The sequence below is a fragment of the Phacochoerus africanus genome, chromosome 6 (genome assembly GCF_016906955.1).
Source record: "Phacochoerus africanus isolate WHEZ1 chromosome 6, ROS_Pafr_v1, whole genome shotgun sequence".
Taxonomy (NCBI): domain Eukaryota; kingdom Metazoa; phylum Chordata; class Mammalia; order Artiodactyla; family Suidae; genus Phacochoerus; species Phacochoerus africanus.
Genome location: NC_062549.1, coordinates 120,234,423 through 121,306,640, shown reverse-complemented (window position 1 = coordinate 121,306,640; position 1,072,218 = coordinate 120,234,423). Strand labels below are relative to the sequence as shown.

Genomic DNA, 1,072,218 nt, shown 5'->3' with positions numbered 1-1,072,218 from the left:
TAATGATGTACTGTTGCATCTATTGTTCGGCTCTGAAGTTTAAATGTATGCTGATCAGAAAGGCTGCAACATTCAAATAGGCCTGCGTACTGTGTGGTCTTCACCAAATGTATGAGAAAGGGCTTGGAATATCCATGCTTAATTCTGTGATGATATAAATTACTTATACACATACTATCAGAAAACTTGCCCAATTCTACATCTACTCATACAGTCTATGTAGATAGGCTGAACGTGTATTTATTGATACCGGTTGAAATTTTATCCCTTTAGATTTTGTTTCTTTCTGTTTTCACCTATCTGGTTTCGTGTGTGTTGCGTGTGTACTTTTTTCCTCTCCTCCTCAACTGCCCCTCTCCCCCCACCGTACTTGTTCCATTCGATTCTCAGAGTTAAATAAGCAATTTTCTAAGATGTCCTTGTCAGGCGACATTATGGAAATTATTTGAATATCATTGCTAAGCCAGGTGAGCCATTTAAAAATGTAAATAATTTGCAATACCATGAATCTAGTTGATGAAGAGCAACCTTAACGCTGATTGATTTATTAGAAGCTTTTCCTGATTAGTAATTGCTTCAGAATCTCTTTTCAATGGTTCCGTTTATCATTTTTGTGCCAGTTCTTAATATATAGCTGTATAGCTATCAAGGCTGCAATAAGCACGTCACATCATTAGTTCTTCCAGCCTTTTCAAGATAATAATAGAGGCCCAGTAACTGAACATTTCCTACAGCTACGGACCACTTAAGTGTTTAGTTGATATTATTGATGATCTGATTTGTAAAATATTTGAAAGCTTTGCATTGTTCCGACTCAGCACTATTTTCCCCCCAGGGTGTTATATTTTAAAATGTATATTATGGCATCAAAACAACATTCAGATTACAGACTTTTCAGGTTTTTATCCATTCTTTAAAAGTACTTGAAAGGAAAAGATATAGTCATGACCTTGAGGCATTTTGAACTTGAGCTTTGTTTGAAATGCACAATCATGATTATAATTTCAAGAAGTACTGTCTTAAAGGTGTCTTATTGCTGTAATGAAGCGGCTAGGAATTTCATTTATTCTCAAGTTAAAATCTCAGGAAACCTATTTCATCATAGGAAATAAGTCAGTGTTAAAATACTGCTCTGACTCTGGGGTTCAAATTTATTCATATAACTCTTGAGGAATTCCTATCAGTCAATCACAGAAGTTTTATTGCCTATTTATTTTTTAATATAAATTTCAATTTAGCATTCTCTGAGGGTAAGTACTCTGTGTATTGCTACTTTCATCACATGTGTATCTTCATTTATTTCACTATAGATACATCAGGAAGCTTACCATACCCTGCATATCACAGATTTTAATTGTGTAGTGATAGTGAAAGGATTTGAGTACAATTACATATCAACTGAAAAATCTGTGATTATGGCTGATTTTCAGCCGTGTATTTAACAGAGATGAGAGGTAGCACTGTGTTTCCACTTTGAAATTAAGTTGACTGTGAAGTTATTTTGGCTGCTCTGATTTTCATAACAATGATTTGCTGATGCAAATCTAATACTTGATGTAGCCATAAAAAAGGACAAATCATTTACTACAACAAGAACAAATACATATCTCTTTTAAAACTGTTCACAGGAGTTCCCGTCGTGGCGCAGTGGTTAACGAATCCGACTAGGAACCATGAGGTTGCGGGTTCGGCCCCTGCCCTTGCTCAGTGGGTTAATGATCCGGCCTTGCCGTGAGCTGTGGTGTAGGTTGCAGACGCGGCTCGGATCCCGCGTTGCTGTGGCTCTGGCGTAGGCCGGTGGCTACAGCTCTGATTGGACCCCTAGCCTGGGAACCTCCATATGCCGTGGGAGCGGCCCAAGAAATAGCAACAACAACAACAACAACAAAAAAAAAGACAAAAACTGTTCACAAGTTGCTCAAATTCTTATATACTGTTTTGTTTTGAAAACTTGTTTAATTTTTCAAATTTTCAAAGTAACTACTTAAAAAAATAATTATAATAAACAAAAAGGTCCTACTTATTGCACAGGGAACTATATCCAATCTCCTGAGATAGACCATGATGGAAAATAATATTAAAAAGAATGTATGTGTGTATACACACACACAGACATATATAATACATATATATAGAAAATGTGTGTGTGTCAGAGTCACTTTGCTGTACAGCAGAAATTGGCACACTGTAAATCAACTATACCCCAAAAATAATTAAAAAAAAAATCTATACTAAAGACAAAACAAAAACATAATTATATAAACAATGTGTATTCTGGTATCTATTATGTTTAAAGTACTTTATTCTTAGATGACAGTCATATTAATCACAGCCTTAATACATATATGCATCTGCTGTTTCCCTCACTAAATGATCAGGAGATATGCCCCCTCTCTCCCTACCCCAGTTTTATAATGAAAATGGAAATCATCAAATGAAAACTCTCAACTCCTTGCCTGTATAACCATCACATATGCCCCTCTCTGTATCTCAGAGAACAAGCCCATCCTATTCAAGGATAGTTCTTCTCAGTGCCTCTTTTCCTGCCCTTTTAGAAACTCCTCGATGAAGTACCCTCTCTCTTTTATCTCTGATTGTCCCTTTAGATTTCAAACTCTTACACACAAAAAAAGATGAGGGAACACTTCCGAACTCATTTTCCAAGCCCAGTATTATCCTGATAGCAACACTAGACAAGGACAATACAGGAAAAGAAAGTTACAGGTCAATAACCCTGATGAATACAGATGCAAAAATCCTTAACAAAATATTAGCAAAAAAAATTCAATGACGCATTAAAAGGATTATACACCAAGGTCAAGTGGGATTTATTCCAGAGATGCAGGGATGGTTCAACCTCTACAAATCAATGTGAGATACCACATTAACAAAATGAAGGATAAAAATTATATGATGATCTCAATAGATGTAGAAAAAGCATACAGAAATATTCAGTATCAAATCATGACAAACTCTGAACTGGGTATAGAGGAAACAAATCTTGACATAAAAAGCACGTATAACAAGCCCACAGCTAACATCATATTCAACAGTAAAGAGCTGAAAGTATCTCCAAGATCAGAAACAAGACAAGGATACCCACTCTCACTACTTTTATTCAATATTATATTGGAAATCCTTGCTGGAACAATTCAGCAAGAAAAAGAAATAAAAGGCATCCAAATTAGAAAGAAGTAAAACTATCTATTTGCAGATGACACGATATTACATCTAGAAAATCCTAAAGATTCCATCAAAACATTGTTGAATAAATAATTCAGTAAGGGATACAAAATCAATGTACAATAATCAGTAGCATTCCTATATACTAATAAGGAACATTCGGAAAGAGAAATTACAAAACCAACCCCATTTACAATCGTGTTAAAAAGAATAAAGTGCCCAGGAATAAATTTCACCAAGGAGGTGAAAGATCTATACACTGAAAACGTTAAGACACTGATAAAATAAATTGAAGAAGTCACAAATAAATGGAAAGGTATTCTGTGATCATGGATTAGAAGAATATTATTAAAATATTCACACTACCCAAAGCAGTTTGTAGATTAAATGCAATTCCTATCAAAATTGAAATACCATTTTTCAGAGAAATAGAAAAAACGATATTAAGATTTGTGTGAAATTACAAGGGACTGTGAATAGCCAAGCAATTCTGAGATGAATAAAGCTGGAGGTATCACACTTCCTGGCTTCAAATATATTTCAAAGCGATAGTACTACAGACTATCAGATTGGCATAAAAAAGAGACATATAGGTTAATGGAACAGAATAAAGAGTCCAGAAATAAATCCATGTGTATATAATCAATTAAGTTACGACAAAGGAGTCAGAATATACAATGGATATAGTCTCTTCAATAAATGGTGCTGGAAAAATTGGACAGCCAGACAAAAGACTGAAACTAGACCCCATCTTATACCACATACAAAAATCAACTCAAAATGGATTGACAAACACTTTAAGGAGAAAACATAGGTTACCACTTGACAGTGGTCTTGGCAATGGCTTTTTGCATTTGATTCCAAAGCAAAGGCAACAAAAGCAAAAGTAAACAAACAGGGACTCCTAAAAGGTAAAAAGCTGTACCGCAAAAGAAACTATCAAGAAAATGAAAAGGTAATACAAGGAACAGGGAAAAACATTGGCAACATGTATCTCATAAGAGGTTAATATCCAAATATATAAATAGCTCAGAACCCAATAGCAAAAAATAAAAAAAAAACCCTCCAATTAAAACGTGGGCAGAGGATTCTGGTGCAATGGGATTGGCAGCGTTTCTGCAGTGCCAGGACACAGGTTTGAGCCAGGACACAGCAGAGTGGATTAAAGGATCTAGGTTGCAACAGCCGCTTTGATCTGATCCCCGGCCTGGGAATTCCATATGCCATGGGGTAGCCAAGAAAGAATAAAAAAATACATGGGCTGAGGGATTGAGTAGACATTTTCCCAAAGAACATACACACAGCCAATAGGTACATGAAAGGTGCTCAATATCATGCATCATCTGGATGATACAAATTAAAACCATAGTGAGATATCACCTCACACCTGTTAGAATGAATATTACCAAAAAAGACAGGCAGTAATAAATGTTGGTGAGCATGTAGAAAAAGGGGAAACCCTTGTATACTGTTGGTGAGAATTTAAAGTGGTACAACCACTATGGAAAAGAGTATGGAGGTTCCTCAAAAGATTAAAAATAAAGTTACCATATGATATAGCAATCCCACTTCTAGGTATAGCTCCAAAGCAAATACAAATAGGAGATCGAAGAGATAGCTCTACTCATATGCTCATTGTAGCATTATTCATAATAGGCAAGATATGGAAACACCCAAGCATCTGTCAAAAGATAAATGGATAAAGCAGGTTTTATGTGCATATGTATGTATAAGTGTGTGTGTGTGTGTGTGTGTGTGTGTGTGCGCACACGCACGTGTGTATTTTCAGGCACAAGAAGGAAAGAAATCCTGCCATTTGTGACCACATGGCTGGAACTTAGGGACATTATGCTAAGTGAAATAAGTCAGACAGAGAAAAACAAATACTACATGATATGAATTGTATGTGGAATCAAAGACAACAATAACAAACAAATTCAAACTTATAGAAACAGACTAGATAGTGGTTGCTAGGTTACCAGGCACTGGGGATGGGAGTGTGTGTGGAGGAAATAAGGAGAGGTTGGTAGAAGGATATAAACGTTCAGCTATAAGATGGATAAGGTCTGAGGAGCTAGTATAAAACATGGAGACTATAGTTAGTAACACGGTTGAATGATCAACATGTTCTGAGAGTAGAACTTAAATGGTCTTAGCAAAAAATAAAATAAAATAAAAACAACGATGCAAGGGGATGAATGTGTTAATTAACTAGATGAGGGGAATCCTGTCACAATATTCTGTTAACGCTCCTTATCTCGGGTTCCATATTCACAGAATCAAAAGTATTCAGAAAAAAATCCAGAAACTTCCAAAAAGCAAAATTTGAATTTGCCACACCCTGGCAACTATTTACGTAGCATTTACATTGTGTTAAGTTTTGTAAGTAATCTAGAGTCGATTTAAAGTATACGGTAGGATGTGTGGATGTTAGGCGCAAATACTACATCATTTTATATAAGGAACTTGAGTATCTCAGATTTTGGAGTCTGTAGAGGTTCTGGAACCAATACCCCATGGATATGGAGGGACAGTTGTGTATCAAATCACCGCCATGTACACTTTAAATATCCTATGATTTTTGTCAGTTGCAGCTCAATAAAACTGAAACTTTAAAAAGATTAAAAACTAAAAAATGTCATTGAATTAGAGGAAAAAAATGATCCTTCTCATACTCCCTCCCCAACTCTACAATCAAAACTGAAATCACCCAGTGAAAATGCTCAGTCTCTCCCTGTCCACATAACAGTCACACAAGGCCCTTCTCCTGAGTCTCAGAGAATGAGCACATCCTACTCAAGAATAACTCCTCTCAATGCCTCTCTCCCTGCCCTTTCAGAATTCCTTTGTGAACTACTCTCTCTTCTCTAACTCAAAATTGTCCCTTTGGGGAGTTCCCATTGTGGTGCAGCAGAGGGCCAAGGATCCCCCATTGCTGTGGCTGTGGCGTAGGCTGGCAGCTGTAGCTCTGATTGGACCCCTAGCCTGGGAACCTCCATATGCCCCAGGTGTGGCCCTAAAAAGCATAACAAACAAAAAAATTATTTAGCACTTCGAGATGTGTCTCTGTTTCCTCTTCTGCGATACTTCTGTGCAAGGGACCCTGGAGATCTCAAGACAGGATACAAATGCAAGATGGTGTCTTTACCTCCAGACAGGAACCACCCTTCTAGAGGAGGAGTGACCCTTTCTAAGTGGGAGCCCCTCTCTGTGATACGTACCATTTAACTCACGTGCTATCTTCAGCCCCATGTATTATATAACTTTGGTTACACCTATTTGAGAACCCTGGCAAGACGCTCTCTGTCACGGCTCGATTCCTGAACATTTTTCCCAGGCTAAACCATGCTCTGCTGGTTTTATTGAACCATTAATTCCTCACTATCCAGTTTCCGATCAGGAAGAAAATGGGCAGGGTGTCTAAGTAACACCATCTTAGAGTTTCTACCTGTCTCTTTTCTTCTGATACTACCTCCAGAAAGAGCCAGATTTCTCTGGGGCTCTATAGTTTGCACCTAAGTTCTCTCTTCAGTTTGAATGGCAGGAAACCGACCTGTCGGTGCCAACCTGAGTTGGTGAAAGGCCTTCATCCCAGGTAAAGCAGGACCCCTAGGGGACATCCCGCCCCCAGCCCCACAATCACAGTGCGCTCCCTCAGCTACCCCACTGCACCACTGATGGGCTACCTGAGCCTTCTTCCCTTTTCTGTCCCCCTTCTTCCCAGGAACCATGTTATAATAAAAAGCTAATGATGTTTTGAAACACTAGCTGATATTTCCTCTTGGAATATCCTACTATGCTTTTTACTTTCTCTCAGTTGGACAACTAACACATCATTTCCTCAGGAAGAACAGATAAGAGAATCAAATTCTTGGCATTTCTTCAAGCTGCGGTATAAAAATAAAACAATAGATTTGGAAGAAAGAGTCATTTGTCAAAGCAAGCCTTTTTCTCGTCCTCAAGACTTTATCTTAGGAGAAAGAAATGATTAAAAGAAAAGAGATTAGTTAGAAAGTTGGAAGCAGTCAGTAGAAGTTATATGCCCTGCCCCCCCGAAGTGGGCTGAGAACTGGGAAGTGATCAAACCTTGATAAATGTGTAAATCCAGAGTAGGAATGGTCTACCTTCAATCCCCTAGGAAAGCCGAGGGCAGGGTCAGCAAACTCTGACTGTCCCACAGGCCGGATGCCTCTTTTTGTAAATACATACCCATTCGAATATTTATATATTGCCTATGGCTGTTTTGACGTTATAATGGCAGAGTGGACTCACTGCAACACAGACCTTATGGCCTGCAGAGACTAAAATATTACCTACCTAATTCTTCACACAGAACATGTACCAACACTTGGCCTTGGGCATTGGCAACTTCCAGTCTCCCAAGTAGAGGTGTGGGGGATTGTCTGGGAGTAGAACACATGGCTTGCATGCTTGGCGGGGTGGGCTTAAAACTAACAACCAGCATGGCACATGGCAGTCAAATGCATTTGACTGTTTCCCATGCGTTAAATTGGCCAAAAGATGGAGAAAGGGCTATGAAAGTCCTAGTGAGTTTTTTTTTTTTTTTTTTTAAACTGCTTACATGTGGCATGAAGCAGCAGAATGATTACTATACAGAGAATGCCATGAGGAGGTGAAGGAGCCAGTGCAGAGAAGAACAAAGGAATGACCCACCAGCATCCTTCAGGAGCCAATGACCAAGGATACTAAGGAATGACTGATGTCATAAGCGACGCCAGTCTGGACTGAGAACCTGTGCCACAGGCCAGGTGCCAATGCATAATCCCCTTCCACAAACTTCAGGAACCACAGGAACCATTCCCTTGTGCGTTCATCCATTCCGCACATTCTCACAAAGCACCTATTATTTTTCTATTATTGATGTAGGCATGGTAAATAAAGAATTAAACAAAACCATGTTGATTTTCCCCCAAACATCCCCAGACAGCTAATAAAGCAAAGGTCAATTTATCAGAACGAGCTGAGGTAAAGGAGAACACAGCCTTGACCTTGATGGGGTTTTAAGAGTGTCTCAGAAAGAGGTTGAAAGCAGGACATTAGAGCACTGTGGGGTGTGAGATCACGTAGTTTAAGGAGGGTCTTTCAAAGTGGGGAGCTGAATGGAGCTGGAGAGCGATTTTGACATCATCAGTCAGGAGTGGCCAACCGGGAGAAGTGAGAGTCTTAAAATGAGTCTTGCCGAGTAAACCATGGCTGATGAGCCAAGTGTCCAGGTCATTGTTTTTGAGAAATCGTTTGGAGACAGGGGAGTTTCTGGCTGGCTCACGGTTGTGCCTTTTCTGGGCAAATATTTTCTGTAACAGCTAAGTCAGGCTGACAGGTGGTCTACGGTCATGAATGCTGTATAGACATAGGTGGGCTCCATTCTCAACCAAGTCCTCATGGGGCTTCCATTCAAGCAGGGAAAATAATGAATCAGAATGTAGGTCAAATGCGACACGTGCAATGGGGAAGAAAATAAAGCCGGACAAGCCAGAGACAGATGGGACTAGGGTGGCCAGCACTATTCTAGATGGTAGGATCAGGAGAGGCGTCCTTAATCAGGGAGCGTTGGAGCAGCTCCTGCAGGTGGCAGCGAGAGAGTCACAAACGCTGAGACGAGGATGGCCTGAGGGCACCTCCACCTCTTTAGAAATAGGGGCTCACTAATTAGTTGAGCAAGAGGGAGACACAGTCATTTCACCCTCACCTGAGCTGACAGACTGAGAATTGTACCCCTTGTGCCCATAAAGAGGGCAGTCTGCCATTTCAGTCTTTCCTTCCTACTTGGGATTCCTGGTCCTCCCTCGACCTTGGTCTTTGTTCTGGGTCTGCAGTGCCTGCCCCGTTGTCTGCTGCTGGGAAGGCAGCTCTGGCCTTGCAGACCCCATGTTTCTCTCCCACGTTTCACCAGGCCTTGGCCTCCTCCTCTACCTCCTGAACTCCCTGCAGGCTTTCTGCTCAGGCAACACTCCCCTCTCCCAGGACACAAGCTGCGGCCTGGCCTGTACAGATCACTGGGCAAGGCAGCTAAAGCCATGGCACTCTGGAGAGAAGAGGACACCTGGGCACAGACGGGTGAACAAACTTGTCTGCATACAACATCAGGGCTGCAAAAAGCAGCTCTCCAATCTGCTGATCCAAGCAGAACCTCCTGAGCTGTGTGTGGCAGTTGCTACCTCGCTCTGAGGGCCACTTATATGGCTTTTGTTGTCTGGGATATCGCAGGCTTTCAGGACTGGACTTTTTATTCAAAGTAATTATAACTTAGCTCCATGCAGTTCTTTTTAGTTTGCAATGAACAGCTGCACCCGTTTATGCTTTACACAGGTGCCAGGTAGTCTGGGGGATGGTGAAGATGGCATGAGCATGGCAGCTAACCATTAACTGTGGGCCCCTGCCAGTTCTGGGTGATTGACACAGATTAGCGTTTCGTCTTCATGGAATCCTCTCTGTGATCACATGTCTGCTTTACTGGTTAGGAAACAGAAAGCAGTTACTCATCCCACGTGCATCAGCTGCAGGGGAATTCACCCCAGAAAAACTGAAGCCTGCACATGCCTCATTCTACTGGAAGCCTCTAGAGGGTCCCTGTTCCACGGGTTTGGAAACAGAGGTTCCATCACTGCAGTTCAGGGGTGGGGCTAGAAATACACCCCCTCGTTTTGTCATCTTCCCACCTCCTACAGCCTCCCTCGTAAAACCTAGCACTTCCCTAGGAAGCAGCTTCATTAAACATGGAAGAAGGGATGAAGATGGACTTAGGATGAAGGTAATTTTTCCCTATTGAAGACAGTAGGAAGTTCCAGACTGCACCTTCCGCCCCCTTTCATCTTCCCACAGCCTTTAGCCATGGGTCCTTGCTCACGTAAACACAGCATCACATGATCTCCAAGGAATGGCTGGAGTCCGCTGAAGAAAGACCAGTTTCCATGCAGTCTCATCATGACGTTAAAGAAGCTCAAGAGTCCCCTTGTGGCTCCGGGTTAAGAATCCAGCATTGTCACTGCTGTGGCTCTCGTTACTGTAGTGGTGGGGGTTCAAACCCTGGCCCAGGAACTTCCACATGTCTTGGGTGTGGCCAAAAAAACCACCCCTCTTCTCATAGACTGACACGAACGATAAGAGTTCCCTTTGAGGACCGTTGCTCTGCGACATTTCAAACTCTTCTTTCTGCAGGTTCTCTTTTCCCGACGTACAGACAGTTTGAGTCTCGAGGCTTGAGCCAAAAGGCTGGGATGGGAATAGACTTAATGGATTTTTCTGGGCATTCACTGTGGTTTGAAATAAACGGCTTCTCGGTGAACGGCTTCAGCTTTGGCGTTATCCAGCTTATTCTCTTGAATATTCTTTTGCTCCCCACGGCTTGTGAGCATATGGACGGAACATGTGGCTCCCTGAGCTGCTAAAACACAGCAAAAGCAGAGCAGGTAGCATCATGTCCGTCTGGGGTCCAGGGTCTCTTCACGTTCTCTCTCCGTCCACCCCTTCCGCTCACAGGCAGAAATGCTACCTTGGCCCATTTTTCATCCTCCAAGGAATTTTTTCTGGATGGTTGCTGCTTCATCTTTATAACCCCCTTGAGAAGTGTTTGCATTCGCTCTCTCTTTTCTCCCGAGGTAGAAAAGTCAGGACATTAAGACAGCTGCCCAAAGCTGAAGGGGCTCTTTTCTGAGAGCTGAGATTAAGATGCGGCCAGATCTTTGCCTCCAGTTCTGTGCTCACCGGTTCCCTGGCTCCATGAAAAATGCATGCCATTTAAATATTTACATTTTGCTAACAGTAGCAGAAATAATGCCAACCAATGTTAATTAAGCAGCCACAGGATGATTAAAGCACTGGTGCGGCCTCCCCAGCGAGAGGAAATCTATTAAGGTTTTCTTATTGACTCTCAGAAGCCTCACTGTGATCTGTCTCCATGAACTGAAACAAAACGAAATTTCTGATCAAAGGGATTTGTCCCAGGGGGGATCAACTTTGCCAGAAGATACTCATCACGTGGCTGGTAGGGAGTGGATGCTTATCTGATGGCAGCCAGACACATCAGTCATTGGACTCTGAGAAAAGGATTTTGTGGTCCAGACAAGAAACCCTGGGGGAGCCAGGTGTCAGGTAGGGCCTCCCAGCACCTGCTTCTACTGTTTCTCCAAAAAGGGCCATTTCTCCTTGCTGCACCCATAGGCAAGGTCTTGACAGCTCACCATCCTTACCTGTAGCCTCAAGATGCCAGGTGAGTGAGCAGCTGAGTGTGTGTGTGCGCATGCATGTGTGTGCAAGGGGGTGGGGCCAGCTTTGGCTTTTCCCCCTCATCTGGTTCTTACTCTGTCAAGTTGGGGACTGGCCGCCTTAACCTCCATTAAGCACGGCTGCATAGCAACCGTCTCCCCAGCCCATTTTGTGCCTTCCCATGGGTTAATCCTGATGCCTTTGCTTTCCTGTTCCTTTCTGCCCTTCCTGGCAAAGATGCCCCCCAGGACACTTTCTTTCCTCTATTAGGTAACTCTCATGAGAGGAGTATTACTGGACAAGGGCCTGGGCTCTTTCCCAACTCCGGGCACTCTCTCCTTTCTTCCCACTCAAGAGAGGTTCTTCTGGCCTTGATGCTGCCACTGAGAGTTCAGGAATGTACATGGGAGACAGGCGGCCCCCAGTCTGCACACCGGGGGTTAACTTGCAGGCTGTCTTTCCGGCACCACCGAAGGCCATAGACTCTTGCCCTTAAAGGAAGCAGAGGTTTTTTTCTAACAGAAAAGACTTTAGTTACTAGCAAGAGTCTATAGGAAGAGGAATCTCAAAACAAGAACCGTCTCACTTATCCATTCAGTCTAAAAATATTCTCATGGATGTTGGGACTAAAAAGCCATGGTGCCTACCCTAAAGGAACTCAGCAGGGGATGGAAGAGGTGAGGGCCCAGGAGGTGAGAGCCCTGACCGATGTATCCATAAAGGGCACTGTAGTCAGACTGCTGAGTTTGGGAAGCCTGCCTAGAGGAAGCAATGCTCCAGTGGAGTTGTGGGGAATATGGGGTAACTGTAGGTCAGACTGTACTTAGGAGGCTGTCAAGTTACCAGGTGAGAGAGTGTTCAAGTGGACAGAAGACAGAGAGTAAGTGGAAAGAATACGTGGGATCCAATGACTCACTGCCTTGGAGAGGACGTGGCGTTGGTAGCCAGAGGGCTGGAAACTTCAGAAATAGAAGTCACACTTCTCTTCTGAGTGTCTTGGTGGTTGAAGGTGCCAGTTACTGGGATGGGAATGCAGGAGAGGGAGTGGGCTTGCTGGGAAGGAAATGAGTTGGGTTTTGGACGTTTGGCCTTTGAGGTGCTTCTAAGTCACCCATGAGAGAATGACATTCTACACGCATGCCTGTGTGTTCCCCAGACCCGGCTGCCGACAAAGCCATGAACACAGTGCCAGCCTGGAGAGTCCCCATTAGCAGAGACCGCTCAGCATTTCCTTGAGCAACAAAAAACGTTTTCCACTTCCTTATGGACGCGTAGGCTTTTAGGAATGGAAGCACCTTTAGAGAATAACATCTAACTTAACTTTGCAGATTTGTCGAACCTTAGGGATAAGCTTTGTGCACCGTTAGAAGAAGCAATGACTGCTGGAGGGAGAATGAAAGTGGCCCAACGAGGATTTCTGCTGGAGATTATGAGGGGTTTTTCTGCACTAATTCTGCACCTACTTCATTCCTACATGAATGGGAATTGAGAGGGCATATACTTTACTGAACATGTTGCGATTAGAGGACTTCATTTGGAAAAAAGAGACTCTTCTTCCCCTCAGTGATCTGAACCAGAACTCTTCAGGAGCCTACAGTATCCTTGACCATCCCGGACAAGGCCAGGAAGAACTTGGACTCATAATCTGAACAATTGGGCCAATCTCCCTTGACACTTCCTGCTCCCACTCAACTCTATAAAATAGAGAAAATTCAGCATTTATTGAGCATCTCTTCTATACCGGAACTGTGCATACACCATGGATTTTATTAGAGACAGGAGGGGAAATTACAACGTAGAGTCTAAACCTTTAGGCTGCTCCTGACCTAGAAGAAGAAATACATGCTTCACGTACATCCTTGACTTGTTCGATTGACAATTTTCTCTCTCCAAACGTTAAGAAAGCAAAGAATCAGTGTCTTGGGTCTACCTGCGAGAGATATGCAGGAGAGAATCATGAAACTCAAAATTTAGCAGAAAATGTGACATGAGACACAGGTAAGAGGGAACTAAGCCCTGAGAGAAGGAAAAATTGAGGCATCCCGTGTGGAAAACTTTATTTCAGATAACTCGGAACCTAGAGGAACAACCCCTAACTGCTACTTAGTGGGTTTTGAGGTGTCTTGGGTAGGTATCCAAACTGAAGCAACAGTCTTTAATATAGATATATTAAAGCATAGTGGATGTACATACTCTATCTATATACATTAAAATACAGTTGATTTACAATGTGGTGCCAATTTCTGCTGTACAGAAAAGTGACCCAATTACACATGCACACACACATATATATGTATATATTCCATTTCTCATATTATCTCCTACCATGGTCTATCCCAAGAGATTGCATATCGTCCCCAGTGCTATACAGCAGGACGTCATTGCTTCTCCATTCTAAATGTCACAGCCTGCATCTACTAACTCCAAGCACCCTGTCCATCCCACTCCCTCCCCTCCCCCTTGGCCACCACAAGTCTGTTCGCCACGTCTTTGAGTCTGTTTCTGTTCTGTAGATGGCTTCATTTGTGCCATATTTGAGATTCCACATAGAAGTGGTATCATGTGGTACTGGTCTTGCTCTTTCTGACTTATTTCACTTAGTATGAGAATCTCTAGTTGCACTAAAGGATAGTCTAGGTTTTTGAAAATAAAAGGAGGCAGAGTTCCCGTGTAGCTCAGTGGGTTAAGGACCCAGCATTGTCCCTGCAGTGGTCAAAAATAAACAAATGAATAAAAGGAGGAGAGGAGTAAGTGTCAAGTTTTTCCCACTCGAAGCAGATGAACTTCATGAACTTGATGTTCAAGACTAGATTCCCTTCCTTAAAAAAGGTTACGAGTCCTGAGAAAAGGAAGCGCGATGGATCCCAACCGACCTTGTTCAATTAAGGGTCAGTCATGCCAAACTCACCCCCCTTCTCCCATTGACATAGCCCCCACCCTGACCCATCACGAAAACACAGTAGACATCGTGTATCTAATTGGCTGGGGACACCGTATGTGGTTTTAGAACTAGGAGTCCAAAGATTTTAGAAGAACATTATAAATTCTCAGAACATGGCCACTTAGAGCCCGTCCTTCAGGGGTAATTAAATTCCTGTGTATTTGCCATGTCCTGGTGCCCAATCAACCAAGAGCCAAGGTACAGCCCAGGAGGCTATTAGGAAAAGTCCAGCGGTTACTTTAGTTATTTATTCACTTTATCTCATGCTCTGCTCTCTCTCAAGTCTTCAACCTTTCCATTAATCTGTTAGCCTGTCTTCAGACTCTGTTTGCTTTGAGTTGCTTTTCTCAGACCCTGGAACTTGATTAAAGAAAATTATCCATGCAATTCATCAAAGCCAGAGGAAAAGCCAAGCGGCCTTTCATGTTTTAAGTATCATGCCACCTTTTTCTTTGTCTCCGTATTTATTATCTAGGTCAAGAAGTGGATGTGGCCCCTGAGGGTCTCTGTTTGACCTGGATTTGGGCCTGGCTGCCTTGAGAAAAAACAACCTGGACTCTGAGTATAGACTGTTTTTGATTTGGGTGACACCAGACCAATGGCTTTCCAATTTTTTCCACTGTAACTTACGTAACAGATGGCCTTTATAAGTGCACCACACTCTCGTGGTTCCACCCAGAGTATAGGGTCTGGCAAGGATCAGATTGGGGACAGTTTATATGTAATTCTTTTTTTTTTTTTTTTTTGGTCTTTTTGCCATTTCTTGGGCCACTCCCGTGGCATATGGAGGTTCCCAGGCTAGGGGTCTAATCGGAGCTGAAGCTGCTGGCCTACACCAGAGCCATAGCAACTCGGGATCTGATCCACATCTGCAACCTGCACCCCAGCTCACGGCAACGCCGGATCCTTAACCCACTGAGCAAGGCCAGGGATCGAACCCGCAACTTCATGCTTCCTAGTCGGATTCGTTATGCCACGATGGCCACTCCTGTAGCAATCTCTTAACAGAAATTTAAAAACTGCCCCTCTTTGTAGGAAGAACAGTTTGATTCAGCCCCTTTCCACAGATCAACTCTTTTAGATAAGAATATTATAAATTGGATAATAAAACTAAATTTCCAAAAAAGAAAAAGAAAGAAGATCCACACGTTACATCTGCTCTAATCCATGCATAGACTTCGGGGATCCCTCCTCAGCAATTCCTTTGTAATGCTATCTACACCCTCTCAGAATTAGTTAAGTACATGTGGTAGGCAGCTAATCAGGGGGTCGGTTTTTAATTAAAAATTAGGACACAATACTGAGAAAAATCTCCCCTTGACTAATCCAAGCACTCAGGCACTCAAATTCCGTTTAAACAAACCATATCCTGATTAGGTATTTGCTACATTTCAATTTCTTTCATTTGCAAAGTCAAACTGGGGATCATAAACATCATTTAAAATAAAAGGGTCTAAAAACTACCACCGACAGTTGTAAAGAAGATAAACACCACATGGAACTTAAAGGAGTAGGAGAGTTCCTGCTGTGGCGCAGTGGGTTAGGACTCTGACTGCAGCGGCTCTGGTCCCGGCAGAGGTGTGGGTCTGATCCCCAGCCCGGTGCCTGTGGGTGAAAAGGATGTGGCATGGCCACAGCTGCAGCGTAGGTCGCTGGCTAAACGCAGTTCTTCATTGCCTCTGTCTTAGCTCAGGATGCTGTAATAAAGGACCACAGACTGGGTGGGTTCAACAATAGTTCTGGGGGGGTGGAGGTTTGAGGTCCTGCACCCTGAGGTGCCAGCATTGTTGGGTCCTGCTGAGAGCTGTCTTCCTGCCTTGCAGTTGGCTGCCTGCTTACGAAGCCCTCACGTGGCCCAGAGAGGAAGCTCTGGTTCTCTTCCTATAAGGGCGCTAATCCCTTTATGGGGACTCCACCCTCATAACCTCATCTAAACCTAGTTACCTCCCAGAGGTCCACCTCTAAACACTGTCACACGAGGGCTTGGGGCTTCAAGAATTTGGAGGAGAGGCAAACATTCAGTTGAAAACCACCTCCTCGCTTGAAAGCCCTTGATAACATCTCCTGTCCCTGATTCCCCACTGGCCCCCAAACCAACCTCATCCTTCACCTTACAGGCTGCCCCTCATCCGTTCCGAACCCCCTGCCACTTGGTCTTCCAGTTATTTCTTATGCATTAGGTTCCATCAGCCTGCGACCCCTTCCTCGTCTACTTGAATGATTCCTACTCTTTTAAAATAGCGAGTATAGCCTCTCACTATTTACTCGCTGGCTTCTCCTTGTTCTGTCAGTGAGGGCATTTATTCTCAGAAATAAGTTGTCCCAGGAACTATTCTTTTCTTCACATAAATCAGTAAAACAAAAGACAAAAAAAGTCCATCCTTGCCTCTGGATTTTCTCAGGGGAAGAGAGGCCACAGGTTTCAGAAAATAATAAGGCATAAAAGCAGTTTTCTTTCCTCCCGGATGAAGCCGCCAGAGAGGAATCCTCTATGATCTGGAGAGGAAGGCGCTGCAGCAGAAATGCGGAAGGAGGGAGCATCAGCGGAGAGGGCCAGGAGAAACAGGTCTCTCAGAGAAGGGTGTGTGATGGAGGGCACAGGGTGGGGCTGCAACCCCCCACCCTCATCCCCGGGAAAATCTACTCAGAGATGGGTGGTGTGTGGTCCATCTCAGCAGAGGCCCGGGAGCCCCATGCAGGAGCCCCACTCCTGGGAGCTGTGGCATCTCTGGATGGTGTCATGCAGGAAAGTGCCATAGGATTATAGCACCACAGTTTCCCAAAGGGCAGCAGCAGGGACAGCAGGAAGAAAGTTGCTGGAGGGATGGGTAGGTTGGAAGGGTCCTCTAACTGAAAGTGAGAGATGACCTGGGAAGGGGGGGCCTGCATGGACCTGCCCTTCAGAGCTGCCAGGACCCCTTCCCCCACAGCACCGAGGTATGACAAACATTCCTCAGAGGTGGCTGCCACCCCACACGGACTAAGGAGAAGAATCCACTCTCTGGCAGAAGGGGCATGTGTAAGATAAAAGCTGGATTAACAAAATAATAAAATCAAGCGTATTTCACAGCACGAGCTATAGACAGAGATTCCAACCCATACAAGTCTTCAACTCAATGTTGATAGCCTTCTTATGAAACTTCAGATAACTCTCCTTGGGAAAGTAAGGGGCTCTTGCTTTTTAAGATTTTATTTATTTTTAAGTTGGATTGGCGTATAGTTGACTTACAATGTTGAGCTAGTTTCAGGTGTACAGGAAAGCGATTCAGTTATACATCTACACATATCCATTGTTTTTCAGATTCTTTTCCCATATGGGGCATTACAGAATATTGAGTAGATTTCCCTGTGCTATATAGTAGGTCCTTGTTACTTATCTGTTTTATACATAGTAGTATGTATATGTTAATCCCAACTTCCTAACTTATCTCTTGCCCCCCGGCCCACGTTTCCGCTTTGGTAACCCTATGTTAAATTTGAAATCTTTGAGTCTATGTCTGTTTTGTAAGTTGTGCATTATTTTGTAAAAAAAAATTCCTTTTTGAGCAGGTTATTATAAGAGTTAACGATGGCAAGTCTGTAAAAGACTCAGCGTAGCACCTGATTCGCTGACAGCCCTTAGTAATGGATGGATTATATTTCACTTTGTTGGGTTCACCGCTGTGTGGTGCCTGGCACAAAACCGACAGTCATATGTGCTCAGGGAATTGCATCATGCCCTCGAATCTGGTTCATAGAAAAGATTGGCATATGTGATATCTGTACATTTATAGATGATGCACCACTCCAGATCTGTGCAGTAGCTCATAACCTATCCATGCAGTAATAGTGGAGAATGGAGGCAGAGGTCACTTTTGTTAACTGCCTAGCTTCCTAAAATCAGAACAGCAGGGAACAAGGAAGTTTGCTTGGCCAAAACATGATACCCTTATCTGGAATATGAGATCCATTATCTCTATCTCTTGGATCACTGCAAATTCTGGCTCTGATTCTGGCTTATGGAATGTACAAGGTCTCTCAGTGCTACACCGTCCACACATGGAGCTTAACACCCATCACAATTCTTTATCTTTGTGGCATCTGGTTAAATTTCCAAATAACACTTAAAGAGGCCACTAAAAGATGCAGGGCTGTATCACAGGAGGAGGTGTCAGTGGCTGTCAGGAGACGACAGGAAGCAAAAGTTCTGTTTTCCCAGGAGAAAGAAAAGGAAGCCGGTGGTTCACAGGAGGAGGGAGCAGCAGGACAGCACCTCCTTCCTGGTGGCACCAGCCGCCCCTTCTGGCGCTGCATCCCAGGTCGCCCTGCCTACTGGGCGTGCCGCTGGGACATCGGACCACGGGGCACGATGCTGGGCTCCTGGGAGAGGTCGGTGGCTGTGACTGCTCAGCAGCATTAAGCAAAGTGCCACCAGCATCACTAATCAGATAGCTGGTAAGTGTCTATCTGCATGCGGTAGAAAATTAATTAGGGAGCAGACCCACCGTGAAGGTGTGAGACGACCAAGAGGGTGACTTGATGCCTGCTGCGCTTGGCTAGAGAAAAGGAACTCTGCGAATTAATTGCCAGCTAAGAAGGAAATGAAATGTTCGGTCTGATCCAGCAGTCCTTCTCTTTCTTTTCTCCCTCCTCCTTGCCCTGTCCTGTCATTCTCTTCCTCCTCCCTCTTTCTTCACCAACCAGGCCCCGGCATCCCTTATGAGATATTATTTGAACAGCTGTCATGACAGGTTACGGAACTTTTGTCCAAGGATGACATAAGACCCCAAACCTTCCATGGGAGCCAGAAGGGAGAAAGGGAAATGAGACGATTTTTGTAAGAGGTCCCACACCCAGGACAATGGAAATCAAAGGACTCTTAACGAGGCTCTAGTGCTAAGAAAGGGTTGTGACTAAGTTGAGAGGTGGCATCTATTTTTTCCATTGGGGTCTGAACTTGGATTAACAGACAAACTAGAGATGGATGGAGAGGGGAATATGTATTGAGGAAGCACACCACGAGTTTGCCGCAAAGCACTGAGCTGTGCTTTAGGGAACCAAGATAGGCAGAGCCACTTTCCTTATCTCACTGGGTGCTTCCTTTTTTTGGAGGAGTGTGGTGCTGTCAAGATATTAGACTGGGGTTTCTCATCCTGGACATTACTGACATTTCAAGGTGTGGCCCTGTCCTGTGTATTGAAAGATGTCACACAGCATTGCTGGTCCTGCCGACTGGGTACCAGTAACACTCTCCCAAGCTGCGACAACCAAAAGGCCTCCAGATGTTGCCAGCTGTCCCCTGGGAAGCAAACTCTCCCATGGGTGAGAACCACGGCTTCAGCGGGTAGATTGTTGTTTTTTACAACCGTGATTTCTGGAGTCTAAAATGGAGCAGAAAGCTTTTTGAGAGTGAACTGACACTGATTCCAGGTTGTTCCAAGTTCGAGAGTAGAAGGAATTGAAATTGTGTGTCGCCTGTTGAGAAATTCCTCCATTTCTCTGGGTATAATAGGTATGTTGATAGCTTTCACTTAGGGATGCATGTCTAGCTAAAACAGTTTTTCAAAAGTCTAAAGCAAAAGACTGCTTGTGGAGATGCCAGAGAGGTAAAGGGGGAATAAAGACAGAAATAAGAGCCATTTCACCTCTTTTGTCAAAAATCATAGGTTAGGATGAGGATATTAAAATCCATAGAGATTAAAAATACTAGCAAATACTAAAAAAAAAGAACACAATGAACTTTGCACAACAGATACTGACTTGCAGACTTTGAAGAACTTACAGTTTCCAAAGGAGACAGGTTGCGGGGTGGGAGGATGCACCAAGGGTTTGGGACGGAAAAGCTGTAAAATTGGGTTGTGATGATTGTTGTAGAACTATAAACGTCTTAAAATTCATTGAGTAATTAAAAAACAGAAAACTTTCAAAAGCAAACACAAAAGTTTATGCGGTTGTAAAAAAATAAAATAAAAATACTAAAAATCAGAAGAGTAACGTTAGGGCTGCCTTTCTTTCAGTCCTGGCCTGCCGCAGCCAAGCAGTGACCTGGCAGGCCCGTTACAGAAAGGTTTATTAACGTGAAAATACACTCTCCGAGAAAGAGCAGGCTGCCCTGGGAGAACTGGGAGTAGGACTGGCCCAGTCCTACAACTGGGTTTTCCTTCTATCCCCAAGCTTCAGACCTGAGTGGGGACCTGATTCTTCCTGCCTACGCCCACTGTGCACGCTAAGGGCTGAGTGTTGGTTGGTCTCTGAATGGGGCATATTTTGATTGGTTGTGGGCGGGCAGGATGCCTTATCTGCACCAGGAACAGATTACAGAGAGGCGAGGTGAGGAGAGGGCTGCATCCTTTCCCTGGTAGGGAGTAGGAAGAGGCAGGCCAGGTTGCTCAGGGTGGGGGAAGGGTAGTGGGATGATAAGGCTCTGGTAATTCTTGTCTAGGCCAGAGGCCTTGGGTTTAATCTCCTTGGAGGGGCCTTGAAGCCTAACAGCAAAACCCAAATGATCCAATTAAAAATGAGCAAATAAGCTGAATAGACATTTTTCCACAGAAGATATTCAAATGGCCAGTAGATATGTGAAAACGTGCTCAGCATCACCAAGATAATGCAAATCACAACCAGCATGAGATGTCAGCTCATACCTGTTAGCATGGCTATCATCCAAAAGACAAGAGATTAGGGGTTCCTGTGGTGGTGCAATGGGATTGGCAGTACCTCTGCAGCTCTAGGACACAGGTTCGATTCCCACCACACAGTGGTTTAAAGGATCTGTCATCGCCACAGCTGCTGTGTAGGTTGCAAGTGTGGCTTGGATCTGATCCCTGGCCCAGGAACTCCATACGCTACAGAGTGGCCAAAAAAAAAAAAAAAAAAAAAAGAGAGAGAGAGAGAAAAGGCAAAAGAAAAAAGATAAGAGATTAACAAGTGCTACAAAGATGTAGATCCTGCAGGATTGTAAAGTGGTGTAGCCACTATACAAAATAGTAAGGAAGTTCCGCAAAAAATTAAAAATGGAACTACCAATTCTACTCCTGGGTATTTAGCCAAAGGAATCACTATGCTGAAGAGATATTTGCACCTCTCATGCTCATTGGAGCATTATTAACAATAGCCAAGACATGAAAACCACCTAACTGTTCATCAATAGATAAACGAATAGAGAAAATATGGTATATGTATATATGTATACTCCGGAATTCTATTCAGCCATGAAGAAGGAAATCCTACCATTTGGGACATCACTGGACCCTGAAGGCATTATGTTGAGTGAAAGAAGTCAGAGAACAAATATGGTATGGTCTTCCTTGTATGTGAAATCGAAAACAAACCTCCCCCCCTCTGCCTCCAAAAAAAAATCTCCCAAACTCATAGAAAAAGAGAGGAGGTTTGTGGTTACCAGAGGGAGAGGGTGAGAGATGGAGGGATTGAATGAAGGTGTTCAGAGGTACAAACTTCCAGTCCTGAGATAAGTAAGCAGTGAGTATGTCACGTATAACCTTTTAACTCTAGTCAACCCTGCTGCATGGCATATTTCAAAGTTGAAAAGGAAAAGATCCTGAAAGTTATTATCATAGGGGAAAAAAAAACCATTTTTTTTTTGTAGCTGTGTGATAGGACGGATGTTAATGAAACTTGTGGTGATCACTTCACAATATATGTAAGTCAAGCCATCACACTATTCACCTTAAACTTAGCGCTCCATGACCATTACGTCTCAATAAACCTGAAAGGGAAAAAATACAATTACAGTAAAATAAAATTGGAAAGATCCTACAAAATCCACCTTAATGACAAATAGCATCAAGAGTCCCCATGGCAGAGGAGAAATAAGAAGAAAGAAGAACTGAATTGAGGCCACAGCAGTCTCTAACTACAGCCCGTTCTCTCTACCCCTCCAGCCACCGACCCCAGGCCGGAGCTCTGCTTCCCAAGACGTCCCGATCAGACATTAGCTGCTACTCTCCAAAAACACAGACAGGGGAATCCAACCACAGCAGGGCAAGAGCATTTGAGCTGGATTTGCAAATTGAATAAACGATTTGAAATACACCTGCGATAAAGAGGTAACCACAGGGAAACGCATTTGGAAATGACCTATAAATCATAGCTTCACGTTAAGTCCCATGAGGGACCTCTGAGAAAAGAAAATACCCATGTTGGGTTAAAAAGAAGAGCAGGGTTAAAACGCTCAACATAAGAAATGGTGGCTAAAATGGCCTTTGGCTCTTAACTAAATGGTTTTCCTCCTTATAATATCTGCATTGAGAGGTTAAAAAAAAGTTTGGACATTGTATTTCACTTTGCCCTTTCCACCTTGGCGCTCACAATAGTCCTGCTGCTTTTCTCTTTTTCCCCGGGCTCTTGACTCCGGATCACACACAACTAACTGAGAGATTAGATAAGTATTGTCTGGAGAACAATGCGAGTTGGTGGATAAACTGGAATGGCTTACAAAGAGGATACAAAGGGAGGTTATCACCAGGATAGCACAGGATGTGGGTCCTGTGTGCTCCATCCCGTCTGGGTGTGAGCCTGGCCCACCATTACCGTCCAATCCCTTAGACAACTGACCTTGAAGAGAAGGTCAATGCGATAGTGACCAAATTTGCAAACAGCACAAAGCGTGCAGGTGGGGGAGATAAAGATGATGCCATATTACAAACCCAGCAGGATACAGATAATTCAGGGCACTGGTTGAACAAAAGTGAGATGCGGTTTAATATAAAGACATGCAAGATAATATATGCACCTGAGAGAAAATAACTCTTAGCACCGATTCAAATTATGGGGATATTACTCAGGAAGCTGTCATGCTGAGTGAGATTTGGGGGAGGATCGTGGATAACAAATTGAATAGGAGTTCACGGCGCAATGCCGCAGCAAAGAAGGACAGAGCTATTTTGAGATGTGTAGACAATACAAAGCAATCTTTGAAAATACAAGAGGGGGCAGAGTGTTTTACCACGTGGATAAAACCTCACCTTGAACTCCCGGGAGTCCTGACTTTAACAAAGAACAGCGATAAGATGGAAGATTTAGCAGAGACAGTCATTTGAATGCTATTCAAAATGAGGCACGGGTCTCCCTAGGAGAAGCCGAATTGTCCTCTCTTGCTAGGCAAACACCCTTAGAACAAGTTTTCTCATGGGAAGGTCCTTCTGCTATTGTATCGCCTTCAATGCCTTGCTGACTTTTGGGCAGGGGAAAGCAACTATTTAGAAAAGAAGAAACCAACAACCATACACATTCTTTAAGGGAGCAGAAACAAATGTGTTGATTTTCTCTATGATCAGTCATATTTACTGGGTATCAATTCCTGTCTGCTCAAATCTTTGACTGGAATAGGAAAAAAAGATAGCAAAATGATCATACATGGACAAATTAATCCTTACCTTAGACTAATACTATGAAACTAATATTAGAACACCAAAGGTTCAAAAAGAGAGGTTCTGTGAGTCAATTAGGGAAATTTTCAAAGAGCTCTCTCTCCCCCATTCATAGTATTGAAAGATCAGTAACAATGGGAGTGCAGATGACTGAATGGGGAGAAACTGGAGTTTGCGAGGCTGATAAAGGAAAATGATCGCCCCTGAACCAGCTGGTACAGAAGTTGCAAAGGGAAAGGAATAGAACAATAGGAGAACTTTTGTGAAGAAAAAATTAGTAACGCTTGGGAAGATCAGGGCCCTGCAATCAGAATATTCAGTTTTAATCTAGACTCTAGTATTCAGTAGATCCATGCATGCAAGGCTGAGTTTTCTTTTTTAAAATCAAATTATAGAAACTACGTTGCCAGATTATGATGACAATTAGACATAATATGTATATGTGAAGCCCTGAGATGTTAAAGCCTGCAGCAGGTCCATGATAAATGTTTACAATTTTTGTGACTGATTAGTGGTTGAAGCCACAGAAGAAAAAAAATGGAAGATTATGAAGTTTTATTCCTGAAGTGAATTGTAGTACTCTTTTTTCAGAAACAACACCAGACAGGAAGATAATTCATTAGCTTGGCAAGTTGTTTGGACTGCATTTCACCCGTGTTGAGTTTGAAGAGATGAGAGAACACCCAGGCTTTTGATTTTGCCAGAATTTGCCTCTTGAGGTGTTTCATGTGCTACCAAATATGGCGAGAGCAGAGTCACTAAAATAGTACAGTTGTGTAAAAATTCTGAATCCAGTTTTCAACACTTAGAGAAATGGCAATGTGTTAGCATTTCAGTGGAACAGATTTTGACCATTTTGATAGGCTCAGGTCAAACTGAAAAAGAACTCAGGACTAAAAATTCCCAGCCCATTGGACCATATGCATCCTTTTTAAAAAACATAAGTACCTAGCAAAACTAATAAGAATTTCTCATGCTCAGTTTCTAAATCACATTTAATTTCACACGAATAGTGGCAATGTTTTTATGCAGATCATGAGATTATGTTTTTATGAGAAATTTTCATGTGGGGGTATGCGGATAAATAAATAAGCAAAATAATAAACTAAAATCCAAATAGAAGGTGTAGCATATCTGTCTTGGGTCCATAGCACTTTTCATTAAGATTGATCTCATCTGTACCTTTTTTTTTTTTTTTTTGCTTTTTAGCGCCGCACCTGCAGCCGCATATGGAAGTTCCCAGGCTTGGGGTCTAACCGGAGCTACAGCTGCTAGCCTATCCCACAGCCACAGCATCGCCAGATCTGAACCATGTCTTCGACCTATACCACAGCTCATGGCAACGCAGGATCCTCAACCCACTGAGTAGGGCCAGGGATCAAACCCGCATCCACCTCATGGATACTAGTCAGCCACAGTGGGAACTCATCTTTACCTTTATGTCTAAAGAAAGGTATCAGTTACCACTGCACAGACCACAGTCATAGAAACAAAATATAAATAAAACAGTCACTGTATGATGCTTCTTTGCAACTCATTTACCCCATTTTGTCATCATTCAAAAGGCATTTTTATTTCTGTCATTCAAACGATAATCACTTCTTAAACTGAAAATGAGGTATCAAAAATTAAAATATAATTAGCCTCATGAGAGCTGAAGTGTACCTAATTTTACTGACAACAACTTGCTAATAAAGAAGAGAAAGGTTAGGGGTTTCCGTCATGGCGCAGTGGTTAACGAATCCGACGACCCATGAGGTTGCAGGTTCAATCCCTGGCCTCGCTCAGTGGGTTAAGGATCCAGCATTGCTGTGACCTGTGGTGTAGGTCGCAGATGTGGCTCGGATCCCGTGTTGCTGTGGCTCTGGCATAGGCTGGCAGTTACAGCTCCAATTAGACCCCTAGCCTGGGAACTTCCATATGCCACAGGTGTGGCCCTAGAAAAAGACAAAAAAGACCAAAAAAAAAAAAAAGAGAGAGAAAGGTTTACATTAATGGTTGAAATCATCTTCCCGACCCCCCAAATTTGTTTGCACACTTTAATACTCTAGAGCCGAGGCCAGCCAACTTTTTCTGTAAAGTAGCAAATGTGAATATTTTGGGGCTAGGATGCAAACCCTAGGATATTATGCAGGCACTAATAGAGAAGAGCGAAGACAAGTGTCCACAAATTTTAAAAATAACGATTAAATGTTATTAATCAATATAAGAATTAACATAATAATAACCAAAGACATTTTAAAATAACATGGGTCTATTCATGAGAGGAATGGAATTCTTTGGGGAGGGATAGCATTTTGCTTCCTCGGGGCCCAAAGCTAGCGTGCCTTGTCGTCCTTCTGCAAAGGAGGCCTCATTCCCTCCAGGGTCTTTCCTTGCTGAAACAGCGATGTTTCTCCAGGGAAACTCCGGAAGGTGTTGCCGGCACCACTCTTTTGTTACTCAGTATATTAATGGAAATGTACTAGTGTTGGACTCTTTTCTTAGAGGGAGGCAGTCTAGAATACAAGTTCTGGGGTAAGATTCCCTGATATGATTTCCAGCAGAATTGAAATTCATTAGCTGTGTAATCTTTTTTTTTTTTTTGTCTTTTTTAGGGCTGCACCCAGAGCATATGGAAGTTCCCAAGGTCGGGGTCGGATTGGAGCTGCCGTTGCTGGTCTACACCACAGCTACAGCCATGCAATATCCCAGCCGTGTCTGCAACCTACACCACAGCTCACGGCAACACCGGATTCTTAACCCACTGAGCGGGGCCAGGGATTGAACCCTTGTCCTCATGGTTATTGGTCAGGTTCTTAACCTGCTGAGCTACAGCAGGTCTCCCAGGCAATGTCTTCTGAGTTCAGATCTTTAAGGCTTGCTCAGGTCCAAAGAGGAGGCCCAGCGTGCTGGTCTCCTGCCTAAGTCCTAGCAGTTACGAGGACTTAAGACTACCAACACCCAGGGAGAGGCAGTTTGCAATATACACCTTCCCTGCTCTAGGATCCAAACTCCTGTAGGATTTGTTTAGTGTGCTAGGGCTGCTCTCACAAAGTGCCACAGACCAGGTGGTTGAAACAATACCCATTCACTTCCTCACAGGTCTGGAGGCTGGAAGTCTGAGATCAAAAGCGGGTGGGGTTAGTTTCTCCACAGGCCTGTCTTTAGCTTGTGAATGTCTGTCTGTCTTCCGTATTTGCACGCGGTCTTCCCTCTGCAAGTGCTTGGGTCCCACTTGCCTCTCTTTATAAGGACATCAATTGTATGGGATGAGGGCCTACACCATAAAATGAAATTAAAAACTAAATAACCTCTTTAAAGGCCCTATCTTCAAACAGACTCTTATTCTAAAGTACTGGGAGGTTAGGACACCAACAGTGGATTCTAGGAGGACACAGTTCAGCCCAAATCTGATTATTTAGAAAGGTACCTTTTTGTACCTGTTTCATTCTGTCCTAGTCACACTGAGCACAGGACGGTAGATTGATAAGAAATGGATGTAACTGACTGGATATAATCACCTCCCTTTCCGTGTTGGAAGCCAGTGGGTTGTCAACACCAGGTCTCCCAAACACTCCACGAGCCTTAGATTTCATCCATAAAACAAAAATCCTGACCTGACTCACAGAAGCAAAGGAAGTGAATACATGTCTTCCAAGTTCTTTGAGGTCCTAGAGGAAAGTAACCCCATCTGCCCAGAACATTCAGGTGATGCATTACAGTTTCAGAATTACATTTTTAACCAAGTAATGTTTCACAGGGATAACGTAATCACCTAATGAAGCCCTCTTGAATGTTAATTACAGAGACAAATTGAAATCCACCAGCATGATTTATTTTGTCTGAAATATCCTTTACTTTTTCATACCATGTAATTTAGTGAGGATCGTGCCTACAGCATTCCACTCACAGCCACCTTGCCCCTTCGCAAAATCCTGTCCTGCTAGAAATGTATTTAAGTTAGTGCATGGTGTATAGACTTTCACCTGAAAGAAGTTTCTGTGCATTTCTGACTGAAACATGAATAGAGATAACTGTTTCGAGGAAAAGCATGAAAAAAGCAAAATTTTTTTACATTGCTTTGCAATTCTCCTTTAATAAGAATCCCTTGTTTGGGGGCAAGCATACTTATCTTCAGTTGAAATAGGGTAGACATCTCAGATGAGGAAACTGACTGAGATGTTTAGTAATTTTCCCAAGGGCCCAGAGTTTGTAAGTGGTACAGTCAAAACTAACATCCAGTTTTGTCTAATTCTATTCTACTACTTTTAATACTGCTTTCTCTTTCGAATCCCTTTAACTATAAAAAAAAACCTAGTAACCTGAAATATAGTTTTGTATAACATACCCTCTACATCTGTTAGTCCATGTTTGTCTGTAGGTAATATAAAGTTAATTCAAAATTGATTTAGCTCCTTCTCAATATGGCAGCTGGATGGCTGCCAGTAGCAATGGAACCAAATTGGTGAGATGGCTCTTTTGAGAGTAAAGGAAAACCGTCTCTGAAGATTCTTGCAAACCTTTTGTCTTATTGGTTAGAATTAGTACACGTACCCTGTACCCTGAAGTTCAATGGGCTGGGATGAAACTTAAGCCAATCAGGTCCAGCCTTTCAGCCCAGGTTAGTTCCCTAATGTACACAGAGATGGCTCTGTGCAGAAGCTGTGAAATGAAGACTGGGGAGGAAACTGCAGTTCTGCCCCTGCTGGGGGTCAGATAACACATCTTTTAATATTCTCTTTCAGTGTATTTGAAGGTACCGGAACCGCAGCCTACTTGCTTCCTCAGGATCCTGTGCTTTTAAAGAAGAGTGAGTTCGATTTCATTACTTATCAGATAGACTAAACCATTTGCCAAAGCAACCCCTTCTCAGTGAAGAAAATGCTTTAGCGAAGCTAAAGTAGGGGTGACATACACCAGGGCACCCTGGCTGAAAGGGAGTTGTCATCGGGAAGGTCTCTTCAAGTGCACTACCTCTGTGAAAAGGTATCCTTGTCAATTAAGGGAAAAGGAGGAGAGAGAGAGAGATTACTATTACAATACGTAAAAAGGTATAAAATTTTAGCTTTAGGGCAAATATTTACTTCTTTAGCAAATATTTGTCTTTTTAAAGATTTTAAAAGTTTTTAACATAAATATCTGCAACTTCTTTGGATGATGTCTTGTTCTGTACAATATGTTTGTACAGGATAAGAAATTTGTATCATTGGATCTTTAAGACTATAAAACAGTGAATGGTCATAGTGTTTCAGGTTTTACTATTTTATAAATAAATGTGAAAAAAATCCTTAAAATTGTTAATAAAAACATGTTTCAAAACAATATTAGGTAGCTCTTAGAAGTAATATTTATGAAATTCTTTTTTTCTTTAAAGTTTTATTGATGTATAGTTGATTTACAATGTTGTGATAATTTCTTCTATACAACAAAGTAATTCAGTTATACATGTACACACATCCATTGCAAAATTATTTTTTAGAAAGATTCATCTCAGTGGTAAAGTATCAATTTATTTTTAACTACCAAACTCCAGAGAAATATTAGGATTATTTTTCTAGAGCTATGATAAGTAACATTTAATGCTTCATCAAATACCAAATATTTACTGAGTATTTTAAAATAACTTCAGGTATATTAACTCATTTAACCCTTATTAAGAAATAACTCTCTGTATTTCTTCACTTTACAAATCAGGAAAGTGGGGCTCAGGGAAATCACATTGATAGTAAGTAGTGGATTCAAGTCCAAGCTGAGACAATCTGGTCCGAAGCATTGCTCTTATCCACAAGATTATACCTTTTTTCCCCCCAGTATCTCATGTCTTTCCAGAAGCATCTCAAAGACTTTCTCCACCCAACAATCCACCTCAAAAGTTAATACTTCTGCTCATATCCTTATATTTCCCCCTTCACCCTATAGCCTGCTTTTCCTGCTTATTAATAAGAGCCAACACTTGAGTGGCATTTGATGGTTTCCCAACCATTCTCATATAATATTTTCATTACACGGTGGATTTCATTCCCATTTTGCAGAAAGGAAACTGAAATTCAGAGAGGTAAAGTTATGCTAACTGTGACATCACTAAGATGGTGACACGGGTCATTCATGACTTCGCTCTCCCTCCCAAGGAAACAAAAAAACACTTTTCATGGGCAAGACACCACGGAGAGATTCCTCGAACACAGGAGAGAGGCTGAAGCATCACCTTGCACTACAGAGACCAGGAGAGAGTGTATTAGAATAAGAGGAGTGGCTACATGCTGACTGCATTGCACCTCCCTCAGGCCAGTGTAGCACCCTGCCAAGAGGTCTCCCCAGAGTGTACATTTCCTCCAATGGGAAAAGAGAGCTCGGGGTGGACGTTCAGCTCCCCGGCATTGTGGACCACTCGCTGGGAACCTCCACTCTGGTCTTGCAAAATCATTATCTAACAAAATGATAATAGTGAGCTCTTACCTATCAATAATTATCTTAAAGGTAGTGGATTAAGGTCTCTAGTCTAAAGACACTGAATTGAGATTTGGGCCAAGATGTCAGAGTAGGAAAATGCAGAGCTCTTCTCCTCTCACAGGCACACCAAAGTCACAACTATTTACAGAGCATCTATTTATGAGAAAGACCAGAATTTGCAGAAAAGATCCACAACTAAATATATAAAAGGGAGTTCCCGTCATGGCGCAGTGGTTAATGAATCCGACTAGGAACCATGAGGTTGCGGGTTCGGTCCCTGCCCTTGTTCAGTGAGTTAATGATCCGGCGTTGCCGTGAGCTGTGGTGTAGGTTGCAGACGTGGCTCGGATCCCGCATTGCTGTGGCTCTGGCGTAGGCCGGGGGCTACAGCTCCGATTCAACCCCTAGCCTGGGAACCTCCATATGCCGTGGGAGCGGCCCAAGAAATAGCAACAACAACAACAAAAAAGACAAAGACAAAAAAAAAATATATATATATATATAGGAAGGAATCATGAGACGGGTAGAGGAGCAAAGTCACAATATAGTCAAGACCCACACTCCTGGGAAGGCAACCCCAAAATGGGAGGTTAATTATAATTGTAGACATTTTCCCCAAGGATCAAGGGGTCTGAGCTCCATATTAGGCTCCCCTGCAGCAGGAAGTAAGCCCCCCAGAACATTTGACTTTCAAGGCCATGGTGCCTCAGTTTAAGGAGACCCAGAGCACTATGGGAAATAGAGAATCTACTCTTTTTTTGATTTGGTGTTTTGGGGTTTTTTGGGGGGGCCCTACCTGTGCAGCGTGTGGAAGTTCCCAGGCCAGAGGTCATACCCATGTCACAGCAGTGACCTGAGCCACAGCAGTAACCACATTGGATCCTTAATTCATTGCACAGAAAATCTCACACACTCTGGGACCCAGGGAAGAAGCAGTAATTTGAAAGAAGCCTGGGACCTACTTTCTGACCTTGGAGAGTCTCCCAGAGAAGCAGGAGGCATCCTGGGGATGTAGACATTGGTGGCAGCTAGTTTAGGGAGTTTGTTCGACCATAAGGACACTAGTGCTGGCAAGTACCATTTTGGAATCCTCCTTCTAGTTTATTAGCACAGAGACCCTGGCCAAGCTCTTGGCATCAGAATTGGGATGCCTCAGGCCAAGCAACTAAATGGGCAGGGACACAGCCCCACCCACTAGTAGGCAGGCTGCCTTAACACCCCCTAAGTCCAAAAGCTGCCCTGGGACACACTGTTCTCTAAAGGGACCAGGATCCAGTCTCACAAAACAGTGTGCAGGCACAAGCCCTGGTACCCCCAGGGATCTGCACCCATATACCTTGGGATCTAGCTCTGCCCACCAGTGGGCCAATATTAGCTTTAGAACCACTGAAGCCCTGCAGCCTGTAGTGGCAGCACTCAGACAATTATTCAACATAATATCCTAGTCTGAACCACAGCTATCAGATCAGAAAATAAATAAAAGGAATCCAAATTGGAAAGAAAGAAGTAATACTGTCAATGTTTGAAGATGACAGGATACTATAATATACACAGAAAATCCCAAGACACCACTAAAAATCTACCATAGTTCGTCAATGAATTTGGAAATTTTCAGGACACAAAATTAATACAAATAAATCTATTTCATTCTGTACATTAACTACAAAGTATCAGAAAGAATACTAAGGAAACTAGTCCATTTACCATATCATCAAAAGAATAAAAGACATAGGAGTAGATCTAACTAAGGAGGTAAACACCTCTATTTGGAAAACTGTAAGTTGCTGACAAAAGAAATTGAAGATGACACAAACAGATGGAAAGATATACCATGTTTATGGGTTGGAGGAATTAATATTGATTAAATGACCATATTACTCAAGGCAATTAACAGACTCAATGCAATCCTTATCAAAATACCAATGGCATTTTTCACAGAAGTAGGACAAATAATTCTAAAATTTTATGGAAACACAAAAGACGCCAAACAGAAAAGTAGAGCTGGAGGTATCATGCTCCCAGACTTCAGACTATATTACAAAGCTATAGTCATCAAAACGGTATGGTAATGGTACTAAAACAAACACATAGATCAATGGAAGAGAATAGAAAGCCCAGAAATAAACCCACACACTTATGTCCGATTAGTCTATGACAAAGAAGGAATGAATATACAATGAAGGAAATAGTCTCTTTAATAATTAGTGCTGGGATGTTGGATAGTTGTATGTAAAAAATGAAATTAGAACTTTTTTTCACACTGTATACAAAAATAAGTTTAGTATGTATTAAAGGCCTAAATGTAAGACTAGAAATGATAAAAATACTAGAAGAAAACATAGGCAAAATATTCATTGACATATATTGTAGCAATATATTTTTGGGTTTGTCTCTTAAGGTAAAGGAAACAAGAGCAAAATAAACAAATGGGACCTAATTAAACTTAAAGTTTTTGTACAGCAAAGGAAACCATTGACAAAATGAAAAAACAACCTACTGAATGGGAGCAAATATTTATAAATGATATGACCAAAAAGGGTTAATATTCAAAATATATTAAACAGCTCATACAGCACATGCTCTCTCTCTCTCTCTCTCTCTCTCTCTCTCTCTATATATATATATATATATACACACACATATATATATATATATATATATATATATATATATATATATATATACATTATAAAACCAAACACCCCAATTTCAAAATGGGCAGAAGGCCTGAATAGATATTTTTCCAAAGGAGAAATACAGATGGTCAACAGCCACAGGAAAAGATGGTTAACACTGCTAATTATTAGAGAAATGCAACTAAAACAATAATGAGATATCACCTCTACCTAACAAAAATTTTGAATCATTATGTTCTACACCTGAAACTAATATAATATTGTAAATCAAATATACCTCAATAGAAAAGAAATTAAAATACAAATAAAACACAAAAGACATATAATGGCTGAGTGGATATGGCTGAGTGGATAAAAAACCAAGACCCAGTGATATAATTCCTCTAAGAGATTTTCTTTAACTTTATTTATTTTTTAATGATTTTCATTTTTTCTATTATACTTGGTGTACAGTGTTCTGTCAGTTTTCTACTATATAGCAAAGTGCTTTAACTTTAAATACACATGCAGTGGGAGAAGGAATAAAGTGGGATAAAGGTATTTCAAGTAAATGGAAACAATAAAGGCAGAAGTAGATACACTTATATCATAGAAAATAGACTTTAAACTAAAAATGGTAAAAAGAGAAGTATTCTGTAATGATAATAGGTCAATCCATTAAGAAGATACAACAATATTGGGTAAATATTTATCTACCCAACATCAGATCATCTAAAATATATAAAGCAAAAACTAACGGAGCTAAAAGGAAAAATAAACAGCAATACAATAATAGTTGGGGACTTTAATACCCCATTCTCAATAATGGACAGATCATCCAGACAGAAACTCAATGAGGAAAGAGCAAATTTGAACAAGACAATAGACTAAATGAATCTAATAGGCATCTACTGAATATTCTATTCAAAACAGTATAATACACATTCTTCTCAAGTACACATGGAACATTTCCTAGGATAGACCTTGTTATGCCGTAAAACAAGTCTGAGCAAACTGAAGTAGACTGAAACCATACCAAGTATCTTCTTGGACCACAATGATATAAAACTAAGAAAATCAGTAGCAGGAGGAGAACTGAAAATTTCATGAATACATACAAATTAAACAACACTCTCCTCAACAGCTAATGCATCAAAGAAGAAGTTAAAGGGGAAATTTTTAAAAGTATTTTGAGATAAACAAAAATGGAAAAACAACATAGCAAAAGTTTTAGGATGCAGAAAAAAAAAAAAAAAAAGAGAAGCATTTCTAGCATTTCTAAGAGAGGAGTTTCTATCAATAGCCACTTACATTAAGAAACAAGAATGCCCCTGCACTGTTGGTGGGAATGTAAGCTGGTACAACCACTATGGAGATCAGTGTGGAGATGCAAATCTATACACAGAACTACCACATGACCCAGCCATCCCACTCTTGGACATATATCTGGACAAAACTTTCCTTAAAAAAGACACGTGCACCTGAATGTTCATTGCAGCTCTACTCGCAATAGCCAAGACATGGAAACAACCTAAATGTCCATTAACAGATGATTGGATTAGGAAGATGTGGTATATATACACAATGGAATACTACTCGGCCATAAAAAAGAATGAAATAATGCAATTTGCAGCAACATGGATGGAACTAGAGACACTCATCCTGAGTGAGGTAAGTCAGAAAGACAAATACCATATGATATCACTTATATCTGGAATCTAATATAAGACACAAATGAACATTTCCACAGAAAATAAAATCATGGACTTAGAGAATAGACTTGTGGTTGCCAAGGAGGAGGGGGAGGGATTGGGATAGATTGGGAATTCAGGGTTAATAGATTCAGACTATTGTCTTTGGAATGGATAAGCAATGAGATCCTGCTGTATAGCACTGGACAGAGCATGATAATGTGTGAAAATAGAATGTATACATGTATGTGTAACTGGGTCACCATGTTGTACAGTAGAAAAAAAAATTGTATCGAGGAAATAACTATTAAAAATAGTAATAACAAAAATTTAAAAAAAGAAACAAGAAAGATCTCAAGTAAACAACCTAACACAACAATTTATAGAACTAGAAGAAAAAAAAAAGCCTGAAATTAGCAGAAGGAAAGAAATAATATAGATTAGAGCAGAAATAAAGATCAGAAAAGCCAATAAAAAAGGTTAACTAAATTAGGAGTTGGTTCTTTAAGAAGATAAATAAAATTAATAAAACTTTAGCTGATTTAACCAAGGAAAAAAGAGAGGATACCCAAATCAACAAAATTATAAATGAAAAAGGAGACATTACACCTGATAATATAGAAATACAAAGGATAAGTGGCTACCAGAACACCAATAAACTGGACAAATTAGAAGTGGAAAATTGTTTAAAAAATACAATCTATAAAGACTGAATCAGGAAGAAAAAAAGAATCTGAACAGACCAATTACTAGTAAGGAATTGAATTAGCCATTAAAAAAAATCTCCCAATAAAAAAAGGCCAGGTCCAGTTGGCTCCACCAGTGAATTTTACCAAATATTTAAAGAAGAACTAATGCTAATTATTCTCAAACTGTTTCATAAAATTCAAGAGGAGGGAACTCTTTTTACAAACCTTTTTACAAGGGCAGCACTACCCTGATACCAAAGCCAGAAAAAAACACTACAAGAAAAGAAAACTAGAGGCCAATATCTTAGATGAATATAGATGTGAAAATTCTCCATAAAATACAGCAAACCATGTTCAGCGGCACATCAGTAAGTATCATTCACCATGATCAAGTGAAATTTATTCCTGATGCAAGGATGGTTCAACATACGCAAATCATTGTGATATATCACATTAATAGACTAAAAGAAGAAAATCATATGAACACTTCAATAGATGTAAAAAAAGCATTTGACAAACTTCAACATCAGTTCATGATAAAAACCCTCAACAGATTAAGTATTGAAGGAATGTACATTAACATAATAAAGGGCATATATAACAGGCCTACACATACATCATACAAAAGTGTGAAAATCTGAAAGCTTTTCCTCTAAGAGCAGGAAAAAGATAAGAATACTCACTATTATCACTTCTTTTCACCTTAGTACTGGAGGTTCTAGCCAAAGCAATGAGGTGAGAAAAAGAAATAAAAGGCATCAGAATTGAAAGGAAGTAAAATTGCCTCTACTTGCAGATTAAATAATTTTGTATATAGAAACTTCTAAATACGCCACCAAGAAACTGCTAAATCTAATAAACAAAATCAGTCACGTCTCAGGGAATAAAATTAATATATAAAAAATCAGTAGCATTTTTATTCATCAACAATGAGTTATCTGAAAAAGAAATAAACCACTTCTGCTTACAATAGTGTCAAGAACAATAAGATACTTAGGAGTAAATAAAACCAAGGAGGTAAAAGATCTTTACTCTGAAAACTACAAGACGTTGATTAAAATAATCAAAGGAGATACAAATAAGTGGAAAAATATCCCATGTTCATGGATTGGAAGAATTAATATCTTAAAATGTCAATACTTCCAAAAGACAGCTGTAGATTTGATGCAATCCCTATCAAGATTCCAATGGCAATTTTTACAGAGGTAGAGAAAAATGATTTTAAAATTTATACTAACCCCCCCAAAGACACTGAATAACCAAAGCAATCTGAAGAAGAACAAAAATACCATGAAGAAGAACAAAGGGCATTATACTTCCTGAATTCGATTTTATTCTATACTGCTAGAGTAATAAAAAAAGTACAGTTCTGGCATAAAAATAGACACATTGGCCAATGGAACAGATTCAAGAGCCCATAGATTAAACCCAAGCATATACTGTCAACTAATATTGAACAAAGGAACCAAGCATACTCAAGGAGAAAAGATAGTCTCTTCAGTAAATGGTCCTGGGGAAATTGGATACCCACATGTAATAGAATAATACTAGGCTCCTATCTACTCACAAATATTAAGTAAAAAAAGGAATAAAAACTTACATGTAAGATCATAAAACACATAGGAAAAAAACAGGAAAAAAAAGTTCTTTGATAGGTGACTTGGCAGTCATTTTTTGGATATGACACTTAAAACACAAGCAACAAAATAAGAAATAAATAATTGGGACTACATCAAACTAAAAAATTCTTCACAGCAAAGGAAAAAATCAGCAAAATGAAAAGACAGCCTATGGAATAGGAAAAAATATTTGCAAACCAAATATTAAATGAGTTAACATCTAAACTATATAGGAAACTCACACAGCTCAATAGCAAAAATCAACCCCAATAAAAAGGACTCGAATAGACATTTTTCCAAAGATATGCAAAAACAGATGCATGAAAAGATGCTCAACATCAATTATCATTAGGGAAATGCAAATTAAAAACAATATAATACCTCACACCTGTGGAATGGCTAGTATCAAGGAGCCAAAATACAACAAATGCTGACAAGTATGTGGAGAAAAGGAAATTCTTGGTTATAACTGCTGGGATTATAAATGGGTATGGTCATTATGAAAAAGAGCATGGGGGTTCCTCAACAATTAAAAATGGAACTACATATGAATCAGCAATCCCACTCTTGGGAATATATCCACAGGAAATGAAATCACTATGTCGAAGAGATATTTGCACCCTTTGTTCATGGCCGCATTATTTCCTCTTAAGTAATAGCTAAGATACAGAAACAGTCAAAATGCCTATTGACAGATGAATGGATAAAGAAGTTTGGTATCCATAATATCCAATGAAATACTATTGAGTCATAAAAAAAGAGAAAATCCTGCCATTTGTTACAACATGGATGGACCTTGAGGGCATTATCTTGAAATAAGTCAGACAGAATTGAGACAAATACTGTCTGATTTCACTTATATCTGAAATTGAAGACAAATAAATAACTTTCATAGAAAAAGTGATCAGACTTGTTATTATCAAGGACAGGGAGTGTGGGAGGGGAAACTGAATAGAGGTGGTCAAAAAGAATAAACTTCCAGTTATAAGAGAAACAGGTACTGGGGATGTAACGTACCACAATGAATTTTTTTATTTTTATTTTTTTTAAGGGCTGTACCATGGCATATGGAAGTTTCCAGGCTAGGGATCAAATTGGAGCTGTAGTTGCTAGCCGACAGCAATGCAGCATCCAAGCCACGTGCGTGACCTATACTGCAGCTCAAGGCAATACTGAATCCTCAGCCCACTGAGTGAGGCCAGGGATCGAACCTGAATCCACATGGATACTCGTCGGGTTCATTAACCACTGAGCCACAATGGAAACTCAACAATGACTATTCTTAACACTGCTGCATGAGATATACGCAGGTTCTTAAGAGAGTAAATCTTGAGTTCATATCAAAATAAAAATATTTTTTCTTTTTTCTTTTCTATCCATATGAGATGATAGATATTAACTAAATGTGTAATTATTTCCTAATACATTTAGGACACACATCATTATACTGTACATCTTAAGCTCATACAGTGCTGTGTGTCAATTATATCTTCATAAAAGTGGGGAAAAAAAAAGGTCTTATCTAAGATCCTTCAGCTGAGGTAGAGACAAGACTTTACTCAAGTCTTTTTTTTTTTTTTTTTTTTTTTCAGTGCTGGGACAATACCTTTTTTTTAGAGGAAGAAAATTTCCTCTGGGCCATCATAGTTGAGTTGCACAGAGTGGAGTAAAGGTCACAGGGAGTTTTTCACACTCTTCTCCTTGGAGGCCTGGGCTTCTTTTAGGAACCCGCAGGGGCCAGTGGGAGAGGATGAGCTGGAGAGACTGCCAGCACGCCCATCAATCAGGGAAGATCAACTTTCATCTCCCGCACACATGTACTTTTATGAAATAATATTTTAGATACAGTATTCTCCAGCTTAAAAACCACTGCTAAAAGAAACAATAAACACACACACACGCAAAACACAAAACTAGAATGAAAAAAAGTCCTGCTCTATTCCCAACTTCAGACAAGGTAAATCATTTCCCACAAATCACACATCTCCTAGAAGCATAAGAACCAGCAGGGCCATAACCCAGTTCTCCCAAGCCCCATCCCAGGGCTCTTTCTACCATCATGATAAATGCTACCTTCCCAAAGAAAAAAAGCCATTTAAAAGCCCATTACAGAAATGATAAACTGGGAGCTAGAAAAAAATCTTAAGAAAAAAAGTAGGCCAAGTGCTGTATTGAGGTCTAAGAAGGCCATTTTTGCCTACTCAGGCACTGATTCAATTTTTCATTTTGGCATGATTTGAGCTTTCTGCTTTCTTATGTCCAGGTACAACTCTTTTTCAGAAAATTCACTATGGACAATTATCTACTTGGGGAAATAAATGAGACTCTTTTTAATGGTGTTCCTTGTTCTGTTTTGAAGAAGGATACATCAGATCTCGTTCCCCAAACACCTTACCAAAAATGAAAAATATATTTTCATATTCACGCACAGCCCTGGGTAAATGAAAATAAACCATATACACAGGATAAGCCTAGAAAATACAAATGATCAAAATGTTAATGACAAGATAATTCAATAAATGGCTAATTTATCAGAATATTCAGGCAATGGAATTTGGAGCACATGAATATACTTTGTGTAGTGAACAAGCAAAAAGTGATTATTTTAGCTCTCACATATTTTTAATTATAATTTTGTTAACAAAAAAATAGCTGGAATACTCTTAATGTAGGTTGTTTGATAATAGAATATTGTAGTGCTTCTGGATCCTCATTCTGAATATGGATTCTCGTTTTCTTATAAGGGGAAGGAAACTGCGTACTTCCAAAGGCTTTTGTCCTTAAAAAATTGCTAAAATTTTCTCTTCTAAAAATTTCAATTACTTCGATGTCTAGCCATGGCAAAATAACAGCTCCTTGAACTGCTCGCTCACTGTATACAATGAGAACTCTGGACAAAATGTACTGAACAGTGTTTGTCAGACTCTGGATAACAGGGAGTACAGGGCTGTGTCCTCTAACAAAAGGAAAACAGATGAGATTACCTCTACAATTGCTCTAGATGTCTTTAAAATTTTTTTTAAACAATAGTGATTTTTTAAAAAGTATAGTTGATTTATAAAGTTTCTTTCAATTCTGTGGTACAGCAAAGTAACCCAATCCCACACAGTTCCCTGTGCTGTGCAGTAGGACAGTTCCCTGTGCTCATCCATTCTGCCACCGTCTTCTCCCCACCCCTGTCCTAGATTTCTGCCTAGGGTTTTCTTTCCATAGTGTGACAAAGGGAAGGGGAACGCAAAGAGAGCACAGAGATGTCAACGGGTTGTGGAATCGGAGGCCCCACCTTGGTGGGGGGTGAGGTGGAGAGGGGGCTGAAGCAGTTGGAATTTGTGGGGGATCATACAGGGCAGTTATGTAGGATAAGAAGCGCCAGAAATCTGCATAGGAATGCACTGCGCTACCTACCACAGTGCCTGTGCATGTGACAGCGTTCTATAAGAACAAGCAAGGAGCTACAGGCACTATAAAACAAGTATTTCTCAGACCACAAACAAAGCTGGGAGGGGTTCAGTCTCTGACTAGCTTGGTATATGGGTCTCTTTGAACATCTGAAATATTCGGTAGTAAAGCCAGAAGGATCATCCCTTAAAAGTAAGGCTCAACCAGACCTAGAATAAAGGCTGCTCTAGACACATCCTGGAAACGTGAACAATAAGCCTGGAAAGGATCAAGCTGCGCCATGTAACTGGACTGCCTGTTAAACACTCTTAATTCAAATGCTTACAAAGAAGAAAACAATAAGAGAAAACAAAATATGCAACAACGTAACATTCCCATTGGCTAGCTTTCCACATGGACCTGCACAAATAAGCGAAAAAAGTGACTCCTAACCAGAAGAAAAATGAGTGACCTGAAACAGACACAGAAGTGACAAGGATATTGCTACTGGCAAATGACTTAAGAGAGCTATTATTAACATGTTTATGGCTTTAAGGGCAAACTGTGACCACAGTGAAAGAAATGGAAGATTTAAAAACAGGACATTTTTAGAGACTAAAAATAAATTTGTCTTTGATAAAAAATTCATTGAATGAGTATATCCAAAAATTAAGTGTTGTAGATCAAAACAGCTGTGAACCTGAAGATATGACAACAGAAACTATTCAAACCTGAACATAAAGAGAAAAATAAGGCTGAAAAAATTTGAACAGAGCCTAATCATCTCTTGGACAATATCAAGGCATCTAACACTTCTGAAACCTCAAGTTTTACAAGCCTGACAAAAACCATAAATATATAGATCCAGGAAGTTCTGATGAAATCCAAGAAGGATAATTATAAAAAATACACACAAGGCCATGATAAAATAACTAAAACCCAATGACGAAAATATTTTTAAAAGAAAAATATACAATGGAAAAAGTTCCATATTCTAATAATGACTGCTAGTTTCTTATTAGAAGTCATGCAGAGTGGAAGACGATATAAGTTCTGAAAGGAAAAACCCTGAGAACCTAGAATTCTACTTGTAGCAAAAATATTCAGTAGAGATGAAGGTGAGATAAAAATATTTCAGATAAACAAAATCTGAGAGAATTTAATTGCCAGCTGTCCTAAACTATGAAAGTATACTATGTTTTTCAAGGGGAAGAAAAATAATATAAAATGGAAACTTGGATCTAAAAAGAAATTAAGAGCCCTGGAGACGGTGAATATTTGTGGTAACAAAAATGATGGTTTTTCTTTGTTTTTTTAATTAAAAAATATTGACTGTTGAGAGCAAGGCTAATAATGTTTTGTGGCATTTTATAGCATATGTAAAAGTAGAATGTATGACAGTAGCACAAAGAATTGGAACTCCTATACCTTGAGTGTGAATGTAAAATGGTACAATGATACATTATAAACAAATGCTTATAACTAGAGTTTGTTTACAATGTATCATTGTACCATTGAGTGAGTGTGAATATAAAATTGTTTACAATGTATCATTGCACCAACTCTGTACTCAAGAATTTTGCTCCTCCTTATTTCCCCAAGGGAAATGAAACATGAGCCTCACAAGGACTTTAACACAAAGGTTCATAGATGCTGATGTCTTTTTTATTTGCATTTTTTCCCATTTTTGGCCGCATCCGAGGCACTTGGAAGTTCCAGGGCTAGACCTACACCACAGCTGTGGCAACATCGCATCCTTAACCCATTGAGCTGGGCCAGAGATGGACCCGAAGTCCACTAAGACAAGCCAGATCATTAACCCACTGCACCACAAAGGGAACTCCTAGATGCTGTCTTCATTTAGGACAGATATTCATAGCAGCCACACACTGAACCAAAGGCATAGCAACTGGTGAATGATGAACAAAGTGTGTTATATTCATCCAGTGGAATACTACTCAAGGCTAAAGGAATGAACTGCTCAGGTATACAACAACAGGCATGAGTCTCCAAATACTACGCTAGTAAAATAACAAACTAGTACATACTCTAAATTTTATTTGTATGAAATTTGGCAATAGACGAAACTAATATTGCAATAGAAGAGCGATCAAATGGTGCATGAGGTCAGAGTTTGTAGAATCCTCCCTATAAATGGAACATGCAAGAACTTTTGGGATGATGAAAATATTGTATATCTTGATTGTTGTAGTGGTTAAATGGGTTATCCATTTGTCAAAACATATTAAAGTGTGTAGCTAAAGTGAGTTCCTTTTACAGCATGCAAATAATAACCAATATTTAAAAATAAAATGAATAAATGCTAGAAGACTTAAAAGTTTCTCTTTAATGAACAATTTTCTTTAGAACAAATTAATATAAAATAATTGATATAGGAATTTTACATTTAGGTTAAATGTGAAACTGTGTTCCGTCAGCATTCTTATCTTTTTCATTAGTGAATTTAATGTCTGAAATAATCCATATTTTGACCTGGTTGTTTGCATCTGATCTCCTCATTTGATAGATGATTTTCTTTCTTTCTTTCTTCTTTTTTTTTTTTCTTTCTTTTTTGGGCCACCCCACAGCATATGAAGTTCCCAAGCCAGGGATCAGATCTGAGCCATAGGACATATGATTTTCTGATTAATAAAGTAATATTTAAATCAAAGCAAACTAGAAGATAAATTTCATCATTCTATTTTCCTTCCTTGAAGTGACACTGGTTTTATTCATTCCTTCCTTCATTCATTCACTCTGAATATTTTGAATCAGATAGCATAGCACAGGCTTCGGAGTCAGTACCCTTGGCCTCTAAACCTGGCTCCTTATTTGTTGTATGGTTTTGGGCACATCAATCTTATTAATTCTTCTTGTGGTTAAAGATAATGTCGTCAGTAAGTGGCAGTCTTACTAAGCTGTAAAGAAAAATCACAGTCCCTCGCTAAGAAACTTATACTTGGTAAAGAGACAGGTTAACAATTGTGACACTTTATTTTTTAATGATTTTTTTTTTTTCCATGACTATGGCAGGTGGAAGCTCTTGGGCCTGGAGTGGCACCTGCACCACAGCAGTGACCCAGGAGGCTTGTTTGTTTCTTTTCGTTGTGTTTTGTTTTGTTTTGTTTTGTTTTGTTTTTTTGACACATTGTACAGTGGCTTGATATGGGATCTCAGTTCCTAGACCGGGGATTGAACGTGGGCTACAGCAGTGAAAGCGCTGGGTCTTAACCACTAGACCATCCGGGAACTCCTGACTGTGGCATGTTTTGGTCATTGGCAGGGTTGAAGAAATGTACGCAGGCAGTGAAGTTCCAGTGAAAGGCCACTTCAGCCTGCAGGAGCTCTCTGGAGAAGGTGTCCGAGAAGAAATTCATATTTGGACTCAAGAGTTGAAGAACTTTTTTTAGGAATTTGTCTAGTTGACAAGGAGGTATTTTAGGTATAGGCAACTGAAGTGCAAATGTAACAAGGCTTAAGAAAGGTAGTATTTTTTCCCCCAGCATTTAAAGGGTACAACATTTAAGGGTTTGGGGTTGGAGCCATGGGAAATGAAACAGGACAAGTAATGACATACCAGCTCATGGATGGCATTGCATCGCATCTATTTGACAACTCTATGAGACTGGGTGCAAATAAATGGAAATTTTGTCTGTTTATCTAGATGCAGAGATTACCAAATAGGAGTTGCAATGCTTACCAACACCCTAGGATGTGTGTGTTTCCTTTGTGCAAATCTAATAGGGCAGGTAAAGAGTTTCTGCTACGTTGTTAAAAGTCATACTTAAGGTGTGTGATTTACTTTAAATGGTGTTATTGTTTTATCAGCATATCTATTTTCCTTTAAATATGGGATTTTTAGTATTTTCTGTATCAGACAATTCCATTTTTGCCTCCGCTGAGAGTATAGTTCACCGTTTTGAAATGATGGCTGATGGAAAATAATGTAATTTCATAAACCAAAATATAATTTATAAATAACTTTTGTATTTAATAAAATGAAGTTCACATTCAAAGTGGTTTTAAAGCATTACCTTCCTCTTACTTTTTTCCCCAGACATTTTGGAGCTCAGTGGACCATACAAGAAGATTGAATTAAACCCATTTAATCTAATGTCCTAAATTAAAAAAAAATTAGTATGCTCAAAACATTGTTTTAGATAGAGAACAGACTTGTAATTTCCAAGGGTGGGAGAGTTCAGAGGAGGAGGGAAGGACTGGGAGTTTGGGATTCACAGATGCAAACTATTACATATAGAATGAGTAACAACAAGGTCCTATTGAATAGCACGGGGAACTATAATATCCTGTGATAACCCATAATAGGAGTACACATGTATAACCGAATCATTATGCCATACAGCAAAAATTAACACAACATTGTAAATCCACTGGACTTCAATTAAGAACCCCTCACCCCCACCCCAAGGTCCCCAAGCATGTTTTAGGCAGAACCCATGAGGCTAAGTATAGACTGACTAGGGCTACATCTAGAGACAATGTTTATCAATCAAAGTTTTGTTCATAAAATAGGACACTCTCTATTGTATTTCAAACAGTAATGATATAATATAGGATATTAGAAATTTACAAAACTGTTGGAGAGTTTGGAGGAGTGTGAGTCAGAGGTCAACAATGAATTTGACTCTAGTGTTTAAGGATACACCACCGCTGCTGAGATTCAGGAATCAGGAGGGTCTTGCTGGCCCCCTCCCCACATTGTGATGCCACAAAACCCATCACTTGACCAAGATAAAGCCAGTGACCGGACACTGGGACACTGAGTCCAGCCACCAGAAGTGCCACTGTTAAGGCCAGCACTAGTTAACAAGTATTGCTATTTCTTTTTTTTTGTCTTTTTGCTATTTCTTGGGCCGCTCCCGCGGCATATGGAGGTTCCCAGGCTAGGGGTCGAATCGGAGCTGTAGCCACCGGCCTACGCCAGAGCCACAGCAACGCGGGATCCGAGATGTGTCTGCAACCTACACCACAGCTCATGGCAACGCCGGATCGTTAACCCACTGAGCAAGGGCAGGGACCGAACCCGCCACCTCATGGTTCCTAGTCGGATTCGTTAACCACTGCGCCACGACGGGAACTCCAAGTGTTGCTATTTCTTTTCTACCTTCCAGATCCATGAGGGTGCATCTACGTGACAGAAATGTATTTGCATTCATAGCTCCAGCTACAGGCATGTCTAAGGAATAAGGATTATAGTTTTCTTTCCCCTTGGGAAAGCTCACAAAAAAGAAAAGGATGGAAATGAAGGCCAAGTATCTATTGCCATATTCTTAAATCTTAGAATTGGGTCCCATTCATATTTTGCCTCATGAGAAAATGTGACAATTTAAGATTACAACAGAACATACTATAAAGATGCACAGGGTTGGAGGCTGATGTCCTATAAAGTGGACTAGAAAGTAAGCAGCTTGAGGGCAGAACTAATATTTTATTAAATTTAAAAGATTTTCAGTCTGGCATCGTACCTGCTGTAAGAAGGACACTACAGTTTACTGAATAAATGAGCTGAATGAAATACATTTACCCCAACACCGCCGACCAGGGCTGCTCATTGATCCATTAACTTTAGAATTTCACCTACTGTTGTTCAAGTTAATAAATTTATTTTTGTCACATTTCCTCCAATATGTACATGTATACATATATATCTATACACACATATTCATATATATATACACACACATATATACATCAGCATTTATCTCCTTATAATAGTCATCTACAGAAATTTCAATTGTCACATTCAGGAAATTAAAGTCTGATATAGCACTCTTATCAAAAATACTGTCCATATTCAGATATCACTGCTTGTTAAAAAAATCTGGGATCCAGTTATGAATCATACTGTCTTTAGTTCTCATTTCCCTTTAATCTGTTTTAATCTGGATGTGTTCCCTAAGTTCTATTTCTTTATTTTCATCTTTCACATATTGGCACTTTTTTGAGTCCAGGCCAGTTGTTTTGCAGCAGGTCCTGCAGTTTGCATTAGTCTGACTGTTTCTTCATAATGGGAGTCAGGCTTACCTCTGGTTTGCATTTTGTTTGAAAGCAGCACGTGGGTGAGGCTGTGTCCTCAGAGCACGACGTCAAAAGGCACCTGGTATCATTTTGTCCCACAATGGGTGATATTACATTTGATCATTTGATTAACGTATTACTCATAAATTTATTTTGAGATTTGCCTGTTGAACTCTTCATGAACAGAATGTCTCCTGGTGTGTGTCTGGGCACAAGGTTTTAATTACTTCCCAGCATTATCCGGAGGGAAAGGCAGAATTTTCCTCTGTGGCTGTATTTTCTAGGGAGTTGTCAGCCAGTAACTGCACTAATGTAGCTACTATAAACTCAATGGTTGGGCAATTGAGTAAAGGAGAACACACTGCTGGGTCTGAGTATAAACTTCTGGGCAATGCCAAGGAAATCATCACTCTAAACAGGCTCTCATGTGGAGGTGGGGCCTCCTGGCACCTTGTTTCTTGACTTGGGATCCTGCCACTTGCCTCAGTATTTCACTTGAAGTGGTGACCCACACAGAACGTCTAGACCCTCTCAGCAAATAGCCAAGGTCTTCAGCACTTTCTACCCAGGAGACTTTTCTCTAGCTACTTGGATCACCGTTATCCAGAACTCAGTTTAGATTCCTATTTTGTGTGTGTTTGAACATCTTTGGAAAAACAGAAGCTCTTGTCAAAAGCAGCAACAAAGGTTCTTTGAGATGAACCATTGGACATATAGCTCAGTGAATTAGAGACATTTCTGGACACTAGTCTTATCGCAACAGGAAATTGCATTTTGAAGACGACAGAAATGCCTCTGTTTTGCAGAAACTGCAGGCAGACTTTCCTGACTACGCAGAAAAGCTGTGATTAGGAACATGGTTCCTGAGACCACACAGCACTTTCCGGCTCTCCACTTTCTACCGAAAGCGAGCCTGAGCTTCCTCATCTACAGAATAGAGGTAATATATATATATCTCCTCATGGATTAGGAGCATTAATTAGACAATGTCCTTCAAGTGTGAAGAGCACTTCTGACTACCCTCCGTGCCAGGCATGTGGATGCCAGGAGTACAGGTAGGATTTTATTATCCCCGAGTCACCTTCAGTTTAGATGAGATTTCACAAGAACATGATGAGGGCATATCCAGATTTGATAGCTCAAAGCTTCTCCTATTTGAAGACATTGTTAATGCCGTTAAGCATTATAAAAGCCCATGATTTCTGGGGAGCAGAGTGTGACTGTTCCGGGGAACGAGAATGCTTTTGGAGTTGGAAGATTTTAGGAACAACCTAAACCAGGGTATGTTTAGGCATATTACTTCATTCTCAGCCTCCGTTTCTTAATCTCTATAATTTGCAGAGTTGCTCTGAAGATTTGAACCACTGTTTAGGGAGGTCAAGAGGGAAGGCAGTGGCTGGGGCCCTGGGCTTTCTTTCCCATGGGGAAATAGAACTTCAGACCCTCAAAGGTCCTAACCATTCCTGAGCCTTCAGATGCTCAAGTCTCCTGACCGCGGGAGAGGATTAGACAGGGCTGCTCACCCCTTCCCTCCCACACCTAGCCCTGTGCCAGCTTTGGAAACAAAATGACTTAAATAGATGGCATCCAACAATATCTTTAGGTTCCATCTGATCTCCTATGAACTTCCTGTTTTCCCTCATGACATTCCAATGATGGAATAAAGTCAGCTAAAACATATTGCCTTCCTCAATAGATAAAGATTAATTCAAGTGGTATTTATGAGAGGTAGTGGAGAAGGAAATAAGATTTACAGCTTATTTCTCTGATATTCTGGGCTGTAGTCATCTCCTAGTGGGTTCAGTGATCTGATCATTCACACACACACACACACACACACATACACACTTACATGTAGGTTCCAATTGTTATTAGTTTTGTGAAAGTTAATTATATTACAGATATGAATATTTGAACAATATTCTTAGACAATTGAGAGTCTTTATATAGAGAGAATTATAGAAGCATTTTCCTAATAAAGTGTCTCTTTGGATTTTACAGATGACTTTGATAGAAATATATCATCTAAATACTTTTGAGCATCCATGTATTGCAAAGGAATATTCTAGGTACAAAGGGGTAAGAAGTCTGAGACGAGGCCTCTCTCTTCAAAGACCTTATAATCCAAGAAATGAGGAAGAAAAATAGGGCAAATGCAATAGCTGAAAATCCCAAAGAGTAAAACCTAATGACCAAGTAAATAGACCAGACCATATTGCTTAAAAAACAAAAAAAGGTGAGCTACCATCCAAGTAGAATGATTAAAAAGGCTTCATGATTAATAAGAGCTAATGTTTATTGAAGGCTTATGATATGCTAGACACTGTTCTAAGTGTTTTACACATTTTATCTCATATAAACCTTACCACAACCCTAAGAGGAAGGTGCTATTATTCTTTGCATCTTACAGATGAAGGAACTGAAGCCCACGTGAAGCATCTTGATGAAAGCTAAGGGTCTAGTAAGCACTGGAACCAGGATGGATGCCAGGCTGTCAGACCACGCAGCCCATGTGTTCTTAGTTGTTTATGCCAAATACCTCTCGAAGGGAATGAATTAAAGCCAGAACTTAGAGAATAAGTGAAATTGAAATGGAAGACTTTTTGATAGGCCAGTGAAATCACAGGGGTAGGAAAGCGCAAGTTACCGTTCAAAAAAGTGAGTGGTTGATTCTGGATGTAGTCAAGAGTTCCTGTAAGAGTGAAAAATATAAAGACTGAGAAGGGAGAAGTTGAAATTTCCTTGTAAAGGGCCTTATAGATTGGGTTTAAAATAAGATGCTTCAATTCCATGATTACCACGGAGCCACCGAATTTTTGACATGAATAAAGATTCTTGCCTACATTTACCCTTCTCTCTCAAGAAGCCAAAAGAACTGTGTCTCTCTGTACAAGACCTGTGGTTTCTCATAAAACCTCTACCATACTCTGCCCATTCTCCCTCTCATGGACTTTCTTCTTGTTCCAGAGACAAAGTCAGGCCAATGACCTTCATCTTGACCTTCCTTGGTCCTTGTCTCCTTCTCCTCCTTTGCTTTTCTGTGGCATTCTTTGATGCCTGACCATTTCTTCCATCCTACAATATTCTTTGTCCTTGGCTCCTGTGCCTGTATAACTTCTCCTATACAGACTCTGTACGTGTGTCTGTGTGTCTCTCTGGTGTGTGTTCTTCCTCTTTGCAGCCCCCTGAGTATAGGTTCCATCTCAGCCCACTTTTCTTTCTTTTCTTTCTCTACCTTTATTGCTCGAGATCTCTTCAACTTCCAAGTAGAGTAGGTAACTTTAAATCTAGACTTCTTGTGCTCCAGGGCTTCCTGACCAGTCATTCCATCTACTGATCGGGGGCTTCACATTGTCAAGCCCCAGGATGACTTTTCAGGCCCAGAGGTCTTCAAGATCAGCATTTATTTTCACTAGCTGTAGGGAGTGAGCATATCATATTTTCTTTTTTACTCTGTTCTTTTTTCACTCTCTCATATGACTTTCTCCCAGTTACCTCAAAGAGTTATTGTACATAGGATCTGGTTTAGACTCTTAGCTTTCTCAATATTTCTGAACACGAGAACACAAAAAGCCTTTTGCATTTTATGGCATTTATAATACAGACACAGCTTGAGGTAAGCAACTTGGAGAAGTAACAGAGGTTAAGAAATCTCTCATACTTTAAAATGTTGTGGTCCATGGTTTATTATTCCCAATTCCTTTATTAAGGTAGTAGCATCTTGAAGTTGGACCCACTTTTCTTTCTCATCCCGGTCACCAATCCTTCCATCCATCCATTATGAATCTACTACTAGATGTTCCAACACAAAGCCCATGCACTCCTAATTCACTGCCTTTATACCTGTTTGTGCTGTACCTCCTTCTAAAACGCATAGGTAGTTCATCAAATGCCTGCTATTTACTGAGCACTGTACTACCTGTGAATTACAGAGACACTAGTACCATTTCCTCATGGAATCTGAAGTACCATCTTGAAGTGTGTGTGTGTACGTTTGTGTGTCTAAAATTTTTCTCCTATTCTGCTGAACCACGATGGAAGTAGATCACATAATAACCACAGGCCACTCTAGAGCCTTCCTCTGTGGCTTAGAAATATACTTTTGAAAGAGGTCTTGGATGGCACTTCAACTGGTATCTACTACAATTCATCACCCGGTTGCCCAATGCACATATGCCCTCTTCCCATATATGCAGGGTTTTTTTTTTGTCTTTTTTTTTTGCTATTTCTTGGGCCGCTCCCTTGGCATGTGGAGGTTCCCAGGCTAGGGGTCCAATCGGAGCTATAGCCACCGGCCTACGCCAGAGCCACAGCAACGCGGGATCCGAGCCGCGTCTGCAACCTACACCACAGCTCACGGCAACGCCGGATCGTTAACCCACTGAGCAAGGGCAGGGACCGAACCCGCAACCTCATGGTTCCTAGTCGGATTCGTTAACCACTGCGCCACGACGGGAACTCCCCCATATATGCAGTTTTAAGGGTGTCTCAATTTACTGTGATCTTCGTGATCTACCATTTACAGACTAAATCAAAACCCACTCAGAACTAATCCAGATAACAGTCAATGGTAAAGGAAAAACAAGACGAAACAAAATTCCACTTGGGGAGAATATGGTAGAATACAGGTCTCCACTATATATGGATCATATCTTGCATCTTCTGGATAGAATCATAAAGTATATGATGGGAACAGAGACATTCATGGGAAATAACTTGTCAGACCCATTTCTTGGCATTAGGGCAATTTCCTTGGCCAGGAAATCTGACTCCCTGACCCAGCCTGGCTAGGTGCCTTTCTCTAGACCAGGAGTCTCTGTAGGTTCCTGCTTAGATATTATTCCCAGTGCTCTTCTAAGTATCCATATGTGTTTGCATTCTCATAGCTGTTCAGTTCTTGGTGGCACAGATGTTCATCTCGCTTTATCCTGGTTTTAACCTGGGTGACCCTCCCAGTCAGTTTGAATCAAACATAAGCCACTACTCTCTAAGCTTGGGATTTTTTTCTGATGCTTCAACTCTCTTAAAACCTCTCCATTCACTTTAAAAACGCCATTTAATTTGTTAAAAGCCAATTCTAGGGATATCTGTCTCTCAAGCCATCCACCCCAAACCCTGTTTACCAAGCTAATTTGTTTGTTTACTTTTAGGATCAAGCCCACTTGCGTTGGATTAATCTCAGCTATTTGGGACATGTTCATCCATACTGCATGTTGTTCTGTGCTTAATAACCCGAGTCTCAGGGCAGGGATGAAGAAAAATGGATAGGGAAGAAGCAGATGTGGCTTTTTCTTGCTTAATTTGCCTTTGTCATATCACTGGTTACTGCACTGAAAATTCCAATTCTAGAGATAAAATAAGGGAGTAGAAGCTTATTGCCTATTTTCCATTCCCGCCCCCCCCCCCCCCCCCGCCGCAGGCAGAGCACATTGGGTAGAAGGGGGATACGATATTTAATTTAGGTGTTTTGAATTTAAGCCAGTAAGCAAATTTCCAAGAAGAAATGTTTTTGAAAATAGTTTGAAGTAAACTAGAATAAAGGTAGGCGATCAAAAGTAGAGAAGTCGTTTTAGAATCTAACCTCAATAATTTTATGGTTGAAATCCTAGGTACACTTAAGCTCAATGAGGAAGTAAATAAGTGGGGAGAAAAAGTGCTGGAAAATCAAATAAGGCAAGTAAACAGGCATGTATTGTACACACTAAAATGCCATTAAATATTGGTTTTGATTTTTATAATCATCATAACTATTTCTATCAAAATGAGGGAGAAGATATGGAATTCGATTATAGGATTGGAGGAGGATAATGAAAGTTAAAATGACAAGGGAGAAGAATGTTCCACTGGAGTCTCTAGTATCAAAAATGCTCCAGAAAGACCAATGATATTGACTGACAGAAAGTCATGGGACTTGGGGAGGTCACTGGTGATGATGGTAGCGGCAAGAGTCAGATTAGGGGAAATTTTGGTGCAAATGAAGGCCAAGAATGGGGGATATTTGTTTAGATGGTTGGCATAAAAGGAAAAATGCTATTGATTAGTAAGCAGAAAGGGCATTAAAATGAAGTATAAAACCAAGGGGTGATAAAATATTTCAAGTTGAAAGGAAAGGGAATAGATGGGATATGGCTCATAGCGAGAAAGAGATTGAACAGTTGGAGAGTGATAAAGGTGAGAGGTAAACTTATAAAGAAAATAGGAAGGAGCACGAGAGTTGTTCAGGAATGATTGTTGCTAAACTCAGCCAGAGACGGTGTGAAGCTCTCCACGTTACCCGAGAACTTGCCTTCGCTCAGCTTTGACGAGCGGATAGACCTTCGCTAGCGCTCCATCTCATAGATTCTGTCTTCTTCCAAACATCGGTTGAGATGTTCCCTCTGGCTTGGGCATTCTGTTTACATTCTGTTTCCCTACACATCTCGCAGTAGGGTTTACTACCATACAGAATGATGTCATATACGTGTCAATGAGGCAAAGCAACTGGGAGACTCATGCCTGGTAATGCAAGTATGGCAGGAATGGAATGATCACTCGAATTTGATGCTTAAATAGGTATAAGAACAACTCTTTTCATGGCTGTCTTTAAAAAATTTATGATGAATTATACCAGAAGTACAAGTGGATAAAAAGGAAAACAATGTTTTATTCTAAGGTAAAGGTGCTAAAAACAAGATTATTTTTCTGAATTGTATTATCAGGTGAAGTAAATTATATTTTGGGTTTTTTTTTTTTTTTTTTTGCTCAGATTCAATAGATTTCACAAAATCAACTTCAAGTTCAATTACTGTCATCTCTCCCCACCCTCTGCCAGTTTCACAAGACGTGACAAAAACTGAGGTGTTGGTTTAAAAACACAGAATATGTGATTAAAGCATTTATAGAGATTATTAGAGGAGAGTCTATTTTAATAACCCTCTTAGATTTTGTGCATACAATGTGGACATGGGAGATCTATAGTCGGTGCAAGTATCTTTCCAATTAGAATCAGAATTGAACAAAAACACGGGTCAAGAGGTTTTTTTCCTCCTTAGTGCTATGAAAAGTCTGTGGCAGGAATTATATTTTGGGATGGGGTGCTAGGAAGTTATTCGGAAAAAAAGAATTAATCATAGCCATTATGTTGATTTGATCTGGGTGAAAGATGGTCTTTCAATAAGCTTCTTGCTTAATCTACCTGAATCCAGCCTTCCTTTGTGCAGTCCCCACAGGGATGTTTTATGTGGTTTATGTATTTTCTTGCATTTGTTATTTCATGACTTTGTGATATTTACATCAGTGCCAATGACCAGAGAGAAGAATTTGTTCACTCTGTTCTTTCTTACATCCAGGATTGATTCATACAAATTGAGGTAGCATGTAGGAAAGGTTTCATTAATTTCAGGCAGGTTATGGGATTGAGGAAACATACAGAGTGTTAATTGAAAATACCAGGTTGTGTGCTGCCTCCTTCTTAATTTCCCAGGCTAAAAGCTAGCTGGGTTTTTCTCTTTTGTCACATAATGCATGTCGAGTGTATTTTTTAAATTAGCTTTGGGTTGCTGAATAGTTGAGACATATTGAAAGTTGTCTTAAGGCAAATTATTATAAAGCATTTGATTGTGTGAATGTTTCATTTCTCTGCCACGTCTTTTATCTAGATTTGTTAGGTTGATCAGATTAATTCAGTTTCACCTGGATGTTAGATAATTCTGGGGTAAAATAGCTAACAGAATGTCCTAGGTGGTTTCACAAATGTCTTGCACAATTTCATGAGGAAAGAGTCTCTATTTTATAGAACTGTTCCTGTATTTTTCAAGTGTGAGGTTGGGCAAGAAAACATATCATGATCAAGTGGCTGTCGTATGCACAGAGCTCAGAACTGATATACTATTCTGAAAAGAGGAGAATAGGTAGGACAACTTTGAAGTTATTCATGCAAAGGGCTACAAGTGTGGGTTTAAAAATGTTGCCTTGTTTTGTATTATTTGCCTCAGATGGCTCCTCTGTGGGTAAATTATATATGTATTTCAGAAAACAGAAATTTTGGTAAACTTTGTGATTATTTAAAACTTTAAAATGTAATCATTGCTTACTCATTTTTCATCTTCTGAAACTAAATAATTGAAACTGCTACACATTTATTACAATTTGGATTGAATTAAAGCGCTAAAGAATTCAGGAGCTAGGATTCCTGAAAAATCTCCTGTTTGCAGTCTAGTTTGTAGAATTCCAGTCACTTCAACCAAATAGAATTGACTAGGTCTTAGAGGCCTAATAGAATCTTGCAATTCCACAGACTCATTTGTCTCGTTCAGGGCAGTGGACTTTCAGAAATAATGTTCTTCTGTCATCTCGTCTGCCAATACAAGTAGATAGAGAAGTTCTCCCTTATGTTTTTCCATCATCTCTCTCCTCTTCTCAGTGCAATTCCTATCAAAATCCCATTGGCATTTTTTTTTGTAAAAGGAAAAAAAAAAAAAATCCTAAAATTCATATGTAACCACAAAGAACCCTAAATAGCTAAAATAATATAGAGAAAGAAGAAAAGTAGGAGCCTCACACTTCTTGACTTCAAAACATGTGTAAAACTATAGTCATCAAAACAGTGTGGTGCTGGCATAAAGACATATACACCAAAGGAACAGAAAAGGGAGCCCAGAAATAAACCCATGTATATATGGTCACATGATCCTGGGTAAGCCTGCCAAGACCACACACAATGGAGAAAGGATATGCTGTTCAAAAAATGGTGGTGGGGAAACTGGATACCTACATGCAAAGGAATGAAAATGGATACTTATCTTACACTATACACAAAATCAACTCAAAATGAATTAAATACATAAAACCTAAAACTTTAAAACTTCTAGAGGAAAGCATAAGGGAAAAGCTTCATGACATTAGACTTGGCAATGATTTCTAGATAGGATACCAAAAGCATAGGCGGCAAACGCAAAAATAAACAAGGAGTCTACCTCAAACTAAAAACGTTTTGCACAGCAACAAAAACTATCAACAACAACAACAAAAAAGCAGCCTACTAAACAGGAGAAGATATTTGCAAACAATATATCCCGTAAGGGACTAATATTCAAAATATACAAAGAGCTTATACAATTCAACATAAAAAAACAAGCAACCTAATTAAAAAAATGGGTAAAGGATCTAAATAGACATTTGCCAAAGAAGACATACAGTTGGCCAACCAGTACATGGAAGGATGCTCAACATCACTAATCACCAAGGAAATGTAAACCAAAGCCAGAACAAACTATTCTCATACCTGTTGGAATGGGTATAATCAAAAAGACAAGGGATAAGTGTTAAGAAGGATGTGGAGAAAAGGGAACCCTTGTGCTCTTTTGAGGAGAATGTAAATTGGTGCAACTACTATGAAAATAGAATGATGTGTCTCAAAAAATGAAAAATAAAATGAAAACTAAAGCTATCATATGATTCAGCAATTCTCTTTCTGGGTATTCATCTGAAAGAATTGAGAACAGGACTTCAAAGAGATATTTGCACTCCCATGGTCATTGCAGCATTATTCACAATAGTCAAGAGATGGAAACAATCTAAATGTCCATTGATGCTTAAAGAAAAAGTAAACATACAATGAAAATATTATTCAACCATAAAAAAGAAGGAACTCCTCTAATATGCTACAGCATGGATGAATCTTGAGGATATTATGCTAAGTGTAATAGGCCAGTTATGGAAGGACAAATATCACATGATTCTACTCATTTGAGGCGTTTAATGTAGTCAAACTCTTAGAACAGGGATAGAATGGTGGTGGCTAATGCCTGGGGGAAGGGAAAATGAGGAGTTGTTAGGCAATGAGCAGCAAGTTTTAGTCATGCAGACAAAAAATTCTAGAGATCTGAGGTACAACAATGCACTTGCAGTGAACAAGACTGTACTGTATACTTAAAAATTGTTAATTGAGTAGATTTTGTGTTACGTGTTTGAACCATAATTTAAAAAATTCTACTTGTGAATCTTGAGGTTTTTTTCATAGTTTAGTATGTATTCAGTGTTTCATTCAACATTTCAATGGAAATGGTCACGACTGTTTGAAAACGGTGTACTATTATTTTAAATTAGTAAATCTTACCACATACTAAATCCCATTAAACATAGTCTTTGAACCGTCTATGTCATAATTCTGGCAACTGTATCTTATACAGATTGACAGTGTTGAAAACTTCTATAATTACATTTCTCTCAATTTCTCCTTAAACTGTCAAAAAACTTTATATAGATGTTCAATTTCACACTGTTGTGTGTTTGGCTTTACCATCTCTTTTGTTTCATGTTTATGCTACTTCCCTCTTCCTCTTTCCCTCCTGCCTTCCTCTCTCCCTTCCTCCTTCCTTCCTGCATATTTTTCACATTTCCTCAATACATCTTTAGTCATTTAAATTTTTTTAATTTTAGTTTTTCTGTTCATAACATATAGCTTATTTTCATTTACTGCTAAATTTAATATTTTCTTTTTTAGTTTGTTTCGTGCCTTCTAGTTTCCATTTTTTCTATTTGAATAAAGGTATGTTATTTTCTTAATAATGTGGCAAGTACATATCTTGTTTTAAATTCTACCTCTAATTGCTCATAGTTGATTAAATACATATGTAATCCTCACTTCACCACTTATTAAAATCAAGAACCAGGCAGAGATGACAACTCCTTGCATGCTAAGGAATTTATCCGTCATTCTGCTTCTCCCCAGGGTGATCTTCGAAAGCGGTAGAAAGTAGAAGTACTGCGTGTGCGCGCCTTTATATAATATTTTCCACATAAATGTTATAAATGTATCTGCAGAAGTTGCACTAATTAGTTTTAATACCATTTCCCATTCCTGGTCTCTCGGTTTTTCATTATCTCTTAATAAGCAAGAATATCTTTCATTTTTTTCTAGAAAGATTTATAAGCGACATAATTTGCGAATGTCATTCTATTTTATTGTCTTTAGGTGTTTAACGCTGGGAGAAAAGTTGGAGGCTAGCCTGATTTCTGTTCTGAGTCAGAAGCTTTGATGTTTGCAGGATTTGTGGTTGTTATCTTATAATTAGGTTTAACAGCCTGACTACAGCCAGGTATGTGTGGTTTTTATTAACCATGTCTTTATTAACCATGAGAACACAGAGAACTCCTCCAGTTCACCACTGCATTGTTTTCTTTTGACCTCAGGAAAATTTTCATTGAACATGTATTTGTTGTCTTTATTGATGATGATGGTATTGCTAACAGTTATTCACTGAGTGCTTGAAATGCCTGTATCAAATCATTTACATGGTATCTAATTTCATCACAACAATGGCTCCTATTACCCTCACCTTAAAAATAAGCAAACCAAAGCTCAGGATTGTTAACCAACTTTCCAAAGCCTTTACAGCCAGTAAAATAGGAGGGAGTTTACACGCCAAAGGCCTCACTCCAAATCAAAGGCACTCAAATGGGTGAGATGAAGAGGTAAAAACCTCCGGTTATACAATAAATGAGTCATCAGTATAAAAAGTCACCAGTACAGCATGGGGAAAATAGTTAATAGCAATGAAATAGCTTTGTATGTTGACAGATGGTAACTAAACTTAACCTGGTGATCATTTTGAAATGTACAGAAATATTGAATCACTATGTTGTACTCCAGGAACTAGGTGTGGTAGGCCAACTAGACGTCAACAAACTCATAGGAAAAGAGAGCAGATTTGTGGCTCCCAGAGGCAGGAGGTAGGGGAGGAAGGAACTGGATGAAGGTGGTCAAAAAATACAAACTTCCAGTTGTCAGATAAATTAATTCTGGAGGTAAAATATACAAAACGATAGAATTAACGCTGCTGTATGTTATTTATGAAAATACTAAGAATTCTCATCACAAGGAAAAAGCCATTTTTTCTTTTTTACTTTGTGTCTATTTGAGATGATGGATGTTCACTGAACTTACTGTGGTAATCATTTCATAATGTATGTCCATCGAATAATTATGCTATACACCTTAAAACTTGTATGGCACTGCATGTCAGTTATATCTCAATAAAATAGGAAGAAAAAAACCCGAAAGCACTTGGCCACTAATGCCACTTGACTCCTTCAAGGGATCAAGTTTCAGAGTTTCTTTAAGTCATCTACACGTGGTAGCTTGTATCACAGCATTTTATCCTATGTCTTTATCACGCTTTTTGAATTCTAGGAGAGCATTTTGCATTGGATCATCTCTTCAAAGATTTCATTTTATAAAATGTCAACTTTGCTTTTTATTGCCTAATTGGAAAAAAATTCTCAACTATTTTTAAGGACTCATTCAAATCCTTTTTTAAATTTCATCTAGTATCATGTTTGTCTTTGCCTTTATCTCACTGCAGTTTTCATCATTTTTGGCACTGGTGCCAGAAGGGCACCAAAGGGATACTATTCTAGAATGGTCTTGGAGTTCCCTGGTGGCTCAGTAGGTAAAGGACACAGTGTTGTCACTGCTGTGACTCAATTCACTGCTATGCAAGGGTTTGATCCCTAGCCCAGAACTTTTGCATGCCACGGGTGCAGCCAAGAAAGTATGGTCCTGTTTCCTGCATGCATTTTTATGAGTTTTCAATGTGTTCCTCCTTTTCTCAGGTATTGCTTTTTGTTGTGTACTCTTCCTTGGATGGGGAGAAAAACTCTCTAAGACTCATGTTTGTTTGTAGACACAGGAAGTAGGTTTCTAGCAACCCTCCCTTTCTACTAGTTGACAGGAAATTCCTCCTCTGAGATTTAGGTCCTAAGGGCAGAATGTCAGGTATAGTTACTACATTCACTTTCTAGCAACCCTGTCTTTCCAGGTGGGTCTGCTTGGCTGAGACAGGTATTTTTCTGGGGTCAGGCTCTCTGCCTATGCCCGTGAGACAGAGCAACTTGCAGCAATTCTGTGCATGGGTTCAGAATGGGCAAGACTGCTCTCTGCCAGCATGTCCTTTTCCCATCATACTACATGTCCCCTCCCAGCAAACATTGTTCTCAAGCAGCTCTGCATCCTGAGATGCTGTACATGATGAAGTGCTCCCATCTATTTCTGATGATACTTTTACGGTCTCCGTGTAGAAAGCAACAAGTACATGACAAGCAGGGAGAGATGGATGCATTGTGGGTCCGTGGTTTGGGGAAGACCATCTTGCATCCCACAGCGACTGGCAAGTATCAGAGCTGCATCAGGTCTTTTCTTCTCCATAGTGTTTTTGATCTTCTCTGTTATCCTAAGTTGACTCACAGAATATGTGAACTCTCCCTGTTTATTAACGCATAAATCTCAGTGATAGATTTAGTGGCAAATCTCCCTAGATTTTCACATAGACTATGTTCTTTTGGAAGTGGTGTTTATACTTTTGCTGCTGGCTTTCAACTTCTTCCCCTTGTGGCATATTTTATTCCCCCATGGGATACTTTAATTGCAATTTTCAAGGATACTGTTTTCATCCGAGTTCCTCAGAAAGTAGAGCTTGGGGCTTATACCTCATCTAGAATGTGACTCTAGGGAGCAGCGTCTGAAGCAAGGAAAGAGGGAGGGCCATTCCAAGGATGTAGTATGGAGTTGGTTTCCACCATGGGTGACTGGCTGATCAGTCCTGTCAGACAGTGAGAAATTACATGAAGTGTATCTCAGCACTTGTGGTAATGGTAATGTGTACTACTCCCCATCTCTTCTAACTAAAGGGTCAACCCGTAGGGGATTAACCCGTGAGTTGCACATGTGTGGATATGGAATGGGTTCCTAGAATCAACCTAGGAAGCCTAGAGCAGGAGACCAAGGCATGCAGCACAGACCTGAAGCCAGGTGCTATTGAAATGCTCCCCCTTGAATCTGCATGGTCCATGCAGAACCAACCATTGAGTAGTGGCTGGAGAAATATACAACAGAGTGTGGAGGTGTAGGTAGAAGGAGTCTATTGTGGACACACCAGGCCCTTAGTAAAGGTTTGAAGAAGCATCAGATGCAATAATCTGGGAGAGAGCATAGTTGTGTAAGGGAGCAAAATTTACCACCCCAAAAATATCCCTTTGGTATGCATATTATTTCAAGCTGAAAACAATCAAAGTCCAAAAGACTCGGGAAGAAACTTTGATCTTCCTCCTAATTGCCTAAAGAACGTAGGTAGAGGACCAGGAAGGGAGCCATTACCACAGATAACTGTAGTAGCAACTAGCTGTGTAGACAGCTGGGAACCTCACAAAGTCTATTTGTTAAAATTCCTTTGTGTCCCATTGTCTCTGCCTGGCCCAGCAAACATTTGTTTACCAAACATTTACTCTTCTATCTCTATGTCAATTGCTTTCCTCCCCTTTGAAATCCCAAACCACTATCCCCAACCTTCTCTTCTGTCTTGAGCTGAAGGAGGTATTTAAGGCAAGAGTTTTAGCCATTTTGGTGAGTTAGGAGATCCCTTCTCTTGAGTTTCTTCTATGGGTTCACGTTATTACAATTTTGTGTGATTTTCTCCTACTAATCTGTTTCGTGTAAGTTTAATTCCTAGACCAGCCAGGAGAAAAAAAAAAAAAAAAACCTAGAAGGGCAGAGGAAAATTTCTTCCTTTCCAACAGTTGTTTTCAATTAGATTTGGCATTACCCTAGGTTCGAATAAAATTGATTTGAATAAAATCAAAATGGCTAATATGGCTCAGAAGTTTACTGATGCTCTAAATTTTTTTTTTCATTTCCTGATATTAGAGAATCAGCCCCACATCTGCTACACTTCCCTGGTGTAAGCCTTTATATCCCATAACCTCTCCTACAATTCTGTGGGGAGGCCCTCTTCCTACTTTCCATGTGAAATACTCTCTGACCGCATGAAATCCATTAAATGGACAGGGCTAACACAGAAACCCTAGGCAAGGGAATTTAAATATAGCACAAGCACAAAGCTGGCAGGTAAGAAGTGCGGACCTTGGGCTTCTGGGAAGCAGGAAGGCTGGAGCTCCCTGGAGGCCCGCTTCAAATGTTTTCACCAACCTCTCAGATGCCTTTTCAAAAAAAGTAATTTAATCCTAAAAAGAGAGGATTTAAATCTGGCATCAGAACCATGCGAGGAGACAGACTAGCTAGTGACAATGAACAACTGAAATATTTGGATATTGTTTGCTGATTAACAACGTTCATTTATTTTTCACCTGATAGTGATAACTGATAATGTCATTGTGGCTCAGATGTAATTTTATGGTTGTCACTACTGTGCTAAGTAGACCAAAGGATTGGTAATATTTATGCTGTTGTAAACTCACATGCATGTGTGTGTTATTAAAGTGTTCTTTTTAAAATCTTTGTCTTTCATGACTTTGTTACTTTTGAAGAGTACTGATTTTGTAGAATCATTCAAGTTTGTGTTCACATGAGGTTTTCTCATGCTTAGAATAAACTTATGCTGTTTCAACAAGACTACCAAAGAAATGATGTTGTGTCCTTTTGAGTGATTTTTTAATATTCTCTGTGTCTACATACAACTGGTAAAGTTGAGTTCCTGTTCACAGAAGTACTTAAACAGTGAGCAGTTGCAGACTTCTTGACTTTGAATGTGAAATTGAGGGGGGTGGATTTCTAAGATCCTTTTCTACTTATCAGATCCTATGACTACACTCCATCCATTCAGCCAGCCAATATATTGAGACCCTATCATATGCCAGGCATTGGAACATAAATACTTGTATTTAAATAAACAATATTTTAGGACTATACATTAACAGATAAATATGCAGCAAAATAAATCTATTAATAGAGGAATGTCTAAATTTATTGGGGGGATCTTGAGAGTTGGGGGTTAAGAAAATTAATCTGGGGGATTGTGATGTATGCTTTTTCCACACCATCAAGCCATTCTTCCACACAAGCTGGGTGTACTACAATTCAACTCAGTTCTGATACACACCAGGTCCCACAGATTAAGAGCTCAGTCCCACAAAAATGTTCTCTCCACCCCATTTCAGATGGCAAATGGAAGTCCAGGTTGTTGCCCACCAACTGGCTACAGACCCCCTCCTCATTTTGATGAATTTGCTAGACCTGTTCATAGAACTCAAAGAAATATTTACTTATGTTTACCAGATTTTAAAAGTACATAACTCAGAAACAACCAGGTGAAAGAGAAGCATTAGGCAAGACATATAGGAAGGGGGTGCCACTTTCTTTGAATGTTCACCAACCCCAAAGCTCTCTTGAATCTTCCTTTTTGGCTTTATGGAGGCTTCACTACATAGGCATGATTGATAAATCATTGCTCACTAGCAACTGAATCGAATCCTCAGCCCATCCCCATTGAAGTTCGTGGGTAAGAATGAAAATTCCAACCCTCTAATCATAAGTTTGGTTCCCCTGGCAACCAGCCTCCATCCCTAGGCTACCTAGGGCTTTCCAAAAGTCACTTCATTAACATAAAAAGACATTTTTTTGGCTCTCCTTCAGGAAATTCCAAGGTTTTTAGGAACTCTGAGCCAAGAATGGAGACAGATACAAAATAATATATTATTATAAATCACAATTCCATAGGAAAATAAGGGGAGAAAATTCTTCTCTCCCTAATTTCCACCTTCACCCATACAGGAAGGAATGTTCTCTGACATTGAACCAGAAGAAGTTGTGGAGAGGTAGCTTGTTCTCTCTCCTCCCCTTTAACTGAGCTAACTAACTGATGAAATGATAAGATCCTGACATTCACTTAGTGTCACTTTTTATTAGGAATTCATGAATATGTTTTTGTTTATATATGATCCAGATGCTTGATTTATAGGACAACTGCCTTTGGAAGTAACAGGCTTTCTTTTCAGTTTTCAGAAGGTTAATCCCTCAATGGATGGGGCTCCAGAGCAGGGTGAGGGAGCTCACTCTTCTCTATCTTTTTACTGGTGACTGGTGCGTATGCTTGAGTCTGTTTGGGCAAGGTCTGCTTATAAGGAGCTCTGCTACATTCTCCAATCAAGTTTTACTGTTAATAACATGGCTACTTTGATTCCTATTTTGATTCATGTGTCTATTATTTATTGATTTGAATCCAAAAGAAGATATGTATTTAGTGCTCCCAAACTTGAACGCCTTTGATTGTCAGGACAGCCTTTGCAGAGGCAGAGCTGTTTGGACTAGATTTTAAAGCTAAGACAGAGAATGTGAAGGGTAGAAGACAGGTTCATATTTTGGGCACAGGAATTGGAATGTTTGGAAAAGTAGCCAGTCATTTTCTCTCTCTTCTCTACTTTGGGTTTAGAACAAATTGTGAAATAAAACAATGGGGTAGCAGGTGGAGAACCAAATATAATTTTTATTGCTAACATATGCCATGTTAGAGAACATAGCTTAAGGCTGGTCTACTGAATGTGAAGATTTCAATCAAAGATGGAATTGGAGAATGCAAATGGAGAATCTTACCCACATGTCCTCAAAGGAACAGAACTTAAGAACTGAGACACACAACCCCTGAAAACACCTGATTTATAGACGATTGAGGCTTATTCTCCTGACCAATGAACATCCGCCAAGAATCTCTCCCCATTCCCAAGCCAATGAGCTTACTGTTTGGACTCTGGCTGGACTCTCCTCTCTGTGCACTCTGTGTTCATAAATACAGCCCACCCCAAACTCTCAAGGCACTCACCTGCAGCTTGATATAGCATGTGTTTCTAAATTGCAATTCCTCTGTTATTCCCAATTTCTGGTAATTCAAGTTTGCCTTAGATTACCTCTTCATTTAGGTTGACATGAGTAATCCCCTGAATTACCATTATGGTCACAGGTAGTGATGAGCTATGGCAAGTATCCTGACACATGGACAGCAGGGTGTGTACGGGTGCGTTGAAATGGTGGGAAATAAAGAGAACAGAGACTGAGAAAGAAAGTTGGAATAGGCTTAGCTCTTTGGAAAGGGGACGTGGCTTGTATCATATATTAGATCACTCTCACTGCAGTGTGAAGGAGGCATTGGTGGGAGACTAGACAGAAAGCAGGCAGCAAGTTCAGTTCCCCATTTATTGAACTACTCTAGGAGTGAAAGGACTAGCTTATGAACCAAGACAATGAAGTGAGGATAGTGTGAATGGGATAGATTCAAGACAGATCCGTACAGTAAAAAAGACCCACTTGGTGAATAGTTACAATAGGAAATGAGGGAGCAGAAGATTTGAAAGTCAGCTGAATCCCTTGCTTGAGGATCTGAAGTGGAAACATGGGCGGCAACAGGTGCCTATGGAGAAAGGACCTTGACAAATTTTGAGCTCCTAGTGTGTGCTAGAACGTTCTGGGCACTTTCCATGACTGTTGGGGTTTAGGGGGCCAAAAAATGAATATTCTTATTTCTCTCCCAAATTTGGAAACCATTGAAGAATAGTTCATAAGAGCTAATCACAAGCAGATCAAAATCTCTGGCCAGGTGGTCTTGCCCATATTTTTCACCCGAATCAAACAGATTTACCCACCTGTGAAAGTGGACAGTTGCAGGCATTTATCACAGGACTAGGAACAGATCAAGAACGAACCTTTTCAAATGCAAACAGTTCTGAAAAAGAAAGAAGTCACTGACCTGAGCAGGCTCAAGTTCTTCTGAATTCACAGGAGTGCTTCTCCTCTTCCGTGGAGAAATGGTGAAGGGGGAGAGATGGAGGAAGTGGTCCTTGTTTTTCTCCCTCAAGGAAGAGGCACTGGAATTACATCTATGGAAGTAAGAGCAGAAGGAAATCAATATTTGCCCTAGTCCTGATAGTACTCGTTTCAACACTTGCAACCATTCTGTGAGATGGGTATTTTTATCTTCCATTCTCTAAACCACAAAACTGAAGCCCAGAGAGGTTAAACAACTTGTCAAGTTCACACTGCTATTGAATGTTGGGTTTGTATCTAGATTTTCTTGAATTGAAATATGTTATCTTCTGCTATTGTTACACCACACGGCTTTAGGGGCTGAGTTAGGAAATGTGTAGTTTTTTTTTTTTTTTTTGGCTGCACCCGTGGCATATAGAAGTTCCCAGGGCAGAATCCGAGCCACAGATGCAACCTAAGACACAGCTGTAGCAATGCCAGATCCTTAACCCACTGTACCACAGTGGGAACTCCAGAAACTGTTGAATTTTAGGTGCTGACAAGGACATCCAAGTGGAAAGGTACAGTGGAAAGACATGTCTGGTGCCCAGAAGGGATCCTGGGCAGGAGTTATACATTTAGGAGACAGAGGAAAATACACAGAGGTTGAGACTTCTAAGTTAAAATTCCATCAAGAGTAATATTCGACAAGGAAGAATATGTGAAGGAGAGCATCATGGAAAAGAGAATGTTTGGAATCATCTACAAAATTAGGAGTTGGTTGCTTTATATATATATATATATAAAGCAACCAACTCCTATATATATATATATATATATATATATATAAATTAGGGGTTATACACACACACACAAATTTTACTTGAAAGTTTTTCCTTGAAATCTGTGATCTGTTTTCAAAGATAGATCATTCCTTTCATAATTACGCGTATTAGCCTCCCAGAATTCTATTCTGTAATGGCCATGCCTTCTTTGCTTTACAGGAGTATTGACTTAGGGTTTGGATTGACAAACTCGGAAGACACCATTGGTTCCACCTAGCACTGTTGAAGAAAGGCTACAGGACACAATAACAGAACAAATGGACCCACAGAGGAAGGGTCCCCATGACTCCCAGCCACCCTTTCTGAGGCCCCTCTCACTCCACACCTGGAATGCAATCCAGAGTGAGTAGATGTAGACAACCTCAGTGCAGGAAGCCTCTGGGTTTTTCATTTTATTTTAGGCTTTCATGACTAGCTAGTCACCTCAGTGCCCTCAGAATTATAATTCTAACTTTTATTCTTTAGTGCAGATGATTTGCACAATAAAAGTTATTCATTGTTTAATGAACAACCTCGATAATAAGGTAGAGGTTCTTGGCCCAGAACATAGTCCTTGGCTGGATTCTCCTCTACCTTGGATCTTCCATAAACATATGCCTAAAATTTCTTCCATTGGTGTTGCAGGAGAATTTGCAGGATCATTTTCCCGGTTACCTCTGAAGCTAGAGGAAAGGCCCCTGAACTCTTTTATTCCAGGAGTGAAGAGATGAAAACCAGGGGAAATCTATAAATATCATACCAACTTTGTAACCTAGTTATCAGATAATTGTTAGTGCATTAGATGATTGGTAATCTAATTACAAGTGACCAAAATTTAAAACAAACAAAACTGGGAATAAAGCCCTACAAGCTGATTTAAATGAAAAATAGAAATAATTGATTAAAAATCTAAAAACAGGAGTTCCTATTGTGGCTCAGTGGGTTACAAACTCAACCAGTATCCATGTGGATATGGGTTTGATCCCTGGCCTCGTTCAGTGGGTTAAGGATCTCACATTGCTGTGGCTGTGGTGTAGGCCAGCAGCTCCAGCTCCTATTCAACCCCTAGCCTGGGAACTTCTATATGCTGCAGGTGTAGCCCTAAAAAGTAAAAACAAACAAACAAACAAACAAAACCTAAAAACAGGATACAGCTTCTACCTCAGGTTCATATAGGGTCTCAGGATCACAAATGATACATTAGTACTTTCTCTCTCTCCACTTCTCTTCTTTCTGATTTACTGGCCTCACAATTAGGCCTAGCATGGTAGTCCCTGTAAACTCATGTTCAGTTTCAATTTTCAAATCCAGTGGAAAAGAGAGAAGTTTTCTTTCCCCAAATTCTCATTCTGCCTCATTGGCCCTGATGGGTTGTGGAATGGAAATGTGGCCCAGTCACTGTGGTTCAAGGGAATGTGATGCTCTCTTTGGTCTTGCTTGTAGCTGAAGGTGGAGGCCCACCCAGAACACCAAGACGAGGTATTGGAAACAGGGTGCTCAGGGGAATTTGAGCTAGTGTATTAGAGTAAATGGTGATAGACGCTGAATCAATGGAAAAGAAAAAAAAGCCATCTATGTTTAGGAGTCTCTCTCTTTCAGTTTATAGGAACCCAGCTCAAAATAACTTAAGGATAAAGGAATCTTCATGGGTTCACTTCCATGGGAAGTCTTGAGATACAGCTGACTTAGTTCATGACAGTGGCCAGGAGCTCAAATGATGTTTGCATGGCTCTTTCACCTGCATTCTCACCCTTCTTTTTGGTGTAAATTCAGTATTTAGGCCTCTGCCCAAGGAAGGCAAAATGGCAACTAGAAACCTCATTACTTGCTACGTAGCTGGAAATATCTGACCACTTCAGCATTTCCAGTGGCTGAAGCTCATCTTTACCATTAGCTCCAGAGCCCCTGGAGAAGACGCTGCCCTGCTTGGGTCAAGTTTCTATCCTCCACTCATCACCAGGACGTGGGATGCCTGGCTACTGTGGCAAGGTTTGGACGCATCATTGACCAAGCGAGGGCAGGACACAGGGATTAACGACCCCAAGTGGGACCAGGAACTACAGTCTCCTGGTCTCTATCCAAAGCAGCAGACAAACCACAGCTACCGCTGTCTACAACTGGATGCCCACTAGGACCTGAAAGAAGCCTCTCAAGGATTTAACGCTGTGTTTATGTTAACATGGCCCCTGCGCTTTGTCACTCCTCTGAAAGCAAATCACCAAGTGCAAAATGTTTTAACTATGACAGGGAAAGATCCCATAGGAGTTCCCCTTTATCCGAATATAAGGCCTCATATCTATTCACTGGAAATTCATATTCTTGTAACCAGATTTGGAAGAAGTTTGGGAAGAATCACGTGATTCCTGGTAGCAGAGCTGCCGTTTTCCTCTGCAAATGCTACCCTCACCAGATCAGAGGGAATAGAGCTCCTGAAATGACCCAGGTGAGGGCGACTGATGGGGTTTTGTGAGTTATGGTTGTTGATGCTATTTCTGAAGTGTCAGAATAACAGTAAAGAGCCCTCCTTTGCACTTTGACGTAACGCTGGCCACGTTCTTATTTGGCTGTAATTCTTTTATAGGCAAGCCCTTTGGAGATCGCCTTTCAGGAGGGGAGCGTCTAAATTCATACAACTTTCTGATCAGGCCAGGAAGCGAGCAGGATGTCTTCCGTGATGAGTCACCTTGTGTGTTCACTACTACCACCCATTCCTCTACCTGTGAGCCCAGCTTTCCTCACCTTCACCACTAGGAATGCGTCCACCCAAGCTGATTAACTCACACCAAGGGTTTAAATGGAATGGAATAAAGATGGCTTATTTAAATCACACGCCTTTTGAGGATCATTAGGGCTCTGTGTCCTATGAATGAGGACGATTACAATGCGGCAGAGTTTTGTGTATTCTTAATGTGCATTTAGTTTACACCACAATGTCGTCTTTAACACAGCATCAGGCTGTGTGCTGTGACGGCTATTCATAATGACACACACTTGGTAATACGCATGATGATACAGAATAACTTTAAGTGTCTTTACATTATTCTTAATATAATAATGGTTCCTAGGGCTGCTTGCAGCTGTGAGTGCATATTAACAGGGGTAGCCCACTGTGAATTATGAGTCTATAACACAAAAATTTCAGAAAAAAGTACTTACTGTGTATGTAAAATAGCTGCCTTTTAAAGCTTGGAACTTGGTCTGGTTAAAATTGCTCCTAGCAATATTTTTAAAAGAAAATCTTCCAGAGGTAATAAGTGAACTGAATGGATTTATGAATGATTGCCGTAAAGTCGTCTTAAGGTAATAACTCACAAAACTGCAAAAGGCATAGAAAATTGTCTTTTTATGCATGTGTAATATGAAATCGATTCAAATGAATTTCAGTAACAAATGCTCTTGATGTTTTTGCCATCTTAATGGATCTCGCTATATCTTTTATTCTTGTTGATCGAGTGATATCGAGACACAAAAGATCTATTTCTCTGCTAATTTGAATGGAATCGCTATATATGTAGGCAATTTTAAGAATTCATTTTTTAAATTGCCATTTTGACCTTATTTTGGTAATATCCAGACCTACATCCACTCTTCCGTAAAAATCTAAAATTTCCTATCATCACAACGAACCAGTCCAAACACGTGAACTTCACCCGTGAAACTCTTTGCGACCTGTCCCCCCCACTCTTCCCCGTCTCGTCTTTCTTTACATCCCACGCCCTCAGAAGGGGGGACACCAGCACTTTGCAAACATTCATCCCCTCTTCGCTCTGCACACGTGCTTCCCTCACCCTGAAATATGTGCCTTGTCCCTGCGGACACTTTTCAGTTTCAAGGCAGAGTCCTTGACACTCTTAAGGTTATCACATCCCCTCGCCCAGCCCACCCCAATCACACACTTAGCCACCCCCTTTCCAACGCTGTTGCTGGACGGTGTGGACTGCCCTTCACGGGTACATGTCCTGGGCAGTTAGGTAGTAAAGTTATCAAAAAACTACTGATTCCATGGCATTGACATAAGCCTGAAATATGTGCCATTCGCAGCATCTAGAACAGAGTATGTATAGTATGTCTTAGCTATTCTTATGCTTACTGAGCTGAATTTTAATTATGAACACCTCTGACTATTCACCCCCTGAGGACAGAGACCATATCTTATACGCAGGACCAAGCATAATTTAAGTGAAAAAAAAAAAGGGGACTATTGAATGCATGTTGGGTTGACTTTCACTAAAGCACTTTATAAACTGTAGAGTTATTTTACACATGAATTATTGTTATGGTATTTCCTTGATTCTAAGATTCACTTTTTTGCACAATTGAACTCCTCTGAAATTGGAACAGGCTGTCATAGCTTGATTGGCAACATTCATTTTTTCTTAATGGAACATAAAATAATGAGGTGTCTTACCTTTGATGGTGTCTTAAATGCAAAGAGATATTATGTTACTCCTCCCAACTAGAGTTAATAAAATCAACCAAAAATATCTGGTAAGTGTCTGCATCGGTCAGGGTTGAGTGCCGTAATAAATAACCACAAATCTCAGTGGCCTATCAAAGACTTAGTCTTCACTCATGTTCCAGTCTAACGGGGGTTGGAAAGAGATGAGGGAATTCTGTGGTCTACCTTGCTTCGGGGGCTATGCTTGTTTCATCTGGTGTCTTCCACGCTCATGGTAGCATCTTCTCATGGGCTATCTGAATGAAAGGAAGAGATAACACAAAGGACGCTGCTGGGGGTTTAGGAACCAGCCTAGATGTGGCCAATATCACTTGCATTCCCACATACCAGCAAAACTCAGTCACATATCCCCCTATCTACCTGCAAGGTAGACCAGATATGTGGCCGAGATGTGTGCCAGGAGGGAGAGGAAATGGGGTTTGGGAAGCTTACAGAAATCTCTGCCTCGCGCCGCCTTAGACATGTGGCAATGTTTTTTTTCCGCTTCTACTGCAAAGAGCTTATAATTCAATCTCTATTGAGTCAAATATTTGTTGAATACCTGCTATAAGCCATGCTGTATGCTAAGTGACTTGAGGCTACAGAAACAATGGGATTTGGATCCTTCTGTTGAGGATTTATTTCTGAGAGAGATGAAACAGGCACATAAATAGCTGTAAGACAGAAAGTGAGAAGTCCTACAAAACGGGAGATTGCATCGAGCTGGTGGAGTCAAGGAAGGATTTTAAAAGAGAGATGAGTAGACATAGACTAAAACGAAGAAGATGTTGAACCAGGATATGAACTGAGAGAACGCTAGGAAGACGGACAGGCTGGAACTCAAACTGTGGAAGGAGGAGAAGGTACAGGCTTGTTCTGAGTGTTCCAGAAACTTGCCTGGGTGTGTCTATTAGCGTAACTGGTGCCATCTTGGGCCTGTACAGTTTCCTCCTGTTCTTCTGCTGACCCTACCTAGGACTGTGCTATGCAGTGAGTCACTTCTCTGTCGTCAAGGGCTTTGTAGTTAATGTTGTTTAATAATCATTAGGACCAGGTAGCTTCTATGCTCTGTTAGTCCCCAAACAATGATGAAAATCTTTCTGGACATAGTCCCAGGGCCCATAAGACTAATTACTCCCTGATAAGTCTTGTCTTAGGAATGCATGTCCTGTTTCCAAGCACCTACCCCCATGCACTAGCTGAACTAAGAAATTACCCCCTTGCCAGTGTGGAGTGCCGCTGTGAATGCCTCTGGATTGTCGTCTGTCCGATCCTACCCTGTGAGTACATTTCCCTATAATAAACTGACACAGTGATTATACGGAGCATCTGCCTCGTTTTTCAGTCTCGTTGCCTTCCCAGTTCGGTGGATGCTTTTCCTTCCCTGTGTCCTTCAGTGGCCTGCAGCCAACATACAGTCTCAAGGAGCAGAAGAAAAATCTTAGTGACTAGAAGCAGCCTAGATAGAGGGATTTGAGCCACATTTTGAGGGGCCTAGGATTTCTCTAGGAAAAGCTCACAGGGGAGAGAGCCCGCGAAGGAAGTGCACAGAGGCAAGGTCTCCATGCCACTGGCTCTGTCGCTATCACTCCAGCAGCTGCGTGATGTCCCCCTTTTGTCCTCCTCCCCCTCCAGCTGCATAAGATGCAAGATGCTGGAGGCCACGTTCCACGGGTGAGGCCTGTAAGAGCACGCGTGGTGCTTTTCTGCCTGGACACATGGCCTAAGTGCACACAGTTTCTTTCCTGAAACCCTGTCACCCTGCCACCAAGGGCACTGTAGCAGACGCTTTTTGTGTCCAGGGTCACGTCTTCTCATGTTCCCTCCGGTTTGATTTCAGCCACAGCTGTGATGGGCAGGTGCACAGGAGCTCCGACTTCCCTTGCTGACTTCTCCCCTTCCATCTCAATGGCACTCTAAGGAGCTTGTCGGCCTTGAGGTGGGGGGTCGCTAACACCGCCCTCACCCACTGAGGGAGGGTGTCCCGTGGAGAAACACTCCCGTTTATTTCAATCCAGATGTTTAAAAACTCTTTGAGAGAAATCATTATTTTTCCTTGTTGACTGCCGACCAACGAAGAGAGCCACGGAAAGGGTCCCAGGAACAAAAACAGCCAGGATCATGGGTTAAAAATTTGCTGTCATAGAATTTGTGTCTTTTTGGAGTTTAAGAAAGGTCACATATCTTCCAGGGAGTGTCACATTTGGTTTTTCATTAGGTTACTGTTCTTCGCCTTAATAAATGCTGGCTCTGTAAGCCTCCTTTAAAATATAAAAGATATCCCCTCTTTGTCTAACAGCTATAAAAGCTTATCAGCACCTTAGTCACCTTTACAGGTTTATTTCTATTTAAATCACTTAATCTGATTTACATTAGTCTTTCTAAAAGAAGCAATATTTTCTTGCTATAGACACGCTTTGAAATTGATATGGTTTAAATCTTCCCACACAGGCATCTCTGAGCAGTGACTTACTGCTTTCTGTAGTTGCCAACGGAATGAAGAGATACCAATAACAACAAAAGAAAACACGGGCTTCCCTGCCTCTAAGTCACCTTAAAATCCTATTACTCTGAGTGGCTAAAATACAAACATATGAAAGGAATACCATGTAGGCTCTTAGGATAAAAGTCAACTGCAGAAAAAAAAAAAAATTCCTTAGATGTCTACCCCTCAACAGTGACTTCTACTTAGAAGTGTCCTCGTAGCTTTTGTGCTTCTTGGTGGAATTCAGTTCAGCACATCTTTACATTTCTAGAATACTTTCAAATATCACATTTTGATGGGATGACACAAATGACAACAAGAATGGCAAGAACTGAAATGGTACCTATGGAATGTTTACTATCTACTATAAGTATGAGATACACTTGACACGCAATTCACTTATTCCTCAAATCGACCCAATGAGATTAGTATTATCTCAGTCTTAACCATGTGAAATTAAGAATCGGAGAGGTTAGGAATTCATCCTCGAAGTTACACACGAGTGAATGCAGAGCCATTCACGACAGATATGTTTGGCTGAGATCATATTTGACCCACATGGTTGAAATGAAGCCAGGCTCCTTTCTCCCCCTTCCTTAGTTCTCCCTTCCTCCTCTCTTTTCATCCATATTTCTCCACGTATTCTTCATCCAGACACATGCTGAATACCTTTTCTGCACTAGATTCCTGCTTGCAGGCTGTCATAGACTCCTAACATGCAACCTCTGGATAGAGCCATCGAGTTACAATGAACCGAGAGGGTTCTCCAAGTAGTTCAGCTTTCCTCCAGTTACAAGGGTGGTGGGAGGAGAGGGAGCTACCACATTCCAAATAGTTTTAGCCCCACTCAAAAACTTGCTATGATCAGAACTAAGGTTCTTTCGAAGAAGCCCATTCTTCCAATCTCAGCTTTAACTCAATCCCCCTCCTTTTTTTTTTTTAAGTGTTTGCTGTAACTAGATGTTGTCACCTGTTCTCCACTAGAACAGCCTGCAGAGAGAAAGCCAACCTTTCTCCAGAGGATGCGTAGCTGGGCAGCCTCGTCTCCTGCCCCACTGGTCACAGTAGACAGGAAAGGTTGTATCCTCTTGCTTTGAGCAGTTTCCACATCCAGTCTGTCTGTCAGGATCTCTTTGGTCACATTGAGAACTGATGTTTAAAATTCTGATCTTCCAGATTTTCCAGATCAGTTGGAAGGAAATTTCTCCCTCCCTTCTCCTTTTTCTGTTTATCATCAAAACCCAACATAAATTTCCTCTCCAATTCATTGCCTGTTCATTTGACTCACTGTTTCTTTTAGGGATTTTTCACATCTAAAGGATCCTTTGTCAGCTGCTCTCAGAGCCTGTACTCCAGCACCAACTCTACTGAAGGTAACTCTACATATTTTGATTTATCCAAATTCAATCAGCGAGAGTTAATGCATTCCTAGGGGCAGGAGATCAATCATGTTCTATTTATATTTAATTAACTTCATGTTGCCTCACTTGTCTTTTATAACTACTTAAAAGCATATAAGAAAAGTATATTTGTGATACTTTTTTTTTTTTTGGTCTTTTTAGGGCCACACCTGAGGCATACGGAGGTTCCCAGGCTAGGGGTCTAATTGGAGCTGTAGCCGCTGGCCTATGCCACAGCCACAGCAATGCCAGATTCCAGCTGCGTCTGCAACCTACACCACAGCTCATGGCAACACCGGATCCTTAACCCACTGATCGAGGCCAGGGATCAAACCTGCAACCTCATGGTTCCTAGTCTGATTCGTTAACCACTGACCCACAATGGGAACTCCCTGTGATACATTCTTACCTTAAAAAACTTAAAAATAAATTTTACTTTACCAAATTCATAACAATCTTAGTTTTCTCAGGACTTTTAAAACCTACACACTGATATTTGTCTTAGCAAAACAACCCTCCTGACAGATTTTGTGCCTCACAAATTTCCTTATTTCCTAAAAGGTAGAATTGATTCCATACACTTATTTTGGGCCCCAGGGAAACTTCATTTTGATAAACAAGCACATTCAATACATTATCTCTTTGCCTCTCTTTCTGGCCCACGTGCTCTTTTGTCTCCCGGTGCCTAGCCCCATGCCTGGTACACACAGTATGTGCTGTAAAAGACTGGATGAATGAGCGAATTGGTGCTGTGAAACTAGAAAAATACAAGATGTACAAGACATATCAGAGGGAGAGGGAGCAAAGGGAGACGGCAGATGAAAGAAGTTGTGGCCCCTCTAATTAAATGTGGGGTAAAATGAAATGATGACATAATGTATACAACGGGGCACTAAGATTTTGGCACAGAGGGAAAGAGAGGCTAGGCTGGAGGAGGAGTTTGACAGGGAAGTGGGTGTGGACATGTACAGAGGGATGACCAGGAGACCAGGATTAGGGCAGGGGAGACCTATATTTCGCAGTATTAACACTGCGGGCGTGGGTTCTTTTATGAAAGATTCTCAGACCTTCCTTTGGTGGCCAGACCAGTTACTAGTTTTTTTTCCCCCTCAACAAAGCAGGAAGACTATCTAGGGCAGGGGTCAGCAAGCTTTTTCTGGAAAGGGCCACATAGTAATTATTTTCAGCTTTGCAGGCCATATTGTCTCCAGAAAATTCTCAGCTCTGCTGCTGTGAAAATGGCCATAGACTATATGTAAGTGCTCCAATTACATTTTATCTATGAAATCAGGCATTGGGCTGGGTTTGGCCTGCAGGTATAATTTTCTAACTCCCAGTTTAGGAGACACAGATCACAGTCTATGCCTTCTGCTCTTTTTTATTTTATTTTTTTTAAGGGCTGCACTGCACCTTCGGCATAGGGAGGTTCCCAGGCTGGGGGTCGAAACAGAGCTGTAGCTGCCTTGCTCCGCAGGATCCAAGCCGCATCTCTGACCTGCACCACAGGTCATGGCAATGTCAGATCCTTAACCCACTGAGCAAGGCTTCAGAAATCAAACCTGCGTCCTCTTGGATGCTAATCAGATTCGTTAACCACTGAGCCACGATGGGAACTGCTGGTCCTCTCTCTATTGCGTTTTCATGGCTTGTCCAATACATTGGTCTAAGGCCTTTCTGCTCAGAATGAACAAACTACACCTTCATTTGCTTACTAAAACTCCTTGGCAGAAAACAAAATCTTTTGATTTCCTATTAGCTACAAATCATTTACTATTCAAAGAGGTTAATACAATGAACCTCACTCATGAAAATATGCCCTATCAGTACGCCGAGAAGTTCAAAGTACCAATTTTAAATCCTTTCTCATTTTCCAAAGGGCAAGAGACAAAAAGGAGATGGTTGCTTGGGGCTTCGGAGCTGGGGGAAGTAGCAGACGTGAGGTGGTGGGTGAAGAAAGTGGCGGAACAGGCTGGTTGGAGAAGAAAGTCAGCTTTGCCATCCTCATCCTTTGACTTACGGTTGGTTCTGTGAGCTCAACGTAGTCACAAACAAATTGCTGCTGAGGGGGAGGCATAGTTATTAGCAATGACGACTTAACGCTCCATGGCTTTGACTTTGCAAGGTTTCCAAAAAACAACTGTTTAAACATGATTAAACACATTAAAAAAGGAACGTATTCTCAGTGGATGCTAATCGTGGTGCCACTTCATTCCTTGGGATAAAAATGCAGATTTCTAGAGAGGTATTAGTCTGATCAACACGGGCTTATAAGTTTTATTACATAAACTGTCTCCTCCCAACTATAAACATATGGCAATAATATCTATAAATATTTATAGAGCCATTGTTACTCTGGAAAAAAAGATAAACATCTACCGCAGACCAAAAAATTAAAAAGAAAAAAATGGCAATGAGGGAGAGTGAAACTAGAGATCTATTACATTGTAGGATGAAGACACAAAGTGGCAGCTGTTTCTGTGGGGAGGCAGGATTTAAACGTTCCATGCTTCATTCAGGAGCTGAAGTAAGAAAACAAGCCACCCAAATCACACTCAGCGACTATAGCCTACAGTTTATGACTTGGTAGCATGGCAGGAGTAAGCTGAGACAGTTGTGTATCACTCAAGTCATATCAGTTTGGATATTTGATCAGTTATAACTCCAGGGATTGTCATTCTGAGCTGCCAATACAAGACCTGTTTCTGACTCTGGACTTAAGTAACCTAAATACAGGCAATTATAAAAAAAAAAAAAATAGACATGGAACGAGTGAAGAAAGAGGAAGATAAAGGGAAGAATGAGAAGATAAAATGCAAGAATATTACTAATTTTATCTTGCAACTAAAGCTCATGAATGAAAACTCGTAATAGTCAATGAATTAATAAATGATAAAATTTATTACCAAGATTATAATATTTCAAACTGGGTCAAAATCCTCAAAGATATAAAGGAAAAATATACGCATAGACAAAGAGCGAGATGAACAAAAATAGATGACTGTGACTCAAGGACAGGAAATTTTTTTTAATATAGAGATTTAGGAAATGAAAATCACTGAAAGAAATTCAGTAGATTCCACACAGCCAAGAAAGAATTCGTGAACTAGAGGAAATACTTGAAAGCTTAACTTAGAATTTAATTAAAGAGATTGGAAATGGAAAAGCAACGTTAAGAGGCACAGAGGGTAGAATGAGAAGCCCAACATATAATAGGAGTTGAAAAAAAAAATACTAGGGGAGAGGTAATATTCTAAGAGATAATGAATTACTTGATGTTTTTCTAAATTGAAGATAAAAATTTATCATCAGAAAAGCCCTATAAACTGAAATAGAAAAAAATAAATAAATCCACGGTTAGACCCAGAATGACAAGAATGTAGATAAAGAAATAGGAATTCTTAAATGCTAACATAGGGGAAAAAAAGACATCCCCTACAAAATAGTGGAAATTTAAGTGGAGAGCACACTTCTCAGAAATAAAAATAGATGTCATTAGTTGAGAGAAAGTAATCTTCAGCATCAAACTCTAAACAATCATTCATAGTAAAGGCAAAAAACACAAATTTCAGGTATTAGGACTAAATGAATTTGTTCTCCGTATGTAATAACTAAATGAAGAACTCTTGAACTAGCAAAATAGTAAATCTCAGGGAAGATGTTGAAATACAGTCTATTGACTCTAAAACTAATTTCAATAGTCACTGATTATCTTAAAACTAATGGAAATTATAATACCCTGGAAAATGGGAGAGGTAGCATTTGGAGGATAAAAACATCCTGTGATATTTTAAGAGTAAGAGAGATAGTGAAAAACTTTAGGCTTTGTTGGAAAAATATGAAATTAAGTAGGGATTGTTAAAAATTTTAATATCGACACTAAAATAATAGAAATACAAGCTATAATTCTAAACTAGCAGAGAAAAGATGAAGTGAGAGCAAATAAATGTTATCCAGACAACAGACTGGAAAAGAGTAGAAGAAAAATATGCAAAAAAACCCACAAAAGAATGTAACAGAAATTGAGTCTAAAAAAACAGTGATCACAATAAATGTAAATGGATTAAATGTAAATGGATTAAACATACCAAGTTTTTTTAAAAAGGTGATCCAATTGTGTATTAAATATGTGTTAAAAAATCTAGAGTTACCAACGTATCATTAGAGAGGGTGGTTTGGAGCAAGGCCAAGCAAAGCAGGTATGAAATTTTTTTTTTTTTTTTGTCTTTTCTAGGGCCACACTGAGCCGCATCTGTGACCTACACCACAGTTCACGGCAACACCGGATCTTTAACCCACTCAGCGAGGCCAGGGATTGAACCCGCCACCTCATGGTTCCTCGTCGGATTTGTTTCCACTGTGCCACGACAGGAACTCCAGGTATGAAATTTTTAATGTCAATTTGTTACTTAGGACTTAGATGATTTTCATATGACTTAGGTACACAGGAAACCAGAAATAAAAGCAGTTGATAAAACACTGAATTCGTTGGCATATTACTAAGCAAATCTGCTTTTCAGAGGATTTGTAATGAGATACACTTCAGCTTAAATCCTCATTGTGTCATTTCACTCTTTGGCCTGGAACAAGATACCTAAGGCTTCTGAGACTTCATCTGTAACATATTTTATAGAACACACTTCACAAGGTTGTGGGTAGGATTAAACTGGTCTTAAAATGTTTATCGAGGTTCACTTTCTATTAGCACCCCTCTTTCTCTTTTTTATGTGTTCTATTTGGGAGAAAGATGAGGCTGGACATTTAGCTTGATTTGCTTCAATAAAGAAGTAAACGTAGAGGCAGCCAAGGATCATTAAATTTCAGGATACATATTTAGATGGTGTTTGCTTGGAAGCACTACAGAAAAGCCAAGACGATGTCGAAGCAAGGGGGCTTTCTAGTGTGCATGTTCTGTAAATTATAAATTGTGGACACGACCTTAGTGGCTACTTAGTTTTTTTTCATTCTACCAACAGAGGAGACAGAACACAGAAAGGATTAGTGTGAAGTTATATAGAACAATGATTCCCGTATTTTAATGTACACATGAGTACCTGTGGAGCTTGTTAAAATGCAGATTCTGATTCAGTAAGTCTGGGTGGGACTTGAGATTTTGCATGTGATTTCAATGCTTATGCTTAGTGGATCACACTTAGAGTTGTAAGAATATAGGTGCAAATACACAAAAACAAATTTTATAAGCGGAATTTCCACTGAAAACACAATTTACTTCCTACCACATCATACTTTAGGTAACTTTCCAGGGAAACAAACAAGAGATTGTTTCTGGAATAAATTAAGGCACATGATACGTACTGGTTTTTTAGTGCTTTATACAGCAGGAAGGAATATAATTTATACTGATATAATATTCTTGGTTTGGTATTAGAAGTCAGATGGCAAATCTTTATGAATACAAATTAAGATGCTCAAAAAAAACTTACTAGTGAGGAGAGAATTCTAAAGGCTGCCACCTCCAAGTTCCCCCTTGGTGCAAACCTCCCTGACAAACTTCCAAGTTCATGTATTTCATTGAAAAATAGGTGGATTTCAAAGCACCCTCCTCTTCCCATGACTCTCACTAGGGCTTTGTAACACATAAGGGAACCAAAACCCAAAACAAAACTCACCGAAACAATACATTCAGTTATTAGGTATAGATTCTGATATTTCAGTCGATTTTATTTAGGCAACATTCTTTTCCCAGATACTTTTTGCCTCTGGGATTTGAATAAGGCTCTCATGCCCTTGGGCTCCATTTCCCTGTCTTTTCTCACACTAATTATTTTTTTTTAAAAGAAACACTTAAAATCATTCTTTAAGTGCTAAGTTCTTAGATTTATGGATTCAATAAAAAACAGTGCCTCTTCAATTTTTCAGGGCTTGTGTTGATTTATATGGGGTTTGCTGGCAAAAAATTAGATTAAAATTTTTTATTGAATTTTGTCTGAAATACTTAAAACTTGAAGGGAGACTTCAAGAGAGAAGTTTCATTCTACCAGTTCTCTCATTGGATTTGGCTTTGGGAAAACAGAATGTAAGCACTGACTAGGCTACTGGTGTATCTCTGCCCGTCCACTCAGCCCATCAGGGAATGAGATTTCTTATCCCATTTATAACCTCACCAGGATTATGTATTCTGTTTGGTGATTCGAGGGGCCTCAGCCCAATTACCATCGATGTAGACAGGGCTTTTGAATTTTCCAGGATCCCAGCAGTTGAGCAGAACTCTGACTTACTCATCAAGGAAAGAATTATTGGGAGGCTTCCTTCGTGCATTTGGAAGAACTTGTTTGTCAGAGCTCAAAAATTCAAATTTCTGGGTTGCAGCTCTAATCATAGACTTTCTCTCCCCGGTCATGGTTTTCTTCATTTGAGCTCAGTTTGGTCTCCAGAAGTCCAGTGGTGCTTCATACACCAAGATGAACATAGAATCAGGAGGACAATTAAGTAGCTGAGAACAATGAACTCAGGGAATGCTGCCTTTCTTCTTTGTTGAAATCCAGGAATTCTTCTCGGCTTCGCTTTCAGGATGATCAAAACCCCTTGGTTCTTTGCCTCCAGTTTACAGACTACCAGCAAAGTGTGGAATTGGTTTCATTACCTTGTGAGATTGCTAGTGACAGCAACTCACGCAGGGATAGTTATTTGCGTCCTGTGATTTTCCTGCCATGCGGGTGGTTGGTTATATATAAAAAAAAATTTTTTTTTGAAAAGAAGTTATTTTCAGATATGTCCTGAAATAATATCACCTCTGTTGGGTTGCCTAAGGTAATAGGACACTGAAGGATGAGGGGTAGAGGCTTGGTCTTGCATCGGTGGCAGTAGAAATGTGCTGAAACGCCAATGTGTATGTTAGCAGAGCTACAAACTGAATGTAATGCTTTAATTGCTTATGGCTAAAAAATTAAATACTGCAATAACGTAATTATCCAGTTGGGTGAATTGGTAGACTGTGGTAGTTTTATTAATGTGATTTTGAGTAATAGTAATAGGAAAGAAAGATCTACCGTGAACATTATTAAGCAGAAATTTTGATATCTGTTTTTTGCTTTCACCACAGTGTTCCCCAACCCACCCCCATCCCAGGGGGAAACACCCCTGCTGTCTCTATTCTCTCATCTAGAAGAGTAAAGACTAGGTTTCAGAGAAATTTACTTTTGACAGGTGAATTATACACAGTACTTTTGAGGTATAGATGTTAAGTAAACCTTAACAATTAAAACACTGCCAGAGCATTTGTATATTCATACTACTAATGAGTTCAACATATTTAAAAAAAAAAAAACCCACTTTCACCCAACAAATGCAGTGGTCTTTCATCATCACACAAGTTAAATGCCTCATTCCTAATCTCTGAACTTATTTATTAAAGGCGTACTGAGCTCCGCTGTCCCTGGAAATTTGAGCCTGTCAATATGTTCTCCTTTCGAGCTGTGACTTCTCAGAACTTTACCAGGTTGGCACTGTGGGGATGCTGGCTTGTGGAGGTAGTAGTGAGCTCTTTAGATACTGTTCTGCTAAGCTCTCTCTCTCCACCTAGGTTGTGAGCCTCAGCAGCCACCCAGGGTTCTGCGTGAGGAGTTCAAGGCCATTAGGAGTCAGGGAACAGCTCTCGCCTTGGCACGGTCCTGGTTCTTCTGAGAGAGGATGGGACAATGACACTGGCTGCTGCCACCAGCCTATCTGCTCCTCTGGAGTTGTGGTTTTTCGAAGCTAATCTTTCAGTTCACTTTTATATGTAGGTTTTATTACCCTGTAAGACTAAAAATCTCAGAAGAGGTACAGATTTACTCAGAGAGGATATTACTGAGTTAATCTCATGGGATATCACAACATACATTTATTTTGTAGCCATTCTCAATTAGATATTTCATATTCATCAAGGAAGATACGATTTTACCACGGAACCAATTGGTACTGCTGTCAGTTTTGCCTGTGTATGGTTCTATCATCTTTTTAATTCGATGGTAGGAGAATTTCTTCAGACTGATGTCAGAATAAGATATAGGAAAAGGTGACATGATCTATCGTCTTAATTTAGAACTTGTTTCTAATGATCAATATCTGCATCAAAGGTGTGTTTTTTATGCTTGCCACTTTAAATATAGATCAAGCAGCACTTCTAACTCCTATCTTTTCCATTAAACATTTAATATATTTACACTTTTCATTTAAACCTTAAGGCAAGGAACCTATTAGTTTGTAAAAGAAAAGAGATAACTTGTTTTTGACCGAGTTTGAAAGCTGCTGGGATGGGGCAGCCAACTAGAGCTAAACTTGGATGCCTCAGTGGATTGTAGGTGAATGATATGGTGCATATGCACCTATGAAGTCATTGTTCGATGAGATTTCCAGACCACATCTCACGTACATGAGATAAATTATTTCACTTATAAGAACGTAGGAAAGTGAGTTTTAGCACGCAGGGACAGTTTCAAAACTGCATTGATGTTGGCGGACAAAGAAAAGCCACCCTACAGACTGAGTTAAGGTAGGTATTTTGTGCTCACTTTGTCCTTATGAATTTAAACAAGGTTGCTTTGCACCATACAGATTAAAAAAAAAAAAAAAAAAAAAAAGGCAGGGGGGAAAGACATCTCTATTAATTCTTCCATTGCTATTTCTTTATTTTTATTTATTTATTTATTTGTCTTTTTGGCAGTTCTTGGGCTGCTCCCACGGCATCTGGAGGTTCCCAGGCTAGGGGTCTAATAGGAGCTGTAGCCACTGGCCTACACCAGAGCCACAGCAACGCAGGATCCGAGCCACATCTGCAACCTACACCACAGCTCACGGCAACGCCGGATCCTTAACCCACTGAGCAAGGGCAGGGATCGAACCCGCAACCTCGTGGTTCCTAGTTGGATTCCTTAACCACTGCGCGCCACAACGGGAACTCCTCCATTGCTATTTATTAAGCCCTTTCTATATCCCTGGCACTGCACTAAGTGAAGGTGCTCCAGCTCCTTTTGGTTACTGCCTTGTACCACCTATACCACCATCCCTACCTCCTCCATCGCTGCTGTTCTACAACCACCAGCTCCCAGACCCTTAAGAACAGCTCTCGGACGAATTCAGTTTTCCTTGGTTGGCCATCTGTGAGATTTTGTTTGCACTAGTTCTCCACCTTCCTGCTCATCTTTTTGGTGAGCCATCCCTCTGGTCAGCCCAGAGAACCAGGTGTTCCTTGCGTAAATGGAGTGCCTATTCCTTTGGGGAGGAGGATTGTACACTTCTGGTGTGGTTGCTCTGCACATAATGGGACATAATGGGATCTAGGACTCATTAGGATCCTCGTCCTATGAGCTAACAATGATTCCTTCTAGCCCACTCTCGTTCTGACAGTAAACTTTTCTTCTGAAGCAAGTACTTTACACTGGTTGAATCACACGTTTGCTGTCACAAAACTGTCTAAATAAAAAGGACTAGAGTAGAAGACTTGCTTCCTCAAAGCATTTGGTAGGGGAAGAAAAAAGACGGTTTCCTTGAGGCAACTTGCTTTTCAGTATTGCCAGTGAATAGCTCTGCCTTGAACGCCTTGAGTAAATAAAACCAGGCACTAAGAAGGAGAAATTCCAAGATTTTTTTCTATATTCCTCAATTTCTTGACCGGTTAGTTGGCAGTACTCTCTAAAGTGCCAAAATGAACACTTTTTTTCCCCCCTTCTGAAAAGTAGCAAATATTTGAGGTTTCCTGAATATTCTTGCAGTTTTGACTAGATTAAAAACAAGATTATAAACTCAAGGTATTTTCAGAATTTCCCCCTGATCTGTGAACATTGAAGAGAATTTTAAATCAGACCATAATTATGAACTGAACAGAATCTGAAATCAGACCATTTAACATCTCAAAATTTGTGTACACGATGATAGTTTGAGATAAAAAGAATAAATTTGAGAATTGATTTTTACTCTCTAGTAGGTTGAAGTTTTCTGCGTTGGGGAAATATCAATGAAAATGAAATTGTTTTCCAACCCAGAGACTTCTCCAAAGGTAATTAGAAAGAAAACTTACCGAAATGCATTCAACCACAATGTGACATGTATCACAGACAATCCCATCAGAGCTAAGGAGGGATCAGGATGGCAGAGTAGGAAGATGTGTAACTCACCCCCCCACACCCCCAAATACATCAAAAATACATGTACATGTGGAATAATGTTCATGGAAAACCAACTGGAAACTGGCCGAAGAACGCCTATACAATTAAAGTTGCTAGATAGATTTCCACGTAACTTGGCAGGACAGAAAAAAGGCATGGGTTGGGACCTGCATCCCTAGGAGGGCTCTGAAAGGATGAGGAGGTCCGCAGGTGGGCTTTCACCCTAGGAAGTCCGTGGCTTGAGCCAGAGACTGGGCATCCCAGTCCTGGGGTCCTACGTGGAGAAGACAAGCCCCCACCACCACCAGGTGCTGGAAGAACTGCTTGAATGGGCAGAAGAGGCTAGAGAACCTCAACCTCTCACAAAGAATGCACAGGTGCTGGCTTGCCAATGAACGGGGCAGAGAGAGCTCGCACTGGCAGCTGCCCCCTCACTGTGCTCCCCTGTCTAAACGGGATGAACACTTTGGCCACACTCACTCTATACTAGAGATTAGTGTGGGATGAGGCCATCTGGATCTGGGGAAAAGATTCCATCTAGGACACAGGTGGCCTAGGGGCCTGGGGTGTGGTCTAGGTGAGGTCATAGCAGCTACTGTTAACATTAGCTCAATCAATGCCACAGAGGCAGCTCTGACTTCTGATGGCAGTGCAGCTGCTTTAATTCCTGCAGCTGCAAAGCCCTGATTCCCAACCCCAGTCTGGAGAATGACCTGGATCCGCCTACTCTGTGCCATAGCCTTGTGTGAGGTCTGGGATGACCACAATGGGGGAAGGGATTTGACCCTGGGCTGTATCTGAGTGGAGCTGCAAATTCCTACACAGGAAGCACATGGTACTTCTGTGAATGCATGAGCCTCATTTACTTCAGTACTCCTATCCTTTGGGGCAAAGCATGCAATTTAGTGGCTGCTTTAGCTCAATCTTCAGGGCTTCTGCCCCAGCAACTGGGGAGAAAGACCCCGCCCCTGACAGGGTGGTGACAGCCACAGAGCAGAGAGGATGTCCTGCTTCACGCTGTGCAGGCTTTAGATCCTCCAACACCAACCCACTCCCTATCAAGGTGATAGTAACCAGCACACCATGAGCAAAGAGGTAGCTGGCATCCACTTCAAAACAAGCCCTCACACCAAAGACACTGGATACACACTGTCTACACAGGGACATTCTCACATGAGAACACCCCTTCAAGACCACAATGGACAAGGGTTTCTCCTAAATTCAGAGAGACAGAGGAAATTTAAGTAAAGTGAAAAGGCAAAGGAACTACTCCTAATTAAAAGAGCAAGAGAAAACCCCTGAAAGACTAAACAATGAAACAGGTTAGTCTAGCAAACCCTGAGTTCAAAAAGGAGATCATCTTAATTCAGTTAGCAATTTTATTGATATAAATGCAGATCATTGTAACAAGGGACTAGAAACTATAAAGATGACCCAACGAAAAATAGGTAATTCAATTTCTGAGATAAAAGCAATCATGAAGCAATGAACAGCCAACTAAATGACCCAGAACATGTAAGTAATTGAATGACAGAATAGAAATCACCAAATCAGAACAGTGGTCAAAAAAAAAAGTGGGAAAAAAAAAGCAACATATGAAATCTATGAGATGATATGAAACATGCCAACTTATACATAATAGGGGTATCAGAAGGAGAAGAGAGAAGGGGTTTGAAGAAACCACGGCTGAGAACTTCCCCCAACTTAAAGAAGGAAAACGATATCCAGGAATCACAGAGAGTCCCAAACAAATGAACGCAGAAAGACCCACACTAAGACAGCATAGTCAAAATGCCAAAAGTTATAAAGAATTCTAAAGGCAGCAAGAGAAAGGCAAAGAGTCATTTACATGAGAACCCCCATCAGGCTATCAGCTGATTTCTCTGCAGACACTTTTGCAGGCCAGAAGTGAGTGGCATGATATATTCAAAGTTTTGAAAGGGAAAAGCCTGCAACCTAGAATAGTCTACCCAGCAAGGCCATCATTTAGAACAGAAGGAGAGAGAAAGAATTTCTCAGACAAGCAAAAACTAAGAATTCAGAATATTAAACTCACTCTAAAAGGAATGCTTGAGGGTTTTCTCTATAAATAGAAAAGAAGACTCTATAGGAAAGGGTAAATCTCAATAGGAGAGGTAAATGTATAGTAAGGATTAAAGACTAAATAAACCAGGATGTAGATTAAAAAAACAAAAATGTAAAGCAACTCTTGACCACAATAAACATTAAAAGTATAGGCATGAATATGTAAAATAGGACATCAAAAGCCACAAAATGCCCACTCCTGGGCATCTATCCAGAGAAAATCATGACTTGAAAAGACACATGTACTCCAATGTTCATTGCAGCACTACATACAATAGCTAAGACATGGAAACAACTCAATGTCCATTGACGGAGGAGTGGGTAAGGAAGATGTGGTACATATACACCATGGAATATTACTCAGCCATTAAAAGGCAAGAAATAACAGCATTTGCAGCAACATGGATGGACCTAGAAATCATCAGGCTAAGTGAAGTCAGTCAGATAGTGAGACAGCAACATCAAATGCTGTTACTTACAAGCAGAATCTCAAAAAAGGTCACAGTGATCTTTGCAGAACAGATACTGACTCACAGACTTTGGAAAAACTTATGGTTTCCAAATGTGACAGGTTGCAGGGTGGGGGATGTACTGGGGGTTGGGGTGGAAATGCTATAAAATTTGGTTGTGATGATCATTGTACAACTATAAATGTAATAAAATTCATTGAGTAATTAGAAAAAACCCAAAAAATGTGTGGGAGGAGAATAAAAAAATTTAGATCTTTTAGAATGTATCTGAACTTAAATGATTATCAGTTTAAAGCCAAGTAGATATTGTTATGGGTCAACATGTATGAACCCCAGGGTAACCAAAAATCAAAAAACCTACAATAGATTCACAAAAAACAAAAATATATGTTTGAGTAAGCATACTACAAAAGAAAATTAAAGCAAAACATCAAAACAAAAATAAATGAACAGAGAACTACAAAAACAACTGGAAAACAAGGAATAAAATAGCAGTAAGTATATACCCATCAATAATTACTTTAAATGTTATGGACTAAATGCTCCAATCAAAATATGGAGTTGCTGTTTGGATTAAAAAACAGGAACCTTCAATAGGCTGCCTACAACAGACTCACTTCAGGGTGAAAAACACACATGCTGAAAGTGAGGAAATGGAAAAGATTTCATGTGAATGGAAATGACAAAGATGGGGTAGCAACCCTCATATCAGACAACACTTTAAAACAAAGGCTGTACTGGGAGACAAAGAAGAGCATCATGTGACGGTAAAGGGCTCAACACAAGAAGAGGGTATTATACTCATTAATGTACACACGCCCAATACAGGAAGACCTAAAGATATAAAGCACATACTAAGAGACCTAAAAGGAGAAACTGACAGTAGTATAATAATAGGAAGAGACTTCCCAATGATGTCAATGGGAAGATCATCCAACAGAAAAATCAATAAAGGAACATAAGTCCTAAAAGGCACAATAGACCACTTATATTTAATTGACATATACAGGACATTATTCCCCCCCCCCACACACACACACAAAAAGCAGAATACACATTGAACTACAGAAAGAAGAATGGGAAAAGAACAAACATGTGGATACTAAAAAACCCACTGGGTCAATGATGAAATCAAAAGAAATCAGAAAATGCTAACACAAATAAAAATGAAAGCATATACCTTTCCAAAAATCTATGGGATGCAGCAAAAACATTTCTAAGAAGGAAATTCATAGACATACAGGCTTTCCTCAAGAAACAAAGAAAATCTCAAAACAACCTAAGCTACCACCTAAAAGAAACAACGAAGTCCAAAATCAGCAGGAGGAAGGAAATAATAAGATCATAGAGGAAATAAAGATTTAAAAAACCAAATAGAAAAGATGAAGCCAAGAGCTGATTTTTTTAAAAAGATAAAACAAAAATCAAGCAAACCTCTAGCCAGACTTACCAGAGAGAGGACCCAATTAAAATGAGAAATGAAAAGAAACCACCACCAGTACCACAGAAATACAGACAATACCATGAACAGTTATATGCCAAGTTGAAAAACATGTAAGAAATGGGACAAATTTCTAGGAACGTACAGCCTGCAAACACCAAATCAAGAAGAAACAGACAATTTGAACAACCCAATTAGCAGAAGTGAATTAGAACTGGTAATAAAAATATCCTGCAAAAAATAAAAATACGTCTATGACTAATTACTGGGGAATTATGCCAAGCGTATAAAGAAGAAACTATCCTTTTTGAACTATTTCAAAAACTTTGAGAGAGAAATGCTCCCTAATTTTTTCTATGAGGCCACCATTACCTTGACATCAAAACCAAAGACACTACAAAAAGAAAATCATAGGCCAATAGCTTTGATGACTATAAGATATCCTCAACAAAATGATAACAAACGGAATCCAACAATACATAAAAGGGACCGTATACCATGATTAAGTGAGATTTATTGCAGGGATGTATAAATGGATATCAAAAAGGATGTGTCAACATACACAACATGATACACATTAACAAAAGACAAAAAAACTCACGATCATCTCAACAGACGCAAAAAAAGCATTTGACAAAAGTTTCAACATCCATTATGATGAAAACTCTCAATGTGTGTATAGAAAGACCACCTCAACATAATAGAGGCCATTTATGACAAACCCACAGTAAACAATACGCAGTGGTGAAGAACTGAAAGCCTCCCTGCTAGACGCAGGAACAAGATAAGGATACTCACTGTCACTACTTCTATTTAACACTGTGTTGGAAATCCTAGCCAATCCTAGCCACAAATCAAAACATATATATAAATTGCAGGGGAAGAGGTGAGACTGTCACTATTTACAGATGATATGCTACTCAATATAGAGAACCCTAAACTCTTCACTCAAAAGCCATTAGAACAAATGAACTCCACAGGCAGCAGAATACAAGATTAATACAAATCTCTTATATTTCCTTATTGATGTACAGAAATCCAAGAGAAAGGAAAGACACAATTCTGTTTAAAAATCACAGAAAAGGTAAAGTACCTGGGAATAAACAACCAAGAAGACCTATACACTGAAAATGATACAACATTGATAAAGGAAATGGGGGATATCCTGTGTTCTTGGACTGGAAGAATAAATATTATTAAAATGGCCACACTACCTACAACCATCTATAGATTTAGTGTAATCCCTACCAAAGTACGAAGGGCATTTTTCATAGAACAAAATAAATAATCCTAAAGTTTATAGAAAACCACAAAAGACCTCAATTGCAAAAGCCATCTTGAGAAAATAACAGGGCTAGAGGCATAACCATCTCCTACTTCAGACTATACCACAAAAACAGTAATTTAAAAAATCATGGTATTCACCCAAAAACAGACACATCGATAAATGGAGTAGAACAGAGAGCTCAGAGATAAACCCACACACCTACGGTCAATTAATCTATGACAAAGGGGGCAAGGATATACAGTGGAGTAAAGACAGTCCCTTCCACAAGTAATGCGAGGAAAGCTGGACAGCTGCATATAAACAATGAAATTAGAACATTCCTTCACACCATATGCAAAAATATACTCAAAATGGTTTAGAGATTGAAATGTAAGACAAGGCACCATCAGACTCAAAGAACATAGGCAAAACACTCCTTGACGTAAATCATAGCAACATTTTCTCAGGTCAGTCTTCTGAGGCAAAAGAAATAAAAGCAAAAATAAAATGGGATCTGATTAAAAAGCTTTTGCACAGCAAAGAACATCATCAACAATGAAAAGAAAATCTTTGGAATGGGAGAAAATATTTGCAACCGAAACAACTGACAAGGAGTTAGTTAATATCCAAAAATACATAGACAGCTCATATACCTCAATATTAAAATAAAATACCTCAATATTAAAACAGTGTAATCAAAAATGGGCAAAGACTTGAATAGACATTTTTCCAAAGATGACATACAGATGGATAAGCAGGCACATAAGGTGCTCAACATTGCTAATTATCAGAGAAATGCAAATCAAAAGCACAATAAGCTATCTCACCTCATACCTGTTAGAATGGCTATCATCAAAAACACCTTAAATAACAAACTCTGGAGAGGATGTGGGGAAATGGAACCTTCATATCCTACTGGTGGGAATGTAAATTCCCATGAAATCACTTTGGAAAACAGTATGGAGTTTCCTTAAAAAAAAAAAAAAAAAAACCAAAAAACAAAAAAACATGAAAGTACAGCTACAAAATGATCCAACAATTTCACTCCGGGTCATATAATCTGGAAAAAAGATGAGAGCACTAATTGGAAAAGATACATGCACTCCAATATTCATAGCAGCACTAGTTGTAATAGCCAAGTCATGAAAGCAACCCAAATGCCTATAAACAGACAATTAGATTAAGAAGATATATGTACACACACACCGGAATATTACTCAGTGGAATGAATTACTGCCATTTCTAGCAAAGTAGAAGGACCTAGAGACTACTACACCTAGTCAAATAAATCAGACAAAGATAAGTACTGTATAATATCATTCATATGTGGAATGCTAAAAAAAAAAAATACAAATGAATGTATGTACAAAACAAACAGACTTCTGGACATAGAAAACAAACTTGTGGTTACCAAAGGGGAAAACGATGAGGCAGGGGACAAATTAGGGGTACAGGACTGACAAACTACCATACATAAAATAAACAAGAGGGATTTACTGAATAACACAGGGCATTATACCCATTTTATAATAACCTGTAGTAGAATATAATCTGCAAAAACCTGAATCAAAGCACTCTGCTATACACATGAAATATTATAAATCAACTATACTTCAATAAAAAAATAAAGACTTCAAAGAGACAAAGATATCTCATCCCTTTATATAGCCAAGCAGACTAACCCATTTATACACGTTTCAAGATATGAAGTAAGTAGAAGACTCAACATCATTTGTTACGCATAGTTCATCTTAATTGCACCTGGTAATTGGAGATCATATATATTAAGTGATTGGCTTTAGCTAGAGAAAAAACAAACCTCATTTCTTTATAAATAGGAGATGGTTTTGCAACTTAGAGCAAAGTGCCCACAAAGTCTAACTCCTATCCTCCCACAGAATTTAGAAGATTAGGGGTACCATTTCCCTTGATGTTTGTCTTTCAAAGAGATGGTTCCCAGTTCTTCAGAAGGACATTCCTAGGTCAGAAAGATGCCAAGAGGCCAGCTGACAAAAGACCTGTCTAGTCTTCAAAAGGATTTGTATGCATCTCAAAGAGATGAGAAAGTACTTACAATGCTAAGTTCCTAAAGCAAATGCTCTGTGAACACGAGAGGGGAGAAGTCTTTTCTTCTATTTTCAACGGGGAAAATTAAGCCTCTTATTTTTAATTTGTGTTTGTTCTTACATGTGCAACTCTGCAGAAAAAAATCATTATTTGGTTTCACAATTGTCTGCTAATAAGATCTGGTATGTAAATGTTTACCTCTGGGTATTGAGACCATGTGCAATATTTATAAATTTAACTCTGATAAATGTATCCCATGAGCTGGGTTCCCTAGAAAATTGGGAGCCTTTCTGCAGTGTAGCCTTCCTCCTATGTTTCTAAGACAATGGAGTGTCTTGAGAAGACAGGATCTATCTTATGTAATTTTGTAGGTGCCATGACCTTTGGTCACAATTCAGGGGCATGTCCAACTTTTGAATTCCTTAGTTAATTTATGGAGAGTTAATAATTCTTCCCTTGGCTTTCCTCTTAATTCAGGTACTATTGATGTCGATATCCTTACTGCACCCAGACAACTCCTTTCTTACTCCTATCGGCAACGATGGCTCTTAACACTGGGTACATATTATTGCACTCACCAATGGACCTTTTATGAAGAAACCATGTCAAAGACCCCATCTTCGGGGATTCCAATTCAGTTGATTTGTCATGGGACTCCAGGTATCGATATTTTCGATCTCTTTTGTGCAGCTTGAGTTTAGAACCACTGATCCAGAACAAATAATTGGTCCAATAAGCCACTCCCAGCAATAATAATTACCCTCTGTCTGCAAGCTGGTCCCATGCTCATCCGTTTAGAATGGTGAGCACTTCCACTTCACTGGCTCTTTACATAATGAGGGACATCTTTTACAGGATGTACATTTGCACTGCCACCATCATGGCCAACACCAATCCCTGTAAGCCACATATTTCTTAGTACCATGCACAAAGTCTTGCATGCACCAACACCCGATAAGTCTTTATTGAATGAATGAGGAATGCCTGGTTATTGAGTGGCATGTGGGAATCAAAGAGGCAGAACATGCAATTCTCATATGTAAAGAAGGTCTCTTCTAAAATTCCAATTCCAACTCCAGGGACATGAGGTCACAGGGAAATTCAAGTACATGAATATTTACTGGTGAGAATAATAGTAATTAGAGGAAGCTGTTTGGCTTTGGCTTTCAAAAGCGAGGGAGAAACTCAAAAGTCAGAAATGTGGTAATTAACGCTGGATTTTCAAACATTTTAGTTATGAGATATCAATAGAATATTTTCTGCTATAGCCTAGTCATCTCTCCACTGAAAGAAAACAAAAACCAAAAACCAAACAAAAAAACCACCTGGATACCCTATAGAATTACTACTATTTCTTGACTCGGGTGGGAAGGTTGTAGAGAGGAAATTGGATATAAGAGTAAAATTAGGGAAAGTAATGTTTTTAGGGTAGAGAAAGAGAAAGGAAAAGTGAGGGAGAACAGGAGGTAATTGAGTGGGCCTTTCCCAGTAAAAACAAGGAGAATTAGAATAGGGATAGTTTTTATTTATTACTTTTACATACACGCATACTATTGTATTAGCCAGAAGGATGTGTAAGAGTTATTTTGGAGTTTCCTATCTTTTTTCGTACATTTTGTAATTTCAGTAACTGTGCTTCCTGGGGTTTTTCCCCTCCTTAACCAGGAGTTTACCTAAGTTTACCTAACATTCTAGTCCCCTAAATGTTCTACATTCAAAAAAAAAAAAAGAGTGTCTGGTTAGGTAAACCTGATAAGCTGTGTACTATAGCTCCATGCGTATTAACATATAAAAGGTAGAGAAACCAGAAATAATGAAATCTTTTCCACTTTAACTCAGCATTCTCCAAATTTACAAAAGCTGGGAACTCTACATGAACTTACTGGCCACCTGCAGAGCTGGAGATCTGTATGATACAGTTTGGGGAATACTGTGCTAACTCACTTTACCCGCATTCCGTTTCCATCCTGTTACCTTAGTTCTGTTATTGTGAGCTTTTATTCATTTGTATTACAGAAGACCTAAGAAAGAGGTGAAGGAAGTTGACCTTCAGAAAACAGGTGGGGGGAAGAGGAAAGTCGAGCTAACAGAGGGCAGAGATTGATCCAGGACCAAGATGACGTTAGAGCAGAAACCCAACCAAGCCGATCAAGGACTTTTCACATAAACATCTAATTTAGAGAGAAGAAAAAAGAAGAAGGGACGAGGCTGTCTGGATTACCCTATGATTTTATGATTTCTACTCGGCTCGCAACTAGATGCAACCTAGTCTTACGACATACAGCCCATGCAAAAGAATCAGAATGAATGTGAGCCTCGCTTGATGTAAGCAAGAAGAGTTAGTACAGAGAAGGAAACGTCAAGTTCTTGAGGCTGATTTTAGAAAAATTGCTCTGATTCCTCTCTAGAATGTGGTCATGACCTGCATTTCATTAAAAAAGAAATCTCGTTCGCGTAATACTGATGTTCTTTCCCTGCGACCATGTTACCTACTTTAATATTGGTCTTAGCCCAAATCCAACTAACTAGATTCCTCTGGCTCTAACCAGAGGAGCCTGTCTTCATTATGACACATTTAGAAAAATAAATGTCAACAAAAGAAGCTAATGGGAAGGATTTATGAGGGATGCACTAATTCCAACACTATGGCTTTGGTTTCTGAAACACTTTTCCATGGAGTGTCTAATTGGGTAGAGATGGAGCAACCGTAATTAGCTTCCAGATGAAGGAAGTTAAAGGATTTGCCCAAGATCACACCACTAAGAGAGCGTGAACTGTAGCTCGTTCCTCCAAATTCTCCCTTTATCCCAATATGTGTGCAGCTTACTGTACCAGTCTTTCGACGTCTACAAATAAATTCATACTTAAAGTTCCCCCAAATGATCAGTTAACAGCTAATAGCTAATGATTATTGAGAAGTTACTGCACGGTGGGCCCTGTTTTGAGTCTTCATTCACGTAAGCTATTTTGTTCCATATTCACAATATTCCTGTGGAGAAGGCACTATTGTCTTCCTCATTTTACTGATGAGGAGAAAGTTTGGAGATGTTGGAGGTTCTAGAGTGAAGACTCAGGACTCCCCCCCCCCCATTGGGGCCTCACTTGCAGTGTATGGAAGTTCCTAGGCTAGGGGTCAAAGGAGAGCTGCAATTGCCAGCTGCACCACAGCCACAGCAATGCCAGATCCCAGTCTTGTCTGTAACCTACACCACAGTTCATGGCAATGCCACATCCTTAACCTACTGAACAAGACCAGGGATTGAACCCACATTCTCATGGACACTATGTTGGGTTCTTAACTTGCTGAGCCAAAACAGGAACGCCAAGACTCAGGTCTTTTTGACCCTGAAGCCCACTCATGCCCCAAAGTTGTTTATATGAGTTTTCTATTGCCCCAGGAACAACCAGAGACTCAGAGGCTTAAAGCAGCACAAATTGTTAACTTACGTTCTAGCAGTCAGACGTCCAACATGAGTCTCCCAGGGCAAAACTAAGGGGTCGGTAGGGTTGTGTTGCTCCTAGAGGCTCCAGGGGAACGTCTACTTCCTTGGCTCCTCCAGCTTTGAGGCTCTGGCAGCGTCCGTACGCTGGTTCCCGGCCTCCTCCCACAAATCCTCACACTGCTCCCGCTGGGGCCTCACCAGCATCCCATTAAGAACCCTTGTAATTACATTGGGCACACCTGGGTAATCCAGATGCCTTTCCCGAAAGATCTGCTGATTAACAATATTAATTCTATCTGCAGCCTTAATTTCCCCTCGCTCTGTCATTTACCTCATTCTCAGGATGTGGATGTCTTTGGAGACGCTTGCTCTGCCTACCATCCAGTTCCTTCTCTTTTCACAGAAAGGAGATTCAGTGAGGTTTGGAATACAGTCCTGCATTTCCTCAGGTAGACACATCACCAGGGTATTTTTTGCAAGACCTTCAGAAGTAAATATGTCAACACAAACAACTTGGTTAATAATGAAGAGCCCCAGAAAGAGGAATGTAATGAAACAACTGGATTTGCATAGCACTGTACCCTTTAGAGTGTTTTCACACACACCTGATCCCCATAGAGCCTCTGTGAAGTAATTGGTTAGTTAAGCCTCCTCCCGCCCTAGTTTTCTTGTTGTCTTTTTCTTTTTGTCCTGCCTTGTTTCACAAATTTTTTTTTTCCTAAAAATAAATCATACTGTGGAGGCCTAGAAAAAATGATAATTTTAACCTAACATAAATGCATTAAAAATTTCCACAGCTTTCGATTACATTTTAGTTTTGTTTTCAAGGAACTCTGTGGGAGGATTCTGAGTTATCATTTGCAGATGGCAGGTCCTTGAGCTGGTTTATCTCATCAATAAAAGGAAAATGAACATTTTCAGGAAAAGTAAGAGTGGAGTTGCTAAAACGTAGGCGTTTATTCAGTGAAAAGACGTACTGAGCACTTACTATATGCTAGGCAATGTTCTAGGCTCTAGGCAAACAATAATGAATACAGCAGCCAAGAATCCCTGCCCAGAGAGGCTAGACATCAATTTCTAGAAGAAGAGATAGATGAACAAGTGAACAGGCACATATATAATATTTAACAGTGACAAGAGCTGGGAAGTCTGAGAAGAGCTGGTCGGGGTTGTGGTTGCTCTTTTCTGTGGGGGGACAGAAGAAGACCCCTGATAAGTTATCATGTGAATGGAGGCCAGAAAGAAGGAAGCGACAGACCCATGAAAATGTGTGGGTACGAGTGTTTCAGACAGAGGGAACAGCAAGTCCAAAGGCCCTAAGGCGGGGATATTCTTGGCATCTTGGACGAAGAACAAAGAAATTATTTTACTTTCTTTTTCCCAGCATCATTGAGAAAAATTGACATATAATGTTAAGTTTAAGGTATATAATATGTTGATTTAATACAGTTAAATATTTCCAGATGATTTCCACCGTAACGTTAGCTAATACCGGCATCATGTCGCATCATTACGGTTTCTTTTTTGTGGTGAGAACATTTAAGAGTTACTCTTAGCAACTTTCACGGATATAATATAGTCTTCTTAACTATAATCACTGTGCTTAGTATAATGCCCTCCAGGTCCATCCATGTGGTCATAAATGACAGGACATCCTTATTTCTCATGGATGAATAATATTCCATTATATACACACATATGCATATGATACACACACACACACCCCCCACATCTTCTTTATCCTTTACCCCTACGTTGTTTCCATATCTGAGCTACTGTGAATAAAGCAGCAATAAATATGGCAGCGCAGATATCTCTTTGGTACACTGTGTTGATTTACTTTGTGTGTGTATATATGTGTGTGTGTGTGCGTGTATCCAGAAGTGGAATTTCTGGGAAGAAATTATTCTAAGTGAAGCAGGAAAGAAAACTAGACAGATATGGGAAATGAATTCAGAGAAGGGGTGGAACCAGACTATAGCCTAATATTTGAGAAATTTGTTTTTATTCTACATGAGATGAAGACCCACTAGGATGTTTGTTTGTTTGTTTTAATTTCATAATGATTTTTGCTTTTTCCATTATACTTGGTTTACAGTGTTCTGTCAATTTTCTACCTTATCGCAAAGTGACCCAGTCACACATACATATATACATTCTTTTTTCTCACATTATCATGCTCCATCATAAGTGACTAAATATAGTTCCCAGTGCTATACAGCAAGATCTCATTGCTTATCCATTCCAAAGGCAATAGTTTGCATCTCTTAATCCAAGATTTCCAATCCCTCTCACTCCCTCCCCCTCCCCCTTGGCAACCACAAGTCTGTTCTCCATGTCTGATGATTGGATTAAGAAGATGTGATATATATACACAATGGGATACTACTCAGCCATAAAAAAGAACAAAATAATGCCATTTGCACAGCATGGATGGAACTAGAGACTTTCATCCTGAGTGAAGTAAGTGAGAAAGAGAAAGACAAATACCATATGATATCACTTATATCTGGAATCTAATATACAGCACAAAAGAATCTTTCCACAGAAAAGAAAATCATGGACATTGTTTTTTGTGGTTTTTTTGTTGTTGTTGGTTTTTTTTTTTGTCTTTTTAGGGCAGCACCCATGGCATATGGAGGTTCCCAGGCTAGGGGTCACATTGGAGCTGTAGCCGCTGGCCAACACCACAGCCACAGCAACACCAGGTCAGAGCCACATCTGTGATCTACACCACAGGTCATGGCGATGCCAGAGCCTTAACCCACTGAGCAAGGCCAAGGATCATACCTGCATGCTCATGGATGCCAGTCAGATTCATTTCTATTGAGCCATGACAGGAAGTCCCCCACTGGGTTTTTGGAACAGAGAAGTGAAATATAGCTTTTGTTTTGAAAGGACCACTCTGGCTGCTGAGGGTGGGGAAGGGCATAAGGGGGAAGAGACCCGTCAGGAGGCCATGAGAGGGATGATGGTAGTACCTGAGGAGGAGATGGGGCCAGATGGTGAATGTATCCTGAAGGTCAATCTGTAAGGATTGCTGATGAAGGGAGGGTGTGGTTTGAGGGACAGGGAGGAGTCAAAGATAAAACCAAGGATTTTAACCTTGAGCCATTGAAAGGGTGGAGGTAACATTTACCTGGATGAATGAATCCAGGAACAGAGTAGGTTTGGAGAAGAAAATGAGGCCTTTCTTCTTATAAAAGAACCCGAAGAGGAATGGATATATATGCATAACTGAATCACTTTGCTGTACAGCAGAAATTAACACACCATTGTAAAACAACTATGCTTCAATAAAATTTTTAAAAGATGAATAAAACAGACAATGAGGATCGTGGCCTTGGACATGCTAAGATTGAATTGTCTATTGGATACTCAGGTCGCAATTTCAAACAGGCAGCTGGATGTGTTAAGTCTGGGCTTTGAAGCTGGAAATAGGAGGTTAGGAGTCATTGGCTTCCTGCTGTGTCTCAATATTTAGCAGTTGGAGAAAGAAGGTGGAAATTAGCAAAAGAAGGTGAGGAAGGGCCAGCATGATAGAAAGAGAATCAAAATAGTAAGTTACGACCTCAGAGTCAAGTGAGGAAACTATTTCCAGAAAAACAGTAAAAATGCAGCTGGTCGGGGGAAAAAACATAAAACTGAACATTTCCCGTTGGCTGTAGCCATGGAGCGAGGCCTTTGATAACTTTGACAAGGGTTTTTATAGCGCCGTAGTAAAGACGAAATTGATTGGAGTGAGCTCAAAAGTAACAGAGCAAAAGAAAGCAAAGACCATGTGTATAGATGCCCTTTAAAGACGATATCGGTGAAGAAGAGCAGGAAATTGAAATTGTAGTGGAGGGGTCATGAACAAAAGAGAGTTTTAAATTTTTTTTCTATTTTTAGGGTTCTTTAAATTTTTATTGAAATATATCTGACATATAACACTGTAAATGTAAGGTATACAAGGGAAGGTATTTTTTTTTTAATGGTAGAAATATTAGTATATTTGTAGGCTGATAGAAATAGACTAATAGGAGAAAGCGACGATGCAGGAGTCAGGACAGTTGCCAAAGCCACACTCTTAAGTAGGTATGAGGAGATGGGGTGCAGCTCAAGGAAGCACGGGCCTTGCACAAAACCGTGGAAAAGTGACAAAGCAGAAAGGCGGAGGATGTGGACCAAAGACAGACCACGTGGTGGGCCACGTTCCCACGGCTTCGGAGAATTTCTAGCATCTCAGTGAAGTAGAGGGCAAGGGCATCACGAGAGAGTGAAGAGAGAGGAGGGCATGTGAGGGGTCAGAGGAAAGAGAAGAGGGGTCTTCTAGGAGGGTGTGCGGATGCCAGGAGCATCTGGTGGGTAGAGTTGCTGGTGGTGAATCTCAGCATGGTTCTGCGTCTTTCTCTAGCTCCCCCAGGGGTAGGAAATGGAAACGCTGTCGTCGTCATTGGAGTTGCAATGTAAAATCTGGGATGATATGGTCTCTTCCTGCGTCAGAACAAAGTCTTAGGAATGGAGACTTGAGTTCAGTCCACTTTCCGGGAACATTTGCATTTTTCAGCCGGAGGAGAAACTAACTCTTCCCAATACCTGATGACTTCACGGTGGAATTTCAGACTTCAGTAATAAGGTTGCTGAGGAAATCTTCTTGAGGAATGGGTACCGTTTCTCTGCCTCAAATAACATCTATTGTTACCAACCGATGCATGAATTTATCCGATAAATAAGCAGTTGTAATTTCAGATATTTACTCCTGACAGAGGCCATTCATTAATGTCTGGGAGAGCGTGCCACTTAGCTCTGGGAAAAGAACAGAAACAAGGAAAGGCTTAAGAGGCCTTTACCGTGGTTGTAATTCCTTGTTGCTGTCCTGTGGTTGTCTTTTAAAGCTGTGATTCATTTCTAGGTTTCTTTCACCAGGGTGAATAATAAGCATCACGAAGATTCCCAATATTTTCTTTTTCAGTCCCTTGGCCCATTATTACCCTGATAAACTTAGACATCTTTGGAAAATGAAAGCACAGTGGTATCCTCATAACACAAGATGCTAAATGCTACTCACCCCTTCTGTTTAATAAAGACAAGGGAGTTGTCTCTCTCCTAAGTGGCAGAGCTAACCTTATAATCTGTCATAGCTCTGCTACAGCAAGAAAATTCTCAGAAAACTTCTGACACATTTTTCTAGACTTCTGGAAAAACAGTATATAAAGAACCAAGAGAGCGTGACATAAAATGAAGACAGCTTACTGTTCTGTCTTTTTCCTTAATTGGAAATGCTGTTTTATAAGAAGCTCTATTTTATTTTCGTGTACTTCAAAGAAGATCAGGAGAGTTTGATTCAACTAGAAAAAAATCTTCATGGGTGCTTTGGCATGGTTATTTTACTTCGGAGCTCATGGTGTGGGAGAAGTTCAAAGAGAAGTTGGCAGGCCTTGATGGTGCTTTGTGGTCTGGGTTACAAGAAGAGTCGAATTATATCTGGATAATTCCCAAACAGAAATACAAAAATAAGCAGCAGAAAATAAAATGCAATACAAAGGTATTATGTCCTCATGATTCACATTTGCAATTTTTTGGTTTTTCATCACTAGGAGTCATTATCTAACTTGCTATTTATTCATCCACCTAGCCTATTAAACTCATATTTATCAAGTATCCACGTGGGACTAGGCTTCATACTGGATGGTGAGAATATGGAGATTAGCCAATAATGGTCCTTGACCTCATGTAGAACATGACCTCATCTTCCAACCCAGCCAATGGTATTGCATTGAATTATGCTCCCTAAAATTAACATCTGCCTCAGAATATGGTTTACCAAACCTCAGAGTGTGACCTTATTGGAAAAACAGATCTTGGCAAACGTGCTTAAGACAAAATTACACTGTGGAATCCTTATAGGCAGAGGACACAGACACATGGAGGGAAGGCAGCCATGTGAAGTCAAAGGCATAGATTAGAGCGATGCTGGAGTTGTCTTGTGGTGCAGTGGGTTAAGGATCCGGTGTTGTTACTGCAGTGGCTTGGACTGCTGCTGTGGTGCAGGTTTGAGTCCCTGGTCTGGTAGTTTCCACATGCCACAGGCTCAGCCAAAAACAAAACACCCCCCCCCACCAAAAAACCAACCAAACAAACAAAAAACATTTCTCAAAAAATATTAAAAAAAATTTATGCTGTTTCTCCCCACCCCCTGCCCCTTTCCTCCCCCCCACCCCACCCCCGGCCATGCCAAGGATTGCTGACAATCACCAGAAGCTGGAAAGTGACAAGAAAGGATAATACTCTATAGACTTCAGAGACAGCATGGTCCTGCTCAAAGCTTGATTTCGGAATTCTAGCCTTCTGAACTGTGAAACAATACATTTCTGTTGCTTTAAAGCACCCAGTTTTTAGTACATGATTTGTTAATGGCAACCCTTGCACACTAATACAGATACCCATTTTGATATATCTATGCTGCCTACAAATAATTCTCTTTTCGTCTTTTTCTTTTGTAAAAATCATTCAGTTTAAATGGGGGAAACTTTCAAACAAGTGATCTATTACTAGTTGATTTTAGATACTCTGTATAGACCCATTTGCTTTTTTTTACTCATCAAGTATTTTGTCTTCATGTAGGGTAGATGTTTTCTTTTAAAAGTACATTTCTGAGACAGTCTGCTTTCATCATACAAATATTTTGTGGTGTAAATAAAAGCTAGTAGAAAATTTACTAGAAGCTGAAATCTTTTTTTTTTTTTTTTTTTACCAAATTTCAAGTGGATGGTTTATAATTCTTCCCTGAATTTCAAACACTTTTTGCAAGAAGAAAATGTGGAAGAAAAATGATATCAGAGCTTCTTAAAGTTAAATGAAATTTCTACTTGGCCACATCTTAATAAATAGAAGCCAGCTAAGCCATATTTTTTTTTTTGTCTGCACAAAATGAGTGGCATTTCAATCAATAGATCCAACAGCAAAGAGCATGCCATGGTAGTACAGCTGCCAATATCAAATATAGTAAGTACTCAAGAACACATTGGCAGGGACAAGTTTTGTGCAAATGTTGTTTCATGAAAAGCAAATTCTCCTGGTAATTGTTGGTGACCATGGAGATCATGTTCTAAATTAACATTGTACGATTATTGATTTGGAGGTGGGGAATGCATTTATCTTAAAAGCTCATTACCTAGCAACCACTGAGGCAGAATCACCCAATCAGAAATAGCCTCTCTCATGAAACTATGGAAGTTAAATTACACGTACAGTCCCGTGTGTGTGTGTGTGTGTGTGTGTGTGTTTGGTATTCAAAATAGATCCGCACAGAATAGAATATTCATAGCCATTACTTTTCAAACCTATTCAAATTAGATTCTTTTATAAAGGATCAGAAAGAGCATAAAAAGATCTGAGAGGGTGCCTGGAAAATAGAAAAAAGAAATTACTTGCAAAAGTTAGATAACTTTTATCTTCGGGAGAGAGCCTTCTTCCTTCCTTCCTATATTCTTGCACATTCTCTCTTCGCTCTCTCTCTCTTCGCTCTCTCATCTCTCTCTCTCTCTCTCTCTCTCTCTCTCTCTCCCTCTCACATACACACACTTTCTGTTCTCTCAGGACTAACCATGTATAAAATCTTACAGCATACATATACAGAACTATCTAACCAACAAAACCTACCTACTTGTGGCATTTCTTTTAAGATGTTTTTTTTTTTTTCTGAAATATTTCCCCAAGATAATGATGCTCAAGATTAATCAGAAAATCCCAATTTGGTGTGAAATAAAATGTAACTGGACTCTTCTTGGGGGATTATTCCATGAGGGAGAGCTGTTGTGAGGTGCAAGTCCAAGTTTATTCCTTGAATTCATGGAGTTAAATGGTAATTTGTGGGGAAATATTGCTCTTCAATGACAATAAATATTTGCGCATATACTTTGAGATTTTTACCAATTATCTCTCCTATTTCAACATGTTGAAAATAATTTCACGCTACTGTCTAACGATGGAAGTGTTTTGGAAATGCTGGTAACGTATCTTTAAGAGTCTGTTACAATATCCTATCATGTGCAAACTCTGCTCATTTTTTTTGAACACTCGCTAAATCATAAGTTAAACTGTCACATTTAAACTAGGAGGGTAAAATAGTCAAAGATCTTGACCTTCCTTATTTCATATTCTATGTAATTCTTAATGATGTTTTACTAGTTCTGATCACATCTCAAAGGAGAAAATGGTTACTCAATGGAAAATTGTACTATCCTAGTGCTTTTCAGGGGACTAATTATGTGAACCATGTATGTAACTACATCCTGGACCTTTAAAATTGGTCATAAATCTCAAAAGTTTAATTTTTAAATCTATGTAGACTTTTTTTTCTTTTTGTCTTTTTGCTTTTTCTAGGGCTGCTCCCGTGGCATATGGAGGTTCCCAGGCTAGGGGTCTAATTGGAGCTGTTGCTGCCTGGCCTACGCCAGAGCCAGAGCCACTCGGGATCCGAGCTGCGTCTGTAACTGACCCTACAGCTCGTGGCAATGCCAGATCCTTAACCCACTAAGCAAGGCCAGGGATGGAACATGCAACCTCATGGTTCCTAGTCAGATTCGTTAACCACTGCCCCATGACGGGAACTCCTACGTAGACTCGTTTTCAACATGCTTAAGATGAAAATCTAGTGACCTGTTGAGTGCCTGCATGAAAGATGAAATGTTTGGCACTTTTGGCCTGACAATTATAGACTTTAGTTATTCAGCAGGTAAAATTAAATTTATAACCACATGACCAATGAATGCATGCTTTGCTCCCTAATCCCTATTTTCTGTCAGACACACTACAGTCCAAGGGGCTGGCTCTACAGAGTTGGATTATAAATAATACATATAGTATATGAAACAAAAAATACAATGAAGTTAAGACCCTTAGCTGGCCTTAGTAATGTGTTCCATGAGTCATTCACTAACCAGTATTTACTGAGTGCCTACTAAGGGCCAGGGATTGGGGATTGAGCAGTAAACAAATCCAACAAAAGTCCCTACCTCTGTGGAACACTAATTCCCTGATGACTTTAATTATAACATGACAAACAAAATGTTTAATGAAAATTGTACATAGATTGAGCAATGTAACTGGCTTTTTTATTGAAGTAAAATTTAGATAGATGTAATATACAATTAGGAAGTAAACAGTTTAACAAGTTTTGATAAATACATACACCTGTGTAATTACAACTGCAGTCAATGTTTAAGACATTGCTACCTCCCCAGAAAGTTCCCTCATGCTCTTTCCTAAAGAGCCAAGCACCACATCAGGAATCAAAGTTCTGATTGTGACAACCAAAAATTGCTTCTTCTTTTTCTTATGTTTTACAGAAATAAAATCATGGAGTCTGCAACGTTGTGCCTTACTTTGACTCAGCATAAGGTTTTTGAGATTCATTCATTTTGTTGTAACAATAGTATGTTCTTTCTTCTTACTGAGTCTGATTTTGTTGTATGTATAAACCACAATTTGTCTCTTCATTCAGATATTGATGGACCTTTGGGTTGTTTGCGTTTTAGGTTCTTATGAATACAATCTGTAACTTGAATGGTCTGATATAGTCCATTTCCATACAAGTCTATTGTCAGATATATGTATTGTGAATATTTTCTCCCAAGCTGTAGCTTGCATTTTCATTTTTAAACCATGTCTTTTGATGAGCAAATGTTTTAAAATTTGATGAACTCAATCTGACAGTTGTTTTTCTTTTACGGTCGGTGATTTTTTTTGTCTCATCCTTACAAAAACTTTGCCTCCTTGAGAGTCACAAAGAGATTGTTTTCCTCTGGCAGCGTTAAAGTTCTAGCTTTTGGTTTTAGTCTATGATCCATTTCAAGTTCATTTTTCTAAGAGGTCGAGGTTGAGTTTTTTTTTTTCCCCATATGAATCCAGTAATTATTGCATCAGTTTTTGTAAAGACTTTTTTTTTCCCTATTGAATCGCCTTCAAAAATCGGTTGAGCATATATGTTTCTGAACTATTTCTGAACTCTCTATTCTGTTTCACTGATCTATTTTTTAATCACACTATTTAATTTTGAAATTAGACATTGTGAGTCCAAATTTTTTCTTCTTTTGCAAAGTCGTTTTACATATTCTAGGCTCTTTCCACAAAAAATAAGAATTAACTTTGTGATTTCTACTTCAAAGCTTGTTGAAGTTTTGTTGAAATTGTGTTGAATCAGTTTCACATAATTGAATTGTGTTGATCAGTTTAAGAAGAATTGATATCTTAACGACATTTAGTCTTCCAATCCATAAACATGGTATATTTCTCCATTTGTTTAGGTCTTTTATTTCTCTCAGATATAGCCTTACCATACCTTTTGTTAAATTTATTCCTAAGGGCTTTCTATTTTTGAAGCTATTTAAAATGGAATCTTTTAAATTTTATTTTTAAATGATTTGCTATTGATATATGAACATGTAATTGAGTATTATAGGTTGACTTTGTATCCTGAGAACTTTCTAAATTTACTTATTAGCTGTTTTATAAATTTTTTAGGATTTTATATGCCCATAGATATTATATTTTCTATAAATAAAGACATTTTTCTAACTGGATTTTGAGGTTCAAAATTATGAATAATGTGGATATAAAAATAAGCTACCAAGCCCTCACTATTTTAAGGTTACATATTGAATCTGAGAGAGTTTTTTGGTATCCTTATTTACATAGACCAGTGCTGTCCATTAGAAACACAAAGTGACAAAATTTTCTAGTAGCCACATTTTAAAAGATAAACAGAAATTGATAGAATGCATTTAATATTATTTTTCATTTAACTCAACATATCCAAAAATGATCAATTTCAACATATAATCAATATAAAAATTATGATACTTTATAGTCTTGTCTTTGGTACTCAAGTCTTTGAAATCCAGTATGTATTTTACACTCACAGCACAGCTCAAATTGGATAAGCCACATTTCCAGTGTTCCATGGCCACATGTGTCTGACAGCTTTCGTACTGACCAGTACAGAGCAGAGGATACAAGGATATAAACAAATAACTTGTAGTTGAATAACTATGTATTTTGTTTTTCTACAAAGGCGTGGAAGCTAATAAGATAACTTGGAAAATTTACTTCCTTAAGGCACATCTTGCATATTCTCTAGCACACATTTCAGTCCAAGTACTCCTTTAGGAAGGTGATAGCAATGGTTAACAGGCCAAGCTCTGAGCTAGATGGCCTGTTTTCCTATCCTGCCTCCCCGACTTACTGCATGACCTTGGACAAGGTTCTTATTCTTTATTCTCTCTTTGTCTTGGGTAAGTTCAGTGAGATCAAACAGTGCTAGCTAGGCACACAGTAAGCATTCAAGAATGTTAGCTCTGAGTATTTCACTGTGTGTGTGTGTGTGTGTGTGTGTGTGTGTGTGTGTGTTTGGGATGAAACACACACATGATCTGGATGAAAAATGGATCCAGTGGCAGGTCATGTTCATTTATGTTCCTTCTGGTTGGTCTTATGGTTAAACTGAACCACAAATAGCTGGCTGGTCTATTAAAGTGGCATAATTTGAAAGCGTGACACCTAATGAAGAAAAATCATGAGGAAAGTGTCTGCGGAACTAACCAAAGAGACAGCCATCTACCCTGGCCAGCCAAGAAAGGTTCCATCTAGGGAATCTCAAAATCGCTATTTAGAGCTGAATGGACTTTGCAGACATTGTTTACAGATATATTTGCTCTAAATTCTATCTCTGGTCCCAAGCTGCCGATAACCTCTGCTGGCTCTGTTGACATCGGGTGGCTCCCTGGCTCGGTAACTTAAGTCAAATTATGTTTTTCTCTTTGTTTTAATAACTGTTCTCTTCTATGCTTCTCCCTGGAAGCCAGAGACAGGACAGAAGGGGAGGGGGGGAAGAAGTCCCTCTGAGGCAAAGTCTTAGATTTTTGAAAGAATCTATTTTGGACTCGCTTTAAAATCCATTCATTTTGATGAATATAATCTAGTATGTGTCTGGAGCCAGCCCAGTAAATTTGTGAAGATTCTCGGCTTCATCTCAGTACTCTCAGAGAGACAATAATTCTGTGCTTCGGCAGCATAATGAGATTTATTTGCACAACTTCCATGAGTGTATCTATAGAATGTGCTTGTGAGGGAGAGGGGTTATTCAAGTGCTATCATCTGACTTTCTGCTTTCAGTAAATGTTTGCTATTTGAGATATTTTTCTATGTATGTGTCTCTTAGAGTTTCTTTGCTTTGTGATGTGTTCTCCTCTTGGGAGGCTGGCAGTATAAGTGGTCGACAAAAAAAGCTAATAAATCTGAGGTTAATAGGGCTCTAGACAGCAAAGTACATAGAATAAGGAGTCTTGCTAGCTGCAGCGTGTAGTCGAAGGCAGAACTGTCAACAGAAAGTCTGATTATTTCAAAGGGCAGGACAAAGCTCAGAAAAATTCCAGATCAGTTTTCAATTCACCGAGGTCATATCTCACATCGGCATGTATGACCCCCCTTGGGATTTGAAGTTGGAGAGAAAGGAGTCAAGGAAGGATTCCCTCTGTGGGGTTTCAGCTAAGCTTGAATTTGGAGATGGTTCCAGTAGAATGGCGTGTGTTCACCCTCGGATATATCATACGCCTAAAATGTTCCTATAAAGTGCTGCATGGTAGAGCCTCATGCATTTTGTGCTAATTTGCCACTGGCCTTGCTTTTCAAGCTCGCGATATGGATTCCCTCTCCACCCACAGGGAAGTCAGGTTCCTTTGAATATCAGCTGCCGTGGTTACACAGTGGAGGGGACGTGGGGCTGTGCTCCTGCAGATCCTTAGGCAGGAGCTTGGCTGGGTGTGGGGACAGTGACTGCGGACATCTGATTGTCACGGCAGCTACCACTCTGTGTCTCCTCAGGGAGCTCCTCAGGCGAGGTGAGGAGGCGCATCGCCCTGGTCATGGAGCTGACTTGCCAGCAGGGAGGGGCCTGCTTTTCTCTGGGATCTGAACACCAAATCTATGAGGAGGTAGAGACATGTAGCTTCACAGCTTCTAACACGCAGTAAGAATGAGGCTGACGTGAACATTTGAGGAGTAGCAAGGGAGAGGCAGCTTAAGCGCGCATCTGACACGAGGACACAGTTATCAAAGAAACCAGTTGTTTCTCAATTTTAACACAGGCATTGGTTTCTCCCGAAATCAAGCCACCCCCCTCTTGAAACATAGATAGTTCTCACAAGGAAGAAAGAAAAGGATCTCATTTAAAAATAATATGTCAGGAGTGAGGATAAACTGAAGCTGCCATATATACTCTAAGTTTCTCAGCCTTTGCCAAGTAAGCAAATTGCGCCAGGTTCATTTCTAGCAGCGGGGTCGGGGGTAGTGTGTCTAAACAAATGCGGGTCAAATCTTGCAGCAGGCTCATCCAGCAACAACTCGCTGACTCCTCCTGGAGGTCCAGCAAGGTGTGAGGCACTGGTTCATGCGGGTAGAGCAGAGAGAAAGACTTTCTAGAGCTGTTGGAGGCACCTGCTAAGGACATGTCCAACTGCTCTGCAAACCACCAGGTAGCCCTGAGACAGAGAGAAGCGGGTGGGGGAGCTTATCCCTGAGCAAGTAAACCTTCCGACAACTTTCTCATTGTAACCTATCAGGACTCCTTGCCTGTCGATTTACTGGAATACAACTGTTTCCTTAAAATCAGTTCCTTTTTCTGGCTTACACAAGTTTGAAGGGCTAACTGTAATTTTTCTGAGGGAGGCCGGCCCTGTGTATAATTAAACAAAGGAGAATGAGTAAGTGTTAAATTGGTGTAGGAATAATCCTTCCTATTCTAATTTCCATCTTCCTGCCTTGTGTGTGTACATTTTTCTTGATTCTCGTGTTTTCTGAGCTGTTCAATGCACCCCTCTCTTTTTTCTACCCTCTTTCCCTTTGTCATTTTATCCGATTTGCCGTGATGAAGGTATCACCGTGGGTGAGTCCTCATCTCTTGTCTCATGACTGCCTTTTACGCACATTATGCTATAACATAGTTGGACAATCCACTGTATGGCGGAAGTCTATTCCCCACATGGTTAGTGTATTAGTTACTGCTAAACTAACACAGTGTTTCCACGTCAGCCATAGCCTTTCCTCCTTCAGTTTCTGATGGCCAAGGCCTACTCATTTGCCTCTGATTGTTTATTTTTTGGCCACCCCATGGCATATGGAGTTCCCGGGCAGAGCAGCAGTGGTGACCTATGCCCCAGCTACAGCAACACCAGATCCTTAGTGCATTGTCCCGGGCAGGGAATCGAATCTGTGTCCCAGTGCCCCAGAGATGCTGCTGTTGCACCACAGCGGGAACTCCAACTCTGCTTAAACACTATATATTTCTGACTCCTCTAACTTACCTCATCCTTCTTATCCTCCTCCCTTTCAAACCTACCCACCCTTGGCAGTAATCTCTCTCTCTGTGAATGTCTAACATTATAATATTCTAAGGCTTTGCACGTACTACTCATTCAACGCTACCCATAACCCTGTGATATATATATATATATATATCCCCATAATCACCACTGTTTTACAAATGGGGACATGAAGCCATGACATCACATGACATTCTCAATTTCATGTTCTTTGTAGATAACAGATCCAGGATTCCAACTTAGACAGTCTGGCGCTAGGGTCCATGTTTTTAACCCTGATCCTGTCATGCCTACATATCATCAGTGTTTCATATTGAACATTAAAAAAGTTGATGGCAACTTCCCTTCACTCTAATCTTCTTCAGTGCAGAGCAGCTATTTGATTTTCTTTGGTCCCCCACCCCAGCCCTGCCAGACTGCTCAGCAGGCTGCCTTACACATTCAGAATCTCGATAAAGGTTGGACGGAGGAGTGGTTCTCTTATTTTGTTACTGCATCGCTCTCTGTGGGTTGGTTGTCCCTAAACTTAACCAAACAACATATTAGTTGATGGTCAATGTGTTGATTGATCAAAAACTTATTAGGAACCAAGTGAGCCATCTCCTTCACATCTTTCATGCCACCTGTCACCTCCTCCTGGCTGAAGAAGAAGGTGGAATTGGTTTGACATGACAAATTCTGTGGGCTGCTTTTAAACAACTTAATAACCTCCAGGATTTTACAAATTGATCTTTTTCTTAATGAATTGCCCCAGAAACTTTCAGGTTTAAAAGTCAGACCAACTGCTCCATAATTCATGAGTTAGTCCTTGTGTTCTTGTAATGCAGGATGAACTGATTAATTTTTTGGACATTTTGGCAAATCTGATCTGGATGACTAAGTCCCTGGCCTGTTTTAAATCCTGTTTTTTAAGTCCTGTGGTAGGAATTACATTATATCTCTGACAATAGTAGCCTTTGTAATGAGAACTGAAACAAAACAGGCATTAAACACGCTGATCTTAGCCAACGATCATTCATTTCTATTCTTACCACGATGGCTGTCTGTCCTTTGTTCTGACCATATTTGAAATATATTTTGTGGTGGTTAAATGTTACATCCCTCCTGCTAAGCTGATTTTGTGTATCAGAAGGATATGCATAGTTTGAGGCTTTGGATGATAGAATTTGGATTCATTTACTTTTGCCAGTGAAAGTTTAGGGCTTATGTTTTTTGTTTTATTTTTTATTTTTTATTACTCAAATGAATTTATCACATCTGTAGTTGTATAATGATCATATAAATCTGATTTCACAGGATTCCATCCCATAACCCAAGCACATCTCCCCACCTCCTAAACTGTCTCCTCCAGAGACCATAAGTTTTTCAATGTCTGTGAGTCAGCATCTGTTCTGCAAAGAAGTTCAGTCTGTCTTTTTTTCAGATTCCACATGTCAATGAAAGCATTTGATGTTGGTTTCTCATTGTATGGCTGACTTCACTCAGCATGATAGTTTCTAGGTCCATCCATGTTGCTAAAAATGCTGGTATTTCGTTCTTTTTAACGGCTGAGTAATATTCCATTGTGTATATGTACCACTTCTTCTTTATCCACTCCTCTGTCGATGGACATTTAGGTTGTTTCCATATCTTGGCTATTGCAAATAGTGCTGCAGTGAACATCGGAGTACATGTGTCCTTGTGAATCATGGTTTTCTCTGGATAGATGCCCAGGAGTGGGGTTGTTGGATCAAATGGTAGTTCTATGTTTAGTTTTCTGAGGAATGTCCACCCTGTTTTCCACAGTGGTTGTGCCAATTTACAATCCCACCAACAGTGTAATAGGGTTCCTTTTCCTCCACACCCTCTCCAGCACTTATTGTTTGTAGACGTTTGGATGATGGCCATTCTGGCTGGTGTAAGGTGGTACCTTGTAATGGTTTTGATTTGCATTTCTCTAATGATGAGTGATGTTGAACATCTTTTCATGTGTTTTTGGCCATCTGTATGTCTTCTTTGGAGAACTGTCTGTTTAGATCTTCTGCCCATCTTTTGATGGGGTTGTTTGTTTTTTTGGTATGGAGCTGCAGAAGGTATTTATAAATTTTGGAGATGAATCCCTCGTCAGTTGATTCACTTGCAAAGATTTTCTCCCATTCTGTGGGTTGTCTTTTTGTTTTCTTTAGGGTTTCCTTTTCTGTGCAGAAACTTCAAAATTTGATTAGGTCCCATTTGTTTATTTTCGTTTTTATTTTCAATACTCTAAGAGGTGGATCTGAGAAGATGTTGCTGTTATTTATTTCAGAGAGTGTTTGGCCTATGTTTTCCTCTAGGAGTTTTATAATGTCTGGTCTTATATCTATGTCTTTAATCCATTTTGAGTTTATTTTTGTGTATAGTTTTAGGGAGTGTTCTAATTTCATTCTTTTCCATGTGGCTGTCCAGTTTTCCCAGCACCACTTATTGAACAGGCTGTCCTCTTTCCATTGTATATTCTTGCCTCCTTTGTCATAGATTAGTTGGCTGTAGGTGTGTGGGTTGAATTCTGGGCTTTCTATCCTGTTCCACTGATCTCTATTTTTGTCTTTGTGCCAGTACCATGCAGTTTTGATGATTGTTGCTTTGTAGTATAGTCTTAAGTCCAGGAGCCTGATTCCTCCAGCTCCATTTTTCTTTTTCAGGATGTCTTTGGCTATTCTGGGTCTTTTGTGCTTCCAAATAAACTTTAAAATATTTTGTTCAAGTTCTGTGAAAAATGTCCTTGGTAATTTGACAGGGATTGTATTGAATCTGTAGATTGCCTTAGGTAGTATTGTCATTTTGATAATATTAACTCTTCTAATCCACGAGCATGGTATATCTTTCCATCTGTTTGTGTCATCTTTGATTTCTTTCATCTGAGTCTTATAGTTTTCAGAGTACAGGTCTTTCATCTCTTTAGGTAGGTTTACTCCTAGGTATTTTATTCTTTTGGGTGTGATGGTAAATGGGATTGCTTCCCTAATTTCTCTTTCTGCTCTTTCATTGTTAGTGTATAGAAATGCCATTGATTTCTGTGTATTAATTTTGTATCCTGCAACTTTGCCAAATTTATGGATGAGCTCTAACAGTTTTCTGGTAGAGACTTTAGGATTCTCTAGGTATAGGATCATGTCATCTGCAAATAGTGACAGTTTTATTTCTTCCTTTCCAATTTGGATTCCTTTTCTCTCTTTTACTTCTCTGATTGCCATGGCTAGGACTTCCAAAACTATGTTGAAGAGTGGTGGCAAGAGCAGATATCCTTGTCTTGTTCCTGATCTCAGCAGGAATTCTTTCAGCTTTTCACCATTGAGAATGATGTTTGCTGTGGGTTTGTCATATATGGCCTTTATTATGTTGAGGTAGGTTCCCGTCATGCCCACTTTCTGAAGGGTTTTTATCAAAAATGGGTGTTGGACTTTGTCAAAGGCTTTTTCCGCATCTATTGAGAGGATCATATGGTTTTGATTCTTCAGTTTGTTAATGTGGTGTATCACACTGATGGATTTGTGGATATTGAAGAACCCTTGCATCCCTGGGATAAATCCCACTTGGTCATGATGTACAATCCTTTTAATGTATTGTTGGATGTGGTTTGCTAGTATTTTGTTGAGGATTTTTGCATCGATGTTCATCAGTGAAATTGGCCTATAGTTTTCTTTTTTTGTGGTATCTTTGTCTGGTTTTGGTATCAGGGTGATGGTGGCCTCATAGAATGAGTTTGGGAGTATCCCCTCCTCTGCGATTTTTTGAAATAGTTTCAGAAGGATAGGTGTTAGCTCTTCTCTAAATGTTTGATAGAATTCACCTGTGAAGCCATCTGGTCCTGGACTTTTGTTTGTTGGAAGTTTTTTAATCACAGTTTCAATTTCAGTTCTTGTGATTGGTCCGTTCATCTTTTCTATTTCATCTTGGTTTAGTCTTGGAAGATTGTACTTTTCTAAGAATTTGTCCATTTCTTCTAGGTTTTCCATTTTATTGGCGTATAGTTGCAAATACATATGATGCTTTGTATTTCTGTGGTGTCTGTTGTTACTTCTCCTTTTTCATTTCTAATTTTATTGATTTGAGTTCTCTAAGTTTAGGGCTTGTGTATTACAGCAGCCCACTCCATACAAGCGTGACCTTTACTGGTCACACAGACCACGATCTACTTAATCATACTTTATTTTGCCGTGCAAGTGCCTGGAAAAAGTTCTGAAGCTAATGACATAGTCAAAATAAACAGTAGGGAGCTCCCATCCTGGCTCAGTGGTAATGAACCCGACTAGGATCCATAGGGATGAGGGTTCAATCCCTGGCCTCTCTCAGTGGGTTAAGGATCCAGCCTTGCTGTGAGCTGTGGTGTAGGTCGCAGATGTACTCTGATCTAGTGTGGCTGTGGCTATGGTGTAGGCTGGCAGCTGCAGCCCAGATTCCATCCCTAGCCTGGGAAGCTCCATATGCCATGGGTGTGGTCCTAAAAAAGCAAAATACATAAATAAGTAAACTAAACTGTAGTACTTGAAGATGTTTCCTTCTTGCCTGAAGGCTGTAGCTCCAACAACTTTAAAGGGATGCATTTATTTCTTTACTCGTCCATTTTTTCAACAAATATTTATTGATGTTCTATTATGTGCCTGGCCTGGTGCTAGGTCAGGGGGAGCATATAAAGATGGATAAGAACTGACCCCTGCCCTTGCAGAGTTCAGTCTCGCAGGGGACATTGCCAAGTTTGGTATCGACACAAATAGTGGGTGTTCACAAAAGGGAGAGTGATTAACTTCCTAGGGGACTGAGAGAAGGTGATTTTTGAACCAGGGCTTCATGGATAAAAAAGGAATACGTAAGACGGAGAGGAGGGGGAGGACAACGAAGCTGGGGATACATGAGAGACAGCGGAATGGAGATGAAGAGGAAGGGCTGATGGGGGAAGGGCTTCGTGTGATTATCTGATAGGTCACATTATAGTCTGAAGGTAATAGAGAGAGTCTGGAGGTTTTGAAAGATGAGAGCAACATGCTTGTGTTTTTTTGTAGGAAGATCATCTTAATGTCAAGTTGGGGACAATTTGGAGAGAAGATAGTTAGAATCTGCCCATAAACACCGAATGACATTGCTGAGAATTTGATTATCTGAAGATGTCCATATAAAAACTCAACCCTAGTGGAGAGAAGTATTTTATTGTTAATGATCATGTATTGATAATCATTAATGATTTATTTGCCCTAGAGCAAAAGAATTAGCTCTGATATGATTTACTGCTCTGAGCACAAAATCACTCTTATTTTCCAACCCAGTGTGCATATCTGAAATTCAACCAAACTTGGCATTTAAGCAATTTCACCTTCATTTGTGTGCTGTTTGTGCTGCAGGATTTGTCCCTTTTGATGGGTGGGGCACACCTGCAACATGTGGAAGTTCCTGGGCCAGGGATTGAACATGTGTCACAGCTGTGACCCAAGCTGCTGCAGTGACAGTGCCAGATCCTTAACCTACTGAGCCAAAAGGGAACTCCATAGCAGGATTTGGATAAGCCTGTTATGCTCATTTGGTGGGAAAATTATCTTAAAAGTAATTGTGGAGCCCAAACTTTCTCTTTTGATGGAAGCAGAATGAAATTTTATTTAAGAGGCTATGAGACTGCTGTGGGGCTTGGGATTCTGTAAACCTGATGGCAATGGTGTCTGCAGGCCTAACAGAGAGCCTCACGCCCAGCCAATGGCCAAAATATTAATCTGCAGTGATATGATAATGACTGTGACACTGTAATGCAAATCACCCTTGGAATTAGCTGTCTTGTCCACGTTCATGGAAATGAATGTTTTTTCTAATCAGGGAGAACTGTACTTTTTTACACAAGAGATCTCAGATCCCATCTTCATAAAAGAAGAATCTTGCCATTCAGGGTATATTTGAATAGCCTGCTGGGTTCATGAGACAACTGGAGTATATTAAGATATTATGGGGTGAGGAAAAGCAATAAAACACACACATAGAAAACAGAGTTCATCTTAAAGTCTTATGTGCTAATAAATCCTTAAAGATATTAAAAAATACAGTGAACATAGGCAGTAGAAACCCACGCGTCCACGATGAATTAAAACTCTAGAAAATTACCATGATGTCATGAGGTTTGGCTTCATCAGACTCAGCCCAGGAAAATTTTTTAGGTAGAAGCCATGATCCTTTGCTGTCTGGGATGTTGGTGGGTAGTAAGAACAAGTCAAGGCCAGAGCTACTGCCCATGTGACCCCATAGAAGTGCATGTTCTGAGTCATGTCTAAAGACCTAAGTTTAAGACCTGACTCTGCCACATATTGGCTCTGAGACTGTGGCAAATTCATGTAAGTCATACGTGCCATGGGTTTCTCATCTGTAAAATGAGCAAATTCAATCACACCCCCCACCCCCTGAGATGCCTCTTAGTGCTAACATTCTGTGGATTCATGTCTTGTCTGAAGGCCCATGATTTCAGGGGACTGATGAATCTGACAAAGTGATTGGTTTCCCAGACTCTGTTGGTGGGCTAATAAAGCCATGGTGCTAAGCAGCAGTGTTGAAGAGACAGTGAGATGAATGGCTTTCTCTATACTCCTTCATGGCTGGCGCTCATCTCTAACTGTTCCTTGGTTTCTACAAACCAATTATAAATGTAGAGTTGCTGAATGAAGATGACAACTACTTCTAGGACATATCCACCAAAGATACAGGGGGAAGATGCAAGGTTAGCATATTATGGTCCTATCCTCTAGTGTTAATGAAGCACCACGGTTAAAGCACTGACCAGCCTGGTGATTTAGGCAAGTTACTCAATCTCTCTGAGCTGTGTAATCCTCCCTAGAAACCTGGACTGAGGATAGCACCTATCTCATAGAATAGGTTTGAGGATTCAGAGAGATGATTTAAAAAATAATTTTTTTTGAGTGGTAAAAGCCTGGCACTTTCCTAGCTTGAAACTCTCTCTCTCTCTCTCTCTCTTTTTTTTTTTCTTTTTAGGGGCACATCCACAGTAAAAGGAGGTTCCCAGGCTAGAGGTCAAACTGGAGCTGCAGCTGCAGGCTTACACCACAGCCACAGTATCGCAGAATCCGAACCTTCGTCTGCAACCTACACCACAGCTCACAGCAACACCAGATCCTTAACCCACTGAGCAAGGCCAGGAATCGAATCTGCATCCTCATGGATGCTAGTCAAATTTGTTTCTGTTGCACCACAAGGGGAACTCCACTAGCTTTAAACTCTTAATCTCACTTATTTCTCAAAAGGAGTAGAGGGTTGTGGAGTAGAAAGACTGAGGCGGTAGAGAGAGAAGGAAGAGGAACACCAGAAACATTTTTACAGCTTTGTCACTTTGCCTGGGGTTGGCCTTTGTCCCACCATTTGCCACAGTTTTCTCCTACTTCATGGGCATGATGCTGTTGGAGGTATGACCTAGGCATTTCCACAGGAAAATTATGGAGCAAGAGAAAAGTTAGTGGAAGTGGATTAGTGGCTAAACATAAATGTGTCTTCTCTATTTTATGTTCACACCAGTGAATTCTACTTCAAATTTCTCTATTTTTTCTCCCACATTTCAACTTGATGAAAATCATTTGCTGTCCTTATGTTCAGTTAGCGGATTTCTTTTGTAGGAAAAAGAGCTTTTTAAAAAGCTGCTATAATGACCACAGCACAAGTGAATCCTTTCTATAAATTCACTTGGATTTTTACCTTGACTATTGGAAATGAAAAGCAAGAATAAATTTAGCATTCCTGATAGAAGCAATGGGATCCTCCTCTATTAATTTTAGGTTCCCAATTACAATTAATTGGTTTTGGTTTCCATAGAGGGCAGACTAAGATAAATTGCATTCAAAGTGAAACAGGAGTGATTTGGAAGACAAAGGGCAGACCTGGCTCAGACGAAGACTTCAGAAACACTATGGTATATTACCTAAAATGAGTGTGAAAATATCTTCCCTTGACAACTTTCTAAACAGACTGACTTTGTCCCTGTTTATGTTATATTCAGTGCATTGGTAGCCGAAGTGAAGTGCATGCGTGCGTGTGTTTGGAGGGGGGAGCAGTGGTAGGGGGTGTGTATCCAAAGCCCCTTCCACTGCAATCCTTCGGAATCTAATTCTAAGGGGAAGGAAACTTCACAAAGAGCCTTTATCATTAGCGCCAACTTAATGACAAAGAGCAATTAAGCATTTCTATGGCGGGTAGTATTCTGTGTCTGTTAGCTATTATTAAACTTATTGAGTTTTCAGAAGGGATTTATCTCTTGTTGCCTCTCTTTGCCTTTGGCTCAATAGGGCAATGAAATCAGAATTGCATGCTTGTGACAACATGGGGCGTTGCCACAGGATGAAAGATGTTACCAATTTAGCCTGCCGACCACTTCAAAATCAAGAGGAGGAGCAGATGGGCTGGCACTGGAAAATTTTCCTACTTGCTAGATGAAAATAACTCATAAAATACTAAACATGGAAAAGTGATTTGAAAAATTAAGCAAATACAAATCAATTTTTTGTGTCTCTTGGTACGTTTCCTAAACAATAAAGTCATGTTTGGCCTAGAGTCAATCAAAGAGCATTTGCTGAGGGTCTACTAAATACCTGTTATTAACTATGAGTACAAAATTATTGAGCCTGTAATGATACGGACCGCTTATAAGGAGAGTACATATGATTACCAGGACAAGCTGCACACACATGTCTGTCTGTCTATATATGTCTATGTATATATCTATGCATATATCTATCTGTATATCATCTATCTACAGAATTATATTAGCAGGTCTGGAATTTGTATTATATGTATATTGCATATAGATAAGACTCAGCATTGTGAGATACTGGCTTGTAAAAAACGTCTGTTATACAATATGCAGATATTGTAAAAGAGAATTTTTAAGGAAGATATAGTATGAATAGAGGCATCAGGGATAACTTGATCTGGACATTCAAGTGCCGGGATGGGAGGAGAAAGACTGAGGTATAACAAACAGCTTGAGCCAAGATAGAGGCTAGATAAGGACCTGCTTAATGGGAGCTAATTTTTATTGATTTGGAATTACAGAAGGTAAAACAAGGTAGGTGAATAGGCCAAGAGAGCTTGACAGAGTTGGAATTAATGTGCTACCTATTATAGGGTTCTAAATTAGTGGTTGGATGAATTTAGTTAGAGGTAAGCTTTGCATCCACCACTATTTTGTATGGTTGGAGACTATCTTAATGGAATTATTTGGAGTGATGAGAGCTGAACAACTGTGCAAAAGTGCCATCGTAAAAGCAAGCTTATTAAAGGTGGGGAGGGGTGTAATTTAGCACAGAAGTTGCTACAGACTTGATGACATCATTCATTTAAAAAACATCTGTCACTACCAACACTGTGCTATATACACTCAATAGACAAGCGCCCTGTCCTCTTGCAGTTTATAATTGTGTTAAAAAGCAAAATTTAACTGAGTAAATTTTCAAGATTCTATTGGTTTAATTCAAAGATGCATGACTATGGCAGCACCTAGCAGAGAGAAAGGACCTCTGAGGAGCTGTACAAAATGGAAAGCTTTTATAGGTAGAAAGCAGGGAGGGACAAGGAAAGATCAGATGTTTAAGGCAAGGTCATCTTCCTTTGGGGGATAGAGGGAGTCTATTGAGCAGATTACCTCATTAGTGCCAACCAGATAATTCCAGATTGACTAGTTAAAGTCACATTCCTAGGAGAGGGTGAGACTGCAATTAGGTTAGCTATTAAGTCTTGGTTTGCTGACATGGGGCTTAGCACAAGGGACTCTATTCGAGGTCTATTGCCTCTTTTTTAACAGTTGGAATGATGTCCACATTTAATACATACTACTATTTCAGTGTACAGAAAAGAACACAGCTTCTTCTACAACTTGTCCAATCTTTCCTGTGACTTTTGTCCCACTGGGTAACAGGAACATATAAAGTTGTCAATTAGCAGTATTCATCTCATCTTTCTCAGCCTCAGTCAGTCAACAGTCATCACAGGATAAAGCGTTAATAAGTCCAGAATTTTCAATTCCCCATTAGAGATAGTTAGTTTAGATTGTCTCACATGGTTTAATCTTTTAGGCAAATCTTTAGTCTCTCACTGTTCTTTTCCACACTGGCATCTGGCTGTGGAGGGCTTGTTTTGGTGCCCTTGAGATCATGGGAAAGAAGAAGGTAGGGGAATTCACATTGTGTCTTTTAGATACTGGTGATCTCAGCTGATAAGGCACAACCAGTACTACCTGAATTACTTGGAATGATGGATTAGGTCTATTCCTGGAGCACACAGTCAAAGCATTTGTCTCTGATCCTAGAGTCCTCCTTGTCCTGCCACAGGGCCCTGAGGATCCACTGCCCCAGCAACAAGTTCATGCATGCTTGCTGGGGCACACAGGACTTCTCTGTGTCTTATGAGGGCTCTGTGGCACCAGGAGGGCCATTTTCATCTCTCAAGCTGCCTTCTCGGACCATGGCTACACTATTGTTCTCAGCATTCCTACATGATGCCTGAGAAAAAACATGCAACCAACCAATGCTCTTTTCTCCCACCTGGCACCACCTGGCTTTCTCAGACTTATCCATGTGTTCCTAAAGCTTCCCACATCCTGAAGGTTTTAACCCTATTTCACACTGAATTATCTCCCTTACCCAAGTTCACATGTTGAAGCCCTAACCCCTGGTTTCTCAGACTCTAAACGTATTTAGAGACAGAGCTTTTAAATAGTGGTAAATGAGGTCATATAGGTGGACCCTAATCCAGATTGACTAGTATCTCTGTAAGACAAGGCAGTATGGACATACAGAGAGACCCCAGGGGTAAGCACACAAAGAAAAGAACATGTGAAGACACACCAAGAAAGGTGGCCATCTGCAAACCAAGAAGGGAAGCCTCAGAAGAAACCAAATCTGCCAACATTTTGATCTGGGACTGCTAGCTCCAGAATGGTGAGAAAATGCATTTCTCTTTAAGCCATCCAGACTATGATACCTTTTTGTGGCAGCCCAAGCCAACTAACACAATCCCCAAAGCAGAAAGTCGAAGACTTACCCACATGACTTCTTGGCTCTTTCCTTTCTCTCTCCTTACTATGATTTACTGGAGCAGGAAAGCTGGGCTTCCCATTTCCTGTGCATGAACTTTCCCATTTTAATCCTTCTTTTCCCCCTATAAACCATACGTATACTCATGATGGAAGAAAGGATATCTCTCCTTACACTAATAAAAATAAGCAAATCCATGATTTGAGTCAATCAGGCATGACTGTTCTAATGGTAGCCATGGAATAATTTGTACTAATGAAAGTAGCATGAAAATGCATTAGTTTAATACCCTCAAAGTATTATCCCGCTGCATGGCTTAGTGGAGGAGACAAGTTTTAACACACCATCACACAAGTGAATAAAGAAATATGAAAAGGAGGAAGTGTGATGAAAGCAAATGTAGGACCTATGGAGATGGAAATGGGTGGAGGTAGGGGATTCCTCTCTAAGAAAGTAGCATTTCAGCCAGTACTTGAAGGAAGAGTAGGGTTTAACTGGAAGCAGGGGAAGAGTGTTTCAGGAGTGCAAAGGTAAAAAGGAGGCAGGAAGCTCCTCTGAGGAACCACAAGGAAGGTAGCGGGGGTAGGTGGGGTTTGCTGAATGAAATCATGAACACGAGGATGTAACTGTGCTGGGCTATTGTGTAGACCAGACTATAGAGGGCTGGTGGACTTGGAGCTTGGAGAATTTGACCCCAGAACAAGGGCAGCCACCAAAAGATTTCAGGTTGTGTTTGCCAATTTGAAACTTCAGGGACCAAAAATATGTAAGGATAATAGCTATGGAAGCATTTATTAAATGCTTCCTGGGTGTCATGAGGTTTAGGTGTTGTTATTTAATCCTCACAACACCTGAAGTAATAATTGCTACTCTTTATTGGGTACCGACAGTATTCTAAGCTTCATCTTAAATACTTGACAAATATATCTCTAATCTCACAACAAACCTGTCAGGAGGTATTATCTCCTTATTTTCAATAAGAGAATGCAGGCTCAGAGTGATTAAATGATGATTAAGGTAAGTGGCAGAACTGAGGTGCAAACCAAAGCTGTGCAATCCTACCTTCCACAGTCCTAGGCATGGTGTGTTCTTAAATGAGAAACAACTGGAAAGTTAGCAGTTGACAAAGCAACATAAACAAGAAAGATGTGTTTTGAGGAAGGCCTTTGAATATTCCTGAACCTCTCATTCTGGTTGAATTTAGGACAAATCCGCAAAATCTATTTTTCATTGTACCTGTGTAAGTCATCTCAAGTTCATGCCATGTGCATTAGTTTCCCAGGGTGTCCATCCCAAATAACCACAAACTCAACAGTAGAAATTTATTCTTCCAAGATATCAGTTGGACCATGTTCCCTTCAAAGGCTCCAAGGGAACTTCTATGCTTCTTCCACTGGTGGCTCCAGGTATTCCTCACCTCTTTCACTGGTGGCTCCAGGTAATCCTTCCTTCTTCCACTGGTGGCTCCAGGCTTTCTTTGGTTTGCGGTTGCGTAACTCCATTCTCTGCTTCCATCTTCGCATGGCCTTCTCCTTCGTTCCTCTTTGCGTCTCTTCTCTTATGGGACATTTGTCCCTGAGTTCAGGGCCCAACTGGGTAATCCAGGATTATTTCATCTCTAGATCCTTAATTTAATTACATCTGCAAAGTTTCTTTTCCCAAATCATGTCACATTCATGCATTCAAGAGCATGGATCCTTATTTTTCCCTCTTCACCATGTGTTCCATTTCAGGAAGCCCCTGCTGTGTTCTGGATGAACATGCAGAGAAAACCCAGGGTGTAACCAATCTGGCTGTGATCTCTTTGGTCCCAGAGGCAAAAGACCTCCTTAATCAGGGTTCGCCTCTGTTGCTGTGGTTAAGGCTCTTGATCCAACGTAAATAAAAGTCTACAGAAGCCTGTGGACTTTCTTTCATTTTGTAACTGGAGGTTTTGGGATATTTCACAATTGACCAAAATCACATAATTTCCTTTTCCTCCTTGATGGGGAGTGGGGTACCCAGCTCTCTTTTATGTTTCAGTTTGTACTTAGGGCGTCAGAATATGTGTTGTTATTGTACCTAAGAGCCTGTCTGGAGTATAAATAATAGTTATACTTGATCATTTCTTTTTCTGTTCTTAATTCATCAGTGTTAGTCCCATGAACCCAAGCAAAAAAGATCTTCGCACAGCCTCGAGTTAACAACTTCTGTGCTATTCACTCATACATCCAGGCATAAATGATAAGGCATAGTATGTGTTTGGAATAGAGCCCTCTAATCTGACCTGCAGATCAAAAAAGTGCTAATAAGTGGCAATCAATCCATCAGCCAACAAATGGTTTTATTTTCACTCAGTAAGGGTTTCACGCTTAAAGGGGAGATGGATAATTAAGACTTCATGTTTCAAAATATTAAATATTGATTTGTAGACATTTAGCAGCAGGCATAAAGCTCTCCTGAGGGATGACAACAACTGTCTAAAAGATTATAAAAGATTTTATTTCTCTTGGTAGAATTTAGCATTTATTTCTTATTTAAAAGATGTGAAATGAGAGTTAGTAAAATATTATACCAAGGAGATAGCTCAGAGCTTTGCCAATGGCTGTCATGTCTGCGGTGTGTGGCTAGCCAGAGTTAAAAAAAAAACCGTTTTGCTAGTTTCATATTGGCTTTTGGTTTATTGAAGTGTCAGAAGGTTTATAAGCTCTTCAACTCAAGTTTTGATTGTTTTATCCAACTACTGTCACTTCTTATCAGTATTAAAGGCAGAAATCAAAGAAAAGGCCCAGGGGAGGCGGACTTCCAAATGTTGCTTTTTGCTGTCACTGTTGTAATACTGATACTCTCCTGACAGGCCCTTTTCCTTGACACCGCGGAGTAATTAGGGGGATTTTTATAATAGGCTTTACCAATTAGTTAATACGTTTGCTGATTAAACAACGCCTTTGTCTCAGCTGTAGAGAGACTGCCTAAATGAGTAGAAGCTGGAGATGGGACCCACAGTTGGAGCCAGAGGGGGACACCCCAGGGAGTGCAAGTGTCACCTGAGCTTTGATTTTCCCCAGACCCTGAGTCAAGAATCCTTGTCAGTGCAGGCAATTGGGGTGACATCAGGGCCAGACATAATATTCAGACCTCCCAGAGTAATTTTGCAATCAATAGACCCCATGAAATGTGTGCATTTCTAACACCTTGATGAAATTCAGTGTCTTTCCAAAGGTTTTCTCTACTAATCAGCTCTTGAGGTTGAGGGACTGTGCAAGACAAAGAAAATGACAGCACCTTGAACGGACGTGGGGAGACAGGAAATAGTCAAAAGGTTCTGGAAATACCCAACATAGGAGATGGGTACACATCACCAAATTCCCCAGTGTTGCCGTAGCAGTCCCCCAGATACAATGTGGATTTCATCTTTACTTACACTTGATATGCTTTGATACAAACAAGCAGGCTATCCACAGTGGTATGCCATTCGGTTTGTCGAATCAAGGTCTTAGTAGATAAAAGTAAAAACTGCAGCTCCAAGGTGGAGGTCTTTTGGCAACTTAAGGCTTGGTGTTCTTGGGAGGAGTGAACGGGCGATATTCTTGGGTCTGCTCTTCAGCGGGGGTACAAGAGGAGTTTATAAGCTTTAAAGTTCCCCAGGAGGAGGGTGCCTGGGAGGGACTGGCTGGGTGGTCCTTCTGTTTTGCTCAAAGTGGCTTCCGGTCTCTGAGTAGCTTCTCAGACTTCCTTCTCCTACCACATTCACACTGGGGTCTTTTCTTTCTCTCTTTCTCTCTCTCTTTCTTTCCTCTTTCTTTCTTATTTATCTATTTATATATTTATTTTGTCTTTTTAGGGCCGCACCCTTGGCACATGGAGGTTCCCAGGCTGGGGGTCTAATCAGAGCTGTAGCCGCCAGCCTACACCACAGCCGCAGCAACGCGGGATCCGAGCCGAGTCTGTGACCTACACCACAGCTCACAGCAACACCAGATCCTTAACCCACTGAGTGAGGCCAGGGATCAAACCCTCAACCTCATGGTTCCTTGTCAGATTCGTTTCCCCTGCACCAAGATGGGAACTCCTCTTTCTTATTTAATACTGGAGAAAAGGGACAGCAGTTGAATGAAGAAAAATCAGTATTTGGATTGAAGTTCTTATACACTTTCTTTCCTTTGGAGGTAATGTAATTTTTGAGCATATTGCTTTTGGCAACTCTCAATAATTTCTAAGATTGAGGTAGGTAACATCGTAAAGTCTAAACTCTGCACAGAATTGAGCCAGCGTCTCAAGTTCCTCAATAGTAGTCATGACTCTCCCCTGGATGGTCTCTGGATCTCCACGCCTGGTGGTCTGCTTTCTATTGATTTTTTTTTTTTTCTAAATCAATTGTACCATGGGGCTTTAGAATTGCTCATTAAGGAGACTGAAAGAGAAGAGAATTTGGTTGAAGTTTTTGTGCTGGACACATGCACTCTCGAACTCTGCAGTGCCCAGCACTAGGACTCTGCCATCCTCACCTCAGGCTTTGATGGCTCCGTGGCATAAATTCCCTGGCAAAGTGGAAAAGGTTTAATGAATAGACTTGTGCTATATGAAATTGATTTCCTTAGCAAATATTAGTTTGGGAGCTTCATGTGTGAAACTGGCATGCAGTGTCACAGCTCATTTTATTTTCTTGGTTGCATTGGTATATTCAATTTTAGAATAAAAGTATTTTTGTATTTTCCATTGAAGTGCATGTGATGCATTTTAGAGCTATCTTTTGCTTATAATGAAACACTTAGAATTAAAAATGCATTCTTTTCAAGGCACATCTTTTTTTTATGAGTTATTTGAATGCATCACACTGTTTTATCAGCAGTTGTAAGTAGAGGATAGAAGAAGGAAGTGACAGAAAATCCATTTGGCAGAGAAAATAGGCTCTCTTCATATGTGTATGTGATTGCATGTGTGCGAGTAACATTACAGTAATCATAATATGAGGATGAACATCTTTTGGCATCATGATGGCAAATCATAAAATACAACACAATTTTTAAAATGTGCTGTTTTGGTCACTTGATTATTTCATACTAGCGGCAAATAGAAAATAGACTTAGACAAGAGAATCTACCACAGTAGATTGTAAATTAAATCCCCGCTTATATCTCTTTTATTAGTGAAAGGGAATTTAAAAGGCAAGTCCTCTCTTTGGAAGAGAAAAGGAGGCAATATAGTTAGAAATAAACAGTCATATTCTGTTTTAAACATATATTTTGTAAAACAAAGAAGCAGCTGTGCTTTCCATAAGAGGATCATTGAGAGGGCATTAAATGGAATATTTAAAGCTGTAAAGTGGAAATGGGAATTCATACCAATTATCATTGCCTCTAATAACTTAGATAGTATTTCCTAGTATGCAAGAAAATCTCTAAAGTATATGATCATATTCATGTTTATATTTAGGTTTGAAAAAACAAAACAAAAGAGAAAAACCCCTTTTTCTTTTTGAGAGCTTCCAGGGAAGCTATCCGACATGCAAATCCCTCCTGATTAGCAGGTGATCAAGGAAGTATTTGTCATTTCTCAAATACTAAACATTAGACTCTGAAGGCACTGCACCCTGAAGAGGGGAAAACTGGCTCATTTAATAATGTATACTTCATTTACAGTTCCCGAGTAGCTTCGTTCTTCTGGCTACGACATCCCCCCGCCCCCCCAGTCGTGGTTCTGATGTATGCAGATCTCTAAGTACATTTTAAATAGAACAACAACTGAATGATACACTCAACAGGATTCATGAAGAGGAAATAGACATATTTCGGCATGGGAGAATATTTATGCATTATTTAACAGCAATAATGTTTGAATTCATACATTATGCAAATGCAGTTATAATCAGGAAAATGAAAGAACTTGGACTGCTGCAACATCCTTAAACCCACCATTAGGTACCTATCTGTGCATAGCATTTAATACTGTACAATGCCTTACGATGGTACAATGTGTCACTCGAAGAGAAAAGTTATCAGAGATTAACTGGGTATAAAATGAAAAGTTGATGAACCCCTGATTGCCACCTTGATACTGACTTCGATAAATTTATCCTCAAACAAGTGCAAGAATGTTAATGATAATTAACATGATATTGGAATAAAATACACTTTACTCAAATGCTCCCTCCCCCCCATTAAAAGCTTTCTCAAATTTGGTAAGATATGAGTGACTTCATGTTTTTGCCTAGAGAGCCCTGCTCATGTGTAGGCACTGTTGTAAGAATTTAACATGACTTCCCTCATTTAATCTCATAACAATTAGCTCATAACCCAGCTATGAGGTTGGCGCTATGATTATTCCTATTTTACAGAGGAGAAAACTGAAGCACAGAGAAGATGAGCATCTTGCCCAAGGTCACTGAGGTATTAAGAGGTAGAACCTTAACTTTGAATAACAGGAGATTGAATCCAGAGCCCATAACTCTCAGTTGCTACATCATGTTGTTTATATTACTGTGATATTTACTTATATTCTGCTTCCTTTTTGAAAACTGCAAGCTCAGTGCATTAAAATGATAATATCTGAGCATTTGTTGTTTCCCAGGCACTGTGCCAGGCTGGGAGGATGCAGGGATGAGTAAACATAGCTCTGTGCTCCAGGGGCTCACAGTCTAGCAGGGGAGATAAACATGAAGGGAGACTGCCTTGTGGGAAGTGAGAAGTGGGCATGTACAGAGGGAATTAGAGAAGCAGTAGGAAGGGCATCTGATCCACCTGCAGGGAAGGGAGTTGGAAAGTGAAGGGAGCTAGAGGAAGGGATCCCTGTGACTGGGGCTGCGTCCTACCTACTTGGTCCTTTCCTTGTCCTCTAGCCCCTGGCATGGGATTCTGCAAGAGAAATCCAATAAGCAGATCAGTGATATTCAGTTGGTTGAATTAGGTCACTCTTTCTCAACACCAGGGACTTCCGTGTTGGTGAACTTGGGTGCCCCATTGTCTGGGCAGAGTGTAGAGGAGACATCTTCCCTGATTTAAACCGAAAGTTGTGGTTCCTGTTGCCTTGCAAAGAATGTGATAAAAATCTATGACCTTGTCCCAGCAGGGAGAAAAATACCGCTATGTGGAATTCTGTGAAATCTTGAGAATTGTTCCTGAACTCTCTAAAACGCATTCAGGACCCCAGGATCAGAAGGCAAGTTGGGGAGTTCTGGTTGTGGCTGAGCAGAAACAAACCTGACTAGTATCCATGAGGATGTGGGTTTGATACCTGACCCTGCTCACTGGGTGAAGGATCTGGCATTGCTGTGAGCTGTGGTGTAAGTTGCACATGCGGCTTGGATCCTGCATTGCTTTGACTGGGGTGTATGTAGGCAGCTGCAGCTCCAATTCAACCCCTAGCCTGGGAACTTCTATATGCTGCACTTGCAGCCCTAATAATATTAATAATACTAATACTACTACTAATAACAATAATAATGATGAAGGCAAATTGGAAGAGTAATAAGCAGTGAGTGTGTACAGATCAGTGGTTCTTAAATTTCAGGGCCTGAGGGGCTTCTTTACACTTTTAAAAATTACTGAGAACCACCCCCAGCCCAAATTTATTGTTTAGGTGGATTATATCAATATATAGCTCTCATGTTAAAAATTTGAACTGAGAAATTTAAAAGTATTGTCGATTAATTCAAAAATTATAACAACGACCACCTCATACTCTTCAGAATGGCTATCATTAATGTTGTCTACAAATAACAAATGCTGGGGAGGGTGTGGAGAAGAGGGAATGCTCCTACACTGCTGGTGGGAATGTAAATTGGTACAAACACTATGGAAAACAGTATGGAAGTTCCTCAGAAAACTAAAACATATAGAACTACCATATGACCCAGCAATCCCCCTCTTGGGCATAATCTGGACAAAACTATAATTCAAAAAGATACACACACCCCCTATGTTCATTGCAGCACTATTCGCAATGGCCAAGACATGGAAACAACCCAAATGTCCATCGACAGATGAATGGATTAAGAGGATGTGGTATATATACACAATGGAATACTATTCAATCTTAAAAAAGAATGAATGCCAGTTGCAGCAACATGGATAGAACTAGAGACTCTCATACTGAGTGAAGTAAGTCAGAAAGATAAAGACAAATACCATATATCATTATACGTGGAATCTAAAATATGGCACAGATGAACCTATCTGCAGAACAGAAACAGATTCACAGACATGAAGAGCAGACTCGTGGTTGCCAAGGGGGAGGGAGAAGGAGTGGGATGGACTGGGAGTTTGCAGTTAATAGATGCAAAATCTTACATTTAGGATGGATAAACAATGAGGTCCTACTGTATAGCACGGAAAACTATAACCAATCACTTATGACGGAATATGATAGAAGATAATATGAGAAAAAGACTGTGTGTGTGTGTGTGTGTATATATATATATATATATATATATAAAACTGGGTCACTTTCCTGTATAGCAGAATTTGAAAGAACACTGTAAATCAACTATAATAAAAATTTTAAAAAATTACAACAAACCCCATTATATGCTTATATTAAAAAAATCACGACAAACCCAATTACGTGCTTATATAGATGTGATAGAACATAGCTATGTTTTCCAAATCAAAAAATTAGCAACATGACTGGTATTAGTTTACACTTTTATAAGCCTCTTTCAAATAGCCAGGCTTTTGTTCTTTTTTTTTTTTAATTTATTCTATTTTTTGTATTTTTTGGCCATGCCCGCAGCATGTGGAAGTTTCCGGAACAGGGATCAAAATAGTGCCATAGCAGCGACCAGAGCCATTGCAGTGACCAGAGCCATTGCAGTGACAATGCTGGATCCTTAACCTGCTTCACCACAAGAGAACACTCTTAACGAGGTTTTCAAGTCTGCTTCTGCTTTTAGTCTGTTGGATGTGTTATTTTGCTTAAAGCATATGAAGAAACACTGTTCTCGCAAGACACGCAGTGGGAGGGAAGAAGTATTGGAATAATCTCTTAAGATCATTGTAGACGTTCTTCTTTGATACTCCACCAAAACTTGGCAAGTGGTTGTTTCTTAAAGGTTGTTTGAAATGTCAAATCACATTAACACACATTTTGTACTCTGTTTCCCAAAAATCCACTGGTTTTCTTCGCATTTTCAAGTGGATCTTGTGTTCTTGTATGATTTTTATAAAATTTTGCCATGTTTTTTGGAAATAGAAGTTCACTGAATTATGCAGATCTTCCAGATGTTGACACATTTCATTATATAGCATTAAAATTGCATTGGAGGTCCTGCTGTGGCATGGGGGCTTAAAAATCCAACTGCAGCAGCTTGGGCCTCTGCGAAGGCATGGGTTTGATCCCTGGCCCAGAGCAGTGGGTTAAAATATCCAATGTTGCCACAGCTGCGGCAGAGGTCTCAGCTGCAGCTTGGGTTCAGTCTCTGGCCTGGGAACTTCCATATGCCATGGGTGTGGCCGTAAAAAAAAAAATTGCGTTCACTAATGTCGCCACCAATCTCACCCCAAATTCTTCAAATATTGAGAAGCTGTCAACCCCGTCACTGTGGATACAAGACTCTAAAATTTCAATATTCATGTGAATGAAATTTAATGAATGACAATAGACATTGTTAATTGCTTTTCTTGAAGTGATTGGTTCTCTTCACTTGTTTTGGAGACAAAACAAGATTGAGTAATCATAGTTTGTCAGTCATTCTTTCAAGCAAAAGTGCTGTTCCATAAAGTGGCTCGTTCAGCTAACATCACAAATGATCACACAAGGGCTCATGTGTCTCCTCGAGACAAAGCATGTACTTCCATATGCAACCAAAGTGCTGCATATCTGCTTCCCATTTCATTATCTGGATTACTAAATATGGTATTCGAGAGTCAAGTTCTAATAAAATTAATTTTTGCTATTTCTTAAGAACATTCTTCAGTGAAACTGGCATTTTTTAAAACTGTAATTGCGTGGTGATTGAAAAATATGACTGTATTGTACAGGTGGATGTCACTGCCTTGATTTTGCTAAGGTGCCAGAAGTCCCAGCCAACACTGCTTGCACAGCATTAATGCAAACCATCAACCCAATAAAGAAGGCAAATAATGTCTTAGCATTCTTGTGACAATGGTTTTGACCAGATGCCCTGAAAGACTCTTAGGGACCCCTGATAGTCTGCATTCCACACTTTGAGAATCATTGGTGTAGAGTACACTCAGAAAAGTCGCTTTCTCTATGGAGGCAAGAGGAGAGTTTGGGAAAAGAAATTTTCAGGGAGACAAGCTAACTAATAAAAGCAGTAACGTGTACCTAAGTGTGTTTCAAGGGCAAGGAAGTAGTGTAGAATTCTTGGGTACCCAACACATCAATTTTAGCAGTGGATTGTTTGGGGTAAGGACGAGAGACTCCCAAGGCAGTCATTTTCTGACTGCAATCTTTGACCTTCGTGTTTTGAACACACCAGCATCTAGTTCCCTGGGTAGAATTCAAAGAAGGAGTCAATGGAAGATGGTATGAGGGAATTGCACTCACCCAGCTGAAAAGAGAGATTTTTCAAAACCTCACAAAACAAAGATTTTCCGGAGCGAATGTATACTGCAAACACATAAGCTTCGAAGAATCCAGGTTCAGAGTGGAGTGTTGACAGAGGCAAGACTGGAGAACCAGGGGAAGGCTGCCCTGCAGTAATTAAAACTAAACTGAAGAAGCCGAAAGATGCTTGTTATTCTGTGTTTTCAGAGCAGTGTGTTCAAGCTGCCATGAAGGAGGCTCTATTAGCATTTACTTTATAAATCTCATTTCTTCCGAGGTCAGAGCTCAAGCTGAAAATGCACTGCTGGTGGAAATCCCTTACCTTTCTGTTGGCTCATGTCACAAATGAATGTTGCTTATGTTTATTTTAGTTGTCTAAATATTGTAGAGTTGCCTGGTAATAAATCAACGTTACGCAATATTTTTCTTCTCTTTATCTCTCATCATCTTGAAACACTAAGGGCTTCTTGCATTAGAGTAGAATCCCATATAATACATAGATCACTGATAAAAAGATAATTTGGTGTTGTGAAACAGGTTAATAAGAAAGAATATTACTAGCCATTCATCTTTCTGCCTCTAAGGCAAAGAATATCTTCCAGAGAGATAGCAGTTGATGTCTTCTTAAAAAAGGCAGTGGTAATTTCCTCACCAAGATTATTGGCATATGAATGGGAATTTGCACTAGAAAGTTATCCTAAGTGTCAGATTTCATTCCTACTTTGTGATGTCCCTGCCATCACCATTTCTGTAAGCACAGTTCAGGTATACTATGCAGGATCTTTCCTACAGCCCAATCCACAGTTATTTCTGGGACGAGGTTAGCATTTGGTTGTGTTTCCTGCCAAAGAATTTTGCAAAGGAAATTGCTGTGCTTTGGAATTGCATGAAGGTTATCTGCTGGGACACTCAGTACCTACCACATGAATAAAAATATGTGTGCTCAGCAGAAAAAAAAAAAAAAAAAGCTTAGACTAGAAAATCTTACCCTGCTCTTCTGCCCTCTGTGGGTCGTTGTCACAACGAAGGATAAGTAAGTGCCCAGCTTTGGAGATAAAGATAAAGGAGATCCGGCAGGAGGCACACGTTTCTATCCATTTGGAAGAAGATACTTTTGTGGTCTGGAACGTTGTAGAGATTCCCCCTTGGCTTCGTAACTACTGCAGTGATTACACAGCTATGTAATTCTGGGCTGGCCGCAGATAATAGATTAATGGAAGACCTTTCTGTAAGTGCAACCTGTTAAACTACCTAGAGGTAGTTTCTCAAAGAACTTTTTGGGGAGTTCCCATTGTGGCTCAGGGGTAATGAACCTGACTAGTATCCATGAGGATGCGGGTGTGATCCCTGACCCTGCTCAGTGGGTTAAGGATCTTGCATTGCTGTGGCTGTGGCATAGCCCAACAGCTGCAGCTCCAATTTGACCCCTACCCTGGGAACTTCCATATGCCGTAGGTGCAGCCCCTAAAAAAAAGAACTTTTTGGAGGTATCTTGTTGGGAACTATGCATAAGAATAATCATAGAATTAAAAAATCATAGTGAGAAAGGGGGCCCTGGAGATGGTCTATTAATAACTATTCATTTCTTAGGCGAAATAGATTTTCAGCTCTTTAGGACCCTATCAGATGAGTGGGAATATCTAAATGGGCAATAAGCCAGAGAACTCCTTGAATTCCTTTCAAGATCTAAGTTTTCCTGATTTAATAATAACAGATAGAAATACACTTGCATTGAAATAAAAGCCCGCCATACATTTTAGCTATCATTATTATCTTAACTGTTGGTTAGATGCTAAAGAGTTAGGTAGTAATAATAAAACCAGGTCTAAGCAAAAAGCTGAAAAAAAGACTTTCTCTCTACAGAGCTTTTCAAAGGAAGTGAAAGCAGCATTAGCTTGCTGACGTAATGGGGAGCAGTTGAAAAGAGGTTAGAAATTTCCAAATCAATGGGAAAGCAGTATCAGTGTCACTTCGATCTCATATAACTTTTAAAAAAACCCAAACCCTTGTTCCCTTCATGAGTTAGAATCAATATGGCCCAAAAAGAGGCCACAAGAAGGAGGCGTGGTCTTTGCTAAATTGTAATGAAGGCTCTCTTTGTGATATATTTATAATATTGGTGCTTTTGTTTCTAGAGGTGAAACACCCCCCCCCCCCACCCACACACACACTCCAAAAAACACCATGGCACCAAACGCTTCATTCTGTCACGCTCACTATTAATAGTGTTATCATTAATGCAAATGTTGACACATTATCTGCACAACCCTTTTCTAGTAAGGAAATCCACAAATAACACTTGACATCTTGTTTGCATCGCAGCGGCAGTGTGTATTTTTCACTGTTCTTCCCATCTCTCCTGCATGTTGGAGCTCCACATCATCTTGGCCTAGTTTGAAATCTTTTAATATGCAAACTGAATCAACATCAAAGGACAGATGAGCTTCGAAATGATTCTCCACACTAACCGTCTTGCATATTGCCACCAAATACCATTGCATTGATTACTACATGGGTTTAAGATTCAGTGGTTTTGTCCTGGTTTTTCCCCCCCATTAATATCCCATGTGGACCTTCCTAATATGCTTTTGGGGAATAACTTGTTCTCATTTTCTTCTCTTAAATATACTCTTCCTTAAATGTTTTCCTTTTTTTTTTTGTCTTTTTGCCATTTCTTGGGCCGCTCCCGCGGCATATGGAGGTTCCCAGGCTAGGGGTCGAATCGGAGCTGTAGCCGCGGGCCTAAGCCAGAGCCACAACAACGCGGGATCCGAGCCGCATCTGCAACCTACACCACAGCTCACGGCAACGCTGGATCGTTAACCCACTGAGCAAGGGCAGGGATCGAACCCGCAACTTCATGGTTCCTCGTTGGATTCGTTAACCACTGCGCCACGACGGGAACTCCGTTCAATGTAATTTTTAATCCAACTCAGGGTTTTCTAGCATCGTGATGTCGAGGATACTTCAATTATTTCACACTATTGTTTGCGATGGAATTAAGCAAGGCCCTGAATCTTCAGCATCAACATTCCTTCTATATGACCACCACCATAATATGCCAACTGCAAACTTACTATCAATTCTGCAGGATTTAAATCAGAAACATCTTCGAAGAGCTACACTTCACCATAGGATGCCAACATCTCGGCTCTTAAGAAAGGCATCATAGAGAGGGTTCGCTAATTGATTTTTCCTGAAGAACAATCTGTTTCTCTTCCAGTTTAGTATAGGAAACACTGGCATTTGTCATTTTTCCAATATTTGGAGCTTGCTGCCTTAATAAATGCACATATCAGATGATGCTTTCTCCCCGTCTGATGGGCGAATGGGGTTGGACAGAAGAAGGTCACACAGATGTTAAATTTGCTGCTGAGCAAAAGATCAAAGTGTAAATGGAATCCTGAAAGCTGGGAAATGTGACTGTGCCAGTGTAAATAATCTATTAATTATTGACAGCTAAGGGACTGAAAATTCCTATTTAGTCATGACATCTTCATTTTCACACGGACTGAACTATTTCTGGCCTTTTTTTACAATTAAAATGGTCTTTTACTATAGATATGAAACATTTCGATTCATGCTAGATCTCTGCTGGTGCTTTCTTCTCCTTTTGACATTTTGTCTGATTTCTGCATATTAAAGCCATATCGGATATGACAAAAGGCAAGGAATGCTCGGGGTATGAGAAATAGAACTATGGTATTAAGATTGCTACACATTAACACATTTAAAAAATTCTGTTCCTACATAGAGGGGAAGAAAACCCCCAGGAAAAATGTAAGTGATGTCTCGGAAGCTTCAGGCGTGTTCGCTGTTTCTAGATGATGAATGACATTGAAGGGGTTGACACGTATGAGACCATTTAGCAGATATCCTGGAACTGTAGGTCATTTTCCCAACATTTAAAAATGTATCCAAGAAAAGAACCAGGCAAATGTAAACTATTGTAGTGTCCTTGCTAAATAAGAATTATTATTATACATTGGGCAGTGGCAAGGCAATTCCACTCTTTTTTTTTTTTTTTTTTGCTTTTTAGGGCTGCACCCACAGCATATGGAAATTCCCAGGCTAGGAGTCAAATCAGAACTGCAGCTGCCGGCCTACACCACAGCCACAGCAACGTGGGGGATCCGAGCTGCATTTGCAACCCACACCACAAGTCACGGCAATGCCAGATCCTTAGCCCACTGAGCAAGGCCAGGGATCACACACGCATCTTCATGGATACTACTCAGGTTCATTACCACTGAGCCACGACGGGAACTCTCGCAACTTCCTTCTTTATGAGTTTCTTCATCTATACTAGACATCATCAGGATTTCTTCTTTCTGGCATTAGCTCTTTGTTTCACTGAAGCAGCTGGCACTCCGTTCATCAGACTTTAACTGGAGAGAGGATAAAGGTAGCCTAACGAAAAGGTTGGCCCATACACGAACATTTGGGGACTTCTGAGGCACAGTAGGTTGGTGCCCTTGGCATGTGGGGGGGGAGGCTTTTATTAACGGCACACTTCCCTTGGCGAGGTTACGTTCAGGTCTTTGACAGCTATAAAGACCCTCTCTTCCGGGTTTCTTAACAAACTAAAAGGTTGAATCAGGTTCCCTGAAGTTTGTGAACCCCTTTTTGTACATTTGGGTCAAGTTTGAAGTCCAAATGGGCCAATTTATGTTTTCAGGTTAGTTTTGCTTTGAGTGGAGGAAATATGTTTGAACTTGCTATTCAGCCGTCCAGCGCAGGAGGTGTGAATAACAGGGAGAGCTGTTCACAGGAGCCCCAGCACACCTCCACTGCTGGGTTTCCTACTGCTGGATTGCTGGTCCAAACTGGCCTTAAAGGATTTGACACCAGGAGGAGGTCTTTCATGTTTCTCTCGCTTTGATCTCACACTCCCTGCTACTGATCATTTATGATAAACTGGAGCCTTTTGAGGTGAGCAATGCCATGGCTACCCTCTACATTGGCAATGACACCACGGTGATGCGTTTGACAACCAGAACGAATCTAAAATGCCTAATTATTGAAAGAAATGTTTTAGGTAATAGGTCTAAGATAGGGAAAAAGTGAGAGGGGAAGGTTACCATGGAATGAATGTAAGTGCAGGGAATTTAGTCAGTTTGTTTAAAAGAAGAAAGACGGAAGGAAGGATCCATAAAGAAGGAAGCTAAGAGCTAATCATATTCCTAAGAGAATCACATAGTAGGAATGAGTCTCTGTATCTGGTCTTCAGTTTGGAAAGATATTTTTCTTTTTTGGAGATACTGTGCATTGCGTGTCCAAAAACAAGCAAGAGTATCTGAAATGGAAGAAATTGAGATCCATCCCCCCCCCGCTTTTTTTTGTCTTTTTAGGTCTGCACCCACAGCATGTGGAGGTTCCCAGACTAGAGGTCAAATCAGAGCTTTAGCTGCCAGCCTGCGCCAGAGCCACAGCAACATCAGATCCAAGCCGCACAGCTCACGGCAACGCCAGATCCTTAACCCACTGATCGAGGCCAGGCATTGAACCCGCAACCTCATGGTTCCTAGTCAGATTCGTTTCCACTGCGCCACGATGGGAACTTGGAGATTCATCTTTATTGCTTACAGCAAGGTTGAACTAGCTCAGCCGCAGCCCTTGTGGTACCCAAAATGCTTGTTCTGTCCAGCAGAGGGCACTAGTAACCAGTGCACACCAGTAACACATCAGGGCATTTCCCACATGACGAAAAACGATGTTTTCAAGATATCACAAGCCATAGCCATGAGAGGAACCAGTTATTACTTTTGTTCTTGTTATCATGATGTAGCATCTTTTATTTATCCCACTGAACATTTCCAATATCTATAGCTTCAATGAAAACATCCATATCTGGTATGGAGTCCTCTCTCAATGTCCAGAATCAGTCTAGCAAAACAAATCCATGCAGATGTTTTCACATTTCTGAATAAAAGAAACTTTCCTGACTCTTCTCACACGGACACTTCTTTTCATTTAAGCTGGATTCTAAAACAACAGGGCAACAATGCTAAACACTTGGTGATCTTTGGGTGGTAAGAAATGGTGTTTTGAACTTTTAAGAACCGTCCCTCTGCTGGCCCAGAAGGAAATTTTCCCTGGGGCGCAATAAACCTTGCTTTCACAGACCTACTCCAAAAATTTAAATTAGTTAATAGTAATGAATAATAAGTACCAATATTTAGATTGATAATTAATACTATTTAGATATTATTTATGTAATGATCTTATTACATATTTAAATATTAACACTAATTTGGCAGCCTGCTGAGTGTTACTGAAGAATTCCTTGGAGAGTGACAAATATTTCTAACCTATTACCAGAATATCATTCACAAACTTAACTAAAGAAATTTGGCCCTTTTCATCACCCTGGACCAAATGTGTAAAAGGAAGAAGCAAGAGGACTTTGTATACATCTTAATAGTTCTTCAATAAACTTACCTATAAAAATCAATAGCAAATATCCCCAGATTACTGGCCAGAAGTAATTCCTTGCACTATTTCTGGGCAGTAATGAAAAGCTGACAGCACTGACAGCCTGAACGTAGCCAGAACACAGATTGGGACTTGAACCCACGGGCCAGGACTTGAACCCAGCCAAAAGCCAGATTGGGACTTAAACCCACAGTTTTAAATTCGAGTTACTCACCCTGTGTCTGGACTCACCAAGGCTCAGGTTCTTTATGCCTCTGCGCAGAAGGAATTCAGTGAGAGACAAAGTGATAGGTACGAAACAGATTTATTAGGGTAGGACGCTTGTGAGAGAGGGAAGCGGGAAGGCCAGGAAACTCTGCCTGAGGATCTAGTGGGCCACAGTTTTATCATCCAGGGGTGTGGGGGTGGGAAAGACCCGCCTCTTCCTTTCCGGGAAGAGTAGCTCCTCCTCCTTGGTATCCGGTAGGGTGTGTATTCAAATCAGCTGAAGGGCCGTCTTCAACCTCTTGCCCTTGGTCCGAATCTGAAGGCAGACCTCATCCCAGCCCCCACCCTGAGGCAATTCTTGCACCTCCACTAGTTAGGCAAGCCTGCCTTGTTCAGAGGTCTTTCCTGACCTCAAGGGGTCTCCCAGCATCTCCCAGGTTTCCCGCCACTGGGCAGTCTACAACCACCTGTGCCTATTCTATCCCTATCAGTAACAATCTAAAAACATTACTGTGGAATGAGGTTTATCTAAACACAAATTCTCAGTACATTCTTATTGAAAAAACATTTGTAAGACATTTTTAATTAATATATTTCTGTGCCCCCATATGTCCATATAGATACATGTGTTTTCCTTTGGATCTTTGTGATTCTCTTTTATTTGGGGTGGGGGAGGGACCTAGACTTTATGAATATGTTTGGCAATTTACAAATAAAACATGAACGTACACTGCGCATCATTGAAATAACATATTCTACATAAAATTACACCTTTGATGGCTTTCACTAAAAATACAGAATGGACCACTCGTCGAGCAATCAGAGTTTCGAAATTCATTATTCACATTGTCTTATCTCGGGTTTATGGGTAGCATCCATTTAGCTTTCCATCCCAGCTGTGCCTGGTCAAGTGTTGAGAAAGATCCACTGTGGAATAGGGTAAAACCTTATAGGAAGATTTATGCCATTTTGAATGGATTGTTTCAGGGTGCCTGAATTTTTAATACCCCTTTCTTGTCAGGCAGAAGAGAACTTTGTTATTTTTGGCTTTCATTAGAGTTCTCACTTCAGAGTTGGTTCGTATGGGTTTCTGCTTTCAAAGCTGACATCTCTTTTCTTTTTAGCATCTGTTACATAAACAGGGCGAATAACTCCGGGGTTCCAAAATCCCGCTTATTTCTCACTAGCCAATATAACTGACAGCCCTAGCCAATATAAGCTCTGTCCACCCCACTATCTCAGTTTTGAAGGGAAGCCCATTTGTGTTACCTCCCCGACACCGAGGGGCTGACAACAGGCAGACCTGAGGGAAGCAGGGTTGCTGGGAAGAGACCAGAGGAGGGAAGCTTGGTAGCGTGAGAAGGAAGGTAGTAATGGAAAGCATTCATATTTCTATAGTGCTTTTTTGCATCTTTATGTCACCAATGCTCATACCATCCCTCTGAGAACATATAATTATTATTACACCCCATTAAATATTATATACATATTTGTGTGTACATGTATATATATATATATACACACACACACACATGCACACACACATATTTTAAGAAGAGAAATACTCTAGATGGGAGAATTTTTTAACGTTTGGACAGATTGGTCAAATCAAAATGTCTTAAACACAAAGGTAAATAGTATCTCACACAACAAGAAGTGGCTCCGGGGCAGAATAATGTCCTCTAGGACTGACCATTTGCCATGGTCTTTCTGCTCTGCCGTGTACTCAAAGCACACAGGATCCATGCTCAGCTTGTGTCTTCATGGTCATAAAACAGCTGCCACGGCTCCAGGAGTCACAGTGGACATTGTCAAACAACACAGGGTCTAGTACAGCTTCTTAAAAATAGCCAAGTCTGATGCCGATCAAATGGTACTGCTTTACCTCTGAGCTTCAGTGGAAAGCAACGTGGCTCCGTTGGCTCCTGCTCTCAGTTCGAGTACATCAGAACACAAAAACAGAAACAAAAGCCTTAGACTCAGAGAGTTCATTTGTTCCAGGATCTAGGGGAGTAGGTGGAACACAGCTCCCATTGTTCTAAGTCCTCCCTTTGGGTTAAGAGAAGACGGCCTCTCAGACATCTGTTTATTTGTACCACTTCTTTGTACTTAGTAGGCACTCGGTCAGCATCAGTTGATTTGATTTTAGGTTTAAAAATGAAATTAAAACAAAGTTCCCTTGGGCTGCTTGGCTTTGCTCTCTCTCTCCCTGGCATTTCCTTGGGTTAAGTTTAATTGAATTTGAACCAGATTTGACTGTAAGAAATGTCCAGGCTACAGCACTCTTTTCTTATATGTTTCGTTTTGTGCTGGTATCAACATAGATGGAGATAATCAGACTCCGTGAACTCATTCTGCTGTTTAGGATGCTCGCCCCATGCTCTGTAATTACTTGGCCAATTACTCTACGGTACTTTTTGAGCATCTCCACTCATACTCCATTCCGCCTGCTCTAAAATGTCTAAGATGTGTTTTTTGTCAAGGGGCTTGCAATGTATTTTGGAGAAACACACCAAATGCATGTAAAATGTTGACTAATGTTTTTAAGGTGTTATATGTGCATCAAAAAATTAAGCTCCCTGGGAGGTTTGGTACACAAAAAGGCAGACGATGTGAGCTGGCCTTTGGCAGGTGAACTGGACTCCAAGGAGCAGAATAGTAACTGGTGGAGAAGCTTTGCTTGAATTTTATGAACATGAGTTTTCTCAGATACCTGCAGCTGGACAGCTGGAGGGATTGGAACTGAATCAGCCTCATAGGCAAACCTAAGGCCTGGAAAACTGGGCCAGTTGCTGAGGGCTGTGAACTCCATGCAGTGAGACAATGATTCAAGTCAGCCTTGAGGGCCAAAGGCAGATGTTTTGATTTAGGAAGATTGAACTCAGTTTCCAGGATGGCTCCCCAATAGCAGCCAATAAACACGGCCGCCACCCCTGACACAGAGCCCACTAAGCCACACTGCCTCTTTTATGAATTATTTAGCGCGGTTCCTAATTAAACCCAATTTCCCTGGCCTTGTCAGGAGGATGGACTCGCTGGACTTGGGAGCAAGCGCTTCCTGACATGTTGTTTGTGTCATCAAAGCCTCTGAAGCTCGGATCAGGAATAGAAGTGTGGATTTGGGAGTTGAAAATAAGAGGTGACTATTGATACCACACAGGTACCCTACCCAGGCAGGACATCCTGGGGAGAAAAGCCAGAGATATAGAGCCCAGATGATTGCTTCCTGGGGTCGATTCTGACCACAATTGTCTCTCATCGCTGATGCCTCATCTGTAAAAGGCAGATCCTAATAGTACCCCTCCCATAGGGTGTTGTGAGGTTTGGGTGAGTTAACAGAGGCAAAGCAGCGGACACTTTCTTGACAGATGGAAAGGACCCAATATTTCTGTTACTGAGACTAACCATCTTCTCACTCTCCCCTTTCCCATGCTCCTTCCTCTACAGTCTCCTGCCATTGCCAAGCTCCCCGAGGGTCCGTACCCCTTCCCTGGATGTTTGCAATCCTCTCCAAGCCCCTCATGAGGGACGTGTATGCCTCCAGGCCTCCCCCTTGACATTCCACAATCAAAACTTAACTGTTCCACATCATAGGATCCAGCAATTCCACACTTGGGCATGTATCCAGAAAAAATGAAAACAGTAATTCAAAAAGATACACGCACCCTAATGTTATAGCAGCATTATTTATAATACCCAAGACATGGGAACAACCTAAATGTCCATCAACAGATGATTGGGTTAAGATGTGGAGTGCGTGTGTGTGTGTGTGTGTGTGTGTGTGTGTGTGTGTGTGTGTGTGTGATGGAATTAGTGGAATGAAATACTGCCTTTTGCAGCCATGTGGATGGACCTAGAGAATGTTGTGCTTGGTGAAATAACTCAGAGAAAGATAAATACCACATGATGTCATTTATAGGTGGAATCTAAAAAATAACACAAATGAATGTATATGCTAAACAGAAACAGACTCGCAGACATAGGGGGAAAAAAACTAGTCACCAAAAGGCAGAGGGAAGTGGGGGGGGATGAGTTAAGGGTATGGGATTAATAGATAAAAACTACTGCACATAAAATAGATAAACAACAAAGATATAGTATATGGCACAGGGGATTATACCCTTTATTTTGTAATAACTCATCATCTCATCATAGAATATAATCTGCAAAAACAAACAAACAAACAAACAAAAAACAAACCTGAATCACATCTGACACTAACACAGTGTGGCCCATCAACTGTGCTTCAACCCCAAAACTTAACTGTTCCACTTTAAGCCTCACTAACTCTGCCGTGGGTGCTTGGGTCATAAGCAGACAATGCCTTCCTGTGAAAGAATGTCCCTCCTGCGGAGAGATGGGCTGTGCTTTCTTGATTCAGGGGTCTCTCTGGTACCCTCCGCAAAACACACCTGTAAGCAGCCCCCTACTCTTGAAAGCAAGAGAGGATCGAGCAAAATAAATGGGGATGAAGGAATTGGTGCGGAGAAACGAGCAGGAATAAGGATGCCATCAAACTATTTCCACGGAAACCAAGAACTGATTGAACGGGAGAAGCAACCAAACGTGGGGTCATTTAAAGCCTAAGACACCTTTAATAATATTTCTTAATTTCGTGACGTTTCTAACTGTTTCCACCCACGGAAGAAATCTGCCCAATATACCGTTGAAACCACTAATACCGTGCTGCAGGCAGACCATGGTTCTGTGAGCCAAGTCTGGCAGGTTCTGTGAGCTAACAACCTTATTGATTTTAGTCAGGCTTATTAGAATCAGTGCTACATGCCCTCTTCCTCTAGCAGATGGTATTTGAACTTCATCATGAAACCTCATTACGTTAAAAGGAGATAGCAATGAGTTCTGTAAATAAAAAATTTCCAAAGATGGATTTGTTAAAATGAGTCGATCTGTGAAACCTGCTTTGGGTATCAGTCTGTCAAGAAATGGAATCATGTAACTTTTTTCTACCGTGCTTGCCCCAGCCCTTTTGTTCCCTATGGAGAATATTCACCAAATCTATCAGAGCGTCTTTGCTGGCTTTCCTGCTAGCGGCCTCCGTGCAACACGCGGTTACACAACTGGGTGAGACACTGCATCACGCGATGACTACAGGCAGCTTGGAGGGGTGAACACGGCCTTGTTCTCTTCCCACACAGCTCAGCTCAGGAACACAATAGACTCCTGAATCCCAAATAAGAGCGTTGGAAATGGAGTTAAGTCTGCGGCTCCCTGCACTCCTCCTCCACTGCCCCCTATTTTTTTTTTTTTTTTTTTTTTTAGTGCAGGAATACAGCGGATTGAAAGAGATTTGAAATCACTCCCCTGTCTGCTTCTGTATGCGGCACATCATTCGGATCAGGCAGCTTAAATGAACGGATTAAATTGATGGAAACGACCTGATCGTGGAAATGACTTTTCCAAACCAAACAGTGACCACATGTACTTTTCTCTTAGCCGCTCACGTCCTGTGGCTGTTTCTTCAGTATCAGCCCGAACACGTCTTGTAACTACTGGAGGGAATGATGAAAACCATTCAGCCGGAAGGCTGAGGACTCTTGCCCCCCAAATTATAAGCACAAACTCGACACCACGCTGCGGGTGTGGCCTCGCTTGGCCCCGAGGAGCGGTTCCGGGATCCCCATCTGAGACGTAGGGAAAGATGAGAAGTTCAAGGCCTTGCTGGAGGAGCACAGCAGTAAACCCCGCCCTGCGTCTCTCTATCCTCTTCCCATGGTGAGAACTTGCGCTTCCTTTGCCCCAGATGGCTTCCTTCCCGCCGCCACCTGCATGGGGTGTTGACGTTTAGGGTCGCTGTGGGTCTGCGCATTGATCCAATAGGCTGGGTTAAGAGCGACACCAGGGAGTTCCCGTCGTGGCGCAGTGGTTAACGATTCCGACTAGGAACCATGAGGTTGCGGGTTCGGTCCCTGCCCTTGCTCCGTGGTTAACGATCCGGCGTTGCCGTGAGCTGTGGTGTAGGTTGCAGACGCGGCTCGGATCCCACGTTGCTGTGGCTCTGGCGTAGGCCGCGGGCTACAGCTAGGGGACCCCTAGCCTGGGAACCTCCACATGCTGTGGGAGTGGCCCAAAGAAATAGCAAAAAGACGAAAAAAGAAAAAAGACAAAAAAAAAAAAAAGAGCGACACCAGGACACAGACCTCAGCACGAAGCTGAGCAGAGCATTGCCGTCTGTGGAGACCCGCACACAGAAGTGAGAACTCCCAGGACTCAAGTTTCCTTGTGAAGGGTGCCGGTTGAGGTGTCAGGCTCATTTCTCCCACCTCTTTCGGAGTGGCTTTCCCCACCACTGAGCCCTGCGGAGAAGAACAGTGGGTCCCCACTTACTCACGCCACCTACCGCCGGGCTGGGAAATGTATTGCCCTTAGGTTCTCCGACTGGTCCGGGTCTTCTGAGTCCTCTGTCTCCTGGATGCTGTGAGTTGCCAGTTAGCAAGATACCCATCTCCTTTGTTCCAGAGAGCCTCATGTCAGCCTCTGGTTCATCTCTCTGGCCTCCTCCCAGGACTGCTTGGGAGCCGCTGCTCCTGCATTGCGGGGACTTGGCTTGGTCCCAAAGGCTGGGGATGTCTACAGAGCTGGAGTCTGGAAAGGCAGGCAGGCCCTTGTCCCCGTGTTCCTGAGTTCCCCTACAACTGTTAAGTTTTTTGTTTGCTTGTCTGTTTTTGTCTTTTTAGGGCCTCACCCTGGGCATAGGGAAATTCCCAGGCTAGGGGTCCAATTGGAGCTGCAGCTGCCAGCCTACACCACAGCCACAGAAATGCAGGAGCCCAGCCGCGTCTGCGACCTGCACCACAGCTGTAGGCAACAACCAGTTGTTAACCCACTGAGGGAGACCAGGGATCGAACCGGCATCCTCATGGATACTAGTCCAGTTTGTTACTGCTGAGCCCCATGTTATTTTAAATTATTGTCCCCCCTTGGGCAGTGACCCCGGGATGGCTGGGGCAGGGGAGGGGTTGTATGCACATGGAAATGCAGATGCATCCTTTCTTCTGCTGCTTCTCTCTGTCATTTTGTCCGAGCTGGCAAGGTTGGGCTTTTCCGTTATATATCCGCTTCCTACCTGATAAGGGCTTCTGCATCCCACGTTTTCTTTGTGGAGCTCATTCCCACTGGTCACTGAAGTTTAAAGAGATAAACTAATTCACCAATAAAGGATTACAACTCAGGAGATGTTTTGAAAGCTTTGCACCCATTGCCCGCGGTTCTATTGGTTTAGGTAAAATTTGAGTGGAATTATAAAATATTGGCATTTTCTCTTTCCTATATGAGCTTTCTTTACATTGTCCATTTTCAGAGACAGACAGACAGTCTATTGCCCTGGCTCCTGTGTTGTTGAGCTAGACACCGTGACATCATTAGAATCTCTTAAAATGCTTTCAGCCAGATGGGTATTTATTTTTAGTTAACACGGAATACTTGGGAAAGTGTGCATGATACTTGTAACATAAACTATGAAGGGTTTTGTATCAATCTGGTTGTTATCAGGCTGCCTTTATGTTTACAAAATTCTCTTGCAGTGATCTCATTAGAGCAAAGCAAAGCAGGGAAGTCTTTCACTCCTAGTATATAGGGTTGTATATACAGAGGCATTAGGATATGAAATTAGTTTTCAAAGCTTCTACAAGGGGAGAAATGATCTCATTGTAGTCGATACCAGTCAACCTCCTCCTGGAGTGCGTTATGCAATTCTGGATTCAAACCATAATGCCCTGGGAGGACAGCTGGGACTCAAATCATTCAATGTATTTATTCAACAAATATTTCTTTCACTCTACATGCGAGCTCCTGTTCTGGGTGCTGCGGGCGAAATGGTGAAGAGTTAATTCCCTGAGAGAGCTTGTAGTCTGGCAAGTGAAATAAGAAAGAGGATATGGGTGTGGGTGAAAAATGTCACCTGCCACATCAGTCAACCAAGGATGGTTGAGGCCATCAAGCCAACAGCCACTGCAGCCACCCTGACCGTGCACCCTGAGGGGATTCAGGATGAAGAAAAGCCAGGAGACGGGTCCTAGACAGCTGAGGTGCCTAGCAAAGGAATGATTTCAAGAAGCCCAGACTCCTGCATCTTCCCATGCATAGAAAAGCACTAAATTCATTAACTTGTCTGTTTTTCTTTAACGAACAGTGGTTTTGGGTGCTCTGACTACCTGACTTGTTGTTGTTGTTGTTGTTGCAGAAGCTGCTGTAGAGCCTGGCTCCTCCTTAACATTTTCTGAGCTGTTCCTGGGATCTTTGGGAGAGGCCGTGTCCCAGACTTCAGTCCCCAACAAGGCTGGCAAAGACATCATAAATCTCAACTATTAGACTGTGCATTTTGTAGTCAATATGGGTAAATACGAAGAGTATCTAAGGACCTTCAAGAGCTTATCTTTAAGGAGAAGAGAAGCTCTGGGGAAGGGAGAGGGAGACTTGATGGTTGTAAATAGTGGATGGTCTGAATTTTAGAAGAGAGGGGAACTCATATTGGGTGTTGCTGCCTAGAACAGCACTAGGGTCTCAGGGGAGAATTAAGGAGACAGATCCTGCTCAATTGAAGAAAGAACTTGCTAGCAATGAGAGTTCTATTTCATTTGTCTCTGTGCAACTCCCATACACTGCTGGTGGGAATGTAAATGGCGCAGCCGCTTTGGGAAACAGTCTGGCAGTTCCTCAAATGATTAAACATGCATTTACCATATGACCCAACAATTGCTCTTCTAGGTACACACACAAGAGAAATGAAAATGTATGTCTGTGCAAAAAGTTGACTGTGAAGAGTCGTAGCAGCATTATTCATAATGAAGAAATGGGGGAACCCATCCAAATCTTCATCAATGGATGGTCAGATAAAACAAATGGAGTATGAATGGGCCATAAAAAGGAATGAAGTGCTGATACACATCACAAGATGAACGAAGCTCGAAAGAGACTGGCGAAGTGGAAGAAGCCAGACACAAAGGACCACGTGGTGTACGATTCCATTCACCTGAAAGTACAGGATAAGGAAGCCTGTAGAGACAAAAAAGTACACTAGCGATTGTCTAAAGCTAGGGCAGGGGTTGGGGGATGAGGGGAATGAAGGCTAAGGGTGTGCTGTTTCTTTTCACGGTGATGAAAATGGTTCTAAAATTGATGGCTGGACAGATCTGTGAATAAAATAAAAGTGTATGCTCTAAATGAACAACCTGTATGGCACTTGAACCGTGTCTCTAAAAAGTCGTTCAGGAAAGAAGTAGTATTTAAAACTGTGGTCTCTTCAAACCAGATTATAGGACATCCCAAATTACAGCTTCAGTCTGAAGGAAAAGAGAGGATCCGTTTCACACGCCTTCTTGAGCCTTTTAATTCTCTCTCTTAGTAAGTATGGACATCAGACGGATGATTGGAGGAAAATGGGTTTTCTGAAAGATAACTCCTGCTTTATTTTATTTTATTTTATTTATTTTATTTTATTATATTTTATTTTATTTTACCTCTTTCTGTGTCCTCTGTTCTAGGTTCTCACCCCTAAACATGTAATGATGAGGTGCAGAAGAGTGAAGGAACAGAGAGAAATTCAAAAGCTAGTTGCCACCTTCATTTCCCAATGAAGTTTAATCAAAAAGGACAATTTTTTTTTTTTTTGCTTTTTAGGGCCAAACCCAAGGCATATGGAGATTCCGTGGCCAGGGGTCAGTTGAATCAGAGCTACAGCTGCTGGCCTACATCACAACCACAGCAACACAGGATTCAAACCACATCTTCGACCTACACCACAGCTTATGGCAACACTGGATCCTTAACCCACTGAGTGAGGCCAGGGATCTAACCCACATCCTCATGGATACTATTCAGATTCGTTTCCAATGTGCCACAAATGGGAACTCCAAAAAGGGACAATTTTTAAAAGAAACATGTAATAAAAGAAGGATTATCAATCATCAATGGAGTCTTGAGATTTATAATGTGGAACAAAATATTACAAATTCCAAAATTGCGTTATTTTTTGTTATATGACATAATGAAAATTCTTATTCTTACTTATTGAGTATCTGTTGTGCTCTAGGCACTTTAACATATCTTCCTCGTAATTCTCCTTAGAGTAAAGAAACAGCGCTTAGAGAGATTATGATTTACTTCAAATCACTGTTTTTGGTTAAGCGGCAGAGCCAGGATTTGAGTCGGTGTCTTTCAGACATCAGTCCGCTGTTATAAGTTGCCTCTGAGGGACACGGACCAAGACTGCATTTTGAGCATCCTTAAAACTAAGGAATACGAAACAGCACAAGAGGCAAGAAAGAAACCTGACTACTTAGAAGGTCCCTTGGTAAAGTCATCAAAAGAGATGCCACATCCTAAAGTGAGTTTTCCCTGTTACTTTTTAGGGCTGCACCCTCAGCATATGGGAGTTCCCAGGCTAGGGGTCAAATCAGAGCTACAGCTGCCAGCCTACACCACAGCCACAGCAACATCGGATCCTTAACCCCCTCAGCAAGGCCAGCGATCGAACCCATGTCCTCATGGGTACTAGTTGGGTTCGTTACCTTTATTTATTTATTTATTTATTTATTTATTTATTTATTTATTTATTTATTTTTTGCTATTTCTTGGGCCGCTGCCGTGGCACATGGAGGTTCCCAGGCTAGGGGTCCAGTCGGAGCTGTAGCTGCCAGCCTATGCCAGAGCCACAGCAACGCAGGATCCGAGCCACGTCTGCAACCTATACCACAGCTCACGGCAACGCCGGATCGTTAACCCACTGAGCAAGGGCAGGGACCGAACCCGCAACCTCATGGTTCCTAGTCGGAATCGTTAACCACTGCGCCATGACGGGAACTCCCGGGTTTGTTACCTTTAGAGCCACGATGGGAACTCCCTCCTTGTTATTTCTTAAAAGCTTCATACCATTGCTCAAAGTCTTCCAAATTCAAAGTTTTTCATTTCATGATTTCTCCGCTTGAACAGCAGCATTCTCCTTCTCTTGTCTTTTTCTCTCGTTTTCACCCTACACAAATTGCTCGTTGTTGAGCTGCCAACAAACCAGCACTCCCCTGATGCTTCTCACACATCTCCAGAAACGATGTCAGACCAGCTCGGCTCATGTTCATATTCTCCCTGGCTGATGAAATATTTAAACCGTGCTGATAGCCTCAGATGGCATTTTAGATGCTGAATACACCACCCTGTGGGTCTCTTTCCAGAGGAACAGTAGGCTGCAGTGCCCTGCATCCATTTCTCTCCCATGTTTATGCTAAAAATGACACTTCCTCCTAATGCTTTTTCATCAAAAGCAGCTCATCACCAACACTAAAAAAAAAGGCGGGGGCGGGGGGGGGGGGAGAAAGGCAGGGGGAGGGTTTTGCTAGTAGGCTTGACTGGCCAAGTGCACACAATTAGTAAGACCTTTTGGAGGAAGAATATACAGAAGATGCTCCATGCGTTGACTTGCAATTAAAATGATAACAGCCGCAGATGAAGTGATAGGAAACCTGTTGTCTTTCTGTCAACCCTCAGGCTGGTGCCTGGTGGGAGAGCGAGGCTGTCTTTGCAAGCACAGGTGAGCAGGTCATTCTGAGAGTAGCTTTTACACCCAAGCTAATTGAGGAAGACATTTTCACTTTGACCTGATCCCATAGAAAACAGACAAACAAACCCCAAACACTTGTCAAAGAGCTGTGCTAACACAGGTAAGGTTAATAGGTGTGAGGGACTCGACTTTCCTTAATATTAATCAAAAATAATTTGAGCCTTAACACAATGCCCTTGCTCCTTAATTTGGTTGGTAAAACTCAGACTCGTTCCCTTCCGCGCCATTAATGGGGTCGGTCTCCGAGTCTGAGCCGGCTGCCAGGCCGTCAGTCCCGTGGAATCCTAAAAACCATCATCGTTTGTTTCTAAACAGATCAAGAGCTATTTACCATCTCAGTGTTTTGTGCACAGCTGGGTGTCTGGCAAATGTCCAATATCCATTAACATTTAAAAATTAGTCCCATAATGCATCTTTTCTAGGGCTTGAGAAGTAGACACAGTGACACACGTTGGGAACCAATTACACTTGCAGTACCATTAGTCTGGCTGCATTCAACTTCCCAGTAAATGCAGGCTAATTTAGTTTCCAGGACGGTGTGTCTAAATTCATACAATGACCTTAGAGAAGGCTGAGGATCTAAAGATTTAAAGTGGAACAAACTGCTTAGCAAGACGATTGCTTCTCATAGTGAAACATGACAACACATTATGTGATGATTCGCTGGATTTCCTCATGTTTCCTTTTAATCCTATCCTTTCTAGAACTTGCAGGCAGGATGCATTGGGAGGGCACACAGAGACTAACCGATTGCAGCAATCATTTTTATTCCCTTGGTCTGCAAAGCTAACATCACTTGGTATGTTAGCAAATAATTTGAAAGGGTCTATTTTTCTCACTTCTGGGGTTAGCGCTGGGTTAGCTGACTCCATTTGTTTAACGAATGAGCAGATTCTGTCTTCTGAGTAGAGCACTTCAAATTCTATTTGGGAATCATAGTCTCATATTGCCCAAGGTGAGCAAAGCAAACTGTAATTGGCGGTTCGGTAAAAGGCTGAAAACAGAGAAGTTCAGAAATAAATACTTTCTGGAAAGTGCTCCTCAAACTTACACTGTCTGGAAAAAGCCCTCTAACAATATCCAAGGTGGAAGAGGGAGCAGAGTCTATGTGGGGAGCAGCTCCCCCTCCTTCTCAGGTGTCCCGTTCAGTTTTCAGTCATCAGGATGGAAACAGATTGGCTTCTCTGGCTGATGATTTTGGAGCATGTACTGTACCGCGCTTCTCTTAGCTCCCTTAGTCTATGTCATGCTGTTTAATAAAGCTAAATTGCTCACATAAACAGAATACTGTGCCATGGGCTTTTAGGATTCAGAGGTAGTTTAAAAATATAATTTTTCACTAACGTTCAACAGAACAATTTAGCAATAGCTTACAGAAAATTGCAGGAAAGCAGTAATTTTCCAAATGTGCACAAACTGATTCAGCAATTTACAAATCAGAGACTTTGGGGGTGGCTGGGGATGTGCCGTGAGCTAAAAAAGTTGTCCTCTCCTAGGGAAGGTTTCCCAGGCCTCAGGCCACCGTGGGGAACATTGTTCCATTTTTCTCAAGCACCTTGAAATATTTCATGGTGAAGCTCCTTCTGGAGGTTACGATTGTTCAGTTAGAAATCGCACTGACTGGATTGACTAAAATTGGGGTTGCTTCTAGGAATTGGCAAGGCCTTTGCAATTTGAGTAATTTTTAGTGAGTTTGGAGACGCATACCTCAGGATTCCCTCTGGTATGCTCTTATTTTGAGAGGAAGGTGTATTTAACATGTTTTAGGTTGAGATGCCTTTAAACCTCACAGGAAACACAGCTACCTCATCAGGACTGTTTATTTGTCTTCTCACTGAATTAGAAGTTTGGCGTTAGCCTTATTTTTTTTATCATTTGGAGAATGCGAATCATAGTCACTGCAGAAAATTTATAGGAGAGGCCAATAAGCATAGTCGATTAAAATAAAAAGGGATAAATGTGCCAATTGGGGAAGACATCCAACCCTATAATTTTTCAAAGCTGTCTATCTTGTATGCTTCCAGGTCATTTTTTTAGGGTAAGTTTTAACCCAGTGGGTGTAGAAGAACTTGATTTTTTAGCTGAGGAAAGGTTTGATCTGGTTGAGAATAGTTCATTTTAATAACTTGAAAGGTAAAGATTTTATCTATAACCATAATTTGAATGTTGGCCCGGCTTCAAATAACTAGTTCAAGACAGGCTGGTGGGGAAAGGTGCATATTTACCTTTTGTATAAAATGCACTCAGGGTTATGATCTCATCATGTACACAAAAAACCCTTTACGATTGGAATCTTGAACAAGAAATGTATTTCCTCCAACTTAATTATTTAGGTTCCTACAAAGAAGTTGCTCTGCAGAGGTCAATTATCCTTCAGGGATATCCTGGAAGAAATGAACAATTAGCTTGATTTTCTGTTGAATTTCGAGCTTGAGACTCAGTATGTGATCTATTAAAAAAAGGAGATAATTCCTCTTAAACCATGTCGTAATCTACATGGGAGTCTTACACTGCAGGTGAGAAACAGCAGAGTAATCCAATCCACCACCATGGGGCCAAGACTGAGAATCTTGAGACACAACAATCGTGGCTTCAAAACATTAAAAGAAAAATCTCTCTTGGGGAGCAATGAAGGATAACGGAATTCGCTCCTCTTATGAAGTGTAAAACCCTATGAAAGGGAAATGCCATTTGATTTTTTTTTTAAACTAAAGAGAGTTGCTCAAATCTGATTAAAGGGAGTAGCAGCAAACATTGTAATTTGGGGTAATCAGGAGAGTGTACAGTTTTATGGAGAGATGAAAGGCAGGGAAGGCTTTCATAAGCTTCAGACTATCCAGGAGGCTGACTATTACCTGGCTCTGCTCTAAAAAAGAGTGATCTTGCCCCAAGAAACAGAATTTAAAGTGGGGACTAAGTTGAGCTAAAAAGCATCCTACACAGAGCTTTTCAGAAAAGCACTGAAATCGCCTATGCAATGAATCCAGAAAAGAAAAATTATTTTCTCTCCGGAAATGTCTTTCTCTCTCGTTTTGAGTTAATATGGGAGTTGTAAATACGACATATTCTCTCTCTCTCTCTCTCTCTCTTTTAATTTGAGGTTGCTACTTTCAGCTGGCTCTAGTTCCTTGGAAGCCAGGGCTATGCTTTAAGCTTAATAATATTGGATGCTCCTCAAGACCTTTAAATCACCTTCATGTCACTGATTTAGCATTTCCCCTGAGGATGCATTCATTTGTTCTGTCTCAGTCCTGGGAGCCTGGCTTTTAAAAACACATACATACACTTGAGAGACAGATGAGACTATACAGAGGGTTTAAAGAAGAACTCAAAAAGTATATTCCGGAGTGGGAACTTGCTAGAGTTGTGTCATTTCAAATACAATCCCAGGAAAATAGTTTTATAGCCAGTTGCTCGTTTTCTTTACAGGAGGAAGAACAGTTTTATCAAAAACCACTGCGTGGGTGGCAGAAATAAATTTCTGCATGGAGAGTGGATAGAGCTCTCTTGAATGGCTGCTACTTATGATACCAAAGATAATTTGTAATAATACATAAAGAGAGCACCCTGGATTCATTTAACCAACTTCAATGAGATTTAAACACTTTTCACACATTTTCATTTTACTTTTACAGCATTCTGGTGAAGCAGGGTGGGCAGATCTGATTTCTGCCTCTGCTGCTAAGAGAAGGCTGTGATGAAGCCTAGAGCCGAGGATATGTGGAGCGGTGGTGTATGGTGATACAAGATTAGGTGCTTCTTGTTGAATCCTCCTTTCAAGTTTTTTTTTTTTTCTGATATATTTCCTTTTCAATCTTCTTCTGTGCTCAGTTGCACACGGCTTCAAGTCTTGCCTGGAGGTGGCGGGGGGTGGGGTCCCCAGGACTTTGAATCAATCTGTAAGACATGGTCTTTGATTGTAATCTTCCTTTTCCCTTAAACTCAACTTCTGCTGACAGCCTCAGCATGACCTAGTAACCTTGAACCATCACATTGGCCTCAGACGTGGCCAGAAGAGATTTTTACAAAGAAATGTGTTGTGTAGTCCTGCCCCTCCGTCTGGACTTGTAGCTCCAGAATCAAGGCCCATCTCACTTGGATCGGAGATTTCGGGGTCAAGACAAACCTGGATTTGAGCCCTGGCTCTGACACGCAAGTCTTGAGTCTATAAAATGGAGAAGCTACTGATCACCACCTCAACACAGCTATGGCTATCAGCACGCTGACACTACAGACCCATGCTGAACCAAACAATACCTGTCTCTGATGCACGTTGCTGTGGACTCAGAAAGGACTCTTGAGCTTAGTCCTTTCTGTAATATGTTTTTTTTGGTCCGAGCTGCCAAATGCCAACATTCTCCATTATTTCATGTTGAAATCCCACAAAGGAAGTTCCACGAGTATAATTTTTATCAAAAATATATTGCAGAATACTTAACATCTGAAAGTTTTCTTGGCCTTGTTAATTGCACAGTATATCCACACATCAAATAATTATGTTGTACACCAAGCTATTATAATACTATAGGTCAATGATACCTTGGTTGAAAAAAAAAATGTAAATAAACTAAAAGTTGACTGAGGAATCCATGACCTAATCTTTGTCCTACTGAGTAGTAGATTTCGTCATAAGAAGGCATCACACCTCATAAAACTCTCTCTCTGCAGGTGCTAAATGCATGTGCTGGCAGTTTCCAGGAGCATTCTTGTGCTTTGCTACCAGAATCAAACACCAGAACATTTGTAAAGCCCAGCAGCATCCTGGAGAACACCATACTCACTGCTCAGCCCATTTTGGAGATGAGGAAACCAAAACATAAAGTGACCACACTGCTTTTCAGTTACCAAGTAGGAAAAGAACCTTGCAGAGTTCCCATTGCGGTTCAGTGATAATGAACCCAACTAGTATCCATGAGGATGTGGGTTCCATCCGTGGACCCAGTGGGTCAAGGATCTGGTGTTGCCCTGAGCTGTGGTGTAGGTCACAGATGTGGCTCAGATCCTGCATTGCTATGGCTGTGGCTGGCAGCTACAGCTCTGATGCCACTCTGATAGCCAGGGAACTTCCATATGCCATGGACGTGGCCCTAAATAAGCAAAAGAAAAAAAAAGCCTTGGACTCCTAGCTCCGAATGTTGTGCTTTTTATATCTCATAGAATACAATATAATCTTTAATAGGTATTTGTGGATACAAGTCTGAAGGCAAAGACTCCTTGTTCATAAAACAAGTGATCCGTGCTGGCAATTCAGTCATTCAGTCAATTAATTCCTTGGCAGGGGAAGGGAGGGCATCCTGCTGGTGGTGGGGTGAGGGAGACTCTTAAATTGGCTGTTTGGCTAATTGTCTGTGTTGTCCAGTGGTCATTTCAGCAGACTTCTAGGTACAAAACAGATCAGAAAAAAATTCTCCAGTGATGTCCCTTTCACTGCTGTTCTGGGTGAATGGGAGGCAATGGCACATTCAATTTGACAGAAAGAGATGCTTTTTTTTTCACTTCTTGGAATTTATGGGACACATAATTGTGGATAGTTGTCACCTCTGTCTTATTCAAAAGCATGGTTCATGGTGAGCCATCACACATTTTTTATTCTTCCATAACGATTTATTTTCTCCATTCATTTTTCCTTCAATGGTGCATTTACAGAGGGACTAAAAATGATGGACGCCAAACTCAAGTGCGCAGTGAGAGAGTTCAAAAGAACTTTCTGGGAGCTAAGGGGATGTTTGCGCAACCACCAGGATGACAGGGTGAAGTCAGTGCAAGGCAACTTTAGTTTCTTTCTCTTCCTACTTGCTCTTAGAATTCTACATTTTGCTTAATGAAGAGTTGGTGAAGCATCCTCTCCAAGAGTAAGTTTTAAAACATCCAGAAGCATTTCCTATTCCATCCCCACCTTCTTTCTCTTTGGTAGAAACATTTTATTCTCATAGGTCTCTAAAAGTTAGAAAATGTTGCAAAGGCTGCAGCATCTGTTCCATACGCATTAGTTGTTCCCCAAAGAGCTTTGCAGAATCACCTTCACTAATGCAGAGCTGGCACTACATCTACTTATGCACCACGTGTCTGGATGCCTAACCGCTTGTGTCATGTGAAGACCCAGTTCTTATAAATGATGGCTCATAAATATTACTACCTGAACTTTAGCAGCTCAGAGCCCCTGCTTGCTCTTTTGAGAATCCCAGTCCCTCTCCCACTCGACCCCCTAATCATGCACGCAGGCCCACCCTGGGAGACATTCATGTAGGATTCAGCCTCTAAAGTTCTTTGCAAGGGGCCTCGCCCACCTTGCTAGTGCCCTTAGAAAGAAGACTCTGCTTGGCACAGACGTTGTCCGGGATGCCCCCAGGAGACTTCCAGGAGATGGAGCTGCCCCGTGGCTGTGTGTGTGGGGGGGTGTTGTTGTGGGGCTAGACACTCGTGAGGAGGGACCCCAGCTCTGGGTTGTACTTCGTCACCTGGAAAAACCCATGTATAAGTGGACCGGTGCACTTCAAACTCGTTGTTCACAGGTCAACTGTCTGTGTGTATGGTGGGGTGGGACAGCTCCTGCAAGTTCTCCCTGAGCACAGAGTTGGGGTGTCAGGGTGGGAGGACTTGCAGGTGATTTTCACGGTGCACCAGCACATATGTGCTGTTGGGGGTGGGGGACCCGTGCCCTGGACACACCCAGTGTGTTTTCATGCAAGTCCTTTAGTCCTTGTCTTGGGTTTCCCCCAGAAACAGACCCTGAGACACAGATTTCTGTACGATTAGTTAATCTGGGAGATGATCTCAGGAAATATCAGTAGGTTGATGAAGACAGAAATATGTGAGACAGGAAAGGGAAGGCAGAGAGCTAGCAGGGCAGCAGCAGACTCCAGGGCTCGGTCTTCGGCAAGCCTCTGGGAGACTGTGAGTGGGCATTTATTCTCCTCTATTACTAGTGAGGGCTACTCCAGGAGAGAGTAACTCCCTCAGCATTTCTGGCAGGCCCTCCCCTTAGAAACCAGAGAAAAGCCCTCCGTGCAGAGTCCCAGATGCTTGTTTTCAGAAGCTGGTAAGAGCTTGCACTGGGACAGTCAGAGCCAAAGGGAATGGGCTGAGCACTCACTTCCCTCCACTACTGCTCTATTCAAGACATGAGGAGAGACACGCTTTATACTTTCCTGGTCCATGACCCAGAAATGCAGAGACCTCCTCCTTCCCTTTGGTCAGAACCTGCTCCATGCAGCTTGCTGGGTTTTGTTTGTTTGTTTGTTTGTTTGTTTGTTTTTAGTGAAATCCCTCCCTACCCCCACTCCACGGAGAAGGGTTTAGCAAGGAAGAAGGAATGCTGGCTGGGGTATCGGGCCATCTAAAATCATCGACCTTTTTTTTGATAGCTCCCCAGAAAGTGGTTTGTACTTGTTTAATGAAAATAAGTATTTATTAAATGGAAAAATAAATTAAAAAGTTGGATCTGAAGCAAGTGCATCTGATCTCGAGAACTGTGCTCTTTTCACTGAGCTCCAGCTTCCCCTTGTTAGGGAGCCCCCGAGCTGGGGAGACGGAAAGCAGTAGCTGCTGCCAATGGTGGCAAAGAAGGGGCTAACCTTGTTGGGAACTGTCCACTCTGCCTGATAATGGCTTTTGTGTGTATAAGACTGAGATCTGGAAATTGGCCCACCAAGCTAGCCAGAATGCTAAACCCCACTCCATGAAGGGCCATTCAATCAACCCAAACATCCACACTCTTAAAAGCAGACCTATTAATAATTCAAATGCTTTAGTGACAGTACCAGTGCTTTCTCACATTATTAGAAAATTTGACAATGTTTGCCCATATTTATAATTGCTCTGGCTTTATTTTTCAGAAATAGTATGATAGCTAAGTACGGATACATTTGTTTCTGTGCTGAATGGCCTGGTTTGACGAAAATTTTCCAAAGCTTGTAGCACTTATTTCAATAAGTACAATTTGCCCAGGAAAACTGTGAATTCATCCCAAGAAAAAGGAAGCTACTTTTAGCATAGGACTAGTGGTGTTTAGGTGTTTCTGTTTCTTCTAATTCTTTGGTAATGTGTTATGGGCAGTAACTTTCTAATTAGGACTCATTCTGTTCCAATGTTGGCAACAAGTAGTAAAATTTCCATGGCGTGAATCTGCACCCACATTATTTACACATGTACATGCATTTACACACTTACCGTATTCATTCATTCATTCCTTCACCCATAGGACAAAAGCTTATTTGTTGATCCACAAACTTGTCACTAAATATATAAACTTCTTTGAAGGCCTACAACAAGTTAAGTGTTTTGCTAAAAAGCACAGCACAGACCTTACATTAAGAAAGACCTTAATTCAAATGCCATTAGCTGCCTAACACTAGATAAGTGAGTGTGCCAAGCTTCAGTTTCTACATCTGCCAGATTGGGATAAATAATACTTATTTCATGATTGATGAGGGTTAAATTAGATAAGACGTGTGAGTAAATTAATATTTAATTATATGGATGACTCTATGAGGTTGATATTACAATGCACATTTTTATAGAGGAGGCAATCAGGAGTCTTCCAAATAGGATTCTCCCAAGTTGCACAGAATGGCATCTATGTAGCTAATACCGGAGGCCACATCCTGATTTACACATGTGACAGCTTGTTCCAAAGTTTTCAGGGTTGTATACAAGTAGCAAGAAGCTTCCTTTTATCTCAGGTGACACAGCAATTGTTCTTATTATGGTAAGAGACATAGAATCTCTTTTTCATCAATTCGATATCATTAAGGTTATTGAACTTTTACTGAGGGCAAACGGAGTATGTGGCTGGTTAAAACGGGCAGCAACACCTTGCCTGTTAACTGCAGAGCAAAGGATGCCTGAGGACTCCCCTGAAAGTATTCTCGTTTATTTCTATTGGGTTTTATGTTTAATAAAACAGCATCACAGCCTAGTAAAGCTGTTTAAATATTTGAGTGGGAATCGATTGTGTGTTTTGACATAGTTGTGCTTTTGCAGGAGTATCAATGATCAATCAGATGGATTGTTTGTCCATTTGATGAACCTCTTGTGTGAGTGGTGTTGACAGTCAGACTGTTCCTTCAAAGGCATGCTGGGTTTCGCCGGCATCGTTTTGTAATATCTTGGGGTAAATATTTTTCTTTGTGTGTGTGGGAACACATTTCTAAAATCACACAGGCTGGCAGTGGGAATATATGATTTTTGTATACAAATATTTATTTTATAGACAACTTTTCAGGAATGTTTAGTGCATAAAGCTAAGTAGATCTATATATTGACTAGGCTGCCTGGTTCTCAGGGCAGGGGAACTTGATTCACCTCCCGTAAATTCACTATTCTCTTTAGAGTTTCAGGATCTTTACTGGCAGTGTTTCTCCCAGGTTTCTAAGGCCTCTGCCACCAGTGTGGGCATGGGTAAAGAAGGAAAAAAATAATAGAGGAAGACAGAAGCACATCCAGAATATTTTGAAGATAGAATTATGCAGCATAAAATGTTTTCCTTTGATATCTTTTGTATAAGATGCCCACGAAAAAATAATCTTCGTATTTTTCCTTCGTATTTGACCTGCCTTTGGCCAAGGAGGGAGGATAAGGCAATGATGAGATGGGTCTGGAGCCTGGCTCACCTGAGCCCTCCTCCATCCCTCAGCCATCATCTGTGGGGCCCGAAGGGAGTTCTCTGATGTCCTGATTCGCGGGCTCAGCCCCTAAAGAAAAAGTACAATTGTAACTAGTTGGGAGGACTAAAGAAAAAGTATACAGATTACCCAGAAAACAGTCAGTGATGAATAACTGTCAGCTATTTTTATATTTTAAACAAGGTTATTATACCTCCTGGTAAGCCAGAATATCTAGTAGTTAGAATATAGTATTGGAAGTAGGCAAGGTGCAAAGTGCTGTTTTTAGCTCTGCTACTGACTCACCGCTCACTTGGCATTAGGAAGGTACCTTCTTGTTTGTGCCATTTAATGTTAACTTCTATGGAAAATGGGACGTTGGAATCTGGTGATGGAATTTGGTGATAATAACAGAGCCCTCAAGTGTTTTCAGAAAGGGATCTGGGGCTAAATGGGGGAGGGAACAGATCACACAGAACCTCGATGGACTTTGTGAAGACGGTGACTTTGACTTTTCCACATCAGGGTTTTAGCTAGAGGAGCACAGCCACCTGAATTGGGTGTCTGATTGACTCTTGTGGGTTGCTGTGTTGACAGTAATCCATGCAGTGGAAGCTGGGGAGGCAGGTAAGGAAGGAGGCAGGAAGACCCAGTGGATGGCTATTGTAGGGATCCAGACCAGAGGTAATGGTGCCTCGGAGCAGGATGGCTGCAGCAGAACTTTTGAGACGTAATTTTGATGTATATATATCAAAGTTGGGACAGCAGCATTGGAGGTGGGTTGGATGTAAAGTGCAAGAGAAAGAGTTAAGAATCACTTGAAAGCTTTGGCTCGGGCACCTGGAAGGATAAAGTGCCATCCACGGACACGAGGAAACCTGAAGTGGAGCAGATAAGGGGTGAAGGATCAGGAGTTCAGCTTGAGACAGGCTGAATTTTAAAATGGTTATTGAATTCTAGGTAGAGAAATCAATTAGGCAGTCAGAGGTACGTACCTAGAGATAGAGATATGGATCTGGAGGTCAGACTGGAGATACAAATTTGGAAATCATTTGCATAGGGATAGTATTAAAAGCCATAGACTGGAGATCCCCAAGCAAATGAACGCAATAGAGGGAAGAGCACCTGGGACAGTTTACTTCTTTATATGATGTCTCCCCAGAGTTAAAGGAGGAGCAATACTGTTCAAAAGAGCCCATATCTACATTTGCTCACTCTGTGACTTGTAGTGGTGAAAAGTGTAAGTCCTCCTGCTTTTGCAGGGCTTCTGCTGAAAGAGGAGGCATAGGAAACACCAGGTATAATTTGATCTGTTTGATTGTTTTTTTAACCACCCTGGACTTGGCCACATGGGAATATACAAAGAATGTTCAAAGTTCAATATTAAGAAAACAACTTCTTATTCAATATTCTGTAATAACCTATATGGGAAAAAAGAAAGAATATATGTATAACTGATTCACTTTGCTGTCACCAGAAACTAATACAACTTCAACACTTTAAGGCAACTCTATTCCAATAAAATTTTTAAAAAAATTATTGGGAGTTCCCGTCATGGCTCAGTAGTAACCAGTCCAACTAGTATCCGTGAGGATGCGGGTTCGATCCCTGGCCTGGCTCAGTGGTTAAGGATCCGGTGTTGCCGTGAGCTGTGGTATAGGCTGCAGACTGTCTGGGGTCCCGCATGCTGTGAGTTGTGGCATAGGCCGGTAGCTATAGCTCCGATTCAACCCCTAGCCTGGAAACTTCCATAAGTTGCAGGTGCCACACTAAAAAGACAAATGTGCGTATATACATACAGTTTTAAAAAAAGGAAAACGAACCCTTGATAAAAACAGAGGCAAAAATTTGAACTAAAACTTTACCAAAGAAGCTATAAAAATGGCAAAAAGGTGGATAAACAAAGAAAGGTACACGGTACTCTTGGTCTTTATGGAAAAGCAAATCAAAATCGCAGGCGCTATCACTGCACACAAACTATAAAAACTAAAAAGTAAATCATAAGAAGCAAACAAAAACACCAGTAGTATCAAATGCCGAGGAGGATATGGAGCAACCAGGACTCTGATGGTTAGGAATGTATAGCCGCTTTGGAAAACAGACAGTTTCTTCCAAAGTTATATGTACTCGCCATAGACCCAGCAATGTAGATTTATCCCCAAAGAAATAAATACTTACGATAACACAAAAACCTGTACACACCCAGTTGTACTAGTTTTATTCGTAAGTGCCCCAAACTGGAAACAACCCAAGTGTCCTTCGACTGGTGAATGGATAAACTGTGGTACATCCTTACAATGGAATATTATTTAGCAATAAAAAGGAACCAACTACAGATACACACACCAACATGGGTGGATTTCAAATGCAACAGGATAAGCTTAAAAGGCCAGCTTCAAAGGCTGCATATTGTCCGATTCTTTAGAGACAGTCTGTAAAGGCAGAGAAGAGATCGGCTACTGCAGGGGACTGGGCTGTGGAAAGGAGCGAATGGCAAAGGACACAAGCAAATGTTTTGGAAGGAGGGAACTTTTGCCTCTGCACGGTGGTGGTGGTTCCTGAGGGTACCCATGTCAAAACTCATAGAACTGCACACAGCAAAGGGTGGACTTTCCTGTATACATAATTACATCTCAATCGCCCTGACTTAAAACACAAATAGGACGTCTGTATACGAACAAGAAACAACTGGAAAAGAAATCAGAAGAAACACACAGCCACGTGGCTTCACAGGATGGAACTACTGAAAAGACCTCAAAATGTGAAGAGAAAGCTGGGTCCTGCGCTGAATTCTTTCCCGAGGGCTGGGTGGGAGGGAGCCAGTCCATGAGGTCCCCTCTCGTTTGCTGCATCCAGAGCACACTGAACAAAGCCGGGAACAGACTCGCTGTGGGCCACTGGACGGCACATGAGCCTCAGTGAAAGATGACCCAGCCTGATGAACTACAAAGTGTCGGCTTTCAACAAGCCTGCTGTATTTTCAGATCCCGGACTCAGAGACACCATGTATGGTCTTTTCACCTGGGGTGAGGTTGACCTAAAACACCACAGGCGGATTCTCTGGAGTAAAAGGTTTTTAACTACATGTCAGCAATGATTCGTTACAAAGGGAAGGAGAACTCACCCCATTTGACACTAAATGATAGAACAATGCGACAAAAGCTCAAAACAGCAAAAAAAAAAAAAAAAATGTCTTTAAGACAAGAGGCTGATCCCCAGTAGGGTTAAGAACAAGTCTTTTGATTACATCTTTTGTCCCACGAATAATAAATCCCTACTCTCCTAAGGCTTTCTAGGCTGGGCTCCGAGATTTTGGCCTGGTGACCTCCAAACACAATTTTTAGAGTTGAAGGAATCTGACCTGCATTTAATATCTAGTTTCTCTCTATCCCTGCCAAGTGCATTCTGGAGAGGAAGCCGGAGAATCTGGTTATCCCTCTATAAATCAGGTGCATCACAGTCCACCTGTTCTATAGCTTTCTAGAGACTGAGAAATGGGGTAAAACTCTGATTAGAAAAATGCTCTTTTATCTTCTAGCCAGGCTAATAAGTGTAATAGTGGCTTTCTGTGAAATCTCAGCCTCAGTAATAAAGGGCCACGCAAGGCTTTGCTAGAGGTAAGCACGCAGTGTCCTTGCCTGTGAGCTGGCATTAGATGGCCTTCCCATTGCGGCTCAGCAATAACGAACCCAACTAGTATGCCTGAGGATGCGGGTTCGATCCATGGCCTGCCTCAGTGGGTTAAGGATCCGGCATTGCTGTGAGCTGCAGTGTAGGACGCAGCCTCGGCTCTGATCAAAACAGCACCCGCTAAATCACAACTGTGTACATGAAACAGTAAACACCATAGAGAAGCAGCACACTGCGAATAGAGATTTAAGAATCGAACAGTGGAGCCCTCAAGTCCAAGGTCCACTCCTTCGTGTCTGTGAAACACTGGATGAGTCATGGACCCTCCATCAGCCTCAGTTTCTTAATTCATAAAAAAAAAAAAAAAGGATAATTGCAGAGTCTACTCCTCAGACTTGGGAAGTGAAAGGAGAGCCTGCCTAGAAATGCTTCAGTACAGGACGTGGAGTTAACAGATACGTGTTAACTCTCAGTGGTGGAGGTGGAGGTTGTACAGGCTGTGGCAGGATTGGAAAAAAAGCAGATGTTTCTGCAATGGTTTTTCAAGGGTGCGCTCAGGGGAGCTGTAAATCTGGGGGTATGGACAGTACTTAAAATCATGGGTGTGGCTTGAGATTAAGGCGAGAATGGAGATGGGAAAAGGGCAAAGCCAGCCTGGAGCCCCTCAGCATCTGGAGGTTAGACGTTGGGCTGAAGAGGGGCTAAGGAAACTGGGCTTCTTTTTTTTCTATTTAGTTTAGTGCTTACCTCTAAGCTCTTTACAAGTTCCCTGCAAAGAGCACAGTCATGGAATTAGGCGTCTACCTAAATCCTGACAGGTGGCTCGTCTCCCTTTCATTTCTGTCCTTACGAAGGGAATGTGAAAAACAAAACTTCCATTGGCCTGTGTAATCGTAACCCAGGTCTCCACTGCCAAAGGAAAGAGTCGGAGCAATTAGCTAGATAATTCCGGTAGAACCTACCAGGCCCTTGGGACCCCCTCTCTCCTTCTGCTACTTTGGCCTGAGTAACCGGGGAATCATTTCAGTCATTTTTCTGCTCACATATCTCTGGTCTTACGGTGTATTTCGCCCTTGGACCCTGTCACTGAAACAAAGATACCCTATTGGAAACCAACACCAGTGAGGGAAGGCGCTCTCATTTCCCATGTGCTTTGTTTCCATGTGGACCTGCCAGGAGCCCATGCAAGAAGGCTCATCTGAATGTAAAGGCTACGTGAAGGCAAACAGACAGCAACTGAGCCCTTGTCGGTTTGAGAGGAAATCGAGCCCACCAAAGGTGGAGGAGCTGAAATTTTCTCGACAAGATGCTGTATTATCGTTTACTGCTCATTATGCTCTTTGGGAGAGCAGCGAGAATGCGAAAATAAAGGAGAACATTTTGACCCATGTCACAAAACACCGTACGAATTCCTAGTCTCTTCATTAGAGGTATTTTTCTCATCAAGAAGTAGTACTTTAGCCTCATGAAAAAGGATGTGAAGGGGATGAGATGTTTTTGATAAAAAACACTGGAAAATCGTACGTGCTTAAATGCCCGGGATGGGATAAACAGCAGCAGAGTAAATGAAAATCTTAGCAGCACAGGCTGCCCTCCCTTATATGTGACTGAATATAAGTCCATGGAGTTTGCAGTTGTGCCCAAATAAAGAGAAGCCACCAGCTCTAACTGGGCCTTGACAGAGCCTGTCAGATCTGATCTTAATGAGGCACAGATTCTAGGACAGGAGTGGGACAAAACGAAGCTGTGTGATAAGGTACACGGAGCAGTAATTGGATCAAGCTGAGGCAGTGGTGGTCCTTCACAGCAGCTCTGGGTACAAATGAAAGGGCTGTCACTTGCAAATAATTTGCTAAGTTTCAGGGCTCACTTTGGTCCATAGGATTGTGTGTCAGAAGAAAAGTCTAGCAGCATAGACGTTCCTTCTCCATTTGCCTTCCAGGATATTCATCTCTAACCATACCTGAGCAAATCTAACAACACGGGAAAATCTTGAGATCCTTGAGATCCCTTATTCATAGGAATATAACATACTTTCTCGGCTCTTACCTTATTCTGCATCCAGTAACTTCCCAGTGTTGCTGGGGGAGTGTTGCAATTTGCCTTGCATTTTCCATGACTTGCCAGGGTTCTCCCAAAGTGCTAGGCAAACACGGACATCCTATGCCGTGAAATGAACTCTCCAGAATAAACTGAGATCTTGTTACACAAGTAAAGACGCATTGAGCCCCGGTGATCCACGGCACTCATAGCATTTCCACGGACATTGTTCCCACAATCTATTGCTCTGCAACACCCCCCTCTAAAACTGAGTGGCAATCTATGGCTAACAAAGAGACAGGTGTGGGGGCGGCACGGACTGAGGGCTTGGAACTGGTATAGGCAAACTGTGGCTTCTGGACTGTTGGTCAATGGGCACTTGCTGTATAGCACAGGGAGCTCTACCCAATATTCACTAATAATCTACTTGGGAAAAGAATCGGGAAAAGAATGGATATGTGTCTATGTGTAACTGAGTCACTTTGTTGTACAGCAGAAGTGATCACAAAATTGTAAATAACTATGTCAATAAAACTTAAAAAATACTTAGTGGCCTTCAACGACATTTATCATTTCTCATCATTTCCCAGCCTGGCACAGTGGATTAAAGGAACCATTGGTGCCATAGCTGTGGCCTAGATTTCAGCTACACCTCGAATTCAATCCCTGGCCCAGGAACTTCCATATGATGTGCATGCAGCCATATAATTAAAAAAAAAAAAAGACTGTTTAACAGTCGTCAAAAATGTCCATCCACTTGGGGCTGAGGGATGAGGACCAGTATAGCAAGAATGCAAAAAGAAAGAGTATTTTAGCTTTTAATTGCCTAAATGTGATCTTTGTGCTGAGATGCTCATTTTGAAATCTAGAACAAGATAAAACTTCGTCCCCCATTCTATCATCGCCCATTTAACTTTTCAAGAACCAAATCTAGAGGATTATTTTCTGGTTGTGCCCATGGCATGTGGAAGTTCCTGGGCCAGGGATAGAACCTGTGCCACAGCAGCAACAACACCTAGTCTTTAACTGCTAGGCCACCAGGGAACTCCCAGAGGATTTTAATTATGACGTTTCTGTTATTACTTAAAGAGCTTGTCCTTCTACCTCTGGTAGCTAGGCCACGAGACTCATCTCCCTGGCATGGAAGGAAGCCAAGGGGGATAGGAAATGGGAAGCAGAAATTGGCCTCTTCTGTTCCAGGAGGATTTCTGGAAGGGGTGAGCTGAGATAGAGTGAGGAGGTCTTCCTGTCCCCTCAGTTGGGTCCGCTTCATGTTGGCACAAGGAAGTTTAAGAATTATCCAAACAATTTTGTGATCCTGAGAACCTGAGTGCTAATGGCTTATGTGGGGAGAGGCTGTAGGCTGAAATAACAATCCTAAGCTTTACAATGGGTCTCTGCTCAATGTGGCTTAGAAATGGTGGTGCCATCACTGGCTCCCCTTGGTCTTTGTGAGGCTTAGCCAAATTGGCCTGGTGTGGGGAGGCAGATGCCTGGAGAGACCAGAAGACTCTCAGCAGTTGGGAATGAGGGGGCTGTGGAGCAGAAGACTCCAAGATGGGCATAGGGAAATGGGTTTAAAAGGTGGAGACTGTGGACTCTGTCAATGAACACCAGACTTTCACTCTCCAAAACTGTGAAAGAAGCACTATACTTCTGTAGCTCAAGTTCATGGAGCAGAACAGATGAAAACATTTGTAACGGGGGACACTGGATTCTTTGCAGGTTCCATCTCCCCAGCACCAGCACTAGGTCCCATTAGCTACCTTCCCCCACACACTCTGACATTTTTATAAGTAGCAGGGAAAGGGGAAGATAGTTTGAAAAACGAAGAGACAGGCCAGAAAAGACTGAGCTATCTTAAGGCAATAGCTAAACTATTGGGTCTGAGTTTCCCAGATTAGATTAACATTTATTTTCTCCTCTATTAATTGGTAGTATAGGTGTTTTTTTGTTTTTTTTTTTTTGTTTTTTTAGGGCCACTCCCACGGCATATGGAGGTTCCCAGGCTAGGGGTCTAATCAGAGCTACTGATGCTGGCCTACACCACAGCCACCGCAGTGCCAGATCCGAGACACATCTGTGACCTACACCACAGCTCATGGCAACGCCGGATCCTTAACCCACTGAGCGAGGCCAGGGATCGAACCCGCAACCTCATGGTTCCTAGTCGGATTCGTTTCTGCTGAGCTGTGATGGGAACTCCTGGGTGTTTATTTTTTATGTGTTGAAAAAAATTGGAGAATGGGAACAGGGAATATGATCACTATTTCATAACTATAAATGGAATATAACCTTTAAAATTGTGAATCGTTGTATTGAACACCTGTAACATATATTGTACATCGACTATTCCTCATGAAATGTTTAAAATTTAAAAATAAATAAAAATGAAAAAAACCCCAGGAGTTTCCTTTCAAGGAAATGGATAAGATTGTGAGAAGAACCCATTTTTAGGGGAGAAGATCAAAAGTTCCCTTTTGGACCTGTTAAATTTGGGATGCCTCTCCGACATCTAAATGGAATGGATGAGCAGGCATTTAGGTATGTGAGCCTGAGATTCAGAATAGAGGGCTGTGCCAGAGTAAAAATGTAGGCAGTATCTACTGGCAAATAGATGGTGTTTTTGTGCTGGGGCATGACTGGTCCTCGGCAATTCAAACCGTTGAAGAATATACACCTCTCACTGGTTATCTTTCGGGAGAACCGCATGCACGGCTAGGACCGGACCGTGGACACTTCACTGGTTTTCCTTTTTCCTCCACCGTAAGCCCAAGACAACTGGACGAGGAGGAGTGGTCCTGGATGACCTAGAGGGTGTGTGTTGGTGAATCTGCGGATTACAAATTCTTATTCATCAGTGTGGTTGCCTAGGAAGAAGGGAGCAAGATGATGCTGGCTATATGCCCGACAAGGTCCACAGAGTAGTGAGGGTGTGATTTGCATGTCATCTGGCTCAGTATTTTGAAGAGGAAAATCCTGCCCTTTTGTCCCCTCCTGGTTTGATACAAAGGCCTGAGAAGAGAAGACAGGAAAGAGAAGAAGTCTGTGTTGAATGCTCACAAAAGTCACTTACATCCTACTATTTCCACCCCCTTGCCTTCTAAAAATAAAGTCTTTGAGAGATGGGCCTGGATATCCATCTGGCTACTGGGGTGGTCACCCTCCTTGTGCCGTATTCAAGCTTCCCTAGGAGCAGACGTTTAAGGCACGTACCTCACACTCCCTTCCTTCCACTGGTGCTCTCCGTGTTTCCTGCTCCTTCACACCTCTGCCTTCCCCAGGTGTGTTCAGATGTGACAGTGGAAGCAGATGCTGAGGATGGATGCTGTCATCCCAAGCAGATGCGTGGGGACCCATCTCCTCTGGGTCGCTGACATAATACCCAATTCCCACTTGGCCGAGGTGCCGGGCCGCCTACCTGATGCCATACCTGACTCATTTGCAGTGGCCCATGCTGCAGCGTCTGTCCCGTTCTTGAAACAAATGTAGTCTCCTTTTCTGAGACACTTAAGCAAAGTAGAGGAGAAAGGTTCATAAGAACAAGGGCGGGAATGATATTAAGTATGCTAATATTAATAACCACCATTTATTAAACAGCCTCTTGAGTTCTGGGTCAGGGTGTTCATTTCTTTCCCTGTCTCATCTCAGATACATGTGAAGTGGGGTTGGGGAGGCACAAGCTCTGAAGCCAGGCGGCCTGGGTGAGAATTTTGGCAGCATCGCTCCTCACTGTGTGATCCGGGTCCCCTGCGGCCTTGATTTTTTTCCCATCTGAGTAATATCAATAGTAATAGTGAGGAGAACAAGAGTATCAATCATAGAGGCTGGTTTCATGGACTAAATGTGATAATGTACAGAAATGAAATTTGACATAGTAAGATATTAGAAAAACACTTGGCACAGAATAAGTGATCCATACATATCAGCTTTATATTTATTCTTCTCCTGTCAGAAAGGAGAAGAATAAATCAAACATACATGATCCTAAATTCTACGGTGGTAGGTGGTATGTCTGGACTTAAATCGCCACGTTTGTTTAAGGCTATCCGTTTTCTAGGGGTGCCGGGACCAAAATGGCCCAGAAGAGGTATCTGACATTTATATATAGCTAATGAACGTTCCATTCTAAGAGAAGAAATAGCAGGAAACCCATCATGTGATATATCGCCCAAGTACGTGTAATAGCACTGTCAAGAGAAGACCACGTGTTCCCTTTTTACTTGACTTTTGTCTGGGCCAGGTGGCCCTGATCTATATGCAAACTGAAAGAGCCATCACAATCACCACCCCTGCAGCTCTGGGAGAAAGCCATTGCCCCTGACCGCTACCACCACATAGGTCCTGGGCTGCAGGGTCCTGACTTTACAGTCCAGCCTGCACGTGGACCAGTACTTTGTAAACTTGACAGTTTTTGTGATTATCATCTAGAGATGCCTAGTGTGTGGGTACCAATACCTAGGAATATTTGTGCCATCTGGGTAGAAATCAAAAACCCCTGAAAGTTGATGTTATAACTTCCAGTGCATTTTTCCTCTCAATTTTTCTTGTTTCTCATGTTGACAACCGCCCACATGGTATTCACTGGTTCTCAGTGTAACCCGCAGAAACGCCAGCTGGCTGCACGCCAGTGTCAGGAGGAAGCAATTGTTGAGAGCTTCCTTGTAGCAAAACCTTGTCAATGACAAGCATTGTTTCTCAATCTGAAATATTTTTCTTTTTCTGTCTCGTTGGTTTCTCTTTCCACCTGGAATGGGTTACTAATTATACTGTGGTAGCTGTGATTCCTAACAACTCCAGTCTTCATCTTTATGGGGCACCACTCCCCTAGCTGCGCCAGCTAATACATGGAGATCGGACGGGGCTGTCAGCATGCACATGCCACATCACGGCAAGTCTGCTGTGCCTCCTAGTAGTCCCGCGGTGGCTCTTGAAAATGTGATTTGTTTTCTCCAAACCTGTCCACTGTGCACATCCAGAGAGGAGCATGATTAAAAACACCAAATATGCCTCCTGCCTACTTTTGACAATTATAACCATCTTTGTCTTCAATTAATGGAAATATTCAGTGTATCTGTGTGAGAATCAATGAATACCAAAATTCAAACAGACGCATTTCAAAACCCAAGACTTTCTTCTCTCCTAATAACAACTCCTCAGGTAGCAACAGAGACTTCTAAGGCATATTCTTGAGTTTGGAATCTGGTCCTGTGTACACTGGATTGCTGATTAGAGCAATAATAAATGAAGGGAGCTTGCAGAGTGCACAGCACTTTCCAGACTGTATAAAAAAAAATGTTATCTTTTGCTCAACAGGCATAATGCTTTAAAGACTGAACTTCACTGGCTCAGGGACCTATTCTGGCCTCCAAACTCTCCCAGCCGAAACTCTAAGGGCTTCTGACTGTATGTACTTTGCACATAATGAAAATGCATGGTGAGCCTTCAACCTGTGTGTGATGTGTTCACATCAGCAGAGTAACTCTATGTGCTACTCTGCTTATATTGACCTGCCAAGAATGAGATCAGTTCACTGACTTAAATGTCTTTAGAGAAAGTTGGAGTTAGGATACCAAGGCTTGTCATTCCTGGTGTCTTTGGTTTATGCTCGGTGCTGTGGTTGTTCAGAACATGGTATTGTCACATGTGGAGGCTGGTTTTCCCTTCCAAGGCTCTTAGGGGTGCCATATTGGATTCCAAGTGGCTCTGGATTTGGGAGCAACAATAGAAGAGAGGGACCGATTGGTGCCCCTCTTCTACCACAGACCTGAAGTCTCCTCTTGTCGGGAACTCCTGGCCCGGGGCTGTAATTTATTTACACTGCAGCTATGATTGGAATATTTAAGTTGTTCATGCTCTGGGCATATTGTGCATTTCCTTGGTAGAAGGAGAGATGAGCTAGCATTTAGTGATTATTATGCTCTAGGCAGGTTCTAAGGGCTTTACATGTGGACTTAATCATCACAGAAATCTTACCAAGTAGCGTTATTATCTTCCCAATTTCTAGCTGAGGACACTAAAACACAGCAAGGTTGAGTGATTTTCCTAGGGTCACACAGTAAGTGATGAAGGGGAAATGGGTCCAGGCCCTCTCACTCCAGGCAGAGTGCTATTAATCCCTTTGAGAGACAGTTTTTATGTTGAAGTAGGAAAAAGGAAATTTTCTAACATCAGGTCACTCCAGAGGAGAAGCAAGAAACCTCTGATTTATGAAACATAAACCTCTTGGCTTTTTTTTTCTTTGCTAACGTTGCCCTGTTAGCAATAGTATCTAAAATTCCGTAATTTGGGGGGACATCCTAAACCTATTGTAGCTACACATATTCTCCTTTTGCAACAAAAATATTCTGAATGTGTAAAATACATGAAAAAATTGCAACCAGGAAGAGGTATGACCATAAACAATCTCTTATAACTCGTGGTGGTAATAGAATGAATGTTTTCAGAACTGGTACCATCCACACCATTAAGTCCTACCTAAGAAGCAGCCAGGTTTCCTCTCCAAAGGAATGCTGCGTTCACTACAGTTAAATCATTTGGCTGCCAGTGTCCCCAGAGTAAGGAGAACGGCTGCACTCTCCAAATATTTGTTGGCTTTACACAGTTATAGGACATGTTATATGGATGGCACTTTTGATGAAGGACTAGACATTTCAAGGGACACCTTTCAGTAGAATGTTTTGATTTGCTCCTCTTTAGGTCCAGCCCTGTCTCACAATGAGTCTCTGGTCCTGCTGAGTTCTGAGATGTTGCAAGCATTTGAAGTAGTGCCGAGTGATGGGGATTCCCAAGGGACCTAGTGAAATAAGAACCAGTGGACATTCCGCCCTTGGAGACTTGTGTGTAGCAGACTTTAGCTTGGCCAGGACATGGGGGAGGGCTGAGTCATTGGTTCATTTGTTTCAGTTTATTCCACAGCATTTCACATTACCAATCCACTTCACTCTGGAGTAATAGAAACAGCATTCTCTTTTTGACCCTAACCAATGGGACACCTTTAGGTGTCCAGTGCCACCTCTTGATTATTTTCATTGCTGATCCCTCCCCCAAAGTCTTTAGCAGCACTTGTGCATGGTTTGGTTGGTTCACCTGCCAATTTTGCTGCACTTAGAATTTTAGAATGGCTCTGCAAATAGAAAGGTGTCCAAGAAAAGACTCTACATGTTAGGATAATTTACTAACTAATGGTTGCACTGCTAATTTGATTTCACTGCTGATCAGAGATAGGAAGAGAATTGTAATTGAAATGCATTGCAACCAATTTGTAAATGTTGGTACACATTATCCATCATTGTTATGCTATTATGCTATTAACATAAATTATCACATAGAGGTAATTTAAAACTGTTAACTGACACAGGTATATCTTATTCCTGGTGATAATTACACATAAAAAAAGGAGGTCAGGCTAAATGTTGCATGGTATTATTGCATAGACTATTGATGGACAGTAGTGATTAAGTGATGTTAGCATTGAAAAATTACTTTGTTCCTAGCATTCCCATCATTTCCATTAGTTTTCTCTTTTATATGAATTTAAGGTATCATATTCAAACAAACAATAGATTTTTCTTAAAAAGACTCTTTGGGGGCTAACTTTTCTGAAGTTTCCATTCTGCTTCATACTAATTTAATATTGATTTTAATGAGTTTTTGTTTCACTTTTTTTAGCTGCATACTCAGAAGACATTTCCTGTAAAAAGTTAGAAGACACATTTTTTTTTCTACTGTACAGCATGGTGACCCAGTTACACATACATGTACACATTCTATTTTTGCACATTATCATGCTCCATCATAAGTGACTAGACATAGTTCCCAGGGCTACACAGCAGGATCTCATTGCTACTCCATTTCAAAGGCAATAGTTTGTATCTATTAACCCCAAGCTCCCCAACCACCTCACTCCCTCCCCCTCCCCCTTGGCAATCACAAGTCTATTCTCCATGTCCATGATTTTCTTTTCTGTGGAAAGGTTTATTTGTGCCTTATATTAGATTCCAGATATAAGTGATATCATATGGTATTTGTCTTTCTCTTTCTGACTTACTTCACTCAGGATGAGAGTCTCTAGTTCCCTCCATGTTGCTGCAAATGGCATTATTTTGTTCTTTTTTATGGCTGAGTAGTATTCCATTGTGTATATATACCACATCTTCCTAATCCAGTCATCCGTCGATGGACATTTGGGTTGTTTCCATGTCTTGGCTAGTGTGAATAGTGCTGCAATGAACATGTGGGTGCATGTGTCTTTTTTAAGGAAAGTTTTGTCTGGATATATGCCCAAGAGTGGGATGGCTGGGTCATATGGTAGTTCTATGTATAGTTTTCTAAGGTACCTCCATCCTGTTCTCCATAGTGGCTGTACCAGCTTCCATTCCCACCAAGAGTGCAGGAGGGTTCCCTTTTCTCCACATCCTCTCCAGCCTTTGTTATTTGTGGACTTATTAATGATGGCCATTCTGACTGGTGTGAGGTGTTACCTCACAGTAGTTTTGATTTGCATTTCTCTAATGGTCAGTGATGTTGAGCATTTTTTCATGTGCTTGTTGGCCATCTGTATATCTTCTTTGGAAAAATGTCTATTCAGGTTTTTTGCCCATTTTCCCATTGGGTTGTTGGCTTTTTTGCTGTTGAGTTGTATAAGTTGCTTGTATATTCTAGAGATAAAGCCCTTGTCAGTCACATCACTGAATGCATTAAATAGCATCTTTCCCTTTCTTCTCCTTTCTCTCTTTTCTCTCCCCTTCCCACTGTATCCCACCTCTCCACTATTAACTCTCAACAGAGCATTATTTAGCATCACCCTGACAGTCTTTTTGAGGCAGAACAGAAACACTAAGACTTTCAAAAACCATATATGTCATCTATTCTCAGCTCTAAGATCTCTAATTTTTCAAACCTCCACACCTCTTATTTTATGTTAGTAGGGACTCTAAAAGTTTTTGTAGGTCAGACTTTTTGAGTTGATTCTAAAAGCTAAGGACCCTTTCCCAGAAAAATGTACTATGAACATGCAAACATAATTAAACAAAAATCCGGATCCATGCATGGTCCCACAACTTTTAAATTAGATTCTCTAGGCCACCACAGGTTTCTCCTTCAACCAGCAGGTGGTTCACCTTCTTCTGATCAATCTTATATCATCTTTTTATCCTCTATCGTCATTCTATCCTATATCATCCTTTTAGCAGGGACCTATAAGGATGATAAGAATAAGAATGTTAATACTGAATAGCTAACATTCCTTAAGTGCTTAGATGTGTACAGGCACTAGCCTGAGTTAACACATTTACCATCTGTCACAACCTGATGACAAATGTACTGTTATCCTCATTTTTCTGTTAAGGAAACTGAGGTAGAGCGAGGCTGAGAAATTCACCCAAGATCATACAGCTAGGAAGTGGCTGAGTCAGAAAGTCTGGTTTGAGAGTCCAGGCTCTTAGCCACTCTGCAACACTACTTTGCAGTATAAAACTAATTGGGTGTCTTTTCTATTTGGTAAAAAATAGGAGAGGAGTTCCCATTGTGGCATAGCAGAAATGAATCCAACTGGTATCCATGTGAATTTGATGCAGGTTCAAATCCTTAGTCTAGCTCAGCAGATCAGGGATTTGGTGTTGCCCTGAGCTGTGGCGCAGGTCACAGATGTGGCTCAGATCCCGAGTTGCTGTGGCTGTGGTGTAGGCTGGCAGCTACAGCTCCTATTCAACCCCTAGCCTGGGAACCTCCATAGGCCAAGGGTGCGGCCCAAAAAAAAAGAAAAGAAAAAAAAAAGACAGAAAGAAAAAGAAGAGAAGATGACCTTGGCTCTTCTGTACAACCAAACTGTGACTCTGTGACAGTGGTCTTTCTACAAAGTCTTCCCTCCTTTAAAGAGAATCTGCTCCCTCGGCGCTTGAAGCTGGAAGATGACCTAAAACTCATCTAGCTGGTGTTACAGTCAGTCCTCTTGGTCAGCACTTCAGTTGATTTCTAGCAGTTTTACAGTCTGATTCTGGATTCCTAAAAGGACTGTGCCTACTTTCCAGAACAATTTAATTACACATTACTATTTGTTTTACAATCAAAATATAACTTTGAAGACTATTTAATAAAAACATGATATTATTTAGGACACTTGGTTGAGAGTATCAGGGATTTAACTTGCAATGACTTTAGGAAGAAAAGAAAAAAATGACTGGCTCGTGATCTCCCAAGACCTACTGAAGAGTGAAGTCATGGAAAAACACAGATGCTAATACTGATGGATAGAGTTGGTTCTCATCTGCCTTTCCCCTTATTCATTTTCTCTTACTTCCAACTGGCTCTTTTCAAATGGCTGGAAACATAAACCACAATAGCTTACATGTTTTATATTTTACATCTTCTCCCAAAAAGGGAGACAGTTTTGTCACTTTCTTCACGTCTAGTTCAAGAATCTAAGACAATATATCTTACATTTTATGGACCCAACTTGGGCTTATTTTCTACCCCTGAAATAAATTAATGTGACTTGGGATAGAGGGATTAGACCGTGTGAAAACACATAGTCCCATAGAAATCGGTGGATAAATAGGAAAGGAGAAGTTCTCAGGAAAAGGGGAAGAGTGATGAAGGGATAATACTTGTGGGATGATTACAAAAGGAAATTCAATTAAATCTATTTGCTTGAAGTTAGCATTAAATTACATGGGTCCATCAGGCAGAGGGATTGACAACATCTCTTATTTTACACAGACAGATGAATTCATGGGGGAAAATGGTGTGCAAATCAAATTTGTTTAATTCAATAAATAAGTGACTGTTTGAACAATTTTTTATTATAAATATTTCAGCAAGGAGTTCCTGTTGTGGCACAGTGGTGGCGAATCCGACTAGGAATCATGAAGTTGCGGGTTCAATCCCTGGCCTCGATCATTAGGTTAAGGATCCGGCATGATCATGAGCTGTGGTGTGGGTTGCAGATGTGGCTCAGATCCTGCGTTGCTGTGGCTGTGGCATGGGCCAGCAGCTGTGGTTCCAATTGGACCCCTAACCTGTGAACCTCCATGTGCCGTGGGTGTGGCCCTAAAAAAAAAAGCAAAAAAAAAATTTTTTTTTTCAGCAAAAGTGATGCTATTAAAGTAAATAATATCCTTAACTGGAATTTTTATATCAGCTTAAAGTGAGATAAAATTGTAATGAGAAGCCAACAGGTGTAAGAAACACCTTTCTTAGAAGAACAGCTGAGACTTTCTCCTGAATGACTCCTGGAAGAGTCTGGGACCACGATTAAGAGAACAAAGCTGGGAATGAAAGTGAACATGCAATGTTTAGTGACTTGTCAAATGATTTTTGATAATGTAATTGCCACCTGGTGCTTTTTTAATGAAATAAGCAAAATAGATTTAGTACACATAACACTTTAAGTAGCATGATTCTGAGACATGGGCTTGGGTCTGCTCATAGAAGAATCTGCAGTTTTCGACAAAGGGCTTTCACTGGTCAAGCTACATCTGCTTTACTTTGCTTTCCCTGGGCTAAGTAAAGGATGGTTTTAGACAAGGGTGTTCTTAGGAATTATGTGGTAATAAAGGCTTGCATCCAACGGAGGTCACAGTTTCAGCACTGAACAGGATTCAGGATGTGAAGGTCATTTCTTTCTCATTCTCATTACGTGAGAAAAAGAAATTTACATGTGGGACTTTATGTATTTAAAACTACAGAGGAGTCAGGCTGAAGCCTTTCTCCTTGACCAGCTTGAGTGAGGATAACCAGTGTGCTGCAGATGGGCACTTGTGGGTCTGAACTCCACCATTTGGAAGAATGATTATCAGAAAGTTTCAGCTCTAAAGCTTTTTAAAAATGTGTTTTATGTTTAGATTTATATTTAATATTTTAACATCTCTTTTATCTACCATTAACTCTGGGAGCATGATAATGGAACACTAATGTCAATTTGAAGCACTATTTTAGGGGATGAATGTGCAAATGCACAGGAAATTCAAGGGACAACGAAAGACTGAACAAATGTAATCTCTCATATATGGTGATGGTAGGCTGTGTCAATAGCTTGAAAGGACATGAAGGTATATATGAGGAGAGAGGGGGCAGAAAGACAAGATATGGTGGGGGAAATGCAAGAACAGTGCACATTTGGTAAGAAACAAAGTATGTTTATAGAGACTGTTCACTGTACCTTACAGTCATCGGTACTACATAGGGGAAAAAGAAAACAGGAGGTAAGAATTATAATTTGTGACTTGATCATTCAGGATTAGGAATCATTCCCCATTATGTCATTGGAAGGCACTAGCATGTAGCTGCTGAAGAGTATGGGCTATAGAGTTTAAGTTTGAAACCCTTTCTTACTGGTTGTGTGTTCTTGGACAACTTAATCTTGAAAATCTCAGCTCTCCCATCTTCAGCATGTGGGTAGTAATAGAGTCTATTTGAGAAGGTTATTGCGATTACATGAGCAAATCCATATAACGATTTGGATAACCACATTGCTTGTAATAACCACACTGCCTGTAATAACCCCTGTGATAACCACAGTGCCTGCCATCCAGAAAATGCTTAATAAAGTTTCCTATTATTTATGACTTAGTCATTAATCTCTCCTCACTTATGGGTAGAAAAATCTGCCCCATCATGCACCTGCCACATCCTGGTCATATTCCTAGCTTTAGTACTTTCTGGAATGGCTTTAACATTGTCTGGTCATGGGAAACTCTTTAACCAGAAAATAGTAATAGACTACTCAAGATAGAAGGTGACAAGGTCTTAATTACTAGTACTACTCATGAGTAAGCTGAGTCTCAGAATGCTTAAGTATCCTTATAATGTTACCCAACTAAGCGGTATTAGATTAGTGATTTTTCCATTGTAACATTTGTTCTTAAGATTATTTGGGGGCCAAGAATCTCTATGAGCATCTAATAAAAGCCTCAACCAATGTATGTCTGCATGTATAAAACATTTTGCATAGAATATCAGGAATTTCTGCCCCCAATCTCTCCACCACCTCCGTAGACTCCTCATTACAGACTCACAGACTCTAGCTGATCAACACCCTGCTGATTTTGCCACCTTGGGGGTAAAAAAAACCCTTTTGGTTAGTTTCATACTTTTTCTTCCCATCCATCTCCTTCATGTAGAGACTTTCAGTCTCTCTTTCTCCTGTTTTCCAGACCATGGACACAGGAACAGGAGATTTAGAAGCAATGACACTTTATATTTTAGAGCTGGTTTGAACCTAGAGGTTTACCCCTGCATCCTTTGGAAATGTTTCAAGAAATATATAACCAACTCCAAGAAGAACAAATTTCTACCAAATCCCCAGGAATGGGGCAAAGAATAAACTAGGAGAGACATAAGTGTGGGAGTAAGTCCATATGTGTGGCTGTTCTAACTTTTATTATATCAATAACAAATGAAAAGAGATGGTGCCTCCAGATTTGTATTCATAACAGAGAGAAAAACTGACAAAAATCATGCTTTATTTATCTCCTGCAAATGATAACTTGTGGCTCCTATGTAATCTTACATCCAAACTAAAGGTTACTGGTTAGCGGTGGAACGATTTGTTTTTTCTTTTGGAAAAGTTATAAGCTGTTTCTCGGTACACAAAAGAATGGACAGTGGTACTATAAGAGAATGGAAGGAAGAGGAGTGTTATGTTTTCAAAATAACAAATGGTTATTAGATTATTAGTGAGCGAATGAAAGGGGGAGGCGGGGGGACGGGGAGTAAAGGGTGGGAATGAGGGGGGGAGGAGAGAAAAGCGGATGGAGACCACGTGGTCAGCTGTTCATCCTCCTGCAGTTCTGTTGGTGGCAGACAGAGGGCCCTCCCTGTCCCCTCCAGCCCAGCCTGAAGCCCGCCAGATAAAATAGCACATGCATTAGTGTGCTTGAGTTATCCTAACAAAATTGCACGGGCTGGGTGGCTTCTACCACAAACATTCATTATCTCACAGTTCTGGAGTCTGGAAGCCCAAGATCAATATGTCAGCAGGGTTGTTTCCCACCCAGACTCCTTTCCTTGGCTTGCAGGTGACCATCTTCTCGCTGTGTCCTCACGTGGGGTTTCCTCTGTGTTTGTACATCCCCAGGGGCTCGTGTGTGTCTGAATTTCCTGTTAGAAGGACACCAGTCAGATTGGATGAGGGCCACCCTAAGGGCCTTATTTTAACAGGACCATCTCCTTTTGATGTCCTGGGGGCGAGGCTTTCAATGTATGATTTTGGGGAGGCACAATTCAGTCCATAAAAGCAGAGGGGCTTGTCAGCCTGCCAGCCTCACAGAGAGTCATCCAGTATTTTTCATTGGATAATCTTTCCATAAGGTAGGGTGATGCAAGGTGGGTTCCCCACTTACATGTTGGGCCAGCAGGATTGGGAAGATATAAGGTAGACAGTGATTGCCTTCTTTGACCAAGGTGTGGCCCAATTCCTGTACCAGCTCTCTGCAAATACTCCTAAGCGTCTGGGACAAAAGATTTTCTGTAACCCCGAGAATGGATTTCCAAGAAGGCTGCCAACCCTGATGTAAAGGCTTCGCTCTCGTTGCTGCGTATATTCTCTGTGGTGGACCATTTCCAGTTCTGTCAGCTTGTCTTTGATTTTACATTTTTTATAGTAACTCTCTAGCCAAATATCAGTGCTGCTGACTGGCTTTTATATGTTCAAAGTCAAAAGTTGCCCAGTGGTTATATTTTTATTTTATTTAAGGATTATTTCTATTTTTGGCATTCTTTGACAGCACTTTCGAGCACCAAGACACTACAATAAGCCCATTGAAACTCTGGCTCTTATGGAGAACAAACAAGCCAGAGAATTCTTTCAGCCAACTAAGATGGGAGATAAACTTTTGTTATCCTCTGCCTCCAAAAATCCTATATATCTCCATTACAGGTTTACCTTAAGAATGGAAGTTTGTGGTCTCGCTTGCATTTTATCAACTTTGTCGGGAGTCTTTCACATGAAATAGAAAAGTACTTTTCATATCTTTTATTTAAAGCCAAGACATTTTCTGGGCTAAAGAGGTGACTTTTAGAAATGGAGCTAAGACATGATCGTCTGCCCCAAATGGGAGACAAATCTAAAGTGTGCTGAGCTAAGAAGCCAGACAGGTTTCAGAAACCTCTTATCATATTTATTTTTATCTGTCTACTTCATCTTCTGTCCATTCCCATATGATCTGCCATCAATTACCCAACGTAATGAAAACCTCCAGTTTCTTACAAGGTGGGACCACAATAGAAGTAACTAGAGGGTAGCAAGGCTGCCACGTAAGGTTTTTGTTTTTTTCTTGTTGCCTGCCTCTGCCCTCGCTTGATTCCTTCCTCTGCCCTTTCTGTAAAAAAGCTTCCATTCGTGTGTCTCCCTCTTCTATTTTATCTTTCAAAGTTCCCTGGGAGGAGTTCCCATCGTGGCACAGTGGTTAATGAATCCGACTAGGAACCATGAGGTTGCGGGTTCGGTCCCTGCCCTTGCTCAGTGGGTTAACGATCCGGTGTTGCCGTGAGCTGTGGTGCAGGTTGCAGACACGGCTCAGATCCTGTGTTGCTGTGGCTCTGGTGTAGGCCGGTGACTACAGCTCCGATTCAACCCCTAGCCTGGGAACCTCCATATGCCGCGGGAGCGGCCCAAGAAATAGCAACAACAACAACAACAACAAAAGACAAAAAAAAAAAAAAAAAGTTCCCTGGGAAAGTTACAAAGCTGGGTTTCAGAGCACTTGGGAATTAGATGGATCAGGAATTGAAATCCTGGCTCTCCACTTGGTGTGCCCACTTGGGCGAGATGGTTATCCTTTTTCTGCCTTAGTTTCCACATCTCTTAATTGGCGCTATGAAGAATAAAATAAATGAGATTATATGTATAAAGCACTTCTTTTAGTGCATGTCTACACAGTATCAGCACTCCACAAATGAAAGCTTTTTTTTACCTGTCTTATTCTTTTTATTGAGCTCTTTAATGTTGGTCTCCTCTCGTTTCTTCTCCTTGATTGTCTAGCTTCTCTTTCTCCTAATGATGACATAGTATATGCAGACCTTTGCCTGCAACCCAGTCCGGTGAGTCTCACACAAGGGCTGTATGGGGAATGCTTAAGGATTTTTTTAAACTATTTCAAAAGCCTTAGGGAAGCCTTCAATTGATCTGTAATTGTACCTCACTGTGTCTTTTCTTTTGACTCTAACTATGTCAACCAGGTATAGAGAAACTGGCTCATGTTCATCAGCAGCTCTGATGAAGAGTTATTAAACGTCTTACCTTAAAAATGAGAGAGGAGTTCCCACTGTGGCACAATGGGATCACTGGGTGTCTTGGGAGCACTAGGTCACAGGTTGGATCCCAGCCTAGCACAGTGGGTTGAAGATCTGTGGGTTGTGGCTTAGGTTGAAACTATGGCTTGGATTTGATCCCCTGGCCTGGGATCTCCATATGCCACAGGGCAGGCAGAAAAAAAATATGAGAGAGAACAGGGAAAAACAGTCAATTTATACATACACTTTTTCTGGGAATTACATCTTTCAACATGTGCATTCCATAGGGATTATAAAAGAGAAAAAACAAATTAAACACTTTGTGTTTCTCTTTTCTCATTTCTAGAATTAAAGAAATGGTCTAGATGCTTTTACCTGTCCTAAATAGGAGTGGTATGCACCATGCCAACAGGAGTCCTTAACTGAAAGATGTTTTGGTGTCTGAGGCCCTCAGCCTTTTCACTGAAGGACACTGTGAGAAGTAGGTTTATGAATCAACCACTGTATCAGTTGTTCAGGAATATTATTGAGGACATGGCCTGGCACATTATTCAGCGTGCCTCCTCTATGAAATCCATCTGGCTGTTTCATGTTGGCATGTAGGAAACTTAGAAATTCAAATCTCAATTCTAGTCACTGAAAAGATCTTTGGAGCTTACAATCTATATTCTATTACTGCCGATCCTGGTGTTTGAAAAATAGTATATTCTTTTTTTTTCCATTTTGTAATATTTACCCTAAATCTTGTTTAGAAAAATTCAGAGCATACACATTAATAAATAATTCTCCTCCCTCCTCTGGCTTCTCTAACTCCTTAGCACTCATTAGATACCATTTACAGCAGGTGCCATTTCATTCAAACACCTTCTTAGGCTCTGTTTAATCTCCCACGTAAAATCAACGACTAAAAGTTTGTACAAAAAGAGGGGAGTCTGTTCTTTCTCCTCTCCTGACAGCTAATTTCTGCATGTAGATTTCAGTTTGGCTCGTAGATGTGATTCTACACTATTTGATGAGAGGAAATTTGCAGTGATAGCTGGTACCCTGTATTGTACCTCACTTTCTCTTATGGTCTTAATTTTGCTAGGGAAGACTTTTTTCCCCCCTCTTTTTTATATTTCTCTTTTCTTTTGTTCAAGAATATGCCATATTTTATTTTGGAATAGGCTATATTTTACCTTGAGGAGATGGGCTCTGGACAAAATTGTTCCTGACTTAATTTGTACTTTACTTAAAAACAAGTAATTATTGCAAGCCAAATTAGCCACAGAACATAGCTGTCTCATGCCTGTCGTTGATTTAGTAACTTACTATAGGCTATGGAAAGGGGTTTCACATTTTCATTTTGCAGATGGCTTCAGGCACATTTTGGTCATTTGCAATAAAATTTTTATGAAGATACACATGTAACATTATTTTTTAAAGAATGAAAGTTAAGACACTGATAACTAAGATGGTGTGTGGTTTAGCACATGTGAAAGTCATGGACCTAGAGTAGGCCTTCTTGCCCTTGAACTCCAGATTCCTCACTTGCCATGTGGTTTTGAACAAGTTACGTAATCTTTTGTACATCACTGTTTTTGTTTTTTTAATCTGTAAAATGGGCCTAAAATGGCACTTTTAGCGTAGCTCAGAGCCTAGTGCGTGAGCAGTTGGACTTTTTTTTTTTTTTTTTTTATGATGATGATTTTGAATCTTCAAGATAAAACTGTCAAAACTGGCCTGCAATGAACTGGAACATAATTACACTTAATTGCCTTGACTCTATGTGTCTTGGCTGTTTGTTGTTGGATTTCTGTTATCCAGAGAAAGATGTTCAGTACTCCAGCATTGTACTTGGACTTTGGGGAACAAAAAGGAGCTCATGTAAAATGAAGCTGAAAAAGAAGTTGATGATTTAAATAAATGAGAACTGTTTCTTATAAAACCCAGGATGGATAAAGAGCCCCACTCAGTTCATTAACCAGTTACTAAATGGTGTTTGTGTTATCCCCATGAATACTAAATGAATTCATTATGATATGTGCTATTACAGTGAATAGCAAATGAATTCATAACGACGGGCTTCATAAAAATATTCCTAATGGAGAAGTTATGCCTTATCAAGCTGGTTTCTAAAGTAACTGGGGCTTACAGTTAAATGGGGGAAATAAATAATACTACGCACAACATTGGTTGGTTGGAGTTATTTGGGTAGACTCTAAAGACGTGAGAACACTGTTTGTGTCTTGGTCTATGTCAGTAGCCTCAGATGAGGCTTGGTTTTTGGTTTCCATCCTTTATTACTGATAGCTCATCTCTATTTTTGTCTTTGATTCAAAGAGAAGGATCCAATTATATGAAGCGGGTCAACAGTAAGCCTTTGCTTTGTGATTAGATAAAGTGAGCAAGTCTGGAAAGGTTTTCAACCTCTCCTGCCCAGAGGCTATCTGAAGGAATGACTATCACACTTGACCAATCTTCAGGTCGGTTGCTGTACATAAAATGCAGTGAAGCCCCTCATCTGCCCACTTTCACTTGGCACAAGAATAAAATAAATTTTAGAATTAACGGCATGAATGGTGTACCCTTGAAGTAATATTTGAATTTTATTGACTGTCATAAATAGATTATGAAATCATGGCAGCAACAAAAGCACAGATGGTGTCTTATTATAAACCTGCAAACTACAAGTGATGAGCCTGAAGACCACTCAGAGGGCACTCGTGGGCCATCAGCCATCTAGAAACCACACTACCATAACCTCTCATCTAAATGTAGAATTAATTTCTTAGAGGAAAAAAAAAAATGGACACAGCTTCTCAGTTTCAAAATAAAATTAATACTTCCAGGGCTTAATTTTCAAGAACCAGCAGATTTATATGTAACCCTGATTTCTGAAGGAGAGTAAAATGTAACTAGAAGTATACAAAGTAAAAGAGATACAAAGTAAAACTTTACTAATGCAAGCTGTTTAACAATTTAATGAACTAACTTTACTTGCAGCCTACAACATGCAAGGCATTGAGGAAGATATATGAATAGGACACTGTGTTAGTCTTCAGGCAATGTTCAATGGAATTTGTCATGTGCGTATTTCACCGTGATAGAAAGTAGACTGAGATAAGGCTTTGAATGAATATACACCTAATGGAATGTGAGTAATAATAGCAAAATAATAATCATTTACAGAGGACTTTTTGAATGCCAGGAACTTTTCTAAGGTGCTTTATATAAACTACTCATTTAGTCCCCACCACAAGCCTGTGATATAGGCACTACTGCTATTGGCAGTTTACGTGTGCAGAAATCGAGCCCCAGACGGTGAAGTAACTCAGAGATAACTGACCGTGAGCTTTTCTTGCTTTCCATCGGTGGTGGAGGGTTTGTCTGACTGAGAATTCTGAAGTTGTGGAAGAAGGTGGAGCCACAAGACAGAAGAAGGCTGGCTTCAGGATACCAGGGGAAAATTGGACTTTCCCAAACAGAAGGTGGAATTACACGCAGCAGAGACATAAAATAGGATGATAGGTGAAAAAAGCAAAAACAAACAACAACCTCCCACAAGAAAACCCCAAAAGGGTACCTGATAATAAGAAAGAACAGCACTGATTTTTTTTTTTAAGGGCCTTGCAGCCTGTAGAAGTTCCCAGGCTAGGGGTCAAATCGGAGCCACAGCCACAGCAACACCAGATCCCAGCCACATTTGTGACCTACACCACTGGTCACAGCAACACCGGATCCCCAACCCACCAAGCAAGGCCAGGGATCGAATCTGCATCCTCATGTATGCTAGTTGGATTTGTTTCTGCTGCGCCACAATGAGAACTCCCAGGGGTATTTTTAAGTAAGTGCTTCATAGATGTATTAGTGCATGGAAGTGGTTTCCTGCTTAAACTTAAAGAAAGAATAGGGCATAAAAAAGTGAAGATGGTAAATGAAGCCTGTTCTCTCAAGAAGTTTGGTTTTGAGGGCCAAGGGAAAAAGAATGGGATTAGTTATAGGTATTTTTTTTTTTAAAGGAGAGCTTTATAAAATAAGCATGGAATAGATTTAAGAATGACTGTCAGAGGAGAGGAGGCAATGGCGACAGAGTGATAAAAGATGCAATCATCCCACCATTTCTTGGGAGAGATATGCAATTTAATTTTTATTTATTGAAATGCAGTTGACATATGATATTATGTTAGTTTCAGGTGTACTACATAGTGATTTGATATTTGCACACATTCTGAGATGATGACCATGATAAATCCGGTAACTATCTGTCCCCATACATTTATTATAATATTACTGACCTTTCTTCTTTAAACCATGTATTGCATCCCTGTGGCTTTTTTATTTTATCACCGGAAGTTTGTAAGTCTCAGTCTTCTTCAGTTGTTTTGCCCTGTCCCCATAACCCACTCTTCTGACAGACATCTTTTTGTACTCTGTATCTACGAGCCTGTCTGTATTTTCTTTTATCTGCCTTTTGTTTTGTTTGTAGATTCCACCTATGAGATTACATGGTATTTGTCTTTTGGGGACTTATTTAGCATAGCATATTTAGCATAATACACTCTAGCTACATCCATGTTGTTGCAATAGCAAGATTTCCTTTTTTTTTTTTTAAAAGATGGCTCAGTAATGTTCTCTGTTACATATATCTTCCTCACATTTGATATTCTCTAGCCAGTCATCTACAAATGGACACATAGGTTGCTTCTATATCTTGGCTATTATGGTAAATAATGCTGCAGTGAACATTGGTGTGCATATATCTTTTTGAGTTACTGTTTTTGTTTTCTTCAGGGAAATACACAGAAGTGAAATTTCTGGATCACATGGCAGTTCTATTTTTAACGTTTTGAGGAAACTCTATATTGTTCCCATAGTGGCTATGTCAGTTTACAACCTCACCAATAATGCACAAGGGTTTCCTTTTCTCCACTTCCTTGCCAACACTTGTTATTTGTTGTCTTTTTGATGATAGTCATTCTTAAAGGTGTGAGGTGGCATCTCATTGTGGTTTTGATTTGCATTCTCCTGGGGATTAGTGATGGTGAGCATCTTTTCATGTATCCATTGGCCATTTGTATGCTTTCTTTGGAAAAATGTCTATTCTGTCCCTCTGATCATTTTTAATCTGGTTGTTTTTTGCTATTGGGTTGTATGAATTCTTTGTATATTTTGAATATTAACCTTTCTTGGCCAAATCATTTGCATATATCTTATCCTATTCAGTGGTCAGATTTTTTCACTTTTGTTGATAATTTCCTTTTCTATGCAAAAGCCTTTTGAGTTTGATGTAGTCTCATTTGTGTTTTTCTTTTTCCTTTTTTTTTTTGCTTTTGTTCACTTACCTGAGGAGACATCTCAAAAAAATATTGCTAAGATCAATGTCAAAGAGCATACTGCCTGTTTTTATCAAGAGTTTTGTGGTTTCAGGTCTTATGTTTATTCTTTAATCTATTATTTTCATATATGGTGTGAAAAAGCAATCCAGTTTGATTCTTTTGCATGCAGCTGTCCAGTTTTACCAGCGCTATTTATTAAAGAGGTTTTTTCCCTCCTATTGTGTGTTCTTGCCTCTTTTGTCATAGATTAATTCACCATATAAACTTGAGTTTATTTCTGGGTTCTGTATTCTGTTTCATTGACCTATATGTCTGTTTTTGTGCCCATATCATACTGTTCTGATTACAATTGCTTTTGTAATAAGTCTGAAATCAGGGCACATGGTATCTCCAGCTTTGCTTCTCTTGCTGAGAATTGTTTTGGTTAATCTTCTCTTGCTTAAGATGATGGGTCTTTTATAGAATCATTTATTCTAATACTATGACAAATGACATTAGAATTTTGGTAGGAGGAGTTCCCGACATGGTGCAGGGGAAACGAATCTGACTAGGAACCATGAGGTTTCGGGTTTAATCCGTGGCCTCGTTCAGTGGGTTAAGGATCTGGGGTTGCTGTGAGCTGTGGGGTAGGCCGCAGATGCAGCTCAGATACTGAATTGCTGTGGCTGTAGCGTAGGCCAGCAGCTGTAGCTCGGATTTGACCCCTAGCCTGGGAACTTCCATATGCCGCAGGTGCAGCCCTAAAAGGACAAAAGACAAACAAATAATTTAAAAAAGGATTTTGATAGGAATTGTACTGAATCTGTAGATTGCCTTGGGCAGCATATTAATTTTACCAGTACTAATTCTTCCAATCCATGGGCACAGCACATTTTCCCACTCTTTTGTGTTGTTTTCAATTTCTTTCATCAGTACCTTATTGTTTTCCAAGTATGAGTCTTTTGTCTTCTTAGATTCATTCCTAAGTATATAATTCTTCTTAACGCAATTGTAAATAGGATTGCTTTCTTAATTTTTCTTTCTGATAGTTCATTGTTAGTGGACAGAGACACAACAAATTTCTATATATTAATTTTGTATCTTGCAAATTTGTCAAGTTTATTAATAAGCTCTAATTGTTTTTTTGGTGGCATCTTTAGGATTTTCTACATAAAGTATCACAACAGTTGTAAAAAATGACAACTTGACTACTTCCTTTACAATTTGGATTCCTTTAAATTCTTTTTTTTTTTGGCTTTTTCTAGGGCTGCTCCCGCAGCATATGGAAGTTCCCCGGCTAGGGATCTAATTGGAGCTGTAGCCGCCAGCCTACACCAGAGCCACAGCAATGCGGGATCTGAGCTGAGTCTGTGAACTACACCACAGCTCACAGCAACGCTGGATTATCAACCCACTGAGCAAGGCCAGGGATTGAACCCGAAACCTCATCGTTCCTAGTCGGATTTGTTAACCACTGAGCCATGATGGGAACTCCCTTTAATTTCTTTTTCTTGTCTTACTGTGTTTTTTTTTTTATAATGATTTTTATTTTTTCCATTACAGCAGGTTTACAGTGTGCTGTCAATTTTCTACTGTACAGCATGGTGACCCAGTTACACATACATGTAAATATTATTTTTCTCACATTATCATGCTCCATCCTGTGTAGGATCAGCAGGATCTCATTGCTTATCCGTTCCAAAGGCAATAGTTTGCATCTATTAACCCTAAATTCCCAATCCATCCCAGTCTCTCCCCCTCACTCTTGGCAACCACAAGTCTGTTCTCCAAGTCCATGATTTTCTTTTCTGTGGAAAGGTTTATTTGTGCCTTATATTAGATTCCAGATATAAGTGATATCATATGGTATTTGTCTTTCTCTTTCTGACTTACTTCACTCAGGATGAGAGTCTCTAGTTCCCTCCATGTTGCTGCAAATGGCATTATTTTGTTCTTTTTTATGGCTGAGTAGTATTCCATTGTGTATATATACCACATCTTCCTAATCCAATTACCTGTTGATGGACATTTGGGTTGTTTCCATGTCTTGGCTAGTGTGAATAGTGCTGCAATGAACATGTGGGTGCATGTGTCTTTTTTAAGGAAAGTTTTGTCTGGATATATGCCCAAGAGTGGGATGGCTGGGTCATATGGTAGTTCTATGTATAGATTTCTAAGGTACCTCCATACTGTTCTCCATAGTGGTTGTACCAGCTTCCATTCCCACCAAGAGTGCAGGAGGGTTCCCTTTTCTCCACATTCTCTCCAGCCTTTGTTATTTGTGGACTTATTAATGACGGCCATTCTGACTGGTGTGAGGTGTTACCTCACGGTAGTTTTGATTTGCATTTCTCTAATGGTCAGTGATGTTGAGCATTTTTTCATGTGCTTGTTGGCCATCTGTATATCTTCTTTGGAAAAATGCCTATTCAGGTTTTTTGCCCATTTTCCCATTGGGTTGTTGGCTTTCTTGCTGTTGAGTTGTATAAGCTGTTTGTATGTTTAGAAATTAAGCCCTTGTCTGTTGCATTGTTTGAAACTATTTTCTCCCATTCTGTAAGTTGCCTTTTTTTTTTTTTTTTTTGGTCTTTTTTATCTAGGGCCACACCATGGCATATGGAGGTTCCCAGGCTATGGGTCTAATCCAAGCTATAGCTGCCGGCCTACTCCAGAGCCACAGCAATGTGGGATCCAAGCTGCATCTGCGGCCTACACCACAGCTCACGGCAATGCCAGATCCCCAACCCACTGAGCGAGGCCAGGGATCAAACCTGCAACCTCATGGTTCCTAGTTGGATTTGTTAACCACTGAGCCATGATGGAAAACTCCCCCTTTTTGGTTTTTTTATGGTTTCCTTTGCTGTGCAAAAGCTTGTCAGTTTGATTAGGTCCCATTGGTTTATTTTTGCTTTTGTTTCTGTTGCTTTGGGAGACTGACCTGAGAAAATATTTGTAAGGTCGATGTCAGAGAATGTTTTGCCTATGTTCTCTTCTAGGAGTTTAACAGTGTCTTGTCTTACATTTAAGTCTTCAAGCCATTTTGAGTTTATTTTTGTGCATGATGTGAGGGTGTGTTCCAGTTTCATTGATTTACATGCAGCTGTTCAGTTTTTCCAACAACACTTGCTGAAAAGACTGTCCATTTTATATTCTTGCCTCCTTTGTTGAAGATGAATTGACCCATAGGTGTCTGGGTTTATTTCTGGGTTCACTATTCTGTTGCATTGGTCTGTATGTCTGTTTCGTACCAGTACCACACTGTCTTGATGACTGTGGTTTTGTAATATTGCCTGAAGTCTGGGAGAGTTATGCCTCCTGCTTGGTTTTTGTTCCTCAGGATTGCTTTAGCAATTCTGTGTCTTTTGTGGTTCCATATACATTTTTGGATTGTTTATTCTAGTTGTGTGAAAAATGTCATGGGTAATTTGATAGGGATTGCATTGAATCTGTAGATTGCTTTGGGTAATATGGCCATTTTTACAATATTAATTTTTCCAACCCAGGAGCATGGAATATCTTTCCATTTCTTTGAATCCTCTTTAATTTCCTTGATGAATGTGTTATAGTTCTCAGCATATAAGTCTTTCACCTCCTTGGTCAGGTGTATTCTAAGGTATTTGACTTTTGGGGGTCCAATTTTAAAAGGTGTTGTCCTTTTGTATTCCTTTTCTAATATTCCATTGTTCGTGTACAGAAATATGACTGATTTCTGAATGCTAATCTTGTATCCTGCTACTCTGCTGAATTTGTTGATCAGTTCATGTCATCTGCACACAGTGGCAATTTTACCTCTTCTCTTCCAATATGGGTACCTTTTACTCCTTTTGTTTGTCTGATTACTGTGGCTAGGACTTCCCATACTATGTTGAATAACAGTGGTGACATTGGGCATCCTTGTCTTGTTCCAGATTTTAGTGGGAAGGCTTTCAGCTTTTCTCTATTATTATATTTGCTGTGGGTTTGTCATAAATGGCTTTTATTATGTTAAGGTCTGTTCCCTCTCTACCCACTGTGGTAAGAGTTTTTATCATGAATGGATGTTGGACTTTGTCAAATACTTTTTCTGCATCTATTGAGATGATTATGGGGTTTTTGACTTTTCTTTTGTTAATGTGGTGTATGATGTTGATGGATTTGTATATGTTGAACCACGCTTGTGCACCTGGGATGAATCCCACTTGGTTGTGGTGTATGAACTTTTTTTATACATTGTTGGATTCGGTTGGCTAAAATTTTGTTGAGAATTTTTGTGCCTATATTCATCAAAGATATTGGCCTATAGTTTTCTTTTTTGGTGGTATTTTTGTTTGGTTTTGGTATTAGGGCAATGGTGGTATCATAGAATGTCTTTGGGAATGTTCCTTCTTCTTCAAACTTTTGGAAAAGTTTAAGGAGGATGGGTATAATTTTCTCTTTGTATGTTTGGTAGAATCCACCTGTGAAGCCATCTGGTCCTAGAATTTTATTTGTAGGGAGTGTTTTTATGACATATTCAATTTCATTTCTAGTGATCGGTCTGTTGAATTGATCTGTTTCTTCTTGATTCAGGTTTGGCAGGCTATAAATCTCTAGAAAGTTGTCCATTTCTTCTAGGCAGTGAAATTTGTTGGCATACAATTGTTCATAGTATTCTCTTATGGTTTTTTGTATTTCTGCAGTATCCTTTGTGATTTCTCCTTTTTCATTTCTCATTTTATTTGGGTTTTTTCTCTCTTATTCTTGGTGAGTCTGGCCAGTGGTTTGTCAATTTTGCTTAGCTTTTCTTTTTTTTGTTTTTTGTCTTTTTGCCATTTCTTGGGCCGCTCCCGTGGCACATGGAAGTTCCCAGGCTAGGGGTTGAATCGGAGCTGTAGCCACTGGCCTACGCCAGAGCCACAGCAACATGGGATCCGAGCCGCATCTGCAACCTACACCACAGCTCACGGCAATGCCGGATCCTTAACCCACTAAGCAAGGCCAGGGATCGAACCCGCAACCTCATGGTTCTTAGTCGGATTTGTTAACCACTGCGCCACGACAGGAACTCCTCTATTGTTTTTCGAATCTCTATTTTATTGATTTCCTCTCTGATCTTTATGATTTCCTTCCTTCTGCTGACTTTAGGTTTTGCTTGTTCTTCTTTTTCTAATTCATTTAGGTGGTGGGCTAAGTTGTTGATTTGAGATTTTTCTTTTTTGTAGAAGGCCTGTATTGCTATGAACTTCCCTCTGAGCACTGCTTTTGTGACATTCCATAGATTTTGAGTGGTTGTGTCTTCATTATCATTTGTCTCGAGGTATTTTTTAATTTCCTTCTTGATTTCCTCATTGACCCATTAGTTTTTCAGTAGCATGCTGTTTAGTCTCCTTGTAGTTAGTTTTTCCTCATTTCTTCTCCTGTGGTTGATTTCTACTTTCATGCCATTGTGGTCAGAGATGATACTTGAAGTAATTTCTGTACTCTTAAATTTGTTGAGGTTAGCTTTGTGCCCCAGTATTTGATCAATTCTTGAGAATGTTCCATGTGCACTTGAGAAGAAGGTATATTCTGATTTTTTTGGATGTAGTGTCCTGAAAATGTCAATTAAGTCTAACTTTTCTATTGTGTCCTTTAGGATCTCTGCTGCCTTACTGATTTTCTGTCTAGAGGATCTGTCCATTGATGTGAGTGGGGTATTAAAATCTCCCACTATGATTGTATTTCCATCAATTTCTCCTTTTATGTCTGTTAGTATTTGTTGGAGGTCTCTGGGTGCTCCTATATTAGGGGCATATATATTGATGATTACAATATCTTCTTCTTGAATGGATTTTTTATCATTAAATAGTGTCCTTCTTTGTCTTTCTTTATGGCCTTCATTTTAAAGTCTATTTTGTCTGAAATGAGTATTGCAACTCCTGCTTCTTGTCTTGTCCACTGGCATGAAATATCTTTTTCCATCCCCTCACTTTCAATCTATATGTGTCCTTTGCTCTAATGTGAGTCTCTTGTAGACAGCAGCTTGTAGGCTTTTGCTTTTGTATCCAATCTGCCACTCTGTGTCTTTTGATTGTAGCATTCAGTCCATTGACATTTAAATTATTGATAGATATGTATTTTTTGCCATTTTAAACCTTGTTTTCCAGTTGATTCTATGTTTCTCTTTTCTTCCTTTTTTTGGTTGGATGATTTCCATTTATTTTATGCTCCAGTACTTTTATTTTTAGTTTTTGTGAATGTAATGTTTGGTTTTGATTTGTGGTTGCCCTGTTTTTTAAGCATGTTAACCCCTTCCTGTATCTGCTTGCTTTAGCCTGATAGGTCAAATACGTTACTAAAAAAATGAATCTATATTTTCTTACTTTCCTTCCCCACATTCTATGATTTTGTAGTCCTTTTTTTAACATCTTCATCTGTATCCTTTTACTGTTCCTTGTGTTTATCATCGCTTTTACAGTAGGTTTTTTTTTTTCCCCTCTTTTAGATCTATATGCTTCTTATTTAAGTGATTGCTTTCCAGTTGTGGTTTTCCCCATCCGATTTCTTACTTCTTTTTTATTTAGAGAAGTCCTTTCAGCATTTCTTTTAGAATGGGTTTAGTATTGCTATACTCTTTTAGCTTTTGTTTGTTGGAGAAATTCTTTATTTCCCCTTCTATTTCAGGTGATACTCTTGCTGTGTAGAGTATCCTAGGCTGAAAATTTTTTCCTTTCAGACCTTTAAAAATATCTTGCCACCCCCTTCTGGCCTGTAGTGTTTCTGTAGAGAAATCAGCTGAGAGCCTCATGGGGGTTCCCTTATAATTAATGCTGTGCTTTTCTCTTCCTGCCTTTAGAATCCTCTCTTTAACTTTTGCCATTTTTATTATAATATGCCTTGGTGTGGGCCTGTTTGGGTTCAACTTGTTTGGGGCCCTCTGTGCTTCCTGCATCTTGATATAAGTTTCCTTCAGATTTGGAAAGTTTTCAGCCATAATTTCTTCAAATTTGTTTTCAACCCCATTTTCTTTTTCTTCTCCTTTTGGAAATCTTATTATGTGTACATTGGCTCACTTTATATTACCCCATAGATCTCTTATATTGCTTTCATGTTTTCTGTTTTCTCATTTGATTTTCTGTCTGCTGTCCTGATTGGGTGATTTCAATTATTCTATCTTCCAAGTCACTAATTCATTCCTCTGCATTATTCATTCTGCTGTTTAGTGCCTTTAGCTCAATTTGCATCTCTGCAAACGAATTTTCTAATTTTTCTATGTTCCTCCTTATATTTTCCTCCTCTTAATTCCTTGATATTCAGCCTTAATTCCCTCAGTATTTTCACTACATCCCTTTTGAACTCAGTGTCTGTCAGACTGCACAGGTCTGTTTCATTGTTTGGTGCTTCATGTGAATTCTGTTAACTGAGAATGGTTCCTGAGCTTCTTCATCGTGCTTATGTTTTCCTTTTTGTGTGAGTTTAGGGAAGTCAAACTGTAGTCTTGGGGGGGCTACTTCTATGCAAGAGCGCCCCTTTGTATTTTTGGCATGGGAGTTTGAATATTTCCTGTCTCTTTCTTCATTGTGAGCTCGCTGCTATCCCCAGGGTGCTGACTGTGTTTCTAGGGAGAAGGAGGCAATGGGTAGGGCTGGTAGTCAGTGCCTGGTTGCTGGGCTCTCAACAGCATCAAGGACCTGCAGGAACGTGGCAATAAGATACGCCTAGTTGCAGAGCCCTGGGAAGTGGTAATGAGCCTAGGCAGATTTACAAGGTGCCCAGAGCATTTGGCAGTGGCAGCAGCAGCAGGGTGTATGAGTTCCCAAGGCAGTGAGAACAACAAAAGGTAGTGTTCAATTGTGATGCCCTCCTCTGAGGTGACTAGAGCCTCACGTGGTGCCTGTTCAGGGACCCCTAGTGGTAGCAGGCCATGCCCACCTCTGGAGTCAGAGATAACCGCAGTGGTTTTCCCCTGCCACTTGCAGACCATGCAAGAAGCACCCAGTCTCACTTAGCCTACACAGGAGGTGCTGCACAGGCTGCTTCTAGTTGTAGGGTCTTGGGAAAGGACAGTGATCAAATGTCTGGGCTCTGCCTGGAGCATTTGGCAGTGTCAGCTGCAGGGCGGGTGTGTTGCCAGGGGGGTGAGAGCAACAATGTGTGGTGCTTGGTTGCAGTGCCTCTTTTTTTTTTTTTTTTTTTTTTGCCGACCCCTGAGGTGACTGGGGCCGCAGGTGGAGCCCACTCACAGGTCCCCAGTGGTGGCAGGCCACACCTCCCTACTGCCTCCAAGACGACCGCCAAGGTCCGCCCCTGCTGCCGCCCATAGATCATGCCAGAGGCACCACCTGCCACTTAGCCCTACGCGGGCGGTTGGCCCACACAAGAGGTTCCCAGCCACCCACTATCTGCACTAGAAGCACCTGGGTCTCCCACAGCCGGAGCAAGTGGCCTCTTGCCATCCACAGCCTGCGCCAGAGCCGCCCCGCCCTCAGCGAGCCGGAGCACGCGCATGCGCAGGGAGGTTCCTACGACGTACCCCCCCCCCCCCCCAGCCATGGCGCCTTGCTTCTCCTTGGGGCCCAGACCTTCTCCTGGGCTCCCCCGCACAGCCAAGCCCAGCGCTCCCCCAGGGACTGACCTCCGGAGCCTGAGTCTCGGCGCCCAGCCGCGCCCGAGCGTCTCAGGCTGTGGCCTCCTGGCGAAGGTGAGGACAGTCTGGGCGGCTCTCACTCCGCTTTGTCCTCAGCCCAGCTGCTGCGCTTTTCCCGGCGACTTGGAGGTCCCTCCGTCTCTGCCCATCTCCTGGTCAGTGAGGTGGCTTCCCTGGGCGCGGGTTCCTTTTCTCCTTCATAGCTCCCTCTCGGGCATGCTAGTCCCATCCGGATGCCTTTTCTCTTTTTCTTTTGTTCTACCCAGTTATGTCAAGGGTTTTTTTGCCCTTTTGGGGGGTGTAAGGTCTTCTGCCAGCATTTGGGAGATGTTCTGTGCGAGTCATTTTACACGCAGATGCGTTTTTTTCCATGTGTTTGTGGGAGAGGGTGAGCGCGTGACGTCTCCCTCCTCGGCCAATCTTGCTCCACCTGTTTCAGAAATGCTTCCGTCTTCCTGTGTCTTAATCCTAAATTGAATAAAAGTGGCAAGAGTGGTCATCCTGCATTGTTCCTTATCTTAGAGAAAATAATTTTAGCTTTTCTTTATGGAGCACAATGTTGGCTGTAGGCACGTAATATATGGCTTTTATTAGGTTGAGGTATGTTCGCTCTATACCAACTTTGTTGAGCATTTTTATCGTAAGTGAACTAATTCTGGGCCTTCATTAAAGTCTTAAAACACACACATACCTTCTCCAGATAATCTTATCATCATACATAAAAGCCTTAGTTTTGAGCAATTTCCTATATTATTTAAACACATAACACATGTTATGATTCAGGTAACTTTGATTAAATTAACTTTATTAAAACAATGGCATTGGAGCCTAACTTATTAAGGGCACATTCCACATTTCAGAAATGAGACAACTGTTCACATGGTGCCTAGGAAATTGTTAAACGAATTAAGTGTAATTAAATATGAGCTTTAACACACATTATCTCATTTAATACAAAAATCCTGTGAGGTAGGTATCATTATCCTATTTTACAGCTGAGGAAACGTGTTAAGTGACTTGACTAAAGTTATCTTGGACAGAGAGGAAGTGATCTTGAAGGTGTTTCAAATATTTTATTGCTATTTTCCCCTGCATTACATTTGTTTCATTTGTACTTTGAGTTGGAAGTATAAGGTGAGTTTACACGATAAAACTTCACTGTTACTAAAATTATAATTTTTAATGTAATAACTTCTAAAAGTTGTTAACAGTCTTATACTGTGGTTTACACCTCGGCAGAAAAAGCTCTCAGCGTTTTGAGACCATTTTATATAGCCTAAAAATGCTCTTGGAGTTCCCGTCGTGGCGCAGTGGTTAACGAATCCGACTAGGAACCATGAGGTTGCGGGTTCGATCCCTGCCCTTGCTCAGTGGGTTAACGATCCGGCGTTGCCCTGAGCTGTGGTGCAGGTTGCAGACGCGGCTCGGATCCCGAGTTGCTGTGGCTCTGGCGTAGGCTGGCAGCTACAGCTCCAATTAGACCCCTAGCCTGAGAAACTCCATATGCCGCGGGAGCGGCCCAAGAAAAGGCAAAAAGACCAAAAAAAAAAAAAAAGCTCTCAAATAAGGCTGTTTAGTAGTAACTGCAGACAATGCCCTGAATATCAGGTATGAACAAGTCTAAGTGGGAAGACATGTTTTTGTGGGGGAAGAATGCTGTAAGTAGTATCTTTAGAGTCATCATACCCTTAGCGTGACACCAGACGGAAGACAATGATGTGGATTTATGGATTCTAGTCTCTACTACCCTCTTGTAGGTTATTGATAATCAATTACTTAACAGTCCTTAATATCTTTTCCATTTCTACCATAACAACCACAATAAGGGCACAAGTGGATTAATGGAGTCATTTGTTCCTTCCACAAAGTCTTTTTAAAGTAATTATTTGGTGCCAGGTGCTGGGATTAGCATTTTGGATACAAATATGAACCAAGTTCCTGATCTGTGCCCTTGAGGCTTTTGTTCTCTATTGTGTGTATTTTAGGTCCTGATATGTATGTACACATGTATGTAGTATTGCACATAGGAACTTTAAAATGTGTTATAAAAGAAATCATATTAGTGATAATCTGGCACGATGTGTTAAACTAACGCTTGTCCCAGATGTCTCAAATTCTAGACTCTTCTGGGAGAGGAGCTGCCTTATCCTGCACTTCTCTTCCTCTCCTCACATCTCCCTTCCCCATTGGCTAGGGCGATGGCTTGGACTTGGTGAGCCCAGCCACCAAAAATACCTATTCAATGATTTCCTGGCTCCTGTCTTCCTTTCTTTTTAGGGCTGGCCCCATGGCATATGGACGTTCCCAGGCTATGGGTCGAAGGGGAGCTACAGCTGCAGCCTACGCCACAGCAAGGCCAGATCCGAGCCACATCTGTGACCTACACCACTTGTGGCAATGCCCAATCCTTAACCTACTGAGGGAGGCCAGGGATGGAACCCACGTCCTCATGGATACTAGTAGGGTTCTTAATGCGCTGAGCCACAACAAGAACTCCTTTAGTGGTTTCTTGATTGGCGTTTGATGATCTTTATTCTCTAATGTATATACTTAGCATTTTCTCCATGGCAATAATAATTGTTAATGATCTGTTGGATTTATTCTTTCATCAAACACTGATCAATACTAATAGAGGTCCTAGGTACTTTCTGGATGATTGTCACTGAGTTCAATTTACATCTAAACAAAGTTGATGCTCTCGGATTACTGGATGATTTGGCATATGTCACAATTATTTCCTAGGGTCAGTAAGTCAGGCAGTGTCTGCATGATGCCACCGCCATTATGTGATCCAACTTCTAAATTCACATGGCGGTTTTCCATTTGCCCAACCAGCAGAGGAGAAGTGAGGAAGCTAAAATTTGCTTGGTCATAGAAGGCAAATCACTCGTTCAGTTGTCTTGCTTCTCTAGGAAACTATGGCTCAAAAACTCAGCACATCTAAAGCTGATAAAGTGACAGAAGCTTCCAAAGCAAAACAAACCCAGGGCCTGATAAACCCCTTTGCTTAAAAGCAAAGTCAAGGAAAGTTAAGTGACTAAGAGAGAAGCTTTTGTTTAGCAGCTAGGGATACGACACACAGTCTTGCGGGAGTCTGGGGATGAGGATGGAGCTCATGTAAATGATCCCACCGTCTTAATGGATGATTAGGAAATGACCAGCAAAAGCATATTGCTGTCTCATTTTGATCAGGGTTTAAGGTAATACAGTGGAACAAGTTCGATAATTAAACAGCTCCAGGATAGCGGATGTTTCCTCTAAAAAAATTTAAACCCACACTCTTCTCAGCATGTAATTTAGGTGACAGTATTTGGGGCCTGTTTATTTTCAGGAAAACTGCTTCATTCTTTTATCAGCTAGGCTGGCTCATTTCTGAGAAGTCAGGATTATGTGCCCCAAGGTCAATGATGTACATTGCAGAGCAGTCAGATTGGCTTGACGCATTGAAGTTCATTTCATGATTAATTAGATTTGAACTAGTTCTTCTTTTGGAGGCTGCTTTGTGGTAAATCCCACAATAGTGTGTGTGTGTGTGTGTGTGTGTGTGTGTGTCCTTTGAGCAACATTTAGCCCCCTTGACCCCTCCTTACTTGTCAAAAGACTCTACATTTGAACTGCGTGATAATGAACCCTCTTAATTGTTTTTCCCATCCTCTTACTTCTTGGTTTCCTTTCTTGGGGTTTTCTTATTTGCCCCTTCTCTTTAACACAACCTCTTTGTTTGGGCCCCAGGTTGTAGTATCTGGTAAAGAGCATAAGCTTTGAGTCAGAATGATCGTGGCTCCTCAATAACTACAGGCTTTTGAGAAAATATTGTAGTTTTGATGCCTCCTTTTCCCTCTGTAATATGCCGAGACAGTGGTACCTGACTCTGTTTCCTACGGCTGCCACAACAATGTTAGCACAACCCAGGTAGCTGGCTCATGGGTTTAGAAGCTAGAAGTAAGAAGCTTAGTTGTTGGCAGGACCATGCTCCTTCTGAGACCTGCAGCCTTGCCTTTCCCAGATCCTGGTGGGTAACAGACAGTCTTTGGCACTCATTGGCTTGCTGCTGGGTAACTCTGATCCCTGCCTTTATAATCACATGTGGTCTCCTTGTGTCTGTGTCTTTACACGCCATCTTCTTGTAAGGATCATTTGTATTAGAGGCCCACTCTACTCCAGTATGACCTCATTTTAACTTATCACATATGCAATGACTTTATTTCCAAATAAATTTCCATATGGAGATACTGGAGGTTAAGTTTTAACATATCTTTCTTGGGGGGACCATTTCAACCCATAACCCTGACCTATGGGATCTTTGTTTGAACTAGAATGATGGATCAATTGCTTGGCATCTGTAGTTGCCACAAAGTTATATGCCTTTCTTTTCTCCTTCATTCGGGTTATGATTGCAGTGATCGTCCTTCACTGATTGCAGTCTGTCCCAGTGTTCTTAAGCTTGGCCCACAGTTTGTGCACTAAATGTGGTGGACGTTGGGGCATCACGTTGATCCCCATTGATTCTCATCCTCATGCTGGTTTCTGAGGACATAAGCTGATTCATGTTATTTGGCGTTTTTGTTTGGAGAAGCATTTACATGCACCTCCTGCAGTATTTATCTATTGTTGGCTTTTTTCTTTGTCGTTTTGTTCAGTCTTACCGCGGTCCCTTCCATACCATACCACAGTATGCTTTCGTGCAAGGAACCAGATCTCGCCAGGGAGGAGGTTGACGTCCATTGACTGGGGACCCCGTCGGGACCAGCTCTGACACAGGAGATAGGATGGCTCTGGGGGCACAAGCTGTCCTAGGTTGTGGATGCTCAAAGAAGGATGGTGAGTTTTAATTGTTATACTTTACTTTTGGCTACGCTTACCTCCTGCCAGATTTCTAATTCCCTTAGCATTTAAGATTGCCAAATCAGGCCATCTGTAAACATGAAGAGTTGTAAAACTGGGGTCTCTCACCGAAGTGATAGTTTTAATATTCTGAACAGAAGAAAGACTGAGCTTTTTGTCCAGTCCTGAAGGTCCCCAACAATTTAGTTTGGAGTGGGTTCACCTCCCGTCTTCTCCACCCTCTGCACTTCCTCAGGCTTTCTGAATGTGGGTGGATTTTGGTTCAATGATCATCTTTTTTTTTTTCCTCTTTTCCTTTCTTTTTGTCCAGAATGTGCCTTGGCAAGCATTGTGGAGAAGCCCAGCACAGCCTTTCGTGAGCCAGAAAGGTTAAAACTGTGCTGACAGGACAGCCCCAGCTCTCTGCTGTTGGTGAGTTATTCTGTTTATTCTACATATGTTTCCTTTTAATTAAAATGTCATTTTTAATTAAAAATGAAATGTCAAGAAGGAAAAAAAATTGGCAAAGTCTGGACTATTGCAATGAATGTGAGCAGAAAAAGTCAGTAGAGAGAAAAACTTTGAAAGGATGAGAACTGTATCTTATTCACTGTTTTGGTAGAAAGAAAAAAAAAATCAAGAGGAGGCTTGGAGAGGTTTCGGTGCCCTTTGTTGTTCGTGGCACACATGCACACCTGCTTTATACCATGTTCCCATAATTAAAAAATATATATTTGATATCTGGGCACATGCTTTAAGTTAATGAGTGATGCTGATGTGTGTCACATTTTTCATGAGTGACAGAGCCACTAATGAGATGTAGCAGGGACTGCGGAGGGTGCCAATAAATTGTGTAAAACACCCCTGCTGGCCATTTATTTAATTTATTTTACAGAAGTGTAATGCCTTACAGTTTAATATGGAGCTTTTATTTTGTTATAAAGACCAAAGCCTACAATGGGCTTTTCAAGAATTATGCATCATTTATGCCTCCCATTTCAGCATTGCTCTGATAGAGAATGTTCCCCGTTATGATTAAATCCTCAAAGGGATGGTTCCATAAACAAGCCAGTTCCATAAAAACAATGACACTAGAGCACCCGTCACTTTCCTGGAGGGTGGGAGCTGACACGCGGTTGGACAGACGGGGTGAGTAGAAATTGGGGGAGGAATGACCGAAAGTAGTTTCCATACTGAATGAGGGAGGGACCAATGGGGAGCGAATCTCTCCCTAGCAGGTAGTACCTTGATTTGACCGTTCCTCTCTTTCATTTTTGCCTGTGGGCTCTTTTGATGAAGCTGAAAAACTTCCCCTCCCTTTCCATGTCTGTCCACGTTGGTCTTATTCTTTTCCCTCTTGGGCGTGATGCTTGTCCTTGACGGGGCGTTCCCAAATCCTCTGCCTTCCCCGTGGACTATAATCTTTCCCCCTACCGTCCCCTAACTCCCTGCCTAGCTACTCCTTCTCGTCCTTTGGATCTCAGTTTATCAGTTCTCAATAGCGACCAAATCTACTGCCTTTTCGCGACATCATAATGTTCCGTGGTTCCCCGCCCCACCGTGATATTCCTTCCTAACCCCTCTGTAGCACTGTGGCAACTGCAATGAAATAATTCGATGCTGAACTGCCAAGGTAACCTGCCTACTTCTTCTTGAGTGTGAACAGCAGGAGGGAAGCTGTGCCTGCCCTGTGTACGGCCGTGTCTCCAGCACCTGGGTCATGTCTTGCACATAGTAAATATTAGGGGCATATCTGTGGTTGAATGACGTTTACTCTCAGTGAAGCAACACTCTACAGGTGTGTGGTTTGGCTCAAACTCAAGTTAAAAGGAGGATAGTGTCATGCAGATCCCAAAAGGGCTTTACAAACAGTCAAGCAAACATACCTCTGGGGTAGCTTTAGCTCTGTATGACATGATCTGTAAAAATGATAGTAGCACTTAGAGTTTGATGCTATAATGATCAGAAAAAAATGCAATTTATGGAGACATAATTCAGTAAACCTGTATTGAGACTCTACTCTGACAGGCAGTGTGCTTGGTACCTGCTTAGGAGCTTTCAATTTAGTAAAATCCGTGGAACAAGCGAGAATGAAAGAAATTCGTGGAGTTCCTATTGTTGCTCAGCAGTAAGGAATCCAACTAGTATCCACGAGGACTCAGATTCGATCCCTGGCCTCACTCAGTGGGTTCAGGATCCAGTGTTGCCTTGAGCTGTGGTGTAGGTCTCAGACACGGTTTGAATCCTGCTGTTGCTGTGGTTGTGGTTTTAGATGGCAGCTGTAGCTCTGATTCTACCCTTAGCCTGGGAACTTCTATATGCCGTGGGTGTGGCCCTAAAAAGACCAAAAAAAAAAAAAAAAGAAAGAACACTTTTATGTTGGCTGTATCTTTTGTTCTCCACCAGTAAATATTATCTAGAGGAAGATGGAAGTTAGGTCTCTGCCCGGTTCTTCACTGGGTCTGCAAGGTGAAATATGCTTGTTATCTGTTTGCAGAGCTGAACCTGAAGGAGATTGAAATGTTCAGCAACCTTGTTGACCTTTTTAGCTGATGAACTAAAATGAAATGACTACTTCTGCTGAAAAATAAAGCCAATTACGGGATAAAATGGTGAAAATTTTATTAGCTAGATATTAATTTCCCTGTCCAGTCTCAGTTTTATAAATATAAGTAATAAAAGTAAAGACATCGCCTCTCCATTTCACTGGATATTTATGGACAGTTATCTTTGAAAAATTATTGAAAAGGTTCCCCTGTTTATCACCACGACAGTCCAGAAGTCCTGCCTTGTGTCCAATTGAAATCCTTCCTGTTGTATTAAACCAATTTCTGCTTGTTTGCTCCTCTGTATCCACGGAGAACACTGATTGGCATCCTTCATATAAAACCCTTTATATTCTTGGAGGCAGTAATTTCCTGTGAAATATTTAGTTGAAAGTTTCATAAACTTTAAGAGAAAAAAATGGATTGTGGTTAGTTTATACTTCACGAAAATATTATCCAAAGTTTTGGACATAAAAATAGTTACACCTACCTTCCTGTGTGACGAATTATCTTCATCCCCCTTTTAAATAACATTTTGAGTCCCATCATAATACATTTAAATCATGTATTTCCTGTCAAGCGTGGTTAATTATTTTGAAAGGGTGGGCCTTATAGCTGCTCTTTTTGGTTTCTCTTAATTTCTTGGTAAATCCCTTTGACTGTATTCTATCATTTAAATTTATAATTGTTCCAAATATGAATTATTACTCATTTCAAATTGATTTTGGAAATTTGATTTTAAAACTTTGAAATTAATTATGGATAACTAATAAAAAATTCATGGGAGATACAGAAAAAAATACATTTTAGAGGCTGAGTGACTTCAGAAGCAGTTTTAAGAAATACCTTATCTATAGCATTAATTTCACATTAGCTGTGAAATTTGCTGTCCACAGCAGTTTAAGAAATCCAAACCTTTATGTAACAATAAAGGCAAAATGTCACTGAAACTGCAAACATTTGTATGGTGATCAAGATGTGAAGATATTTTATGGGATTGAGAGCACAAGTGTTAACTATCTCATCATTTCTCCGTTCTTTACATCAAGGGGGCTCTTCTCTATGGAAGTTCTATGATTGGAGGGGTATCTGTACAAATTAGTAAGAAGTTCTGCCCAACTGTTTCTTGGTTTTGGTGAAAGGCTGCCCTCTTGTGCAGAGATGAGAAGCAACTGTTAAAAAAAAACCAAAAACCAAAAAAAACCCACCCACACACACACAGAAAAAAACCCCTCATTTACATTGTTAGTGATGTAATTTCTGTTCTGAAGTCCTATGCTTGGCACCTAGGTGGTTAGAAATACCACAAAGCCACTCTTAACCTTTCTGTACTTTAGAAATGGATTATGATTTTCATAACTCTTTTCTACAACCCAGACCGAAGGAACTTTCACTTCACTGCAAGAAAATAGCCCACCAATAGGAAGAAGCTACAGAATTTCCTTTTTGAAAAATAAATGAGGTGCTTAGTTATTACCAAATCTGATCTGTTAACAAACAGTCATATAACTAAATAAAAAGGAAGTCAGAACTACTCCCTTTGATCTGTTGAAGGCTGGGTCTTTGTCACCAGAGGGAGAGAATAAAGTTGGAAAATCCTTCCCAAGATTAGAACCTAAGAGTGAAAAATGGGAGCACATGCACTCTTACCTTCTTATTCTTTTTTATTTTTGTCCACGTATTTAGTTTTATTGAAGAAGTAGTGATTCTAAAATGCATATTTGATAAGCAGGTAAAAGAGATGGATTATTTGTATCTGATACTTTAATAATGTTTTATTTTGTGCAAGTGTTTTCTTATACTTTTTAAATGTAGAGTTTTAAAGGACTTAATTATTGTCTCTTGGAAAAGAATTAGTTGACTCTTTGTAAATCATGAGCAATGAAGAATCCTGAGCAATGTTATCTGAATTGATTACTTTGTCTCTAATCCATAACTCACAGAACAGAGAAGTAGAGCTTTGATGTGGCTTACAGGTTAGAATTCCATCAGGTCTTTAGTCATCGCTTGACCTTTGAATGCCATGGTTTTAGAAGAATGAATTAAAAGCAAACAGAGCCCCAGGAAAAATAAAAACAAACATCCACACAAAAAGTTGCACACAAATGTTCATAGCAGTAATATTCATAATAGCTAAAAAATGGATACAATACAAATGTAGTATTCCATGCAATGGAATATTATTTATCCATAAAAATAAATGAAGTACTTAAACTTTCTGTGACATGGATGGACCTTGAAAACATTATGCTAAGTGGAAGAAGCTAGACACAAAAGGCTACAGCATGTATGATTCCATTTTTATGAAATATTCAGAACAGGCAAATCTAGAAAGATAGAATGTGTGTTAGTGGTTTCCTAGGACTAGAGATAAGAGGGAGGGGTGGAGAGGGAGAGAGGAAAAAGGAGAGGTGCTCTTCATGAGGACAGCACTTCCTGGGGGAGGGTGTGATAAAGCTGTTCTGAGATTGATTATGATGATGGTTAAGCAACTTTGTGAATATATTAAAAATCATCGAATGGTACACTTTATTTTATTTTTTATTTTTTGCCTTTTAGGGCCACACCAGCAGCACATGGAAGCTCCCAGGCTAGGGGTAGAATTGGAGTTGCAGCTGTTGGCCTACACCACAGCCACAGCAACATGGGATCTGAGCCGCCTCTGTGACCTACACCACAGCTCACGGCAACGCTGGATGGATCCTTACCCCACTGAGCAAGGCCAGGGACCGAACCTGCATCCTCATGGATACTAGTCGGGGTCGTTACCACTGAGCCACAACGGAAACTCCCAAATTGTACATTTTAGATTAATTTTATAGTATTGGAATATCTCAATAGTGCTATTATTAAAAAAAGAGAAAGAAAAAACAAACAAACCAAAAAGAAACCACCTCACCCACTGTGTTCTGTAAAACGTCTTTTTCTTTATTTTCAATGTCTGATATTTGGCATTCAAAACTTCTGATGTGTGCAGTTAGCCTCACAGAACCTTCTTTGGTTTTTAAAGATTTTATGTCACTGGTTCAAATCTGCCTTCTTGTTTTATGAGTTTAATTATTATGAATAATATTCCTTCAGACTTTTTCCCCCCTTCCAGGCCAAAGTGCCTTGGAGGGAATGTAAATATTTTAAGTGTTGTTACAATATTTATACGGGCAGAAACAAGGAGCCAAGGAAGGACAGCCCTTCGCAGATATGAGCACAGGCTTTGAAGTCTGATGAGAGTCTAATCTGACTTATTAGTTGTGAACGCTTGCACATGTTCTCTTTTTGAGTCTCAATGTCCTTAGCTGTAAAATGGGGACAGCATCACACAGCTGTTTTCTCTTGCGTCGGCGGAGACAGTGCACTTTACCCACTTTTTTTTTTTTTTGTCTTCTCAGGGCCGCACCTGCGGCATATGGAGGTTCACAGGTTAGGAGTGGAATTGAAGCTGTAGCTGCTGGCCTACACCACAGCCACAGCAATGCCAGATCCTTAACCCACTGAACGAGGCCAGGGATCGAACCTGCGTCCTCATGGGTACTAGTCAGCTTCATTTCCACTGAGCCACAAGGGGAACTCCTCACTTTAACTACTTTGCAAAGTTGCTGAGCCCATGGTAGATGGTCAGATAAGCTAAAATTAATAATAATAATTCTGAAGCAAAAAATGTTGCTTCTTTAACTAAAGTACATTGAAAAGAAAAGAGAGTTAGCTTCCTCAAGCCACTTTAATGTTAACTAGGGAATTTTTGCCTTGGTCTTTAAAAATGTGAATATAGAGGGTTCAATTTGAAGATGCATTCTTTTTTTCTTTTAAAAGAAAAGCTAGGTAGAAACGTGTACGGAATCATCATAGCTTTGGGAGAATGGACATTATTCTCTTCAGGTATTATTTTCAAAATAATGGATTTTACTTGTCTTAGGAATTTTTTTCCTGCCTTTTCATCACAATTGCAATCAGCACACTACCTGCTTTCAGCAACAACAGAAACAGCTGGATCACCCATTTTGATGAGGGATTACTCTTCAGTATTTATAGTAACACCCATTTCACCAAGTGGAACCCAAAAGAAGGAAAAAACAAACAAGTGACTTTTCTTGTAACAGGTAACTGTTTTCTTTTGTATTAAATTTCCTTCCCTATTGCTTTCACCAGCTTCAGATTCTGAAGCCCGTTTTGCCACTCAGGGGACACTTTGAAAGCAGCCAAACCAATGTAGCCAATAGAAATTTAATTTTAAAAATACAGAGCTTTTCTTTAAATATCCTGTAGAAGCATTAAGCAGAATATTAGGGGATAAAAACAAGTACACAACCATGCCAGAGACCTTGAAATCTGAACAGAGACTGTGTTTGAAGTCAGACATGCATAAATAAGTGTCTTTTCTCAGTGATATTAATGAAATGGTTAATTCTGTTGTCATGGCAACAAAGAACAGCTGTGATAAAAAAGCTAAAGGTCTATACATAATGCCCAATACAAGGTCTCTCTAGTTCTAAAGCTGTTTTTCTTAGCCACAATAGAAGTGATGTGTTTTCAATATCATCCTAGGCTTTCACGTCAAATCCTTCCAGTTAATCCAATAAATAGACCAGTAGCATAAAAAGGAATATATGTTTGCACGTTATAAACCTTATAAAAGAAGTTTACCTATGCTCAATCTTAAGAGGGGATCTGGAAAGTAAACATATGTTTCTGCAAAAAATACAAACCTTTACTAAGTGGAAATTGTAAAGAATAAAATATGTTCAAATGGGCTATCAGTAATTATCAAGCATATTATTATCTAGCCAGCCAGCAGGAACATTGTCCACAACAGCGATGCAACAGCAAAAATAATTCAATTTTTTTAAACTCACCAAAATAATAAGTGAGTGTGTTTCCCAGGCCCCTCCCTGTTGTCTGTGTGATAGTGAATTCACTGCAGTTTGCTGAGTCATCATGGCAGTGAATCCATGGCCAGGTTGCAGATCTATTTTGGACTCTGAAAGAGACCCATGTAATATTTCATCTTCTTAAACCTCTTCGTCCCACCTTCTGGCGCTGAGGTTGTGCTGGCTTTCCTGGTCTTCCTCCTCTCCTCTCCTCATGGGTCTCTACCAGAACTCCCCTCTCCATGCCCCACCATGTTTGTAGCCTGGTCACTCAGGGAAGAAATGTCCTTCCTTTCCTTGCTGAATCTAGTGATTGCAGTGGATCTAGTGGTCCCTGATTTGATGTCTTCCCAGTTGTCAGCGTGATCTTTTAAAAACACAAATCAAATTGTGTCACTTGTCTTAAAATCTTTCAGCTAGTCCCCCTTTACCTTCAGAAAAAACATCCAGACTTCTTCCTCTTTTTATTCATCTGCCTTTATTTTTATTTCTTACTTTTTTTTTTTGGATTTTTAGGGCCTTACCTGAAGCTTAGGGAAGTTCCCAGCCTAGAGGTCACATCAGAGTGTAGCTGCCTGCCTACGCCTGTGCCACAGCAGCATGGGATCCTTAACCCACGAACAAGGCCAGGGATTGAACCTGTGTCCTCCTGGATACTAGTCGGGTTCATCACTGCTGAGCCATGGAGGGAACTCCAAAATGTGCACATTTTAAATGTACAGTTTGATGCGTATGTATTTTAGTGTATACTCACATGTAAACATCATCACAGTCAAGATACAGAACATTCCATCACCCAAAAGTTTCCCTTACTCCCTCTACTTACTAGCTAATCCCACAGCCACGCCTGGCCCCAAGCCACCACTGATCTGCCTTCTATTTCTATAGATGAGATTTTCTTTCCTAGAGTTTTCAGTGAAACCATAGAGCATACCCTTTTTTGTATCTGGACTTTTTCTTCTAGCCCAGAGATTATGAGGTTCCCCCCGTGTTGTTTTATCTGTAATCTCTTTATCTTACTGCTGAGAGATACTCTGCTCCACTATCTAAGAATTTACCTATTCACTTGTTGATGGACATTTGGGTTATCTCCAGTTTTTTTCTACTGTGAATAAAGCTGCTGTGGACATTCAAATACAGGTCTGTGCATGGACATGCAATTTCTTTTCCCTTGGGTAAATTTTTAGGAGCAGAATTGCTCAGTTGATTGGTAAGTGTACGTCTGACTTTGTAGAAAGCTGCCGAATTGTTTTCCAAAGTGGTTGAACAAGTTTACATTTCTGCCAGCAATGCGGGAGAGTTCTAGTTGCTTCGTAGGCTTACCAAATTTAATAGAGCCATTCTTTTTAATATTGGATGTTCTAGTGGATGTATAAAAATGTATCTCATGTGGCTTTAGTTTGTACTTACCTGTTGATTAATGACATTGCATAGCTTTTCACGGGCTCATTGGCCAGCTTTTTATCTTCTTGGTGAGTGTCTATTCAAATCTTTTGCTCACCTAAATTTGTCTCTTTTCTTGAGTAGTAAGAATTTGAAATTTTTTTTCTAGAAAAAAGTTCTCTGTTTTATACATATGTTGCCTAATCTTACATAATATTTTATGTAATATTTACATACTATTACATCATGTTTTCTCCCTGTATATGGTTTGTCTTTTGATTTTCTTAATGGTTCGTTTTAATGAGGAGACGTCTTTATGTGATTACATTTTGGTAAAAATGAAACATATGCACATCTATGAAATACACAAGAGAACCTGGTTGTGTTTTTCATCTTTGCATCCTGGACGCTGGCTCAGTATCTCACATAGTCAGTGCACAGTACCACTGGGTCAGATTCATTCTGCAGATATTATTGAGCATCTCCAGTGTGCCAGGAACTGTGCAGGGAACTGGGAACACAGTTGTACATGTGATACAGATCTTGCAAACAAGTAGCGTATCACTGCATAAATGGAAGAAGGGATACTGTATGTGAACAAATCTCGGTATTGTCTGTGTCTAGCACGATTCCAAGCACTGATGAGGTTCTTGAGAAAAGTGTGTCGATGAATGAAATGGAGTGGTAATCATTGAGCCTTGTATTTTTTTGGTGCCATTATTTCAGATCTGCTATCCATTTATTTGAGAGGGGTTTTTGCTTGTTTGCTTTGTTGTTTTTAACTTATTTAATAGATACCAAGGCCAACAACCCAAATAAATGAGAATTTGATAGAAGATAGACATTTATAGCACCGATATTTTTTTGGCGGACAAAACCAAGAGAGAGCTATTACACTGGGGCCTCTGCAGAGCTGATGACTCCTAAAAGGAAAGGGATCAGGCAAATAAAATTTTGTCATTATTTTTTTCTCTGGTGGGGAGGTTCATCTTTAAATAAAAACAGAGCTCCAATTGTTTGCATGGAAATGTCTCCTTTTCCTCTTCATTAGAAGTGGTCAGATTGAATCCCAAGTCAGTTTAAATTTCTTAATTATTCACAAGACCAGATTTTTTTTTACACAGATGTTGTCTGTGTATTCCTCAGTCATCAGAATCAGGATACCAATGTCATTATCTGTGTGATCAAATTGGAAGATTTCATCCTCAAGCTCTCTGATCTGCAGGATCCTTGTAACTCATTTCCTGTGAAACACGAACTCCCAGATATACCATCGTTGGTGACTGCGTTTGAACCTTTTTCTAATAAGGGAAAATAAGAATGGTGATTGCGAGGAGTCTCGAAACATATGAGTAAAGAAAATGGTCTTTCTGCTGATGATAAATTCTAGTTGTCTAGTCATTCATGGGTAAATAGAAAAGACAATTGGGAGTGTGTGGGGATTTTTTTTTTTTTCTGGATAAATCGAACACTGACTACTTAGTTATGGAATGTCTTTTTTCTTTTTATGATAATACTTAATGGGCAGGTTTTTTGAGTGTCCAACATTTACAATGGCAGATTAAAGCATTTTTGTTTTAATTTTACAGTGAAGGGGCTTTCACAAACACACAGTTTTAATTTTACAGTGAAGGGCCTTTAGGCTCCTCTGAGTTTTTGCTGCTGTCTTGAGTTTTGAGAATAAATCACTGCCTATGGGTAGAAATACGTACCTTGGTACATTTAGTAATAGCTTTGGAGACAGAAACACACACTTTTTTGAGTGAAGATGGAAAAAAAAAATGCATGTATTCTAATTCCACTTTTCCAGACAGGAATGCCTTTTTGGGGAACACAAGGCTGTTGTCTAATTATTGGTGACTTCTGAACAGCTCGTTAACCTGTGTTAAAGTGAGTTGAGATCATCCTTTATTTTTTATTTTTTTTTTTTTGTGGAGGGGCTGCACCCACAGCATATGGAATTTCCCAGGCTAGGAGTCTAATCAGAGCTGTAGGCAGCTGCCTGCGCCACAGCCACAGCAATGCGGGATCTGAGCTGCGTCTGTGACCCACACCACAGCTCATGGCAATGCCGGATCCTTTAACCCACTGAGCGAGGCCAGGGATTGAACCTGCTTCCTCATGAATGCTAGTCAGGTTAGTTTCTGCTGAGCCACGATGGGAACTCCAGGATCACCTTTGAATCTGGCCAATGCATTGCCCTATTACACTTACTAAATTTTACTGGTGGGCTCAAGATCATTCTTTAATCTTTCCTCAGGACAACTGATTATAGCATTCCTTACAAAGCAACAAGACTCATTTTTCAAACCTTCTTATTTCTTCCAACAGTTGATAGGCTGTAGAAAGCCTTAGAGACAATAATGGACTTCGTCTGGTTTGGATATGTAGAGAAAACTCTGAAAGGGACAGTAATGTTTGTCACACTTTCAGAAAACTCTGGAAGAAATCAGTTACCTTCTTTCAGGGCTGCGGGGGCGGGGGGGGGGAGGTGTCTTCTATTATTCTGCCATAATTGCCTTTAAAATCCTAATGATTGAAGAAGCGGGCTCTTGGTGGGAAAAAAGAAGGATACATAATTTTATTCTCAATGATTAAAAACCAACCCAAATAATTAAAAACCAACCTCAATGATTTAAAAACAGAGACCCAATGTCTAGCCCAGTTGTAAGGTTACCGTCTCATCAATGAAGACAGGAATTTTTAAAATTTGTAAGTTTATCATTTAACCTTGTCAGTGCTTCAGTCCCCTTATCTACAAAATGCAGATAACCATATTATCTTTGTCATTGACTTATTTTGCAGTTAAATCAAATCATTTAAACAATCCATTGGGATAATAGACTTAGTAAGGGCTCAATAAATATTAATCGTTAGTGCTATTGTTAATATTATTACTTTCTGCTTTTATTATTTTTGGGGATAACTCCTCTGTGGTTTCTGTAATGTTTGGGAGTAAAGTCTGTAGAGTGAAAAGAGCTGAGCTCATCTTTGGGGGTGATCAGGAACTGACATTGCCCTTCTGGAGAGAAGCATCCTCAGACATTAGAGAGCACCGTGTCCCACTTAACGGGTTGAAGGAAGCAGCACAAGCCTTTCAGGTCTGCAGCCTGGAGGAAAGAATGTCTCTCGAGAGGGTGCCTGAGCCTGAGCCGAGATCCGGGGGCAGAACAGCTGAGAGCACGAACGATGACTCAAGAATTGGTGGTAACCCAGTCACAGTTTCATTTGGCCAGACAGGTCCATGATTTCTTTTCCACAATTCCAAAATGGAAAAAAACTCCACAATCCCGGAGTGCTTAGTGTGGTTTTTTTTGTTTGACTGTTTTTTTTTTTTTTTAGTAACTTACCATTTGCCAGCAAAGTTAACCTGACCTGCCGTCCTTTGGGGTGAGATCTGAACAGACGTGCTGTGAGTCTATTGTGGCATCACCGGCACCTTAGAGGGAAGACGCGGATCCAGAAACATGCCTCCCTGGGCCTCCACCTCTGAGTGCCTTCTGGTTGGGAGGCAGCTGTCACCTCCCCGCAGAGCTGGTGGGCTCCTTGGGAGAAGGGGGCCATCAAGACCAAGGCCACAGCCTCAACTGTGGTGATCTTACTGCTGTAGAGGAAGCAGCATAAGCCCTTCAGGTCTGCAGCCTGGAGAGAAAGCAGGTGGCATCCACGTGTTTGAAGCCAGAGTCAACATTTAAAGACTCTGGACAACCAGAACTCAATCTGAAGGGCGATCTCCCCACTGAGATTAGAATATGGCCTTGTGGGCCTAACATTTCTGGATCCAGGAAGGCCTTTGTATCACTGGACACTCGGTTCCTGTTAGTGCAAGTTCCTGTGCTGGATGGACAGCAAGGCCAAACAAACCTAAACAGCAGAGTCTGGAGCAAGGTTATTGCAGGTCATGCAAGGAGACGGGTAGACAGGTAGCTCGTGCTCCCCTAAAACCCTGAATTCCTCAAATAGTTTTGGTATAGCTTTTTTTTTTTTTTCTGGCCACACCCATAGTTTGTAGAAGTTCCCAGGTTAGGGGTCCAGTCTGAGCTGCAGGTGCCAGCCTGCATCGCAGTCACAGCAATGTCAGATCTCCGCCTCGTCTGCGACCTACTCCTCAGCTCACGCAATGCCAGATCCTTAACCCACTGAGCAAGACCAGAGATCGAACCTGAGTCCTTATAGATACTGCTCAGGTTCTTAACCCACTGAGCCAAAGTGGGAACTCCTGTAGAGCCTTCGTAAAATGCAGATGAGAGAGGGGTTGCAGGTTAAGCGATCAGTTCGTGCACAGTTCTCTGACTGGCTGATGGTGACATAACAGGGCCGTGTGCCAGGGATTAACGGGATCAGTCTTTAGGCCCCAGGAGGCCTGGAGGCTATGAGCTGCTGTCATCCAGTAGTTAGCATCTTCCATTTGGTGAGGGGGGGATTTTCACACTTGTGAAACAACTCGGGAAAAGTGCCTCAGGTCCTGTGATCCAGGTACCTCAGAGAAGAGCTACAGCAGAGGATATGGGGCTTGCTGGGACATAGGGTCCCCATAGGGCCCTACATTCCTACCCATCTTTGGCTTTCCGTTTAGAGCTGAGAATTCCTGCCCTAGTGAGCTGTCCACACCTTGCCCCTCTCCAGGTGTCTAGCTGGTACTTGGGACAACTCTGGGCTGACATCTTCCCTTTTCTTTCCTTATCTTGAAGATACGATACTACCTCTGAGATGGAAGAGCATGTAACAAATCCTAGCAGACATAGACAGTCCTGTTAAAGAAAGACTAGGTTCCCAGGCCTAAGCAAAACATGGATGCTGGGAAGTAAATATTACAGAGAAGGAGTATGTCGCTTGGAAAGATGTTTGTTTAGTAATGAAATCCTAGAAGTGGCATCGGAGGCAGGAATCATTAAAGTGCCACGGAAGGAAGGGACTCCGGCCAGGGGAAGTGACTTCACCAACCCAAGTGCTCTGGACTCTTAGAAATGGATGGAAATGGACACGCCAATCATCTAACCACCTCCTTTCACTTTATTCCTGTTTTCCTTGTCTAGAGAGAAAAAAATACATTAACCCAAAGGCTTGAGAGTCCAGGCTCCTTGCGTGTTCTAGTTCTTTTTAAAATTAATAGTAATTATTATATAAATGATCGTTCATAAGTAATTAATATTATTACATTATTAAGTGATTAACTTACAAATAATAGCTGATAATTAAAATTAATTTTAAATTAGTTAATTGTTTGTTTTAGGTATATTGACTCACAATGTACCAGTTTCTGCTGTACAGCAGAGTAATCTAGTCATCCGTGTATATATACCTTCTTTTTCTCACAGCATCCCCTGTTATGTTCTGTCCCGGGAGACTGGACACGGTTCCCCGTGCTGTACAGCTGGATCTCATTGCTTGTCCATTCTAAACTGGAGAGTTTGCATCCACTAACGTCAAACTCCCGGTCTGTCCCGTTTCCTCTCCCCTCCCCTCCCCGTGGGCAACCACAAGTCTTTTCTCTGTGTCTGTGCTTCTGTTTCTGTTTTATCAATAGGTTCATCTGTGCCATGTTTTAGATTCCGCGTGTAAGTGATATCACATGATATCTGTGAGGCTTCTTGGCTGTTCTAGTTCTTATTGCACAGTCTGTTTTATATACCTGTGTTTGGGAGCTGAGGTAATAGGAGCTTGCCTCAGGATGTGGAGCCCCCAAGACTGAGCTACTGAGGCCGCCATCCTGGAGGACTTCTTGGAGGGGGATGGCAGCCTCTCCTGAGCCTCCCGCCTTTGCCTGCAGAGAGCGGGTGAATGAGTAGGGACACAGGGAACTTCTCTAGCTGTCAGACAGGAAAGTCGCATCTTCCCCAGAGGTTTTCTTCCTGAAGCAAAATATCTATTTTAGTATATTCTTTACTCTCTGCTTAGGTTAGGGCGGCATCAGGTTGACAACAATTAGTCAAATAAAAATATTTACTATGTGTCTATTATTTCATCCTCTCAGCATCAGGCCTTGGGGGTGTATAATGAAGGGGGGGTGAGTTCCTGCCCCGGGGAGACAAAAGAAACAAACTTTAAACAAGGATAAAACATTTCTGCAGCTAAAGTAGGGCAAGTACATGTGGCTGGTTTGATTGACAGTCGAACTGGGGACCTACTTGGTTAAAGGAGCGGGAGTGAGCCAAGAGGGAGTGAGAAGGTTCTAGAAATTTGTAAACACAGGCGACACCGGCATGTCTTCAGGGGCCAGCAGGCAAGGGGGGGTGGTCTGTCCACCTGGGAAGCCCCACCTGAACGGGAGGGTGGGCAGTTGCTTCTGGGTTTAGCTCAGGGGCCAGCAAACTTTTCCTGGAAAGTGCTGGAGGGTAAATACCTCAGACTTTATCAGCCATACTCTGTCATAACTCGTGACTGTGAAACACTGCTGCAACTCCACTATATGACTTCCTGCTCATGAGAGCAGCCGTTGACTGTTTGGATGTGGCTTTGTTCCAGTAAAACTTTATTTACAAAAACGGGCTGCTTTGGTACAGCTGCTGGAGCATGCAAACCCCTGCTCCAGAACTGATGACTCTTGGATCTGAGTTTTCAAAAGGATTTAGAAATCAGGATCATGAGGTGAAATATTGTGATTTTAAGATTTTGACTCAATACAATTTTTAATGCCATCTGATGCAAGCACAATTGTTTCTATGGCTCTACAGCAGCCAATTTACACACACTCAGTAAGATTTGATATAGGCTGGGGGATAAGCAGGATTTAATAACTGAAGAGGAGAAAGAACTTTCTCATAAAAAGAACAGCATGAGAAGGGTGATAAGTGGAGGCTCACAGTGGATGGTTTAGGAGTATAAACACTAAAACCTCTACTAGCCATGGACCTTGGATGAATGACCAGACCTCCGAGGCTTGGATTTCCCATCTCTGCATAATAAGGATTAAATCAGTTATTATTTGTAAAAGTGCTGAAAATCATCCCTGACACAGAGTAATTACCGAGCAGCTATTGGGTTAATAACGATAAAAAGATCTGTTACGGGGACATGTAAATAACAAGCTAGATACTGAGGTCAGCTTACTATGAGGAATAAGTGTGACAATGTTCCCTCACTGTCAATTTCCCATAGATGTGCATATTTTATTATTTGTAGTAGAGATGAATGAATTCCATATAGGCAGCAACTTCTGTTTGGTCCAGAGTAAAACTCCATCCTGATTGGTCACTTATTCTGCACAGAAGTCTCTTGGTCCCAGGAATATATATATATATATATCCCACCAACTAGGGAGGAAGGGGAGAGAAGCAGCATCCAAGGAAGCCTACACGTGCTAATTGGTGGCAGAGTTCTCACTGCCTCCTGCGCAATGAACATGACTGACTTCCCTTGTCCTGGAATCCCATAGCTGGCGGCTGCCCAAGTTCTTTCTTCTTTGGTAGCTGGGGTTTTTCAAAATGTGTCTTGTGGAACTCTAGGGTTTAAGAAAGTGACCATAAGCTCTTTGTGAGCAGAGACCTTAACTGTCTTTATGTCGAAACCTCTAAGGCCTGGGACATGCAGTAGGTATTTGCAATACAAATGAATAAGTACATAAATAAATGAAGGGAGGAGGGCACGTAGGACCTTTATTCTTGGCCTGTTTCCTCCAGAGCAGTTCTACCTGCATCTGTTTATCCTGTGGAGGCACAGGTCACTGCTTCCCCCCAAATGCCCATTATGTTGCATGTGACATTTGCAACCAAACTCAGCCAGTGATTAGGTGTCACTGCTACGTTACTGTAAGTCAGTGTCCCCTCTAGGCCTTGAAGTGAGATTAGAATCATCTAGCAAGTAGAGGTCCTTGAGCCCTTAAAAACCCAGAATTCCCAGTCAGCACATCTAGGGCTCTTGCCTAAGCCAGTTAGTTGGGTCCTTTTCTTGAAGGCAGCCTCTACCTCGTGATGTGTCCCCTGCGATGTGGCACAAGCTCTTCTTCGAAGGAGAAGAAGATTTCTTTTTAACTGACCTGCACGTTTGCACTAAGGTGTCCACAGGCACGTGTCTGAGGTCACTTACAGACAGGAACAGAGAGAAAGAGTGGAGAGAAAGTTTTGATCTGGGAAGGCAGTTTCCACTTGTACTTTTGCTCCAGGTGCCATAAATATTAAGGCCACCTCATTAGACCCTTTAAACAGGAGGTGACATAGGAGTAGGGGGGGTCAGTTTTTATGCTTTATGCCTAAAAGTAGAGCTGAGGTCACACTAAGAGGGTTGAGAGTCTTGCTGGCTTCAGGGACAGGCAGGATATGAAACGAGAAGATGTTAATAACGCAGTGGAAACTCAGACCAGCAGAGTCCAGGTTTAGGAAGATGGGCCCTTGGGGTCTCCGGGCCCAGTGCTGGTGAGCAGGAGGATGCAGGAGGACGTGGCCCCTTGGAGGTGGATGCTAATCCTTTTGTTGATGGACGTCGGGAGTGCTATGTGCTCCTGAAAAAAGGGCTGACATGTACGTAGGCTTGCAGGTGAGGGCGGTTCATTTGCATTTATTTCATAATGTCAGTGTGACCTCGTGGGTCCACACGGTGACGGGTGACTGAGGAGACCTGAAGGTATTCAAGCCGGGTGAAGAGTCCCCCCAGCGCTGTTGGGTTAGCCCAGGGCTGACAGTTCAACGTATCTCCCCCATTGGAGCTGTCCTGGTGAAAATGCAGCCCTCCCTGCCATAGCTCTCTTTAAGTGCCCTTTGCGATTCTTTGGATGAGGGTTTCTAAAAACCTCTTCTATTAGGGAGCCCCAAATCTGTAATTTCCTTCTAATGAGGCCTGTTAATTTGATGACAGCATTCTCAAGTATAAACACTGCCCTCCTTTGGTCTGTAGGGTGCTTCATAATGAGATGGAACCAGGGGGACAGAGAACTGCCAGGCACATTAAAGGAGCTAGTGACCCCGACTAAGGAAGGGCTTATTAATGATCTTGGTCCCTAAGGATGAGACACACTGAAATTCTTCAGAAAGAAAGAAATGGCGATAGTGAAATCAAAGCCACCCAGATGGCCTATAAACAGGCTAATTATGTGGAAGATCCAGAAGAAACTGGTTTCTTTCCCAGCGGCCTTTGCAGTCTGCCAGGTAGCCAGATGCTGGTAAGGCAAACACATCTTCCATAGGTCATCAGCAAAGCGGCGTCAAGCAAACAGCGAACGAGAGCCCCCTAGGATCCTTCTTTAGGCAACAAAGGATATTTGAGATCTTTGTGGGTAAACTTCTAGAGGATTTAGAAGCCTCCAAATTATTCGATGAGCAAAAATTATCATTCAAATTGTTTTTGTTACTGGAAAGGCCGCATGATGGACCACCGTACATCAGTATTTGTGCGCCCGATTAAGGAAGGAAAGTGGTTCTAGGACATCGTTGGCTGATTACATCTTAGAGATGAATGGCAACATCTCGGTGAATAATGTCACGTAAGGTCAAAGTTTTCCTGATTATCCTAGAAGTATCCAGTCCAAAGCTTGGCACAGAGCGAAATAAGAGGGAAGACTGAAACACTCTGCTCAATCCCTTAGCCTCCTTCGCTGGACCCTCTGTGACACCCCGACAGATATCCGAAGGCAGGGCGGGCAGGCCCTTCTCCCTAACAGAATCTGATGATCTCAGCAATGTCTGCTGAGAAGCCAGGGGCCCGATTCAGAATGGAGCACAAGACAGAGGGTGGGAAAAGGAAATGTGGGGGCTTCCTACTGAGAAAGAATGAATCGATTTAACCCTGGCCAGGCTGATGTCGCTAAGGCAACAGGAGGTAGACTTGGAGGGACATCTGCCTTTGTTTCCCTGCTGTTTCTTATCATGCTTAAGATTTTCTTCTTTTGAAGCTGAGGACTCTTCACCCTTTCTCTGTGCTTTTCCTCCCGTGATTTCTAACTGATGTTCCCATGATGTGGAAATCAGATATTATGCAGTTGTCATTTATAACTACATCTGCCCTCAGTCTCAGGGCTCAGTCTAGAAACCTGGCCCTGGCACTCTTCAGGGCTCACCCTCTGTTATGCTTCACTGTGGTTTTCTGGTGTCTAGTTTCCAGCATTGTACTGTGAGTTCTCTGAAGGGAGGAGTCAGGGGGTATGCCATTCACTTATTTATTTTTATTTTTTGGCTGCACCCACGGCCTATTGAAGTTCCCAGGCTCGGGGTCGAATCAGAGCTACAGCTGCTGGCCTACACCACAGCCACAGCAATGCCAGATCCTTAACCCTCTGAGTGAGACCAGGGATTGAACCTGCGTCCTCATGGATACTAGTCAGATTCGTTTCCACTGAGCCACAATGGGAACTCCTGGTATGCCATTTAATTCAAACTTTTATTATAGGGAAAATAATGGTCTTTTCAACAAATAGCAATGGGACAAATGGACATTTGTGTGCAGCAATTTGACCTCCTATTTTTACACGGCTTTTAAAAAATTAAAATTTATCAAAATTGATCAAAAACTTAAGTGTAAAAGCTAAAAATATAAAAATCTTAGAAGAAAATATAGGTATAAATTTTATGACCTTACATCATGGTAATAGTTTCTTAGATATTATACCAAAAGTATAAGTAACAAAATGAAAAGTAGATAAACTGGACATTGCCAAAATTTTAAAAATTTTGTGCTTCAAAGGACACTATCAAGACAGTGAAAAGGGGAGTTCCCGTTGTGGCTCAGGGGGTTAAGAACCCAGCTAGTATCCATGAGGATTTGGGTTTGATCCCTGGCCTTGCTTGTTGGTTAAGGATTTGTAGTTGCCACAAGCTGCAGCATAGGTCACAGATGCAGCTTAGATCTAGCGTTGCTGCAGCTGCAGCTGCAGCTCGCTTTGACCCCTAGCCTGGGAACTTCCATATGCCACATGCACCACCCTAAAAAAAAAAAAAAAAAAAAAAAAAGAAAAAAAAAGTGCAAAGGCAACATACAGAATGAAAAGGATTTTTGCAAATTGTATATCTGATCAGGGACTTATATCTAGATTATATAAAGAAGTCTACAACTCAATATAGAAAAGACAACCTAATTAAAATTAAGATGATAACATGAGTGAACATTTTTCCAAAGTAGAGATAAAAGTAATACACATATAAAAAAATAATTAAAATTATAAACTATCAGGAAAATGCAAATGAAGACCTCAGTGAGATACCGTTTCATTTTGCTGAGATGACTACAATCAAAAGGACAGCTAACAACAAGCCTTGGTGAGGATGTGGAAAAATCGGATCTTCATACACTGTGGGAATGTGAAATGAAGCACCTACTTCGGAAAGCAATGTGATAGTTCCTTAAAAGCTTAACGATATTTACCACGTGATCCAACAATTCCGTGCTTGCATATATACCCAAGGGGAAAAAAAGCCTATGTCTACACCAAAACTTGTACATGAATGTTTATAGCAGCTTTATTAATAATAGCCAGAAACTGAAAACAATCCACATGCCCATCAACTGATGAGTGGGTAAGTGAACGCTGGTATATTGTACAATGGAATGGAATGCAGCCACAAAAAAACGAGGTATCGATACATGCTGCACGGTGAATGAACCTCGAGAAGATCATGAAAAGTGAAAGAAGCCAGTCACAAAGGACCCAATATTGGGTGAGTCCTTTAGGAAATTCCAGAATAGGCAAATCCACTGATAGAAAGTAGATTGATGTTTGCCTGGGGCTATAGAGCAGGAAGGAATGGGGAGTGACTGCTGGTAGGTATGGGGTTTCTTTTTTTAGGGAGTGATGAGATGGATGGTGGTGATGGTTGTACCACTCTGTGAATAAACTAAAAGCTAGTGAATTGGGAAGGATTGGGAGTTAGGGATTAGCAGGTGCCAACTAGTATGTTTAGGATGGATAGCCAACGAGGTCCTACTGTATAGCACAGGGAATCATATTCAGTATCCTGTGATAAAGCATAATGGGAAAGAATAAGAAAAAATACGTATCACTGAAGCACTTTGCTGAACAGCAGAAATTAACACAACATTGTAAATCAACTATACTTCAATAGCTTTTATTTAAAAAGCTGGTGAATTGTATACTTAAAATGGCTGAATTCCATGTTGTGAGAATTATATCTCAGTGAAGCTGTTAAAAAATAACCTATTGCATACCCAGCCTGCTATATGCCAGGTCTGGCAGCCAGCCGTGGGAATGGAAAGATGAATATGGCAATTGCTTAAAGTCCAGTGCACTAACAGGCAAATGCATAAGGAGCAAAGGTATCATTAGGAGGGATTGATTAACTTATGTCTGGGGATGCCCTAGGGAGGAGGCCCCAACTTCGGGAGATAGTTTTGAGGAAAGAAAAGAAATATACCCTTTGTGTCAGATGACAGAGAGCAATATAGAACCAGGAAACAGCACTGCTAAAGCAATTAGGGTGTTTTACATATTATATATGTCTTATATATATATAATTTATATATATATATATATATATTTTCTTTTTTTGACCTCTTTAGGGCTGCACCCGCAGCATATGGAAGTTTCCAGGCTAGGGGTTGAATCAGAGCTGCAGCTGCCAGCCTACACCACAGTCACAGCAACACCAGATCCAAGCCACATCTGCAACCTACACCACAGCTCACGGCAATGCCAGATCCTTAACCCACTGAGCGAGGCCAGGGGTCATAATCTCCTCTCCTCTGTTTATGACTGAGAAAACAGGCTGAGATGATAAATTATTATTATTAAATACCTTCTGCAAGAAGAGGCAGAGCCAGGATTCAAACAGAAGGGGTTTGGTTCCAGAATCTGCATTCTAAACCAGTATGCTTTGTCACTTGTCCACAAGATTCTGTTCACCTGGTATGTATCTTCTCTGAAGCATCCTCTGTCTTTCCAGGTAGACTTAAAGATGCCTTAATATTATTTCCATAATAGCAGGATCAAAATTTCATTAGAAGACTGTTACTGTGTGTTTCTATCATTTTCCCATTACTTTACACAGAGGCTGGTATCTACTAGTTGTTAAGAAATACATGGTGTTCTCAGCTCCATTGCTAAATATGTCTTCAACCCATTCCTTCTTCCCTAACTCCACTGTTGCTGCCTTACCAGTTCAGGTTCTCAAAATTCCTTGTTCGAGTGGCTGTAACAGCATCGTAATTAGACTCTGTGCTACATACCCGTCTCTCCGTGATATGAGACACTCTTTAGCAAGCCTTTGTCTGTGTAACCCAAAGAATCTACAGTTTCCCCGCTGATAAAGTTGATCTGAAAGCTAAATGGAGGTACATTTAGGTCTAATAATTTCATAATTTGGGCAGCCCTGCCACCTGAAAGTCCTTAATAATTATTTTTTGCAGAATGTGGAACTGTGTCTGCCTTTGAAGGCATGGTGATGAAGAGTGTTGCTTTGTAAACACGTCATGGCTGAGTGTAAAAACTGTTGACACAATACTAATACGCAAAGTATGGCTTTCTTTACTGTTGCTGTATACCAAAGAAGCCATCTAAAATTTTCAGCCACCTGACAAATTCCATATGGGTCTGTGTATAGTAATGAGCATCTTTTCTAAGAAAGGTATCTTCTCAGCTCTCTGAAACTGACAGCCATTCATTCCTTAAACTCTCACTTGATGCAGAAATTAATAAACTTCCTTTCTTAAATAAATAAATGCTTTTCAATGCCTAAAGATTAAGAAAAATTTGTTCTCATTTTGCCTCAGCATGGAACTTGTAGGCTCAATTTTATTAACTGCTCAATTACACAATCTGGTTAGGGGCCAGGCAGCTTCAGAATTTTCTATGTGCTACAATTCTTTCAGTTTTTTTTTTTTTCTCTCTAGTGGAGTTGTATCTTATTCAAGATTTAAATTCTGAAATCATAGTGTTTTAGTTTTCAATACCTTGGTAATTAGTGAAGTTAAGCATCTATTAATATATTTATTAAGCATTAGAATGTCCTCTTTTTGTGCAGCATCTATTCATGTCTTTTGCCCATTTGCTCTATTAGTCTGTTCTTTTTTCTTATTGATTTGTAGGAGTTTTAATGTATATGTGAATCCATTGTCAGTTATATATATTGTAAGTATATTTTCTGTGACTTCCCTATTCATTCTCTTAATGGTCTTTTGATGAAAAGAGATTCCTAATTTTGATGTTGTCTTTATCAACTTTTTCCTTCATGGTAGGGTTTTTTGTTTCCTGTTTATTAATTACTTACCATTATATGTCCATTAGATGGCTAACACCCCCTCCCAGTATAAAATGGGTTAACAAAGATGGAGAGGAACTTGAATGTTGCTGGAGAAGTATAAATGTTTATAATCATTTTGGAAAACATTTCAGTAGCACAAATAAAATTAAACACACAACTCCTATAATTCAGCAATCCTATTCCTGTTTATTTCACAAATGAAATGTATACATTTATGCACCAAGAGAAAACACAAACATCTTCGTAGCAGCATTATTTGTAATAGGAGGAAAGACTACCAACAACTTATATTTTCTTCAATAATAATATAGATATGAAATTCTGACATTCTTATGCACTGGAATACTGCACAGCAACATCTATGATTATTACATCCAATGACATTTTTGATTCTCCAAAGGATAATGTTGAGTGAAAGAAACCAACCATTAAAAAATACATATTGTATGGCTCCTTTTATATAAAGTTCAAAAACAGGCAAACTACTGTGGCGTTAGAGGCCAGAAGAGTGGTTACTTTGGAGGAGAAAGAAGGAAGGTCCAAGGAGGATTTCAGAGATGCAGTGAGATTTTGGACTTGGGTAGGGGGTAGATGAGTATTGTTCTCTTTGTGTGATAAGCTGAGCCTTATGACTTGTGAGCTTTTCTCTGTGTGCTATATTTTTAATAAAAGTTTATAAACTTAGCACATAAGGCAAATCATATTAAATTTCCTTTTGAAAACATCTGACTCTACATTTTATTGGCTCATCTCCTGTGTCAATATAATCTGCTATTTCTTGGGCACAGATGAATTTTAAGGTCATGTAGGTCTCCACTTTAGACAATTTTTATTCATGTCTTAGGTACTAAATTCTAGAAACACAGAAGTAGTATGGATCTTAAAAATTATCTTTAAATCCCTTGATAAAGACTTGAAGTGTGGAAGTGAGAAGAGAAGTAGATACAGAAACACTTCTTATTCCAGAGGTAGAATTAATAGGAATTGGCAAAGATGGGAGGAAAAAAGTAGGATAGACGGTAGTTGATTTTTTTTTTTTTTGGTCTGTCCATTCACTCAAATCTGCTAACAGCAGGGCCATAGAAGAACGACAGAGTCCACAGAAGGCTCTTTGTCCTTGTAGTATGTATGAGTCTCCTATTGCTGCTGTAACAAATTGCCACAAACTAATATTTCATATCTCACAGTTCTGGAGGTCAAAATCTAATAAAGTGTCTTGTTAGGTTAAAAACTAGGGATGGGACGAACTGCTTTCCTTTCCAGAGTCTTTAGGGGAAAATCTATTTTCTTGCTCTTTCACAGCTATTAGAGGTACTTGCATGTTCTGCCTCGTGACCACCTTCCACTGTCAAAGCTCTAAGCAGTCAGTTGAGTATTTCTCAGTTGCATTGCTCTGATACTTTCTTTTCTGCCTTCCTCTTCTGCTTATTAATGACTCTTGTGACTACACTCAGCTCACCTAGATAATCTCGGATAATCTCCCTATTTTAAATCAGTTGATTAGCAACCTTAATTCAATCTGATACTTATTTCTGCCTTGCCATGTGGCGTGATGTATTCACTGGTGCCAGGCATTTGGATATGGGCAGCTTGGGGGGGGGAATTATTTTGCCTACTACACAACAATATGATATTGTTTATTATGCTACAACACAGCAACGTGAACTTCGAGCTCCATGGGGTCACACGTGGAGCCCGGAAATAAAGCCCTCGCAGGCAGAACAGAGATGAAAAGAATCTGAGTTCTGTTGATGCAATTGTTTGAAATTCTGGGTCTAATAAACACTGCCCTTGGTTTTTTAGTTATGTAAGCCAATAACATCCTTCTTCCTTTTCCTAAAAGATTTTGAATTGGCTTTTATTTATTTTTGCACTTGAAATTAAGCCCCTGATGGATATGGCACAGGAAAGAGAGGAAGAGTTCATTGTATTCTAATGATCAATCCTGAGTAATTGGAGGAAGGGCGAAGCTGTGATATATGAAGGATGGAAAGGTATGAACTAAGAAGATAAGAATTGACTTAAGGCATAGGGAGTTAGGGTTTGTGACTGAATCTCCCTTGTTCAATAAGCACTCTGATGTATACGTTTGAAATTCAGAGAACTGGGGAGGACACAAATAGACTTTGGAGTCACCAATCTTTCTCCTTACAGTTAATGTAGATGTTTTATCTATGCTGTTCTTGGTTTGCTAGGTCCTCAGACTCCTATACTGCTATCTTTAGCACAAGAGAGCACATGGCTACCACATCCTTGTCTTCAGGAACTTTTAAAAGTTTTTAATAGGAGGCATTGTCATTGGCCATCGTTGTTGGCAAAACCTTGGAGTAGGATAAAAATTATTCATGCTTGTAATCTCAAAAGAGAAAATGAACTTTCATTATTTTAAATATTCCATGCCCCTAACCTTACACATTTGTTGAAGCCCCATCAAAACATCATGGCCTATAAGAAGGATGAACATGATGCAGTCTTCCCAATGTTGCAAAACAGAAGGGGAATATTTTAAAAATTCATGAGGAGCTTCCTACAGTCTTGTCCCAAATCCCCAAATCCACCCCCTCCCTTTCTCTCAAAAGAGGCTCTTTTAAAACAGAGGAAATAAGCATTTTTGAGTTTCTTCCTAAAGACATAAATTGAATTGAAAATTTCTTACCTTCTGCCTAGGTTCTTATACCTCTAAGAAAAATATGCAGGCTTAACCTTTTCAACAATTTTGAGTCTTAACACACACATGTCTTTCTCAAACTCAAGAGTGTGTGTGTGTGTGTATGTATGTTTGGTGTTTTACCTTTGACCAAAAACCTAGATTCCATGGAGATGGATACTACACAAATCATAAAAGGAAGGCCAGGAAAGACGAATAAGCCAGCACTATTAATAGGAAGATAGATCTTATTTTCCATAGAAACCCCTAAAGGAAAATTATTGGTAAGAAAGGAGATCTTGACCTAATGTTGACTAATGCAAATCTTTGAAAACTGCCAGCAGTGTATGAATTTGAACTCATCAGTGGTAGAGGAATAGAGAAAGCAGAGATGCTTGGTGCTTGCCGAACACAACATATGGAAAAGCGCTATATAAATTCCGCAAATAAATAACTGCACAGTGACATTAATCAATATGACTCAGTGCTATAGACTATTTACCAGTGACAAAATGGCTCAGTTCCTTTGATGGCACAGCAGTTTATAGTCCATTTTAGAAGAAGAGTAAATATGAAAACAATGATAGACAATATCAGAGTTGACAAATGCTGTAGATCAGCTAATGAAAGGCAAACATACTCAGAGGGACAATTAGCCATGCAAGTTTCCAAGCCAAGTGGGACTATTCAATTTTAAAATGTCATTTTTAATTAAAAAATTTTAAGCCAAAAATCTGTATTAATTAATAAAAGCACTATTATATTAATTAATGTAACCATATTAATTAATAAAAGAAAGAGCTAGACTACATGAACTTCCCAGAATCATTAAAGATCTGGTCCAAATTTTCACTCTGCAGGCAGTTTGTTGAATTGTCTGCATCTGTGGGTAAGAGAAAAAAGTTACAGCTCTGGGTGGATAATAGTGTGGCGAATGGCTTTCCTGTTAATTGAATTAACCTCATAGGATAGAAGTAGATCAGAGCCTGCCAGGTAATAAGCTCTTTTCTAAGGACTGTGCCTTAACCCTTTCAGACAGTGGTTATTACATCATTTCTTCAGGCAATTAAACAGCACCCTAAGACCACCAAAAGTGAATAGTGCATCTCCAAATATTCATATTATAGAAAAATAGATAATACCCACTTAGCAAAATCAACCAGGAGAGAAGGCATTGCCTGGAAGTCAAGTCAACGGAGCTTCTTTTCTAAATATGATAATTGAATAATTGGATAATTATATATATGTTAAGTTTTATTACTGGGATCTTTCATTTTTGTCAGAAGTGAGTTCTCCTACTCTTTTATTAAAAGCATCTCGATCTTCTAACTGCTTGGGATGTCTTTTGCCGGATTGCTAGATGATGAATGTTAGCTTAGGAGATCATACCACGGGGTACCACAAAGACTGTCGGATTCTAGCAAATGTAAAATTTTGCCAGAAGTCTTTTATCTCCTTACCCTGTATTTGAAATTTCTGTGTCCATAAAAATAGCAATGGAAATTACATCTAACATATTAAATGCAAAGCTACTACCTTCTCAGTTTTATTTATTTATTTATTTGCCTTTTAGATTTGCACCTGTGGCATGCTGAGGTTCCCAGGCTGGGGGTTGAATCGGAGCTACATCTGCTGGCCTATACCACAGCCACAGCAATGCAGTATCTATCTGAGCCACATCTGTGGCCTACACCACAGCTCATGGCAACACCGGATCCTTAACCCACTGAGCGAGGCCAGGGATCGAACCCACAATCTCTTGGTTCCTAGTCAGATTTGTTTCCGCTGCACCATGATGGGAACTCCTACCTTCTCAATTTTACAGTTGAGGAAATTGAAGTTCAGTGGTCCAGGTATCATATCCAGGTTCATGCACTTGGCAAGCAGCAGGTCCAGACTTTAATAACCTGTGTGTAAGATGAATAACTTTTTTCCTATTAGCAGGAAGGTTTGAGAGGCTCTGGTGAAGATGGGGAACGTGTGCTGTGGGCTGTGTACTGGGGGTGGATACTGGCTTTAAACTCTGGACCGGGTTTAACTCTGTACGGTCTGTACTGGGTTTAACTCTGTGTACTGAGGGTGGATACTGGGTTTAACTCTGGACTTCGCTCCCTTCCATGCATAGTCTCAGGCAAATTGCATAAATGCTTTGAGTCTTGGTATTTCATCTATGAAATGGGGCATAATCCATCTCTGTTCTGATCAAGTTACTGTGTGCTTAAGTGAGATGTTTTATTTACATTTTAATTTTGTTTGGTTGCTGTTGTTTTGGTTGAAGAGTTTTAAAACAATGCTAGAGGAATATGTCCTACAAGAAAAAAAGTGTGACGTAGGAGTTCCCATTGTGGCTCAGTGGTTAACAAACCCAACTAGTATCCGTAAGGATGCGGGTTTGATCCCTGGCCTTTCTCAGTGGGTTAAAGATCCATTGTTGCCATGAGCTGTGGTGTAGGTTGAATCTGGTGTTTCGTGGCTGTGGTGTAGGCTGGCAGCTGCAGCTCTGATTTGACTCCTAGCCTGGGAACCTCCATATGCTGCAGGTGCAGCCCTAAAAAAATAAAATAAAATAAACACTCAGTATCTACATGTAATTTTTTTCTTAATATAGGAAATCAACAAGAATTTTTAAGGCTCTTCCTTGAGTAGTATAAGACAGACCTCTGATGGTCTCCTAAGTCAGTATTAGATAAGATCTTGGTAACTGAGCGGGTTTTTTTTTTTATTATTGAAATCCTATGTTTATTATAAGTATAACCTGATTATATGAACACTAAAATAAACATTTTTTTATTGCACTCATTAGTAACAAGGGGACAGGTAAGATATACCACTTGTTCCAGTATAAACATTTTAATTTTAAAATAACAATACATAAGAGAAGATAAATTTGTACTCAAAACATATCTTTATTTTCTAAAGTGTTTCATTATAGGATTTTTTAAATAAGAAAAATAGTTGAATACTTATTCAGTGGGAGTTATTTAACTAGCCTGTATTATTTTGTTTTATCCTCACAACTGTCTTAGGAATTAGAAACTATTTTAACACCAGTTTTACAGATTGGTAAATTGAGGTTTGGTTGTCTTGGGTCACAAAGCAATTATCTTCCAGCTCTGTAACAAGCTTCAGGGTATGTAAGGGCCATATGTTTGGACAGTAGTGAGGGGCCTTTAGTAAGAGAGTATCGGATTCCATTTTAAGGAGATTTCGTTTAGTTTACTAACACGTGAAAGGATCTGGAGGTTTTTATGATGGTGGAGGAATATGATGGAGATGGGACATTCATGCTGACGAGAAATCTACAACAGCACCTGAAGACAGGGGGAGGGATGTTGGATGATCTGTTAGAAGGTTATTTTAAGACCTGAATAAATGTACTGGAGGAACGAGCCATGGCAGTTTCTACAATGGGAAAGACCCGGGAAATATTTTAGGGGTAAAATTGTTGGACACGATAAGGGGCTGGATGAGGGCAGGGTAGATAAAAAGTAGGAGAGGTAACTATTTTGATTTTTGAAATTGAGTTTGAAATGCTTCAACATGGCAAGTGGTTAGATCCTTGGAGAGAAGTCCAACTTGGAGGAATAGGTGTCAGCACCATCTGTATAGCAAGGGTGATGGTCAGAGTGAAGAGGGGGAAGAAATCTTAAGGAGACCTTGGTGACTGCTTCTGGTCCTTGGTTCCTATGGATTTCAGGCATCGCCTTCTTTTACCCTACCTCAATATATCTTTTTAGTCATTTGAATAATTCAGGCTCTTTTCAGCCTCAGGACCTTTGCACTTCCTGTTTCCACTTCTGGAACATACTCTTCCCTATTCTTCACATGGTTGGCTCCTTCCTACCTATCAGGACTACTCTTCCTACATGAAGAATAAAGGTCCTTCTCATCTCTACCCCAGGCCCTCGTCGTTACTGCCAAAGCACTTCCCATAGCTTGCAGCTTATTTGTCTGCAGCTTGCTTTTTGTATCTTTCACTGAGGTGTAGGCTCAGTAAGGCAGGAACCATGTCTGTCTTGTTCATAGTTGAATCACCATTAACAAGCAAGTTCTTGACATAAGGGAGGTAGTTTAGGGAGTTATCTCGTGGCAGGGTAGGTTAAGGATCTGGTGTTGTTGCTGCAGTGGCTCGGGTTTGCTGCTAGGCGAGGGTTTGATCCTTGGCCCAGGGAACTTCCAAAACAAACAAACAAACAGACATAACAACCAAACAATTGATCCCTGGCCCAGGGAACTTCCGAAACAAACAAACAGACAAAACAACCAAACAAATGAGGTACTCCATGTTTTTGAATGAATGAATGAAATGCTAATTCTGCTTCCCTGAGGGATTCCAAGATGATTCCAACATGTTCCTTTTGTTCCAGTCAATTACAAGCTCTTACAGTTTTCTGAAAATCCGGCTTTTCATACCTTTGTGCTTTTTTCTTTCTTGTTTTCACTGCTTGAGATGTCCTTCTCTCGTTATCTATTTCGGAAATGATTTTTATGAGTTAAAACTTGGCTTAACTTATCATTAGTCAAGGCAGTATAATTTAGACGTCCTTTATCTCAGGATTGTTTTCCTAGCGCTCACATGTGGTGTAGTAACTGTGACATAAGCCAAGTCCCCCTGTAAGCAGCTGGAATTTAGGGAATCTTTATCTTTACAGTCTCTGATTTCACAGCCTCTGCCCTTAACCTTGTGCTCGGTGCATGGTTGTTGCCTGATAAATATTTGTTGAATAAATGACTGGCTGGATGAACAAAAGAGGGGAAGCAGATGGTAGACTGGACACAACCAGCATACCTAGAAGCATAACTATGTGACCTGTGACAAGTTATTTAGACTCTTTAAGAACTCATGTCCTCGTTAGTTCAATGGGAAGAAATAACAGAACCTATCTGTGATCATTTTAACACTCGAATAAGATAATATACGTTGTATTAGTGAGGGTTCGCCAGAGAAACAGAACCAATAGGGGTGTGTGTGTGTGTGTGTGTGTGTGTGTGTGTGTGTAAAGATTATTTTAAGGAACTAGCCCTGTGGTTGTGGAGTCCAAAATCTGATAGAGGAGACTGGCCAGCTGGAGATTCAGGAAGAGTTACAGTTCAAATCTGAAGATAGTCAGCTGTAGAACCAGGAAGAACTCATGCTGCAAAAGAAGTCAAGAGGCCATCTGCTGGAGGATTCTCTCTTGGGGGAAATCAGCCTTTTGTTCAATTGGGCCTTCACCTGATAGGACGAGGCCCACCTACATACTAGAGGGCAACCTGCTTAAATCGGAGCCTGCTGATTTAAATGTGAATCTCATCCAAACACACCAATGCTAGACCAAGTATCTGGGCACTCTGTCCCAGACAAGCTGACACATAAAACTAAGTATCACACATGAGGCACATTTAGTATAGCTACTTGGATGTATGAAACACTGACTAAGCAGGCTCCTGGTCTGGCACTATGTCTTCACTCATGGCAGAAGGTCAGGAGCCAAGAGGATGTATGTGTTAGGACCAATGGCTTGTGGTCTCTTGCTGGATGGTATAATGTGATTTTCATTATTGCTCTGTTCTGAGTCTCTCTGCAAGCCACCCATGTAAAACTGAACTATGTTACCTGTTAACAACATGGGTTAAAAATGCTTCTTCGTGTAAAGCAGAAAGTAAACAAAACAGAAAGTAATGTGGGGGAGGAAGGTACCAGCGTAAAATCATGGATGGCCAGAGCCGAACTCGAAGGCCCAGACACTTGCCGTTCCCCAGAGTAGTTCAAGAAAAGAGCTAAAGCACTTCTCCCCTCTTTCTCAAGGGAGAATGCAAAGGTCATAAACTGCTCTTTTTCTTTAATCTCTATTGAAGGAATTTCTGCTTACCAGTCGGCGTCTCGATGAGAACTCAGGCATTTAAAATTCTAGGAGTGGGGGACGTGGAATGGACTGGAAGTTTGGGGTTAATCCATGCAAACTATTAGACTGAATAAACAATGGGGTCCTACTGAGTAGCACAGGGAACTATATCTAGTCTCCTGGGATAGACTATGATGGAAAATAATACAAAAAAATGTATATATATATGGCTGACTCAGTTGTACAGCAGAAATTGGCACAACATTGTAAATTAGCTGTCTTTAATAAAAATATTAAAAAAGGAGTTCCCATCATGGCTCAGTGGAAATGAATCTGACTAGCATCCATGAGGATGCAGGTTCGATCTCTGGCTTTGCTCAGTGGGTTAAGGATCCAGTGTTGCTGTGAGCTGTGGTATAGGTCGCAGACTCGGCTCAGATACTGCATTGCTGTGGCTGTGGCTCTGACTGGACCCGTAGTCTGGGAACCTCCATGTGCCACAGGTGTGGCCCTAAAAAGACAAAATAAATAAATAAAGTTCTGAGAGTATAAAACTTGAGGTGTGGGGTAAGACATTAGGATGACATCCCTGTGGCCCCGGCACATTTCTTTTCTGGATCTAACTTGAACTCTTTGCTCAGCTGTTACCAAGTCCAAGTGGTAAAATGCTCCCACCTTGACAAGAGCCAAAGGGGAGTCCGTTTTACAAGCCCTTGATGTTTTACTGTCTAAGGAATACTATTAAGGGACACACATGGTTCTGACAGTGAAGTTGGCATCTTCCGTGGCACGCTGCCATTTCTCACGTATCTCTACTTATGGGCCTTTGCGAGACCCTGACCTCTGCCCAGTGAAAGACATTTTGGCAGAGTGGAGCTGAATTCCCCAGGGAGACCTGGGTGCGCGGGACAGAAAGTGAAACACTGAGAGACCCACGCTGTCATCACCCTCACTCGATTTCAGCCAGCTTTACATGTCCTCTTGAATCTGGATGGAATTTACTGCTCTACCTCAAACTCCAGCTGGTTGACATGGGATTGTATTTGCAAAGGAGGGAGCAGAAGACTCTGCATTGTTTAAAATGATTCATAAAATTTTATTTGACATTTTTCAGTCACATAGGTTTTGTGGTAAATATGCATTTCCAAGATGGCATAATCAAACATTTAATTTTTCTAGATCTTGCATTTGTTATAGAAATATGCCACAGATGAAAAGATTTTCTACTTATGGATTTATATGAAAACACACTACAAAGAAGAGATAAACAGATTTATAGGATGCTATTTGCTCATTATTAAAATAGAGAGATACAAAAATATTGTTTGGCAATAACAAAAAATAGCTCTTTCTTTTTTATTTAATCGCTTTGGAAATTCAATATAAACATTAAGAGTCATTTAAGCGGTATTGCACATTTAATATATATTACTAATCCTCTATTTGTCTTTATCTTCATTCTTGAATAATGAAGCACAATGACCCACTGCTGTATAATCTGGGCTCTGTGCAAACATTAATTGCTGTAATCATGAAGGTTACTCTCAGAAGCGGATAGAACAGATCGGAGCACAGCAAAAGAGTGGCTTTAACCAGAGCTTCATCCCCACACCTTACTTTGTTAGGAATATCGCTCACACAGTTAAAGAAGGTGTCATGCTGATTCACTGGTGGAGTCTGGAGACCCATCTCAGGCCTGAGGGCGAGGGAGCACGGTGTGACATGAATGATTATTAAACAGTCACTTTCAGTATGTAGCACCAAAGAGAAGTTATTTCAGCCAAAGGGCCTTAGAGAAGTTTTGCAAACCCTCATTGGCTTTCTTTTCCTGCCACAGTAAATAATTATTTGACTTCATTTGAGCTTTATGGAGCTAATTACATTTGCTTAGAAACAGTGTTAAAATTAAATGTAATTTTTAATTATAAAATGTTTCCTTGGAAACATTTGCTTGAAAGTTAAATTATACTTTGTTCTAAAATGCTTAACTTCACTTACAATTAGAAATCAAAGACAGAGCACAGCATAGGGCAATTTGGAAATTGCCACCAAAAAAGTTAATATTTTTCATAATGGATAACTGATGGAGAACACCCAATTAACTGCGGCAGTTATTGAACAACTAGCCTCAGAAAAGCAGGATTCTATTTTATGACTATTAATTGAACGGGCTCTGGCAGTAGATGTTTTTTAAAATTTAGACATGTATTTAGAACTTTTATCTAGAAATATTATATTTGTTTTCATTGAGAAAGAGCTGAGTATAATAACCACAATTAAAAAGACAGCATATGGGGGTGACCTCAAAGTTCACAGCAACTGTTCCACGAATCACCTCAGCACACTGGATTCACAGCCAAGGGCAAGCCTCTCTTTGGTTCGTAAGGTGTTGTCCTGGAAACCATTCTGATGCAGTCGATAATAGGGCAGACGGAGAGACACAGGGTACAGCCTGTGCAAGTGTCAGTAACGGTGGGCAGGTGGGTTTCGGGATCAAACTGGATAGCCTGCAAACAGAAAGGAAGAGTATTGCTGTCATTGCCCACGAAGGTCGAGGATGCCCCTGTTTTAGCATCAGCGTTTTTCTCCACCGCAGGAGAGCTGCGCTTGGAGAAGACTACGCCTGGCACGGCGGTGCAGCTATAGCAACAGTTGAGCTGCCAGAGAGGAGGAGGGGAAAAAAAAAAAAAAAAAACCAGAAAAGACATCCTTTCAAATTAGAAACACAATATTTAAAAATGCCTTGGAGGTGTTTTTCTTGCTTTGTGTGAGGAAAATATTTCATAACATAGTGACTCTAGTTTCCTGTGTTCTGAGCAGAGGGCAGGTCCGGCCAGTCTGACCATGACCGTGATGCTGTGGGTGTCAGCTACCTGAGGGTGGCAGGGTGCCTTCACACCTTTCCCTCCTCACAGTCCTGGCTCTTGACAACCGAAAAGTGTCACTGTCCAGTGGGGCAATGGACTCCCTTGTTTGGATTTCAAATTATGTGAGTGGTGTTTAGTCGGAGGCAGTAGGGGAAAAAATTTCAGCTCAAGAACCAGCTTTCACGTTTGAGATTCCAAGCATTATCCCACCACAAAGGGAAAAAAACAAAACCAAACAAAACACTGAAAGATGAGGAGCTGGAAGAGCTGACTTCCAGTCCTGGCCAGAAACCCCTGAGCTGGGAGAACCAGGAGAAGTCTTCCAGCTCTACGACTGCTCCGGATGCTGAGAAATTCAATAATTTCTTTCTGTCTTCCTTCTTCCTTCTGTCTCGTCTTTCCCCCTTCTATTCTTTGAACACAAAGCAATCTCTATGAGGCAATGAAAATCCCTAGTGCTACATTTACAGCTGCGATTTTTATTTCAAGTCATGAGAATCATGTGCCTGTTAAGGAGGAACGTGTCCATGGTGGAATTACCTGGAAGGACCTCCACGGGGGCGGGGGGACTTCAGCTGTGTGGGGCGCAGGGGACGTGGGGACTTATCTTTAAGTCTCTCTTGCATAAAAAGTCCATGTTTTTATTCAGATTGGGAGCAGAGTGGAGGGACTAGCTAGGGGGCTGAAAAAAATTATGAAGGAAATTATGAGAGGCATTAAGCCCCTACCCGGCCCCTGGATACACAGACCTGAGGCCAGGTCTGTGAGTCTTGCATTTTGGAATAATTACTGAATTCTGACTTTTTTTTTTTTTCCCCTGTGTCATATACAACATGTTATCATCCAATTCAAAAATATATTTTTGTTTTAAATTTTCCCTCCCCCTGTTGGAAATGTGAAATTAGGTTTTTGATGATGGTTGTATGACTGTAAATATAATAAAATTCATTGAATTAAAAAATTTTTCCCTCCCCCAAATGAAGTTATTTGTAACTACAATTCTTTCCCTTTTGTGCACATAAAAATGAAAATGATCTCATTAGACTAAATTATGTCAGACAACTTGATAGTAAACAAAATTCTGATCTTTAGGAAAGGACCATATATCTGAACAAAAACCACAGCCGTGACAAACCATCAGACAATGTGTCCACACCAACTGGTGCCATTTTTGCAAAACAACATCTCAGATGACTGTGTAAACGAGTAAAAGCTATTTCTCTTCTTTATGTACCCTTTTATAAATAGGAGTCCAATAATTTATTTGCTGAAAATGAAATAATACTTATGTCTTATTAGACATCTTTGAAAATTTGCAAACATAAAAAACTTTACATTCAGTTGAAGATTTTGATTTTCAATTTTTTAAAAATCTTTTTGAGACAGAAGAGTCAGAGGAGGACTTTTAGAACCTTTTAAAAATTTAAAAAATCTTTTAAAATGCACATGTGTGACTTTTGCCCCTCATTAATAAAATTACTTTGGGGAAAAGTGTACCAAGGCTAGAATTCCAAGGTGGATATCATAACCTCTAAAATTTAAGGCCTTAGAACCCCGACGCTGTGATTTTAGTGACAGAACTCTCCCTGTCTTATCTCTGATTGGTTAATTGGAGGAAAGATGAAAGTGAATGCAGTATGATTACCATCTTCAACATAACCCTCAGAGACGCTTTTCAGCTAGAAATAAAAAAAGTGATACCCTGGTTACAAATTTGGTATAGAACCAGTGTTCAATTAAGGAGGAAGAGATTTTTTTTAAAAAATTAAAATTATGTCAGTCATATCTGTTAGGTGGCCAAAAGACTGTGCAAAATCCTACCACAAGCAAATGGGACCTTTCTCCAAGCTGAGTAAGGTAAATGAACTTTAGTTTTTTAAAATGGGCCATTTTATCTATCTTGAAAATTCATTAATCATCTTAAAGGGATCTTATTTTACTTTATTATACTTCTTTATAGCTTGAAGTTTAATGAAAATAATATCATTCTGTAGTTTTTAGCCTGAAGACAGTTGAATGCACGCGCCCCCCCCCCCTTTTTTTTTTCCTTTTTTGTCACATGGCAGACTCTCAGCTGAAGACTGAGGAACTGGGAAGAATCTATAACTCACTTGATGTGGCAGGAACACAGAACTTGGCTTTTCCAGCTACAGGGGAACTTCTGGTCGCAACCAGCACAACTAGTGAGTGGGAAAACGCGTTTTCTTTCTAAGTGTAGTAAAAGCCCAATCAATACGTAACGGAAGAGAATTCTCTTTGGTAGAAGGAAGTAAGTCCTTTCTGGGTCATGGCAATAAATGGTAGTTCTTTCCCCCTCCCTCTGCATTAACGCATATACTGCGTCCCAATGTCCATGATTATGTGAGTTTCTCTTTTCGTTTGATTTTCTTCCTTCCAATTTTATGGGTGGTGAAATGATATTAAAACAACACCTCACAGTGAATTGCAGCATAGTTAGTAGAAATTATGGCTTCTCTTAAAAAGAAAGAAAGAAATCACCCTGCTGAGAAGCGATATTTGGCACGGCTGGTCTAAATTCCACACTTCGAGACGGAAGACGCTTTCTGCTACAAAGGCCAGAAGAAACATGCCCCACAGCATCCTAATTACAGCAGGAATCTTACCTGGTAGCCAGAGTCATTACAGGTCATGTAGCATTTGCCACAGTTGATACACATTTCTTCATCGATCACAGCCACAACTTGCTCTATGTTGCTCAGTTCACCAAACGTTCCAAGGTACTGCAGTGCTTTTCCAATTACATCCTAAAAACAGGCTTTGGATTACTTGCGGTGTTCATTTTAAAACATTACCATGTAATGATTAGTATCAGTCCAGTTTCCCTGTTTTTATAGGATGTTGCACTGTATGCCTCAGAAGGCTTTGGATACTGTAATTCTCACAGATACACTCTTCAGAATTGTAGCTTACATATTTCTGTCTTCTGAAAGATGGGCTGTCTCGCTTAGAAACCCAAGACCTAACCTAACTGCTTTCAGTAGGTGTTCTACAAAAGATCTAACTCAGCGTTCTGTGAACAGAACAAATGGCACCCTTCTCGGTGGTTGTAGCTTCCTTTTTCTTTCTTTTTTTTTTTATTTTTTATTTTCCCACTGTACAGCAAGGGGGTCAGGTTATCCTTACATGTATACATTACAATTACATTTTTCCCCCACCCTTTCTTCTGTTGCAACATGAGTATCTAGACAAAGTTCTCAATACTATTCAGCAGGGTCTCCTTGTAAATCTATTCTAAGTTGTGTCTGATAAGCCCAAGCTCCCGATCCCTCCCACTCCCTCCCCCTCCCATCAGGCAGCCACAAGTCTCTTCTCCAAGTCCATGATTTTCTTTTCTGAGGAGATGTTCCTTTGTGCTGGATATTAGATTCCAGTTATAAGTGATAGCATATGGTATTTGTCTTTGTCTTTCTGGCTCATTTCACTCAGTATGAGATTCTCTAGTTCCATCCATGTTGCTGCAAATGGCATGATGTCATTCTTTTTTATGGCTGAGTAGTATTCCATTGTGTATATATACCACATCTTCCGAATCCAATCATCTGTCGATGGACATTTGGGTTGTTTCCATGTCTTGGCTATTGTGAATAGTGCTGCAATGAACATGCGGGTGCACGTGTCTCTTTTAAGTAGAGTTTTGTCTGGATAGATGCCCAAGAGTGGGATTGTGGGGTCATATGGAAGTTCTATGTATAGATTTCTAAGGTATCTCCAAACTGTTCTCCATAGTGGCTGTACCAGTTTACATTCCTACCAACTTCTCAATGTTGGACTTCGAATGATCCAAAAGTAATGAAAAGTGACAAAGGGTAATGTGCTGATATGAGAAAACTTTAGATTGCTAGGAATCAGAGGAATAACAATGTGAGGGCTGGCACTTATAGCACTGCATCTGGCTTCTATATTTTCACTTAGCAAAGTGCTTTGATAGATACCCACCTGTCGTGTCTTGAAGAGTATATTTCATTATTGAAAAATTCTAATTTATGTTAATTAATTAGGTTAATCTAATAGCTAAATAAGATGCTCTTTTACTATTAAAGAACTAGGATTTTCTACATTCACCACTGAAGATTTTTCATGCTGTTACACATTGCTTTGTTCTTCATATTAATTGGAAGTGTGCTTAATATGTGAAGCACAGAAGATATTTCATCAACAGTGAGAAACACTTTGTTTCATAAAACACAACAGAAGAATGTAACAATGTTTGTCAAATTAGTATGCTGTCAAGATTTTTCTGCTTCTGTTTTTAAGTTTTAACAAGACAATCTTTTGTTTGAATTCAAGGTCCATGTTCAGGGAGTTCTGACTCTTATTTAAAGCTGTCTTCCTATATCCTTTTTGGTGTTTTATTTTCTGCTCTTTTTTTTTTTGACCTTGGTTAGCCTTTTCTAACTCTTTTTTCCCCCTCCTATTTCAGCTCTAAATGACCATATGCTCATGACTCTGAACTTCCAAACTGAAACACTGGTTACACCATTATATATACAGTTCATTTGTGTATCTCTCAGAGAGTAAGATGGCAGAAAACTTGCTGTCTTCACTATTTTCTTTTCAGTGTGTTGGAGACATAGTTTCAACTATATCAATGTCTATTTGTAGGTAAGGGAGGGTTGATGTCAAGATCAATATCTCTATTCCAAACTCTCACAAACTCAAGATCTACATTTATCAGCTGCAAGAAGAGCACTGTCACTGGAATTCGGTAGATGTCAGATTCCCCCTCACGGAACTTTCCATCAACACCACACAACTGGAACTTCCTTCCAATTTCCTTAGTTTTATGAACACTGTTAGGACTTCTTCAATCAGTGAGGCCTGACATTTCAGAGTTGTATTTCACTGCAACTTCTCCCTACTCCAATATCTTATTTGTTGCCAGGTCTTCTGAGTTTTGGATCTGCAATATCTTTTGACTCCTCTTTCCATGTCTACTACAATTTTTAACCATTGCTAATTAATTTCCTGTAACTTCTCATGTAGTTACAAGAGCCTACACGCTAAGTCTCATCCTCATATTCTTCCCTTCCCACATTACCTTATGCAGTGCTGTCATCTTAATCTACGCTCCGTAGCGCAGCCTACATTTCTCACTACCTTACTCAAAAATCTGCTGCATTAAATACAGCCTCGCATGTAAGGCTTTCCACTGACATGTCTTTTTTTTGGTCTTGTTTCTCACTTCCAAACACCGTGTGCTTTAGCTACACTGGACACATGCCCCGCACAGGACATACTCGTCAACCAACGTCGCAGGCCTCTCATTTTATCTTGAGATGATGTCCAGATGCCTTCCTTCCCACCTGCACTCTGAAAAATCCTGTCCATCCTCCAAGACATCTCACACACCGTTACTTCCTGAGGAGTTCCTCAATTCTCCTTTTCAGAGATCAAACTGAAGATGTGATCTCTCTCTTCCTCTTTCTCGTCTTCCTTCAGCTCCTACCTATTTTCCTCCTCCCCTTCTCCTCTCTCCATCCTCTTTCTTGCCCTAAAGGCCTATGGTATTATATCTCTTATGTGGAACTAATGATTGCATATTACCTTGAGTTCTTCCTATGTATCAGGCCAGTGCTATAATTTTAAAAATGTTCTCATTTAAATCTCATAGATTTTTACAGATGTTGAGGTGACTGACATTTAAGGTATAAGATTAAGTAAATGATGAAGCAGGGACACAAACCAGTGCTGCCTAATTTCAGATTCTATGATCACGAGCACTCTGCTATCCTGACTCATCTGTTATTTCTCTAGCAAATTCTACTTCATGTTACAGATATTCTCTATATTTAGCTTCCTATATGCAGTCTTCTTGTAAGCTTCATTCGTCTTTGTGTCTCATGGGGTGTATCTTGCTCTTGAGATCACTGAAACAAAATGGGACTCAAATATGTGTTAAAAAAGTATACTTTTCATTTCTTTATATACTAAATAGACATAAAAATATTGGGCACACAGTTGAATGGGCTACTAGCTACTTGATTTACTGAATAATTTCATTAATATGAGATTCACGAAAAGATTTGAGCACTTCTGTAAACACAAAATAATCATAGTCAAAATATCTGGATATGCTTAATATTTTCTAATATTTTAAGGCAGTAAATGCACGAGGTCACTCTCTGGCTGTAAAAGGTTATATGTGATAGAAAATAATTTTTTCAATCTAGAAAACAAATCAGTCAAAACAGTTCCTTTATTGAATTAAATCATGGCTTTACTGAAATCATCAGTAAATATTCAAAAGATGATTAAACAAGAAACTCCCTAGATAGTCATCAAGCTTATAAGGCTTATTCAAAAGAAACAATGCATATTTCTAAGTGATTTTACTGTAGGAAGCAAATTCATATTCTGTGTATATTAAATCTGCCTTTTGTTCTACAGTGTAGATTTACTGTTGTCATTTATTAAAACATCCTTGTTTAATGTGAAACTAAATAAAACAAAGTCCTTAGAGCCTCTAAAGTTATCAACACATGGTGGTAAAAAGTCACCTCTCATTCATCACAATTCTTATGAAAATTATATAATTTTAATCTGGAAGAGGATAATTAATGACAACTGTTTTAAATTATTTTGGAAAGAGTATCAAGAAAATGCATTATCATTCTATGTGGCTGAAAATGTGGACATTTGTTTAAAGCTCAAAGCTTCCAGGTAGGTAGTGCCAGCTTATGAATACCCTTGAGTATACATTCTGGAATGTGGTGTTTGCTGAAAGAGGCACATAATCAGTAAAGCACATATGGCTAGTCTAGTCTCTGTTAGACACACATCTGCAGAGATTAAGGAACCTACCTTCATTACTCCAAGCAAGGGGGTGGATATATGAAGGCTGAATGCACCGCTGGAGTTGTCCCTGATTAGCAGAAAAGTTTATGTGTGGGAAAAGTGATGCCTTGTTCTTTACAGTACCGATAATTAATGTTGTGCAGGAGGACAGAACACTAAAACCACATTTTCGTCAACTCATCATTTGTTTGGGATAATTGAAAGTATTGTAAAAACTAGATCAGTCAATATTTGTTTGATATAAAGTTTAGGATCAAAGAGTGAGGAATTCAGAGGGCCCAGTCCATCCATGTAGCATCATAATTAATGTGTTATGTTCAGTATGAATTTGTTAGTTTTAGCCTTTTTTTTTTTTTTTTTTTTTTTTTACAAATGGATGGTTAAAGTATTTTTAAGCTCTGATTGTTACCTGGACATTACCTGTTCTCAGCTTTAAGCCTTCTACACGTCTGACTGGCATGTTAGCTACAAAACCTCTGAAAAAGTGTCCTTCAGGCACCAGAACCAAGGATAGCGTGCTCTGGGCCATTGCTGTGACTTTTTATCCAAAACAGATGCAGAATTTAAATTACTTGGGTGCAGCTGTTTAATCACTTTACCATTTCCGTATCTGTACCATTATCAATGTCAGAGGTTGTTATCTTTTACACCAAGTTCACTGCTTGCCTAATAAACCTATCAAAATAGGAAATGAGATAATTTGGTTTGTTTGCACTGAATTTATGCTGACACTTGATGATTTCTTCCTTTACTAATGCTCTCAAGTCAAAAATTTAATGATCTTGAATGAACCTTTCTGGTCTACTTCTATCATTTCCCCACTCCCCTTGCCACATCCACCTTTTACTTTTCTGAAAAACCTGGAACACTTTATTTTTTAGCAGTGTGATACAGCAAAGTCATACAAAAGTATTTTAAAACATACAGCATGCAGTGTATTTTTTATACCTTACATAATGTCCTCCAAGTTAGGAGACAAGGAGGGTGACTGTACAATTAGAAAAGGAAGTCTTGAGTTTAAAATCAGTAGAATTCTATTACAGGACTCAAGGTGAATATGCAGGGATGGGAGGGCAGAGATAAAGCATGATTCAGGAAATAAAGCAGTAGATTGGTGAAGGTGAGAGAGGCAAGCGAACCATCTAGAGACAGGAAAGTGACAGCAAGTGAGGATCTGGGAACTGCGGTGGGTGAGAGAGGGTGGAAGTGGAAGGAAGGGGCTTATCACTGAGAGAGACAGGTGGGTAAGACCTGGGCGTGGTTAAGGTTGGTTCAGTACAGATCTGTGGTCCTGATCACTGAATTCTTTCTTTAATTTTTTTCTTTTCAGGCCTGTACCTGCAGCGTGTGGAAGTTCCCAGGCTACTAGGGCTAGAATTGGTGCTACAGTTCCCTTTTGTCACATCCTCTCCAGCATTTATTGTTTGTAGATTTTTGATGATGGCCATTCAGACTGGTGTGAAGCAATATCTCATTGCAGGTTTTACTTTTTTTTTAAGTTTTACTGAAGTGTAGTTGATTTACAATGTTCTGATAATTTCTGCTGTACAACCAAGTGACTCAGTTATAAGTATACACGCATCTATTCTTTTTCTGATTCTTTTCCCATATAGATTATCACAGACATTGAATAAGTTCCCTGTGCTAAACAGCAGGTCCCGCTGGCCAATCATTCCATATGCCACAGTGTGCATATGCCAAAGGGACTGTCTTCTCTTGCGGTTTCTGTCCTCCCTGAAGTAGATTTATTAAAGGTGGCATACTTATACACCCAACTCAGGCTTCCTTTCTGTGGCCCAATGAACCTTAGGATGATATGGGATGGTTACTTTTCTTCAAGATTCTTTTAGCTGCCGTCTTCCCCAAACAGGTTTTCACAAGGAGGCAGAAATAAGCCAATGCAGTAAGTCCCTCCGTGCTTCCCTCTCTTTTGTGAGATTAAATTTCCAACAAGGCGATTCAATAATCTTTCTAATGTTTTGCCTTTCATGGAGTGGGATTTTCATCTGAAGTCTGTACAGGCTCACATGGCTGCTCCATCTTGCCTGTCCCTATTAACCATCTGGTTACGAGGTCTCCGACAGAGTCCCAGGGGGACATTTCTGTTTTCCTTTCATTTCACTCTCCTGCAGCTGCTTCCTCCCTGCTCCTCGGCAGGTTTGTGGGTTTCCATGCACGTGGACGTCTTTTTGACAGGTATGGCCCCGCCCCCAGCCCTTCCATTAGACCTGCTTATTCCCAACGAGATCCAGCTCTCCATCCTCCTGTTCCAGTCAGGAGTCACGCCTCAAAATATCCCCAGAAGATGTAAGAGAGGATTTTTACCAAATTCTGTTCATGCGTTTTAAAGTTCAGTCTGATAATTTTTCATCTGCTATTTGTCTATATATAGACAACTGAGAATGTTAATGCCCCCTGCCCGTTTTTCTGGTATCTTCTGAAAATTGCTGGGAAAGTCCTCTACTATTTTTCTTTCTGTGCCGTCCCTTTTATGCTCCGTAGTATCTAATACGGCCTTACAGTTTTATCTGAGTACTTTTCTCTTTTCTCTCACAACTCAATTGAAATAATAAACCACTCGATCAGGCTGACTGGTCTCCTGCCAACACTGTCTTGCCAGCCTTATGAGATGCGGTCCATCTCTTACTAGAAGCAGCAGGAAGAAGAGATGAAAACATCACTAGTGCCCCTAAACCATTCATTTTCCTACCCAGAAATTCAAAGACGTTAGAGATACATTCCTGGCTTCATAAAGAGAATGAGAATTCATTCTCATATATATCAACAGAAGTGGGAAGCATTCGGGGAACTTTATAAGCCTTGGCAGACTCTCAAATCTCTGTTATATGCTGCCTGGGAATAAAGCACGTTTCTCATTTAGCAGGGCCAAATGTGCACACTGTCACTTCAGTTCTCCTCAGCCCAGAGACAAAACTGCCTCCTACTTGGTTTCTTTTTTTCTAGCACAGGCCAACCCGTGGACTGTGTCAGGAGCTTCTTCAGAAGGTCCTTGTTCATCCTGGAGAAGGAGACATTTACATCTCTTGCAGGAGGCCATCCTCTTTTTCTTACTTTATCTCATTCTTCCTCTTCAGCCTTCCAGCCTGATTTTGGTTACCCTCCTCCTCCTCCTCCAAATCCTTTCCTTCTCTTCCTTTCACAAAATTGCCGGCTCCATGATACGGCAATATGTATGGTAAATTCTATGTTACTATTAAATGGAAATCAAGATGTGGGGTTTATAAAAAGGAAATTGACTGGATGCCAGGCTGAGCCTAGGGTCTCAGACTATTCCCTGATGTAGCATCGATGGCCCCTGAGACCATTTTTTGAGCTTCCAAAGATGCAAGGAGAAGCTGGCATGGTGGCTAGCAAAGACTTCTGGTTCTCAAGGACCCCCAGTCACGGTGTAACACTGGGAATGACCGTGCTTGAGGCTCTAGCTGCAATTCCTAGCAATTTAATCAGTGCGTCCCTTCGCCCCTCCACGTCATGTTAAGACTAATCAAAGAAAACTGAATTATTTTCTTCATCATTGCCTCCCAGTTAGGTCCTTTCTATGAAATCCTATTGAACGAAAGAATGAGTTGACCACTTGCAATGCTAGTACCTGGTTGACCCAGGGATTGTGTATTGGATTTAAGAGCCTATGGCTCATATTATTCCAAGTATATATGAACACTACGCTTTATAAACATACTAAAGTGCCTGAAATGCCACCTTCCTTTTCTCCTTTCATGAGAGTGCAGCCCAAATTCTAGAGCCACAATCTGGAATCAAGTCTTGGTTTTGATGTCTTCCTAGCTGTGTGACCTTATGCAAGTTATCTGACCTCTCTGTTTACCCATCACTTCCTTAGTAAGATAGGGAAAATATGGGCACCTGATAGGGCTATGGTGAGGATTAAATGAGTTAATTCACAAGTATGCAAAACAGTGCCCAAAACCTCATAAGTACTCAATAAATATTAGCTTTTATTATTAATTCTCTGCTTAATTAACACTAATTTATGAAACTCCATGTTAAATATCACCATCTCTGTGAAGCTTTCCACAATTACCCGAGGCAGAACTAATCCCTTTCACTCCTCTGTGTTCCCAGAGCATTTTGTACATATTTGATTGAACTGTAAATAATTTTTAACATGTGTCTTTCTCCCTTGTTAGACTATGAGCTCCATAAGGATAGATATCTTTCTTTTTAAAATTCTTGTTGTATTCTCAGTTTCTAGCCCAATCCCTGGATTGCAGGGAGTGCATAATAAATAGATGTTGGCGCTACTTCTTCACTGGGACGGGGAAGATCCTGCCGCCTTGGGCCCCCACTGCACGTCTCTGGACACAGACTTGGTCCTTAGCACACTACTGGTCACACAGCAAACACTCAACAAATGCTCACTTATCGACTGGTACTGAAACCATTTACCTCTGAAGCAGCAGACTCTTAAATCTTATCTGAGGCATTTGAAAGAAAAAAAAAGAAAAGAACAAAAGATGAGATCTATTGAGCATGGCTTGCTTAGAAATAATATTGTCACACTCAACCAGGGAAGATGGGGGTAGATTGGAAACTTGAATGCATGACTGAGAAACTTGTTCAGACAAGAGGGGCTTAGTTAACTTTGTGGGACACTGGGGCCCTTTCTAGAGCAGATGGGGAATAATATACTGTGCTAGCTGAGAGGATAAACAAAGCCGTGTCATGGAGTTTAAACTATCGAACAGAGGAATCTATAAAGAGGCCAGCAGAGAGGAGGGAAGAAACAAGCTAAAATAAACAGATGGGTGGACAGAGAAAATATTCAGCTTGAAAACAGATAACCCAGGCCCTCGAGGAGAAAAAGAAGAAGGAAAAATGGTACGTCAAGAACAGAAGAAACACTATTGGGACAACATAAAAGTAATGATGAAGCAGCAGAGAGAGGTACGGAGTGTGCGGGGTACGTGTGGTGCAATGAAACAATCAAAGCACAAGGAGCAATGTCTGATCCACTCACAGAGAGAAAATGACTCTTAAAGGGAACGTGGCTGTGAATTTCAACTGGGGACTGAACAAGCACACAGCAGCGTCCTGTCATCCACATGGAGTCTGAAATAATGGGCGGGGGGCAGAGGACTCCTATGAAAATGACAGTGACCTTGGCCCCTAGCATTTGAATAGAACTATGCTTGGTACAACATGTACACACAGCACTTCATCTAGAACCCTGGAGTGGAGGCCTAACATTAGCTTGTATTTGGTCTCCTGCCTCGACTGCGGACAACAGCCTTCTAACCCATCTCCCGGCTCTGCCCTTGCCCAAGTAGGACCTTCTGTCAACAGCGCAGCCAGAACAAGCCTTTGAAAAATTTAGTCAGTTCAAGTCATTCTTCCTTTAAAAAAACCCCAATAGTTTCTTGCCAAGGACCTTCCTATTTCAGGGTCTTTGCATTTTCTGTTCTGTCTGAATGGAATGTTCTCCCCCAAGATATTTATCTATACCGATCACTCTCTTTCATGCTTTCTTCCTTCATCCTTCCTTCCTTTCTTTTCTTCATTTTAGGGCCACACTCGGGGCATATAGAAGTTTCTAGGCCAGGGGTCAAATTGGGGCCGCAGCCACCAGTCTACACCACAGCCACAACATGGGATCTTAGCCGTGTCTGCAAACTATACCACAGCTCACAGCAATGCCAGATCTCAAACCCACTGAAGGAGGCCAGGGATCGAACCTGCATCCTCATAGATACTAGTCAGATTCATTTCTGCTGAGTTACCATGGAAGCTCTTTTTTTCTCTCACTCTTTTAAGTGTTTGCTCATATGCTGTTTGTCCAGGAATGCGGGGAGCCGAGGAGATGCAGGGACTCAAAAAAAGGACCTTGCCTGATGGCAGAAAAACCTGAAGGCAGGTTCCTAACCAAGGAAGGGAGCTCACCTGAACGGTACAAGCCGAAGCTGAGCCTCTGGTCAGGATGAGAGCCTGCCTGCACGGTACAAGCCGAGGGCAGGCCTCAGGTTACCCAGCTCTCACGCTGATGCTGATGGGGAAGCATTGGGGCTTTCCTGGGGAGATAGTTTCCGTGTTTGCACCGGAGAACATGGATTGTTTCTCGGGCGACCTAGTCTTTCCTGTTGTTTTGTTATTCAGTTTTCCTCAGTCTTTCCTGATTATTTACTGATTACTCTTATTTCCCATTCTTATTTTCCTGTGGTGATTTGTGATTTAACAAAGTTACAACAATAATATAATAAGAATTTCATCCTGAAGGACTTTCCCCTATTTAAATCCAACTTAGTTAAAACACAGTGTTTATCTATTAACTAGTTATACAGTAAACTTCAGAGTTAGGATTTTAATGAGGTTCATAGAAGTTAGACATATATTATTCTTGACCAAAAGACACCTAGCTATGAGTTATAGAAGCTTTTAAGTGATATCTAGTTAAGTTGGTTTATATTTTCTTACACTGTCTCCCTGCCGTAACGCTTTAAAGATAAGCCCCAGTCTAAAAACAAGATGTGTGAATGCCAAATTCTTGTGTCTGTGAACTCTTCCAATTGTAAAGACTGGCTGGCCATGGGATGATTTGTACTGTCTCCTCCTTTCCATGAGGTCTTGTACCTAATTGCCCTTAAATTGTACTCACTAAGTTTAGTTAAGACAGAGATCTTAAAACAGGATGTGTGGCTGCTATACCATGTAATAGTTAACACTGTGATGTGATCTGTAGCAAAAAGCTGTCTATAGAATCAACCACTTATGCCAATAAAATTTGAGCAGTCCATCACCCTGAAAGAAGGGACAAAGAGGCTGTCTCTGTATGTACATTCGCCGACGCCGTGTCCCTCTCCGATCGGGATGTATCCCTGGCCGCTGGAGCTGGCCTCCGGCAACCCAGGAAGGCATCTCCTGACCAACCTCTCCAGCCATTCCTTTCCTCCTAATGCTGCTGGGTCTTCTCCACAGCCCTGGGACCATCTGACACAGGACAGAGTCAGTCATTTGTCTATGGTCTGATCTCCTTACCTACATGGTAGGCACCACCAGAGCTGGGCTTTTGCGTTGTTCACTCCTGACCTGCTAGTGACTGGGGCGGTGCTGGCACATCGTGGGTGGACACTGACAGTTGGATGAATGACAAAATGGATGCACGGGTGAGGAGGACAGTTACCGCCAAGCGGAAGTTGGAACCTCCGTGGTTACACGTGAGAGACAGAGTGAAACAGTGTCAGACGTCCTTGTCAAGACGAGCCGGGCTTCCTCGGCTCTGGGCCCCTTCCGCATTCCTACGATTTCCTCTTTCTTTTTTCCTCCACATCTTCATCTCCTTCTGGTTATTCTCATTCCTTTGATCACTTGTTCCCATTTGCTTCCCCAGAACTTCCTGCCCCCTCATGGGATATTAGGCCAAGAAAGAAATAAGAAAATACATGGGAAGCTTTTTGCCTTGTGTCTGGTACCCAGTAGGCACTCAACATGTCAGCTCTTTTTTCATCATATCTTCCAGCACAGCCCATAATTAGCTTGAGTTCATTAATTTCAAATGTTCAAATCTAAATTTTTCCCCACTTAAAAAAATCCACCAAATCTAAAACCATCAAGAGCAAACCCGATTTACTATTTTTTATTTTCCTTTATCTCAGCTAGGGGGACTATCAAAAGTCAAAATCGTCCCTCTCTCCTTGTTTTCAACTGCTTACTATCCCTTACTCCCCAGGGCACAGTGAGAGTCAGGAAGGTTTGGAGGAAGAATTAACACCTCTGCCTCTGTTTCCACGGCCGTGGTCACTAACCAGATCTAGGACCACACTGAGGATTACTGGGAGGGTTCCTTTTTAAACCCTCACCCTTGTCATTGCCACGGGGGTCCTTAAACATCACTTCCTCAGAGAGCTCTTCCTCATCCTCTTCAGTCCAGCTTAGGTGCTGCTATGAAAGAGACTCCATACATCCTGCATTTTTTGCTTTGTAGTTTGTATTACAAATATAATTTTATATGATTAGTGTGATATGTTGCTTTAAACCTGTTTCTTTCACTCTTCTGTATGCTTCGTGAGGACAGGGGCTGTGTCTATTTTATTTATTGTACGAAAATGCCCCATTCCTAGCACACTGCTCGTCTCCAAGGTATGCAGTAAAGATTTCCTGAAAAATATATGGGTTTCTTAAAAACTTCCAACTTGGCTGGCCTCCAAAGCTTTGCGTAGTCCTCCTTCTACTCGAGTTCATTTTATTGGACATAATGGGACTGGAGAGTGACCCTTACCTGTTATCTCCTTCAAGCCATCCACTCCCAACATACCAACTAACAGTAGATAACATTTATTTAGGGTCTCTTTGGTGCAGGCTAAAAGCACTTCACATATCACCTAACTTAGAGCCCCAAGAGGCAGATGCTTTTATGGCGTCCATCTTGCAGATTAGTTAACTAAGGCATGTTCATGTAGCTGCTAAATGGCAGTGCCATAATTTGAACCCAAACAGAGTAGTTCCAGGCTTAATTAAGGCAAGCCTTTTTTTTCCCCCCCGTAAACATAATCTGCTAATATCTTACAAACTTTGCCATGTATTTCAATGAAGGAAATAGCTTCTTAAGACTTTGTTGTGTCACTTTTTTCGAACACGGGCTACTTACTAAAGTGACACCGGTTAAGCCCAAGTTCAGTTTCATCAAATGCCTCTGGCATTGTGGCAGGTAGAAAATCATAAGATACATTGCTCTTTCATCCAAGATGACTTAATGTGTTGTTTGGACTTCATTCCTTCCCTATCTGCCAAGGATATAGCTTTTTAATCATGCCCTTCCTGGTAGCTGTAGCTCTTCTTTCCCAGCATATAAACCTATGTGAGCCTAGATTATCATGACATAAACAAACCGACTTTTCCCTCTACTATATGTCTTCTTATAACTTTCCTTATCCTCTTTCTCAAGTTCAGGAAAGAGTATTCCATTTGTCCTGTCCTTACTTTTGAAACCTCTATTCACTCTCCAATTTACCACCTCCAGGGCGCTACTTCTCACCAGTACACTGAAGCTGCTTAGGCCAAGATAAGCTAAAATATGAAGGTCTGATGGTTATGCTAAGGAACGTGCCTTAAGACGATGGTCAAGATGTGGGAGTTTTAAGCACAGGGTAAAATAATCAGATTTGCATTTAAAAAAGGGAATATTTCATAATAACTGGAGGATGCATGAGATAAGATGAGAAAAGGAGACAGGAGGTCAGTTGGTAGAATATTCCAGAATTCCAGGAAAGAATATGTAAAAAACTGCATGAAAATCTCTGCAGTAGGGAAGAGCAGAAGAGGAAGAAGACATGAGAGATAAAAATGGGGGGTACTGGTAAATGTCCTATGATCCCATTCATGAATGGGATGAGCCACAGGGTGAAATCAAGGCTGAATTTCAGGTTTCTGGCTTAGGTAAGAGGGTGGGTAGAGTGCTGTTCATTGAGATCCAGGACTCAGGAGGAAGCTCAGGCGTGGAAGGAATGATAATCACTTTAGTTATAGGTATGGTGGCCCTTAGGCAACTTGTTTTGACTATCCAGGTGGAGATATCCAGAAGACAGTGGATGACACAGGTCTGAGGCATAAAAAGTAGAGATGGAGAGTAGTGGAGTCAATGTATAGGAGAGTTTAGATGAATATAAAAGGGAGATGATACAAAAAGAAGGAAGCAGAGAGATGGGTACAGAAATCATCATTATCCACCCTCTTCTATTGTTCCTCAATGTGCACCTGCTTCTGACAGGTGAGGCTCTGTGCTGCTTCCTTAACTCATCAGTCTTCTCCCCAAATGTCACCTTCCCCTACCTTTTTCACCTGGTTAATATCAAGACAAAAAAGGAACTCTATTGAACATATTTCAAAGTAAAGAATCAGCATTGTAGTATAAGTAACACTTTTGTCCTCACAGAAATATTCAAGTACGACTGAGGGTCTTGCTTTAATTAAGGGATTTATAGCCAAGAATTCTGGATTTTGTCAAAGCTTAATTTGTAAAGTTTTTTTTTTTAAAAAGCTCTTATTAGACAAAGATTTACTTAAGTCATACAACTTTTTATGGAAATTGGCCATTCTTAATAGAACTCTGTCTAATCCACTTCTGATTCATTCTTGAAAAGTTTTAGAAAATTTGAGACATTGAAAATTGAAATGTAAAGTCAGGTAATTTATGATACATTTTTTGTCATTGAATCATAATTTGAGAGAAGGAAGGGGCCACTTAAAAATGCAAATATTGAGACCTTGAGATGACTGCCTATGTAGGAAAAAATAAAGTTACAGCTACACCCGACACTTTCAAGCAAAACAAAGTTTAGATTAAATAAATAATCAATGTAAGTTCCAAAAGAATCAGATGGGGTGAATCCACATGATTTTATGGTAGAAAAAGCTATACTAAGCAAATAAAGGGAGAAATCACAAAACCAGCTTTTGTCAGCCATGATTACGTAAAGTTAAAACTTCTGTATGTTTATGAAAAAAACACCATCATACAAATTATAAGACAAATGGCAGTATATAAAAAGATTATAAAAACATGTAAAACAAAGATAAGTACTACAATAGAGAATTGGTAAAAAGAAATAAGACACAAATTCACAAAAGCAGAGGTGGTCAAAAAACATAAAAATATCATTGCAATCTTCTATTTAGACTTTGCAAATTAAAGAAAAAAATAAAATACTTATTTGACTATTATAGTAGCTAAAATTAAAAATAAATTCATTGCTGATGGCTGTCTAAGGAAATGGGTCCTCTCTTACATTTTTTGGAAGAATGGAAATTTGTACGTTCTTGGTAATAATACATATTATAAGCCCTAAAATTTCATATAATACATATCAAAAGCCCTAAAATTTCACCAGCAATTTCTCTTGAGAAAACAATAAGGAGTTTATACAATGATTTTTGCACAATGATAATTACAGTAGAATTATTTGTAAAACATTCTGGAAACAACCTGAAGATCCGACAACAGGTTAATTGTAAGTTAAAAAGTTCAAATTATGAAATATTATAAAACCATTAAGGTGATATGAAAGTGATATACAAATTATGATGAGGTTTTCAAATATAAAATTGAAGAGTATTCTGTTTTTATTGTAATGTATTTCATTTAGGAATAGAAAAGTACTAGAATTTTATAAATCTAGATTTTAACAGTGATGTTTAAGTGGTAGGACTATGAGTAACTTCTAAACTTATCTTTGTGCTTTTAACAGAAAGAAAGCAGAACAAACAAAGGAAACTACAAACGGTCAGGAGGAGGGAGGAGAGCGGAAAGGAAGAGACAGCTTTGTCCAGTGGTCTCATCTGACAGGTCTCTTAGTGGATATTTGCCCCAAATCAAGTGATTATTGGCACAGCAGTGACAACATCCATGTATTGCAATTTCCTTCCTAAATGTTAATCTCATTTGTTGTTCCATGCTGACACCTTCATCTTCCATGAGCAATCTCTAGGCATGTCCTATATATTTTCTAGAATGAATCCAAATGTTTTAGTCCCTATTATGAGTCAATCTTTTCAATCTCCTAAGGCAGCAATTCTCAATTTCACCTCCAACCTCTACTCCACCAGTTTACTATGTGACCTGATGAAATTATGTAATGCTTCTTCCTTCCTCAATTTTCTTCTCTGTAAAATGAATATAAAGATAGTACCTATCCCAGGTATTGTGAAGATGAAATGTGATGAAACCAGTGTCACCTTGGAACAACACAGGCATGGGAGCTACATATTTCCATGGATGCTTTCAGGAGATGAGCTTTCTCTCCCACGCTTGAAAATCATATTGGAAAATATGGATAAAAGTCAATTTATTAGAGGACAACTGCTTGAATTAAAAACACAATCGCACAGGAGTTCCCATTGTGGCTTAGTGGAAATTAATGCGACTAGCATCCATGAGACTGCAGGTTTGATCCCCGGCTTCGCTCAGTGGGTTAAGGATCTGGCGTTGCTGTGAGCTGTGGTGTAGGTCACAGATGAGGCTGGGATCCTGTGTTGATGTGGCTGTGGTGTAGGCCGGCAGCTGTAGCTCCGATTTGACCCCTAGCCTGAGAATCTCCATATGCGGTGGGTGCATAAAAAGACCAAAAAAAAAAAAAAAATACAATCACACACCCACCCACCCACAGAACTCCCTTTTGGTAACAACATCATGGCTCTAGAGATCAAGAACCTCTAAAGCCAAGATGGACCCACCATGAGTACCTAGGATGGGAACAGATCCCTGTATCTTTATTCTTCCTTTAAAATATAAGCTGTTCTCCACTCTAAAGAAATATAAAGCCTCACAGAAGCAAGATGAAATGAGCTGTCACTGTCATAGCAAGTGCAATTCCTCATTTTACGAAGAGATAGTTGCAATTATGATTGATGAAAATGCCCCCCACCCCAAGCCCCCATCATTATCAGCTACCACTATGCTTTCTGGCAGGAGACACCATCTTAGAAATGACAGTGGGTAGAATGGGGCACCCTGGGGAGAAGACCAAGATAGTGGAAGTCCTGCTGGACACGGAGAAGGAGAAGAATCTCCCATAGCAGCCCCTTAACATGTCAGCACAGTTAGCATCTGAGATGATGGGAAGATGGTGTCAACAGTGTCATGAGGCTTACATAACCTAACTGAGATATGACACTTCAACTGAGATAATCTCTGAAGCAAGACAGTTTAGGAGAGGAAGGTCAGCCTGCACTATTTCTAATAAGGTTCCTTGTCGCTGAGACTTTAAAAATATTTACTTCCTTTCCTCACTTTCCATTTCTTTGGTTTATTTGATTCTTCTGAGTTTGATATATTTTCTTTGGATTACTGATCAGCTAGCTTTAATTTTAACTACAGCAGGGTTTTTGTTTGTTCAGTTTTTGTTTTATGTCTAGGTTATCTATACATTCCCTTAAGGAATAGAAGGCTAGAAAAGGCTACAATGCTTTTATAATCACCTTGCACTTCCTGTATTTCAAATATAAATAATACCTTTCTTTTGAATTTTTTGTACATATGGAAAATATGGAGATTTTGCATTTAGTTCAAATTAATTAAGCAGAGAAAGAGAGCAAGGGAGTTCCCTGGTGGCCTAGTGGTTAAGGATCTTGTGTTGTTACTGCTGTGGTGCAAGTTTGATCCCTGGCTCCGGGGAATTTTCACATGCTATGGGCACAGCCAACAAAATAATAAATAAATAAATAAATAAATAAATAAATAAATAAATAAGAAACAGAGCAGGGACAATTCCCACTTAACCCCAAACCATTTAATAATGACAGCCAAACATGGGGAGGTGGAGGCTTGTGAAGAGCTGAAGGATCTGGCCTTTTCTTTACCATCAGCATCCAGTTCATCCTTTTGGGAACACACATATAATTCAAAAGAAACAGCTCAAGAGACTATTTGCGGCCCTCTATTGTTAAAAATCCCATGTGTTCTCTTTATTTGGAACAACGGCACTGAAGTGCTGGTAGAATCTGTGTTTGGCCACTGCCATATTTCCTTTCAGAACTCTGAATCACTGAACTTTTGCAATGTCAAGTCTAAACTCCACTGTTTTTAGTACAGGACCCATTTTTTTTTTTTTTTCTGTCTCCTAGGTAGAGGGGATTTTTAAGAGTTCTAATTTCCAGCTGACTACAAAGAAGCATTTCAAGGAGGTCCACTTGAGAGCTGCTAGGGGTAAGCTTTTCAACTAATGCTTCCTACAGAAGATGGAGATGGAGGAGTAGAGAGTCACTAAAGAGAGAAAAATACGTTTCTGTGGCCCAATCACATTCACTGATGAAGATTTCAGTGAGAACGCGGACCTGTTACCCTCCCTTTTTTTCACTATGTTGGGTTAAAGGCAATTCCATCTTAAGGGAGGTGAGCAGGAGGGGAGTAGGTGGGTCTATGAAAGGGCAGCCTGAGGGATCTTTATGCTGATGGTACCCTTGCACTTTGTGGTGGTGGCCACAGGAACCTACACATGAGGTGAAACTGCACAGAACTCAACACACACACACATGCGTGTGCACACCTGCTGATGAATAAAGGTGCAACTGGGGAAATCTGAGCAAGATCAGCAGATTGTGACTGTATCATATCCTGGTTGTGCTACTCTCTCAGTTTTACAACCTGCTGCTATCGGGAAAACTGGTAAAGGCGCACGAGACCACTCTGTTCTCACTTCCAACCGTGTGTGAACCCATCTCTCTCTCAAAATAAAACGTTCAAGGAGAAAAGAAATAGAAGCCCTGCGTAATTCCATCTTAATGATAATTTTTTTTTTTTTTTGGTCTTTTTAAGGCTGTACCCATGACATATGGAGGTTCCCGGGCTAGGAGTCAAATCGGAGCTGTGGCTGAGGGTCTACACCACAGCCACAGCAACCTGGGATCTGAGTCGAGTTTGCAACCTACACCACAGCTCAAGGCAACACCAGACCCTTAACCCACTGAGTGAGTCCAGGGATCAAACCTGCATCCTCATGGTTCCTAGTCGGATTCGTTAACCACTGCACCACGACAGGAACTCCGATAATGATAATTTTTGATATTACCCAGAAAATAAGTTTCTAAAACCCATATTTGTATAGGTTTTCCCACAGCTAAACCAGAGACAGTTTGTCCAAAATGTAAGATACCATGTCGATACTGATGTCATACATTAATCATTTACTTGTGCTACATGACAGATATATCTCTTGGGTTTAACTGTGGATTAATATAATTTTTAAATGTCTATGAGAAGACAGAGAATTCACTGTGGCCTATTTAATACATCAAAAATTTCCATGAAGCACATACTTGAAAGTGTTCTAAAAAGTATAAAATACGCAAATAAAAGAAGCTCCCCTACCACTGTTGACAGAATTTTTAAATTTTATATATACACTTTTTTGGGGGGGCCACACTCATGGCATGCGGAAGTTCCTGGGCCAGGAATTGAACAGTTGCCATAGCAGTAACCAGAGCCACAGCAATGACAATGATGGATCCATAACCCCTAGGCTACCAGGGAATACCTCTTTCAATATATCTTTAAAACAAAATCAGTGATGCATTCAAACAGGAAATAAACACTTAAAGTGGATTTAAACAGGAAAATAGACGTATTTATATACACAGCATCACTTTTACCTTAATAGCAGGAATAGGCTTTTTGGGAATAAAAGGTTTTCTCTCAAGTGGTGGAAAAGCTGCATTTTGTTCTTTCAGTCTCATCTTTTCCTCTGCTATGATTTTCTTACGTTGCTCCAGATAAGGTCCAAAATTTGGCAGTTTCTAGTGGGAAAAGACATAAATAAGAAAGCACATTAGCTCCTGGAAGAAAAAATGTGAGGCTATAACAAGCAAATGTGTGTTTTGAAATGGTTTCAGGTATACTGTAACAAGGTCTTCACCCATTCTCGGACCACTAGTCTTCTAGGTATCAGAGTCCATAAAATTACTAAAAAGCACATAGTAGCACAATATCTTCATCATATATGTATGTATTAGATATGCAGATGTTAATTAAAATACATTTCCAAACGAGGTACAGTTCACAATGGTAAGCCAAACCATTCACTTCAAGCAATAGCTATCAGTTAGACCATTTGTTTGGTTCATATAGACAGAAGGTGAAACCTGTTGAAGCTTTTTTCCTCTTCATCAGGTTTTTAGCACAATATAGACACAGCCCAGTCTCTGACAAATGCCTTTGTCAATAGCAAAGGTACTTTGCCAAAGTTCTAATCTGTAGCTCTATTTTATACTGTGTTCAAATCCTTACTACATCTCTTTAAAGACTGTAACTTATGTTGATTGCAATTTACTGGCATGGCTGAAAAAATTGTAAAAATATTTATTTCTCTGTATAGAAAAATTTATTTTGCATGAAGGAGGCAAAAATAGAAATGAAAAGCAAAGGAAATATCACAATGCTTAAACAAACTCCATCAGTATTCAAAATCACAGTACGGAGCTTGAAATCTCAAGGTTATTCAATTGTACTTTACAAAGTTCATTTAGAAAGATACCTGGGTGTCATGGAAAAATGCTAAGTGGTTTCAAGTTAACTCAAATATGCCCTCATCCTATTCATTATCCTACAATTATTTCCTCTTCACTTCACTTTGTCCTTCTCTTCTGGAACCTTTGATCTGCTCTTTTACTGACACAGATTGCGGGTGATAGACACCACTGAATACCACATGTTTCCATCTGCCTGTAACCTGGAATTGCTGGGTCTCTTTTCTACGACTGCAAAAATACCCCTTCCCAGCCTCACACGTCGCCTGCAGAATAAGGCACATTTATCTAGCCGATGAAGGCTACAGCACCCCAAGGTCACCCTGATCTCGGGCCTAGCAAGTACTCTGCTGAAAAATCACACCTGTTTCCAAACACTGGCCTCTTCCTGCCAGGTTACATAACGCCCCCGGAAAATGAGTTCTCCGGTCCTTTAGAAATGTCAACAGGGTAGGTAAGCTAAACTTAAACTGTGTTCTAATTCAGCCAAACTGTACCTGAAAATTTATATTAGCAGGAAATATTCATGTGGAAATATCTCAGATTGTTATTTCCATGATCGATTTACTGTAATTATGTCAGCAAGTCACGCAAATAGAATCAATGTTATGGGTGCCAAATTAATTCTTATACAATTAAACCAGAACTATGTACTCCATCTCTACACCTTAATGCTTTCCCAAGTCACAATATTTAATGATTACAGTAGTAGGAACTGATATGACAGAGGGAAAGAATATATTGTATTGATTTTATCATAAGTTATGCCATCTTATTAAAAAGCATAGAGTATAAAACAAATCCTCAATATTATCACATATGTGAGTCCCCTTAATGTAGAAATGATAATGCTTGCTTGAAGCGTCCTCTTATGAAATGACTTTTTTCCTAGGGCAGATGAGGTGTTAGAGATTACATTTGGTGCCAAAGAAACGACCCTGGGGTCCTGGTGACATCTCACATGTGGTGAATGCATGGCCACCTGACATAAACCTTATCGAACATCACCCTCTCCACACCGCTCTTACACGTCAAGGACACCTTACCCTAGTCTTGTATTCTTGAAGATTATCAAGACTTGTTCAGTGTGAAACACATGACCTCTGAGTCTAGCAGATCCCTCACGATGGCAAGCTCTATGAAAATCTGAGCCATTATCCTAATTCTTGATTGGGTCTTACCCTACTCAACTCCATGTCATTCCATCTCTAAGCTCTATGAAGTTATTAAAAAGAAACTATCCTTGTAACTTTTTAATCCATCTTCTTTTAAACATAGATCAGAGAGATGGTTTTTGCCATTTCATTCTTTACCCAAAGAGAAATAAAGCAGTTGAATTTAAACCGTGATGATTTCAAATTGTTCCAATAATGGTAATGATGATGATGATGATAACAATCAAATCATAATAGAAAATCCCTTATGCAGAACAGAAAACGACCTGAATAAACACCAACCACTGGTACTGTAATTTTAAGCAGTGGTGACCACGTTTGCTGTATTTAAACAATGCACCCTCTCCGTGAGTAACAGTGCTATGATTCTAATGTGCTAATCTTTCATAATTAGTCCTGAGGAGAGGTTCTCAATTTAACATCAAGATTCCTATAGGATTTTCTTTATGTGTTGGTTAGAGGAATTAGTGGAAAAGAAGGAAAACTGATGCCAAGTTTTCCTTTAACTTGAAAGCACAGCCACACAAAGGATCAGTGAGTGACCCCTCAAGGTTCTGCCATTTACCTCCAAATCAAAGAGGGCCTATTTGCATGTAGTGTCTCACTGCCATATGGAGATCCCAGAGGCTGGAGTGTTGTGGTATCAGCTTCCAAAACGTCAAGGCTGCCACAATCCTTTTGCTTTCCGCATTCGTATGAGAAATTTCAGTGCTTAAGAAAACTTACTACATTGCATGTATTAAAATGTCTCCAAGATAGCTGAGTACTGAACATTTTGAAAGTTAAGTTTTCTCAAAATGTAAATAAAGGTCAATCCTGCCTGCTCCAGAGGATTGCCTTTGCACACAGTACATTTAGGTGCATGTCTGTGTTCTGATCTTGCCATAGGAACAAACCAAAACAAACCGAAAATAAGCAAGAGTGCAGATGAAGGTGTAGTGCGGGCAGCCGTGTACATGTGCAATCAGTGATGACGGATAAAGCATTTAGTTCATATCTCTGCCCGAACATATAGTTAATTGATTTCCTATTGCAGGAGGAGAAGCAGCAGGGTCTGACAGAGCCAGCAGCAGGAGCTTTTCCTCTTCATTCATTATTTTCTTGTAGGAAAAGTTGTAGCCTGCGGTAATTCAAAGCAAGAGTTTTGAGTGTGATGCTATATTTCTTAAACAAAGGAAAAAAGTTGTTTAGGATTCTCAAAAGCTGCTTTGTAACTGATGAGCCAAACAAATCTCAGAAATAGTGTGGTTTTTGTTTCAGTAGTTTCTCCAGGGATTCATCATTGATGAATTTGTCCTCACCAGAAAAACTAAATCCTACTCATTTAAAGATAACAGTATCTCACACTAAAACTGTCTCTGTCCAGATATTAAAAGCATTACATTGCCGATAGAAAAGTGACAACATAATGAATCAACAATGATACCTTAAGCCAGCAAAGCTTTAAGGTAAAGAAGTCCATTTGGATTATAATTTATTCATGGATCAATCTAAAGGTAATTGAGCATATTATGAAGTAGAAGAGGGCTCTTGTTTCCAATAGAAGCAGGCACTAGTATCTTCCCGCTTAAATTGCATAATTTTTCTGAGCATGGCAGCAAGTTGGCTAATAACACTGGTCTTTAGTGCTGTAAGAGATCAACTCCATTTTCCTAATCATACTCTCTTATCTGGTCGGAAACAATGAGAGCGAGGAAAGAAATTACTTTGCTGTCTAAATGGTATTAAGTGAAAAGATAAAATGATTCCAGGCTTATACTGAGTGTGAGATATATATATATATATATATATATAGCATATATGCATATATGTACATCTGTATATGCACGTGCAGAGTGCAATATATATGTGTGTATATTATAAATTGCATATATATATAGAGTTCTCCGTAATATGTGATATATATATATATATATTCACACACACACCTATTTGTTGTGTGTGTATATACACTGAAAGATGGAAGAATAAATTAGATGTAAAGGACACAGTATGCTCATGACTAAGAATTTCTTTCTTTACAAAAAATATGCTCACATATGACTTAGTTCTACTATTTATTATCATTTATTCAACAAATACAATATCAAATGCCTACTCTGGGCCAGGAACTGTCTTTTGCTACAGTAAAGGTTGCATAATTTCCATATGTAATGTGTGTAATTATCATTGTTAGTAATTTTATAAGTATCTCTTGTCACTCATTAGGGGCTAGTGTCAGACTGAATTATATAGATCCAGTACATCTGGTTCCTGTAGTTATTGAAAGGCAGGATAGATGCAGATTCTCAGAAAAGCATTTAATCTCAATCACGTGACCAACAATTGGAGAGAAAAGAGAAGGAGAGCAACCTTTAAAGAACTGATCTTTAATAAAACTCAGAAAGGCAATGGAGTACTTCCGCATATCTAAAATAAAAATTGTGGGAGCACAGTGGCTGGGAACCTGGCTTCTCAGAGTGTGTTCCTAACGCCCTAAACTTCAATCCCTGTGCACTTTCAGTGATGCAAGTAAGTACCGGAGACAGAGATGAGAGAGCTGTTTGGTTCCATTGGAATTCAGTGACTTTCTTCTTCCCTTCCTTCAATTACGAGAGTAATCAATTGCTTAGAGATGCCCCTGATTTTTTATTTCAAAATCTGTTTCAACATGGCTTACATTCAGAAACTCAGATTTTCCCCATAAATAAGTGGCTTGTAGTATTTAATCACTGATACAACAGTGAGCACTTTTTCATGATATTATCTAATCTGGACAGTGGAAAACAATAAGAAGACAGCGAGAGAAGGCCCATCTGTAATATTATGACATCATATTACTATGTGGTACCCAGTGTTGAAAATTGGGATGCTGGAGTTGGACATGCAAAATATATGAAATTAATAAAATATAACTATTAGTTTAACCTGATAAATGTAACTGTACAATTTTTGATCAAAAGCTGATACCTTTATCAGTCAAAAGCAATAATAATTCATGCTTCATAGTGAAAGCAGAAAGCCAACATTTGCATAGTGGTTAGGATACTGATTTAGAAGTCAAATTTGCATTAAAATCACAGTTTTACACTCATTAGCTGTGTGACTATGAGCCAATTACTTAACCATGCTGCTACTAATCTTCCTTATCAATGAAATGAGAATGACAGTATCTAACTCACGATGTTGGTATAAGCATTACATGGAATAATATTGGTAAAGCACATGCCTGCCAATCTCTTCCCACAAGCCTGAAGTGCTTACATGGCCTTGTGGAGTATGCTCTGTCTTTCCAGGTTTGCTGATGGAGCCTGCCCTGGCTTTTTCACCTGGTACATGCCCACTGGGCATTTTTGCCTCAGTTCAGTGATCATAGCATCTAAATCGTGTCCTTTACTGATGTCCCTCTCTGGCCAGCGTCAGGGGCCCCTGGCAGTGCCCTGGATTACTCTGGACCCTGCTTATCCTTGCACTTATGACACTGCCTTATCACTACTGGCCTAGGCCTCTGTCTTTTCCATTTGAGATCCTAGAGACTTCGTTTTTGATCCAGCACATAATAGATCCTCAATATTTTTTTTCTCTTGTTTTTGGTGTGTTGTTTAATTTTTATCTCAGTAGGTTTTTCAAAACTTGAAGAAGTATTGAATGAATGCATTATAAATATCTTGAATGTATTTTAAAGATCCTGCTGGTTGTTTGAAAGGTCAGACAATCCCCAATTACTTTCCGAAAGAAATTTAATTACATAAATAGGTTCTTTTAAAATTAAAGATTACATCGTACTTACACAACAGCTGTGAGTCACAAAGTTTAAAAAAAAAACTTATAAAGTGCATGACACTTACATTTTATATATAAAGGACAATCTGTCACTTTAAAGAGCCTATAGTTAATAGCGACTGCAGTACCCGAGGCAGAGGCTATGGCAGAGGTGACAGGGGATGTTAGCTGAGCACTGACAACGTGTATGTAGCCCAGACTGAGAGGTCAGAGCAGTTCTAGAGGAAATGACACCCGAGCCAAGTGCTGAAGGACAAGGTGGGAGTCCGCTGGCACGCAGTAAAGACGGAGGTCTGAGGGTCAGGAAAGGGGAAAATCCTCCAAGTGGAAGAAACACCAAAGGGAGAGGGTGACACTTTGGAAGAGGCGCTGGGGAGCCAGCAGAGCACCGACCCCCTGCGCTGCGCTTAATAAGATACGAGATGACGAGGAGCTTCTGTGAAAAGAAAGCAGAGCATGCGTGGCTGTGAAGCGATGAAGTTGGGATGTACGTTAGGAAGAAGGTCAGTCCAGGGAAGGGATCTCACACGAGTGGAACGCCCGAGAAGGATGAGGCAGGGAAGGCCTGCTTTGTGCCAAGGATGGTGCAGGTGCTGGAGCCGGAGACGACTAGGAGGTGGTTCTTCCCCAAAGCAGCTTAGGGCCTGTGAGGCAGACTGACTCATAGTCACTGGAATCGAGGTGAGAAAATGATTGTTTTAGATTGAACTGTTATTTAAATGATACCTAGAAGATTCCTCTAGATAAATAAACTTCATTGCTCAAAGCAATACATTTTAAAGCAGCACCTTTAGCTGGCAGTTTGGGAAAGTAAGCCCTGATGGCATGATTTAAGAGAAACAAAACCAAAGAGATGACGCCTGAGAAACACGTAAGAATTTTGAAGCAGAAGGGGACGAAAGGAATGAGGAGAGGGAAGAGGAAAGAGCATACAAAGGAGGAAACACGAGAGACAGGGGGCAGAGCCCGATGGTGTGATGGGGAGACTCGAAGAAGAAGAGCTAATGCTCAACTTTAAGCCACTTGCGCCACAGCAATCCAAATCCTCCTCCATGACCCCTAAAACCTTAATAATGTCTCCTACACACTTATGGGCCCTGGAGATAACTTGAGAAGAAAATCAGGGGAAGAAGGTTGAGTTTCATGGCTGGTGTGGCATAGAGCTTAAAGACGAGTACCCGACAAGAGGCAAGATTTGAGGGAGAGTCAGACATCAGCGGGAATAGGTATTTATTGCCAGAAGTGACACAGAGGACATAATCTCCAGGAATTTGGCAGCAATATCTAGAAGGATGGGGCCAGGTGATCTCAGATGATGTCTCAGCTATGTAGGTCATTATAAGGAAAAGAGAAGGAGGAATTTAAATTTAAATTCTAGTGAAGGAGAAATTTAAACTGTGATGAAAGATTATAAAAGGGAGAAAGAGTATGTGGTGCTTGGAAAGGGGAAAGAGAAATAAAGGGACAGAGGAGTAAACGATGGAAAGCTAAGAAACTACAGGATGAACCCATTCTTACATGCGTGAAATATGGTAGGTTCCTGATGAATAGCAGCTGGTACAGCTGGGGAATCTATGGGCGGCTCTGAATTCTGGGCAAAGCAGTTTGGATTTTTATTCACTAGGGTCTAGAAAAACACCAAGTATCTGAAAATATGTAATCAGATCCCTGCGATGGCAGGAAGAAGAATGAATGTGGGAGGGTGCTTGTGGCAGAAAGAGGAGGATGATGCAGAATGCTGGAGATGGGATTTCAGTTGTAGCAGAAAAGTGAAACTGATGGCATCAGACGTTTTTCTGAAGACTCTACAGTAGTCTGGAAAATAGAGAACCAGTTCTGGCTTCACGTCCCAACCCCAACACACGCCTCGATGCTCACTGCCCACGGACAACTGACTGCCGCACCCCTGCTCTGACAGTGCTGCTGCCTGAAACCACCTGTCTTTCCTTCTTTGTGACACGGAACGCCTCTCTGACAAACTTCGGTCTCTGCCTCTTTGCTGCTCATCTTTCTGCAAACGACCCCCACCCCTCCCTGCTCCATCCGAATCTCAGACATTTTGAGAATCACATGGGAACTGTGTTCACGGGAGGCCGCACAGGCTGTGAGCTGCGCAAGAGTTACACCTTAGTGACAACGAACAGAAAACAATGTTGGCAGGAAACCGGGGAGGGACTAAATAGGATTAGTTTTTCTTTCCTTCCACTTGGGAGGACTGCCGCTGGGGTCCTTAGTGATGATCAAGGGCGGGGAGAAGATGCGGGGAAATCAACTCCCTCAACAACAGCTCTAGAGGGAGGTGATGACAAGTTCGCTCCAGGAAGGAGCTGCAGCACGGTCATTATCTTCACGGAAACCAGCATTTTTACTGAGCACTGCTGTATACCAAGCCCTTTGCAAAGCGCAGGAATACATTCTTCTCCATCACAACCCTATGAGGTGGGTATTGTCCCATTTATAGATGAGAAAACTGAGGTTCAGAAAGGCTAAAAAACTTGCTCCGAAACTCTCACTATGAGTAAATTCCAGAGCCAGGATTCAAATCCCAGTCTGCCAGATGCTAGACTCTGTGCTATGGTGTTAACTTGCATTTCTTTGTGGTCTTTACAAAGCTTATTAAATGGATATTTAATATATTTTTATAGATATAAAGAAGCATACTATACATGTATTCCATTCCTTGAAACCTATGCTTCCTGCTGTTCTTATTCCACAGACTGCTAAGGGAAAAATGCCTCATATAGTAGACACCATTAAAAAATGCTGAACAAATACCATGTAAAATATCTGTATTAGTTGAGTCCTGTTTATTACTGGCCTCAAGTTTAATGAGCTCAAGTTAATACAGGTGAAAGGCCAGAGTGTTACATGCAGCGGTTAATGAAATACCATAGAGCTGCTGAGGAAATGATTAGCAGCCAAATGTGAATTTAATATACTTCATTCTCAATGTGCAGCACCCCGGGGGAGGCATCGTTCTGGGGGCGGAAACGTGGCGGATGGGAAGTGACGCTCACGTGAGTGTCAGGAGACAGGGGTCCCACCTTGGCCTTGCTCACCAGCTGTTTGTGACCTGTGTCAGTGCAGTGACTCCCTCTTTGTCTCAGTTTTCTCATCTGTGAAAAGAGGAGGTTGAACCAGATAATTTATAAGGCTCCTTCCAGTGTTAACGTTCTGTTCCCAAAGTCAGCTAGAAATGCTCAGGGTTTATGCTCAGGTGGCACTGTACAGTCTGTGAATGAAAAACTGGGTTGAGTCCTAAGTTATATAACTCTTCCCTTCTTAGTTCATTATAAAACATGCTGAATTTCTTTAAGCTGTAAAATGTGGCGATTACGGGTAATGTTTATCCAACTCCTAAGGTTAGATGAGCTCATAAACTGTTTCAGCCTTCATCAGTACAACCACAGAGAGCACTGCTATTTTACCTCATTATTGAATAATGAAATCTGTAGAGGTAATTAACACAAAGAAAAACAATTTTTTAAAAAAGAGAACTGTCATAATCTATATAAATTGGGAAATTCATACAGATCACAACTAACACTACACTTTATCTTTACAAAGTTTGATGTTTAGTGACAAACTCACCTGAGACATATTCTGTACAAAGTGACACTGCCAAGTTAGTAGACTAAGACACGTATACGCTCGCCAATGCATTCTGAAGCTTCAGAGCAGTAAAGGAAAATGGAGCTTTCTACTCAAGCTGTGCAATATACAGGATGATCACTGGTTTTGAGATGCAGAGACTAAGACAAAGTCTCTACAAGTCGCCTGCCCTTTGTGGGCCTCAGTTTTCATCTGTGTAAAACAGAAATAACAGAGATCACTCTTGCCTCCTTACTCGCCACCATTTTTTTTTTTTTCTTTTTGGTTGCATGCGCAGCATATGGAAGTTTCTGGGCCAGGGATCAAATCTGAGCTGCAACTGCAAACTATGCTACAGCTGCAGCATGCCAGATCTTTAACTCACTGTGCCACAGCGGAAACTCCCACAATTTTTTGAAATAGGAAAGGACTAATAGATTATTAAAATACAGCTTTTACTATTTTTAAAGCTGTCAAGTAGCACATAACCCAACTGTTATTTTAATATATTGAGTATAAATATGACTTATGCTCAATATAATAAACAGTATAAAGATGAAGTGAGTATGCTGAATTATAAAAGTGTCAAAAAATTTAGCTACACATGAAGAGAGTCTTCCTGAGCTGCGGTTCTTGCAGCATTTTAGAAGGACTTGGATGAAATAATTTGCTTCTGAAATCCACCTTTAAAACACTACTGCTTTCATGGCTAAATAGTGTATAGAATGTCAAGGGTCAAAGAAAACCAATGAGGAAAAATGGAATAAGCATTGCTTCATACAATGGGATGGAAGCAAAGGAAAAGAGGAAAACGGAGTGATGAAGAAAAGGGGACTGCTATAAATATGAAAAAAGCATTCAGGATTCAGGCTATACTTGGCGCTAGAGTGGAAAATAATTAATCTTTTTCATATTTATTCAGTACCAATACCTAATATTTTCCACTCAGAAACACCTGGATGACTGCTTCAAACCTTTTTACCTCAAAAGTATGGCATAAGTCATAAACTATTACGTTTTGACCCAATCAACACCTCTATCTGGAGTTACATTTCAGGATATATTGGGAAAAATGATTATCATTTTGAAAGTCAAGTTTTAGGGTTTCTATGCTAAGTGGGAGATTTATATGGGAGAAGAAAACGAAAGTAAGTGCAAATTTTTAGTTGAAAGGAAAAGAATTTTCCAATATAATTAATTATCAAACTAGGAGGAAGTATTTAACATGGGAAAAGAATCTTTATCTGTGTGGCAAAGTGCTCCACAAATAATAGCTTCCACATACAGACTAGAAAACACTAGCTAGCGTCTGTCTGCACAGCAAACTCATATCCAATCCTGGGTCACTACTGAAGGCAATCACGGCCCCAGCAATGGGGATTTTCCTCTGTCTCTCGCACATCACTTTCTAAACTCTGTTAACATTACGCATTCTTTATTTCTCTTATTTCTCATAAACGTTTTGAGAACGGGATAGTTCTTGAACATGTTTTATCCGTCCCTTTAGTTCTTTGTATATAGTTGGCCTTAAATAAATATTTGAGTAAATGAAAGATTAAAATCAATAGAAAACTATACTGACAAGACATTTCAGCTAACTTCATGTGGTCACAGCTTAATGATGACAAGTGATCTAGTCTGAACGCATTTCATAAAATATTCAGAAAGGTCCTCTCCACGTGCAACGCTTGGCAAGAGTGGGACTGATCTAATGCTTAGTGACCCGACAAGTAATATTTGCTCTGGAGTGTAGTATTACATAAACCTATCCCTGATAATAACACTTACTTTGAATCGTAAAAACATCCTATAGCTGAATAGCATTTGTAATAATAAAGTATTTTAGGGTAGTGTTCCAGCGATCGATTTAAATTTGATGGCTTCGAGCGCAATGCAAATACTTTCTTTATAGTTTTTAGGTTCTTCACTTAAAATTTTCTAACAACAAAAAATCAAATAACGACAAAATTTACGAGCCATAGGTATGAAAACCATTATTTTATTAAAAATTTACTCTGAAGAATTGTGAATCTAGGCAATTATTGCATGGGGTCAAATATTTAGCTTCAGGGAGAGAAGAATCCACTTGATTGTGCGGTCTTTGCGATGCCTATGTGGCTATGTAGTCCATGAGTGTTCTCTGGGCCCTGCCCCTGCCCTTGGCTGCCACGGTCTTTTATAAAGATGACCCTGGTGCGTGGCATTGGCTAATGCCACAAAATGAGGAAAGTAGTCCAAGAAACTGGCCATTGGTACCTAATTCCTGAGCTTCATCAGACATTAGCCAGTTATTGAATAGCACATGTCCCAAGAAGCATGAGCACTAAACTCTAAACCTAAATAACGTGGCTGTAGTTCTCAGGGCTTTAGAGATTGTTTTTGTGAATTATCTCACTTAATGTCCACAAAAACATAACTATTCTCCTACTGATGAAACTCGTGGCCCACAGATACAGCAAACACTTGATGCCTGAGGCCACACAACAGGAGGCAGCAGAGCAAACTCAAACCAAGGGCTCCCAGCTCCCAGCTTAGCCCCTTCTCTTCCTCAGTGACTCGCCTTGTCCTTCCTGAACGTTTTGGCTGCTATTTCACCAAAATTACTGTCAGGATTTGGCCTTTGGGGAGAAGATACCGAGGGAAAGTTCTCATAAAATATGTCCTTTTGAAAGGCTCATTTCATGTGCTAAGCATCGAAGACAGAGAACAAAACAGATGTGATGTCATCTTCAGGGATGGGTAAGTACCGTGCGCGTTTATGGTCTCAACATGACGACAACCTTTAATCCTTTGCTGTCCTTGCAAGGCAAAATCTTAGCCTGTATTTAACCCAAATATCCAGGTTCTCTATATTTACACCTGAAAAGTGAATATGGCTGGAGAATATGAACCCAGCCTCCCAGATGGGCATTCATACTGCCTGATAAACCTGGCTGTCACCACTGTCACTCCAGCCTTACCACTACAAAACGATACTCTGATCCCCTTTTCTCTTTCTTAAAATCTACACTGCCACTCCTTTTCATTGTCAGCGGATGGTCTTGCCTCATGTTACCGGTTAACGTTTTTCAAGTAACTTTTCTATTCTGAACTTTATAAATCCACCTCATCTGTACTCTCAGCCCACATCTTTTCTTCTGTTGTGATGGGAAGCATCCTGGTTTTTTCAAAGAGCCACTGAGGGCGCTCTCACATACACCTGATCATCTGAAGGAACCTGCTTCTGTAAGTTTTTATCTCTGCCCATCCCACGATTCACTCCCACATTTTAAACAACTGATTCCATTAACACGAATAGGCTTTCATCTCTTATCCTAAACACAGATACATAAGACAAATAAAATAACTTTTGATTTTACAGCCACTAACAGGGATCATTTATGTTTTGCCCTTCAAACTTCTTTTAAGAATGGTTAATAGTGTCTGTTCACACATCCTCACTTGCCATTTACTCCTCAGTATACGCTTTTCAGGAATATGCCTTCCATCTCAAGCCACGGAAAAGCTTTGGTATTGGGGTTAACAACCACCTTTATCTTGCTAATTCCATAGCCATATTTTTGCATTCATTTTACTTTCCCTCTCAGCAATATTCAACCTGGGTAACCTCGCCCTCCTTCTTAAAATACCATCCTTTTCCTCCTACGTCACTTCTCTAGCTCCTTTTCTGGTTAAATCTTTTTTTTTTTGTGAAACCTGTAACTTAGGCTCAGTCCTAGACATTTGTTTTTTCCCCTCTGGAGACATACACTTTCCAAGTGATTTAATCTTGCCTATGGCTGTAAATATTGTATAAGTTATGGCTTTCAAAGGTTCTAGTCTTTGTACCAAGCTCTAGATGATGCCCAGCACTTTAATTAACATACTTAATTAAATGCTGAATGGCAAATCTCAAAATTCATATGTTTCCTTGTTATTTCACTCCAAATAAGGTCCTTTTCCATTTCTCCCCATCTCAGATAATGCGGCAACTGCTCACCCATTTGCTCAAGTAAAAACATGGGTTGTTCTAGGTTCCTTTCTTTCCCTTACCATTCCGACTGGTTCAATCCTTCAGCAAAACATCTAGGCTCCACCACCAACACACATCTCCAATCTCCCCCCTTGCCACCATCTCCACCGAGAGACACTAGTCCAAAGTGTCACTGCCTCTCACAGGGAACAGGGCTGTGCCCTCCTCGGGGATCTTCTTACTTTCTCTTTGACTCGCTATAGTTTACTCTCCACATAGTAGCCAGAACAAGTGTCTCAAACAGAAATAAGAACAAGTGACTCCTCTGCCTAAAATTTTCCAATGATTTCCCAATGTACTTAAAAGAAAATCTAAAAGATTCACAATGACTGCAGGTTTTTCTGGTTCCTGACCACCTCTTCGGTTTCATTTTTCACGATTCTCCTCTTAATTCACTATTCTGCAGCTATCCTGGTCTTCTTTGCTTTTCTCAAGTCTGATAAATTCCTATAGCCTTAAGGCCTTTATACATAAAGCAGGCCCTCCCCATCACACACCGCTCATCTCCCTTATTTATTTATTTAGTATTTAGTATCTCCATCCTGCTTTTAGAAGGTATGAACTACCAGAACAGGTTGTTCACCAGTTTTGAACCTAATCTGGGAAACGTGTTTCCCCAGAACCTTGAGCAATGACGGACTCATCGTACATTCTCAGCGATGAAGGCCCCGAGGAGCAGTGTGTTTAAGGTAAACGGTGCAGTCCTTGAACTGAGTCTGGCTTCCAATCCTGATTCCATCATTTACGAGGTTTTGACCTGGTCAGTCTGTGCTTCACCGTCATATGATCTCAGCTGCCTCATTCACAAAATGAGAATAATATTTCAGAGGGTTGGAGTAAGGATTATATAATTTTTACACAGTATGTAAAATGAAGCCAGAGCTTGGTGCATAGTAGACGCTTAATGAGTGTGAGCCCTTATCTTCAGCATCATCATTATCATAGAACTCTTAGCCGTGTGTATTGTTTTCATCACCTTACGTGTGCTTTAGCATAAGCTGCTGGATGCTTAATATTATGCCACAATCAATGTTCCCCTCCCCCCAGTAAACTATTTTACCAGCTTTCATTAGGGAAATACATGGATTAAGCATTTTCACATGATGGAAGATGGTTTATTTCACAGGTAGACTGTGCATACTTTATAAGGTAAGGATTGTTCATATAGTTATATAATTTCATGCTCTGCATGTTTAAGTCAGTAAAATTAAGGAAATGAGGGTTTGATAGTTGAGAAGTAAATGTAGAGCCAAGGCAAGACCATTCTGCAGCCTAAAGACATTGTCACCTGTGGGGCCTGGGGAGAGACGGTACGATCTGAGCCCATAACCGTGCTACCTCGTGAACATCTGGCAGTCTGGCACTCCACAGGCGACAACATCTTCTCTCAACAGAAGAGACCTGAATTCATCAGGGATTCCCACCGCACAGTATAGGCTTAAGTATCTGCTTCCCGTGATTTCCACAGATTATCATATTCATGACACTGTGGAGCGAAGGCATTCTTCTCCCTCTCCAACCAGAACATGAAAACGAAATTAAAACATCGGCAGGCACTTTGTCTCCAGTCTGTTGGACAAGTAAGAAAAGGACTTTCTACGCATTGATATAAATGAAGTTCTGTCAACCCAGAGCATTTTAACGAAGATGACAGCCGTCTATTAACAAATACCTGACGAGATAACAATTACAGTTGTAGTTGACGGTTTTGGTTTTTTTTTTTCAATAGATGTAGGTCAGTGGATATTTGGAAAGATATTGTTTAAAATAAATTGACAAGCCCCCATAACTTTCCACCTCATCTCCATTAAAAGAAATGTCAACATGTACCTTCCTGCTTTCGTAGTAGCGGTTTCAGAACATAACAGCCAAAGCCTTTTTAATGTATAAAACCATGTCATTAAATATAAATCTATGCAAGACATTTAAACTCTAACCCAGTATTTTGAATGCTATAGCGAGACCTAAAACAGTACATTCTCTATGGCGCAGGAGTGGCTCTTCAGTTTAGGGATTATCTGGGTGCTTGCACTGCATTTCTATTTGACTTTGAATTTTTATTTCATTGTTGACTATCAGAAAGGAAGGGTAAGGATACGTAACTAGTTAGTTAATCTGGTTGCCCATCAAGCTTTGGGAGTATATTGAGTTGAGGAAGAAAAAACGAATTTAATGAATAAGTTGAGTTTTGAGGGATTATCTATAAAATTCATTAATCCATCCCGGCCCACTGCCCTATTAGTTACAGCTCAGGAAGTGACTTTTTAAGCAGAATGAGGATGAGGTTTTGAATTTCCTTTTGTGGAAGGTTATTCCAAGAGAATGTGTTTTTCTCTGTCTAGTGGAGCTTGGGAGAAGGTCTATACTGATAAATTAGAATAGCAGTTACAAGTACTCCCAGAACTGAATAATTTTACCTTTATTTGTTATAAATTAAAAATACAACAATGTATTTAATCATATTTAAGATGCTATCATACATTATTCTTATGCATACAATAAGAAGAAAAATATAAGCACAATAATTTGTTTAAGATATTAATAAAAGTTTTCCACATTCAGAGTCTGCTAATTTAAAGATGCCATCAATTAATTATAAGACATTCTGATTCAGGGATATGAAAACATGAAAAAAATGAATGTCTTTTAATGGATGGAATGCATTCTGTTCCACAAACACTTACTGGCTCACTTCTAAGTCTCTTTCTCATCACTGTTAGTAGCCACAGCAATGATTATTTCATTACTCCCTGAGCAATGCTGTATGAAAACTGCATCATTGTTCCTAAAATCTTTTTTATAAATAAGAGTCCAAATTTTAGAAGTATAAAACAACTGCAAAATCTTTATTAGAAAAAAGCGGAAATAAACATTGTCCTATGTCCAACTTTATCTCCAAAAAACCAGTGTGAATATCTGAAAAAGAGGGAAGGCAGAGAGAACTCACTGGGGCCCGGGATTTAGGTGGAGTACAGATCTGAATGCTTCTGAGACAGGCATCTGTTGTTTCCGGAATTCCATCCCCCACCCTCCCCGCCCCCCCGCCCCAGTATCTTCTCTAGAGATAGGTAATACTATTTTTCTAAATTGTCAGTTAAAGGAGAATTTTCATAAGCAAAATTGTTCATTCAAAGAAAATCATGATATCTGACCATTTTTTTAAGAGCAAAATTCACCTCTTGTATTGCTGTATGAATGTCTCTGCATGAGCTAAATATTTCAAACAGTTGATAGCCTTGGTTATTTCCAGGAGAAATTTCTGTTGATCAGAGTGCAGGAGATAATTCTAGCACTGCTCCTTAGAGATCCTTTTTCTAGGATAGGATGAGCCAGTGAGAAACATACACAAAACTACGTCAAAAGATACAGCATCACTGCGCCATTTAATGGCTGGTGTGGCTTACGTCAGCCAGTAGTACTGGCGAAGAAGGTTCTCCCTGAATGATTCAAAAAGATAATATCATAGTTTATCAGAATCCATAAAATCATAAGCAAATACCACATATTCCTGTTAGTCTCCCAGTGATGGAATTGTGTATGTGGCACTAATGGATTCCTTCAATGCAAATTACAGCTAAATTCCTAAGTAAACCATCCTCACTTCAGAGCCGCTGTAATCCATCTCTTATGTCAGATGAACTGTGACACTTATCCCTCTGATCGCACAGGCTTTACTGCTTTTATTCATTCAGCGCTCATACTCAGTAATCCTTTTACCTCTCCTTTCCAAGTTTATAATTTAAATGCAGTCTATTCACTACTGAAAAAAGGACCCTAGTGTAAATAGGATGTCTCTGAGTTATGACCAAAGAAGCCATTATTGGTTATACAATGGTCCAGGTTCTCTTACACATACGATAATCTGGGGAGCCACACTGGTCACTTGCCTTCAGCAGCATGTTGTGTCCACAGCCAGAATTAAGGCTGGATACTGACTTTGGGGTTGGCTCCTGCTCTGACTTCTTTCACATGGTCTCGAATACATTTTTACTTCCTCCTTTTTTGAGTGTGAACAATAATTCACATTTGAGAGAAAAGTCCTGGAGGGCCAGGTTTGGCTGCACTAAATTCTTAGGTTTGGCATCAAAATGGATTTTGATTTCTTAAAAGTTGCAAAATAGTGAGTTGGCTGAATTGGCATTCATTCCTCAAAATCCTAGATGGCCATTAAAAAGAAATCACATACAGGAGGATTATAAGAAGTGAAGAAAATGCTTACATAATACATTTTAAGAGAAATAAGCAAAATTAGAGCATTATATGGCATATGATACTAATTTAGTTGGAAAGTTATTATTTGTATGTGTATACTCACACCGGCACATCGAGTTGGGATCTCTGAGATTAGCAATGGTCTTTTTTCTACTCAATGTATTTTTCTCATTTTCTACAGTGAGCACATATTACTTTTATAATTGGAAAAATGTTATTAAAACAAATATTGTTTTAAAAGGCATACTAATGGGAAATATTATAAAAAACCTTTGTGGGAATAAAATTACAATTATTATTATTATGGCAAAAATTGTTATCCTTTTTAAAAATCATGAGCCTCAAATATTAATTTAGAACAGTAGCTACCAAGCAAATCTAAGTTGGAGGAGAAAGTGTGTGTAATGACTAAACAGACAGAAATACGATAAGCAGACCGCAGGCCAAATGCTGAAATATGGTTAAATACATACTAAATCAGAAATGTTCATCTACTCCAGCAAAGCGCTGTATATACATTTGAGGTTATCGATGTTTATTTCTGAATATATAGACTAAATGTCTGTCCTATGCGGGGTATTGGCAAATTCTAAGTACCTCCAACAATTAAACTATAATGTTCCAAGAATGGAAACCCTAATATTAGCTTTTATTAGCATGAGTTATTTTTCATTTAGATCTCTCAAAGAGTATGTATTTCTGAATGGCATACATTTAGACAGATAAACATATAAAATATTTACACACAAATACTCAGGATATAACTTTGTCCTTCCAAAGTTGAGCTACCTAAAACCTATAGTTTCCTGAATGTCCCTGAGCATCTCCAGAAGGATCTTTGGTGGCAAGTATCATCTTGTACTGAACAGAGTGGAGAAGAGCTATCGAGTGAAGGGTTACCCTCACGCTAAGTTAAGACGGGTTCATTTGTGGATTGAAGAACTTTTTTTGACTGGCTGGTGGTGTCTTCTGTAGGCCAGTCTTTTTATGTAGAGGTCACTGTGTCTAGGAGAACTTTCACTTGAATACTACAATCAACTTCTGAAAATGTGAAACCAAGATTATAACATAGATTAGAGGCTATAGCAGCACATACATGGAGGCTGGAAAAATAAGGTATCAGCAGAGAGAGGAAACAACAGCTGATGACACAGAGTGAAGACCTGGAAGTTCCCATTGTGGCTCAGCAGTAATGGACCTGACCAGTATCCACGAGGATGTGGGTTTGACGCCTGGCCTCACTCAGTGGGTTAAGGATCTGGTGTTGCTGTGGGTGTGCCATAGGCCGGCAGCTGCAACTCTGATTCGACCTCTAGCCTGGGAATTTCCATCTGCTGCACGTGCGGCCCTGAAGAGCAGTAAATAAATAAATAAACATTGAAGACCCATTTAAGGTAATATTTACTTCACAAACATATAAAAATGGGTATTTATATTTCACTAAGGTCTGCTATACACACATATATAATATGCATATAAATACATAATAATATATAAATTTATATAGTAGGTGTATACACACACACACACACACACACACACACAGAAGCCAGCTGTTACATAAACTCCATCTTCCTCTAGAAGCAAAGGACAAATGCATAAAAGGGACACTGGGCATGTATACATGATCTAAAAAAAGGAAAATGAAGGAAAATGTTAATGAGCCAATAAAACATTGACTTTCCCACTGTCTATGATATTGAAGTTCAGAAAAAGTAGCTGTGAAAACTCTAAATGCTGAGTCATCTGGAGTGATTTGAAAGCTGGATAATCTTTTGTCTGAATAATTTGTTACACCCATATTTACTGAGACCCTACAGTTTGGGGGGCACTGATCTCTCTAGCTGACTCACTGTTCAGCGAGGGGCCCCGGACTGGCGGCCAGGGACACCTTCTAAAGGGGGCTGTGCTGTGTTGTGCTGTGACGCCAGCTTAGGAGGCCTAGAGACATACAGGTGTGAAATGACAGTCTCAGATCTGCTATAGATCCATAGGGAGCTCTTCTCACAGAATTCACTTCTGTACATAATCTCTCTCTTGCAACTTTTTGTAGTGTTGATGAATCACCGATTTTGGTTATTGTCTTCTAATATCTATCCTGGACATGCTTGAACAAGCAACTCAAGTCCCCGCGGGATAAAAAACATACTGACAGGTTGAATGTGCCAACACTACAGGCCTCCCAAATAAAATCTCTATTGATTGAATGCCTTGTCATCATCAAGAGTCACTCATTTATCTGATGCTTTCAAGTATACGTGAACGTATGGATGAACAAAGATTTTTCTCCTGAACAAGCTTCACTAAAAGATCACTTCAGAATCACAGGCTGAGGCTTTATTGTTGCTGTTAATTGCAGAGGACACATAGAGGAAGTCAGGTCAAGCACCGTTAGCATTTTTCTCATATACAGATTCAACCTATATCCTAGGGTTTATCCATATTCTAGAAAGTTAATACAGGGAAGATTAGAAGAGAAAGTTAAGCCATTGTGTAGACATCTTGCATGGAACTTTGAATTTCATTATAATGTCAAAGATGTAGTTTTCAGTTTAGGATTTTGCATCTTTAGTCAAGTTGAAAATGGTTTATAATTTTTTAATTTTGGTATTATCTGGTTTTGGTAGTTGGACAAGTTTACAAATTTATTGGGGAGTTTTCTGTATATAGGCAAGAGCTGTTGAAATAACATAAACACTGACAAAACTATCAGCTATTCAGCTGCAAAACTACTCAGGCCTGACATCTTTTTAATGGTAATTTTTTTTATTTTCAATTTTTTTTTTCTTTTTATGGCCACCTCTACTGCATATGGAAGTTCCCGGGCCAGGGGTCAAATTGGAGCTGCAGCTGCGGCCTACACCACAGCTATGGTAACACCAGATCTGAGCTGCAGCTGCAACCTATGCAACCTACACTGCAGCTTGCTGTAACGCCAGGTCTGCACTGAGCGAGGCCAGGGATCAGACCCACAGCCTCACAGAGACAATGTTGGGTCAGTAACCCCCCTGAGCCACTCCCTAATGATACATTTAAAAGTTTTCTTTCCTGGAGTTCTCTTGTGGTACAGCAGGTTAAGGGTTCAGTGATGTTAACACAGCAGCTTGGGTTTCTGCTGTGGCCCTGGTTTGATCCCTGCCTGGGAACTCCTATATGTTGCAGGTGCAGCCAAAAAAAAAAAAAAAAGTTTGTTTGCTTTCCAGTTATGTAGATAGTTGGTTACATATTTTCAACATTTTGGTAGCTTATATTTCATGAGAAATAAGCTACTCTCTCTAGATTTGATTACCAAAGAATTAAACATAACACATTAAATTATTCTTTAATTCTTCTGTATCTGATGTTACTTTTATTTTCATTCTTACAGAATATTTTTTACTTCCTCCTTTTTTGAGTTTTAATAATAATTTTATCGACTTACTATTTTTTTTTTCAGACGTCACTTTTTGTTTTCTTCTTCTTTGTTGTGACTTCCCAAAGAGACCTTGCTGACACCCAGGAAAAGTGGATATTCCTGGTAGATCCACTGGACCTCCCGCAGCCCAGGCTGGCCTCCCCTCTCGGGGTATCCCGAGTGCTCTTTATAATCCTCAGGTTCTACTGTTGAAACACCTTTCTTTCCCCTTCTATTTCGCCCCTGTTCTTAACCTTCTGTCCAGATGCTCTTTCTTTTAAGCGTTAGATTTCTCTTTCTTTTTTAAGCCAGAAATTCTGGCTTCCCAGTATATAAAGCATTTAAATACACATGTGTATATCTGAATAAAGCAATAGATGATTACACAACAGAGTCCATGTTTCTTGGCTGCTGTGAAGAAGTGAGGATGGAAAGGGCATCAAAAATTGAGTCCAGCAATAATGACTGACATTATTAAGTTTTCTGTTTGTTTCAGTACCAGGAACCAGAGCAGCTACTAAGGAATACTGAGTCTGGAGTTCCTGTCGTGGTGCAGGGTTAGCGAATCTGACTAGGAACCATGAGGTTGCGGGTTCAATCCCTGGCCTTGCTCAGCGGGTTGAGGATCCAGCGTTGCCGCGAGCTGTGGTGTAGGTTGAAGACGTGGCTCGGATCCCGAGTTGCTGTGGCTGTGGTGTAGGCCTGCGGCTACAGCTCCAATTGGACCCCTAGCCTGGGAACCTCCATATGCTGCGGGAGTGGCCCAAGAAATGGCAAAAAGACAAAAAAAAAAAAAAAAAGAAAAGGAATACTGAGTCTGGAATAAGACCAGGAGATTAATGTTTTAGGTCTTTGTATAAATTATATTTTCTTCCAGGTTCAACAATTAAGTCTTCTCTAAGGGATCTGTTCACCAAATTTCCCTTTTAATATTTACTCAAAAGATTAGAGAAGTACCTAGAGCCTAATTGAAAAAAAAAAAAATCTAATAGTAAGTTTTATGGTCCCTTGAATCTACTTCAAAATTTTATAAAAAGCTTTTTTATTTTTTTGGCTGTGCCTATGACATGCAGAAGTTCCTAGGTTAGGGATCAAACCTGCATCTCAGCAGAAACCAGAGCTGCAGCAGTGACAACATTGGATCCTTAACCTACTGCACCACCAGGGGAACTCCCTTTGTTTGCTATTAATAATTTACATTTCAGTGATTAAGATCAGGTCATTTGAGGATTGACGTTTAGTGGGAAAATTACTGTGCCAGTTGCAAATGGAAAAGACGTTTCTAAATTTAGGTGCATGGCTTTGGAGACCAGTGATTCCAGGATGTACCTGCCATTGGCTCGCTGACCTGGGCAAGGAGCACAGCCCCTATTACAGATGCCTCTTACATGTGCAAGACATTCTATCTTAATTTTTAAAAATTAAATGACATGATAAATAATATTATTTGGTAATAAAGTAAAAAAAAAAAAAAAGAACCCTCATTGTTTTTCACAGGCTTTGGAGACAAAAAGCTTTGGGTACTGGCAATTTTGAACAAAGAGCATTCAGCCTAGTGCACACGAGGTGCCTTGTTTGTTGAGATGTCTAGTGACAAATGAGAGGCCGAGCAGAGCAGTATTTGAAAAGAAAGCCCAGTGCTGTGCGCTCCGTCGCTCTGGCTCACAAACATCAAGAAGTCAGTCCATTTTATGCCCTCGACAACATCTCCCACCCCTTCTGAGTGGCCCCAGCAGTCAGGGAGCAGGAGGTCAGCGCAACAGCTCTGCTCGAGAAGACTGTCCCGGAAGCGCCACGGAAATGAACGCCTGGCGCGTCCCGCTCTGCAGCCCCATCGCTTGATTTATGATCTGACAGGACGATGAGATCCAGGCTGCAGAAGGGTGTTAAGGGACAGGTGAGCCCTTCGGATCGCACGTCGCAGGCTGACAGCGGGGGAGCGTCGGGCCCCCCAGGGAGTGAGGCCAGGAACGCGGGCCCTATCCTAGAAGACATGCTTTCCCCTAAAACTCCGTGTGGAGAGGGAGGGGCAGGCTTTCGGGCATGAATAATGCTCTGCTGCTGTGAGGACCCAGTAAAGGTCTTCTCAGGGTGGGTTTACAAAGGTCAGCTCAGGAACCACTGACCCCCAGTTCCAGCCCTCTCACAAAATCGCTCTTGTCACTGCTGGCCTCCTGTGCTTTTCTGAAAACAAAACCCTCTGCCACCTGCCGTCCATTATTCCATCAGCGAGCAACATGCGCTCCCTTCAGCTGATACTTCAATTTATGTGTGGTTAGATGTGCAATAATCCTCTGACTGAAGCTGAGGAAACCGTTTAAAGATTTAAAACAAAACAAAGCCAGGGCTTCAAACATCTCCTCATGCAAAGCTAACCAGACGCAAAAATGTGGCTAATTCTCATCCACACAAAAGCAAAACTGAGACACGCAGATGGTCAGTGCCTGCCCTCTGCAGAGGGAGAAGCAGGGTTGGCTCCCAGTAACAAATAATTATCCAGGTCCTTTGTAAATCAAGTTGTACCACTTCTCCTGTGAGCATCCACAAAGACGGCTGCATGTATTTGCCATTAGCTCTGTCTTTGTCTGGGGATTTTGTTAATGCCCTTTCTTCATATAAGTTTGTCTCGCCTTGTTCTCACATTTGACACCAACTGAAATAGCCTTGCAGAACCTTTGTTTCTATTTTCTTCAAAATGTGTATTCCTCAATGAGGTTTCATCTTAATCTCTTCTTTTCAAAAGGATATGAATTGACCATGCAGAGAATCAGCCTAACAGGACCGATTATCAATTTCCATTTCCTTTCAGTGCCTCTGCCACCCGTGGGCCCCCGAGACAGCCTTCCTTGAAGACAAAGGGTGTCTGAAATGGACAACTTTATTTTCTACACTGGTCTCTCTTAGTGGATGACAGAGACTCATCGCCCATAATAAATCCTCCCTATGACCCTTTTATATAATGCACAGCTGAGCTAAAAAGGAAATCAATGTGGCAATTTTAATTTAGCACTTTCATTCTGTTAATTTATCTAAAAAATCCTATGCCATGACTTCCCCTTGTCAAAACAGCCGATTCCTGTCAATGTGAAAATGTGAAAACGCTTTGAGTTTCTTCCCTTTTTAAAAACGGTATGGCTGTAAAAACCATGGGTCACATACTAAGCCCTCTGTGATTTTCTTGGGAGTGCAGAGCTCTTTTTGAAATCAATGTGAGCGCAGCAAGTTGCAGAAATGTGGAGGGTCTCCAGGGAGGGGGAAAAAAAAAGTCCGGGCCTATGTTGTTTGTTAGCTTTGCTAAAGATGCTCGTGAAACACTAGAAAAATGGAGTGTCAAGTGTCTCGAGTGTGTATATGGTGGTGAAACCGGGTCATTTTGGTCAACTGGGGCTCCCTAGTCACGATGAATCTTTGGAGAGGATTCCAAGCCATGAACGACCCTGTGTTTCCTGTCAGGGCCCCATAAAATGACTCTGGATTCACCCTTTCTCTTTGTGTCAGAGCTTGAGAACGACCAGCAGACACAGCCTGATCTGCTCTGGGCACGATGCTACCCTGGAGGAAGGAAGCCACCTCAAGGCCACACAGCAACCAGTGCCACAGTGGGCTGGGCACGAGTCAGGCAGAGGGCGCAGACCCCACAGGGGAGGTGGAGTCTACTGCCTCTGCAACAGGCATCTCATGTCAAAGGAACTGCTTCTTCAAGTCTTTGTTTAAGACGACCTTTCCTAATCACCTTTTTTTTTTTTTTTTTTTTTTTTTTGCTTTTTAGGGTTGCACCCACGCATAAGGAAGTTCCCAGGCTAGGGGTCGAATCAGAGGTGCAGCTGCCAGCCATAGCCACAGCCACAGCCACGCCAGATCCGAGCCATGTCTGCAACCCAGACCACAGCTCATGGCAGTGCCAGATCCCAACACACTGAGTGAGGCCAGGGCTTGAACCTGCATCCTCATGGATACTAGTCAGACCATTTCTGTTGAACCACCAGGGAACTCCTGCTGATCATCCTATTTAACTTGAACATTCTTCCTGCCCCCTGCCATTCCCCAGCTTTATCTCTACCACCTATGTGCCTTTGGCTTTCCTCTTTAGTATTTACGACTTTCAACCATCTTTACATTTTGTTTATTTGTTTGTATTGCCTATCTCCATTCCAAGTAAAATGTAAGTATCTTAACTCTTTGTTCACTGAATTATCCTCAGAGCGTGCCATAGTGTTTGGCACACTGTAGGTACTCAATAAATACGTCTCCTAAGGAAATGTTACAAGGCCGCCTTGGCCAAGCTGTCCCTTCTGTGTGGGTCAGATTTGTACCTCTGTTGTCATCCCAGAGCAAAGCCTGGTAGAGAGGCTTCCTGGAGGCTGACACATCATGGCTGTGTTTGGGAAGAAAACCACCTGCTGCTCCGAGAACCCTCGGGACTCTCACACGAGCTGAGATTCGCAGAAGAGAGGCGGCAGGGAACGAGCCTAAGCGTGAGCCTGTGAATAGTCAGATCCCGGGACTTGGGAATTAGAGAGACAAACCTAGCTGGTTTCAGTTGGACACCAGGCCTCAGCTATTAGGTCAGCATGCTTGAAGCAAAGTCATTCAGTGAGGGCCGTAATAGTATAGGTACCATGTCAGGCACCGCAGAGGAGACAGCATCTGACCTATGTCTGCAAGCAGATTATGACCTACAAAAGTTAGCTCAGATGTTTCAGGCCCAGAGCGGGGCAGGATCTTGAATCTTGAAGAATGGTGATGCTTTCGGTAGCAGAGATGAGAGAAATGGCATTAAAAGCAGTGGGAATGGTGTTAAGAAAAGCATAATGCATTTGAAGAAGAGCAATTAGTCTCACATTTTCCACTTACCTTGCATACATGTTTACTAGAGGGAAGCTGAAAAGAGATAATTCTGGAAAGATCGATGGCTGACTATATTGGAAACTGGGTATTACATGTTGCATTATTTTATTGGGGAAACCACCAATAGCTTTAAAAGAGAGGAAAAGCTCCTTCAAAAGTCTGTGCTTTAGGTAGGATCTTTTATTTTGTTTTTGTGGCGGTAATGGGGTGATAGTAAACATAATTAGTTCAGTAAATAAATGAGCGCTGAACTGTAAAGCTTAATAACTGTGGACTCCATCCAACTTCTAATCTTCAAGTTATGGAAGATTATTCTAGAACTGAGTCATGTATTTGCTTTTCAAAGCCCTCCCAGACTGAGACTTCGCAACTTTGTTCATCAATCTTTCCAGTACTCGGAATAGTTAAGAAATTCTCCTTTATTTCCACACCAAACCTATTAACCTTCATTATAGCCAGCTTTATCTGACTGCATTATATGTATACATACGCGATTACAAAAAGTCAGTGTGCCATATGCCTGAAGAAAGTAAGCAAGTAAATTCTGCTACAATAACCTACTATTCTCTAAAAAAGCTTGTTGCCTTCATCTGTTCTAATGTTACTCATTTTATCCCTTTATTTAAAAAAACAAATAAAACACAAGTCTTAGGTTTCTTTGCTATCTTTATATTTCTTTCTGCAGATTGACGACAAAACCGTATCTTAAAGAGTATGACTATTGAAGAGACGCGTGGATGATCATTTTGTGACAGTTTTATTCACGGATTGACTTTCCAGTCCTCAATTGCCTTTCCCTGATTAGTTTAATTAAATATAAGATTGCCTATACCCTCAGACTTTTCTCCTTTCTATATATAGACCTCGTTAGATCAGATCATCCTGTTACCCGCAGAGTAAATGTTAACTACCACGTGGCCGGGGAATTGTGAAACATGGGTCTGACATATTATTTTAAGTTTTAAAGGTAAAACTCTGAGTTTTAAGTTGATGAAATACAGACTGAACATTGTAGTGCCAACATAACATCATCGTAGGTTCTTATTTGAATTCTGAAAGCTGGGTATTTTTCCTTATCAGAAACAGTTGCCTTGCATACCAGCCAGTACGAAGATAAACACACTTCCTCTAGATAAAATTTATTTTTCTAATAAATTCTGCCCCTAATAATAAGGTTGGAGTTTGACCAGTTCATTGAGACTTGGTCCTTTATTACCCTCTGAAATTGGTACTATCAAATGAATTTAAGAAAACCAGTAAAAATTCCACTGAATAGGGCTTGAAATATAGCACCTTCAATAGCCCAGAGGACTCTGCTACCTTCTAAATCTGATAAACAAAGTAAATATAGGAAGAAAAATATATATGCTCCTTGACATCACATTTATATACTAGCTTATTTATGAAATTTTTCTTTATTGGTCCTTTGAATGTAAGAAAATAAAAAAAATCTAGATGCTTTAAAATGGGAGCATTTATGAACCAAGAAAATACACACGAGTGCATACACATGAATGCATATCAACATTTACTTTTGTGTTTTTATTCTTTCTTTCATCTTACTCTAATTTTTCTATTTTATTTGCCACCTATTTTTAACAGATCCTTTAAAAGCTACGTTACAACATCCTAAGCATCTTATTTCCTATTTAGCCACTGTTGTGCTTGGACAGGTACCTTGATTGAGTTGTCAGGACGATGCAGGTGCTGAGTGCTCAGCACAGAGAGGGAGCGTGGGTGACTGGAGTCACTACGCAGTAAGGAATGTGGGTCCCAGCCAAATGAGGTCTGCCATTGTGAAGTTCCATTCCTGCATTTTGTTGTATTATTTTAAAAAATTATCATCATCGTTATTATTATTATTATTTAGCAACACACCCACAGCATATGGAGGCTCCCAGGCTAGTGGCTGAATCAGAGCTGTAGCTGCTGGCCTACACCACAGCCACAGCAACGCCGGATCCTTAACCTGCTGAGCGAGGCCAGGGATCTAACCTGCATCCTTGTGGATGCTAGTCAGATTCTTTCCTGCTGCGCCATGACTGGAACTCCCATTCCTGCATTTTAAATCATGCTGGAGTTTCTTGCATTTCACTTTTCCTTGGATTTTGTTTCATTAAATAACTTGAAAGAAGCATTTCCACTTTCGATTTCTATGTGAAAGTCACTGATCAATCAGGGGATTTACAGTTTGAAATGACCCAATGCCTGATCTGTAGAAACCAGAAAAAAATTTTCTCATTCCTTAGGATACCTTCTTCCTCATTCTACTGAAGCAAATGCCAACACCGCGCCCATCCCCCCGCCTTGCATCAAATAGGACAAATTTCTGGTATTTTAATATGTCATTAGTTTGATTAGATAAATTTTAATCCCTAATAAAATAATTCGTCTAAACCTTAGCCTATTTGTTTCTCCTAGTACTTTGCTATGGGGAAAGGCAGATAGTCATGTTAACTGGGTCCAGATGCTTTAACATTATAACTTTTGTATCTCCTCAGTACCTGTAAAAACAGAGAGGCACAGTTTTCCGATGGACACCCCACCCGAGGGAAACTAGAAACTAGACTTTTCCTGAGCACAGACTCCGTAAGTCAAGGTCCACACTGGCATCTGGGTTCTGCATGTTATGTTATTTCCTTCAACATGCTTCAGTGTCTCCCAAGGGCGAGAAAATATCATTTTCATGGTCCATTTGGAATTTATTCCTATTTGGACAGATACTAGGGGTAAAATATTTGGGTTTTATGGATAGAAGTCCACTAAGAAAAATTAGATGCTACTAAAATTTGCCTGCGTCTTGAACGTCTTGAATGATCCATCTCCTTTCTCCTCCTGTCCCAAATATTTGCGCACCCGCAGAGAAAACAGAATCACTTCCGTGATCTTTTCTTAGTGACCTGCTGGGCAGTCTTGGTCCTTTGAGTTCAGGAAGGGCACTGTCCTATCTGTGAGCCCTTACGTTTTTTACCCGGTGTGAAAGAAAGACTCTAGTTTTACCCTAAATAACTTTTGGAGGAATTGAATTAGTGCGGTAAAACCACAACTTCTATAATATTGTCTTAGCTTTAATTTCGACATTTTTTAAAAAGGATTTATTTATTTATTATTTATTTTGCTTTTTAGGGCCACACCCATGGCATATGGAAGTTCCCAGGCTAAGGGTCGAATGGGAGCTGCAGCTGCCGGCCTACACCACAGCCACAGCAACGCAAGCCACAGACGTTGAGCCGTGCCTGCGACCTACACCACAGCTCACAGCAATGCCAGATCCCTAATCCACTGATGGAGGCCAGAGAACCAAGTTCTCAGGGACACCAGCAGGGTTTGTTACCACTGAACCACAACGGGAACTCCTAAAAAGGATTCTTTTAGAATAACCTAACAGGTGAGAAAGAAATAAATCACTTGCTTTTGGAAATAATAAATGACTTTAGGACCTTGTATTAGCAACTTCCCAAGTTAGCTCTTAGATTAAGTGTTAGAAAGAGGATCTATTTTTAAATGATCACCGTTTCCTATCTAAGGTGAGGATGGTTTGTAGGTGAATGGAAACTGAACGTGTATGACTCTGTCTCCTATGTTATATGAATGAATCTCTTTTACAAAAGACTATCTCAACCACATGAGTTCATTTTCCTTAACAAAGCAAAAAAAGTATCTTAGACATTCTGATTCTCAGAGGAAGTAACTCATTTTATCGTAGAAAATAAGTAGATTTGGGCTTAACAGCAGATCATCTACATAGCTATGAAAGAGAAACTGCAGTTTTATTACTTTCTAGTACATATATTTATTAGAACTCTGCTGAATACTAGCATAGGCCGGGGGTTTAAGAGACTCAATTTACTGAATATTCCAGAATAAACCATGATAAGCAATAAATTATTTCCATATATATATATATGCTTGGAAATATTTAACTCTGTTTAGTGGAGAAATAATTTATATCATTCCTTTCTTTTGATACTAATAATGGCTTATAAATCTTTTTGAGATTAATAGTACAATGATCAACTTTAGCCTTTCTTCTTGTCTGACTTACCACAGATTCTCTATTTTGGGGATAAAAATGAGTGAAATTCACCATACATGTAAGACTTTTCTTAAAATTGTTCTTCTCCCCCCTCATTTGAACAGATGTGTTATTAAGGGGTAAATAGTTGGAGAAACTGATAGGCAGTAGCTATTTCTCCACTTTCAGCACCAGGATTTAGTTTGGGATAGCTTTTCTTTAGATTCTACTATCTACCCATAAATCTGCTAAATTTCCTGGTAGAACTTCTCGGTGTGACTATTTGACAAACTTGATTCTATCTTAGTAACTGCTGTTATCTTCTGTAGATTATAAAGCATTTGTATGCAAATGTATCATTGAAAGTTCTGGGTATTAGCAAAACAAGCGCTGCTTTGACTTGCCTCCCGGCCCCTTCCACTTGTCCACGCTTAAACTCTAGCCAAAGAAAAGTCCTTTCAACCCCCAAATGCTCCGTTGTATCTCATGCCTCTCCATCTAGGCACATGCCTTCCTCTGGGCCTTATATACCTTTCCTCTATTCTTAGTCTGGTGAATCCCTACTATCCCTTGAGCTCCCAGTATTTCCTCTACGAAGCCCTCCTGCTAACACTTACTTCTGTAACACTTGGGATTAACATATTAATAGCATTTACTCCACTACCCTAGTAACTGACTTTCTCATAGGCTAGTTCCTTAGGGCAAGGACTGAATGTAATAGCATTTTTAGCTCAACCTGTCACAAAGCTGTGCTCAAATATATTTGTTGAGTAAATGAAGGGGTGAATGCGAGGTAAAAACATCAGCTTTTCTTTACCTTGCTTTCTTTACACGAAGTCCCCACTTCAGTTCTTTTTAATCCCTTGGAAATAGTTCCTTGAAATTTTCTCAAATCCTTTGTTTTTCTTTGGGATTTTCCTGCTTTGCTCTGCCTGGACTGTCACTTATTCATTCAACAAACATTTCGGAGTTGTGTTCATGTACAAGGCATTTTATAAGGTTGTGAAAAGAACTCCAAGAGAAATCATACTTAAGTATTGTCCTCTACGGGTTTGTAGTCTAATGGAAAAGGGAAGACAAGCATAAAGAACACTATATCAAGGAAGAAAAGAGTGTCATAGAAGGGAAATGACATATTCAGTTGGAGCGATAAGGGAGGGCTTCCTAAATACGAACAAGCTCTTAAAGCATGTGCAGACCATATAGAGAAAAGACATCGCAAACGATGAGATAATGTGTACAAAGAAGAAAGAGGAAAACAGAGAGCCTGCAAACACAGACCCAAGCCTGACTGGAGCTCAGGAGTTATGGAGAATTGAAACAACGTTGATGGTATGTTGTGTTTATTTTAGATAGTGGAGATCTTTCAATGCTAGGCTACTGACTTTGATTTTTGGTAGACAAAAGGGACTATTGAAGTTTATGAGCAGAGTTGTAAATCTCTTTGGCTGGCTGACTCTCGCTTCATCTTCCTACACAATATTTCTGTACCTAATTGTATTTTTCCTACAAAGCTAGAGAAATTCATCTCATCCTGTTCCAGTTACTTTTCCTATTATTTTATGACACAGAAAGCCATTTTTGTAAAAAGCCCCACTTGAAGGCTGCTAGAAAGGTCATTGTCAAATCATTTCCCCCCATCTTCATTAAGCTTTATTGCTCACATTAGGTTAAAAATCCCAGTAATTAGCCTCTTCTGTAGTTTCCACTGGCACCCTTTCAATTCCAATTTACCTGTTATACATTTTCCTGGTCCTTTTGAGACCTTTGACTCCAATTTTTCCATTTCTGGAGTCATTTCCTTGTCTTACATGTCTGTGTTGTCTCTGTTTTTTGAAACACCACCTCATGGCCAAGCTCCCTTGGACATCTTGGATTATGGATAAAGCATATTTAGTAGAAGCCATTAACCCTCCCCCCCCCCATGATGTAATGCATTGTGATAATAAACCATACCTCTATTGCTGATCTTGCATGAACCAAGCAAAGAGTAGTTGGTATTAATAAATTCTTAATGAATAAAGGGAGAGAATGTTGATTCCTGTTGGAATACATGTTCCTCAGGAACAGGAATTGGTTTTTATATTCTACATCCCCCTTCACTCTCACTGGTACAGACATTCAATAAATGCTAATCAAATGAATATAATTAATATTTTCCCAAAAAATACCTGTGGAAAAATCCCATGAAGTGCAAAAAATAAAAGAATAAATTTTCTCACCTCAAAATACATAGAGCCTCATACATAGTATTTAAAAATAATAGAGAAATGTTCTCTTTAGCTCTCATTTTCTCATGCCTGTCCTATAGCTTTCAATAAAATATAGCCATTGCTGATTTTTTTAAAGCCCAACTCAAAGGCTTCATATCTTTGAACTAAACAAGAGTTCTGGGTTTTTATGACTTGCACAAACAAACAGAAGCTGAATGTGGCTAGAGCTACCCGTGCCTAATATTTTAATTCCATTGTTCAATAATTCCCATTCCTTTGCATTACTTTTGCTTTATTATACTCTTATAATACTCTCAAATATATCTATAAAACTTTACAACCCTTTTCCAATGGCATATGGTGTGTGTTCTGAAGAGAAACATGTTTATGAGCTGAAAGATGGGAAGAAAATGTAAAGTGCTCTTACGGGACTTGGGGAGGGATTGCTGCCTGCCTGTGCGGCAGGAACACTGCAGTATATCAGACTCTTGCACTCTGAATCGGAGCTCTTCTGTTTCCGCAAGGAATGAAGCCTGGGAATGTACTAGGGCAACTTCAATGCTTTTAGGGTTTTTTTTTTCTTTTCTTTTTTTTTTTGGTTTTTAATTTTTCCTGCTGGAAATTGAAGTCAAATAGCTCCTGAAACAATAATTTACTACACTATAGAATAATATCTTTTAGGAAAGAGAGAAATTTAGGATGTGGACAGAAGTGTGAAACCAAGTACAATTTTATTGTCCTCTCTCATTGGAGCCTACTCAGATTTTGTCAGGCCACAGTTAATTCCTTGAAGAACCTGTCCTTCCATAATCATTCTTGTGAGTCTCCAGATCCTTGTGCTAAGAGATTCTCGAGTTCTTAAAATTTCACTTGCTGAGCGTTGGATTCAAATTTTGAGCTGTCTCTTACATAGAGTCCCTGTTCGTCTTCCTCTGTCACAATCAGGGGTCTCATTCACAGAGACACAGAGTCTAGAAATCTTATCCTGGTCTCTAAGCGCTCATTTTGCTCCCTAGTTGGCCAACAAGTGTCATCATTTCTCATCTCAATTCTCCCCTCTCCACTTCTCCCCTCATCTTCTCTGCTCTTCCTAGTTTCGGGCCTTGACCCTGCCTTATGGCGCCTACTTCAATTATTTCTTAATCAATAGCTTCTGTCTCTAGCCTTTTCCACTCAATTTACCCTCCAACATCCACTCATAGGGTGACGATTCCTTTAGGAAAGTCTTCAATTGCCCCCTAAATAAACTGCAAACCCCTCCTTCCTGGCTACTAAGTCCCAAATCATTTGTTCAAGACATCCCCTCAGGTCTCAGCCTAGTTCACCTTTGCAGCCTTACGTCAGTACGTCAGGGCGCCAGTGTGCTGCGCCACACACTCTAGCAGCAGCCCTGGAAGCACCCAGGGTCTTCTGCACAGTCCGCTCAGCCTTAAACCCTCTTGAACTTCTTTGCCCCGTAAAACACGGCTCCTCTGTCAAACTGTGGCTCAAAAACTCTCTGACACTGACTGTTGTTATTGCGTCTCTACTGCCGCATTTCTGTTCTGCTTTTTGTTAGAGTTTGTAACTTTAATTCCTGTAGCACCCAGTGAGTTGCATCTTCCGGTCTCCTTCAGCACCTCCATTGCGTGCTTTAAGGGGATCCAAAATTATCTTTGCACAAAATACCGGCTCCATTCATGAGGATTGTTCTAGTCTGTACCCCGACATTTTTAAATGCCCCAGCCTTTCCTGTAGGTATTCTATTAACAGGTAAGCTAAGACGGCATGGGTCTGCCTTAGCAGTGGGGAGAAACTTCACTAGAGGCTGGAGAGGGTACAGAGGGTATGTTCATGCTGCCTGCCACTCAGTGATGATCAAATAGAGATTTGAAAATAGAATAGCCAAGGAGAATGGTTTGAAAAATCCTTTTTTCTTTAGATTTTCTAAATTTTATTTATAGGTGCTCTAAATTTAAGTTTTAGAGATCTGCTTAAGATGTAAAAATCTCATCACTGTCAACAGGGAAGGTCAGTATAAAGCTCTTCTCTGCTCTTCCTAGTTTCGGGCCTTGACCCTGCCTTATGGCGCCTACTTCATAGCTCTACTATGAAACCTACTACTGCATTTATATCAGAGATGTGGTTCTAGAACACAGTATATTTTTAAGGATGTATTAGACATTTCCTGAGAGATTCCTACCAGAAAAAGCTGTGCTTTGCTTCTCTTGGTTTATACCCGTAGGTCTTATTAATTGTATGCAATTGCTACAATTTTTACATGAGTTGTTGGGCAGCTTAGACCCTTATTTTCAACGTTCTCTTATTAGGGAACACAGGGCCACTCATATAGACTTGATTATTAACTCCATTTCTTCTCCATTTTATCTTTCTCACTTTAATGTCTACCCTGATTTTTTTCCCATCATCTTATCTATCCAGCTATTTACACCTCTCTACTTATCCAGTGATGGCTTATTTATTGAAAATTATTGTAAGACATTTTAAATATGAACAGATGAGGAAAAAAATACCCTGGTAATTTCTATTTCATACAAAGTACATAAGATTGCATCTGATGTACAGAAAACATCAAGAATTTCCCGACTGAGCGCAAAGAATTTCGAAGCTCCAAGAAATCCCAGAGAAAAAGGCTATGGGTCCGATGTAATCAGTCACTGGAAGGACCCTAAAGAGGCTTTTGGTCAAAGTTGAACACAATTATATGGTGCTTATCATTATTGACTCTCATTTTTTACAAGGACTCACACTTCATAACTTTACATACAAAGGGCGAGGCAGCATGTGCAGTCGTTTTGCCTACTATAATTCTTCTTTATAAAGAGCATCTGAAAGAGAGAGAATGGTACTTTGCATGCATGTAATAATACCCAGGCACCACTATATCAGCTAACTCTGCTAAACAGGAGTCACAGGAAGCACATCGATCTCTCTCTTGTCTCCACCTGAGAAAGGGTAGTGTTGTGGGATGTGCACAACAAGAAGGGCAGGGAGCATGGATTGCTGGTCCCTGCTGTACGTCAGAGCAAGACAACTGAAATACACTGAGAAGGTCAAGAGCAGTGGAAGCTGAAGAGACAACTCTGTGTGTGTGTGTGTTCACAGGATCTGAAGACACCTGAGTACAAATGTCAGTCTTCATGACCTGATCACCTACGACTCAATACAGAGGTGAAGTCAAGACATTCCTACTGAGAAGTTCAAAGCGTAGACTCCCGAAGAATGAGGCTGCAACAAGCCAAGAGATCCAGTTATAACAGGAAGGAAGCTGGTGAACACACTTGTCATATTATGCTCAGATGGGCGAGCAGGGAAGAAAGATCATTAAAAACGAAATAATTTTAGTTTCTGGGGTTACCTTATTGTATTTTTTTACATATTATTTTATATTTGTTTATTTCCCTTTGCTTAAATGCTTTTTAAAAGTGAAGACATATGGTTGCTGAAGTGCCTACAACATAAAATACATTTGAAAAGATTTCTGTGGCCTTCACAACTACCATGCCGATGAGAATGAACACAACTAACATTGGGAGGGGCCTGGAGAAGGAAGCTCAGGAAAAAAAATTCAAGATATTAAAAATTTAAAGATAGACACACAAAAATATAATTCCTTCATTATCCTCATCAGCCTTTCTAACATCTCAGCATTCTTTAGGTCCATCAGTCAAATCGCTGCTAATGCTTTCATCAACAGGAACGTCATGACTGAGGTTAATACTTCAGTGCAAGAGCTGTTACTACTAATAAAAAATTATAATGCTAAGAACTTTTTTCCCTTAAGTGATATAGAAAATGCCCTAATCTATCCCACATTCATTAATTTGGCTATAGTACAGTTTACTAGGATAGGAAATGAAAAAGAACAAGGAAATCTTTACAGCATAAAAAATATGCAGAAGACAATTTATTCCTATGTTTTTCAATTATAAAGGTAAAGAAAAAAACTGACACAGGGAGAAAAGTAAAAGAAAATACGCACAGATAAGTCCAGCACTCAAAATTTTTCTCCTTCTTAGGGGGGATCCCTCTTTCTCCTGTGCAGGTCATCCTGATGGTAAATGACTCAGAGCGTGTTTGCTCATTTTGCATCTTAGCATGTGGAGTGTGCCAGATCACTGTCTAGAAACGGAAATACTCTATTCAACGCTGTGCCATAACTTAATCAATTTCCATGTTGCTTCCAAGTTTTTATAGAGAGTGCTATTTGTTTATTAAATAATGAAATGAACTTGTGTGCACATTTTTTACAAAAAAAGAGTATTCGGAAATATTTCCTTAAAATTAATTCAGTCCTTAGATTATAGGATTTCTTGTCCAAAGAGTTGAAACTATTTCCAAAATCTTCAAGTTTTTGAGATTGCCAGTTACGTGATACTTGATGTTGTCTTAATATACATAAATGCAATTTTCTGCCTATTTTGCATGTGATATAAAAATGAGACCTGATTTTTCTTTAAATTTTTTTCAAAAACCAATGAGCTTGAAAACATAATTATTGTACTTTCTTTTGTGAATTGCTTGACTATAAAGGTATAAAGGTACTTTTCTTAAAACTTTAATTTAAACTTTTATTTAAAATAATCAACTCTGCCACATTTATTATACTTTCCCTAAATCTATTGCTAGCCTTTATAATTTGAAAAATCTATCATATACATAGGTTTTTAAATTTATGCAGATAAATCTATAAATTATAATTTACAATTATATAAATAAATATTCTCTAATTGTTGGTATTATCTTTATTTTTAAATTGCTTTTTGATAGTTATAACCTACAGGAATATTGTAGTTAATTTTCTAAGGTTTTTTTTTAAGTTTATAAAAAAGCTAGTATACCAAGAAATCTATTTGTTAGTATCTTTTTCCTTTCTGTTACTTTTAAAAATTAATTACCTACAGAAGTTTGTTAAGTATTCAGGTTTTTTTTCCTTTTTTTGTTTTTTTTTTTGTTGTTGTTGTTGTTTTGTTTTTTTGTTTTTTAGGGCCTGCCGCACCTGAGGCATATGGAGGTTCCCAGGCTAGGGGTTGAATCAGAGCTGCAGCCGCAGGCCTACGCCACAGCCACAGCAACTCAGGATCCAAGCCACATCTGAGACCCACACCACAGTTTACGGCAACACCGGATCCTTAACTCACTGAGCAAGGCCAGGGATGGAACCTGTGTCCTCTTGGGTTAGTTAACCACTGAACTACCATGGGAACTCCCTAAATATTCCGTTTTAACTTCTACCTGTTCATTGGTTTGTTTTTATATCTAACTATTTAATCCTTTTGTAATTTGCTTTGGTGTATAGTATGAGATATTTTAGTTTCTTTCTATGGAACTACTACTATACATTATCATATAATACATTTTAATTAAAAAAAATCTTTCCCACCGTTATATGAAACAGAATTCATAGAACTTATTATACATATTGGGTGCTACTTCAAATTTAAAATTATATTCTATGTAAGTAGAGACTGTTAAGGACTAATTACATTGAAAATATCACTGATAATAACTTCCTTATCTTCTAGGTAATGACTTCTGACCAAACTGGAGCTTTATAGAGTTGGCTCTGGGCTAATCATAAGTTTTCAAGAAATGAGAAGAATATCACCTTCAATTTTTAAACGAAGTTATCATTCTATCTCCAAAATGAAAAAAACCTGTTCCATTAAATCCAAGTATAAATATTTGTTTCCCTTTGGTAAACGATCTGTTTAAAGTAAGACTGCATCTTGTATCATCACATAGCATTGTGAGCATGGATTCTGAAGCCAGACTGGCTCAGTACGATTCTCTGGTCTGCTACCGACAGGCTGGATAATTTGGGGCAAGTTACTTAACCTCTTTCTGTACTACTTTCCTCATACATAGAGTGACAATAAAAAGTGTCATATCTCCTGCAGTTGTTAGAAGGATTAAACAAATATTTATACTCTTTTACCTAGTTTTGGAGATAAAGGGCAAACGGTGTTAATAAAGGCTTTCTGGAAAGGGTTGTCATTTGGATACATCTTCAAGTATAAGCAGATGTTCACTATTCAGATTTTCCATTTTGATACCAGTTATAGGAGGTGGTGGTTGTTGATATGGCACAGAATTGCCTCATACTTTTAGAAAGTTTTGCTTAGCTCTGTCAGGACAAGCAGAATGTAGTTTTTTCAAAGACGTCTTAGGCTTAGGGAAGCAGTATGTCCATACTGCCTCTGACACACATCTCCTCTTGGTAGAACTAATCCTGATAGTACTAATCCTTGGTAGTACTCTGGTGTTGAGGGTGTAAGTGATGAAAGACTGATAGAATAATTTACACAAAGGTAAATAGTGGCTAGTGGGTTACTTCTTCTAGGCAGAATCTTATTACATCTTTTTATTTAAAAAGTGTCTCAGAAATAACTGATATTTTAAAAAATCAGCTTAAAGGGCAGCTTAATCTACCATTTTCCTGGGTTTCTCTAAGCGTTAAGTGTGGTCACCATGAAGCAATAATCCTAAGGTTGATTAGTTTAGCTGTACTCATACATACGTCTACAGAGTTGACTTAGCTAATCCTTAGCTTCCATTAGGACTTGATGTGGTAAAGGTATTTGAAGGACATTTTTCACATCTCCACAAAACAGCAGTTTTAGGTATGGTACATTACAGCAAGGAATGTTTCTTAAACATGGATCCATATAACAAAGTTTCCCAGGATTTAGTGGCTGTCTCTTAAGACAGACCGAGACATCCCCTTTCATCAAGCACTGTAAAACCTATGAGCTTCTTTAGCTTCTTGGCTACCATTAAGTTTAGAGCTAAACTTGGTGTCCTGGTTTGGGAGTACAGCTTATTTTTGGTTTTTGATATAAGTGCTTACTTCCTAAATGATTCCTGATCACTCTTAAATTTTTTAAAAATTGTATTGTCTTAAAGATTTTAAATCTATAAGATGATTTAAAAAGCGTTTAAGTACATGAGTGCAAATATGTATTATCTCTTCCTCATCTGACCCTTATTACATGTTGATCTTTAAAAAACGGTGGTGTGATTTTTTTTCCAAGTAAATTTCAAGGTCCTACAGCAGGACAGCATTTCTTGTTTTATGCCTTCTATACCCTTCACTTATAGGTACCCAATGACTAGCATGATTGATTGATAGGTGTCTTTTAAAAGAGGATATCTAGAGAGAATTTTTAATGAGAGATTTTTATTAAAAGATGATGGGTTAATAGCAGAACTATTGAGCTGAGAGAGGCTTTCAGTTACTTTCAAATTACCCCACAATGGACGGTGGTTATTTTCTATATTTAACGGAGAGTATATCCAGGATCATCATTCTTTAAATTGGAAGTGACTGTGAGAGAGTCCAGTTCCTACATTTCAGAGATTAGAGAACCAAGACCCAGGGAGTGAGTTTCTATCATTTGCAGAGGTAACATGCTGGCATGAGAAAGTCAAGACTGGAATTAAGGCTTCTCATTTTCCAGTCGAGCCATCTGAGGCCAATCCATTTACTTACTTTCTGCATCTATACAATAAGAATGACGTGCATAAATATTGAGGTTTGAAATCAAGCATGACCCGATTAGAATCTCCATTCATAAAACTCTAAGCTTTAAAAGTTCTTGGAATCATGACACAAATAACAACTTACTGTGCTTACTGTGCCAGGCCCTGTTAAACTTGTGTCATTATATCATACGATCTCCACAATTACCTTTGACATAAGTATTATTATTCCCATTTTACAGACGAGAAAATGAGCAGCAGGCCCTAGGCTTAGTTCAAGATTCCGCTGAGCCCTTCCTGACTCATTACTGTAGTCATCGCTGTACTGCCTCACGAACCCATTACTACACAGGCTTTCCTTTTTCGATGTGTAGAGATATTTTTCCCAAGTCAGACTGGGCTACGCTAACCTTCCTCTAACAGAATTCTTAATCCCTACCCACTTAGGCCTTTTCCCACTGAATGGGAATTCGCACTCAGCACTGCATGACTAAAGTCACAAATAGTGTAGAAATTCAAGAAAAACACCAAGTATTTGGACAAATTGGGGAGGAATAGTCTGATTTTCCCCCCAAATAATGTCAATGCAAAGAAAGTGTGTGATACGGGGACCTGGGAAGAGTGTGGGAATGCAGGTTTGTGAGAAGAATGGATTCTTTCTTTGTTGATGCCATCTCCCGCACCAGTAAAGGGTAGCGTGCTACACAGTCTTGGTCCAGGAAGAAAAGCTAAAATGGACCGCTAACACCCTAATAGTTAAAAGGCACACAAATCAGAGGAACTCTTAGCTAACAAAGCTCTTCATTCCATAACTGTGAGATTTGCCAAAGGTGATCACCTGTTAGTTTTGCCGATGAAGCCTAAGGAATAATATGGCAGGTGCCAAGGAAGTAGTTCAATTTGAAGCAGATTTTCTGTTCAGCTATTGGTGTCATGGTTCCGTGCAGTGCGTGAGAGACTTGCGTGGCCAAGGGCCATCTGAAAAGGCTGAGAGGGCCGTGTCTTCCCAGAGCTGACTCTCCTGGACGCAGGGTCCCAGCTAATGCCATACCACACAACCCCACAATGCTTTCAGCACCCTTGGTCATCCCTCTTGGAGAGGCTGAAAACAGTCGTATTGAGTTAGCCTGGGGTTTGATGTGGTTGCTAGATCTTAAGTCACTGTACAATGGCCGATACTTGGGGTGCCATCAGCCCTTCCAAGTATATCATCTCTCCTGAAGCTTGACCGTTTGCTACATCTTGTAGCATTAGATTCCAGACGGAAGAGGAGTTTTAAATAACACAGACACTTAATAGAACACCTTTTCCCTAAGCTTTCCTCGTAATGGCATTAACAGGAGAAGACAATTTCTCTCACCACGCTCCTCTGTAGACATTCTGCCTGCTCTGTATCTCTGTCAGTGTCTCCATAACATGCTCTTGGCGCACTTACTTTAGTAGTGCTGGTTTGAGAGCACTGCTTTTTTTAATCCTTGTCACCAAATGTGATATTTTGAGCATCCAAGATATGCTGCAAGCAGGGATAAACTGATTTATATTGAGACTACAATGGCAGAGCATGTAGGATCATCTACCTCTTTATAAAATGAGCCTTTAGGAAATGACTTCATCTTGGGCATGTGTCTGGCTATTTTATACAATTTTTAAAGGTCTAACAGTTCATGCACCAGGCAGCACTCCTTTCATACGCACTGCCTACAAGCAGCGTGGTCTTGGTAGGTGCACATTTTAACCTAAAGGAGGGGCCGCCTACATCTTGCCTTTCCCACAAAGAGCCTAATGGCTCCACTAAGTACCCATCCCTGATCCAAGAAGTGAGTGAACCCATGTCTTATTGGCAGAAGAACTCTCCAGAGATTTTTTTTTTTTTCAGCCTCCATCAACCACTTTTCAACCCGGATGAAGGAGGTTAGTGAGGTATGGCACTAAGCACAGATGCAATCTGAACATTCAAGCGGACCCTACTGGTGGATGCTGGCTGCTCAATGAATGTGGCCTGGCTGAAACCTGTTCCTATGTGAGGGTGGCACGTGGAAACTGGGACAGATGGTAGGGTCAGTAATAAGGAACTTGTTTGTTGTTGCCGACTGGAGGCAACTTCTCCTGCCAGCATGACTCCACGCTTTATCCTGGCATTGGTGACCAAGGGGAGACAAACAACGTTGTTCAACAAGCTTTCTGAGCGATAGCATATGGCCGGGAATAACTCTCTGGAGCGCACCACCGAGTTCTGCTACACGGTGGTAGTATCACTCCTAAGCAGTAGGGGGCATGGTGAGTTCATCTGGTTAGAAGTTTAAATAGGAGTGACTGAACACAGCAGGAGATATAATCTGGTGAGCTGGTGAGCAATTGTGCGGTGTGCTGCTTCCCAGATTACTTGCTTAATAAACCGCATTCGTTTCATTCTTTCTTATTTTACTATCGGAAAATATTCATTTGGGTTGGGTTTTCGAGTGACGAAGTGTTGAGAATGTCTGTTGATTTCATGTGGGTGTGTATGTGTGTGTGTGATGTATGAACGAATAAGAGAGAAGTACTAATGACGCTGGTCCAGAAGCTCAGTTAATTGGGAGTCTCTAGGGGAGTCACTCAAGTTAGTGTCTGCTAATTAAAGCAATGCATTTTCCAGGGATTTAGAAAACCAAGAGCCGGTCTGGCTTTATGATCACTCCTGGGTTATTAGGAAGTAGCAGTGACCAGCTTTCACTGATTCTAGTCACATGGCTGACTTGGTGAGATGCATGTCACGCTCCCAACAAAAATTTGTGGGCAGTAATATAGTAAAATTCACCATACAATATAATACCAAGGTGATTCCACTTTAACTTTTTTCAGAAATTTGGAAATTTTTGTCAGAGTTGGTCCTTTTGAAAAAAAGAACTCTGCCACAATTGTGTATTTTTTCTCAGGCTTTGAGGATTCACAAATGTTATTCAAATGTAAGTTAATTTCCTGAGATAGCTTCCAATTAGGAATCCAGAAATTTCATTGGTCCTGCTTTGACCCAGGCCAGCTCTGGTTCATTGGTGCTGAGCAAGTCCTGGGCCTCATATGCTTCTTTCTCATTTCTGATGCTACAACAGGACCTTCTTAATCACAACTTATCGAGTCAATGGGATTTTTAGGACACTGCAAAGTATTTTTCATTCTTCTGAGAATGAGTCATAAAAATAAAAATATTTATTCTCAAAGTGGTTTCACAAAATGAATCTCTCTAAGAAAAGTCAAAACATTATGAAAAACCCAATAATGCAACTTCCAGATATGCAACAGAACAATGAAACAGTGCCAGACCCACTGAATGGGTTTTATGCATGGATTTTAAAAATCTTGGACTTTCAGTATTTCAAACATCTCTCCCTAGAATTTGGTTTTAACTCTAATGCCTGACAGTGACCCGCAAAGCTCTGGGATCCACCCAGGGTTTTATCTAAAAGCAAGAAAGGAACTGAGTGGGTTTAAGAGAGAATAGAGACGGTCCTGGCTTTTTCTGAAAGTGCAGCGCATTCAGGAGACTGTAGTATCTATTTTTTCCCCCTATAATCACGGAATTATGTTTTGTGTTACATGATAAAAGTGAACCTAAGTGTGAGCTGAGAGAGGGCCTTAAGTCACACAGGTCTTCAAACAGATGGCAGGCAGGGAAATTTGTCCTCGGAGTACGTATTACACCTGCAAACACTGTCACTGTAATCCAAACTAGTGTGGAATGGGAAGTGCTACCATGGTCACCTGGCTTCAGACAGGGGAGTACTTTTACTTTCGAGCTCAGTTCTTGGCACATAATGGATTTGGTAACCAGGCTGCACTGTGAAGCTTGGGTGGACAACTGGGCAGAAGGGCACTGAAGGTGGCTAACAGGTTCTTGAGTTAGAAGGGAACCGAGTCAAGTCACGACGATGGGCAAGCTTGCTCCATTCTGCCTGCCCCCCCCCCCGACTTTATCATCCTTCTCTTCCATCATGTTGCTCCTGGCTCCTCCTTAAGGCTTTTGGACTGGCTGTTTCTTCTCCTTGGAACTCTCCTCATGGGCACCCACGTGGCTTACCCGTCACATCCTTCACCTCTGTGCTCCAATGGCGCTGTCTCAATGAACAGCAACCTGTGTCCCGACTCCCTTGCCCTGTTCTATTTCTCCGTTTACATAGGCCTGTCTGCTAACATACCATCATTCCTTATCCTTATTGTTCATTTTATGCCCCCTTTCTCGAATATAAGTTCTACAAGGGTAGGACTTATTTTTATTGATGTACCCCAAGTGTCTAGGACAATGTTGGCAATTAACAGGGGTTTTGATAGTTATCTCAGCTGAATGAAGAATGACTTTGGGTGGCCAGAGGTTTCTGTGCCAAGTGAACTTCGCTTTGAAGCAGCACAGTCATTGAGGGCGGGTGACTCCTAGGCCAAGGAGCTGCAGTGCTTATCCACAACCTCCCACCAAAAGCCAGCATCCTGGGTATTCTAAAATCACATTTGGGAACTACTCAGGGGCTCTTGAAGAGATACCTGCATTCCCATATTCACTGCAGAAGTATCCACAAGAGCCAAGGCATGAAAACACCTAGTGTCTGCCAATGGGTAAACGGGTAAAGAAGATGCGATAAATGTAGATACACGTACATGTAATAGAATATTATGCAGCCATGAGAAGGAGGGAAATTCTGCCATTTGCAACAAAATAGATGGACCTGGAGGGCATGAGGCCAAGTGCAATAAGCTAGATAAAGAAAAACACTGCATGGTATCACTTACAGATGAACTTTACACAAAAAGGAAAAAGAAAAGTCAGACGGCTAGAGACAGAGGGTAGAAAAAGTGGTTGTCAGGAGCTGGGCTGGGGGTGGTGGAGGAAACTGAGAGAAGATGATAGAAGGGTACGCGCACCTTTATAAGATAAAGTCTGACACTGTAATCTATAAATGATGACTACAGTTGATAACACTGTATTGTGTAACATTTGCTAAGAGAGTAAGACCTAAATCATCACGAGCTTTTTGTTTGTGATTTCTTTTGTTTTTTGTTTTGTTTTGTTTTTTGCTTTTTAGGGCCGCACCCAAGGCATATGGAGGTTCTCAGGCTAGGGGTCGGATTGGAGCTACAGCAGCTGGCTACACCAGAGCCACCGCAACGCAGGATTCAAGCCATGTCTGCGACCTACACCACAGCTCACGGCAATGCCAGATCCTTAACCCACTGAGCGGGGCCAGGGATTGAACCTGCATCCTCATGGATACTAGTCGGATTTGATTCAATTCGTTTCTGCTGCGCCATGACAGGAACTCCACAAAAGTATTTTAAAAAGGTAAATATGTGAGGCAATGCATGTGTTAATTCTACGGTGGGAGAAATCCTCTCACAGTGTATACAAATATTAAATCATCACGTTGTACACTTTAAATATCTTACAATCTTTTGTAAGTTATACCTCAAAAAAGCTGGAAAAAAGAAAAAAAAAAAAAAAAGAACTCCTCAGGGACTCTCAAGTCAAATGGCAGGCCTGAGGGGGCTTTGGGGTCCTCATTGGCTGCTGGCTTCCGCGGGGTCTACCCGAATAGATTTGGGGGTACTTTCAGTTTCAGAGCATCACTGTATAGTGCAGGGAGGATAGGAATTTAGATGCTAATGGAAATTAAAACATATTGAAATAGAATCAGTTTCGATGAGATCTTCAAATCCACTTGCACTCAGCGAACCCTGGACTCATTTTTCTCTTTTTGGCAAAAAATCATCATACCTCACACTTAGGAGAAGTAAATCCATCTTCGGTAGGACTCCACTAAGTGCTTCTGCTGTGATGTGGGAAGAACTAACGAGAATTCTGGTGAATGCATTTTGAAGAAAACCACACACCGTCAGGGAGGGAAGAGAAACTAACATCTTCCATACAGTTCTCCACACTCAGAATTACAGATGCACGAACGTCTCCCGTTTTTCTCAAAGACACAAGGAAAGAAAGAGAGGGGGACAAACGAAAGAGAAAAGATTCTAGGGATTTTCTCTTCAGCTCTCTTCAAATAGCTCGTTCTCAGGAGAGCAGAACTTCTGTCAGATTTAACGTCCTCTGATTGGTTTAATTTCCCTTCTTCAGGAGAAGACTTAGAATAATACTGCACTCCTTAAAAAAAACCCCAAACCACTGGACATAATAATCCTTTTTAAAAATGAAAAGTAGCAGTTTTTCTTCAGCTTTTCTTTTTTGGCTAAACTAATTCATTCCACAAGCTGAGTGATGCCAGTTCTTTAGGCCCTTTCTGGTTCTGCTTTTCGGCCCTTGAATAGTCTTGATTCTTTTAAGTTTGGCTCTTCCAGGGCTATTTTGATGAAATATTTGATCAATAGTCTTTAAAGGCTCATACAAAACTTTCTAAAGCTACTCCTTTCATTTTTAGACTTTGTCACCATAAAAAATAGATGTTCACTATGGGAAATGGAGGAAACATGGAAAAGAAAAGGAAGGAAAGCAGCATCATCCAGAAGGTCTGCTCTGAGAAAGGCCAGGTAATACACGGACAGCACCACAGTCCTCTTTTTTTTTCTATCCACATATTCATTTTTTTTCCTGTGGGCAAAGCTGTAATTATATGTAGGTATAATTTGGTTTCCTGCTTTGTTTTTTTACTTAATATGAGCATTTCCTAAAGCAGAGTATACATTATTTTTAAATAATTATATTTATTTTTAAAAAGGAGTTATTTCCATTTCTACCAAGGGTTTTATAACAAGGTATATTTTTGAAATCCTGCTTGGTGGAACAGTTATATAAGAAGTGGAGCATTTCAGCATTTGCTTTAAACACACTGAAATATCTAATGGCCAGAGTATTTGGAACTGAGAATGTCTGTCCAATTTGAGTAAACTGTTTGACTGCCAAGCAAATAAACCCAGAAAAGTGATCTGATGCCCACTATTAGTGATTTGGATAACTGATTCTCTTGTCCACAGTGGACAGAAACCTCAGGGATGAGTGGACGTAGACTCCTGAGTAAGGAATTTGAGCACCATCCAGTGACCGTACTAATTAGCGAGACCCTTCTATGTGGTGATTCAGTGTCAACATCCATAAAACTGTAATTATAATCTTCATCTAGATGCTGCAGGGACTTTCTTAGAATTTAAGTTTATCAAGCGTTCACACGTTAAAAATAGTTCTTTCTAATCATAAGCATTTTTTTTTTTTTACTCTAGCATATTACCAGGCAACTTAGCTGTTCTTTATCTGACAGGTTTAGTTTCCAAGGTGAGTAAAATTATAAACCAAAAAAGCATCCTGAAAGTAAAATTTACAACCCATCTTTGTAGGGCCATTCCTTACATGTCATCCTGCAAATTTTACTCTATCAGAATTTGGGCAAAGAGAATTACTTTTAATTAGGGTGTTAAAGCAGCTTCTCTGTGTCATCAAGGGGCACTGTCCCCCAGCACACAGTGACTGGTCCCTCTGATGCATGAAGCAGCCCCAGTTACAGACCTCACTTACATGGTAATCATTATTCTTGCTTTGCTTTTCTGGTCATCAAACCCTGGAATGTATCGGCAGGAAATAAATATCCAATAAATGATTGTCTCAAGATAACCCCAGAGCTGAATGTTTGGCACTCAGACTTTGGAAGAATATTCTGACCTTAAGGCCTTTGATAATTCAAGTGACTATTTAAGCAGAAGGATAAGAAATAGGTATTCAGGAGTTCCCGCTGTGGCTCAGCAGTAACAAACCTGACTAGTATCCACGTGGATGCGGGTTTGATCCCTGGCCTTGCTCAGCGGGTTAAGGATCCAGTGTTGCCATGAGCTGTGGTGTAGGTCTCAGACATGGCTCGGATCTGGCATTGCTGTGGCTGTGGCTACAGCTCCGATTTGACCCCTAGCCTGGGAACTTCCATCTGCTGCAGGTGTGGCCCTAAAAATAAAATAAATAAATAAATAAAAAGAAATAGATATGCTTCTTTAATAGAGATACAAAGGCAAGTGCTTTTCCTTTCTGCTTTACACAGATATAGTGGAAGAATCTTTTACATTCTAGGCAACCAACCGGAACTCTATTAACTGGCAGATGAGGTAAACTAAACTATATGTTCCAGACATAACAGGGAACAAATACACTCAATCAATGGAAGGCAAAGTCACAGTATCCAGTGGAAAGAACTGAAAGTCCTCAGGTCATTCTACACGAAAAGTCCATTTTGACATTTCTGTCATGTTAACAATCCGTTCCTGCTTTGGTGGCCTTGGAAGAATGACCAGCAATATTCATGATCTCTATTCCTGGCTTCGTTAATTTTTTGGAAGACCACTGAAATTGGGTATTTATTTCATTACTTGAAGTGTTCGCATTTCTGTAACACACAGACTAAAATCAAAAAAGTTCCAAAGAGTGACAAAATTATTGGGCTTCTCTGGAGATGGTTAGGATGGCTTCTTTATGCAGAGGTCCTTTGAGTCACAGTGAAATAGCAACCTTTGGAGTCACAGGCTGTGCTTTACCCCTTTGGTAGATCGGAAAAAGAGAGAACCTGGGTCCCTCCCTGCAATCCGATGCAGCAAAGAGGAGTGACAAGTGCAGTAGTCTTAGGACGAGGTCTCATTTTTCTTACAAGTTACATTCTTATTCATTCTACAGATATACCAAGGTTGCATTCGTTCTCTCAGTAAGTTTAACAAATAAAATAATATACCTTTCAACGTGGTGGCTAAGATTCAGTGATGCTGAGGGGAGGATGATGTGCCGAGATGTTAGTATGGTACAGGGTGGTGGTGGTGGGGCAAGTGTGCACTGTTAATAGAAGATGTCAAAAAAAAAATGAAGCATAATAATAGTGCAATTTATCCTTGCTAAACGTACTGCAGTGTGCTATAATTAAATATGAAAACCTAAATTTATCTCTATGTTCGGTTGTCATTAATTTAACAGGGAGTGCACATGTTCTAATCTAATGGCTGATTTTTTTTTCCTCCATGTGCAGCATATTAAAATGTATATTAGCCGCAAGGTGCATAAACACAAAATAATAGACCAAAGGTTTTGGCCTGTGGAGAAAAAAATCCATGCTCAAAGGCCGTCAAGTAGCTGTGATGCAGGGGAGACACTCACTTAGCCTCATTAAGCCAAAGCTCTCTTTTGCTTGTCTTTTGTTCTGCATGACAGCAGCCTCTTTGTTGTATAATAATTCATTCCAAGTTCGTTCCAAGCTACCGAAACTGGTGAACTGTGGCCATTTTAATGAGAAGTATTGGTGGTATGCATAATCTGGAAGCCACGTGGGCCAGACAATCACAGAGCACTGCAGCCAGCAAAATGAGATATTGTCGAAATCACAAATTTGTCAAGTTGTTTTTGGACAGGGTATTATAATAAGCACTAAAATATGCATCCTATTACTCTGCCTCTGCCAGTCAAAGATCACAGTAATGAATGCGTGCTGCAGGGTAAAACCATACCGTTTTCCTAAGGAAAACAAACCAGGGAGTACAGAAAAGAATTACGTGGTAGGTTTTTTTTTTTTTTTTTGGCATTGCTAGACTTTTTTTTTTTAATCCTTTTGCACCAGGAGTCAGGTTCTCCTGGCATGGAATCCACTGCTAACGGTGAATACACAGAGCCTGCTGATGCCAGGGAGTTTATGTGAATACATTGCTTTTTAATAGGTGTGCTTACCAATAGAGAATATAAAACCTCAAACTCAAGGCTTAAATTGAGTCTAATGAAGAATTCCTTGGAGACAAAAGAAAAAAAAAAGGATGAGAAAATCTCTCCCCATGATATGAAGCCTTATGTTTTATCCTTTCCCACTTCAAATGGCTTAGCCGTTGGGATTTGTTTCCGCTTTTTGTTTTGTTTTTTTTTTCCCTAGATTTTTTATTTGTTTTTCTTGCTTTTTTTGTCTGTCTGTTGGTTGGTTTGCTTTTTAGATTAACCTGAAGCTTCCATACCAGCCAGTTTAAGAAAACCAATACAACATGTAAGTCTTTTCACCTGTCAGTAAAAATAGTCCTTAAGGAAAGTGACCGTATAATTTATTATCTGAGCCAGAACTCTTCTGAGCATGATAGGGAGATGGGTAACAAAAATTGAAGGCATAAAAAAACAGGTTTGTCACAAACAAACTGGCCTCCGTGATTATGCCAACTGTAGGTTCTTGGATTGGCAAATGCGTAAGAAACTCACCATGATCAAAGGCAGTGCAACACATTCTGTTACTCTGGGCAGTCGGTATTAAATATGCAGGGGTTTTGTTCTTGTTTTTGCCTTTAGCCAAATGGACTCTCCATAAAGTCTAGGTAGATGTACAATGACTGGAGGACAATCTCGGAAAAGGGAGAGGAATCTACTGTTCCACTCTTTCCTAACCACTCATTTAAACGAATCTGATTGAACCTTTGCTTTATGATCAGCAAGCACCAGGAGGGACAGAGAAAAATACAAGTATGGTCTTCGTGGTGTTTTTATACAGGACTGGAGGTGGAGAGATGCTTAAAGACAAGTACCACAATGACTCAAACAAATAGTTACACACACAGTAAATGTTAATATATGTATAAAATATAGGTAAAGATGATCCCTTAGTTCCGAGGAGAGAGGCATCCTAGCTGGTGAGGCAACATGAACCACAAAGCTTCCTGAAATAAGTCATGGCCTCTTGAAAATAAGGAGAGTTTCATTTGATAAGGAAAACAGAGTCGGAGGGATGCACTGCACGCTATAAACCAAGACGTTGAGGCTGTGACAGGAAGGGGCAGGGCAAGTGTGGGGGCCAGTTGGCTCAGAGGTAATACTGTCTGTGCAGAGGAATAACAAAGGCAAGATGTATATATCAGGTTGCAGTGGTATCACACACAGCCTTGAATGCCAGATGAAAGAATTCCTTACAACTATTGATCAAGTAGTGTCATGGAAGTCTCTGAACAGGAAAATGAGTTCTGGAAAGAGTAAACTAGCAGAGATATATGAGAAGACTGGAGAGGGAGAAGCTAGGAGGAGAAAGCCTACAGTTGAAGAGCAGGAGAGAGGTCCTACAAACTTAAACTAGGTTTAAATTGATATTTAAATTTAATAAATGGGCTGCTCCAATGGCTCCTCTTCTTTCCAAAATATTTCTACAGTAGGACTTACACGTAGTTCCCAAGTTGCATCATATGTGTCTTCTGTCAGCCCACCAGTTCATCTTACATTCATGCCTCTCTCTTCTGAGCCTTGTCTCAGGCTCAGTGACTGGTGAGCTGGTGACCGTCTTGAGCTCTACTTTGAGGTGATCACGACCAAGAGCGTGAGTCTATTTATGTGACTTTGCAGAGCCCAAGTCGCTAGGCATTTTCTTTTGCCTTCGTGTTTACAAGTGTGAGGCACTTGGGAGGGCACAACTCCTTTATTCTATAGGTGCAGGTCTGAAAAGGAAGATGAGTGCACGGCAAACCAGAGCCCTGAGGTGGTCTCAGGAGATACACGCTAGACGCTGTGCCCACGGTCGAATCACGGAGCCTGAAAGTGTAACAAACGTCCTGGGGTGTAATGTCTGGAGCCCTAAAGCTGTGATGCATGACAAGCTGAGCTCTTCAGTGCCAGAGGTCTCTGTCTCCGGGGCACTAATACATCTCTCCATTGCCCAAGTGTCTTCTGTTTGGGTGTGTGTGTGTGTGTGTGTGTGTGTGTGTGTGTGTGTGTTTTCCTTTGGGACATCTGCTTTGAAGTCTGCTCATTACACTAGGCTTTTCCCTGGTGGGAGCGCCCTACTAGAGAGAAAACGTTCACATTTGCCTGTAGTCTGTGCACCTTGCTAAACTGAAGACAGAGGCGCTGCAGCACAGCCACCAGAATGCTTTCATTTCTCTCTTAATTTCATCAGATTTTCATCTACTGGTCAAAATTCTGGTTTTAGTTTTTGAAGTCTGGTAATGAATACTAAGAATTAGTTTACTTATAGCTCTATTTCATTTTGTAGGGAATAAGAAGTATTCTGAACTTTTTTTATTTAATGACCTCCATAACATTTATCTTCTAAATGGAATCTTCAAATATACCAGAACTGCCTTATGGCTTACTACATATTGAGACATGTCTACGATGAGATCCCTGAAATATCTGGTTTTAACTAAAATGAAATGTCACAATAATGTCATTCCACATTCTGATGTCATGACAAAAATCATTGAACTGCTGTTAAATAAGTAGAAACACTTGATAAAACTTCTAATGATCCTTTTACACAAATGGATCCTTTATAGTGCATTGCTTGTGTTTCTTTTATGTTCATTTCGTATATCCTTCCTATTATGATAGCTCTTTAAGTCTTACTTTTCAGCTAAATGATAAGGTCTCGATAGGCAATACCCACATCACTCTAAGTTAACAGCACAGAGCCTTTCATGTACTTTGGGCTCAACAGATATTAATGGAATAAAGGAGTGAATTTAAATGTTTCACCCTCTTCAGAGGTCCTCTCTGTTACAGAAACACAATATGCAGATGTGCTAACAAAAATTGCAATCTTTTGAAAACTAGCCTTTTTTAAATGGATGGGATGTGTTACCATGAGCTAAAATTGCACAAACAATTAAAATACTCCACGCAGACCAAACTGAAAGCTGATATTGGTGGCAATATGATACTGGCTTCCGACTGCATTTCCCTGGTAGAGAGCGAGTACTTTACTCTACCCCAGTGCCATCATCCTAGTCGATCATCTTGTGACAAGATTTCTATGACAGCCAGTACCAGCTGCCTAATTTGGGGGCTCAGTGCAAAAGAGAGGTGCAAAGCTTATTGTTTAAAAGGTATTAAGAATGTCAAGCTGGAGTTAGAGGGATATTAAACCAAGAGCAAACTCTTCTGAAGAATGGCGTCTTGAGAAAACACACAGGTCACACATCCATGAAGCTGGCCCTGATAACACTCTCCTACCGATCTCTCTGATTCCGATTTTGCACATTTTCTATGTTCCCATAGCAGGGCCATGATGCATTTTAAATGAAATTTAGATAATATCATTGTCCCTGGGCAAAATCATGTGAGGCTTCTCTTTGCACATTTAATATAATCCAAATTCTTTTTCATGGCCAATAAGACTCTACCTGTTGTGGCCACTGCCAGCCTCTCTAAATCCTATGTGGTGTCGCTTTCACCCTTTTTCTCTAACCTGGCCACACAGGCCTTCTTTCAGTCTATTAAACTGAATCACAGATGCTTTTCTCTCCCAGTGGAATGCTGCTTCCCTGGCTCCTTCTCATCCTTCAGATCTCATTTCAAATATCACGCCCTCAGAGAACCCCTGATACCCAAACCAAAGGAGCCACACAGTCCATATATTCTCCTAAGCATACATTTTTTTTTTGTAAGGGCTGCATCCACGGCACATGGAAGTTCCCAGGCTAGGGGTCGAATTGGAGCCGCAGCTGCCAGTCCACACTGCAGCCACAGCAATGCCAGATCCGAGCCACATCTGTGACCTGCACCCACCTCACCTGTGCCTTACTCACATGAATGTGCTTGTGCCCTGCCCCAGCTAGTGACTGTTCTAATCCTTTGGCCAGAATAGCTCTCCTGCTGGTTTATTAAAGGAAAATATCTGCCCTTGTGATGGTCCTTAACCAGAGGGGCTCTGAGGGATGCTGGTTTCCCTGGTAACTGATGAGCCAACCTGACATCACCTCCCCCTAGAAATGGCAGCCTATGATTGCTGCCACGTCCTGCCTACTGCCTACTATATATGGGGGTGGGGGAGTGTTGCTCCAGGAGCTCTTGCATCAGCCATGTAGGAGCCCCTTGTCCAATAATCTGGTGATGTCTCTGTCACTGTCTCCAGGATCTTTGCTTGTTTGTTTTTTGGTCTTTTCTTTCTTTCTTTTTTTTTTTTTGTCTTTTTAGGGCTGCACCTGTGGCATATGGTGGTTCCCAGGCTAGGGGTCTAATTGGAGCTGTAGCCGCCAGCCTATGCCAGAGCCACAGCAACACCAGATCCAAGCCTTGTCTGCGACCTACACCACAGCTCATGGCAAAACCAGGTGCTCAACCCACTGAGCAAGGCCAGGGATCGAACCTGCAACCTCATGGTTCCTAGTCGGATTTGTTTCCACTGCACCACGATGGGAACACCTCTCCAGGATCTTTCTTCATCTGGATGCTAGGTTTGCAGGTCTGCAGGATGCAGCCTAAAACCAGGAGAGACTGACTTGCCCTCACCGCTGGGGCTCTGCATGTCCAGAGGCACAAGGTTGGGACCCCTGTCTGCTTCCGTGCAGCTTACACAGCTCTTTTGGTTCAATACACTTGACTGTTTGTGACTTTTTGAAGAGGGGGACAATATTTTCTTCATTAATCCTCACCTACATGTGACTTATTTCTGGTATTTTAGGTCCTTTCTCTCCTCTTCACTGAGGGCAAAAGTTTCTCTTCTTTGTGACTTTTTCTTTTGGCTGAATTTTTACAGTTGGAGGAAAATGAGGTGGCCCCTTCTTGAGTAACAACAACTAATACTTCTGTGAGCATTAATCCTGTGGAAATGAATTTCTCCTTCTTTACGGGCAAAGAAGTGAAGCTCAGAGAGGTTGGGTAACCTACTAGGGTCACAGAGCCAGTAAGAGTGCCAGGGGCAGGGCCTGGCCTTGAGCCTGAGGCCTATACGTGGCTTTGGGTATACATGGAACTTCTCATGGTGGCCTAAGATAATAAGTATTTATTAATATCTATTTCTGTTATACAAAATAGGACCTAGAAGTAAGTACAGTACTGCATCATCTGCTTTCATGATTCTTGTATGGTCTGAGATATAAGGCTTCTTTCTAGGGCCTTCTCTTTCCCATTTCCTATTTTATTTCAGAACAATGATCTGTTATTTTTCACTAGCCATTCTGTTCTTTGACTTCAAATAGAACCAGGGCTGTTTGTAAGAAACTACACACAAATAGGGTATATTGCAGCTTCCTGGAGTTCTAGGACACTATTATGACAAATGCTTTTCATAGCAATATTCACTGCACTATGTTCAACTGTTTTCATTGTTGGTCTGGAAACATTAGAAGTATAATGACTAGCTTTAACTAAGTAATAAAGTCAAAAGAATAAAACTATGCTAGGATTATAGACTCTTGTTATAAGATAAGCAACAAAGCTAAGTCACTACATGCGCGGAAAGTTAATATTGATATCAAATCCAGCTATCTTAGGCTCAAAATAAAAAATCGTTACATTCTTATAATATTCTCCTCTGATGTTTCCCTCTTATAACCTGAATGTGGTACAAAACATTAAAATACTTTGCATATATTTATATAGCACCTTACTCATTTAGCACTTTTTATTATCTGTATATTTATAATGTATCTGTTTTGCTTTTATATATATTATACTTACATGCATATGTATTATATACATATATAAATAAATTATACATATGTAAAACATTTTTTGATTCTCTATAATAGTTCTGTGAAATCAGTAAAGGAAGATTTAATTACCTCCATTCTCTAGATGAGAAAACTGAAGCTCAGAAATGTTACCTATGACCAGGCAATCAGCTAAAAATAGAGTCAGAATCCGTATCTTCAGACTCCTGTTCTTTCTATTTTACTGTTCCATATTTAACAAATATAGCAGATATAAAATGCATTTTGATTAAAAACATTTAAAAAAATTTTTTTTTATTTTTTAGGATTGCACCTGTGGCATATGGAAGTTCCCAGGATAGGGGTCGCATTAGACCTACAGCTACCGGCCTACATCACAGCCACAACAACATGGGATCCCAGCCACATCTGCACCCTACACCAAGACCTCATGGCAATGCCAGATCCCTGACCCACTGAGCAAGTCCAGGGATCGAACCCTCATTCTCATGGATACTAGTCAGGTTCCTTAGCTCTGAGCCACAACGGGAACCCCAGATTAAAAACATTCTAATGAGGAGTGTCTGTGGTGGTGCAGCGGAAACAAATCTGACTAGGAACCATGAGGCAAGTTTGATCCCTGGCCTTGCTCAGTGGGTTGAGGATCCAGCGTTGCCATGAGCTGCAGTGTAGGTCGCAGACAAGGCTTGGATCTGGCATTGCTGTGGCTGTGGTATAGGCCAGCAGCTGTAGCTCCAATTAGACCCCTAGCCTGGGAACCTCCATATGTAGCGAGTGCGGCCATAAAAAGCAAAATAAAATAAAATAAATAAAAAATAAAAAATTCTAATGAATATATTCTACTATTCCCATGGAAGAACTTAATAGCAAAAAGTTAATCCCTGAGGAAGTCTTAAAATAATTCATGAAAATGTTTTATAGTGGTACATTATCTGAATCTGCCTAGTATTATTTATTAAGCCCTCTTCAACCTTTCCCCAGCAAAAAGAAGGGTATTAAGTTAATGTTATAGTTATTTAAGTCCTATCTTTTTCTAGCCTGATTTAATTTTATGGATAAAGTATTAATTATAATGACTTCTTAATTTCCCATCAAAATGGAGTTGAGGATATTCAAAATGGTATATTCAGGAAACTCCTTCTGCTAACTTTGCAAAGCATGTCATAGGAAGCATTTTCAACACTTCTGGTAGAAAAACACTATGCCATTTCAGCCAAACTTTCTGGGGATATGGCTTACATATTCCGTTGCTTAAACCATCTCTAAAAGAGATTTAAGAGTTTAAAAGTTGGTTCATTGTAGCACTATTCACAATAGTCAAGACACGGAAACAACCTAAATGTCCATCAACAGATGAATGGATTAAGAAGATGTGGTATATATACACAGTGGAATACTACTCAGCCCAAAAAAACCAAACTAATGCCATCTGCAACATGGATGGAACTAGAGTCTCTCATACTAAGTGAGGTAAGTCAGAAAGAGAAAGACAAATACCATCTGACACCACTTATGCCTGGAATCCAATATACAGCACAAATGAACCTTTTCACAGAAAAAAAAAACCTCATGGACTTGAAGAACAGACTTGTGGTTGCCAAGGGGGAGGGGAAGGGAGTGGGATGGACTGGGGGTCTGGGGTTAATAGATGCAAACTACCGCATTTGGAGTGGATAAGCACTGAGATCCTGCTGTATAGCACTGGGAACTACATCCAGTCAGTTGTGATGGAACATGATGGAGGATAATGTGAGAAAAAGAATATATGCATATATGTATGACTGGGCCACTTTGCCGTACAGTAGAAATGGACAGAACACTGTAAATCAACTATAATGGAAAAAATAAAAATCATTAAAAAATAAAAAACAAGAGTTTAAAAGTTGGGAGCGAATATATGGTTGGTTTACATCATATTCAGATGAATGAGATTTGCAAAGCCAATGTCAGTATTAAATTGCAAGGAATTTAATAGGAAGTCTGAATTATGTTTCTGCTTTGTTAAGTTGTGTATGTATATGTATTTATGAACACACACATGTAAACGTGCACCTATTTAATATCTATTAATATATCTATTAGGTGATAGTATGTACTACCTGTTCATATATAGACACTCATATTTAATAGATTTTAATATAAAATATATGCTATTATATATTACATATATCCATAGGCACACATTTAATAGATATTGACCCATAATATTTCATGTGTATTAAAAATATATAATTATCTATATGATTTAACACTATCAGTTTTTTGTCAAGTTGTTACTCTCTCGGGAATAGCATGACTGAGAAATGGATACTTTTTAAAGTTTATATTTAGATGATTTTTTTATATCTTTGCACTGATAAAGTAGAATTTTAAATATAACTTGTTTTATTCTTATCTGTCCTCAATTTGAGCGCTTCCTAGTTCATTAAATTTAGAAATCCCTTCTCATTGCCCCTCTGCCATGTACTTAATGATCTGTAAAACACTTAAAAACACTATAGGAGTTCGTTTTTTAAAAGAAACCCTACGGAGAAGCCTTCTGAAATGTGAGAAAATCTTTTGTAATCAGCCACTTATTTATTTGTGCTCTAACTACTGATTTTCATATAGTAGATGTATTCTTTGGCAGGACAAACCTGCAGTATATACTGTAGCTTAATTTGATGATAGCTGATAACAATCTCTTTAGAAACTTTTTTTTTTTGCATTCCTACTGTAACAAAACTAGTTTAGAGGCTAATGAGCAAAATTACAATGCAGAAGAACAAGATCGAGGTTCCGATGGGGGAAAAGAGGGTAACAGCTAATAACTCTCTCCGCACTCTTTTCCCGCCACTCTCATGTCTGTGGACAATGTGGTGACATGGCATGATTGGAGAACCCAGGCCGGGCTGTATGCTGCTGAACATGGTGAAAATGGTAGTCAGACCATGTGTCTAGATAATTTGGTACCCGTGTCCTAGGTAAGCTGATGTGTTTTGCCCGTGTCATCCCAGAAGTGGAACAAACTAGAACTGGATTAGACTGAATTTTTCTCAAGACCTAGTAATGGAAGAGTTTCCACTGAGGCCCAGCAGAAATGAATCTGACTAGCATCCATGAGGATGCAGGTTGGATCCCTGGCCTCACTCAGTGGGTTAAGGATCCAGCGTTGCCACGAGCTGTGGTGTAGGTCGAAGATGCAGAGGCCAGCAGCTACAGCTCTGATTTGACCCCTAGCCTGGGAACTGGGAAACTCCACATGCCTCAGGTGTGGCTCTAAAAAACAAAACAAAACAAAACAAAAACAAAAACAAAAGACCTGGTAATGGAGTGGGAAGTTAGCCTCAACTGGTTATTTTCTGTTTGGGAGAATGCTTACCTTGCCTAATTAGTTGAACACACCCAGACTTGGGTTGAGCACTCCTAAGTATGTGAGGTGTGTATTAATATTTGGGATATATTTTTCTGTTTGAATTTCACTACTAGACTTCACATTTCATGCTTCATAAAAATCAAAGGGTTTTCACATTTCATATTTACATGTGCTGTCAGATGTCTGACCTTGGAACCAGCATTTAAATGATTCCTAATTCTTTTCATCTGTCAAACTTTATAACCTGTTGTTCTCTGGATCCTGTATGAGGCATGAGCCTTTCTGCTTTTGTGTCCAAATATCTTCTTTGAATCTTCACCTGAGTCATTAAAAAAGAACCATTATCTGCTTCTGCCATGATGTGTATCTGGGTAGGAAGTCCCAAAGTACATTAGTTGTTTTTATTACCCTACCACACTGAAAGCCTGATTTTACTATGATTTGTTCTTCACTTTCATCCCAGCCCTCGGTCTTCTGATAATACTGTCTTCTAACTTATGTCTATTAAATGTCTTACTTGGCAATATTATTTCACAGATTCGTATCTTAAATTCCACCAGGTTTCACTTCATTTCTTCTTCCTTGTTTGTAATCTCTTTATAGATTCTTTTGTCTTCCTTATTTGTAACCTAAGATTCTTTTAGATTCAAGTTAGCATTTTTTGAGAAATGAAAGTAGCTCTCAAAGTATAGACATCTACGACTTTCCTTATTGTCCTTTTGACCTCACTTTCCAATCATGTCACTAAATAAGACATACGAGATGCTTCTTACATCAAGATTTTAATTTTCTGTATTATCTGTACCACTACTTCTCAAATTTTACGATACACATCAGTCACCTAGGGATCCTGTTAACACACAGACTGTGATTCAGTAGATCTGGGAGTGGATCCGAGAATCCACATTTCAAACAAGCTCCACGTGGTTCAGGGACCACACTTTGAGTAGCATTTATCCAGACAATTTTGGTTCATGCAAATAACATAAATAACCTAATGGATGTCAAATAAAGTTTTAAGGAAAATGTTCATGTTTTTACACACGGGACTTATTTGAAACGAATTTGACTTTGGAAAAGAAAAGTTCGTACTTCAATAAAGTTCGTACCTAAGAGGGGATTAGAATTTGGTTTTCCCTGCTTTCAAATCTAAGCTTCTGCTTTTGGGTAAGAAATTGCTTACTTGGTCCTTTGAAACCCTTCTTGATGGTAAGCTGTATTACGTAGTGTTTGCTCACATTCAAACACATGCCACCTCTTCTACCTGTCCACTACTTTAGAGACCCATTTTCAATCTGTTACCATCCTCTTGCCTTCTGCTTATTGGGGGGGGGGGGTGTATCTACTTATGTGGGATTTTATTCCTCAAATAAGTTTTATTACCGACCCCTGAGAAAAACAAATGCCTGATTCTTCCTATCATTAAGTCAATTTTCTATACAGGACAACAAAGTCCCTCTCATTTCCGCAGTGACTGAATGAAGAAGCAATGATTACAAGCAGTCAGCCAGAGCACATGAGACAGAAAAAAGGAAGCTTGATATTTCTCCAGGCTCTGGAAATATGTATTCCGCAGCACAGACTGGAGTATCACTTCTGAAATATTTCACTTTCAGTGAAAAGTGCCCACACCTCTTGATGGATATATTTTCAAGTTGTACAAGCATCCCCATACCTGTAATATGTGTATAAGCTCTCCTTTATTTTTGACACTTTTATTCACCCTTAATGGTACATGGAGCTGAAAGTGATATATTTCTTAGCCATGGCTTGATTTCAGGTGATGTATATCTGCAACCAGAGAATAAGATTCTTTACAATGAGCAGTGTTGAATAGGTGCTTCTATAATAAGGAGGCATCACGTATTTGGACTCGACTGCTCAGGGTAACCATATATATTCTTACTGAAGTGCTGGGTGCTTACAAATGTTTTACTTCATTCCACAGTTAACAAAAATGACCCTGAAAAGTACACTGATAGCAAGCAGTATTGCACCAATTATACCCTTCAGTGCATTTGATTGTAGGGTTTTCTCTTTATTAGCTTAAAAGTGAGCAATACCAAGTCCAATTCCCCGGGGGCTTTTGTGCTTCTACAAATCATGTCAAGTTGTTCACAACCACGGAATTCAGTGCTTTGATTTAGAGACAGCAGTACATTGGATGAGAATTTAAAAACAACAATAGCCGAAAACATTTAAGTCTTCAAACTGTATAAATTTGCTCTTTCAGAGAGTTTAATATCTAGGTGGCATGTTATTTTCATGAGGATTCTTCAGGTTCCTCACTGGCTACAGATGGTTTCTGGAGAGTTCCACTCCTCGTAATGGCAAAGTAACTTGTGCTGGACTTTTGCAGGTAGGTCACCACACACACACACACACATACACACACCTACAAAGCCATTCAAAGGCACTAAAGAATGACTGAAGGAAGGCAGAAACTGGAAGTTGACACTTGGAAGGAACAACACTATCCTTTTTGGTTGAGGGTGAGTTCGGATGGCACCACGCTGGGAGGTTAACATTCAGAGAGAAATGCAGTGTTACTGGTTGAGAAACCAGAGTTCAATGCCACCAAAGCAGTGAAACTGTGGGAATATCTAGGAAAGGGGAAAGCTACAGAAAGCACTGATTTCTGCATCTGTACTTGATCCAAAACTCTGCCTGACTTCTGTGCTCTACATGTGCTTGGTAGGCTTCAAGCAGCTCAACTAAAGCTGAAATAACTGGAAAGATATTTCAGCTGCTGCTAAGTGTGAAAGGGACAGAGTTTGGGGTTTGCATTCACATAAGTTAACTGTCTGCTGAAACAAAAATAAGTACTCTTAGGTAGCATATACTAGAGTCTAATAGAGTTTAGAATCTCTAAAACATATCATTCACACTGCCCAGAAACAATGAAAATTACCAGACATATGAAAAAGTAGGACACTGTGCCAGTTCTCAACAAAGGTGAGTCAATACAGATCAATTCTGAGATGATCAAGATATTGCAATTAGAGGTCAAGGATTTTAAGGCAGCTATTATAACTATGTTGAGGATATAAAAAAATATAATGCTGATGAGTGATAAGAAATCTTGCAGGAAAGAAAAGCTATAAAAATGAAATGACATTTTTTAAAAAAAACTGAAAAATGGGGCATGTGAAATAAAAAAAAGTTTGCTAGCTGTGCTTAACAGCATAATGGAGATGGTATAAGAAGAAAGACTCAGTGAACATGAAGGAAAATTATTAGAAATTATCACTGAAAAATAGAGAAAAAAAACAATTGACTTGTGGAACAATATCAAAGTCTGACACATACTTAATTTGAGTCCCAGAAAAGAGGAAAGAAAGAATGGAACACAAAAGCTACTTGAAGAAATAATAACTAAACAGTGCCCAAATTTAGTGAGATGCATATATATATACATAAATTTAAGAAGTGCAGAGAAGCTTAAGCTGTATAAATTCGATAGATGATTTCTGAAGGTTTACAATATTTTTTAAAATTATGTGGAGGACAAGTTGGGGAAAAATTTGAAAGCTAAATTTGTAATATGCTTGGACCAAAAGGGGATATGGAAAAATGGGAAAATAACAAAAATGAACCAGAAATGCATCTTGTTCCTTTCTAATCTATTAACAGAATGCTAAACAAGAGTACTGTAAAAATGAATTATCCATTAGATAATTAAAACTAATATCATTCAGTTGCCATGCCACTTAAAATAAATTCTAATACTTCCTTCCATTTCCCTCCCTTCCTGCCTCACTTTCTCCCTCTCTCTCTTTCTCTCCCTCCCTTTTATCCTGGAGAAAAGCAAAGAACATAATTTTCCTTATTGACACCATTAGACTGAGGAAGAAATGACATTTTATTATTGTAGCCAGGAGTTATTGTGATAACCCATAGTTTTATATTTATAATATCACATATTTAACTGATTCCTCCACAGTTATTATACAGTGGAGGGCTAGGCTTTGTAAGACGATTTTAGAATAATGTCTACTTAAAAGATAGGAAATTAAGACAGAAAGTTATTTTACAAAAATAGGTGATAAAGGAAAAATAACAAGCAACTTTTCTCCTTTAGCTATTCAGAATATTAGAATAGCCTGATTGGGAAGCTATACTTGAAATGCAAGACAGAATGTTTTCTCTGCTCTACTCACAGTAGAATATTAGTTTCACATCCCCACTGAACTAATGCCCTGTGTTTTTTCTATAATGATAAGACAGTTCTAAATGGATGCCTCTGTAATATACCACCCGACAAATGTAGGTTAGAGGTCCTGCAGAAGTTTGAAGGCCAAATGATGGGGTAGTGGATTCTGAGAGACCGTCTAACTCCGTAAATAGAAACAAAAGGTGACACGAGACTAACTTGTTTCTATCAACCCCCTCTCATGCCCAAGGTTCAAACTCAATTACAGCTTCATTGGTACTTGAGTGTTCCTGTATTGCCACATATTTTGAGCGTTCGAATTTCAAAGAGCCTTGCACATAGATTCAGTCGTAGCTGGAAGGGTACCACCCCAAATATTTACTTTGTCTAGAAGAGACTGTACCTTACTGGGATTCAATAATGTGGTATCTGAATAAAGGCCTTACTTTAATTACTGCTTTCATTTTCTTTTTCAAAGCCCAGTTTCTAAAAAATCTTGAAAACATAAATTTGGACCTGGTCACTGTCTGTTCTCCAGTTAATTCTTCAAATAGCTTCAGGATAGCTTTAGTGAACTTGGCAAAATGTCCTCAGAAGTGAATTAGCATGTTTAACAACTTGGCCAATCTCTCCCTCATCCCCACCCTAAGCAAAGCCTGTTTAATTTCAAGCAGGCATTTTAGCATACAGTGGTCTAAATTCATCCTGTGTTCCCATCTTGAATTGGCTGATTTGGAGGCAGGCAGACTTCCTTCTGTATCTCATGCAATTTAGAAACAACAGCAGATTAGCGATTAAATTGGCTGAACAACTTCTGGCTCATATCAATTAATTTCTCCAAGGATTTTTCCTTAAATAAAGCATCTTTTCGACACAGCTGCAGGGAAGGTCTCAAACAGCCCAACGATACAAACAGCCACTATCTTTGAGTAATTTCATTTTTAATGTTAGAAGCTCTGTCACAGAAAAGAACCTGGAAGCTCTGGGAGGGCAATGCACCATTATTCTACACTGATAGAAGTAGAAGAAACAACAGTCTCAATGTTCTAATAAATTAAGACTCTTTATAAAGAAGAACTCTCACCTTTTGAAAGCATATGCATTCCTGAGGGAGGTGAGGGTATTTCTAAGCCAGTCAAGCAAGAGCTATATATTTGGCACCTAAAGAAGTATTCCCTTTATTAACTTAAAATTCAACATGAAATTTAAAACCATGTGACGTTCAAGAGACTTTCCAAGTGCAAAGAAAACAACCACCCCTCCAATCCCATGTGAATGGTATCAGAAGGATGGGCTGACCCTCCTTTGGAAACAGGGTTGAGACAATAAGGTTGTGATATTCACTTGCCTCTGGTCCCCTGAGTTCCAGTCTTAAAGTGGAAGGTTAAAAAGTTGTTGTACGAAACCGAGTCTTCATTCGAATGAGAAAAAAATCACTTTCCTCTTAGGGTTTCCTTAACATGGTCAGTGGTTTACCTGTAGTGATCCCTCGGTCTCTGGCAGCTGATCAACCCCGCTACCTGTTCCTTCTCAACTTTCTCTATTCTCCCCACTCAGAGACACCAGCAATTATCTGCCCGGAATTACATTTTGTGTTGAGAATACGCCAGACCTTAGCAAGAATCCAGAAATTTGCCAAATGGGCAAAAAATGTGCTTTGAAGTTAGTTTAAAAAAAAAATCAGAATTAAATGCAGATACAGGGATATTACCTGTGTACCATATTATCTGAACAACGTGGAAAATATCCCTGTATTTTATTTTTAGTAGTTTTTACTGCCACCAATGTTCTCAACAACATTAGAGGGTATGTTGATGTTAAATTAGAAAATGGGAATGTTTCTGATAACTAAAGTTCATATTTATTAAAAAACGGAATATGCTTTAGATGAAGCACTTCATGAACAGATTTATATATCAAGTTTCTAGAGTGGAATTTTCTTTTTCCCTTCAGGGGACATCCAACGGAAAATTTACATTTATCGAAGGTTTTAGATTAACAGCATTATTCTATCCACAGTAAGAACACAATAAACACTTCTGAGGGACATCTACCTCATATTTATACACTCCATGATTTATTTAGTGTCCTAGTATTAGATTTAAAAATTAGAGCCCATATCACTCCTTTTCCTGTAAGTTACCACTTCTTGACACGGTACAATTCTTGGACGTAATTACTTTGAGTCCCTAGAGTAAGATAAGTAAGCAACTAATGAAAGATTCCTGGTAGAAGCAGAGAGACTAAGACAACGACGACATAACTGAGATCAAATTATATCCACAGGGAATATGGTGCGCTCTAAATTCTATAAAAGTCTACAGTAAACGCTCACTAATTTGGACGAATTGTGTGAAGAGTGCTTGCGAATTGGTGAAAAGTCTGAATTATAGATTATGGGGAAAGAAATGCCCTTTCAGGTACATCCACTGGAAGAAACTGCTAACAAGTGCTCATTTAAAGCAGCACATTCATTGTTGGTTTTCACATGAATTTTCATAGCATACTTGAAAGCTGTTAATTATCTTGAGTAGGTTAAACAGTTTCTTGAAATGTATTTATATTAATAGTCTGTTTAGCAAAGCAGACCTTTTATATCACAGCATAAAGATACATTACAGCTACTTACGATGACACACCTTGTGTTTTCAAGTAATTATATCTGAAATGTACAAGTTTGTAGTTTTTCGTTACTCATCTCTGGAAAATTTCTAGGCCTTCCTTTCAGAGGTCCAGTACTTATTCAATATTCATAAGCATACTGCTTTAATTAAATATCATTGTGTACTGACAGGTATCTTTTCAAGTTTGGATGACAGATTTCCAAGGTGCATGATAAGTCACAATTCTTTCTTTCAGTCCACAGATTCTAATCGTAACTGTGAGGAACTCTTAGACTATGAAAACGTTTTGTAAGTGTGATAGTCTCCAAACAGTAAGTTAAGCGTTTTTTTCTTAGGGAAATGAGACTATGAGGAGGCTTAACTAGCACTTCTCTTGTTCTGGGATCCCCCTGGTGTGCAACAGGCTAGCACGGTCAAGTGTCAGATGCCTTGGGGAAATTTTGCCAAAAGCTGTTCTTCTCTTTTGAGAGGGATGTAGGATGGTACAGGGTGTGCAGGGTATGGGCTCTGATGTCCTGTTATCTGCGTTCAAATCCCAGCTCAGTTATCCCCTAGCCCAGACTCTGCCTTCTCATCCGTGAAGCAGGGCTATCAGTAAGACCTATTTCACAGGTTGTTCTGAGGAGTAAACGGGGTAACTGAAGAAACACATGCAGCCCAGCACACAGTATTTGGTGAGGGCCAAGACTGTTAAACAAGGGCCACCTATTGCTAGAAATGGGTTTAAAAAGGGAGTGAGGTTCATTTGGCATGAATTGTTCTTATCCAGTTTTCATTTCTCCCCACCCTTACTCATGAGTATTGTTTTAGACAACCTTAGACAAATTCTGCTTCCAAAAGAGAACAGTTTACTTTCTCTTTTTCACAATTACATGCATGTTTAAAACTAAATGAGTTTAAACATTTTATAAGGGACCAAATTCAACTTGAATATTCAGAAATTTTCAGAAGTCACAATTTTCCCCTTCAGTAGAATCAATGCACTTTCAAAGTTTCAGCCCTTTCCCTGTGTGACGATTTTTCAGAGGTGACCAGTAGCTGCGTTTGATCACGTTTTCAAGCCCTCTCCATTCCTTAGATGCAGTTTCTCTGGGACTGGAGACTTGGGTTTGAAGTGGTTAAGGACGACCTGCCTAAACTTGCTCACATAGAAAGAGGGCTTCAATTTCCATTTCCTGATGTTTGTTCTACTCTTCGCAGTTTGAGATGATCCTTCTTAGCGGAGAAAATGGAAACAAAATAGGAGTTGAGTAGTTCTGCTAACTTTGTGCCTCCCGTAAACAATTTTATATTCACTTTCCTAAGAAATGGTCTGCTCACTGCCATTTCCACCTGGAAGCTCTACATAAAAAACCAGGATTACAGATGAGCTGGATATCATCCACATTACTCTACTCTTTCTAACTCAAAATGTCCACATGTGAGCACCCGCCTTACATTGTCTTAGATGGAGCATCCATTTCTTTCCAAGGCAAACATTTGGGGGAAATGCCCTTCATATGAAAAGGTGCTTACAAATGCCTGTGGTGATAATCCTTTGGCGGGGAGGGGGGATGAACAGGGTTATGTCTGAAACCCTGCACACTTTCCTCATACAATAAACTCTACTCTTAACTTGCAGCCATTAGTCACTGCTGAATCAAGTTATACTGTTCTAACCTGCATTCTGCACACATTTGGCATAATACATGAAAGCCTCAAAAACACTCGCTAGTGGGAACTGGTGGCATGACTCATGCTGTATGCATAATTATCCTCTGTCTGAGATTGTTGCCTGACCTTGTATGCTCACCACCCTGAAACTGCCTCAAAGCCAACCTTGGAGCTCACCACCCACGCCCAAATCCTGCTGCCCCTTCACCTCACCCCACCCCAGCTCTGGTATGCTACATCTTGTAACCCTAAATAAAAAATAAGGAATGAATAAAAATTGTAATTGTTTTGGGGGAACTTTTCTTATGTGCAAAAGTGTAAGGCCAAGTGTCCTGTAGGAATTCCAGAGAGAACCCTATAGGAGTAAATTCAGGAAGCAGACAAGCATTGTAAAGGTAGGGGACAGAACCCCCCCCACAGATCTAGGGTACTCTCAGGCACCACCTGGGTTTAATTTTGGTTCACAATACTCGAGAAAGGACTGCATGAATGGGAGGTTATCCCTGAGTAAAATGAAAATGTTCTCACGTTCCTGGCAGGTATATGCAGGGCTTTGGTTACCCCTAAGTATGAATCATCACTGCCTGGTACCCTGGACAGTGATGGGCACTGGAAGCCCACAGGAGACTCTGCTTCCCATAGCAGAGTTTAAAGTCCATTCAAATACCCAGTTACTGCCTAGATGGCTGATTTCATGTAAGATTTGAGATAAGAGGGAAAGAAGGCGATGTTCAGAGCTTGGCTGGGCCTCCAGCCAGACAGCCACACTGATCTAGACAGGCACTGCAGCTGCTGAAGGAGAGGCCCGGCCCTGGAGAGGACAGAGCGAGCCCACTCAGACCACGGGGCCCAGGCTTCTCCCCGTTGTCTGAAGCCTCTCCCTTCTCCATTACTCTCTGGCTGTCTTTGTCTCAAACACGTTTAAAGCCATAAATCAGCAGATAAAAAGGACAAGATTCATTAAAAAGATATAAATACATTAAGTTCATAACCCAAACTGGGTTTGATATAGAAGAGCTAAAAGTCAACTAATCTAAAATAAAGCGATAGAACAGAAGGAATAGAGGAGCTCACAACATTTGCCAGGAAAGAGAAAGTACCTGGTGAGGATCGGCCCTGTGGGCAGGATGGCAATGAGGCCAAAGCTCTTGATGCCGGTGCTTAAGGGCCTAGGAAGGAGGTGATGTGCCTCCAAAGGGAATGGTTTGTCCTGAGTCCACTGAATACAGGTGAACAGGCAGGGGGTGTGAGATTCCTAGTAAAACCAACTACCCACGGGCCTCTGGGAGGGACATGCAAAGTCCATCACTTTGCCCACAGATGAGGAGAATCTTAATCTGCTATCCGTCAATCCAGCATCAAATCTAACGCATTAGAACCACTGACTGTCTCTGCACAGGGTGGTGAGCAGAGGCAGTGAGGCACAGTGGGCAATGTGTAGGTTTTGTGAGCACACGCACCTGGGCTAGAATGCCCTCTCTGCTCTGACTAGCGTGGGAACTTGGGCAACTTTCCTAACCTCCCTACATCTTACTATCGCAGCAGGAAAAAGAGAAGAATGGTTCAAACCTTGCAGAGGTTGTTGCAAGCATTAAAGTGGGTAACATACAAAGCTCTCAAAACAATACTACACGACAACCACTCGAACGTATTTGTTATCACATCGTTGTAGTTATTAATTCTACATTTCTTTGGGCAAATAACCTTGAAGTCACGCTGACTCTCACAGCCTGTCTGTTTTCCAAGATGAACACACACATCACTGAATGGTAGAAGCAGGACTTAGCCAGACTGGGCATTCAGCAGGTGCAGTTCAGGAGCATCACTGGCCCCTGGGATAACGAGACTGATCCCGCTGCCAAGACACAGGGTGATGGGACCGTGTAAGAGGAAGTTCACTGACCAAAGGGATTCCTGACATGGGAATGTTAACGTCTAGAGAATATATGAGGAAGTTTTCAAGTTAGGCAGTCGTGTTTACGACCATGGCACAAGGGTTAAGAAATCAGGTGAAAGAAGATTTTGCGTCCCATAGAATTCGAAGCAGCCTCCTTGTCCCAGTTGCAAGTAGATGATGCTGTTATCTTTATTCACAACCCTTCGTGTCTGCAGTAGTGGGTAGGAGAAAGGGATGCATATTTCATAAACTCCAAAGTACATATATTAATGAGAAAAAGTGTGTCTTAGTCTGGCTAACAGGTTTTTTTTTTTTTTTAACATCCTTCAAGTAATAAGTAAAGAACTTAAAAGTCATTGGATTAGAGTCTGATGAACCTAGAAACGCAGAGGAGGAGAGGGAAAGACATGATTTGATACAGAGTTATAGATCTGATTTCTGCGTGTGGAAATTCATATAAATTTGTTTTTGTCGCACTGATTTTGATAACCTGCCATAAAACTTTTGTTAATGCTAAGAGGAAAGACATAGCTAACGCTATAAATTCACTTAGATATCTCTGCCTTACATATTTTGGTAGCAAATTAAATTTATCACTTCATTATCCCTTCCTGGCAGTTGGAAGTTGTAGACTTTAATGGAAGGTGCCAGGGTTGCTAATAGAATCTTCTCGTCACAGATGAAGGAAATGTAAAAGCAAAACTCACAAAGATTTGATGGGATTTATGCTAAAAGACAACAGCACCCAAAAGCACAAGCTAAGAATGAAGTTTGTGCCCTATCAAGGGATGGAATTAATTATCTAACAGATTTGTAACTCTTTCTCTGCTATAAATAAAAATGCAGCAATGTTCACAAGTGATCACTTGGCCACAGCCATTGCCTAGTACAGATTCGAATTAATGAGCACATTTACATAAAACTTATAGGACTGTTTTCATCAAGACATAGTTCATCTGTCCCTTCCCCATTGCTCCTAATCTCTGAGGTTGAGATGGACACTTGTTCCTTCTGCTTCTATAACTCTAATTTCATGGCAGCAGTTGGGTTGAACGGAAGTGTAGCTTAGTGGTTAAAGGCACAGTTTTTGCAATAAACAGAGCTGGGTGTGTATGCTGCTTCCACTAGTACAACTAAATCTCTTGAAGCCTCAGCATCTACTTTTAAAAAAATGAGGGTATATGTACATATATGTAAATGTATGTATTTATGTATATGTGTAAATAGTTATGGAAAGCATTTAAAGAATTTGTTGCTATCTTCTTATTCTTTGCAACTGACCATCCCTTGATGATAAAGGGTTTATCTTGGTCATCACTCAATCTCAATTATCTACCATAATAACTAGTATGTAACAGACACTCAATATTTGTTGAATAAATAGAGACATATTTAAATGATTAAAAGCCAAACTCAAATTAAAGCTTCTGAGCTAGGCAGAGAGACATAAAATAAATTCTAATTAGTACCCCAAATCAAACCTGTCACAAAAATTATGAGTTCAGAAAAGATATGTGATATTTGCCTCCAGTCATAATTTTTAGGAGATGTGTCTCAGATAATAGGAAGCACAAAAGCAGAAACTTAAAAAAAAAAAAAAGAATCAAAATATAGTTTTGAACTCTCTACAACTTCTGCCATAGTAACGCCCCCATCAAATGCAAAAAAAAATGTGCCTGTGTGAATGGAAATTCAGCCTCAAGAGTTTTGTCTTTAATTTCACAAGTGTTATAATTTTATTATCCACTAATAATAGTGCTATTACAAGACAAAATGTCAATGCATACGTTAAAGCATTAGAAAGGTATTTGGCTTACACTTCTGGGCAAATGTCCCACTGGGTCTGTTTGTAGAAGGGCAGGTAGGATGTCAGGGCAAAAGAGCCCAGCCCCGCATGTAACACTCTATCAGCAATCAATTTAAGGTTCTGTTCTGGGAGCTGTGGCCTTGGGCAAGGCCAGCTTTTGTGAACAGAGGCTGCAGGCACTGGCTGATCTTACAAAGCAGAGCAAGCTGAAGGCCTACCAAAGGGCCTAATCAGAGTTTCCATCTTTATGAAGCAGCTTCTCATTTGCATTGTGTTGCCGCATCCCTCACCTGAGTCACTCCTCAAGGAGCCGGATGTTCCCCTTCTTGATTTCTAAGCCCTGGCCAGCCTCCCTGATGCAAGGCCTCAAGTATTCCAATTCCACGCCCAGCTGCTGCAGGCAAGTCGGCAGAGGGAAATGTGTTTGTTTATGCCCCCAGCCATCCATTTTCTTTAAGCTGGTCTCCAGCCGCGATTGTTACCTAGGTACCCGTCATTCTTTTCCAATGGTAAAATTCATAAGGTTTTTGGTTCCCAAAGGATTCCTGATTAAAAGTAATCGGGATATAAAAAATGTCTTTAGTATTTCTTGTACGATATGTCTTACTTTGTCCCTAGAAATATTATTGAATGCTTGTGCTCTAGTTTCTTTCAGAGTTAGTGGTTTACTATTCGAAAAGTTAATTTTAATGTATTTATGTATATTTATACACAGTAAAATGCACAGATTGTAAGTACATAGTTGGAGGAGCTTGGATAAATAAATGTATCCATGAAAGTATGACCCTAATCAAGTTGTAGGATATTTTTATCACTCCAGAAAATTCCCTTGTGCCTTCTTCCAGTCAATTTCCACTTATTACTGTTGTGATTTCTAATAACATAGGTTTATTTTTCCCATACTTAAATTCCACATAAATGGAATTCTTTAGTAAGTACTCTTCTGTGTCTGGCTTCTTTCCCTTAACATAATGTTTTTGAAATTCATCAATTTCAAACTTTAAGGAGATTTGTTTTTAATTCTCTTGGATAAACACCTCATGTTAGCTAGTGAGGCATGAGCTGGCCCTTCCCCATCCCGGATAACGCCACTTTTCTCTTTCCCTCCCTCACCTTGACACTGACCAGAACATGCCCAGAGATCCTCCCTTTTGTGGCTAAAGACCCCTAAGTTCCCAGTCTTATCAGGTTTAAGTAGAAGCTCAAAAACATGGCTGGGCTTTCCGAACTGCCAGCACTTGTTGCAGCAGATGCACCAAGACATAAAAGAGGACAAAAAACAACCCGGGGTTCATACATAATTTATAATAAATTAGGACTGAGGTTTTTGCCTCCTCCTCCCCTACTGTGGGTTTTGCTTGGGTGCTTATGGGTAAGTGCCTGGGCATGAGGAGAGAAGTTATACCTCCTAAAGCTGCCAATCACCTTGTCAAAGAAAGTGCCCAAGACTTTTCCAAAGTGGCTGTAACACTTTCCACTAGCAAAGTAAATAGGTCCGATCACTCCATATTCTTGCCAGCGTTTGATGCTGCCACTCTTTTTAATTGTAGCCACGGTAGTGAGTGTGAAGTGGTATCTCATTGTGGTGCTTTGTGGCACTTTGCAACAAAATGCCTAAGCATTTGTCTGCTTCTCCTTGCCCGGGTTCATCAGTTCTTACCTAGTTCTGTCCTTTACTTAGAAGACTATCATTCCTAATCACAGGCCAGGCTACTAAACTATGGTGGTGTGCAGGCCACTTGTGTGATGGAATATACGTTGGTGATGACAAAAGATGCACCTACCAAAACATTTCCTGGACCTGCACCTGCTAAGCTTCCTCTGGGTTTCCCAGGTGGGGGCAGAATGAACCACCATCAATACAGCATCACAGACAGGCTTATCAGAACAGTAGAGAATTAATTAAACAGAAGTCTGCTCAATTTTGGTGCCAAAGGGCTCACCAAAGAATAATGGCCAAGGAGTGGGGCCACAGAATTCCTGTCCTTCTCCAGGTCTTGGGTTCTACCTAACCAGCTCACGCAGTCCTCCTTTGCCCAGGGAAAGTATCCTTGATGGTCATTAGAATCAAGTGTATCTCTTATTAATTGATTCAAAGTGAGAAAACCCACCACATTTCATACCATTTAGGCTAAATAAATGTTTTAAACACAGTGCAAAGCAATAGAACTGTCCTTTCATGTTGCATCCTTCAACTGCTGAATATTCTATATGGCATTTCACAGAAAAATGATTTGATTTGAGAACATCTGCAGCAGTCTGGAACACATTTTCCCCTGTACTTGACTTTTAGCTCATTACAGCTCTCAGATGTTCTCTCGGCAATCCTGTGACATCTTGGAGTGTTACTGAACAAACATCAGTGGAGCCCATGTCTTGAGTAGAGTCAGTCTCAGCTGAAAATGTTTCAGCTTTCTTAGCATCAACACTAGAAGAATTTAATTAACCCACTGAAACTTTCAAAATGATAGTTAATGCATGAAAGAAATGAGAAATCAGAAAAGTAGGGGGAGAGGGGGTAAGTGCTTAACCTCCCTCAAGCTGACGCCTGCCCCCCACAGTCTGTGCTTAAGGCAGCCCATGAGAAGCCTCACTGCCCTGCTGCAGCCTCCGAGATTTTGCCACGAAACCTCCGGAGATAGAGACGGTGGAGGTGGCCACCACTGCTGTCACACTCCCCTGGTCCCTGAACAAGGTCAGCCTGCAGCCTTTAATCAGCTCCCATCCAGCTGCTCTCATGTTTCTAGTAGGTGGGGTTGGGAGACCAAGGTCAGAAAAGCACTGTTGGCAGTGACACGGTTTTTTGCCCACTGCTGCTATTACATTAAGGAAGCAGCTGGTGAGATAATGTATGCCAAAGTGCTTTGTAAATTATAAAGTGCTTATATAATTGTCAGGGATAATCACTACCGTTGTTCTATTCCTAGGTTGCAGGAAGAGCACTGAACTGGGCTACTGGTGGCAAAGTTCACTAGAAAGCTGGATAGACGGGTGGTCCAGAGGTCCAAGGGGTGGGGTCCAGAGGGGGGTCTCTGAGAGTACAAATCTGGACGATAACAGCAAGGGGAGCAAAACTGGCTTCTGGGTCTGATGAGCACATGCAGTAATGCAAGAGCCAAGGACAGGGGAATGTTAGTATTTAAGGGCCCAAGACGGGGGACAGGTCCTAAAAGATTACATCCAAGACGGTTCTCCTCACACCCAGGAATGCCGTTTGCCCCCAAGTCTCTGCCGTATTTTCTGCCTTAGCCTGGGGTATTCTTCCCACACTGGCTAGACCTTAGTTTCAGATTATCTTGGATTATTTTCAAACTCCGCATCACCCCTGCATATCTCTATGTCGCAGTAATTCTCACACTATATTATATAAGTCACTCTTTAATTGTCTAATTTCTTGATAAAAAGTATGGGAGAAACCAGGAGAAAAGAGTGTTTAAAAATCAAGGAAGAAATTTCAAATAGGAAGAAGTGGTCAGTTGCTGAATGTAAACAAGATCTAGCAAAAGCAAGACTGGGAAATTACAGGACGTGGTGATCACTAAATCACAGAACTTTAATGGGAGCAGTTTCAGTGATATGGGAGGTGGAGAAGGTAGAAATCTAATTTTGAAGGGTGGGAGATTAAAAAAGCAAGGAAAGAATGAGATGGTATTTTCTGGAATCTGACCTGTGAAAGGAAGGAACATTTCAGACCCAGTTATTTATTTTTCCCAACCATCCTATGGGATATCTATCATTATCCCACGTTTGGGGACAAGGAAATGGTAGCTAAGAGGACGTACGGACGTTGCCCAAGGCCTTCCGACTAACAAGGAAGAACCTACGTGACAGGCATATGCTCTGCCCAGTTTCCTCAGTTGGGTTAAAGCCAATGGTTGGCTCTCTTTAACTTTTTTAAAACCAGGTGCAGAGCAGTAGTAAGTGTTTTGCTGTATGGTTTGGAGAGAAAGGCTCTCTGGTATCTTCAGGTGTTTGGCCAAGAATTCAGACCGGGTTGGAGGGATGTAACGGGAAGCCGCTCGGGGGAGGAGGCGCAGAGAGGAAAGTGAAGTTGACCAAAGATGAGCTCTTCCCTTTTCCAGTTTCTCAAAGGGCTGCAGAACTCTCAGTCCTCTGGCAACAGCTACAACTGACTTGCAATTCTGTATTAATCCTCACAGGCTGGTTGTACTCTGGTCATAATCACACCCGAAATGCCAGTGACGTAACACAAGTTGAGTTCTCACTCATTGGAAAAAAAAAAAAAAAAAAAAGCCTGTCGTACCTCGGGAAGTCCTCAGGATCCCGGGCCATCCACGAGACTTCCGAGTTCGCTATGGCCAAGGAAGGGGATTTAGAGAAACGAGTGCCAGCTCTGAGCTGCTTCCACCCTGCATCACACACCACACGCACATCACTCACACTGCGTTAAGGAAAGCGAGTCCCCTACGCACAGGAAACATCCAAGGGGCAAGGAGGTCCACTTCTCCTCCAGCACCAGGGAGCATGAGTGAGCACCAGCAATGCTGACCACAAGCCCCACAGGGATGAACAGAGAAGGACTTGTTCTATATCTCCGTGGAGATTATATACAGTAGTAGTGAAATAATTGTATTTGCTCAGGAAAACACATTAGTGTTCACTTGAGACCTAGGTGAAACATTAGTTTCACTTGAGACCTAGATGAAATGTAAAGAAACACTTAGGTAACATTTGGTACATTTAGGTTTTCAAGGATCAACGGCTAGGTAGCCCTAAAATGAGGGGTGACATTCCATACCTTGGACAGACTGGGCACACGTGGAGAGTAACGCCCAGTAGAGGATCTAGAGAAGGCACTCTAGCTTGAGATGAAATAGGATAAGACTGGTAAGTAGGAAAGACAAGAAGAACACTTTAAAGATACACAGCAACAGAGGTGCAAGAGTCATGGTCTTGACGTGGTTTGCTGGGAACAATTCGCAGCAGACCAGCTAGCTTGGTATGAGTTGCTGGGAGTGAGGCTCAGGGCACTTCTAGTCTGTGAGGCAACTTCACAAACAGAGCCTGAAGATGTAAATCAAAAGATTCTCTATGCAGCACGAGTCATATTCTCTGGGCAGGCTGTAGTCACATCTTCTCAAACGTATTTCTAGGGTCACTGGTGGCCATGAAGCACAGACTAATGGAGGGTATAGATTTGAGACACTAACAAGATTCCCCTCCAATATCTATATAGCATGAAATGGAGGGGTTATTTAGAGATTAGGTGGTTAATTAGATCAATATGGACAACCAAACAGGGTAATCAGGTTGCTAAGGAGAAGAGGAAAGAGGATAGATATTTCATCTAGGTATCTAAACAGATTTAGTTAATTGGGCCACTGCCAATTATTCAGAACAACTTAAGGTACTTTGACCTATCCTCCCTAAACTTCCAGGGTTTTAAACACATTACACAATAGCAGTTACAATCCATAAAATTTCAAAGGTAAAAATACAAAATCAAACCCCAAAACTATGGTTTATCTTGTTTGATTTTGGGGGGAATGGCTGAATCTGATCCTCCTTTTAAATTTCAAATAGCAGACATTTAATTTTTCCCCTCAAATCTTAGATTAGGATAAATTGACAGAAAGCTGAATATAATTAGAATTTCTATTGACTCTTTGCATTATCAAAATGACTCCTTTAAGACCATAAAATTATATCTTTTATTCAATACTCCCCTTATTCCAGTGGGCAGATGAGTTTAAACAGAGATATAACAAACATCTATTTTCTTCTCATGGAGAATCTCTGGGGCACAGCTCAGAATTGCAGAGAGATATTTTGTTTTACTCCATAAAATCAGGATTAAAAACAAAGCTAACTGATTTGCAATAAATGTTCACTGATTCTGTAGAGTTCTTAGAAAGGAGGAGAGGAGATGAGTTGAAGGATAGTATCTGAATTCAAATTTTCTTTTATCTGCTTCTAGCAATGGTTTCTTTATAAATCCTTAGTTCCCACCCAGAACAAGAAAAATCCTAATTTTTTTCCTGGCTTAAAAGTATCATCAGAATTAATGTGGGTAAGTTGTGTTGAAAATGAAAAGCACTTTTATACAAGTTCTAAGTATATAATTAATATTAATGGGTGCATTCTGATTAAAGTAGTATATTTGATGAAGTATGAGGAATTATACTTAACCACTTACTTTCATGAAAGTGACAAAGGGAATAATTTCATTTCTACTTGGCAATTGGATATCAATTTAATGAGTGAGAAGAAATAGGGAGTCACGATTTTTTAAAGGATGATGGAATGCTGGCACCACAGGAAACATGGTGTATGGTTTATATTTTATTTCGGGCAGGCAATGGTAGACTGCTATGAGGCAGGTACAGTGGTTACAAATTCAAGAGCTCACTGCTGCCCAAATCCCTAAACCAGGCAAGCTGTGGGTGCTCCGCCCTCCAGGAGGCGCAAGGCCATATTCTGCAGCATCTTGTCCCGTGTCGCCCACGCAGACCTTGCCAATGGATCACATACCTCTGTTGGGCTTGGCTCTGAGTTAGAAGTCTCTACAAAGGGCTCCCAGCAACTGCTACCAAATGGTCATGTTGCCCTGTGAAATGAACCCACTTACCCAAGATGGGAGAAAACAAGCTGGGAAGGTGTGTAAGGGCACAGACTATTCTAGGTATAAACAATGCAACGCAACACTGTCTCTTTCCATAACACCAGTAGGCGCCTACTGGCGCCTCCCCTAATGGTTCATATTAGGTTCTGATATTGTTACTCTGGTTTGGCAACAGCAGTAGGCCCCTCCCTTCCACCTCTTCTAGGACCAGTGATGAACCACTTATGTCAGTGTATTGCCCCAATTCCAAAGGAACACATTTATCTCTCTGTGTTACCTGGAAAACAAACACTTCTGAATTGCTTAGGAGCTTTGTTGTGTGTGTATGAAAAGGGGATCTTCGAAGGACAGAGATGCCACCTTTTAACCAGATAAAACAAAACTAGCCTAGGAAGTGCATGTTATCCATAGAAGGCCAAAAGAATGTATAAAGATAATGTATAAATATCAGCTGGAAAATTTATACAAAAGATAGATGAAATCAATGCAGAGAGCTCTGGTCAAATATTTATGTTTCGCTTAGTATGAGCCATATATTTTGGACACTAATATATCACATTTTCAAACTATCCCTAATCTATCTAGCTGCCTATGTTAGAACTAATGATAACAATAATTTCCATGCACTGAATAACTGCTACATGCTACACACTTCCCATATATGATTTCTAGTCCTCAGAAAGCACCTGTGAAATTGGTCTTATCATCTCACTTTGCCATTTCAAGGAAGGAGGATTATGGGATTCATGTGGCTGGTCCAAGTGTACCCAGTAGTAAGACACTGAGCTGGGATTCAAGCCCAGACTGCTGGACTGCAAACACTGTGTTTTTTTTACCGCAGCATCACGCTACTTTGTGGGATCACTCAACCTCAGTGAGATAATGAGACACTCAGGACTACAAGGGGGAATATCAAATCTTATCCAACATTTTTCGCTTCTAAGACGAATTGCTATTTATAAATAGGCATCTGCCCTATTCTTTTTTCTTTTTTCTTTTTTTTTGGCTGACTCTACAAAGTTAACAATGGTTTTTTTTTTTTTTTTTTGTCTTTTTTGCTATTTCTTTGGGTCGCTCCCGCGGCATATGGAGTTCCCAGGCTAGGGGTTGAATCGGAGCTGCAGCCACCGGCCTACGCTAGAGCCACAGCAACGCGGGATCCGAGCCGCGTCTGCAACCTACACCACAGCTCATGGCAACGCCGGATCGTTAACCCACTGAGCAAGGGCAGGGACCGAACCCGCAACCTCATGGTTTCTAGTTGGATTCGCTAACCACTGTGCCACGACGGGAACTCCCATCTGCCCTATTCTTAAAGGATGGTTGGCATTTCAGCATTCTTCCTAAGATATTATTCAAACCATCTGATGATATTTAGAAATGTAAATAAGTCCCTATAATATATATGTAATAGACTCTGGTTTGGTAGTTTTGGAAGGTTTGAACTTCTAGGAACTGCTGCTCTTTTTTTTTTGCCATGTCCATGTCCTGTGAGATGAACTAAAACAGTAACAAATATTTTGCCTCATGCACTCTGGCTACAGTTATAGAAAGTGGCCTCAATAATATTTCTTTCTATGTCAATCATTACCCAAGTAACTGACAGAGATGAGAAATGTCCTCTGGAACTTCCCTAATATTATAATGTGCCTACCGCACCCCCCCACCCCCAAGAGAGAACTGCAAGTAGCTTTCATCTCGCTTGCTCTCTCCTTTCTGGGCTAGCTCTGCAAGTGGTCATTAGCGAAAAGAGCAAAAATAAGTTATTGTGGATGGGAGTTAGCTGGAAGAGTCCACAGACAAGTCCGGCATCATGGGTTTTTCATTGTTAAGCTCTGTATACTTGTGGATAAGATTAAGTTCAGATCCCTGTTGACATTTATTAAGTATTACACGCACTCATTCTGGCCACAAGTTCTTTGTGAGATGTAAGTATTATGGAGATGTCCCCCCACTCTGTGACTTAGACTGTCATTTCCTTAACTTGCCTTTGGATGAGCATAAATTAATTTTGATGAGGTGCTATTTAGCACCTTTTTTTTCTTGTATGGTTAATGCTTTTTGTATCCTATCTAAAAAAACTGCCTTTATCCCCAAATCACAAAGTTATTTACTTCTATTTTCTTTAAAAATTTTGCAGTTTTACCTTTTACTTTTATATTCATGATATATTTACAATTACTTTTGGGTCCTGTTGTAAGGAAAGTATGAGGTTCATTCCACATACATATGTACACGGTTATCTGTTAATTCCAGCACGGTTTATTGAAAGACCTTTCCTTTCTCCACTGGATTGCTTTGGTAGCTTTATCAAAAATCAATGGAGTGTGTATGTGTGGGTTTACTTCTGGACTTTCTGTCTATCCCATTGATCTATTTCTCCATCCTGACACTAAAACACACTTGCTTGATTACTGCAGATTTATAGAAAATCTTGAAGGCATATCTGCCTTCAAATCCTCTAAGTCTGTTCTTTTTTCAAGACTGTTTTGGCTATTCTCGGCAATCGTTCAGTTCCAATGTAAATTTCAGAATCAGTTTGTTAACTTCTACAAAAACATGCGTTGGGATTTTGATTGGGATTGTCATATATCTACAGATCAATTTGGAGAGAACTGACATATTAACCTATCTCTCCAGTAATTTTTTTCTTCATTAATTTTTCTCAGCAATTCTTTGTAGCTTACAGTGGATGGATGTTACATATATTTTAATTTGTTTCTAAGTACTCTGTAGTTTTTAAATACCATTGTAAACAGCATTTTAAATTTCAATTTTCTGAATGTTCATTGTTTCCCATTGTTCATGTAGACATACAACAGACTTTTTTTTTTTTTTTTGTCTTTTGGCCATTTTCTTGGGCCACTCCCACGGCATATGGAGGTTCCCAGGCTAGGGGTCCAATCAGAGCTGTAGCCGCCAGCTTATACCACAGCCACAGCAACGCAGGATCCGAGCTGCCTCTGCGACCTACAACCACAGCTCATGGCAACGCCGGATCCTTAACCCACTGAGCAAGGCCAGAGATCGAACCTGCAACCTCATGGTTCCTAGTTGGATTCATTAACCACTGAGCCACAACGAGAACTCCACAACAGACTTTTGAATATTGTCTTTGCATTGCGACACTCTGCTAAGTTTATTTATTGATTTTAATGGGGCTTTTATAGGTTCTTTAGGATTTTCCAACGTACACAACACTACTATCTGCAAATGGAGATAGTCTTAGTCCTTTCTTTTCAATCTGGATGCCACTTATTTCTTTTCATGTCCTTACTGCGCTCGTTAGGCCCTCCAGTAGAATATTGTTTATAAGTAGTAAGCATAGTCATTTATGTCTAATTATTGATCTCAGGCTAAAAAGTTTATTTTTCACAATTACATATGATATGAGCTGTGAAATTTTTGTACATGTCCTTTATCAGACTGGGGAAATTTCCTTTATCAGATTGCTCAGGTTTTGTGACAAGTAAATGCTGGATTTTGTCAAATGCTTTTTCTGCATCTAAGGACTTGTACCTAGAATATACAAAGAACTCCTAAAATTCAATAAAAAATAAACCCAACTTTTAAATGGGCAAAAGATTTGAACAGGCACTTCACAGAAGAAGATATATAGATGGACAGTAAGGATAAGAAGAAATGGTGTTTTTGTTTGTTTGTTTTTTGTCTTTTTGTCTTTTAGGGCCGCACCCGTGGCATATGGAGGTTCCCAGGCTAGAAGTCCAATCGAAACTGTAGCAGTCGGCCTACACCAGAACCACAGAAACTCAGAAACCGAGTCACATATGCAACCTACACCACAGCTCATGGCAACGCTGGATCCTTAGCCCACTGAGCAAGGCCAGGGATTGAACCCGCAACCTCATGGATGCCAGTAGGGTTCACTAAGCGCCGAGCCACGATGGGAACTCCAAGAAATGTTTAACATCATTAATTTTCAGGGAGATGAAAACAAAAATTATCATGTGATACAAATGTACATATACTAAAAATGTTTAAAATTAAAAAGACTGAGGGTACTAAATGCTGGCTGGGATCCACAGTAAGAGTGTAAAATGGTACTAGCACTTTGGAAATATGTTTGTAGGTTTCTTATAAAGCTATATATCACCTATGATCCAGCTATTACACTCCTAAGGTATTACTCAAGAGAAGTGAAAATATGTATTCAGAAACCCAGTTATGCTTAAATGTGCATTTCAGATATAATACTGGCAGAGTAAAAACTGACCAGTTGTCATTTTGAGTGAATACTCAAAGTGTGGTATATTAATATAATATTATTTACCAATAAAAAATGATGGACTTAACATCCATAAAAACATGGATGCATCTCTGGAAACACTGCGCTGAATGAGAGTAACCACAAAATCATGCATGCTTTGGGAACCTAACTATAGGATGCTAAAGAATATGAACAAAATAATACTGCTGATGGAAATTAGATGGTGTTTGCTTCTGGTGGTGCGAAGGAGGAACAGACAGTGACTGGGGAAGGACATAAGGAAATCTTCAAGGTGCTAGCAATGTTCCTTATTTTGTTAGAAGCAAGACATTCCTGGGGGTGCATCATTTGTCAAAACTCACCAAATGGTTCACCGAAGATCCGCGCATTTTTTTCTTTATGTAAATTATGTGTCAATTTAGAAAAAATAAAAAGCACGGACAATTAAACAGCATGAAGATATGACATTTCTAAAGTCGTGGGCAAATAAGAGATGCCCCTTCTCATTCTGCTATTATTAGGACTTTTGTGACGGTCATGCTTCTGACATTCTATTTTCCTTGTGAACACTTGGTATTCTCTGTATTGGATACCACACTAGAGACAAATAAGTAGACACCTGCCTATAGAATGACACAACCATGTAAGAGTAGTTTTATAGAGTCACATTGCTTTTGGTTTTAAAAACACAAGAATGATGCATTTAGTCCTATGGATGCACCGATTTTGGTTTCTATCAACAAAATAAAACCTTGTATTATGAGTCACCATACAAGCACCATGAGACTTTTTCTGACTTTAGCCTAATGAAAGCTTTTAAATGAGTACACATTATGTTCACTTATTAATATCACTGATATGTATTTCATCATATTTTAATACCCGCTGAAAGTAATTTGGCACGTTTACTTTTTTTTTTTTTTTTCTAAAATGCCTGCTATTCTTGAAAGGGCCTGGTTGGAATTTTAATTATAAATTGGCTTTCTTTTTCCTTCTAAATAAGGACACCACAGATAGTCTGTGCAACTTAATTCTATAAACACATAGCATTGTGCTAGGTGCTTGAAAATTCAAGTATAAATTAGACATGATTTCTGTTTTCAAGATGCTCATAATGAGCTCAGTGATGGGAAAGAAGACATGTAACTAGAAGATAATGTAATAACTGTAACATCAGTTATATGAACAAAGGGCTGTAGGAGAAAGGTGGGACTCAATTTTCCCAAGGGAGAGGGAGAGAATTACAAATGGCTTCACAAAGGAAGTGACATTTAAGATAAATCTTAAAAAAAAAAAAGAGAGAGAGAGTGATCAATATATCCTCTAGCAATTCAGCTACCACACTGTTGCTCCTACATGGTGGACACTGGGCCAGACTCTGGGACACAGTAAGTGGTCTAATCCTCAAGAAGCTTACACTCCAGGTCCATTGTGCCAAGCCAAGAAGGAATAAAGGTCACTCACTTACCTACCCCACTCTTTCCACCCTGACTTCTTTCCATTTCATTTTGCTAACCTAGACTTAGACACCAAAAGGGACTTTAAGCTCAAAGTTATTATTTTTCTTACATTCTTTTCATTTCTTATGTAATGGGCAAAGTGATGGCTTAAGTCCCTGATTACTAATATTTAATTCTACCAGTTAGCTTTTTTCTTGCAACATTTATTTATTCATTCATTTACTTATGCAAGCATCATTTATTAAGCCCTAACTGAGTATCAGTGGGCACCCAGGAATTAGGATACAAAGATGAAGAAGACTGCCTGGTAGAGGAAGCAGACATGCGAAAATTCAGATGCTGTGTGATGCCTGCTGTACCTAAGGCTGAAGAAGGAGAAATTAATTTTGGTGTAGAAGTCAGAGAAAAATCAAAGAGGAGGAGATGCTTTGAGAATTTCTCTTTGGTGAACTGGAAAGACATTCCAGATGTAGGGAACAGCATGTGCAAATGCACGTAGACCCCAAGCAATCAATAGTGTTGTCCTATGCTGTTCTCCCTTTCAAGAGCTCTTGCTTAGGAATCCTGCACTCATCCCAGGATCAGAAAAGTATAGCTATTTCCTTCCATGCTTTCTGATTGTAAAATTTTCTGTTCTAATAGTGGAGCATCCAATTTCTTTCAGTTTCTCAAGCAAATAATCTCAATATAATTCTTATTTCCACACCTAACAATGCCTAATACTAACATTACATCTGTCTCATGTCCCTCAATGGACTCCAGAGAAGTTTGCGTCCAACTTGAAAGAATTTCAAAGGTCTAATTGCAGTTATATTCTCATATAAGTATTATTTACAACCCCTTATCTAAAATACCTGGGGGCCAAATGTATCTCAGAATTCAGAAGATTTGGTTGGACTTGAGGAAATTAACATGGTCCACATGCTACATTTTACCTAATACCTCCCGCAAGGTGTGGGGCGGTAACCTGGACGCAAACACCTTGGTCTCTCTGTAGTGAACATCCATCTGTGCACTCTAAGAGGGATAAAGAAAGATTAGAAAGAGCCTCACATCCGTTCTGGCCAGGTTTGCTTTGCTGCCACATGAGTTATGTGAAACATTTGGTTTCAGAGCCTTTTGGATTTCAGAATAGTTAATGAGAGATTGTGGACCTGAATTATGGTTACCCTCGTTTCACAGTTTTAGAAACAGATTTAGAGGGATTAATTAACTTGTCCATGTTGCTTAGCTAGTAAGTAAGGAAGCATCATGGAAACCTAACTGTCTTATTCGGAACTCTGCGAGTGACCACTGTGCCATCTGCAGCAAGCCATCATTCCATTTTTATTGACTTGGCAGATTTCCACCAGGTAGAAGCAGGGACTGAGGTAACTCAGTATAAAATAACAACGTGCTCTGCTATGTCTTTGATAACGAACTGTCTCTGTCCTCACAATTCTTTTTGCTTACATGTCTTGGACTCAACTGCCGAACTAACTCTCTCTGCCTCTGGTTCTTCAACAGATGTCTTCAGCCACTGAACACTGAGGATCCGATGTGCTGCTTCATTTCCTCTCCTGACTCTCTATTTCATTTTTCCTCCAGCTCAAAATCATTCCTTACCCGCTTTCTCCAACAAGACAAGATTTTGTTGTGTCCACTGATAGCTTCTCAATCTCTGACTGTATTCGGTTGCTATTCTTTTCTTCATCTTTCTTGGCAGTGAGGATGCTTTTATCCCTCCACCGGAATCACAGTGTTAAAATGCAGATTCCTGGACCCACCTCTGATCAGTTAAATCAGGACCTAGAAGTGCGGCCTGGGAAGCCACATTTTCATAAGCATGTTAGATGACTTTTAAGCACCGCGAGTCTGAGATCAACCTCTCTGTGGTACAGCAGAGAAGGCGACTGCTCTTCCATTGGAATCCACTCTCCAGCTTGCAGACACAAATTTACGCAACGCGCACCAGAAGATCAGAGCAAACTATAAATGCCTGACTTCTTGCTCTTCCAAAGCCACCCGAAGAAACATTGCTTAGGAAGTTTAATCAATTAATATGTGAGGTATGCATAGGGAAAATATATTAAATGTACTAATTACTTGAAAGATAACATGACTAATTCGGCCAAATCCTTGTTACCATGGCTCAAGTCTCATTTTCTCTCCATCTTCAAACACTGTTCTATAATTGGTTTCTTCTAAATTTCTACTTTAATTTATTCTAGCCTGACCTCTGAGCAAAAGATTAAGCAGAGTAACAATTGTACTTTCCAAACAAATCTTTCCTGTCTAAAAAATCCAGCTGCTTCTAATGGGACTTTCTAAAAAAGGTCTGCATTTTCTCTTGTTTTCCCTATAGCATGCAAACACAGTAAGAGGCAGCATCCTATTCTTTAGCTAATGAGAATATAATATGAGTTACCTTAAAGGGGACACACTCCTCCCCCCCCCCCCCAGACATACCAGCAATGCTAGGAAGCAGTTAGGAAGCCACACACACCTTGGCTCCAGAGCGCTTTGACTCACCACTGGGGATATTAACCTGAGGAGGAAAGTCACCTATTGTCTGAGTCATGTCAGCCCTCACCAGAGACTCCAGAGCAAAGATCTATTACCAGACCATCTGGTTGTTCCTCAATTTAGTGATGAGAAATGAATCACTAATATGATCACACAGGCAAAAATTTCTTTTTAACAAATGATAATGCTGAAAATTACACTTACAATTTTGATGAAGGCTGGGCTTACCAAAATAAAGTCTGCATCTAGATTCAAAGGATCAGAAAATCAATTTCCACTTATGTCATTGACACAAGTGTCTCCACCATTATCCATCTTTTATTTGAATATGTACATTTTGAAATGAGTGTGGAAGTCTTTTAAAGACAAAACGGCATCATGCAATGCAGCCACGTCCATTTTAGCTCGCATGGTGACTGCATATATTTGAGACAATGCTTTTATGGACGGTCATAAACTATCAAAACTGTCACGTCAGAAATAACTGATGATAGAGTCACATGGGATGAGAGTTATTCGTAAATGTTTTTCTAGTTATGAACAATCTCAGGATATGGATGGTCATTGATAAAGGCAAGAATGCTCACTGTCTAAATACTTGCAGACTCAGTTTATGATAATATGATGAGCTACACTAATAATGCTGCTTGGGCACCATCTCGCTAATTACAATATTATAAATATTAATGTCGTCCAGCCTTTCTATTTGATTGCCACTCGTGGAGTCATTCATCATGATATTTTCCTAGAATCCGTGCTGTAAGATTTTCTTCCTTTCTCCCTTTTATTTTTCACTACTGGACTTGCAGTCATACACATTACTCTCAAAGAAGCCCTTCTTTTTGGCTATCTGTTAGAAGAGGAATAGTGACAGTTTCCATTAAAACTAGTCATATCTAAGTAATTCTATAATGTTTCGCTTATTCTTTCTGAGTCCCTAACCCCGCCATCCAAGGCAGAGTACCCAGGGTTTTTGTTTTCCATTCTTTTTCATGTGACCTGTTTCAAGTTAAGATTCATTTGAATTATTAAATGCTTCCTTAAAGAATCTTTTTATACTTGCCTCTCTTTTTTTTTTTAAGTTAATTATTGATGTAGTGACAAGCTGAAAAGACTACGAATTATAATTTTTTCCTCCCCTCATTCAGGACTCAAGAAACGTCTTCTGACAATGGTTGTCTATTTAGAATAATACAAAGGAAATACAAAGGCGAAACGCTGAATGTTGTTTTAGAAAAGATTTGCTAAAATCATTGTATTATACAAAATGTAAATGTAGTGTATATTTCTCCGAAAATAGCAGTTAGTGAGAAAGTTGGGACATAACCTTTTGAGCCCAGGTTTAACCACATAGCAGAAACAGTTACAAAAGATACTGATTAGATTTTAATTTTAAAAACTTCATCATATTATTCAGGGCTCCAGTGATTTGATTGTCTTGAAAATAGAAAGGTAATGTTATAATTTCCAGAGCTTGTTAAAGAATAAAGAAATCTCCAGCCTCCCACTGGAAGGAATGCCAGTCATCACCACAGTAAGCAAGAATTTGGAGGCACTTTGCACTGTAAACTTCAATCTTTTTCTTTTATATGACCTTGCATTATATTGCTTTCATGAAAATGTAACTCACAGACCTATCATACAGTTGTAATCAAGTCTCCTTCAAAATGATTCCACTGTAGAAATCACATCCAATGGGCACTGTGTTTCCTCTGTTAGTGAGATTGTGGGAGGGCAAATAAGATCTGAAATAGAAAGTGACCACAGCAGAGGTCTCAAGGACAACCCAGGAGAGGTGACCACATACCTTTCCCATGAGTTCAGCAATACGAGGAACTGGTTTCCCTTTCTGGTGACTCTCGGTACCTGGACTCTGCCCATCCCAGCCTTGTAGTTCTTCAATGCTTTTCAGATAAAGCAAGGCTTTGAGGCCAGTGCAATAGTCTTGGATGACAGTGAAATCCTGATTCTGAACAGCACTGCATACCTAGAAAAGATGGAGCAACCAACCAAACATTAAACCAAGAGCTAATTCTCCAAAAGAAAGTCTCTTCCATAAGTGGTGCCGGGGAAACTGGACAGTTACATGTAAAAGAATGAAATTAGAACACTCTAGCACCATAACCAAAAATAAACTCAAAAATGGATTAAAAAGTTAAATATAAGATCAGATACTATAAAACTCTTATAGGAAAAGATAGTCAGAACACTCTCTGACATAAACTGTAGCAGTGTCTTTTAGATCCACCTCCTAGAGTAATGAAAATAACAAATAAAAATTTAAAAATAGGACCTAATTAAACTTAAAAGCTTTTGCACGGCAAAGGAAAACATACACAAAATGAAAAGACAACCCTCAGAATGGGAGAAAATATTTGCAAATGAAATGACTGAGAAGAGATTAATCTCCAAAATATACAAACAACTCATACAGCTCAATATAAAAAAAAAAAAACCAAACAGCCCAATTAGAAAATGGGCAGAAGATCTAAGTAGACATTTCTCCAAAGAAGACAGACAGATGGCCAAAAAACACATTAAAAGATGCTCAACATCACGAATTATTAGAGAAATACAAATCAAAACTACACCATGAGGTACTATCTTACACCAGCCAGAATGGCATCATCAAAAAATCTACAGACAATAAACTCAAAATGGCTGAAAGACTTAAATATACGACAGGACACCACCAAACTCCTAGAAGAAAACATAGGCAAAACACTCTCTGACATCAACATCATGAGTATTTTCTCAGGTCAGTTTCCCAAAGCAATAGAAATTAGAGCAAAAATAAACCCATGGGACCTAATCAAACTGAAAAGCTTTTGCACAGCAAAGGAAACCCAAAACAAAACAAAAAGACAACTTACAGAATGGGAGAAAACAGTTTCAAATGATGCAACTGACAAGGGCTTAATCTCTAGAATATATAAACAACTTATACAACTCAACAGCAAAAAAGCCAATCAATCAATGAAAAAATGGGCAAAAGACCTGAATAGACATTTCTCCAAAGAAGATAGACAGATGGCCAGCAAACACATGAAAAAATGCTCAACATCGCTGGTTATAAGAGAAATGCAAATCAAAACTACCATGAGATATCACCTCACACCAGTCAGAATGGCCATCGTTAATAAATCCACAAATAACAAGTGCTGGAGGGGCTGTGGAGAAAAGGGAACCCTCCTACACTGTTGGTGGGAATGGAAACTGGTACAGCCACTATGGAGAACAGTTTGGAGATACCTTAGAAATCTATACTTAGAACTTCCATATGACCCTGCAATCCCACTCTTTGGCATCTATCCGGACAAAACTCTACTTAAAAGAGACACGTGCACCCGCATGTTCATTGCAGCACTATTCACAATAGCCAAGACATGGAAACAACCCAAATGTCCATTGACAGATGATTGGATTCGGAAGAGGTGGTATATATACACAATGGAATACTACTCAGCCATAAAAAAGAATGACATCATGCCATTTGCAGCAACATGGATGGAGCTAGAGAATCTCATACTGAGTGAAATGAGCCAGAAAGACAAAGACAAATACCATATGCTATCACTTATAACTGGAATCTAATATCCAGCACAAATGAACATCTCCTTAGAAAAGAAAATTATGGACTTGGAGAAGAGACTTGTGGCTGCCTGATGGGAGGGGGAGGGAGTGGGAGGGATCGGGAGCTTGGGCTTATCAGACACAACTTAGAATAGATTTACAAGGAGATCCTGTTGAATAGCATTGAGAACTTTGTCTAGATACTCATGTTGCAACAGAAGAAAGGGTGGGGGAAAAATGTAATTGTAATGTATACATGTAAGGATAACCTGACCCCTTTGCTGTACAGTGGGGAAAAAAAAAAATCTACAGACAATAAATGCTGGAGAGGGTGTGGAGCAAAGGGAACCCTGTTGATGGGAATGTAAATTGGTGCAACCACTATGGAAGACAGTGTAGAGGATCCTCAAAAAACAACATAGAACGACCATATGATCCAGAAATCCCACTCCTGGGCATATATGTGCAGAAAATGATAACTTTAAAATAATACACGCACCCCAATGTTCATTGCAGCACTATTTACAACAGCTGAGACATGGAAGCAACCTAAATGTCCATTAACAGAGGGATGGATAAAAAAGATGTGGTACATATCCACCATAGAATATTACTAAGCCATAAAAAGCAGGAATAATGTCATTTGCAGCAACATGAATGGATCTAGAGATCATCATACCAAGTGAAGTAAGACAGTGAAAGACAAACATATGGTATCACTTATTCTTGGAATCTAAAAAAAGGATACAAATGAACTTATCTGCAGAATAGAAACAGACACATAGACTTTGAAAACAAACTTATGGTTACCAAAGGGGAAAGGGGGTAGAGGAGGAATGGACTGGGGATTTGGGACTCTCATACGTACCCTGTGGTACAGAATGACTGGCCAACAGGGAACTACTGTATAGCACAGGGAACTCTACCCAGTATTCTGTGACAATCTACATGGGGAAAGAATATGAAAAAGAATGAATGTGTGCCCATGTATAACTGAATCACCTTCCTATGCAGCAGAAATTATCACAACATTGTAAATCAACTATACTTCAATAAAACTTTAAAAAATGAAAAAAGAGCTAATTCTCTAAACAGACTCACTTTTAACATAGCCAACAAAATTTATGTGCCATGCACTGTTCTTTCTTAAAATTAAAAAAATATATAGTTCATTTACAATGTGCCAATTTCTGCTGTACAGCAAAGTGACTTGGGTATACACACACACATACACACACACACACACACACACACACACACACTTTTATATCGATTTCCATCATGGTCTATCCCAGGAGACTGGATATAGTTCCCTGTGCTGTACAGTAGGACCTGTTTATCCTTTCTAAATGGAATACAGGCACTGTTCTAAGCTCGGAGTGTCAGTCACCGCCTGGAGAGAATGGGAGCGGTAGGGAGGGGAAGGACCACAAAGGGCCACAGGGAAACTTTCAGAGACAAGGCATGCTTTCATCGACTTGATGTGATGGTCTCATGGGCACGTACGTATTTCCAAACATCATTTTGTACATTTTAATCACGTGCAGTTTATTGTTTGTCAGGTATAGTCAGTAAGGCTGTAAAGACTTAGGTCCAATGAGTTGAATTCCCAAGGATTTAAATTTGGCACATCTTAAGGATGAATGTTTTAACTCTCTCACCTTCCCTTCACTGAGATGCACTGCCCGGAAGTAGTTCTCAGGTCTGGAGGCAGCCACATGAGGCTGCAGGGCTGGCGATCAGTTAACTCCACCGGCACACGCACCACCGCCGACCTCTTCGCCTCATCTATTGTTTTCCTTCTTATTCACTGTGCTCCAATCACCTACGTCTTTCCCCTTTTCCTCAAATCTGCCACATTCTTTCTTGGCCTTAAAACCTCTTAAGATCTTGGTGCCTCGAAGTGCTTTCCCTCTGGCATATGGCTAAGGGCCCGTCTTCAGTCTCCTGGTAAATATCACTTCTTCAAGGAGGCCTCCAGGAACTCATAACAGGCCTTAAAGAAGGTGAAGGCCTGCTTTTACTCATGCATTTTTGACTTCTAACACTTGCAAGATGATTTGATTGGCAGCTCCCTCCCCCAATAGACTGAAGCTTCAGGAGAGAAGAACCTATATTTATTTTGGTCACCATGTTCTCCCCACTGACTAGCCCAAAGTCTGTCACTTGTTCTGCTCTTAATAAGTATTACACTGAATGAATGCATAATTCTGGAGAGATTTTTTTTTTTATGTGAGTGACCATTTGTTAGAAAAATAGGGATTTAATTCTAGAGTTAAGGAAAGTTAGATCTGAGAAATTAGGATCCTTCCAATAAAAGTATACTTGAGAATCTGTGTTAGATTTTAAGTTAGAGCTTCAAGTTAGTGGATTTAGAAAAACACTTCTGGAGTGATTATTTACAAAGATACTTCTCCAATTTCAATACCATACATAGACTCCAGGGACTCATTTACAAGTGTCAGTAGGAGCTCTTCACCCATGTGGCCCTCCATCACTTCAAATTCAAAATTTACCACATAGAATTCAATACCTCTTCGCATCCATATTTCAAGTCTTTCTAAAGGAACAACCATCCAAACAACAAAACAAAGCAAAGCTCATTTCTATTCCAGATGTTCTATCTCAATTTTCCCAGATGTTAAATTCTTAGTATATATCATAGTGCCTGGTCATGGCAGCCAATAAAGAAAAATCACGTCATACATAAATGTAGGTGAAGAAATACCTGAAAATAGGAGAATAAATAATATTCTATTTCAAAGTCTCTTAAAGCCTTCCAGGTCTTTTAATTAATACATTTTCCTGTCTCCTCATGCTTAGCACACTATCCTAGCTGTTATTAGGTTGGTTGAGAAAATTTATTGAAAACACACTAGGGGGGTCCAGAATAGGGAATGGGAAGTAGACAGAGACAGAAAAGGGGCAGGAAAAACCATACCTAAGAGTTCTCAGCAAGAAATGGCAGTGACTTCACGAAGGATGTGAAAAAGAAGGCCGAGTGTAGAATTCTGGGCATGAGTGTTGAGAAGGAAGACTAAGGAAGATCATGAGTGACACTGAGAAGACATCAAGTGCTGCATGAAGGTCAGCGACATCAGCGTAAGAGCGGCCGTCAGATACACGCGTCAAAGACTCTGATCGACACCTGAATTTGCGGGGGAGAAGCTCTGCCACAGGGCGGGAGCCATCTGACGGTGATGGAGGAATGGGTGAGAACTGAGGAACTGAAGAGATGGAGACAGACTGCTCCCGAGAAGGAAGACGGCTCAAGTAAGAGAAAGCGAGGAGCTGGGGGGGTAGGTAAGAGGGCTCTGAATCTGAGTTTTATACGGATGGAAACAGCTATGTTTTAGGGGGATGTGGTCATTTTACCTTTCAGAATAGGTCAGAATGACTTCTATATACTAAATTTCTATCAAAATTGGCTGAATGACAGTGTGATGAGAACAAAACAGTGTAGGATCTAACGCGAGGTGAGTTCTTACTATGGCTCACACGCTTTGTTAACTGTATTGAATGGACTGTACCATTTGGTCCTCAAAATAACGCCAAGAGGTGGGTTCAATTTTTAGCTCTATTTTACAGATGAGGGAAATGAGACTCAGAATACAAATGACTTGCCCCAGGTAGGCCAGGTGGTTAGAAAGTGGATCATACTACGTAGTTCATGATCATGCAGTCTGGGGTGACTCAGGTTTAGACATTCAACGAGGAAAAACTCTTTTCATGCAACTACAAGAATCTTTTCCTTCAACTGTTCCATGAACCAAACACACACACACACACACACAATGATCAATAATCTTCAACCCCAATATAACTATGTTTTGAAAAATCTCTACTCCTAGATGAAAATTGTCAATGTCCCTGTTTTATTTACTTCTTATTTGTATAGTATGAGTAAAAACAACAAACCAAAACCAAAAAGCGGAAATAAAACCCCTCCATTTCCTACCGTGAAGTGATGTATGTTATTACAGAGTAGAAAGAACACTGAGTAACCACTAAATATGAACAAAAATACCTTCTACAAAGTCCATTTATATTACATAAAAGTACGTTTCTCAGGAGGAACAATGTGAGCATTAATGAGAGCTGCTATGACTTTCTTAGAGTTGATTTTTCTGAACAATTATAAAGAACATCATTATAATTTCCTCCAAAGGATTTTTTTTAACTGTAGAAGTCAACGGATGCTTTACTCAATCTTCTCTGTTCACTGTGAGATTCCATTTTTTGTAGTATATGCTAATGGGTACACTTTAACTGTAGTCTTGAAATAGTTCACCATATGAACATAAGAGATCAGATTCTGAAAATCAAATCATATCATGTAATTTATGGGATGTTCACGACTGCCGTGAAAACCTGCAGCTAAAAGGACTATAGATGTGCGGCAGCGTGTGAAGAGTAAAGTTTAATCTCAATCCCCCCAGATTTTCCCAATGGTAAGAACAGAGAAACTACTTCTTAATTCACAAACACAGCAGAATTTGTATAGAGGAGACTCAGCCAAGTGGCGCTGGTGTATTTTGGAAGAACTTCAAACATGGAAGAACACGGCATGGCTAAAGGATAAGACGCCTTTTTTCCCTATCCTCTTGTATGTTCTTTATTCTACAGTGCTAGTTTTCCACATAATTGGGAGCTAAACTGAGTGTGCAAAGAGGACACAGAACTTGAAGAGGGAGGAGAGACTCTCAGAGGGCCACCGAGCATGGCTGTGATGGTATGCTAGGTTGGAAACCCTGGATGCCACCATCAGGCATGTGTGCAGAGGGGGGCCACTTCAGATATGTTTCATCATAAGGCAAATGTCACACTATATACATTCCTAAGGTGGAGTAACTTCATCTTTACTCTTTGTAAAATTAAACATTAATTTTTCTGGGAGTATTTCTTACAACAGAAACGTTCACAGATATTTCTTTTACATATATTCAAATGAAGATCCCATTTCTGTAGGTCTGTAGGTCCGTGTCTGTGACCAGCTCCCAGGTGGTGCTGATATTGTTGGTGGTGCTGATACGCTTAGAGGAGCAAGGATTTACGTACAGGTAGGGATGCATCTCAGCTCGTCCTAAAATGCTCACTACAAAGCAAAGTTCTTCCAGACAAATAATTTCTTGATTTTTACTATTAGATTGAAGCAACACTTCTGTGGCTCTTTAAAGAAGCACTACTCATAATAATATGTCACATCTGCAAAAACAAGAGTAATTTTTGAGTAAATAGTAATGAGACCTGAAATAAATCTTAGAATGAAAGCACACCTTTGGGACTAGAGCTTTGTCCATGGGATTTGATGCTCGGAAAATGGATTTGCTCAGAAAGGTGCCTTGTTCTTGCCTAACCTGCACTGATGACTTTATCTCTAGCTCAAAGGTAAGTGGTTCCCTTTTAAAACTCCAAACATGTAGCTGCAGTTCCTAAATGGGTGTATTTTATATGACATCTCTTAATTGTTTGTTTAACAGCTCTGATTAGGACTCTTAATAGCTGTTAACATGTTTGCTCAGGATAATTTGTAAGTTCTTTATGGTGAAGGCTGGTTTATCTTTCTTCGCAGCAGGGCATCAGGTGCCATTATAAGGATCATTGCCACCATTAATTATTTCCATAAGCGTGAATCTCCCTACAGTGAGCTGTTTTAAATGGGGGCCCTTGGGTTCTCAGCACGACCAGTTCTGTGCAGGGGCTGGGTAGGTGGTGGCCCCCTGTGCGGCAGGATGTGAGGTGTGCCATAAAGCTCCCGTGACCACTGAACAGTCTCCTCCAGGGGTCTGACACAGTGCCCTGAATTTTCACTTGAGATGCAGGCACATTTAATGGAAGCCTGTCTATGCTCAGCAACTGTAAAAATACCTGGGAGGTGACAGAGGGTTGTGAGGTGCTATTCTTTTCTCATTATTTCTCATTAAATGAGATTAAATATATTAATAGTAAGTTACCAACTTCCAGTGATTTATATTTTAAAAATCTCCTTTAAATACATTACTGCTTTCAATACTTGGGATAAAACTGTAAGTTTGGCAGGAGATAGAAGAGGCTTTTTACATTAACAATGGAAAGAGCCTGAACTTGAACTATTTCTTAAAGTCTAATTGAATATTTTTTTTTCTTTGGCCATAGTAAGTAGTATAGCCTAGGGGTTAAGAGTACATATGCAGAAGCGAGGCCGAGTCAGGTTCAAACTACAGCTTAGCTGCCGTTGTGTGAGCAAATTTCTTCACCTAAAAGTGGGGATTGAATGCTTAGCACATAGGAAAGTAAAAGGCAATGTATTTAAGTGTATAAACTAGTAGCTAGTACTTAGTAAGCTGGACTAGCACCGAAAGTAAATTTTGTAGAATAAAAAATCATTAGCGCATGAGTTAGACAAAATACAGTTTTTAAAATCTATACTTTTTTGGTCAAAGGCAGCAAAAGATAGTCGTGGATTTTATTTTCATTTGCATTAAGTAATGATCTCAAAAAAGCTCTGGTTTTTGCTGTCAGAAGACATGTTTGAGGCCCAACCCTGTCCTTCAGCCACTGTGTGACTGAGGCTAGCCTTTCAGCTTTCTGAGTCCTCTTCTCCCACCTCCCAATTTGAAAACAGTGGATGATAACATCTATTTCGTTCCTGTGAGGATGCGATTGTGTCATGTAGGTGGAACTGCCGTGTGAATTTTAGCATCATTCAGACAGAATGGTGCTTAACTTCAAAGTTATTACTGGGTGATCTAGAAATTAAAGTGCCTGGTAGAGGTCAAAGTGCAAAGTTTTACCTGTAAGGAAAAAGTCCAATTCCTTGGAATGTGAAAGACAAGGTACTAGAAAATTAGCAAACAGAATTTAAGTTGGACTAAAAATACTAATCCCGGATTAGCAGTGAGACCCTGCTGTGTAGCACTGGGAACTCTGTTTGGACACTTATGATGGAGCGTGATAATGCGAGAAAATAAAATGTGTACATGTATGTATAACTGGGTCACCACGCTCTACAGTAGAAAAAAAAATTGTATTGGGGAAATAACAATTTAAAAAATATATATATATATCTGTCTGAAATAGAAAAAAAAATACGAATCTCAGAAAAATAATTGGGCAGAGAAGAGTTCTATAGAGGTAGAACACCATGGGGTTGGCATGCTTTTTGTGTAACAGAGTAGTGCACATTTCACATGATATTATAAAATGTGACAAGTTTTTTTTTTTGTCTTTTTAGGGCTGCACTCATGGCAAATGGAAGTCCCCAGTCTAGGGGTTGAATTGGAACTGTAGCCGCTGACCTACACCTCAGCCACAGCAACGCTGGATCCTTCAACTCACTGAGCGAGGCCAGGGATTGAACCCACATCCTCTCGGATATCAGTCAGGTTCATCACTGCTAAGCCATGACAGGAATTCTGTGACAGAGTTTTAGAAATGTGTGCCATCAAGCTATATGCAGGTACAATATATGTTTAAATTTAAGTCCAAAATAGTTTCAAAGTTTTTAGAAATTCATTAGTAAGAGGCATATTGGAGAGTAACAGCATTTCAGCAAAAATGGGAATTCCTCTGCAGTGCTTATCATATTCCAGAATACACTAATAACAGAGTCTTATGTGGCTGGAAAAAGTTCAAGAATATTCCTGTGAACATGATTGACAGATGAAACACTGAATAAGAAGGATTATCAATCCAGTTCTTGACAATTGCCCAGATAAAGACAAAAAAAAAAAAAAGAGATTTGATGGAACTAGAGACTCTCATACTAAGTGAAGTAAGTCAGAAAGAGAAAGACAAATATCATATTATAGTGCTTATATCTGGAATCTAATATATGGCACAGATGAACCTTTCCACAGAAAAGAAACTCATGGACTTGGAGAACAGCCTTGGGGTTGCCAAGAAGGAGGTAGAGGGAGTGGGATGGACTGGGAGTCTGGGGTTAATAGATGCAAACTACTGCATTTGGAGTGGATAAGCACTGAGATCCTGCTGTATAGCATTGGGAACTATATCCAGTTAGTTGTGATGGAACATGATGGAGGATAATGTGAGAAAAAGAATATATGTATATATATATGTATGACTGGGTCACTTTTCTGTACAGTAGAAATGGACAGAACACTATAAATCAACTATACTGGAAAAAATAAAAATCATGAAATAAAAAAAGATTCAATGATCCCCCTTTACTAATCTATTTCGATAAATATTGTAAAACACCTGCAATATTTTTACATAGTGCTTTAGGGTTTCCAAAGACAGAGAATTTAGACATTTTTCAGACCAGCCTCCTTGTTTCACAGATGAGGAGTCCAGAAAGGTTAAATGAACTGTCCCTGGTCAAACACAGCTGGAGACATGCTGTCTCTCCCCTGGCCTGAAGCTCTCTTGCTATGGCAGTGCCCCTCTAAGTATCATCTCTTAGTACACACATCAGTTCTCAGAGGAAGACAGATGAGGTGCTATTAAAAGTTTAGTGAGCGAAGGAATGGAAACTAAACACTGAATGCTATGCCCCAACTCAAATGATTATTAGGTGGTAGAGTCAATGCTCAGATTTAGATCTGACCTCCTCCGCTTTTATCTTATTTCTGTGAATCTCAAAATCTTTTAATTTTCTTACATAGCTAAAGAGGTTCCTATTTATAATTTTCCTAAGAAGAGGCACATTATTGCAAAATGATGTCAGATTAATCATTTAATGAATAATGGCAGAAATGCACAGCTTTTTATAAGGTAGGATCTTAATAATGGAAGGACTACTTGAAGGTGTATGACTAGAACTGGAAAACAGACCTCTCCTGCTGTTGGACGAAAAACAGTTTCCAGTTCCATCCATCCACACCCACTGATTAAAAACATCAGATATTCTGTAGCCAGGGAGTCAGCAGTTCCTCGCTGAATTGAGTTCTGACCAGGACTGGCAAACAGATGTACATTGTGCTTTTGAAACGGGTGTACAGTACATACTGTGAAAGTGATCATTCAGAATAACAATATCCCCCTATGAGGTTTTGGTACACATAAACACGGCGCTGCTTACTAGAATTCATGAATAAAACACCAAAATTGTAATTTTTTTATAGGTGAAAAAGCCCCTGGAGATACACAGCACATAGGGAGCGAGACAGGGATATATTTGTATATCCACATAAAACCACAAATCTTAGTTGTTCTATCATGTTAGTTTCCATTTGTTGGAGCTGTACAACATCAAAGTTGTGATGTCCCTGTATATTGCATTTAGCAGTAATGTAACGGACTACGTGAAGAAATCAAAGTGAGAGTTTCTAAGTAGTTTCCTGGCAATTGAGACAGCAGGCTCTTTCATCTGCTCTGTAACTGTAGCAGTGCATTGATTTAAACTCCTTCTGAGATCTCAAATGCTTTTATACTCTTAGGTCTCTCAAGCAGCTTTTTTTTTTTTTTTTCAAAGTGATAAAATTCTAGCATTCAGCAGAATACCATCTTGTTTTTCCCAAAAGAAGAGGACTTATTTCAGCTTTGCTACTAAACTGCACAGGATCACTACGTAAAAGAGCTGTCCCAATGCCATCTTATTAAGAAATCTGGCTTTGAGTTCAGTTTTCTATGTTCTGATCATAGCAAATTGGATTGGGGAAAAAAAGAACAACAAACAAATAGTCCCACAGATGTTGTTTTTCAAAGGTTCAACTCAGAAAAAGCCCAATGGATATGCAGTTCAACTTATTAATTTTTTTCCAAGGTATCCTTTAATTGCTACTCATTGATAAATCCTAAAGGTTTGGGAATCATTTAATTTGTTTTGTTTTTGTATATCATCTATTTCGTTGTTAATTGCTTTACTCATCTTCTTATCTAGCCTTTTAAATTACATATTCTCTTGATAAATTCTAAGTGTGTGAATACCCCTCTTCCCCATCGAGAAGGAATTTTATGGAGCTAGATAGATTATATTTCAATGTCCACCTGGGGTCATTCTCTATCTGATTAATTTCTTAACCCCCATTCAGCCGAAGACAGACTAAAGAGAGTAAAGTGTTTCCAATAAAAGCAGGATCCAGACCAGATTTCACGGATCAGAATATATTTGACTATTTTACAAGTATGTTTTCAAAGCAGCACAGGTAATGGATCACCCACTCCACTACTATTCACAATAGCATCATGGGACTGATCTCTGTTGCACTTGTTGATGACACAACTTGACTGAAGATGGCCTGGGCTGATTAGTCAAAGGGATGTGCCCTGCAGGTGAGATTGTCTCTGAACCCTTCCTTGTATCTCTCCTTTACAAAGTCAGTTGCAACAGGATTCAGATCTCAATTATGACCTGAACTAAGACATAACGATCAAAAAAGAACCACACAGAGACACAGCACCTCTGCCCACCTTTTATGAGGGGCTAGAGATAAAATGGGTGAGCCAGGCACACCATGTAGGGCCAAAGAATGGTGGCTGGTTTCCTGCCTCTTCAAAGACATTGCTGTTGATGGCCCTGCTTCCCCACAGACATAAATATAAGACTCAAAAGACTGAGGTGAGAGCTGGAGTCTTCTGCACATCAGGGTCCCATGAAGCCCATGCTTTGGTTAGGGGCTAGGGCTGCAGTTTGAGGAAGCTTGGCTGCTTTTGCTTCAGAAGCAGTAGGATTTTTTCTACTAAAAAATTTCTCACCATCCCAGGCTATTGCCGTGGTGCCGCATCAGTTACCACAGTAATTTTCAATTACTCTGCAGCAACACAGGTGGTGGTGCAAGGGTTTCAAGTAGCACTGTGCAAGCTCAGCACCTCCAGGGATAAAAGTGGGACAAGAAATGGAAACTAAATGTCCAAACAATAGCTGTCAGATGACTCAAATCCATAATTTTAGGCAATCTCTCTTTTTCAACAGAGACAACACAGCTGTGAAAACTTGACTTACAATATCATTTACTAAAATACCACAGTGGTTTGGATGACAGAGGAAAATAAGTCATAAGGCCTAGAAAGGAAATGTCTTTTGGGCAAATTACTCCTTGGAAAATTTTTTCTGGACCTTGACGATGGATGAAGGTACATGGTTACTCAACAATATAACCAGACATTGATCATTCCAAGAAAAGAGGACTACCTGCCTGCCACGAGAAAAATGTTGTTAACGTGAAAATAGCATCTCAAATAATGTTGTTCACCTCTTACCTCAAAGAGCTTACAATTCAGTAGTTGATTTTATGGTTAATCAATCATTGATAAAAACACAAATTTGTGAGAGTTGTGTGTAGCCATTATCAATCAGTCTTGACATAGCCTGGGACCAAAAAGTTAGACAAAGTTCAGCTGATTAAGAGTGAATGCTCTACCAATAAAGTGCTACCAAAAAAAAAAAAGAAAAAAAAAACTTGACAATGTTCAAGTTAATATGCTGAAAGCACTGTATATACCTATAAAAGGCTGAAGAATCAAAGAAAAATGGTTTGTAATTTTTAAAAAGATTTGTTCTTTTTAAATGTGAAAGGCCTAAAGACAAAGAACATTAAGGGCCAACTGTTCTTAATTATTTTATTACACAGGTGGAAAATACGAGACTTAGAAAGTTTGTGGCCTTGTGGAAAAACCAATGAAATGTATGCTAGGTTTTTATACTCTAAATCAATGAAGACCAGGAGCCTAAAAACAAAACGCCTGGCTTTCAGTTTCCAAAGATGTATTGCTGGAATATGGTTACAGATGAATGAATGCGATGACCAAATGAGTAGTTTTATTTGTGCATTTCTCACTGAAAGGGCGCATAGTTTATGATTTGTGAATGTGACAGTTAACCTGAAGAAAGATTACAAATGGCAGTAAAAGTTCTAGGCTGAGGGTTTTAGGAGGATACTTAGAGGTGATCATATAATTTCCCGTCCAAATGATGACACTTGAAAGTAAACAAAGAAACTATTAATGAAAATACCAGGCCAGGAGTTCCCGTCATGGCTCAGTGGTTAACAAATCCGACTAGGAACCATGAGGTTACGGGTTCAATCCCTGGCCTTGCTCAGTGGGTTAATGATCTGGTGTTGCTGTGAGCTGTGGTGTAGGTCGCAGACAAGGCTTGGATCCCTCATTGCTGTGGCTCTGGTGTGGGCCAGCGGCTACAGCTCCGATTAGACCCCTAGCCTGGGAACCTCCATAAGCCGCTGGTGCAGCCCTAGAAAAGACAAAAAAAAAAAAAACAAAATAAATAATAAATAAATAAAATTTTAAAAATCCCACTCAAACACTTTAAAAAAAAAAAAAAAACAGGCCAATCAGCATAAATTAGAGGTGTCCTGGACAAAATTAGATCTATGATTTCCTTACTTATTAGAGGGTCTCTGTCCCCCTGCCCAGTTGAGAGTGGAGAGAGAGTTTCACTTATGTTCTGTCACCTCAGGCTTGGCTTAATATTCTGATCCTTCAGGTACTTAGGAGGCCTTGGACTATTGGATTGAAGTCACAGGCCTTTATTGTTTATGTGGGGATTTTTTTTTTTCTTTTTTCTTTTTAGGACTGTACCTGCGACACATGGAGGTTCCCAGGCTAGGGCCTGAATCCAAGCTACAGCTGCAGGCCTATACCACAGCCACAGCAACGCAGGAGTTGAGCCATGTCTGCGACCTTCACCATAGCTCATGGCAGCCTTGGATCCTTAACCCACTGAGCGAGGCCAGGGATCAAACACTCAACCTCATGGTTACTAGTCAGATTTGTTTCTGCTGGGCCACAACAGGAACTCCAACCCGGGGATTTAGCATCCTGAATACCTGACCTGATCTAGACGATGTTAGGTTTACAGGGGCCCTCTCCTCAGCCTCCACGAGTCTTTTGGCAGAAGAAGAATCAAGAAGGACAGTCATAGTGATTGAGGACTGCCCCAAATCTGAATCCTGTAAGCCAGACAAAACCTTAAGGGTGGGAAAATTTGATACACCTTACATATCAAAAATTTGATATGCCTTACATATTTAATAGTCTGTTCTTTTATAACTGTCATTTCTTTACACTTTACTCAAATTCCTTTAGGTTTACTGTACTTAGTGCTTATTAACTTCCAACCATTTAGCTTAATAAGTTCACTGAAGCACCACATTTAAAGTTCACAATAATGTCATGAAATAAGGGTTATTATTTACTTCAATTAGCAGAGGGTAATCCTGGGTAAACAGAGGATCAGAAATTAAGGAACTTGACTAAGCTCACACAGCTAATCGATAGTAGGGCAAAAGTTCAAATCCTAGGCCAATCTGCTCCTAGGCCCCTTTATCATCACTACTATGCAATCCTGCTTTTCAGTTTTAACTACTACAGGACGCCTAGGCTCTCATGTGAAAACATGGATAAGTAAACTAATGAATGAACAAGCAAATGTTGTGTTATATATGATTTTATATACATATATTATAAATATGTCTATCTATCTATCCATCTATCTAAAATGGACTCTTGTGAGGATTCTATCAAATAAAAAAACATGTGAAAGTCCAGTTCGGTGCCTAAAGTACATGTATGGTTGTCATCATTGTTTGGATCTCATTTACCAGCTTTTGGAGACACGGTAAAAGGATAGGTGATCTATCTGTTTTTTCATCGGTGGGTACTCAGTATTTAGCTCATAAAGATTTGTGCTTGGTATGTGATTTGTTCAATGAATCAATGAATGAAGCAAGATAAAGAGATCATAGTAATACCATTCAGTGGTGAGCATAATTCTCTTTTGTTTCTTGTCAATAATACATTTTTTTCTCCCTCTACTTATATAACTATATCATAATTCACAATTCACACAAACCCATGATAAGATATTTTTATTTGATATTTGACAGCATTTAGAGTCGGTGTCACTTATTGCACCATTAAATATTAATTTCTTTGCATTATTAACTATTTTCTTAGTATGTGACTGTCTTTCCAGGATGCAAAGAAGCAGCTCTATTTCTCTAGTATTTTTTTGATACTCAGTGCCAAACTTGAGAGAGTCCGTTTTGCGGACTATTGCTTATCTCCTGGTTCCACTTTGGATTCCTGAATCTTGACAGGAGCTGTCATTTGATTTTTCTCTTCTGGTAGTCTCCTTTAATAACAACTGGATAACTATGTAATTTATTATTCCATAAAGACCTCATTTAACAAAGCTTGAACATATAGTGCCATGACCAATGTGTGCAATGTTCTAAACTACTGATTTTCACACATATATGTATATATATTCAAATATTCAGATACAGCAATCTAGATCTTAGCTAGAGTGAAGCGCAGATAAAATAGAGCCAAGAAACGCTAAGGGAAAGGTCTCTATGTTGTTTTGTGTCTGGATTTTCTAATTTAATTTTTTAGTTCCAGGCCAGTCCAGTTGTCTCCTTGGTTCAGGATCCATATTTTCATTTTCAAGAATTCTTTCTCTATCTTTGATTAGTTCAAGTTCATCCTTTAAATTTTAAGTTCAGAATTTATCAACTTTGTCTAAAAAGTTCATGGTATAAAATCAAGTTTACTACTGAACAGATCTGTGGAAATACTGGCATTTAAGATAATTTGCCCTCCTCTAATACATATCCTGCAAAATTGCTGCATTTTCCCAGTAAGGACCTTCTCTCTCTCTCTGCTTGAGCTATAGCCAGGGGCGTCTGATAGATCATTCTAAATGTTTTTTTACAAGAAACACAATTTTAAGACATAATTACTTCAAAAAATTTTTGCTCTGTTACTCAAAAATTATCCACTCATTCATTATTTTTTCATTTACAGATATTAATTTATGAACCAGTCCTCTGGTTTCTTTTCAAATTCTATTATGCAATAAAACTTCTGACTGTAGCAGCCTGAGATTATACTGTTTGTTTTCTATCTGTCAGAATGAACCTTTCTCAAAAAGCTGTTGTCAGGACCAAATAAGATAAAAATTATGAAGTATTATTTCCCAGGAAGGCTTTCTTGGTATATGTGCGGCATAATGGAGCTCATGCAGAGGTTAGAATAACCATTCATGTTTTTAATTGTGTATCTTGATGTAAAACTGGTGCCTTTTGAGTTTTCTTTCCATGATGATTAATTTCTAAGATAAGTTACTAAGTTAAGCCCCAGGACTAAAATGATCACATGTGTGTTGCAAACAATTAGCTTATCACACAGAGACAAATATGTAAGATAGGATGTGGAGATCAAGAAATGACTGCACTGCGGTTGTCATGCTTTGACAACTAAAATCTGATTTGCTCCCCCTCCAAAGATCAATATACTGCAAGTTTTAAATCACTTATCGAATATAAATTAGAATGTGCATATTAATTAATGAAAAGATAAATAAGGGAAATGAGGGTAGGTGAATTTTATATGTATTACACTTCAGTCTTATCCATAAAATGTCACACTGTAAATTAAACTATTGCTTACATCCTGAAGCTGTTATGAGGAATATCACCTAATTACATAATACACTGAAATGCAATAGAAATGGCTTATTTTTTTAAACTCTCTTTAGATTACTCACATTTACTTGGTGTGTCTCAGAGACATCAGGCCCTATGAATATGCAACATTATTCTTAATTTAGCTCTGTAAAACCAGGCGTGTGCAATGTGTGGTGTGTTTGGCCATACTGAATTCACCAGCGATTAAATTGATTTTAGCTTGCATCATTGTTTTCAGGCCCAGTGATGAGTCATGGAACTTTTCTCCAACCTCATACATATTACTGCATCTGGTATCATCAGGATGGAATGAACATCCAGGATGTAGTGATTGATTTAGGGAGATGATAATGAGATTATGGCTCATGCCCTTAAAGCATGACAACTGAAATCCTATCATTTTCCACATGAGGAAATATGCTAAATATTATAATATCTGACAGGTCTATCACTGTGGGATTAAGCCAGCTATCTGAAACAGGTTTGATATTTTGATCTTTAGACATATTATCTTCTCTAACAAACACAGCATAATTTATTTGGAGATAATGAAGGTTTATATTTGCATACCCAAACTGTTAACTCCAAGAAGTTTTTAGGTCCTTTTGGTGCACATCTGTCAGCTTAAAAGAAGCAAACAACCATCACTGTCTTTCTTTCCTCTGATTTCATGGGGCGGGGTCAGTAAAGAGAGTAAGAGAGGTGTTTATCTAGGAATATGTATGCTTCAGACCAGGAGAATCTGGTTTGAAAGTTTTCACAAGAGCCACAAGTCTCAAAAATATTAAATGTATGGGAAATCTGATCACTTCAACACAACAGAGAAGCAATATTTCCTGAATATTTAAAGAAAATGGGAGTTAGGAAAATGGATGAGCACGTTTTTAAAGACTAATAAATTCAGTCCCCTCCCCTTTAGAAAGAAAAGTTTTTCTAGACCTTTTATTTACTTTATTTAAAAATATACATTTGCTATAATTTTTATTTCTTTTCATCTTCTAACACTATCTTCCAGAACTCAACTACACACACACACACACACACACACACACACTCAACTTTAGTTACAGAGTTATAACTGGAGTTACGGAGTTATAGCTAAAGTTACAGAGTTTATCTGTCTGTCTATTGTGAGATAGACAGAGAGATAGATATATTGAGAGAGAGAGAGCTAAGAATGATAAGAGGTAACTGAAACTTGCCTCTGAACAATTCAACACCCAGATGCTTACTATTTCTAAACATTCACTGATATAGGCACTTACCAGCTCTATCCACAAGCATGTATCCATGTATCTACTTTGTGCCTAATCACTGCCAGGCACTCATAAGAAATGAAAAGGAATATACTCCTAGCTGGGAGAGAAGATATACATTTATGGGTTACACATGCATTGGAGGCTTGGTACATCTCTGGAAAGTAGGATAGAAAAAAGGAGATGAAACTGCCCATCTGACATCTCCACTGAGACGTCTCCTAGGCATCTTAACTATAGCCAGAATAGCATTCTTTTTTTTTTTTTCTCCAGGCTTTTTATTTCATTTTATTTTGACAGCACCCACAGCATGCATAAGTTCCGGAGCCCAGGATTAAACCTGAGCCACAGCAGTGACAATGTCGGATCCTTAACTCGCTGAGTTACCAGGGAACTCCCAGAATAGCATTCTTAATTTTCTCACTCATTACAATCTATTTCTCCAACAGACCCAAATCTAGGAATTATTCATTCCTTTTTATTCCTGCCCACAAAAGTCTCACCTCTCAACAAGTTTTGTTGCACTCCTTCAAATACATATTGTGAACTGCTTCATTTCTCCCCACATCCATTGCTTTTTGTGATTCAAACCCATCATCACTTGGATTTATTGGAATAGTTATCACCTTCCAATCTTGGCCATCCCCCAATTGTCTACACAACCAGAATGATCATTTTACAGTACAAATGGGATCATATTTCACCACTGCTTAAAACAAGCCATGCCTCATCTCTCATCTAAAAATGGACACACCTGAAGTAACACCTGATAAAACACTATTTGATCTGGTTCCCGCTCACCTCTCTTCCTCATGCCCACCATGCTCTCACAACACTGGCCCTTTATGATCACACCAGAACACAGAATGCCTTTTGTCATTCATGCCTTTAGTTTTGTGTTCTCCGTATTTTCCTGTGGCTGGGTGAATCTCCTTATTCAGTTGTCCTCTTAAACGTCACCTCTCTAGAGAGAACTTTCCCCACCAGACAATCTGGTCACCCAGTCACTATCACATCTTCTTTCTCTTTCTTTCTTTTTTTTAATTTTATTTATTTATTTTTCAAACTTCCATTTTTATCTAAAATATAAAAGTATAAGATTAGGAAGTCAAGTATAAAGTCCGTAGATGTTGGTAAAATGTTTTTGTTGTTAGAAAACCTGTTTTTTTTTTATTTCCCCAATACATTATTTTTTTTCCTACTGTACAGCATGGTGACCTGGTTACACACACATGTATACACTCTTTTTTCTCACATTGTCATGCTCCATCATAAGTGACTAGACATAGTTCCCAGTGCTACACATTTTCTAATTTAAATTTTCCTTATAGCACTTATCGCTATTTGTGGCATTTTCCTTACGTGTTTGTGTCTGGTGCCTATCAGATACTCAGTAACTGTTCAAAGAATGAATGAACATTATTTATAACCACTTCATAACACTGTTTGATAACATAAATCTCATGACTGAAGTTCTCCACAGATGTTGGTTATTGATACCATCAAAGCCAATCTCTCCTTAATCTATTTAACTTTTCCTAAATAAGAATAGTTTTAAAATTAAAATACTTGCATCATAAACATTTATACCCAGTATAATCACTGTTTATTTGTAATAAAATAGTCTAATTGTAATCCTTTAACGCACAGAACACATTTGAGAAATCTAGGAATGCCTCTGCCAAGGATGCTTTAATTAGGCAGACTTATTTGAATGCACTTACTTTTAAATTAGGCAGCGTTCATAAACATTTAATTTGATTACATTTGAGATAATAACAATCGTATAAATATTAATGGATCTTTACAAAAGGTATTATGCCTCGTTTTCCAGTGAGATTAAAGAAGCAGAACTCCAAAGTATTGTTGGTATTCCCCTTGTTTCCTTCCAGGTTAACTGTGATTATTTATCCAGATTTCAAATTAATCCAGATTTCAAATCTTTATGTTTCATAAATTTGTTACATACAGTAACTTAAGCAATCTATCTCTAAGTACGTGCATTTTAAAAAAGAGCATTAATAAAGTATAACTTAATACCACAAAACTGAACTATTACATGTGTGCGAGTCAACGATTTTTGGGAAATTTATAGGGGTGTGCAGCCATCCCCACAACCCAGTGTTAAAATATTTCCATCACCCCAAAGTTCCCAAGTGCCCTTTTGCACCCACTCTTCCACTTCCTCCCCAAGCTGCCAGCAACTGTCTTCTGTCTTCAAAGATTTGCCACTTGTGATCATTTTCATGGAAATAGGATTGTATAATACAAATAGCACAGTATTTTGTGTTGACTTGTCTTCACTTAGTATAAATTGTACATGTGTTAAAACAATCTATGCTGTTATTGTATCAGGCTACTTTATTGCTGAATACCATGCTATTGGATGTACCACATTTTATTTAGCCATTCATCAGCTAATGGGATTTTGGGTCTTCTCCAATGGGGTATTAGGAACCAGGCTGCCATGATCATTTGGGTACAAGTCTTTTTGTGGATATATGTTTTTATTCACCTTGGATAGATGCCTAGGAGGGAAATTTCTGGATTGTATGGTAAATTTATGTTTAATTTTCTAAGAACTGTCAAACTGTTTTCCAAAGTAGTTTCACCATTTTGCATTCCGACAAGCAGTACAGTCCCCCAGTTTCTCTACCTCCTCAGAAACACTTATTACTGCCCTACCTGTCTTTTGATAATAGTCATTCTAGTGGGCAAAAGTGTCAATATAGAATAGTGGTTAAAATCACAGATGCTAAGCCAAATTGTAGTGAGTGTAGACGACAGCTTTGCCACTGTAATTTAATATCCCTGTCTATAGAATGGGGACAATAGAAATATCTATCTCACAGGATTACTGGATGAAAAATGAATTAATTTACTATGTGTCAAAAGAATCTCACACATAGTAAACTCTATGTAAACATTAACCATTATAATAATTATGTTGTTATTATTTGCAGGTATAATGTACCTATTGCCTGGCTGTGCATTACAGTAAGGCTTGGGAAGCTATTTGTAGTCTCTTATCAGTTCTTTATATGGTGTTGGCATAACATACTTTTCACAATGTCCAGGCACTAGAATGTCAAGTGTTATAAAAATCAAACTAAAGATCTTAATATAATTGGAATGAGTAGGACTCCGAATGACCAGAATGACCCACCAGACAATTTCACTCAAAACAGGGACTTAGACTGGATATAAGCAGTGCTTTCATTTATCCATAAAATGGAAAAAAAATGAAAACTAGTACAAACAAGTTGTTTTCCTATATAAAGTTATATTCACTCCTCAATTACTTGGCCAGAAAACCATTCTTCCTCCCTTTTCTTTACCTCATGGATGTGTTTCTTTGTCTCCTTTTTTGAGTGATTGTTTGGATGATTAATGAATCACTGCTGCTTCAACCAAGGAATGAACCAAGAAAGAACCAAAGGAAGATATTCCCATTCTCAAACCACTACAATGCCCATTGTAGACATTTTCTAGAGACGTGAGTTCCATCTGCTTGTCAGATATATTTCTAATTAGTAACTTGAGGATATGTTGTGTTTGGCATATATACGGCTCAGTTTTTGAATGTTACTGAAAGCAATCCCAGGCACTTCCCCGGAGTTTCCACTTTCCAGCAGGGATCACTCCTCCATGCTTAGTTCACTGCTGTCCCAATTTCTCTGGGTTCCAGGAAGTCTTCGGGTACCCATTTAATTTTCTAACAGCAAGCAGTTTTTACTTGAGGCCACCCAACTGCTTAGCCTTCTGTGCCTCATTCTAGGAGTGAAGTGAGCTCACTATCAAATGGCACGCTAACACTTACCTGTGTTACCACCTATAGTTATAAGCAAAGACATAAACAGTATGAATATAATATTTAACTGTTTCTTTACTGACAGAAATTTTTCTCCACTTCTGATATTCTATGCCTTTACAAAACTAACACGAATACATTTATAGTCTGTCTAAAAAGAAGTAAAGCTAATGGATAAAAATATGAGGAGGTATGCTTTCCACAATGTGAGGCAGAATTTGCTCATCATTTTATCTGGATAACTTTTATGGTAATAAGTTATCCGTCACTATGGATACACAGGCTTGATAACCAGATGTGTAGAATAGATTAGATGAAGTGCCACCATGGACCACATTACAGGGCATAGGAGTGGGCTTTCACAGGGGGATAAAACCCAGAAGGATGGGAGAGTAGAAGGATGGACTTAACCAATGGGAGAGAAACGCCAGAGGGAATGGCAGATGAATTTTCTATTTTCCCTCTGATAGACTGTCCCTAGGCACTGGGTTTGATAGTCTGTCTGGAGGCAATTCGCGTGGCCAGCTGACTGCTTCCCGTTGTATCTCGTGAAGCAGGGGCCAACTCAGTAACACACGACCTTGTATTCAAAGCCCTCTGTCATGTTTCTATTTTCTTTTAACTCTCGCTACCCTAAATTTTACCTCCCAACAAAACACCAGCCCTTGATCTTCTCCTCAGGCTCAGTTTCAATTACCCTGAGCTAAGACACATGCTGGTCAAAAGCTAGAATAGAGGGCTGTAAATTTTGTTTTAAGATTCTTGGTCAATGCATAAAAATACTAGTGGGGGGAACGACAACAGTGATGATTCCTACCTAATATCTGTGGGCACTTTGTTGCAGGTCCTTTTTGAAGGGCGTTACATATGATGACCTCTAATCTTCACATCTATCCTACGAAGCAGGTATTATAATTATTATTATCCTCACTTTACAGAAAATAAAACTGAAGTATAAAAAGTTCACACATCTAATAAAGCCAAAATTACATAGCTAATGAGCAGCAAAGCTAGGATTTCACTCTAAGCAATTCGACGCACTTTCATTTTTGTTGAAACATTCTTCAGCAGTTCTCTGAGGCTTCCTGTGCCTAGCTGGCACTTCTGAGGCTGACGTCGCTGCCTGGGTAGACAACTCTGGACAAGACCAATTGGGTCCTGGCAACACGTTTATGATTTGAATATGGTCTCTAAAGAGCTGAGGTCCACTTGCTTTCAGGAACATGTAGTGTTTGGGGCACCAGACTGCCTGCCTCCTGGGCTACTTAACTTGCATGCGCAAAAGGAAGCATCACAAAACACACACTTCTGGGGCAAAATTTCTCGTATCTTCCCACACAGAGGTTTCTGGAAGGACTATTTTACTTTATGCTTAATTCAGGGCATTTGAATCATTTTCACCCACCACCAGAGAGTGCACATGACATCCACCTGGTGTACAAACATGCTCAGGCACATCACACTCCACTGTGGAACTGTTTGGGGGTGTCTCACAAAGGTCCCCACTTTGTCTTGCGTAAGATACTTATAGCTGAAAGTGACCTATACTTTCCTTTTGCCTTTCTGTTGCTCTATTTAAAATAATGACCACAGAATCTCTTTCAACAAAAGGTCATCCGTGTCAATGGATAGAACGCGGAGGGTCAGATCACCTGCCGTAATTGCAAATTAATGCTCTCTTGGTAATGCATTAACTACACGCTATTGATCTACAATTGAATCATAGAGGCTACTGAGAAGTGATTTTCCTTTCCTATTTTTTTTGTGCTTTTATTGCTTTTTCCATAATGCATTTTTCTTTCAACTGGAATTTTCTCTAATTGTCTCCATTTTTAATTTCCCACAGTGAGATGGCTTCTAACTTGTAATTAGAATCTGTAAAAATTCATGTCGCTGTCTCAAAAGCCTTTTAGAAATCTACTGAACTGTAACTTTGATGGCATAAAATACATACATGATGCGCAGATACATATTTCTAGGGAGCCCAGCTTTTGAATGATTTTTTTTTCACTTAGCTGAAACAGAAATCCATTTGGTCCTCTATTTGAAAGTACAATTTGTTGAACAGTCTGCAAAAGTTTCCCCTAAAAGCATTTTACTCGGTAGCACTGACAATGTGCTTTCCTTTCCTGGAGCAAACTTTTACCATTTAAGGAAACAAGTTATTTCAGAGATAAATTTTTTTATGAAGAGTCTAAGTGTGAGAGGAAGATGCAAAAATCCAGTAAATATTTATACTTATCTGCACAGAATACTTCAGACAAAATCCAGATTTCCTCATGCTTGTGTCAAACTCATCTGATAAAGAGTCTTCTGTCTGGTGGAACTGATCATAAACTTGTATTTTGTGCTGAATTTGATCATACTCCTAGTCTAGAAAGAGGTCATCTGGCCTGTGCCTGGCTTTTGAATTGTGAATTGGAAGTCACTTGAACTGAAGAGATGTTCTGACAGCAATTTCATTTATAACTTCTCATACCTTACATTTATCATTGTTTATGATTTTGTGATTTTTTTTTTTAAACTTCCAAATGGGAGACATAGTTGCGAATTCTAATGGAAGCCTTTTAAAAATATTTTAGGCCCATAAGAACTTTGATATTTTGCTGTAATTTCTTTCATAATCATTATTTGTATAAAAGTCATAACACAGCAAAAATAAATGTGCCTCCAAATTGAATGCCTCTTCTTTACTCCTCAGCAAATCATTATCTGTAGCAAGGAAACCCCCAATAAATGTCAATTACATGACTTGAATTACATAATCTTGGTACTTTTTCTTCTAGAAGTTTATAATTACAGACCAGTACAATCAGAGTTGATAGGCATTTTCCAACCAATCTGAGAGCTGGAACCATGGTGCTGAAGCCTCCCTGATGTGCCAGGTATTGCTGGATGGCAAGAAGCTTGGCAGGATCAGTGACTGGAGCAGGAAGGAGACACTAGAGGTACTGAGATGCTGAACTGTGATACTTCCTATAACTTATTAAACATCCTTTCTCCCTTACAATAACCCAATAAGACAGGTACTATAACTTCCTCTTTCTAGATGACTAAACCAAGGTTTATAGAGATTAAATAACAAGCTTAAATTTATCCAGCTACTAAATGGTGCAGGTAGAAGTTGAGCAAAGAACTACAGAACTTCAAAGCTCCACTTAACCACCTTACTATACATGGCGATACAATCAGATCTGGATACGTCACAATGGCACACAATTACTATCAAGAATCTTCAATACTAGAATGAACAAAAAAAGATTTTTGAAAAATGCTAGTGATCAACAACAAGGTTTCTTAGAGGAACGCATTAAGAGCAAGGAACCATGGAGTTCCCGTCGTGGTGCAGTGGTTAACGAATCCGACTAGGAACCATGTGGTTGCAGGTTGGATCCCTGGCCTTGCTCAGTGGGTTAAGGATCCGGTGCTGCCGTGAGCTGTGGTGTAGGCTGCAAACGTGGCTCAGATCCTGTGTTGCTGTGGGTCTGGCGTAGGCCGGCGGCTACAGCTCCAATTAGACCCCTAGCCTGGGAAACTCCATATGCCATGGGAGCGGCCCTAGAAAGGGCAAAAAGACGGGGGCGGGGGTGGGGGGCGGAAAGCAAGGAACCTGAGACAATGGTTTGCAAGACAAACCAAACAAAAAACTTCGTATTAGGCAACAATACAGAGACATAAGGCAGTAAGTACTGTTCAGCTGCCACCTTACTTCATGAAGAAGGGGTACCACTCACCTTTTTAAAGCAGTTCTCAGCGCTCAGTCATAGTCATGGCTCAGAGCCTGTGGCGTTCTGTAGTCTAGCTACTGGCTAACAGAGCCCTTCTCTTTCTCCTCTTTTCTACTCTACCGTAGACACGTCCTCTCCTAAGATCAGAAGATGAACAAACAAACCTCCACGTTTCTAATCTTTGAAGATGGTTAGAAATAACACCTCTTCCAATCTAATCCAAAAGAAATGAGCTAGGAAGAAAATCAAGAGTATCGCGACAGAAAAATAAAAGGGAAAACTAGAATAAACCCAGAATGCACCAGCATTCTGAAATGATGACTGGATCTTTCCAGAAGGTAACGTCAGAGGGTCTAGTTTGTTGTGAGTGTGTGGTGGGGGTGATGACCAAACATGAGATTGACTATAAATCGACTTGTACACACACATGTGCAGGTGTCAGGAGGATAAACATTTCTCAAGTTTGTTCTGTTATGATTGTAATAATAAATCACTGCCCCCAAACATAAAGATACATTTTAAAAAAAAATCAAAGGAATATTTTTTAAAAATCAAAGGAATACCTTGGAAAAAATGTCAAAATTTGTTCTGTATCCATTAGAGTAAGGATAGCAAGCATATGGCAGAGAGAGAAGTAATTTTAAAAAAATGGGCGGAAAAAATCAATATTATTATTATAATAAGCCACAAATGGGAGTCATCTCAAAAATGTAATTAAGAAAAGTGATGAAGAACTGGGATAGCCGACACAAAGCAAAAGAGTGAGGTACAAACTTGAAGGTCATGATACGGAAACCCTTAGAGAGATAGGCACTTAGGAGAAACCAACTGTGAAATGTCTTTTCGTGGTCCGTATTTTCTTTTTTTTTGGCCACCTTGTGGCATATGGAGTTCCCAGACCAGGGATCAGACCTGAACCACAGTCGCAACCTAAGCCACATCTGTGGCAACACCAGATCCTTAACCCACTGTTCAGGGCCGAGGATCAAACCTGGGTCCCAGAACTCCCAAGACACTGCTGATCCTGTTGCGCTACAGCAGGAACTCCCGTATTTTCATTTTTTTCTTGTGAGAGAAATACTTAGAATTTTTGCGGTCTGTATTGTTATTTTTTCTTGCGAAAGATACTTAGAGTGGCACAAACAATCTATTCTCATCTGAACCCTTGGGGGAAAATTCATATATATTTTACGCACATGATGGAACTGAATGATTCTGGAAAGGGGTTTGTGTTAGTCTGATTTTTGGATTAATATTTAATAACGTATTTGTTGTTAGAAAGTTGATGATGATGTTATACCATTTACAGAACATGCGCTCGGAGATATTTTTCTTCTAGAAGTGATGGATTTGTGCTGATAAAAACACACTTTGGAGAACGTCGCCCTTGGAAACAGTCAAAAAAATATTTGCAAGGCAGCTAACCAAGGATGAGGGAGGCTATCTGTAGCCCTAGGAGAGAGGAGAAATGAATCATGGGGGATAAAAACCATTAATTAAATGGTGAACAAGGTGCTATGGAAGCTCAAAGTAGAAAGGGCCCACTGAGCATTTGCAGAGAGAGAGAGAAGGGGTATAGTGTCAGTCTGTGAAAATGTTAAATCCCTGTTACTCTTCAATAGCTTCCCATTAAACAGAGAGTCACATCTACAATGGACAGCAAGGGGAAAAAAAAAAAAAGACAGCGTAGAGAATGGAAGAAAATAGTTTAAAACAATGCAACTGAAAACAGCCTAATATCTAAAATATACAAATAACTTATACAACTCAACAGCAAAACAACCAACAATCTGATTGAAAAATGTGCAAAAGACCTGAATAGATGTTTCTCCAAAGAAGATATACAGATGGCCAATAAGCATATGGAAAAATGTTCAACATCACTAATTATTAGAGAAATGCAAATCAAAACTACTATGAGGTACCACCTTACACCTGTCAGAATGGCCATCACTAACAAGTCCACAAATAAATGCTGGAGAGGATGTGGAGAAAAGCGTACCCTCCCACACTGTTGGTGGGAATATAAATTGGTACAACCACTATGGAAAACAATATGGAGGTACCTCAGAAAACTAAATATAAAACTACCATATGACCCAGTAATCACACTCTTGGGCATATATCCAAACAAAACTTTCCTTGAAAAATATACATGCACCTGTATGTTCACTGCAGCACTATTCACAATAGCCAAGGCATGGAAACAAACTAAATGTCCATCAACAGATGAATGGATTAAGAAGATGTGGTGAATATACACAATGGAATACTATTCAGCCATAAAAAGAACAAAATAATGCCATTTGCAGCAACATGGATGGAACTAGAGACTCTCATATTAAGTGAAATAAGTCAGAAAGAGAAGGACAAATACCATATACTATCACTTATATTTGGAATCCAGTATACAGCACAAATGAACCTTTCCACAGAAACTAAACTTATGGACTTGGAGAACAGACTAGTGGTTGCCAAGGGGGAGAGGGATGGAGTGGGATGGATTTGGAGTCTTGGGTTAATAGATGCAAACTATTGCATCTGGAATGGATAAGCAATGATATCCTGCTGTATAGCACAGGGAACTATATCCAGTCACCTGTGATGGAACATGACGGAGTATAATGTGAGAAAAAGAACACACACACACACACACACACACACACACACACACACACACACACATAAATGTATATATATGTATGACTGAGTAACTGCTGTACAGCAGAAATTGACAGAAACTATAAATCAACTATAATGGAAAAAATAAAAAATCATAAAACAAAATAAATTTTAAAAAACAAAACGTTGATGATGGCCTATGGACCTACCTCTGCCTATGACTGTCCCTTCGTTTCCTATCATTCTCACCTGGCAGTGCCTTTCTGTCCCAAAACAGGGCAAGACCATCTCTTCATACAACGCAAAAGGGAAAAGAATACGGGAAGGGTCAGGGAAAAACCAGCCAAGGAAGTTTATACAAGACCAGGAATTTCATACGACTATATCTGTAAACATCTTAGCTAACTCATGGTCATTTTCTCACGTAAAACAATCATCCTGTGATACTATTACTTTTTCTTGCAGTAAAACTGTCATTCAAAAAGATTAGATTTAATTTCAATTAATTTCTTTTGAAACTAGATGTTAATCTATCAAGTGGTGAGTATGTAATCATTGGAAGGCCTAGCAGGTTTCAATTTAATTTCTTCTATTTGCTTATAAACAACATTGCTACACTGGAATCAAGATGCTTTTCAAAAATTAAAACCTCTTCCATTAAAGTAATTTAAAATAATGTAAGAATTGACACAGTAATTTGAATTTCATTGAATGGACACTAAGAGCCTATTTTTTCCTATATATTATTCTAAGAATACAGAGTTTCTTTTTTAAAAATGCCTACTTGAATACTGTTTTCAACATTGTAAAATAAATACTCATTGAAGCTAGGAAATAAGAAACTGCATGGTGGAAAGAAAAATATGTCAATTTACGCTACCTAGATGAAAGAGTTCCGATGCCGTTTAAAATAACTGAACATTATCAGTTATTCTTCCTTCGTATATCATAGCCTGACTTGAGAGTGAATGAAGATGAGATAAAAAATAAGAAATCTTTGGATAAATATGTTTTCCATCCACCCAATAAGAATTTAGAATGTAGGAGTTCCCATCGTGGTGCAGTGGTTAACGAATACGACTAGGAACCATGAGGTTGCGGGTTCGGTCCCTGCCTTTGCTCAGTGGGTTAACGATCCGGCGTTGCTGTGAGCTGTGGTGTAGGCTGCAGACGCGGCTCAGACCCGCGTTGCTGTGGCTCTGGCGTAGGCCGGTGGCTACAGCTCCAATTGGACCCCTAGCCTGGGAACCTCCATATGCCGCGGGAGCGGCCCAAGAAATAGCAAAAAGACAAAAAATAAAATAAAAATAAAATAAAAGTTGAAAAAAAAAAAAAAACCCCAAAACCAGACAAAACCAAACCAAACCAAAATTAAAAAAAACAAAAACAAACAAACAAACAAACAAACAAAAGAATTTAGAATGTAGTATGCAAGTTTTTACCCTCTAAGGAGTCCCACCAATACAGCTGAAGCACCGAGGTCTTTCCGCAGCATTATGACCAAGAGAGAATGTAGGTACGGCATTTGCACTCATGTGGAAATAGTATCATCTGATGCTTCAATTACTTCTTTTTCTCTAGTTTCAGTAAAATAATACAACTCTTGATCACATTAAAAAATTCCATTTAGCTTGAACTAGCTCCATCAGAGCAGCTTTGATTATTGTTAAAAAAAAAAAAAAACTGATTTGGTTATATAACTCTAGTAAGTGTCTGTCACAGGACTCAGCAAATGCCCACTTCACTTCCTCTTTCTGTTGTATTTCAGGATTTTCTATTAACTTCAGTGACAAACCCATACAAAAGAAATGGAATAAAAAAACCCACCCATACAATCTCAATGAAGGCACAGGTCATAATTGTACATGAATGAACTGATGGCTTCCTATAATTTCTGATGTTCTGAATCAAAGTCTTTAAAAGATTGAATTGTAATGGAAATATCATTAAATTAAATTATAGAAACCCACAGTAATTCAGTGGGGAAAAAAAAAGTAGCATAGTTCTTATATTCTCTATCTATATATAATAGAGCAGAGTGAACATTTTGTGATAAAATCCATCACTAAAAGAAACTGACTCAGTCTGGGTTTTGGTTACAATACAAATCCCTAAATAGTTTTTTATTAATAGAAATTGTAGACTAGTACTTAAATCAGATGAAGGGGGCATACACTCTGAAGGCTAGGTCTGGGACTAACAGACTAAACATTAAAACAAGCCAGTGTTAATTTATTAATATTTTCAAACAGTTTTAAGGGGGAATTATTCAAGTTGTTTATTTATAGTCCCTTTCATGGGTAACTAATTGACAGCGAGAAACAAACTTCTTTTTCAGAGTAGCCCTTCAAAATATTTAAGAACTTAAGAGTTTACTAAGATTTCAGGAATGTAATTTAACATAGAGGTATTTATAAATTTCAGTAACTGAAATTTACTAATAATTTTCATTTAGATTTTTTAAAGCTCTAACTTGCATATTTTAGCTACCAAGAGCCTATCAAAGAAGATGAAAAATGAGATTTCAAAGACACTTTTAGAAGCCAGTGAAGTTGACTGACAAAGTAAGAAGAGTAACTACCCAAGAATACAGACCCATAATTAATTTTGAACCTTATTCTTGGCCAAAATATTGCACCTAGTTCTGCTGTAATGGTCATTTTTACTCGAAAGTTGTACCAGGGAAATGATCTGGAATGCTCAATTACTATCTAGCTAACTCCTTGGTTTTTATATTTGATATTCATGGAGGCATTTTTAAGGTAGGGTTTTTGGATGCTTTACCACTGAAATGTTAAAATCCTTGTGAAAGCAAGTTATAGAATAAGGTAATAAAAATAAACAGTGCCAAGGAGAAATGATACATCCCAAAAAAAGGCTAAAAAGGCTTTAAAAAGTGAAAATTTCCCACGAAAATGCAATCTGCAGCTCTAAAAGGCATTTTCCATTTATAAACCACGATAGTCTAAAATATTTTGTGATTTTTATATTTCAGTTAAGCTCTTAATTAGCAAAAATTTAAGTAAGTGATACTACAATATTAAATATAATACAATACCTCATTCAATAAAATTTTCCCTGATTCCCTACCTTCAGTTTTTTTATACAAAAGTTATCTTTTCATGGAGACCTCTTTTTTCCCCACAAGCTTTTATCATCTTACACATGAGATAATACACTTATGTTTCACATTTATTATGTCTTTGCCTTCACTGTAAGCCCCATGAGGTTGTGGACTTTCGCCTGTTTTATTCACAGAAGTAAGTATTCCAAATTCCTAGAGTAGTGCGAGGCATGTAAATTCTCAAAAAATATTTACTGAATGAATAAATGAATGAATGATTATCTGTGACGGATACTGATTAACAAGAAAGGTGTGTTCTATCACACCAAACTTATGAAAAAATTTTCAGCTTTCCATTTTTGAAATCTCGGTACTTTTTCTAAAGCCACATAGAAAGTCATGGTTATCAAATTCATTTAAAACTGAATTTGAGGGAGTTTCCCTCATGGCTCAGCAAAAACAAATATGACTAGCATCCATGAGGACGCATGTTTGATCCCAGGCCTTGCTCAGTGGGTTAAGGATCCAGCATCGCCATGAGCTGTGATGTAGGTCAAAGATGTGGCTCTGATCCTACATTGCTGTGGCTGTGATGTATGCCCACAGCTGTAGCTCCGATTAGACCCCTAGCCTGGGAACCGCCATATGCCACTGGTGCGACCCTAAAAATGCAAAAAACAAGCAAACAAAAACCTGAATTTCAGCTTGCTACTTTGAATAGAAATGCTTATTCCAATAGTGAACTCATCTATCTACTTTATATATATGTGCATCAGGAAAATCAGAATCAAAATACTTATTTGTATGACTATTTTTGTACCTATTACTCTCTCTTTCAATACTCCAGTATTATCAGCACCATCACACTGATATTTAGATACATTTCATGTGTCTGATCATGCCTGGTAAAGTATGCATCTTAGTACATACTTTACATCTGAGTAGAAATAGAAAGATAATTTAATAGAATTCCACCTTAAGATATATAAGTGGATGAATTCTTCAGGGGAAATATTATAGAGCCAGGGAACAAATAGCCAAAAAGATGACAGAGTGATGATAGAGGGAAATAGGGCCTTGAGAGGCACACAAAAATTGAACTAACTACTGAAGGGATGGGAAATTTTTCAAAAAGATGAATAAAAATGGATGCTCACCAATTCCCAAGACCAAGCTAACATTAAACATTGTGAATTTGAAGTAAATGTGATTGGCAGAGTTATCTGAATTTCTCTAATAATATTCAGCAGCCCAGAAGTAAAGAAATAAAAGATTAGATTAATCCAGGACTAGGGAGTGGAACAGGGTAAAATCCACTGGAAGAGAAATAGAAATATTATACATTCTTCCATTCAAATGCCAAGCCAAAATTGTAAATTCAAGGATTTTCCCACTCATAACTCTCCTAAATATATCTTAACACTTATTTTAATTCACACTTTAGCTAAAATTGGTTTAAAAAATATTTCCTGGCTGAATAAAAACATGACTCAAGCTAATGATACATAATCTGTAATTTACTACCAATAAAAGCCTATGTGTAGAACTTTACATTTTTAACAGATCCATTGAGAAAGTCTCTGGAAAGTCTCTGGGCCATTCCTAGCCAGAACTTAAGGGGCAGTGCTCTGGCAACCACTCTTTAATACTCTGTTGACCCCCTTATCCCCTCTTTATAATCTGATAAAAAAAAATCATAAAAGTATATTCATTAACAAATTCATTCAACAAACATTTAATGTGTTTCTGCTATACACCAATCAATACAACAGGTAACCAGGGATTTATGATGGGGCCTGGTATCAAGGGCTAAACTGAGCCAAACAGATTTCCTCTTCTGAAAATCCAAACCAAAAGATATTAAGCTGGTGAGGTATTTCATGTCGAAGCTACAGCTGACAGACCACCTGTACGGTGGGCCCATGGTGACCATGTGCTAAGAGAAGTTCAAAGGAGGCGGAATCAAGGAGTAAGGCTTGGAGAGAAAGGAGTGGACAGAACTATAGATTCCTTTGATGGAGAAATCACATGGCTCACAAAAGAGAGATGGAGACAATCTCTGCCCAGAACTGTCCCACTGATTCTTGCAGACCCCATTTCCATTCATATACAGATTACAACAGGATTCATTTTCCTCAGGTAGCTTGAGTGATTCTCTGCTTCTCCACTCTATAGCAGTGTGTATATATCCATCCCAAACCCCTGATGCATCCCCCCCAATATTTCCCCTTTGGTAAACACAAGTTTGGTTTCAAAATCATAAGTCTGTTTCCATTTTGTAAGTTCTCTTGTATCATTTTTAATAGATTCCACTTATTAGTGACATATGATATTTGTCTTTCACCGTCTAATTTCATTTAGTTTGGTAATTTCTAGGTCCATCCATGTTGCTGCAAATGGCATCATTTCATGCTTTTTTATGGCTGAGTAGTATTCCATTGCATATATGTACCACACATCTTCTTTATTCAACTCCTCTGTAGATGAACATTTAGGTTGTTTCCATGTCTTGGCTATTTTAAATAGCGCTGCAATGAATACTGGGGTGTATGCATCTTTTTGAACTATGGTTTTCTCCAGATATATGCCCAGGAGTGAATCATATGGTAGTTCTATATTTATAGGAACCTCAACACTGTTCTCCATAGTGGTTGCACCAGCTTACATTCCCATCAACAGTGTAGGAGACATAACAGGATATTAACTCTGACTGTCAAATTGGCAACACAAGATATTGTACTTTAATTTCCCGCCAGATAATATAAGTGATACTAAACACTCTGCTTCCCAATTACCATCAATGCAAGGTAGTAAGAAGCCACATTGAAGGAGGAATACCTCAGAGGTCACAGCCTAGTCATCATATGGAAAATTTTACCCCTGGGCCAGGTCAGATCATCCAAACCTGCATATCTGGTCCCTGAGAGAAATGCTTATGCTGTAATGTGCTGAGGCATTGTACTGGGTTTATGCTGAACAGCATTATAATATAAAAAGCAAGTGTAGGCATTCCCGTAGTGGCTCAGCAGAAACAAATCTGACTAGCATCCATGTGGACGCATTTTCGATCCCTGGCCTCGCTCAGTGGATTAAGGAATTGTGGTGTATTTCGCGGATGTGGCTCAGATCCTGTGTTGCTGTGGCCATGGCATGGACCAACAGTTACAGCTCCGATTTGACCCCTAGCCTGGGAACCTCCATATGCCATGGGTGCGGTTCTAAAAAGACACACACATAAACACATAAAAGCAAGCAAGTGTATAAATAATAAAAATTAAGTAATTTCCCAGTTATTTGTAGGGGGCTATTAAGAGTATAATGGACTACATCTCAAAGTATCCCTTTATGAAATCAATGGATGAATTTCCTTCAGCTTTGTACCACAAGAAGGTAAATAATTTGCTTCTATATTTTGCAAACTATGAGGCCAGTGATTTCCTTGCTTTGGCTACCAGGAAGCTGAGTCAAGCTTGTTAATCCCTCTAGCACCTTGTGAACATAGACTTTATCTATTGGCCTTACCTTTGACCACTTTTATTTTTCAATGAAGATTTTACTTTAACCCAGATCTCCTCATGTATTTGCTTTTTATCCAGTAGTACTGTATGCATTTTGGTACCTGATCTCATTGATTTTAGAAACAAATAGGTGAACAAATACATTTAACCCCCCCCCCCCCCAAATCAGAGGGTCTGTAAAGCTCTTAAAAAGACAGGCAGTGAACCACAGATTTGCTCTCAACTCCTAATAGAAACTTAATGAGTGCTGCCTTTTTGAGCTCACATGGCCTCTTTCTCAAAAAAAGAGAATTATAAGAATTTGTTGTCACATAATTTACACTCTACTTGTTAGACAGAGCTTTTTGCAGGGACAGACAAACACAAGTCCTACCTGGAGGACTGAAGCACCACTGTGGAGAAACTGAAGTCCACTTTCAGCTGAGTCAATTCCACCAGTAGCCAAAATGGGAAATCCAGGCAAAGCACGAGCAATGGTGGTCACAGCTCTCAAAGCAATTGGTCTGATGGCCATGCCTAGAGAAAATGAGAATGATCAACGGTTAGCACATGGGCCACTGGAGCATGTTGCCTTATGCTCTTGTGATGGCGGTGTTGTACTAGAGAACATTCAAATTTCTTTATCTCTACTTCGGACATATACATAGGCAGTATAATATATAAACACTGCTATGTTTCAAAATATGTTAATTTGTAAATGGTTGTGTACTTATTTTAAGGATTTTGATACTATTATTGCATGCAGGCATGTTATGCAACTGGGTATAGTGGCTCTAGAACTCTTGCATAAAATACATACACATTACAATTTGATATACAGAAATGTGTAAAAGATTGTATGGAATGCTCAAGCATCTGTTTTAAAAAGAACAAGGAACAGCAGATTCTGTAAAGAAGAAACAATCACACACAGTGCATAAACAGACATACAGCTCTGTTATGTTTCTGTGAAGTATAAAGCAGCTGGTGTGAATAGAGATACTGCAAAAACAAGCAAGGTGCTGATGAACTTACAAATTCCATATTGAATTTTACATGTATTTCCCCAAATCTGATGAATCACAGAGAGCCTAATCTAATTTTTCATACATTAGAAAATTTCAATCAAGTTAAAGAGAATTTACTAGAATTCAGTAATTAGAGAGTCTGCATTTAATTTTTTATACTTTATGTAACCAAAAATTACCCATACATTATTTACTAATTTTTTTTGTCTTTCTGTCTTTTGAGGGCCACACCTGTGGCATATGGAGGTTCCCAGGCTAGGGGTCCAACTGGAGCTGTAGCTGCTGGCCTACACCACAGCCACAGCAACGTGGGATCTGAGCCAGCTGCGTCTGCAACCTACACCACAGCTCACGGCAATGCCAGATCCCTAACCCACTGAGCGAGGCCAGGGGTTGAACCCTCGTCCTCATGGATGCTAGTGGGGTTCGTTAACCACTGAGCCACGGTGGGAACTCCCTATTCACTAATTGTAATAAAGGCTGCATTGATGGACAGGACACTCTGAGGTCATATTTTTATATGGTTACACTGTACTAAGGCTGCTTTGGACTCTCAAGGGTTAACACCACCTGGAGTAAATTAATGCTTTCATAACATCATAATATAACTGGCTACTTCTGATGTACACTCATAAGTCAATGGTTTTTTTGAAGGTATTTTCTGAGTAAAAAATACTTTTGTTTGTGCAAAACTGTGGCATCCATCAAAGCAGGGCTCCACAAACAATAAAATAAGCAAATGGTAAAGTAAGCCTCAGGTGGTGAGGATGCTGACACCCCCCTCCCCAGCACCAGCACCCTAACCCCCACTCTCAAGAGACATTCTTTCACATCCATGAAAATCAGTGGTTTTCTTTTGATCGTGTTCATTTCAGATGAAGCTGAATTTATGTGGAACTAATGCTTTTGCACTCAACACCAAAAATGCTTGTGGAAATGACTATCTGTTTCTTCCCCACCTAAAAAAGCTTCCTCTAGACCATAGTGTTTCCGTAAGAATGTAGACTGCTGACCCCTCAGAATTCCATAATTGACATTTAAATACAAGGCGGCAAGTTAGGGCAACGTAGAAACTGAGTATCAGGATACTATTTCTATTTCAAAATGTTTATCAGTGACTTCTTAGTCTATATGTTTTAATCATAAAAAAAATCTAACAGAGTGGGCAGGAGAATGCATAGCAAGAATTCACACACACACACACACACACACACACACACACACAAATTTATAGACACGTATCTTTATACTAAAAAGAAACCCAAGAGTAAACACTGAAGAGAAGCGTTTTTAAGAAAATCTGTTAACTTAAATAAACCTTTTAGACAGACGTACAGCTATCTTGGCATAATATAACTGACAAGTTCAATATATACTAAGTTGATGGCTCCTTTACACACATGTTACTTTGAAGTAATAAAGAAATATTGGGATTCCTTTTTTTTTTTCTTATTTAGCTAACCCTAGAGAGTAAAGCAAATTTGAGCTACGCAGATAAATAATTTATTTCTAACTGCACTGTTAGAAGACTATCATTAACACTAAGGGGTAAAATTTCAAAGTGGTACACAGAGATTTGGCCACATATTCCAATTGATATTAATGGACAGCAAACGGCAAAATCCCAGAACACAGCTTTGAAAATTTAACTGGTTACATTTAAAGGGCAACATTACTACACAGGTGTTAAAAAACATTAGCAAGTTCTCCCTGGCATTTGAAGATGTTCAGTTAGGTCAATAGGACATTTTCTATTTCATGTTTTTCTTTCTTTTCTAAAACTTTTCTAATTTACCTAATGAACTTGAAAACGTCTCAAAGCAATAAAGATATCTTTTTAAAAATTAAGAATAATTGTGGTCTCTAAGGAAATGTAATCTAGAAATGAAGAAATGCATCCTTCTGTTGCTGGGTAAGAGTAAATTCCAGTTTTAATTTCCATGATAAATTCCATTTTTATTGGTTTCCTTTATAATTCAGTTGATTTAATATGAAATACGATCTATCTGTTCTCAGCATTTTTGTGGGAAACTGGTTTTAAAAATGACTTTTATCAACCATGAAAGGTTTTTGGAAGGATACTAAAGGTATATAAAGGAGCCTTCTAAATTTTATTTCAGTTTTAAAATGACAGAAATGAAGAAATAATAGGTTCAATGTCAAAATAAAACTTTGGATGTAAAAGAAACACATATATCAATACCACACAGGATTGCAGATATATTAATTAAAATGCATAAAAATTTCTAGAATCACAGTTATTGAGAGAAGAACTTTTAAAATTTTGCAACTGCTGTAGTAGTTAAAGATTTTAGACCAAAGACCAGGGAGGAAGAAGTTCAAGGCATTGAATGTGGACTCCATCCTAAAGGAAACAAGGTTTAAATCAAGAAACTGAAATCACATAAGCTTAAATTTGCTAACAGGTAATGTGTAATTTAAATTAATCTTCATCTCCAGGGGGTAACCAGATGGAAAATTCCGTTACAGCAAGTCTTTTCTGCTTCAACTGTGTGGGATGTGCCAGTGAAGTAAAAAGCCATTCTGCATCCCTAAACTTTGAAACAAGCTGCAGCTTCAAACACACAAACAAAAAAGTGAACTACACCAGTGCTAACATTGCTGCCAAGAGTTCTGATTTGTACCAAAGTAGCCCAAGTGGAAAAGCTGGTGGACTAGACTAACTTTTAGTATCTCATCAGTCTCGGACCTCCATACAGTGACATCTTAAACTGAAAACCAGTATGCTGAATTCACAGATCTTTGATAAACTTCACATAACACTGGATTGATTCATGGTCTAGAAAAACATTTTAGTAAGCCAGAGGTGTTGAATTAAATGTTAACCAAACTGATTTCGTTTTTTTCTTAAGAATACGAGACTTTATTCTTTTAAATGCAATTTTTAAAATGCTACGGTTAGCAGTATTATTACTCATGGATATGTAAGTATTAACGTATTTACGACTTAAACAGGCTCTTGACTCAGGCCTCATATATCCATTCATTTGTTCATCTGTCTATTCAAGAAATAATAAGCACCTATGGCTTCTTTAAAAAAAAAAGATACTTGTAATTGAATCTTAACAGCTGAAAAGAGCAATTCCAGTTAATCAGCTTGTATTCTAACCATATCAGCGCCCAGGGCAGGTACCTGCAACACCAGCCTCACTGAGCTGAGGAGGTTGTTTCAAGGTAAATAATATAGTTCAATTATTCATTCTGTATACATGTTCTATTAGGAAAATTTCACATTCATTTAAACATCATACATTTTATAATTACTATTAATATAAATTCTAGAAAGAAGGGAGGTTGTGGATGAACTTAGTTACAATATTAGAGAGAAAATAGGGTCAAATGCTTAGGTTCCAATTTTGGCTCCACCGTTTACAAGCAGTGTAACCTTGCAAAAATTTCTTAATCTCAGTGTATCTGTGTTTTTTGATCTATGAAATAATACAACCATAATAATTTAGCAGAGCTGTTAGGAGGATTAAGTTATAGTATATATATTATATATAATATATATATTATATATATTATATATAATATATATATTATATATATTATATATAATATATATATTATATATATTATATATAATATATATATATAAGGAATTTGTGTATATATAAAGGGCTAGTGCATGGTAAAAATTATACAGATGTTTTTGCTATTATAACTTGTACTACCTACAAGGACAACTGATTTCAGAGCGAACACTTACTTACTCAGTTTACTCTGTGCCTTCTATGTCATTGCTGTGTGCTTATTAATGCAAGTTAACCAATTTTTTTTTTAAATTGGAGACAAAAGAAAGCATGATGTCTATGGTGATGGAACTTTATAACCTCTGCTATGTTAGGAGAATCACCCATATCTCTCTCTCTCCTTTTCCTCCTCTCCAGCAGCTTTCATTTAGTGGTGTCACAATGTTGGTAAGATTGATTGCCTCTAAAGGTAAAAATCTCAAAGGCAAATATCCCATATATTTAAGATTTTATTTTAGGTCCATGCACTAAATCATTATGCAAGAATTTTAATGATGACATCTGAACTCAGGTTTATTGGTGGTAAGGAGGCAGAGCTTTACTTAGCATGACTAAATCCTTGAAGAGAAAAGGCATTTTTAATGGGCAAGATAGAGTGGAACACATGCTAATTTTGGATAACTGAAATTTTGAATAATTGAGTTTAATTCTGTTTGTTTTTTTCCCTAATCATTTGACTCCTAGGACAGCCACTGCTACAGAATTAATTGTTAGAGCTAAGTCCACAATAAACTCCCTGATAATAGCTCTAGCTGGCAATAAAACAGAAATTGGGTTATAATACTCACTTGTGCTCACTGTGTATACAAAAAGAAAATGTAGTTTTAATTTGCTTACATTAATTAAAATATAATGAATTAAGTGGATAACAAATTCATTAGAAATTGAACTTTGACTGTCTAATTGTTAATAGTTTTAACATCACCCAGAAGAGAGAAAATATTAGCAAATCAAGAATTTCAAAGATTTTGGAGTTGAGAGATTGATTTTTATAAAATACACATAAATCAAGCACCAAAAATTTATCCCTTAGAAAAATTTTAAATATTAATGAACCTAATATACTGATAAATATGTAAGGCACAGCTATTTAAAAATACATCTTTACACACGGATTAAAGTCCTCTGAGGAAATTAGCATAATTCCACCAGAAGCTGAAGTACTAAAAGGATCCAGGGTTCTATCTAGAGATATGAAACTTAAAGAGGGGAAACAGACGAAGAAAACCAATTGTTTTATGTTGTTATTATTACAGATTTATTGGAAAAGCTAAAAGGGGGACATCTATTCAATACTCTGTAATAATGGATGTGGGAAAAGAATATGAAAAAGAATGGATACATGCATATGTGTAACTGAGTCGCTTTGCTGTACACATGGAAGTAACTTAACACAATACTGTAAGTCAACTATACTCCAATAATTTTTTTTAATTTTCTTATGAAATGGTTTTAATTTTGTTGAATATTTCAAGAAACTTTTCCTGAGTCTTCAAATCTTTAATGTTTATCTGTTTCATAACATACTCAATATGTTCATAGTCAATTCATATTCAGTAACTTGGCACCCAGCATGGGCCAGGCATTTTATTTCAAAGTAGCAGAATGAAGACTATCCCTTTTCCCTTGTAAAGGCTGAGGGGTTGGCAGAGGAAGGAGTGGGAGGGATCATTCACAGAGCGATTTCCACCTGCCAGAGAGACAGACGTGGAGACTGGGGCTCCTTATCCCTCCGGTGACTTAACCCTCACAGTGCTGTGCAGACAGATGCTCCCATCTCTAGTCTGCATGTGAAGAAATGGAAACTCAAGCTGAACAAAGAACTTGTTTGATGTCGCACAGCTGAAAAGTCTGAACACCCAGTCTCTGCGGCATCAGAGTTCATGCTTTTGGCTGTTCCCGAGAAACGGCAGCGCGGCAGCTACGAAGAGGGTGGTCTTCGTATTGTCTTTGCCTCTGTCTTTGTGGCCTAAGACTACGACCACAGGTTCTAAAGGCCAGCCAACTAGGCAGACATCTCAGCTCTATTACGTCGCACAGCTGTGGCTTTGAACCATTTCCTTAACTTCCCAGAACATCCGCTTTCCCTATCTGTGAAACTGGGACAAACGGTAACAGTAGTATCACAGCAACATGGGGAGTGTTACACGATACCATCTGTGGAAAGCACTTGGCACAGTGCCTGCTTCATAGTGTATAAAGGCTAATATTACTATGCAGAGAGAAGCTAGAGAAAATTGACCAGAGAAGTAAACATTCACTAGAAACACGTGGGGATAAACACTTAATATTTAAGGGGTGTTAGACTTCATACTTAAGGGGTATTAATTAATCTTCTAGGTATCAAATTTAGAAACCCTAAGGCATTTCGTTTTTAAAAAATATAATTTGAGTCTATGACTGTAAACGCATATATTTGAGTGAATAAAGCTTTATTAGATTTATAATGCAATTGCAGTATCTAAACGTACATGTCTCAGCCAGAAACATCACTTTGCTAAATCTATTCTGTGAGTTCATAGACACAAGGTCACATGTACAAAGATGTTCCTTGAAGTGTTGCTTTTTACTGCAAAAAAAAAAAAATGAAAACAATGTGAATAATCACTAGTAGTTATGCTATTTGGTAAATTATTGTTTGTAATTTTAAAACTGACATGGAAATATCTCTAGAATATAAGGCTAAGTGAGAAATCACAAGTGGCAGAACAATAGACATGGTGTGATCCCCTTTTGGGTAAAAAAAGGTATGATTATATTTAGTATGTGGGCATGTAAAAACACAGAATGTTGAGCTTAAACTGTTAATAGTTATCATCACTGGGGAACAGGTGGAAGAGGAACTTTCAAGTTTGATATCTATACTTCCATAGTTTTTGATTCTTTTAGGAAAGAAAGTATTTATGATTCATTTGTGCAACAAAAAATGACTACTTTTTATAATGTTCCTAAAACAAATCAGGACTAGGCATTTTCAGATTCTGTGCTGTGAAACTTATTATATATGGGAAGTGTGATGATGCTACCCTCTGTACATTCAGAAGAGCACATTTGGTTCTATATCTAATCATTTAAGTAAAATTTAACATACTTAGAATACATCCAGAACAGGGTGACTAGTATACCTCTTTCTCTCTGATTCTGTCTCTTTTAAACACACATACACAATGAGATGGATCCAGAGATAGAATGAGCTTATGAAAAGTTTTGTTTGAAATCAGAGTTTAAGTTAAAACAGCACAGCTAAATTTAGCAAATTGGTTTTATGAAGTAGTTTAGGCTATGGTGATTTAGCAGAACACAGGAAAGCAACAAAATATGTCACACTTATACCAAATTAAGAATGAGTTATATTACTTGCATATACAACTTTAATTTTGTTTAACACTATCTGCCAAAAATAAACTCTATTCCCTATAAAATGTGTGTATGCGTTCAGGTCTTCTTTGTAAAAATGAATGAATTCCTGAACAGACATTTTTCCAAAGAAGATGTACAGCTGGACAACAAGCACATGAAGAAATGCTCAACATCCATGATTATTAGAGAAACGCAAATCAAAACTACCATGAGATACCACCTCACACCAGTCAGAATGGCCATCATTAATAAGTCCACAAATAACAAACACTGGAAGGGGGGGTGTGGAGAAAAGGGAACCTTCCTGAACTGCTGTGGAAATGTAAGCTGGTACAACCACTATGGAGAACAGTAAGGAGGTACCTTAGAAATCTATACATAGAACTACCATATGACCCAGCAGTCCCACTCTTGGGCATACATCTGGACAAAACTTTCCTTAAAAAAGCACATGCACCCGCATGTTCACTGCAGCACTATTCACAATAGCCAAGACATGGAAACAACCCAAATGTCCATCGACAGATGATTGGATTAGGAAGAAGTGGTATGGAATACTACTCAGCCATAAAAAAGAATGAAATAATGCCATTTGCAGCAAAATGGAGGGAACTAGAGACTCTCATACTGAGTGAAATAAGTCAGAAAGAGAAAGACAAATACCATATGATATCACTCATATCTGGGATCTAATATACAGCACAAATGAACCTTTCCACAGAAAAGAAAATCATGGACTTGAAGAATAGACTGGTGGTTGCCTGGGGGGAGGAGGAGGGAGTGGGGTAGACTGGGAGCTTGGGGTTAACGGATACAAACTATTGCTTTTGGAATGGATTAACAATGAGATCCTACTGTGTAGCACTGAGAACTATGTCTAGATACTTAAAATGGAGCATGACAATGGGAGAAAAAAGTAGGTATACACGTATGTGTAACTGGGTCCCCATGCTATACAGTGGAAAAAAAAATTGTGTTGGGGATGTAATAATAAAAAAATAAATTAATTAAAAAAAATAAAATGTGTGTATGTATGTGTGTATATATATTATTATTATGTACAGTTAATTCCACCATTTTGGATGTAATAAAATTGATTTGAAATAAAAATTTAAAAGTATTGCATGTGCATGTGTGTGTGTGTGTGTGTGTGTGTGTATGAACTGGCCGAAGTAATCCCAATAGTTGTCTTCAAATAAAGGATAATCATGAAGAAAAATGTCATCTATATTTTTCCCACAGCAGATAAAAAGAACCAATGGTTAAGCACACACTATTGGCTTTCTTATTGCTCGTTTTATAATTAATTTGTTGTAAATTCAACAGCAAAAGTAGCTACATTCAGATGTCCCTGTTGCTTGATCCTAAATGGATATTTGGCAGGTAGTGGCAGGTAGGATGCAACAGAAAAGACCTCTGTCCTATAGAAAATACTGGATTAGATAATCTTTTCCAATTCAAAATTCCAGGATACTATGAATGGTAATAAGCAATTTTACATGCTCTGTGGTTTCCCAACAGATGATGAAATCAGCTTAGAAAAGGATTAGGTATGAGTCAAAATGAAATTTTAATATTCAATATAGAGATTCCTCTTTTGAGTGCTTTCTAACTGCCAGGTATTTTTTCATACATTACCCGAACAACATTACTACAGTTTTTCTTGTTTGTGTGTTTCCACTTTTATAGGTGTGTAAATAGGACTCAGCAGAAACAAGCACCTCACCGCGCAGATCACTCTGTTAGAAAGTGTGGGTCTAGTATTTGAGTCCAGGTCTACCTGATTCTTGATACTACATTCTTAACCACAATGCTATATTTCTTCCCTATTTTAATTGCTTGTATATTACTTAAGTTACAGCGAGAGAGTAATTTTTATAACTAATAAATATATGTCATCCACATATGATAAAATCAACAATATTAGCATTATATGAATTGCGGGCTAGGAATTAGGTTAAAACTATAGTAGTTAGTAATTATATAACCAGAGAGACCACGTGACCTAGTCTGCCTGCCAGAGCCCCGGTTTATCATACCTGTACTTATTTGTAATTATGTGGTGTAATTATAAATAGCATCCTCTTTTACTCTAAAAGTATCACAGCTTGGGTGATAAATTATAATGATAGAATGTATTCAGGTATTATAGGACAAAGATGACTATGGAAGCAAAGTGAAGTATGATTTAGAACAAAATCATAATATATGAAAAACTTAGAAACTAACTACAGTGACTCAAAGGATGGCATGAAAAGAAAAATTTCCTTAGATGTGTAGAAGGAAATATGAGAAGGAAAAATAAATGACATTCCTATGTGATATCTAGGCATAATTAGTCTATACGTTCTTTCTATTTTCAACCTGTAGGTGGCCACCACAAGCTATACTTATTAAACAACTCATTAGTAGCATTTTCAATACTGTCATCTTCAGATAATTAGCAATTTATTTAAATAACCAATTTCTGTAGAAATAATTGCCATGAAATGCCCTGAACCTACTTTTTTATAAACTATAATAAAAGTGTTAAGATAATCCCTGACATTTGCAAATGCCATTAGTTCACCTTTCCTTTTGATAGTGCTATGGCATTATGTTTAAACAATTACCCGATAACACAGCAGTTTAATGAAACAGTACCATAAGTGCATTCTTCAATATGGCCAGCAAGGACATTCAGATTTGGAAAGAAATCCAGTGTGCAGACATGTTAACACAGAAGAAAGACACATAGCCAAAAGAGAGAGGGTTACTGAAATAAATCATTATTGCTGTTCCCAACTTGATTTAGTTTTCATAGTACATACAACAACATATGTACTCTCTTTGGAAACAAGAATGGAGAGTTTTGTAAATTGATTCATGAAATTTGCTGGTGTCAATTAAAAACATATGAATCTACGAATATATAAAATATACTCACATATTATTTTTTCAGTAACCTCCACATGAGAAAAGCAAGTAGGGAATTTTTCTTACCCTCATTTTAAAAATATTTATGTATGTTTTCACTTAACAAAATGGTGCTAATTTTTAAAGTATAGTTATCAAGAAAAAAACTATAAATGGCTTTTAGATTTCAGCCGATATTTAGCATTTAAAATGGACCAGAGTTCTAATCTCAGTTTCTTCCTTGTTATTCAACTCCCCTGTTCTAATATTTACTGATGAGACCTCATACCGTGTTTCTGAGTCACCAGAGATAAAACTCTCTGAGACTGCCAATATTTTAGAGTTATTGGTCTTCATATGACAAAACAGAACTAGAATTCAAAGCCAATGTCTATACCATTTTATGACTAAAGGAAATAATTTTGAGAGCCTACTGAATACTAGGTGCCCTGCTAATTACTATGCATTATTTATGTCCTCGCATCATATATTCATTATCCCCCTTGTACAGAAGAAAAAATTCAGGCTCAAAAAATGTTTAACAGCATATGCATATAAAAAAGGCAGGGTTGTGTAGTAAAATAACACATTACAACAGTAAAGCAATTAGTGCACAATGTGACCATAAAATTAATTAATGGGTTTGAATTTGAGGACTTTATTTCCAGATTACCATACACCTCAGTCTTTCTTGTATATATACTTCTGGCAGTACTTTAAGCTTATAAATATAATGAATTTACCTATAAATATAAATATATGACTCTTTAAAAAATACACATATTTCCTTAGTGAAGAGATTCTGAACTACGATGGACCTAGTGAACTCGATGTATAAACATTTCTCATATGATTTTGTTTAAGGATTTTCAGGGCAAATGTTATCATACCACATAAAATCTCACAGTCTATGTGTATTCAGAAATAGTTATTTGAAGAGGAGAAAGAGGAAAATTGTTACGGTGATGATAACGCTGATGATCAGAATTAGGCTTTGCACTCGGAGAGCCCAGGGCAATTAGAAGTGAGCATTTTTTTGAAGACTCCAAAAAATATCAGAAAGAGTTCTCACATTCACTAGGACCATATACGTTCTTTGGAAAGCCACGACTATTTTTCCCTCTGAAATTCTGTACTCAGTTCATACTGTGGATGGTCACACCATCAGGGTGTCCGTGGTAGCACCTGCTGTACCATAAAACCTTTCCTTTTATTCTCATTGTCTTTCACTTTACAATGAATTACATGTGTAAATCTCTGTGCCCTGTGATAAGGCTGTGTCCTCAGGGTCTGCTAAAACCCTGGCTGTATAGCAGGCACTGAGGTTTTGTTCTCTTCTCTGGGCTGGACACCACTCAAAGATAATAATGTTCTTTAAATTTTTTTTATTGAAGTATAGTTGATTTACAATGTTATAATAATTGCAGGTGTACAGCACAGTGATTTAGTATTTTTACAGATTGTAGTCCACCAAAAGTTATCACAAGATAATGGCTTAATTCCTTGTGCCACATAATATATCCTTGTTGCTTATCTGTTTTGTACACAGTAGTTTGTATCTCTTAATCCCATCCCCTTAATTTGTCCCTCCCCCTTCATTAACAAGTAGTTTGTTTTCTGTATCAGTGAGTCTACTTCTGTTTTTGCATATACATTCTTTTATATTATTTCTTGATTCCACATATAAGTGATATGACAGTATTTGTCTTTGAGTTATTTTAGTAAACATACTACTCTCTGGGTCCATCCACATTGCTGCAAATGGCAGAATTTCTTTTTTATGGCTGAGTAGTATTCCATTTTACACATGCCACCTTCTTTATCCATGCATATGTTAATGGGTATTTGGGGTCCTTCTATATCTTGGCTATTGCGAATAAGTGCTGCTGTGAACACTGGGGTGCATATACATTTTTTGAATTAGTGTTTTCATCTTCTTTGGATATACACCCAGGAATTGGTGGATCATACGGTAATTCTACCTTTAATTTTCTGAAGAAACTTCATACTGTTTTCCACAGTGGCTGCACCAATTTTCATTCCCACTAACAGGTACAAGGGTTCTCTTTTCTTCATATCCTCTCCAATATTTGTTATTTGTAGACTTTTTGATGATGGCATTCTGACAAGTGTTTAAAGATAATGATATGGACAAGGACCCCTTCAGCTGGACCATATCAGAACCCTCTGAGAAACAAAGACCCCTGTAAACTGCCTAGGCACTTTGGAAAGAAGGGGCTCTATTGATTAATGTTTGTTCTAATGATTAGTAATCGCTCTCTCAATTACTTGACAATGAAATTTCTTCCTAAAAAATTTTTTTTTTGTCTTTTTAGAGATGCACCCATGTCATATGGAGGTCCCAGGCTGGGGGTTCAAACCTACACCACAACCATAGCAACATGAGATCTGAGCCATGTCTGCAACCTATACCGGAGCTCACAGCAATGCCGGATCCTTAACCCACTGAGCGAGGCCAGGGATTGAACCTGGGTCCTCATGGATACCAGTCAGGTTCATTACCCACTGAGCCACGAGAGGAACTCCCCTTTCTAAATTTCAACAGGGGAAAAAAATGAGAAATCATTTTAATGAAAAATATTTCTTGTACCCAGCACTATGTCAGTTGCTACAAGGTAGCAGTGGAGGAATCTCCTCTCAGTGGGTTTAAGAGACTGAGTAGGTGTGATGAAAACACAGACAATGCGTGTTCACATCCTGATTATGTGAAACAGACTATGGAACTGATGAAACTCAAAAGACAGGATGATCCAGGAAGACTGAAGTGGCCCAGGAGGGTTTCAGGGGAAATGCAGGACGTCAACTGGGCTCTTGAAGGATGGGTAGGTAGGACTGGGGTTGAAAACTAGGACATTTCAAATTCTGGCACGGGCTGGGGACAAGGTGAGCAAAATGCAGCTACATTTGAACAATTCATGTTTGTGAAACACTTGCATTCATAGTAAAACTCAAGGAGTCTTTCAGGTGGGGATGTGGTATATGCAGTGTATCTGGGTGGGAAGGGTGTTGTCTGGGGAGCAGAGGAACGGCCTCTCTTGCACTCCCTCACCTATCATCACCAACTTCTACATGATACTTTATTTAAAAATCCTTTTTAAAATATTGAATTGCCATAAAAATTCTTGAATTCATATGAATTTTAACAGTGTCTGAACAAAGGATATAATAAAATGAAAGAGGTCCAGATTTATTTCATTGTTAATAAAAAATATTTCTCCAGGGAAACTAAAGAGAACATATATTCTATGTACATGTCCTTGGCTGTAGCCTTTATGTAGATCACAAGGATCTTTCCGGTCTGATTTAAAAAGTAATAGTTATCAGTCAGAAGAGACAAAGGTTACAATTAAAATACTAAGGTTCCTTTTTTACAACGTAGAGAGCTTGTGTGACAGAAGAGAGTACAAGTTCCACTCCACTCAACCATTCAACAACTGCTGCCAGTATCGCGCAGTTTGATTTTCATAAATGGACTTATACTCTTAATAAACATCATAAATATTGCAGGAATCTGCAGCAAGCATAAAATGGAGCACAAGATCAAGCAATCGAGAAAGGGAAAGCAATTTAATATTACATTACTTTAGACAAGATTTTCCAAAGTGTTACCTAGAAAACTCTCATACTCTGCTAGACCATGGGGCAATGTGTTACCCTGGCAACCTCTTACGCCATGCCAGAGGGTGGCTGTGAGCCTAGACTGGTCATCTAGTGTCAAAATGTGCATATCAATGTGGCCCCTACACGTTAGGGCTTTGGAGTATAAGCAAGGATGCTCTTCAGGCAAGCAGCTAGGCAGAAACCAGAAGCTCTCTGGATACTCAGGTGGTGGGAAAGAACATCTAATGGACCTAAAGAGAACTAGGTAAAATCAAATGTAAATAACCTACGTAAGGCAGGGAGCACAGTGACAATCACGTAAAAAGCGCTTAAGAAACAGTAACATCACAACAGATCTTCAAAATAGTAAAAACATAATGAGGGAGCAATATGAACAACTTTATGCAATAAATTCAACAACTGAAATGAAATGGACAGATTTCAAGCAAAATAAAACTAACCAAAACTGACAACAAAAAAGCAGAAAATAAAAATAAAAAATAACCTCATAACTATCACAGAAATTGAATTCATAATTTAAAAAAAGCATTTATACCAAAAAAACTGCAGACCCAGATGGCTTCTCTGATAAATTCTATCAAATTTAAGGAAGAAATAGTACCAGTCTTATACAAACTCTTGTGGAAGACAGAAAAAGACGGAACAATTCCCAACTTGTTTTACGAGGCCTTAATTCTGGTACCAAAACCTAGCACGTGTACTAAGAGAAAACAAAATTATCGGCCAATATCTTTCATTAACATAGACCCAAATATCTTTAAATAAACTGATAAGCTGATTCTAAAATTTATATAAAAATATAAACTAGCTAGAATAACCGAAACAACCACGAACAAGAAAATTCAAGGATTGTTATTTCATTTCAGAACTGGCTGTAAATCTACAGTATCAAGATAATAGTATGAAATATAGAACAGGATGGTATCCAGAAATAGTCCTCACATATAAAGTTAATTGATTTTTGACCAAGTCAGTAAGTCAGTTCAGCAGGGGAAAGAAAAATCAATTTAACAAATTGTGCTAAGAGAACTGGATATTTGTAAGAAAAAGAGGGAAAAAAAAGAAACCTTAATTGCTATCTTACCTCATACAAAAATTTTTTAAAAGATTTAAGATAGACTGAAGATGTAAATCTAAAATGTGAAACTATAAAATTTCTAGGGGAAAAAATGTAGCAGAATATTTTTGTAACCTGGAGTTAAGCAAGATTTCTGAGAAAGGATATTAAAAGTACTAAATTTTAAAAAACTGATAAAACTCATAATAAAAACTCAATATTTAACTTTTTATTATTTATTTATTTATTGTCTTTTTGCTATTTCTTGGGCCGCTCCCGCGGCATATGGAGGTTCCCAGGCTAGGGGTCGAATCGGAGCTGTAGCCACCGGCCTACGCCAGAGCCACAGCAACGCGGGATCCGAGCCGCGTCTGCAACCTACACCACAGCTCACGGCAATGCCGGATCGTTAACCCACTGAGCAAGGGCAGGGACCGAACCCGCAACCTCATGGTTCCTAGTCGGATTCGTTAATCACTGCACCACGACGGGAACTCCTCAATATTTAACTTTTTAAATAAGTTAAATAAATTTTATTTAAATAAATAAAATAACTGAGTTAATGTGTTAACTCAATAAATACTCATAATAAAAACTCAATAAATAAAAACTCAAAAAACTGGTAAAACAAAAATAAGAAGTCAAAATCTATAAAAATTATTACATTGATACACATAAATGTGAAAAAAGAACTCATATATAAATAACTTCTATAAAACAAAAATTACAAGATGAATACAGCTGAAGTAGGCAACACTTGAGTAGGTATTTCAAAAAAAGAAACACAAATGGGCAGTTAGTACTTGAGAAAGCACTCCACGTTATGGAAATAAAAATCAAAACTTTCACGAGACTCCATTTCATACTTATTAGAAAACAGGTGAAAATCATTTAAAAATGATTTTTAAGATTTTAAAATAGATTTTAAAAGACTGATAACACTAAATGTTGACAAGAATGACAAGCACAACTCTCGTGTAGTACTAGCTGGAGTATAAGATGGTAAAATCACCTTGGATAATTGTGTGAAAAATCACTTTAAAAATTAAACATAGATCTGTTCTATGACTCAGCCGTTTCATTCCCAGATTTTTCACCCAGGAGAAATGAAAACAAGGCTACACAAATGTAGGTAACAAGAATATTCACAGTGGCCTTGTTTATAATAGCCCCAAACTGGAAACCACCCAAATGTCCATCAATGGATAATCAAGCTGTAGTCAATTAATTTAGTGAAAACTATCAGCAATAAAAGGGACTTGCCTACTGATACCTGCAATAACAGATACGAATATAAAAAAATACTATGTTGCGCAAATGAAGCCAAATATCCCCACCCCCACATACACCCACACCTACAAAGTGGTAAGAGTGTGAAGAGACAGACACGGAGAGAATGAATATTATTTCCTTTATCTGAAGTCTACTAAGAAGAGTCAGTATCTATAAATATCTACAGCGATCTACGTATATAATATGTGGGAGATTTGACTGCCAAGCGGTACCAAGGGAATTTTCTGGTGTGAAGGAAATATTCTCTGTCTTATTCAGACTGCAGTTATTACAGATGTATACAATTGTCAAAGCTAATTCACCTGCAAACTTAGTATCTGTGCACTGTATTGTCTGTAAAATCACGTCACTTAAAAACTTTAAATATTTAAATACATACAGAAAGTAGCAAAAAAGGTCCATCTTGAAAGTAAGTCTCTCCCATTTAGATCCACTTCTAAGAAATCTTCTGATGGTCAGATCACTCATTTTTACAAGATGTGAGAGCATCTTCCCATTTGTGGGCAGAAACTACATCCATGAGAAAATGAGTTTTATATTTTAAAGGTAAATGGGACTAAAGATCTTATCTGCAGTAAATCACGAAAGAGAAATGTGGAGAAGAGGATGACCCATCAGGAGCACTTTTTATGATGTTGATAGCCTCTTCAATGCTTGTAATCGCCATGAAATTTTCTTAAAAGCAATGCTTTTAAAGAAGTTATATATAACACATATAAGCACGTACACAAATGCAAACACACTGCTAGTGACAAATCACTGGTTATTAAGAATAAGGACACATGGAGTACAAAAATGATGCAAATATAAAGGCAGGTATAAATCACAGCCTCTGAATTGGCCAGGTATGCTAATCACTGCTCCATGTAGAAAGACACTGCTCCAGTAAGCAGCAAAGGCAGTTTGGCCCTTTGCTGACTTTGTACTAAGTAAGACCCTGGAGCCAAATTTCAAAAATGTCATCAACTGATCACAAATATTGTTAACATATAATGAGAGTTTCTAGTTCTTCACTTTATGCCCAAATTGCTATTTGAGTATATCTTTACCTCTCCAAAATAAGAGAGCTTGCACTCAAGGGTGTTAGTCCCATTAAAACCTTGTAATCATAAATTGATCCTCCCAGCGGGCTCTTTAAAGAATATTTGGCTTACACCTTATGTCAAGTCTATGATGGGTTCGCAATGAAATATCCTCTCCCCATTTGCTGCTTTTCCAATCTTTTTAGGTTTTCTGATGAAATTTCAGGCTCTTGTCAAATTGAGGTCATTACTTTGTCGACTGGCATGGATATTTAGGCTGAACTGGCAAGTGTGCAACCCCGGATGATTCAGCTCCTTGCCAAATGGCATTTAGCGAACTTCTGCATGCATGAAAAGGAGACAGCCTATTATCAGGACCAACTTGGTGGAAAAAAGGATACACAGACAGTATCTAATGCACATATCTAAGCAGAAATGTGATGCATATGTTTCTCCTCGTTCATAGATGCTCATTCAGTTTATACTGTTGCCATAAGTGGTTCATCATCCCGATGCTTAAATTGTGCTTAATGATTCCAAATAGCATTGGGCTGTTCAGAATTGGGCATTGGGCATCACAGATGTGCTAACTCCAGTTCCAGAGGCATGGCTAGAACACGGTTTCCATGCCTCAAGGGGAGAGACTTTTTCAGTAACCTTTGCCAAAACTGCTATATAGTGTTTCCTCAACAGAGCTCAGAGACCCTCTGTAATTGTGTAGAAGCTGACAGAAATTGTATTAGACTATACCAATCTTTCAAATCTTTTCAAGTATATCTGCAATGGGTGTAAACAGGGCCAGCAGTCACAACGCATATATTTTTTCTAACACTAATATTTGTTTTACCCTAGGCAAAAAGAATAAGGCATGAGAAATGGCATGCTCACAGGCAGTAAATGGCTTGCAAGAGGTCTCCTGTTTGCATTCTAGAAGCTCATTTATTTATAACTCCAGAATACAAATCATAAGGCTCCCAGAGTTTTTATTTGCTAAAAGCTAAATTGTTATAGGGCGGCTCTTGAAATTTGAAATTTTAAAATGGCAAAGTACTAAACAGTTTCAAGGAAAAATGATATATACCCCCACAACTAGCACAAACTGAGCTAGAAAAACCTATCTGTGATTGCCAAAAAGGGCTAGCACTCTAAAGACTGTAGGCAAACAAAATGCTAACAAGTTTAATTATTCACAATGGCACATTTATGGAGAGTATAATGTCACAATCAATAATTACAAGCCCACACAAACAGCATTGCAATAATTCTACAAGGCGTGTTCAGAAGTGAAATAATTTAGAATTTGAAATCAATAGCATTTATAGACATTGGAAAATGTCAAATGGAAAATGAATGCCAGTATTTGTCTTCTTTCTGGAGCATTCTCACCACTCAGATTTTAATTATTCCTTAAAAGATTTCCTACTACCTGAAAGCAAAAGCAAACATTTGCCCTTTCGTGTCTCAATTAACTCTTTCAACAGATTTAGATTTGTCAGGGAGTTGCTGCTGTTGTTTTTCGCCTATGCCCTTGGCATGGAGAAGTTCCCAGGCTAGGGACGGAACCCGCACCACAGCAGGGACCCGAGCCATGGCAGTGACAACGCTGTATCCTTAACCTACTGAGCCACCAGGAAACTCCATGGGAGCTATTTTATATACAGAGAAGTGGCAAGTCATCATGAGAAATAAGGTTTGTCCCAAGTTTTACCCTTTAGTTTACACCCCTCTTGGCTTCGCTCCCTTAAGATCTTCTCAGCCTCCGATCTCACAATGTTTCCGTTTCCTTCATGTCACTTCAAAAGATTCATTGTCAACACTTTAAAACAAAGGCTTTGGCACAATTACTGTCTACCACAAGGTGTTACTTTGGTAAATTCATAAATTAAAATGCTCCTTGTAATTGAAAATACAAGCAATTGTGTAAGGGGTATTAGGAAACTCTCATTTCAACTTTTCTGTGAATCTACAATCGTTTCAGAACAAAAAGTTTATTTAGAAAAAAAATCTTATATACAGTGCTTGCATTCCTCCTGCTCTTAAAAAAAAATTACTTTGTCTATATTATTTGGAAAAAAACAAAGACGCAAACATGTGAATATTGGAAAGAGTTTTTTTAAAAATACAGCATTTAGGGTGGGAGGGATGGACTGGGGGTGTGGGATTGGCATGTGCACACTGAGGTACACGGAATGACTGGCCAGTGGGGACCTGCTGTACAGCACAGAGAACTCTACCCAGTACGTATTCTGTGATAATCTATGTGGGGAAAGAATCTGAGAGAGAATGGATATGTGTGTATATGTATGACCAGGTCACTTTGTTGTACAGGAGAAATTATCACAACCTTGCAAATTATACTTCAATAAAACTTTTTTTTTTTTTTTTACTGTGGATCAACAGTAATGAACCCCACTAGTATGCATGAAGATGTGGGTTTGATCCCTGGCCTCACTCAGTGGGTTAAGAATCTGGCATTGTGGTGAATGAACTGTGGTGTAGGTCACAGATGTGGCTCGGATCCCACTTGCTGTGGCTGTGGAGTAGGCTGGCAGCTGCAGCTCCGATTTGACCCCTAGCCTGGGAATCTCCACATGCCACAGGTGCGGCCCTAAAAAGACAAATAATAATAATAATAAATAAAATAAAAATATAGAATTTATAATTGTTTTTATTAATTGCCATTTCCTATTAAGAAATAATAACCATAATAATAGCTATCTCTTATTGAACTGTCTTAATATATGCAAAGCAAAGCACTCTGTTAAATATTTTAACCTGCACTTCCCATGTGGCTCATAACGTAACTACTCAGTGTTGCTTCTACAGTGGCTGTGGCTCGACCCCTGGCTCAGGAGCTTCCAATATGCTGCAGGTGCAGCCACTTGTTTTTTGTTTTTTGGTTTTTTTTAAAGATTTTAACTTAATTATCATTTAAATCTCAAAAAATCCTTAGGAGCTATTACTTCTGATGCTCAAAATGGTTAAATATCTTGCCTTTATAATAGTAACTGTAAGATCTTAGATCCCACTCAAATCTGTTGACTCCCAAATCAGTGCTGCTTCCCACATTGCCTTACTTCAAAAAGTTAACATTTGTATATGTTTAAGTTCATACTAATATGGTTCTAGGCACCGCATTAGGTTACATATTTGTAAGAGTGCTCAAAAAAAAAAAAATCCTGAAAACAAGTTGCTGTTAGTCCTAAAAACAAAAGGTAACACCCTGGCATTTTCTAGTAAAAGCTGTTCTAGTTATGAAAGCATTTCACTGTCAATTCTAGTCTTTACTGACACTTCATTTACTGAAAAAAAAAAAAGATGTATTTAGCGATTTCCCCATTAATGGAGTGATGTCCAATCACCTTATGTATCACCAAATTAACTGTCACCTAAAAAAGAAGGAGCAGAAAGTTTAATTTCGGGTTACTCCAGAAACTATAGCAACCAGGCTGTTTGGCAGTCAAAGGGTGTAAAATCCAGATTAGATAGATGGATATATTTACATATTCACTTTTACATTAAACAGAGTGTATGACACATCCCTGTATAAAACCTATTATTTAAACACTTCAAGTGAAAAGTGTTAAAATAAATGGCTCATGACTTATGAAGTGTTAAAATAAACGTTTATTTCAACACTATACATGTCATAAGCCATTTATTTCAACACTTTCTACTTCAGAAGGCTCACCCAGACACAAAGGAAAGATTTCATTTGCTAAGACATGTCAAGAGGCCAAGATACAGAGGCTAAAATTGACGTTTTGATGCTAGAGCCCCTGGTTTGGAGAGGCTGCGTCAGAAGGTGCAATGGGAGGTTTGATGCTTCACCCCTGGTAAAGTTCTGTGGATGTGGTAGGCTCTTCATCAGTAGCACCTACAGCAGCTTCACTTGCAAATCACATTTATCTAAACTGATTTTGAGACTTCAAGATATCCTGAGCATCAAACTGCAAATGAAACATGCTCTTTGGTCATATTTCTACAAAGAAAGCATATGTTTTATTTCATGTCTCCACATATTAGAAGAATCTGATGTAACCCAAAGGCTCCAGGAAACAAAGCTTCCAAGAATAAAGGCAGAGTTTCATAAGTATAATAAAGCCTTCACAGCACTTCTCACATGCCAAGCTCTATTCTAAGTACCGTACAAATATCAACTAACTCAGTCCTCCAGCCATGTGGAGGGGTGGGCGCTCTAATTTCTGCCATTTTTTCCAGATGAGAAAATTGAGGTACAAGGGGGTTGAGTAACCTACCCATGAGAAACTAGTAGAGGCTACTCAACCACTACATGATGCCTAAGTGATGGCACCAGGATTTTACCCCAAAGTCTCCACACTTCATCCCTGGGTTAGGCTGCTGCCTCTTAGACATAAGAGAGCAGACTATTTTGCATCCTAGTCTAGAAGTTATGTAAGCTTGAGTAGTTGTCAAGCTCATCACTTCATCTTCAGACAGGACCAGCCTAACAGGTGAACATTTCTGTCCTTTGTAAATAAGACATCCAAATTAAAAGAATTAACGATGCTTATATAGGAAATTAGTATTGACCAATGGCTGACAACAGCTAAGTATGTATTCTTTCAGCTTTGCCTATTTTAAGATTTTATTTTGCTATAAAATATGGAATGTTTAAGGTTAAAATGAGAATGTCTGATAGTGACTGAATTATTTCCCTCCACGATGTTTCTACAACCTCTTGACAAAAGTACTGGTAAATGTTTCCAATTTCAAGCAAACCCAATAGCAGTAGACATCATATCCTGAAGCTCCCTTTGGGGTTATTTTATAGCCCAGGCACCAGGGGCCACCCTCATGACTTAATGACCTCCCAAAGGCCCCACCTCCTAATACCATCACATTGGGGGTTGGGATTTCAACATATGAATTTTGGGGGACACAAACATTCAGTCCATAACACCAATCAATCTTTTTGGCAATCTCAAGGCCAAAAATTGGTGAAAAGAAGCCGGGAGACTGAGGGCATTGTGACACATGAAGAACATGCTTTTAACATACCATAATGCCAGGAAAAAAAATCTTAGAGTTCATATTATAAGGATAGCTGCCATTTCAAAAGAGAAAACTAAAGAGTAGCAAAACTTTGAAATGTATTTGACAAAAAATGGGCATGATATTTTTTCTCAAATAATAAGTTCGGTAATACTAAAATATATATTTATATATATTCTCTATATTTGAGATGTTATTATTAGAATATAAGTTACTTCAAATAGTGTAATTTTCATAATTATTTTTCACATATTGCATATACTAAGTGAAAGTTCTATCTTTGCATAAATGAAACCTGATATTTAGGAATTATTACAGAGAGTCAATTTTGTTATTTACTACTGAGACTAAAAGATTTTTATATATACAGATACATATACATATATATATATTTATATACCCTCACATATATACATATGGTGTCTGAGTGTGAAAATAACAGCCTTTTCTCAATTTAAGAAAGTTCCAGCCATTCAACTGGAAGACAAAATTTAAATTAAAAACAAATTTTATACACATTTGAACTATACATTTATGATATTCAAATACTTTCCATCCATTAAATTGTCAGACTTTTTTTTTTTCTGTCTTTTTGCCTTTTCTAGGGCTGCTCCCGCGGTATATGGAGGTTCCCAGGCTAGGGGTCTAGTCAGAGCTGTTGCCTCGGGCTTACGCCAGAGCCACAGTAACATGGGGATCCGAGCCGTGTCTGTGACCTACACCACAGCTCGAGGCAACACCAGATACTTAACCCACTGAGCGAGGTCAGGGACTGAACCCGCAACCTCCTGGTTCCTAGTCAGATTCGTTAACCACTGAGCCACAATGGCAAGTCTGGCCAGACATTTCTTGAATGCTCACTATAGCAGCTGTTCTGTTTGGAGGCAGTGATATAACTTAGTGTAATACATGCTAATGGCTCCAGGGAAACCTGAGCAAATGATTATGACAGCTCAGAGGAAGGTTCGCTGTACTTTGTCTGGTTGGGTCATCTTTAATTGAAGATAATTTGAGCTCAGTCTTAAAGGATAAGTGGCATTTTAGAAGGCAGAGAAGGATGGGAAAAGAATCACAGACAGAACCGCATGAGCAAAAGGTCAAAGATCTGGAAGTAATTGGGACATGAGGTGTGGAACAGGCCTAGAGTAATCAGTGGATATGCATGGACAGGAAGGAGCCAAGTCTGGAAAGAGAGCGGCCAGTGCCTCTGCGACCCACATCTCATCTCCTCACCGGCCTCTGATTTCAACTGCAGCTGCTGCGGACACTTCAATGCCAGCTGTTAGTAACCCCAAGAAGGCAGATGTCCACTGCACATCCTGCTAGGCTTCTTTCTACCTTGTGCCCCAGGGTCACTGCGGACACAGCAAAAGCCTACGAGGCCTATGCAGCTGCACCCACGGAAGTGCACAGCAGGACAGCCCTCAAGTGGGTGGCGATGGGCACCTCTGCATAAATGCTTCAGCTTCCCACTCTGTAAACGGAAGATTTAGTGAGACCCTCTGCCATCCCTATACTTCTCGGAGTTTGCAACTGTCATCTCAACATCTTGCACCAGCTTTTGCTTCATCTTTGCCTTTTGCGCCCTCCTCCCTCATGCCTGCTTCCTGAGACCAACTCCCAAGTCACTACCTGCATCCAGGTTTCCCTCTCAGATTTGTCTTTCAGAAGAGCTCAAATAAGGCAGTGAGAGATACACGGGGGCTGATTTGGGAAGGGTCCTACACTCCACTCAGCCTTTTAGGTTTTTTTTTCTTACAAGAGTGTGAAAGCCCTTGATCATTTTTAGCAGAGTGGTCACCAGATCGAATAGTATTTTAGACTTGATAAATGACAGTGGTGTTAAATAAGGATCAGAAGAAGATGAAAGTGAAAGTGAAGAGGTTATTAAAGGTCACTTAAGAATTAAGTCTGTTGGAGTAAAAAATATAAGTCTCCAAAGATACGTATACAGCGTCATCCCCTTTGTCTAAAGTGCAAATCCAAGCAAAACCAAATATCATATCTGAGGTGTATTACACACACACACACACACACAAATAAACACACAAGATAAAATTAGAGAGAAAACCACCAAAAACGTAGAAAATCCAATCATCAAGAGTAGGATGGTGGTTATCTCTGAGGGTGAGACAGGGGCAGGGGTGTCAGTAATGGGCTAACATTCTAGTTCTTAAATTGAGTTATTGGGCTTATCAGAGTAATAACATAATGCGCTAGTATGTAAATCTGTAAACAAAAGGGGCCCATGAAAAGACCAATCATGAGAGTGTGTTGTGATTGAGGACCCCTTTTTGCACAGCCAATATAATCCAAACAAATGAACCCAAATTTATGGGATTAAGCAATAAGGACCTTGTTGCAGAAGATTTCCATACGGTTGTTTGCTGGTGAAAACATGTGGAATTAACTATTCTCCACATCTTTTACTTCAGCTTTGAAAAAATCCACTGGAAGCTACTAAAAAAACAGAAACTACTAAAAAAACAAAACAAACAAAACAAAAAACAAAAAACAAAAAAACCCCAGTAATTGCAGTGAAATGATGTTATTTAAAGTATACACTGCTATCTGATTGGGTAGTGGGTAAAGCAGACATGACTTAAAAAAGAGAATTAAGGTCATCATCTATAAATTCAACTGTTTGAACTAAATCAAGGTTATGGAGATTGAGAATAAGATAAAGGAGTCCTGTCACATACAGAGCCCCACCAAATAGGGCCTTGTGATTAGTTAGATATACACAGTAAGAGGCTGGGGGCATCAGGGAGATCCAGAGGCTAATGTCATTAACTATGATAATTGGGTGGGTGGGTGATAATTTGGATTTGAGGGAGTATCTGAGGTTATCTAGGTGGAAAACATCTGAGCTATTTAGGAACATGGAATAGAGTCCGTTATATTTTGGTTTGGCATGCATGGTGTACTGTACAATGGGATTCTGTAAATGTCTTATTGATGTATAGTCCTCTAGACTGAAAGAGGTGTGGCAATGTTGACCACTGGAAAGCATTTGCTAAGATTTCGTCCAGTTGAAAAATCATCGATGGACTTTAGGGTCATAAAACCTCAGTGTAAATTCCGCTTCCCTCTCTTAATAGCTACCATGAGCTGGATTTTAATCACTTCAAAAATAAAGCTAACAACACCTACCTCATGAAGTTGTTGCAAGAGTCAAATGAAATTCTGAAAATGCTCTGAAATAGTGAAAGTGTTACACAAATACTAGTTACCATATCATTTAAAATATAGCTTTGGAAATTGAAAAATATATAGCAACCTGGATTCTAAGGTTTCTGATGATGATGATAGCTAAAATCTGTTACCCTTACTATATACTAGCCATATATTTAAGTATTTTATAATTCTTATCTCTAAATGACGATGGCAGAAGTTGGAGTGATAGAAAGACCAGTGAACCAAGGACCAAAGTATTCAGTCAAGACGGGACAGTGACTTAAGGATAGTAGATGAAATCAAGCAGCACAGGTGAGGTGTGGTCACTGCAAAAAGTCAAGGTGGTGGACTGAAGGCAAGAACTTCCAAAGAATGGTGATTGAAGACTGCACAACGATAATTTGGAAGGAGCAGTACAATAATAAAACAATTATCATTAATTTTTGCTCACATTCAAACTCAACAAGCTTAAATTCTTGCTTTCTATTCTCAGCCTCCCCATACATCTGTTCAAGGTAGGCTCGTCAGACTAAAATGGGGAAATGATATGGACAATGGCATATATGGATAGATAGGTATGTACACATATCTCTAGATGTACATAAAGTTACCTTTCACCACTGTCATTCTTGGCAGATAAAACACTATAATCATTTTATAGTTGAATGGGATATAATGCAATGATTGTTCTTCACAGGAAAAAAAAAATATGATGTTTTCACCCTTTTACTTTCTTTAGCAATGATTAGTTCCAGAAATATAAGGTATCATCACTTTTCAAAAAGCACTGTAGGTTATAAGATTGCTCCTCTGAAGTTGGCAACATGTAATAAATGTGCTCTATTCCTAAACATCAATCAGTTTCGAGAATGGCAGTTGCTTGTAGAATGGTAATAATAGAAATAGTCAGCTAATAAGTACGATAGGCTTTAAAACACTGGATGACAGATGTGAAGACTTCTTGCTACAAAGGAACACTCTCTTATATAATTATGGTTTTATAACTAGTTACATCAGTTTCTAAATATTTAGTTTTTGAGATTCCTGTATCTTTTTTGTAACAAAACTTACATGGCAGTATTCTGTACTGACCTAAGAAAAAAGACAGAGAATATATTCAAGAACTACTGAAAGTATTCTGGAAGGTCTGGCGGCACTAGGTCATTTAACCTGGAGAATACCCCATTTTAATAATCACTAAAAGCATGATGATTCATCTCACAACTACCTTAAGTTAAAACGTTTAAGCAATTTATGAAATAGCTACATATGTGTACTTTACTGAATGTCCTCCTTGGTAAAAAAAAAAAAAAAAAAGATTTTTATTTTCAAAAGCGAAAATTCATTTGAGGTCAAAAACATAAAAAAAGTATATCCCTAACCTAACTCGGGTTATACATTACTAGAGATAGGGTATGTAGACTGAACATACCTATATGATGCATTCTATCTAAATGCCAATGAAGTACAGTGGACACTTTGAAAGGAAATCGGAGAGTGGGTGAATTCCAGGATGTGCTGGGAGCGAGTAATCATCAAAGGACAAAATAAGATAATTGGCCTCGGGCATTCCACACTTCAGACATTTTTGGAAGGAATGGAGGTGGGAAGGCATACATTGATTTTACAGAACAAAGAGATGAGTGTTTGCCTTGAGTGGATGGTCTGTAAAATGATCCCTGAGAGGTACCTGGGGAAGTAGATGCTTGCTAGATTGTAGAGACTTGGTCTAAAGGGACTAAGATGAGTGGCAAACGGGACATTGGCATAATACGCAGAGTTCTTCCTGTGTGTGGTACTGAACAGATTTTGCAGGGAATTTTATTTTACTTAATTTTTTTCTGTCTTTTTAGGGCTGTACCCACAGCATATGGAAGTTCCCAGGCCAGGGGCTGAATTAGAGCTGCAGCTGCCAGTCTACACCACAGCCACAGAAACACTGGATCCAAAATGAATCTGCAACCTACACCACAGCTCATGGCAACACCCGATCCTTAACCCACTAAGCGAGGCCACGAATTGAGCCGGGTTCCTCATGGATACTAGTCAGATTCATTACTGCTAAGCCACAACGGGAACTCCTTGAGTGGTATTTTAATATCTAAAGGTGATGGGAGAGAATGCGCAGGGGAACTAACTGGGTACCTCTACATGCTGGGCACTGTGACAGACAATTTTGACTTAAATATGTCATCTTTACAATTAGACATTATTAACATAGGTATTCAAAATTACATCAATTCCAAATTATTTTAGAAAACTGCACAAATTTGGGAAAGTTTAGTACCAACTGACATTTGCTACTGGGGATGAAGCTATGACAGCCCTCTTTGAGAAAGACAAAAGAAGAACCCATACATCAAGAAAGAAACAATTTGCATCTCTCTCCTAATAGCCTACCTTGCTATAGGAGGCAGGAAAATAAGAAGGAAAATCGTGTCAAATGATTATTTCATTAAAAAAAAATAAGTTTCAGGAGTTCCCGTCGTGGCGCAGTGGTTAACGAATCCGACTAGGAACCATGAGGTGGCGGGTTCGGTCCCTGCCCCTGCTCAGTGGGTTAACGATCCGGCGTTGCCGTGAGCTGTGGTGTAGGGTGCAGACGCGGCTCGGATCCGGCGTTGCTGTGGCTCTGGCGTAGGCCGGTGGCTGTGGCTCCGATTCGACCCCTAGCCTGGGAAACCTCCACATGCTGCAGGGGCGGCTCAAGAAATAGCAAAAAGACAAAAAAAAAAAAAAGTTTCAGAAGGTCATTTCCAAATTGTTTCATAAGGCTGCAGAGAGTAAGCTTTTACTTGAGAAAATGAAAGCGCATTCTTAGAATTGAGAAGCAAGACGAGGCCAGGCATTTGGCACGCGTTGTTTATCCCCCTACCGGCTCTGGGTGTTATCTTCAGTTAGCAGTCATCAGCTGGCAAGGATGTTTTTGAGGTTTAAACTCAGTAAGTTCTTTGCATCGTTTTATGTGGCCTCTACCCAGTAACTCCTCAAACACTGAACTATTTTCAGTTTCTTGAGATCACTTGTATTCCCATCTCTGTGTCAATTTTGCCATTCCCACTGCCGGCAATGTTCTCTGCCTTCTTCTATGCTTCCTTTGAAAACCCACACAAAATGTTATGCCCTTTGAGGGGCCTTCCTGGATGGTCCTCAGTCACCCTGTTCTTTCCTTTCATTCCCTCTACAGGAGCAGAACGTCACCCTGAAGGGCAGCCCTACAGGTGAACACGCCTCCTCTTTTGTGGTCGGAACTCAGCGAGAGCAGGAGAAAAATCTACTTACCACCTTGACCGTGGGTGTATCCATGGGAAAGGAAATAAGCGCTTTAGGAAACACTGAGCATGGCCAGGTAAGTTCCTGAAGCTCTCTCTGTCAGTTTTTTTCATGTGTTAAACGGAGGCAGTGAAAATACCTACCCCCCCAGAGTTAAACAAGAAAGCGCATTTAAGTGCGCCCCTTAGAGTCTGCTGCACCGGAAGCCATCCGCGAATGCCAGGTCTTACCTCCGCTACCACCACCTTCACTATTCCTAGTTATCACCAAAATGCATTCTTTAACTTCCTGGAAGATGGAAAAGGGTTCTGTTTTCCTCTAAAACTTGGAGACCATTAATTTTAAGTTTTAGAAAAGCGATTGTCTTTGGGACGTGGCCATTTGAGTTTTAAGAGTCTCAACGAAAAATAATCAGCCTTTATTTCCTTTATCATTTATAATTTGTCTTAACTTTTGGTCACAGCCTCTAAAGAATTAGCAATTTGGGATACCTTAACTGTAACTAGAAGATACATAAAGGACAAAACTGTCCTTATTTTTCTCTTTTAGGAGGCGGAAATTATAAGACATTTTTGGTTAGAAAAAAGATATTAGACTTAGGTTTATAGTCAGTTTTATTCTGGATCCATGCTGGGAGAGAAAACAATGAGCGTTACACTTCATTTATAATTTCCACTGTGAACATGATAAGGACTAGTATACACTCAAATCAAATTAATCCACGGTTGTAGCACTTAGGATACAGTGAAAATCCCTGATTCAAGTGTACAGTATCACCTATAAAGCCAAAATAAATGGGGTAAGATGAGACTTCTCAGTCTTGGGTTATAGTGTCAATGCAAGACTTGAGCTGCGTTAATTCAACAAGCTTGATCTTGATTGCCAAAGCATGCTTGTCAATAGTTAACTCCCAGGGGGCATGTCAGAGGCCTGTACAGAAACTAGCTTAAATACAAAATACTATAGCAGGATTTGTGATCCTTTTCCTAACACTCAGATTAAACTGTTGATTTTTTTTTCTTTCAGCTTTTTAAACCAAGAACGTGTTTTCCATATTTCTACAGTAACAAGAAGAAGAGAAATTGCATAGAAGAATTGTAAATGCTGTTATTAGGATTCCTTGAAACCGAGATAAAATTCTGTCACATGAAATCACTATAAAGCTTTTATCTGAGGTTTGAAATAGCATTTCCCCACCATGATTACAATATAGAAAAAAGCTTGCAAAAATGTTAATCCATATTGAGAAATAAATGTATTACAGATGAGTTGATGGGTAATGATTCCTATAAACTCAAAAACAAATAGTTTGCAATTTTAATAACTCTTCACTTAGAATCTTCTGCTACAATGATGCAATGAGGTTTCTGGGCTTCTACAGCCACTATTTTTTACATTTAAGAAAACAGAGTGAGGATCAATCTTATAATAAAGAAAACTGACATCCTCTCTGGTGATTAAGGATAAAACATGATATTACAATTTGTATTTTTTCCTAAAATAATACATTTCTTTTTGCTATTTGACTCTTCTGGGTTAATAGATACAGATTAGTAATCTACATTTTCCTTTTTATTAAACTTGACAAAGCATTCTATGAAACTGAGTATGATGAAGATTATGGCAAAAATAAAAACAAAACAGAATATTAAACATAAATTTTACATAATTGAAAAATTATCCCCTTCTTTTGGTGATCAAAATTTTCATATATGTCAAGTCCTCAAATACAACTGAAAATGGCCTTGATATCATCTCTCTTAGTTTTTTATCCAAAACAGTGGCTAAAGAGGAAATCAGATCAATGCTGCAATAGTGAGGATCAGGCTGAAACAACCAGACCAACCAGACCATGATCTAGCTCTTTTTGGTTAACTATAGACAGCTGTGACTGACAATTCTGATTTTTAGTACATAAATGGCACATTTCTCTTCTCGGTCTACAAATTTCTGGATTGAGAACTCCATTGAGTCATTGAAACAATACTAGTTTTGATTTATCATATTGGTTTTACTAAGGTAAGACAAATGTCTGAGATACATTCTTAAATTCTCTTTGAACTTTTATGTAGTGGCAAATCTTTCCATCATTGTCCCTAACTTAAGCTTCCTAAATGTCAGTTGACCCTCGTAACTATTACCACATTTTATAAATGAAAAACTAGGCTCGGATGGGTCAAGTGGACACAAGGTAGCACCCGAAAGCTACAATCCAGGACTTGAACCTAGGTCTATGGATTACAAACATGGGTCTCCACCTTTATCAACCTATCAGAGATTTCTTGATCAAGGCAAAGCTTGCAAACAAACATACTGAGGCTTCCGGACCTAAAAATGTTTTTGTTTTTCTCCATCAGCTGTCAAAATTTAGTTAGGGAAAGATAAAACCCACAGTTTTTAGTTACACTGTGTTGTCTTTTCTTAGAAAACCACTTCAACTCCCCCCCCCCCCAAGTAGATAACAAGGGCAAATCAGCTCTTATTCACTATCCCTTTTATCCTTGGACATTGTCTTACTGGATGCTGGGAATTCTAATGATAAATTATACCACGCTCCTCTTGCTGTTGCTCGTCACGCTCCTGCCTCACTTGTATCTGCTGTTTCTTAAATTCCTAAACTCATGACAGTAGGTCTTTCGTATGCCCTTTTACCTCTGCCCAGTGCTCAAGGCATCCATATTACTGCATCATTGGCACCCTTTATTTTTACAAGTCTCAGCTTAAACAGTATTTCTCAGAGACCCCTACCCCAACCTAAAGCCCTTATAGCTTTACTCTCTCTCAAAATTATGTCACCTAGGCCTAGTTTTTCTATGTTCATATCAGGAGTATCTGAAAATATCCTTACTTACTGTTTATTCCTCCTGTCCCCACCCTCACCTCTGCTCACTGCCGTCTGCTCAGAGTTTGGAACAGTGTCCAGCATATAGTAGGCTCTCTTGCAAATACATTTAAAGGATAAAGAATTGACTCAGTCTCTTTAACATCCAGATATAACATATCCCACGACAATATTTTTAAGAATAACATTTGCCATTATCAGCCCCATCTCTGGGAATTTGATGGTAGCAGAATTTGTGTCACTGCGATGTACAACCACCTCACTGTCTATTTTCTGTAATGTATTTTTTAAATATCAATACTGATTATGAGATAAATTTAATACTTTAGTCTTCTCATCCAACTTTTAAATACAATATTTCTTAAATCATTTCTGGTCTTCTGCTAACTTGCTCAATTACAAGCATGTAACTAGCCACTCAGAAGCCAGACCATTTTAGTATTCTCCATGTATATGATCAATTTTCTAAGAAAACCCCATTCCTTTATTGTAGTGTTAAGTTTGATTCCTCTACTCCGAATTTTATAAATTAAACACTCCGCATCAGATGTATTCTACAGCATTTTATTGAGAAAAGTAATATATTGTGCTTTGAGTAAAAGTAAAAATTACTTTCAGGTCTTGTGAATTTAGACAAATAGTGGTACTGAATAAAGTTATTACCCATCACCAGATTTTTTTAGATAATAAGATGGAGATATCCAGAAATAAAGAACTTAATCTAAGTTTCCCAAGAATTAGTTCCTAATAATTTTAGTAGAATATGGATTTCAGAGAGATACTGTCCTATAAAATCTGTATGATTCGTCCCTCTGAGTTCAGAAGGGTATTAATAAATGTCCCCAGGCAGCGACATCCACTTGGCTTAGGGTGTTGAGGAAGACTACTAGCCAGGGAATGACAAATAGTGCAGCGGTGCTCAGAATCCTCTGCTAGAAGAAAGCTCTGCCTCATGGACAGAGTGCACAGGAAGCATCCAGACACACTCTAGGCGTGCAACCTAGCACCGGATTAAATAACCTTGCTGGGGTCTGCCATTCAGGGGCCTGGATCTTTGGCCTTCCCATGCAATTAAGCTCAATGTTCCATTTTACTTTGTCAAGGGACCTCTGGGGGATTTTCTTCACCTTTTGTGTGAATATTTCAAATGAATGCTACATCATCTAGTTCTGGCTCTCCCTTTAGCAGACTAGTAAGAAACCAGAGTTTTATCTAGGTCAGAGTAATTCATCTGACCCACAGCAGAAAGTTCCTGAAGAGCTCAGCTTCTTACTCAAATGCTGATTTAAAAAGAGATGGAGTTGGGAACATACTTTTTTTTTTTTTTTCTTTCCTCTTTGTCCTCGATCAAGCCTTCAAGGCAACATGAAGTTGTAGCTTGCAAAGGATTATATTCCAGATCATTCTTCATTTTGGGTGCAAATAAGGAGGATCAAGACCTGATTTCCTGTCTGTCAGTTTTGAGGAAGTGTAGAGTACCACTCTAACTCCACAGCCAGTCCCAAAAGATCAGGTGGTATTTGCTTTTTTGAGCAGTGTGCTTCCTGCTGAGCCACTGAGGAGAAGCTTTGTTCAGTGAGAGAGCACCGTACTTAGCATGGCAACAGAGTCCTTTAAAACTCAGACCCTCATCCAATTATAAAACATGGACAACCACTTCCCATTTCTGAATCCTGGTTCTCTTATCTTGAAGTGTTCACTAGGATTCTTCAGAGGATTAAATGAGAGAAGGAAGAGGAAAGTATGGGAGCTCAGAGTGTCACAGGGACGCTCGTTATTTGGCTTTTCTGTTGGCTTTGCTAGCTGAGCACAGGGTCCCTACTAGCTGTTGGGGGAGCTCAGCATGTAGGATAACACTAACCATCACACTAAGCAGAAACCCAACTTTTCTTTGGGAATTGTCACCATTAGTCCCTCAAGAAGGATATATTTATCAACAGCTCTGGCTGGTCCACTACCTGCTCCAAAGGCTCTAACTTTGAGTGCTTAATAATAACTTTTCAGTGTGTTTGCTATTTTTCTTATATTGTAGGCCATCCAGGAATACTTTCCAACTATTACAAATGATAATCATGAAGAATTTCTAATAGCATGAAAAAGTATTTATGATGGTATCATCTTAAGAAAAAGAATGTAAATAAAATTGAATATACAGTTTTTATGGTGATAAAATATAAACTGCACGTGTATAAACATACATGTATAATGTACACATGCACACACACACACAATAGTGAAGAGTTATTAGATCTGAGGATGGAATTACTGATTTCATGTTTTTTACATATTTCTCTATTATCCAGATAAAACTTTTTCCACAATAACATCTTTGTTTGGCTAATAATTTGAGGTGTCATATCCATTGGCTTTGAGGTTATTACAGTTTGGAATGATCTGCTATGAGGGCTATTTTTGCGTTATTAGTGGCCTTGTCAATCCCTCAAATCTCTTCCCTTTCCCGACCTCAGCTGGAACCAATGCATGGATGTAGGTAGGAGTTTATTTCAATATTACCAGTCAGAGATAATTTTGAGGGTGAGAAGAAAAAGACCAGCTCAGAAAAACATTAAATAAGTAGGTTTTTCAGGCTTCTGAGATCAATTGGATGTGGTGATACTTATCATAGCCTCCTCTCATCATTGTAGAAGAGGTAATATGCATTGAAGGTAAAACTGTAATACACATCAAAGAGGCTGTCCTTTTAAATTCAATATTTTCCCAGAAATCTGCATATTCTCCACCCTCTGCTAATCCTATGTTTGGAAAGCCCTGCAAAAGTATCAATTTTAATAATGAAAATTAAAATAACATAGAGGACAATTACTAGGGCATAAAGAGACAGACCATTTTCAGTTTACTGCCTGCTTACCACTGCTTTCTACTGCATCCATCCTCAAATCACCGTCTGTACCCCCGCCTCCCCCCTGGTGAACCACTGAGTCACAGTATTCCAAGGAACGAACGCAAGGACTTCCGCAGCCTGAATAACCATACCTGATCTCAAACATGCTGCCTTGTGACAGCATTCACTGCATTCTTCTCTCCGAAGTGTGTTTATATCACCAACCACAGCTTCATTTGCCCTTTTAGCACCACGTTCATTTTTAAGAGCAAACCAGTACCCTGAGATAATTGTGAGCCTCTTTTTGAAAAATGATTTTTTCCCCCTGTGATTTGAACTTAGGGCAAGAGATTTTGCCAAAGGCAAACAGGCATTTTTTTTTTTTCTTTCAAAAACCCAAATTTTGAACACCTGTGAAAGGCCCTGATATGACACTCTGTCATGTCCTAGGAAAATTCTTGTCTATTCTCTATTTCTTCTTCAACTTCCACTACATCTTCAATTACTTCCTGACTAACTTAATATAAACAAATAAAAATACCGTAGAGAGTATAGGCTCAGAAGCTGATTTTTTGAGAGGGCTACATTTTGCTAGAAGCATATCCTGTTGCTTCTAGTTCTAATCTTTATTTACACAACAATTAGTCAGCTATAGTAGGTCTTTCATCTGAGTAAATGATCCACAACCCTTTCCAAATATGTTAAGGAGTTCATTTCCATCTGAATTCTCCTGACAAAAACTAAAATAGATAACCTTAATAAAGCACTAATGAGATCATTATAACTAGGTTTATCTGTATTTAAAGCACAGATTTAAGATCTTCATTAATGATTAACTACTGGAAAACTTTGTCCAATCCCTTGAGTTATTTTTAAATCTTCATATACTATAATTACATTTATTCAATCATAAAACTTTCCATGCTGCTGAACACAATTGAACTTTGAATAAGAACAAGTATGTTACAAATCTTGGCTGTTTAAAAGGTTAATCTTTAAGTAGATTAATGATGCAGTGATCTTTACCCATTTCAAGCTTTTTTTTTTTTCACCGAGGAAAAGATACTTTACAAACTCCCTATCTGGTCAGACTTATGGGGATAATTTCTGCAGAATATTAAAGGACAAACACTTTGAAGTTTTCTTATTATAAGGTGTCTCCGAGATCAGATAAATCCCATGTGGCCAATCACCGAACTTTTCAGTTGTATTACAATAAACGAAGTGCACTTTTATCATCAGTTTTAAAGAAGAGTGACAATTAGTTATAAAATTATATTTCAGCTGAAATCAATGTGCAAAACTTCAACCCTAAAGTTACTTGGCAGATTTAGAAAATCAGTACATTTTACATGTGGTACCACAAAATTAAACAGATAGAAATCCTTGATATTCACTTTTGTTAAATACGAAATAGTTATTTCAAAACTTAACTCGCAGATGACTATTATTTTAAATTCACAACGTAGAATTTCAGCATTAAATTCAGGTTCAGGGCAAGTTGGAAGGTATCTCCAGCAAAGAGGTGAATTTTAGAAATGTAAATTTCTAACATAATCAAGCCTTTCAAACATGGTTTGCCATGGGTGCAAAAAGGCTAAGGGTAAAATTCAATAATTTCTGACCCCTGAAATCTTGGCCAAATAAAAGGAATGCAGAAAATCAACACAGAAGTTTATAAATCAGCTAACAGGCTAACAGGACAACACTGACCCTCATCTACACTCTAAACTATTCCCTCTCACAAGATACCACTTTTTAAGATAGTACAGTTACCTCCCCAGTGATGGCAAAATGGCAGGAAAACTTTATAGCGTGAATCTTTGCTTTTGCGTATTTATCAGCCAGGGCTTTAACAGGCAATGAAGAGGACTGAGGAAGGTGCTAAGCTATTTACAAATTGGAAGGTCTTTTGCATTTATCTAGGAATATATAGATATTGTCAATGTGTGATTAAATTACCGTATCAGTTTTCCTGGAGGATTTCTGTGTTTACTGATTTTTTTTTTTTTTTTTGGTGAGATGTTTATCCAGCTCTCTCAATCCTGTCCTCTTTCTTGCATGAATTCACACATACTAAAATGCAGGTGTTTTACTTGTCTGATATATGTCATCTGCATTATTTGAAGCCCTGCAGCCCCCAAATTTCTTGGTGACTGTACAATTTGGGAACAAAATTATTACTAAATAATTTCTAGGGCTAAGACAATGTCTAATGAAACACACATACAAGTTCACGAGCTATCTTTTCAATTTTCCTGTTGAATTTTAGGGGTAGAGTTGAAGAAAATATCTATTTTGAAGGAAGCACAAACTAAATTATTGTCATCATAGCCTGTGAATTATTACTTAATGCCCAGTTTGCTCATAGGAGACTTTATATACCACCCAGTTAAGGCAATTTTTATCTTAGAAAGCTTATAGTTTAAAGTGCAATAAACTTTAAAATAAGTAAAATAAACATTAGCTCAGATACATACATCTAAGTACAAGTAATTTGGAACAATATGAACAAAGTACATATACTCATTAATAATGATCATAATAACAACAATAAGATATCCAATGAGCTCTTACTAAGTCATGTTCTACTAGAAGCTCCATGGGGGCAAGGACTGATCAGTGTTAGCGACCACTGTACCCTAGTGAGTGAGACTAGCATCAATTACCTGCTAGGTAAGTCCTTTCCTCCTGAAGTTCACAGTCTAAGGAAGAGAGACTAGAAATTAGAAGTAGAAATCTATACAATCGTATAGAGTGATGCACAGTCTGCATGTAGTCAGGAGGGGGAGGCTTCTAAAGTGTTTGGGGAGTGTAAGGAAAATGCTGGGCTTGTAACTTAAAGAACAAATGAAAGACTGGTTCTGATGGTAGGACGGGCTCCATGTTTAACGGAACAGAACGTTTGTAGGTCCATCAGCAATAGAGAACTTGACATGATACAGAAGTGACATAGCATGGGCTAGCGTGTTTGCAGGTAGCTCGGCACGGCCTATCATGAGCTGGGGTAGTGGTAAGGGATGACAACAGATGAGGTTGGGTTGGCTGGGACAAAATCATGCAGGACCCTGGGATGCCACGATAAGGCAATCTGCATCCTAGAAGTCTATCCCTTCTATAAGTTTTGGTTAAAATAGTATCTTGGCCACAAACCTTCTCTGATCCTTCCAGAGAGAAGTGATCTCTGCCTCCATGGAGCTCCTACAGAACTTTCTCTGAGTTGGTCTTTTGGTGGTCACCATATTTTCTTTTCAACAGGAGGTAGAGTGAAAAGAATAGGGACGTAGTAGGATTCAGAAGGCAAAGGTTCTGTTCTCAATTGCTGGTACTCTGTTTGTCTTACTGGTACTCTATTTGTCTTAGGACAAATTTGTTAACCTTATTAATTCTGGGCAACAATACTCACAAACATTTATCACACAGGTTATTGTATGTGAAAGTGCTTTAAAAATTCTGAATTGTTACTTGAGTTACTTCAATACATATTGTGTTATTTCCTATAAGAATGTGCATCCCTTCAAAAGGTGTAAGTCTGCCAATTATTTATAAACCTAAAGTTTATAACGGTAGTCTGCCAATTATTTATAAACCTAAAGTTTGAAGATTTATCTCAACCGTGACTTCTTCCAGAAACCCTTTGCTCTGCCCCTCTCCTTGATGAGTTTCTTTCTCTGGTCTCCATCCACAGATGTGCACAGCTCTTGTGTGGTACTTGCCACCTATGCCTTCTAATCTTCCTCCTCTCAGCATCCTTTGCTGGATCCTCCTGCTCTTCCTGATCACAGAAGGTGGAAACTGTCTCTGGGTCTCTTCTTTCTTTATCTGTATGCATTTTATCTCATCAGGTCTCATGATTTTTAAATACCCTGAACTGTTTACAGTCAAAATCCGCTAGTTAGGTATTAAGCTCTTCTTTTCCCCTGAGCTTCCTAATCCAATATCCAATCGGTGACTATACATCTTCCCTTGCATTTCTAATAGACATCTTAGATCCAACACACCCGAAATGAACTACTGATTTTCCTCCTCTGCCATAAAGCTGTTTTTTTCCATGGTTCTCCATCACTTGAAGTGCCATTATTGCTCATTAAGATCCTTGACCCACACTACTTGGAGTCATCTTTAACTTCCCTTCTTCTCATTTCCAAAACCCAAGCCACCAGCCTGGTTTTCTTACAAAACATATCCTGACTGCAACATTCCCACCCTCCACTGGCTCCGTTGCTGCCTCACGAGTCTAGGTCAAGATCATCTTCTGCCTGAATTCCTGCACTAGCCGCCAAAGTGATCGCCCAGCCTCCATTCTGTTGGTCACACAATAGCTATGTGACATTTGATTTAAAAGTAGAAATTAGATGGTGTAACTATCCTAAATAGTAGAATAAAAACCCAAGTCTATAGAGGGCCCACTTGAGCTCTGGTGACCCCTCTAATCTCATTGCCAATCACTCTCCTCCTCGTTCACCTTACTTCCCCCCACAGCTCCTCACTCCCAAGCATCCCACCACCTCAGGGCCTGTGTGCTGTGCTTCCCTCTGCAGGTAAAAACATGGCTTGTGTCCACACCTGGTTTTAGTCTTTCCTGACCACCTTATTTTCTAAAATTGCGAACGTGTATCTCCTCTATCCCTTCTTCAGTCTCTTCTTCAGAGAACTTATCACTATATTGCATTAAGTGTCTACTTACCTATTTATTTATTGCCTCTCTCCTCTATTAGAATGTTAATCTCTGTGACAGCAAAAGAGTTTAGCTGCCTTGTTCGGTCTTATATTGCTGAGCAGCTGAAAATAGCAACTCAATTTTTTAATACTTATAAAATAGTCAATTAATAAATGTTCAATAAAACATAATTATATATGAATAACTGATTTCAAGTAATGGACCAGTTTAGCATTTGGGTGCATTCTGATCAAGATCATGCTCAAATGTCTACTGGTCCACCGATCTTTTCTTCATAATTTAACTGAACAGTCATGGGTAATAGCTCTTCCAGGTTTCCTCGGTAAGGCACTTTCTTCAACATGTTTTCTTTGGCAGTGCTGATCTATGTATTTAGTTTGCAATTGTCCAGTTCACTTTATGTAGCTAACTCTGACTAATGTGCCATTTAAGGGCTTACTGTCATTCATCTCATGACTCAGCCTGTTCCAGGAAATGCAAAGATCAAAAAAATATTAACTTCTCTTTGATTGTAGTTTAACACTTTTCCATATTCAGAGATGTATTCCCCTCTGACTTGAACAATATCTAATGTCAAGGAAAGCATGCCTACTCAGGGACTTCAAAGCCAGAAGAAATGTGCCAGGTTATAACAGAGCCGTGTTCTTTGAGGTTCCCATTTTCAAAAGTGACATGTACCATCTGACTGCCCTGTTATTGCATTACAGCTTAGGGCAGGGCGGCCAAAAACTCCAGAAGGAGAGTGGATAGGGAAAGAGATGTACAATTGTTGTTGATAATATACTAGCATATGACTAAACCGCATTAGTTAAATACTCCTCAATGTTCTTAATTCAATGTCTAGATTTAGAAAGTCTCTGACCAGTGCTTCAATTATCCTGAATTACCTGGTGGTATTACTACCCCCAAGCAGACTTCCTGCCATTGCTACTCTCTAAATAAAAGTTTCAAAACTTGTGTGGAGGAAAAGGAGGACAAGCAGCAAGCTAATTTGATGTGCATAATTGGAAAAAAAGAAACAGTTTCTTGTCATTTGGCAATGATGCGAAAAGCTAAAGAAATCTAAAATCCTGAATTCTGTGCAGAGAATCATTTATTTTCCTTGCACAATGAAATTTACTAGTACCATATCAATTTTAATTATGTGTGCATATGTACACACAGACACTAAGCCACACACACACACACACACACACACACAGACTCTTACTAAGATAAAGGTATTTCATAAAGTTTTTTCCTATAGATCTTGGTAGACACTGAACTTGAGCTAATGAATCGCAAGAATTTGCCATTAAAATATAATGTGACATGTTGACTCTCTAAGATATCAAGGTTCTTATACTGAATTTTTCAAAGAATTGTTTTTAAGGCCACACTCACGGCACATGAGAATTCCTGGGCCGGGGATTGAATCTAAGCTGCAATAGTGACCTACAATGCAGCTGGAGGAAGCCAGATCTTTTAATCCACTGCACCAGGCCAGGGATCAAACCCATGCCTCTGCAGTGACTTGAGCTGCTACAGTCAGAGTCTTAACCCAGTACACCACAGCAGAAACTCCAAAGGGCTGTTTTTTAATTATATAAAATGTAACACGTAATATGATGAAACATTGCAGATTCACATGAAACGGTGATTCAGGAACAATTCATTCCTTCCTGAAAACCCCTCCTGAATGATAGTGAGTCAGTATTAAAAGAAAATAAGCACAGAGGCATGAAGACAAAAGGGAAAAGGAAGGCATCTTCTGCAGATGAGAAATTTTGGAAGATGGAAGGTGAGCGGACAAGCAGTAGCTGACTTAGTAGAAACTTAGGAAGATTCCTGGGATGGAACTCCCAGAAACTCTAGGGGCTGCGGAACACAGTAGTGTGGTGGAGTGAGGCTCACAAGGGACTGAAAATGGGAGCATCCTTTGAAGACTGATATGTAGAGTTGATGGGATCCCAGGCTCCCTCTTGCATTCTTTGCAGTCAGGTTTCTCGTAGTCCATTAGGGACCAGAGATTAATATTTATGGAGAAAGTGCACCAGAGGTACACCAGTTAGCGAAACTAGTGGAATCACTAGTTGTGATTGAGATGAGGATGAAAGGCAGGGAAATGAAATGAGGGTTTGTATATTGAACACCGAGAGAACCATTCATTCTCCCTTCCTTTTCTATCAGAAGACATGTGCTTCCATGATAGGAGACTTGGGGGTTCTTCCCCCCCCTTTTTTTTTTGCTTTTTAGGGCCACACCTGGCTAGGGGTTGAATTGGAGCTATAGCTGCCAGCATAGACCACAGCCACAGCAAGATGGGATCTGAGCCACATCTGTGACCCCCTCCACAGCTCACAGCAACACCAGATCCCCAACCCACTGAGCGAGGCCAAGAATGGAACCTGCATCCTCATGGACACTAGCCAGATTCATTTCCGCTGTGCCACAATGGGAACTCCTGAGGGTTCTACTCTTAAGAAACTACTTATTCCTAGAGAAAAGACCTCAAAAGACCTTACAGTGGTGAGCCCCTGTAAAAAGGACAGCTTACTGTACAATCATCTACATTTAGACTCAATAGCTGATCAACTTCACTCAGAAACTCAGAGCTTCCAATCAACTTTCAGTGTCTCAAGCTTAAAACTGAATCAAGAAAAAGAGCCCTGGATCCCTAGACATCACAGGAAGTCTCCCACATGAGCTAGATAAACCAAAACAAATAATCAAAATAAATGAATTAATAAGAAGGGGGAAAATAGAAACAAATAAGAACTGAAGAAAAAGTAAAAGAAAAAAACAAACAATATTCTTAGAAAGAGTAACATGAAAGCATTGCATCAAAAGATCAGGATGCAATAAAAAAGAAACTATTGCAAAGCAAGAAAGAATTTTAAGAAAATTAAAATACAACTACCAATACAATAATAGGTTAAGGGATTGAAATGATATAAAAATATCTCCCAAAACACAGAATAATAAATCTCCAAAAGAGAGAGCAATAAGATTCAAATATGAGATAACATATTCTTAAAAATTAGAACAACTAAAAGAAAACACTGAAGAAAATTAAGAACCATTCTTTCTCAGGAAGTATTTAAGCAAAGATCCAGAAAAATATATTCAGTAAATATACTAGGAATGAGGAATGTATGGGATCCAGAAATAGAGAATACAGCACACGTGCTAAGTTAAGGGCCATTCCTAAATGAGGTCAGGTACACATGAAGGACACATGTTTTATTTTTATTTTTCGAAAATGTTTACCAAATTTCAATTCCATAAATAGAGTGTCAAAATATATACTTCACCACCACCTTTTGAGTTAAATAGTCCTTTAAAACATTTCACCAATTTGATACCTAAAAATAGCTCACTGCTGCTTTACTTTGCATATTCTGTAAATTTAATTTTAAAAGTATTTTTTTTCTTGTGTTATTATCTATTTTCCATTTTTTGCTCAAAGAACTTTAAAACTCTACCTCTGGTTCAAGCCAGACCAGCAAAGAGCTGCTTTTATTAACTTATAACTTGATATTATGCTATAAACTCAGGGACGTCATTAGAAAGTCAACTTACTGGTAAAATCATGTTGTTTCTTAGTCTTTTTCTTGAGGTATTTTATTGAGCTATTATATTACATGGCATTCGCTTAATGACAAGGCATAAATCTTAGTTCTGAAGGAACTGTTATTATCCTACAAACATTCATATTTTAATTTTGTTCATGATTTTTTTAAAAATATACAGATGCTTAAGATTACATGCAAATACATTCGATGTTTTCACAGTGATTTTTTTTCAGAAAGCTTTCATCTTTAGAAAGTTTTTCCATTTCCAAGTAGGGTAAATATTCACACTTTTTTTTTTCTTTTTTCAGTAGTTTAATCTGGCATAATATTCTTAATTTTTTAGTATAAAATGTATTTTCATGTATAGGGTGGAGAAAATATATACTTAGATTTTTTCCCCAGAGCTATTATTTATCTGTTCATTATATGTTTAATAAAACATCTTTTCCCAATTTACATGATAGTCTTCTTTTATAATATATTACATCCTTTGGAATACAGAGTTTCAGGATTTTCTGTTCTGTTTTTTGGTTTGTCATTGATTGTTATACCAGCAAACATTTTAAAAATTATCATAATTTTGAAATTGGCTTAATTATCATCGGTTGCATATGTCCTTTTTCACTTCTCTTCTGGTTGAAAATATTACTAAGAATTTTTTCCTGTTTATTCTTACTTCTGAACTTTAAAACAATTTAGTATGTCTTAGAAAAAAGCCTATTGTAATTCTATAACTGCATTAAACATATAACTTAATTTGAAATAAATGTCATGCTTACAATAGTGTCTTTTACTATAAGAACATAGTTGTTTTGTTGTTTATTGAAATCTGCTTCTCCATGCTGCAGTTTCTATTTTGTTATGTTTGTTCATTTGTTTTGTTTTTTTAGATTACACACGTAAGTGAGATCATATGGTATTTGGCTTTCTCTAACTTATTTTACCTAGGTTAATACTCTCTAGTCCACCCATGTTGCTAAAAATACTATTATTTCAGTCTTTCTATGGCTGAGTAATCTCTCTCTCTCTCTCTCTCTCTCTCTCTATATATATATATATATATATACATATACATACATATATACCACATCATATTTATCTGTTCATCTCTGGATGGGAAATTAGGTTGCTTCCAAATTCTGGCTATTGTAAATATTGCTGCTGTTAACATTGGAGTGTATACATCTTTTTGAATAGTATTTTTGTTTTTTCAGATATATACCCAGAAGTGGAAGTGCTGAATCATATGGTATTTGTAATTTCAGGTTTTTTAGGAATTTCCCTACTGTTTTTCATAGTGGCTATACCATTTTACCTATCATCAACACTGCAATTTACCACACCCTTGAGGATACTTTTTATTGGTTGTCTTTTTGATAATAGCTATTCTGACAGATATGAGATGCTATCTTATTGTGGTTTTGATATGCATTTCCCTGATGATCAGTGATGTTATGCATCTTTTCACATGTCTGTTGGCCATCTGTATATCTTCTATGGAAAAGTGTCTATACAGTTCCTCTGCCCATTTTTAATCAAGTTGTTCATTTTCTTGTTGTTAAGTTGTATGAATTCTTTGTACATATCTGCACATTAAACCTTTATCAGATATATTATTTGCAAATACTTCTCCCATTCAGTAGGTGGCCTTTTTGTTTTGTTGATAGTTTCTTCTGCTGTGCAAAAGTTTTTTAGTTTGAAGTCATCTCATTTTTTTTTTTTACAGTTCTATATAATGATTTTTATTTTTTCCATTATAGCTGGTCTACAGTGTTCTGTCAATTTCCTACTGTACAGCATGTTGACCCAGTTACACAGAGATGTATACATTCTTTTTCCTTACATTATCATCAGCCATCATAAGTGACTAGATATAGTTCCCAGTGCTACACAGCAGAATCTCATTGCTAATCCACTCCAATGTCAAAGAGAGTACTGGTTGTGTTTTCTTCTAGGACTTTTATCGTCTCAGATTTTACATTTACATCTTTAATCCATGTGGAGTTTATTTTTGTATGGGGTATGAGAAAGTAGTCCAGTTGCTTCTTTTGCATGTAGATGTTCAGTTTTCCCAACACACTGGATATTGGATATTTTTGCCTCCTTTGTTGTAGATAAATTGACCATTTAAGTGTGGGTTCATTTTTGGGCTCATTTCCATCTGTCTATGAATCTGTTTTTGTGCCAGTACAATACTGCTTTGATGACTCAAAGCTGTATTTGAGTTTGAAACCTGGAAGTATGATACCTCCAACTTTTTTCTTCTTTCCCAAGATTGATTTGGCTATCGGGGTCTTTTGTGTTGCCACACAAATTATTTGTTCTAGTTCTATGAAAAATGCCCTTGGTATTTGGATAAGAATTGCACTCAATCTGTAGATTACTTTGGGTAGTATGTCCATTTTAACAATATTAATTCTTCCAATCCATGAGGATGGTATATCCTTCCATTTGTTTGTGTTGTCTTCAATCTCTTTCATCAATGTCTTATAGTTTTCTGAATGTAGGTATTTTACCTCTTTAATTAGATTTATTGATAGGTATTTAATAGCATATGTTCTTTTTAAATTTCATATTTCACATAATAATTATCCTTATTTCCAAAGGCTATTACAACCTATATATTTAAAATTATCTAAGCGAAGAGTGAAACTAAAAAAAAATATATCCTTTTTAGGATAAAAATATTTGCACACATGAATTCCCACCCACTTACTTTTGTTATGTCTTATAAATTTTTCTTTGTTAAAATAACATGGGATTTAGATCTGAGTTATTTCCTTTTAAAATTTTGTTAATACTTATGGCCTCTTTTTCAGGATTAAATTCTGACACAAGCATTTAATTTTAAAATTCAACTTCCAATAATTATTTAAGCTGACATATATGGTTAATATTTTAAAAGCTTAACATTTATGGAATGCTTTCTAATTCTCAGATTCATAATTTAATTCGATGGTTCTCATACTTTACTGTGCATCAGAATCACCTGGAGAGCTTGTTAAAATAGACTGGCGGGCCTTACACTTCAGAATTTCTGATTTAGTAAGTCTTGGGGTTCAGCCTGAAAAATTTGTGCTTCTAATAAGTTCCCAGGTGATGCTTACTGCTGTCCAGAAACCATAATTTGAAAACTGCTGTTGTAATTCATCACTCAGTTATTTAGTACATATATCTTCAATAAAATTTTTAAAGAATAATGTTATATTTTCCAAGTCCTTATATATCTGAGAATTTTCACACATTACTATCAGTTTGGATATGTGATTATCCTGTCTCCTAAAAATATGTACCACTCCATTTTCTTCTGGCATTTAGTACTATTGTGACCTTATCTGTGGCTAGCCTGATTTTATCTGTCTATCTTGGTAACTCAAAATATATTGTAGAATATGCTAGATAAGTCTCTCTACTGAGTTTTTCTAGTAATCAGTGAATTCTCTTCAGTTACTTTTTTTAATTTAGGAAAGTTAAAAAAAAAAGTTAAAAAATGTAAGCTTTTCATTATGAATAACTATGGAAAGTGCCTACTAAATAAACTAAAATACAGAAAGTAAGTTTAGAATAGTGATGGGTACTTTTTATTTAATTATTTGCTTCCCATCCTCATCCTGCTACCTTCATCAAGGATTCCATTTTTGGTTGTCTGGTCATCACCTCTCTTTCATGAGTTTGACTTCTCTGTATTGTTTCTCTACATTTTTGGAGCAATTCTTAAGGCCACCCTTCACAACAGTGATTTAAATTTCCATAGTTTCATTTTTTCCTATCATAAAAGCAATTTGGATTTTATTTTATTGCCATTTTTTTTTGCATTTTTATTATTTTTCCTTTCTTAAACTATTTCCCCATCATTCTGTGTCTCCTCATCTCAGTCCAACATGAACTGCCCCTGGCTTTTCTGTCTGCTTGGTTGGGCAAATCCTCTTTTCATGACTAAAGGTACGCAGAGTGTTGATGTTCACATTTCAAAGGCAAATTGGCCGAATCCAGCAGACCATGGGAGTCTGCGAGACGACAGTGGGAAAGTTTTATCTTTTCTTCCTTGCCTTCATCTCTGACATTCTTTACAGATGGAATATATGTAAAACTACATAATTCCCAGTGAACAGATAGTAGGAGTCTTGGAGTCTTTAATTCTACCTGAGGATCTTAGCTTTTGAAGATTAGAGCTCTTAAACATTAGCCATTGCCTCCAGCTACTTCCTCCTCACCATCCCTCACAGAGAGAGATAGAGAGATGAAGTTTTCATTCATTCTGGAATCTCTCCTATGGCACTGGAACAACAGTAATTCTGCTTGCTTTAAAGCAGGTGTGAAAGTGCTAAGTGCTTCTTGGCTCTGTTTTTATCTACTCCTGCTTTAGAAAAACAAAAAGGTTAATCCTAAACATTCTCTTAGAAACAGCTCTTTTGACACATCTAATTATATGCACATTCTCAGAAATACCTGGCCAGGAATTAGGAGTGGCCAAAAAAAAAGGGCCTCTAACAATGTATCAGACCACCCCAAATTTAATACCCATAGTAAAGCTCACCATATAGAAAGTTAGTGACAACTGCTTGAGAGCTGTGACAACTGGCTAAAAGCTAAGTCAATTTTTTGCTGTTCCTTTGAATTTTTGTCACTCTTTATGTCTTCATACCTTCCTTTTATTGAGAATTTTGGAGAGTCTATCTAAGGGTCTACTCACTTAAAATCTAAATTATTATTAGAAAGATCAGTCACTTAATTGAACCGTCAAAGACATATTGGTTCTCTTCATTCTCCTTGAAACAAAAACCTCAACTTTTTATACAAAGATATACCTTATGATGGTGAAATTCCCTTCATTAAGCTTTACCCTCCATCAAACTGGGGACTGAAGATTACAGATCTCAGAATCCTATGAGATTCTCATTGAGAAAAGTATGTATTCTTGGCACTTCAGATCTACTGAATTAGATGCTCTCTGGACTCAGGAATTGGCATATTCAACAAGGTCCTTAGGTGACGATCATCACATCACACATTTTGAGGATCCTTGTTCTATTATAAACCTAAATAAATATGGTGCCCCTAAAGAAAAGTCTTTTGGAAATGATTTATAATAATGGACAAGGAACAACTATGAAAACACACACACACATTATTTCTACAAAAATGTTACCATGCCCTCGTCTAGGTTAAACCTGCTATTAAAACAAGGATTTAGGGAGCTAGAAAGGCCAAGGCAAAAAGATATTTCAATTACTCAAACTATTATTGTTAACCAAACTCATTTCTAGTATGTTTTATTTTACACCATTTAAGACAGAAATTTATAATTCCATTTTAACGTTGGACTAAAGTAAAAGACCAACTGTTTGAAAGTAGTGAATAAAAATTCAGCACAGAAATAATTTGATCCATTAAACCTTTGGCATCTGCCTTGAAAAGTACATATGTTTCTTTGTGTTATTTCTCAGTATATTAATATGAGAAATGCATGAAGCACAGAGGTTAATAGGAATACTGAGAGGTTTACTAGACCACTTACAGTATAATTGTGACCTGTCATTACTGTGATTTTTTTTTAAACAGTGATTAATCTTAGTGGTATATATATATATTATTTTCAATCTAAATTTTTTTGTTAAAGAAATACAAAAGTGGGTATCTCTATATTTTCATCCTATAATATGTTAAGAACCTTACAAAAGCATAATGGAGTAAATTAATAAATTTAGAATGAGCTGAGGTAGTGAAGTTGCTCTAACACAGAGATAAATTCATAATTTCAAGAGTCAGGTAGCATGAATCCAAATATACTTAGATGCCAGGTGAATGGCATTACAGAATTTACTTGCTCTTTCTGTGCCTCAGTTTCTTTTCCAGTAAAACAGGCCACTCACTCACTGTGACCACCTGAGCAGGTTGTAATGATTAAATGACATCATACATGAAAAAGCTCTTAGCACCTGGTGCATAATGAGAGAGCCTACAATCAAATAGTATATCTTACTCAGTTACCAAAAGCTCACCAGCAAGTCAAGATAGATGGCAGAGATTTAAGAGGAAGTCTGATTTCCAAAACCTTCTGAATTGTACACAACTGCATATAAAGAATCAAAAGGTATTTCTTGCATGTCAACAATATGTCTCTAACTTCCCTACATTGCAGAGGAGATGATGAAGAAACAGCAATGGCTCCTACTTTTAAGGAGCTCATAATCCAAATTGGTCCACCTTAAACAGATGTGCTAAATGAACAAGGATGTCCAAGGAATGTCCCCTGACTTATGTCTATGTACCTCTTTTCAAATCATTTCACACTGATCAAAATTTCCCATACCATAATGTAATGTGCCATGTGTTCTAAGACGGTTTCACCTTCTTATTTCCTTTTCTTTTTCTTTTTTTTTCTTTTTTAGGCCTGCACCCATGGCACATGGAGGTTCCCAGGCTAGGGGTTGAATCAGAGCTTTTAGCTGCTGGCCTACACCACAGACACAGCAATGCGGGATCCAAGCCATGTCTATGACCTACACCACACACCTCAGGGCAACGCCGGTTCCTTAACCCACTGAGCAAGGTCAGGGATTGAACCCGTGACCTCTTGGTTACTAGTTGGATTCATTTCTGCTGCGCCACAACGTGAACTTCACCTTCTTCTTATTTTAATATATTTATCTTCTTTTACTTTAAAGGAGGGAAAGTAAGAAATGGTGTGGTTTTCTTTTGCCCTTTCAGAAAGGGCTCAGCATAGGTTTTTTTGGCCTAATTTCTTCTTCCTCCTCACCACTTTCTTTCAAAATGTCCTTCTCTCTCTCCACACCTAATGAAAAACTAGCATCTCTGAATTACTTAATAGTGCTTTTTGCAAGCTCAGTTGAAATTATAAAGGAGATGGTACTACTCCCAGGGAATAAGATGGATCTGTCCAAAAAGAAGGTGAGAAAATTGCAGGAACACATGGTCATTTGTAACTGACTGAAGAATACAAAGAAGGAATTAAGAAGGACATCCAAGGCTTGTTCTCAGCATCACAGCTGGACCGAGCTCTCATACAGTGTATCTAAGTCAGTAACAAATAAGGTTATTTATAGCTATATAGATGACAGCTTCATTTCAAACAAATGCTGCATGCTTACACTTTAAGAAAAACACCTAAATGCTTCCTGTCATTTTTGTGTTGTTGCTCTTTGGAATAAATTCAAGAATTTTCCCCCGAATCCTCCTATTTGACTCAATTTCCAATTTGGAGAAGAAGTGATATAGATAATAAGGGACCTGGTTTTGACAATGTTCACAGAAAAGTACACTTACAGACTTTTAAATCCAGACAGAATAAATTATAGATTACTAAGTCACATTTGCAGCCTATTAGAATTGAAGGAGTGCACCATATTTATACATTTAGATGTATGTGGCAGATTTTGGATGATGACGTTGATAAAAAAAATGCCTAACAGTTCATCTTTGGTGACAGATCTGAGCTTGAATCCAAAGTATGATATGTCCTGGCTACGTAAGCTTTGGCAAATGGCTTCACTGTCTGGAGTTTGAGTTCTAAGTCTGTAAAATGGGCCCAGTAGTATCTACCTCATAGGGTTATTTAAATAAGAATGCGCTTAAAGGGTTCAATACAGTGCTGAGCACATTAAGATCGTATGATTAAAAGGCCTTGATATACTCCACATAGCTGCTACTCATTTTTTGAATGGCTAGGGTTCAGGAGTGCAGAAATGCTGATCCATTTTGCTAGTAACACAAATGATATAAATATTCAACTACTACTACCAGTACATATTAACTTATACACTGAACTTTACTAACCTGAGCATAAACATTTTCTTAAAATTGCTGGTGCTGCTTTATGAGACGCAGTCGAGTTTACATAAAGTGTAAAACCGAGGTACTGCTTCATTGTGATGAAGGTGTGTGAAGAGATGAGATAGGCTAGTGTCCATATCACAGTAGTATGCACACCCAGTGATGCACTCCATGTGGCAGTGTGTATTCCATGGGTAAACTGATTTGAAAGGAATCCTTTCCAGGTCCCCAGTTTCCATATAGTTATTTCTGAAATTTTATATGCCTGAGAAAGAATATAGTCAGGACATCATGCTGGCTCTTCTGTTCCCAACTCCTGTGTCTTGACAGTCCTTTTCCCCTTTAGAATAAAAGCAAATTTCACAATGACCTCAAATACTGCAAGGATGTATTCTCACATGGTGTAAAAATTCTGAGGTATCAAACAAAATGATAATTCAAAATACTGGTGTTGGGTTTATCACAGAATAACAACTATTTCTGCAAGTCAGGTGACGTTCAGGCTACTGCTTCAACAAATTAAATGAGAAACACCAAATTATTTAATTATTTTTGGTGAAGATCACTAAGTAATGTTTAGCTAGTAATATGAAAGGTGCTCCAAGACTTGAGTGAAATGACTATAATAAAACTCCTTCTATTCTTTTATTTATTTATTTATTTATTTGCTTTTTGCTTTTGAGGGCTAGTCTCTTTCAATTTTAAAATTATCTAGATGAACAAGGATTTTTCAGTGTACATACCTAAAAAATAAAAGTAGAATAGAATGGATGCTGAACATTTTTAGGAATAATATGCATCAATGGATACATGATCAATTTTTTAAAGTAATTTTTCTCATTAAGAAATATATTTCCAATAAAATTTAATTTCTTGTTGAAAAATAATTACTTATACACATTGTTATGATAAAGTACAAATTTTAAATTCTAACAATACAAAAGAAAAAATGTTACCCTTTCAAGCCTTAATCCAGAAATTTAAAAAAATGTCCATTTACAGACATATATTTTTTAAAGACAAAGTCCATAGTATGATATACAAAAGATGTTTAAGCTTAAAAATATATGAAAACAGAATAAAATCTAGTGAGAAAAATTAATCTAAAGTATTAGTTCAAGGGGAGAAAAAAGTATGTAAAACTTTCAACTATCTTTTAAAGTTTGTGTATTTTTAAATAAATGATGATGAGTATAAAATCACCGTGCTACATAGGCTCTATTCTATTTATTTAAAATTGTGCTGTAGTAATTTCATTTTAAGAAAGAATATTTGCAGAACATGGGGAATTCTGTCTTTTGCTATCAGGTAAACTTGTAGCTAAAATTTGTAAAGGTAAACCCAAAGTGGATGAAGAGTATACTGTATATAATTTTTAAAATGGGGGATATTTTGAGCATAAAAGTTGAAGACCACTGACATAATGCATATGGAATCCTTGGTACACTTTCTGAACCAACGTTTGTTAATTGACTTGAATTAAACTGCTGGACTTTCTGCAAAAGCACAGCAAAGAAAGTTCAGCTGCCGGACCAGATCCCCTTGCCTCCTCTCCTCCAATCCTAATGCTTCCTATACTGTTACTCCGGTATATCGTCTTGGCAGTCTGCACCTTGAAAGGATCATGTAACTCATGGGCCTCTCAAGGGTTCACTATGCCCCACGCTTAGGGACCTGTTGGAACCCAAGGACCTCTTCGAACTCCTCAGGTATTCACATGATGATAAACTGTCTGGGCTGCCAAGCACTCCTCCATCCAAGAAGGCTGCAGGCAGTTTCCATCACTGATGAGCAGTATTGCAAATGGGCTGCAAACATGAGTCTGGAAGACCCTCAATGCAGAGAGTAATCATGCGAACAGCAGGGAATACTGTGCACTGAAATAGCTTCTCTCCACAACGGTGGTCACCTCCGCCCTTTTACGATAAAATGATACCATGATACCCTTGCATGTGGATGACTGGAGAGAAGTGAGTGAAGAGGGAATAGGAGGCTACCACTGCTGTTATCTTCTACATTTCAAGAGTCTGAGAATAACTACATTCATCGATATGTTAAGTGCCTGTGCTGGGAGAAAACTCTTATCATGTGGTATGTTCATATCTGCATAAAGTCTAGAATAAAAACATAATATTTCACCGCAGTGAGCTTAATTTTACCCTTGTCTATCTCTGACACCTATTTCTTCTTTAAAGGACTACTAATATCCATAAATTGTATTTAGTGGCACTCAGAATGGATTCTCTTTGCACAAACAATGGTTTGTATTCAACATTAATCTGGAATGGGGTGCCATATTTTCTATTCTGAGACCTCAAATACTGTGTTCTATACTTTTTCTAGGAATGAATTCTGAGACTATTTACTACCATTCCCTTCAGATACCTAACTGTGGGCAGGTATTCTGTATTTATATGCTATCACGATGCTCTAATTTTACCACTAGTTGAAATGATTTTAGAAATAGGTTATTGAAACCAAAATGCTCAGTGACATCAACACTACTTCATCTATGGCGCAGTGTTCTCAGGCCCTCCCAGACTTGTGCATCAGAAACGCAAAGGAAAGGATCCAGGAATCCGTATTCTAAGAAGGCCTCCAGGTACGGGTACACAGTCAAGTTTGAGAACCACTGATCTACTGGAGTCTCGCCTCACCAACAGGACTTGCATAAGTAAAAACTGGCTACAGTTTCGAAGTTAAATAGAAATACTGCCTTTATGAACATACATGAATCTGATACATAATCATACAAATCTTAAGTCCAACAATTAAGACTTAGTCTATTTTCTATTATGTAATCTGGACATTTGCTTCTGGAGGGTTTCAAGGTCTTTAACAACTGAGAACCAATGACATTTTGATAGTTCTCTAGATGTTAGGAATAAATGCGTTGGCTTTATAGCCAGAGTTTGCTGAGCGGTTTGGTCTGAGGCTTAGGGATTTAAGCCAACGAATGGAAAAAGATGGTGAAGAATCTCATTCTAGTCATGCCCTCCTTTCCTAATTTCCCTTCTCACTGTTTGGTCTTCTCCCCCTTTTCCTTAGGGAGCCCAGTGATTGATAGCCTAATCCAATGACTATATTACAGCTGCCTCAACTAGGACTCTTTTCCTTATCATTAGCAGTTAGCCTATGGTTAAATTCACAGCTCACTGCTTGGTACAACCCCTGAGATTTAAGGGTCTGGCCTTTAGAAAATATTTAACATAAAACTGAAATCTTGACATACTGAGAACTCAGTTCTCTGCAAGGCTTCTTTAATTAATCCAATGTACTGTACCATTGTTCTGTATGAGACTGTGACATGGTGAACTGTTTCTGAAGCTTACAGAGATGTGTAGCTCTAAATTAAACAGTCACTGACGTGTACCTACACTGATTTTTTAGTACAGTAGATATGCATGAATCTGTGAATATTTAAATTCAAGCTCAAACAGTGACACAATACTCTCTAGTTTTACTTTCATAATAGAACATTTTTTGATTAATTTCAAGCTTGAAGTCATTCTTTATGAAATACACACACATACACACACACACACAGAGGGAAGAAATTTAATAATTCATTACCAGTGCTGCAAAGGTAAGTTTTCTTAATATGCTTGTCAGAGTCCTTTCGTTTACAAAGTCTATCAAATATTTTCTTAGGAACTGGTAGCAGACATTAATTTATTTTCCTAATTTTGAACAAAGAAGAATATATATAATATCCAGAGACCCATGAATTTACTAGCTCTCAAACAGCATTTGATTTTATCATTTAGCTGCCGGACAAGTTATTTTAAAATATCTAAGGAAAGAATGTAGACCTTGATCTCTGCTTTAAACCTTTGCCCTTGCTCCAGTCCGTTGATGAGCTGTAAGCATCTATGAGTATGGCAGCTGAGTCCCAGATGAAAAATTATGCATCTCATAAACTGCTATTCTGCTGAAATGTCAAGCCAAGGCAAGGCTGTACCTCAAACTCAGCACTTGGCATTTTCCTTCTGTCTGCTTTGTTGCCATGAAGCAAACATGAACAGTGAGGATCTGTGTAGGGCAGGTAGCAGGCGAGCTCACTGTCAAAAATCTATTATTAGGGCTCTGATCTCCTGCATAGACCAACTACGGCCAAACAGTGAGAAACTCGGGCTCCAGGAAAAGCAATATAAGGCAAAAGGGGATTCTTTGTCAATCTGTACATGAATATATTCAAATGAGCATGATTTAAATGAGAATAGTTCTAATGGTGAGCTTCTCTCAACTAAACTGATAAATTATAATGAAAATTATAATTCAGCATCTTTATTTGATATGCCCAATTTTGACTATTCTGCAAATATAGTACATATATTTATATAACAAGTTCTTTAATAATTTGATCAGCTAAACTTGTGATAGTCTAAGAATGTTTTTAACATGTGAATAATAGGCTAGATTTGTTGCATTATGTTGATACACAGAAAAAAAGAAAAGAAGTAACTAAGCATAAAGTGGAAGGTTCTCCTTTTAAATATTCTTTTTGGCATGATTTATCACAATAAAAATGAATATTTTTTATTCATTTAAATATTATCTTTATCAGGTTATTTTAGACATTTCAGTATTAAAATCTAAGCTCTTATTTATTGATAAAGATGGTTACAATAGATAACTGAAATTTTATGACAGATAGTAGGCGTGTTTTTCTACAAGGATTTTATGCATCAGTAATCATGAGATTGACAGATAAAAAATTCCAGCCCATTAAGAACTACTTCCTATTTAAAAAATACCAGTATTGCCTCTTATGATACAATTGTAACTGTACAGTAGAAGTTAGAGCAATCTTGTCAAAATTTTCAGTTGCTTGCATGTGTGAAAACAGTTATTCAAACCAAAATGTAACTGAAACTTCTGAGTTTCCAATCTAGTATGTTTGTTATCTTCTCCATTTTACATAATAGCTGCTAATAATTATAATAAGTTGAATTTTATGATTTGTGCTTATTTCATGCCCAGTAGCTGAGTGCATACTGCTAAGTTACTGCATAACACCAATAACTCCTGAGAAACTACTTCAAAGACAAATGTAAAAGATGCAGCATGGAGTCAATGCTTAAGATTCTTTTTTTTTTTTTTTTTTTAAGTCACCACACTGATTCCTGCAAGTTTTCTGAACTATACAGTTTGTAGTCATTTCTAGCCCTACATCTGCACTGAGTTACAAATTACTAGCAGATTCCTAACTTGCACCTTCTTCTATTAGTATTTCTTATGTTGATTTTACAAAGAAAACACCTTTAGGAGGCTTGTATCTGTGACAGCTCAGTTAGTGTTCCATGTCCAGTAGTCCACACAGCTAGATTTCTAATCGCACACCATTTATTCTAGAATGTAAGAGCATTTATGGAGTGTGCTATTATCATTTATTGATAAATAATACAATAATTTCTTAGCCTTCTGGAATATCCTTCAGGTGATTAGTAAAATCTGGGTTCCTGAAATAGAGATCAGATCTCGAAGGCAGTCTTTGATGAATTAGAACTCCGTAAGTATTAACAGTGAATAACAATAGTGTTCTATTGTTTTAACTAAGTTGATACAGGATCAATAATTTCAAACAAACATCCAAAATTTGAAACTGAGAATAGGAAGTTCCTTTTTTTGATAAAATAAAATAGATTTGGCAAATAAAATAATTTACTACAAAGAGTTAATTTTTCAACTTTGTAGGAAGAATATTATATTGAGCCTAAAGTATCTATCATCATCTCACAGTCCCTTTGTAGAGAAATTTCAGAATGTTTCCCTACATGTGGGTATGTGTGTTGATGCGTTAACGGGTAAAACAAACAAAATATGTATGGGAGAATGACATCACAAAAAACCTAAGGAAAATGCCCATCCTCATTAATAAAAAGAAACATTTAAAACACAACAAGGAACAACAACGAAAACTCCTTCAAATGAGTCTACCCTACTGCTTGACTGCTATTTCTCCTGATGCAGCTGTAAATGTATAAATGTTATCCTCCTGAAGTCAGTTGCAAGAAAGACATATCTTTAGTTACGCCATGCAGCACTCATTTTTTTAAACCATCTTTGAAAGAATTTTACCCACAGGGAGGACTTCATGGGAAAATGTCACACCACAGCTGGATAACGCCGTTTATACTGGTGACAGTGACCACTGAATTAGAGGTGAGCTTAAGATACCATTATTATTGGGGGACAAGGTCAAGAAAAAGGTCAAAATTTGAAGCTCAACCAAGAAAAAATTCACTAAACTAAAACTAGGAAAAATAATAAGTAATCTACATGAGGTAAAGTTTATGAATAATGTTCCTGATGAGATGAGTGTTTCTTCTAAACAAATAAATAAAGTCAAGGAATTTTCCCCTCCTCCCCCTCAAAAAACAAAACAAAGAAACATGATTTACTCAACTGTGTAGTGACACATGAACTAACTGCTGTTTGATGTTAAAAAAGGGTTCTGTACGGATCATAGAAAAAAGAAAGTTAGGTGGTAACAACTTAGAGTATTAGGTCCAAAGGAGGGGAGAGTACATTGATTCTTTAGGCATTTTAGACCAAGGACTTGTATGGTGGAGAGCTTAATTAGCCATCGTAGTTTCACAAACATATTCCCCATGAATACTGAACAAGCTTTCTTTTGATACTGTTCTCACTATGAAATCACCTTTAATGGACTCATACTGCTATCACGAATCTTGCCAGGTATTTCTCCGACTATTATAACCCAGGTTTATAGATCATTTTACTATGAGTTTGCTTCACGTATTTCACTGCCCTCCCCACTCCAATCTAATCATCGACAGAGGAGTTGGAAAATGCCGTCTCTAAAATAACAAAGTTGAGGATGAGACCTTGGAATCAAGACCTAACTCTCCCTTTTGATATAAACTTTAAACTTCAACAAGAAGTTACTTCACTCAATGATGTCTACAGGCTTAAGGATGTCTTTTATTTAACAAAAATTGCCTTCTAAAAGAGCAGCTTTCCAATGTTTCTGAAGTTAACCAAAATAAAAAGTGCATTTTACATTATGACCTAGGACAGAAATATATATATATATATATATATATATATATATATATATCTCATGTGTTTAACTAAAAAAGATGTTTAAGCAGTGTTTATCCCAAATGTGTGCAAAGCATTCTGACATTTTTTTCTATTCTATTTCACTAATTTTTTTTTATTACAGTTCACTAAGCTTGATTCCATAATACACTCATGATTGGCAACCAAAGTTTGAGAAACACTGCTGCAGTATATATACTCTAGAATCCGGACTAATCATGTGAAATGATTCGACTCGACTGATGTTCCCTAGCTGAGGTCCTGTTATTGATGCTAGTCACCTTATTAGCTCAGGTGTTCTAAGAGAAAGACATTATCGAAATGTGACCATTTTCTACAGAACACGTTCTATTCTACATTCCCCACCATTTCCCCATTTAAACAAAATGAAACCTTCATTTCAAATAGTAGGAATCTTATTCTGAGAAAAAACAATAAAGACTGATAAAGAGCTAGGGAGTATTGAGAGAGAAAAAAAGTATCTTTCCCCGGCAATGGAAAATACGTGTTGTATTTCAGGTGGCTATTCAAAATTGAATTCTTTTGTAGCTTTCACTTAAAAAAATCTGATTCAGGCAGCTCTTCTAAAAGCAGACCTTCTAGTGCTCTGAGAGAACACTGGGCAAGTATTAGCATTGTGCTGTGGGAATTTTTTTTAAAGTCCTATAAAAAAATACCTGGTGTATTTTGTGTGATTTTCTATACTGAAGCAGCATTTGAAGTCCTGACAGCCATAACTGATAAAAGTAGGAACAGTATTTAGCCATTTTGATATTTCCATCCCTCCTAAAATTTGAAGTCATTACTAATAACACGTTTTGCTAGGCTAGGGTTTACTATAACTCATCTTGAAGGTACTCTGTCACAGAAATGACTTCTCTACTAAAATGTATTGTCATTGCCTGTTTAAACTGCCTTTCAGATTATATTACCTTTAAATTAAAACAAACATTGCTTTCAGTGAGAAAAACTATTAATTTTGTCAACACGGAGAGAAGTTATTTTCAAAACAAATTGTTTCATACGAAGGGACTTCATATAGAACCTATTAGAAATGAGGTGCAAGCCCTTAAAAACGTTAAGAACGTTTTGTTGTTTAAAATGAAAGTTCCACTCAGCCTTGGTTGAGCTTATAGCCCAAGTGAGTACTTACAGATGAATTTATAAATCTTAGAAATAGAGTTTTATGGAAATGTTAACAGGCCCTGAGGTACAGCAGAACTTGTTTTCAGGTACGGCTATAATTTCCAGTGTGTGTGTGCTTAAAAGACTGCAACACAAAAGACTTTTTCTAATGCTATAATTCTGTGGTTTTATTAGACTGAGTTATAGTATGAGAGAATATTCAGAAATTGCAGCTTAAATGAGAAAATGTGAATGGTGTTACTTATATAAAATACTACTGCAATAGTTCTTTTATTAATTTTTAATGTTCAGAACCCTCTGTGACCTCCTTCATTCTCTGCTGTCAACATGGCAGGCTGGAAAAATTGAAATGGGCTGACAGAAAACAGAGTGCATGTTACAGCCTGACTCTGGAATCTCTCGACTCTTTCTGAGACACATGCTAACTCAGGCCACGTTATTCTGCATTATGATACTATTTAAGGCCCTGTTTGATGGTTCTTCATAAAAGAGACTTCGGTCTGGACCCTGAGCAGGTGCTCCTTGTCAGCCTTCCTCTTTCTGACATTGTGGGAATGGCATTCAATTAAAATCAGAATGTACTCTTCTCCTTTTTTTTGTTTTGTTTTTTTTTGTTTTTAAGTCATGCTTACAGACACACTTCACTCTCTCAAAACATAATACCTCAGCATGGAAAGAGCTTTATTTGTGTCTATGCAGCCTCTTCCAAAAGCACATTTTGGTCTGATTCAGCAAGGCTTTTCTTGAACAGTGGGACACCGCTATGTTATGTATATTTACCACTGTCTCTATCACCAAGGAGACTAATCCCCATACCAGTACAGTCAAGAACCTCACAGCGTTGTCTTTGCAAGACCAAGTTCATGTTGTCACAGCAACAGAGGGCACAGGGCAAAGATCCTGACCTGGACTCTGGGATTAAAACTTCTCTTTCTGTTTCAAATGCAAGTGTTTTATGATGACAAAAGTGTGCAAAGGTGTGAGGTCTGCAAGTATCTTGTCACCCGAATCTATAAATATAATGTCTTAATGTCTTGAGATGGCTGTGAAAGTAAGATTTTTGAAGAAGGTAGATTTCAAAATTCTAGGAAGAGTAGAAATTAATTCAGACTATGAAAAATGATATTATAATCAGGGTGCTTATATTTTTCCCTTAGAAGGCCTTGGTATTAGCCTCTACTAGTACTGACGAGACAATTGTGACAATGATAAATTCTGAGTAATGCACAGACCACAAGAGAGTAGAATTTGTGTGAAAACCTATCTTGGAATTCTCTTTCTCTTTTTATCATCAAACCTACAGTATATGGAAGTTCCCAGACTAGGGGTCGAATGGGAGCTGCAGCTGCGGGTCTATACAGCAACACTAGATCCTATGCAGCAGCTTGTGGCAACGCCAGATCCTTAACCCACCGAGTTAGGCCATGGATCGAACCCCACATCCTCAGAGAGACAGAGGTTCTTAACCCACTGAGCCATACTGGCAACTCCCCCATCTTGGAATTCTCTTATCTTGTGCTATTAGTTACTTGCTCAATCTGCTCCACTTGTCGTAACTATTAGGAATTCTGACCCTCAACGAGTTATAAGAATTTGAGATCATGAAGACTCAATATTCTCACTTGTAACATGTTCTCCTGATTTTTCACCAGCTTCCAAGGGAGCAAACACGCGAGGAGAGGGCCACACCTACCAGACACTCCTCCGTATGTAGTCCGCTTGCCAGCACCCACCGCTGGCCAGGGCGTGCCATCGGCTTTTAATCCCATGAGACCTGAGACTGTGTTGGTGGCTGTAACACCATCTGCACCACCTATGAAAAACACATCCACATTTAACGGCAGTTCTTAAAGGGACGATGGTTAAAACCCAATTAAACTCACACAACTCAGGAAAATACACACTCTACTTTCTCTTGAGAACATGCCTTCCCCTCAAATGTTATTCACTAATTTCATTCCTATAATTATGCTTAAAATGTTAGACATAAAAAATTTTAACTACCACCACTTTATTTTTCCAATTATTATACAGATTTGTGGATGCCAAATGTTTTGTGTTCAGTCTTATTTTCCAGGTAATTAACAATATCTTTACAAATCAGGATGCACTTTCCATTGGATAGAACACAAGCATTTATGATTTGTAAAATCACGCATTGACTGGTATGATTTATATATGCAAGACACTTACTGAGCATATGTTTAAGGCAGTGCACTAGCTTAAATAGCATTACCAGCATAAGTGATGGGGCCTAGTACACGGCCTTAAACATATACTCGTAAGAACTCCTATGTTTCACATGTAGAAGCTGCTGTCTTTTTAAAAAAATGTCATTTAAGGTTCAAGAGCTTTTTCTAGACTGTTACATTATGAGGTCATACATTTTGGAGTGGTTTCTTGTGACTGCGACTTTGTTTCATAATTCTTTGTAAGTAGAACAGGTGTTTATTAGGAAAAGTGATAGATGTTCTTGTTCCAGGCCAGAGTTTGGAGTCCATTTACTAGCTTGGGTATAGGTATGAACCTATCAGCTTTGTGAGGTCAAGTGCTCAACTGAATACTTTTCTTAGTGTTTAAACAAAGATACACACACAGATTTGTGGACGAAGATACACCTTTGACATGGCTACGCAATTTAGGCCCATGCTTACACACCAAGGCAACTGATGTGAGTTAGGTTCTTACCTTCCTTGGCCGCTCTGGCGATGCTTACTATATCAGTGACGTTTGGGGTCAACTTGGCAAAAAAGGGAATCTGAACAGCTTGCCTAACCCAGCGACAGATGTTCCGCACCAGCTCTGGATCCTGTTCAAATAGGTCAGTTACATATAGGACATAATTAAAGAATTGTGATCGAAATGTGTACTGGAACAACAGCAAAGCTGGAGACGCGCACGACAAATGCAACTTGACAATGAGCTACATGATGTCTTTCTCAAATTCCTCCTCAGGATTACACCCAGACTCATTAGGGAACTAAGGTTAACACACTTCAAGTGAACTGCAAATTCATCACATAAAGGTTAAATTCCTCAAGGGAGCCTTTGGAAAATAACATTACAAAGAACCAAGTGGGAAAGGAAAAGTATTTCCCACCTCCGGTTCAATAATATCAGAAATGAAACATAAACGTCTGCTGGTAAGTTCAAGAAACATCGCAGAATTTCTAATGACCTTATTGGTTTATGCCTAATAAAAATATTTGAATAGCTGACTCCCAGGTGAGTGATATGAAATCTGAAGGCTACTGTTTTCATTATTAGAAGACAGTCTTGTTGAAGTGTATTCAAAAGAAAAGATGTGACTTGCTAATCAATCTAATTATGATATATAATATATGCTAATAAGGGGCAATTCAGCCTTAGGTCATGCACAAGCTGATCAGTAACTTTAGCTTACTTTTGCAAACGTTACCAAGATCTGAGCAGCACTTTTCAACATTCATCTACTTGAAAGAATTGATCAAAATGACAAAAATGAAACAAAATATCAAATGCTCATTTTTAAAAGCAAGGAATAGAAGTTTTCTTGTGCCTGTTCCCTGTGATTTTTTCAGGCTTCTATTTTCTCATGGGACAAGTATCATTTAGAGGGCAATCACCTATCCTTTCCATTGAAAATAACTTAGCAGGAGTAATGTTCTTTGATTTCAACACATACAACAGTCGTTTTTTTCATGACTTTTAGTGCAAAATTTATTCTGACAGGTACCGATAATGTGCTTTGATAAATTACATTAAAATATGCAATAGCAATTCATTACTGAACTTGGTAATATTATCTTAGGAAGTTAAAAATTTTTTTTTGAATAAAAGAACAACCTAGAAAAATACAGACATGTATTTAAACTATGAAACAGTAGGGAAGTATATCATTTGTAATTAAATATTTTTATACGTTAGAAAGTTGCTCTTTGCAACTTTAACCTTTAAATTCTTTTAAGATGAGATTTCTAATGTTATAACCTTTAGAAAGAACCTTTTCACTTAGGTTTAATGTATCGTGATCAGTCATCTTGTTACTTTAAAAGTTATGTGTTTGTGTACTAAAATACAGCAATGAGGTAATTTCTCTTGATTGTTATTGCTACTATTCAGCAAAACTAAGACTTTTAACAAGAAATCTTTGGCTTGACTTGTTCTTTTTTCAGAACAGTAATTTCTTCATTAAACATAAATATTAAAAAAGCACTATATGAAATGCTCTACAGGGCATACTGTGCATTATGAATAGTAAAATCTGGAGACTTAACTGTACAAATTCTAACTCATGAAAATGGAGATCTGCCCCTGCCCATGCAACGTTCATGAAATATTTATAACCGCTGCATTGGCATTATGAAGGCAGTTGCATCTTTGTGACTTTCATTTTTAAGTTATGAATTTCCATGGGACTTAGCCTAGAAATGACAGTAACTCTAGATGATATGAATTGCATGTTCTTTGTGAAAGCTCTCTTTAAGGTGGAATTTGACAATAATTTAAAGATCACTTGAATTGCATAAAACATGGAAGGTAGTCTGATAAGAATTGCTGAAACAACTTTAAAATACTACCTGGTTCCAATAGAGTAAACACTAATTATATGAAGTAGGTTTCTAAGTGGCCTTCGATACTACTGACCACCATGTCTTTATAATTTACTTTGAACATTCGTCACACTTTTTTTCTGTTGATTCTCACTAGTTGAATACTTTAAATGAGTGCTTTTTTACCCACTGTTTAGCAATTTGAAATTTGTTCAATATTTTTCTTTTTTTTTTTAAATATGGTTCCTTGGCTATCCTTACTTAACTTGAATCGCCTGCTGCTATTTTAAGATACCAGTCTGATCCTCCTACATGTCTATGAATAAGGTTTATGATGTTCAGCTATATTTTACTTGTCTTCATACTCAGTTAAGCCAGCTATTTACCAATCCTCACACTCAGCTGAAAGACAATTTATCTGAGAACTTTTAAAAAAACTTCTAACCAACATTATTATGAAAACTAATGGTTTTTGTAAATTGCAAAGTTCTGTTTGACAGGCATAATAGGAAATATTTTAATACAAGTAGAAATGTGGCAAGGCTAATAGCATGAAAAAATAGATCTGTTTACTTTGGGGAATTACAGGATAGATTCTAACTGTTCCCACATTCCTAGTTTCCTCACACTTTTGACATGAATGATCAAGATCTAAAAGCAATTAATAGTATTTCTGCATCTTGACCTTCTCATTTGCTAGTGATAGATCAGATGGCATTGCCCTTCCTACCAAGCCATTCTTAGAATCTTATTGAAATGAACAAATTTTAGACAATTTCTTATACCCCCGCCAAAAGATCTTTACTATAGAAAGTACACAAAGGAACTATGTTCTCTCAGATGCAAAGAGACTTTCACATTACCCACACCAACAAAAAGTAAATAAAACAAGACAATTCTGGACTGCTTTTCTATTTCTAGGCATATAATATTGTAGACACTCAAAAATATTTGTTGTATCAATGAAAGAAGAATAAATGAAAACCCAGCAGAGTTTTGATTGATTTCTTCATATATCCATCAATTTATAGATTATATCTGGGTTTAAGAGAAATACCAATATGTTTTATGATAGATAATGTTGAAAAGGGTGAAATCACAAAGAATTTTTTTAAGAATCAGGAAAAATTTTGAAAAAAAAATGGTATATGATCACGAAAAAAATAACATTTGAACAAGTCTTAAAGTGTCTAGTCCCCCAAATTTCGCTGTGCATCACCAAGTGTTTACTAGCTCATCCAGCAGATGTTCACAATGCCTACCTTGATTGTTGTTTTAAGCTCTCGCATTGCAACCACATTAATGGCCGCCAACCCTTTCGTTCTTTAGTGATCACCAAAGAAAGCTATGAGGCAGAGGGATGGGTCTTCTGTGACGGAGGAACGTGTGTTACAACAGAGAAGCAGTGAAGCCCCTAAGGGAATGAGGGACAGGCCTGGGGAACGAAAGGTGGTCCTGCGTGCCCCACATGAGGTGAGGGTACCAGACCAAACTTGTGAAGTGCTAAGAAGAGGATAAAAGCAAACTAGAGATAAATGGGGTCTCTTTGACAATCTTAATGAGGAGTCGTCCTCTGTCTGCCTGTAATCAATACCCTCTGGAATAGATTCCCATGAAAACCAGACAACAATAACAACAGCAAAACCCAGAAAATGTAGTTCTGAATAGGTTGTTTGCTGCAGAAATTTCCATTGTCCCAAACTGGCAGTTTTTAAAAGACTTTCTATCTGAGCCAGAGGATAGTAATTTTTAATTGTAGTAACTAGTATGTCTCTAGTTACACATTAAGGGGGTTCTATAAACGATACACCCTGCTGCTTTTGAGGACTCCAAGGTGACCTCTCCATTGTAGGACAGGTGTTTCCACCAATTACCTATGGCATCAAATCTTATTGATTTTATGCCCTGTACAAAGGAATAAGCACTAGAGAATGAGGCTGTGAGAATTTCTTGATAAGCTAAATTACAAGTGAAATTTTTGACTTTAAGAAACATTTTCTCCAATTTCCCTGGTAATTTTCCCTCTGTACAAATCTTTTCAAAATGGCTTTCTTAGAAGGTGGCATTTCAATGAATCCACGGAAAAATCTTACCAGTTATGAAATGTTTTCCACTACAGAACTCCTAAGTCTTAATTCACATGACATGCCAGGAAGTGGCTAGCATTTTTATCATGTCCACTTTTCTGACAGAGAGAACTGGGGCCCAAAAGATCAATCTGAGTACCTATTTCACCTTCTTAATTTTCTTTCCCATTATCATATCCTAAACTATCATCTTCTTTAGCAAAATTGCTCCCTAATGTAAAATTCCACAATCAATTGTAAGCTAGATCTTTGAAAGGCTTCTACTTCATTTATACCTGTAAGACTAAATGCCGCTTTGGAGTCACAGGCAAAAGTGATGTATTTATCCTTCTTGTCAACAAAATAAGAAAGAAAGAGTTAACTACTCTTAGAATTTTTAGTAGATACAAAAACTTGGCATTGGGATGGGGATGTTTTAAATTAATTTGTATTTTAGCACGTGTCCACCTTGCACCAGTTTTCATGACTTAAGTATTCTAATGACGGCACAATTATCTTGGAAAACCATTTGGCAGTTTCCTTTAAAGGTAAACATGCACTAAGCAATCCAGTCAGCAATTCTACTCTGAGTTATATATCCAAGAGACATGAAAACATACCCACACAAAGATTTGCACACAAAAGTTTACAGCAATTTTTTCAAAATAGTTCCAAATTGGAAACAACACAAATATCCATTAATATGTGAAAGAGGCAAGTCTACACAATGGAATACTATTCAGCAGAAAAACCCAACAAACTAAACTACTGAATCATGCAAAAACTTGGGTTTAATCAAGAAAACATTATTCTCAGTTAAAGAAGTCCACAAAAGAGTGCATCCTGTATGACACATTTATATCGAATTCCACAAAGGGAAAGCTAAGCTGATAGAAAGCAGAGCACCGGTTGCTACGGCTGGGATTTGTGGGTGGGAGAGAGAGTGGAAAAAGCCATAAGGACATTTTTCAGACTGATGGAAATGTTCTGTATCTTGAATGCGACAGTATTTACAACGGGTATAGACAGCTGTCAACAAATAGCAAATTCTACACTTAAATATGTGTTTTTGATGATAAGCAAATTATACTACCGCCAATTTCACTTACAATTTTTTTAAAAAAATCCCAAGGGTATTCAAAAATTGAAAATTTTTGAATGGAAAAATTAAAGTCAATGGCCTTGTAGGCAATGTGAGTTTTATCCTTTTAACAGATATTTACTGACCACGAGGCACTGCAGTTGGCCCACACTGGAGACAGAGGTGACTGGGACAAGGAAGGCAGTGTCTATGAGGAAGTATAGCCCACACGCATAAGGAAAAGGTATGCTGGATGCTAAGTACAAAAAAGGAGAACCGGATAATGCTCTCTTATTTCTGATTATTTTAGAGCCTGTAGACAGGGTTTGGCACATAGTAGGCACCCATCAAATTTGGTTAAATGGACAGAGCTCACATTGCACAAATTAGCATTGACTTTCCTATTCCTACTTACTTAGAAGAAAACTGGAAGTCTCCAATTATTGGGTCCAAGATAACGCTAATACACAATTGTTTCGGGTACTATGCATTACGTTAAAAAATGGTGTTAAAAATGTGCGATATACTATCCCTACTCTTAGAAACAGAACATAATAAAACACTTTGTAATTCAGGGCGGGGAACTACATATAATAAACATTTAATATGAGTAGAAAATGTAGTGTCTATACAAGCAGTATATATACGCACACTGAAAAAAAAACATTTTGTATATATTTTTCCTCCCCTTCCCTTGTGTCTTAAGTTGAAGAGGACAAAGAACTAACTGCTTGTGTGTTCTCTCCTGCCCAGGCACATACAGTCTTCTCCGTTCTGTTTCTTGGTCCAGCCTATCTTTCTGCCTCGCTGCCCACAGTGTCCTTGCATCTCTTGTCCCTTGGATGTTCCTTCCATCCTATGTCAGCACAGGATAGATCAGTAAATATGACTCCTTTTTATTTTACTTTATTTCATTTTTGGCCTCATCCAAAGTTCTCAGGTCAGGAATCAAGCCCGTGCCATAGTTGTGGCCTGTGCCACAGCTGCGGCAACACTGGATCCTGCTGCATCGCAGGGGAACTTCCAGTAATGACTTCCTTTTAAATACACCAATAGTGCTTCTCTTTTATTTATCACGGTGTTTTATAATCATGTTTTTTTTTTTAATCTCTACTGGACTATTAGTCTTTTAAGGAATATATCCCACTTTTTTTTAATCCTGATCCTCTTACACAGAGTCTGAACCCTAAAGATAATACTGTGTTGAAGAATGAAGAATTCCTAAAGGTGGACCAGCTTTTCACTATGAACAAGAAAACAACTGCCCCTTCCCTTCATTGGAGCCAAAATAAGCTGTAGATATTAGGAGCTGTCGCTGCACAAGCCGCTGGAGCTGGGAAACAGTTTGCTGTGGTTCTCTATCATAGTTGAGCTGCCTGGAAGACAGCCGTGCCGCCTGTGGGCCCGGCAATCCCCTGAAGACTCCCTGAGCTCCCAGTTGCCCGTGGCCCTTTCTGTCTGAGCCTCTAGGATATTAAAGATTTTCCAGAGTTTGCACCCCTATCCTGGCCTTGAGTCGCAGTCCCTGGTCCCTGTGGCCTGGTGGGCAAGTCTATCCATATTTTTGCCAATTAAAGGGAACGTGTTTTCCTTTTTCATTCCTGTAAACACCATTTCCCTGAGACTGGGGCTTAATGATGTTTTCTCTTTCGTTCAGACAGCATTTCCCTAGCACAGCCCTCCTCTGATAATCCTAGCATCAGGGTTTCCCATTCCCGCACACTGAGTCACAGAAGCCTGTATTTTTAATAAATGTCTAAGAATCCCTCTGAACTTTTTAGCTAATTCTTGATATGCAGGTATTCTCTGAGTCATTATTTGTATCCCCTCTGATGACGCTTTGGCCCACCAGCTCATTTCTCTACTCCCAAATGGCAACATTCATGGTGGAAGTCAGCTTTGAAAACTGTTTACATTTCAAATCTTCCCTGCCATGGTTTGTCCCTATTGAATCAGATTCAGATTTCTTCAGTTTATCTTGATCTTATCTTAATCCCAAATAGAAATCCACCGCCTCAAATGACCATGGTAATGAAGTTGGAGAAGACGTATTTGTTCAGCAGTCAAGTCAACGGACATCTGCTCTCAGTTTCACGTGCCCTTCTAGCCAATGAGTGTCTTAAGAAGACTTCCTCACGGCACTATTGCTGTCTTATGCTACAGGTGTCTTGAATCTCTATTCTAGGAACCCCAAATCATACCAAACAGAAAAATAGAAGCTGAACTCAGATTCTGTGAGTGTGTAGGGATCAACTTTTTATTGTTTTTCTTTTTTTTTATTACTCAATGAATTTTATTACATTTACAGTTCTACAATGATCATCACAACCAAGTTTTACAGCATTTCCATCCCAAACCCCCAGTGCATCCCCCCAGTCCCGAATCTATCTCATTTGGAAACCGTATGTTTTTCAAAGTCTGTGAGTCAGTATCTGTTCTGCAAAGAATTTCATTGTGTCCTTTTTTTAGATTCACATGCAAGTGATAGCATCTGATGTTGGTGTCTCACTGTCTGACTGACTTCACTTAGCATGACAATGTCTAGGTCCATCCATGTTGCTGAAAATGCCACTATTTCTCTCCTTTTAAAGGCTGAATAATATCCCATTGTGTGTATGTACCACATCTTCTTTATCCACTCCTCTACTGATGGACATTTAGGTTGTTTCCACATCTTGGCTATTGTGTGTAGTGCTGCAATGAACACTGGAGTACATGTGTCTTTTCCAGGCATGGTTTTCTCTGGATAGATGCCCAGGAGTGGGACTGCTGGATCAAACGGTAATTCTATTTTTGGTTTTCTGAGGAATCTCCATACTGTTTTCCACAGTGGTTGCACCAATTTTCATTCCCACCAGCAGTGCAATAGGGTTCCCTTTTCTCCACACCTTCTCCAGCATTTATTGTTTGTAGACTTTCTGATGATGGCCATTCTGGCTGGTGCAAGGTGGTACCTCATGACACAGTGACTCCTTACCTGGATTTGAATTCTCTCTGTGATTGGATTAAGACATATTCTAACAAAGTCTAAGAAGAAAAAGAACTTACCTGAAAGACCCTCAGGTATCTCACCAAAAGAAACTCCAGAAAGCTGAACTGAATCCTACCAAATCTCTCTCTCTCTTTTTTTTCATTTCTTTTTAGGGCCACACCTGCAGCTCATTTAGTTACCAGGCTAGAGGTCAAATTGGAGGTGTAGGCCAAGCCACAGAAATGCTGGATCTTAGCACATCTGTGACCTACACACACTGCTTGAGGCAATGCTGAATTCTTAACCAAATGAAGGAGGCCAAGGATCGAACCCACACCCTCCTGATTACTAGTTGGGTTCTTAACCTGCTGAGCCACAATAGTAACTCCAAATCCTACTAAATATCTTAACCCCAGCTCTCCTGGAAGGACTGTCCGAGAAACAATCAAGCCTAGTTTACTCAACAATGAAAGGGCCCAATACTAAGAGACTGGACCAATTTTTCCCCTAGAAAAAGATCGCTTAAGGGACATAGGAACAGACAGTGACTGGGTGTCCTCTGTGTAGAGATAGTTCAGAGACATCATTAGAGAGTTTAGATGCCTGCTTCATCTTTTGATTCAGAACCAGCTGGAAAAGTCACTGCTGTGATGTGGGATACCGGAAATGATTGTGCAAAAGTCTGTGGATAAAAGAGATGATACCTTTGTGCCTGAAAAGCCAGGTCTACCCACAGGGGAGTATGGCCAGGGGAATCAGAGTGTATGCTGACCCCTAGTCCAGTCCCACGTCTCTTGTTGATAAAACAAATTAATGACAACTCCTTCAATAACATCATGAAGAAGTCATCTGGAAACTTCTTCCAGGTGTGCTGGGCCTCTAATATTCTGCTCTAAAGCCTGCTTGCCTGAACACTTGCATGTCTGGACTTTATCCTTTGCCCACTTCTTTCTGGATAAGACCCCTTTGAGCTTCCAATGCCTGCCTGAATTGACCTGAAACGTCCTGTTTGCATTCACACTGGATGTAGGGCTTGTTGGTCAGTTACAGGCAGTCATTCCTTTCAGCTTCACAGTGATTTTCCTTTGCCTCTGCTGGATATTTCCATCTCTATTTCCCTGGTCTTAGCTTTTATCATCCCACCTCCCACCCAAATCAAGACTGACACAGGAAAACAAATACCCTTTGAGAACCATATATTGGCCATAGTTCACAGAAATTAGGACACTTCAAAATCCTATTCACTAAAACAGTTTTGAAAATGGCTTATTCTTTACAGCATTCTTTATACCAAGCCCCCTAAAAGACCTTAATCTTCCCTTATATGTGTGGATTCCAAGGTTAGTATTACCTATCATGCAAAAAAAAAAAAAAAAATGTTGCCCAGTTTGCTAATGAGGCTACTCAGAGTAAGCTGAAAAATCTTACTATATGGAGAAATAGGCTATGCACATGCTTTGCTGATACCACTGGTAGGGGTTCAAAATTGTGGACCAGCTGAGCCAAACTGAAACTCAGCAGGCTTCCCAATCACTGCTCAGAACACACTAAAAAGGCTTCAGTGGGTAATGAAGTGCCAGCAGTCACTTGTACTACTGTGTATGGATTCATTTTAGATAAGGGCAAGTGAGTATTTAAGTGTATAATAAGGAGTTTTTATTCTTTGCAGACTTCAGGCAGCTTGTCATTTGTTTTCTTAATGCAAAGCTTTAGTGTAAACAGTGTAACAATTGATATTTTATACATCTGTTGGTCTATTCACTTAGCCTCTGTTTTTGAGTGCCAGAGTTAGAAAACAACCAGGAGTACAAAACTTCAGTGTCTATGTAATCCCATATTGGCGTGAATGATTAACCAACACAGGGAGGAGGCTAGTGTAAAGCAGCCTTGTGCCCTGGAGCACCCATGATGCCGACACATTTAGGATGAAGGGAGTCTTGGGAAGTCATGCCTCAGTCCTGGGAACTTTATGAAATCCAAGCAAGAAGGAATTACTGCTGAGGCAATTTTAAATAACATAGCAGAGAAAACCCCAATCCCTTGGCAATGAATGGTTTCAGCCAAGGGGAACTCATCCATAACAAGTTGGTACAGTTCCTTAAGGGATTTCTTTCTACTGCTGCTATAAGAGCTGGAAAGAAATATCTTGGCCTTTGTATGTTTTGCCAGCTCTGTAGACTGATTTTCCTCTTTGAGCTGAAAAGGATTTGGAGATAACTAAAAGTGGGGTGACTTTATTGAAAAGTCTTTGTGTGAAAATGCGGGATGGGAATGATATTAAACATGACCTTTCGCAAAATGTGAAATTCACAAACTCTTGATAGAAAATTCATGGATGCTAGATTTTGAGCAACCGGAACCCAATTTACTCCTTATCAATTTCTTTATTTATATTCATGTGGTTTATAGGAGTACACATTGTAAGGTGTGTGTGTGTGTGTAAAAAGGGGCTTCTCTATTTGAAAGTCTTTCATTCGTTAAGGAAAAAGGAACCACGGTGAGACTACCCCATTATTATGGGCTTATTTCAAGTATGTATGGAGAAGTAAGAAGGCCTGTGAAATGTTTCTGGCAAAGGAAGAGCCAGTCCTCTGGGCTCCGGTATTTCTCTCATCTGCCTTGTAGGACACGCAGCAGCTCTGGTGACCCACCGGTGAAGCCAGGGACAAAGAATAACTGTTACTTTCTTGTTTTTCCTTTAAGAGTTGGCATCCATTGCTTTTAGGATAGAAACTGTGTGGATATTGATGACTTTGCTTTTACTTCTCAGTATCCCTTTCGTCATTTCTACTTCTACTCCCTTTCTCTTTATCTACATTGCCCTTTTGGTCCTCCAGTCCAGTGTTTCTGCTCTCTACTACAGGATGTGTATGTTTCAAAATCAAACTCACAGAGGACATCCTCTGACACAAACAGAATGATTCGTGTCTCTCTATCTATAGGTACATGGCATAGATATATGCCATCCTTCTTATTTCACACCCTTCCTATTTATTTTGTGGGAAATTCCCACTGTGTGAAGTATTGGTGGGACGCAGAAACTACCCCACTCTGTAACCCATTGAAGAGAGAGTATTCTCTGCCAACCAAGAAAAAATTACATGATTCTAGGCATGGCCAATTGATGCTCCAGCCAAAATTTCAGTCTCATCATCAGAAAAGCCCCTAAAGTTTCTTTGTGGTGGTGTGTGGCACAGTGTCTCCTGACCGTGTCCAGCAGTGGCAGTAGTGGCACATATCCACACTGGCAGAGGCCTTGTGTTAGCTGGTCAATTCTTGCTGCCCACTTTCTGAACCCCTTTGGTTTCTGCCCCTTTTCTAGGCCTGTTGTTTCTGTCTCGCCTGATTCTCTAAGACATCTTGTATCCCGCCAAAAATTCTCCTTTTCACTTCTCCAGAAGTGAATCTGTTCTTGCAATTAAGAGAGCTCAATAACAGTCAGTTAGCCAGTCTCCAGTGTGGAGTGACCTTACTACCTGAGTTCTGGTACCACACTCCCTGACAGACTGTTCATCTTTTTATTTAGTCTACAAGCGATCACTTTTTGCTCAAGATACATTATCTGGTCCAATGAATTGTGGTAAGATGTCCAGGACACATGCTTTTTTGTGACAACTTATATACAAAATATTGCCTCTGGTCATTGCTCTTTAGAAAGGAGCTATGGGTGCGGCAGGTCCTTAGCTACATGGACTGTATAGTTAAAAAATAAATAACTGTTCTTATTTAACACATAATAATTAACCTGAAACTTTCCATGAAATGTGAAAATTATAAAAAAAGTAAGGTATTAACTTTGTCTTCAAATGCAATTAAATTTAGAATTACTTAGGATGTTAATAATTGGTCAAAGTCAATAGAATATATAAACGGCCTTTGGGATTACTGTATGTCTTTATTTTTCTATAAATCATTTAGCATTTTGAACATGTCATTTTAAGCAAGCTGTCATATCATTCAAGAAACCCTTGCAGAAAGAAGAAATACATATCACCTAGGTACAGGAAAGCTTTACTTGAAATGTATTAAGAGTAGCTATGCTATCTTAAAAGCTGGATGTGTAAACAGAGAATGGTAATATAGCTCATAAGAAAAAATATCTTGAGGCCCTGAAATTAAATTAGAACACGATCTCCTCTTCACTCTGAATACATGCATGATTACCAATTTGACAAGGATCTTTCATTTATCCGAAACTCAACTTTACTAAGGTGCCTGCAGCCTATATTATTGATAAAACAGTTGATGAAGCTGCATGGGGGGAAAACCTTCAAAATGCTTGCTACACAAAATCATATTAGTATTAAAAACAGATGCATATTTACTTTTGTAATACCCAACAAATGCAAAGTGCCCAAAGAACTGCTAAATTTAGATAGTTTAAAACTTTGCAATTTTTTTTCCACGTAAAAACAAGCATACTGTGGTGAACCTTACTAGGTCATGTAATTAACATTTAGATGCTACAGCACTTAATTAGGTTTTGAGAAGATTAGGCAAAGGCAGCATCCAGCATTACAAAGAAGACTATTCATACACTTCCAGTGGCTAATATTCCTAGATTTTAACAGACAACAGTTGAAATCACAAACATGACACACTTACTTCTTATTGCTTTGTCCTTTTTCTGCTAAGGATGGGGACTGTGGGAATCCAAAAGCTACAGAATCTAAACTCATGTCCTTATTGAGCATCTGCAATTACCCTGCAGCTAACCAGGAAGACTTTCGGGACAGTTTCACTTTGGTAAGAGAAACAGACATAAAAGCAACCCCAGTGATCTACCTGATATGTTTAGAAAGAAAGTGGGAAGCCAGTGTTAGAGTGATTGCTTTTCTTTACTTCTGAGGAGTATGTGCATGTAGAATGACACCACTAGTGAGGGTAACTGTAATTCGGAATCTTGAGGGATTCACAAAACGGCTGTGACTGGAGCAGGGCTCATGGAGAAATAGGTGGATAAGGAAAACACAGGACAAGACTCTAAATCATGGAATTCAATAGAAAAAATAACAACTATTGCTTATGAAGGGAGCAAGTGGGAGATATGGCTAAATGGTTCAACTAGAGTTTAGAGTCAGCTTCCTAAAGATTCTATGCCTTATTCTTCAGGCAATAAAAAAAACATGCGAAGTCATATGTTTAGATCCATGTTTTAGAAATATAATTCCCCATACGTCTGTGGGTAGAGTAGGGTAAGATACAGCGCAAGCAGTGAGATCAATCTAAAAGAGAAGAAAGGTCTAAGGTATGGGAGTTCCAGTGAAAATCAAGAATTTCAAGGAAACTGGAGTAATATTTTTAGGATAAATATTAGGGAATGAAAATCAAAAATAATCCTGTGGTTTGTCATTGTTAGCGGATAGCAATTTCATCAACCAAGTGAGGAAATAACAGAGAAGCAGGTTTCAGGGTAAAATGATGAATGAATTGTGATACATTGAGTTTGAGGTTCCTATGGGACATCTAGCTGAAAGAACTCAGTTGAGAGTTATAGGAATCAAGTTCATAGAATCACTGGGTCATAGATTTAGGAGTTGTTGGTATGTAATTAGTCGTTGTGAAACCCTTGCTATGATTAGGAAGAGAACAACAAGGAAGAATACAAGAGGAGAAACTCCAATAAAGAGGATATAGATGTGGTTCTTGATATAAAATATACCAGAGCAACCTGGTAGGATGAGGACTGAATGTAGGCAATAGATTATATCCCTATTGCCCACACTGGTGATTCATGGCATACACAGCTAGACACAACAGGGATGGGGGCAGACTACAATGGATTTAGAAGTTGTATTTATAGACACACACAGCCAACAAGAACCAACAATAAAATTAATCTTAACTATCAGACCTTACTCTGTGTTTGACGTAAAATCTGTATGCAAAGAATATGTTCATTAATTACCATTTTATAGTTTTCAAAATTAGAACTAATGACTCAGTAAAAGATACCACTTGCTATGTGATGAGGCGATGCAGGTATGAAAGGGAGACTGTACGACATTTTTAAAAGAATCAGTTATAGTTTAAACAATCTCTAAGAATTCCAACAGTGTGGAACCAATGACAGTCTGAGATCTAAATCATGAACTTTGCTAATTAAATATCATAGTGAAGTCAGAGGCCTACACAGGACACAAAGGGGTCATTTAGACCATCCTCAGACAATATGAAACCTAACAAACGTACAACACTTAGTGTCCTCCCATATCATGACTTAATCATGTTCAAATCATTTTAGGTTTTGTGTTCTATCAAGTTATCCCCAGCGAAAAATACAATAAAATCATTTCTCGCAATGTTTGAAAACAAATTCACACAAATCTCTTTCCCATCTTAATACAAATTACAATCATATATTTCTGTTTTACCTTGAAAAAAAAAAGAATAACTATTTAATATAATTTATACACTACTTGTGCATTCAATCTTTCTTCAAATTATTTTTAAGAAAGTTTTTCATGATTATAAAAGGATGATTTCATAATTTTCTGGAATAATTTTCTGAAACTTAGTTAAAAGTTATTGAATGATGAAGAAAAATTAAAATTACTTACAATAAAACAACCAAACACTATTAAAAAAGTACATGTCCTTTTATTTTCTTAGAGTAAGAATACAGTTTCCTCAAAAGTTAATTCTTGCCATTTTTACAGTTTCCTATCCTTCATTTTTACATTATATCACATGCATTCCCTATGTCATGCGACATCTTTAAAATTCTATTTTGATATGCATAAAGGATTTCATCATATAGCTATATCCTATTTTACTTACTTCCCAATTTTTCCACTCTGAGGTATTTCCAGGTTCCATTATAAATAACACTGGACTAAATCCTTTCAAGTAATTAGCGTTCATAATTCCCTTGACTTTGTTGCTAGGTGCTGTGTTTATGGAAAAAATATGAATTCTTTTAAAGCCCACAAACAAAATCAGACGTTTAGAAGATACAACCCCTTAGAAGGGTTAGTAGTCAATAGCCCTGGGCCCGACCCTAGTGGAAACTTATGGTGTTGTACGTTATCATGGGAATAACAGCTGAAGGAGACAGATTTTTCAGCTGGTGCAACACAGAAGCAAAGGCAACCACAATCCAACCGCCAGCCTCTAACATCTCCCCCTCCCCCAGAGCACACGGGGCTTGCAGGGCTCACTCATAGGTGGACCCCCCTCAGTACGCTCATGTAAAATTTGGTTCCTGCACAATGTTTAATCTAAGCTGATGTTATTCCTAATGGGATTTCCCCGAACCTTATATATCACAGAGATCCCTATTAAGAGAGAAAATGATAATGCTATTACACTGGTGCCACAGTCATTTCCAAATAATTAAGAAACAGACAATAACCTGGTACTATACATATGAACCAGGATGTGCAGTTGAAACCAGTCATTATATAATGTTAGGACAGTCATATTAGTCCTCTCATGTTTAACTACCAAACCACAACTTATTAATACTGCTTCCTCCATCCACAATATACTTCCCATTCATCTCACACATGTTAGCTCCAGCCCTTGAGAGAATTAATTTCCTTATTCATCTTTCCTTGGGATTTTATATATACCTCTATTTGGATTGTTCAATAGAAATGTATTAAATGAATGAATGAATGAATATTATTTGTTATATAACTAGATAATATGATTAAAAGTACTTTGAAATGTCAGGAGTGTTATACAAAGACTCACTAGTTACAAAAGCGGGCTACATACTGCTAAGAGAACAAAAGGTCACTACTTAAAATACAGATATGCGTTTTATAAAGCATCCTTATATAATCTTTAGCTTATCATCTGACAGCTATATATTTATTTTACACAATTAAATTTCCTTAAACTTTGCCAAAGTTTTCCTGTGATTATGTTGCAATCAATCCTTACAGAAAAAGGTACAATTTACAAATTCTTAGGTAATTTTTGTCCGTTTGTTTGTTTTCTGGTCACATCTGTGGCATGTGGAAGTCCCCAGGCCAGGGATCGAACCTGCGCCACAGCAGTGGCCCAAGTCGCTGCAATGACAATGCTGGATCCTTAACCCACTGCACACACAATAGAGCTCCTCTTAGGTTATTTTTATTGCATCAGTTCTTCAAAACCCAGGGGCTTTTTAATTTATGCCTTTATTTCAAATTTAATCTGTTTAAAGTGTGATAAGTTAAAGAAAATGTTTAGCAAGGTGAGTTAGAGGTTAGAGGTAATTTCAAATTTTACTTCCTAGATTTTTGTGTAATTTTATGGGATGAACTTAATAGTCTAAAACAGCTTATAAAGAATAAGGGAAAAGAGGAAGACGAATAGTTGTAAATCCGAATTTTGTTAAAACTGCATGGCTAGGAATGAGCATTAACAAAAATATGTTTTAGGATATGGAATTACTAACAATGTGAATCCTGCATAAATTCATTTTTATGGTTATGCCATTAACTTTGAATTATCCATATTGGAATGGTAAGAGCTACTAATACATAAGAACATTCAAAATTGAGTATATTTTTCTTTGGATGTAATCAGGGTTACAAATGTACACTGTTAACCGTCTTCATTTCTGATATTTTATCTTAGATTAAAGTGATGCTTGATGAGTATTCTGCTGGCTACTCACAGGTAAGGATAAGACACAAGGCGTCAATGGGTCACTAAATAAACATCTTACTCAACATTTAAAACACAAATACACTAACAGAGTACCTTATACTATATTTGTGAGTTTGGTCAGTATTAAATCAGGGTGAGTCCCATGTCAGTGAGCCAGCAGCAGCTCTAAATAAACTGTAAAGATGATCAGTCTAATTCCCTTTATATTATTTTCTTGTTCATTGTTATAGTTGTTGCTCAGTGAACATGTGAACTTGTATAACATGCAGATTTTAGGAGTTCCCATCATGGTGCAGTGGTTAACGAATCTGACTAGGAACCATGAGGTTGCCGGTTCAATCCCTGGCCTTACTCAGTGGGTTAACGATCCACTATTGCCGTGAGCTGTGGTGTAGGTTGCAGATGTGGCTTGAATCCCACGTTGCTGGCGTAGGCCGGCAGCAACAGCTCCGATTAGACCCCTAGCCTGGGAACCTCCATATGCCGCAGGAGCGGCCCTAGAAATGGCAAAAAGACAAAAAACAACCACCACAAAAAACAAACAAACCATGCAGATTTTAATGGAACATCATCAGCCATTTGTATCTAATTTGCATAGTAGTGGGTGGGCTGTATGTTGTGAAGCCAGTTCACAATGACCTTTCCCTTATTTGGTGATATTCACTCATCCATTCATTCAGTCAACAAATGTTTATCCAAACATTATTTTAGTTGTTGGAGCAAGTAAGTAAATAAGTACAGTAACTAAGACAAAGTTACAGTTCTCGTGAAGTTTTCATCCAAGTGGGAAATAGAAGAAGGGAAACAGAAATAAATACGTAATACAGTTTCAAGTAGGTAACAGAAAATTTACAGCAGGGTAAGAAGAAAAGGGGGAAAACAGTGACTGGGCTGTGGGTATGGTCAGTGGGATGGGTCTCTCTTAGGCTGAGCCTGTGAAAGTCATGTTAAATTTATGTATATTCTATGACCAACAGGAATCATCACTTTGCTTCTGGAGTGCCTTAAAATTATTTTAATTTTTTTCTCTATTCTTAGATTTTGAGTTGTTCCAAGTCAGATATATATTTTTTCATCATGCAATATCATCCATTGAACCAAACATAATACTAGTATACAATAGTCACAGTGGATGGACTAATCGTTGACTAAAATAGTCATTGCTTTAAACTTTATTAGAATGAGATGTGACTTCAAAGCAAATGCTATGTTCGTATGTTTTGCCTGATCACTACCTGTTTCTACTACCTAGTTTTATGTACAACGCAATAACAGGAAATTGAAATGCAGATGTTAGGTGGCTGGTAGAAAGACTATTTCTTCGTCAAGTGATTCATTTACACAACCCTTATTGTATGCTTCAGATTCCTCGCAAAACTACATAACTGCTATGTTTTCTGAGATCACTCACCAGTAGTCAAAACCGCAAATGTTTTCCCTCATGTTCAAATGGGTTACAGCTACAAAGTGAGATTTAAGGAGAAAAGGAAGAAAGGAAGGGAGGAAGGGAGGGAAGGAGGATACACAGACAAGCAGGCAGGCTAAAGAGGAATAGACCTAAGAAGCTGAAGTAATTCCTCCAAAGCATCATGACATTTGGTTTTTGTTACAAATTAAATATCGCCATCTGTTTAGAATGGTTTAAGAATGATGGGTAGTTTTTCTTTTTCAGACATATATGCAGAATAGTATAGGATTAACTGAATGTCTGTTTTTATTAAGAAAACATTAAGTTTCTACTTAAAGCTTTATAATGCTTATGCTAGAGCAGGAATTCAGAGAAACACAACTCCACAGCCCTAAGGGAACAATTTCGGTACTATCCGTCTATGATCTAGGCAATTTTGCATGAGAAGAAAAAACACTTTCTTTCTCTTCTCTTCAAGTTTTATATTTCCAGATTCTTTTTATTCCATCTGAGACGCTACTGAGATAATCACTGTTAATTATCTTCTGCTTATATACCTAGGAACACGGGCCTTGATTCACCCCTCTTGCACTGCTGTGCTCTTTAGAGCTCCGAGGTCTGAACTGCCTCCTTCAAATGATGACATATCTCCTCTGCATATGAATCAGTTCTCCCCTTTCTGTTTTACCAGACACACACGCACACATTTAGTAAAGACATTAACGGTGGTAGCAATATGAAAGTAGGACTGGGAATAGTACCATTACGGGCAAACCTCTGAAGAAGCCTGATCACTTTGTTTGGTTCTCTGTCTTAAAGGGATCTTCATCTGCTCCAAGACAAGTACCCTGTCTTCATACTTCAGCATGAAGACAATTCAGGATCGTCACTGACAAATGATAGTGGTGCTACATCATATGACAGAGACTAAATGTGTATCATTTATTGGGTCCTGTCATACTGTAAGCAGTAATATAAATCATAAGCTCTGGGAAAATACACTGTAAATGAGGAGTGAATAAATAAATTCCTTATTATTATTGATGGACACACTGAAAAACATAAAAGAAGCTACTTCTTAATACGGTAAATCACTGATATTCAAAGACTAAACATTTGAAGTATTACCTGTCTCTGAATGACCCTAAAGAACATACAGTAATGCATAATTTTATAAGAAATTTGGATCATGCCTTGAGGTTGGTGTGAGTCACTTGGCTAGGAAAGAGCCTAACCTTCAAGAGCTTTTCTAGCCAGCACCTACACTGAAGCACAGGCTTGACTTTCTTTTATTTAACTTGTAAGTACAAAATAATTTTTTAACTGCTCAAAAACCTTTGTGTAGAGTGATCCCCGGAAGAAAGCCAATAGCTAATTTCATGATGGAATTAAGGAAAAGACAAAACGGTTTTATAACATTGATGTATCTTAGAAAATGGAAGTTCTGGATCAATGTGATGGTGAGTCAGGCAAAAAAGAAGTACACCATATGCTCTATATGGGAAACGAGAAAAAGTGATGTTTGAAAACATTTCAGCCGGTGCTCAATTCAGAATTTATGTTAATAGCATTATAAATGCCTTTAGTTCTGTTTCTATAGAATCATTAGGGGTCTTCAGGGATCATTTAAATATTTCAGTTACACGTTCCTGCTTTTTATGAGGAAAATCACATATGATAGTGGTACGTAGGGACTTGAGAAGGTCTTGGAACATATCCCTCATTAATATCTGAGTCTCAGCACTTGTAGCTTTACTTTTCTCCTATAATGTCTTGTTAATTCTTCAGCAATTGCTAAAATTTGGCTTATTCAGCTTATTATGGAACTCTTTTTGAAGATGCAAAGTTTTCTTGAAATTTATTGGGTTTTTTCTTTTTTTTTCTTTTCTTTCTTTTTTTTTTTTAGGACCACAGGTATGGCAGATGGAAGTTCCTGGGCTGGGTGTTGAATTGGAGCTGTAGCTGCCAGCCTACGCCACAGCCACAGCGACACCACATCTGAGCTGAGTCTGTGACCGGCACCACAGCTCATGGCAACACCGGATCCTTAACCCACTGAGCAGGGCCAGGGATCTAACCCACGTCCTCATGGATTCTAGTTGGGTTCGTTACCACTGAGCCACAACTGGAATTCTGAAAGTTACTGTTATATTTGACAATCTACTGCATAGAAACTTAGGACTTACGATACCTTAATAACTTCAGCTTCCAAGTGCTAGCTTGGGCCATGGCTAAAATCGTACCCCAGCTGGTGCTGAGTCCCGCTGCTTGGTCTTTTTTTTTTTTTTTTTTTGACTAATTTTTGAAAACTATGACAGACATTATGGATTTCAAACATGCACAACACTGTCTGTGGCCATGCATGGTTCATAGTTGAAGAGGGAAGAGAGGGTCCATGTAGCCACAGGATTGGCCAGTGGGAGTATGGGAGGCAGCAAGACGGCATTATGAAAAGAATATGGGTTTGGGATTGGCTAATCTTCCGTTTTCCTGGCTCCATCACTTACCAGCTATGTGGCGGATCCCTAGCATAAAGCAGGAGCTCAAGATACAAACTAAGCTGCACAAACTGCTGCCCGGTTAGAGAAGGGAAAGGTCAGTTAGGGAAGGAGTGATCAGCAGAGAGAAGAACAAACAAGCTTGACTGGGCAGATGTTGGAATGAAATAGGGGCCATGGCCCAAGTGTGATCAAAAGTGCAATGGGGAACAAGAAAGTCGGGTGTATACTGTAGTGCTTACACACTACAGTCGCGTGTAAGCACTGTGACACGGCGGGTTTGTGGAAGGGTGAGGGGAAATCAGATCAAAACCGTAGATTCTGAAAGAAAGACAGGTTGCCTGCTTCGGTGATAAGCTTCTAGAGAGGGCACTTCCTTTGTTTTCCATCATGCTTTCCTCTGCAATATGTACAGGAAGCTCTGCTGTCAGCTTTTCGTAGAGGCTGCTTCCTAAATTTAATTAGAAGATGCTTCCTAACACGGAAACAGAGCCTCCCCTCTTCTTTCCATGGCTGCAGTTTATCTAATTAAACTCAGCTCATCAAATTTCTGGCTTAGTTGTTTTCAACACTAGCCGTGTATCAGAATCACTTCTGGAATTAGATACGCACACATACACACAGGTGCATGTGCACACACACACTCCTTGGGCCAAGACTTCTGGAAGAATCTAGGGAAGAGAGGTCCGTGAATCCTTTTACTTATTTATTTATTTATTTTATTTTATTTTTGTCTTTTTAGGGCCATACCCGCAGCACACGGAGGTTCCCAGGCTGGGGGTCAAATCAGAGCTGTAGCCACCAGCCTACGCCACAGCCATAGCAACATGGGATCCAAGCCACATCTGTGACCTACACCACAGTTCATGGCAATGCCAGATCCTTAACTCACTGAGCAAAGCCAGGATTTGAACCTGCATCCTAATGGATACTAGTTGGGTTCGCTAACCACTGAGCCACAATGGGAACGTCCATGCATCTTTTTAAAAGAGTTTCACAAGTGATTCTAATCTTTAGAAATGACTGAATGAGAACTTTTAGTTCATATCTTCTTTCTCAGCAATTTTCTAAAACATAGGTCAAAGATAGTCATCTGTTCAGATACCACATCATCTTTGTTTCTCCTTGGGATATCTGCACATTTCTTCTTAAAGTAATGGAATAGATCATCTTGTGGAGTTAATTGTAGAGGTGGCAAAACCCACGAGTCTAATTCATTTCCCACAGCTCCCTCTGAGGCACTGGGTCCCCAGTCTTCTGCATTATTTCCCACTTGGTCAGTTCAGCAGACTGGACCAAAGACAACTCTCCATTTCTCACATTTAAAATAGCACATTGGAATATACAACAGTAGGGTTGCTGCACTCCTAAAAGTAGTCCACATGCCTTTTTGAGGCAAAGGCACAGCACAGTGTCCTCTTTATAATTTTCTTCTTCCTTTCCTCCAGGTCCATCCCAGTGATTTGAGGCCACCCAGGCCTCCACCTCCCTTTAACTCCCATGGGCTATTTTTTATTTTACTTTTTAGGGCTGTACCTGTGGCATATGGAAGCTCCCAGGCTAGGGGTTGAATCAGAGCTGAAGCTGCTAGTCTACACCACAGCCACAGCCAACGGCGGATCCAAGTTGCATCTGCAACCTATGCTGCAGCTCATGGAAATGCTGGATCCTTAATCCAGTGAGAGAGGCCAGGGATTGAACCCAAGTCCTCATGGATACTAGTTGGGTTCTTAACCCACTTAGCCACAAGAGGAACTCCTCTCATGGGCTATTTTCTTTATTCAATGCCTTAGGACCTATCTTATATCTCATTTTCTCTCTTTAAGGAAACTGGTTTCATAAATCTAAGTCTATGAAGTTATAAATAGTTTAATGATTTTTCCTAAAGAACAGTCAAAGAGAATTCCAGAAAACAATAAGGTAAATGTTGCCATCTCATAGAATAACTCAATAATGGTGGATAATTCAGACACCACCGTACAATAGTAGGAAAGATATATTTGAGCAAGTGTCTCTCACCCTGAAGACTATTCAAAGCCAAACTGAACAGGGGGATACAGTATCTATGATCCTAAATCAATTTTGGAAATTTTGCAACAATGTTTAACAAATAATCACAAAATTACTTAAAGAACCAAATACAGTAAAACCACCAGCAATTAAGTGATGATGTTTATACCTAGTAGGTGCTCAAGAAGTGCTTTTGAATGAAGGATTGTGCCATACATATAAATAATGCCAAGGAAAGAGAATTGAACCAGAAACCAGGAAGCCTGAGTTCTAGTCTCAGCTGAAGAATGAGATGAACATGGATAAGAAAAGGGAGGAAACAAGTGCTCAGAGAGATGGGAGATGAACCAGAAAAGTACAATTTTTAAAAGACAGGAAAATCATTTCAGGAAGAGATTCTAAGTAAGGTCAAATTCTGTGCGGGAGATGAGAAGGTAGAAGATTGTGAAAATATTACTGGTGACACTTCTGATAGTATTTTGACTAGAGTGAGAGGATAGTCAGACAAAAGAAGTTTGGAAAGTATAAATGGCAAAGAACTGAAGACAGTTTTCTAGATGGAAATGAAGGAGTGAAAAAAAAATGGACAGGTGTTTTGAAAGGGTAGTAGGACTGGAGTAAGCTTTATCTCAGGCTTTTGATCATGCCTATAGGAGATGGGGAAGGGCCCAGAGTGGGGGAGGGATGAAGAATATCAACATAGGGAGAGAGTGAGATATTAAAGAAGAAGACAAGGTTGAGATTAAGCACTTGAGCAGAGATGTTTGTCTTAAATGGAGGAAGGACTCATATCTGCTATCAGGTTAGAAAGGAGAGTGCTGACTAGAAAGAAATATTCCTGGGAGAATGTGAGCAATGAGGAAGCAGAAGTCCTTGGGACCCTACCAAACCCTCCCAGTGTACTCCCTTTCCCAAGAAAGTACTAACCGCATCTCTCTGGGACCCCCACACAGGGGCCCAACTCTATGGGGTAATGTAGCCATTGACTTAGGTCTCCAAGACAGCTGCCTACTGTCTCCCACTGCTCTAAGGCAGAAGGCCTTCAAAAGACATCTTGGCTGATGGGCTGAGCTTCTCGGCCTTTTGTTAAGAAACCACTGAGACATGATTCTTCTAAATGGAAGAATCATGACTCAACATATTTTTTGAAACTGGTTTCCAGCTAAGACAGTGCCTTAAATGAAATTAATGCAGAGCTGAGAAGAATTTTGAAGGACAACACGGCCAGGAACCTCTAAGTCTGGCAGAATGGCTAAGGGTAGCTTAACAGTTGAACACACTGAGAGAGATGAACAAGCTTGGCTGTGTCAATACAGGGCAAGGGCTATCAACTGGCAACAGGACCTGAACCTGTGGCAGCCAGACTGGCTAAATAAAGAACTTGGATTACTTCATAGCAAGTGAGTTCCCACTAAACCGGCAAGCAGATGTGGTCTCTGCTTAGCTCCGCTGACAACTATACCTTGATTCCCTTCTTCCCCTTTTCTAAATGGGTGGCTCTTGCGGTACTGCAGTTGCTATGTATTCATATGTTACAGAACTTTGTGGATGAAGTAGTAGGACGTCATGATCCCATTATTTTGACCTGCTATTTTAACCCAAAGATAGTGAGACGTGGGGGAAATAAGACTGAGTGGAAAAAACCCAAACAAAATAAAGGTTGAAAGTGAAAAGTTGTATAACTTTAAATCTTTACACTTGATGGCAATATTTAAAACTGTGAAAATGGATTCTGGGAAGATAGAAAGTTGCCAGGATAACTCACCACCAAAAGAGGTTTTGAGTTCCCCAGAGAAGAGAATAAGGGTGAGGTTTCACTGACACTGGGGAAGGGGAACAAGCAGAGATGCCAGCAAGTCTGAGGTTAACACAGCAGATTTTTGGCCACCCGAGAGGGCTCAGCCGGAAATGCCAGTGATGCTCCAGTCTTGTCCATCCGTCAGCATTTCACAAGGTCCTCTGGGAAGCTACCTGATCTTGCTAGGGCAGACAGACCTTGAAGGGTTGGACGGTAGAGAACAGGTGGAATAAATTGTTCCAGCCATTCATATTTTAGGAGGAAATGGCCTTCTCCCACCTGTAACTAGAGTCTTAAGACCTGGTCTCATACCCTTCTCAGCAAAGGGGTTAAGGTATGCTGGAGGGTGATCAGTAGCTCAGGAGACAACCTTCTACTTGCTCGAGAGAACCCCATATCCTGGTCTGTTACTGAGTGACAAAACCTACACGTTACGGAAATCAAAGACGAACTACTACCGATTTCATAGACTCTGTAAGGTGTGGGAAGGAGGTCAAGCTGAAGGAGTAGCTGCTGTTAAGGAAGAACTAATGAAGTAGATAGAGAAGAATGTTAATTTACATGTAATGAGTATTCTCAAGGAGCTTCAGTTAGAAAATAAAAATAATAATCACTTGACCTGACAATAATGATTTTCAGAATTCCAAAGTCAAATAGAGAAATTGACTGCTGAGAATTGAATTAGTTGTCTGGGTGATGAAATTAAAAGGAGGAAAAAGAAAATTAGCAATAAAATAAGAGACTTAGAGGAATATCAAGGTGGCATAATATGCAAAGAAGCGGAGTTCCAGATGGGGAAAATTGAGCAAGGAATAGAAGCTATCATCAAGGAAATAACAGAATAAAAATTCCCTGACTTAAAGAAAGACTTGTGCCTTTTGAATGAATGGGCTCACCAAGACTCAGACAGGATTAATTTTACAGAAAGCCACACACCTCCACATAATCAGGGGAAATGTCTGACCTCCAATGCTAATGAAAAAAATTCTTTCTTCCACACAGAACAAAAAATAGTTTTCTTCACAAAAGAAAGATTATCTGACTATGCTATTAAAAGAAAAGGACTATGATCCAGGAATCTTTATACCAGCCACTCTAATACTCAAATGTTAAGGAAAGAGCACAATAGTTTTCAGCATTCAAGGATTCAGAAAATATGCCACCCATGTACTCTTATCTTATCTACAGAAAATACTCAAGGAGGTACTCCCAGCCTCATCAAAATTCAACCAGAAGTGAAAGGAGAATAGTACAATGCAATAGTGTCAAGCAACTTGTTTTAGTTTATTTGATGACAATCCTATAACTGTTATAAGATTTAGAAGTCATAAGACAGGATTCTAAATTAAATACATATACATATATTTTTCTTTTTATTAAACTAAGTTTAATAAAAATCTGCAACTAAATTTTTTTTTCAACTATCCAGGAAAACCCAGGAATTGTGGAGGGAAGAAAGTAGAGGCAAGAAGGCAAGCAGAAGCCTAAAGGTTTTTAAAAGAAGTTGAAGGAGGAGGCGTTCAGGGCTGAAATGAGCGAGCAGGCTGTTCTAAGAGGGCCATCATTATTACTGAACTTGATACAACGATTGAGAAATACTGCTTCACATACTGTGAACAGAAGAATCAAAGTCCATATTAGAGTAAAAATAACTAAATATAAAAGAAAACAAGGGGGGAGAAACCAGCAAATCAAGTAAATAGTAAACACAAAATAACATTAAATCAAATAGATCAATTACCTCTATATGTGTGAATAGGCTGAATTCCTTATTAAAATAAAACAAACAAACAAACATTCAGATTGGGGAGTTCCGCTTGTGGCACAGAGGAAGAGGATCTGACTAGAATCCACGAGGATGCAGGTTCAATCCCTGGTCTCACTCAGTGGGTTAAGGATCCAGCGTTGCCATGAGCTGTGGTCTAGTTCGCGGATACGGCTTGGATCTGGCATTGCTGTGGCTGTGATGTAGTCCAGTAGCTGTAGCTCTGATTCGACCCCTCGCTTGGGAACTTCCATATGCTGCAGGTGTGGCTCTAAAGAGCAAATAAATAAATAAAAAATCAGATTGGGTTTAAAAAATCTAGTCAAATAACTAAAGTAGAAAAAAAAAAGAAGTAAAAGAATGCAGGTATTACAATTTAATTTTAAGAAAAGAGTGAAAATCTAGACCAAAAGCATTAATGGAGATAAGGAACAGTATTATACGGTGGTAACAGACATGATTCCCAAAACTATATGAATAAACTATGTAGCAAACAAGATAAGGCATATAAACTATAAGACATATGGTTAATGTAAAGCTTATAGCTCTAGGAAACAAACAGGAATTTATGTGAAAACACACTGATAATGGGAGATATTAATAGAGATCTTTTAGATCTCCACTGAAAAATAATCAAGGATGTAGATAATCTGAATGACACAATTAACAAGCTTGATGTAACAGATAACTGTGGAATTATATAACACATGTAGCATGAATTTTCCTCAGGTAGTAATGTGAATACACTGGACATACAATTAGCCACAAGAAGAACATCTCAATGGTTTTCCCCCAAAGAGTGGTTTTATTCACTGAGTTCTTTGATTAGAAATCAATAAATTTATGCATTAACCACCAAAAAGTGACCTACCACACTCTTTCACCCATTGCTGATATTGTAGGACAGTGACAACAAAGGTGAGTTATAGAGCTATCAGGAGATGGAGAGGATACTGAGGCATCAAGTTCTTGCCTGCACATTTCTCCTGAGTCAGCTGTACTCACACTTCTGTGGTTTGGCTCAAGTCAACATTTCTCTCATTTGCTCTTAAGTTTTTATATTTTCATCCAAAAAAGGGGCCACACATCCATGCAGACATGTATACTGGGTTTATAAAAACACCTTCAATTATGTCATGTTGAACTGCAAAGACCCTAAATTAATGCAGATATCCTCAGATTTATATCCACATGCATAAGTCTTGACAAGTTAGATTTTTCTCATGAATCCTTCTTTTTTTTTTTTTTCCCCAGAGTAGCATAATCTAAGAAAGAAAAATTTGTTGAGTATAATCAACATCATGAATATTTTCTCAGGTCAGTCTCCCAAAGCAATAGAAATTAGGGCAAAAATAAACCCATGGGACCTAATCAAACTGAAAAGCTTTTGCACAGCAAAGGAAACCAAAAAGAAAACAAAAAGACAACTTACAGAATGGGAGAAAACAGTTTCAAATGATGCAACCGACAAGGGCTTAATCTCTAGACTATATAAACAACTTATACAACCCAACAGCAAAAAAGCCAACAATGCAATGGAAAAATGGGCAAAAGACCTGAATAGACATTTCTCCAAAGAAGATAGACAGATGGCCAGCAAACACATGAAAAAATGCTCAACATCGTTGACTGTAAGAGAAATGCAAATCAAAACTACCATGAGATACCACCTCACACCAGTCAGAATGGCCATCATTAATAAATCCACAAATAACAAGTGCTGGAGGGGTTGTGGAGAAAAAGGAGAAAAAGGAACCCTCCTGCACTGTTGGTGGGAATGGAAACTGGTACAGCCACTATGGAGAACAGTTTGGAGATACCTTAGAAATATATACATAGAACTTCCATATGACCCCGCAATCCCACTCTTGGGCATCTATCCGGACAAAACTCTACTTAAAAGAGACACGTGCACCCGCATGTTCATTGCAGCACTATTCACAATAGCCAAGACATGGAAACAACCCAAATGTCCATCGACAGATGATTGGATTCGGAAGAGGTGGTATATATACACAATGGAATACTACTCAGCCATAAAAAGAATGACATCATGCCATTTGCAGCAACATGAATGGAACTAGAGAATCTCATACTGAGTGAAATGAGCCAGAAAGACAAATACCATATGATATCACTTATATCTGGAATCTAATATCCAGCACAAAGGAACATCTCCTCAGAAAAGAAAATCATGGACTTGGAGAAGAGACTTGTGGCTGCCTGATGGGAGGGGGAGGGAGGGAGTGGGAGGGATCAGGAGCTTGGGCTTATCAGACACAACTTAGAATAGATTTACAAGGAGATCCTGCTGAGTAGCATTGAGAACTTTGTCTAGATACTCATGTTGCAACAGAACAAAGGGTGGGGGAAAAAATGTAATTGTAATGTATACATGTAAGGATAACTGGATTCCCTTGCTGTACAGTGGGAAAATAAAATTAAAAAAAAAAAAAGAAAAATGTGTTGAGTATAGAATATACCTGGGAACCCATGGAATTTTCAAGTTTTTAAATTCATTCACTGAACACAGACTACATCATTAAAAATCAACATTTTGAGTTATCTGGCTTAGCACTGAAAAAGGTGAAATTTACCTTAAAGACTTCTTAGTTCTCCCTACAAAGTTAATAGTTCTCATTTCCTTTATCTCAGAGCAGATAAGCATGATAATCTGATAAGAACAGCTGGTTTCTGGGTCAGTCATTTTATCACTAGATGTTCCTCTCCTTGATAAAGACTGGCACATCTTTTTCTGCTGTCAGTGTTTTAGTAGTGCTAATAGGGGCCATAGATGAAGTCTAACTATTCCAGTGGTGGGCTGAAGGCCAAGTCTATATTCAGTGACATCAAGTGTAGCTTGAAATTGGCCAGACTGGGAGCATTTATACCACAGAAATCAACAAATGCTACAAGTCAGGGGTTTGTTTTCTGCAGAGCTGGTTTAACAGCACACTACTGATTTTTGTTCCAGGTAGTTGATTTGACAAAGTTCAAAATCTCATACAGTAGTAGTAGGAAGAAATAAAGCAGAAAAAAAGGGCCCATTAGAAACTGATTATGTTCCTCTTGAGTAAACAAATTTATTTCTGAGAAATAATCTACTTTTTTCCAAAAAGGTATGGAGTCCTTAAACTAACAATTTTAGGAAATTAAGTCTGAAAAATCATCTTACAAAATTATAAGCTGAAAAAAGAATAGTACTTTTGCTTAAGGCAAGTTAAAAAGATGATCTTGTCTACGCTCTCTTTTTAATCTCCTATATTCTTGTAGTAGTGAATCTTTTTAGTCTCTACTTCCAAGAACAACTAATTTAATTTTTCAAAGGATGGTTAGAATGGCATTTCAGTGAATAAGAATTTTTCGTATTATGCCTTAATAAAACGTGGAGACCTGTTATTATTCTACGGGGAAAAAAATTACCACAGCTTTTTCTTTCTGATAAAGCACTGAAACATTCATACAACTTAACAATGCTAAGCAGAAGTGGACTTATGTTCTTAATGGAATTAATCAACGTCCAGCCGATTATAACCAGTATTAGGTTCAGAGTTGGAAAAAATGCTTATCAAAATCATGTATGAGAACATGAACTGAAATCCCTTAATTTGCACCCAGAAACTGTCCAGAAAAATAAGAAAGGTAAAGACAAGGTCAAAACCGAGCACTGCAAGTTTAACACTGACGAATGTGCAGAAGTCTATGAGATGGATTTGTGTTAAGAGTTGAAGTCATGATAAGGGGGTTGTCAGGAGCAGGCAGAGTCCTGGCTCTATGGGGATTTGAGTTGGTTTTATTTAGCAGCCTTTGCAATTTTTGCCTTGCCAACTCATGAAGGGGCTTATCCTCAGTTCCCTCCCAACCCCCACCACTCTAAGAAGGACAATTCAATTTACTTTTATGACAGAGACCACTTTTGAGGTCTGGATGAAGTCCAGTTAATACCTCCCACATTTAACGTAGCATTTCAGGTATTTTAAAAACACTGTTAAAACAAATAAATGAAAAAAACCACACACACAAAAATAACACCACACAATAACAAACAAAGAAAACAGCAACAAACTTCTAAAAAAATACTGTGAATCAGTGCATTTCCTTAATGTTATATGAGGATCTTCTAAGATTCATGTGTGTGTGTGTGTGTGTGTGTGTGTGTGTGTGTGTGTGTGTGTGTGTGTGTTTAATTGTCTCAGCTATCTTCTATGAACCCAGAAAGGCCCTCTTTTGTTTGAATGTGACAGATCAGTTAGAACTGTGGCAACTACCATTTACAGCTATTGATTTCAATGTGACATTAAAGGCCCCAAATTCAACCATTATTCTCTTCAATTGTCACAAACAAAGGTTAATAATAGTTGAGTTTGGACTGAAGGAATCAAGTAAAGATTGCCAACTGAAATTAGCACGTTGTTCCTCTGTGAGTCTCAAGGCAGGATGAGGGTCTGTGTTTCAGAGACTGCATACATATTGTCACCATTTTAAAAATCTGCCTTTCTCCCCAAAGTGGTATTGGAAATACAGAAAAGGAAAATGCAGTTTCATAAGAAATCAAGCCATTTAAAATAATAAATAATTTAAAAATATATTTCTCCTTGTGCAGAGTAAAAACATTTTGTTTTGTTGCTTCTATCGTGGCAAAGTAATGTTTCTCATAACTGTAAAAAGTGGTATGTAGCATGATTAAACAATATTTCAACCCTTTAGTTCATGCAGAGGTTACCAGCTAGAGGGGAGAAAGGTTTGATTAGGTTTATGTCTTCCATGAGAAATTTTAAAGGAAAGCATACAACGTCTTTAATATATGAGTGCTGAAGCTACAAATGGCTTTCTCTCCTGGGCAGGTATGAAAGAATAAAGTCTCCTTACTATAATAAATAGGCAGAAAATAGCTGGTAAGGTATTATAAATCTTCGCGAGAGCAACGGCAAATTTAAAAAGTCTACAAGTCTTTACAATTTCAACTTGTTTATATTTATATCATGATTTAATACCAATTTATCCTATTTGTAAATGGCAAATAAAGTTTCATGTGCTGTACCCACTATAAACATTTTTTAACAAGTATCGTATTTTTAAAAATTACTCCAATAATAAAATTATTTTTGGTTGCTATATTATCATTAAATAGTTACAGAACACTATCAAATTATAATTCCCATTAAATAGAAACCAGCCTTTTGGGGACTATTTCATAGATAAGAATTCTAGATCAAATAAATGAGTTTAGGATAATTTATTACAGGTCATTAGTCCTAAAAAATAAAAATGAGACTCTTCTCAAAGTTAACCTGTACTTGTTAGTAACCTAAGGAACTTTAGAAGTGGAATAATATATTTCCAAATAAACCTGGTTTATTCTCCAATAGACAGCAAAACTTTGGGCCTGACTTAATGCCACTGCAATAGCATTTCCTACCTTAGTAACAATAGTGGTAGTAAAATTATTTTAACTACAGACTCACATTCTGTGCACTCAAACATAATATCCATTTAAAACCTTACTTATCAATATATATTTTAAAATACACAAGAATTAACAGCTGTTCCTATATAATGATATAAAAGAAGAAATAAAATTTCCCCCTTCCCACTCCCAGAGTTTCTAACCACTAGTCACATTAGCGTGTTTTCATTCATACCCTATGTTTACATCGGCATATCTCTATATAATACTTATGTATTATTATTATTTAACAAAAAATTCAATTGTTTGCTTGCTCTCTATGTGTATATAGACAGATAGATAGATAGATTTACTCACACACATATACACACACACCACATGCATTAATATAGGTGAAACTTGTTCACTTTTTCTCCCTGATTGAGACATACAGATCCACCTCATTCTTCTCAGTAGTGGCGGCGTATCCTGTTGCATGGCTGCCCCATTCCCTTAAACATGGACGTTTAAGTTGCTTCCAGTTTTTGTGTTACTATAAATAGTGCTGCAATGAACTACATTAAACATGTTTATGCATGTGCTGAGATTTTTACAGGATAGGCTCTTAGAATTGGATTACTGGCCCTGAAAGTTCACACCGTGGAATTTACTTAGATTTGGCAAAATACCTTCTTAAAGAGTGGTACAATTTACTTCCTCACTAACAAAACGTGAAAGTGCTTGCATCGCCCACACCCTCAAGAGCACAGAAGGTTATTATCACTCAACTGGTGGAAAATTTCAGTATCTATGGCTTTTTTCTATCTTTCTTTCTCTTTCTTTACTTTTTTTTTGGGGGGGGGCATGCCCAGGACATGTGCCAGGGATCGAACCCGCACTACAGCAGTGACAACTTTAACTGCTAGGCCATCAGGGAACTTCTGTGTTGGTTTAATCTGTATTTCCACGATGACCACCTGAGTTGGATATCTTTTCATATTTACTGGCCATTTGCACTTTGGCGTCTTTGAATTGCCTATACTTTTTTTTTTTTTTTTGATTGGGTTGTCTTTTTCCTATTAATTGGATAGAAATTTTTTTATAATGTCTTTTTTTTTTCCCCTGCTTACATGGATAATGAATAGTCACTTTAGAAAATACATTATAGGTAAAAAAGAAAAAAAGATTAAACCTGTGCATATTTCTTCCCACCCAGAGATAATAATCTTGCCATACATTTTGTTAGTATCATCAATGATGAGGTAAAATGATAGTTTCCTTTCTGTTTTGCCCCCTCTTCTATTCACACAACAACATAGCCTTGGCATTTTCTATACTCTTTCTATTCGCCCACACTCAAAAACTGAATCAATGCAGAGCTGTTCAATCAGCTTCCTCCATAATTCATATGCTGTACTGGATCATGATGACTATGGGAATGTAAGAAAATACCTTTTATTTGATAAGTGGGAAAACTGCAGGAAGAAAAGTGACATGAGAGAATCTCCATTGCAATTACATATGCAAACAGGCTATATTCTTATAAATATTTACATGTATTTTAATCTTTATGACAACTCTATGGGATGAATACTGTTATTAATTCACTGTACAGAAGAGGAAATGAATGCAAAGTCACTTACTTTGCATAACATATAGTATATGCCCAGAACCTGAATCCAGCAATCCAGTTCTGTGATCTGTGCTCTGAGTGACTATGGAACCTGCCTAATGGAAGTACAAAAACAGCAATGAAATCATTTGCATTTGAGTTGGTGTTTTTGAATTATTTTTCCCAAGACTTGTGGGATGCAACATGTTAATATTTTGTTTGGCATTTTGTATCAATGCTCATGAATGAGAGTAGCCAGCAATTTCTCATACTGAACTTTCAATATCAAGGTTATACCTGTCTCATAAAATGAGTTGAGAGGTTATTCTCCCCCCCCTTTTTTTTTGCTATAGTCTCTAATATTTTAAAATCTTTCCTCCAAACACTTCCCATCTTTGGAAGCCAGGTGTGGAAGGCTTGCTTTTTCCCGTGCACTACAGACCAATCTGACAGTCATGCTGGTTAGCCATTCTATAGTTAAAATGGAAATGAGGAGTCTTTTTGACTGATTAGGTTTCAAACAGCTTTCGGTTGTACAGTATATCCATGGATGTTAAGAAGGCATTGTCACAATTACGGTTTCTGAAAAAATCCTTTCCAAGAGGATGTTTTCCATCAACAAACTGAAGCAAAATTAAATGCCCGATTAACAAACATAATGTCCTCTTTAATAATTCTCAGCACTCTGGTGATTCTGCTAATATTACTGTGCTATCTACAATTCTTTCCTTTTGTTTCATGTTTTGAATAATTCAATTAAAAGTCTGACAAAGCAATAACAAGGGATTAAATGTTGTCAAATTGTAATTCGAAATAAAAACATAAGCTCTTTGGGAGTATTTGTTAAAAATTCCACAAAACCTTTTCAAGTACACGAGATTCTTGGATTCTACAAAATAAACAGTTAACTGCTTAGCCAAGTTGTCTGGATTCCTCTTTTGTACCCAATTCCAGTAAAAAAGGACAATAAACGTATGTAAAACTGAATGAAGTTCTTGTAAACAGACCACTTGGGAAGGACTGCGATGTCTCTATTTGGCCTCCACTGAAGGGAGGATGAAGTCTCGCCTTCTCCCTGTGTTGTGAGAAGACGCATCTGTCACGAACACTGGGCAGCAGAAACACTTGGGAAGGCTAATCTGCCAGGGACTATAATTTTGATATTTTATCTGGAAACTACTGATGTACAAGGCAAAGTGGGGGATATGAAAAGGCTTCGTGTGGCATGGACCTGCCCTTAGAAAATACTTAATTCAGTAGTGGAGGTGGGGAAACGTCACTTTCACTCGTAAACTGACCTCACATGGTTGGTTGGTGGGCAGAAGGGAGCCATGGCGGTATGGCAAGGGGGCGGTGGATCAAGACGTCAGCACAAGAGGATCCCACCTCCCATGCAGATACAGTTCTGCTCTCGTCAGACTTGCCGATGAAGAAGGATACTGTGAGGAAATCACTTATTCTTACGTCAAGATGAAAAACAAGGTAATGCAAGCCGGCATCAGTTACAGGAGGAGCTGTGGAGTCGTGGTAAAGCGTGCAGGTCTGCAGTCAGACACCCTGACTCAGGCCATGGCTACTGCCAGGCTGCTGGATTCTGGACCAACGGCTTAACCTTTCTATGTTTTTGTTTCTTTATCTGCAAAAATCAGGATCCTGATAACGCTAGCTCAGAGGGTTGTTTGAGAATTAAATAATACAATCTATGCAAAATGTTAACAAAGTTCCTGGATTATAATGAACTCTCAAAAACCAAGAGCTATTTATTGTTAGCACACAGGCCAATCCTACAATTCTTATCAAAAAACAGTGATGATTCTATGACAATCAGAAGCCACGAGGCACATTCAAACAAGAAAAATGCTAAGCAAAAGGAAAAATACAAAGAAATAAAAAAGAAAGTAAAACAAGTCATAATGACTGGGAAGGGTGACCAAAAAAGAAAGGAAATCATGAAGAAATTGAAACTTCCTTTTTAACTAAATAAAATTAAACTTTATTATAATCTTGGTTGGAGTTTTGGTGATGAGAAGGGAGAAATTAAATATTCAAGTCATGAGATTTAGCCCAAAATATGTTAAACAGCTTCCTAATCTCAAGTGTACTACAGTATAGCCCTCTAAATTTACCTACTTTCTTTTTCTTTTTCTTTTTTTTTCTTTTTTTGCCTTTTAGGGCCACATACTTGCAGCATATGGAAATTCCCGGGCTAGGGGTCCAATCAGAGCTGTAGCTGCCAGCCTATGCCACAGCCACAGCAACGCAGGATCTGAGCCACGCCTGCGGGCTACACCACAGCTCACGGCAATGCCAGATCCTTAACCCTCCGAGAGAGGCCAGGGATCGAACCCGCAACTTCATCGATACTAGTTGGGTTCATTAATCACTGAGCCACGAAGGGAACTCTTTTTTTTTTTTTTGCTTATTTTCTGGCTCCTTATGTTTACAACTTACACCAAAATGTGAACTGTATATGCCAATTTTATATTTACTTCATCTACATATAAGACTGGACAACTGGGGAGTTCCCGTCGTGGCGCAGTGGTTAACGAATCTGACTAGGAACCATGAGGTTGAGGGTTCGGTCCCTGCCCTTGCTCAGTGGGTTAACGATCCGGCGTTGCCATGAGCTGTGGTGTAGGTTGCTGACGCGGCTCAGACCCGCGTTGCTGTGGCTCTGGCGTAGGCCAGTGGCTACAGCTCTGATTGGACCCCTAGCCTGGGAACCTCCATATGCCTCGGGAGCGGCCCAAGAAATAGCAACAACAACAACAAAAAAAAGACAAAAGACAAAAAAAAAAGACTGGACAACTTTTGTAGATAGCTATTCCATTGGACAAAATCAAGGTGATCTGAAAGTTTGGGTACAGGGGTCAGCAAAATAAACTAACTGATAAACTAATAGCTTTTGGGGGGCGAGGTTTTTTAAAAGATGACAGGGTTTGTATTAAAACCAGCACCAGTCAAATAAGGCACAGGAAGAATTGAGTTTCAATTATTAATGATTCTCTAAGTCTCAAAATGAGAGAAATAAAAACATCACATAATTGTTTTGGATGGCTGTTCATACTGATTTTAAAGTGCTATCATTTAGCCAAATGTTTACATCGTAAGTGGAATCTGGCTTATAAAAATTCAAAAGAGATTGATACTGTTAACTTGTAAAAATTAGTGTATCATGTCAAAGGTACACAAAACTGAAGCAATGCCTAGTTAAGGTGGAGCCACTTAATAGTGGGATGAATAAACCTCTAAAGAGTGAAATGGGTTCAGTTTTGTTTTTTAGTGGAACCAGCTACCAAAGCCCTGCTTTTTAGAAACACATCTGTAAGAGGTTTCCTGAACTCCTATCTTCTATCCTGTCACCAAAACTATTTTCTCCGTGGCATCCTTTAAGGATGCAAGTGTCCTAGTTACCACGTTTACTTATTTACTTTCAGTCTATCATCTCCCTTTCACTTTTACAACATTTTCATAGCTCTTTATAAATGTTCCTCCATCTTCTCTTCCCCAACTAAGAAGGACATTACTAAAAATTGGAAGTGTGAAATACGAGGAAATAACATGAACGTTTACCTGCATCTGGAAGCTGACAGGACAACTGACTTATTCTTGCGGGGGTGTAAAATGCACTATATTGCAAGTCTGAGAGTTTACTCTGAAAGCCAAATTAGTAAAAATAAGAGAAGTTGTTCCCATGGCATATATAAAATGATATTAAAGGGAACAGTGTTTCTTAAAAAAAAAAAAAACTGATACAGGAAAAAAGCTAAGGGGTAGAATTCAAAGTGGCAAGAAAAGAGAAAAAGTCATAGAATAAGCTAAAACTTTAGAAATTTGGAGATATGAGGAAGAGTGGAGAGATTGAAAATATAAAGGATACAAGTACAGAGATAGAAGAAATTCATTTAAATGACTAAAAAAAGAAAAATGAGCTTTTTTGAGCTACTACAGCAATTCTTATTTAAAATAACAAGTAAAAAAAATAGCAATAACCCTGGAATACAATAAAGTAAAAAAAATAGAGACAGTAAATATAAAAATATAATAGAGATAGAAACAGAAAATCAAGGGTGATTCAGGAGGAACCAAATTAGAAGATAAGTATATAAAAAGAGAAAAGAAAATAAGCCAAGAAAAGCAAACAGAGAACACATAAAAGGAACAAAGAACTAAATACTGCCAAAGAGTTTAATTGTAGATTTTGATTTAATCCATTGACATTTACTAAGTATACGTATTAATTCAATTAAACTCAGCAATTGCAAATACAAAAATCCACAGTCACACCGGAGGTGAAGGTACTGTTTCTATTTGCTCCTTTCTTTGTTTTGCTTTTCAGGGCTGCACCTGCAGCATATAGAAGCTGCCAGGCTGAGAACTGAATCAGAGCTGCAGCTGCCAGCCTACAACACAGCCACAGCAACTCCAGATCCTTAACCCACTCAGTGAGGTCAGGGGTGGAACCTGTGTCCTCATTGGATACTAGTCAGGTTCGTTTCCACTGAGTCACAAAGGGAACTCCTGTGTTTTTAAATGCAACTCAAAATTGAGATTGAAGAATCTGGTATATTCTCAGGTATTCAATGCCAAGTAAATCTTGAGCTTTCTAATCTAATGCAGTGAATTTAGGTGGAAATTCGAAAGTGATTTATAAATCAATCTTAAGGAAAACAGGAGTGCTAGGTCCAAAAGGATCAAAGAGGAGACAATGGAGAAGGCAGAATGACACGATATGAAAAAGAAAAGAAAAAGGAAAGAAATTGGGACTAAGAGACATGACTAACGAAAGAATGCAAAAACGCAGAACAAAACTAATGATGGCCAGTATCCTCACCACCTGCGCAATGCCTGCCACGCAGCAGTTGCTCAATTAATAACCAATGAATTAACTTAATCCAGGGATTTCCAACTACCAGGCTATCTCTTCAGGCTACGTTCATCAATGGAAAAACAACAAAGTAAAAGCAAATAGGCAGATTCACAAGGAACACTGTCAAAATAATTGCCACTTTGGAATCCTAGACCTACTCTCAGAAGAAGGTGGAAACAGTGAATAATCTGAAATTAGGACCAACAACATACAGATTCTATGTGAATTGATCTACAGGCAAGACACAGGTGGGCGCTGTTCTTAAAGAACTATTCTACTAGTTGCTTTGATGGTTTTTTATTGTCATCAGCCTCGGTACTCCTCTGGGCGTGTGTGTGGGATTCTTGGAACTAAAATGAATATTACACACAGTAAAGTGCATCTATCCTGAAGGGAAAATGACAACCACATAACACCATGTAAAAGAATGCCAACAAAAAGGGAATTTGTTTTTGCCTTATATGAGACAATAAGGCAGAAAGAGAAAGAAAAGTAAAGCAAATGACTGCGTGACAGAAAGAAGGAGGCTCACAACACACAAGACCAAGAAGAGGGGGTGGGGGAGCCCACGAAGGCAGAAACAAGGTAACAAAAAGGACAAAACCGGCAGTAGAAAAGAACTGTCAGACACAAAACCCTCAAAACAATAGATCCGAAAAAAAGGAACGAGATGACAGGAAAAGAGCAGCATGGAATCTAGTAAGAAAAAGAAACAAAAATTTCAAATAATGGATTTTCTAACACCCCCGCTGTTCCGCCAGTGCACTGTGTCACAGCCTCCCAGCACAGTGTATAATTTATTATGGTCACTCGCTGCCAGGCTGCTATAAAGGGCAACAGCTATAGGAAAATACTCCCCACCGCTGGATGGCTTAATGATCTACCCTTTGTAGAGGGGTAGGGCTGTGGGATGGCAGGCGAGGACAGAACCACTTACAGGCTGGATGATGCTCTGCATATTTAGTGCTCCCCACCACGTGAGCAGAGGGCGAATTAACTCTGGGGGCACCTCTGGGGGGGAGGTTTCACCCCTCTTCAGCTTCTCCTGAATAATCGCCATCAATCAGGAGCAGTTTCTGAATGCCCGATATCCCACGTTGCCTCCTTTAGGGGAGGAACGATGTTAAATTTAAACAACAAAAAAATGGATTTTTCGAATAAAAATGGTCCTTGCTAATTAACATTCATAACTATAAAACTGCATGATATTTGAATTGTGTCTGGAGATTTCAATAAGAACTGTTAGGGTTTCTCTTTAGAAATGAGTTTGGATCCAGAAAAACAAATATGACATAAAAATAAAGATCATTCAGATTGCTTTTACCAGTCATTTTCAGGAACATGGCCTTTTCAGTAATATTTATACAGAGGGGCTTCCATTACTTCCACAAACAGCACCAACTTCAAAGGGAGAAGCATCAGTAAAATGGGTATCCGTTTCTCCGGTTGGCAAAGCCAGGGATTACTCCTTTAAAATTCTTGTTTGAGAGGCAGTAGTGTCTGAGGTTGCGACTGAGGCTTGTCGGACACATGACCAGGATCTGGATCCTGACTCTGCCATTTACCTGCCCCGTGACCCTGCCACTTTACTTAGGCTTTCAGTCTCTGGGTTACCCCCTTTGCAAAATGGGAATTAATAACAGCACATACGTCACCGAATTCTGGGGGGATTACATGACTTAGACCTTGAACCTGAACCTGGCAAACAGCATGGCAGATGTCGGTGATTGTATCTGCTCTCAAGTAAGGTAGGAGGGAACATTCGAGGCATTTCTAATCCATGCCTGTCTGCCTTTAGATGGCGGGCATGGAGGCAGTGAAAATAAAGTTCTTAACCCCACTGGGGGCCAGATTAAGGGGACCTATTTTCTTATTCTTCCCTCACTCCTTGGTACAGATTTTGTTAATGTAGGATAGCAAGTCTGCAAAAGGAAGTCACGGTCAAGCCATTCTGACATCTTTCATCTTCTAAACTCCCGCAGTAATGTAGAAAATGCTCGTTCCTTAAAAAAAACTGATTAGTGAGTTCCAAAAATGGAATAACTGAAGAAGAGACAGACTCCTGTCCAGGGCACAGGGAATTGTGAATCATACGTACATGTGAGTAATATGTACTTCTGGGCAAATATAATTCAGAATGGATTTGAGACACAAATTGGAGAAATCAGACACACAAAACCTAAAATGGCTGAGGCGGAAAGACAACAAAAATCAGAACATTGAAACTGGTTTTAGAGGGAAGAAAAATGATCTGAAATGTAAGTTCTCAACTAACAAAGAATCGAGAACTGCATTGCTGAGTCACAAAAACTCATTTTGTATGAAGGCTTAATTCATCCATTACTCATTTGTTCATTCATTCATTCATTCGTACCTTTATTAATCTCTCCCAAAAATATTTACTGAGCCCACCATGTGTCAGAATAACATTAATCCTGGGGATTCAATCAGAGCAAGTCACTCTCGCCTTAGTTCCTTTGTAACACAGATAACGTTCTATCTTCCCTCTCAAAGTTGATTGAGGAGTGGATGGGATCCAATAGAAAGGCCTACCACATTGCCGAGAATAAATGGGCACTGAAGTTAATAACTCCATTTCTTTTCTTCATAAAAATCCTTCATAGGTTTATTATCTTGGAATATATCTATATCATGGTAACTCTACTTTAACTGTAGCCACCTCAAAAATATAATTCTTTTTTATTATCTACTAGGAAAACTTTACCCTAAATCCATCATCTTTATGGAGAGAGTGGGCATCTAATATGTATAATATTCAAAATGTTTTATGTATAAGTTTTTAATTGTTTAAAATAAGGATGGCTCCATTTAGAGGAAAGTTTTTAATAAGAGTTTAGTGGAAAAGACTAGAAAAAAGTATACTGAAAACACCAGAATCATAGATGTCAGTGATAGTCCAGGAATGAAAAGGTAAAAATCCCCTGATAGTTGGGATTATAAACCATGGATGTGTGTGAGGCTAGGTCATCAGATGGATAAAGAATGCTCATCTGTTGTGCATAAGAATGAGTCATTCATTGCACCGTGGAGCAGACGAGGATGCTGGAGAGAGTGGGGAGGACATCATTTATTTTCCTGGATCCAGACAATCACAAAGTCAACATCGACCTCATGCCATCAGTTACAAAACCTAACATACCTACCTTAGTTTACAGTACCAGAATTGCTCCATCTGCAGAAGCCAGAAAGTGAAGAATCTCTTTCCACTTGCTTCTTCCTTAAAACCCATATCCAACCCATCCTTAAGTGTTGCTTGATACACTTCTTATCTCTGGTATTTCCATTTCTCTACCTCTACCACTGTTTTCCTAATCTAAGCTACAAACCGCTGAACCACTTACTGCAAGGGATTCCCGTCTTCTCAAGTCCATTCTCATGCTTCTCTATTCTAGTCTCTCAAAATGAAAATATAATCTTATCATCTCCACCACTGTCACCATCCCACTCGCCATACAGATGCACACGCACGCATGTGCATACACACACACGCACATTTGATAAGCCTTTTAATAGCTTTCTACTGCTGCTGTGTGGATAAGATCAAAATGCTTACAAAGGCCTGACTTATGGGGTCTTACATAGCCTGATACGTATGATATTTTCCTCTCCAATATCATCTTGTGCCAGATACATCTGTTCTAAATGCCCCTTTCTCCTTTCTTGCCCTTCAACAGGACTTTTTTCAACCATAAGGCTTTTGCTCATGCCATTTTCACTGCCTGAAATGCTCTAACCCACCCCAATAATTGCACTTAGTTAAAAAATCCTCTAAATATTTCAGTTACCAGATCAAATAGCATTTCTTTACATAATCCTTCCTTGACCTTCCAGAGTCACCCAGAAACTTCGCATTACCTGCTCTTCCAATATCATGGACCACAACTTCATGACTACCATGCCAGTTATACTTTATTGTTTCTGGGGTTACTTGCCTGTTTTACTAAACAGAAAGCTCCATGAGGACAGAGAACATGTCTATTTTTGCTCATCATTATATTCTTAGTATTTTATACAATTCTTGGTACGTGGCAGATACTCTAAATATGTGTTGCATGAATGAAAGGTATAGAAATATTTGATGATTTGGGGAGTGCCAAATAGGGTCTCTAGAACCTGTTTCTCCTTAATAAAAAAGGCTCTTCTTTAAAATTTTCAGACCTACATGGTAGAATATAGAAGGACAGTCAAGAGTGAACATAGGAGAGAGGAATGAAGAATAGACACTAGAAGTGAAAGGAACTGACTATGCCTTTATATATCAAGTTCTCTCACGTGAGGCCAAACACAATTACAGGAAAAACAGGAGTGGAATGCCTACTATGCTGCCATCCAATTTCTGCTGTAGTCAACAAAAGAAAAATATTGGCAATGGAAAACCAGCAAGAGAAATCTTTGTTCATTTGACAGAGGGCCAGAAATCTTACCAGTAAGAGAAAAATTCTGTATGCTCTTTTTTATGAGTGATTAACATACATTAAGTGTAAAGGAATTGACAATTTGATCAATGAGGACTTTTAAAGATGAAGACATTCACAACAAAAAGATAGGGAGAAAAGAGTAAACACTCAAACAATCAACTGTAGATAAAATAAACAGCAAATAATATGAGGGAAGAATAAAAGATACTTAAGATATCTCAAAGTGGTTAAAATTGATAGTCATGCTTTAAATTAATACCTCTTTAAACAAAAGGTTTTTTTTTCAGAGTATGCATTAACTAATCATATTGCTACTTGATAAATTGAGAACAGAACATTAAAGAACAGAACAGAAATGTCAGCTCCAAACATGACTGTCGTTAAGGTTTCTGCAATGTAACCAAGTACAAGACAGACTTCACGTGTGTATAAAATCGGGGATTCTTGATAAGGACCGTCTCCTGTGTTTCTGGGGGGATGCGACAGCTCTCTGGGAACATGGCTGCCAAATGACAGAAACTAAAGCCATGGAGTTTTCAATCTTGAATCAATATTCCTAGGCTGTAAAATGCCACGAGAAATCTATTTCTTTGACTTACTTTTTGAGGGGAGGGGGCCACTTTTCCTTCTTCAGTCAGGAAATCCATGCATCTCCTTCCTGACATTGCTCACCTACTTCCAACTGGACGCCTTAAACTGACTGTCTAAAAGATTACTTCTACCCCAGCGGGAAAAGGTGTAAAAACTTTGTCTCTGAAGTAGGAGTTGCCCTAATTTTAAGGTCTTCTTGAGAATGGTGCCTCTCGTGCCTTCCTGTGATTTGCCTCATCTGTTATTCTCTCTCTTCGCTTATCTGAACTTTGCTGCCTTCAATTCTCTAAGCTCCTGAGTGTTTACTAGTCTTCTGGTCCATCTTGCTTTTTAGCTCAGTATGCAGTGTCCTTCACTCCTGGGACTTCTTGGCTTTTAATGCAGGACTCAAGTTTTGTTTGCTAGTTCTTCCAAATAGTCTAGGCTAGTGGGATCCACTTCATTGTCAATATTTCTGTTGTAGTGATTTTGGTTTCTGACTTTGTTTCTATTCTGCACTGCTGACACCTATTTATTCTGGTGTGACATTATGCTATGAGAACTCTGCATGATACCACAGACTACGATCATAGCCTCTCCCCACCTCTCTCCTACTTGTCTCTCTTTAGGTCAAAGGTACTTTTTGTTCGTAGTTATGCTATAGTCAACAGATATAGAGAAAACTCAAATTCGCTGTGATGTCATCACTCGAAAGTGATTTTTAAAAAACATAGATGCTATTGCTGCTTTATTTCAGAAATATAACATGATGAATACAATATTAAGTTAAAATATATATATTTAGATGCTTTTCCCACAACCATTCACAAAGAGGTCCACTTACTTGTACTAGGTATATATTTTTTTAACTGACAGATGCATATTTGTTATTCTAGATAAACATAATGATCTTTCCTGACCTAGAACTAATATCTCAGATTTAAATGGTGTTGCTTTCTACAAAAATTTTACAATTTTTAAAATAATGATTTTTATATCATTAACCAACATTAATAACTAAAATTGAAAAACTCATAGAGAACCTGCTTAAGGCAAAATATTGGCTGTTCTATAAATGCCTCTTACAGATTCCCTGTTGTTATCTACTTATCTAAGCACCCATGTCTATGCAAATGGCTGAGAATTAAAATCAAATAAGGAGTTAGGCAACATAACATAATGTAAAGCAAATATTTCTTTTTCATCGGAGATACTTTTTCTCATAAACAAGTTGGTAATTTATTTTAAAGCACTTCCAAAATGATACTGCCAAAAGGAAAAGAGAAGACAGGATATAAGTAAAACGTATCTGGGTAACAGCAGATTTTAGTCACTTTTGCATAAGCTTATACCATGCAGCCATTTCTCGGACCTCTTCCAGGAATGAAGTTCTTTTATGGTGCTATGATTTCCAAACCTGTTTTGTCTCAGAGGCTCCACCCACTGAGGCCAGCCCAGCCTATCCCATGTTTAGCCACTCAGTTCACAGACCTCGAGCACAACTTCCTAGCCTGAACTTAAATTCCTTCACGCTGATTAGAGCAAAATTAAACATCACCTTCAGGAAAAGGCAGCACTTTGTCACCTATGTTTCTTACAGGTCTAGAGTCAGAAGAGGTGAAAGGAACCAAGAACCTAAAACAGAGGAGGTCTCGTGGGTACATACTGGACCAGTATCAAAAAGCAAATTTAACTTGGCCATGACCCTCACCTTAGATCCCCAATAGATGCCAGAGAGGTCACTGTGGCTTCAGTTTGTTGTATTTTATCACTGGGCGGGAGGTTCTGACGTTTCTTTCTCAAACCTTTGAGATTTCTCATACTCCTAAGTTCCTGCCTTTCACCCCGCTGGGAAATTAAAGAAGAGCTTTGGCTTTATGAGAGGCATCTTTATACCGTCCCATCCACAGACATTCAATGGGGACCAGAGTGAGGCAGGGCTATGGTCAGTGTTTCCTGGACTTTGTGCTGCACATGAGATAGAGGGTGTGTTAACCCAGCCGCTGGAACAAGGTTTTATTTCCCAAGGGAAATGCTGGCACATCTGGGGCAATGTGGTCCTCACATTTAGTTTTGGATTCTCTTCCTGGTGACAGATGTCTGCTCTCTGGCAAGGGTAAGAGTAATAATTTGTGTTTTATGAAAAATGTTGGCATATTGTAACAGAAACAAGCCCTTTTCTCTCTCTTTTTTAATAAAAATGTAGAGTTTATGTAAGTTAAATTTGGACACAGCACAGATCATCAGGGAAATATCAAAGTGTTGCTTTGAGTGATCTTAATATAGTCAGTGATTATTTAAAATCACTGAGCATTTTAAGACTTACCACTCCTACACCTGTTTGTTTTTGCTTAGCTAAACCATCAAAAGGCAGGACTGAGTATGTATTCTTGATGATAAAATTAATGGTAAGACTACTTTTTTTTTTTTTTTGGCCATGCCCACATCATGCAGAGGTTCCCATGCCAGGGAGTGACCTGAGGCACAGCAGTGACAATGCTAGATCTGTTAACCACTAAGCCACCAGGGAAATCCCTGACCGAGCTGCACATTCCAATGTTCAGAAATTCTATACAGAAGATGTATGTAAATAAATGGAGTGGGCTGTGAGAGGGCAAGACACAGCAAGTGATGCTAGGGCACTGCCATCTTTTTTCAGGACTATGCTTTGTTTGTAAAGCTAGAGAAGTCTTCCCACCAATTATATACTATCATTTTGAAATTTTTCTATCCAAAGGAATTGTTACTGAACTAGCTGTGCACTATTTAGCAATCACACCTACAGTGAAGGCCAAACTATGGCATCCAAAACACTGAACAATGAGAACACTACCCTGAGGGCCAGGTAAATAACATCTCTGTAGCTTCTTAGAAGTGTTAGTTAAACAATCCAAATTCACCGACAGTGATTCAATCTCTAGGTCACTATCGAGTCCATGAGAGTATGCATCCAGTTCCTACCTTTAACTTCTTCATATACACTATTTCTCTCTTCTTATGGAAAATGTGCTTGATTGCTAAGACATGCCCACTTAATCAATTAGATGTCATCTGAGTAATTTCAGTTGAAAAGATATGAATTCCAGGCAGCGGGAATAAGAATAATGATGATGATGCACAAAGGCATTCAGCTAGAAGTACCCAGGGCCTTTGACTGACTTCGTCATTTGACTGGAGATTTGGATGCACTCAAAGGGCACAGTGGTACACACAGGAGAGAGCAACGGATGGGTCAATGACAAGGGCCCCCGGCTTACGGGCCTTGCTGGTGGGTCATCTCAGGCTGAGCCAATTTAGATAACTTCCCAGTCCCCAATTCCTTCCTCTGAATGGGGAAAATCTCCAAGGTTCTCTCCGTTCTGAAGGTCTGCGCTTCACTGTGCCCATCACTGACTCAAGGCAAAGAGGGTACACGGCTGGTGTGAAAAAATAACTGAAGAAGTTTTAAATGTACATTTTTTGATGGCAAGGACAAAAACCATTTGAAGGGGATTATGTAACTAGAATTGTTAGAAGTCCTGTGCCTCTTGCTCCTCTTTAATGCTCCGTAGGAGATCAAATAAGAAGGTGGGAAGGCAAGGCATCTTATCCCATATCCTGCCCTCCACTCCCAACTATTCTTCTTTTAGTAGCTGACGGAGGAAGGGTCTAAGAATTAAAGGTACAGCTGGCTGAAGAAGGCAGCCTAGAGATTCTTCACTGTCAGGAACTCAGAGGGCTAGCAAAAATCCTGGAAGGCTCGGTTTCAATATTGAAAGGTTGAATCAAAGAGATACATACTGATCAAATCCATGTTGAGAACGAGCACTTATCCATGGTCAAATGTTTGCTGCTATTTACAAGTACCACATACAGTGTTAAGGGGACTGAATTAAGCTCTAGTTCCTCACTGCTACATGGCCATGTAAGACAAGTATGGCTTCATCTTCTTTATTTCAAGAGAAGTAAGAACAGAATTTTTCTGTCTAGCCACCTGTTTTTAGTTTTGGTACTAATTTCAAAAACAAAACAACCACAACAACAATACAAAGCCATTCAAAGCCCATTCAGCTCCCCTGTGAATCTAGGTTAGGAGGTTTTAGTAAAAATATTCAGTATAATTCTAAAAAGACAGAAGAGGGATATTCATTCAATTCTTAATGAACACTTAGCACACTGGAAAAGAAGACAACCTTCAAAAGGCACCATCTCATCTGGACTTTATAGAATTTATTACAGTTCACTTATGTTTATAAAGTAATATGCTGTCACAGGAAATAGGTTTACATAGATTTTATGTAGACAACTTTAAATCTGAATGTTAAAATATCAGAGGAAACACCCTTATTCCTGTGAGATGAAACACCTAAATAGTAGGTTCGGGTTTGTTTGTGACTTGAGAGCTGACGAAGTCCTGCAATTAATTTTTGATTAGTAATAATATTTAATGCTAATATTGGAATACCAAATTATTAGAGACTATTCTTGGTGCCTTGCCTATGTTCAGGGTTAATGCTAATTAAATCTGAGGTTCTGGTAGCCATTGACCAGATTTGTACCCTGGGAAACATGGAAGCTCAGGAGGGATTTTTTTGCTTCTTGTTTTTTAATTTGTTCAGTGGGATAAAGACTATCCTACTTCAGAGGATTGATGTGAACAGAAGAATGAAGACAAAAACCAATTTCCTGTTGTACTATAACTCTGACTCTTTGGAGTATATGCAACCCAAACTAGAACATATTTTCACCTTTGCTTGAGCATCAAATTTATTGGGGGGGGTATAATTAGTTAAATGGAAAAAAATCTTATAAAAGTGCAGGCTGACATACTAAAAGACCAAAGGTTCTATTTTAACCACATTAAGTACAAGATGTCTACTGAACCAAGCATGTTTAAACAACTGCTACTTGGATAGTCATCAAATCAAGTGAAATATACCAAAAGTGAGCAGTATTGCTTGATATAAAAAATTGGTTATCAAATACATAAAACATTGATGTTTATGCAAGCCAAGGAAAATATTAATATTTTTAAAAAGAACAACATGATATGCACTTGTTTATTTCTTTAGTTTCTGTTTTACCAATGCTTTTTATGGGTAGTTTAAAAAACCATATTAGTCTGCTACTGATAATGTAAGCATTCAAAGCATATTAGAGCTTTAAGGGATTCAGAGATCATCTAGTTCAAATCCCATATTGTAGAGATAGAAACTGATGCGTCAGGAGAGGGAGTAGCTTGATCAAGGTGACATAGATGGCTGATGGAAAGAATAAAGAATGAGACTGCCTTTAAACACTTAGCAAGTGTCATACTAAGTGGTTAGGACTTTATATGAAGTTTCACTTTGCAGGGAATACACAATTCAAAGTCTCAAGGTCAGTTTGAGGTTTTTCTTTATTTCTATAAATTCTATAAATATATATGATGTCCATATGTTATAAAGTAAAGGTTATAGCCTTCTCTATTCATAAATTTCACAATTTTTAGTCACCTATGGGAAGACTTATAAAAGAGCTTAAATAAGTATATATGTAAATAGGCAATTTAAAATCAGGTATAAAAGCAGCATTTTCACTTATTTAATATTTGCAAGAAAATATTTGAGATAAAGGAGAAAAAACATGTTTAGAGAGGAAAATGTACTGTATTATGATGCTCTACCTCTCCGTAAGGAGCTAAAATTATTATGATTCTAGAAACACCAGAAATGGGGAAAGTACAGAGAGTGTTTCTAATAAATAAATATTCTAGCCATGGAACTGATTTATGTTTGTTTGTTCCATTTTGAGGCTCTGGCAATACACACAGGTCTGTGCTTGACACACAGGGAGCTTTCAGGAGATGGAAGGCAGGATCACACTTGATGGGGAAGAGGAATCAGAACAGCTTCTCAGTCCCCTGGCACTGAATCCAAATTCCCCATTGTACCAACTGAAAGGTGCAAAACTATGAAACCTAGGGAGGGAGGAAGAGGCTATGGGAACAGGAGGCAGAGAAAGGGGAAGAGGAGGTAAAAGAAATGATTAAGCCTCAGATGTGTTTGTGTCTGTTCTAAAAAGACAGGTTTTTTTTTTAATGCACTAATATTCTTCATTCTAGCAATCTGATATGTTGAAATTCATGTGTCCCAAGGAAGAGTAATCATTTAAATTATGCTGGAGCAAAATGACTAAATTAGCTTTATTTTTTCCATTGTATAATTTATAAGAGAATATAAGTCAAAAGAAAATTTCTAAACTTGGCTAATAAAAGAACTAGTTTTAGTTTTAGAGGTTATAACTAAGCTAGCAAATAAAATGAAAATGTTCCCATTCCTTTCAGCCTAGGATGTCATGGGTTTGGGAACATGTTTTCTATGAGTTTTATAAATCTTAGTGATAACTGACTACAAAATTTTAGCATTTCCATCCTTATTCAGCCAAAGGTTGTGCAAAAATGTATGTGGCTAACTCTCTGGAGAGGATACACCTAAGACACTTAACAGTAAGGTACATTTGGAAGTGTTCATGAAGCAAAGCACATATACACAATAGAATATAACTCAGCCATAAAAAGGAATGAAATAATGGCATTTGCAGCAACATGGATGGACCTGTAAATTATGCTAAGGGAAGTTAGTCAGACAGTGAGACCTAAATGTCACACACTATCACTTATATGTGGAATCTAAAAAAAGGATATAATGAACTTCTTTGCAGAACAGATACTGACTCACAGACTTTGAAAAACTTATGGCTACCAAAGGAGGCAGGTTGGGGAGGGAGATGGCTGGGGTGGGATGGAAATACTGTAAAACGGGGTTATGATGATCGTTGTACAACTATAAATATAATAAAATTTATATGTGTTTAAAATGTCCACTCTAAAAATTAAATTCAAGCCTGGGTAACGTTTTCAAAATAATTTCATATTTGTGGCAAGGAATATTTATTAAAATTCAGCTTTCTTTTAAAAATCAGCCAGTAGGTTTATATTTTCCATAGCTCTTTTAATTCAGAGAAGTAAAAGATGTTTTGGTTCTAAGATTCACTGGGAAAGTGGTAAAGAGAGAAACTTAACTCCTTCAGATGTCTTTTCAGGAACCTTCCTCATTTTAGTCAAATTACACATCTTGAAATACTATTACCTCATTTGACTTATAAAAATCATGATTTCGTATAAGGATATGTTCCCTCTACAGGCAATTCTAAGGCTTGTTCCGCTACCACACTTACCGATCTTCTGGACCTGTTGTGAGTGGAAGAGAGGATATGCTTGGGAAACGTTGGACTAGGCCATTCTCTCCTGCTGCTCCAAAAGAATATTTTCTTCCTAAGTCACAAATCTACTCTGAATGTTAATTAAATATTTACAAGGTACTTTAAAATCCTCCCTGAATGCTAATATGAAAATAGCAACCTATGTTCATTTGAATAAGCAGAAATTTCTGCCTGCCCAAATGAAGGGCCTCTGGTTTTGGAGTTTAATTCAAATAATTGTATGACATAGGAAGAAAAAAAAAAAAAAAGAACTGAGCACCTACTATGTACAAAGCCCTGTGCCAGGTATAGAAATAAAAGAAAAATTTCTAGGACTAGGAGATTTGTCATAAATTACAACATTTTGCATTATTTAATTCACATAATTTCCCTCCAGGCTTAAGAGCTAAATTAGATGCAAAATACTCACCTTTTTAGCACTAAGCTTTTATACTGCTCCTTAACATATAATACTGTATCTAGTTCCATAAAGACACAGTATTTTCTAGATATTAACATATATTTCCACATTTTATTCATTATGTTTTTGAAAGTATTATAGCATGAAGGTTCCATTTATTGTATCCAAAAATAAAAATAGCATCAAAGTCTTTTTGCAACTCCCAAAACACAGTTAGGGAGTAATGATCATATGCTAAAAAATGTAAAATGCAATTTGCGCTGTGCCCCATTTACTACAAAATCACTACGAACAATGCATTTTGTACAGTATATTGCTCCAGGGAAACTGGATCAGCATCAGGAATGAATAAAGAACATTGCATTTGAAATCAGCTAATTCTGCTTCAGCGCTTTTAAAAACTATTTGTTATGATATTACCTCCTGTCAAGCACATAATGTGATATTTTCCTCAATAAAACTAAACAGTTGCTGTAATTTCAGTTTCCCTCATTTTCCACTTTTTAAGCACTAAATATTTAAACAATGCAGACCTGGAACTCTCAAGCCAGTCATCCAATCCGCCCATCTTCCTGCCTAAGGTATAGTAACTATCCGTACAGGGGCCTCTTCCGTCACACAGACACGCATAACGCAGCTGTTGAGTCCTTACCTGCCCACAAGCCAGGCCCATTCCTCTTTCTCCCATGCCGTGTGGACATGACAGATTTAACTCCAAGGCATCTGCTCCCGAGGCCTTTAAGATGGAGAAGAAAAATGAGAGAAAAGCCAAAGCTTTAATCCATGTACTGAAAGGCTTTCACCATTGATTTCTCAACACAGGTCACGTTTGAAAATGTTAACTATTCTGTTTACTGTACTTCACCTGTCATGTGAGGTATTTTCTGACTCTCTTAAATGACTGCATATTACAATAATTGTAACAGCAAATATATATTGAGTACTTATAAGAGACACTCATTGCTCTATGTGAGCTACATTTGTTACCGCTAACTCTCATAATCCTAGGGTTAATAGGGTACCGACTTTACAGATGAGGAAAGCAAAGCACAGGCGAAGTAAATGACGAGGCTGGTTATCAAAGGACACAGCAGAGACTGATAGAGGTTTGTTTAACATCACATTTATTTTGCCCTGTACAGCTGTCATTGTTATAGAAACAAATCTTACCAATTCTGGATAACTGGTACTGGAAGTAGCAATATAAAGAAAAATGTAGCAGGCTAGTGGAAATGAATAGAAGTAAGAGTTTCAATGTTCTTTTTTATCAATTAACTTTTATTATTTATAAACGCTGCTTTCATATGCTTTGGAGCATTCAAGTATGTTAGTTCCCCAAACTGGAACATTGTTAATTATGTTCTATGCTGCGTTAAAGAAAATTCAAAAATAAGATTTTGGTAACAGTTCAGACTAAACCAAAGTATATAAAAACAAAGTCTCTCCTCCCATTCCCTACCTCTAATCAATGTTAACAATTTGGTGTGTAATTTTCTATTTTTTCTATGTATGTAAAAAAGTAAAACACATTTACCGCATGTATTTGGCTTTTTTTATTTTTTTTCTTTTTAATTTTTCTTCTAGTTTTCTTGAGATATAACTGACATATAGCCCTGCGTACGTTTAAGGGGTACAGCATAATGATTTGACTTACACGCATCACAAAATGATTATCCCAGTAAGTTTCGTGAACACCCATCATCTCATACAGATACAAGAGAAAAGATAAATATCCTTGTGATGAGAATTCTTAGGGTTTACCTTCTCAATGACTTCGTATATAAGGCAGTGTTAATTATATCACTCATGTTGGACATCACACCCCTAGTATTTCTTTCTCTTAGAACCGCAAGTTTGTACCTTTTGACTACCTTGTTCTAATCCCCCCCACCACCTTTTTCTATGTTTGTTTGTTTGTTTTCAAAGTATAATTGACCTACAACACTCTGTTAGTTCCCGGGACGGCATAGTGATTTGATACTTCTATACATCTCCATAGTTATAAAATGACCACCACAATAAGTCAAGTCATCATCTGTGACCATACAAAGACGTTACATTACGACTAACTATAATCATCAAACTACATTTTATACCTGTGACTCATTGACTTTGTAACTGGAAGTCTGAACCTCGTAATCTACCTCACCTATTGTTCTCATATTTTTTAATTGATAATCAATTTTATTGTATTTTTTAAAAGTCTATGCTGAGAAATATGAAGTGTGGATAATTTTGTCTTATTTAATAATTAGATAGGAATCCTTTTCATTTAACGCATTAATTCATGAGTACACAAATGGGTCTTGTAAAAATGAACAAAATAATTTGCTCTAAGCATTCTTAAAATTATTGGAGAACCAAAAAATTCTTGAGAAGTCTTCTGCAAAAAAACTCTAAGAACAATAAAACAATTTTTAATTTGAGGAATGTGAATAAACTAAACTATTCAAGTTTTATATTCTTAGCTAACTTCTAGAATTCCTCCATCGCCACAATTTCTTTTCAAGTAAAATAAACAAGACGTTCGAATCTAACATGTTACCACATCATGCAAAAACATTTTAAAAAGTTCATTATTTTCCAAGTATATCAGACCCTTCTTGAGGCCAACAGCCTTTCTTCAAGTCTCTCTTTTATTCCTAATTGTTCAAGATTTTAGCCTATTTTTTCCTGCTTTATGAATTTAAGCAGGACAGAATTCTGGTTAGCTCTTTCTCCGTGGACTTTCTAACCCACCTTTATTCATTAGTGAGTCTACTTTTCCTTCTGCACATTTGTGGAAGTTCATTGATCATTCAGCCAATTTTCCAACATGCTTTTATTTTGGATTTCCTTATCTAATTCAGTTTTAAAATGCTTCATGTTATTTGAAAAGTACTGTACTACTTCTTTTCCTGCTGGCTTGGCAGTGAGCTTGGACAAAGCACAGGCTGCTAAACTCAGCTCTAATCCTAGGTCAGCTAAGGAACTGGGGATGCTTTGGCCAAGTCAGTTAATTTTCTTTGCCTCCATCTGTCACGTGTAAATGTAGATAATATGACCTATCTCAAAGCAGCATCATGTGAGAATTTCCAGCATAATTAAAAGATTGTACATTGCAATTAGATACAATACTATACTTTTCTAATTATTGCTTAGTTATTTCAAGTATTTCTTTTAGACTTCTTTATGTAGTTGAAATGCAGCAACTAATAGCAACTCAACTCAATAACACTTTGGCTTAGATAAGCTTTAGGTGGCATTTGTATATATATTTACATGATATGTATTTCCTAAAATGTAAGTGCAAGCTTACAATCTGCTATCACGACATAATAACTAACATTTACTGAGTACCTACAATGTGTCAGATAGTGTACTAGGCTCTTAGTAGTGGGATATACCATTATTCCCATTTTGCGAGTGATAAGACCAAGGTATGAAGCATTTAAGCGACTTACTCATTGTTGTATACATGAGCTTGTAAATGAGAATAGAGTCGTGACCCCACCCATTTTTGAGTCCAGAGCTGTGTTCTTAGTCAATATCATAGCTTAGTAGAGTTCATTATCCCAAGGCTGCTGTTATTTCAGTGTGTTAACAAAACGCTGTGGTGGCATCCTTACAGCCTCTAAACTTTAAACAACCTATCCAAGTTAGGGTCTTTTCAGGGGCTAATGGTTAAAAATGTCCCCAGTGTTATGCACATACACAAGCACTGACCCGCCAAACACACCTGGAAAGACCTTTGAACACAGGGCCTCAAAAGCGGAGAAAATCCTGCTGAAAGTAACAGAGAGATTGGGAATATTCATTTGGCCTCTACTTGAATATTCCTGTCATAGGATGTACATTACCTTAAAAGGCAGTTAATTCTATTTCCGAGCAACTGTATGCATTCGAAAAGCCTTAATTGCTGAATGAGCATGAAATGTTAAATTAACTGAAACTGGGCATGCATTCTGACTCCTGTTCGTCACAAGCTTTTTAACTTAGCCCAGAGTTTATTCTACCTCACCTAAATGATTATACAATAAAGTAACCCAGTGATGGCAGTGACATAGAAAATTTGCTGTTTCTAATTTCATACGTTATCTATTTATCATCCATTTATCTGCATGAAGGAGAATGATATGCTACTAGTGTGGACTCTGGAGCCAGATTTCATGGGTCTGAAGCCCATACTGGCCCTATGAATCTGGGCATATTACTTAACAGCATTTTACCTCAGTTTCTTCATTTCTAAAACATGGAAAATAGCAAGTAACTCAAGTTTGCTGCACTAACGTATAAACAAGTTTAATAAACGTGAATGACAGAATAGTGCCTGGACTGTAGCAATTACTATGTGAATGTAGGCAATTACTGCCTTCCTACCTATCTCCTGTCTGTCTGTCCATCCACCTGTCCATCCATCCATCTAGTTAGACTCTCCAACTTGCCCCCTCCTCAGTCTTGATCTGGGAAAGGATTTAAAGTAATTATCCATACTTGGGGGTAGGGGAGGAAAAGAAAACTATTGTGAAGAATTCTCAGAATAGTGGTTGTGGTGTAATTTTTAAAAGTCATGGAAGCACCTTATAAAAACTCTCAGAGAAAGGAGGGAAGCATAAACCACTAACCCTTGTACAACATGTACAACAAAAATCAGGTACACAGCTCTCTCCCTTCTCTCTCCTTTCCTCTCCCTTCCTCCCACGTGCTGCAGCAGAGCGAGGCAGGGGACCAAGAAGATTTGAAGAGGAACCACACCCATCGCGGGGTATCAGGGCCTGAGCACAATGAGGATGGACATGTGGAGGCAGCTCCGTGTGGTGCATCAGTGCCCAGCAGGAAGGGAGGTCTTCCATGGGCAAGGACGGCGGGGAGGGGGACAAAAGACGTCAGCACCCAAGCAAGGTGGGGAGGGTGTGACCTTGGTGAGGCATGAAAGCTACACTTTTTGGATTCCTCTTAATTTCTTCTAAAAGAACATATGGTCCAAGGCTGACTTTCTATGTGACACCACTGACATCCAGTATTGACTCTCTGAAACGACTCCGAAGGAGACTGCGAACAGGTAAACACTGAACAGGCCTGGGCGCCCCACTGGACACTAAGTCAGGGACTGTTTTTTGTCTCCGACTAGATGTCTCTCTTTCCTGATTCCATACTGTCCCACTGCGCCGTCACTGTTCAGGATCCAACTGGTCCTGCATATTTCTGTGCTTTTATCTCGGTGTATTTGAGATTTCCTGATTTTAACATCTATGTAACCTTACAACACACCACTAGCCTAGACTGAGGTGAAAAATGACAAGAAGCTGGCTTGTAAGGGGTTTATTTGGACTTTCTGCTAGGAACAGTATGGCCACCAGGTTTGGACACCTAGGCCTCCGGCTAGGCCTTCCTTATCTCAGCCTACCAGTTCGAGTCAGACCTTTGGCAATCCTTCAAGTGACTTAAAACCTTCAGCTCTGGATCTTCATCCCTCAAGTTCACTGGTGCTAAACAAAGTGCCACTTGTCCCATTTACTCTGTAATTGCTTCCTTGTTTGTCACATGACAGAACACCAGGTCTGTGCCTCTATCTCACCCCAGTCAACAAATATTTGAGGACTATACACTGGCCACCAAAGGCCCGTGTTTGGAATCAGGGATCAAGGAGTGCATGGGGGTCTTCACCCCCAGAGTTTGCTTTGTCCTAAGGAAGACCTGTTAAAGAACTACTGACACCGTTTTATTAAAGTCTGCAGAGAAAAAGCACAAGCAGAGGTAGCCCCAGATTTGGGGGAGCATGAAGCTTAAACAATGTGGGGAAACTTCTTTAAAAATAATTTAAGAATCACAAACACAGGAGTTCCCGTCGTGGCGCAGTGGTTCACGAATCCGACTAGGAACCATGAGGTTGCGGGTTCGGTCCCTGCCCTTGCTCAGTGGGTTAACGATCCGGCGTTGCCGTGAGCTGTGGTGTAGGTTGCAGACGCGGCTCGGATCCCGCGTTGCTGTGGCTCTGGCGTAGGCCGGTGGCTACAGCTCCGATTGGGCCCCTAGCCTGGGAATCTCCATATGCCTCGGGAGCGGCCCAAGAAATAGCAAAAAGACCAAAAAAAAAAAAAAAAAGAATCACAAACACAAAATTAGGTATAGGCGCTTGGAAGTAGCTTGCACAAACAAGAGCTCTGAATCTTAAGCTTCATTAGGTCCATGGCAATTTAGCTTCTGAGGACAGGATCTTGGAAGGAGTAGGACGAGGGGGTTAGCCCGCTGGGAGCTCAGAGTTGAGGAAAGGGAGAACGTCGCAGGCCAAGGGAACAGCAGCGGCTCTGAGTTGTAGATGTGATGGAGACGCCAAAGAGGGCCAGTGGGGGGCTGGAATGTAACAAACTAACCCAAGGTGACACTGCGGAGGGGGTCGGGGCCAGACCATATAGGTCAAGTTAAGAGTTTTGCACTTTAAGAAAGGCGGACTGATTGTGGGCGAGAAGATTAGTGGGGCTTCCTGAGATAAACGTGGACGGGCAACACACACGGAGCACACCCAATTTCTGTCTCCTCAGGTTTGATGGTTTTCCTTACTGCCCAAGCTTCTGCCACTAGCTTGAAGGGAACCTTGGCCCTCGTGGCTGTCCTCACATCTCCCCTCAATGCTAGCTCTCACAGCTCCTTCAGCATGAGAGTGGGGCTTGGTCACAGGCTCCACGGTACCTGTCCAAGTGAGAGTTCCAGGAGGCCAGTGCCCTCCACGTGATTCGGGATTTGCCTTCTCTAGCAGCTGCCTAAAGGGGGCAGCACATGACCCAAAAGTGCAGACAGAAGTGCAGCCCTGGGGTGTAAACTCTGGCCACTGAGAGACGGGAGACAGGGAGGGACAGCAGATACCCCTCATCCTTCTTCTCCTCTGAGCTGCTATGAGGCAGGAGGATTCCACACAGCCCTCCCGGGCCCACCCGGATAAGCCACTGGCTCCATTTCCTTGGGAAGCTGGAGCCAGCTCTGGAAGGTACCAACTGTATCTGCTCTCCCTTCCACCTGCTGGCTTTCTTTTCTTCCCTTCACTCTTACTTCTCTGCGATTGAACACGTCAGTGAAGCATCTTCACATTAACTTTGACTCAGGCTCTGTTTTCTAAGCTAACACACATTAAGAAATAAATGGATTCAAAAATCTATTAAAATGAATTCAACATCTATTTAAGACCTACTATTGTGAGCTGTCAGTATGGTTCAATGTGGTATACACATTTGGGGGCGGCAGGGGGGGAGCTGCACTCAATGCATAAAAATGTTTCCAGGTCAGGAATTAAACCCACACACAGTAGGTGCTTCATAGATCTTCCTTCAGTGTAACTGGGATAGAGTATCAATATCCCAGAAAAGTAGGAAAGCATGTGATCAGATACCTGAACCAAAAAAAAAAAAAAAAAAAAAAATCCAAAAAACAAACAAACGAATGTAACAATGCTATTGTTGACAACAAGCCCCGTAAAACTCTTCCAGATGCTGCTTCTGTTCTATGGTGCTAAAAAGCCAAGACAAATTAAAAACAGTTGAAGAATGCATAAAAGAAGACATTAAAAGCATTTGTACTCTAAGGTTAGAGTGAAAAAGAAGTTTTAGTTCAACATAGTTCTCTTTGTGTTTGATAATAAGGGATATACATTAACTATTTTTTATATTGAAGTTGTATTAATTTACAATGTTTTGTTAGTTTCAGGTGTACTGCAAAGTGATTAAGACACATTATTTTTTCTTTATCAGATCCTTTTCTCTTATAGCTCATTATGACATATTGAGTAGAGTTCCCTGTGCTATAAAGTAGGTCCTTGTTGACTACCTATTTTATATACAGTAGTGTGTGTGGTATATTTAATCCAAACTCTTAATTTATCCCTCCCCCTTTTTCTTTTGGTAACTATAAATTAGTTTTGTCTGTCTGTGAGTCTATTCTGTTTCAAAAATAAGTTCATTTTTATAATTATAATTTTTTTAAGGTTCCACATAAACACACTATCATCTGATATTTGTATTTCACTGTTTGTCTTACTTCACTTAGTATGAGAATCTTTTGGTTCATTTACATTGCTGCAAATGGTATTATTTCATTCTTTTTAATGGCTGAGTAATATTCCATTATCCATATCACCACATCTTCTTTATCTATTCCTCTGTTGATGGGCATTCCTTCCATGTCTTGGCTGTTATAAATAGTGCTGCCATGAATACTGGGATGCATGTATCTTTTTGAGTTATAGTTTTCTGTGGATATATGCTCAGAAGTGGGATTGCTGGGTCATATGGTAACTCTGTTTTTAGTTTTTAAAAAAACTCTATACTGTTTCCCAAAGTGGCTATGCCAACTTATATCCCAGCAACAGTGTACAAGGGTTCCTTTTTCTCCACACACTTTCCAGCATTTATCATTTGTAAACTTTTTTATGATGGCCACTCTTACTGGTGTGAGGTGATACATTAACTTCTAAAAACAGCATTTAGTTGTTTAGTTACCATGTTTTAAGCATTTAGTTACCATGTTTTAAGAAGGTACATAAGTTCTATTTTTTTTAACTACTTCTGGGTCTTAAATGTTTGTTCAAAATAGTAAAATAAAATGGTACCCTCTGGTGAAACAAATAATCATCCCTTCTTGTATAAATTTTCATTCTGATATAGAATTTTTCAGTCTTTTTTTCATGTTAGTACACAACTGGATGTGTTCAGCTGTTACACATGTGCATTTCTGTTTTCAGATATAGTAGTAAAGAACTGATGGTAAATTTCCTCAATTCTCTATTACGTATTTCAAGAATTAATCCACGTTAAGGAGAAGGACCTCCTGAATTTAAATACACTGATTATCACATTAAGTGATTTGCTGAACTTGAAATCCGTAGCCTGCTAGAATAGCTGGTGTGCCTGTGCCTTTTTTACCTCTTGTTATCAAAGACATGTATTTTAAGTTGTACAGTATACTCTGGCTTGAACACTTTTTGGTTTTGTAGGTTTATTTTAATGTGGGCTCCTCTACTGTAAGTGAATTTGTTTTAATCTGTACTGAAGCATGTGTTCATAAAAACAAAACCAAATACTGACTCTACAAAACATTCCTGGGTGTGTACCACATGAGCTGTGATGAATCCTGCTGCCTATCACTGCCATCCAGGGAAATGTGAAGACCGAGGGGCAGTTCCCTCGTGTGATATATCCTGAGCTGGCCCATAGTTCAAGACCGCAGGGAAGATTTTTTTTTTTAAGTTGACACCACCTATAGAATGAACATCTTGATATGTAGAGTGCTTTCCTGTGGACAGATTTCATAAACTGTTTTGACTGAATGGAAGGCATACCTTTTTTTTTTTTTTTCATTTAAAAAATCATTTTCCTTTTGTACTTTCTTCCTAACTTTCCTATTTATTTATTGCTATGAGAACTTAGAAAATGATATCAAATAAAATAGCAATTAAAGAAATAGGTATAGGAGTTCCCGTCGTGGCTCAGTGGTTAACGAATCTGACTAGGAACCTGAGGTTGTGGGTTCGATCCCTCGCCTTGCTCAGTGGGTTAAAGATTCAGTGTTGCTGTGAGCTGTGGTGTAGGTTGCAGATGCAGCTCGGATCCTGCGTTGTTGTGGCTCTGGTGTAGACCAGCGGCTACAGCTCCGATTCGACCCCTAGCCTGGAACCTACATATGCCGCAAGAGCGGCCTAATAAAATGGCAAAAAGACAAAAAAAAAAAAAAAAAAAAGAAATAGGTATAAATTCTGGAGAGGGTGTGAAGAAAAGGGAACCCTTCTATATCATTGGTGGGTTGTAAGCTGGTACATCCATTTCAGGAAACAGTATAGAGGTTTCTTAAAAACTAAAAATAGAGCTACCATATGTTCCAGCAATCCCACTCCTGGGCACATATTCACAGAAAATTATAACTCAAAAAGATACATGCACCCCAATATTCATGGCAGCACTATTTACAACAGCCAAGACATGGAAGTAATCTAAATGTCCATTGACAGAGGAATGGATAAAGAAGATGTGGTGATATGGATAATGGAATATTATTCAACTATTAAAAAGAATGAAATAATACCATTTGCAACAACAAGGATGTCAACTAAGAGATTCTCACACTAAGTGAAGTAAGCCAGATAGAGACAAATTATCATATAGTATTATTAATATATGGAATCTGAAAAGACAAAAATGGTAAAAACGAACTCATTTACAAAACAGAAACAGACTCACATACTTCAAAAACAAACTTGTGGTTACCAAAGGGGAAAGGTGAAGGGGAGGAATAAATTAAGACTCTGGGATTCACATACACACACTGCTAGGCATAAAATAGATAATCAACAAGGAACTACTGTATAGCCCAGGGAACTGTACTCACTGTTCTGTTATACCTGTACGGGAAAAGAATCTGAAGAAGAATGGCTATGTGTATACGCATAACTGAATCATGCTCCCGTACGCCTGAGACTAACGAACACAACACTGTACATCATCTAACTGCAATATAAAATAGACATTAAATTAAAAAAGAAATAGGTGCAGAATGTGAGAAATGGGAACAATATCTTTAGGTTGGTTAGTATGTCACTAATATAAAGGCTTTTGTCTTTTGAAAAGAAAAATTTACTTATTTAAAAATTAATGCCCATTACTGAAGAAAATAAGTAGTTATTATTTAAGTTTAATATGTTATTTTACAGAAGGGCAGAGAAGCAAGGAGCATGATAAAGCCGTTTATCACAGTCAGCTTAAAAGTGGCAAAACTCAAGCCAAGCCTGGGCTCTGTGTAAAATGTCACAGTCAACTGGATAAATACGCATAAAATGGACCCAGCACCAAAGGCCGTGAAGCCAATACTGATCATGTTTAATTTGACCCTTCTAAGTCCCACAAATAACGTTTGCACTCACAGCTTTAAGACACCCAAGTAAAACATACAATCAACATTACTGAACACTATCTAGAAAGCTTTGAAATGTTTTACAGTGTAGAGTCATTTATTCACAGTATTGTTAGAGTTCGTATTCTATAGTTCCGAGAGGTTTTCAAGAAACCCCAGCTAAAGCTGTCTATGGTATTTTTCAAGACAGAACGATGGACCTAAGTATACAGCTTTAAGTATGTATTTTTCTATTTGAAATACAAATTTGAGGCACATGGTTAGTTGTTTGCATTTGTGCAAGAATCAATTTATATTATAGAAAACCTGCTGACTAGTGTTCCATTCAGGAGCATTCTGTCCCAACATTTTATGCATGTCTGTATTCAAACGAGAATAGTATTAAATGAACCTTTTATATTTTAAATATTCAAGAGTTTTATATTCAAAATTTCTTTTCTCGCTGTCAAACTGGTTTGCCTAAAGGCAGGGTAAGATCAAGTTAGACTCTCAAAGGTAGAATTAAATTTTATCTTGGCATCCATCATAATATACAGTTTGCTTAATATGCAAATAAAGAGTATATGGATTCAAAGAATAAAGGATTTTTAGGCAGTGTGTGAAATCTGAGGGACTGCTTTTATAGAACAGATTCCTTTCCCATTTCCATTTCCATCATTTTAATGAAAACACAGGGTAAACAAATTATAATAGAAATGTTTTAAGTTACCATTTTCCATTCAATTTTACTTCTATTGGGTTATTTTTCATGACAGCTCTTTATAAAACTAATAAAAATAGAAGAGAAGAAATAAAATAAATATAAGGTAAAGAAATCGTTACCTCAGCCTTTCTGGAGAGTTCCATCCAGTCATTTTTGTTGTAACTACACATGATGCTGGCGATCACAATCTTTAAAAAGAGAAAGAAAAGACTGTAAAGAGCTATGCCTTTGTACTTAAGCATATTTTAATATTTACATACATATGTTTATAATGGTAACCTATATTACACAAATTAGTTTCCCATTAGCTGCAAGAAATTGTTAAAAATACCAGAGTATTATAGTGAAGCAAAGGATGAGATTTGGGGGCTTCAGACTTATGTTACAGACTTTCTCATTTACTATCTTTGACTACTTTGAGCCAAGTTACTTTTTTCTGATCTTCAGCATTCTCATTTTTATTTATTTTTAATTTATTATTTTTTTCTTTTTATGGCTGCACCCACAGCATATGGAAGATCCCAGGCTAGGGGTCGAATTGGAGCTGGAGCTGCCAGCCTATACCACAGCCACAGCAACACCAGATCCGAGCCACATCTGTGACCTACACCACAGCTCATACCAACGCCGGATCCTTAATCCACCAAACAAGGTCAGAGATCAAACCCGCGTCCTCATGGATACGAGTCGGATTCTTAAACCACTGAGCCACAACGAGTACTCCGCATTCTCATCTTAAAGATGGAGATAATAGCACTGACTTGCCAATTTAAAATAGTGATGGTTGGATTTACATGAATTTGTGTATGTGCAAGTTTCTTTAAATCACACAAGGATGTAGAAATATTTATTAATATAATTATTGGTATAGCAAAAGGGTTCAAGGTATGGAACAGATAAATTACTGTCTTCTTTAGCCATGTCTTATTATAGTATAGATAATAACACCTTAGCTGTTCAGAATGCATTATAGTTTCAAATCTTGTAAATGTTGATTATTTGATACAGTCTTATGGTAACCTTATAACAGAGGTTATATAGCATAATAATTACTAGTATCTGCTAGTATGAAACCAGAATATCCAGATCAGAGCTTGAACTCTACCACTAACTCTGTGGCCCTGGGCAAGACTTTTAGCTCCCTCACTGGATAAGAGTACTACCTACATAGAAAAGTAATAACAGGATTGCTAGGAGTTACCTGGTTCCAATGATGTGCTAGGTACTGCTTGAACGGTTTTCACCTTATTCACTCACTTTTCCATTTACAACATTATTCTCCCCATTTTACAGATGCAGATGCCAGGCGCTGAGATGTACAGGTCACAAAGCTAATAAGGAGGAGAGCCAGTACTCAGACCCAGTAATTTGACTGGGACTCTGTGTTTTTAACCTTAGGTTTAGTTGGCCTAATATATGTATACAGTACATGTCAGTAATTCTATTTATTAGCATTTAAAGACTATAAGATCATGACACAGAGCATGTGCCAAGCCTAAAGTCACAGAGTCTTGTGGAAGAGTCCACTAAAAGCCATTAGGGTTTCACCACATATACAGCTTTTGTCTAGAAAAAGCAAAACAAAACAAAGACATGCTGTAAACATCAGAGGAATGCGTTTAACATAAAGAGAAAGACAGAAAATAGGTTGTGATCATATTGGAGAGAGTTCTGAATACCAGCGTTCTAGACATTGAATAAGCCTATCCTTAATGTTGGGTCTGTTTTTTCTTTCCTGATAGATAGACTGTGATCTCCATGGGTGCTGGGGCTGTTCTGAACCATTCGTCATTTGATCTTAAAGAACCAGCACGATGCTTGGCACATAGCAAGACTGAGTGAACAAATGCACAAGGGCACTAAAGGTTTAGGAACAGGGGATTGCTTTATCAGTTCATCCTTTAAAGATTAAGCAGAAACGAACATCAGGACTTAGAGAAGGGAAACAATAAACAATTGGTGAAAACTGTTGGCAAATGTTATATGAATCAGAGTCAACAATGCACAGGGCTACAGAGAGTATTGGTCTTGGTGATGGAAAAAAAAAAAGTCAGATATTAGAATACACAGGACTTGTGAACCAGAAGGACCAATTAAGAAAGAAGAATCCAGAGATCTGAGAGTCTGATCCTGAGTGACTGAGAAAATCTCAGGACTTCTAAAGGTAGGACAATGATGAGAAAAAAGGAAGCCAGGAGAAACAGTATATTCAAACAGATTCCTCTTGAGAGAAAGGAACAGAGAGAAATCTAAAAGCAGACGATCCTTAGAGGAGGAAAATTAAGAATGCATAATTCATTTTGATTGAGATCAGGATTCACCTTCTGTGTCCAGTGAGGATGCAGCTTTTAAGAATTTGGGAGAAAAATGTAAGAATAATTTATGGCCTTTTTGGTAGGAGCTGAAAGAAAGCGGAAAGTCCAAAAATTCCAAACTTGCCCATTTGCAAGCAAAAAAGGGTCACTACTGTAATTACGCATCTTCAGTAAGACATGCTCTTTCTGCCCTTCCCACGTGATCTAAGACCTCAGGGGTATTCTGCTCCACTCTCCAGTTAGAAAACAGACCAGGGAGGAATACCACAGAGGGTACCAGATCTTCTGGGACTAACTAGAGTAATACCTCCTTATGAGTATCCCCTGTATGGAAAAAAAAAAAAAAAAAAGGACCTCACAGGACAAGAAAATTAAATGGGATGAAGGCTGGGGACAGGCAACAGTGGCCTGCTGTCTTCGGTGGCCTCGAGGTCAAGTAAACAAACATTAAAAAAAAAAAAAGGTTAATCCAAGGATTTAAGGAAGGAACAAAGTCCCCAAGCTGGTTGGTAAAACTTCAAGGGTAGAGTTAGATCCAAAGATGCTGACTGAAAAAGCAGTTTTAGCTTCGGTTATGAATTCTCCTGTGGCGAGAGAGACAAACGATGGTCCTAGGTTTCTAGGGAATTTTATTACTCAAAGCAAAGCAAGACCAGACAAAACAAATAAACAAAACAAAACAAAAATGAAACCCAAATATGCCTCCAATCATGACAAAGTAATCCTCAAGTTCACATGCCCATGCAGATGTGGAGTGGCTGCTAAATCGGCAGGGCACCCTCCTCTCCAGCGCCCCTCTGAGGGTGCCATGGAGGACAACTTACTTCCAGGGGCCAGCACCAACTGCCAGGGAAGTAAGGTTTACTCGCACTGACAATCGATGTGACAGATGCTTTCAGCTAAAGACTGGTATTGTTCCTTTATAGTAAATGGCAATTTTTATTCTGATAAAGCTGTTTTTGCTTCAGATATATATTGATTGCATCTGGATTGGCTAAAATCATCCTTTGCTTTTTACGTCCTGAGGGTCATGAGGAGCTACAATTGGGCTTGATGGCGAGAATAAATGTTACCCAGAGAGCTGTCCCAAACACTCGAGAACATGGTGCCACCAACTGCCAAGGAGTGCAGTGACGGACGTGATTTGGGGCACGCTGTCATTGCAGAGGGGTGGCCACAGGTGGGAGAGTACATTATGTTGAGCAGACACAGGTTTTGTGTGCTCTGAGCAGCCAAGCACTGCTGCGTTGCTGTCTTTTCCTCATCTTCTAAAACAGATTCTACCTCTTTGTCCAAGAAGCTGGGAAAATATCCCTGACAGGGTTAATCATAGTGATCAGCTTCTCTGCTCTCGTTAAAGTCCTTCAATGGAGCTGGAAAGATAAAGGCTTTTTTTCCCTCTTTGGTCCCTAAGCTGGAACGAAGTGTGTTCAGAGCAGCTGGCTCCTCACTTAACCAACCAAATCCTCCCACCCCAACCCAAGGTTGGCTGCACCAGGTAAAAATAAAGCAGAGGCAGAGGAAAGTAGAGATGCACAATGGAGGGAGTTTCCTGCCACTTTTAAGTCAGGTGTACCACTAACATGCCTGCACATATGAACCAATAAATACCACTTTGGGCTTAAGAACATTCAAGTTACATTCTGATTTCCTATCACTGGAAGTCTTGACAATTACTATATACCAAACTAAAATGTTTATTTTTAAAATAACTTCCTGGAGTTCCCTTGTGGCACAGCAGGTTAAGGATCCAGTGTTGTCACTTGGTGGCTGGGGTCCACGCTCTGTCGTGGGTTCGATCTCTGGCCTGGGAACTTCCACATGCCATGGGTTTGGGCAAACAAAAACAAAAACAAAAACAAAAAAACACAAAAAACAAGACAAAAAATAGCTTCATAAGCCTTTTTTCTCTCAGGTAAAGGGAAAAAAACTTTATACATTATTTTAAATGCTAAAATCTAAACAATCTAAATATCTTTATCTAAAACCAAGAGATGGTTTGTGAAAATCTGTGGTGACATTCTATTTCAGAGGAATAAAAATGACCCCAACATCTTTTTATTCTTTATTAAAAGATATTAGGATTTTTCAAAAAAGTCACACTAAAAGACATTAACACTAAAAGGACACTGGACAGAATTTAATCTTTCTTTGATGATTAGAAAACCTTCAGTGTTTTACTGTGCTTGGTTTCTAATCAAGCAAGAGAAGACAGGTTACTTTTTTTCCTACAGGAAAAAAAAAAAGAATTGATGTATATTTTATATTGTGAAACATCATGAAATGTTACTAGAAGTGAATACCCAATGAACCATTTCTAAAATGGAGTAACATTTCCCTATATAGCACTTAATTCATGCCATTTCTAGTGCTCCACTTTTCATGACTCATATTTTAAAACATTATTGGATGAGTTTACACATAAAAGCCAAATGCTATGTAATGTTTTAACTACATCCAACATTTTATGATACACAGTCTAGTGAGAGAGTTAAACAATGTCAGTTAACCAATCAATATGCAAACTGAGCACCTGCTGTGGTAGCACTAGATGACATGCAAAGGGGTTTAAGACACTGACTCAGAGTCAGAGATGGTTTTTGGTGCTTCGGTTACTGAAATTGGATGTATTCCATGAAAGGGCATTCTTTTTTTTTTTTTTTGGCTGTGCCCATGGCACGTTGGCATGTGGAAGTTCCCAGGTCAGGGATCGAACCCGTACCACAGTGGCGACCCAAGCTGCTGCTGTGACAATGCTGGATCCTTAACCCACTGTGCCACAAGGGGACTCCCCATGAAAGGGCATTCTTATATCTAATTCTGCTTTATACAGAATACTTTTAAGTTGTAATTTTCCATAGTTTTGACTTTCACTTTGACTAATGAATATAACTTAAAATGTGCATTCTTTGTGTAAACATCTAATTTACATGAAACATTAATAGGCCTAAAGTATATACAATGACAATTATAATAATTTATGGATCAAATTTTGCATGTTGTTTCCTCCTGAAAAATACTTCAAGGGTTAAAAACAACAGTACACTTACTCTGCAACAACAACAACAATAAAACAGTGTTAAATGGCTTCAACTGTCATCTTTCCAAACTTTTAAAGAATCACAAGTCATGGTCAAAAATTTTTTTAATTCATTTCCTTATGGAATAAGATGATCTTACTAATTTTTTTCAAGCTCAACTACAAGAAAGTCTGTACATCGGAAATTAAGGTGAAGAACAACATAAAACTTCCAACTGGTTCCCAGCAGGCATCTTATCGCCTTCCCAGGCACTTCCCTTTTTAGGTCTATGCTTAAAATAGAGGTTGGAAACACCTTTTGGTATTCTGTAATCATACTGTGAACTACACTGGAAATTCAGTCAACAATTCGGCTTCAAGACAACCTAAATTTTGTAGCAGGAAACACTGCAATGTGACAAAGGCGAACAACTGTAAATTATAAGTAGCCAAGTTAGGTTTTGCCAAACAATTTAACAAAACCATTCCTAACACTACTAGGATTATATTTTATGGGAAAATAGCATGTGACATGTGCTTTTCAAAGACATTTAAACTCAGAAAACATGCTTATTAAATAATAATTAACTGTACAACATTCAAATTGTAAATGTTCTTTATACTTTACTACAAATATAGTGAAAGTGATATTGGTTTGGTTTTCCTGAAATGTAGAAACTGAGGGCAGAACAGTAAAAGCACGACTTATACGTATGATTGGGGGTCACTATGCCATACAGCAGAAGTTGAGACAGCAGTGTAAATTGGCTATATTTTGATTAAAAAATTTTCAATTAAAAAATCAAATAAAGTAAAACTCATAAGATCTTCAAGTTTTATATAACCATTGCTATTTAATGGTTGCAAATGGGAAGAGTATTCTTAAAGTTGTCCTTTTATATATTATTTTAAAATTCATCATTTTCTATGGTTATTTTGGGACCAACAAATACCTTGCTTATACAATGACTCCTAATATAGAAAAGTCATGTCAAAGTTATACACCACATGCGTAATTTCCATAGAAAACAAATCAAAGCTGTTTTCCACAAGAAAAATACTGCATACTACTCAGGAACTACAGTTAATTACTGTGTTTTCCTCTCATTTTGGTCACTTATTACCACGTCTTTATCTAGTTTCCATCTCTACTGTGTCCAGCTACTGATCAGCCCTAGACCACCTGTGACTTTGGCAAACACATTAGATGTTTTCAACCTAAATCTTTATTGGAACTCCCTCCAGCACTGAAACAGTGAACCACCTCCAGCTTCCTGAAACCCTCTTCCATACGAGTTTGGGAGCTACCTCATTTTTTTCCTTATTTTTCCTATTTTTACTGTTCCTTCTCAGGCTCTTCTACCTCTGGCCACCTTTTACATGCTGATGTCCTGAGGAACTACTCCAGGGGCCAGGTCCCCAGGCCCTTTTTTAGTATATACACATTCATTAGATATCATATTCACATGATACACATACACATTCATTAGATATCACAGTCACAATGATTTCAGATAATAGCTATATGAAGAAAACTCATGAAGCATATGCCTCCAACCCGTATCTTTCTCCTGAGTGCCAGAACCGCATATTCAACTACCTCTAGATCTACTTTCAACTTGCCCAAAAGCAAACTTAATTTCTCCACCCTGAATCTTCTCTTTTCTGCACATTAAATATACTCATACCCTATCCTTTTGTCCCAAGTTAGAAAACTAGGAGGGGATTTTCTTTCTTCATTTCTCTCATTGCCTACATCCAAATATTTACCAAATACTCTCTAATCCACTGGTTCTCAAATCAGACTGAACATTGAAATCACCTGCAGAATTAAAAGGAATAACCCCAAGATTTGTATGTAGTTAGGCCCAAGGAGCAGGATTTTTCGAGTCTCAGATGATTCTCAAGTGTAGGAAAGTTCTGAGAAGTACTGCTCTAGTTTATGCCTTGGGATGGTTGGATATCTCTTCCAGGTGTTCCTGACTCTTCATCATGACTGTCTTAATTAAGAGTTTTACCACCTCTCCCCCAGGTTACTGAAGTAGCTTTCTTATCAATTATTCTCCCTATCTCTGATATCAGCCTACACCATCTGCCAGGTCCTTCTAAAGAGACACACCTGATCACATCACACTTCTACTTCAAATCCAACTTCAGGATAAAATCCAACTCCTTAATATGCTATACAAGACTACAATGCAATGTTTGCTCCGACCATACTGAATTACTTTGCTTCCTGAATGTAACATGAATTCTGCATTCTCTTGACCATATGTCTATTCCTTTTGTCTCAATGAAAAAGGAACGGTCCCTGTGCTCTAGGAACATATGGTATAATAAAGGAGACATATGTAAATTGATACAAAAATAATTATAGTGTACGAACCGGAGTGCAGTGAGAACCGAAAGGGAAGAGTGATTATTTGTACCTGTGTGAATCAGGGAAAGCTTCATAAAAAAGTAACTCTTAATTGATTGTGAAATCATCCAAGGGTATTTATTGGAAACTGATTAGAAATAAAAAGCCAAGAGTACCCCAGTTGTGGTAAGCAGCAGAAACAAAGGCGCAGGGCACTGGTTAAGGGCTATGCTCTGTGCAATGAATCTCTAGTTGTTCAACTTAGCTCTGGGAGAAATGAATGGTTACACTTCACAGGCAGTGGAGCTGGAAGCGTGTAGAAAACAGGTTTGTTAAGACATGGGGCTAAAAGAATGGTTTCTAATCAGCTGAGCATTTGGATCCAAAGTTTGGACTACTCTGTCTAGTAAATTCCTGCCACTCTTTTGGACGTTCTCTTTTCTAGGAAGCCTTACCTGTTCACTCTTCCTCTCCTGTGTCAGGCACACCTCTTCCGTGATCTCACAGCATCTTATTGCATTTCACTGTCATCACATTTATTATATTGCATTAAATTGTTGTTTGCACATTTTTTAAAAGATGACCAAAGTTTGGGGAGGAGGGCATGGCCCAGTTTTTCATCTCTATACCTCTAGCATTTAATATTGTACCTTATATTTAATTTGGAGCCAATAAATATTTACCTCAAAGGGATAACTTAAATAACTGAGAAAAGGAATTATAACACACATTGCAAGTAATGCATTAGTGAAATAAAGTATTACATTTATAATATCTAAATATAGGCAAATCTCTACAAAGAGAATAAAAAGGACAGAGGGGATAAGGTAAGAGGTTTAAGAACTTCACATATTTTATAAAGCAGTACTTAATATCAAAGAATAAGAATCCATTATATTTATTTCTACATTAATACTTAATACACATTTTCACATACATCATCTCATTTATTCCACATAATAATTTTAAATTGAGAAAACCTTATGTTGAGAATGGTGAGCACAGATAATTTATTTTACCAGGGTCAAGTTAATCAATAGCAGAGGCAGGGATTAAGCTCTGGTCTTTTGACTCCAAGTTCCTCTTGACTACATCAAGACTATACCATATTGATTTCCTATCCTTTCAATTTACATTAGAGATTCCAGTTGATTTTGTGTCCTCAACCCTCCTGGGGTAGATTGTTTGAAAGAAGGGATTTCCCCTCCCTGCATCCACACCTCTTTGCAATGTAACTGTGCAGCTACCCCTGGGGATTTAATTACCTGCCTTTTGAATCTGGCCTAACTTTGTGACTTGTTTTAGTCAACAGACATGGCAGAAGTGATGTTGTGCCAGTGTCAAACCACAGCCGGAAGAGGACTTGTCCCCTTCTGTTTACTCTCTTGAAATCCTGCCTAGCCATGTGATCAAGCCGGCACAGGCTGCTGAAGGATCAGAGAACACAGGGAACAGGGCTGAACCATCCAGCTGAGGCCAAGACCAGCTGGGACACAGCCCCCCTGGAAGTTGACTATAGCTGGAATGAGATTAGCTGAGAACAGAAGAACCACACAGTTTAGCTCAGCCTGAACTGCTAACATGCATGCAGAATTGTGAATTAAATTACAGTTGTTTCAATCAATTATGTTTGGGGTGTTTTGTTATGCAGCCAAAGCTAACTAATACCACTTGTGGTTAAGTTTAGCAACAACAACAATAAGAACTAGCACTTGCATGTGCCAAATACTATGTTAAGTGTTTCATATGCATTATCTCTAATCATGACAAAGTGGAAATTATTAGTCCCAATTAACAGATAGGAAGGAAAAAACTTACTTGATGTTTAAATAACTATTCATGACTGTACAGCTAATGAGAGCAAATATAAACTTTGAACTGTCTGACTATAGTAGCTTTTCTCTGAAATATTTTTCTGTGCTTCTTAAGCACACATTTATAGAAAACCTTGTGAGTTTATTTTTATACATGGTGGATTTTATTCAATGTGTGTCAATTTTTATTACTTTCATTCTCAGGGAATAACCTTATCTCTATGTTCTTGCTCAATGTATTATTTCACTGTAACTCCACAAATACCATCTAAGCTAGATAGGCAGATGGAACTGCCCAGGAAACCATAAAGTCAGAGCGAAGATCAAGTGAGAAAAACCCAATGAGATGATTCACTGTTTCCTAACTACTGTCAAGGAATGAAAATAGGGCAATGCTGGCCCTTTAAAATCTGGCCCCAAATCACCTTGCCGCCTCTCTTCTTGGCACATCAAACTGAATCCCCTGTGTATACGGCCCAGCAGATCTTTTAGTCTTCCATTCCTTTCCCGGTACTGCTCCTTCTTAGAGTCACTGCTCCTCTGACAGTATAGCTTCTACTCAGTCTTCACATTCTAACAGAGAGCTAACTTCTGCCATACTGCCCTCAGTGATCCAGAAGATAGAATTACTGTTTTGTTTTGTTCTGTTTTACTGGGTATTTCGGTGTGATGCACCAACCTCTACTCTAGTTCCTGTCGCACCGTATCACAAATGTGTGTGTATTTATACCACTGTCTTCTCTTACTCCACTCAATGGAGAAACATGCTCATTTTTATTCACCTTTACTTTCTTACCATTTGGTTCATCATTGCGTAGCACCTATTGTACTTTTAATAAATGTATAAAAGGAAGGATGGCCTCTTGTTATTTTATTATTAATTTTTTAAAAAATTAGTTTATTCCTATAAAGACTATAGTACTTGCCACAACAATGGGGAAAAAAGTACATGTAAGAAAATACAGGAGTTCCCATTGTGGCAGAGCAGAAATGAATCTGACTAGGAACCATGAAGTTGCAGGTTCAATCCCTGGCCTCTCTCAGTGGGTTAAGGATCTGGCATTGCCATGAGCTGTGGTATAGGTCGCAGACATGGCTTGGATCTGGCGTTACTGTGGCTCTGGCAGAGGCCAGCAGCTGTAGCTCTGACTGGACCCCTAACCTGGGACCTCCACATGCCATGGATACAGCCCTAAAAAGACAGACAGACAGACAGACAGACAGAAAGAAAGAAAGAAAGAAAGAAAAAAAGAAAGAAAGAAAGAAAATACCAAGATTACCATATATTTTCATACCTGTAAGCCATACACTGTCTTCATAGCAGGATTCTGGCCCTGGCTTTAATCTATAATGTTGAACTGGATTTAGATTGTTCTATCATGGTTGACTCTTTACTGAAGTTGCAGTAAGTCAACTGAAGTCATAAAATTTGAATTCATTGTACACAAAAATGGTGTTTCCTACATAAAACCTGTGTATGAGATTTGATTTTGCTTTTATTTAAAAGAAGATATGCTGCCTGCATTGATGTTCATTCAAGGATACAGCCTTGGTACAGGACCTACAGGGATTCACTTGAAATGGATTATAAAGTATCTGTACTCCAATTTTAAACTTTCTCTATTTAGTGGCTATAACAAATACTCATGTAATGAAATGTCTTTATAAATTAATAAGTTTAATTAATAGAGTTAAAATGCGACATAGGAATTTGAGGTTAAAAAAGATGTTAAAAATGAAGTAATCATAAAAGAAACTCTCAAGATCATTACCTAAAATGATGCATTACATTAAATATTTGGGGCATTTCTTCCAATACCTTACATAGAGAATGTGAGTGTTGCAAAGATTATTGAAACGTTTTCTGTAAAGACTTTAAATACCAAATGAAAACTTTATGTAAATAAGTGCTATTGTAATTATTTTATGAGATGTAGCTCTTTTCCTTTCATTAACCATGATTGTGTGTTTAACGTGCATGCAATTAGAGAATCCTGCTGTGTAATGTAGTGGTACTGTGGCATAAGCACTGGACGTAGCTTCTGGAGGACATAGGCTGTGCCTTCTATTTTAGCCTATGTCCCTTGTGGGCTGGGATTGCCTGTTCTGTTTACTAAGGTACCTTCACGTAGTAAGAACTCACAAAATAGTCGTTAAATAAATAAATAAACAAACAAAGGAGAGTTGAAATGCCATAAATATTTGTTAAATGCAATGGTTTTAAGAAGTCAAAGACTCCTAAAAACACACAACTCACTCCTTTCCAACTACATGCTATTACATCACAGAAATTCTATAGGAAGGCTTAAACTGAATTCACCGTGGAACGTGCTGTCCACCCTTGGGAGACTGTCCTGGCTGCTTCCTCAACCTTGCACAGTCCTTGCCAGCATCCGCAGGCACTCCGCCACACTTCCTTCCAGTCTCTGCTCACAGATTATTCCTCAGTAACACTTTATTAAAGATTGCAAACTATCCCTTGTTAGAGCGCCGGGGAAAGAAAAACGGTTTACCAGGAGTTCCCGTCGTGGCGCAGTGGTTAACGAATCCGACTAGGAACCATGAGGTTGCGGGTTCGGTCCCTGCTCTTGCTCAGTGCATTAACGATCCGGCGTTGCTGTGAGCTGTGGTGTAGGTTGCAGACGTGGCTCAGATCCCGCGTTGCTGTGGCTCTGGCGTAGGCCGGAGACTACAGCTCCGATCTGACCCCTAGCCTGGGAACCTCCATATGCCGCGGGAGCGGCCCAAGAAATAGCAAAAAAACAACAACAAAAAAACAGTTGACCAGAGCAGTGAGATCTCAAGCAAGATTTACTGGCCAGCAGAGTGGCAGGTGCACCAAGCAAGAGAAACTCAGGAACACCCCCTCCCCCCGTCCGCCCCACTGTTGGGAGAGAATCAGGTTTTATAGGCAGGGGGTCATGAGCCAAGTTCTATAGGTCCAGGATGGCAGTTGAGATCATGGCATAAAATTGAGCTTTCTCCTTGGGACTGTCTTCGTTCTTGGGAAGTCAGCTGCTTCATGGGCTTGGTTGTTTCTCCTGTGGAGCCAATGATCGGGGTGGGTCATGAGTCATGCAGACTTACTCTAATTTTTACGCCTTAATTTTAGTTTCCACCTAAGATTCCCCTTGGCTCTGTTTTCTTTCCCATGGCACTTTTTCTTTTGCCATTTTATTTAATGTATTTAACATCTCTCTCCCTCAGTGGGAACGGAAGCTCTTCTAGAGTAGGAATCTTGTTTTACATACAGTACAGTGCTGGCATATAGTAGACGCCCCTTACTTGTGGAATAAAGAATCAAATACTGTCATTTAAATGTCTTTAAGCATCAGCCATCTGATCTATAAAATGGGAATAATTTGGCTTACCACACTTACTTCACAGGGATTATTCTGAGCATAACATGGCATTATACATTTGACATTAAATACTTTTCGGTGAAATTTAATGATTATTTCTATGACTAGGAGAATAATGTCATATTCAGATTTGCCATTTTCTACAATTTAGTTAGAGTGCAAACAATGACATTTGGAAATAGTGCAATGCTTTGGTTTTAAACATCCACAGATAAGCCTTTTAAAAATATGTCACTGGAAAGGGTAGGAAGCATCATCTTTGCATGTGCCTTTGATCTCTCTGTAGTGTCATATTGCAGGCATATTTGTAAATTAATGCAATTTAAGAAAACAGAGATCCACAGAATCAAATTCTAGAGGTAGATTCACCTTTTATGGATATTTTAAAATTAGTTTTAGATTTCACTAAAATACTAGGGCACTGATCTTTAGGTCACCTTTTAATTGAATTATGTTTCTTGGCTAGCAATGCTTTATCAGAATTGAGATTAAAATGCTTTCCTACTCAGAAAAAAATTCTAAGAACTGTCAGCCCCAGACATGTAAGCTTCCCATGTAAGACCCGAAGAGGGCCGGACAAGTACCCTGGGAAGGACAGAGGGGCACGTGTGGGAATGGGCTGCGACACTGGACGAAGGAAGAGTGGGGTATGAGCCCGGAGTCACGCCCTTTATTCGAGAGGTCCAAAGATCACCTCCTTCAGCCCCCACACTGAAACAAGCACAGAGAAGGAGCTGAGTGAAAACTAGATCACTGAGTAAACTAGTGGTCCTACGTACTCTCTTCTTACAGAAATGACCCCATCTTTACTTTCTTCTCCTGCTTTCCTCTCTCCTCTTCATCATATCCCATTCCCACCACAATTTCTCTCACCTCAATCAGACCTCTCTGTACAGGAAGCTGTTTTCACGTCTGGACCTGTACGCTTCCACCTCCTCCATTCTGAGCTGCCACATCAGCCAACAAAGAGTACCTCGGCAAACAGCAGTAGAAACACAACCTCTAACATGCTTCACCTTTCGGGATAATGATGAATGATCCTCAACTAATAAAGCATTCATTGTATCATTGAATATTGATAAATGATTCCCTTGCCTTCATATGCTGTGAATACTTGGGAATCAACCAAAGATATTTCCACATTCTGTAAACATCTTAGGGTTTCATCTATATTCCAAATTTCAGTTCAAAATGTTCCTTCTCAGAAGCCTGGCATAGTGATTTACAACAGAAATAACGACAGGATCTTTTTCACAGTGATTGGAACCTTGCTGGTATAAACTTTATACAGCATAATGAATGTGGTGGCATTTTGAACTTATTTGCATACTATAAAAATAAAACAGAGTGTACAACAAAGTCCCTGTTAAATTCACATTACCTGTTAAATGAAGATACTCAAAAGGCAATGTAACCTAATTAAAATCAGGAAATGGTATTCAAGCCACACTTACAGACTTCTAAGATAGTGCATGTGCACTAATATTTACAATGCATGCAAAGGGTATATACATCTCATAAAGCACATGGGGGAAAATCCACAAATTTCCATCCTCTAAGTAGTCATTTCATAAAATTCTTTCAGTATTACTGTCAGCGATTTCAACTGTGGGGTTAAAGTCACATTTGTCTATAACAATGCATCGGCATTTTGAAGCCAAAGCAAACTCTGAAAAGCCAAAGGTTTTAAAATTTGATGTTTTTTCACAATAATACATTGAAAGTTTGAACACTAATTTTTTTTTCTCTTAAATGTTACTTTTTCTTACTCACTGTTCATACTCTCCAACTTGTTCATGACTGCACAGATGTGATGTCAATGCCGTTTTTAAGGAACAAAGAGGTGTCTGTTTCATAATCTTTTTTCTCTGTCTCCCAATTATAATTATACGATCTTTGAAATTTTCAAAACCGATAAGTGAAGAGTAGACTTTCAAAATAAAGTAATTGTACGACTGGAGTTTGTAGTCCTCTAAATGAAGTGAAGATCATACTTTTTTTTCTACTATATAAAAATTGCCAATTGGAAAGTTTGTGAAAAAAATAAATTTATAAGCATATGCTTATCTTGAGAATTAATGTACAAAACTATACACAATTAAGAGTTGGGGAAAAAGGTACAATATTGGAATTTTGGTTCATCGAATGGCTTTGTGTTTTGATAGGTCCTGTATATTTTCAAAGAGCATTATAAAAACTGTAACACTGATTATGTAATTACTTAGAATATATTAAGGAAGAGCCTCTAGAATAATTTGATTTAAAAGACAAATTCCTGTTCAGACCAGCTGAACTATTTACCACCACCTCCAATTGTTCTATCTTTTAATGAAGGAACAGAGAAGTTTCCTTACCTATCACACCAGACAAGACATCACGGAAGAGTACCACAACAGCTTGTGATAAGAGCGTAGTCTCAGATGCAGCCCATGTCCCCACAGGTCACATAAATTTTTCTAATGTATTTTCACATGCACAATGGTGAATGTCTATTCAGTGAAAAGGTTTACCATATGCCACATTTTTCAGCTACCAAGAACAAAGGGCAAATGGTTCCTGACCTTGCATTTGGAACAAAAAGTATAAAAGCAAAATAAGAACCTCTTGCATTTATACTAAATAAAAAAGTAAATGCGGAATTGTAAAGACTAAGTGGAAGCTTCTTGGGGCATCATGCTGGCTTTTTTTTTTTTTTTTTTCTTGAGACAAAATTGTTCAATGAGGGACTAATAGGCAGGAAAGGAGATAGAAATGTAGCCCTCAAGCATAACCCAATCCATTCTCTGCTCGGTAAAGAGCTGTTTGCTACAGTATAGCATTAAATATTTCCTTCAGTATACTTTTGGGAATACTCATTTTTGTTATTTCTTTAAGAAGAATTCACAACATGGTAGGGTGTTACTATCAAGAGGTTTTTTTTGTTTGTTTGTTTGTTTTCCCCTTTACTCCTTGAAGATACTCTTGGATATGCCTCTTGAATCAGACCAGGCAATCACTTTCCTCTAATGACTCTATAGGCTCTATGCGCTAATGACTTGGAGGTTATTTCTCTGCAGATATTATTCGGCCAAGCCAAAGAAACTTACTGCATTGGATAAAGGTATAATATAGCCCCCCATATTATTATTGTTGTTATTATTATTATTATTATTTTTGCACTGGGTCCCAGGGCCAAGCAGAAGCTCCACAGGAATTAGGGTCAGACCTGACCCTAGTTCCTGGATGGTCCCCCAAGAAAACAGGGGGCGACCATGGCCCGCTATGGAGGAAGGACACCGGAGGCAAAGGTCTTGGGAATATACATCAGTGTGTGTTCCTCCAGAGGTCTCCCCCAAATTATTTCTGTAAATAATACATACATGTGTATGCACAGAAATAATATATAGACTATATACATCCATATACACATATACTTCCCTTCAATCAGCCCAATAACTCTACACTAAAGTAGCCACCTGTGAGCGTGAATTACTCAGCCAAACACACACACACACAGATACACACACACACAATTTATTCTATAAATTGGAAGGAAAAATTCTTGTATACAATTGTAACCTTAATTTTTTTGTCCTATCTAATTAAAGTCCTGATTTTCAAATTATAATTTATTACAGTTAGTCTTTTTACCAATTAGTTACCAGCCTTGGTTGAATGAAGAAGCAATTTCTGGTAAAGGGCTCATAGTAGCAAAATACCATAGCAAATAAGCTATAGATGCTGTGAAGCTCACTACAGGGGATATTATCCCTGTCTTACACTTACGGCCTCTAAGAACTGCTAGAAAAACATTCACTCAAAGCAAATTAGTGCCTAAATTTCATGTATTAAAGGACATGTATAGTTCTGGTCTGGTGTCAGTTTCCTAGTGCCATTTTTTTCTGATGTGCATCAGAAGGGACCCATAGTGGAAAGTATGGCTTTACTCGGCTTTAACTTGGATTTTTAACTGGCAGAGTTAAGATGCCCAACTTCTAAAATTGCTTACGGCTTAATGGTGTTTTTTCTACTCATACAGAATTACCCTGCCCCCCTCCACTCCTTACTGTCTTCTTATTTATTTGCAGAGGAGATATCATTCTCCACAGAATATGCTGTAGCTATAAAACTGATATGAGTCAAGTCTCCCTAGGTACAAAGTATTTTAGTTTACAAACTATATCTTAACGATGCATGCTAATAGCAAGTAATACTGAAGCACTTCTATTGCCTGCCTTGGCTTTTGGTCTAATTTAAAGGGTAAGCTTCTTTCTCTGTTTATTTCATCTTAAATAAATATGTCGATGAATCTTTTTTTAAGGCACCCTAAAAAATCTTTATCAAACTATACATATCATTCTTTTTAAAAGAAACTCATTAGCTTTCCATACTTTTTACTCATCTTTTTATCAAATTAAAATTTCTGTGCCAGTAGCACTGCTGTTTTACTCTATATTAAGTCACCCTTTCTGAAGCTATGAGGAAGTAGAGGAAAAACAAAAACAAAAGACCTAAGGGGGAAAAAACAAACAAACAAACAAAAAATACCTCTAGGAAACTTGTAGAATGAAAAGACTGGAAAACTACTATCAATCTACATATTTTTCAAGGACTTCCTTTTTAAGCTAGTGTTATAGCAGCCATCCATCCTAAATAACCTAATCAGATAATTTTTCCATAATCTCCACCTCTGATGAAACAACACTTCACTTACAATAAGAAACACAACTATGCCTCCTGAGCTATCCATATTTCAATGAGGTATTTATCAGCAACATGGCATCCTCATGCCTTGTTAACTGATGTTTTTCCTGACATCTCTAAGGCATCATCCTTTTCCTGTGATAGAGTTACACCAGCAGGTATATGTGTATCCATATGTATGTGTGTGTGTGTGTTTACTCCTGCAGCATTTATAGCTTATAAAGATATGAATTTTATAAAATAATGTCCCTTTAACTATTTTGTATGTGTTCGTCCTGTCTGCCCAAGTGTATACACCTTTGTTGGCAGGGACTCTTATATAGCTTGTCTTCCCATGGATAATGTTTTATATACATTAGCTATACTCCTGATTAGTAGATATGACAAGCATTTAATATCACCTAACTTACTAGAAAAAGATGAAGGAAATGATTAGTGTAGCAACGGCAATCCAGTAATACTGATGCTTAAGCATCATTAACTTTTTCAGTTCTCATTTTGTCAGGATGAGGTATTAAATCACTTTTTGTTGAGAACCTGAAAAACATGCCACAATATAGAATGCTTTACGAAGAGGGCAACCTAATTCCTTATAGCTCTGAAAGGATTTCAAACTATCATTCCATCCACCTACAAGGACCAAATGTGCATGAATTAGCCTCTCACTCATGTAATGGGGTGCAGAAACTTACTGTCTTGTCAACCGTTCATGTAGAGCTATACTTTTGGAATAGGTGAAGGAAATGTAGCCAGTGACTGGGCGGGGTACTAGATCCTTCCAGAAACACTGAGTAAATGCTTTACTTTCTGATCGGCCTTATCCACAAGCATCAAATGTTAGACTTCTCTCATTTTTTAATTTTGAAAACACTATTTTGTTTTAGCTCTTAGGTATACAGCAACTTCCTCCCCCCATCAGAAATGGATCCTAGAATCCTTTAAAGCCATCGGCATAGTACATATCTTGAAGCACTTTTTGTGGTACGTAACAGTTGCCAAAAATGTCACAATATTCTTGGTAAAACAGAAAAAAAAATAACTCTATCAGTAAATCATTAGAGAGCCATGATCTACAAAGCTAGCAGCAAACCCAACATTATTTTAAACAAATGTAAAAGCATTGCTCCACTCATCATTGCGATGACAGAATTAAACCAGACCCTCTGGGACAGCCTCACCTGGAAGGGGCTCATTGAATCCCTTCTTTAGTTAGGCCCTGGCCTCATTCCCAGCCTGAAGGATTTCTCATTGACTCATATTTTCCTATCATTGGTTCTCAACATTGATCCTCTAATATAATATAGCCACACAAAGATTAACAAATTTTTAATTTTTTAAGGAAGGTGCAGAAAGATCTTTGCCGACTATTTTCCCTGATTATTTCCTACTTGTCTGATTACCGACAGGAAACATACGTCCCTAAACTCTGCTGGGGAGATCACATGATGTCGTGAAAAGAGCTCGGGCTTCCACATTTACTCGCTGTGCAGTTTAGGTAAATTTCATAATTTCCTGGGTGAGTTAGTAATCTCTGTGAGCCTCAGTTTTCCTATCTGGAACATGAGGTTAATAGCTGCCTTAGTGAATAGTTGAGCTATATTTTAAAAAGCATTTCTAGGAGTTCCCATCATGGCTCAGTGGTAATGGACCCAACTAATATTGATGAGGACACAGGTTTGATCCCTGGCCTTGCTCAGTGGGCTGAGGATCCAGTGTTGCTGTGAGCTGTGGTGTAGGTCGCAGATACGGCTCGGATCCCGCATTGCTCTGGCTGTGGTGTAGGCCAGCAGCTGCAGCTCCAACTTGACCTGGGAACTTCCAAATGCCACAGAGCAGCCCTAAAATGAACAAAAAATAAAAAACAAAAATGAAAAGCATTTCTATTTCTTGATTTTTATATGTCTCTGTTTTCCTCTCTAACCCTGTCTCCACCTCTACTTCTATACCTGTATTTCTAAGTGATAAACAAAAAACTCAGTAAGTATTAGCTAGCTCTTTTGCCTCTGTAATTATGTGCTACTTGTGTGGCATATATTTCTTACATACAAATAGTAAACTGAATATGTAAATTTCAAAATTTCCAAAAATAATGTGTTACAATACATGCCCCGAAGCAGGAGAATGGTGTCAGCTGAATGGTTGAAGGAAGTATAAGAAGTACACTTCCTTGAAACAAAGCTACATACAGTGAGAAGAAGAATATTCTTTAAATAGACATATTCAGTTGCCTGATACATCTAATTTTGATTTTATTTTACTGTGTTGTTTTCACTTCAATTTTTTCAATATTGAAATACAAATATGCTTCTTATTAGAAACTACCTAGAACATCAAATCCCATGCAATAACAGTGCTACCCATTGTAAACCCTGTCATGTCTCTGAGAAGCAGAGGAATTATCTTGTTATCAATTTAATAATGGAACATTGACGTAAATGATGCCATCCACTGACAGCAGTAACACTGTCTCTCTGGGGAAATTCATGGCTGTGAGAACTGTCAATCCGGATGGATATGGACATATGAAACACACTCCCTCCGATCCATAAGTCCACTCTTTCTGGGATGCCTTAACAAAAAAGATTCCTTACTTTGATAAAGACAAGGTATGCAGGATGTCTTGACATTACTCATCCATAATCCCTTTATTTAAAAAAATATTTTGTGGAAGGGGATAGTAAATAATTTAACACACTCTTCTTCTTCCTTTGTTTCCTAGCATAACCTTTAGCATGTAAAATAGGTTTCTGAGGTTTTAGACGAATGAAGTATTAATAATTACATGGCGATATAAAAAGCAGATATAGGTATTGATTTAGCTACTTGCTCTGGCAAGCTTTCTGCAAAACATAGTTTACCTTTGTTGTTTTGCATTAAAATTGCCTCTAGTTCTAATTCAGATGGATATGAGGATTGCATTAAAAGTGCCATACATTTTCCCATGAGAATATATGATGAGAAAAGTAAAAATCATAAATATAAATATATCAATTATACAATACTAGAAAAAAATAAAGATCTTCTCAGTATAAAAATACATTGTAAGAAGCAGAAAGCTAGAAATCAGTTCAGTTGCGTTGTTAAATTACCGCATTGTTTTGGTATCTTAGATTGCTGGTGCAGATTAAATTGCAATAATGGACACAGTTTTAGCTGAAGCCAGGAAGAAATGACATTCTCAATGCCTAAGGACTGTGAAAAGAAGAGTATATATTGATAAGGGGAGAAGAAGTTCAAGGTGGAAGTAGGAATTCTGGAAAAGGTTCTTGAAATCTCCTTTTGAACTTTTACTCCCACTGTCCCCACTGCAGACGATGATATTCCAGGGTGAAGAGAGGGCCAACTTGCCATGAGCTCATCTGAACTGCTCTTCTTCAAATACCTTCTGGGCAATCCAACTTTACATCCTATAGGCACCAGAAACACTATGTACCCAAAACCGGAGCCATCATCACTCTCCCCAAATCTGTCCCCGATACATTCTACCATTAGTGAGCAGAGCCACCAATTACACAGTTATGGAAAGGAGAACTGAGAATCATTCCATAATACTTTATTTCCCTCATGCAACAAGTCCTACACTTGCTACTTGAACAGTCACTAACTCTGACAATTCCAGCTCTTACACGATTCTAAAATTCACCACCTCTTCCATGTTCACTCCCCTGTGCAGGTTGTTCCCATTTCTTAGGAGCTGGTACCTAATAGATACTTAAGATATACAGTGGCTCTAATTCTCACACTTCTAAAATACAGGCACCAATATTACCATTTAAAAGTGTTTTTCTAAAAAATTAAAATAATTTTTTAAAGTTTAGATAATTGAAGCAGTGTAGAAAAATGCAATATGAAGAATAAAGACCTATCTCTAACTCTACGCTCTGCCTCTAGGCCTGTTTTTTCACAAATGTGAGCACTATTAATGTTGCTTATCTATTTAAAAATATACATTTTTAATGTATGTTATACCAAAGAGATCATATTACATACATTCTGCAACTTGAACTTTATTTCCAAAATTTATCTTAGATATTTATTAAATAAGTCTCTGTGGATATATATTTTTCCAATTTTTTTTTTTTACATTAAAAAAAACCACAAAAACCCTTTTTGGACATACATGTTTGAGATTATATCCACTGAGTAAAATCCTAATCAAGATATTTCTGGTCAAAGTGTACATGCATTCGAAATTTTATTGCTACGGTCAACTTGTTCTCTAGAAAGGGTATACTAATTAATAATCCCACTAACCGGGCATGAAAATGCCTATTTTCCCATGTTCTATTATATTAATCAGAGTCCTAGCAGGAAACAGATGGCACACTCAATTTGGGTAATTTGAGTAGAGATGACTAAAAGGGCAATTTACAAAGGTGTAGGCTCCTGTAGGAAAACCATGAGGGACAGTGGAGGATACCAGAGGAGCCAGGAGGCAGCCATTACCACTCCAAGACCCAAAGGCTGGCGAAGAGGGCCACCATGCAGGAGCTGAGATTTAGTGGCATTCACAGCCACTCCGCACTGACCATGCAGGGAGGGAGCTCCCCCACCTTCCCATAATCTCTCTTGTCCCCCTGACAAAGCCCAAGTGGAATCCAGAGGACAGGGTGGCCCACTGATGCAGGTCAGCCTTCCAGATACAGAAACTGTGTAAAAGGGGAGACTGGGTCTCAGCAGCACACTGATGTCAACTACCTAATCATTTTCCATGGCTGAAAATCAAAAACAGAAGCATCATTTCTAGGCTAGTATACTGGTTTCCGAACTATTAAACATTCCTTTGATAACTGGTTTTGGTATCTCCACTCTTGATCTTTTTCCATCGAGTTTCTACAGAGCCACTCAAGGGTCTTTCCAAAATGCAAGTGGGGTCGTGCCATTTCTCTGAATAAAATATTTCAGCAGTTCTCCATTTTTCCATGACAGAGTTGAAAATCATAGGCGAGAGTAAATGGCCCTCATAATTGGGCCCCTGTGGTCCGGGGTCACCTCTCCACTCACCATGCCTGCTACCAAAAACGCCCATTTGTATTCAGCTCTCAAGCAGCACTGAACCACTTGCAGTTCCCAGTTGTGAAACATTTTTCTCATGCTTGTATGTGACTACATTACTTAGTCGGCAAAGTTTGAGTACAGGGTCAACTCTTATTAGGGCTTCAAGATGCCACTCCAGAGCCTCTGGCTGGGTGGTTTCAACCAACTCCTTGGGGCACAGTTACGCTCTCAGAACTTTAGAGCTCTATGTGACATGGTGCATTTCTCACCTGAACATAGCTCTCCGAACCTGTTTACTTGCTCATCTTCCCCTTTAAGTTGAGAACGAGAGAGCAGGACTTGCTGCCTGCTTACTGTATTCACCTCTCTTTTAGGTGTGCAGCACAGCTTCTGATATCTGATGAGTGTGAGTTCTGGAGCCTGAACTAATTTGCTGTGTGTACTTGATAAATTCCCTTTATTTCTCTAGGTGCGTTAGCTGTAAAATGGATATAATCACAGTGCCTTGCTCTTAAGGTTGTTGTGAACACTGAAAGAGTTTTAACGTTGCCAGACTTTTAGCAGTGTGTCTGGTACAGAAGTACTCAATACATTGTTAGTCATTAATTTCTCAGAATGTCTATATATCACATCAGGCCACCAAGGATCCCATTTCTAAGAGTTCAGAGCAACCATCTGCAGGAAAATCCACTATATTTCCCTGAAATAATATGAAAAAGTTTGGGGCCTGACACTGAAACTCCTGAGAGCACCAGGACTAAGACGCTGGGAAAACAAAAGAAATAAGTAGCTGCCCAAATCTCTGGATGACTAAAGAAATATGAGGGTGGTTTTTCTGGTGGCTTTTTTTTTTTTTTGGTCAGTTATTGTTCGCTGTGTAATCTACAGCACACAAGAGTGTCTAGCACATAGCAAGGGATAATGAATATTTGCTGCAAGAATGTATATCCCTTAGTTTGATACAAATATGAACCACGTATCGGTATGAGCCACTGCTGTGACCTAAAGTGACACACAAGGCCTTTGTTTCAGTTACCAGCACATTTTGCACCTCCTCAAGGACAGAAGCACTGTTCAAAGAGCACGGCGACAATGCCAAGGTCTGAGAAAATGTTATCTCTGGTGTGAAAACCTCCCTCAGCCTTGAAGACCTGATGGAAGAAATAACAGAAAGAACGCTTCCAAGAGTGGAAGCAGGAAGAACTTCTGTAAGAGATGAGGTCTTGAGGTAATAAAGCGTGTAAAGCACCTGCCTCTGAGGACAGGAGCAAGGCGCTACCAGCACAGACGCAACGGGGACTGGAGTTCTGTGTTCATACTGAGAGCGGTTTTTGAGTCAAATACGCCTGAAATTCTGATTCATTCCTACTCCTGGCCCTTCTTCTGGGAAAAGTGAGAGACAGAGAATTATCCTCATCATGAGTTCTAAGTAGTATTATGAATAAACTAAAAGACATCTGATTCTTAAATTATAATATTACAGTATTAATAAAAATACAAATAATCTGCATATGGAACTGTTGGCAGCTTAGAAAATGCACATTTTGAACAAATAATATGTACATTAGGGAGGGTTCTATGACGGAAGGGAAGAGGGCTTTCCCTAATTGGGAAATTGTTTAGTCCCGATTCAGGCATCATGAAAATGACCGGATAGAACCTCAAAGGGCAAGTAACACTGAATGGGGGGACTTCGGTCACATGTGCGGTCCTCCTTGGCTAACGTGCTGCTGAGCAGGGGTGTGGTAGGCTGACCTAGGAGAGGACCACGAAGGCAGCAAACCGCAGTGGGGGTGAGGCACAGGAAGCTTTCCTTTTCCCATCAGGGTCTGCGATGCCCCACTTCCTAACCAAATGGTGGTCTTAGGTCAGTGGCATTCCTTCAGATGCTCCAGGGCTGAGCAACATGCCCAGTGACAGGCTCTGGGCCTTCATTCACGGAGCACCTTCCATTTGCCAGGAACTGTGCCAGGTTCCAGGTATACAGTAATCAAGATAACAGATGTGAGACTAGCATACATACCTCAAGACTGCGGTCTAGTGAGGAACGGAAACCCTCAAAGAAGATAAAGCTTGTGGATGCCTACAAACTGTGATGCGTGCTGCAAATAGGTTGATAAGGTCACCAAATAAGCACATACAGAAACAAAATAAATATAATAACGGGACCTAATGTAATGTCTACCCACAGAAGGGAGCAAGCGGGAATCTGACAGATGAGTTTGACTGGGGGAGGGGAGGGCAAAAAACGGCCAAATTCCAGGAGAATATCGCATATCCAGAGCCAGGTGCAGTGAGAACGAGGCATGTTTAAATACATCCATGAAGACTAGCATTGCAGAATGGTACAGCGGGAGGGAATGGAATGAGATGCTGTCAGGCAAGCGAACGGTAACCACGGTAAAACGCTGGTTCTGGGAAGAGAAGCCATGGTGGGACACTCTCGCTAGGGAACTAGGGGAGCCCAAGAGGTCTCTTGCTCTTCTACTCTGCCCTGTGTGTCTATTTTCTTCAGCTCCAGGGTGGAATCAAACAGCACTGAATTCTTGGTTTCGTTCAAGTCTGTAGGTAAGCACACATCCATACTGTAAGCTCATTTTCCGTCTGGTTCATCATCTGGCTGAGTGGGAGGAGGGGTATGATTATGGCTAAGTGGGGTGGGTGAAAGGAAAGCAGCAACTTCTTTTGTTCCTTCCTTTTCAGGCCTGATATTACCCTGAAGAAGAGAGTACAAAATGACATTGCTTCCCTCCTGCTGGGGAGCGTGCAGAATTGGTCATGGGCAATTGTGAGCGCTGAGCTGACATAGTACCCTGGTGACCTGAATGAGTTAATGTATTGTCCAGAAGCTCTAATTTACAACCAGGAAGAATTTGGAGTATTGAGAGGCAGATTGAATAGGTCCATTTTTGCCCATTGTGATTTCAGTGACAGGTTCAGTTTGCTCTAGTCTAAACTGACTCACCAAATCATGCATTCAGACAATTAAATCACCAACTCTTTGACATACTGCAGGATTTCTGCAATGTAACACAGCATTGTCACTTCAGGTTCCAGCTTAAATTGCCCTTTACTTTCCAGTCCTTTTCTCTTTTCAGGCATTTTGCACTGAAAATCTCTGACACCGATTTTCAAACAAGATATGCACATTGTTGCTTATCTTTCCATTAGCCTATGAATACAAAACCTTGCCTATAAGCCAGCAATAAAACTGCACATACAACCAGAAATACAGCTAGCCATCTTGATTCCAAGATTCGTACCTCTTTAACTAATGAACACTATGCCATATCTACCATATTTAATTCCAATAAAATATATAATCAAAAATAATTTTAAAAAACATTTTCAGAGTAGTTCATAAAACTAATAAAAATGCTGTCTGTGAACATTTAATACTCCTTCAGTCAAAGGACCTGTATTATAGGAAACGTAGTCTCTATAATAATGGATGTTCAGTGGTTACATTGGAACAGTCCAGAACTTTTGCTAGGGTGGTTTATTCATGAACAAATATGGTGCTGCTGAATGTACACAGGATGGAAATGCATCTTTCATCACATGAGTAGAAGAGACAACTGACAGTGGTAGTCAGAATGCTACTGGCAAAGAAAACAGACAGGCAGCTCAGATAACAGAGAGAAATACCATGTGGAAACAAGACCTGCTAGACTGTGAAAGAAAGAGCCTTTGGCTCTCCTGGTTAAACTTTTAACACCAGAACCATAGTAAGGAGGAAATGAAAGCTGACTATAGTACTAACTAAGCATCACTTATTATTTGTTATGCAAATACTGACAGTGAAATTCTCTATAACACTCATTACAGAGTTTGAGCTAATTTCTTCCAGGATCCTTCTGTCACCTTCCTAAGATCAACCTAGAAGAGGCTTCCTCTTCTCCAGACACTGATATTAGTACCTGACCTAGTGGGCCCCTGAATGTTGTATTTGAGGTTCTTGAGCCCATGGTGAGTGAATGAAACCCTTTTCCAAATGGTTTTAATGAGGATTAACCTTTTTTTAGACTTTTTTCATAATATACAAACAAAGCAATTAAAGAGTTTTTAGGTTGTTGGAACAACACTGTAAATCAGCTATACTTTAATTTAAAAAAAAAAAAAAAAAAAGAGTTCCTAGGCTGGTCTTCCCCAGCCTCCCCACATTATCTTTATTCTGATAATTTCCAAATGCACAGGCTGATCAATTCAGTTTCTCAGATTTAAATTTTCCTTTATATTAAATATAAAAGTTATAGCAATAGAATCACATTTATTGAGTATAAATTACATAGATAACAAGTCTGCCTTAAAAATTTTAGGGCATTTGATAACTATGCTTAGGGTAGTGCATTGAAAAAACTGATAAAATTAATTTGAACTCCCCAGATGATAAATATGTATACATTTGGCATACATAATTCATTATTTTATTAAGTGTATATTAACATCAGAAAGATAACTAGATGTTACCAAAATATTTCATTCAAGAGAAACAAATGCAAAATATCTCGGCTCCTCCTTACAACAATACAATGCAATAGATTATTAATCTGATATCTTTAATAGACTGATGATTTGCCTATTTAGAACGTTTTGGTAGAGCACAATTAGGCGAATCAAGATATTGCAGTATAACACGTGAATTCTACAAAACAGCAACTATCAAAGCAGATGGTAGAATTACCACATTGTCTTATTAATTAAATATTAGTCAGGAACATTTTATTACTAAAACTAAAAAGGTATCAGAGAAAGGGAAAATTAAGAGATTTCTACTCTTCTTTTATAACTAAAACTTCTTGAAAACTCTTATCTCCTTTAATGATCTAGTTCTTCGTTATTCCAGAGGAAAATTTATTTGTTTTTTACTTTATTTTATATTATTTTTGGCTTTTTTTTTAAGCGCTGCACCCATGGCATGTGGAAGTTCCCAGGCTATGGATCAAATCAGAGCTGCAGCTGCTAGCCTACACCATAGCCATAGCAATGCAGGATCCGAGCCACAACTGCAACCGACACCAAAGCTCATGGCAATGCAGATCCTTGGCCCACTGAGCAAGTCCAGGGATCTAACCTATATCCTCAAGGATACTAGCAGGGTTCGTCTCTGCTGCACCACAATGGGAACTCACAGAGGAAAATTTAGAAGGGACATTTTATAAAAACAAATGTGTATGATTACTAAGTTTTCATATGCAATTATACTCCTAGATTACAGATAAACTTCAATGGAGATAAAAGTATATTTGATATTTTACAAACAGCCATCATCCAAACATGCCATGGCTTAACCCCAATCCCCAGCTCCGGTTAAATCCTTCTGCACTTGATTCTAAAAACATTGAATCTTTGACAGTGTTCTTTTTATGATTCCCTTTTCACAATTTTCATTCCTTGCTTGAATTTTAACTGTATGCTTCCATACATATTATACCTATTGGCTTCAACTCACTGAAAAATAAATTTGTATCTTCTTCACAGCTATAATGAAAAAACCTAGTAAAGCAAACATTAAAAATATTAACATTTGTTAGTCCTTAGTAGTACACACAAAGATGTTTATTACATTATTTTCTATAATTTTTATTGTTTTTCATTAAAAATAAAAGCATTAATTAAAATCAGTGTTTACTGAATACAGTCTGGAAAGGGAGGGCCATAGAACCTGGAGCGGGCTGAGAGATGGAGAGCAGACAGGACTGAAGAGACAAGAGTCATGGAGAGGTCCTCTCACAGAGGATGGGGGATATAGATGGAGACAAGAGTCACGGAGAGGTCCTCTCACAGAGGATGGGGGATATAGATGGAGACAGAGTCATGGAGAGGTCCTCTCACAGAGGATGGGGGATATAGATGGAGACAGAGTCATGGAGAGGTCCTCTCACAGAGGATGGGGGACATAGATGGAACAGGCTTTTGTTCAGATAGCAGAATCTCAGCTTTCAAGATGGCAGAGGTGGCATAGCTCTTTGGGAGAATAAGACTAGGAGCTGTCTATGGAAGAAAGCTAGTGAGGCATGATGGCAAAAAGGATAAAAAGTTAAGACATAGTAACAAAGGCCATTAACCGTGATGTTAAAGTTGCCCAGCATGATGGGAGATGAAGATCAAAAGTCATAACTCGAAAACTCTTATGAATATTTTGAAGCTGAGGAGGAGGAAGAGATGGGAATGCAGAGTAAGGACCCACAAGCCTATAGGAAAGGAAGTGTGGCTCCACTTCATGGAATATGGCCCAGTGACAGGGCAAGGTTGGCTAGATATCCAGAAATGGCGGTGCAAAGCTAGAAGGGTGCTGGCCTAAGAATACCTATGTGAAGTACATGGGGAGGCAGAGAGGAGGCAGGGAGAATGGGAAAAAAGAGACTCTATCTGAGTTTTAAAGCATGATCCCTTTCTTCAGGGGAAAGAGATATTTTAGTTAAGGCAAGAGTCTAGGAAAATATTAAGGTTATCAGGAGGTAAGAGGATATGGGTTTCAGAGGGCAGAGTAAATTTAGAGAAAGGTACTCTAGGAAAGAAAAAAGTTAAGTCCTGCTGAGTAATAACTAATTGGAGGGAGTTATCCTTCAACAATGATGCAGCACTCATAGGATAAAATAAGAAGAGGCATTCAGTCAGTAGATGTCACTATTTAGGCCATTTTGACTATTTAGGATCTTGTTATATATATATGATGTTCTATGGTCTGAGAGATTTCGGATTCAGGGCTGGCAGAACTTATCATTTATGAGGCTTTTAATGAAGGAGTTGTTTTGATCCTGTACTAGTTCATAATTAATCCTAAAATACATTATTTGAGAAAAATTTATTCTTCTTTCTTTCTTTTCTTTTCTTTTTAGGGCCACACATGTGGCATATGGAAGTTCCCAGGCTAGACACTGAATCTGAGCTACAGCTGCTGGCCTACACCACAGCCCACAGCAATGCTGGATCCCGACCCCATTGAGTGCCAACCCACTGACCAAGGCCGGGGACAGAACCTGCATCCTCATGGATATGAGTCAGATTTGTTTCCGCTGAGCCACGACGAGAACTCCCAGGAAAAGTTCTATCAACAGCTGCTGAGTTGGAATACTCTGAGGCAAAGGGAAAAGAATACAGCCAAGGCTTGGCCCTTTGTTTGTCTTTAGATTTAGTTACCTATCTGTTGGTAAATCCATTCAAAAGATGAGCTTTCTGATATTGGAAATATTGAAAACGACAAAAAGGACCTTGATTTTTTTTTCCTGGTTATTATCTCAAGACCCAACATAAACCTGCTCCTTTTTCGGCTCGGTCAAACGACTGACATTTTTGTGTGCCAAGGATCTACACCGTCATCGCATACCTGCTACAACACAAAACTCCTGTTTGTCTATTCTGGGAAATTACTAAGAAAACATAGCCCCAATCCTTCACTCTACACTAGGTAGCAAAATAATTTCACAGCTGATTTAAAACTCTCACCCTCATCTTCATGCCCCAAGTGCAACGGTGACCTGTCTAGCCGGGAAACTAACAGAGCATTCTCTCCCTTCCTCTCTCTGCCGTGTGTTCCCCAGCTCCCAGCAAGTGGTCTGTTCCCATAGTTAACCTCACAGACAAGATAAAGCTTTCCTGCCCAATGAACCAAGAAGGAAAAAAAAAATCTCTCTCTGAAAATGTACCTCCATCTGAAATTTTTTTTCCAGAAATAGATATTAATCCTGCCCCTTTGCCCACTCAGCCAACAGTCAAAAAACCTCTGAATATAAAAATTCTCAGTAATTTTCTAGGTTGTTCCCATCAAACTATTTCATTACATATGACTAAAATGGAGTAGGGAACTGAAAAGAGTACGTATTCACCTCTGGAATGATCTCATACATTTTCTGAGCATGAGATCCCACTGACTTCTCTTATGTGCAATTCAAAGATGCCTAAAAAATGACTCAGTATTTATGGTTCAGTTAAAATGTAAAAGCTCTTTCTTCTACTATTCAATACCCACTGCAACAAATACTACTGCAGTGGAAGTTGCTTGGAACAAAAGTGGTTTCTCCACCTCAGTGAGAGATCCTCTTAATTAAATCATTATCAGAAGTGTAGGACTTGGAGGGCAGTTGATAACATCACCCAACCTCTATGTTTACGGATGAGACTGTAACCTGCCCAAGTTCACACAGCTGCCAGGAGAGCTGCAAAAGACTAGTACTCCCAGCCAGGGCCCGGCATGTATTCATTTATTTTCTACAGTCCATGACTATCTCCCATGCTCCTCTTCCCTACCCGCCTGCCAAACTGCAGGTTCTCTAATCTCAGCTTCAACCAGTTGCTTGAGATCATTTTGGAAAGAAAAGCATTTCTTCAAATTCTAAACTTGGAAAGGAAACAAATTCAACAAGTTAATAGCCAACAAGTATTTATTTGAGTGATTACCATGTGCCAGACACTGGAGAACAACTTAATAAGGTAGAAGCAGAAGATGTAAAAAGGCAGCAGGTTTTGTTCATACAAGGAAGTTTCAGAATTTGAACTTACTGCTTAAAGTAACAAGGGGATCATGTGCTAGTTGGCAGCTAGGACTGAGATGTCCAATTAACCAGCCAAGAAACAACAACAAAAACTAAAAGCAGAACTACAGCAGAATCTTCCCGAGGCCCTTAAAAAAATTGCAACATCTCTTGCATAAGTAAATGATTCATACAGTTTGAAAATGAAGATGTTAAAAATCCATCAAGCCCTTAAGTTTCTCTGACTGCATTTAGGTGCTTTTCAGTTTGTGCATGTGAGTACTGGTGAGAAAGATTTCTTTTCAAAGGGTGCATATGGTTATGATTAAGTTGCAGTATAAATCCGAATTGAGAAAATGGCTTATTTTGTTAAACAGATTACTGGGTGAGTATTAAATTTTTAAAGAATTTAGAAAATTTTACAAGGATGCAAATGACATCACAACATCAGTTCAGGAAAATTTAGAGGTCTCAGTAAAACAGTAAATAAGCACTTTTAAAAATGGACATTAGACAAAAATTTGGTGCAACTAATACAAATTATTATGCAACTACACAGTGAAAATGTTAACTATTTAGCTTAAGCTATTAATCAATATAACATAAAGCTTGGCAAATTTGGGTTAATGACAGTAATCCAACTGTACTATACGCCTGATTGCAGAGATTGGCATGCTTTGTAACTTGGTTTATTTCACATAATTTGATGTTATATTTTACTTAATTAACTTGTCCATATATTAAAATGTAGTAAATTAATAATATATGGGTAAATATTTTATATAAAGAATAAATTTAGCATAAATTTATTTTAAGGTCTGCCTTAAACCTAAATACAAAGAAATATCTATCATAGTGGTCTGCAATTTCTTCCTTTTTCTTTTTTCTGTCCCTTTTTTTTGGTTTCTTTTTGTTTTATTTTTGGTCAGGAGGTATGATTAGGTAGATATTGTTACAAGTAACTCTCTTGTACATTGGAGAGACTAAAAGTTTTGAAGTTCAATTCCTGGCTTTGCTACTTTTAGCACATTTATCTTAGGTAATTTACTTTATATTTTTTAGGATTAGTTTCCACATTTGTAAAATGAGTAAAGCAATACCTTCTGTTTAAATCTGTGATGGGCATTAGTGATAAAGTATGTCTATTACTCAGCAGAGCACCTGGCACAATAATGGGTAGTTATTACTAATAAATTTAGTCATCAATTATGATACCCTAATAGACACTGGCAACATATAATCCTAAAGGAAGTACACCTGGGCTTTAATATTATTCTCTCAGGGGTGCTTTATTTTTGGGGAGAAGGGGATGGGAAGGAAAGATGACAAGAGCCAAAAACATACATTTAGGAAAAGAGGCATGATGTGCTTAATAAATGTGGAAAAACTGAACACTAGTTCGTGCAACTTTGGGACCAATATGTCTAACCTTAATTTTTCTTAGTAAACAGATTAAGCTACATGATGATTGATAATTAAGGACTCGAAGACTCTCTGGCATTCAAGGAGTCTATGATTTAAAAATTCAATTACGTTTGTTGAGAATGCTAACGAATGGTAACTCCAATTTCTTTTCCATCATCATCAGCTTTCCCTCTAAGGTTAGAAAGCTGTTCCACTGACGACTGGAAGTAAATCTTAATGCAAATCAGAACTTCACAGGTGATGTACAAAAGCTCCTTAGTTAGAACTATGAGAAAGGAATATGACCCTTGGAGAATTCGAGTGTGTGATCTGATATATTTTAGGTCATCAATCACTAATAGACTCTGACAGATTGGGTCATCTTTTTTTTTTTTTTTTTTTGTAGACTCCACCAACATGGCCCAGGGGACATGGATTTTAAATAAGAGTAATAATTTAAGAATTTTGACAGTTATCCTTTGCTAAAACAAACAACAACAACAAAACAAACAGAAACCTTTTACAGCATATGTCCATTATTTATGACTTATTTTTATAGATTACTGAAAATTTTAAGAAATATCAACTTCCATGTGAAATTAAATGAAATACTACGTTGTAGGTAACAGAGAAGTAACTGAACTGGGCTGTGCTGGGGCTTGGTCCTAGGAACACTAAGAGACTAATATCTGGAGAGTACAGAGACCTATATGTAAATAATTACAAGATAGAGTGATACACGCATGATAGAAGTATGGATTTCCCTTCTCTCAGTCTAGTCTTCCTGTCTGGTTCCTTTTATAAAAATTCTAGTTTACATCTATGCAATGTTTTATATCTGTAAAAACCGCCTTTGTGTGAATCAATTCTTTGGAGAATGTAGAAAAAGTGGAACCTAAGGATTAGAGATAACAAAGAAAGAAATAATACATAGCAGAACAGGTTTAGGAGTTCTTGCCAGATAATCTTTGGAGAGACAACACAAAATAGGGCCTTAGAGCTGTCCTTCCAAAAAATCCATTTGTTCATTTTTCCTGAGACATTAATCAAGTTCCTACTATACAAAAGCTACTGTTATAGAAATTCAAGATTAGGGATAGATAAGAAAAAAAAAGGTCCCTATCCTTATGAAACTCTAGAGAAGAAATACTTTTCTTGAGAAAGGGGACCCTGTATGTTACCTGCATGTTAAGTTGAACACTATATCCTAAAATAGTTTCTGGCACTTAGTGTATATTTAGTAAATATTGGTAGAATAAAATTAAAAAAACAAAGGAACAATTTTGGTAGTAATGAGTACTTTTGGGGTTTGTGATAGGGCACTGCTTTCCACATGGTCAGAGAAAGCCACTGTAAAAGGGTATGACTTGAATCGATAACTTGTGCTTGAATCTCTCATTTCTTCCTAAGATTCTATTACATGAATGTCAGAAAAATCAGATATTGACCCGCAGATCTCAGACACTGTGACATATTTTTCTCTGTTTTCTCAATAAGGGTAATTTCTATTCCCCTGTCTTCAACTTCACTGATTCTTCTCTCTGTTACATCCAGTCTTCCTCAAGCATATCCAATGAATTCTTCATTTCTGAAAAGCATTCTTCATATATTTCCATTTGGATATTTAAATATTTTACAATGCTCTGACAACTTTTCATCAATGTTTTTCTACTAGGCCTTTTTTTTCCTCCCATATTTATCATGGTAATTCCAGAGGCTCCATCTGCTAATTCTAATTCTCTCTCTGGAATTGCAAGACAACTTGCAAGAAAAATCTCTTGACCTGAGTCACATTTTTTTTCTTTCATGTCTTATATTTTTTTTATTGTATGCCAAATAATTTCCATAAAAGAACAGCTGAGACTTAAATAAGTAAAAATTATCTCAGAAAGGGATGCAGCCCTTCTATCATCAGGTGCTAATGTAGGAGACTGAGTTGAAGGAATCTGCAGAAAGTGATTCTGGGCTGGGTGGTGGTTTTGCTAGATATAGTTCTCCACTGGCTTCAAATGTTTCAAGGGTTTGATCAGACCTTTCTCTACAGTAGGACTCAGGAACTGAGCCCCACAAAGACTCCAGAGTCTCTTTATTATGATTAGTCCAGCCACCAACTTTCCAAACTGTGGGGTATTTCTTGCTGCTTGCAGACCAGCTGCTAACTTTTTGTGTTGCTTAGGGTGTCTCCTTTGCTCTCTAGTTTCACACGGGCTTTCTGTGCTTCAGCATCTTTGTGCTGAGCTTGCCTTCCTCAAGCCTTCAAAAAAGCGACTACAATATAATTGGTGAAGGCCTAGAATGCCTTGGAGAATCTCTCTCAGGGCTCTTTTCCCACCCCAGCCTTCAGTAGGCCTCTGCCTTGTAAATGGAGAAGGTCCTGCTTCCCTTAGGGATGATTTCTTTGAACTCTGCTGCCTTGGCCCCACTTCAGGTAGGCAACTCAATGAAATAACATGGGGAAGACTTGGTTTCTAAAACTGGCAAGGTCTCTGCCCAGGCTCCTTGATATTTTCACACAACCTGCCATTCCTGACACATCCATTAAACAGCCTTTAACTCTTACACTGCTTTCTCTGTTGTGACTTCCTCTCCCTCCCAGCAATCCTCTAGGAAGCAAAGTCACCATGAGTCTTTTCTCCAAGAAGAGCTTATCATTTTCTGGAATTGAGTTTATTAAAGTAATCTGCATTCTCAGATAGTTTTTTAAAAATCCAATTTTGCTGTTTATTTGACTTGTTCTGATTGTTAGGGCACGAGTGTAATCTCTTCTGGCTTTCTATCTCCTAACTAGAAACTGAAGTCCTGTCTGAAATTCAAAGTCACAATCTAACCATATATTCTGGTGGCATTTGGACTGGGAAGGTCTTAGAAGGTATTTTCACCTTCTAGGACCTTCTAAGCAGACACAACAATTCTGAGTCATAAACTGTGATACAAAGCCCTGGAGCTGAATACAGCAGATATGAAAGTATATTAAATGTTAAGTATGTAAAGTGTAATTATAGTTTCAGTAAGAACAACAATTATTGCTGTAGGTCATTTTTTTTAATTTTTTTTTTTTTTTTTAGCCTTTTCTTGAGCCACTCCTGCGGCATATGGAGGTTCCCAGGCTAGGGGTCTAATCGGAGCTGTAGCAGCCGGCCTACGCCAGAGCCACAGCAACGCAGGATGCCAGCCGCATCTGCAACCTACACCACATCACAGCTCATGGCAATGCCAGACCCTTAACCCACTGAGCAATGCCAGGGATCGAACCCACAACCTCATGATTTCTATTCGGATTTGTTAACCACTGTGCCACGACGGGAACTCCGCTGTATGTCATTTTTTCATGCTGATTTTTAAACTGTTTTCCCATAGTTCATCTAAAAACTTATTGTGTGCATAGCTTTTCCAGTCCATAAATGTGTTCATTTCCTACACTGACACCTCCCCTATAATCCAACCTTGCAACCCAAGAGTTATAACTAAATTTACAACTTAAACTAAAACATCCACAAAACACTTCATCATTTTAATACTGGGAATTTTAAAGGACTTAGTATGAAAAAATTAAAATGCAAAAAGCAGCACAAAGTTAAATTAAATTATTTATTATGGGAAGATTAGTCAATCTAGTTACTTCCTTAAATTTTTCATGAATAAAATATTACACAAAATTTCCTTTTGGGTGATAAGTATATAGGTCAGAAACCCCCAAAGAAGCTGTATTAATAGTTAACTCCTTCCTTATTAATGCTCTAGGCATTTTAAAACCATGCAAAGTGAAATATCTACCTCAAAAACAACTTTAATGATAAGTTATTTCTTTGCTTCATGTACACAATGGGTCATTAGGTTAGGGGGAAAAAAAATCTCAAAGGGAGAAAAAAATAGCCAGCTATGAAATTCACAAATACTTTCCTTGGATTGGGTACAAATGCTATTCAGGCCAATACCAGGGATGCATAAATTCTTTCTATCCTATTTACAATCCAATCTTGATTAGGTCGGAGCTCATTTTCCAGTTTGTGAATTATCTAGGTCTTTGATCCTTCTCTTCCCTCTGGCTGATTACCTTTCCCATTTCTCTGCTCATTAGCACCTCCACCAGAAGGGGAAGAAAACCCAGGTGAAAAGAAAAAGTGAATCATACACGGACATTTTTAAGTAATCTGAAGCCTGACTTTTTAAAAATAATAATAAATTTCTTCCATTGTGAGTGTTTGTACGTCAGATATACTGTTACCAATTTGAAATTTTACCACTGACAGTCTGAAAGTATCGTTGGGAAATTACTTTTATCTGGATATCAGATTTTAACATGAAATGGGGATGAAATTCAGGCATGTCTTCCTTACAAGATTACTGTGAGATCAACTCAGAGAAATACAAATTTGTTTACTGTAACTGTCTATACAAAATTAATAAGTTGTCAGGCTTTTGAATTCATAAAACATCTTTGACAATTTTTACTTCTTTTTCTTCCATTAAGATTCAGGACGTTCCTTGGGAATAGTCTCATTGCCAAAAATTACGGTTTTTTTCTTCTTTTTTTAAAAAAATACCTTTTATATTAAGAAAAAAATAAAAATATCTTTTGGTAGAAGAGACTGGTAAAATACTGTATCTTTACCGATGAATTTCATTCACCCATTCTTCTCTATGGATAATCACAAGTCCCCTGTGATGGGGCCCTCGTTCTAATGTATATTTTCTTGTCTTTGATTCTTAAAATGAAGACATAGCCCACAGAATACAATTTTAGGTAAATTTAAGGGTTCGTTTTACACAGGTTTGTTCTATTAAAGTTTTCTTCATTTGTGTTATTTTAAGGACGAAATATCAAAGTGGCCTGGTGATTAAATTGAAAGTCCAATATCTCCGTGACCATTCTCCTTTAAGAGGGTCTACAATTAACTGAATCATATTTGTGGGTTACAGATATAGCCTTAAATTCTGATTAAACTGAATTAATGACCCAACCGTAAATGATCATTGAAATAGGAAAACAGGTATTTAAGTACAATATGTAAACCTTTAAAATAGTACTAAACATTTACCTTAAAAAAAAAAAACCTTAAAGAATAAAGAGAATATTTTCAAGTAAATACCTTAGAAGACCTAAGGGGAAAAATATGAAATTTGTTTCGTTCCCCATGAAAAATAAATTTCTGGAATATTCCCTGTAGGGTACAATGTAAAAGAGTAAAACGCCCAGTGGCAAAAAAAAAATTTTAAAAAGTAAAATATGCTAAGTAGTTTGTAACAAAGTTAATACAACACATGTAATTGACACAAGCTGCAGTGTAGCTGGCAGATGCAACTCAGATCTGAGGTTGCTGAGGCTGGGGTGTAGGACTACTTCTGGAATTCGGATTTGACCCCTACCCTGGGAACTTCCATATGCTGGAAATGTGGCCCTAAAAAAAAAAAAAAGAAAAGAAAAAAAAAGCAGACTGACAAATTACCAAGTGGAGGAGAATTTGAGAAAAGTATGTTGTAGGCAGTCAAAGCTTGTATATACAATGAGACTAAAACGCTTTGATGGATTTTTCTTAGGATTTGTCCTTTACTGAATGACACAAATCACTAGTCCTTTAATCTCCCACAAAGCAGAAGCTTAAAAATACACCCAGTATTTCTTTTCTTTCTTAATACTGCATAAGGTCATTTTTAACCTCATGTGAAGCTCCCATGACTTCATATCAGAGTGAATACAATCAAAATGCTACAAAATTTTGTGGAATACGATTGACTGATGGCTTGGGCAATGGGTAGGGATTGAAGAGCTGGATGACAAAGGTTTTTAGATATGCAATCCAACATGGGATTAATTACCAGGACATATCCATGAGAAGAGCCTTTCTAATTTCAAATTTAATCTCTTGAGTCTTTTAAAACCAATTTACTGAAATATAATTCTATGTACACTATATATTATACAAAATTTTACATATAATAAATTACATATATTTAAAGCTTACAATTTTATGAGTTTTGACATGTATATATACTTTGAAACCATCATCATAATCAAGATAATGAATACATCTATCATGCTCCCCAATTTCCTTGTGACTGTTTATAATCCCTCCCGCTAACTCCTTCCCTGTCTATAAGTCAACCATTAATCTACTTTGTGTCACTATGGATCAGTCAACATTTTCTACAGTCTTATCATAAAATCTGTGCATTTGGGGGGTTTGATGGATTTTCTTTTCGTAATTTCTTAGATTAATCTATGTTGCTGTATGTGTCAGGAGTTCATTCTTTTTTATTGCTGAGTAGTACTTTATTGTATTATACACCACAATTTGCTGATCTGTTCAACTGGATCATTCAGTTTTTGTTATCAGAAATAAAGCTACTATGAAGAATGGTTACTGAGATAACCAATGGTTAACCACGGGTTATTGTGATAAATATTTATTTTCTAAATATTTGGAGTTTTTACAAATATATTCCTGGGGGTTTTTTGGGTTGTTTTTTGTTTTTTGTTTTTTGTCTTTTCTAGGGACGCACCTGTGGCATGTGGAGGTTCCCAGGCTAGGGGTCCAATTGGAGCCATAGCTGCTGGCCTACGCCACAGCCACAGCAATGCAGGATCCGAGCCGTGTCTGCAATCTACACCACAGCTCACGGCAACACCGGATCCTTAACCCATTGAGCAACGCCAGGGATCAAACCTGCAGCCTCATGATTCCTAGTTGGATTCCTTAACCACTGAGCTACGGCGGGAACTCCTATTCCTGTTTTTGACTACAAATTTAATTTTGTTGTGGTCAGAGTATATACTTTGGATGAATTTAATTTTTTAAAATTAGAGACTTTTTAATGGTTCAGAATATGGCCTATTATAATAAATTTATGCATGTATTTGAAATGACTGTGTATTCTGCTGCCATTGGAGAGTGTGTCCTATAAATATCCATTAGGTAAGTTGATAGCATTTCCCAAATCTTCAATAGATTCATTCTATTGTTTTATTAATTACTGACAGGCAGGTATTAACTCTAATTATAAGTTTGAGTTTTTCCATTGCTCCTTGCAGTTCTATTAGATTTTTATTCAGGTATCCTGAAGCTTTGTTATTAAGTGCCTTAAGTGTTTAGGATTGTGATCAATTCCGGAGGAACTGATTTTTTCAATATTATAAAATTATCTTTTTTGTCCTTGATAATATTCTTTGCTTTTATAACTACTTTGTTATCAATTATATGAGATTTTATTTGATTAGAGTTAGCATGGTGTGTCTCCTTCCATTGTTTCAATATTCTATTTGTGTCTTCATATTTTAATTTTTTTTCAGGCTGCATACTATTGGATTTTGCTTTTTTAAAAATAAAAATACAGGAGTTCCCATCGTGGCTCAGTAGCTAAGGAACCTGACTAGTATCCATAAGGATGAGAGTTTGATCCCTGGCCTCGCTCAGTGGGTTAAGGATCTGACGTTGATGTGGCTGTGGTGTAGGCCAGCAGCTGCAGTTCTGATCTGACCCCTAGCCTGCATACTTACTTATGCCATGGACATGGCCCTAAAAAGACAAAAAATAAATAAAATAAAGTAAAATATGAAAAATACCTGCCTTTTAATTGAGGTCTTTAGACCATTTACACTTAATGTGATTATTGACACAGGTTTAACTATACTTTCTTTTGGTTTGAGTACTCTATGAATCTATCTCATACCCTTCATGTTTCTGTTTTATCATATTATCTGAGTGGTTGCTTAGAGCTTAGAGTATACATATTTAAGTTATCAGAGTCTATCTTCAAGTAAAACTTGACATAAGATTTTTGAATCTCACAGTAGTATACTTCCATTTTCTTCCTCACAACTTTTGCACCATTGTTTTCATATATTTTGTGATAAACATATGTGATAAACCCCCACACTATAAGTTTTTGTTTAATCAACCAATTCTCTTTAAAGTGAGTTAATATTTACCCATGTAGTTATAAATTCTGGTGCTCTTATTCCTTGGTGTAGATTCTTATTTCAACTTATTTCCCTTCAGCTTAAAACATTTTAACAGTTCCGGTAGTGCAGACTTGCCAGTGATGAATTCTTCCAGTTTTTTGTTTGAAAAAGTATTTATTTCACCTGTGTTTTGAAAGTTATATTACTGAATTTTGAAATCTAGGGTAACAGGTTTTGTTTTTGTTTTTTAGTCTTTCAGCACTTTAAAGATGTTGTCTTCTGGCTTACATTGTTTCTGATGATAAACCACAGCAGTAATGCTTATGTTTGTTCCTCTGTAGGGAACATACTTTTTGTCCCTGGCTGCTTTGGCTCTTTATAACTGGTTTAGTACATTTGATTATGATATATTACTTGGGTGTAACTGTCTTCATGTTTCTTATGCTTGAAGTTTATCAAGTTTCTTGTTTATTATTTTTTGGTTTTTTTGTTTTGTTTTGTTTGGGGGAGGAAGCTTGTTTTAAGAAAAACTGGGAAAGTTTGGTCTAATATTTCCTCAAATTTCGAGAATTCCAGTGTACACTAGGCTGCTTGAAGTTGACTCCAGCTCACCAATCATGTTTACCTTCTCTTCACTCCTTCTATCTATCTCTTTCTTTCTTTGTTTCATTTTTGATAGTTTTTATTGCTGTATCTTCAAATTTACTACTTATTTCTTCTGCAGTGCCCAATATGCCCTCTGTAACTTCCAGTGTGTTTTTCATCACTTTCATTGTAGTTTTCATACCTAGAAGTTTGATTTGTATCTTTAATCTATTTTCCACATCTTAATTCAGCTTTTGAACATATAGAATATAGTTACAGTAGCAGTTTTAATGTACTTATCTGCTAATTTTAACATCACATCAGTTTTGGTTGATTTTATTCTTATTTTGAGTTTATTTTCATATTTCTTTACATACTAGGTTATTTTTTAATTGGATGCCAGACATTGAACTTTATCTTTTTTTGTACTAGATATTTTGTTTTCCTTAAATATTACTGAGTTTTTCTGAGTTGTAGTTAAATTACCTGGATACATTTTTATCCTTTCAGGTCTGGCCTTTTAGGTTTGTAGGGCATGACTAAGTCAGTGTTCAGCCTATGGTCACTTGTGAATCATAGGGTTTTCAAGTCTGGTTGTCAGGAAGAGTCATTATTCCCAGATCTATGTAAGAACTGAGTACTCATCCCTGTAATCCATTCAGAAAGTTATTTCTGTAGTCTCATAATTTACTAAAAAGTGTGCGCTGACCCTTCCTCTGCTAACACTCAAGAGGGACCCTCTACAGATCTCTGAAGTTCTTTCTGTATGCAGCTCTCTGCTTTGTGATGCACTGTCTTGTGAATTCTAGGCACCTTGTTCCATCTGCACCCTCAGTTCTGTCTCCTCAATGCACAAAGATCTCTGTTTCTAACTGGTTTCTGTTGCCTTAAATGGAGTCTGGAAACTTTCTGGGACAATAGCAGTGTTCATGTCCATTGTTTTCCATCTCTCAGGGACCAGTGGTCCTGGTTAACTTACGTAAAAAAAAGACCAAGCTGTTATTTCATAGTAGAGAGAGCAAATTCAGTCCCTACTAGAGTGCAGGTAATGTTTTATTTTAAGGAACTAGGAAAACCCTAACTCAAGAAAATACTTGGCTACATGGAGCCATAAACAAATCCCATAACTATGAGCTATATTATGTATTTTGATTCATTTTGGCTGTTCCTCTTTGTAGAATTAAGCATACTTTAATTTTCCTTTGCTTCTGTGCTGAGACCAAGAAAATAACTGTCATTATTTGTCTTAATTTAATCAGAAGCTATTAAGTCAAATTAATGAATGACATAAAAGCAAGGAAGTATAATGAATAAAACACTGGGAAAGGAATCAGAAGACATATGTTCTACATGATATATAATAAATTCAAGCTCAGAAGGACCACTAAAAAACATTTAGTAAATTCTCCTTTAATTATTTAATTGGTAATTATTTCTGAAATAGTGTCTTTTGTATGAACTGTTGGTTCAAAAATGTTTTGAAAGTCAATTGGGCAATATAATTCATAAGCTATAAATATATTTCCTTCAATTTTCCAAATATACTTCTCAGAATATTTCCTAAAAACAAATTATTACTTTAAATAGGAACAAAAGCTAAATGCATAAAGGCATTCTATGCAATATAATTGATAACCGTGAATGCTAGCAATGTGTCGAACTCATTAAATATAATATCTTGTTTAAACTTTACAACAAACTCTATGGATAGGTATTGTTATCACACTGGTGAAAAGTTGGGACTGAACGTCAAAAAACAGCAAGTCAGAGGAAATGCTGAGATTTAAGTGCATTCTGACTCTAAATCCTAAATAGACTTCACTTGCTCTAGAAAAGTGAAAACAGATATTTGTTAGGATAACTGCGCATGGACAGTTTTGCACCATACACCCTAATACTTTAAATTTCCATGTTTTATTTTTATTTTTTGTAGGTTATGGTTCATTTTTATTATTATTTATTTTTATTCTTTTTTTTTGGATATAAACATACCATTAACTTTGGGGTTTATTTTTTTTCCTTTTAAATTTTTTTTAATTGTAATCACTTGTTATTTCCCCAATACATTTTTTTTTCTACTGTACAGCATGGTGACCCAGTTACACATACATGTACACATTCTATTTTCGGACATGATCACGCTCCATCATAAGTGACTACACACAGTTTCCAGTGCTATACAGCAGGATCTTATTACTAAACCATTCCAAAGGCAATAGTTTGCATCTATTAACCCCAAGCTCCTAATCCATTCAACTCCCTCCCCATCCTCCTTGGCAACCACAAGTCTATTCTTCAAGTCCATGATTTTCTTTTCTGTGGAAAGATTCACTTGTGCCGTATATTAGACTCCAGATATAAGTGATATCATATGGTATTTGTCTTTCTCTTTCTGACTTACTTCACTCAGTAGGAGAGTCTCTAGTTCCATCCATGTTGCTGCAAATGGCATTATTTTGTTCTTTTTTATGGCTGAGTAGTATTTACAACTTACACAACTCAACAGCAAAGAAGCCAACAACCCAACTGAAAAATGAGCAAAAGACCTGAGTAGACATTTCTCCAAGGAAGATGTACAGATGGCCAACAAGCACATGAAAAAAATGCTCAACATCCCTGATTATTAGAGAAATGCAAATCAAAACTACCATGAGATACCACCTCACACCAGTCAGAATGGCCATCATTAATAAATCCACAAATAACAAGTGCTGGAGGGGGTGTGGAGAAAAAGGAACCCTCCTGCACTGTTGGTGGGAATGTAAACTGGTACAGCCACTATGGAGAACAGTTTGGAGATACCTTAGAAATCTATACATAGAATTTCCATATGACCCCGCAATCCCACTCTTGGGCATCTATCTGGACAAAACTCTGCTTAAAAGAGACACGTGCACCCGCATGTTCATAGCAGCACTATTCACAATAGCCAGGACATGGAAACAACCCAAATGTCCATCAACAGATGATTGGATTCGGAAGATGTGGTATATATACACAATGGAATACTACTCAGCCATGATTTATTTTTATTCTTTGTAGAACTCAAATAATTTTTATTCTTTGTAGAATATTAAGAATATGTACACATATAAATATATATATTCACTCTATCCATGTCAGAATTTCTTAAATGATTGAGCTAGTACAGGGCCGAACTATAAATAACATTTTTTGAAGCTCCCCAGGAGATTCTAATATGCAATGAGAACTGAGAAATGTGGGACACAGTTTCTTAATCTAAGGTCCTCAGAACTTTTGCTAAATAACAGGAAATTCATGAACTTGGATGGAAAAAAATTAAATCTTTATCTTCACTAGCCTCTCACTGAAATTTAGCATGTCCCCCATCGTGAAGCAACAGACCATAGTAACACTATCAACACCTGTAACTTTGCACCAACAGAAACCACAGAAATTCCTGCAGAGTTGCAGAGTTACCGCAGATATCACAGGGTGTCACTTATAGTCACCATTATATTGAAATCACAGTAGTGATTCGATCTGCCATTAGACTGTATTTTAGGGCCTTACTAAAGAGTAACTTATTTTACTACATCACGTCTTTTAAAATACTTCAAGAATTTTGGTATAATAGGAGTTCTTTACAACCTTACGAATTTTGTTTTAGCCTTTCAAAGATAATTGTCTGAAAAGAGGCTTTTAGGCTTCACCGGGGTGCCTGAGGAGGCCATGGCTCACACACCAGGTTAAGAATTCCATACTTAGAGGCTACTGGTCAGGAAAGCACCTTCAGAATGCTGATGAAGAGTGACTTCTTTAGAGCAATTGTGAATGTAGTGTGTGCAGTGCTCATCTCGCAGTAATGAACTGAGAAAGGGTTTCAGCAGAAATGAGGTGTCTTATAATAGAAGTATATTTACATACCGATTGTTCTTCCTTTATTAATTTCTCTAACAAAGCCATCATGCCCTTTTCTAGCTCCACCAACTGATTCACTGCTGAATCCCAATCTTTTGCCTAACTCTTATTGTAGCTGCCTCAAATGATAGAAAATGTCAGTCTCTGCTTGCTAATTCGGTGCATTCAGACAAAATGCGGCAAGTAATCTTCTTCTTTTTTTTTTTTTTTTGGTAAACTTTTTTACAAGCCTAAAATATAGGATTTCTAAGGATTTTACAGTGAGAATGAAACGATTCACTTAAAATTGATTTCTGTAAGCCCTAATTACACAATACATTTCATCATAAGCATTGCAAAATCTCAGAAAGAAAAAAACACTCTTAGTAATAAATTGTCACTACAATGATCAGTGTGCCAAATTTAATTTGCAGATAAATGAAAGGAAAACTTGAAAGCCAAGGAGAAGTCTGGTATAAGTATAGGCTTTGGATTAATTTTGTGACAGTTAAGAGACAAGCCCTTACAATATATTTCAGGAGTCTTAGCGTCTTTATATTCAAGATGTTTTTCCAGCTCTCTCCTCTAGTTCATGGTCAAGTGGTCTCTACTCTCTCTGGAAATCAAGATACTAGCTGCTGCCATCAGCTGACCCACATGCCCCCCCAGCACAATTTCTTTTTCGGAAAAGTTAGCCCTTGCTTAGAAGCTGCCACAATGGGTTGAATTATCTGATCCCTGTCATTAAAGGTGGCAGCTACGCACTCGAGAATGATGTGGGAAAACGCCAGTGAGAGTGATAATTAAACTTGGAAAATGAAGGGTCACCTTCTTTCACTCAGCTCATTGGGCTTGGCATCAGAGTAATTCCAAAACAGTGGGGGATATTCTACTCTCAGCATGGCAATATCTAGGTGCACACACATTATTTCTGTGGGTTCAAACAGGAATGCCATTTTAATTGTATTTAAAATGTTATCTTTGATATGGGGAGTAAAAATGTTAGAAATTAGTTCTAAGGATACAGAAAAAGAATAATAAGTATACTCTAAATGGTGAAAGAATTAGAAACAAGAAAAGCATGTATTGTTTGCTCAGAAGAAAAAAGCATTATAGGAGAAAAAAATTGTTTGCAGGGATATTGAAAAGAACATTTAAATGTGTTCAAGTCTTTCTACTTGACTGTGGAATCAAAAAGCAAGGGTTTTGTCTCAGCTCTCTTGTCTACTTACTGTCATTTCTTGGAGGTCATTATTATAACATCTTTTTCCTGCTCAAGAGAGGGTAGAAAGTATCAGGCGAGCTTAAGATAAGTTATTGGTAGAAATTACTTTCCAAAAAAAGGGATTTTTTTCAGATACATTGGCTCATCTAAATACCCCTGAAGGACTATTTCATACTGCTCTGGTTTTGCATTAATGTAAATAATACTCAGTTTTTTGTTTGTTTGTTTTGCTTGTTCGTTTGATTTTTATCTTTTCAGGACTGCACTCTTGGCATATGGAAATTCCCAGGCTAGGGGTCAGATCAGAACTGCAACTTAAAAGGCCTGAAATAATACTGCAATATGAGCAGATGCACAGATGCCAAAAGAAAACTTCAAGTTCAAATTCTGGCTTGATTATATAATAGCTATGAGCTGAGGGCATGTTACTTCACTGTATATGCCTCAGTTTCCTCATCTGTGAAATGGGGAAAATAACATTCTAAGAAAAGCTTCCCAGAACACGTGGATTCTTGACAAAATGCACAGTTCATAACTCATGTTATGAGCTAATTTACATAATGTGAAACAGAGATAATTGCAACATCAAGCTCAGAAAGTGAAAAATTCCTAATAAACAGAAACTATAGATTTCAGACGGCCTTTTTAGTTCCCTTCACATCTGAAGGGTTGAATTGAAGAAGGTAAATTATATCCTATGTGATTCTATTCTGTTTCAAAATAAGAGAGAATTGTGAAACAATTGGCACTTTCTAAACCAGAAAAAAGAAACCTGATGAGCTAGGCAATAGTGTGATAGCTAAAGTTCCTTCAAAATATTCTGATTTATCAGTTTGTAGGCAAACATCCCCAAATTTCATTTGATTTTAAAATAGTTATCATTAGAATACTTGAAGTGTTCTCACTGTCTTTGAAGGAATAACATAGAAAAATCTTTTCTACAAACATAAACATACATTGTCCCAAACCTCAACCTCAATTCATCACCAGCTCACTGAGAAGGAGCAAAGGAGAAAAATGTATGTGTATGCATATGTGAGCATGGTGAAGGGGGGTGGGGGGGGAGGAGGAGAATGAAAGAATGACACTGAGGACAACCCTAATCAATTACTGATGGGAAAACACTCTGCGGGCTAAAAACCTATAGGCAATATATAGAAAATACAAAGAAATGAAATATTATATGCAAGCCTGATTTCACTGTAATATGTGTATACAGTACTTCAGAAGAAAAAAACAGATTTTATAAAAGATACTTGACTCATTCAGAATAACTTGTTAAAATTATTTAGCAAATTATTTCTCACTGGAAAAAAAATATTACTAAACTATATAAGAAATTCTGCCTCTGCTTCAGTGTTGTATTTAAGATGATTTACAGTCTGCAATTTCTTCCTAAGGTCATCACCTTCATAAATACTGGCCACATACAGTGAAAACCAACTCAATAAAATAAGTATTTCATTTCTCTTCCTCCTGCTTATGTAGATACTTCTTCCATCTACATGGCACCCATTTATAAAAAAGCCTCACACTGTGTGGATTTTTATGAGTTCTTGAGCTTTTCTTTCTTTTTTATCTTTCTATGCATCTGCAAAGCAACTGGCAGATTCTTTAATAAAATATATTATACACATTAATATTTATAAGCCTATGAATTGGATGTTTAAATAAACATTCACCAACTTATGGCAATTCTTTTGTTTTAGACGTTAAATCACACTTACATTGTCTGGAAAGTCAGCTTTTAGTTCAGTGACACTTTGACACCAATATGCAGCTGTTTTTTCACTGATGAGCTCAATATTCAGGAAGGAGCTTTGTCCAGGGCCATACATGGGGCCAGAGGTAGTCCCCCGGATGATTCTGGGTGAGACATTTGTCACTATGTCCTGTTGAAAGAGTAAAAATATTGGGTATCTTTGGACAAAGAAAAACTATTTATTCTATGCTCATTTCCATATGACAGTATTCTACTAAAGTCCTGTCTCACATTTTTAATATATTTTACATTACTGTTGAACATAAACTACTTTCAAGAGAAAAAGTAAAATATTTGTTAGCTCTATTTACTTTCTATAACTGTAAGTGTAGCATAGTGGAAAAATATGTAAATTCATTTACATTGGTTTTGAGCGTGCGCATTTCCATTTGTTTGCAATTAAGTAATAAATAAAAACATGACAAGTAAAATGTAAGACTATCATTTCAGTCTATTTGATCTAAGTGTCTCCAATGAGATTTTAAGTCAAATAAGAATTAATGTTTAGTAAAGAAAAATATCTTTTTTCCTAAAAAGTAATTTTAATGTAAATCAGCCGAGGAGTACATATTAGCACTACTGGCTCATCAAACTTTTAACACACATTCTAGCAAACTAACTGGGTTGACTTACCTATATGATTCTAACTATAAATTCACATTCAATGAGAACTCATTTTTCCCAAGACTGAAATGAGGATATCAATAACTTCCTGGTAACTATAAACAGTAAACAGTCAAATTAACTTGCTTGTTAAGTGTAATTAACAATCCACAACTGCTTCTAAAGCTATATGAACAAAGAAGAGTAACATTCTTACATTACTAAAAACTAAAAAGAAACTAAGAAGGAAAATGTTTCTTGAGCCAACTTCCAATTAAAATTAATTTTGAGTAAAGGTCATTTAGTTAAGGATTTATCAGAATTAGTCATTTAAGTACCCCTCCTCACCATCTTGTCACTTTTAGTGAGATAACATGAACCCCCATTAGTATATAGCAATTAAGGTCAATTTACATATTTTAATTAAGAACCACCCCATATAAAACAATTAGCGTAATAGGCATACTAACTGGATTTCATAACATTTGGACGTTTTTCCAACTAGATAGACAGGAAACCTTAATTAGCATTAATTAGTGCTGATCTGCATATGTTTGATAAGGCATACCCTTGCCACAAAAGATTATTTATTCCTGAATCTGCCAAATGCTACAGTTGCAGAGGATAAAAGGACTTTTCTTCACATTGCATGTTAATTTCTGGCAATTTACATTCACTTTTACATTCGAATTAGTATATTATAAAATAAATGGTATAAATGTTACAATAAGCCACCTTAAATATGTACATTTTTACTTATAGGAATCCTGCCAGTTAATGATTTACTAATTAAGCTATTCCATTTCTATTGTAATTGTGGGAATGTCACCAGCCTTACTTTGATTTTCTATTTTGAAACCATGTTACATAAGGTTAGGGTAAAATGACAAGTCAAGTCACACCAGGAAGCTCAAGCCTAATCGGTCATACTTCTATCTTGCCAAATGCTTAAATGTGTGCTCTGCGTCCCTGCAGGTGGTTTCTGTGCAGTTCATCCAAACAGGTTCTCTCTTGCTGTCATGGTCTGAGAAGACAATTCTAGAAATGTTTCCTTCAAATTAGGCTGATTTTTTCTTATGGTCCAATTTCCAAGAGCCATACTTTAAAGCCCTGGGGTCCTCCTTTGCTGGCTATACCCCCTACTCCTAATTTTCTTCACCAGGATAAGTCCAATCTAGGCCACAGGCTATGTTCTGCACAGGAGAATTTGACCAGGGAGGTAAGCAGAGTCCATACTCAGTTCACCAAGTCATGTGCCCTGGCACTTGGTTAATGCGTTGTTCCACATATGAAAGGATACTGGTTTTTTGTTATTGTTTTTTTTTGGGGGGGGGCTGGCCAACCCCAGGGCATTCGGTGGTTCCCCAGCCAGAGACTGAACCTGTGCCACAGCAGTGACCAGAGCCACAGCAGTGACAATGCTGGATCCTTAACCCACTGAGCCACCAGGGAACTCCAAAAGGGTATCTGTTTTAAGTGACCATTTTGTAATTTATCAGCCTATGTTGAGAAGGAAGAAAACTTTCCTCTACCTTTCTAGGCTCCCTAGGCTGGTCTAAGAATGAAACTGACATGAGGTAGATTAACAGGAGAAAATGAAATTTAATGTTATATGTACAGATATCCCATATATATGAGAGGTTCAGAAAAGGAAGACAAGATGAAGTCTATGCCATCCTGATCTAAGAAAAAGGATTAAAGACATGGAGCTTCCATGAATAGCAAGGTCATTATAGGACAATAAAAAGAAGAGCAGATGTTTGGTAGTTATATAGCTATATAGTTATATGACAGTTATATATTGTCAAATAGATGGAGCCACTTGGATAAATAGCTCTTTTCTGAGAAAACCTAACTTAAATCCTTCTGTGTAGTTAAGAAAGGGATGGTAGTTTCTCTCAAACCTGCAGGGTCTTGACTCCCTTTAGCTCAAAATAACCCTCTTGCAAAAGTGACACATTTTGAGGGGGCTTATTCTAAACACTGACCCCTGCCCTGAAAGTGGCACTTTCTGCTTATTCAACAGAATTGACTCCTGTGTACTTGTCCCTGCTCCAGCTCACTCTTCAGATCTTAGACTTCAGTCAATTTGGGAATCCTTTCTGATCTCTCAACACCATCAAGTCTTAAGCTGCTCTGACTCATGCCACCATAATAACATATGCCTTACCCAACTGGCACTCTTAACAACCATGAATCGTGACTGTCTATATTCTTGTTAGTACTTTCAAGTACAGTGCAAACTTCTGAAGGGCAAGAACTATATCTTGTTTGCTATTACATCTCCAGCTTGTAGCCCAGCCTTTAGTGAGTGTTCAAATAATGTTTCTTAAAGGAAACTAGACTAAAAACCCTAGGAAGTACAACAGGTCTTGCCCTGAGGCATGGGAACTATTAGGTATTTGCTGCTGGTCTCATTCTGCTGCTGAACAAACAAGTGGTTTTGGCCTATACTCAAAATTTCAGGAACTTGTTCTTTGCTTAAACCTTTCCTGTAAGTCCATTTACCTGTTTTCCCTGGTCCCTCAGGGACTCCTATGAATACAGCCCTCCATCCCCTCTATGGCTAGATCCTGGGACCAGCACGCGGTGAGCCAGATGGCCCACGAGTCCACCCCTCCCCATCCCAGCCTACTGCAAAGCTCTGATGACAAAAAAAGTATTGAACTTGATCATCAGGTAGCATCTAAGACCGTCCTGAATGCTAACCCTAAATTGCTGGGTTTATCTGATCTCTAGGATCCAAACAGAATGGCCCCATTCAGATAGACACCAACTCTAGCGCTTTTCCAGTTCAAGCGGATATGAATCCCTAGGTCCAGGGCTACCTATGGGATTTCTGAGGTTTAGTGAATATGAAGTTAAGATATCAGATCCTTAACCAGCTGCAGCTGCCTCTTGTGTCTCTGCCCTAGACTGTGCCCACATATTCAGAGAATGTGTAGGTGATTTTTTTTTTAGTATCATAAAATTAAAAAGATACAAACAGAAGAATCACACCAATACTGAGTAAGAAAAAACTCAAGAGTCCAGGAATTCTAAGCTATATGCTATTTTACAGTATTTCTCCTGATAACAATTAGGCCAGGAACTCGCAATAATCAAGAGGGTCAATAAGTGAATATCGAACTGGAGGACAGTCAAGCAAGTGCCTCTTTCTTCAAATATCCTCCCTCAATGACACCTTAAACTTCAAATTCTACTACTAGAGATTTTCCCTTTGTATATTGTGAGTTAAATTTACGGTTCACCACTGGAGCTGTTTTATTTGCTTCTTCTATAATCCAGTGGTAAACTGTAAATATCCCACAGGAGGATTAACAGTGACTTCCTTAACCAAGACTGAACCGGAAGTACAAGGCAAATCAAAGGGAACTTTTACCTCCTTTAGGAAAGGGATTGTTTACTCTGTTATGGTGATTTATGACAAGCAATGCTCCTCTGAACAGGTCAGTTTTCTCTTTCCTTAACTCAAGCAAAGAAAAAAAGACCCTTTAATAACTATCCAAATTACAGCTACCTAGTGTGGAGAACTTGTCAACTACCCACTAGTCAAATGTTACCATCATAGCAATTAAAAAATTCAGCTTATTCCAAATTCAACTAAAGTGCCAAAATTACAACATGGTTACCCAATTATAAATCAGTAATATAAATTTTATTCTAGGTTTTATTTCCTAAATTTAGTCATATTCACCACCACTTTGTCAAAAACTTTATCTAGAGTTAAAGATAAAACTTTATCTAGAGTTAAAAATTTTAAATTATGGAAGATGAATGAAAATTTGGATATAACCAATTATCTTTGGTTATCTGATCAGAGTTAGAGCTTCAATAATTGGGCAATAACTTACTAAAGCATTTGACCTGGGAATACTAGAATTTGAGTATGATTTTATAAGATAATATTTTGCTTTAATATTTAATAGCTAAATTACATTAACATTGCTTAAAGGAGTTCATATAACAAACATATTCAAGAATAGTTAAAACATAAAGAGTTTATTTTCTATAACAAAGAAGATGAATTACTACAGTTCTAATGTTCAATGCATTAGCAATATTCGGATTTTTAAAAATTGATGTTTATTGATAAGGAAGTGTTAGGTGATATCTCTGCTTTGTGTGATATTACCATTATAAAAGGTAATTACCATTATAAGTAATTACCATTATAAAACGGAGTGTAGTGACCTCCTAACATTTGAAGTGATGATAGTGATTTTTCAACATTAGTGAAAAAATTTAAATGGCAAACAGCCTGATTATATTTGTTTGTTTAAGTTCATTTACTTGACCTCTCTTATCCTTAAAAAAAAGAAACTATGCTGTTTCCATGGTTACTACTGGAGTAAGACAGTCACAGTGGCCTCAATGAATAGGAAAAGGAAACTGCAGAGATGTTTGGTAGAAGACTTGAAAAAGAGTAAGCATCCAAAACGGTAGATGAAAATGAAAAATAAAATTTACAGAGTGAACCACAGCTACTGTGCCACAACAGATACCTTTTAAAAATATGTTGTTGAGTGAAAAAAGCAAGATGTGGAAAAATACATAGCATCTGATATCCAAAATTACTTCTACGATGAAATATAAAAGTAAGAGAATAAAATAATTCAGGGAAGTGGTTACCTTTTGGAGTAGATAGATGCTGGGGGAGAAACTGGGGATGCAGGAGCAACACAGGCTTTCTAAAAGTATGAGTGATATGCAATTTTAAAAATGCTTTATTCCTGAACTGCAGAAACACTTGGTAGAATAAGAAATCTGTACAATGAGCTTTGTGCTAGTAGAGTGCATATTGTTATAGCTATCAATAAAGTTTTATCAGTTTACCTGAAAACCTATAACTTAAATCTTAGGGATATTTTTTTCCTTGTTAATTTTCAAGATTTCACTATGAACTGGTTGTTTTTGTCAAAAAATCTTTTAATTACTTGTTTTTATAAGCTAGAATTTCAAAAATGAAATACATTGCAGGAAAAATTGTCCTCTAAAATATATCACATCTTCTATGTAAGTGGGATTTAACCATGCACTATTCCATAAAAGAGTAAACTCACTTCACAAATAAATCTCACAACAAATATCCTGGTTACATAATACAGTTCCATCATTATAAATCTGGCATACTGCTACCCTGGGAACAGCAAAAAGTAAAATAAAATTCAACAGTGGCCCAGTTTCCAGTGCAACTCCACTATTATGAAAGAACCCACTAATGTTTTATTTTCTGCATGAACTAAGTATATTAATATTTGATCACTCCCCGAAATAAAATTTATAATGGTCAGAATAATCTCTTCTGGTTGCTTTGGAGGGGTGGCATGGGTAGGATGAGAATTTGTTCTTAATATATCAGTTTCCCATTCTCGTATTTTACATAAAGATAGCACTCCAAAACCTGAAACAGTGACAAGATTTATCCGTTTGTCATCAGGAACTTTAAATCTGTCTATCCAATATGGAAAGCACAGTAAACAAGAATAACAACGTTATCGTAGAAATACAAAATAATTTATCAGAGAAACAGTAGTGCTGAGACCGAGATACAATAATAATTTAGATTTTTATAGCACAAATATTTCAAATGGATCATCTTATTTGATCTTCACAACTCTGTCATTATGCTGTTAATGCTACAACCAGGGATTAGAGAAATTAAAATGACTTGTCCACTGCGGCAGAGCTCTAGTGAGTGTTAAAGGCAAGACTAGAATTCAGGTAAATTTATGTTATATGAATCATATTATTAGCGGCTTAATGTCTGAAGTATCTCATAACAGTTAGGACCAATTTTAGTTCCAAGAAAAATAAATTGACTTGAATAAGTTAAATTTAAAAGGTGGGAAGTAGCATATGTGCTTTAAGGAAAAGGAATATATGACCTAATCCCAGAAAGGAAATGCAGTGAGAAATGTCTCGGTTTTCTTTCTGCTTCTGTTTGTGTATCTCTCCATTCTTCTTTCTTCTTACAAGGGGCTTCCTCTGTCTCAGTTCTTACGATAGAACACAGGCCTATGACAGGTCCCAAGGTACAAGCAGAGTCTCTCCCCCAAACTTATAATCACTCAGGCCCACCACTCCTGGTGGCAGAGACTCTGACGTGCTTAACTGGGCTTCTTTGTTCACCCACTATCTAATTAGCTGTATCTAGCAGGGCAGAATTAATTAGGATTCACGCGGACGCTCATGGAGTAACTGAGAGCCGAGCAACTAGTCCTCCACGAGTCTTCCACACCAGGACTAGTCTCCGCAGGTTTGACTCAGAGAGGAGAAAATACGACACGGGCATCTATAAAGTGTCATTCACTAGGAAATGGTTGCAGAAAATATGCAGTTACTACCATTTAGTGATAGTAAGTTTCCCACAGTTTTGAATCAACTGTGATAATTTCTTATTCCTATGGCCCAAATCTTATACGATCAAAGTTCTAAGACTCCCTATGTTTTAGGACACATTGCGAACTCTGTTTTTCCAATGTGCTGGTGTGCTAAAGACTGTCAGCACAAAGGGGCCTGGGGTACACTTATTCTCAGTCTTGGGCTGGACGGAGCTAACTGAATGGCTACTCTATGTAAGGAGAGTAACAGAGTGGAAGGAGTAGGGTAAAAACAAACAAACACCAATAGCTCATATTGCTCTAGAATAAACAGCAAAACAATTTACAATCTGACTAAAGAAGGACTAAACACACTGAAGGTATAGGAAGGAATTTTACTCATGTCTCTCTAGTGCACACCTTGGGCCAAATGTCTTCACCTTCTAGACAAAGGTCAAACATCTAGAGGATTCGGTTTCTCACACTGCACAAGTATGAAGATTCAGTGTTTGAACTGTATTTATGTCTGACTGATGAAACACTGGGTCACAGACTTGTGTAGCATTTTGTCTTTCCTCTTGCCCTTTTGCAGGGAGTTTGTAACTTTGTAAATAGGACACTAATAATTGGATTTGCTCTTTGATTTTTTTTCATCTGTCAAAATGGCTTCACTAAATCACAGAGCGGTTGTAGGACATTAAATGAAGTAATGGAGCACATGCCTGACGTGGTATTTGATAAATAAATATTCATCCATTTATCAACTCACCAACTTCAGAGACAAAGCAGAAGTTGTGAAAGTTCGGGCATGGGCTGAGGCTGGGAAGGCGACAGGAAATGAGGATGGGGAGACTGCATACAGTTGGGTCAGATTAGAGAGTCTTGAATGACTGTTTTAAGGAGTTCAAACTTTTTTCTGCAGGCTTTGAGAATCCATTGTGTTTTGTCTCCTATTCAAGTTATTAATTCCAATAGCTCCTAGCAGCTGTGCATTCACAGAGATAAGTTTTACAAGAAACAGATGAAGAGCTTTTTCAGTGCTGATATCAGATGGATTAGAACGTGATTAATCAACAGACAGACTGATTAAATTATTGGGTTCACTGTTCAGATAAGAGGTTTTGGATACACTCTGCCAAACTGTAATTAACTTAGAAATTTCTGCTGGCCTGCTCATAAGATGATCATGTGATATGCTTTGAAGAAATCTTTTAAAGCTCAAAACAGCAGCTGTGAAGGTGTAAGCATGAGTCAGTTCTAATAATTATTAAACATATTCAAGTATTAGAGCAGAATTTTCATTGAAAATGATAAATATTTAAAAAAATTACTTTTTATAAAACTTGTAATATGCTCTGGTTTTACTCTAGAAGCTGCCATAAATGAAATGGCTATTACTTAAGGAAGGGAATATCTAAAGGCATCAGGAGTTCTCCATTTTTGCCTTATGGTTAACAAGATATTGAGAGAAAAATCCTCACAATATAGCACATTTAAAAATACTGGGCAGGATATGAAAAAACAAAAGCAAAAGAGGAACAACAGTACTTGTGTCAAAATAAGGAAATTTCTCAGAGATCAGAAGTGACAACCAAGCAGAGATCCACAAGGACAAGCCAGTGGTGGGGCGATGTTAGCCCTCAAGGTTTCTGCCAGTTCCAGAGGGCGTAGAACCTGAGTTCTAATGGAATACAAACATCTGAGAAAGTTGGCAAAGCCAGGGACCAGATATGGTGGTAGGAAGACAAGAAACTTCCAAATAAAGGTAGGACCAACAGAAAGCAATGCTCTTACTTTGTGAGATCAAAAATAACTATCAGACAATGGTGGAGTATGTGTCCATTTCAGCCTTACTATTGGATGAGAAAGAAAACGTCTCCTCTAAGAATATAAACTTGTGTGGGTCCCCAAACCATAAACTAAAACTTTGGTTTAAACGTGGCTCTTGGTTATGCCACCTTCGGAAAACTAGTTGAAGTAACACCAAAGTCTCTCTGGAGGAATTTTTACCCCAGGTATCAAAAAATTCCCATAAGCAAATTTCCAAGGGATGTGAGTTAATAATACAATTCTAATAACCAAATGAGTAAAAATGAAAATAAGGCATCATAGGTAAACTCAATAGGAAGATAAAGCTATTCAATCAGATCTACAAACAAACAACCCCCCCCCGATGCTGAAATTATCAAACATGGAGTATAAAATAAAGCTTAATATATTTGAAAAATAAAAGAGAGGCTTGAATGAATAATAAAAGAATAAGAAACTCAAAAATACCATGAAAATTTAAAATACAAAAAAATTTCTAGACATAAAAATAATAATTGGGAAAAAAGAACTTTAATAGTTTGGGGTAAATAAGAGCTTGGACAGTTGAAGAGAAGTAGTCAACCTGAGGATATATCTGGAAAAATTACCTAAAAGGTAGTAAAGACAAATGATGTGCAAACATGATATGCAGGTAAAGAGACATGAAACACAGATTGAGAATTTAAGGAGAAGTCTAAATGGAGTTCATAGATAATGAGGAGAATCAGGAGAGGAAATAATACTTCAACACATATTGTCAGAGATACGATAGAATTAACGAAAGATGTCAATCTTCAGAATCAGGGGCACCAACAAACTCGAGGAAGAGATATTAGATCAATGGAAGGGACTGGAGAGCCCAGAAACAAACCCACGCTTAAACAACAAAGGAGGTAAGAACACAATGGCGGAAAGACAGTCTCTTCAACAAATGATGTTGGGAAACCAGGACGGCTACCTGCAAAAGACAGAAACGAGCCTACCATCTTATACCAAATACAGAAATAAACTCAAAATGGATTACAGATTCAAATGTAAAGCCTGAAATCATTAAACTTCTAAAGAAAACATATGCTATATGCTCTATATGCTCATTTTTGAGAAATATTTTCTCTGGATCTGATCCTCAGGAAGGGCAACAGAAGTGGAAATAAACAAATGGGACTTTATCTAACTAAAAAAAGTTTTTTCAGTGAAAGGAAATATCAGCAAAATATATAGCAGCCTACTGAGTGGGAGAAGATATTTGTAAATGATATATCCTATAAAGGATGAATATTGGAAAAGTACATTAAAAACTCATATAACTCAACAACAAGTAACCAAACAAGTTGACTGGAAAATGGGCAGGGGATCTGAATAGACATTTTTTTCAAAGTGGATGTATGGATGGCCAACAGACACATTGAAAGATGCTTATTATCACCAATCATCAGGGAAATACAAATCAAAACCACAATGATATATTACCCCCCCACATGTCAGAATGGCTATTATCAAAAGACGACAATAACAAGTGCTGGTGAAGATGTGGAGAAGAGGGAGCCCTGGCGTGATGTTGGTAGAAGTGCAGACTGCTACGACCGTGACAGAAAACATCATGTACAGAGGAAAACAGTAGAGTCTCCTCATCAAATTATAGGTTCCTCATAAAATTAAAAATAGGAAAAAAGTCGAGAAAAATACACTTCTGAGTATTTATCTGAAAAAAACAAAAACACTAATTCCAAAAGATATATGTACCCCAATGTTCACTGTAGCATTATTTACAATTGAAAAAATATGGGAGTTCCCATTGAGGCTCAGTGGTTAATGAATCCGACTAGGAACCATGAGGTTGCAGGTTTGATCCCTGGCCTTGATCAGTGGGTTAAGGATCCAGTGTTGCCATGAGCTGTGGTCTAGGTCACAGACACGACTCAGTTCCCATGTTGCTGTGGCTCTGGCATAGGCCAGCAGCTATAGCTCTGATTAGACCCCTAGCCTGGGAACCTCCAATTTGCTGCAGGTACTGCCGTAGAAAATATAAAGACAAAAAAAAAAAAGACCAAAAAAAAAGATATGAAAACAATCTAAGTATACATTGATAGGTAAATGGATAAAGAAGTCATGGCATGTAAATTCAATGGAATATTACTCAGCCACATAAAAAGAATGCATTTTACTATTTGAAACAAGATGGATGGATCTACAGGGTATTACACTAAATTAAATAAGTCAGACAGAGAAAAAGAAATACTATAAGATTTCACTTACATGTCAAATCTAAAAAACAAAACAAATAAACATAACAAAACAGAAAAAAACTCATAGATAAACAGAAAACACTGGGCCAAAGGGAAGGGAGGGCCATAGGGAAATGGGCCAAACAGGGGAAAGGGATTAAGAGGTATAAACTTTCAGTTATGAAATAAATAAGCCACGGATATGTAAGGAACAGCATGGGGAATACAGTCAATATAATGTTGTAATAATGTTCCATGGTGCCAGATGGTAACTTGACTTGTTATGGTGATCATTCTGTAATTCATTAAAATACTGAATCCCTATGGGACATATCTGAAGCTAATATAATACTGCAATATATATAATATATATTGTAATATAATATTATTACTTCATCAATGAATAAACAAGTAAATAAATAAATAAATAAAATTAGTAACTGGTAGTAACTAAAGCAACAAAAAGCAAAGAGAAAACTTAAAGAGCAACCAAAGGAAAAAGGACTACCTAAAAGGTAAGGCCGATTGATAGTGAACTTTTTGGCAGTGCCAGTGGAAGTCAGAGAGAGTGAACTATTTTTCTTAAGGAAGAAATGTTAACTGAGAATAACTGCATATCTTTCAAAATTATAACTCAAGAAATGAGGATTAAATAGATGTTTTTAAACAGAAGGAATGAAGAGCAACTAGTATATGGCAGAGAAAGTGAATGAACTAATGCTAATTCAACTAAAAGGAATGTGAAAAACAAAAGACTGAACAATAAGAAGTGAAAAGCAAGTTGCATAAAAATATCAACTGTGGGAGTTCCCGTCGTGGCACAGCAGAAACAAATCCGACTAGAAACCATGAAGTTGTGGGTTCAATCCCTGGCCTTACTCAGAGGGTTAAGGATCCAGTGTTGCCATGAACTGTGGTATAGATCACAGATGTGGCTCAGATCTGGCATTGCTGTGGCTGTGGTGTAGACTGGCAGCTACAGCTCCAATTAGACCCCTAGCGTGGGAGCCTCCATGTGCTGCGGGTGTGGCCCTAAAAAGACAAATAAATAAATGAATGAATAAATAAATAGACTGTGATTATATTTACATAAGGTATAAAAATAGGCAAAACTAACCAGCACACTTATTTAGGCAAAACATAAACAAAAGCAAGAAAATAATTATGACAAAATCTAAGTCATTATCTCCAGAGGGAAGAGAAAAGAATACAAGGAAGGAGGGGGACACAGAGTCAAAGGTACAGAAACATGTCTACATCTTGTGAAATAAGAAAGAGGATATTCATTTTATTAGTTGTTGAACTGTATTATCTAAATTATATATACATGTTTTGGTATGCATGCTGTATTTAATGGTTTAAAATAAGTAAAACAAATGTACGAAGCAGCGAAAAAAAAAAAAAAAAAAAGACAGGATGTAGACCGGCTGGTGGATTCCCAGATCCATATGTTTCTCCTCAACCTTATCATCTGATGTATGGCCCTGACTGATGTTTTAGAAAATATTCATTCTGGTCATTCCTTCAACAAAATAATGAGGCTGTATAATACGATTTCTACCATGACTTTCAGCCACCACTGATCAGGATAGCAAAAAACCATTTATCTAAAAAACTATAAACTATTCAGGAGTTCCCACTATGGTGGGATTGGTATTGTCTCTTCAGCTGCTCAGGTAGCTGCTGAGCTACTGACTGAATTCCTGGCCTGACACAGTGTTTAAGGATCTGGTGTTACTGCAACTGTGGCATAGGTTGCAGTGGCAGCTTGGATTTGATACCAGGTCCAGGAACTTCAATATGCCATGCGTAGAGCCAAAAAAACCACAAACAATTCAACATGCAGACATTTCAGATTGGAAGTGGCTGTCTGAACACTTCCAGCCATGACGTCAATTTAGAAGTAATTGTGGGACTTTAAGGCCTCTTCAAGGAGACAGAACTCAAAGCCTTTGGCCAAGACAAGAACTATCAGACCTTTATCATCACCCACTACCCCACCCATCTAATTATAATGCCCCTTCCCCGACCTTGAGCAACCTGGCCTACTCCTTCGTACTAGGAAATGTATGTGGCCCACTCCTCACCCTGACCCTATAGGGCCCTTGTAAGCCTTCTAAGCTCCCGACCAACGAGCAAGTTGGTATGCTAAGACCCCTCTTTCCCCAACCAATAAGCAGGTCAGCAGGTATCCCAAGACCTCTCCCCTCCCCGCGCTACGAAAACAGACACAGCTATGTGCTCGGAGCTGGCTCTCCCTGATCCTCAGGAAGTCGTCCTGCTGCACTGGCAGCATCTCTTATCTCAATAAACTCTTCTTTCTCTTCAGCTGGCTATGCTGGAAAACTCTTTATCTGACCTGCATGCACAGACTACAACAGTAACATTAAACTAATATTAAAACCTCTTCAGGCCACACATACACACACACACACTTTGGCTATCTTAGGGAATCTTTCCCACCAATCTGAACTGATTACAATAAGAAGATGCAGTATGAGGGAGAGAAAAGAAAGCTTATTTCTTCCAAGAATCTGTGAAATCAATCAGATGGCAAAATATCATTTGTCTGACCAAATATACATAGTCAAACTCCCCTAAATGTAAGTTAAGCAGCCATGAGACTTAATAATTGAAATAATAAAGTTTAAAGTCTACTTTCTCATAATTCTAACACCTCTACTCAATAACATTTTTTCATATATTAAAGCATAAAGATGCTGTATTATAATTACAAAACACCATTTAAAAAAATGCATTATGTCCTACAGCACTTAGCCTTGACAAACAATTACTGGATATCACATTCAACTGAATACAAAAAGCAATCTTTATCGCAGGTTAAAATTAGCCTTGGAACAATAAATGCTTTCGAAGCTATTCTAAACTCCAAACTGCTTTGCACCAGTCTCTTCTGAGGAAATGCAAACAAGTAAACTGAAGGACATTTGAAAAACTTCTTGTCTATGCCCTCTAGTTTCTTCTTTTTTTTTTTTTTTTCATAATCATGTGACATTTAAAAGGTGATCAATACAGCTTCCCAGGGAAAGGCTTTACAAATTAAAAGCAAAATAAAACAAGAATAAATAACCAAGCAAACAAAGAAACAAAATTCTGGACTTTAGAAAGTGCTCATATTAGAAAGTGCTCTAATATTAGAAAGTGCTCTAATTATCAGGACCACTTTTTAGGTATTACTGTAGTAAAGGAAATTGAATGGTAGAGTTTTTGCTTTGATTGGATCCAGGACATGCTACCCCCCAAACTGCACCTTGGCATAGAAAACATTTTAAGCTGAAGGAACTGTTTTAAATGGTAGAAGCAGAAAGGTAATGTGACCTCATTTCATCCCACTCTTTTCCCCTGAAACATACCGTACAACACTCATGCTGAAAGAACCTTTCCTGTATCTAGAGGAGGAAAGACATTCTCATTACCAGAGATGGGGAATTGAGGGCCAAGAAATCTGTACAAACAAACCTTGTTAAACTAACTTTTAACTCCCTAGTTAGCTCTTCACTGCTTACTACACCTAGCCCAAACCACTTTGGTCAATTCTTCACCATTTCATTGTTTCTTTGTCTAAAAAGGTATTAAAGCTTCCTGCTCTCCTCAACTTCTTTGGGTCTTCATTCTCTTGTGAAGGCTGCCATGTACATGTAAAAATTTAACAAAATGTGTATGCTTTTCTCCTCTTTTTCTGTCTTTATCAGTTTAATTTTCAGACCCAGCCAGGGGCCTTACTAGGGTGCAGGACAAATCCCCTCAAATGGATTCGTCAGTTAATTAGTATACTTTCTTGTCTCCTCGTTCTTCAGAAGACAATATGAAATACAGAATTTCACCATTTAAATTACTTAATGAATTACTTTAATCATAAAATTTATTAATTCTGAAAAATGGTATAATCAAAATCATAACAAAAAAGTGGCAGGCAGTTGAAAATGCTGGATATAACCATAAAATAAACATTCATCTAGGTTGACCTAAAATAAATTGGTTCCTGGTAGAGATGTTACAATCAGAATCTTCCAATTACCTTGATTAAAATACTAATTTGAGACTCTACCACCAGCTTGCTAAAGTAGTCTTAGAAATCACTAGATGGTTAGAAGGAACAATGTAGCAATCAGTTCTCCTTTGGACTGCAATCACATTCTGACTTTAAGTATATTCACGATTAATTAATTAAATAAAAGCAATAATAACAATAAATATATGCTAAGTAGCAATGAATTCAGTCATTTAAATGCTTGTTCAGGTGCCAAGATGGATGAAAACCTCTCCAAATGATAGCTTATATTTGTACAGTGCTCTACAATTATCACCTTACACATGTGCAGTAAAACTTAACACTCCAAACATCCTATGAAAGGGAACATTCTCCGAGGGTGTTTTCTGGGATATGTGGTTACAGATGGGACGTTCTGTGACCAGAGCATGTTGGGAACACATCAGAGTGTGTCTCCTCTTGGTGATTCACAGTGCACTCTCAGCATATGCAAGGGCTTAAGATATTCAGTATAAAACCTACCTGTCAAAATTTCTGTAACTCATTATCTTACACACCATCAGACTCTGAAACTTTTTCTCCATATACTGCCAATCAATATCCTGCATGACATTAATATTTTATAGAAAAGAGATTATGATACACATATACAGGGCAGTTGTCTTTAAAATTTTTGATCTTCTACCCATCAGAAAGAGCAAACATTTGACCATGCATCTCCAAATAAATCATTTCCAAAAATAAAAAATTTCATACTTTCTTACTATATCCCAATATCTTGGGGACCTTTGAACTCACAATGGACAGGAGGCCACTGAAAAAGATCTTCCTGGAGTACAAAAAGGAGAGGGATCTGTCGGGAGAGAAAGCTTAAAATCTTAAATAGGACAAGAAGATTGTCCAGAGCAGAGGTCAGTAAACTATTGTAAAGAGTCAGGTAATAAATATTTCAGGCTTTGCAGGCAATACGATCTCTTCGCAACTGTTCAACTCTGCCACTGTCACATGAAAGCAGCCATATACAAAATGTAATGACAAAGAAATCTGTGTTCTAGTGAAAATGTGTTTATGGATGCTAATATTTGAATTTCTAAGTACTGGTCAGCTTTTTTTCCCCCCTTACTGCTACTTATATAAATTTCATATAATTTTAACAAAGCCACAAATATTATTTTTCCTTTGGTTTTTTTTTTCCCCAAAACGTTTAAAAATGGAAAAATCATTCTTAGTTCATATGATGTATAAAAACATGTAGGGGCCATAGTTTCCAGACCCCTTGTCTCAAGTGTCAAGGGGTAGATTAAAGATAGAAGCGAAAGAGGACTACAGAGGATGAGGCAAAGCACCATTTTGATTTTCCTACAAGGCTTTAAAGGGTGAACCACAAATAATTAAAGATAATTCCGTTTCTTTAGGTTTAGTAGAGTTTAAGACATTTAAGCTGTTTAAAAGTAAGTAACAATAGAAAATACAGCTGGTCAATATATAACTGATTCTAAAGTGTAAATGTATAGAGAAAGGCTGTCCAAAATATTTTTTTTAACATGATGGCCCTTTGACAAGTTTTTGGGAAACTCCAAAATCCGTGAGAGCTGGCTCCATCGTCCTTATGGCCCTCTGTAGAGTCAGCACTACTGTTTATCAGCTGGAATTGTCCTTTGCAAACATGCCACAAAGGAAGTGCCTTTTAATATATCAACCTCATTAGAACAAAATGCAGCACTCACATCTGTAATGTTTCGTAGAACTACATATAATTATTTTCAAGTTTGGGTGAGGGTTACACAAACATCATAGATCTCCAGGAACCTTTTATCTGATAAATGTAAATGCAATAAACCCTCATGGTTCTGACTACCAAAGGCTAAAGAATGAGTAATTCGTTCACTGCAGGCCTACAGATGCACAATTTGTATGATAAAACAGCCCTAAGGAGAATCTCTGATAGCAAAGACAAAGGACAAATAAAATGCCATTATTTCCTCACAAACTTTTTTTGTTTTCGGTTGATTTTTTTTTTTTAAGTGGTATTATTATTACTGATTTCCTGGTAGCAAAAACAGAAGTTACAGGCACCACAGTTTAATACTATCTATAGAGAGGAGAATGTTGAAATTCATTCATTAGAATATTGATACATTTCTGTTTTCATTACAAAATTAAGTTCTACCAACAGTTCACAGCCTAGACTGTAGATACTAGCCATAGCACCATATAATGATCTTATAATTGGATTGCAATGTCTTGGAGCAATTTTGTAATGGGAGTAATTTCAAAATAATCTTATTTCTTTGTTGAAATGGTTACAAATCTAATACATAGAGAAATGTGGATGATCCCAGTACCTGAACCACAGCAAGTAAGGCATCTGATTGTTCCCTTAGATAAGATGGAGAATATAAGCTAGAAAAAAAATCACTTTATTTAAGTGATTATGGAAAAGGTTTTCTAATACTATACAAAAGAGCTCTAATTTCAGCCAAATCATGTTCATCATTTTTTAAAGTAACTGATTGATAGGTTATACAAAGACCTGAATGCAGACATAGAGTGATCATGTTTTATAATCTGTTTTGATGGTACTGAGGGGATGAGAGGGAAGTACTGCAATAGACTGAGAAACCAGATTAAGTGACAGGTCAATGTGGTTTACCTCAAACCTACTGCATCCATTCCCCTTAAATTTTAGAGGGCTTTTTTTTTTTTTTTTTAATACAAAGAGGCAATCTGGTGTATTGGTTAAAAAGAATGAAGTCAAACTACCTGAGTTCACATCCTAATTCTTTCATCATACTAGTCATGGCATCTAAACAGGTCTTTCTACCTCTTTCTACTTCATTTTCCTCATTGATAAAATGAAGACAGAGATAACATCTCAGAAAGTTATCTTGGATAAGGTAAAAGAAGGTACACATAAAGTGCTTGGAATGGCATGTGATACAATAGAAACATTCACAATAGTTCTAGGGTTTTCTTCCGTGTGTTAACATTCTTTACCCTTTTTCTATAGTTCCTATATATGCAATGTCTTATTTTGGTGAATTGATACTGCATGTTGGGGAGGTTGAACATGTCTCTGAGTAGTACACCTGCATAAAGATACTGGGAAAACTCCGGTCATCAGGAGGGCTTCCAAGTGCTAATTTGCTGAAGCTGCACATGATAGTGGACAAAATTGAATCCACAAAAGGATTATCAGATTTCTAAATTAGTTCTCCTGATAACCTGCCACACTCCTTGTTCTGGGAAAGGGAAAGAAATTGAGCTGCAGATTGTGAGTGCTATAATGCGAAAAAGATCTAGGCCAGATATATCCTTTTAAAATACTTTGTGCAAAGCCTGAGATGTCTTCTTCACTGATACAAACGTGTATAATGAGATCAATAAAGTTTCTCCAGCAATTGCAAATTACACTTTTTCTACCTTCACTATGTTTTATAGGGAGATTAAGACCAAGGTAGGAGGTCCAAAGGCAGGACAAAAAAAAAAAGAAAAGAAAAGAAAAAAAGCTAGAGTCAGAAAAAGAGACTGGTGTGCTGGATACAGAATCAAATTCCAAAGAGATGTTGATGGACCAGATGATAGACTTAATTTAGCTCAATAGCATGTAATGAGGATTGTATTTTTGATCTAATACTCCAAATACACAAGTATAATACAGAAAAGACAGAGTTCATTAACTTAAAAACTTAATAAAATACTATGGAGCTTTTATTTCAAAGTGGCTGTAAAAAAAAAAGGGGGAGGCTACACACAAAGAAACTGTGGCCATACTACTAGCAAATTGGTATTAGAAAAAAGGGTTGTGATTGTTCCACTGTTTTTAGAGCTGTTCAGAGTACTGCTTTTGGTTTTGGGCAAGAGGACCCTTTCACTAAAAAACAACAATAAAAATGGTTAAGAGACTTGAAATCATATCATATGAGGAAAACAGTGAAAAGAAACAAGCACTCTTAGCTTGGACAAGATAAAACAAAAGATACATAAAAGCTTAAGTCATTTATCTAAAGGACAGTCATTAAAGGGAGTTTAGACTTCTTCTGAAATCACCTTAAGATGGAATTTCTTGCACAATAATTAGAAGCCATTCAAAAACATTTCAACTGTACTTTCTAATATCCAAAGCTATTTAAAGAGGAAATCAATTGTCTCTAGAGAGTTCCTCTTAACTGAAGTATTGAGAATAGTGGAGTAGACACCTACTGGATTATCTACCCAGAACTACTTTTCTGAGTACTGTTTTTTCCCTTCTTCATTCATTTGGTTGCAGGGGCCCCACATATGTTAGATTAGTTCAGGGGGAATCATTTTAAAGAGAGTCCAGAGATGGCTGCAATTTTTAATTACATTTTCTTCTTTAGGCAAACTGGTTTCTTGTCTTCGGGATCTGTGGAAAATCCCATTACATACTTCTCACTTAGATTTAAGTTCTGCATTCAAGACTAAACTAACATACCTATTGGGGTACTAACTGATAAAGATGGAACAGACAGATGATGGCAAATGAGCCTGTAAATCCCCTTCCAGCTGACATCTCCGTGCATGCGATTACCTATTTTCCATAAACATCTCTTTTTAAGGGCAGAATTTAGAGGTTTCATCACAAACTCCAACCATTAAATGAGAGTCTTGCTGAGGTTATGCTCTACTCTCAGGAGAGCTACACTTGGTTGATGAGTTTGGTCATTAATTAATTAATTTATGAAATGCAGCTACATCAAAGGATAGGAGCTAAGGACCCACCCACGAGGAGTCATAAACTAGAAGACTAAAAAGACTAAATGGGTCCCAGAGCTGACAGTTTCTCTGAATTGAGAGTCCTCACCTGAGCAGCCTCTTTCTAGTAACTATAGAAGTTCACAGCACAGAATGGTTGTGGATGTTGGCAACTGTGCCAGAGACTTATGCCACTTGCACTCTGCTGTCACACTGCATGCCATACACACCTGGCCTTGATCATTTTCAGAGAGAAGTAAATCTGACGCTGAGTCTCTGAGCCTGACTATCAACCCAAATCCAAAGACAACAGCTGCTGGGAAGAGTGAAATATACAACTGTGATTATAAAGAGCTTAAAAATCAGTACGAAAAAGATTAAATTTCTAAAAGGAAAATGGCCAAAAGACATAAATAAATAGCTGACAAAATAAAAACATATAGGAAAAATTAAAAAAGAAAAATGTTTTATCTCACTAGTGGTTAAAGAAGTAAATTAAAATGACAACCTATTATATTTACTTTAATGATAAAACTTTGTATGGTGAAACTTGAGGGGCTAGGAAACTTCACGGACTGTGGAGTTTACTTTGAAAAACTTGAAAGAAGTTATTTAGGAACAGAAGGCGCAATAAAATGTATTTCTGAACAATAATTTCACTTTCAGAATTTTATTTCAAATGTGAATGATTAGAAAATATAAAATTATGTCTATATAAGTAGTATGTATGTGTTATTTGTAACAGCAAATAAATTAAAAACAGCCCATATATCAAATAAGTTTTTATCCATAAAAATTATAGTGCAACCAAATTCAACGGACACAATTCACTGCTTATCCAAAAGCCATTCCTATTTTTGTTCTTACTCACAGAAACCCCTATATCATTTAGAGGACAATGTGCCCAATTTAAGACTTGACTCTACATTCCCTTGCACCTAGGGGAGGCCATTGGACATAGATCTGGCCAGTGAGAAGTAATCTGAGAATTTCTGAAAAAGTTTTGCTTCCTGATATAGCTATTGCACTTTCCTGCTTTTCCTTTATTTCTTCCTGCCTGAAAAACATATTTCTCAATCACAGCATTCAAAATGCTGGAAAGCAAGAAGCAATGCCTCAAATTTTTGAAGAGAAGTCATTTTTAAGCTAGAAGTTTTAAATCAGTGAGGATTCTAAAAATGTACCTACTATACACTCTTTCTGAGGAGTTTTCTGGAGGACTGGTTTTAGGAAAACAAGAGATCAAGCCAAGAAAGGAAGAAATGGGATTCAGGAAACATGGAGAATTAGCATAAAGTAATTTGAGAACTGAGAAGTATGAGTTTACTGAGATTAACTACAAGGAAAACTTAACTACAAGGAAAACGCCATGCAGGTTCTAAGGTTCTAAGATTTGTGATGGTTTTCGGATGAGGATCCACAAGTGACTCATTGACCCACACACTGTTTCTGAGGTTGTCTAGCAGGTTGCCTCCACCAGGATTCAGTCAGGAGTGGAGACTGAAGTCATTACTGCAGTTGCTTAAATCAATATTTTGAATAAACTGATACTCGGTTGTTTAAAATAAATAAATACAAGGCAGAACAGAAGTGAGTGGTCCCCAGAAGATAGAATAAATTGACTGAATCTTTGGAACTTTATGTGACAAAAGTGCTTTATACATATGTAACAAACCAGGTAAAATACAAAGGAAAAATTAACGATAGCTGTACAAAAATAAACGTAAAAGGGGTGCAATTATTAAATCAATTTAAAACAAACATTTGTAAGTCAAAGGATATATAATCATTGCACACAACTTGAGTCAACAATGAGCAATATTTACATAGACACAGTAAGGTAAATATTAATAATTGAGAATGAAACCCTTAGGAAGTCAATAGAAAATGCAACGTTAAGTATATTATTTAGACTCAGAGTTTTTTGAAACCTAAAAAATAGTAACAATTGAAAGTAGTCACTTTGCAACAGCAAGAACAGAAAGTGTGAAAAGGTGGGGCAGGGGATAGTTGAATTTCATAAAAATATTTTTAATATTATTTGAGTTTTAACTTTGTGTACATAATAGCTTGCTAATAACAAACTTTTGTTTAACAATTTTAAAAGAGGCCTAAAAGAAACTATGCTATAACTGCTTGTTAAAGATTACTATCCCTTGTGTACAAAAATAAGTCTCAAAATATTAGAGACAAATGATTCAATAGAAAAACAGTCAACATTTGTCAGTTCTCTTTAATAAAGCTTGGGGAAAAAAAGTTAAAGAATGTGCACAGTTATTTCATAGAGGAAGAAAGCTAAATATGGATAATAATGTGAAAAGATGCTCAACCTTTCTAGCAGCCAGGAAAATGCACATGAGAACCAGGAGATGCCATTTTGCAACCACAGGATTTTGGCAACGTGATGTGTGACAGCAGAGAAAATCTCATTTTAAATGGAATTGGGAAGCTTTGAAGGGAGGAGCTCTCACATACCAGGACCCCCTGCTGCTTGCAGATCTCAGCAGGAGGAAGATACAGAGTTTCTCCTTGCCCAGCAATAGCCCACCAATGAGAAATGGCCACACTCAACCAATGAGAAGCTGCCACTACCCTGAACTCTTGCTCTCCTCCAGTGAACTTCCATCCAAAACAGCCTTTCTCAGCCCCTCCTTTGCTCTATGAAAGAACTGTTCCTTGACTTTGTTCTTGGAACATGTCTATGGTTCAGCCATGGTTGGCATGTCCTGGATTACAATTCCTCTGCTATTCCCAAATAAATTTGTTTTGTTGGTTAAACCACTTACCTTTATGTTTTAAACATTGGCAGTCAAAAAGTTTAAAAGACTGACAGAACATTCAGTGTTGGAATTTACAATAAGGATCAATACTCTTACATTATTAGGTGTTTGAACCGCTAGGACATTTCTGAAAATTAATATTCAGTGTTTCTCAAAATGAGGTAATATATACACTTTTGAATCAAGAGTTTCCTTTTAGGTGTCTAACATAGAGAAATAATTGTCTAGGACACCAAATATGAATGTTTTATAGTGACAAAAATTTGTAAAACCCAATGTCCATCAAAAAAAAAAAACAAAACAACAAAAAACAAAAACCCCACAGTTGAATAAATCATGCTATACCCAATCCATATTATGAGAATTAGGGAGCCATTTTTAAAAAGTGAGTGAATAATACCAATGTGGTACTTGCCTTCATAGAGCTTACATGCTAATATAAGAAGTAGACTGTAAACAGTTTAAACCCACATGTATTAATACAACTGTATTATTAGAATCCACAAATCTTGATAAAGTTAAAACTATTTGTAAAGTAAAAAAGCCATGGTTCCTTTGGTTGCTTTTTGTAACTAACTGATACCTACACTGGCATATATTTTTATCTAACAAATATTTAACATTACCCGTTCTTAGAAAACTCTTGAGCTTCACTTTCTCCTTCACTCTGTATATGTATGAGCATTCACATACATAGATATATTTAGAAATGCATACATACATATTCCTAGAAAATGTGATAAAGTGCTTATATCATCACTGCATGGAAAGTATTTGTTTTCCATATTCCTTTTATTAAAGCAGATGCATTACCTTCTCCATTAGGGGGCAGCGGGCAAGGGAAGGAAAAGTTTACTGCGTTGAAAGTTATATAAGTGCTATTACATGTCCGCAAAAACTGAGGAAGCACAGGGCTGTTGTTGAGAGAATGGTCTAGGGATATATATATATATATATATATATATAAACATTTACTATCAATCAGTGAACTACATGGTTTTTTAATATGTGACTGTATCCAGTTCTTCCCATTGCATTAAACTGTCTTATTCCTCCTTTAAAGTGGCATTATCCACCTGAACACATGTTCAATTACATTTTCCACTAGGATGAACTGCTAAAATCAATGCACAAATCATAGACACCTATATTTTTCTTTCTCCGTTAGAGTTTAAGATAGCTACAATTCTATAAGTATTGACTAACATCATTAGATTATTTAGGGTAAAGAACTTGAGGCAAAGATACTATTTCCATGTGAACACTCTAATAGAAAATATACACTTAAATTCCACTGTTTCTTCTTTCTTTCTTTCTTTTTTTCCCTTCAAGTAAGGGCTGAACCACATTCCCATACATATGGCTAAAAAACTGGTTTGGATAAATAAAGGATATGTGGGCCAGTTTCATTAGTGATAACAAAGAAGAATTTTTATTAGTTTATTGGGAGTCAAAGACAGCAAGTTTAGTTCTCCTAACAGGGGTGACAATTTAAAAAATCTGTCTTTTTGTGTTGACTGGGTACTGAGAGTAGGCCAGTCATCTTTGTGCACAGAAAAGTCCCCCTCCTGCCTCTGCCTTCATCTATAATTTCCATTATGGATGCTAAGATTTTAGTTCTTTTAATATTACCTCTTATGCAAATTGATTCTCCACCAACCACCCAACATATCTGGACACATTTTCAATTAAATCTGCAATCAATATTTTTGTGTTTGTACCTGTGTAAATATTGGTCATTGAAGAGCCAAATAGTGCTCCATGATACACCTTCTTTCACTGTACTGGCCTCTCCTTGCACTCTCACACAGGATACACATTCCTTCTTCATTTACTCAGCTTTTCCTGAATCACAGGCTGAGTCTTTCTGCACACCACAGAAACTCTATAAAATGGCTCATAATTTGATTTCCTACAAGGCCAACCTGTCAAATAACTGAGCATTTTCATCGGTTTCCTTAAAAATTCCTCCAAGAGGCTCTTCCCTGCCTGAACTGGATTGCTCTCAAGGTTTACTGCCCATCTCTCATGCTAGAATTTTTCTTCGCAATCCTACCAAAAATTCCCTTTGCTTCCGTCCGGTTTGGCTCCTCCATTTCCCCCTTGTTTTGGTCCAGCATGTTCTGCATGTTCTGTAACAGCTTCCCAAGCAAGGGTTCATGAAAGTAAAGGTATGTGTCTTCCCTTCATATCTGACTGCATTTTAGTCTGTGTAAAATTAAAAACAATTTCCCTGAACTTTTTAAAGACACTGCCTTCTAATTTCCAATGCTGCATTTTGGGGTTTTCATTTCTTGACATGTGACTTGCCTATTTTCTCTCTAGAATCTCATAAGATCTTCTTCCTAAGCCTGTATTCAGAAATCTTATGATGATAAAATCAGTGGGTGGTTTTTTTTAAGTTCATTGTGAACTGGTGGCATCCATGCTTTTTATTTCTATGACATTTGCCTGAATTATGTTTTTGACAATAGCCTCTCTTTATTTGCTTTGACTTCTCCACGTGGAACCTCTGATCTTAGAATATTGAACCTGCTAGTCATAGCCTCTATTTTTCCTATCTTTACTCTTCTATTTTCAATTTTGTCATTTTGTTCTGGTTTATGGAAGATATTCACAACTTTACCTCCCAGCTCTTCTAATACATACTCACTTTCTGCTATCATAGGTTTTTGTTTTTGTTTTGTCTTTTTGCCATTTTCTTGGGCTGCTCCTGTGGCATATGGAGGTTCCCAGGCTAGGGGTCTAATTGGAGCTGTAGCCGCTGGCCTACGCCAGAGCCACAGCAACGCGGGATCCAAGCCTCGCCTGTGACCTACACCACAGCTCATGGCAATGCTGGATCCTCAACCCACTGAGCAAGGCCAGGGATCGAACCTGCAACCTCATGGTTCCTGGTCGGATTCGTTAACCACTGAGCCATGATGGTAACTCCTATCATAGTTTTAATTTCTAATAATTTTATTACTTCTCTGCACTGATTTTCAGTTATTTCTCTGCTCCCTATATTTACTCTGGTAACTATGATTTCACATTTTTATGTTGATTATTGTAATCTCTGCCTTTCATAGTAGAGGATTTCCTTATCTCTCCTCCGTGTGTCTACTTTTTAGGTTTTCTTTGTCTTTGACCTTCCACTATTTCATCATGATGAATCTAGGCAGGAGTTAATCCATTTGATTTATATGATTCACTGAGCTTCTTGAGTCTATGATTTAAATCTCTCAACATTTCTGGATATTCTGAGCCATTTTCATTTTAAATATTGGCTCTTCCCTATTTTGTCTATTTTCTTGAAATCTGACATTTTCTAGTTTAGAACTTCTCACTATATCTCCATATATCTTCATATTATCCACCTCCTTTCTTCATACCTATCTTTCCATTCATTGTTTTTCTCTTTAGTTATTTAATCAGTTAGTTCACTGAGGTTTTTAAAAAATTCAGTATCACATATTTTAATTTCTATTTCTACTTGGTTCTTTTTTTCTGGTCATTTCTCATGTTGCATCCTCATGGATACAACTGCTAATCATTTGCAAGGTGAAATTTCAGATTTCTTTAGTTGGCTAAGTGACTTACTAATTAGTCCACTTACCTTCTTCCAATAGTTTGTTGGTATCCTTTGTCTGCTGTGTTTAATTTCTTTTTCTTTTCTTTTTTTTTTTTTTTTGTCTTTTTGCTATTTCTTTGGGCCACTCCAGCGGCATATGGAGGTTCCCAGGCTAGGGGTCGAATCGGAGCTGTAGCCACCGGCCTACGCCAGAGCCACAGCAACGCGGGATCCGAGCCGCGTCTGCGACCTACACCACAGCTCACGGCAATGCCGGATCATTAACCCACTGAGCAAGGGCAGGGACCGAACCTGCAACCTCATGGTTCCTAGTCGGATTTGTTAACCACTGCGCCACGACGGGAACTCCTGTGTTTAATGTCTTGATATGGTTGTCATTGCAAGTTTTTAAATATACATCATATTTTGAAAAAAATTTAATGAGATTTTATTGAGGTATTGAAATGACGTGTTGACTAGATTAACAGGTGTGATTAAACCACCACATTTAACCGGAAGTAAGACATCATATGCACGTTACTAGTCTTTACTATTCAGATATAGCCCCGATTAGCTAGATACTGTGACAATTGGTAATTTTATACAGACACATCATAATTTTGTAATTGTCTGTTCATTGACTAAGCATTCATTTATAAAATAAGGAAAACGTTTCTCTGAAAATTTAGGAAGTTCATGGTTAGGAACAGTTAAAGTTATAAACTGTAACTTTATAAACTCTGTAAAATGTTTAAAATTTTAAAAACTATTAAAATACACTATGAAATTATTTTAGTTCTTCATTTATATAGTTTTTAAGTGAAGGGAATAATAAAATTTTCACTTCTAATTATTGCATTATTTATGTAGTATCAGACACACTGTAAAATTGAGTTTTCTCAAACTTTATGACAGATTGCTTCTGAGTTTCATGATACTAATATATGACATGAAAAAAATACAGAATTTAAGTCATTACAATCATGAATCTAGAGTATGTAATTAAATAATCTAAATCAGTACAAGATGTTAATATTACAACAGGCTGTTACTCATTCCATTTCCATTATTCAGAAAAATCACATTTAGAATCCTATATATTTAATATTCTTGTATATAACAGAAAGATACATCCCTCTTATTCTTATCCAAATTAATTTTATATGAATTTAAGATTAATCCAGATTTTTAACATTCTAAAGAGATTATGGTATTTTCATTGAGACTTTAACTTTGGCTCTGTGGATTTACTTATTACTTAGAACACTAATTTGCTGAATAATCCTAGAAAAAAACAAATGTTTTCTTTTTGTGTATATGTTCAAATGTATATGAAGAATAGATTTTTCTCTCCAAAAATTATCTGTTTTATTATTTTTGTAAAGTTACAAATAGCATTAGTAAAATAATAATTATTACATATATCATATATAATTATATTATAATTAGTTGCTGAATAAAAAAGAAAAGAAAATAGGATAAGCTATATAAATATTAAATAAAAATAAGCACATTTTGGAGATGCATTTTCTTTTTTTTGTTTGTTTTTGTTTGTTTCTTTGGTTTTTTTGTTGTTGTTCTTTTGTCCTTTACAGCCACACCCGTGGCATATGGAGGCTCCCAGGCTAGGGGTTTAATGGGAGCTGTAGCTGCCGGCCTACAACAGAGCCACAGCAAAGCCAGATCCGAGCTGAGTCTCCAACCCACACCACAGCTCATGGCAACGCTGGATCCTAAACCCACTGAGCGAGGCCAGGGATTGGACCCGCATTCCTAGGCAGATCTGTTTCTGCTGCGCCAAGACAGGAACTCCTGGAGATGCATTTTCTAAGAATCTTTTTATGTGTACTCTTAGGTCCCATTTCTCATATTTTCTAAAAAATAAAAAGCTAAAACTATTTTCTTAAACACAGAAATGCCTGGAATTAAGTATAAGTTTAATGTCATAATTCATTATATTATTATTTCAAAAATTATGGTATATCCACAAAATTGAAAACTATGCAGTAGAAATAAGGTTAAGAAAAGTATCTTTACATTCTCTTATAAAGTGATTTCTAGGTTCTCTAAGTTAAAAAAGGCATACAAAGAGACAAATTTCATTGAAGATGATATATAGATGACAAATGAGCAAATGAAAACCACAATGAGACATAATTACACACCTAGGAGCATTGCTTTATAAAGGTGACAAGTGACAACAATAAATAACGGTAAGGATGCAGAGAAACTGGACTAATACTGTATGGTATCACTTATATGAGGAATCTAAAAAATAAAACACATGAATATAGAGAAACAGGAGAAAAAGAAAAGATCTGGGCTCACCTTCCTTCTTGACCTCAAGGTAAAAGCCCGATCCTAAACACCGGGTGAATTTAGCACAGCAAAGGTCAAGAAATCCTGACCCAGCAATGCTCAGCCTAACCCTGAGGGGTCACATGTGCCAGAGCTACTCTGGGACACATCACAGGATTGACCTGTGGTTACCACCTTAGTTAATCCTCTTCTACTATCATGAAGAAGACAAAATACATCAGTAATGATAGTTACCCTTTCTTTAGCACTATGACCTAAGCACTTATTAAGGTTTTACTTCTACTACCTGCTAGAAGTGTACCTGACATATAGGTAAACTCAATAAATTACAGTTCCTACTACTGCATTACAACAATTTTATAAGTAATGAGACTAAAACTTTGGGTGGAAATAACTTGCACAAAGACCCCTAGCAAATTGGGTCATAAAAGAGAAACCTGCTATTGAATTCATAAGATGTAACCATAACAGTTTCTGTTGATGTTTAAGTCAGCTTAAAAATGCATTCTCAATGGCAGTGCTACCATGAAAGGTGGTTGAAGAATAGGAATAAAGTAGAGGTGGGCTTTATTCATTAATTCATCATTTGGTAAATTTTTGATTCTTGCTCCAAACAAACACCTTAATAATAACACATTAAATATTTTTGGAGCACTAACTAGATGCCAGGACATGTATACAGTATTTTCATTACCACTGGATGATAATGGTTGGGCAAGTCACTAACCTTTCTGTGCCTCAGCTTCTTTCCTATAAAGTATTGATAACTAATGTAGTAGTACACTCTCATCATATCACCATCATCAGCTCAGTGACTTTTCATAACAATTCCTCATGGTAGATATTATTTCATCTGCTGTATTACTTCTTACTAATGGTTTAACCATTCTGTGCATGGTCATCTGTGGTACAGGACTAAAATTAATATATACTGCATAGAGTTGCTATGGAGATTTGGTGATTGATTCATCCACAGTTCCTGGGATATAAACACACAGGAATTGTTTTTAATTGGGGAAGCATCTGAAAAATGGGGAGCAGATATGAATGGCTTTGCCCTGAAACTAAAGAAAGAGTTAAATATCACCTATACCATGCAACTTTAAGGGATCACTGTTTTTCTGCATCATAATTTTCTTTTTAAGCTGATTTCAATGCCATTAAAAAATTTTTTTTTGGCCATGCCCCCAGCATGTGGAAGTTCCCAGGCCAAGGATCAAATGTGAGCCACAGCAGTAACCAGAGCCATGGCAGTGAGAACATCAGATCCTGAACCTGCTGAGCCACCAGGGAACTTCTGATACCATTTTCAAATTAACATTTTTTTAAAGAAGATGGTGTTGTGTAGTAGAAAAACATTGGTTTTGGAGTTAGGTAAAGCTGGGTAAGAACCTTGGCTTCACCATTTAATAGTTGTATAACCCTGAACAGTTTACTTACTTCTTTGGGATTCTGTTTCCTTAATTATAGTATTATGAAACAATATGAAAATATATAACATTCTTATTTCTAAGAGCTGTCATGAAAATTAAATCAGATGATCTATGTTATAATAATACAAAAATTGTTTGTCATATTTTCTTCATTATAACAAAGAAAGGTAAGCCCTATAAAAAGATTTGATTGTGAAGTTTTGTACTCTGAAATGAAATTTTTTTCCCCAAAAGGTGCTACATCTGGGATTTGCAGATTCTCCAACCAGCCTTCATGGGAGCACTGCCATTGGGAATGCATGTTTAAGCTGGTTCAAACTTCTCAGGTATTCAGTATTCAGTAGCATGTTTCCCTTTTATGTCGCAGTGCCTCAAAAAGATCTCTTCTGATACTGTATTTTTAATTCATTTCCACTTGTCAAGGAGGGAATATCAGGTTTTATTTCAAATTTGTGTCATCTCACTGCTGTGTGATACTTGACATCACAAAATATGATGCAACTCTCCACATATTACGCTCGATACAGTCATAAATTTGCACTCCAAGCCCTCATTGACTTCAATAGGGCTTCGACTTGTAGAATGATTGCAGATCAAGCCATTTTGATATAATGTAATTTTTTAAGTAGCTTTTTTCCATAAGTAGAAACATGCTGCGAATAGCAAACTACCTGCACAGCTTACACACAGCAGTCAGTAATCCTGCTCCTTGTCAAAACATTTTCTGTTCATATGCGAGTGTTGACTGTGGTGAGAGACTTACAAAGACTTTAAGGAAAATCTCTGTAGCCACACTCTACTCCCTATTAGCATAACACAATTTGAGGAGCTTCATTAAAATCCATTCTTACAGAACCACATCTTGCATCCTTTATTACAATAAATTAGCTATCATTGGACTGTTGACCTTCTATGCATGCAAATCATGGTATGTTTTCCTTCATTTTAAGATCAGCTTTTGTTTCCAAATGAAGATTTATTTTTCTAGTTGATCATAGTCTGAACATACAGCATAAATCATGAAGAGCACAGTCTGAAAATATATGTTTCAAGTTCAAGCAGCAATGATCTGCTACTTATAATCCTGAAGACAATAAACATTTTTATCCAATCAACCACAGTCTAAAGAAATTCAAAGAATGGAACATCTTTGAAATATACAGGCTTTTGGATATCAAATTACCTTTGAAACCCCCCACCCAGAAGTATCTCTAACAAAATCCATTTGAAATACTGCTTCAATATTCTAAAAAATCAATAATTTAAACCACAGGTTGAACATTTTTACTGCTTCTATTGCAGACTGTCATTTTTCGAAATGAAAATGCTAATGATACCGAGGGGGAAAGCACTAAGCAGAAGAGATGCATGAATGAAACCCTGGATTGGCTAGACTTGCTGGTTTGATCTCTTTCTCTCTCACTCATCTGTGACAAAATGTCTTTTAAAATCAACAACTTTCATTTCAGTGTTTCTAAAAAATGCACTTCTCTGTTGTACATTACATTCTTCTCTATAGGAAGTTAAGGAATGTGCTATAGCAATACATTTTATAGTAAATATGAATACAGAATGTAATACCAAGGAGGCTCTACTACTTCAGCATAATCTATACTGTCAGCATACCTTTAAAATATTGCACAGAGCACTAGGCAGAGGATAATCCCCTAGTACTAACGATTTTCATATTCATACCACTGTACTAAAACACAGGCAGAGAAGAAGGCCATGGAAATCCAGGGCCCAAAGGAGTTCCCTTCAGAGGGAACTTTTTAACTGCCCCTGAAATTATTTGCAGTGTTTTAAAATGTTAAGAAATGAAGGCATGAGCCCAGGGTCATCACCTTTCCTGTCAGGTAATAGATTGTCATCAGCTTCACCTAACATAAAACCTTACTAGTAAACCGGGTGAGTGCTGGAGTTGAGTCATTTTTGCCCAAGAACTAGGAATACATGGGATGTAAAGCACTTTATCGGAACAAGGGCCAGAGAGTTAAAAAAACAAACAATGATAACCAATGAATCGTCAAACAAGATGTAAGATTTAAGAGGGGAAACATCACGTCCCATAAGATAAGATCATTAAAAAGAGGCCCAAGGTAAATCATTTAACAAGTTTCTCATTTCTTTCCTCAAAACCCACAGTAATTTAAATTCAACCTATACCTAAGTGATGACAAAAGATATTGTTATTAGTATGTGTCAAATGATAAATGGCATCCTATTTCCATCTGGAAGAATACAAAATCCTAATCTGAAACAGAAGAGAGGAATGTGGCCTTTGCTGAGTGGCTTCTGTGACCTAGTAATGTAGCAGACACGAAGAACAAGGAGATTCAGAAACTGTTTAGCTAACGTATACTAACTACTACTACACATAAAATAGATAAACAGGAACCTCCTGTAGAGCACAGGAGACTATATTCAATATCTTTAAATAACCTGTAATGGGAAAGAATCAGAAAAATATATGCGTGTATATACACACACATATAAAACTGAATCACTTTGCTGTATAACTGAAACTAACACAACATTGTAAATTAATTGTATTTCAATAAAAATGGTTATAATGTAAAAAAAAGGGGGGGGGGCTGTTTCCCATTGTGGCTCAGCGAGTTAAGAACCTGATTACTATCCAGGAGGGTGTTGGCTTGATCCCTGGCCTTACTCAGTGGGTTAAGGATCCAGGGTGGCCGTGATCTGTGGTGTAGGTCACAGATACACTCAGAACCTGCGTTGCTGTGGCAGTGGTGTAGGCCAGCAGCTGTAGCTCCGACTTGACCCCTAGACTGAGAACTTCTATGTGCTGCAGGTGTGGCCCTAAAAAAAATAAGATAAAAAAAAAAAAAGTAATTGCCAAGCCTCAGTTTATCCATATAGTCATACCTATTGAGGTAAGTTTTTGGTAGTAAAAGACAAAATGTAAATTATGTGGCTCTCACAATGCCTGATGTACAATATATATACGAGAAATAACCAATGCTAGTTTCTCAGAGGGAGAGATGAATCCAGTACTGAGATAGTTCTAAAAATATTAAAATGTTCTAATTAAACATGTAGCAGGAAGAAGAGAAAAGATCTGGCTAACAGTTCACCAACTTCATTTTACAAGGCTACGTAGTATTAACTGCAATCCATCCCATTTTTGTCTTCTTCTATTAAAGCAGGCACTTCTAGAATTCCAAAGGTTTGTGGGAACCCAATTTTAAGGGAAGAGAAAGTTTCCAGGGAGAGTTACATCTAAACTGACTCCCAAGCTACTCAGGAGGGCTCTTCAGATGGGGGCCTACTGCATGAACGATGCAGCAGGGCCACCTCTTCAGAGACCTGAGAGTGCCCTTGGGCAGGTGTGGCGAGAGCAGTGAGCATCCTACTAATCTTGTGCACAAGCACAGTCTGCAGATTGGATAATAAAAAGACCATGTAGGCACTGAGAAATTATATAAGGTTAAAAGGGGTTTCCACTTCACCTTCCCTTTCGTGAAAAGTTGGAGTGGACATTAAGGAAATGTTGAGTTAAAACGATTAGAGGAGGGCCTTATATGACAGGCTAAGGGGTATGAACTTTCTCCTACAGGCAGACAGGGGAGTGACATGCCCAAATATACTTTAGAGGGGAAAACTCGGCTAAAAACAAGTACACTGGTTTCTGTTGAGAGGGAATTAGGTATTTAAAGAGTTTCATGCAATGTTCCAAGTGAGAACAAATGAGGCCTTGAGCAAAGAAAGTCAGTGAGCGGGTGGAAGATATGTGTGTATGGACTGTTCTGGGTTTGGTAACTGAGTCTATATGAATGGTCAGCACTCCATCAGAGAAAGATGGAAAGAGTGGGGGGGGGGGGGGGACAGAGGGACAGAAGGTTGCAGAGAGAAAGAGAGATCAGTTTCCACACGGTAAAAAACTAAAAATGTTTCTCATGCCTTTCTCTGTGTTCCCTCTTCCTAAAAATTAAAAGTCCTTGCTAAGGGTCAAAGTTAAGAGTCAGAATGGAAACATGGGCTTAAATGGATGAAGAGTTCTGGTACTTTACTCATATGCGAACTCAAAGTTTCAATAAATTTCCACTTCTTCACTGCATCAGAGTTATTTATTTCACTGATGATTTGATTACTATTGATCATATTATTATTATCACATTAGCATTTGGATCTGTGAAGTGCTGGTAAGACAGTTTGTTAACAATTTGTCATGACACCTCTGCCGGGTGGGAGGCTGACACACATCATTGTCATTATCGTTAAGATTTTCTTTTACAGCTGGTACCATGATAAATGATTTACAGATAAACATAACAATACTCAAGTTATTTATATCAAGTCAATTAATCATATTGACTTAACATCCTGTTCTGTTATTTAATTTCCCCCCTGTAGATGTTAGTTTTAGATCTAATTTTAGAATAATTAAATTGAGTTCAAACTTTCGAACTCTACATTAGTACCTATATCTCATCTGAAAAATTACTAACATTTTCAGTTCAATTTTAATAACTGTAGTTCTTCTATTAGGGTGACCTTTTCCTTCCAAATATTTGAGGTAATTATAGCTGGAGAATAAAAGTACCTATTGACAATTTTCTTTTGCTATTGAAAAGTCCTACTTCAGTAACTGGCACAGAACACAGAAACCACATTTACCTCCTATATTCACTTCCTTTGTGAACCGGATAACCAGAAACAGCTGCCAAGTCAGAGATCCAGGAGGTGTTCTTGCTTTCTCTCTAACCACCACTAGGCTCATGCCGACAGTCACCAAGGCTGCTACCGTGGTCTCCTTTAGACATTCTAACAGGCTTCCATTGCTTCAGCTACAAACTTGGACCAGTACCATTTTTTTCCTTAGTAGAACGCTCCTGTAAATTCCATCAAGTTAGGATGTCCCTCGCAATGTTTCTTATCACTCTACCCTCAGTGCACAAGCACAGCGCTTGGAAGTAGAGCAGCTTGTTGTAAATACTCGTGGAATAAATCTATCAATCCTCTCATTCTCACCTGGCTCTTTTCTAGACACTTTCTACATAGTACCGGAGAAATCTTTCTGAAAAGCACATCTGATTTTTGTCATGCCATTCTTCCCATAAAGACCATTCGTCACCCTTTAAGATAAAGTCTAAACTCTTTTCAATGGTCAAACAAGGCCCTTCATTATCTGGTTCTACTCTAATTCTCCCTATTCTCACTACCTCATCCTTCTAATGAAGCTAAACTCCCACTCCCACTGGGCTTTCTCAACTTGACTTTGTACATGTGCCTCAGACACAACATGTTCCCTTTTCCTCTGATATGCACTATTCAGAACTCCTCTTAGGTATCACCTTTTTCTCTAATAACAACCTTTTCCTCCGGCTTGGTTTGGTATCTTTATGGCTCCTTGTTTCTACCTCCCTATACTGCATTTTACAAAGTACGTGCATTGGCTACTGGAGCGTCTCACCACCAGATGTTAAGTTCTCTGAGAGCAAGGACAGTGTCATAGTTTGACAATACCTGAAATGAAGAAAGAACTACAGAAACTGTAAAATTTGATTAAAAATACAGTGCTAAGAGTAGCGGGTACATGGTTTGAGACTGCTCTATCAGCATCTAAATTAACTTGAGCAAAGCTGATAATTAATTTAAGACTAATTCTCTTCATCTGTAAATGGGAGCTCATAGACTAGAGCTTGCGTTAATTCTCATAATCTGTGCTATTAGATCTGGAAGAAGAAAATCACCAAATAGGGCACTAGAATCAGAGTAATAGGCATTTTTTTTTTTTTTTTAGGGTCGCACCCGCAGTGTATGGAATTTCCAGGCCAGGAGTCGAATTAGAGCCACAGCTGCCAGCCTACACCACAGCCACAGCAATGCTAGATCTGAGCCAAGTGTGAAACCTGCACTGCAGCTCACAGTAACATTCTATGCTTAACCCACTGAGTGAGACCAGAGATCAAACCCGCATCCTCATGGATACTACTTGGGTTCGTTACTGCTGAGCCACAATGGGAACTCCTAGAGTAATATTCTTAATTCTTATATTTAAGAGTATACATTAAGTGTTCCTCATTAGGCTTTGAATTTAGTAAGTTATGTTCAAAATTCAGCTTGGGGGAGTTCTCTCATAGCCCAGTGGGTTAAGAATCTAGCGCTGTCACTGCAGTGGCGGGGGTCACTGCTGTGCTGGGAGTTTGATCCCTGATCTGAGAACTTCCACAGGCCAAAAAACCAACAACTACTTAGCCTGGAACATTTATTCATTTCCTTGAACGATATAAGTACCAAACAGTGAGGGACTACTCTTTGACTATATCATCCTGTTACACTGCCTCCTAAAGGCCAGGGATGCATATGAAATGGCTATTCTTCATAGGCTGCCTCTACAGTCCACCCCGAACTCTTATTTTCAGACTTGCTTTTATATCATGCCTCCAGTGGAAGTGGACTACACTTCCTGGATCAAGAGAGAAGAAAGAAAAATGGCAGCTACATTAACTGCTAGTTATAACAATTAGTTGTCGTGGAAATATGTTACTAAGACTATTAAGGCAATTATTAGGCCTTCATATTTCTACTACTCTAGTTATCAATTATACTAGGAGGCAATATCAAAGTGAGAAATAGCTTCATCCTTACTCTGACGGCTGTAATAAAAAAGACAACCAACATTGTTGATGAGTATGTAAAGAAATGAAAGTATTACAAGTTCTCAACACATAACTACATTATCTCATGATACACGGAATTTATTGCTGTGATAGCTATTTATAAATGGAAACTACCTAGATTTTGACTTAATAGAACAAATTGAAATTTCTATGTAAACGTAAAAGAGGGGTTTTTTTGAAGACTATGTTTTTTGTTTGTTTGTTGTCTTTTTTGTCCTTTTAGGGCCGTACTCTCAGCATATGGAGGTTCCCAGGCTAGGGGTCTAATCAGAGCTGTAGCTGCTGGCCTACACCAGAGCCACAGCAACACCAGATCCAAGCTGCATTTGCAGCCTACACCACGGCTCATGGCAACGCCAGATATTTAACCCACTGAGCGAGGCCAGGGATCAAACCCACAACTTCATGGTTCCTAGTCGGATTCGTTTCTGCTGCGCCAGGACGGGAACTCCCAGAAGACTATGTTTTGTAAAAATTCTTATTTAAGACTCTAGCTACAATGATAGACCTATCTACTTGATTTATTTTTAATGCAAACTTTTATTACTTAAACTCCTCACATTACCCTCTGATGAATAAAATAAAAAACTGAGTAGATCGAAAATGTAGAATGGCTGGAGTTGCAACACTGACCTCTATCTGATTTTTCTCCCTCAGGAGATATATCTTTAAATAAGCAATTTTAATGTTTAGCCTTGTATTCCTTCAGTAAATTCACTCTTCTTCTATCTTGCATAATTTCTTTATAAAGACTTCATAACCTAAGACTCCAAATGGAATGAATATGATTTTTCTTTATTCTTGAAATAAAGAGTATTTTTATTTTACTTCTTTTTATATATGTGACTTTGTATTTTCAAGTACTGCTTTAAAACAAGTTGAAAAACCCCTTTTGTGTTAAAGCAGCAAATATTTTCACTTGCCATGCCTATACCTTGAAGGTTAATGCTAATTCGAAGCTATTTCAGAGAGTACATAATGTGTATTTCTCTCTTTCTATTTAAAAACATATAGTCTACGCATAACTTCAAATTCTCTGTGGAAAACAGTGGGAATAAAAAACACACATCCATCTAGTCACATGCATACATTCATTTTATCTGCTAAGAAAGCAGCAAAATATATTGACGCTATAATTTAAGGCCTTCTTATCTTTTAGAAATCTAGTTTTGAAATGCTTAAAAATTTCCCCTGCTTTATTAACATAAAACTATAAATCTAAGATTTATTGTGCATCTGTGACCTTTTGTTTCAACTGCAACCTAATGTTCTATTCAAATTCTTATTTCAAAATCCTCAAAAATGCTGGAATCAGGCAAATGGAAACAGAAGCAATCATATGTTTGTATGTCTCTTTTAAAGGGGAGCTGTAAGTGTGTACCTAACTTCATTTACAAAGAGCCTATATTATTCAGTGGATTAGTTTAGTTTATTTACAGGGAGAATCTTCATATCTGTATTTCAACCATAGATAACTTTCTGAAATGAAAGTTATACTCCCTCAGCTACAAAGAACAAAAATGGCAACAAAATTAATATTAATTTCTGAATGCATGAATCACATGCATTCAGAAGTGAAACAATATAATTAGATAATTGAAATGTTCCATTCTTACAGTTTATTAAATTATAATAAAAAGCCATTTGTATGATAAAACTGTATAAATAATAAAATAAATGTATAAATTTTGTATACATGTATACAATTATGTATAAATAATAAAATACATGTATAAATGTAAAAATGTATAAATCCTCCCATTACAAATAATTTTTTTCTTTATAGTACTATCCAAACTAATATCTGCATTATGCCTCATATTCCACTGGTTCATGATGATGCATAACTTAAAAATTAAATAATTAACCCAAAATTCTTTTTTTACAGGTCTTTTCATCATTCATTTTTGTTATCTTCTCACATTTTCATAAAAGAGACATTTTCTTCCTTTAGATGTATGGGACTTAATTTTTTTTTTTTTTTTTGCACATGAACGGGAAATAACATATGTTAAAAGGAAGAATTGTAAAACACACTGTGTATATTAGTATAATGTGATATAGTGTATCAGAGCTGATATATGCCAAACAAGCAGCATATTTAACATGCTTAAGCACATTTTAAGCCCTCCTTTAGGCACATAATGTAGGCTTCAGATCTAGTTCTCAATTGCTTACTACAGAATAGCTGCAGAACTGAAACAAAACTTTCAGTGTAAAATGAAAACCCTTTTGTTTCCACAAAATCCTCATTCTGTCATCCACTGGCAGTGAGCTTTCCAGTCATGTTCTCTGCCAGTCCTTACCAGTTTGCCAATTACACAAGCTGCTTCCCAGACATCAGACACAAATTCCACAAGACTGCTGTGCAAGCGTACCCTAATTAACCATCAGCTTAATTAGACAATTTACTGTGTAATTAGCAGGCAATTAGTCAACACCTCTCAGATCTTATTGACTGCTGTGACAGCCTTTCCGTCTCTCCACATTCCAATACACAACAGCGACCATGTTTCTAGCACTCTTCAACCTGGTATGACATGGTTCTGGATAGGGAAGTGGGTAATATTATATAACAAAGGAAAAAATCAATATGCAGTCTGTCCAATTATTGAACTGTTTATAAACTTGTCCTTTATTTAACACTGAAAGTCCAATATTAAAGATACTTTAAATACCTGCTTCAAAAATGACTACAGGGCCAACTTCTTAATGTATTTTATTTCATGTTTTAATGTAAAACACTGTAAATTACATGTACTATGAATTATGCTCCATGATTGACTATGCCTAGATAATTTGAGTGAATTTTCTGATCTAATGTTAATAGCGGTTATAGACACAAATCCCACACACACTGATAGGAGGCGTTCTAGGGCCAGGAAGCGTTTTCTAGTTTTCAGTGAATTATGAAGAAGTCCAAAAATCTGGATTTAGAGCTTAGTGTTTTAACACTTACATTAACATCTATTAATTTTACATGAAAAATGTTTTTGGAAATGTTTTTCTCTGCACCCACGGCTATGTCACATAACCTCCATTGCTCTTTGCAGCACAGTTTCTGATCCTTATAAAATACTTTCCGTTTTCTGGGATTTTATGATTGGTAACTAATGAGATCCCAACAGCTATAAGGAAGGACAGTTCTTTATCTTCTTTTCTTTTCAGAAATACTAAAGATGACTCTTATTGAATGATTTAAAAATCTTAAAATCTTCTGCTATTGGAAATGAAAAGAAAGAAAGAATATGCGACCATTCCTTCATAGTTTAATTGGCTAGCTGTCATCTATATTTTCTGTAGTCTGATAAACGGCAATAAATATTAACTACCTATTGCGACGGATTGTTTCCTATCGTATTTACACTTTCCCATTAGCGATGGTTTTCTCTTTTTCCTTTTTGACAAAATCTCTAGGCAAGGAGAACAATGAAAGGCCATAGGTGAGAAAGAGGTTGGCTCATTGGAGAAAACTAGAAAAGGCGATTCTGGCTGTAGCTTAATTGGTACAAGGTAAAGCAGAGAGAGATGAGGTCCGAGAGACAGGAAGGAGCTATGTGACAAGTGATGTGGACCTTAGTCTGGTGGTTATGGGGACACTGGAATGAGGAAAGGAGGGGCATGATATGACTGAGGGTGTAAGAGACACCTAGACCGCGGGACTGAGTCTGGCATGTAGGACAGACAGGGGTGGAGCAGGGAGACTCTTGTCTGAGGCTGGAGTGGTATTCAGGGAGAAATGATGGCGGCTTAGATGTGGGTGGCACTAGTGGAGATAAGTCCTCCAATGAGAAGGGCAACATTATAGTGATTTTCTAAGCTTTAATAAATGATTACCTAACTCTTAATGTTTTAGTTTGATATGCAGATTTTGGTAACAACAATTACAACTTTTACTGATATGTGTTTTCCATGTTGCAAACCATTTTCAGATCTTCTATTTTTTTTTTTTTAAATTCAAACTGAGCCTCACTAGAATATCCTAAGAAAAGGAAGAGAGATATTTTGGTCTTGTTTTATACAGTTTAGAGAAGTTAAATAATTTATTGACAGTCAAATTACTCAGGAATGAGACGACCCTTAGGAAAGAGATGACCTTGCTTCCAAAGGAAGACCACTGTAATATCTGAACAGTAACTAGTATGAGTTACTGTGAAAAGCCCAATTTAAAAATTAGGGTAAAATATCCCCTCCAGCCTTATGCATGCTTATTTTTCTCTTTTCATATTGTAATAGTAAGAGCGTCTTTGCATAAATTTAATTTATATTTGGTCTTATACCATTTCTCTTTTTATTGATCAAGAGATTTCAAAATTTAATGCCAATGTTTGTTTATGCACCCATTGAAACGGAGCACAACAATGGGAGAAAAAAATGATGTATACATGTATGTGTAACTGGGTTCCCATGCTATAGGGTGGGGAAAAAATTGTGTTGGGGGAAATAACAATAAAAAAATAAAATAAAACAAAACAAAATAAAATAAGAAAAAAAAATAAAAAGCATGTACTAAGTGGCTTCCTACCCTGTGCTACATATTACAGGCAATCCAAATGTCTCTGTGACAGCCTAAAGGAGCCCAGCGATGGGGACGGCTCAGCCAGTGACTGAACAGGAAAGAGACAGTAAGGCAGGCTCCTTCCTGGGAGGCCTGCAGATGCCTCAGAGGCTTTGCTGAAAATGTGCTTAGGCTCAAAGCACTACAGAACACTTCCACCCAACCCTCCTTCCTCTCTCCTTCACCTGGGGCCAGACATACATTGCTCTCTATGGCTCTCCCAGTTTTTTCCACCTTCCTCCATACTTTCTCTGGCAGGCACTTTTACATAATAACACCCTTGCATGTTTATGAACACCATCTTGGCAACTGTTTCATGGAAAATCTGTACTAAAACAGGTCTGATGCCATGTTAAATGGAAAGAAATGACCAATTAAGTGATAACCACAAAATCTGGGAAAATGTATCAGTATGAGAGAAATTTTCTAAGATTTAAGAAATTTTTGGAATACTTTTTTCATGGGATTAATGTCAATAATTTAAATATGACATAGACTTTAGTAATGTGGCACAGAATCAAAATGGAAATTTTGATTGAGATCTTAAGGGGAATTAAAATAAATTATGAAAATAAAATTTCCCCTTGAAAAAAATGCCCAAGTAGATGACAAAAATCTACTCAAAGAACTCTCATACATTTTATCCTACAAAAAGTTAGAGATGCTGGAGATTACAAAACAATTTCTTTGGAGCATGCTAATGCTGTGTTATGAGTGTCACTGCCATACCAAGCCCCAAGAGAGGGGCTAAGAAACCCCTCAGAATAGAGATGGTGGTCCCTGTAATTTTTCTTTTCCTTTTGAAGGGTGAAAGCACAGTGCATAGTGTCCCGTTCTATTTGCTATGTCTAAAGGCTAAAGCTTGAGTTGTCGGCTGCTGAAAGATGAGCTGAAAGAGATGCAACTGTACTTTGGCCAGCCTGCATTCTTAGGACTTGTCAGGGCAAAGGAAATGTAACATTTTCCTGGGGAGCAGTTCAGGAACCCACATAAATAAGGCCGTGAGAGGTCATCTAAGCGCTAATGAATAGGAACATCCAGAAAGGCAAAGAGGTCTCAGCAGAGGAGAGTTAAAGAACCCAAGGGGCTCCGGAGAGTTGTGGAGACAGTAAGCAATAACTAAAGATTAAAAAGAACCACAGGAGAGTGTTCTCTGATGAGGGGAGGAATATTTGAAGAACCCACGAAAGCACAAGAAATAAAGCCTAAATAAAGAATATGTCCCAAAGAATAATAATACAGAGAACATTCTGTTTATCCAGGAATAAATAAAATTGCTTATTTTATTTATGAATAAAATTGTTCATCATCATTTTTTAATAAAATTGTTCAAAAATTGTTTATTTAGGAATAAAACTGTTCTGTCATGAAGTAGTGACATTTAATAATTTAACGTTCACAGCAGTGCTAAATGATGTGCTACATTCTAAAACACACTGTCTACTGATCAGGCTAAGGAAAGAGTCAATCAACAGGTTCTTTCCAACTCCTTTATTTGGAGCTGCCTTCCCAAGGCTTACGTTCAGGAAAGGAAAAAAAAAAAAAACACACACATAAAGAATCCCTTCTATCTTACTTCAACTGAGGGAAATTTATACAAGTTCAGAGAAGGTAGAGAAGGCAACCTTTGGTCAACACGGTGGCAGAGGACTTGGGTCATTACTGGCCTTTTACCACCTGAATAGGGAAAGAAGTCTTGTAAACAAGAACGGTACAATCAAGACATAGGTGTTCCTGTTGTGGCTCAGCAGTAACAGACCTGACTAGTAGCCATGAAGATGCAGTTTTGATCCCTGTCCTCGCATAGTCGGTTAAAGATCTAGCATTGCCGTGAGCTGTGGTGTGATGGAGGTTGCAGACATACCTTGGATCTGGTGTGGCTGTGGCTGTGGTGTAGGCCAGCAGCTGCAGCTCTGATTCAACCCCTATCCTGGGAACCTCCATATGCCATGAATGCGGCCTTAAAAAGACAAAAAAAAAAATTAATTAATTAATTAAAAAAATAAGGTATGGAGGTTGCAAACATAAGCCTCTTGATTAGACTATTTTAATCAGAAAAGAAAATCTGCTTTGGGGGAAAACTGGAAGTTACTATTGAAATGGTGAATGGGAGTTACATTTTAATTACAGTGACTTCCAAACTGAATTATGTAATTCCTCTCTTAAAATCTCTTCAGGACCCTGTTGTCTATACAACCACATTTAAATTCCCAGCCTGACGGCCTTTCCCATGGTCGCCACAGCTACTTATACCACCTTATGATACATTATGCTGAATCTTACTTAAGATTCAGATGCTGAATCTTAAATCTGCTTGGCACTTTCATGACCACGGATGTCCATGTGCCATCCCTTCTGCCTGGAATAAAGATACAGTCCAAATGTGAAGTCATTTTTCTTCTTTAAAAAAAAAAAAAAAACTGAGGAAAATACAGCCTTTGAAGTAACATTTTTAGTCTAAGAATCTCTGCTGCCTTATGTCAACATTTAGTCAGTCATCCTGCGTCTTTTGCTGTATATTCTGAACTAGTTTCAACTTTCTAGAGCAAAGACCCTTTTTACACACACACACACACACACACACACACACACACACACACTATACGAGTGGTCAGTGCCTAGCAAATGCGTGTGGAGTGAATGAGATTAAAAGAGTGCATCGAAAGACACTGACAGCAGATTTCAGGATACATCTAGTCTAGTCCACGTACTTAAAAGGGACACTTACTTATGACAGTTTTAAATAAATTTTAACTTTAATAGAGGGTGAATTTGGCAGGAGCTAATGATAAATTGTTTTAAACATATGGGATATTGTGGGAAAACGTGCAAATGAATAAGCAGAGCAGGATGAAAGGGCAGTGGACTTGGCCGTAGGAAAGAAGCAGATGGGGAAGTCGGGTAAGTAAAGGTAACTGATGTATGAAAAGAAAGTTTGGCTGAATATTTCTCTAAAAAACCAGTTATCTTCTTAAGCATCTAATGACATCTTATTTCAGAAATAGCACCAAATATGAAGTAGCGAATCTTGAATATGAAGCCCACAGCAAGTCAGGTAAGAAAAAAGAGCATAAACAGAACTAAATTTGAAACCGAATAAATTCTTGTAACAAAATAGCCATTGTAGGTATGTCTTTAATAACAATTTGACAGTGAAGGACTCGCTGGGTTTTATATTTATGGAGTTTTTTTTTTTTTTAATGAAAGATGAAGAGTCTCCCTATGTAATATGTCTATAATATTGTTAAAAGTCAATAAAAACAATACAAAGCCAAGGAGGGTATTACGGAATTCAAGCCATCTTAATTTCAACCAAGACTACATCATTCAAACATACCCAGAATATGGATATTATTCAACTAGTTAAATTTAAAATCTGCAAAATAAGTGAAACAGGATGAGAGTATAATCAGTTTCCCAGCATCAGGACTATACTTTGAGAAAATTTCCATTAACCATAATCATGAAAATTTTCCATTAACCTTGACACCAGCTGCTTAAAAAAAAAAGGAACTAAATGAGAGATATTTTCCACCACAAGTTAGGTTCTTTTACCAGCTAATCCAGACCAAAACTGTACACGTCAATTTATATTATTAAAAAGCCTATTTGAATCTCACCTTGTCCACTCTTCCAAAATGATTAACTAATTAACAAGTGTGAAATCACAGCCTGAAACAGAAAAGAGGTGAAGACGTAATTATATTGGAAAATTGATTGGCTGGCATCATAGTCAACTAGCCCAAACTGTAAAATAGAAAGTTAAAAAAAAAAAAAAAGATTGGGAACAAGTTCAATAACTCTAATAATGTACCTGGTTAAAAATATTGCTTTGATTACAATGAAAAAAATCTGTACTTAATATTAGAGATCTGTGTATTAACTTGTGTTTGGAAACATCATAATCTCCATTTTCTATCGAACAAATTAAGTCCACCACACGTGGCATGCTTGAAAATTATTTGTTTAGAATTTTGCAGAGAGATGGGGAGTATTTTTTTATTGGATTTTAATTTCAAGATTTAGCTTCATTACCGCAGGTGAACACACAAATGGGCATGTAAGCACACACACTTTCTTCTGCTCTGCTGTTGAAGAAGAGATCGCGGCTGCTTCAGAGAGGAGCTTGGTAAAGAGTCTCGACATGAACGTGTGGATGAAATCTCCCACAGGACTAACATGTGAACTATAGCTTTTTTAAAAGCCCCTTCTTTATAATTTGAGGATGCATCAATTTTATGAATTATGAATTCAGTCAAAATTATGAATGCCTTGCATCTAAATAACAATGAAAGAGCCTCACCAGGTGAAAATCAAAATACTACTACATGGAAATCATTTATGGTTTTAGCATGTTAAAAGCTTTCCAGATGAAAAGTCTATATTAAATTTGTTTAACTATTTATAATTCCTTAGTTAATGTATAGATATACACAAGGAGAAGAATACTGCACACAGTAAACAGCAACTATTTATGTACTAAATTTAAAGCCAGTGCTATAGCAGTGAAAATAATGCACTGGACTGCTGTTCATTTATTGTTTCACAGATAATCATGAGAGCATAATGTAGAAACGCAGTAGACAAAATACATTAGTTTGATAAAATCTCTTTAAAAAATTCAGATATCTATTTCTACTAATGCCTTCTAAAAGGAGTTCCTAGAGTAAACTGTACACTTTTCTGTACTGTAATCCAAAGGGAATTACTTAGGTTCTAAAATATTATTATGCAACATATTTGCAAAATTTTTCTGAACAACTTTAAATATTATTTTTAGCACTCACAGTCCTGACAATGTTAGTCCTAATTTTTTGTCTGGTTGATAGGTGCTAGCAATTTGTGCAAATGTAGTCAACTTCCTCTCAATTAAGATAATGTGGATCAAAACAAGTTTCTGGAAATCCACATGGGAGAACAGACAACCGACATGGTGAAAAGTCTGCAAATCTTATTATGGGAAGGAAAACAGGACTATTTAGAAAGGAAAAAGAAAAGGCTTGTGGATAGGACATGAGAGCTGTCTCCAAGTAACTGAAGAGCTGTCATGTGGAATTGTGGTTTAAATTAGAATCCTATAATTATTCATTCATCTAACAAGTATGTATTGCGTCCTTCCTATCTGCCAGACATGGTTCTTGGCACTGGGCAGAGAGTGGTGAACAAGAAAGACAACAACTCTCTTCTTATGAAGCTCACTTCAAATAACTAAAACAGAAAGTAGACAAGAAAATAAATAAATGATTAGGTGCATGGAAATTTCATACGGTGACAAGCACAGCGAAGAAAAAAAAAAACAACAGGGAAATGTGGCACAGACAGAGTGAGTTTTGAGTGGTCAGCAGAGAATTATCTGAGGTGAGAATTTCTGACGTGAGAAGAGCAAGAGCAGTTATGTAAAGATATGAGGGCAGAGGTTTCCAGGCAGACAAACAAAAGCAGAATGGCTGAAAGAGATGGAGGCATCTACGGTGTTGGAAGACCAGAAAGAGGGCCAGTGCATTGGAGAAGGATGGCCTAGAAAGGTTGGCTTTTCATGACAATGGATTCCCAGAGGTTTTGAAGCACACACCACCCCCCTTCTCTCTCATTGAAACTGTAAATAGAACCAAAATAGAAATAAAATCATAAGTGCCGCTCAGCCTGAAGCAGGGGTGGGAGGCCCTCAGTGCACCTGTTCGGCTGAAATCCAGATGCCGATGGAGTCAAAGTGCTTTCATTTTAGACATAAAGTAATAAGGTCCAGAGAGGATAAATTAGGAAACAGCATCATATACAAGAAAGAGCCTGGCTTTCTATCAAATAGACCGTGGTTCAAAACCCGGTGTGGTAGATTTAAGCCTTTGGAAGAGAGGAGCCATCTCCATGTTCCTGGATCCTGTGTGAGGACCCAAGCATGTGAATGAAGCCATCAAGCGGTCTGTCAAGTGACTACAAATGCACTAGTGAGGACACCTAACACCATGTGGGGCAAAAACAAGCCTGCCCAGCTGAGGAGATTACAAACCACAGAATCAAGACATTACCTGTTGGTTTAAGCTACTACGTTGTGGGGTGGTTTGAAATACAGCAATAGATAAATGACACAGAAATGTTTGCTAGCATAAAATCTAAAACATGCGGCATTAGATTTCAGATTAAGAGGCAGACAGAGACCTCCCTAAACTCAAGAGTAGTCTGTTAGTAAAATCTGGAAAAATGGTGAACAAACTGTTAGAGGTGGCTGGAAATGCAATGCGAAAATTGTTATTGGAGACTGGAAAAGAGTGGCCCATATTATGTAGTGACAGAACAATTGGCAAGAATGTCGCTGGTGATAATTCAGAAGATATAAAATGTACATAATGCATTTGTGGATCTGACTAAATAAATCTCTAGACAGAATGCTGAAAGTGCCAGTTGAGTGTTTCTACCCGAGTATAATAAGGTACTCTAAAAGAGAAAAGAGCTAAATAAGGATATATTTGATTTGCTAAGCAAACTTAGAGCAAAGCAAAGGGGCCTAGGACTTACTGGGATGGAAAATAAAGCTATTCTCTATTTGTCCTATCTCCTGGAAGGAAAAAAGATTTTCAAAGTAAGAAATGACCTCAGGAGTTGCCAAAGAAAGAAAGAAAGAAGACCTCAAGGTAAAAATCACATCAAGAGCGTTGCTATATGATACTTTGATGATGCAAAGATTTAAAGCAGGTTCAAGTAGATTCTGTCAGGTAGACAATACTGATTGTAAGAACTATTAGGACACTGTGTCACAGCAGCAAGATATATTCAAAATGGAGACACATCTATCTCAAGAAGAATTATGGATGTGGCTTTGGGGCATAGAGTCAGCCCTTAATAGATTGAAAAAGTTTTAAAGAGAGTTTTGTGATAGCATTACTATGAGTTAGCACTAAAAGGGATTCAAAATAAAGAGAGGAATAGGGAGTCCTCACTTTTATGGGTAGAAACAGACAAAAGAGTCTACTCAACTGCCAACAAGGATCATCACAGGTCATTTTTAAACAGAAGAAAGCAAAACAAAATAAAACTCAGAGGACAGAAGCAAGAGCCCAGAGGTTAAGGCCAAGAGCAGACAGGGACAATGGATTAGGCAACCACTGTTGGGGAACATGATGGATCCTAATCAATTCAGGGGCCCTGACAACATGTGCCCAACTGAGTTTCAAAGTTGCAGTGGACAGTGATTTCCAAGTTCATTCATTTCTTCTCTTTCTGAGTGAGCATCTGCTTGGTACTCTCGACCATATTATTTTATGTTGGGTGTTTTGCGGAGAGACAACTTGTCTTTGTATTTCACGGAATCCCAGATAAAGTGAAGGTGAACCCAAGCAGCCTTATATGCACTGGGTCCTGATATAGATCCCCAGATCATAGATGCTGAGCCCAAACGCATGACTGGATACCATTTTGAGCGTTTTGGAATGGGGTCGATGCATTTTGCAAGTGGAAGGGATGTGAACTATTATGACCAGAGGGAAAGACAGTAGCTTACAGGCACTTACAGTAAGCCTTCCTACTGTATGCACATGCCCTTGTGATATGATCTTGCTGTTCTTCCCCTCAGTGAGTATTTACCTCCTTCTGGAATACAGCCTGTATATTGCACCTTATAATTTGCTTTGTCCAAGCGAGTATGGTGGAATAACAGAGTATGCTTTTGAGTTTGTCTCAACAGGCCTTGCAGCTTCCATTCTTGCCTTCTTAGAATACTGATTGCTACCTCGTGAACGAGCCCAAGATATTCTCTTTGATTTGAGATATTCAGAGGCAAGCGAGATTATGAAGAGATGGAGAGAGGGACCCAGCTATCTCAGCAATTACAGCAACTCCAACCAGACACATGACTGAGCAGGCATCCCTCCAACAGACTGCAAATGCATGAATGGGACCAGCAGACATCATGTGATGCAGAAGAACTTTCCCTATGAGCTCAGCCAAAGGCCAATGGGCATAATGGAGTGAGTGAGTAGTCACTGTCTCATGTCCTAGGCTACTTACTTAACTTTCTCAGACTATTACAGCTGGCCCTGGAACAATGTGGCTTTGAACTGCATGGGCCCATTTACATGCAGATTTTTTTCAATAAATAAGTGCTACAGTATTGCATGGACCCATGGTTGGTTCAATCTGTACATGCGGAACCACAAACACGAAGTGCTGATTATAAAGTTATGCGCGGATTTTCAACTTTGCGGAGTCGGTACTCCTGAAACCTGCGTTGTTCAAGGGTCAACTGTGTTTCATCTAAAAAAATACTTCCACCTATCTTATATAGATACTGTGAAGATCCAATGAGTAATTTATGAAAATTATTTGGCAATGTCTATATACTCTAAGTACTCCATAAATGGTAGGTAGTAATGTATATGACAGTAATAACAACCACAACAACCTGCAATTTCAAACAACATATGCTCAAGAGAGTGATACCCAAGTGACTTGGCACAGAAACTGGAGTCACCCAGGCCAAACTTCTTTTCCCTAGATGGCACTGCCTCTCCATACTTGTCAGCCTTTCTCTAGACTACTTATTCAGTTGGGGGGGGGGGGGGCGGAGAACATCATATTTTAAAATAAAAAAAAATCATTCGTGTTAATAAGTTAGACTAATTTATGTCATGATGTCTCTGACGGCAAAACTATAAAACATGGATGGAACTTATGAGAAGGCCAATGTGGGGTGAATAAAAGTTAGATACTTCTAAAATAGATCTTTCTATAACTATAACAAGCTGTATTGCCTTAAAGATGTAGCATATTCTTTGTCACTAAAAGCTTTTAAGAACAGGTTACATTTTTTCTGTCAGGGCTATTGACATATGAGCTTAGATAATTTGCCCAGATAATTTTTATTCCCCCCAATGCTGTGAAATACATATTCTGTTTTCTCAAAAATTCTCTGAATTTTAAAGGCTTACTTGGGAACCTAAATCTTAGTACACAATCCATGCATTTAGAAATTCCACTGACATTTTCATTATTAGACATGTATATGTGTACTATAAAAATAACCTATGAAATGAATATTTTAAATTGGCCTTTTCTCCCTTGATTGAGATCAATACAAAGATAATCAATTTTTTGTGTGTTAACTGTCTGTTCATATGGCTGGGGGAAAAAAAAGAAACTCAGTATGCTGTTGCTAAGAAATCTATGTATTCATTTATTAATTCATTTATCTAACATATTTATGAAACTTTTATCAAATTCTTCCTATACACTAAGCATTGTGCTTTGTGATATGAGATTGTATTTTATGGAAAGAGTTACAACTGATACTTTGATACCAAAGAAATATTTTAGTTTACAGTATTTTATGTTGAGAGAGACATTTTTTGCACATCTACCTACCTAATTATTTGACACTTATTAGAACAAAATATATTCATTCAAAATATGTCTTACTAAAAATCGATCCCAAGTGTACTGTAATATCTACATATAGCTTATGAATAAAGTGAACTGCTTAGGTTTGAATTTTATTTAGTATAGTAATAAATACTTCTGAATTTATCTTCATAGTGATAAATTATATATACAACCTACACTTGGATATTATATATTTGCATTATATAATATGCAGCTACCTAAGAGAAAATAATTATAATTAACAAAAAAAATGTTTTTATTTATTTCCTATCAATACAATGCAAATATGGGTCAGCAGGTTATTTTATGTGAAATATAAACAATTTATAATATTTCCATTTAAACACAGTATTACTCTGATTTCATCATGATGGTTTAGCTTTAAGTTTGACAGATTGATTTCTCTCCTACCTTTTTAATTTAAACGAACTCAATATACATTTATATAAAAATGTATAGTTATGTTTTAAATCTCATTTTATAATGGTATTTTAAATATTGCCTTTATAAAGCAAACAAAATCTCAAGAAAAGCAATCTAGGTATTTTGGGATACTCTAGGAAAGTCTGATTTGGGAAGGAAGAATGTAGTTAATAAAAGCCATCTCTGATGTTATTTAACACAAAAGCAAACACAGATCTTTTTATATTTGACATTAAAAATCTGATCATTTGCCTCCCTAAAGAAAGCACATACAGCTTTTATACAGACTGCACAGTAAAGAATAATAATATTTCTGTTTACTGAGATATCAACTGGCATTTCACTGTAAGTCAATGGTCTATCTTTGCTACAGCGTATTAGACCTCAATCTGGCATCTACAAATGTCAAGAGTATAAAAATATATATATAGAATGAAAATCAAAAGCATGTTCCAAACTCCCAAAAAGTAAAAAAAAGGGGGAAACAAAGTTCACTTAAACATATTTGCTGCAGAAATCAGTGCAATATTTAGCTGTCAATCTAGAAAAACAACGAGGGAGCCACACTGTCAGTAGGACAGGATAATAAAATTTCCAGCAGATGTGCAGGCAGGGCTCTAATTTTTACTGAACTCCCTTGGTAAGCATTTAATTTCTTTATCATATGCAAGCTCGGCAAATTGTACTTCATCAAAACTGTATTGTGAAATATTAATATTTCATATGATAACAAAACTCCATAGAATAACCTTTGTCATATTAAGAGCATCCAAATTTGAAATGCCAAGGTTCTGAATTTTAATACATTTTAAGTAGATTCTTGAATTGGCATAATAAATTAAAATAAGACTAATCTAAATTAGTATGTTATAATGTCACAAATGTATGGTACACATAATATTTTAGCAGATGTCTTTAGCAAGAGGCTGTGGGAAAAACACGTGTTTATACTATTGGGTTGTATACTGTATTTCATCAATAAGAAAGAACAAAAACTCATAAGACTATTATACTATTAGATATTCACAACAGATTTAATCACTAATTAAAAACAATACAAGAAAACAAAACCAAAAAAAAGGAGATCTCTATGAAGGAAATGGACTGCTTTGCAAAATCGTGTACAGGAAATAATCATTTTTGAAAACAGAATTACATGGCATCATTATTTATGCTACTGCAATCTGCACAAATGCATTTAAAATAGTCTTTGCACAAACATTTTATTGTACCCACCATCAAAGTAAGTAAAACGGAGCTTCCTGAAATCCCTCCATCATTACGTTTTATGTGCCAAATTTAATTTGCATTTATTCATAACTCTCCTTTTGAACTAGCATCACAGACTTCTGAATTGATAGATTAAATTCAAATTGGAGGTTTAGAAGGAAGTTAGCTCCCACATTTATTTCTGCTGGTGATCCTAATAAAGCCAACTGCTCTTAGGCTACCGAAAGAGACAGCATCACAAATCAACGCACGTCACCAAGAGAGTAAAGACAGACGTCTCTGATTAATCAGAATTCAATTTTTGTAAGCGAAGAAAACCGCAAACTCAAAGCAAACACTTTTTTTCCTACAATTCTTCACCTATACCTGATTGGCCACCTATTTCTGTTTACATACAAAACTGTTTAAATAGCATAACTTAAGTAGTCATTAAATGGTATCAAAAACTCCGTTTTTCTCAACAGATGACGCATTTGATGACAGCTTCAGAGTAATTCTTAAAGGAAGAATTGAAACAGAGACAAATATGATAGCAATAGTCTGTAAGACTGTAAACAATTAATGGTATTCTAAAGCTGAATTTAGCATGTCCTTTAATTTTACACTTTGTTTAGACAAAGTATTTGGTAATTTGTGGGGAAAACCCCTTACTTCAGCTATTTGAACATAAGAAATATTTAAGAAGTTTTTTCATGCACTAGTTTTCTAACTTTTCAGGATTCTCTAGACGTTCTTGATCACACTTACAGCATCCTGTAAAGCTGTCAGAATAAGACAGCCATAATGTTTTAGCCATAATAATGCCAGCTATTGATCCTAGTAAGAGGAGAAAGAAGAGAATGTGCTTAACGGGGCATATTTGTTCTCTATTATTTCCTCTGCCTAAGGATAAGGATGATTTAAATAATGATATTCTTTTCTTAGTCACTAGATTCGCACATTCTTATACATTAATTATTACTAACAACCAGTTGGTACTAAATACCTTGATAGGTATAGCATTTAAAATTTCACCAGTAAAGAGTCTACAAATAGACTGCTGCTCTTTTCTAATTCAAAACCATATAAGGGTGCAACCTTCTACTGCATAAATGATCCTACTTCAAAAACATGCATTGACATGCTTTCTGTGCTTTAAAGAATCAATCTCAACTTTAACATGTTGTTTATCTTTTACCAAGTATGTCCACTTGTTGTGTGAGTGCAAAGTCATAATATCAAGTTAAACTCAAGGATATGCATTTGGAGGAAAGTTTCTGCATTTAAAAATTCAAGAAAAATCTTATTACGAGCACCAATTAAGTTACACTGAGTGATTCTTTTTGACATGAATTGGAATCCAGGATTACATGCAAATCAAATTCATCATCTCTCTGACTCTGAGTTGAGGCATAGGTCTTCATTCACACACATTTAGAAATCACAAATGCCAACATAAGAATAAATAGGCACTTTTGTAATGTTCATATTTCTGATGATTTCTAGACAAAACACAATGAGAAATCTATGAGCCATCGACCCCCGCCCCCCATTTCGTGGGACAGAAGGAATGAAAAGAAATTAAAGACTAATTGTAATAATAAGTTTTATCCAGTAGTTTAATAACGGTAATGTCTTAGAAAACTCTTTGCATTATAATGTGTATTACCTAATTAAAATACATAATGGATATTTAAATGCAACTTCAAAAATAATTGCTTACCTTATCAAGAGAGAAAGTTTTGGTCAGGGCAAAACCCCATCCAGCTTCAAAAGCTCTTCGAATCATTGATGAACTGGTAGTTGGAGTTGCACTGGCAAGACCAAAAGGATTTATAAACTTTAATCCAGCCATTTCCACACTGATGTCCACCAGGTCAACAGGCGTATAAAACAGGGGCAGTTCGGGCTTGGCAGAAACTGAAGCTCCATATTGGGCCTGCGAAAAACCAAAAATCACATCTGATTTTTCCAAACACTCTTTCTCAGAAATCACTTCAACAACAGCACTTAAATGACTATAGACCACACTGATCTGTTTGGAATGATTAAACTGGCAAAAAAGCCAATTAGCAGAGAACCAAATTCACATAGTATCATCCTTTTCTAATGTAATGAGCAGTGTAGAGTACTAACAGAAATAATAGCAATAACAAACAAACGACAGACAAACTACACTTAAAACACACTGAGCTTCAAACAGAAAAGGGAATCATTTCAGAATTTATCTCTCTGGTCCTATCCTTTATGTACTAAATTTGTGGAAATGTCTTCAGCGCTCTGAGAGAAGGGCAACAGCAAGTCAGGAGGCCTAACTTTAATTTCCAGTAACCTCACTACTCTTTATGAGATTTTAGGAAAGCCACCTAACCTATCCTTGCTTTTATCCTTTACCATTTTCAGTACATCAGGATGAATGCTGGCTGCCTAATTTCCTACCTCCTAGGGATATTGGAAAATGAAGGAGATCATAAGCCACAGGGAAACGTCTAATTTGGAAAGTGGGTAGCATACTTAATGTGCACGAGGGAACTTTCTTCACAAACCAAACAGGTACCAAACAGTTAATGCCAAAAGCTAAAACTGGCTTTCAACACTGTTAAATTACCTTAGTTAAATGAACATAGTAATAATGCTACATTGCATTATTGGAAAGATTCAATTAAAAAAATTTTTTTTCAAAGTGCATGGCACTCCGAAGCCTAGAAGGTGCTTGCTAAATGTCTCTCTGACAGCAGAAGTTATTAAAGATCTCATCAGGCCTTTTGCTTGTAAAATGTTTGTCTCTGTCTCTCTCATTCTCTCCCTCCATTTCTGTTTATCTCTGAAAGACAAATAATACTGGAAAATATAAAGAGGAAGAAGGAATCTGCTTAGCCAGAGTGGTTACTGAATGGACAGGTCTACTTAATTTTAAACTAAGACCTCCTTTCCTTGTGAATCATCCCTCAAAAAGTGTTTAAGCAAAACTTCAATTTTACAAGACTGTGCCTTGTGTAGATAAAGATTGCCATGACTTGCATAAAAATTACTTCTGGACCTCCACCATTTATAATGCAAAAATAAAGTTCACCTAATATGTAAAAAGGCATCAAACTCGTCAATTGAAAGACTAATGTGTCTCTAGTGCCTGCAAACAGGTACCTGATGGCATCTAGGCCTCAGCCATGGCATGTATCTCTGCCAGAAACGTGGGTTTTAGCACACATTTCTGAATATTGTTCAGCCCTACTGTGAGCTTAATTGTTCCTGTTCTCATGTGAATAGTAATGCTATTAAAAGGATTATTAGCAGAGACAAAATCTATAATATTTAATATAGCGAAGTGGGGGATAATTTGAGACAAGTTAATTTGAGGAGTGTTTGTGCGTCTGCGTGAGTTTGTACAGGGATTGGTGAGGAGATAAATGCCTTTGATGAGACTGTCTCATCTCTGCGTGATCATAATTTAAATTGAATTAAGGAAGTTCAGATTAGACTAAGGAAGAATTTTCTGACTCCATAGTTTGGTTAACACTGGGCAAATTTGGAAGAACCTTCCATATCTGAGGAATCTTAGAAACTTCAATTAACCTCCGTGTGATGATGATAGCAGAAATAACTATGGTTCCATGTTCATTATTAGGTAAGGTGAATGATACTATGCTTTCTTGCTTTCTTTCTTTTTTTTGGTCCCTTGAGGGCTGCACCTACAGCATACAGAAGTTCTGCATCTGCGACCTGCACCACAGCTCACGGCAATGCCAGATCCTCAACCCACTGCAGGAGGCTAGGGATCAAACCCATATCCTCATGAATACTAGTCCGGTTCATGACCGCTGAGCCACAATGGGAACTCCACTATGTTTTCTTTCTATTGAGATATCTAACCTCCCCAATATCACAAATGAATTTGATTTTGTCAATAATTTTAGCTATAGAGCATTAGGCAACAGTCCAAGGAGGCAGATACATATGTGAAGTTCAACTTGTATTGCTTAATTTATGTAGTTTTAAATAAATAAAGCACTGCTCTGAAATTCTTCAGAAGGTAGCTGCCTTAATATTTAGAAAAGGAATGATGTGGACAAATGCAAGATGCTCCTTAAGCTTCAAAACAAAAGCAAAAAGCAAACAAGCCAAAACAAACAACAAAAACAAGTAACAATAAAATCAACATACATACAAAACTCTTTCAAACGAGAAGTATACTTTCTTATAAAAATGTATATTTTCTTTTTTTATTGACAAAAATACTGCAGATGTGCATGCACATTTAACCTAAAATCTATAGTTCTAAAATGCAGTCTTTTCTCAAACTGTACATATAAGGCTATTTTTGTTTTATTTTGTCTCTGCATGCACCTGCGGCATATGGAGATTCCCAGGCTGGGGGTTGAATTGAAGCTGTGGCTGCCAGGCCTACACCACAGGCACAGCCACAGCCACATGGGATCTGAGCTGTATCTGCAACCCACACCATAGCTCACAGCAACGCTGGATCATCTTAACCCACTGAGTAAGTCGAAGGATCGAATCTGAGTCCTCATGGATGCTGGTCAGATTCGTTTCTGCTGAGCCACGACGGAAACTCCTGTCTTTGTGACTTTTAACCACAGTGTGGTCCTACAGCAACCCAGTCTAGTCTGTATACCCTCATAATATACTCAAGCCTTAATGTATGCTTCACTTTGTGAAGTTTAAAAACCTGTTTCTCTCCACACCCTTTCTCAAGGAACTCAAGCATTTTGAATTTCAGCTTTCACCACAGGGCTGAGTCCTTCCCAAATCCGAAATTGTAACCTCCAAACTCAGATTTCTAAGACACATCAAGACCTTTGGATGTGAATACTTTGTCATTAATTCAAATTCAACTTCTTCAAAATCTACCTCATGATTCTGGCTTCTAAATAATATGTTATCCACGTTCTCAATTTTAGAGAGTATTGTCTTTCCTGGTCACCCAATAGTGTTAGTAAATAACAAACGTAAAAAACAACCTAGATGCTGAACAATGAGGATTAGTTCCCCAGTGATACTACTGTAAAAGGAATGTTATACTGGCATGAGAAATGGTACAGCAAAAAAAGAATGGGCTGAAAGAGCGCTGATCATAAAATAAGTGAAGATAAATTGTATTGGACAAAATAAACAAGGCCTCTGGAGCTTACATACTTAAAAATGTAAATAAAGCTACCAACCAACTAAATGCAAGATTATAACCACAGATTATTCATCACACCACTACCTGTCTCCCTGAATTATCTTGTGTACGTCCCCTGGCCCGAAATATAACCTACGACTTTTTTCACCCACTGAACTCCTAATCATCCTTCCATACTCAACTCATTCATGCAAATACATGCTTCCTGGGCATTTCTTTTATATACTCCATATCCTTGTCTTATGTAGCTCTTTTCCTCCATACTTTGTAATATAAAATAGGCTCTACCTCAGAAGTCATCAAACACATTGTGTAGCAATAGGACATATGGGCAGCACCATATTCAAATTTGTGTCTCCGTTAGAATCGGAAACATTTGCAATATATATTTTTATATTATTTACATTTTACCACATTATATACTTACTCTTAAAGGCAACTCTGACCTTTACAGAGACAAAGATAAATAAAATCACTTTTCCACAAAGCAACTCTCAAATATGCTTTAAAGAACTATCGTGTACTTCTAAATCTCCTTTTTTCCTCAGGCTCAGCATTTATATCTTTATGCTTATTTTTAATACACAGTTCTTTTCAACACTGTCATTATCCTTTGTTAGATATCCTATTTATGTTTTATGCTCTGAAATGGAAGAAACTGCTAACCCAATTAAAAGGGGTAAATACAGGAACTTAAATTTAAAAATTTTATCTCCTCCTTCTCCCCCCCTTTCTAATGCAAGAATCATCTTATAATCCAGATATCACCACCATCTCTATGGTTATTCAGAATGCACTTTATAGAAACACCAAAAGAAAACACCAGAATCAAGAGAGGCTGAAGTAATACAGAACTGAGATCAGCATGGAGGGAAAGGGTAAAAATAGAGATTAAGGAAAAGCTAAATGTTCAGCAGATTTTTCGAACATAAAGATGAAAGGTAATGTTTCTTTTATAGAAGCCATTGTCAGACATATGAGACATCGAAAATAAGAGAGATGTCTAAAGACGACTTTTTTAAAAGTTCATTTTTTCCCCTTCAGATTTTTATTTTAAGGAAGACTGAGCAAAGATTTTAGTTACTCACAGTTCAGCCTAAAAAAATTAACTCCATGACATGCATGGACCATGATAAGTCCTAAATTTATATGGGTTACACTTAAATTTTCTCATTTCACTTTCATCTACAAACTCTTTCAAGAAGCTTCAGTACCTGCAGAATCCAGCACAATCCCCTTAGCATCATATACACACTTAGCTGTAATCTGGGCTCCTTCCCTTCCCTACACGTTCTAGTCACATCTTTCACCCTTTCTCATCTCACCCACCCTTTCCACCATTCCCTCATAACACCTTATGCTTCAGTTTGTTAAATCACCTCTAATTTATCAAACAAAACAACATCATTAATGCACCTATGCATTTCGACTTTTTATTTCTCCTAACATGCTCTTTCCTGTCTTTCCTGCTTTGAAAATTCCAACTAATCCTTCAAGAAGGAATTGGTCTTGTCATCTTCACCAGGAAATTTCCCCTGAAGAAGCAAAGGCATTCCCTTATTATACTCTGTACTTGTTTGTGGATATTTGTGTGTCTCCCACCTAATTTACTTCCAGCACCTAACATAAGACTTGCAGAGAGATGCCTAAAATATTCGTTGAATGCATTAGACTAGTGACCATGGGTATTTAGCTTCTTTTTTACATCAGTTCCCATAAGATGATAATCAGTTTAGATAAAATAATCATTAGGTATATTACAATTATCTTTAAAAGTCCAATATTCTATTATTCTAAAGTAGAGTAACATTCAACTCTTGCCTCTGGAAGACTGCTGGATTCACCAAAGGGTCTCAAAAGAGCCATCTAGTGGAAATGGTAAATAACGGTAAATGCACATATACTAGATAATGCAGTAACACAGAGTGACATAAAAATTCACTGCCCTTAAAATTTTGCCAGGATCCAGCTTAAAATAAAAATTGTTCTTCCCTCTATGAAATTTTAAGTTCCAGACTCAAATGGACTCCTTTGATTCCAAGAGACAGAAACTGCTTTCAAAGGTTACTATGAGGGTGTAGAGGTTTCTCATGTAACTGGTCAGGAATGCAGCAACGCCTCCACGCAGGCTGGGAATCCTTGACAAACACCAGATCATCCGTCTCTTCCTCTCTGCTCATATATGTGCATCTAGGTTCATTCTGTCTCTGCAAATCATTGGCTTCTTGGCTTCTTTATTCAGAATGGTTGATATTTCAAAGGTCTAGCCCAGTCTTTTTTTTTTTTTTTTTCGTCTTTTAAGGGCCACTCCCATAGCATGTGGAAGCTCCCAGGCTAGCGCTTGAATCCAAGCTAGAGCTGCCGGCCTACACCACAGCCATAGTAACTCAGGATCCAAGCCGGGTCTGTGACCTACACCACAGCTCCCAGCAACGCAGGATCCTTAACCCACTGAGGGAGGCCAGGGATCGAACAAGCATTCTCACAGATACTAGTCAGGTTCTTTACCACTGAACCATGACAGGAACTCTTATCCTCGTCATTTTTAACTCCACATTTTAAAAACATTTGGAAAGATTTTAAAAATTCTGATGTCTTGGAGAGACAGACCCCATATTAATTACCTCAGAATTGCTCTGAGTAGGACTCAAGTATTGTAATTTTCGAAAATCTCTCAGAGAGACTGCACTGTGGGCCCAAGCCTGAAAATCATTTCTTTAGTCATATGAAAGCCTCTCCTAATTCTTACTCTCAAATGAGACATTCAAGTTTAGCCACCATCATCTTAAATGTCTACCTTATTCAAATAAGTGGATAGATACTTTAAAAGCACTCATATGAGGACGTGTACCTGATTATAAGGCATCAGTTCTCACAACCATCAATACACTGTCCAAATGTCAAAGCCCACTGTAAACACAGGTCACTTTATTCTCAAAATGAACCAGATACTTTGCCAGACTCCCTGATAACTGTTTTGTATTTATTCTTTTAATCACAGTTCTTCAAGTTAGGCATTACTGTCCTATTGAGGATGAGGAAAGCAAAGCTCAAAGAAAGTAAATAACTTGTCCAAAAATAAGCAGCTAATAAATGGCAGAGCAAGATCTGAATTCAGAGCTTTCACTCACTACATTATAGTTGAGTTATACTAGTTATACTAGTTGCCCCTATTTACAAAAATATTGTTTTTTCTAAAGTACTAATGCCCTCAAAATAGAAAATTTACCTAAAAATTATTCATGATGGTTTGATTGAATACACACACATACAACACATGTACACATGCACTGAAACATCTATTACTGAAAGTTAAGATATTAATAAGATAATCATAATGCCTTTTATCTGAGTATAGAAATAAAAACAAATATAATCAAACTACAATGGCCTATTGTTTTATTGTTATATCATTGTTTTTTTATCACTGGTATTCTTCAATTATACCTGGCTGGGTCACAGAAGCATAGACAGAGAAATTTGAATATGTAATGGTGACATTGTTGGGGAAAAGCAAATCACATCATAACTATGTATCCCAATTGCATTTTTCCTTAATTTGCTTTCCTAGAATGAATTTTTTTTAAAACACTGTTCAAAGCAAGTCTACTGGTAGTGTTATGTCTGATTCAAAAAGATAAAGTACTATTATGTTGCTTCCAATTTAAAATCATCAAATTTCACTTACTCATTTTATTTATATTTCATTGTGAAATTACTACAATGGTCCCTATTTTGGGGTTCAACTGCCCTAGAAGTACCCATTCTGAGATTATTTTAAGGCAAAGAATAAATAACACTGTGTAGCTACTTATAGTTAGATTAATTCATAGGTTGGATTAATGCATTAATTAACTCCAGCTCCTGTTACTTTGCCCTTTGAAGAAATATCTATTGCGGGGGAAAAACTTGCAAAGCAGAAATTAATTTGGATCAGCTGCTTCCATGGTGGAAAGGCCTAGGTACAGTGATTATAATTATAACAAAATCAGATTTCATTTCTCCATTTTTGAGAAATTATTTGTAATGAAAATTTTAGAAAAAGATATGAGGCTATAGAACAGTTTCTAAAAATAATGATCCTATTTTATTCACTTCTTCTATTCAAATTTTTTTAATAAGATATTTGTAACATGAACACAGAATAAGGCTGCAACATTAAATGGTATTAATTCAAATCCATGTGATCTTTCTCTCCATCTAAACTCTACTCCCAGCCCCAACTACCAGCTTTTAAACAGCTTAAGGTAGTATGGTGCAATTAAAATTGCACTCTACTCGTCAATTAAAATCCCTACTCCTCCTCCAGGCTGCCCCATGTACTTTATGATACCACTGTTTACCCAGCTTACGTCATAAATCTATGAGTCACTGTTGCTATTCTTTCTCATTCTTTCTCCTCCACGCGCAACTCTAACAACGGTGCCTCCGAAACATGAATCCATGCACTCCCATCCATTCTCACTGCCGCCATGATCTCTTACTGGGACCATTTCTTACTGGTTTCCCTATTTTCCTCGCCTCCTACTGGAATCTACTCTTTACTTTGCACCAGGATAGCCTTTTCAAAACATATACTCGGTTGTTTACAACTTTTCACTGGCTTCTCATTGCATTTCGTTAATTTTCAAATTCCTTATTATAATCTACAAGATCCTTCATGATCCTGTGCTCCTATTCAAACTTACCTTCTGCCACTCTCTATACACATATCATATACACATGTGACTTCTACTAAATTCTGTCTTTCCCTGGGGGTCTGCACTAACTATTCCCTCTACCTGACATTTTTTATTTCCATGTAAAACTTTACTCCCATTGCTAAGTACCAGCACTTTCAGCAACTGCTATGGCCTGAATGGTATTCCTCCCAAACTCCTATGTTGAAGCCCAAACCTCCAGTTATGGTATTTGGAGATTGGTCTTTTGAGGGTTACTTAGGTTTAGATGAAGCCATGGAGGCAAAGCCCTCATGGCTGGATCAGTGTCCTTATAGGAAGAGACTCAGGAAAGCTGGCTCACAGTTCACCTGCTCACTCCAAATCTCTCTCTCTCTCCACCATATAAGTAAAAAGTAAGAATGTGGTCATCCACAAACCAGAAAAACTCTCACCAGGGCCAGATCATGCTGGCACCCTGGTCTCAGACTTCCAGCCTCCAGAACTGTGAGAAAATTAATTTTTGTGTTTAATCCACCCAGCTTATGGTATTTTATTATGGCGGCCTGAGCTGACTAACACAGCAACCTAACGTAGAAACGCCAACGAGCCAGGTGAGCTTGTAAAATGTGTTCTACATCTCAGGTGTTGTACGACCTAAAAGGTTTCCAAGAATATTTAAGTTTTCAACAACATTTCTGAAGTACCTGCTATATAGGAGGCTTTGTGACCTGGCTAGAGGAACACAGCAGTAAACAAAGCACATTTTCTAGCTTCATGGATCTCACATATTACAGAGTGATGAGGGGTAGGAGGAAGGAGACAGACAGAAACATAGATGAGTGTGTGTGTGTGTGTGTGTGTGTGTGTGACAGAGTGAGAGAGACTGTGATTCATAATAAAAGACATATGTTTGGTCTTTGTCCTGTTTCTGGCACAATGATCTTAAAACCCTTGGGCTTCCATCAGTGACAGAGCAATGAGTGTCTTTCGTTATGCCAATGAGGTAACTTTTGGAAAGCACCAAACGCTTTGGGGCAATGGGGACTGGTTGCCAGGAGAACCAACCTTGTGGAAGGCTGGAACTTTCAGTCCCACCCACCCAACTGTCTGACCTCAGTAGAGGGGAGAGTGGCTGGAGGGTGAATCAATCGCCAGGGCCAATGGTTTAATCAATCATACCAGCTAATGAAGCCTCCATAAAAATCCAAAAGGACAGGCTTTGGACAGCCTCTGAAACACAGGATTTGGGTGAAAGAAGAGTGCCTGGAGAAGGCATGGAAGCTCCGAGCCCTTCGTTCTTATCTCCCCCATGTAGTTCTTCCATCTGACTCTTCCTGAATTATATTCTTTTATAATAAACCAGTGAACTAGTAACAAAGTGTTTCTCTGAGTTCTGTGAGCCACTTTAACAAATTAATCAAACCCAAGGAAAGGGTCATGAGAACCTCTGATTTATAGACAGTTGGACAGAAGTACATACAGCAACCTGGACTTGTGGCAGGCATCCAGAGCTGAAAGGGGTTGTTGGAATCTCCAATTTATAGCTGATTAGTCAGAGACACAAGTAATAACCTAGGCTTGGTGACTGGTGTCTGAAGGAGTAGAAAGGAAGGAGACGTCAGTCTTGAGGGACTGACTTCTTACCTATGGGATATGACACTTATCTCCAGGCACACAGTGTCAGAATTTAGTGAAATTGTAGGACACCCAACTGGCACCCTAAGCATTGCTTGGGGGTTCCCAACACACACACACACACACACACATGTACACACACACGTACTGGCTCCTGGGAATCAAAATATTATGTCATGAAGTAGTTTCTTCTTAGAAACAGAATGCAGAATATTTGGGCTAGGGAATAGTATGGCTGGGGCCAGAGAAACTGTCCCACACAGGCTTCTTTAATAAAGTAACATCTGATCAGATCCTACAAAGAGGTGAGAAAAGTCAAGCATATATCAACAGAGTTTTGGTATCCCTTTTTTATAACTTTGAAATAAATGTTCCAATATATCAATTGAACTATAGCAATAACATTGGTTTCTTCCACCTTTTACTAATTATAACATCATCCGTTAAGAAAAGAGCATGTATCAGTCTCCCAAAGCAATACAAATAAGAGCAAAAACAAACAAATGGAACCTAATAAAACTTACAAGCTTTTGCACAGCAAAGGAAACCATGAACAAAATGAAAAGACAACCCACAGAAAGGGAGAAAATAGCTGCAAATGATGCTACCAACAATGGATTAATTTCCAAAATAAACAAACAGCTCATAGAAATCAATATCAAAAAAAAAATTAACCCAGTCAAAAAAATGGGCAGAGGACCTAAATAAATATTTCTCCAAATAAGATATACAGATGGCCAGGAAGCACATGAAAAGACACTCAACATCACTACTCACTACAGAAATGCAAATCAAAACTACAATGAGGTATCACCTTACACCAGTCAGTACAGCCACTATCAAAAAATCTACAAATAACAAGTACTGGAGAATGTGGAGAAAAGGGAACCCTTGTACACTGTTGGTGGGAATGTCAACTGGTGCATCTACTATGGAGAACAGTATGGAGGTTCCTTAAAAAACTAAAAATGGAGCCATCATATGACCCAGCAATCCCACTCCTGGGCATATGTCTGGAAAAATCTCTAATTTGAGAAGATACATGTACCCCAATATTTATAGCAGCACTATTTACTGCAGTCAAAACATGGAAGCAACCTAAGTGTCTACTGACAGATGAATGGATAAGGAAGATGTGGTACATATATACAATGGAGTACTACTCAACCAAAAAAAAAAAAGAGAAAAAGAATGGAATAATGCCATTTGAAGCAACATGGATGGACACAGAAATTATCATACTAAGTGAGGTGAGCCAGACAGAGAAAGACAAATATTAGATTAGCTTACATGTGGAATCTAAAAAAAAAAAAATAAATTTATTTATAAAACAGAAATAGCTGATTAGACATAGAAAACACATGTATGGTTAACAAAGAAGAAGAGGGGGAGGATAAATTAGGAGTTTGGAATTAGCAGATACAAACTACCATATATAAAACAATAAGTTCCCATGTAGAGTACAAGAAACCAAAGTCAATATCTTATAAAAAAACTACCATGGAAAAGAATTTGAATATATATATGCATACACATGTTTAACTGAATTACTTTGCTATACACTTGAAACTAATATAACATTGTAAATCCATACTTCAATAAAAATATAAATTATTTTTTAAAAAACAGAAAACAGCATGTAGACTATTACACAGAGCCTTTATTTTACACAACCCTAAGGATGAGCTAAAAGGATAAAATAATTTAAGAATGGCTTCAAAGTGAGCCAAGGATCCTCCCAAATAATAAATAACATGTTGACAAATTTTTACAAGTGTCAATCAAGAAGGTAACAATGTCCGTATTCACAGGCCCAAGGGCAAAGGTGGTGACACTGCTGACAAGACGTCAATGACTGGAGCAGGAAAAGCCTGGCGACCAGCACGGGGTGGTGCTGACAGCAAATCCATGTTTCACCAAGAAGTCAGTACGATCAAGGTGAGAGTGATGAAGGCAAATAAAAGAAGCTGACATTTAAGAAAGGTGACAGCAGCAATGTTAAATATTAAGACTTGGAATAAAAGTCTCAAAACTGTAAGTCAACAACCTACCAGGCGATACTGCTTTTGTGTTAACCTATTAACTCTTGTATTTCTGGGAACAGCAGCAATCTCTGTTCTGGGTAAAGACAGAGATAGGATACATGGAGAAAACCAGTATAATATCGCAACAGGTCAGTTAGGCCTTTTAAAAACCCACCTGGCTCATCTTTAAAACGACTGTCGTGAAAGATGGTTGTAGGACTCAAACAAGAAAAACTGTAACACGGGTATACTCATTTTCACCTTTCTGTGTCCACATTAACTTTACCCCACCACCTATTTTTTCAGTTGAAAGTAGCATTCATCACCCATGATCTGAGTAGGAAAATCTAATCCTGAACCTCATGTGCCTTGTAATCTGAGATTGTCCTCAGCATGTTCAATTTTTCAACCAGTCACCAAGTGCCTGCCATACCAGAGGCATTTGCTGGCCCACCACCTAGTGTGACATAGGCAGTGTTCTCAGCATCAAGTATACCACAGAGAACAAAACTGATAAAAAAATCACGTGCAAAGCTGCATTCCCAGGGAAGTTGTCTGGCAGGTAGTGACTGTGCAATACATGCAAAGTGACCCCCGAATGAAATAAGATCATTCTGAGGTCTAGCTGTATGAATTACAAAAGCCTGGTACCATTGTTCTCATCCTCACTCCAGTGCAGAGCTTTCTGAGGACTGGCAGGAACCTACCTATATGTTCTGTCTTCCACTTGCTCAGCTAAAGCTCAACCAAAGAGAATACCCGGAGAAAGAAGCTGGATTGTTACTGCAAAGAAGAGTAGGGCTGAGAATGGAAAACCTTGGGTTCTAGATGCAACGTAGCCATTGTATAGTTTCAATGCCTTAAGTATGGCATGACATTTCTCCTGTTCTTTTTTGTGGATGTTATTGCTGCCTCTCTCTCTTCGAGGATATTTAACATTTATTTTAAAGCCCTTTTGTCTAGTTCTATTATTCTATTCTCCTAAGTGAATTCTCCTATTACTTGGATTTACTCTTTTAAAATCTGTTCCTCAGCTTGCTGTCCTTTACATTAAAGAATTGAATCAAATGATAGCCATATGCCTCCTAACCAGATTCAGCATAGGTTTTCCAATTCGTCAAATGGGAAAAAAATGGTTATTCCAGAGGTACTTTTTGAGTATAACATGAATGTTCAGTCCCTAAAAAGACAATCAGGATATAGTAGTTATTTGATAATTTAAACTACTTATTTTTAACATACATTATTTGGGTTTCAGAGTCAACAAAATTATGATTTTGTCATTTTTATGAATGAAGATACTGAGGCTCAAGATAATACACTGGAGATTTTAAAAGGTTTTAAGACTTTGAACTGGGAATTCCCCATACATCTATACATACATTGGGCTGTCTCAGAGCCCTCAGTGTGAGAGCTAAAAGGCAACAGGACATTCCCAAAGGTCTGAAGTCAGAATTAATGAGTATCCAAGGTCTCTTGATTTTTAGGATTCCATTACATCATCTCCTTTAGGACATTTTTCAATCTGATCCTTTACAACGTACATAAGGCTCAACTTTACTAAATCACTGAATGCAGAGAACAAAATTCTAGCTGACATTTCCAATTGTGTTATTTTGCATGTGAACTTCCCCCAGCAAACTGAAGGCTGTTAGGGCTTTGTTCCACTGTGATATTGTCATTAGCACCAAACAGCTTCAGACATCAAGGTGTTAAAGATTTGGCACAGAATTCTTAACACCTATAGTCCATTTGGACCAAGTGACATGGCAGTAGCTAAGATATTTTATTCAACATCAGCACACACTCAGATCGGTACTCTATGGCATGGAGCAGGTTTTTCAGAGTTATTTTTTTCTACCCATTCTAATCTTGAGTTATCTGCCTGAAATAGCAATCTACTGCTATATTGGTAAGGAAATATTCTGCCTTTATGGAGACAATTTCATTTTAAATTACTTTTCAGGTCAAATGCTGCCATTTAATAAGGTTTGGAACCTTATACAAAGTCAATAAAAGGCATTAAAATTACTTATTAGTCATGGCATTTTCTTCCCCTATCACCAACTAGATAGTTTTGTTTTGATAGCTCCATTAGATATAGGCTCATTCCTCATTTTTTCCTTGATTTCCTTTTACAACATATAGATGTTATAAAAAAAAAAAAACCCACCAAATCCCCCTTCATACACAAAAAGCCACACATTATTAAAATAGAATTTTTAATAGAAAAAGTATCATCTCTGACACTCAGTAATTATTTTAAATGTTAGCTAGGGAATGCACCAAGCATTAACATGAATATACCACCAAAAAGGCAAATTCTATGGACGGTACTATAGGGTTTATTGTATGCTTATATATGAGCACTTGCAGTGCAGTTCAGTTTTCAATGACTGTAAGCAAATTTAACATTATTACTTCCCAGTGAAAAGGATAAAAATGAGATCACATGCACTTCTGATTCTCATTTAGTCTGAAGGTCCAGTTTCCCAATGAGAAATTGGGCTGCAATCATCTCAATATTGTGGTCCTGACCAAGTGGAAAAACTTAGCATGGAAACAGCATTTAGCCATGACATACTTCAATATTATTTTTTAGAGGCTATCACTATCTCTAACTAAATCCATTATGATTTAAGACTGTCTTTTTATTGATATTCATTGTTTTTAAATCTGACAGTGGCCAATGAATTATATCCATTTTCTCTTAAAATAAGAATTAAAGAGTTTGAAAGATATCTTAAACTAAAGGACACTTTTTCAATAGTTCTCAAGATTTTAATACAGCTGTCATGTGAAAAGCCTTACCTCCTCTCAGCTGGAGAGGGGTTTAGAGAAGAAGCCAGCTCAGTTGATAAGATTGTTTTTATCTGAAGCAGTGGAGGATTCAAAAATTAGTATGACATATTGATGATGCCTTTTTTAAAGGCATTTTTATTCTCTAAGTAGAACACTGCAGTTGGCTGTCAATCATTAAACCACAAATGAAGTCCCTTGCCTGGCTAGGAGATTTGCAACTATACCAATGCTGGTAAACTAACCACCAAATGATAGCCTTTCCTCCTGCCTCACCCAGATTTCACAGGGGCTGCACACCCAAATAAATGCCTCTTGGCTACCCATTCATCTAACAGCTGGAAAGATGACACTTGACATTTGGAAACTTTCCTGTGAAGATTGCTGCGAGGCTTTCCCATTAGCTTCCTGGTGAGACTGTAAGGTCGAATAAGCTGCCTCGAAACCTGCAAAGGGTAACGGAAATACTCTAATATGAAGCCTGTGCAATTTAAATTTCTAATTCTCCAATCAGAGTTCCTCAGATATTATAGACACCACTGGTATATTTCAGGGCAAAAGAAGGCCTTTGAAGATGTGGAATTAAAGTGATATTTTAAGCAATGATAATGCTAAGTGTCTGTTATTTAAAGTTGGCACTGAAGGTCTTCCAAGCAACAGAGACTTGGACACAGCTAAGTTCTTCTAAGTTTGTTTTCTAAAACCCCAGACTGTCAGATTTTCTAGCAACTGTTCATCTTTGTCCAAAGGAGAAATCTTAAACGTAAGGCACCATTACTACCATTCTTTTGGTCTGATTTTCATGTCCTAAAAGTTATTAGAGGTAGCTTTAAAATTCTAACAATCCCACAATGCGGGTTTGTTTGGAAAATCACTGACCCTAATATAAAATAAAATTGTAAATATTCCATTATTAAGAAAGTGTTGCACTCTTATAAATCTTTCAAGTATAAACACAGGCCTTTTTTCTCTTTAGAAAGAGACCTTTCAAAGAGGCCCCCAAATCAGAAAGTTTTAATAACCTGACTGTTCACTAAAGATATTAGAAAGACAAAAATCCCTCACATAATCTCAAATCCTAAAAATGGCAGAAGGTGAAAGATTTCATTTATTGATATGAATGCACATAATTCAATTAGCTTTATGGCAATAATCCTTTTGTACTGTGCCCAATTTTGTATTTTCATCTTCAAAGTGTCCTTACAATTTTCTATTCTTGCTTGTTAACTCAGTATTTCACGTGTGAAAGACTGACAAGAATGAATAGGTCTCTTTAAATGTTCAGTCATTTGTCCAAATGTAGATCAAATTAATCACATGATTAAAAAGGAAAGTGAAACATTTTTAAAGTATATGCAAAAGGGCACTGAAGAAACAGGAGACATGAATGACATAACCTTCAGTCTTGAATTAATCACCGTCTGAGACAGAAATCACTTTTTTTTTCTTTTTGGCTACGCACCCACAGCATGCAGAAGTTCCCAGGCCAGGGACTGAACCTGTGCCACAGCAGTGACAACACCAGATCCTTAACCTGCGGACCCATCAGGGAACTTCTGAAATCAATGCTAAAAGTCATTTTAGTGATGCCGAACTATACCTCATTCGCAACAATGACAGATACAGATTCCTCTGGATGCACATCTCATGGCCGCAAATCACAAACCAACAACACATTCTTAGCTTTCTCACAGCGCTGCATCTGCAAATCCACCAAGAAAAGTCTCAGCGCATAGAAAGAAAATGAAATATTTAGCAATGACTGGATGACTCCTGTCTCCTCAAACTAAAATTACAAGTACCATTTCATACTCGCTCTGGTGGGACTACGACAGGACTCTCTTTGCTAGGTACTGAAATCACAAATTCATTTCACATAGCCTATTGAACTACCATCAGATGGTAATGACTTTCTGCCACTCCTGACCTGGGGCAGATCTGAACTAGTGACCAAGAGGTTAAAGGCTCTATATCTCATTACCAAACCCCTGAGATATCTAGTTCCCTCAACCACTAGTGATTCTTTTGTGCCTCAATCAAACCAAAAGAAAATACACAAAAACTTCAAGCAGTAGAGAAGCAGGTCATCAATGCAAGGAATTTATGACAGTTTCGAAGAACTTTACAAACATCTATTTCAAAATATACCCATCTACCATATACAACTGTGTAGAATCACATTTACTGTGAGAGAGCTTCATTCTAACCTTCATTCCAATATATAAGCTTCACCGAAGCCAAACAATGCCATTGAAAGTTGAGCTGGGAAACAGTGTAGAGAGCTAAAACTTAAAAGATGCCTGTGTTCTGTGATCTTGTAGGGTTAGGAAAGACATTTTGAGCTAGTACGATGCCAGAATATTTGTGTATCTTGTACATATGTTCTAATATAATTCTGACACAAGAATTAGTTTTAGGGAAGATTGACAAATTGAAAAGAATAACATAAAGGAACAATCATAAACAAAAAAATCATAACAGCAGCAGGCACTTTAACACGGATTCATATAGGAAAAAAAGCATATTTAATCAAGGGTAGACTTTGATGAAGCAAAAAAAAAGACAATCATTTGGGAACCTGCATGTAGACAAATTCATGTACATAGAAGGAACACTGGCACTACACCAATAATAAAATTAACCTTTGGTTGTTGTTGAAGACTGACCTCAGGTGCTGATTGCCAATAAACAATATTATGTAACTATTCAACTTAAATTCTTCTGTAACTAAGTATTCAATGACTCCTAAAGTCTCTTATAAAACAGTAACCAAAAAATTTTTTGAATGTTTAACCCAATGCCTCCTTCCCTATTCTTTGCAATTTCTCATGAACTCTGCCTAGAAGAAACCAGGGGTTATCTTTTCACTTCTTGCCTATAGTTGAGGAAGCTCTATACATATCCTACCCTTTGAGTTTCTCCCCCTCCCTGTTCACCCCATATTTAGCCTTCCACCAGTAACTTTTGTCTTTCAATATTTATCTTTGTACCACCACAACTGCCTTCTTAGCAGAAACATGTAAATTTAGTTGAACCCTTCTACTACTAATAGTAAAAATTGTGGTTTTTGTAAAGTAGATTTAAAGATACAATGAATTTAAAATAGAACTGAATTACAGAATAATGATATGGTTCAAGAATCACTCTGATGCTATAATCAAACCAGTGGGTTTTGAGATTATAATTTCCATAGATTGCTTCATTTGACAAAATATCTCATGTTTCTAAGATCATTTTCTGAGAACTACCATGACTACTTTAGGGAAAATGAACTTCTGGTCTGAAGTTCATTTAGACTGAGAAGAATTTAGCTTGTATTCCAACCCCAAGTTCTCAGAGGACAGAGACTGATGAGCTACGATATGGCCACTTTTTCCCGTCTACATTTTATGACTAATTTTTTGGGGGGGAGGGGTCTTTTTAGGGCCACACCTGCGGCATATGGAGGTTCCCAGACCAGGGGTCTAATCCAAGCTTCAGCCGCCAGCCTACACCACAGCCACAGCAACTCGGGATCCAAGCTGCGTCTGCAACCTACACCACAGCTCATGGCAACGCCAGATCCTTAACCACTGAGCGAGGCCTGGCAACCTCATGGTTCCTTGTCGGATTTCTTAACCACTGAGCCACAACAGGAACTCCATCTTATGACTAAATTTCTGTTTATATGTTAATACCAGAACAAAGTAAGTGCTGAATCGTCTAAAAGATTATATTTTTGTAAATAGCATTTGGTATTATGCCTTCTCTTTGGTAAAGCAGGACCTTGGGCATCTTACAGGCTCTTTTAACCAAGTTAGTTGCAACAAACAGATTCGCCGGACTCATTTCTTCTTTCCTATTTCTCTGTAAGACAAGCAAAGGAAGCCTGAGGAGTACTGACTCTTTGTAATGGGTGGGGCACCCCTGTATGCCTATGAATTTTCTATTTTACCCGCTGAGTTAGTTTTTCTTTTTAATTTTTGCTTTTATTTTGTATATATGAAAGGAAATACATAAAAACGTCTTGACACTCAAAAGTTAGCACATTGCCAATGTGCTGAAGGGTCCTGTGTAGCACCCTCCTTACCCCAAATACTGTTAAGATTAGCAAAATTATTTCAAGGGTTTCCTGGCCAAAGGTAATTTAGAAAATTTGAAACATTTGGTCCTTGAAATAACTGACAATTGAGGGGAAAGTTCTTTCATTCTGTCTGTGTTCTGTTCAGTATGTTCTAGAAATCAGTGTGAGTCTAAATGTGAGGGCATCTTCAAGACACGTTATCTCCCTCTCCCCACGTTCAGTACTCAAGAGCTGACCAAACTGTGACAACTGATTTGGAGCCAAGGATGAAAGCAAAGCGTCCTAGACAACCAAATCAATTCACTGTTCAAAATCGATGCTAGATAAAGCGGGTGAGTGCAGAGAGCAGGGAAGAGAAAATTCCACCGCATTCTGCTCTGGCTGTGGGGCATCAACAGACCTTCAGGAGCGCCAGTCCTCCAAAGTTCAATACAGATGCAGCTCCGACCTCAGTCCCCACAACGGAAGGACAGCGGGCACCTTGACAGTGGCTGGCTTCCCGGACAAATACCAGTCGGGGAAGCTATGTGACTGCCCTTTTCTCAGGCAGGGTCCACGCGTGCTACGGGCCTCGCGGCCGCGGGTCCCTCCTCACCCCCACCCCCAAATCCTGTCCCACAGCCTGGAAGGGGCCAGGGAGCGGGGCTCAGAGACCCAGAGCACCCGCCCACGCCCACGCCCACGGGGTGTCTGTCACCAGCTCTGCCTGCAGCCCTGACCTGACCGGGATTTTGACTAGATGGCTTCAGTCCCCACCCCCCCGGGCTCCAGGTGAGACTCACCAGCCTCCGAGCGCGCCGCGTGGAGCAGGCGGGTCGCAGGACGCCCAGCAGGCGCAGGCGCACACGACGGCGTCCGGCCAGGGCCCACAGCTGCCCAATGACCAGACTCAAAAGGCCTTGCCCTTGATTTTTTTTTTTTAAAGAGAAATGAAAATGAAAAAAATATCTAAATGCTTTAAAATAAGATGATATGCTTAAAGTATGTGTATATCCTTGGAATACTTCCCCATTTTAACTTTTTTTGGATTAACTCACAAATTACAGATTATTGTTTCATAGCATAAGATACTTTATTTGTACTCCTCTGTTTTTAAGTAAATGTTATGGATTTAACCAACTTATTGCTAAATATATATATATAAATAAATGCCTCATTTTTTATCCCCAATTAACAATTAAATGACCTTTAATTTTATTAATGGAGCTAAGTGTCCCTCTATTTTCTTTCCCTGGAATGTTCATATTCCTAGAACTTTTCTATCCACTTAATCATTCTGGTTAAGGTATAATTTTAAACGGAATTAAGTTATACACAGACTACAGCCTCCAATCACAGTCTTCCAATTTCAGTTTCAAACTACAGAGGAACTTTCAGGAAAAGCTCTGCTGTGTTATTTTGTTTTTCAATGTTAACACATACTGTAGGCGAAAGTATCAAGGACTGCCAATTGGCAAGAAGACTAAGAATCCAGAGTCGAAAAGCACCAGGGAAGTAGTTCAGGGGAAAATAAAAGATAGACATTTATGTGTTCAAATCCTGGCTTAATTTACTAACACATACTGACTTTGGAGAGGTTTATCATTTGAGTCTTTATTTTTACAAGCTGTGAAATAAAGTTAATGATGTCCATTTAACAAGATTATTAACCCCCCCCCTCAAAAAAAGTGTACACTATGTGCTGGCTGCTAAACTAACAGTAGCCCTTATTTCAACGTCTGACAAGAGAGTATAAAAGGTACATTTCAAGGAGGAACTACCCTTGGAGGTGGTTCCAAGGGACTACCTCTTTTGTGAGTCTTCTCTAGTAATTCTAGCCAGCATTGAGTTCTGCTCCTTGACTTCTTTAGTGTTTATTGGTTGTAGTAAATTTAGCTTTCCATTATGTCATATCATACATTTTTTTCTATTTCACATGAGTAAAAAAATTGAATTCAAATAGTATTGTAAGCTTCTTTAGAGATGAAAGTTTGATGTGTTAATGTGACTAATTTATTTTTTTCCTGGTAGAGAACTTTTTACCTACCCATCTGTCCACATACACGTGTGCATGCGCGCGCGCGCGCACACACACACACACACACACACACACACACACACAGAATGAATACATAAATCCACTTGAAAGATAGGATGCAGACTATTGCCTTTGGAATGGATTAGCAACGAGATCCTGCTCTGTGACACTGGCAACTATGTCTGGTCACATATGATGGAGCATGATAATGTGAGAAAAAAGAATGTATACATGTATGTGTAACTGAGTCACAATGCTGTACAGTGGAAAATTGACAAAACACTGTAAGTCAGGTATAATGGAAAAAAATCATCATATAAAAAGTAAAATTTTTAAATTTATAGAGTTTTTGTTTCCTGTAATCATTCTTTCAGTTACATAGTCTTTCATATAATTATCTTTGATATTCAGTATTCTTATTTAAGTGGAAGAAGAAAACTCACATATGCCCAGACTCCACTAACATCAGAGTATTATACAAACAAGTAAGGTGAAGTCATATTGGATCACTTATTAGGACAACTAATTAAAGAACAGTAAATTTAATATTACAAAATAACGACTTATGAAGAGGGAAATGTTGACAAGTTGGAAAATGTTTCCCTCTATAGTAATTCCAGATCTGCCACCATCACTTCTTTATTCAAACAATTCCTCCCACAGCCCTGCCCCATTACCTAATCCAAATTAAATTCCAAAACTGAGTAGTCTCATCATGTTCTAACTCCAGTATAGTAAGAGATCCTTTCTCTCATTTCTCCTATATATTCTCTATGTTCTTTTGGTAAAATAAAAAGAAGCTCTTACACAGGTGCAAGGCTTATGGAGAAAGCAAAAAGCACTGTGACAATTCAGGGAAGGCACTCCTGCCTCTGAAGAGAAGCAGCACAGCTAAAGATACCATTGTTTGGTGAGTGGGACCTGGTCTGGATTTCAGCCAGCTGGTATCCTTGCTTGGTACCACTTGCTCAGTGAGCAAGACATACAGTCTTATCCAGCAGCCTTCTTTAAGTTCCAGCAATCTGAATCACTCAGTATGCTTCCAGTTTTTCTTATCCCCCTGCTTTACCTGTATCTTTATTGTTAGGCGTTCTTTGCTGACACCACATCCTAATACCCACAACCAGAGAGAATCAATCACTATCTCTTCCATAGTGCCTTGTGATTTTACATTTTTATTACTGCATTTATTATTTTGTAGTGTATGTACATTTACATAACTATTTTTAAAGCATCATTTTTAAAAAATATTTTTTATTGAATGAATGAATACAAAGATAGATGGATGTATATGGATGAATTCACGAATGGCTAAATAAAATGCTCTTATAATTACCTGAAATAGCCTCTTTCAATCTTCATCTGTTAAAATACCACACTTTCTATTCAAATCTCCTATTTTGTATTTTTTTCCTCTGATACCATTTTAACAGTCCAAAGGAAATAATCTCTAGTGACTCACAAATATTTACAGCTCAGACTCTTTATTAAGACCTTTACACAAATTCTCTTAAATATTCTTCTCTGAAACCGAATAGAGTAGCAATTCTGTTTTTTTTTTTTTTTCTCCTTTTTAAGGAAACCATTTATTTACTCCTAAGAAGACCATGTCTTAGAGAGGTGAGTGACTTTCCTAAGGTCATACAGTGTGAAAGTATTAGAACTGAGTCTGAAATCAGGCCTGTTCAGTTCAGAGCCCAAATTTCTAACCACTATATTGTACTTCTCATTTATTCACTTTGGTACAGAGACAAATTCAAATGTTAGGCCCAATCACTGGTACTCAATACATGGTAATTGATTAAATTAACTAATACAATTTAAGTGAAGCTCTCTTTAGATAAGCATGAGAATTTCTGAAATCTCAACATGGGTGTTTTTAAAAAAATCACATTTATATGAAAATGTATTTAAATTACAAAGAAATTCTAAATATCCAATTGCAATGGTTGCATGCATGAATTAATACTGAAATGTATGCATAAAATCAATTTTTAAAGTCCAACATCTAGTGTTTCATTTTTCCCTAAACTAATGTATGACATAACACAAGGCATTATAAACCTTCTTTCATGAATATACCTCAAGTGTTACAGAAATTTTTCTAAGCACATGCTACATTTATAAGAAAACTATTTATTTATAGTGCTAATGGACTTCTATAAAACAAGTCCACTCTCTTAACTCTGCTTTAAATTCCTTTCAAATCAATTATATCTATGTATTCTTCCTATTTAATAGATGAATATGCCTTTTATTTTGATGATGTAACAATAAACAAGCATATCACTGGCTTGTGTGGAGTCAGACCAGGAAGAAGGCTTTAGTCAGGGCAACAGGCAGGTAAAGAACATACTAGGAGGAAGCAAAATCTGAAAGAAAGTAGAAAGCAGACAGATGAAATGAGTGGGTCTGGGGTCAAGAAGGGCCCAGATGCAGGAAAAATCTTAGTGTGTTGGGGAAAATTCCAATTGGTATCACAGAAGTTTAGGCTTTACCTTGAGTGAAAAGAGCCTCTGAAGAGTTTTAAATGAGGAAATTATGATCAAATTTGTATGCTAGAAAGATGACTCTGGTTGTAGTACGGGGCATCAGATTGGACAGGGGAAATTGGAGGCAATTTTAAGAGGTGGTACGGGGCACAACTAAGTTAATGACAGTGTGGAGAGAGAAAAATCCCACTCTGTCCCTACCTTCCTTTTCAGTCTCATTGCTGCTTAGCTCTTTGCATCCAACACCCTTGCAGAATGGTGAAAGTGCTGATTTTACCTGACAGAGGTTTTTACCTACCTTCAATTTCTACTCCATTTTTAAAATGCAATGCTTTGTTTGACAGGTCTGAATCCTTCAGCCAAATCCAAAACTCTTACTGGTCACAACTTTTTCATTTTTGTGTTTTAAACACTATCATCCCTATATTTATATATATATAGAGAGACAGCTATAGATATATAGATTCACACATATATATGTATGATGTGTGTGTATATATATATATTTAAAACACATGCACTTTTTTTATCATATCTAAGATGTGTCTTTCCTTTCATAAATAAGTGGAAGCCAAGTAAATAACTGTTCATTTTTTTTCAATATACACCTATCAGATTCAGGGAAGTAGAAAGATAACAACGAAGTAAAATAATGAACTTGAGAATTCTTCTGGGCATTCCTACCATGGGGCAATGAGATCAGTGGCATTTCTGCAGGGCCAGCAGGTAGGTTTGATTCCTGGCTCAGCGCTGCCACAGCTGCTGCGTAAGTTGCAACTGTGGCTCAGAACTGATCCCTAGCTCAGGAACTCCATATGCCATGGGGTGGTCCAAAAACAAAATTCCTTCCCAATGGTAATTTTGAAGGACTACAAAACCACAATCATCATACAATATAGTAAATATTCTCCATGTCTTCTAATTAAAAAAAAATGGATTTAAACATTTAGAAAAAATAATGCACACCATTCTCCACTGGCCTGTGCTCAGTTTTATCTTTTCAAATCCCTCTAACATCTCAGCCTTCTCGCCATTTTTACTTCTGCAAACCAGATTCACATTTCCACTAGGCTTTATCTGGCCTAGCATGAAAACCATTTCTCTTCTCCTGAGTCCACTTTCATTTTTTCAAGGAGTTGTCAGACCAGTCAATGAGATGTCCGGTCAACCAAAAACTGTATTCCACAGAAAAAAAAATAGGTAAATTTAAAAAAGCGTATGAAAGGGATAAGGATTGACCAGACAGATTCAAGAGAGAAGAAAAGAAAATTTAAATAAATAACTCATAAATAAGGGTGTATACAGCAGTGCTGTTTTATGAGAAAAATATGCGTGGGGACACACTAGTGTAAATCTTTCAACTATGGTTTCCTGTCGTCGTTGCTGTTGTTGTTGTTATTTTTGCTTTTTAGGGCCATGTGGCATCATAAGGAAGTTCCCAGGCTAGGTGTCAAATCTGTGACCCACACCACAGCTCATAGCAACACCTTGAACTGCTCCTGCTGGTACCTCTGAGGCCATGGGAACTCCCCAAGGTACAGATGCTGCAGACGCTAGAGCCGAAACCACTACCAACACATCACCTTTGTGTTCTCGGATCTCTGTTAAAATTGCATTTCTTTCCCCCTTTTCTTCCTAGCCTGATCCCTTCTTATTTATGACTAATCTGGATGACATTCTTAACTTTAGATCTGTCATCTTCCCCAAACCCCACCTTCTAAATCATACCTTTGTCTCTATGAACAACCAGCAGGCTGGTTATACCCGCTTTCTGGGCATTACACTCTGGCCCAGATCCCCAAATCTCAAGCCCCACTAATCAGAGATGCCCAAGGGGGGTGGCAGTAGGTAGTTTAATTGAACATAAAATATGATGCAATCAGTACCAGCCCAGGCACTACCTAGCAAATAAATAGTCTCGGATGAATTACAGAAAGAGTAGGACAACAACCGAACAGACTAAAAGATCATGGCCAAGAAGAAGAAAAATATTCAGGAGTTCCCGTCGTGGCGCAGTGGTTAACGAATACAACTAGGAACCATGAGGTTGCGGGTTCGGTCCCTGCCCTTGCTCAGTGGGTTAAAGATCCGGCGTTGCCGTGAGCTGTGGTGTAGGTTGCAGACACGACTTGGATCCTGCGTTGCTGTGGCTCTGGCGTAGGCGGGAGGCTACAGCTCTGATTAGACCCCTAGCCTGGGAACCTCCATATGCCGCGGGAGCGGCCCAAGAAATGCCAAAAAGACAAAAAAAAAAAAAAAAAAGAAAGAAAGAAAAATTCAAGGAAACACTGAAGACAAAGTGAACTTCGTTAGCGTGTGAGAAACCAAAGAAACCCAAATAAGGAAGACAAGAAGTGTATTATGAATTGAGAGCCTCTCCTGGATAGGAAAGAAAGAATACGGGTTTTATTTACAAGAGCAAACTTTTGCAGAAACATTTTATGTAAATGAGGTCACTGTGTCTACGTTTAAATTATAAAGCAGGAAGAAAGTACAGCATTTCATCAAAAAGTAAGATAACTGGAGTCTAGTAGTTAGGGTTTTTTTTTCTTCAAGACCACAAAGTTATTATACCGAGTATGTTTAACTTTACATTTTATCATTTTATATTTTGCATTCTTATCATAAAACGAAATAGTGAAAAAAATAACAACTGAGATTGATAAAATATTTGTTTTCTTTTTAGTTAGGTACACATAATTTGGGAAGTGAATAGGAACTCATTTGATTCAGTGGAACGACAACATAATTTTCTGGACTGTGCAAGATCACTAGGAATATAGATCCTATATCACCCTGTGCACCACCCAGACTTGATAAATGTATTATTCATAGCTTTAAATATTTTGAACACTAATAGAAATGTACAATGAATTTTCAATCATTTAAACAGTTCTGCTATCCATTCCACATAAAAATTCTTATCCAAGCAAATATGTAGGTGACATATTTCATATATATATTTCATATATAGCTATTATACCCCTTATAGAAATGCTCATATGAATGAGCAGCAAAAATAAATGAAGTGCTTATCTATTGGAAGAAATTAGTGAAAAGTTATGGCCAATACCTACCTGGATATATTTGTGAATGTACCAGGAGGCCTGCTTTCCGTCATTTACGGATTCCACCGTAGTGTTAGCCATACCAACGATATCACCACCTGCAAACACCCATGGTTCACTGGTTTGCATAGTTTCTGGATCTACTTCTGGGAGATCCCATCTGTTAAATTTTATAGGGCTCAAGGCTTCTTTTACTGGAAAAAAGTGAAAGACAACAGGCAATGACTAATCTGTGCACCACATAATATTAATTTGTAAATTAATAAAAATTATAATTATTTTTCCAGGGATTCAAATAACTGTTTTTAATGAACCATAAAAATGGAAAGTTAATAAAATGTCTGAATTAACAATGCACTCAAAGTATACTGACTTAGCCAAATCAAAATAAAACTCATGTGTAGCTATTAAAGACCACAGATTTGGGCAATGTTTCATATCTGGTAATTATGTCTAAGAAAAATGGATCCATGAAGAAGGAAAATATAGCCCTTCAAATATTTTAATAGTTATAAAGTGCAATTCCTAAAATTTTGTCCATAACCATTATTTCAAAGGTTTCTTATTACTCATATTATTCCAAATGTATACCTGTGTGACACAGGTGTAAATTATACTGTGGATTTGAGTCAACGGCCAAATCTCTTCCTTTAACAAGTTTCATAAATGAAACAAGATGAAAAGTTCTACATTTTAACCAAATTATTTTCATGTAATGCTAAGTTATTTAATGGACCTAGAATAGAGTTACATTTAGTCAGCAATTTCTGTTCTGTTTATTTTGTAAAAATCAACAACTTCAAACATTAACATTAGTTCTTTGTGAAAATTGCTTTGTAAAAGAGGTTTAAATTATCTGCTAAATATGCTGTTTTCTAATGAATCTAAACATGTCATGGAAAAGGAAGAGGCTGAGTTCTTTTAAGAAAAATATCTAGAGGAAACTTTGACTAGACACATGATCTGGATATCTGGAAGAGACAGAAGACAGTAAGTTAAAGAAGGGATTGATCTAGAGAAGAAATGAGGAAAGGCAGACAGCATCGTGTACGATGGAGCAAATTGAGCCAGTATTTAAGATAAAATGTTCTTTCTAGGTATTCATGCAATGAACTTAAGTTTCTCAGGATAGAATAAGGGAGCTATTTTTTCTTAACTCCAATTGAAAAGAAAATATAAGAACATAAACTAAAGAAGAAGATATTTGAAGACGAAAGTTCATTGTTGAAAAGATTAATGTTACATTTAAAATAAAATAGCCTAAGGTAAAAAATGTTATTTTGACACCTAAAACCATTTTTTTTTCCTGAGCAATAAAAAATCATAAAAATAAACTTTGGTACATATTCATAGTGTTCTGCTTGAAGAATATTAGAATTTTAGAAAACTACTAAGGGACTACTGTTGATTGTGTTTCCTCTACAAGACTATGAGCACAAACATGTGTCCATGTTATGCTTCTTACCACTGTACCACCAAGCCGAGGACAGCACGGCTTAAAGCGCAGACACTCAATACGGTGGATGGATGGACGGGTGGACGGGTGGATGGATGAGTAGATGGATCAATGCTATCGTGCTCAGATTTTTATTTAAAAATCTCCTATTGTTTGCATCTCTGATGCGGTTTTACCTTTCACTGAGAGTAAAATTAAATATTCATGTAATTATTTTCAATGCAGAATGGCATTTTGAGAAGATTTTTCTAATGTCTTTAAAGGTCACATGAAAAGAGACCTTTATTATTTGTTCCCCCTTGCATAACAGATCATCGCTACCATCTGTTGACAGTTAGCTGAGTTGCAAAAGTGTCAACAGTGAGCATGGCTTGTCAATTCAACCTATTATAATAATTGTAACACACTGTCATTGAACGTGTGTTCTTTAGACGCGCACACGCGCACGCACACGCGCACGCACACACACGTGCATGAGCGCAAGGGGTAAAAAATAATTCTCCTGTATAAAAAATGACCTTACTTGTCCAAGACTTTGGTACAACCTTGTCCTATATAGAGATCTGAAGTAAAGATGTTTTTTAAATGAGAAGGAATTCAAAATTATTTCACTAGGAGATCAAAGCCCTTTTATACATTTTTCTCATTTTTTACAGGAATATCCTTGAAGGTTAGTACAGATTTCACTCTAAGCTTGAGCAAGGCAGGGATTATGCTTTAGTTATCTTTGATTTCCCACAGCAGCTATTAGAGTCAAAGACATATATACTGTAAAGTTATTGAAGCTTAAGCTTCAGGGTCCCTCACTTGCATGGGCCTCTTTCAAGGGCTTGTGCCTAAATTTGAATTTATAAATTTTTTCTTTTTTATAGAAAAGTCCTCAAATTATATAAGCTTCAGGTCTTACAAAACTTGAACCATAACATAAGAAGTAGTGCACTATAAACCACAGGTGCCGAATAAATGCTTGCTGAATTAAAATTCTTGAGTAATGTGCATTATAATGTTTATTACTTTAAAAATACACATAGTATGATTCAATTGACTATTAGAGTTCCATTACTAACTCAGTCAATAAATAGTCATGAGATGTTACTAGAAGTTTAATAAGTAATCCTTGCATTTCTTAAAATATTTTAGCATCAACCCATAAGCCAACGTAGGAATTTCTTTATGAATTCAAAAGCACTGTTCTATTCATAGGTCTTTCCATTGCATGCACATTGTTATTTTATGTCTCTAAATATTCATGTATACTCATGTTTACTTTTAAAAATATTCTCTATTTCTGCAGTATTTGATTCAATTCTAACAAAGTCTTGGACCTGGATTATCAACTGTTTTAATTTTTCCATCATTTGTAATATCTAACTAACTTCACCAGTAAGCAAACAAGTCTGACATTGTATTCCAAAACAAATTAATTTTTTTCTTATATCAAAAATTATCTTAGCCCCCTTTTGAAAATTATCGACTGAATTTTCCACCAACTCTTTTCAGAAGCCATCAAGTGTAACATGCTCATAATTTCATTTAAGAAGTAAATAGAGAAAGGCCTGTCGTGGCTCAGTGGAAATGAATTCTGACTAGCATCCATGAGGACTCAGGTTTGATCCCTGACCTCACTCAGTGGTAAGGATCCGGTATTGCTGTGAGCTGTGGTGTAGGTTGTATTGCGGCTTGGATCTGGTGTTGCTGTGGTTGTGGCATAGGCCAGAGGCTACAGCTCCAATTTGACCCCTAGCCTGGGAACCTCCATATGCCACGCATGCAGCCCTAAAAAGATTGAAAGAAAGAAAGAAAGAGAGAGACAGAGAGAAAGAAGGAAAGGGAAAAAAAGAAGAGGTCAAGCCATTGGTTATGATGTTTCTAAGTAGCATAGAAACGCATCAGTCAAAATAGAGATCACTGGCTTGCATTTTCATATCTAATGTTTGATTTAACTTGTCCTTTGTCCAAATGACAAAGGGTCACTGAAAAAGTAGAACACAGACAACTCATAAGAACATAAGCAATGCTTTAGTGGGTCAGAAATGTCTTCAATCACTGGTACTAAGCAGCCAGCACAGGAATGACTGTTCATTGCAACTTGAACATCAAATGATTAGGGTCATTTATTTCCTTTTCGGCACAGTGGGCTCAATATTTAAGTATGAGGTACAGAAAGGGATTCCTTAATTTTTTGTAACTTTGTTGATTCTGATTACGGATCCATGTAACACTTTTAATGATGGCAATGATTCTTTCAAAATATAGTAGTTACGTCTGTTATTTAATCACATTTTTAAGGCTGAAAAGTATTTAACTTTGAACTCAAATCAAGGATTCAGTAAAGAAAAAAAAAATCCATGTGCTTTTATTCATAATTTGTCTGAAAGGAGTTCGTTTATTTAGCTGCTTCTTATGAGGGAGACTTTCATCCTCCTCATGATTGTAATTATCCTTCTATAAACTCCTCACAGCTCTCTCACATCTCTACTGATACATTTAACTGGGAATACAATAAAAATAAATCTCAGAAGGATATCTTCTGTTCTGCCTTTATCTAGCTTGGAAGGAGTGAAAGCATAAGTGGATGAAAAATGTATATTTACATTTGCAAACCAAATAACTGCTTGCCATTTCCTATGAAGTGTTAAATGAATATTAATAGAAGGATTGTATTTTTTTTTCTTTCTTGTTTATAAAATAATGGGGTGGGGGAATAAGGATTTTCTGTTATGATCATACACAGTTTTCCCACAGATTTCCATGAGACTGCATCTTGAGGGAGACCGTGGCATATGTCCCAGTATCTCCATAGATGAACACAAAAAGAACTTGAAAAAGAACCCCAAAACGTGCTTATTCACAGTCTACATTATTCTGCAAATGGGAGAGAAATGTGTTAAATGATATGGTGCCTGGAATTTTATGCAGCCTTTAATAGGAATGAAAACATCCTTAATTCATACAAACATTCGAGATTTATGTTAATTTTCTGCTTTAATTACTACTATGTACGAATGAGCTTATTTAAAAAACAAAGACACTCTGAGGTGGCTTTAAAACGAGAAATGGTTTTGAAATAGGAACTTTTAGTCAACTTAATGTTATGCATGAAATGATTTTTTTATATAGACTTAATTGTATTGTGACACACAAGTTCCTCAATAAGCCACAGCTTAAAATTGCAGAAACCGTCCCTCAGGGACACATCACTAGCAGATGCAGATTGCCAAGGTCAATTAAACTGATGTAGCTGTGCTGTCACATGTGTAGAAGAGGAACCCACAAGCATATGACAAGTATATTTCTCAGTATTTATAAAAAGATGTCAGGAATGTTATATTTTAGTACATAAATATAAATTAATTCTCCATAAACAATAAAACAATACAACAGAAATCATAATGAAGAAGGATTATTAGTATTCTTTGGAGGGTTTGAGAGGCTATAAAACAATGGGGGAGATAAAAAATTTCAACATTTATAATAAAATGATATCTTGCAAGCAGATGAATCCATCTATGTGCTTGTTGTTTAATTTTACATAACCTCTAAGCCAATAGGACCAAAGCACAATGAAACAAAAAAGGCGAGCTGAGGCAATAATCTCAATAAATCAGAGCTGAAAGCAAAATCTCAGCAAGAGCAAATAAATTCTAATTACAGGGCCAGGATATCAGAGCTCTGTTTAAATAGAATAACCTGGGGTAAGGAGGGGACGGACCGGGAAAACGCCTTCAACGAAGAATATCAAGCCCGCATGGCATAAGCTTTGTCTTCATGTCTCCCTTCTGGCTCTAATTATTTGAATCAATACGCTGTTCATTCCCCAGTACAATGGAGCCCACAATGAAGATTCGCATTTTCTTTCTGAAAACCCCCAAAAGTTAATCTTGATCCTGTACATTTCTGCTCCTCCAAGACCTCAAGTTTCTCTGCTTCTTTTTCAGAATGGTATCTTTCTTAGAGTCTCCTCTCTCATCTCTTATTTTGAAAAACTGGTTTTAACCTGGTTCTTTTTTCCACTTCCATGCTTATGTCTTCCTTTACCTCATTTCTTAGGCTAATTTACACTGGCTGTCTACCTTTTTCACAACCCAATTATTCCTTCCACCAAATTCTGCCACCGCAGCCATACTCCATTTATGCCTTTCTACAGCATCCAATAGTGGAATCATGTTAGTTTTGGTCCCTTCTCTGATTTGCATATGTAGGCTCTCCTTTTTAAATTGTCCTTGGGCTTTCTCCTCATCTCATCATCATCCTCTACCCAGCTCTCAAATACTCAGTCTCCTACACTTTCCTGTGTCAGACATTAAAGTCATCTTGTGCCTTTAACTTCGCCTCAATGGGGAAACGACCTCAAACATTACCTTATGCTCTTTTATTCTGACACTTCTAGCTGTCTATTAGACATATTCCAAGCGGATGTTCTACTGTCCCTTCTGAATTGTCACATCTAAAACCCAGTACACTGCCGCAGGTAAAGCAAAACAAAAACAAACAAAAAAAACCAGTACACAAGCTTCCTCTGGGCTTTTCACATTTCACAATTATTAGTAAGCTCGCTTTTTCATGTCTCCTACTCACAATAGCACTGAGATGATCCAGATTGCAAAACCCAGTGACTCTTCTCAGGGGTCACCTCACTGCAGGACCAGAACTAGGGTGGGCTGGCGAGAGGCCCCAGGAGAACCCGATTCAAGAAGGTCTTTAGACTCCAGATGGTGCAAGTGCTGGTCAGTTCCTTGACTGTCTCCCCCCGAGCAGGGCGCTGCCTTCGTTGATTTCTCAGCAGCAGGCAACAGATGGCCATTTCCTCCTCATCAAAATTCCTTATCGTGGCTTCAATGATACAACGCTTTCTGCTCTTCCATCTCTCTCCGTAGTTACACTTTAACATTCACTCATGCTTTTTCCTAGTCTCCTTTCTCAAAACACCCAGAAAGAGATCTTAATCTTGGCATAACTTTTGAATCTTTTCTCTCCAATTACCTCAAAGTGCAGTTCGTTACCACGCTCGAACAATTCATCCAAAGAAATTTCTCTCCTAGTTATTGCTTACATCTCATTTACATCATCCTCACCTAATGAAGAATATTAAGAAAAGCAATCAGCAGACATGATACTAGATGTTTCCATATAGTAATCTCCTTTAGATCACAAAACTACTCCTTAAAGTAGGTATTACCATTCCAAATACAGCCAAGAGGTGGTAAAGCCAGTCTATGAATCCAGTTATTTCTTTATTTCTTTTTTTTTATAATTTTTTTTATTTTCCCACTGTACAGCAAGGGGGTCAGGTTATCCTTACATGTATACATTACAATTACATTTTTCCCCCACCCTTTCTTCTGTTGCAACATGAGTATCTAGACAAAGTTCTCAATGCTATTCAGCAGGATCTCCTTGTAAATCTATTCTAAGTTGTGTCTGATAAACCCAAGCTCCCAATCCCTCCCACTCCCTCCCCCTCCCATCAGGCAGCCACAAGTCTCTTCTCCAAGTCCATGATTTTCTTTTCTGAGGAGATGTTCATTTGTGCTGGATATTAGATTCCAGTTATAAGTGATAGCATATGGTATTTGTCTTTGTCTTTCTGGCTCATTTCACTCAGTATGAGATTCTCTAGTTCCACCCATGTGGCTGCAAATGGCATGATGTCATTCTTTTTTATGGCTGAGTAGTATTCCATTGTGTATATATATACCACATCTTCCGAATCCAATCATCTGTCGATGGACATTTGGGTCGTTTCCATGTCTTGGCTATTGTGAATAGTGCTGCAATGAACATGCGGGTGCACGTGTCTCTTTTAAGTAGAGTTTTGTCGAATCCAGCTATTTCTGACTCCAAAGCCCTCCTTGCTACTTGACGCTTGGAGTGGGGACAAAAGAGAGGCAGGAATGGGCCAAAAACAGTCTCTCCCAGTTTCACTACTGGGAAACATGAGAATAACTAAAATGAAACAGATGGGGGTTGAAGGGACAACAAAGAATTCTAGTCTTGATTGGCCTTACAGATTCAGCCTTTAGGTCACCTCTTTCCTTTGCCCTTTCTGTTAAATCAACCACAACTGCTTTCTGGTAAACTAGTCCCTGTGTGATTTACTTCAGTTATTTGCTTTCCCTCCACCATTCCTTGAGTTTAGGGACCATATCTGAGCCAGCTCCTTCCCTGGCACCTAGCACAATGATTGGCACACCAGAGGAACTCAATGATTTTTTTTTTTTGGTTGAAAAATGGAATAGTAGTATGTTCCATTTATTCAGCATTCATCCTGCCTTAATTATTTTTCTGAATAGGTCTTATTCCCACAATTAGAGATTCAGCTTATTATGGAGAGGAAACTCAAATATTTCCCTTTAAATAGAAGCTTCTATGGAAACAACCTAAATGTCCATTGACAGAGGAGTGGATCAAGAAGATGTGGTACATATACACAATGGAATATTACTCAGCCATTAAAATGAACAAAATACCAGCATTTTTAGCAACATGGATGGACCTAGAAATTACCATGCTAAGTGAAGTCAGCCAAACAATGAGACACCAACATCAAATGCTTTCACTGACATGTGGAATCTGAAAAAAGGACAGACCGAACTTCTTTGCAGAACAGATGCTGACTCACAGACATTGAAAAACTTATGGTCTCTGGATGATACAGTTTGGGGGGTAGGGGGATGTGCTTGGGCTGTGGGATGGAAATCCTGTGAAATTGGACTGTGATGATCATTATACAACTATAGATGTGATAAATTCATTTGACTAATAAAAAAAAAGCTTCTAAAAAAATCTCTATAGTGACAAATACACTGACTTGAGAAGAATAAGCACTTGGCTAATTTCTTTTGATTAATTTAACTATTTGACTTTCCTACTGCTGTGGTTAAATACTGTTCAGTTTGGACATGCTTGTAGAATTCAGGCAGTGTAAACACAGAGGTTTAATTTTCTTCCCCTCCATGCCCACGGTAAGCTTTGGCTCCCCACGTTAAATACAAAAGATGGATGTCAATAATAGCCTGCAGCAACTCCCTTTGTTTTACTTGCAGTCTACAGGGAGTCTCATCCTCATTTCCTAAACTGACCAACTAATCAATTCAGAATTAAAATTGTCTAAGCACTTCACCTTGATTTGCTTATTTCACTGCAATAATTCCACTATTTAAAACACTAAACTCCTTGAAGATTTGATTTCATTTTCTCTGGCAGAGATCTCCTCAAGGAGGTCAGTGTCCTTGAAGGAAATATATGGGGATTGTTTTCAAATTCTCAGTTGGATTCCCAAATGCTGCACTTTGATTTGCTTATTTATATTCAATGATACCATCTACTTAAGACTACAAACTCCTTGAAGGAATAGATCATCCTTTAATCTGATTTGGACCATAATCATCATAATTCTATGCACATTTGGGTGCTTAATACCTCTTGATAATTAGAGGAGACAGTGAAAAAAGTGGAAAGGCTACTGAAATATTTTATATGTATTTCTCAGTGAAATAGCTTTTTAACTTGCTGAATGATACCATCAAGTGATATAAATAATTACAGAAAGGGGTTAAAAATGTTTAATATTAAATCCCCATTTGCTGAATAAATAAAAATAAATAGAAAGCCACTAGTAAATTATACTACTCGAGAAAGCAGTATTATTAAAATATAAGTGAATACTGAAAAATATTTTAATTAACAAAATAAATCAAATGGAAAAGATTCCCTAAATAGAGCTTTAAAAGTAAGTCTATGTGTGTTTGACTGCCATGACTAATTATGTATCCATGTAATGTGTGTTCAATTTGGGCTTATTTAAATAGCAGAAATGCTCATTAGCTGCAGTATATCTGTGAAGCTTCAGTAAACAGTTTAATGGTTTTTATGTTTAACCAATTTCATAAGTTCCTGTAATTTTAGCTTTAGCAGCTCATTAATGTTATTTTTTGATATCCATCTTATGACTTTTTTTTTTCCTTGTCAATCGGCTGTAGGCATATTTCAATGCAAACTTAAAACATACAGTAGAATTTCTTTTAAACAGTTTTAGCACATCAATAAATGCATGATTCAAAAATACAGCTTCTTTATATAGAGTACAGCTTGTATTACCATGAAGCCAAGAAATATTTTTGGTATCGACAAAGTCTATATTCAATAGAATTCACGATGAAACAATGACAAACATCTACTCAGTGCCCCCATGTACATGTGGTGTTCTGGACGTTCTGGTGTCTGTACTATCTCTTTGGATCCTCAAAGAATAAGTATTATTTTAATCTTATAGTTGGGGAAACTGAGACTGCAGCAAGCTCCCCAGGTCACATTCTCCGGACTTGAACCTAAGGACAAATCCACTACAGCTGTACCAACTGGGAAGGCCTGGAGGTCTTCGGGAACATTCGGAGATAAACAGCTAGACCTTAGGAGAGGGCCCTGCACCCTGGGATTAGATATAGTCTTAAGGATGGACAAAGTTTGTAAAGAAAAATCACAAATTGGGGTAAAAAGAGAACTAAGCATTTATTTTCTAAAGTGGCAGCAATCACAACCTGAACTAAAGCCAGAGGAGGAATCATCAGTTTCAGGTGAATCAAGATATTAGACCACACAAACCAAGAAGTGATCATTTCAAGAAACGTCAAACACAAGAGAAATGAATGAGTAACTTGAGGCCAATGAGCAGTAAAAAGATGGCATCTGCAGGTAAAAGATGAAGGCAAAACACAGAATAAAAGGGGTTAAGGAAAAAGGATCTGGCAAAAAGAGCAAAACATTGCATTCAGGGTGTTCTGGGAGTTTAAATGACTGCATAGGAGAAAAATAAGGCATTGGCTTGCATTCATTTATGCAATTAATATCTACTGTGTGCTGAATCCACCCGTAGTTAACCATAGATAAGGGACCTGTCCTTGTGGGGTGTACATTTCGGCTGGCAGAATATACAATATAAAAGGTAAACAAGTAACTAAATTATACGATAGGAAACGGCTAAGAAGAGAGGTATGCAAAGGAGAGTGTGATAAAGTGAGGGAGTGAGAAGTGAGAGAGGTGCTCTGGATCACGGTGGAGATGGAGGGGCACAGAGGGCTCTGTGATGAGACGGCATTTGAGCTAAAACAGAAGGATGAGCATGAGGCAGCTTGTGAAGACCTTGAGGCAGATCATTCCAGCCAGAGGGCTTAGGATGAGCTGAAGGTGACGCACTTGAAGAGCAGAAGGGAGGCTTTATGTGGACGGAAGAAAGCAAGAAAGAGAAGAGGAGAGGAGGCCTCGAGATAGGCAGGGGCCTGATCAAGGAGGGCTTCACGGGCTGTGGCAAGACTTTCATTTTAAATAAAGCAGAAACCTCTGGAGCCTGGAACAGGGGAATGAAATGATATAATTTCTATTACAAAGCTGATTCTGGTAGGACTATGTAGAAGCAAGATAAAAAGCAGTGTGACCAGTAAGGAGGCTATTTTCTATGCAAATGAAAATGTCCAGCATCGGACCACTCCCTCCACAGAAGGAAGACTTGCTGGTCCTCATGGGATACTTTACATAAACACTGCTTTCATATGCTTTTATCTTTGCTGTGAATTTTCTATGGGGGTGTTTAGAATAAAGCAATCATTTCATTCTATTCATCCCAAGATTTATCCATCTCTTCATTTATTCATTTATCCATTCATTAGGTGAGCCCTTAAGACTGTGCTGGGTACTTTAGATTAAAATATGAATAAACTACCCTGCAGGCCTATTGTCAATAAGACTCAGAATATATAAAGTGTATAGAGTGAAGTAGAAGAAGGGCTGGAGCCAGACAGGAGACACATACTTAACTGTGTGTTCCCTTTGTGTGTGAGTGGAGCATATTTTATCGACGTGGCCCTTTTTATTTATAAGATACCCACCAACTTTAAAATAAAATTCACATGCTTTAGCCTAATGCTAAGACAGTTTGTGAATTAGTAATGATGTGTTTCTCCACCTTTCTTGTTGTGTGCCACCTGATCTAGCCAATTAAACTACCCCTAGTGCATATCCAGTCTGTTCACCGTGATGGAATGTGTCTTTCCTGTCTCTGTTGTCTTCCTTCTCTAGGACAAATACCACTGCCTGCCTAAAACCTTCTTTGATTCTTATAGCTGGAAGTCGTCTCTCCACCCTGTGCGTGATGCTAGCAGTTTATCTATTTCTCCTTGAGTCACTTTCTACCTAATGGCATTTTTATTTATGTGCATTTTTCTCCCTCTATTAGACTGCAAGCTCCTGTAGACAGGGACAATGTATTCATTTTTGTGTACCCAGGAGAACCGAACACAGAATCTTGTAAACTTAATAAATACAGAATGAAAGAACAGGAAATAAGGTCCCACAAGTAGGTAGAAGGGTAGATTAGGAGGGTGTCAAAATTAAATTGAAGCATTTGGTTTCAATCCCACAATCAGGGGAGAATAATTTTGGATTCTAAAGTATGCGAATAATGCAGTGATATTGGTGATATAGTAGCTCGTTTGGCAGCAGTGTGCAAATACAGGGAAAACACTGGGCCATATTAAACAAAATGGATTGTCAATATGCTTTTTAGAGGGCTTGGAAAAATCACTGGATGTTCGCTGAAAATAATATGCTTGACTCTTATCCATGCATTTGCATGGAAAAAATAGTTGTGTAAGTAAAAGTCCTTTGAACATATTTTAAAGAGCTTCATAATTAAAGCAATGTTATAAGAACGGCTAGCTTGGAAAAAAGGTTGGCAGTGGTTAACATTAGAACATAAAGCTTGGTCAAGACCTCTGAATATACGTTCAAGTAAGTGCTGGCTTTCTCCTGCAGCAAGTTTGGGACACCTAGTAAATTACATGTGAATATTACATTTGAATTGGGTATCTTCCATATTTAGGGGCTATATATCAAATGCGATTTAATGCAATTTTCCAACTCATAAAATTACAATTTACATTTATGCAGGTCAATGTCTAATTTAGTTAAAGACTGTCTTTTAAATAGGTATATTGTTATTTTTAATGTTGTGCTTTGAGACAAGGACACAAATGAAATATAATTAACAATAGTAATCTGCACTACAAAATACATATTACTAAGACCAGTGCTATGAAATCTACATCATTGCTTTATAATTTGACTAAATTTTACATCTAGAATTTACATTTCACAGCAGCTTAGTGTACTCTAACATCTCATAGGAATATAGGTTTCAGAATACACTTTTGGGATGCCATAAGCAAATTGGTAATTAAAAGAAATAATAGTCCATGGTTAGTAAAACTCTGGACATGTATTATATCCACTCTATGCTGAATAACATTTGGCTACATTTTAAGATTTCTGTAATCTGAAACAATTAGGCTATTTTTCCATTTTCTACCTTCTTTCCCCAGCAAAACTTGTTACATGCCACTGCTCTACTTCTTGTAAGTAATCTTTGATTTGATGAAAAAGTACTGATTTATCCACTGTCTCCCTGTAAGAATGCATATGATATCAACCACTAGTGAAACCTGGAAAATAAAGATAAGGGAAGGCTCTGAACAGAGCTATTCACTGGGGAAACAAACCTATTCCTATGCAGTTATTAGAGGGAAGTAAAATAATTACAGAAATATCATGTTGTGCTTCAAATGGATGTCTAAGGCAGTTGTAAGTGATGTGATGTTGATTCCAAATCACTTTCAACACTCTTATCAGTTTGACCTCCCTCCTCATCACCTCCACCCTTTAAAAATAACTCCAAAGAAAAACTGTGCCAAAATTCAATTATATTGGATAGTTATTCTACAGAAATGCCGGTACTTGCTTTAGATTCCACCACTTTATCCTCGCTCTGCACAGTGTATTTTATAGTAGAAAGACAATAAATCTTTAAGCCAAAAAAAAAAATCTGACAATTAGAGCAGTTTCTATTAAAAAATGTACAGTTCTACTATTGGTTTCCTGAGAATGCTTTTTTCCTAAAATATAGTTAAAAGAAAGGCACTGCCTAGGGGAGACTAGAAATGATTTATTCTCATCACTGGGCCAACCCCCATACAGAGGATATATCAATGTTTATTATGAGATGAAAAAGGAGCATCAGGAGTTAATTAGTATTAAGAAAAGGGGGAAAGGTAAAGGACTTTGGACTAAAACTGTCTTAATGTCATATCTTCCTAAAATATTTACCACCTGAAAAGCAGGTACATAATAAAAGCTGATTTTTCTTCTTCGTAATATGGTAGGTGAGACTCTTCTAGATTCCCAGAAATGCCACATGTCCTCTTCTGTCATACTTTCAAGAAGTTGTTATCTAAACTATAAGGTACAACGGCTTTCATTCACTAATCCAACCAATGAACAACCACTGTTTTAGGCACTATGTTATGACAGTGAAAAGACAGACAAACAATATATAGTGATTCCTAATGTCTCTTTTTAATCTAAATGTTCTGAGCTCTAGTCCTATTTCCAGCTGTTGAATAGATTAGCAAATCCACATCAAATACATCACCATTTCCCTTAAATCTGTTCTACCTGCTGCATTCGTGAGTTCTGCAGGCATTATGGACATCTGATCAGATCACCATGCTAGACACTCGATATTCACTCTATCAATCAGATGACCAAATTCTGACTGTCTTCTTAAAAATACATCTTGCTTCTGAATGTTCTTCTGCAGTTCTATCTCCTTGACTTTAATCTGGACCTTCATCAGCAGCCATAAAAACTGAAGGAAACAGTCTTCTACTGGGTTTCATCCATACTGCTCTGTCTTAATCCCAGGCCATCTTTGCCAGCATTGCTGCCATCACGGAGCAGCATCTGCCTACACCACACCCCGATGCCTCCTCCATGCGTGGAAACAATTACTGCTCTAACACTCATGGTGTCTCTTTGTATCTTACCTCTCTTAAAAAAGCTGAAGTGAGTAATTATAATTAGTGGACCTAGAGGAAGAAATTAGGCATGTATAACTCACCCTTGTCACGCACAGGTTGTCTCCCTTCCTTAATTCTGAAAATCTTAGAGGAGCACCTTCCCAAAGGGGACCTGCATCATTGGATCATACCCATGACTGGTGAATAACTTTGCTTATTTCAGGCATTCAGTGCTAGAAAACATACTTGCCTTTGATAGGAACCATCTCAAAGGTGATTTCAGGGTTTCTGACTCTCAACAATTTTAAGAATATTACAAAGGGTTCAAACCCAAGCAGAAAGAAGGAAGATCCAGCCCCTACTAGAATTACCTTATCAACATAATGATCTCTCCCATATTTAAACCTCCCCATTTGTCACTTGGGCGTCCATAGGGTAAAATTCAAAACCCCTAGCTTAGCGCAGGAATTTCCTAAGTCCATATAAATTTACAGCCAAATTTCCTGCCATCTCAACCCTCCCATTCTTATCTTACCATACAGCATCTGCGCCAGCGAAACAGAATTTCTCATCATTGTCTGGTCACCTGAGGCCATTCTTCAGCTTGTACTTTGTGTATGATATTCCCCCTAACAGAGAAAGCCCTGAAACCCAGTCCAAGTATTATCTCCCACTGGCATATTATGCTGCAATGTAAGCACTGACATGCCCGTTTCTCTCATTAGCCACCAAGTCCCTGGAAGGCAAAGATTCTCTTTTACTCATGTTTGTATTCTTAGCACCTGGACAGTGCTTATAATATATCTGAATATTAAAAAATGTTCGCTGCATGAAAAATAATGAGAAATGAAGAGACAAAATCACAAAATTAAAAAGTTGAATTTTAGAAATACAAATGAAAAATTCAGACCTTCATTTATAAAGATGAGAACATGCATGAAATAAGTAGGCTGATGACAACTTTCTAAAGACATGCTGTTTTTTTTTTTTTTAATATAGCTTTTAAAGTTGACTGTAAAATGACGACTTAATCTAACAGTGCGGTGTTGAGCAAGTTGCATAATCTCCCTGTGGCTCCCTCCCTTCCACCCCCATTCCACCTGGTAACTCCTACACAATCACTCAGCCTTCAATTTACAGCCCACTTCCTCTAGGAAGCTTCTCTGAACCTTCAGACTGTGTTCTGTGCTTCCCTAGGACTCTACACTTCCCCCAGCACAATTTATTGTAATTGTGAGTCTCCCTGGTAAACTGCATGCCCAGAGGAGGCAAGGTTTGCATTCGCCTTTTCACTACTTTATTCCCAGAACACAAACCAGTGCCTGGAATAGCAGCCAACAGAAGTTATTAGCTAAACAAATAAGCCTGTGAAATTAGGAGTCTAGAATGTATTACCTCTTAAGTCCTTTCCAGCATGTTTGGAAACATAGGTAAGGAAAACTCCAGTGCACATTATTGTATTATAACATATCCATAGGTGACACGGGACTGAAAGCTTGGTTTTTCACTATCTTATTCACTCTTAGCTGTATTTATCATTAGTGAGCCCTACCTCTGAGGTTTGAGCCATCAGTAAGAAAGTTCCCTTATCTAGCAATAAAATGCGGTATTTTTTATTTTTATTTTTTATTTATTTTTATCTTTTTATTTTTTTGTCTTTTTGCTGTTTCTTGGGCCACTTGGGCATATGGAGGTTCCCAGGCTAGAGGTCCAATCGGAGCTGTAGCCACCGGCCTACGCCAGAGCCACAGCAATGCCAGATCTGAGCCGCGTCTGCAACCTACACCACAGCTCACGGCAACGCCGGATCCCCAACCCGCTGAGCAAGGCCAGGGATCGAACCCGAAACCTCATGGTTCCTAGTCGGATTCATTAACCATTGAGCCACAAAGGGAACTCCGAAATGCGGTATTTTTTAATCTGTTCTTTGAAACTATCTTGTAAACGTTTCTGTTTACAAAAATGCATACAACAGGGAAAATCTGACAATTATGACACATTCTCAACTCGGTACTCCATTCCTTGCCTCTCCTCTTTATTTTTGGTAGAGCAGAAGAGGAATTATGAAAGCCGAAGGCCACAAAAAAGTGGACAATTGTTCAAAGAAAAAGTTACTAAATCTCTAAGGGCCACCAGTGGCTTCTGAAGAAAGTATTTTATGGCTTAAAAATGAAATATGATGGTTAAAAAAGGGAGGGAAGTTATTAAAATCCCTTCATGTTCCCAATTCCATTAGCAGAGTGACATGTGAGTTACATTTTAATAAGGAGAAAAAACAAATCGACAATATCAATGCCATGGGTTTTTTAAAGCACAGATGACTATTATCATTGGGCACCTGACTCATCTAAAAACTTAAAACATTTTTTTTCTAGTCCCCCCCCCCACTATCCCGATGATTGAGGAAAAACAGGCACATTTGAAAACCTCTTGAACATCCGCATTGTTAACCCATGGCCTGCACCCCTTCTCAGTGCAGGGCAAGCAAATCAAAACTACACCCGAAGCTAGTTTGTGCAGAATCTTTGATTTACCCCATGAGGTTTTGAAAAAATGTTAGAGGACCTTTGAATAAGAGGAAATGGGAAGCAATTTTCACACAGCGCCCCCCCCCCCCCCCACCAGTTGTTCCCTCATGGAACCACTGGCAATTAATGCTCTCAAGGGGGTGGTTTCTGAGGGTCGCATTAAAGGTTCAGAAAGAGTTGGGCCTTGTGTTTCTTATTGTCTCTAGTGAGATGAGCAGGAGAGAAACGTAGGCACTGGGTGAAGCACATAAACTCTTTACTGGGAGGGCCACGCACTCCCTGCTATGCCCAGACAGCTGGCCACCTCGTCGTCTGCTCTCCGGAGCAGTGCTGTGCAGCATGATCCCGAGTCGGTTTTACTGCACCGTTCATCCTATCTTTCCTCCCAAAACAAAAGCTTTCCATCTTAGTTAATCTCATCCCATGATTTTCAAGGGCTTTAAAGTTCAAACTTAGCATCTTCTAAAGTACTTCTCTCTTACCTTTTTAAGAGAAAATGAGAACCAAACAAACCAAAAATTCAACCTAGTTTTACCATGTTTTACAGGAAAAACACAGACTCTAAAGATATCCTTTGCTCTTTAAATACCTGATTTACGAAAACTCAAAGTAGAAAATTTCTAACTGCTAAGAATTAGCTGAAAGAAAATTCCTCTTAATGGTATGAAAAACACCAGAACCGATAATAAAACATCTTTAAAACATATGATACAGTTAAAAACCGTGTAGTATTTTTTCTGCAAATAAAAAGAAACCAAACAGAGGAAAGATTTTCTCATTTAAAAAATCATAAATTGTAAAAGCATCTGCTTTACTTATTTACAAAGACATGTTAACAGAGCCTGCAAGGTCCCAGATGAAGTCTTAATTTTCAAATGCTTTTATTCCTAGACAACATTTATACCCTCATAAGGATATAATACAACCCAATTTAATTGTTAAAATATTATTTTGTTACACAAGAGAAATAATATCTAAAGCTTTAGAGATGCTTACCTACCATATATGTGCTAGACATATATTTAAGTGCTTTATACATATACTATTCACTTATTTATTATTAAAATAATTCTAGATGGTAGATACTATAATTGGCACTCTTAAAAGATCAAGATCATGAAGTACAAAGAGAATAAGGGAGCCAGGTTTCCAGCTGGGCAGCCTGGTTCCCGAGCCTCTGCTCTAAGCTGCTATATCAGGCGGACTCTAATTAAATGTCATATTTATTGGATTATTCTCTAACATTTCTGTTTTCTAAAAAAAATAAGCCAAACTAATACCATGCAGGAAAAAAAATAACAAGTAGGTGTATTAAGATTGATAACATGAATCCAGTCAAATCGTCAAATATATACTGTACATTCATTACGGGCACAATAACATGTTGGCTACTATTGGGACTACAGCTTACTATGAAGTACAGTCTTGGCCCTTCTGGGGCTTACAATCTAAGTGGAAGATAAATTATGGAAGGTTCTGGAAGACCAAAGCACACAGCTTTTTTCAAAGTGGCCATCACAGAAGAATGAGAGGATGACTGTGATGCAGTGAGGGCCGAAGCACAGAGGTCAGGGCACAGGCCACAGCGCCGTCCTTCAGGGTCTGAAAGCCTCTGTCATCCAGATACCCGGGGAATTTGAGGACAAGGCCCGCTTTTAGTACTTCCACGGCAACAATGAAACTGTGAGGTCAGTGAAAACAGTGACAGTTTCTTCCTTATCAATTCCAAATGAACAGAAAAGACACGCACACTTTCACAACTGGCAGTTTGGTTCCAAGCAGAAAGAGAAGGGAATTAAACGAGGAAACGTCTCTTAAATTTGACATCGTCCAAACAAACTAAAAGGGAAAATTTAATTCTATAAACACTGATGTTGGTGTTCAGAAGATGAGGAAACTTCCTATACTACCAAAATCTCTATTTTTAAAATAAACAAATCAATGTTTTAAAATTTCCAATGAAGGGAAATATCTGTGAGCAGACTTGCAAAATCAGTCTCGAACAATAAAACCTGAGTTTAATGTGACCTGTAATCTCACATAGTTAGTGGGAATGGATGAGAATTTTGAAACGGTGGGACCACTTTGAATTTTTCCCAGGAAAGATATTAAATAAGGCTAAGATTTTATTATCCCAATCAAATTAGAAATTGGACACCACACTGCCTTTAGCATTTGGGACAGTTGTTAATGAAGGATTCAATTAAATTGTCCTTATAATAAGCACACGTATATTCCACGCACAGGGATGTGGAATGTGTAGTCTTTTGTTCTTATTTCCCACTCACTGCTCCAATCCAAAATGAAAGACGGAAATAAAGTAGAATTAAGTAAATTAATGATGATTACTTATAATTGTTACAAGCCTTAGGAACAATGAAATAATTAGCAACTGTAATCTAAAGATATTATCCAAATTTGTTTTATAAATTTGACATACCTATCTTTTCTATAAGCTATTGAGGCACTTACTATTTTTACAACATGAAATAATTCTTACAGATATATTGGATGCTTAATGCTAAATAAAGTTATTTTATAGTCTTCTTTGTGAAACATAAATTAAGGGAATTGCAAAAATAAAACTGTATAATGGAAAAAACTAGGATTAAAAATTTAATCTTCAAATTTTTCAATTTAGTTTACCTTTATAAATACATATTATTGATATAATTGATACATTACAGGTGTTTTCATTTAGAAAACATTGACAATGTTGAAAGCATAAATCATCACTGTTCTTTATCTGTACTCTGTCAGGTTTATTTCATTCCTTGAATTCTTCCGCATATATTTATGCAACACATTCACCGAGGACTCTCTGAATTACCTACTATGGGATCCACCCTGTACTAGACACTGGGAGGAAGAGTTCAACAGGGAACAGTGGAAAGTAAAGCTAAGTATATGGAATACATAAAGTCATTGCTGAAGTTCCCAAGGACTAAGCAGTAGAAACGTCATCCTGTTGCAGAGGGCGCACCAGCGAAGTCAACGAAGAGGAGGACTGCAATTAGATATTTGACCCTGGGGTACCACTTCGCGTTGTGGTGACAGGAGAACTATGGTACTATTTACAGTAAGAGGAAAGTCGAGAAGAGATCTGCCTCAGGGAAATTTGATGAGGTGGTCCTTCCTTTGCGCGTATCTCTCTAAATGCATCATTTACTCAACACAAGAGTTATTTGTCTGCAGGTCTGTCTTCGACCCCAGTCTGTGAGGTGGTTAGGTACAAGTTATGCCTCATTCACCTTTGTTCTCTCCAGCATACACCTTGGTATCTGACATTCACTGGAAACTCAGTCAGTGCTCATTACATGCATGAGCATAAATACAGGATGAAATGTCTTCTAAGGCATGGAGAGTGGAAAGAGGTTTCAGAGTCATTTTACACAGAAGTGCAGAAGAGCCTACTGTAAGTCTAGCTAGTACTTGGCATATAGAAGTTTGCTAGGTATTTCTTACAGGAATTAATGCATGTGTGAATGAAGGAGATTATCAGTTCAATGAAGGAATAAATATATTAAGAAGAGAAAGTAAGCTAAATCTGAACTTTGGAAAACTAGAGAAAGAAAAGCAGTCAGTGGTAGGTAGTGGAAAAGTAATAGTTAGAAGAAAAAGCAAGAACATGGAGTGTCATAAACAATAATAATGTTTTACAGTTTCACTTCCAAACCACTTTTACATTATTTCATTTTAATTCTGACAACAGTCCTGAGAGGTAGGGAGAGACTGTTTTATTATCCTTGTTTCTTTGTTTTCTGTTTTTTAATAAAGGAAGAAGCTGAGACCCAGAAAGGTTAAGTGACTTGGAAGAAAGTTTTCTCAAATAGGAAGAAATGTTTATTTAACACTGTCAAATTCAGAAAATAGAATAAGGACTGAAGAGACATCACTGACTTTGGCATGAAGTTCATTGGACCCTGTGCAAAGAGAGACTGGAAGGAGGGAGGAAGAATGGTAGAAAGGTAGGTTAACATTTTAAGAAACAGGTTATAAGTAAATATATTAAAATATATAGTACCACCTATGGAATAATCACAAAGGCACCGCACATAAATCACATCACCTGGGTATCAAGTTGGGACAAGATTCAGAGCGGAAGAAAGGGACATGGATATTTTTCTCTTCTAACCCAATGGAGAACTCGCTTCCTAAGAACTGATTTTCACCACACTGGATACATATGTTCACATGAAAGTTTTATGACTTTAGTAAATTATTCTTTTAAGAGTTCAAATACCATTTGGGTGAGAACGTCTTGATCAACTTTGAACAAGTACTGATTCCCTCTACCATTTTAAAAATGTTTTCCATTCAAAAAACAGTACCGAATATATTTAGAAAGCAGGCGAGGCATGGATGGAAGCTCTTTCACATTCCAGCTCTTCCGGCTCCCATCTAACTTGAAAAGTAGCTCTTATTAATGTAAATATTGAAGAGCCCTGGTAAAGCAAGTGATTTTATTTGAGGAATATTTTCCCAGGCAGTTTGTTTTTCAGGTCAGGAGGAGGAGGGAAAAAAAGGAAAATGAAACATTTTTTCTTGATTTCTCTAATGTATGTGGGATAATGCATGTAGAACACTGGAAGTAACATCCACAAGGAAATTCTGGAAGAAAATACACACATAAATTCTGAAGTGACTTTGTCAAATCAACACAAATCAAATTCTCTTCTACTTCGTATTTTAAATACTAAGTTAAATCTTTCACTCTTCACCTACACGTAGGAGCACAAGCTTTGGAAAGCTGTTTTCTATGATCTGAGCCACATCTACTTAAGTTTGCTCAGGAAAAGATACATTTTTCTTAATATTAGAGTTGTCAGTTGTAGAACATAAATTTAGATGGGTAAGACACATTAATTTTTGATAGGCAATTAATAGAATTGAAAATCAAGTATGATTCAACTTTTACTCAGTTTTTTTGTGATATGCATAGTAATAAGAACAGTATGATTTTTTAAAAATAATAGAATGCAATTTGCCCCTTGTTCTTTTTTTCCCTTCCTGAGTTCATCAATGAATAACAAACCACACTGAGACTATGTCTACATGCCACATAAATGTCTAGATGAAAAGTGACAAATTCAGGCCATCATCCAGCTATTTGAAAACATTTATCTTGATGACATGAAACATCTGGATGTTTCCAAATACCAAGATGTTTGATGTCCTGCAGATAAAATATCCTGATGAGTGGTTAAATTTTTTACTTATCTGTTGCATAAAAATGCACATTTCCATGCATATATCTCTTCCTGTTCCAGATATGACATGTAATTTTATCACGGATATGGTAGGAAGTTACAGGATTTGTCAGGTTTAGATTTTTTTTGCGGTTGTTGCTACTGTTTTTTCTTAATGACTCTCCGACCTAGAGATACATCTTTCTTTTATTTTCCTTTCGGTTAATAAAAGAGTTAATTGTCATTGGACAGTGTGTAGTAAAATGTAAAGGACTTGCAAAATGAAGGCAAAGAGGTCCCTAAGCTTTTATCTACAATTGGCCACAAAAACACTGTGTGTGGGGAAAACATAACCGCTAACACAGCCTTAGCTGATGGGCTTATGATGCAGTTGGACTGCTATATAAAACGGATCCTTTTCTCATTATCTTTTTTAAAGCATTTGGTTATTTCCTACATGTCCATTTATGCCATTCAGATGAAATGACAGGCGTTCAAACTTTCTAATCTGATAATTTTGATGTTTCTAGTGATGGTTTGGCATGAGGATACTAGTAAACATGAATTCTATTGTTGCCTATTCATTAAGTCCTAATTTGCTTGAATCATTGAAGATTGGCTGTTACAAATTCTCTGCCACATTTTCTTGACTCTGGGTCTAACTGAAGTAGAAGCCAGTCTTACAGAGAAAGCAGGGCACACACTATAACAAAGTAAGATAGGTATTTTGATTATAAGCTTGAAAGCAAGATTAATATTCTTTTCCATTTCCACTGCTTTAAAAATAATTCCGTATAAACACTAAATACCATTTCCAAGCCTTTTAAATCAAGATTGCTTGCATTCATACCGGAAGAAGGAAATGAATGTTCAAGTGAAAAACAATTCCCTGAAAGCTGGACCATTATGGCAGTAAAATAACAGACAATTGCATGACACGTTTCAGCTCCTGAGCACTCTACCTTTAGGATCCCTCAGAACTGAGCCAAAGGCACTGATGACCACATCAGCCTTCAGATGGACTATCTGATCTTCATCTTCATTCCAGTTTCCAGTTTCATCCTGTTCTGTGCGAACAAATTGCACGGCAACAATTCTCCCACCTTTAACTATAACCTTCCGTGGGGACAGGAAAGGCAAAAATTCACATTTTTCTTCCTTAGCAAGCTCCACCTAAAACAAAACAGAAAAATTGGAAAATGTTTCTTCTTGATTTAATATTTGACTTTTAACTCAATTATATATGCTAAAGTGTATGATGTTTCAATTAACATGAAATGTTTAGGTGAAATTCTAGAGGAATTCTGTGGAATCAAGAAATAAATAACATTTTTCTTACTTTTGTAAAAACACAAATGAAAATTTTAAGAAAAAGAAGTATGCTTCTCATATCTCGCATAATTTATTTTGCCAGAAAATTAGACACCCTGGTTTTACTTGGTTTTGTGCCCACAATGGGATGTCTATTAAGAGAGAATATTAATATTTAATTATTTACTTATTTTTCCACTTTTTATTCTGGGAAGAATTCAGGTCTTTGTCGATGTTCTCCTAAACAGTATGTTGAGCAATCTTGTTCAAAAAAAAAAAATCTAAAAACATCTTACTGAAGCCGCTGGGGGAGGTGTCAAGCCTCATCCCCTCCCCCATAGAAGACCAGTAGATTCCCAGTTGACAAGTGAGGCTGAGAAAGTTGTGTATGTATGGCTTCACATTCGAAATGTGAAGTTATATCAAGATGGAAAACCTGAGACATTGTGTAACTTGCTCAATGTTGTGATGAAGCCATGGATCCATCTCTCAGCATTCTACTCATAGCTAGCAGTTCCAAAGACTGGAGTACATCAGAATCACCTTTGAGGGGTTGTTAAAACACTGCATGAACCAACCCTCAGAGTTCCTAGCTCTATAGGACTGGATGAGGCCAGAGGATGTGCATTTCTGACAAATTTCTAGATGATGCAATGCTGTTGGTCCAGAAAGGTCACTATTGTGAACCACTGTTGTTTTAGACTATAGCTGACTGTCTCCGAACTTAATTGACTGGTACCATGAATTATCAATAGATTAGTATCATCCATAAGGGAGCAAAATAGATTCTTGGTAAAGAACAATTATTACAATTGTGACACACCCCCTCCCTGCAAAGAGCCATAGCATATAAACAGATATACAGAATATCTATGGCATTAAAATTACAGTATTGGGTAATTAGAAAAAAGTCTAAAATGACTTCTTAGAGGGATGATCTTTTGCGGGGGGGGGAACACTAATCATTACTATATATTGGCACAAACCTATTTTAGTCATTGTTTTATTTAGGATTTTTTTAAAATACTGTTTTGTTTTGTTTTGTTTTGCCTTTTTAGGGCAGTACCTGCAGCATATGGAAGCTCCTAGGCTAGGAGTCAAATTGGAGCTGTAGCCACCAGCCTATGCCACAGCCACAACAACACAGGATCCGAGCCATATCTTTGACCTACACCACAGCTCACGGCAACGTCAGATACTTAGCCCATTAAGTGAGGCCAGGGATCAACCTGTATCCTTACGGATCATAGTCGGGTTTGTTAACAGCTGAACCACAAAGGGAACTCTCTGAATACTGGTTTTAAAGGCTTAAAAATTGTACTACATAAACTATTATTACTCAATTTTTTTTACCTATTTTCCTAAAATCTAGAGATTAGCAATATCAAAAATACTAAATATGTGGGAATTGTGGAAGGTAAAAATATAGAACAGTGGCTCTCAAACTGCTCATGGTTTAGAAAAGAGTGGTAACTGAAACTGAATCAGTTTTGAAACTCACCTCCACTTCTTATTTGGAACAGTTATTGAATCTCTTTGACCTTCAAGTTCCTTATATATAAATAGGGGATAACATTCAAAATGGGAAAATCAATCAATGTGATACACCACATTAAAAAATTTTTAAAAATACCATATGATCATCTCAACGGATGCATAAAACACTTTTGACAAAATTCAACATCCATTTATGATGGAACAAAAAAACTCTCCAGAAAGTGGGCATAAAAGGAGCCTACCTACATAACAAAGGCCATATATGACAAACCCACAGTTAATATCATGCTCGACAGTGAAAAGCTAAAAGCACTTCTTCTAAGATCAAGAACAAGACAGGAATGTCTACTCTTGCCACTTTTATTTATTTATTTTTTTATGATTTTTATTTTTTCCATCCTAGTTGGTTTACAGCATTCTGTCAGTTTCTACTATACAGCAAAGTAACCCAGTTTTGAATATATATACTCCTTTTCTCACATTATCCTCCATCATGTTCTATCACAAGTGACTAGACATAGTTCCCTGTGCTATACAGCGGGATCTCATTGCTTATCCAGTCCAAATGCAATATTTTGCATCTATTAACCCCAGACTCCCAGTCCATCCCACTTCCTCCCCTTCCCCCTTAGCAACCACAAGCCTGTTCTCCAAGTTCTTTTCTGTGGAAAGGTTCATTTGTGCCATATATTAGATTCCAGATATAAGTGATACCATATGGTATTTATCTTCCTCTTTCTGCTTACTTCACTTAGTATGATAATTTCTTTCTTTCTTTTTTTTTTTTGGCCTTTTTTGTTATTTCTTTGGGCAGCTCCTGCAGCATATGGAGGTTCCCAGGCTAGGGGTTGAATCGGAGCTGTAGCCACCAGCCTACGCCAGAGCCACAGCAACGCGGGATCCAAGCCGCGTCTGCGACCTACACCACAGCTCACGGCAACGCCGGATCTTTAACCCACTGAGCAAGGGCAGGGACCGAACCCGCAACCTCATGGTTCCTAGTCGGATCCGTTAACCACTGTGCCACGACGGGAACTCCTAGTATGATAACTTCTAGGTGCATTCATGCTGCTGCAAATGAAATTATTTCATTCTTTTAATGGTGGTATAGTATTCCATTGTGTATATGTACCACATCTTCTTAATCCATTCATCTGTCAATGGACATTTAGGTTGTTTCCATGTCTTGGCTATTGTGAACAGTGCTGCAACGAACATATGGGTACATGTATCTTTTTCAAGGAAAGTTTTGTCTGGATATATATCCAAGAGTTCACCACTCTTATTGAACATAGTTTTAGAAGTCCTAGCCATGGCACTCAGAGAAAAATAAAATACAATTATCACTGTTTGTAAATAACATGATGCTATATATAAAAAATCATAAAAATGCTACCAAAAAACTACTAAAGCTCATCAATGAATTTGGTAAAGTTGCAGGATACAAAATTAATATACAGAAATCTCTCACATTCATATATAATAACTACAAAAGGTCAGAAAGTGAAATTCAGGAAACAATTCCATTTACAATCACATCAAAGAGAATATGATATCTAGGAACAAACCTACTTAAGAAGGCAAAAGACCTGTACTCTGAAAACTATAAGATGCTGAAGGAAATCAAAGATGACACAAACAGATGGAAAGATATACCATGTTCTTGGACTGGAAGAATCAATATTATCAAAATGAATATACTACCCATGGCAATTGACAGATTCAATGCAATCCCTGACTAATTACCAAGGGCATTTTTAACAGAACCAGAATAAAAAGCATTTAAATTTATGCATAAATACAAAAGACCCTGAATAGACAAAGCAATTCTGTGAAAGAAAAACAGAGCTGGAGAAATCAGGCTCCCTGACTCAACTATACTGCAAAGCTACAGTCATCAGAACAGCATGGTGCTGGCACAAGAACAGAAATATAAATCAATGAAACAGGATAAAAAGCCCAGAGATAAGTCCATGCACCTATGGTCAATTAATCTACAATAAAGGAGGTAAGAATATACAATGAGAAAGCAGTGCTGGGAAAACTGGACAGCTACATCAGAAAGAATGAATACAGAACAATAAGTGGTGCTGAGAAGAATGAATATAGAACGTTCCCTATCACCACACATAAAAACGAACTCAAATGGATTAAATATCTAAATGTAAAACCAGATATCATAAACAGGCAGGCACATTTGACATAAATCACAACAAGATCTTTTTTGACCCACCTCCTAGAGTCATGAAAATAAAAACAAAAATAAACAAATGGGACCTAATTAAGCTTAAAAGCTTTTGCACAGCAAAGGAAACCATAAACAAAATGAATAGAAAATTTACAGAATAGGATAATCCATTTGCAAACAAAGTGAGTGACAAGTGATTAATCTGCAAAATACAAAAAAAAAACTTATGCAGCTCAATATAAAGAAATTCAAAATGGTCAAAAGATGTAAACAAACATTTCTCCAAAGAAGACAGACAGACGGCCAAAAAGCATATGAAAAGATGTTCAACATCACTAATTATTAGAGAAATGCACATCAAAATTCCAATGAGGTATCACCTTATACCATTCAGATTGGCCATTAACAAAATGTCTACAAAAAATAAATACTGAAGAGGGTGTGGAGAAAAAGGAACCCTCCTACACTGTTGGTGGGAATGTAAGCTAGTGCAACCACTATGGAACACAGCACTAAGGGTCATTTAAAAAATTCAATATAGAACTACCAAATGATCCAGCAACCCAACTCTTGGGCATATATCCAGAGAAAACCATAACTTGAAAAGATTCATGCATCCCAATGTTCCCTGGAGAACTATTTATAATAGTCAAGACATGGAAGCAATGTAAATATTCATCAACACAGGACTAGATAAAGAAGATGTGGTATATACACAAAGGAATATTACTCAGCCATAAAAAGCCTGAAATAATGTCATTTGCAGCAACATGGATGAATCTAGAAATTACCATACTAAGTGAAGTAAGTCAGAGAAAGACAAATAACATATGAGATCACTAATAAGTGGAATCTAATCAAAAAAGTACAAAAGAACTTATAAAACAGAAACAGACTCGAATATTTTGAAACCAAACTTATGGTTACCAAAGGGAAAATAATGGGGGGGAGAGATAAATTAGGGGGTTGGGCTTGATAAAGATACACTGTTTTATATAAAATAGATGGGTAACAAGGACCTACTATATAGCACAGGGACATTTATTCAATACCGTGTAATAACTTGTATGGGAAGAGAATCTGGAGTTCCTGATGTTACACACTGGGTTAATGATCTGGTGTTGCTGCAGCAGTGGCATTGGTTGCTGCTCAGGTTCAAATTCGATCCCTGGCTCAGGAACTTCTATACACCAAGGGTACAGTGGAAAAAGAAAAAAAAAAAGAATCTGAAAAGGGATGCATATATGTGTGTGTATAAATTATTTACTCTGATACACTCCTAAAATGAACATAAGTCATCCATACTCTAACAATTTTTTTTAATAAAATGGGCAGAAGACCTAAAAAGTCATTTCTTCAAAGAAGGCATACAGATGGCCAAAACACACATGAGAAGATGTTCAACATTTTAGAGAACTGCCCATCAAAACTATAATGAGGTATTGTGTCACACCAGTCAGAATGGCCATCATCAAAAAGTCTACAAATAATAAACGCTGGAGAGGGTGTGGAGAAAAAAGAATCCTTCCTACACTCTTGGTGGGAAGGTAAATGGTACAGCCACCATGTAAAAAAGTATGGGGATTCCTTAAAAAACTAAATATAGAGCTACCACATGATTCAACAATCCCACTCCTAGGCATCTATCTAGAGAAAACTGTAATTTGAAAAGATACATGCATCCCAATGTTCATAGCAGCACTATTTATAAAAGCCAAGATATGGAAGCCACCTAAGTGTCCATTGAGAGATAAATGGATAAAGAAGATGTGGTATATATAAACAATGGAATATTCCTCAGCCATAAAAAAGAATGAAATAATACAATTTGAGGCAACATGGATGGACCTACAGATTATCATGCTAAGTGAAGTAAATCACACAAAGACAAATATCATATGACATCACTTATATGTGGAATCTACAAAAAGGATACAAATGAACTTATTTACAAAAGAGAAATAGACTCCATACACAGAAAACAAACTTACAGTTACCAGAGGGGAGGAGGGGAAAGGGATAAATTAGGAAATTGGGATTACAATATACACACTACTATATGCAAAATAGATAACCAACAAGGATCTACTGTATATCACAGGGAACTGTACTCAATATCTTGTAATAGCCTATAATGGAAGAGAATGTAAAAAACATATATATATATATATATATATATATATATATACACATATATATAATTTATTCATTTTACTGTACATCTGAAACAACACAATACTAATAAAACAACTATACTTCAATAAAATAAATTTTTAAAAAAATTTAAAACTTAATAAAAGGTAGCCCAACAACAAAGTTTAAAAAAAAAAAAGATAATCCAAAGAAATTTAGATCCCTCTTTAATTTTCTACAAAATAAAAATGTTTGAGTGATGTCTAGAAGGCAAAATATTCTTTAAACACTTCAGATTACAAAATAACTATGGCTGCATACAGATTTCTGTATCATTTTTGTCACATTTGTGTAATGTAGTGTCATAGCTCATTAATATACACCAGTTTATTGTGTTTCAAAAATGTCAAGTGATGCTAAATTTTAATGATAATGCCATACTTGACTGGCTAACAATGCCAAATGTTTATAGTTTGAATAAATCAATACATGATGTGTATTCATAACAGTACTCTTTTTAGTGGATGGCAGATGTAAAGTCCTGAACTATGCTGCACAAACTGGAGTATGTCTCAGACCGATTTAGGGACTATTTTATCCCATTCTACTCTTCTTAAACATGATTACTTAGGTAACAGCTATTATCACCTGTAGATAAGCTCATATACTTTTTTGACAAATTTGGCATTGAATTCAGAAACAAAAATGTTCTGAACACTATAAACAAATTAAAGCTTTGAACAATTAAAATAAGATGACCAATGATTTAATGCTTGAACATAGACTTTCGTAGTACTCTTACCAGGGCTTTCGACTTTTGAGGGTCTAAAAACTATGTAGAGTCATGAACATGAAGAAGGAGTATTTTAATATCTTAAACTCACATCACATTTTTCTATATGTGTCCAGGTTGACAACTCATATTCAAATATTTAGTAGTCATACCTGCTATCTGACAGTGCATGGAAGTCAGCAGATACGAGCATTGGTCCCCAAAGAGATTATTCTAAAATTCTGCTTTTGAAACTTGCAATGTTATTTACTCTCTAAAACATGTAAGATGAAAATATTGAGTAGCAGACACACATCACATCCCCTTCTGTTATTTTGCTACTGGGTACTTAGATTTTCTTTTTACATAAAAGAGGGGAAAACTTTTATTTTTATTTTTTTTTAGTCTTTTATTTATTTATTTATTTATTTATTTATTTTTTAAAAATATTTTTTAAATTTTTTTATTTTTATTTATTTATTTTTTAATTAATTAATTAATTAATTTTTTAAATTTTCCCACTGTACAGCAAGGGGGTCAGGTTATCCTTACATGTATACATTACAATTACATTTTTCCCCCACCCTTTCTTCTGTTGCAACATGAGTATCTAGACAAAGTTCTCAATGCTATTCAGCAGGATCTCCTTGTAAATCTATTCTAAGTTGTGTCTGATAAGGCCAAGCTCCCGATCCCTCCCACTCCCTCCCCCTCCCATCAGGCAGCCACAAGTCTCTTCTCCAAGTCCATGATTTTCTTTTCTAAGGAGATGTTCATTTGTGCTGGATAAGAGGGGAAAACTTTTAAAGTTATGTTGGAAAGACAGGACTTCAACATATGTAATTATTTGAAAAGTTTTGATATTATTTTGAAAAGGAACTGAGATAATAAGATTTATCTTAGTCAATAGGGGAATATTATGAAAATGAGAATTCAACGTAATTGAAGTTTTATATATATATATTTTGCTTTATAGGGCCACACCCACAGCATATGGAGGTTCCCAGGCTAGGGGTCCAATCAGAGCTGTAGCTACTGGCCTACACCACAGCCACAGCAACACGGGATCCGAGCCGTGTCTGCAACTTACACCACAGCTCACGGCAACGCCAGATCCTTAACCCACTGAGCAAGGCCAGTGATCAAACCTGCAACCTCATGGTTCCTAGTTGGATTCGTTAACCGCTGAGCCATGACGGGAACTCCTGAAGTTATATATTAAGTGAAATATCCTTTGAGTTATTTGTGGACAACATAGGAATTTATTTTCACTATTTAATAAATCTGTCTGACAAGACAAAAATAATAATAAATACACTTACATAGCAGAAGTGCTTTATGTATAACTCATTCTAATTTTCACATAGGAGATACGTTATGAGACCTATATATTAGCATACATTATTTTTAAGGTATTTCTCTTTGAACTAACTTTTTTCTCCTTGTTGTTGTTTAAAAGGCCAATAACACACTAGTTATTATCATGATTTACAGATTTATCATCAATCTCAGGCACCTTGCTACTTGCTGGACTCACAACCAACTTTTTCTGGGAAGATGTATTATTTCCTTCCTACATAAGAGAATCTGAGACTCAGAGAAACCAAAGGTATATGAAGAGGTGACAAAGCTTAGCTAAAATCCTGATAACGGCTAAAACGCAATTTTGTGGTATTCATTTTAGTCAAAGGCAGCGATTGTAATATACTTGAAAGGATGAGACTTTATATGGTTCTAGTTCTTGAATCTCAAAACAAGGTTAATTGGACTGGAAAGGATCTAGCCAAAGGCAAATTAAAGGTACCAAGTTGGCTGGATAAAGGCTTCCATCAATGGGAAGAGGAAATTCAAGCTTCCTACTTCACGTAAGTTTAGAGGTACTATAGAATCATGAAACACAGGAACCTATGATGAACTTATGAACCCAATATTGTAAGCGATTTAACAGAGACTCTTTGAATCTAGAGGAAGATAAGTTTAGAACAAAGTACTACTTCGTAAAGCAAATAGTAGAGAAATAGAATGCACTATCTCGGGATATGAGTGGAAAATTAAAGTAGAATTTACATACACTTATGTGTTAGACAGTAAATTCCTTCAAAAACCTCTTTAAGTACAGAAAGACTTTCTTACTTAACTTTCCATGCCCAGTGTCAGAAGTGGCACTCAAATGTTTAACAAATGACGACTACGAGCAAATGAACATTCATACAGATGCCTGGCAAATCAGGATATACTCCACCCAATATGCCACATGGAAGGGCATGAAGTGAATTTCAGCCCTGTCAGTATGTATGCAAATGACTGGCACCAGTAGACGCTGAATAACATTTTGTTTACCGAGATGAGTAACTGATGGGAAAACCCAGAGGACATTCAGGCTAACAAAATGACAACCAACTAGGAGTATTTGGAGTCAATGGCTACTAAACACCCATTCCAAAGCGAGGAACACTGAGCATGCAGAAGACATGCTTACTTGATTACCTGGCCAGAGCATCCTATGCTGTGAGTTCGAAATCAAAAAGCAGATGGTGCTCCTCCTCAGTTGTCAGTTACACTGCCATGAGAAAACGGTGGACCAAACTGACCACTGGTCTAACCTCATGCCTTAATATTGTATTGTTCAAATTAATCAGCCTTCTGTGCTAATTAGTTGCCAGATGTCAGTGTTACAGTGCTTTGGAATACCTAGTGTGTGTGAATGATCATTAACAATCAGCAACTCCGTCAGTTGGGTATATGAACACTTCTGTTGATAGCACACATATTTATTTACTTGTTTGGTGGAGCCTGTTGTAATGAAGGACAATGGTGCATCAAGCAAACAAACAAATGTCTCTTGACTTTTTCTCCACTAATAATTTTTTGGCCGTGCCCATGGCATGTGGAAGTTCCTGGGCCAGAGATAGAACCTGTGACAGAGCAGGGACCAGAGCCACTGCAGGGACAATGACAGATCCTTAACCCACTGCAGCACAAGGGAAGTCCATCTCCACCAATAATTATTTAAGGGAATAAAAGAGAAAGCACCTATAAGGTTCCATTTTTGAGGTTCAATAAATCAAATCGTTACTTTCTTTTCATACTGTATGAAGAAAATGAAAAAAATTCTTCTCCTTAGCTTTGATTTTTATCTTCATATTCAGGGAAGATATGTGGTTGACGCTGAGTGAAATAAAAATAGAGTGCTATAGCATGCAATAATGATCATCATTTTAATGATTAACTTTATGTAATGTGATGATTTGGTCTGATTAATATTACAGGCATCATACTGTGGAAATTATGAAACAACTTAATTTACTATAATTAAAAGCATGATGTCAACTCATTTTTAGATTGCATATAGGCAAAGTAAGCATAGGTTATAAACCATAATGAGCAGACCTTGAAACCAGCATATATTAAATTCTAATTGCCAAAGTTTGAGAAACGATATGAAGAAACAATACTTTTTGTAAGGATTATCTTCACCAAGATAGCTAAACACCTCACAAGTTATTAATTCTGTATGAACATGAGAACCTCAGAGATGGTATTTCAAATAAAAATTGTTGGCTAGTCTGCTTTGGCCGGTGATAATCCCAGACAACATTATCTATTATTTCATCATGGTGAAATTATTCACACTACGCAATAAGAGTCCTACTAACTTATAAATTTTCCAAATTTCTAAGTAACAAATTTGTAAATTTATTTAGCACCTATCATTTACCAAAGTGCTGTTAAGTGACACAGCTAATAAAATAATCCCTACTATCAAAAACCTCATGGAGGCAGACAAAAGCTGTAATTAAATTAGGGGATAACATACAAATACACTCTGTTCTAATGGCACATGCAAGGGAATTTTACACAGCAGCCATACAGGTCAAGAAAGAGCAATCTGGAAAAGGTACAATATAAATTAATCTTGAAGGGTGAGTAGGAATTAAGTACTGAGAAATTCTGGGATGAAACAGATTATCTTCCTTTGGTGAAGGAAGGTGTAGGAAAGTAAAAGAGTTTATCTCAAGAAAGAAAGAAAAGTGACCTGGTTAAATCCCTCTGTAAACATGCCAATGGGAAGCAAACGATGAACCAGCATTTGCAAGTGGGAGAGCCCTTACCTCTGCAAGGCTTTTGGCAAGATACACCTGGTTAAGCTGGGAATGCTCTGGAAAACAAAGCCTGGAAACTGTGGATTTATGGACCATGGCTCGCTCTAAAGAGTCACATAAACCACATAAGTGTCTGAGCATAAACTAGAGATGTTTTATAGTTAAAACAGCTTCCTTTTGTGTAAATGATGGAGCTATTAATGTTACTTAGAGACTTCATTATTTTGGATCAAAGCACACCCTCATGCAGAAAGAAGGGGCCTAGAGAACTGTATTGGTGGTCTTGCACCTCCTCTTGCTTATGCCACATTTCATGTTTATCTGTATCCTTGAAATTATCAGTAAAGCTCATTGCAAGTTATATGTCCAATTCACGTGAGTTTGATTTCACAGTTCAGTGTTCTGGTTATTTTGGTTCCCGAAGAGATAAAGGGAGATAAAGAAAGAGGAAGTAAACAGTAAACTACAGCCATCCAAACTTAAGTTCCTCTTCTTTACTTTAGTCCTAATATATTTTGCATGTTTTTTTGTTTTATTATTTTAATTTTTTTCCGCTGTACAGCATGGGGACCAGGTTACTCTTAATGTATACATTTTCCCCCCACCCTTTGCTCTGTTGCAATATAGGTATCTAGACATAGTTCCGGATGCTACTCAGCAGGATCCTGTAAATCCATTCCAAGTTGTATCATCCAATAACCCCAAGCTCCCGATCCCTCCCACTTCCTCCCTCTCCCCCGGGGCAGATGTTTTTATACAGACTCACAGTCTGTGGTGGAGTGCACAGAAATACTGATATACTTTCCACTCTCTGGAATACACAAGCTAATTGTACAATTATTTTTTTCTTGGGCAAAAAAATCTGCTGAAACTACAAGTTGAGGTTCCCTCCTTTAATACCTCCTATGGTGTTATAAGCATTTGGTTTTTTAACTTTAAGCTTTTAAAATCGAAGAATCTTGAACAGAAAGAAACATGTCTTCACATTAGAGTTGTACTACACACTGAATGCAATTGCCCCTTAACTATTTTGTGTTGCCCTTGAGCTGCGGAAATGCAATGCATGGAATAATTTACAGGCTTAAAGTGCCTTTGCACAGGTATCATAAAATACATCTTTTCTAACAAGAAGAGAGTATTTTTAAACACTACTCATTTATGATTGACAACATTTTCTTAAATCTTACTAGCTCTTCTCACTCATCAGCTTAGATTTTTGCTACAGTCAAGCATTCCTGGCTGTTGCTGGAGTATCTCACAGAATTATCTTCTGCATAACTTTGGTAACTTTGCAGTACCTTCTTCAATCTTCAGATGTCTCTTCATATAAATTTGGTACAAATCAGGATCCTCTGTCTTATTGATAATCCTCTCTGATTCTATAACTTTTCATTGATTTTTACTTTTGGTTTTACATACTGCTCAGTTGTATTTCTTTCTTCTTTCTTTTAAAAAGAGACCAAAGATCAGGAACAATTAACATTTTCCAATCTACTTTTAATGTTCATTGATATTATAGTATAACACATTTTTAAAAATTAAAATTAAATTATAAATAATGAAATAAAACTAAAATACTTAAAAGCAATCACAAGTAATTTTGAGGTGAATGTATGCGTATAAATAAAAATATATTTTGAATATTTCATGTTAATTTAGGATCTTCCTATAAGGTTTTCAATGCCCCTAAAATATTTTATACAACATGTTTCATTGCTCTGTTGCCTTGGATCAAGTGTTGCTCTATACTTTTAGTCAGACCCAAGTTGAATGAGCCAACCCATTTAAAGGTGATTGCGTTTTAACTTGTGGGATGAGTATAAAGTAATAACTACCCTATGTGATAAGGCTGTAGTATAGGAAGCATAAAGAGCTCTAAGATCTCCCAGGAGGGAGAGGCTAATTAAGATGGAACTAAGGAAGGCTTCAAAGAGAAAATGACATTTAGAGCAGAACTTGTAGGATGAGTTTGCCTTGTTAAGAGGAAAAAAAAAAAATCACTTTTAAAAAGACTAGCTTCCTTTGCTTTTACATTAATTCATGTATGTTTTTCTTCTATTTTTATCTTTTAAATTGAATGCATGAAAAATGTGTTTTAAAATAATACAATTATTTTTTTTAATATTTTCAACTTATAAAAATGAAAAGAAGATATTGGAAAACTGAAGTGAATACTATTAGTGGGAGAGGAGCTTCTAACTTTCACATAAAAGTTAATAGAGTAATAACAACATAAATGGTAATAGAGTAATAACAAAATATTATTTAATAAGGCTTGTTGGTGCCTTGATGCTAGTTTAAAATGTTCACTGTTAATGAATCAGTGTCTGTATGTGTGTGTGTGTGTATCACACATATATGTGTATATATGAGAAGGTTGGTAAACCTTTTTAAAAGGTGTAGGGTTTTTAGCTTCACAGATATTCCTAAGTCAACATAATGTAGCCTCCCCTTGGGATTTTTGAACATATTTAAGATTTAGAATATATAATCTTGAGCAGGCACAGGCTATTGTTGGCTCCAGGTCTATTTACAGTCCTTTTTTTTTTTTTCCCCTCTCACCATGTGAATTATCACATGTGGTGCAGAATCCTGACCACTTCATCTGCCGGCTTCTTTGATATCCATGTCTTGAGTGCAGCAGAGTTTATACGTCACCACCTGATGGGGGACACATTAACTGCATCTTCTTTCAAGTGTAATTATTTATAGATAATGTCAAAAATTTCAAAACATATTTGCTATCATTCCATGGAGAGATGAGACCTTCCTGACCAGATTCTGTATCATTCACATATCTTTTATCTGCATGCTCAAATTATAGAACTTGAGGAATAGATGAAACTTGGAGAAGCATATAGTTGTACACTGATTTTACAGATGGGCATTCTCAGACTACAATATATATAACCTAGAACAGAGTACTTCAACTTTTAGGTAATTCCTTTTTGACTTCTCCATTACACCTTCTCATACTACACTGAAATTCCATGCTTTTCAAAAATGTAAACACATACAGATCTTTGGAATGTTGTTCCCACATCTTCATAAATTATTAAAGTCATACTTAGTATCTTAGTACCAGGGGTGTCCCCAACAACCTTTAATTAACGTTGTATGTCTGGGGACAACTGTGTGTGTTTGTTTGCAGGTATCTTCATATCTTTAATCACGCTAACAGGTTTCTGATTACTTTCTGTAAAGAACACCATCTCAAATGAGGTGAAGATGCCAAATATTGAAGAGCTGCTATAAGCATCACTCTTACTGGGCAAAATTATATGTCCCAGCTTATAAAGGTTATTTCCTAAAAATAATCCCAGGGTCATATTTCTTATAATTGAGCCCAAACTAGAAAGCATTAGTTACTGGTAAGAAAATGCAATAGCAATATTTAGATGATTAAAATATTTATGGATATAGTTTTAATATGATCACTTGATATTAAAAGTGTCTGAGGGAGGTCATGCCACATGAATTATCTATTATGGAGTATGCTGTGTGGTACCAGAAGGGTTCAGTTAAAAGGTACTTTTTTTTTCCACATGAAGATACATGATTTCAGAGTTGTAGTAAGAGATGAAAAAATATTTGGCTAATCGACCAGGCAATCTCTTTCTATTATTTTATTATTAAAAACAGTGAAGTAGCATTATCAAAACTGTTGACCTTCTGAATAGCTAAAATACATGGAGACTGGCATTGTCAAAGTTAAATCAGGTATCACTCTGGTAAATGAACAGGGGGGAGCCAAAGGGCTCTAGGAAGTACACTAGAGAGCCCATTTAAAATACAGCAGAATTAAAGATCTGCCATGTTTCGTTCCGATTAGAAAGTTGAATATGTGAGCAATAGATTCTTGGTATATTCTATGTGTGTGGGACTGTGCCATTAAAGTAATTTTGTACCATACTCCTCTCAGTGATAATTAATAAGAACCACAAGGTCCTTTCCCAATCTTATCCTTTAAATTTATCAACTCAAGCTGGTCTGTTGAGTTCTGACCTTCATGCCTCCTTCTAGGGATTCCCAACTGCCTAAAGCATTCTTGCAGTTCTATCTGATCTGTCAACAGCTTTTAATACCAGCATTTTGGGGGATTCTGTTATCCTGTGAAATTTAATCTCACCTATTTAAGCTTGCAGAAAGTTCTGGAGGGAATTATTAACAGATCTTCCCTCCTCTTCTTAGAGGATAGTGCTGAATGATTGGCTGGTTTCCCTAAGGACCCGGGGCTGAGAAGTGCACGTTTGTCAGTAGCATCCTATTTAGCATGTGCGTGAGGCCACAAGGGAGACTGAAAGACGTTTGGAATCAGAATTACATCAATATGCTGATGAAGCCTCCGTAGCTTCGTTTCATCAAACCTTATATCCTGTAGCATTAATGCTTTCTTAACTAAGATGGAAAGTACCCCAAAACAGCACACTGCTTATGGCTCTAATTAGACAGCTGGAAACTACACTGATGATACATTACAGCAGTGGATCAGCAGTCTCAGCATCACTAGGGAACTGGTTAAAAATGCAAATTCTCAGACCCACCCTACACCTACTAAATCAGAAACCGGGACTAGGGCCCAGTAAACTGTGTTGAACAAGCCCTCCAGGTGATTTTGATGCATTAGAGAAATGGGGCATGCTTGTTACTGCAGAATCTACTGGGTAGTGCCTTCTAGTTTAGGAGATTAAAATGTCTCTGAGTTTAATTACATAGTTCTTTGTTACTAAGCCTGTAATATAATAGTCTCAAATAATTCCTTACTAACTATAACTAGCCTAGGAGTCCTATTGTGGCTCAGAGTCTTATGATACCAACTAGTATCCATGAGGCTGTGAGTTCTATCCCTGGCCTTCCTTGCTCAGTGGGTTAAAGATCCAGCGTTGCCATGCGCTGTGGTGTAGGTTGCAGATGCGGCTTGGATCCTGCATTGCATGGCTGTGGTATAGACCCCTAGCCTGGGAACTTCCATATGCCACAGGTGTGGCCCTAGAAAGCCAAAAAAAAAAAAAAAAATCTAACTAGCTTATATAAGAACTCACATTTGTCACTAAGTGATGAGAGAATTTTACATTGTTCTGTTTCTCCCTCCCCCTTCAAAAATCATTTGAGAATTAGATCACAGCTTTGGATATATGCAGGCTGACATGCCTGGTCATGAGGCCTTTCACCAACAGACAAATGTTATTCCCACATTCCATCCAAGGGCCAAGCCCAATAATCAATTTACATATTTGGAAAACCTCTAAATGTCCCTGTTTTTCAGTCTTCATTGACTTCAAGGAAATCAAATGTGACTGCAGGTTTTGTTTATTGGAGGTAGAAAGCACAGGAGGAATAGGAGAAATGCAAATAAATTGGATATGATGTTAAATTCTTCATATATGTTAAAAATTTGTCCAAGAGCATTCTCTCAAAACCGGTATCTTGAAATAGACACAAGATTGACTCACCAGTTTCATAAGGGTTAATTGGCACTGCCATGTCTTGGGCATCTTTTGATGTAGACAAAACCAAACAATGGCCATGACCCATGAATACTGGAACCTCTACAAATGCTGAAAGTGCCCAATTGTAAAAAAGCATAATCACTAGCCAGTGATCCAACCCTGAAATCTATGCCCACTCTGTTACTGTAACATGTATTATCCCTTCTCTCCTGTTGAAAACTTATGCCTGAAATTGCCAAATAAACCTTCAAATGCCTACTGTTGTAACAATGACCTAACTTGGAGAGGCTTCGTCTTTTCAATGTTAGAAGCCCTGGATGCTGCTTCTCTCCAGAAAACATGCATTCCACAATTATTTGTTGAACACTTTTTACGTGGCATCCCTTCTGCTGAGCAGAGGAAGAAAAAAAGTGATGACCACGGCACTGTTCTCGCAGAGCTCACAGTCCAGTGGTTTTAAGACCATATAAACATTTCAGTTTCTTGTAAACTAATAATAACCATTCGAACCTTTGTTCTTCTAGTTTTAATTAAGCCTCAGATCCACGTGCGTCCTCCTGCAGGCGTACAACCACTTGTCCCACAGACCCACTGCTTCCTCTCCGCACTCTGGTAACCACAGTTCATCTCACTGAGCTTTGGCCTTTTGACTGAACTATGCCTGGATGCTGTTCCTTTCCTTCCTATAAGCCAGTCACACTAAGTAATAGCCTTCTCTCTCAATTAGGTCCTGACTAGCCCCTCTGCTTCTGATCCAACCACCCTTTAGTCAATTATCAATTGAGCAGTCCTTTTAAAATTGAACTCAGATCTTGGTGTCTGCTCAAAACAGTTCAATGGTTTCCTCTCTCTCTCAGTAAAAACTAAGGCCTTATGAACACTTACAAGACCTCACCACAGAGAGCCACACGCAGTCCTCTCTCCCCTGGCCCAATCGCACCGACTTATTCTTTTTCTTCTTCTATTTCCATAAGTTTAAAAGCCTTCCTCAATCAAGGGTGAATTCATTTGCCTTGATCTGGAATATTTTTCTTCTAAACGTCTACATTCAGTGTCTTCATCTCAATGCCCCAAAGTCATCACATTAGAGAGGCCTTCCTGGGCCCCTCTATAAAATGGCAAACCCACCTCTTCTTCCACCACAGCTTCTCCTCACACTCACGGTTCTTACACTCCTGCATACGAATTCCTTTTTGCCACCACTGCTCCACAAACTGCTTTTCAACATACATTTATGTGACGATTTATTTGTTTGCTTATTGAGTGTCTTTCCTTACTAGGTATGAGTTCCCCGGGGGGCAAGAATTGTATCTAATTTGTTTACTGCTTTATTCCCATTGCCTAAAACAATGCTTGATACGCAGTGGATCCTCAACAAATGTGGCTTGATTAACAAACAAATAAAACTCCTACCCTCTCTAGTAATCATCTGGTCTCATTTTTTGTGTGTTGTCTACTATGCAGAAGAAATCACCACCACTCAGTTCTAGTGACCCTTGCCAATGGAAAACGACTATAATACAAAGTATGAAGTAAACTAACACTGCCAGTCAGGGTTGCCTTCCCTTCCAACTTTTAAGGTGCAGCCTTTCATGATGAAAACTTCTCTGATTTAAGATTTTAAAAAGAAAGATTTAAAAGATTTAGTTCAAAACATATTGCTCAAGCAGTTATAAAACGAGCCCTTCTCTTCTTTTATCTTAGGCAAGTGACTTTCTTCCGGCACAGCTATCTTCCTTTTATTGGTTCCACGATAAGCCTGCACTAATTGAAAACAGTGCTCCAGAAAAGCCTCCTGTCTTCTAAGACTCTCTCCACCTTGCATTTTGGGGGAAACGTCTGAAAGGGGAGGCTGAATGGAGGAAAGCTCAGAGAACAAAGTTAACTTTTGAAACGCAGTCATGAACCAGTGGTGACTCCGATATTTAATCTGTAATGTGGTTAGTCTACATGAGACAAATTACCCCGTGACTACAGTTATAAGTCTTTCCCAGTATGGAGACTCTAACTATGCTCAGGCATTCTAAACCAAATCAAATTCGTAATACTGATTTTGATAAAATGAGTAATTTATCTTTCTATAAATACGTTTGGTTCTTGCTCTCAGAACTAATATCCTTTATAAGCATTATCTTTCTTAACATTAAAATTTGAGAAATCTATGGTACATGTACCCTGCTGATGTTTCACCCAAGATTAGTCACCAGTCACCTGTAAGGATGAAATGATTTTAAATCTGTCATTTTTTTGTAAGTTAACTAGTTATTAATTCTAAAGAATGCTTACGTTAGAGCTCTTTTAAAAAAATAAATGACAACATCTTTGTTTTACTGGCTTCAGACCAGAATGAATTAACTATGATATATATATATATATTTGAATGCAGCTTGTAAAATTAGCTTATGGAAAATTCCGAATGTGTCTAATTACCACATTCTCCTAACATCCATACATTTTGTGAAGAGTTTCTATTGTTAGGATATGGAAGACTTAGCTCATTACACTCAGTTAAATACACTGTTACTAGTTAAACACAATACCTTTCAAAGATGTTAACACTAAGAATAAGAACCACACGCATACTGACAAAGATAAATGCCTCATTTGATCCAAATCAGTATTACAAAATAATTTTATTTTACTTTGAATGTCTGTACTAGAAAGAAGCAACTATGGGTCGCCCAGAAATTTTAAAATTTGCACTTTCCAATTTGAAGAGCATTCTAATGATTTAAACTAGGAGACTGCGCATTAACAGGTACATCTGCTAAAATTGGTGGCATTACAACCCCATAGTTTCTGATGGTTCCATTTTACCTCCTCAGGGACAGCTCTTATATTAACAAAGCCTTTTCTGAAGACGAGGAACACTCGGCGGGCTCCACAACGTAAAGCGGATGTTGCACAGTCGAAAGCTGTGTCTCCAGCTCCGAGTACAATCACGGCTCCCCGTATCGATGGCAATGGAGAGTGACAGGCGCACATTCCTGAATGATGAAAGGAAAACCCCATTTTCAAGTAGAGAAACCATTTCTGCATGACAGCTCAAAAGATACTTGTACTCAAAGCAGTGTAAAATTGCATCTTGCAGTTTTCGAGGATGGAGTGTCACTATCAAATTATTCTGCTTCATTGAAAGACAGTTTTATTCCCATTTTAAAAATATGCTCATATATGTAATTTCATAGTCAATACCTTTAAGTTCTTTTTTTTTTCCTTCTAGAAGGACAGCTATAACACATTTTGAAGAGTTTGGGTCATGACAAACTGAAATCAATCACTTAAAGCTCTCTTTGTCAAAGTTGTGGCATATATTTTTAACTTGCTGTCCTTAAATTTCTGTTTGTTAGACAAAAAAAGGATCCTTATGATCTGGGTTAATAATTATTTAGATATCATCTTCTAAGGTTTCTAACATACAGCCCTAATGTATATTACGCTTAGTCCATTTTGAAAATTAAAACTTTTTACCTGTTCTTTATGTAACTGAAGAATTTCTGAGAACTATGTTCTCTAAAATAGTTAAAATAAAACTTTCTCCTTTTTACTGCTTTTTCCTGGTTTTGCTTATAAATTTGAGCAATGAAGGAAATATGACTCTTTTTTGGTAAGATTTTTATTTTTTCTATTGTAGTTAATTTACAATGTTCTGTTAGTTTCTGCTGTACAGCAAAGTGACCCAGTCATATATATATATGTATATATATATATATATATACACACACATATATATATATATATACATATATATATATATGACCATGGCATATGCTCTCATATATATGTGTGTGTGTGTGTGTGCGCGCGTGTGTGTGTGTGTATATATATATATATTTTTTTTTCTCACGCTATCTTCCATCACAAGTGACTAGACATAGTTCCCTGTGCTATACAGCAGATCTCATTGCTTAGTTTGGGGATAGGAGATGCAAACTATTGCATTTGGAGTGGATAAGCAAGGAAATATGACTCTTGAAGTGAACATATCTCAAGAGCATTTATATGAAGATTGGACGTCCGTATGAAGAGTCTCTTAAAAAAGTAACATGCAGACCTTTGCTCTGCGTTAGGTAGCACTGTATTATTGGATTAAATAAAACTGCTGACAAGATAAATTATTATAATTTTTGAAATGGCACCACAGATAGCATACTGTAATCACTTTGCTCGGAGGAGTTTGTATTTGGTATCACATAATTAGCCTTCAGAGGTATGCTCTGTGTGCTATCACCTTCCTAGCAAGGACTGCAGGCACACAAGCATTCTCTTCTCCGGAAGGAGGAGGATGAAGCTGGTACACAACTTTAGCTGTGAAGCTCTGCAGATTGATCTCAGAGAGAAAGTTCCTTTTCTTTTTCAGCTTTAGGAGAACAATATAAGTTATTTCTTCCACGTGGAATTAGATGCTGAAATAGCTGAAGCTCAGAATTCTTGGAAAATCCGTGTTTACAGGAGTTTGACTGTCTAGTTCCGGGGAATATGTCCCAGCTTCTTTACCACCACGACGGTAACTCTAGCCCAGTCTAGACAGGCGCAGCTTCTGGTGGTGCTTCCTGGGGTGTGTGAAGTGATATAATAAAGACACTAGGCGTTAGGGTGCCCCTCAAGGTCGTGTACTTTAATTTCATTAAACTGTAGTTCAAGAAGGGAGCGGATCTTTCCGCTGGTGTGAACACAAATCATGGAGGATGTGATCATGTGTCCTATTTTAAAATAAAACAAAACAAAACAAAAATAGTTTCCAAAGTGAAGTTCCTGCCATTTCTTTGAAGAACATCTTCCAATGCTTGTTAAGGACATTCTTACTTTGAAGCAACTTTTCATAATGCAGTTTACCTGTATATAATACAGTGAAAACTCCTTAGGATGATGTTTGATTGGGAGAATGAACGAATAGATGATTCTGGCTAACTATTATATCAGATTTTTTTTTCATTTTACATTGGTGTTACAAAAGGATGAACTGGAGATCTGGACAATGTCCTACTGAGGCTGGATTTAATATAAATTTAGAATACATACCACAACGTAGGCAATATTAGGAACAGAAGTGAATATGTGATACCTGCTTTACTGCTTTTGGCTACAAGTGGCAGAAAGTCTTTGGATGTGTAAAACCCCTGGTCCTGTGTCAGGCCTTGGAAGATGTCATCCGTTTTGGGTTCTGGCAAACCTAAGCAGTAAAACATGTACAAAATAATCATTAGCAGCAAGAGTGATTTTTTCCACCTGGTTATTAGAAAGAAAATAGAAAGCTGAATGAATGACGTGGTTCTTAAAGAAAAAATACCTCTAAGCAAATTAACATTAAAGAACACACATGACACAATGTAACAGACCTCAGAGTCCAATTATACCTTCAATATATAACAAATACCCACCATAAATCACCCATTCATGAGCACATACACAGAAACATGTATACACACATAGAGTGTTAAGAGGAAAATCAGGTTATACTCTTCCTCATGTCATAAATAGAAATAAGCTTCTGAGGTATTAAAGTGCTAAATACAAAAATTTCATCACAAAATCTAAAAGGAAATAAGGATCCATATGTATCTAGTTTCTGAACATGGGAGGATATCCTAACAGGAGCCGGGGTGCAGCAGTGGGACTAAAAATCTTCAAAGAAAAAAAAAATTCACTACAAAAATCCACCTATCTCTATGTTTCAAAAGCTTTATAAACAAATTAATTGACAAGTGATTAATGAGAAGAATATTTTAACAAATAAAATGCAAAAAAAAAGGGGGGAGTTCCTGTTGTGGCTTAGTGGTTAACGAACCCGACTAGTATCCATGAGGATGCGGGTTCGATCCCCGGCCTTGCTCATTGGGTTAAGGATTGGGCATTGCCATGAACTGTGGTGTAGGTAGGTCACAGACGCAGCTTGGATCCTGCATTGCTGTGGCTGCTGTACAGGCCAGCGGCTACAGCTCAATTCAGTCCCTAGCCTGGGAACTTCTATATGCAGCAAGTGCAGCCCTAAAAAAAGCCAAAAGACAAACAACAACAACAACAACAACAAAAAACCACAAAATGCCTTTTCTATATAAAGAAATCTCTCAACTTCAGTGAGGAGTATATTAGCTTTTCAATAGAAGCATAAACAAAGGATAACAAAAATCAGTGTAATAAAAAATATAAATAGCTAACAAGTAACAAAAATCTTAAGTCCTTTAGGAATTTAAGAACTGCACGTTAAAACGATGAGATATGATTTCTCAACTATTAAAAAAATCTAATACTTAAAAAATTATTCTATATGGCAAGGCTGAGGTGGGTTTTGTGTTCTTTTGGTAGAAACTGGTGCTCAATTTCTAAAAATTAGTTTTGAATCTATGATAAACAAACACTAAGACATGAAAATAAAGTTTTAATGTACAAAAATGGTCAATGCAAAAGAGAAAAGGAGAGAGAAATGGTGGAAGAATATCAAAATGTCAACAGAATGGATAAACTAGTTTTACTAAAGTAAAACAAAATGCAGCCATTAAACAAATATTTGAAAAACGTGAATCACACTCAAAATATAGTATTAAACTAACATGACATGACACACTGTATAGTATGATTTAATCTTTATAAAAAAGAATAAAAAACTACATAATCTAAACAGTGATCCTTTCTGGTAGTGGAATTATGGATTTTTAAAATTATTTCCTTATTGTCTAAATTTTCTACAACATGCATGCATCAAGCAATTAGGAAACAACTGCAAACATTTGGAAAAGAATATGAATAGCAGGCTAAAATGTTTTCAAACTATAAATGAAGCAAATCTGATAGCAATCACCCACCACAAGAAAGCTTTTCATCTCAAGCCCATAACAGGGATATTAGGTTTAATTTTGTTTACTATCTGAAACTCAGCCCACCAACAGGCTATTCCAAAGAAGTGGGAGCTTATTTCATAATTAAATGAAGGCCAATGGTAGTTGCTGGTGGACACACAGAATAACAAGCATGGTACAAGGGATGAGTTTTGCAGTGTGAGAGGTAAGGGAGATGCCTTATCTGATCTGAAAACTGAAGGCGGTTGTTGGATTGAGTGTGCAGCCACCAATAAACCACTGCTGACCCTTCAAATTAAATCAAACATTTTTCTTCTCTGTCCAGCACCTCCTCCACTCCCTCCCCACCACAAAAAAAATCTGCCATTTGATTTTAGATTATTTTAAGGCCATTTTTAAAAAAAATTATTGTAATTATCTAAAAGGTTAGGCAAATCATTCCACTTGCCTCTTCCTCGGCTTCTCTATAAATGAAAGGGAGATAAGTCTATTTCCTCATTTTCTGACATAGAGAAATATACCTTAACCTATTTGTAACATGGAAACTATTCTATAAATGTGTGGTTATTCATGTAATTCTTCTAGAAAGACTGAGATGGAAGTGGTTACAGCTACATAAATATAGCTGAGTATGTACTTGAAGATTCCAACGATGAAATAATTTTTCTTGAAAGCTATTAAAAGATGACTGTAGTTTAAAATACACATGACTAGTAAAACCAACACATATCATTTTATATATATATATACACACACACATACACTCACAGATGGCATATATATTATTTAAATCTTTATGAAGATTTCCATTATATACATGTCCTTGTATATACATATAAAATGATATATATATATATATATATATATATATAAAGATTTAAATATTAAGGACCTGTCTGCTCTTTCATATTACTATACTATTGAAACAGCATATGTTCCATGGTACTTCATTTTTCCAGATTCTTGTTAAAAAACCACAAACAAAATGAAAAACAACGTGAAATGCTATGCAATTTCAAGGTGATATGATAAGCAAAAGCCTTTAAGGCAGATCAAAACCAAGGCACAGAGAATGTCAGTGCTGGATAGGAGTTCCACAGTTTCTGGGGATGAAGTCTAAGATCCTTCCGTTACTAACAACTCCTAGTCTGAGCTTTTTTCACTACTTCCCATGGTTAAGGCAGAGGGAAGCTTCAGATCTGTGATTATTTTCTATCGACCCACTGCTAAAATAACTGTTTTATAAAGAAATGCAAGGCATTCTTCTTAAACATACCACCTGACCCATAGAGATGACTTTTCTTCTCCTACAGGGATTAGTTCACAAGAACAAAGCTTTGGTAAAATTTAAATTTCATTTTCTCACTTGGATCACACAGTGACAAAGACAACTGAGTTTCCTGTGCTTTCACCCTACTCTGCATTTATCACTGTAATGAGGTTAACATTTACTGGGTCAGATTCTCCCTGTAAATGTTCAGGAGGGCACCGGTTAGAAGTTCTGACCTATAGATATTGGCTTGAGGAGAGGAAAAATGAGCCAGTCACTGGACAGGATTAGTGTGATTGCGTTATCTCTGCAGCCTACTTAGCTGCCCCACAGGCCATGCATACGCAGATTCCCAAGGTCCGTGGGGCTCTTCTCCCCGACTTGAGGGACAGGTCATGCATTAGGACTGTGCATCTGAAGCTCTCCTCACAGACTCTTTGGTGGTCGAGCCCAGCTGGCAGAAACACCCTATCCTCTGCTAACCATGACGCCACAGAATGATTAGGAAACTGAGTCTTTGCCATCAGACACACCCTGACGGGAGTTCTTCCTCCCCCACTTACCTGATTGTTATTTCGTGTAAGTTCCTGTTTTCTGTGTACACATATATCAAGTTATCCAATCAAACACTAATCTAGGTATTGTTGTGAAGGCATTCTATAAAGTGGTTAATATCTATAATCAGTTGATTTTTAAAAATATTTTTGTTTATATATTTTTTAAATTTGATTTTATTGTAGTATAGTTGATTTATAATGTTGTATTAGTTCCAGGTGTATAGCAAAGTGAATTAGTCATACATATAAATATATACATTCTTTTTTTTCATATAGGTTAATACAAACTATTGAATAGATATTCCTGTGCTATATAGTAAATTCTTGTTAATCATTTATTTTATATGATAGTGTGCATGTATTATTTCCATTCTCCCAATTCTTCCCTATCCCCAGTGGTTTCTTTTAAATAAAGGAGATTACCTGAATAACCTGTGTAGACCTCATCCAATCAGTACAAAGTTCTTAAGAATGAAACTGAAGTTTCCCTAAGGAAAAAATTCTGTCTACTTGTCCTGGCCTACAGATTGCAGATTTGCCACCTCCCACAATTGCATAAGCCATTTCCTTGAAATAAATCATATCAATCTATCTACCTGTTTATCTGTTTTATATAACGCCTAAGGATTTTGTCTTTCTAGAGAACCCTGAAACAATTCCTTAATCTCTCTGATCATCTACCTCTGCGTTTCTAAAGCAGGGATAGTAACTATACTTCTCTTCTCTCATAGATGTGAAATTTAAAGGAATTTATCTATCTACCTACCTACCTACCTATCCACCCATCCGTGTATATAAACCACTGAGACCTGGCACATAGTGAATGTGCAATAAACACTAGCTATTAATATTAAGATAGCATTATTATTCTGTAGTTTATATTTTTTTTCAAATTTCACATCTTGTGGCAAGGAGGAATAAAGCTTAAATCAAAGTAAAGTATTAAACCTTAGCAAATTTAAACAAAGTGTTACAAAGGAAGAAAAATGAAGCAACCTTAAGTGAAATATGAAAGATAATGAAACTTGCAAATACCCATCTATCAAAGGAAGATTTCCCTGAGAGTAGGTGGCATATTAATAAATAAGATATGTGTCTATACCAGGATGATTTCAAAATGACACTGAAATGACTTTTTAATTCACCTTTCAGTGGGAAGAAGAAGGTTTATGAATAAAAAGGAATTGACAAAGATTTGACAAACAAAACAGCTCAGCGTAATATATGTATAGCGTTCTTTGTCTTTCAAGAAGGCCAGATAATTTCTTTGTTCCCCTTGAATAGTTACTAAAGTTTCTTGTGTTTCAGCATGTATTTTTACAAAGGAACACCTTCTTAAGAAGTACTGAAAGATTATCACTTTTGGGTTTCTCCAAAAAGAAAAGAAAGAAAAATTTGCTTCTATTACAGAATTATCTAACAGCATGTATTGATTACTTATAGGCACTCTTCTAAGTGCCTGAATTATAGGTAATTTTTCTATATTAACTTATTTAATGTTCAAAATAACTGATACAACTCGTATTATTATCTGTATTTTAGATATAAGGAAACTGAGACACATAAAGATTAAGTAACTTTGCTGAAGGTCACAGAACAAGTCAGTAGCAATGACAATTTCTAACCTGGATCACATGGCTGCAGAGTCTACGATTTGATTTCAAAATGATGCCTTTGCCATGTATACTGTTATAATTAAGCCCTGTTTTAATGTGTTGCTGCATAACAAGTGATACCTAAACTAATCATTCAACATGTATGTATTAAATTTCACTATAAAATTATGGATACAGATACAACAAAGTGTGTTCCAATCTAGTGGTAAAGACTGACTTCTAGGCTTCTCTCTCTTTGCTTTGGGGTTATTTTCTCTAGCACAGTTTCTTTCTGAAATATTTTCCTTCTTAAGTGCATTTCCCTTGGGTATCTGCTGGTTATTTTTCAATATTTGATATTGTTTGAAATCTGTATCTCTGCTTTGTTCCCAAAGCACCTCCCTCTGGAACAACTACAGGACAAATAACAGCAGTGTATATAGTAAATTCTTTGTGCTCATATTAAGTTCTGCAAAACTTCAATTACCATTACCAGGATATTAAATATTCTGTTTCGTGTTATTATCTAGTAAGTAATAGAGGAGGAATAAGCTTTTAAGGCTGAGTCTTCATAGCTCTTGTAGAAGGTGTTTAAGAATTTCTCAGATTTTATAATATCTGCGAGTGTTACTTCACTGGGTCACTTATTCAGTGTTAATTGAATTGAGCAAGCATTTGCGTGGTACCTCTCATTCTTAAATGCATTCACTCGAATGACAGCTAAGCCGTCATGGGAAAGATGGTGATCAGATAGACCTGTCACTGGAGACAGCCTCACACATCCCACGGAAGTGGAGAGGACAGCACGGAACATTTGTGAGACCGCCTTGGATTCCTGGCAGAAGACTGGCTTACAGAAATGGGCAATGCTCTGGTATACTGAACTCTCTCCGCAGGTACATCAAGTCATGTGCATTTTCAATGAGAAGATTTTAGTGGACACATAATATCCCACTGATTATGTCCTGCTCTCAAGTTTACTGGCTGAGCACAGCAAGATGCTCTTGACAGGCAAATGTCGAACGTTTCTTACTTTTCCAAGTACTTGTGTATCTGAGATCTTGCTTTCTTCTCAAAGAAGAAAGCATGTTGCATGATCTCAGTGCTCACTGCTCAGCCTGGTTTGGGGAACGGTGCTATAGGGGGAAGAAACTAACACGTGAGGATTAAACCTGGATTCATTAAACAAACTCTCACTGACAGATACTGGTCTATCTACCACAGCTATGCACCTGTGTCTTAGTAAGAAATGTCCCTCTATCACCATTGTTACCTTTATTTTTGTTTATTAAATCTTTTAAAAATATCTTAATGCCAGCTGATTTATTTCTATCGTTTGTAAACACAGCATACTGAGTAAGAGAGAAACCTCTAAGTCAGACTTTCTGCATTAAAATTCTAGTTCTAGCACTTACTGGCTATTACAACCTTGGGCAAGTAAATTATTCTTTCTGGGCAGCAGCAGCCTCATCATAGGATTGTTGGGAGAATGAAATGAAAACAACATATGTAAAGGTCTTTGCATAGATGTGAAATAAACATCTCATTTTATTTGCATTCTCTCTTTGAGAGTCTTTTTTAGATATAAAGAAATGATATATTTGGATAGGCATAAGTTAAATATTCATCTCATCTAGAATACACACAATTAACATTATTGCACATTTAATGGTCAGTGTTGGACAGACTGATTACAATGAGAGACTGTGACAAGGATATTCCACCAACCCCATTTATTCTATGGACTACAATGGACTCAAACCATATGTGCTTCAAGACCAAGAAAGAGCAAGAATAGGACCCTCTAATGCTTAAGGTATCATTCAAATTGGAGCAGTTAATTAACATTCTGCTTCAGAGAGCACTGACCTAGAAGTCTAGAGAACTGGGTTCTGATCTCGTTATTTCCCCTTTCTAGCTGTACTGGAGTAAAATTACTTTTAATACCATGACTCTCAAATTCCTTTATTTTATTTATTTCTGTTTTATTAAGGCATAATTGACATATATTATATTAGTTTCAGGTGTATGACATAGTGATTCAATATTTGTATATATTGGAAAATGATCACAAGAATATGTTTGGTTAACAGCCTTGATTTTAGAATTTTCAGAACAGTCCTGGCTTATGTACAGGACTGTTCTGAAAATGAGGTAGAAAAGTAAACATAAAAGCACTCTGATAAATCTAAAACAGCGTTATGTGTAAGTTATTATTACTGTCTTGGGTAAAATATAAAAATCATAGAAAATAAAAATTCACCTAATAAAAGATTCATGGTGAAACACTTTCACAAACAGAAGATACTGCAATTAATCATAAGAAGTCATTTAACTGGCTCTACATAGATGTTAAAACATAGGCATAAATCATAAATAAATTTATTTATAGATATATGTGTTTATATACTTATTAGAAAAGGTTTTTGATATCAAGCCCAAACAGTTGAGATTATAATACGGAAGCAAAATATTCTTTTCAAGGGTCTAAGCATTTCACAATTCCACAATGGATTATAAAGTTCTTCATCTGTCACTTAAAGACCACTTATATGACTCAGAGGATTTATATCTTATTTCCAAGGGACAACATGCCATATGGGTTATCATTCTAGGATCCATATATTGATTAGAAAAAGAACAGATCAATGATGCCCTATTGTGATTCTTTTCTCAAGAAAACTCCCCATCTTTTTTCTGACACCCCACTGTAAATATGTTTAGCTCTGAGTGTTCAGACTGAATTTAGAACGAATAAAGTGATTCAATATAACACATATGAAATCAGATCACCATGCATCACAAAAGTATTCATTTCATTGATTTTTTGAAATCCCCATTAAACATCTGTTCTTTATAACTGCTGTCTAGTCTCTCTCTCTCAATGTGACCAAAAGCATTAATTGTATGGATCACATAATTTGTAATAGTGTAACAAGATGAAGACTTTCAAAAACTGTTACGAATGGAATCACCATCTCAAATCATACTTTTCCCCATTACACAAGGTACTTTCTGTACAGAAACATGTAACAATAATGACGTCCAGAACTAACTAAAGAGGACTAATGAGCACTGATACAATTTTGAAAATCAGATGGATGCTGAACTAAAATCTTCTTTTTGTATTAATTTATTTAAAAAAACAGTAAAATTGTAAAAATATTGGAGAGGCAAACAAAACAAAGTAATAATTCCTACAAAGTTACAAATGCATTTCACTTTGCTTTTATGAGTTCTTATGCAAAATATGCACAAGTTCTATTACATCAATGAGATCATTTCTTATAACTTTATGTTAGAACTTAATATCAGGCTCCCATTTAGAGTTTGTATGGGGTATAAACAATATAAACATATTAATAAAGCAATGTATTCACAAGAGCAACACATATGAAATAAATTGAATTTAAGCAGTTAAATTCTTCTAGAGGATTTTTTAATCTGTAATAAAATATCTAGCCATTTCATATAACAGAATGAGAATATGGCTCACTATACATTTGATTTCTTATAATTTTTACTCACTTTATGCATTTGGAAAAAATAGAGAGAGAGGCTTTACTTTAATTAATAAAATAATGTTCAAGAATTTAAAGATGGATAAAATATCCTTGAGTGCATTTTACCTTCCTGACAACTACTATATTCAGGATCTATTTTATCTATTGTTCTTTCTATGTAAAGGGACATATGAAATAACCAAAACAACAAAATCTTGGACCAAATAAAAGATTAACTATTTTTCTTTATATTTTTGTAATCCAATTTTCTTATAATTAGCAGAAGTTATTTTAATAATTAAAATTTAATTTTAATATAGATGTAAAATCTCATTAAAATCCCTCTTCTCTAAATGATATATTAATGTAATTTCCTATTTCTGTCACAAAATTACAACTATCTCTTTGATTTTGGGTATTATTTATTAAAGTATGCTTTATCTCTTGGGCCTTTTCTCTTTATTTTCCTCCCTTCTCTTTTCTCTGTTCCTCATTCTCATTTAGCTTTTGCTATAAAACCATTTCCTTAAATTTTAATCCTCACATCATGAAGTGAGGGTAAGCAAAAAATTTCAAACAATATGCCTCAGGCAAAGGTTTTTTCCTTAATGACTGGGATTCTTAGATGGTGTTAGAAAATTACTATTTAGGACTATGTAAGTATACTATATTCCAAAGTAAAGAAATCATTAATAATAAAATACTAAAAAGGAACAGTTATATTACAAAATAAATCTACCAGGCTTACAAAGAAAACAAATTTGCAACAGCCACCTGCTGTGGAGATGAGGCAGTAATCTCAACAGCAGGAAATAAAAGAGAAGAGAGGAGAAAAATACAAAAGCACAGACATTAAAAAAGTAATTAAAACACTTATCTCCATCGACATACATAACGAAAAAAACCCTCAACCAACCACCTAAAAACATACTCTATTGAACTGCACAGCAGGAAATAGCATTAAAGCTGCCACCATAAACACACATTCTGTAGAAGGGAGAAGACCCCTTTAAAAATGTAATCTCAAAAGTATTACTAATGTGTTAATCACCAGTAAATGTACCACACATTCATTGTATTATATTAGTTACTTTCTCAAAGGTATTTTTTAATTGTACTTCCACGTTTTTTATTCAAATAAATTCTTAAATATAAGCACTGGTAATCACTTTATTTGTAACTATTTTAATGAATTTTACAACTATATTACGAGGCTAAGTATCCTGTATATCAAAGACATTATGTAGATTTTTTTAACATAGTATGCATTTAGATAATACAGTTAAACTATTTCCTTTAAAACCAAACTATTCTTTGCTATAGTACTGAAATAAAATGAGTGAAACACAATGCAAGATTTGAGGTCATGGATTAAAACCGAAATGAAAGCGAAGAATCATATTGAATTATCCAAGTATGCTCTGGCCTTCAGAGCCTGGCAAAGCGAAAAAGGGAAATCTGAGGAAGCAAGAGCAGGCTTTAAAATAAAGACCATGCACCACATGTGCCTGGTGACTCTCAGCTGCTGAAACTGGTTTTTGTATCTACGTGCAAGTATGTCTGCGAAACGATGGAAAGCCATTTGGTTCAGAATCAAAAGACTCCTAATGGGCTCCAGACTATTACTTATTAGCTCATGCCCAAGTCATTAAATTTTAAACCTCAGTTTCCTCATCGTTAAAATTATGAGTCACAAAAATGCATTTCCTTGTATAACTGTAATGTGGACAAGTAAGCATAATAAGCTCTATATTGCTAAAATAGCAATTTTACAGGTAGAAAATGCAATTCACAACCATAGATAATGGTTTTGCTACCAATAATTCTCTTATCTTGTAGTTATGCATTTTGCTCTTTACTCAAATGATACATTTCTGTGCAAATTTATCTTATTCTAAATCACTACCATGATTTTATAAATCTTACAAGGAAATACTTAGTAGATTTTTTTTTCAAGAAATGTATATAGGAAAAATATTAACTTATTTCCATGCTTATTATATAGTTGAGGAGTTCCTGCTGTGGCTCAGCAGGTTACCAACCTGACTAGGATCCATGAGGACGCTGGATCCCTGGCTTTGCTCAGTGGGTTAAGGATCTGGCATTGCCGTGAGCTGTGGTGTAGGTCACAGATGTGGCTCGGATTCCACGTTGCTGTCGCTTTGGTGTATGCTGGCAGATGCAGCTCTGATTTGACCCCTAGCCTGGGAACTTTCATATGCTGCACGCGTGGCCCTAAAAAAGTAAAAAATATATACATATATATTATATATATATCTCGTGTGTTTAGTGTTATTGATATGTTGCTAAGTGAAAGTCTTGAAATTAGAACACTTTTCTAGGAATTCAGAAAATTCCACAAAGTAATCACTTTCCAAAAGACATTCAAGATGGATAGACAATTTCAACCACTTCAGAAAGACATGGTTGACCTTGAACCTCAGTTAGTTCATCTATGAAATAGGTAGAATATCTAGAAACCAAGTTCTGAACCTTGCCTGAGTGTTTCAAGGAATCCAAAACTATGACTTTTGTATCTCTGTGTGTGTGTGTGTGTGTGTGCGTGTGTGTGTATGCGTTTTATTCTGTATGTGTGTAGAGGGTCTACACCTTTCATTATATCCTCTAAGGAACCTAGGACTCAAAAATGATTAAATAATCACATTCACCAAGATTAATTTAATTATACTATATGTTTTATCCAAATGCCATTCCAAGTGCTCAGATTGTAATCTTAAATGTCAAAATGCAATATAATTATTCACACCTGACAATTGCTATACATGAATGAATACCTGTTTACTTAAGAATTTGTAAGTATATCAAGCCTAGTTAAAGAAAGAAATAGTTTTGACAACAGACATAACTATGTTCGTATCACTCTTCTGCCATATATTGGCTGTATAATCTTCATAATTACAGTCATTTAAATTTTAAGTATCACCTTCCTTATCAATGAAATTAAGGAGACTGAGATAATATATCTCTTTAATATGATAAATGCTTACCACAGTGACTGGCATATGGTAAATGCTACTAAATGAACTGGCTTTTATATATTTTAACTTTCAAAAATCCTATTATTTTCATAATTGTACCTTCCCTGATATTTTTCTTGATATTTAAAATCACTTTAAAATAAAACAAAACCACAACCATAACAATCAAAACTTTTTTTTTTTTTTTTGTCTTTTTAGGGCTGCATCCGCAGCATAAGAAGGTTCCTAGGCTAGGGGTCAAATCAGAGCTGTAGCCAGCCTATGCCACAGCCACAGCAACGCAGGATCTGAGCCGTGTCTGCGACCTACACCACAGCTCACGGCAATGCTGGATCCTTAACCCAGTGAGCGAGGCCAGGAATCGAACCCACGTCCTCATGGATGCCAGTTGGGTTCGTTAACTGCTGCACCACGATGGGAACTCCTATTTTCAGTTTTTTAAGGAACATCCATACTGTGTTGTATAGTGTCTACACCAACATACATTCTCACGAACAGAAGAGTTCCCTTTTCTTCACACCCTATGATGGCCATTCAGACCAGTGTTAGTTGGTCCCTCAGTGTAGTTCCGATTTGCATTTCTCTAATAATTAGCAATGTTGGGCATCTACTTATGCAGCTATTGGCCATCTGCATATCTTCTTTGAAGAAATGTCTACTTAGGGTCATCTGCCCAGTTTTTGATTGAGTTGTAGTTGTTATTGCTGTTGTTTTCGTTTTCTGTTAGTGAGTTTTATCAGCTATTGGTATATTTTGGAGATTAAGCCCTTTTCTGTTGAATCATTTGCAAATATTTTTTCCCGTTACATAGGTTATCTTTTCAGTTTGTTTATGGTTTCCCTTGCTGTACAAAAGCTTTAAAGCTTTAATTGGGTCCCATTTATTTATTTTTGCATTTACTTCTAGTGCCTTGGAAGACTGAACTAAGAAAACATTGATACAATTTGCATCAGAGAATGTTTTGCCTACTTTTTCTTCTAAGAGTTTTATGGTGTCATGTTTTTTATGTTACGTCTTTAAGCCTTTTTGAGTTTATTTTTGTTTATGGAGTGAGGATGTCTTCCATCTTCATTAACTGACATGTGGCTTTCCACCAGTTATGATTTTCAACTGTGATTAAGATCAGATGGAAATAGAAATCTTAGATATTTCATTTATTTAAGCACTTATCCATTACTATGTATTGAGCGCTATTGTGTGCTAGCTAACACATTAGGTACTAAGGATACAAAGATGAATAACTTCCAATCTAGTGGGAGAAGGACATACAGTCAGACAGAGAATAAAGCAAGGTAAGTGCTATGACAGAGGGATGCATAGGTAGTAAGCGCCCAGGAAGTTTTACAAACACACTTTACCTAGGCTGATGACGATTATACTCACGCACAGACTTGAAAGATGTTATGTTTCCATGGTAGAAAAGGAGGAAGAATGAGAAGACATACAAAGGTGTGAAGGGTTAAGAGTTCAATAGGACTGAAACTTCACACCTTTGTATATCTCCTCTCCTATCTGATCAGGGGAGTGGATTGAAGGGGAGAGGGAATAGCCCAAAATTTAAAATTTGACAGATGGGAAGGCCCCAGACCACAAAAGGCCATTCGAGCCACACCAAGGAGTTTAGATTTTACCCAGAGGAGACACTGCAGGAAAATGAAATAGGGGATTTTGTATATTAACGAGGACAAATTGGTAGCAGTGTGTAGAAGTGATTTTCAGGCAGTGAGAATGAAGGGAGTAGATTATGTAAGGGGATGCTGCACAAATCCAGATAAGAAAGGAACACTCCCCTATACCTCTCAATCTGGGTTGTTAGTAACCTCCACTAACATGGCACTGCAGGGAGTGTCCAAGCCTCAGGATAAACACAGCCTGCCCTCTGTGGGGCAACAATTTCAACCAAAGATTTAAATCATAGTGTTTAGATTAGGACAAATATGCTGATATTGAGGAATGAAATGCAAATTTTGAATGAAATTTTAACACTTCAAAGAAATTCTGAATATGGAACTTGGAGCTGTGCTTCTCTATTCCCTAGAGGTATGTTTTCACTCTCTTCTCCTTTTATAGTAACTTTAATGGGGAAAAAAAGAGGGATTCACACTAGGATACTGGGACAGTGGGGGCACAGGAGAATAAAAACATATCCTGAAGATACTTAGGGGGGTAATTTCATAGGATTTGGTACCTAGTAGTTGAGAGGGGTAGAGGGAAAGGCAGGGTCAAAGCTGAGCCTCAACTTTCTGTTTTGGTGGGCTCCTCAACGGTGAAGTGGGGGACTATGGCCCAGCACAGTGGAGGAGGAGCAGATTCTTGGGGAACAAGATTGTTCCACTTGGAACATATTTAATGGAGTGTGGGACATCCAGTAAATTCATCCTGTAGATAATAAACAATAACAATTCAAGTCTGAAGCTTGTGAGAGAAATCTGGTCTGGGCTAACAGATTTGAAAATTATCAGCGAAGAGATGGTACCTGAATCCATGAATGCTAATGAGTTAATCTGAGGAAAAGAAAGCCCAGGGTGGAGCCCTAGATAACATAGCAACGTTTAAAGGGAGAAGGAGGAAGAGAAGCCCAGAAGGAAATTGAAGAGGGCCAGTCAGTTAGGAGAGGCAGAAAGCAGTATGATGGCAGTAAAGAGAAGAGAGGTATGAGTTCAGATTTGTCTGCAGAGGGAAAACAGAGCAACACACACCACATTTATGTAAAATCTCCAGTGTATAAAAATAAACCAAGAAATCGGTGTTTGAAGAGTACTTTTGATTTTAGCACTTGTCCTTTTTGAATTTTTAGTACAAGGTCACTGATCTACAATTAATTTTGGAGATAATGGAAGTAAAGGAGATTTATTGAAAGAGAATATGAAACAACACAAAACAATATAGAAATACATGTATTATAGCTATGAGAATCAATTTAAACGAGGCAAATCAGAAGAGGAAGAAGAAATGGGATAAACCCTGTACTGACACACACCATGCAGAGTATTCTAGTGGTAATGCTTTCCAAAGGATGGAAAGATTTTCCTAGGAGATGAATATATCACATGCCTTCCTAGAAATCAGTATTAATGGATAATAGTTCACACTTAAAGTGCTTTCTTAAGAAGAAAGAGTCAACAATGGCAACTCCACATTAATTAAATTTGGAGTGGATAACAGAAAGTGGATATAACTTAGCTTATATATTTGATTAAAAATGGCCTTTAGAAGGGCCTCTTACAGAATTTCTCTTAAAGAATTTCATCAAAATTGAAGTTTTGAATGAGGGAGCTGTGGTTCCACCTCTAGCAGGTTTGGAAATCGCACAAAAAACCCATACATGTGTAGTTCATGTGGCAACACATTTTCTGACCTCTGAAAGCAAAATCAAATAAAGACTCCCAGACAGAAGAAATGCATGGCCAAGACAGAGATACCTAGATTTGCTCTCAATTCCCTCAGCTACCAGCTGTGCGGTGTGTATGAAATTAGCCTACCTCTCTGTATCTTAGATTTTTCTTCTTTAAACCCAAACTTTTAGTAACTATTCCCTGAAGCTTTTTCAAGAACTCTTGAATCATAAAAATTATAAAAACATATGAAATTTAATTAATAATAACTTAAAATATTTTCTTATAATGGAGTCCATTACACAGGCAAACATATTTGTTTTCTTGCTTTTTTGGTTCCTATTAATAGGTGAAGAAACTATAGTAAAAGGATGGTAGATTAATTAGGGAGATCGAATTGAGACTCTAGGTTGCTCTTTGGTAATTATTTAAATTCCTCATGAGCTATATAATATAAACACAAGCAAAAACTAAATTATACTCAAAAGCACCCGAACCACTCTAAGCACAATATATAGAGCATATATCTTGAGAGCAGCAATAAAAACCTTACACTTTTAAAAGTCAACATAAAATAATGAATTCTATTCTAAATGTCTCTGGCTTACAGAAGTGAGCAGTCAATGTTTAGATCCTTGTTTTCCTTTTTCAGTTTCTGAACAGGTGATTTCTATTCTGATAGATGGTTTTAGGGCCATTTCTTATCAGTATAAATATTTTTGGATATTAAAAAAAGTCATCTAACACTAAGCTGTTTTGAGTTCTGCTTCTTAGAGCATGGCGCATTTAAAACCAATATCAGCAATTTAATCTAACTTAATTAGTTTTAAATTCCAGCCACAATTGACTCTTTTGTAACTTTAACTTGCTATCTTATCAGTGTATCCTGTAGATTATAAAGAAGAGGAGAAGAATGTGGTTCAGAAGCTCTGTTTACCACCAACTGTCTTAAATACAGGCTCAACTTCATATAAGCTCAGTCGTTGTAAATATTTTAAGAGTTTACCTTTGTAGAGTGTTTTACTACTTAAAAATATTTCATGTATATTTGAGGCCACAACAACTTTAATCAGCTAGACATCTTTATGACCATTTAAAAAATGAGCAGATTGAGGTTAAAGGCAGTGAAATAAGCTTTCTAAAATCTCATAGCTAATAAGTGCCAAAGCCGGATTTAATCTGGCAAAAGCTCTTAAATACAGTGTTTCTTCCATCATTACATAAAATATATATTTAGCAGAGCATATAATCTTTATTATTAGGTAGAAAATAGGAAATCTTAACCTACTCTTTGAAAATTTAGCATACAGTAATCTGCGGTGCTTTAAATTTTCTAAATGTTAATACAGTAGTTTTGTTCACTAGAAAGATAAAAACTTGCTTTAAAGATTACTAGGTAATTATTCACATATCATCCCACCTACACGGCTACATTTTCAAAGATTTTAGGTAAACTATGCCTACTTAAATTTAAATGATGTCTTATAAAAGGTTTTTCTAAGCATTATTCATGTGTTTAAAGCACAGATCTACAAAGACAATCCTATCATCAATTCATTTTGATGAAACGGTAATAATGAAAGCGTTATTTTCCTTCTTTCACTGCAAGTCATTTGACCTGTGTTAAATCAACTCTCAAATTTTCATTCATTATTTCTACATGGAGGATTTTGCCAGCTCAAAAAAGTATAAATCTTCATTTGTCAAATTTAAACTATACCCGTCCCAGTTGCTATCAGGGCTCATAGCTCTTATCCCTTAAAAAGAATAAAATACTGTCAAGTCACACAACCTCCTCACAGCTCAGATGACCCCGGGAATCAATAATATTTGTAACTTGTAAGTGCCCGGTTAAGGAAAACAGAAGGCAAGCTCTGTCCTCGTTAACCACATTGAGCTGTGATACTACAGCAGACTCCCTTGTGTGGTCTGTGATCAATTTTAATCTCCTGACCAAGAATAAAAGGATGCAGACGCCTGATTCTGGATTCATCTTGAGAGGAGATTATAGATGTGAATGTCTGCAGTGGGAATGAAAGATTTAATTCAACTGGCATTCCAGGAAAGAATGCACCCAAACTGTCATTCTTCGTCATTACCCTCACTGCTTCCAGGGTCCTCTATCAACAGAGCTGAATACTGGAAAATGTGTACCCAATGGGTTAAAAAGCAAAGCTGTCTTTGAGGACATATGAACAACTGACCACGGAAACAGACTTTATAGTGACTTGTTTTACTGCTGCATGATTTAAGGTGGAATCAATTTTTCCTTTTTCAAGTTTCCTTATAGAGAGTTACAATTTTGTGCCCAACTCCTTCATGTGAAAATGTTTATCTTTAAGCAATTGAAGAATGCCTCATTTACTGAAATCATCATTTAGAAAAATGTGACAAGTTGTTTCCAAATGCATATATTTAGGTATGGTGGATGTTGTAAACTGCAAAATGATACGAGAAAGAAAAGATATTACCAGTTTAAGTTATTAGTTTTATACCATCATATCGGCAACCATGTTTCTTTCTATATATGCACATACACATATATGATAACACATTTACACATAAATACAGAAATATTCCGATTTTTCTATAAAGATAAAAAATAAGATTTTATGGTTTAAAGTAGAGTAAATAAAAAGTGTTCTAGGAGTTTACAGGGACAATCCATGCAACTAACTCTAACTTGAAAATTCTGTAATTAGCATAAAAGAGCATTTTCAATACACGAGAGAAAAATTCCCATTCTACACCATCACTGCCATCATTTCAGTATTTTGTGTATTCATGCTACATCCTATACTATGCTAGACACACACACATACGTACACACACATACACACATAAAACACAGAACAAGATGGTGAAAAGCATGGTCCCCAGAGGCAGAGCCTAAGTTCAATTCCCAGCTCTGCTACCTTCCAGCTATATGATCTTGAGCACTATAATTTACTGTCTTGGCCACAGGCCCATCATCTATAAAACCTGAACCAGATCATTAACAGCACTGAACTTAGTAGGGCTTTTGTAATGAGTAAATGAGAGCATGCAGGCAAACATGGAAGTATGTGTGGTACTTTATGAACATAAAATAGATGTTATCTAAAGTAAAGTGTATTCTGGTTCATTCATTCATAAACATTCGGGAAGTACTCCCTAAGTTACAAGGTCTGTGTTAGGAAACTAAGTTGAGCGGAAGACTTAATCTTACATTTGCTTTTGGACATCAGCCTTCTTAGTTAAAAATTAAGTTATTAATATTTGTCTTGAAACAATGCTGTAGATATCAAATGAAATGAATTATAGAAAGTGTCAATCATAACAATAGCTATATGCAGGGGATGGTTAATAAATGTTTACTGAATGAAGGAATAAAAATCTGGATGGATGGATGGATAGATGAATGAACTGAATATATGCTATGCTTTAGGTAGAGAAGAAATAAGAGTAAGTTAGTTAGGCATCAGCTTAGAAAACACATTTATAAGTAAAATTAAGATATTTCTAGACTAAAAAATGAAATATAACAGCTAACAAGATTTTATATGAAGTCCTGGCAAAAAGGATATTTGTCCTGTTTCCTCGCATAGAGAATTCAGCATCCAGTGAAAATGTAAAAGATAGATGTAGATTCCTTTTGTGGGATGTGTCTTTTCTCCTTTCATTAATTGTGTAATAGGTTCACAGTTCCAAAGGCCCAAATATGGCAGTAGTAATTAACTGATATTCTAAAACCAACAAAGCAGGGTAAGATGTTATTTACCAGGGAGGATTGCAATTTATTTTATCATTTGGTTTTAAAATATTTAGTGCAATCCATGACTTTTTGTTGGTTTGAAAAATATGAAGAGACAATGAGAAAAATGAAACAGGAATCATTTTGACAATTTTTATTTTAAGAACAATGACTCTGCCTCGGCTAACAGAAGTGAATTAGTAATGGAATCTGCTTTTGTACATTAATTTTAGTAATGGAAAATTATATTTATTGTCTCTTAAGAGTAATGTTAATCAGATATTTAAAACATATACTGATTTGAAAAGGACAGAAGCATTCTAAGCTATCCAATGTGCCCATTCAGGCCAATTCTGCCCTGTATGTACTCAAAGCTGATGAGTTTTAATGAGCTGTTCTATGAAAGGCATACCACCAGCCATTCATTTTTTCCCTAGTAACGTCATGCTAAGTTAAATGTATAATGAGAAAGAACCCAGGAATGTGCTGGCATCTTACTGTAAAGAAACTGGCGGATATCAGACCCAATAAAGTGATAAGGAGAAAGATAAATCTGGAGTTCCCTTTGTGGCTCAATTGTTAACAAACCCGACTAGTATCCATAAAGACACATGTTCGATCCCTGGCCTCGTTCAGTGGGTTAAGGATCCGGTGTTGCAGCTGAGCTGTGATAATGGTCAAAATAAATCTAATTGCAGTGTGTTTCAAGTAAAAAACACCCAGATGCAGGTGGAAGAGCATGATTCTCAGAGTCTAGCTCTGGCAGAGACTGGCAAAGGCCAGAAAAGAGAAAGAAAGACTGGTATTTAGAACAAAATAAAGTAGTGTTTCTTGAACAATGACTGGTACAGGAAAGTGTTTATGGAACTAAAAACATTTTTTTAGATATCTTAAAAATACTATACTATTTGACCAAAAAGTGCTATAAATTAACTACTATAAATGCCAACTTACATACACAACTTTGAGACCCAAATTGTGTTAAAGGAGGATAGACTTTTGGAGTTTCCACCGTGGCTCAGTGGTTAACGAATTCGCCTAGGAACCATGAGGTTGCGGGTTCGATCCCTGGCCTTGCTCAGTGGGTTAAGGATCCGGCATTGCCGTGAGCTGTGGTGTACGTTGCTGACGCGGCTTGGATCCTGCATTGCTGTGGCTCTGGCGTAGGCCGGCAGCAACAGCTCCGATTCGACCCCTAGCCTGGGAACTTCCATATGCCGTGGGAGCGGCCCTAGAAAAAGCAAAAAGACAGAAAAAAAAAAGGAGGATAGACTTTATACACGTGTGTATATGTGTGTGTAACGTATATATGCATGCAAACCTATCCACACCTACAGGTACACGAGATTTATACACATGTATCTAATTGCACGTGTGTGTGTGTGTGTGTGTGTATGTTTTATAGCAAACATAGCATAGCTTTATCAAGAAGTAAGACAATTAATTGACATCTGGTCCCTTCTAAAAATTCAAAATCATTCACAAGAATCAGCAGGTATAACTGCTTTAGTTATAAATGGTAGGTAGAATGGCCTTTCTCCTTTCATACCTTTATCTCCTGACCTTCCTATAGGATAAATATCACCAAGAATTCATTGACTGCCATTATCCAAGGTGGTTTAAGATACCCTGAAAAATTAGGGATAAGCCAACCACCATGCCAGGCTAAGTTTTAGCCAAAGAAGTCACTTATCACCAAGTTCATAGGTGATGCCCCTCCTGATTGGTCTATGCCCTTGCTCTTCTGGTCAGTCAGTATATGAATGTCACTTCTGGAATCTAGCCAAATTAAAGTGAACATTAGGATGAGAGGCCAGGAAATAGTTTCCCTGCTAACATGGTAACAAGGTGGAGTGGGATGGGGCGAGGGTAGGAGCAACAGGGAAGTAAGACACAGATACACAGTTCCCTTCCTCTTTTCACAATACGTAACAAAATCTCAGAATGCATCCATTTTTCGCTGACTATGTAATTCCCCCTCTACCAAACACAAGTAAATATTCCCACAGCTGTGTTGTTAACGTGACTTTTCAACATTATTTTAAAACTGGAAAAACGTAACTGGCTCATCTATTATTTGGGCCATAATGCCAAATACTTAGGGTATATCCTAGTTCCACAGGTTTCTCCTTAAAACCTGCATTTATACTAAGTGGCATTAAAAGGAGAAAGGGTTAAAAGAGACTAACTTAATCCTGTGTTGCAGTTTTTAAATCCAGCATATTAATGCAATATGATATTGTCTCTGTGGAGTTTCATTTCACATGATAAAAGAAACAAGAAGCATCTGATCAATAAACAGAAAATCAAGTTACATATTCCCACTAGGTTGCTCTAACAAGGATTAATCTCAGAAATGTTGGTGCATGCCTAATGTTGTGGCTTTTAATCCTCTCACACCAGTGGGTCTAAAATACTTGCTATTAGCACTAATGTAAAAAGAATTAATACTTTCCATATGGCTATCCACTCTACTCAAATGAAGGGGTTAATGGTAAAATAAGCCTTTAAGGATGTAAATGATTCCTCCCATGTGGCTGGAAAATAGCTCAAGTGTTTTTCATTTAAAATTATTAACATATAGAAACATTATTATCTCTGCAGTTAATATGCACCTCACTGAAAATCTCATGGTCCGCAAAAAATTGAGGAAGGTAGCATCCTTAACGCCGTTATAAAACATACATCTTTTATTAAGCAACAAATTATATCTTTAATTTTGGCTTTAATATATCTTTAATTTAAGCTTTAATGATTCTATGGAAAATGCCTTCTAAAGCCCCAGGACAAATTATGTCATGGCAATAGGGTTTGTTTCTTCCACACCCCCTACCTCCGACCCTCCTCCAGTGCTAAACAAGGTTGTAATTTACCTCAAGCTTCCTGTCTATGAGCAAGCACTTCTCTGAAATACCAAGGGAATCAAGGGCAAGACAACGCTACATGAATGTTTTTCCATTGAGTCTAATTGTTTCTAATTTTGACATTTTCCTATTGATTAATGCAGTACTGAATAATCCAGTGAATGTTATGAGTAAGATTTTTATTGTCACCTTAGAATGTGAAATGCTGGAATAAAAAGGTTAAAGCCAAGGTAGGCAGGCATTTTTCTCCCTCCCTCCCTCTCCCCTTCCCTGAGTCCTTCCTCCCTGCAATAAATATTTATTAAGCAGCCTTGATACGATACACATCGTTCTCTTCTGGGAAAAGTTATCTAAATTTCTTTTAAATCTTATAATAATTTAATGTAAAGTCTATTTGCACAATCAAAGCATAATTTCAGTTGTCAATAGTTGATAGAATTTAAGTCTGGAAACCCTCTTTCAAAGGAAAAATATTTTACATCTTGATAATACAAGGGGACAAACTCTTTGTTCAATGTGCTCATAAAAATCAATCATACCTCTGAAAATAATTAGAAAAGAGTAGGCATGTCATTAAAATCTTTAATAAATTACTTACCACGATTCATCCTCTAGCACAATGCTCATCACCTGTTTTACATAAACTGTTAAGTAGTTTCCATCAAAACATGTTAGCATTTAGATGTTGTAACTACACATGTCGATTATAAATAATTTTTCACTGAATAACCTAAGGCAACTATGACCAATGCTTTCCTCTGTGCAGCAGGTCAAGGTGAGGGATGAGTGAGCTGGAGGAGAGATAGCTTGTGACCCTGGAGGAAGTAGGGAGGAGGAGAGGACAGGGTTTAGGGTATGCTGACAGGTGACAGGTGTGAGACTTCTAAAACAACTGTTACCAATCCTGCTTTGCCAATATGTGTCTAAACTTGTTCTGTTATTTAATATACATTTACTAATTAAAATTACAACTTGAAAGAGGTAGGGTGTGAATATAAACATATGTCATGAGTGAATCCTAACTTATACATTTTTATACCAAATGACATATAGAAACATAAAATAAATAACAATGGTATCATTACATGTCAAAAAAAAGTTTAAAAAAACACCAATAAGGAGTAAAGGCACAAATACAGAAAAGAAAGAGAAACCTAACCCCTTAAACAAAGGACAACGACAGAGGGCCCAGGGGCCGGACAAGTGGGAGTTAAGACTCTAGTTGACCCTTGAATAACAGGGGTTTGAACTGAACAGGTCCATTATACCCGAATTTTTTTTTTCAATGTTAAATATCATAGCACTACATGATTTGACCTTTGGTTGAATTTGGGACGTGGGACTGCAGATACAGAGGCACTGTGGATACAGAAGCACTGCTAGAGCCGACTCTAAATTTATATTTGGATTTTGGACTGTATGGAGGATTGGCCCCCAACTCCCAAATTGTTTAAGGGTCTAATGATTTTCTTTTGTGTATACATACAAAAATATAACCTCCTTGAATTTTTTGCTGCTAGATCATCTTTTTCTCTGTTTGGCTCATGAAGAGACTAAGAGGCTGGATCTTACTTGTCATCCAGGTGGTATATCTTCCGGAGTTGATATTCAAATAACTGATCTATGCAAATATTATACAACACCTACAAGGTTACACTCATGATAGTGAATACAGTGAATTAATGCCTGAGCCCATGGCATATGGAAGTTCCTGGGCCAGGGACTGATCTCCTCTCAGATACTCCTGCAGGGTTCTGGGCCACTGTAGTGACCATCCTGGATCCTTAACCTGCTGCACCACAAGAGAATTCTACCAATTTAATAAATGATTTTCTATGGCCATACCCACAGTATATGGAAGGTCCCAGGCAGGGAATTGAATCTGAGCTACAGCTATGGCCACACTGGATCCTCTAACCCACTGCACCAGCCAGGGATCAAACCTGTGCCTTCGAAACAATCCACGCTGCTGCAGTCAGATTTTTAACCCACTGTACCGCAGCAAGAACTCCCCTAATTGGTGTTTTAAATGAGCTAAATGGTTTAATTGACTTAGTTTCTTTAAAGTTTTATAATAAGGTGTATCAAATGGGAGGTCCCACAAAAAAATAGATTTCATACTTAAAGAATAGTAACTCCAGGAGGTTTAATTTACAGAGGAAAAGTTACAAAGGTATAGGTAAGGTGTTAAGGAATTACAAGGGATGGAGACTTGGGGCAAGAAGAACTTATCAATGATCCTGCCAGATAATCTAACACTTTCTGTTTTCAGTGGATCAGGAGTCGCCTATTCAATTTTAGCATATGCTGTTTACAATAGAGTGAGGTGATTTCCCTTGTACGTCCGACAGAACAAAACCACAGAAACCTTTTATAAAACCAGCAAACACCGAGATAAAACACTTTAAGGATGACTTGCTCCTAGAAGGGGCTTGACTTATACAGAACTGCACAGTCAACAAGTGACCAAGCTGCGGCCTGGATCCAGTTACTTCATCCTCAGGCCACCTAATTTTTTTTTTTTAAGTTATGAAAATAATTCATTGAAGTGAATTTCACGTAACATAAAATTAACGATCTTAAAGTCAACAATCTGGTGGCATTTAGTACATTCACCATGTCAGACAGCAACCACCCTTATCTAATTCCAAAACATTCCCCACTCCAAAGTAAAACCCTTGATCCATGAGGACGTTTCTCCCCAGTCTCTTCTTCTGCAGCCCCCAGCAACCACCAGTCTGTGTTCTGTCTCAGTTTCTCTCTTCTGGAGGTTTCATACAAATGGAATCATAGGATATGTGACCTCAGGGGTCTCGTGTCTTTCAGTGAGCATAATGTTTTTGAGGTTCATTCATTAATGGCATTTGGGCTGTTTCCACCTTATAATAATTGTGAAAAGTGCTATTTAAAATACGCATGTACATGTACTTGTTTGAGTACTTTTTAAAATTCTTTTGGGCATATAAAAAAAGAATCAGGAGATCATGAGTACTTCATGTTTAGCTTTTTGAAAAACTGTCAAATTCTTTGCTACAACAGCTGAACCTACTTAATTTTCATTAACAATGAAATCATCATGGAGTTCGCATCATGGCTCAGTGGTTAAGGAAACAGACTAGCATCCATGAGGACGCAGGTTCAATCCCTGACCTTGCTCAGTGGGTTAAGGATCCAGCTATGCTACGAGCTGTGGTGTATGTTGCAGACGTGGCTCAGATCCTGCGTCGCTGTGGCGTAGGCCAGCATCTACAGCTCTGATTAGACCCCTAGCCTGAGATCCTCCACATGCCTCGGAAGCAGCCCTAAAAAGACAAAAGACAAAAATAAAATAAAATGAAATAAAATAAAATAAAGTCATCATGACTACTCACCAAAACAAATCAAATGTACATCTTCTCCACTTACCAAAACATTCACTTTTTCAATGTATTTTTTTAAATCAGATTTAAGTGTGAATATACAAGATTATTTCATCCTGTATAGGTTGCAAAGACCTTGGATATCATCGGATATCACTGTCTCATTCTAGAAGTGAGAAAATTAAGCCTATAAACTTTAAAATCTTTAGGTACCAAAGTTCAGGGCAAAAGTACAGATCTAATAATTAAACAGTCATGCTTTTTCCACAAACAGCTGCCTCTTCTTTCTCCCTTATTTATTTCTTAATTGTAGGCTTTTTTAAAAAACAGTCTTTGATATACTATTTTCCTCCCAACTTTATTGAAGTATAATTGACAAATAAAAACTGTATATATCTTGAGTTTACAGTGTGATGATTTAATATACATATGAAATGAAATTATTGTCACAATCAAATTAATACATCCATCATCTCTCAGTGTGTGCATGTGTGTGTGTGTGTGTGTGTGTGTGTGGTGAAAATACTTAAGATCTACTCTCTTAGCAAATTTCAAGTATACAAAACAGTATGACCAACCCCAGTCACTGTGCTCTACGTTAGAATCCCAGAACTTACGCGGCTTACCCTGAAAGCATGCAGCCCTAGGCCAACACCACCCCGTGTTCCCTACCCCTCGTCCCTGGTAATCACCATTCTACTCTCTGCTTCTATGAGTTTGACTCTTTTAGGTTCCATATTTAAGTGAGATCATCTAGCATTTGTCTTTCTGTGATTGACTTATTTCACTTGGTATAACATTCCGACAGAATTTCGTTCTTTTCTTACTGCTGAAAACTCTCCCATTGTGTGTGTGTGTGTGTGCACGCGCGCGCGTGCATACATATCCATCATGTGTGTATATGTATACATGTATATATACACGCCTATATATCACATTTCCTTTAGGTACCCTTATACATTGATGGTAATGATATAAACTGATACAGCCATTATGGAAAACCATACAAAGTTTCCTCAAAACAAACAAACAAACAAACAAACAAAACAGAACTACCACTTGATCCAGCAATCCCATTTCTGGGTATACAGCCAAAGAATGAAAGCAGTATCATAAAGAGGTATATGCACTTCAATACTCTTTGCAGCATTATTAGCAATAGGTAAGACGTAGAAATAGCCTAAGGGTCTATCATTGGATGAGTGGATAAAGACTTCAGTCTTCTAAAAATCTAGAGTTATTTCTAATTTTTCACATATGCCTAAAAGAACTAACATAGGCTGCTAAACTCTGAAATACTATTTGAATGTTGTTGGCAACTATGATTCAAGTTAACACACATTTAAAGACCTTATAACAATACTTTGGTGAAAAAAATTATTAAGGCATGACTCTTATTTTAAAAATCCATATATCCATATATTGAACTACTTACTGAACACTATTCACTGGTTTGCTTAATAACACATCAAACTCAACATGTCCAAAATTTGATTTTCATCATTTTCCTCTCCAAATGTACATTTGATCCTATCTTTCTTTTTTATAAATAAGATTATCATTCATTCAAAATGTATTTATTGAGCCCTTCTACACTATGAGTCAGACAATATGTTGAGGATCTATGCTAATCAATACTGAATCAATAGCTGTCTTTATGGAAAAAAAATAAAATAAATGTCTAATGCAAATTAATACCAACTATCAAGCTTATTAGATATGTAGAAAAGTAGGAACCATCCACCTAAATATCACCCTTTTCACAAAATCTATTTTTTATTAACTCACAAAATCCATTTTTTTAATTTAATAATTTCTCAAATTACCCTTCTTAATCTCGCTACCGTAGTTCAGGCCTAACCATTTCCTGGCTGACAAAAATAATCTCTCAGACTGATCTTCCTGCTTCTAGCTTATGTTTATTGAAATCACTCCCTACCATCCTGGCAGAAAACTTTTCTGAAATGGAAAAGCAGCCATATCACTGATCAGGGACTGCCCAGTGTTCACGCCCCAGCATGGAGCGTAAGGCTGCAACTCGAGTTATTTGACTCTAGTCTCATTCCCGTAACAGTTACACTTCTGATGGCACAACGTGATTTTCAGTGTGTAGTGCCCTTCTCATTACTCTACATAGAATTGATTCCCTCTGATCGGAATGCCCTGCCCTTCCTCTTTGCCCAGCTATTTATTACCTTGTCTTTAAGAGGCAAATGATAAATCAACTCCTCTGAGAAGTTCTACAGACCAATGTCATGCCTCATCCCAAACTAGAATATCAGATTCCTACTCGGTACCGCCCCTCTTCATTATTATAACCGGTGTTTGAGTCTATTTTATTAATCTTTACACTACACTCTAATTAATTTTTAAAGTTTTTTGTCTATGAATGCTTTAAGGAGAAGTCCTTGCTTTGTTATTCTCTGTACGCTTTCTGCCTAGTACACAGTAGTTATTCAATAAATACTCATCCAATGAAGTAATGGTAAATTGCTATTTGCTCATTTTCCATTTACTTTCACACTTTTTTTCAGCATCATAAAAGAAAGGCTCCCTACATATGTGAATGATTCATCCTTTTTTTCTTTTACTATTCAGGTACCCAAATGTCATTTCAGGATAATGAGAGTAGAAATTATTCTAAGAATAGAATTCTTCTTCAAAATATTATCTTTTTGAGACAAGATAGGATTACTATTCAGAGACCAGAGGGACAATACAGAGACTCTAGATGGTCACCTATTGTGCACTTAATTATTCATACAAATTACTTGGATGTTGTGCTAAAACCAAGATTTCCAAGCATGGCAGTATTATAAATCTAAGAATGAGAAATATTAATAACTGCCACTACTCACATATCAGCTCAAATTATTTAAATGCTTAGATAACTATGACACTAAGTAAATAGAAAATTGGTTTATACAATAGATAGATAGATAGATAGATAGATGATAGATAGATAGCTATAGATATATCTCCCTGGTGAATGATATGCATAATACTAAATATAATAATCATAATTTTTTATTTCAATTTTTAATACTCTTGATAAAAAGAAAAGGTAAAGAATAAATATTCCACTGTTGTATTAAAATTCCTAAGTTTATCAGAGTAGAAATTTGTTCTAAAGTTAAGTCTATGAAAATATCATTTCTTTCCTTTTTTTCTCTTTCTCCCTCTCTCTCCCTCTCTCCATATTTTCTCCCCTCCTTCTTCCCTCGCTCCATTCCTTCATTCCTTTATTTCATAACTCATAAGTGATGCAAAGAACCAATTACATATTAAAATGAGGCTTAACCATGTAGAAAAAAGACACAATGTGTTTACAACCCCTACACTTTCTTCACCAAAACCACAAGACGATGACTCAACTGAATGTTTTAAAATGACTGTACAAGAACACTAAACCAATTCACACTAAAATAGAGTTAGTCAACAATGGGCTATTGACTTCAGTCATAATATAAGCCTTTTACCACCCTTATAGATCACTAAGACATGGTGACTAGAACACCCGTCAATGTTTCCTATTCATATCTGCAAGTTAGCAGTAGGGATACAATTTAAATTTAAATAAAGTTAGGTTTACACTAGAGTTCCTAGACTCCTAGATTTGCTGGATCTTTAACGTCTGGTGGTTGACATGTTTAGGGAAAAACATCATTATTGAAGATAAGGCCTGATAATTACACTTGTCTTGTGACCTAGGGAGGACTACAGAGTATCTGCAAGGAGATTCTGAGTGGGGCATGTGTCCGCTGCTGGGCATTTAGGTGGGAGGGTGTACCTGAGAAACGAGGTTGGTTAAATCCCTGCTTCTCTAAGCAAGGTCTGCAAACCTTGCAGCATCTGCATCGTGTAAGAGCTAGTGAGAAATGCAAAAGTTCTGACTTCCACTCTAGATCCACTGAGTCAGCTGGAAAAAGATCTCCAGCAATTCATATTCAAGTTTGAGCAGCACTATTAAGCCATCAGTTCTTACTTTGAAGTAAGAACTTTTTATGAAAAAAGGAAAAAGTCTCAACCCAGCTTCTTTTGAAAAATTCTAGGTTTGCCCCTTGCCTCCAGGAAACATTGGTCGTCCCATGGCCAGACCTGTGGTAGGTCTGGTAACTGCATGAGGAACAGGATAGAGAGACTTTGTGGAATGCCAGAGTGGGCCCTTTTGAAGGTTGTCACTTTACTAAATGGTGTCAAAGGTGTTACCCTGCTCTGCTTTTGTCCCATTTCACTGATGAGGAAAGACACTACTTAGTGCCATTCTAGATCAGTGTTTCTCAAACTTGTAGTGAGGGACCAGTCTTCTTTAATTCCAATCCACTTCGAAAAATTGTTTTGGTAAGACAATATAAAAATAAATGACTACAAACATTAATTAAAAATAACAGAAAGCCTCCAAATACATGCCGTGATATTCTATTATTTGCTCTCTCAGACATGAAATTACTCTGTCAGTGTGCGGGCTTATTACTGACCAGTGACAACTACTTCAGGGACTGGCACCTGTCTATACACTACCAGTGGCACTGCTAGACACTACACAGAATTTAAACCTAGGTAGCCATACGCTTCATAAAAAAATAGATTTGAATCCAGACAGTCAGGCTTCTGAACCACTGCTTTCAACCATGGCACCATCCCTGAACTGTGAAGGGCACAGCTCAGCTCAGAGAACCGTGCTTAGCTTATAGACCAGTACTTAGCTTTTGTCAATGAACTAGATCAAATCATAAGGCAGTGAAACATAGAAATAAATAATAATGTACCAGCCACATTAGAGGGTGTAGTTTTGTGTCTCAGTTCTGCAACTAGTAAGTTATCTCGAAGAAGATGTTTTTGCTTTTCTTCATTATTATTAATTTGTTTATATTTGGTGTGTGATATACCCCAAACTGTAACTTAGGATGCTCTACCATATCACTGGGTTATCATAAGGATTATGTACTTGGACAAAGTTTTATTATTTTATTTTATGGAGATTATTAATTTAAAAAAATCTATTGTTCTATAGAAATGTAATCATTTGTGTTGTTTCCAATCAATTAGGTAGTCAAAACATATTTTCATTTCTTATAGAATTGCTAGAGATGCTTAGTAAAATTACACCTGGACAATTTACACTAAATTGTATTTGAGCATCTTATTTATATCAAGCTGACAACTACTGGTATATAATCAAAATGGATATGCTGGTTGGCAGGATAAAATATAGGGTTGTGTTTGATTCAGTTGTCTTTAGCATTTAGTAATATGTAAAGATAACAAGTTAAATATTTTCCATGAAATTGGAATTATTTTTTGTACTTATTTTGAATGACACATGAGAATTCTGAAAAAAATAATTTACATTTCTTTCAGATGTATTTCGTATATGCAGTCCATACTCATCTTTTAATCAATGCAAGATAAGCTGAGTAACGATATTGTTAATGATAATGGTTCTATTTTTTACAGCATCAACAATCCAGCAGCTATGTTTCTTATTCTCTAAAAATGTTTGGTTTTCTTCTTTAGACTTGGTATCTTGTATTTTTATCATATATACAAACATTTAATTTCACTCATTTTCTAGGAAATCTGGAAGTAACTTTTTTAAATGGATATTTTTAATAAGGCAACACTACTTTACGGTCTTAAAGCATTTTTAAGTATCACCAACGGCCTATACTATTTGATGGCTTTTTTTCATGTTAAAACTAGATTAGGGGAATTTAAATCAAATTTATACATCTGTGATTCCCATGACTGATTCTAAATACAAATTGCTGAACACTATGAGAACTGATTTAGTCATTATTTTTTATTTAATTTTATAGTTAGGCAAAATTCCCTAGTTTAAGTGAAAAAACACACATAGGAACCCTGGATCACACTCAGATTCCAGGGAGATTCATCGGCATCACTATTTCAAGGGATACACAGGATGTTAATCCTAAAGCTCTGCGAGGTATTGGTGCTTCCATATCGATGTGAATATACTGAGATTTCTTGTCAGCAATAGCCCATAGCTTATTGAGAACTATCTCCATTATCACCTTCTTAAAATTAAGCAAACTTAATTGGCCAAAACTTATTTCACCGAAGTTTCAAATAGCTTACAATTTCACATATTAGACCAGAAATCCATATCTACTTTTTATACGGTTAACTATTGCATGACATTTACAAGTACATGCTTTTTTATACTTCAATGTACCAAAATGTGGAAGTCTAATCCTTTTAGCCTTCCTTCATATTTATGCTTTCATCTAACTATTTTAATTAGAATTTTTTGGTTCCTTTTTTTTTTTTGTCTTTTTGTCCTTTTTTAGGACCACTCCCGCAGCATATGGAGGTTCCCAGGCTAGGGGTCTAATCGGAGCTGTAGCCGCAGGCCTATGCCAGAGCCACAGCAACGCCAGATCCAAGCCACGTCTGCAACCTACACCACAGCTCATGGCAATGCAGGATCCTTAACCCAATGAGGGACGCCAGGGATCGAACCCGCAACCTCATGGTTCCTAGTCGGATTCATTTCCGCTATGCCACGATAGGAACTCCTGGTTCCATTTTGATTATCATTTTTAGTAAAAATACTAGCCTCCCACTTGCAAATGTAATATAGGTTTTACAAAATTAAATAATTAGACATTTTAATCCCCTTAAGAGATCTATCATATTTATTTCAAACTCAACTATGTAATACTTGGCATATTTCTATATCTACACTATAAATCTACCTAAATTCACAATGATGGCCATGGAGGCATTGCCAGAAGCAGCAATATCTTTTGCATACCGAATAAATTTGAATTTGAGTATAATAAAAATATTAACTATTTTGGAAATCTATTAATAGCCTAAGAACCTATAAATTTATCATCCTTCTAGGTACTCTGATCAAGACAAAATATGATATGCACCTGTTACTTATATATATTATTTTATGTATACTATGTTAGAATAGGGGTATGAGTTTATTTGAATCATGGACTCTGGAATCAAACAATTAATAAATTGCAGATGCTGGGAGTCAGCTTTCTTACTGTTGGAGGAAGAGGATACAGACAAATAAGTAGAAGATGCTAAAATGACCAAGTGGTAATAAATCAGAACTGGAGATAACAGCATGTACCCATGTTCATCTTAGTATAAATGCAGATGATTATATGTATTTATAGACATACATATGTACACAGGTGAGTATACACATTACATATTCTCATCTGTCAGTTAAGAAGTCCTAGAAGCAACAACACTGCAGTAGCAATGAGCATACTTAGCTCCCACATTTGGTTTTCAATATCACCACTCAATAAAAGAAATCAGGGCTCCTTGGAGAAATGGCTGATTCTAGGACTATGGCAAGAAATATACATGATATGCCAGTAGTCTCTTGAAGTGCCAGAAATCATATAATAAAACACCACACACACACACACACACACACACACACACACACACACACACACGAGGATGGGGATACATCAAAGGAACCCTGGAGAAAATTTAAAGAACTCCTAATGGCCAAAATACATAATGTAATATTAGATTATACCTCAAAGCATAAAATAAGTATCCATGAGTATCCATGAGTCCATACTTCTTTGAATAAATAAATGGGCAGAATAGAGAAATCTCCATGCAGAATAATTTCATGCAGAATGATTCATGCAGATACTCTACACCCAAAGAAACTGAGCAGAACTCCCCAGTGTGGCCTCCCAAGAGTGTGCGAAGGGGAGAAAAGAGTAACATGATGGCGGGAAAACATGGAATGCTCTACGTTAGCCAGGTAAACTAGCACAAATTATTGAAGGGGGGCTATCACAGAAGGTGAAAAGGGTGACCAACCTAGAGTAGAAATGATTCACATAGAATAACTGGAAATAAATTTGGAAACATAGAGTGTTCAGTTGTTACCAAGACCTCATAAAGTCAGCCAGAGGCAAGAGAAGCATTTTGATGAGGGGGTTTTGATCAGGAGCATAATATAAGGAAGAGCTTTAGAAAAAGACAGTTTCAGCTGGAAGGATGACGTGAATGAAGGAATTCTGATATAGAGAGGCTGTCTATAAGAGAAAATACTATTATTTATAAGCGTCTGGATTAGAGTAATAGCAGACATAATAGAAGATATATAAGGATATACAGAATGACGACAGATTGTAGATGGTACACAGAAGAGTAATTGTTATGGGCTGAGCTGTGTTCCTCAAAATTCATACTTTGAAGTCCTAACCTCCAAATACCTCAAGATGTGACTGTGTTTGGAAACAGGGTCATTAAAGAGGTAATTAAGTCAGAATTAAGTTAAAGTCATCTGGGTGTGTCTCGGTCCCTTAGGACTGGTGGTCCTGATAAGAAGAGGAAATTAAGACACAAACATGCCAGAGGAAGGACCATGTGAAGGCAGACACTGAGAGAAGAGAGCCATCTACAAGCTCTGAAAAAAGGGCTCAGACAAAAAACAACCATGCTGACACCTTGGTCTCAGACGTCTAGTCACCGAAATTGTGAGAAAACAAACTTCTGTGGTGTAGGCCACCCAGCCTGTGGTACTTTGTTATGGCAATGCTGGCAAAATAATATAGGGATTAAAAAAAATTCTCAATTCTGAACCTAGTTCTGTAATAATAGGAAATCACTGGGAAATGGAGAAGGGAGTTCATAGGGGCTGCAGCAGATAATAAATCAGCACAAATAAACTTTTTCTTTGGGTCAACTGAAAACTCAATGATAAGAAACCTTGTTCCTGTGCCTCATGTGCCCCCTAGTCTGCGGGCCAAGTCAGGCCTGAAACCACTTCCTTCTTGTTCAAAACTCTCTCTGTGATTCTGAAACATATAAATATATAAGTATTTTCTGAATGAATGAATTTGTATTTCCCACAGTGCTAGGCCCAGAGTTCCTTGCATTTATCAGTGCTTCATTAATGTTTGTTGAAACAAATCAATGGGAAAAAAATATTTTAGGCTCTACTCAAAGTTGTAATTATTTTTAAATGTCAATGATGCCAACATAACTTAAATGAGAAAACAATTATTAAAGTAATGGGAAAATTCATGCAAATATCCAGCTACTTCAGGTACTTTAGTTTAAGATGATTTTAATCTCAATTAAATTTGGAAGTTAATACTTCCAGTGCTTACAATTGACAGGGAAAGAAACAAAACACAAGCAATGACTTTCTAGCTCCTTCAAAAGCCTCTGCCTAACTGAAAATGAGTTTATATAGTCTCTCTCACATTTCAACTTCAGCCTACAGATTCTAGCTATGATACATATATATCCAAAATAAGCCATAGTCTTCTAAAACAATGTTAAATTGATATCCATTATTAGTCTTTGCCTGATTTGTACAGGTGAGAAGGATCAGGTTTTATCACATCTCCCTTCTCTATTAGCTTGATAATTGTCAAAACTAAAACACATAGGGAAGACACGGGAGGGGAACTATAATTCTTGGAATACATATTCTGTGCCAGGTATTTTCTTGATGACATATATTCAATTCTCACAGCATCTCGGTGGAATACATGATTATTTTTTAGTTTATCTAAGGGGAAACGGGGGTTTACATAGGTTGAGGTAACTTTCCAAGATAAAACACTCACAAAGCAGCAGATGTACGATTTGGATCCAAAGCCTACATACTTTAATTTCCAACCCACAGCTTTTTAGGATGAATGAACTTTATATGCAAATATTAAAACAACAATAATTTAATAACTATAATCATTTCAATTGTCTCTTCCAAGGAAGTAAACTGCTGTTACCTGTGTAATCACCCCCTATTGTATTATAAACCAAGACCGTGAGGAGCCAGACTGTGGCTGAAACGGCACCTTGTTTTAGGTATTCTCTCCAGATCACCCGCCTGCTCTTCAATTTCTCAGGTTCCTAGGTGCCCAAGAACATACGTCTCCTCGCAGTACTGATTATGACACTGCCCTTGGGTGCCTCGTTCTTACCCCTTCTACATTTGTCTGTCACAGATTCGGCGATTTTGGAAGTTCCCCATCTTGATCTTGTCTGTGATTGGAAAATCCTGCTCTGAATAACACTGACTCTCTTCTCTCCAAGTTTTCTATCTTGGAGCATTTCTCCAACCTGGATGACCTAGGGGGACTGATCACAACCAACTAATTATCATCCGACCTTACATCGCTAATAGCATTTAATTACAATTATATATATATATATGTAATACATAATATATATAAATAAAATCCATTATCATAATTATAATACCATTAGGTTCAAAAAGACAAAATTATAGAGTCTTTTGAGCCACGTTAAAGACTTTGGGTGCTGTTCTGAGAAAGACCAGTTTGCAAGCTGAGTGGTAACTATCTAGTCACAAAAAAAAAAAAAAAAAGTTCCTAGACTAAGGAATGATAAGAAAGGGAGATTTCAGAGACAGCCAGAAGTTGAGTCTTTGGGATATGAAAAACGCCTCGATATGAGAGGAAAAGGAGAGGAAAATCTGTGAAACTCTGGCCACTTTCATTGACCAAATCTTCAGGAGCACCTGCTTCCAGGGTTTGCCCATCGTAATACCCTCACCCTCTAATACCCTCAATTTATACTCCAGGAACCTGTTTCTACATCCTGCTTTAGCTCCTCTCGACAGGTACTCAATACTCCTTCCTGTGCCTTGATACATATTCCATCCCTAGATATCACATAGTATATGCACAGTCATTCCCTTGGTGTGTATGCCAAAGAGAAAAAATTCTCACACATTCATGGTTAAATTGTTCTTTGAAAATCAGCTAGTAATACAAAATACCCTTGTCGTGATATATGTTTTGCCTGCTGTTTTAGGTCCTAAAATCAAGCACACAGCAATAATCTCAAGCATTTGTATCAAATAACAGTTAATTATAGGAAATCTAGTACCACTTAGAAATCTTGCCAACAAAAACAATGATGATAATAATAATACTTCTTTATAATTTTTAGGAGATGAGAATGGCCATGATTTGTGAAGTGATAGTCAAATCCTCCTTAGCCTTACAAAATGATTTATATATGCAAAGAAAATGGCTGGAGGAAGAAAAATTCAGGACTATCATTTTAATCTTATGCAAACAGAACTCGTAAATACTAATGCATGGCTGTGCTCCTTTATGGCCCATGTACTATATACAAAAGAGCATAGAGGGTATATGCTCAGATTTTGAAACTAGACACCTGCATTCAAATTCCAGGCTCTGCATACTAATGAAAGGACCTGGGATGAATTTTCAACTGGGAATCACAATAATGGGGTTATAAGAAGTCATTTAACTTAATATATGTAGCAATTAGGAAAAGAGTGCCTGGCAATTAGTAAACTCTCACACACATTAGACATTATTACTACTCCTTTTAAATCAAGAGTTTGTTTTTTTATTTGTTTTATAATGGTTTTTATTTTTTCCATTATACTTGATTTACAGTGTTCTGAAGGACTATTTTTTTTTTAAAAGCAAATCACTGATAGGAAAGAGCGATTTTGTGATTTTGTTTTCCTTCCATGTCGTTAACTACTCTAGAAGGAAATGCTATCAGCCCCAACTCTAAGTCACGTGATGCATCTGACATCTTTTTACCACTTAGGTTGCTACCACTCAGTTTGGATTCTGCCAGAATGGGAAACTGAGACGAGAAATCAACTGCAAGAACTTTACTTGGGAGATGATTCCAGGAACCATGAGCTCGAGGATGAGGACATGAGACAGGGAAGCGAAAAATGCAAACAAAGGGTGTTTTCAAAAAAGCTAACCCACGAGTAAAGAGTTCAGAACAGCAAGGGATTCTGGGAGCCAATGTAGGGTGCTGGCCTCAGCACTAACCCACCCTAAGGGCTGGGTAACTGGGACACTTAGGGGGCATCAGTTAATAGTTTGAAGGCTGCTGGCAAGGGCATCCTGCCTATCCACTGGCCTCTCATACTGGCCCCTTCCTTTGGATGGTACAGCCGTGTTTTATCAAACGCAGTGAAGCCAGCATGACTGATGCCCACACAGAGCTCAGTTACTCAAATGACTCTCCTCAGGGACACCGTTTCTGAGAATCCTGCTTAAAGTAGTGCCCCCTTCCCTTTAAATGACAAAAATGTATTCCAAATGTTAGCAATCTTTTGTCCAAGATCAATATATTCAGTATACTCTATAAATAGTTTTGGAAATTAGGATCTAGACAACACCTTGATTTATACAAATCTTTTAAATTTTATCATTCACCTATAAAACGTGAATAATAAAATCTACATCCAGGGGTGTGAGAATTGAATAAAATACTACAAATGTGCTATAAAACACTACATAAAGGCACTGTAAATGTAGCATTCTTATACTTAACACCTTTTCAGTCGTTTGTCCTCAAGTTTTCCGTATGGCTTGCTTTATTTCATTTCCATTTTCCTTCTTTAACCACTTACTTTTGTCTGTTTTTTGCTTGGTTGTTTGCTTCCTAAGTCCCTTCGAATACTTTATGTGCCTCACCGTTTCTTACGTGTCTAATCTGGTGCTGCTCTACCCTCCGTGACTTCTCAGCCAGTCTATTTCTAGCTCCCTTTACATCCTCCTCCTGGGGGGCTCGTTCCTTCCTCTGAGCATTCTGCCAGTATTGTCTCTCCTGCCGCTTGAAGCTAACAAGACCCCGAACTGCTGCTTCTCTAGGACCTCGGAGCTTAGTGTTTTGTCAGCTTCAAGCTGTTTCGGAGAAAGTGTTGGCTTATTTCTCAGCTGTAGCATTGACTTAGCAAGTCTTTCTTCTAAACCTGTAAATAATTCATCTCAGGTCAAGTTTTTGCTGCTAGAAACTTTTCCCAGTAAATAACAAGTTTCTTTATCTCCAGTAAGAAAGTATGGTTTGGTGGTAATAGTGGTAAGCAACTTATTAATAAAATATAAGTTCTATAAGAGGAAGGCGTAAGCCTTCCACTTGGTACAACTATTTCCTTCTATTTTTTGATGGTGAGTAAAGTGAAGAATTACGGTGGAAATACAGCTTCCTGCCCTTCAGAAAGCCTGTTGATGAGCAGTATTGTCAAAAGCTTCAAGAGATAAACCAAACCTCACTGGGACACTGATACTCCTGTTGTCTCGATATGTTTCATTCTAGGTTCTATAATAACTTCAATAATTGAAGAAATGGAGGTAGTTGAAACACAAGAAAAAAGCAGGTACATAACAGGCCTGTGAGAGCAGCTGACTGATTCTCATTGTGCTGATCCCACGCCTAACATGGGTTACGGGGATCCGAGAAGGATTCTCCAGTCACGTCAAACTGTCATGATCTGAGCTGCCCCAGCGATGGCATTCGGATCAAAAGTTCTGGGCATTCTGTTAGTCAGTCCAAGCCTAAAGGACTCTTAAGTCAAAAAAAGGGCACAAACTCTCTTTTGAGTGGCAAAACTGAAAGCCCAGCCAGGCACTATCAAGCCAGCTCAGAGCATAGTTCATTTTCTCTTGTCAATCTAGCAAACCTATTTGTTGCTGGCATTTCAACAAGTAAGATTTATTAAGGGTGAAATGTCAATCTCAAGCCTTGCTCCACCTTGTCCCAGGTCAGCAGGCAACGAAAGTGGTCATTCTAGCAAGTGGCATTTTGCAATCATAAGTGCTTATGTGAAACCAACATGAGAAATGATTTATGTTGACAAAGATGAAGAGATCAAATGCATAAAGCAATAAAGAGATAGACCCCAAAAAGTGTGTGTAAGGAATACTCTATTCAGAACCAAGTCAAAGGAATTTCATGTATAAAAATAGACATGAATTAACAAGTTTCTATGTTTTATTCAGGAAGAAGGATACACATCCAAATACTACTAAAATATAAAAAGAATTGAAAATGGAATTTTCTTGAAACACAATTTGCAATTTTGGGCAAAAGTCTGCTCTTTAAAGTTATAGGGTAGGGAAAAATTTGTAGAGAGATCCTTTTAATACAGTAGGGGGATAAAAGAGTCCAAGAAACTATAGCATTAAAAAGATACAAAATAAGAATATTAGATCATTTTATGGATAACACAGTTATAGTTTTATAAAAATGATTTTTAAAGACCTCTTTAAAATTGAGATTTGAATTATCCATAAATTTAGCTACAGGGTTGGACTTCTAAAATCCCATGCCACTTCTCAATTCTAACCTAAAAGTAATGCCAAGAGTGCCTAAGTACAACCCATGTAGCTTCTTCTGTAGCAAAAATAACTAATATAACAGGGAGTGAAATGAAAAGAGCTGGTAACGCATCTCCCCCTCAGCATATCAAGCAGGTTTTCATAAAGAAGCTGTGGTCATCAATCACCACCTCATTACCAGCCCGTCATCTGGGCTCAGGCTAAATGTATTCTGGCTGGCTGCCATACTAAATGTTCAATGAAACATCCTTAAGGCTCTCTACAAGTTCGGCTGGAGTCGCACATGCTACACATCAAAGAGGAACATTAGCGTTATCATAGCTTAATAAATAGTGCCATTCTGGCAATGTAATCTTGTGTTCTAGAGCTATCCACCAGCCCCAGTACTACGCTGCTCAAGTGACCAATCTTGCTGTCTCCTGTGAGGTGTATGAAATGATAAATACATATAATTAGTCATACTACGATAGATACACAGACACACTGCCAAACTTACTCAAAGGCTGGACATAAATGAGATTAACAAATTTTAATACACACAACACGTGAGAAAAAATAATCTCTTGGATTATTAGTCATACATGTCCACTGCTAGTCATCATGTTTGACTCTCACTGGGCAACTTTGAAGCCAAATAATGTTCTCGCCAATGACTTTCACGATTTCAACTAACGCAGACGTTGGGTGGGGTGCTCTCTGTCGAAATGGTTGCTCACTGTCATTAGTCTTATAAAAATGGTCCCAGAATTTTAAATTTGTGTACAGGTGTCATCACATTCATGCAACTAGGTTTGAGGATGGGCTATTTTTTTTTTGTTTTCAGGGGAAATGTACAAAACGGTTTCAGAGAAGTCAACATTTTTGCGATTTCTAGTTATTCTTCATTTAGTCTTGAAGGCCTAAGGATATAGACAACATGAATATTACTAACAAAAAATGCCCCTGGCTTCTATCCAAGTTTCAAAAATGTAAGTGATTCTAACACAAAATGGTGAGGCCTGCTTTTCTAACATTAGAAAATTTGCTGAAGCCATACAGCCTTCTTTGGTTTTCTTGCTAATTACATGGTTTTGATTAAGAGCCTCAAAAAAATAATAAAATATTTAAGAGATCTGAAAGTTAAATCTAAAATGCAAGGTTAAACATGCTAATAAGAATGCTGAATCAGGATGGAATATTCCAACAGTAAGTGAATTAAGAAAAAAAAACAAAAAAAAACAGAAAAGGCTTAGTGTCAGACATAGGAGGAAGACCACCTTGGACCAGAAAATGAGACAGAAATGTAAACCAGTAAGGCCCTCATAAAGGAAAGGGAGCTAAACACGAGATGAGGATCTGGAACCACGTTTCCCCCAAAAATCTAGGTCTGGGGTTGAGCTAACTTGCCAAGGAAAAGTGGCCAAAACTGCTGCCAATCCACTGACTGGAACTAGGATGTTTTAAAACCTGGGCTGGAGTTCCCGTCGTGGCGCAGCAGAAATGAATCTGACTAGGAGCCATGAGGTTGAGGCTTCTATCCCTGGCCTCACTCAGTGGGTTAAGTACCTGGCGAAGCCATGAGTTGTGGTGTAGGTCACAGATGCAGCTTGGATCTGAGGTGGCTGTGGCTGTGGCTGTGGCTGGCAGCTACAGCTCCAATTAGACCCCTAGCTTGGAAACCTCCATATGCTGTGAGTCCAGCCCTAAAAGGCAAAAAACAAAACAAAACATGGGCCTAGAGAGGGTAGTTGGATCAAACCACTTCAGACATTTGATCACTGAGGGAAAAATCCCTCAAATATACTATTATTAAGATGTCAACAAAGAAAACCTTTCCCTCTGTCCTTTTAGATTCAAGGTTTGGGGCTCATGAACTCAACCAACAAGAGAGAAATATACTAACAGGAGAGAAACCATATAGTTTGTATTAATATTTACACGCACAGGAGTTCACAGTAAAGATGCAAAACCCAAAGAAGCACTGAGACTTAACTACTTTTAACAAGGGAAGATAAATTATGGGAAAGTGATTAGGAAATATACGGAGGAAATTAATAAAGATAAGTGCTATCTTGGTAAGGTCTGTTCATACAAACTCATCTCAGGTGCTGAACCCAGTCTCTGGTGATGAGTCCCTTTTCCCTTCCCTTCCTGGTGGGGCAGGGGCATGACAAGAGGGGGCACTTCCACAAAGAGAAATGTATGTCTCGTCTTTGGGCAAATAAGGGGAGGGCAGAATACTCTTCCTGTATCTGTGGTTCTTAAATTGCTTTCTACTCAAAGTGATCCTTATGCCGAAGTGGCATATTTTGGGGTGATCACAGCTGGTCAACCCGGCGGCCACTTGGTCCCCAGGATCGAGTCGCCCAGGACAGCTGGTCGACCCAAACGTCTTCAAAGACTTCATTCAACACTAGAGTCCCAGAGGAAACTGCAGAACCACTAGATTGGGAAAAGAGGGTATAGATGAGGAAAGAGACAAAAGTAAAAAAACAGAAAAATTTTAAAACCTATTAAAAATGAATCTGCAGAAACACCTGTAGATGCTGTAAAGGATTCTAATGCGAGGAAATAAAACCAAGTCAATGTGCAAAACATGAATAACAAGAAATAAATTAATTTTATGGAACACTGACAAAAACATTACAGTAAGTATGTCGAGGATGCACAGAATGGAAAGTGACATTGTTCTTTCTTAACAAGGTATCACTTCTGATACAAAAAGGGGGAAAATTAAATATGAAACAACAGATTTGAAAAAAAATAATCGATACAAAATAATGGAAATAAAATAGAATCAATAAAATAAAAATAAGTGAAAAACTCTTGCTCCGAAGATAATAGTCCAAAAGATAATAGTAATAATATTGAAAAATTCATTCCCAAGGGAGAGAAAAAAGACAGGAATAAGCAGGTAAAAGATACGAAAGATACTAACAGATATCTTTGGAGTTCCAAGAATAAAATAGAAAGAGAAAATAGTTTTACAGTATTTGAGAAAATAGTTTTACAGTATTTAACACTGGTGGATAAACTGGGCATGTGTGTTGGTCGCCACAAGGCTTATAAAACAGTGTCAGAACGAAACCTGTTCATGTCTGAGTGGAGGACAACTGACAAGAGCAGGATTTTTAGGGACAAAGAGAAGCCCCTCAGGACCAAATCTAATCTCCATCTAGTTGCAATTGCCTGAAATTCCTTTAACTGGAGACAAAGCCTTTCAATCTATAGCTAGAGATAAAAGGCTTAAAATGCAAATAACCAGAAGAAAGATTCAGTCCATGCTCTGTTTATTTGGATGGAGTGTTCCAAAAAGTGAAGACACAAAGGAGAGATCCGGGGTGAGCAGTTTCTGAAGAGAGAGGCTGTAGCAGCACTGCTTTCAGGCCCAGGCTCTCTGGGCCCCGACTCTGGACTTCAGAAGGCGCCACTCCAGCAGTTCTTCTGCTGTACTCAAGGGGTAAGGTCTTCTGTGGAGCCTAAGCTATGTGCCTACCTGGAGCCCACACGTCCCCTTCTCCATCTTAGGAGGTGGCGGGGGGGCTGCCTTCAGCAAAGGCCTGAGTCTGCTTCCTGGGCCTGCAGCCTCTTCCTTGAGTTTACAGACATGTCATCTTTTGGGTGATATGTTTGCAAACCAAGGGCTGGGGGTGGCCGGGATGCAGCTATTGCTCTCCCCATTTATAACACGGGAATAAGACTGTCTATTCTAGGATTGCCACAATGATTTAAAAAGTCATTATATATGATTGATTTATATAAGCATTTAATAAATGCTCATTCCTTACCTCTTATTGATAATGCTATTATCATAAAATAAATGTATGTGCACTGAATTAAGAATAATGTTCTATTATGTTCTGTTATCTACTGTCTCATGGCTCAGACACTGAACAAAACTGCTGTGCTGTATACTCAATGTTAACTGCATTTTGTGCTGATATATTTGGTTGCTTCCTTCCATTCTATCTTTTTCTTATCTATTATATGAATTTTGGAAATAAGAAATGGCAAGCCTTATGCATTTTAAAAAGTGTGCATAAGAAACAGTTGAATTCTCTGAAGGTTTTAAAAAAAAGTCTCCCTTCCTAGTGATCATTAAAGTGATGCGCTGTATCAAATAATCAATGGTCTCATTAAAAACAAGACAGTGGTCTTACAAATAGTCTATGAAGCTGGGTCCTTGAGTTTCAGTGGTGTATGTCTCCATATTTAATTTCATATAATTGGTAGGTAAACAAAGAAAAAAGATTTTCAGCTATGACATTGATTCCAATTTATCTCATTGTTAATTTAAGAAGCCTGTTGGAGGCTTCAGATCCATTAAAAAACTACATCCAAATTAGATCCTCAAAGACACTATGTATCACTAGATGACGCTTCACATTCCTATACTAGCCACTATGATTTCTGAGTGACACTGATAAGGTCAATAGCCATGTGAAAGCTGGTTCTTATTCTGCTCAATCTGACTGAAATATAGGGGCAGAAACTGTATTTTTATGATACCACAAATAAGGAGTTAACTATCAAAACAAAAGCAACCCAAGGGCAATGAGTCATCAGAGAATCTCTTTCTTGATCTAGTCTGCATATATAACTGACAACTCATCAAAATGTTTAAATATATATGAACGAAGTCAGGTTACAGAGTGAGTTGAAGATTTTAATGAGTACAAATTCGCTGATTTGCTTTTTATTTATTTATTCATTTATTGAATTTTCTAGGGCCACACCTGTGGCATATGGAGGTTCCCAGGCTAGGGGTCCAATCGGTGCTGCAGCCGCCAGCCTATGCCACAGCAATGTGGGATCCGAGCTGTGTCTGTGACCTACACTACAGCTCACGGCAACGCTGGGTCCTTAACCCACTGAGCGAGGCCAGGAATCAAATCTGCAACCTCATGGTTCCTAGCGGATTCGTTAACCACTGAGCCACAATGGGAACTCCCTGATTTGCTTTTTAAAAGCAATTCCTAAGGAGGAAAAAGAGCATTTTCCAATCCCCTGGAGGCATTTGAGATTTTTTTAGTATTGGTTTCAGCCTCTGGTAGAAATATTTTTATTTACATATTTATTCCTGTTAAAGGATTATCTGAGTTTGTAATTTTACTGGTTGCATAACAAAATCAAGGGCTAGCCACTGTCACTGGTTCCCTGGAAGACATGGAGAAGTTAGGACAGACCATACATTTGCAACAGCTATCACTGCCTTGAGACTCCTGATCCTTCAAAGAAGCCATGCATCATGGAAAATTTTTTTCTAAGTGAATAAAATGGTCATTTTACAGAAACGTCATAGAGGCCAATGGAGTGATAACAGGAAAGGGAGACTCATACTTAACTCTGGTGCTCTAGCTCTAAGGTCTGAAAGTTAGTTTAAATATCTTGTTTATTCTTGCCTGCTAGGACTTTAAGAGGTCAATCCCCTTAAAGAGTGAGATCCCAGCAGCTGACCTTCTAGCAAAAAATGCTTATTATGAAGACATTGCTTCCACTTTTCCTCTTCAATTTGAAAAGTGAATGTTTAGCTTTCCCATCTTTCTTAGATGAATATTATGACTGAACAAACATGCATGGAATAGAAAAGACATACGGCACCTCGTAGCCTGTCCCACCCAAGTCTTGTACTGGGAATAAACCACATGACCCTTCCTTTGGACACAGCTGGGTGGATGGCGACGAATGCTTAATCCGGGTCCTAACCTCTGACCAGTCCACTCAACTACCACTATACGCAGTCTGTAGTAGGGAATTTATTTATATCTGTAACGTGGAACAGTAAGTAGTCCTTTTGGAGACAAGTACAATAAGCACACGGAAAGCTGTAGAGAAAAGGAGGGGATGAAGGCAGTAGACACAAAGAGACAGACCAGGTAGAAAAGAGTGTTCCACAGAAATGAAGGCCTTGACTTCTATCCCCGAGGCTTTCTACCTCCCATAAAACCTGGCAACAGTTCGAGTCCTACACTTAGTACGAATCACTCTTTACTTGAGCTAGCTGCAGTAGCTTCGGTAAAGAAAACTACCACTGAGAATAACAACAGCAAACACATTCGTTATTACTGACCCCTCTATGCCTATAAAATGGGGGAATTTGAACTAGAAAATGCAAACTCCTCGATCTCTAAGTGCAATCAAGTTTTAATTTTATATAACTACCAAAAAGTATGTGAAAATATCTTCCCATTGCTCTCTACTCTTGCTTATCAAGGCTCCACATGTTGTAAATATTTGTGTGTCTGTATCAGAGGATACTGCACTACAGAGTGAAACTTACCATATGTTTTTAAAGGGAAATATTTCAAAGTTACACTTTGAAATATGTAATGCATTCACATAGTTCAAAGATAAGATATAAAAAGATACGTTGTGAAGTCTCCCTTCCTATTGTCTCCCCCATTGTAACTTTTTTGGATAGCACTGTATATATGAAATGTTCATGCACACACAAATAAATATATCAATTGCCCTATTTGGTGCACAAATGACAGCATATACTTTTTACACTAACTTTTTTCACTTTGCTCATCCATCTCAGAGATATTTCTCCACTGGTGTATAAAAGCTTCTTCAATATTCTTTATTCTACTGTATAAATACACCATAATTTATTTGTTGATTATTAGCTAGTCTCTCCTGCAGTTAATAAACTAGTAGACACATCATTTTTTATGTGTAAAATAACTTCTCAGAAGTGGAACTGATGTGAGATAAGCACTGTATGAGAATATGTTTTCTTACATCCTCATCAACAATCTGCCAATTTGATAAATAATAATGGTACCTCACTGGAGTGTTAACTTGCATTTATTTTATTATGAGTAAAGTTCAGCATTTTCTCAACGGTTTAATGGTCATTTTTATGTCATTGTCTGTGAAACATGTTATTCTATCAGTGTAGGATGTGAAACATAAATCTAACTTTATTGCAGAGGATACCCCAGTACCATGTAATAGATAACTTGTTTTTCCACACCAATTTGGAATACCACATTTTACATGTAATAAATTTCTATACGCATTTGTGTCTATTTCTGGGGTTTTTCTGATCTACTCCGCTGCTCTCTTTTCATGCACTAATACCATATTATTTTAACTGATGAGGCCCAATGATGTTTCAGGTTTCTTCTAATACATTTTAACTCCCCATTGCTCTTTTAAATACATTCTTTCCTTTCACCACATCTTCTAAAATGTTAATTAGAATTACCTAATTGTTGGAATATTTAAAAGCTACTGATCTCAGCATACGAATTTTGAATCCCAGTATTAGTGAAATTTTTGTGGAAGTTACTGGTTATTTTTCTTTGGTATTCATCTAGAATTAAAGATTTTTTTTTTCCCTCAACCAATACAATTCTTATATGTTTATCTTCCTTCTTTTCCCAAGGTGTTCTGACTACTACTTCCAGGAAATGTGAAATGATAATGATAATAAAGGACACACCCTTGTCTTGGTCCTGACTTTACTGAGAATGACGATACTGTTGATCCATTAGAGAAATGCTACAGTGGATTTGCGTTAAGACATGTATTTGTCTTAAGAATATATCTATTGCATCTTACGGTGTTTTTCTTCGAAAATCAGTAATGAGTACTGGACTTTGTCCAATGACTTCCCAACTTTGATGGGAATTATCGTATTCTCTTTAGGCTTATTAATATGGTATTATTAATATGATACATTGCTAGCTTTTCCTAATGTTGAACAACCCTTACATTCTATCATAAGCTTGCTTTTCCTCGTGTATTACTCTTTAAATATGTTGGTGGAGTCTCCTTGGTAAATTTCATTTAATATTTTGCATTAATATTAACAAATGAGATTGATAAAATTGGTATGAGGGTTGTCAGGTTTTTTTTCCTTCTGGGGGAAATGGGATAATTTTTGTCAGATTTGGCATAAAAGTTATGAACATTATAAGAAAAAGTTTAGAAGTGTTCCTTATTTTCCAAGCAATTTAAATAATAATGGAATTGCTCTCTTATGAAAATTATTGAACCTCGTACTTTTTCAAAAGAAACTGACATATTTTTATGTTTCTTTGTGAAAATCAATTCACTCTCTTTTTGAGGTAGGTTTTGGTAAATATTACTTTACTAAAGATTATCCATTTCAAATGTATTTGAGTTGAGCTTTACAAAGAATTCTTTCTGATTCACTTTTTTCTGTCATGTATAGTTATTTAGTGCTCAGAGTTCATAGTTCATGAATCTTATTTCACTTTTTCACTTTTCCTAATTAGGCTAATTATTTGGTTTTATATCCAAAGACTAGCTATCAGATTTATTTTTAATTCCATTTTCTATTTTTTAAGTCATTAATTTCTGAGTTTATCTTTATGAATTGCTTCTTTCATTTTTTTCTCAGTTTAAATTATTGTTTTTAACCTAACTTTCTGAGGGTCAGAAGTTTAAATCTTTGTTTTATTCATTTTATTTTGTTGATAAATTCATTTAAGGCTACAATTAATCGTATTCCACTGGATTTTACATGTAGAATTTTCATCACTCCCTTTTATTTTTACAAATGCTCTTAATATAATAAGTATTTCCTGCTTGACCCAAAAGTAGTTTAGAGAAAGTTCCTTCCCTTGTCTTCCCTTAAGTGACTTTCTTGATTGTTTTACCATACATCAGCTAACTAATATATTGTTACAATATGATCAGTATTACATTCATTCTTGAAAATTTATTGAGATTTTCTTTGTAGCATAATACATAGTCATTTAAAAATTTTCTGTGGGTGCCTTAAAGGAAGATGTATTTTCAATTTCAAGATACAGAGTTTTATTCATGCGTTTTAGCAAATGATTATTATGTTATTTAAGTCTATCTCACTTTTGTCAACTGATCTGCTTGGATTGAGAATGGTGAAATACGTTTCCTCCTAGTTGTGTGCCTATTGGAAATTTGCTCCTAACACTACACAGATTTTCATCACTGCTGTATCTTCATTGTGATTATCAGCATTTGCTATTAGAAAGTGCCCTTTGGAGTTCCTGTTGTGGCTCAGTGGTAATGAATCCAACTAGTATCCATGAAGGCTAGGGTTTGATTCCTGGCTCGCTCAGTGGGTTAAGGATCCTGCATTGCCTTGAGCTGTGGTGAAGGTTGCAGATGAGGCCCAGATCTGGTGTTGCTGTGGCTGCTGTAGGCCAGCAGCTATAGCTCTGATTCAACCCCTAACCTGGGAACCTCCATATGCCAAGGGTGTGGCCCTAAAAAGCAAAAAAAAAAAAGAGAGAGAGAGAAAAGAAAAAAGAAAACAAATGTGCTTCTCTTTCTCAGCTTATTGTTTTGACCTGAATTTCACTTTGCCTTTGTCTGTTATGAACATCGAAACCCTTGCTTTACTTTTGTTTCATTTCTCTAACGTAACATTACCATCCTTTCATTTCAACCTTCCCAAATCACTTTGTTTGAGATGTATTTATTAAAGAGAAGACAGAATTTAAGATGCAATCTACGATGATTTGTCTTTGTTTTGTCTTATGCCTTTTATGACATAATCAATAAAATGAACAGAATTGGTCAGCTTAGTCATAGTATTTGCTGGCTTTTATATATTTTACCACTTGGTCTGCTGCTTTTTAAAATTTTTACATTGGTAGTTCTTTCGACATTTTTACAAAAATAATATAATACCCTCAATCTATTTATATTTTAGATAGCATCTACAGTTCCCTAACATTAAATAGATAAGATTTCTTCCCCGAACATCCATTCTCCATTACAGGCCTTTAGTCCATGGCCCTTTCATCCTTATGTATTTCCATTACACTGTTCAGTTTGCTTATACTTTTATTGAGCTTCTTGGTCAGCTATGAAGGATTACCTAGCTACTAAAGAAAAAGCCCACATCCTTTCCCACTTTTCCTTCCCATTTCTATTATTTTTATCATTTCAGCATTATCAGAGCACATATCATTCATGTTCTGTTCTGTCACCGTGATCCCCACATTTGTTTTAGACTTCTTTCTTCAGTATATTTGCAACACTCACTAACTTGGGCCAGCATCCAACATCTCTGATTATAATAGTTTTACCAAGAATGGTCTCCTGAAAACAATCTTTCCTGAGTTCTTCAATGTTCAAAGTTGTTTGTCTGTAGACTTTATACGTGAGGAACAGTTAGGCTGAATATAAAATACTTGAATCAAACTTTCTTTCCTTGACTATCACGTAGGTATTGCTTCAATGTTTTCTGCTCTAGAATAATACTGCAGAGAAGTATAAAGCCAGTATAATATTTTTCTTTTAAATGTGACATGATCTTTTCCCCTAAATATCAGAAGACCTTTTTTTTTTTTTTTTTTTGTCTTTTTAGGGCCTCACCCATGGCATGTAAAGGTTCCAAGGCTAGCGGTCAAATCAGAGCTGTAGCTGCCTGCCTACACCATAGCCACAGCAACGCAGGATCCCAGCTACATCTGCACCATAGCTCACAGCAACACTGGATCTTTAATCCACTAAGCAGGGCCAGGGATACAACCTCCATCTTCATGAATACTAGTTGGGTTTGTAAACCACTGAGCTATGACGGGAACTCCCCCAAAGATGTTTTTTTTTTTCTTTAAAAATCCAATAACTTTCCTGGTATTTTTCATGGTCTTAAGTACCCCAGAGTAAGTTTTGCTGGCAAGCCTTCAACTATAATTTAAAACCTTTAATTTCATTCACAGAACTTTTCCGGAATTATTACTTCAAATATTTGTTCTGTCCCATTGGAGGAAGAGAATTTCCTTCTGAAGAACTCCGATTATGTTTATGTTGGACCTCTTTTGACTGTTTTTTTATAGTTATTTTCTCTTTCGATTCTTGCCCTTTATCCATATAATTTTTCACTTTTCTCACTTCCATATTTAATGTCCTTCACAATGCTTTGTAATCTTTATTCATTTTATGCTTCTTCCATTTTGTCTTTATTTCAGTGACCATGTTATTTTTTTTTTTTGGCATTTTTCTTGTATTCTGCCACTCATTTTCTAGCTCCTCCTATTTTATGCCTTGGTTCTGGGATTTGTGCTTTATATCTTTTCCTCATAGAGGTGATTCTACACTAAATTTTCTTGTTTTAAATAAATAGCAAAAGATGTAGTCATTGTTCTCATATATTCAATTACAATATGTTTCTAGGAATGTGATTCATCTGTTGGTAAATGTACTTGCTTTCTCTCACAACTTTTCTTATAATATTTTTGTTTTACTGCTATAACATATCTTATTACTCATTACCTAATTATCTGCCTTTGTTTAGACCAGTTATTTATAGGATAGTCCTGTAGAGGATGGTTAGGCAGCAAGAGAAGGTAGCTTTTCAACGTTATTAACCCAAAGGGTCTCCTTTGCATATTCACACACAGACTGCTTCCTGCAAATATGGCTTTTTCTGTGTGTAAGATTCCTTGAGTAAGTTCACCTACTCTGTTTTTCTGAACAAGATCAAGTAAAGGAAGGTCATTTTTTTGTTGTTTTTATTTTTTCCTACCAGCATTGCACATCCCAGTTCCAACACTTATTAATGCAAAAGAGGGTAAAGTGTCATGTTATCTGAGATCTATCTCTTCTGGGCATTGCAGGACCCTTTATTTACTTTTTTTTCACTTTCTCCTCTACAATTTTTATCTTATTTAAGCAGATTTTAAAAAAACCTAAGATAATCACTTTAATTAATAAATGAATTAATTATTTTTTTTGACGGTGCCCGCATCGTGTGGAAGTGCATGGGCCGTGGATCAAACCTATTCCACAGTAGTGAACCAATCCAGTAACAACACTGGTGCCACAAGAGAACTCCCTTTAAAAAATATATATAGTTAATTTATAATGTTGTGCTAATTCCTGCAATACAGCAAAATGACTTACTCATACATATGTATACATATATTCTTTTTGTGTGTATATTATTTTCCATCATGGTCTATCCCTGGTGATTGGATACAGGTGCCTGGGCTATAGAGTAAAGCAATCCTGAGGGAACAAAATGAAGCAGAAGGTGTTAATTTTCCCAGACTTAAGACGATATTACAAAGCTACAGTAATACAGACAGTGTGGTATTGGTACAAAAACAGACATAGGGATCAATGGAAAAGAATAGAGAGCCAAGAAATAATCCAGACACCTATGGTCAATTAAATTTCAACAAAGGAAGCAAGGATATAAAAGGGGAAAAAGACAGTCTCTTCAACAAGTGGTGCTGAGAAAACTGGACAGTTGCATGTAAATCAATTAACCTAGAGCACACTCTCACACCACATGCAAAAATAAACTCAGGGTTACCGTTGTGCTTCAATCTGACTAGCATCCACGAGGATGCAGGTTCTATCCCTGGCTTGCACAGTGGGTTGAGGATCCAGCATTGCAGTGAGCTATGGTATAGGTCCCAGATGCAGCTCAGATCCTGCATTGCTATGGCTGTGGTGTAGGCCAGCAGCTACAGCTCTGATTCGACTCCTAGCCTGGGAACCTCCATATGCTGCTGTGGCCCTAAAAAGCAAGATAAATAAGTAAACTCAAAATGGCTTAAAGATTTAAACATAAGACATGACACCATAACATTCCCAGAAGAGAACACAGGTAAAACTTTCTCTGACATAAACTGAACAAATGTTTTGTTAGATCAGTCTCCCAAGGCAATAGATATAAAACCAAAAATAAACAAGTGGGACCTAAACAAACTTACAAGCTTTGACACAGCAAAGGAAACCATAAACAAAAATGAAAAGACAACCTACAGAATGGGAGAAAATAGTTGAAAATGATGCAACATACAAGGGTTTAATCACCAAAGTATAAAAACAATTCCCACAACTCAACAACAAATAGACTAACAACCCAGAGTTCCCATGGTGGCTCAATGGAAACAAGTCTGACTAGCATCCATGAGGACACAGGTTGGATCCCCAGCCTCACTCAGTGGGTTAAGGATCCAGCATTGCAGTGAGCGGTGGTGTAGGTCACAGATGTGGCTTGGTTCTTGCATTGCTATCGCTGCTATCGCTGTGGCATAGGTCGGTGGCTACAGCTCTCACTCGATGTCTTGTCTGGGAATCTCCAAATGCCATGGGTGCAGCCCTAAAAAGACAAACTACAACAACAACAACAAAACAAACAAACAAACAAAAAACCCAACAACCCAAATAAAAAATGGTCAGAAGACCTAGATAGACAGTTCTCCAAAGAAGACCACAGATGGCCAGTAGGCACATGAAAGGATGCTCAACATCACTAATTATTAGAGAAATGCAAATCAAAACTACAATGAGGTACCACTTCATACTGCTCAGAATGGTCATCATTAATAAGTCTACATATAACAAATGCTGGAAAGGGTGTGGAGAAACAGGAACCCTCCTATAAAGTTGGGGGGAATATAAATTGGTACAACCACTATAGAAAAGAGTATGGAGGTTCCTTAGAAAACTAAAATTAGAACTACCATATGATCCACCAATCTTACTCCTGGGCATATATTCAAACCAAACTACAATTCAAAAAGATACATGCACCCATAGAAGCACTATTCACAATAGCCAAGATACAGAAAAACCTAAATGGTTAATGACAGATGAATGGATTAAGAAGACATGGTGTATATATATATACAATGGAATACTACTGAGCCGTCAAGAAGAGTGAAATAATGCCATTTTCAACTACATGGATGCAACTAGCGATTCTCATACCAAGTGAACTAAGTCAGGAAGAGAAAGACAAATGCCACATGATATCACTTATATATGGAATCTAAAATATGGTGCAAAAGAACCTATCTACAAAACAGAAACAGACTCACAAACATAGAGAACAGATTTGTGGTTGCCATAGTGGGGGAGGGAGTATGATGGACTGGGAGTTTGGGATTAGGAGATGCAAACTATTACATTTAGAATGATTTAAGCAGCTCCTGACAGTTCCAAACATACCTTGGAGTACAACAATAATATGCATATTCTGATTTTACTGAAAAATAGGAGTTCAGATGTTTTTGATATTATTGAGGACTTCCAGGAGAAATGTGAGCTAACTTACTAGAAAATATAAATTTAAATATTTTGGCGTCCTTTTCACAAATAAAGAAAATTAAATTCACATATATTATTCTTAAATTTTAGCATGAATTTATACATTTTATTCTAAGTAAACCTTATGTTTGTTCACCGAAAACAATGGGAGCACAGAGCCCAAATATTTACCTGATTAGAAATAAAAGACATTCCCTGGAGGTGAGATACTAGGTATAGGGCCATGAAGAAAACAACAAAACAGTATAAAATACAATGTTTATTCTAGTATACTATATACTCACACAGCATGTGTTTCTCACTGAAAGTAAAGAACTTTAAACTCAGGATCGCACATGTTTTCAAAAACAGAAGGACATTTCCACATTATAATGTGTACTAAACCATTCAGCATAATTTCATTCAACAGTGCTACATTTTTATAATTTCTATGAATAAGCCAAAGAAAGGGTATCTCAAACTAGTCGTTATCAGACTATGTTATATCACTCGATGTCTTGCCTGGGAATCTCCAAATGCCATGGGTGCAGCCCTAAAAAGACAAACTAGTCGTTATCAGACTATGTTATATCTGCATAGTACTTTTGTATAGTTATATGACTTCTTCTGAAAATAAAGATATGTGAGTTTACTCTATATTTGTTTTCCTAATAAAATACTCAAATGATTACACTGTCCAAATACTATGTCCTAACCAAAACCAATAGGTGTACAATAGGATCCTGAAACAAAAGTCTCCTCAGATGCTCCTCTATTTTTTCCAACTCATATATTTGATAACTTGCCAATCATTAGTAAATGATTCACCTCTGCCCTTTCTCTTTCATTCATCTTTTCCACTCCTGCTGCTACTATCAAATCAAATTTTCATTATCTTTCACCTTGACTACAGCCCATTTGAAACATGAAACGTTACTGTCACAAGGAACTTTGCAATCATAACTAGGTCACTGAGTGTCAGGTATGGGTTTAATTGCAGGTGTTACTACGTGATAGTTTGAGACTATCAGTAGAGTTTGGGTCTGAGAGAAATAGTGGTAAGGAATTTAGCTGGTAAGATGTATTCTGGATTCAATCAAGGAACAGCTGTCATTCAGAAACCCAACTTTTGATAGAACCATGGAAATCAGTCTGGAGTTTAGAGTGAATGTCTAAAGCATTATAGGCAAACTAATCTAAAACTAAGGGAAAAGTGGGCCAGGTGCTGTGGACTGTGTTAACATAATAGGAAAAGGAATTAGGGAGCTGAACCTGAACTTTAGAAGCAATTTGATGTCTATGGATGATCTCACTAGGTATTATACCTTGTCCTTGTTAGGAAACCAAACACTCAGGGAATGAACTTTATTTCTGTTATATAATTATAGTTAAAATTAGTGTTTTGAGAATAAACTTTAGAATATAATTTCTGAAAGTACTTATAGAAATAAAAGAGAAAATAGAAAGATAATTAGAAGCAGTGATTACATTGATTTATTTTATAAGAACATCTAATTTTATTCACTATTGAGAAATGAAGATAAAATATAATAGCTAATACATGTTAAGCATTTACTTTATGCCAGGCACCATTCTAAACATTTTATTTGTACCCCAAATCATTTAATCATGTCTATGAGCCTAAGAGGCAGTTGTATTACTTTTCAGACTGAACGTTAAGAAGACTAAAGTAAAGAGTCGTTAAGTATCTTGTTCAACAACAACAACAAAAAAGAATTTTAAGCCCAGGCACTGTGGTTCTGGAGTCTCCATTCATAATCATTTGAAATGTAGGGTTCTTTAAAACTATATATAAGCATATGACTCCAGCGATCTCATTTCAGTCAGAGGCAGTCTTCCACAGAATAATTTTCATGTAGGAAGACTTTTCTAAAAGAGAAACCACCTGAAAAACATTCTACATTTTTTCTTGATATAACACAGTATCTGTGCATTGTAGATTGTTTGCACAGAAGGTCATAAGAACTCCTCTCATCCTTGTACGCAAGCTCCACTGCAGATGACTTTGCCATTCCGTTCCTTAAAGGGAATCTATTGCCCTCCTCTTGCATTTGGATTATCTTGTGACAACTGCTTTGACCAAAATAATAGCACGAGGGTAACACTGTGTAGCTTCAAAGCCTTCAAGAAGGCTTGAAGCTTGTACATTTACTCTCTTGGGACAAGCATGCCTTGTGAACAACTGGGCTAGAGCCTCCTTGAGGTTCAGACACAACGTGATGAGAGATACCACATGTAGAGAGAAAAGTCTAGTTTTCCCAATGGAGACTTGGGACATATGAGAAGCCCATCCTAGGCCAACCAGCCTCTAAGCACGCCCCAACTAATTCTACTTCATATAAAAACAGCTGAAAATCTGTGTGGCAGAACTTCCTTTTGTTGTTGTTTTGTTTTGGTTTTGGTTTTGGTTTACCATTTATTTACATATATATATTTTTTTTCTACTGTACAACATGGTGACCCAGTTACATGCATACACTCTTTTTTTCTCACATTACATGTTCTATCATAAGTGACTAGACAGAGTTCCCAGTGCTAAACAGCAGAATCCCATCGCTAATCCATCCTGAAGGCAACATTCTGCATCTATCAACTCCAAGCTCCCAGTCCCTCCTAATTGCTCCCCTTCCTGCTTGGCAACCACAAGTCCATTCTCCAAGTCCATGATTTTCTTTTTTAATGGGAAGGGTCCTTTGTGTCATATATTATGTTCCAGATATGTGATATCATATGGTATTTGTCTTTCTCTTTCTGACTTACTTCATTCAGGATGAGTCTCTAGTTCCAGCTATGTTGCTGCAAATGGCATTATTTCATTCTTTTTATGGCTGAGTAGTATTCCATTGTGTATATATATACCGCATCTTCCTAATCGATGGACATTTAGGTTGTTTCCATGTCTTGGCTATTGTGAATAGCGCTGCAATGAACATGTGGGTGCCTGTGTCTTTTTTAAGGAGAGTTTTGTCGGGATATATGCCCAAGAGTGGGATCACTGGGTCATATGGTAGTTCTAAGCATAGTTTTCTAAGATACCTCCACAGTTTTCTCCATAGTGGTTGTGCCAGCTTACATTCCCACCAACAGTGCAGGAGGGTTCCCTTTTCTTCTGGTCGATCCCAGGACAAAACACCATTCTATAGAAGCATAAGCAAATAAATGGTGGCTGTTTACAGCCACTAAGTTTTGGGATTGTTTGTTATGTAGCTATAGGTTACTTACACACTTTAAACACAAAGATTCCTTAGAAAATCGCTCATCCTACTTATTCCTCCTGATTGGCCAATTTCATAACCTGCTTGCTGAGAGTATTTATTTAAATGAGATTTTTCTTGATATCTTGTTTTATATCTTATCTCTTCTCTATTATCCTCTATCTTTTAATATTCTCTCAAGTCCTTTGGGCTCTATTCTCATTTGCAAACATGACTGGTTTATAACATATGATTTCTCTCTTTCTGTCTCTCTCTCTCTTTTTATTATAGTTGATTTACAATGTTCCATCAATTTCTGCTGTAAAGCAAAGTGACCCAGTTATACACATATATACATTCTTTTTCTCATATTATCTTCCATCATGTTCCATCACAAGTGATCATATATAGTTCCCTGTGTTATACATTGTATACAAATATACCCACACACATATATAAAATATTGAATGATGCTACAACATACTAGTAACTTTGACTTTAAACCCCAAAATCATTTAGTTCAAATTATTATGAAGTGACTACTGTATATGTGTGTATACATAGGAAGGAATGGAGAATAACTATTAAATAGTTATTTAATATTCATTGAGCTCAATCACTTTCAAAACTATTCCCCCCAAAGTACATAGGTACCCTTTCGCATGTATTCATTCCTCTCATACTTTTATTATAAAGTTACATAAATTATGGTTCTTTCTGTTGTTATCCTGAATTCTTTCCTAGACAGAAACCTACTGAAAGAATAAACCATCAAATTATCATCTATTATGAATATTTCTCAATACTGACAATTAGCTTCTAGTTGTTTAAATCACCAAGTGCAACCCACTTTCCCCATAGCCAGCCTAAAAAATGCCCTTAAAAGTTAAGCTGAAATTATGCACAAAATAATTTTGAGATTGGCTGATGTTCAAATTTTCTTATGAAGGATCATATAAGGAATAGAGTCAGCTTTTGTTATTTATATGGGCCCAAAACTGTGCTCAATTTTATAGGAGATGAAAAACGGGAATCAACATCAGTACCAACAATTAATATTTATAAGGATTATAGACTGATGCACAATTATCAAGTTTTCACATGCGCCATTTCTTTTCATCATCATATCAACTCTGCATTTGGGACCTGGGAAGGGTAGGACTTGTCCAGGGTTGCATATCCAGTTTAAAGACAGAAAGAACCAAAAACCTATATTTATTCTGAATTCTTATTAGATTCCTACTAAGTATGCCCTGGATCTTAATTTTGTTTTACATATGTTATATCTACACAATTAGGAAAAAGACATATCTCTACATATTCTTTGATGTTAAGGATGTTAGGCTATATTAATATTTGACATCTTATCAAGGAGTTCTAAGAAAACTCAAATCTAGAAGGTTTACATTTTCATATGTTTGCCTACATATTTCAGTTTAATTGAGGAAGCAATTTTTAGTCTTTAATTAATTGGAACTCTAATTATTCAGCCTGGAGAAGTCAATTTAATGAAGATTTTTAGCTACATAAGGAGCTCTCAAGATGATCATGCCTATTTCCACTTAAAAACTGATTCATAAGCAAAAAAAACCATGAGGAACATATTCCTGACAGTGAAAGTTAGCAAATTTTAGAAAATAGAAGGGCTACAGAAATTATTTCTATAAATGTTAATAAAGCCTCATATTTTTTATTCTAGTTAAAATTTTGCCTGCACATGATTAAGTTACTTAAAAATATGTTTCCTTTACAATTCTGAATGATTCTGTGGCTGTATATAGCAATATATTTAAGTCTGATCACAATGCAATTAATCAGGTATTACTATTTGGTAATAAAAAGATGTTATTAAAATATTTGACATTTCAGTAGAGTTGAAATTTTGAAAATAGGCAAAATATATATATATACATATATATATATATATATATATATATGTATGTGTGTATACACACACACACACACACACACACACATAAAGAAAATCCTTTTCGGACTGTCTTATTGCCAGAAAGATACCTCTGTGTTTAATTGTAAAAGCAGTTGAGATTTTATAAATAATTTTAAATTAAATACAAGAAGGGGGAGTTGGGATTTACCAAAAAGAAATGATGAAAGATCTCTTATTCTTAGGGCGTGACCACTCCCAGAGAACAGAGGAAATGAGAGACTGAGGAGATATCAAGAGACTGTAACAGGCGGAGATCTGTATTCCTGAAAAGAGCAGAATCAATGTCATCATCTCGTGTTCCTCTTGTGGAAGCCTCTTAAATGATTCTCCCATCTCTGGTCTTCCTTCCACACCGCTGCCAAAGTGGTTCACTTAAAATGCAAATCTGATCCTTTCACTTCCCAACTCAGCTGCCTTGCCTCTCTGGCCACAAGTCCCCTTTCTTTGCTCTCTCCAAGCTCAGCCAGCATCACCCCTTCATTGTTTCCCACTCAGAGTAGGGCCCGGGGGACACAGCCATATAGTCCTTTATACTTTGTTATACAACTTTCCATCCTGTTCCCTATGTGATGTGTGATGTATTAGACTTGTCTCCCACCAGCCTAGGAGCTCCTAAAGAGCAGGGATTATATACGTTCTCTTTCTATTTCGAGACCCAACCCAATGCCAGGCATGAAGCAGGTTCTCCAGTCCCCTGTTATGTGAATGAGTAAAACAGCAATGAATGATACTTTCTTTACTAATCCCTCCACTTATTCAGTCATTCATTAAAACATTTAATAAGCATTTAGTTTATGCTCAGCCCCAAAGCTACCATGGTCAAACGGAATACAGAAATCTTGCCCCAAGTCAGTGTGTAATACATCAGAATAACATATGCAAAAAGTAATATTAAAAAATTTTCCCATGGAATTTAGTTTCCTTATGATGGCAATTACCTTTCTAAAATATTGTTGATCTTAAGAGTATGTTCCTCATAGAGACAGCATCCAATTTTGCAAAAGTGTCTTTTGAGTTAAACAAGCAGATACATCTCATGGTTCCCAGTTTATTTGCACATTGTTTTTCACTGGGTTTATCTCACTATGAATTAGCAGGTTACTAATACCTTGAAAGTATTTTAAGTTTTATTTTCTGAAATGATTACCTAATATACGTGAAATATACAGTAACTACATATATAAAAATGTGTGATTTTTACCTAAGCAGCAGTGAATGATTCAAGATATGTACACACACACACAGAATACACACACACTTCCACACACCCACATGCACACATGCATAAGCTCCAATAGCATTACTTAAAACAGTACCAGTCCCTTCATAGCATTCTATTATTTATCATCGAACATGTCACCTAACTAAAAATTGTTCAGTCATAAAATGATAGATTATTCAAATGTCTAGCCATAATAGCTGAAGTGAAATCCTTAACTCAGAGTACCTGATGAGTGTTCAATTAAGACCTCAAGACCTCAAGCCTTGTTTCTGTTTGGGGACTGTTGTTTTAAGCATCTACAATTTATTCATCTTTATACATAAAACATATGTGCAATTTTAATAGTTGTATATGATGCAAAATTTGAACATTTAAGGGATGTTACGCCACATTAAGTTTAACCCTCATTTACGTCTTGGATGATAGATGCAAGAATTCCAACTGAGGCGATTTTATGAACCAGTTAAATGATTTGTATTCAGAACAGCATTAAAAGTCGCCATGACAAAGTGTACTTGAACAAAAATACCCTGCTTGTGACACATTCTTTACAAGTAATGTGTTTTCATTTTTCACATGTTGCATCTCATTTATTTTATTCAGGCACACACACTTAAATCTGCAAGATATCGCAAGCTTCCAATACCTTTGAAATAATAAATCACTTCTTGCAGATGTTTTCACCCACTGCAAGGCTGCCGTTCATTAATCAAACATTATCAGTTTCTATCAGTGCCCAGTGTTAAACAGAAAAGGCGCTTCATTTTGAGTTCTGACTTTCATTCACTGGTGAGTCCCTGACCCCACAGTACTCACTGCTTGCATTTAAGAAATCCGAAACCTCCTACAGTGCAGTAGATTTTACAGCAAAAATCCTAAAAAGTATTATATTTTTTGATTCTGTGTAGCTTTATCTGGAGCTAAATCACACTACATACTTAAAATGGCACATAAATGTAGTCATAACGTCCATTCAAAATTAGGGCCACAAAAACCGTAAATTTATAATGTGAGCTGTATTTCTGTGAATGTATGTAATTCTAGAACACAGATGCAAGGATATACTTTTAATTCAGCTTAATCTATTTAATTCATTTCAGAAGGCAAGGAAGGGCAATTTGTCTACCCACAGTAATTTTTAAACCTACAAAAAGAAACTGGAACAAAGTTAGAGATAATGGTAAACTCTTCTTCAATTTTTTTTCTCTCTAGGGAAATATATTATGGAAAATGGATCAACTTGTAATACAAGATATTACAGTATGATCTTACGGATCACGAGTCACTAGAGACATCCTATAACATCCTCATGCCTAAAGAACAGACAACTGATGTAAACTGCATTTTTAACTGCCCTAAAAATAGCTCAATAATACAGATATGGCAGAAAAGAATTCCAGCAATCCCTTTCATTTTCCTTTCAAAAATACAGTCTCATATTATTCATCCTCTTTGACTAACAAGTCTTAAACAATAAGCACTCAAAGCCAACTCAAAGACCAAAATTGGTCTTACAATGAATTAATGAACTGGAGGCGACCACACATTTAAATATAAAGGAAATAAATGCTTTATAAGTATTTATTTCATTTTGCCATTATGGATCTATATCATTAGTGATTGTTCATAAACCCTCTCTCATTAAGGTATGGTGATAAAAGCCATATATATTGATATGGTCCCCTTCCCAGTAAATTTATAAGAAAAATTATGCGACTATTTGCAAGATTCTTTTTCAGATCAAGATCCGAGGGATTGAAAGTCAGTTAAGAAAAGCAACATGAAAAGCATGTTACCATGACTGCACTCAGGTCTCAACTAACCTTACAGAATATTAACTTGAGGGCAGGGGGGAGAGGAACAGTCCATGGCAATTTTTTGGTATGGTGACCCTCCTGAGCATGGAGGCCGAAGGCAGGACCCTGATGACATCAATCGAGAAACCCAGATGCCTCCCCACGGCCTCAGGGATAAATACAAACTCCACAAACTTCTTAAGCTCATAGATGACCCATAACAATTTATAAATGCCCTACCACTGTCAAATACTTTCTCACCCTGCAGCATGAATCATGGACTATGTCATACAACATTTGCCACAGTTTTCAAATTCGCTCTGTTCCTTCAAGCTCCTGCGTTGCGGTGGACACCACCTTCTCTGCCAGTAATGGAGTTGCTTCACCTACTCCGTCTAACAAACTACCGAGTTAAAGTCTCAGCCCTGACACGGTCAGATACCTTCTCTGTTCTCCCTTGTGCTTTACTACAATAGTTTTTTCCCTAAAATTTTCTGAGATTCTCTGGGAAAAGAGTATGTCTAAATAATCATGGAGATTCCGGTAATTAATACAGTGCCTGGACCAATCATAATTGTTTAATATATGACAAATAATTGAATAGGAGTAATAGAAATGAGTAAAAGCTGTCTTTGGCAGTCAGAATTTGAGTTTCTTACAGAGGTCTTGATTTTCTCGCTCTTTCGCTTTCATAAGATCAATACCTCCCCCCTTTTCTTTTTCTATCCGTTCTCTCTTCTTTCAGTTTTCTAAAAGGAAAGGATCTGAAATACTTTTGTATTAGGTTTAAAATAAGCAATAATGCTAAAATTTTATTCTTCTGAGACACATGTGCATTTAACTGAGGATAAGCATACGATGCTGCCCTTATGTTAAATAATAAGCCGTTAGTTGTCCAAGTATAGGTTTGTGCTTAAAAGTATTTGAGAAGTCCGAATCAAATCTCTAAGTCTAAACTCAGTGTCTAGCAGTGACCAACACTGTGCATTTGCTCTCCATATATGTGCTCAATAACTTATTAGGTGTCATCAGTAGTTTATAAATCCCATCATAACTGACTCAACAATCTCAAAAATTAATGGGTTATGTAGAGAAGCCAAATAGGTTACAGATATGCAGCTGTAATATATATTCTCCTGCTTCCATAATGTATTTGAGATTATCTAATACAGTAATTGGATAGTTGCAATGACTGAACACTAAAATTAACTCTAAGCTTCCCAGCAGTGGAGTAAAAATGAAATTATAAACTACATAAATAACAATATCTAATGAAAGAAAATTTACCAATCATCAGGGGAGACTGTCTTCCCAAGGTACTTTGTGACAAAATTCTTCAAGGAATTTTGTTGCACCAATCAATATATAACATTTACTAACCAATATAAAACAAATGTTCAATAGTGACTTAACAAAAGGGATGGAATTTATTTATGTGGCCTTTTAATATTCTGAGAAATCTAGAGAATTGTAATAAAATAACTATATATATATCCATATAATTTTCAAGATAATGTGAGATACCTTATTGCATTCTTTATATTAACTTTTACGAAGATATAATCTGATATCCTTACAACCTTTCTATATAGAATCACTAATATGTATTATCTGACTTAAGCAGCAAATACACACCTTTAGAAAAAATAATTTGATTACAACATTGTCCTGTTTATCAGAAATGCCTTTTTTAAAAATAAGTAAAAACATGCTGTTAAATAGTGAACAATACTAAAAATAACCTGAAAATAATCAATCAAAATCAAATATGCACTACCATAAAAGGGATATTTTTCTATCTGCTGTGACCTACTTGAACATACACAAATATGATTTAACATTTGCATTTCTTAAGAAAACCATCTTGACAATTTTGCAATGAGGCATTTTTGAAAATAAAATCCTATGTGATCCCACAATGAAGTGTCATGGATTTGATTTTTAAAATTATTCCACTGTTTTTTCACAAACCAGTATGTTTCTCTTTTTCCTTAGAGGCTAAAAAATGGTCTCTGAAGCTCAGCTCCACTACTCTGTTCAGCCTCAAACAGAGCGAGACACATTTGTGACCGCTGTTTCAGCTCTCAGAAGATGCTTTTTGTGAGTTTCTCAGGGTTGCCTGCTGAAACACATCCAGCCATCCCAGCTCCAAAGTGATAGCAGTAATCTCTCATGGAGTTTCACAGCTCAGTTTTGTTTTTGTTTAAACAAGCCGATTCCTAAAAATCAGCTTGGACAAGGAAAATAAAACCTCCAGGACTCCTAATAAATGTTAAAATGTTTTAAAACAGTGTTTTAGAAAAGAAGCAATCAAATGAGTGTAACACGTACACACACGCATGAATACACAGAGCACTGACTTCTCGTCTCCCCTGCCCCTAAGGAAACCAAAACTCTAAATTATTGTGCACATTCGAGATAAAAATGAATGGACTTCTGTTATCTTGTGTTGAGAGCCAATTATTAATAAGACAATCACTTTTAAGTATTCTTCTGAGTCATCTAGCTTTCACTGCTTGGGGGTATTAAATAAGCCTGAGAGAGTGGTCAGCTTGCCTGGGAAACTCAAAACAAGGACACATTTTTCTCTAATTTTTAATGAAAAATAGTTGCTAAAGAACATCATTATTTCTTCTGCGGGAATGAGGGCTTAGAAGATGGACGGGATTTTTCAAAACGGCAACATCTTTTGAGTTCTAATTTGATTATATTGCCATGTCTCTCATAAATCTAATGTACATTTTCCATTAGCAATTGATCTCTTGACAAGTCATAACACATCTCAAACAAAAAGCGTGTTAAACTGTTATATTCTACATACAAAGCAGTGGTTCTGAGAGTCCAATGAGAGACGGGATAATAAGTTTCTCAATTTTTAGAGAAATTCACTCACTCAAATTGCAGAAATTCACTTAATCCTCCTTTTTTTTCACTAGAGTCCTCTTCTGCCTTGTGTCCTCCGGCCTAGGCATTGGGTTTATTCTCTCCTGAGCAAAAAGGGGTTCTCGAGCAATTCAAGGTGGACAAGGGAAGCAGGAGATTTAGCTGCTTTTTAACACTTTTGACAAATCTCCTCTTTCACCCCTACTCTCACAGCTACCTAGCATTTCTCTATCAAAACTTTAAGTAGACTCAGGAGTGCACGGAATGATGTTTTTTATTCAGTCCAGGATTCAGTTTTCTGCAGTCTTATCCGTCTGATCTCTAAAGTTTTATTGTTGCTTCCTTTCCTACTCTCTCTTTTCTTTTGGGTTTATGGCATTTGAAAAATCTTACTGTTTTTATTTTAGTGGCAATTGAAAGTAGAATAGAAGGATATGCTTGTATTCAGTCTGACACTTTCAAATGGAAGTCTCATTGAACTAATTATAAAAATAAGAACGTCCGTATCATATCTCACTTTGTGTTAATACTTGGAAACTTTTCTATCTTCTTTCCACAAACCTTAATAGAACTATAAAATTTATTCGTAGGAGTGACTTTTCTTTCCTTGGCCTACATTCCAAGAATGAACTTGAGCTTTCAAGTTCAGCTGTAGTTTCTTAAGCCTGCTGCATAACTGTATTATTTAGCACCTTCACTGTACAATTAGAACAGCAGTAAGCAGGACATAAGGTAAACAAAATAAGCTATGGTTTTCCATAGATATTTATTTACTAAAAATTCTAGAGAATATAAAATTTGTACTTTTAAATTAAATTTCTAAATTCTAACATATACAGTCTTGCCCGTGAGTTTCCTCACTCTTGTGACTTTTAAAGTTGTCAGTATTTTATGTGGGCAAATTTAATATAAAATCAAATTGGAGTTCCCCGCTGTGGCACAGTGGATTAAGGATCTGGTGTTGCCACAGCTGTGGCACAGGTCATAGCTGCGGCTCAGATTCAATCCCTGACCTAGGAACTCCCATGTACCATGGGTGCAGCCAAAAAAAAAAAAGAAGAAAAAAGAAAAAATATATGTGTGTGTGTGTGTGTGTGTGTGTGTGTGTGTGTGTGTGTATATATATAAACAAATTATTTTTTGACAGTGTTGGTGTGCCTATCAGTAAGTGACTTCACATCCTATTGCTATTAATGGTTAATCAACTGGTTTTATTTATTTATTTATTTTGTCTTTTTGTCCCTTTTTAGGGCTGCATTCATGGCATATGGAGGTTCCCAGGCTAGGGGTCAAATCAGAGCTGTAGCTGCTGGCCTACGCCAGAGCCACAGCAATGCCAAATCCAAGTGGCATCTGCGACCTAAACCACAGATCACAGCAATGCCGGAACCTTACCCCACTGAGTGAGGCCAGGGATCAATCCCACAACCTCATGGTTCCTAGTTGGATTCGTTTCTGCTGAACCATGATGGGAACTCCAGATTTTATTTTTAATACATTGTATATAAGTGAAAAATCATCCTTTTTTTATAGTCACAGGTATATCTGGTAAAAGATGGTTCCAGAACAAACGAATAATAACAAAAAAATCAGTTTGCCCTGCATTTTCCTTTATAAATGATTCAAAACACTAATAAATTACCATAAATAATATATTCCAATTAGAAAGCTATTTATATATAGCTAATGAGGAATACTGAAGATGACTGTTTCCTTAATTCTTCTAAGAGGCCATTCTCCAGATTATCTAACTATAAAACTTGGCTAGCTAGAATTATTCTTAAAGAATTTTAAAAATAGTACAGCTTATGCTTTTGAATGTCATATGAAAATTAAAACAAGTTTTGAGGCCAGTTAACAGTGCGTATACACCTATAGGACCACAGCTAAAAAAATTAAAAGTTATTGAGTTTCTTGTTTCCAATCATTAGTTTTATTCTACAGATAGTACCTGCAGTTTTCACTAAATAAACCACAAGAATAAGATCAAGAAAATATTTTGTTTGACACTACCAGAATTTAATTCTTGTTGATGCTCTATTAAGCATTTCAATTAGTTATTATGTTTACTTTTAGCTTTATAAATTAATCTTCTTGAATATCTAAATATACATTTCCTAATGAGCTTTTATATTTCAGGAGATAAATATAAGAAAATGCCTTGAAACCAATTATAGAAATATTATGTAATCAGCAAATGCTGATCAAAGTATATCACTTCAGTAATGTCAATGCTGAAACAATACAGCTTTATTTGGTGAAAATAATGATTTTGACTTTTATGATAATGGTAAAATTTTATCCTACGTATATAAAGATTAATACAACATTGGAAATCCTAGGCTACAGGAACTTAAAAGACCATACATATCATTCTAAAAGTTATTTAAATGGTGATTTTCCAGTATCCTCATTCAGGTTTATAATTTTAAATCATAAGGAAAAAGACCTAAGCCTTAGACCTAAATATTAATTATTTAACTCATCTTCCGCCCAAGTTCAAGCTCTGATCATCTCTCACCTGCACTATATAACTTCCCAGCTTGTCTCCACATGTCCAGTCTTACTACTCTCAAAGGCATACCCTATCTATAGAGATCATGCTGATTAGAACTTTTCAACAACAATTTTCATCCTCAGTAGAATAAAGAACAGTCCAATTTCCTCAGCATGCCATTGTAGACCGTCCATGATCTGCGTCTTGCCTAACAATGAAACCTGAATATTCAACCACTGGAGAGTCACACACTCCAATAACACTAAGATACTCAGGCTTTATCATATGAGTTCACTAAGAACTTGTTCTCTTGAAGCTTCTGCCAGAAATAACCTCTCCCGACTTCTCTTTCCTGCTACCTTTTAATTATCCTTCCCACTCTGTAAAGATGCCACTTGCTCTAGTCAGAATCCATGATTCGCCTCCGCCACCCCTACTCTCAAAAATATTCTCACGCTTAAATTCATTAGGGTCAAGGCTAAGCCCTGTGCCCCTACAAGACTCAGTCACTTTATACATTGCCACACTATACTGTACTTACGTTGCTTTACAGCCAGTGAGATTTTAATCTTCATGAAATCAAGGAAAATGTTTTCTCCATTATGTAATGCTTACCAAGCAGTACTTTTCATTTCTTTGGTTCCTCACAGTGTCTGTCAAGATTCATCCACATTGTTTCTTGTATCAGTAATTCATTCTCTTTGGTTGCTGCTGAGTAATATCTCATTGGCTAATATGCCAGGATTTGCTTAATCTATTCATTTATTAATGGACATTTGTGGGGTTTTTTTTCCAATTTTTGGCTAATATGAATACCCATGTAGGAGTCTTTGTTGTGGACACATTATTATTTCTCTTAGTTAACTATCTAGGAGTGGTGTCAAAGGGTAGGTATAAGTGTTAACTACATAAAAATATCACTAAACTCTTTCCCAAAAGTACATTTTACACCCCAATCAGCAATGTATGGAAGTTCTAGTTACTTTATATGCTTTCCAATATTTGATATTAGTAGTCTTTTTAACTTTAGTCCTTCTAGTGGGTGTGAAGTGATTTCCCTTGGTGATTTTAATTTGCGTCTCTTTAATGACTAATGATGCTTAGCATCTTTTCAAGTACTTATTGGCTAGTCCTATATATTTATTTGTCTGTTTAAACCCTTTGATTCATTTTTAAAACTAGACTGCTTATCTTATACACCATAAAGAATTCCCTACATGTTTTGAAAATAAACACTTTTGTTAGATACACACACACACAAGCTGTGATTTGCCTTTCATTTGAAGAGCAGTTTTTAATTTTGATGAAGTATAATTTATTTCTCAAATTTTAATTTTCCATCTTTTAATTTTTCTATATCACAAGTGTTTTTTTCTTTCAACCTATCTAATGGTCAAAAAGATTTTGTTTTAAGGGAAATCCATAATTTCAATGAAAATTATAGCAACAACCATAGAGGTCTTGGTACTAAGCACTGTGCTAAACTAACTTAATCACAGAGTAACCCCCATGAGGCAAATTATTATCTCCACTTAAAAGATGAGGAAACCTAAACAATAAGACATTAAAGAATTTATTCAAGGGCACAGAGACAGTAACAGACAGAGGTGGGATTATATTCAGGTCTGTCTAACCTGGAATCCCCTGCTTCTAACCTTAACTGCTTTGCTGCCTCTATAGTGTTAAACCCAGGTGATAATTAGACTGGGAATTTTAAAGACCACTGGGAATTTTAAAAATATGGAAGGATTTTACTGCTATTATAGATCACGGTAAATGTCTGTAGAATGAATATATAATTTTGATGTAATTAGGTATGTCCAAATAGGCTGCTTGTAAATTGGCACTCTGGAGATTTGGGAGAAAGATTCCAATGATCATTTTTACGTTACAGAATGTACTTTGTGCATGGGTACATGGGTGATATCTAATCCACATATTCAGTAATGGAAATTCTTTGGTTTTCTGTATTATTCTGAACACTTACAGTTTAAAAAGATCAATCCATAATGAGAAGTATATTCCACACTACATATATTTGAACTATTATTCTTTAACATAGGGCTGATTATGTCTTTGGCAGAACTCACTTTTTTCTTTCGACTAAAGTTTTGCCTAAAGGTTTAGCTCCAAATGAATTACCTCATTATTCAAATCAGCAAATAAGACCTTTTAATTTGTTACTTTTTAATTTGTTATTATTTGTTTTTATTTGTTAATTCATCATATATTTAATCAAAATAAATTCATCATTTATTTAATCAAAATAAATAGTTGATTTAAACCAATACAGTTGATTTAGATGCTTTAAAGGTGAAATACATGCACGTAGTGTAATAACTCAAGTTTTTTACTGAACACTCAATTAGGTCATCCTTCATTTAATTTTACATACACATTTTTTTCTCTTGTCTCTTTGCCTCATTCATTCCATTTCTTCCATTTCCACGTATCATACATGAGTGCTGTATATTCATATGGTCATCTGATTTTCACATAAACCCCACCTACAAAGCTCAAGGAACGTATCATAATACATTTAAGGATGAACTTATCTTTGATTTTTAACTTACAAAATGCCCAACATTTTTCCTAATATAATATTCTCTAACGGCATGGTGGCAGATTCCACCACTACACTCAAGCAAAACCCAAGTTGTTGCTAAGGACTATTAATTTGCTACAATTCTACTGATTCTCTATTTTTGAAAATAATATATTTGTCACAATAATTTACTACTAGGTTATTTGCAGACCTGATAGAATTAACTCCTTTTCAAAGCAATTAATTACTTATAGCAGAGTATAATTTATAGCCAGAAGAACAGGCTCAAACCAGCTTTGTGTGTTGCTTTTATTTTTACATGGTTGAAGGGAAAATAATTTTGTTGCTCTCTTAGAATTCTACTGAATAAATAATAACTTATTTCACTGTAATAAGTTCAAGAGCTAAAATGATAAACTACTTTTATTTTAAATACAAATAAAAAATAAAACTAATTTTAATAAAGGTATCACCCCCACTTGTTCCCCCGTTACAATAAAATGCTTTATTTTATTCTTTTCTTCATTCCATCTCATAAAAGTGAATTGGTTAAGACCTACCATAAATGTAAAGGTATTTAAACAACAATTTACTGTTCTTTGTCTATATTTCTCTACTTTCCTGTACAGTTTCTTTTTACAATATTTTGAAAAAACAGAAAATACAGAAAGATAGTAACAATGCTCTAGGGAAGAAGCAAACTTAAAAAGAAATAAGTTATGACAAAATTGAAATTTTTTTCAAAAGAATTTTATTGGCTATTGAGAAAAGGATGGTAAATTCACCTCCAACTTTATATGATAAGCTTGACTCTGAAAAAAAAACAGTAAATTTTATAAACTATATCTTACGCTAACTCTTATCAGGGAAAATGGTTTTTTTTAAGGACTTCAAGACTAGCTTTTTTTTTTAAAGAAAAATTATCTTTCCCAATTTTTTCTTTTCTAAATATACAGGTATTATACCAATACATGTATTTCTTTCTTTTCTAAATATACAGGTATTATACCAATTGGGAAAAATTTTCTTTCCCAATTTCTTTCTTTTCTAAATATACATGTATTATACCAAATTTTCTTTTGAAAGGTATCTTTTCATGTATTCTAAACTTACTTACAACAAATATCTAGTATTTCCAAGGCAACTTCTTGGCAAACAATAACCAGGTTTGAGAATACTGGCTCTCTACATCAGCAGCTAATAGTAACATCATGCTAAAGAAGTTCGATGCTTATATGAGGTAACTTTACTTTTTCTTTATTACCACAAAAACTCCTGCTAAACAGAGAGGTATCTAATATATGCTAGGGTCAAAAGAATGGGAGGATAACAATACCAAAAATACACTGTGAATAAGTCATTTTGAAATCATATCCCTAGACATAGAACACAGTCACTGCAGTGTGTCTGAAAACCCCACTCTGTGAGCATGGGCAGTCATACAGTTTCACTGGGCCTTAGTTTCCTCATGCCACATAGGGCAGTTAGGAAGAACAAATACCACAAATAATTTCACTGATGCCAGGGCTTCACATAGTACCTATAAGCTGATAATACTAATGATTGCCATTTTCATTCCTACCATATGCCAATTTCAGTAAACAAGTAACATATTATTTCTATTACTCGCAATAATCATGAATGATGGGATGCTGCCTAAATTTGACCTGCTATAAGGCTCAGAGTTTTTCTGCTAGAGCATACAGCAAGTAATACCAAATATATCTCTTCTAGCCACACCTCACACTTGATTTCCAGATCTAATCAGGCAGACTGGAGGGCTTATGGGATCATTCCTCCAGGAGGTCAGATCAGAAATAATAATTTCTCTCCTCTTACTCTGTTGGTAAATTGTCACCACCATCCACCTAACTGGTTGAAAGAAGTGTCAAAGCATCCTTGACTTTTAGCTATTCCTTAAATCTCAAGGATTTGCCTTGCTGTTTCTTATTCCTATACTTTACTTGACCATATTTAATCAGGTGCTAAGACCTATTCATTGTACTTTCTTACATTTAATTCCTTATCTCAGCTCTCACAATCCTACTTTAGACTCTCAATTTTATTTTACCTGAATTATTGCAATAAGCACAATATAATATCTGGTCTTGTCCTTCCCCAATCCATTTCCATAGTGCTACCAAATCAATACCCTCCCCCAAGGCATTGCAGCAGCCTGATGTGGGATCTCAGTTCTCAGACCAGGGATTAAATATCAGGCCATGGTGGTGAAAGCGCCAAATCCTAACCATTTCACCACAAGGGAACTCCCAAATCAAATGAGTCTTTCTAATCTGCTATCTCTCACATCGCAATCCTCCATCTTCCCCATTAAAAAAAGAAATATACCAATTAAACTCATGTGTATAACATGCAATATTTTCAGAATCTGACTGTTATATCCATTTGACCCTAATTGCCAGCACACATCTCTGGCAGTAAGAGCTCCAGCAACAATATGGAGCTGTTATATATGATACTCCCCACATCTAGTTGCTATCATCTTCTGCCCTCACATGCTCCCTGATATACAGGTTGATGGTCAAGGATGAATAAATAGAAGCACATACAAATAGTCAAATAAAATGTTTAGATGTTATACCAGTATGCTATAAATTATAGGAAATAACGAAATAGTTTCCTGGGGAGCATGTAGGGAATATTTGTATGTCTACCCACCCTCAAAACCGAAAGCTTCTTGAGAGCAAAGACATATTAATCACGTATCAGGAATGTGATATTTACTGACTGAACAACTAAATGAAATAATTTAAGCAATAACGGAGGTGAAAGCCTTAGCATTATAAAAATTGTGAAAATGAAGGTCGTTTATTATTTAAGCACATGTCTGTTGATATTTTTTCAGTGATGCCAGAATTGGATCCTAAGGATAGTTTATAAAAGCTTAGATTTTTCAAATAGCATTTTCAGGTTTTATGAGCATACTTAAGTAAAAAATAGTTATGTGTGTTAAACTACTCAAAATTAATTTTTTAATATAATGTTGAGTCAAAACATTTTTAAACCTTTGCCTTATTTTGTTCCCTGTTCTTGGAGGTCTTGCTATTTAGAAGACTTAAAATCTACAAGTGAGATTTGGTTCCCCTAGGCTGCTTTCTGACTCTCCTTCTATAGAAAAAAAAGGGGGGGGAACAGAATTAAAACAACATTGTTTACGTTCCCTTTACAAAGTTACTCTTTCCTCACTCTATCCTCCTCAAGCTCCCATTTCTCAGAAATATAACTTTATTTTTTGCCTTATAAATAAAAATATTTATTAAAACCCAAAGTTTTTTACTCTTCTATCCATCACATGAGCATCCATCCAGCTACCTGTCAATTGGTAAGGTGCGTGACTGCTGCTCATAAATGTCTTTGAAATCTTCAGGGTAACAGAACATCTGCCTTTCCTTAAAAAACGTTCCATGCCTTGTAGTCAACCCCTCTCTTCACACCTTTACACAAAATCTGCACCCCAAGCAAGCCATCCACAGAAAGTACCGGGTACCCCCTAAAAAAGCTGGTTCAGACAGGTCAATGAGTCAAGTCCACCCCTTCAACTTTCAGCTAATTCTGCCTAGCACCTTTTTTTGCCCATGGATACAGCGTTACGCTTGCACTTTAGGATCTGGGGAGAAACAGTTTCATGTAAACTTAGGTGCGATTTCTACAGAAACACAACCTTAAATTGAAAAAGTCTGGTAGCAATTGAAAGCTAGTAGCTTAGAACTAAGATAAAACAAACAACTGCAACCCCCCAAACCTGCCAAGAACCAAGAGGGATGGTTTCATAAACATATATGTGTACGTAAAAGTATACAACGTGTATTCTCATGCATACAAACACACATATGTAGAAGGAAAAAGAACACATCTAAATATAAAGAGAAAATAGCTGCAAAGAAACCTAGACAGCTTCAGGGCCACATCTACACCGCTCTAATAGGAAACCTTGCTGCTGAGCCAATCATTAGAGGCTTAGTCTTCTTTAGTCCCCATATAATCCCATATATAGCCCAGGTTTTTCTCACCAGAAATTCTTGTCAATAGCTACCAAAAATATATTAGAAGGAGAAAAAGGACATACACATAACAAAAATTCATCCATCCCTAGAGTACCCCATCAATCAAACACTTCTACAATCAATAGGAGACCAAAACATACATATGCATATTCATATCCAATAATTTGTTTACTTGACTATGTAAGAGCGGTATTCTTTTAAAAATAACTTTAGTCCATATATATGCAAAATAAATAAACAATTACTTTGTTTGTTTTTTTATTTTTTACTTTTTGGCTGCCCTGAGGCATATGGAACTCCCAGGGCCCGGGATCAGATCTGAGCCATAGTAGCAACCAAGCCACAGATGCGGCAATGCTGGATCCTGTGCTGGGCTAGGGATTGAACCTGCATCGCAGCACTCCCAAGATGCCACAGATCCTGTTGCATCACAGCGCGAGCTCCCAAAGTGTTGTTCTTTTGTAATAATAATATAATAATAACTGATCATATCTTCCAAAAACAATACATATATTTCATTACTAAACTTGATTAGCATTCTAGTTTTAGTTTTCACTTTTTATTCTTATTTTTTTGCATTTTTCTAAGTAGCATAAAGGCAAACCTGAATCCAGTTTAAGTCAAGTTTAAGACAAAAAAGACTGAATAAATAAGTCCTAAATTCAGTATATTTTTACTGTAGGTCAAACATATATGAAACTAAAATAAAACATTTTGTTCTACCAATTAGCACAGAAGAATGCAGTTCTACCTGATCTTACTATCTTTAAAGTTAAGAAAAATTACAAATTCTATTCACTCTCCACATTTTTTTTCCTTATTCATTATTTAGTTTATCTCTCTTCACTTACCAGTTATACTTTTTCTGCAGTCTTTTAATAAACTTTACTACATAGCGAACACTTTATTTGACTTTCGTATTAAGATGACAGATACACTTGCATAAAAATGTAAGGATATATTTCAAATAATGTCTAGTTTACTTCCCTGAGTACCAAGAATAAGGAATCATGGTGTGAATGGTTCTTTGTTATTTACTGGCTAAATCAATAGGTGTTAATTATTAGAATTTATAATGGACAATTGAGAGAAAGAAAAAAATAAAGTATAAAGGAAAGTTATATGGATTTTATAAATTATATCCTAGTCTAGAAACTAACAAGTTTTTTATTGGGTGTGTATGTTTCCTTTTTACTTAAAAACTGATATGAAAACACAACATTAAGCATTAATAACAATTTCTAAGACTATACCTTTTGAACTATCAATCACTTCATAGACAACTGACTCATTTCAATTCTCACTTTAATTCCGTCTGTGCTTTTAATTCATGGATGTATTTTTATTTTTATTGTGAAACCATGTGTATACTTACTGAAGATTGCTTTAAAGGGCTAAAAAATTAAACCTGAGAAATAAAAATGGTGGGTTTACCTATGTTAGTGATTTAAAAAAAAAAATCAATATAGGCATAGAATTAAGAAGAAAAATATTTCTGGATATCCCTTTCAGACAAGTTATTTTCTAAAAATAGTAACTAAGATATGAGAAAACCAAGTACTCTAGTGAACACTAAAATGTGGAGACCCGCCTACAACTGGCTGGTTTTAAAGTGCTAGTATAAAATAACCAATGATGGGTATATTTTCTGCTTCAAAGACAGGTCTTTATATTCATGCTCTTAAAAGTATTCTACAAACAGATCCATACTTGCAAAACAAGTTAGGTGGTATTCGATTAAAAAAAAGATAACTTGATTTATACTGCATGTGGATTTCCACAAAAAGGTTTCTTATCTCAAAACTAGGAAAAAATACAAACAGTTAATGTTCTTAAGTAATTCCTTAGTCTACAATATGCTAAGTCTGGCCTTGCACCTACAATACAGTTGTATTGACACATGTTTTACATATACACTATTCTACGCCTGCTTTTGCACTATAAAGGCAGATAGTTACGTGGTTGCAACACAGACCATACGACTCACAAAATTATAATACTTGCTGCTTCTGGAGAAAAATCTTGCTGACTCTTCATTTAACTTTCTTTCCCCCACTAGTTTGAAGCTCAAATAGAAGATATTTAAGTTCTGTGTTTTAACGTTCCTCTCTCCAGTTTGTCCCTCTCAACTGATATTCTTGCTGAATTTGGTCCTCTCCCCTCATCAACCCTGGCATATAACCCAGTTGAGGTCCTCATAACATCAAAAAGATAATTTCATTTTTACTCAGAGAGGTGCTTATCCACCAGTCCATCCTCTTGATTACTTCTGCACCTAGCCTATATATTTTTAATATTTATTACCTCTATATTTCTACTAAAAGTTTCGCTTGGTAATAGATAGGATGCAAATAAAGGTATTAAAGATCACTATGCACCACTTCACACTCATTAGGATGGCTACTAACAAAAAGCCAGAAAACAAAATGTGCTGGCAAGGATGCGTAAAAATTGGGAATCTTGTACACTGTTGGTAGAAATGTAAAATGGTACCAACATTATGGAAAACATTACGGCATTTCCTTGAAAAATTAAAAATAGGATTTCTACGTGATCGAGCAATTCCACTTCTGGTTATACAGCAAAAATAAAGGAAAGCAGGGACTGGAAGAGACATTTGTATACCCATGTTCACCACAGCATCGTTCACAATAGCTAAAAGATGGAAGCAACCCAAGGGACCACTGACAGATGAAATGATAAACACAATGTGGTATACACATACAATGGAACGTTCTTTAGAATTTCTGACACATGCTAAAACATAGATGAACCGTGAAGACATTATGCTAAGTGAAATAAGCCAGAACAAAAGAACAACTACAGAACGATTTCACCTGTAGGTACCTAGGGTAGTCAAACTTATAGATATAGAAAGTAGAATGGTATGGAGTTTCCCTGTGGTACAATGGGACCGGTAGTGTCTCTGCAGGGTTAGGATGCAGGTTCAATCCCCTGCTCGGCACAGTGCGTTAAGGGATCAGCTGTAGGTAGCAACTGTAGCTCAGATCTGATCCCTGGCTCAGGAACTCCACATGCCAAAAAAGAAAAACAAAAAACAAAAAAAGAAAGTAGGATGGCGGCTGTCTGAAGATGGGATGAGGGGAGAACAATGGGTATAGAGTGTCAGTTCTGCACATTAAAAAGAGTTCTGTGGAGGAATGGTAGTGATGGTAGCACAACGAGGTGAGTGTACTTAATGCCAGTGAAATGTACACATGAAAACAGTTAAAACAATACATTTCATGTTATGTTTATTTTACTGCAATGTGAAAAAAAGAATTAAGAAAGTCTGAAGCATTATGAGCAGTGTCATTTTACTATATTGGTTGAGTAGGACTTGGTTTCAGATGGATCTCCGTTCATATTCTGGTTATAGCACTGAGAAATTTACTTAACTTCTTTTAGACATAATTTATGTATGTATAAAATGGAAGCATCAATAACATAAACCCAAAATTACTTCAAGATGATTAAAACAATTTATGCAAAAATATAGCCAAAACTCCAAGAAATTTATCTACTATACTTATTATATTCACATGTATGATTCTTATTTTATTAATTACATTAAAGTAGTTTTATAGTCTTTCTAAAGGAATCATAACCCTTTAAATTCATTTGCAATCTGTAATGCTTAGCACATACAATATAAGTTTACTTTGAAATACGATCAGCTAAAGGTGAAATTAAAAGAATAAGAATAGTGGGAAAGCCCCTGGCTATGGTATGGTCTTTATAAAATACAAAAGAAAGACTATTTTGTCTCAATAAGAAGGAAACAACCATAGAGATATTCAATTGCAGTCAGTTTTAAGACATGTTATTCTACCACTGATCAATCTATCAGTAAAATATAAAGTTTCAAAAAAAACTATCATGTAAATAAAAAAAGAAAAGTATAAGTACAAAATAAGAACTTAAAGAGTCAATGAAGCAATTTCCCATTTAATAAGTCTTTTTTCCACTAAACTGGAGGTATTGACATACTCTTCAACTGATTAACTCAATATCAATATCTTCTCCAAATTTAACTTACGAATTAAGAGTTGGATGCGCAGCGTATCTCAGTAACATAAGTAAAGTGAACATCTGTTAATTTTCTGTCATGGAAGTTTGTGTTGGGCGGGGGAGAGTGTGAACAAAGCCTCTGATGTGTGATTTTCCTTCCATCTGCACACCAGGTGGCACTGCATGGCTAATCAGAAGATGATAACACACATCCAGTTTCTCACATTTTGAGATAAGAAAGTAAATACATCAAAATTTTGTTTTAAAACATTTTTTTTTCTTAAATGTCTATGGCAGATATGCTTAAAAATGTACTCTAAAGGTTTATGTTATTTGAGATAGTAGAGTCAATTAATCATTACTGTGATATTTTCTGCATAGATTAATTCCTTACACGGCTTAAATATAATGAAGTAATATGAGTTTGAGAAATTGAGAAAGAGTACTGTAACTGAACGAAGTTCTCCCCCATTGATTTCTATTTATTCATTTAAATAAATTTGTGTCACATAAAAGAGCCTTGGGGAATTTAGAACAACAGGATTTTGCTGGAGGCCCCTAAACGATTCAAAGGCAGGATCTGGAGAGTAACTGATTTGATATAAATTTCAATTGAATTGCTTCTAAAATAGATGTATTGCTTAAAATACAAGGTCTTCATGAAGCCTCCTCTTGAAAGGGCTTGTCTTGCTTTAGAACAAAGCATAAATGCTCTTAAGCATTTATGTCAAAGAAGGTATTTAAAAATCCATGAAAAAGAATATTAGTTCTTCCGATCTATTGCTGCTAGCCAAAGATGGTATAGCCTAACTTGCATAAATAGGAAATAAGACACGTATTGGCCTGCAAATTTTGTCATAACTCTAAAGCACATAGAAATATGCCTAGTTTCCTCTCACTTACATCCGCCTTTGCTATTTCCATATCATTTCTCATGCCTCTCTTATTAATCCCTCTTTCATTGTATGTCATGGGCTCCCTTTACCAACGTTTATACAGAGTGATTTACAAAAGGGCAAGATAAGCAGACGTATGTAATTTGTAGTGTGAATAAAGCCATCTAGTAGAATGCCTCCTAGCTCTAATTGGAAATCACTGATGTTTTGTACATATATGCTCGAAGGTAGGAATTTCTGGTACAAATGCATTGAATGCAGGTTGTGTACCAAGACACTCCGTACTACTTTTAATAATAATTTTGTGACTTCTAATTTTGCTAGTAATTCTCAAGTTCATCCTTCAACATCAACATTCTACCTCCAGAGGACAACCCATACCTACAGGATGATCACTACATTTGAAAAAATTAATCACGATGCCCACAGTGTAGGTCAATAATATCCCCTTCCAAGTGTAGATGATGATTTTTACTCCTCAAAAAATGTAACTCTCAGCCATAAGCCATTGGGAATTGCTTTAAAAAATCATGGTTTTAACAATGCTCTTCTTTAAGCAACTACTGTTAAGTAAAATATATTTTCGTTCCATAAAATATACAGAGAGAAATATAATAGAAATTCCTCATGTCTCCATCCAAACAAATCCAAAGAGATGTTCAATATTTTTAAACATAATTTATTCTTTAAGCTTAAATTTTTAAGTTTTAATAAAAAGAACATTGACATTACAATATTTTAAAATAACGTTTGCTAAATAAATTACTTTCTTTTTTACTGCAATATGGAAGAAATAGATATATTTTAATTAAATAGTTAATTCAATAGATATTTATTGAGCCTCTACAATAGTCCATGAATTCTGCCAGCAGAAAAAGTCCTTTTTTTAAGAAAAAGATTTTCTCATATCACCATCTTCGTCATAAAACACTTATTAAATTCCCTCAAGCAAATACTTTGCCTTCACCAAAAATGCTCAAAGAAAATACCTAGTATTCAACATAAGACATTTAATAAGGCATAAATAGAAGAATGACATTAACTATAACATTTAGAATTTGAAATTTATTGCCTTTGAGTGGGTAATCAAAGCCATAAATATGTCTTCGCACTTTGTAAAAAAAGAAAAGATGCTTGGTAGGTATTGTAAATTTTAAAAAGGCTACATGATCAAGTAAAGTTCCAAACTTCTCAATAAATTATGTTGCTTTTCATGTTTTCCTTTCTCTTTTCACTCTGCCAATTATTTTTACCTCAAAGTAACTTCATTGATATACTATATGTCGAGAAATGTGCTAAAATTGTATAATACAAAGATTTTAAAAAACTAATATCCGCTCTCATGGGTTATTAATATTGTGTTTGTACGTAGGGTGGGGGAGTGGATATATGCACACAACCACAAATAAAAACAAGGAAAACTATATCGAATCTATAAATAACACGTAAAACATTTTCCTATGTGTGAATATAGAACAAACATTTATCTCAACAGGATGAGTATGAAACTCTTATGTAAGAAGTAGCATTTGAGATGAGTATTATATCTAAGTATTGACTTTACCATATGGACACAGACTGAAAATTTTTCTCAGTGAAGAATCTGAGCCAAGGTTTAATGGTGGGAGAGTACAGTACTTTTGAATAATAGCTAGAGATCTTGCAGTGGGAGAGTTCTATAAGGAATATATTTTTCTTTTTATTCGTTTACTTTTAATGTCTTTTGACCAAGCCTGGGGCATGTGGAAGTTCTACATGGGATTGAATCTACACCATAGCAGCAACCCCAGCTACTTCAATGACAACGTGGCATCCTTAACCTGCTGCACCGAATGCGAACTCCTGAGGGATATACTTTTAAGATGAAAGGAGTATATTTGGACAACTGGTAGTTAGTTCAAAGTCATACCAAGAAAATTTGACTAATTCTGAATGCAGTGATAGCCACAAAAAAATATTTGAGACATTTACAGCTTGTTTTTCAAAAGTGTTATCTCGGGTGGAGAATTTTTCATATTAGAGTATCATATACTCAGAGTAAGCAGTGATTTGGGGCAATAAAGACAACCATGCTAGAGACTAGGATTTAGAAATCTGTGCCAGCTCGGTGAACTTGGATCTAGAATAAGGAGACTTAGAGATCTTTAAAAGAGATTTACCTATTTATTTTCATGATAGGGGCTCAAACAACTCCAGGTCCATGGAGTCAGGTGCCTTTAAAGAGACACGACTAATACTTCCTCAGATTCTCCCCCAACCCAGCTTCTATGCTTGTAAAGGTGACCGGCCCCTATTACCTGCTTCTGCAGATTAAGATGCACTTTCTATAGATATGTTAATATGATCAAAGACTAATTACCCTACATCTATTTTACCTCCTTCTGGGGGCTTTGCTTGAACTCATTAAGTGATGATTTAATGAACTCTCAGCTGGAATTCTATTTCTCTCATTTCTGAATTCTTGGGAGCCATCTCACAATTATGCCCGAGTACTTACAAGTGACACTAGATTAGACATTATTACAATTTTTTTTTAAAGTGGATTGGCAAAATATTCATGGCTCTTTTTTTTGCTTACAATTATACCACGTTTATTACTTTAAAATAATCTATTCAGAATTGTATGTAATTCTTAAAACAACATCAGTTTTTATCTGTAGACAGAAGTAAAGTAAGTGGTCTAAAAACCTATTTCATTTTCTTCTAAATAAATAGGAAGTATACATAATTGTGTACAATTTAGAAACTCCTGATTAAGAAGCTAATTAAGAATAACTTTTACAGAGAAGAATTCTGGCTCTAAGAAGGCACAAGAGATTTAACTAAAGGCCATACTGTGGCAAATTTAATACCACAACCTCTCAATGGATTTTCTTAATTGTAATTATCTCTTCTTCAGCTATTATAATATTTGGGAATCATCACATTTAAAATATATTCTTTTCTGATGGTAATGGAAGAAAATTGATGGTAACAATAAGAAAAGTGAGGCTAAATATAAAACTAATTCTTGCCGAGTATGAGGTCCTATATCGGACATCACTAAGTTGGACTCCTCACTGAGGGCAGGGTATCAGCTAACTTGTTGGTTTTCAGTTGTTGTACCTGTAACAGCTTTTTATGTTGAAGTATGGATATTTGCATTTATTACATTTTTCCTACATTCTCTGTGAAACTCATTTTTCATATTTTGGTTGCCATTTACTGGTTTTCTTAACTTGGCTTAATGTTAATATCTTATACATAAAACAGAGTTAATAATATCTAATTTAAGGGCCATTTTAACAATTAATGGTATAAATTATATTAAAAATGGGAATGGGATATTTTAGCTAATATTGGTACAACTACCAATACCTCCACTACTAATGGTGGTGGTAGTAATAATATTAGCCGAATATCTATGTTTATTTCATTTATAATGTAATACCAATTTTAAAATAATTTTATATACATTTCCCCTTGTATTTGGTCAATATTATAATACCCTCGAAATTGCCAACATATTTGAACATCCTATCAATTTATTTCGGCAAATAGTTAAACCAATATGTTAAAAATCAATAATTTAAATATACTGACAGTGTTCCTGCCATGGGCCAGGAACTATGCTAGACACTGAAGATCTATCAACGAATAACGCAGACAGAATCTTCAGTTTGCAGGAGGTTAACTTCTAGTGCTGGAACCAAGCATGTGACCAGTCAATTATAATGACAGAAATAGGAGCTAAAATAAAGTACAAAATTCAGTTTGGACATCCAGAAAGGGAACAGGAACATAACGGTGTGGAGATTGCAGTGAGGAAGTGGCTTCATTTTTCCAGGGTAAAGAGTGAAGGTAGGGAGTAGATTATCACACAAAAAAAGAGAACTAAATGAAGTAGAAAAAAGGACATGTAAGAACACAAATATGAAAATAATGACAGTTCCAGGCAACAATAGGTCCAAAAATTGAGTTTTAAAAATTGAGATGAGGTCATCTCTAGGCTGAGATTATCATACTTAGTGAAGCAAGTCAGACAGAGAGAGACAAACATCAAATGATATCACTTACATGTAGAATCTAAAAAAAAAAAAAAAGGATACAAGGATACAAATGAACTTATTTGCAAAACAGAAACAGACTCATAGACTTTGAAAACAAATTTATGGTTACCAAAGGAGACAGGTGGGGGAGGGATGGATTGGGGGTTTGGGATTGGCATATGCACACTGAGGTATACGGAATGATGACCAGTGGGTACAGGGAACCCTACCCAATATGCTGTGATAATCTACATGGGGAAGAATCTGAAAAAGAATGGATGTGTGTACATGTGTAACTGAGTTTGTTGCATAGCAAAAATTATCACAGCATTGTAAGTCAACTATACTTCAGTAAAACTTTTAAAATTAAAAACAAATGAGTTAAAACTGAAAACAGTTCAATTGTCTGCATTTAATGGGTAAGTGACTAAAAACGTAAATTGTAAGTAAATCATGAAAAGCTTTGAAAGTCTTATTTTAAGGAGTTTTTCCTGTTTACTGAAGGAAATATGGAGTTTTGGGAGAGGTGCTTAAATGAGGGAATGACATGATGAGATCTAGTTTTAGAAAGATCACCATTTTTGTTGTGTGGCGAACAGCAGCCAAGGAGACCAGTTAGGAAGCTAATTAAGCCTACTGGTGTAGGCTACTGCTATGGAGAAAGGGGAATAGTGATGGTGAGAAGAGAATTCAAGAGAAATCTATGGAGTCCATACAAGTAAAGCATCTGGTGGTGAGACAAACTATTCAGCTCTGTAATCATCCCTACAATCTCTGCTCCCTGTGTAAATACTGCAACTGCAATCATGGATTTTACTGCTATTTACCCCATAATTCTTTCTCTCTCCCAAATATTAAAAACAAAAATTCAGAAAAAAGTACCTGTCAAAAGAATATATAAAGTATTACCACTTTTCTGAGGGTGTAGGAAGTTCTTTCCCTTACATGTTAGTTTAGCCTTTTCATCACTGCCAAGTTCTGTGCGAATACAAGACGTAAATTAGCACAAAATGGACAATCATAAAAGGGAAGGGAAGTAGGTTCCTTGAAGCAAAGACTAAGGGTTCAACTCTTCAGTCACTGAGAACAGTGGTGCTTAAATTGGCTCTAGAATATAATCACCCAAAGAACCTAAAAAAAAATAAATAAATAAAAAATAAAAAGAATTTAAAAACAGGAGTCCCTTTCGTGGTTCACTGGGTAACAAACCCAACTAGTAGCCATGAGGATGCTGGTTTGATCCCTGGCCCCACTCAGTGGATTAAGGATCCAGCATTGCTGTGAGCTGTGGTGTAGGTCACAGACGTGGCTCAGCACGTCTGCATTGCTGTGGCTGTGGTGTAGGCAGGCACCACAGCTCTGATTCAACCCCAAGCCTGGGAACATCCATATGACAGGGGTGTGGCCCTAAAAAGACAAAAAGACAAACAAACAAACAAACAAAAAACTATATTGTACTTATGCCCAGCCCACTCCACCACATCACTCCATAAACTGTAATGATATGATTATTCTGTTTGAATCTACTAGGATTTTCATGACTCATATTAAAATCAAACTAAAAACTGAATTCAGATGTCTTTATATGTTTTATTTTTAACACAGTGCCTGGAACATGGCAGTCACTCAATACTTATTTAATTCACTCAGTAGCTACTTACTGAGAAGTGCTGGACACACTATGGGAAAAAGGCAATTAGTACTGGAGGGTCTTTTACAATGGATAGCAGTGACTATTAAGCCACGTCTTTAAAACACATTTTCCATATAATGCAGTATGCATGTGCAAGCACACACACCAAAAACAAATACACATAATAATGGAAAAACATTTTTCATGAAATTACATTTGCCCTAATAATGTGCAACACGCTTTAATATTTTCAATTTTTTGTGCTAATTTTTAATAATAAAAACAGATAATGGTTGTAATCCATTATATTGACTTCGACACAACCAAAACGAGCCATCCAGTACTCTGAAAAAACCTTGTACAGTGGATGCTCTAACTCTATTTCTGAACACTGACAGTAACACACTCTGCTGATGGTTTTATTTCAACAAAAACTCCAAAATTTTAAAGTCTTTTAAAAACACCAGTTATTTCAAAGACAACTCAATCCAGTTTGAATAAGGTGCAGAGCTTTATTTCACTTACCTTTATTCCACTTAGAAGAAACTAAACCTCTCATGGGTAAAGAGATATACTCTTTCAGTCTCACAGTGATGCCCACACAGTGAGATAATTTCCTTAATGGATTCTATTAGAATTAGTTAGGGAAAAACCTAAAAGTTAGCAACTTTTCACCAGCAATATCACACACAATATTAAAAATCAGGAAACATGAGAACGCACTACAGTTAATGCCATGGATTTATTAAGCTATCCTTAAAAGGTCATATCTAACTAATAAACAAAGTATTATTTTTCTTTAGACATACTGACATGGCACAAATAGAAGATCTGCAATATGGGATTCCCAACTACAGAAGAGAAAATACCCCATTATCATTAAGTGACCTCTGTAACCAACATAGAAACACTAAATTCTAAGTGTCTTTGTTGTTAACTGTTCCACCAATTTCTCTCAGTAAGGATTCTATGTATCAAATACAAATGATGATGCACATATATGGCGGAGACCTTTATTTTTTCCCTCTCTGTATCTGTCATCCCCATTGTATCTATCATCTCCTTTCTCTACCAGAATAGAAATTTAAAGGAGTATGATGTCCATCCAGCTAAAGGCAAGTATTTCCCAGCGTCCCTTGCTACCAGGTGTTTATGCGACCAGGATGTAGACAGTAAGATAAAAATAGAATCATATAAGGTAATTTCTGAGTCATAGACTTAAAAGTAAAGGGGATCCCTTTCCTAATTCCAATTTTTGTTAGCAGGAATGTGGAAAAACTGGCCACCTAAGAACCAAAGATGGAAGTCAGGTGTTGAAGATGGTTCATAGCATTAAAATGAGACAGAACTAAATGTATATCTTGCTTAATCCTCTATTATTTTCCCTTCTTAAAGTGGCCAAACATACAACTTAAATAATGCAGAATTCCTATTCCAAAATTTACCCCTCTATAATGAGTGGGGAAAGGTAGATAAACAAAGTGAGTGAGGTTTAATTACAACGTAGAAGCATGGTTAATGAACAATAGCATGCAAGGATGTGAGGCTGTCGAAGTAACAGGCAGTTATATGGCAATAAAAAGGTCATAAATTCCCAACTCGGCAATCAAGAGTGTCAAATAAATATCTCCTGGAGGATAAGGCTACTTGTCTTCTTCAGACAGAAGCCTTTTTTTTTTTTTTTTTTGACAAGATGAAACTTTCTTGTATACATTTCATACAAAATACTGAAATAGAACATAACTGCATTCTACACATCACTACACCAAAATGTCAAAAGATTCACTTCTCAGCATGAAAATGCACAGCAAAATAAATGTGAAAGGACTCCACATTTTAAATGCTGTATTCACACCTCAGTGCAGAGTCAAATGGAGTATTGTGAACGGATGTAGCAATATCAAATAATATATGTAAGGGGACTCAATAGAATAAAATAAAATACAGCTCTGAAACATTATTGATTCTTGTAGATGGAAGATACTTCTATGGATTAAAACCACTCAGAGGGATAAAACACTCAATGCCTCCAAATTTTTGTTATAGTTTCCTTCTTGTGCAATTAATTTGGAGGGATTTCAATGCATTAGTTATTTATTTGGCCCCTATCACTTCAGCATAGGGATTCTTTGTAGACAAACTTCACAGAGATACATAAAATTGCTTTAGCCCATACAACTCCATTAATGGAAAACATATCCTTTATATATGTAGGACACCACAATGATGAATTTCAAATAGCTATTTGAAAACATTTCCAGTGTTTTAGACCAACTGCCTGACTAAATTTTTCATTTATTATTGACACTTACTCTCCTTATTGTTTTTATTTAAATATAGTTGATTTACAATGTCGTATTAGTTACAGGTATACAGTACAGTGATTTAACTATCTACAATCTATCTATCCATCTAGTCTTTTTAAGTTTATTTCCCTTATAGGTTATTACAAAATATTGAGTATTGTTCCCTGTGCTCTACAGTAGGTCCTTATTAGTTATCTATTTTATAAATAATAGTGCGTATATATTAATCCCAACTTCCTAATTTATCCCTCCTCCCCCTTCCCACTTTGGTAACCATAAATTTGTCTTCTATGTCTGTGAGTCTACTTCTGTTTTATATATAAGTTCATTTGTATCTCTTTTTTTTTTAGAAGAGATACAAATAAGTGATGTCACATGATATTTCTCTATCTGGCTTACTTCACTCAGTACAATAATCTCTAGGTTCATCCATGTTAATGCAAACGGCAGTATTTCATTTCTTTTGATGAATGAGTAATATTTCATTACACATATAATGATAGATAAGGATATAGATATACATCCTTATATATTCATCTGTCGAGGGATACTTAGGTTGCTTCTATGTCTTAGCTATTGTAAATAGTGCTGCTCTGAATACTGGGGTGCATGCATCTCTTTGAATTTAGTTTATTCCAGATATATGCCAAGAAGTGGGACTGCAAGATAATATGCTAACTCTATTTTTATTTTTTGAGGAACCTCCATACTATTTCGCACAGTGGCTGCAACAATTTACATTATCACCAACAGTGTAGGAGGGTTCCCTTTTCCCCACACCTCTCTAGCATTTATTATTTATAGACTTATTAATGGTGGCCATTCTGACCAGAGTGAGGCAACACTTCATTGTAGTTTCGATTTGCATTTTTCTAATAATTAGCCATGTTGAACATTTTTTCATGTGCCTGTTGACCAAACATAAGGCATTTGTTGCGAGGAACAGAAACTGACTGATCCAACATTGCCGGTAAAATAGAATATACTCAAAAGATACTTGCCCTATTTTCATGTAAAATTCTCAATACAAATATAATGTTCAAAAATAAAACCAAAGTCAGGAGCAGTGCTGTTAAAGATGGAACCTAGATAAAATGTCCCTAGATATTTTTTCCCTCCTATTATCTACACATGGTCATTATACTTAGAATAATATGGGGAAATACTGATGACAATGGCACTCAAGTTTCTGAAAGAAAGGAGGTTCAACACAGACATTTAAAAGGTAGAAGATGTGAAAATCTATTTTCTTCTTCAAAATTTTCCATCTAAATAAAGGGAGTGACAGAGATGGTCTTGGACTTGGTACCAATTATTTAGTGAGAGAACATATTCAATACTGATAAGAAAAATTTAGTAGGCTAACAAGCATTCTGGATGATTTTACTCTAGAAAACTATGAAAAAAAGAAAGCCCCCCAAAAATGTCATCCAGTGTCATCCAGAATACTGGAAGAGATGAAACAGTTGTAATCTCTGTTAGGTTTATTAAATAATCATCTTCAAAGGGTGAGAACTAAAGGGGAGACAGACAAACTCAAAGATATGAGGATAGAGGACTTGTTCAGTTTATATGTCACAACCATTCATAGTATGACCATCTAAGAGAATTAATGTTTTTGAGACAAAGACTAAGTTAAATTAACTGTTTCTTTTATCCGATCTTCCAGTATACCTTAAGGGAAAAATGTTTGAAAACTCAATCTCTGTGTGATATTGGGCAAAATATGGAATCACAGGACGCGTTAATTACCTTAGAAGCTATACACTGTCCCTGTGACATTTAGAACTATGCACAAATATCTTTAAAATTCAGCCCAATATGAAAAGTCTCTAGCAAATATTGAAAAAAAAGAACAGAAAAAGGAAATGAGCCAATTCTATCCCTTCATATCAATTTAACCAATTTGTTTGCATACAAAGAGAAAGCTACAGCATCTAGATATTCCTAAGCCCAAATCCTAAGCTTCTGTGGCATGACTAGAAAGCACTTTGCTTCTTAGATGTTCAATGGTGATGAGAGTATGGTCAGAGAATGGGAAGATATAGACTGTCTTGTCAAAGTCAATTCATAATGAGGCGAGACAGTCCAACTTGTTAAAAAAATAGAAAATTTTCTTTGCCCGTTCATTTTTGTCTGTTCTTCCCTGAACAGATACAACTTCTACCAAAAAAAAAAAATGTCTGGAGACAATTATTTTTCTGGACATTGTCAGGAAGTCAAAAAATATTTTAAAGAAAAACATTTATAAAATAGCTACTCACCTATACCAATGAAAGCAGCTTTATACCCTTCTTCTTTTAAAGTGTTGAGAGTAATTTCATTCTCTGAAAGGCTTTTACCACAAATTATCTGTAAGGAAAACATTTGAGTAACTAAATGTTGGCATTTGATTAATTAAAACTTTAATCTCTAACATCAAAAATAACAAAAACTTGGAATTCCCTAGTGGTACAATGGGTTAAGGATTCAGAGTTGTCACTACTATGGCTCAGGTTCAATATCCATGGCCCAAACATTCATGGTATGTTTTAGGGATGGCCAAAAAAAAAAAAAAAAAGAAAAAAAAAACCACCCTCAATACACACACACACACACACACACACACACACACACACAACGACTGTCTTTAAGTACACAGGCCTTACATATACAAAGTAGTATGTAAGTCAAAGATTAACATTTTTTTCTTAAGGGCTAAATGCATTTTGCCTTTTAATTAAGTACCAAAAGCTAGCGTATTTAAAATCAATTCAGTAAACTTTAATAGCTTAATTAATTTATTCAAGATACTATGTGGAGCATTTTAAACAATAAAATTATAAACAAGACACAGTTTTTGCTTCAATTTACAGCTAAGATCTGTGCAGATGTACATAAATAAATACAAAACAGAGGGCAATCAGAACATGCCTACAAGAACTGGACAGATTCATTTTGGCTGAGGTCATACTGAAAACAAAGAGAGGTAGAGGGATTTTAATAAAGCTTTTTTTTTTAACTGAAGTATAGTTGATTTACAGCATTGTGTTAATTTCTAGGGGACAAAAAAGTAATACAGTTACATATGTAATTCAGTTACATATGTATATATTATTTTCCATTATAGAAAGATATTGAACATAGTTCGCTGTCAATAAAGCCTTTTTTTTAAAAAAAAGGGATAAGGTTTTAATAGAGGACACTGTCCAGGGAAGATGAATAAAGTGAGGGATCACAGGGTAGACACTCCTATTTACAAGTCAAAGTACTTTGCTCAATTCCCAAACATGAGCCAGTTTTCAGATCTTGAACCTGCTGACTGAAGAGGCTGTCAGATCCCTAGGAAGAAAGACCCTGAAATATCCTGGCAAGTAAATATTGTAATGATTCCTCCATTCCTTCTCTAAAGGGACCTATGGTCATTTACCAAGTGACTGTACACTGGGCAAGGACAATAATCACACATGTCAAGAACACTGGACACAGGTTCTTCATTGACATTGATGAATGAAGAATGGGTACCTACAGGAGGAATAAGGTGAAAAGTAGAGCCTGGATGGAGTCTGTTCACAGTGGGCCCAAGGCGGTCACAGACCCAGTTAGTGGTTCTCCCCAAATCTCCAAGGGAATAATCAAACTTGATTAACAGTAGAAGTAATCCCCACACTAGGTCTCTGATCTCCGAAGTAAGAGCTATTACAGCTATAATAATTGGGAAAGCTAGAAAACCTCTGAAACCCTGGTCAAAAGAGTGTATCAAACATAAAACCATAGCCTGGAGTGGATGAGATGGGGGAGAAAGGTGTCCATGTTATATTCTGTTTCATTCCTCAGTCTGGCCCTGCTGAGAACACATGACTCCTGGAGAATGATTATAAACTACCTCAGGATTGGCCAAAGAGAAGCCGCGATTGCAGTTTTTGTGACAGATAGGGTATTATTGCTACAGCAGATCAGTAAGGCCACAATGAATAAGAAAGCAATTTCCAAAGTTGAGCAGTGGAATGCCTTGCCAATGGGCTCATCGGTGGAAAGTGATGACTCATAATACTTGACTTTAGGTTTGGTTTATTCATTGATTCAGTAAAAAGATTCAAGAGAAATCTCCCATGTTTCCTGAGGTGGGGTTTGTTTATATGTGTAAGTATATGAGCGTGTGTGGAAGGGGGTGGTGTTTAGAGGTGGCAGTATGTGATTTGTCAAACAGAGATGAAAGTATCCCAATCTTTCCACCCTCGAGGAGTGTAACATACAGGAAAGATGCACAGACATTGCATTTCTACAGTGTTTCCAGCCTAGAAGGCAATAGTGTGCAACTGAGGAAGAAAAAAAAAAATTGAACTATACTTTTGTGTATCAAAACCTAGAAATACAAAGTGGCTTGACTTCTGATGTTAATATACTGGGACCTTAACAAGCAAGACTTTACAATCCTGTGGACAGACACGGTGGGAAAGGGGGAGAATAACCATTGCGGTGCAGTAAGTAGCTCCATGTTACAAATGAGAAGAGAGCAATAATTACAGTAATCAGTGGAGTGACAAGTACAAGAACTCTTCCCTGTCTGTGCTGGGGAATTAGTTAATTTTTCCTTTTCTAAAATCCTCAAATCTCCAAACATTTGCCATCAAACCAATTACCCACTCTCAGAAAGAACAAGAAAGATTATTTGACAAAAAAGTTAAATTTTCTACCAAGACGTACAAAACTTAACTAAAACTAGTATTATATGATAACTATAGACATCAAAAACATTGTGTTTGATATACTACAAATTCCCAATTATTTTTTAAATATATATAATAATAGAAAAATTACATTATAGGCATTTTTTTCTTTCCCCCATATTTTTATACATGTAAGACTTTTTAAAGTTTTATTGAAGTATAGTTGATTTACAAGGTTGTGATAATTTCTGCTGTACAACATAGTGATTCAATCATACATATACACATATCCATTCTCATTCAGATTTTTCCCATATATATTATAAAAGAGTACTGGGTAGAGTTCCCTTAGCTATACAGCAGGTCCCTGTTGGCCATTCATTCCATGTATCTCAGTTGCATACACCAACCTCCAACCCCCAGTCCATTCCCTCACCCCACCTTTTCCATTTGGTGACCGTAAGATTTTCTAAGTCTGTGAGTCTGTTTCTGTTCTGTGAATAAGTTTATTTGTACCCCTTTTTTTTTACATTCCACCTATAAATAATATCATATGATGTTTGTCTTTCACTGTCTAACTTCACTTAGTGCAATAGTTTCTAGGTCCATCCATGTTACTGCAAATGGCATTATTTCATCCTTCTTTATGGCTGAGCAATATTCCACTTTATATAGGTACCACATCTTCTGTATCACCTCCTCTGTTAGTGGACATCTAGGCTGCTTCCACGTCTTGGCTATTGTAAATAGTTCTGCTGTGAACACTGGGTGCCTGTATCTTTTTGAGTTATCGTTTTCTCCAGATATATGTAGTTTTGATGTGCATTTATCTAATAATTAGTAGTACTGAGCATCTTTTCATGTGTTTTTTGCCATCTGTATTTCTTCTTTGGAGAAATGTCTATTTAGATCTTCAGCCCATTTTTTGATTGGGTTGTTTGTTTTTTTGATATTGAGCTGCAGGAAACATGCAATATTTTTCTATCATGATTTTCTTAGATATGGATTATAGCATTTACTATATATTGCTCTAATGGCTTTAGCAATATATGCCTAGGTACTCAAACTTCCTAGCTAAATTCAGAATAAAATTCACTCCCCACCAAGTGCAGGGTAAAAGTTATCAAGGGAAGGATTAAATAGAAGAAACTTGGAGGCGAAGTTCCATGTAACATTTACTTTGGGACTTGACTAAAAGCTTCCTTTATACACCTGTAATATGTCTTCATAGATATAATAATATCTTTGATGTAGGATAAAAGTTCACAAATTGGGGGGCTGTGGAATTTCTTTTTCAAATGAACTACATAATAATTCCATTATTAAAAAAATACAGATAGCAATGTACATGCTTTTCGTATTTTCTGATGGAAAATTGGTTAAAATAGACCATTTTCAGAATCTCTAATATAAAAAATAAGATAAAAATTTTAAATAATATTTAGCTTTCTTAGACACAAAGTTATTTGTTGGCTATGAATGCACATGTTTCTCTCCTTCCAGTGGAGATAAAAATGACTTTCTATTAGTTTTCCATAATATCCTATAATCACGGAAATGCTTGCTTCAGATAACCATAAGGAAAAGATGATACAGAGAATATATCAAGAGAGAGTTTCTATTAGATATTTTTACTCAAATTATGAAGGGACAGAAATGCCTAGAGATTACAAATTCAGTTTAGTTAAATTAGAATTCTACCAAAATATTAAGAAATAGAAATAAATATATTTTAAACATATTTAGAAAAAATAAAATCTTTATGCAAAATTATTTTTAGCTTTAAAAAATGAAGTTACTAGAAATATGAAGACTTGAAATGAGAATATTTATATCTAGCTAAATTCTGAATTGCAAAACAAACAAAAGGCACTTTAAAAGATAAGTAACATTTTCTGACACAAACATCATTGAAGACTTTGTTAAAGTCCATCTAGGGTTAAAAATAATTCGCAGTAGTTTATATCAAAAATTTCACTCCAAAATCAAGAGCTTGTTAAAATATAATAACTTAGAGACTATTTATTCCAAATAATAATTTCACTATACTAGAAATAATCCTTTGATGTGAAATCAGTTGAGATACTTGATAAATTAAAATTTTCATCTCCTGCTGTTAAGTAAAAAAAATTAAAATTTGAATTAAATTGTAAGAAAACAAAGGCAAATAAAAATACTTTATTAAAAAGCTCTAAAAAGGGGAGTTCCCCTCGTGGCTCAGCAGTTAACGAACCCGACTAGCATCCATGAGGACGCAGGTTCCATCCCTGGGCTTGCTCAGTGGGTTAAGTATCCTGTGTTGCTGTGAGCTGTAGTATAGGTCGCAGATACAGCTTGGATCCTACGTTGCTGTGGCTCTGGTGTAGGCTGGCGGCTACACCTCCGATTTGACCCCTAGCCTGGGGACATCCATATGCTGCGGGTGTGGCCCTAGAAAGACCAAAAAAAAAAAAAAAATCTTAAAAAGGGAAAAATCAAACCAAAATTACTCAAGAATAATAACAAAAAAAGAAATACCAATAAAAACATATGGATGCTGATGAGGGTGTATTCAGAAAGAAATTAGTAATTTTAAATGGTTTAGCAGTTCCAGTCATGACTCAGCAGTTAGAGGACGTGGGTTCAATCCCTGGCCTTGCTCAGTGGGTTAAGGATCTGGCGTTGCCAGGGCTGTGGTATAGGTCACAGGTGCAGTTTGGATCTGGTGTGGCTGTGGCTGTGGTGTAGGTTGGCGGCTACAGCTCCAATTGGACCCTTAGACTGGGAACCTCTATATGCCGTGGGTGCGGCCCTAAAAAGACAAAAAAGGCAATAAATAAATAAATAGTTTAATTATTCAACCTAGAAAAATGAAAATTAAATAAGTACACAACTCAAGAGGTTAAGGAAGAATAGCAAATAAGTGCAAGGATAGCAGGGGCAAAGAATAAAGATAGAGTCAGCAATTAGGGACTAAGGAAACAAAATCTCTGAGACCTGGTTCTTTCAATGAATACATTCACTAGAGAAATCACTATCTAGACTTACAAAGAAAAAAGTCAAGAATATAGGGGTGCATGTATCTTTTTGAATTATAGTTTTGTCCCAATATATATCCAGGAATAAGATTGCTGGATCATATGGTATCTCTATTTTCAGTTTTCTGAGGAACCTCCTTACTATTTTCCCTAGTGGTTGTTCATAGCAGTACTATTCACAACAGCCAAGACATGGAAGTAATCTAAATATCCATTGACAGATGAACAGATTAAGAAGATATGGTACATATATACAGTGGAATACTATTCAGCCATAAAAAAGAATGAAATAATGCTATTTGCAGCAACATGGATGCAAGTATAGAGATTATCATACTAAGTGAAGTAATTCAGAAAGAGAAAGACAAATACCATATGATATGACTCATATGTGGAATCAAAAAAAGGGAACAAACAAACTAATCTAAAAAACAGAAATAGACTCACAGGCAGAAAACAGACTTGTGGTTGCCAAGGAGGAGAGGAGAGTGGGATGGACTGAGAGTTTGGGGTTAGTAGATGCAAACTATTACATTTAGAATGGATAAGCAATGAGGTCCTACTGTATAGCACTGGGAACTATATCCAGTCTCTTGAGATAGATCTTAATGGAATATAATATGAGAAAAAGAATATATATATTTACAACTGGGTCACTTTGCCATACAGCAGAAATTGGCACAACACTGTAAATCAACTATACTCTAATAAAATTTTTTACAAATGAGTAATGAGTGTGCCCTGATTTATGCAGCATATTTGGTACTGTATAAATTGAGTGCAATTATTTATAATATAAATTTAGAAGTGTCTCAAATTAATTTCTGATTCATCTTCAACTGGAAGTATCACAACATATTAGTTTAAAGTCTCAATCCTTTATTTAATGAAACCTGGGTAAAAACTTGTATTTAGAATTAAAGACATTTAAAAAAAGTATTCAGAATATATTTTTATAAAGCAAATTGTCACCCTTAAACCTATTTTGAACAGTATTTGATTTTTTTTTTTTTTGCCACATCTACAACATATAGAAATTCCTGGGCCAGTGATGGAAGCTTCACCATAGCAGAGGCCATGGCCGTTGCAGTGACAATGCCAGATACTTGACCTGCTGCACCACAAGGGAACTCCGCCACACTATTTTTGAATGCTAAGTTTTCATAAAGTTTATTCATAACTGTACTATGTATACACTATAAGACTTGTTTACTTGGGTGTAAATGTTTCATCACCCAACCACTGTCAAACAAAATGAAATTATAAATGTAAAAGCATGAAATGTTTTTTTGTGTTTCCCTTTTTATTAATTATGTTAATTTTTATTTCTAAGTGCAAGAGCTGTAGTCTGTTAATCACTTTTCAAAATATTTTCTGTATATGCTTACAAAATGTATTATGTACATCTTAGCACTTTATTAATCTATTAGTTTATATGCATTATAAAGGTAAAATTTTGGAAATAAAAGTTGCAATATGCTCAAGTGAAGGGCCAAAGTATGATACTCTTAAATAATTCAAAAGAATAGGAACATCTAAAGGTATATTCCAAAATTAAAATGTATTAATTTCTTTACCATCTTTAAAAGAACACAATATTTATTTCACAAAACAGTTAAAAATGCAAAGCTGTTGCTTTCTACCTTGCTGATTTTCTATTTATGTTGGGAAGGGATTATCACATTAACACTACTGATATTATGCATATAGTAAATAAAATAAGCCTCTGTAAGAAATTATGTTCCAAATTGTGAAATACAAATGTTTCAGAGTGTACACAACTCACATGAAAAAAACGTGGGATTAAAAGAAACCAAATCCTTCTATTAGCTGCACTGAACCCCTAAAGCAATTTAGGAATTTGTTTCTTACAGACAATTAATCACATGCAGGCGTGCCAGATGAGAACTATCGATTGCCCTTTTCCAGGCTAGTGGCATTCAGACAGTAGACAGACAAATGCCCTAAGCAAGGAACAGCATCTTTCTGCTTCTGCCTGGTGTAGCTTTTAATTGTTCTTTCCTAAAGTATGTGACATTTTGCTGTTAATCTTTAGTGGAGAGCTTATTCCTTTCTTTTGGAGCAATACACATGTAAGTGCTAAGTTTTTCACTTACCTTTACACCAAGGTCCTTCATAAGCTCAATCTCAAAATTCACTACATCATATGGCAGCCGGAACTGAGGGATTTCAGAAGTACTGAAAAAAAATAAGAAGCATTTGTGGAAAAGCCAGCATTTAAAAAAATGCAACATATCTTTGTTGTTCGGTATTAAAGGAATAAATATCTCTCCTAAGGGTTTTTTCATATCACATAAGTGTAAGAGCGAGGACATCCACATTTTTCTATACATGACAAAATATGACATGGGTTACAACAGAAACAGTAGAAACTGCTGTGAAAGTAAATAAATACAAACAATGAAAAACAAAACAACTGGTCAAAAGCAATTCTAATACTTTTAATTTTATCACAGTATTTAGTTGATGTATTTACTAACGATTCTATAAATTCTTAAGAAAACAAAATCTTTTATAAAACAGAAAATATCTGAAAGTATATAATGTTTAATACACATATCATAAACATACACGTATATCCATACATACATATTCTATAATTATACCTCTAGATTGTTCAAATCTAAATCAATAACTTTGTATTAACATGTTCTTCAGGATATTATGGGATGAATTCCATGTAATATACAGAATATTTCTGTAGTAAAACAATCTTCTATGAATGCCAATATGTGTCCCCAAAGGATATAGTCATTGAAAAGTAATCCTATTTTATATCAATGCTCATTGTTTGTACTTAAAATATTCACAAGTCTTAAAATACAATCATTTCAATAGTTAATAATAGTTCAGAGAATTAAAGGTAAGCTCAAATAACTTTTCAATATCTTAAAGTAATTAAAAGGCTACATATGTTCGTGAATACATAGTAATTCATGTTTTCATTCATCTATTCAGTGAATGAGCATTTATAAAATACCAGGCACAGTATTAGTTGCAGCAACTGATGGCAAATTTCACCAAATTCATACTTCTTTTTTTTTTTTTTTGTCTTTTTGCTATTTCTTTGGGCCGCTCCCGCGGCATGTGGAGGTTCCCAGGCTAGGGGTCGAATCGGAGCTGTAGCCACCGGCCTACGCCAGAGCCACAGCAACGCGGGATCCGAGCCGCGTCTGCAACCTACACCACAGCTCACGGCAACGCCGGATCGTTAACCCACTGAGCAAGGGCAGGGATCGAACCTGCGACCTCATGGTTCCTAGTCGGATTCATTAACCACTGCGCCACGATGGGAACTCCCAAATTCATACTTCTAATAAACTCTCGTTCTTGTGAGCAGAGATACATAAACAGATCACTGCAACAGAATGTAGTGCATGCAATGAGAGGCTATATCTAAGCATTACAGAGACTGATTTATAAAATAAATAAATAACTCTTGTAGATGAACCTTCAGGATCATTCAATACAAAGTGCATCTGTAGTCTTTTCATCCTTTGGTGACTTAAGAACATGATTATTCAATTAATTTACATATATCAATCAGTTGGGTACCCTGCTCAGCGCTATAGAAAAATACAAGGCATTGGACAGCATAAAGTCAAGGCCCTCTATTAAAGGAGCTTTCCATCTCTTTAGAACAGAATTTTATACATCAGAATGATTTAGGGCTTAGATTTAGAGATAAGAACCTCCTTAGGTGATCTTCAGAGGTTGTCATAATGCTCAGGCACCACAGAGGATCTGCCTTCCTAGGGTAGCAAAACATGCCACTCCAAACCATGCCACTTTGGCACAGGATTATTTTGAGATAAGTACAATTGAGAAGAAACAGATATAAGAAAAGCTCTCTACTCCCCCTTTGTTTTCCAAACAGCAGTACATAAATTTGCAAGGGTATGTCTCCCTTTCCTATATCAGGAAGGACAAAACTACTCATCACTAGGAGATAATACTAGACCCTTATCAGCCCAGAGATGGGCACTAAGAGGAATCTACTAAATAAACCTTACTAAATGACCCCTTCTCCTTTGTCCTATCACTTTCCACAGATTTATTGTGCTGTTAAAATGCTGTACATACCTCCATTTCTGACCCTCCTCTGAGTTACTCATCACTGAGTTCTCCCACATGTTTGCACAATACATGTGTTAATGAACACTTTTTCTCCTTAATTTGCTTTAGGTTAGTTTATTTCACAAGGCAAGCTACTGACCTAAGAGAAGAGAGGGTATTTTTTTTTTTTCCTTCTCCATAACTTCCAAGGCTAAAGAGAAAAATTCATAAATATTATGGATTGTATGTAGGCACAAACAGACACCCTGTCTTGCAAGCCTGGGGTTTTGTGGGCAAGAGATTGAAAATGGAATAACACTGGAGTCTGACGAAGGTCCCCAAAAGGCTGGACAGGAAGGCAAAATTCCCAGCTGTAAGAAACTAACCATTGCAAGGTGAGACTCTAAATACAAACAGATACACTGTGAGGCTGATTATCTTCCTCTAACTTGGGATTTTTATGAAATCTGAGTAGAAGTAAATGATATAAAAGAAAAAAAATGATGGGAGTTCAGGCCAATGGTTCCAATTAAGACACAGCTCTGAAAGAAAAAGTTAAATGCAACAGGAACAATTTTTTCTCTAGACCAGAAAGAAGAGAGAACACACGCAACCTAGCAAGAAGAAACCTGAGCCTGGAGGAAATAGAACTGAAAGCTGAAGCAGCAAAGAGAATTCAGGGCTTCTGGGGCTTAGAATCACATACACCCCTGAAAGCACTGTAGCCAACACTTAGCACATGGTTATGAATAAATGTGTGAGAATCACATCTCCTACAGGAAATAAGAGTAATGTGAGATACAATACTAGAAAGAGTCAGGTAGATTTGATCATAATTAAGTAAGTAGTGGATAGGGAGGTGATTATTGATTGTTATAAACATGACATGCTTATAGTCACCAATGGATGAGGTCAGCAGACCGACGGGTGATACACACACACACACACACACACACACACACACACACACACACTCACAGTACAATATGACAAGTGTACATTACCAGATGTGAACAGGAATGTCTCCAAGGAAGGAAAATTTACTTTGGGATGAGAAAATCAGGTCGGTGAAATGTGACAAATGATCAGCTTTCAGATAAGCGAAGCAGACAGAGGGCATCCTGGCACGCAGGAAACGGTAAGGAGGAAGACGGGGGTCAGGGGAACAAAAAGTATAATGTTCACGGGATGGGACATGAGGCAGAGGGTTTTGAATGGGCTCTACCCTACTGTCCTGGATACCAGGTGAATTCCTCCTTATATCAGAGCTTTAAATGCCATCCACATGTGATGGTGCCCACCTTTTTATCCTCAGACCTAAATCCCAGACTTTACACCCACTTAGACGTCCAGGGGGTATCTCAACTCTATCATGCCCCAAGCTGAACTTCGACTCCTCCGCCACGACGCATGTCCTCAGACAACTCCTTCCCACGAGGTGCTCAAGCCATCGACTCCATACTCCATTCATTTACTAGCATCACACCAAGGCTAACAGCGGCAATAAGCTGTGCACTGGTTTTAGACTATTTGAAAAGTTATAAAATGGACAGAAATAAGCCTTTCTGTATTATCCCCATGGGCTGGTAACTCTAAACCCGGTCTCCTCTCCCCAAAACCTCTTTGGTGGGTCTAAATTCTAAATAATTGCTACAGTTGCTAGAAAGTTTTAGTGATATAGGTGTACATTTTAAATGATCCCATGTTTATTACTCGTGTGTGTGTGTGTGTGTGTGTGGTTTTTAGGGCCGCGCGGTGTCATATGGAAGTTCTCAGGCTAGGGGTTGAAGAGCTTCAGCTGCCAGCCTACACCACAGCCACAGCAACGCCAGATCTGAGCCTCATCTGCGACCTACACCACAGCTCACAGCAATGCCGGATCCTTAACCCACTGAGTGAGGCTAGGGATCAAACTTGCACCCTCATGGATATAAGTTGGATTCTTAACACGCTGAGCCACAACAGGAACTCCTGCCCATTCTTCAATAAACCTTGAGTTATACAGAGAAGTTACCATGGAGAACTCCATTAAAGAGCAGCCACTGGCACATGACGCTGCCAATGCAGCTCCAAGCATTCTTCCTTCCAGTGGCCCACAGGCAGCATGTGTCTCCATCCCTGCATGGCTGCGGATGCCAATGTTTAAAGAGCTGACTTGTAATTGATCAGAGAACAACACATGAAACAACGAGAATCAATTTCAATTCTGTCATTTCAAGCAACCAGAATTTTAAATTTGGGTTTAAAATGTACGGTAGTGAAACAGTGTGATACAATAGTGAAACAGTGTGAACTACACCTTTTTGTTTTGTTTTGTTTTGTTTTTGTCTTTTTTTTTTCTTTTTTGTCTTTTGTCTTTTTTGTTGTTGTTGTTGTTGCTATTTCTTGGGCCGCTCCCGCGGCATATGGAGGTTCCCAGGCTAGGGGTCGAATCGGAGCTGTAGCCACCGGCCTACGCCAGAGCCACAGCAACGCGGGATCCGAGCCGCATCTGCAACCTACACCACAGCTCACGGCAACGCCGGATCGTTAACCCACTGAGCAAGGGCAGGGACCGAACCCGCAACCTCATGGTTCCTAGTCGGATTCGTTAACCACTGCGCCACGACGGGAACTCCTCTTTTGTCCTTTTTTAAGGCCACACCAGTGGCATATGGAGGTTCCCAGGCTAGGGGTCGAATTGGAGCTGTGGCCACCGTCCTACTCCAGAGCCACAGCAACTCCGGATCTGAGCCGTGTCTGTGACCTACACCACAGCTCAATGGCAACGCCAGATCCTTAACCCACTGAGCAAGGCCAGGGATCGAACCCACAACCTCATGGTTCCTAATTGATTCGTTTCCACTGCGCCAGGACGACGGGAACTCCGGACTACACTTTTAATATTGAAATTATTTTGTTTTCTAGGAGTGATCAAAAATAATTATTATTCTGGGTTATTATATGATTTTTTTTGTCTTTTTTGTCTTTATAGGGCTGCACCCACAGCATATGGAGGTTCCCAGGCTAGTGGTCTAGTCAGAGCTATTGCTGCCAGCTTAGGCCACAGCCACAGCAATGCTAGATCCAAGCCACCTCTTCGACCTACACCACAGCTCACAGCAACACTGGATCCCCCACCCACTGAGCGAGGTCAGGGATCGAACCCGCAACCTCATGGTTCCCAGTCAGATTCGTTTCCACTGCGCCACAATGGAAACTCCTGATTCTTAATGGAAATTATTTATTGTACAGACTAGAGGATATGCATGTTTTTAAAATTATCCACTCCAGGAATCAAATAGGTACAGCACTAAAATGCCATTTTTAAAATACCCTCATGAATTTTCTTTTTTTTTTTTGTCTTTTCTAGGGCCACACCTGCGGCATATGGAGGTTCCCAGGCTAGGGGTTTAATCAGAGCTACAGTTGCCGGCCTACCTCACAGTCACAGCAACACAGAATCCGAGCCCCATCTGCAACCTACACCACAGCTCACAGCAATGCTGGATCCTTAACCCACTGAGTGAGGCCAGGGATCGAACCCACAACCGCATGGTTCCTAGTCAGATTCGTTAACCACTGCACCACAACAGGAACTCCCTCCTCATGAATTTATAAACATCTGACATACTCTATATTGGGTTTATTGTAGCTTTATTGTCTGCCTCTCTATGGCTAGAATATTAAGCCCATGAGAACAGGCACTTCAATTTATTCACCTTCTGTAGCTCTAGTGCCTGAGATAATGACCAGTTTGGGGCACGATAAAGTTGAGAGGATGGGAGGCAGCGAGGAAGGAGAGCAGATGAGGGGGAGGGAGAGGAAAGTATCCGTAGATATCAGGTAATGGAGGGCTTTCTGTGCCAAGCTAGAGCCTCTACCGCTTAGATTATAGGGACTTATTGAGACATTTCAAATAGAAGTGTGCAATAATCGCATTTGGAAACTAGGAGAATGAATTTGAAAAAGCCAAACCGGGAAGCAAAGAGAACCATCTGGAGGTAACTGTAGTGGTACAGGAAGTGAGATATTAAGGACGTCAGAGCTTGAAGAGGAAGAGGATATTTTTTATAAAGTATTCCTAAAACACAGCTGCCAGGATGTTGAAGGCTAGCACAGTCAAATTCCCGTACGGTCTGGTCACGCCATCACTGAGAGAGCAAACTCAAAAACAGGAGCAATACCGGCATCATGAAATTGACGAGGAGACATCCAGGATTTGAATGTCTGACCAGGACAGAGAGAGGTCAAGGCAGATACAGATTTTTAAATAAATTGCATGTAGGTGGGAACTGAAACCAGGAGAATAAACGAAATTACCCTCAAGACAGTGTGCTCAGAAAGGAGATAAAAGGATAAATGACGGGTTTAATTGGAATGGTAACTTCCCATGTTTGCTGTGTTTACAAAAACATTTTTATTCTTCTATATGTGCTCTTCTAACAATCTAAAGTTTTGAAAGAATTTTTTTCCTTGCAGCCATAAATCCTTTAGTACACTCACTGGAGTGTCTAGGTAATCTTAAAAAAAAAAAAATCTTTCTTGTATGTTCATGTTTCTTTCATCTAAGAGAAACTAACCAATAACAACACCCCTCTATTCTTTTTAAAGTACAATTCTCATACTTCGATAGGCTTTTGCTTTCATTGATTACGGTACAGGCGCCACACACTTTAAATTTGTGTTACATCACACATGTTCTTCAAATATTCCTATTACTAAAATTTTTTCACCTAAACTCCATTTCTTTATTGTCAATCAATATGAAATGCAATAGATATCATGAAAACATAGCATCTGAACTAGCTAAAGCAAAGGACATCATTTCTCTAACTGTCCTAACAAAAATTTCATAATTCAATATATTAATTTCATAAGGAATAGAAAAAAATCAGAGTATGTATATATAGACATGCACATTTAAAATCTGTCAACAGGAGGAGTTCCCGTCGTGGCGCAGTGGTTAACGAATCCGACTAGGAACCATGAGGTTGCGGGTTCGATCCCTGCCCTTGCTCAGTGGGTTAACGATCCGGCATTGCCGTGAGCTGTGGTGTAGGTTGCAGACGCGGCTCGGATCCCGCGTTGCTGTGGCTCTGGTGTAGGCCAGTGGCTACAGCTCCGATTCGACCCCTAGCCTGGGAACCTCCATATGCCGCGGGAGCGGCCCAAGAAATAGCAACAACAACAACAACAACAACAACAAAAGACAAAAAAAAAATCTTTCAACACCACTTGTATATCAACTTGTTATCATAATAGCAAGTCATTTAACCTTTCTAAACTTCTATCTTGAAAAAAGAAGCCACAACAGGAGGAAAGGAAAATTACTGATTATTTTATAACTTTGCTAACACCATCAAAAATGACCAATCGCTTCTGTTCAATACAATAGGGGTTAAGTCCTGGATATCTTTCAGCAACTCTAGTAATGTTTTAAAAAGTGGTTGTGGTACTTATTCACCAGGTTTAAAATAAACTCTTTGGATGCAAAGGAAAAGGAATGATAAAACTTGACATCACCTCTTTAAGCAATTGATTTCAAATACAAAGCTCATTTAATCTTTTTTAGCCACTTTGAAGATACAAGAGAATGAGAAGCATCTGTAAGTGAGAAAATAAATTAACAGGCTAGTGTTGTGGTTGTAATTCTGGCTAAATTCCAGTGTCAGTTTTTATAATCCTGTAGCAGTGACACATAATGCCTCTACCATAGGACAAGTCCAAAAGAGACTGATTAAATACTTCATACCGTCCCTGGATCCTGGGAAGATTCAAAGGCAAAAGAAAGAATATAAATCAAAAAAGAAATTATAAAAATATGCTTGGTCATTACACCAGGGGACTCTGTCCTACTAAAAAATGTTTTGCGAATATATAAAAACACAGGTTTAGTGCCAATTTACGTGATTCAAGCATGCCTACCTTGCATTTGAGTTAAAAAACAAAACAAAACAAAACAAAACAAAAAAACCCCAGAGATGCTAACATCCATAGTAATCTTTTCCAAAAGTGTCAATACAATAATTCACAAACAGGGCTTGTTTCATTTTAGGCTTCTTGTGAAATGCAATTAAGGGGTAAAAAGATTTTTCCTAGACTACTTGGCTAAAAAACAATTACGTTATTATTGTTTTAAATTAGCTCACATATCTCTTGATGTGTATAAGTGAAAAAATGTACAATGTTTATACATAACTTGTTAATAGGTTATGTTTTTCCTAGTTAATAAAGCTTTGATAAAATGCCATTAAAAACAGAAAGTATAAGTAATCCCAACAAAATGATACATTAGGTATTTACTTTCCAGGAAAACTTTTTAAATAAAATATGTTTAGTACTTTAAAACTCATAGTGATGAATCATCAATATAGAAAAACAATTATTTCTTGGCAATCGGACTACTTATTCTTCAATTTATGCTTCATATCCTCTCTAAAGAGTCTTCTAACTATGCGATATATTTACTTAATGATTCAGTCGGAGAGTTTTATATTAGTAGTAGCTGATTTTGAATCTAGCATATTGTCACTGGACCAATAATGAAATTTATATATTTATTGATACATATTTATAGGTGCCATAAAATCTTGAAAAATAAAGCAGAAGTTTTAATCACAACTAGGTTAAATTTATTCTGTGATTATTAAATATGACAAAATTTTTGCTTAAACAATGGTTAGTAGCCAACAAAATTTAAATGCTAAGTATAACAACAGGCCTACATTTTCATAATAATTTTATTTCGTTATAATTTTTATAATGATTTCTAATGCAAATAACACATTTAGAGAAAATAAGTGACTAATATTATTAATTTATCACCTAAATTCTTTCTCATTTTTAGATCAAATGTTTTATGGAATATTCACTTCTTGCTTAAAATTTTATTTCTGTATGATCATAAATGTAATAAATGTCCACAATAGAGTTCCATTCATTTTACCTTTTTCAGACTATTTTCCATTGTAGAGTACTCTAAAACATTAAATACAGTTCCCTTGTTTCTTATCTATTTTATGAATAGAAGTTAGCATCTGTTAATCTCAAGATCCTAATTTATCCCTCTCCCTCCCTTTCCCTTTTGGTAACAAGGACTTTATTTTCTATGTCTGTGAATCTGTTTTGTAATAAATAAGCTCATTTTTATTATTTTTTAAATTCCACATATAAGTGACATCATATAATATTTGTCCTTCTGCCCGACTCACCTCACATAGGTATGATAATCTCTAGGTCTATTTGTGTTGCCTCAAATGACAATATTTCTTTTCTTTTTTGTGGCTGAGTAATATTCCATTTGCGTGTCTGTATGTGTGTATACCCCATCTTCCTCATCCATTCCTCTGGTGATGGACACTTAGACTGCTTCCATGTCTTGGCTATTACGAATAGTGCTGCATGTATATTTTCAAGCTAGAATTTTTGTCTATTGTGGATACATGCCCAGGAGTGGGCTTTCAGGATTATACGGTAACTCTGTTTTCAGTGTTTTAGGGAACTCCATACTGTTTTCCATAGTGGCAACACCAAATTGCATTCCAACCAACAGTGGAGGAATGTCTCCTTTTTCCACATCCTCTCTAGCATTTATTACTTGTAGAGTAATTAATGATGGCCATTCTGACTGCAGTTAGGTGATACTTCGTTGTACTCTTGATTTCCTTTTTTCTAATAATTACCAATGTTGAGCATCTTTCAATGTGTCTGTTGGCATTTGTACATCTTCTTGGGACAAATGTCTAGTTTTTCACCCATTTTTTTGACTGGGCTGTTTATTTTTTGATATTGAGCTCTATGAGCCGACTGCATATTTTGGAAACGAAGCCCTTGTTAATCACATTGCAAATACTTTCTCCCATTCCTTAGGTTGTCTTTTTGTTTTGTTTATGGTTTCCTTTGCTGTGCAAAAGCTTTTAAGTTTGATTAGGTCACATTTGTATATTTTTGCCTTTATTTGTCTTGGGAGACTGATCTAATAAAAAATTGCTGCGATTTATGTCAGAGAATGTTTTACCTATGTTTTCTTCCAGAAATCTCATAGTATTATGTCTTATATTTAAACTACTTTGAGTTTATTTTTTATATGGCATGAGGGAGTATTCTAATAATGTCATTGATTTACATGTAGTGATCCAGCTTTCCCAACACCATTTGTTGAAGAGACTTCCTTTTCCCCCATTACATATTCTACAGAGTTCCATTTATTTTAAATAAAGCAAACTCCATCCAATTTCTAAGGTTAATATAAATATCCGAAAGCCACTGATACAAAAGGAAATTTTCCATTTTAATGCATGAATCTTCATGAGAATAAAAGACTATGTGACTGAATCCTGGTTTACAATAATGATGCTGATTAATAGCAAATAATAAGGTATTTATGAGATAAACACTGCATAAATGTACATTAAAATGGAACATTTTTAGTCGATTCTCACAATTGTAATCAAACGCAAAACTTAAGAGACTGTACGTTGAAAATATGTAAGCAGAACAATATGTATTTATACATAACAAAATGTATCATCCAATATTCCATGGAGGTACGTCCCACTATCTCTAATGTGCATAATTTTCTCTATATGTCTCCATTAAAGGAAAGATTTACAGGGATTAAATAAGTTTTCATATGATTGGTTCCTCTAGTCATAAAATATTTTGCTGAGATTTAAATTCACAGAACTAGACAGAGACATTTTAAAATAAATAATGTTGAAAGCCAAATGCAAATCTAAAGTGAATAATGAAATCAAAATTTGAGCATTTGGAAAAAGAACATTTAAAATACCATCTGTGAGCCTGAAGTTCCTATATGATTACAAACCCACAATATTCATAATTGTTTTACCCCATAATTTTTGACACCATGAACATGAAATAAATATAGGCATTACCTTAAACCACCAACATATTCTTGTTTTTCAAATATAGTGATGTCAGAGTAGCCTAATCGAGCCAAGAAGGAAGCACAGCTTATACTTGCAGGCCCAGCACCCAAAAGAGCAATCTTTGCAGAATAAGCTTCAGGCATTTTCTCTTGGGATGGCAGACAAGGATTCCTGATTTGTGGGATATTCATTGCTTTGAACACCTAGGGAAAAATCATTTGACATGGTTAAAAACTTTAAACTTTTACAATCTCAAATACATTTTTAATGTTTCAAATCCATTTGTGATTTTAATAGAATTAAGTGGTACATTTTAAGTATTAGTAGAGCACACTTAGAAGTTAATGAGGAGTTCCCGTTGTGGTGCAGTGGTTAACAAATCCAACTAGGAACTATGAGGTTGCGGGTTCGGCCCCTGTCCTTGCTCAGTGGGTTAAGGATCTGGTTTTGCCGTGAGTTGTGGTGTAGGTTGCAGATGCGGCTTGGATCCCACGCTGCTGTGGCTCTGGTGTAGGCCGGTCACTGCAGCTCTGATTCAACCCCTAGTCTGGGAACCTCCATATGCCGCTGGAGAGGCCCCAGAAAAGCCAAAAAGCCAAAAAGCCAAAAAAAAAAAGTTAATGATAATTTACACTTTACTAACTCTTTCTCAATCTTTGAAATTCCTGTCCTGGGCCATACCTCCTCTAGGAAGCATTCCTGACTCACTTTTCTCACTCTCAACTCTGGGCCAAGTTAAATGCTCCTCCTCTGAGCTCCTGGATCATACTTTGTATACTACTAACAAAACAATTTACTATTGTATCTGTTTGTCATGTTTCCATGTTAGTCAGTAGAACATTAGTTCATGTCAGAGATTATGGATACACACACACACACACAAAACATATTAACTATTTGTTTTAAATATTTTTTAAAAGGTGTTACCATTGTATGACCAGCAGTTAGCACTAATGTGGCACATAGTAGACACTCGGTAATTTATGATATTTGCTTCCGGTTATGACAGATTCGTTTTTCAAGGAAAACATTTCAAAAATCTATTGGAAACACGAGAGATCTACTCAAGTGAGGCAGACTACAGGGGCCAAAATCACAGGGAAAAGGGAAGAACAGATACGTCTGCTGACAGTTTAGGAGTTCCTTTTACCCTGAGGGAATTGGCCACTTCTTAGCAGAGTGAAGAAGACCAAGAATCTTGCAGCTAGAGGACCACAGCTCAAAGAGACAGCAAAAGAGAAGTGTGGTAATCTTCTGAGACTACAGAGACACGGGGTTTAGGGAAGGTAAGATGCCAGAAACCAGAAGCAGAAGATAGCGCAGAGAAGCTGAATCTTACACGGCACAGGATAAAAGGCTAAGAATCCAAACAACAAAAAAATCTCTGTAAAGCAGAATGGACCCCCCTGCACTCTGATAGGCCAGAGGAAACAAAAACCAGAGTACCGGAGTAGCTAAGGAAGAAAAGGTCCTAGTAGATACCTTCGCATACAGCTGAAATTTCGGAGAGATTACACTCTGCAAATCAGTGGAGCAAATCAGAGGTGGACACATAACCCAACCTGAGTCAGTTCAGCCCTTGATTTGGAGGAAGGTGATAAGGTCTCACTCCTACCTACCTACCAATGATAGGGTGAACCTTCTGTGGAGGATAATAAGTCAACTGCAGCATGTAGAAATTTTTATACAGAAGATTTGGCTTTTGATCAAAACGCCCAAAAGTTATGAACAAAGAACTGCTCATAACTCAGAAAACTGAAAGATTTGCATACATAATCCAGTAAGTATTGCTCTTAAAAATAGACTTTAGAATAACTATGATGAACATGTTCAAAAAATACCCAGGAATGTGAACTTCATCAGGAAACTTGAATTTGCTTTAAAAAAAAAAAGAAATTTCAGAAAAAAATTAAAAATTAAAATTAAAAACTAATTAAACATACTTAACAGTAATTTGAACAAGTGAGCAAAAAAGGACTTAGAAACTGAAGGGAAGCAAATAGAGAGAAAAATACATAAAAGAACATGAGACAAAAAGGCCTAGATTGAATATATGCACAATTGTAATCCTAAAAGGAAAGGAGAGGAAGAAGGAGGGGGAAGCAATATCTGAAGAGAAACAGACCAAGAATTTCTCCCAACATTTGTAAGACATCAAGGCACAAATTCAAGAGGTTCTAAAACGAATCAAATTAAATATAAAGAAACTCCTGCATATCACAGTAACATTGCTGCAAGCCAAAGTAAGGAAAATAAAGCCTTGAAAACAACCAAAGAATAAAAACAGTGCTATCAACAAACAGCTAATAAGGTTGACAGCTTTCCTCTCAAAAGGAATGATGGAGGTCAGAAGACAATGAAAAAGCATTTTCTGAGCAACAACAGCAACAGAAAAAGAACACCTTCCACACCTAAAATTCTACCGAGATGGAAAATATCCATTAAATGTGAAGGTGAAATAAAAACATTTGCAGATAGTATTTGCTGGCACCAGTGAAAAAAATACTGAATAATAAAGTATAATAAATAAAGGATAATAAAGTTCCTTAGAAAGAAGGCATTGTCCCAGATGGAAACAAGGAAATGTAGAAAGGAATAAAGAGCACTGAAAATCATAAATATGTGGATAAATGTAAATGAATATTGACTGTAGAAAATAATATCACATGGAGTTCAAGGTAAATAACAACAGATACACATGATAAAGGCACACAAGGTTAAACTGAGATAGTGTATATAAGATCACAAGGTTATCTAGGAAATGGTAAAAGTACTAATATATAATGTATATTTACATATATTAGTTAAGGATTCATGTTGCATATCTACAGTAATTACTAAAATAGTAACAGAATATTTAACTAGCTAAGTTGTTGGAAGAGGGGGTGATTTAAAAATACTGGAAATAAGTGAGAGAAAATTATGAAAATAATTAAGGAGAGGTGGAGGTGGGGGTAAAATCCAGAAAACACATAGTAAGATAGTGAACATAAACACACACATATGAGTATTTAAATTAAATATAAATAAAAGTCCCAATTAAAAGATAAAGATCATAAAAGATATATGCCTTAAACAAAAGAACACAGAGAGAAAAATTAAAGGATAAAAAACCTTATACCATGCAGACACTAATCAAAAGGACGCTGTTCTAGGTATACCACTATCAGACATCAGACTTTAAGGAAAGACGTATTACTAAAGTTAAAGAATAATTACAAGGCAAATTTTCCAGCAAGCTTTTATAATTCTAAATCCATAGGTAACTGATTACAATTTCAAAAATTTCAAACAGAACTAAAAGTAGAAAAGAATAGATCAACATGTTCTCACTATTCTCCTCTGATCAAAATTTGACAATCAATAGAGGTGGCCTGTGAATAAATTCATATTAAGGGTAAATTATTTATAATATTTAATTGATTACCTCACAGCATTATTTGCATTTACTAGGATAAGGCAGTACATTCCTCTCCTGCAGAAACCCAGGCTAAGAAGAGACAGATGGGAGTTTTTCTTGGGAGTAAGTAATGAAGAGACAGGGCCTTGATGTTTTCTTGAAATCCACATGCATCACCAACTACTCTGAATAAAATCTGCCGTCAAATATTTAAGGAACATCCAAACAATTCCATTTAAAAATTTAAGAATATTATCAACAAGTATTACAAGGTTTAATTTCTCAGTCTGAGTTAACAGCCTTCACAAACGTTTACGTAGATTTCTGTCATTTTTATCCTAGTTAACCATATTTTACTGGTTTAAATATCTGTCTCTTCACTTAAAGCATAAAATTTTTAAGGGCAGATACCATCTTTGAATTTATCTTTGAATTTACCTATTTTATATAGAATAGTCTGTACATATTAACAAAAAGTTTATATTAAATTAGTAACTATCATTTATTTCCAGTGCAATTTAAAATTTTATAAATTACATCTATATATTGCTGCTCTTTGCTTTGCTACCCAAAATAGTATACATTTTTTCTCTCATTTATATTTGAATTAACACGTATTTTTACCTTTCATTCCCTTCTAGATAATCTGAAAAGGAACTAAATTCTTATTCTATGTGAATAAACTATTTTATTTTACAATTTAAAATAAAATTTTAATGTATGCAATTTTTATGTAAAATAAAATAAAATGTATTTGAGTTCCTGTAATGGCTCAGCAGTCAATGAACCCAACTAGAAAGCATGAGGTTGTGGGTTTGATCCCTGGCCTCATTCAGTGGGTTAAGGATCTGGTATTGCCGTGAGCTGTGGTGTAGGTTGTAGATGAGGCTTGGATCCTACGTTGCTGTGGCTGTGGTATAGGCCAGTGGCAACAGCTCTGATTTGACCTCTAGCCTGGGAACCTCCATATGCCATGGGTGTGGCCCAAAAAAGCAAAATAAATAAATAAATACATAAAATTAAAATTAAAAATTTTTAAAAATAAAAATGTACTTGATGGAATTCCTGTTGTGGCGCAGTGGTTAACAAATCTGACTGGGAACCATGGGGTTGCGGGTTCGATCCCTGGCCTTGCTCAGTGGGTTAAGGACCCGGCGTTGCCATGAGCTATGGTGAAATTGCAGAGGCGGCTTGGATCCCGTGTTGCTGTGACTCTGGCGTAGGCCGATGGCTACAGATTCGATTAGACTCCTAGCCTGGGAACCTCCATACACCACGGGAGCGGCCCTAGAAAAGGCAGAAAGACAAAAATAAATAAATGAATGAATAAATAAAATTAAAAAAATAAAAATAAAAAGGTACTTGAAAGCTATTATATTTTTGCAAAATTTCCATATACTTTTCAGAAATCAATATGTAAAATACGTATTTAACATGATCAGGAAGAGCTCTAGATAATTTTATTTAAGGATTAAATAAATGTCAATTTCTTTCATATTTAGTTGAGTACTTCAGATGTGCAAACTAATAACTGACAACTTTCTCATGTTAAAATTCACTAGCATTTATAATTTAATATTACATTTTAATAAACTTTAGAAGCATAAAGCATAATTTTAAAGAATCAGTTATTGCTGACATCTTATACAACAGAAGAGTTTAATGCGATTGCTTAAGGATTTTACAGGCCAAAAAATTTATATTATAATTTGAAGTTCACCTGTAATAACTAGATAGAATAGGATTTAAGAAATATCTGTCTTGTTTTGTGCACTCATCAACAACAGATAGTTTGGTTCTGAGACCATAAACATATGTGACACAAATTCTAGCCAATGTGTGAATAAAGTAGCAAATATCCAATAATATATATTATGTATAAATTTCGCCTAAAATATTTTAATTATTTTAATAAGATTTTAAGTATTATTTAAAAAAACTGTCAAGATTCAAATATGAAACTAAAATAATGTTGATGAAATCCCCATTCCTGCCAAACAAAGAACTGGAAGCTCTCAGTATGGAAGCAAGCACACTTCGCAGCAAGCCCGGCACCACTAGACCCTCACTAGAATGTAGATGATTAGTCTCCGAGCTGTGCCCCTCACACTCTGCAGTTTATGAGCCGATGAATACACACTCAGTGTACCACCTTGCTCAATACACTAATCTATGGATTGACAGTCCTTCACCTGTTTTGTTTTGCTTTGTTCTGTTATTGGCAACGGATTTTTCCCCTTAGTTTTATAGTAGGTTGATCATCCTTGATAGTTTTTCTTATAAAGTGAATATGTGAATAAAATTTTGTGAGCTTTATCCCAAAGGGTGATATATCTTTAGAGGTCTGGCTTTGAAATTCCACGCTTGAGGTTGAGTCTTGATCTCTAGCACTCTCAAGGTGGATGGCACTGAACAAGTCCATTTACACCTCCTGGCCTCAGTCTCCTCAAACTGTAAAGTGGGGTTAATAACACCCATCCCACAGGGTTACTACAAGGATTAAACAGTTTCTAAAAGTAAAGCATTTTAGAAAAGTGCCTGGGTATACATTAAATGTAACTTCTCAATTCAGCAAACTGCATGAGAAAGAGTATACCTAAACTTGTACTGTCTAGCATGGTAGTAGCCACCAGCCACAGGCGACTATTCAAATTTATATTCAAATTCATTATAATTATTTAAAGTTTAAAATCTAGTTCCTCAGTAGCATCAACCACATTTCAAGTGGCTAGTGGCTCCTGTGTTACAAATCATTTCCATAATTGCAGAAATTAGAATTTACAACATATGATATAATAGATAAAATGACCTCAAGAGCACAGTTAATGTAAAAATTAAATAAATAATATGAAGTAATGAGTTTTCAGTATGGGTTACATTTGTTTTTAATATGATTTATATGATTATAAGGTTATATAATTTAATTTTTCACAATTGGTTGTATTTAACAGTCAGCTTACAAAATTTCTGAATATTTACACAGTCTCTCAAGAGGTGGGACAGGGTGGCTTCAACACACTACTGGACTTAGGAAATATGAGAGGTTTCATTTAATTTTTTTTAAACCCTGAGTTAGCTGCATACTCAATACCAAATTTTGAGATATTTCAGCAACACTTCCCAAATTCCTAAGATCTGAAGGAATAAGTGACACTCTATCCTTCTAAATAGTAGTATTCAATTCCTTTTCAACTGAAATACACATGGTGGATAACTTCATATATACACAGTATACTTCCATGAACATAGCCTGAATGTGACAAAATGTTAAAAAAAGAAAAGGCCAGGAAGTCAAATAAATAGCTTCACAAAAATTTGGGAGGAGTAATAGAGGAGTGGTGATAAGATCTTCATTTTTATAAACCTATGAGACATAAAAGAAGGTATCATTTTATAAAAGTAAGTATATTGATATATCTGATAAAGCAAACCCTGTACTATGTTTAGAATATTGGGAAATTTTTCCTTATACTACCAATCCATAGACAGTATGAATGAAAAAAGTAATTGACACTATTGAGAAAATAGCATGAATTAACTTTGTCTCTATTCTTGGTAATTAAAATATATAAAATTTAAGAATTTTATAAATAGCAATAAAGCAATTTTCATTTCATTTTTTAAAACTAGTCTTCAAATAAATATAACGAAATTACAAATACATTACCTATAAAAGCCATTTTCTACTTATTTACAATATCAAAGAGCATTCTCTAATAGTTTTCCCTGGAGTATAGCTCTTGCTGTCTCATCATATAACAAAAACTTAATCCAAGACAATGTCCTTACATGAAAAAGATCCCTTTCTTTAAACAAATTTTAGATGTCAGGCCATGGCTTAATTTTCTAAAATGCAATTTTTTTTCTATGCCAAAGAGTCACCTGCCAGAAACAATGTAACAGAGGAAAAAAATAGGTTAATCAACACAAAGTAGTAATTCAAGTATTTAAAGAAGCATGAAAAGTACACCCAATGCATATTGTATTTTCCTATAATATTAAGAGGTCAGTATTCCCTCAGCACAAACTATGTGCCAGGTTTTATTTTAAGTCTCTATACAGATGATCTCATTTAGTCTTCAACAGTCTTGTTACGAGTACAATTATTATTTCCATTTCCCATAGGAGGAAACTGGGGCCAAGGACCCATATTAAGGATTTTATCCCAGGGCTATTTTATTCCCAGAGCCTGGAGTCTTAAACACTGTTGCTGTCATGCTGTCAATTTTTTTTTAGTAATTTTCAATAGGAAATCATTATATATTCATAATATTTCAATGGGAAATATGTAACTGAAAAAAGTGTTATACGAATTTATCTTTCCTAAGTTAATACACTTATAATAGTCAATCTATTTTTTTTTTGTCTTTTTCAGGACTGCCCCCATAGCATATGGAGGTTCCCAGATTAGGGGTCTAATCAGCGCTATAGCCGCTGGCCTACGCCAGAGCCACAGCAACGCCAGATCTGAGCCGAGCTGAGTCTGTGACCTACACCACAGCTCACGGCTAGGCAATGCCAGATCCTTAACCCACTGAGCAAGGCCAGGGATGGAACCCACAACCTCATGGTTCCTAATCGGATTCATTTCTGCTGTGCCATGACGGGAACTCCCAGTCAATCTATTAACAACAAAAGCTGATGCTACACTCAATAAATTAAACTAAATTGATAAACCAACAGTAGTTAATGAAGTGTTTGAAAAACACTACCCTACACCATTTGGTTTCCTGCCATGCTCTTCTGTGACTTGAGAAACTCTGGGAATTGGCTGTATTCAGAGGTGCATAATCTTGTAATCAATTAAAATATTTTATACCTGTGTCATTGTAAAGGTGTTCCCTTCCCTACAAATGCTATAGCGTTTTGACTCTTTTAAGATTATTTTACTTTTCATCAGCCCTATGACTTATCAAGCGCTGTGCTGCAGAAAAAAATGCAAAAGGCCTTGAACGAGCCAACCAGCCCGAAAGATCAAGTTGGCGGCTTATTACTTGGTCTACCGCTGTCGAAATCATGTTTAGCTACCAATAATTGAATACTACCTTCTAGGCACTTTGCTAGGAGCTTTACTCCCCCCCCCCCCACCCACTTAACAGCAGCACTTACAATCTGACTTTCCCTCTAGGCTATGAAGTAATCAGAGGGCTTTTCCCCTCCCATCTGTAATGCCAAAGCACAGTAGACTATTCCGCAGAGGAGGCAACCAGCAAGATTTTGACGAATTTCAAAATTCCTAAGCTACAGAGATAGGCGTCAATAAATGAGTAACAGTCACTGAGGAAACATGATTCTTCCTCAGTGAACAGAAAGATGGCTATTTATAGGTTATTTCCAAGTGCATATTTTCTTGAGCATTTTAAATAGATTTCCTTGCATAATCACTCTGGGATTTCTGACCTTTCACTCCTTTGGAGAATGCATTTCTTTCACCACTCCAAATTGACTTGACTAGCATTTTCCCCATAATTTTCGCATTACTCTGAGGCAAAGGAGAGATTATCCTGATTTAAAAAACGGAACGATTGAGACACAGAGAGAGGCCATGTGGTTTCCCCCCAAGCCTCCTCACATTCTGGAGACAGAAACAGTATAATTTTCCAATAATTATATAGTGCTCTCCAAAGGGAAAAGGAAAAACGTGGTAAATGTAAAGATAGTTAACAATTCTAATTTGAGGACTTTTTCCTTAATCTGTCTTACTTTCTATAACAGTATATAATAAAAATAAACACATATTTGGTTAGGTATAATGCTTCCTCAATTGCTCTATTTGTATTTTTTAAAATTTTTAATTTTTTTTTATTTTTTTAGGGCCACACCCAGTGGAAGTTCCCAGGCTAAGAGGTAGAATCATAGCTGCAGCTGCAGGCCTACACCACAGCCACAGAAGTGCCAGATCTGGCCCTGGTCTGCGACCTACACCACAGCTCAGAGCGATGCCGGATCCTTAACCCACTGAGCGAGGCCAGGCATCAAACCCGCATCCTCATGAAGACTGGTCGGGTTCCTTAATGCTGAGCCACAGCGGGAACTCCTATCTGTTTTTTATTAACCAAGCCATAGCAAATGTAAACTATAAGAAAATCAAGACAAATAAAATATTCTTGGAAACTTCAGAATATATCTACTAGTTGAAGGGTATTTTGTAAAAGGCTAGTTATATTCTGTATACCTCATAAGAGGTTTATATTTTTGCATGTATTTAACTCGATTTTATTATAGAATAAAACATAATTTCTGGTAATTTCTAAAGATATTTCATCATTGTAGGTCTAAGAAATCTTAATAAAAATATTACACTGGTTTTCATTTTGCTGGTTTTGGTTTCTTTGTGTTATTTAATTAGCAATACGACAGTCTGGTCGCCTTTTGAATGCTTGAATGGAGATAGATTGCTATTTGTGCATCCAAAAGTAAGTTACCTCAAATTACATGCCTTCTAGGAGATGCTTCTATGTAATTTTCCCTGTACCTTGTTTCCTTTTGTGAAGGAAGTCAAAGGAAATACTGAGTACATACTATTCACTGCACTCATCTTTTGAAAAGAAATATTCTTGGGCTACCTGACAGTTTCTTCACAACAATTAAATAAGGAACATGAAAAGTGGGAACTGTCTTTCAAACACATCAGAAATAAGGAAAATTTTATGCCATGGCACATTTTCAGTTATCAAAATTATTAATGCATTAGTAAGGCTCTAAAATATTTCTTTATTTTCTTATTATTAAAATAGACATCTGAGTGGTATCTCTCCGCATGGTAAAAATGCTGTGTAATTTGAGGTCTGAATATTCTGTTTTTACCTTAATTTGGCAAATATCTTTATGTGCCCTTTATGTACTAGATAAGAGTATGAGTAAGTCAAACACAGGCCTTCCAATAAGTACTTTCCTGGGTAACAGAGTACTCATATGGCTTAAATATAGAAAAATTATTACAATGTAATTTGTCCATGTGCAAGGTTCATTCTTACACATGGTGTTCTTGGAGCTAGTGAGAAAGAAACTTATCCCAAGAGGGAGAAAAGATAACACCTGAGCCAAATCTTTAAAAAAAAAATGGCACGTTATCTTGGAGAAGATTTCACCACTGTAAATGCCAGCTCTAAAATTAAGAGAGTTACAATTACCTCCACAATTTATTGTGAAGATTGAATGAATCAATGATGATAAACCTCCTGGGATTAACACTTTCTCTTTGTAAGGAAGGTACTCTCCTACGTGCTGTGCTTAGCATTTATACCTCCAGCCCTAAAAAGCTTCAAAGTTGCATGTGATTGTTCATTTTATAGATAATATAACTGATTTGCAAATTATTATTCTTACATTATAGTTCACATTTTTATTATGGTTAGACTACATCTCATATCTGAGTTAAGGCTACAACTGAATTAAATGGTTACACTGATGAAATACAATTTGAAAATGTACATGTGTATTCTTTGTTTATGAGCAACTTTACTGTGCCCAGATCAAAAGTAGGCTCCAACTAACCAGTACACACCCCTGCTTGCCTTCAGAATTTCCTCTGTGCCTTGAACAATCACCTACTCCTGACTTTACCATGCTTGCCGAACACCTTCCAGGACTCTGTTTAAATTTCACTTTCTCAACTCAGCTTCTCCTGCCTGCTGCACTGTTAGGTTTCCTAGCTACCAGCTCCCACCTAAATGTCTACCAGCTCTAAGCACTTCATTTGTAAGTTATTTGTCTTTCTTACTAGGCAATGAGCTCCGTGAGGGCTAGTATCCTTCTTATCTTATACATGACTGTATCCTTAGCACCTAGGATGCTAACTAGTACCTAGTTAGTTACCCTGACTGCCAGGGGCCAGGAAATCCAAGTTACAACTTGCAGGGACAAATCTGAAAGAGAATGAGTGTGTGTACAAGTATGACTGTACAAGTACAGTCATACTTGTACACACAACCTTGTAAATCAACTATACTTCAATAAAATTTTATAAAATGAAAGAGAAAAAGAAAAAGAGGAAGATAGCAGGGAGGCAACAGAGAGTGATGGAGATCCGGAAAGACTAGAGAGATCATCCCTCATGCAATCAGCTTCAACTGATGGTTTCTCTGAGTTTTCTAGAAACAGCCATATGATTAACTGTGAAGCCAATGCTACTTAGAAGCAGATCAATAAAATAATAAAAGAACGGTAATTAGAAGGCAACCATAATTGAAATGTATTGGTTATTATGTGATATGCCAGATAATCATTTATTAAACTCTTTTCAAAGAGCTAGAGGTTTGTATAGATCATTATTTTTGCTTTCATTCTCTATTTCATTATTTTTCTATTATTTTCATTTTACTTCTTCCACTTTTTCAGAATGTACCACCACCACTACCACCACACACCTCCTCTACCTGTTTCCTCACTTCCTAGTTCCTTGAGATGAAACTAGCTTATTTACACATAATCTTTATCTTTTCTATTACACACACTTAGTAAATTTTCATGTAAAAATGACTTTGGCTACATTTCACAGGCTGGCAATGGAAACTGTCTCATTCACGTTAAAATGTTTTGTAATTTCTTTTCTTTTTTTTTTTTTTCGTCTTTTTGCCTTTTCTAGGGCCACTCCTGCGGCATATGGAGGTTCCCAGGCTAGAAGTCGAATAGGAGCTGCCAGCCTATGCCAGAGCCACAGCAACACTGGGATCCGAGCTGCTTCTGCGACCTACACCACAGCTCACTGGCAACGCCAGATCCTCAACCCACTGAGCAAGGCCAGGGATCGAACCCGCAACCTCATGGTTCCTAGTCGGATTGATTAACCACTGGGCCACGATGGGAACTCCTGTAATTTTAATTTCTATTGTGACATCTTTAACCCATGAATTCTTTACAAAATTTTTTAAAATTTCCTTTAAAATGTGTGTTTTAAATTAGTTGTCATTGCCTTCACGTTGACAATATTTTTGATTTTGTTTCTAATTTGGTTCCATTGCAGAAAAATAGGTGCAGGTCTTTTATTTGGAATATATATATATATTTCTGATTTAATACATGGTCAATTTTGATAAATGTTACTTCCACAGGTGCATGAAAAGGTTGCACCCAATCTATATTAGTTGGGTTCAGGAACATTTATAGATTTATTAAATCAATCTAACAAACTTTATTCAAATAAATCTAACAAATTTGAGTAGAACTACGTTGTATATGTAACTAATGAATGCTCTTTAAGGCATTTACTCTTTTTTCATTAGTTATTTTTCTCTTCATTTTTATAACACATTTCCCTAAAATTTTATCACTTTTGTTACATATAAATATCACTATATTAACTTTTTATGGTTAATATTTACATAGTATTTCATTTTTCAGCTACCTTATTTTCAAGTTTTCTGCTAAGGTCTTTCTCTTCTAAACATCATATATCAGTATGTAGCATTTATTTTTAATCCATCCTAGAGTCATTTATGTAATTTATTTTTATGAATATTATTTTCTACCTATTTAAAGACCTGATTATGGTATTATTTTATTTCATTAGGATAAAAAATCATCTATCGTTTGAGTCTTTTGTCACTGGTAGCAATACCTTTTTAAATGTGGTCTTGAAGTTTTTGTTTCAGACTTATTCTGAGGGAATATTTTCTGCCTTTGCACCAAACTTCTTGCTTCTTATATCAAGTACTTGGGGGCCTCCCCCAGTATCATTCCTCTCCTTCTCCCCCACTGCACAACCAGGTCCCTTCTTGGAAGCCCAGGGCTCCAGTCCCCAGTGATATTTAGAGATAACACAGAAGCCAGTGACGGTGCCACTAGGCACAGCCCCCAACAATGGAGCACAGCTCTCTCCGCTTCTCTCTGCAGCTTCATATAAGCCCTAATTGTGTGCCCTAGCAGTGTGCCAGTCCTCTACCATGCAAAATGGTATTATAACATACTTATTATCACACCAGTCATATACCCCAGCAGCCACTGATTATTTGCTTATGCAGAGCCTAGCAGACAATGGCCCAAGTCTCCTGTTTACTGTTAAATATTTCTCCTCCATTTCTGACCCCCAAAGGTATTTGTCTTTCTTTTTACTTCTACTTTTAATTTTTCTTGTGTGCTCTTACAAATGATTCATGCTGATACAATATTACTACTTGTACTTATTTATACTAATACACATCAAATATATTTATGAAAAAATACATAGTTTTCAAACCAATGAAAGTCCATCCTCCTAAACTGTAAGGTACCCACAAGAATATATAAATTTGAACTTATAAAAAACAAATTCAAACTAATAGCAAATACTCTTAACAACCACACGATTTTGGTAAATTTCAATGTTATTGTCCCAAATCTCTGAAACTTATTTTTATGTGTTAAACACTTTAAATGCTAATATGTAGTTTTAAGACAAACTAAAATATTGTGATGACAATCAACTAGCAATTTATCCAGTCCTGCAGTTTTATTATCCATCTTTGTGCACTGAGTATTTTAACAGTTTTCAAAAGATTTTTGGAGAAGAATGTCAAATATTTAGTGAAATCTATCAAGACGTTATTTTTTTCCATTAATCACTGTACTAAGACCAAAGGGAGAGACACAAATAGAGCCTAAACTGACATTATTTGTGACTGCGTCCCCAGGATAATACTTCATCAAGGTAGAAACTATTGATTTTATTACTATTTAATGTATATCTTTCGTGTACATCTTATTTCTCTCAGAAATACTTTTATTTCTTTTGTTGAATAGTATTCACTAACTATTGACAACACTGTTTCAAAATAGGAGTAGTATGGAGAGAATTTATTCAAAGATGATGAAGTTTGGGGCAATAGAGCAAGTGTGAGATGTCATCAATCTAACAGCTGCTCTCTAATCCATATTCTATTCGTAAATAACCTACAAAATGCATTATCCATATACATTAGTTATTATTAATTATCATGGTAATATATGTCTTAGTTTTAGATTAGGTACACAAACTGGCAGATTTTATTGACCAGTTTGTCAAAATGTATCATAAACGTGTTAGTCTCATTCTTAAATTTACTTATAGACCAGCTACCACAAAATTAGTCTTAGGCTTTCTGAATTAATATAAAACTTTAGACATAAGCTTAAACTTCAGGGATCTTCAATACATGGGCCTTTTCCAAGGTCCTGTATTTAAATTTGCAGTAGTGATTTTGTGCAATTCTTAAAAGAAGGGACCCAAAGTTTTATCATCTCGAGCCCCCACAAAATCTGAATCTTGGTTTTAACAATACTTCTTCAATAACAAGAAGTAAAGAAAAAACAAAAGATTTTTGGTAACATGTATAAATAGGGAAAATGACTAAGCCATATGTGTTCATCTTACACAATCTATTTTAATATAGTTGCTTCATATCTAACAGAAAATGAGGTATGGCAACCTCATCTTGTGAGTTGTAAGATACAGTGACTGAGGTATTTGTGGCTGAATTAACAAGGTTAATACCATGAACTTGCAGTCAGAAAGCCCAAGTTTACATCAAGTTTGTATCAATGACTAAAACATGTGGGGCAAGTGAGAATCTGTGAAATAACGGAATTAGAGCACTTAGAGTTTTGTACTCTAGATCTTCCCTTTATTACATCTAAATTTGTGTAAGCCTCTTATTACTTATCCATAAAATAAAGAAGATGACATTTACCCAAAGAGTTATTTTGAGTATCAGCCAAGTTCTTAGTAGTGTACCTAACACTGACCAGGGTTACAGGAGTTTCTTTAATTAACTATAATTTTTCCAATCATTTTGATCTTTAGTTTCCACATGCCCAAGATGGGAAAAACATTAGCTATTCTACATGTCTTACTGGTTGTTTATCAACATTTTTAAGTGAGATATTGCAAAGATGCATGCATGGTGTTCTAAACTCTAAACTTCACCCCACCTGATCCTATCCTTTATACTAGGATCTAAACACTTTTAAAACCAAATAACAAAAATTAATAAAAACTAGATTATCAGTCCGAGGATGCTAATATAAATGCATATGTCATTGTTTGCTATGGAACTCAACTTGTTAGCTTGTATTGTTTCATGATAAACTACAGTTTTTCTCAATACTTGTATATAGAAGTTGTTTACAACAACAATTAATTCTGGTGCTCAGTCAATGTTTATTTGATTAACTGAATGCTTACCAAGTGGGAGCTTAATATACTGGGTGTTCATACAATCCAGTCTGCCTGGGATAGTCCTGATTTACTTCTGGTGCACTGAATTAATAATTAATTATTTTCTCTTTCATTCCCCAAAATATCAAAGTATCATTCTCTCTCACTCCTTTAATTAACCTACTTAGAAAGCAATCAACACAACATGCAAAATATATCCAGTCTCACATTTCAGTTTACGCATTTTTTCGATAATTTATTTTAAAGTAAGGAACGCACCTAAATTTGTTCTGCGTCTATACCTATCTATTTGATAGATGGGATGCATCACAAAAATACATTATTTGAGAGAGGACGTGTAGTACTCTATTGGAATACATGAGTCTGTATTCTCTTTCAAGTACCTGTAGAAGGCAAAGGGTTAGGCTTTTAGTGACTCCACATTCAAAATAAAAATACAGTAGAAATAATATTTGTCTTATTTAAATAATCACTAGCTCAAGTAATCATTTTCCTTCTTCATTCACAATTCTTTAAACTATTTATTGTAGCATTGTAAATGTTGATGTGATTTAAGTAATTGCACAAGGTTATTTAATGCAGTCTCATAACACCTGGCTGAATTGAATTGTATCAGTGTATTTTTTATTATATTATAAGCACTGGCCAATTTGATGCGAAGTGTGTCTACTCAATAAAATATAGAAATAAATGTCAAGAACATGTAATAGTGCATAAATACTATATGACAGTGGGATAAGAACTGAGTAATGTCAAGTGAGAGGTGACATAAAAATCTGCTGGAGTTCCTGTTGAGGCGCAGCAGAAACAAATCAGACTAGGAACCATGAGGTTGTGGGTTTGATCCTTGGCTTTGCTCAGTGGGTTAAGGCTCCAGCGTTGCTGTGAGCTGTGGTATAGGCTGCAGACACGGCTCAGATCTGGTGTTGCTGTGGCTCTGGTATAGTCCAGCATAGGCAATAGCTCCGATTAGATCCCTCACCTGGGAACTTCCATATGCCGCGAGTGCAGCCCTTAAAAGACAAAAAGACAAAAACAAACAAACAAACAAACAAAAAAAACTACTGAAAGACACAATTAAAGAAAAATCTAAAGCATAATTCTGTTCTCAGTGATTTTCCTGATTTAGTCTAGAGTTTTTTTTTGTTAGTTCCATTCAACTAAAAGTATGGAAAGTAAACTAAAAGTAAAGAAGTAGATGCCACACAAAACAGTGTGTTTCATGGGCATTAAAATAATCTCATAGAAGGCGTTCTGTGAAAAACATACTGTTTTTAGACACCAATTTCATAATCCAACACATTCCTAAAAATTCATAATTGAGGTGGCCGTCTTAAGAGTTAATCCTCTGAACTTCATTTATTTTAAATTTAAAGTCAAACTTTAGAAACCTGAAATTTCATGGAGTTCCCGTCATGGTGCAGCGGAAACAATTCCAACTAGGAACTATGAGCTTGCAGGTCTGATCCCTGGCCTTGCTCAGTGGGTTAAGGATCCGGTGTTGCCGTGAGCCTGTGCCATAGGTTGCAGATGTGGCTCGGGTCTGGCATTGCTGTGGCTGTGGTGTAGCCTGGCAGCTGTAGCTCTGATTACACCCCTAGTCTGGGAACCTCCATATGCCGTAGGTGCAGCCCTAAAGAGACAAAAGACAAAAGACAAAAAAAAAAAAGAAGAAAAAGAAAAAAAGAAAGGAAGCTAAAATTTCAATTTCAATTTTTCCAAGTTGCCTCTAATTCTTTCACATCAGTAGAAGGGATTGGTTTGGCATGCAGCTAGTTATCTGCTTATAGTTATTTTTTCTACTCATTACAGGAAATGAGTAGAAAGTTGCATTCTTATTTCATAATCCTTTTGCAACAATTCATTAATCATATTTGAGAAGCAATAAAAGTCTAGTTAGTCTATTACATGGGATTAATATATGATTTCTTAAAAATTCAATGAAATGGTCAACTATATTTCAAAATGAAATTTTCAGGTATTACATTTGTGTAAAGAAATTTTAAGACTCTGATAAGGTTGATAAGAAAACCCACACCAAACTATTATTTCCAAATTATTTTATTGAAGCACTATTGTTACACTATTGTTTATCCTACAAACACACAAAAGTGTCTGAAGCAAGGTCACCACAGATGTGGGGATAGCAAAGGACTGAATAGTAATGACAATACAGGACCAAAAAAAAGTAGCCGGTCTCCTGATTCTACTGTGGACTGTCCCTTGTGTGATTTATTTCTTTTCTACTACAGTCCCTCCAGATCATAAGCCAATGTTCAAACCAGGTATAAGGTATGGATTTAGACAATAATGGCAGACTACACACAGAGTTGATATTTTAAAAATTACTTAAGAGTTATAGGAAATACAATTTTGAAAAATATACTATTTTACTCTGCTTTCCTAACCTTCGCTTCATTTGGTTGAAAAATAGATTCAGATTTTTAAAGGTCAAAAATCAATCACTGTTTTATCAAACAACCAAAACATGAAATTATTTGCATCATGATCTTCTTTGACTTAAAGACTCTTATCAATAGTTTAATAGTTTGAAAGAATAATAGTATTTTGCACTTTATACTTTGTCTTTTCATGGGAAGTCAATTAACACATTGTATTTTGCTTATATTTTAATTGAAATATAGCTAATTAACAGTTTTTTGTTAGTTTCAGGTGTTTAGCATTTTTGCAGATTACATTCCATTTTAGGTTATTACAAGACATTGAATATAATTCCCTCTGCAATGGAATATATCCTTCTTGCTTACCTATTTTATACAGAGTAGTTTGTAACTTTTAATTCCATGCACCTAAATGTCCTCCCCCCCATTCTCTCCCCTTTGATAACCACAAGTTTATTTTCTATACCCATGATTCTCGTACTGCTGTTACTTTTTATTTTCACATCAGCTTTGACAGTTGGGTGAATTTAAGTAAACCACCCTTTGACAGAACTTTCTAAAATAACTTGCCCTAAGTGGCTAATTAAAAAAAAAAAAAAAAAAGATGGGAAACTTTTCTATATAGTTCCACTGGGAGATTTTTATTTATGATATATAAATATAGTATGATATTTTCATAGATATGTTTAAAGCCACAGTTACATAAAGTATAAATGGAGTGTAATAAAAAGATACATCCTATCTAAATTCCATGAATCACTTAAAATGCATTTGATGTCATCCTAATCCATGCTGTATCTTAAATAGACTTTGCTTTGGAAATCAGTGGTCGTAATCTCGTTAAAACCAAGGGAGAGTTCTCAGAGAAATGATGTTTCCCTTTCTCTTGCTCTCTGTTTTCTCTCTGTCCTGCCACACCCCCCTCTTGTCTAGGTCATTAACAAACTAAAAATATTATTTTAACTCATCTTATTTTGAAAGGCATACACATACAATATGCACAACTATACAGTATGTATAGTTAATTTACATATTGTGTGACCTTTCACTTACTAAATCCTTGCAGCCTTGCCCTGACTTAATGAAGAGGCAATGAGTCTCCAAAGAAAAATGTGGAAGAATTCAAGTGAATCTTCTCCATCAACTAAGGATTTTCTCAGGTTGTAAAGATCATACCTCGCACTGGTCAGGTAAGCCTAATGCAATTTTGAATTTGGTAAAAAAAGAAATTAAATCCAAGAATTTACTGCAATAACTCACAACCTCAAATTGTTTCTATTTTCTCATTCCCAAGAGGCCTTTCTTAGAATTAACCTGTCAGGAAGCAGGAAGGGAATAACCCTGATTTATTGCTAAAAGCAAAGTGAGATTTAAGCTTGAGGGATATTATGGGAAGGGTCCTAAAAAGCAAGAATACATTGTGTTTAAGTTGACAAAATGAGACAGGGAAGTCATTAACTAAAAATCTAGTGTTGACAGGCATTTAATTTGGTCTTCTAGCCAACTGGACCCTAAGGATTATGAAATCTTAGTGTAACCTCCATATAAGCTGATCATTTAAATGATACATGGGAATTGACCTGGTAGTTGACTCCAGCAAGGAGACCCCAGAGAGAATAAGATGTCCCAGAGAATCAAAGTCATTTACAAAACATTCATAAGAGAAAGAGATGGCGCAAACTTACAGGATAAATAGGAACAAAATGTTTTCATTTTATTTCACTGTAAATTTGCATCGAAATAACATGCCTGTTTTGATGTATAAGTTTACAAAATCTGTTAAAGAATACTATTCAGTTTCAGATTTTGATAATTCTATAACCTCTATTACTCAAAAAATAACACAGAAGAATTCTAACATATTATTTCAAGCTGTAAAAATTAAGACCGTTTCAGGAAAAAGAATCAGTTAAGCAAGATAATCTCTTCATAATGGGATCCACTAGCCACACACCATTGTAAAGTTAATGAAGAAATTCTATCTTCAGATCCTCCAACTTATAAAACTTTCAGTCAAAGTAGTTTAATAAACTTCTGGGATTACAATTAATTTGACATATGGTTTCATAAAATTTCATTTTTGAAGCCAAATTGTTGAATAAAAAATCTGTTTATGGCACAAAACACACTTTAGCTGTTTGTCACACTAAAAATGTTAGGTATCAACAAAGCATCAAGGGTTGAAGGTATTTTAAGATTTTTGTGCTTTGGGGGGGGAATCAATGTTTACTTCTTACATACCTCAGAAGCAAACTGCTGCAATCCACCAATATTAATTGGTCCCTCTTCAGTTGCATATAAATTGCATCCTCCTACACAAAGATCAGAGGTTGGACATACCATTCCACAGGTCAGACCAAGAGGGTTGTCAGAAAAAATCATCTTAGCAGCTCCATAATAGTTCTGCAAAGATAAAAGAAAATTTTCTTCTGTGACAATGTGCCTCTTAACACATTCATATTATGACCTAATTTTTTCTACTAGGTTCCTGGATTGAAGATAAAAATGTATATAAGACTTGCAGGTTAGAATATTATTTACCATTAGAAGCCATAAAGTAATATGTAGCAAAATAAGTAATATATAGGGATATTCAATAGATGATGTATTAATAAAAGAACAATTAATAAATTTTGGAAAACTTAAATTTAATATATAAATGTTGTATAACTAGCATCTAACTCTATTCTGCAATAGATATTTCTTTTCAGTTTTACAAAGATGAGTTAGGTAGATTGCTTGCACAGGTATAAAACCTAAACTTAAGAGGAAAAAAAAAGGATTATGCTCAGGTTATCCAGGGTATCTTCCACTTGAAAAGCAACCAGGGCTTGCTTTCCCTTCATTTCATCCGGCTTCTCCATGAATGTCATCCTGTAGTGACATCCTATTAACCAAATGTGCAGACGAAACTCACACAGGCACTCTTGGACCAGACCTTTACAAGTTCATCCCTCATCGCTCACTTCCACGCATTGGATTACTATAGATGAGTTTAGAATCCTTTTCATTCTATCAAGAATTTTTGGATCGCTTCTTGTTCACAAATTACATTACTACACCATCATTTACTAAATAAAGAATGAATAATAAGTTGAATATTTGAGAAGCATATTTTCCTTTAATGAAAAGTAAAAATTGGACCTACCAGTATTCCTCAAAGCTGTCAAAAATAAGATTCCCCAATTTTGCCAAAAATAGGGATAATTTTGACAAACTATAAGAGTCAAGAGAGTCCTAAAGAGATGTGACAACTAAACGTAGTATGTTATTTTGGACAGACTTCGGGTATGAGGTAAAAAGGAAGGAAATCTGAAGACATTATAAACTTTATATAATATACTAATAATAATATAAACTTTTAATAATATACTAATAATGATTCATTACTTGTAACAAATGTGCTAGATAATATCAGATGTTAATAATAGGTGAACTCTGTATAGGCATACACAGAATGCCTATGTATCACCTTCATAATTTTTAATAAATATAAAATAGCTCTAAATAATTTTTAAAAAGAGATGGTAGAATATACTTAACAATATGAAACAAACACATTTTTTTGTTTTTGGCTTTTGTTTAAAGTATTTTTGAAGTTCTTTGAAAACACATGCATTGCTTCCAGGACTAACTTCAATCATAAATACAAATTCCCATACAGAATACTGATGATAATAACAATAACTTCTACTATTTATTGACTCTTTATTCATTTCTAGAGCTTTTTCAGGCCTTTATTTAACCCTAATCACCAATCACCTTATATAAGATGTCCAGCACCAAATAAAAAAAAATAAATTCTAGGCATGAGAGGAGATAAAATTAAATGCCCAATAATCAGAGAAAAAATAAATAAATAAAGCAGACCCACAGGTGATATAGAAAGTAATGTTAGCAGAAAAAGACTTTAAAATAATTTTAATGGAAGTTCAGATACAAAAAAAGACATGGAATAGATGACACAATTAAAATTATAATCAGAAAATTTTAATTTATTAAAAAAGGATCAAATTCATGTTCCATAACTGAATAAAACATTTAAAAATAAATCTAAATGCAAGATTTTAACAGCATTCATGGTGGTTTAACAATATTTCTCTTATTCAGTGTGTTTCCTTAGCAACCAACAGTCACATCTGACACATGTAAATGTTTCTTCCATATATATTTTCTGAATACATAGTAGAAATGTGTTATGAAATCCAATTTATAAATAAGGAAACTAAGGCAGAAAGAGTAAATAATTTGCCAAGGGATCAAACAGCATATAATGGCAGATAATTGGTATATGGTTTCATTTTGGGATGACAAATATATGCTTAAACTCTGCAAATATATTTGCCATCATTGACCTGTGCCTTTTACTTTGGCAAATTGAATGGGATGTTAATTATTTCAATAAGGCTATTATATTTTTTTAAAACACACTTTCAAGACTAGGAATTATATTGGCAATACATAAGAAAATAAATAATCATTCTTGTAGAATAAAAGACATTTTTAATAAAGGGATGTTTGAATAAGATTGCTAAATTAGATGCAAAACTGAGCACTATCATAAAAAGGCAATAAAACATAACTTTTAAAATAATCTTTTCTGTTTAAAAGAAATAATTTTACTCTCTACTAAACACAAATCTAAAACAGAGATGTAAATTTGCAATCCAAAATTTTAATTAATATTAAAAGTTAATAATTCCTTTTCCTGTAAATTAAATAACACTTAGATGTCACCTTGTATTTATTTTTAAAATGCTTTAGTATGATAATAGTAAACAGATATAGACTTATCTCCTTGATCTTAGTTTCTGGTTTTGTATAATTTAACCTAATAATGGTCATGATGAACAGGTACTAACTTAAAATTAATTGGTCTATTGCTAAGCAAATATCCATAGTTCCTGCTTAAACTCACCATCCACTTACTTGGTACCTGAAATTTAAGCAAGTAGTTAATCACTGCTGGAGAAAATCTCAAAGTTATTGTCAGTATTCCTCCCTCATCTTATTTGACATCTTAGGAACATCTGACATGATTGATTAACAAATACTGATGGACTGATTCACTGACTGAAAATTCCTATTGCACAATTAGAAGTTCTTATATCATAAAAATAGTATCATGGGGAAAACAGCAATTTCAGATAACTTCTAAGGATATTTGAGGGGGAAAAAGGCAGAGAGAGAATATAATCTAATTTGAAGTTCCTGGTAGCTTAGCAGTTTAAGGATCTGGTGTTGTCTCTGCTGTGGCTCAGGTTCGATCCCTGGCCCAGAAAACTCCACATACTGAAGGTCTGGCCAATAAACAAATAAATAAATAAATAAAAATAATATAATCTAATTCAAAACCTAAGGAACTTTCCATGAGAATACTGATTGTTTCATGAGCCCAAATTAGTTTCAAGACTGAACATAAAATAATGACAGAAGAGGAAAAGAGATACATACTTTTTAAATGAACAAATAAAACATTTAAAATTACACATATGGCTCATAATTTGCTGCAGCTGTCAAACTACTAGGGCCTAATTATCACAGCATATCATTCACAATGTAACTGTCTCTCATGACTCTCATGACTCCAAGTGCAACACTTACACCAAAAAAAAAAAATTGTAGGAGACTATAATTAAAAACTAATCAGAATTACTGAAAGTTTCTTAAATAAAAAATCAACATGAAATTTTTTTTTAAAAGGAAAATGTATATTCCCTGACAGCAAAATGCTTTGCTATCAGAGTAAGAAGTCATTTCAGGCTAAGGTTTAGCATCAGCTTTAAAATTGTTGGCAATCAAAATTATTCCGAAGGTGAAAGGACTAAGAGACAAGACAGAACGACATACAAGTCACTGTGAGAAATGGGTAAATAATCAAGAAAGTTCAGAATATGTCTTGGCATCATGACTTGGCAATTTGGCTAGAGCAGTTCATTCACTCAGGAAATGATGAATTAGGAGATGTATCTGGAAAATAAATGTGAGTGAACCAAATTACAGAGAATGTTCACTGCCAACACGAGGGTTCAGTATTTAATGGAAGCTTCATAATAGAAGAGAGCCATCACTAAGGGACTAACTGGGAAGACCACGATACAGATGATGCAGAAATTCTCAGAAAAGGAGTGGGAATGTGAAAAAGGCACAATTTAAACCGAAAAAAAAGGAAAGCACTGGCATATAACACAGAATATAGAAACATGATTTTGAAAATGGACTGAGCCAACTTTAAGCAATGATTCAGAAATCACTTTTGCAATCCACCTCTTACAAATAACTGAAGAAACAGTAGACAGACAGCTCCATGGATAGAGATCTAGGTACTCAGAGTCAAAGGCATTCAGAAACCTATTAGAACAGGAACACTTCCTCGACTCTTCCCATCAAGATTGTCGAGATCAATATCAATTATTTCTCTCATAGTAAGTGGGAAGATTTTCTGAGTCCTCCTTCTATACAAGAGGTTTGACTCCTACTCTGTGAGCTCTTGAACCTTTCTAAAAGCAAAGGCTATAAAATTTAAATTCAGAAGGGTACTTTAAAGACATCCCAGCAGTCTCCTTCTAGAAAATACACAACCACTTCACTTTGTTTCTTCATGTGATTCAGTCACAAGCATTTTAGTCCCCTATTCTGCAAAAAAAAAAAAAAAAAAAGTACAGGTCTATGTTAGGAGGTATAAAAGATAAATATATGGTCTTTTGTGAACACACTTATTTTATTTTATATATAAAGGATAAGGGCTTTTTACCCTCCCTTGAACCAAAATCTAAAAGACAAAAATAATGTTTGATACATCTGCTGTTTTTATATCAACACAAAAGAATAGGCATTGAATGCTATCCAGTCCATAACTTAGCCACTATTTTGCTGGTGTTGAATTTTCTATTACTCATCAGAATCTTTCTATCTTCTAAGGTACAGCATGCACCATTTATGTGAGTTAATTTTAAGTAATTTTAACTTTTATTCTTCATTTTTTATTTTAAAAATATAGCTTGAAACTGCATTAGTGTTATCCATCTACAATTTAATGATTTTTAGAGTCATTATCAAGAAACTCAAAAAACTCACAAGCCAGCTATTCTCTCATATGGTATAACTATTTTAACAAATAGTCCTATCATATCCAGGCCTTCATGTCACTACAACATTATCAATACAGCTGGTGGATTTATTTTAAAGTGTTCTTTCTTCTTCCAATGAGTGTTTTCACAGATGGAAGCACCCTTCCAAGATAAACTCCAATCTGTTGCATTTAAAAAATACTTGGGCTAAACTTCAATAAGTTTGCATGTGTGAGAAGGGTGAATTAACATTACTTATATTTCTGGATTGGGCTATATAATGGTGAGTGTAGTGATGTATATTAATTGAATAGAAAATATCTCTATTAGCGCATATAAAAAGCGTAGGCAAAAGGACAGACATATCTCTGGCAGTCACCATCCTTCAATAAACAACCTATGGATGTTCACATATTTGGCAAAGGAGAGGTAGGGATATATCCTGAACAGAATACATAAAGATTTCTGCCTTCACGGTACTCACATTCTGGTGGAGACAAATGGAAACAGAATAGGTTTGGCTGGTTTTAATCAGAAAACCCTCCCTTTCTCACACATACACTAAATTTTAGAAAAGTTTTTCATGATTAGACTTTAGAACTAAATTTATTTTAGTCAAAATGTGTAAAGAAATTTTAAAAAATCATTTTTGTAGAAAATAATTTTTTTTCTGACTTAGAGACACTAAACTAGAAACACACCTGCAAGTGTGCGTGAACACACACACACACACACACATACACACAGAGGCTTCAGAGCCAGCCATACACTTCTGGATTTGGATCATGCTTATATCATATGATGGGGAAAAATATAACATCTCTTGGCATCAGTTTCATCACTTAAGAAATACAAATCAAAATTACTTCTTAATTAATCATATTTACATTAAATATTTTAAAATACTTTTGACACAGATAAAATGCCTAGTACCTTACGGAACATAGAACAGATTTAATTAATTTAAGTACCCACCCCATCTCCTAGACTTTTTCTCCTTAAAAAGGTTTTCTTAAAATGTTAATTCTAAGAGCTTAAGATTTTAATATCTGCTAAGGAAAACTCATGGTAGGAGATAGATTAGGTAAGGCAGCAAGAAAGAGCAGAAAGGATAGAAAGAAAAACTAACATTGATTTCCTAAATCAGAAAAAAAAATGGCTTGTAAATAGATGCATAATTATTTATATACAATATAGAAACATAAAAATTTCACTTCAACTTCTCGAATTTTCTGCATCCTATCCATCTTTCTCTATTTAACTGACCTGAGAACGTATAAATTTCCCCATGAGTTAGTTAAGGTAACTTAGCATGCATACATACACATATTCAATTCATTAATCAAGTAATTACTGAGCATCTACTATGTGAGAGGCCTTTGGTAAACACTAGATATGCATGGATAAATCAGTATTTTTGACTCTAGATTGTTCGAGTTAAATGGAATACAATCTTCATCTATACCAATATCCATCCTTTTCATACCTTATATCATTGTTCAAACAACACTTCCTTTCAAAAGCCTTATCAATTTTTCACCATTTTCCAACCAAAAGCATAATGACATTGACATTTCTTTGCACTACACTTTTTGATGATTGTATTTGTTAATATAAATTTGCAACAGTATATTTTTCAGATATGTCCTTTTTATTAATTTTTAAAATTTCCTGAGGTCAGATACCATGTCTAATCCTACCTATACTCTTTACCCCCAAGCAGGTAGTAGAATATAATACTAGAAAATCAATTCATTGCCATTTAAGTATAATAGTAAGCATTATTATAAAATTCAGAAAGTGTTAAGTACTTCGCAGTTTTGAATGGACAATGTAAAATAAACAATGTGGATGTCTTGTTGTGAAAACAAAAAAGCCCACTTTATCCAAAGAAAATAATAAAATGTGCACAGACTTTGTATGAGACTTACAGAAGAATATTTTTTTTCATTCTTAGAGAGATATTAAGAAATACAAATAAATAATAGAAAGCAAGATTATTTCATTTAGTGTATGCTAGAGTTTGCATGAATTAATATACCATAATTCATGATATAATTTCTTCAAGGAAATAGGATGCCTTTCTACAATGCAAATATAGAAACACATATGTTAAAGTCATGATCATAATATTAGAATGATCATTAAATCTATGAAAAATGCAAAATTACAAATCTATAACTATTATTTATAAATATTACATAACTTGCAAACAAATGGAAATGTTTTAATTTGAGAAATTATTGAAGGTGAAGTAAAGTTAATATTGATAGAATCCTCTGTTCACATACTATATAAAATGCTACAAGATCTTTCTCTTATTTTATATTATAAATTTTATTTTTCATTGAAATTATTTTTCCTTATAACTCAAGTAAACTGTATATCTTTTTAAAGGTAACCAGAAATGAGGATAAAATATGGTTTCATTTGCTTGAACAAAAAATATACACACGTTGTATACTAAAAGGGCATTTGGTGTCTAAGTTTGAACTAAAAATTTAGCATACGGATGCATTACTGCACTTCATGTATATCCCTCTTCTGGAAGATATCATATTTAAAACAAGGCTGCCTCACATAGGCTACTGCCTACTCAGCAAATAATTGACTATTATTCCATCTCTGACATAATTTAAATACAATGGTAATTAATATTTGTCTACAAAGAGAAAAACTGTGAAGGTTTTGTTGTTTTTTTTGAACTTATTTAAAAAGACAAAAATTCAAGTTCATCAAACCATTGGCCAAGTTTTAAATAAATTTATATTCTCAATAACAATATCCTTTAACAGCATAATTAAAATTTAAAAACTGAGCTGAGAAAAAGCACAAATAATCTCATCCCAAATAATCTTCCCCCAAACAAGATTTAAAACAAGCTCAGTGACCTTGCTGAACATCACACATATACACACGTGATAATAATTTAAACTAAATTTTGTCTATTAACCCCAAACTCCCAATCCATGCCACTCCCTCCCCCTTCCTCCTTGGCAAATAACAAGTGATTACAAAAATAAATAAATAAAAATAAATTGTATTACTTATGCTTTTAGAGCTAGGCTGATATTTAACTCTCCTATTTTCTTCTATTCGAACATAGTAAAGTCAGACTATTTTGTGACAGTTTGCTCCTCAATGACAGAAATTAAGGTTTTTGCATTGCCGGTTTAATTTACTTATGTAGACTATATATCATTGTTCTGTTTTTAAAATAATTTTTAAAATATTTACAATAGTACATGTTTAAAGATGTCCAAACATACATACATACAACCACAATGTGATGCTAAGTGTTTCATATAAAACTGGCTTAATATGTACAATGAATAGCTTTTCATATTTAGTTAAATCACTTTTAGATTTTACATTGCTTATATTTTGTAATAGATTGACTAACAATGCTTTGTGTTATAGAAGCTTTTCAGAACTAAATGTTAATCTTTTGAAGCAAATATAAAGAAAAGCAGTTACTGTCACATGCGTTGGCTCTGATTAAAAGTAAAAATGTAACCTTTTAAAAGTCCAAAGACATGCATTCTAAAACAGAAACAGGACAGATTTTGCATAAGCATTAATGATTCAATAGACAATTTAACATGCATCTATCTTTTCCAGCACAATAAATTAGAAAAGATGGGACATTTTAAAAATAATACTATAATCTTTTGTCTTTAGCACTAGAAAATTAAGCATCCTACCGTTTGCCAGACTCAAAGCTGAGAAGTTATATATTAAAGTGCTAAATTTCAGAAAATTTAGTTAATATTATACTGATAAATCAATGAAAATAAGCATACATTTACATGAATACATTTTAATTAATATGTTGTTATAGTCCAAACAGTGTTCAATAATTATTTTGCAGAGCTTCTTTTCCTTTCATAAAACTAGTGTTACATGTTGAGAAAAGCTAAGATATTCTGAAAACAAATATACTATCAGGGGACTGGCTTTAATCAATGATAAGGTATATTACACAGAGCAATAATTAAAATACCTGGGTCCTGTCAAAGATGGATAGATTGATAGGACAAATAGAGGGTTTGAAACAGACCGAAATAAACACAGAATCAAGTATATGATAGATGTGGCATTTCAGAATAGTGGGAAAATGTGTTATTTAATAAACAGATTTGGGGAAAAATAGTCTGAATCTTTCTCCCATTCTTTACACCAAAATAAAAATTTAGAATAAGGCCTGCATATGTTATTCTGTAACCTCTTAGCTTTATTTTATTTTACTTTTGAATTTTAATCTATTATTTTCATTAAAAATATACATGTTCATTAGAAGCAAAATCATATGAACTTATAAGAAAAATGTTAATAACTTTCCTTTACCTCTCCCTCAACCTCAATCATCTGAGGATTCTAAAGTTTAACTTATATCTTTTTATGCCATGTTTAGCTTATATATAAATTAGAGTTTTTTCTACACATTGTGTTAGGCTATTTATTCAACATGCAACTTACTTTTTTCATCTGATAAGGATATCCTTCTAGATCAACAAATTTAATAATAAAGCATAGCCTCATAACATTCTATAACATCAATATAGCCTAAAAGATTTAGCAATTTTCCTAATGATGAGCACCACAGTTGTTTCAAGTTTTTTGCTACTTCAAATAGTGCTACAATTGCTATAATAAATGTTATTGTACATATACCATTACATGGTGGTGCTTTTATTTCTCTAGGAAGAACATATAGCAACACATTAGTGCCACAACAGTATGTGTATTTGAAACTTTCAAATATATTTCTACTGTATGAGACTTCTTGCTTCCTTCCTGCTAAATAGCATAGAAGGTTTCTTTACTTTTTAACTTAAAAATCTGTTGAGAGAAAACTGGTGTCTCAACCATTGATTTATATATTTCTGGCTAGTATGGAAGTATGACATCTCTAATATGGCTATTAATGTTTATGATTTTTTATTTAATATTTATAACTTTTGTCTCTGCATATATAGGTTAGTGCTATTATCCTCATTTAAATTTTTAGGAACTCTGATTTAACAATGAAGTTACCAGTTTGCCTAAACATGCAGAACAGCAACAACAACAAAATTCACTTGGTTTCAGTTTGGTTAGATTTTATTTTAAAATACATTTTAAAATGCGTATAGTAAAATTTTTCTCTCACATAGTTCACAACTTTGAAATTATCCTTAAGTCTGTTTCATTTAATATTTAAAAATTTAGTTCACCTAAGATTTATGTTAGATAGCTTGATAAGTGTTCTAAAAGTAAAGTCAAAGTTATATCAGAACCACTTTTCAAAGAACTCATTATTCTCCACTAAATTAAAATACCCTCTTCATTACATATTATGTTCTCTCATTTACTTGGATCTATTTACATACTTTGAACCGTTCCAAAAATACGCATTTCTATATCAACTCTATATTATCTTGATTATAGTAGCTTTATAGTGAGTTTTAGTATCTGATGTGGCAAATCTTTTTGTCTTTTTCAAAAGTTGATTTCTTCCATATGCCCTTCCAATTTCTATTCCAGTATTTACCAATAAAAATATGGGCTTCAATCATTTTAGACTACCCATTTTATCGCAAATATTTATTGCATTTTTCATAGGTATTGAGAAACATTCATCTGTCTCCTCTATTAAAAAATTAAAATTATAAGGAATTTTTTTTAAGTCATTGTGAAGGCATTCATGAGCTTTCATGTCCAGGGACTGAAAATGACAAGGTAATAAGCCAGAGAAATAAGTGAAATCTCATAAAGGCATCTGTCAGATAAGATAAACAGAAGCTTCCATTTTCAAGGTCTTGGAGCATATAACAAACGTAAATTTCTCCTAAAGAAACATGTCTTCATCACAATCCTCACAGAATTTCCACAGATAGATGAGCAACCAGACTTTAAAAAAAAAAAAAAAAATACAGGGAAACAAACCAAACACTGTGAGTGGACCCAGTAGACACCATACACAACATAATCAGACATAAATCTTTGGAGAGTGGAATTCTCAGAGTATAAAAACAAGTAATTTTATATGTTTTAAGACATTATAGCCAGGCTTGAAAAATGAATAAAAAGCTAGAAGATTTTTAAATATAAAAAAACCTCCTAGAAATGAAAGATGAAATTCTAACTCAAAATTTGATGGACCATTTTAATGACATATTTGAAATAGATGAAGAAGGTATTAGTAAACCTGAAAGTAGAATTGAAGGAAATTATCTAAACTGTAACCCCCAAAAACAAAGAGATGAAAGTTTGAAAAATAAATTGAGTCAATAAGAATAAACTAAGAAGGTATATTAACATGTCTAGTGAGAGCTCCATAAAGAGAGGAGAAAGACAATGAGAAATTCACCCCAAATAATGAAAGACATCAATCTACAGATTCAAGAATTACAATGAGAACCAAGCAAAATAAATAAAAAGAAGTTCAGACTTAGATAAATCATTGTAAAAATATTGAAGACTAAAAATAAAAAGATCTTCAAATTAGCCCCCCTTACGAAGACATTATTACTCTCAAATGAGCAATAATTAGGCTCCTGGTGACTTTCCAATAGAATTAATGCATAACAAAAGACGCTAAAATAATATCTTCTGAAAGGTTGAAAAAAAGATAATAACTACCAACCTTGAGTTCTATACATAGTCAAAATATTTTTCAAGAGTGAAGAAATGTATAAAGTTTCAGAAACAAAAAGTTGGGCAACACCATAACCTTACTGAATGAAGTTTAAAAGTATTTATTCTGTCAATGGACATTTGGGTTGTTTCCATGTCTTGGCTATTGTGAATAGAGCTGCAATGAACATGGGGGTGCATGTGTCTTTTTTAAGGAAAGTTTCATCCAGATATATGCCCAAGAGTGGGATTGCTGGATTTCTAAGGTACCACCATACTATTCTCCACAGCGGTTGTACCAGCTTACATTCCCACCAACAGTGCAGGAGGATTCCCTTTTCTCCACGCCCCCTCCAGCACTTATTATTTGTGGACTTATTAATGATGGCCATTCTGACTGGTGTGAGGTGGTACTTCATAGTAGCTTTGATTTGCATTTATCTAATAATCAGGGATGTTGAGCATTTGTTCATGTGCAACAAATTGTTGGCCATCTGTATATCTTCCTTGGAGAAATGTCTATTCAGCTCTTTTGCTCATTTTTCCATTGGGTTGTTGGCTTTTTTGCTGTTGAGCTGCTTAAGCTGCTTGTATATTCTAGAGATTAAGCCCTTGTCAGTTGTATCATTTGGGAAAAAAAAAAAAGTGTTTTGGGGGAAATAACAATTTTAAAAAAAGTATTTATTCTAAGCACAAGTAAACTGCTTTCCAAAGGAAATCTCAACATGGGGAAAAAACTGAAGAAAATTGGCAAAAATTGGAATAAAAATAATCCAATACTGACTAATAAAGCATCAACAATATTATCTGATCATGTTTTAGAAGGATAGAATTATTATTTTATCAGATAAGGAGGAGATAATGAGAATTATAATATCTTAGTCTATGCCACAGACCCTTTCAGATTGGGTCCCCAAATCTTGCAGACCCATAATACTTAGCTGTTGTAAAATTTAGAATATACTTAGGCCTAGAGAAAAATACATCTTTTCATATTACTCAAGATTTGTCATCTCAAATGTAAGGGAAACTGACACGCAGGTTTAGAAATATTTATTTAAACCAAATTGGAGATTTAACTCTGCAAGATAATGGCTTGTTAGCTCTCTAGGAGCATAATTAACAGTTTTGTTCTCTTGAACACCATTTTAGGGCAGGTAGGTAAGTTTCTGTTAGTCTTGGAATGGAGAGAGGTGCTCATAGTTATCGTCTGAAAACACGAGAGGAAACTACCCTTGTGTACCAAAAGAAGCTTGAAACTTCACTACGTTTCGTTTTATATATCTAAAATGTTGATTTAAAAAATTACTAGGTAATAAATTGGGGACTTCCTAATACTTTTTTCATCTACTTCCTTCTCTGTCATAATAATGGGAGAAAGCCCAATTGCCTTACAAATAGGTTATGTATCTGGACATTAGTTTCTAGGCAATGGGAAGCCACTGAAGTTTTCTGAAAAAGAGTGTAATATAATTAGAGCTATAACTCTAGAAAATTATTCTTAAAAATGATCATTTTATTTGATAAGGGTATAAACCACTTAGTCTTTAAAACTGAAATTTCACAAACCCTAAAGTAGCATGTACTACATCTATTAATTATCCTTCTGTTTTCAGATGTATGCATGTGTGTGCACATGCACATACATACACATTTATCAAGACAACTTTTTACAATAAAAACATTCTCATCAGTAATATTTATCAATAACTAATGATGATTAAATTCTGTTGCCCTCTCACTTCTAGTTGTTTTCAATAGGAATCTATAAGTAAGAGATTTTTCTTTTGCATTGACTCAGTATATACTATTAAATTTATTTATCTATATATAGAAGCCACACAAATCTAACTACACAAACTCTATAAAATACGAAAATCTGTGGAAAAAAATCAATGCTTTACAATTTAATGAAAGTTTTGAAAGAGAAAATAACTCTATTGTTTAAAATAAATCATTATGAAACTAAGGAACATTTTTTAAAGTCATTTTTTTCACTGCATTTAGAGACTGACCTTATGAATTCTTAGATAAAGTACTGTTTTTTTCAAAAGAAAACCATCAAAAAATATAACCCAGTATTCACAGTTTGATGAATCTGAAATGTGTACTTCCGATTGAGAGATACAATTGCAAACAACAGCTTGTACGAATGAAACAGAGAAAAACTGACTGAGGAGGTACAATAGAATTGAGTGTACCTTTGAAAACCAGAGCTGTAATCCAGTTTGTAAGAAAATAAAGAATGGAAGTATTGGCCTAAACTCCACTGAATCACAGAAACCTAACACAATACAATACAAGTGACATCCTTTTCTCAAAAAGGCACAAGGCTCATTGAGTCTGGCGATTCAATTACCCTCTCAACCTGGAAAGAACCCCCCTCCTGAGTTGAGGTCCACTGGCAGAGCAATATGGGACAGCCTACATTGTACACAGCTGGTAAATATCTAAAAAGCTGCAGGCTTTAAAGAACAAGAATCTTTGACCTTTTATGATTGCTACAATGATTCTTCAACAAAACACTACACACAACAGAGATCCATAAACGTCTGGCAAAGATTACATTTTCAATTAAATACTTCCAAATACCTTCTCTTCATACGGAAATCTGTTTAAATAAGTACCGACGTGCAGTGCTTCATCAGGTAGTAAAGAATATGGACAAATTAATGAAACGACATTTCGCTAAAATAGAGATGATTCTGATCTTGCTTACACATTTCAGAAACTTTTCAAAGAATATCATTATTCCCTTGTCTTTTTTTTCTATACATTTTTGTAGACCTTGAATGAATGTGGTATATATTAATTAGAATCACAAAATCACTATTGAATTTTGGAATATCTAGGGAAAATTTATCTAGCATGGATCATAATTCTAATATCATCTCATGTTTGAAGTCAGGAGTGCTATCTTAGATATAATTTTAGCCAAAACACTTTAAACTTTGGATATTTTCTTTCACTCCTCTCATAAGCTTATTACATAATATTAAATAAAAATATATACATGCTTCACATAATTCACTTATTTTCACATATAAGACAGGTCCTGTGATGATAAATGTTTGGATACTACAAAGTTAATAAATGAGATCCCTTTCAGATTTCATCTTCTTAATCACAAAACAAATATAAAGCATCGGTGATTTCCTACTACCTATAGAATTAAGTCTCAAATATTGAGCATAGAGTTCAAATACTTTCACACCTAATCCCAATCTAATTGCCTTGTTTCTTTCCTATTACTCTTCTTCATGTAATCTAGGCTCAATTTTAGCCACACTAAATTTATTATATTTCCCCAAATCTGTCATGTGCACACCCATATTCATATGCTATTTTATTATGCTAAATACTTTTCCTGAACTACATGGATTTCAGCACTAACCACAATGAATTATGGCCAGGTTTTGGTTGTTTTGTTTTGTTTCTTAATTTATCTGTTTCTGCTAATAGATGATGAACTTCTAAAAGGCAGGATCATAGCAGGGTCCCTCGCTTACTTAGTACAGACCACTGTGTTTGGTATATAGTGGGTGTTCAGTAAAAAAACACTAGCTACAAAAATAGCAATTATCTGCATAGAATTTACCACATTGAATGAATATATTAATAATTAAAGAATAGATTAATTATTAATAAATTAATAATTCCACATCAACAACCTATTTTTGAATAATTACCATATTGGAGATTTTCACACACAAATATTATTCAGTTCATATCACAATCTTGTAAGGCACATCCTATCTTTCTTTTGTAAATGAAAGTAAAGAAATAAGTTTCCCAGAGTTCATGATAAGTGTTCAACCTAAAAATTTAATCTGGATTTCAAATCCTAATAAACCTGCCCATGTAAATTAATATCAAGTCCTATACCTAAGTAATAATTTTAATTCTTTTGAAATTCTAAAGCTATATAACTTTATCACTTTTCTCCGACAATATTTTTTTAAAAAATCACTGACATATTAAGAAATTATCTTTATATGTAAAAAGGACTTGGTAGTTGAAGGAGCACTTATAGGATTTTTGCAGTATTTTAAAACATAAGCATTAAATCTTGTGAAAAGAAGGATTCTCTACATCCTCATGGGAAGCCTTCCTTCAGCTTTTGCTCAATTTGTTAAAGGATGAGACACTGGGCTAAGATCTCACAATGATCCTTTCATAAACAAAAGATATTTTAATTAATTAATATCAATTGACTTTTAATGAACTAATATTAACTAAGCATTCAATCAATCAATCATTCTCTTACTGACTAAAAACTGAGTTTAGTTTTATAATGTTTAAAATAAAAACTTAAAGACCAAAATTCCTTTTTTTCTACTCACCCCATAAAAGCCCGTTTTTCTATTCTTTGGTTTTTAGTGATGTTTCAGTTACAGCTCTACCGGTCTTTATGAATTACTCCAATCTTAAACAAATTTCTTTGATTTGCTTCAGGGTGCCAGAGTTAATACCAAAGCACATTTTAAAACAAAGATATTTCAAATGTTTGAAATGTTTTGATAATTACAGTTCCTATCTGTAAGTATTTAGCAAGCTTAAGCTAGAATCAATGTATTCAGTGAATGCCTTGGATTATAAAATGATTAATTTCACCATAAACTCATTTTTAAGACAATAAACAATGAATATGCATTTTTACAATAATTATATCACAACATGGAAGAGAGTAATTAATAAAATGTGCAACATTTTCACATGCCTTAGAAATCATATTTTTAATACTTTAACCCAATTTACTAAGACAAGTTTTATGCTGTAATCATGGTCACAACATGGAAAAAGATCAAATGTGGTTATTAATTTTCATTTGCAGAGCTAATTCTGAATTTACCTTATTTGAGATACTTGTGATGAATGATTTGATATCCAGATGAGTTGGACAGCTCTTCTGACAGGGAGCGTCGGCACATTTCAGGCATCTAGGGAACAAGGTAAGTGGATTAAAGAAACCAGAGAGTAACTGAGATAATATTCTCTACCCTGTACCCATTTCGAGCTAGTGTCTAGTAAGAACAAATTAAACTGTAGCATTTTTAGGCACAAAATATTTTTTAAGCATTAAACATAGAGTAACACGTTTAATTTTTTACACACATTCTAAGGTGTATAAAATAACACCGTTCAGGCAAATAACTGCCCTTACTCTTGGTGTTCCCCCTAAAGCCTAAGAGGATCATACTAATTTAAGATACATCTTTTTTTTTTTTTTGGCTTTTTGTCCTTTTAGGACTGCATGCGCGGCATATGGAGGTTCCCAGGCTAGGGGTCATATCGGAGCTGTAGCTGCCAGCCTACACCAGAGTCACAGCAACGCCAGATCTGAGCCACATCTGCAACCTACACCACAGCTCACGGCAACGCCGGATCCTTAGCTCGCTAAGCAAGGCCAGGGATCGAACCTGTAACCTCATGGTTCCTAGTCGGATTTGTTTCCTCTGCGCCATGGCAGGAACTCCTAAGATACATCACTGTTCATTTACTAAATCAGTCTTATTTGGATCCCTCACTACGCTGACAATGCTTAGCGAACACAGTCTTTTATGATAAAAGTTTTGTACTCCTTTTAGATCACGATTACCACACAAGTGCAAGGTAGTCTCTCTTTTTACTACTTGTAGCATCCTTTCTTCCTCCCTTTATCCCTCCATCTCCTCCCACCCGCCTTCTTCCCTCCCTCCATTTTTTTTTTGTCTTTTCTGGGGCCGCACCCATGGCACATGAAGGTTCCCAGGCTAGGGGTCCAATCAGAGCTGTAGCCACCAGCCTACACCACAGCCACAGCAATGCCAGATCCAAGTCACGTGTCTGCAGCCCACGTCACAGCCCACTGGCAACGCCGGATCCTAAACCCACTGAGCAAGGCCAGGGATGGAACCCGCAACCTCATGGTTCCTAGTCAGATTCATTAACCACTGAGCCACGAAGGGAACTCCCCTCCAATTTTTGATGCCTTTTAACCTACACACTATTCACATGACAACCGGGCTTTGCCGTACATGTTTCAGTGCATAGCTCAGATCCACCCTCTTCCAGACTGAAGCATTTATTCCCCCAGCTTATGCCAATAGCTGACGAGATGGTCATGCCCCCTTTCCAGTGGCAGCCGGATTCCAACCACGGGTCAGTGAGGGAAGCAGAGGCCCATACCCTTTCCCCCTCTTGCATAGCATGTCTGCAGGCACCCACCGCAGCCTTTATTGCAGCCATATCTGTCCAATCCTGATTCCTTCCCTCTTGCATAGAACCTTCTAATAAACTTCCTGCATACTAATCTCATCTCAGAATATGCTTCCTGGGAAAATGACCAAAGATACATTCAAACTTTAGTGTGCTAAGAAGCACCTGGAAGCTTGATAAATGTCATAGTTTCCACAGGGCATCCCCTCCTGAGTCTGAGTTACTGGCCTGAGAATATCTTTAGGTTGGTTCTGCTATACATGGTTGGATCCACACAGGGAAAAATCACAATTCTATAATTACTACTTGAGGACTGAAACCACTGGCTAAACGGTCTTCAGTGTGTACATTCACGTACGTATTTGTATAGTCATGTAACAAATATTTAACATGCCCTTGTTACATGTCAGAAACTGGGATATGAGGTTCCAAAAGTAACGAACAAGGCCACCACGTTCCTGCTCCTGTGGACGCTACAGTTAGGAGGAAGTTCAGGCCATAGTCCTCGTGATCAGTGTGAGTTTGGGTACAAAAGGCATATGCCAGGCAAGGGAGCACATAAGACAAACAGTCGTCCTGGAGGTAAAGGCAGGAAAAGCTTAATTGGGAGGAATGATACCTAAAGCACTGCTTAAAGCATGAGTCGGTATTAGGAAAGCCAAGCCGGGTGGGATTTGGAGTGTAGGGTTACTCAAGAAAGTGACCAAAGAATAAAAACAGTACGTGCCAAAGCCTGGAGAGAAAAGAACATGACAGGGTAGATAAACCAACGGAATTTGGTCTGGCATAAAGTGAGAGTGATGGCAGAGAAAAATTAGGCTGGTGAGCTAAAATTTAAGATATACACGATTGTCACATTGGTCAGAAGACCAGGATTCTCTGAGAATTTCACTGAGAATGAACTCCACATTGTTCAGTGACAAAGGTGACTAGCTAGCTCATTATCTATCCACTTCCATGTGTAAAGATGTTGGCTCATTTCCTTTGAGAAAACAATACCAGTCTCCTTGTCATTCTTTTGTGAGTCGGAGAGTCCTCTTCATTGTCTGAACCAATTTCTCAGGACCTAATTAATATCTTGTTTTTAAATCTGATCTCTTTTCTCTGGTTTGTGCCCTTAGCCTTCTCTCTAAATTAAATTTTACACAAAGACTACTGAAGGCTTTTCATAATCAATTGTCCTCTCTGGAATGTAGTCATTAAGCCTCTCCCTTATCATTTCCCTAAATGCCATTGTTAGAGTCACATCTATCATTTAGCTGAATTCCTACATTCTCATATTTCTGGTTTTTCCCCTTAAAGCAAGTCACTGAGTTCAAGAAGAATTTCCGGGAAGTATGTAGCACACACTGCACAACAATCCAAAAAGAAAACAAGTTACGATCTATGCGGTCCTTGAAGTTGAAATGAGGTGAGAGTTATAAGTGTTATCTTCACTTGGATAAATATGTGGAGCATTAGCAGTAGTTTAAAGAGAGTTCTTATTATGTAGTAAAATAAAAATAGCTCTAAAATAATATGCAATCTTAAATATCTTCCAATTTGTAAAAAAGTCATTTCGACAACTTTTTAAAAATCTGCCATTCCATAAGAACAGAACAACACATATACTTGCCATGATAGATAGATAGATAGATAGATAGACAGATAGATGATAGAGGATTCTCATTATCCCTAATGAAGTCACAAGTTTTCTGCTTTTCTTTTTTTTTCTAACACCCAAGTTGAATAATAAGGCAATTAAAAAATAAAGTTATAATGTCAGCAGGTATGAATGAGCCAAATTAATGCACAGTGTATTTTTCTGTTCTCTGATTTAAGAGAAATCTTAAATTCAACATAAACAGATTCACTTAACAGCATTGACAACGTAAGGATTTTTAGTTGTGATTATTAAGCCTTTTTACCAAATAATTCTCCTTTTATTATTGAGCTAGTTCACAAATAACAGCTGTTGGAAATGTCAGATGTTAATGAGGCAGGGCAACGCAAACCTGAATTGTAGCATTCTTTTTTTCTTTGGTGCCATGAATATGCCAGAATGGGCAGACTCTGATAATAATACCATCTTGCAATTCTCTAAGCGCTCTGCAGACTAAAGTGCATCAGGCTGCCATTAATCCCACTTATCACTCTGACAGCTCAGTAATTACACTACTGCTATAGCCAGGTAGTCCTAATAAAATATCAACTGCTGCACTGGAATGCATACTGGTGAGATGTTTTATTAAACTTGGGGGGGTTGATCATCAAGTGACATTAATGTTGACCTATTTTTCTATTTGACAATAAATTATCCTTTGACCATGCCATAATAGATATTACAGAGTGCATTTACTGTACCAAATCAGAAAGGTACTGCATTACAATGATGCAGGCAAATGGTGTAAATAAAATAGCAGAAATGCATGTCAGAATGTTATTACCTAAATTGCTTTAAATGATTGATACCATGAAAAATCACAGACACAGTACTTAGGGGAATATGTCAACAATTATTGTAAACCACAGTTCTACATAAATTTTTCCTTAGAAGTAACATTTAAATTACACTTGTTTTTATCTTCAGTCATTTAATTTCCCTTTTATGTTTCAAAGTTACTCTTTTATATTGCAGTTTATTTTTAAATGCATTGTATGAGGCAAAAGTTAATTCAGATAAACATTTATGTAATATTGTTAATCCCCAAATAATTATATTTATACTGAGTATATGAAATTATTTTAAAGCAATAAAACTTCTTAGTTTTTCACTAATGATGAACTTTTTTCATTTCCATATTTAATAGAGAGCATATCAATGGATTTCATTAAAAGCAAAACATAGAATCTTTAACAATATTAATCCTTCATGATTCAATATGACCATAAAAACTGTATGAAAACTTTAGTACTATTACTTAGGGGACACAAAACTATTAAAGATATATTTATCCATGGTCTTTCTCTAGGGAAAGTGAACTATAATTCCTCTCCCCAAATATCAGGGAGGCTGGACAGTTTTACCCTACAGTATGACGTCAAAAATACTATAGTGAATAAATTAAGCAGCATTTCATTCTTCACACCTGCTTCTCTTATTGTTAAACATTCATAGCAGTTGGAATGGTAGCCTATGCTTGTTAAAGAATTTTCTAATCCATGAGTTTAAATAATAATTTATTTCCCAGTTTAAAAAAATATCACACAAATCTATTTGAAAAACTTAAAGCCTCACATTGCATTGTCTTTGGTCTGCTGCTAGATTTTGGTTCAATCAAGTCACACTGGGCCATCAGGTCATGCATAATCTGTGTTAGCCTATAAATAGTCAGCTGATCAAGCAAGTATTTATATTAAAAATGAAAATGTTTTCCTAATGTTGATACTGTATTTCTCAAATCTTTGATGTTCGGTACATTTATTTGGAAGACCTAATTCGAATGTAGCAGATGGGTAAAGGATCTAACTTCTCTTTTCTATAATCATTAGTGTAAGCAAATACATAGTCTAATACCCTTCCCCAACTTGGCAATATTTCTACTAAAACCGGGCAGAATTGAGAATCAGGTTGAATGGAAGGAATGTGAATCAAGAAATGGAAGTTAGAAGCTTACATCGCTCGTACCCAGATTCTATAATAAAAGGACCCAAAAAAGATGGTTGGCATCTTTAAAATATGAGACTAATCCAATGTTCTGATACATTAAACACTCAAAAGCCATTCTCAGCTTCCAATAACTCTCTCTGCTTCCCCCAGCCTTTCCTATATACTTTCTGACTCTGCTCCTCTGATTACAGCACAGTTTTTTTTCCAGCTCAAGGGTATCTGGAACTATCTTTAAATATTCCTAATATGCATCTTGGCCCAGTTTCTACATTCTGCTGGGCTGGAAAGCTACGGTCACATCATTTACAGTAACTGAATTTTTTATTCTGTGTATTATTCTGCCTTTTAACCATACCAATGATGTTATGTTTTAAGGCTTCTGATATTTATTTGAACTGTAGGTTAACAACAAAACAATGTTTAAATAAAGCTATTTATCCACCAGAAAATTCCATTCACATATGGGTTCCCCAAGACAATTTAAAAGAAGCAAAACTCAGAACAGTACACAATTCACACAATCAATGCTCAAAATATTTTTGGATGATCATGAATCTAGAAATGTAACATATTTAACTTTTCTACAATCTTTCTATAGTTTGCGTTAGAAAATTTTTGGTTTTCCCAGATACTAATAGCTAAAAATAGGCACTTTATACTTTTTTGAAGAAGGGACTTAAAAAAGTAATTCTCATTTTTTATCTCCAAATATAACTGACTTTTAAAAATTAATAAGTCTTATTTTTATCTCCACTTCATAGATGAAAGTATTAAGGCTCCGGAAATCTCCCAGAAGAATAGTGAGACCAACGGCCAAGGCGGCAGAAAAACTACTAGAACACATTCACTGTCTTAGGCCCAGAACCATCCCATTCATGGATGAAGGCAGGTTACATTTTTAAAAGGTAATGTATCACTGACCTCATCTCTTAGCAACATCAGTGCCTCCTTGCCAGAGCAATTTCAAAACTGGGAAAAAAGCAGTTAAAAAGTTACAGCTAGAAAAAGGTTAAGGTACCCTCTCTCCTAGAGTCCAATTTTAGTATAAGAAAAAAAGGTGGAAGATAGTCTTAACCGCTTCCTCAGGTCAAGGTGAAAATGTTAGAGTTTTATGATATTACACAATTTCAAAGACCAGTTCTACTACGACTTTAAACAACTTTGGTATAACCGCTTCTACTGGAAACATACTTCTTGAGCATATTAAGTGAGCTCCACACAGGAGCTGCCACAATACTATGTACATTTACCTGCCCATTAATATGGAAGGAATGAAAGGAATAAGGGGAAAAGAAATTCCACTGCCTAATGCAATTCATTAAAAAAAAAAACCAATAATCGATTTTTTGTTTTCAGTATCTATGTCAGTAGCTGGCACATATACAGTTGCTTGTACTTCTTTATGGAAAATTCCTTGTAGTTACTGCACTTCAGGAATCAAATTGCCTACAATGTCAAACTCAACAGTGATCCAATCTTCTTTATACAGAATCCTTTCTTCTTGGGGCTTCTGGTTGTTTTTCCACACTAACAGGATGATGTAAACAGATTCTCTAAAAATCAGTTAAATTTTGGACTACTCAACATACTATGAAGTTTGTGCTTTTGAAAAATGACTACATCCTAATTAAGAGTGTAACTGGTCTCTATTATGAATGCAGAGTTGAGTAAATAACTAATGGGAGCAATTAGTAAATATGAGAATCCATGTGACGAAAGAGGTTCTCCTTGATTCCTGCTCCACACATTACCTCCTAGGATTCCCATAATTCCAATACCCACATAAGGCATATTTCTCCCTTCCCCTTTTTAACCGCTGCTGACTGGTGAGATGATGACAAAGTATTTCTTACCCTTCAGGGCAGGTAAGCACTTGCTCTGATGAAATATGCTATCTCTGCACAAGTGTAGTATTTCCTTAATAACTGTTTACAATTAAGAAAATACCTATATTTTACACACCATTTCAATTTGAATAAGGTTATAGACATGTGACCAGGTACATCCATAATAAAAATCAGTTACTTGTTTAGTTGGCATGTAGTCATGTTCAAAGACCCAAGTTTCAAGGTACATTTTACAGTCTAACCTACTAGTTTTAATTTAACTACAAGCCATATGTAATTCTTTTCAAACCAGAATACTGTTGTTCACCACAACAGTGGTTCCCTTCACATTCTAGGCAGTTGTTACATGATGCTCAATACATTTTTGATCCTTTACAGACCTTAGAGAGAACTAGGTGACAGTACTGACAGCTTTTATTATAGCTTCCCTACTACTCAATAATCTTATTTCACCTGGACTATTTCCCCAGTAGTGTCATAAACTCTTTGATTTATATTGAGAATCCTTCCAGGCTTCTTAGAAAGAAGACATTGTTTTTCTTAGCATATCCATATGCTGTACAAATTATCTCTTCAAAATTTGCAATATCTGTTGTATGTTTATTTTAATGTCAATGAAGCCCTTTAGGAAGGGCAGCAAAAAAAGTAATTTATATCAGTCATAGATGTTCTACAAGCCAAATTTTCAGAAAATTTCAAAACAGAAAAAGCTTTATATTTTATGACTTATCTACAGACCATTTCATAAATAACATAATAATAGTACTATAAACAGATTTTTATCTGATTTCTAATCAAGTTGTAAAAAGAAAAAGACAAACAGTGTAATATATAAATGAAATAGGTTATTTATCACAATGCAATTTCTAGATATGTGAGAGATGGTGATCATGAAAAAATAATGTTTATGCAAATGTTTAAACCTACTTAAGTGCATGTGGATGAAGATCTAGAATAGATTTTACCTTTTACAATGTTACATTATTTAAAATTTTTGCAAGATGCAGATAAAACATGTAGTTTTAAATTTTGGTCATTTGAATTGGCAAGGCCAAAGTCAACCCACAGTGCTCCTGTATTCTCTTTAAATCTTCCATAGAAGCCAGCTAAGGGTTTTAATAGGATGATCACAATGAATGATACTTCTGAGTAGTTGGTGTTTGACAACCCCTAACAAAACAAAGGGTCACATCTGGCCAAAAAACAAACAAACAAAAGAACAGAGTAAGTGACAGAGCAAATGCTGGAGGGACTCATTAAGTAAGTTAAAACAAAAGCGGAAGAAAATACTTGGCCTTAAAATTATAAGACAGTATTCAACAAGAGAATTTAGAAACAAGTTAACTTATCTGAACCTTATCTAGATGTTATAGAGCAATAGGAATGTAGGAATAAATCAATTCGAAATTATTTATTAAAAAGCCACTATGGTCTAAGCACTGTGCTGGTCAAGGAGAGGATTCATGAAACTTAACTTGGAAGATGGTAAATCCAAAATAGACTGGACTTCATGTAAAAGAGATTTTTGTCTAGTTTCTTTTTTTTTTCTTTTCTCTTTGTAAGTGCAACAGTGATTGAAATACTTTAGGTGCTCAAAGAACAGATTTGGAGAGCAACAGCCCTATCTGAATTTTCTTCCAGTTGGAATTATTTCATTTCATGTGCGTATGGGGAGCCCATACAAATTTATCTGAAAATCATACTCCATAAAAATGATCCCACCCCCCCCTTTTAAAAAGTTTTTAAACACATTTTAAATTAAATTTAAATAGAATATTCATTCCTCTTATTAGCTAAGTCTATGCAAATTACCCCAAGTAAAAGAAAACGATATTCAGCACAGTTTTTAAGTGTTTTACACAACCCTGGTGATGTTTTTAAAAATCCTTATCTGATCATAACATTCTCCTGCTTACATGGAGAAGTGGCATACTGTGACCTTTGAACTTGACCCCTGCCTATTGCATTCCTCCAACTCCCGCTGTGACACCTGTCCCGCTTGAGAACTTTGTTTCTAGTTCCATGCGCAGGTCAGGTCATCGTTCAGTCTCTATGTGTTCCAGCAGTCCCCTCCCTTGCCTGAAGGGCCGCATTTCAAGCTCACTTCAACACTCCTCTCGGGCATCTCTCACAGAGCCCCCTGGTTCTTATCATTCCGACCCCCTGAGCACCCTGTGGAAGTTTTTATCAAAGCCATTTTCACACTGGACTGTAACAGTGGATTCACTTTTCTGGTTTCTCTACTATTTCCTTCTCCAGTCAGAAAACGGTTGGGTTCCTTGTCTTTGTTGTCGGTCTGTTTGGAAATAGATTAATCTTAAACTGCCTGAAGAAGACAACCAGAATTTTGGGAATACTTCAGTTATTGTTTTTAATATTTGAGAAAACTATTTTAATAATAGTCTTTCAAACATACAAATAATAAACATTTTAATGAAAAATATTTATATTCGATGCAATTTAATAAATACTTATGTGGAGGTTGTTATATGATAGTACTATTCTATGTGTTTCATAAACATTAACTGATTTAATCTTCATAATCACTCAGTGAGGCAGATACAAATATTAACTCACTATACAAGAACCTGATGAGGTATATGCCATTGTTATTTTTATTTTAAAGATAAAGATACTAAAGTGCAAAATTTTCTTCTCAGATTTAGGTTTGAAATATTTTATTACCTATTTCTGTGATCCTAGCTATTATCAAGTTAATAGGGATCTCTTATGAGTCTGTGATTCCCAATGTTCTCTTCTACTTCATTCTAAAATCACAGTAGCATGTGGTTATATCCAGGCTTGACTCACAGGTTGTGAAAGCCTAACTCAGGACTCTTATCCAGGTCTGACTTTTTCCAAAGTCCAGCCTGTGGGTATCATGATTTGATGTCTGTAATAGTTCTCATAATAATAGCCAGGAGCCCCAGTGAATGTGAGAAAGTTTCTAATATAATATAAAAAAACCTTGTATGTTGTAGTCATTATTATACAATATACTCCATACATGGCTGACTTTAAAAGCAATCTAACAGAACACATTTGTTTTACAAGGCACCCAGCAGTAATACTTACAGATCATGTTATTCTTTACAAAGCATTTTCTTATATATACATTACTTACAGAAATAACTAAGATCAATCTTTGCAGTAGAAATACAAGACAGACAAAATAAAAGCAATTAGCAACGATCTGTAGATATCACAAATATGAGCCATAATAGATAAAATTAAAATATATTCAACATCTCTGATCTTGAGCAGTCTAAAATAAAAATGTCACTCTACAGCATTTGGTCATTATATATTGTGGCAAAAAAAGAGTTAAGTCTAAAATTGTCCCATTAAAGATATTTAGACCATCATTACTTCCCACTAGATTTTTATGTGAAGTAAGTTAGACACTATTTCAGTCCTTACGAGTTTAATCCCTAAGAGTCAATGATGCATTTGCACGTGAAGAATATCCAGAAACTTCAGGAAATTAATGAATATGGCAGAAAAACAGATAAGAATATAAATGTTTAATCTTCTTAATTTAATTCATATCTAGGTGGACCAAGGTTTCAGGCAATGGCGCTGCTTGGAAATGAACTAATGTGATGATGGTCTGATCATTATCAGATTTTGAAAAAAAAAATTAGCCTAGAAGCCAAAGGACACAATGTTCAGAAATAATATCTTGAACGTTGTCATCAAATTAGCTGCCTACAGCTTAATATTATTTAAACTCTTAAAAACAGGAAAATAAAAAGGCTAAGGGCAAATCACGTATTTTGTAAAAATAGAAAATTCAACTGATTATGCATCTAACAAAATGCATTATAACACTGACAATGCTGTCACAGTACGTTACAAGTACCATCAAATTTAAGAAAGCTAAATGAGGAATTTGAGTGAAAGTAATAGAACTTAAATGTGTTTGTGGTCTATGGAATCTTAGACCATATCATTTCCTTTGTTCTTTCATTCATTTCCTTCCTGTCCTTTTTCCTCAATCAACAAATATCTATAAAGCACTTGTTATTGGACTTATAATTTGCTAGGTTCTGGAATAAATAAGGTGAGTAAAACTTGACTTCTGCCCTCAAGAAACTCACAGTGGAGAAGTGAGACAAACGAATACACATTCTAAGGTGATGTAAAGGTGTGGTCATGGAGATGTGAGATGTATATACTTGTCCTGTGTTTAGAGGTGCCCCCAACTATTACATGAATCTGTTCTCCAGGGACAGTGGGGGCATCTTCAATTTCTATATAATGCCGGAGAAGCAATGAATGGATTTGTTTCTTGTGTGTGTGTGTGTGGAGGTGTGTGTGGAGGTGTGTCCCTTGAACAGGCCAATACAAGACTTGAGGAAGATACAGAAAGTAAGGAACTAGAAGTATTTATTACTGTCTATTGAAGGTAGAATAGAGCTCTCTATTCAATTATTTTCAGATTCATCTCAATAACAAATGAATCATCTCTTTCAATTGATTTCTCTTCTTTTAGCCATACACCAGCCATTAGATACCCATCACAACACCGTACCATAAGAGCAATGTAGTTTGATGGAATCTGGATTTAAACTAACTCTATCAGTTACTAGCTTTGTGACCTCGGAAAAGTTATTTAAATGCTTTGTGTCCCCCGCTTCCTCATCTAACTTGCTAATTATAGGCTAGACACCATACCATTATAGGGAGGATGGAATAAATTAATATATGTAAAACATTTGGTGCCTGCCACATAATGTGTTCAATGATATAAGCCATTGTTATATCATTATTATCTAGGAACAATGAAGAATGTGATGGAGCAAAGGAGCACTGTTTCCCACAGCTACTAGGAAGCACAAGGTTGTAATGAAACTGTAAGAGAATGACTACTACATAAGTTACTGTGAAAATTAAATAAGACAATTATAAAGAGGACCAACAATGTCATGCTCATAAAAGCTGTTCAATAAATAATAACTAGTCAACATTTTGGAAAATACCTTCCAAGCTAATTCAAGGGAGTAAATTAGTTTCTAAGCCAATTCACTTATACAGAAGTGAAATGGTATCATTTTGAATAAAAATAGGATGTGTAACCATAATAGATAATAGGGAATAAACTACGTAAGATCAAAGTGCTATGTGCATCCATAGATTTATAATGAAAATAGCAGCCACACCACAAAACCAAACATAAATTGATCTCCACAGATACACTACTGGCAGGATGGGACCCACTTAGCAATGACTTCCAATCATTACCTCATTTCTCCAAATGACTTCCTCTTTAGTTCATTATTAAGAGTTTTAATGAGACTGTGTAGGCAAATGTACATGTCACCAGGGAGGAGAGGTACTGGAGCAGGTACTAGGGTGGTGAGAGTAGCCAGGGAGGCACGTGGATCTTGCTTTGTCTGGGGAGGCTCCCCTAGCAGAGCTGTAACGTTTGCCTCTTTTTATTTCCCACATCTAAAATGGATATTCTTCCAGTACCTGAACGCCATTTCATAGGAGGAGGCAGCTAAAGTTTCTACTTCATCTATTGAGATGATGATAGATCCAAAAAAATAAAAAAAATAAAGTTCCTACTTCAAGTAAACAGAAAGATAAAGACTTAAAAATATTTTTAGAGAATAATTTTTCTTATGTACTACCTTTTCATTCAAGCTATTAAATGTCCCACCTGCTTCCTTCTTGATATTTTTACAGTGAACTTTTCAGAACAACCCTACGGAGAAGAAAGTGCTTTACAGGCTAGAAAGATATGAATCTGTTCTCCAAGTACAGTGGGGGCATAAATCCTTTTTTATTGAAGAGGTGTTGTTAAAGCTCTCTATATAAGATGAGAGTATGGTATTGGTTTTGTTAATGCTGATACAAAAGCAGCATCTTTAGTTAAACGTGCCATATTCTTTCCATTTTTCTGTCTTTGCTCTTGCTTTCCCCTCAGTATAAAATGCATGACTCCTCACTCATACTCCTCATCTGGCAAATTCCTGGGCATCCTTCAGGATGCAGCACAGGTGTCATCTACTCTTCAGAAGCCTTCCTCAACTCCCTCCTCTCCCCTGATAGTAGGTTATTCTTTTAACTTCATATCCCTACATTTTTTACACCATCCTACAATTGTTTTTCAAGCTAATTATATCCTCAAAGCGCTGCTAGGTCTCAGAGGACATTCATTCATTCAAGCAATACTCACTGAGCACCTGTTAGGAATAAGGCCATGAGAAAATGATGGCTGGAAAAACTAACACAGATACTCTCTTTCTGTAGCCTATGGTTAAACCAACATTTCACTGAAGACGAAGACAAATTATAATAGCATAGAGCAGTGGGATCAGGGGATGAGGGAAGTCTTCCTGCCATCTCAAGGATGAGCAGGAGTTACCCCAAGTGAGGAAAGGAAGAGGACAGGCAAAGGAAAGAGATATGCAAAGGCCATGAGACCACAGGGGGCTCAGAGGTTGGAGGCGCTGAAAGAAGACTGCTGTCTGGAGCAGGAAGTGGGGGCGAGGGTGGCTGACAGGGGCTAGGAGACTTCAGGTTTGGTCTGTGACTTCTAGCCATACCAGGTGCTCAACAAATGTTCCCTGAATAAATACATGAACAATAATAATTTTTTTAAAACTATGCACTTGCTTGGTTTTTGAGGGTTTATATTATTTCTATCTTGGGAAAATTTAAATTTTATGAGGTAATTTATTTCACATTACTACAAATAGGAATAGTTTGGCCTTGTTAAGACTTTCCCCTTTTCATATATCTAAAGGTAATTTAGAGAGTCATCATTCAGATTTAAATACAGTATATAAAGTATTTATGATGCAGCTAACTTGAAAAACAGGCATCTTACATACATCTGCTTCCAGAGGAAATATTTACATTTACAAATTTTCACTGTGGATTCCAACAAGACGTAAATTGTATAATTTCTTTAGGAAAAAAATGACCATCATTTCCCACACAGCCTTACCAAATGAATGCTCCAAAAGACAGCTTGGCACTAACCATTTCTTTTGTCTGCACTACCGAATTCCCATAATACACACTGCCTAAAAAAAAAAGGAACACCTGCCTCTGATTGATTATCTCATTTATAGACATTTCCTATCACAAAGTGCTTCAGCCATGAGGACCCTAAAACTAAACTCTCAGGGGAAGACACATTCAAGAACCTAATCTGTAATTGCCCCTATGCATTGAAAGAGTACTGAATAAAAAGTGCTCTCTGGCTGCTATTCCGTTATGAACAAGCTATATGACCCTGATCACATCACTTAACCTGAGGAGGCCACAATTTCCTTACCTTTAAGGTACGGCTGTATGATTATTAAGTGGTCTCTAACATGTATTCTAACCTAACAGGGTCATGGTCTGATGTCCTCTTCACGCGTTTCTCAAATATTATAACATTACGAGAGTAAAAAATCTTTAAACACCGCATTCAGCTTTTAGTTTTGACAAGTCAATTATGAATCACCGAGATTTTAAGCTCCAAAGATTTTCTGAATCTTTCAATAAATGGAACTTGGTTTGAACCTGATAGTGAGATTTCTAAATTTTTACTTAGTGATATGGAAATTCTTGTTTTAAAAGGAATGCGAAGAACTTGAAAGAAACCCAACCCACAGTCATAACAATGGTAGGGCATTTGACAGTCTTCATCGGGTCCAAAATACCCAGCTACATTAAGCGATGAGGATCCAGAGCTTTTCCAATTTCTCCACCCTGTATTTCTTGGCAGTCCGACTTCATCTTGGATTCAAAAGTCCCTGAGAACGCTATTTAATTCCATTTTTACGTGTTAGGAACTGACCTCTTCTACCTACACTACAGTCAGAAATTCTCATTTATTTCAGCCTACATCATGCCATTTTAGCCTCGCACATAGGAAACATCAAGCTCTTTTCTAGAAAGTGCATCAAAAGAAATCTGTTTGGGGGCCAGAAAACATGGGCTTATATCCTGTTACTGTTCCTTGCAGGCTGCGGGGCTTGGGTAAACCCCTAATCTTTTTATGCCTAAATTTTTCCATTGGGAAAAAGACAGACTTAACTTAGAGTCATAAGAACTTAATAATGTACATGAAGGGCCGAACCACAAGTAGCATTCAAAACACACCTATGTATTCACTTACACATCCTGTTTGCTCGTGTTCATACTCACCCCACTAACACCTCACCTGGAACGTGCCTCTCTGGAACTGTCTTCGGGCCTATATTTTGCTTATGTGCTGCCGAGGCCCTAATTCAGCATTACTGAATCCCACAGACATACACCTTTGCTGGGTGGGTATTCAGAAATACCGACTAACCTTCCTAAAGCCCTAAACCTCCAAAGAATGACTGAATATTCATCAGGTCATACTTTTTTCATTTCTGTTGTCCTCCTTCTCTCCATTTCTAGTCTAAGCTTCTGAAAATTGCTAAAATTCTGAATTTTGAGTCTTCACTGCCCATTTGGCTTTTAATTAGTCTCATCTATTCGTAGGTAGTCCAACAAATTTATCATTATGGCTTCTTATAACCTCACCATTCTCTTTGATATTTCCTTTTCCTCCTAGCCATCACGTTACACAACAGTAGAAAACAGCATTTGTCTAAATTGACATTGGTATAACTTCTCTTAGAACATAAATAATGAACTACATTTTTTGTTAAATTTTATAAACATATATAAACCACTACATAATTGTGTATAAACCATGATACATATTTTTTAAAAAAAACTGTATTTTGTTTTGGATGAATATTTGTGAGACACAATTTTATTTCCACCTTTTTGTATTACCATCTTCTACAGTATTTTACACAAACACACACATTTGTGTTAAACTCAGGTTCCTAAACTGAAATGCTATTAAGAAATGACATGACTCTAATTTAGTTTGTTTTAGCAATGACTACATATTTATTTATCAGGCATTTTCTAAGTACCTACCGTGTGACAAACCCACACCAGGGTTTCAAAGATGAATGGAATGTTGGGGGGACTGAGGTGGGGGACTGGAAAAAGACTCCCTGCTTAAAATCATGGGCCTTTCGCGATGTAAACAGTTAGAAATACAATCAGAGTTGTGCTGATTTGCATAAAACCTATAGGAGCCCTATGCCGAAGGGAGACAGGAGGATGCTAACACGGATTTGATTCTAAGGCACAAGTTAAGCCACCCCTCATGTGGTTTTTGCAGACACAACATCCACGAAATATTACCCTGGGGTAGCTCCCAGAGCCACCAATAGAAGACATGATTCTAGATCAAGCACATTAAGATCCATATGGAGGTAACCATGGAGTTGTTAGATGGGAGGTAAGAAAAACAGGTTTCACCAAGAGAAAAACAAATAAGCACATCAATCGCTCAAGATGCACGATGCACAGGGAAAAACTTAGATTAAAAAACTGCCAGTAATCAGGAACTGGAGTTATTACAAAGTAAAAATACTGTGTAACTTGAAAATTTCAGACTATTATGTCTATAACCCTCATAATAAAAATAAAAGAGTAAATATTATCCCTCAAAAAACAAAAGAAGAACATAGCAAACAAAACCAAGCAGAAATGAAAGAGAAATGGAAGGATATTGAAAAGAACCAAATAGAAAATCAGGAAATAGGAAATGTGGTCATTGGAATGAAAATATAAACAGATGGATACATTCTAGAGTGGAGCAATAAGAAAGAGATTTGGTCACCTGTAATATGATACTGGAGAATTCATATAAAATGCTGCACTTAGTGACAGTGATTAACATATCTTGGGATAGTGGGGAGTTACTCTTCAGGGGATTCTTTGGGAACTAAACTTTGGTGTCAGTATGAAAAATGAACAACAGGTCACTGTCATATTCCTGCCAAATCACTATGAAGTCATGAGCAAGTAAGTAGTAGTACGAATGGAAAGAAACCCATTCTTTTCCTCAGCTTTTTGTAGAACTCAATAAGTTAGTTTCCATATTTAAAAAAATTAATTAGGCTTCAAAACTTTTTCAGTTATTCTTTGAATCCTCTCTTTCTTGGCTTCAGATTCTTCCTCCACAAGTATTCCTATTTTTACTCTTTGCTTCCAATCCCCAAGCATAAACCTTATTATTACTTATTTTGAATATGATTGGATATGTCCAATTTATTTTAAGCATGGCAGTCATACTATTTTCTAATAACTGTCAAATGAAGTGCAGACTATTTAAATATGATAATAGAAATAGTACTATCTTAAAAATCAAGTGGATATGGGTTTAAATTCTATCTCTTCCACATATAAATGTGACAAGTCACAATTATTGCAGGGTTCACAAGAGGAATGAAAAGCCCCTATTTCATAGAGTTACTCTGCACTCCAAAGGAGATTAAATATCTACACAGTCTAGCGAAGTATTTGTAATGGAGCAAGCGCTTAGCGAATATTACTTTCCCACTCTCCTTGGTACCAACAAAAACATCATTCCCTAACATTCCTGACTAACCAGGAAATGAAAGACCAGTGCTCTCATTTGTCTTACCTTACTCTGTTTCCGTATTTGGTTAAACTAACTTATTTACACAGCTGTCTTCCCTACTAGTCTGTAAAACTTTCAGAGCAATGCTGACTTTTATCTAGCACAGGGCCCAGCTAACAGTAGAGGCCTGATGAATATTTGATAAATAAATTAATGATCTACATCTCATTTATCTTCCACTCACTGCCCCTACATGCATGTTTGGTTCTTTTTAAACTGCACAGCATGAACTTCTTAAATTACCATTACACTTCTCTTCCTCCTTTATTCTTCTCTTGGTCCCTTCGGCTTTCTTCCTCCTGGCAATAGCACATCCAGCCAAGATCTTCCACTGGTTTTCCTTATCAGCCCCCTCAATACTGACCTATCCCTTCTCTGAACTGTCCAATCAAGGAAAGAGAAAGGATCTTAAATATCATATCCAAGAATATATTCTCCTTCCTAGGCAATTCTCTCACACATAGTAGGAACTCACATTTGTTAAACTGCCTTGAACGACCTTGCAAATTAATTAAAAGTTTTGTTCATAGCAGTAGAATGCACCATAAAAAAAGGTAATGCATATTTTAAATTCTTATGACTTATTAACTTGATTACTTTGATTTATGCCAGGGAACTTGAAATGAGAATTTAAAAATCCAAATAGGATATTAATGTTCTCAATATTCATTCAAACATCTATTATGAATCTTATTTCTCTCTGAAAGTAAAGCTTCATATCAACCTAATTAGCATGCATTTATTGTGTGTGAAAACATCCTCAAGGATTTTACTTTTTTTCAATCAGTTCATAATTGCCTGTACTAATAGCTACTACATACTTTATTAATTTAGAACAAACATAAATATATCATCATAATATTAAAAATAATATGAGAACACTGCTGATAATCTGTTAAAGTAAGAAAGAAAGTATGAGAAAGAGTGGAGAAAAGGAGAATAGGAAACTGGAAGGAGGTGATAATGTTGAGAAAGAAGAAAAAATTAAAAGTATGAAATTAAAAAAAATGAAAAAAAGTATCCATGAAATAAGAAGGAAGAGTACAGGAAGAAAGAAGAGGAAAAACAAGGAAAGAGAAGAAAGAATAGAAAGGGAAAAAACATAGATGCATATTGTATTTAATACACCCCTTTGTATAAAATTCTAGCATTACAAAATTAAAATATAGTGTAAGGTAAAATGACTCAGCTTTCCCAGGATTATTTTAAAATTTTTTTTTTTTTTTTTTTTAGTATTTGGCCCATTTCCAACCCAGAAATTGTTGTGAAGTTCCAAAACACTCGAAAGATGAGATCTTGATTTAGATTACAATCATCTATTTTGGTTTAGCATAAAGGTGACATTACATATGCATTACATGTTCACATTAATATCAGTGCATACTTTTCACCATTCGTCATGCAATTTCGAGCCAAAGAAAAACTTTTAACTTTACTCTTTACGCAAAATGATCTGTTAAATTGTGTTTTCATAAAAGAGATAAACTAGTTTCTATTCATAATTAACCTATGTTTTACAATAATTAAACTTTAGGAATAAGATTGGTTTTCCTAAAAATAAATATTTATAGCCCTTTATTTTGACCTACAATGCTGACTTATGAATAGCTTCTTATATTTAGTGTGCAAGATTTATTTCATACATCTATTTTATAATTCTCTCCTTCCTGAAAGTGGTATTAATTCTAATTCACGTTGTATCTTTCTTTCTTTGCACAATACCCAATAGTTTATACATTCAACAAGTGTTTGTTGAATGAATGAATAAACCAATGAAATGTCATGGCTTAAGTATACTTTGATTAATTCCTCTGTGAACTAATCTTTTTACATTTGACACATTGTATCTTCCTCTTCCATTCTAGCCTATCTATTACTACCAATTTAATCTTCTTTAAATATTTATTTCATAAAGATATTCTCCTTCCCCAAACATTAAAAGGACTCATGCTCTCTGAAGCTTAAAAGTTAAATGCCTTAGGCTTCCTATCATTCAGGAATAAATCTGAATGTTCTCCAACACTTAACTTTCACTCTTAAAAGATTCCTTGCTTTTTGTTTCAAGTATATGACTCTGTCATAAACTCATTGCGAGAGTTCTTTATGGAGCTTGTGAGAAGGAAATATATTTTTTTTTATTTTCCCACTGTACAGCAAGGGGATCAAGTTATCCTTACATGTATACATTACATTCTTTTTTTCCCCACCCTTTGTTCTGTTGCAACATGAGTATCTAGACAAAGTTCTCAATGCTATTCAGCAGGATCTCCTTGTAAATCTATTCTAAGTTGTGTCTGATAAGCCCAAGCTCCCGATCCCTCTCACTCCCTCCCCCTCCCATCAGGCAGCCACAAGTCTCTTCTCCAAGTCCATGATTTTCTTTTCTGTGAGGATGTTCATTTGTGCTGGATATTAGATTCCAGATATAAGTGATATCATATGGTATTTGTCTTTCTGGCTCATTTCACTCAGTATGAGATTCTCTAGTTCCATCCATGTTGCTGCAAATGGCATGATGTCACTCTTTTTATGGCTGAGTAGTATTCCATTGTGTATATATACCACATCTTCCGAATCCAGTCCTCTGTCGATGGACATTTGGGTTGTTTCCATGTCCTGGCTATTGTGAATAGTGCTGCAATGAACATGCGGGTGCACATGTCTTTTTTAAGTAGAGTTTTGTCCGGATAGATGCCCAAGAGTGGGATTGTGGGGTCATATGGAAGTTCTATGTATAGATTTCTAAGGTATCTCCAAACTGTTCTCCATAGTGGCTGTACTAGTTTACATTCCCACCAACAGTGCAGGAGGGTTCCTTTTTCTCCACAACCCCTCCAGCACTTGTTATTTGTGGACTTATTAATGATGGCCATTCTGACTGGTGTGAGGTGGTATCTCATGGTTGTTTTGAGAAGGAAATATTTTTACAGATTATGTTTCATTGCTTGGATATTAAACATATGTCAGCAAAACATCTGAAGAAATTTGTGTTTAATACATTTTTTGTGCTATGGCTACAGATGGGCTATTGGACCAACTCAAGGTCACTATACGCAACCACTATTATTCTATGGTAGGACATCTACGGAACACAAGCGCAAGCTCAGAGGACACAGGATCAGCCATGGAGGACAAGTACCTGTGCCAGACAAGACCACATATCCACTCAAGATTTCCAATTTCCATCTCTGGTCTATAGCTCCTACCTCTCAGGTGGGCTTAAAATATAAACTGGAGAGTTGCTGGGAGCCTTACTCCTGAAGAGTACTAAAAACTGTCCATGAGCAACCAAACCTTGTGTAGATCTCTAGATTTTCCATTCATCCCACTCTCTGGTGAGTAGTTATAGATGCACACTGTTCTAAACCAATGACCTGAAAGTGGTTTGTTATGACAATAGCTAATTGATAGGAAAAGTGGACCTAGAAGTTCAGTACCATCAAAAGCAAAACTTAGAACATGTGGCACTGGCTCTCCAACAAGATTGTATCAGAGGCTAATACTTCTTACCAAAGATAGAAAAATGGCAAGAGAATTATTAGTAAAGGCTGGAAAAAGTGATGGACTTGTTAGGGATGCTGGAAAAAAAATGGTGATCTGTAGTATGCAATAGAAGTATAAAAGTGTGTCCTTGGTAAATTTAAAACAATACACCTAGTAAATTTATAGACCTTGGCAAGATGGCTTTTCAGGTGATATATTGAGTTTGTCAGTAGGTCTTATTACATATCATATGGTATGTTGATAAAGAGAAAACCAAAAAAAGGCACTTGTCCATTTGCAAGTGGCCTTTAGAGGGAATACGGAGAAGCCAAGGATAGCTAAGTTGCACAATAAAACTGTTTTTCATCTCTTCTTCCCAGCTGGCAAAAGATTTTCAGAGTGAAATTATGCCAAAGGACTACAATCAAATCATGGCTCTGGCCACAAGGCCCTTTGCTAAGAGCTCTAAAAGATTTAAGTGGTATCCAGAGGGCAGAGAAAAGACAAGGACATGGATTTCTAGAAATCTTTAAGGTATGGTCTCACAGATGCAAAATCCCAAAAATAGCAATAATAAAGTATATAAAGAGAGAGATTTTTTGGAAAACAAGTGGTTTGGCTTTTGTAGTGGAACGTAAACTACGCATGACTCAAAGTAAACCCACAAAGTGTTACAGTAAGTTTCATAGGTAGAAGAGCCACCGTTCTGTAACACAAGAGATTTAAATTGTTCAAATTGCAAACTATCTTCTGGGCCTCCAAATTCCTCTGAGCAGGAATAAGTCAAGAAAACTACTCTGGTACCAAAATGGACCTGAGAAGTATTTCTTCAGATGTAGTCACGAAAAGCAATAGACTAGGAAGGTCATCACAAAGCGCAGAGCGAAAATCCCAGAGGGGGCCAGGAGCAGTAACAGACTAGAAAGTTACTCCGAGGGGCAAGAGTTAGAACCTAATCAAGGAACATTTTCTAGTTTTGGAGTTGAAGAACTTGGTAACATTTGTCCAGTATGGTTTCAGAATTACTACAGCCCAGTGACTACTTGGTGCCTCTCATCCCCCCGCCCCTTTTGGAGCTGCATCTGAGGAATCACATCAGAACTTCATATAGTTTATGAGGGCTTGGAATTAATGCTGTGCTGGAACTGGACAAGACTCCTGATGGAACTGAGTTGGAAGTAAGGATATTTACTTTGGGGAGAGACATGTGTAACTGGTGTCAGATGTAGTCTGTAACAGATTGATGGGAAAAGGGGTCCATTTCTTTACCTTCTTATATCTGCATCATTTGCAATATGACTTTTCAACTCCTCTCCTCAGAGTCTATTTTTCTATGGCTTGAATTTTAGCTGATGTAAACTGCTTTGGCCAAGATAATGTGGCAAATGGTGTGCCAGTTCTGAACACTGACCTCAAGAGACTGTTCATGCTCATGTACCCTCTCTTGGAACCCAGTCATTCCTGTGTAAACAAATTCTAACTGGCCTGATGGAGCTAGTACATGAATGGCTGCAGGGAGAGTCCAGCTATAAAAGCCAAGCCTATCCTGGACCTCCCTATAGGGAGCCAATCTCGAACATGTGAAAGAGTTTAGTCAAGATCAGCAGAGCTCTCTGCACAATTTAGCCCTGAAAGGATGCATAAATATGCTCATGTACAATAATAAACACTATTGCCCTACCTTGCTGAGTTTGGAGACTGCTTATTATGCAGCAACAGCTAACTGAAACATGCAAAGATCTTCTACAAATCTCAACTGCAGACCAAACAACAGCCACAATTTTAACATCTAAAATTAATTTCAACAGTCCTTTCTTTATATATTTTAGGGCCAGAAACAGATGATTGCTTTAGGTTCTTTCAACTTATGACTGCTCTTTCTGCCAATGCACAAAAAAGAGGTTGAGATTTGATAAAATTAAGAGAAAACCCACTATTACAACAGAATATTACCTAAGTTTTACTTAAATGTTTCCACGAGTAACTTTATAATGGCTCAACTTAACAAAGAGATGACCCAGAGAAAGAGTAATCAGTTCCATTGAAGTTTTAGGATTCTGAGAATAATTCTCTCAAATATATGTATATACATCCCTTACTAATTATGGAACTTACTGAATAAGCATCTTCTTATGCTTAAAGCTTCTAAGAGTTCCTGCTGTGGCTCATCAAGTTAAGAACCCAACATAGTCTACGTGAGGATGCAAGTTTCGATCCCTGGCCTTGTTCAGTGGGTTAAGGACCCAGTGTTGCCGCAAGTTGTGGCGTAGGTCACAAATGTGGCTCAGACCCACTGTTGCTGTTGCTGCAGCTGTGACTCCAATATGACCCCTAGTCTGGGAACTTCCAGATGCCACAGGTGCAGCCTTAAAAAGAAAAAGGAAAAAATTCTAGATTTTATAACACAAGGAGACATACAATCTACAGCTTTCTAAATTATGCCATGTGTCTATTTATGTGTTAAACACAGTAATTTAAAATTCGCTATGATAAGGCTAGGCCTGGGAATCAGAAAAAAAAAACTTTTACTCTGACTGTGCTCTTAACAGCATTTATTTCAATGTTAGCTGATTCTAAATGCTCTTTTTTTGTGAGTACGAGCGTCGTCAAACATCATTTTATAGGCAAGAACGTCATACAAATCATAGATTGACAGCAGAAGAAATTCATTCATCCTTTCTTTGACATTTTAGAAGACATTAATATCTGGGATGATAATGTAAAAATTTCAAGTATCCTTTCACATTCTAAATTCAGTCATTTTCTATGTAGTTTAGATAATTGAGCAGTTATTTCACAGTCATGTGAAAATGGGAATATTTCAATTACAAAAGCTAGATTCCTACTATAAGAGGGATAAATGTTCAACAATTTTGCTGTAAGTAAAACTACTGTTATGCCTGTGTAACCTCCAAAATCACAAATATTTATTTCAAAATGCATCTTTCCCTAATAAGGAAAAGTCCCTATCAGTCTACCACATAAGGAAAGTTAAATGAGAGCTCTTTCAAATTTAGCCAAATAAATTTCACAAACTACAACTTCAAGATGTAATAAATATGTCATACTATACCAAACAGAGATAAGAAATAAAATGATGTAATATTAACCATGATATGTCACATAATTCCCCCAAATAAAAAACAGAGCATGTTTTTAAAAATGATGAATCTATTAAGTTTTTCATATAAAATTACACAAAAAAGCATTTACTAGGTTATATCTTATAAGAGGATTTTCTATAGCTATTTATCTTTCTATTAACTGAATGCCCCAGATTCCTACAAACTACTTAGAAATTGCTGGTCTCGCCTTGATTTCCATTTACTAGCACTATTAAGGAAGAAGGAAAAGGATTTTTTGGAAGAAATGAGGTACTCTCTGGTATAACAATTTTTATGTTCAAAGAATACAAGAGCAAGATACCATTATACAAATTTTTCTAAAGCAATAGAACAGCAATTTTCAACCAAGTCATAAAGGGTTTTTTTTACCTTAAAAATCAATTTTTTTTACCAACATTATTCAAGCATAAGAAAAATCTCCATCTTACATTGAGCTAGAAAAGAAATTTAACATAGCATGTTGGAAAACATTTGTCATTGCGTAATGATGTGTTCATTTTCAACAATTATGAGACTGTGAATGCTAAATCATTACATTTTTTTAGATTAGAAAAAAAAAATCAGCACTGTCAAAGTGTGGGACAAGATCTTAAAACTACCCTCAAATTTTGTGGAATGTGAACTTTGTTTAGAAGTACTTCTTAGCTGTTAAATACATATGCACATATACTCAAAACTTTGGCAACATATTAGCTGCTTGTACCATGTGGGACAATAACTTAAAATATGCAAATTTTATTTTTTCCATCTTGTAAAGACACAATGTCTGGGGAGATAAAGCAAAAAATAAGAGACATGAGGAAGAATGTCATCCTTCTACTTTAAAACCTTCCATTTAGAGTGAGAATGGAGGTTGGGAAAGATATAAGAATAAATCAGTAAACAAATGAATGATCAATATGACTTCACCTACTGATAAGTGCTTTAAAACAAAAACACACTAAAACAGTGATTGATTAATAGGAACAGGATCATTTAGATTAGGTAGCTCTGTAAATGCGAAGGATCACTTCTCATTAAGATGTTCATGTTGTGGTTCTATAACTAAACTACAAGTTGCCCAAGTTTAGATATTACATCACCCTAGTTTTTTTACCTAAACGTTATTATCAGTATACTTCTACCCTCCCAAAAACTGATTAATAAAAGTCTATTAGTTCATAAAAATACAGTATTTTTTGTAGCAGTGTGCATATTGCTTTTGGCTATTAAAAAATATAAAATATTATGATTTAAGTTATGTAAACAAGGAAATATCCAATTATTTCACAAACTAATTCAGGAACAAAACTTTTTAAAAACTTTTTTTTAACTTCTGCATGTATTTTTTTTTCTATGAGTACCAATACCTTCCAAATTAGGATATAAAGAATACATATTTGCATATTTAATGTTGTGCATGTGAATGAGAAAATACCCCCGGAATAAAAAGCACCCCTGTGCTTATTATTTACAATACTCAAAATATGGAAGCAACCAAATTTTCCATTGATAGATGAATGGATAAAGGGATGTGGTATATATACTCAACTGCATATTACTCAGCCATAAAAAGAAATGAAATATTGCCATTTGTAATGACACAGATGCATCTGGAGGTATTGTGCTGGGTGAAATAAGTCATAAAAAGACAAATATTCTATGATCTCACATTCAGAATCTAAAAAAAAAAATCAAGACAAATGAATGTACAAAACAAAAGAGAAACAGACTTATAGATACAGAGAACTGGTGTTCACAAGAGGAGATGTAGGTGGGGGGCTGCCAAAATAGGTGAAGGGGACTAAGAGATACAAACTTCCAGTATAAAATAAAAAAGTCACAATGTAATATACATCATAAGGAATATAGTTAATAATAGTTTAGTAATTTTGTATTGTGACAGATGGTTACTAGACTCACTGGGGCAATCATTTCAAAATATCTTTACATATAGAATCACTATATTGCACAAGTGAAAATAACATGATACTACATGGCAACTACAGTTCAAATTTTAAAAAAGATAATTGTTTAAATTCAATAGCATGGTACTTCGTTCCATCTGTTTGTATCATCTTTGATTTTTTTCATCAGCGTCTTATACTTTTCAGAGTAGAGGTCTTTTGTCACTTTAGGTAGGTTTATTTCTAGGTACTTTATTTTTTTGATGTGATGGTAAATGGGGTGGTTTCTCTGATATCTTTCTTTTTTAATTTATTTGTTATTGTCATTTCCCCCAATACAATATTTTTTTTCTACTGTACAGCATGGTGACCCAGTTACACATACATGTATGTATACATTATTTTTTCTCCCATTATCATGCTCCGTCATAAGTAACTAGACAGTTCTCAGTGCTACACAGCAGGATCTCATTGCTAATCCATCCTAAAGGCAATAGTTTGCATCTATTAACACCAAGCTCCTAATCCATCCCACTCCCTCCTCCTCCCCACAAGCAACCACAAGTCTATTGTCTAAGTCCATGATTTTCTTTTCTGTGGAAGGGCTCATTTGTGCTGTATATTAGATTCCAGATATGAATGATATAATATGGTATTTGTCTTTCTCCTTCTGACTTACTTCACTCAGGATGAGAGTCTCTAGTTCCATCCATGTTGCTGCAAATGGCATTATTTTGTTCTTTTTTATGGCTGAGTAGTATTCCATTGTGTATATATACCACATCTTCCTAATCCAATCATCTGTCATTTGTGGATGGACATTTGGGTTGTTTCCATGTCTTGGCTATTGTGAACAGAGTTTCAGTGAACATGTGGGTGCATGTTTCTTTTTTAAGGAAAGTTTTTTCCAGATATATGTCCAAGAATGGGATTGCTGGGTCATATGGTAGTTCTATGTATAGAGTTCTAAGGTACCTCCATACTGTTCTCCATAGTGGTTGTACCAGCTTACATTCCCACCGACAGTGCAGGAGGGTCCCCTTTCCTCCACAACCCTCCTCCAGCATTTGTTATTTGTGGACTTATTAATGATGGCCATCTGACTGGTGTGAGGTGGTATCTCATGGTAGTTTTGATGTGCAATTCTCCAATAATCAGGGGTACTGAGCATTTTTTCATCTGCTTGTTGGCCTTCTGTATATCTTCCTTGGAGAAATGTCTATTCAGGTCTTTTGCTCATTTTTCAGTTGGGTTCTTGGCTTTTTTGCTGTTGAGTTGTGTAAGTTGTTTGTATATTTTAGAGATTAAGCCCTTGTCAGTGGCGTCATTTGAAACTGTTTTCTCCCATTCTGTAAGTTGTCTGTTCGTTTTCTTTTTGGTTTCCTTTGCTGTGCAAAAGCTTGTCAGTTTGATGAGGTCCCATTGGTTTATTTTTGCTTTTATTTCTGTTGCTTTGGGAGACTGACCTGAGAAAATATTCATGAGGTTGATGTCAGAGAGTGTTTTGCCTATGTTCTCTTCTAGGAGTTTGATGGTGTCTTATCTTATATTTAAGTCTTTAAGCCATTTTGAGTTTATTTTCAGGCATGGTGTGAGGGTGTGTTCTAGTTTCACTGATTTGCATGCAGCTGTCCTGGTTTCCCAGAAATACTTGCTGAAAAGTCTGTCTTTTTCCCATTTTATGTTCTTGCCTCCTTTGTCAAAGATTAATTGACCTTAGGTGTCTGGGTTTCTTTCTGGGTTCTCTATTCTGTTCCATTGGTCTGCCTGTCTGTTTTGGTACCAGTACCACACTGTCTTGATGACTGTGGCTTTGTAGTATCACTTGAGGTCTGGGAGAACTATGCCTCCTGCTTGGTTTTTATTTCTCAGCATTGCTTTGGTAATTCTGGGTCTTTTGTAGTTCCATATAAATGTTTGGATTGTTTGTTCTAGTTCTGTGAAAAATGTCCTGGGTAATTTGATAGGGATTGCAATGAATCTGTAGATTGCTTTGGGTAGTGCGGACATTTTTATAATATTAATTTTTCCAACCCAGGAGCATGGAATATCTCTCCATTTCCTTGCATCATCTTTAATTTCCTTGATTAATGTTGTATAATTCTCGGCATATAAGTCTTTCACCTCCTTGGTCAGGTGTATACCCAGGTATTTGATTTTTTGGGGTGCAATTTTAAAGGGCATTGTATTTTTGTATTTCTTTTCTAATATTTTGTTGTTAGTATACAGAAATGCGACTGATTTCTGAATGTTAATCATATTCTGATACTTTGCTGAATTTGTTGATGAGTTCAAGTAGTTTTTGGCTTGAGTCCTTAGGGTTTTCTATATATAGTATCATGTCATCTGCATACAGTGACAGTTTTAGCTCTTCTCTTCCTATTTGGATGCCTTTTATTTCTTTTGTTTGTCTGACTGCTGTGGCTAGGACTTTCAATACTATGTTGAATAACAGTGTTGAGAGTGGGCATCCTTGTCTTGTTTCAGATTTTAGTGGGAAGGCTTTCAGCTTTTCTCCATTGAGTATGATATTTGCTGTGTGTAGTCATCAAGTTCTGGAATTTTGTTTTTTGGAAGGTTTTTAATCACATTTCCAATTTTGGTACTTGTGATTGGTCTGTTCATATTTTCAATTTCCTCCTGGTGCAGTCTTGGTATGTTGTACCTTTGTAAGAATCTGCCCATTACTTCAAGGTTGTCCATTGTACTGGCATATAGTTGCTTATAGTGGTCTCTTATTACCCTATGTATTTCCATGGAGTCAGTTTTAATTCCTCCTTTTGTATTTCTAATTTTATCAATTTGAGCTCTCTCCCTTTTTTTCTTGATGAGTCTGGCTAAGGGTTAATCAATTTTGTTGATCTTTTCAAAGAACCTTTGGTTTCACTGATCTTCTCTACTGTTTTGTCTGTTTCATTTATTTCTACTCTGATCTTTATGATTTCTTTCCTGCTAATTTGGGGCTTTGTTTCTGTTTTTCCTTCTCTACTTGTCTTAGGTGTAAGCTTAGGTTGTTTATTTGAGCTTTTTTTTTTTTTTTTTTTTTCCCCTGAGACAAGATTGTATTGCTATAAACTTCCTGAGCTAAAACTGTGTTGCTATAAACTTCCCTCTCAGAAGTGATTTTGCTGTTTCCATAGGTTTGGGGTGGTTGTATCGTCATTGTCATTTGTCTCTAAGTATCTCTTGATTTTCCCTTTGATTTCTTCAACGGTCTATTGGTTGTTCAGTAACATACTGTTTAGCTTCCAGGAGTTTGTGTTTTTGCTATTTTTTTTTTCTTGAAGTTGGCTTCTACTCTCATAGCATTGTGGTTATAGAACATGCACGAGGTAATTTCAACTTTTTAAAATTTACCAAGGCTTGATCTGCGGCCCAAGATGTGATATATCCTGGAGAATAGCCTGTGTGCACTTGAAAAGAATGTATATTATGCTACTTTGGGATGGAAAGTTCAATAAGCAGCAGTTAAATCTATTTGGTCTAGGGTGTCATTTAAGACCTGTGTTTCTGGTTGAATCTCTCTCTGAATGATCTGTTCTTTGATTTAAGTGGGATGGTTAAAGTCCTCTACCATTATTGTGTTGCTGTTAATTTCTCTTTTTATGGCTGTGAGAGGTTACATTATATATTGAGGTGCTCTTATGTTAGGTACATATATATTTACAATTTTATATCTTCTTCTTGGATTGATTGTTTGATCATTATGTATTGTCAGTCTTTGTCTTTTGTCAAAGTGAGTATATTACCCAAGGCAATCTAAAAATTCAATGCAATCCCTATCAAACTACCAAGGACATTCTTCACAGAACTAGAACAGAATATTTAAAAATTTGTATGGAAACACAAGAGACCCTGAATAACCACAGAAAAATTGAAAAAGAAAAACGAAAATGGAGGAATCAAGCTTCCTGACCTCAACAATATTACAAACCTGCAGTTACCAAAATAATATGTACTGGCACAAAAACAGAAATATAGGTCAATGGAACAGAATAGAAAGACCAGAAATAAACCCAAGAACCTACAGTCAACTAATCCACGGCAAAGGAGGCAAGAACATACAGTGGAAGAAAGATAGTTTCTTCAATAAATGGTGCTGGAAAAACTGGAAAGCTACATGTAAAAGAAAGAAAATAGAACATACACAAAAATACACTCAAAATGGATTAAAGACTTAAATATAAGGCCAGATATTATAAAACTCCTAGAGGAAAACACAGGCAGAATGCTCTTGGACCTAAATCACAGCAACATCTTGTTTGAACCACCTCCTAGAATAATGACAACAAAGACACAAATAAACTAATTGGACCTAATTAATCTCAAAAGCTTTTGCACAACAAAGGAAACCATTAAAAAACAAAAAACAACCCACAGAATAGGAGAAAATCTTTGCAAATGATGCAACAGACAAGGGCCTAATCTTCAAAATATACATATGACTCATACAACTTAACAACAACAACAAAAAAACCAATTGAAAAATGAGCAGAAGACCTAAATAGACAACTCTCCAAAGAAGACATATGGATAGCCAACAGGCACATGAAAGAATGATGAACATCACTCATTATTAGAGAAATGCAAACCAAATAATGAGGCACCACCTCATAGCAGTGAGAATGACCATCATTAACAAGTCAACAAATGACAAATGCGGAAGAGGGTGTTAAGAAAAGGGTACCCTCCTTTGCTGTTGGTGGGAATGTACTGGTACAACTGCTATGGAAAACAGGTATGGAGGTACCTCATAAAACTAAATATAGAACTACCATATAATCCATTAATCCCACTCCTGGGCATATACCCAAACAAAACTTTCATTGAAAAAGATACATGTAGGCAAAAAGACCAAAAAAAAAAAAAAAAAGTTCCTGTCATGGCTCAGTGGTTAATGAATCCGACTAGGAACAATGGGGTTTGAAAGAAATGGCAAAAAAAGAAAAAAAAAAGATACATGCACCCATATGTTCACTGCAGCATTATTCACAATAGCCAAGACATGGAAACAACCTAAATGTCTATCAACAGATGAATGGATTAATAAGATGTCATACAGGAGTTCCCATCATGGCTCATTGGTTAATGAATCCGACTAGGAACGATGAGGTTGCGGATCCTATCTCTGGCCTCGCTCAGTGTGTTGAGGATCCAGCATTGCTGTGAGCTATGGTATGGGTTGCAGACATGGCTCAGATCCTGTGTTGCTGTGGCTCTGGCATAGGCTGGCAGCTATAGCTCCAATTACACCCCTAGTCTGGGACCCTCCATGTACCACAGGTGTGGCCCTAGAAAAGACAAAAAGACAAAAAAAAAAAAGATGATGTGGTACATAAATACAATGGGATACTACTCAGCCATAAAAAAATACAATGCCATTTGCAGCAACATAGGTGGAACTAGAGATTCTCATACTCTGATTGTTTTGGGTAGTCTGCTCTCCTTTGCTGTGATCTGTTTCTGTTCTGCAGATAGGATCATCTGTGCCATATTTTAGATTCCACAAATAAGTGATATCATATGGTATTTGTCTTTTTCTTTCTGGGTTACTTCACTTAGTATGAAGTATTATATTTGTTGTGGGTTTGTCATAAATGGCTTTTGTTATGTTAAGGTATGTTCCTTCTACACAGACTTTGGGAAGACTTTTTATCATGACTTCATAAAATTCAAAAATTATACTCCTCTTTGTCTTAAAAAAATAAGTTACTGAGAACTATGTCTAATCACTTCTGATAAATCTATACATGTATGTGTAACTGGATCAACACACTGTACAGTAGAAATTTGATGGAACATAATGAAACGAAACCAGACATAACAAAAAAAAAATTTTTGAAAATAAAAAAATAAGTTAGTCATTTAGGTTTCTGACAGTTAATCCTACAGTTTTTTAACTCATCCCATCTTGTATACAGAACTTTTTAGCTACTTGATTTTAGAGAATCTATGCTGATCTTCAAGCAAATAATTTTAATAGCTACTTGAATAGAGCATTCTGAATGTAATTCATTGCTAAGAAGTAGTTGATAAGGAAATTGATGCAGCATTCTATAAGCAGATTTGTTCAAAATACTTGGCTTGTGAAAGAAAGAAAGAGAGAGAGAGAGAAAGGAAGGAAGGAAGGAAGGAAGGAAAAGAAAGAAAGGAAGAGAAAGAAAGAGAAAGAAAGAAAAGAAAGAAAGAGAGAGAGAGAGGAAGAGAGAAAGAGAGAAAGAAAGAAAGAAAGGAAGAAGGAAAGAAAGAAAGAAAGAAAAAGAAAGAAGAAAGAAACAAACAAAGAAACAAAGAAAGAAAAAGAAAAGAAAAGAAAACATAGGATAGTATCAGGGGAGGTCAGAGAGGGCAAGCTAAAGCATTTTCAGTGTGGAGTGTATCACATATGCCTGTGGATGGAGGAAAACTGATGAGCAGAGGAGAAAGGGGAATTCAGGATGAGGACAACAACAAAAGTGCAAGTTTGAGGGATCAAGTTTCCAGTGGAGGTAAAATTGTGAAGGCTTAGTTTAAAAGTAAACTTAGACACAATAGAGGTATTTCTTCTACTACAGGTATAGGAAAGGGAGAAGACAGATTTTCTAAAGAGCACAGATGGTCCCTGAATAAAGGAACTCTGTAAAGATGATTTATCATGACCTCTGAAGGATACTCACTTGGACAGTGAACGTTCTTATCCTCAGAAAACAGAAAATCAGTACCCTAATTAGTTAGCTGAGATACTAAAATTGGTTTAAATTAGATCTTTAAATTCCAAAGGAAGATACTAAAAGGTTTTATTCTATTCTAAACAGTAGCTCTTGAGTGTGCACTGAGTTGTCATCATGTGCCATACATGCTGCAAGGTCCTTTACTAGAGCATCTTCTGTATTCTTATACCAATCCTGGAAGGCTGACACCATCATCAACTCATTTAACAGAAGGGGCAAAAAGCCAGCAACTTATAGAACTGATATTGTAATCCAGAATTCATGACGTTCACCCTAAATAGGTATTTCCTCTGAGCTTATATTCACAAGACATATTACAAAATAAATAGCGCAAATAGAGTACTCGAAACTTTCAACCTTACATTAGTGTTTTTGTCCTAAAAGTAATAAGATTTTTATAGGCAATTTTAAAACAGGAATATACAAGGAAAAATACAATTGGTTATAATCAAAACCATTCTTAATGTCTACCACAGAGAGATTCTGATATACATATTTTCTAATCTTTCGATGACTATAAGCATGCAAACACATAAATTACAAAAAGACATCATGTTATCCATTTTTAACCCTGCTTTCTATATTTCACAATATACTGAAAAAATTTTTCCAGGGCAGCAATGCGGGATCTGAGCTACGTCTGTGACCTACACCACAGCTCATGGCAATGCCAGATCCTTAACCCACTGAGCAAGGCCACTTGCAACCTCATGGTTTCTAGTTGGATTCCTTAACCCCTGAGTCACGACGGAAACTCCAGATTTCTTTTTCATAATTTTATTTTTTAAATGATTTTTATTTTTTTCCATTAATATATAAAATACCATGTGTCTTTGTTCTATTCCATTTTAGATCTCTACTATTACAATTTTGTAGCTTTCTAAAATATTTTAGTATTTTAAGGCTAATATAACACATCCTCAATAGCTTCATTGTTCAAATATTTGACTAAAATTATATTTTATAATTGTCAATTTCTGCAAGTTGCTTAACTTCTATGTATCTTATTTACAGACCAATAAAATGGGATAATAATAGCATCTCTTTCATAGGATTGTTGAGAAGATTCAATGAGATAATACATGCTAAAGACTTACAATAGTATCTGGCACACAGCAATGAATACATACCTATGCCATATATACTATATATAGTTATCTGTGTATGCATTTATAGATATATCCCATATAGACCTAGGTATGTTGTATGTTAAGTATAGAATTATATAACTAATTATATACATAAAGTTATAACCAATTTATATATATATATATACATATACATAACAAAAATGTTATCACCAGTACACATGAACTAATAAATGTTTATATTGTACCAATTCCTAAACAATTTGAATATCACTTCTAATATATTTTTTAGTGTAGTGTTAGATGTAATTTCCTCATTTTATTTGAACATTTGTATCAATATAAATACGCCCAAGTCCAATTTTTTTTAATGCTATCTTTACCAAGTCTTGTATCTAGAGATTTAAAGTATAAAGCTCTTCATACTTTCTCATTTTCTAGAACAGTTTAAATAGCACAGCTTATTAATTAATAATTATTATTATTTAGGATTGTTAAAGCTCATCTGTAAACAGTGTATTAGCATAAAAACTCTGCTCATTAGATTTTTTCTTTCTTTTTTTAATTTTTTCTCTTTTTTCCCTCTTCATAATTCTTTCTCTGTTACATGTTTAGTAACTCTTTCTAACTTACTGAATTCAGGTAATCCATGTACATTTTCTAATTCTTTTATATTTCCTGAAAAGACTGCTTTTATTGAGATTTCAAAATTAGAGCAGCTTAGAGTTTATAAGGCTACAACAATTCTTCTGCATCTATGGGAAGATCTCCTTCCTCATTTCTAACATTCTGAATTTGCTTCATATTTATTTTTATCCATTTGATTTGTTCTACGTCTTTTCAAAAAAACCTCTTAGATTGAATTATCAGTTTTTAGCTTTTTTATTTGTTATCTTCAATAATTTTTACCAACTTGCCCAGAGCGATCATATTTCTCACTACTATTGGGCTTCTGTCAAGCATCCTAATTCTTACTTTACAAGGCACATGCAGCTCTTCTCTTTGTATTTTATTTAATAGCATAAATGAACTTATTTTCTCATGGTCAGTTTACCGTATATTTGACTTCTTCCATTTTCCTATTCCATAATTACTCATTCTTCATTATTAGAGTCTGGGGTTTTGCATGCAGATTATCACCATTATATTGACATACGTACCTTATAATCTATTATGTCAGGAATATTTGCGTTCCACATTCAGTTGTACATAAACTCCATTCTTGATTTACTCACTTTTTCATTCAGTTGGAAAATATTTTCTAGTAATTTTCCCCAATAGGTTAAGTGGTACACTTTCTGAATACTTTAAGAATATCTTACTATCACTACCATAATAAACATCCTGGGTCTTTTTAAAGCTATTACACCACAAAATATTTTTTCCTTAAAATTCTATAGATAGAATTTCTCCATTGTCTTTTGACATCTGGAATTGAAGATAAGATGTGTGAAGCCAAGTGATAAACCATTTGTTTCTCTGGCCTAGATACTGGAAGAACTTTTCTTAATTCTTGTAGTACCATAATTTGACTAGACCGTAACAAAATAAAAGAAGAAATTACTGTAAAATACACATTTAAATAAATAAAATATCTTCTATTATGCTTTCAGTTACTGTTTGCTTTCCACTTGTTCTGCTTTCTCTTTGGGGCATGTCTACTTCTGCCCCCTTACTGTCTATCCCCGTACTCTGCTCTTCCTGTTCAAAGTGGCTATCATTCCTAACATATTATATATTTCTATGTCTCCATGTCTGTAATCTGTCATCCTTCCAAGGATGTCAGCTCGGTGAGAGCAGGTACAATATTTGCTTTGTTCATTGCTTTATCTCCAGAGAATTGAATGAGATCTAGTATAGTTAGAATACAGCTAGAATATGTTTTGAGTGAATCACTGAAATCATATACAGCGGGTCACCATTTTGTCCTTAATAGAATTGATTTTGTCTCACATTATTTAAGCAATATCATTTTCATCAGCATTATTAAGATCTGATGAAATTTCTTCTTTTTATCACTGATCTTATTTTATTTTTAGCCTTAGTTCTACTCATTACAGTCTCCAATGTGGAATTTGTTTTTATTTTTTTATTTTTTTATTTTTATTTTTATTTTATTTTATTTTTTTGTCTTTTTGCTATTTCTTGGGCCGCTCCCACGGCATATGGAGGTTCCCAGGCTAGGGGTCTAATGGGAGCTGCAGCCACCAGCCTATGCCAGAGCCACAGCAACGCAGGATCCGAGCCGCGTCTGCAACCTACACCACAGCTCACGGCAACGCCGGATCGTTAACCCACTGAGCAAGGGCAGGGACCGAACCCGCAACCTCATGGTTCCTAGTCGGATTCGTTAACCACTGCGCCACGACGGGAACTCCTGGAATTTGTTTTTAGATTCTTAGCAGTTCTGTCTTACCTCTTTCCCTTGTCTTATCTCTTCCCACATTCTGATCTTCTTTCACAGATGTCATGCCTTCATGATTGTGTTGAGGTCCTAAAATTCTGCTAAGGTGTGTTCATGTCTATGTACTTATGTTTAGACAAAAGAAAATGGGTAAATGGGTAACAGCTACAGACACTGTTACCAGGGTTCATCTGCTTCATATGACCAAGTCCTGTGACTGTCTCGGGAATATCTTTCAAGGAAGATCCTATGACTCCATCGGTTTTTGCAGGCTTCCTATCCAGTTTCTCTAGGACTTTCAAGATGTACCTATATGTGGAAGGAGGAAGTAGGCATGGTAGAGACAGGAGCAAGAGGCTCATGTGTTTCACAGAGGTCCCAGAGTGTACAGAGGAAATGACACTTGTCTTCCTCATTAACACAGGTGTAAGGTCTCCAGGTTAGAAGTAGAGCATCTTCTTCCCTGAGTCTCAGGCAGTCTTTATGATATAAATTTCAGGCACAATAAAAAAATGAAGTCTGGTCAAAGTTTCCTTATTGGAATTCCTTTTGATGTATGCATAGCATATATTTCTACAGACTATTAGATTTTTCCATCAGACTTAGGTATCGCCGTTTTTGTAAGGTCTGATAATTTTAGTGTATCTTCTTAAGAGTTCATTAAGGTTGGAAAAAGCTACATTATCTAAATTTTAATTAAAGTACTACTCAAGTCTTTTGATAGATATTATCTACTTCTAATGAAATTATCTAAAATACCACATGAAATATGAATACTGTTTATCGTGATGGAACCATTAACTACAATTAATACCTACCTACTTCTATGTCTTTCTTCCATGGATTCTCATTATTTGCCACCTATCAGGTGATAGTGAAAATCCAAAATGACTGATTTTTTTAACCCAGATTATTTAAAACAGTAATAATTAAACTTTAAAATTTATACATGCCGTTTTTTCACATTAGATATGTTTGATTTTTCACTTGCAACATATAAAAATGATTTAATAATAAAAATGACTTTCCCTTTGCTTATGAGCAACTATAAATCTGTTCCTTGGAAACAGTGTCAAAGATACTCCAAACACCCAAGCCCATGTTAATTTCTCCTCTCTTTGAAGGCCTATTGCACGTTCACTAGCTAACATGCAATTCAGTGCTTAATTATTTGCAAATTCATAGTATGAAATGTTCTTAAGATAGAAGTGCCAAAAGGGACATTATCAAGTTCAACTTACAAATGAGAAAACAGAACCACAGAGACTTACTCAAGACTGCAGAGCTAGCTAACGGCAGAACTGAGGCTGGAACACAGGCCTTACAATTTCTTTTCTAGTTTTATTTTTCTGGGCAGATGGGAAGGTATGTAAGGGTGGAGATCATGTCCTCTACGTCCTAGTAACCTCCTTCACACTCATAATATTGATATAAGTGAAAGATGCTGAAATGTTGATATATGATGAATGATGAGCAAGATATGCTTTTGTTTTTATGTTGCTATTCTACAATCACTGACTGCATGGCTAAGTAGCAATTATGGATCATATCACATAATGTTACAACTAAATGTGACCAATCTCAAAATTTTCTCTCAAAATAAGGTCACATCAGAAATAAATACTTAGAAATAAAAAATATTTTCTTTGGTTGTAATAATAAAATATTTCAAAGTTTAGTAGGCACATCAACAACACCATCTCATTTAATCTTTCAACGTCCTTTTTTAGTGAGCATTACGATTATCTTCAAATTACCAATAAGAAGAAAAATCTCAGAGGTAAAGTAACTGGCTCAATGTCTCAAAGCTAATGAGTGGGAAGGCAGGAAATTAAACCTAGTCCATTTCATCAAAAAGTTATATTCTTTCTATCTCTGCTCCAACACATGCTGTTTATTAAACCATACCCAAAAACTCCTCTATTCAATACCACCAAAATTAAACTTATAATTATTACACTTAACATTCAAAAAGACTATAACCTAAAACACATTTCTTAAAACATGTAAGCTTAGTGATCATGTCTCACTAAAGCACGTCAATGGTTAGAACAGAAAGCATTCCTTCTCACTGGTAAGTCACTTGACAGAGGCATAGACGGGTGAAGGGGAAGTTTAAGCAGTGAGTGCTTAAATCTGTTTAACAAGCTTTGGAGTTAGCAACAGTAAAACTCGAAAGAGTACTATCTTTGATAATTTCCCACATATTCCTTAAGAAATAGCTGCTCAATTTTCCTTAAAAAAAAAAAAAAAAAAAAACTTAGGTACAGTTAATTTCTATGTACAGCAGAGCACTGGCTAAGAGAACGCCTTGGTATAACAAACTCTCATTCTATACTGATGGTTATCATTGAAACATACTGCCACCTTATGACAATTCTTTTTATATCTTAATTTTAAGAAAACTGTTTTAAAAATAAACTCTCGCCAGGAATATGACCATGAAGTACAGGAATTATCTAAAAATTTCAAATAAATAATAAATAAATCCCTGGCTCTATTGAAAGCAGACTGAGAAAAAAAAGTGCTGTATTTAAGAGAATATTTTTAGGAATTTGAACAACATAATGATTTTGATGACATGATATAAGCATTTTTTAACTGCAAAAGGTCAGGCATTAGCTGATTACATGCTGGCAATGGACTTAAATTTTGAGTCTACTTTCCAATTATAGTTTTAAAAGTTATACCCAAAGTATTTGTCTCTTATTGTATCTATAAAACTGCATGCACACATCCAAAAGATATAAAAATTGCAATGGTTCTGACTGGAAGTATAAGGGAAAGAGATACTAAAATTAAGATTATATACCTGAATAATGTCCATACTGTGTGATATTTACAATAAGTGAAAGTAAGTATTATGACTACTTCAAATTACCTTTATACATAGAATCCTCTTTTTGTGTCCATAGTCAAAATCTCTATTGTACCAGAAAACATGGAGCTTTTATCCAGCAGCTGGCTCATTTTTCTCTATTGATCCAGTGACTGATGTTTTCACTGGGTTCTGTTTCCCTTTTTTTTTTCTTTTTCTTTTTTTCTTTTCTTTTCTTTTTTTTTTTTTTGTGTGTGTTTTTGCCATTTCTTGGGCCGCTCCCGCGGCATATGGAGGTTCCCATGCTAGGGGTCTAAGGAGCTGTAGCCACTGGCCTACGCCAGAGCCACAGCAACAAGGGATCCAAGCCGCGTCTGCAACCTACACCACAGGTCACGGCAATGCCGGATCGTCAACCCACTGAGCAAGGGCAGGGATCGAACCCGCAACCTCATGGTTCCTAGTCGGATTCGTTAACCACTGCGCCACGACGGGAACTCCCTGTTTCCCTTTTTCTATTAGCTGCTAAGGCACTTAGAGATGAATTGATGATTCATATGCATCAAGTATATAAGAAGTCATTGTATGCATTTGGTAGTCTCCTATCACTCCTGGTTACCTCTTATTTTTCTGCCCTATCTTTACTTTGGCCTGATAGTACCATTTACTTTCATTTTTATGTACATAGTTGGTACTATGGAATGAATACAGAATTTTTGAAGCTAAACAAATGGAATCAGCTGTAACTTTTACTAGCTATAGGGTCTTGATTAATTATTTCATCTCTAGGATAAACTATAGATTTGTCATTAGTAAATTACGGCTAAAAATCTTCTTATACAATTATCATAATGATTATAGAGACAATGATTAGCTATATCTAATATTTATTGTGTGCTTGATATGTAATGGCAACTTATATAACTTCATTTCTACATTTTTATTTCAATAAAACTTCTGAAATCAACTTAAATTTTATAATTGCCATTATTACAGTAGTGTCCTTTCAAAAAAAGATGTTAAATCAGTGATGTCCTGTAACCCAGAAAAAACTCTTTTTGAACTAAGCAGAATTATCAGCAAAAATCTTCCTTTTTTTTTTTGTCTTTTGTCCTTTTAGGGCCCCACCCACGGCATATGGAGGTTCGCAGGCTAGGGGTTGAATTGGAGCTGTTGCTGCCAGCCTACGCCAGAGCCATAGCAATGCCAGATCTGAGCCGCATCTACAACCTACACCACAGCTCACGGCAACACGAGATCCTTAACCCACTGAGCAAGGCCAGAGATCGAACCCGCAACTCCATGGTTCCTAGTCGGATTCGTTTCCACTGCGCCATGATGGGAACTCCCAAGGATCAAGCGAAAATATCTCAATAAAATGCTCAGTTGAAGTTAAATTAATGAATGGAAAACATACAAACCAATAAAAAAATTAAGGATGTAATAAACACTCTGACATTATAGGTTTGAGGGGAAAAGTTAACAATTCACTAAAGTTTTCTATTTGTGTTGAAAATGTATGAGCTCTTATTTCTATTGCTTTGGGAGACTGACCTGAGAAACTATTCATGATGTTGATGTCAGAGAGTGTTTTGCCTGTGTTTTCTTCTAGGAGTTTGATGGTGTCCTGTCGTATATTTAAGTCTTTCAGCCATTTGGAGTGTATTTTTGTGCATGGTGTGAGGGTGTGTTCTCGTTTCATTGCTTTGCATGCAGCTGTCCAGGTTTCCCAGCAATGCTTGCTGAATAGACTTTCTTTTTCCCATTTTATGTTCTTGCCTCCTTTGTCAAAGAGTAATTGACCTTCGGTGTCAGGGTTTATTTCTGGGTTCTCTATTCTGTTCCATTGGTCTGTCTGTCTGTTTTGATGACTGTGGCTTTGTAATATTTCTTGAAGTCTGGGAGAGTTATGCCTCCTGCTTGGTTTTTGTTTCTCAGGATTGCTTTGGTAATTCTGGGTCCTTTGTTGTTCCATATAAATTTTTGGACTGTTTGTTCTAGTTCTGTGAAAAATGTCATGGGTAATCTGATAGGGATTGCATTGAAGTATTAGATTGCTTTGGGTAGTATGGCCATTTTTACAATATTGATTTTTCTAGTCCATGAACATGCAATATCTTTCCATTTCTTTACATCTTCTTTGATTTCTTTGATTAAAGTTTTATAGTTCTCGGCATATAGGTCCTTTACCTCTTTGGTCAGGCACTATTCACAATAGGAAAACAACCCAAATGTCCATCAACAGATGATTGGTTTCAGAAGATGTGGTATGTATACATAATGGAATACTACTCAGCTATAAAAAAGAATGACATAATGCCATTTGCAGCAACATGGATGGAACTAGAGAATCCCATCCTGAGTGAAATGAGCCAGAAAGACAAAGACAAATGCCATACGATATCACTTATAACTGGAATCTAATATCCAGCACAAATGAACATCCTCACAGAAAAGAAAATCATGGACTTGGAGAAGAGACTTGTGGCTGCCCGATGGGAGGGGGAGGGAGTGGGAGGAATCGGGAGCTTGGGCTTATCAGACACAACTTAGAATAGATTTACAAGGAGATCCTGCTGAGTAGCATTGAGAACTATGTCTAGATACTCATGTTGCAACAAAACAAAGGGTGGGGGGGAAAAAATGTAATGTATACATGTAAGGATAACTTGATCCCCTTGCTGTACAGTGGGAAAATAAAATAAAAAAAGAAATTAAAGTTAATGTAGCTACTAATTAATAAAATAACTAGTAACAATAAAAAAAAGAAAACATATGAGCAAAGGAAAAAAAATGTAAAAGGAATCTGTGTATATTAACACATTGCTTAGTTTAATTACTGATTTGCTGTTTGCCCAAAGTTTTAATCAAGAGAGTTCTTACATGTAGATAACAGTGGAGACATCTGTAAAAGTTAGTGCCACGTTTAACTCCTCGAGGCACTGCAGCACCTGGTGACGCCACAGGGAAGAAATCATGGATACTTCTTGAACATACTGCAACAGCTGTCAGCTCAGAAGGAGGTATATTCTAAGTTCTACCAAGCAAGTAGTACTCCACAAAACCTCATTCTGTCCCTTCTTTTAACTGAAAAGAAGCCAGATGGAGACATGCAACTTGTCAAATTGCAAATAAAGAATTAGTACAAATCGTATTGCATGGGTCTCTGTATTTTCAGCTTTAAATATTTGGTCGCTCAACTTCCAGAATAAATTTCACTGACATTTTAAGAAGACTAAAGAGGCTTGATGCTATTCCAGGTAAAGGCAATACCACATCTCTAACAGAATACAATAAGTGTAAAAAAAAAATGGCAAAATGACTGTATCTTTGATATAATATCAGAATGAAGAAATAAAATGCATCTTTCTAGAAGCTTAATAATGTCCAGAATGCAGTCAGCTGCATGACTAGTCATCTCTCACAACAGTTAATGGTGCAATCTGCTCGGAGCATACAGCCACAGAAAACCAGAAAGCAAGCTGTATTATTCATGATATAGCAATCCTAGCTGTGCTGGTATGTCTAAACTGCCACCTGTATCTCCATTACAGACATCTCCTTCCATCCATTATATGAAATTACCACAATAATTTTAAATATATGTGGCCAAATTTAACTGCTAACATATACAAAAATCAGAAACAAGTTTGTAATGCATTTTGCTATCAAAAAATAATGATAACTTTAAGACCACAAGATGCTCTTAATAAAACATATATAACATATAATTATTTGATACTTAGAGTTCAAGCCATACTATTTCTGAAATGCCCCTGGGAATGTGTTAATTTGTCCATTCATTCTTTATGACTGAATAAAAACATTTGTTGAGTACCTACAACATATACCATGCATTTTTATTTACACAGAGCCATCCTTTTAAAATCAGTAAGCATCTTTTATAGCTGGAGTTCAGTTTAGGACAGAAAAAATACCCTAAAAAATCTGAAAGAGAATGGTGTGTATCAAGAACCTGAATCAGTTCATAAACAGTCTCCACTGAGTATAATGTCTTCACGAATGATGCTGGGCCAGAGACCACTGAATCCCCGTGAGCATTCACTACTCTCCTCACCAAACTGCGGTATAAATAATTTCTTAACAGATTCTTAATGACGCAAATTGTTTGCTTCTCTGGTACATAATGCCTAAGAATTATATAAATGACTTCAGCAAGTCAACTCTCATTTTTCTACACCAATGATAACACATCCTAATGTGGCTAATCAAAACTAAATAATAGTTTAATAACAATATGATCTACTTTTCAAATGCTTATAGTTTTACATTATATAAATTCAACAACCATATTATTCATGAGAAATAGGCATCTTCACACCCACATGACGGGTGAGAAAGCTGAGCCTCACAAAGGTTCCGAGAATGCCCAAGATCAAGCAGAAAGTGAGGGTACTGACTGGGATTCTGACTGATTGATTCCTGTTTGTGTGCAGCCTGAGTCCCATTCCAGTCCCTGTCTCTTACTGCCTGAAAAAGCTCTTAGGCACAAAAGTTAAACACTAGAGTGTGTTCTTGAGTATATGTTGTAAAGGAACCTTTAAGGAACAGGAAGATCAAACTTAAGTTGTTGAGGCCGGAAATCCAGACACTTATTTTTTCCTTTCTCTCTTCCTCATCCTCTCCCACCAACAGATGCGCAGTTAAGACAATGCAAACAAAGAAGCTCCATGCAGGAGGTGTAGTTTATACTGCCCAGGTTCTGTGAGTTACCTATCTCACCATAGGAGATGCACTTGCAATTCTAGTGCTTCTATTACGCTCACTTCTTGACACATTGTTTTACCTTGACTTTCTGTTCAGATCATCATCTCATGTCCTTCTGTGGCATCAGATAGCTGCTGCGGTTACAGTGCAAAGGACAGCAGTCAGTGCAGCCTTGCCTGGCACATGCTCTATGGGAGCTCCTCATCCCCGCAGCTCTCTCTCTCCTGGATGATGGGAGCCTGCCACAGAGAGCTCCTGAGCATCTACAGGGAGAAAACCTGCACTGGGAATTACCCACTTGCTGGGGCACATTCGCTTTTCTTCCTACCTCACCAAGCTGCACTCCAATTTCATTTAGTTGCCTATTTACATTTAAAACCTCCAACAAAAACCCAGAGAGTGAAAGTCATGCAAAAACAAGGGGCAGGTGGGGAAGGACCTCTCAGAGAAAGGACACAAAAATCTTATCTACTATTGTACATGTACCCATTTTAGCATGAATAGAATTAATCAACTGCCTTCAGTTATTTATAATGAGTAAACTGGAGTTCCTGTCATGGCTCAGTAGTTAACGAACCCGACTAGTAACCATGAGGTTGCGGGTTTGATCCCTGGCCTCATTTCAGTGGGTTAAGGATCTGGCATTGCCCTGAGCTGTGGTGTAGGGCACACAGCTCCCGCATCGCTGTGGCTGTGGCGTAGGCCAGCAGCTACAGCTCCAATCTGACCCCTGACCTGGGAACCTCCATATACTGTGGGTGCGGCCCTGAAAAGACGAAAGACAAGAAAAAAAAGTAAAATAAATAAATAAATAAATAAATAAAGAGTAAATTATTTTCCTTGGCAACACTCGAAAACAGAATAAATGACCAAACCCCTTTTATGCATGCGTCCTTATAAATCAAGTGTGAGACTATATTTCCTGAATATCAGTTGGTAGTAATATCAGGGTGAATTTGTGAGTCAAAAACATAAACTATGGGCCAACACAATGAAGGCACAATCCTAGGGAAATGTGCAATGATGTGACAGGCACTCAAGAATCCTTAGAGTGTTGGGGAGGGTTGGGTTGAGGAGAGGCACAAAATGTTAACATTTATAGTTTTTGTGTTACCCATCTCTCAAACACTCCCTTCCTCGTTCTCATAGAACCAGACGATTGAACATAAAAACAGAAAACATCGATCTTGATAAAATAATTTTTGAATAATTATAACTATAAATGATTGGCTGCTTCTGCAATATAAAAGAACTCTCGGGCCCAATTTTGTATAGATATGTAGTGATCATCTTATTTGAAAGAACTATTTTTACACAAGCTGACACAGACCATAGAAAATCAGATGTACTTTCCTTATTGGGTTGCGAGTGGAGGGGCTGTTACCTCAGAGATGACGTATTGATAAATAAGGGAAGAACCAACACCATTTTACTTTCAAGCAAGAATAAGAAGGCCTTGTTTCTGGGGAATCACAAAGCTGGGGAATCGGGAACAGGAAGACAACTTGTTCAAAGGAAGGCCAACCCCTCCTAGGATCAGCACTTTATCCTAAATCCCCAGTCTGTTCTCACGTCACAGTGATAGGTAGCATTGGCTTTTCCACACTGTCCCTCACACTTCTAATAAAATCACGCTTCCCGTGGCAACAGACGGTACCTCAGGAGAGGCAAGATCCGAGAGAAACAGGAAACATGACTGTGGCTTAAGGGGCAGGACAGATACTTCGCTGACATTATCGTCCTCTTCCATTTTTGTCAGTAATGGTTTACAAGAACATGAGGCACAGTACGGAATACCAATGTGCTGTGTAATACTTGATCTCATTTGAATCTTTATCCCCAAGATAACAAATGTTCAGTATGGGAGGGAGAGTAAATAAAAGCAAAACTAAGGACATGCCGGTTCCCAGTGACCATTAGCTCTCTGAGCAATAGCATTTCCTGAGGTATGAGCCATGCTTTCTTTTCCTTTTATTTTTTTTAAATTACTCTTACAGTGAAAACAAAATCAATTTGTCAGCTCTTCATAACAACAGCTGAAAGTATAGATATCTAGTCAGTAACCTAGACTCTCTGGTAAATAAAGCTCTAGAGCATGAGTGGAAGTAGCTCTTTAGAGGAAAGGGATATACATAATAAGCAAATATACTGATGTCTCCAGGTGTGTTAAGAAAAATGTAAACGTACACAACTCCACAAGACTAAACCATTGTCTCCAAGAAGTAGAGCACGAAGCATATTAGGAGTGGTTCCCATTTAACACAGAGGCGGTTAATCAACCAGCTTATATTTCCTGTTACTCATAAGGGCACTAGGGAAGCATTATCTCTCACAGACGGCTTACGTTCAAAAAACAGCCCTTCTCTTTGCTCCCATTTCGTAATGTCCTTTCTAACTACTTCTGTGGAAAACATTTGAGGGATTCATATTACCAAACTGACGAGGTTGACTCATGTTGTCCAAAGCAGCATGGTTACTACACTAATTTTGACAGTCGTCTATAACAACTGCTTAACACCTCGATTTCTTACAGTGTTAAGTACGCAGGAACAAAGGTAGCCAATACCTGAAAATGTGTGTCCAGAGGAATTTTAACAGCAGCAGAAGCTGGGAAAGTAATTCCCGTTTAGTAACTGTTGTGTCGGGAAACACTGGTGTACACAGTGTTCTGACCTTGGTAAACACAACGACATTGGCTACCTCAGATTTTGTAGAAGGAAAAAAACACAGTAGCACAATACAAATATGTGGCCTTTCCAACAAGCTTCAAACACCACAAAGTCCATTAAACATTTAACTTAACTAAGACTCATATTTCAATGGTCATTGTGACAACATTTATTGAATATAAAAGGCTTTTGCAGAAAATGAGAAAGATCAGAAATCTATCCTTCCAAGTATGTACCACAGGTAAGACATAGATTTCCTCTACCAGTATCATGTGCAATAGTTTGGGCCACTGTTTAATCCTAGGTATATTACTCAATTTGAATATATATCTAGAATAATATTTTATATCTGGAAGAAGGTAACTGCTCACATACACATTTGTGATTCAGAGCTTTCGTTTAGGCAGTGACACCCACCTGACAACAGTCTTTCATGCCAAATGTCTTTATAGCCATTCTCTAAACACAAAAGGAACCTAAATATGCAGTGACTTTCAAGCACATCAGACACCTCTGTGTTTATTAATAGATCTTTATGTGGGTTCAGAGAGAAAGACAACCTTTCCTGATAGGTCATGGCCTCCGGACAGAAATAAGGTGTGCCCAGTCTGGCCTTTAAAACTTAGGTCAATATGCCTCAGCCAAATTGAAAAAAAAAAAAAGACTCAGCATTCCAAAAACATTCAATTTAAGACAACTTTACAGAAGATGGATGGCATTTAAGTCTTACTACTCTTCAAAGAACAGAGGCAATTTTTAAAAAGCATTCCCTTCTCTTTTTATAATACCTTTATCAGCAAGCATTACTTTACCACTCCTATCAAATATGATGTTTGGTGCCTCAAAAAATTGCATGACATATCTAAGGAAACCCAAGCCTTCTCTTAACATAAAATGGAAAAAAAAAAAAAACAGGGTGATATATAAAGATATTTACATTTGTGACTTGTAAGTAGCCTTCACTTCTACACAAAAGACCTCACCCTAGTAAATACTGTATTTTATAAAGTATAAAGATGAAATTATCCAGTCCACTCTGAATTATTGTAATGTTCTCATTTAAAACCACCATCTGTGAGAGATTATCTTATTTTATACCAAGGGAACATCCATTAAATATTCATCTCCCTCATCCTGGAAATGTGCTCATACAAGATCAGGGCCCTAAGGAGATATTAGTATTAGTCTCTGAATGAACCTTAGAATAGATACCTGAGAAGTTTACACCTAAAGAGTAGCATTCTTTTTAGGCTGAAAAGTGTGATTTCTGAAGGCTGCTTTTAATTTACACATTCTGAGGCCAATGAGTTAATTTACATTATCTTGGCAACGAGCAGTTATCACTTATTTTGTTTGATTTAAAAATAGTAAAAATTTGCAAAGGTAAAGTTTGTTAAAATACAGCATATACCTGCAAAAGTATTTGGGTGGAAATAAAAAGCTAACGTTGGCATAACTGCTGAAGGGGAAAATTGGGTAAATCATTCTCTTTTTCATAGAAGTTCCTAACTTCTAGATTACTTAATCACTGCTTCATTTTTTTATGCTTTATTTCCCTGACTTTGGTGAAAAAAATATACAGGTCACTGTGAACTAAGAGTAGTCCTTAAAATATTCATGCTGCCTTCCATTCTCCATACAACAGTAATGAGAAAATTGAACATTCTGTTCAATTACAGATAAAAAAAACTACTAAAAATTTCAAGTTATATATGCACACAAATAATACCTAAATCCAAGAAGAAAACAAAGCCTCCCCTCTCATTTCAGAGATATCCCAATAGGGTACTTCATATACGCAGTAAAAATATTTGAAAGCGTAACTTAATAAGCCATAATCACATCTACATCTAAAGCAAAATGGCAAAAGTAAGACTTTCATCGTAAACAGTGAAATAGGGCATAATGACAATTTGGAAAGAAAGAAGTTTCAAGATGCAATCTCATAACTGTTGGCTTAAATTGTCAACTTGCATTTCTAGTCTTCATTTAGAATAGTAGGAGTCTTCCACGGCAAGGTCCCTCTGCTAGTCTGTAATACGTGAAGAAGAAGAAAGAGGTCTGTTTACAAGATTCAACTTACCCTTAAGCAAAGAAGTAGAAAACACTACAAAGAAGGATTCTTGGTTAATACGAGAAGTCTAAGATTCAACATTCAAAATAACGATCCTTCTGCAATTTTTATGATATCTTCTAAAAAAACAAAAGCTAAATTCTTATGGGGAATTATGAATAAACAGAAGTTCAATTGGGAAAAACTATGGTAATAAAAGTACTTTTAAAAATGAGCTAACTACACTCAAAATGTTCTTTTCTGAAAGTAGAAGCTATTTCTGTGTCAAGTGCTAAAATGTAAGTGTGCATTAATACTGATACTATCATTATCAATACATTTACACTGAGTTCACTCTGCCAATGACTGTTAATGGTCACTTACGGCACACATCTGAGAGACAAAGTTTAATGATGTCTTCCCCTGGGGAAATTATACCATCGTAGGGAAAAAGGCACTAAGAGGTTGAAATGATAATTGCAACACAATGCAACAACTCCTTTGTTAGTAACATGTGATAGGTTTTCGTCAGAGGGGACCAACGATCGTCCCCGTTCTGGTATGGGAATGTCGCTTCTCCTTTCAGAGATGGAATCTGTTCCCCCTTGAATCTGGACTCCGTTTGTGACTTCTAGCGGCCAACAAAATGGTGGCAGAAGTGATGCTGTACCAGCTCTGGACCAAGGCTGTAAGAGGGCTAGCAGCTTTCGCTTTTGCTCTCTTGGACTCCAGCTGCTATGCTATAGGATGCTAGTTTAGCTGGCTGGAAAATGAGAGGTCCTGTGGGGAAGCCATGCAAGTGGGGCCATCCTAGTCATTTCAGCACCAGCACAGCTCCCCTATGACTGCAACCACACAAGTGAGCCCAAGCAAGACCAGCAGAACTATCCAGCTGAGTCCAATCAAATGAAGTGTAAGAAAAATGCAAACTGCTGCTGTTTTAGGCCACCAAGTTTGGGGATGGTTTGTTACGCAGAAATGGGTAAATTATTTAAAATAACTATGAAAATAATCATGGTGTTCATAGAGCTGTAGAATTTAATCTGGTTTTCCTAAGAATAATTAGATAGTAAAGGACAAAAAGTCAATTCTCACGAGTTCTCACCCAGAATGGAAGCATACTGCAAAGGTAAAAACACAAGCTCTATTCTGAAGTTAAACCCCAAATCCTGTGGCTAGATATGAATCACCTTAATCAACAAAGGAGAGGATCTACACTAGGGCACACCTTAGCACCCTCGTTCAATCGTAAGTTCATAGTGACTCAGAATATGGCGAAGCTTCATACAACAGCTCCAATTAAAAATATTACAATCAATTTGCTAACTATTCAGTATTAAAAGTTTTGAGTTTAAAATATTTCCCACATTACACTTCAGAAACCAGTATAACAGGACCCTACGAGCTGAGCCTCCTTCAAAAAAATGCTTTTTCTGAGATGTGGTTTAGTAGTATGACTCATGACTGTGCTAAGCTGTGCACTATGCAACCATGAACAGCATTTCTTTCTTTTGTAAAACTGAATGATAAGCTGTTACTCGAGTTCTTATTATTGACCATGAGGACACAAAAACCCATTTGGTAAATTCTAGTAGTTTAATTTCTGGGGAAATAGTTTCTGAATAAGAATTTTAGGCTTGTCTTCCCAGAAAATTAATCGTATCTTTATTACAGATATTAAGCAAAATTTAAAATGCCCCTATTTGTTTTTGCCTGCTTTTCTCTCACCTCCCACACTTCTTTCTCAGCCCATGGGATCTCATGCTGGCCTGAGTTCCTCTTGCAATTTCGCAATTTTCTCAGTTCCTCGGAAGAGCAATATCTGAATAACGGTATTAAGTATAATATAAATAAAACCCTTTAGATGTACCTCCCAAAGGACTTCATGTCCTCAAATCACTCAACTTGTCTCCCCAAACCACCACATCCAGTCTCTGAGTACAGCTGGTCTCAGGTAGTTATTAGCAAGACAGCTATAACACAAAATGATTAATCAAAATACTGCTCTAAATCTCTGATTTAGAGATGGATGCTTTGAAAAATCAAGAAAGGAGGCCATCAAGAGTGCAAGGTAGGGAGTTCCCATTGCAGCACAGAGGAAAAGAATCCAACTGGTATCCGTGAGGATACCGGTTTGATCCCTGGGCCAGGGATCGGGGTTGCTGTGAGCCATGTAGGACGCAGATGCAGGTTTGGATCCCGCATTACTGTGGCTGTGGTGTAGGCTAGCAACTGTGGCTCTGATTTGACCCGAGTCTGGGAACCTCCCATATGCAGGGAGAAAATCTAGCCCAAGAGCAGAGAACCACACTGGCAGTGCCTGGCAATGTGTCCTGGGGTGGGGAGTACCTTTGGAGAAGGGACAAGGCTACGAAGGATGGACACAAAAGGAGGGCGGGATGTACCTTGTAACTCCTTCCCTCACCTCCCTCAGGAAATCAGTGATTTCTCCATTGCTTACTGACAATTTCCAAGAATGGACTCTTTCTGGTGATGGAGAAAAATGATAAATTCTATCTTGAAGATAGTCTGGGTTCAAAACAGACACTACTTATAGATACAGCCAACTTCAGGATTATGTTTTTGTTTTTTTTTTTTTAAGTTCTGTTAAAAAAGAAAAAAAAAAGTGCTGCTGGAAGAGGTCACTCTTCTTGCATAAGAAGGAGAGCAAGGATATTAGCATTTTAGTCCCCAAAAGTTCTTTCTTAAACATACTGAAAAGAATGATACAATGCCTGGAGGGATTCCACATCGGAGACCCAAGAGAGAAGGATTTTCTACAAAATCTATGCATTTCAAACAAAAATACCATGTTTCCACAGAGGGCACAGAATATTCTGCAACAACGTGATTTATATGGTTCTCTTACTTTTTTGACATTTGTTTCTGAGCAACTGCCTGAATACATTCTATCTTTTTGCAAACTGTAGATAATAACATATGTTGGAAAAGTAAAAAACGGGTGATTATTTTCCACGTTCTCCTATCATTTTAATATTATTTGTTACTCTCTTTATATCTCTTCTTTAACCTCCTTTAGATTTCTTCAAAATATTGGCATTTACGTATGACCACTTAAATTGGGAAAAGTAGAATTAGTACAGAGGAAACAGCAGAGTTCAAAATATTCAATTAGGAAAAATTCCATACATCATTTAATCACATTTATAGGTATGGTTAAAGATTATCTACAATTATCACATAGTAAATTCCTTTTTGCTTTATTATAAACTGCAATCAAAAATAGGTTTCTGGAGTTCCTGTTGTGGCTTAGTGGAAACGAATCTGACTAGGAACCATGAGGTTGCGGGTTTGATCCCTGGCCTCGCTCAGTGGGTTAAGGATAGGGTGTTGCAGTGAGCTATGGTGTAGGTCACAGACACGGCTCAGATCTGGGGTTGCTATGGCTGTGGCCTAGGCCGGCAGATACAGTTCTGATTGGACCCCTAGCCTAAGAACCTCCATATGCCACAGCGCAGCCCTAAAAAGCAAAAAAAAAAAAAAAAAAAAGTAGGTCTTCTAGTATCTGTTATTGTTTTATAAATAGATAAGTTACTCTATTGAGCTTATAACTTCTTTATTAATGGTTATACATTCATTCAGGAAACAGCCAGTTTGTTCCTCCAAAGTGTGTTGATAGATAATGTAAACACTCAGTATGACAGATCGGTTATACCCTAGTTTCCAAGAGGCATCCTTCCCATTCTGTGAGGGAGGAACAACTCTTTGGGGGGCACAGGGATGCCTGCTATCTGTGATGCTTCCCATTAGATGCCAGAGTACCCACCCATCACTGTCACAACCAAGAACTCTCCCCACCCTTCCAAATGCCCCCTGAGGGGTGATAACAATCACTCCCCCAGTAAAGAATTACTAGATTCTCTTTATAATTTAGGAAGGAATAAAAATCTTTTAAACAAATCTGAAACCAGTGAAACCTCCACTTAACTGGGAAACCATAATAATCTACTTTTGCAACTGTAGCATTAGCAGGACTGTAACAAGCTTTATGGTCTCGTTTGTATTTATAGCATAGCTTGTGCTAAACATTTTTGAAGGAGTGAGAAGTTTACATTTGCAATAATATAGAAAGCTTACAGGGAAACCATGCTTAAGTTTAGTAACTACAACATGGTCTGCTCATGAATCAACTGGCCTCAGGTACATTTCTTTTAACTACTTCAAAATCTCCTTTCTTTGAGAAAAATACTTAAATGATACACCTAAGTAATTCATTCTAATCAGTATTCCACAATTGTGGACAAAAGGAAAACAAAGATTTTTATAGATTTGTCTAAAACTATTCTGATCACTGAAATTTGTTTGGTTAAATACTCGGCTACATCAATATTTTATTAAATCTTTCTCTTTTTGTTAAATTGTGGGGAAAGACAAGGAAACAGGAACACAGAGAAGTTAGTAAGGAGAAAAGAGAAAACAAAATATTTTCAATTCTCAACTGCTCTAAGAAGTGCAGTATCCATGCCATTTTGGTTTTATCAAACTGATTTCAAAAAAATTATAAGTATTTAAAAATTGAGGAAATAGATTCATGCTTCTTAACAGTTCTAAGTCAAAGAGAACCTTCCTCTGCTAACCTCTGTTATGCAGTCTCAATGCAGCACAGGGTGAAGGTACTTTATGAGTATGTTTTCTAACTTTGTCTCACAGCTTTTCAGCAGCAGCATCTCCACTTTACCAATGGTGAAACTAAGCTTCAATCTTGTCACACCACCCATGTGTCATTAAAACCACATAAGAAAATAGTAATGATCAACAAGATAAGTGGAAAACTCGTTAAAGTCACACTTGATGTAAGTTATCCATGTTGGGTAACTTCAAAATGGGTAGCAGAAAAATGAAGAGGAGAAAAAAATGTCTTTTTGTGATTTCCCATCCTCTCTAAAAAGAAATTCAGCTACTAAAGGTATCTTACTACATATCCATGCTCATTCATTCATTCATTCAACAAATGTATCTATCTACAACAAATATGATCAAATTATTCTATCATGCATCAGTTTTCTAAATGCTAGGGATATGTAATTTAAAGTTTTGGAATAAAAAGTAAATATGCAATCAACTATAGAACATTTGGCGAAAAATGTTAAATATAAGTCGTATGTGGATCCTACTAATAGAGTAACATAAAATACATTAAAAAGCAAATTAGGAGTTCCCACTGAGGCTCAGTGGTAATGAACCTGACTAGTATCCATGAGGATGTGGGTTGGACCCCTGGCCTTTCTCACTGGGTTAAGGATCTAGCATTGCCATGAGCTGTGGTCACAGATGCAGCTCAAGTTTCTTTATGCTGTGGCTGTGGCATAGGATGGCAGCTGCAGCTGATTTGACCCCTAGCCTGGGAATTTCCATGTGTTGCACCTGCAGCCCTAAAAATCAAAAGCAGAAAAAAAAAAAAAGCAAGTTAAAATAAAATTGAGAAGAGTTCATTATAGCAAATAATCAGAATAAATATCCCTACATAAATTTGACTTCCCTTTATATACTTTTACCTTTATCTTAATAATTTCACTTTTTGACATAGTGAATAAAATTTCACATTGATCATTGTAGGGTCTTTTTTTTTTTAAATAATGGGCTTAGTATACACAACTTTATGTATGGAAGTGCTTAACTTTAATATGTCTACATGCTCAATAAAGATAATATAAAATATGAATTTAATTCTCTAAGGAATTTATTTATTAAAATTACTGTTATGCTAATGACTAAAGGTCTCATTTGCCTGTACCCTGATATAATGAAATGTTATTTTTATTATAATAAAATGCAATAAAAATCTTTCCCTGTTTTATTATTATTATTTTAAAGCCTCCCTATAAATCTTCTACTAACAAGAACAGTATTTAATCAAAAGATGCCCCCATTAAAGACACAGCAATGATGGTAACATCTTAAAGTTTTTATTGTATTGTACAGTTTAAAATTCACTTTCTCTTTTATTCTACATGTCAATTCTGTTATGCAGATATTATTATTATTCCCCCATTTTATAGATGGAAATATTGAGGCTTAAGGCAGTTGTTTTGCTTGTGTCAAATCACACAGCTAATTAAGGAAGTTGGGCAACATTCATTTTTCTTCAGGGCTTTAATCACATTAAAATGAGATTTTAATTTCTCATTTCATACTAATAACAAATTTAAAATATCTCAATATGCCGGGAAAATCCATGTTTCAGTCCTTACATATTTTTGATGTAAGTAAACATCTTAATTACGGATATGACTTACATGAAGAAGTTTTCACCCCAATTTACTGTAACTCTGTCTTAACTCCAGTATAAAAGTTACTCTACATTGTTACTTGTGAAAAAGGTGTCCGGGAGATTGTGAACCAACACAGAGGAAAATACAGGAAGGGAAGGGGAAAGATAGATAAGGAGGGAGAGACAGAGAGAAGAGAGAACAAACATCCAGCAGTACTGATAATGAATTATTTGCTTAGTTACCATAAAAGTAGTAATTACACTGTAACTCCATGGGAACAATGGTAATTTCACAGTAGCTCACATTACTGTTATCATCCTATATTCTGATAACTGTGAAATTAATCTGTGGCTGTACTGTAAGTGTTGGCCATAAGCTGTTCCCTTGGTAACAGTATTATGCTACCATAGAGAAGGAATGTTTGGCAGTAAAATGGGCAGCAGCAAGCTGATTATACAAGAAATAGCTTCTATACACATAGCATAGCAATCACCCTTGGAAAAGCTACATGGCTTTCCAAAAGAGTTCCCTCTGTTCTCTGCCCAATATCTGTTGACTATAGTTAGTTCAAATGAATAGCAAGTAATGATCAAATTACCAGTTTATATTTAGTAACAAGGCCTTCTTATCTTTAAAAACTGCAGGGAGAAAGTACAAAAATGCAATGCACTTACCTTGCTCTCTTTTCCCTTTCCTCCCCTGAAATTATTACCATGTTATTAGAAGCCATACAAATGTATATATAAACACACACATACACACTTCAATGAAAATGCATGCATGCAGCTGATAGCCAGACAACCCTTAGGTATAAACAAAGTTACTAGACATATTTTTAAAACAATTTTGCTTAAGGAAACTCATTTAAGAAGGAAGATCTGTTACATGTGCAGTCTACTACCTCCAAAGTCACAGAAGGAAAAATTGAACATTTGGCCAAAAGGATAGTAGCTTAGATTTCTATTTTTTCTTTTTCAACATGAAATATTGAAGAGAGTATACACTAAAGTGGAAAAGCATAACTGTGCGATATCCTAAGAAATTCTGAATTAGGGGTGTGTATTTTAAAAGCCATGCATCCTGAGCTTTGGATGGCTTAACAACCCAGAGGCAGAGGCCAGATTTTCCAGTTTACCCTTTCTTTCAAGACACTAACCAGGCTGACTATCACTTCAGGATGGTAACAAATTGGCTGGGCCTGCTGTTTAGCTAATATTTATGTGTCTGTGGTAAACTGAACACTATGAAACTGGCACTATCTTACCACTTATCAGATACAAAACTCAAATACGAATCCTTCAGAGTCTAGTGAGTCTTTCCTAAATTCTGAAATGATCAAACTCTACATATAACTGAATCTTAAGATTGATGATTAAGCTCTGATGAGTTGTATTTTCCTTCTATATATGCTACGCAAGGTGAAGGGTTACTAGAAGTCTTTTATTTGGCATATCATGGATTTCTGTCAGCCTAACTTTTGGAACTATTAGGTTCTGACAAGTTCTGAGGAAATGTTAAATCACAGATAGAAACGTATTCATCTTAATTGGCTCCTACCCACCCATCATTTATTTTTCCAAAGTACCTGGCACATAGCAGGTTTACAGTATTTGCTTAATCACTGAATAAATATTCTCAAAATCCTTACTTGGCTACATTCCCAACAAGGACATTCACAGTCATCTCCTCTGACATCTACTTCTCCAGAGTTATTCTCTTCATTTAGATCTCTGGACAGCATCTCCACAATATCTTGGAAAAAATTAATGAGAAATGGGAAATGATAGGATATTATTTTGTTTTCATAAGAACTAACCCCACACAGGCTAACTACAAACTAAGCTAATAAACTATGATTTAATAGAATTATCCGTGACAACCCAATAAATGGTGAAATCATTTTTGCTCTTATGAATCTACCATTTAAACAGTGTAGGACCATAGGCAAGTTTCTTGACCCACTTGAATCTTAGTCTTTTCATACATAAAATGGGTATAATAATAGTACCTGCCTCCTGGGATTATTGTTAGGGAGAAACAAGATAACCCATGCAAAGTATTTAGCACAGAATTGAAAAACAGATCATGATAAACATTTATGTTATTGCTATAATCTATTAAACGAACACATCTAAAGTAATTAAGATATATTCACTTCAGTGATTACATTATTATCTACCATATCATGTGGCCCAAATATGTTCAAAAACTTTTGCTGAATAATTTTCTTTGTTAGTTCGGTGTTGAAACAGCGGTATTGAAAAACAAACAGATCTTGGTGTCAGGCAGACAAGAGTATAAGCTGCAGCTTGGTCATTTCAGAGTTCCCATCTGCAAATTACTGAAGCATTTTGAATCTTATTTTTCTGTCCATTAAAAAGGGTAGTGATTAGAAGTGTCTTCTTGCTTCTTCTATTGCTAAAATAAAATTCATACTCCTTGCTACAGCCAACAGATCGTGTACTGTTTTAGAACTCATCTTCTTCCACCAAATTCCACCCACACTGCCTTCTTCAGACCTCAAATATGCCAAGCTTGGGCCCATATCAAGGTGGGCCTGGAAGCCCATGTACCTTACTTGAGCGATACACCCCACCCACACCCTGACCCGTGGAAAGCAATATGGAGGCACAGAGGATTCATGCAATGGGTAGTCGGGCACATTACATCAACTAAAATAAGGCTCCCAGGAAGTGTGTACATTTGAGCAACTTTATTATTTCTTAGGAATCACTAACAATTATCCTAGCCTTGCAATAAAATGTAGATCTGATTTGTGTGATCTATCAGCCAATTTTCATGGAAATTACTGAGTATATTACAGTACATTCTAGAGGCAAATTTAAACTTGCATGAATCAGTTCCCATCCTGAAAAAAAAAAAAAAAAAACTACCACTTGAAAGTCCATGTTAGTTGTCTGAATTGACAAAGGTGAAGTACAAACTATGTGATCCACCATAACGTGAAATAAACACGTACTGCTACTCTGTGATTTCGGTCTTTATCCCAGTCTGACCTATTTCTTGAGATTATTACCTCAAGATGCTCTCCCATGGAGTTTTCACTGAGAATACTTTAATCCAGCTTCTTAAAAATATGTAACAAATTACTAGGGTCTCAATAACATCAAAACTCCTATGTTTCAAAAATGATACATGAAAAACATAATCTCCAGTGAATGTAACTAAAGTATTTTCTACCTGCAGCGTTGGATTGTTCCATTGGAAGAGAGCACAAACAAATATAAGTTCACGTGCCAAAACTAGAGCCTTGTTGTGACTTCAAAGTGTATTCCTTCTGAATTTGCTAATTAAAACATCCCACAGCTCCAACATGAATCTCTTACCCTCTCATTTTGCTTGCTCAATTCCCCCATTCTGTGTTTAGGTTCTTCAAGACTTCTGTTATACTCCGTGTTGCAAAGTGGCTAAAGTGAAGATGCTGGAACTAGACTATCAAATGGTTAAAGTCCCTGATTTGCTGTTTATTATCTGTGTAACCTTAGGCATGGTTCTCTTCACTGTGAAATTAATGTAAGAGTAATACCTTGAATTTTAGTTACCTACCTCATAGGATAATCACAAGAATTAAGTGAGTAATCATATGTATTTAGAAAAGTTGTCGGCGTAAGCTAAGTAAGCGATAAATTATAGCTGTTATTATTACTAAAGCCTTTCTTCTATTTAGTTTATTCCTTTTTTTTAACTTGGCCTAAACTCCATTTTTAATGATTTTAGAGAACATTTTTATAAAGACGTCTATCCCCTTGTTACTAGGTTCTTCCATTACGCCTTTCTTGAAAAGTCATATTCTAGATGAAAACATTCACATCCAGAGAGAAAACCAGACATGCATACAGAAAGCCAGCATCATAATACAGCCAGTGTCATGAATTAATTGAGCTCTCAAGACTCCATAGCAATGGGACATATTTCTCAGTCAGCTTCCCACTCTTCCATTCTCTTTCATCTTTCCTCCTGATTTCCAAGTCATTTCTGTTGCATTCTTTCACTGTTGGCAGGTAACTTTCTATTTTTTTTTTTTTTAAATCTGGAATGCTTCGTGAATTTACATGCCATCCTTGCACAGGGGCCCTACTAATCGTCTCTGTATCATCCCAATTTTTGTATATGTGCTGTCGAGGCGAGCCTCCTCCTTTCTATGGAGGGTGGTGCTCCCTTACAGAGCTGCCACCAATTCTCTAAAACTGTAACGACCACTGCCTTTTCTTCTACTCTATCGAGGTGGTGTTTCTGGCCCTCTTCCTATCAAAGGCAAATCCCCACAGGGGTAATTGGATTCCACCTCCTTTTACTATCTCTAAAGTCACATGCTTTCAATTTTCACCTCTTCTTTTATTTCCAAGAAGCTCCTTCTTGGCATGTAATTATTTTAGTCACTCCAATGTGACAACATTCTTCCCTGAATCCTGCATCTCCTGCCTCCTATGCACAGCCAAAACGCCAAAAAAGTGTGTTGTCTGTGCTGAATGTCCCCATTTTCTTCCCTCCTCCTCATTTCCTCATTGATTCCACAGTTCATTCCAGTCTAGTTTCTGTTCCTATTTCTCCATGGATTTGGCTCATGTTACTATGTCCAGGACACTGAATCCAGGGAACACTTTTTCAGATCTCCTCTTACTGGATCTTTCAGAAGCATTCTATAAAGCTGTCTACTCCCTTTAACTTAGAACATTTTAAAACACTATATTTTCCCCTTGCCTATTTGGTCATTCCCCAATTTTCTTTGTTTTCCCCTTCTTTTCCTGAATAGTTGTTAATACTGAAGTTCTTCAAGATAATACTGTGGCTTTTTGTCTCATTCTATATTCATTTCCATGGCATCAATCATATCCCTATACCTATCATCTGTATGTCCTACATTCTCAGATCCTCACACTATAGCCCGTCTCTGTCCTAATCTCTGGATGCGTATGTCATATAGAATTATTAAGCTATTCATTTATTGCTCACTCAACAAATACTAACCAAGCATTTGTCATGCCCCAGGCATGTGCTAGGGATGTACAGAGGACAAACACAAAACACTTCCTGCCTTCACCAAGCTTTATTCTATCGAGGGAGATGCATTAAATATAAACAAGTAATATATATGGTAAATTTGATAGTTATGAATTCTTTGGAGGAAAGTAAACTTTGGAAAGATGGATGAAAAATGTTGATAATGTCAGCTGGGTTACTTTTAGATAGCAGCCAAGGAAGGTGCCCCTAAGAAGGTTAACATTTGGGGAGTTCCCGTCATGGTGCAGTGGTTAACGAATCCGACTAGGAACCATGAGGTTGCGGGTTCGGTCCCTGCCCTTGCTCAGTGGGTTAAGGATCCGGCGTTGCCGTGAGCTGTGGTGTAGGTTGCAGACGCGGCTCGGATCCCGCGTTGCTGTGGCTCTGGCGTAGGCCGGTGGCCACAGCTCCAATTGGACCCCTAGCCTGGGAACCTCCATATGCCGTGGGAGCGGCCCAAGAAATAGCAACAACAACAACAACAACAACAACAAGACAAAAAGACAAAAAAAAAAAAAAAGAAGGTTAACATTTCAGTTCTTCTGAGAGGAAAACTTAGGACAGAGAGGAAGTGCATATCCAGGGGCAGAGGGAACAGCAAAGGCAAAGGATGATTCCTCTCTCTTTTCTTCCTTTTTTCTGTTTTCTGTGCTACTTTTTTATGGTTTGTCCCTCCCCCAATTGAATTTTCAGCCTTGTATAATAACCATTTACTGCCTAGCATTTTTTAAAATTTCCTATGCCTTTTCTTGTTTACTTTTCAATAAGTGAACATATAATTTTATTATTTGGCGAGTAGTATCTTATCCCCGTGCTAAAAGATTTTATTTTCGAAGTAAGCAGGATACAAGGGATAAACAAAATAAATGAAATTAAAATATATCAGAATGTCAGTTGAGTTTTTACTTTGCAGAGGGCCCTATGCCTAACAGGAAAGAAGATACAGAGGAGCCCGATAGTAGTGGGGAGAGGTATGACTGAGAGGTTAAGACACAAAGTCACACTGTTCAGACTACATATTCCAAAAGGTTGGCAGTGAAACGCCTTCCAGATAAATTTGTAGTTGGATACAGCACAATTCTGACTGTTGGCTCTTAGTGAATTTTTTCAGTTTTTAAAAACTATTTAATTATGAACATATGAACATAAGCCTTAATTAAGACAAATCTTTCTTCTGCCTGAATAAGGACTGCCAAAATGGCAAAGGGCAAGACTAGAAGTTTCTGTCTAAACTCATTTCACTGTCTCCACACTGACATACAATGTGCCATGCTGCTGGATGCCATGCTGCTGGAACCACTAAGCACATTCTCACACAGGTTCAGGGCCGTCTCTACGCCAAGAGGAACTCTGGACTTGTATAAGAAATACACGATGAACCACTGGGTCAGAAGCAGTTTCTACCGCTCAGGGTACCATGTGTTGCTCTCGGGTGTCCAGATATGCTCCTCAGACATTTCTGTTACTAAGACTCCCAGCTTTACCTTTTCAAGACTCACTGTCTGAGATGCTGACTTTGGGGATCATATTCTCTTTAGTGCAAATGTCAGAGCGCTCTTACTTTTCCTTCTTGTCTGGGCTGATCTTCCAGAACTCTAGACGTCCTACTATTAAAAAATACATGTTTTAAATTTCTGCAAATCTAATGAACATATTTTCCCTCTCAGGCCACAGAATCCAACATATGGCCCTGAACTGATTTCAGGTTTTTTTCTTAAAGAGTTCTATTAAATCCTTTATCAGTCTTTTTTTTCTTTTTACACGATGGTGGTTGTTAACTTACACCGCCAGTATTATTTTTTTCTAAAACTAAACCGAACTGATTCATCAAGACAAAGTCAAGTAAATAGACATCTACAAAAAACTTGATACAGGCAAAAGCAGCATTTAAATGATTCAAAGTTTTGTTCTTACATGTCTTCAACATATTAGTTTATTACTCTTTGCAAATAAACACATTATTTTCTCAAAGATATGAAATTATCACAATAAAAGCAAATTAAATATATTAAATGCTGTATAATTATCTCATTTATATGGCTAAGGTTATTAGCTTATATATGATGTCTTTAAAATAACTCCCATTTGCAGTTACATTTCAAACTGCAGATGTGACGTACCAGCCAGGAGGAAAGCCACAATTCCTGCTGTGCTAAACTTACTGAAACAAATAGAAAAAACGCTTTATTGTGTTTTGTTCCTGTCTTACTATTTTGTAATTGGACTACTCTATAGGAAATACTCTTCTTTATAATATATTATTGAGTTACTATAATAATCTTGTTTCATGCTCTTCCTCTATAGAAAACATAAGAATTTCTGAATTATTATTTTAGACATGGGATAAAAATAATGTGACAAAAAATTTAAAGACATTAATCAAAAGGTGTTCTAGAACTAACTGTAATGGCAATTGCTCCTAATAAGACGACTGAATGTATTTTTTGACAATGGATATATGGGCACACATACTTATACCCAAATATCTATGAAATGGAACTACACAGAAAGAGAGATGAGAGGCATTCTGAAAAAAAGGGTCTTCCTTAAACTTTTTAAAATGATGGACAACATATATGTTACCATTCAAAGATTACAAAGTTGTTGGTTTTTTTCAATTATTAAATAAAATATGGCTACAAAGCAAAGTTTCCTCATATAAAAAGTAGTCTTGAAATTTATATAAGGAGATAATCACTCACAGTTATACTCAACAATGGTTATACATTATCATGTGTTCCATGGTTAATTTTGTCAAAATAAATAACTTCTATGAAAGTGCTAATATCTTCATCAAAGAATTAAGACGATCTTTAGAAAATGCTTGATAAATCTACCTCATCTTTCTCCCTGGATTTCACAGGTAAAACCACCTTTAAAGTGAATTTTGTCACTGAAGTAAATTAATTTATGGTTTTGAAGCTAGAGTAGCTTTATGAATAATTATACTAATAGCAAAAAAATGTCATTTCTAGTAGTAATGAAAAATCTTATCACATTCTCTTTAGAAAAAGACAAACCTGTTAATACGTCAAATGTTAATTTTTTTGGCCATGCCTACGGCATGTGGAAGTACCCATGCCGGAGACTGAGCCCACACCACAGCAGCAACCCAAGCCACCGCAATGACAATGCCGCATCTTCAATTTGCTGTGCCACAAGGGAACTCCAAATGTTCTTTTCTTAAAGCTAATTCTCAATTAATGAAGACATCTTTGGGGGGAGGGGGAGTACATGTAATGGTATATACCATCTAATTTAGAGTTTCATATATAAATAACATCTGTTCCTTAAGTACTATCAGTATTTACTGTGGAACAGATTATAAGCATACCAGAAATCTTTATTTCACATAAAAGCACATACAGAATTACTTCAGGAATAAAAACACTTGTGAATATAACAGTAACAAAAAAAATAGAAAAGAATTAAACATAAATCAAATCACACCCTACGGTACAATGTCCTAAATCTCTGTCCTAAAACTCACTTTTGTGAGGATTTTAACATGTCATACAAATTCATTAAGAAAAATGAATGAATGTATTTATTTCATAAAACTTTAATTAGACACATCTTACACTGTGTCTTTGACATTATCCATCCCTACAGACTCTCACTGATATTTATCTTCTTAGACCAAAGTCTAAGTCATTTGATTGTATGCACCCAGGTATAGCATACTCAGTGATACAGAACTCTCTCTTGAGTAAAGAAGAGGGAATTAAAGAAATTAGAAAATAACAGGTTGCATATTCTAGTTGTAAAAATAGATGCTTTAGGAAAAGTAATTGCTTAAGTGGTCATATAAAAAGTCCAATTAAAACTAATTTAGCTTTCTCTCTCGGGATTTGTAAGCCTATACTGTTGAACACTGAACTGAGTTTTCAAGACCAATTGGTAACTAATTCTTACCAAAGTAGTGAATTGTTTCATTTGCATGTAAGTTAATCTGACTGTATACTATTTTGGTTTTTTTTTAATAAAAAGGTAAATACTAACTTGAGACTAAAATATTTTGTTAAAATAACCAATGACCTACGTCTACTGGGAATCTGAGGTTAAGAGATGAAAACTATTGCCTTTGGAATGGATTAACAATGTATAGCACTGGGAACTATATCTAGTCACTTATGACGGAGAATGATAGAGGATAATGTGAGAAAAAGAATGTATATATGTATGTATGACTGGGTCACTTTTCTGTACAGTAGAAAATTAACACAACACTGTAAATCAACTTAACGGAAAAATAAAAATCATTTTTAAAATAATAAATAAAAAAGAAATAAAAAATTTTAAAAAAATTAAAAAGAAATATAAATTGAAAAATGTTTAGAAAAATAAGACTCATCAGAGATTAGTTTACTAAAAGTTGCCATCAGTTCTAGGGACAGAGCCAAAATCAGAATTCTGGAAGTGTAGGAGATGAACTGAAAGGCAAAGCAAATTAGTTTTGGTTTTAAGTAGTTGAGTTTGAGGTTCCTGACATGTAAATGTCAAACAAGCATTTATAGCTGTGGCTCTGAGGTTCAAGAGGGTGATATGTCAGATAATACAGATTTAGGAGACACTAACTAATACACAGACTATGAAAAAAGGCAAAATAAGTAGATAAGTAAAGGCATGGATTAAAGTGAGAATAAGGTGAGAAGAGGACTCAAGATGAAAGCTTTTCATTTGCTTATGTTTTAGAGAAAATGGGGGGGAAAACAATATATTAAATATCCTGCTTGAGGAGTTCCCATTGTGGTGCAGCGGAAACAAATGAATCCCACTAGTATCCATGAGGATGCAGATTTGATCCCCAGCCTCACTCACTTGGTTAAGGATCCAGCATTGCTGTGGGCTGTGATGTAGGCCAGCAGCTGCAGCTCTGATTCCACCCCTAGCCTGGGAACTTCCACATGCCACAGTGCGGCCCTAAAAAGCAAAATATATATATATATAATTAAATAAAATTAAAAAAAGAAATGAATAATAATAACAAAAAACAACCCACAAGATTTGTTTTTCTCTGAAGTTATAATGACATATAATTTGCTTATATTCAAACAGCACATAACTTTGATCACCAACACACTGTGTTAAGGTAGACAAAAGGACTCAGCTTCTAGGCAGAATGTACAAGGTCACTGTAGGTTCATCAATGTTCAAAGTACCAAAAAAACTACAAAAAAAAAAAAAAACTGGATAAACCACCAACATATTTTTAGAGGCATCAGAGATCTGAAAAAGCAAGGATAATTACATGAACTGAAGTTCCTTGAGAAGGGAGAATATTCTCAAGATGAACTGAGGAGAAATTGAGGGAAAGGATGTTAAAACTGGAAAATTAAGAGGATGAACACATGCCTGTTTCCCTACTGGACATATGCAGAAATCTAGGGGTGTGTGGGCGACTTAAAGAGTGAGGCTAAAAAATTCTAAAAGGCAGACAGGAGAAACAGAAGGGGGAGGGAGAGGGAGTGGGGGTATGAAATGAAAACTGTTAGAACCAAAAGGAAAAAATCGAGACATAGTTGAATATTTCAACAATATTCTCTCAGAAGAAAAATATTCAAATAAATAAAAATCAGAAAAGATATTGATGATCTATCAACCGCCTCTCACTGACATTCATAGGACAGTACACCCAACAATTGCAGAATAAACCTGAAACATTCAGCAGGGATAAACCATATGCTGAGACAAAAATAAAATCTCTAAGATTTTAATATTTTGAAAGTTGATTTTTAGCCTCACTCCACACATATGAAACTCTGCTAACATCAACACCCTGCACCAGAGTGTTAGTTTTTTTGCAATTGTTAAACCAACATTGATACATATTTATTACCAAACTCCATTGTTTACATTAGGGATCACTTAGTGTTTTACATTCTATGGGCTTTGAAGAAAAAAGTATAATGACATGTATCTACTATTATAGTATCACACAGAACAGTTTCTCTGCCCTAAAATCTACTGTGCTCCATTGATTCACACTTTCCTTCCAAACCGTGGCAGCTCTTGATCTTTAAACTTTCTCTAAAATAGCCTTGCCTTTTCAAAAATGTCTTGTATTTGGAATCATATAGTCTGTAGCTTTTTCAGGTTGTCCTCTTCCATTGAATAATACGCGTTTAAGCTTCCTCTATGTCTTTACGTGGCTTGATAGCTCACTTGCCTCTTCCATTGAATAATACACGTTTAAGCTTCCTCTATGTCTTTACGTGGCTTGATAGCTCACTTGATTTGGCACTGAATAAATAAGTCACTGTGCCTGGATATACCACAGTTTATTTATCCATTCATCTACTAAAGGACATCTTGGTTGCTTCCACCTTCTACAATTACAAATGAAGCTACACTAAACATCTGTGTGCCGGTCTATGTGTGGACATACGTTTTAAATTCATTTAGATAAATATCAAGAAGCAAGACTGCTGAATCATATAGTAAGGGTATGTTAATTTTTGTAAGAAACTGCTGCACTATATTCCAAAGTAGCTGTACAATTTTGCAGTATCATTAGCAGTGAAAGAGTTTCTTTCATTCACATCCTTGTAAGCATTTGGAGTTTTTGCCGTTTTGAATTTTTACCATTCTAATGCAAACACAATAGCATCTAATTTCAATTTGCAATCCCTAATGATGTATAATATTAAACATCTTTTCACTTGCTTATTTTCCATCTCTATATATTCTTTGGTGAGATGTATATTCAGATCATTTGCCCATTTTTTAAATCAAGTTTCTTTCTTATCATTGAGTTTTAAGAGTTCATTATTTGTATTGGGTAACATCCTTTATCAAATACGCCTTTTAAAAACATTTTTCCCGTTGCTTGCTTTGGCAGCATATACACTAAAATTTGAATGATACAGAGATTAGCATCCCCTGCACGAGGATGACACACAAATTAGTGAAGTGTTCTATATTTTCAAGTTATTCAGTACTGTGTAATAAACCTATATGGGAAAAGAATCTCAAAAGGAATGGAGATTCACACACATACACACACACACACACACACACACACACACACACACACACAACTGATTTACTTTGTTATACACCTGAAAACTAACAATTTTGTAAGTCAACTATACTCCAATAAAATTTAAAATTAATTAATTAATTTCCCAGTATGTAGTTTGTCTTATCTTGTTGGCAGTGTCTCTCTCTCTCTCTCTCTCTTTTTTTTTTTCCTGCTTTTTAGGGCCGCAGCCCAGGCATATGGAGGTTCCCAGTCTAGGGGTCGAATTGGAGCTACAGCTGCGGGCCTATGCCACAGCCGCAGCAATACCAGATCCTAGCTGCGTCTGTGACCTACACCACAGCTCAGGGCAACACCAGATCCTTAACCCACTGGGTGAGGTCAGGGATCAAACTGGCAACTTCATGGACACCAGTCAGATTCGATTCCACTGCGCCATGACAGGAACACCTTGGCAGTGTCTTCTGTGGAGAAAAAATTATGATTGCAATGAGGTCCAGATTATTCACTCTTTTTTTCATAAATATGCCTTGGTATCATATTTAAAAGTCATCAGTAACTCAAGATTATCTGTTTTCTCCTATGTTACCTCCTAAGAATTTTATAGTTTTGCATTTTATTTTTATTTTTTAAGATTTTTATTTTTGGAGTTCCCATAATGGCTCAGCAGTTAGCAAACCCAGCTAGCATCGATAAGGATGTGGGTTTGAACTCTGGCCTTGCTCAGTGGATTAAGGATCCGGCGTTGCCGTGGTCTGTGGTGTAGGTCGCAGACATAGCTCAGATCCTGCAGTGCTGTGGCTCTGGCGTAGGCCGGAGACTACAGTACCGATTGGAACCCTAGCCTGGGAACCTCCATTTGCCACAGGTGCAGCCCTAAAAAGACAAAAAGACCAAAAAAAAAAAAACAAAAAAAAGATTTTTATTTTTTCTATCATGGTTGATTTACAATGTTCTTTCCATTTCTGCTGTACAGCAAAGTGACCCAGTCATATACATTTTTTTCTTTTTCTCACATTATCCTGCATCATGTTCCATCACAAGTGACTAGATATAGTTCCCTGTGCTATACAGCAGGACCTCATCACATTATCCACTCCAAATGCAATAGTTTGCATCTACTAACCCCAAACTCCCAGTCCATCCCACTCCCTCTCCCTTCCCCTTGGCAACCACAAGTCTGTTCTCTATGTCTATGAGTATGCTTCTTTTCTGTAGATAGATTCACTTGTGCCATATATTAGATTCCAAATAAAAGTGATATCATATGCGATTTGCCTTTCTCTTTCTGACTAACTTCACTTAGGATGAGAGTCTCTAGTTCCATCCATGCTGCTACAAATGGCATTATTTTTTTCATTTTTATGGCTGAGTAGTATTCAGTTGCGTGTATATACCACATCTTCTTAATCCATTCATCTATTGATAGACATTTAGGTTGTTTCCATGTTTTGTCTACTGTGAAGAGTGCTACAATGAACATACAGGTGCATGTATCTTTTTCAAAGAAAGTTTTGTCTGGATATACGCCCAGGAGTGGGATTGCTGGGTCATATGGTAGTTCTATATTTCATTTTCTGAGGTACCTTCATACTGTTTTCCATAGTGGCTGTACCAATTTACATTCCCACCAACAGTGAAGGAGAGTTCCTTTTTCTCCACACCCTCTCCAGCATTTGTTATCTGTTGACTTGTTAATGATGGCCATTCTGACTGGTTGAGGTGCTATCTCATTATAGTTTTGATTTGCAGTTCTCTAATAATTATTGATGTTGAGCATTTTTTTCATGTGCCTGTTGGCCTCTGCATATCTTCTTTTGAGAAATGTCTGCTCATTTTTCGATTTTTTTTTCCATTGAGTTGTTTAAGTTTTTTATAGTTTAGAGATTAAACCCTTCTTGGTTGCATTATTTGAAATTATTTTCTCCAGTTCTGTAAGTTGTCTTTTTTCGTTTTGTTTTGTTTTGTCTTTTCTAGGGCCGCTCCCACGGCATATGGACGTTCCCAGGCTAGGGGTCTAATCGGAGCTGTAGCTGCTGGCCTACGCCAGAGCCACAGCAATGCAGAATCCAAGCCGCATCTATGACCTACACCACAGCTCAGGGCAATGCTGGATCCTTAACCCACTGAGCGAGGCCATGGATTGAACCTGCCACCTCATGGTTCCTAGTCGGATTCGTTAACCACTGCGCCACGACGCAAACTCCTAAGTTGTCTTTTTTATGGTTTCCTTTGCTGTGCAAAAGTTTGTAAGTTTGATTAGGTCCAATTGGTTTATTTTTGTTTTTATTTCTGTTGCCATGGGAGACTGACCTAAGAAAACACTTGTAGAGGTGATGTCAGAGAATGTTTTGCCTGTATTCTCTTCTAGGAATTTTATGGTGTCTCATCTTACATGTAAGGCTTTAAGCCACTTTGAGTTTATTTTTGTGAATGGCGTGAGGATGTGTTCTAGTTTCACTGATTTACATGCAGCTGTCCAGTTGTCCCATGGAAGAGACTGTCTTTTACCCATGTTATATTTTTGCCTCCTTTGTCAAAGATTAATTGCCCATAGGTGTCTGGGTTTATTTCTGGGTTCTCTATTCTGTTCCATTGGTCTGTATGCCTGTTTTGGTACCAGCACTACACTGTCTTGATTACTATAGTTTTGTAATATTGTCTGAAGCCTGTGAGTTATGCTTCCTGCTTGGTTTTTTTTTCCCCTGAGGATTGTTTTGGCAACTATGGGTCTTTTATGGTTCCATATAAATTATTTTTGCATTTTACATTTAAGTTTATCATCCACTTTGAGTTAATCTTTATGAATGGTGTAATGTCTGTGTTTATCAGTTTTGCATATGGGTGTCCTGTTGTTCCAGCCTACTTATTGAAAAGATTATCCTATAGGCATTATATTGCCTTTCATCCTTTGTCAAAGATCAGTTGACTATATTTGTGTGAGTCTATTTCTGGGCTCCCTATTCTGTTCTATTGATCTATTTGTCTGTTCTTTAGCTGACACTACACCACAATTCTGTAGCTTTAAGAAATATCTTAAAATTGGGAAATATCAATCCTCTGACTTTGCCCTTTTACAATATTGTATTGGTTATTCAATATTTGGTCTTTTACCTCTCCACATAAACTTTTGAATTAGTTTGTCAATACCTACAAGATAACTTTCTCAGGTTTTGATTGAGACTGGGTTGAATTTAAAGATCAAGTTGGAAAGAACTGGTATCTTAAAAAAATTGAGTTTTCCCCTCCAAGAACATAGAATCTCTCCAATTTACTTAGTTGTTCTTTGATTGTGTTCACTAGTTTTATATTTTTCTTCATAGAGATCATTATATATTTTGTTAGATTTAAGCCTAAGAATTTCTTTTTTTGGCTTTTAATGTAGGTGACAATGTGTTTCTAATTTCAAATTTTAATTGTTCATTGTTGGTATTAGGAAAACAACTGACTTCTGTATATTATGTATCTTACAACTTTGTCATAATTGCCTGTTATATCAGAAAGTTTTTATGTCAATATTCCAATTTTTTGTTAATATTTTTCAGATTTTCTATATAGAAATCATTTCTATGTAAACAAATAGTTTTATTTCTTCTTTTCCAATATGTTTAATCTTTTATTTCCTTTTCTTGTCTTATTACATTAGCGAGGACTTCCAACATGATATTAAAAAAGAGTGTTAAGAGTGGACATTCTTGCTTTGTTTTAGACTTTATCAGGCAGACTATTTTTATTTAGGCTTTTAAATATTTTGTGATTTAAAATAATGATTTATGTATTTGTAACCTTTTCAATTATGGTAAAAATGGTGAAGGGATTTACTTTTATAATAACCTGTGAAACTGTCTTCCAAAGTGGCTGTAAACTTTCTTCTAAATTACGCTTTAACTGCATCTGACAAATTTTGAAGTTTTCTTTTCATTATTACTCAGATCAAATATTTTTAAAATTTCTCTTGCAATTTATTCTCTGAACTATGGTTATTTTTAAATTTGTTGTTTAATTTCAGAAGTAAGTAAGAGAGAAACTGAGTTATAAACTGTAAGATCAGGGAGGCATTCAAGAGAATCTTAATTATACAGTGCATTGCAGGAATTTTTCCTTAGGTGAAGTAGGAAGCCACTGAGGGATTCTAAACAGGGGAGAAATATAGTCTAACAAATTAATAAGATCATTCTTGGAGTCACCTCATGGCTCAGTGGGTTAAGGATCTGGCACTGTCACTGCTGTGGCTCTGATTACAGCTGTGGCATAGTTAGATTCCCAGCCAAGAACATCCTTGTTTTGCAGGCATGGCCAAAAAAATAAAATCATTTTGGCTGTTGTGTTGGTAACGATCTTTATGGAGAACAGTTGGAAGTATAGTCCTCAGCCTTGGCTCTGCATTTTGAAATGACTTTGGATGCTTTAAAAATACTGATGCTACTTAAGCCCCCTGAACACACACACACACACACACACACCACACACACACACACACACACACTATTTAAGTGGTCTATAGCTTGTCTTATGTATTGGAATTTTTAAGCTTCTTTTGTGCTCATGATGATTCCAATGTCCATCAAAGGTTCAAAACTACTGAGTTTGAACATTCTGGATAAACTTTTAAAAGAAGTCAAAAATATTTTCTTATGAATTCTAATGGAATGCATAGTACGAGAAAAAAAGAAGAAGGAAAAAAAGTCAAGAAGGACCCAAACTTTTGGCTAGCCTAATTTCTGTTGATCTACAAGGTGAATTAGTGGTAATAGGTCTAAGTCAGCTGAGGTTCCTTTCATGTACCACATTCCCAAAGAACTAAGCACCACAGTGGTCTCTCATGTATGCCTTGACCTCTTCCATTAGCCTGTAGTCTCCTAGCCCTGCTTCAGATATTCCTTGTCAAGTCATCCTGTAATTTATACTCTTACCAACACAATTCTCCTTTTAAGAATTATCTTAGTTACAATTTAATATGAATTTATGTGGTTATTTGAAAAATGTCTACCTCCCCATGATTAGACTATGATGATAAAGCTCAAGAAAATTTGCTCATTATTGTACCTTTCATGCTCAGCTGTGCTTTGCACATTTAAAAACCTAATAAATATTTGTGAGAATAAACTATGTGTAAGAGTAGCTATTGCCACAAAATTTCAACACCATTGTGTTTTCCGTAGCCTTGTATCTATTACACTAGGGTCACCTTTGTGATATAAATGCTATTTGTGTTCACAAATACAGATATTGCTCAAAACAATAAATATTTTTGTGTAATAACAAAGCCCACTTTCTTATTCAAATCCTCTAAAATGTCATAGATGAGATCTGATACTCTTGCATGTAAAATATGACTTAATTCTTAAAATTCAATAAATTATACCATTAATCTCCTTATTACACTGCAATATACACAGAGAGTTTTAAAATTCTATTAGAAAACATAACCATGTTGCAAATATATATGTATATATGTATATGCATATATGTGTGTATAAGTATACAGATATATATATATAAATATACATGTTACATACATATATATATAAAACCTATCCTAAATTACAGTCTCTAAATTATAGATTGAAATTCAAAGTTTATGTTAAAGCTCACTGTAATTCTTTTTTTTTTTTTTTGTCTTTTTGCTATTTCTAGGGCCACTCCGTGTGGCATATGGAGGTTCCCAGGCTAGGGGTCCAATCGGAGCTGTAGCCACCGGCCTACGCCAGAGCCACAGCAACGCGGGATCCGAGCCGCGTCTGCAATCCACACCACAGCTCACGGCAACGCCGGATCCCCAACCCACTGAGCAAGGGCAGGGACCGAACCCACAACCTCACAGTTCCTAGTCGGATTCGTCAACCACTGCGCCACGACGGGAGCTCCTGTAATTCTTAATTATAGATAGTTCTTATAAACCCTAATGATGCCACAATTTCCAATCATATATAAAGAAACTAACTTAAATTAATGAAAACCACAAATAAAAACCTGATATATCCACACTTCAAGAATATCAGTCAAGATCATAAAAGTACTGAATATAAACTGAAAAAAAAAACCAGTACATGAAAATCATCCTGATAGTGACTTCTTAATGTCCTTATCAATAACCTCTTAACTGTGATTATTTCTAGGTTTTTAGTTTCACCCACTTCTCCTCACCACTGTTTTTCTATACTTTTCCCTTATGATTTTAAAATTAATAAATGAGGAGTTCCCGTCGTGGTGCAGTGGTTAACGAATCCGACTAGGAACCATGAGGTTGCGGGTTCGATCCCTGGCCTTGCTCAGTGGGATAAGGATCCGGCGTTGCTGTGAGCTGTGGTGTAGGTTGCAGACGCGGCTTAGATCCTGCATTGCTGTGGCTCTGGCGTAGGCCAGAGGCTACAGCTCCATTTGGACCCCTAGCCTGGGAACCTCCATATGCGGTAGGAGCGGGCCAAGAAATGGCAAAAAGACAATAAATAAATAAATAAATGTTAATACATGCATCCTAATGACTTACATGATTGTACACACATTACTGGACTCTACCTAAATACTTATAAAAGCTACGTTTTTTAACAGAAGATCTATGCCTGGGCACTATGTTCTGAAAGCAGAAATTGAGGAGGGCTGTTCACCCTTCCACTCTGGCACCCTGCCATTACTGGGTATTTGGCAGGCACCATGATTGAACTGATTTGAATAATCAAGAACAGAAAAAGGCTTGCCTACTTCTGTTTTTAGTAAACATGTATGACAACCACAATCACCTTACAGCACAAGATAAACCTGGAATGTGATAAAACGCTCAAAGATTTATTTATTATTTTTGAGTGAGTGTGTGTGTGTGTGTGTTTGTCATGTATGTGAGTGTGTGTGTGTGAGTGTGTGTGTGTTTGTCATGTATGTGCTCTGCGTGTGTTTCTGTAATAGTTACATGTTTTCAAACGTGGAGGTTTCTTTCCAAAGTGCACTTTAAAAACTGAGAACCCTAGCATTAACGCATCAAGCTGGACTGTGTCAAGTCCAACTAGTCTACGTGTTACATACTTATGAGGATGTAAACTATAAAACTTAGATTAAGGACTTTATTCATAGCCTAAATAGACTGTTAGGAAAATTGTGTAAATATACTATTTCTATGCATCATATTTAAAATGTACTCATTATATATAGACAAAAATAATAAATAACCAGAGGCATGCAATAATTTAGCATACCTAATTAATCACAGTTTGCATAGGTCACAAATACTATTTATTAGTATTAATATAGTCAAGATATCTTTCTGGAATTACTATATAATTTATAGAAATTTACTGAGAATACTATCTGTAGTGACCCTCAAAAAGAAGCAAATATTTTGGTAGAAGTGCTGAAGGAATAATCGATCCCCTAAAGTTTTCAAATGAGCAGAATAATCCTGAAGAAATATGAATTACAGGGCAAGTCTTATATTGCTAACAAATAAAAATAGACTTTCATTTTAATGGAATATCCCAACCCAAGGAATGATTCTCAGACTTCAATTAACGATACTGACTGGCTCAAACTGGTTACCCAATGCTTTTTAAATTATTTAATATACTTTATTCATATCTAATCACTTAACTATAATTAGATGTCAAAACTAGTAATTTATTTCTTTATAGTGAAAAAATTTCTTGTCCTTGTTTCATAGCCTATTAAAAGAAAAAAAATTCCTCAAACAGCTTTTTCATCCAAACTGTTTAAATTTCAACACAATTCTTAGCCCTGGGTGAGAAGTGTTTCAAGCAATATTCCCTCACAGAACATGAAATTATAAACAACATCTAAGGGGATGAAGGAAGAAATGAAATATGAAGGAAAAATATGACAATGACAAATATAACAGCAGTAAGTAATTTAACCTTATTGTAAATCATTTTTCTTCCCTATCTAAAAGAAAAAAAAAATTACTTTAAACTCTCCTGAGAGATAGAGGAAGATACTGGCAAGATAATTGGTTTGTAAACATAGCACAGATATTGACTAAAAGTATCACCACTGTGGTCCAATAACAAACACCCATTTCCACTAAAACTTGACGGGAGCTGATATTTTGGAAGAATTCTAAATAGAGTGACTGCTATTTCTTCTATTTGTTAGCCAAAGTAATGGCCCTTAAAATGGGAGAGAACTATAGGGCTAAAGTCAGGTTATATACTAAATTAACTAAATTTCTTAGGTGGCTCTTTGAAAGACATTAGCAAGACTTGACTTTAGACATCAAGAGTATTTTCATTTTGTTTAATTTTATTGGAGCATAATTGACTTACAATGTTGTATTAGCTTAGGTATACAGCAAAGCTAATACAACATTAGGTTATTACAAACTATTGAGTAGATTTTCATGTGCTACATAGTAGGTTCTTGTTAATTACCTGTTTTATACAGCAGATAGCATTTTTTTTTAATTTTTTTTTTAATTTTCCCACTGTACAGCAAGGGGATCAGGTTATCCTTACATGTATACATTACAATTGCATTTTTTTTCCCCACTCTTTGTTCTGTTGCAACATGAGTATCTAGACAAAGTTTTCAGTGTTATTCAGCAGGATCTCCTTGTAAATCTATTCTAAATTGTGTCTGATAAGCCCAAGCTCCCGATCCCTCCCACTCCCTCATCCCTTATGGCATCTCATTGACTCCTAAGAAAAACTTCTTTGTGGACTAGAAGAAAAATATTTATTCATTATTCAATGATTTATTAAATAAATACTGATTGACTAAATTTCAAAATAGAGACAACTCCTTAGATAGCCCCATGGATAAAAAACCTTACCAAGGATTTAAAATAACAGACCATAGAACACATTGCAATCAATATTTTCCAATAAATATCAGATATAATTTATATACTTTAGTAGACACATACTGATGATTCTTCATCCATCTATAAGAATAACTATCAAAAATTAATAAACTAAAATATCACAATGTTGTATTTTTATAGGTATCACATTGCGGTTAACTAGTGTCAAACCGAAGAGTAACATTATACTGTTTCATGATGCAGATGGTTTTTCAGTGGTTAGTCCACTCTTTAGCTATAAACCATAAAGCATAACAAATTAATGCTAATTGATTCAGTGGCAATGATACCAATACTTATGTTGGCTGCATACTTGTAATTTTACAATAACAACTGGTGATTTAATTCTTAATCATGCTTGTTTACTTGCATGAGTAATCTAGGAAATACGACTTACTCAATTTCAAGGAATAGTTCAGAAATTGGGAGACGTGAACCTCAGTAAATGTCCTACAGCCATGCTTATTAACAAAAGTGGAAGAGTTTCACAGTATTTTTAGTATTCATCTATCAGGGAAACTCACAAATTCATAATATATGGACCAAGCAATTCTTTGAAATTTATTTTAATTGGTTTACATCAAATTTGCTCTTAACGTAGTCAGTAAACTATGACCCATGGGACAAATCCAGCTGGCTGCTTATTTTCTATAAATAAAATGTTATTTAGAACACAGCCACAACGGTGCAACCACACCTGTTAGTTGACATATTTGTCTATGTGGCTTCATTTGCACTACAATAGGACAACTGAATAGTTTCAACAGAGACCATATGACCCAGAAAAGTTGAAAGTATTTACTATTCTGACTTCTATATAAAAAGTTTGCTTACTTCTACTTTAGACTGTCAAATTACCATGTTTTCTCAATCGAAGAAACAAATTCAGAAAATTAAATCTAACTAATAATCTTTACCAATTGTCAGAATGAGACAATTTTCCCCAAAAAACAGAATAGACAAAAACATTCCCAATGGATGGAATTTAGTATACATCATAAAAACTTGTAGAAATTATACACAAGAAAATGTATTAATTGTCTTTTAAGTGTAATGTGCTGATATATGAGAAATAAGAAATAGAAAAACTAAACTTCAATGTATATCTTCCAAAGAGAAGACTATTACAAAAAAAAATGAGCCATTATATTATAGTATGCATGGAATGAACTGAAATTAATTAGAATGAGCAATAAAAAATATAAGAACATAATTATAAACAATGAATTATCTATAAACTTATTATATTATTCTTAAATTGTAGAAAATGCCAAATATAATTACAAAATATGTATTCAAAACATGTAAACCACTAATTTTCCACTTATAAAAGCCTGATTCAAAAAGCAATTGACTTTATGGTTTACTTAAGCTTTGCAACTACATTAAAATATGATAGTATATACACAACAGCTTGTTAACAAGATTATCATAACATTAAAATCATAATGTGGCACTTCAATTATGGATACTTAAAATTAAAGCTAATCCTCACAGTACCAATTTTTATCTCCTAAATAATTTTAACTATTAGCTGCTCATTCAAAGTCTGTATCTAAAATGATAAGCTTTCTAGAGTAAGACTTAGCTCTGCACTTTTCTCTGGTAGGAAAAACAAAAGCTGTGTCCCTTTTTTTCTAGTCTTTAACACACAGTCTTTTGATGCTAAAGGAAACATGCTTTTTAACCTTGGTGAAGTGCTACTTACTTAGGTTGTTGCTAACGTTGTTTTAAATCAAAATATCCATTATATTAACAATATGTATTTTCTGTTTTGGTTTTATCATTCTAAATGTACTAAGTTGTCACAAAATAGCATTATGATATTAATTTTATTTTTCCTATAAATACTGCTTTTAAATAAACATTGTCTACTACATAGCAGGCTACAGGTTGAAAGCGCCAATGCTTAGATTAATTAATATGATCATATAAGCATTTATTATATAATTGAATTAACCCATATCTGACTTGTGCTGTTGTTTCACAAAATTTATAATGGATAAGTATGCAATCAATATTTCTCACATTCAAGATCTGATTAAAATTCAAAGTAGAGAAAAAGATGGTAAATCAACACAGTTCCTAATTCACATATGCCAACTGCAACCAAATCCATAAATACTCCACAAGTATTAATACTAAGCATATATTTGGTTTATTAAACACTAAGGAGGATTAATATAGGACATTTTATTATATCCCCTATGAATGGTGAAAATTAAGTTATCTTTGGCCCATCTGAAAATGAATGATAAATGTTGCTTTCACTCGTCCCTGGAATGAATGAAAGTAACATTCCTAATTTATGCAGTAAATAGGTAATACCACATATACGTGTGAGTGTGTATGCCTATGCATATTTGTACACATAAATGTGTAAAATGTGTGTACACATATACATTCATATTACACAAATTACATCAACTTAACTACATGGAATATAAAATCAAAGCAATTAATTACAATAATCTTTACGTAATTAATGATTTTCCTAATGTCTAATCTACTTTTTCTAAGCTACATTTCAACAATGTTTGAGTAGCTGTTTCACCATTTTCTAGAAAAAGCAAGAGTGTGCTTTTGTCTTTAGATTTTACAAAATTTGAAGATCTTCAGCCTGGTTGCCCTCTCCGTGTGTTCAATGACACAAACCATACCCACATGTGCTTGTGTGTATAGTGAAGTGTGTGCCTCTCTCCCACAGAAGTGATAAAGACAACATAATCTCCTCTGCATGAAAGAAAAGATACTCTTACCACCTGCTGATGGAGGTAGGGTGGGGAGGGAGCTTTCTAGAGATTTCTGCTGAGTCATTTAGTGAAAAAGAAGCCTAGTGAAATATAATTATGATAGGATGAAGAAATATAATGAAAACAGAAAGCTCACACATTGTTTCTGACTCTAATTTCATGGTCAAGCTTTGCCTGTAGTTAAAACACACACACAAACACACACTCATACACAAACATATGGACACTGATGATTATGAAAGTAATTTGTTTATTTTTTAAAGCTTTGAAAATAATGTTACTAATATTAAATTATATGTAATCATTAACATCCTTATATAACACATTCAGGCTTTTTAAAAATTTGTAGTTACTTTCCATACCATTTACCAACTTGCTGATTTTACTAGAATTGTTTAAATAACTTCTCATTTTATTTATATCTTCTTCAATGTCACTTCAAATTTTGTCATGCCTTATATTTGTTTTCGAAACAACTTATTTGATTCTCTACTCATAAATATTTAGGTTGCCTCCCCCTTCCTCTTTTTTTTTTAACTATTATGAAGAATTTAATTGAACCTCATTGTGATGACACTTTATAACAACTGTGTATGAAAAGCAAAGGGATGTCCAAATTTCAAGCTATCAAATGGCAAGATTTACTTGATTGGAATGGGGAAATTTATACAGAGATAGAAACAAATAGAGAGAGACAGAGTACACACACATACATACATTTATTCATATACATATATGTGCACACAAAAGCTTATCTACTAGAGTAAGATTAAGTAAGATAGTGATAATATATCTCATCTTCAAGTCTTATTCAGATGGATAAAATTACCCATAGAGACAGTCTTTTATTCCAGTTCATGCAGAAATACCAATTAAAGAAATAATAGTGCAATTTAACCACTATGCTTAGCCAGGGATACAAGATGGATTATAACTAAAACAATAAAACAATAAGCAATAAAATAATATCTAGGTACCAGGAGTAATGCATTCCTTAGACCACATGGCAAACAGCCTCAGTATCACTGGATATTAACAGAGGAGTGAAATCAAAGCTGTACTTTTTAGGCTAACACATCTAGAAGGGAAAAAACTAAAAAATCCCTCTTTCTAATGTCTTTGTAACTCTCTTCAGACCTCACTCTTTCAAGGAAAAGTTAACTTTTACATTCCTTCTACCTCTCAAAATCTACAAGTCTAAAGAAAAGATATAAACACATTAAAGGACTTTAACCTTTTGATTTAAATATTTAGAATGTACTGTACCTCTCAAAATTATTTTCGTAGTTTACATAGTTATACTTTCAGTTTTAACCCTGTAAACACAGCTGGGTTTATGGTACACCTACTATTACTATTACACACACCAGAAAAAAAGCCAGGAACATAAATTATGCAACTCAACATCACCATCTAGTGGCAGAATTCCTAACACGTGACAAAGCCATGCAAAAGGGAATAGACTTCAGAGATTTAATCGCCCTGGTAGTTCATCTCCGTAATAATAATCTAAAATGTAACAGCTCTCACTGAATATATGCTTATCTCTACAAATAAAATACTTACTCCTAACGATCAATGTTTGTACGTCAAAATGTAATTTATATTCTCACCACAGAGGTATATCCATAGTTCTCACCAATCCATACTGTCAAAAAGCTTCATATAGTTCTTCACATTTTTTTCCTTAATGAATTATATTCTATATGTACCTTTTCATTCAGATTTCAGCACTCCATTTTCTCAAGTTATTCAACTCTAGTACCTTCCAATTTCATATATTTACTACACATGGCCCACTACTGACTCTGGAACTGACAAGAGGGCAAAGAGACAATGTTTTTTAAAAGTCCCACTTTCCCCCTTGATGTTTAGAATTTATTACAGGGGTTAAGCAGATGCAAAATATAATATAGAAAGAAAATCGCTCGGGCATGATAAGAGGGTAGAATTGGTAGAGATAAGGAAAAAATAAGATGAGAAGAAATTGAGAAGTTCACCTATAAATTTGCCATTGTCATACTATAGACTGGTTTCGCCTAGAGAGGATACACTTTTTTGTCCTGTCCTTAAAATTTTTTGTCATCATTTTCATAAATCCTGTACAGTAGTTCCACAAAGTTAGACAAAAAAACACCTCTCTGGTATTCTACATTCGAAAACTACATTTAAGTTTTCCATAAATATGGATGACATTGTAATTCCTTTGAAATAAGCACTATATACCATTAAGTGAATATGATATATATAAATAATACACTGTATCTTCATTTTCTTATTATTTCATAAATTGCAAAGCATTCTCTCCTATACTATTGTTGCTCTTCATATCAATCCTATCAAGTTTTTAATTCTATCTGACAAAAAATAAAAGTAAAAATATTTATCTAAAATCACAGTTGGAGTCTAAAATTTGACTCATTTTTTGGCACTTATCCTAGTATTCATATCGTACTTTATTCCTTCCATTTTCTATTTCTTACTTCATTATTTTCTAATCATTCATAATATGCTCCCATTAGAAAGAACAGAAAATTACAAGCCTGAAAATGGTGTAAGCCCATCACCCAGATACGATAGCTATTTTCCTATATTTAATTCCCATCTTTTTTTCTCTGTATCCTTTATATTCAGTAGAGATTATATTCTACACACAATTTTTCTTCCTAGTATTTTTAAACATTATAACATGGGGGATTACTGTCACTAACTACACTGTGTTAAAGGTCATTGTAACATCCAGATATAGTTAAATATGCCACAACTTACCACTATGTATACATATTTATAATACATCATGTATATATAATTCTGTATTCTAGAATCCTATTTTTTCTTCATTTCTAAATTTGTTTCCTTAATAGTAGACAACTAGACTCTGTTCAACTTGTTCACTGTTATATTCTATAGTATAATAAACAATTTCATGTTGTCCATAATTTCTACATCTTAGGCATCGTATTTTAGGAAGTTAACTTAATATGAAAGGGGTATGTTTGTCTCAAGGTTCTTAGTACATATTGATACGACTTTTCCCTTACATGCAGCAGTAATTCCAACTCCTCTTGAGCTCTCAGAGTGAGACAACGGCTATCTTTCAATCCCATTTCCAGCACTCAAAAATCTCCCTGCTGAATTGCGATCATGTCAATAACCGAGAAATCAGTTCATTTTTATGGAATTTATATATTGTTTGTCATTAGTGCTGAATAGAAAACATTCCCTAATGTTTTTCCCAGTCATACTTTGCCAACTAACCACTGAACTCCTAAATCTTTTTGAATATCCTATACACATGACAATACACAACAGCGATGTTGCCTTTAAATTTTGTGATTTTTTTCCCCATGTACAGAAGCTATTTTAATGCCATCAAAGCTTAGCGATTTTTTCAACTGCTTTTTAGCTTATTAGCTCTTTCCCCATCCAAACCTTAGAGTCACTTCCATAGTCTATTGGACTTTGGCTGCCTCCGTTATTTCTCACTCTTTAACATCCATGAGATATTAGCATCTGTGAGATGAAAATAAAAGGTGACTTTTTTTTTCCAAACAGCAAAACAATTGCTTCATACCATTTGTCGAGTGATTCAACAAGCCCTGGGTGACAGGTATTCTAATATAACTATATCACAGAATCATCATAGAATCTATCAACTGCAACCATCAACTGGTTGTAGGTAATAAATAGAGAAGCTCATGAGCATCCATCTTTATCTTAAATCTGACCACATTACTAAATTTTTTTACAAGTTTCCATTTTTTTTTAATTTTTTTAAATTTCCCCAATACATTATTTTTGTTCTACTGTAGAGCATGGTGACCCAGTTACACATATATATATATGTAGAGTGTTTTTGTTGTTAATTCTATAGATAGCTCTACATATAAGTCATGTTTTTAGAGAAAACATTTTGTCACTTTGTCTCCTTCACATGAAGTCATACTTGTTAATTTTGGTTTTACATCCATTACTGTACTACGAATACACATTTCACTCTTCAGTTCATAAGAGGGAGTATGTATGTGATGTGTACTTGTGATGTGTGTGAAGGTGGGTTAGCCTTATCCAGACTCTCCATTGGTGAGAATTACATCACTCAAGATGGGTGAGTGCCATGTTAGCAACTTTTCAAAAACATCCCTCTGGGGTGATGCTCTCCACACCAAAGCCACTAACCACATGCAACGAACCTGCATTTAAGTGAATAAAAATTTAAGTAAAAGTAAACGCACGGGTATCCAGCACAGTTCAGTAACCACACAAGGCCAGTGGCTATCATGATAACGAGCACAGGCGCACAGCCTTTCTCCTAGAGACAGGCTTCCACTTCAGTTTGCAGAAAGTTCTACTGCTCTAGAGGCCTCCATCTAGAACACAGGACGAGAACGCTCTTCTCAGGCACATCACACTTCCAACTCACTCTGTTAAATCCCCAAATATGTTTCCCTCTGACGCACATTTTCCTAAACTCATTATTTTCTTAGGCTTCTAATTCATTTCTACTTCAGTGTACTATCCTCAGAAATCATATGCTTTCCCATGGCTATGAGTACCAGAATACTTCTTAAGTCCCAGACTCAACTCCTAGCCTTTTCCCTGAGTTGTAAAATTCTATTTTTCCTTTGCCTACTGCAAATTTACACATGAGTTTTTCATAGTCATCTCAAATTCATCTGAAAACCAAACTCTATTTCCTTTCTTTTTTCTCTCTCCCTATCTCAATTAATGCATATCCAAAAAGTCAAAAACATTGAGTTTAAACTCTTATGGTGCTGTACATCAGTTACATAACAAAAAAACTGGAAGAGAAAGCAGTGATCCCCTTGATAAATATCTTTATCAATTAATCAACAAATAATTAAGTTCCTACTATATGCTGTTACTATGATAAGGCTAAGAATGCAAAGGAGAGCAAAACAGCAAATCCCTTACCCTTAGGATACACAAATAAATTAGACTTTATTCTAAAAACCTAAGAAAACTTTAAAAGGTTTTAAACAGAGCAACAGAGATTGAATCGAGTTTATGATGTATTAGGCTATTAAGTCACAATGTCTCATCAGATCTTCATTCTAAATATTTTTAAATTTCTCAAACACACTCCCTCTGTTGACCTCTACACCATTCTACCTTTATCTTAGTGGGGTCATGGATTTCTCAAGCTCTCTCATTCCCCCTACTGCACCCTCCACTCTGCTGACAAAACAAAATTCATTTTTTCTCTTCCCGAGTATGAGTTTAAAACCTAACCAAATGCTTGCTGTATTTGGCCAGCACATTGCAGAGTAAGCTGTAACTCCTGTTGTTTTTTTATATACAAGCCACAGGTCCTCACATCTGGGATCAGGGAGAAGCACAGGAGGGTCTAAAATGACTCCTGAGCTGGAATACTGATGAAAGAGTGGGTTCAAGACTGCATGGCAAAGACTGGCCACCAAGAAGGATTGTATTAGGTGACAGGGAAGTGAGCAAGGACAGAGACCTATATTTTTTGTTCTAAGCTCACAGAAGTGGTAGAACCTTGGTAAACAAGTATATATACCTAACTTGGAGACAGGGCCCAAACACAGCAGCCACAAAATGTCAGTCCTAAGATTGAGCCCAGTTATGCTCCTACTTCTCCGGGCTAGACACACTGTGGAGAGGGCATCACTGTGGGCACCCAGAGCCACCTGAGGGCTGCTGCAGAGGTTAGGCCAGTGAGAAAAAAGGAAGCTCCCATAGCCAAGCTATGCCATGCCCATGGACCAAGAGAAAAAATGTCATGGAATTCTGGGGAGCAGCAAAAAGACTCAAGTACCCGGGCTCTGAGTCTCCACAGCAAGCATTTGATTTTTGAATCTGTCTCCCCCACTGGGCCATTAGCTCCTTGAGGGCAGCGACTGTCTCATACTCAGATCTGTAACCACATTACCCTATATGTTATAGAAACTCAATAAATGTTTATTAAATAATTGGATGATTTCATCTATTCCCCCCATTTTACCTTAACAGAATTCTAAAAAGCTCTAAAATAATCATCATGGTTTTTATACTTATCCTGCCACTCTCTACAACTAGGCTCCCAAGACCAGTCTCCAAGCTAAGTGAAGTTTGTGGCAATTTATTCATACCTGTCTTCCACTGCCCGTGACATTCTGAGTTGTGAACAGTTCCTATCATCCCTGCCAACCTCATACTGCTCTATTTCTAACCAAGGATTCTTGACATATAAGAAGAGGTATTACTGGATAAAATAATTCTGCCTATGTGAGATTTGTGGGGAAACATATATTCAAATAAGCTTGAAAAATGATTTTACATCAGATGACTTTACTATTATTGAAATACATCTTGCACCTGCAGCCCAATGCCTTTGCTCAATACTCTTCCCTCTACTTGCAAAACTGGCACTGTTCGAAATCTGCATCAAATGTCATATCCTCTCCATGATTTTCTTTAATTTGACATCCTTCATATAAGGCAAAAAATGATCCTAGGTAAGAGAACAACTAATTTTTGCCCCTTGATGCATTCTCCTCTTATTCTATTAGTCACATAACATTATAAGTTTTTATTTATATGCTTCCAATAATTTCACATATAAGAATGAGATCCTACTACATTTTTTAAAAGCAAAAGATAATTTTTTTTAAGTGCTAGACCTATAGTCTATTAAATTGTTGAATGCTTTTGGTAACTAGATTATTTAATTGTATTTAGTGAATCTAAACATTAAAAATATGTGTGTGTGTCAAATATGAAGCCTATGTAAACAAAGTACATTACACAGCCATACAATTAAATGCTGATTTAAATTATCTAAACTACTGCTTTATCTCATAGCATGGTGGTTAAGAGGTTACTCCAATCAGGTACTTATTTTTCTCATTAGTTCATCTCTATTTTTTTAAAAGCAGAATATCCTGGTATTTTCTAAAATGGCAAGCATTACAAAATTTGGCAGAATATAATAATCTCATCACATGCAGTTCTCCCATAATTCAATTTGTTTTTCTCTTGACGACAAATTTTCTATACATGTCCTATACGTGTTCGCTGTATTTCCCTCACTCACACCCACTTTCATTCACATTGCCCCTTTGCATTCTTTCTATGTTTTTGGCCTTCAGTTCTTTTATTCAAAGCTTCAGAGCTGGCATTCTCTTTGTCCTTCTGCGTGTCCGTGTGTTTACATCAAACTGAATTGATATAAAAATACAGAGAATAACTGTACATTTCTCAATAAATATTGATGTGTATGCTTAATATATTCAAAATTATTATAATATGCATGTACAAAAATGATGTTTTCAATTTACACCTGTGGGAGTTTTAGCTAGAGGATAAAGAAGACACTGAAAAAATAGAAGTTCAGTCATAACTTCTGCACTGGTTTCTTCCACAATATATTTTACTCTTTATTTTAAATTTACTCCTATTTTTAATAACTTTAACTTTCTGAGAATGCCTGATTGCATTTTATATAGTTACAAATTCTCTATTGTGGACTCAGTTTTATTTTTCCCCTCTTTTATTTTTTTTTATTAGTAAAGACATTAACAATAAAATAGGCTCACTTGCTCCAGCTGGTAATTTCTCAGTTCTAGTAATATATTATTCCTCTTTTTGTGACATCATAATCATCTATATAGAAGTACCATGTATCTTTGTGTAGAAGCTACTGTTTCCATTAAATTTAATTACCTCCCCCTGTGGTTTTAAATAGAAGTGGCTTCAAAATGAGGGCAGCTTCTATTAAATTTAATTACTTTCCCCTGCTGCTTGCGTGGTAAAAGGGAGGTCACTAAATGAGAGCAGCTTCTAGACTAAAGTATATGGTAACTGTGTGCCAGCAATAACAAAACTGTGCCCAAACTACCCTTCTAGGGAGCTTCATAGGTTTATCCTTTCTTGTATTTTAAAATTTTTCAACCTTGGTTTAAGCCCCTAAAAAAATGAGCACTGAAAGAAGATATATTTTAAAAATCAATTTTGGTTTCATAGGCTAAATAAAGGTGAATATACTTTCTCTATGCAAACATATTAGAAATTATCACACTCAAAGGTTCAAGCTCAGAACTTTTAAGATTAATATCATTTGTTGTCGTTTCTCCAGCTGTAAGGATGATGAGTTTTATTCTTCACACATTCCTAACTGTCTAGTAAAAAGCCTTCTTTGATTCTGATCAGCTGGATTTAAAGACTGCTTTGTAAAAGTTATTAAAAAGGTATTAAGTTTGGAGAGATTTCAAAGAAAAATTCAGAAAGAGTAATGTTAAAGTGAAAACAGAAAAAACCACCAGGTTCATTAGAGACTGCTGTATTTGAAAAAAAGTTAATCCATATGCTTTATAACAGCATCAAAATGTATATCAGTTTTAAAATACTATGGTATAATCCTATGAATATGAAATTTTAAATACCTTTTCTTAAATTAAATATTAATTAGGAGAAAATACTACTCAGCTAAATCACCGTTGTACCATTTATTTTTTATACAGGCAGAATGTAGATGAACAATATTTCCATTCAATCACACAGTTTAGTATAAATATAAAACAGGACACCCCTTAAGCATTTTAAGTAACAAATTAAACATTTACATTTTTTACTGTGCACTGAGGCTTAACATTTATGCAGCTTCAAAACCAAAGTACAGCCTCAAGGGAAGTCTCTCCACTGACAAATTAATACCTTAGAGAACAGAGCTGAATGGTGGCAATGAACTCATTTGTCCCCCCAATAATGAAGAATGACTTTTTCTTTACCACATCTGTGACTGTTGCTATGGTGACCCAGACTTACCTCATTGCCTCTCGGAGAGCTCCCCGCTCACCAAGAGTCGTGTGCTTGCTGTCATCAAAATTATTCTCCAGCTTCTCGCAATGCTGAAACATATTAGAAAAATGCATTAATCCTCCAACACCCTGAGACAAAATTATAGCTACACACTTACGTAAAAATATAATTGATTATATTGATTATGAACTCGAAAGATACGCACACCACTTTAACTGGGTAGGACTCATTAAAATTGACGGTGTGAATGCAACGGTAACAAAATAAGAACATCTCATGATACAGCTGTCACAGAAGTCTTTTTATCAATTTTACAAAATTGGGTAGATGGAAGAAATGAATATTATATAAAAGTAGTAAAACTTCCAAAGTTTTGAGGTTTAAAAATTAATTCTCTAAAATAATCTCAAGTATAGAGAAGTCAATTTGAATTCAAAAGAAAGTCATTAAAGTAAGTTTGAAATCACAATATGATAAATATCTAGCTCTTAAAAAATTAGTATCTACTTACATGGAAAGAAAAGTCCAAGTATAATACAATAACAAAAGTTCAAATGCTTTGTAATCAAAATTTTATAAGATCTTTTACATATCAATTATATATACATGTATAATATTCACAAATATATATGTGTATATATATTTGAAAATAAATAAGTCCAATCATTAAAGTTAGTGGTATTATATCAGGCTCCTAGCATTACTGGCCTGAATTTTCTAAAACGTTTTTCTTTTTTTTTTGTACAATTTTAATAATATTTTTATATGTAAAACCTAATCTTATAGGACCCTAATAAGTTATTAGAACATAATATATAGGATTAAATTTTTAAAGATGTATCCATATGAATCTTGTCACATTAGATTTCATGTATAATTTAGTGGTATTGAGGTAATGAAGTAATTGGATTTAGCATTTTAGTTAATTTAACAGAAAAACTAAGTAATAAAAATTTAAACATTAATGTGCTTATTTTAAATTATAAATAATTATGCTGGATTTTACAAAACTATGGAATTTAGATTAGTAATTTCCAATGTATAAGAGTTCATTGATTTAAAACCTAATGAGATCTTAAACCCACTATCTTACCTTGATATTTTTAGATTAGCCAAGTTAAGGCAAAGATCCTTTACCACATAGTTACATGTTTTTACAATGAAAATTCTGAAAATTAGCAAAATGTATCTAAAATAATTTGAATTACAAATAAAAGCCCTTTTCTGGTTAGGTAAGTTGCAACTATCTCCTGCTTTGTATCCTGTCATTTCACTTTTTAATAGTATCTTTCATAAAGAGTATTTCTTTTACTTTTAATGAGGTCCAATTTATAATTGCTTAAATTTATGGTAAGTGCTTTCTCTGTCCTGTTTAAGAAATCTTTGATTTCCTCACAGTTAAAATATATTTCTTCAATTTTTTCCACAAAGCTTTATTATTTTGCATTTCATTTAGATGTATAATCCATCTGGGATTGATATTTGTACATGGTGCATAGCAGGAAATCTAACCACACAGATAAGCAATGAAATCAGTACTATTTATTGAAATATTATTCAATATTATTCAATAATACTATCTGTTGAAATACTATTCAATACTATTCAGTATCATTTCCCCACTTTAATTCAATGTTCCCATAAAGTAAGATCCAGTATACATGGGGTCAGTTTCTGGAGTTCATATTGGCCAAATGCTCAATTTTGTATATATATATATATGCCAGTATCACATTGTTTTAATTACTTATATCTATAAAGAGCTCCTATAAGTAAATATGAAAAAATAAACAGATAACGCAATGAAAAATGGGCAAAAGATTTATATAAACACTATGTAACAGAAACTATATAAGTAGCTAATTTTTAAAAAGCATACTCAACATCATTAGTCATGAAAAAGATGCAAATTTAAACAATGACTATCACTACACACTTTGAAAAATGTCTAAACTGAAAGAGACAGATGATAGAAAAGTAGTTTTTTAGTATAAAAAGCAACAAGCATTGCTGGTGGAACTGTAAATTGTTACAATCTCTTTGTAAAGCTTTTGGGGAGCACTATCAAAAGCTGAACATTCATGTCTAGGAATACACCCAGAACAAATATACATTATGTTTGCCTAAAGTCATATGCAAGAATGTTAATAGTAACACTATTCAAAATATCCCCAAACTGAAAACAAGTCAAATGCACATAAAGATGGACTATAAAAGTCATGTTATATTAAACAATGGAAAATACATAGCAATGAGAATGAACAAACTACTGCTATGTCGAGGAACATGGAGGCGTCTCACAGACATATTACTAAATAAATGAAGTGACACACAAAAGAGCACATACCAAAATTATTCCACTTTCATGAGGTTCAAAAAATAAGCAAAGCTACAGTGAATAATCTAACAATGAAAATGAGAAAACAGTTCTATTTATAAGAACATAAAAAGAGTAAAATACATCTGAATAAGTTTAGCAAAAGAAGCATAAGACTTGTTCTTGAAAAGTAGAAAACATTGTGAAAAATTTTAAAGATCAAAATAAATGAAAGACATCCCATGTTCATGGATTAGAAGAATGTTGTTAAGATAGTATTACTCCCTAAATTAATCTAAATATTCTATGCAATTCCTGTCAAAATCCCAGCTGATCTTTTTTTCAGAAGACTGTCATAAGCTGATCCTAAAATTCATATGAAAATACAAAGGACCTAGAATATCTAAAATCTTCTTAAAAACAGAAGAGCAAAGTTAAAGGACCAATACGTCCCGATTTCAAAACTGACTATAAACCTACAGTACTCAAAACATATATCTGCACAAACATATATGCACAAATGTTCATAGCAGCATTATTCATTACGACAAAATGAAAAAATTCAATAAAATGACAAATGGATAAACAAATATGGTATACCCATACAATGGTATACTATTCAGACATAAAATAGATAAGTTCTTATACAAGCTACAACATGATGAGCCTTGAAAACATTTTGCTAAGTGAAAAAGCCAGATACAAAAGGTCATGTTGTACGAATCCATTCACATGAAATGTCCAGTACAGCCATACGATGGAGACAGAAAGGAGATTAGTGAGTGGTTGCCAGGATCTGGAAAGAGGGAAGGAATACCTGCTACCTGCTAATGGTAATGGGGTTTCTTCTGGGGGACATTAAAGTGTTCTGAAATCAGAGACCAACGTACAATACTGTGAATATGCTAAATTGTATACTTTTAAAGGGAGTGAACTTTATGGTATGTGAATAGATTGTAATAAAGCTGTCATTTTAAAAGTAGACAAAACTAAACAAAATGTTGGAAATCAGTGCACAGCGACTACAGGAGGCACAAAAGAATCTTCTAGGGCACTGTTTAATTCATTTTGTGAAAAAATCATGGGCCTGAATATTTAATATCCATTTATGTTTCCATATGTATTACTGCAATAAAAAGTTTTTAGAATTCTGGTGAAGAAATCATAATGTGATAACGTATCTCTATAGTTAAAGAAAACAAAGTATCTAATACAGTAAATTAGCTACCACAGCTAATAATAATAAAATAACATTTTATTATTTACTACAATTCTGTGCTAAAGATCCAGTCCCAGGAACTGTTGATACTTCATTAACTAAATTATGAACTCTTCTCTCTATGTGAATAGTCATCCTTTAGGATGACATTTATATGACTATAATCGCAAAGATGAATAACTACACTATTTGAATCAGATGGCCTTTGAAGAATATTTTTCTAGTACTTCTGAGATAATAATTACACTTATTTGGAATCTAGGCCTCTAAAGTAGAAAGAAGCATTTTCCATTCTTCTGCCTATATTGGCAGTCAGGAAAAAAAAAAAAGGAGAGGTTAACAAATATAAATTTTACACTGTACAGATTATACTGCCTTTCAAATATGTCTATGAAAATAATAATACTTTTAAGAATTTCCCTGCTCATAGATTTTTACACCATTTTTATAACAGTGAAATATCAGAAGGGGGATTGTAAATGGTTTAAGAAAGAACTTTAAATTTGAAGGATATTATGCATTCATTACAAATGATGTTTAGTTAGGTTTTTCTTTTTTCTTTTTCCTTTTTTTTTTTTTTTTTTTTTTATAACTGTACTTAACAGCATAATGAAGTTCGTGGGTTAGGGGGAGAATCGGAGTTGCAGCTGAGGCCTGTGCCCCAGCCACCACAGCCACAGCAACACTGGATCCAAGCCACATCTGCAAGCTATGTGGCAGTTGTGGTGGATCCTTAACCCACCAAGTGAGGCCAGGGATCGAACCTTCATCCTCACAGAGACAATGTTGGGTCCTTAACTCCTTGGGCCACAAAAGGAACTCCTAGGTAGATTTTTAATAAGCCAAGGTTTGTATAATACTGTGTAATTTTTTTATGACACTATAAAATTGAATAAGTTGTATGATATGAATACAATTATGGAAAATGAAAAAGCAAAGCTAAAAAAAGACTAGAAACCAAAGAGCAACTCAGATATTCTCAGAATGCTGAATAAACAAAGGTTTCTTTTTTACTTATAGTTTTCAATATTTTCCAAATTTCAATCATGGGTTTATATTCCTTTTTGACTACAAGATAAAAAATCAAATATTTTGGGAAATATTTGTATATTCTACATTGAATATGATATTTTTGTAAAATATAAAAAAACAAAATAATTGCTAGAAATTAAAGGAATTTAATATAAGACAGGGCTTCACTTTTCTAATCTTCATTTTTTCTGTTAAGTATATACTTTACTAGTTAAGATTTCTGTTTCCTCTGATTATTTGACAATGAGTTCATGAAAATTTTCATATATCACATTGTCACAAAAAATTTCCACCCACCATATGTTGTTTACTTCTGCACATCCAAAAAGATATATAAGGATGTATACAAAGCAGTAAATGAAAATAAGGCCATGTTGGAGTTCCCATCGAGGCTCAGTGGTTAACGAATCTGACTAGGAACCATGAGGTTACAGGTTCCATCCCTGGCCTTGCTCAGTGGGTTAAGGATCTGGCATTTGCCATGAGCTGTGGTGTAGGTTGCAGACGTGGCTCGGATCCCGTGTGGCTGTGGCTCTGGTGTAGGCCAGTGGCTACAGCTCCAATTAGACCCCTAGCCTGGGAACCCCCATATGCCATGGGAGCGGCCCTAGAAAAGGCAAAAAGACAAAATAAAATAAAATAAGGCCATGTAATAAAATCAGTTACATATATTTGCTATAGTCAACCTACAGTATAACTTAATGTGAACAATTGCTGCTCAAATAATGCCACTTGGACTAGACAAATATATGAAAAGACCCAAATGTAACTACTAGGTATATAATATTTGGAATGTACTACTTGTAACCTTCATATATTTAAACAATAATACATGACTAGTATCTCTTAATGATTCTAAACAGACTTCACAATATAATCTTAAAGTTGCATAATATGCCACTGTGTCTTTATGTTGTTATTTATTCAGCTAATTCCTTTAAGATTTGTTTGCTTGCTTGCTAATGCTACTATAAACATGAAATAGGAATAAATGGCTGAAAATAAAATAAAATCTTAAAAAGTATTAAGAAAGAAAAAATAAATATCCATTGACTGGGATTATCCAACTAATTCTCCATCTAACCCAAACTGTTATCATCTAAAATACATTCAAAGTTGTGACTACAGGTCAATACTCAAATTCAGTGTTTCTGATTCTAAATCTCATTCTTTTTGTTCCCAAAATTAACCATTAATGGAAAACAATGTATGCTTCTCTATGATCTTATATATACATTCTTCCAGTTTTGCCATAAACCCAACCCATCAATTTAGATGAATAACTGCTAAGTCTTACATTTAAATCTTAAATTGGAAAAGCGTTTAATAATTACTGATTCTTGATACAGAAAACAGCACCTATCGCTCCCCCACAGAAGGTCTGTAAATCAGATGTGGGAATGGATATTTCTATTTAATTGTTATGGGCATATTTTTAACTAATCTTCAATTTTGGATATAAACACATACACACACATATATATACATATAAATGTCTTTGCTAAATGGATTCATTTAATAAAAATAAATCTGGGAGTTCCCGTCGTAGCGCAGTGGTTAACGAATCCGACTAGGAACCATGAGGTTGTGGGTTCGGTCCCTGCCCTTGCTCAGTGGGTTAAGGATCCGGCGTTGCCGTGAGCTGTGGTGTAGGTTGCAGACGCGGCTTGGATCCTGCGTTGCTGTGGCTCTGGTGTAGGCCGGTGGCTACAGCTCAGATTCAACCCCTAGCCTGGGAACCTCCATATGCCGCGGGAGCGGCCCAAGAAATAGCAACAACAACAACAACAACAACAACAAAAGACAAAAATAAATAAATAAATAAATAAATAAATAAATAAATCTGTACCTTGACAAGGTATTTTTGTTTTGTATAGTTGGTTTTCAAGAAAATCTTAGAAACTGAGTTTAGCAATAGGGATTAACAATATCAAATAATGCTATGTTAGAATCTTTTTTTTTTTTTTTCTTTTTTGGCCACCCCACAGCATATTGAGTTCCCAGGCCAGGGATCAGATTCGAGCCACAGCTGCAACCTGAGCCACAGCTGCAGCAATGCTGGAGCCTTAACCCACTGTGCCGGGCCAGGGATCAAACCTGTGTCCCAGGGCTCCCAAGACACCGCTGATCCCATTGAGCCACAGCAGACACTCCAGAATCTATTTAAAAATAATTGTCTTGAGTTAAGGTACTCTCTTTAAGATTCGCATGCTATAGGAAAAGAGGGATTTAATCACTAAAACCAATGGAAGAGTCTGAAAAGAGCACTACTGTAATTAAGAGAAACTTAAGATTTCAGTTTAGCCATTTAAAGTAACTCCCTAGACCAGAGCAAAAATGCCCCCAGCAAAACAAATGCAGAGATAACAAATATTTGAGGCAGCCTGCTACAACCATGTGACACAGCAGCTTAGAATCAAAAGCAAACACAGATGGAGTCCACAAAAACTTGTTGTCATCCCAATATCCATTTCTGAAGTCCCTTGGAAAAAAACTGTATAATAAAATATAAATAGAAAAAATAAAGAAATAAGCATTTATGGGAGTTCCCATTTTGGTTCAGTGGGTTACAAACCCAACTGGTATCCATGAGGAGGCAGGTTTGATCCCTGGTCCCATTCAGTGAATTAAGGATCCAGCATTACTGTGAGCTGTGGTGTAGGTCACAGACCCAGCTCAGATCTGGCCTTGCTGTGGCTCAGATTCAACCCCAGCCTTGGAACTTCCATAATGCTGCAGGTGCATCCCTAAAAAGGAAAAAAAAATTAAATAAAAAATAAGCACTTATTATTTCTTATAATTTATAAATCACTTCAAAACAACAAATGTCTATCTGATCAAATTTTGGTAAATGTCGATTTACAGTAAATCCATGTATAGACACTCTTAAAAACAACCTATGAGAAAAACTTTACTTTTTCAGATTTATATTTTTAAAAATTATACAGACGGTTTCAGAAGCTCAAATGTATTCACATGGTGCTACAAAAAAAAATGCATTTGCCTCCTTTTCTATACAGTAAATTGAGAGCACAAAGAAAAAATGATATACTTTTTTGTGGTTTCTTTCTTTTGATCCTGAAATCCCTCTTACCTTCCTCCACTTTGCAACCCACAATGTAGTTGTCAACTTTATTTTGACCTCCTGTGCTGCAGATAAACAAGTTCATTAAAAACGCTCAAGAAGAAACAAATCAAAATTATTGGATTATACCTTTTTAAAAGACCTATCCTTAGCATAAACAGTAAGGTAGAAAGACTTATTTTTTGTCTAGTTTTTCCATCCACAGAGACTGGAGATAAAAGCATTCTTTTGAAAGGAGAGAGAGAGAAGTTGGACACAGAAGTCTGAAGTAGCCCCACTGAGCTCGCTGTGGCTCCAGGAACTGAGAACAGCCAAAGATCTCAGAGCTGGCTGACAGAGAAAGTGTTTCAGAGTACCTGAGGGCATTTCTTCATTTTATTAATAAGAAACCTCAAATTTAGTAGTGATTTTACCTGGAAGTGGTTAAAATGGCATAAAATGAAGTGGAATGGCAAAATGAGTATTAAGTTTAGTAACAGAAAAGGAAAATGCTCCATGTTTCATACTCTCAGAATCTGCCCAAAGTTATTGTGCCAAAGAACACTGGAGGGAATAAGTCCTATACACATTTAAAATAGTCTAATTGTTACCTTCACCAAAAATACTTTTGTCCGGAAGAAATCAAAGGCAAAAGTTTATTTTCGAGAACAATATATGAAAGTACCAAAGAACAGATACATGGATTAAACTGTAATGCAGACAAATGTTAGTCTTTTACCGGAATGAGATAAACATCTCAAGCAACTAACATCTTTATCAGCTCACCTTCTCCATAAATAAAATTAAGCATCAGATCTACTGGATGTCATGTTCACCATCAATAACCTTTCCCTACCATCAGGGACAACTGTAGGTAAAGTGGAACCAATGTCTTCCTATCAAAGTCCATTCTCAGCCTAGTTCACAAATACACAACAGAAAAAAATTACAGACTTATTTTTAAGTAAGAAATAACAATATATTGTTCATTCTAGGGGATTCTATATGTTGGCGTAGGACTATCCCAGAATACACCCTTAAGTATACGTAAAAAATAGGGGCCTTATCTTCTAGGATATAAAAAAAATTCCAAACAATCCTAAAAATTACCTTGGTGATGGTGATGACTGATACTTTCTACTTTTCAAGTGCCTTGAAATTTCCTTTGACCAAGATAATTGCATGAGAAAGCTGCTGCAACCAACACAGCAGATGCAAGGTGGACAATCTATTTTGTAGGAAAGAAGGAAGGGAAAGGCAAAGGGTAAATAAAAAGGAAAAGAGGGTACAGAGAGAATGAATGAACAAACTACTCCTCAGATGAGCAAGAACAAAAACAAGAAAAATCAGCAATTAGTAGTAAAACACTGGAAAGAAACAGTCCTACTAGCCTGAATACCATGGAGCCAGCAAGTGGGAGCAGGAAAAATGGAAGGACATGAAAAGTATTGAATTTAGTGCTTTCCAGACATTCCATTTGCTACAATAGGCAAAAGTTATCTCTACTTGATTAGTAGGAAACTGGAAATCCATATCAGCAATCATAGTAAATGTTATAGATTTTTTGGCATATAAAGATGAATTATAGTAAATCAGCTAACATGAAGGGCTTACTCTGCATTAGACACTTTTCTAGGAACTCTACCCATTTAATCTACACAACAACCACTGAGATTCATACTTTACAAGTGAAGAAACAGGCACAGGGAGACTAAGAAAACTTGCCTAAGGTCACACAGTTAGTAAGGGATAAAGCAGGATTTGAACTCAAGGAGTCTGACCTCAGAGCCAGACTAAAATTCCTCAGAGGCTGCTTGAAAAGAGTAATCTGAATAAAGTGAATATAGTAAAGTTCTGAATAGATCCTCCTCTAGCTGTTTGTAGATACATTTAAATACTGCTGAGTACTTAAATGTAATAGTTTACGAATAAAGTGGTGCATGAGTTCATACAGAATTCTGTCTTATCTCTTTCTCAGTGTGCTATACTTTACAATAGCACAGAAAAACGAGGAATCTGATATACACATGTTTAGGCCAAATTAATACCCATAAATATTTTGCATGCAACAGTCTTTATTTGGGTCTGTGACACCAGTGTGACAAATATAATGAGCAATTAAATTCCCAAGTGCTCAGATTTTGGCAGCAATTAAAGTAGAAACTAGAAACTAGGCATCAAAAAGACCTGGTTTTGTGGCCTCCTGCCAAATGAATCCCCATGGGTTGTGGGAAGGTCTAGAGTTTCAACTGTGATAGATTTTATAGTGTTTTATATCTCATCTGTATTAAGGACTGTACAAAAGTATAACAAAACAAATGAGTCGGATATCAACAGCAACGTGGGGGCAAAACAACACAAGATGATCTCTGAATGCTGTGAAATTTAAATAAGATCACTGAATTATCTTTGCTTAAACTAAACCAAATGATAACAAATTCAAATACTTGTTCATATACTAGATGGAGCAAGGAGGAAGCAAAAAAATTAGCAAATTATACTATTAAATAAAAGAATTGATGGTATTAACATAGGACTTAATTTCCATTAGGAAATTTCTTTATGAAATGTTCTCAATAACTGTAACTAATAAGTCGGATCTGAAAATTATATAGTAACTTAAATTGCTAAATTAGAAAATTAGTTTTAATAAATGGGGAAACAGTTCTATATTATTAAGGTCACAGATAGTTAATGGCACAGCTACTAGAACTTCAGTCTCAGAATTACTAAATAACAAAAGCTGAAATCAACCCATTAAATTTCAATTCAGAAAAAAAAAAATACTTGACAATCCCTATTTGTTACGCATCATACTAAGCATCAGGGCTATAAAGGTAAATAAGAAAAGACTCCCATACTGATCACAATCCAGTGATGATATAAAGAAAGAGGAATTAATTCTCCCAGAGCAGAGATGTCTGTGAGTTAACAATTTCTGCCTATGTCTTTGAAATGAGTTAAAATTTTCCAGATTAAGGGGCGCTGCAGAGGGGAGAGGAAGTTAAGGTGGTAGAATTGGCTTTAGTCTTAGACCTTACCATTATTGCCTACAGGTTATATGTCCTTATGCAAGATACTTAGTTTATCCTAAGCCATTTCTATCATAGGATCTCTATGAGAATATAGTGAAAATTATGACCTTTTCCTCTCGAAAAATTATATATTCACAAAAAATCATATGCATTTATATTTAAAATACTATATACCATTTCAATGAGCCAATGGATCTCTTGAAGCCCATCAAGAGCCCTATGTCTATGCTCACATTTTAATATTGAGGAGGATAATTTTTCAGTGGACCTAGATAACATAGAAATGAAAGTTACACATATAATGCTGTCCAAGTACCTTCAGAAGCAAGGGGTCCAATAGTTGGCAAATTTCTCCTTTTGTTTTATAATAATGCTGAAGTTCAAGCATTCAAATTACTAACCAAAATATTGTGCAAAAGTCAATCCTCTTGCCATGCTAAAAATGAAAGCCAGTCATTCATTCATTCATCCAATATTTACTTAGATTCTACTAGGTGCCAGGTACATGGTAGTTACTGGGGATATGAAGGTTTAAAAAAGAAAACACCTCTTCACTTTCAAAAACACAATTTTAATCCAATAATAAAACTGTTATCCGGGAAGTATGTCCCATACTCAGTGGAAGAATAATCACCATATATTAATCACATATTGATATGGTCATTACAAATCTCAGGTGACTGCCAGCCTGCAGGATACCATATTTTGAAGGACTCACAGGGAATTATCACCAAGGAGGCCACAGGTTTAATGGAGACAATTATAAATTTATATTTCAAAATCTGAAGAATTTAAGTAAAATAGCACACCATAAATTATACTGCTACAATTCTAAGGCAATTTAACACTGATTAATTTAATGTTTTTCTTTAGACAGTAAGGTAAATAGGGAAAAGATACCAGTATCTGCTTTTCATGTAGCTAGAAATTCCTAAGGTCTAAGTTCCTCTAAAGAATGAGTCAATTAAATGCACTTACTCTTCCCGTAAAATGTTATATTTTAAATCTTGGCACTCAGCAAAAGCCTCTAAACTAGCCCCACTGAAGTTCTTTACAAATGAAGTAAGAAACAATAACTATATTCAGATATTTTAAATTCCAGACAAACATTCTAATACCAATATACAATTTCCAGTTCTAATCAAGAGATTCATATTTCAATAGATAATTGCTTTTCCCTTCGGTATGTCTTAACTAGTCTAATCCTTTCAGTGAACATTAAGACATAATCATATTTAGCTAATGTCATTTCACTAATGGTGGCCAGCTTACAATCAGGGCCTGTCTATGAGAATCTCACATGAGTCAAAGTGAAATGGAATATAATATGGTAGGAGATGTAGGCACTGTGGAGACAGGAAATCTGTTTTTAAGTTCCAGCTTTGCAACTGAACTGTTTATATGTTCTTAGGAAAATGCTTAAGGAAAATGCTCAATCTGTAAATATTCCTTCATGAAATGAAGATATCAATGAAGATGATAAAAGTAATCATACCTACTTCAAATTGTTGTTGTAAGGATGAATTAAAATGAGACCATTTATGTGAAAATATATTCTAAACAAGAAAGCACTGTTTAAACATTGCTATACATTTTTAAATGGATAGAATGAATCTCGTTTCCAAATTCATAGTCTAAAACAAAACATGTTTTAGTTATATCTACCTTGAAGTATTTTAAGATTTTAACTCTTATCCCTGATAAGAAGTAATATTTTAGTACTCTCCTAAGGTGGGCAAAATTTAAAATAAAAACAGTTCTGCTGCAAAATCCTACCAGCTGATCATTAATTCCTATAGCTAAAGGAGGTCAACAAAATCCAAGATTGTGTATTTACTTGTTAATCATAAATTCTTATTCAAATTACCACATAGTTCTTTACCTAACATATGGTTATGTATGAATGAGTATCACATGCTTTATAGGATAACCAAATGAAACACGATACCATTTTTTCAACAAATAGTGTGGAATACCATGTGCCAGACACTGCCAATCTCAAACCACTGCACAAACCTTAATACTTGCTTTTTGGAAGTTATTATCATTTACTTTTTAAATTAATCTTGACAACAAAAAAGGCTTCCAGAGAGCAATTCAAATAATGAAATCTACTATTTCAACCAGGGATGTCTGCATACCTCCAAGCTCTGTATGATAGGACTGATCTCATTTGTTTCCAGGTTTCCAGGTTTCCAATTTGCCCCAGTCCCATGCCTCCTTGCTATTCCTTCCATACAAAGGCATCCTTTCTCCACTTACTGTTCCCTCTGCCTGAAATGTTCTTCCACCAAGTATTCACGTGGCTTACCTCTCATCTCAGTCTGGTCTCTGTTTAAACAGCACTTCTTTAAAATATCTTCCCTGACCACTGCCTCTAACAATGAGCATATCTTCACTCCCTACTTTACTATTCTTCTTCATAACATTTATTACACCCAACATTATGTCCATGTTACAACAGGTTTAAAATAATGATTGATTTATAAAGGCAAGGGATTGTTTTATTTTATTTATAAATATTAACTGTATTTATGAAGGCAATGGAGTTTTTATTCATTTATTTACTGCTGTATTTCTACACAGTAGCTAACCATTAAAGGTTTGCTGAACAGATGTTCTAAGAACTTCCACATACATGAATCAGGTGGAAGCTTCAATTAAAAATGGAAAAGGATGGAGTTCCCTGGTGGCCTATTGGGTTAAGCATCTGGTGTTGTCACTGCTATCACACAGGTTCCATGGCCTGGGAACTTCCATAGTCCATAGGCATGGCCAAACCAAAAAGGCAAAATGAAGTCAGTGAGGGCAGTAACCTATCCTTCCTCTAAGACACCTTTCATTATAGCCTTATCTTGATGACTACGTGGTCCAAATTGGGTTATGCAGTCTTGAAAACTAACAAAGTTAATTTTGTCATCCACGACAAGAGTCTGTCTTTCACATTCTGCCTCACATTAACCAAGTTAATAGAAACAGAGATACAAAATTAGAGTACAAATGCATTCATTTATTACAGGAAACTGTTACATGGACCAGACTATTGGGATAACATGATCAGTGAAATTTAACTTTCAGGATACTCAATATGGAATGGCAAATACAAATCAACGTTGGTTAATAAGCACAGATTGTAATCAAAAGAAATCAGGAGACTTTAAAAAGTGTTACTTCAAGAGAGATGGTATAGAGCATTCTTGCATTCCAAAGAGATCATTGCCAGTGATATTACCTGGCATGAACAGACACTGCCCTTGGGTTTTGTAACTCACCTTCTCCTATGATGCTGGAGTTAAGCCCTCCTAATGAATATTTGGGTAGAGCTCACCTAAACACAGTTGTTCTACATAGGATATTAAACCTATTGAAGATTTACAAATTGATGTAATCTAGAGGCTGTAAAATTAAGCAATCCCTGTTCTTGGGCAGTTTATCTCTGAAGTTGTGGGCAATCTTTCTAGAATAAGTGCATCTAGGCAGATGAGGAAAACTGAAGTTGGGGTTGACAGGGTCAGGGGAATGGAGTCAGATGATTCTGTTATTACTACTATGGCATCAGTAGTCTTTTTCTACATCTCAGATTTTCAGATGGTTAAATTTTTTAATTTTAGAGGATTTTTAGGAATATCATCTACTTTAAAAATGTTAAGCAAATATCTCATTTACTGAATCCAACGCGCTTATTAATTACATGGGAAACACATTATTCTCAGAGTTTAGCAATTAATTTTTAATGTTTAATTTGGTCAAAATCTACAAAAGTCTAGAAGTATATGGGCCATATGGCTGTGTAATGCAATGCATGATATATTACAAGAGTACCTAAGCTCACAGACATGAACACAATCTTTTCTCCAGTGCTGGGAAAAAAAATTTATTTTAAAATTCTATTGATAAATAATTAAAAGCTGGCTATGTATCATTTTAAGACATCTCAATTCTCTTGTTTGAAATAAAACCCCTTGAGGTCAAAGCAAAGTGAGTCAATTCAAACAGGAAGGACTAATTTAGTAGATGAAAGTACTGAAATTTAACAATCTTTAGTGCATCAAAAATTTTAAAGGTACATTGCAAAGAAAAATACACAAACCATTTCAACAAAAGCCTCCAGAAACAGTACCCAAACTGATAAACTGATTTTTGTTTATAAAAATATATGCCTAAGGCTTCTCTATATACAGTTATGGAATGCGTGGTACTAGGTAGATATAAAACACACAAAAAGCCCTACCATAGGATTTCTAATCACTTATCTTTAAAAGCAAGTGTGCATTTTAAATATGTGAGAAAAGATTAATGGAATCATTTAAGTTCTTCTGTTAAGGTAAAATTCAGGAAAGCAATCTTTTTTTAAGTCACAAAAGATAAGCCTTCTAACATCCTCTTGGTTTTGAAGAAATAAAGGCTTTTACTTGACAGTTACTTACACAAATCTGTATCAAAAAGAGAAGTTGGCAGAGAGTTCTGAATTCATAACAATTGTCTATTAGTCTGTTTTTAATAATTTTTCATTGGCATGTAATCCTCTTTAATTAGATTCCACTCTCTGTTGTTTCAAGACTCCATAAACTGGTGTCTTATATACCAGCTGCTAAAGCAGGAGTTACTGTCTAAATGATATTCACAATGAGTATTTAGAAGGTTTACAATTATACCCTTGCTAATAAATTGTGCTATTTTCCCCAACAATTTTAAGTGCTAATCTTCAGAAGGCATTTTAAAATTAGCTAAAATTCTGTCAAGAGATTTACAAAAATTGTTAGCATGAAGATAATTATGTCACAGTCCTTGGACTCCGTCTCTGATTGTGTGCATAAATCAGAAAATGTCAGCTGTGTTTTCCCTTAATAATTATCCTTGCAGCAATATATTATAGTCTAAACTCCTATTATAATTTTTGTTTCTGGTTTCTAAAACATCAGACAATTATTTCAAAAGTTTGGAACTGATTAAATAATTTATATTCCTCAGAATAGTAAGTGACTATCAATTCTAAAATTTTAAATATTAGTAATAAGTGGATCAATATGGAAAGTATAAATTCAGTGTTCATGAACCCTCCATACTAAGGAACTAAACACTTGAATGTGATGATATTTAAAAAAATATATATTGCTTAGGTAAAAATCTAACATAGTGGATAGTAGGCACATATAGGTATAGATTTAAGTAGAAATTCTAAAACATATGTACTATTTTATTTCAACACCAGAGGCACATGAAACAGTATCTATATATCTAAAATATGTATCAAGTTACTTAACATCTGTCAATATATGATTTTTTGTTTCTTATAAAAATACAACCTTCATTTCAGAAGAAGCGAAAGAGAAAATAAATTACCTCCCTTTCTTCTAGTAATCGCAAATTACAAGTGTGTTTTGGTTTTCTCTGATTAAACAGATGAGAGCAAAAGATGGAATTTTGAAATAAGCTTAAGTAACTATAATAAAAACCAAAGTCTTAGTTATCTTTTATTAATTAATTAATAGCTAATACCAGGAATATTTTTAGCAAATTTCTCACCATATCAAGCACTTTAGAATTAGCAAAGATAAAAATTCCAGTTCTCTGAATGCATCAATGCCATAACTTATCAAAATGGTTGGATATAATAGTTAAAGGCATGTGACTCAAAGTTGGGGAAAATATTTGATATTTTGTAAGACAGCTACAATCAATAGAGCCACATTTTCTTTGTTACCTAATATTGTGTCCTTTCCATGAAATCTCAGAGTGGAAAAAAGTTATATGCAGTAAGTAACTGGTAAATAACGGAAATGAAGTATTATTACTGAATTTAACATTATGAACTCTGCAGTTCATAGTAAATAATGGAAATTGAGTATTATTACTGAATTTAACTTTATTATAATGCTTCAGTCATATCGAATTAATAGAACCATTGCTAGCTCAAAAGGAGTGCAGGAGGTAGAATCTGATTTCAGCAGATCTTCATGAGTCGATTTCCTGATAAAGAGATTTTTAACCTTAAGATCGAGGCTTCTTTCCTCGTCCATTAAACCAACCAATAGACAAAAGTCTTTCCCACAAAAAACAAATCAGCATTTTCCACAACAACCTTCTTAAAAAGGTTTAAGGGAGCACCCGTGGTGTCACAGCAGTAACGAACCTAACTGGTATCTGTGAGGAGGTGGGTTCAATCCCTAGCCTCACTCAGGGGGTTAAGGCTTCAGCATTGCCCTGAGCTGTGGGGTAGATCACAGACATGGTTCAGATCTGGCGTTGCTATGGCTGTGGTGTAGGATTAGCAGCTGCAGCTCTGATTTGACCCTTAGCCTGGGAACAAAGCAAAAAAAAAGAAAAAAGAAGAAGAAGAAAAAATATTTCAGTAATACACACCATCAAGCTTCAGTCCCTTCTCAGTATACTCCCTAACATAAAAAAAAAAAAAATTGAAAATTCTGCATTAAGTGAATTAGCATTTTGAAGTTAAATTTTTAATTTCAATTTTTATTTAATAATTAAATGTTCAATTACAAAAGTAATATATTCTCCTTATAAAATGGAAAAAATAAAAAGTTATATAAGAATTAATAATCTCTGACCCAGTACTAAGACCTCATTCTAATCCTCTGTACTAGCCATATAAGCATAATCTTTCTGCAGAGTTTTCCATGCTCACACAAGAATATACTTTATACTATAGTATTTCTGTGTGTGTGTGTGTGTGTGTGTGTTTGTGTATAGTGCTTTTCAATGGAGTCCACATTTTTCAAACTCAGCATTTTTTTTTCACATAACATGAATATCTAGATATCCCACCAGATCAGTTAATGCCTCTAACACTCCAAAAAGTACATAAAGTTCCACATTTTATAACAATTTTATTAATGATAGAAATGTTTTATCCTGGCATTTTGCTATTAGAATAAACAATAAACTATTGTTTATATATGTACCACTCTACATCCCAAGTTATTGTGGGATAACTTCTTCATTGTGGGAAATATTAGCTTCTTTCATTTTAATATACATTACTAGATATTTAACCAAATGTCATTTTAATATACATTACTAGATATTTCACCAAATGTCTAGTTATCACAAGCAGTATATGAAAGTGCTTAGTTACCTGAAATTTTGCTAATGCTAGATATTATTAATCTCCTATATGTTTGATGATTTAAGACTGGAAATCATTTTATAGTCACCTGACTCCTAATGAGGTTGATTGAGCATCTTTTCATGTGTTTATTGGCCATTAATATTTTCTCTTTTAAATATTGTCTATTCATATCATTTGACATATTTCTTAATCATTTACAGTGTAAATAATTCTGACAATTGCTTCCATTTGACTTGTTTAGGGTACATGTTGCCACATAATCATTACTTGTTATTTCATTGCTTGTTTTTAAAGTATATCAAAAAAAAACATAACAAAAATGACACAAAACCTTTAAGATGAAACTAAAATGAATTTTTAGAGTAAATTGATACCATTAAAAGAAATGACAGGGAGTTCCTGTTGTTTCTCCATGGTTAACACACCTGACTAGGATCCATGAGGATGTGGGTTTGAACCCTGGCCTTGCTCAGTGGGTTAAGGATCTGGCATTCCCATGAGCTGTGGTGTAGGTTGCAGACACGGCTCGGATCCTGCGTTGCTGTGGCTGTGGTGTAGGCCAGAAGCTGTTGCTCCAATTCGACCCCTAGCCTGGAAACTTCCATATGCCGTGGGTGTGGCCCTGAAAAGATTAAAAAAGAAAAAAAAAGCCAAAACAAAAGAAGAAATAACATAGGAAAGAAACATAAAATATTGAAAATTATAAAGGATTTAAAACAATAATAGAGAAAAAGAAAAGAGAATCCCTTCCCACTCATCTGATGAAATGGGAGTAAATTTTTGAAGCCCAATATTTTGATTGGATCTGCTTTGGGTCAGAAAGAAGCATCCAAGCAGAAAATGTGGTTGTTACTTATGATTAAACCATAAAATTTAATATAGTCAAGTAGAGCTTAACAAAATAATGCATTTTTCTTGGACAAAAGCATGAACATCACTTATTTCCTTATTTTTGGATGTTCAATGACCATTTCACCTTGTTATTTATGTTTAAATGATGTTCATTTTCCAAATATTTAAAGGTAAAAGATTCAGTGAAGAATATTTAAGGCCAGTTTAGTTTTTTCCTTGTGTTTATTTTTCTTATTTTTTAAATATGTTATTAATCAGGAAAAAAATGAATGCAGTCATGTGTACAATGAGCCCAAATCCGTGAAAGGCAGGAGAATCCACCTGCCTCTGGGCCATGCTGCTTTCTGAATGCTCCAGGAGCCATGGCCTCATTCTCAGTTTATACTTTGTCCCCAAGAGTTTAGTACTTTTTTTTCTTGACAGGTTTGAGCAGCAAAACAGCTGGTTTTATTTATTTAGACATTTGAAGCATAAAAAGCAGCATTTTTTTGATAATTTTTAGTGAAATAGACAAGAATGTGTACAGTTCTCTCTGCTGCACTTCACTGGAGAAAGTGTTGGTTCATGAATTTTTCTTCATGAAGGAAAAATGATGCTCTTTCAAGGGTTAAATCCTGAAATAAGGTAAATCCACTTAAAATTATTTGCTCACTCTAATACAAATATTGCAGATTTAGCCTATTTAAACAGTCTTACAAGTTTGGGTATGATTCATTAAAAAAAATTATAAGGAAGACAGTACATTTATGGTATGTGACCAAAATGCTACATTGAAAATTAAATTTGAAAACTGAATGAAGAGAGTTGATTATGTAGATTGCAAGGCTCAGATAATTTACATGTGATGAAAATTATAGTATCAGCTTTTAAATTAATGGCATTATCAGTTATCATTTTTCCTTGAATCAGTCCTTTTATGAGATTATCACAGAGAAAAGAGAAGATGGACCAAAAGATTAGTGACCTTTCATCCCTTTTATCCCATCATAAACCACAAGTGGCTTAACTTGTCATCAAAAAATATACTGATCAAAATTTCCATCAACACAGCCTGGAAATACCACACTGTACTGCCTCTTTGACTTGATTCTGGATCTCGTATTAATGATTATCTGCGTGTACTTAGTAAGCAATGAAGAAAAGAAAGTGATAGAATCTTTCTTTCCTCCACTGACTGTGTGTCATCTCCAGTGCCAGGAAGGCTAAAAAAGAATGATAATCACCACGCCGCTGAAATGAATATGTGCTATAAGTACTTCCTAATTTAGCCACCTTCCTGACATTGATAGCATCAATGAAACAGCATTCTTCCTTTTTTTTTTTTTCTTTTTTGGCCACCCCGTGTCATATGGAATTCCTGGGCCAGCTACAGTTGTGACCTACAGCAACACCAGATCTTCTAACCCACTGTTCTGGGCCTGAGATTGAACCTGCATGCTAGCGCTGCAGAGACAAAACCAATCCCATTGCACCACAGAGAGAACTGCTGAAGCAGGATTCTACCGACTTTTTAAAAAGAATGGCAGGGGGAAATGCTGTTCTTTGGCATAAGCAATTCAAATATATTAATGTCAAAATGAACAAATCTTAAAATAATCTGACATGTTATATATTTGACTTATTTATTTTGCTCGCTGTTAATTTTCTCAAACTAGAATGCAATCTCCACAAGGGCAGGAATTTTCCTATATTTTGTTCACTGACAGGTTCCCAGAGCATTAATTATGGATTGACCATAATAGGTGTTCAATGAATAAAACAACATACTGTATATAGAATTAAAATTTTGCATAAACATTAAAATTAAACAAAAGAAAGACTTCACAAACATCTTCCCTGGGCTAACGGCCCAGACCACCTCTAGCATGCAGCAGCTCATTTAATAAGCACTACTTTATTGACATAGCTTTTAAGAACTGACTTTCTTCACAGGGAGAGATGGTAAGCATACATTAATTTCATTTCAATGTATTATTTAAACTACTATACTTATATTTCGTTAAGCATATTAAATATTTCAACTTGATAAACTGAAGATTTTATCTAGCCATCCTTGCTAGAATAATCAAATGTTGGCCACAATCATTGATAGAATAGCAAGTATAGTAATTAGCTTAGTAAATAGCAAGTAAGTGTGTTAATATTGCAAAGACGAAAAAATTATTTTAGAGCTTAATTCTCAAACGGATATTTTTAAGGAAAATCATACTACACTGCTGTTCAAGATGATTTATTATCTCACCAATATTTATTTATTTCTATCAGAAGACATCTATATATTTAAATAGTCATAATTATTCAATTAAGCATTATATACATATTACATAAACATATAATACATACAGAAATGTATACATACCTATAATTCATATAAGAACTTACTTGATATAGTTTCTACTAAATGATACTATTAATGCCTTTTATTAATTTCACTAAAATATTATTATCATAATTAACATGATTATGGTATGGATATCTTATATAGTTTATAGGTTACTAGTTCTACAAAGACCTGCTCAACATTTTATTCATTGATTAATTCAATTCTATTCAGATTGCTGCTGAGATCACTGAACTGGAGGGGGCCTTCAAAATGGAATAAATGTTGAATTGAAACTACTGCCAATTGATAGTTATGAAGTAAAAATCCGTATTGTTTAAATGACTTCTAAAAACAAAATTCACAACCTCTTAAGGAATTAAAATCTTTGCTCCTAGGCTATTCTTTAATTCTAATCTAAAGCCCTTATGCATCCCATCTTGTTCTGTGCTCAGTGGAGATGTTCAATAAACATGTGTTAAATCTCATCCTCGTGTTCTGTTCTCACTGGAAACGGAAAACAGCCAGTCATCGTTCGTTTGTAAGAACCCTTCACCCTAAAGACTGTGATTAACTCCCTACTCTTACAGTCTCGAGCGCGAACAATCCAATGCTCTAGCCTTGTTTCATTATCCTGACTTGTTTTCACTTCTCAATATACACACGTGCTTATCTCAGGAACCCACTTCAGGTTTTCAACTTTCCTTCTTATTAATGGGGCTCAAAACTGGACAAGTTGTTCTATGCATTTAACCAATTTTGAACATAATCATGAAATATTGCTTTATCGTTTCTTACTATAGTAATAACTCCCTCTCCAACCACCCAATTGAGATGTTCTTAGAAATGAAAATGACACTCTGACCCACTATAACATACAGATTTAGTGTCAGGAGCTAGTTTCCCTCACAGCAAATAATATGTTACCCTTCGGTAAATTCAGTGGGGGTCTATCATAATTTTCCTCAGCATGAATACAATTTTAAAACCAAACAAAATACAGTAAAAGAAAAAAAAAAAGACACCCATGTGCCATTATATGTGGATTTGAGTAATTTCATTGTCTTCCCCAAATACATTATTTATGGAGCCTTCTGACAATCCCCAGTGAACAATATGATATTGGTTGCATGAAAAGTTGTATTTCCTTAGAGAAGTTGGAAATGTAAACTTGATTTTCTAAATATTTATCATAGCATACAATCAGGCTGACCTTGTTTAGTATAATAAACTAGATTAAATGACAGCCACGTCTTTCCCTAAAAAGAAATTGAGTGAGCAATACTCTGAAATAGACAGTCCATAATATTTGCATACATAAATCATTTGTATGAATTTTCTTTTTAGGGCTTTACTAGAAATAATAATTCTTTTAGAGTTTATTCTAAATATTCTAGCTCTCTGTCCTCCTAAAGCTTAGTTTTAATGAAGGAGAGAGAAAGCATACAAGTATATACTAAAAATATCTATTTAAAATATGGCAAAATGCACACTTCAAATGTCAGCACTGAGCTCTGCCTCACATACTGTAAAATGCATTAAGGAGAGAAAAGAGAGGGTGATGTGATAATGAAGGAGATGCGAACCTAGTACAAACAGCATAGCCAGTAAAGGCCTAATTTCCAAGGTCACGGTAGAGGAAAATGAATTGGGAAGACCCTGAGATGGCTGTGAAGTTGGCTAATTCTAAGCAAATAAGACTGTTCCTTCAAGTGTGGTCAAGTATACAATGGTAGATGTTAAAACCAGAGAGGAGAACAAGGTCCAGATCATAAAAAATCTTGCTCAGATTCCCGCAGTGGCACTGTAGGTTAAAGATCTGGCTTGTCTCTGTGGAGGCACAGGTTCAATACCAGGCGCAATGGGTTAAGAACTGTTGCAGCTGCGGTTTAGGACACAGCTCTGGCTCAGATTCCATCCCTAGCCTGGGAACTTCCATATGCCAAGGGTGCAACCAAAAAAGAAAAAGAAAAAAAAAATATTGCCAAACCATGAAAAAGAGTTTGCAATTTATTGGAATTACAACATGAAGCCTTCACAGGGCAATATTTACCATCATTGTCTTAAAAGCATAGGAAAATCATATCATACTTTCCATTCTCATTTTAAAATGACTATTTCTTGTCTACCTATTTTTTTAATTTCTCAAAATATTAGTTCAGCATGTACTTCTGTAACACACATATTCATCAAGAAGTGTAGATTTCTGAAAAACAGCACAAGGGATAATTTATCTTTTAGTTTCTGGAATTAAGACAAAAAAGGGGAGAGATGAATGGCTGTGCCAGGCATCATTTTTAAGTTAGTCACCCTCAGATCTAATTCCCAGTGCTCTTTCACTTTAGAAGCAGTGCCAGACTTCCAACTTACTGCTAGGAGTTCAGAACACAGCTATGTCACACAACATGTTTGACACTGAATTGTATATTTTTTCTCAATATAAATTATTTTCCTCCCAAGAATAACCAAATACTTTTGGGATTCAGTGACTGCTGAAAACTAAGAAATCAGTCTCTACAAAATTTCTCAAATAATTATTCAAATAAAAACTCTATTTTACTTAAGTACAAAAAAAGATGTAGTATAATAATAAACATAAATGAGGAATAAAAGTGTAAAAATCATAAGCAACTGGTCACAGAAGTGTCTTTAATGTACCTATGAAGCTTAGTGAAAATATTTTATTTTATTTTATTTTATTTATTTATTTATTTATTTTGTCTGTTTGCCTTTTCTTGGGCCGCTCCCACGGCATATGGAGGTTCCCAGGCTCGGGGTCGAATCGGAGCTGTAGCCACCAGCCTACGCCAGAGCCACAGCAATGCAGGATCTGAGCCATGTCTGCGACCTATACCACAGCTCACGGCAACGCCGGATCGTTAACCCACTGAGCAAGGGCAGGGACCGAACCCTCAACCTCATGGTTCCTAGTCGGATTCGTTAACCACTGTGCCACAACGGGAACTCCATTAGTGAAAATATTTTAAATTACTCTTAAAAGTTTCATAGTACTTAAAAAAAAAAAATTTTAAAGCACAAGCTTATCCTAACAAAATAACAAAAAAAAAAGTTGTTAGGCAGGAAATAAAAGTATGCTACATTTATCAGTTCAAATGAGGGAGCTCAAGAGAGACTGTCTCTATTTATTGACTTTGGCCTTGGACTTTCTTGACTGTGATAGCAAAGTCAATTAATTCAAATATGTTGAACATTTAATATTGAACAGTTACAGAACCAACATATACTACATGATTTATTAATCTAGAGGAAAAAACAAAATTTCAGCAAAAAAGGGGAAGAAAAAGGAATATCATAAACATGATGAGGCCAGAGTGGGGACTAAGATAACATTTGAATGCAAGTCCAAATACACCAATTAAACATAAATGTAAAATGGTAAAGCTTCTCTATTAAGAAACATTCACAGAATCAAAAATAATGAGATATAATTATATTTATATATTTGATATTTGATATATATCTATGTCAAATGACAATTTTAAATAAAAGGATGGGCCAGGCAAATGAAAAGCACAAGATTATTTTATATTGATAAACAATAAGATCCTCAAAGAAGATAACAGTATACTGAGATGGAAATACAGTGTTCAAAATATTTTTTCAATATTCAATATCAACGGAAAACTTTAAGACATCTATTTAACAATAAAAAATCATTTGTACTGAAGAACTAACTTTTAAAGATTGTGACTATTCTCCTAAATGTCATATTTCATAAATAAAATAAAATAAATCCAGAACAGTTCATCCTTTAAGAAGATGTGTGGGAGTTCCCGTTGTGGCATGTGGAAACGAATCTGACTAGGAACCATGAGGTTGCAGCTTCGATCCCTGGCCTCGCTCAGTGGGTTAAGGATCCGGCATTGCCATGAGCTGTGGTGTAGGTTGCAGATGCGGCTCAGATCCCGTGTTGCTGTGACTGTGGCATAGGCTAGCAGCTACAGCTCCAATTCGACCCCAAGCCTGGGAACCTCCATATGCTGTGGGTTTGGCCCTAAAAAGCAAAAAAAAAAAAAAAAAGTATATAAACAACTTATACAACCCAACAGCAAAAAAGCCAATCAATCAATGGAAAAATGGGCAAAAGACCTGAGTAGACATTTCTCCAAAGAAGATATACAGATGGCCAACAAACACATGAAAAAATGCTCAACATCGTTGATTATAAGAGAAATGCAAATCAAAACTACCATGAGATACCACCTCACACCAGTCAGAATGGCCATCATTAATAAATCCACAAATAACAAGTGCTGGAAGGGCTGTGGAGAAAAGGGAACCCTCCTACACTGTTGGTGGGAATGTAAACTGGTACAGCCACTAGGGAGAACAGTTTGGAGATGCCTTAGAAATCTATACATAGAACTTCCATATGACCCCACAATCCCACCCTTGGGCATCTATCCGGACAAAACTCTCCTTAAAAGAGACACGTGCACCCGCATGTTCATTGCAGCACTATTCACAATAGCCAGGACATGGAAACAACCCAAATGTCCATTGACAGATGATTGGATTTGGAAGATGTGGTCTATATACACAATGGAATACTACTCAGCCATAAAAAAGAATGACATCATGCCATTTGCAGCAACATGGATGGAACTAGAGAATCTCATCCTGAGTGAAATGAGCCAGAAAGACAAAGACAAATACCATATGATATCACTTATAACTGGAATCTAATATCCAGCACAAATGAACTTCTCCTCATAAAAGAAAATCATGGACTTGGAAAATAGACTTGTGGCTGCCTGATGGGAGGGGGAGGGAGTGAGAGGGATCGGGAGCTTGGGCTTATCAGACACAACTTAGAATAGATTTACAAGGAGATCCTGCTGAATAGCATTGAGAACTTTGTCTAGATACTCATGTTGCAACAGAACAAAGGGTGGGGGAAAAATGTAATTGTAATGTATACACGTAAGGATAACCTGATCCCCTTTGCTGTACAGTGGGAAAATAAAAAAATTTAAAAAAAAATGTTGTGTGAAGTGTCACCATAGAGGAGATAGGAGGCTTGGTTGTGATATGCAATCATACTTTATGTTATTAAGGCAATATATCCACTAAAAAATGTTTTCTTTTATGTGTATATAGCATGTAAATATCATACACCATTATTACATGAACATTTAAAATATATGTGTATAATACACATTTAAATTGCCTTTTAAAAGTACTTATGTAAATCTATAATATATGAAATCACTAATTTATACAATTATGCCTAGATATAAATAACGTTATTCATGTCACAGTTATAAAAGAAAACTTTGCTATATAATTAACAGTAAATATTATCTCCCTCTGTAAATCATCATTGCTCAGCATCTTGACTGCTATGTTTGTTTTGGAGAAGCTCAAATAAAAATCAAAGAGTTTTCAGATGAAAACAGTGAGGAAAGATTAAGGATACTTTTCTCTGTATTATGAGATTATGAGTCATGTTTCCAAACATTTGAAATGTAATCATTTTCAGTTTGCTTTAAGTTGTAACTAATAGCTGAAAGTTAGATGTGAGAGAGACATTTCTTTTATATCTTAAGAAAGTAATCTTAAAGATGTAAATATGTGAAATCATGGCCATTATTCAATACTAACTGAGGCATTGTTGAAGGAGGAAAAACAGAAAACCAAAAACCTGTAAAAAAGCTTCATGTTCAGCTCCAGGGCACTGAGCATATGAATTATCATATTACTGTGGTACTAAGGGCACTTAAATAAGGTAGTATGATACGTGATTACATGGAAAATACATGCGTTATTTCAAGTGACTAAAAGGAGGTAACAAACCAAGATGTATGCTATAACCCTATATTTAATAAAAACATAGAAGTATAAATTGAGACTGAAACAACCCACCAAAATATCTGTGACTATTTCTGAGGGCTGGGATTTCAAGTGATTGCATTTTTCTCTATCTATACGTATTTCCTAAAATTCTCTACACTATAAAATTTCTTTAATAGCTAACTCTTACCAAATTACTGCTCTGCACCAGGCATTATTTTAAGTGCTTTATATGTCTCAATTCTTTCAAACCCTACAGCAACCCTATTAAAGAGCCATTTACTTCCTGAGTATAAACCAACAGCTCTCAGATTTGAACCTTGTAAGTGTGGTACCAGGACCTGAACGACACTCTTAAACATTCCACAAATAAGAACATAATTATCTTTTATAATTCTCAAAGCATTATAATAGTTAAAAATTAAAGAAACAAACTTGATGAATATAACTTTCATCATACTTGCATTTATCACCAAAATCGGTTTTATCACATTTTATGCATATTTACAGGAAAAATATGGGCAAATATTCTACAGCAATGTTTGAATTCACAGGAGTCTCAACCAAATTTTTAATTTTGTGACTTTCTTTTAACAAGAACAAAAAAATCACGTGTTGTTGTCCTCAGGAGCACTAAGAAATTTCCTGCCTGAGAAGTAAATGACTGAAGAGAAAAATTATAGACCATTATGGCATGCTAATAATCCAAATTAGATAAACAAACACAAGCAATGGAAAGGAAGAAAGAGCAAATGCATTCAGCAGAGAATGGTGATAAAGAGTAATGGACAGCTCATTCTCCACAGCTAAGACTGCACAAGCTGAGCTGTCTAAGGGAAATGAGTCATCTGGTTCTCAAGTTATAAGGGAAACTTACTTAATATTTTGAGTTTGAATAGCTAACACTGAAGGCAATTGAAATAGGTCTCCAAATACCTGATTAAAATCATGCACAATTACAACTGGTATAGAATATTATTGTACCTTTTTTACAAACAGTAAAATGAAGGTTAAATTTCCGGTTTTCTCTGTTACTAAACTTCCGAAGTAAGTATTAATTAAGGAAGTAAATTGATACGGTTAACTAAAATTTTATCTATGAAAATGAAGTTTAAAACTCATTATTAGGACATTATTTACTTCTACAATGCGTGCTTATGAACTACTTTATGTTTTGATTCAATAGTCCTTTCCTTTCAAATGAATTCTTTCATTTAATGGATTTTCAATTCAGGATCTGGTTTTAAATCTCTAAAGGAAGTTCTCTTGTGGCATAGCAGGCTAAGGATCCAGCGTTACCACAGCTGTAGTTCAGGTCACAGCTGCAGCACAGGTTCAATCCCTGGCCCAGGAACTTCCACATGACTGGGGTGCATTACAAAAAAAAAAAAAAACTCTAAAAAAATCAGCTTCAGAATACTAGAGTAACTGAATAAAATGAAAAATTAGAAGAGGAATAGTATGAGGGATATTGAGCAACCATAAGAAACAGGAAATACATGACATCACAGGGAAAATAAAACTAACAATAATATCATCTATAGAATTAAGTCTCCAATTTTTTCCAACTTAATTTGATCATGCAAATTGCCTACCAAAGGCTATCAGGCTAGGTGACTTCTGTATTTCATTGTTTTTAACTATAACTCCACCATCTGTTCTATACATGATGTATTAAACATCAAATCAATGATGACTCTAAATATATTTCCTTTTAGAGCATATAGTTCCATGATTCCTTACCAATTTGTTAATGAAAAGTAAAAAATTCATTGTCCTCTTTTATCATAAATTGTCTATGCAATACAATAAAACAACACAATTTATGGAAAATATAGAGCAGAACAGAACTTTAAATTTTTCCTTATTTGTGTGTGACTGTTTTAATCATTGGACAAAGCAAAGAGTAATATTTGACAAAGGAAAGAGCCATATAGAGAAGGATATCTTAATTTTTTAAATACACTGTCTCTAACAAGTTATAATTTTGAAACACAAATTATCACATGTTTAATTCTCATATATATGATTTCTGTTGCACTTTCTTTAACATTCTTATTCAAAGTAGTGAAAAGTATTGGTTATGATGAGACCTAATTAGGATCCTCCTTATTTTTAAGGCAGTCTAATTTATCACCTCATTCATTATTCCTTTCACCTAAACTATGAAATATTAAATCGCCTAAGTATAGATATTACATATAAGGTGAAGGTCAAATAAAGGCAAAATACTTGAAATGTATACACCATGATGGAAATTCAAGAAAGAGTAATTATATTTAAATTATATGCAAGGATGATTGGACCTCCCTCCCTTATGTAGTCTTTTCCAGATATCCATATATTTACACATTTCACAGAAAGTTTCTGACCCTAAATCAAAACTAAATATTCAATACTAGTCCTTAAAACTCTGCAAATATCTAACCATACCATACTTACTTTTATAATTTTCACAGTGACTAAAGATGCCAGCAGCAAGAAGAAAAATGATTGGGATCTGATCAAATACATATGAAAGCTTTCTGTAATTATAAAGTACTATAAATAAGAATCGTATGTCTGTGTGTATGTCTGTGTGTGTCTGTGTGTGTCTGTGTGTCTGTGCTCTGTACAGTCTGTGACTGTAACACTGAAAGAAACTGAGTCGTTAAAGTCTGCATCTTTGGACCAGGCAAAAAAATGAAGCTATATGGTGACTGAAGAAAACAAAATAAAGGAATGAGAAATTAGATGGAAATCAATTCAGTTTTAACAAACATTCAGTATAGGGACTAAACTATTATTAGCTAGATTGTCAAAATCAGAAATGTTCACATTAAAAATTGTTTTAATTTTCTTTCTGTTTTCTCTTAGTTATAATAAAATCCACTCAGTATTATTATGGCTTACACATTATACCTACTATTTGCTAAAAATATTATTATTATATGTTAGTATTATTAATATTAGCATATGTTAATATCTTTCTCATTTATAGATGAGGAAACCAAGCACCAGATAGTGGAAATAACCTCCCTAATATCACAGAGCAAATGCTTTAGTAAACTTCAGTTTCCCCAACTTAAAATAGAGCACACTATGAAATACATGCAAGGCATTATAATAATCATTGTTATTTATTAATGATAATGCTATTCAAATTATAAAAGTGGAGTTTAGCCGATGACTACTAAACATCTACATTTTCTAGAAAGATCATCTCCACTGTGAAACTGCTTCGTAGAAAGGCAAATTTCTATTCATCTTACTCAAATTCAATCGATATGATGCTCACATAGCAACCTACTGATTAATATTTGGCTTTCAGTGGGGTTCCTTTCTCACTGGCGGTAAAATCTCAGGTTAGATCAAGAACATATTTCTGATGATGATTTGGTACCCTGAGTAGCTCAAACACAGGCAGGAAATAATGTTTATAGCAATGAAAGTGTTCTGATACATGGAAGTTACTTTTCTTATTATAAACTAGTAAACTGGCACACTGAGAGTTAGCAAGACCCAGTCACATATATTTCCCTCAGAAATACTTTACCAGTTTATTAGTTAGAACCAACTGACAATACCCAAAGCCCCGTGCACTATTTGTACCTTAACATCACTGTCAGGCATCTCTCTCCCTAAAACCCATTCTATCACATGATTCATAAAGTGCTTTCTAGTACTTGGGCATCTGTCTGTCAGGTTATTACTCTTGCATTATAGTCCTTCATTGGTAGGTTTCTTCCCCTCACTTGACTAAACATTACTCTGCATATAAATGTTTGTGCATAACCCAGTGCTTGCTGGATAGTAGGTGCTTAATATCCATTTACTGAATTAATTAAGGATTGATTTATATTTAATTCAACCCTGTAGGAACTTCTATGATATTAGTTTAGTCATGTACAATCTTCAAAATTTTGACGCAAAAAAACTCCTTGGACATGGTCACACTTAAGTTTATGAACTAGGTGAATCACTCTGAACAGAATAATTAAGATTCTGCTGTCAAATGTGGGCATATCTGATAAGCAGCAATCCTTATAAAATTGCTGAGTACAACTTCAAGGTTGATTTTTTTTCTTATTCAAGTATGACAAGAATGACACCAGGACAGGAGTCTAAACTAGAAAATTATCTGAGTAAAAATGTTAATAAATCTACTAAACTGTGTAAATAAGTTAGCAGCCATAATTTATTTAACATTTAATTTTTCTTCCAGAATATCTCACACATCATCTTCAATTATCTTCAGAATACACTTTTATTAGAAGACATGAAGGATGTCATCGGATAACATAAGAGTCACAGGACTTGTAAAAGGTTGAGTGATTAGCATAGCGTCTTCTTCCATTTTCCAGTTCTGCTTTGCTTTATGAAACTATCTTTAAAAAAAATCAGCTAGAAGAATAAACCAGGCTACATGGAGGCAAATGTCTTATCCTCACAAAAAACATGTATAACCATAAGAGAATAAGAGATAATAAAGATGGAAAAAACATTCTTAATTGCAATGTTTGATTCTGGGCAAACATTCTAGAGGGAAGAGCAAATTTATTAGAAAATTAATCTAATTTAGGAATTGGAGAACTAAAACCTACTTTAAGAGGAGTCAAAGTCAAGAACAAATTATTAGAAATACGCAAACTACAAATATTTTATAAACACTTAGAAAGTTCCTTTTAGAGAAGAATCAAAAGAATAAAAATCTACGTGTTTAGAACAAGTTAAGCTGGGAGCTGAGGTTCCAAGAAAGGGTCAGTCTTTAGAAGACACATCAAAACACAGCCAATTTCATGTAGCTGCAATCAAAACAGCCTTCAAATACATCAGAAGAATTAAGAACAACTTCAGATAGCACTAAAATATGCATTAGATAAAAATTCCAATCTTCAGGTAAACACAAAGCTGATTTCACATAGAGCCAAAGAATGGAAAAGGGGAAAGGAACGAACTTATTAAACGAAATGAAATGTTAGAAAACTATGATGTGTATATGAAACAAGTTCTAAAAGACAAAGAAAGTCAGATCAAGCCCTGGGTGAACATCAGCTAAAGATGAGAAACTGGGCTACGGCTCTTGGACTTCTCCAACATAGATGGTGAGAACTTGAAATTGAATATAAAGAATGCATTAGATCCTAAGTGCTCATCAACAGATAAATGGATGAAAAAAATGTCACACACACGCACACGCACACACACTAGACTATTACTCAGCCATTAAAAAAGAATGAAATTTTGCCATCTGTGACAGTGTGGTATGGTTAGTGAAAAAAGTCAAACAGAGAAGGACAAATAATGTATGATTTTACTTATATGTGGAATCTAAAAATTAAAACAAATGAACAAATATAACAAAACAGAAACTGATTTATGGACACAGAGACAAACTAATGGTTTCCAGAGGGGAGAAGGATTAAAGTGTATAGCACAGGGAATACAGTCAATATTTTTAATAACTTTGTACAGAGTATAATCTACAAAATATTGAATTACTATGTTGTAACTCTGAAACTAATATATTATTATAAGTCAACTATACTTTAAAAAAAGAACATATTAGAAAATTGAGACCTCTTAGAAGATTAATTAAAAGTCATTTTGAAGAAATTAATTGATGCAACTAAATTATTTAACTCAGTAAAAATAAACAACTGCCAACAAAATTAACTGAACATGAGAATTTATGTACTTAAAGGTTATATCAAAAGTTTCCAAACTGACAAAATTTAATTTCATTCAGAAAACACGTGTGCACACACACACACACACACACACACACACACACACACAGCGAAAGCTGTAGTGGAAACCTGAAGTTTTTTCTGAACTGAATCCCAAAAAATATGCATTTTCACAAAATACCTAATTTAGAGTGAATTTATTCCATAAACATAGGGGAGAAACTTTACAATAGAGATGAAAAGATCAGCCACACATGTGAAGAGAGAGACATCTATAAATTTATAGCCAGAAGTCTTTTAGAAATAATTTTGAAACAAATCATTGGCTATTATCAAAGACAGTTACTTCCCATGAGGAAAGCAAAAACAAAAACAAACCTCAGCTAATAGTTTGAGAGCTCTGTTGGCTGAAACTCTGATAACATAAGAAAACAAAATGCCTATGCAGTAGACAAATTCTTAAGAATTTAAATATTCTGAAAAGTATTTTAACATCCTCAATGCTCCAAGTGGGGTATTATCAGAGACCAAAGAGGGTGACCTGGGAATGCTCTGGATGAACAGGTCTCTGGGGAAGGAGTGGCATCAATCTGAGATGATGCACAGGTGCAGAGTTTCAAGTCCAGTATGGACCAGATACACCTGACCCTGGCTCAGAGTTAGAGCCACATGAACAGGGTCTTTCCATCAAACCAACTCCCTTCTGACAGAGCAGGTCCTCCATAAGAGCTAAACTGCTGTTGCCCTGGAAGATGCTCTGGTACTTCTTTGGGCTCAACTCTCCCACTTGATGTGGCATAGCTGGTGCAGACTCTAATGCTCAGAGTCTGCCCTATCCTTCTGTCAGAGTTCAGATGTTACAGAGGGATCCTTAGGGGCAGGTATGAAGAAGAAAAAACCCTTAACCTCCCCCGAGTTTTGTAAAGTGAAGATGAAACTCCTGAAGAATATAATCCCCGGAAGAAATTCCCTCACTCAGTACACACTCCCCGGAACAGAAGAAAAGTCTATATACCAAAAACTGAATTTTGTCTTCTAATCACATAGGCTGAAAATAGAAGTAAGTCGATTTCCTAGTTGAACCCACCTTCCTATGAGCCTGCTTCTGAAGATTCAGAACCACAGCAAGGTGAGTTTTTTTCTCCTGTTACTAGAAGAACCTTGATTTTTTTCTCTCACTTTTTTTTTTTTTTAAACTATTAAGAGACTACACAGAGGTTAAGTGAAAGTTTGGTAGGATTATAATCTATATGAAAATGTTTCATACTGTGTATTATTTAAATGTGAATCATAAGAAAGTTGCTTCCATCTTATTCAGTTTGTAGATAGTGTAATTACAGTATTTTTGTTTTCAAATCCACTAAAATAATCTAGAAACATAGCAAGGATGTTTTGTTTTTCTTCAAAAATAAACGTGAATTTTTTTTTCAGTTTTTTATGGCTATCCCTTAAGTGATTATGGAAATGAGAGAACTACAATTCTTAGGTTTTATAAATGAAGTTCACTTAAAAGTGAATTGTGTACGTAAATTGCTGCTTCTCTTCAGTGTCTACATAGTATAAAGACAGTACTTCCATTCTGCTGCTGCACAAGTGCTTCCTAACATTAGCTGTAATAAAAATTTTACATGGGAGACATTTGAAACTCAAACTATATTCTGTAACCAGAAATTAATGTATTGGTGAAGCTAACATGTCTACCAAAATAAGCTCTGATTAAACAAACAAACAAACATACAAACAACAACAACAACAACAACAAAAACCTCCCCAAACATCCAGGCCTTTGGGAAAGAAAAACAGATATTATTGTCTAGTACTTCAATTAAGAATTACCAAATCACACTACTGTCAAAACAGTTTTAATACTAGTTGCAATATATGCTTAATGAATATAGCCACAAAATTTTTACTCTCAAATGCAGAATGTATTTAACAAGTATTATGTGACAGTAGTTCCTAATTCTGAATCAATACACATGCTACACTACTGTTCTATGAATTCACAATGACCTATATAGTTAACATTTGATATTATTTCTGTTTTTTTTGTTTTTCTAATTTTAATTGATTAGAATTACACTTATTTTATACTAGTAATATTTAATCACTCCCCCCTCCTGGACCATTTAATTCTTTGTTTTTGAAAATATCAAGTAATTTATTTTTTGTTAGCTCTGTTTTATTCTTCAGCTTTATATCTGCTTGCCTAGCAGTTCTCTTTCTAAACCAAAAAATTAAAAAGTTAAAAGAAAATGCTCTTTGTCAAGCAACATCACTCACTGCACTTTTTTTTTTTTTTTAATGGCTTCACCTGGGGCATATGAAGGTTCCCAGGCCAGAGACTGAATCTGAGCCACAACTGTGACTTATGTCGCAGCTGCAGCAATGCCAGATCTTTTAATCCAATGCACTGGGCCCAGGATCAAACCTGCACCTCCTCAGAGACCCAAGCCACTGCAGTCAGATTCTTAACCTCCTGCACCACAGCGGGAACTCCTCACTGCCCTTTTTAACACACAGCAGTGGCAAGGATTCCTTCCTTTTCTGTCTCTTTAGTATACTACACAAAACCTTTCCTTCATTGTTACATCCACTCATTGGCAAACAGAAGAAAGATATAAATAACAAAGATATGTTCTATTTTAATACCAGTATTTGTAACAATTTAATATTTTTCTCAATTTACATCTGATAGATTAAATAACATAGTCTTAGATTCTCATAATTATGGAAAACAGTAAAAATGCTAAATATTTTTATGAGATCACATTTTAAAATATATGACTTAGAGCTAGAAAACAATTATAAAGAGATGTACAAGTATTTTCAGTCAAGAGTATGAGATAAAAAAGTATAGACAACAAAATTAACTCAATGTGGGACACAAGACTAAGAACTTTTCTAAAAGAATAAAATAAAACAGGTATCTATAATGTAAAGAAACACATAGAAGGGAATTATACACAAAATAAAAATTTAAATACTAAATTCAAGTGAACATAAAATATCTGAATATAGAATAGATTTTTCAGTTAAAAACAAAATATATTATAACCACTAACCTTCTCGATACACAATGGTAATGCTATACAGGTGGCAAACCAGAAATTGAAATACACAAATGAAATAACAGATATAAAATCAGTTAACAAAAAATGGGCATGGGTAGATCATTTTTTGTAAAAGTACACCTTACCTAAAACATTTAAAACTGAGATACAGATAACAAAATTATAGCAAAAAATCACATTATATGGATCATTTTCCAATAAAATCAAAATATAGAAAGCAATAGTCTAAAAATATTTAATAATAGAAAAGTAAAATGTCTAGTCTTCTTAAACAAGAAAAAACTACAAAATAAAAGTAAAAGAAAAGGACTTCAAAAAGAGAATTACATATATATATATATATATATACATGATTGTATATTTAATTAACTTAAATACAAAAATAGAAATGAAAGTCTTCTTTGAATGCATTAGACGACAAAACTGACATTAGATGAAAAAACAAATCTACTAATATCAAAGACCAATTTGAAATTATTTCTCAAAAACACTGAAAATGAATAAATGTAAAATAAACTAAGGAAATCCAAACTATGGATAATGGAGATCCAGAAAGAATTAAATACAACAAAGAATGCAGAAACAGTAAGAAAGTGAAGCAAAAAAAAAAAAAAAAAACACAAGACGCTCCTCAGCTGTGAAAAAATATATTTTCTATAATTGAAAAACTGAAAAGATATATGACATTTCATGCACAATTAGTGAGTAAATTTCCTATTTATCCATAATTTCATAGAATTTTAAATAAGGAATGAAATCACTAACTGTAAAATAAAAAGGTGATGAATTCAACCTAATTAAAATTAAGAACATCTGTTCAACAAAACATAAAAAGAGAAGCTAAGCCACAAGCTGAGAGAAGATATTTGCAACACATAAAGCCAAAAAATTATTTCATTTGTGATAAAGAACTCTTCAATACCAATAAAAAAAAAGACAAACCAACAGAAAATAGGCAAAAGATACGTAAAAAGGATGGTACAGAAGAGGGAACATGTGTGCCCTTATGCTTAAAGTTATGGTCAAACTCATTCTTCCTTCATAAGTAATACGTAACCAGTGAAAAGATAAATTAAAAATGTATCAAGATATAATTTTAGGGCACTGTAGAAACTAAAATTAAGAGGTTGACAATATAATCGTTGGGAGACAACATGGATTTATAGGACTTCTCAAATATTGTTTTGGAATTCTAAAAGGCATGGAGAATTTGACATTATCTTGTAATGGTGTATTTCTGCAGCCCCTATGACCCAGTACACACTCTAGAGAATCTTCTGTGCATGTGTGCCAGGAAAAATGTATAAAAATAAAACTATGATGCCATAATAATTAGATATTTAAAACAATGCAAATACTCATGGATCGAACAAAATATGGGCACTGACGTCCTTACTACTATTCAATTACTGACTTTTAAAATTAGAGCAATGTCAGCTTAAATACAGTTACTGAAGTACCCTTTTTTTTTCCCAATAATGGGAATTTTTCTACCAAATTATTGTAGAAGATAAAAGTAAATATAATTGGTTATGCACTAAAAGGTAGAAAATGGTAAAAAAGATTTTAATGCCAACACACAGAAGGCAATTAACAAAGGTATCATTTATGATCATGTTTAAATGGTTTTTTACCTTGAATTGTAATTAAATCCAAACACATAGTACTACTTAGAAGAAACAAGCCAAAACCAAACAAGCCAGAAGCAACAGAAAACTTTTTAAAGATAAAAGCATAGACAAAAATTATTAAATAAGCAAACAAAAGTAAAATAGCTACAATATACACTAACAGATAAAGTAAAATACAGAGCTAAAATTTTAAATTGAGTTTGATCACATGATAAAATATGACAGCCTAACTTAAATGTTCCACCTAAATTCCCTGTCTAGTCACTCTCTTTCATCTCCCTCTACTTACATTCACGATGCAATTACAGCACCCCAAATTTTATCTATTTAATTACTGCTCATCTTCCCTACACACCATGTGATCAATTCCATTTAAATAGAGACTTGATAGTATGGAATAAACAACATAAATAAGAAGTTTAAATTAATATATATCAAATTCCACATGACATCCCATTATTAGGGGATATATTGTACTTTCAAATGTTCTTAGGACATTTAACAGTAATAACCTAATATAGTAATTTAAAAATAATATTTTACAGTCAATTCTAAAAAGCTATTATTAAACAGGCTTTCTCACTACAATGCAGCAGAATGATAAAATAACAAACATACCAAGAAAAATATGATCACTTGGATAAAAGCACCAACCATTCCCCTGAACATCTATTAGGTAGAACTATAAATTTTTGAAGAAATTTTAATAAATAAATTTTTTTAAAAACCTTCATACTAAAGGCCAATCCAAGTTGCAATGATTATTTTTAATCTTGATATATTTAATTCAAGAAATTATGACTTTAAAAAACAAGAATGAGAGAGCATGAAATACAATAGCAATGATATTGGTAATTAGGATAAAATGAGATATAGTATATGCTGTGAGGGCATACAGCATAGACACATGAGCTAGGGCTACAGATTCAGGGGCAAAAGCTTCCCTTCCTTTCATAGGGAAATGTTATACGATCATCAGAAGATGAGAAAATTAAATACACACACATATCTAAATAGGAAAGATCTGTAAAGAAGAAAAGGAAATAGCACTCATACTTTTTTTGTGAAGTATAAACTGGTAAACCATTTCTGGAGTAAAATCTGTCAGTATTCATTGCTTCAACTGGCAATTTCACTTCTACAAAACTATCCTATGCCTGCAAATACAGGAGCTTCACTATAGCAGGGTTCATAATGGTATAGAACTGGGAAGCACTGAAATTCCTTTAAAAAAAAGACGAGCAAATATATAACTACATATGCAAATATATAACTACATACACATATAATAGAATATTATGTAGCCATTAAAATTAACAAAATTAATCAATATGTACTGCCCAGGAATCAGGTAAAATCTATTTTATATGTAGCAACTAATAGCAGACTCTTGTAAAAGTCCCTAACCTAATGATCAAGCCAATATAACATCATTATAATGTTACATGAAAGTTACACATAATATTAAATGTCTGAAGAGCAATCATTAAAAAAATAAACCCCTAAATTTGAATAAAAGGAAAATTATAATGCATGTAACAGGGAAATACAGATCAGCTCAGAGAGAACTTCTCTTTAGGGTCCTAGCACAGCATGAAAGTGGCATTAGTCTCAAGTTAATTTGTGTAAGATACTGGAATACAGGAATGGAGACTAGGGTAATTTGGTAAAAGAACTCCCCAATTAGAGGGAAAGGCAGATTTTAGGTTCAATAAAAATTTGTAAGCACCTAAGAAAATGCTAGGCACTTAGTAGGTACAGTAATTGATTGTCTCACTGGGAAGAGAGACAAGTCAACAAGCAATATAAATACAATGTTAGTAATTTTAATAGTGTACTATTATTTACGTATTTGTAAGTTTTTATTGCCTGTCTCCCCTGACTAGAAATGGAGTTCAAGGTAGAAAAGATATTTGCCTGTTTAGTTGTATTTCAAATGCTTATCATAGTGCCAGGGAACTAATACACCCTCAGCAGAGATTAGTTGATGGAATGAACAAAGGAACAAAAAAGAAAAGCAGGGAAAGCAGAAGGGAGGGAGGATGGGCTGAAACAGAGGTAGGTTCAGGGTTCTGGCAAGCAGGGGAATAATCCGAGGTTTTTCGGAAGATGTAAAACCTTACCTGAGACCTGAGGGCAAAACTGAATTTAGTGGATATATCTGAGTGGTACTTGGTCCTTGATCAAATAAATGGAAGACTGCTTAGACAGAGATAAGTGGAACTGATTTCTGGGAAAATATTGTTTTATTTTGCAATTAATTTTCCTGTAAGGTATCCAAGGTGAAGATGTCCAGTAGATGGATAGATAGATAGATAGATAGATAGATAGACAGACAGACAGACAGAATTGTATACATATATCAAGTTAAACAGAGATTTCTAGTAAGAAAAATGATTGGAAATATGTTCATTGGATTTAGCAAATCAGAGGCCATTTTGTGACCCTGATGAGAGCAATTTCACTGAAGCAGAGGAAGTGGAAACCAGATAGAAAAGGGTTTAAGAGTAAAAGAGAAATGAGTGCTTGGTGTTTCCAGAAAATGGGCAGTGATTTCGAGGTCTGGATAAAGGAAGGAGATTTAGCTGTTTACATCTGTGAATGCTTCTAGTTATAATACACTTCAACTAACTTTTTAAAATGACAAGCCTAGGCTATGTGTTTGCAGGTGGAAGAGGAAATTTTGCTGCAGAGGTAGAGGGGAAAAAAATGTGTACTGCACTCAAAATGAGCTTCTTCCACAGGCTTCTGGACATTCTCACCAGGAGCTCTGAGAACTCAATAGTGTAAGATTACCCACTGACAATAGTTGTGGGGGAAAATATTTGCCTGCTTATTATTTGTATTTGAAAAGAAAAGAAAAATAAACAGCTTTACCAAGCAGAGTAAATTTGTCCACTGAACTACATGAAATGCATTTAATTTTTCTCTTCAGGAGTGAACTCAAGCTTGCATATATTCTGTGTTTTGGTTGTTCCAGGACAGTATCTGTGAAAATATCGAAATATTTCTATAGATATTTAAAAAGCATTTATTTCAAAGAATATAAAATACTGAGACCTAAAGTTTTATTTTTTATTTATTTAAAATTATATTTGATTTATTGATTACTGGATATTCATTGATTTACATAATAAAAAATTACCATAGAATTTCCATCAGTATTTTGTAATTCTATTTTTTTTTTGCTTCTTTCTTGCCAACCTCACTTACTCTCTGATTATCTACACAGTTCTTTATTTTTTTCTTTTCCTTTTTCAACGAGCATATGGAAGTTCCCAGGATCAAACCTGCACCACAGAGACACCCAGATCCTTAACCCACTTCTCTACGGTGAGAACACCCATCTACATAGCTGCACTCTCTTCAAAATTTATTGTCAGGAAATATTTGCTGAGAGTTAAAAATAAATTTTATGTGTGTTATAGCATTGAGACAGATTTGAAATGAGCATGAGTCAGTAACTTTGCATTTATTTTGTTTTACTTAAATTTATCGCAAAAGTAAGCCAAACATTTCACCTATACCACATAAATATAAGTGCATTGCTCCTATTTTTAAAATTAGTTATAAAATTATAAAGCACTTGATGAATTTTAATGTGGTAATTGGCACTCTTGTTTTAAAACTTCTTTTAATTAAGTGACAATATTTGGAATGTGTAATTGGGAGACCTGTATGTAGACATATCAATAAGCTTTTATTTGAAAAACAGCTATTCCGGTCAAACCATGACCTAAATGTCTCTGCCTAAAACCCTAGGTTTTTTTTTTTTTTTTTTAAGTCTAATACAAACAAGTATCTAAAATACTTTAAAATATCAACATTGACACATATTTTAAAGTGGCATACATAGGACTGCTTTTTATTATTCATTAAATTATTGAGCTATAAGTAGTTACATAGACATAGATGAAGCAAAGATGACCATGACACAATCCCTATCATCCCATACTTCGAATATTATAAGAGAAGACATAGGAAACCATGCAGTTACATGGCCACAGATAGAAAACTTCCTTCCTTAAAACTGGGATGAAAATAAATAAATAAATAAATAAATAAATAAAAGGAGTTCCCGTCATGGGGCAGTGGTTAATGAACCCAACTAGGAACCATAAGGTTGCGGGTTTGATCCCTGGCCTTGCTCAGTGGGTTAAGAATCCAGCATTGCCGTGACCTGTGGTGTAGGTCTCAGACGCAGCTCAGATCTGGTGTTGCTGTGGCTGTGGCATAGGCCGGCATCTACAGCTCTGATTAGACCCCTAGCCTGGGAACCTCCATATGCCACAGGAGCGGCCCTAGAAAAGACAGATTAAAACAACAAAAACAAACAAACAAACAAAACTGGGATGAATCCCCGAGAAGTGTTTGCAGAAGTACATATTAAAAATGTCTTTATTTTCCATTCACTTTCCAAACCACCTTGCCAAAACCTTTGAAGCAAAAGACTTGTTTCAACCAGAAGATCCCACAGGAGGGCAAATGCAAAGTAATCACCATTTGTGGCCTCTCAGTATGAGTTCCATAACGGAGGTGCTTAACTGGCCTTCTGGGAAGGGGTTAAAGGTGTGGCAGGGCATACTGATGAATGTAAAGCGATAACATTTTTTGCATGTCATTTGTTTATTATTTTTTATTTTTAGTATAGTTGATTTACAATATTGTGTCAATGTCTACTGTATAGCATAGTGACCCAGTCATACATACATATATACATTCTTTTTCTTACAATATCTTCCATCACATTCTATCCCAAAATACTGGCTATAGTTCCCCGTGCTGTACAGTAGGACCTTGCTGTCTATCCATTCTAAATAGTTTGGAATCTACCAAACCCAAATTCTCCATCCATCCCACTTCCTACCCTCTCCCCCCTGGCAACCTCAAGTCTTCTCTCCATGTCCATGATGTGTTTCTGTTTAATAGATAGGATCATCTGTGCCGTATTTTAGATTCCACATATAAGTGATATCATGTGGTATTTGTCTTACCCTTTCTGACTTACTTCACTTAGTATGCAAATCTCTAGCTGCATCCATGCTGCTGCAAATGGCATTATTTTGTTCTTTTTATGGCTGAGTAACATTTTTTATATTGATGAAAATTGAGTCACTTGTACACATTTAAAATTTACAACACTTGAAAACATATTCGAACTTTATTTATTTAGGTCTTTAGCTAACATCCTGATCTTAATAATTTCAAAAACATCCTATTTTATAAATTATACTTAATGTCTTCCTTCTGTCTGATTTTTACTATATTATATTATATTGTTTATGTATTTATATTTATATATTTTTATATAATGACTTCTGTATACGTGTATTTATATATACATAAAGCTTTTTATATAAATTCATTTGTTTGATATTCACCAAGCCCCATTTAGACACTTCCAAATCCTCCCTGTACCTCAGCGTGACATACAGTGTAGCATGCAAATATTCTCCATAATGATGTGTACCATGGTGTTCTAAAACAAAGGGAAAAAAGAAAAAAGTTGGGATGTGCTGCACTAAATAATTATTTGATTTGCAATGCTGGGAAAATCAGCCTATCTTTGCAGTAGCATCCATCCTCAGCTAGAGTAGTCTGTTTGTGAATTTTTAACCTGTAAACAATATCACAAAGTATGCCTCAAAGGATCTCACAATTTCATAAAATTTCCAGGTCTTAAGTGCATCAGGATAAGAAACATTATTATAGACTTCACCTGGGCACTATAGAAAAAACATAATATGCTCCTGTTCAAGTCCTTTACAGAGAATTATTCCAGACAAAATAAAAACTCCTCATTATAACAGTCCAAAGATATAAGCTATCCAATATTTCTCTTCTTATGACCTAAAATAGTCTCTTCAGTCAAAAGCTAGGGTGACAGCTGTATTATAATTTTTACTTATAAACTTGAGAATCATTTTGTTCACTAAAAGATACTTTTAGGTGGTATCCTGAAAGAGAAAATCTGGCATTCTACTAGAAAGTCCACTGGGAGCTAAGTATTTCTAATATCAACTCACTTCAAACTGGATACACAACATGACAATACCGGTGTTCAAAGAAGTAAATTAATTTGAAAAACCAAACTTTAAATGTGAACTTGAATTTTGATACATGTGTGACTATATTCTTTAAAATTTCATTAAATAGATTTGAGATAGTAGCATGATCTAGTTTCTAGAATCTTGGTTTCATTAATTTGTATATAGACTATTGCCAGGTATTCATCTTGGCCCTGAGGATATTATTGTGAACAAAACTAACTGTGCCACTGCCCTCAAGAAATTTGCATTCTAGAGAGGGAGAAATTCAATAAACAAACCAGCAAATACATAGATGATAATAAATGCTATAGAAAAAAATTAAGTATAGTTAAAGATAATAAATGCTGTGATGGGAGATGCAACTATATGACTTTCAGCCTCAAGAAAGATCTTCCCAACTGGATGGCATATGAGCAGGGATCTGAAGGAAGTTAAAAGATTGTGCTATGGAGTTCCCATCGTGGCACAGTGGTTAACTTATCCAACTAGGAACCATGAGGTTGCAGGTTTGATCCCTGGCCTTGCTCAGTGGGTTAATGATCCAGCATTGCCATGAGCTGTGGTGTATGCTGCAGACGTGGCTCGGATCCCATGTGGCTGTGGCTGTGGCATAGGCCAGTGTCTACAGCTCTGATTAGACCCCTAGCCTGGGAATCTCCACATGCCGCAGGAGCGGCCCTAGAAAAGGCAAAAAGACAAAAATAAATAAACAAATAAAAGATTGTGCTATGAAGATATCTGGGAAAGGAATATTTCAGACAGAAAGAAAAGATAGTGTAAATGCCATGAGGCAAGAGGCTGTATGATGTTCCATGAAAAATCAAGGAGATACGAACTTTTCAGTTTCTGGCTCTTCAAGTAAAGAGCTTAGAAGTCACCACTGCAACCTAACAAGTAAAAAACTGAACAAACTGAAAAGTCAACAACTTTTCCTATATTTGCAAAAGAGAGGCGTACCCAGAGCCAACTGTTTTCCCCAAGACTGCAGAGAGAGACAGGTGCATACAGGGAGTCTCAGCTTACCTGTGTAGAGACTAAGGAGAAGAAGTTGCAACAGGAACCAGTGCCAGGGTAGGAAAAGCTCAACTGTCACTGACAAATCACTGGAGGTTAAATGTGAACAAATCTGAGAGTGAAAAACTCTGGCAGAACCCAGTCATAGGGAATCCTCCAAAATATTGGGAGATTTACCTCTAATAATAGATGTATTAACTTAAAAGAGGGTGCAGACCTCAAAGCAACAGAAGTTAGAAAAAGAAGCTACATGCAAAAGAATGAAACCAGACTCCTATCTTAGACCATACCTAAAAATCAACAAAAAATTGATTAAAGACTTAAAAACATGACCTGAAGTTGTAAAACTCATAGAAAAAAGCAAAGGGAAAAAGTTCCTTTGCATTGATCTTGGAAATATTTTTTGGATTAGACACCAAAAGCAAAAGCAACAGGAGCAAAAATAAATGAGACTACATCAAACTAAAAAGCTGCAGAGCACAGGAAATGATCAACAAAATAAAAAGACAAACTATGAAATAAGAGAAAATATTTACAAACCTCATATCTGATAAGGGATTAATATCCAAAATATTCAAGGGACTCATACAACTCAATAGCAAAAATAACCAAATTTAAACATGGGCAGGGAGTTTCCATCATGGTTCAGCTATAACAAACCCAACAAGTATTCATGGGGATGCAGGTTCAAACCTTGGCCTTGCTCAACAGGTTAAGGATCCAGCATTGCCGTGAGCCGTGGTGTAGGTAACAGATTCGGATCAAATCCTGTATTGCTATGGCTGTGGCATAGGCCGGCAGCTACAGCTCCTAGCCTGGGAACTTCCATATGCCACGGGTGCAGTCATAAAAAGACAAAAAAGGGGAGGGGCATAGGACTTAAACATTTTTCCAAAGCCATACAAATGCCAGCATGTACATGAAAGGTGATCAACATCACTAACCATCAGAGAAATGCAAATCAAAACCACAATGAGATATCACCTCACCCTTGCTGGGATGTCTGTTATCAAAAAGACAAAAAATAGAGGAGTTTCCGTTGTGGCTCAGTGGTTAACGAATCTGACTAGGAACCATGAGGTCGCAGGTTCGATTCCTGGCCTTGCTCAGTGGGTTAAGGATCAGGCATTGCCATGAGTTGTGGTGTGAGTCGCAGATGCGGCTCGGATCCTGGATTGCTGTGGCTCTGGCGTAGGCTGGTGGCTACAGCTCTGATTGGACCCCTAGCCTGGGAATCTCCATATGCCACAGAAACAGCCCAAGAAATGGCAAAAGACAAAAAAAAAAAAAGACAAAAGATAGATACTGAGGAGAATGTGGAGAAGAGGGAACCTGTGTACATTGCTGGTGGAAAGGTAAACTGGTACAGCCATGTGGAGAACATATGGAGGTTCCTTGAGATATTAAAACTAGAACTACTATATCACCTATCAATCCCATATGTCAGTATAGTCAAAGGAAATAAAAATCATTATATCAAAGAGATATCTGTACTCCCATGTTCACTGCAGCATTATTCACAATAGCCAAGATATAGAATCAACCTAAATGTCAACTAATAGATGAATGGATAAAAATTATGTGGAATATTATTCAGTCCTAGAAAAGAAGGAAATTCTGTCATTTGCAACAAAGCAGATGAACCTGGAGGGCATTATGGTAAATAAAGGAAGCCAGACAAAGACAAAGACAACACCACTTATTATAATTTATATATGGAATCTAAAAAAAAAAAAAAGGGCAAACTCATAAAATCATAGAGTAAAAAAGTGATTGCAAGGGGTGGGGAAAAGAGGGAGAGGTTGGTAAAGATTACAACTTTTCAATTAAAAGATGAATAGGGCGTGACCATCAATGTATAACATGGTGAGTATAATTGATAACACTGTAATGTATAACTGAAATTTGCTAAAATAGTAGAATTTAAATGTTCTCTAAATGAATAAAGTAAATACATGAGGGAACAGATTATTCAGTAACATGAGGGAAGAATCAGTAAGAAAATAAAATATAAAACATAGGGCATTACACAATGATAAAGGGGTCAGTTCTCCAGGAAGACATAAAAATCTTTAACATGTATGTGGTTAACCACAGCATCTCAAACTATGTGAGCAAACTGTGTGAAAAACATATAGAATTGCAAAGAGAAACAGATGAGTCTACTATCATAGTTAGACACTTTAACGACACTCATCAGAAATGGGCAGACCCAACAGGCAGAAAATAGTAATAAGACAGCTGAACTCAACAACTACATCAATCAACTGGATATAATTGAAATTTATAGACGACTTATTCCAACAACATGCAAATGCCCATTTTTCTCAAGCTCACATCAAACATTTACCAACAATGACCACATTCTGGGCCATAAAACGTATGTTAGCAGATTTACAAGAATAGAAAATAGTGTCTGCTCTAGACCACAATTAGAAACAAAAGCAGGAGTTCCCGTCATGGCTCAGTGGTTAACGAATCCGACTAGGAACCATGAGGTTGCAGGTTCGGTCCCTGGCCTTGCTCAGTGGTTTAAGGATCTGGCATTGCCTAGCCGTGAGCTGTGGTATAGGTCACAGATGCAGCTTGGATCCTGGATTGCTGTAGCTCTGGCGTAGGCCAGCAACTACAGCTCTGATTGGACCCCTGGCCTGGGAACCTCCATATGCCGTGGGTGGGGCCCTAGAAAAGACAAAAAAAAAAAAAAAGAAAGAAAGGAAATAAAAAACAGAAAACTGGAAAATTACAAAATATATGCAGATTTAACAATACCCTTTTAAATAACACATGGGTCAAAGAAATATCAAGAGAAGTTTAAAAGTATTTTATGCTACATGAAATGAAAATACAACTTATCAGGAGTTCCTGTCATGGCGTAGTGGTTGAGAAATCTGACTAGGAACCATGAGGTTGCAGGTTCAATCCCTGGCCCCACTCAGTAGGTTAGGGATCCGGCATTGCCGTGAGCTGTGGTGTAGGTTGAAGACGCGGCTCAGATCCCATGTTGCTGTGGCTCTGGCTCTGGCCGGCAGGTATCGCTCTGATTGGACCCCTAGCCTGGGAGCCTCCATGTGCCACGGGAGCGGCCCCAGAAAAGGCAAAAAAAAAAAAGACAAAAAAAAAGAGAAAGAAAGAAAATACAACTTATCAAAATTTATGGGATGCAATCTAAGTTCTACCTTAGGAAACTAGATAAAGAATAATGAATTAAGCAAAATTAGAGAATAAGAACAAAAGAGAAATTAATGACACTGAAAAGAGGAAATCAATAAAGAAAAAATCAATTAAACCAAAAGCTGGTTCTTTGAGAAGATCAATAAAATGGATAAGCCTCTAGACAAGCTAACTAAGAAAAAAAGACAGAGGACACAAATTACTAAGATCAGAAATGAAAGAAGAGACATCACTACAGATCCTATGTATATGAAAAGGTAAGAAAGGGGAGCTCTGCTGTGGCACAATGGGATTGACAGTGTCTCTGCAGTAGCAGGGATACGGGTTCGACTCCTGGCCCACTGCAGTGGGTTAAGGATCCAGCATTGCCGCAGCTGTGATGTAGGTCACCACTCCAGCTCATATTCGATTCCTGGCCCGGAAACTCCATATGCCATGGGGCAGCCAAAAAAGAAAAAAGGCCGGGGGGGGGGGGAATAATAAAGGAATATTTAAAACAACTCTATGCCCACAAATTTGGTGACCTAGACAAAATGGACCAATTCCTTGAAATACACAGCTGCCAAAACTCACACACAAAGAAATAGAGAATCTAAATAGGAACATATTTATTAATGAAATTGAATCAATAATTAATAGCCTTTCAAATCAGAAAGCACCAGGTCCAGATGGTAAATTCCATCCCTCGGTGAATTCTGCAAGATGTGTAAGGAAGAAATTACACCCAGTCACTAAGACCTCTTTAAGAGGATGTAAGCAGAAGAAATACTTCCTAACACATCTGAAAACCAGCCTTAGCCTAAAACAAAAACAAGACAAAGACATTATGAAAAAAAGAAAAGTATAAACCAATCTCTCATGAACATAGGTGCAAAAATCCCCAACAAAATACCAACAGATCAAATCAAACAATTTATAAAAAGTTACACATTATGACCAAGTAGAATTCATTCCAGGTATGCAAGTCTGGTCCAACATTCAAAAATTAATTAATACAATCCATCAATAGCATAAAAAAAATCACAAATCATATAAACAGATGTAGGAAAAGCACTTAACAAAATCCAATAACCATTCATGATTTAAAAAACAACAACAACAAAAAAAACCTCTAATTAGAAACAGAGAATGTCCTAAACTACAAAAAATCTACAGCTAACGTACTTAATGGTGAAAAACTGAAGCTTTCTCACTCAGATCAGATACAAGGCAAAGATGTCCCCTCTTAACCACTTCCTCTCGCCACTCCTTTTCGACATCTTAATGAAATTTGTAACTGATGAAACAAGACAAGAAAATAAAAGCTATACAAATTGGGAGGAAGAAATACTACTGTGTTTGTTCACAGAAGTCTATGTAGAAAATCAGAAAGAATCAATGAAAACATTCCTGAAACTAATAAGCTATTATAGCAAGCTTGCAGAACACAAGGTTACTAAACAAAAGTCAACTGCTTTCCTATATACTTGAACAATTAGAACTTGAAATTAAAAACACACTATTATTTACATTAGCAGCCAAAAAAGCGAAATACTTAAGTATAAATCTAACATAATAAGTACAATATCTATATGAGAAAAACTACAAAACTCTGACAAATGAAATAAAAAAAGGAACGAAATAAATAGATATTCCATGATCCCAGGGAGAAAGGCTTAATTTTGTCAAGGTATATGTTCTTCTTTCTTTGATCTATAGATTAAATGTAACCCAAATCAAAATTTCAGCAAGTTACTTTATGGATACTGCCAAACTGATTCTAAAGTTTATACTAGAAGGCAAAAGACCCACAAGAGCCAACACAATATTGAAGGGAAAGAACAAAGTTGGAGGACTGACACTAACCAATTTCAAGACTTACTATAAAATTATAGTAATCAATGCAGTAGTACTGACTAAATAAATAAATGTCAATGGTACAGAATAGAGAGAGCCCAGAAACAGACCCACACAAACTGATCTTTGAAAAGAGAGCAAAGGCAATACAATGAGGCAAAAATTGTCTTTTCATTCAGGGGTGCTAGAAAAACTAGAAATCCACATGCAAAAAATATAAAATTTAAAAAAAACAAAACAGGGATTTCTCATCATGGAAACAAATCTGACTAGCATCCATGAGGATGCAGGTTTGATCCCTGGTCTTGCTCAGTGGGTTGAGGATCCAGCGTTGCCATGAGCTGTGGTGTAGGTCACAGACTCGGCTCAGATCCTGTGTTCCTGTGGCTGTGGTGTAGGCCAGCAGCTACAGCTCTGATTGGACTCCTAGCCTGGGAATCTCCGTATACCACCAGTGCAGCCCTAAAAAGACAGAAAAAAAAATCGGGCACAGACTTTATATCCTTCACAAAAGTTAATTCAAACCTTAACCCAGTGAGTGAGGCCAGGGATAGAACCTGCATCTTCATGGATGCAAGTCAGGTTTGCTAATCGCTAAGCCATGATGGGAACTCCCCGAAGGCATTTTTAAAGAAAAAAACTGATAAAATGGACTTCATTAAACATAAAAGATTCTTCTCTGAAAAAGATAATGTCAGGAGAATGGGAAGGCAAGCCTCAGACAAGAAAATATTTGCAAAAGGTATATGTGATAAACTACCATTATACATAATATACAAAGAACTCTTAAAATTCAATGATAAGAAAGCAAACATACTGATTTAAAAATGGGTCAAAGAGCTTAGCAAACACTTTACCAAAGAACATATGTATGTAAAATGGGTATATGAAGGATATTCCCTATCATACGAGATCAGAAAAATGCAAATTTAAACAAGGAGATACCACACATAACTATTAGAATGACCAAACTCAAGAACACTGAGTTCTAAACTCTATCATAATTCTAGTCATCCATTCTTATAATCAAGCATTCAGGCTCCAGAGAACACTTCTCTACATGTTCCATCCTATGTCACTGAAAAAGAGGAAATACCACGAAGGAGTGTGGGTTATGCCATTACTGACATATGAGTCAAAAACTGCTTTAAAATGACAGGATGATTTGAGTTGCAGAAGCCTTTAAGTACACAACACAGAAAATTAAAGTCTTTCCTTACAGACAATATAAACTCAATACTTATTGTACTATTTTCTAGTAGTGTCAAGAGTCTACTGTCTTGCTGAGGGCAGGAGACAGGGCACAACCATTAAGAGAATAACATAACCATTAAGAATAGGATACAACAAAAACTGGTTAGAACCTGCTAGGCCCAAGATGGTTGAAGGCTCAACACCCGGTAGAACTTGAGCCTCATTATGCACTTATTGCAACGCATTAGCCTGGTAAATGACATACCCACAGGTGCCATGACAGTTCTAAGGCTGACCAGAAAAGATCCAAAAGTGGGTGAGACCTCAATTCCTGGAAATCTCCATCTCTTATCCGAAACAGTTAAAACATTCCTCCCACTCAGCCTATGAAATTAACCAGCCCATAAAAATTAACTAGCCCTGCCCCCGGGACCTCTCACCCTCTGAGATGACCCTCGCTCTGTCTCCGCAGTGTGTATCTCTCTAAATAAACCGTTTGCTTTTACTATGACTCATTGCTGCGTTCTTTCCTACACAAAGCCAAGGACCCTCACTTGTTTCGCGCATCCCTGAGACTCATCTGAGACCTGAGACATGGCCGTCCGCTCGCACCCTATTTTTCCTGAAACATTACTTCTTTCCATCTTCTAAATCATAATTCCAGAAACATGTTATTGTAATTGCAAGGAAACAAAAAGTGCCACCCAAAAATGTGTCTCTTTGGCTTGAGGGTTATTTTAGGCTGATTTTTGTGTTTTGTTTCTTTCTTTTTTTTTTTTTTTAAAGGCTTAGGAAAAGTTTTTACCTCCTCAGTTTAACTATCAATAAGAAATTACATAAAGGGCCGGGTCCAGAAAGAGCACTATCACCAGAGATATAGACAAGGAATATGAGCTAAGTATGGTAGGCGGAACTCAGCAGGGCTTGGAGACCAACGTGCTCTCTGCACCCCCTGGTCTCAGTGTGGCATCGTAAACATTTGTTTTCCCATCTCCATGTCAATTGCCTTTGAAGCCTCAAAGCCTACCCTCTTCTCTCAAATGGCACACAAGCCTCAACTGCCTGCTTTGTCCTTGGGCCCTATATTCCTGTGGAACCTCCTTACACATCATTAAATTTTATTTTCTCCTGTTTATCTGTCTCATGTCAATTTAATTGTGAGACCAGCCAGAGGAATCGAGAAAAGGCAGAGGAATATGTTTTTCCTCCCCAACACAATCCTCACAAAATTTACGCATGGTGGCCAGAGAATAACTTATAATATTAGACAAGCCACAATACCCTTAAATTTGTATGCATATCTAAATCTAGATATACTATGTGAAACATGATTCTTTATAGTACCATATACATGAAAGCTAAAGCTCATATTCAAATTGATCTCTTTTTATCAAAATACTAATATTTAGTAACATTTACCAAAAAGTTCAATATAAATTCTAACTTTACTTCAACAGTTGCATTTAAAATTTTGGCATGTAATAATTATAAACTGTTTTACTTAACGCATGATTTTGTTTAGAATACCTTATTTTACCATTTTAATAAGTAATTTGAAAACTTTAGAAGAAAAATATTTTAAATATATGAAAAGTTTGTAAATGTTTAAATATTTACTTTAATTTACATTTTAATGAAATACATTCAAATTTGTGTATTTTGAATAAATTCCATTTATATTTTAATCTTTTAAAACATTGTTGTCGCTAGAATACAAATTACATGGCATCTTCAATTACAATACAAAGGCAAGAAAAAATAAATTTCAAAATATAAATATATAATTCATAAGCTATACGCATGTTTATTTTATTACTCATCCAAGCATCACCAGCCCACCAACAGAACAGACATGTATGAAACCTGTATTTTTCAACGTTGTCGTTATGAATGTACATTTATTAAAATTGAGTACGAGAACATAATTTATTTAATGCTTTTTGTCTTGCATTATAGCTGGTAAATATTCAGACATATGAGATGGGGGCCTCTATGTGTAGTCTTTCCTGAGCCAAACAAATGTCCAAGCAAGGGTAACAGCCAGAAGTCCACGTATGCTTGTGCAGTTGTACATATAATTCTAAGAGAAACCATTCACACAGATCGAAATAGAAATGAAGCTCCCTTGAGGCGAAAAAGGTAAGAAGTCATCTTTTCTGTATATATTTTGAAGGCACAGCTAATTTATTAACAGACTAAATATTGATAAATGAAAGAAAATGAGAGATCAAGAATTTAGTGTTTTTGGCCAGAGGAATTAAGTGGATAAAGGTACATTTTACTGAGATGTTTTTTTTTGGCTATTAAAAAAAAAAAAAAAAGCTTAACTAACTGTTAAAAAAATAACTCAACACTTTTTATGTATTTTCTCTTGAGAGGAATGACAGAACAATAATACCTATCATAGAAATACTTCACCAAGGTAATAAAATAAATGTTAAGTGTTTTCAATTCCTTGTAGGAAAACATTCGATAAATGCAAATTGGAATTGCTATCTTGATATGACATTCATGATAGTTTTCCAATGATTTCTTAAAGCAAGTGTTCTGTCCTGATTCTCTCCTGATTCCAACATGTTAACAGTGCCAATGAAAGACTCAAATATGAGCGTCAGAAAAATATTTTCCTTCGTCAACATCACTGCTTTCAGCACTTCAGCACTGTTTTCAACATTACTGAATTTTACTGCTCTTTCACATGTAGCTTTCTAGAAGTTTGCTCCCATTATTAAAATGTTTCTATTTCTAAATTAATAATGACATATTTTTATTTTTCTTTAATTTATAGCACTTAAGCAATACAATAGCATGACTGCTTTGAGACAGTTTTCTGTCAGATATATCAAGCTTCTGAGTATATTTAAATCACTCTTTTGAAAATACGTTTCTTTGGAAAACTTGATTTGAATTTTGAGAAAACTCAGTAAAACTTTCCTACTGATATACTGGTAATGAAAACAATTTTTAAAAGGTGATTAAATGTAACAACTGTTCCTGCCTTGTTTCAGTTTAGTACAAAGGTGTTCCAAATATTGAATCGTCTTGTAAAAATGTAAATATATTTTTACATATTCTGAAGTATGCTAGCACTTGCAGACTTGCAGATGTCCAATTTCATTCCCAGATGCTAATTTTTTAATGATTTTTATTTTTTTCCATTAGAGTTGGTTTACAGTGTTCTGTCCGTTTTCTACTGTACAGCAAGGTGACCCAGTCACACATACATAATATACATTCTTTTTTCTCACATTATCACGCTCCATCATAAGTGATAGAGTTCCCAGTGCTATACAGCGGGATCTCACTGCTTATCCATTCCAAAGGCAATAGTTTGCTAATATTTTATTTGCCAGCTGCAAGACTTGGACAAGGAATTTAACATCTCTAATCCCCTGTTTTATTTTCTTTTGTTCCCTTGTCCTTAAAAGAGGGTTACCTTGGGTACTTACATCCCCAAATTATTTTGAGAATTACATGTGTTTTTTTATTTCTTCTTTTAAAAGGTGGGGAGGAACATACGTATAAAGGCCTTCATAAGCTGGTCTTTATCATCTTCTCTATTCTAGTAATACCATAGTATCTGCAGTTCATTAAAAACACGTCACTGTTTTATAAAATCTGTGAAGCTGCACCGGCTGCCCTTCTGCCTGTGTGGCTCCTTCTCCCTTTCTCCTTCCAGCTCTGTTAAAGGCCTGCAGCAGCATCAAGATTCAAACTACCTATCATCTTCTCATGTTATTCACTGCATTCCCTCCCAGAAAAGGTGGTTGTTTTGTAATTATCCAGTTATTTATTTCACAAATATTTATAGGATGTCCACCATTATCCAAGGTTCTAGAATCGTTCTTTGTTTGAGAATTTATCTACTTAAGATATAATTCTTCCTATTTTGACTTTAGTTACTCTTCATCTTTTTACCATCAGTCCAAACCCACTTTGTTGAATGAACAAAAAGAAGACTGAAATACCACCATTTCCATTAATCCTGGAGGAATTAAATATTTGTTCAATTGTTTCATAATATTTACCACTCAAAAGATTAAAACCAGGGTACTACAAAGACATTCATCACACACAAAAAAACAATGTTTCAGTGCTAGACAAAATGGCCTATGAACTATTTTTCCAAGAAGTAGAAGATGAATGCAACAAAAAGGTATAATGCTGTTAAAGGGAAGATAAGCATGAGTGTTCAAAAGAACCCTTAGGAGTTCCCGTCATGGCTCAGCAGAAACAAATCTGACTAGCATCCCTAGGGAAGCGAGTTTGATCCCTGGCCTTGCTCAGTGGGTTAAGGATCTGGTGTTGCCGTGAGTTGTGGTGTAGGTGGAAGACACAGCTTGGATCTGGGGATCTGGCATTGCTGTGGCTGTGGTGTAAGCCAGCAGCTGTAGCTCCAATTTGACCCCTTGCCTGGAAACCTCCATAGGCCACAGGTGCAGCCCTAAAACAAACAAACAAAAAAATCACCCTTACATTGAAAAAATTATAAGGTATGGTATTCAACTTAATAAAGTTTAGTACATCTGATAAGGCCTAAATCTTGCATTACAGATAACTTGTCCGATATACATGCAAAAGTTTGAGGCTTCACAAGTTCTTTCAGCCTTTTTCTGGGTTAGAATGAAGTTGTCTTCTACTTTTTTCTTTTTTTCCATCTCTGCCTAGAGGTAATTCTGGTGCAGTCAGAACCACAGAAGGTATAACATCACCAGTAATTAGAAAGAAGTTGACTTAACCGCTAAATGTCTATAATATGGGCAAGAGCAAGAGCAAAAACAGCAACACTGATAACAAACTCTCTCAAGAATGAAAATAATAGCTAGCAATTATTGAGAGCTTCCTATATGCCAGGCACTGTGCCAGCCGGGCGAACAACGGGCCCCAGCTGTTATTTTCCACCATAACTTCATGTTACATTCCACTGCTCTTATTCTCCCTAATAACAGTATGGATACATTCATATACTCTTACTATGGTACTCATTATGTGTTTATTGAATGATGAATAACATTCTATTTTTTTCATCCCTTTCCAACTAGGAATGTTTATTCTTTCTAAATATTTTCACAATGTCTGAAGAATTCTTAATTCCACTCTCTCTATTCCCATAACCCCCACCTTTATTGATGCTCCTAACTAAAAATCAGGTTCCAAATTAATATTGTAAAATTGAAACCATGTACCAGACCCTAAACATTTGTGTTTTAAAGTAAAAGGCCTTTCCTTGAGCCTCCAGGCCTCCCCTCAGTCTCAACAGGCTGGCTCAAGAGTTAACAATTAGGGACGGGAGCAAGAGGTGGAAGAGTAAGAGGCAGTGCACACCTCCTCCCACAAACACATCAAAAAAACACATCTACATGTAGAACAACTCACACAGAACATCAACTGAATGCTGGCAGAAGAACTTAAACCTCCAAAAAGGGCAAGAAACTTTTGACATAACTGGGTAGAACAAAAAAAAAATAAAAAAAGAGAGAGAGAGAGAAGGAATCAGGACAGGACCCACATTCCCAAGAGGGAGCCGTGAAGGAGAAAAGGAACCCGCCTCCTGGGACGCCTCCTAACAGAGGAAAGCTCAGCCCAGTCAGCGGGACCTCAAAGTCACTGAGGAAAGCGCAGCAGCTGGACTGAGACCAGCAAAGCAGAGTGAGAGCCCCACAGACCATCTGAACCACTGGCCCAGACACCACAGCCTGAGACCCTCGGGCGGGGACTGGGCGCTGAGACGCGGGCTCTGCAGGTCAGTCCCCGGGAGAGGACTAGGGATGGCATGAGGGGCTGAGGAGCAGTGTGTCACGGGCTGAGAAGGGGAATGCCACCGGCAGAAGGAACCCTGGAGAAGGTCCGGACCTGCAGGGGAGGCAAGGCGCCATTGTTGGGGAGGGGAGAGGAGGAGGAGCTGGCCGCCATAAGAAACTCCATGCACCAGAGCATATGCATGCCCGCAGGCTTAGAAGGCGGGGTGGCTCTGCACAGGCTATGGGTGGCAAGAAGCCTCTTGCTCCTTAGGGGAGATTAGGCACTTCTTGTGCAGGCTACAGGTAGCCAGGCATCTATTGTGTGGGCTAAGGGCACTGGGGGGCTAAGTGCAACATGGTGCCTCTTGCACAATCTACAGGTGGCAGGGACAGACTGCCATGGTCATCTCAGAGGCCAGAGGGAGACGTGGCTTGCCACCCCTGGGGGCCTGTGAGTGGGCTCCACCTGCGACTCCAGTCACCTCAAGGGTTGGCAAAAAAGAGAAAAAGAGGGCACTGCAACCAAGCACAATACACTGTTGCTCTCACTTCCCTGGGAACATAACCACCCTGCAGCTGCCAATGCCAAATGCTCTGGGTGGTGGCCAGACACTTGGTCACTGTCCCTTCCCAAGATCCTACAACTAGGAGCAACTGGTGCAGCACCTCCCGCATGGGCTAAGTGGAACAGGGTGCGTCTTGCATGGTCTGCAGGTGCCAGGGGCAAACCACCGCAGTTATCACTGATTCCAGAGGTAGACGTGGACCACTGCCAATGGAGATATCTGAGCAAAAATCACTTGCAGCCCCATTCACCTAAAAGGCACCACAGAGGACGGCACTGTGACCCAACACCACCCGTTGGTGCTCTCACATCCCTGGGAACACACCCACCATGCTGCTGCCACTGCCAAAAGTTCCGGGCAGTACCCACACGTGGCGGGGGCAAACCACCACAGTTATCATTGACTCTAGAGATGACACTGGCCTCCTAATAGGGGCCCCTGAACAGGCACCACCTGCAATTCCAATCTCTCAAAAGAGGGCGCTGCCATCAAACACAAGCTGTCGTTGCTCTCACTCCCCTGGGAATTCATGCACCCTGCTGCTGCTGCTGCCAAATGCTCTGGTCACCATGAAGATCTGCCTAGAGCTTATTACCACTTCCCAGGGCTCTGCAACTCGGAGTAGCCTATGCCACCTTCCTGCAGGTCCTTGCTGCTGTTGAGAGCCCAGTGACCAGGCACTGACTGCTGGCCCTACCCATTGCCTTCTTATCCCTGAAAACACACTGAGCATCCTGGGAACATCAGCCTGCTCACACTGAAGAAAAAGACAGAAAATATTCAAACTCCCACACCAAAAATAAATAGTAACCCACCCAAAAATACAACGGGGTATTCTTACATAGAAGTAGCCTTACAAGACTACACTTTGGCTTCCCCAAACTTACAGAGAAAGAAAAACACAAGCAAGATGAAGAAGCTCAGAAACCATTCCCAGTTAAATGAATAGGAGAATTTACCTAAAGCAGTCAACAATGAAACAGAACTCTGCAGTCTGACAGAAATTGAGTTCAAAAGGGAGATACTGAAAATACTGAAGGAATTAAAAGAGGATATGACCAGTAATGCAGATCCCTTTAGAAAGGAACTAGAAAATGTAAGGAGGAGCCAAGAAAAACTAGAAAATTAATTTGCAGAATACAAACTGAGCTAAAGGCAATAAAGAGAAAAAGGAATAATACAGAGGAACGAATTTGTGATGTGGAAGATAAAATAATGCAAATCACACAATCAGGACAGCAGACACAAAACCAAAAGAAAAAACATGTAAGCAATATAAGAGACCTATGGGATAATATAAAGGAGGCCAATCTATGCATAATAGGAATTCCAGAAGGAAAAGAAAAAGAAAAGGGGATTGGAAATATATTTGAAGAAATTATGGCTGAAAACTTTCCATATCTAAAGGATACTCATATCAAGATACAGGAATCACAGAGGGCCCCGAACAAGCTGAACCTAAACAGGCCCACACCAAGACATATTATAATAAAAATGGCAAAAGTTAAAGATAAAGAGAGGATTTAAAGGCAACAAGAGAAAAGCAAAGCATTAATTATAAGGGAACCCTCATAAGGCTATCAACTGATTTTTCTACAGAAACACTACAGGCCAGAAGGGAGAGGCAAGATATATTTGAAGTGCTGAAGGAAAAAAATTTGCAACCTAGAATACTCTATCCAGCAAAAATATCATTTAAAATAGAAGGGGAAATAAAGAATTTCTCCAACAAACAAAAGCTAAAGAGTACAGCAATACTAAAACCATTCTAAAAGAAATAATGAAAGGGTCTCTCTAAATTAAAAAAAGAGACAGAGAGAAAAGAGAAAAAGAAGAATTAGGATGGAGGAAACCACAATTGGAAAGCAGTCACTTAAATACGCCAGCATACAGATCTAAACCTGAAGATGTTAAAAAAAAAGAAAGAAAGAAAAGAAAAGACATTAAAATCATACAGTGAGGGGAAGGAAAGTAAGAAAATACAGATTCTTTTTTTATTTTAATGATGTGTTTGAGCCTATATGACTATCAGGCAAAAGCAAGCTGACTTAGGAAGGGCTTAACATGCTTAAAGAACAGGGCAACCACAAATCAAAACCAAACATTACATTCACAAAAACTGAAAAGAACAATACTCAAGCATAAAATAAATGGAAACCCTCCAAACCAAAAAAGAAAAGAGAAACATAGAATCAACAGGAAAATAAGGTTTAAAATGGCAACAAATACAGATTTATCAATAATCACCTTAAATGTCAATGCACTGAACGCTCCAATCGAAAGACACAGAGTGGCAGGTTGAATAAAAAAGCAAAAACCTTTAATCTGCTGTCTACAAGAAACTCATCTTACAGCAAAGGACACATATACATTGAAAGTGAGGGGATGGTAAAAGATATTTCATGCCAATGGACAAGACAGGAAAGCAAGAGTTGCAATACTCAGATCAGACAAAATAGACTTTAAAATCAAGGCCATAAAGAAAGACAAAGAGGGACACTATTTAATGGTTATGAGATCCATCCAAGAAGAGGATATCACAATCATCAATATATATGCCCCTAATATAGGAGCACCCAGATATCACCAACAAATACTAAGACACATAAAAGGAGAAATTGTTGGGAATACAATCACAGTAGGAAACTTTAACACCCCACTCACATCAATGAACAGATCCTGTAGACAGAAAATCAATAAGGCAACAGAGATCCTAAAGGACACAATAGAAAAGTTAGACTTAATCAATATTTTCAGGACATTACATTCAAAAAAATCAGAATATACATTCTTCTCAAGTGCACATGGAATATTCTCAAGAAGTGATCACATCCTGGGACACAAAGCTAACCTCAACAAATTTAAGAGTGTAGAAATTATTTCAAGTATCTTCTCTGACCACAACGGCATGAAACTAGAAATCAACCATAGGAAAAGAAATGAGAAAAGACACACTACATGGAGACTAAACAACATGCTACTAAAAAACAAATGAGTCAATGAGGAAATCAAGAAGGAAATTAAGGAGTTCCCATTGTGGCTCAGTGGTTAACGAATCCGACTAGGAACCATGAGGTTGTGGGTTCGATCCCTGGGTTTGTTCAGTGGGTTAAGGATCCAGCGTTGCTGTGAGCTATGGTGTAGGTTGCAGATGTGGCTCGGATCCTGTGTTGCTGTGGCTCTGGTGTAGGCCAGTGGCTACAGCTCTGATTCGATCACTAGCCTGGGAACCTCCATATGCCACAGGAGCAGCCCAAGAAATCGCAAAAAAAAAAAAAAAAGAAGGAAATTTAAAAATACCTCAAGACAAATGATAATGAAGACACAACCACTCAAAATCTATGGGATGCTGCAAAAGCAGTGCTCAGAGGGAAATTCATAGCAATACAGGCCTTTCTCAAAAAAAGAAGAAAAATCTCAAATCGACAGCTTAACGCACCACCTAAATGAATTAGAAAAAGAACAGAAAAATCCCTAAAGTCAGCAGAAGGAAGGAAATCATTAAGATCAAAGAGGAAATCAATAAAATAGATATTCAAAAAACAACAGATAAAATCAATAAAACCAAGAGCTGGTTCAATGAAAAGGTATACAAAATTGACAAACCTCTGGCTAGACTCACCAAGAAGAGGAGAGAAAGAACCCAAATAAACAAAATCAGAAATGAAAAAGGAGAAATCACAACAGATACTACAGAAATACAAAAAAAACGTGAGAGAATACTATGAACAATTGTATGCCAACAAATTTGACAACCTAAAAGAAAATGGACAACTCTCCAGAGACGTACAGCCTGCCAAAAGTGAATCAAGAAGAAAGAGATCAACTGAACAGACTGATCACTAGAAATGAAATTGAATATGTCATAAAAAACACTCCCTGCAACTAAAAGTCCAGGACCAGATGGCTTCACAGGTGAATTCTACCAAACATACAAAGGGAACTTATACCCAACCTCCTTAAACTTTTTCAAAGGTTGAAGAAGAAGGAACACTCATAAGACATTCTATAATGCCACCATCACCCTAATTACAAAACCAGACAAAGATACCACCAAAAAAGAAAACTATAGGCCAATATCTTTGATGAATATAGACGCAAAAATTCTCAACAAAATTTTAGCCATCAAAATCTAACAACATATGAAAAAGATGACACACCACAACCAGGTGGGATTCATCCCAGGTTCACAACAATGATTCAACATATGCAAATCAATCAATGTCATACACCACCTTAACAAAAGAAAAGTCAAAAACTACATGCTTATCTCAATAGATGCAAAGAAAGCATTTGACAAAGTACAACATCCATTCATGATCAAAACTCTTACCAAAGTGGGTATAGAGGGAACATACCTTAACATAACAAAAGCCATTAATGATAAACCCACAGCAAATATAACACTCGATGGAGAAAAGCTGAAAGCCTTCCCACTAAAATCTGGAACAAAACAGGGATGCCCACTCTCACCACTGTTATTCAACATAGTATTGAAAGTCCTAGCCACAGCAAATAGACAAACAAAAGAAATAAAACACATCCAAACAGGAAGAGAGGAGCTAAAACTGTCACTGTATGCAGATGACATGATACTATGTATAGAAAACCCTAAGGACTCAACCCAAAAATTACTTAAACTGATCAACAAATTCAGCAAAGTAGTAGGATATAAGGTTAACATTCAGAAATCAGTCACATTTCTGTATACTAACAATGAAATATTAGAAAGGGAATACAAAAATACAAACCTTGTAAAATTGGAGCCCCCAAAAATCAAATACCTGGGTATACACCTGACCAAGGAGGTGAAAGACTTATATGCCGAGAATTATACAACATTAATCAAGGAAATTAAAGACGATGCAAAGAAATGGAGAGATATTCCATGCTCCTGGGTTGGAAAAATTAATATTGTAAAAATGGCCATACTACTCAAAGCAATCTACAGATTCAATGCAATCCCTATCAAATTACCCATGACATTTTTCACAGAACTAGAACAAACAATCCAAACATTTATATGGAACTACAAAAGACCCAGAATTGCCAAAGCAATCCTGAGGAACAAAAACCAAGCAGGAGGCATAGTTCTCCCAGACCTCAAGTGATACTACAAAGCCATAGTCATCAAGACAGTGTGGTGCTGGTACCAAAACAGACAGACAGACCAATGGAACAGAAGAGAGAACCCAGAAAGACACCCAGACACCTAAGGTCAATTAATCTTTGACAAAGGAGGCAAGAACATAAAATGGGAAAAAGACAGTCTTTTCAGCAAGTATTGCTGGGAAACCTGGACAGCTGCACACAAATCAATGAAACTAGAACACACCCTCACACCACACCTGAAAATAAACTCAAAATGGCTTAAAGACTTAAATATAAGATAAGACACCATCAAACTCCTGGAAGAGAACATAGGCAAAACACTCTCTGACATCAACCTCATGAATATTTTCTCAGGTCAGTCTCCCAAAGCAACAGAAATAAAAGCAAAAATAAACCAATGGGACCTCATCAAACTGACAAGCTTTTGCACAGCAAAGGAAACCAAAAAGAAAACGAACAGACAACTTACAGAATGGGAGAAAACAGTTTCAAATGACGCCACTGACAAGGGCTTAATCTCTAAAATATACAAACAACTTATACAACTCAACAGCAAAAAAGCCAAGAACCCAATTGAAAAATGAGCAAAAGACCTGAACAGACATTTCTCCAAGAAAGATATACAAATGGCCAACAGGCATGTGAAAAAATGCTCAATATTCCTGATTATTAGAGAAATGCACATCAAAACTACCACCAGTCAGATGGCCATCATTTATAAGTCCACAAATAACAAATGCTGGAGGAGGGTTGTGGAGAAAAGGGGACCCTCCTGCACTGTCGGTGGGAATGTAAGCTAGTATAACCACTATGGAGGACAGTATGGACGTACCTTAGAAAACTATACATAGAACTACCATATGACCCAGCAATCCCATTCTTGGGCATATATCTGGACAAAACTTTCCTTAAAAAAGACACATGCACCCACATGTTCATTGCAGCACTATTCACAATAGTGAAGACATGGAAACAACCCAAATGTCCATCGACAGATGATTGGATTAGGAAGATGTGGTATATATACACAATGGAATACTACTCAGTCATAAAAAAGAATGACATAATGCCATTTGTAGCAACATGGATGGAACTAGAGACTCTCATCCTGAGTGAAGTAAGTCAGAAAGAGAAAAACAAATACCATATGATATCACTCATATCTGTAATCCAATATACAGCACAAATGAACCTTTCCACAGAAAAGAAAATCATGGACTTGGAGAATACACTTGTGGTTGCCAAGAGGGAGGGGGAGGGGGAAGGAGTGGGATGGGTTGGGAGCTTGGTGTTAATAGAATGGATTAGCAATGAGATCCTATTGTGTAGCACTGGGAAGTATGTCTAGTCACTTATGATGGAGCATGATAACGTTAGAAAATAGAACGTGCACATTTAAGTATAACTGGATCACTATGCTGTACAGCAGAAAAAAAACTGTATTGGTGAAATAACAATTAAGAAAAAAAGAGTTAACGATTAGGAAATTTTGTTATAGCTAAATACTAGTTAAAACAGTCTCCATTATGTTATGTCTAGCCTCGGCCCACTAACTTATTATTAATGTTTACTTTCTAGTTAGAATTATATTGCACCTAGTGTCTGGTTTTTGACAAATCTCTTCCTTGCTTAATTGCTTTATTTTACCAATGGTTACTTTCCAGTTAGTTACATTGCACCTTGTGCATTCTTTTGTAATTGAAACACTCCTTAACACCCCTTCCAAGCCATCTTCATTCCAGAGAGAAGGGTTAGTCAAGGAACAATAACCCTGAAGACTGAACCCAATGATGCCAGCCATAACAACTGTAAAATGATCTATGCATGCAGAATAATACAGACACTTTAATCAATAACCCTGTCTTCTGAGCTAAACCTATATAAAACCCCTTGCCATCTCCTCTCAAATTAGGATATAATTTTGGGGCACTAGCCTGCTGTGTCCTCCTTAGCCTTGCAGAGCAATAAAGCTGTTCTTTCTCTTCCTCAAAACTCTGTCTCAGAGACTTAATTGATGCTAGTGTACAGAGGCCAAATTTTTTGGCTATAAATTACTAGTTAATTGAAAAATTACTTTTATGATGGTAGTATTCTTGCCAAAATCACTGTCCTGTCCTAACAAAAACTTCTGAATCCCTAAAGTCTAATTGTTTTCACCATCTCAATCCACTCTTCTTCTGTAGACATTTTCATGTCCACTCTTCCTTCCAAAACTCTTCTTCTGTTGTTTTCAGACATGAATCACTTTCAAACTGAATTACGTATTGGTTTTTGCCTTCCAAACATACAATGCATATTCCACATTTAAACCTCTATTCTCCTTGCTGGACTTCCTGGCCCTCTTCCTCTTACTCACTCTTTTAAGTTCTCCCCTACTAAACTAAAACATGGCTAGAGTCCAGAGATGATAAAAAAAAAAAAAAGTTATTCCAAATAAGTGTAAGAAAAACAACCACACTGTCAAACTTTCTTACGCCATGCTGTGGGAAAATGATTTGGGTAGATTACTTTTTGATTTGTAGCTTACAAAGCTAGTAGCTTTAGAACCAGAAAGTATAACTTTAAAAAGAAGGCATACAGATAAAGATCTAGAGATAAAGATAAGAGGCAGAGATAGGTTAATATAAAGGTTAAATATACATTCAAATTCTCAAAAACGTATGAGAGGCAATTTAAAAGAAAACATAATAAAGCTAAAAGCAAATGGGTAGGAACCGGATGAACCAACAGATAAAAGGGGCAAAGGCATATACCATAAACACCACCTGTATTCTTTTTGGAGCTCACTAAGGAAAAATGGAAGTTATCCAAAATAACTAACTACGATTTCTTCATGTAGCATGGAAATAAACTAAAAATACTGTATCTGTATAAGTTTTGTCTCTTATAGAATAAGAAACACAGAGAGTTTATGATAGAGCATCTATTTAATCATAAAAATCACAGGGATATATCAACCTGGATTTGGTCACCAAATACTCAAATGGATGGATGAAGAGGTCAATTGAATGGCAATGAATAACTAAAACTTTGTGGTGATCAGTTTGTAGTGTATACAGATGTTGAATTACAGTGTTGTATACCTGAAACTTACATAGTGTTATGCACCACCCCTTACCTCAACTTAAAAAAAAAGTATATGATTTTTGATAAAAGTCATATTTAGGATAAATAAATATAGTATTACTTTACTCCATTTTAATATCTATAAATTATGACTGAAGATACAAAATTCTTCAAAGAAATTCTAGATAAATGTTTATCATCTGAACCTAAGACATTCACCACAGGCATATAAAAATAAAATAATACTGTTATGTGTGCATTTAACATGTCTTCATTTAATCCTCAAAATAATTTAATTAGATTGCTATAATTATTAGTATTTCCATTTTTTTTCCCATTTTATTCCCTTTTTTATTGAAGAAAACTGAAGCTAGCTAACAGAGGTGAAGAATGGTACCAAGGTCAATGCAGAGACATGACTGGCACCCACACAGTCTGTCTCTAAGTGGGAGCTGATTCCATCACACTCTACTGCCTCATCTAGCATATAAAATTTAACTATCCTTACTCCTTACTCCGTTTTTCTATTTCTACTTAATTATTACTTTATTTGATTTATTCATTTTTCTGTGTTTTTAGGGTCGCACCCGCAAGACATGGAATTTCCCAGGCTAGGGGTGGAATCAGAGCTGTAGCTGCTGGCCACAGCCACAGCCACAGCAACACCAGATCCAAGCCACGTCTGTGACCCTCACCACAGCTTATGGCTGTGCCAGATCCTTAACTCACTGAGCAAGGCCAGGGATTGCACCTGTGTCCTCATGGACAGTCAGATTCGTTTCCACTAAGCCACAACAGGAACTCCTTAATTATTATTTTAACATACTCCCTAAAAATAAGACACCTTTTTCTAAGTCATTATAATTTGACATACGCCATTGTGGTCCTTAGGATTTTTTGGTCATCTATACCTAAAACCTGCTTTGACAGTTTAAGCCAACAACAACAACAACAACAAAAAAAAAGGAGACTATATTTGGAGAGGAGAATATCTCATACAACACAAAATTGCACAACTTTCCTGATGAAAAGCCATGAGTAACCCAGGCAGCTTTTTTATCTACATCTGCCTCCATCTTCTGTCTTTTCAAATGGCTTTTTCTGCTTTTAATGTAATTGACAGGTAGAAAATGCTGCCCCACAAAATCCAGCTTTCATTCTTTTTTTTTTTCTCCTGCTCAAATAGTCCAGAATGAAATAGAATATCTTGTCCCAGATTTCTAAGAGAGAATCTGCTTTTCCTGGGTTGAGTCAGTTTTCTCAATCAGATTCAAGTAACCAGAACTGGGGTTAGAATCAGATGGTACAAGTACAGCTTCAAGGGCCCACACTTATGAATTGTGGTGGGCAGATATCCTCAAAAATATGCACCATAGTCATATTTATTCCAGAATTTACTATAAATATTTGTTTCTTGTAGAAAAAAATCCTATAACTAAAGAGCATAAAAATTACAGGGAGCTCAAACCTAAGAGGTTGGACATGAAGGCAATCAGGCATACCACTTCAGCATAAAGACTATTTTGAGCTAAAGGCAATTACAAAAAAGAAAATGCAGAAAGAGCTTTTTGCCCTCCCTCTACCTATTTAAAAGCAGGACATATATTTCTGTTCCTTTTCCTGTCTCCTATTTGAGAACAGCCTTCATCACTGGAGATGGAAAGTTGACACCAAGATGTACAAACCTTACTAAAATAAGTCTTTTCATCCAGTAGTTTCCCCCATATTCTTACCTTCCCACAATTAAACACACCTAGAAGCCAAACCCCTTGTCCTTTGTCTTGTCACTGCTCCACAATGTACTACCTTTTGTTAAAATGGTATATAAACTGTTAGGTCCGACTGCTTCATTGAGTCTTCACTTCTTTTCTATGAAATTCTCCATGCACATAAAAATAAACTATTAACGTCAAATAAAATTTGTATGCCTTTTCTTCTATTAATGTTTTTGCCAGTTTAATTTGCAGGCCTCATTTACTGAATACAAGATGGGAGAAGAAAAGGTTTTTTCTCTTTTACCTAAATTATAAATACAGATAGATATATAGGTGATAGATAGATATAAAGATAAATAGATATTTGGAGCTACAGCTTCACATGTTGATGTTAAAATTTTAACCACTTATCTAATCTGCAACTCTTGAATAGATATTAATGTTTTCAGGAGCAATCATATGAAATTCTTTGGGGAATAGGTTACTAAAATCCAAATAGAAATTAGAAATCCAATTAGAAATAAGAAATTAAACCTAAATTCTAAATAGAAATTTTTAGAAATTCTGATAGACTAAAAAAAGGGAATATTCCATTCTGTCCTAGTAAAAATTACGGAATCAAAGCAGGGCCATACACGGGGTATGACACAATTTGTGTTGTTGTTACTAAAGCAACTCAAGAGAGGTAACACGAAAATCACCTGGTCTAAAGAAAATAAAATATGCAATGCAGTGAGGACGTACTGATCCTAACTGAATTATATAAAAGTCCAAATAAACTTACATAATGGAGGACTATGAGGGCAGAGTTTCACATTTCTGTTCACATTCAATTTTAAGTGTGTGAGTACAGGAGGATCTTTTTCAAGCTATTTCTCTATGGTCCCTGATACCCAGAGTGCATGCAGTATTAATGTTCTAGTTTTGTGAGTATACAGCATACAGCAAATTCTCACTAAAAGAAAAGCTCCTCAAATTCTAATCATTTCAATAGGCTCTAATGTATTATTTCCTACATTGGAAATCACGGCACTTTATTTAAGGAAATCAGTCTGGCCAAGTGAGCTCTGTGGAGTACAGCCTGCACAGACGTCGGTTCAAAGGATCAGATGTCAAAGTGCTCCCTCTAATGTCCCTTAATCATCACTCCGATTAGTGCTTGAATAGGACTGTGATTAAAAACGCTGCTGCCATTGTCTACCTATTCAGGCGCCTAGCTTTCTACGTGGGTTCCACCGATTAGTGTTTGAATAGGGGAACGATTAGAAAGACAGCTGCCATTGTATGCCCATTCGGAAAACAGCAAAACTCGCATATTTATTTGTTATGAGCACCAAATAAATGTTTTGCAAAGGTAAAATATACCATTAGGCTCTAAAGACAATTTAGCTGATTTCTTTTGTTCAGAGCACTCTATTTTCCCCTATGCAAAGACATTTCTTATTTGCAAATACAGTAATATGCTTCATTAATATCTTTTAAAATATACATATTCTGTTTTTATAGACATAGTCTTAACACACATCTGCTTTATTATATAGTACTTACGACCTACAATACATCATATAATTCCAGTTTAGTATTTATGACTATGCAAAGAATTTCTGTATAAACAAATCAAATCAGTTTGGTTTCAGATCTTCTGGATTCTCTTCTCAGTGATCTTAGACTACTATGTAATCTATACGAACAACTTCTTCAAAGAGAAACTTGTCAGATGTTTAGAGGGAACATTTCACTCTCAGACCATTTTAAGGGAAGAGGAACATTTCAGGTTAGCAGTGGGTACCCTACAGAGGCTCACACAACAGAGAGCATCAGCCAGGGTGAAGTCCCCATGACAACGAGGAGCTACAGATTGATGAAACTGGGCAGGACCAAAGTGTCATGCTGAAGCTTTTTGGAGAAGGCAAAGCGTGGCAAAAAATTCACTGGAAGGTAATTCATTCCAACTTTGTTCAATGCATATATTAGGCAGTGCTCAAAACATCTGATGTTTCTGTTTCTCTCTCTCTCTCTCTCTCTCTCTCTCTCTCTCTCTCGCTCTCGCTCACATACACACACATACACACGTACACACACATGCACACTCAATTTGCTGCTAGGAAATTTCTGAGCAATATAAGCAATGTCCCTCTGTTTTCCATTACCATCCTTAATCTCTTCCTGTTCCTACCCTTCCATATTCTTTCCATATTTAGTTACTCAGTTCCAAATCCACTGTCATCATGGATCTACATACGTAATAGCAGAAACAGACCTGGGAGCATCAATCCATTAATGGTAAACAGTGACAATTATGGGGGATTATATATATGCCTGGAAATGCTTTAAGTATAGTATGCAAATTGACTAATTTAATCAGAACAGCAACTGTATCAGGTGGATGCTATTATTATCCTCATTTTACAGAAGAGGAAATGGAGACAGGAAGAGATTAAGGCGTTTACTCAAAGTCACACAGCTAGTAAGCGACAGAACCAGTAATTGAACCCAATTAGTTTATCTCTGTAACTCACTCTTAACCAGTCTTTCTGCTGATAGATCATCCCTTTAGGTTCCACTGTCTTATTTGCTTTCATAAAAGCCCAACCGCAAAGATAAGGAAGCTAGCTTTAAAGGGAAAGTTTTCTTTCTTTTGCTAATAAAGCTAATTGAAACATACCTTACTGAGGGGAAATTTTTTTCTAGTTTAATTTAAACCCTGACTAGATAATTACACTCCATTCTAATTAACAATAAAATTGATTAAAAAAAAACAGAGCCACTACTTAGCTATTATAAAATTTTAAACTAAAAAAGAGTAAAATAAAAGTAACAGGGATGATGGCTGACAATTACAAACGAGTTTAATTTGTATGTTACATGGATGTAGAGAAGTTGTGATCAGTCTGAAATAAATAATTAAAGCAAAGCTTTCTTGTAACAGCCTCAGGAAATCAAGAGTTAACACTTTTCTTCTTTTTAGGCAATTAACATTTTATTACATATTTTGCCTGGAGAACACATTTCTGACAAAACTATTCTATATGTGGAAGAACAACACAGACTTCAAAGACAGAACCAAATATATGTCAAAATTCTAAATTACAGCAGGTAGCAGAGTGTGCTTTCTTAATGAGATGCCATGCACTTCTCTTAATGAAATAATCAGGATACAGAACTTTTCAATAAATGTCCTTAGTATATCATCACTGTTATTGTTACTTGAGCTACTCCCTGCGGGCCTCTTGTGTCTCACCACTCGGTACCTCATATGCTACACTTCAGCCATGTAGCACTAAAACTGTTAAAGTACCTTTGGTTCAATGTCCTTCCTTATCTTAAATGTTTCCAATATATGGTCTGTATTCAGGTGGGGTCATTCTTCTTTTTCTTCCTCTCCTTCATCTATGTTTTCCCCTTAAATTCTGTTTCCTCAGAGTGGTCAACCTCAAATCTTGAGACTAAGTTACTTGCTCAGCTATAATTCCCAGGGTTGGCTGTACTCACACTCGGTTGTGAATGAGTTTAATGCCTGTTCAAATGACAGTGATACAGTAAGTTGTCAGGGCAAGAAAAGTGTCTTTCCCCACTTTTCGCAGTGGCCGGCACATCTTAGGTCTTCCATGAATATTTGATAATTAATTAAACTGTACAACTCACATCTCAAGCAAATATACTATAAATATTTAGTAAAACAATTTATCTGTAGTAGCATTGTATAAATATGAAAAAATGTGGCGAATATATCAATTCTTGAAGAGAGTTCACTGCTATGGAAAGTACCTTCTTTCCAGCCGTTGGATTATTGCCCAGTAATGCTCAGGAGATGTTCCTCAGAGTATATACTTCACATAGAGACAATGGAAACCAATCCAGGATTTCATATTTTAATTACAGATTCAGAGTATATACTTCATATTCTTAAAGAAATTGAAACTGCCCCAAATTCTCCTTTTGAAACCTATAACTAGACTTTAAGACTTCTACCAAAAACGCCCTTCTCATAAGCAGCATGCCACTATATTAAAATAAATACCAGTTATGTACTCAGAATTCATAGGGCGGAAGACCATCCAGATCCATCCGAGTCCCTGCGGCAGGTTGGAAGGTGCTACCTAGGTTTCAACACTCAAAAGGACATTCTTGGGTCCCACTGCTGGCTGGTACCTCCAGGACAGTGCAAGCCCTTTGGTTGGCAGCTGTTTTCAGGGCCAGTTCTAGGGTGATGTGAGCTATCTATGTCACAAAATTTACGGGGCACTCACTCTCAGAGTCCTGCAATTTCTGTCTCAGCTTCCCAGCACAGAGTTCTGAATGGTTTTGCCTGGCCACACCCTTCTTTCTTAGTCTCTCTGATCCACAATAGGAACTTACTCTACCCTACCTTCCCACTTCAACAGACCTCTTTGGAGAACCTGCTGGATGGAGAATGGGAGATAATCATCAATTCTGTTAAATCCAAATTCAAAAATCAGACTTTGTGGGATGGGGGATATTTGGCTCTAAATCCTTCTCCTTCCACCTAAAAATCTGCACATGATAGGCAGGTAGCCACTGATTTTCATTTCTTGAAGAAAAGGATGGGAGTACAGAAAGCAGGATATGGAGTTTCTAGAATTCAGATTTGGGAAATCAGGTTTTCGAGGAAATTGAAAGAACTTGGTTGACTGACAGTGTGGATTTAGGAGATTTATACACTGAGTTAAAAGCAAATTTTATATTCTCCATTTCTACTTTCTTATCTAAACTATACAAATATTTTAAGAATATGGAAAGACAAAATGAGGTCAAAAGAAAAGAGAAGGAAGGGTCCAGAAATACTGGCAGATCCCAGCAAAAGAGGATCAGTGTCCAGTTGGACATGGGGATGACAAATACTAGCCAGGTGCATGGAAATACCAAGCTGGAGGGCCTGTCACTCACTAACTAGATGAAGCCCTAGGAGGTGGTGACTGACTATCAAGTTCCCCAAGCTCTAGTAATGGGAGGAACATTAGAATAATTGTCAAGTGTTCAAGAGTGGCTTCAAAGTTAAAAAGAGGTGGGGGACAGGAAGGGACCTGGTGAATGGGAAGGAAGGGTGACTCCACATTCCCAATGATCATTAACAGCAGAAAGATGTCATGAAGAATCAGCTGGGCTCAGCTCACCCTCAACACCTGCCACCAAATCCCTGGAAACTTAGCTATTAGCTTAGAGAAACATGGGGCAGCAGGAGACCAACAAGGAAAAAAGAATTCTGAGAGTGACAGTGACCCTGGTCCCACTCTTACAAAAGCTCAAAATAAAAATGAAGGTCAGTTACAGGAAAATAAAGGAGGTTTTATTTCCTGCATGCCTGGGTTTCTAATTTAATATTTGTATTTTCCACATAAACAATGTATTTTTCACCTACTGAAGAAGTCAAGTTGCCAAGAATCTTGGTTTTGGTTATTTCTGTATTCCAGAAACTCCTTCAGGTATTGAGTCTATTTTGGGGAGAAAGCTATTGTCAGCAATCAGGAAAACAAGCTCAAGCTTGAGAAGCTGTTTTAAACTAGAGTGTAAGAAGAGGCCAGGGTAGAACAGGGATTGCTTTCTTACTGTGCATCTCGTCAAAAACTCGTTGAATTTTGGAGCTTAAAAAGAGAAATCCATATTGTGAATTTGACATGTACCAATATTGGAACATGCACTCCATGTCAAATTTAACAGAGCCAAGTAGCTGGGGATCCAAGCAAGAATGACGCCATCTTCCCTTTCTGAATGAGAGCAGTCGACGGATAACGTTTTAAACTATGTGCATTTCATTCCTTAATAGTCATGTAAATTTGAGAAGGAAAAAAACGGAGTCAGCAGACAAGGTACACTATGAGGATAATTTCCAAAGTACAAAAAACAACCATGGTCAGAAATCAGGTATTAGAGGCAAGGCCCGTTGACCTCTCCTTCCTTATTGGAACTCTCCAACTGTGCTCCTGGGGCTCTCATCTCACTCATCATAGTGCTTCTTGGCTGAATTCTCCTCTCTGCCTGGTGTTCAGTATCAGGCTGAGCTACACAGGAGCCTGCAGCAATAGGAAAGAAGCGTGCTTCCATGTACCTGTTTTATATGTTTTTATATTACTGATATATTTGGCATGATTTATATTTTGTATCATCTACCTCAATTACTGAGTCTCTTGGTGACCCCCTTTCCATTTTTCACCTAACTCACCTCTCCCTAATCCCTGCTCAAAGGTCCCAAAAGTTCAACCTCCACACTCTTCCCACTCTACACACTCTTCCTAGGTAGCCCTACCCACAGGCTTTTAATTACCCACATGTCTTCTGATTATTCAAAACTCTCCATCTCAATTTCTGACCCCTTTACTGAGGGACAAGTTTCAAACTAAACAGGATGTCCCACAGGAACAAGACACTCAAAAGATCCCAAGCTGAATTCACTCTTTCACTCGATTCATCCTATAAAAAACCAAATGCACACGTAAAATCAACTCCCGAGTCATAGTTACTTTACCTCCTGTTACGGAATGAATGTTTCTACCTCCTCAAAATCCATATGCTGAAATCCCAACCCTCAGTGTGATGGTATTAGGAGACAGAGCTAGAAGTGTGAGAAATGAATGTTTGTTGTTTAAGCCCACGGTCTGATATTTTTGTTATAGTAGCCCACACTGACTAAGACGCTTCCTAATTATCCTCTCTCTTGCATACCCACTGCCCTGGGCTTCATGATTCGTCTCCCTGCCTTCTACGCCCGCCCGAGAGACCTTGCCTTCCCTCTTCCTTGTTGAAACCACATTCCACGTGAAGGCTAGCCTGATTCAGCTGAAGGCAAATGTGACCAACTCACACTGGTGATTAACATCCCTTCACCGTTCACCCTTTGAAAGAGTACTGCCTTCTTCTAAAGGACGTGAGACCTTCTCAGCAAGACCTAAATCATACCCACCTTTACTCCAGAGTGCTAAGTGGTACAATGCCCGGGTCATTGTTAACAGACAATCAGTGCAGAAACAAAGTAGCAGTGAAGACTGTGAAGCTCATATAGGAAAAAAAAGACTTATCTAAACCTATATATTATTTTAGTTATTTCCTAGAAGGAAAAAAGTCAGTGATTTGTTTTTATTTATTTATTTTTGAAAGCCGACTTAAAGAGCTGTGGTGCCAGACTGCATGGGTCCAACCTCTAGTGCTACCATTGGGTTGTAGAAGCTTAGACAGGTTTCTTAAGCATCCTTCATCTTACAGGGTGGTTCTGAGGCTTAAGTGAGTTACTTCATAGGAAGAACTCGAAATAAAACTGCAGTTAGCAAATTCTTAATATTCTTAACATAGTGAATTATGGTTTATTCTCATTTTTATTATTTTTACTTCGAGCACCTACTATGTGCCATGTGTTTAAAACAAACTAACTAAAATTCTCAAAAACATATAAAAAATTTGACTATCTTTAATTGCCTTTCCTTTTCATTTTCACCTAGGATAAGTTTTCTCACTTGTAATATTTTCTGGTCTTTAAAAATTGCTAATGGAAAATGAGTACAAAATATTTATGTAATTATGATAGTTCAACATTTTCAAAAACGGCAAAAATAAACAGCAGTTATGGAACACCTGCTTAAAAGATACTGGGAATAACTGCTTCGTGCTTCATTAACCAGTAAAAACACATTTGCCAGCTTGAATACCCTACTGAATTCAGAATTTCTAATTATTACAAGAATGGTATTAATTTGGCAAAGAAATTCCTGGGTAAAAAATTCCAGAATTGCCATTCTTAGGGTACTTTTAGAAGGCCAAACAGATGCCTATTTTCTAAGATGCCTATAAATAAATAATATTTAACTAAACGTGATCTACTTTAATAGATAATTTTACACTACTGATTTTGTATATTTTATTCACCTTCAAGTGGCATTCAATACAGTGCCTGACATATGGTCGCTTCAAGGACCAAAGTGGAAAGAAAAAGGGACAGACAGAGAGAGACTCTGGGACTTCAAACAAATCCAAACCACAACCCTGATGCAGATATGCAAAGAATGGTAAGGGAGTGTGCCAAATTAAAATGGAAAATTTAAAGGCATTATTATGGACTGAACTATAGGTATTTCCCTTCAAATCCATTTATTAAAGGCCTAACTCCCAGTACCTCAGAATGTAACTGTGTCTGGAGAGAGTCTTTACAGAAGTAATTAAATTAAATGAGTTCATCAGAGTGGCTCTTATTTGGTATATTGGTGTCATCATGACAGGAAATGTGGACAGATACAGAGAGAAGACCATGTGAAGATACGGGGAAAAAGCCATCTACATACAGAGAGAGGCCTTAGAAGAAATCAACCCTGCAGACACCCTGATCTCAACTCCTTAGCCTCCAGTGCACGGAGAATGTAAATTTCTGTTCTTTAGGCCACCCAGACTGTGGTACTTTGTTATGGCAGCCCTCACTGACTAACACAGATTTTAGCAAATATTGTCACATATACTTTCAAATTGCTTTTCTAGGAGTTTGTGCCAATATATATTTAACGAAGAAAGACTATCTCATCGTATCTTTGCCAATTAAAAAAAAATGATAAAATAAGACAATTTATGAGCTAACATTATACAATGAAAAGGCTGATTCCCACAAAATAATAATAATGATAACAACAATAGTAATAGAGAAAGGTTCTCTTTCTAACTAAATAATTTTATAGTCTATAAATAGGACCTTAGAAAACGTATCTAGTTTATCTGCATCACAGTTCTTACACATTTAAAATAAAAGATTTCGGCTTAGTAATCTTTAAAAGCATTCTAAGTTTGAAAATCACATGATTCCTTTTTCAGTGTCCTTCAGCTGCTCACATCATTACACAGGATCATGACATAGTCGATTTATTCCTTGATCGAATCTGGACCATACCAGTGTCCTTCCAGGGACCTCTACTACAAGGGTCATGGTAGAATGCAGAGCTCCCAGAAGTGGAGCGAGGAAAACTCAATTTCAAATCTAGATCTGCTAGAAGTGGCTGTTAGCATCTCAAGTCATGTTGTTTCTCTGTATTTCCATCCTTTTTTTTTTTTTTTATTCAAAAATCTTTGCTGGCTGGCCAGTGACAGAAAAATTAAAAATCATTGAAAATCACACAAAATAAACTCACATGCGCACATACCCTCATTTCTATCCTCAAAGAGTGTGTATGTAGGAAAAAAAGAAAGTATTTAAAAATACTAAAGTCATTGCATTAAACAAGACATACATACAAAGTACCAAAAGAGCTAATGTCAAATAAGCTAAGACTATTAAATTGGCTAATTACTCAGGAAAAATGAGTTTTGGAGAAATTAATTCTGGGAATCACATAGAAAGGAAATTCTTTTCTCAACCTAAAGATTTCTAGCCCCTAATACGGCATTTTAAATATTGCCTTCAAGGCTGTACTTGATCCCCACCTATGGCCTAACAATCCCAGCCCTGCGATTATTTTATGGGCCCAATTAAATAACATTGTAGTGATCATTACTCTCAGAGACTTTTTTTTAAGGCTATACCTGCGACACATGGAAGTTCCCTGGGGCAGAGGTCAAACTCGAGATGTAGTTGCAGACTAAGCCAGAGCCACAGCAACACAGAATCTGAGCCACATCTGCAACCTACACCGCAGCTTGCAGCAATGCCAGATCCTTAACCCACGGAGTGAGGCCAGGGATCAAATCCACATCCTCTCAGAGTCAATGTCAGGTTCTTAACCTAAGCCACAATGGGAACTCCTACTCTCGGAGATTTTTCCCTTGCACTTCACCTGAAAATATAAGATGTTCACCTGTTTCTCAACTGCATATTTTACAACAGTTTTTATATACTAGTGTGCCCTTCTTCAGTTGAATTATATCTGCAACATGGAAACTCTTCTGTATCACTGTGTCATTACAAAATGATTTTAAGAGAAATCCTATAGATTTTTAAAGAAATTAATTTTGGCATCGAACTAAATTTGTATGACTTTTAACTGCTTCAATAGATTTTTTAAGCAGTAAAATTAAATACACTTTGAGATTATCCAAATATTAAATATTTAAGATATGAAAATCATAGCTGTATTTTACACATATTTAATTATATTTCAAAGTACATGTAAAAATTTGGCCTTACAACATATGGAATGAGATAGTTTTCATCATGAAGTCATATACCAGTAGTACTTACAAAGCAGTTCTTATCGGGATTTCTTTTCCAGTGTTTCTTATCCAATTTCTTGGCCAAAGTGGAATGAAGGGCTGCATGAGATTGTGTTCGAGGATTTAAAGCCAGGATACTCTGAAGACAGTATAAACAAAGAATAAGCATATATAAACACGTTGTCATTTAAAAAAAATCAAATCTTATTTTAGAGTCCCCACACATACTCCAAAAACATATATTAAAAATGTTGTTTTGCCTTTCTATTATTGTAATTCCACGATAAAATTATCTAGTCATTTACTAGGTGATACCCTAGCTGATTTTATAAAAATATTTATCAATGATAACATGAAGGATTTCAAAAACATATAAAATATAACAAATGACTCTAAGTTTTATAATTAGTATTCTTAGAATGAAGAGAGGCACTTCACTCCAGATTTGATTTAAACTAGTATTACGTTTTTAGAGTTTTACAAGTTGCTTCCACATGCATTATCAAATTTAACTTACATGTAGCTAATAATTTCAAAGTCCTGTCTTAAGTAAGGCTTTAAAACATAATTATTTAGAGTCTTCCAGAATGGTGGCATGAGGACTTCTGCAGCTCCAGCTTCCCAACAGAACAACATAACTGATAAAAATCAGCAAAAGTAAGAATCCTTGGATGTCTCCAGAAACTGTCTTAAAGTCAAAGAGCAAATGAAGAAAAATGTATTCAAGAAAAATCTACTAAAACTTAGTAAGAATGGCAAGGGTCTATGGCATTTGAAGTGCAGTCTGCCCTCACCTTCCAAGCTCCCGGTTCAGCAGGACAGAATTCTATCCCAGGTGAGTTCAGCCAAGAGCACAGGATTCCCTCTGCCCCCAGCCTCTGGTTGAGGCTGTGGCATCTCCCGTAACGAGGCAGGCCATTAACATTTCTCATCCCCTTACCCCACTCTACCAGCTATGCAGCAACTAAATTCCAGAAAGTGCAGCTGAGAAATCCGGAGCGCCTTTGCTCCACCCAGCCCCCACTCAACAGAGCAGAGCTCTCCTTCAGAAGCGACACGCCCGTAACAACGGGGTCCTGATCACCATCATCTCAGCTCACTCATGGTTTGGAATTAGCAAAATAGGAGAAGCAAACTGAGATCTGAGGACCTACCTATACCGGGCCCTGCTCATAAAGCATGAGTGTGTCACTTGGATAAAAGCAGGCCACTGTCACTACTCCTAGTTCTGGACTGTGGTTCAGAGATTTTTTCCAGACAAAGAGGCAGCCCATAAGAACTGAAAGCTCTCCCCAAAAGAATTAGTTCATTTGAATTAATACATGGGCAGTTCAAGCATAAGCATATTCTCAAAAAACATTAAAGATTCTGATGCCAAACAATTAAGAGGAAGCTGGCAGCTTCATGAGAGCAGTAAACTAAATCATAAGGCAGTCAGTTTACCAGAAAGAAATAGCTAAGAATAGCTCCTGTAGGGCCACAAGAAACCTCAAAGACTCACCTAAAAACTACCCCAGCAAAGGGATCCAAAATCTAATTGACTCACACTGTGGAGCAACTTATATCCTGGGGAATTGTCAAAAATAGTAGACAAATCAACCAACAATCAATGGAGACTAAGAGCTGGGTGTAATACAAACACAAGCGGACAGTTTAAGAAAGAAATCCAAAGAGAAGGTAAAAAACCACTCATCCCAGAGTTACTGTGCACATGCCCAAGGCTTCACCCTATGTGAATGCTATCAGAGGTTCACACTTGGGGGAGGAGATGGACTTCGCTAACATAGCCCACCAAGTCACTAAACAAACAGGCAAACAACAAAAAGCGCTCATTCATAGGGTGGGGATAGGGAAATTAGTATCTAGAATTGCTATAATATGTTATCTAAAATGTTCAGTTTTTGATGGAAAAAATTACAAGATATTCAAAGATATAGGATTATGTGATGCACACAAGAAAAAGAGCAGATAACAGAAACTGCAGGACAGAGGGTCCAGGTGCAAGATTTAGCAAAAATTTCAAAGCAACTGTTATAACGAAGGTATGATAACAATATCTCATCAAATAGAGAATATTCATATAAACACAGAAATTATTTTTAAACTTCTGGAGATATAAACTATAATAACTTATATGAACAATTTGCCAAAGGAACTCAATAGTATATTTGAATTTACAGATGAAAGAATGAGCGAATTTAATGAGAACTCAAGAGAGATTGTGTAATCCAATGAACAAAGACAAAATATAACTTTTTAAAAAAAATTGGCGAAGCCTTAAAGATACGCAGTACACCATAAGTAAACCAAAATACTGAAGCAGGATATCAGAAGGAGAGGAGAGAAAGGAGAAAAAAAATATAAGAAGAATAATGGCTGAAATTTTGATTTAAAAAAAAAAGACAAAAAAATTAAACTATACTTCCAAGAAGCTCAAAAAAAATGAATTAGAATAAATGCAGAGAGATCCACAGACACATTAGTAAAAATGTTAAATTCAACACCAAAGAGAAAATCTTGAAGGCAACATGAGAAAATGACTCATATTGCACAAGGGAACTCCAAAAAGTTTAACGGTTGACCCCTCATCAGGAATAATAGATGTCTGAAAGTAATAGGACGAGATCTACAAAGTACTAGAAGAAAAAAATTGTCAACTAAGAATCCTATACTGAAGGTAGAACAGAAAGGAAACAGATTTGAACAATATTGTAAACAAACTAGACCGAATAGATATATATAACTACATAGCTTCCAGCACCAGAATAAAAGTTCTTAAATGTACACAAAACATTCTCTATGACAGACCAGATACTAGGCCATAAAACAAGCCTCAATAAATTTAAAAGGATTAAAATCATACAAAGTTGTTCTCAATCACAATGAAATGAAATCAGTGGTCAATAACAGGAAGAAATTTGGGAAATGTATACACAGAGTAAACATTGTGCTGAGAGGATTCAGTTAAAAAATACCATATAATGTATGATTCCATTTATATAAAATGTCCACAACAGGCAAATCTATAGAGACGGAAAACAGATGCTGTTGCCAGGGCCTGGGAGGTTAGAGACAAATGGGACATGACTGCTAAATGGTATACAGTTTCTTTTGGGGTAATGAAAACTGATTGTGGTAATAGTAACACAATTATGAATACACTAAAAGGCTTTGAATCCTACACGTCATAGGGGTTAATTGTGCAGTATGTGAATTTTATATCTCAATAAAGCTGTTAGCTGAAAAATAATAATAATGATAAACACCAAATTCCACGTTCAGTGGATTTCACTGTGTACTGCATTCATTCTAATAAACATCACTGGGACTCATTTTATTAGCCCAATATAAATGAAGATTATTTTTAGTACTTGCTATATATGATGTACAAGATATTTCCTCCATCTATCAACTTAGATGTCTGTCTTCCAGACAAAAAATATAATAGAGCTATGAGTTTTAAATGGTCTATTCCTTATGATGAAATAATGCCAAAGAAACCTATTAATAAAAGTCAAGGCTAAGAAAATATAAGCAATCTCATTTTTATACAAAAAAATGAAAATATCTTCTTATAAAACAGATGCAGCTTTTCTCTGGTTATTGAATCTGAACCATTACTAATCTCATACATTAATTCAAACTGATAAGTAAAAAGATGACATTTTTTAAAGGTAGTTACTGTGGCCAACATTTAAAGCAAAACAAAACAAAAAAAAAGAAAGAAAGAAAGAAAAGAAAGGGAGATATTCAAGAAAGATGGCTGTATTTCTTTTAGTTTTTACTTCCACAATCCCCATTGTGATAAATGATTATGTTTATCTATGTCGGCATAGTAATGTAACTTTTGAGAAGAAACATTCTGAATGCAATTTATTGGATGCTTATCACAATAACTTTTCTTTTACACAGCCTAAGTAGAAAGTATAACACAACATGAAATATTGGGTTAACCTTTTGCAAAAAGGCAGTGAGTTGAATTCAATGGATCTTGGGTAAAAATAAATTGGATTGTGGAGAATGGTTACCAAGGATTTGACTTAATAATATCCCAAATGAAAAGTGATATAAAATAAAAATACAAGATATGAGTGGTTGAGAGCTGTTAAAAACAATTTTCCAAAGCAAGACTTTTTAAAACTAAAAGTCGATATCATCAATAACTAAGCAGCAGGCAGAATAATACAGGAGAGTTCTAAATTACATTCTTCCCAAGAAATGACCAAAGACAGGTCCTAACAGGGTCGCAAGGTCCCCTCTCAGGATAAATTGAGCACTTGAAGAGGCCCATTAACCCTTTCAGATATAAGGCGTATTACTTATAAAGGGAGGTTTTTCTCCCATGCAAAGAATTTGGCCTTTGGCTTTCCCAATCATTTTCTGTAACAAAATAAAAATGTACTAGTGAATCTATAGGCAGGAAAACAGAACTTGAGAAAATTTCATTGCACTGATTTCACTTAGGTTAAGAAATGATAGAATGTGATCCAGAGACAGATTTCCACTTGAGAGCAAACCAGAGGTATGTGTCCTTTACTTTGCTGTCTGTCAACGCTATTCTGGGAAGCAGGTGGAAGGCCACAACACACAAACTAGAATTCGGTATCTGAGGTGCCTCCTTCTCTTCTATCACAGAAAACGTATTGACCACAATCACAAATGCCTCACTTCACAGATAAAAGCCTTAGGTCTTAGCCCAGAAGTACTGGAGCTGAGGACTGGGAGCTTGAATTCCAATTGCAGAGAGCCACTTGGGCAACACTTTCTTTCTAAAAATACGGCTTCGTTTTACACCACGATATCGATTATCCAAACATGATACACCATTAAGCTCCTTCATCCTCTACATTTAAATGATAAGCCAATGTTTCCCCTTCAGTACTGGTCATTACTTACTACAATTATGCGCCATTAAAATGATACACATACACTGACATTTTTTGATTTATAGGCCAAACTTAATGAATTAAGTTCTGTCTTATTTAAATTATGTTTACATTTTGGAGTTCCTGTCATAGCACAGTGGTTAACGAATCTGACTAGGAACAATGAAGTTGCGGGTTCGATCCCTGGCCTCTCTCAGTGGGTTAAGGATCCGCGAGCTGTGGTGTAGGTCATAGACACGACTCGGATCCCAAGTTGCTGTGGCTGTGGTATAGGCCGGCGTCTATAGCTCCGATTAGACCCCTAGCCTGGGAACCTCCATATGCCACGGGAAGCAGCCCTAGAAAAGGAAAAAAGACAAAAAAAAAATTGAAAAAAAATTAATTATGCTTACATTTGTCTTTGATGACTTATCCTGAGTTCTCTGTAAATGTCTCCTACCTTGCATTGCATCAGGTAAAATAAATAAATAAATAAAAATTTCAAACATGCTCTTCTCATTTTCTTCATAATTCAGTATAAAGTCCCCAATTTAAAAAAAAAAAACAAAAAAAATTGTACTATGCTGCTGCCATTCTTTTCCTCAATAAATATTCTCAGCTAACAGAAAAAAACAAAAATACCTGCTGAATAATGTTTTTGTTCAGAATTTGTCTCTTCAGACAAGTGGCAATCTAAGAAATGCTCATCAATGGAACACTGAACTTTGCAGCACTTGCTTAAGTCTCTTGCTGACTAGCTCCAATCTTAGCCAATTATCACACCTTTTCCCACGTCCATCACTAGGCATGGTGGGTGTAAGGTGATTTTAAGTAACTTAGGGTAGTTTACAAAGATGACTTTGGTTCTTGGGTAAGCTTAGAACTTAGCTAGGTCGGGAGCAGACGAGGAGAGAATGCACCCTCCACATTGTGCCTTACATGCACACTTGAGATGTAAATAACCTTTAAGTCCGAAAACCTTGGAAATCCATGGTAATCGTTCCTGATCAAGGACTCTCAGATTTTCCTATTTTTTGAAAATATACTTTCATTCTTTGTCCAGGCTCAGACATTTTTCTCATAGGTTGGACTACCTTTCCAAATAAGTTATCTTCCATATTTTTCATTTCACTAGCTCTATACAAAAAATTTTCCCCTTAATGCACAATGACTAACTCATTGCAGTGAATACATAATTGATGAAGAATCGAGTCTCTGGCAGTCCTAAATTTTACAATTTTCATTGTATTAAGTATTCACTAAGCAATATGTATACTGTTGAAGATTAAATTTGGGCTTAGATCTCAGCTCTATATTTTTTTTAAGTATAATTCATTCACAATGTTGTGTTAGTTTCAGGTGTAGAGCAAAGTGATTCAGTTATACATACATGTATATCTGGGTTTTTTTCAGATTCTTTTCCATTATAGGTTATTAAAAAATCCTGAGTATAGGTCCCTGTGCTATACAACAGGTCCTTGTCACTTAACTATTTTATATATAGTAGACTGTATATTTTAATCCCAAATTCCCCTCCCCTCCCTCGTTCCCCTTTGGTAACCATAAATTTATTTTCTTAGCTCTATTACTTCTGCCTGTTATTTTAACTTTCAATCCCTCTACTTCTCATCTATGCAATGGTGATTAGTAATAGTACTTACTTCATAGGGTTGTTTTGAGGCTAAAATAAAATTACATATAAAACTGTTTATAATGGGCCACGCAGTAAGTGCTTACCACCTTTTCTCAATTAGTATGTGATGGAACTAGATTTTTGACTCCAGTCAACCAATATATATATATTCATATTCTTGTATTGACAATTCTGAATATATATGGGAATCATTTTTTTAATACAGAAATATAGAAAAAGGTGAAGGCAACAGGTGAAAAGAAAACTATAAATGAGACAGTAAGGAAAACAGAGATGCATTCCAGGTGAAACCAAATCATTGGTTCCTGAACCTATCTTTGCCCTAAGTCTGCAATTTCAAGGCACACTGCCCTGAAAATGTAGTATGTTCTTCACAAATTAAAAAGGTACTGTGGAAAGGTCATAAAATTCAAATATAGATTTTTTTTTTGAAATTCACTACATATAAGTAGCAATGAAGATATCATTTTATAATATACACAAGTGTATGTAACTCATGGACCTTTGGTCCCAACATGTTTAGGTGAATTCACATTACATTTCCTAAGAAAGACAGGATAGATCAAAAGAGATGAATTAATAAAACATCAAAAAACTTATCAAGTGGAAATGAATGAATCCATTCAGAATGCTAGTCATATTGCCTGGAAAATCTGATCTGTTTCTGTTGAACCAATAGTTAACACAAATAAAATAGTTTATACAGGAGTTCCCGTCGTGGCGCAGTGGTTAACGAATCCGACTAGAAACCATGAGGTTGAGGGTTCGGTCCCTGCCCTTGCTCAGTGGGTTAACGATCCGGCGTTGCCATGAGCTGTGGTGTAGGTTGCAGACGCGGCTCGGATCCCTTGTTGCTGTGGCTCTGGCGTAGGCCGGTGGCTACAGCTCCGATTCAACCCCTAGCCTGGGAACCTCCATACGCCGAGGGAGCGGCCCAAGAAATAGCAACAACAAACAACAACAAAAAAGACAAAAGACAAAAAAAAATAGTTTATACATCTGAAAACATCACATTCATCATGTGACTCTCATCCTCAAAAAGCAAACATCTGCCACAGGAAGATCTTGCCTTTGCAAGATCCAGCATTCGACTCTCCCTCACTCATACAACACACACCACACGCTAGGCATCTAAGTGCTCCCTAAATTTAAAAAAAAAAAAAAGGCTTTTAATATCTTTCAGAAAAGATGGAGAACTCAAAACAGGAACTAGAACTTATGCATCTGGTATTAAACTCGTAATTCTTAATACAGAAGACAGCACTCCAAAGGTGATGACTGATTCTGACTTAAACATTGTGTCAGCCACCTTGGGCTATTACGAAAGAATCTCATAGACTTGAGTGCCTTAAAGGACAGAACCTTTCTCGTGGTTCTGAAGGCTGGGACTTCTGAGATGAAGGTGTTAGCCTAGTCTGTTACGGTGAGAGACTACTCCCTGGCTTGCAGACAGCCACTTAGTCACTGTGTCCTCGAAGGGCAGAGACGCAGCCATCTCTCTTGTGTCTCTTTTTATAAAGGCTCTAATCCCATTATGAGGGTCCCACTTTATGACTCCTCTAACCCTAATTACCTCCCAAGTGCCCTATCTCCAAATACTAGCACATTGAGAGTTAGGACACCAACACATAAAATTTAAGGGGAACACAAACTTTCAGTCCATTAAAGTCCATGGAAAGGATTCCACTATATGTGGAACTATGCAAAAGCTGTTAATCCTGGCATTAACTTGAAATATGGCTTCCTCTTAAGACCGCAAATGATACTACCTCAAGTCTGTACTGGTATTTTATCAAGAAGAAACTTCAGAATAAACAAAGGAGATACCACATGGTATTGATTAAACTGAAAAAAATATTAACAAAGAAATTAATACTAGCCACGAATTATGTATCTTCCTTTATTCCTTAAACAATTTGAAGAGCACAGCATTAACAATATACTAATTATAGACTGATTATATATTTTCATTACAGGAATTGAAAATAAAGTATCACATACAATCCCTTATAAAATGATATCAAAAATATTGAAAGGATGAGGACTTGTAATACAGCTATTTTATTTAAAATATTAAGTACTTTAATTATAAACTATCTTCTAGTTAATATATTGTTGTAAAGTATCACCAATATTTGGAGAAAGCATAACTATGAAAATCCATGCTAAAATAATATGTTTGCCAGAGTTGAATATATATGGGAAAGTATATACAGAAACCCAAGATAAAATTATAGATGAAGAGAAATGAACATTATTACAATACTGAAAGAAAATTACTAGTTCGCTGGTAATTAAGAAAATGCTTTAGAATTTATACCTTTTTATTCAAAAAAATTAGTAACCTTGTATCAAAACTTACTGTATAGAAATTTTTTATCCTCAAAGTAAAATCAGCCTTTGAGAAGTCTTTTTTTATGTACTACAGAAACTTACAATTTATTTTAATCCATTAACTTCTGCGTATAAGATACTCTGTTTCTCCAAAGAGCTATGTTTACAAGACCAGGGGTCATTTTTGTTCCGGAGACCAAGTGTACACCAACAACCTAAAAAAAAGCAATATTGACCAGCAGAGGGAAAAGCTAGAAAACAAGATTTAAGGGGAAAGAAGGGAGTAGGACCCTGGCTAACTCAGTTTAGATTTTTTTTAAAAAATTAACCAAACTGAGGAAGCAGCATGATTTCCAGGTTCACAAAACCGTAATAAATCAAGGACTGACTAGGTGCACTTCACTTATTCGGTTAACAGCTAAAAGGAAACACACACGGGCGAGCAAGTGACTTCCGCAGACATGCGGACTGCTATCTTAGTGACCTATGGACTTTCGGATTTTATCACTGCGAAGAACGAGCACAGGATGCGTTTTCTTTTCGTCACCAGGAGGACACCCACAACCTGTACAGACACTAACCTACTTCTTCCTTTTGCCCACACCCTCCTTCATTCTAGGCCCACAGGGGCGTCTGCTGAACAGAAACCAAGGCCAACGCCTCGTAAGCAGAACCTGCGAACCGCAAAGCCGCCGGACCCAGAAAGGGACAGACGGCGCCTGTCGACCGCCCTGAACCAGTTCCAGCCTGACCAGGAGGCCAGCGCCTGCGCAGAGGAGACCCAGGGGCCCCTAAGGCTGCCTGGCCTCATTTGGGGGCACGAGCTTGCCCTGTGCTGGGCAGACTACCAAAGGAGTGCCCCCTACCAAAGGAGCCGGAAGGACTACTCGTGCTCTGGCTGTTTCTGAAAATTGCTGCCTCTTTCTCAATTCTGATGGGTACCCACCCCTTACCCCTAAAAAATTTCTCCCCTCCCACTCCCCTGGAGAAACGGACTTGAGAGCAGGAGCTTTCTCTTCCCTGTGGTTTAATCAATGAATAAAGTTTCTCCCTGTGCTTTGGCTGAACGTGGTCTCTCTCACTTGGCAGGAGCAGCTCCAGGCAAAGAAAGCACCCAACTGGGATCCATCTGATCCGAGGGGTGTTGGTAACAATTTGAGAAGGATGGGGGAGGGGAGTGGCAAGGATATAGTAAGCTGAGGAGTTGGACTATTTAAAATCAAAGAACCCAACTTCTGAAAACATTTATTATTATGCCATAAGCTTTAGTTTATTTCTCAGCTCTCCATAACTTTTATGCACTATTCAATCCTATGATTTCCCTCTTCTACCCAGAAAGTCCTCCTGTTTGGTTTCGATGGCATCACAGCTTTAAGACCTTTCTATTGACAACTTTTATTTTTGTAACTTTTCTTGCCCTCTTGACCACAACTTAGGGTCTGTGGACCTCAACTACATGCGCCTCTACTAATGATTACTTTTCTGCAAGCTGAGTCTTATATCTGTACACAAAACCTTGAGCTCTCTGTCTTGATCTCCCATCATCTACCTCACTGGACATCAAATAACCCACCTGCATGTTCCATCATTATCTCAATTTCTTCACATCAAAAAAACAATGTGTTGGAGTTTGCAGTGTAAGTTGCAGCTGTGGCTTGGATTATCCCTGGCCAGGGAACCAGCATAGTGTGACTGAAAAAAAAAAAAAACTTGCACTGCCATTTTCTCCCCAACTTTTTAACCCCACTTGATTTCTGTCAATAATACCACCATTTCTCCAGTGAATCGGACATCACATTATGGTCAGTCTAAAACTAACACTTATTTTGTTCCTTAAACCCATACACCACCAGTCAATATTCTTCACATCTGGCCTGTCCTATTTCCTATTTCTATAAACTATTGTAGATCCTATTACAGTACACTTGGAGCATGACATAATATTACTCTCCTAATTTATTCACAAGTTCTGTACTTTCTCTCTGCTATATAACAGACCTCATCCATACACACATATAAATGCCACGTGCTCACACGCACACATACACACATACCACAAAGCAGATGGCTTCCCATTACATACATAACGCCAATAAAAACTATCATTCTTGCTATTGAATTTGGTACCACCTGCCACTCCAACTTACTTCCACTCTCATCTATTTGTTGTATATTGAGTCTGCCAACAATCCTACGTCCACAGCTTTGCTCATACCACTTCCTATGTCTAGGATGCAGCCACTTTATATTAGCTTAAATGCTAACTTTCCTTCAAGATCTAAGAACTATTTCCTCCAAAAATTAAGAATTGTCCCTCCCTCTATTTAGATCGTGCCCATGAACTTCTAGGTAACCTATTGCCACTGTCATTGGATCTGTCGGATATGATATTGTTAGGGCACCTGCCCAGCAGCCCTGCACCACAGTGAATCAGCTCTAGCAACAGCCCTGTGGCTGTAGTGTACCAGCTCTAGCGACGGCCCTGTGGCTGTAGTGCAAGAGCTCCAGCAGCTCTGTGGCTGCAGTGTATCAGCTCTTTTACCCAGCAAGAAACCAAGTGAGCACTCGGAGAGTTGGAGAACTCAGGTTTATTACGCCGGCGGGCTCAGAGATCGCTCTCCCAAGTCTGAGCCCCAAAGAAGTGTTTCACAAGGCTTTTATGGGCTACCTCTTCTGAGCCCATGCTTGGCTGGTCAGACTGGAGTGAGGTCAGGCAAGGTAGTAGATGAGGAAACAAGCTAACAGAAGCAGATGGGGGGGGGGGGGGATGGTTGGGGGCAGTTGGCTGGACTTTGCTTAGTCATCACAGCCAGGGTCTCTCCTTTCTACCTTTTTATAGGGACATTTTCTCCTATAATATCAAATAATTATTAATATATATATATATATATATATATATATATATATATATGCCCTCTGTCATCCAACTGGTCAGTAAAACCCTCAAAAGCAATGATATAGTTTATAGTTCCCTATCCTCAAAAACCAAGCATGGTATTTCATTAGTAAATTCATGCCAAAAAAACCAAAAAAACAAAAAAAAACACCAAACTGTTAAGGAGAAAAGTTCTTTAGCAAAACAGTCATAAAAAGGAGCAAGAAACTTCCGCTGGAGAACAGGACTTTAATACTGGTGAAACAGAATTTTGTTTTCTTCGTCGTGTTCATGTTGTTGCAGAGGACAAAGAACACCGTTCAGTACTTGTCAGCACTTACAAAGGTTTTAAGCCATATAATCATTAACTACTCCAAAATGGGAGGTCAGTGTTTTCCTACTTTCATTGGAAGGTTTAATCATGCAACTCACTTGCTGAAGCAGCAGTGAAACACTTTGAACTGAACTGTGTAAGCTGTGGTAATATAACACCAGCAACAAGTTCTGACAAGAACACAAATGAATTACTTGTTAGCCATTCTGAAAATGTCCTAGGGTCAAAATTTTGGATTTTATAACAAAACACAGACTTCTCCAATATAGAAAGATGTGGTCCCTACAACAAAAGAAGATGCAAACTACTGGAGGAAGAAGACACACAAAAATTAAAAAACAAATATTTAAAAAAAAGTGTTTCAAGTATGTTCATAAAGTAATACATGATCCTAAGCCCACCCAGAGGTGAGTGTAAGAAAGGTATATTTAAAGTGTGTTTTAAAAAATGCTTTTGTTGTAATTTTTAAAATAAAAAGATCCTCTGAAAAGAAGGTATGATTTGTTATTTATAACAGCAAAAAGCGGGAAATCACCTGTCAGGCAAAGAAAAGTTAAGTTACTGTCTACAGTTGAGTCATGTACATACTTATTAAAAATCATGTTTAAAAAGATATGTACCGATGTGGAGAAACAAACTAAGAGAAAGTTTTTAAAAGGAGGAAAAATCAAATCTATATCTAAAATAAGATCAGTTCCATGAGAAACATATAATTTGTGTGTTATTTTAAATAAAATTCATTACATCATTATTATTGAAGCCATTTCTCCTAGTTTATGTGATACCCTGTATTCTTAATTAATGACCTTTGTTTGAGTGCCCACAGAGGATGGTTTTATTTAAAAAGTAGTATTAGCTAGTAGAAATATCAGTGGGGATTCCGATCAAGATATCTAACACACATGACCGAGTAAATCCTACTAGGGGCAAAAATATCTCACTTTAGATGCTTTGGATTTAAACCTAAATTGAGTTAGGAAGAAATTATGACCTAAATTGGTTTCCTTTCAAGAATAAACAAAATAACTCTCTGCATCTTCCCAGGGTCTCTAGGATTTAGTATCTGAGAGCTGGAATGGACCTTCGATATTAACATCTGATTTCCTCTCCTAACTGAGAAACCCTATTCCAAATGCTCGATTAACTATATTAATCAAATTTATTGAAGAAATGTAACAGTTACTCTATAATATATATAAAACTCACACAAATTAATAAGAAAATAAGAACGTGCTATAAAATAAATAGGAAAAGAGTATGAACACTTCACAGAGGAATATGTGTATATTTCCAATTTAACAAAAAGTTCAGCCACCCACTGAGTCTTCATCGAAAGTAAGTTTCTGCTCCTATCACTACAAGAAGTGATCAGGTCTCCAATGAAGTTGCCCTGTACGACTCTTTGTGCTACTGGTATCATACATTTTACTTTTTTCTTCATATTTTGTATTTTTAATCTTTTCAAGTAATTTTGATAACAGCTTTACTGAGATATAATTCACCACATAACTTACCCATTTAAAGTATACAATTCAATGGCTTTTAGTATATTCAGAGTTGTGCAACCATCATCATAATCAGTTTAAGAAAATTGCATCAATTCCCCCCAACAATAAAATCCACACCCAGTAGCAGTCACTTCCCATTTCCTCCGAACTCCCAACTTTAGGGAATCATTAATCTACTTTCTGACTATGAATTTGTCTATTTTTTTCCAGCTTGACTGCAGCTTAATTGACAAAAATTTTACATATATATATATATATATATGGTGTATGGGTTTTGATAAACATATACAAACATGTCATGAAATATTATCACAATCAAACTAATTAAAATACCCATCACCTTACAGTCAGCTTTTTTTCACTTTTGTGGGAAGACTATTTTAGGTCTACTCTCAGTACATTTCAAGTTTATAGTCACCTTCAAATAATACAGTATTATTAACTGCACATATTAGATTTCTAGAATATATTTACTCCACTTGACTGAAACTCTACCCTTTGACTGTCATCTCTCCATTTCCCCACCTCCCAGGCCCATTGTTGGCCTTCCTGCACCCAGTCTAGTTCACTTAACAGAAGGTCCTCCAGGTTCATCCATGATGTCACAAGTGAGAGAATTTCCTTCTTTTTTTATGGCTGAATAATGTGCCATGGTGGATGTGGGTGTACCTGTGCGTGTGTGTGTGTGTGTGAACTACATTTTGGTTATTCCCTCATCCACTGATGAACACGAGTTGTTCTTGGCTGTTGTGAATAGTGCTGCAATGAGAGTGCAGACATCTCTTCAGACACAAATTTCTGTCCTTTGTCTATACAAAGTGAGACTGCTGGATCGCACGTTATCTCTATTTTTAAATTTTTTTTTTTTTGAGAGAATGTCACACAATTTTCCTTAATCACTGTACCAATTTACAGTTGCACCAAGAGGGTACAAGGGCTCCCTTTTCTTCACTTTGTTGCCAGCATCTATTATCTTTTGTCTTTTTGGTAACAGCCATTCTAACAGCGTGAGGTAGGTGCTCAATGGGGCTTTAATTTGCATTTCACTGATGATTACAGGTGTTGAGCACCTTCTCATATACCTGTTGGCCATTTATATATCTTCCTTTGAGAAATGTCTATTTGGCTTTGCCTTTTTAATTGGATTTTTTTTTCTTGCTGTGGATTCACCTATTTGGGCAGGTCACATAAACAGAGTCACACAATACATGGCTTTTTGTAACTGCTTTCTTTCACTTTTGCACAATGTTTTCAATGTTTTACCCATGTTGCATTTTACTTTTATATATATTATAAACCCTACACTATATTTTTAAACAATTATCTTTTAATGAGCTTTAAGTAAGTAAAAACCACATATCTACCCATGTAGTGACCATTTTTGTAGTTTTGAATTCCTTTGTGTAAACCCTTATTTCTGCCTGATCTTGTTTTCCTTCTGTCTGAAGGATATGACTTTAACATTTCTCAGCAGTGCAGTTTTGCTGCTGATACATTCTTTCAGTTTTTGTATGTCTGAAAAAAAATCTTTTTCAATTAGTTTTTGAATGATGATTTCACCGGGCATAGAAGTGTAGGTTGAGAGTTGTATGCTTCTCCCCCACCCAGTGCTTTAAATATGTTGCTTTGCTGTCTTCTCATTTGCACTGTTTCCAACAAAAAAACAAATCTGTTTACCTTATCTTTGTTTTTCTATACCTAGTGTGTCCCCCCCTTTTTCTGGCTGCTTTGAAGATTTTCTCCTTATAACTCGTTTTGAGCAATTTGATTGTGATGTATCTAGGTGTGGTTTTTCTCACATATCTTCTCCTTGGCTTCATTGGTTTTTCTGGACCTATGGCTTTATTTTTTCAAATTATTTTTCTATCTTCCTATCCTATTAACACTATACTCCGTAGGGAATTCATTTACATGTGCATTTAGCCCCTTTTTTTTCCCCTCTCTCTGTGTTTCCTTTTGGATCTTTACTATTGCTACGTTCTCAAGTTCATTATCTTTTCATCTGTACTATCGAATCAGTTTTTCATCCTATCGGTGTGATTTTAAAGTGATTTCCAAAAGTTCAATTTAGCACTTCTGACTTATCTTCTGTGCCTCTACTTAACTTTTTGATCACATAGAATATGTTATAACTATTTTAATATCTTCTAACATCTGTATCAGTCCTGAGTTTGTTTCAATTTATTCATTTTTATCCTCATTATGGCTTGCATTTTCTACTTCTTTCAAAAATGGTAATGTTTAACCAGATGCCAGATATTGTGGATTTCACCCTGTTGGATGTTTATGTATTCCTATATAAACTCTTGAGTTTTGTTCTAAGACCCTTGAGTTATGTGGAAATAGTTTGATCCTTTCAGGTCTTCCTTTTAAGACTTGTGAGTGGGTATCTGACTAACACCTAGTCAAGGGCTAATTATTCCCCACTACTGAGGCAAGTACCCTATACCCAATGAATCATGAATTTTTCCAGTCTGGTCAGTGGGAGCAGACACTGTTCCCAGACCAGTGTACATGTCAGGTACGGCTCCTTCTAGTTCTTGCCTCTTTACATGGGGAAGAAATGAACATGTCTTGTTTAAGCCACTTTTATTACTTTTTTCTACAATATGCCTTTCAACTGGTTCTTACACTGCCCGAGGTGATTCTGGTGGTCAGCTAGGTGTGGGAAGCACTGATAATCCCATCAATAAGCAAAATATTCAGAGCTAGAATATATGTAAATACCAAATTGAGAGCATTTGGCTTATGTACTTAAAAGACAAATGGGAAATTATATCAGCATAAGTTAGTATTTCTCTTGAAATCCATCACAATGTCAAAAAGCCTGAGCCAAAAATTATTCATTTCAAAAAATGATCAATGGAAATTTTGTTGTGCCAGCACAGAAAAAAAATGATTCATTTGACTCTCCATTGATTGACTGCTAATTGGTTTCTCCATTTTAACTGACATGAATTTTTTACAATATGGCACGATGATATGAATAAAAATTTACCCAATGTTTCCTTGTAAACCGTTTTCTGGAAACTTCCATAACCATCCTCTGCACACCCCCACCCTTCAATCCACCCTCCCAACCAAGCTATGTTAAACCCAATTTACCAGGCTGTGGTAGATTACACATGTCTGTGCTCCCAAGATATACTATTCCTATCAATATTTTCTGACAATTTCAGGATTTGTTCTCTGCCTAACAGATCTTTCGAACAAGAGGACAGTTTAAACTCCATTTTCTCAAAGTTTTATAATGTTTCCTATTTGAAAAAAAAATGCTTAGACATATTTTTCTAATATTCTTGGACTGGACAACTGTTTATGATACCTAACGTTCCAGCACATGAGGCACCTAGGTGCCTTTCAAGTGGATCATCCCAAGAATCTCATGATGCCATTACTATTATTTTTGTTAGTTTACAGATGAGGAAATCATGTGGAAGTTAAATCACTTGTCCAAAAAGCAGCAGAGAGTCTTTTGTTGCCACACCCACGGCATATGGAGGTCCTCAGGCTAGGGGTGGAATTGGAGCTACAGCTGCTGGCCTACACCACAGCCATAGCAATGCAGGATCTGAGCCGTGTCTGCGACCTACACCACAGCTCATGGCAATGCTGGATCCGTAACCCACTGAGCAACGCCAGGGATTGAACCTGAGTCCTCATGGATGCTAATCAGATTTGTTTCCACTGAGCCACGACAGGACCTCCCAGAGATTCTAATCCATGTGCGCTGTCTCCAGATTCTATACTGTTAACTATCATTCTGCACTGTTAACTATCACTCTGCACTTCCTCCATGGGCAGCAATAATATTAGATTCATATTTATTTTTAACATATATAACCCAAAGATTGCTATTTATTCATTGTAAATAATGAGTTTTGCATTAGGAGATATAACAATGTAAACAAGACATGAAATACGTCAGACCTAAAGAAGTACCTATCTTTTAACCACAGCATCAAATTACCTGCTATACAATGATTATTTGTATAGCAGGTATTGGGGGTTAAAGAGTAAGAGTCAGGAGTTCCCGTCGTGGCTCAGTGGTTAAAGAACCTGACTAGCATCCATGAGGACTCGGGTTCGATCCCTGGCCTCGCTCAGTGGGTTAAGGATCTGGTGTTTCTGTGAGCTATGGTGTAGGTCGCAGATGCAGCTCGGATCCTACATTGCTGTGGCTGTGGTGTAGGCTGGCAGCCGTAGCTCTGATTGGACCCCTAGCCTAGGAACTTCCATATGCCAGGGGTGTGATCCTAAAAAGACAAACAAAAGACAAAAAAAAAAAAAGAAAGAAAGAAAGAAAGAGGAAGAACTTGGAAATACTGTTAAGGGAGCTATGGCAGGAGTTGATGACAATGAACTTAGACTGTGAAGAGAAAGAAAAATAAATGTAATTACCATGTCAACAATTTGTGATTATAAGGGGAAGGGTAACCACAGAAAATAAAAGCTGGGATGAAGAACTGGCTCAGGAAGAAAATGTTCAATTTTTTTTTTTGGCACATCACTTGGTGTCATCTTATAAATGACTTATAGGCTAAAAAAACTGACAGTGAAATACTGTATGTTACCAGTGCCTTTCAGTTGTTGGATTTGAATTAAGTCCAGACATCTTATTCAAAAAGCTAAGATGTTTCTTTAATTGTGAAGAAATCACAGATGCTCTGGTACCAAAAATACAGTTTACGGCTTAGTAATGCCAAGTAACATTACTTCCATTATAACAGAAATGGTATACTTAACACCCGCAATTTATAAAAATTTTTACTTATGTTATTAGATTGTGTGTTCCAGTTGAAATCCTCACTGTCTAAAAATGTCTACTTATGCCTGTTTGCCCAACTAGACTTGAGCTTATTGAGTATAATGACTATGACTCATCTCAGAATCTTCAGGACCCTGCATACAGATATAAAGGGGACTCACAATGAATGCACCTGCACCTCCTTAGAGTGCTGAAGCCATAAGGGGCCTCCATTTACAGATGAACCTCGTAAGGTGAAAGGACAGCCCAAGTTAAGACAGTCACGATTAAAACCAAGTCTCCTGACTCCATCACATCACGCATTCACACAAAAATATGACTACAAAGAACCTACCTAGTATTTTCAGTTATCCACTATTTGATATTGCCTGAGTCCACTTCTGACTTGAAGCTACATATACAGAAGTAGAAATGGAGCAAGAATCAAGAGGTGTATAAATGATACGACCAGAGAAAGGCATAAGGGGTCAGAAGTTCAGTGTTTCAGATTTACTGGATAAAGCTAGATTTCTTTGGCTTCCACAGCAAAGATTACATGATCCCAATATTTAAAATAATTCTTTAAGCATTAAAAGTTTTCCATTGCCACTGAAATGGTCTTCATCTCAAGATGAGTAAATTATCACCATCACTTTCAATACAAAGCTTCTTACACTTCAGCTGTCATTTTACAGATTCATACTGAAAATAAATTTTAAGCAGAGTTACATTGCTGTGTAATGAGTAATAATTTTATCAAATTAGTAGCATTCAGCTTCTTGTGAGACTTAGTATTTTATTCATGGAATATTTTGTAAAAAGAGCATACTAAACAGAACCATTTACCTTTTAAGACTTTTCTTAAACAGGGCATACCACTAGGAAACCATCAGCTATTATTCTCCATTTCAATCTCAATAACTGTAATAACCTCCAGGTGTTTGATAAAAGGTACTTCCCATCACTGTTTTGGTCCACAGACTTTGCACAAGCCTTCCTAACACTTAAACTTATTCAAAGGCATAAACATTTTCCTCAAAAAAATGATAGATATTAACTTGTAATTAAGGTTATTATGTTGGCATAGAAGAGAATTTGACTTCATGGAAGGCTCTCTGTGATAGAAATTAATAAGGTTGCTACAAAATGACATTACAGAATTGATTATGAGTAACAGCCAGGCTATTTACACACTTGTTAAGATTTAAGGAAGCAAAGCTAAATGATTCATACATCTGTTGCAGTGTTTACTGTGAAGTAAAAGAAAAACTTAAAAGACTGGAAATAATTTGTTTAACAATATCACAGAGAATGAGCTATCTCAGATTTCTTTTGCATTAATTTTTTTTGCATTGAATGTAATTTTTATTGGAAAAAGAAAAATTCATTAAAATGAAATTTAACCCTCCTAAAAATGCAGGTTATGGAGCTGGATGACGCATTTGATAACTTTTAAATACATATTAAAAAGTGTTTCTCACAATTCACGAATTAGATCCAAAGTAGGGCTTCTGACATACCAGAATCTTAAAATAGGCAAAACAAGTTATTGTAGCAAAGTGATATTTCACATGAACAAGGCTATAGAAACATCCCGAGGTTATTAAATTAATTTTATTATTAACATAGCAATAGGTTTAGGGTAAACAACGCCTTTTTTAAAAAATATTATCAAACCCAAAGTTAAAAAACTTTTCTTGGTACCATCTTACAATTCATTGTTTCTCATTCTCTAGCCCATTATTTGGTAAATTAAATCAGTTTCAACTATACCAGGGGAACCCAAATATTTAGTGTTTTAAAAATCTTAATTTAAACGCTAGTTGGCCTTTTGAAGTTCCCTGGTGGGACAGTGGGTTAAGGATCTGGTGTTGTCACTGCTGTGGCTCAGGTAGCAGTGGTGGTGCAGGTTCAAGCCCTGGCCCTGGAACCTCCACATGCCTGGGTGCAGCCAAAACAAACAAACAAACAAACAAAAAAACCAAACAAACAAACAAAAAACATTCCTGTTGGCCTTTTAAAAAACTATACGTTTCCAAAACTGCTAGGCAAATGACCAAAGGCAAAAAGAAAAATGTCCAAAAATGTAACAGAGGAATCGAAAATGGAATCATACTAGTGGATGATTTAAAAACAGAAACAGCTAAAAGTGTTGCCTGTATTAAAAGAACTGGGGGAAGGTAGAGGGCTCTAGAGAAGTCACTCTTATGCAGGATCCAGCTCCAGTGGGCACTACAGAGCCTACAGCTAACATTTTTTTTTTTCCCCAATGTTATGTTTTTAGGGTTTAAGGTCTGTCCCAGAAGACGTATTCGCCCCCTGGTAATCAGTAAACACTACAAATCATGGCTGCCCCGCCCCCCACCTCCTTCTCCCCACTCTCAATCAGCTATTTACCAGCATGTCACTGGGAAGAACAGTAGAGAGATGGCTGATTCCCTTAAAGACTTGTCTTTATTTTTTAAATTATTATTTTGTGCTTTTTTTAATTTGGGCACTTTATTTTTTAAGAATGGAATTATTCAGTGATTATTCCACAGGATTCTCTGGGCAGCATGGCAAGCCTGTTTCAATATGGCAATGCCTTAATAATGCAAAGAACTCAAAGAAGTTCCATGTTAATCCAAGGTAGTTTCCATGGGCATTAAAAGTCACCAGTGAGCTTGAATAAGAGCATGGGAATTGCATAAATAATCAATGTAATTTAACTTCCCCAGAAGAGTTGACGCAAGGAATAAAAGTTATCAAACCCAAAGGTTATATTTTTAAACCATAGCTTTCTACGGAGGTATATTATTTTAAAATTAAGAAATGAGATAATCACAGAGTCTTGATTTATTTCATTTTCAGATTAACTGAGAACTAGACAAACTGCTTTGTTTTGAACACCACAGAACAAATTATAATTACACAATGGGCACCTCTAAGTCTTTGCCATTGTAGTATAATTAATTCAAAATTGTAATTAGTACTAAAGACACAAAGGGGGCAATGGTTAGGCTAATAGAAATTAACCACAGATCATACCTTTGTAATGATTTTTTTCTAATTCTCAAATATGAATGATTATCTTGACACCAGCATCATTACTGCATAAAGTAGAACGCAAAAGAATAATGCCCTTTCAGTTAAGGGATCTGGCGAATCAGTTTTATAGCATATGTCTAAATGTATAGAAACCAAAGAAAAGATAGACATTTATATATAGAATCCCAAAACCAATTCCAGTCTTGTGGTCCATTCTGCCTATTTGTCCCAATTTCCCCAACAAATAAAAGAATGCACCATGTCAGAGGTCAAAGTAGCCTGGCAAAGGGCAACACTGGTCAGTTGATACCATGTTGGGAAGTGATTAATGAAACCTCACCGGCTCCCTCCACTGCAACCATCTGGCCTGTGAATTAGAAGCCATTCAGTCATTCCTTGCTTCATTTACACATGTGAAGGACTCCTTGACGAACTGAATATAAAATATCTTATTGCAAAATTTTGTGAATGCATACAGAGGGGGAAAATGAGGTAACATTTGAAGGACTCCGCACTCCTATACTTCGATTCCTCATTTTCATGTCATGTATTTTAATGTCTGAATAAAGAGTAAGGTAAAACTGGCCTCATATTCATAGGTTTTAGTTTCCAGTTCACTATTGACTTTAGTCAAACCATGTAACCTTTCTATGCCCTTGGCTTCATCATTTCTGAAACTAATATATCTTTGTAAGGCTGGAAACATGTTTTCAAGTAAGGCAGGGGGTAAAAAAACGCTGTGAGTGACCCCCATTCACCCCCTCTTAACTCTAACTCTGCCAACGCCTGTACGTACACCTGTCTCACAACCGAGCCACTTCAACCAGGACAGGCCTCCTCTACCTGTCCCTGGAAACAGACAGCTAACTCACTTTTCATCCCCTGCATTACAGGAGATTGGATTAAAGGTGGGGAAAAGATTGTAACAAAAATTACATGACTTTATTATCATTTATTTAATGAAATGAAAGTAAGAGTGGAAAACGAAACCATTAAGCCGCATGAATGTGAATGGCTAACAGGCCTACTTTAATTCCAGCACTGCAATCCTGAACCATCACCCCAAGCACCTCTCACTTTCTGTCTTGATTTATAGTTATTTGTGAATTTGCCTCAAATTCCATGCTGCTACCATAAGCCCACTTAGGAGAGAAGCATTTATCTTGTTAGCCAGGACCCACACAGTACCTCATGTGGTGAGCAGGATATAGCAGATACTTAACAATGACTTAGAAAACTGAATGAAGATATAAAGTATTGTAACTTGAGCTTTGGAAAAGTATACATTTAATTTTTCCTGTAGATTTGAGAAATTATCTACTTGGCTCTATCATATTCGGTAAGAAACATCTTTTCTCCTCATACATGTCTGTAAGTTAAACAACTTTATGATAAGCTTACAGGTGCACTTGTTCCAAAATCATTTGCTCCAAACAACATTAGGAGGTAGACGGGGCGAGGATCATGACCTCTGTTCTACGGATACAGAGGTCACCTGAATTTGCCAAAGCTATAAAGCAGCAAAGCAACGACTTTAATAGCATGTTTAGGGCTCTTCAACATATCATGTTTGGAGTTCCCATTGTGGCACAGAAGAAACTAATCCGACGAGTATCCACGAGGACGCAGTTTCGATCCCAGGTCTTGCCTTGCTCACTGGGTTAAGGGTCTGGCATTGTCGTGAGCTGTGGGGTAGGTCACAGGCGTGGCTGGGATCTGGGGTTGCTGTAGTTCCAATATGACCCCTAGCCTGGGAACTTCGATGTGCCACAGGTGTGGCCTGGAAAAGAAAAAAAAAAAAGCAAAATAAATAAATAAATAACATAATATAAGATATTTAACCCTAATTACGTCCTTAAACTATGAATTTGAATGTAATAAAGACCTTCTCTCTTACACGAATGTTGGTTATCCCACCTTCACTATCTCTACTTCCAAAATTTCATTCCTCCTTCCATTCCTTCCTTCCACAAGGATCCCGCTTTTTGGCAATTCATATCAAAATCTGTATTCATTTGCCAGGGTTGCCATAACATGCTACCACAAACACCGGGAATTTGTTGGCTCTAGTTCTGAGGCCTCTGTGTCTGGAAGTAGAATGTCAAGTGGTCATGCTTCCTCTAACACCTGCAGGGTGTCTCTTGGAGGCTCTACTGTTTGCAGACCATCCTCCACAGTCCTTGGCTTGTAGATGCATCACTGCAACCTCAGCCTCAGGAATCACATGGCCTTCTTTTCTCAGGTAACCTCACATTATCTTTCCTCTGTAGTCTACTCCTTTTAGCTCTCTGCTCCAGTCGTCCTCCAATCCCTCGGGCACCACACCATTCTCTGCGCAGACTCAGTGAGAAGTTAACATTGAGCTTCCTTTCACTGCCTTCTCAGCAGACCCAGTCACTCCAACAGCCACTTACGCCCCCCAGCATCTGCCTCTTCCTGGACAATCTCACCAGCAACGTTCCTTTCTTCTCCACCACCTCGGCCACCATCTCCTTAGCCTTGTTATTAATTATTGCACCAGCTCCGGAAGTGTTATTTCAAACACACTAATCCACCTCTTACATTCTTCCACCTTACAACAATTCTTTGACCTTACTGAGACGGCCACCGTGAATGCCCCGGGTATTCTCACTGCCCATCTTCCCCTCGTCCTCTGACCCGAGCGCTCAGCTTCACCACACCCTAGATTCCCATCCTCTCTCACACAGCGACGCTACTGCCCTGGCAAATGTGAACCCAGTTAAGCCCTTTACTTTCTCTGCACCCAAAAAGCTAAGAGTGGCTAACGAATCCCGATTGTGTGATTATGTTCGCTGCTCTCAGGCGACATGCATGACAATCTTCGAATGGAAAACAAACACTGCCTAACAAACCTGCTGCTTTACTATTTTCATTCTCCCACTTTGCAAAAAAATCTAGTCATACTGTCATCTTTCTTCAAATCTATGTTACATATTCACACTACCCTCAGGTCAGAATCTTCCCTCCTACTCTTACTGAGAAAATACAAACCATCAGACAGGAACTCTCTCAACGTCCCGCCACCAGTTTACCTCTCTCTCCACGTTTTATCCTACTCTAAAGCTAATACTATTAACCCTATTTCCACTCACCCAAAGATTCCTTTTATACAGCTAACATCTTCAACACGGGTGCCTCTTTCTACCGGATCTCTTTCATTAACATGTACACATATTCCGTCATCCCCTTCCAAGTAGTTCCTCATTTCTGTGTTCCTCTTTTTGTCTTTCTTTTTTCTTTTCTTTTTTTTTTTTTTGTCTTTTTGGGGCCTCACCTGTGGCATACAGAAGTTCCCAGGCTAGAGGCTGAATCGGAGATGCAGCTATAGGCCCATACCACAGCCACAATGCAGGATCCGAGACACATCTGCGACCTACACTACAGCTCACGGCAACACTGGATCCTTAACCCACTGAGCGAGGGCAGGAATTGAACCCGCGTCCTCATGGATGCTGGTCTGGTTGGGGACCACTGGTCTGATGGGAACTCCCTGTGTTCCTCTAACAGCAAAATTTCCCCCCAGTTTTCTAGTGTCATCAAGCTCACTTCCTTATATCCCGTTCTCTTTTCAGTCTATACCTACTGGTCCCTTTAGTTCTTGTCAAACTCACGATTTCTTCACGTTAACAAAATAAAGCTCTCATCTTATGCTCTCAACAACCTAAAGACAGCTGAAGACCCCACTGCCTTCTCTCTCCTTAGTTTCCATCTTACGAGAGACTCCTCCGTCGCTTGTCCAGCTCCACTGCCTCTGAGTCATCTTGACCCCATCCATCCCCAGCTATGACTTCTTCACTGATCTCCAGATGCTTATTTCCAGCTGCCTGTTTGATATCTTTGCTTTGGTACCAAATAGGGATTTCAAAAGCCTACACAAAACACTTGTATCTCCCTCACGCTGGTTCCTTCTTTTTGCTCTTCAAACTAAATTCAACCCTACGTCTTAGACTTGCTTTCTTGTTTAACTCAAAAGCCCTGGCAGACTTCTGGTCTTTCAGGTTTGAGTTCAAATGTCACCACCATAAGGCAGCCTTCTCTGACTGCCACATATAAAGAAGGCTACACCAGTCATCCTGCATCACTTTATTCTGGTTTACTTCTACGAAAACTCACCATCCTATCGAAAATTACCATACATTGAAATTTTTTCTTCCTGTCTATTATTGGTCTACTGTAATGCAATTTTGTTAAGAGAAGAAATCTTTTTGGTCGCGTTTGCAGGTGTATTTCTAAGATACAGACCAGTGCCAACCACACAGTAAGAAATAAATATTTTTAAATAGACAAAACAAAATTGACAGTAAATTTCTGTTTTTTAGACACCAAAACAACATATTTTCAAAGAAAGAGAGAGGCCCTTGGTGTCAAAACAATAACTGGTGGCCATTATTACTTTGATAGGTGACATTAATTGCACAGTTGCTATGGGTTAGAACTATTAAAAAGATGTAGTATTGAAAATGCAATATTTCCTTCAACCATACAACAATCTTATGATATACATGCTATTGCTGCCCCTATTTTTCAGACAAGGAAACAAACAGAAAGTTAAAGTTGTTAAGGTCAAAAATGAGTAGTGGCAGAGCTAAAACATGAACACTAGCACTCTAATTCCAGAGCCTATACGCTTAACCACTAATCCATGCTACCTTTTCATTACAATTAAGACAATATTAATCCATGATATGCCATCAATAAATATTTTAACAGGTTATGTCTACTGATATATTGCTATTTCTGAATTTATCTGAGAGTAGTTTTAGCAGATGATATGTTTCCAAACAGCATTAGCTTTGTTCTGATTTTATAATTCATTAGCATTTAATTTTCTTAAAATCTGTAATATTATACTGTTCTTACTTGGATTCATTTCCATTTTCTCCATTTTACTCTTACTTTAGAATTTTAAGATCATTTGTTTAAAAGAAAATCCAAACTATTTTAAAATGTGGGAAAATGTTCAAACTTAACAATATTCAAAAAATGCAAACTAAACCAAACAAGAGTTTTCCTTATTTAAAAATAAAAAAAATCATCACTAGCATTAAAAGGGTATCATGACATATACATTCATACACTGATATAGCCACATGAATTTGTGCAACACAAAAATATTTCAAATCCTTAAAATAATCATACCTGCAATTGGTAACTTTTCCTCCTAGAATCCTTCCATGAAAATGTGATCTTAAATACGTATAAAAATATACTAAACTTTTGCTTAAATACATATAAAAATATACTAAACTTTTGCCCTTTGGGGAGGAGGGGTGATGGTCAGTAATTTCCATGAATCATATAAGAATTTTCCTCTACAAACGTTTTTATCTCTTAAAAAAAAGATAGAGGCTTAGGCATACCAGTGTTCAAAGTTCAGGCTGCAAGTAAATTAGCTTTAAATGAAAGATGAATCAAAAGTTATTTTGGTTAATACATCTAAGAAAAAAAATTTGCTTTACTAAATTTGCCATTGTGATGAAACTCTTTTGAGTCAAACTAGTGACACTTACTGCCCTTTCCTCTTCCTAAGTACAACAAGGAAAAGAAAAAGAAAAAAAATTGCAAACACACATATACGTGTGCATACACACACACACACACACACACAAACACACACGAATCATACTTTCAATGTAAAGACCTAAGGTGAAAGAATCCTTTAAGATCTGGCCTGCCAGAGTGGTTTTGGGAGTGGGGGTACAATTAAGAATGTCCAGGAGTTCCCGTTGTGGTTCAGAGGTTAATGAACCCAACTAGGATCCACGAGGATGCGGGCTTGATCTATGGCCTTGCTCAGTGTGTCAAGGATCTGGTGTTGCCATGAGCTGTGGTGTAGGTCACAGACAAGGCTGGGATCTGGTGGTGCTGTGGCGTAAACTGGCAGCTGTAGCTCTGATTTGACCTCTAGCCTGGAAACCTCCATATGCCACAAGTGTGGCCCTAAAAAGCAAAAAAAAAAAGGCCATCCTTGATTAATTTTGAGACAACTGTAGTTGGTGTTACATTTACTCATTCGCGATCACAACCTGAGATTTATCCATTCAAGATAACAATCTGAAACCCGCCCTTACTCAGACTGTTCTCCCAGGGCAGAAAACATAAGGAACCATCCAGAGGCAGTCAAACCACAATCTAGAAATAAGCATGAGATCAGGACGGAGACCAAATCAAGCCATATCCATGTCAAAAAAGAATGACATCCACATGCCTGAGGGTTCTATACCCTTGTGTCAATTCAACAGCTGCAGGACGAAGCAAATGGGTAGTCAGTTCCAATGCCATTCTGTCCTATCCATTTTTGCACCTCAAAATGAGCCCCTTTTCCCATTAAAAAAAATTTTCAGATGCTTAATTTAGCTGAATCATTGTAGGTTAGAAGGGCAGAACTGAAATGTGCTCTAAATCATTACAACTCTCTCAAGTATATTTATAATACAACATTTTAAGAAAAACAATTCTTAAAAACAAAATAAATGTCTGATAATAAAGGGAATCCTCAACAAACTTTGATATCTCCACTCCCAGGAAATCTCACACTGCTACTTTTAAAAGTAAGTAAGAATGTAGGGAAATATTTTTGAGAGGATAAAAAAGTAAATATAAAATTGCATAAGATTGCTTCTCCTTTTTCTATATATGTATGTACATATTATAGATTTTCAGTCTATGGTTAACATATATAGCAATCTACATATATATAAATTTCTATATTAATATTTTGATGTATTTTACATCTTTTTGTTTTGTGTATCCCTTAACTTATTCCAAATAAAGATGAGTTTATTACTTTTGTCTTTCGACCTCTTTGTATGTGGTGGATTTACTACCTTGACTGTATATTTGCCATGACCAATGAGCTTTTACCTGTCATAATTTTCATGTTTCTGGGTGTGGCCTTTTCTTTTTCCTTGAGGAAGTCCCTCTGACATTTCTCGTAAAGCTGGTTTGGTGGTGCTAAACTCATTTTCCTTTCCCTTTGTTCTCTGTAAAACTTTTGATATCTCCAACAAATCTGAATAAAAGCCTAGCAGGTAGCATATTCTTGGTTGTAGGTTGTTCCTCTTCATCACTTTAAACTGTGCCACTCCTTCAGGTCTGCAGAGTTCCTGCTGAAAAGTCAGCTCACAGCCTAATGGGAGTTCCCTTCTGCATAACTCTTGCATTTCCCTTGTGGCCTTTAATATTCTCTTTATCTTTAATTTTTGCCATTTTAATTACGATGTGCCTTGGTGTGGTCCTCTTTGGGTTGGTCCTCTTTGGGACTCTCTGTACTTCCTGAACCTGGATGTCTATTTACCTTCCCAGGCTAGCTAAGTTTTCACCTATTATATCTTCAAATGGGTTCTCTTTCTCCCTTTCCCTCCCTCTCTCTCTCTCCCTCTCTCTCCTCCTTCTGGAGCTACTATAATGGGAACATTATTATGCTAGATGTTATCTCAGAGGTCTCTTAAATTGTGCTCATTTCTTTTCATTCTTTTCTCTGTTCGGTTTCAATGATTTCCATTGCTCTGTCTTCCAGCTCACTAATCCATTCTTCTGCATCATTTCATCTACTCTTGATTCTTCCTAGTGTATTTTTCATTTTAGTTATTATATTCTTCACCTCTGATCTTCTTCATGTTTGCTAACTCTTTGCTAAAAACTTCTACGTTCTCATTTTGTTCATCCATTCTTCTCCTGAGTTCTTTAATCATCTTTATGACCACTATTTTGAACACTTTATCTAGTAGACTGCTATCTCCACTTCACTTAGTTCTTCCTCTGGTGTTTTGTCTTGTTGCTTTGCTTGGAACATGTTCCTCTGTTGCTTCATTTTGGCTGAGCAGCTGTTTTTAATTCTAGGTATCCTGAAGGTTGCCTATGCTTCCTGACCTGGTAAAAGTGGCCTTTGGTAAGAGATGTCCTCTGAGTCCTAGCAGTATATTCCCCTCTGGTCACTAGAACTGTAGGCACTAACAGGGTCCATGAAGGTTGCATGGGTACTTCTGTTGCGGCAGGCTATCATGGGTGATCTGGTAAGCATGGTCATCCTTTAGTCCAATTGATTGCCAGGCCCTACCTAGTGCAGAGGGTGTCAACCACTGGTTGGTAGGGTCTGGTACGAGTCAGCTGGCTGAAGAAGCCTGGAGAGCAGGGCAGTCCTGGGACTAGTACTGCCTCACTGGTAGGGAGTACCAGGTTCTGGAGTTGGTAGATGTGGCACTAAGGTTCCCAGACCTGGAAGATGGGGATGGTTTCTGACACTGCTGTCTGTGGGATCCAGGGTGTACCAAAGCTTGTTTTGTCCCACTGGTGAAGCTAGAACCTGGGGTGGCTGGCTACGGGGCCCAATGTTTCTCAGCATCTGTGTTGGCCTGTTGATGGGGAGGATGAGGGCCCAGTGGGTCCCAGAGCTGGAGCTGGCCTGCTAGTGGGTGGGCTAAATCCCATAGCTGGCTGCTGACCTGCAATTGACCTGAGATTGCTGTCCACCCACTGGTGGGTAGAGCTGGATCCCAGGGAGTTCTGGGACTGGTGCTTCCCACCAGTAGGAAGAGCTGGATGCTGGAGTCTCTGTTTGAAGGGCCCTGGGGCTCCAAGGTCCAGTGCCTGCTCCTTGGCATGTGGGATCAGGTCCCAGACGCTTTGGGGAAAAGGGTCATATCCAGGGGAGGCTGTGGGTCAGGAGGTCTTAAGGCAGCCTGCTTGCTGGTGGGTGGGACTGTGTTCTTACCCAGCTATTTGCTTGGTCTGAGGTGTCCTGATATTGGTGCCTACAGGCTGGTGGGTGGAAGCAGGACTGGGTCCAGAAGCTAATACGCAAGGGGGAGGATTCCAAAATGGGGCTTGCCAGCATCAGTGTCCACACGGTAGAGGGAACTCCCTAAACTGGCTGCCGCCAGGGGCTATGTCCCCAGGGTGAACATCAGAGAAAATATTGCGAATGATATAATCAATAAGGGATTGATATCCAAAATATATTAACAGCTCGTACAACTCAGTATCAAATAAACAACTCAATTTAAAAATGGGAAGAGGGAGTTCAGCTGTTTGGGCTGGTATAAATATGTCTGAGATCTTTGTTTCACTTTTTTTTTTGGCGTCTTTTAAAATCTTTTGTAATGATCATGAAAAATAACTTAAAAATTAAGTTAGAGGAATGAAAAAAAATTAGTAAAAATTAGGCCCCCCTAAAGACTATTTTGCTGTGAAATTTGTGATGCTTTAATCTTAGGAATCTGTAAAGGGAACTGAATGACTTTCTTCTTTGAATTACGGAGGAATTCAACCGTTTTATACCAGTGCTCTTCAATATTTGTCATGGAGGAACATCGGAAAGAAGATCCCCAAGACTCTGAGGACTCTGTGGTGCAAAGAGTCAGAGAGAGGTAACTTGAATTTCTGTGGGACTGGGGACCCCACTATTTGTACTAGTTTCCCCTAACTGTTATCAACCAAAAAGCATACAACTGACAGAGCTCCATCTCCTTTTTGGAATCTCTGGTGTTAATTCCAGAGATTCCTACCACATCATCCTACCACATCATCCTACTGACACAAAAAATATGAATTTATTAATTCCAAATCATCCTCACAGAACTCCAGTCATCCACAGAAGGACTGGACTTTTTTCTATGGGCTCAGGAAAGATTTAGACAACCCATTCACTTGATGAAAAAGAAAAGGAAGCAGGCAAGCAAGAAGAAATTTTGAAAGTCAGGTGAACGAGAATATCAAATTACAGAGCTGGTATAAATGGTGCACTTAATCGTAACTAGCATGTGACACAGAGAAACTAAGACAACACCTTGCATTTCCTTAAGATGATCACTCAGCAGGTCACATTTCCAAACAAGTTCACCAGTGCCATATTGTATTACAAACCATCCTTAAAAGATGGATCAATAGCAAACTCACTGAGGAATCAGCAAACTCTTCAGTGGCTGAACGATTTCCACAAGGTCAGACGGCAAGGGATCTGACTTGTAGAGCAAAAATATTCCCAGGCCTGTCCCCGATCCCAGGACATTTATTTTCATTAACACAGTACAAATACATGTTATCCCTCACTGTTTTGCTGGAGATTTTCACATGGCGTTTAAGTAAACATGCTAACATTTTTAAAGTTTAACATGCTACTATTGCCAATTTTTAATATCATTCCAAGGATTTCACAAAGGTTAAACGAGGGATCAACGCTGACGAGCCCATCTCGGATAGGTAAAACAAACTGAAAACCGAAGGATGAAGTTTTGGGAGAGACGTGCAAGTGGGGAGGGGCGTGGGGAGAACCAACAGAGAGTGGTAGGTAATGAAATACTGGGGTTGCGGGGAGAGGAGTGTAGTCGGGCTCCATCCACGAACGCCATCTGTATAAATCAGGCCTGGAGTTGACATGTAATTTTGTGTGGGTCCCCTGAGAAGTGGCCCTCGGGGCTTCATTATTGATGAAGAGATTTTTCTTCAAAGTGGCCTAGTCAGGAGAGCCTCAAGGGGACATTCATAAGCACTCATAATATCAATTTCCAAGCACCTGGGAGGTAGAGACACAGATTGTCTCTTTAATTATTATGATGGAGGTAGAGGGTAGGGAGAATGCTATTCCACGACCAAGCTGAAATCCTCCAAGAAATTAAATTACTATAACCTGGTAGAAAAGTTTTATTATCCCCTGGTCATCCCTTAGAAAAGGGCACATTTTACCTACTCCTGGTGCAAAATAAGTTGATCGCCAACTCCCTCCCTCTTAGGAGTTAAAAATGGTATAAATACAGTATGTCAGGGATGTGCAAAAACCCCCCAAAAATAAATAAATAAACTTTCTTTGAAGCTTATGTGCTCGCTTAGAGAACCTATACAGTCCAGTTTACACAAAGAGATGTGGAATTAGGCACTTTTTTAAATAATTGCATAGGGATTTCTTTTCATAAAAGGATAATACCAAATCCCTTCTAAATATCATTGAGAATGCCAAGAAATAATTTTCACCAATGCTCTGGCCCTGATTTAGTCACAAAAACAGTCAGAAAAACACCAAAGACTCAATCCACAAATATACTGCAGTAAAACAGTAAAGGTTAGGGGGCAGGGGGCCAGTCAACCCTGGATTTGAATCTTATTCCCAGTCTATTCAATGTGGATAATCCTGTATAGACAAAGCCTTAGCCACATACTTCCTTTGACTCCTGAAGCTTATACTAAAGGGTTGGCAATATAATGGGTATTAAAAATATTTTTTAAATATAAATAAAAGCAAAGTGAAGAGGATCTCCTTGTTTGACCTGAATTTCAAAAAGCTCTTCCATCTCATTGGTAACACGGACAAAAAGAACTCAGGAATTTTCTCATAAGTCATATATATATACTATTTTTTTAATCTATAATAAGTCTCTTTCATAATTCTTTAACTTCATTCTCCCTTTCCAAATATATTTTAACAGCCATTGATACCAGTAGTGAATTCTTAGAATTGAACACTCCAGCCAAATGGCATCTTCATAAAACATATGGTATATCCATAATAATAATAATATTGAAAATAACCACAACCATTCAAAAAGCATATAGTTTAAGTGATGGATGCTAAGGCATTTTAAGTACATGAATCCAATTAATCCTTATAACTAGTGCATGAAATAAATTAAGATTCAATCCACTGACAGGGGGAAAAATGGCAGTCCAGGAAACAATTTGACCACAATCATACAAATAAAAAAATAACAGAGCCAGAATCTGAACCCAGGCCTGTTTTAATACAATGGGTTTGTTTGTTTGTTTGTTTGTTTTTTGTTTAAACTACCCATAAAACAAAGCTTGATTTTGTGAGATACAAAATCAAAAATTTTATACCAAAGTACTGAGTTTCTAACATCATTATTCAGACAACTGTGGTGAAGAGTCAAAAGAGAAGTTGTATGTTGAGTTAAACACAGATGTTTCATATCTGCTAGTATAACATTTTAATTAAAAGCAATGGGAGCAGTATTAATGATGAGCCACAGAAAAGCTATAATCCTGTTAAGAGTTATCAGTAGTATAACCGGCTCTAGGATATCTGTGAACACCCACATTATTGATGTTTGAAGCCAAAAAAACACCTTTTGTCTTGATACGGAGGATTAAGAGCAAATGAAGTCCAGGAGGCAAAACAGGTCACATCTGAAAATCAAAATCCTGATGATAGCTAAATTTATAATCTTAGAATGCTTTATTAAATAGTTTTTCATTAAGGCAGGATATAAATGACACAGAAATTTCCTTATAGTTTTTAGGATTGAGGATTTTTTCCTCTTATTTGTCATTGTGTGCACCTAGCTTCAAGAAGCAGGAAAGCAAATTGGCCAATTCTACTTTTCAATCTCTTTAACCATATTGAAGCCTAGAATACATCAAACCTCTTATCATATCCTCTTCACCAACATTATTTCAGGACCATCTGTGTTCAGTCTCATTGTCTTTAATTTTAACGTTTCTACCTTTGTGACTTTATGCTAATTATTGGAGATCTCACTCAGTGACCACACATGTTTACCTTACGGGAAGGGTCTGTTTTTCAGCTCTTGTGTCCTTGCTTGTTCTTACACAGAGTTTGGTAAAATGGTGTACTCAAATAGTTAAGGAAAGATATGATTGCTTTGTGATCATCCAGTTATCTCAGCAGTTTGACTCAAGATCTTCTTGGTGTTTTTATTAATTCCTTACTGTAAATGTAGAGCTCTCCAAAAATGGATTTTCCTTCTAGAATGTAAGAAAGAAGGCTATTGAATTTTAGCACATTTTTACAATTAAGTAATCAGTCAACACTATCCACTATGATTAAGATGAAGCAGATCCAATCTAAAACTCTCCCTAGTGATAGATTCATCATTAGTCATTAATCTCACAGTTTTTAATTAAACTACTGAAACCAGATTTGAATTCATGTGTAGGGGGCAGAATTAAAAAAAATATATATCATCCTTAATTACAGACATATGTAGTACCTTGAAACTACAAGGAGCTATCATCTGAACAACTCTCCAAATTTGGAGTAACTTCCCAAATCACATAATCAGACACATTTCTACTGCCCAGCTAAATTTCTTAGGAAGGAGAAATACTTTATAATTAAGAAAGTATTGTCCACAGACAGCCTAAAGTAGGAAGGACAGGCATATTTTTAACAACTCAAATTCACACACACACAAAATTTTTTTTGAATTTTAATGCTTTAAAATCCTTGGCAATTCAAGATGGCATTCCTAGGATTTGTGGCACACCCAATTAATAAAAGGAAGGAGACAAAAATGGACTCAACAAAACACATTGTAGTTTAAATAAATAAATAGCCCATAGTTTCTGCAAAGTTGAATCCTCTCCTTCAGGTCTCTGAACCTCCTCTCTCCTCAGGGGCAAAATCAGTTACAGTAAAGGGATTTGGGAATATCTTTTGCCATCTCTACCAATTCATAAGCCTTTTTACAAAATTCTCCTTAAAATTTCCTTTCTCCAAGTAGTTTCCATTATACTCCCATCTTTCCAAAGCCATCATTTTATTATCTTTTCTTAATAAACTGAAAATTATCAATTTTCTTCTCAAATGAACAGATGTCACAGTTATCAAGAATTCAGAAACCATTTCTATTTGACTCTGAATGCATGATGATTTTGTGGACAATGGACTGAAATCCTATTCTTAAATCCAAAGTAAATTTGAAATGACCCCTAAATTTTATAACCCCTAAAGAGTCATTGACTGATAATTCTAAGAACAGACCTTGACTTGGGGTGGTGGAAATAGCAATTTAGTTCAACTATAAATAATTACCAAAATTACCAATATTCAAAGAGTTAATTAAAAGCTCACTGTTCTGCATATATTTTCCTTCAGCTAGACTTCCATAGTAAATTCTCAATTAGCCATGTCAGTGGAGGGGAACAAGGCAATGAACAAAGGTGAACTCTTTCAAAATCATCCTTACAGATGTCAATTCAAAGGAAATGAAGTTATCTGTGACAGTGTGGTTAAGATCAGGGAAAGTGATCAGTGCCTGATAACCACCTTTTTGGAAACCTTCCAGGAAAATTTGTGCTCAAAAGTGATTCTTAACAAAATTCATTTGTATCCAAAAAGTAAGCCCACAGAGTAAAAATAACTTTTATAAGCATGTACCATTAATGAACTTTAAAATATTCATTAGCTCAGAAGCAGTGATTTCCCTACAGATAGTTTTTCTATGTTTTTATTTTTAGCATGTTTTGCCCTTTCTCTTGATAAGATGCCAACTTGTGACATTTGTTTATTATCCTGTTATTTTCCTTACTTAGCATATTATGCAGTTTGACTCAGAGAAGCTAGGTAACTTAACCAAGGTCACTTGCGTAAATGGGGGTAGAACTAAACCTCAACCACAGGCTGTGTGGTCCAGACCCCAGACCCGGAACCGCATTAAAATTTCTGGAAAAAAAGCCTGCCTTCTCATATCACCTCTACCATTATTATAATGACAATAATTTTTGAATAAATGAGCTAGGTTTCTTGCCTAGTATATATGATCTGCTAATGCATGCTTGCTATGCCTATCTTCCAGCCCAGGGATATTCCAGTTTTGAAGTCTAATGACCTGACTGTTTTTCAGGCTCCTAACCCTTCAAACTCTGATGTGATACTGGATTAAGGCTAGAAATATGGAATGAGCACCTCAAACAATTCTGTATACCTCAAAACCTTTTTTTTCCCCCAGAAACAAAAATGTTTCTTGGCTGGTTCACTGAAACTGAGGTTCTATAGGGAGCTTACAGTTAAAAATGAAATCACTATTATAGTGGGTTGTCACCATCACCTCCTGTTCTTTTCACGCTTATCAACTGAACACACACTCCGTTTCATACCGATTTTTTTTTTAAAGATTACTTGCTTCTCTGCATAATTGAGACTAAGGTAATGGTTGCAAGCAGATCAATCTCTAGACAATGGTTTTAATGAATTCATTCAAAAAAGGCAAATCCAATGTTATGCATTCAAATTTGATAGAAAATTGAACCTTCATAGTTCATTCTGATTCTTCAAAAATAAATGAACTTTGGTGAGTCAACAGGATCAACTGAGACATCTATCTATGCTTCGACGTGTTCCCCTAGACTTAATGTCTTTTTTCTCACTGCATTACATTTTAATGACTAATTTCATGCTCTTTCATGGTACTCTAGCTCATGAATCATGGGTACTACTTTGAGGGAAAAGAGAATTACTATGTGTGATGAAAAACATTATTGATTAAAGTGTGTTGCATATATGAACTATACAAAAGCTGAAAAAGTTTGAATACCACTATTCTACATTCTAAGTAACATCAGGCCAACTAAGGCTTCGACTGAGATGAATACACGTGAGGGTCTGACCTTCTTAAATGGTCCTAGTTGAAACAACACATGAAATTAAGCCATTGTGAATGTTTCACTGGCATCTTTTTCCTTAGTGTTATATGGTTAAGAAATGATTTCATGGGCAACTGCAAAAAAGATACAGATAAAGAAACTCCAAAGTCAAAAGCCACCTACCTGCCCTCTGACATTCTTTATCACTAAAATCAGTACATCAGCAGTAGTGACTAAAAAGGACAATGACATAAATCAAGTATCTTTTACCCGTGCACACATAAATAACTATTGAGTTAAATATACCATATTGATCATTGTGAAAAAGTAAACTATTCACAAGAGAAACCACAAGTAAATTAAGTAGACATGTCCACGTAATACACTTTGGCTCTTATTACCACAGTGGATTTTTCACACCAATGTATGGAGTCTGGAGAAAATACTACCACCATCCCCCAAACAGAATACAAAGTTCCTTCAATCAATGACAGATGCAAAACAGTAGGCTCACAACCAACGGCAAAAGCAGCTATTCTGCAAACAGGTGGTTTTAAACTTTTACTTAAGCTTCTGAAAGGACTGAGGAAAGAAAAATTCTGTCATTTGTAAAGAAAACACAGTTGTGCGCTTACACACACGTTTTACCAGAGTAGGAGACTCAAATAAAGAAACCCCCCAACAGAACACAACAAAAAAACGAAAAAGCAGTTTATTTTAACTCAGAAGTGCTGACTTTGGGTTACTGTGTCTAAAATCACTGTTTATAATTATATCGTTCTCATCGCATACAGAAAGGTCGTAGGGAGAACTCAAAGGAAATGGTATTTCAGAGAGGATCTTATTCGCGGGAAGAAAGGTGACATTTTTACAGAACCGGAGTGCAAGAGAGAATCAAAAACTGTTGAGAGAAAAACACAGTTTATTTTGTAGTTCTGATGGCACTGCATTTTTCACGTTCTCAATACCTTCTCCCATTCTTCCCTGTTAAATTATTTTCATAAACAATACTATGGCTTGCAGGGACTGCTATAGCTGACACACAGAATCTCTTTATTTCTATACTCCACCTTTGCAAAAATATTCAGAATTCAGCGACTGGAGGTGGGGGCTGCAGACAGGTGTCCCCAAACGCGAAACGCTTACAGGGTTTGCAAAAGGGGAGGGTGCGGGGGTAGACGGGTAGAGAAATAAGCGCTCCTATGGAAAGTCCATTTCTTTCCAACTCTTGTGGTTCTTCCATCACTGCCTTTCAGGGACTTCTTTAACCCCGCTCCGAAGTAAACAGCCAGGTCCCAACCCAAAGGACACCCCTCCAGGCGCGGGGCCGCCCACTTCTCCCCCGGAGGCCCAGGCCGGGCTCCGGCTCCGCGCCCTTCCGCGCCCCCCCCCCCGCCCCCCCCGCCGGAAAACCTCCCGCGGAGGCAAAGTTTCCGCGAATGCCACTCCTTCCCCGGCCCCGCGGTGGCCGCGGCGGCCTTCCGGGGACCCACCGGCTGCGCCCCCCGCCCGCCCCGGGCCAGCCCGCGCGCGGTCGGTACCTCGATGTCCGCCACGTCCTTGCTTAGCACAGGGGCCATGGCGATGCCGACAGCTTGGAGTCTCCCACAGGCGGGCCCTCCCCGCGTCCTCCGCCTCCGGCCGGACACCGAAGTGACAGCTTTGCCCGAGCGCCTGTAGAAATAGAAAGCGGAGGGCCGGCGGCGCGGGGGCGGGGCGGGCGCCGGGCGGTGACGCCCCCGGGGCGGGGCTGCGCGCTCGGCCCCGCTGCTCCCCGCGCCCCGCGCGGTCCGCCGAGCGGCGGGAAGCAGCCCGGCCCCCCTCGGCCGCCTCCGCCCCTCAATCTGGCGGCTTGTTTTCCTTCTCCGCGCGGACGAAGGGAGGGAGGGAGCGGTCGCTCTGGGGACTCACCTTTGCTTCCGAAACTGTCAAAGGCCGAGCTCGGTAGGTGGGGGCCCAGACGTGAGAGACCCACAGGTTTAAAGGCCAAAACCGCCGGCGCTCTGGGTAACGAATTATGCCTTTTCTTTCCTTACGCAGGGGCCCTGCGAGGTGCAGAAACACTGTCTTAGGGGCAGCTGCGTCTTCAGAACTCCTCCGGGAGCAGGTAGTAAATGATTCTCCCTCCATCCCACAAATAGGCGGGAGAAGGCAAGGGCGCGGGTGTCTTCCGAGAATGGAGGCGGGGGCTGGGTGAAAGTGGCCAGGGATCCAGGCGAGCCAAAATTTCTACACACAGAAGCTGCAAGTAGTAAACCCTGTATGTGGTACAAAATCAAGGTTGTGTTTTTGCAGAGCAATACGTTCTCATGGCTATTTTTTGAACAACAATTATCCTAAAATGGGAAGCTCTTTTGTAGAGTTGTTCGTTCTGTTGTGTTCTAGAGCTTGCTAGGGAGAGGGGAGCAATTTCCATTCAGAGATGATCTCAGTCCAGAAAATATTCGCCTCATCTTTGAGTATATCTGTACTCCAGACTTCGCGTCTTTCTCCTTCCAGTTAGGTAGATAGATGAGTCGTCCTCTCTTCTTTGGCGACACTTGCTGCTTATTTCTATCCAGGCTTTTATCACACTTCTTAATCTTCTTGGCTAGACTGTGAGTACCTTGGATTCCAGGATTTCCTCTTTATTGTTATTCTTTCATTTGTCCATCAGTTCCCTCAACAAATATTTATTGACCTTTTTCAGTTGCCAAACACCGTGTCAGGGGCTCTGGCTAGTCCTCAAGAAGACACATCTCTCCCATGGGAATTACACTCAGAGTAAGCAAGTAAGCAAACTAATAGGAGACTGTGATGCTTGCTTAGAAGATAAAAGGGGAGCAGGATGGAATAACTGAGGTGTGAGTGCTCACTACCTTGAGTGGTTGGGAAGACTTCTTTAAACAAACCATCAGATTACCTTCCGGAACCTGGAATGAATAGGGGATGAGTACATTTTTCTTAAATCAAATAGTATATTAAGTGAAAGAAAAACCTTACATAGAAACCTTGGAATCATTCTTGACTCCCTTTTTCTTCCACCTTTAATGTATCCCCAAGCTCTCAGGATTCAGTCTCCTAAATACATACTGGAATATTTCTTAATTGCTCCTTCTTCATTCACCACATCCATCAAAGTCCAAGCTGCTGGTATTACAGCTTCTACTCTTATCCCTCTTCATTCCAGATTGAGCTCTAAAAAGTATTAATTAGCTCATCACAGGCACAGTATAAATCTTGCAGTGGTTCCAGTTGCATCCTGAATAAAATACAAACTCCACAGTGACCTCTAAATAACCTGCCCTTCCCTGCTTCTCCAGCCTCTCCTAGGGCTACTGTTGACATGACTGATGTTCCAGCCACAAAGTAATCTTCCCATTCTCCAGCCCCTTTTCTCCCTTTGCACGCATCCTCCGTTCTGGTTATCCTTTAGGTCTCAGAGACACCTTCCCCAACCCATCCCCACCACCAACAAAATTAGACTCACTCTGTCTCTGTCGTTCTCTTTCCTAGAACCCTATTTTTTCCTTCATAGCCCTGTCAGATTTTCTGTGCATATTTATCTGAGTGTGACTTGTTTAATATCTGTCTTCTATGTGGAAGGTAAGCTCCGGAAAGGGAAGAGCCACCTCTCACCTGGCTGCCTATTGGATATTCAGTTCCTAGGCTAGGACTGAAATATAAGAGGCCAAGAACACCTGGTGATTGCAGGAACTCAGTAGATCCTGATTTGGGTTTATATACTCAGCGGTTCATTTTTAGAATCTCTAGTTTCATTTTACCATGTTTCCTTCTCCATGTTCCACTTATTCCTGAGAAGTGAAATTATAATATCTATCAATGACTTTCTAATTAAAACTGCTTTTCTCTTCATTGAGTAATGTTGCAAAGTCAGATGTTCCTTCATCCTCCTGCAGTTACGCCTTACCCCCAAAGTCATCTATATCCTCTTTCTTGGAGATATTTTTTAATGTACACATACATATAGCATACATACATATACATATATTTAGAAGAAGAAAAAAGGATATACGTATATATGCATATATACATTTATGGTATATAATATGTAATTATAATACATATGAATTCTCCAATTTCACCAGAAAGTTTCAATAATCATTTTCCTAATCTTCAGAGATATAGACTTATATGTTCATTTAGGTTGCACACTAATATGAGTTATCAATTAGCAATCCATATTTTAGTTGCTTTATGGGTACAGGTATCCAATTTATCCTTAAGAGTTAGACACTATATTCCATTTTTATTTTATGTGGTTATTATTCTCTACCATAAAGGATAAGCCCTAAATATACTGTCCTTCAAAGATGAGAGCTATTCCATGATACTGAATAATCAAATATAAAATTTAAATGTTATTTTACCATCCCCCCCCCACCTCACCAAACAGATGTAACCTATTCTGAGATATTTAATTAAGGCATATAATCACATTGCTCACATGCCACACCTATACTCCCTGATCAGTGATTGCATCTAATAATACTTTAAATCCATTGAAATTCCACATTAAACACAGTTGTACCTGTAAATAATCCAAGCTGTTTAAAGTTTGCTGCAAATGCATTCACACTCCACTTTTTTTAAGTTGTAAATTATGATGGCATTTGTCAAGCTGTCCCTCCATCTGGAAGCACAGTCAAATATCAGGTGTTCCACATTAATTTTTTGGATGCTTTGGAAAGACAGCTCATCTAATAGTGTACAAATGTACCAAAATGCATCTTAGCCTGATAATTTACCTTACACAAGTGGATATTATTATTATTTTTAATACCATAGTCAGAAAGAAGGCTTATGAGTCACCTTTCATTTCTGGAAAGTTAGTACCACAAATTTAGAAACAAGAAAAGTTTAGATTGCTTAATTCCGGACTTCCCTGGAGTCCGGGATTAGGCAATTTTTTTAAACATTTTTATAAGGTGAGTTTTCTCCCCAAAGGTCAGAGACTTTGATCATAAAACCTCCCCCCACCCGCCTCATCTGATTTTCCAAGGCTAGATTAACTCCTATTCAAACTGACCAAAAGATAATGACTAAAAATCACTTCGGCTCAAAAATTTCAAGTTTTCCTGCTTAAATAGCTAATAACATATATATATATATATATATGTTCTGTTTCATCAAATGAACATGGTAGAGTTTATGCAACTACATACATCTTATATTCTATATAACCCTTTGCATGTTCACGTACATGTGTGGGTGCTACATCTCTGCATATATATTATGAAATGCCATAATAAGTTCAGGTAACACAGTGAAGCTATAAATTCCTGTCAGAAATTTATTTAAAAATTACTTATTGAATGTTCTCCATTCAGGCACTAAGATAGGTATTAGCAATACCCTTGTGTATAATAGCGACAATGTCCTTCTCATGAAAATGAAGCCACTAGCTCAACAACTCCTACCATCAAATAGTGATTTTTGAGCAAGCAGTTTAACTGAATGGGATAATTGTGAGAGTTAAATGGCAAAATGTATATGTTAATATTTTGTAAATTACAAAATGCCATGTAATGTTACACACTGAATACTTAAAGATATGTCCTTCAGTGCTCGTATCCTGAAGATCCAGAACTGGTGTAAGACTGACTATGAGTGATTTGGGGTAAAATGCAATGTGAGTAAGAAGTTTGTAGACTTAGCTGATTTAAGGTAGAGAAAAAAATAGCCTCTAGAATGAATAGTTCCTAAATTTCCCTCATTACCTCAAGGCCTTTGCCTCAGGCTTGTTACTTCTCTCTCACAATCAAAATTTACCATCGTTCTAGCACCTGGTAATTTACAACCTTAACCTTAGGTGTCTTCCTGGAATTGTACTCTTTCACAGTTTCAATTACATTTGTATTTGGAATGGAGACAACCCTGCTGAAGTTATTCGTTGTTTCTGTTCCTTCTGAGTTCATCTTTTCCCTCTCTCCATCCTGCCTCGTTCCCCACTCTCATTGGTCCTCGTCCAGAGAGCACTTCCCAATAAATAAACTTACTGCATGCACATTTCTATCTGAGTCTACTTCCCAGGAGACCTAAGCTGCATTACCACTACTATATGTTATTTAGTAGAATATAGACTATATTGCATGTTAGAATATATTGCATGTAAAAGGTACTTAATTATCCACATATCTGGACATAAAGAATTGACTCACAAAATAAAGCCTTATCATTTATTTCAATAGAGATATCCTTGCATTTGTTTATATGTTTATTCATATCACAAATAACCATATGTCTAATATATACCAAGTACAGTGAAAAATATTCAGGGTATCATGATGAGCAAAAAAGTGAAGTTTATATGCATACAGCTTGTAGATGAGATAGGGAGATAAACATCTGTCAAGTAATCACAAAAAGTGTAGTATTTGTTGTGAATAATAACATCAAGGAAAAAATAGAGAACGGCTGTGTAAGATGGACTGGGAAATCAGAGAGGACACCTTGAGAAAATGACCTTGCTACTAACTTCTAAAGGACAATAGGAAATAAGAAGGCAAAAAAAATCTCTGCAAAGACTCCCAGGACAGTGGAATCCTGATGGAAGGGAAAGAAGGTTCTGATAGCTAGAGAGCAGGCAGCTAGAGGAAAATGACCCAGCGTGAGGCAATAGAGACAGGTGTAGCCTACAGTGCTATACTCTTAGTTTAAAATTTTGAATATTATCCTACAAGAAAGAGGAAGGCATGGAAGTCTTTTAATGCAGTGGAATGACATAATCAAATATATATTTTGAAGTATCACTCTGATTGCAATGTATGTGTAATTGCATATTCATATATTCACTTGGGTGAATGTGTGAAAATCAGTGAAGTCAAGTGATTTCTGGGGATGGGTTCTGTCATTTCCTCCACATGCTAGCCTGGGTGATAATCACCATTGTCATGGAAACAAAAATAGTTTCCTACAATGCATATATCAATGCCATTGTCATTTATCATTTTCTAACAATTAAAAAGCCGAGCTCTTTTTTTTTTTAATTGAGATGTAGTTGATTTATAATATTATATTAGTCTCAGGTGTACAACACAGTGACTCAAAAATTTCAGAGCTTATACTCCATTTGAAATTATGGTAAAATATTGGCTATATTCCATGTGCTATACAATTTATCCCTGTAACTTAGTAGTTTATTTATTTTATACATAGTCATTCATAGTTTTATACATAGTAGTTTCTTAATCCTCTCCCACTATCTTGCCCTTCCCTCCTTCCCTCTCCCTACTGATAATCACTAGTTTGTTGTCTCTATCTGTGAGTCTTTTTCTGTTATGTTGATTCTGGCCCCAGGCTCCAGCCCCACTCTCCAGTCAGCAAGCACCAGCTTTGGGATGCCACAGAACCCATACTAGCAATATCAGGAACTGGCCCCACACACCAGCAGGTCAAAAAATCTGTCACTAAATCTGTCAACCACCCACCTCAGCACCTGGCTGTGCTCACCAGTGAGCTAGCACCAGCAATGAGACTCCACAACCCCAGGGTTCCCCAGCTAGCTGCTTGTCACTTGGCCCCACCAAAGAGTGGCCAGCAGTTTCTGCACAAGGTAGGGCCTGACAACCAACCAGACTGGCAGCCGGCCACCCACAGCCAACCACAACAGAAGTACCCATGCAGCCCACATAGGGGGCACCCCTAGAACTTATAACACTAGTAACCAGAGGAGATTATACCACTGGGACTCAGAGGACGTTTCCTACCAAAGGCCACTTTTCCCAGGTTAGGAAGCAAAACCAACCTACAAGATATACAGAAATACAAACAACAACTCTGAAAAAAATAAAGCAATAAAGGAATATGTTCCAAACAAAGGAAGGAGATAAAATCCCAGAGGAAGGTCTAAGTGGAGATAGGTAGTCTACCAGATAAAGAATTCAAAGTAATGGTCATAAAGATGACCAAAGAACTTGGGAGGAGAATAGATGAACAAAGTGAAAAGTTAGAGGTTTTTAACAAAGAGTTGGAAAATATAAAGAAGCCACAGATATCACCAGAAGATTGTGAAACTCAAGAAGCAGCTCTACAGCATCTATGCCACGCACACCAAACAGAGCCTGCAGATGATCAAGTTGGCTATGGAGAGATACTGCTACATGAACCCCACGGAGGCCCAGGAGTTTTGCATCTTAGACAGAGTTCTAATTCACTCTCCCTAGGATGATGGGAATGAGTCTGAGCTGATGCAGAAGGAGCCAGTGGTGGCAATAGCAGCAGCAGAACCTGCCCCAGCAAGCATCTGAGAGCTGGCCCTTACCCTCACCCTCTAAAGAAAAGTAGAGGAGCCATATGCCAGCCATGCCTGCCTCCTGCTACTGAGGCTTGGGGGGCCCTTGAGGAACTCTGAATTTAAAGGTGCCCCAAAGGTGGGTATCTTGGCTGAGACACTGTGATGTTAAATTAAATCTTTGTAGTCGAAACCCAAAAGAAAACAAAAAGACAACTTACAGAATGGGAGAAAATAGTTTCAAATGATGCAACCGACAAGGGCTTAATCTCTAGAATATATAAACAACTTATACAACCCAACAGCAAAAAAGCCAATCAGTCAATGGAAAAATGGGCAAAAGACCTGAATAGACATTTCTCCAAAGAAGATACACAGATGGCCAACAAACACATGAAAAAATGCTCAACATCGCTGGTTATAAGAGAAATGCAAATCAAAACTACCATGAGATACCACCTCACATCAGTCAGATGGCCATCATAATAAATCCACAAATAACAACTGTGTGGAGGGGGTGTGGAGAAAGGAACCCTCCTGCACTGCTGGTGGGAATGTTAACTGGTACAGCCACTAGGGAGAACAGTTTGGAGAGAGAACTTAGAAATCTATACATAGAACTTCCATATGACCCCGCAATCCCACTCTTGGGCATCTATCCGGACAAACTCTACTTAAAGGAGACACGTGCCACCGCATGTTCATTGCAGCCCTATTCACAATAGCCAGGACATGGAAACAACCCAAATGTCCATCGACAGAGGATTGGATTTGGAAGATGTGGTATATATACACAATGGAATACTACTCAGCCATAAAAAAGAATGACATAATGCCATTTGCAGCAACATGGATGGAACTAGAGAATCTCATCCTGAGTGAAATGAGCCAGAAAGACAAAGACAAATACCATATGATATCACTCATAACTGGAATCTAATATCCAGCACAAATGAACATCTCCTCAGAAAAGAAAATCATGGACTTGGAGAATAGACTTGTGGCTGCCTGATGGGAGGGGTAGGGGAAGGGAGTAGGGACGGGAGATCGGGAGCTTGGGCTTAATCAGACACAACTTAGAATAGATTTACAAGGAGATCCTGCTGAGTAGCATTGAGAAACTTTGTCCTAGATACTCATGTGCAACAGAAGAAAGGCTGGGGGAAAAATGTAATTGTAATGTATACACGTAAGGATAACCTGATCCCCTTGCTGTACAGTGGGAAAATAAAAAATAAAATAAAATAAAATAAATGTTCATATTACATAAAAAAATAAAAATAAAAATGCTTTTCAAACTAGAAAAAAAAAATCTTTGTAGTCTTTGAAAATATATATACATATATTGCTTTATATAAACCTCTTGTCAACAACAGCCCAAAAATATATAAATATAAACACTCAAAGAAGATAAGTGAATCCAAACATAACATTAAAGATAACCATCAAGCCATAAGGGAAAAGAACAAAATAAGAAAAGTACTATAAAAATGACCCCAAAACAATTAGCAAAGGGACAATAAGTACATACCTGTCAGGGATGAATGGATATAAAAAATGAACTATATATACTCTGCCTGTAAAAGAGTACTTAAGATCTAAAGACTCATACAGACTAACAGAGAATGGAAAAAAAGTATTCTATTCAAATGTAAATCAAAAGAATGCTGGGGTAGCAATACTTGGAGAGAATAGACTTTAAAACAAAGACTAACGGAGACAAAGAAGGGCATTATATAATGATCAAGAGATTAATCCAAAAAGGCATAATAATTTAAAATACATTTGCACCCCAAATAGGAACACCTAAATACAGGAAGCAAATATTAGCAGACATAAACAGAGCTGTCGACAGTAACCCAATAATAGTAGGGGACTTTTAACACCCTACTTACCTCAATGGATGGATCATCCAAACAGAAAATCAGTAAGGAAACACTGGCCCTAAATGACACATTAAAGCAGATGGACTTAATTTACAGGGAGAAGATTCTATTCGAAAGCAGCAGGATATGCATTCTTTTCAAGTACACATAGAATAGTCTCCAGGATAGAATGCATGAAGGGCTACAAAATAAGCTTCAGTAAATTTAAGAAATTGAAATCATATTAAGTATCTTTTCCAGTCTCAATTTGTTGTGTTTCTATACACTAACAATAAACTATCAGAAAGAAAAATTAAGGAAACAATCCCATTTATAATTGCACCAAAAGAATAAAATGCCTAGGAACAAATCTAAGAAAGTAAAAGACCTGTACTATAAACTATGAGACACTAATGAAAGAAATTAAAGATAACACAAACAGATGGAAAGATATACTGCATTCATGGAATGAAAGAGTTAACATTGTTAAAAAAATCTACTGATTCAGTGCAAACCTTATCAAAATATCAATGACATTTTTCACATACCTGGAACAAATAATTGTTAAATTTGTATGGAAGCATAGAAATTCAAATAGCAAAAACAATCTTGAGAAAGATGAACAGAACAAGCAAGTATCATACTCCCTGACATCAGATTACACTACAAACTATAGTATTCAAAGTGATATGGTAGTAGCACAAAAACAGCCATGTAGATCAATTGACCAGTATCAAAAGGCCAGAAATAACCACATGTACTTGGTCAATGTATCTATGACAAAGCAGGGAAGAAGATTGAGTGGGGAAAAGACAATCTCTTCAAAAAGTTGTGCTAGGAAAGCTGGGCAGATCCATGTGAAGAATGAAATTAGAACATTTTCTCACATCACATACAAAAATAAAATCAAAATCTACTAAAGACATGAATGTAAGACCAGAAACTATAGACTTTCTAGGAGAGGAAAACACAGGCAGAACACTCTGACATAAATCATACCAAAATTTGTTTGGATCTGTCTCCTAGGGCAAAGAGAACAAAATCAAAAATAATAAATGGAACCTCATTAAATTTAAAAGCTTTTATACAGCAAGGGAAACTATCAACAAAATGAAAAGACAACTTACTTAATTGAAGAAAATATTTGCAAATGATGTGACTGATCAGGAGTTAATACCCAAAACATATAAACAGCTCATACAACTTGATAGCAAAAAACAAACAATCTTTGGAGTTCCCGTGGGCATAGTGAGTTAAGGATCTGGTATTGCTGCAGCCATGGCACAGGCTGCAACTGCAGCACAGGTTTGAATCCTTGCTGCTCCCAGGTGTAGCCAAAAAAAAAACAACAAAAAAACAAAACCCAAAAAACTAAAGAACAATCCGATTAAAAAATGGACAAAAGTCTGAATTGGCACTTTTTCAAAGAAGGCGTATAAACTGCCAACAGGTGCATGAAAAGATGCTCAACATCGCTAACCACAAGAGAAACGTAAATCAAAATCACAATGAGATTTCATTTGACACCTATCAGAATGGTTATCATCAGAACAACCACAAGTAACAAATGTTGGGGAGGATGTGAAGAAAAGGGAACTCTTGTACATTATTGGTGGGAATGTAGATTGGTGCAGCCACAATGGAGAACAGTATGGAGGTTTCTCAAAAAATTAAAAATTAAACTACCATATCAGCCACCACTTCCACTCTTGGGTATATATCTGAAGAAAATGAGAACTCAAATTCAAAAAGGTACATACACCCCAATGTTCATAGCAGCATTATTTACAATAGTCAAATATGGAAGTGGCCTAAGTATCTACCATTAGATGAATGAATAAAAAAGTGTGATATATATGTGCAATGGAATACTACTCAGCCATAAAAAGAATGGCCTTTTCCATTTGCAACAACACGGCTGGTCCTAGAGGATATTATGCTTAGTGAAATAAGCCCGACACAGAAAGACAAATACTTGGTTATCACTTAAATGGGAATCTAAAAAATAAAACATATTTCTATGTGTTTAATCAAAGTCTGGAGAGTAAAACCTACAGTTTAGAAGGACTTTCTGTTTTCAGTACCTGTTTTCCGACATAAAACTATACAGGTTAATTTTTAATCTCTGGGTCATGAGCGACAGGCTATTCTTGTTCTTCCGTTTCTTTTCAGGCTCTCCACCTCCTCTGTATGGTGAGGTCCTTGTTAGTTTAGAGTGTCTTATCCTTTTCATCTTCCATGCCTAACACAGTACCTAGTAATAGTACATACACAGATATTTTGGAATTAGTGTTAATTATTACCCTCACAATACATGACAGAGAATACAGAAAGCCTGAGAAGAAAATATTTCTAGTAATATATGAATATATAAAGGGCATTCATGGGCAATTAGTAAAATAACAAAGAATACAAGTGGTTGATAAAAAAAGTGAAATTGTATCAACTAAACTTCTAATCAAAGAAATGCCAATTAACTATAATGAGATATGATTTTTCACCTATCAGACTGGCAAAGGAAATTTAAGGAGTTAGTTATCAAGGCTTAGGAAAATTAACGAATTCATAAGTTTCTATAATGAGTAAAAGTTGTATACAGTATATAATTAGAGCAGTTTAGCAATGCAAAGACAAATTTTAAACATGTGCATTTTTTTGTCCCAACATAATTTCTTATATTTTTAGCTTAAGAAAACAATTACACTTCCATGTAAAACTTATCTAAAAATATAGTTAATTCCAGAGTTTATGCAAAAATAAAAAGGTAACGACATAAATGTTCTACAAAAGTTGGTTGATTAATAACTGTATTGAATGGATGTGGTTTAATTTTATGCAGTCTTAAAATTGAGGTTGTAGAAAATTGCCAACAGTGAAAGATACTGATGATATCTCAAAAACATGTTAAGATTTATGGTCTAAGGAGTTCCCGTTGTGGCTCACTGGTGACCAACCTGACTAGTATCCATGAGGACATGGGTTTGATCCCTGACCTTGCTTAGTGGGTTAAGGATCTGGCATTGCCTTGGGCTGTGGTGTAGGTCGCAGATGCGGCTCGGGTTCTTGCGTTGCTGTGGCTGTGACGTAGGCCCAACAGGTACAGCTCTGATTTGACCTTGTAGCCTTGGAACTTCCATATCCTGTGGGTGGGACCCTAAAAATAATAAAGAACGAAAAAAAAGAAAGAAAGATTATTTGCTATAAACATACATGAATAAGTAGCAAACACATATTAGTGAACTCTAAGAAAAAGTGAGATTTATTTTAAAAACTCCCTTGCATTATTAGCAAATACACTTCCACATATACCTTTTATAAATTTGTATCTGCAAGTAAGACCTTCCTTACTCCTACCGCAGTGCTTGGCACATGTTAGGCACTCTGTAATTTTCGTATGAAGTATTTTATATGAAAAACTGACTACCAAAAATGTCTATCATGTTCTTCAGTTCATTCTATGAAACTAATTATTAATATCATCGTATACCTGATGATGAAAAACTTTTGAGTTCTAGAAACGGGCCAGTAACACTTTATATCATCATTGTCCTGGCTACGATTTTTTAAGTTATAGGAACTGGCAAGTAGTAAACACTACTTAAACCTTATCTAACAGACAAAATAATCTGAATATTTGAATAATGTCCTGTTACAAATTAATTGATTGAATGCAGTGGTTTATTTAATCTGTAAGGTAATACGCATATCAGTTCTTTTGCTCCAAACCTATCACGGCTTCCAAATTCACTCAGTAAAACAAATCCTTAAGGTGCCTTCGAAGGCATGTATGAGCTGGCCGTTTGGTTCCTCTCTCTCCCTAACTCTTGCTGTTCTTGTTCACCCCAACTCTGTGGACACAGGCTTTTCCACTTGCTGTTCCATCCACTTGCAGTGGTATTCCACCAGAGAGTCTAATAGCTAGCCCCTCATCCGCTTCAAGCCATTTCCATGAAGTTCACCTTTTTGGTAAGATCTATTCTGACTACTATGTTAAAATTGCAGCTCTCATTTCTCACGTTCACCACACCCCCTTTCTTGGCTTTATTGCAAACTAGCATTCTCTTTGTTTAAATTATGTGTTCATTCATCATCGACCTTCCCCTACTGGAATGTAAGTTCTACAAGGTCGTTTTGCTTACTGTTTTACCCCCAGGATCTGGACCACTGCCTAGCACACTATGTATGTTCAACAAATATTTTGCATGAATGCAGAATCCAGTTAGTGCGTTATAGTCCCCTTTCATTTCTTTGTACTTGTGGATTAGCGGTTAATGTGGAATATTACACGTGTTTGGGTCTGTCTCACCCACCAGAGAGAATTGTTCAAGGGCAAGGACTATGTCTTATTAATCTTTGAATCCTGAGCTTACATAGTGTCTAGAAATAAGCAGATGTGCTCAGATGTATGTTGGTTGAACAAACAAATGGAGTAAAAATCAACATGTTAGTGTGTTTTCCTGTAGCACTTGGCCCCAGTGCATCCTCGAACCTTTAAAAGTTGAAGTTTATCATGTAAAGCAATCAGAGAAACTCCAAACCAGAAGCTTGCTCTGAAACATGTTTCCTTGTTCCTATTCTCATCTTAGCAATTTTCTTGGCATTATTTGATAAATATAGTCACCTGTGTAAAGTACCTAGCGTAGTATTTTCAATAAATTTGAAAATATTTTCCATTTTCTCCTTTCATGCCTTAAGCACATTCAAAGAGTTTCATTAGTTTTTTTTTTTTAAGTATCCTGAGCAGTCTCTTTTCCATCTACAGAAATGGTTATCAAATTATGCTTTCTAAAAAAATATTTACATCTTATTTGCATAATGCAAGGGAACAATTATTTGATAGTTTTGCAGAGCAGAATTTACCACCTTTGGCATATCGATATTAATTGTCCCTTTGGCATATTAATTTTTTTAAGCTAGTTATTTTCTGAGAAACAGCAGACATAAAAAGGGCTCTGAAAACCAAGTAAGAGTTGCCCTTTTGTAAGAAACATTTAGATTTGTAAGAAGGAATCTCCATTTTAAGGGTGTCTTTCTTTCTTTGCCTGGAAGATGTGGGAGACCAAATCTCTAGAAACTCTCACTTGTGGAGAAGGCAGACTTAAATCTGCATCACAATCACCCTTGTTTACCACTCTTTTCCTGGGTTCCTCCAGTAACTGACTCTCCCTACCCGCAATATCCTCTTCTGTCTTTAGCTGAAAATGGTGTTTAAGGTGAGGGCTTCGGCCATTTTGGCAAATGACTCAGTTTTCCTGGGTCTCTCCCATGTACACATGTTATTGAATTTTTGTTTGATTTTTCTCCTTTTAATCTGTCCCACATCAATTTAATTCTTAGATCAGCCAGAAGAACCTAGAAGGGTAGAGGAAAAATTCTTCCTCCCCACCAACAGTTTATATCTTAAGTAGAATAATCATTCCTAAAGTATGCTAACACTCTTTCAGAAGCACTAATAATCACATGTAATTATTAGCATGTGATGTGTGTGTGTTCTGTTTTTATCAGTATATGTTTTAGATTTATTGCTTAAGGTTACTCATTGCTGAATTCATAAATTTAACTATCTTGTTTTAGACTTCAATTGAAAGAAATTCTTTTAAATATTGTATTGTCTTATTCTTCCCCCTCCCTCCACCATTTTTTTTTTGAATAGGAGGGGTAGACGGTGAAGGATACTACTGATTAGCATGACTCTTCCAAGAAGCACAAATACATTTCACAGTGTGATCTTTGATAAATGTCCAAGTGGATTTTAAAACTAAGTAAATGAACTGCTTTTTATTATGAGTCCCATAATTTATTCCAACCATCTGTGTCACACACAAAAGTTTGTTTCTTAAGGGCTTTAGATTATTTTCTGTCCCTCTCAGCACCATCATTACATATATATATATATATATAAAATATGTAACAACATTAATATATTTCAGGATTGACTTTGGCCCCCTAAAGAATATATCTTTCAGTCGAGAAGCATTTTTCAACATTTGGAGATTAAAAAATATGGAACCAAAGCATTCTTTTGGCATTGTACTTTCTATTTAAAGGCCACCAAATGTTTCTTTCTGAGAGATTGTATTGAACGGTTAGGATCTTGGCATCCACTATTGTTCTAGGGAAAGATTTTCCTGGCCCACACTTGTTGTTGCTAGATAATGAATGACTAGAATGTGTGGACAGAGCCACCTTCCCATCTGTACTAGCCTTAACCACCATCGATTGTTGTGTTGTGTCCTCTGTTGAACCATGCATGCTTAGTCATTAATTTTACTTAGCGCTAATAAAAACACCTGCGTTTATTGATCGGGTACTGTATGTCTATGACATCACACATAATTCCTGATTTAATCGTTAAAACAATCAGAATTTAAAGATAGAGAAACTGATGCTCATGTATTTTATTGGCATTTCTAACAATTAGTTTTTTTGTAGACGTTATTAAAACAATGTGAGAGACACCTGTGGGTTTTATTTGTTGTAAACACATGGTAATTCATAAAGTGTATTTTTAGTTTTCTTCACGGAGAATGATACTAACTTTTGAAGTTTCTACTTTAGTAATCTTTATATTAGTTATCACAGTGAAAAGAAAAGAGGCTTGAGAAGTTTAACTGTATCTTCTCAAGACTGATAGATGGCATATCCTGAATTCCTGCTCAGGATTCCCTCATTCAATACATCTTTTATGTTAAAATAGAGTAATAGTAGCCTATGTTCTCCTACAGAATCTGCCTCTCTTCCTAACCATGTATCTATCTAGTCTAGTCTAGTCTAGTCTGTGACCTATAATAATCCTGATATTTGGGAATGATATTACCTAAATCATGGCTTTTCCATGCTGTAATAAGAAACAAACATATAAGTTACATATGTGGCTATATGTATCAGCCACCTCCATGTAAATATATGTATTTTTGGTGGATGCATATAGTAAATATGTATATTTACTAAGTGCCTAGGTGATGAGCTCTGTCACAGATATTCACCCAAATATAATGTGTTTAATGCTATGGCATCTTTCTCCCATCATTTGCACTAAGCTAAATTGCTAAATATACAACACAAATTTCAAAACATCTCTTATGACGTATTGATACAAAACTCAATTCATACTTTAAAATATATATTATTCTGAGATTAAGGGGAAAATTGGCTAAAGTGATTAAAAATAGAGAAAGATGAAGGAATTTGAGATCATTTAGCCTAGAGAAGATACAGCTTGCTAAATTTGAATAAACTATTGTACTTAAATAGGTTTTTTAACAAGAATAGTGAGCAGTTCTTTTCTATTTTGACGTCAGCTCAGGAAATGAATTTAATAAATTATCAGAGTTTAATTAACTATAAGGAAAATAACTTCTATGCCAAAATGATGAAATATTGCTGAAATATTGCATATTGCTGAGGAAGATATGAAGTCTTTGTACCTGGAAATCTGGGCAAAAAGCATGAACAACAATCCTGCCTCAAGGAAGCAAGCTACTGGACAACAAGATCTCAAATAGCCTTTTCTAAGTTTTTGTTTTATAGACACCATGACTTTTTCCTTGGTTTTCTTCCATTTTCCCCTGTCATTCATAACAATTACCTAAGCAGTAACAATTTCTGGTTTTTCTTTTTAAATCCATCTGATTATAAGACTATTAACTGAAGTTTCTCTTTTACATTCCATTTCAAGAAGTGAAAGCAGAAAAAAAAGTGAAAGCAGTTACATATCAGCCTGTTTTTCAGAATAAAATGCAGATTCCAAGGGAAAATGCACTTAAAATGTATTCCTTGTGTACATAGAGCAACTAGATTGATGATTGAGAGATATTGTTAAATCATAACACTCCCCTCTTCAAAACCTATCAATGGTTTCTTTTTGAAGCTAAAGTAAAATCTGCATTGCTTCAAATGGTCTATAATGCCCGTCAGGTTCTGAACTTCCCTATATCTCTGATCTGTTCTCCTCCCATTCCTTTCCAGTTCACACACTTCAGCTGCCCTGTCCCTTCTACTTGGTCAACATACCAACTTCTTAGCTCTTCCTAATCCTTGTCCTGGGATTAACACCAAAGTGATACTGAGCAGGTGACCATTCAGCAATGCTGCATCAGAGTATTGCACACATGGGGAACAGCAAGTAGGGATCTGTGAATTCTTTCTCTCTGTCATTTTCCCCTGAACATGCATAGGCAGACATACACGGCAATGTCCATCTGTTTCTCCTGAACATTTTTCTTTGCTGTATACCCACTGACATTATATCTGCTTTGTATACCTGTTTGGTGTCAGTTTCTCCTTCTGTATAATGAGTAATATGGTCAAAGACTGATTTCTTTCTTATTCTCTGTTGTATTGCCTACATCTAGTATAGTATCTGGCACATGATAGACGTTTAATAAATCAGCCTCTCATTTCACTTTCAATTTAAAAGTAGACATTATTTCTGCCATGTCAAAATGTGATGGAAAAAAATATTGTTTATAGTTGTGAGTAAAGCCAAAGTCAGTATACTCGTGACTGAGTATTATGCTCTTCATCCATATGGTTTATCATCGTGGAAAGAGGGATGTAGTCTGAAGGTGAACTGGGAAGTACAATTTGCAGAAATGATATCATTTATTCTTTCTAAAATGAATCAAGACTTCTTGTCTTTGGGTAAAAATATATTATTAAAAAAAAACTTACAGTGAACTTCTTTTTTTCCATGTAAGAAAACATTTGCTATTTTAAAAATGTGATTCTCTCTCTCTGATGTGAGAAGAATTTATTCCATTCCCTATCTGAGAATTTCATTGCCATTTGCATGTTGCCTGGAATACAAATTGTACTTAGTAATCAATCAGTGTTTAATTGCCGCTCAAGTAAACCCTTGTAATCAGACTTGCTGTAAAAATGTTAAGGTGTGCAAAAAGCATAAGGTGGCATTTTCCCCTCCTTCTTATTATGCCTGTGTAACTTCCATTAATACTAATAGGAGGCACAGCTGGTCGTCAACAGGAGATTACAGGTTGCTGTTTAAATCATATTTTATTTTTATACCTTGGCAAGATTTATGTATTGAAATCAGTTGGCCAGATTTTTGCTGTTGTTAAGAAAGCTTTTACGCTGAAAGAATGAGATTGGGGGAGGGAAATTGAGTCTCGTATTTTTTATATTAGGAATATAAAGACTCAAATCCAAGCGGCAGCTTGTCCTTATACAGCAAGTCTGTCTTATGCTTTAGCACCAGCTGGAGTCCCATTTCTAATTTGCTGTGAAGAATTAAGTGATTTGAGACCCATACCCTGGAGTATTTGACCTCCAATGTCAACCAGCTAGCTTGCAATTCCCTTGGCTGGAAAGTTTCTCCAGAATTGATTTGAACTAACATCAGTTAAAATACTGTGCAATATAGTAGTAAATATCATTGCAAATCTGAGGACGGCTTTATAGCCATGAAAATAAACACACCGTAGAATATTAAGGAAAAGAGTTTAAGAAACATGGAACGCTTGGTGATCAGAAATGTGGCGATAATGGAACCTTTCACCTCAAGGTCATTCGGTTTGAGTCGGGCACAGTCGGATAGCATCCGCTGGATGAAGGTAGTTGTTTGTGGCATGCATGAGCTGTGTCAGTGCTCTCAAGCTCATTTCTTTGTGGCTAGGTCCATTTGTCATAACACGACTATTTCTGTTACTCTCAACTGCCACAGTGTCGCTGATATTAAAGGAGAGTAGAAGGACTAGTAAGGACAAAGCTAAGGCAGTATCCTCATTACCCCAAAGCAAATCAAGCTCCGTTTATCCCTGTCTTGCTTTTCTCCTGTTGCCCTCTTCTGGATTGTTGTCCATTGTTTCTCTACCTAATCCAATCCTTCAATGCATTCAACGCGTTCCTTCTCCCTCTCCATGATACTTCTCCCAATGATCCTAGATTTTTCTCATTCCTGATCTTGCTTGCTCTCCAGTTGCCTGATGATAAAGGTACCAGTGTGAGTAACGCTCTTGTAGATGGGGGGATACGAGCCGAGCCACCGTTCCCGCAACTCTTCCTGAATTTCTCTATCCTCATCCTCTCTCTGTTTTCTCCTTCCCCAGCTTCCACCACAGTTCATTAACCACATCCCATGGAGCCATATCCTGATTCTCACTCCAGAATCTCACTTGGCTCTTCACCCTAGAAACGCTCACCCTAAAACCTGTAGTTCTGTGCCCCTGGTTCACCACTGCCTACTGTGACTTGCTGTACCATTTGCTCTAAACTGTGAAGGGTACGATAAAAATTTATAACAACTAAGGATCTCCTCATTGCCTTCGCATGGTAAAGTCAGTTAAAGAGAATGTGAATGGAAAGTGTCAGTCACGAGGTGAGATCAAAGGTGTAGGTCAGAGTTCTTTCGTGGTGCAGTGGGTTAAGGATCCAGCGCTGTCACTGTAGTGGCTCAGGTGGCTGCTGTGGTGTAGGTTCGATACCTGGCACGGGAACTTCCACATGCCACGGGCAGGGCAAAATAAAAAATAAAAAAATAAAGATGTAGGTATCTTCTGAGAATCCCCAGTTGGAAAATTATATACTGACTACTTTTCATAGCCTATTTTCCAATATAGACTATAGTCATATATTTGTGGGGCTTACTTAGCACGTTTAATACTACTTTTCAAGTATATTATGAGTTAATATAGGTTTATGACTTTGAGCCATCCCCCAAACCTTTAGCATGTATGTTCATTCCCAGAGTAAAACTACAGGGTGGGACTGAGTAGTAAAAAAATAGCTACCATTCACTGAGAGAATACTTTATGCCGGGCACAGGCTTAAATGCATTATATTCATTATCTCATTCAATAGTTAAACCAATCTCAGGAGATATTATCATGCTTGTTTTATGGTAAAGGAAATTGGGCCTTCAGGAATTTAAGTACCTTGACCAAAGTCACACTGCCAGAAACATCCCTTTCGGGCTGAACACAGATACTTCCAACTTCACAGCCCATTTTCTTAACCAGTATTGCCCGCAATCTTTTCAAATTGTAATATTTTGCACCTATTTGAGTACCTAAAGATCTAGCCTGAGATGAATGTAATGTATTAATATTGAGTCAAGAAAATGAAGCATATGCATTTCGACTCAGTACTTTAATATATACGATGGAGTGAAGGAGAGTTATGCTTAAGTGCCATTGTGTACTGATTTTTAGTTGTCTTTGTCACACATTATCGGGCACTGAATAAATGCTCAACAAATGCTTATAGCTTTGAATTGATATTCTAATACAAGTATCAAGTTATATAAATTCAGGAGTTCATACCCTGCAAATTTTGATTTTAATTTGAAAGAAAAATTTAACCTACTTCCTATTATGGTCCCTAAGACTGTAGACAATGTACTAAGGAGATTTTGAGGGCTTTGTGATCATTTTTTATCTATAATGTATTTTTTTCTGAATATGTGGTAAGGAAAATTTTAAAGAAAGGAGAAAATATATAACACTCAAAATTCCACCATCAAAGCTTTAACCTATGTAAATGTATATAATTATTTTACACAATGGAATTACTTTAATAACTGATTTGTGATCTAATTTTTCTTTACGTAACACAAAATATGATGTTAGGTATGTTCATGTTATTCTCAATTTTGAGCATTCTATACTATTTTAGTATTAGTTAAGATTAATATGTTAGTATAGCATTCTGTACTATATCAGTGTAAGTTAGGTTTTACTATACTAGTGTAAGAGCCTTCTATACTATAAGTTAGGTTATGCTGCAGTAACAACTTACTCCAGAAATTACAGAGACTTAATACCACAAAGGCTTACATCTTGTTCATGCTACATTTCCCATGTGCATTGACAGAGCCTCTGCTCCATACGGTCACTCTGTGACCTAGTTGCCAGAGGTTTCACTTTCTTTTGATTGTGTCTTCTGGAACATGTCTCCTCAGTTACTGCAGCATGTTAAAAAGTTGTAGGAAGTTTTCATCTCAGCAATTAAAAACTTAAACCAGAAATGATAGGTGTCCATTTCTACTCATAGTCCTGTAGCCCAAACAAGTTTTGTTAGTTCTTAATTTCAAGGGAACTAAAAGCTGTAAGGAAACATATGGAATATTTTATATAACTAATCCTTCTCACTTTCTTCCTATAATATAATTCCTTCAGTTTTATGTTTAATAGGGATTTCTCAAAGTTATGATTATCAAGAAAGACATTAGTAGTTACTAACCTTAGACTTCAGATTAGGTTCATCAGAAATATAACTCAACTTATTCTTTAATAAAACACGTTTTTATATTGAATAGTCAGATGGCAAAACCAAAATTTCATTTAATGAAAGGCTTCTTCTCCCTTTCACAAAGAGTAGCTTCTAAATTCTAGGCAGTTGGCAAAGTGCCGGCGTCTTAGTAAGGCTCATGGGCATCTCGCTCTCAGTCATTTTCATGTGTCCCTGTGGTAAGTGACAAGATGACTCGCGTCCATCCTGTTCATGGTTCACACATGTAAGTACAGTTTGCTTCTCTTTTCCTGAAGACAAGGCCTCTGAAACGTCCCGTTCTCGCTCTCAATTATTGCTGTGCTCCTGTGGAACCGAGGAAATACATTGCTCGGCTTCTGTGGCCACACTGGGAGTGTATCCGGGATGAGATGAAGGTGAGGGATGGAAAACAGGCAGAGCTTAGGTTCTTTTCTCAGAGACCCACAAGAGACTCGTTTTTTCCTCCTTAATAGGAAGGATGAGAAATGTAGAAAGTGATCACATATTCTTCCCCAATGTTATGATGTTGCATAATCTTGTTCCTGGATCTCAGGTTTTAAAATGAAAAAGATGCAAAATTCAACTCATTTTGCATGTGTTTTACAACCCCCATTTCAAGCTATAATCTGCCTGAATAAATAGAAAAGGGCAAAAAAAATGAGGAAAAGAAAAATACATACCAACTTATCAAGATATTATTCTATAATCCGCTGACCAGGTACGGATAGCTCTTTCTTCTGTGTCAGGTGGCCTTATACTGCACCATGCAACTGTGTTATCTGATAAATCCTGACTGTCCAGTGTTTAATTAAGATCCTGGAGCCAAAATTCTTCTGTAGTAATTTGTGGCTCAATTATATTCTCATCCTTAGAGTTTTACTTAGAGATTCAGATATTCCGAGGAATACATTTTTATTGTATATCTTTAGAAGTGTTGAGAGTGAAGCAGGGGCTTGTTATTGTTTACCCATTTGTCAGTTGGTTGTGGCTTTAGAAGAAGTATTTTGTCTATCACTGTGGTAGATGGTACATTAGATGTGACTATGAATTCATTAGTTGTGAATTCCTTGTGAATTCCCTCTCTCCCTTCATCTGGTTCCTCGGAAGGAAGCGGAGGGTTTTTTGGCTGAACAGGTGCTTTTTGAGATATGAATTCATATTTTGAGAAAGAAAGAGCAGGGATAGTGAGGCCGTATGTTTTGGGAGTGGGGTAAGAATGGGAGTTGGTCCTCAGTCCTGAGTGGAAATGGGAAGGAGTATTTAAAAAAGAAAAGAAAAGAAAAGAAAATTGAGTCCACTTAGTAGAGGCCCTCTGGATAGGTAGGTTCTTAGAGGTTGAAGGCTCCATGAGTTCCTGAAAAGAATGAGCACTAAGTTTCACAGTTTTGAGGCTCTTGGCAAGTGTCCCCACAGCTAAGCCAGATAAAGTGGAAGTTGATCTTCCTTTGGAGCTACTGTCATCCAGGGACTGTAATGTGTAGGCAGAAATTGGGATAAAAAAATGATAGAGTGAGCATGTATTAAAAGATCAAAGTCTAATTGTGACATGATATAGAGCCTAGATGGTCTCTTTATTTCTTAATGAACCTTTTAGAAAAGTTTTACAGAAAAGTGGCAAAGGTCGTACACAGATTCCTATCTATCTCAAATCCAATCATTATTATTTATATTATTTTTATCTTAAATATATTATTTTATATCTTAAATTAGCATGGTACAGTTATCAAATTAATGAATGAATATTGGCCCACCATTAACTCAAGTTCATACTTTATTCATGTTTTATTCGTTTTTACCTACCTTTTTTTGTTGTTGTTGCAAGATCCCATCCACTGTACCATATTATATTTGGTTAGCATGTCTCCTGAGATTCTTTTTGGCTCTGGGAGTTTCTCAGAAACCCTTATTTTTGATGACCTTGACAGTTTTGAGGAGTGTTGGTCAGGTATTTTGTAGAACGTCCCTTAATGGAAATTTGTGCAATGTTTTTCTCATGATTCCGGTGGGTTAAGGATTTTTGGGAGACCACAAAGGTAAAGTGTCTTTCTCACTGCATAATATCAAGAGTATATGCTATCAATTTGATATAACTTTTGATATTAAACTTGATCACTGACTGAAATAGTATGTTTGTCAGTTTTTCCTATTGTTAAATTATACTTTCTCTCTGTCTTTTTCCATGTTGTCTTTTTTTGGGGGGGTGGGGAGTGTGGAGGGACGAAGTCAATATAAAAGCCCACATATACTGTTTAGATAAAAAAAGATCAGTGCCTGATGGGGAATAATGAATAGATGGAGAAGTATAAAAAGGAGGTAGAGTCTGACCTATACCTTGAAACAGAGATAGGGTCTGGATAGGCAGAAGGAATAGAGGATGGAAAGTTACGTTCCCCCTCCTTGAGGGCTGAGAAGCTGTACAAATTATCTGGAATTCTTCTGCATGAGAGCTTTTAAAATGCTCTCCCATGTATTTACTTATGTAATAATTTATTTATGTTAGTATAGGCTCATGGATATTTATTTAATACATTAAGTTATAATCCAGTAATACTTTATTTTGTTGCTCAAATTGTTCCAGCTTTAAACATCGCAAACTCTATCAGGTGGCTTCTGTTTTGCTTTGAGATTCTGTGTGTGTGTGTGTGTGTGTGTGTGTGTGTGTATTCGTCAACTCAGGCTATTATAACAGAATATCATAGACCAGGTGCCTAAAACAACAAGAATGTCTTTGTCACAGTTCTGGAGACTGGGAAGTCCAAGAACAAGATGCTGGCTCATTCAGTTCCTCAGGGATGGCCCCTCTTCCTCTCTGGTTTGCAGATAGCTGTCTTCTTACTGTCTCCTCACATGGTGGGGAGAGAGAGGGAGCAAGCAAGTTCTGATTTCTCTTCCTCTCCTTATAAGACACTGACCTCATCATGGGACACCCCCCCACTACCCACCTTCATCTAAACCTAATTATCTCTCAAAGGCTCCATCTCCAGATATCATCACCTGGAAAATTAGACTTCATCATATTAATTTGGAGGGGATATAAGCATTCAGTTCAGAACAGTATATGTGTGTGTGTGCATGTGTGTGTGTCTATGTTTCAGTGCTTTCTTTATGACATTACAACATGCTGCAAGCTCATTGTGTATATTTCCTGCACAATCTGGAAGCAATGATTTCTCCAGGGAGCACTGGCTGCTTTCATTGGAGAATGGTATTAGAAACCCAGATCTGTGAACTAGGTGTGCTTTCTGCTCCTGGAGTGTCATTGCTTCTAGGCCCTCTCAGCAAACAGAGCAGGGAAATATGTCTGTATGTGAACATTATATACATATAAGCATCTGTAAATATTTTCTGTGTATCCACTTGTGACTATATTAACCTAAATAAAAGTGTGAGCTCATATGGATGTCTTCAATTCTAGTCCAGTACTGTATTGATCATCTCACCTCCTCCTCTTGCTTTTCTGTAGCCTCTTACTCCAGCGATGAGAAACCTGGCTCCCACCATCCACCATGCATTTACTCAGTTGTTCAGTTTCAGTGTACATGCATAGCAGTACCGGAACTGTTAACACATGATTCAGTGGAAAGCAACTACAATGTAATTCTTCTGTAGTTATTTCGTCTAGTTTTATAGATTCTGCTGACTTCTAAAGTTGCTTTGGTCATCACCCATTCCCCTACCTCCTTCAGTGAGTTTATTTCATGCATTTGTAATACAGCTAAGATTCTTTTGTCACATTCTTCTTTCCATCTTGAGATCTCTGGATTTTCTGAATGATTTCTTTTAAATGTGCATGTAAGGTTTATTATATGTGCTATAAAGTTCTATGGGTATTGACAAATGCATCATGTCTTATTCTCTATTAGTATTATGCAGAATAGGTTAATTGTCCTAAAATATCTCCTGTATTTTATCTATTCAAACCTTCCCTCTTCTGAATCCTTTGACAACTACTGCTCTGTTGACCCACTCTGTAGTTTCACTTTTCCCAGAATTTCATATACATTGACTCATACAGTATGTAGCCTTTTCGGACTGGCATCTTTTATTTAGTAATATGCATGTAAGATTAATGCACATTTTTTAATTGTAATCAATTCTTACTTCCCCAATACATTTTTCCTCTATTGTACAGCATAATGACCCAGTTACACATACATGTATACATTCTTTTTTCTCACATTATCATGCTCCATCATAAGTGACTAGACATAGTTCCCAGTGCTGCACATCAGGATCTCATTCCTAATCCATTCCAAAGGAAATAGTCTGTGTCTATTAACCCCAAACTCCAAATCTATCCCACTCCCTCCCCCTCCCCCCTCCCCCTCCCCCTGCTTGGCAACCACAAGTCTGTTCTCCATGTCCATGATTTTCTTTTCTGTGGAAAGGTTCATTTGTGCCATATATTAGATTTCAGATATAAGTGATATCATATGGTATTTGTCTTTCTCTTTCTGACTTAATTCACTCAGGATGAGAGTCTCTAGTTCCATCCATGTTGCTGCAAATGGCATGATGTCATTCTTTTTTATGGCTGAGTAGTATTCCATTGTGTATATATACCCCATCTTCCTAATCCAATCATCTGTCGATGGACATTTGGGTCGTTTCTATGTCTTGGCTATTGTGAATAGTGCTGCAATGAATATGCAGGTGCATGTGATTTTTTTAAGGAAAGTGTTGTCCGGATATATGCCCAAGAGTGGGATTGCTGGGCCATATGGTAGTTATGTATAGTGTTCTAAGGTAACTCTATACTGTTCTCTATAGTGGTCATACTAGCTTACATTCCCACCAACAGTGCAGGAGGGTCCTCTTTTCTCCACACCCCCTCTAGCATTTGTTATTTGTGGACCTATTAATGATGGCCATCCTTACTGGTGTGAGGTGGCATCTCATGGTAGTTTTGATTTGCATTTCCCTAATAATCAGGGATATTGAGCATTTTTTCATGTGTTTGTTGGCCATCTGAATATCTTCCTTGGGGAATTGTCTGTTCAGATCTTTTGCCCATTTTTCCACTGGGTTGTTAGCTTTTTTGCTGTTGAGTTGTGTATGTTGTTTGTGCACATTTTCGTAGGGATTGCTTGCTCATTCTTTTTTAAATCACTAACTGATGCTCTGCTAATTGGATAACACCAGTTTGACCTTTCATCTATAGAAAGACAAATTGGTTGCTTCTGGTTTTGTGTGACTGAATAAAGTTTCTATAAACATTCATATATAAAATCAATTTTTAGCTTTTTTTACACTTTTAAAATTTTGATCTAATTCTCATACCATAAAATGTATCCTTTAGAAATATGTATTTAGGTGATTTTAGTACATTTACAATGTTGTGCAATCATCACAATTAACTAAGTCCAGAACAGTTTCAGCACCACAAAAATGCAAACCTATATCCATTAGCAGTTACTCCACATTCTCCCTTGCCCCCAGCCCCTGGCAGTCACCAATCTACTGTCTGTCTCTATGGCTTTGTTTATCTGGAGATTTCATGTAAATGCACTCATTTAATATATCGCTTTTTGTTTCTGACTTCTTTAACTTATCCTAATGTTTTCACAGTTCATCCATGTTGTACCATGTATTGATAAAATTCCTCTTTATGTCTGAATAATATTCTACTATGTGGATATGACACACTTTATCTTTTTTTTCAGTTGATGGACATTCAAGTTTTTTCTACTTTTTGGCTATGGAGAATAGTACTCTTAGGCATTTCTGCTGTGGCACAGGTGGTTAATGATTTGGCTTTTCTCTGTGGAGGTGCTGATTCCATCCCCAGCCCAGTGCAGTGGGTTAAGGATCTGGTGTAGCTGCAGCTGTGGTGTAGGGTGCAGCTCTGGCTTGGATTCCATCCCTGGCCTGGGAACTTGCATATGACATGGGATCTGCTGACAATAAATAAATAAATAAAAAGAATAGTATTACTATAAATATTTATGAACAATTTTTCTGTGAATGTATGTTTTCATTTCTCTTGGGTCTAGACCCAGGAGTAGAATTGCTGGGTCACATGCTGATTCTCTGTTTTACTTTTTTTTGTGAAACTGCCAAACTGTTTTCCAAAGCACTTATACCATTTTAAAGTCCCACCAGCAATGTATGGAAGTTTCAATTTCTCAGCATCCTTACCAATATTTGTTGTTGTCCATTATTTTTATTTTAGCTATCTAAGTGGGATGAACTAGCATTTTATTGGGATTTTGATTTGGGATTTTGTCTATGATGTTAAACCTATTTCCTTGTGCTTTGGGTGCAGGTTTTTATAAGAGCATAGTTTTCAAATCAATTTGGCAAATACCTGAAAACATTATTGTTGGAGTGTATGTTAAGACTATGGTCTCTTTATTTTTATTCAATCACATAAATATGGTATGAATTGCAACCAGTATTTGTGGAAAAACTCCTACCTGTTACAAACCATGACAGTTACTCATTTGTTAGCCAGCAAAGAGGCAGAAAGCTCCTATTGCCCCATGTATGTCCACCCTGAGTGGGGAAGAGACATGTCACCCTCTAGGGGAGCTTGGCAAAGTGTCTGGGTACTTTTGGTGGTAACAAGGACCAGTGTGTGCTATAGGCACTTAGTGTCTGAGGCCCAATCAATATTGTGCAGTGTGTGAGTCTTGCACAAGTAAGAAATGCCCCATCTCAGAGTTCTCATTGTGGCTCAGCGGTAATGAACCCAACTGGTGTCCATGAGGACGTGGGTTTGATTCCTGGCCTTGCTCAGTGAGTTAAGGATCCAATGTTGCCATGAGCTGTGGTGTAGGTCTCAGACACGGCTCGGATTCTGTGTTGCTATGGCTGTGATGTAGGCTGGCAGCTACAGCTCCAATTCAATGATTCAACCCCTAAACTGGGAACTTCCATATGCCGTGAGTGCGGCCCTTAAAAAAAATGAATAAATAAAAAGACAAAGGAAATGCCCCATCTCAAATGTCACTGAGTATCCCAGATGAAAATAATACCCAGACGAATGAGTCAGCAGAGACTAAAATGTAGAAAAAGTGAGGGATAGAGTTCAAAACTTGCAACTGATGAAAACAGGTTTGGAAAGGAAATAGTAATTAAGGACAACTTTCTGGGACTGAGAGGTGGCATGATCTTCTTCCTAGAGCTGCCTTGAGTCATATCATATCATCACTAGGAACTGCATATGCTAGAGTCTTCATTTGATGACCCCTGGGTCACTTGAGATTCTTATTTTGCTTATTTATACCTTGTATCTTTGTTCTGACTACTTAGCACTGTTTAGGTTACTTAAGCGAAAGTCTTGTTTTTGCAATCAAAAGATGCTATCTGGCATGCCTTTCTCTTTTTCCCCCACAAAGATATGGAGAGGGTGGACTTTGAAGAGGGAGATTCACTCTGCTCTGAAGTTATTCATTACAAGCTCTTAGGACTAATTCTTTCATTGTGGTTAGAACATTACATGTAATTGTCGCATCTTTAAATATTAACCTGGCAAATTCATTATTTGGGATACTTTGATTAGTTATTTTTTTCTCTGTGACTCTGCTAAATTGCTTTCTGAAGACACTGCAAATCATGAAATGAAAGCCAATTTCAAATCAAATATTTGGGTAGGAGAAAAAAGCCAGTACTTTGCAAGTTTACTCACACTATATGATATGTTACATTAGAAGGAGTACTGTTTCACTAACATATTCAACATTATAAACCAGGAACTAACATCGAAAAAAGTGAAAACATCTCAATCTAACTCCCATTGGTTGATTATAGCTTAAGTTGTGGTTAAAGTGGAACTCTGTCTAAAGCATAACCAAGTTACATTCTGTGCATACTAAAGCATTTAACCTCCATATTCTTGAATTTTGCATGTTACCAAAAGGCTGGAGTCATTTTCTTTTCCCCTAGTGAGTAAAGCCTAGACTACATTGTTCTGTAGGACTAGCAGCCAAAGCAATAAGTAGTGATGAAACCACATGGTATTCTATTTCATGGGTGGCCCCTGATTAATCAGTCTCCTGGCATTTCTCCCCTGTGCAGCCCTCTTCTTATGAATCTGGGCTGTACTAATAATGTACTGAAGTAAAAGGATAGGTGTGAGTGACTGTGCTCATTTCAGACCGAAGCCTTAAAAATTCTGGCAGCTGCCCCTTTGCACTCATAGGAGCCACGAGCCTCCAGACAAGAGATTGAGCTTTGCTTCTGGAATGGTCGTGTGAGACCATTCTCAAGGCACCAAGGGGAGAGAGAGGCCTTGAGATTACATGAAAAGAGAGATGCCCAACCCTCTCCACCTACCCGCTGCCAACAGCTGGCTTACCAGCTGAATCACCCACAAGTGCAACCAGCAATAGGACCAGCAGAAGAATCAGAAGCTGAGCCCAGCCCAGACTACAAGCTTATAAGCAAATAAAATAGTCGTTTCAAGCCACTTAAGCTTGGGGATGTTTAGTTTTGAAGCCATAAGTCACCAGATAAAGCACCTGCTGAACATCTGGCACTGCATAGTTTGCCAAGGAAGTGCAATGTGTGTTTGACATCCAGGTTTATTTTCTATTATTTTATTTTATTTAAATTTTATTTTATTGAGGTAAGAACACTTAAGCTAAGATGTACTCTCTTACCACACTGTATGTGTAGAATACAGGATTGTTGACCACAGGTTCAGTGGTACACAGCAGATCTCTGGAACGTGTTCCTATCGCTTAATTAAGACTTTATGCCTAGTGAGTAGTAACTCCTCTGCCCTTGTCCCCCAGTCACTGACTACACCATTCTACTCTGATTCTATGAATTTGGCTTTTTAAAGGGCCTCCCATAACTGACTTCCAGGTTTTGAGCTCCCGGTCTTGAATATGGTTTACGTCTTTTCACTGAAACTTTTGGAAATTACCTTTTTGTCAGTAATATATTTCCGCTACATTTTTGCTTATCCAAAATATAGCATGAATATTAATTATATTGAGCATTTTTATGGGTGGATGAGTTTTTATCTTCTATTAAGTAACTTATAAGTGAACTTTTGGAATACATTAATATTCTTGGGTTTGTCCATATCATCACAGACAGTACTTTGAGGTATAATTTTCAATTATTGCTGTCATTCGGGCACGGGAGAAATGTGGACCTGCCTGAGCACTTCAGGAAAGATGCAAGCCACTTTGGAACCTGGAAATGATAGGAAGGAAAGAATTGGAGTGAGCCAGGTGTAGAAGAGAAAGATGGATGTTCTCAATGAAGTCTGACATGCTCAGAGGCACAGGTGCGTAGGGGAAGCTGCCGTCTTAGAAGGGTAGATAAGGACTTGGTTTAGAATCACGCCAGATAGCTTAAGAGGATTTTTAAGAAATTACCCAAAAGTAATTTAACAAGGAAATTACACAACTAGGTCATGATTTAGACTTAACGGATTTGGCAGCAATTCTGAAGACAAAGTAGAAGAGGGGAGGCTTGACAAAATCATGAAAAATTACTGACCTCCGGTATGCTCAGTACCTTGTCTAGTTACTCCAAAGAGATTTTTTAAAACAAATATAAAATAATTGCAATAAATAGTAATATGTACTTTTGCAGTTTAGTTAAATACTTTCATACAATGTCACAATAACAAGTTAGAAAGACTACCATATCTTCTTTTTTTATTTTTTATTACTCAAATGAATTTATCACATCTGTCGTTGTATAATGATCATAACAATCCAGTTTCACAGGATTTCCATCCCGTAACCCAAGCACATCCCCCTACCCCAATACCATATCTTCTTGATCAAAAGCTAATTATTTGGTCACGTAACTTTGATGATCGTCCTGGGCTGTTCCATGACACTTTAAATAAAGAGATGTGTCGTTTTTACAACCATAACCTTTGTCATCGTGAAACAATTTTGTTTGTATTGACTTTCCTTACCAACTTTATTGTACTTGTATATGTATGTACATATTTTTCTTTGAGTCTCTAATTTTGGACATGGATTTTTCATATTTTTACAGAGTATTAAACAGGGAAACATTTTCTTACATATTTAAATGTCACTAAAATAAATGTAAATGTGTCTTCTTATGATGAGAAAAGATACTCAAAAAAAATTTGAGCTGGGCTCTAAAGAAATAACTGAGTCAGAATGAAAAATAAAATGAAAAAGGTCCTCCCTAACTCTCAGTTTAGTCCAAAATGTCTCATAGTATCTTAGCGTATCCTACACTAGGATATATCTATAATTCATATTATTATTATTTATAATAGCATAGGGAATATCATACGAACTGAGACAGATATCTTGTTGGAATTCATTACCGTTATAAAATTGGCAAAGAATTTATTTATGCACAAATAGTCTTAAAGGGGTAGGTCTCATGCTTAATATCCAGTTTTGGTGAGAGTTGGTGCTGGAAGGGCAGGTAGATAAGGTCTGCTCAGTTTATATTCCTAGGAGGATGAGCTGTGTTAGAGGATTTCCCCTAAAACACAACCTGGATATTTTATTCTATACAACTGTGTAGAATTTGGCAGAAGCCTTTCCAAATTAGGTAAAGCTTTATATAGAGGGCTGAGAATTTAGCTAAATGTCCTGAACTGGTCTCAGAGCTAATTTAGGCTTTAGTGACATGTAATAACAACTTTTGGGAGATTTCCTTGGCCAGAATTGATGTGATATGTGCTTCTGTGATTTAGAGTGTTATGTTGTATCACTGGATTACAGATAATCCATTTTCCATTGAAGTATTTAGCCACAAGCTTTAACTGAATAAAGAATGAGTCAAATAAGAAGCATAGCAAATGTTTCTAAAATGCAAAGTCTGTATATGTATTTTGATTTGTCTATATTAGAACCTATGCCATAAAATATGGAAGTTCTTTTAAAGTAGGAAATACTGCATGATTTTGGAAAGCATTACTCGAAATGGATCTAATTTAGGTTTCGAGTATTGTTTGTGATAAAATATTAAAGGTAGCTTTTGATTTGAGTTATTTAAATTAGAGATGCCTGTAGATTAATTTCCAAGATTAAAACTCATAATCAGTTGTTAATTCTAATTCTTTTTGCTGTCATATAAGTGTAAAAGTGTATTTTTATCTCTAAGGTAACATAATGAACCATGAATCTAAGATTTGAAAAACTGTATACTAATGAACTTATAATTCCCTTGTGCATATGTTGGGAGGCTTTTTTTCAAAGCATATCTGAAAGTATAAAGAATCTCTTTTTAGTGTTTGATTAGCAGCAAAATGAGTGAGCTAGAAACATTATTCATAATACAATAGAGACGTGGGAAAGTTGGAAACTCTCCAACTGGGTATTTGGAAACAGGGACAACTTAATTGTTCTGAGGTTGAGAGACAAATTATTGATTACGTTTTCCACTAAAGTATTCTCTTTAAAATTAAACTGAAATTGTTGGTATCTTTTGCTAAGAAACCACTTATCCTCCACTGCAGAGTACCTGGCATGTGATAAGTACTCCATACATATTTTTAAAATTAATGCTAAATGTAAATATGTCCACTAATTATAAATCCTATGAGCACGCTGCTTTGAATTTAATAAAAATTGTGCTTTATTTGTATATCATATGGGTTACACACAGTAAAAAGATATGCATGTTGATGCCGTTTTGGTGATTTTATGAAGCAAACTTATGATTTATAATATTTTGACTCAATATTTACATTTCTGGAATAAAATTACCTGATTCCTGACAATATATATATATATGTATGTGTGTGTGTGTGTATATATATATATATATGTATGTGTGTGTGTGTGTGTGTGTGTATATATATATATATATATATTTATTTATTTATTTATTTTATGGCTGCACCCATAGCATCTCGAACAAAGTTCCTTGGGCCAGAATTGAATCTGAGCTGCAGCTGCAACCTATACCATGGCTGTGGCAATGCTGGATCCTTTAACCCACTGCACAGGGACCAAACCTTGAACCCACACCTCTGCAGCCACCTGAGCCACTGCAGTTGGATTCTTACCCACTGTGCCACAGTGGGAACTCCTGATTCCTGGAAAATATTAAAGGCAATTGTTTGTGTATCAAATGCTTTGATATTTTCAGTAATGTCTCTTGAATGTGTAGTTTTTAAACTATAAACTTGAGCAATAAAAGAAAGAATAGGAGTTCTCATTGTGGCTCAGTGGGTTAGGAACCTAACTAGTATCCATGAGGATGCTGGTTGGATCCCTGGCTTTGTTCAGTGGGTTAAAGGAGCCAGCATCGCTGCAAGCAGTGGTGGAGATCACAGATGCGGCTTAGATCTGACATTGCCATGGTCTAGGCCAACAGCTGCAGCTCCAATTCATCCCCTAGCCTGGGAACTTCCATATGACGCAGGTGCAGCCCTAAAAAGACAAAAACGAATAAATAAATAAATAAATAAATAGGTAAATAAATAAATAAAACAAAATAAAGAATTATAGTGCCTAGATATTAAATGAAATGTTTAGAGGAATATTTCTTAAGCTACATACACTCAAACTGAAGATAAGCATTTTCTAGGCAGCATAAGAAATTATGCTAAAATGAGTTGCTTCTGTATGTATGATTTGGCATGTATTTGGGTTAGTGTTGTGAAAGTTTTACAATAAATGGAAAAATAAATGATACTTATTGTGGCTGAGTGAGAACTTTAGTGTCCCACATTATGTATATATTAGATGAGAAAATGTTCTTAAATATTTGAAATCGGGATTATGATTATATACATTAAGGAAGATCTCTCACTGTATAGGAGAACCAATGCTTACAGCAAGCCTGGAGTTGGCCAAAGAGAATGAGGGTCAAAGATGAACAGGGGCAGATGTAAGGATAGCCCAAAACTAACCAGAATTGTGAAAAATACTTTTATTATTCATTGGACAAGAAAATTAAAGAATCAAGGATGCAGAAAATCCACACATTTGACATGTGTGATTTTGTTTCAGTTTAAAAGATGCTGCTAAAGAGAGGAGAAACAAGGTCAGATACTTTCAAATGAGGCTTGCATCTGGAAGAAGGGGTGGGCATTTCAGGTTTTATTCTAATCTACCACTAAATCTATGTAATACCATCATCAAGTATTTATTAATAATCTAACACTCACAGATGTACCATACTGCGTTCCATGATGAGAAGACAGAAAGTCATTAGACACAGTTAAGAATCTTGTTTTCCAGTCTTGTTAGAAATCTAGGAAACAGCTATGGAAAAAAAATAAGTTCTGATATCATCTGTTATGGTCCCCAAAAAATGTGTAACAAAGAATGTGTTCTCTCTTCAGCAGTGATAGAAGGTGGAGTGTGATATGTGTTAAAAGCAAGCAGCGTACAACCATAAAAGGTAGAGAGATTAAAACTGAGGGAGAACAAATGGGATTTTAATAGACCAAGCTTTCATATTGAGGGAGCAGTATAGCAAAGGTACTAACGTAAGAAAGATGGAGCAAGTTTGTGGTGTTTCCGGACTTCCCATCGTGGCTCAGTGGTTAATGAACCCAACTAGTATCCATGAGGATGTGTCCTCAGTCCCAGCCCTTGCTCAGTGGGTTAGGGATCCGGCATTACCATGAGCTGTGGTGTAGGCTGCAGAAGCAGCTTGGATCCCATATTGCTGTGGCTGTGGCATAGGCCAGCAGCTGCACCTCCGATTCGACGACCCCTAGACTGGGAACCTCCATATGCTGTGGGTGCAGCCCTAAAAAGAAAAAAGAATCTGAAATGGGACAAATAGGATGAATGGAATCAAGAGGTACAAGTTGTTGCAGAGATTGAAATAAAAATACCACGTGATCAAATAGATGTTATGCAGATAAAAGAAAGATTTTAATAACTACTATTTGTTACACATTTTTATATCCATATTCATGAGGAATATCGTCTAAACTTTTCTTTTTTATAATGTAATTGTCTAGGGTGTGTGTCAGAGAAATGCCAAACTAATAAATGGAGCTAGTTTCAATTACATTTTATGCAAAGATATTTGGATTTTTAAAAAAGTATCAGAATATCAATTGTGGGTATAGAAAGTTTCTCTCAAATGAAAGAGTAATAATAGGCAAAATCTGATAGAGCTTGTGAAATATATGGGATATATCCATCGGCTTTTCATCTGAAAAGATTACTCAGAATCACTGTTGGGAAATGTGCTGGGATAAGAAAGTTTACTTACCACCTCAACCAACTCCTGTGAAGTGGGATTTTAATAATGTGAAGAACAAATAAAATAAAGGTCAAACCTGAACATATGAAATAACAATATTAAACAATGGAGAGGAAGAATCACATGGATAACCTAGTGAAAGGGCTTTGTTTCTAAAAACGGTTTGCTGTAGGAACCAGAAAATGATCAACATTCAAAAAAATGTGCAAGAGATCATTGCTTTTTACAAATCAATGGCACAAACTCATTTAGAGTCAATGTTCAATGGTAAAATGAATGATTTAAGAAAAAATTGTAAAGAAATTTAAAATTATATCAAAGGAATTAAAAACCCATTGATACCTCAAAAAGCTTAGTGATATAGAGGATAAACTTGAGAAGGTCAAATAAAGAGAAGAAAATAACAATAAAACAGTAGAAGATGACTTTTGCTATTTTAGTCTCTGATGTTTCAGTTATATGTAAAATACATATAGACGGAGCAGTAGAGAAATTTAAGAATAAGAAAAAGTCCCTGGATCTTCTCCCCCAGAAATCTGTGCAACACATATTTATCTAAAATTGTATCAGTATAAAGAGGTTCACAGACCTCCCAAATTGCATTTATGTACCTTGTATTAAGGTGAAAAATTCCCAATACACATTGGATCTGATGCATATTTCCAAAACCAGTATTCCATGGAATACATTTTTCCCCCAACTGGCTAGGACCAAAATATACCATACTCAAGTTTGGGAAATGCTAGGATAAGCAGTATTAAGCAAATCCTATTACTTCATTACTTCTCAGATCCTTTTATATGCAATGTAGCAATACCTAAATGCTTTTAAAAATTCTCAGTCTCTGCCAAGCACTGTCCTAAGTATTCAATATAATATGCATTCATCTTACAATCTTCATAACAGTCCTATGAGATAGGTAGTGTAATGTTATTTTCTTCTGAGGAAAGGTGAGATTAAATAATTTGCCTACATTCCTACAGTCTGTAAATTAGAACTATGAATCAGACAGTAGGTTTGGAGTTTATGTTATTTACCGATAGAGACAGGAAGCAGGGCATATAGGAACCATTAAACTTTTTTATTTTGAAGTGAACGTCTTAATAGTCCATAAAAGTAGTATTTTATAGAGCATAATATGGAAAGTGGTAATATGATTAAATGGTAGGTTGAATAATATATAAATATAAATATAATGCAAAACTTAAAACATAAACACCATTATATAGTTTTAAAAGCAAATGAAATACAGAAAATGTTTACAAAATTCGATCATTTATTAAGCAATCAAAAATATCTCAACATACTCTAGGCAGAAATCATGCTTTCTCTATTCCTTGTTCACAATGCCAAGAAACTAAAAGACAGTAACTGTATTAGTTATAATTATAGCTGCTGACGCAGAGCCTCAAAATAACAGCTCTTAACAGTTTATTTGGCCTCACAAACAATTCTGTCTAAATCATCAGGGTAGATAGGGCAGCAGCCCCTGGTGTCAGGAACCCAGGCGTCTTCTATTTGCTTATTCCATACACCTCAGCCTTCCGCTTCCACATCATCGTCCAGCTTAGCTGCTGCAGCTCATCCCTCCTTCATGTTTGCATTGCAGGCATGGAGAAGAAGGCACACACGTTCATTTGCAGAGTAAAGATTTGTTCACCTCATCATTCCATCACTTTCGCTCACATCTCCTTGTGCTTCAAGAGCAACTAGGAAGTCGTAGTCTTCAGATTAGTGACCATATGCCCCGCTACAAACGGTATTACCATATATGAAAGGGAAAACAGATATTACTGGGATGTTGGGACAACCGGTAGCTTTGGCCAATCTAAACAAAATTCTCTTAATGCAGATAAAAGATGAATTCAGGAGCTCCTGTCATGGCTCAGTGGTAACAAACCTGACTTGTATCCATGAGGATGTGGGTTCAATCCCTGGCCCTGTTTAGTGGGTTGAGGACCCAGTGTTGATGTGAGCTGTGGTGTAAGTTCAGATGTGGCTCCGATCCCAGGGTACTGTGGCTGTGGGTTTGGCGTAGGTCGGCAGCTATAGCTCCAATTCAACCCCTAGCCTGGGAACTTCCATAAGCCACAGGTACAGCCCTAAAAAGACAAAAACAAACAAATGAACAAAAACAGGTAAAAGATGAAATCAAATCTATAGTCAGAGCAGGTTTAAACCTGGTGGGATGCTGCCAAACCTATACTCAGAAGAAAATAGGATGTTTAAATGATCTTATTTTAAACAAAATAGAATGAAAATAAATGAATTAATTATTCAAGTGAAGAAGCTAGAGACAATTCTTTACAATGTGTAGAAGAAAAGCCTGGAAAAATGAATAAAGATAAAATTGTAGGTTAATGATTTATAAGAGAAAAAAACAGTAGAATGATAAATAAATGTAAATGCTGGCTCGGCAAAAGACCATTAAAAGAGACAAACTGCAGAAAACGCGAGTCAATGAAAAAGGAAGATACAAGCCCTTTACATTATGTATGAAAGAATATAATCGCAGATCCAAAAGAAGATTAATAACCATCAGCATCTCTCATCAAGTAGTATAGCACCTAGCGGAGTCCTGACACAAGTATTAGGACCTTAGTTTTAATTAGCTAATAGGCCCTAGCCTACAAAAAGCTCTTGTTTATAAGGTAATTAACATATACATCTGTTATAATCAAACAATCAGTTTAAGATGTTGGAAATTTGAAGCAGAGAAGGATGGAAATCATTCTTTTTGTAGCCTCTTCTTTGTGCCAGGTGTTTTACATACTGTTCCTCATTTATTTATTTAGTCTCGTTTATTTTCCCAGTCCTATAAGGAAGGATTACTACATTTCAAAGCTGAGGAAACTGAGAGTCAAAGAGGTTAATAGTTTGTTCCGTCTCATGACCTAAGTGATTGAAACGGTGTCTCTACAGGTTAGACTGCTAACCTGAAAGCTGATGCTCTTTACACTGCTCTGCATCTTTTTGTTTCTTCTAAGATTTCTCTTTGCCAAGAAAATCCAATCAGTTCCTCATACCTAAGCAGGACCATTGAATCTAGTTTATTGTTTCAAATGCTTTTGAAAAAGCAGTTTATGCTCCAAAAAAAATTTTTTTTTGTTTGTAATCATTGCATATAGGTGGGAGGAAACTTACCTAAGGCAGAATTTCCTCTCAGATCTCAGGACAAATCATATTGCTCCTCAACTGGCTTGCTTTTTAATCTTTCACACCATGGTGTCATAATTGATAGCTTCTCTCCTCCTTGGCTTGTGGAAAGCTCAAAAGGCAGAGGCCAGGTTTTTTTTCCAAAACCCTATAAAACCTATGTATATTTTTTTGTGCTAATCTTAGCTCTGATTTTATTTTTCTCTGAGCTTTTTTAATTTGGGGTTGATTTCAATGTGGTGATGATGCCCAAATATTTGTGTAAGCCATTTAAAATAGTCTATGTACTAAAGTGTTGGTTGTATAAAAACATATAAACTGATAATTTCCCTCACCATGCTCTTATTTTCGAACACTTAGTTGATCTCATTATATTTTCCTGCTTTCCTAATATAGCATGTTAGCTTGCTCTGCCACTAAGGATGTTTGAAATTGCCAGTTTTACCACTTCCTCATAAATGGTGGATATTGTTATAACCCATACGTACTTTAATGTTAGGAATAATGACTTGGGTATAGAGAGGGAAGAAAGTCAGGAGTGGGAGGGAGAACATAAGGGAATTCATTGGATTACAGGATGGGCACAAAGGAGGGTCGTGAGAAAAGCAAACCATAATTGAGGAGAATGTGACAGACTCACTTGATTTGTTCTGACAATAATATCTAAGTATAAGCTAGTGGATTGGAGCAGAGCAACAGGGATTTCAGGATGGTGGTATTTTTGGAGTCAGGTCAATGGTGGCACCAGGATTTGAAGACAGCACTTTTCAGTTTCAAGGAAATCCAGCTAACAGCTAGTATGAAGGGTCACGGTCCAAGACCTGCAAAGTCAGATGTATCAGTTATCAGCGCTGATTTAAAGGGCAAAAGTACTTATTTTCATTGTCATAAATGAATCACTTTAAAATTAAATGTTAGTCTAGTAAATCTACCGTTTCATTAAAACTTTTTGGGGGTCTACTCCCACAGCCTGTGGATGTCCCTGGGCCAGGGACAGAACCCGTGCTATGGCAGTGACCTGAGCCACTGCAGTGACAGCATCAAGATCCTTAAACTGCTGCGCCACAGGGAAACTCCTTATTAAAACCTTTTGTAGATGTTATCCAGGTGGTTAATGAGATATTCTATGAATTATCAACTTATGAGCTCTTTGTATAATATAGTCAGCCCTTTTATATTTGGTGATAATATTTTCCCAGTTTTTTATGTAAATATATAAGTACCTTAGTTACAATATGGAAAACTTATACATAGATATTAAGTTCATGTTCCTTTTTTAGTCTTTTTTTTTTTTCCGCTATTTCTTGGGCCACTCCCGCGGCATATGGAGGTCCCCAGGCTAGGGGTCGAATCGGAGCTGTAGCCACCGGCCTACGCCAGAGCCACAGCAAACACGGGATCTGAGCCATGTCTGCAACCTACACCACAGCTCATGGCAATGCCGGATCCTTAACCCACTGAGCAAGCGCAGGGACCGAACCCACAACCTCATGGTTCCTAGTCGGATTTGTTAACCACTGCACCATGACGGGAACTCCCATGTTCCTTTTTTAAATATAGCAATTGCTACGGGAAGTATTGCTTTCGAGCTACACCCACTTGCTGGTATGATAGCACATCTTGCAGGAGACCAAAATTCCTGTTGAGAACAATGGGGGGGAGATTTTTTTTTTAAATGCATATAACTTCTGTGTGTTTTCTGCTTAATTTTCCTGTAAACTTAAAAAAAATCCCTAAAAATAAATTCTCTTTAAAAAAAAATAGGTTTAAAAGGTTTGGTAAACTGTGGAGGCAAAGACACAAGATTTTGGACAGAAGGAAAGTTACAAGTAGTAAGCTCATAGACTAATGAAAATTTTCTCTGAAGGTATTAGCCCTTGTTGGGCTCAGGATAAGAACATGAATATATAGGCTTTTTTTTTTTTTTTGATGCAGAATAAACTCAGAAGAGAGGAAATAGGGGAGCTTTTGGCAGAATGCCTGATTAAAAGATAAAATTTGAGATCTGTGGGGCTAAGAGCTTAGTGAGAAAGAAGGGGGAGAAAACAGACCTTTGCACATGGCAAATTTTCCCTGCAGGATATTTGCCAACTTCTGAAGCTGTATAGGTGAGGGCAAAGAAAATAAATAGTTTCTGAAAAACTGACTGGTGGTTTTGGCGCTCTTGTCAAAATGAGTAGACAAAAGATAATATTTCATGATCTACCAGGGAAAGCAACCCAAGTGAACAAACTAAGCTCTGATTTGGAAGTAGTAGATTTGGATAATAGAAGCAAAGCAAACCAGAAGTAGAAAAAAACCATACCAAAGTTACAATGATCTTGACTTAGTCTGCTCCCTGATTAAATTAAATGCTCACTTTTTACTCTTGGTAAAAGAAATTGTGAACCCTCTCTGCAATAAAATAATATCATATGGCAACTCTACAGTATCAAAATTTAATGAATGACATTCAATTATAAATTACTAGACATGCAGAATGACAAAGAAAACAGGAATGAATATTGAGACAAGAAAGCGAATAACAGATTTAAAAAGTAGATTAGAAGTTCCCAGGCCAGGCAAAAACTTTTAAGTAAATATGATTATATTAAACTAAATAGAGGAAAAGGTGGGGAAAATAGGTGAAAATATTAACAATTTTACTAGTGAACTACAATATGTAAAAATAAATAAGTGGTGATTTTCGAACTGAAATATAAAATGACAAGTTGAGAACTTTAAAGAGGAGTCAATAGCAGATTAGACACAACAGCATAAAGGATAAGGGACTACAAAGTGAGATAATGAAATCATGCAGACTGAAGCATGGAAAAAAAAATTAAAATCCCAAAAAGCATGAGAACTGTACGACATAGTGAAAAGATCTAATAGACACAAGACTGGTTCCCATAAGGAGAGCAGAGAGAAAATAAGGAAGCAGAAATATTTAAATACATAATGATCACATATTTTTGAAAAAATAATCATACAGATCACAAGGTTTTTATACATCTGGGAAGGCTATGTACAACCAAAACCACATGTAAGGACGTGATAGTAAAACTGATTAAAGACAAAATTATAAAAACATTCAAGATAAGGGAAAAAATTGCCTTAAACAAGAAACAAGATTGATAGTGCAGGAGTTCCTGTTGTGGTGCAGCAGAAAGGAATTTGACAAGTAACCATGAGGATGCTGTTTCAATACATGGCCTCACTCAGTGGGTCAGGGATCCTGTGTTGCCGTGAGCTGGGGTGTAGTTCTCAGACATGGCTCAGATCCTACATTGCTGTGGCTGTGGCATAGGCTGGCAGCTGCAGCTCTGTTTCTGCCACTAGCTCAGGAACTTCCATATGCTGTGCTTGCAACCCTTAAAAAAAAAAAAAGAGCAAAAGATTGATAATGCAATCTTTGAAGAACAAAACCAGAAGACAATGAAGCGATATCACAAATGCTGAAAGGGAATCCTAATATCACATAAAATATCCTCCAAAACCTAAGATGAAATAAAGTTTTTCAAATAAGTAAATACTGATAGAATTTGTTGCTAGCAGAGTTAAACTAAAAAAAAAGAAAAAGAAAAGAAACAACATAGAAGTCTACAGACAAAAGGAACATAATCTCAGAAGGGAAAATTATTTGCAAAAGGAAAAGGTAAGTATATGAGTAAAATAAATGAATATTGATATTAAATAACATACTGATGTCTTGAGGGCTTTACAATGTATATAATTAATTGCATCATTATAATAACAGAAAAATTAACTTAATGAGCATAATCTTTTCGTAGTGTATACATAAATCATAGCATTGCACATTGTAAATGTGTTACAATTTTATTTATATCTCCATTATACCTTATTAAAGCTTAGATCACCATAACACAAAAGAGGAGAGTGGAATAAATTGAAACAAACTATTCCAAGATCCTTGCATCATCTCCACAATGAAAAAGCAGTCATACTCAACAGTGCATATTTTAGTAACTATGACAATTACAGGAGATAAAAGAAAATGGAACCAACAAATACTGATGAAATAGAAAAGCAAAATATAATTAAACCTAATGAAACTAGGAGAGGACATAAAAATATAAAATAGGTTAGTTATATAGAAAGCAAATAATATAATGATACCTATCAATCCCCCCATAAGTAACTACATTAAATATAAAGGGATTAAATATTCTAAGGAATTGAAATAATAAAACTTAACTATGGTTCTTATTAGGGGTACATTTTAAATATAAGGACACAAAAAGAGTAATTATAAAACGATATAAAAAATATACCATAGTGATGTATTCAAAAGAAAGACAGGTATTACACTAATCTAAGACAAACTAGATTTACAGTAATATAAGAAAAACTTGATTTTAAGGCTAGAAAAACTCATTCAGGAAAAAAAGAAAAATTTTGTATTTATAATAGGTCATACCAACAACAGACAATACAATAGTAAATTTGTATACACCAAATAACATAGCATATATATGTTATGAAAGATAGATAAATAGATAGAAGCAAAGTTGACACAAGTAAGAAGAGAAACAAATCCAAAGCATATCAGAGTTTAACTCACCACTAGCTGGTTTGTTCATGGCCGATTGAGCAAACAGACCAAAAACTTGTAAAAATATGGATCTGAACAACACAACAAATGACATATTGATATAGATTGAACAGTGCATACAATTATGATAGACATAATCTTTAAATGCATATTGAATATATACCAAAAACTAAACTTGTCAATTTCCATAAAAATAAAAAGAATTCAGGAAATTCCCTTGTGGAGAAGCAAGTTAAGGAACTGGCGTTGCCACAGCTGTGGTGCAGGCCACAAGTGCAGCTCAGGTTTGATCCCTGGCCCGGGAACTTCCACATGCCACAGGTGCCGCAAAAAAAAAAAAAAAAAAAGGTAAATAAATAATACTTGAGAGTTCCTGACATGGCTGAGTGAAAACAAATCTGACTAGTGTCCCATGAAGACACAGGTTCAATTCCTGGCCTCACTCAGTGGGTTAAGGATCTGTCGTTGCCATGAGCTGTGGTATATAGGTCGCAGACGTGGCTTGGATCTGGTGTTGCTGTGGCTATGGCATAAGCCAGAGGCTACAGCTCTGATTCAACCCCTAGTCTGAGAACCTCTATATACAGTGGGTGTGGCCCTAAAAAGATAAAAAACATTCAAAAAGAGTTTCAAATAATTTAATAATACATAGAGTGCAGGATTCTGGCCACCTTTGAATTAAGCTGTAATAAAATAATAGAGAACTAAAAATTTTCCAACTTTTGGAAATGAAGCAATATTGTTTGCATGATTGAAAGATGAAATCACAATGAAAATCAGAAAATCTTGGGAATTAAATAGCAATAAAGCACATGAAAACTTAGTTATAGCAGTGTTGTCTAGGACAATTTATAGCTTTCACCTCATATTAGAAAAGAAAAGGCTAATAATCAAAGTCAAAGTTTCATCTCAAGAAGCTAGAAAAAGGAACAGCACATTAAACACAGAAAAGTAGTTTGAATGAAATAATAAAATTAAGAGTACATGTAAAAGAATAAAAGATAAACTCACAACAGAAAAAATCAACAAAGAGCTAAATTGTCTTTTGTTTTTAATAATAAAACTGATACCACAGAAAGGTATAGTCAAGTAAAAAAGAGAGAGAGAAAATCAACTTACCAATATCGGGAACAGAAATGGGACATCATTATAGGTCCTACTGATATCAGAATGATAATAAAGTATATTTTGAATGACTTTACACAAATACATTTGACAGTTTAGATGAAAGAAATAGATACATTAAGAATAAAATTGCCAAATATATCAAGAAATGAATAGAAAATTAAATAATTCTGTGGCTATTTTAATAGTTAAACCTATTACTCAAAATTTGACACACAAAAAAATCCCGTTTACTTCATCAGTGATTTCTTCCAAATATTTATGAAGACACAAAACCAATTCTATACGAACATTTCCAGAGGATTAAAAAAAAATCAGAAGAAACACTCCCCATTCATTTTATGAGGCCTACACAGTTCTAGAAAATCCGGAATATTATCGGAATTAAAATCACACAAAATTTTTTACATGAACACAGAAGAAAAAAGACTGTACCAAATAGTGCAGCATGTTAAAATGAGTCAGTTTTATTCCATGAATCATAAGTTGTTTTAGCAGTCAAAAATGAATCAATATAATTGACATTAATGGGAAAAATAAGAAAATACATACAAACTTATCAATAGATAAAGAAAAACAAAATACCATTTGTGAAAAAAGATTATAAGCTGGGAATAGATAGGATCTTCTGTTTTATCAAAAGCTTTCCTCAGAATTTAGAGGAAGGAATGTCTGGAGGTTTCAGTCAGTGCAAAAATATCTGAAAAAATAAATGAAAAATTTGAGGATATTACAGAAAGAAGTAAAACTGTCATTATTTATAAACAATGTAATTACGTATGTGGCAAATCAAAAAATGTGAACAAATTACTAAAATTTATGAGTGAATTCAAGTTCACTAAATACAAGGTCAGTATACCAAAATTCAATTTTATAGCTATGTATTAGCTACAGAACATATAAAATAAAAATATTAAAGATAAATTTTACAATAGCACAAAATAATTCATTTAGAAATAAATCTAACAGAATATGTGTAACTTCTGTGTCCTAGGGACTATAAAACTTTGTTGAGAGAAATTAAAGAACTAAAGAAATGAAAGGATATAATATGCTTACTAATTAGAAAATAGAATACTGTGCAAGATAGCTATTCTCTCGCTTGTAAATGATCTATAGATTCATCCATTCCAATTAAAATCTCAGAAGAGGTTTTTAAATTTTTCTGGTGGAAATGACTAGCTAATTTTAAAATTTATGTAGAAATGTTTGGGTGTTCCTGTTGTGGTGCAGTGGTTAATGAATCCGACTAGGAACCATGAGGTTGCGGGTTCGATCCCTGGCTTTGCTCAGTGGGTTATGGATCTGGCGTTGCCATCGTCTGTGGTGTAGGTCACAGACATGGCTGGGATCCCACGTTGCTATGGCTCTGGCGCAGGCTGGTGGCTGCAGCTCCGATTAGACCCCTGGCCTGGGAACCTCCATATGCTGTGGGAACAGCCCTAGAAAAGGCAAAAAGACAAAAATAAATAAATAAATAAATAAATAAATAAATAAATAAATAAATAAATAAATAATAAAATTTATGTAGAAATATAAAGTTCCAAGAATAGCCAAGACTATCTTGTAGAAGAATAAAGTGGAAGCACATTCATACTGTTTTCCTTATGGCTGTTCCAATTCATATGCTCTCCCACCAGCAGTGCAAAAAGTTGCAGTTGCTCCACATCCTTGACAGTAGTTGTTTCTTGTCTTTTTTGTTGATAGCAATTCTAACATGTTTACAGTGATATCTCATGTTTTGATTTGCATTTCTCTGATGATTAGTGAGTACTTTTTCACGTAGGTCTTTTTTATATATTTTGGATATTAACTGCTTATCAGATATATGATTTACAAATATTTTCTCCCATTCCATGGGCTGTCCTTTTATTTTATTGTGCAGAAGCTTTTTAGTTTGAAGCAATCTGATTAATGTTTGTTTTTGTTCCTTGCGCTTTTGATGTCATATCTATGAAATCATTACCAAGACTAACGTCATGAAGCTTTCCCCCATGCTTTCTTTTAGGAATTTTACAGTTTCAGTCTTATGTTTAAATCTTAACCATTCTGAGTTAATTTTTTTGTGAGTTGTTTAAACTAGGTATCCAATTTCATTCTTTTGTGTATGATTTTCCAATTCTACCAGCACCATTTATTGAAGAGACTATCCTTTCCCCTTGAGTATTCCTTGCTCCCTTGGGAAACATTATATGACCATAAATGCAGGTATTTATTTCTGAGCATTTGATTCTGTTCCATTGGTCTATGTGTTTATTTTTAAGCCAGTAACATACTGTTTTGATTACTATATCTTTATAGTATAGTTTGAAATCAAAGTATGATACCTCCAGCTTTGTTCTTCTTTCTCATGATTGCTTCAGATATTTGGGGACTTTTGTGTCTCCATACAAATTTTAGATTTTTTTTCTATAGCTACAAAAAATGCCACTGGAATTTTGATAGCGATTGCACTGAATTTATAGATGGCTTTGGGTAATATGAACATTTTAAAGATATTAATTCCTAATCCATGAACATGTGTATCATTCTATTTTTTTGCTGCTTCTTCAATTTCTTTAGCGAAAGACTTATAGTTTTCACTGTATAGATCTTTCACCTTGTTGCTTGATTGTATTCCTAAGTATTTTATTGTTTTCAATGCTACTCTGAGTGGAATTATTTTCTTTATTTCTTTTTAGATACATCATTGTTACTGTATAGAAATGCAGCAAATACCTCATGCCATACTGAAAAGCAAATTTCAGAAGGATTGTAGATGAGATCATTAAAGTTAAAACAATAGAGATTAAAATAAAACACAATGGATTTTTTTTGTTTTTGGAAGAGATAAGGATTTATTCACCAGGATATAGTATTAAGTTTTCATAAAGCAAAAAATTTTTAATTGGATAGTATTTAAGTATGTAAGTCTTGCTACATCAAATTAAGAATATCCACTGATCAAAAACTCCATAATAACTCCATTATGTCAAAACAAGACACAATGATAAAAGATATAACTGTGGAGATATAGACAATAGATAGATACCTGATAAAATACTTTTATCTAGAATATACTAAGAACATTTTCAAGTCATGCAGTCCAGGAGAAAAATAGATAGAGGTTTTGAATGGGCAGTTCACATAGGAGGATATCCAAATGACCAATGTGTATGATAAAACATACTTAATATTGTTGATCATCAAGTTAATGCAAACTAAGCCTAGGCTTACATGCTATTACTCACCCACCAGAATGAATGAAGTTAAAAATACTGATAATGCCAGTTTTTGTGAGATTACGGTTACAATTGAAACTTCATGTAGTGCTACTGTGAATGTAAACTAGCACAACGCCTTTGGCCAATGTCTACTAAAGCTGCGTATATGAATTATCAGCAATTCTATGTTTAGATATATACCCAATAGAGTAGAGTATATATATTCACGATAGATAGATAGATAGATAGATAGATAGATAGATAGATAGATAGATAGTCATCAAAATTTGTGGGTAAGAAAAATAATTGGAATGACTCTTTTTCTGTAGTAAGAGAATAGGAAAAGAATAATATCCTAAAAAGGAAAACATATATGAGAACATATACGTAGATTCTAATCATTACAGCAGCACTGTTCAGTTTGGTCAAAAGCTAGAAACAACCCAGATATTCATCATCAGTAGAATGGGCAAATCAATTATTGTATATTCATACAAGCCATGCATTTGAATATTATCCATGCAACTTAAATGATTCTTTACCCTCAATTTTCCTATGAAGAGGAAATAATAAATAATCAAGTGTAGAATTTGATCTCATTATATTGACATCATAGAAAGAAAACACTGGTATAGATAGTGGATTGGAGAGAAGAAAGGCTAGAAGGCAACTTTTTGTAAAACAGGCAAGATGTGACTGGGGTTTGAGATAAGCTTAAAAACAGCAGAATAAAAATGTGATGAAAGACCTGAGAGGTGGTCATGGAATATAATTATGATCAACTAAATTTAGGACAATGAAAGTAAAGGAGTAGTCAAAAAAATTTTACTTTATAATATTTGATAGATGGTGATATTAAAAGCTCTAGATTTTAAATAGAAGAAGAGCAAGACATTTGGGTTCTAAGATAACTTTAGAGAATTTACCTCTCAATTACTTATAAGATGCCCCAATGAAAATATGATCTAGAAATCAGAGAAGATGACACTACAGATAAAGATTTGAGAGTTGTCAAAATGTATGGATAACAAAACTCATTGGAATGACTTTTTTAATAAGAGAAAAAAATAAAATCCTAAAATTAATTTAAGAATCGGGTGATGGGAGTTCACGTCGTGGCTCAGCGGTAACCAATCTGACTGGTATCCAGGAGGATGAGGGTTTGATCTCTGACCTCACTCAGTGGGTTGAGAATCCAGCGTTGCCATGAGCTGTGATGTAGGTCACAGAAGTGGCTTGGATCTGGTGTTGCTGCGGCTGCGGTGTAGGCCAGTGCTGCAGCTCTGATTCAACCTCTAGCCTGGGAACTTCCATATGCCACAGTTGTGGCCCTAAAAAGCAAAAAAAAAAAATCAAGTTTGGCTGATGTTTGAAACAACTAGTACCTGTAGGACTAAGTTAATTCTCGTAGTTCAGTGATTGTGGAAATGCTCTCAAAAGCCTCTTTAGTTTAAGCACGGATTCCTAGCCTGTTGCCTTGGCCCCAATTCCAACATCTCAGCCCATCTTTCTCCGATGGAGGTATTGGTAGAGTGTCTTCCTTGGTCCCAGGCTTTCCCTTGGATCCCGACTTTCTAATATTTCTCTTTTGCATATTCTACCGTCTGAGAAGGAATTTTACCCTACTCCTGTGATCAAGCCTACCTCTCAGAGCTCCAACCCAGGACTTTCTCTCAGAGCCCCTCATTAGCTGGGAGTGGAAACTACGAGGTGTCAGTGAAACAGGCAAAAACTAGCAAATAGAGAGGAGAAGAATCATATTGATTACATAGCCACTATTTTCTGTTTTTTCTGTCACTTTTTTTATTATGGATTGGTTTTTCCATGTTGATGAAAATTAATTATAGATACTCTAACTCATAACTATCAATATAATTCACACGATACTCTGCATTGGGAGATAATCCAGGTAGATGAAGAGTCCCTGGTTACCAAACACTGTACCTTGCCTTCATGATAGATAGCCTTGTAATGTTAATAAGGAGAGTGCCAAGGGAACTTTAAAAAAAAAATTGAAACTGAAATTTAGTTGCTGCACAATATTATGTAAGCTACAGTGGTACAATATAATTATTCAGACATTATATTTATTTATTTATTTATTTTTCCTTTTTACATCCATACCTGCTGCACATGGAAGCTCCTGGGTCAGGGGACCAATTGGAGCTGCCACTGCAGTCTACACTACAGCCATGGTGACACTGGATCCAAGCCGCATCTTTGACCTGTGATGCAGCTTACAGCAGTGCCAGATCCTCAACCCACTGAGCCAGGCCAGGGATCGAACTCACATCCTCACAGAACTTACTGGGTCCTTAACCCACTGAGCCACAACGGGAACTGCGCGAGCCACATTTTTAAAGATTATACTCCATTTGTAATTGTTATAAAGCATTGGCTATATTCCCTGTGTTGTAAAATATATCCTTGCAGCTTATTCTGTATGTAATAGCTTGTACCTCTCATTCTTCCACCCCTATATTGCCCCGCCCTGCTTCTCTTTCCCTACTGGTAACCACTAGTTTGATCGCTGTATCAGTGTCTGCTTTTTGTTGTTGTTGTTGTTATATTCCCTAGTATATTGTATTTTAGATTCCGTATATATGATATCATGCAATATTTATCTTTCTCTGTCTGACCTACTTCACTTAGCATAAAGCCCTCCGAGTCCATTTGTGTTGCTGCAAATGGCAAATTTTCATTCATTTTAATGACTGAGTAGTATTTGTCTATATATACTACATCTTTATCTGTTCATCTGCTGATGGACACTATATCTTGGCTATTGTAAATAATGCTACCATGAACACTGGGGCACATGTACCTTTTCAAATTAGTGTTTTTGTCTTTTTTTTTTGTACATGTAGCAAGGAGAGGAGATGTTTACAAAATTCTCCAATGGTTTTACTACTTTTGTCCCCATCCCTTATTTCCCTCTTTATCTGTCCCTTCCAAAGTTTGAAGATTTCCACAGATGTGTGGAGTATCTTCTTGTCATAAAATGCTATGTCCCTCCCCATTCCGCTAATTAAAAAAAAATGTATTTATCCATCTTCTCTCTCTTCCAATATTGAGTTATATCCCATCATGTTGTACCTAGAAAACTTTTGGTTAACATTTCTAAGTAATTGTTGTATAAAATATATATTTAATATATGTATGTGTGTATATACTCTATAGGGTCTAGAACAATCAGCTTGCTGCTTTGTTATACATTTCTTACAGCGGCTAAACTTCACAGAACCTTCAGAGATTCATGCAGAATTGTGAAAAACTTCATTATCTAATTGACATTTTGCTGTATGGATGGACCACTTGTAAGTAGAATCAGTTTTATGAATTACACAACAAATCCATTCTCACTGCATTTGGGAAGAGTTTAAAAATGTACTTTTCATTATTAAAGCATTTAAAGAGGTAAATGTTAAAAAGATCAAATTCCATAATAAGTGAAAAATGTTTGACATTGGTTAGTGGGAGGGGGGATGAAAATAAGAAAAAACTACAGATGATATAATTTCTGAATCCTTACAAAAGTTTTAAATAGTCTAAGTCTAGCAGAATGCTATCTTCTTTCTCTCCGCATTTCTGTTACTCTTTGCACTCTTTATTCCTTAAATCCTTTAATTATAGTAGTGGACCAGCTGCAGCAGTGTGGACTATAACTATAATTTGCTAAACTGTAAGTTTTTCAGTTTCTTACAATTCACTACCTGCTAAACAGATTGCACTTACACCTCAGCTTTCATAGAAAAATTGTGGGCACTTGTATTCAGATGAGATTGACTGAATGCTGATACAAGTGATGCCAGGAATGGAGAATACTGACTCGGTTTTACTCGAGGTCTGCTTGAAACCACCTACCTCTCCAGACCTCAGCCACTTCCCTCTCTAGGGATGGGGTAGAGGGAGAGAGACTCTAGCAAAACTCACCCTTTCTATGATCATGAAGCCCGGAACACTGCCACCTCCCTCCCCATGAATTGAGAAGCTCCACACATTGCACCAACTGACATAAAGACATTGGCTGCATGGAGGCTTTTGGCTTCCCCTGCATATATCTGGAGGGGACAACTAACACAGTCCAGAAATTGGGGAGTTAATAGTGTGTGAGGCAGATAGAAAACGGAAGGATCTTGCAAATAAATTGAATTTCATTCTTCCAGTGGACTCATCCAAGTTGCAGTAGTTACATATAGCCCTTCTGAGGTACCCTGCAACAGTTAATAACCAATTGTGATGCAAAGCTATGACCAGCACAGAAATATAATCCTTATTAGCTCCTGCTTTTTTGGGATTGTACCGCCAAGAAAGTCATAGCACATAAGCTTTTGCCTCAAGGTCCATTTTCTAGGGAAGCTCATTTAAGACATGGACTAAACATCAACTAGAGAGATTTTTGGAGTCCCTGTTCTAAATGGTCACCATTGAAACCTAAGGACATAAAAAAGTTGAAAAATATAGGCAAATATTAATTTTTAAAAATTTACTGTACTTTTATTAAAGACTTTAATGAATAAAGTAGCTAATTAGGAATAAAGTGGTCAAATACATAATGATGAAAAATCACCAGAAACATTAAATAATTAATGTGTACCTAATTAAACACCTTTAAAATATATACAGTAAAAATTACTGAAACAAGTGCAAAGTGACAAATCCCCAATCATAGGAACAGACTTCCAGTTACCTCTTTCAATTATTGAGAAGAAAAGATAGATTGAGAAGAAAGATATTTATAAATAGAGATAATTTGAGCATACCATTAACACATTACTAATAGCAATTTTAAAAACTGGTAAAAAACTAAAACATTCTTTGATAAGTGACTAAATTTTAAAAAGTTGTTCTACAGGCCCTCAGTGGAATATTATGTAGCCAGGAAGATGAATGGATTTTTAGCTACGTGCAACATAATGAATCTAAGAAACACGGTCTTGAGTGAGAAAAGCAAATGCAAACCACATAGATAATAATGTCATATACTTCAAAATCTAGAAATAGATGAATTTATGACATAAACTATTTGAAAAAGCAAAGGAACAATAAATTGAGCATTCAAGATGTTGGTTACCTTTTGGGATCAGCAGGGGCTTGAGCTTTAGAAGAAAGCAATAGATACAGCCTCAATGTTGTGGGTGATATTCTACTTCCTGAGCTGGCTGGAGGGTTCATGACTTTTATTTTCATGCTTCATGATTTTTATATATCAAGTATTTTTATTGATATATATCATTTCTTATATATTGAATATTATATAATAAAATAATATGTAAAACTTTAGTTTGAAGCATTATGTCTATTGAGTTAGTAACTGATCAAATTATTTAAGAAAAATCAGTTTTGACAATTTTATGGCCGAATTTTATTCACTGTAGATCTTGAATTATGGTCTATTCAGAAGAAAGTCACACTTTATATTTTGAGAATCAGAGTCTCAAAGTCAAGAAATAAGTAATTTTTGAAATGGTAAACTTGGACTCAATGGTCTGCTTTCCAATTCACTTCAATATTTTTTTAATTTAAAAGGGATATAGATCATGTTCAGGAAAACATGGCATGTTTTTCTAATTGTGGTTCAGTGGTATGTCTATTATTTTGAAACTCTTGGTGAACATGTAAATTTTTCTTAATGTGGAGAAATATCAGTATTGCTAGATATCACTTAAATATTCTTCTTTGAATTACATATGCATACTATATGTAATTCCTATAATGCTATATACCTCCACTCCTATGCCTGCAAAACTTTAGTGCAGTCTTTGTACAGAGCTATAAGTGATAAGTTTAGACAGCACCAAGGTGATATGCAAGTCTGTTCATTTTATTCCTACATGCTGCCGTAAGTCCATATATACCCCAAATCTTAAATACACACATGCATTGAGATAGCATCATAACAACTAGCTGATTCCCGTCAGCCCTTCAATTTATTCACTTCTTGGCTGTGGGTTACTTATTATCTCTCTGCCACATTTTCTGCATTTTAAAAATAGCGATAATGTTATTCCCTGATTTAGAGGTTTGTTGTGAAGATAAGTTCGTAGCACAATGTCTTTTTTATTCATCGAAAGTGCTCAATATTTGTAAGCTGCTGTCATTATTATTATGTGGTTGAGGTAATGCTTACACCTGTGACCAATTTCTTTTTCAAAGGAAACAGTGCCGATGTGCTTTTTCACTCTTATCTAAGATTGCAGACTAGGTAGGCTCGATAAGAAGATCATGTTTATATATAAGGAGATTGGAAATAAAGAAGTGAGTGTATCGGTTTCAGCTGCAAGAAACAGAAGACCCAACTAAAAGTGGCTTAAACAATAAGGAGATTTATTATGTTACCAGTCGAGAATTCTTTTATAGATGTAGGGTGGTACAGGGTTGGTTCAAAAGTCTCTCTTTTGTGCCATCCTCAGCATGTCTGTTATTCTTTCCAGCCTTACAAAAAGGCTACAGCGGCTTCAGGTAGCTTCTCAAGAGATAACCCAAAGGTGGAGTTCCCATTGTGGCTCAGCAGGTATTCTCTGTGAGGATGCAGGTTTGACCCCTGGCCTTGCTCAGTGGGTTAAGGTCTGGCATTGCTGCAAGCAGTATAGACAAGGCTCAGATCTCTTGTTGCCATGACGGTGGCATAGGCCTGCAGCTGCAGCTCCCAATTCAACCCCTCGCCTGGGGTTTGCCATAAAAAGAAAAAAGAAGAAGAGGAAGAGAAAGAAGAAGGAGGAGGAGGAGGAGGAAGCAGAGGAGGAGAAGAGTCCTCAAAGGTTGAATGACAAGGCA

General features: G+C 37.5%; 1 protein-coding gene, 1 long non-coding RNA gene, 1 other non-coding gene and 1 pseudogene across 5 annotated transcripts; 2 read left to right on the top strand and 2 right to left on the bottom strand.

Moving 5' to 3' along the window:
* Positions 1 to 231,485: 231,485 nt before the first annotated feature.
* Positions 231,486 to 1,018,648, bottom strand: DPYD (dihydropyrimidine dehydrogenase). Of its 2 annotated transcripts, XM_047785223.1 has the most exons (23): positions 1,018,488 to 1,018,641; positions 980,274 to 980,384; positions 903,530 to 903,612; positions 816,715 to 816,802; positions 800,416 to 800,577; positions 780,246 to 780,442; positions 769,407 to 769,488; positions 761,888 to 761,975; positions 673,560 to 673,667; positions 671,312 to 671,481; positions 652,003 to 652,213; positions 629,029 to 629,213; positions 602,841 to 603,056; positions 549,101 to 549,265; positions 501,494 to 501,562; positions 490,452 to 490,535; positions 439,236 to 439,356; positions 438,241 to 438,360; positions 377,698 to 377,840; positions 342,186 to 342,365; positions 255,198 to 255,341; positions 235,895 to 236,035; positions 231,486 to 232,910 (listed from the first exon to the last, which is right to left on the bottom strand). In XM_047785223.1, exons 1-23 carry the CDS (start codon positions 1,018,524 to 1,018,526, stop codon positions 232,740 to 232,742), a joined length of 3,078 nt encoding a protein of 1,025 aa, XP_047641179.1. In that variant the 5' UTR covers positions 1,018,527 to 1,018,641; the 3' UTR covers positions 231,486 to 232,739. The 2 variants fall into 2 exon arrangements, with proteins under 2 accessions (XP_047641179.1, XP_047641180.1); XM_047785224.1 differs by lacking the exons at positions 231,486 to 232,910; positions 235,895 to 236,035; positions 255,198 to 255,341; ... (4 more) ...; positions 490,452 to 490,535; positions 501,494 to 501,562 and adding an exon at positions 501,870 to 502,705 and having other exon boundaries at positions 1,018,488 to 1,018,648.
* On the bottom strand, positions 875,222 to 875,326 carry LOC125130217 (U6 spliceosomal RNA). Its single transcript, XR_007135709.1, has one exon. It is a non-coding gene; the product is annotated as a U6 spliceosomal RNA (small nuclear RNA).
* Positions 883,028 to 883,125, top strand: LOC125130216 (uncharacterized; annotated as a pseudogene).
* An 87-nt stretch (positions 1,018,649 to 1,018,735) lies between the features above and the next one.
* LOC125129949 (uncharacterized) lies at positions 1,018,736 to 1,068,748 on the top strand. Of its 2 annotated transcripts, none has more exons than XR_007135609.1 (3): positions 1,018,736 to 1,018,890; positions 1,018,987 to 1,019,053; positions 1,068,667 to 1,068,748. It is a non-coding gene; the product is annotated as an uncharacterized LOC125129949 (long non-coding RNA). The 2 variants fall into 2 exon arrangements; XR_007135608.1 differs by lacking the exon at positions 1,068,667 to 1,068,748 and adding an exon at positions 1,024,246 to 1,025,404.
* The last annotated feature ends 3,470 nt before the right edge of the window (positions 1,068,749 to 1,072,218 follow it).

Bases quoted from the DNA above. Each gene is read 5' to 3' on its own strand.
- DPYD (XM_047785223.1), bottom strand. From the start codon at position 1,018,526: ATGGCCCCTGTGCTAAGCAAGGACGTGGCGGACATCGAG. The intron at 980,385-1,018,487 runs GTACCGACCGCG...TACTGTCTTCAG, and splicing joins AGGACGTGGCGGACATCGAG to AGTATCCTGGCTTTAAATCC. The intron at 438,361-439,235 runs GTAAGAACCTAA...TGTTTTTCATAG, and splicing joins CGCCAGAGCGGCCAAGGAAG to GTGGTGCAGATGGTGTTACA.